We start from the raw sequence: 1,153,433 nt of genomic DNA, 5'->3' as shown, positions 1-1,153,433 counted from the left end.
TACCTTAACATTATGGTTACAGACACAGGCCATTCCTCATATGGATAGGTACTCTCTTTAAATATGTAAGCAAATAAATATACTGAGAAGCAGATATCCTTTGGTTTTATTTAAATTGTTCAAGATTGAATAAAAATAAATCAAACAGCCAAAAAATTGTGAAATAAAATTATAGTTTTAATGCATTCAGCAAAGTAAAAATGTACAGAAAATAAATCAGAAAATGTGGAATCCTTGTTTTGAATTAAGGATTGGGATAATATGGATCTTTATCTAAATCTAGATTTACATGAACAAAATACTTGCTCATCATATTGTCAAAAAAGAAAATTATACAATTGTGGGACATCTGGTGAAGCCAAGATTCAACTGGTTTGTGTATTTGAAACACAAGGAAATTTAACAAACAAAGCCATGCATCTGTCAAATGATTTCAACCACATTAAAATCCTGTTTTCTAATATTTAGATGGCAGTTATTAAAGAAATAGTCTTGCCATATTTCTTCAACATGAAGCTTAATTAAATTAATGATGTCTATCAAGATAGCTAACACTTGTTTAGTCCTTTTTAAGGTACCATAAAAGATGATAACTTTGAAATGGTAGGTGATTTTTTTTGGTCAAAGAAAAGCTGAGCTGGAAGAAAATCCTTGGTATTTTAATCACTTAGACTGTTTTGATTCTTCACAAGAGGTAGGTTTTTATAGATTTTGTGAAGAGGAAAATATCACACATTGTGATGTCCCATTTTTTTCTGCATTGCATGCATTGGTGTCCAACACTATAATGTGATTTTGAAATTGTTTTCTACTGCCATGAAACTGGATCTCTATGAGCTACTCCTTGAACCATCATCTTTTTAAGTGGACTTGTAAAAATTAAGGCAAAAAATGTAGTTTTCAAACTACACAATATTCACTGGTTTAATTGACTATGCATGAAATAATTTATTCAAACTCAGCAGAAGTTTCACTCTTTTAGAAATAAGAAATGGCCAATCTAAGAGCAATTTAATAAGAAATGGCCAATCTAAGAGCAATTTAAAAATAAAGAGTAAATCCATACTGTACTTCATTTGGTGGAGTTCTATGGGTGTATGAGTGAGTTAAGGACTTCAAAATTCAGTCCTGCAAACTCACCATTATGAATACTGCTTTGGTCAAGCTGTCACTCTAAATTAAGTTACTTGAGAAAGACAACTATGTAAATCCTCCCATTTAATTTATCTGCAGGTATATATCTGCAGAAACCTGGAAACCCTGAAGAAAATTGTTGAATGTTACTTTTGCTCAGATGAACTTAAAATTGAAACATGGATTTGTAATCCTTTCCTTACTAACATGGACAGCAAATCAATGATACAGACCTTGCCAAAAATGACCTCACTGACTTTAAGGACAAAGGGAATGATGCTTCATAAATTTCACTCAAGCTTTAGAGAGTTTTGTTGTTCCTTGACACAGACTTATCCTCATTTGTCAAAGTGAGCTATGGGAGTTTTTATTCTTTTTCTATATGCTCTTCTGATTCAGGGTTTCAGCACTTATTGCCATAAAAATGAGAAATGAAAAATTGTTGGAGATCAAATATGGCATGTTGCCTTACAAAAGACCACTCAATAATTTAAACCTCTTTTTCAAGACTAAAAAAACATTTTAATAGAAATATTTAAGCAGAAATAAATTTGACTTTTTTGATTTATGTTCACAATTTTCCTTTTTCTTGGAAGTAGAAGGTATTTAATGGGCTGCCTGAACATCATCAAACCCTTTCATGAATATTCCCTATAACACCTAGCCTTAAACAAAAATTAGCGCTTCATAATATTCTGCTTTCTTGAACTTCTCACAAGTGGAATTGGTCATTTAATCAAAATCCATATGTAGTCATATAGGTGGAAAGTATAATTTTCCTCTTCACCTACCTGATCAGTGTCTTTTTGAGACAATTGTCCCTTCACTGTTTTAATTAAAAAAGAAAATAAAGTCCTTACCCTTTATGCTTTATGTAACGTTATAAATCCTGCACCCCTACTCTATTTCTCCTATGACAGCATTCTAGTCATTCTCCCCAATCCTTTAATGACTTTGGCAACTGCTTTACAGCCTAGATTTTGAATAACATTCTGTATTTGTAAATGATCCACCCAAAAATCCTGTCCCCTTGTTTTCTTGACCTCTTTCCAATGACTTTATCTTCCATTTTCTCGACTTTTTTCTTTGGCCATACCATGAGCTTCATAATTAACCCAAACTCTTCTACTTTGAGTCACAATTTCATATATCCAATTTCTGACCATTCCTATACCTCCAATTTTCCAATTATCTAACACTTAGAATACATGCAGTGCAATTTTGTTGAATTGAATGAAAGCATACATCATTATAAAGTATAGTATAAAATAGTGTATCTCAAGAAAATAATTTACAATACAAAATTAAAATAGGTTATATTTTTCTTAATTGAGTTTAATGTAATTTTCAAAGAATTCTGTGATCCAGAAAAGTTTAAGGATTACAGTCATGGTCATGTATATGTGTGTGTATATCTATAGGTGTATAAGTATATATCTATCTATCTATCTATATATATATATATACATACATACACACAAACACATATGTCATTATTCATGAATTTGTGAAAGAGAGTGGTTATATTAGCCATTTACTCAACATAAACTCGCCTCCAAATTTTTAATATCCAAAAGAGCAGGAGAGATGCATTATGTTTCCTTATATCCAACACATCTACATCCATAACAAACTCTGTGCAAGTCTTGTGCTTAATAAAACCCCTACTTTTAAAGTAATGTGTGTCATTTGAGTATATATTTAGGTTTGAGAATGGTAGATAATAAGCATTATCAGAGTAAGGAAAGAGTTTAATGAGTATATAGTTATTGTAAGGAAAAGAAGCCTGACTGGAAATAAGAATTGATTTAAAAAAAACAAAAAAAAACAAAGAAGCTGACTAGAGAGAGTAAAAATAAAGATAAGAGCAGAAAAATAAAAAAATATACAATTGTCATAGCTAAATCTGAACAGGAAAAGCAAGTCTATCAAATTTCCTGAAAATTGTATTTGCATACCAGAAAAAAAAGGTAAGCAAACCAAAGCCCATTTAAATCAGACTTTCTTAACCTCGAGGCAATGGTCCTATTGGGATGGCTAATTCTTTGTTGTGGGGTCTTAACAACATCTTTATCTCTACCTACTAGCTGCCAGTAACAACCACCTCCTGTGGTTGTCACAGACCAAAATGTCCCTAGAAATTTCAAAATATCCCCTGGAAGACAAAAAACCCCTGATTGACACCCACTGATTAAAGGAAAGGAACAATAAAGGATCTCACACTCCTTTGTGGGGGGTGTCTAACTTCCTCTCTTCCTCTGCCCTTGTGGATGAGAAGAGTGAAGTTCCCATCTCCTTAGCTTTAACATGCTGTTGGGTGTCAGTGACACTTAAAAGGAAGAAACTGGGGGACTTAGGAGAAAGTTATACCCTCCCATTGGAAATTAGGAAAACAACAAGCACACACACCAAAAAAAAAAAGAAAAAAATAAAAGATTTTTATGAAGGAGACTAAAGGTGTAGGTAATATAAAATAACAAAATTACACACACACACACACACACACACACACACACACACACACACACAAAATATGGCAGTGGTATAGTGTGCCCCCGTAAACTCTAGAGGTATATTTATCTTTATTTTTCTTCTTTCCTTTTTCAAGCATCTAGTATATACAATTTCGGTTGCTCTTTTTTTTTTATCTTTTTCAGGAAACAATTTTACTATTTTATACCATTTTGAAAGGTAAAGCTTTATGGAAGGCATTACACAGCAAGCCCTATAATTTGCATTATAATATCTGATTGAGAATCACTGTATTCCTTGGCTACTGCTGTTTTGTATTGATTGTACACTAAGAGTTTCATTAGACTACCTTCAAAAACTTTACTCCAAATGCTTTATATATTTGCTAATTTCAACAATTGCCCTGATACTGTGACGCTATAAGTGACTAAAAATATGTACTACAGGAAGGCAATGTTAGTCAGTGATTTAGCCACCTTACCAGCTGAAATCTGAAGACTCAGTATGGATTTCATGATTCATATTGATTAGGACCACTCTCTGAGGTGAACAATTCAGATGAATGTTTGGTTTAAATGTATGTTGATTTACTTAGTTTTCTTTCTTCTTTTTTCCCAGAATGCAATATGCATTCCCTGAAATTTGGTAAATTTGCTTTTACTCTTCAACTTTATCTATGACAGTTGCAACATAGCTAGAATCTTCTGAGTGCATATGGAAAATTCAGATTCTTGAGTAGAATAGATCAGATTCAGGTTAGCCCTTATCCTAGGGTTTATGCTGATATAATTCCATTATACATTGTTCTCCCCTTTAAAGAGGTCCCCAAATATAAACCTGAGTGTCAATCTTTAAAGAAGGGACCATATTTTTCTACATCATTTAAGTAAAGTGACATGTTTGTTTCAAATAGCAGGTTATTTCATATTCTATTTGTCTTACTACTCATTCTGTTTTATATTTATAGACAGTAAAACTCTAATGTGGAAACAAGTTTTAATTTGTCTTATTATTAATACATTAATTATTAATTAATTATTACTTAGTATTAGTTATTATTTCATAGGGAAATATCATTTCCAAAATATAACAGCTCTTGGACTGACAGTTTTTAGTCTAAATATTATATCTTTAGTAATTTCCATCCTTTAATAATTTGTTTTGCCTCTTTAAAGCTGTGGCTAGATCAAATATGTTTATTACCTTCTGTATTTTTAAAAGTTGCTAAATGACATATTTAACTTCTGCTAACAAGGAAAGGACAATTTTCTGACAACCAAATAATGAATATGGCATATATATTCAGAAATTATTTTGGGGTAATATTAAAAGAAGAAACAAATTATTTGTAAAGAATTCGTTAAATTATTAATAATAAAATTCATTATGTGAATAGTAATAAAATATCTAAAGCACCTCACATTAATATTCTACAATTCTTTTCCCATATAAACAGACAAAACTAAAATAGAGGGCTTCCCTGGTGGTGCAGTGGTTGAGAACCTGCCTGCTAATGCAGGGGACATGGGTTCGAGCCCTGGTCTGGGAAGATCCCATATGCCGCAGAGCAACTAGGCCTGTGAGCCACAACTACTGAGCCTGCGCGTCTGGAGCCTGTGCTCCATAACAAGAGAGGCTGCGACAGTGAGAGGCCCGTGCACCGCGATGAAGAGTTGCCCCCACTTGCCGCAACTAGAGAAAGCCCTCACACAGAAATGAAGACCCAACACAGCCACAAATAATAAATAAATAAAAATTAAAAAAAAAAAAAAACTAAAATAGAAAGAACTAAACTTACACTAGACAATATTTTTTTTGAAATTCCCTTGTGCTCCAGTGGTTAGGACTCTGCACTTCCACTGCAGGGGGCATGGATTCGATCACTGGTTGGGAAATAAAATCCCACCTGCTGTGCAGTGCTGCCAAAAATATATATATTTTTTCTATTTAACAATGATATTTGGTTATCTATATAATTGAGACATTGTTGGAGCTATGATCTCACTTAGATATTATAGACAATATGTAGATAATAAAATATAAGCAAATAAGTTGCTGCATTTACTCAAGTTTATTTTCAGATTGGTTCCATACATTATTTGAAATAGCATAGAATAATGCAATTAGAAAAACTTCACCACACGAAGAAATGGATTTTAAATTTTGCTCTCTACTGAACACTGATGTGCCCCACTGCTAGCCATTACTCCTTTAATATTGGTTTTGTTCTCAAATAAGTTTGAGAAGATAGAAAACTATGGAATTTTCTCTTATGATAACTTTTGTAGGATCCTGAGTCTTTCATGTGATGACATAAATGGTAGAGAAAGTTTCATCAATCATCTTTTGTTATGAAATTGATACTCTTCAGAGGTTATAGCTTTACTGAAGCTCTTGGTGCTTACTTAAAAACTAAAATTAGCTATAAGACTAAGAATGCTGTGGGTGACTATATGGTCACAGCCTGTAGCGTCACTGGTGTGGGCCTCTGATAATGCTTAGGAAGGCATTTTACAATAGTCTGAGATTTTACAATAGTTTGAATTAAACCTTATAATTCATACTTGCATTCTGAAAATACACTAAATTATATATTTTTTTTATGGTACGTCCTTCTGTAAAGTGCTAATTGTTAAATATCTCATATTTGAGCAGTTTTCTTTCCCTCCTGTTGTTTGATCACAGTAAGAGGTCATAATTCTTTCTTTATGATCTCATAGTCTATCAATTGAAGTGCTTACAGTGCCAAAAGTAAGATTATATGCAAAATTTCTCAGAATAAGCACAACAAAATGAGTTAATAAACATATTTTATATTAATAAGGAACATATTAATATAAAACTTATTAATATAAACCAGAGCTAGTTATCATTCACACATTCAGCAAATATGTCTTGTTCATGCTAAATTTTCATAGATCTTTGGTTGTAGTAATTAATCTTTAGTTATGTTAAGTCATAAACCACTGAGGAATATTGAGTGAAGGATTATGGGAACTGCCTAAGCTATTTTTGCAACTATTCTATAAATCTAATAGTAGAACAACTTTTGAAAAAATAAAAAGTTTGAGGTTAAAATTCTTGGTATCATAATATGATAATTATTTGCCTAGACAACTTAAATATTCCTCAAATACCACAGAATAGTTTTGTTTTACACACACACACGCACACACACACACACACACACACACATACACACATTAGTCTGCTCAGGCTGCCATAAAATAATACTACAGACTGAGTGGCTTAAACAATAGGCATTTATTTTCTTATTTATTTTCTGGAGGCTAGAGTTCCATGACCTAGGTGCCAGCAAATTTGGTGCTTGATGAGGGCTCTTTTCCTGGCTTCCAGCCACCTTCTTACTGTGCCTCACATGACCTTTCCTTTGTGAGTGTTCCTGAGAGGGTTCGATCACTCTGGTGTCTCATCCTCTCCTTATAAGGACATTAGTCCCATAGGACTAGGGTCCCACTCTTATGACCTCACTTAATATGAACTACCTCTGTAAAGGCTCTATCTCAAAATATGGTCACATAGGCAGTTAAGACTGCAAAAACATGTGAATTTTGAAAGGACAAAATTTGTCCGTAATAACATATACATGTATATATGCATTCAATGAAACTTTGAATTAGGTCACCAAACTGGTGAATAATTCAATCTCAGACAGTTCAGAGCTTTTGTTTCTGGTTGAGAAAGGGCTCTAGGACATACCCTGTGCTAATCTTTTAAGCGGTATTGATCATGGGAGCATTTTCAACATGCTGAATTGCCATACAGCCACACGGCTTCTTCAGTTCAAGAAGCTCAGTTCATTCTAGGCCACATCTGGGACAAGAGAACTTAAGAGGGGCAAAGTTTTTATTGTATTTTTATTTTTTAGTTGTATTTCTTTCTGGAGCTCAGGTTTTAGGCAAGCAACTGGCAGAAAGAAAAGTCTTTTGTTTTATATCTATACAATTAAATATTAGTCAGTAAGTAAAAGTAAAAAGTCTAATTGTATATTCAACAACTTGTTTCAAATCTCAAGTTATTATGTTGAGCAGAAAGAAGGCAGTCTAAAGAGAGTATTTATTTATTGTATGATTTCACTTATATAAATTTTGAAAACGGCCAAAACAACTATCATGATTGAAAACTTAGGTCATAAAAAGGCTGAGGTCGGCAGCCTTCTTGGACTGTCCTTCACAAAGAATAGTAGAATAAGAAAATAGAAAAACCCAGAATCCCTATTGGCTCTTTGGCCCTCACCCATCCTCAACCATCTATATTTCAGGTATGAAAAGAATGAAATGTTAATCTTAAGTCACTATTATTATTATTTTTTTCTGTTAGCTGTAGCAGAATTTATTCCAACATAGTGAAAAGTGCAAAAATATACTATCGCAAACAGTGCAAAGCTGTGGTAAGACACTATCTTCTTGAAAGCTGACTTGTTTGTACATTCAGTGCCCTGCAAATTTATCTCCAATACATAAAAACAAAAACATAAATAGAGAAACATTAGGATACTTGACCAACTAAAACTTGTAATAGCTTTTTAGAGTATATTTTTCAATATCATATTAAGAGATGATAAGTTTCTGTTATGGCATTGTCCCATTTTAAGAAAACTTGTGGGAAAAAATGCACATTCAAATCTCCGAATTAATATAATAATAGTTTTAAGATCTTTGTCACTTAACTGTATGTTTTATAGAAGCTAGAAGATTTCTAACTTTGGAGAGACATAGTCTTGATAAAGTTACACCTAATCGTCTTTACCAAATGCAGCTGTTAGCATTTCCACTGCTATATCTACAATAAGTATATCTACAATAAGTAAGTAAGGGGCCGTTCTCTTGATTTACAATATCCTATCCCACATATTCCAAAATGATGCTTCAACAGTAAATGTATATATCTATACATAGGTATATGAGTTTATATCTCAGTTGTTTAGTTTCTCCCACCCAACACCATAAATAACTCAGATAGTATGGTAAGAATCCTATATGCCTTCATTTTCTCACTATTTTAAGCTTAATGTGCAGAAAATGGTGTGTTGAAATCTTCAAATACATTTGTGTATTTTGTATATATCTCTGAATTTTTTAAACACTTCCTGCTTAATATACTTTAATGCTCTTTTATTTGGCTAATAAAATTTTATGACTATGATATTTTCATTATAGATTGGATCTTGTATCAATATAATATGACATTCTCCATCCTATTGAATGTGTTTTGTCTTAATTATACCTTGCTTTAAATTAATATTTGAAACTTTAATTTTATACCATTTTCTTTTTACATCTTTGCCCATTTTTATGCCTTCAAACCTTCTTTGTCAACTTGTTTCAGAAATGCTTTTAGGGTGCAGCAAATACTTGGTATTATTTTGCTATTATTATTAATCATTTTGATACAATCTTATTTTATTTGCATTTTAGTTCGGAGTAAATCATTGACATGTATTGTTGTAACAGATGTGGTTGGTATTATTTATTTGTTTTACATTATTTTTGTTCTACCTATGTGTTGTGTAAGTATTTAAGTTTCCTGTGACCATTTTTACTTGTAACTGAGTGATTTATACACTAGTTACATAGAAAGTGGACATGCTGTTTTAATTCCATAGCTTTTTATTCATTGGTATTTGCCTAGTATATTTTCCCATATATTTACTTAATACCTTTTGTTGCCCTGACATAGCTTGGAAGAGTTACACATGCACATTTTCAAGCTAATCTCACAATCTCTACTGTTTAATGAGGGAAAATGATCCACATGTATTGTTTATAACCATTAACATATTTGAATTTACTTCTACCTGGATAACTTGTACTTTCTATTCACCTTACTTTTTCCATGCTTCATTTGTTCTACTTTATTGGTTTACTTTGGATCATGTGTATTTTCCCAACTTTTTTCTCTTATAAGCTTAGAAATTATTCTCTTTTTAATTTTTTTAGTGAATACTCTTAAACCTTAGTTTGAAAGATTAACTTCCAAAAAATTTTAATCCTAAAAAATATCTCTTCCCTACTCCCTACCAGTAGAAAAATCTTAGAAAGCTTGAAATAGGGTCATTTCATATCAGCTTATACTAATTTTGATCTATTTTTAAATTAAACTTATTTTTAAAATCCAAATTTAAGCCATCAGTATTTTTGTAGTCTAACCCTTATGTTTACCACTTATTTCTGTCAACATTTCTTCTGAAATAACTTTGTTTTTTCCTAAAGTTCTTTCTTTTTCTGTGATAAACACTATGTTTTTATTGTCTAAAAAGAGTATTAAAATTGTCCTTATGGTTAAATCATAGTTTAGATGTGTACAAAGTATGGCTTGACAATTATTTATTTGCATAGTACTTTCAAGGTATTACAACACTGTCATCTCATGCTTGATGAAACATTTTAATTTTATTGTAATTCCTGTTTAGTAAACTGGTCTCTCATGCCTGCTTGATTTTTATACTCAAATACACTAGGGTTTGTTTTTCTTTTTAAAGAAAAGCCCAACATTATTACTCATAGATCAAAATCAATATCACTTATCAAGTTTGAGCCATTCAGTTTAAGTTTTGATGATTGTGGACACATTGTAACCACCACACCAAAAAATATAGTGTCCCATCACAATTTCACTAACATTATGTTGAGTGAAAGAAAATGAACCAAAAACAATATAGTACATAATTTATTTATATACAATTCTACAACAATATAAGCTGACCTAGAGTGGCAGAAAAAAAGGAGTGTGTCAGACATATGAGTGGACTAGAAAAAAGCACAATGGACGTGTTTTGGAGAAAAGTAACACTCTTGTTCTGTGTGATGGTTATATAGTATATACAATTATCAGAAGTCATTGAACTGAGCACATAATTTTTAGCTGTACATTTTATTGTATTTATATTATACTTCCTACTGTATTTATATTTTACTCCCAAACAAATAAAATTATATTAATAAAATGAAAATCAAGCAACAGAATGGGAGAAAATAATTGCAATATGTGTATGGCAAATCTTGCATAAGGACTATGTAAAGAATACATAAAAGGAAATAATAAAATGAAAAAAGCTCTATAAAATATAGGCACTTGATTTGAAGAGATATTTCGCAAAAGATGATATACAAAAAGTATTTAAAAGATGCTCAGGGCTTCCCTGGTGGCGCAGTGGTTGAGAGTCTGCCTGCCGATGCAGGGGACATGGGTTCGTGCCCCGGTCCGGGAGGATCCCGCATGCCGCGGAGTGGCTGGGCCCGTGAGCCATGGCTGCTGGGCCTGCGCCTCCGGAGCCTGTGCTCCGCAGTGGGGGAGGCCACAACAGTGAGAGGCCCGGGTACCTCAAAAAAAAAAAAAAAAAAGATGCTCAAAATAATTAGTCATCTGATAAAGGTAAATTAAAACTCAAAAGAGATAAACCATTTTGCACCCACTAGAATGGCCACAATTAGTCTGACAACACAACGTTGGCCAGGTGACAGAGCAACTGGAATTTATATTCATTGTTGGTGAAACTGTAAAATTATACAAATTTGGAATACCATTTTGTGCTTTCTTTTAAAGAAAAATATGCATTTAATCTTTGTTCCAGCAATAACACTTCTACATATTTACCAAGAAAAATAAAAAATGAAAATTTATGTCTATCAGCATATTGGTAAATGGATGCTTACAGTAGCTTTAGTCATAATTACTCCAGACTGGAAACTACCCAAATGTCCACCAACAGAATAATGGACAAACCAGTTGTTTAATATCTATACAATTAAATGTTAGTCAGTAAGTAAAAATAAAAAGTCTAATGATATATTCAACAACTTGTTTCAAATCTCAAGTTATTATGTTGAGCAGAAAGAAGGCAGGCTAAAGAGAGTATTTATTTATTGTATGATTTCACTTATATAAATTTTGAAAATGGCCAAAACAATTATCATGATTGAAAACTTATCATAGTTGTGTTTGATTTTAAATTGGACCTGGCATTTTTGTAAGAATCTGCTAAGTCTTTGCTTCACTGAGTCCAGAAGGACTTGAGGATTTGCTGGGACAGTTTCTTAGACAACCAGCTCTCATAGATCTATTCTACTATTAGATGATTTAAAGACTCTAACTTATGTCCCAAATCAGTACTCTGTAGTTGGATTATTTACTTTTGCTCTTCAAAGTCTTGCTGAAGGACTAAAGGAACACTCAGAACAAATCATTCTATTTACTTAAATTTCTAGTAAATCTCTAACTAAATTAAATAAGATGTTTTTCTGAATTTTTTATTAGAACATTAATATAAATGATTGATTTCACTTTTGATTAATGGGTACATCACTAAGGAATATAACCATTGTTGGTTAACTTATACATAATATATAGTGCAATACATCAGATTACCCACATAAGTGAGGAAATAATAAATCTTAGCATTTAACAATATAAAAATACTACTCAATTTTAAGATATGTTAATAAAATGGATGGTAATAAAATGAAGTCTATTGTTTGCCATTCTTTACAATGAAATAGATTGATTATTGATTATGTGCTCAACCTCAGGGATGGTTATTTGTTATTTTCTGATTACAGTAAAAATAATGGCTAAATTATTAGTATTGGCATTGTGTAGTATTTTTGGTATTGTGTTTGTTGCAACGTTAAAAGAAGCTCATAGGAGGTGATTTTGAAATTCTTCAAAGAGAGAAAAGCATTTTGGTATGAACAAATGTTAAGGTCAATATGTAATGAGGTAGGTATATTGTGCTGGGAGCCAAAATATAAAATAGGTCAACTTCATGTGCAGATATTAAAAACAGAGTAGTACCTAGTTATATGTCTATATGTGTATGTATATGCATCTATACACTTGAGTCTCTATATTTATTTGTATGTGTACCCTGAAAGTAGTATTGCATTTACTAACTGAAGCTACATAAAATGTTATTTTTCATGGTGATTTAAAAATATGAAAAACAATTAACTATAATGTCAGAGCAGGCTGTTGGTTGAATACAAAAGTAGGTGTTAAAGTAACTTTGAAGTATTACTTGATCCCATCTTCCAAGACATATTTGCTAATCAGGAAGATTTAAGTTGATCACAAGAATGGAAGTACACCCATCAATGGTTCTGATAGTGGGTCAAATTCAGCTAGCTGCCCATGAAATCTACAATTACAAATTTAATGTGTGAATTGCTGCATTTCATATGAAATCACTCTCTGCTCCCTGCCTTTATTTTCAAAGTTGAAGGAAAAAAGAAAATGTCATGAGTACAGTATTTTATCCTGATTAACAGGAAAATACTGTAATAAATTAATTTTTAAAATAAGTTTAATGATTAATCATGTCCCCCATCTGTGTATATCTGAAGAAAAGCAATGTTTTTTTACTGTGTAGTAATATATGTCTCCTGAGAAAGTTCTTCTGAGCAATATTGACATAGATTTACCAAATAATAAAGTCTCCCAATTTGATGGAATTTGGGGTGGAAAGGGGGGCAGGATTCCCACAAACCAAAGCTAATACAAATAGGAAAAGGAAGTCCAGTGTCAAAAAAAAAGGATTTATGTTGTTTTTCAAAGTAAGACTAGAATGATTAAATTGTTTATTTTTAAAACATATTTTAGCATTGGCAGTGTTTCTTTGTATGTCTAATATCAAATCAAAGGGAGGACTTCTTAATCTTTTTGAAATATCCTGACAGTAGTGAGAGGGTCAGATTTTTGGAACTTCACTTACCTTTCAACTTACTTCCTTATTTTGTTTGAGTCAAAGAAATTGTACAAATGTGTAACCATGATTTTTTTCTTTTCAAATTATCCAGATATACCATTGTTTTTGCCAGAACAGCTCCCAATTCCAAGATATAAAATGCAGCAAAAATGCCAGTTGAAATGTTTATATTTTCGAGTAGCTTTCAGTTGATAACAATGTCCTCTTTCTGCTTGCACTTGGTCCCTGAGGAAGCAGGAAGTGCTGGTTAATGTTTTTTCTGAAGTACAGAATAATATACAAAGTGCTGACCACCATGGATGATGAAAGAGAGTAAAACTGCACTTTAAAATAAATCTCAGCATGTGATAAGGGAAAGAAAATGCTGAGTAAAGGACATCAATAGTTTGGCATTTATGCTATGCAGTGATGTAAGAAATCCTGCACTCAAAACATAGGGAAAGCAAAGTAATTTTGAATGTTCTTGATAGAAGGATGCCAGAAGTTATAACCCAGTTAAGAACATCAGTTATTCCAAATGCTACTTACTCAAGCTTTCTAAATTATGAAATACTAATCTATTCAAGCTCAATGAACAAACCTTAGAGATAATTCAATCACAAGTTATGCACATATTTAAAAATGAGAGAATAAGCTGATTTGAATTTTCAATGTTTTATTTCAGGAGGCAATATATGCATTTAGAGAAAGAGCATTTAAGTTGATTTTAGATTTCATTCTACATCAGTTCATTCAAACCTGTTTTATATGATGCCATTCAAGTTATTGCCAGATGGTAGGTTTTAATATTTTAAAAGTTGTCTGCCAACATTCACATCATTGTTCTTTCTTTAGTATTGACTATGTCGGCTGTTTCAAATCGTATTCACCATCTCTGCAAACTTTTAGCTGCTAATAAATTTTCCTAATGTCTGTATTTGTGGATAAAGATGTTCTCTTTTAATCCGGGTCATGACCTCCAAAAGAAATGACTCCAGTGCATTAGTCACTCAGAGTGGTTAGTCAGAAGAAAACTAGTCAGAAATATTCCTGAGCTCCTCAATGGTTTCTGATCCCTCAAAATTCTAACAAGCAAATGAAACATAATGTTTCCCCTTAAATTCAATGGGAAACCATAGGGTATTGGAATTAGGGGAAATGGAGGGGTATAGGAATAACTGTGTCGAAGTTTCCTAACCAATGAGGAAGAGGTGGAGATCACTGTTAAGGTGCACAATTTAAAAATAATATTTTAAAAAATATCAGGCCATATCATTTGCTGTTGCTAGTGCACCAAATTATTGCTCTGAAAATTGCTTTAAAGGGGGAGGTAACAATTATTTATCCTGGATTTACAGGATATAATATCTTTTAAGGTCCTAAAGTGCTGGTGAAGGGAATTTCCACTTTAAAAAATAATTATGTCTAGGAGATGTAGAAAAATAATAAAATTCAAATATCACCATTCTCTATCCCTAAGTAAATAATGAATCCAGGAAATTATCATTGCTATCGCCAAAAATCATTAGGTGGAAAATTGATGTGGAATTTTATAATGGATGAATTGAAACAACACTATGGGAAAGCCACTGATCAATCTATTAAAAGTAGGGCCAGCAGACTTTATGTGTCTCTGGATACGATCCTTTAGGAAGTAGAAAATAACACTTAATTGCATTTGAATTGACTTTAAGCCTCTGGATCTAATGACAAGTTTACAGGAAATGCATAAGGCAGAGGAACAATTCAATAGCACAAGAATGAAATCAATGCAACCAGAATGTGGAAAATTCTGGAGGATAAATGACTGAATTTCCTATTGATCATATAAACAAAGAAATAGGGATCTGTGGGATAATGGATATAGGTTTAAAAGACTTAAGAAACATACAAACAAAATGCTATGTGTAGATATTGTTAGAATACTGCTTCTTACTAAGCAATTCTAAAAATTACACTCTTAGGACAATCAAGGAGATTTGGGAAAAAATAGCTGATATTAAGGAAATACTGCCAATTTTGTTGTTACACTAATTTCATAGTTCTTATATAAAAAATAATGTTCCTTGGTTAGGGTTGCATTTGCTTTAAAATACTCTAGTCAAAAACAGGAAAAAGATAGGGTGAAAGAGAGAAAGAAAGAGGGAGAAAGGGAGGGGGGGGTGGGGAGAGACAGAGAGATGGAGAGACAGAGGGTAAGAAAATGTATGAGGTTGAAGAGACATGATTATAAATGAAAATAATAACTACTGAGGCTTACAGCAGTGTACCTGACAATTCAGTATATTATCCTCTGTTATAAAGCAGAAACTAACACACCATTGTAAAGCAATTATACTCCAATAAAGATGTTTAAAAAATACACTAAAAAATGTGTACTGTAATATTAGTATTTCAAAAACATATTTCAAAAAATTTCAGAAATAAATTAATTTCAAAGTTTGTAACATTTCTTACAGCCATGTTTTTATGGATGGCAGAGTTTTGAATTTTATATAAACTTTTACAAATACCTTGATAAATATGATTACACAATTTATAATTTATTCTTTTTTTCAACAGCCCCACACTCCAGTTTGATAAAGTTAGGTTTAGGATTAGGATTAGGGACATGACCTTTATACCACATTCAGAATCTCACCTCTGCCTACTAACTCTAAATTTACTCTGAAGTCTGTGGAAAAAGGAAAAAAAAAAGAACAAGAATTGTTGGTCATCATCGCATTATACAAAGGGTTAAATCACAATCCACTGCAGTCACTCCACCAACAATGTGCCTTGAGGGAAATTTGGGATGAGGCATTCTGGGCCTTGGATAAACAGGCCCTTAGATAGTTAGATGCATGTCTCAGGAAGGATCTTAATGACCCCAGATTCTTGTACTTTCCCATAAATAGAAAGGCGTTAAAATCATTAACTTGAGGTGTCTGTTATTTGTGACTATCAGTAATCTTTTACCAAGATGTGTACTTAACTACATTTATTTCTGAGTCAAAAAAAAAAAATTCATAAAGCTCTTCGCTCCTCCCCTACTTCTTTGGAACAGTTCCTCAGAGCTACTGAGAGGCTGTTTTTCAGGCTCTAGTCCATAGTAATGATCTTGAATAAAACCTAAGCTCACAGCTATCACATTGTGCATATTTCTTTCAGTGGACAAGTCCTACTTCCAAACTTACATGAAATCCAGACCCAAATTTACATGGAGTGTGTTCAAGCAGGAATTAAGTTTCAAGCATCTGCATTGAGCAAATGTCAGAGAGTAAAATCCCCACTGATTTGTTCATGAGTGGTGGGGGGAATGCATATTTTTCTAGAAGACAGTAATGGTTCTAGCCATACCAATATGTGAGTAGATGTAAATCCTTATCATATCTGACTATTTCAGCAACTTCTTTAGAAAAGCTAGACAAAGCATTCATATAGGTAATGATTGAGAAGAATTATGTCTACAGAACTACAAAATAAAAATAACTGAAAAAAATTGAAATGCATATGAAGATACCTCAATAATAACTTTATCATATTTTGGTAGCTTACATCATGATTTATGAGAAAAAGAATGGCTCTACTGGACTCTTCCAGTAGAGTAAACGAGTTCTATGAATGACTTTAGTTATACGGATGTTTCACATGGGGACTCATTTTCCGTGGGCCCAGCTGCAACCTCCCTGTCCCTAATGGCCCAGCCCTGTGGAATCCTTCATCCAGTGGCTGATCCCTGTGAGGAGAGGGAGTTGGGAACTTTCTCCAGTCCTTGCTTGACTGTTCATGGGGTTGCTTTCAAGCAACGAAGTTGAGACAATGTGAAATACATGAACTTCACAAGTCAGTGAGGCTCAGGACACCTACTTTACCCACATATCACATTCTGCACACTCGTGTCTTCATTCACAGCCTGTGACACAACCTTCTCCAAATCTCTCTCACAAAAAGATACTTTCATTTTTGTATAATGTAACTGCAGCCTAGTATTTTCCACTCCTGTTTGTGCTAGTGAGCCACTTTGTCTCTACTTTTTAATTTCACCTCTCTTCAAAGACCTTTTCCCAGTGCTAGAGTCAGGGAATACATACTAGGTTATGCTGCAGTAGATAATAACCACAAAACACCAATGGCTCAGTGCAGCAGAGACCGATATCCCGTGACTGATCCTAATACTTGTAACAGGCCCACAGGACAAGGCTTGTTGCAGCAACTGAGGGACACAGGCTGGCTGATGGAGTGGCCACCATCCCCAACACTTCCTGTTACCATCACGGAGAGAAAAGAGGCCTCATCTCAGAGGACCTCACAATGGCCACAGCATCCTGGGGCTGGAAGTGACACATTGTATCTCACTGGTCAGACCCAGTCAGGAAGTACAGTCCTATCAAGTACCCTCAATGGGGGGAATCTGACTACTTGGCGACAGTCACCAGTGATCACCACACCCTTATCTACACAGACACATGCACACACACCTGTCCATATATCCATGTGTGCACAGACTCTTTTGTTGTGTACCTATTGCCAATGCCAATATTTACATTACTTTTGTATTCTCTGAGAATTGTTGCATTGTTAACTAGGAATATCTTATGAAATCTCATTGGGAACAAAAAGTAATGTTATTTCAAATTTATATGACTGCATTTATTTTTCTTTAGCATTAGGTAATGTCATACAAAATAAGATCATTTCTTAAGAAAGTAACTATCACCATATTGATTAAGAGTTTTTATTCACTTAAAAATCATTTAACCTCTGTGGGGCAATATATTTTTAAAAATTGTCATTATATGCCCTGTAATGAATGTTGAGATCAAACTGTGCAGGTTATTATGTTATTTTAAATGCCTTATGTATCATTTCAGATCCTATGTAACAAGGGCTTTGAGTAGTATAGGTGATTATATAATTACAATTTGAGTTAATTATTACCTGTCATTCACTCTACATAAAAAGGCCATGTCTCCATTGGCAATGTGGATAGCCTTAAATCAGCTTCACAGGCTCTCCTGCTCTGCCTTCTTTAACTATAAGGCTCTTGTATAAGAATTGATAGAGCTGACTCTTCTATGCTTGCTTCAATATGGACAGCCCCATCAAGATAAAAATCTCTTTTAAGTCTAGGGGTTTTTAATAGGTCCAGAAATTTATTGTCTACTTTAACAAAACTTAATTAAACTATCTGGAAACCCCAGAAAAGAGAAAGCAAATGACAGATATGTTTTAAATTTAAAACTCAGAAATAAGACATATGACATGTTTATAAGCAAAGCAAGAAGACCTGCTTTGCAATATTACAAAAAAACTTTTGGGCCTGGACCTGTCTCTACCACAAATAAGTTACTGTGCATGGCAGTGGGAAAGATTCAGAAAGTTCAAAATCCCAAATTCTAATGCTATCCATGTTACATTTTCCAAATCATCCCTCACCTACGGCACTGGCAAAAGAAGCTTTTCCTACCCCGAGTCACTTACGCCACACGTCCTTCAAATCATCAAACTTCCTCTGAACCTCAGAGATTACCTCAAATGAGGAGGGAAACTCTGCTTAGGGTCACCCTCCTTAGGGGGACTCACATCCATAGACAAGCAGAGGGAGGAGAAAGGCCTCATCTTTTCAATTGCATCCCACATGGACTGCATCTGATGGGCTGGTTTTTGGTTTGTTTGTTTTAAATTTGCCTCCCTATACTGTTTTTTTTTTTAAGATGTTGTGGGTAGGAGTTTATTAATTAATTTATTTATTTTTGCTGTGTTGGGTCTTTGTTTCTGTGCGAGGGCTTTCTCTAGTTGCGGCAAGCGGGGGCCACTCTTCATCGCGGTGCACAGGAATCTCACTATCGCGGCCTCTCTTGTTGTGGAGCCCAGGCTCCAGAAGCGCAGGCTCAGTAGTTGTGGCTCACGGGCCTAGTTGCTCCGCGGCATGTGGGATCCTCCCAGACCAGGGCTCGAACCCGTGTCCTCTACATTAGCAGGCAGACTCTCAACCACTGTGCCACCAGGGAAGGCTCCTAATGGGCTGTTTTAACTCTTGAGCTCTCCAAAGGATCATCTGAGGTTGGCAGAGGGGTCCACACAAAACCTTGACCTCTTTCTAAACCCAATCCCATTCCTCCAGACCCCAAACCAGTGATGACACAGGAGTTCTTGCAAATAAACCACTTGGACCTCAATCTTTTTTTCTCAGGGACTTCTTCCCAGTGAACCCAACCTGCAAGAGTAGCGAAGATCACATAAGGTAACCTGGTTTAGAGCTCTGATAGAGTAAGCACAAGAGAAAAGTGAGAAACATTTGGATAAATCATGTTGTAATATGGTCTTGTGCCTTTTCTGAGAGCACAGAAATGAGTTATTTTCAACTTCTATACTTTTAGTGGTATTTGTAAAACCTTGAGGTCCATCATATTTTGTGGGAAATTTTGTTTAATTTTCTATGATCATTTTGAAATATGTTTTTCTATTTAAAATTCACCCTATTTATCAGTGAAGATGGAGATTTATTTTATTATTAAGTTTAAAGGATGAATTCATGCCTGTTAATATTCTTTTTATCATTGTGCTTCATATAACATGACACGTACATAACACTACAAACATACCACTACATGCGCTCTTTGGAAAGCATTTTATATTTTATAATTAGAAGAAAATATAGCATAATCATTATTACACAATTAAGGAAAAATAATGAAAGATGGGCACAAGAACTGATCCCTGTGAAATATAACCCAATAATAGCCTCTAAGTGAGCACTTTAATAAATACTGAGTTAAATTTTGAGGGATAAACAATCAATGACAATGAGAAGTGATCCAATCTTACTATCTCAAGAATAGAACCAATAGAATAAAAGAGATAACATAATTTTGCATTATCTCTTGCTTCTGCCCTCTGTGTATAAAGTCTTCTGGAAATCATATGTCTGAAAGTGCAGAAAGTTCCACGTTTGTCATCCTTAATTTTCTCCTCCCTAAGGCTACCTCTCCATGTTGACAGGTAGGAGAGATTTTTTTCTAGGAGGCTCAGTTTTCTTCCTGACACAGAACTCCCATAGACTCGGTGATGTCTTAGGAAAGCTGCTCTCTGAACATTAATATTTTGGTGAAGTAGAATAGTCAAAGTTTCTAGTCAAATGTGCCTGGATTAGAAATCTGGCTTTGCCATTTCTACAAATCTTTGTTATTTTATCTATAAAGGGAAACTTAATGTCTATTTCTCAGAGCTGTTATCTTGATTAATGGTGAGTTATATAAGGAACCCACATTTGGTATATACTAGAAAAATATGATTTACTTTCCCACATAACTCATTCTTTGCTTCTGATCTGGTTTACCACTCTGGAATGTGGCTCACACAAAGAATTCTGCTGAAAGTAGAATAGTTCCAGGAAAAAATATCAAATAAATCCAAAGTACCACCAGAAAACTTGGTCCCTGGGAATCCAGACTATGGTTGGAAAGTCCTTTGTTAAGTACTCAGAAAGATTTAGAGCAAATCACAAAAGGCTTCTCAGTTTAACAAAAAGCCAGTAAGAATCTAGTGGCCTTTTAACAATTGCTTCATAAGAGACATGCTGAGAACTTAGTGAAATATAACAAAAATTATTTGCTTATGTTCATGGACTCAAGGGTCCAAATATCATAGAGGGTGTAGTAAAGATATTCATCTTTGCTTCACATACTTGGATGTGGTTATTCTTGTTCCTATAAACAAAAAGGCAACTTATCTGCCCAACATGCATTCAACATATGATGGTGATCTGGGTAAGATAACTGTAATAGACAACATTTCTCCACCCAAAAAGGGTGGCAGGGAAGCAGACGTTCAATGACTAGTCCTTAGCAATTCCAAAATGCAGCTGGGCATGTGTTGCCAATTTCTTGATTAGGGTCCAGTCCCTGGTGATAATTCTCCTTGTCTCTAAATTCTGCTTTCTGTGTTCTTGGTTTTTCCCACTGATTCATATTTCTGTTTCCATCAAAGGTAGCTCCTGTATGGAACAAGATAATTTTTAGACTCTTTTCTGTGTGCAGGAATTTAGAGATTCAAAGACCTTTTTTCACTTTGACTTTTCTCTGTTCCTTCCCATTAAAGTTGATATTATTCCTTGAAAATCTTTGTGCATTTCTTATTTGCCATGTTATGCTTCATGCTATTAGAATCTACACCCACAAATTTCTTGAAGACAAGCTTTCTCCACCTTGGACTCTCCTGTAAGGAAGTCATAGGACAATGCTTTTAAGAGTTTAGAAGCACTGTTTTCTAGTTAAGTGCATCAATGGGGCATGCCCTTAGATTCTTAGTGGCTTTTTTGTTAAACTGAGAAGCCTTTTGAGATTTGCTCTAAATCTTTCTGAGGGCTTAACGAAGGACCTTCCAGCCATAGTCTGGATTCCCAGGGAGCAAGTTTTCTGGCAGTATTTTGGATTTATTTGATATTTGCCCTGAGACTATTTATTACTTTGGAAATATCTCCCTAGCTGGAGACTGCCCTAGCCCTATATATTTCCTGAAAATTCTAACTGAAAATAAAAAGCTTTTTTTTCTTTAAATTATATGTCTCTTCCCAAATTTTATCACGAGCAGTAAGCAGAAACCAGGAAATCTTCATAGCTGACCACTGAGTTTATTTGGTACATTTTCTATCTTCCACATTACCATCAATGATACTACTGTCAAACTTTCTGCTACTACATAACAAATGTAGCTCTAATCCCAGCTTCCAATAACATTTTTTTCTCATTTTCCTTCAAAACTTCTTCTTATTGAGACTCATCAGGTTTCTGCCTGCTGCATGATCCCAAAGTCAGAATCACATGTTTCAGGTTTTTGTTATGCCAGCATCTCACTCATAGTACAAAATGATATCCCACTTTCTTTTGTCACAAAACAAACCAGAATCTTCACTTCTTCTCTTTGAGGTCACAGTAAATCAGGTGAAGGAGAAAGCTATAGACATTCAGCAGATGCTGCTGGCTATACACGTTCTCACACAAAAGATGCCAAGAGAGTGAGATTCCAATTCCTTTTAGTGGATGTAGCAGCTTCCACTACAAGGAATGAGGGGTGCAATTCCAGAAAACAGAATTAATACAGGGAGATGATTAGGGGAAGACAGTGGAAAGGGGAAGACTTCCAAAACAAGGTACCAAACATAAAGCACCCTCAGAAGACCTAGGACTCTTAATTTTGGTGACATACATTCCATTCTTCTGTCTCAGGTTCAGTTTTATGCTGATTTTTATGCAAAATTTTTAAGCTGTCTAAAATAGACTTCAATTATTTTTTTTAAATTTATACTTGGTTCCCCAAACCAAACAAATGTAAGGTATTGTCATTATTAGTTATATCAGTTCCCAGAAAAAAAAAAAAATTCCCTTAAATTCAAGTCCCTCTGGGAGATTGTATTTTAGAACCTGGCAGAATAAGAGAATCAGAAAAATATACTGAGTAGTAGTATTCATAGAAGAAAAGAATAATAAACACAAATAAAAGCAATTAAGTAAAACAGAGAGTTTTGAAGAAAGGTATAGTTATTGGCATTACATCTGACCGACTGAATAAGAGGCACATTAAAAAGAAACTATTGAATTTTTAGTTCAGAGTTTATTACAGACTTGAAAGACCAGATTAAGTATATAGTTGAAAACAAAATTCAATGAGTTAAGGAATAAATATTTTAATAGGTGGTAGAAGCTGTAAGTGATGAAGAAAACTACAGGATGAAAAGAGATGGGCATTAGTGTGCTAGAGAAGCAAGATGAAATGAAGAACTTTGCTCATGTTTTTATTTTTATTTGTCTGGGGGTTAAGACTGAAAGACTGAGGATCCAAAGGGACAAAGTCTCACGGGAGACCAGAGGAAAGAAATATGTTCAACTTCTTCTTGGTTGGTGATATTCAAGTCAAGATACAATGAGTTAAAGGAATAGTTTACCCTTTTTATTCTTCTGAAGGTGCAAACACATTTAACAAGCTTGAAAATAGTTTCAGGTCATTTGGAATATGATCTATTTTATTCCATTTAAAATGAGAATTTTACCCCTTAAGAATGAGAGACCCTTTATTCTTTGATTCTGGTAAAGGTTTTGTAAACACAATAATAAACATATGAAATACATATTTATAATATATGATCCATCATATATTATATATCACAAAAAAGTTCATAAATCACTACAACTATAGGAGAAATCAGTACACTAGCAAAGACTACATATCATTGTTTCCTAATTGTAGTCATGCTCAATGAGCTGCGGCTAAACCTTGTTTGATCCTCATGCAATAAAATACTCCTCTTGAAGTTGCCAGTAACCAACAGGAAATTGGAAATGCAGAATTAGTGAGGGAGTGGTTTAGATTGGAGATGTAGATTTGAAAGATATCTTCATAGAGTTAAAAGCTGACACACTGGAAGCAGACGTTATTGCCACATAAAAGAGAAGTGCTTGGCAAAAATAAATGGAGAATGCATACATTTTCTGAAGCATGAGAGTTAGAGGGTTTATACTGTGATTATTAAGCGAAGGAAGTGACTGAAATAAAATTTATTTTTTAAATTTTAAAGACTTAGAAATCTACATGGAATACATCAAAAACAATGTATAACCAACACTAATAGTCATACCATCTAGCTTATTATTGTGTGTATACTTTATTGTATTTATACTTTAACATAGATAAAAATAGGCAGAAATATTTTGCATAAATCCCATTTATAGAAAGAATATTCTATTCTCTGTATTCATTTATTTATTTATTTTTAGATTCATTATGTTCTGGGATTCACCCAGGTTGATATACATAGATAGCATATATTTATTTTCAATGCTGGATAGTATTCCATTGTCTAAAATAAATCACTCTCCATATCAATGGACTTTGGATTCTTTCTCATTTTTTACCAATATAGACTATGTTTCATGAACATTTTTTTGCAGGTGTTACTCAAGGATTATGAATAGAAACCATTATGTCTACCTGGTATGTGTGTCTTCATTTTCAAATTCACATGATAGTGTCAAATAACTCCCGAAAGTGATTGTACCAATATACATCTCAGCCAACAGTGTTTAAGAGTTCTTATTAGTCCTCATCTTCCCTGACTGTGTTGCCAGAAATTATACACTTTTAACCAATTCCATGGATGCAATTTATATTTTTCTGATGATTAAAAGCTTGAGCATTTTTTAAAATTTATTAGCATTTGTTTTTATTCTTCAGATGAATGTTATGTGGTTTATTCATTTTAGCCTGTTTCTTTATGTAAACATTTGGAATAATTTTATGTGTTTAGTCTACATAATAGGCTTTTAATTATTTAGTATGTGGCCAATGAAATTATTTTAATGTAATCAAAGATATAAATTTTTTATGCCTTCACACTTGCATTCTTGTGTATTATTGTAAGACGTTATTTTTAGAGCAATTTTAGGTTCACAGTAAAATTGAAAGGAAAGTGTAGAAATATCCCATATATATCCTGCCCCCACAAATGAATAGCTTCCCATTATCAACATCACCACTAGCATGGTACATTTGTTACAGTTGATGGAGCTACATTCACACACCATTTTCACCCAAAGCCTGTAGTTACATAGGGTTCACTCTGGTATTATACATCCTATATGTATAGTAGCATCTATCCATCATTATTGTATCATATGGAGTATTTTCACTGCCTTAAAAATTCTAGGTGCTACCTCTACTCATCCCTCCCTCCCACCTAAACCCTTTCAAGCATTGATCTTTTACCATCTCCATATCTTTGCCTTTTCCAGAATTTCATATAGTTGGAATCACATAGTATGTAGCTTTTCAGAATGGCTTCTGTCATTTAGTAATAGGTATTTGAGTTTTCTCCATGCCTTTTCATGGTTTGATACCTTCTTTTTAGCACTGAATAACATTTCATTGTCTCGATGTACCAGTTTATTAATGTATGTACCTACTGAAAGACATTATGGTTGCTTCCAAGTTTTGACAATTATAAAGCCCTAATTAAAATCCATGTGCAAGTTTTGTTTAGGCATAAGCTTTCAATGTCTTTTAGCAAATACCAAGGACAGTAATTGCTGGATTATATGTTCATTCTATGTTTACTTTTGTAAGAAACTGCCAAACCTTCTTAAAAGTGGGTCTACCATTTTGCATTCCCACCAGCAGCGAATGAGAGTTCCTGTTGCTCCTCATGCTTTTGGTATTGTCAATGTTCTGAATTTTGGCCATTCAAATAAGAGCATAGTGGTAACTCATTTGCACCTCCCTGATGACATATGATATGGAGCATCCTTTCATATGCTTATTTGTCATCTGTATATCTTCTTTGGTTAGGTAGATATTAAGGTATTTGTCTGATTTTAAAATTAGGTTGCTTGTTTGCTTATTGTTGAGTTTTAAGAGTTCTCTGTACATTTTGGAAAATAGTCCTTTATCAGATATGTTTTTCCAATATATTATTCCAGTCTGTGGCTTGTCTTTTTATTCTTTTGATAGTGTCTTTTGCAGAGCAGACAGTTTTAATTTTAATGAAGTTCAGCTTATCAACATTCCTTTCATGGATTGTGTCTTTCATGTCACACCTAAAAGGTCATTGACAAATCCAAAGTCATCTAGATTTTATTCTATGTTATCTTGTAGAAATTTCATATATTTGCATTTTACATTTACATCTGTGATCCATTTAGAGTTAATTTTTGTAAAGCATATAATATCTGTGTCTAGATTCATATTTTTGTATATGGATATCTAGTTTTTCCAGCACCATTTGTTGAAAAAACTGTGTTCCATTGTATTTCTTTTGCTCCTTTGTCAAAGATCAGTTGACTATAATTATGTGAGTCTATTTATGGTCTCTACATCCTGTTTCATTTATCTATTTGTCTGTTTTTTCATCATTACCTCACTGTCTGGTTACTATAGATTTATAGTAAGAAAGTTCATTAGCGTCAGTCTTCCAACTTTGCAATTCTTTGATATTTTGTAGGCAATTCTGGGTCTTTTGTTCCTCCATATAAATTTTAGAATCAGTTTGCTGATATCTACAAAATATCTTGCTGAAATTTCTATTGAGATTGCATTGAACCTATTGATCAATTGGGAAGAAATAAGATCATGACAATATTAAGTCTTCCTAGCCACAAACATGGAATATCTCTCAGTTTATTTAGTTCTTCTTTGATTTTTTTCAACAGAGTTTTGTAGTTGTATTCAAACAGATTTTGTGCATATTTTGTTAGATTTATAGCTAAGCACTTTATTTCTTGGGGTGCTAATGAAAATGGCACTGCATTTTTAATTTTAATTTCCTCTTTTTCATTGCTGATATATGGGAAAGTGATTGACTTTTGTATATTAACCCAGTATTCTGTAACCTTGCTATAATTGTTTGTTAGTAAGAGTTGGTTCTTTGCCAAATCTTTTAGATTTTCTACACAGAGGATCATGCCATCTGTGAACAAAGGGATTTTTTTTTCTTCCTAAACTGTATGCTTCTTCTTCATTTCTTTTTATTTTCTTTTCTTTCTCCTTCCCTCTCTCCTTTCTTTCTTTCATTCGTTCCTTCCTTCCTCCCTTCCTCCCTCCCCTTTCTTTCTTTTTCTTTCTTTCTTTTTTCTTTCTTTCTTTCTTTCTTTCTTTCTTTCTTTCTTTTCTTTCTTTCTTTCTTTCTTTCTTTCTTTCTTTCTTTCTTTCTTTCTTTCTTTCTTTCTTTCTTTCTTTCTTTTTCTTCCTTCCTTCCTTCCTTCTTTCCTTCCTTCCTTCCTTCCTTCCTTCCTTCCTTCCTTCCTTCCTTCCTTCTTTCTTTCTTTCTTTCTCTCTTTCTCTCCTTCTTTCATTGCTTTAGCAAGTATTTCCAGTAAAATATTGAATAGGAGTCATGAGAGAGGGCATATTTACTTTGTTCCTGATCTTAGTGGGAAAACTTTTAGTTTCTCACAATTAAGTATGATGTTACCTGTAGGATTTTTGTAGATATTCTTTATCAGGTTGAGGACCTTCCAGTCTGTTCTTAGCTTATAGAGAGTTGTTATCGTGAATAGGTGAATAGGTGTTGTTTTGTTTTGTTTTTTTCAATATTTTCTGCATCTATTGATAGACTCATGAGACATTTCTTCTTTTCCTTGTAGATATATTGGATTACATAAATTGATTCTTAAATGAACAAGCCTTGCCTACCTGGGATCAATACCACTCATTGATAATGGTGTACAATACTTTTTATGTATTCTTGGATCGATTTGCTAGTCTCTTGAGGATTTTGCATCTACGTCCATAAGAGATAGTCTGTAGTGTTCTTTTCTTATAATGTCTTTGGTTCTGGTATTAGGGTGATGCTGGACTCATAAAATGAGTTAGGAAGTATTCCCTCTGTTTCTATCTTCTGAAAGAAACTGTAGAGAATTAGTAAAAAGTTTATTCCATATAGGTTTGTTATAATTCACCAGTGATCCAGTCTTTGCTTGGTGACTTCTGTTTGGGAAGATTATTAATTATCTATTGAATTTCATTAAATATAGGCCTAATGAGATTGTCTATTTCTTCTAGAGAGAGTTTGGCAATTGTGTCTTTCAAGAAATTGGTACATTTCATGTAGGTTATCAAATTTGGTGGCTTTATGTTATTTGTAGTATTCTTTTACCCTTTGAATTTGCATGATATCCTCTCTTTTATTTCCAATATTAGTAATTTATGTTCTCTCTCTCTCTCTTTGTTTTTAGTTAGCCTGTTCAGAAACTTATTGATTTTCTTGATCTTTAATCTTGGATCTATTGATTTTCTCTATAGATTTCCTGCTTTCAATTTCATTGTCATTGTCTCTAATTCTTTTTTTTTTTTTTCTGTACGCAGGCCTCTCACGTTGTGGCCTCTCACATTGCGGAGCACAGGCTCCAGACACGCAGGCTCAGTGGCCATGGCTCATGGGCCCAGCCACTCCGCGGCATGTGGGATCTTCCCAGACCGGGGCACAAACTCCATGTCCCCTGCATCAGCAGGCAGACTCTCAACAACTGTGCCACCAGGGAATCCCTCTAATTCGTATTATTACTTTTTAAAATTAATTTTTATTGGAGTATAGTTGATTTACAATATTCTGTTAGTTTCTGCTGTACAGAAAAGTGAATCAGTTGTACATATACATATCCACTCTTTTTTTAGATTCTTTTCCCATATAGGTCATTACAGAGCATTGAGTAGAGTTCCTTGTGCTACACAGTAGGTTTTATTAGTTGTCTATTTTATATATAGGGGTGTGTATATGTCAATCCCTAACTCCCAATTTATCCTTCCCCCGCGATTCACTCTGGTAACCATAAGTTTGTTTTCTCAATCTGTGACTCTATTTCTGTTTTGTAAATAAGTTAATTTTTACCATACTTTTTAGATCCAATGTATAATTGCTATCATATGATATTTGTCTTTCTCTGACTTACTTCACTCAGCATGACAATCTCTAGGTCCACCCATGTTGCTGCAAATGGCATTATTTCATTCTTTTTGTGGCTGAGTAATATTCCACTGTATATATGTACCACAACTTCTTTATCCATTCATCTGTTGATGGACATTTAGGCTGCTTTCTTGTCCTGGCTATTGTAAACAGCACTGAAGTGAACATTAGGGTGCATGTATCATTTGGAATTATGGTTTTATCCCGGTATATGTCCAGGAGCAGGATTGCTGGATCATATGGTAGCTCTATTTTCAGCTTTTTAAGGAAACTTCATAGTGTTCTCCATTGTGGCTGTACCAATTTACATTTCCATCAACAGTTTAGGAGGGTTTCCTTTTCTCCACACTCTCTCCAACATTTCTCATTTGTAGATTTTTTGATGATGGTCATTCTGACCAGTGTGAGATGATACTTCATTTTATCAATTTGCATTTCACTAATAATTAGTGATGCTGAGCATCTTTTCATGTGCTTTTTGGCCATCTGTATGTCTTCTTTGGAGAAATGTCTATTTAGATCTCCCACCCAGTTTTTCATTGGAGTGCTTGTTTTTTTTACTATGGAGATGCATGAGCTGTTTCTATATTTTGAAGGTTAATTCCTTGTCAGTCACATCATTTCCAAATATTTTCTCCCATTCTCTGGATTGTCTTTTAATTTTGTTTATGATTTCCTTTGCTGTGCAGAAGCTTTTAAGTTTGATTAGGTCCCATTTGTTTATTTTTCTTTTTATTTTCATTACCCTAGGAGGTGGATCAAAAAAGATCTTGCTGTGATTTATGTCAGAGAGTGTTCTGCCTACGTTTTCCTCTAAGAGTTTTATACTATCTGGTCTTACATTTAGGTCTGTAATTCATTTTCAGTTTATTTTGGTGTATGGTGTTAGAGAATGTTCTAATTATTATTTTTCTCCTTCTTACTTCATATCTAATTTACTCTACTTTTTCTACTTTCCTAAAATGGAAGCTTATTTTGTATCTTTCTTCTTTTCTATTATATATATTCAATGCTATCAATTACCTCTAAGTCTTCTTTTGCTTTACACCACAAGTGTGATAAGTTTTGTTTTCACTTTCACTTAGTTCAAAATATTTTTAAATTTCTCTCAATATTTACTTGACCCATAGGTTATTGAAAAATGTGTTTCTTGATTTCCACATTTTATAGGATTTTCTAATTATCTATCAGTTATTGATTTCTAGTTTAATTGTGTTGTGGTCTGAGATAGACATTGTATGATTTGTATTATTTTTAAACTTTTAAGTTTTGTTCATGGTCCACAATGTGCTCTACCTTGTTGTATGTTGCAGTGAACTTAACAGGATGTTTTTGTTGAATGAAGGAGTCTATAGGTGTTGATTATATCCAGTTGATACTGTTGTTGAATTCAACTATGTCTTTTCTGATTTTATGTCTGTTGGCTATGTCCATTTCTTGTAGTAAGGTGTTGAAGTCTTGAACTATGATAGTGGATTTATCCACAGGCATACCTCATTTTATTACATTTCACAGATATGTATTTTTAACAAATTGAATGTTTGTGCAACCGTGCATAGAGCAAGTCTATCAGCACCTTTTTTCCAACAGCATTTGCTCACTTCATGTCTCTGTGTCACATAATTCTCATAATATTTCAAACTTTTTCATTATTACTATATTTGTTATGGGAATCTGTGATCAGTGATCCTTCATGTTATTGTTGTAATTGTCTTAAAGCTCCACAAACCACACCCATAAAAGACTGTGAATTTAATCAATAAATGTGTGTGTCCTGACTCTTCTACCAACAGGCTGTTCTGTGGCGGTTATTTCCACCACTCTGTCCTCCAGCTCACTTATCTGTTCTTCTGCCTCAGTTATTCTGCTATTGATTCCTTCTAGTGTATTTTTCATTTCAGTTATTGTATTGTTCACCTCTGTGTGTTTGTTCTCATTCTTCTAGGTTTTTGTTAAACATTTCCTGTATCTTCTCGATCTGTGCCTCCTTTCTTTTTTTGAGATCTTGAATCATCTTTACTATACTATCTCACTGTGAATTATTTTTCAGGTAGGTTGCCTATCTCCACTTCACTTAGTTATTCTGGGGTTTTATCTTGTCCCTTCATCTGGGACATATTCTTTTGCTGCCTCATTTTGTCTAACTTTCTGTGACTGTGGTTTCCATTTTGCAGGCTGCAGGATTGTAGTTCTTCTTGCTTCTGCTGTCTACCCCCAGTGGATGAGTCTATCTAAGAGACTTGTGCTGGCTTCCTCATAGGAAGGACTTGTTCCTGCCCACTGGTGGGTGGAGCTGGGTCTTGTCCCTCTTGTACATGCAGGGCTGTGTCAAGGTTGTGTTTAGCAGGAAGCTGTGTGCTCAGGAAGACTTTAAGCAATCTGTCTGTTGATGGTTGGGGGTTATGTTCCCACACCTTTTTTTGTTTGGCCTGAGGCATCCCAGCACTGGAGTCTACAGGCTGTTTGGTGGGCCTGTTCTTGGTGACAAAATGACAGTCTCCAGGAGGGCTCACACCAATGAATATTTCATGGAAGTACTGCTGCCAGTGTCTTTGTCCCAACAGTGAACCACAGCTGCCCCCCACCCCCTCAGGAGACCCTCCAATCCTAGCAGGTAAGTCTAACCCAGGTCACTGCTTTATTTCCTGGGTCCTGGTGTACACTACACCTTGTTTACTCCCTCCAAAATTGGAGTTTCTGTTTCCCCCAGTCCTGTGGAATTCCTGCATTCAAACCCTGCTTGCCTTCAAAGCCAGATTCTCTGGGGGTTCCTCCTTCCATTGCCAGACTCCAGGCTGGGGAACATGACATGGGGTTCAGAACTTTCAATCCTGTGTGAGAACTTCTGTGATATAATTATTTTCCAGTTTGTGAGTACCCACCTGGCAGGTATGAGGTTTGATTTTATTGCAGTTCTTCTCCTCCTACCATCTCATGGCTTCTTCTTTGTCTTTGAATGTAGAGTATCTTTTTTGGTAGGTTCCATCTTTTTTTTTTTTTTTTTTTTTTTGTCAATGATTGTTCAGCAGTTAGTTGTGATCTTAGTGTTTTTGTACAAAAACAGTGAGCTCACATTCTTCTACTCTGTCATCCTGTCCATCCTCGTCCATTCATTTACTTTTAATTTTTGTGTTAATTTATATTTAAAATGGCTTTCTTATAGACAATAAATAGTTATATCTTATTTTGTTATTCACTCTGCAAATTTCTGTCTTTTAATAAATGTCTTTAGACTATTGATATTCAAACTGATTATTCATAAAGCTGGATTAATATTTACCATATTCATTACTATTTTATATTTGTTACCCTTGTTCTTTTCTCCCATTTTTCCCTTCCACTTATTTTCTGCCCTATGTGGTTTTAATTGAGGATTTTATATAGTTCTATTTTTACTCCTTTGTTTAGCATATGAATTATACTTTTTTTTTTCTTTTGCAATGTACATTTACAGCTAGCTTATCCAAGTCTACTTTAAAATAACACTACACTATTTGATGGGTAGTGTGAGTACATTATAGTAATAAAATAATCCTAATTCCTCCCTCCTGTTCCTTGTATCATTACTGTCATTTGTTTCACTTTATGTAAGCATACATAGGCAGTTACTGGAGAGAAATTCCCTCAATATTTGTTTATCTGAGAAAGACTTATGTCTCCTTCACTTCAGATGGATAATTTTGCTAGCTGCAGAATTCTAGGCTGGTGTTTATTTTCTCTCAACACTTAAATATTCCACTCCATTCTTTTCTTGTTTGTGTGGTTTATTTCTGAGAAGATGTCCAACATAAAACTTATTTTTGCTTCTCTATAGGTAAGGTATTTCTTTCTTCTGGCTTCTTTCAGAATTATTTCTTTATCTTTGATTTTCTGCAGTTAAAAATTATATGGTCACATGTAGTTGCTTTGACATTTATCTTGGGAGGCAGTCTCAGACATTGCTGGACCTGAGGTTTGGTGTCTGACCTTAATTTGGGGAAGTTCTCAGCCATTATTGTTTTGTATATTTCTTCAGTTTCTTTCTTTCTTCTCCTCTTCATATTCCCATTATTTTTATGTTACATCTTTTGTATCTGTCCATAGTTCTTAGGTATTCTGTTCTGGTTTTGGTTTTGTTTTTCTCCAGTTTGTTCTCTTTGCTTTTTAGTTTTGAAGGTTTCTATTGATATATCCTCAAGTTTAGAGATTCTTTCCTCAGCTTTGTCCAGTCTACTAATTAGTCCATAAAATACATTCTTCATTGCTATTAGAGTGTTTTTATCTCTAGTATTTCATTTTGGGTTCTTTCTTAGGATTTCCATCTCTTTGCTTACATTGCTCATCTGTTCTTACATGCTGTTTACCTTACCACATTAATTATAGCTTTGCTTTACATTCTTGGTCTGATAGTCTGATAATTTCAACATTCCTACTATGTCTGGTTCTGATGCTTGCTCTATCTTTTCAAATTGTGTTTTTGCCTTTTAGTAAACCTTGTAATTTTATTTCCTTTATTGCCAAATATGATGCAGTGGGTAAAGGAAGTTGTTGTAAATAAGCCTTTAGTGATGTGGTGGTGAAGTGTGTGTGGTGTTGGGAGGGGGAACCTAATTCTATGGTTAGGTCTCAGTCTTTTAGTAAGCTTATGACTCTGACTGTGCACTTCACAACTGTTCTTCAGTCACTCCTCCTGCCTTAGTTGAGACAGGATGACCAGAGTTGGTTAAGTTGGGTATTTCCCTTCTTCCATTTAGAAGGCTAAAGATGACTGGAGTTACATATTTCCCTCCTTTCAGTTCACTTAGGCTCTGATAAATCCCTAGTAGGTTAGGATATGGTTAACTAGCTTCTCCTGAGGACAGACCATGTTAAGAACAGAGTGCTTTGATGTACAATTGGCCCTTAAACAACACCAACATTAAGTTATATGTGGATTTTCAATGGCACAGAAGCCAGTACCCCTAGTCTCCACATTGTTCAAGGGTCAACTTTATTTCAAAATGGTTCTTTCCTTCCCCTGTCATTTACTGTGTGAACCTGGTCAAGTGCCTGGAGGTGAAACCTACAAAAGTGCAGGGTTTCCCTATGTCTGGGTCCTGCCTGTAGTTTTCAACTCTCAGACGTGTCCACATCTAGCCTCAGGAATTCATTAATAAGAGTTCATGTTTTCCTATATGAGGACTGATTCCAGCAGAGGGGTTTCTGCTCTGATGTACAGTGACTCTCTGTATCTGTCTACTTGTCTCTCCAGTTTGGGGGACAGCAGTTTACCCTATAACCTCACTTCCCTTATGGATCTATAAAGAGTTATTGATTTCTCAGTTTTGTCAGTTTTTTACTTATTGTTAAGAAAGAGTGGCAACTTCTAAGCTCTTTACCTGTGGAGCCAAAGTCATACCCTTGTGTTTTATTTTAAAAATGTATCTCTAATCAATTGACATAAATGTATTCCACTATATTTGCTTCTAAAATATTTAAAATTTTGCTTTTCACATCTCACTTTTTAGCTAGTTTTTATCTCAAACATACTTTTTATGTACAGCTGTGTGTTAAGTGTTACATTTTGTTTCTCCATTTGACTGACCAATTTCTACATTTGAGTTGGCTATCGATGTATTCACCATGCATCAGTGATTTTCATATAATATTACCTCTGATAAGGACATGTGCATCCTCTATGGAGCACTTAATAGTCTTTTATTGATCATTTGTTTATCCCCACCTAATCCTATGTGCTGCTATTTATTATAGTTTTATAATGACTTGCTATATGGTAGAACGGTCCTTCCACTTTGTTCCTTTTTAAAAGTTTCCTGATAATTTTGTCATTTATTCTTCTGTATAGAAACTAAAATCGAAATGTGAAGTTTTCTGAAGAACTCTGTTGAGATTTATATTTAAATTGAATCAAATTTCAAAATTAATTTGAAGGTAGCTCACATCTTAATGACATTTATTCTTCCAAACTGATAAACACTTTACAGCTGTCAATTTATTTAAGTCTCCTACAGTCTTTCAGTGATGAAACTTTCTCCTTTAGGTCTTTCACAAAACAATCTTTCTCTCTTCATTTATTTCATATATACATATACATACATCTGTATATATATAGAGACAGATAGATATAGTTTCATAAACATGTGCATATATCATATAAATTTGCCCCATTTTCTCTCCTTTGCTTCAAAAATTTTGAGTTAGGAAATGCTTCATGAGACTCGGTAAAAATCATTCACTTCAGCATGGAGAAGATAATGAGGATGACTGATCAAAAGTTAAGGCAGGACACAAAAATTCTGAAACATTCTGAATCAAATCTTTACATAAGAGCTTTATTATAACCCTCCTCCTCCCTTTCCTTCCTATTTTCCTTTTTGACTCAACTAATTTCCAGATTATCAAATTCACAGGCAATTGGAAACATACACATTCATTTCAAATCAAAGATTCTTATAACTAGAGTTTTTAATTTAATAATTGCTAATTGTTCAGTCTATCTTTCTCTAAGAACATATTTGAAAGTTGATTATAATCTTTAAAATGTTTCCATATTTATTTAGATATTTGTAAAAATCAAGTAAGAATGTGAGATATTCACCTGATGATAAGCCTTCTAACTGTTTTAAAAATGTTATCATTCCAAAGAAATAAATGGTTACCTTTAAAATTCCACATAATTATAAAGTAGATTGATTTTATTTTTTAAATTACTAGTCAACATTTGAAACCATAATTAGTGTGAAGTTTTATTCTAACGCAGGGGTTGGCACACTGAGGGCCATAGGCCAAATATGACCCTTTGCAGGGCAAATCTAGCTATGGTCACTCAATTACATATTGTCTATGACTGTTTTCATCCTACACCACAGGGCTGAGTAGTAGCAATAGACTCAGCCCACAAAGCCAAAAAATTTGCTGTTTGTCCCTTTACAGAAATTGTTTGCTACCCTGTACAGTCTAAAGGAGGCACATGACTCTACTGGGTATGTAATTTTGTAAAAGCAGAGATAGATTTACACATTTTATTTAAACCAATTTTGAAAAAAATTGTAAACATGGACTGACTATGGTTTCACACATAAAAATATCTATCAATTTTTAAATACTTAGATAATCAATATTAATACATATTCACAGAGTAAACAGTATTCATTGTGAATAAGACATATTAAAAATAATAATTAAAAAAACATGCTGAACTATTTCTTGGCTTTTTATATACAAATGATGGTTTCAGGTTCTGTCTGAAAGTCCTTACTTCTCTGATCCCAGCTTCAGTCAGGCATGTCAGCTGAGTTTCCAGTTTGCTTGGGAATCACTCAGGTCCCTGGCTTCTGGTGACAGCTCCCCTCATTTTGCCCCCACCCTTTGGATGGGGACAGGGCAGAGGCTTCTTGCTCCACTATAGTCTGCTTCACTGTCCCATGTGGCTGCCCAGTTCTTCCATCCTTTAAATAACACATCTGTTTAAAGAAAAATCCCTCCAGTGGTTTCCATTTTAAGAACTGGTCTGTGACTGATATATTTTGGAAAAAAAAAAAGTTGGAAATTATTTTGAACTAGTATGTATGTGGAGGAGGTATGAATGCAAGACATAAGGTAATTGGAGGTGGCAGCGACTTATTGTTTAGCTGGCTATGCCATTCTAGTTTGGAGTTGTTTTCTCTCATCCCCTTGAAAATATCATTTCTCTTCCCTATTGCTCAGAGGCCTACTGTTAGGCTTATTGACATTTGTTAAAATGTATGGTTTCCATACCTTGCTTTTGAAATCTTTGTTTTTCTTTGATGACCTTCAGTTTCACTACAATACTCATAAGCAAGTTTCTTTTTATTTAACCTAATTGAGAGAAGTTCAACTTTCTGAATCTTAACATTTATGTCATTAGTCAATTATGCAAAGTCCCAATCAATCATATTCATTTATTGACATTCTTCACCCCAGCAAATGTCAGAGCACTGAAATAATCATACCCATCAGTTCAACATTCATTATTATATTTGGTTCATGTAAGACCTCTTTCTTGTTTTGTCTTGTTTTATTTATCCCTTTTTATCTACATTCTCTACTCACATTCCCTTCTCTTTCTAGAAAAAGAAAACTTTAATATGCATAATATTTTTGTATGTGTTCTTGTCACAGTTACACATAGATACAATCTGTGTATGGTATCTTCATTTATGTAAATTGTATTATATTATATAGCCTTATTCATCTTTCAGAAGGCACTCTGATTTCTTTTACTTATATGTGTGGTACAGCTAAAATACTTCTTTCAGCTACTTTATAGTATTTTTTGTCATGATTTACATATACACTGCCTAGAACTTATACTACTCCTTTTGATTGTCATCAATTAAAAATTCTTAGAAATATTACTCCATTGAATATCTATTAACTGCTCTCTTTATGGACATCTGGGAGATTTATTTTTAATAATATACACCAGAGTAAAATTATTGCCAGATTGCCCTCCAGAATGTCATATCAGGCAGCACTGCCACCAACAGTGCATGAACATTTCTATATCCTGTATCCCCATAAAAACTTGGCATTATCAGGTTTTTGGATGTTTGCAAGGGCAAAAGATGTAGAGTGTTGCTTTATATTGTTTAAATTTGCATTTTTAAATTAATGACTCTGAGAACTTCTCTCCATATTTATAAGTCTTTGGGGTTTAATTTTCTACTAATTTCTAACTCATAATGTCATTTGTCTTTTGAGAATGCTATTTTTTGTTGTTGATATGCTAAATTGTTTACCTTATTAATATATATTATCAGGAATATTTATGCCTAAAGATAAAACTTATCTTACTAAACAATTGTTTAGCTCCTAGCATTTAGATAGTAAGCAGATTCATAGTCAGACTCAAATGTTGTTTCAAAAACTGAAATACTTTGTCTTTAGAATTCTCAGGTCAAAATTTAGATATATATATATATATATATATATGATATATTTTTATATGATTTGCTTTCCAAAATAAACAGGGATATAAAAGTTTGACAACTGAAATGTATAAGTAGGTTTATTTAGTTTTTGTTTCATTTGAACTTTAATTTTTCTTGTTTCTATAGAACTATTACTATCATAATGTGGAGAGGAGGAACTATGAAATGAAAGGAAATATTATTATAGTAATTGGCCTTAGTAAATATTATGATAGTAATTCTCACTTTATAGGCTTATGGAAACATAGCCAGTAGAAAATACCAGAAATTACATGCACATACACACTCACTCATGCACATATAGAATATATAATCATTATTTTGTTCTTTTCTTTTTATCTGTTTTTTTTTAATTGTTGAAGTTTGGATAGTTTCTTTAAATTAAAAAAAATGGAATTACCATAATTAATATTACTTTAAAGATGAGCATATGATGACAAATTCAGCAACAATTTGTAATGAGGTATGTTAAGTTGTTTAGAGAAACATAATATCTTATATAATTTAGATATAGCATGGATATATTTTAAAAATCAACTTCTGTCTATGTTTTTATTTTGAAATGTTTTAGTTATTATATAGTTATCTTTAAAGTAGATTTTATATTTTGATATAATTTTTAATCATATAATTTGTGGAAAATTTCCTACATAAATGTATATGATGAACAAGTGGTCCTCTCAGGATAATTTTCTTAAACTAAGCACTGGCAAAGATAATGTTCCCATAACTACTATTCCTGGTAAAAAGCAATATCTTGGGATAACTGGCACTGTTATATACTACAAAGTGGGTAAAATATATGAAGTTTGTGCACTACAAATGTCATTATTTTTAAGATAACATTCATCTACTAAAAAAAAAAATCACTGTTTTACTTGGTCTTCATGGTTTTCAGTAATAACTGAAAAAATCATGAGAATCATTCTATAGTACTTTCCAAATGCTGTATGTCTATGACATACACTCCTTTTTGGTGGCTTTCATATAGACTTATTCTCTTCAGCTTAAGGAAAGTTTGCAAGAAGGTAACAGAGTATCCAACACTGAGTCATTAATAGAACATGGAGAATGTAGCAGGAAAATTTAGGCTATGTTTAAGATGGGAAATCTGGGTGATACTGAATGACTCCTAAGGCAAACCGTTGGGCTCCTTTGTTCTTTTTGGCATTGAATTGTCCAAGTATCAGTGTTTCTCATACCAAATAGATGTTCTCAGACTTATTCAAGAGGCAAATACAAAATTTTAGAAATAATATCACTTAGAATTATTTATATATATACTGTATAAATATTACTGAGTATTTCTGAGAGCTGGCCATAATAATATTTAAAATAAATTTCCTGATACACCCAAATTATTTATAATACATACTACAAAAATGGGAAGCTACTTTGTTTCAAAATGCTTTAAACATTTCATTGCTTCAAACACAAAACAGACATAGACATTTAAAAGTAATGAATAATTAGAACAGTAAAAAAAAATTATTTTTTTCTAATATTAGACAGACATGAAAGACATACTTTCATATTCCATAAAATATAAAACCTCCATAATATAAAGTTTGCTCAACTGTGTTAATATCAAGTAAATAATTTTGCTAGTATGCATACTTATGAACAATAAAGTTGATCTGTAATCATAAGCATGAAGAAGTGAAAGAAGTCTGATTCCTGTCTGATTCCTAACCCTACCCCTTATTTATTGAGATAACTTAGACAATTCAGTCAACATCTTTGAGCTTCCTGGATTCTGCAGGAAGGAGAACACATGATCAACAAGCACCTCACTCACACCAAAAACGTAGGGTTCATTCCTGACTTAAAACTGTATCCTAGACCTTGTCTAATCATGTATATCTGAGAGAGATGGGAGTGGGGAGAAATGAGAGAGAGAACAGAGAGAGGTGGACACATAGAAAGTGGAGAGACAGACCAGAGAGACAGTGAGAGAGGAGAGAGAATGGCAGGTGTACATTTAACATTTTAAGAAACTGACAATTCCCAGAAAGGTGGCACTATCTCACATTCCCACCAGGAAGGTAGTATAGAGTTCCAGTTGCTCCACATTCTTGTCAATTGTCTAATTTCTTTTTTTCAATTTTAAACATTTTTTTTGTGGTACACGAGCCTCTCACTGTTGTGGTCTCTCCCGTTGCAGAGCACAGGCTCCGGATGTGCAGGCTCAGCAGCCATGGTTCACGGGCCTAGCTGCTCCACGGCATGTGGGATCTTCCCGGACCAGGGCACGAACCCATGTCCCCTGCATCAGCAGGCAGACTCTCAACTGCTGCGCCACCAGGGAAGCCCAATTTTAAACATTTTAATAGATAATGTAGCTGTAATTCAGTGTGGTTTAAATTTGCATTTCCCTAATGATATTTAGCATCTTTCATGCATTTATTTGCCATTTGTATATATATTTTGAAAGATGTCCTCTGAAATCTGCCCATGATTTTCATGGGTTTTTTTTTTTCTTACTATTGAGTTTTGAGAATTTATTATGTTTTCTTGATAGAAGTACTGTTTAAGATATATCTCCCAGTCTGTGACTTTTATTTTCATTCTCTTAACAATGCCTTTTGAAGAACCTAAGATCTTAATTTTAATAATTTACCTTTTTAAAAAAATTTACCAATCATGATTTTGAGGTTGGATTTAAATCTTTGCCAACGTCACAAAGATTTGTTTTGTAAGTAGTTTTTTAATCATTTAAGTTTAGATCTCTGATCCCTTTTCAGATAATTTTTGTTTTGCTGTGACATACGGGTTGAGGGTCCTTTTTTTCAGCATATAAATATTTATTCCAGAACCATTTTTTACAAAGGTTATTTTTATCCACTGAATTCCTGTTTGTCATAACTTTATCAGAAATCAACTACTTATACATGTGTTAGTATATTTCTGGACCCTTCTAGGCTTTCCATTGATTTTTCTATCCTGGTTCCACTAGCACACTCTATTGATTACTGTAACTTTATAAAAACGTTTAAAATACGGTAGTATAAATCCTTCAAGTTTATTCTTCATTATCAAATTTCTTTTAGATGTTCTAAGCCTTTAAATTTTTATATGAATTTTAAAATCAGCTTGTTAATTTCTATTAAAAAAGGCCTTTGAGATTTTGATTGTTATTTTGTCAAATCTGTAATTGGTTTTGGAAGAAATGACTATTTTATGAATATGCTATATCTCTATATTAATTTACATCTGACAATCTCTGTCTTTTCAATGAGTTACTTAACCAATTTAAAGTTAATGTATTTTTTAATTATGGTTGGGGTTATATCATGCATCTTGCTATATGTTTTCTATTTGTCTCTTCCATTATTTTTGTCTTTTCTTCCTTTTCTTACTGTGTACTTTTGGATTAATTACATACTTTTACTATTCTATATCATCTCATTTGTTGACAAATTAGCTGTAACACTATGTTATTTAAGTAGTTGTTTTAGAATTCATCATATGCCTCTGTAATATATCAGTCTGTTGTAAACCATATAATATCACTTTAACTATAGTTTGAGATTCATACAATATTATATTATTACTCTTCCCTCCTGCTTGTGTGCTATGAGTGTCACACATTTTACAGCTGAATATGTTTTAAACTCACAAGACTTTGTTTTCATTATTCCTTTAAAAGACAATAATTTTTTAAACAGATTCAAACAATAAGTCAAAAAAGGCTTCATATTTACCCCTTAGTTATTACTTCTAGTATGCAATACCCTTTACCTACTATTTGAAAGCAAAAGTTTTGGTCTCCACATTCTCAGTTTGCATTTGCCTAGAGAACAAGTCTACATTTAACATTGCATATTTCACTTACCTTGCCCAGGTTTCAGTTGATTTTTCTTGATTTATTTGATCTCAGGTATATATTTTCCTTATTTTTTTACTCTAGTAATATATTTAAAGCTACATAGTTTTTAAAACTTATTTTCTATTTTGGGTGGGTTTTTGGGGACGAGAGAGGTTTGCTTTTGTTTTGTTTTGATTATTTGTTTATTTAAGATCTAGTTGAGTTATATCAGGAAAACCCATAATTTGTAAAAGTAGATCACAAAGCAAAATTTACAATTGAATAATTTTTCCTTTTATACTTAAAGTATAGTATATATGCTATAAATTTTGCTTTATATTTGTATAACTTTAAGTGATTTGCCTTAACATACATTTGTGCTTATAATTTTTCCAAGCCCTGGTATTTGAGATGTTTGTCAGAAATATAGTACTTCATTTTTCTTTGCATTCTCCCCCACCCTAATTTACTTATTTTAATTCTAAACTACACTTGTTTTTAATAGATGAGTTTATAATGTATATAATCATCTAAAATAGATGTCTAACTTTGATTTTATTATTTAATTCTACATTTTTGCTATTTCCTTCCTTTGCTGAATTATAGCCTTGTATTTTATTTTCAATATTTAAAATACTAGAATGGCTATTTCCCATGTATTACTGACAAGCTCTTATAGAACTTACCCAGTGTCTTCAAATGACTTTTAAAACACCTAGTATATTTTAAGTTGTTAATAAATGTTGCTTTCTTACTTTGCTGTCAGACACCTGAATCTACCATATCTTTATATGTTAAACCAAGTTTTAAAAACGTTGCATCAACCAATCAATCGCAGACATTGGGCTGTATAATGTTGTTTAACATCATGGGATCATCATATTGTGGAACTACAAAAGGAAAATAATTTCTGAAAATATATTGAATATTTATTTTATATATTATATGATAAATAGAGGCTGTGTAGGATATTTTTAATATACACTTTGCTCAGTACTCTAGTATATTCTTCTGAAGAAGGAGGGGGAAATATTTGACATGGGGCTTTTTCTGTACTTTCAGAAATATTTTCCTGTATCTTCCTATGAATCAGATGGTGGTAAAGATTTTAACTATAAATACTTTGAAACTCATCTACATGTAATACAAACTGACCAAAGAAGAAAACTCGGAAAACAAATTACTCTTGTATGCAAATTTTTTTAAAGTATGTGAATTTTTTAATCTAACTTTCTAAATAGGAGAAAAAATACACTTTCACAGATCCAAAGCGATGTTTTCATTGACAGTATTATTTTTAAAAATTAGATTATTTATTAAATAAGGCTATTTAATATATTTGTTCTAACAATGCTGTAACCTTTTACTGGCCTAATAACATAGGTTTCTCATCTCAGTGTACAGTACAGAAGATAAAAGCTGAGAAAAATTGTGTGTAAGTGAAGCCACTATTTTGACATGTAATGTGACGTCACAAAGGTATATTTGCTCCAAATACATTTATGGTAGTGTACTGTGATATACTTAATGTCCAGCATCATCTTTGTATTTATAGCTCCAGGCACTTGGCAAGCTTCACTGTGCTGAGGAATGAATGACCAAATTTCCTAACTTTAAAGGTTTCTTGGAAGTCATACTCTGTAAGCACAAAGTATTATGATTTGAAATTTTAGACTTAGCTTCTGGAAGAGAAGTGTACAATGTGATTTCTTAATAGGGACCACTTGGTATTCCCTATGTATCCCCCAGTTCAGTAGTCCTATGATTTTCAGTCTCAAGACTCTGATTGTATGTGGAAGGAATTACTGAAAGGAACGATTTCCAAATACACTAGATGTGAAAATCTGAAAGTGATTTCCATCGCTCATGTAGGAATAATCCTTGAGTATTTATAATGAACTGCTCACTCTGTCATTCTTTTCTGGCTTATGTTAATTTATCCTCAGATAATTTTATGAGAATCATCGTAACATTTCAATCTTATTGTTAGTATTTGTTTAAAATTAACCTGGAGTTGTGCCAAACAAAGCAAATGGACACTCAACAGGAGAATGTTGTCAACACAGTGTCCCAACAGAGAAACTAATACCTTTGAGCCAATGCCAACTGTGCTGCCATAAAAACAGTTGGCTTTAAGATGAACAAAAGTGAATAAAAGTTACTGATAGATCTGCTTTAAAGGTCACTATGGATCTGCAACATGCACTTATATCTTAGATCATTTAAATTATTTTCTGAAAGCAAAAATAATACCATCTGACTCTTCCCTAAATACTGCTTTGATCCTTTATATCCAGCTCCACTAAAGAAATTAAGTAGGCAAAATGAGATATGCTTTATTTGGGGTTAATAACTTGCAATTTTTAAAATTTTTAGAAACAGAAATTTACACTGATGATAGTATATAGTAACTTGTATTTTTGTCCCTTTTCAATCATTAAATTCCTCATTTTTTATGACTCTCCAGTATAAAACCTTGTCAAGTTTTTACATATAAATACCTTTCAAAACTAAACAAAAAATTAATAAATCTTACACATCTTTAATTTATACTTGATATTAATATGATGTAGTGTTGGAACTACAGGTGGTTCTTCATTAACTAATAACTAAAACAAATATGTAATATGTTCATTGAATATGTGCATATTGCATAGAGTCAAACTTTTTAGGCCAAGATTTTTCCTTTTTGGGACATTTAATTATATATCCTCATAGCAATACTTACATCAGTATTTTGCATTATAATATTATTTATAATACAGTAAGTCCCCTACATATGAATCTTTAAGTTGCAAACCTTCAAAGATGCAAACATCAGAGCTTCCCTGGTGGCTCAGTGATTGAAAGTCCGCCTACTGATGCAGGGGACATGGGTTCGTGTCCTGGCCCAGGAAGATCCCACATGCCACAGAGCGGCTAAGCCTGTGAACCATGGCCGCTGAGCCTGCGCGTCTGGAGCCTGTGCTCCACAATGGGAGAGGCTACAACAGTGAGAGGCCCATGTACCGCAAAAAAAAAAAAAAAAAATGCAAACGTGTGTTCTCATGTCCAGTCATGTAAGTTAGTTCACGTTTCTGGCATACACTGTAACATGCATGCATTCACTACAAGTGGTTGTGCTTTTGTGTACTTTCCTGTACAGTACTATGTAGAGTACAGTAGCACAGTATCTTTATTTCAAGCCCAGGATATCTGGAAGTAAGCATAAAAACAGCAGTGATGTAGGTGGCACTGTACTATACTTTTCAAGGTACTGTACTGTAAGATTAAAAATGTTTTCTTCATTTTCCATGTTTGTTTGATTTTATGTATTATTTGTGTGAAAAGTATTATAAACCTATTACAGTACAGTACTATATAGCCAGTCATGTTAGTGGGGTACCAAGGCTAACTTTGTTGGACTTATGAACAAATTGGACTTACGAATAAATTGGACTTAACGAATGCACTGTCGGAATGGAACTCGTTCATGTGTAGGGGAGTTACTGTATATAGTGTAAAACTAATTTTGAATTTATATTATTTTAAAGCACAGGATCGTAAATTGCTTCTATCATTATACAATGGAAAAATAGTAAAATACTAGCAACCAATCCTTTAAAAGGCTTCATATATTTTCATGAGCATAATAATTTTCAATTCTCTTAACAACTCAGTGAAGAAGAAACTTGTTTTTTTCTGATGAGGAAAGCCCTCCACAGAGAGCTTAATAGCTTAACCAAGACCACACAACCTGTATATGTTACTTCTTTTAGGAAGAATTTGGAAATTTTGGCTCTATTTTTGACTGACCTAAATTGTATATATTTGGCTTTGCAACAATCATCATCTTTCTGAACACAAAATTCACTTCAAGAGAGAGTGTATGCCAGTATCTCATCATATATTTTACTTGAGGACAAATTAAGTAACATATTTCAATTTACTGTAAAGTTTTACAGAATAAATAAATGATGATGATTTGATTAAGTTAATACATTTCTGACATCAAAAGTATTTTTCTTAATACTTTTTTTTTAATTTTATGTTGTATTGGTATCTTGATAATCTTTAACATTTTTGTGTACAAGGTAGTGAATCTAATTTTAAATTTCTAGAAAAGATTCTGGAATATTCTGCCAATAAAAAAATTTATCTCTCAACTTTTGGCTAATGGGTGTTAAAATATAGAGAAAAACATATGTTCTCAGATTTGCAAAATTTCAACACTCAAAACAGCTATGTCAAAGACATATATGGTATAAATCATAAAATAGAGCTAGGTTGCAATGGAAAAGGGGAAATAGTTCTGGAAGAGATTTTAATCTGATTAATATTAATGAGAAAGAAAAAAATACATTGCTGGAGAATTCTTGAGGAGGAACTCTCTCTGTCTCTGTCTCTCTATCTCTCTTTATTTATGACTTGATGTGATTTTGTGAAATATGGAATTAATAGAGTCAAGTTACCACCAAGAGAAAAGAGGGAAGCTGGACTTAGAATTAAGTTGACATTATAGAAAATCTCAGGAGGACATCCAATGGAACCAAGTGCTTCATCAAAGGACTGAACTTCTGAGTCAAGCAAAACTGGAAACCTGCATTAACTTTGAATAAATTCTATTTATTGTTTGAATGAATTGGCTAAATAAAATATTCTACATAATAAGAAACAAAATATTGTATCTAAAAAAGGATTAAGTTGTCTAATCAACCTTTCAGGAAATTTTTTTATAGACACAGTTAACCTCTTGTTTCAAAGGTGATTTTAGTCCTAGGAACTATCATCTGTAAATTAGTTTATTTTCTATTTTCCAGAAGTAAACGTGATTTATCTCTTTCTCTTACTAGAGCAAGTAAACTTTTTCCCTCCTCATCATTATATTCACCAATCACCTGTACTGAGGTAGCTATATCTTCCAGTGAAACTGATGAAAATTATTAAAAAACAAAACAAAACATGGAAACTCTCTGGAAATAGTCCTTAAATTAAATAGCAAATGAAGAAACATCTATTTAAGAAAATCTATGGAAATTTGATAAGTAAAGCAGAATGTATGGCATTTGATCAAAGACCACTCCCTCTTTTCCTCCTCCCAGCTCAGTGAGGAAAACACTCCACTCCAAACTGATGCAGCTAAGAACATAAGTCTCACAGCCCATTGACATCCTAGTCAGAGAGCTTTCTTCCTGGGAAGAATAGGACATCAGCATTTCTCATTCAATCCCCAGCTACCTGTCACTAAGGCTGTTCTGGGAATGTGTGGTCCAGAGATAAGGCTTTCCTCTTCCTACCAAGCCCCACTCATGGAATGGAGGCTCTACCTTGGGCACAACATGCTGAGAACACCGGGGTCTTAATTGTCATTGCTCCAGATTGTGAAGTGATGGTCCTATGCAAGGAAAGGCAAGCTGAGTGGACTCAGGCTCTGTCCACCTCCTCCATGTGCTCAGAAATTAGAATAGGCATGTCACTTGGAGAAAAACTTGCCAATGTCCTCACCCCCAACTCCAGAGCCCTGGCTCAGATACTTTACCTGTAGGAAGAACGTGCTTTAAAACAGGTAGCTATTTACCTCTTTCCAAATGAATGGACTTCATTTTCAACAGAGAATGGATAAACTCAAGCCTAAAAGTGTTCCCTAGATAATTGGAGGTTGTGGAGAAAGGCAGTTGGGAGGAAATTAGTGGATTCAATGACATACAACTTAGACTGAAGACTGGCTGGTTTGCAAGAGGAAACAGGGAATAAGTCATTTGTAAGAAACACTCCTGGGTTTAGAAACAACATTAAACACTGATCTCAGAAACTGTTTGTTTTAAGGACACAGACTTTAATTGGATTCATTTGTACAACAATTTATGCCCCAGGGAATGTTGAAAACAATAGAGCAATCACTGAGCCATTAGTGAAGTTTAACAGCAGGTGGCAATCAGGAAAGAAGAGGAAGGGATCCTACCCAAAACAGTGTCATTCCAGGGGTGTCATGAGCATACTCAATGCTGCCCCTCCCTAAGGAAAAATATCAAAGGCTTAATACTGTGGAAGTAAATAGACCTCACTGAAATGATCCAGCCAGTCACTAAACCAATAAGCAAATAACATAACAAGTCCCCTGAGAGACAGTACATATGTGTGTGTGTATATATATATATATATATATATATATATATATATATATATATATAAGATAAAATATATTATTCAAAACGTCTAGTTTTCAAAAAAAAATTGTAAAGCATGCAAAGAAACAGAAAAGTATGACTCATACAGAAAACTGGCTGAATTTATCAACTAAAAACTTCAAAGTATATGTTATAAATATATTCATAGAATGAATGAGTGATTTTAAAAGTAAAAGAAGGTATGATAACATTGGCACTTCAAAGAGAATGTATCAACTAAGAAAAAAATAAAACTACATATAAAAAAGAAACAGGGCTTCCCTGGTGGTGCAGTGGTTGAGAGTCCGCCTGCTGATGCAGGGGACACAGGTTTGTGTCCCAGTCCGGGAAGATCCCACATGCCAAGGAGTGGCTAGGCCCATGAGCCATGGCCACTGAGCCTGCATGTCCAGAGCCTGTGCTCCACAATGGGAGACGCCACAACAGTGAGAGGCCCACGTACCACAAAAAAAAATAATAAATAAAATAAAATAAAAAAGAAGCAAATGGAAATTCTGGAGTGGAAAAGTACAGTAACTGAAAATTTTAAATTCACTAAAGGGGCTTAACAGCAGATTTTAAGTGGTAGAATAAAGAATTAATGAACGTGAAGATAGATAAATAGAGATCATGCAAGTTGAGTAAAATGTAAAAGGAATGAAGGAAAATAAACTTAGCTTCTGAGAAACGTAGGATACCATTAGCACAAACACATTCACAATACAAATACCAGGAACACATTCATAATAGAAGTAACAGAAAGAGAGAAAAGAGCAGAAAACATTCATTCATAATAAAAACACAAACACCTTCATAATATTGATAGAAGTACCAGAAAGAGAGAAAAAAAGCCAAAAGAAATATTTGAGAAATAATGACTAAAATTTTCCCAAGTTTATTGAAAAACAATAACCTACATATTCAGTAACTTAATGAAATCCAACTAGCATAAATGTAAAAAAATCTACAGACACATCATATTAAGAATTCTGAATGTCCAAAACAAAAAGAATATTCTAAAAGAGGTGATAGAAAAATGACTCTCCACTTAAAAGAGAACCCCAATATGATTAACAGCAGACTTAAAGGGAGTCATAAGCAGTGGGATAACATATTCAAAATGTTCAAAGGAAAAACAACAACAACAGAACAACAGCAGAACAACCAAGAACCTTAAATCCAAAAATATTATCTTTAAAAATGGGGATGAAATAAACTTTTCAAAGTAAACAAAACTGAAAGAATTTGTTGCTTGCAAACTCATGTTACAAGGAATACTACAGGAAGTTTTTTAGGATAAAAGCAAGTGAATACAGATTGTAATTTAATTCTACACACACACACACACACACACACACCACCACCAGCAAATGTAAATATGTAACTATAAAAGGCAGTATAAATGCATATTTTGTTCTCTTAACTAATTTAAAAAACAATTATGTTCCAATAAAGATCTATTTAAAAAATATATACCTTTATTAGGCTTACAACATAGAGAAATGTATCAGTGTGCAATATATTTGCCAATAATAGAACAAAGGAGTGAGTGGGAGTAAAGTTATAATGGATTAAGCTATATTAGGCTAAGGAAAAGACTACAGATGGACAAGTAATAACGGTAACAATGTATTGTTTGGTTTGTAACACTAATAGTTGTTATATGTAAAGCAATACTATCACAAAAGGGGAAGAACATATAGAGCTATACAGGAGTAATAGTTCTATATATCACTGAATTAAACTAGTATAAATCTGAAGCTAATTCTGGTAAATTAGAATGTTTATGGTAAACACTAGAGCAACCACTAAAATAACCTAAAAAAATAATTAAAGAAATTTAAATAGTACACTAGAAATTATTTGATAATCCAAAAGAAAGCAGTAAAGGAAGAGCAGAGTAACAGAAAAGACATGAGACATATAGAACACAAAAAGTAAAATAGCAATCTCATCAAAAGACATAGATTGTTAGATTCTAGCCATCTTAGTGCTGTGAACTGGTATCTAATCGTGGATTTGATAAGCATTTTCCTGATGACTAATGATGTTGAACATTTTTTCATGTGCTTACTAATGATTTGTATATCTTCCTTGGAGAAATATATATTTGGGTATTTTGCCCATTTAAAAAATTCAGTTATTTCATTATTGAGTTGTAACACTTCTTTGTATATTCCAGAAACAGTTTCCTTATCAGATATGTAATTACAAATATTTTCTTCCATTCCGTGGGTTGTCTTTTTACTTCCTTGATAGTGTACTTTATTTATTTTATTTAATTTTTTTTTGCGGTACACGGGTCTCTCACTGCCGTGGCCTCTCCTATTGTGGAGCACAGGCTCCAGACGCGCAGGCTCAGTGGCCATGGATCACGGGCCTAGCTACTCTGCAGCATGTGGGATCTTCCCAGACCGGGGCATGAACCCGCGTCCCCTGCATTGGCAGACAGACTCTCAACCACTGTGCCATGAGGGAAGCTCTGATAGTGTACTTTAAAGAATAAAAATCTTTTACTTTTGATGAAGTCCAATCTATCTATTTTTTTCTTTTGTTGTTTATGCTTTTGGTGTCATATCTAAGAATTATTTGCCAAATCCAAGGCCATGAAAGATTACCATATATGTTTAGGTATCAAAATGTCAAATCAAAAATCAAGTGATAACAAGTGTTGGCAAAGACATGGAAAAATTGGAACTCATGCACTGCTGGTGGGAATTATAGCAGTGCCATCACTTTAGAAAACAGTGTGATAATTCTCTAACTACTAAACAAGAGTTACCATATGACTCATAAAACCCACTTCTAGGTATATACCCAAGAGAAATGAAAACATATGACTACAAAAAAACATGCACACAAATATTTATAGCAACATTATATATAATAAATAGTGGGAACAACCTAAATGTCCATGAACTAATAAGTGGACAATGAAATGCTATCAGTACAAGGCATAATTTTTTTAAGTTTTTTTTTAAGCTTTCATTAGGGCTTTTATTCAAAATCATGCAGATTCAAGGAGATATTTTATACAATAAGGTAAGCATTTGGGCCTAATATGATTTAAGAGTTTTGTGGAAGTAGGACAGGCCTACACATCCTCTCTGTCTTCTTACATAAAGAAAGCCTTTCTTTCTGAGACAAAGCCAGAAAGTTCATTTTAGAAGGAAAAAATAGATTTTTCTGATTGATCTTCAATGTTTTTGGCATCTTTTGTCCTTTCGGTACATGCTTCTTAGCATTCATTTTGCTGTGACTGAAAATAACCTTTGATTTGTGACTTGTGACTGAAAAAACCTTTTAATTAAAGCCTCCCATCCATTATTTCGTATGAGACCCACCCAAAAAAAATCCCGCAAAAAACCCAAAAAACTCACTAAAACAAAAACAAAAAAACATTCACTGTTAGAGAATAAAAACTGAAAACCTAAAATGACATTACATTTTAAATATTTACAGGTATGAAATACCCCTCAAATCTGTCAGGAAAACAAATCCTAAAATGAGTGAAATGGGAAAGCTGGTATGATATAACAAGAGGACAATAATGTTCTTTTCCAGAGAAACATCAAGTTTAAGGAGACAAGGCAAGCTTTCTGAGTTCACAAGGCATTGACTAGACCTCCCATCTAAGCTTCTTGACCTTTGATCAAAAGCCAGGAAGATTACCCACCCAGAAGACATGATAGGTCTACACATATGTTTTTTTCAACATGATTTATCTTTATTAATCATCCCTTTTGTTCACATTCTTAATTACTTAGGCAATCCAAATCCAACTAGGACAGGCAAAAAAATGATGATGATGATGGTGGTGATGATGATGATGGTGATGATGGTAATGATGATGATGATGAGGAGGTTAATGGTGATGATGATGATGATGACAATGGTGATGGGGGTGATGATGATGATGATAATGGTGATCATGATGGTGACAATGATGGTGGTGATGATGATGGTGATGGTGGTGATGATGATGATGGTGATGGGGTGATGATGATGATGGTGATGATTATGAGGATAATGGTGATCATGATGGTGATGATGATGATGATAATGATGATGATGGTGATGATGATGATGATGGTGTGGTGATGGTGGTGATGATGATGGTGATGAAGATGATGGTGATGGTGTGGATGGTGAGGGTATTGGTGAGCATGGTGATACTAATGATCATAAGTAACAATAGTTAATCTTTACTGACTTTGTGCCATATACTATGCTAACTCTTTACATATATTTCCTAATTAAATCCTCAGAAATCTATGACATAGATATAATTTTTATCCTCATTTTTTAAATTTATTTTTTGAACTTTATTTTTTGTACAGCAGGTTCTTATTACTTAGCTATTTTATACATATTAGTGTATATATGTCATTCCCAATCTCCCAATTCATCCCACCACCACAACCACCCTCCCCCCAGCTTTCCCACCTTGGTTTCCAAACGTTTTTTTCTCTATATCTGTGTCTATATTTCTGCCTTGTACACCAGTTCATCTGTACCACTTTTCTAGATTCCACATATATGCATTAATATATGAGATTTGTTTTTCTCTTTCTGACTATTTCACTCTGTGTGACAGTCTCTAGGTCCATCCATATCTCTAAAAATGACCCAATTTCATTCTTTTTTATGGCTGAGTAATATTCCATTGTATATATGTACCACATCTTTATACATTTGTCTGTTGATGGGCATTTATGTTGTTCCATGACCTGTCAATCGCAAATAGTGCTGCAGTGAACATTGGAGTGCATGTGTCTTTTTGAATTATTGTTTTCTCTGGGTATATGCTGGGTAGTAGGATTGCTGGGCTATATGGTAATTCTATTTTTAGTTTTTAAGGAATCTCCATATTGTTCTCCATAGTGGCTGTATCAATTTACATTCCCACCAACAGTGCAAGAGGGTTCCCTTTTCTCCATACCCTTTCCATCATTTGTTGTTTGCAGATTTTCTGATGATGTCCATTCTAACTGGTGTGAGGTGTTACCTCATTATAGATTTGGTTTGCATTTCTCTAATAATTAGTGATGTTGAGCAGGTTTTCATGTGCCTCTTGGCCTTCTGTATGTCTTCTTTGGAGAAATGTCTATTTAGGTCTTCTGTCCATTTTTTATTGGGTTGTTTGTTTTTTAATAATGAGCTGCATGAGCTATTTATATATTTTGCAGATTAATCCTTTGTCAGTTGCTTTGTTTGCAAATATTTTCTCCCATTCTGAGGGCTGTCTTTTTGTCTTGTTTATCATTTCCTCTGCTGTGCAAAAGCTTTGAAGTTTCATTAGGTCCCATTTGTTTATTTTTGCTTTTATTTCCATTACTCTAGGAGGTGGGTCAAAAAAAACCTTGCTGTGATTTATGTCAGAGTGTTCTTCCTATGTTTTCCTCTAGAGTTTTATAGTGTCCGGTCTTACATTTAGGTCTTTAATCCACTTTGAGTTTATTTTTGCATATGGTGTTAGGGAGTGTTCTAGTTTCATTCTTTTACATGTAGCAGTCCAGTTTTCCCAGCACCACTTATTGAAGAGACTGTCTTTTCTCTATAATACAATGGCATATTTTTTAGCCATAAAAAGGAATGAAGTACTAATACATGCTACAGCACAGATTAACTTTAAAAATGTGTTAAGTGAAAAAACCTCATTACATAAGACCAAATATTATATTTCATTCATATGAAATGTCCCAAATATGGAAATCTATATAGATTAGTGGTTGCTTATGGCTGTGGAGTCGGGTGGGAAGATAGGGGGCTGATAGCTAATGGTTATTAGTTTTGTTTTTTTTAAGGTAATGAGAACAAGATGATTGTTGCACATGTCTGTGAATATATTAAAAATCATTGAATTGTATATTTTATATGGGTGAGTTTCACCACCTTTGAAATATCTCAATAATGCTGTAAAAAATAAACCCTTTAATTTCATCATACTTAAGTAAATAATGGCTATAAATTCTACATCATCAAGGCTCAAGAGAGCATTCAGTTAATAAGAGGTGGGTGTTCTCCTGTATGGCTAGACATAAGTTCAATGATCGAAGTTGGGTACTTTGTAGAAGAGGAAAGAGAACAGGGACTCACAATGGAAATGTATCACAAAGTAGGACTTTGAATGGGATTCACAATATTTGTTAAAATAAAATTAACCTCCTTCCTGCAGCATATTGGTGTATTCTACCATTTTTGTTCAAGACTGAAAAGTTTTTTGCTTTACCTTTTTTTGTATCTATATGAGATGATGGATATGAATTAAATTTATTTCAGTAATCATTTCACAAAATATGTAAGTCAAACCACTATGCTGTACACCTTAAACTTATATAGGGATGTATGTCATTTATATCTCAATAAAACTGGGAAAAAGAATACTTGGGGAAAATCAAAGTGTAACTTGTTTATGGGCATTAATAAATAAGTCAAATATTCTTGCCTAAAACTAATAAATGATTAAACTAGAAAAAAAATATGATTTCCTAGAGAGGTGTAAAATAAATGCCTATAGGAGATGAATTATTGGAAAGAAACACAATCTAGTATAATACTTAAAAGCTCAGACCCAGGAACCACATTGTGGATATAAATATGACTCCAGAATTTACTAGTGATTAAGACCATGGACAACTTAGCTTCTCTGGGCCTCATTTTTTTTTTTTTTTACTTCTCCTAAAAGCAGTACCTGCTTTATAAGATAGAAATACTTGAATGGGTTCAAATAAAGTCCTCAGAATTATGCCTGACATTTAGTAAGTACTTATTATTAGGCAAAGTGTGATGGAGCTGTCATGTGGAAGAGGAAAGAGATGTTCTGTTTGGGATGGAAAAAGAACAGTATCCAGAAGAACATGTTAGAACTGCACAATATTCCTAATATTTAACAATTTAGAACAGCTGCAAACTATAATTTGCTGCCTCAATATTAATACAAAATATTGTCTTCTCAGGCATTATTATAGGAAATTTGTGTTTCAGGTGATATTTAGACTTGATAAATTCAAAGATTCCTTGTGAATCTTGGATTATTTTTATAGATATCATTTTCCAGTGTATTGCCTTATATTCTACAGTTGTTTGGCTAAAGATTTTTCATGTCAAACTGATTGATTTAAGTGATTTATATCTCCTAGTTTGACAAATGGAGTAAGAGCAAGAAACCTGACCTGTTATACATATTCACTATATGTAAAAATTCCTATGTTATAAAATATTTAATAGTAATTCATCTGTTACACCTATAAAAGGTTACCGTCTGGGAGTGGCTGTGCAGTTTGAAAGATTCTAATTAACTTTAAAGAATCCATTAAGTCTTTAGCTAGTCTGTTTTAGAGTAAAGGAGTCAATAAAGAGTCAAGATTTTAAATTCAAATTAAATTAACTGTGATTTGCAAAAGGATTTCTATTCAAAACTTCCTCCAAGATATGACAAGACTTGAGCTTCCCTGGTGGCACAGTCGTTGAGAGTCCGCCTGCCGATGCAGGTGACACAGGTTCGTGCCCTGGTCCAGGAAGATCCCACATGCCGGAGTGGCTGGGCCCGTGAGCCATGGCCACTGAGCCTGTGCGTCCGGAGCCTGTGCTCCAAAACGGGAGAGGCCACAACAGTGAGAAACCTGTGTACCACAAAAAAAAAAAAAAAATGACTAGTCTTAGCCTTCCTGGAATTATTCCCCCACTGCTTGATACCTCTTTTTTATTCCTGATTACATTCTGATTACTACTATATAGCCTAAGCATGATAGGAAACAATGGAATGCTACTAATTACATTTTATGGAACTTTCATTATCTGGATCCTAAGACTGGAATCATATGCATACGTGTACATGCAAGCACACACACATATACCCACCACCACTCATACATTTACAACTATACACTTAGGGGTAGACAAAAATGGTTTGTGCTCTAAGAATTCACGTTTGGTTTATTATAATCATTCCATTTCCCTTCTCTTAAGTTATGGTGGTAAACTCTTTTATCTTTCTTTTATTGGTTACCTTAGAGATTAAAACTTGTGGAGTTATTACTTTTTAATAAAACAATTCTACTACCTCTTTAATAATACTGGAATCTTTGTCTATTTAAAGTCTCCCTATCTTCTGTTTTATTTTGATCATGTGTGCTAGTTTCAGAAATATTTTAAATAGTACATGACAATACAGAGTTAAAGAAAACTATGCCACCCTCAAATGTACTAACATTAAGTCATTTTTGAAATAAGGACATTAAATTTGCCCTTGATAAAAAAATAAATAATTTGCTTTTTAAATTTTCCTTAAAGAATATCTGTATTGATTTTATTTTCTCCCCAATGAAAAGGGCCAATAATTACAAAGGGATTCTATAATTCATTTGAACAATAAATGGAGCAATTTGTGGAGAAGATGATTAAACCTGAAAGGAAATAAAGAGGGCTATATTTACCACCAGCCATTGGTTTGCCTGATGATGCTACGTGAATATCTCATTATTGGTACTGTTGATATTTGTGTCTGGGGGTTGCCCTGTGTCTCCTAGAATGATTAGGAACATTCATGACTTCTATCCCAATAATGTCAATAGCACATAGCACACACATACCTTAGTTGTGACAATCAAAAATGTCTCCACTCATTGAAACATGTCCCCTATGTGAAAGTCACCTCCAATTGAGAACTACTATTCTATGTTAAGGAAAAGGTCAGAATACAGATAAAGAACAAGTATATACATATATGTATATATATAGTGTATATATATACACATATATTTATATATATATATTTACTCATATTTATATACACATACATATGACTTAAAAACTTTAAATTTTATTATTCAAACATCTACAAAAGTGGGATGAACAGTATCAGTCTCCATGCATCCATTACCCAATTTCAACTATTGTTAACATATGGCCAATCTTGTTTCATCTACTCCTCCACTGGCCTGTTTTCCTTTTGTGAATTACTGTAAAAGCAGATCCTAAACATTGCTACTATTTCTTCCACAAAGACCTCAGAGAATTCTACAATATAGGGATTCACTGAGTCCCTTTTTAAACGTAATCACATTATCATATCTTTAACTGGGTTTGTTCAAAATTGAAGGCTGATATGATATCCTGTGAGTAGGACCCTTCTGATGTCTACATGGAACTGGTCACTATATCAATATGGAGTGAAAGCTAAGGTATTTGCGGGAATGCACAGAAGTGACAAAGAAAACCATTACCCAAATTATTCAAAACAACTTATTCCTTAACATCATGAAATATCCAGTTATTGTTCAGGTTTCTCAGATTGTCTCAGGGAAATTAATTAATTAATTAGTTGTCCACCTATCTATGTATCTATTTATCTCTCTATCATCTAATTATTTGTGTTAGGTAGGTTGTTTGGATTAGGCTCCAAATAAAGTCCAGAATTGATGGATATATTTATCAGGTCTCTTTTAATTTATTAACCTTTATTTGAGACTCAGTCCTGTAGAATTTCTTCCCTCCATGTCTTTTCATGGCTTGATATCTCATTATTTTTAACACTGAATAATATTCAATTGTCTGGATATACCACAGTTTATTTATATATTCATAACCTGAAGAACATCTTAATTGCTTACAAGTTTTGTCAATTAAAAGTAAAGCTGTCGTAAGCATCTGTGTGTAAGTTTTTGTTAGACATATGTTTTCAAATTTTGGTTTAAATACCAAGGATTATTGCTGGATCATATGGTAAGAGTATATTTAGTTTTGCCAAATGCCAAACTGTCTTCCAAAGTGGCTGTACCAGTTAAAATTTTTATCACAAATGTCTGAGAGTCCCTGCTGCTCCACATCCTTGCCAGCATTTGGTGTTGTCAGTGTTCTGGATTTTAGCCATTCAAATAGGGATGTATTGGTGTCTCATTGCCTTAATTTGCATTTCCCTGACAATGTACAATGTGGAACATGTTTCATATGCTTATTTGTCACCTGCACATTTTATTTGGTGAGATTCCTGTTCAGGTTTTTAAATTAAGATGTTTGTTTTCTTGTTGTAGAGTTTTAAGCGTTCTTTATATATATTGGATAACATTCTTTTTTTTTTTTTTTTTTTTTTTGCCGTATGTGGGTCTCTCACTGTTGTGGCCTCTCCCATTGCAGAACACAGCCTCCGGACGTGCAGGCTCAGCTGCCATGGCTCATAAGCCCAGCTGCCCCGCGGCATGTGGGATCTTCCCAGACCAGGGCACGAACCCATGTCTCCTGCATCAGCAGGTGGACTCTCAACCACTGTGCTCCCAGGGAAGCCCTGATTCACTTTTTTGTACAACAGAAACTAACACTGCAATGTGAAGCAATTATACTCCAATAAAGATGTATAAAAAATTAAATTAAATTAAAATTAAAATGGTATCACCATACTCTAGGTCATCTAGGATTTCTCCTATGCTATCTTCTACCAGTTTTATAGTTTTGCATTTTACACTTAGACCTCTGATCAATTTTGAGTTAATTTGTATGAAGTTTGTAAGATCTGGGTCTAGATTCATTTATTTATTTATTTATTTTGCATATGGATGTCATTGTTTCAGCACCATTTATTGAAGAGACAGCAATCTCTTATCTCCTTTGCTAAAGATCTGTCTGTCCTAAGACAGAAATTATAGTGATAAATGCCTACATTAAGAAAAAAAGAATGATCTTAAATAGACCATCAAAATAAACCCCTCAAGAAATTAGAAAATAAGAACAAACTAAGCCCACATTAGTAGAAGGAAGGAAATAACAAAGATCAGAGGGAAAATAAAATAGAGTTAAAAAGACAACATAAACGATTAATGAAATTAATATGTTTTTTAAAGATAAAATAGACAAACCTTTAGTTATATTTAAGAAAAACAAAAAATAAAGGACTCAAATAAAATTATAAAAGAAAGAGAGAACATTACAACTGATACCACAAAATACAAAGGATCATAAGGGACTATTATGAGCAGTGATATCTCAACAAATTGGACAACCTGGAAGAAGTCTATAAATTCCTAGAAACATACAATATACCAAGACTAAAACATGAAGAAATTGAAAATCAGAACAGACTGATTACTAGTAAGGAGATTAAATCAGTTATCAAAAACCTCTCAACAAATGAAAGTCCAGGACCAGATGATATGACTGGTGAATTCTACCAAATATTTAAAGAATAATTAATAACAATACTTCTCAGACTCTTCAAAAATTTGAAGAGGAGAGAATACTTCTAACTTCATTTTATGAAGCCAACATTACTCTGATACCAAAACAACACAAGGACCTACAAGAAAAGGAAATTCTAGGCCAATATCCTTTATAAATATAGGTGTAAAAATCATCAAAAGATATTAGCAAACAAATATCAACTGTACATTAAAAGTGATTTAATGTACATGATCAAGTAGGATTTATTTCAGGATGCAAGGGTTATTTAACATTCACAATATTCAATGTGATATATACCTCATTAACAAAATGAAAGATAAAAATCATGTGATCATTTCAGCATAGGTAGAAAAAGCATTTGACAAAATTCAACATTCCTTTATGATAAAACTCAACAATTAGGTATACTTGGAAGTTTTCTTGACATATTAAGGACTATATATGACAAACCCACAGCTAACATCATATTCAATACTGAAAATATAAAAGCTTTTCCTCTAAGGTCAGAAATAAGACAAGGATGCCCATTCTTACCTCTTTTATTCCACATAGTACTGGAAGTCCCAGCCAGAACAGTTATGCAAGAAAAATAAATAAAAATATCCAAATTGGGGCTTCCCTGGTGGTGCAGTGGTTGAGAGTCTGCCTACTGATGCAGGGGACATGGATTCGTGCCCCGGTCCAGGAAGAGCCCACATGCTGTGAAGTGGGTGGGCCCGTGAGCCATGGCCACTGAGCCTGCACATCTGGAGCCTGTGCTCTGCAATGGGAGAGGCCACAACAGTGAGAGGCCCGTGTACCGAAAAAAAAAAAAAATCCAAATTGGAAAGAAAGAAGTAAAATTTTCTCTATTTACAGAAAACATGATATTATATATAGAAAACCTTAAAGACACCACCAAAAACATTTAAAATCAACAAAGTTAGTAAAGTTACAGTATACAAAATCACTACCCAAATATCAGTTGCATTTTATATGTTAATAACAAACTATCGGAAAGAGAAATTAAGAAAATATTCCCATTTATAATAGCATCAAAAGAATTTATACATTACAAATGGTTTGGATTTATACTTAGGAATAGGTTTAACCAAGGAGGTGAATGACCTGTGCTTTGACCAGTATAAGACATTGATAAAAAAAAATTGAAGACAACACAAATAAATAGAAAGATATTGCATGATCATGAATTGGAAGAATTAATATTATTAAAATGTCCCTACTACCCAAAGCAATCTACAGATTCAATGAAATCCCTATTAAAATACCAATGGCAGAAATAGAAAACACAATGCTGAAGTTGTATGGAGCCACAAAAGACACTGAATAGCCAAAGCAATCCTGAGAAAGAACAAAGCTGAGGCATCACACTTCATGACCTTAAAATGTATTGCTTAACTATCATAATAAAACAGCATGGTAGTCAGCATTAAAACAGACAAATAGCTCAATGGAACAGAAAGCACAGAAATAAGTCAATGCATATATCATCAATTAATTTAGACAAAGGAACTAAGACTATACAATGAGGAAAGGAAGTTTCTTCAAAAAATGTTGTTTGGAAAACTGGATGGTCACAGAAAAGAGTGAAACTGGGCCACTATTTTATACCACTTACAAAAATCAACTCAAAATGAATAAAAGACTTGAATGTTAGACCTCAACTATAAAACTCCTAGAAGAAAGCATAGTAAGTAAGCTCGACATCAACCTTGAAAATGACTTTTTTGGATTTGACACCAAACGAAAGGCAACAAAAGCAAAAATAAACAAGTGGGACCACATCAAACAAATGAAAAAACAAAACAAAAAAACAAAGCAAAAAAATCTTCTGTACAGCAAAGGAAACCATCATCAACATGAAAAGACAACCTACAGGATGGGAAAAAATATTTGCAAATTATATATGTGATAGGGGGCTAATATCCAACATATAAAAGGAACACAAACAATCCAGTTTAAAAATAGGCAGAGGATCTGAATCAACCTTTTTCCAAAGAAGATATAGAGATGACCAATTGGTATATGAAAGGGTGCTTAATGTCACTAATTATCAGGGAAATGTAAATTGAAGTCAAAATGAGGTGTTATCTCACACGGGTTAGAGTGGCTACCATGAAAAAGTCAACAGATAACAAGTGTTGACAAGGTTTTGGAAATAAGGTAAAACTTATGCACTGTTGGTGAGAATGTAAATTGGGGAAGCCATTACTTGAAACATTATGGAGGTTCTGGAAAATAATTTTAAATAGAACCACCACAGGATTCTGTAATCCCACTTCTGGATATATATCCAAAGAAAACGAAATCAGGATATCAAAGAGAGATCTGCTCTTTCTGTGTTTATTGCAGCATTATTTACAATAGCAAACATTTGGAAACAAACCTGAATGTCCATCAACAGATGAATGAATAAAGACTACATATGATATCAATTGAATATAGTAATAATATTCTATATATATTCAGTTGAATAATAATGTGTAATATATATTGAATATTATATATACTAATATATACTTCTTTGAATCAGTTTACTGTATTTTTTTTATTTTTAGGCTGCGTTGGGTCTTCATTGCTGCACGTGGGCTTTCTCTAGTTGTAGCAAGCAGGGGCTACTCTTCGTTGCAGTGTGCAGGCTTCTCATTGCAGTGGCTTCTCTGGTTGTGGAGCACAGGCTTGAGGTGTGCAGGCTTCAGTAGCTGTGGCACATAGGCTCAGTAGTTGTGGCTTACAGGCTCTAGAGCTCAGGCTCAGTAGTTGTGGCACACGGGATTAGTTGCTCCGTGACATGTGAGATTTTCCGGGACCAGGGATTGAACGTATGTCCCCTGCATTGGCAGGTGGATTCTTAACAACTGCACCAACAGGGAAGCCCTAATATATACATTTGAATATTATTTGGTTATGAGAAAAAAAGGAACTCCTGCCACTTGCTACAACTTGGATGGATTTTAGGTCATTATACTAAATGAAATAAATATACAGAGAAAGGTAAATACTGCATGATATCACTTATATGTGTCATCTAAAATAAAGTGAAACTCATAGAAACAGAGAGTAGAAAAATGGTTACCAGGGGCTGGGTGGTAGGTGAAATAGGCAGATGTTGGTCAATGTACAGAAACTTTCAGCTTTAAGTTAAAAAAGATTGAACATTTAATGTTTAAAGTGGCAGGTATAGTTGAATATATTAAGAAAGTAGAACTTAAATTGTACTCACACACACAAAAATAGTGTGAGATGATGTGAGATGATGTGAGATGTGAGATGATGGATGTGTAAATTAAATAGTTTGGAGGACACCTTTCACAATGTGTATGTATATAAAATCAGCATGATGTACACTTTAAATATCATGATTTATTTGTCAATTATACCCCAATAAAACTGAAAAAGAAAAGAAAAAGACCTGGAAGAAAACTTTCCATGTTATGACTCTATTGGGAAGTGGTATCCCGGGGAAGCAGAAAAGATTAAGTGACTTAACAATATTGAGGCCAAATATCTATGATTCTTTTCCTTATGTGTGCTACCTCCTGGAAGCTGCTTGAGCTCCAGCTTTTCTTTCTTTAATTTAGAAAGAAAAGAGGATGAGGAAGATACAAATCATTTTTTCTTCTATCAGGAAAACAAGCTTAATCAAAACTACAACAAAGTTCTAATTATGTAATGGAAAATAGCTACCCTGGATGCAAGGACATTACTGGGGTAGCACATAACTCCCCCCACAAAATCAGGGCTGTAAATGAAGAATATACACAGGATACACAGATAAGAGTATCTGCCACAAACACAAAAATATATCTTTACATGATTTTCTGTAATATTTTGGGGAAATAAACAAATATTTATTTGTTTAATCATGCATTCAGCATTAAGGTACAGGTTTAAAATTATTCATTTACCTTTTGAAATTAGAATGTATGAAAGATTAAAACAAAGCAAATTATTAAGAATATTAATATACTCTAGAAACATTCTCCATGGACTCTCATACTATTTAAATATTACAAGCATAAATCACCAGACTGTAGAATTCTAGGTTATTAGAATTGTTAAATAAGCCTTAGATCAATAAAAGAATGTAAATGTTAAAAAATCCGATGGAAACAACAGGAACCAGTTTAAACTCTATCCTTCAGTTATTTTTCCCTAAATGCCTTGAGGGACAGACCATTTTAACTGTAGTAGCAAGCAACAATTCTCCATTTTAAGAGCAAATTACCCTTCCAAAGAAACAATAGCTTCAGAGAGATTTAATCAAATATTTCAATTGGCTGGCATGGATCACTTGTTCAGAAATACTTTCCAAAATCACATATTCCATATCCTTGTTACTCAGACCAACTGTTTCTTTTTTGTTTGTTTTTGTGTTTTAACATCTTTATTGGATTATAATTGATTTACAATGGTGTCTTAGTTTCTGCTTTATAACAAAGTGAATCAGTTATACATATACATATGTCCCCATATCTCTTCCCTCTTGCATCTCCCTCCCTCCCACCCTCCCTATCCAGCCCTTCTGGATGGTCACAAAGCACCGAACTGATCTCCCTGTGCTATGCAGCTGCTTCCTACTAGCTATCTATTTTACATTTGGTAGTGTATATATGTCCATGCCATTCTCTCACTTTTTCACAGCTTACCCTTCACCATCCCCATATCCTCAAGTCTATTCTCTATTAGGTCTGGGTCTTTATTCCCATCTTGCACCTAGTTTTTCATGATCATTTTATTTTCTTAGATTCCATATATATGCATTAGTGTACGATATTTGTTTTTCTCTTTCTGACTTACTTCACTCTGTATGACAGACTCTAGGTCCTACCAACTCACTACAAATAACTCAATTTCATTTCTTTTTATGGCTGAGTAATATTCCATTGTATATATGTGCCACATCTTCTTTATCGATTCATCTGTTGATGGACACTTAGGTTGCTTCCATGTCCTGGCTATTGTCAATAGAGCTGCAATGAATATTTTGGTACATGACTCTTTTTGAATTATGGTTTTCTCAGGGTATATGGCCAAGAGTGGGATTGCTGGGTCGTATGGTAGTTCTATTTTTTTTTTTTTAGGGAACCTCCATACTGTTCTCCATAGTGGCTATAGCAATTTACATTCCCACCAACAGTGTATGAGTATTCCATTTTATCCACACTCTCTGCAGCATTTGTTGTTTGTAGATTTTCTGATGATGGCCATTCTTACTGGTGTGAGGTGATACCTCAAAGTTGTTTTGATTTGCATTTCTCCAATGATTAGTCATATTGAGTATCCTTTCATGTGTTTGTTGGCAATCTGTGTACCTTCTTTGGAGAAATGTCTCTTTAAGTCTTCTGCCCATTTTTGGATTGGACTGTTTGTTCTTTTGTTATTGAGCTGCATGAGCTGCTTGTATATTTTGGAGATCAATCCCTTGCCAATTGCTTCATTTGCAAATATTTTCTCCCAATCTGAGGGCTGTCTTTTCATCTTGTTTATGGTTTCCTTTGCTGTGCAAAAGCTTTGAAGTTGCATCAGGTCCCATTTGTTTATTTTTGTTTTTATTTCCATTTCTCTAGGAGGTGGGTCAAAAAGTATCTTGCTATAATGAATGTCATAGAGTGTTCTGCCTATGCTTTCCCCTAAGAGTTTTATAGTGTCTGGCCTTATATTTAGGTTTTGAATCTATTTTTAGTTTACTTTTGCCAATGGTGTTAGGTAGTGTTCCAATTTCATTCTTTTACATGTAGCTGTCCAGTTTTCCCAGGACTACTTATTGAAGAAGGTGTCTTTTCTCCACTGTATATCCTTGCCTACTTTATCAAAGATAAGGTAACCATATGTGTGTGGGTTTATCTCTGGGCTTTCTATCCTATTACATTGATATATATTTCTGTTTTTGTGCCAGTACCATACTGTCTTGATTACTGGAGCTTTGAGGTATAGTCTGGAGTCAAGGATCCTGATTCCTCCAGCTCCATTAATCTTTCTCAAGATTGCTTTGGCTATTCGAGGTCTTTTGTGTTTCCATACGAATTGTGAAAATTTTTGTTCTAGTTCTGTGAAAAATGCCATTGGTAGTTTGATAGGCATTGCATTGAATCTGTAGATTGCTTTGGGTAGTAGAGTCATTTTCACAATGTTGATTCTTCCAATCCAAGAACATAGTATATCTCTCCATCTGTTGTATCACCTGTAATATCTTTCATCTGTGACTTATAATTTTCTGCATACAGGTCTTTTCTCTCCTTAGGTAGGTTTAACCTAGATAATTTATTCTTTTTGTTGCAATGTTAATGGGAGTGTTTTCTAAATTTCACTTTCAGATTTTTCATCATTAGTGTATAGGAATGCTAGAGATTTCTGTGCCTTGCTACTTTATCAAATTTATTGATTAGCTCTAGTTTTCTGGGAGCATAGTTAGGATTCTCTCTGTATAGTATCATGTCATTTGAAAATAGTGACAGCTTTAATTTTTCTTTTCCAAGTTGGATTATTTTATTTCTTTTTCTTCTCTGACTGCTGTGGCTAAAACTTCCGAAACTATGTTGAATAATAGTGGTGAGAGTGGGCAACCTTGTCTTGTTCCTGATCTTAGTGGAAATGGTTTCAGTTTTTCATGATTGTGGATGATGTTGGCTGTGGATTTGTCATATATTGCCTTTATTATGTTGAGGAAAGTTCACTCTATACCTACTTTCTGCAGGGTTTTTTTCATAAATAGGTGTTGAATTTTGTCAAAAAATTTCTCTGCATCTATTGAGATGATCATATGATTTTTCTCCTTCAATTTGTTAATATGGTGTATCACATTGATGGATTTGTGTATGTTGAAGAATCCTTGCATTCCTGGGATAAACCTCACTTGATCATGGTGTATGATCCTTTTAATGTGCTGTTGGATTCTGTTTGCTAATACTTTGTTGAAGATTTTTGCATCTATGTTCATCAGTGATATTGGCCTGTAGTTTTCTTTCTTTGTGACATCCTTGTCTGATTTTGAAATCAGGGTGATGGTGCCCTCGTAGAATGAGTTTGGGAGTGCTCACTCTTCCACAATTTTTTGGAAGAGTTTGAGAAGGATGGGTGTTATGTCTTCTCTGAATGTTTGATAGAATTCACCTCTGAAGCCATCTGGTCCTGGGCTTTTGTTTGTTGGAAAAATTTCAATCACAGTTTCAATTTCAGTGCTTGTGATTTGTCTGTTCACATTTTCTATGTCTTCCTGGTTCACTCTCAGAAGTTGTGCATTTCTCAGAATTTGTCCATTTCTTCCAGGTTGTCCATTTTATTGGCATAGAGTTGCTTGTAGTAATCTCTCATGATCCTTTGTATTTCTGCAGTGTCAGTTGTTACTGCTACTTTTTCATTTCTAATTCTACTAATTTGAGTCTTTTTTTTTTCTTGATGAGTCTGGCTAATGGTTTATTTAATTTTGTTTATCTTCTCAAAGAACCAGCTTTTAGTTTTACTGATCTTTGCTATTGTTTCCTTCATTTCTCTTTCATTTATTTCTGATCTGATCTTTATGATTTCTTTCCTTCTGCTAACTTTGGGTATTTTTTGTTCTTCTTTCTCTAATTGCTTTAGGTGTAAGGTTAGGTTGTTTATTTGAGATGTTTCCTGTTTCTTAACGTAGGATTGTATTGCTACAAACTTCCCATTAGAACTGCTTTTGCTGCATCCCATAGGTTTTGGGTCATCGTGTTTTCATTTTCATTTGTTTCTAGGTATTTTTTTATTTCCTCTTTGATTTATTCAATGATCTCTTGGTTATTAAGTAGTGTATTATTTAACCTCCATGAGTTTGTATTTTTTACATATTTTTCTCCCTGTAATTGATATCTCAGCTCATAGTGTTATGGTCAGAAAAGATACTTGACAGGATTTCAATTTTCTTAAATTTACCAAGGCTTGATTTGTGACCCAAGATATGATCTATCCTTGAAAATATTCCATGAGCAGTTGAGAATAATGTGTATTCTGTTGTTTTTGGATGGAATGTCCTATAAATATCAATTAAGTCCATCCTGTTTAATGTATAATTTAAAGCTTGTGTTTCCTTATTTATTTTCATTTTGGATGCTCTGTCCATTGGTGAAAGTATGGTTCTAAAGTCCCCTACTATGATTGTGTTACTGTCCATTTCACCTTTTATGGCTGTTAGTATTTGCTTTTTGTATTGAGGTGCTCCTATATTGGGTGCATAAATATTTACAATTGTTTTATTTTCTTTTTTGATGAATCCCTTGATCATTATATAGTGTCTTTCTTTGTCTGTTGTAATAGTCTTTATTTTAAAGTCTATTTTGTCTGATATGAGAATTGTTACTCCAGCTTTCTTTTGATTTCCATTTGCATGGAATATCTTTCTCCATCCCCTCACTTTCAGTCTGTATGTGTCCCTAGGTCTGAAGTGGGTCTCTTGTAGACAGCATATATACAGGTCTTGTTTTAGTAACCATTCAGCCAGTCTATGTCTTTTAGTTGGAGCATTTAATCCATTTACATTTAAGGTAATTATCGATATGTATGTTCCTATTACTATTTTCTTAATTGTTTTGAGTTTGTAATTGCAGTTCTTTTTCTTCTCTTGTGTTTCCTGCCTAGAGATTTCCTTTAGCATATTTTGTAAAGCTGGTTTGGTAGTGTTGAATTATCTTGGCTTTTGCTTGTCAATAAAGGTTTGAATTTCTCCATCAAATGTGAATGAGATCCTTGTTGGGTAGAGTAATCTTGGTTGTAGGTTTTTCTCCTTCATCAATTTAAATATGTCTTGCCACGCCCTTCTATCTTGCATAGTTCCTGCTGAAAGATCAGTTGTTAACCTTATGGGGATTCCCTTGTGTGTTATTTGTTATTTTTCCCTTGCTGCTTTCAATATTTTTTCTCTGTATTTAATTTTTGATAGTTTGATTAATACATTTCTTGGCATGTTTCTCCTTGGATTTATCCTGTATAGGAATCTCTGTGCTTCCTGGACTTGATTAACTATTTCCTTTCCCATATTAGGGAAGTTTTCACCTGTAATCTCTTCAAAAACTTTCTCAGTCCTTTTCTTTTTCTCTTCTTCTGGGACCTCTATAATTCTAATTTTGGTGTGTTTAATGTTGTCCCAGAAGTCTCTGAGACTGTCCTCAATTCTTTTCATTCTTTTTTCTTTATTGTGCTCTGCAGTAGTTATTTCCACTATTTTACCTTCCAGGTCACTTATCCATTCTTCTGCCTTAGTTATTCTGCTAATGCTCCCTTCTGGATAATTTTTAATTTCATTCATTTTGTTGTTCATCGCTGTTTTTTTGCTCTTTAGTTCTTCTAGGTCCTTGTTAAACGTTTTTTGTATTTTCTCTATTGTATTTCCAAGATCTTGTGTCATCTTTACTATCATTATTCTGAATTCTTTTTCAGGTAAACTGCTTATTTCCTCTGCATTTGTTAGGTCTGGTGGGTGTTTGCCTTGCTCTTTCATCTGCTGTGTGTTTTTTTGTCTTCTCATTTGCTTAACTTACTGTGTTTGAGGTCTCGTTTTTGCAGGCTGCATGTTCATAGTTTCCATTGTTTTGGTGTCTGTCCACAGTGGCTAAGGTTGGTTCAGTGTATTGTGTAGGCTTCCTGGTGGAGGGGACTAGTGCTTGTGTTCTGATGGATGAGGCTGGATCTTGTCTTTCTGGTGGGCAAGTCCACATCTGGTGATGTGTTTTGGGTGTCTGTTGCTTATTATTATTTTAGGCAGCCTCTGTGCTAATGCGTGGGGTTGTGTTCCTGTTTTGCTAGTTGTTTGGCATAGGGTGTCCTTGCCCTGTAGCTTGCTGGTCATTGAGTGGAGCTGGGTCTTGCCATTGAGATGGCGATCTCTGGTAGATTTTCTCCATTTGACATTATGTGGAGCTGGGAGGTCTCTTGTAAACCAATGTCTTGAACTTGATTCTCCCACTTCAGTGGCAAAGCCCTGATACCTGGCTGGAGCACTAAGAACCTGTCCTCCACATGGCTCAGAATAAAAGGGAGAAGAAACACAAAGAAAGAATGAAGAATTAAAATAAAATAAAATAAAATAAAATAAAGTAAAATAAAATAAAGTTATTAAAATAAAAAATAAGTATTTAGAAAAAAAATGGACAGAGAGAACCCTAGGCCAAATGGTAAAAGCAAAGCTATACAGACAAAATCACACACAGAAGTAAACACACTCAGAAAAAGAGAAAAAGAGGAAAATATATATATATATATATATTGTTGCTCCCAAAGTCCACCTCCTCAATTTCAGATGATTCATTTTCTATTCAGGTATTCCACAGATGCAGGGTACATCAAGTTGATTGTGGAGATTTAATCTGCTGCTCCTAAGGTTGCTGGGAGAAATTTCTCTTTCTCTTCTTTATTTGTACAGCTCCCAGGGTTTAGCTTTTTAATTGGACCTGCCTCTGTGTGTAGGTTGCCTGAGAGCATCTGTTCTTTGCTCAGACAGGACAGGGTTAAAGGAGTGGCTGATTGGGGTCTCTGGCTCACTCAGGCAGAGGGAAGGGAGGGGTATGGATGTGTGGTGAGCCTGCGGTGGCAGAGGCTGGCGTGATGTTGCACCAGCCTGAGGCTCTCCTGGGGAAGTTGTCCCTGGATTACAGGACCCTGGCTGTGGTGGCCTGCACAGTCTCCCAGGAGGGGCAGTGTGGATAGTGACCTGTGCTTGCACACAGGCTTCTTGGTGGTGGCAGCAGCAGCCTTAGCATCCCATGCCCATCTCTGGGGTCTGTGCTGATATCTGTGGCTTGCGTCCATCTCTGGAGCTCCTTTAAGCAGTGCTCTTAATCCCCTCTCTTCACACACCAGGAAACAAAGAGGCAAGAAAAAGTCTCTTGCCTCTTCAGCAGCTCCAGACTTTTTCCCAGACTCCCTCTCAGCTAACTGTGGTGCACTAGCCTGCTTCAGGCTGTGTTCACATGGCCAACCCCAGTCCTCTCCCTGTGGTCAGACCGATGCTTCAGCTCCCAGCCCTCGCCCACCCTGGCGGGTGAGCAGACAAACTTCTCAGGCTGGTGAGTGCTGGGCAGCACTGATCCTCTCTGCGGGAACCTCTTTGTTTTGCCCTCTGAACCCCTGTGGCTGTGCTCTCCTCTGGGGCTCTAAAACTTCCCGCCTCTGCCACCCACAGTCTCCACCTGCAAAGGGGCTTCTAGTGTGTGGAAACCTTTCCTCCTTCACAGCTTCCTCCCAGAAGTGCTGGTCCTGTCCCTATTCTTTTGTCTCTGTTGTTTCTTTTTTCTTTTGCCCTACCCAGGTACGTGGGGAGTTTCTTGCCTTTTGGGAGCTCTGAGGTCTTCTGCCAGCATTCAGTAGGTGTTCTGTAGGAGCTGTTACACATGTACATGTATTTCTGATGTATTTGTGGAGAGGAAAGTGATTTATGAATCTTAAACTTCCTCCATCTTGAAGCTCCTCCAGACTGTTTTTTTTTTGTTTTTTTTTTGTTTTTCTGAAACATAGTAAAATATTTTATAATCATCTTCCCATTTCATGATCTACATCACATATATATTTAATTTGTTATAAATATTAAGTATATTATTATAATCTATTATTTGTTACTGTTTTTAATAGAATATATACATACCTATAAATTATTTAAGTGTACTATAAAAGTTAAGCAATAAAACACAGCTAAGTAAAATAAAGCTTTTACAGTTCTTAGACTATTGTTTAAATCAGAATAACTGGCATTCAATATTTTTATATTCTTTAAATATAAAATATTTTTACATAGTAGTATTAAAAGGAATTTGTCCTCCTAAATTACCTGAAATGTATAATAAACAGAGTAGCCATGGTAACTCTTGACTGTCTTACCAGAGGTGTTTATGTAGCTTGAGAGAATCTACAGAAAATAATTTGTTTAAGAAAAACATTTTAAGCACTTTTTGTTAAAATTTTATCATCATGTATTTGGGGCAATTATGATTTCAAGAAACAGGCGCATTTCCGGGGAGAAAACAAAACCAAACTTCATGCATCCCAAACTTAATGCTGAATATTAGTGGTTCATTTTTACAGCACATTTATGTTCTGTTTCCTTGGTTGCCCATTTAATGTTAATCTTGAGAATTAGACAAAGTATGTTTTAAATAAACACCATTATTATTTTACTTTACTATGATTTTTAAAATATTTTCTTAAATGTGCTTTTCTTCTAATGAGTGCCAGTGTGTCATTTGTTATTTTCTACAACAACAAAAAAATATTGTTTAATTTTTCATTAACTCTTGGAAAAAATTTTCATTATCCTTTTTTTAGATATAATATTCTGAATTATATTCAGTTAGTATTCATCTGACAATATAATGTTTTAAATTGAGAATACCTCAACAGTTTTATACTGCAAATGATTTTCTAAAGGACATGTTTTATGAAAAAAACATTTAGTCATTTCTTTTGTGATTACAAGAATCTGTGCTTATTTCGTCAATATAATTCTGAAGAGTTTTGTGAATTTAGGATACTCGAACATATATATCTTTGCATATATTTAAACATAGATTTACTGATGTCATTGTTTTGAATGTTTAAAGCTGTAAAGTGAAGTACATGAGTTTGAACTGCTTGGGTCCACTTATGAGTGAATATTTTTCAATTGTAAATGATGTAATATTACACAATGTGAGGTTGGTTGAATCTGAGGATGCAGAATTGCATATAGGGAGGAACTGCATATATAGAGAACTGACTGTAACTTACATGCAGATTTTTGGCTGGGAATGAAGTGTCACTGCCACTAATACTGATATTGTTCAATGACCTATTGTATTTATATTTATGACAAGTTGTTTAAAGAAATGAAAACAGTGTTTACATACGAAGTAAAAAAAAAAAGGTAAATTAAGATCCTATATTGTCTTCAATTGCAAAGAAAATTATTCCCTTTGATATTTGACTTTCATTATTTCCAGCTTTTTCAACACATAAGAGAAAATAGTCACTGGAGTTTGCAATACCATTTAGTGACTTGCTGTCTATTGGCAAAAGGAGTAAATATGAAAAATATTTCTGTCCTCTTTTGTGATCTTCCCATTTTATTCTGACATAAAACTTAGTGTCTTTTTAATGAAGCATAGTTGATTTGACAATATTATATAAGTTTCTGGTGTACAGCATAGTGATTTAATATTTTTGTTACAAAATAATTGCTATATTTTCCTGTGCTGTACAATATATACCTTTTGCTTATCTATTTTATGCATATGCATACCCTTATCTTCCCTTCCTTTCCTACTTTCCTCTCCCCATGGATATCCACTAGATGTTTTCTGTATTGTGAAACTATTTCTGTTCTGTTGTATACACTTGTTTTATTTTTTAGATTATATAAATGATAATATATAGTATTTCTCTTTCTCTGTCTGACTAACTTCACTAAGCATAATGTTCTCTAGGTCCATCCACATTGTTGCAAATGGCAGAATTCCATTCTTTTTTATGGCCGAGTAATATTCCAGTGTGTGTGTATTTGTATAATATATATATTTTATATATATATATATATATATATATATATAATATATATATATATACTGCATCTTCTTTTGGTCATTCATTTGTTGATGAACACTTGGGTTGCTTCTGTATCTTGGCTACTGTAAATGATGCTGCTATGACCATGTGGGTGCATTTATCTTTTTGAATTAGTGTTTTCAGTTTTTCTGATATATATACTCCAGAGTAGAATTACTGGATCATATGGTTGTTCTACTTCAGTTTTTTGAGGAGACTCCATGCTATTTTCCATAGTGACTGCACCAAATTACATCCCCACCAAAAAGGTACAAGGGTTCCATTTTCTCTGCATCCTTGCCATTGTAAGTTTGATTTGTGTTTTTCTAATAATCATGTTGAACATTTTTTATGTGCCTGTTACCCATCTATATGTCTTCTTTGGAAAAATGTATACTCAGGTCTTCTGCCCAGTTTTAAAAATTGGGTTGTTTGTTTTTTTGATACTGAATTGTATGAGCTGTTTATATATTTTGGATATAAACACTTGTCAGTCATACCATTTGCAAATATTTTCTCCTATTCAGTACATTGCCTTCTCATTTTGTCAATGGTTTCCTTTGATGTGCAAAAGTTTTAGTTTAAATTAGGTTATATTTGCTTTTGCTTTTATTTGTTTTGCCTTGGGAGACAGATCCAAATAATATTGCTATGATTTATGTCAGAGTGTTCTGCCTATGGTCTCTTCTAGGAGTTTAATGTTTACAGGTCTTATATTTAGGTCTTTAATCCATTTTGAGTTTATTTTAGTGTATAACATGGGGAAATGTTCTAGTCTCATTCTTCTATATATAGTTGTCCAGTTTTCCCAGCAGCACTTATAGAAGAGACTGTCTTTTCTCCATTGTATATTCTTGCTTACTTTGTTGGAGATTGACTATAGGTGTGTGGGATTATCTGAGGTCTCTATTCTGTTTCATTAATCAGTGTGTCTTTTTTGGGGCCAGTGCCATACTGTTTTGATTACTGTACCTTTGTAGTATATTCTGAAGTCAAGTAATGTAATACCTCTGGGCTTTGTTCATTTATTTCTTTTATAATTGCTTTGGCAATTCCAGGTCTTTTGGGTTCCATATAATTTTAGGATTTTTTTGTTCTAGATCCTTGAAAAATGTCATGGGATTGTATTAAATGTGTAAATTGCTTTGGGTGATATGGACATTTTAACAATGTTAATTATTTCAATTAAGCACATGGGATATAGTTCAATTTATTTGTATCATCTTCAATTTCCTTTATCAATGTTTTATAGGTTTCACAGTACAGTTCTTTTATCTCCTTGGTTAAGTTTATTCCTAGGTATCTTATTCTTTTTGATGTGATTTGAAATGTAATTTGTATTTGGTTTTTGTTTTTCTGATAGCTCATTTACTAGTGTATAGAAAAGCAACAGATTTCTGCATATTAATTTTGTATCCTGCAACATTAATGAATTTATTTATTAGTTTTGTTTTCTGTAGAGACTTTAGGGTTTTCTATATGTACTATCATGCCATCTGCAGGTAGTGACAGTTTTACTTCTTCCCTTCCAATTTGGATGACTTTTATTTCTTTTCCTTATTTTATTGCTGTGGAAAGGACTTCTAATACTATGTTAAAAAGAAGTGGCAAGATTGGGCATCCTTGTCTTGTTCCTGATTTTACAGGAAAGATTTTCTACTTTTCACCAATGAGTATGATGTTAGCTGTGGGTTTGTCATAAATGGTCTTTATTATCTTAGGATATTTTTCCTCTATACTAACTCTGATGAGCTTTTTTCATGAGTATATGTTGAATGTTGTAAAAAAAATTTCTGTATATATTGAGATGATTATATGTGATTTTTATTCTTCCTTTCATTAATGTGGTATAAAACATTGATTGCTTTCTGAATACTGAACCATCCTTTCATCCAGTTGATCACAGTGTATAATCCTTTTATATGCTGTTGGATTTGGCTTGCTAATATTTTGTTGAAGATTTTTGCATCTATATTCATCAAAGATATTGGTCTGTAATTTTCTTTTTCTCTTTTGTCTCTGTCTGTTTTTTGTTTCAGATGACCTCATAAAATGAATATGGGAGTGTTCCATCTGCTTCAATTTTTTGGAAAAGTTTAGAATAATAGGTATTAACTCTATTTTACATGTTTGGTAGAGTTTCCATATGAAGCTGTCAAGTTCTGGACTTTTGTTTGCTGGGAGTGTTTTTATTACAAATTCAAATTCACTACTAGTAACTGGTCTGTTCAGCTTATCTATCTCTTCCTGATTCAGTTTTTGCAGGTTGTATGTTTCTAAAAATATGATAGTTATGTACTTGTTACTATTTCATTACTTGTTTTCCTGTTGTTTTTGTAGTTAATTTCTTCTTCTTTTTGTTTCTTCCCTTGTGGTTTGATTTTTTTTTGGTAATATGCTTGTGTTCCTTTCTCTCTAGTTTTTGTGTATCTAATGTAGGTTTTTGATTTGTGGATACCATGGAGTTCATATATGTTGATCTATTACTATTTCTACTGGTTTTAAACTGGTAGTCATTTAATTCAAAAACATTCTGAAAGATATACATTTTTTACCCCTCTCCCTCATTTTGTGTTTTGATGTCATATTTTACATTTTGTGTGTAACCTTTCACCATTTATTGCAGTTAAAGTTGCTTGTACAATTTTTTTTTTGTCTTTTAATCTTCATACTAACTTATTTAAGTGGGCAATCCCCACTATTGGAATTTTTTTCCCCCATTGATTCTTCCTTCTTTTTATAGGCTTTTCTTTTCCTTTTAGAAAAGACCCCTAGCATTTCTTCTAAGGTATATGATGTTGTTTTTCACTTGTTGTCTTTAGAATATTCTCTTTATATTTAAATTTTGTTATTTTATGATAATATTTCTTGGTGTGGATCTGTTTTGCTTCACCTTGTTTGGGACCCTCTGTAATTTCCGTACCTGGATATCTGTTTTCTTCTTCAAGTTTGGGAAGTTTACATTCATAACTTTATCAAGTACATTTTCAACTGTCTTCTCTCTCTCTTCTCCTCTTGGACCCCTATAATGTGAATGTTGATACAACTGATGTTATCCCAGAGCTCTCTTAAACTGCTCTATTTTTTTTTAATTTGTTTTTCTTTTTGCTGTTCTGATTAGAAGATTTCCATTATTCCACCTTCTAGATCACTTATGCATTCTTCTGTATCACCCAGTCTGTTATTAATTCCTTCTATTGTGTTTTTTAATTCTGTTATTGTATTCTTCAGTTCTGACAAATACATTTTTAATATTTTATAGTTTCTTATTAAAATTCTCACTGTGTTCATCTATTCTTTACTCTAATTCAGTTAGCATTCTTATTACTAATGCTTTGAATTATTTGCCTAGTAAATCATTTATTTCTGTGTCATTATTTCTTTCAGGGATTTTCTCTTCCTCTTTCAATTGAGATTAGTTCCTCTGTCTTCTCATTTTGCTTAACTTTCTCTGTCTCTATAAATTCAGGTGAAATACTTACCTATGGTAGTGTTGAAGTGGTGTCCTTATGTGGGAGCTTCCATATACAGTCTGCATGTGACCAGTGTATTTGACGGTAGAACTGGATTTGATGTGAACACAAGTCATGCCTTTCCTCAGGGTGTACTGGCAGCTATCACCTCGGTAGGTGGTGGGGCTGGAGATGGAGGGGCTAGAGCTGGAGCCAGGTACAAGGTGGGGCTTTCCCTTTGTTTACTGGGGTCACTGACCTATTGGGAGTGGGATTAGATCCCAAGTTGCTGGAGCAGAAACCCTGAGGGTCGGGTCTGAGCTGGCTCTGTTCCCTTTAAGTGTGAGCTTTCCCCACTCTTAGCACTGTACCCTTGCCCTGGAGAGGAGCACTTTGGAACAAGAGGTGCTTATGTGTGTTTTGGCTTCTGTTGAGGTGCAGGCTGTGGTGGGATGGCTGCAGAGAGAGGTCTGGGCTAACCAGACCCTCCTCAGGAGCAGCTTTGTGTCTGAGTCTCCTTTATTCCTCATTGTCAATTATACCTCTCAGCCTGTTGTGTAATGGATCCACATGGCACATGGAGCTCTCATGGGTTTTCAGTGTGTATGGGGGACATGGGCTGTTGCAGTCCAGGCTCCATCCATCAGAGATCGAAACTGCTTGATGAGCTGCTTGTGTAAGCTCTAGCAATGGCTGTCCCTGCCTTGCTCAGACAGCATCCTGGGTTCAGTTTGCCTTTGCATCCCACAACTGAACTCCCTCCCAGTCATGGCAGCACTCACTAAAGTGTGGAGCTTCAACATGAAGTAAGCAGGGCTGGAGTGTTTGCTTGACTCAAGCTGGGGAGTACACCAGAGTAGTTGAAGAAAACCAGGCAGCCACACAAGTAATCATCAATCTGCTCCCTCTGCTCTGCCTTAAGAACAAGCCAGCACACGTGTGCTCCTCTTGAGTGCAGTCCAGGCTTCCCACAGCCTTCCTGTTAGGTCCAGCGACCTCCAACTAGCCAAGGGGCCTTGTCTTTCCTGTTCATGACACCAGGCTGGGGCACCCAATATGTGGCTGAGACCACTCAATCTCCAGGGAGAGTCTCCTTCTGTGTAATCTCCCCTTTCCTCTGAGTCCTCTCTCAGGGGCATGGGTCCTAACCTGATCACTTCTCTTTCTTTCCTACTTGATTCCATGTAGAGCTTTCTTGCAGCCTTGGTTGTGAAAGAATCTTTTGGCCAGTTTCCAGTTTCATTTCTGAGAAGATTGTTTTACATGTAGATGTATTTTTGATGTATTTGTAAGGGGAAGTGACTTCCACATCTCCTACTTGATCAATCTTGACTGATCTCCTACAGTTTTTGTTTTTGAAAATAAGTGAGAAAAAATTTAATTTTGACTGTTCCTACAGTTGATATAATCTTCTTGTAAATTATCCTTGAGTATCAATGATGATGGTTGGTGATGTTTACTTAAATATTAGATACCGTCCAGTATATGTTTACATGCATAGCATAGCAATTAAGTTTATTAGGGATGGCAAAACATTTCTCAGCTTCAAATTCTGTCTCCACTCTTTAGCTGTGTGACCCTAGACAAATTTGCCTGGCATCTCTGTATCCTTGGTTCCTTATCAGTAAAATTGGGATATTAAATAGGCTTGTCTCATAGGATTATTGTAAAAGTTAAATGAACTAATCAATGGGAAATATTTAGAACAATTCCTGGCACCTATCATGCTGAAATCATTCAATGGATATTAGCTATTATTGTGCACTTATGGAGTAGACCATTTATTTACCCTTTGACTAAATTACTACTTCACATTTGATGATTGATATTAGTGCCTTTTTACATGTTTTTATATTCCATAATTTAATGATGCTTGTATTTGAATGAATTGTAAGACACTTTTTGTGCAGTGTCCTTTGAGTTCATTCTGCTTTACTTGGCACAGCTGTTATCATTTACATATTAAATCCACCACAATTCATTTTTTTTAACCAGCTTTATTGTAATTTCAAAAGCAAATACTGACACTGAAATCTTGTGACACTAACATGCTAAAAATTTGCTAACCATAGAATCTATATTTATATCTTTTAAGTTTGTCTCCAAATAAAACACAGTATTAAAGTAAAATCTCATTGAATACTCTCATTATTCTGAAAATGTTACAGAAAGTTCACTTTCAAAAATATTCCTGGAGGAACTTCTGCTTTGAATTTTTTGTACAATTCCTTAAGTCTGCTTGATTTTGTTTGTACACTAAGATGTTCAGATTATTTAAACAGTTAACTTGTGTATTCTGCACTTCATTAAAAGCAAATTGTCAACACACAGCTGACACAGCAGTTCTCAGCTAACAACTCAAAATAATTAATCTTTTTTTTTTTTTCTTTGCAGTACATGGGCCTCTCACTATTGTGGAGCACAGACTCCGGATGCGCAGACTCAGGCCACCATGGCTCATGGGCCCAGCCATTTCGCGGCATGTGGGATCTTCCCAGACCAGGGCATGAACCCATGTCCCTTGCATCAGCAGGTGGACCCTCAACCACTGCACCACCAGGGAATCCCTAATTAATATTTTTGATATGTAATTTTGATTACTTTGGTAATACACTTACCTTATATAAGAATTTTCATAATTATTGAAGTGATTTAGACATTTCACTTTTGTCTCATATATAGCCCAAGATTTAAATATTTTAAAAATTAAAACATTAATAAAAGAGAAAACTATTTACAAGAAAATAAGGTGAAAAATAAAAGTGATCATTTATATTTTTTATACAAATATAACAATTACTTAATGAGGTATAATAACATACACAATTTTTAATGAGATGATTTCTGTAAATCTCTATATAAATGGTTGTCACTCCCCTAAAGAAAGCAAGGAGGGACATCTTTTGTTACAATAAAGTTTTAAGAGCTGAGGGAAAGATAGTTTCACTCTATACATTCTGCATAGTGGAGTAATCCTATATAAATTCATAATTATCTTCTCTTAACTACTGTGGCATAAAATAGCAGAAGGGTATATGGCTAATAAGATCATGCATATTAATGTGAAATTCATGACAAATGTTGTGCTCACTATTTCGTCATAACTTCATCAGCCAGTATCTGTCTTTCAGTCAAAATTATATACATGGAGTAAATCATTTATTCTCACATAGAGTATTCTCAAAAGGAAGTTGTCTTTTGTACAAATAATCTACATTATTGTTTTCATTCTATAACTAAAAATGAAAATCATCCTAAGTATTTGTGTCCTTTATCTGTTCCTACTTTCTTCCCCACAAAATCCATTTTATAAATTCATCTCTGAAAAATCCTCATTTCAAATCCTGTAAGTTAAAATTCTTTAGATCTTAAGAATCAAATCCAAATTCTTTCCAATGATAGTCACAGATTTCTAAAATTTTTATTTTCTCCCTGTCCATCAGACCAAATGTTCTGTCAAACTTCAACTATCTGAGAATTACCTAGAGGGCTTGCAAAACACAAATGACTGAGATCTCTTCCAGAATTTCTGATTCAGTAGGTCTAGGACAAGGCCTGATAATATAAATTTCTATCAGGTTTCCAGATAGTATTGTTGTTCTGGGGACCACACTTTGAGAACAACTGCTCTAAACCAACTGACTTACAACCACTGTCTCCTGAATTTCCATACTTAACACTCGTTTGGCTCTAAATGACATTAAAAATTAAAAGCATTTTTTTCATATATGTGTTACATATCTCTACCTAAATTTTCAGTGTTGTAATACAGGGCCAACATTGTAAATATCTCTTATCATTAGGGTCACAGAGTAAACCATACACATACTAGAGAAGTAGAAAAAAGAATTTCTATTCCTACTAATGGAGGTGATTGTTGAGTTATTTAAAAATATCAGTAGCAGGAGTTCCAGCTGCTGCCACTGACAAAGGACGGTCCTAAGGGGTCTTGGAATCTGACTGGGCCAGTGAGAACTCCACCTGCATCATAAATGTGAGGAGAGCACCTGAGCCAGGATGACGGCCAGAGGGTAAGGACCTTCAAGATGGTGGAAGAGTAAGACATGGAGATCAACTTCCTCCCAACTAATACATCTAAAATACATCTACATGTGGAACAACTCCTACAGAACACCTACTGAATGCTGGCAGAAGACCTCAGACTGTGCAAACCGCAAGAAATTCCCCAAATACCTGGCCATATGGCTGACAGGGTCTTGGTGCTCTGGCCGGGTGTCAGGCCTGAGCCTTGGAGGTGGGAGAGCCGATTTCAGGACATTGGGCCACCAGAGACCTTCCAGCCCCATGTAATATCACCTGGCAAGAGCTCTTCCAGAGATCTCCATCTCAACGCTAAGACCCAGTTCCACTTGACGACCAGCAAGCTACACTGCTGGACACCCCAAGCCAAACAACTACCAGGACAGGAACACAAACCCACCCATTAGCAGAGAGACTGCCTAAAATCATACTAAGTTCACAGACACCTCAAAATAAACCACTGGACGCCAGCCTGCCCACCAGAAAGACAAGATGCAGCCTCATCCACCAGATCACAGGCACCAGTTCCTGCCACCAGGAGGCCAACACAACCCACTGAACCAACCTTATTCACTGGGGGAAGACACCAAAAACAACAGGAACTACGAACCTGCAGCCTGTGAAAAAGAGATTGCAAACACAGTAAGTTAAGCAAAATGAGAAGACAGAGAAAAACACAGCAGATGAAGGAGCAAGATAAAAGCCCAAGAGACCAAACAAATGAAGAGAAAATAGGCAGTCTACCTGAAAAAGAATTCAGAGTAATGATAGTAAAGATGACCCAAAATATTGAAAATAGAATGGAAAAAATACAAAAAAACACTTAACAAGGACCTTGAAGAACTAAAGAGAAAACAAACAATGATGAACAACAAAATAAATGAAATTAAAAATTCTAGAAGGAATCAATAGCAGAATAACTGAGACAGAAGAATGGATAAGTGACCTGGAAGATAAAATAGTGGAAGTAACTGCCACGGAGGAGAATTAAAAAAAAAAAAAGAATGAAAAGAATTGAGGATAGTCTCAGAGACCTCTGGGACAACATTAAATGCACAAACATTCAAATTATAGGGGTCCCAGATGAAGAAGAGGAAAATAAAAGAAATGAACAATATTTGAAGAGATTATAGTTGAAAACTTCCTTAATATGGGAAAGGAAATATTCAATCAAGTACAGGAAGCACAGAGAGTCACATACAGGATAAATCCAAGGAGAAACATGCCAAGACATTTATTAATCAAAATATCAAAAATTAAATACAAAGAAACAATATTAAAAACAACAAGGGAAAAGCAACAAATAACATACAAGGGAATCTCCATAAGGTTAACAGCTGATCTTACAGCAGAAACTCTGCAAGCCAGAAGGGAGTGGCAGGGCATATATAAAGTGATGAAAGAGAAATAGTTACAACCAAGATTACTCTGCCCAGCAAGGATCTCATTCAGGTTTGACAGAGAAATTAAAATCTTTACAGACAAGCAAAAGCTAAGAGAATTCAGCAATTCCAAACCAGCTTTAAAACAAATGCTAAAGGAACTTTTTTAGGCAGGAAACACAAAGGAAGGAAAAGACCTACATTAACAAACCCAAAACAATTAAGAGAATGGTAATAGGAACATACATATCAATAATTCCTTTAAATGTAAGTGGACTAAATTATCTAACCAAAAGACATACAGTGGCTGAATGGATAGAAAATCAAGACCTGTATATATGCTATCTTCAAGAAACCCACTTCAGACCCAGGGACACATACAGACTGAAAGTGAGGGGATGGAAAAAGATATTCCATGCCAAGGGGAATCAAAATAAAGCTGGAGTAGCAATTCTCATATCAGGCAAAATAGACTTTAAACTAAAGACTATTGCAAGAGGCAAAGAAGCACACTATATAATGATCAATGGATCAATTCAAGAAGAAGATATAACAATAGTAAATATTTATGCACCCAACCTGGGAATACCTCAATACATAAGGAAAATGCTAACAGCCAAAAAAGGGGATATTGACAATAACACAATAATAGTAGGGGACTTAAACACCCCACTTTCACCAATGGACAGATCATCCGAAAGCAAAATAAATAAGGAAACATAAGCTATAAATGATACATTAAACAAGATGGACTTATTTGATATTTATAGGACATTCCATCCAAAAATAACAGAATAACAGTATTTTTTCGACCACAACACTATGAGACTAGATATCATTAAAGGGAAAAAAAACTGTAAAAAATACAAACACATGGAGGTTAAACAATATGCTACTAAATAACCAAGAGATCACTGAAGAAATCAAAGAGGAAATCCAGAAACACCTAGAAAAAAATGATAATGAAAACACAATTTTCCAAAACCTATGAGATGCAGCAAAAACAGTTCTAAGAGGGAAGATTATAGCAATACAATCCTACATACAGAAACAAGAAAAATCTCAAATAAACAATCTAACCCTACACCTAAAGCAATTGGAGAAACAAGAACAAAACCCCAAAAGTTAGCTGAAGGAAAGAAATCAAAAAGATCACAACAGAAATAAATAAAAAAAATGAAGGAAATAATAGCAACGATCAATAAAACTAAAAGCTGGTTCTTTGAGAAGATTAACAAAATGGATAAACCATTAGCCAGACTCATCAAGAAAAAAAGGATGAAGACTCAAATCAACAGAATTAGAAATGAAAATGTGGAAGGAAAAACGGACATGGCAGAAATACACAGGATCATGAGAGATTACTACAAGCAACTATATGCCAATAAAATAGACAACCTGGAAGCAATGGCCAAATTATTAGAAAAACACAACCTTCTGAGACTGAACCAGGAAGGAAAAGAAAATAGAAACAGACCAATCACAAGCACTGAAATTGAAACTGTGATTAAAAATCTTCCAAAAAACAAAAACCCAGGACTAGATATATTCACAGGTTAATTCTATCAAATATTTACAGAAGAGCTAACATCTATCCTTCTCAAACTCTTCCAAAATATAGCAGAGGGAGGAACACACCCAAACTCATTCTAGGAGGCCACTATCACCATGACACCAAAACCAGACAAAGATGTCACAAAAAAAGAAAACTAGAGGTCAATATCACTGATGAATATTAATGCAAAAATCCTCAACAAAATAGTAGCAAACAGAATCCTGCAGCACATTGGAAGGATCTTACACCATGGCCAAGTGGGATTTAACCCAGGAATGCAAGGATTGTTCCATATACACAAATCAATCAATGTGATACACCATATTAACAAATTGAAGGAGAAAAAACATGATAATCTCAATAGATGCTGTAAAAGCTTTTGGCAATGTTCACACCCACTTATGATAAAAACTCTCCAGAAACTAGGCATAGAGGGAAATTAACCACAACAAAATAAAGGCCATATATGAAAAACCCACAGCCAACATCTCTGTCATTTGTGAAAACTGAAACCATTTCCACTAAGATCAGGAAAAAGATATGTTTGCTCACTCTCACCACTATTATTCAACATAGTTTTGGTAGTTTTAGCCACAGCAATGAGAGAAGAAAAAGATATAGAAGGAATCCAAATCAGAAAACAAGAAGTAAAGCTGTCACTGTATACAGATGACATGATACTCTACACAGAGAATCCTAAAGATGCTACCAGAAAACTAGTAGAGCCAATCAATTAATTTGGTAAAGTAGTAGGATACAAAATTAATGCACAGAAATCACTTGCATTCTTATACATTAATGATGAAATATCTGAAAGAGAAATTAAGGAAACACTCACATTTAGCATTGCAACAAAAAGAATAAACTACCTACGAATAAACCCTACATAAGGAGGAAAAATACCTGCATGCAGAAAACTATAAGACACTGATGAAACAAATTAAAGATGATACAAACAGATGGAGAGATATACCATGTTCTTGGATTAGAAGAATCAATATTGTGAAAAATACAATACTACCCAAAGCAACCTACAGATTCAATTCAATCCCTATCAGACTACCAATGGCATTTTTCACAGAACTAGAACAAAAAATTTCACAATTTTTATGGAAACACAAAAGACCCAGAATAGCCAAAGCAATATTGATAAAGAAAAATGGAGCTGGAAGAATAAGGCTCCCTGACTTCAGACTATATTACAAAACTACAGTAATCAAGACAGTATGGTACTTGGACAAAAACAGAAATATAGATCACTGGAACAGGATAGAAAGCCTAGAGATAAACCCACATACATATGGTCATCCTATCTTTGATAAAGGAAGCAAGAGTATACAATGGAGAAAAGACAGCCTCTTCAATAAGTGGTGCTGGGAAAACTGGACTGCTACATGTAAAAGAATGAAATTAGAACATTCCATAACACCATACACAAAAATAATCTCAAAATGGATTAAAGACCTAGATGTAAGTCCAGACACTATAAATCTCTTAGAAGAAAACTTAGGCTAAACACTCTATGACATAAATCACAAAAATACCCTTTTTGACCCACCTCCTAGAGAAATGGAAACAGACACAAAAATAAACAAATGGGACCTAATGAAACTTAAAACCTTTTGCACAGCAAAGGAAACCATAAACAAGATGAAAAGCCAACCCTTAGAATGGGTGAAAATATGTGCAAATGAAGCAAATGACAAAGGATTAATCTCCAAAATATATAAGCAGCTCATGTAACTCAACATCAAAAAAAACAAAAAACCCAATCCAAAAGTGGACTGAAGACCTAAATAGACATTTCCGACATGTCCAAAGAGGACATACAGATTGCCAAAACACATGAAATGATGCTCAGCATCACTAATCATTAGAGAAATTCTAGTCAAAACTACATTGAGATATCATCTCACACCAGTCACAGTGGGAATCATCAAAAATTCTACAAACAATAAATGCTGGAGAGGGTGTGGTGAAAAGGGAAGCCTCGTGCATCATTGGTGAGAATGTAAATTGATAGTCACTATGGAGAACAGTATGGAAGTTCCTCAAAATCTAAAAATAGAACTACCATATGACCGAGCAACCCCACTACTGGGCATATACCCTGAGAACACCATAATTCAATAAGAGTCATGTATCAAAAAATTCATTGCAGCACTATTTACAATAGCCAGGACATGGAAGCAACCTAAGTGTCCATTGACAGATGAATGGATAAAGGAGATATAGCACATATATACAATGCAATAGTACTCAGCCATTAAAAGAAACAAAATTGAGTTATTTGTAGTGAGGTGGATGGACCTGGAATCTGTCATACAGAGTGAAGTAAGTCAGAAACAGGAAAACAAATGCTGTATACTAATACATATATATGGAATCTAAAAAAAAAAAAGTTTCTGAAGAACCTTGGTGCAGGACAGAAATAAAGATACAGATATAGAGAATGGACTTGAGGACACGGGGAGGGGGAAGTGTAAGGTGGGACAAAGTGAGAGAGTGGCATGGACATATATACACTACCAAATGTAAAATACATAGCTAGTGGGAAGCAGCTGCATACACAGGGAGATAACCTGGGTACTTTGTGACCACCTAGAGGGGTGGGATAGGGAGGGTGGGAGGGAGACGCATGAGAGAGGAGGTATGGGTATATACGTATATGTATAGCTGATTCACTGTGTTATAAAGCAGAAACTAACACACCATTGTAAAGCAATTATACCCCAATAAAGATGTTAAAAGAAATCTGTAGGGAAAATTTAAATCCTTCTGCTTTTTTTAGTTTGTTAATATGTTAAATTATTTTTAAATGACTATTTAAGAATGTTTTCTAGAATATTTTATTCATTCCTAAAATCAATGGAACTTAATCGTTTTTATTCTTTTCTGCTTTATATTGTAAAATTGATGCTCTTAGTAGCTCTTTTATGTATAAAACACCCTAATATCTGTGAAAAGCTGTGAGAACTTTAAAGTCATTTGGACATCAAAACTTCCTCTTCCAGGCAGGGGATAATGAAACCAAGTAGCATTTTTATTTATTTATTAGTTTACATCATCTTTCTGAAAAATGTCTTCTCTATTATAAAGGTCTGTATAGGATCAGTTAATGAGACTATTTAAAAATGTAAGTGTCTTAATGTAGACTATATGCTGGAATAAAAAGAAGGGGACATCAATAAAAAGAAACATCATCTCCCTTTTTTCATTGACTTAATGCATGATTTTGGTGAAGTCAACTGATTCTTCAGGTGAACTGACTTATTTTGAAAAATAAGATGGAGGCTGAATTTCATGCTAAGTTAACAGTACTAATTAAATATTAACAACCTTAACAATAGCTTTATACCTTATAAGATTAATCCTGCAAAATACCCTTTTTCTTATAGAAATATAGTCAGAATATGAGACTTTATATTTGTAAAATGAAACATGCAAATTTTAATTCTACTACAAAGTTCCCAGTTGCTTCATGGAAGTACATAAAGCTGAACTCTGAAAAATGGAATTAGTTAATTAATGCCACATATTGTAATTACAAAGTCAAAATATGTCGAATTACAACCACCACTATTTATTGAGATCACTTGAACAAATCCTGTGAAATTTGACACAACCTATCAGTTTTCTTTGTATTAACAGTCAGAATGGCTTACTACATTGTTCACTGATATTTTAATGTAAAGAATAAAATTAAAAGACTTGTCATTTTTGGTAGGCAAGATTCTTAATATGTCTTAATCTCACAAAGTTTCTATCCTTAGGATTATTCAGTTCAAGCACTAATCTAGGTTCTACTGTGAAGGACAGATATGTGAAGGGCAGATTTACTAGTCAGCAGACCTTAAAAAAGAGAGATTATGCTGGAATATCCAGGTGTGATACAGGAGCACTAAAAACAGAAGAGATAGGCAAAACCATCAGAGAGACAAAAAGAGAATGGCAGAAGAGACATAAGGTAGAAGAGGAGATCAGATACGTTCAAAGCATAAGAAGGAATTGACTAGTTACTGCTGTCATTGAAGCTGAAGTAAAAAGGCCATGAGTTGTGAAAATGCCTCTGGCTCCTGGAAGCTGGGAATGACCCTAACCAATGATCACTAAACAAAGAAGAATTCCAATCCTAGAGCTGTAACAGAGCTCAATAGTGCTAATATCATGAGTAAACCTGGGAGTAGATTTATTACCAGCACCTCCAGACAGAAGCAAAACACTACTGACATCTGATCTCCACCTTGTGAAAAATAGAGCAGAGTGCTACTTAAGATAAAACCTGGGGTTTTGACTTATATGACTGTGAAATAATAAAAAAAGATGTTTAAACCTGCTAAATTTATGGTAATTTGTTATAGAAGCAATAAAAACAAATACACCATCCAATTTGATAAGTTTTGTAGTTAAGTTCTTTATTGTGGAGTGCTGATATATATATATATATATATATATAGTTTTCAAATGAATTATTTTACTCAAATAGTTAAAATAAATAAATTCAATGTAGTTTGCAAGTATGTTATGAAGGTTACATCTTAATAAAACAGATTTAAAGGTGTTTTCTGCTTTCACATGTAAAGAGCTTGGAAGTTGTCATTCCATCCTAATAGGTAAAAACCTGAACAAACTGAAAAAGTAACAACTCTTTTTAGATCCATAAGAGAAGTGAGGTCATAGGGCAAGCCACTTACCCTCAAATTGGAGAGACAGACAGGCATTATAAAAAACAAAGTACTAGAGCAAAAATCTCCATGGACACTAGAGGTAGAGTAGAAAATCCTGAAATGGAATTGACAGATGGCTGGAGGCTAGATGTCAACAAGTCCAAGAGTTAAAAACTCCAGTTACCCAGTCATTAGAAGCCACCATAATATTGTGAGATTTACCTTCAGGGGCTCAACCACGTTCCAAGAGTGAATATCAATGTAAAATCTACTCATTCAAGAAGGGAAAAACAACCATTTTGAAATGTGCCAGAGCACTCAGTTATTAATCACTTATCAAAAGTCAGGTTTTCTGGTTTCAACAGCATTTTGTCCCTCAGTGCCACAAAGGATCTTTCCTGGGTCTAGTGTCTCATGTTGGAGGGAAAATGCAGATTGTATATCTACTGAGGTCATATTCAAATAACAAGAGATAACACTCAGGAACTTTTTATTTAAAGTCCATATGTTATCAAGATCTTGGATATTGGAGATCATCTGAACTAAATTCTGGGAAAGCTGTCTCTTTAGATACCATCTGCTTCAATTCCAGGAAACTTTTCCTTTCAGGTCACTGGATGATGTGCGGGTTCAGTCAAAGTTTACGGACTTCTTTAAGTGTGTCATGTGAATTAAACTGTATTCCCTCGAATTCGACAGCACAGGGGTTGGTTAGTGGTACATAGTAGACATCTTTCCAACAAGGTTAAAAAGTCTTTCTGGAGGTGACTTTTTCAATAGACCAAAACTCCAGGTTGCAAGTGTGATGCTTAAGATCTTTGTCTCCAGAAAGAATGCTGTGAAAACTTTGCTCTATCAACACATATTTATATTTTACAGAAGCAATTAGACCTTTGAAATATTGGAGTATCTCTCCTTTTATCAGTTGTGGGTCAAATGAGTCAGGAGAAAAGTACATTGGGCATCCTGTGACTATCTCAAAAGGGAGCACTTTATGAATTCCAAAGGAGTAGATCTGAGATATAGAAAAACCAATGGCAATCATTTTGGTCAAGGTATTTAGAGGGCCCCTACAAATTCTTCCAACTAAGTCTTAATAATGTTATTGGTGTGTTCAACTAAACTAGGGGATTGAAGATGGTAAACACAGTGAAAGTGTTGTCAAACCAGTGAAAGAGCACAGACTTGTTGAAGTACCTGGCCAGTAAAATTGTTTCCTCAATCACTATAAAGTTGGAGACTGAATTCCCCAGATAGGGATGAACTCTTCCAAAAGGACTTTAGTCACAAAGAGATAGGTGCTTGCCTTCAAGGGAAAGCCTCAGTCCATTTTGAAAATATATAGACCATGACTAAAACACATTTATATCCATGGGACAGAGGAAGATATATGCAATCCATTTTCCAGACCCAAAATTGCCCACTATGCAATTTAAAATGTCTGGGACCAGTACAAACAGGCTTTCCCTGGCAGTATTTCAGACAAGTGTGAAAAGTGAGGTAGGGCAATTTTCATGGCCTTGTTAACATTTTCCCACCAATATTAATTCATGAAGACTATTGTTTTGTCAGTAGATCAATGTTTTAATGCATGTACAATGGTGAGGAGTGGGAAATTTAGTCTCCAGTAGAACTGGATTCTTATTTGATCCAAAGCAGAGCTTTCTTTATTTTACCAAACCAACAATTGTTAAACTTCCAATCTTGTTTTTCCTTTTCAGAGATGAAAACTGGACTTTTTAGCCAGTTTTTCTAAGTTATCACTTGGAGAAATAACCAACAATAGGGCTTTGGCTGTGACTGTTTCCTTTAGGGACAGTAGTCCTTGTGGAAATACCAGCAATGTGATTTCCCCTAGTTAACAGAGAGTCAAGTTTAAAATGCCCCAGAATCGTATTAATAGCTAAAGCAGCAGGCAACAATCTTGCATAAAATAATTCTGAACAATTCTGAATATCGTTTTGTTTTTGTTTTTGTTTGGCTGGAAGTAAGAGAGCATGTTGCTTCTACAGCATTCCAAAATCATGAGTTACTTTGAAAGCATATCCATTATAAATATAAATATTGATGGTTTTGCCACTGGCTTAAGTATAAGCCTGTGTAAGAGTCTATAGTTCAGACTCTTACAATAACCACAGGTAAAGACGCTGTATCAACAACATCAAAAGAATTGCAATAGCATACCCAGCACAATGTTTGGCATTGTCACCTTTTAAATAAGAACCATTAGCGAACCATGAAAAGTCAGTGTTATCCAAATGAATTTCCTGTAGATCTTGACAAAAAGTCAGGATGTGATCCATCAGCATTATGCAGTTGTGAGGGACTTCTTTGGTGATGGAGGAGAGGTGAGTAGTTGGGTTAAGGCCACTATAATGCAAAAGAATTATGTGAGGAGCAGTTAACAAAAAGACTTCATAGGAGGTGAGGGAGCTGGCTGAGAAATGTTAAGAGTGATTGAGAATTCAGGAGAGCTTTTACTTCATGAGATACAAAATAAGTTAAAGGGAATTCCACAAGGGTTTTCTTGGTGGCCTTAACCAAAAGGGCAGTGGTTATAACGTCATTAAGGCAATGGGAATATCACTGGACCACAGGGTCCAGTTGCTGGCTATAATAACCTATTTGTCTATAATGGTCCCTGTGTTTTAGGGTAAGCATCCCAAAGTCATTCTCTTCCTCTTTGTATACAAAAAGGAAAAATGTAATCTGATAATTGGGAAGCGCAAGAACAGGTAGGTTCATCAAACTCTCCTGTAAGACCTTAAAATCTATGTCACCTGTTTTTTTCCCATAAAGTTGCATCAAGGTTGTTGTTGTTTTGTAAACATACAAATGTTTGGTCATAAGACAGAAGTTTGGAATCCAATTTTAGCAACCATCTATAGCCCAGAAAAACCTCACATTTCATGTTTGGTGTTTTGGTAAACTTAGGACACAATGAAGCTTATCTGTATCTGGGTGTAACACTTGTTCTAATATCAGATGCCCTAAATATCAAACCTGGGTTCGGGAAAACTGTAATTATTCTTTGGTGACCCTATGCCCCTTATTTTTTTCTTTTTTTTACATCTTTATTGAAGTATAATTGCTTTACAATTGTGTGTTATTTTCTGTTTTATAACAAAGTGAATCAGTTATACATATACATATGTTCCCATATATCTTCCCTCTTGCATCTCTCTCCTTCCCACCCTCCCTATCCCAACCCTCTATGTGGTCACAAAGCACCAAGCTGATCTCCGTGTGCTATGCAGCTGCTTCCCACTAACTATCTATTTTACGTTTGGTAGTGTATATATGTGCATGCCACTCTCTTGCTTTGTCACAGCTTACCCTTCATGTTCCCCATATCCTTAAGTCCATTCTCTAGTAGGTCTGTGTCTTTATTCCTGTCTTACCCCTAGGTTCTTCATTACATTTTGTTTTCTTAAATTCTATATATATGTGATAGCATATGGTATTTGTCTTACTCTTTGTGACTTACTTCACTCTGTATGACAGACTCTAGGTCCATCCATCTCATTACAAATAGCTCAATTTCATTGTTTTTATATGGCTGAGTAATATTCCAGTGTATATATGTGCCACATCTTCTTTACCCATTCATCCAATGATGGACACTTAGGTTGTTTCCATCTGCTGGCTATTGTAAATAGAGATGCAATGAACATTTTGGTACATAACTATTTTTGAAATATGATTATCTCAGGGTATATGCCCAGTAGTGGGATTGCTGGGTCATATGGTAGTTCTATTTGTAGTTATTTAAGGAAGCCCCATACTGTTTTCCATAGTGGCTGTACCAATTCACATTCCCATCAGCAGTGCAAGAGTGTTCACTTTTCTCCACACCTTCTCCAGCATTTATTGTTTCTAGATTTTTTGATGATGGCCATTCTGACTGGTGTGAGATGATATCTCATTGTAGTTTTGATTTGCATTTCTCTAATGATTAATGATGTTGAGCATCCTTTCATGTGTTTGTTGGCAGTCTGTATATCTTCTTTGGAGAAATATCTATTTAGGTCTTCTGACCATTTGTGGATTGGGTTGTTTGTTTATTTGTTATTGAGCTACTTATAAATTTTGGAGATGAATCCTTTGTCAGTTGCTTCATTTGAAAATATTTTCTCCCATTCTGAGGGTTGTCTTTTAGTCTTGTTTATAGTTTCCTTTGATGTGCAAAAGCTTTGAAGTTTCATTAGGCCCCATTTGTTTATTTTAGTTTTTATTTCCATTTCTCTAGGAGGTGGGTCAAAAAGGATCTTGCTGTGATTCATGTCATAGAGTGTTCTGCCTATGTTTTCCTCTAAGAGTTTGATAGTTTCTGGCCTTACATTTAGGTCTTTAATCCATTTTGAGCTTATTTTTGTGTATGCTATTAGGGAGTGATCTAATCTCACACTTTTATGTGTACCTGTCCAGTTTTCCCAGCACCACTTATTGAAGAGTCTGTCCTTTCTCCACTGTACATTCCTGTCTCCTTTATCAAAGGTAAGGTTACCATATGTGCGTGGGTTTATCTCTGAGTTTTCTATCTTGTTCCATTGATCTATCTTTCTGTTTTTGTGCCAGTACCATAATATCTTGATTACTGTAGCTTTGTAGTATAGTCTGAAGTCAGAGAGTCTGATTCCTCCAGCTCCATTTATCTTTCTCAAGATTGCTTTGGCTATTCGGGGTCTTTTGTGTTTCCATACAAATTGTGAAATTTTTTGTTTTAGTTCTGTGAAAAATGCCAGTGGTAGTTTGATAGGGATTGCATTGAATCTGTGGATTGCTTTGTGTAGTAGAATCATTTTCAGATTGTTGATTCTTCCAATCCAAGAAGGAGATATATATCTCCATCTATTTGTATCATTTTTAATTTCTTTCATCAGTGTCTTATAATTTTCTGCATACAGTTCTTTTGTCTCCTTACATAGGTTTATTCCTAGATATTTTATTCTTTTTTTTGCAATGGTAAATGGGAGTGTTTTCTTGAGTTCATTTTCAGATTTTTCATCATTAGTGGATAGGAATGCAAGAGATTTCTGTGCATTAATTTTGTATCATGCTACTTTACCAAATTCATTGATTAACTTTAGTAGTTTTATGGTAGCATCTTTAGGATTCTCTATATATAGTATCATGTCATCTGCAAACAGTGACAGCTTTACTTCTTCTTTTCTGATTTGGATTCCTTTTATTTCCTTTTCTTCTCTGATTGCTGTGGCTAAAACTTCCAAAACTATGTTGAATAAGAGTGGTGAGAGTGGGCAACCTTGTCTTGTTCCTGATCATAGTAGAAATGCTTTCAGTTTTTCACCATTGAGGACGATGTTGGCTGTGGGTTTGTCATATATGGTCTTTATTATGTTGAGGAAAGTTCCATCTATGCCTACTTTCTGCAGGGTTTTTGTCATAAATGGGTGTTAAATTTTGTCAAAAGCTTTCTCTGCATGTATTGGGATGATCATATGTTTTTTCTCCTTCACTTTGGTAATATGGTGTATCACGTTGATTGATTTGCTTATATTGAAGAATCCTTGCATTCCTGGAATAAACCCCACTTGATCATGGTGTATGATCCTTTTTATGTGGTGTTGGATTCTGTTTGCTAGTATTTTGTTGAGGAGTTTTGCATCTATGTTCATCAGTGATATTGGTCTGTAGTTTTCTCTCTTTGTGACATCCTTGTCTGATTTTGGTATCAGGGTGATGGTGGCCTCGTAGAATGAGTTTGGGAGTGTTCCTCTCTCTGCTATATTTTGGAAGAGTTCGAGAAGGATAGGTGTTAGCTCTACTCTAAATGTTTGATAGAATTCGCCTGTGAAGCCATCTGGTCTTGGGCTTTTGTTTGTTGGAAGGTTTTTAATCACAGTTTCAATTTCAGTGCTTGTGATTAGTCTGTTCATATGTCCTTTTAAAGCTAAAAGATTTAGCAAGTGGATGTTGTCTTCCCCTGAGGAGGCTTGAGAAGGAGAGCAAAGAAGAAACTTTTCCACTTTTTGCAACTAAGTAGAACCTCTAGGGAACATTATATCATCTAGTCAAGCCTTCAGGATTTGTGAGAAATACAAAGGACTCTTAGTAAAACTCTGAAGCATTACTGTCCAAGTGAATATTTTCCCCAAATAAAGGCAAAAATATATTGGTTAGCTTCGTCAACTAGGATACTAAAGAATGCACTACATAATCAATTACAGTAGAGAATATCCTTAGGATGGAAATGGATGTTAATGATATGTGAGGATTTGGCACAAGAGGGTGTCCAGGAATAACAAAGTTGATTGCTTAGAGGTTCTGGACAAAACCTCAAAACTTGGCCCTTAAGTTTTTTAAGGGGAAAAATAGGAGTATTACAGGGAATAATATAAGGGATAAAGAGGCCTTGAGACTTACACTCTTCTATTATTGTCTTTATGCCTTAAAGGGCTTCTTCACTTATAGGATATTGATAATTCTGGGAAGAGATTTTGAGGAATCTACCTAGATCTTGATGGGAGGCATGCTGTAAATTTTGTCAATATCAGTTGGAGAGTTTGCCCATAAGTAACATGGTAGCTGATTCAATAGGGACAAATGATCACTGTGTCCAGAATCAGCTCTAGTATCATCAGGATACGGAGGAAATAAATTGTTAAATGTCATTTAATTCATCTGATTGGTTACTTTAATGACTTCTGTCAAGTTCTAGAATTATTTTTTCCCTTGGAAGAAAGAAATTCCAGCATGATACTTCTTTAATAAGTCTCAGTCTAATAAATGTAAGGTAGATGAACTGAGGAGAAAAGGGTGTGTATTTCTCAAAATTTCTGAACAAAAGGGAATAGATTCAGAGACGGAAACCTCTTGAAGTTCATCAGAGGTGCCCAGTATTTGAACTATTTTAGTACTCTGAGGCAGGGACTTCTTTATAATAGTGAGGTTAAGCACCGAGAGTGCGGCTCTGGTGTCAACTGGGAGTGGAAAACATTCAGACCCAATCTGGAGAAATGTTTCTCCAAACTAATTAAGATGGAGCTTTTCAAAGAGCCCCTACAATTCCTCAGAGCCTTGTCAATGAGAATTGGGAGAACATTGGAAAGGCTTGTTAGAGAGCTGAAGGCATCTGAAGAACTTAAATTTGTAACAATCTAGTTTCCTATGTCCTGGATTTTTGCAATTGTAGCAAAAACTAGGAGGGTTTTGATTTCACTAAGGGACCTTCATTTGCTGAAGTTGAAGATAAAGGGTTTTGGTGGTCTTCTCATCTAAAGTAGGAGGGAGGTGGTTTGCCAGATAAACTAAATCTGTATGGACACAGTTTTACAGTCTATCCCAGTCCTTTTTACTAGAAGGGAAAAGTCCTGGTTCAACCTATTCATAGACATACAGTTAAAGGCTTCCTGTGTGGAAGCAGTATCTGAAGGAAGACCAGAATTTGCCTTAAAAACAATCTGAAGTATATTGCAATAGTCATGAACCTAGTCAACAGTGTGTAAGCTTAAATTTTGTTTGAATCAACAAGCTTTAGAAAAACCTTAGGAATGTCTCTAAAAAACTTGCCTAGCAGTTGCCTGAACATGACCATGTAATAAGCTATCAAACTGGTCTCCAGGTTTTAATTCTAGGGAGCTTTCAGGATTTTCCCAATTAGCAGTTTTTTTCCAATTCTGGGTCTGACCCTCACTGACAAGCATATGAGTTAGTTGATAGAAGTCAGAGAAATCAGGTTGATATGTTTAAATGACTGTATTAAATTCCTCAGAAAATCTGTGAGGATCTTTGGTACTTTGGGAAAATCTTTGACTATGGCTCACAGTTTAGTTTTAGTCCAGGGAATATAAAAAAATTAAGGGTTTATCTTCTGGATCCTCAGGTGACTTAATTTTAAAGGACATGTCCTGATAAGTTCAGAGGAAAAGGGAGTGGGGAGAGTTTCAGAGAAAATTAGAAGTTCAGTGAAAGAATTAGTATGTTGGAACTGAGGGCCTAGAGGAGGTTTAGGTAGTTTAGAAGAGAAGGAGGAAAGTGGCCCCCAAGGCAGAACCTGAGATAAAGAAGGGAGAAGAGCCTGGAGCTTCAGAAGACATTTTATCTTCCTTTCTTTGTTAGCTTCCCTCAGTTAATCTTAAAATCTTATTTTGCAGAGAGGCAATTGTGGCTCCTGAGAACATTTGGAAGCCTCAAAATACCAATGGAAATAAGTGTTCTATTCAGTTTGGGAAATTTTAGAACTATGATTGTCCAATTAGATTGTAACACAGGTAAATTTGAGGATTTCAATAGTTCCCCATAATGGTCATTGATTTTCTAAATTGTATTTGGTTAGTTTGGTTCATTTAGTTAGAAATGTCCATGAGGAACGACCATGGTTTTCAATCATAAAATCAGCTGTGGTCCCTGTAAAGGGGGCACCTTCAAAATATTTAGATAACTAGTTCTTAGAGATTTTTTTTTCTTTTATTATCCAGAGTAAGAGAATAATTTTCAAACAGTCTAAAGAGCTCAGACAGCTTAAACAATGTAAGCAATCCAAACAGTCTGTAGGCTTTATACCAACAAGTTCTAACGGAAGAGTCTGGATTAGAAAGAGGCAGGCTGAAGGTTGTGCTCAGCACAGTTCTAAAGAAACAACCCCGCTTCCACGAGGAATGGCCTGAAGCCTAGTCAGTTCCAAACGGAAAAGTCTGATTTCAAAATCAGGCCAAAGTGCCAAATGAGTACTCACACACAGAGCAAGCCTTAACTAGAAAAGAGAAAACCATAAAATAGATCCCAAGTACAAATACAGCTTGGAGAGCTTCCTAATGCAAAGAGGGTGGAAGTTTGTTTCAAGAAAAAACTTACCCTCAAATTCCAGGGTCAGTGAGAAAAGCAGTGAGCAACAGAGGGTTCAGTGTGTGTACTGCATTTATTTGCTCAGCAGTCTCAGAGTCGCTTGGGAGTCTTCTCTGGATTCCCGTACTGATCACCAAAATATTGACTGAAAACAAACTGACAGTTATTCCCCAGCAATAATGGGTTTATTTGGGATCAGCAAATAATTGTCATTTGAGGTCTGCTATTTCTGTGAGCCATATGCAAATCCCCAGCAGAGGAGAACAATTTTATGGAGAGAAAAAGGAAGTGGGAGGGCCACAGTTATCAAAATTTCACGACTTTTCATTAGCTGAGTTATGACAGTCTGTCATTGGTTGAATTCTTGCCAGGAAAGAAGAGGAAGTCTTCCTTCTTCCCACTGGGCTCTTCCATCATTGCAGGGTGTGAGAGCTCCCACTTCCGGTCTCCTAACTCTTTCTAATGGAGGTTTCTGTTTATTAGTTCTTCACAATATTTACCCAAAAACGTTAACAATTTTAAGTCCACTCGAAAACGTGCACATGACATTTATAACAGCTTTATTCAAAATTGCCAAAACTTAGAAGCAATCACATTGCCCTTCAGTAAGTGAATGTAAAATAAACTGTGATACATCCAACAATAGAATGTTATTCAGTACTAAAAGGAAAAGACACAGAGAAAACCAAAATGCTTATTACTAAATGACATAACCAATCTGAAATGTTATATACTATAAGATTCCAACTATATGAAATTCTGGAAAAGACAAAAGTATGGAGACATTAAAAGGGTCAGTGGTTGCCAGGGTTTAGGTGGGAGGGAGGGATGAATAGAGTGAGCACTTAGGCTTACAGGACAGTGAAAATACTATGTGTAATACTATTGGTGGACTTATGTTGGTATACATTTGTCCAAACCCATTAGAGCATACAACAGGAAGAGTGAGCCATAATGTAAACTATGGAATTTGGGTGATAATGATGTGTCACTGTAGGCTTATCAATTCTATCATATGTATCACTCTGGTGGGGCATGTTGATAAGAGGAAGGCTACTCAATTATAAGCAGGGAGTACATGGGACCTCTCTCCCTGCCTCTGAATTTTTCTGTGAGCCTACGAGTGCTCTAAAAAATTACTTAAAATATAATCAATTAATTAATTTAAAATGATTTAAAGAGATATGTGTTTCTAGATAAGGTATTATTAAATGACAAAATATAATTCACTGTAAAATTTGAGATCAAAGTAAGACATTTCAAGATAATTTGATAATCATGAAATTATGAAAGACCATTATGGCAAGCACATACACAAGAAGATGTTATAGCAAAAGTGAATCCAGTTCTGATTTCAAAGTCCTTAAAAACTTTTTATGTTTTATGTTAATCCTTACCATTTGGGGATATCAGGGTGTATCCCACAAAATTTAACCACTTCATTATTTTTTTTCCCACAAGGCAGGAGAAAAAAAACAAAGATCAGCATTCTTCCCTAGAGACTCAATCAGGACCCCCACAGTTGAGTAGAATTTGTATTTTATATTATTATTAAGACTTGTCCCCCATAGTTTAAATCAAAATAATAAACAAACCTGTGTATGTATATTATCAAGTATTTGTATTGTAGATATATGAGTATATGTATAGATACACAGAGAGATATATCTACATTTTTACCCTTCATCATATGGTTGTATTGCTCACTTATGCATAACTGATTTGGAAATTTATTATAATTATGAAGTCACTAGCACAGCAGCTTTCCTTTTTCTTGAGCAATAAAGAAAACATATCAAGTAGTAACTAAATTTTCATCTGACTTAAGCAAATATTTTGTAGTGTGAGCTTCTCAACCTATGCTTATTATCTTTGTCCCAGGTTAATCCTTCTTTTCATGATAACATTGATTAGAAAATGATTGCCAATTATCCTTGTGTCATATCCAGACTGTTTTCAGTTGGATATACATGCATACATGTACGGACAAATACACACTAGACATCTCACAGCCCCCAAGGAGCCAGGGGAGGAAATTACATATGAAACAAATACAGTAAGTCCTCTACATAGGAACCCTCAAGTTGTGAACTTTTGAAGATGTGAACATGTGTGCACATGTCCAACCATGTAAGTTAGTTCACGTGTGTCTGGTGTACATTGTCACATGTGTGCATCCTCTACAATTGGTTGTCCTTTTGGGTACTTTACTGTACAGTACTGTATAGAGTACAGTAGTACAGTATCTTTATTTCAAGCCCAGGATGTCCAAAAGCAAGCATAAAATCAGCAGTGATATAGCTGGTACTGCTAAGAAGCACCAAGAATTGGAGGCCCAGAGAAAGGACAATGAAAGACAAGAGGAAGAAGTGACTGAAGAACTGAAGAGATTCCTGACGCAGGAAATGGCAGGGGATTTTCTTTATTTATGGAGGCACTGTTAGTTTTTGAGACACAGGACCTGAATGTAGAACTGTACACGAAGGTTGCAGCAGCCATTCAGAATGCAATCCAGTGCTACCGTGTCATCTATGATGAGAAAAGAGCTGCTACCCAGACACCACTAGATCATTGTTTCAAGAGGGTAGATAGAATTGAATCCAGCAAGGATCCAGAACCTGTGCCATCGTCAGGCATGAGTGAAAGTGCAGCTGGCCCTCCATCTCCTGTTGCTGACGATCCTTCAGCTCTACCATCTCCCACCTCCTCTCCCTCCTCCAGTCAGTAACTCTTCTTGCTTTTTCACTCGATGCCAGCCGCAGTTTGCCAGCTGTTGTACTGTACTACTGTACTTTTCAAGGTATTGTACTGCAAGATTAAAAATGTCTTCTTTATTTTTTGTGTTTGATTTTTTATGTATTATTTTTGTAAAAAGTATTATAAACTTATTACATTACAGTACTGTATAGCCAATTGTGTTAGTTGGGTACCTAGGCTAACTTTGTTAGACTTACAAACAAATTGGACTTACAAACACACTCTTGGAATGGAATTGGTTCATATGTAGGGGACTTACTGTAATAAAATTCTCCCTGGAATCCTCAGACAGTATTTCATTGGTAAACACTAAAGAGAAATGGGATATTTTCTGTTTTTATTTTTTTCATTTCTTACCATGATTATTCATTTATGATAATTCCAGGATTAATAGGACTGTATGAATGGTAAAATAGTATAGAGAACAAAAATTTAGTAGAAAACTTCTAATATAAAATTAGACATATAACTTAATCTAGTTGGGAAAATTTATCCCATTCAATATTTTATCTCAACATTTTTGAAATGTTGAGATTCCTCACTCTAGAATCATTTGGTCTTTTGTGAATCATGAAAAAATTTTAGGTGGGGACAAATATAACCAGCTGAAAAAGTACCATCCTGAGTCCTTCTCTTTCTCTTTCCTGCTACCAGAGCTTGGAAAAATAAAGCAGAGAAATCATAATCAAAACAATAGAATGTCTTTTTCTCTGGTAAGCAGAGACCTAAATTGAAGACACATCCTCCACAAAATCCCAATCTTCCCTATACTTTGTTGGACTTTCTACAAAAACTTCTCATCTCCTCAGCTCATGTACCCACTTCCCAGTGGAAAACAGGAGAAGGGAATACTTCTGTTTCCAGGGTGGGCTTAAAGATGGGCTCAGTGAACCAACTGTTATCTTCTCCATCCTGAAGTTTCAGTATCTATTTTAGCACTGCTAAAGGATTATCTCTTCTTTTTACTCTTTCCAAAAATATAACTCTTATTCTAGCCTCAAAATCATTCTCAAGAAATTAATGTGATAGAATATGTTTGTTTACTTGTAAGAAATAACCTTGCAAAATACAAGTATTTTAGTTTAAGGAGGGAAAGCACTATTTGACTATGTACTTATGTCTCAACATTCATTCTCTAGTTTTATAAACTGGATAATGGATTGGAAAGGTAATTTAAAGAGTAAAGTCTAAAGAGTTGATTTGTCCATCAGATAGTCATTCAAGCAAAATGTTTTTATACACACATTACACACATGGCTTGAGCCAGCATTTAAAAAAGTAAAAAAACCAACATTGTAGAACAGACTAACAAACTGAATTATTCAGTGTATAGATTGGTACCAAAAGAAGAAAAATAAATATTGATCCTAAATGTGCACTCCCATTTCCTTTATGCTGCAATACATGGTAAAGTAATGATTTATTATTGTATAAAAAAGGATTCAACCTAACAAAATAGAAACATAGTTAGAGTCCAAGAACAAATACATGGTTGTCAGAGGGGTTGATGGGATGGGAGAGAAATAGGTGGGGGAGATGAAGAGGTACAGACTTAATAAATGGGTCAGGAATATGAAGTGTACAGTGTGGGGAATATAGTCAATAACTATGTAGTATCTTTGTATGGTGACAGACGATTACTAACCTTATCTTGGTGATCATTTTGAGATGTACAGAAATATCTAATCACTATACTGTGTACAGGGAACTAACATAGTATTTTAGGTCAACTATACTTCAAAAACAACAAACAAGCTCATAGGAAAAGAGATCAGATTTGTGGTCACCAGAGGCAGTGGATGTGGAGAGGGGGGACTGGATGAAGACAGTCAAAAGGTACAAACTTCCAGTTACAACATAAATAACTCTAGGAATATAATGTATAACATGATAAATGTAATTAACATTGATTATGTTATATGTGAAAGTTCTTAAGAGAGTAAATCCTAAGAGTTCTTACCACAAAGAAAAAATTTTCTATTTCTTTAATTTTGTATCTGTATGAGATTGATGGATGTTAACTAATCTTATTGTGAAAATGATTTCATGATGTATGTGAGTCAAATCATTATGCTGTACACCTTAAACTTATATGGTGCTGTACATCAGTTATGTCTCAATAAAACTGAAAAATAAATAAATAAACAAGTACACAAAGAAACGAATAAATGTCCATCTGCCTTTGTGCCCTCTGGAAAGGTTTCCTAAAAATGATTAGAGGGAGTTGCAATTAGTGATGAAGTTTAGGGTAAGGGACCAATATGATATGGTGGGAGGACTGGGAAGTGTTCAAGAGTGTCAATACACTTTCTGGGGGATTAATCAGTTTTGAAAACAACTAAACTTTAGTAATTATCATGGCAGAGAGGTAGATAGGCTTTGTGGAATCTGTGAAAAATCTGGCATATACATATTGGAACAGAAATAGAATCACAGAATCACAGGTTAAGTGAATTTTGCAAATGGAATTAGTCTTAGAAATTATATAACCCAATCCTTTTAAAAACATTTAATTTTAACAACTTCATTGGGCTATAATTGATATACAAGAAACTTGAAGATATTTAATATGTATAATTTGGTGAGTTTGTACATATGAAACTCTAGTGAAACCATCACCACAATCACGGTAATAAACATAGGCCTCAACTCCAAAAATACAAAACAAAACTAAACAAAAAAGTGATTCAGTTTGGTGACCATTTACTGTATTCAAAACTTTGACACTATTTGGAGCAAAGTATATCTTGATATTTTTAATTTATTATTAGTGTAATCTTGATCTCATTTTGAAATGCCTCGTAAGAATCATCATCATCAATGAAACCATCACGCTTTCTAACATCTTTTTCACCAAGAACAAAATAAAGTTCGATTTTGGGGTTGTTAATAATTCTTGACACAAGAGGGTTGGTACTGGGTTGATAGGTTCATAGCATAGATAATCCCAATACCTATTCATTTATAATTGTCTACATTTAGCTACAGCAATTCACAATTTAAGAATACTTGTCTTATCCAAAATATAAATCATATAATCTTTGTGCTATGTGCCATTGCATGTGTTCATTATGATATATCTTATTTTATTTGCCTTGTTTTTATCAAGTAGTACTTGCCCTCAGTAAGTTATTTAAAAATTTATTAAAAAAAGAAAATTTGTGTAAAAAAAGATTGCCCATAAGATAGTACAGCAAATGAAAGACTTAATGATGCCCTTCTCAAATGCACTTATATTCTTCTCTATTTTCCAGTATATATAGAAATAATTTTGTATTAAAACATGTTTTATATTAAAATATATAAAGTAGTACAAACTAAATGTAATTATATTAGGCAAAATATACCTGATAGTTCTTTTAGTTATAGTTATACCTTGATAACATCAAGTCTTTAACAAAGGATCTTTGTTTCTGGGTACTGACATTTTCCTTTCAAAAAGGGTAAGAATAAAAAAGCAAAAATGAAAGAATGAAACAATGATACATTTTACAGTACTTAAAATAATACTAAGTCAATAGTTCATAAGAAACAATAAAAGCAACAAGTCAGCACATTGAAGAAGCACAGGAGAGCTTTCACACTGTACAATTACATCTTCATGGGAAGGCTCCATTCAATTAAAGAAAAGGCTATAGTCACTATAATACTGTACATGTATAAACTGCCAGACAAGAAGCAGTTAATATTTACCTTATCATTGAATGAGCATACAATTAAGTATATCACCTCAGTGAATTTATTTTTCCAGCTTTATTGAGATCTTATTGACATATAACCTATGTAAGTCTAAGGCATACAAGGTGATGATTTGATACATGTATATATTGAGAAATATTACCACAATAAAGTTATTTCACAACTCCATCCACTCACATAATTACCATTTTGTGTGTGTGTGGTGATAATATTTATGATCTACTCTCTTAAAAACTTTCAAGTATTGTATATAATAGAGTATTTTTATAGTGACCATACTATTCATTAGATGCCCAGAACTTAATCATTTTTTAAACATTTTTATTGGAGTATAGTTGATTTACAATGTTGTGTTAATTTCAAGTGTACAGCAAATTGAATGAATTATAGATATACATATATACACTCTTTTTTTTTTTTTTTTAGATTCTTTTCCCATGTAGGCCATTACAGAGTACTGAATAGATTTCCCTGTGCTAAGGACAAGTAGGTCCTTAATAGTTAACTATTTTATATATAAAAGTGTCTATATAGCAATCCCAATGCCCCAGTTTATTCCTCCCCCCCATCCCCTGGTAACCATAAGTTTGTTTTCTACATCTGTGACTCTGCTTCTGTTTTGTAAACAAGTTCATTGTACCAATTTTTTTTAATTCCACATATAAACAATGTCTTATGCTATTTTTCTTTCTGTGTCTGTGTGTCTGACTTACTTCACTCATGATGACAATCTCTATGTCCATCCATGTTCCTGCAAATGACATTATTTTGTTTTTGTTTTTTTTATGACTGAGTAATATTCTTTTGTATATATGTACCACATCTTCTTTATCCATTCCTCTCTTATGGACTTTTATGTTTCTTCCATTTCCTGGCTATTGTGAATAGTGTTGCAATGAACATTCACATGTATCTTTTGAATTATGGTTTGAATTATGGGGTGCATATATCTTTTTGAATTATGGTTTTCTCTGGGTATAGGCTTAGGATTGGGATTGCTGGGTCATATGGTATTTCTATTTTTAGATTTTTAAGGAACCTCCATATTGTGCTCCATAGTGGCTGTATCAATTTACATTCCCACTAACAGTGCATGAGGGTTCCCTTTTCTCCACATCCTCTCCAGCGTTTATTGTTTGTAGATATTTTGATTATGGCCATTCTGACTGGTGTGATTGTAATTTTGATTTGCATTTCTATAATAATTAGTGATATTGGGAAACTTTTCATGTGATTTTTGCCATCTATATGTCTTCTTTGGAGAAATGTTAATTTAGATCTTCTGCCCATTTTTTGATTGGGCTTTTTTTTTTTTTTTTTTGGACACAAACAGCTGCATGAGCTGTTTGTATATTTAGGAGATTAATCTCTTGTCACCTGCTTTATTTGCAAATATTTTCTCCCATTCTGAGGGTTGTCTTTTAGTCTTTTTTATGGTTTTATTTGCTGTGCAAAAGCTTTTAAGTTTAATTAGGTCCCATTTACTTATTTTTGTTTCTATTTTCATTACTCTAGGAGGTGGATCAAAAACGATCTTGCTGCAATTTATGTCAGAGAGTGTCTGTCTATGTTTTCGTCTAAGAATTTTATAGTATTCAGCCTTACATTTAGGTCTTTAATTCATTTTGAGTTTATTTTTGTGTACAGTGTTAGAGAGTGTTCTAATTTCATTCTTTTACAGGTAGCTGTCCAGTTTTCCCAGCACCACTTATTGAAAAGACTGTCTTTTCTCCATTGTATATTCTTGTCTCTTTTGTCATAGATTAGTTGACCATAGATGCATGGGTTTATCTCTGGGATTTCTATTCTGTTCCATTGATCTATATATCTGTTGTTCTGCGAGTACCATACTGACTTGATTACAGTAGCTTTGTGGTAGAGTCTGAAGACAGGGAGCATGATTCCTCCTGTTACATTTTTCTTTCTCAAGATTGCTTTGGCTATTTGGGCTCTTTTGGTTTCCATTTAAATTGTACAATATTTTGCTCTAATTCTGTGGAAAATACCATTGGTAATTTGATAGGGATTACATTGAATCTGTAAATTGTTTTGGGTAGTGTAGTCATTTTCATAATATTGATTCTTCCAATCCAAGAACTTCATATATCTCTCCAGCTGTTTGTGTCATCTTTGATTTCTTTCATCAATGTTTTATAGTTTTCTGAGTATGGATCTTTTGCCTCCTTATGTAGGTTTATTCCTAGGTATTTTATTCTTTTTGTTGCAATGGTAAATGGGATGTTTCCTTAATTTCTCTTTCTGAACTTTCATTGTTAGTGTATAGGAATGCAAGTGATTTCTGTGTATTAATTTTGTACCCTGTAAATTTACCATTTATGCAGTCTAGTAGTTTTCTGATGGCCTCTTTAGGATTTTCTATGTATAGTATCATGTAATCTGCAAACACTGACAGTTTTACTTCTTTTCCAATTTAGATTCTTTTTATTTATTTATTTTCTCTGATTGCCATGGCTAGGACTTCCAAAAGTATGTTGAATAATAGTGGTGAGAGTGGACATCCTTGTCTTTTTCCTGATCTTAGAAGATAAGCTTCCAGTTTTTCACCACTGAGAATGATGTTTGCTGTTCATTTTTCATATATGGCCTTTATTATGTTGAGGTATGTTCTCTCTATGGCCACTTTCTGGAGATTTTTTATTATAAATGTGTGTTGAATTTTCCTCTTGTTTCTGCTGTCTGCCCCCTGGTGGGTGAGGTTGGTCCAGAGGCTTGTGCCATTATCTGCTTGATAGGGGGTTTGTTTGGTGTGGTGATGACCAGATCATGCCCTAGATATTGAGCTGGGCCTCCCCTTTGCTCTGTGGTTGTCACTGCCCTGTCAGGGACTGGGTCTGCTCCCTACCTTTTGGATTAGAGACCCCTATATCTGTTTCTTAGCTGTGATTCTAATCTGCGGTGTGAGGTAGGTGGGATAAGATCACTCCCACTGGGAGACAAGCCACTGAATATTCCTCCTCTGGAGATGTTTATCTGTGAATGTGTTCTGTTGTGTCCCCTTTCACCCACTGTGCAGGCTTACAAAGTACACTGCTGTTGGCACTGCTCTCGATCCTGTCATAACCGTGGGTATGCCAGCAACTGGCCCTGGTAACTCTCAGGCATTGTTTTCACCAGGCCACTGGTGCAGGTCCACTGAGGTCAGGTCCCAGAACTGCATTAGTCATGCACCCGGACCTGCTGTGGGAGCTATGGTGTCAGCTCAGAATCCGGCCTGGCCCCACCTCCATGTGTACGTGCCCACAGAGCCCACAGCTCCTAAAGCCAGATCCATCCCAGTTACAAGATCACTGGTTGTCCTTTCAGATGTTTTGCAGGTGCTGAATTTAGGAAGCCATCAGCAGAGGTGTAACTCCGCAGTTCACACAGCAGCAAGGAGAGATTTCAGCTCTTCTTTCTTAGTCACATAGCTCCTGGGGCTCAGCTGTAGTTTCAGCCCCTCCTATGGATGATTTTCCTTGTGGAGGGAGTTATCTGCACACAACCAGGACAGCAGGACTGTGCCTGACACCCACTGGTGAATTTCCTAGTAGCGAGAGCTATCTGTGCCCTTTTGGATCAGCAGGGGTGTGTCCTGGGGCCTGCTGGCAGAATTGCTAGTGGCTGGATCTGTCTGAACCCCTGTGGGTCAGCAGATGTGGGGCCTGGAATCTGCCCATTTGTCTGCAAGAGGTGGCCAGTGCCTGCCTCTGAAGCCCAAGATGGTAGTGGCAACTTGCGACCACCCCCAGAGCTCCTGTAGGTGGCTTCCTGTTGCCTGGGAGTGCTCCCAGGGATAGAAGTCCTTATGGTGGTCCTGCCCCTCTGCTCGTGTGCTTCTCAATAATGGGCCCTCTCTGGCAGGCCCAGGCTTCTTCCTAGTACACTCTCAGTTGTCATGGCCTGACAACTTCAGGATGTTTCTACACCTAACCCTGGTCCTCTCCCTGGGTCTGACCTCTGAATTCTGAGCTTCAGCACCCAACACCCACCCTCACTAACAGAGGAGTGTCTCAGGTTGTGGAGCACAGGGTGGTGGTGCAGAGCATCTGTGCAGGTTACTTTCTGTTTTGCTTTCCAGACACTTGTTGCTGCTTTCCCTGTTTTGTCTCCAAAACTCCCCGCCTATCCAGTCTAATTTATCTGCTGGTAAGGACCCTTCCCAAGGTGCGGGAACCTTTCCTCCTTCACAGCTTCCTAACTAGGGCACAGGCCCTGTCCTGATTTCTTCTTTTTATTTTTCCTTTTGTCCAACCCAGTTACATGGAGGTTTTCTTGTCTTTTCAGATGTCTGAGGTCTTCTGTCAGTACTCAGTAGCTGTTCTGTGTGAATCGTTCCACTTGTAGATTTTTTTTTTAATGTATCTGTGGAAGATGGTGAACTCTGCTTCCTACTCCTCCACCATCTTGATCCCAACTCCTTAATCATCTAATAGATGTAAGTTTATACACTTTGACCAATATTTCCCCATTTCCTACTGCTCCCCACCATTGGCAACCACCATTCTACTCTGTATTTCTGAGTTTAGCTTTTTTGATTCCATATATAAGTGAGAATGTAAAAGTATTTTTCTTTCTCTATCTGACTTATCTCACTTAGCATAGTGCTCTCAATATACATGTGGATCCTATCATATATATACATATATATATATGTGTGCGTGTATATATCACATTTCTTTATCCTCTAATCCATCCATGAACACTTAGATGGTTTTCATGCCTTGGTTATTTTGAAAAATGCTCAGTGAATATGGGGGTGCAGATATCTCTTCCTTTTTTTTTTTTTGCAGTACACGGGCCTCTCAATGTCGTGACCTCTCCCGCTGCAGAGCACAGGCTCCGGATGCACAGGCTCAGCAACCATGGCTCACGGGCCCAGCTGCTCCATGTCATGTGGGATCTTCCCGGACAGGGGCATGAACCACTGTCCCCTGCATCGGCAGGCGTACTGTCAACCACTGTGCCACCAGGGAAGCCCCTCTCTTCCTTATAGTGGGTTCATTCCTTTCAAATATATTTCCAGAAGTGAAATTATTAGATCATACAGTAGTTCTATTTTTATTTTTTTGAGAAACCTCCATACTGTTTTCCATAGTGACTGCACAAACTTGCATTCCCGCCAATATGCCTTAGAATTCCAATTTTTCCACATCCTCATCAAACTCAAAATCTCTTGTCTCTTGTCTTTTTTGAAAATAGTCATTATCACAGGTACAATGTGGTGTCTCATTTTGGTTTTGATTTGCATTTCCCTGATAATTAGTGATGTTGAGCATCTTTTCATGTAATTGTTGGCCATTTGCAAAAAATATCTATTCAAGTTCTTTGACCATTCTTTTTCAATTGAATTGGTTTTTGCTTCTTTGTTTATGCTATTGAATAGTTTGGGTCCTTATATATTTTGGATATTAACCCCTTATCAGAAAAATGGTGTGCAAAACTTTTGTGTCATTCCATAGGTTGCCTTTAATTTTATTGTCTCTTTTGCTGTGCATAAGTTTTACATTTGATGCAATCCCATTTGTTTATCTTTGCTTTTGTTGCTTGAGTTTTTGATGTCATATCCAAATATTTGTTGCCAAAACCAACATCAAGGAGTTTTCCCTCTGATTTCTTCTAGTAGTTTTACAGTTTCAGGTCTCACATTTCAGTCTTTAATATGTTTTGAGCTGTTGTTTTGTGAGTGGTATAAGACAGGGGTAAATTTCATTCTTCTGTTTATGATTATCCAGTTTTCCCAAAAATGAGTATTCTTGTCTCTCTTGTCAAATATTAGTTGACATATAAACATGAGTTTATTTCTGGGCCCTTGATTCTGTTCCATTGTTCAATGTGTCTGATTTTATGCCAAGACTATACTGTTTGGTTAGTATAGCTTTATGATAAAGTTTTAAATCTGGATGTGTGGTTTCTACAGTTTTGCTCACTTTTCTCAGGATTGTTTTGGCTATTTGAGGTATTTTGTTGTTCTACATGAATTGTAGGATTTTTTTTTCTATTTTTTTATTTTTATTTTATTTTATTATTTGTTTTTACATCTTTATTGGAGTATAATTGCTTTACAATGGTGTGTTAGTTTCTGCTTTATAACAAAGTGAATCAGTTATAAATATACATATGTTCCCATATCTCTTCCCTTTTACATGTCCCTCCCTCCCACCCTCCCTATCCCACCCCTCCAGGTGGTCACAATGCACCGAGCTGATCTCCCTGTGCTATGCAGCTGCCTCCCACTAGCTATCTACCTTACATTTGGTAGTGTATATATGTCCATGCCTCTCTCTCGCTTTGTCACAGCTTACCCTTCCCCCTCCCCATATCCTCAAGTCCATTCTCTAGTAAATCTGTGTCTTTATTCCTGTCTTACCCCTAGGTTCTTCATGACATTTTTTTTTCTTAAATTCCATATATATGTGTTAGCATACGGTATTTGTCTTTCTCTTTCTGACTTACTTCACTATGTATGACAGACTCTAGGTCTATCCACCTCATTACAAATAGCTCAATTTCATTTCTTTTTATGCCTGAGTAATATTCCATTGTATATATGTGCCATATCTTCTTTATCCATTCATCTGATGATGGACACTTAGGTTGTTTCCATCTCCAGGCTATTGTTAATAGAGCTGCAATGAACATTTTGGTACATGACTCTTTTTGAATTATGGTTTTCTCAGGGTATATGCCCAGGAGTGAGATTGCTGGGTCATATGGTAGTTCTATTTGTAGTTTTTTAAGGAACCTCCATACTGTTTTCCACAGTGGCTGTATCAATTTACATTCCCACCAACAGTGCAAGAGGGTTCCCTTTTCTCCACACCCTCTCCAACATTTATTGTTTCTAGATTTTTTGATGATGGCCATTCTGACTGGTGTGAGGTGATATCTCATTGTAGTTTTGATTTACATTTCTCTAATGATTAATGAAGTTGAGCATTCTTTCATGTGTTTGTTGGCAGTCTGTATATCTACTTTGGAGGAATGTCTATTTAGGTCTTCTGCCCATTTTTGGATTGGATTATTTGTTTTATTTGTTATTGAGCTGCATGAGCTGCTTATAAATTTTGGAGATTAATCCTTTGTCAGTTGCTTCATTTGCAAATATTTTCTCCCATTCTGAGGGTTGTCTTTTGGTCTTGTTTATGTTTTTTTTTCTATTTCCTTGAAAAATGTCATTAGAATTCTGGTAGGGATTGCACTGAATCTGTAGATTACTTTGAGCAGTACAGACATTTAAGCAATATGCATTCTTCTAATCCGTGAACATGGGATATCTATTTATTTATTTGTATCTTCAACTTCTTTTGTCAGTATGATGTAATTTTCAACGTACATACCTTTCACCTCCTTAGTTAAATTTGTTCCTAAGTATTTTATTATTTTTGATGCTGTTGTAAATATGATTATTTTCTTTATTTATATGTCTGATAGTTCATTGTTAGTATATAGAAATGCTGATTAGGAGCAGCCCAGAGACATGGTAGCCAGCTGGGGTTGGTTTGAGGCAGGGACCTGGGTTAAGGGAGCCTGCTGAGAGCCACCTAAATCCTTAGGAGTCAGTCAGGTGTCAAGACTGATCAGCCATGGCATTTGCATTGAAGTGGTTCACTTACTTCAATCTTCTCTCCTGGGACAGTGTTTTTCTGTGTTGGGTTGCTCAGTATTGACAGAAGGTATGATGGGGGTAGCTAACTTTCTTTCCTACCTTCTTCCACATCCTATACAGAAAAATAAGCCCTCAGTAGTTAATTTTATTTTTATATATTCTCAAACTTGAGTGTATGTCTTTGTGCATTATAGGGGCCAATAAATATTTCCTTAGAATTTTTAACAATATTAAAGATTAACCTACAATTTCACTGCAGTAAAGAAACACATAAATATTATCTAGGAGAGACACATATGTAAGAAATAATAAAATTTCAAATTAATTAAGAGTAATCATAAATATTTCTTTCTGAACATTATCTAAAAGTCTCCAATGGGTGACAAGTAGCAGCTAAAAATTATTGATTGCATATTCTATATTAGGCATTAAACATGTATTATTCAGAACACATATCATTTTTTCCCTTTCAACAATAATGAGGGGAAGGCAGAAGATGGCGGAAGAGTAAGATGCGGAGATCACCTTCCTCCCCACAGATACACCAGAAATACATCTACACGTGGAACAACTCCTACAGAATACCTACTGAAGGCTGGCAGAAGACCTCAGACCTCCCAAAAGGCAAGAAACTCCCCACGTACCTGGGTAGGGCAAAAGAAAAAACAGAGACAAAAGAATAGGGACGACACCTGCACCAGTGGGAGGGAGCTGTGAAGGAGGAAAAGTTTCCACACACTAGGAAGCCCCTTCGCGGGCGGAGACTGCGGGAGGCGGAGGGGGGAGCTTCGAAGCTGCGGAGGACTGCACAGCAACGGGTGCGGAGGGCAAAGCGGGGAGATTCCCGCACAGAGGATCGGTGCCGACCGGCACTCACCAGCCCGAGAGGCTTGTCTGCTCACCCGCCGGGGCGGGCGGGGCTGCGAGCTGAGGCCGGAGCGCAGGGAGAGGACTGGGGTTGGCGGCTTGAACATAGCCTGAAGGGGTTAGTGCACCACAGCTAGCCGGGAGGGAGTCCGGGGAAAAGCCTGCACCTGCCGAAGAGGCAGGAGACTTTTCCTTCCCTCTTTGTTTCCTGGGGCGTGAGGAGAGGGGTTTAAGAACGCTGCTTAAAGGAACTCCAGAGACGGGCGCGAGCCGCGGCTAAAAGCGCGTACCCCAGAGACGGGCGCGAGCCGCGGCTGAAAGCGCGGAATCCAGAGACGGGCGCGAGCCGCGGCTGAAAGCGCGGAATCCAGAGACGGGCGCAAGCCGCGGCTAAAAGCGCGGACCCCAGAGGCGGGCGGGAGACGTTAAGGCTGCTGCTGCCGCCACCGAGGGGCCTGTGTGCGAGCACAGGTCACTCTCCACACCCCTCTTCCGCGGAGCCTGTGCAGCCCGCCACTGCCAGGTTCCCGGGATCCAGGGACAACTTCCCCGGGACAGCGCACAGCGCGCCTCAGGCTGGTGCAAAGTCACGCCGGCCTTTGCCACCGCAGACCCGCCCCGCACTCTGTGCCCCTCCGTCCCCGCCGGCCTGAGTGCGCCAGAGCCCCCAATCAGCGGTTCTTTTAACCCCATCCTGTCTGAGCAAAAAACAGACGCCCTCCAGCGATCTACACGCAGTGGCAGGGCCAAATCCAAAGCTGAGCCCCTGGGAGCTGTGAGAAGAAGAGAAAGGGAAATCTCTCCCAGCAGCCTCAGAAGCAGCGGATTAAAGCTCCACAATCAACATGATGTACCTGCATCTATGGAATACCTGAATAGACAACCAATCATCCCAAATTAAGGAAGTGGACTTTAGGAGCAAGATCTATGATTTTTTCCCCTTTCCTCTTTTTGTGAATGTGTATGTGTATGCTTCTGTGTGAGATCTTGTCTGTATAGTCTTGCTTCCACCATATGTCCTAGGGTTCTATCCGTCCATGATTTTTTAAAAATTTTTTTCTTAATAATTAATTTTAATAACAATATTATACTTTACCTTCGTTCTTTCTTTCTTTCCTTCCTTCCTTCCCTCCTTTAGACAACGAATCATCCCAAATTGAGGAGGTGGTCTCTGACAGCAAGATTTAGGATTTTTCCCCATTTACCTCTTTTAGTGAGGGTGTATGTGTATGCTTCTGTGTAAGATTTTGTCTGTATAGCTTTGCTTCCAACATTTGTCCTAAGGTTCTTTCCGTCCCTTTTTTTTTTTTTCTAAATAAGAATTTTTTAATTCAATAACTTTATTATACTTTATTTTATTTTTACTGTATCTTCTTTCTTTCTGTCTTTTTTCCTTCTTTCCCTCCTTCCTTCTTTCCTCTCTCCCTCCCTCCCTCCTTTCTTTCCTTCTTGCCTTCTTTCCTTCTTTGCTTCTTTCTTTCTTTCTTCCTTCCTTCCTACCCTCCTTTCCTTCTTTCTTTCCTCATACTTCTACTAATTCCCTCTACTTTTTCTCCCTTTTATCCTGAGCCGTGTGGATGAAAAGCTTTTGGTGCTCCAGCCAGGAGGCAGGGCTCTGCCTCTGAGGTAGGAGAGCCAACTTCAGGACACTGATCAACAAGAGACCTCCCAGCTCCACATAATATCAAACGGCGAAAATCTCCCAGAGATCTCCATCTTAACATCAGCACCCAGCTTCACTCAACGACCAGCAAGCCACAGTGCTGGAAAACCTATGCCAAACAACTAGCAAAACAGGAACACAACCCCACCCATTAGCAGAGAGGCTGCCTAAAATCATAACAAGGCCACAGACACCCCCAAACACACCACCAGACGTGAACCTGCCCACTAGAGAGACAAGATCCAGCCTCATCCACCACAACACAGGCACTAGTCCCCTCCACCAGGAAGCCTACACAACCCACTGAACCAACCTTAGCCACTGGAGACAGACATCAAAAACAGGAGGAACTACGAACCTGCAGCCTGCAAAAAGGAGACCCCAAACACAGTAAGATAAGCAAAATGAGAAGACAGAAAAACACACAGCAGATAAAGGAGCAAGATAAAAATGCACCAGACCTAACAAATGAAGAGGAAATAGGCAGTCTACCTGAAAGAGAATTCAGAATAATGATAGTAAGATTGATCCGAAATCTTGGAGATAGAATGGACAATAGATTGGACAAAATGCAACAATCAGTTAACAAGGACCTAGAAGAACTAAAGATGAAACAAGCAACGATGAACAACACAATAAATGAAATTAAAAGTACTCTAGATGGGATCAATAGCAGAATAAACTGAGGCAGAAGAACGGATAAGTGACCTGGAAGATAAAATAGTGGAAATAACTACTGCAGAGCAGAATAAAGAAAAAAGAATGAAAAGAACTGAGGACAGTCTCAGAGACCTCTGGGACAACATTAAATGCACCAACATTCGAATTATAGGGGTTCCAGAAGAAGAAGAGAAAAAGAAAGGGACTGAGAAAATATTTGAAGAGATTATAGTTGAAAACTTCCCTAACATGGGAAAGGAAATAGTTAATCAAGTCCAGGAAGCACAGAGAGTCCCATACAAGATAAATACAAGGAGAAATACGCCAAGACACATATTAATCAAACTGTCAAAAATTAAATACAAAGAAAGCATATTAAAAGCAGCAAGGGAAAAACAACAAATAACACAAAAGGGAATCCCCATAAGGTTAACAGCTGATCTCTCAGCAGAAACCCTACAAGCCAGAAGGGAGTGGCAGGACATACTGAAAGTGATGAAGGAGAAAAACATGCAGCCAAGACTACTCTACCCAGCAAGGATCTCATTCAGGTTTGATGGAGAAATTAAAACCTTTACAGACAAGCAAAAGCTGAGAGAGTTCAGCACCACCAAACCAGCTTTACAACAAATGCTAAAGGATCTTTTCTAGGCAAGAAACACAAGAGAAGGAAAAGACCTATAATAACAAACCCAAAACAATTTAGAAAATGGGAATAGGAACATACATATCGATAATTACCTTAAATGTAAATGGACTAAATGCTCCCACCAAAAGACACAGATTAGCTGAATGGATACAAAAACAAGACCCTTATATATGCTGTCTACAAGAGACCCACTTCAGACCTAGAGAAACATACAGACTGAAAGTAAGGGGATGGAAAAAGATATTCTATGCAAATGGAAGCCAAAAGAAAGCTGGAGTAGCAATTCTTATATCAGACAAAATAGACTTTAAAATAAGGACTATTAAAAGAGACAAAGAAGGACACTACATAATGATCAAGGGATCGATCCAAGAAGAAGATATAACAATTGTAAATATTTATGCACCCAACATAGGAGCACCTCAATACATAAGGCAAATACTAACAGCCATAAAAGGGGAAATAGACAGTAACACATTCATAGTAGGGGACTTAAACACCCCACTTTCACCCATGGACAGATCATCCAAAATGAAAATAAATAAGGAAACACAAGCTTTAAATGATACATTAAACAAGATGGACTTAATTGATATTTATAGGACACTCCATCCAAAAACAACAGAATACACATTTTTCTCAAATGCTCATGGAACATTCTCCAGAATAGATCATATCTTAGGTCACAAATCAAGCCTTGGTAAATTTAAGAAAATTGAAATTGTATCAAGTATCTTTTCTGACCACAACGCCATGAGACTAGATATCAATTACAGGAAAAGATCTGTAAAAAATACAAACACATGGAGGCTAAACAATACACTACTTAATAATGAAGATATCACTGAAGAAATCAAAGAGGAAATCAAAAAATACCTAGAAACAAATGACAATGGAGACACAACGACCCAAAACCTGTGAGATACAGCAAAAGCAGTTCTAAGGGGGAAGTTTATAGCAATACAAGCCCACCTTAAGAAGCAGGAAACATCTCGAATAAACAACCTAACCTTGCACCTCAAGCAATTAGAGAAAGAAGAACAAAAAAAACCCCAAAGTTAGCAGAAGGAAAGAAATCATAAAAATCAGATCAGAAATAAATGAAAAAGAAATGAAGGAAACAATAACAAAGATCAATAAAACTAAAAGCTGGTTCTTTGAGAAGATAAACAAAATAGATAAACCACTAGCCAGACTCATCAAGAAAAAAAGGGAGAAGACTCAAATCAATAGAATTAGAAATGAAAAAGGAGAGGTAACAACTGACACTGCAGAGATAAAAGAGATCATGACAGATTACTACAAGCAACTCTATGCCAATAAAATGGACAATCTGGAAGAAATGGGCAAATTCTTAGAAATGCACAACCTGCCAAGACTGAATCAGGAAGAAATAGAAAATATGAACAGACCAATCACAAGCACTGAAATTGAAACTGTGATTAAAAACCTTCCAACAAAGAAAAGCCCAGGACCAGATGGCTTCACAGGCGAATTCTATCAAACATTTAGAGAAGAGCTAACACCTATCCTTCTCAAACTCTTCCAAAATATAGCAGAGGGAGGACCACTCCCAAACTCCTTCTACGAGGCCACCATCACCTTGATACCAAAACCAGACAAGGATGTCACAAAGAAAGAAAACTACAGGCCAATATCACTGATGAACATAGATGCAAAAATCCTCAACAAAATACTAGCAAACAGAATCCAACAGCACATTAAAAGGATCATACACCATGATCAAGTGGGGTTTATTCCAGGAATGCAAGGATTGTTCAATATACGCAAATCTATCAATGTGATAAACCTTATTAACAAATTGAAGGAGAAAAACCATATGATCATCTCAATAGATGCAGAGAAAGCTTTTGACAAAATTCAACACCCATATATGATAAAAACCCTGCAGAAAGTAGGCATAGAGGGAACTTTCCTCAACATAATAAAGGCCATATATGACAAGCCCACAGCAAACATCATCCTCAATGGTGAAAAACTGAAAGCATTTCCACTAAGATCAGGAACAAGACAAGGTTGCCCACTCTCACCACTATTATTCAACATTGTTTTGGAAGTTTTAGCCACAGCAATCAGAGAAGAAAAGGAAATAAAAGGAATCCAAATCGGAAAAGAAGAAGTAAAGCTGTCACTGTTTGCAGATGACATGATCCTATACATAGAGAACCCTAAAGATGCTACCAGAAAACTACTAGAGCTAATCAATGAATTTGGTAAAGTGGCAGGATACAAAATTAATGCACAGAAATCTCTGGCATTCCTATATACTAATGATGAAAAATCTGAAAGTGAAATCGAGAAAACACTCCCATTTACCATTGCAACAAAAAGAATAAAATATCTAGGAATAAACCTACCTAAGGAGACAAAAAACCTGTATGCAGAAAATTATAAGACACTGATGAAAGAAATTAAAAATGATACAAATAGATGGAGAGATATACCATGTTCGTGGATTGGAAGAATCAACATTGTGAAAATGACTCTACTACCCAAAGCAATCTATAGATTCAATGCAATCCCTATCAAACTACCACTGGCATTTTTCACAGAACTAGAACAAAAAATTTCACAATTTGTATGGAAACACAAAAGACCCCGAATAGCCAAAGCAATCTTGAGAACGAAAGAAGGAACTGGAGGAATCAGGCTCCCTGACTTCAGACTTTACTACAAAGCTACAGTTATCAAGACGGTATGGTACTGGCACAAAAACAGAAAGATAGATCAATGGAACAGGATAGAAAGCCCAGAGATAAACCCATGCACATATGGACACCTTATCTTTGATAAAGGTGGCAGTAATGTACAATGGGGAAAGGACAGCCTCTTCAATAAGTGGTGCTGGGAAAACTGGACAGGTACATGTAAAAGTATGAGATTAGATCACTCCCTAACACCATACACCAAAATAAGCTCAAAATGGAGTAAAGACCTAAATGTAAGGCCGGAAACTATCAAACTCTTAGAGGAAAACATAGGCAGAACACTCTATGACATAAATCACAGCAAGATCCTTTCTGACCCACCTCCTAGAGTAATGGAAATAAAAACAAAAATAAACAAATGGGACCTAATGAAACTTCAAAGCTTTTGCACAGCAAAGGAAACCATAAACAGGACCAAAAGACAACCCTCAGAATGGGAGAAAATATTTGCAAATGCAACCGACAAAGGATTAATCTCCAAAATTTACAAGCAGCTCATGCAGCTCAATAACAAGAAAACAAACAACCCAATCCAAAAATGGGCAGAAGACCTAAATAGACATTTCTCCAAAGAAGATATACAGACTGCCAACAAACACATGAAAGAATGCTCAACGTCATTAATCATTAGAGAAATGCAAATCAAAACTACAATGAGATATCATCTCACACCAGTCAGAATGGCCATCATCAAAAAATCTAGAAACAATAAATGCTGGAGAGGGTGTGGAGAAAAGGGAACACTCTTGCACTGCTGGTGGGAATGTGAATTGGTTCAGCCACTATGGAGAACAGTATGGAGGTTCCTTAAAAAACTACAAATAGAACTACCATATGACCCAGCAATCCCACTACTGGGCATATACCCTGAGAAAACCAAAATTCAAAAAGAGTCATGTACCAAAATGTTCATTGCAGCTCTATTTACAATAGCCCGGAGATGGAAACAACCTAAGTGCCCGTCATCGGATGAATGGATAAAGAAGATGTGGCACATATATACAATGGAATATTACTCAGCCATAAAAAGAAATGAAATTGAGCTATTTGTAATGAGGTGGATAGACCCAGAGTCTGTCATACAGAGTGAAGTAAGTCAGAAAGAAAAAGACAAATACCGTATGCTAACACATATATATGGAATTTAAGAAAAAAAATGTCATGAAGAACCTAGGGGTAAAGCAGGAATAAAGACGCAGACCTCCTAGAAAACGGACTTGAGGTTATGGGGAGGGGACAGGGTGAGCTGTGACAGGGCGAGAGAGAGTCATGGGCATATACACACTAACAAACGTAGTAAGGTTGATAGCTAGTGGGAAGCAGCTGCATGGCACAGGGATATTGACTCGGTGCTTTGTGACAGCCTGGAGAGGTGGGATAGGGAGGGTGGGAGGGAGGGAGACGCAACAGGGAAGACATATGGGAACATATGTTTATGTATGACTGATTCACTTTGTTATAAAGCAGAAACTAACACACCATTGTAAAGCAATTATACCCCAATAAAGATGTTAAAAAAATAAATAAAAATAAAAAAAAAAACAATAATGAAACTGGGTTGGAATTAAGATGTAGTTGAGCTACTTAAGATCACATCATTAGCAGGTGAAAGACATAGTACTTAAAGCCAGGCCCTGGAGTTTCAGCTTGAATTTTTAACCTCTAAACTATACTATGTTCTTTAAAATTGCCTGAGTATTTCATTTCTATCTATGATATATTTTTAATCACATCAGAGAGTATTTTTATTACATTAGTAAAGGTGAGAGTTTCTCTACTTTTTAATAAAAGAAAACTACATGTTGGTAGACATCAGTTATTCTCTATATGTCTGGAGCCAGTAAGACATTTCAGTCAAATTACATTCTTGATAATATCTAATAACAAAGAAAATTATTTTCATGGAGAAATATCTATTTATAGGTATACTGGATTGGATGATGTTTCCCCCAACCCCAAAATCCATGCCCTTCCCAAAACTTCAGAATGTCGCCTTATTTGGAAATATATCTTTATATCAATGAAATTAAGATGAGGTCATTACAGTGGGTCCTAATTAAATGACTCCTGTTGATATAAAAAGACAATAGACAGGACAGAGACACATAAAGAATGCCATGTAAAGATGTAGGCAGAGATTAGCATAATACAGCTACAAGCCAAGGATCACCATCAGTAGTTAAGAAAATGTAATGGAATGTAGTCTTCTTTTGTTCTTCAGAGAGAACATGGCCCTGTAGACAACTTGATTTGGACGTCTAGCCTCCAGAACTAAGAGAAAAATATTCTGTTGTTTAAGCTACCCAATCTGTGATACATTGTAATGGCAGCCCTCAGGAACTAGTAAAGATTTTGATACTGGGAAATAGAGAGGTATTGTAACAAATACAAAAAAATGTGAAAGTGGCTTTGGAATTGGGTGATGGATAGAGGCTGGAAGAATTCTGAGGCCCTTGATAGAAAAAGTCTAGATTGCTTTGTAATACTTCATGAGTGCTCTCTTGACTCTGTTTTAAGATCATGGTTAAACAATGCTCAATTCTCTTCATGGGCAGTTTGCTGAATTCATACCTCAACTCTTTGCCTTATCAGACTCTGACACTCCTGGATTGCAACAATACAACTCAACTGACAGAGACTCTGATGCAAACATCTAGAGATGGCTCCTTCTTCCTTTGGTCTATGGAATCATTCAGAATACCCCACCCAAAAGAAGCCTCCGAAACCTAGCTAATCACACCTCACTTGCCACACTAAGCAGCCTACAGTTGCAGCTTGCTGTAACCCTTTCCCTGGTGCAACCCCTCCTCGCCCCCAAACATGTAGTCCTAGGTGACAGCCTTCTCACCTGGAATTGTAAGTAATAAAGAATTCTGCTTTTCCTCTAGCCAGGGTCATTTTGCTATGTCAGCTATTATCAGAACATAACAATTGTTAAATAAATAAAACATTTCTTTAAAAGACTATTGGTAGATATATACAATACTTGTTAAAAGCAATTCTGGTGAGGACTCAGAAAGAACAGGGAAGAATAGTAGAGGATGTTCTTATTATTTTAGAGAATACATATATGATTATGAATAGATTGTCTGAATGAGGAAATTTCCAAGCAAAATGTAGAAGATGAAACCTGATTCCTCTTTGCTGCTTAGAGTAAATTGCAAGATGAGTGATAAGTTGAGGAATGAATGGTTAAGCAAAAAGGAACAAGCACCTGATGATTTGGAAAATCATTTGCCTATCCAGAGAGCATGGTCTGGAAATAGGGCCAAGTGTGTGGCTGGAAAATCTTTTGTTAAAGTTATTAAATGAGTGACTCATGTATAGGATCAAGCATCTGAGCAGAAGCCAGGGATAGAGAAGAAGTAACCCAGGAAAGATCTGCAAAGGACCGTCTTGTCTAATGGTGTGAACTAGGAATTGCATGAGAGACTGACAGGGTTAAACACTGGTAGCTTGGACAGAAAGAGACGGAAATGGGATGAAATTAAAGAAGACCGACTGTAGAGGCAGAGCCACAGATGCAGAGGGCTGAGCTGAGGGTACCTCTTCGGGCTGAGAGAGTGGGCCATTGATCCAGTGGGCCAAGAGGACAGACCATTAAGCTGCAGAGGAATATCTCAGGCATTAAAATCTAATGAATTTGTCCTGTTGGGTTTTGGACTTGCCCGGGACCTATGATCCCTTTTTACCTTCCAACTTTTCCTTTTGGAATGGGAATACCTATTCTATGCCTGTCCCACAGTTGTAATTTGGAATCAGAAAACTTGTTTCATGGTGTGACAGGTCCACAGATGGAGAAGAATTTTGCCTTAAGATGGATCATACCCTGAGTCTCACCCATAATAAATATTTATATATAAATATATGCTCTATTCTATATAACATAAATATTAATATAATCAACTTATTCATATATAATACAATACAACTTCAAATAATTTTATTATCAATGTTTAAGGCAAAGCTTGCATTTATTTTGATATATACTTTTAGGTTGTTGGGACCATGAAACAATACAAAATAATATAACTAACACTGCAGCTAGAATTAGAAGCCCATTGGTATCTGGATATATCTTACTTCGTGATTCCTTTTTGTCCTGAAGAGATAGAAAGCATTGCCTGTTTACTTTGGTAGATATCTCCTTGGGAGATTTATGTTAGAGTTAATCAAATATTGCTTTTAATGTGTGATTTGACATTGTTATACCAACAATCTCTCCTCAATCAATTAACATAGTTCAACATAGAGCCAAGAAATACCAGGTAGCTGTGTTAATACAGGTGATTTGCATTATTCATCTAAGTGCTTACATGGCCCTCTCTAACCAATACCCCAGAGCCCTAACTTTTACCCCTTTGTTCACATCAAGAGCATAAAATTTTGAGTTGTGTAAAGAAGAGAGGTCATAGGGTTTGAGAACTAACCAAAATGATGGATCCCTTTTGGGAAACGCCTTGTTTCATGCATCTTTTAGACAGCTAAAGCCAATTAGCTAGAATTATATTAAATTGAATATGTAAATATATATAAAGCTTGCCTAATTAGATCCATATGGTGGTGCAGCATCTTGGTGTGAAGCCCACCAATTGGAAAGAAGTTTTGCAGCAAGCTCATGGGGGGGCTGCAAAGACAGGCAAGTCCAGTCCTACAGTTGACTCTGAGGTCCTCAGCCAGTGCCTGGGGGCAGCTCTGAGGCTGCAGCTTGAACCCAGAACATAATTGCTGCCTCCAGGGGAAAAAATGTGAGCCTGCACTATTCCTGAATCTAGGGTGTTCTTTATAAGCTTTTCATGCAAGAAAGCATCCTGTGTTACTAATCTGAGCTGACTGTTTTCCTGTGTATGCATATGAAAGAGGTGGGACTAATGATCTGAATGTACAAATTTGCCATGTATTCTAATTTTGCACTACTTAAAAAATTAAGTTCCTTCTAAATGTGTTGTGTAATACAGATTTTCCAGGATGTGCTTGAGAAATTTTGTCTATTCAAGATGATCAGCCTGCACCAAAAGAAATTTTGATACTTTGCCAACTCTTCTGTTAAACTGAGAATTTTACACCCATTGAAACTTACCTTGACCTTGTAATACCTTGATGAAGACACCAACATATAGACCCTTAGTCTATACATATAAAAATAATAGATCTTGCTAGAAAAGGTATGTTTTAACTCAGCTCCAGCTGTGACAGCTGCTATGATTCCAAGTTATCTCTACTTCAGGTTACTGAAATCTAATGAACTCCAAACTAAAATTTAGCAACACTGAAGTTTTAAGTAGAGATGAGGGTGAAGATGACAGTTAAATTACACAGTATTGATTTGAGACACAGTGAAGGCAGAAAATATGTGAACATTAAGTGTCTTTATTACACATTTTACATTTCGTCAAGTACAGCACAGTGTGAAAATATGCTATCTTATTTCGTTTCCTCACCACCACGACTTAGCTGCTTGTTTTTGTTTTTTAAACGTCACACCTTGGGGGGGGTCCCTAATATCTTAAGGATAAGATTGACAATGATTCCCTGAATACAGTTAAGATTTTCATACTTTAGTGACAAATTTCACTTTGTATAATATCAGCCGTGTGAAAGTGAAACATAAATAATTCTGTGTGAGGCTTCGTGATGTCAAAAGATATGTGATGGTGTGCTTTACATTGATGTCTTTACAATGAACATAAACTAGCAAGAAAAAAGTGTCCTTGACAAATTTTGAACTATATATTTTAAAATAATGATTGTTGTTTTTAAATACATAAATATAGATTTTAGATTGATATATTTGTCAGAGGTTCTGTATATTTTCATGTCAAAGTCAGCAATCTAAGAAGTTTGATGTATCAAGTGAAGCCATGAACTCCAGTTTGGGTAACTTATCTTCCAAATAGTTTGAGGACAGAACTATCCTCAATTATGCTTCAGGTTTTTTAATAGTTTATTATGACATATTCAATCAAGTTGATACTCTATTGTACGTGTTAGAGGCAATTACTGAATGTGGTTTTATTTTTATTTTTGTTTTTCCATAGATTGATATAATAAACAAGTTCAGTATGTAGGGATTTTTCTGAAAGGTTTTATTCAGTAGGACTTGATACAGGGCAGTGTCCCATGTTAGGATATTGAGGATGTAGGTCACAGCCCAGAGAAAATTCAGAGTCATGATGGGTCATTTTATTTGAATCACAAGCAATTTTCTCTTCACAATAAGAAGATATTACCCAATTGAGTTGAAAATTTCAACAGAATATACAGTTTTTATAGAACATTTTTATAGCAGGCTAAAATTTCTTAAGCAATGCATTCAACATTTTATTTTATCAATGATATGGAAAAAGATTATCACTAAATGTAAGAAATGAGTTTATAAAATTAATAAACATACTGATTTGATAGAATACATTAGAATGTTCTCAAGAGAAACAGATGACCATTTTTCAGAGATCGCATAGACAATCTATACGGTAACATGGTATAGACAGGGAAACGTTCATGAGAAAACAATTCAGTGAATTTAGATGTCTAAGGATTTACTGGTTGATTAGTATAAACTTATAGCCATACAAAAGCATGATTTTTGATCTAAAAATTTCTATTTTCATTCTACCACACTGTTACATATTTTTTTCTTTCTGTATTTTGGATATATTTCATTTATATAATTATGATTCTAAATTAAGCCAACATATATGCACACCTTTTATATTCATTCTAAAATGAAGCATACACATATACACACATCTACATATAATTACACACATATAATTAATGCATGTATATATATATATATACACACACATGTATATAAATTATTAATCATTCTCAATTAAACAATTTATTGATCTAAATGTCTATGATATACCTGGCACTGAGTTTGGTATTGGCATAAGAATGAATATGGTAGGGCTCTGCAGAGTCTTTATTTTAGTAAAAGAGTTTCTGAAAGCTTTCTACATGGGCCATCAGGAAAGTTATTCTGCAACAATCTATTGTTATTGTCATAGACAAATATTTTTCTACATTCAGTATAGTATAATTTAATAGGCATACAAGTAATAAATGCTGCAATAAGTTAGACTACATATAAAAACCTAAGCCATTTGAGTTCAAGAATTTACTCATCAAATTATAGCCAATCCATTTGCACATATGAAATACTGAAAGTTTGTGTAGGTTAAGGGTTAGAGTTCTGACTTCAGATGACTTCCTTTAATTTTAAGGGGGAAACAACAAATGTATTAAAAAGTTTTAACACCAGTAAACAATTCAAATAACAGTTCAAAAGCATCATATGAGAAATTATTTAGACCATATATGCTGTAGGGATTTAATAGATTCAGGACAACGGGATACAGTGGCCTTTGTGGAAGAAGTTGACAATTAAAAAGGCAGTATTTAGAAAGGCAGAGAGAAAGTTAGTGGACATTACAGGCAGAAATCCATACAAGTGGAAAATGACAAAATATGTTTAAAGTGTGGGATGGACTATAGAAAGTATTTTTCTTTCAGCAACTTTCTAATAGGTGTATTGATTCTTCACTTAAGTTTATCTTGAAATAATTGTAATGAAAAATTATAAGAATTAGGATAACCCACCTTACTCTGTGCCAGGCACTCTTCTTATTGTTTTGTAGATATTGATCCCTTGGTCTACATGTCTACAACCCTATCTTGCTTTATTCTCAGATAAGAAATATGAGGCACAGAGAGGTAAACTGACTTACCCCAGACCACCAGTTCACTAACTATATTACAGCATGTTTTTAAAGCAGATATCTGATTCTAGACACCACATCCTGGATATTTATGTTCTATCCTAAGTTCACTCTGAAACATTATAGATTCTTTAAAGACGAAATAATATTTCCTTTATTGCTGTTCCTGTCAAATTCACATGCAAGTATAGTATAGCAGGTTTACAAGTTCATAAGTTTTGGTTTGCCTAGGTTTCTTAACATAGACAATAGTACATACCCTCCCAAGTTCCTGAAAGCTAAATAATCTAATATATTTAAAGTAGTTAGCACAGTGACAGGCATTACATATTATAAGCATTTAACAAATAAGAGTTAAAAAAAATAATAAAATAGTAGAAGAAGTAGCAGAAGGAAGGAAGAATAATACTGAGGTCATAAGATAATTGTGAACACTCAGCTTCTTACTATGTGTTAAGCATTATTTTAAACTGAGGCACAGAGACGTTGAATACATCTCCCAAATTCACAGAGTTCTGGTGTCCAAGACAATACACATTGCACTAAATTGCTTGTGTTAAATTTGCCCTTATCTTGATGTAAGGCAGTAATTTTCAGCCTGAGGAAGCACATTCTCCTAAGAATCAGGCCAGAGTGAGCCAATCAGGCTATGTTCCATTCCTCCTTGTTCAGTCAAGCTCATGGCTGTATGAACTTTTGTGGGTGATAGGCATATTCATTTTAATAGGGCCGTTATGTGGTAGGCACAGTCAACTTTTGATTGTTTTGGATTTTCAAAAATAATTAAGCTTATTCCTAACTGTGGGACAGAGAAGTAAATTCAAAAATGCTTCAGAAATTGTATTTCTATTAATTTTGTCTTGATTTAGGCTTATTTATTGGATTAGAATATCTCTGACTCTCATAACTACTCAAAATTTTTCAGCATGACATCGAAGTGTGTTAACTGAAAGTTCTACAGTGAAGCCTGCAAATTGTATTCTCCCTTTCTCTAGTGTATATAGATAGACAGATATGTATATATATATATATATATATATATATATATAGTGTATATTTACAGTGTGTATATATTATATATAGTACACATATATATTTTAATTTTAGATTTATAGAAAGTTTGCACAGATAGTAGTGTTCCCATATATCCACAACTAGTTTCTACTATTATTTATTCTTACAAGTGTTTAACACACTTGTTACAGTTAATGAATGAGTATTGATCCATTATTATTAACTAAAGTCTATACTTCCTTCAGATTTACTTAGTTTTTATCTAATGTTTATTTTGTGTTCCAGGATCTCATACAAGATACCATGTTACAATGAGCCTCTTGTCTGTGAGAGTTTCTAAGGTTTAGTCTCTTTCCTTTTACCACTTTATTGAGGTAAGACTGGCACACAAGAAGGTGTACATATTTAATGTATACAATTTAATTAGTTTGTCAAAAAGTATACTTCTGTGAAACCATCAGCACAATCTGCTAAAATGTATCTATCACCTCCAAAAGTTTACCTTCATCCTTATTATTATTACTGTTATAACTAACATTACTCCTGATGAGAACACAACATAAAATGCACATGATGCAGTATCTGGCTTATTTCACATAGCATAATGTCTTCTAAGTTTATCTATATTGTATCATATTGCAGGATTTTCTTCTTTTTTATGACTGAATAATATTCCACTGTATGTGTATACCACATTTCTTTATCCATTCAGTTTTTGACACACATTTAGCTTGCTTCCATATCCTGCCTAATGTAAATAATGCTGCAGTGGACATGAGAGTACAGATATTTCTTCAAATCTTGATTTCAATTACTTTGAATATATATACAGATGTGGAATTGAGGGACTATACAGTAGTTCTAATGTAATTTTTATTTTAACAGGAAAAAAACAATTTATTAAATTGTGTGCACTTATCATATGGGAAAACCTTAACAAGAGCAATTCAAAGTGTGGCTTAGAACTCCAACTTATATAGCATCTTCAACAAAGAACATACATTTATAGAGAAATGACATTATAAAGAAAAGCAGTTTTAGGCATCCAAGGGTGGCAAACAGTGGGAGGAAACTAATGGAGTAAAGTTTATTTGCAGATTCCTTTGGTGCCATCTATGGGTTAAGGATCTAGAGTTGTCTCCAGTAAGGAACAATTTATAGCCTGTCTTTAGGCAGAAATGGGGGAGGGTAGAGAGAGCTTTTCCTGCATTTCATGCTTCTAAATTGCCCTCAGCTCAAAAACGTTTTTATGTCAAAGAGGCATATGTTAGGGTGACATACTGTGCTTTCCTTCAAGGCACAGATACACATAATCTCAGGTACTTCACAAGGAAGCAACTGTAGGGGAGCAAATTTTGCCACTCCAAAATGTGTCTCTTTGGCACAAGGAGTAATTTAGGCAGATTACTTTTAAGAAACAGAATACTCAGGAAGACTTTCTTTTTACCTCTCTCTGAGCTGCCTAAATAGTTTAGATAAAGGGCTGTTCCCAGAATAGAGCAGATATCTCACCAGAGATATCTGCAAAGAACACAGTCTAAGTGTGTTGGGGAAACTCTTGGCAGGGCCTGGAGATGAGTTCACTACAAGTCCAATTGTTTCCTCTTTTTTTTTTAGCATCTTTATTGGAGTATAATTGCTTTACAATGGTTAGTTTCTGCTTTATAACAAAGTGAATCAGCTACACATATACATATATCCTCATATCTCCTCCCTCTTGTGTCTCCCTCCCACCCTCCCTATACTACCCCTCTAGGTGATCACAAAGCAAGGAGCTGATTTCCCTGTGCTCTGCGGCTGCTTCCCACTAACTACCTAATTTACATTTGGTAGTATTTATAAGACCATGCCACTGTCTCACTTCATCCCATCTTACCCTTCCCCCTCCCTGTGTCCTCAAGTCCATTCTCTACATCTGTGTCTTTATTCCTGTCCTGCCCCTAGACTCATCAGAACATTTTATTTTTATAGATTCCATATATAAGTGTTAGCATATGGTATTTCTTTTTCTCTTTCTGACTTGCTTCACTCTGTATGACACACACTACGTCCATTCACCTCTCTACAAATAACTCAATTTTGTTTCTTTTTATGGCTAATATCCTATTGTATATATGTACCACATCTTCTATATCCATTCATCTGTCGATGGACACTTAGGTTGCTTTCATATCCTGACTATTGTAAATATAGCTGCAATGAACATTGCGGTACATGACTCTTTTTGAATTATGGTTTTCTCAGGTTATATGCCTGGTAGTAGAATGGCAAGGTCATATGGTAGTTCTATTTTTCATTTTTAAAGGAACTTCCATACTATTCTCCATAGTGGCCGTATCAATTTACATTCCCACCAAGCACGAAACAGGGTTCCCTTTTCTCCACATCCTCTCCAGCATTTATTGTTTGTAGATTTCTTGGTGATGACCATTCTGACTGGTGTGAGGTGATACCTCACTGTAGTTTTGATTTGCATTTCTCTAATGATTAGTGATGTTAAGCATCCTTCCATGTGTTTGTTGGCCATCTGTATACCTTCTTTGGAGAAATGTCTACTTAGGTCTTCTGCTCATTTTTGGATTGGGTTACTTGTTTATTTGATATTGAGCTGCATGAGCTGTTTGTATATTTTGCAGATTAATCCTTTGTTGGTTTCTTCATTGGCAAATATTTTCTCCCATTCTGAGGATTGTCTTTTCATCTTGTTTATGGTTTCCTTTGCTGTGAAAAAGCTTTTAAGTTTCAGTAGGTCCCATTTGTTTATTTTTGTTTTCATTTCAATTTCTCTAGGAGGTGGGTCAAAAAGGATCTTGCTGTGATTTATGTCAAAGAGTGTTCTTCCTATGTTATCATCTAAGAGTTTTATAGTGTTTGTCCTTACATTCAGATCTTTAATCCATTTTGAGTTTATTTTTGTGTATGGTGTTAGGGAGTGTTCTAATTTCATTCTTTTACATGTAGCAGTCCAGTTTTCCCAGCGCCACTTATTGAAGAGTCTGTCTTTTCTCCATTGAATATTCTTTCCCCCTTTATCAAAGATAAGGTAACCATATGTCCATGCGTTTATCTCTGGGCCTTCTATCCTGCTCCATTGATCTATCTTTCTGTTTCTGTGTCAGTATCATACTGTCTTAATTACTGTAGCTTTGTAGTATAGTCTGAAGTCAGGGAGCCTGATTCCTCCAGCTGCATATTTCTTTCTCAAGATTGCTTTGGCTATTTGGGGTGTTTTGTGTTTCCATACAAATTGTGAAATTTTTTGTTCTACTTCTGTGAAAAATGCCATTGGTAGTTTGATAGGGATTGCATTTAATCTGCAGATGGCTTTGGGTAGTATAGTCATTTTCACAATATTGATTCTTCCAATCCAAGAACATGGTATATCTCTCCATCTATTTGTATCATCTTTAATTTCTTTCATCAGTGTTTTATAATTTTCTGTATACAGGTCTTTTTTTCTCCTTAGTAGGCTTATTCCTCAGTATTTTATTCTTTTTGTTGCAATGGTAAATGGGAGTGTTTCCTTAATTTCTCTTTCAGATTTTTCATCATTTGTTTACGAAATGCAAGAGATTTCTGTGCATTAATTTTGTATCATACTAGTCTAACAAATTAATTGATTAACTCTAGTAGTCTTCTGGTATCATCTTTAGGATTCTTTATGTATAGTATCATGTCATTTGCAAACAGTGACAGTTTTACCTCTTCTTTTCTGAATTTGATTCCTTTTATTTCTTTTCCTTCTCTTACTGCCATGGCTAAAACTTCCAAAAATGTGTTGCATAATTGTGGTAAGAGTGGGCAACCGTGGGCAACCTTGTCTTGTTCCTGATCTGAGAGGAAATGATTTCAGTTTTTCCCCATTGAGAATGATGTTGGCTGTGGGTTTGTCATACATGACCTTAATTATGTTGAGGTAGATTCCCTCTATGCCTACCTTCTGGAGAGTTTTTATCAAAAATCAGTGTTGAATTTTGTCAAAAGCTCTCTATGCATGTATTGAGATTATTATACAGTTTTTATCTTCAATTTGTTAACATGCTGTATCACATTGATGGATTTGCATATATTGGAGAATCCTTGCATTCCTGGGATGAACCCCACTTGATCATGGTGTATGATCATTTTAAGGTGCTGTTAGATTCTGTTTGCTAGTATTTTATTGAGGATTTTTGAATCTATGTTCATCAGTGATATTGGGTGTAGTTTTCCTTATTTGTGCCATCTTTCTCTGGTTTTGGTGTCAGGGTGATGGTGGCATTGTAGAATGAGTTTGGGAATGTTCCTCCATCTGCTTTATTTTGGAAGGGTTTGAGAAGGATAGGTGTTGGCCCCTCTCTAAATATTTGACAAAATTCTCCTGTGAATCCATCTAGTCCTGGGCTTTTGTTTGTTGGAAGATTTTTAATCACAGTTTCAACTTCAGTTCTTGTGATTTGTCTGTTTCTATTTCTGTTTCTTCCTGGTTCAGTCTTGGAAGTTTGTGCTTTTCTAAGAATTTGTCCATTTCTTCCAGGTTGTCCACTTTATTGGCATATAGTTGCTTGTAGTAATCTCTCATGATCCTTTTTATTTCTACAGTGTCAGTTGTTACCTCTTGTTTTTCGTTTCTAATTCTGTTGATTTAAGTCTTCTCCATTTTTTACTTGATGAGTCTAGCTAAGGGTTTATCAATTTTGTTCATTTTCTCTAAGAACCAGCTTTTAGTTTTACTGATCTTTGTTACCGTTTCCTTCATTTCTTTTATTCTGACCTGATCTTCACGATTTCTTTCCTTCTGCTAACTTTGGGTATTTACTGTTCATCTCTCTCTAATTGCTTTAGATGTAAGGTTAGATTGTTTATTTGCAATATTCTTGTTTCTTGAAATAGGACTGTATTGCTATAAACATCCCTCTTATAACTGCTGCATCCCATAGGTTTTGGGTCACTGTGTTTTCATTGTCATTTGTTTCTAGGTATTTTTTTTAATATTTTTTCTTAGATTTCTTCAGTGATCCCTTGGCTATTAAGTAGCATATTGTTTAGCCTCCATGTGTTTGTGCTTTTTACAATTTTTTTCCTGTAATCGATATCTAGCCTCATAGTGTTGTGGTCAGAAGAGATACTTGATATCATTTCAATTTTCTTAAATATACGAAGGCTTGACTTGTGACCCAAGATATGATCTATTCTGGAGAATGTTCCATGAGCACTTGAGAAGAAAGTGTATTCTGTTATTTTTGGATGGAATGTTCTATAAATATCAATTAAGTCCATCTTGCTTAATGTGTTGCTTACAGCTTGCATTTCCATATTTATTTTCGTTTTGGATGATCTGTCCATTTGTGAAAGTGGGGGGTTTAAATCCCCTCCTATTATTGTGTCACTGTTTGTTTCCCCTTTTATGGCAGTTAACATTTGTTTTATGTATTGAGGTGCAGGGTACATAAATATTTACAGTTGTTATATCTTCTTCTTGGATTGATCCCTTTATCATTATGTAGTGTCCTTCTTTGTCTCTTGTAATAGTCTTTATTTTAAAGTCTATTTTGTCTGTATGAGGATTGCTACTTCAGCTTTCTTTTGATTTCCATTTTCATGGAATAATTTTTTCCATCCCCTCACTTTCAGTCTGTATGTATCCCTAGGTCTGAAGTGGGTCTCTTGTATACAGTATATATATGAGTCTTGTTTTTGTATCCATTCAACCAGTCTATGTCTTTTGGTTGGAGTATTTAATCCATTTACATTTAAGGTAATCATCAATATGCATTTTTCTATTACCATTTTCTTAATTGTTTTAGGTTTGTTATTGTAGGTCATTTCCTTCTCTTGTGTTTCCTGACTAGAGAAGTTCCTTTAACATTTGTTGTAAAGCTGGTTTGGCAGTGCTGAATTCTGTTAGCTTTTGCTTGTCTGTAAAGGTTTTAATTTCTCTGTCGAATCTGAATGAGATCCTTGCTGGGTACAGTAATCTTGGTTGTAGCTTTTTGCTTTTCCTCACTTTAAATATGTCCTGCCACTCCCTTCTGGCTTTCAAAGTCTGTTAAAAGATCAGCTGTTAACCTTATGGAGGTTCCTTTCTATGTTATTTGTTGCTTTTCCCTTGTTGCTTTTAGTATTTTTTTCTTTGTATTTAACTTCTGATAGTTTGATTAATATGTGTCTTGGTGTTTTCCTCCTTGGATTTATGCTGTATGTGATGCTCTGCACTTCCTAGACTTGATTGACTATTTTCTTTCCCATATTAGGGAATTTTTCAACTATAATCCCTTCAAATATTTTCTCAGTCCCTTTCTTTTTCTCTTCTTCTTCTGGGACCCCTATAATTCGATTGTTGGTGCATTGAGTATTTTCCCAGAGGTCTCTGAGACTGTTTTCAATTCTTTTCATTCTTTTTTATTTATTCTGCTCTGCAGCAGTTATTTCCACTATTTTATCTTCCAGCTCACTTATCCATTCTTCTGCCTCAGTTATTCTGCTATTGATTCCTTCTACAAATTTTTAAATTTCATTTATTGTGTTGTTCATCATTGTTTGCTTGCTCTTCAGTTCTTCTAGGTCCTTGTTAAACGTTTCTTGCATTTTTTCCATTCTATTTATGAGATTTTGGATCATCTTTACTATCATTACTCTGAATTCTTTTTCAGGTTGACTGCCTTTTTACTCTTCATTTATTTGGTCTGGTGGGTTTTTACCTTGTCTCTTCATCTGCTGCATATTTCTCTGTCTTCTCATTTTACTTAACTTACTGTGTTTGGGGTCTCCTTTCTGCAGGCTGCAGGTTTGTAGTTCCTGTTGTTTTTGGTGTCTGCCCCAGTGTCTAAGGTTTGTTCTGTTGGTTATGTAGGCTTCTTTGTGGAGGGGACTGGTGCCTGTGTTCTGGTGGATGAAGCTGGATCTTGTCTTTCTGGTGGGCAGGACCGCATACGGTAGTGTGTTTTGGCAAGTCTGTGGACTTATTATGATTTTAGGCAGCCTCTCTGTTAATGGGTGGAGTTGTATTCCTCTCTTGCTCGTTGTTTGGCATGGGGTGTCCAGCACTGGAGCTTGCTGGTCCTTGAGTGGAGCTAGGTCTTAGAGTTGAGATGGACATCTCTGGGAGAGCTCTTGCTGATTGATATTACATGGGGCTGTGAATTCTCTGGTGGTCCAATTTCCTGAACTCAGCTCTCCAACCTCAGAACCTCATGCCAGACATCCTTCCAGAGCATCAACACCCTGTTGGCCCCAGGCTCAGAAGAAAATGTTGAAAAAAAACAAAAGAAAATAAATAAATAAAATAAAATGAAGCTATTAAAATAAAAGAAATAAAGTTATTAAAATAGAAACCTTAAATAAAAAAAGAAGAGAGCAATCAAACCAATAAACAAATCCACCAATGATAACAAGTGCCAAAAGGTATATTAAGATAAACATAAAAATCTGAAAATAGTCAGTTGCATACAGCAAACCCCAAGTCTATAGTTGTTCCCAAAGTCCACTGCCACAATCTTGGGATGATTTGTTGTGTATTCAGGTATTCCACAGATGGAGGGTACATCAAGTTGATTGTGGAGATTTATTCCACTGCTCCTGAGACCTCATGGAAAAATTTCCCGTTCTCTTCTTTGTTCACACAGCTCTTGTGGTTCAGCTTTGGATTTGGCCCTGCCTCTGCATTAGGTAGCCCTCTGGCCTCTGTTCTTCTCCCAGACAAGAGGGGGTTAAAGGAGCATCTGGTTAGGGATTAAAGTGAGCGGCTGGTTCACTCATTCCTGGGGGATGGAGGGTTACAGCATGGGGTCCAGACTGTGGCAGCAGAGACCAGCCTGATATTGCAACAGACTCTGGAGTGTCGTGTGTTCTCCTGAGGAAGTTTTCCCTGGATCATGGAACCCTGGCAGTGGCAGGCTGCACAGGCTCCTGGGAGGGGAGGTGTGGATAGTGACCTGTGTTTGCACACAGGTTTCTTGGTGGCTGCAACAGTAGCCTTAGCATTTCATTCCTGTCTCTGGTGTCTGCACTGATAGCTGTGGCTCACACCCATCTCTGAAGCTCGTTTAGACAGTGTTCTGAATCTTCTCTCCTTGCGTACCCGGTAACAATGCTCTCTTGACTCTCAGGCAGTTCCAGACTTTTTGCTGGACTTCCTCCTGGCTAGCTGTGGGGCACTAGCTCCCTTCAGGCTGTGTTCATGCAGCCAACCTCAGTCTTCTCCCTGGGAAATGACCTCTGAAGCCTCAGCCTCAGATCCCAGCCCACACCCGTCCTGGCAAATGAGTAGACAAGGCTCTCAGGCTGGTGAGTATTATTTGGCAATGATCCTCTGTGTGAATCTCTCTGCTTTGCCCTCTTCACCCCTGTTGCTGTGCTCTTCTCTGTGGCTCTGAAGCTTCCCCCCTCCACCTCCTGTCCCCGCCAGTGAAGGAGCTTCCTAGTGCGTGGAAACTTTTCCTCCTTCACAGCTCCCTCCCACAGGTTCAGGTCCATCCTTATTCTTTTGTCTCTATTCTTTTTTCTTTTGCTCTACCCTGGTATGTGGGGAGTTTCTTTCCTTTTGGGAAGTCTGAGGTCTTCTGCCAGCGTTCAGTAGGTGTTCTGTAGGAGTTGTTCCACATGTAGATATATTTTTGATGTATTCATGGAAAGGAAGGTGATCTCCACATCTTATTCCTCCTCTATCTTGGCTCCTACCATGGCCACTCATGTTACTGAAATCTTCTCAACCTGGTCTCTCTGAGCAGGTAGACAATTTGGACATATTTTATTCCATTTGGAAATGAAGGAAAACAAATCTCAAGTTCTCCCAGTTCTCCTCCTTTTTGAATAATCTATCTCTCTCTCACACACACACACATACACACACATACCACGATATTGTATTTGGATTCAGTTGGCACAAATTGAGACTAGGAAAGGACAGCCTTCAATAAAATTCTCTATCAGATAATCTAATGAGAATCCAGGCAAAAGCTCATATGTTTTCCCATTTTTCTCACTTGTTTCTCAGGGTATCTTCTCTGGGTGTGTAGGTGTATACCTCTCCCTGGACTCATTGCCTCACTTCTGATTTTCATCTTCTTTCCACTGTCCCCTAGAACACTAGGTATGGAGAGGGTATTTCTCCTAGGTAATACCCTAATTTACCCCTGTGTTAATAATATCTAACTAGGCAGATACCTAGGGTTGTATAAAATACATAACTTTACACACCAAAATATTTGTTGTATGTAGTAGGGCTTCAAATGCACCCTGCTAACATGAGAAATCTATCAATTTTATTTTAGGAAATCTCCATAAAAAGGCAAAGAAAAATATTCAGTGTGTTTATGATTGCTTATGCTCTATTGCTGGGTATTTTTCTGACAGGAGAGAATTTTCAGCTTGACCATGTCTTGCTGGGAACTTAATCTTCTGCTTGAAACTTTATATGTCTGAGGATTGGCAAAGTTTCCACAGGATCTTTATTGGCTCCATACTTTTCAAACCGTATTTCTCCAATTCACAAATATGTATAGTGAGGTTTAGGGTGTGTTGGTATCCCTGTATCACCTCTTTACCTTTGTATTAGGATGCTGGGTGAGTTGGCCCAGTGAGTGCCAAGGTATCCTGGGAGCAACCCCTACCTGGACCTGGATAGTCAGTAATAACTACTCTCAAAAGTAAGTGTGAACTACTAATGACATCTTACTAAAACCACACTAAATTTCCCTTTGCCATATCACTGTAAAGGCTTGATCCATTTTAGTTCCAAGAAAGAATGATGTAGTTAGGACACTGGAGAGTGGAAAGAGACAATAATCTTGACCAACTGGAGTTTTAAACCATAATAATCCCACCAAGGGCCCTCTGATGCCTTGGGAAGGGCTCCCTTCAAATAAAGGTTCCTGAACCTTCCCTTCAGTAACTTCTTGTAAATCCAACTCTGATAAATAAAACACACTCAGCAGTTTCTAACAACTCTCTACTACTGAATTTTACACTGAAGCAATGCAATAGAAGCACTGCTTTCCCACATTAAAGCACCTGAAGTGTAACAAAGGCACACAGGCTGTTCTTAATATCATGTGTTCCAAGGCTACAGGAAGAAACCCTGCTCCACTCCCCCAAAGTAATTTTCATAGTTTATTACTCATACAGAGTCATCTTCCTCATGCTTAAACACTGACTTTGGAAAGAGCAATGTATCAATTCAAGTCACCTTTGGAGTGCCTAATATATAGATTACATTCTACACATTGCATGTTTTTTTTTTTAGAAAAAATAGAAAGTGATATGTGAAGAGAATAAGTAGGAAAACTCACAAAGGAGTTCAGTTATTAAGTCTCTTGGGGCAGTAATAGGTATAAGAGCTTCACCGTGTTTGCAACCCACAGGCTTGAGAGTAGACAAATACTAACACATGTCACAGGGTTATATGAAGTCAGGCCACAAGGGATCAACATAGGGAGAATGGTGCTATGTAGAGACACTGACACTGACTTAAGGTTATGTGGTGCTATGTAGAGACACTGACAAAATATTTAAGTGCTGTTTAAGAAACTGAGTTCCTTTCTGATTGCCGTTTGTCCTCTAGAAAATAACAAAGTCATCTGCTCTTGGCTGGGCAGTGGTGTTGACAAAAACAAGGAGGTAGAATTTGATGAGTTATAAAGAATAGCTTCTGTGGGTCTGTTTAGGGTTAAATGAGACCAGTGATATAAAGAAGGCGATGGGGACCTAGTTAAGTTTAGAAACCATGCTTACCAGAGAGAATGAAAATGAAGCAACAGATATAGATATAGATATAATTATATATATAAAGCTCAGAAAGTCTGTGCAAGGCATGAGGTCCTATTGCTGCCCACACACATAACCACTTATGTGTTGGTTCCCTTATTGGAATGGGGTAGCATCTGGGCCCACAGCTTCCTCAGATCCTGCCAAATCCTCCTTCAGCGTCTTCTACTCCTGGACCAGCTATGCCTTGACGAGGATCTCCATGATGAGTATCACGAACTTCTTCTGCAGAACAACCCCATCATCAAAGATGGAGGCCTGGAGGCATGGGGAGACCCCATCCTAGTGATTTACAGCTCATCTTAACAATCCCCAAGTTATTTTTGCTTTCTTTGTTTCATGTCCTTCTTCTCTTCCAGATCACTTTTCTTGAGGATTTTAGTTTCCTGTACAGAGACAAATGCAACAGACACATATAGACTCACATAACCAGCTCAAACAATTGCATAGAGTCCAATCACCCAATAAACCACATGTTGCCCTGCTCCCCTCCTTGACTAAGATAAGTCTCATGTAGTGTTGGTAGTTTCCACAGCAGACATAGCTGTAAAGAGATTCCATAGTTCTGATGGCAGAATTATGGAAGTGACCTATCATGGGCTGTGGGCTGGGCAGAGAATGGATAAAGTTTTTTCTTGTAAATATGACTTATGAATAATCACTTCATGAAGAATTCCTGTATTAGCCCAAAAGCATTGTTTTCTTCCTTAAGTGTGATTATCTCCAAATCTATGTAACTTTTAATTATTTTCATCTCAAATATGTTATTTGTGTATGTGTATATGCTCATATCTTAAGTTGTTTTTTTCTCTTTCCTTCTACATCACCACTTGAACCTGTCCTGTCAGGGGATGTAGAGTAAAACCTCTATTTTTAGAATGGCATTAACTGTCTCACAAATAATAAATAAGGATTATGCTTAATTTACCACTATTTATATATTTATGTAGCAGTAGTATGTTGTTCATATAGTAAAACAATATACTTTGAAGAATTAAAATATTATTAGATTAAAACTTTATAGAAATAGTAGGAAAAATAGAATAATATTCACATGTGGACAGAAGTTTATATGCCTTTGCTAGCTTCATCAGTCACAAAATAAACATAGGAAAAAAGGTTTCTGATTATTACTTGTGTGTATATATAGATATTGTGATGAAGTAGATCAACATATTTAGTTTTACAACTGTGTTATATGGAAGTATATGTAAAAAGTTTGTAAGTCTTGATGGCATTTTCCTTCTAAACAATTAAAGAAATGGACAAATACAAGTTGCAGTCACTATATAGGAAGGAAAGTAACAATTCCCTAGGACCTTTCATATTTATTTAAAATAACTGCACTCTATTAAGTAATGGAAAAAATGTAACTTGAAGCATATAAGGTGACTTAGTCAACCTTCTCCCCCAATTAACCTTCTAAATTTAGGATTCTCTATGCTATGAAATTGAAAGCTTACTAAACTTATACCATACTATTTTACAGAGTATGTTTGCTACATAAATACCAGAAAACTACATCCCAGTTGTTGTGAAAGCTGTGTTTCACAAATAAAAAATAGTTGCAAGCCAAATAGAAGAGGCTACTGTACTATTATAAATTTCTACTTTCAGTCGTTTTATTTTGCAACATATTCTTTCTGAGATGAAAGTCCTCCATGCTGCAGGTATATTTCACAGCTCCAGTAGAATGTGATATATGCAGACTTGACTTAGTTTTGTGAATTTCAGAGAGGCATGCATTTTTTTAAAAAATAATTTATTTATCGATAAAAGAAACAATGTTTAGAAACAAGTTGATTATAAGGAGGCAGAACATGAGAGCGATTATCGGGAGATTTTAAATGTGTACTAAATGAGTTTGAATGCTAGCTTCAACAGTAATTATTTGTGTTATTTTGGACAAATTATGTGCTCTTTTCAAACCTTAATTTTCTCTTCTATAAAACTACATTACATGTACATTTCCTACTTGTCAAACTGTGCACTTTGCATTTGTAGGTTCTTCTTACATCATCTGTTCCCTTCTACACAAAATCAGCCTTAATCCTCTGCTAAGCAGGGCACACTGACACCTCTGTTGAACTTTGTAGACTCTGAAGAACATCCTTCTAAAATATGATTTGTCTTCTTAGTCCTTGTGTTTGGTATGGAATTTAAAACTCCTAAGCTGATCGTCAGGGTGAATCTGAAACTAAGAGAAGAAAGAAGAAGCTAAAACAAGATTGAAGATAAACAGAATATCACAAACAGGTTATTAATCTGAGAAGCATAAGGCGTTCACATCAATGTTGATTAAAAACACAGAATTTAGTATAAATAAAAAATCCTTAATATTATATTTAAGCATATTGGTAAGAATGCTGGCAAGTATGTAGATTCAAAAATAAAGTATGTCAGAGAAAATCTGTGTACCAGGAGATATGTACAAGAATGTCTATTTACAAGTAAAAAATATTAAATGTTCACTGATATATATATATATATATATATATATATATCGTTATATTAAGTAAAAATGAATGAGAAATATGTCTCAAAATAAAGTGTTGGGACTTCCCTGGAGGTCCAGTGGTTAAGACTTTGCCTTCCCGTGCAAGGGGGGTAGGTTTGATCCTTGCTCGGGGAGCTAAGATCCCACATGCCCTTGGCCAAAAAAACAAAACATAAGACAGAAGCAATATTGTAATACATTCAATAAAGACTTTAAAAATGGTCCACATTAAAAAAAATCTTTATAAAAGAAATAAACTGTTGAAGTCACAGAGAAATAGAATGCACAAATAAATGTTTAATAAATATTTAATTTAATATGATTTTAAATTAAAAAAACACTTATTGAACCTGTGTTTTTTCTGTAGTTCTCTTTATGTTCTATTTCAAAAACTCTCTCTTAAATATATATATAGATAGATAGATATAGACTCATAATTGTTTATTCCTAAATATTTTTTTTGGAAAATATAACACATGACTTTTTATTGATATATGTACAATAAATAAGAAACAATCCACTGATTCATCTAAAAGATAATTAAAAATAAATATATCAGAATCTCAGAACTGAAATGGAGCTTAATGTTTTTTAAACCATTTATTTCTTTATTCATTTTCCATTCTATTGTGCATGCCTACATTTATTCAAAATAAAAAATAGGATCATCTCAATAGATGCAGAAAAAGCTTTCAAAAAATTCAACACCGATTTATGATAAAAACTATCCAGAAAGTGGGCATAGAGGGAACTTACCTCAACATAATAAAGGCCATATATGACAAACCCACGGCCAACATCACTCTCAATGGCGAAAAACTGAAAACTTTTCCAGTAAGATGAGGAACAAGACAAGGTTGTCCAATCTCACCAATATTATTCAACATAGCTTTGGAAGTTTTAGCCACAGCAATCAGAGAAGGAAAAGAAATAAAATGAATCCAAATCAGAAAACAAGAAGTAAAGCTGTCACTGTTTGCAGATGACATGATACTTTACACAGAGAATCCTAAATATTATACCAGAAAACTACTATGGCTGATCAATGAATTTGGTAAAGTACCAGGATACAAAATTAATGCACAGAAGCTTCTTGCATTCCTATATACTAATGATGAAAAATCTGAAAAAGTAATTAAGGAAACACTCCCATTTACCATTGCAACAAAAGAAATAAACTACCACCCCACCTAAGGAGACAAAAGACCTGTATGAAGAAAACTACAAGACACTGATGAAAGAAATTAAAGGTGATACAGAGGGAGAGATATATCATGTTCTTTGACTGGCAGATTCAACATTGTGAAAATGACAATACACCCAAAGTAATCTACAGATTAATGCAATCCCTATCAAACTACCAATGGCATTTTTCACAGAACTAGAACAAAAGTTTTCACAATTTGTATGGAAACACAAAAGACCCCGAATAGCCAAAGCAATCTTGAGAAAGAAAAACGGAGCTGGAGGAATCAGGCTCTCTGACTTCAGACTCTACTACAAAGCTACCATAAAAAAGACAGTATGATACTGGCACAAAAACAGAAATATAGATCAATGGAACAGGATAGAAAGCCCAGAGATAAACCTATGCACATATGGTCACTTAGTTTTGAAAAAGGAGGCAATAATATACAATGGAGAAAAGACATCCTCTGCAATGAGTGGTGCTAAGAAAACTGGACAGCTACATGTAAAAGAATGAAATTAGAACACTGCCTAACACCATACACAAAAATAAACTCAAAATGGATTAAAGACCTTAATGTAAGGCCAGACACTATAAAACTCTTAGAGGAAAACATAGGCAGAACACTCTTTGACATAAATCACAGCAAATCCTTCTTGACCACCTCCTAGAGAAATGGAAATAAAAATAAACAAATGGGACCTACTGAAATTTAAAAGCTTTTGCATAGCAAAGGAAACCATAAATAAGACGAAAAGACAACCCTCAGAATGGGAGAAAATATTTGCAAATGAAGCAACTGACAAAGGATTAATCTCCAAAATTTATAAACAACTCATGCAGCTCAATATCAAATAAAAACAAACAACCCGATTCAAAAAGGGGCAGAAAACCTAAATAGACATTTCTCTAAAGAAGATATACAGATTGCCAACAAACACATGAAAAGATTCTCAACATCACTAATCATTAGAGAAATGAAAATCAAAACTACAGTGAGGTATCACCTCACTCCAGTCAGAATGGCCATCATCAAAAATTCGACAAACAATAACTGCTTGAGAGGGTGTGGAGAAAAGGGAAACCTCTTGCACGGTTGGTTGGGAATGTAATTGATACAGCCTCTATGGAGAACAGTATGTAGTTTCCTTAAAAACGAAAACTACCATATGACACAGCAATCCCACTACTGGGCATATACACTGAGAAAACCATAATTCAAAAAGAGTCATGTACCACAATGTTCATTACAGCTCTATTTACAATAGCCAGGACATGGAAGCAATCTAAGTGTCCATCAACAGATGAATGAATAAAGATGTTGCACATATATACAATGTAATACTACTCAGTCATAAAAAGAAACAAAACTGAGATATTTGTAGTGAGGTGGATGGACCTAGAGACTGTCATACAGAGTGAAGTAAGTCAGAAAGAGAAAAATAAGTACCATATACTAACACATATATATGAATCTAAAAACAATAAAAAAGGTTCTGAGGAACCTAGGGGCAGGACAGGAATAAAGACACAGATATAGAGAATGGGCTCGAGGACACGGGTAATGGTAAGGGTAAGCTGGAACAAAGAGAGTGGCATGGACTTATGTATACTACCAAATGTAAAATAGATAGCTAGTGATAAGCAGCCTCATAGCACAGGGTGTTCAGCTCGGTGCCTTGTGACCACATAGAGGGGTGGAATAGGGAGTGTGGGAGAGAGATGTAAGAGGGAGGAGATATGGGGATATATGTATATGTATGGCTGTTCACTTTGTTATAAAGCAGAAACTAACACACCACTGTAAAGCAATTATACTCCAATAAAGATGTTAATAAATAAATAAATAAATAAAATAGAAATATGGGTTAGGTCTTGTTCTAATCTCTAGGGGCACTGTAGAGGACAAAACAGATAAAACTCCTTGCCTTTAAAGAGGTTACATTTTGTAACGAGAGACAGGAAATCTAAAGATAAGTGAAATATATAGTATAACAGATGGTTATACTTTCCAAGGGAAAATGCAGTAGAGGAATATAGGAAATAAAGATGGAGTGAGAAGGTGTGTGTGTGTGTGTGTGTGTGTGTGTGTGTGTGTGTGTGTGTGTGTGTGTGTGTTTAATAGGAAAATTAGAAATGCTATGTGACTAGATAACCTTTGACAAAACAACTGGAAAATGTGCATCCAAGTTCAGATAAACCTTTCTTGATTGTATCATCCTCAACTTACCTTTGTGCTAACCTCTAGTGACAAGGAATGGAATATATTCTGGATATTCCACATCAGCTAACTTTGGAAATACCTATCTGTTGGATGAGTCCTTCCTTATGGTCGACTGAAATGTCTGTTTGCTGTACCTCAACTTCATTGATTCTAATCCTACTCTCCTGGGATGTAAAGAACAAGTCTAAACTGCATTTATGTGATGATCCTTCAGTCCTTTTCTATCTGAGTCTTCTTGTATCTCTCTTCTATTCATCATTCCCCTTGCCATAGGATTTCAAGACATGTTTATTTCATTGGTTGATTGGTTGGTTGGTGTCCCTTGACTTTCATTAAGTGTAAGTCCCAGAAATGATTGCATTACTCTAAGTAATAGTACAGCCTTGAAGACTAAAATGGGATTAGTACTTCCTTTGTTCTGGATCAACTGCCTCATTTAAAGGTGCAAAAAACATCCTTAAATCAAAATATTGATTTCTTTATATTTTTAGAAGACTAAAATAGTTTAAATTTTTTTCACATATATTGCTACTTAACCATTTCTTCTCTATTTTTATCATAGTATGGTGCTTTACATGTCCTTTGTTTTTTTCTATTAATTTTATCTTGCTTCTTAACTAATAATTTAAACATTTTAAGGTCTTTTAGGACCATGAAATTATGTTCAATACATTCATTTTTTTTTCTCCCATTCTTTTAATCAGATGCAAGTATTCTAAATATTTTATCAAAATAATTGAAAACATTTTACCAGAAAAAATGAAGGAAAGCATCTGAAATATTTATGTGGGTTGGAATAGTCTTTCTAGAAATAGCGCTCCATCAGAGTAGATCAGAACATTATCAATATCTTTAGTTATAGAATAATTCTGAAGACATTTCTCTATCTTGTTATCTAGAATTTATTGACAGTTGCTAAATATCTTTAGACAGTATTCAAATACTGGCTTATGATGCACATATATTTAAAATTAATTTAAATGAAGATGTGGTCCCATCAACAATCTGTTGGCTTCTTTCATCATATTATTCTTCCTATATTATCATTGTCAGGCTTTATAATAAGTGAATATATAATCTTGCCTAGGATAAAAATCATATTTAGAAGTACAGTGCTTAGCATACCCTTTTATTAAATTACATTTTTTATTTGGTGATAATTATTGATTCACATACACTTATGTAAATTAATACAGAGGTGCTTTAAACTTTTTACTCAGTTTTCCCAAGTGGTAACATCCTGCAAAGCTTTATGCAATATCACAGTCAAGATTTGAACATTGATACAGTGATGAAACAGAACATTTCCATCACCACAAGAATCCCTCATGTTGTGTATTTATATCTACACCCAGCTCTCTCCTGTTCCTATTCTCCCTTTAAACCCTGACAAGCATGAATTTGATCTTCATTTCTATAATTTTGTCATTTCAATATTTCATATATAAATTAAATTGTAAAATATGTAACTTTTGTATTAGCTTTTTTCACTCACTTTTTCACTTGAGATTGACACAAGTTGGGAATATCAATCATTTTTTCCACTTTATTGCTGAGTATTATTCTGAAGCATGGATGCACCAGTTTGTTTAGCCAATCACCTATTGAAGGACATTTGTGTTATTTCCAGTTTGTGGCTACTAGGAATAAATCTGCATAAACATTCATGTACGAGATTTCATGTATGTGATTATAATTCTCCATTTTTTTTTTCTGGAATAAATGCCCAGGAGTTCTTTTGTACATTTGCATGCACGTATGCATTATAAAACAAAAACAACCAAACAAAACTACCAAATAGTTTTCCAGAGTGAGTGTACCATTTTAAATTCCTAGCAGTAATATAGTTATATATTACTGTTCATTTACACTCTTGTCAGTATTTAGTTTTGTCACTATTTTTTATTTTAGCTATCATTCTCATATCAGCCATGTGTACTGATATCCCTCTTGTGGTTTAAATTTGCATTTTGCTGATGGTTAGTGATGTTTAACATATTTTCTTGCGCTTATTTGCTCTCTGTATTTTCTTTTCACTGAAATGTCTGTTCATGTTTTTTCCTATTTTCTAATTGTATTTTTTTTTACTCTTTAGTTTTAAGAGTCCTTTATATATTCAATAAACTAATCATTTTTTGGCTATATGGTTTATAAATAATTTTTCCAGTCTGTACATTATCTTGTCTTTTTATTTTCAAAATCTTTAACAGAGCAAAGGTTTTTAACTTTGATGAAGTTCAATTTGTTTTTTCTTTGTTGGATCATACTTTTGGTGTCTAGTTTTCTAATCATCTAACTGTAGATCCCAGAGATAAAGTGTGAGACATTTAGATTAAAATTTCAAGACTTATCTCAAATATTTTTTGTTTTGTTTAATTTCTTTGTTTGCTAATGGATGTTTCAGCATAATTTGTTGAAAAGGACACCTTCATTCCATTGAATTGCTTTTACAGTTTTGCAAAAAATCAGTACGACATGTTTGCATGGACCTATTTCCATGTTCTTTATTTTGTTCCACTGACCTATGTATCTATACCTTCATCAATACCACAGTCTTAATTACCATAGTTTTATAATATGCTTTGAAGTTTGTTACACCATTTTCTTCTTCTTTATACTTTCTCTTTTACAAAATCATTTTAGCTGTTCAAGTTTCATTGACATTTCATATAAATTTTAGAGTAATCTTATCTGTATCTACAAATAATCTTGATGAGATTTTGATTATTATCTGTAAACAGAGACAGTTTTATTTCTTCCTTTCAGAATTGTATTTTTAAAAAATTTCTCTTTTCTGCCATATTGTATTGCTGCAACTTCCAGTACTATACTGAAGAAGAGAGAACAATCTTGCTTTGCTCTTAACCTTAGAGGAAAAGAATTCAGTGTTCAATGATTAGGTATAATGTTAGCTGGTATATTTTTAAAGGCTGCTTTTTGTATAATTTAAGAAGTTTCCTCTATTCCTGTTTTACTGAGACATTTTATCATAAATGGATCATGAATTGCGTCAAAGGCTTTTTCTACATCAGTTGACATGATGTATTTTTTCTTCTTTATCCTATTAATATGGAGGATTATACTGAATGATTTTTCAATATTGAACCAATCTTGCATTTCTGGACTAAACCCCGTTTTCTCATAGTGAATAATTATTTTTATATATTGCTAAGTTTTATCTGCTAATATTTTGTCAAGGATTTTTGTCCCTATTCACTATGAGCATTGATATCTGAGTTTTCTTTTTTCTTTTCTTTTCACTTTTGTACTGCTTGTATCTAGTTTTGAGGTAATAATAGCTTCAGAAAATTAATTGAGCAGTTATAGCTCCTCTACAGTTTTCTGGAAGAGATTGTATTGAATTGCTTTTAATCCTTTAAACATTTGGTAGAATTCTTCAGGGAAATCATCTGAGATTTTTAAAATTATGAATTTAATTTCCTTAATAGTTATAGAGATAGTCTAATGCTCTAGTTCATATTAGGTAAACTGTGGTAGGTTTTATTTTTTCTACAAATTTGTTTCATCATGGTTGTCAATTTATGTGTGCAGAGTTGTTTTTAGTACTCCCTAATTATTCTTTTAGTGTCTGCAAGGTGTGTAGTGAGATGCCCTGTGTCATTCCTCATATGTGGTAATTTGTGCATTCTCTCTTTTTTACTTTGTCAGTCTAGCTAGAAGTTTGTTAATTTTATTTATTTTTGCAAAGATCAAAGTTCTTTGTTTACTTCATATTCTTTATCATTTTCTTGTTTATAATTTTATTGATTTCTGCTTTTTTTATTATTTCCTTTGCTTGCTTTGGGTTTATTAGTTCTTCCTTTTCTATATTCTTGAAGTGAAAGTTTAGGTTATTGATTTGACATTTTCATCTTTTCCAATATAGCTATTTAGTACGATAAATGATCCTTTCAACTCTACCTTAGTTGTGTCCTACAAATTTAATATGTTATATTTTATTTTCCACTCAAATACATATATGCATATATATATACATATATATATATTTACTGTTTATTTTTAAATTGATGTATAGTTAAGTTACAATTTTATATTAGTTTCATGACACAAGAAATTTCTTGTTTAACTTATAGTTTATTCAGAATTTTGCTGTTTAAATTACCAAGGATTTGGAGATTTTCCTATAAATACTGATTAGATCATTTTGGTTGATGGTGTTATTGAGATCTTATATAAATTTTCTGTCAAGTTGTTCTATCAGTTGTTCAGAGAGGGAGGATTAAATCCTCTTTCCTGTAGTTGTGAATTTGTTTATTTTTCTCTTATTTTAATCAATTTTTTGCTTTTCATAATTTACAGCTCTGTATATTAGTGTACACACAATAGAATTGTGGTCTTCTTTTCCCCCCAGCCTTATTGAGGTTTAGTTGACAAATAAAAATTACATATATTTAAATTTTTCAATGTGACAGTTGAATACATGTTTTTCGTTGTGAAATGATTACCACAATCAAGCTAACACAGCCATCACTTTACATTTATTTTTGGTTTTTATTTCCAGTGCAGTGAGAAAACTTAAAATCTACTCTGTTAAAAAATTTCAATCATACAATACACTATTATTAGCTATAGTCACTATGCTGTACATTAGATCCCCAGCAGTTACTTATGTTATATATGAAAGTTTGTACCCTTTAACAAACATCTCCCCCTTTCTGCACCCTCCAGACCCTGGTAGCCATCATTCTACTCAGGTTTTATGAGTTCAACTTTTTTGATTTCACATACAAATGAATTCATATAGTATTTGTCTTTCCCTCTCTGGTTTACTTAATTTAACATAATGTTCTCCAGGTTCATCCATGTTGTTACAAGTGGTAGAATTTCCTGCTTTTTTTAATGGCTAATATATATGTCTATACATATATATATTATATATAAATTAATAATTGTAAAGGCATATATATATACCACATTTTCTTCATTCATCTGTCAATGGAAATTTATGTTGTTTCCATTTCTTTGCTACTGTTAATAACACTACAATGAGCATACTAATGCAGGTATTTGAGGTAGTGATTTCATTTCCTCTGGATATACACCTAGTTGTGGAATTGGTGGAGCATATGATAGTTCTATTTTTAATTTCTTGAGGAAACGACATACTGTTTTTGTCACAATGGCTGTACCAATTTACAATCCCGCTAACAGTGAACAAAGTTTACCTTATCTCCACACCCTCACCAGTACATTGTTTCTTGTCATTTTTTAAATAGCTATCTTAACAAGAGTGAGGTAATATATCATTGTGGTTTTAATTTGCATTTCTCATATGATTAGTGATGTTGAGCATCTTTTCATGTATCTATTAGCCATGTCTTCTGTGGGAAAATGTATACTCAGATTTTCTTGATAAATCATTTTCTCATATGTAATATCCCTCTTGATGTCTGGTAACATTATTTACTCTAAAATCTGCTTTATTTGATTATTAATATAGACACTTGTTTTCATTTGATTAATCTTACTTGATATATCTTTTTCCAGGTTTTTACTTTAAAGCTACCTATAATTTTACATTTGAAGTGAATTTCTTATAGACAGAGTATAGTTGGGTAATAGCATTTTAATATAATTGGTTAATCTGCATTTTGAGTAGTGTATTTATAAAACTTATACAAGGCTTAAATTTTCCTAATTTATTTTTTTGTTTATTTTATACAGTTTTTGGATTCTTCATCATCTTCTTACTAACTTCCTGTGGGTTATTTGAATATATTTTTATAATTTTAAATATTTATAGCATTGTGAGTGTATTTCTTTGTGTAACTTTTTTTTTTATTTATGGTGCTAGATATTATATTAAATTTATATTATTTAATCACAGTGAACTGTTGTCATTTTTTTCATTTCCAGTGAATTATAAAAATGGTACTGCCTCTTGCATGCATTTATCCTCCTCAGTGTAAAATTATCAAATATTTCCTCTACATATGTTTGAAACCATTTTAAAAAGCAATAGTTTTCACTTTAGCTTTCAAATATAAATTTAAAACCTCAAAAAGTTTGCTTGAATATGGTTTTCTTTCTTCCCTCTTGATGGTTCTTTTTTATTATTTATTTTGTGTTTAGGGGAATACCCTTTAGCAGATTTTGAGTGAATTCTATTGGTGACAAATTCTCTTTATCTTCTTTTTCTGAAAATATCTGTTTTCCCTCTTTATTTCAGAAGAATATTTTAAGTGGGTATTGGTTTCTTGATTGACATTTCTTTTCTTCTTCTTTTATTTTTCCTGCTGCACTGGGTCTTCATTGATGTGCTCAGGTCTTCTGTAGTTGCAGTGAGTGGGGACCACTCCCCGCCATGGTGTGTGAGCCTCTCACTGTGCTTGTCCCTCCCATTGCAGAGCATGGGCTCCAGATGCATGGGCCTCAACAGCTGCAGCACACAGGCCCCAGATTGTGCAGGTCCCAGCGGTTGTGGTACATGGGCTCAGTAGTTGTGGCTTAAGGGCTCTGGAACACAGGCTCAGTAGTTGTGGCACATGGGCTTAGTTTCTCCACGGCATGTGGGATCTTCCCTGACCAGGGATCAAACCCGTGTCCCCTGCATTGGCAGGTGGACCATCAACCACTGTTCTACCAGGGAAGTCCAGACATTTCATTAAGCACTTGGAAAATGTTTTGCCACTTCCTTCTGGCTTCCATTGTTTCTGCTGAGAAGTTTGCTGTCATTCAAATTGTTTTCCCTATACATAAGGTGTCATTTTCTCTTTCTTCAAATATTTTTATTTGTCTTATTTTTTCAGGTCATGTAGGTAGGTAGGCAGTTATGAGGTGTCTTGATATGGATTATCTTTGGGTTTGGGATTCAATCACTTCTTGAATATGTAGGTTTATGTCTTTTGCCAAATATAGGGAGTGTTCATTCACTATTTCTTTGTGTACTTTTTAAATTTCACCTTCATCCTCCTCTGTCTCTGGGACTTAAATAAAACTTAATATTATATCATTCATTATAGTCCCATAGGTCTTGAGGCTCTGTTCATTTTTTCTGGTCTATTTTCTCTTTGTCATTCAGATTAGATAATGTCTATTCTTCCATCTGCCAGTTCACTTATTTTTCCTCTATTGCCTATTTTCTGCTGTTGAACCCACTCCAAAATATCTCATATCTTCCATTCTAAATTTTTTAATTTAATTCTACTTCTTATATTCTATCTCATTGTAGAGAATTTTCCATTCATTGCCAAAGCATTTTTGGTTTGTTTCCAATGTGTTCATAATTATTTGTTGAAGCTGCATGCCAGAATCATGCAGGTGACTTTTCATACCACATGTATTTTAAAATTCACTTATATTATTTAAAAATCATACCGTTCCCTTCATCAAACACATAGACCAAAAGTCAAAGAGGACTTATACAGAAAAACTTAATGCCTGTTATTAGTTCACTTTGAGCTTCATGAGAGGAATACAAAACATGCAGCTATTAATGGCAACATCAATTTTATCTTTTTTCCACTTTGGATTATTTGTGTCTCCAAGATGCCAAAATAACTTCAAATTAGTGAAAAAAAAGTCAAAGCAGGTAAATGTGTTCCCTGCATAAAGCAAGGTTTTGAGCAATCATATTATACACATTTTAATAGATTACACATAGGCTCAGGTAGATATAATGTTATACATTTTGACAAATATTATACAAAGACAGAAATCTAATTTGCCCACATTTTTAAGAATAATACACTATCCATACGCATTTTATTCTAATTACACATTTTGTTCCTTGTCTTAATTTAGAACACAATTTTGTGTTTCAGAAAAGATAAAAAGTAATTTTTGTCAATTACTATGTACTCTTTTTATAATTTTACTCATGCCAAATTATGTAATTGCCAAATATTACAAGTATCAGCAATCATATACTGACAGCTTGTAATTATGTAATTAACATGTGGACATATAGAATTATGATACCTAAAGATGTCAAAAATATTTTAATATGACTCAACTCTTTCCTAGTATGAATCTAATTGAATTATGTAACATACATAGGAAAAGAAACAGGGGTTCATCCTGGAATCTGCAATTAAAAATCTAAGGGAAAATAAAGAAAACTTTGAGACAAGTAATTTATATTGGAGATGATCTGAAACATTCATTGTATACATATAAATATTTTATATTATAATGATGAAGAAACTAAAGGGTATTTGTTAAACACTATAGTTTTTCATATCAATAAACTAATTCAAAATTGTTACAAATTCAAATATCCATATAAATGCATTTCTAGACAACCCATATCCTCCAAGTAGATAGATAGGTAGGTAGATAGATAGATGATATAATGCATAAACAATTTTTGACTTACAGGGCATTTCATGTATATTAATGTAATATGGTAACATTAACATGTTTTTTTAAAAAAAATAGTGAGCTTGATTATGGATGTTTTGAAGACTTTTTAAAAGCATCCCAGGAATACCAAAAGCCATGAATAAAACAAAAAAATATAGTTGACTACATGAAAATTAATAACTGTGGCCTGCTTTCATCATGGTGAAATAAGCTCCATAAACCTATCTCTCCCACTAATTATAACTAATCACAGAAAGCAACCACTTAAGGACTTTGAACAAATAAACAAAAGGAAGCAATCACTTAAGGTCTTTGAAAAAGAAAAATAAGGAAGTTATTGGAGAAGAGTCAAAACAATGGAAGATGCCTGCCAAGGGATGAATTTCACTATTATTTGTATTTTTCTCCTTTACTTCATTACTTTGCATGCAGAGCAGACCTAAGTCTGAGAACTGAGAACAAAGCTCTGAGATGGATGACTAAGTCTCTGATAGAATTCTCATTTTTTTTATGGTCAACCAGAGAACTTAAAAAAGGGAACCCTGAAGTGGGAGAGTGTAGGGGTTGAAGTAGAAGACCAGGACTCATCCCAAGCTATGCGTATATAGGGAAGATCTAGGTCAGCATACCAGAGACATTGAGATATAAATGTAATTAAAACTGTAAGCCACATCTCAAACTAAACCATGAAGTAACATGCACAGGACAAACTCAAAGCCTTATGGCAAAGGCTTTAAAAAGTGAACTGTAATTTAAACCAACATCCACAAAAGATGAGGCAGATATGATGGTCTAATACTAACAAGGTTTGTTGGTTGCTAAACATCATCAATAACACCAATAAAAGTTTATTTTCTCTAGAAGATTATAATAAAACTTAGAGACTATGCACCATATTCAAGATTGCAATTCAAAAGTATTCAGCAACCAGTGAACAAGGGAAATTTAACCAAAACAACAATTAACAGAGGCCAAAGTTTATATGACCTATTTATCAAAAAAAATTATAAAGCAAATATTAGAACTAGACTTGAAATAGTAAAGGAAAATGCACTTAAAAAATGGAAAGATAGAAATTCTCAACGGAACTCAACAGAAAATATGTCCAAAAAATCACTTTGGAATTTTAGTATTAAAAGTACGATATTGGAAAAAAAATATTAGATGGTCCCAATAGCAAAACTGAGGGCACAGAGAAAAGGCCAGGTAACTTGAAGATAGATAAATAAAAAATATCTGGTATGTCTTGTTCCAGAATTTGGCGGGAAGATTGTCAGCTTTTTACCTTTGAGTGTTCTGTTTGCTATGGGTTTCATTTGTTGTTAGGATGAACAGATACCTGCTACTATATATAAAATAGATAAATAACAAGGACCTACTGTACAGCACAAGGAACTATATTCAATATTTTATAATACAGTATAATGGAAAAGAATCTGAAAAAATTATACATATAGATTCAATTATATATATATATATATATATATATCACTGAATCACTTTGCTGTACACCTGAAACTAACACAATATTGTAAATCAACTATACTTCAGTATAAAAATTAAAATTAAAAAAAATATATCTGGTATGAGAAATAGAAACAAATATCAAAAAATGATGAGCAAAGTTTCAGGTATATTCTGGACAATTTTAAAAGGTCTAAAATTCATGTCACTGAAGTTTCAAAGGAAAGGAAAAGGGAAAAGGGGGAAAAGAAAAACAAAAAACAAAAAAACACTTGAAGACACAATCACCAAAAGTTCCCAAATGCAGTAAATGGCAAAAGTTTAGACATTTAAGAAGCTCTGTGAACCCAAGCATAATTAAATTTAAATAAAACTATGCCTAGACATATGATAATCTAATTGATCAAAAGAAATATAGAGTTCCGGGAAGATGGCGTAAGAGTAAGACGCAGAGATCACCTTCCTGCCCACAGATACAGCAGAAATACATCTACACGTGGAAAAACTCCTACAGAACACCTATTGAACGCTGGCAGAAGACCTCAGACCTCCCAAAAGGCAAGAAACCCCCCCACGTACCTGGGTAGGGCAAAAGAAGAAAGAATAAACAGAGACAAAAGGATAGGGACAGGACCTGCACCAGTGGGAGGGAGCTGTGAAGGAGGAAAGGTTTCCACACACTAGGAAGCCCCTTCGTGGGCGGAGACAGTGGGTGGCGGAGGGGGAAGCTTCGGAGCCACGGAGGAGACCACAGAAACAGCGGTGGGGGGGAAAAGTGGAGAGATTCCCTCACAGAGAATCGGTGCCAACCAGCACTCACCAGCCCAAGAGGCTTGTCTGCTCCCACGCCAGGGTGGGCAGGGCTGGGAGCTGAGGCTCAGGCTTCTGTTGGAGCGCAGGGAGAGGACTGGGGTTGGCGGCGTGAAAACAGCCTGCAGGGGTTAGTGCACCATGGCTGGCCGGAAGGGAGTCCGGGGAAAAGTCTGGACCTGCCAAAGAGGCAAGAGACTTTTTTTTCCCTTTTTGTTTCCTGGTACATGAGGAGAAAGGATTAAGAACGCTGCTTAAAGGAGCTCCAGAGACAGGTGCGAGCCGAGGCTAAAAGCATGGACCCCAGAGACAGGCATTAGACGCTAAGGCTGCTGCTGCCACCACCAAGAAGTCTGTGTGCGAGCACAAGTCACTATCCACATCCCTCTTCCAGGGAGACTGTGAAGCTCACCACTGCCAAGGTCCTGGGATCCAGGGACAACTCCCCTGGGAGAACACAAGGCGCACCTCAGGCTGGTGCAATGTGACACTGGTCTCTGCCGCCGCAGGCTCGCCCCGCACACCGTGCCCCTCCCTCCCCCTGGCCTGAGTGAGTCAGAGCCCCCAAATCAGCTGCTTCTTTAACTCCATCCTGTCGGAGTAAAGAACAGACGCCCTCCAGTGACCTACACAGAGGCAGGGCCAAATCCAAAGCTGAGCCCCTGGGAGCTGTGAGAACAAAGAAGAGAAAGGGAAGTCTCTCCCAGCAGCTTCAGAAGCAGCGGATTAAAGCTCCACAATCAATTTGATATACTCTACATCTGTGAAATACATGAATAGACAATGAATCATCCCAAATTAAGGAGGTGGACTTTGAGAGCAAGATTTATGATTTTTTCCCCTTTTCCTCTTTTTGTGAGTGCGTATGTGTATGCTTCTGTGTGAGATTTTGTCTGTATAGCTTTGCTTCCACCATTGTCCAAGGGTTTTATCCTTCCATTGTTGTTTTATTTTTTTCTTAATAATTACATTTTATTTTAATAATTTTATTTTACTTTATCTTCATTCTTTCTTTCCTTCCTTCCCACCTTTAGACAACAAATCATCACAAACAGAGGAGGTGGACTTTGAGAGCAAGATTTATGATTTTTTCCCCTTTTCCTCTTTTTGTGAGTTTGTATGTGTATGCTTCTATGTGAGATTTTGTCTGTATAGCTTTGCTTCCACCATTTGTCCTAGGGCTCTATCCGTCCGTTTTTTGTTTGTTCGTTTGTTTTCTTTTCTTTTTCTCATAATAATATTATTTTTTTATTTTAATAACTTTATTATATTTTATCTTACTTTATTTTATTTTACTTTATCTTCTTTCTTTTATCCTTCCTTCCTGCTTCTTTCCTTCCTTCCTTCCTCCCTCCCTCCCTCCCTCCCTCCATCCTTTCTTTCTTTCTTTCTTTCTTTCTACTTCTACTAATTCATTCTTTTTACTTTTTCTCCCTTTTATTCTGAGCCATGTGGATGAAAGGCTCTTGGTGCTGCAGCCAGGAGTCAGTGCTGTGCCTCTGAGGTGGGAGAGCCAACTTCAGGACACTGGTCCACAAGAGACCTCCCAGCTCCACATAATATCAAATGGAGAAAATCTCCCAGAGATCTCCATCTCAACACCAGCACCCAGCTTCACTCAACAACCAGCAAGCTACAGTGCTGAACATCCTATGCCAAACAACTAGGAAGACAGGAACACAACCCCACCCATTAGCAGAGAGGCTGCCTAAAATCATAATAAGTCCACAGACACAACAAAACACACCACCACACATAGATCTGTCAACCGAAAAGACAAGATCCAGCCTCATCCACCAGAACACAGGCACTACTCCCCTCCACAAGGAAGCCTACACAACCCACTGAGCCAACCTTAGCCACTGGGGACAGACACAAAACACAATGGGAACTATAAAACTACAGCCTGCAAAAAGGAGACTCCAAACACAGTAAGATAAGCAAAATGAGAAGACAGAAAAACACACAGCAGATGAAGGAGCATGATAAAAACCCAACAGACCCAACAAATGAAGAGGAAATAGGCAGCCTACCTGGACAAGAATTCAGAATAATGGTAGTAAATGTGATCCAAAATCTTGGAAATAGAATAGACAAAATGCAAAAAACATTTAACAAGAACTTAGAAGAACTAAAGATGAAACAAACAATGATGAACAACACAATAAATGAAATGAAAAATACTCTAGATGGGATCAATAACAGAATAACTGAGGCAGAAGAAAGGATAAGTGACCTGGAAGATAAAATAGTGAAAATAACTACTGCAGAGCAGAATAAAGAAAAAAGAATGAAAAGAACTGAGGACAGTCTCAGAGACCTCCGGTACAACATTAAATGCACAATCATTCGATTTTTAGGGGTTCCAGAAGAAGAAGAGAAAAAGAAAGGGACTGAGAAAATACTTGAAGAGATTATAGTGGAAAACTTCCCTAATATGGGAAAGGAAATAGTTAATCAAGTCCAGGAAGCACAGAGAGTCCCATACAGGATAAACCCAAGGAGAAATACACCAAGACACATATTAATCAAACTGTTAAAAATTAAATACAAAGAAAACATATTAAAAGCAGCAAGGGAAAAGTAACAACACACAAGGGAATCCCCATAAGGTTAACAGCTGATCTTTCAGCAGAAACTCTGCAAGCCAGGAGGAACTTGTAGGACACATTTAAAGTGATGGAGGAGAAAAACCTGCAACCAAGATTACTGTAACCAGCAAGGATCTCATTCAGATTTGATTGAGAAATTAAAACCTTTAGAGACAAGCAAAAGCTGAGAGAGTTCAGCACTACCAAACCAGCTCTACAACAACTGCTAAAGGAACTTCTCTAGGCAAGAAACACAAGAGAAGGAAAAGACCTACAATAATGAACCCCAAACAATTAAGAATACGGGAATAGGAACATACATATAGATAATTACCTTAAATGTAAATGGACTAAATACTCCCTCAGAAGACACAGATTGGCTGAATGGATGCAAAAACAAGACCCCTATATTTGCTGTCTACAAGAGACCCACTTCAGACCCAGAGACACACACAGACTGAAAGTAAGGGGATGGAAAAAGATATTTCATGCAAATGGAAACCAAAAGAAAGCTGGAGTAGCAATTCTCATATCAGACAAAATAGGCTTTAAAATAAAAACTATTAGAGGAGACAAAGAAGGACACTACATAACGATCAAGGGATCGATCCAAGAAGAAGATATAACAATTGTAAATATTTATGCACCCAACATAGGAGCACCTCAATACATAAGGCAATTACTAACAGCCATAAAAGGGGAAGTCAAGAGTAACACATTCATAGTAGGGGACATTACCACCCCACTTTCACAAATGGACAGATCATCCAAAATGAAAATAAATAAGGAAACACAAGCTTTAAATGATACATTAAACAAGATGGACTTAATTGATATTTATAGGACTTTACATCCAAAAACAACAGAATACACATTTTTCTCAAGTGCTCATGGAACATTCTCCAGGATAGTTCATATCTTGGGTCACAAATCAAGCCTTGGTATATTTAAGAAATTTGAAATTGTATCAAATATCTTTTCTGACCACAATGCTATGAGATGAGATATCGATTACAGGAAAAGATCTGTAAAAAATACAAACACATGGAGACTAAACAACAGACTACTTAATAACGAAATGATCACTGAAGAAATCAAAGAGGAACTAAAAAAATACCTAGAAACAAATAAAACGGAGACACAACAAACCAAAACCTATGGGATGCAGCAAAAGCAGTTCTAAGAGGGAAGTGTATAGCAATACAATCCTACCTTAAGAAACAGGAAACATCTCGAATAAACAACCTAACCTTGCACCTAAAGTAGTTAGGGAAAAAAGAACAATAAAACCCCAAAGTTAGCAGAAGGAAAGAAATCATAAAAATCAGATCAGAAATAAATGAAAAAGAAATGAAGGAAACAATAGCAAAGATCAATAAAACTAAAAGCTGGTTCTTTGAGAAGATAAACAAAATTGATAAAACATTAGCCAGACTCATCAAGAAAAAAAGGGAGAAGACTCAAATCAATAGAATTAGAAATGATAAAGGAGAAGAAACAACTGACACTGCAGAAATACAAAAGATCATGAGAGATTACTACAAGCAACTCTATGGCAAAAAAATGGACAACCTGGAAGAAATGGACAAATTCTTAGAAATGCACAATCTACCAAGACTGAATCAGGAAAAAATAGAAAATATGGACGACCAATCATAATTATAAAACTAACTGAAATTGAAACTGTGATTAAAAATCTTCCAACAAACAAAAGCCCAGGACCAGATGGCCTCACAGGAGAATTCTATCAAAAATTGAGAGAAGAGCTAACAACTCTCCTTCTCAAACTCTTCCAAAATATAGTGGAGGGAGGAATACTCCCAAACTCATTCTATGAGGCCACCATCACCCTGATACCAAAACCAGACAAAGATGTCACAAAGAAAGAAACTACTGGCCAATGTCACTGATGAACATAGATGCAAAAATCCTCAACAAAATACTAGCAAACAAAATCCAACGGCACATTAAACAGATGATACACCATGATCAAGTGGGGTTTATTCCAGGAATGAAAGGATTTTTCAGTATATACAAATCAATCAATGTGATACACCATATTAAAAAATTCAAGGAGAAAAACCATATGATCATCTCAACAGATGCAGAGAAAGTTTTTGACAAAATTCAACACCCGTTTATGATAAAAACGCTGCATAAAGTAGGCATAGATGGAACTTTCCTCAACATAATAAAGGCCATATATGACAAACCCAAAGCCAACATCACCCTCAATGGTGAAAAACTGAAAGCATTTCCACTAAGATCAGGAACAAGACAAGGTTGCCCACTCTCACCATTCTTATTCAACACAGTTTTGGAAGTTTTAGCCACAACAATCAGAGAAGAAAAGGAAATCAAAGGAATCCAAATCAGAAAAGAAGTAAAGCTGTCACTGTTTGCAGATGACATGATACTATACATAGAGAAAATCCTAAAGATGCTACCAGAAAATGACTAGAGCTAGTCAATGAATTTGGTAAAGTAGCAGGATACAAAATTTAATGCACAGAAATCTCTTGCATTCCTATACACTAATGATAAAAAATATGAAAGTGAAAACAATACTCCCATTTACCATTGCAACAGAAAGAATAAAATATCTAGGAATAAACCTACCTAAGGAGACAAAAGACCTGTATGCAGAAAATTATAAGACACTGATGAAAGAAATTAAAGATGATACAAATAGATGGAGAGATATACCATGTTCTTGGATTCGAAGAATCAACATTGTGAAAATGACTCTACTACTCAAAGCAATCTATAGATTCAATGCAATCCCTTTCAAACTACCACTGATATTTTTCAGAGAACTAGAGCAAAAATTTCACAATTTGTATGGAAACACAAAAGACCCCAAATAGCCAAAGCAAACTTGGGAACGAAAAACGGAGCTGGAGAAATCAGGCTCCCTGACTTCAGACTATACTACAAAGCTACAATAATCAAGACAGTATGGTACTGGCACAAAAACAGAAATATAGATCAATGGAACAGGATAGAAAGCCCAGAGATAAGGCCAAACACATATGGTCACCTTATCTTTGATAAAGGAGGCAGGAATATACAGTGGAAAAAGGACAGCCTCCAATAAGTGGTGCTGGGATAACTGGACAGGTACATGTAAAAGTATGAGATTAGATCTCTCCTTAACACCATACAGAAAAAAAGCTCAAAATGGATTAAAGACCTAAATGTAAGGCCAGAAACTATCAAACTCTTAGAGGAAAACATAGGCAGGACACTCTATGACATAAATCACAGCAAGATCCTTTTTGACTCACCTAGAGAAATGGAAATAAAAACAAAAATAAACAAATGGGACTTAATGAAACTTCAAAGCTTTTGCACAACAAAGGAAACCATAAACAAGACCAAAAGACAACCCTCAGAATGGGAGAAAATATTTGCAAAAGAAGCAACTGACAAAGCACTAATGTCCAAAATTTATAAGCAGCTCATGCAGCTCAATAACAAATAAACAAACAACCCAAGCCTAAAATGGGCAGAAGACCTAAATAAACATTTCTCCAAAGAAGATATACAGACTGCCAACAAACACATGAAAGAATGCTCAACATCACTAATCATTAGAGAAATGTAAATCAAAACTACAATGAGATATCATTTCACACCAGTCAGAATGGCAATCATCAAAAAATCTAGAAACAATAAATGTTGCATAGGGTGTGGAGAAAAGGGAACCCTCTTGCACTGCTGGTGGGAATGTAAACTGATACAGCCACTGTGGAGAACAGTATGGAGGTTCCTTAAAAAACTACCAGTAGAACTACCGTATGACCCAGCAATCCCACTACTGGGCATATACCCTGGGAAAACCGTAATTCAAAATGAGTCATGTACCACAATGTTCATTGCAGCTCTATTTACAATAGCCCGGAGATGGAAACAACCTAAGTGCCCGTCATCGGATGAATGGATAAAGAAGATGTGGCACATATATACAATGGAATATTACTCAGCCATAAAAAGAAATGAAATTGAGCTATTTGTAATGAGGTGGATAGACCTAGAGTCTGTCATACAGAGTGAAGTAAGTCAGAAAGAGAGAGACAAATACCGTATGCTAACACATATATATGGAATTTAAGAAAATAATATATCATGAAGAACCTAGGGGTAAGACAGGAATAAAGACACAGACTTATTAGAGAATGGACTTGAGGATATGGGGAGGGGGAGAGATAAGCTGTGACAAAGAGAGAGAGAGGCATGGACATATATACACTACCAAACGTAAAGTAGATAGCTAGTGGGAAGCAGCCGCATATCAGAGGGAGATCAGCTCAGTGCTTTGTGACTGCCTGGAGGGGTGGGATAGGGAGGGTGGGAGGGAGGGAGATGCAAGAGGGAAGAGATATGAGAACATATATGTATATATATAACTGAATCATTTTGTTTTGAAGCAGAAAGTAACACACCATTTTTAAGCAATTATACTCCAATAAAGATGTTAAAAAAAAAAGAAAATATAATTTTGAAAATATTCAAAGTATCTCGAAAATAGCAACATATTAAATACATAAGAACAATAATTTAATTGATTGGGCATATTTCATAAAATCCATGCAAGTCAGAATACACTGGAACAATATGTTCAAAATGTTGCTAAAATGGTACTATAAATGTGAATTTTATATCCATTAAAAATAGTATTCAATTGTTGTGAAACTAAAGGCATTGCTAGGTACAGGAAAACTGAGAGACTTAGTTTTCAGCAGACTTGCTCTAAAGGAATCTTTAAAAATTCTAGTTGAAAGAAAATAATACCAAAGGGAAACTTGGTTCTTGAATAACAGTAATGGTAAATCTCTAGGAAAATATAAAATATTTTGCATCTTAAAATTTATAAAATGTGTATGACTGTTGAAAGCAAAATAAATAAATATATACATTCTCTTATACAAAATACATATATAAATTTTAAAAATCTAACATGTTTTTTGATGTATGGTATATGTATTTTATATAGCAAAAATAATATAAAGGTGGTTGATGTACGGTGGTGGGTAAATGGATCCATGTGGTTGCAAGGCTTTAAAATTTTACCTGAGATAATAATATCATAACTCAAAATAAATGGAAAATGTGAGTTATGGATATTAGAATTCCAAGAACAAGGACTTAAAAATATTCAATCTAAGGAAATAGAGCTAAGTACAAATATATACAAAATAGAATGTGAAATATTCTGTATTATCCTAAATATACCTAAATATTCTAAATATACTTATATTATTTTTAGAAAATTAGACTTCATAACAAGGAATATTGTCAGAAATAAAGAATATTACACAATCATAAAAATGTTAGTTCACAAATAGAAGATCATAATACGTTTATGAACATAATAATATTAAAGCCTCAAAATACATAAAGCAAACATATAACTGAGAAAAGAAATAGACAAATACACAATTTTATTTGGAGACCTCAACATTCCACTTTTAGTATTATGTAGTAGGCAGAAAATTTGCAAGGGTGTAGAGGATTGGAAGAACATTATTAACTAACATGACATAATTGACTTTCATAGGAGACTCCACCCAACAAGAGAAACATGCATATTAATTTCACATGCACTTGGAACATTCATCAACAAAAGCCATATCCTAAGAATAAAATGTTTATTGTAAGTTAAAAATTGACAAATAAATAAATTAAGCCAAATTAACTAGAATTAAACTAAAAATTAAAAAAATAAAATAGAATTTTGTAACAGACAAATATCTACAAAAGTCCCTAAATAATTGTATACTAAATTATATACTATTAAATAATGATTCAAGGAAGTCACAAGAGAAATTGCACAATATTTGATTTAAATGAAAATAAAACATATCAAAATATGTGAGATGTAGCCAATCTAGTGCTTAAAGTAAAGTTTATGGTATTAAGGAAGAATGATCTCAAATCAATTATATAATTTCTGATTTGAGACACCAGAATAGGAAAGGAGGTTAAACCCAAACCAATAGAAGAAAGACATAATAAAAATAAGGGCAGAAAACAATAAAATATCCATGAAACCAAAGGATAATTCATACATTTGATAATCTTCTAGCCAAACTATTCCAAAAATACCTGTTTAAGAAATTAAATGGGGTATTACTACAAACACCATAGATAGGAAAATGATAATCAGAGAATATGAACAATTTTATGCCAATAAACTATATAATTTAGATAGTATGGTTTAATTCCTTGAAAGAAAGAATATTTACTCAAAAAAATAGACAGGAAGAAAAGAGAGAGTAAGAGTGAGCTAAATAGAGAGCTTAAGTCGTTTTAAGTTTATTAAAGAAATTGAATTCATAGATGAAGCTTTCCAGAAAAGAAATTTTCTGGCTCAGATGGCTTCATCCAAGAACTCTACAAAATTTGTAAGAAAGATCATAATAATCCTACACAAATTTATTTTTTGAAATCAGTATTATCTTGATATAAAAATGAAACAAAGATATTGTAAGGAAATAGAAGAGCAAGATTAATATCTCTCATTAATTTAGATGCAAAAATCTAGCAAAGTATAGCAAACAGCTCCTGAAATATATGAGGAGATAATATATCAAGAATAAACGGGGATTATTCTAAGAATGTAAAGCTAATTAAACATTTCTAAATCTATCAAACATCATGTCAACAGGCTAAAGAAGAAAAGTATATGAGCATCTCAAGGGAGGCATATAAAATAGCTGACAAAATTCAACAACATTCGTGATAAAAAAACTCTGAGGAAAATAAGAAATGATGGGAACTTACTTAACATTATAAAGAACATCTACAATGAATTTTATGGCTAGTATAAAAATTAGTGATGAACGATGGAATGCTTTCTAAATTGGAAACAAAAATGTATATCCATTAATACAAATGTTTCTAGTGATGTTATTTATAATCATGAAAGACTGTAAAAACCCCAAATGTCCTTAATCTTAATCTAGTGAATGGTTAAACAAACTGATGCATACACATAATGGAATACTACTCAACAGCTGAAAGTGACAAGTTATTAATACAAAAAACAACTTGAATGAATCAAAAAGACAGTTTTATAAGTGAAAAAACAAGCTCAAAAAGTGATATAAGAATGCACATATATTTATACTTATGTATGTATGTTATTTTCATAAATATGTATATTCCTTTCATAAACATTCTGTATTCATCAAAATTTTGGGGGCAGAAAATAGATGAAGAGTTGCCATGGGCTTGGTATGGTGAGAGGGTGACTGCAAATTTACACAAGGGAATTTGGGGCACTAATGGAACTGTTCTATATTGTGATTGTAGTGACGATTACATGACAGTATCCATTTGTCAAAACTGTATACCACAAATTTCTTCAGAAGATGCAGTGTAAAAGTCAGTTACATGTGGAATGCAATGGCAAACTTCACAGTTATGAGTGTGAAAACTAAAGACTATATTCTGATTTGGTTGAGATGTGATGGTAATGTATAGATATGAGCTGTTATTAGAATTAAAACTTAGGGAATAAAACTCTTCACTATTTTTCTTTGGATTACTGCCAATTTTCAAGTATCTGCATCTATTGTGTTGTGAGTAAGAAAATGGTTTCTTAGAAATAAATAGGAGAATACCTCTGTCCACAAACATTGTGGAGTTTATATCAAGGCTCGTGATTTTGAAGAGACTTTAAAATTTTATTGGGGAAAAAAAAAGAATTAAAGGAGGGGAAGCACATGAGAGAGATTTATGGAAAATAAATAAATAAATACATTGTATTTTTTAAACAAAGTTTCCCTGAAATTCTTCCAAATATAAATATCCATTTTGAGTCTCTAAGAAAGACATATATTATGGACTTTCCCTAAATCACATAGCCACAGCCAAGAATTTTTCTATAAGACACTGCTTAGGACTACAGTTTATAAAGAATATATTGAGAAAAAGTTTAAGTAACAAGTTACGTGCAAGGAAATGCCCATGAGGCTATGAGCTGACTTTTCTGCAGAAACTATGAAGGTCAGAAGGGAGTGGCATGACATATTTAAAGTGATGAAGGGAATAAACCTACAACCAAGAATACTGCCCTGGCAAGGACTTCATCCAGATTTGAAAGAGAGCAAAAGTTTTACAGACAAGTAAACCTAAAATAGTTCAGCATCACAAAACCAACATAACAAGAAATGTTGAAAGAACTTCTCTAAATAGAAAAGGTCAACAACTAGAAATATAAAAATTATGAAAGGAAAAATATTATTGGAAGGGCAAATACCCAGTAAAGGTACTAGATCAACTATTTATAAAGCTAGTAGGAAGGCTAAAAGCCAGCAGTAGTAAAATCATCTATATCCACAATAAGTAATTAAGGGATACATAAAACAAAAGGCTATGAAATATGATGTGAAAAACAGTAAATGTAGGGTGAGAGTAAAAATGCAGTGTTGTTAATGCATGGTTGAACTTAAGAGATCAGCTACTTAAAATAATTATATACATACATAGATTGCTATACATAAACTTCATGGTTACCACAAAGCAAAAATCTATTATAGATGCACATAAAAAAGCCAAAAAGGCATCCAAACATAACATTGAAAATAGTAATTAAGTAAAAAGGAAGACACCAAAAGTAGAATAAAGGAACAAAAAACTATATAAAAAAAAATGTACAAAATGGCAATTAGTACATAGCTATCAATAATTACTTTAAATGTAAATGGACTAGGTTCTCCAATTGAAAGACATCAAGTAGCCAAATTGTTACAAAAACAAGACACATAAATATGCTGCCTACAAAAAATCACTTCATATCTAAAGAAACACACACATTGAAAATGATGCAATAGGAAAACGTATTCCATGAAATGGAAACAAAAATTCCAGGGGAGCAATGCTTATGTAGACAAAATAGACTTGGAAACATAGGCTTCATCAAAAGACAAAGAAGGACATTGCATAATGATCAAAGGATAAATCCAAAAAGAAGATATATATATATATATATATATATATATATATAAAATATATGTAAAACATAGGAGCATTTAAATACATAATGCAAGTATTAACAGGCATAGAGGGAGAAATTGACAGCAACACAATAATAGTAAGGAACTTTAAAACTACATTTACATCAATGGACAGATCATCCAGACAGAAAGTCAATAAGGAAACATTGGCCTTAAGTGACACATTAGACCTGATAAACTTAATAGATGTATATAACATTACATCTAAAAGCAACAGATTACATTCTACAGTATAGATGCCATGCTTGGCCACAAAAGAATACTCAGTAATTTTTAGAAAATTGAAAATCATATCAGGTATCTTTTCTGACTACAACATTATGAAACTAGAAATAAACTAAAAGAAAAATGCAAAAGGACACAGACATGTGGAGGCTAAACAATATGCTACTAAACAACCAATGAGCCACTAAAGAAATCACATAGGAAATCAAAAAAAATATGTGGAGACAAATGAAAATGAAACACAGCAATCCAAAATCTATGTAACAAGTAACAGCAGTTCTAAGATGCAAGTTTATAGTGATAAAAAACCTACCCCAGGAAACAAGAAAAATCTAAAATAAGCAACCTAACTTTACATCTAAAGGAACTAGGAAAAGAAAAATAATCAAAACCCAAAGATAGTCAAAGGAAAGAAGTGATAAAGATCAGGGCATAAATATTCAATAAGTGAAAAGGAGATGAAAAGAGTTTGAAAAGATCAATGAAACTAAGAGTTGATTCTTTGAAAAGATAAGAAAAGTGGATAAACCTTTACCAGACTCCCCAGGAAAAAAAAGAGATATAGCACAAATGAATCAAATTAGATATAAAAAAGAAGTTACAATTGACACCACAGAAATATAAAGGATCACAAGAGATTATTACAAACAATTATATTCAATAAAATGAACAATCTAGAAGTAATGGGCAAATTGCTAGATGTGTATAATCTCCCAAGACTGAATCAGGAAGAAATAGAATATATGAACAGATCAACTACCAATAATAAAGTAGAATCAATAAAACTACCAATGAACAAAAGTCCAGTTGGTTTAACAGGTGAATTCTACCAAACATTTAGAGAATAGTTAACACTTATCCTTTTCAAAATATTCCAAAAAATTGCAGAGCAAGGAACAGTTCCAAACTAATTCTAAGATTCCAGCATCAACCTGATACTAAAGCTGGAAAAACATATCACAAAAAAAGAAGTTGACAGGTCAATACCACTGATGAACATAGATATAAAAATATTTAACAAAATATTAGCAGTCTGAGTTCAACAATACATTAAAAGGATCATGCACTGTGATCAGGTGGGATTTATCCCAGAAATGCAAGGATGGTTCAACGTCAGCAAATCAATCAATATGATACACCACATTAACAAACTAAAAAATAAAAATCATGTTATTATTTCAATAGGTACACAAAAATCTTTTGAAAAAATTCAACATCATTTTATGATAAAAACTCTCAACAAAGTAGGGGTCCAGGAAACATACCTCAACATAATAAAGGCTATATATAACAAACCCACAGCTAACATCATACTCAAAGTTGGAAAGCTAGAAGTTTTTCCTCCAAGTTCAGGAACAAGACAAGAAGGCCCATTCTTGTACATTTTATTCAACATGCTATTAAAAGTCCTAGCCACAACAATCAGAAAAGAAAAATAAATAAAATTAATTCAAATTGGAAAGAAAGAAATAAAAGTTTACTCTTCAGATGACATAATACAATTCATTAAAAAATCCTAAAGACACCACCAAAAAGTTACTAGAACTAATCAATTAATTCAGTAAGGTTGTAAGATGCAAAATCAATATACAGAAATCTATTATGTCTCCATAAACTAACAATAAACTATCAGAAATACAGTTAAAAAAATCCCATTTACATTGCATCAAAACAAATAAAATATTTAGAAATAAACTAAGGAAGTAAAAGAACTGTACAAAAAAACTAAAGATACTGATGAAGGAAATTGGAGATGACACAAACAGGTGGAAAGATATACAGTGTTCATGGTTTGGAAGAAATAAGATTGTTAAAATGACCATATTACCTAAGGCAATTTACGGATTCAGTGTAATACTTATCAAAATACCAATGACATTTTTCATGGAACTAGAACAAATGAGTATAAAATTTATACTAAATATAAATATAATATTTATATGTGGAAACACAAAAGATCCTGAATAGCCAAGACAATCTTCAGGAAGAAGAACAAAACTGGTGATATTACACTCCCTTATTTCAAACTATACTACAAAGCTACAGTAATCAAAAAACTATGATAGTGGCACAAAATCATTTACATAGATCAATGGAGCAAAACAGAGTATAAGAATATAAGTGTATGGGTAGTTATACACCTATATGGGTAATTAATCTTCACAAAGGAGGCAATAATATTCAGTGGCAAATGAATAGACTCTTCAGTAAATTGTATTGGGAAAACTGGGCAGCTACATGCAAAAGAATGAAACTGGACTTCTTTCTCACATCATATACAAAAATAAACTCAGTGGAATCAAGACTTAAATGTAAGACATGAAACCATAAAACTTCATGAGGAAAACACAGGCATTAAGCTCTTTGTTATCAGTCTTAACAATATTTGTTTGAATATACTTACTCAGGCAAGAGAGACAAAAACAAAGATAAACAAATGGGACTACGTTAATTTAAAAAGATTTTCAGGGATTTCCCTAGTGGTCCAGTGGTTAAGACTTCATTCTTGCTTCCACCACAGGGGGTGTGGGTTTGATCTCCAGTTGGAGAACTAAGATCCTGCATGACACGTGGCACGGCCAAAAAAAAAAAAAGAATAGTATAGCTAAGGAAATTATATTAAAAAAAAACAATCCAATTAAAATATAGGCAGAGGACATGAATGGATATTTTCCAAAAGAAGACATACAGATGTCCAGTAGGTACATGAAAAAGATGCTCAACATTCCTAATCATCAGGAAAATGCATATCAGAACCACAATGAGATATCACCTCATACTTATCAGAGTGTCTATTATGAAACAAACAGCAAATAACAAGTGCTGGTGAGGATGTGGAAAAAAGGGAACCCTTGTACACTGTTGGTGGAAATATAAATTGGGGCAGCCACTGTGGAGAACATTTGGAAGTTCCCCAAAAAATTAAAAATAGAACTTCCACATGGTCCTGCAGTTACAGTCCTGGAAATAAACTCTTCAATAAATTGTAAAAAATACTGAAATCTAAAAAATACTAAATCTGAGAAATACTAAATCTCTAATTTGAAAAAAATGTATATACAATAGACTATTACTCATCCATAAAAAGTAATAAATTCTTGCCATTTATGACAACATGGATAGACCTAGAGTATAATATGTTGAGTGCAATAAGTCAGACAGAGAAAGACTGATACTGTATAGTTTTACTTATATGTGGATCTGAACAACAAAACAAATGAACATAACTAAACAGAAACATGTAATGGATACCAAGAACAAATGGGTGATTTCCAGAGGGACAGGTGGTTGGGGAAGGAAAGAAATTGATGATGGAGATTAAGAGGTATAAACTTTCAGGTACAAAATAAATGGGTCATGGGTATGAAGCATACAGTGTGGGGAATATAGTTAATAATTATGTAATATCTTTGTAAGGCAACAGATGTACTAGACATATGGTAGTGATCAGTTTTAAATATAAAAATATTGAATCACTGCATTGTGTAACAAGGACCAACATAGTGTTGTAGATCAATTATATTTCAAAACCCACTAACCAACCAAAAAAGCAAACAAAGTTATAGAAAAAGAGATTAAATCTGTGGTTACCAGAGGCTGGGTGGGAGGAGGGGGAATTGGATGAAGGTGGTCAAAAAGTACAAACTTCAGTTTACAAGATCACTAAATACTAGAGATGTAAATATAAAAGTTATATATATATATATATATATATATATAAATATGTTGTGAAGACTGTAAATCTTAAGATTTCTCATCATAAGAAAAAATGTATTTTAAAAATGTCTGTAATATTGTATCTGATTGAGATGATGGATGATCACTAAACTTGTGATAATCGTTTCATGATGTCTGTAAGTCAAATCATTATGCTGCCCACCTTTATCTTGTAGAGTGATGTATGTCAATTAGATCTCAATAAAACTGGAAGAAAAAGAAAGAAAATAACCCCAAAAGTTAAAGATTAGAAAGACATAGCTTTCCCTGAATGCAGCTTATTGTTTGCCCCTCCCCAATAGAAGATGGAGCTTCTTTTTGAAAACTGAGTACCAAACCAGCTCCTCTGTCTGATATACACAGTGGAATTCCTGTTAAGACATATATTTATGTATATGAGTGTGTAAGGTATGTGTGTGTGTGTGTGTGGTGTGTGTGTATGTGTGTGGTATGGGTGTCTCTCTGCATACATGTGGAAGAATAAATAAATATTTAAGCTGTAGATTCCACAATAAGAAAATATATAGACCATAAACTCCTATACTACCTAGTTTTTAGAATTACTACCAAACATTTTAGCATTTGAAAATAAACACCTGAAAAACAAAGTTTTGTTGCCCTTAAGTGTATGTGTGTCTGTGTATTTTACTCTGATTGTTAGCAAATGCTAACAAATATTTTCATTTCACATACTTGATAAGCCGAGATGTGTAGGCAGATTCTTTCACAGTACTAGGAGCAGACTACAGCTCCTAACGCATGTCAATTATTCTCACTGTAAAATTACTTCCATTTTTTTGTTGTTTGGCTTTATTTTTTGTTGCTGTTTCCACTTTAACCAGTCATATAGTAATAAACACTTTTTCCCATACTCTGAATTCAGATGAGAAATCGAGTTCTGGAATGATTCTGATTATTCAGTTCCATGTCTGACAAATTTAAAATATTTGTAGCTTCCCGAGAAGTCCTCATTCAGAGCTCTTCATGGGGAATTTATCCACATCTTTTGGGGTTGCTTGTTACATCAAGAAACTTAGGTTTCCAGCCTCATACTGTAAAAACCTCTCAGAATATATTTTAATCAGAGGGGTGGTACTAAAAATGAGGCACGTGTCTGAAAAAAATGAATGTTACTGATTCACTAAAATTTGAGATAACTGTGAATTTAGCTGATTCTACTGGCAGTTTTCCTTATCCTATCTATAATCTCTCCTTTGAGACAATCATAAAATAATAACAGATTTAATTGTTGCACTAAGAATTATTATTGACAATCATCTTGGGAATTCTGATGATGGTTAAGCCCTTTTTATTTGCACTCTGCACATTCTAGTCTCTGCTTAAATTTTCACTCTTTCAGTTTGTTTACATGTTCTATACTTTAGTAATGACAATAGAAGTGGACTTTTTTTTTAAATTTAACCTCTTCTTGGATTAAGAATTACTGTCTATGGATGGATGGACATTTTAATCCATCTGAAATCTTATGTTTGTCCCATGCTTTCTTTTTTTTATCTTTCTTATCCTGAAATCTATCCTTCTCAAAATTATCTCCTTCGACTCTAGACTAGAAAGTTGTCTATTTCAACATTTTCCTCAAAATACCTACTCAAAACACCCATGCTACATTTTCAGCCTTTCTTTACATTCCTTCCTCCCTATTCATTTAAATTCAGAAAGATAAAAAAGTTGAGTGAAAGCATTACATTTCTTCAAAAAATACTGGAATTCAATAATATTAAAGTCATTCTGAAAAGTCTTTAGCTCTGTAAAAGTAATTGCCCTGCTTGGTTAAAGCTTACAGATAAAATTGTATTTAAAAAATGCATAATTAAAAACAAGAGTATCATGCTTTTATATGAGAACTTAACAAATCTTTTTTAGCTTTATGAAACCAAAACTTCACAAAAAGACTTACAAATTCATGAAGTGTTCCTACTTGCTATGTCTGGCCTTCAAATCAGTGATTTAGGTGACAGATAAAAAAAAATACATCATTATCTATTTCCCTAGTGTCTGTACTTTACTCCTGAAGATGAAGAAATAAGAGATTTTTTTCCAGATAAATCTGGCATTCAGTACAACTAACATTTTCTTTATGACAGTTCTTCCTTTATTCTATGGTATGTTTTTAGTTATGTTTTAGTATCATGCCTGGTTTTAAATATGCAAAATTTCATTTTGAAACATGTTTTAGATATCTTCAAACAAATTTAAACAAACATTCAATATGATTTATATTCTTCAATTTGTTTGCTACATAAAAATGTGTTTTTGTTTGGAGTCAAGAATTTTTATCCTTGTATGATTGTGCTCCATTTTCTCTAGTAAAAATTAATTATTTTGTTTAGTTTTCTTTCTTTAACTGGTAATGAGGCAATTTAAGATCCTAAATGTTAACATTCAGTGTAATTATGTTCCTAAATAACACTCCCCTACACCATATGTAACATATAGTAAGATACAAACTAAGCTGTATTTTTGCCATATCAATATTTAAAATTATTTTTCACAAAAGGAATGCAATACAAAAGATAACTGGAAGAAACACATTCTAGTGTATGTCAGATAATTTTAAGAAATTAATACGTACATACAAACACATACATACATACATACACACAAACACAAATATTTGCCACTATATTACATATATTGATGTAAAAAAATCCTTTCTACACAAGATATAAAACGGGTAAAAAATGAAATTTCAGCTATAAATGTACCATTAGGCAGATGAAAAAGCAGTTTCATAAAGTGCAAAAAAACGTGTGGGAAATAAGTGTATGTGTTTCGGTATTTGTGTTGGTGCTGTGAATACTGGCAACTCCATTGAGTATGTCTGTAGAAAAGAGGAAGCACTTGTCCTCATAGCTTGCATAAGTATAGGAATGTGGAATAATAGAACAGTATATTTCATTGTCTGACAAATGGTAAGGGATATACTACAGGACAGTCTCAATAAATTTTTGGTGTACTTGAAGAGTTCTTTTAATAACTATTCTGTCAAGTTCTTATTTGCCTTTTCCATGCTGTCTACCCTAGGCTTTCCTTGTCTTCAATCAAACTGATCACCACTTAGGCTCCCTTACATGTAGTAGGCTTGAGATGGATCCATTCTGAGTTTCATTTCTTTTTCTGCACATGGAATGTTATATACCATAGTAGAGAGTATGCTAGAATCTAAATTGATTGAACTAGGATGCAGTTTCAATCCTGTCACTAATAACTATGTGATTTAGAACAAGCCAAGACATTATTCTAGACTAGGATTTCTTAGTTTGTAAAATTTACAGTGTTCTAAGGTTACATTTTCAGGCCTTAAACCTGTGCCTTAGCTCTAAATAGTAGAGTATTAAAAGTGGAGTATTAAATATTAGAGTATTAAAGGGCACTCCTGCTGTCTTATAGCAGTTTTCTCAGTTTTTAACTGACAGTTAAGACTCTCTCTTTCAAGGCCCCAATATCAAGTCTTTGCTTTAAGCCTTTGCTTCCCTTGGTTTTGATTTTAATTGGTTTTAAGTTTTGTCTCATGTCAACAAATTTCTGGAGCCTGACTTACTCCATTCTAATTGAATAAACTGGTTTTGTTCTCAATATGAATTTTAAAAGTACTGGATTATACATGTATGATTAGTCAGCCTCTACTGCAAGGTCAATTTTTATTAATTAGAATAAAATCAGTAATCTTCAGTTTCACAATGATCAAATGCATTTAGCCTAGTATATTCCATAGGTATATAAACCACTTCAATTCACAGTGGATACTCCTGTGCCCCAGGCTGAAATTTCTCTACTCATTAACCCTTACAACCTAATGAAAGTATAATGAACAGTGTTACATCACAGGAACCTATTGTAATACTTGTGTACAGCTACTAACGAATATTTGGACACACAGTTTATGTAAAAATAAATGTATTTATCTTGAGTAAATATTGTTGATGATGAAAAAATCATACTTAGTAAAGCTTAGTACTTTCTCCAACTTTTCATGGCAATTGTAAACAATCAAATTGAGAAGCAAAATATGCAGATATATTGATCTCTCCAAGGCCCTCAAGCTGTTCTCTATTTTAACTTATTAGAAATGTGAGTGGAATAGCCACTTGCCAGGAGGACAGTGGTTCTGTACATAAGGAATTTGAATAATGGACATTAGAGAAAAGAAAGACCAAACCTGTCATTTATAGTATTTCTCTGTAAGAGCAAAATCACTGTCCACTGCCAGCTCTTGACTGATGGGTATGGAACGACTTTTTTTCTGCCTAGATTGATAGAGTTGCTCATCATTCTGTGGGCCAGTATCTGATAATCAGAGAGATAGACTCTTGAGAAACAGTCTGAGTAAATTTATCAGCATCATTTTCTTTGACTGCTGGACCATTTTTAAGTTCAACATTTCAACATTTCAGTGAATTCTGCAGCCACCATTTTCAGTATAGAAAATGGAAGGCCTAAAGGCATTCAGGAATCTTATATAACCCAAAGTATTTCATGTGGAATTTTGTGTCAAAATGAAGAATGAACTTTGGAAGCAAGAGTTTCAATATGACATAATTTATTCAAAAATGTCCCATCACTCTTAACTTGGGAACCTCATAGTTAGGTGCATCCTAGATATATTCCTGATGATCTAAACACACAGAGCATATAAATTATGATCATTATAATATTTGTTAGTCCTTTCCTTCGAAGCAGCTAATTCTGTTCTAGTCAAATCCACGTAGATGGTACTTTGTGCAAAGGAAACATCATGACTCAGGCTACCCAAGGAGCAGTAGCATTGAGTAGGTCTGACTCTTAGAGCTGGCAATGGATATCTAAAATTCCCTCATACTGATCACAGTTATCAAAGTGAAAAAGAAAGAAAAAGGACTTTGGAAAAATGGTATAGGATCCATATCCAAAGCTTACTTTACACATTACTGCCGGGATTATCCAGACTTACATGAATTCATAAGGGTATTACCACATTTAACTCGTTTTACATTTCCATCTAAGGAAGATCATAGTTCTTAATGATGATGGGTAAATACATACAAAAATACATAAGATTAAAGATAGCTGTGCTGTATAAGCTATATTTTTTCTCTACTTTGTAAGGATATGTTCCTAGAGGTCTGCATTTTATGCCCTTTTTCTTTATAATGCTTATTTTTCTGATTTTGTGGAGGTCAAAAGAAAATGTAGAAAATACATGAGCATGAAGGTCATTGTACTGAGGTTATGTTAGGTGATAAAATAAAAGGAAATTCAAAGATGACAACCATGCAAAACATCTGGCATCCTGTCACCTGAACATTTTTATAACTAAACAGCTACATGTGCTTTTGTGAGGCTGTGCCAGAAGGACACTGCAATTATGTACTACACTGAATTACAGTTCTCAGAGGAGGACGTTTGCATGCTTCCCCTCACATCAACTATGCAGTCGGGACAAGAAAGGGCTACAGAAGAGAAACCAAATTGAATGTTGAAGAAATTCTAACTAACTGTCTCAGTTTTAGTTTTACTGTGATTATCGATCACTTTACACATTAATGGAAAATTAATGTGTAATTAGTTTACACATAAATTTTCCAAAATAGATTACCACAAAATATGTATTTTTTGTTAATAATATTGATACCTATCTGAAAATAACAACCATTTGATTCTCTACTGATTACTTTTTTTTCATAAGTGGAATTACTTTTAATTCAGACACAGAAGTATGTAAAAATAAAATCCTTTTATAAAATTCTTAATGTACTGATTTACTTGGATTTCTAATTATTAACTTGAGAAATGGATGCCTGTATTACAATGGAGAAACTCATCCTATACACACAACAGTGTCACCCTCCTTCTCTGTACAGATTTATATCATCTTCTCAGTAGCTCTTAATTGCAACAACTGCTTCCAGGTGCTTTGGGAACTTTTTACTGTCTAGTACAAATATCTTAAATTATTTTTGGAAGAAACTCATAGGAAAATATAGCCATTAACTGGATCTAGAAAATAAGTGAATGCCAAATATAATTATTAAATATATACATGTATTCACAGAGTACAAAGAGAACATACTATTACTTGCTAAGAGCATATTTTGAGCCTGGAATTTTAAACATATCATAAAACTTAACTTGTATAAAGATGTATAAGGAGAGTAACATTATTCCAACTTCACCATGGGGAAACTCAGCAATGAGGAAGAACATTTGGACAGGGGCAGTCATTTTAACTGTGGCAGAGCCTGAGGTGTAAACTCTGATTAGCAACAAATCCCTGGAACATTTTACAGGACCACTGATACACATATAATTAACCACAGTAACATGGCTCATTGAAATAAATTATTGCTTTCAGGAATGAATTTTTCCGTCCTTAGCTGATATCTGCATCAATGCAGCCCTGTGTTTTGTAAAGAAGCTCTTTTAAGCCTGGAATTAGGATCAAAGTTGAACTGCATAATTATGGTCTATAATCCAGAATGAACTATCACACTTTATGTAAATACTTAGAGTTTTATCATGTTGGCTTTGTTAATGTGTCTTTTGAGATGAAAATCCCAGAGTTTTGAATTTTCAGGGTGGGATAAGAAAGTTGTGAAATAGTCAATATCTCAACATTTTTGGCAGAAAAATTTCTTCAAGAACTAATTTCACTTGCAAATTTATTTTGTATTGATTTGGTTTCTATTGTGTTATCTACCCTAAAAGTGTGAAAAAAGGGAATGTTACTTAATCTACCATGTGTTGTTGCTGAGTTGATAAAAAATGGTAAAAAAAAAGAAAAGTCAGTAAATTGGTAGCCATATTTCATTTCAAAGTCATCCATACTTTTACCCTTTCATATATTTACTAAGATATGTCTAATATTATTTATCATAAACATATAGCACATCCAAGTACCAAATAAAACATTGATTATTCTGTGAAATACAGTCCATCATTTCCAAAGACTGTGATCCATCTTAATACAAGAATCCCTCTGGTCATTCTAATGAGCTTTGAATGTAAGTAAAGATATCTGGGCAGGTTGCTTCAACTTCAACAACACTCCAGTAAGGTAATTCTTTTGCAAGAGTTGTCTAGGATAACCTGGAATCAAAGGGCTTGCAACTATAGCTTGGGTATGGCAACCTTTCAATGCAGTGCATCTCTACTCTTTCCTGGGTGAACCATATTAGGGAAGATGGCATCGTGTTCTATTGGTTGAATTTTCAACTTATCCAGAGCTGGATGGGAGAGATTAAGACCCAGTTTGGACAAGATTTGAAGATCAAAGCTTGCTCCATAACACCAAGAATATTCCATAATGTGATGTCCAAAAAGACCCTGCTAAAAAAGGGGAAGACGTTTGAGCTCGCTCTCCGTTGAGCAGTCTCACAGATGTGTTTGGTTGTCATATCTTCACATAAGCCATTCTTTCTGGAAAAAGTTCTGAAGAAAATAATTTTATTGCATTTTTATTATTTATTTGGTAGTTGCAGATAGCCCAAAATACACAAAATGTACTTTAAATACATATAGTCGTAATCATACTGAAATATGCTCCATGATTATGACAAACGTGTTTTTAAATAATTCAAACCTCACATTGCAAACCTAAATACAACAGAATCATTTCTCTAGGAGGAGCAACTTTTTATAGAAACAGTAACTGTTGCAAAGTAATAAAATGTAATACAGGTCAATATATATTTTGTAATTGTTTCTAACCAAGGCAACACCTCTCTGCCCCTACAATTAAAAGAAGAAACTTATTATGAAAGTAGATTCAAACCAAAAGAACTATTAATTAAAAGAACGTTTTGTAAAGTTGCTACCATAAATCAATCATGCATGGATATCTGGGATAAACGGTGTTCACTATGTTAGTTGCTAACTAAGACTATTATAATTTATAGAGGTTTTTGGTTTTTTTGTTTGTTTGTTTGTTTGTTTGTTTGTTTTTGCTGCTTTCCCTACTTTAGGAAGATAAGCATTCAGAATTCACAAAGTTTTGCCTTAGTTGAGGACATTATAACAATATTCATGTTTCTCTCAAAGGGTTCTATACAGCTGTCCATGTATAATTTCTATTCAATTTACCATTTAAGAAACAGAAAAGAAAAAATATGCTCCTTTTGCATTAAAAAAACCCCAAAAAACCTGAACAGATTACCATGATGTTAGATGTACTGGATAAGTGATGAGAACAGGTATTTAAATACTTAACAAGTATCTTTAAAACATAAATCTGTCTTTAATTATTTATGATTACAAAATCGATGGGTCAGTGGTTGTGATAAGTAATCTACCATGCTTATATTGCATTAAAACAGATCTGAATATAAGTATTTTATTTCATAAATCAGATGAACAGAAAAGTGAAAATGAATACAATTTTAAGAGATTTAATTTCAACTTGATAAATAAAGTTGATTAGTTTGTAACAATAAATGGATTCATTTATATTTCCAAAATTGGATCAAAATTAATCTACCTGCTTAATAGGTAAAAATAAGTCCCCAAAATATAAATGATGGGTTCTACCCTACTTGAAATTAATTTATTATATATGGAAGAGCAGTGAGTACAAAATGGTAGAGGCAGGATTAAGAGTATATTCTAAATGCCATATATATAGTAAATGCTATATACTCCTTGATAGCAAGTTCCCTGTGGTATGGAATGGTTTTAGCGGGTGGAGCAATCAGAGTGGAGAAATTGACTATACAAATTGAGTTAAGATGCATGGAAACTCACTTTTTATCTGGTACTCAAGCGCTAACTCTTTCCAATTTTAACCTGGCAATAAAAAGTTCAGAGTTCCCAGAGAACAGGATCTAATTTCGTGGTGTTCTGTTTTTGAAGTTCTGAATAAACCACATCATCTGAATGTAATGAAAGGGAGATTTGAGATCCAACTCCCTGAGTTTGTCTTTGAATAGCCTTGAGTAAACCAAATTCAGAAGTTTTGCCTGGCAGATATTCTGAAATTTTCTGGTAAAGCTAGTAGTTGTAAGCTCGATGTTTGAGTAGAATAAGAGGAAAAATGAAGGCAGAGAAAGGTAAAATTAACTTTCTTAGTAACTAGCCTCAAAATTCATTATCTTCTCTCCTCAGGTTTGCTTCCTTAAACAAGTATCTCCATGTCATTGTTTAAATCTAAATATATTCTTTTTGACTCTGGGCAAAGGACATCTTATTTCCATCAAATTTTATCTTAAAATAGGCTTCTGCTTCTTCATGACATCATACAGCCTGGGAGTGCCAGGGCAGGTTCTTGCTGTTGTTGTTTGTCCTTATTTTATATAGAAACCTGGGAAATCTTTTCACCACATTCTTTTTGCCAAAACCTTTCATTGATTTTAATTCCTTACATGAATTTTTAATATGGCCAGATATTTCTAAATGATCTTTTCTCCATTTCTTCTTTCAGTAAACTTAATGTTATAATAAAGAACTATGTAATAAACTTGGTCCATATGTAAGTATCATCTATGCAGTAAATGAATCTCATTCAATTATTTTTATCCCTAAGTTCAAATGGTAATTCAAGGATTGATCCATGAAAGTTAAAAACTGACATGAAATACAAACATATATTTCATATTCTATATTCACATCTTTTGGTTTGTTTATTGGTTCAGTGACCATTTTCTACATGAGATGTAAAGTTCTAAGAGGACAGATATCATGACTGCTTTATACAACACTCTATACCAAGCATTTGGCATTGTACCAACATTTTGTGTAGGCATTCAATCTTTGTTGAATGATAGAAATAACATCATTGAGTTTATAAGAATGTTAAGTATTAGTGCACATCTTAGGAGGAGTACCTGAATGATAATTATATTCATAGAAGTGGTTACCTACACTTTCTGTTTTTTGCCTCACCTCTGTCTAAACACCCATGGGATACTCATAAATGCAGCCTCAGCTGGTAAGGAAACACTTTCATGGTCTGTGCTCTGGCTGTCCATTTTCTCTAATTTACTGTTTTCCCCAAATCCTATCCAAGCCATCTAGCATACACTGGTCAGTCAAGTGCACAATTCTAATCTATTATGAATGGAAGATACTCTTTTTTTTTTTGCAGTACGTGGGCCTCTCACTGTTGTGGTCTCTCCCGTTGCGCAGCACAGGCTCCAGACGCGCAGGCTCAGCGGCCATGGTTCACGGGCCCAGCCGCTCCGTGGCATGTGGGATCTTCCCGGACCGGGGCATGAACCCGTGTCCCCCGCATTGGCAGGTGGACTCTCAACCACTGCGCCACCAGGGAAGCCCGGAAGATACTCTTTATAAGAACTGTTTACAATGATAATTTGCCTCTCTCAGTTCAATTTACTCAGGGATTTTTCAATTGCCTCAAAAGTTTTGAAAAATCATTAACAAATAGGAATCGTTATTCCTCCCTTCCTTTCTCATTGTCCATTCCTGAACTTGATCCTGGGCCTTATTATTTTTAATAAATATTTTATGGTTTTTAAATATTATATATGAAAATTATATTTTTATTAGATTTAGCAGCCTGTGTTATAACTAGGGTAATTTATAATTTTACTGTCCAAATGGGACACTTCTGAGAATAAAATGAGTCATCACTTATAATAATTAGGCAGGAAAAATAGGCATAATCCAACAGTATCCCAGGCAAAATTATAGTCTGAGTAATATTAATATATTGATATCATTAGATATTGCCAAAATCTAGTTTATGATTGTCTCTGTCTTCAAGAAATTCCTAATTTACCATCATTTTCTACTTTTTCTCATCTATGACATGAACACATACTGGATATTTATTTTACTTTGCTGCAGTAAACATTTGTTAACTCTATGCTATATATGAGAATGTACTGTGGGAAAAATATTACATCGTTGACATCATTTATGTGTGTTGGGAGATAAAAAGAAAAATGAGGTATATTTCTCTTCAAAGAGCCATTTAAAATAGGCTTGTACAAAACTAACATCAGTATGAGATTGTGTTAATCATAAATAGATGAACAAAGTGCTAAGAAGAGAGATGATTTTTTTTAACAAGAAAAATTATTTAAGTTGGACTTTGAAGAATGGGTAATCTTCTGATGGAATAAAATATATATAATATCAGTCACAATCTAATGAAGAAATGGGAAATTTAATTATTGAAATGATTATCCTTTAGAAAAAAGCTGTTAATTCAACCCAGAAGCAACCTTGAGAACAGCAGCAACAAGAAGCCACTGCCATCTCCAGGCTGAAGAAACTAAGGAAGCAGGCAGTGATACCAGAGCAGAGGAGTTCCAAGGTCAACCCAGGGGCGATGTAGCAACTTTGGGTAGGGCAAAGAGGAAAGGAGAGGAATCCTTTGTTTTCCTCCTTTCTCCTGCTCTCCTACTCCCTGCCAGTGCATTTGTTGACTAAACTCATCCCAAAGCTAGCTGAGAGAGAAGTCTGGAGGAGATAGCTTCCCTCAATGCCAGGTAACACAACACAGGGGAGGGGTCAGAGTATATAAGGGATTTTAATCAAGATTAAAGAGCATGGGATACATGACAGATGTTTCCTCATATCTAAAAAGAAAGCATCACTGATAGTGTACACCCACTGTTAATCTGTCCATCAATCCCTCTACATTTTTGCTACCACTTCTGTTCATGCCACTTTTGTTCTGAGAACCACTTCTTGCCAAACGTATGTGGGTACACTGGGGAAATCAATCACAGTAACCCGTTCCTACACCTCTGATAATAGCAGATCATATGGTCTGGGACAATCATAATTTATTCCTGAGATGTTCCTATTGGAAATTTCAAACTTTTTTTACTTCACTTTAGGTGGAGAGCTGCAAAAACAAGACTACAAAATTACTGACAGTTGTGTCTCTTGTCAGCAAATCATAGAAGCTCTGAAGGAGACAAAGGTGCCCTTCTCCCCTCAAATCTCCCTAAGCCACACACACACACACACACACACACACACACACACACACACACACACACACACCCTATGCTAAGTAAATATGCAATGACTTCAGGGAAAACAGTGTTCTTAAACTCAAACAACATTGAGTCCCCTGACCCCATCATTGTTCTAGGCAGTCCACCCCAAAATGACCAAAAACCAGAAAATTTGGAACTGCCATTCTCAGAAATCTGCATGGGAGGATAATATTGGAATATTAAAACATCTGAAGATAGATTAATATTATAGTATTTTTGTATTACTTTATTTTAAGTCCTAGAATACTTAAGAAAGACATTGTCTGATAGGCTCTGGGACATTTCTCTATTTTTATCAGGTAATTAGGGATATGGCAATTAATATAATCACAATCATCAGTGCAAGTATAATGTAGTTGAGTGGGTGAGGAGAAATGAGAAGGTAAATGTGTGAGATGATGAACGTAATTATTAACTCAATGGAGGGAATCCTTTCACAATGCATGGGTATATCAAACCACATTGTGCACTTTAAATATCTTAGTTTTATTTGTTAATTATTCCTCCATAAAGCTGGAAAGATTAAATAAATTAGCAAAATTAACATGCATTAGGAAGTGACAAGGGTAGTCAGAGACTGGTATTATGGAGGAAGCACATTTTTTTTTTTTTACATCTTTATTGGAGTATAATTGTTTTACAATGTTGTATTAACTTTAGCAAAGTGAATCAGCTATATGTATACATATATCCCCATATCCCCTCCCTCTTGCGTCTCCCTCCCACCCTCCCTACCCCACCCCTCTAGGTGGCCACAAAGCACCAAGCTGATCTCCCTGTGCTATGTGGGGAAACACAATTTTTAAAGGAACTTACAATATGAATTAAATATGGAAAGGCATTGAGGGAGGAGAAAACCTGAGTTAGGTGAGGAGCATGAATATAAAGGAAAGCTTGGAGTATTTAAATCAGATTTAGGAAAAAGTTCCACCCAAAACAGAAAATTGTATTAATGATTCTTTCTATATTTTCCATACTTTCTAGTCTTTCCTCAAGTAATTGTATAAAAACTTGCAGGGAAGTAAACTTGAAGGTATGGTTGCAGGTGGATCTTAAATATCCTTAAAACCAGTCTTCCCAAAGATGATCCATTGTAGATAATGACCTGGATTATATTCTACAAATGAAATGGAAATATAAGGTTCATAATGGTGGGGAAACTGTTCCAAATTTGAACTACAAAAAAAAAAAACATTAATGAGACAATTAGTACTTTTTTTTTTTTTACTAAAATACATTTTATTTTATTGAGGTTTAAATACATTAAAAGTGCACATATTTACTAATCACTTTGATGAGTTTTAACAATTGTATATCCCCATGTACCACCACTCGAAGCAAGAGAAAGATTATTTCCCCCATGTTCCCAGAGCTGCTGCTTGCCCCTTCCAGTCAATTCCTTCTCTACAAGAGGCAAGCACTTTCCTATTTCTAACACTATGCTTAATTTTACCTGTTCTTAGATTTAACACCCTTGGTATATAGTTTGGCTTTTTTTATGTTTGGCTTCTTTAGCCTATCACATTATATTTGAAATTTATCCATGTTGTATAAATGTATAAGTACAATAGTTCATTGTTTTTAATAGCTGAATAGTATTCTACTTTATGACTAAAGCATAGTTGGCTTATCTATTCTCCTGTTAGTGAAAACTAAGTTTGTTTCCAGTCTGATGCTTTTATAAATAAAATTGCTATAAATATTATTTTCCAAGTTGCTTCGTGGGCATCATTTTTCATTCCTGTGTGTACATATCAAGGAATAATTGGCTATGTGTATGCATATCTTTATAAGAAACTGACAAATAGTTATCCAAAATAGTTACAGGGTTAAGTATACTCACCAACAAATTATGAATGTACAGTGGTTCCATATACTGGACAATATTTTATATTGTCCGTGTTTTGATTTAGCCATTTTAGTGGGTGAGAAAAGGAATCTCACTATGATTTTAATTTACATTTTCTTGATGAACTAAATAATCAAGTACTTTTCCATGTACTTAGTGGCTACTCACACAAATTCCTTTAGTGAACTGTCTGTTCAAATCATCTTTCCAGTTTTAATTGAGAGCTTGTTTTTTTGTCTTCTTATTATGGAGTTGTAAGCCTTCTTCAAATCTTATAGATAAAAGTCTTTTTCAGAGGTATTTACTGGAAAAAGAATTTTCCAATGTGTAGCTTTACTATTTAGCTTTCTAATGATATCATTTGATGAGAGGAAAGTTTTTATTTTAATGGAATCTAATTAATGAATTTCTCTTTTAAGTTAGTGCTTTTTATGTTTTATCTAACAAATTGTTGCCTAGCCAAAGGCTACATGTATATTATCTCATTTATTCTACAAATATTTTCTAGTTTTTACATTTAGGACTATAACCTAGCTCAAATTAATTTTTGTGTATAGATTAAGGAAGGTAAAACATCTACATTCCATTTATTTGTCTTGTTTATAGAGATAGCCACTTTTTCCAGCCCTAGCTATAAAAGGTAGTTTATTTTCTTCATTAAATTGATTTGGCACTTGAGTAAGAAATTAATTGACTATAATCTTCAGTTCTACTATTTGAATCTATTTTGTTCTTAGATATTCTGGTCTATTCCTACACAAATAATAAACTTTCTTAACGATTATAACTTTAAAGTAAATGTTTAAGTTAAGTAAAACTTCCATTTTTTTCTTTTAATTTTACTTGTGACAGATATATTTTCAGTTCCATTGAAATATATTTGACATATGATATTGTGTAAGTTTAAGATGTAGAACAGGTTGATTTGATACACATATATTGCAATAGGTTTACCACCATAGCATTATGTAACACCTTCAACACATCACATAACTACCATTTCTTTTTTGTGGTGAGAACATTTAAGGCTTACTCTGTTAGCAAGTTCAAGTCTATAATACTATAGTATCATAAATTATAATCACAATGCTGAGTATTATATCCACAGAACTTATTCATCTTTTAACTGGGTGTTTGTATACTTTGATCAACATCTCCCCAGTACCCCAACTTCATGCCCCTGGTAACCACCATTCTGATCTCCAGTGGCCTTGGCCTGTGGTGGCTTAAAGCAGGATCTCAGTTCCCTGTCTAGAGATTGAAGCCAGACTGCAGCAGTGAGAGTGCTGAATCCTAGCCACTAGACTAGTGACAAGGTCCTGGGTCATCTGCTTTGGAGAAAGGATATTCAACAAAGAGAAAGTAGTGAAGCAAATAAAGTGTTTATTAGGAGGAAAAATGTACATGTGGAGAGATACACATGGGCGGGCTAAGAGAAAGAGTTGTGCTTTTGTGGTAGTTTAAATCACTTATAAGGGGCAGTGCTTCTGGGTTTCTCTCTGGCCAATCATCCTGCTTTGTCTGGCTCTGAGTCCATATTTGGTCTGATACAGGGCCCTCCCCCACGCACATGCATGCACATCGTTTAGCCAAGATGCATTCCAATGCAGGGGTTTCTGGAGAGCTGACAGAACATATTATGATCTGGCACCCCCTCCCGTCTCTGACCCCTGAGGAGCCTTTCTGCACATGTGTAGCTTGAGAGGTCTCCTTGATCTTAAGAATGAGAAATATGTGGTCTCTTTATCTTTGATCAAAGTAGGACTTGTCCCCTCCTTGCTCTTTGCTCCTCTTTATCTTGGGTTGTCTGTCCACAGGGGGCAGATTCCAGCTGCTCAGCCTGGGACCCATCTATCTCCTGCCTCAATTCTAGTCTCTGTTTCTATGAATTTGGCTTTTTTAGCTTGCACATATAAGTGATATTATACAGAATTTGTCTTTCCCTGTCTGACTTAACTTAGCATAATGGGCAAAGTACACCCAGGTTGTCACAAATGGCAGGATTTCCTTCTTTCTCATGACTGAATAATATTCTCTCTCTCTCTCTCTCTCTCTCTCTCTCTCTCTCTCTCTATATATATATATATATATATATATATATATATATATATATATATATGTATGTATGTATATATGTTACACATCTTCTTTATCAATTCATCCATTGATGGTTACTAAGGTGGTTTCCATATCTTGGCTGTTGTGAATAAGGCTGCAATAGACATGGGAGTGCATATATCTCTCTGATATCCTGTTTACATTTCCTTTGGATATATGCCCAGAAGTGGATTGCTGGATCATATGGTAGTTCTATTTTTTTTTTTTTCAAGAAACCTCCACACTGTTTTCCCTAGTGGCTGCCCAATTTACCTTCTCACCAACAGGGTACAAGATTTCCTTTTCTCCACATTGCCACCAGCACATGTTACCTTTTTGGTGTTAGCCATTTTAACAAGTGTGAGGTTATATCTCATTGTGTTTTTGATTTGCATTTCCCTGATGATTGGTGATGTTGAGCTTCTTTTCATGTACCTGTTGGCCATTTGTAAGTCTTCTTTAAAAAATGTCTATTCAATTTCTCTGCCCATTTTTAAATTAGATTGTTTCATTTTTTTTTCTAATGAGTTGTATGAGTTTATGTATTTTAGTTACTAACCCTTTATCAAATATTTGATTTGCAAATATTTTCACCTATTCCATAGGTTGCCATTGCATTTTGTTGATTGTTTCTTTGGCTATGTGGAAGTTTTTTAGCTTGGTATAGTCTCACTTATTCATTTTTGCCTTTTCTCCTGGTGATTTTGGTGTCATATTAAAAAAATCGATTCCAAGACCCATGAAAATAAGTTTTTTCTTATGTTTTATTTTGGAGGTTTTACATTTTTAGGTCTTATGCTTAAATCTTTAATCCATTTTGAGTTAATTTTTGTGAGTGACATAAGATAGGGGTCCAATTTCATGTTTCTGTATGTGATCATGCATGTTTCCCAACACCATTTGTTGAAGACACTATCTTTTCCCCATTGAGTATTCTTAGCTCCTATGTCAAATATTAGTTGACACTATTGTGGGGTTTATATCTTGACTTTCAATTCTGTAACACTTGTCTGTGTGTCTATAATTATGCCAGTAGTATACTGTTTAGATTACTATAGCTCTGTAGAACACTTTTAAATCAGAAAGTGTGGTGCCTCCAGTTTTGTTCTTCTTCTCAGCATTGCTTTGGCTATTTGGGGTCTTTTGTGGTTTTACATAAATTTCATAATTATTTTCTCTTTTTATGGTGAAAAATAGCATTGGAATTTGATAGGGATTGCATTTGAATCTGTAGGTTACTTTAGGTAGTATGGACATTTTAGCAATACTAATACTTCTGATCTATGAATGTGAGATGTCTTTCTGTTTGTGTCTTCTTTAACATTTTTTTTCCTGTTCAAGGTTATTTAGAATATACTAAGTCAATATTTTTCCATATAAATTTTAAAATCAAATTATAAATTTCTTCAAAAAGTCTACTAGTATTTTTGCTTAGATTTCATTGAAATATAATATAAATACTACTGGAAAATAGATGTCTTAACAATATTGAGTCCTCCAAACCACTCACTATTTACTTATATCTTCTGTATTTTGGTATATGCTATATTTCAGTATTTGCTATGTCTTCTCTAATTTACCTGAGCAATATATTGTGGTATTAATGCACACATCTTGGACATATTTTGTATTATTCACAGTAATTTGTTATGTTTTAAAAACTATTGAGAAAACCATAATTCAAAAGGACGCAGGTACCCCAATGTTCATTGCAGTACTATTCAAAATAACCAGGACATGTCCAATGATAGATGAATGGATAAAGAAAATGTCCAATGATAGATGAATGGATAAAGAAAATGTGGTACATATATACAATGGAATATTACTCAGCCATAAAAAGGAACAAAATTGGGTCATTTGTAGAGATGTGGTTGGACCTAGAGTCTGTCAAACAGAGTGAAGTCAGCCAGAAAGAGAAAAACAAATATTGTAAAATAACGCATATATGTGGAATCTAGAAAAATGATATAGATGAACCTATTTGTAATGCAGGAATAGAGACATAGATGTAGAGAATGGACATGTGGTCACAGGGGGAAGGGGAGTGTGGGACAAATCGGGAGATCAGGACTGACATATGTACACTACCATGCGTAAAATTACTAGTGGGAACATGGTATATAAAGCTCAGGAAGCTCAGCTCGGTGCTCTGAGATGACCTATCAGATGGATGGGATTGGGGGGGTGGGGTGAGAGGGAGATCCAAGAAGAAGGGATATAGGTATACATATAGCTCATTCACTTCATTGTACAGCAGAAACTAACACAGCATTGCAAAGCAATTATACTCCAATAAAAAATAAATAAATAATAGGACATGGTGTGAGTGATTATGTGTGACTTCTGAGACCAGGTCATAGACATTATTACACCTTCCTCCTTGTTCTCTCTTGGATCTTGCATCCTGTGGAAAACTAGCCACCATGTCATGAGGATACCCAAGCAGCTCTTTGGAGAGGTCCATGTGGTGAAGAACTGAAGTCCCCAGCCAACCACCATGTGAGGACACCATCTTGGAAGTGGCTCCTCCAGCTTGTCAAGCCTTCGGATGATGCAGCCCCAGCTGACATCCTCACTGCAATCTCATGAATAACCCTGGAACCCTGCTCAATATTATGTAACAACCTAAATGGGAAAAAGAAGTTGAAAAAGAATAGATACATGTGCATGTATAAATGAATCATTTTGCTGTACACCTGAAACTAACACAACATTGTTAATCAACTATATACTCCAATATAAAATAAAAACTTAAAAAAATTTGCAAATGGTATTAGTATTTCACATTCCAGTTGTTTTCCACTAGAATATAGTAGTGCAGGTGCTTTTACATACTGACATTCTTTCCTACTAGTTAGTAGTTAGTTCTAATAATTCTCTGTAGATCTCAAATAATGTTCTATGTATACAATCATGACATCTCTAAATGAAGATATCTAACTTCTTTCTTTCTGGTCATTACCCCATGTGTCTCTTCTCCCCTGGGAGGGGATGACTTTTTCTTGAATTTAGTTTATTTAGATATCTTTGTTTTCTCAATTTTTAATGGATTTTTAAAATCCCCTCTGATTTTGTATTTTATTTGGATTGTTCTCATTGTTTAGAACAATATTCCATCTTTTGGCTTTCTATTTCTCGATCAGAATCAACCCCCCCACTTTTATTTTTACCATAGCCAGGAAATTAATTATTTAAAGCATTGTAACTTAAGACTCAGAATGTCAAAAATACATTCACATAGGAAGCAATGATAACAAGGTCCTTGTTGCACAGGGAACTGTCTCTATAGCACAGGGAACTATATTCAATATCACAAAATAAACTGTTATGGAAAATAATATTAAAGAAAGAATATATATATATATGCATAACTGAATCACTTTGCTGTACAGCGGAAATTAACACAAATTGTAAGTCAACTATATTTCAATAAAAAATTAAAAAAGAAAAAAAGGAAAAAGAAGCAATGACAAAATATATCATTTTGCCTATTTACTATATTATTTCTAAATAATTATCAACAGTAATAAGGATCTAGTAATTTTTAAGACATTGAACTGCTTGAAAATGTACCACCACATATTTTTAGTAAGAAATAAATCAAAGCAAGAGCTGGAGACTTCTCTCAGGTACTCAGAGCATAGAGAGCTGGACAGAGTGCCAATTCCTCAGCTGTAACAATGTTGAACATCATATATTTTTAGGGAAATAAAAACAATCCAAATAAGCACAATGAGATGCCAATTAAAATGAATAAACTAACCATATCAAGTACCTGTAAGGACATGAAGCAACTGGAATTCTACTACTTTGCTGGTGGGAATGCAAAATTCTATAGCAATTTGGGAAAATGGTTCTGTACTTTCTTCCAAAATTAAACATATACCTACCACATGACTCTATAATCTCATTCCAGTGATTTATTTGAGAAAAATGTAAACTTATATTTACACAAAAAACCTGTGCTTAAATGTTTATAGCAACTCTATTTATATTCAACAAAATTTGGAAACAACACAGATGTCCTTCAATCACTGAATGGGCAAACTATGATCCATCTATACATAGTAATAATTTTTAACACTAAAAAGGAAAGGCTGCTGATGCATGCAACAACATGCATGTTGCTAACTGCAAGAAGCCAACCCCAAAAGACTCCAGACTGTCTGATGCTATTTGTCTAGCATCCCAAAAATGGCAAAACAATGGGACAGAAAGCAGATTAGTGGTTGCCAGGGCAAGGGAATAGGGGCAATGGTTGGTTAAAATGGGATGCACAGGGGAATTTTTAACGTGACAAAATTATTCTGTATCATGCCTATGGTGATGAACCCATAACTCTATTTGTCAAGCCCACAGAAGTGTATGGTACAAAAATTAAAAAAAATTATGTATGTAGATTAATAACTAGTGATAAAAATAATTGAAAAATAAATAAATAAAGCTGTAGTGTGGGAGAGGAAAACTCTCCATTCAAGTAAAGAATCAAACATGCATAAAACATTACTAGCAAGTACCTCATACGATTATTGTTATCTTAGAGTTTCCTAAATTACCTGGACACTTTGTTATCAAGACATTAAACAACTTGTAATCCTTTAACATAACAAAATTGAAAGTTTCACTGTGATTGAGGGTGGGATAGGGAGGATGAGAGGGAGGGAGATGCAAAAGGGAAGAGATATGGGAACATATGTATATGTATAACTGATTCACTGTGTTATAAAGCAGAAACTAACACACCATAGTAAAGCAATTATACTCCAATAAAGATGTTAAAAAAAAAAAAAAAAAGCAAGAATGCCTTGCAAAGAAAGAAAGGGGAAGAGCCCTGGGCCGGGATATTTTATGACTGCTATTGTTCCTCCGCATCATGTAATTCCCCCGCATTTTTGGTGATATCTTACCGTGAATCTTTGGAGTGCCTTGTGGATTTAGTTATTTTAAATAAAGCTATTGTATATTAAGGTCTACATGGTAAGAGCTCTTTATTACAAAGGTAACTTAATGTCAAAAGCAAAATCCAGCCACATTCCGTCCCTTCCCTTTCCTGTCATCTTGGTGTGCTTAGTAAATGGACTCTATGTTCCAATATACTGCTTACATCAAGGAGAGAGGACATTAGCTAAGTGCCTTCTTTGGTTCAAGACAATACTTACAGTGAAAACTTTTTCTACTATTTGCTTTGGCAAATTTTAGTAATTGCTGCAAACTGAGTGTAAGCACTTACAAACTGCCTTTGTGATATTAAGTCACTTAAACTATTTGAGTCTTTCTCCTGTGTACGATGTATAGTGAGTTAAAATTTGAATCTCAAAATTTTATCCTATAGTGTATGATTCTATAGTCTTCCTCCTCTTTCCTCCCACTCCCCTTTAACCCCCCACTCCCCCACACGCACAACAACACTCTGAAATCCAGTGTCAATTAGAGCATATTTAATGAGATTATGTTTTATAATTTTTACTCAAATATTTACCTAATACTTTTTGAGTTTGCAGAACTAATTGATGAAGAAAATGACATAACTATTGGCAAAAACTTTAATAAATAATTGGTAATTTTTATTATTTATAATAAAAGGCATATCATTAAGAAAGCCTCCTCAATTAGATTAAAAAATGCTTTTCAGCCTTAGATTTAGTCAAAGTAATTTGGGGGAAGGTAGCTCTATTAACAAAATGGGAATATTTTCTTCAAACTTCTTTATTTACAAGCCTCTTGAATTATTCAAATTAATAAACACAGTAAAGTGTTAAAGCAAAAGAAAATGAACACTTCAGAGTGAGAGTAAATAAAATGTGACAATTAGCCTTGTGTATCTTGGGTCTAAAGGAATCATGGACTTCTCATGTTTATATGTTAATAGTTAAAATTTTTTCCAGCCTTGTTTTCAGATTCAAAAAACTCAGGATTTAACTTGGGCATGTTTAAGAATGTACAACCTACTATATTATAATATGTACCCACCACTCCTGTGTTTTGTTTCTTTGTTTTTTTTTTTTTTTTTTTACTTTGGGAATGAGTAATTTTTCAACAAGTACAATTTGTCTTGATTCAATTTATTCTGATTTATGAATATAATTCTTTATTCATTTAAAAACTACCCATTCAATACACTTTCATAACATGAGACAGTGCATAAAGGGGAAAGGCTGTAATATACGTGCTTACAACAAATGGAAGATGCTACATAAAGAGACCACAGGGGCTTCCTTGGTGGCGCAGTGGTTGAGAGTCCGCCTGCCGATGCAGGGGACACAGGTTCGTGCCCAGGTCTGGGAAGATCCCACATGCTGCGGAGTGGCTGGGCCCTTGAGCCATGGCTGCTGAGCCTGCGCGTCCGGAGCCTGTGCTCCGCAATGGGAGAGGCCACAGCAGTGAGAGGCCCGCGTACCGCAAAAAAAGAAACCACAAGGAACAGTACTTTGTTTGCACTTTCACATGAAAAAGAAACCCATTAAATACAAAAGACACATTATGAGGTTTTTTCTTTTTTTTTTTTTTTTATTACCTATGTACTTAATTTGTGTTTCTCCAAATAGACAGTGTATTTTCAAGCTGCCTAGAGTTGTTTCTCTTAGCAGAACAAATGATTTATAGCTATTGTACTTATTTGTACCACTTTGCCAACTGGAGATGACATGTTTCTTCTGTCAGGAATAATGCTGACTGCAAGGCTGTGCATATCTTCAATTATTTCAATTTATAGACTAAATATCAGAAGAAGTTATACTTGGCATATAGCACATTTAGAGCCTAATTTATTTTTTGTGTGCTTTATTTTCAGGTAGTTTTCACAGGTTTTTAGCATCGCCTGCATAGAAAAAGTGCACTAACTTAGATGTCATTATGCAGAATGTTTACCCCCAGTGACAACTTAACCTTTGAAAACATTTTTATAATAATTAAAACAATAATCCCTTACAATGTTTGAGACTCTAAGTTGGGACACACTTTAACAAACATCTGCTTTGTTTCAGTAATATAGCTAAAAATCAAAAGCTTATTTATTAATGTTGAAGAAAAGAAATTAAATAGTACCTCATATCCTTTTTTAAAACATACTTCAGTAACAAAATCTAAATTATAATTTGAATGCATTACAATTTTATGAAAGTTGGTCATATGTGACTGGCACTTTGAAATAAAAACACTGGAAATTCAAACAATATGTAACTACAATAATTTTCTGCTATACATTCATGAACTTAAGTTGGCAAATGTTAGTCACTGTTATCATTGTATAAACTAATTTTTAGCTTACTTTTTAGTTCGTTCTCAAAGATGTATCTTTACAGCATGATTTTCTGTGGTTCCTTTCCTTTAATTAAAACTGTGGGGCTTCCCTTGTGGCACAGTGGTTGAGAGTCCGCCTGTCGATGCATGGGACACGGGTTCGTGGCCCGGTCTGGGAAGATCCCACATGCCGCAGAGCGGCTGGACCTGTGAGCCATGGCCGTTGAGCCTGTGCGTCCGGAGGCTGTGCTCTGCAACGGGAGAGGCCACAGCAGTGAGAGACCCGTATACCACAAAACAAAAAAAACAAACAAAAAAACAAACTGTGTTTGTGTTAATGGCTAGTCAAGCATTCTTCTCTCCGTATTCCATCCAGCTGAGGACTGATTTTTCCTTGAAGTTGTGGGAATAGTGTTGTCTATGTGTTTTATCTGTTTTCCAGTTTAAAGATTTATCTTAAACAGCCTGTGATATATTTCTTCCAGGGCCTTTGTCATATCCCAGATTGTACATAGCTGTATTAGTCTGCTTGGGATACCATAAAAAATTTCATTGACTAGGTGACTTCAACAACAGAAATTTATTTTCTCACACTTCTGGAGGCTGGAAGCCTGAGATCAGGGTGCCAGCATGGTCAGGTTCTGTTGAGGATTCTATTCCTGGTTAGTACACAGCCGACTTCTTGTGTCCTCACATGGCAGAGAGAGAGAGCTCTCTGGTGTCTCTTCTTTTAAAGGCCTCAGTCCATGTTGAGGGTCCCAAACTCATCTAAATCTAGTCATCTCTAAAGGTGGGTAGGAGTGGGTTGGGGCTTCAACATATGAATTTCAAGGGCACACAATTCAGTCCATAACAATACCCTCAGCTTCATGCTATTGTTGCAGGTAGGGAGACACCTTCCAGGGCCTGAGAGTGGGCTCTTGTCTAACACTCAGAAGTGAATTGTCCAAGGAGACACACATGCTGACAAAGCAAGAAACTTTATGGGGAAGGGGCTCCTGGGCAGAGAGAAGCAGGTTAAGGGAACCCAGGAGAACTGCTTTGCCATGTACGTGGCTTGCAGTCTTGGGTTTTATGGTGGTGGGGTTAGTTTTCTGGCTGTCTCTGGCCAATCATTCTGACTCAGGGTCCTTCCTGGTGGCACGTACATTGCTCAGCCAAGATAGATTCCAGTGAGAAGGATTCTGAGAGGTCAGTAAGACATATAGACTGGCATCACCTCTCTCCTTTTGACCTTTCCTGAATTCTCCCTGTTGGTGGTAACTTGTTAGTTCTGCATTCCGTACCAGGACCTCCTGTTGTAGGATAACTCATGCAGGGGGTTACTATCATGCCTGGCCAGGGTGGGTGATTTTGGTCAGTGGTTCCCCTAACACTATTGCTACTTTTCCAGACTTCTTGAAATTATGCTTCAGCATCATCAAGTAATTAAAGTGTTTCTTTTAACTTTTCTCCTGTCTTGTATTTAATATAATTGTGCTGTTACAAAGTTCTTTATGAGTCGAATTTGGGGCTGGCCATGTGTAAAGCAGTTGGTCCTGGTGTAGGAATATAGGTTACAATTTAATACCCGTTACCTATCCTAAGGCCTTCTCTTGTTGCAGGTCCAAATGATTATTGTTCAACACTGTCATTCCCATCTATTTAAGACTTTTAGCATTATTAGATTTCCCTTTAGCTGGAGTTTATACCCTGAAATTTTTAAAACTATCTATCAAAACTGACCCTGGATGAATTTATTTTATATATAAATATAACGGAAGGTCCAACTGTGCACGAAAACCTTAAAGTTGAACAGGCCTGGTTTGAGCTTATTAATTAGAGGAGGACTCTAACCTACTTATGAGAACTAAAATATTGCCTGCCATAGCAGTAAACAAAGGATATTGCGGCAATCAAGCTGCTACATTACAGCTCCCCTGACTGTGAGCCCTGAGTGAACTCAGGAAGGACACAATGGATGCCCGCCATCTACCAGTCATCAGACTGCAACCACCTCCAACGGTGCAGCTTGAGGAAACTCAGGGTGAGAATGCACAGGATACTGGCCCCAGATTGCTGAGGTGTATATCAAAGGAATGATTTTAGTGAGCCCAGACTCTTGCATCTTCTCATACATAGAAAAACACTAAATCCCTTAACTTGAGATATCTGGTTTCCTTTCATTAACAATAATCTTTTGATGTTCCAACTACCGGCCCTTTGTTGCAAAGACTCCTCTATATTCTGGCTCCCCACTTGCCTCCTCAGAGTAGTTTTCTCAGGGTTATTTGAGATGCTGTCTCCAGGGCTTGAAGTCCTAAGAATGTCCACTGAATAAAGAATATTTTTAGGTTGTGCATTTTTAGGTTGTGCATTTTTCAGTCGACACTTATAATAAAATATCCACTGCCCTTGCTAAAAATACATTTCCAGGAGTATGACTCAGAATGGAATTAATACTGGAAAATATTGCACTAGGCAAGGATAGGCCACATTAGCCTTTTGTGTAGGAGAATGGCATATGGTTCAAGTTGCAGAATGTTTAGTCCACAAGGCTATAATCCTCCCAGTCTTAGCAAAAAGCTGTCACAAAGTAGATGATCAGTACATAACTGTTGTATAAATGAAAAACTGCATAAATTATTTTTAAAAAGATTAATCAGAAAAGTGCATAAAATATAAAATGGAATAAGGAAATGATGGATTTGTAGTGTACAGCTATGATACACTGGAATTATGTAAGTGGATGCCCCAGAAAACGAAAACACGAGCAAACAAACAGCTAGGAAAAATGAATCTATGTCACTATTCCCAAGGATTTCTGACAATTTAGTATTTGTACTACACATTTTACTGGATATTGCTTTGAAATGTCAACTATGTATTTTTGATATTTCCCCAAGACACAGTAGAAACAAAGAGGAGAAAAGTTTCAAACAACCAGCATCCTATTTGCAGACTGCTGAAATTTTGTTATTTGGATAGACTGACATGTGAGGTTGGACAAGTGACTCAGTGTCATTTTATCATATGTAAATGAATCACCTTTGGCCCTGCAATTCCCTCTTTGTGAATAGGCACCTTCATCTGTCCCTATTTCTACCACGTGAAATTCTATTTATTTTTCAAGCATGAATTGAAAATTTGCACTATCAGTTTAAATATATTTTTCTCCATAGAGCTAAAGCTGATCTCTATTTTAATGAGTATAGAGTTTGATACTTCTTTCTTTTAAATTACTGCATCATGATTTATAATATGTGTACATTGGTGTCTTCTATATTGTAGTCAAAGTTGCCTTTTATCTTTCTGTCTGCCATGGTCTTTATATCTAATATTTTGCATGCAATGGTCCTTAATATGTGTTCATAAATGAATAAATTAAAAAAAAAAAAAAAAACATGACATTCAAATAACTCCTGAATCCTCTTCCATAATTAAAAGAACTGAGGCAGAAACAGTGTTATAGATAGTTAATTAAAGATTGAGATTGCTTTAGAGTTTTTTATTTTTATTTATTTATTTATTTTTCCGCGGCACACGGGCCTCTCACCGTTGTGGCCCCTCCCACCGCGGGGCAGAGGCTCCGGACGCACAGGCTCAGCGGCCATGGCTCAGGGGCCCAGCCGCTCCGCGGCATGTGGGATCCTCCCGGACCGAGGCGTAAACGCGCGTCCCCCGCATCGGCAGGCGGACTCCCAACTACTGCGCCACCAGGGAAGCCCTAGAGTTTATTTTTAATGTGTTTCATTTCACCTCTTTTACCTTTCAAATTTTGTTTTCAATAATTTTATGAAATTAATTTTTAATAATTTTACTAAAAACTTTTTTTAACTTAAAAGATTATTATCATCTCATATAAAACTTTTCATAGGCTACATATACATCAATTCAAGAAGCATTTTTCAAGGCAAACTTGGTGCAGCATTCTGAGATTCAGTGACAGTTTTGAATGGAGTCCCTCAAGCAGTGCTAGCTTTATGTAATTGGTAGCATATGTAGTAGCAACCACTAATTAGATAATTGGAAGCATATGGTAGCAATTACTGTCAATCAAGTTATGCAATATCCCAGTAGGTAAAGTAATACCTTCAGTGCAGAAATGTCTGATATGTATGTTCTCCATTCGATCAAGGAATTAATGAGAGTATTCTAAGCTCTAGTTTGAGCCACTAACAATGAACAATGCTTAGAAGCAATCTATAACTTTAATTGAGGTCGTGGCTATAGTATGTGACAGCAGCTATGAATTGGCCCTTCCAATTTGCTGTGGCTCATTAAGACATCCACTACTCAAGAGCTGTGTAGACAGGTCACAACAAATCATACCTAGTGAATTGTTCAGTGAGGTAGAATTCTATTGTACAAACATGGCCTAAAGCCAGGTTTATGTATCACAAGAAAAATGCCCAGAATATAGTATATATAGCGTATCCAGGTCTTAGCTAGATTGTCAGATACATCATGTTCTCTGGCAGCAATAGTTCATTAAGATCTGTATCCACAGAATAATGGAGCCCAACATGCAATATGTCATGGTTTCTGTGGAAGCCCATAGATACACCACCATCAGTCTAGTATGAAAAAGGAACCTAGTTTTAGATTGGAAGCCAGAGCACTCTGCTTGCCCAGAAAAATTACCTGTATTGTCCATGTGGATATGTATACTTCTTTGCTGACACGATAAATTTCTGCCTTCCACAATGCATACTTGATATGCTCAGAAACATTCCAAGTCCAGTTGAAGAGAAGACCTTAAATCTGTTATAAAGGTATCAAACCTCAAAAGTCAAGGGGTACCTAGTTGCTGTTCTATTTCCGACAGCTGTATTCAACCCTATTAATCAGTTTCCATGTTGCCAAAATTAGAATTTGCTTGCCTAGTTAGTTCCCTTTCTTCTTTTTCCTTTGCTAATGCTTACATGAATAATTGTGTCACATATTTGTGACATGCACTTCCAGCTAGACAAACACACACACACACGTAAACATACATGTTTGATCATAACATGAATCTGCTTTCTTTGGAAACCCAGGAAAATCATAATTTAATGAGCTCTAATAAGAAATTGTCTTCCTTTATATCAAAGTTTGTCTTTTTGCCCTGACAAATCACCTATGACAGTGATAGAAAACTGTGGTTCTAATGTTAGGCAATATCTAATGATAGTGATTAATGTTATATGCATGTCTATGTATACAGAAACACTGATAACTGTTGTATTATAAACACATCAGCAAAATGATAATAATAATAAATAGGCTTTCAACTAACCTGACATTTAAAGCTGCAAATATGCTTAGGCTATTGTCATCTTTCCCTTACACTACTGTTGACTGAAAAAAATTGCGCAACCTAGAAGTTGAGAGTTATGTTTTATTTGGCAGACAAAACTGAGGACTTAAGCCCAGGACACAGCATCTCAGATAACTCTGAGGGACTACTCTGAAGAGGCAAGAGAAGGAGCCAGGGTATACAGGAGTTTTTACAATGAAGACCAGGTATCAAAAGATAATGTTAATTAAAGATAATGTTAATTAAAGAAAATCAGATATCTCAAGATAAGAAATTTAGAGCTTTTCTGTGTATGGGAAGATGCAAGTGTCTGGACTCACTGAAATCATTCCTTTGATTCACACTTCAGCTATTGGGGCCAATGTCCTGCTTTTCTCCATCCTGAATCCCCTCAGGGCACACGGTTGCAGGTGGCTACAATGGCTGAGGGCTTGGCAGTGGGCAGCCTATTTGTTTCCATCCTGAGTTCCCTTAGGGCTCACCATGAGGGCAGAATGTGGTGATGGTTTGATGGCAGCCACATCCTTTGTTTACTGCTATGGCAGGCAATATTTTTTACTCACACTATAAAACACCCACAATGCACTTTTAATTTCAAAAACTCCATTCAACAGATACTTCCTGCAACAGAAAGAAAAGGCCTTTCCTCATGTACCTGCAATCTAATGCAGAAAAACACAGAATAAACAACGTGGATAAGAAAAGTATATAAATGAGAGATGAGGAGAGACCAGGGAGTGGTGTGGGGAAAACATTGAGCAATGACTTGAAGGAGGTGAAGTAGCAAGCCATACATAAATCTGGAAGAACATCCCTTATTGCAGACAAACAAGGAAGCCAATGTGGCTGAAAGGAGTGTGAGAGGGCAGAGAAGTGTTGGGGTGCAGGGCAGTCTGCCCCCAAATATGTCTCAATGCCGTATTAATTATTTTGAATTAAACTTACTAGAGAAACAGAAGTGGAAAAGAAGATATTAAATACAACACTCTGACCGTTCCTTTCCCTCTGAAAGTGTGAAATAAATCTCCCACATGAATACACCCTTTTTACAGCAAGGGGATCGAAAGCATCCTGATCACCAGAGTTAGGGAATTCAAGGCTAAGAAACCAAACTCTGTCCCTTCTTCATTAGCTTGCTACCGCAAGCACAAGCCCTTTGCTTCATTAAGTCTTCACAAATAGTTTCTTCTTTAGCTAAAAATGATATATAACAGGCCTGTTTTGGCCACTTTGGGGGTCCCATTTCCATGAGACCTACATGCATATGCATTAATTTTTTTTTTTCCTCCTGTCAATCTGCCTTGTAAATCTGACAATTTAATTATTAGACCAGCCAAAAGAAGTCAAGAGGGGTAGGGGTAGGGGGGAAATCGGCCCTTCCCTAGCAGTTGGTTTAGTCAGCAGGGTACTTGATGGACCCACTCCCCACTTCCCTGAGACTCTGCAGCTGGAGATCCTGGGACCTCTTACCAAGACCAGTGGAAGGTCAGGGATCTCATCACCATTCAGAAGGTGAATTTACCAGGGTGTACTAGTGGCCAGTCGAATAGACTGAGATTCTATAAGACACCAAATCATAAGCAGCACTGTCTGTGTCCAGCTGTGCCAGTTCTCTAGGGAATTTTCATCAGGGATCTTAGTCCATAAGGGGCCTTTATCATTTCAAACTTCATTGCTTGTTAGTGCTGAAAAAGTTAGTGTTAGACTCATGTGAGATGCCTCCTGTGAGTTTCGTTAAACCATAAGAAAAGCATATTGGTTTAAGTTGCTATTTGAAATTAATGTAAGATTCTACTCATCAATGGCCAGACTGTTTGATCCTTTAAACTGACTATATTTGAAAAGAGAAAACAAAAATACTTGAGAGCTCTTATCCTAAATAGCTGTTTTATTGGTATTGTGGGAGGACCAAACTGAAAGGAGAACACATATACACACACACACGCAAAGTATAGTGACTAGCCTTAGTGTTTAAACCCTTATTAATATGAAAAAACAGAAATTAGACTAAGATCCATTATAAATTCCCTTTCTTAAAATAAAAATGCCCCATCTCCTCACAATTCCCCAGACCCTCCTACCAAAACCAAGAAAAATATCAGCAGAAGCCAATATTCAACAGCTATGAGAAAAAAACTGTCTTTGTCTTGCAAAGACAGAAATGCAACTCTAGAAATAAGTCAAGGCCCACCTATTTTTACCAATCCAAAGACCTCACCTATTCCTCTCAAAACGCTTATAGATACAAAAGATCAGGATATTAGAACAAAATTTTTCTGTACTTAAGAAAAACTTGAAATAATAATTACCCTAACATTTATTATAATAGACAAATATACTCCAAAACTCCTAGGATGAAACTTATATTTTCTTTCTCTGTCCCGTAAAGTTATACATCTTATTATGTTTTTGAAATGTAAACATAGCCCACAATCACCTGAGACTGAGCTCAGATTAACTCGATAAATAGAACCTGAAACTAAAAAAAAAAAAAAAAAAAAAAAAAAAAAAAAAAAAAGGTGGGGTGTAGAAGGGGCCATTTAAAACACAAACTGCTAAAATAGTTTTCTTGCCCAAGCACTAAATCTTTAGCCTGCTCTTCAAGGGCAAATAAAGATCTTAAAAATCTCCATAAATAATGAAAGACTAGCTATCTGAGCAAGTAAACTTAATTTATTCCAACTGTTACTTATAAATTAGTGAGTTTGTATTGTATCTGATTCATGACTAAAGTTTTAAAATAAAATTGTGAGATCTCTGTTCCTAACTGTATGTAAATATGTCTATGCATGTGCATTATAGATATGGTATTTTTTTACCTTCAGATAGCATTGCCAAAATTAATTCGTAAAAGAGCTTTAATTACTTAGCAGAAAAATAAAGTTATAAATTATGTATGTCTAAATCTCAGATATAATAAAAGCTAACCAAAATGTTTTTTCTTTTCAAGTTCATGTGATCTAGGCTAATCTTTGGTAAATAAAAGATAATTTTAAGCTTGCTGGTTCAATTAATATGGGTGTGTCCTCAGAGTATCGGTATTAAATATAATGCAGATAAACAACTTTTGTTCTACTTGAATTTACTAATTAAAGGGGCTCATGGTTTTCTCTGCTGCAATGCTTGTCAAAAAAAAAAATTAAGAAAATCACTAACTGCTTTAATGTCTCATGCAATTTTCATGAGTAATTTAAGTGTGATTGTTAAGAACAAATGAATTAAATAGATGTAAATGAGATAAGAGTTTTGGGGTGAACTTTTTAGCAATGATTGTTTTATGATATGTCTGCTAATAGTTTCCCAAACCTCTTTAGTAACATCACCTTAGAATTAAATTAAATGATGAAAAGTTATTGAAAGTTTAGATCATTTCTGAGTAAGATAAAATACTGAAACATTAATTACTAAATAAATCTAAGTTTATTTACTTTTGACCTTTTACTATAGAGGAATTAAAGGTGCTTCGGTTTAGTAATAAACGTCTTGCACCACACTGAAAAATTCTCTCTATGAGAAATTGTATGTTTCTAAAAATTATAAAATTTGCCAATCTAAAGAATGCTTATGTAACAAACAGTTCACAATAGCTTACTTCTTAGTTTTTACTAGATATTACAGTTTCTAATAGTTAAGAATTCTAATTAATATATGCAATTAAAGCTACTAAATATAATAAGAAAAACATCTTTGTATACAGGGAAAAGTAAGATGTGTTTTGGGGGAAAAATGAAGTATGGAAATACATTTTGGGGGAAATGAAAGTATTTTTTTTACTAAAGCAAAGCTGGTTATTTCTAAATGGTTAAGAGAATAAGGGAAAAAATAAAATGGATATAGAAAGTTGTACAAGGTTTATGGAAAAAGGAAACTTTGGAAAGTAATTTTATATATTATTAGGGTTAACTAAGAATGTAATGAATTTAATTAAGTAAATGAATTTTAATATCAAAAGTAAACTTGTATAAAATTAAAATTTGATTTTTCCCACTGTTAATAAAACAAAGAGAAAATATAAACAGAAAATATAAACAGAAAATATAAACAAAATTTTTCTTTACCTTTAATCTGTCTAGAAAAACAAAAATTATACGTTTTGTCTTTATCAGGTCTTTGACTACTTAGGAAATCAAAAAAGAGTCATTTTGATACTGAAAGAGCTAAAGCTTTTTACAGCTGCAGTTGACCCCTGAACAATATGGACTTGAACTGCCTGGGTCCACTTACCTGCAGATATTTTTAATAGTAACTACTACAGTACTACACAATCTGCAGTAGGTGGAATCCATGGACATGGAGAACTGCAGATACAGAGTAACTGCATGTGTGGAGGTCCAACCATTACATGTAGATTTTTGACTGCGTGGAGGGTCTGTACCCCTACCCTCCATGTTGTTCAAGGGTCAACTGTATTTAACTTTCTGAATTTGCCTGCAAAGTCTTTGTCACTTTGATTGAATAGATAACTAAGTCTAGTTTCACAGTGATTTATAAGCCTATTGGACCAAGCATTTTAAAATATTTTTGACAAACTTCTCCAAAACTAAATTTTAAATGAAGTCATTGACCTAAACGTAACTTGGTGGTTTTCCAGAGAGCTTTCTGAAACACCTCAAAAGATTTTTTTCTCTCCTTATAAAAGAGAGATATTAAACTAATTGGGCTTACTTGATATGTTAAATTACATGGCAAACATTGTCAAATCAATATAAATGTTCTAGAAATTTATATGAAATTCCTAAAATGTGGATATGTCCTAATATAATGTTATCAGTCATAATTCTAGTTATTATCCTAAAATGTTGTGTGTCACAGAAATAACCAGATTTCCTTGTGAATTCCATGATAATAAATCAGATCTTTAATAATGGACATTTTAAGACTTTTATAATTTAAAGACAGATATTGTTTTATTCAGATGTTTTTACAAAATCTTCCTGCAAAAGTGCTTCATCTTCAGAGAAGTTCATGGAAAGGAATTTAATAAGCACTCTAGAATACAAGTTTTTGATAACTATCGAGTCATAATGTTGAATTAAGAATTTACAGAACCTTAATGAAAAACTGATGGCTTCATAAAACTAGCAAAAGATCAAGCAGAACAACCATTAATTATGTGGAACTAGGAAACAGAGGAAGATGATTATTATTTTTTATGATTTTTTTACACTTGAAACATTGTTGATTTTTTAAGCATTTGCTTCTCCAGATTTAAGGAAATCTTTTCCCCTTTACTCTTAAGCAGAATTGCTTATTAAAGAATTAATTATTAGATCATCCAAAAAGAACACAAAGAGGAGTAGGGGGGAAAATGTCCCATTCCCAACATAAGAGCTAAGGTTAAAGAGGTTATGGTGGTAAGTTTTCCTAGGGCCCTGAAAGTCATTTTAAGGGCTCTGGCTTTTACTCTGAGTGACACAGGAGCCACAGGAGACTTCTGAGAAGAGAGAAAACCTGACTACACTTTAAAAGAATCACCGTGGCTGCCATATTCACAACTGACTGAAGGGGATATTGCAAACATCCAGGAGAGATAGAAATTATAAAGTGACTGAAATCTGGATTTGTTTTGAAGGTAAAACTAATAGAACATGAGACTTGAGTGAATATGAGCTGTGTGAGAAAGGGAGACACAAAGGGGGCTTCAAGTGTTTAACTTATAAAACTGGAAATATATACTTTACACGAATGCAGTATGGAAGCCTGTAGAAGAAGTAGGGTTTGGGTTGTGTGTGTTTTATGTAGTTTGGCTCTTTGTTAGCTTGTTTGCTTTCTGGTGAAGGATGGAATGTTAAATCTGGAAATGTTAAGTTTAAGCAGAGTACTGTCTGTGATCTACCTCCATGAGAAATGTAAAGTAGGCAGTTAGATGTTGTGGAAAAGGGTTAACAAACTTTTCCTGCATGATAAGAGAATTTGATTTTTGTTTGGCTCTTTTCTTTTCCTGGGAACCTCATACAGATAATATGTGAATGGTATTATTAATAATAAAGTGTTAATATCCTGATAGACAGTAGGTGAAACTGAAAATTGAAATGAAAACTAAATTATTTCAAAGCAGTCTACAGTATGACACACAAAACAGATAAAGGCGCCAAACCAAAGCCATGGTGTCCATTACAGGTGCTCCATTCTCAAATTATTTTAACACCAGCTCTTTCAGAGCCATAGCTCCAAGATAATACCATGAAAAAGCTGAACTAAAAATACCTCCAGGTGAATGCATATATTCTAAAAATAGAGACCACTGACAGTTCCAACAACATCCTAATTTGCAAAACCTCACAAATCACTAGCAAGATCATCCTGTGATTAACTCCGGACCTCAAAATCCTGTAAGCATTCTTCATTAACTCCCCCTTTTTGAGACACCCCACTAATCCTGCTGTGCCCTTTATTGCAGCAAACTCAATAAGCTTAAACTATATATATATATATATATATATATATATTTTTTTTTTTTTTTTTACTATAAGTGTGTCATTGGTGGGATTTGGCAAATGAGCTTTAATACAAGACAATGCTGCTGGTGGCCGAAATACCTGACGATGATTGGTGAACTGCATCTGTATTGGGGAACTATAATTGATTTAAAAGACATGGCTTTGTACTTTCCCAAGTGCTGTGAAGGAGGTTATTGGGCAGCCCCTCATGGAGACCCTGGAAACCTCGCCTGTTGAATTGTTACAAAAATATTTCTCCTGTGGTGGATGAGGTTTGAAAACTGGGTGATCATGTCTCCTCCTGGAAAGGATTTTCTGTCCTTGTACCTGAACTCTGTGAACTGCTGCAAAGGATGTTACTCAGATTCCTGCAGATGAGGAAGTCTGACACACCTGATGGCCAGCTGGGGTAGCTGATCCACATCTTTCTGTGTAGACAGGTGCCAATTGAGGTCTAAGACTGTCTGAAAGTTTAACTGGAAGTAGGCAATGTCCTTAGTGTCCACTATATCTAGGCAGCCTGGAATTCATGGGGAGCTCTTTGGTGCAGATAAAAATGTGATGACATCAGTATATAGATAATGTTGAAAACCAGGAAAAGAGATGAAGATTTTAAAGTAAAGAATGCAAATAGAGAAGAAAAGATGTCCAAGGAGTGAGGCCTAGGGCATTCCAAATTTAACCTGTTGGGGAGATAAGGAGAATCAAGAAAAAATGTTGAGAAGAACCTGGCGTAGTGCGATGATTCTCTGAACTAGAGGTAAGGTGAGGAGTGTTTCAAGGAGGATGGGATTAAGTAAAAATTAATTTTGTCAAATGTTTCTGCTGCTTCACCAAGTAAGATGAGGATTGGAATTGAACATTGGATTTAGCATCATACAGATATCTGCTGACCTTAACACAAGCACTTTTAGTGAATTTGTAAGGTGAATTCCTGACTGGAGAAAGTTGAAGAAAAAGTAGGTAGGGAGAAATTAAAACTGAAAGGGCAAACAATTCTCTTTGCAAATAGAAAGAGAAGAGAGAGTATAGTTGGAGAATGAAGTGAGGACAAGAGAGAGGTTTGATTTTCCTTCCTTTTATAATAACTTTTATTATTTTTCCCAGAAGGATGTAAAACAGCCTGCATGTATATTAACTGGATGGTGCCCTAGAAAAAGGAAAGGATGGCGATGCACCAGGGAACAGGAATCAGTGGCTATGTGTAGGTGAGGACACAGGCACACCGTGGAGGGGTGGGCCTTGAATAAACACATAATGTATTTATACATAGTTATGTCTGCTCAGAAACACTTGAGAGGAAGCATGAATACTCTCATTTCAAATTCAACACAATGAATTTTTGTTTATTTGTTCATTTAACAAATTTGTATTTAGCAGCTTCTAGGCCTTAGGAACTCTTTTAACAGCTGGGAACACAGCAGGGAACAAAACAGTTTACAAGCAGCCCTACCTCCATAGTGTTTGCCTTTTAACAAAATTATTGAATTTGAAAAACAAGCTGAAGAATTAGAAAAAGCTACAATTTTTGTCCAGTATCTCAAGAGAATATTACTTCAGTGTAGCCCTACTTGTCTTTGTTGAAATTTCAGTGTAACTATTTGCTCAGAAAAGAAGCATGAAGGAAATAGCTTGGGTAATGTTTCTTTAAAAAGAACTCTTTATTCAGCTGACAGAGATGATTGTGTCTGGTAATCACTGTTTGCAAAGAAGTGATGAGATTGTGTCAGCAGAGGTTTGGGAAGGAACTCTGAATATGTCCAGATTTAGTCAGTGAATTCCTTCCTGACAATGGTCAGGGAAAATCAGTGTAACATCCAGTTATATCTTTTCAATTTCAAAATCTATTGCAATGAAGAGATATAGCTTCTAACTATAGTTGTATAAAAGACAATTCACCATCTGTTACTTTAAATGTAGTCATGAAAACATTTTACCTTTCAAGGTAACAGCCATACTTTTCCCCACAAAGATATTGTTCATTGTTTGTGCCTGACTTGTATTTCTAAATCACCTCGTGGACCTAGACAAACATTTGCTTCAGAGGGATAGAAGCAAAACGTATTTGTTGAGACTCGTTCATGTACAGGTAAAAAAAAAATCTTTCTACCGACTAAAACAGGACGCTTCTTCTCTGAACCTCCATATTGACTGCACTAAATTTTATCTTCAGTCTTTGACAGCTCTTATTCAATTTCTTAGACTTTCTATGCAATAACTCATTTATCCTGTGATTCTATAGATTCCATTATTGATTGAATAACAAATACTCTGTTTGATAGATTCTATTGAAAAGCTATTGAATTAGAATTTCTTACAAATGGGAGTCCAAGCATCTTTATTTTAAACCATCTTTATTTAAGGTCAGCAGACATCCATATGATGATAAGTCTAATATTCAATTCTATTCCTCATCTTACTTGGTGAAGCAGCAGAAATATTTGACAAAATTAGTTTTTAGTTAATCTCATCCTCCTTGAAAAACTCCTCACCTGGCCTCTAGTTCAGAGAATGATTGCACCTTGTCAGGTTCTAGATAAGTTGTATGTACATTAAAGTTTCAAAACCAGGACCCGGGAACCTATGATTCGATCCAACACTTGAAGAATGCCATTGGCTAAGAAACAATAATGATTTTGTCTTTAATTGATTTGTCCTTAGTTTGAGAACCCTAGTGATTATGAAATGTTTTTGTTTTTATTGTTGTTGTATGTTTTAATACCTAAAGGTGTGGTTCTGAACTGGAGCAAGTTAAGATTTTCCCAGGGGACTTTGGCAATGTCTAGAGTCAATTTTGGTGGTCAGGCAGGGAGGTGGGGAGTGCTACTTTATCTTGTGGGTGGGATGATTCTTTACATCCTACAATCCAGGTCCTACAAATAGGAATAATTGGAACAAAAATATTAGTATGCCAGAAGCTGAGAAAACCTGCCCTAAGGCAGCTGCCTGGAACTGATGACAATTTCCCAGTGCTTCTTTGTCCACTCAGTCCAGAGCTCAGGGGGCTTTTTTTTTTTTTTTTTTCAACAGAATGATTCTGCTTGTAACTCTGGAAATTCTACAAGGAAAGAGGCAGACCACTTTATAGTAGTTTGATCTTTCCATCCCCCCGTACACTCAGCTTAATATACAGACAACTAGAATTTCTGTGGAGGCAGGGGTGTGTGAAACAGTGCTCTACAAAAGGTAACATAGTAAGAGCTAAATGCCAGAATGGCAGTTGGCACAATGGCATAAACTTTAGACATTCCTTTAAATCTATGTCCTGGACACCAAAGACATAAGTAAGGGTGACATCATATCTTTACAAGTTACAAAATAATCTCATAATGAATAAGAAACTATAATGGCAAAGAATAAATAAAGCTGAAAAATGTTCCTTTTGACCATACAATTAAAATGAAGAATTCTTTGTCAATTTGTGTGAAATTTCATTTGTTATGTAACATTTTAGAGAATTAACAATGGGCCCATGTGCCATCTGGGATTTGCTTTTAAGCAAAGTAAAGACACCATAGGGTAAAGGACAGTAACAAAGAATAGTGCTTTAGGTCTTCAGAATGCAGTAGCACAGTCTTCAAAATCAATAATAAATTGACATTCCAGAAAGCATACTCAGGAGGGCAATTCCAGAGCTATAAATGTCTTATCCCCTTAGAGCAGGATTGTCTCCTGTAAGAAGTAAAACAAAAAATAAACAAAAGCAAAAACAAAAACATGGTAGAAATTGAGTACATACAGAGAGACAAAGTGCTTGCTTTGAATATGGAATAGCTACATTAGGAATTAGAAACCCTTCACATTGAGTAATAAAATAATTTCCAATTTGACACATATTTTAAAAACTTGAGATATCGGATGTCTGTTCAAAAGATTATCCTTTATCAAGATAGAATTTTTGTAGTTGCAGTATGTGAATTTGTCCTGAGAAATAATTTGCAAAAAAAAAAAAAACTCAGAAAACTATACAACAATAAAATTTATCACTCCCAAATTTATTTCATGTTAATTTGTATTTACTCATTAACAGAAAAATTATTTCATAAATGCCTACCATGTACCAGATTCTGTTTATCTGCTAGAAATAAAGGAGTAAACAATAAAAATACCTTTTCTCCAGACTTCCCTGACGATCCAGTTGTTAAGACTCCGTGCTTCCAATGCAGGGGGCGTGGGTTCAATCCCTGATTTGGAAACTAAGATCCCACATGCTGCGGCAAAAAAAAAAAAGTATTTTCTCATGGAACATATATTTCACTGAGAGAAAAATATTTAAAATAAGCAAAAAAACAAACACTTTTTCTCAAAGATAAACTTAAATAGATGGAAAAGCTGATTATGGGTGACTATTATGTACATCAGAGGGTTTCTTTGTGGAAGTGATATTTGATACTCTGATTTATTTTCTTTACTATTATACATATTTAATTAAAAACATTCTATTGAAAAATAAGATTTCTAAAGACTATAATATTCTGTCATGTTAATATTAAACATATATAACAATGTCATATTTTAATACATAATTTTATTTCAAATAATTAATGGGTCAAAGCAAATAGTTTTAATGTTTTATACAAATTTTGAATTGCCTTTAGAAGAGTTTTGTCATTTTTAATCCTATACAAATGTTAAAGTCAAAGTTTCACAAAATTCTCACCAACGTGTTTTCCTTGACATATATATATATGTATGAGCTATCTCGTATATATCTACATATATAAGTATTTATATGTGTGTGTGTGTGTATATATATATATCTCAATTTGGACTGGTTAAAAGATACTTAATATTTTTGGCTTAACATTTTTAGTATAATAGTGGGTTGACTATTATACACGTTTATTGGGCATATTTATTTTCATTCATGTAAATGTACTACAAAAATGTTGATACTGATGATTTTTACAAATTGCATTATGTATGAGCATATTAAAAATTTGATAGCTGCTTATAATGCAACTATTTCATAACTTGCTTAGTTTATGTACAGAATACTATAATTACTTTTTAATTGTTTGAAATATTACTTTTTTATCATTTCAACTTTATCACGGGGTACTTGTCATACTTGAAAAAACACCTTGACATTATTTATTACCAATGATAGCATTCAAGATTTCAAATCAAAATTAGAATTTTGGAAAACTTGTATCTAAAACTATGAGCTTGACAGCTTCTCAACACTTCAAAGACTTTCTGATAAGTTTGATGGTGATATTAATGAATGTGAATTTTTGATCCTGATTAAGGATGTCTCAACATCTGGAAAACCTCACTGAATAACTCACTGAATCTTATTTCCCTAGTGATCAATGGATGGCTTTATAGAATCCTGCATGGATAAAGGATCTGTTTAAAATGCAAGATCAAGTGATTTTTATTGGAACAGAGCATGAAATATCATTAATAAAATGTCATATGCCATGTTGCAACTGAGCTTTAAGAAACTACCACAGGTTGCATTGTGATGTAGTAACAAAGGAGAATATCCAAAATTGTATGAAAAGGTCATGAAGATACTCTTCTTTTTTCCAACTGCATGTTTCTGAGGCCAGATAGATATTTTTCATATACTTCAATTAAAACAACATATAGAAACAGATTCAATGCAGAAGCTGATACAAGAATCCAACTATCATCTACTAAGTCAGATATTTAAAATATTTATAAAATTATAAAACAATGTCACCATATCACTAAATGCTTCTGGAAAGTATAGTTATTTTTCATAAACATGTTACATATGTTAGCATGAAATGAGCTTATTATCATTATTTTAAAATTATTTTTAATCTTTTTTCAATTAACAATTTTATTTTCTAATACAGTGAATATATCTATATCTAGATTATAGCATCTATATGTCTACAGCTGCCTAGTTTAAAGGTTTTCTGAGTTGAAAAATTTGAGAATTGCTGTATTAAAGTTATCTGAAGTAGGTGGTATTTGTAGCAAGTGCCAATGAGAGAATCACAGCAGAATCCTAAGTTTCTACATTGGAGAATTATATAATTTTCATAAAAGAACTCCTGGCCAGCTACTGGATCCCAGTAAAAGGGAAGATTTGACCATGGGGTATCATAGAACCATATAAGCAGTGCTGCCCTTCTGGAGCCAGGATTGAGCAGACCTACCAGTTCCGAAGGCTGAGTGGGCCCTAGAACTCCACTGGAAGCTGAAAGCGTATCAAGAATCAGCATAAACAAGACCACAGGGCACATGTAAACTGCCCTGAAAACCACATCATCTATCACTTTTGCATTAATACATCTCTTTTAGTTCATACCTGTGACCACATGGTTGGGCCTCTTTTGATGAAGTGACATAGGACATAGGACTTTGATTCTCAGGTGATTCAGGTAAGTATGTATGTACACACTAAAAGCTGACTTTGTACTACAACAGTGCTATAAGGTGACTCAGCAGTGGAAGAAAATCCTCCTCTTGGGCCAAGCTTCAAGAGTTGCAGATGATCATCTACTCTGCGTGAAAAGAAAAGTGGCTCAGCTAAGAATATACATAGAGTTATGTGCAGTGGCAAGTAATGTGGCTGGTTGGTGAGAGGCCGTAAAGAAGAAAGATTTGAGGTCTGGGGAAAAGGCTTGTAGGTGGACCTATGGGAGTGGATATAAATTATGAAGATCCCACATTGCATGTTGATACCCTTCTGAGATCATGAACACTAGATGAGGCACTAAATAATCAAGTAGATTTTTAAACTTTTTTTTTGTTTTTTTTACATTAGCCCCATGGTCAGCCATCGCCACCCTGGCATAAATGGGCACATGATCAGAAGAGTCCTGGTGGCAGGGATGGAGCTTTTCAAGGACAACCCACCAGTGACCCATTCACTGTGGGCAGCCTCAGTCCTGTAGCAGCTGAATGTCCAACTGTCCAGCATTAGAGACCAAACTTGAGACCTTGATTAAGCACCTTTCTTAAGGAAGACAACTGGTCAGTTGGTGGAAAGTTTATTATGATAAAACTCGTATACCTTGGAACAGGTGGTGATTCATCTTGATTGGAAGTCCCCACATCTTCAGGGGATACATTCCAAAACCCCAGTGGATGCCTGAAACTGAAGATAGTGCCAAACACTATATGTACTATGTTTTATTTTTATACACATATACCTATGATAAAGTTTAATTTATAAATTAGGCATAGTGAAATATTAACAATAATAACTACAAATAAAATAGAGCTATAACAATATATTGTAGTAAAGGTTATGTGAATGTGGTCTCTATCACTCTCAAAATATCTTATTGTACACATTTAATGCCTTTTCCATCTTAACTACAGTTATCAAACGCTGTGGCTGTAACTTTTGCTGTTTGAAGTGCCAAAGAAAAACTAGCACAGATTTCTTTTTCCTTCTTCACAATTTTGTGGGTAAAAGACTCATTCTTACTGTAGATCTTAGCAAACTCAGCATACAATTTGGTTTTCTTTCTTCATCGTCGAGAATTTTCCCCTTTTCACTTTCTTCATTGTTGAGAATTTTCCCCTTTTCCATTGTCAAGAATTTTCATATACTGCTTATATTTTGCATATTTGAACTGCCAGCATCACTACTCTTGCGCTTTGGGGCCATTACTGAGCAAAATAAGGGTTACCTGAACACAAACACTGTGATACTGTGACAATTGAACTAATAACTGAGATGGCTACTAAATTACAAATGAGGTTACCTGGACACAGGGATGAGTCACTGCCTGTGAGGGACAGAGCTGGACAGAGCAGGGCAGTATGAGATTTCGTCAAGTTACTGAGAGCTGTGCACAATGTAAAACTTATGAATTTATTTCTGGAATTTTCTGTTTAATATGTTTGGACTGTGTTTAACTGAAACTGCAGAAAGGGAAACCACAGATAAGGGGGGACAGCTGTACTGTGGGCGTGGGTTTGTCATTTCTGCTTACAGGGATTTAGCCGGCATTACTATTCTAAGGAGTACAGTATTTGGTCTACTGATACATATTATCATTATTGCAATATTTCAGAACAAGGGATCATCTCCACTGAAGGAGATGTAGCAGTGGACTCATGACAGTTGCATCTGCTGGTCCTATCACATAAAGCACAATCCAGAAGTTGCTAGCATAATAGAACACCAGGATAGCCTTTGAAGGCATAGCTTTGAAAATATCCCCTGCCAAGATGGAGTGCCATTCCCCAGGATATGCTATACACCATTAATTAATGACTATTTTATTGTTCTAATAGCCACAGCACGTGGGACAGCAAAAAAGAGGAGAAGGTAGGAATGACTGGTTTCTATTGCACTTAGTGATACACACTACGACGATTTTTACTTTGTGAACTTACATGCTTAGGCTCTTACAGTTTGGAGTTCCCAAAGAGAAAGTACCTTTCTGCCAAAGGACACAGTAAGAATCCCAGTAAACATTAAGCTGTAGTTACCACCGATCAATTTGGCTTCATTGTGCCTTGAGTCCAGAAGGCAAGGAAGACTCCACCAGGTACCACATGTTTTGGATACTGTTGTGAGGTCACCGCTGAGTTATAGGAAAGTTTCCTTTGCTGAAGGGGGCTTCCTCACCCAAGATCACACCCCCTCCATGGGGTAACCTGTACCCAATGGTGGGTGGAAGTGGTGATGCACAATCTTGTCTCCCGTGCGTCCATATTGGCATGGCCACCCCAGCTCCAGAGATCCGCGGAAGAGACACTGACGCCTCGACTGCTACTGCTTCCCAGTTCAACTCTCCTTAAGCTCAGTCCTCCGCCTTCCACTCCTCTCAGGGGTTGTCTTCAGAGTCCCTCACAGCAACTCTCTGCAGTCAGATATCCTTCGCATTGTCTATTTTCTGGAGAATCTGTTCTAAATCATAGCGTGGATGAACAATCTGTATTTTAGTCTTTTCTGATTGCTTCTCATGTACTGTTCATTATGTTATTCTATACTTTACATGCATTATATAATTAAATCTCAAAAAGTCTAATAAAGTTTAAAACTTCTTAGTGATATGAATTTTCTCAAATGGAATTTGGGTATTTATGTATACATAGATACAGTGGACTATATAAGTATATTTGTGAATATTTAAGCAGTAGAATATATTTATATTTTCCCAGTAGTGAATAGCCTTTGTCTTTCTAAAAACTATCACTAATGGCAGTGACGTATTCTACTTGGATAAATTAATTCAACTGGTCTCCATGTAACAACTGTTCTTCATTTTCAGTACTCAATACTAAAATGACAATACCTTAAGACACTAAAGCCTTTTGACAAGCAGACCTTTCTGTAGATGCCAGCAGAGTTCAGCTCCTAGACGAAGAGTATTAATCTGAGAAAAAAATTGGTTTCCAAATCTTGTAGTTATCATAGTAATTTTTATAATTTAAATAAATACTTATATTAAGTAAACCAATGAGAGAAGAATGAGAAAATTCCTTCAGTGAAAACTAGGTTGAATGCTTTAGAACTATTCAAAGTTATTAAGCTACTTTAAAATGCTGCAAAATTTGGAATGTTCAAAACAAATAATAAAAATTGGGGAGGAGATGGGGAATTTTCTAAAACTGTGGAATATTTGGACAGATTTATTTTCACATGCTGTTAGATTATCACCCTGCTTTAAAGAAAAAAGTAAATTTTTAAAATTTCTAAAGAATAGGTCTGTGTTTTATGTTAAAAGTAAAGATAGAAAATAACACTCAGTGGAAGTGTGATCAACAATAAGGCCATGGGCTTATGGAAAAAGAGCAATGAATGAATGCATACGTGTCTCATTTAAAGTAAAGACTTAAGGCATGTAGTTGTCATTTGTTACGATTTTCTCCTCTAACTAAAGTTTAGTTAACTAAACAAATTTGTAGTTAACCAATGATATCCAGTGGGAGATGTGAGAAGATTTAAGTGTTTTCATTTATGTTAGTGTAACAGAAAAGATAATGTGATTGTAATTTTGTGATTATTGTGAAAGTTGTAAATTGGAGAAAATTGGTGAGATGTACCACTTTATAAAAGTCTGCCAGGACTATGCATGATAAGTTTTCTAAAAGATAGCTGCATGACTACCCCATCACCCATTTCTAACTCATGAAAGACCAAAACTGCTAAGAGGGACTTGAAGAGTCACCAAAATACAAAGCTCTCAACTCAGTAGGATATGCTGTCATGGAGTGGGGAGCTTGGGATGAAAAGCACCCATAGAGAATGAGGGTAAAAAAGGGACACCGTCATCTCACCTCCTGGTGTGATGATTTCTACTCCACAGAGTTCTGTAAGCACACCCTTGCACACATGCATTCAAAGAGTTTATGGGAGAACCTGACATTCATCTCCCAGAGCAATCTATGCCAAGTGTGGTCGGTGAACTATTTAGGATGGATAAGTGAAGAAGTTAATCATAAATGTTGGCAATTTGACAATGCCTGTTGTCTCTAATAACAATAAGAGATTCGATTTATAATACATACATGTTTTCGGTTTTAATTTTGTATTTTATTTTTTAGTAGTTTATTTTTATTAGAATTTGCATAAATATGGTTTGTGGCAATTGAAAACAAAACCAAATAAGGCACCTTACTTATTCCTCCCCATAGGCATGGAGGGATTTAGGAAACATGGCTGTAGTGTGTGGGGAGGAGCTGGGTCCCACTTTTCACCTGAAGGGCTGGAAGATGGCTGGGGCACAAGACAGAGTAAGGAGAGAAGACAGCAGAAGCACAATCTCTGCACTTCTCTTGAGCCCAGCAGAAGTAGCAGGGGCAGGCCAGCCTGAGCACTTTAAAATTTCCCTGGTGTACAGTTTATGGACTGTTGGGGCAGGAGGGCCCCAGTACCAAAGGCTGTGGAGGCCATGGGGACATCAGCTCAGCAGAGGCCAGCCACAGGAGGCAGCTGCAGAGAGCATCATTGTCTGCAGAGGACTGCACAGCGCATAACTAAGAATTCCAAACAACAGGTAGTTAAATTTTAGGTCCCATAATAACCGATGGTTAGCTTGGATGGTCACACAGACTTCCCAGTTAATTTTTTTCTTTAATATGTTTGAATAAAAAAATTGTTAGTACAGAAAACAGTTGGCAACAGGTTCTGGGAACTGAGAACTTAAAGTATTTTAAGTTCCCAGTTAGCACATTTCCAGTAAATATTTATTCATTAACCAAATATTTTACAATCGACAAGACAGAATGTTGTTAGGGAATTACACAGACCAAGTCTGTTCTCATGGGGCTGACATTCTAGAAGGAGAAATGGATGTTAAGCAACAGAAGACAGTGTAGATCTCAGAATCCGGAGAATTCTGTAGCACAGTCACTCACATTCACCCCAACAGCTTTAAAGAAACTTAAACGCAAGATAGCAGCAACATAGGAATCAGATTTGTTTGCAATAAAAATGGGTTTGAGAATGTGGCTTAGGCATATATTCTGCTACTTTGCCCAAAGTCTAGAGTTTATTTATCTAAAGAGAGACAGGGATTTGAAGTGAAGTAGATAAAATAATGAAGATGTCTTCCGAATCTTAGGTTGTTAGCTCTAAAACGGCCTTAGAAAATTTTGCCATTTTCATGAATTACAAGCAGAATATTAATATAATCAACTCTGGATATCTAAGAGTTCAGAAGATAGTTCATTTGATCAGAAGCCAAGTCAGTTTCTTTCTCTTTTAACTTCTTTAGATCTATGTTACAATTATCTCTTCCAAGTTAATTGATGCAATGCACAGATTGAGTTTGGATGATACCCATGCTCTCTTTTAAACTGCTCATTACTGAGGGAGTTCATTGGAAAATGTGTTGATGACTTATTATAAAATAACTGCCTCGAATTACCAAACCCTTGGGCAGTAATTTCCAGGGGTATAGGCCAATTGTTTTCAGAAAGGTTTTGATGTGACGCTTCTGCAATGATTAACTACCCTTCTCATGAAATGGCATTCTCTATAATCATAACACATCTTCCAAAACTATCAACTGTCTGATCACTGCCAGGTTAAAAAAATAATAAAAATACGCATGTGGTGGATTCAAATACTCTGATAAGTGGCAACATGGGAATATACTATGCATATCAAATCTGGCTTCATGGCCTTTCAAGAATATTTTTGCATCCTGGCACCCTCGTATATAAGTACATAAACAACCTAAAATTTCTGAATGCCTGCGAGATAAATACTTTTGAGAAACTTAAATTTTATTTATACCATTTCCATCTGTTCAGTGCACAAGTCATTAGGATTGTATTTTACTCATTAATCTGACAGTGATATGTTTTACCGATTTGGCCTAGGCAGTTTACCCCACAGAACCACAGACTTAATATATAAACCATTATTATGAACCCTATTTGTAATAAGCGTTTAATTTACTAGAGCATTTGTTTCACACTGTCTTCTCTCAACCATATTAGCAATTACTTAGTAGAGAGAGGGAGGAAACCCTTGGGGCCAAGGCTGTAGGATTGCGGCTGGTGGGAACCATGGCAGACTTCATTTACCTGTTGTATACACTGGTCTTTCATGTAAGATTCCCCTGAAAGATCATTTTGACGATGAAATACAACTGAAAACCCTTGGATTAGCAGTTAATTAAGGACTTTTTAAATTCTAAATAGGATTCCACACTGAAAGGCAGGAGATTAATGTCATGACATAACTTCTTATTCTATTTTAGTTGAATTATATGAAATAATAATTTTTGTAGATCAAAAATGGTGGGATCATATGGCTCAACTTAATACAGTAGCACTACTTTTGCAGTCGTGCTTTCCCTCACCTCAAAAGATGTCAGTCCTTAATCTGCTTTCATATAAACAAATTGAATAAAATACATATTTGAAAAGTTTTAGCAGCTAAGGATTTTTCTTTAAGTTTTTTTTAAATTGGAGTATAGTTGCTTTACAATGGTGTGTTAGTTTCTGCATTATAACAAAATGAATCAGTTATAAATATACATATGTTCCCACATTTCTTCCCTCTTGCATATCCCTCCCTCCCACCCTCCCTATCCTGCCCTTCCAGGCAGTCACAAAGCACGTAGCTGATCTCCCTGTGCTATGCGGCTGCTTCCCACTAGCTTTCTACCTTACATTTGGTAGTGTATATATGTTTATGCCTCTCTTGCTTTGTCACAGCTTACCCTTCCCACTCCCCATATCCTCAAGTCCATTCTCTAGTAGGTCTGTGTCTTTATTCCTGTCTTACCCCTAGGTTCTTCATGACATTGTTTTTTTCTTAAATTCCATATATGTGTGTTAGCATATGGTATTTGTCTTTCTCTTTCTGACTTACTTCACTGTGTATGACAGACTCTAGGTCTATCCACCTCATTACAGATAGCTCAATTTTGTTTCTTTTTATGGCTGAGTAATATTCCATTGTATATATGTGCCATATCTTCTTTATCTATTCATCCGATGATGGACACTTAAGTTGTTTCTATCTCCGGGCTATTGTAAATAGAGCTGCAATGAATATTTTGGTACATGACTATTTTTGAATTATGGTTTTCTCAGGGTATATGTTCAGTAGTGGGATTGCTGGGTCATATGGTAGTTGCATTTGTTAATTTTTAAGGAACCTCCATACTGTTCTCCATAGTGGCTGTAAAAATTCACGTTCCCACCAGCAGTGCAGGAGTGTTCCCCTTTCTCCACACCCTCTCTAGCATTTAATGTTTCTAGATTTTTTGATGATGGCCATTCTGACTGGTGTGAGATGATATCTCATTGTAGTTTTGATTTGCATTTCTCTAATGATTAATGATGTTGGGCATTCTTTCATGTGTTTGTTGACAGTCTGTATATCTTCTTTGGAGAAATGTCTATTTAGATCTTCTGCCCATTTTTGGATTGGGTTGTTTGTTTTTTTTTGTGATTGAGCTGCATGAGCTGCTTGTAAATTTTGGAGATTAATCCTTTGTCAGTTGCTTCATTTGCAAATATTTTCTCCCATTCTGAGGGTAGTCTTTTGGTCTTCTTTATGGTTTCCTTTGCTGTGCAAAAGCTTTGAAGTTTCATTAGGTCCCATTTGTTTATTTTTGTTTTTATTTCCATTTCTCTAGGAGGTGAGTCAAAAAGGATCTTGCTGTGATTTATGTCACAGTGTTCTGCCTATGTTTTCCTTTAAGAGTTTGATAGTTTGTGACCTTACATTTAGGTCTTTAATCCATTTTGAGCTTATTTTTCTGTATGGTGTTAGGGAGTGATCTAATCTCATACTTTTACATGTACCTGTCCAGTTTTCCCAGCACCACTTATTAAAGAGGCTCTCCTTTCACCACTGTACATTCCTGTCTTCTCTATCAAAGATAAGGTGACCATAGGTGCATGGGTATATCTCTGGGCTTTCTATCCTGTTCCATTGATCTATATTTCTGTTTTTGTGCCAGTACCATACTATCTTGATTACTGTAGCTTTGTAGTATAGTCTGAAGCCAGGGAGCCTGATTCCTCCAGTTCCTTCTTTCGTTCTCAAGATTGCTTTGGCTATTCGGGGTCTTTTGTGTTTCCATACAAATTGTGAAATTTTTTGTTCTAGTTCTGTGAAAAATGCCAGTGGTAGTTTGATAGGGATTGCATTGAATCTATAGATTGCTTTGGGTAGTAGAGTCATTTTCACAACGTTGATTCTTCCAATCCAAGAACATGGTATATCTCTCCATCTGTTTGTATCATCTTTAATTTCTTTCATCAGTGTCTTATAATTTTCTGCATACAAGTCTTTATTTCTCCTTATGTAGGTTTAATCCTAGATATTTTATTCTTTTTGTTGCAATGGTAAATGGGAGTGTTTTCTTGATTTCACTTTCAGATCTTTCATCATTACTGTGTAGGAATGCAAGAGATTTCTGTGCATTAATTTTGTATTGTACTACTTTACGAAATTCATTGATTAGCTCTAGTAGTTTTCTGGTAGCGTTTTTAGGATTCTCTATGTATAGTATCATGTCATCTGCAGACAGTGACAGCTTTACTTCTTTCCCAATTTGGATTCATTTTATTTTCCTTTCCTCTCTGATTGCTGTGGCTAAAACTTCCAAAACTATGTTGAATAAGAGTGGTGAGAGTGGGCAACCATTTTTTGTTCCCGATCTTAATGGAAATACTTTCAGTTTTTCACCATTGAGGATGATATTGGCTGTGTGTTTGTCATATATGGTCTTTATTATGTTGAGGAAAGTTCCCTCCATGCCTACTTTCTGCAGGGCTTTTATCATAAATCAGTGTTGAATTTTGTCGAAAGCTTTCTCTGCATCTATTGAGATGATCATATGTTTTTTCTCCTTTAATTTGTTAATATGGTATATCACATTGATTGATTTGCATACATTGAAGAATCCTTGCATTCCTGGAATAAACCCCACTTGATCATGGTGTATGATCCTTTTAATGTGCTGTTGGATTCTGTTTGCTAGTATTCTGTTGAGGATTTTTGCATCTATGTTCATCAGTGATTTTGGCCTGTAGTTTTCTTTCTTTGTGACATCCTTGTCTGGTTTTGGTATCAAGATGATGGTGGCCTTGTAGAATGACTTTGGTTGTGTTCCTCCCTCTGCTAAATTTTGGAAGAGTTTGAGAAGGATAGGTGTTAGCTCTTCTCTAAATGTTTGATAGAATTCGCCTGTGAGGCCATCTGGTCCTGGGCTTTTGTTTGTTGGAAGATTTTTAATCACAGTTTCAATTTCAGTACTTGTGATTTGGTCTGTTTCTATTTTCTATTTCTTCCTGATTTAGTCTTGGCAGGTTGTACATTTCTAAGAATTTGTTCATTTCTTCCAGGTGGTCCATTTTATTGGCATAGAGTAGCTTGTAGTAATCTCTCATGATCTTTTGTATTTCTGCAGTGTCATTTGTTACTTCTTTTTCATTTCTAATTCTATTGATTTGAGTCTTCTCCCTTTTTTTCTTGATGAGTCTGGCTAATGGCTTATAAATTTTGTTTATCTTCTCAAAGAACCAGCTTTTAGTTTTATTGATCTTTGCTCTCGTTTCCTTCATTTCTTTTTCATTTATTTCTGATGTGATGTTTATGATTTCTTTCCTTCTGCTAACTTTGGGGTATTTCTGTTCTTCTTTCTCTAATTGCTTTAGGTGCAATGTTAGGTTGTTTATTCAAGATGTTTCCTGTTTCTTAAGGTAAGATTGTATTGCTATAAACTTCCCTCTTAGAACTGCTTTTGCTGCATCCCATAGGTTTTGGGTCATCGTGTCTCCATTGTCATTTGTTCCTAGGTATTTTTTTAATTTCTTCTTTAATTTCTTCAGTGATCACTTTGTTATTAAGTACTGTATTGTTTATCCTCTATGTGTTTGTATTTTTTACAGATATTTTCCTGTAATTGATATCTAGTCTCATAATGTTGTGGTCAGAAAAGATACTTGATACAATTTCAATTTTCTTAAATTTACCAAGGCTTGATTTGTGACCCAAGATATGATCTATCCTGGAGAATGTTCCATGAGCACTTGAGAAAAATGTGTATTATGTTGTTTTTGGATGGAATGTCCTATAAATATCAATTAAGTCCATCTTGTTTAATGTATCATTTAAAGCTTGTGTTTCCTTATTTATTTTCATTTTGGATGATCTGTCCATTGGTGAAAGTGGGGTATTAAAGTCCCCTACTATGAATGTGTTATTGTTGATTTCCCCTTTTATGGCTGTTAGTATTTGCCTTATGTATTGAGGTGCTCCTATATTGGGTGCATAAATAATTACAATTGTTATATCTTCTTCTTGGATCAATCCCTTGATCATTATGTAGAGTCCTTCTTGGTCTCCTCTAATAGTCATTATTTTAAAGTCTATTTTGTCTGATATGAGAATTGCTACTCCAGCTTTCTTTTGGTTTCCATTTGCATGGAATATCTTTTTCCATCCCCTTACATTCAATCTGTATGTGTCTCTAGGTCTGAAGTGGGTCTCTTGTAGGCAGCATATATATGGGTCTTGTGTTTGTATCCATTCAGCCAATCTGTGTCTTTTGGTGGGAGCATTTAGTCCATTTACATTTAAGGTAATTATCAATATGTATGTTCCTTTTCCCATTTTCTTAATTGTTTTCGGTTCATTATTGTAGGTCTTTTCCTTCTCTTGTGTTACTTGCCTAGAGAAGTTCCTTTAGCATTTGTGATAAAGCTGGTTTTGTGGTGCTGAACTCTCTCAGCTTTTGCTTGTCTGTAAAGGTTTTAATTTCTCCATCAAATCTGAATGAGATCCTTGCTAGGTAGTGTAATATTTGTTGCAGGATTTTCTCCTTCATCACTTTGAATATGTCCTGCCAGTCCCTTTGAGCTTGCAGAGTTTCTGCTGAAAGTTCAGCTGTTAACCTTATGGGGATCCCCTTGTGTGTTACTTGTTGTTTTTCTCTTGCTGCTTTTAATACGTTTTCTTTGTATTTAATTTTTGACGGTTTGATTAATTTGTGTCTTGGCGTATTTCTCCTTGTATTTATCCTGTATGGGATGCTCTGTGCTTCCTGGACCTGATTAACTATTTCCTTTCCCATATTAAGGAAGTTTTCAACTATAATCTTTTCAAATATTTTCTCAGTCCCTTTCTTTTTCTCTTCTTCTTCTGGAACCCCTATAATTCAAATGTTGGTGCACTTAATGTTGTCCCAGAGGTCTCTGAGCCTGTCCTCAGTTATTTTCATTCTTTTTTCTTTATTCTGCTCTGCCATAGTTATTGCCACTATTTTATCCTCCAGATCACTTATCCGTTCTTCTGCCTCGGTTATTCTGCTATTGATCCCATCTAGAGTATTTTTAATTTCATTTATTGTGTTGTTCATCGTTGTTTGTTTCATTTTTAGTTCTTCTATGTCCTTGTTAAATGTTTCTTGCATTTTGTCTATTCTATTTCCAAGATTTTGGATCATCTTTACTATCATTATTATGAATTCTTTTTCAGGTAGACTGCCTATTTCCTCTTCATTTGTTATTTCTGATGGGTTTTTATCTTGCTCCTTCATCTGCTGTGTGTTTTTCTGTCTTCTCATTTTGCTTATCTTACTGTGTTTGGGGTCTCCTTTTTGCAGGCTGCAGGTTCGTAGTTCCCGTTTTTTTTGGTGTCTGTCCCCAGTGGCTAAGGTTGGTTCAGTGTGTAGGCTTCCTGGTGGAGAAGACTAGTGCCTGTGTTCTGGTGGATGAGCCTGGATCTTGCCTTTCTGGTGCGCAGGTCCACGTCTGATGGTGTGTTTTGTTGTGTCTGTGGACTTATTATGATTTTAGGCAGCCTCTCTGCTAATGGGTGGGGTTGTGTTCCTGTCTTCCTAGTTGTTTGGCATAGGGTGTCCAGCATTGTAGCTTGCTGGTCATTGAGTGAAGCTGGGTGCTGGTGTTGAGATGGAGATCTCTGGGAGATTTTCTCCATTTGATATTATGTGGAGCTGGGAGGTCTCTTGTGGATCAGTGTCCTGAAGTTGGCTCACCCACGTCAGAGGCACAGCACTGACTCCTGGCTGGGGTACCCAGAACGTTTCATCCACAGGGCTCAGAATAAAAGGGAGAACAAGTAGAAAGAAAGAATTAGTAGAAGTAGAAAGAAAGAAAGAAAGAAAGAAAGAAAGAAAGAAAGAAAGAAAGAAAGAAAGAAAGAAGGAAGGAAGGAAGGAAAGAAAGAAAGGGAAGGAGTGAGGAAGGAAGGCAAAAAAGAAAGAATGAAAGTAGATAAAGTAAAATAAAGTAAGATAAAATATAATAGTTTTTAAAATAAAAAATAATTATTAAGAAAAAAATTAAAACAAACAAAAAAACAAACAGATAGGACCCTAGGACAAATGGTGGAAGCAAAGCTATATAGACAAAATCTCACACAGAAGCATACACATACACACTCACAAAAAGAGGGAAAGGGGGAAAATATCATAAATCTTGCTCTCAAAGTCCACCTCCTCAATTTGGGATGACTCGTTGTCTATTCAGGTATTCCACAGATGCAGGTACATCAAGGTGATTGTGGAGCTTTAATCCGCTGCTTCTGCGGCTGCTGGGAGAGATTTCCCTTTTTCCTCTTTGTTCTCACAGCTCGCAGGTGCTCAGCTTTGGATTTGGCCCCGCCTCTGCGTGTAGGTCGCCGGAGCACGTCTGTTCTTCGCTCAGACAGGACGGGGTTAAAGGAGCCGTTGATTCGGGTGCTCTGGTTCACTCTGGCCGGGGGAAGGGAGGGGCACGGAGTGCGGGGCAAACCCGCGGTGGCAGAGGCCGGCGTGACGTTGCACCAGCCTGAGGCGTGCCGTGTGTTCTCCCCAGGAAGTTGTCCCTGGATCCCGGGACCCTGGCAGTGGCGGGCTGCACAGGCTCCCGGGAAGGGTGTTGTGGATAGTGACCTGTGCTCGCACACAGGCTTCTTGGTGGCGGCAGCAGCAGCCTTAGCGTCCCATGCCCGTCTCTGGGGTCCGTGCTTTTAGCCGCGGCTCGCGCCCTTCTCTGGAGCTCCTTTAAGTGGCGCTCTGAATCCCCTCTCCTTGCGCCCCAGGAAACAAAGAGGGAAAAAAAAGTCTCTTGCCTCTTCGGCAGGTCCAGACTTTTCCCCGGACTCCCTCCCGTCTAGCCGTGATGCACTAACGCCCTTCAGGCTGTGTTCACGCCGCCAGCCCCAGTCCTCTCCCTGCGCTCTGACCGAAGCCTGAGCCTCAGCTCCCAGCCGCTAAGGATTATTTTTATCACATATCTGCACTGACTTTAGTAAATAATAGGAAAGAAATGGGAAACAGAGGCATGTAAATTTTACAAGGATATCATATTGAAGTCAAAGATCATATGTAACATTTTCTTTAAAAACAATTTAGTTATAATTTTGAACTTTATTTACCCACAGGCAGTTATTAGGATTTGATGACATGATTAAAATGTTAGATCAGGAGCTGTGCACGATTTTGAATGAATAACTTATATAAGATATTCATCATAATATCAGCCACAATATTCTCTATGAACAAACACACAATTGGTAAGTTTCTTAGGTCCATGCTTTTGATTAATTGAACCTAACTGTAGAAGAGAGCTTGAGCACATAAATATTCTTAATTCATATTTGAAAACTACCAAATTACCACTGCTAAAATTAATGCACTTTCCTGGATGAAAACTGTCACATTGTGCTTCCCTGGTGGTGCAGTGGTTGAGTCTGCCTGCCGATTCAGGGGACACGGGTTCATCCCCCGGTCCGGGAAGATCCCACATGCTGTGGAGCGGCTGGGTCCGTGAGCCATGTCCGCTGAGCCTGCGCGTCCGGAGCCTGTGCTCTGCAGCGGGAGAGGCCATAGCAGTGAGAGGCCCGTGTATCGCAAAACAAACAAACAAAAAAAAACCTGTCACATTCATGGGAGGACTAGGCGGTCCATGCCAGAAGGGTCTAGCAGCAGGAATTATACTCATACAGAATAGCAATCAAAATCATAACTAAATAGAAGGACACCAGACAGACACAGTTCTAAGGTAATGGGAGATAATGGGAAGTAACTGAGAAGACAACTCTCTGCAAATAGACCAGGTAATGACTACCCAGTTGGCACTCAGAGGGCCCTGTGCCTTTGGTATTGCAGTTGGGATCTATATTAGTCTTTTCTCCCCATGCATTAGGAGTTGGGATCCTATAGCTTTATTTCTGGCATGAATATCTTGCTTATGTCCCCAGCCCAGAGGTGGCATTAGTTCTCATATTAAGGTGAGCTATCTATGAAAACTTACCACTAGAAGTTAAATGATGTCTTAGTCCAAGCCCCAATTACTAGAAAAGTATCATTTTATCACCATTTGCCATGGTGATAAAATTAATGAGTCCCTGTTTCTCTCTATACCACTGTTTGTAAAGAGACAGCATACGAAGTAAAGATATGCTCTGTCTCTAGAGTCTAGAGTCACTGGGATTGTTTATTCTGCCCTACCTGGCAGGGCCTTGTCTTTGATCTACTTCCCCCAGGTCCTCAGCGATGCTTACCACTTACACTGCCACCACTGCCACTGCTTCTGCCACGTGACTGGCCTACGTGTTAGTGTGGACCATTTCATATTCCTCCAAATAAGGGGCAGTTCTCACATCAAGGATTATAGGTATTTAATATCGTTCCCCCAAGGCGAGCCTGGATCTTTAGCTACAATCTTCTTTCTGTTGTCAATTTGAATCTGAAATAAATTCCACACTTACTGGCACCCAGTGTCACTTAGTGTCATTCCCATCACCACTGACTCACAGCCTTACAATGGAGCATAAGGCACAATGCAGTAGTCCCCCCTCATTCTCGGTTTTTGTTTCCAGTTTGGGTTACCCGTGATCAGTCTGAGAATATTAAATGGAAAATTCCAGAGATAAACAATAAGTTTTAAATTGCATGCGATTTGAAACCTCCCACCACCCTGCTCTGTCCATCTAAGGATGTGAATCATCCTTTTGTCCGGCACATTCACTCTGTATATGCTACTTGCCTGTTAGTCACTTAGCAGCCTTCTCCCTTATCAGATCGACTGTCATGGTGTCCCAGTGCTTGTGTTCAAGTGACCCTTATTTTACTTAATAATGGCCCCAAAGTACAAAAGTGGAGAAGCTGGCAATTCAGACATTCTCTTACTGTGCCTAATATAAGTTAAACTTTTTCATAGATATGTATATATAAGAAAAAGTATAGCGTGTATATATATATAGGTTTTGTAGCATCCACGGTTTCAGATATCCACTGGGAGCCTCGGAACATATTCCCTTGGATAAGGGAGAATGCCTCTGCTGTCTATTTCACTGATCTCACCTGCAACCACGTTGTTCCATGTCCTCCTCCTTGAAGTAACAGCTGGATTTCTTGCTATTTCTTAAACATATACAAAATTGTCCCATGTGTTGTTGGCTTACTTAGAGTTCCTTTGTCTGGTGTATGTTCTCTCCAGATAGCCACAAGACACCCCCTCTTATTTCAAGCTCACTAAATGCTGTCTTATCAGTGCTACCTTCTCTGATCACCCCATATAATTTATACTCTGACCTAGCACTTTATGTTCTATTAACCTAACTTGTTTTACTCCATAGCATTTGTCACTACAGCACATGATATATATTTACTTTATTGCTTAATGATCTATCCTTCCCTCAACAGAATGCAAGCTATAAGAGGGCAGAGACATTGTATGTTCCCAACTGCATAACCTCAGTACTCAGTGCATTATGGCAACTGGCATATTGTCGGAGTTCAATAAACATGACAACATGAATGAAAGGCCATCTTGAGACATGTCTGTAGTACATTTTCTATATTCTGTGCTTCTATATAGAGGGGAAAGTTGTCCAGTTATATATATATATATATTATATATATATATATATTATATATATATATATATATAAAACCACAAAGGTAGTATATTAATCCCATTTTTATAAAAGTTTCATCTGTTACCTCTAGCACCAACTTGTCAAATGAAAATTATACTATGAATCTCTAAAGACTTAATAAGTCAATATCAAATGAACTCATATTTGCATTTGTAAATATTCCAATATGTGTATGTACATTAAACTCTCTTAGTTTTATTGACAGAAACAGCATTTGTAATTCACTACATTTTCTAAATTTACATCTTGAAAACAATAAACAGGTATTCAAAGTTTTGGTTTAAAGTTTTCTGTTTGGAAAATAATTTTCTTTTGCACAAAATATTTCAGCAAAAACACATTTTCCACCATATTTTGAAATATTATTGTGAAAGAAGTTCAATCAAAAATGGAACTGGAGGAGATAAAATGGAAAAGCTCACACTTGTGCCCTCAGAAAAATGAAACTTGACAGAGAGACTGATGTCCTGCAAACGCCTGATTTACAGAAAACTGATAATACTGAAATTTTCTTAAATGATAGGGAGTTGGTCAGGGGTTGCCCAATATCAACCTTGGGAAATTGTGCTTATGGTTTACAGAGCCATGAACAAGAAATCAATGACCCAGGTCAGGTTGGTCTCACAAAAGGAGCTGAATTAAGCTTTGTATGACTGCCTGGTTTTGTCTGCTCAGGGAATTTTCACAGCAGGTCTCCATTTGTTTTGATTTTAACAGACTCTAACTGAACTCTCCCTTCTACATCCCCTGCCTATATATACAGCCTAGCCCCAAACCCTCAAGGGATGCGCCTGTAGCTTGCTACAGTTTGCATGTCCCAAATTGCAATCCCTCTGCTATTCCTGAATAAATTCATCTTTTTACCAATGTTGAGCTGGCCTCAGTTTATCTCTTTAGTTAAGTAAACCTTATGTGGCCTCAAATATTTGTGTTTTTTGTGGGAAATCAACATGAGTTGAGAATTCAGTGGAAAATCTCACTGAGTTAATTCTAATTTCTTTCTTTTCTGTGATCTAAATAAATAAAAGAGAATACAATAAATATATAAAAGAAAGTCTTAGTCACAAAAGGGGATTCCTAACTTCCAAAAGAGTTTTCCAGGAGAAAGACATCTTGAAGCAATTATCTCTGCTGCCAGAACTTCCTCAATAGAAACCTTTTCATCTGAGTTAGAGGCAGCCTTACATTTGAAATTTCAGGCAAATCTGGCTTTGCCTCAGGGGACTCTGGAGATAGGCTTAAAATCGTACTCTGAGACATTCGATTATCCCATTTAAACTAATCCCCTCCAAAGACTCTTTATCATTCAATTGTACCATTTAAAACCATTGTTTTATGTTATCAAAATCAACATAAGGAAAGAAGAGAGACAAATGCCACCTTGGGGATAGAGGATGCAGGTCAGATAAATATTTATGTCCCCAGTAGAAATATTCTATATGCAGTTTCCTTTTCCTCACTTAGCTGTGACCGATCATCTACATCAGGTGTTAGCATTCCAATGTAATCACCTAGAGATTGATTAATCACTTAAGATTCTGCAGTTAAAAGGAAAACATTTACTAAAGGTAACAGAGAGCCTGGATAGTATATTGGGACCTTGACCTGTCTTTTGAGTTTAAGAAAAGATGCTCTCACCTTTCTGTAGGAGACAGCATCTGGTATGCAAGATAAAATGTTGTTTCTCTAATATGTTCCAACCCCAAGGAACCAGCTGGTTAGAAGCCAGGAAGACAAACTTAGATATTTGCTTGCCTCTGTGGAAATTAAATTGTCATTGTGCCAAGGGTATAAGAAAATATCCATTAGCAACTGATGTCAGTATGTTTATGTAGAATTTGAATAGGCTCTTTATACAGATCAAAATTGGCTCTGTGGAAAGAAATAGAGATCAATTACACACTTGGAACCTGAACTCTTAAAATAAATATCAAGGCAAAGAGAGAGGACAAATTTTAGTTCTTGTCTAGTTCCTTCCCTGAAGCTCATATTTTTTACAGAGAGATTGTAAAAAAAAAAAAAAAAAAAAAGCCTGGGATTTTTATATGTGAAAATGCCCTGAATTGTTAAGAGCTGATGGCGAAGTTAGCGTAAATCTATAATACAGTAATAGTTTAGAAGAACTGATCACAACATGAGGTTGAATTCAATGCATTCTATGCAAGATTTCTTGTTAACACGTGTCTTTAGAAATATACATGTATATCTGGACCATGATATTTGTTAATTATCACTTCTAGATTCTATCTTCACAATAATGACAGGTTGTTTCCACTTATTTCCTCTTTTGAGTTGGTTTACTGGAAGTAATATCTTTCCTGCCTTCCCAAGTTGGGTATAGTGGAGATTGAAAACAGGCAGGATTTTTATTAACATAGCCAAAAACTGGATGGTGAAAGAAATACAGTGCCATAGGTTGAAAAATGAATGTATAAATTAAAAAAAATATTCTCAAGAGTCTGATATTTTTCTAATTGCATCTTTTATGTTAGTTGGAAGATTGATATACTGTATCATTGATTGTTTGAGGAATGGAAAAAGTACAAGGATTTTGAAACCATCATGTGCCAGGTAATATATTGACACATAGGAACTTTAGATATATTCTCCTATTTATTCTTCACAACCATCCTAATAGATGTGTAATATTTCTCTTTCACAAAGGAGAAACTAGAGCTGGGTTTCTTCAACATTTATGTTAGTGTGTGATAGTGATTTAAACTCAATTCATTTTAATCACAAAATTTCAGCTCTTTCTAGTATATTGTCATGCACACTGTGTTGTGTGTATGTGTACATGCACACAGATTTATAAGCTCTCTCTCTATTATTTTACTCTTATTCTATACTCTATATTCTTATTCTATTCAAACTTGACTAAAATGTTAAAGTTTATTATAATTTGCTTAAAATATGCTAGTTTGTCATAAATTTTCACATATACACCAAAATACTTATATGTTTAAGAGTAATAAGAAAAATATATAAATTTTATATTCAAATAATTTATCACATATTTTGGGAATACGTGTGAAAAATAAAGACATAGTATATAAATATATATGTGTATTTAAATATTGAACTTTATAGACTGGGGAAGTATATGAATACAGGGGTAGAAGTGGCTATAGTCATGGGACTGAAGCTAGCAAAACGGTGTAACAAAAGCAAATATACACTGCAGGGTCATAAAAGAGATGGTTTCACAAGTCATAAGGAATAAAGAAATTACAATATACACTGAGCTCCTAGATTGTCTTCACTATTAGTAGGATTAGTTGATGAAGAACTATAAGCAATGACAAGACAGTAATTTTTTTTTTTTTTTTTTTTTTCTGTACGCGAGCCTCTCACCATTGTGGCCTCTCCCGTTGCAGAGCACAGGCTCCAGACGCACAGGCTCAGCGGCCATGGCTCACGGACCCAACCGCTCCGCGGCACGTGGGATCCTCCCAGACCGGGGCACGAACCCCTGTTCCCTGCATCAGCAGGTGGACTCCCAATCACTGCGCCACCAGGGAAGCCCCCAAGCTGATAAATTTTTAACAACTAGTTCACCAGGCGGGAAAAAAGTAAAAGCAAAAAGCCTGATTACTTGGTATAAATTTCTGCAACATGGCAATTTTAAGTTCCCAATATTATGTCACTATCTGTGGAAATGGGAAAAGGTGGTCAAATTGGCTCTTGTGAGCCAGTTAAGGCTGGCTCCACTACATCACAGAGGTAAGTAAGGTATAAATTACAGATACATCATTCAGTAAATGCTGACCCTTAATTAAGAGAATGCCATCAAAATGATGCTTACAAGATAGCCCATAAATAAAGAGTTTAAAAGCAGGAAGGCCAGTCTTGACGCTTGAGAGGTAGGTGGAATTAGGAAAGAAACAGTGGAAACAGAGACTAGATAAAAATAAATATGTTCTTCACATTTTTTGTGAATCAAAATGGAAAAGTTGAACACAATATGAGAATGAACTTGAGGAAATTACACAGATATGTCTAAATGTTTCACCAAATTTGTAGATTTCATTAAATGAAATATTTGAGTAGCTTGAGTTATTAATGGGATTGCAATATGTAATTAATGTAAGACATTTTAAACCAGGTAGACCTAGCATTTACTTAATTTTCTTTCTTTAAGCAGGGTTTTGAAGATATGACCATAAATTAAAAACACTCCATTATTTCTGTATAAACAAAAATAATGTATGTCTTAATTCCATAATTGTTGTTATTGTTTATCATATTTCTTGTGTCCTCAATTTCTGGTGTAGCCCACAGTATACTTTATTATTTCTTATTTTCATATTTTCCTTTAATGTTCTATTTCTTTCTCAATGCATTGGAAGAAAAAAAAAGCCTTAAAAAATAAAGTACAGGCCTTCCCTGATGATGCAGTGGTTGAGAGTCCACCTGCCGATGCAGGGGACACGGGTTTGTGACCCAGTCCAGGAAGATCCCACGTACCATGGAGCGGCTGGGCCCATGAGCCATGGCCGCTGAGCCTGCGCGTCCGGAGCCTGTGCTCCACAACAGTAGGGGCCACAACAGTGAGAGGCCCACGTACCGCAAAAAATATATAAATAAATAAATAAAAAGTACAAACTTGGAGAAATGTCTTGACAACCTTAATGAACAAAAGGAAATATCTATGCTGATATGAATATCTTCCATTTTTGTATCTGTAGTTAATAGTGGATGAGCAAAAATTATGAGTTGAATTGAATGCAATTTAATTACAGTGTATATTTCCAAGTAAATGTGAGCATAAGATTTCTAAAATTTTTATCATGATGTTTTTGTTTTTAATTTAAATTTTATAACATGACTGTACACTATTTTAGTTATTAGCAAAATAATATGAAATCATTTCATCAGATTTATGTTTGTTCACATGTCATAACTGAATAGCATTATTCTTAACCAGTATCCTATTATAGGTAGCCCATATATAATTACTATGGAAGTCGCTATGTTGAATCACTGTCAATCTTCTATTGGGGAATATCATTTAATAAACCATTTATAAAAACTTGAGAATATGAACAATGCATAAAGTGTTTATTTAAGAATAAAAATGTTTAATGATACAATTTTAGATTCAGTCAAACAACAATTATATTGCTGGAAAGAAACCTGTAGCTATATTTGAAAAAGAAAACACACATTTTATAACCCTTATTTTCAATCATTTACACTTTTCTTGAAATATTACCCATTAAGCCAAAATTACTCAGTCTTACACTCAGCTTCAAGGTACAATATTTGGAAAGGTTAGTAAAATTCTATTAAGGCATTTTGAGTTATGTAAGGGTGAACTTTAAGAAATTATTCAGACAGTTTTAATACATTTGGAGAGTTGAAAAGTAGTTTTGTTTTTAAAGTTCACACTCGGCACATATTTAGCGTGAAGAATTGACTCCAGAATTTCTCAGGGCAAGTGGAGGCATTTTAGGAGAAAATCTCTATACCTTCTGTTTGATTCCTAAGTGAGAGGAGATAGACTGTAGCCCACATGGGGATGAGAGAAAGGGATGCTTTATTTCTGGCCTATTAATATCTCTACATCTTTCTGTCTCTTTTCATATATTTACTTATATATTCATTGACTCTGTCTGGGCCATCCTGCTGCAAGTTAGAAATCTGAAAATGGATACAAACATTTTCAAATGAGAAAAATATTTTTTAAAGACATGCACATTTGTCTCTTGATATGCTTTAAATGGCCATGGTTTTGTTTATTTTTAGTTCTTAATTCCTCATAGGATGGTCTTATGCATGCAGTGGGCCTTATCAAAAATAATTTGAGTGAAAGAAATGACAACTAAAAAGGCAAGAGAGGAAGAAAGAGAGAGAGAGTGAGAGAGAGAGAACTTAGATCCAGTGGGGGTGTGGTTCTTTAATTACTTACTTCAGACATAGAGGAAGATGTAGTGTCATATTTCCAGAAATAATAACACCATAACAATGCAAACCAAATATTTAGTCTAAAATGTACATGAGAGCTAAAAAAAATACACACTATATTTTAAAACCCAGAATACCGATTTTTATTGAATGAAAAATATTCAAAACAGAATACTACCATATATTTTCTAAAGGTTTTGAGCCAGAACAAAATTTGGATACCAAATGGCATAATTTTAAAAAAATTAACAAATTAAATCTGGTAATATATGAAAATAATTATATACTACACACAGTGGGATTTATTCCATATCTCAACTTTTGAAAATCAATCGGTGAAATTTGCTACATTAACAGGCAAAAGAGAAAAATCTTCTGACTATAACAGTTGATACTGAAAAAGCATTTGATAAAGCCCAACAGCCATTTATGATAAAAACTTGCAGGACTTCCCTGGTGGCACAGTGGTTAAAAATCCACTTGCCAATGCAGGAGACATGGGTTCGATGCCTTGTCTGGGAAGATCCCACATGCTGCAGAGCAGCTAAGCCTGTGCACCACAACTACTGAGCCTGTGCTCCAGAGCCCACAAGCCACAACTACTGAAGCCTGCATGCTCTAGGGCCTGTGTGCTGCAACTACTGAGCCAACGTGCTGCAACTACTGAAACCCCGTGAGCCTGGAGCCTGTGCTCTGAAACAAGAGAAGCCACCACAATGAGAAGCCTGTGCACTGGAGTGAAGAGTAGTCCACACTCACTGCAACTAGAGAAAACCCGCGTGCAGCAGTGAAGACCCAACACAACCAAAAAAACAAAACAAAACAAAAAACAAAAATCTTGCAGTAATTTAGGAATAGAGAGAAACTAACTTAGTTTGATAAAGAGCAGCTAATAAAAACCTAGAGTTAAGATTATTAGTGAAAAACTAAATGCTTTCCTCCTAAGATCAGGAATAAGGAAAGGACATCTCTCTCACTACTCTTATTCAAAATAGTTCCAGAATTTTTAAACAGTAAATAAGTCAAGAAAAAATAAATAAACAAAAGACATACTGATCATTAAAAAAAAAAGGAAATCAAAAATCTTTTAAAACTGGTAAGTTCATCAAAGTCATCGTATACAGGATCAACACAAAAATCAATCAAAATTATATATACTAAGAACAAACACATGGAAACTAAAATTAAAAACACATTTTTATCTACAGTTTCTCCAAAGAACATAAAATAATTTGATATAATTTTAACAAAATATGTACAGGATCTGTATCCTGAAAATTATAAAATGTTATGAAAGAGATCAAGGAAGACCTAGATAGATAAAGTAACATTATTTTCACGGATTAAAAGATATGTTAAGGATGTCAATTCTTCCCAAATTGATCTACAAATTTAATGCAATTCCTATAAAAATTCTATCAAGATTTTTTTTTTTTTCGGTACGTAGGCCTCTCACTGCTATGGCCTCTCCCGTTGCGGAGCACAGGCTCCAGACGTGCAGGTTCAGCGGCCACGGCCCATGGGCCCAGCTGCTCCACAGCATGCGGGATCCTCCCGGACCAGGGCACAAACCCGCATCCCCTGTATCAGAGGGTGGACTCTCAAACACTGCGCCACCAGGGAAGACCTCTATCAAGAATTTTGTAGAATTAGATAAGCTTGTTTTAAAACCAACATGTTTATCAAGGGAGCGGGGAGTGGGAGTTGTGGGACGAATTGGGAGAATGGGATTGACACATACACACTACTATGTATAAAATAGATAACTAATGAGAACCTACTGTACAGCACAGGGAACTCTACTCAGGGATCTGTGGTGACCTAAAAGGGAAAGAAGTCCAAAAAAGAGGGGATATATGTATATGTACAACTAATTCACTTTGCTGTATAGCAGAAACTAACACAATATTGTAAAGCAACTTTACTCCAATAAAAATTAATAAAAATGAATTAATAAACAAAAAATTTAAAAGTATACAGAAAAGCAAAAAGAACTAAAATAGCTAAGACCACTTGGAAAAAGAAGAAAAAAATGGAGTGAATTGCCCTACTAAATATAAAGTCTTAAAATTAAGGCAGTGTGGTAACGACAAAGGAATAGGTACTCAGATCTATGGAAAAAAAATAAAAGAAACAGATATAGAACCACAAAAATATGCCCAACTCTCTTTTTTTCTAAAGTGTAAAAACAATTAAATAGGGCTTCCTTGGTGGTGCAGTGGTTGAGAGTCCGCCTGCCAATGCAGGGGACGTGGGTTCGTGTCCCAGTCCGGGAGGGTCCCGCATGCCGTGGAGCAGCTGGGCCCGTGAGCCATGGCCGCTGATCCTGCGCGTCCAGAGCCTGTGCTCCACAATGGGAGAGGCCACAACAGTGAGAGGCCCGCATACCGAAAAAAAAAAAACAACAACAATTAAATAGAGAAAAGATAGCCTTTTCAACAACTGATGCTGGAGGAATTGAATATTCATAGGTAAAAAGCTGAACCTCTATGTAAATCTCACAACTCTTACAAACATTGATTAAAAATGAACCATAGATTTAACTGTGAAAGGTAAAACTATACAACTTTTAGAAAAATAAATACATAGAAGAAAGTATTCAGGGGCTAGGGCTAAGGCAAAGAATTCTTAAACTTGACAACAAAAGCACAATCAATAAAAAAATATATATTGATAAATTGGACTTCATCAAAATTAAAAATTTTGCTCTATGATAAGCCCTAATAAAAAGATGAAAAAGCAAGTTGCAGACTGAGGGAAATGTTCTCATACCGCACAGATGAAAAAGGACTACTATCTATGTAAAGAATTCTCAAACAACAAACGATTCATTTATAAAATGGGAAAAAGTCATAAACAGACATTTCATGAAAGAGGATTTACAAATGATCAATAAGCACATGAAAAGATGTTCAACATCATTAGTCACAGGAATACAAATGAAAACCACAATAAGGTACCAGTACACATCTATAAAAATGGATTAAAAATTTTAAATAGAGAAAACTAAATACAAGCAAAGACGCAGAGAAATTGGATCACTCATGTATTGTTTGTGGGAGTGTAAAATGGTACAGCCACTCCAAAAAAGAGTTTGGTGAAGATGGCAGAATAAGACATCAATAAGATAATAAGATCTTGAAGAAAAAACTGCACCCCTGTCATCATTACAATATTACTCATAATAGTCAAAATATGAAGACAACACGTGTCTATTGTATGTATGTATATATAGCTACATATCTATATAGATATTAAATGAATAAATAATAAAATTTTGTTTATTAATAAAGATGAATTAATAAATAATTTTTAAATTATAAAATAATTTAAAATTATAAAATAAAAAAATTTTTAAATCTATATATCTATATAGATATGTAGATATATATACACAATAGAATAACAATCAGCCATAAGAAAGAGGGAAATCCTGTCATTTTTAACAACATGGATGAAACCTGAGTGGAATATACCAAGTGAAATAGAGAAAGACAAATACTGCATGATATCACTTATAAGTGAAACCTAAAAAAGCTGGATTCGTAGAAACAGAGACTAAAATGCTACTTACCTGGGACTGGGCAGGAGGGGATATTGGGGAGACACTGGTGCAAAAATACAAACTTCTGCTTAGAAGATGAGTAAATTCCAGGGATCTAATCTACAACATGGTGACTACAGTTTACTATACTGTATTATGTACTTGAAAGTTGCTAGGAGACTAAATCTTAAATGTTCTCACCAATAAAATAAAAGGTAATTATTTGAAGTGATAGAGGTGTTTACTTACCCTACTGTAATGATCACTTTGCAATATATGTATATCAAATCATCACAGTGTAACCTTAAACTTAAATGCTATGTCAGTTACATCTCAGTAAATCTGAAAAAATAAAATAATAAAGATTTTGGTAGTTTCTTATACTAATAAACACACAATTACTACACTATATCGTAATTACACTCTTGGTCATTTATCCCAGAGGAATGAAAACTTGTCCACACAAAATCCTGTACACGATATTCATAACAGCCTGATTCATAAAAGTAAAAAATCAGAAACAACCCAGATGTCCTTCAGTGGGTGAATTGTTAAATAAATCGGCTATTTTCATACCATAGAATACCTCTTAACAATAACAAGGGATGAACTATGATACATGTAACAACTTGGATATAACTTAAGGGAATCATACTATGCAAAAAAAAAAAAAACACACACAAAAAGCTCCCCCCTAATATTCCATACTGTGTGCTTTCACTTATGTAACATTCCTGATAGCATTCCTGAAATGACAACAGTACACAGATGGAGAAGAGATTATTGACAGCCAGAGTTGTTCTGGAGGTAGAAGTGGGTGGGTGTGGTTATAAAGGGGCAACAGGAAGCCTCCTCATGGTGAGGGGACTATTCTGTATCTCAGCCATAGTGGTAACTAAATGAACTTACACAAATTTTAAAAATTCATAGACTAAACACTCATAAGTACATGCAAGTGAGTACATGTAAAATTGATGAAATCTGAATAATACTGGAGGCTTATGTCAATGTTGATATCCTGGCTGTGCTAATGATTTAATTGCTATAATGATTTCCATTGTCTCATATACAGTGGTCTTAAGATAGGAAGATCTCAGGGCAACAGAACGAGTAAATATGCACAGATATTAAGTTGAGGAAAAACTCTATGAAAAAAAAAACCTAGAATGTCGAAGTCACAACTTCTGCATCTGGGATGCTTCACAATATAACCTAGATTCATATTAGAAAACCTGGCATACATTCTGTGTGTCCCTTCTTGTGCATAGCTCTGTCATGGCTGGCATCATATGACAGAGGCGAGAAGGAAAAATAGAGTTTGTATTTCAGTTGTTAGAAGTTGGAAAGTTCAAAAAGCTCATACTGTAGGTAAATATCCAAGGAAGTTAAGTTATAGGATCCAGAGATGAGGACAAATGGAATAATTGAAATTTTGTTACAGAGGCAAAATATGCTAGTATAAATCTGAATTCTATATCCTAGCACATGATTTATCTGCTTTGTCCAAAATATATGATGTAGTCTTCCAGCACATATACAGTCTTTTACTTTTGGAAGAGCTGATTGGCTTCATGTCATGAATAAAACCATGATAGGTTTCTACTGAAAATTTTCTTCCATTTATATTAGTCTAGGTCTACATATAATGACCTTCTATAGAAGGAGGATTCTAGTAGAGAGCCATCATCAAAGGCTGGAAATAAACTTTCTTGTCCTTTTCACTTATAATCTAAAATAAATACACCCCAGTGCTCATTACCAAATAAGTCAGTCTCATAAGATATATTAATTTAATTATAATATTTTACAACAAATTCAGAAAAAAAACAGAACAAAGCAGAGGTTTAATTGCATGGCAATTTCTCCGTGTGAATTTGAAGATTGCTGTGAACATTTGGCTGCTTTCAAACTCTTCCAGTCACAAAACAATTTATTTATTGAGTAAACTTGGATTGAGTTCATTTTAGGTTAACCTCAGGAAATGTCTGATACTCTTTCATATTTTTTGACAGATAGAAATTGCAGTTTCCTCATGTTCAAATTAATGGAATGTGCCAGGAACTCTAAGTAATGGGGATACTCAGCCAGAAAATCATGACCTCCTGAAACTCACAATTTAGAGGGGAGATAGAAATGTAAATCAATCCCAGTGACTACTGCCAACTGCTTTATAACTCTTAGATGAGGGAAGACCAAACAGGACCTGGAGATAATGAGCTTTTCATTCAAATACCAGATTTCAAAATCCACTCTCCCATAATTATTTCTCAATACTTGTATACAGAGAAACATGTCAGTTAATACTCTCTCTTTCAGGACCAGGTTGTATTGTCTCTGGGGTAGTTAAAAAAAAGATGTGTCCCTCACTCATCTTTGCCATCTCAGTAAATAGAACCACCTTCATTTTACATTGCCTATGCAAATACATGGGGTCATCCTTGATTCTTCTTTTTCTGTTGTACTCCAAATCATCCAATTCTATTAGATCTACCATCAAAACATATTCTGCGGATGTCCCTGGCGGTCCAGTGGTTGGGACTTCACCTTCCAATGCAGAGGCTGTGGATTCCATCCCTGGTCGGGGAGCTGAGATCCCACATGCCTCACGGCCAAAAAACCAAAACATAAAACAGAAGCAATATTGTAATAAATTCAATAAAGACTAAAAATGGTCCACATCAAAAAAAAAAAAAAGGTCCACATCAAAAAAAAAATGGAAAAACCTTAAAAAAAATAATTCTGGATACAATATCTCACCTCCTCCATTAGCACTACAGGCCAATAAAATTCTTCATCCCCATATCCCTACCTTTGCAATTCTGCAATCTAGCCTTCATATAACAGCAGGAATAATACCACATAGTAGGGTGAGAATACACATTCCCTGTTTCTCAACATTCCAGTAGCTCTTTATAAAATATAGAACAAGAACTCAAGAATTACTGGGCTTTATTAAATGTCACCCTCCCACTTGTTCCCTGCATTCCAGCTGCGCTGGCTTCCTTGTTTCTTCTCAAATACAGCAGTGGGCTTCCCTGGTGGAGCAGTGGTTGAAAGTCCGCCTGCCGTTGCAGGGCACACGGGTTCGTGCCCCGGTCCGGGAAGATCCCACATGCCGCGGAGCGGCTGGGCCCGTGAGCCATGGCCACTGAGCCTGCGCGTCCGGAGCCTGTGCTCCACAACAGGAGAGGCCACAACAGTGAGAGGCCCGCGTACCGCAAAAAAAAAAAAAAAAAAAAAAAAAAAAAAATCAAATACAGCAGTGACTTTCCATCTCGGAGACGTAAGGCATGCTGTTCCTTCTGCTTGGATTATTCTCCTAGAAATATTTGCACATAGTCTCTCATTTCACTTAAGTTTCTGTTCAGATGTCACATCTCCTCAGAGAGTCTTCTGAGATCCTTCTTAAACAGAAACTTCTGGCTCTGTTACTGCACTAGGGTTGCCTAGTTTAATTTGAAATGCAGATAAATAACAAACTTTTTTAGTAAAAGTATGCTTAAAATATTTTATGATAGATTTATATGGAATGGGGTCTCTTTCTTTTTCTGAAATTTAAATTTAACTGGGTGTCCTGTATCTTTATTGAATAAATCTGTCATCCCTATTTATTAGACTTTTTTCTCATGGAATCTCATTCTACATGACATTATATTATGCTTTTTTAAAATTCATTTGCTGTCTGTTTCTTTCACTAGACTGTAAGATCCATGAGAGTAGAAAATTGATTTCCTGTGTTCAAAGTAGATGATAACACAGAAAAGGAGCTATTGCATAGGAGATGCTCAGTCAACGTTTGTTCAGGAAAGAGAGAAAACATTATGTGCCACTTGCTTTATGTGGCAGAGTGCAACGATGGGGCCGGCAATACGTGTGGTAAAAGAATTTACCAAGCCAGAAGTGAAGTGAGGGCAGAAAGTGAGATTTATTTAATAGACGGCAAGTGAGCAGCAGGTGAGACCAAAAGGGGATCTCCCTGGGAGAGAGAAACTGGGCTTCATTTATGGTCCCTTCTGGTCACCCTTGGGTTAATGTTCCACCCATATTGTGGTTAAGGCTGGGTGTGTCATTGCTCAGTCTTCCTGGAATGCCAACTGCTGTGACTGCCGGTAATTTTCCATTGCGGGAGGTTGCAAATGTCTTATCTTGAAAGGACCTCCCCAGCCTAAGTTTGCTATTCTGTTGTTAAGCTCCACACCATATATATATACATGTGTATGTTTCACATTCTTAATAAATAAACATCTAGAAGACCAAACCAGAAAGCACAGAGCCTATGGAAATTGAAACATGAGAAAATGTAATTGGAAAAAACATTAAAAACTCAAGCCAGTCAGGGCAAGTTAGAAAACACTTTTAAAGTTACATTCTACATAAAAGGATCTGCTTTAGCACTTGAAGAGATTGAAGCAGTATTACACATGATTGAAGATGATTTGAAAGGTTAATGATAACAAATTTGGCTTCATTAAGAAGTAATCCTTTCTACAATTTGACAATGCATTTACAATTCTGATTGTTTTTTTCCAAAGTTCCCTCCCATATTTCCATGAAGACATAATCTCAACAGTCTAGGTTTTTGTCATCAACATATTTTCAAAGGACAGGCCCTTGTTTCGCTGACTCTCTTGGTAAGGATAAATTATATACATGGTTAATTCAGGCTAATTCAGGGCCTCACACGTGCTGGCACATTCGAGTAAAGTGACCAGTGGAAATGAGCTGGTGTTGCGTTCTGAAGGATGGGAAGAGGTAGAAAATATAAGAAGCACATTTGGATTGCATACAATTATGTTAATAATTGAAACCACAAGCCTGAAGTATAACTTTATACCATTTCCATCAGTAAACCAGATGCAAAGAGGTCTTAGAGTTGATTTACCTTCCCTCAAGTTCTAATATCATTTTAATACAAAAAGAAAGGTCAAAGGATTCAATTTTGAAATGGACTTCAAATAATGTTTAAATTTCAAGGCTATTTAAAATAATCCTCACAATATTAATAATACTGTAGGATCCCCCCCCCTTTATTTCATTAAAATGCCTGATATTACTTCATGTACAGATATCCTAACATGGTTTGTGGGGAAGGAGTATTGCAAGTACAACATTATAGATCTATTAAAATTTAAATAAATTGGGGAACAAGAACCAAGCTTTAAAGGGCTGTCCTCAGTGAATGGCATCTCTTCTAAAAAGGGTTCCAAACGGTGACAACACACATTTGAAGAAATCTTTTCTTAAAGGTTTGTAGATTTTAAGATATTTGTTCTGAAGACTCAGAGCTGCAGGTATTTGGCAATTATGACATGGCAACATTAGTACTGCACTCACTTGATGATATTTATATTTATTCTATTCTATGAGAACATTCAATCTTTAATTTCCAATATCTAAACCTTTGTGAAATTTGAATTAATCAAATATGTTGAAGTGTTATTTGTTTTTACAATCATGGCTATTGAATAGGCTATTGCATGGGTCATTGCTCTTATTTTCTTCCTGATGTTTTAGCAAAAGAAAGAACTCAAATCATTGATTTTCTTTCTATCTCCTGGCATTTTAACAGGAACTGTTTACAAGTCAGTTGATGATACAGTAAATTTTTTTAAAAAGATTTGTCTTTATTATATTCCTCAAAATATTTTTCAATGAACAAAGTTTGATTTTCACAAGTTAAATAGAAAGAAAAATGAACTCAGAATAAAAGTGAAAATGGAGAGATGATATAAAGTATAAGTAGTATAAGAAAGATAGGAATGATTGATACAAGAAAAACAGATAAAGTAGATGCTTAAATTATGCATGTAAATTTTATTATTATAAGATCTGATTTTGTAAATCACTCATTAACAAACATAGTAAAATTCAGTTAAAAGCAACACCATGCTAATAAAAAGTTTAGTCACTTGAAATATTATTATTATTATTTAAACTGTGTACATGAATGAACACTTGCTTACTAAAACACTAACCTCATAAATCTAGAGCAGTTGCATGCTTTTAACAATTGATGTTTGGCAAATCCTGTATTCAGTGTACATTGTGAATCGATGTTATAGTCTTCATTGTTAGAAAATTAGTGTCAAAAACAGATTATAAAATATTGTAATTCCTCATTAAGTGAATTGGAAGTATAAAACTTTATATTTCACTACCAATTTTTTAAGAAAGTTTAATTTTTAATTTTTTAATTTGGCCCTATTGCCTGCTGGTTTATGATTAACACAACAATGGAAAAAATAGTTAAATGATTTCTATTTTAATCAATCTATAAGAGTTATACTCACAAGATCATTTACACAACCAGAACTCTAACAATTTTATAAAGCTTCATAATTGACACAAATCATTTCATATATATTATTCTCCAACATTATCTCTTAAATGGTCCACTTTTATTTTATTGTATTTAGATGCTGATTTCACTACAACACTAAATTGCCAGAGGGTTTGGGTCTTATCTGAACTTTCTTTTTCTTTCAACTAGTCTATCTACCTATTCATAAACCAAGAGTTTTACTTATTGAGGCTTTATACTATTTTTTTTTTAATATCAGGTACAGCTTATGCTTACTCAATAGTTCTTCTTACCTAGAACTGTGTTATTTTTATTTGTTTATTTTTTCATATGAACATGAGAATCAATGTCTAGAAAAAGTATTTCAACATTTTGCTGGGAATATATCATTTGTAAATCAACTCAGGGAAAATGAACATTGTTAAGTTATTGAATCTCCTGTACAAAGGAGGCATGCAATTCCATTTGTGTGTTTCTTTTGTGTCCTTCAGGAAGTTTCTAGTTGGTGTAAATTGGTAACTTTTCCATTTTTCCATTTATTTTTCATAATGTCTTGTTTCTACTATAGACTCCTTTATACTTACCTATTTCAGAGGCTCTATCAGTCTGTTCTATTATCTAAACCTTACAGTATGTTTAACCTTCAAACCTTACTCATATCAATATTTCCTCGTATATATCTTTAATGTTAAATTGAATCTGATTTATGGCTCTGTTTTTCTTGGGAGTCCCATACAGCTTTGTTTGAGTGTGTTTTCCTCTACAGTAATTTTTCTCTCTCTTCTGCATTGTCAGAATGATCACTTCCCTAGGGATAATTTTATTTTATTTTATTTGTTTTTTAGATTCTACTGTGTTCTCTGAGGACCTAGGGATAATTTTAAATTATAGTTTCTATGTTTCTATAGTATGGTAAATCTATATTAGAATTAGTTCTTAGTTACATATTGTCAGAGGATTTATTTTTTCCACTCAGATCTCAGGGAGAGATATAAAACTTTCCTCCTTTTCTATCACATGTGTGAGAAGAATTGTTTCTCTAAATTTAACTAAGCATGCAACATTTCAAGACATTTCAAGCTCTTGCAAAGGTCACATTTCCAATGCTAAATTCTTATATAAATTCTTGTCCCTGTATGTATATCAAAAAACAGAATATGTGACACTAATTAAGCAAATGGATAATAGTCATTATGCAATTACATATGTAATGATGTAACCAACTGCATAACTAATTACAATTACCTCATTAATTTGAAGTAATTCATATTGATGCACCCTTTCCAAGCACTCGCCTCATCAGCTCATATTCGCATGGTTAAAGCTACAATTTTCATATTTTCCACTTTATTGTCTATTGTAGGAGCCCTAAAATCTTAGAATTATTTGCAGAAGTCCATAGGTGCTTCACATAAGGAAGTATTTTCAACTACCATATGCTTTACTTCCTTTCTGTTTGCTCTAATTACTCTGGTGCACATCTGCCTTCAGGGCCTTTTTTGACCCATGAGGCACAGGAGACACTTGCTGCAACAAGCCCACATTGACCGCCATGACCAGCACCCCCGGACCCGGCATCTCACTAACCCCAGCAGACTGCAATCACCACTGTTGTTGGAAGCAGATGGCTAGGGATCATTTAAGGCAAAACTTCATCCTATCATGTGTGCGTGTGCGCTCATGCATGTGGGTACACGTGTGTGTGACTTTTCTTTGTGGCAAAATAGATATTATTCATTTTTGTCTGTCTTTCACAGTATCGATGAAAACTCAACAGCACTGTCTTCCATGTGTCACAGTCCTTCACAATTAGTTTAGTCTCACGGGCACGTTTAGTATTAAATTGTAGTTTCCCTGCTGCACTTAAACATGGGTTTAGGAGAGTCCGTACATGGGCTATGCTTGTCCCCAATTACTAGATTTTTATTTGTAGTTTTTTCAGCTCTGTAACAATTTAGACATTATTATATGGAGATTGACACTTTCTGTATAAAGGGAAGTGTGCCTTTAGCTCCAGTGTGTTTGCCCAGACAGTTCACTGGTCTAGGCCTGAATCTCAATACTGAACCTGTCTTAAGCTAGATTTGGTACACATACTGCTTCAAAATAGTGGATTCATTCTTCATATAATATTAATCTAGAAATTTTTATTTTAAATTAAAAATATATATTTATTTACTTTTTCTACTGAGTTATGCGATAACATAATTTGGAGTTGAGTCATTTAGCAGAAGAAAAGTAAATTGTATTTGCAAAAAATGATTTCAATAAAAGTTATTTCTCAGGATATGCAGAAAGAACTTTTGTTTTCTTATTCATATTGCATTGTAAAAAATGGCACATCTTTGAATTATATGTTTGTTCAGAGCTCACTTGGCATTAATTTAATAAACAATGATATAAAATGCTTATATGATACACTTGGTTTCATATTATATTAACATCAATCAATTGTTAAGTTTCTTCTAAACTGGTTAAACACATACCTGTAGTATAAAAATAACATTTTAATGATGTACAGGTTCTATTTACAGTAGCTAAGACATGGAAACAACAAAAATGTCTACTGACAGAGGAATAGATAAAAAAGATGTGGTATATACACACAATTGAATATTATTCAGTCATAAAAAAGAATGAAATAATGCCATCTGCAGCAACATGGATGGACCTAGAGATTATCATATTAAGCAAAGTAAGTCAGAAAGAGGAAGATATAACATATCATATCACTTATAGGTGGAATCTTAAATATGACACAAATGAACTTATCTACAAAACAGAAAACGACTCACAGATATAGAGAAAAGACTTGTGGTTGCCAAAGGTGGAGGCCGGTAGGGATGGATTGGGCATTTGGGATTAGCAGATGCAAGCTAGTATATATAGGATGGATAAACAACAAGGTCCTACTGTATATAGCACCAGGAACTATATTCAATATTCTGTGATAGACCATAATGGAAAAGAATATGAAAAAGAATACATATATGTATAACTGAGTCACTTTGCTATACAGTGAAATTAACACAACACTGTAAATCAAGTATATATCAATAAAATGTTTTTAAAATGTAAATAATGATGTGCATATTAATGTATGTTTTACATTGTTTAGATACTATTAAGGAGAAGTATAAATTAATTAAATGTAAAAGAGATCAAGACCTAATTGGATATATGTTACCTACTGGATATATTTTCATATAACTTTTTGATCTAAAGATAGAAATTAGCTGTTTTTGAGCATTTATATTAAAATAGTTCAAAAATAAATATATTAAGAATATAATCAGTGGTGCCTATACTATATGACATAACTGGTTACACAAAGCATAACGATAGTCAAAATGTAGTAACTTCTAAACAGAAGTTCTATAATTTAATATTAAAATCAAAGAACTCAGGAAAATTAATAGTGTAATTATACTAAAATATGAATTTAATTTCCTTAATATAATTAACATTTAATACAACTTCAGCTTCATGATTCAACATTTTTAATGTTTCCATTATTATATTATCACTTAAGGGAAAATTAAAATGGAAAGTATTAAATTGCTAAATATTAAAGCAAAATGTAAATGGAGAATTAGAGAATGAATTAATAATATTGGTTGTTCAGAGTATGTACATATTATGGTGGTAAAGACAGAAATGGAATCTAAATAAGTTTAATTTATAAATAACTCTTCATCTTATATCATATTCGATTATTTTCCTGTTTCATTTCATAAGACAAAGGTGATGATTTCAGGTTATGGTCAGTTTTTACTTAAAGATAATACATCAAATTTTTCTTAAAATATGATGCTACCCTCTAAAAGGCCATAATGAATTGGTTGTTTTCTCATGTCTTCCAAAAGTTGCTTTATAAATCTTGTCCATGTTAGCCATGAGGATGACGGCATCTCCTAACGGATGAGGTGTGTAAATTACATTTCCAGGAGGAGTTATAAAGTGCCCATCACTGCACCACTTGCCAACTTGAAGATTCTTCTCAGATTTGAAATATCTATCAAAATAATGCATGTGAATGTTACTTAATTGTGATTTTAATTTGCATTTAATGATTATGACTGTTAAGACACTCAAGGTGTTACTAATTGAGCAGTTCTGTAGATTGCCTAATATTTTTTCCACTTTTCAGTGAGTTGAGATTTTTGCTGTTTTTATGTACATTTTTAGAAGTTTATATAGCATATATATTACATTCTATAATTTTCATAAAATTATTAATAGTGTGGGTGAGCAAAGACATTCTTAATTGTCAGCATTTTATGGCAATGGTGCTTCGGAATAAATTGTAAATGTATTTTAGGCTCTTGGGTTGAAATAGATTTTATTTATCACGTGAAATATGTATAAATGCATTCTGTAAGCTTTCCCCCTGTGCAAAGAAGAGGATAATTTTTTAATGTGCCACTATTATGTTAAAATAAATGAATAGACTTTAAATAGCAAATAAACTTAATTTAGAATAAAAATTACTGGATTTTTCATATATTTTAATTCTTAAATACTGCATCTTAAATATGCTAGAACATTGTTTAGAATTTTGTCCTATTTATTAGTAAAGGAAGATATTTATTCTGTGCTTTTCTAGTTTGTATGTTTGCTCTCTGGGATTAGTGTTATGTAAGTTTCATAAAATAAATTTGTAATCTATAAATCATTTTCTCAGCTCAAATTTTACTTTATAATGTGGGAATCAACTGTTCTTAAGAAAAATAAAATGATTTTATGGTAAACAATCAAGGCCAGGTCCTGCCTTCAGGGCATGCATTGATGGTATTTTGTTAAAGCTGCCTTCTGTGGTTATATTTCTGTATAGGTTTTTTACTTCCTGAGTCAAAAGATTTTAGAAAACACCTATTTTACTAAAATATATCCAAATAGCGTTCAATGTCACTATGTTAATCTCCCTATTTTTATTAAATTTTCATTTGATTAGCAACTAAATTTGATTATAATATTATTGTTGATTTTTACAGACCACTATAATTATAAGCTAAACCTTATTTCTGTTCATTACTCATACATTCCTTCTTTTAGCTTTATTAATTTCCACAGGTTTATCTTATTTCCTATTTCTAAACCCTTGTGACACTTAAATACATAATATTTTATTTAATAATTAAAACACTACAATCTGTTAATTTGCTTCCGGTAATAGTTTTTGGTTCATCTCATATATTTGACAGGAGATGTTTTTACAACTGCTTCTTTTTATTCTTAATTAATTAATTTATTTATTTTTGGCTGTGTTGGGTCTTCCTTGCTGAGCCAGGGCTTTCTCTGGTTGTGATTCAAGGGCTCTAGAGGCAGGCTCAATAGTTGCGGCTCATGGGCTTTGTTGCTCTGTGGCACGTGTGATCTTCCTGGACCAGGGTTCGTACCCGAACCCGTGTCCCTCGCATTGGTAGGCGGATTCTTTTCTTTTCTTTTCTTTTCTTTTTTTTTGAGGTACACGGGCCTCTCACTGTTGTGGCCTCTCCCGTTGCGGAGCACAGGCTCCGGACGCTCAGGCTCAGCGGCCATGGCTCACGGGCCCAGCCGCTCTGTGGCATGTGGGATCTTCCCGGACCGGGGCACGAACCCATATGCCCTGCATCGGCAGGCGGACTCTCAACCACTGCGCCACCAGGGAAGCCCGACAGCCCGGCAGGCGGATTCTTAACCACTGTGCCACCAGGGAAGTCCAGCTACTTTATTTTGAACAAGAAAGTGGCATAATCAAGCGACTGTCCCCCTAACATGCCAGCTCGTCCCCCACAGCACACTCCCACTCAGATTCCCTCTGTGTTTTGCGAGAAAAGCGTCTTCTCTCTGCCCAGTCCTGTCATCCACTGTCACTCCTCCACATAGGGCTGGCATGACTTTGCCTGGTATCTGCTTAAGGTTCAAGAATCTGGTCCAGATGGAGCAGCTAAGTGGCTGCGTCTGGGGAGTTGAAAGCCACTTGGGCAGAGCGGAAGGCACGAACTGACACAGGGTCACTGACCACTCATCCTGAATCCAAGACTTGCCCAGATTTCCACAGGCACTGCCATGTGCAAACCGGTTCTGTAGCTACTTTCACTAGAGCATATTCTGATCAAATAATCTTGCAAAGGAGAGCTCACCTAGCCTCAAGTCTACAACACAGAAACAAGGAGAATACGACAGATTTTCTGCTGCTATCACGCCCGGACCTTCACAAGGGCAGCTGGGGTGTGAGAAGCCTCAGGGCACCCCTAGGCCGTCTGCACTAGAAACTCGGTACTGCCCACGGGTCCCGAAGTGGTCAGCCGGCCGGTTGTATGCCGTCCACACCGGGTCTGCCGAAAACAGCTTCATGGCCTTCACGTAGTTCTCGTCCAGCGTGAAACGGTGGTAAATCCCAGCAGGGAGAGCGATCATGTCTCCATTCTCCATGAAGATCTGGATCCACCTGTCCTCTTTATCCCTCAAGTCAAAGTACCCACTGCTTTTCTATATCATAATTCATAGGAATTTGATTTATTTCATCACAAGATTTACTTAATAATTTTACTCATTCTCAAGTAGCTTGAGTCCTAAAAGTCAATTTATATTTAATGTTTATGTATTAGAAAGATAGAAATGACCTTTCACTCTTTTACCTCTAGGCTGAGCTAAACCATGTGCTGGGGGGGAAACTAACCTTTTACAGATATTGCTGAGGGCCTTGAATGATGGACAGCCTCCATGGCCTCAATAAAACTTAAGCTTTATGAACCTTGTAAAAGAGCTGGGAAACTCCCAAACACTTCTGATTATTCTTGGTAATACTGACAGATGTTCTTTAAGTTTATGACAAACAAACAGACAATAAAAACAAAATCTAAATCTTAAAGAATGGTCACTACAATTAAGGTTTTGAACATGCGGTTCTAAAGAATTTTGGAGAAAGAAGCATTTTTGGAAAGCAAGTTTGGCTTGTAGAAAGAAACAAGCTGTAGATGATGTAAGAAAAACATGATGGAATAAATGCTAAGGTAAGTTCTAAGGATGTGTATACTTTGGTAAGTCACTGCACTTGAAATACTGAATCACAAATTCTAAATAAAATCAAGTTTTTTTACATATATATATATATATATATATTCTTCTTTTTAATAATCTTTTCCATTATGGTTTATCACAAGGTATTGAATATAGTTCCCTGTATTATAGAGTAAAACCTTGTTGTCTAACCATTCTCTATATCATAGCTTACATCTGTTAACCCCAAACTCCCAATCCATCCCTCCCCTATCCCCTTGCTTTTGTTATAATCGCATTCTTTTGAATTTAAGATTTCTAAACTCTAAATGACATATTTGTTGTTATTTCGATGTGTTTGATTTGGCATACAAGGGAACAGTTTTAAAAATAAGTGCAAAAAAAAGTGCAACATAACTTCTTTTTTCTATTTATATATATTTGGAAACCCAATTCTTAGTGCACCTGATATCACCTTCTAACAGAAGAATTTTATCTCTTTTACATGGAATCTAAAAAAGAGATATAAGTGAACTTATTTACAAAACAGAAATAGACTATCTGACATAGAAAACAAGCTTATGGTTACCAAAGGGGAAAGGTATGGGGAGGGATAAATTAGGAGTTTGAGATTAAAATATATCCAGTACTATGTATAGAATAGATAACCAACAAAGACTTACTGTGTAACACAGGGAACTCTACTCAATATCTTGTAATAACCCATAATGGAAGAGAATGTAAAAAAAGAATGAGTGTGTGTGTGTAAAACTGAATCACCTTGCCGTACACCTAAAACTAACACAAGACTGTAAATAAAATATAAAGTGTAGAGGAAAAAAGAGAGGCAAAACTTATGGATTATTAAAGATAAAGAATTATAAAAAAATAGTGTTTGTTGATTGTAATCACAGCACAATGCACTTAAGCAGAAAGCTATGTGGCTAGCCCATGGCTTTGAATATAAACAAATAAATAAATGGAAATATAAAAACTTAAAAAATAAATAAAAACACAAATGTGATAGACTACACAGAAAATACTTGAAATAGAAAAAAAAAATGTAATAATACAGATAGGATCAGTGAATTTTATTTTCCTTCCAAGAGGATATCACATGCATCCCTATGTTCATTGCAGCACGATTTACAATAGCCAAGACATGGAAGCAACCTAAGTGTCCATCGACAGATGAATGGATAAAGAAGATGTGGTACGTATATACAGTGGAATGAAATAATGCCATTTGCAGCAACATGAATGGACCTAGACATTGTCAAACTGAGTGAAGTAAGTCAGACAGAGAAAGACAAATATCTTATGATATCACTTATATGTGGAATCTAAAATAATAGTGCAAATGAACTTATTTACAAAACAGAAATAGAGTCACAAATGTAGAAAACAAACTAATGGTTACCAGGGGGCAAGGGGGAGAGAGAGAAATTGCTAGATTGGGATTGACAAATACACACTACTATGTATAAAATAGGTAACTAATAAGGACCTACTATATAGCACAAGAACTCTTCTCAATACTCTATAATAACCTATATGGGGAAAGAATCTAAAATAGATTGGATATATGTATATGTATAACTGATTCACTTTGCTTTACAGTAGAAACAAAGCCAATGTTGCAAATCAACTATACTCCAATAAAATTTTTTAAAAAATGAACAAATAAAATTTATGCCTTTTCTAATGAATAAAAATAAATAAATGAAAATTTAACTGATCATCCTTTATTTTACCTGACAACACTAGAACAATAGCCTCTGTCAAAAGGAGAAATATATTAAGTTTTTGCCAATCATTGTGATAAATGTACTTTGAGTGATAAATCTGCTTCTATCTTTCCCTTTTATTATCAAGAGTACACTTTTTAATAAATAACTGTTCTGTGTTCCCAATTTATCCTTAGAAGCAGCATTAATTCCAAACCATCTAATTCTTAGGAGAAATAAAAATATAAAGCTGTTTTTAAATTAATATATATCAGTAAAACAAATATTCAAATAGAAGCATTTGTTAAACTAATACACATTTTCATATTTTCTATATTTAGGAATTCTTAGAAATTTGGAAGGCAGATGGGTTAAAACAAATAGCATAAAATAATTGGTGATGTTTTAAATATCATTTAACATTTTTAGAGATAGTTTTTGCACATATATCAGTGTTGGATCTCAGTAAGTATTTTTTAAGCATTCTCAGCTATTAAAATCCTAGATCCAGGGACTATAGGAACACAGAACTATCTACTATCATTTTTGATGACCCCCAAAGAGAAGCAAGGAGAGAATTTTCCTTGCAACTCTATTTCTCCTATTATTATTAAAATAACCTACGTTGCTTATATTTTCTAAAATTGTATTCATGTCTAAATTTTTAATGTGTAAACTTAGTTAGCAAAGAATCATTCACAAGTCACTATCCTTCAGTGGACTTTTGATAATAAAGTAAACTTCAGTAGGACAAAAAGTAAAATTCATATGCTATCCTCTTTTTTAAAAAAAATTTATTAGAGTTTATTTACAATGTTGCCTTACTTTCTGCTGTACAGCAGAGTGTATCAGTTATGCATATACATATATCCAATCTGTTTTAGATTCTTTTCCCATATAAGTCATTGCAGAATATAGAGATTTTCCTGTGCTATACAGTAGGCCTTTATTAGTTATCTATTTTATATATAGTAATGCACATTTGTCAATCCCAGTGTCCCAATTTATTCCTCCCCCCACCCCCTGCTTTCCCCCCAGTGACCATAAGTTTGTTTTCTATATCTGTGACTCTATTTCTGTTTGGTAAATAAGTTCATTTGTACCATTATTTTAGATTCCATATGTAAGTGATATCATGGGATATCTGTCTTTCTCTGCCTGACTTACTTCATTCAGTATGACAATCTCTAGGGCCATCCATGTGGCTGCAAATGGCATTATTTCATTCCTTTTGTGGGTAATATTCCATTGTATATATGTACCACATCTTCTTTATCCATTCATTGGTCGATGGACACTTAGGTTGCTTCCATGTCCTGTCTATTGTAAATAGTGCTGCAATGAACATTGGGTGTATGTATTTTTTGAATTATGGTTTTCTCTGGATATATGACCAAGAGTGGGATTCTTGGATCATATGATAACTCTATTTTTAGTTTTTTAAGGAACCTCCATACTGTTCTCCACAGTGGCTGTACCAGTTTGCATTCCCACCAACAGTGTAGGAGGGTTCCTTTTTCTCCACACCTTCTCCAGCATGTATTGTTTGTAAGTTTTTTGGATGATGGCCATTCTGACCAGTGTGAAGTTGAGATGATACCTCATTGTAGTTTTGATTTTCATTTCTCTAATAATTAGTGATGCTGAGCATCTTTTCATGTGCTTTTAGGTCATCTGTATATCTTATCTGGAGAAATGTCTATTTAGATCTTAAGCCCATTTTTTGAATGAGTTGTTTGTTTTTTTGATATGGAGCTGCATGTGCTGCTTGTATATTTTGGAGATTAATCCCTTATTTTTTGCTTCATTTGCAAATATTTTCTCCCATACTGTAGGTTGTCTTTTTGTTTTGTTTATGGTTTCCTTTGTCTTGCAAAAACTTTTAAGTTACCAGAAAACTGCTAGAACTCATCAATGAATTTGGTAAAGTTGCAGGATACAAAATTAATATGCAGAAATCTCTCTTATTCCTATGCATTATCAATGAAAGATCAGAAAGAGAAATTAAGGAAGCAATCCCATTTACCATTACACCAAAAATAATAAAATACCTAGGAATAAACCTATCTAAGGAGGCGAAAGACCTGTACTCAGAAAGTTATAAACTGATGAAAGAAACCAAAGCCGACACAGATGGAGAGATATACCATGGTCTTGGACTGGAAGGATCTATATTGTAAAAATGATTACACTACCAAAGCACTCTACAGATTCAATGCAATCCCTATCAAATTACAAATGGTATTTTTCACAGAATTAGGACAAAAATTTTTACAATTTGTTTGGAAACACAAAAGACCCTGAATAGCTAAAGCAATCTTGAGAAAGAAAAACGGAGCTGGAGGAATCAGGGTCCCTGACTTCAGACTATACTACAAAACTACAGTAATCAAAACAAATTGTACTGGCACAAAAACAGAAATGTGGATCAATGGAACAGGATTGAATGCCCAGAGATAAACCTATGCACCTATGGTCAACTAATCTATGACAAAGCAGGCAAGAATATACAATGGAGAAAAGACCATCTTGTCAATAAGTGGTGCTGGGAAAACTGAACAGTTACCTGTAAAAGAATGAAATTAGAACACTCCCTAACACCTTACACAAAAATAAACTCAAAATGGATTAAAGACATAAATGTAAGACTGGATATTATAAAACTCTTAGAGGAAAACATAGGCAGATACTCTCTGACATAAATAGCAGCAAGATCTTTTTGGACCCACCTCCTAGAGTAATGAAAATAAAAATAAAGCAAACAAGTGGGACCTAAATTTTAATTTTAAAAACAACAAGTACTTTTTAGTGCATATATGCCCCAAATAGTATATGTGTCATACTTATACTCTATTTTCTTTCCTGAATCTAGCTACACTGTATTAACTAATCCTGTCTTTGACATGAAGGGCAGGGCATGTTTATCTCACCTAAATGTATTAGATTTTACTTTATATAAAAATAAAATAAGAAAACCTTTATTCTCTTTCATTAATTTTTGTGTTTGGCAAACTATGACAAACTAGCATTTAATAAGGCTGAATGTTTTATTCATAAACACACACATTTAATAATATTTCTCCAGCATTTATTACTGTGGTTGACAGATATAGTACATTAATATTTGATATTCTATTGAATGTGTACATCTTAGAGGGTATAACAAGGACTTTTCTATTGCACTGTTACATTAGCATGAAAAAATTGGATGGTCAAGCTCTAGGTTAAATATTGTGTCATAATGAATTTGGTCCACTGGTGCTATTATCCATTGCAGAGTCAAAATACATGCTATGGTAGATGTAGTGGTAACTATTACATGTCAGGTTATTTTTTAAAGAAAAAATGGTCTAACCTCCATGGCTAATATAGATAATTTCCTGCATAAAATATTCCCACATGCTGAAAACTGTTCTACTGATTGCTGAGGAGAGTATGGACCCTTACCCCCACCCCTCTTGGCTAAGCATGTCTCCTCCTATGCTCACAGAAGTGTAGGAAGTTTTCCTAGAAGTTCCCATAAAGATTTACAAAGGATCTCTTTTTTCATACCAGAAAAGCCTGAGTGTTAACTGACAGGATTCCTTATGAGTTGGCCCCTTCCCCAAGCATATGTGGTGCACATACACACAAGTCTCTCTCATACCAGCTTCACATATGCTCTTGAGAAAATACCTATGCAGTCTGTTTTATATTTCAAAGTCTTTTTCCTTTTCAAAATTCAACTAAGTCAACATGTCTTCCTCAAAGCCTAAATTTCCAAGGCTGAGACTAGAATTCCAAGGTGTTACTTCTCTGCTTTTCCTAAGCATACTTTTTTCATAGCATTTACTTAAATATATTCTATTGATTTATTATTTTGCTGACTCTCCAAACTTACGAGCACTACGATGTCAAGAACATCACCATTATTTGAAACAATATTTGGCACATAGTAGTTTTTCAATAAATAGTTGATGATTAATGACAATTTCATTTTAACAATAGAAAGATAGACTCATACCAAAGAACTTTTAAAATTCTAAAAAAAAAAATTACCAGTTTAAGTTTCACTTGAGAAAAACTTGTAAATTAGTATCCTACAGAACAATGTAATGATTTAGAGAACATAAACAATCATATTTACAACTGCCCTTAGGCTTACTAATTGAAGATCATTTCTTAATTTTAAATAATCAGTTCATCACCACCCACCCCAAAAGGGTAGAATCTTTTCTCCCTCTAATATATCAAGATTCCGATAGCTGTAATCTTCTTTAATATTTAAATTAATTGAACAATTTAGTGGAAATGTAAATAATTATGTTAACTACAATTTGGTTTGATAGGAGAAAAGCAGAGTACTGTAACCCAAAATATGCAGGAGCTTCATATTATCCAAGTGCTTATTAACAAAGAACCCATATTTATGAGATTACAGAGCAAAATTAAAGTCACCATAACACAAAAATATTCACTAATAAACTGAAAATTTATAAACATGTCCCCACTCAAAATCCCTCTTCTCTTAAACCTTGCCTCTGTAATTAAGCACTGTCATCTCAGTGGGAAAAATAATCTAAAAATGATTTTGTTTTCAAACAATTATTGATTTTAACTGTGGTGTATTAAATTACCCTCTCCATCCCCACTCAACAAGCTACAGAGTTCACATAACTTCTCAGTTAATTAAATTAAGAAAAATCTAGTCATGTACAGTCCTGTTGAAATCTCTTATCCTGTGCCCCCATGCCTTCCCCTGGCATTAACTGTTTGGGGATTTCTCTAGGGCAATGGGGAGAAGATGACAGAAATCTTGAGTCTCTTGGTAACTGCGGTAGTGCTGGGAGTTCATGCTTGATTTCACTCTATTTTTCTTGGATCCACTTATGAATAATGTCATCTACCAAAATGGTGACCCCCACTTAGAAGGTATAGCACAGTTTTCTAGGGGACTGGTGTTCAGTTCTTCTCTAGCCCCTGTTAAGAACCCTCTCAGAGACAGCCAGCTAAGTGTCCCTTTAATCCCAGTTATGACTCATAACCTCACTGTTTCTCTGGAAGAAACAATTCCACACGTGGAAAATATGTGGGCCTTTCTCTTGTTCTTATCTTATTAGCTAATCATTGTGGTCCCTTATATGAGGGCACAGGGAAATATCAGGTCATCTTCTGAATGTTCTAAGGGCTTTGGGATGCAGGTTTGCCCAGGCTTCTCCCGAGACACCTGGGGAGAGCAACTACTACAGTGCTTTCTTTTTCATCAGCTGTCAACTGCTCTCAAAAACCTTCTCGTAAAAAAAAAAAAAAAAAAAAACCTTCTCACTTCTTCAAGAAACTCTGTTCAGGTGGCCAGTATCCCTCTCCATGTTTAGGTTCCCACTTCAGAGAAAGTGTCAATTTCTTCAACAATTTTGTCATGAGAATTAGCTTCATTTGAATGGCAGCACCAAGGCAGACTGGCAGAATATGCCACTTCATGACCATCTAAAAGGCTAAAAAAACATCCTTCCTTCCAACAGGCATTCCTAGTCTCTACTTGTGGGTTTCTTGAATCACTCCATCCAACTCTGAAAAAGGAAAATGTTCTCTTACACCTCAAAATTATAAAGATTTGTTTCATCCACTCTATTGTGCCCTAGTCTTTTTTTATAGCCCAGGTGGAAGGATAAGAACTGAAAGTATGGGAACATGCATTTCTTCTGAGTGGTAAGCTTGAAAAATCTGTCTGGTCTTCTCATTGTCTGCTTCCTATAAAAGGTGAGAAATCTATCACTTCTTTGTTTCTTGTGAGTGTGGTCTGTTTTCAGGTCCACAGAATCCCCTCATACAATCAGCCATGTATCTATATCTATCTATCTTATCAAATTTTTACTCTCTAATTTGTTTACAGATGTTGTAAATATCTAACACAAAATACGTATCAGTATCAAAATCAACTAAAGTTATAAAGTTTTGGAAGTGGTATTAGATAATTGAACAAAATCCTGTGTAAACCTGTTGACATGTCTGAAAAAGAAAACTATAAAAATGGTGTTCATCTTAAGTTGATTATAAACAGTATACAAAAATTAATAATAGTTCAACACTCCATTCTGTGTTCTAAGAATTGGTGCATAAATGGTATAATTGACCTCCATTTTAACTCATTTGCAAAGCAGTACAAACAATTCATTCCTTAAAATACACTAACCTTGAAAAAATCAGTTGAGCATTTAGTTTCCAAGAATCAATCAGTAGGTCTCCAAGGTTATTTATACTTTCTATTTATTATAATTAAACATAATTATTAGATAAGCTCTTAAAATATGATTGAGAAATACAGTGTTTTTCTATAAAAATCATAGTTGAATGTTTTGAAAAGCTCACTAACTGTAGAGAAAATAAAATATATGATTGGTTAATTGAAGTGTTGATTAGACAGTTATGAATGATTAGAGAAAACCACTGGGAGAAAAATACTGAACTTAAAATGCTTCTCAATTGTCTTTAAGTTCTCACTCCACGTAAAAAAAATGAAAATAATCATTGTATATGATAAATTTGGGTATGCTTTATGCAAGAAATATGGTTTAATGCTTCAATCATACTGTAGTAGAAGGACTTGGTGTTACATGAAAGATTAGGGAATGATCATGATTAGGTGTTTTAAACCAAAAATAAAAAATTGAACTATAAACCAATGTTTAATGTTTTCCTACTTTTACTAATGCGTTCTTTGGGGTCCTCAATAATTATAAGAGTGTAAAAGAATCCAGAGAATAAAATGCTTGGAAAACAATGGCCTAAGTCAATCTAGGCCGAATCAAGGCATCACAGACTATGAACTAACACTCACCGCAGATTTCCTCTTGATCTGTATGATTTCTGAGCAGTCATTTACTTTACAAAGAACTGTCTCCTCCTTTCACTCTGATGGCTCGTGAAATTCCCTCCTTTGATATTACTGTTGCCCACCAAATTGTGATTACCCTTCCTATGTAAAAAAGAACAGCCTTCTAAGAAAGTGACCTGCTTTAGCATATGAGACACTTGGTACAATATTGTAACCCTTTCTCGCACTGTTTGAACAGACTATGGATAAATATAATAAACCTGATTCATATTTAATTTATATATAACATAAATATTAGAATTTACTAAAATTGATAAGATTAGGTGAAACTTTGTACAGTTCAGGTGCCACAGACATGGAACCCAAGTATAATTGAGAAAGAAAACAGGAACTTAATCTTTTATTTTAGAGTTTATAATTTGACAGCAGGAAACTTAATGCCACACATTTTGAACAATGCTAGTCCTCTAACTTTGGTAGAGCCAGTCTGATGTTTTTCTTGAGTCCTTCCATATTAATTGGAATAATATCATAATTGAAATAATGTTATAGAACACAGAAAATAGTTCTATGAAAGCAAACTCAATGTAAAATTAATTATAACTCTCCATTTGAATTAAACATTTTATTCAATCATATCACTTCATTTCTGAGTTAATATTTAATTGAAAAATATCCAGTGTGAAGTATGAATAGTTCTTTCATTTGTATGTTTGTTCTATTAAGTTTTTCTTTGTCCATCTACTTAATTGCTTTTGGTTCACTTTAGAAATAATGTTGTTTTAGCTATGAAAGTTACTGAAATAGATTATTTGCTATTATTTGTAATTTCAGGAGGGTGTTTGCTGCTCCTTTCTAGAATTGCATGTCTTCTTGGTGCCTTAGGATGCTTTTTAAATTTTTAAATATAATTGTTCTATGGTGTTGTATAATATTGTGTAGTATAAATTGAATTCAAAGATAACTAGATTCTGAGTTTTAAAGTTCTAATGTAATAACTGCACAGCTGGGAGTAAACCAAATTTTGAGGCACCAATATAATAGGAAACTGAATTGGGTATCATTGTTAATAAGCATGGTCTCACTGAAACAAAGGTGCAGAATTCCCATTCACATCGGAAAGCCTTGGAACAATACAAATAATGCATAATGAGATTGTTGCTTCACATTGATCAGTCAGTAAATTTATATTGAGCAGTCAATGTGGTCTCTGCCTTACACTAAGCACTAAGGATTCTGAAACAAATAAATAAAATGTTCTTTTTAACCTCAGTTTACTGACTCTCTGTGTGTTGATGTTAAGTAGTTAGTCAGACATGAGCAGCAAGGAGGTGACCATCACAGAAAGACAAGAGGGGAAAAATCAAGTCACACCCCAACTGTCTGGGGACCCTCCTCTGACATTAGCAGCAAGGAGGTGACAGTGGTGAAAAGATAAGCGAGGAGTAGTCAAGTCACACCCCAACCCTCTGGGGACCCTCCCTTGACCCCACCCAGAACGGGCGAATCTATGGTCGGGTGGTGGGCAACTCACCCTGATAAAGAGGGGGCACAGTAACACGAGGAGACTTCCCCGAGCTGCACATGCCCCGACTAGATAGGTGTGAAGTGGTAGTCTGCAGTTCTTTGCTTGCTATCACAACGACCGAAACTGGGTCTTCCGTGACCTCCTCTGTTGAAGCTATTTGACCACAACGCATGCCAAGCCGGTAACAGTGATATGTTACCTAACTCTAGGAATACAGTCATAGTTCTTCCTATATTTAAAGGGATTTTATAATCTTGAAAAAGACAATAACCTCAATTCTTCATCATATGTAGATACTGTAGCTCATACAAGAGGGAAAAAAGGAATTGGTTCTCTCTTGATCCTTCTTTTTGCTGAGAAAAATAATCATTATCAATTGATGTTTGCCAAGAAATGGTATGTCCAAACTTTTCTGCTTATTTTAACAATTTTTTTAAAGGAGATTAAAAATCAGGAAACTGCACAACTAAGTCAAATTATTTCTAATCTTCTTTTATTAGCTATTTTAATTAAAGAGTTTGTAGAATAATGCGGAAGGGAAAAACAACTATCCAGTTACCTCGCAGGCTTTGCAAAAGGAGAAACAGAACTAGCGAAGGGGGTTGAAAAGTGAAATGAATTAATGTTCACTAAATAATTTGACTTTAAAATTGCCCAATTATCTTTCAGGTATTGTTTTCCACAATTTTTCTATGTTAAGTGAAGAAATGCCTGACTACTTTTAAACTCCTATCATTTTGGGAGGAGGATTTATTTTTTAACCTGAAATCTATAAACCAAAGTATGATTACTTTCAATCAGTTATTACTTAAGAAGAGTGACATTCTTAACCTGGAATCTGATATTTTGAGGGGCAGAGATTGTACAAGGAAATAAAATTACTTGTGTTTTTTTCACAGTAAGGCTGTAGAATTGATGGTGTTATTCTGGGGACAATTCTGTGTCACAAGATGGTCCAGGGTACAATTTCTAGTAGTGAGTGCAGCCATCTTCCACTTCAGATGGATCTGGGCAACTGGATCACAGATTTACTCTCTAATGCAGGATCTGATATTAACCTCCAGTCACTACAGTGTCTGTGGGGATGCAGACAAAACACAGTGACCTAAAGGTTTATCTCTTTTAACTGCAAAATCTTCATATCACTGTAATCAGCTGAGTCCTGATGATTGCCTGGAGCCTCTGCTCTGCCTTTGCCAGATTAAATTCCAGTGTTTGCATTTCCTCCACCTATTAAGCAAATGTGGATAAATCACAGTGCGTAGAGAACATAGTTTAGAGTTAGGCAGATAAATAAGCAGCAAGCTCTTGCAAGCAGAGTTACACCCCACCAATGTCGGGATTATGATAAGGACTCACTGAGGTGTTTTCCATGGGAGTTACTCATCCTCTTATCTAGACTAGACCCACCATTTAAACAAAAATATAGCCTCATAATATGATGTTAATGTATCCTGTAAAAGTCCAACTCTATTACCACTCTAAATTTTAAAATATTTTGTGCCACTAGATTACTGTCCTTTCACCTGCCAGCAAGTTAATCTCCCTACAATATAACCCTCACCTTGCTGATGGCTGCCCATTTCAAATCCATTCAATAGCTTGTCTTTGCCTCCAGAATGAAGTCAAGATTCCTTTGCATGGTGGATTTTTCTGGATTCAATCAATTCCAAGTTATATAAATCTAATACAAATTCAAGATGGTGTAAATAATATAATTTGCTTTTATAGTTATCATTTATAATAGGATTGATGATGGAAAAAACATACCAACCTCTTTTGATGGCATTTTTTCAGACTCTTGTTCTTTACTAGAGATAATGTTAATAGTTAGCTCTGAGATTAGCATCTTTATATTCTGTAATCCATGAAGAAGTAGAAATAGTTTTTTGCTTAAGAACTGAAGGGGAAACAGTTTGGAATCATTTTAGTGTTCTGGGCAAGAGTGGGACTCTAAAATAAATAGCCCTAGTACATAGGGAGGAGGAGAAGTCTAAAAGTAAGACAGATGTTGTTATCAGAAAATGGGAATGGATGTAGGACAGACAGAAATTTTAGAGGTCCTCTTTATAAGGCAATAAAATTCCTCATAATTTAGCCCCATGCCTCCTATTTCCCCTGCATTGATATTAATACATCACATATTCCCACATTCCATTTATTTAAATTATAGTGAAATCTGCCTATCTTACTCTCCTCACCCTCCTCTCTCTCTCTAATATCTGCTTTCTCTAGACTCTTTCCTCTTCCCAAATCCTTTATACCTGTAACTCAGAACTCCACCTTATATGTCAAAGCTCAGTTTGAGTCATCATTTCCTCTGTGAAGCCACCCCCCAAATCTCCAGCTGTTTGAGTTGCCCATCCCCTGAGCCTCGCACCCTTAGTCAGAATTGATGCTCTGCATCCTTATTGTATTTTAGTGGATTTGTTTCTCCCACTTTACCTCCTCCATTTTATCTAGGTTAGGCATTATGATTTTTAATTTCTTCATCTCAAGTGTCTTTCAAAGTGTTTGGGAGAGTAATGAGCAAAGAAATGAGTAAATACTCGCCCATTGAATAAATCATAGCAATACTCACATGAAAATCCCTCAGTGGAAATAGCTCAAGGCTCTCCATCAGTGGGCAGGATTCACTGGTGAAACCCAGCAGGAAGCTGTGGGGCTTCTGGGCATGAGAGCCTTTCTGTGCCCCACATTTCTGACCTTCCCTGATTTCCAGAGCAGATCAAGCAACTGATAATCAGGGAAGGGAGGGAATGCAGCGACAAGGGAGGTTCAGTCATGAGACAACAGTGGAGCCTTGAGACATGATCCTGGTTCCGCCTCAAGAGATACACATAATATCTTTGAGCTCTTCTGCAGAACTAAAGCCCCCAACAAATGGAAGATGTTAACTGCTTGATGAAGCCTTCTTAATTCCAGAGAAATTGTTACAGTTTCATAACCTCGAGACCCACAGAAGCTCATCAATTGACCATCTGACACCTGATTAAAGGAGTGCAGGCCCTGCACACAACTGATCTTTATCAGCAACCCCGCCCTTGAACCATTGCTGTAAAACTCCTCACCGAATCCCCCCAGGTTGGGACACACAGTTTGGAGGGCAGGAGCCCGTTGTATCCCCCTTTGCCTGGTAAAGCAATAAAGCTATTCTTTTTTACTTCACCCACAACTCTGTCTCTGAGATTCGATTCAGCACAGTTGCACAGATGTCGAGTTTTGGCATCGCTGGGAAAATAGATAGGAGGGGTTAAATGGAGATCCACAGCACTCTTACATGTTCGATGGGGTGACTTGTGGGTCTAACACAGTGGAGGAAGATGGGTGGACCACAGCCCCAGGTAACAGTTAGGAACTAAATACACTGCCTACTGTGATGATGGACTCGACCAGCATTCTGTTTAAGGCGTGGGGAGCTTGAGAATCACGTTTCCCACAGGGAAGCTTGCAAAAGGCAGCATTTTCTAAATTTTTTTTTTCTACCAATGTGACTGAGTATTCTGTGAAAAGATGCATCCAGTCAAGTGAGTTGGGAAACTGGCATGCAAACAAAATTAAGGAAGCCTTTCACTGTGGAACTTGTCACAGCTCTGCTATACATTATGAATCTCTAAAACAGGGTGGTGACAGGCACAATTTTTCAGACACTTAGACTACAGAATCCCCCCAAAACCTACTAACATCACACAACTGAGGTCCCCTGAGTGCTATTATGGTTAAATGACAGTGGGCCAGAGTCAAATGAATCTGCAGTCAGAACTTAGAGGTGTTAATTTACATCAATGTAATGTTTACAGTAATGTAGTCCCTGGAAGCAATTCAGGTCGTTCATCCAAAAAACGGGAACAAAATATGTACATTTCAGAATGGAAGTGGTATTTAAAGAGGAAGAATACTTTATCTTTGGCAACCAATAGTTGAAAGACTACATGCTATAAGAAGTGAACTTTCTACCTGAGAAAAATAGAGAAACGGGTCAACTAACATAGGTCATGGACAAGAGATAGGATTGTCCAGTGAAGGCACAGCCATTTCTAGATAACTGTTCTCTAGTCTATACCATGATTTCTCAATAGCCTCCAATGTAACCACATTTTTTTCTAATAACATACTTATCTCTTTAGTAGACCATCCCAGTATCACCTAAGTCTCCGTGATCCCTTGTTACAGGTCTCACACTCCCCTCCCCATAATTTAATATCCATGACTTTATTATCCCCCCCAGAAATAGCTTTTCTCCTTATTGCCTTTCTCTTCATGTACTTAAACTATTAAAACTGCAGCCTATAATATTGGCAAGTATCTGGATAAATATAACAAATAACTAAATTTTAAAAAATCGCCTTTCTTACAGACAAAGGAGGAATTGATCTTCAAATCCTTCCAAAAGAATGAGAATATGTATCAATGATATTGATGATTTATACATGTATATATATATATATATATATATATATATTATCCTGCAGAAAGAAACATGTCTATGTATGAAGCAATATGAAAGTTACTATTCTGTCACACACATGGAAATAACGTGATTATTGAAGCAGAACATGTCATATGTGTGGAGATGACTAGTGTATACAAATTGGAACAGTCAAAAGGAAGAAGTGAGTTTGATCCTAACTTCTGATTCCTAAACCTCCTATTCCTCCTATTCCTATTCCTATTCCTCTCCACACATTAAAAGTTAAAGAACTGGGATTCCCTGGTGGCGCAGTGGTTGAGGGTCTGCCTGCCGATGCAGGGGACACGGATTCGTGCCCCGGTCCGGGAAGATCCCACGTGCCACGGAGCGGCTGGGCCCGTGAGCCATGGCCGCTGTGCCTGGGTGCCCAGAGCCTGTGCTCCACAACGGGAGAGGCCACAAAAGTGAGAGGTTAACGTACCACAAAAAGTTAAAGAACTTATGGAGCTTTAAAAATGCCACAAACAGGGTACATGCTCAGGAGTAGGATTGCTGGGTCGTATGGTAGTTCTATTTTTAGTTTTTTAAGGAACCTCCATACTGTTCTCCATAGTGGCTCTTATCAATTTACATTCCCACCAACAGTGCAAGAGGGCTCCCTTTTCTCTACACCCTCTCCAGCATTTATTGTTTGTAGATTTTTTGATGATGGCCATTCTGACTGGTGTGAGACGATATCTCATTGTAGTTTTGATTTGCATTTCTCTAATGCTTAATGATGTTGAGCATTATTTCATGTGTTTGTTGGCAATCTGTATATCTTCTTTGGAGAAATGTCTATTTAGGTCTTCTACCCATTTTTGGATTAGGTTTTTTTTTGATATTGAGCTGCATGGGCTGCTTGTGTATTTTGGAGATTAATCCTTTGTCAGTTGCTTCATTTGCAAATATTTTCTCCCATTCTGAGGGTTGTCTTTTCATCTTGTTTATGGTTTCCTTTGCTGTGCCAAAGATTTTAAGTTTCATTAGGTCCCATTTGTTCATTGACTTTGTTATAAAGCAGAAACTAACACACCATTGTAAAGCAATTATACTCCAATAAAGATGTTAAAAAAAAAAACAAACCGTGAACAGGACCCAATCCAAATAAATCAGAATTTCTATAGATGATGTATGGGCTTTGGTATTTTTAAGAAAATTCCCCAGGTATTTCTAACTTGCTGTGATTTAGGAAATGATTGCTATAAACTAGGCTGTGCAGTGACTGCATCTCAAATAGTTCCTTCATTTCCAGCATGCTTATTTTGAAGGAGGGAGACCTATAAATTAAGAGATCCAAAAATTGCAGTTTAAAAAAGTGCTATTACCTTCTGTGAATTTGTTTGGGTAAACTAGAATGTATAGTTCCATGATTAGAAAAATGGGATTTGAGTCTTAAATTTACTACTTACTAGTTGCATGAATATGGATATTAATTTTAAGTTCTGGAACTCAGCATTTTTATCCATGAAAATAGGTTAATAATAAAAGTACCTTTCTTACAGAATAATTTGAGAATAAAATTAAGAACATGCATGTGAAAATATTATGTTATCTTAAAGCAATATATAAATATTTTTGGTTTTAGTGATACTCATATATCTGAAGTTTGAGGGTATAACTAGAGATGACACCCTTTTTCAATTTATTTTAATTCCTCATCTGCAATCTGATCTTTCAATTAACGACAAACAAAATGACATAATTTAAAAAAAGTAGTCATGAACAAAATATCCTTTACCTCATGCACACTGTCTCTAATGTAATAAAAATGTAAAGATTATTTGGAGCATAAACTTAAATAAGAATCAATTTATTTGCTCAGACGAAATAATTATGTACTTTAGGAATGGCTCCAAATCAATCAAAAGCTTCAAAATTTTCAAATCAAAGTAAAAGTCATGAGAACCCATTTTGTTCTGTCCTGTTATTCTTCTTGTCCACTGCATGGGGTTTAATTGGCAGGCAGAGAGTAAATAGCTCTGATTGTGAGGTATGCAGGAAAATGCAGCCAGATATTCCCCCCTTTTTACTTTTCCTAACACAGTAGATGACTATTTCCATCTCTTCTTTTAAAGCCATCAGGCAAGTTTGCGGATTAATGTCCAAATGCAAAACACTAACAGAAACACTTCCTTCTGGTTTCATCAACAAAGTCGTTTTTTAAACAGAAAAAACTTGTTTAGATCTATTTAAAATTGCAGTTTACCTTCATGTATTCCTCATCTGTCTGTCTCAGGAGAGATAGTTTGGAACATTTCAATCCTGTGGTGACACCTCCTCTCTATGACCTTAAAACAGTCCTGTAATCCAACTGGGCTATATTTCCTCCACAGTAAAATGAGAACAATAATATGTGCCTTTGTTTTTTACAGCAGTAAGATAAAATACTGTCTGTGAAAGTGATCCATTGATGTGCCATTAGTATTATATTCTTGGCAGCTTTGTCTTTTCCTTTTGTAAAACAAAATAAATGTTGTTATGTAAAGTTTTTCAAAACAGTACTAGGAGGGCAACAGACAGGCAAATGGCTTCTTTGGCTGTAATGTAATGACATTTTCTTATTAACATATGTGAATTCACCTTGTAAACCTTATCTGAATATTTGTTTTTTTAAAAAATAACAAGATATTACTCATAAATTTATAAATATTTGCTTTTTGATTACAGAATTCAGTTCAATAGATTTCCTACATAAATTTACATATTTCCTAATAATGTTAAAAAAATGATACATTAACATCCACTATAGATATTTGTTTTTAATTAACAAGAATGAAAAAAGAAACAAGCTTTTGCTTGTGATTAGGATGTAGAAAGTTTCAGTGGATCATCACTCCTACTCCAGCAATTTGGACAAAATTAGTAAGCCTCAACATAATAGTTATTTTTTTCTAATTTATTTTTACTATCAAATATTCAAAGATGCAAGGAAACCTAAATAAAATAAACTCGAGACAGCAGCAAGACCTTTCTAAGAGAGAAGAATCCTATGGAATTTTCATCCCTGCATGGTAGTGAGTAGAAAAGAAAAGTGCCATCCAGGGTGTTACAGAGAAACCAGCCTAATTTTAACAAACTCCTAACAACTGTACACGGACTGGTTGGTATATTAGAATCCCATGGATGGATCTCTACCTGCAGCATAAGCCTGAATCCAACTTGCAAACTCTTTCCTCCAGGTGCTAGCTGAGCTGATGGGGACAGTGGGCTGACAGCCAGGACAGGCTAGGAGAGCTGAGAAACAGCACTCAGAGGTGCCCTTGGTTTTCACCAACTGCATGGCTGGGAGCAGGACAATGTGACAAAAAATCTGGCTGGACTGGAGAACAAAGGACTCATAGTGACCAAACAAATTTGCTGCCTGGTAGAAAAAAAAATTCCCTTTTCTGAAGGATAAATGCTATTTACTGCTCTATAGCTGTTTAACATTCAATAAAAATGCAAGAAACACAGTGAAGCAAGAAAATGCAACCTAGGATAAAAAAAATAATATCTTAAACTATGAAAAATATGTGAAAGTATCTAGTGAAAATGCAGCAATATTTGTGAAAGGAAAAATAATTTCAGCAGAAAGATGGAAATTATAAAAAAGGAACCAAGCGAAAAGGCTTTAAGTAATTTTATATATATATATATATCAGAAATGAATATATGCAATGCTTTTAGCTACAGACTGGACAGAGCCGAGGAAAGGATCGGTGACCTTGAAAACTGTTAACAGAAACTATGCAAATTCCATCTAGGAGGTAGCAAAGATTTCCCAGGTTACAAAAGCACTGGTCATTAGGAAAAAATGCAAATTGAACTTCAGCAAAATTATATATTATTGCTTTCTAAAAAACACCATGATAAAATGAATAGTCAGGCCACAGTCTGGGAACAAATATTTGCAATAGATAAATCAGATAAAGAACTCATAAACTGAAAGTAAAAAGTCATATAACCCAATTAAACAAGAGGGAAAAAAAAGCACCAAACACTCTATAAAAGAAGACATAAGAATGGCCAGTATGTCCATGAGAAGGTGCTCAACATCATTAGTTGTCCAGGAAATATAAAAACAAAGAAACACAACTATAATGAGGTACCATTTTAAACCCATTAAAATGGCTAAAGTACAAAGAATAGAAATACAAATGTTGTAGATCATGTGGAAAAAGTGGAATGCTCTTACATTTCTGGCAGTGGCATACACTGGCTCAGTTATTCTGGAGAACACTTCAGCACACTCTCTAAATGTCAGCAATTCCAATATCAGGAATCTATCCAAGAGAAAAGAAAGTGTGTTCACAGAAATCTTTGTACAAGAATATTCAAAAGCACCTCACTCGTAATGGCTAAAAGCTAGAAACAACCCAAATGATAATTCTCAGGAAAAAGGTCAACTCCATTGTGATATAATTATATAATTGAATACTGTTCAGTAAGAAAAATCAGTGGATCATTGATTCATGGAAAACCATGGATGAATTTTTTTCTTTTTATATTTCAAGTGAAAGAAATCAGGCACAAAATCATACACATAATATGAATCCTTTTACATGAGGTCTAACTATAAGAAAATGTTTAATCTATATTGGAAAAATCAGAACATAGTTGTCTCCTGGAGAAGATTTATTGGACAGTGACACAAGGGAATTATCTAAAGTGATGGAAATTATATCCTGTTTTGGGTGTTGGTCACATGGATGAATATGATTGTCAAATCTCATTAAATCAAACATTTATCATTTATTAGTTTAAAAAAGAAAAAAGAAAGATAATATTTATATGCTTTAAGACATCCTTTCTCTCTTCTGACATTTATATGTTGGAAGAAATGTACTACTGATTTTGTTTAAAAGGCAGAATGCCAGTCCACAGAGATGATTCATTCTGGAAACCGAGAGGAACATCGTGACTGGGAAAATTAAGGCACAATTATTTCAACAGAGATCACACTAAAGTGACTCTCCTAGCTTGGTTATTTTGTAGTTAATCTATACATATTTTGAAGCCAATGGATCAGATTAACCAAAAATAGAAGTAACTATACTCCCATGAATTGGTCTGAAAATAGATTATTGAGAGATTAGAATTGAGAAAGAGCTTAATGCAATCACTATGACCCGGGTGTAGCCACAGGGGACAAAAATAATTTAAGTAAATAGGTAAAATTTAATTAACACTATTGAAATAACTTGAGGAAAGTTTGTTAATATATGGGGTGTTTGTATAATCTAGAGTTTTAATAAATATACCTCTGTGGCTGTCAGAAGGAGTTTCTGCTGAGCTGACTATTTTTCTCCATGTGATTAAAAAGATGGATACATCAGACAAGGGTGGCCTGAAGATAATTGTTATTAATATTTTTTCAGTTCATTTTCCTTGCTCTTATTCTACAGTTATAAACAGTTTTGAATATCTTTCTATTTCCCATAAGACAGAATGATCTGAACAGAGACACAAATTGTCTAGCTACATCTCTCCCTGTAACTTAATAATTCAGCTTTCTGGTTTGTGCATTCATCTGTGGTATGTCTGGTTGGTGAGTCAGTTCCCCTAAACCAATTTAACTCTGATCCATTGAGCTTATGAATTTGTATGACTGCTTTGAATGACTCAAACTAAAATTTCCACCCCCTAATCAGTGTCTGAGTGGCCAGCTGGTTTATTTTATAAGAGCTCCATGAATCTCTCTCTATTTTTTCACATGAGGCATGTTTAGGGATAAAGCATCAGTGGCGTGTTACCTCAGCACCTCCCAACATACATGGCTCAACACAAATAAAAATGTTCAATATTAGAAGGGGATTTGGACCAGGGAATAACCAGATTGCAGTGTTCAAAACAAGGATGAACTGAAGGAATTGAAAGCAGTTATAAACAGCAAAAACATAGACATTTAAAAGTAGGAACAAGGAAGAAAGTCCAAAATAGATAAAACATTAGAAGACAGGGGATATATTAAGAGCTGTAGGTTTAAGAGGCTCCATTCTGTGCAGAAAGAAAGGAAAGGGGTTATGATGAGGCAGAAAGTCAGATCTAAGTTGTGTGACAGTCACCAGAATAATTCAACAAAGACTGAGACCTGTGCTAGAATAAGTCAAGTTTAGGGAGAAGAATTATGTTAGAGGGAGAGTAAGTATTGAAGTTACAAGGGGTAATATTGGGTGGGAGATAACCTGAGTCTGAAAAGTAAGGGATGATGGTATCAATGCATCTAATTCCCTTGTGACTGTGTTTTCTCTGTACAAACCATGCCTTCTTTGACTACACTGAAATGACCACCTCCGGATTTCAATTTAGGCTATGAGTGGAGAGTATTAAGTAAAAAATCAATGTTCTTTTTACTTGTGTAAGCAATAACCAACAACAACAAAAAATAAAACTTGCTTTGAAAAAGAAAACAAAAAAACCTAAAAAAATAAAAACAACTCGATCAGATTCTTAAGAAGAAAAAAGAAAGAAAATTCAGTGACATAATCTGTCAAAAAAAGAATGATCTCTGCAACATAGGCACATTTAATCTATGAATTGTAAACTTATTTCAACCTAGAGTAATCTATCTTTATCACTGCATTTAAAACCCAGAGATAATTGAAATTCATTTATTTGATCATTTATTTGATTATTTATTAACTTTAAGGTACCAATTGCTGTGATAGAGACTAAAGAAACAAGGAGAAAAAAATTGGAGATTTTTGCAAGGTTGAGATTTTCTTAAGATTTTAGGATTTGGTATAAAGGAAAAATAAGTAAACTTGAATCTGCAGTTTCCCTTCATTGTTCTAGCTAGCAAATGATAATTTTGACACATGAACAATTTATGTACAAATGGATGGATGAAATGAACTTTTATATTCTTTTCGAAAGTTATATATGATTTGTATGTTGTCTGAGGCAATCGACAATAGTGCCACACATCTTCTCTCCTCTCTAAATAGTGTTCCTAGATGCAACAGTTCTTTCCTCCTTCACTCTCTGCCTTTCTTCCCTCCTTTTATAAATATTGATTTTCTCTTCAGTGTGCTCACTGCTGAGAACATAAAGATGAGCATTACATGTGCTGCCATCAGGACCTGATGGCCTTACTAGTAAGAGAATTTAGACATGCAGCCCTTTGCAATAGAGCATTAATGTCCTACCACAAAATAGGTACAAGAAAGAATGCGGCACAGCTAGGGGAGAGTGAGATTTCAGCAGAGGCTGCAGCTTAGACAAGGTTATAAGTAAGTTAATATAAAGAATAAACGGATTTTTTTTTTGGAGTCAATGCAAGAGAAGATAAAAAGCCTGGAAACAAGTGTGAGAGGGAATGTAAGAGGGAAGAGCAAATGATTGGTTTTCCTTAGAACAAAAGGGAGATGAACGGACCTGAGAGAAAAGGTTGTAGTTATTTCTCCAAGGGTTTGTACACTATCTGGGGATTTCACTTTACATTTTAGACCTTGTAGATTCAGTAACGTGTGTCAAGCATAGGAATATCATCCTGTGTGGAGGATATATTAGAAGAATGTAAGTCTGAGGTCAGTTTCATGTTTCCACAATACAGGGAAAACATAAGACTTGACTTACAGCAGGACTGGTGACTCTTTTGTCACTTCATGTTCATCCCTTTCAAATTTAAAATGAATCTTAGAAAGATTGTTTCAACAATTAAATATTCACTGAAGTCATGTTAAAAGTAGTATCACTACTTTACCACTGAAAAGAAAATATTTGTGAGATATGATCCATGATTTTACAATGTTTGCAGCTTCTTAAATATAATAGCAATTGTTGCGAGTTTTTTAGATCAGATCTATTCTTAGTTTCGGGACTGAATGAAAATTAATTTGAGTCACTTGACCCTACACAGGGTGGGTTATTTTAGTGTAAACTAGAACTTTGTACTCTATCCCCCACCCCCAGCAAAATAGAAAACAAACAAACAAACAAACAAAAAAACCCACCTCTAATTCACAAATCTGTTTCAACCTATCATGTTCATGGAAAACTCATATTTCAGTGTGGCTGAGTATATGGCATTTTCCCAAGGTCTACACAAATTCACATATGACTTAACAAAGAGAATCTAGGTTTTGATTATGAAAATACAATGCAAATAAAACATACTTCAGGGAATACACCTTTTCTAGAGCAGTTCTATGACAGACATAACTCAACTTTAGAGTTTCATTTAACTGAAAGATACCTGTGTGCTGGGGAAAATCAGGTTAACACTTGGCTATAGGCTACATGCTTTGTAACAGATAATTTTATTCCAAGACAGTCTCTAGCCATGGGGTGAAGAAGCCTCAGAGTGCTGAGAACTTCTCTGCTGTTAATTCTACGAAAAAAAAATCCCTAAGAAGAAGCTTGTTAAGTGTAAATTTAACTTTACCTAATTTTTTTAAGATTTTGTTAGGTAAAATGCATAATATATGTATATATCATAAAATACTTTTAGTACTGCTTACCATATAAAGCAAAGGTGTGGTGGGGAGAGAGAAAGAGAGAGATTGTTCTTTCTGATCATGTTTATTGCTGGATTGTGAGCAGGAAATTGGAAAGGAATAGAAGCTCCACTGTGCTTAATTGTGCTTAATTGATCCACTCTGTTTAACTGATACTCTTGCAGACCCAAAATAATGTATGTTTATGAATGCGGTAGGGTCATTACTCAAAGAATGTTGATGTTAGAGCAGACTTATGGAAGTACAACTCCCTTACAGATTAGGGGAACATTCCATGACATCCAGGAGCAACTTGAACTCTTTTCATGACAGTAAGTGAAAAAAGCAAACATAGGTAGAAAGATAGATGGAAAGTAGGTAGGTATGTAAGTAGATAGACAGACAGATACACACATATATACATATATGCATACTTAATACGAGTTTCTGCTATTTAGGCATAACTTTGATGAGGAAGAGGCTGAGAATAATGAAGGAATTTCTTTTGCCACATTTTAATGTTTTTAATTATACATTTTTATATTTTTATGGATGTGAAATTTTCTCTCAAAATGTACGCTCATCTGTTATAGTTATCTGAGAATTAAATAAAGGTCAGTTACAAAATGCAAGTTCAAAAATATATTAAAAAAACACACTGTATATGTTTCTTTTTTCTTCCTTTTTACTCTTTAGATTGTTTGGTTAATTTCCAAAAAACCTGTACTATATTTCTCACAAATGGGCAATATGTTGGCAGTTTGGTGATTTCTTCAGAAACCTTACAATGGAAAGGCTCTAAGTAGATCTCGGAATTTTAATTATTCCCTCTTCTTCAGAACATAAGGAGAGTTTTCATTTTTTTGCAGCCTATCAAAACCAAAATAATAATAACAATGACAATAATAGCAATAATAATCCCAAACACGTATAATTTAGAAGAATATTAATTTAATTTACTTGAAATAGATATTTGTCACAGTAAGAATATCACACTGCTCCATGAGAGTTTAGTGTGGGTTTGTAGTGACAATTTCTGGGTTTTCATCAGTTACCCCACAACTGGCCACCAGAGCAGAGCCCAGAGAAGGAAATCAGAAATCAGCTCTTTCCTAGTAAATGGACATAAAGACTTGTGATCTCTGAACTTGGAGATAACAATAGATTTGATTCGTGTTTGGCTCATAGTTTTTGCAGAATTGCAAGGCTCTACACCATCTCTTATTGGTCACACTAAGAATATGCTATAATGTTCTGCTGACTTCTATCAAGAATGAGGAAGTGGTAAAATCAGTTATAAACTTAATATCAAGCATCAAGGAATGTCTAGCGTTTACTGTGGAATTTGCAATGTCTATGGGTATCATTAGAATGAGAAGTAGGGAGTTAAATATACGGAGAAATAGCAGATTAAAGAATCATTTTCAAAATGTGGTCCATGGACCACTCGTATCAGAATCACCTGGCCTGATTGGTTTTTTGGCATATTCATTGGTCCTGTGACTTCAAAGGTCTATGGTAAAGCCTAGTAATGTGCATTTTAAAAACAGTTATTATGCTCACCAAATTGTTATTTTCATTGAGTTATGAGAAACAATGGTTTCCAAAAAATGCATACTTTGTTAATTATTTCTAATGTTTAGTTCAGACCTCTCTGAAAATAATTCTGTATTAAAAAGCATGGCCTTTACACTTTACACATCCTCTCTTGCTTGGAAAAAGCTCAGTATGGAAATGCTATCAGAATAGCCTGTAATAACCCTTGCTCTCCTTTACCATATGTGACTATAACAGATGTAGATAATGGATGGATGATTCTATAGATAAAACATTAAGTGCAGGACTTGGCCCTGAAATATTCTGTTCAATGGTGAATGTTGGAACAAAGGAAAACATAATTCAGAGGTGAAAGGAAGATAATAAAATTGTTTGCATAATTCTGATTTTCAACTTCATTATGATGTTTCTATCACCTGAAGCTTCTCATTACAAATGGGGGAAAATTTACATTATTTTAGTTTTTATTGAAATACAGTTGACATACAATATTATGTTAGTTACAGGTGTATGACAATGTGTTTTGACATTTAAATACATACTGGAATGATCACTACAATGTTTGGTAACAATCTGTCCCCATAAAAAGTTATTACAGTGTTATTGATGATATTCCTTATGCTGTATAATACACCCCCATGACTTTTCTTTTCCAACTGGAAGTTTGTATCTCTTAATTCCCTTCACCTATTTTGCCCACATGCCCCCTCCCCTCTGGCAAACACTCATTTTTTCTCTGTACATATGAGTCTGTTTTCATTTGGTTTTGTTGGTTCATTTGTTTTGCTTTTTAGATTCTACATATGAGATCATACTAAATATGTCTTTCTCTGTCTGACTCATTTCACTTAGTATAATGACCTCTAGATCTGTCCATGTTGTCACAAATGACAAGATATTTTTTTATATCTGAGTAATACTCAATTACATATATATACCACATATTCTTTATCCATTCATCTATTGATGGACAATTAGATTGCTTCCATTAGCTTGGCTACTGTAAATAATGTTGCCATGAACATAGGCTTCTGTATACCTTTTTGAATTAGTGAGTTTTTTACCTTTGGGCAAATACCCAAAAGTTAAATTGCTGGATCATATGGTAGTTCTACTCTTAGATTTTTGAGGAATTTACTGTTTTCCATAGTGGCTCTACTAATTCACAATCCCAGCAACAGTGCATTAGGGTTTCCTTATCTCCTTATCCTCACCAACACTTGTTACCTGTTGTCTTTTGAATGATAGCCATTCTGATAGACATGAGATTATACCTCACTGTGGTTTTGATTTGAATTTTCCTGATGATTAGTGATGTTGATTAGTGATATTCATTTGTTTGTTGGCCATCTGTAGGTCTTCTTTTGAAACATATCTGTTTAGATCCTCTGTCCATTTTTAATCAGATTGTCTGTTTCTTAATCAGATTGAGTTGTATGAGTTTTCTTTATATTTTGTATATTAACCCCTTTTTGGATATGTAATTTTCAAACATCTTCTCCCATTCAGTAGGCTGTCTTTTAATTTTTTCTCATGATTTTCTTTACTGTGCAATAACTTTTTAGGTGATGTAGTCCCATTTGCTAATTTTTGCTTTTGTTTCCCTTGCCTGAAGAAAAAGATCCAAAAACATATTTCTAAGATTAATGTCAAAGAGAAGGAAATATCTATGTTTTCTTCTAGAAGTTTTATGGTTTCAGGCCTTACATTTAAGTCTTTAATCCATTTTGAGTTTATTTTGGTATGTGGTATAAGAAAGTGGTCCAGTTTCATTCTTTTGTATGTAGTTGTCCAGTCTTCCAAACTCCATTTATTGAAGAGGCTGTCTTTTTATTGTATATTTTTGCCTCCTTTTCATAGATCAGTTGATAATATGAGTTTAATTCTGGGCTCTATAATCTGCTCTATAGACCTATATGTCTATTTTTGTGCCAGTGTCATACCCTTTTGATTTGTGTAGCTTTGAAGTACTCAACTGACTCTTGAGTAATGCTGGGGTTAGGGGTGCTAATGCTAATGAAGTAAAAAATTTGTGTAAAACTTATATTTGGCCCTCCATATATAAGGTTCTTCCATATCTGCAGTTCTTCAGCATCCATGGTTCACCTTCCTTGGATTCAGTCAACCTTGGATCCTGTAGTTCTGTAGTATTTACAACTGAAGGTGATCCACGTGTAAGTGGACACATGAAGTTCAAACCTGTGTTGTTCAAGGGTTAACTGTAGTTTGAACTCAAGGATTGTCATACTACAAGCTTTCTTCTTTCTCAAGATTGCTTTGGCTATTTGCAGTCTTTTGTGGTTCCATACAAATTTTAGGATTATTTTTTTCTAGTTCTGTGAAAACTTTCATTGATATTTTGATAAGAATTTCATTGAAACTTCAGATTGCCTTGGATAGTGTGTACTTTTTAAATATATCTTTCCATTTGTGTTGTCTTCAATTTCTTTCATTAATGTCATATAGTATTCAGAGGACAGAGTACAGAGTTTTCACCTCCTTGGCTAGATTTATTCCTAGGCATTTTTTTTGGATGTAATTGTAAATGAGATTGTTTTCTTAATTTATCCTTCTGATAGTTCATTATGACAGATGTCTGTAAATGAATTTTGGACCGTACAACTTTACTGAATTCATTTACTAGTTCTAATAGTTTTTCAGTGGAGTTTTTTAGGATTTTTATGTATAGCATCATATTATCTGTAAAGAGTGTCAGTTTTAATTTTTTCTTTTCAGTTTGGGTTCTTTTTATTCCTTTTGTTTTTTGTCTGATTGCTTGCTATGGTTAGAATTTCCAGTACTATGTTGAATAAAAGTGGTGAGAGTGGGCATCCTCGCATTGTTCTTGATCTTAGAGGAAATGCTTTCAGCTTTTCACCATTAAGTATGAGGTTGGTTGTGATTTTGTCACATATGGGTTTTAATATGGTGAGATATACTCTCTCTATACCCACATTGTTGAGAGTTTTAATCATGAGTGGATCTTGAATTTTGTCAAAGATCTCTCTGCATCTCTCAAAATAATCATATAAATTTTATCCTTCATTTTGATAATGTAATATATCACATTGATTGATTTGAAGGTGTTGAATCATCCTTACATCCCTGGGATAAATCCCACCTGATCATGGTTTATTATCCTTGTCATGTATTGTTGCATTTGATTTGCCAATATTTTGTTGAGGAGTTTTGCATCTATGCTCATCAGTGCTTTTGGCCTGTAATTTTCTATGTTGTGGTGACTTTGTCTCACTTTGCATTTAGGGAAATGCTGGATAATGGAATGAGTTTGGAAACATAGTTTTCATCATCAGTTTTTTTGGAATAACATGAGATAATTGGGTGTTAACTCTTCTCTAAATATTTGGTAGAATTCACCTGTGAAGCTCTCTGGTCCTGGACTTTTGTTTGTTGGGAGTTCTTTAATTACTGATTCAATTTCATTACTAGTAATCAGTCTGTTCAGTTTTTCTATTTCGTGCTGATTCAGTCTTAGAAGACAGTACATTTCTAGGAATTTGTCCATTTCTTCTAGGTCATCGAATTTGTTGACTTATAATTATTTGTAGTAATCTCTTCTGATTCTTTGCACTTCTGCGGTATTGGTTGTACTTCTCCTCTTCTGTTTTAGATTTTCATTATTTTGTCCTCTATCTTGCTTTTTGATGAGTCTGGCTAGAGGTTTATGATTTTCCTGTTATCTTTACAATGAACCAGCTCTTAGTTTCATTGATCTTTTCTACTGTTTGTTTTAGTCTCTATTTCAGTTACTTCCACCCAGATCTTTATTATTTCCTTCTTTCTGCTTGTGTTCTTTTGTTCTTCTTTTTCTAGTTTTTCTGAGTGTAAAGTTAGGTGGTTTATTTGAGATTTTTGTTTGTTTGTTTGTTTCCTGACATAGGCCTGTATCATTATAAACATTCCCCTTGGAACTGCTTTTTCTATATCCCGTAGATTTTGGAGGGTTGTGTTTCCATTTTCATTTGTCTCCATGTATTTTTTTATCGTTTATTTTTTATTTTTTTATTTTTTACATCTTTATTGGGGTATAATTGCTTTACAATGGTGTGTTAGTTTCTGCTTTATAACAAAGTGAATCAGTTATACATATACATATGTTCCCATATCTCTTCCCTCTTGTGTCTCCCTCTCTCCCACACTCCCTATCCCACCCCTCTAGGTCGTCACAAAGCACCTAGCTGATCTCCCTGTGCTATGCAGCTGCTTCCCACTAGCTATCTACCTTAAGTTTGATAGTGTGTATATGTGTACACATATAAGTTTGATAGTGTATATATGTCCATGCCTCTCTCTCACTTTGTCACAGCTTACCCTTCCCCCTCCCCGTATCCTCAAGTCCATTCTCTAGTAGGTCTGTGTCTTTATTCCTGTCTTACCCTTAGGTTCTTCATGACATTTTTTTCCCCTTAAATTCCATATATCTGTGTTAGCATATGGTATTTGTCTTTCTCTTTCTGACTTACTTCACTCTGTATGACAGACTCAGGTCTATCCACCTCATTACAAATAGCTCAATTTCATTTCTTTTTATGGCTGAGTAATATTCTATTGTATATATGTGCCACATCTTCTTTATCCATTCATCTGATGATGGACACTTAGGTTGTTTCCATCTCTGGGATATTGTAAATAGAGCTGCAATGAATATTTTGATACATGACACTTCTTGAATTATGGTTTTCTCAGGGTATGTGCCCAGTAGTGGGATTGCTGGGTCATATGGTGGTTCTATTTGAAGTGTTTAAGGAACCTCCATACTGTTCCCCACAGTGGCTGTATCAATTTATATTCCCATCAACAGTGCAAGAGGGTTCCCCTTTCTCCACACCCTCTCCAGCATTTATTGTTTCTAGATTTTTTGATGATGGCCATTCTGACTGGTGTGAGATGATATCTCATTGTAGTTTTGATTTGCATTTCTCTAATAATTAATGATGTTGAGCATTCTCTCATGTGTTTGTTGGCAGTCTGTATATCTTCTTTGGAGAAATGTCTGTTTAGGTCTTCTGCCCATTTTTGGATTGGATTGTTTGTTTTTTTTTATTATTGAGTTGCATGAGCTGCTTATAAATTTTGGACATTAATCCTTTGTCAGTTGCTTCAACTGCAAAATTTTCTCCCATTCTGAGGGTTGTCTTTTGGTCTTCTTTATGGTTTCCTTTGATGTGTAAAAGCTTTGAGGTTTCATTAGGTCCCAGTTGTATATTTTAGTTTTTATTTCCATTTCTCTAGGAGGTGGGTCAGAAAGAATCTTGCTTTGATTTATGTCATAGAGTGTTCTGCCTATGTTTTCCTCGAAGAGTTTGATAGTTTCTGGCCTTACATTTAGGTCTTTAATCCATTTTGAGCTTATTTTTGTGTATGGTGTTAGGGAGTGATCTAATCTCATACTTTTACATGTACCTGTCCAGTTTTCCCAACACCACCTATTGAAGAGGCTGTCCTTTCTCCACTGTACATTACTGCCTCCTTTATCAAAGATAAGGTGACCATATATGAGTGGGCTTATCTCTGGGCTTTCTATCCTGTTCCATTGATCTATCTTTCTTTCTTTGTGCCAGTACCATACTCTCTTGATTACTATAGCTTTGTACTATAGTCTGAAGTCAGGGAGCCTGATTCCTCCAGCTCCATTTTTCGTTCTCAAGATTGCTTTGGTTATTCGGGGTCTTTTGTGTTTCCATACAAATTGTGAATTTTTTTTGTTCTAGTTCTGTGAAAAATACCAGTGGTAGTTTGATAGGGATTGCATTGAATCTGTAGATTGCTTTGGGTAGTAGAGTCATTTTCACAATGTTGATTATTCCAATCCAAGAACATGGTATATCTCTCCATCTATTTGTATCATCTTTAATTTCTTTCATCAGTGTCTTATAATTTTCTGCGTACAGGTCTTTTGTCTCCTTAGGTAGGTATATTCCTAGATATTTTATTATTTTTGTTGCAATGATAAATGGGAGTGTTTTCTTGATTTCACTTTCAGATTTTTCATCATTAGTATATAGGAATGCCAGAGATTTTTGTGCATTAATTTTGTATCCAGCTACTTTACCAAATACATCGATCAGCTCTAGTAGTTTTCTGGTAGCGTTTTTAGGATTCTCTATGTATAGTATCATGTCATCTGCAAACAGTGACAGCTTTACTTCTTCTTTTCTGATTTGGATTCCTTTTATTTCCTTTTCTTCTCTGATTGCTGTGGCTAAAACTTCCAAAACTATGTTGAATAAGAGTGGTGAGAGTGGACAACCTTGTCTTGTTCCTGATCTTAGTGGAATTGCTTTCAGTTTTTCACCACTGAGGATGATGTTGGCTGGGAGTTTGTCATATATGGCCTTTATTATGTTGAGAAAAGTTCCCTCTATGACTACTTTCTGAAGGGTTTTTATCAAAAATGGGTGTTGAATTTTGTCAAAAGCTTCTCTGCATCTATTGAGATGATCATATGGTTTTTCTCCTTCAATTTGTTAATATAGTTTATCACATTGATTGATTTGCATATATTAAAGAATGCTTGCATTCCTGGAATAAACTCCACTTGATCATGGTGTATGATCCTTTTAATGTGCTTTTGGATTCTGTTTGCTAGTATTTTGTTGAGGATTTTTGCATCTATGTTCATCAGTGATATTGGCCTGTAGTTTCCTTTCTTTGTGACATACTTGTCTGGTTTTGGTATCAAGGGTATGGTGTTCTCGTAGAATGAGTTTCGGAGTGTTCCTCCCTCTGCTAAATTTTGGAAGCGTTTGAGAAGGATAAGTGTTAGATCTTCTCTAAATGTTTGATAGAATTCGCCTGTGAAGCCACCTGGCCCTGGGCATTTGTTTGTTGGAAGATTTTTAATCACAGTTTCAATTTCAGTGCTTGTGATTGGTCTGTTCATATTTTCTATTTCTTCCTGATTCAGTCTTGGCAGGTTGTACATTTCTAAGAATTTGTCCATTTCTTCCAGGTTGTCCATTTTATTGGCATAGAGTTGCTTGTAGTAATCTCTCATGAACTTTTGTATTTCTGCAGTGTCAGTTGTTACTTCTCCTTTTTTATTTCTAATTCTATTAAGTCCTCTCCCTTTTTCTCTTGATGAGTCTGGCTAATGGTTTATCAATTTTGTTTATCTTCTCAAAGAACCAGCTATTAGTTTTATTGATCTTTGCTACACTTTCCTTCTTATCTTTTCATTTATTTCCGATCTGATTTTTATGATTTCTTTCCTTCTGCTAACTTTGGGGTTTTTGTTCTTCTTTCTGTAATTGCTTTAGGTGCAAGTTTAGGTTGTTTATTCGAGATGTTTCCTGTTTCTTAATGTAGGATTGTATTGCTATAAACTTCCCTCTTAGAACTGCTTTTGCTGCATCCCATAGATTTTGGGTCGTCATGTCTCTATTGTCATTTGTTTCAGGGTATTTTTTAATTTCCTCTTTGATTTCTTCAGTGATCACTTCGTTATTAAGTAATGTATTGCTTAACCTCCATGTCTTTGTATTTTTTACAGATTTTTTCCTGTAATTGATATCTATTCTCATAGTGTTGTGGTCAGAAAAACACTTGATACAATTTCAATTTTCTTAAATTTACCAAGGCTTGATTTGTGATGAAAGATATGATCTATTCTGGAGAATGTTCCGTGAGCACTTGAGAAAAATGTGTATTATGTTGTTTTTGGATGGAATGTCCTGTAAATATCAATTAGGTCCACCTTGATTAATGTATCATTTAAAGCTTGTGTTTCCTTATTTATTTTCGTTTTGGATGATCTGTCCATGGGTGAAAGTGGGGTGTTAAAGTCCCCTACTACTAATGTGTTACTGTCAATTTCCCCTTTTATGGCTGTTAGTATTTGCCTTAAGTATTGTGGTGCTCTCATGTTGTGTGCATAATTATTTACAATTGTTATATCTTCTTCCTAGATGGAACCCTTAATCATTATGTAGTGTCCTTCTTTGTCTCTTCTAATAGTCCTTATTTTAAAGTCTATTTTGTCTGATATGAGAATTGCTACTCCAGCTTTCTTTTGGTTTCTATTTGCATGGAATATCTTTTTCCATCCCCTTACTTTCAGTCTGTATGTGTCTCTAGGTCTGAAGTGGGTCTCTTGTAAACAGCATATATAAGGGTCTTGTTTTTGTATCCATTCAGCCAATCTGTGTCTTTTGGTGGGAGCATTTAGTCCATTTACATTTAAGGTAATTATCGATATGTATGTTCCTATTCCCATTTTCTTAATTGTTTTGGGTTCGTTTTTATAGGTCTTTTCCTTCTCTTGTGTTTCTTGCCTAGAGAAGTTCCTTTAGCATTTGTGGTAAAGCTGGTTTTGTGGTGCTGAACTCTCTCAGCTTTTGTTTGTCTGTAAAGGTTTTAATTTCACCATCAAATCTGAATGAGATCCTTGCTGGGTAGAGCAATCTTGGTTGCAGGTTTTTCTCCTTCATCACTTTCAGTATGTCCTGCCACTCCCTTCTGGCTTGCAGAGTTTCTGCTGAGAGATCAGCTGTTAACCTTATGGGGATTCCCTTGTGTGTTATTTGTTGTTTTTCCCTTGCTGCTTTTAATATGCTTTCTTTGCATTTAATTTTTGACAGTTTGATTAACATGTGTCTTGGCATATTTCTCCCTGGATTTATCCTGTATGGGACTCTCTTTGCTTCCTGGACTTGATTAACTATTTCCTTTCCCATATTAGGGAAGTTTTCATTATAATCTCTTCAAATATTTTCTCAGTCCCTTTCTTTTTCTCTTCTTCTTCTGGAACCCCTATAATTCGAATGTTGGTGCATTTAATGTTGTCCCAGAGGTCTCTGAGACTGTCCTCAGTTCTTTTCATTCTTTTTTCTTTATTCTGCTCTGCAGTAGTTATTTCCACTATTTTATCTTCCAGGTCACTTATCCGTTCTTCTGCCTCAGTTATTCTGCTCTTGATCTCATCTAGAGTATTTTTAATTTCATTTATTGTGTTGTTCATCGTTGTTTGTTTCATCTTTAGTTCTTCTAGGTCCCTGTTAAATGTTTGTTGCATTTTGTCTATTCTATTTCCAAGATTTTGGATCATCTTTATTGTCATTATTCTGAATTCTTTTTCACATAGACTGCCTATTTCCTCTCCATTTGTTAGGTCTGATGGGTTTTTATCTTGCTCCTTCATTTGCTGTGTGTTTTTCTGTCTTCTTATTTTTCTTATCTTACTGTGTTTAGGGTCTCCATTTTGCAGGCTACAGGTTCGTAGTTCCCATTATTTTTGGTGTCTGTCCTCAGTGGCTAAGGTTGGTTCAGTGGGTTGTGTAGTCTTCCTGGTGTAGTGGACTGGTACCTGTGTTCTGGTGAATGAGGCTGGATATTGTCTTTCTGGTGGGCAGGTCCACGTTTGGTGGTGTGTTTTAGGGTGTCTGTGGACTTATTATGATTTTAGGCAGCCTCTCTGCTAATGGGTGGAGTTTTGCTCCTGTCTCGCTAGTTGTTTGGCATAGACCAGCACTGTAGCTTGCTGGTTGTTGAGTGAACCTGGGTGCTGGTGTTGAGAAGGACATATCTGGGAGATTTTTGCCATTTGATATTATGTGGAGCTGGGAGGTCTCTTGTGGACCAGTGTCCTGAAGTTGGCTCTCCCACCTCAGAGGCACAGCACTGACTCCTGGCTGGAGCACCAAGAGCCTTTCTTCCACACGTTTCAGAATAAAAGGGAGAAAACGTAGAAAGAAAGAATTAGTAGAAGTAGAAAGAAAGAAAGCTAGGAAGGAGGGAGGGAGGAAGGAAAGAAGGAGGCATGGAAGGAAAAAAAAGAAGATATAGTAAAATTAAATAAAGGTAAAATATAATAAAGTTATTAAAATAAAAAAAATTATTAAGAAAAAAAAAGAAAAAACAGCAACAAAAAAAGGACGTGTAGAACCCTAGGACAAATGGTGGAAGCAAAGCTACACAGACAAAATCTCACACAGAAGCATACACATACACACTCACAAAAAGAGGAAAAGGGGAAAATTCATAAATCTTGCTCTCAAAGTCCACCTCCACAATTTGGGATGATTCGTTGTCTATTCAGGGATTCCACAGATGCAGAGTACATCAAATTGATTGTGGAGCATTAATCCACTGCTTCTGAGGCTGCTGGGAGAGATTTCCCTCCCTCTTCTTTGTTCTCACAGCTCCCAAGGACTCAGCTTTGGATTTGGTCCTGCCTCTGCATGTAGGTCACCAGAGGGTGTCTGTTCTTTGCTCAGACAGGACGGGGTTAAAGGAGCCGCTGGTTTGGGGGCTCTGGCTCCCTCAGGCTGGGGGGAGGGAGGGGCACAGAGTGCGTGGTGAGCCTGCAGCGGCAGAGGCTTGCGTGACGTTGCACCAGCCTGAAGTGCACCTTGCGTTCTCCTGGGGAAGTTGTCCCTGGATCACGGGACCCTGGCAGTAGCGGGCTGCACAGGCTCCCGGGAAGGGGGGTGTGGATAGTGACCTGTGCTCGCACATAGGCTTCTTGGTGGTGGCAGCAGCAACCTTAGCATCCCTTGCCCGTCTCTGGGGTCTGCGCTTTTAGCTGCGGCTCACGCCCATCTCTGGAGCTCCTTTAAGCAGCGCTCTGAATCCCCTCTCCTTGCGTCCCAGGAAACAAAGAGGGAAGAAAAAGTCTCTTGCCTCTTCGGCAGGCCCAGACTTTTCCCCGGACTCCCTCCTGGCTAGCCGTGGCGCTTAACCCCCTGTGGGCTGTGTTCACGCCGCCAACAGCAGTCCTCTCCGTGTGCTCCAACCGAAGCCCGAGCCTCAACTCCCAGCACTGCCCGCCCCGACGGGTTAGCAGACAAGTCTCTCGGCCTGGTGAGTGCTGGTCGACACCAATCCTTTGTGCGGGAATCTCTCCCTGCTTTGCACCCCATACCCCTGTTGCTGTGCTCTCCTCCCTGGCTCTGAAGCTTTCCCCCTCTGCCACCCACAGTCTCCGCCCACGAAGGGGCTTCCTAGTGTGTGGAAACCTTTCCTCCTTCACAGCTCCCTCCCACTGGTGCTGGTCCCATCCCTGTTCTTTTGTCTCTGTTTATTCTTTTTTCTTTTGCCCTACCCAGGTACGTGGGGGGTTTCTTGCCTTTTGGGAGGTCTGAGGTCTTCCACCAGCATTCAGTAGGTGTTCTGTAGGAGTTGTTCCATGTGTAGATATATTTCCGGTGTATCTGTGGGGAGGAAGGTGATCTCCACATGCTACTCTTCCGCCATCTTCCTGGAAGCTCTGTCTCCATGCATTTTCAATTACTTAATTAATTAATTTGGCTGCATCAGGTCTTAGTTGCAGCACATGGGATCTTTGTTGCAGCATGTGGAATCTTTTGTTGCAGTGCACAGGCTCTTCATTGGGGTGCACGGGCTTTTCTCTAGTTGTGGCGCTCGGGCTCTGGAGTGTGCAGGCCCAGTAGTTGTGGTACACAGGCTCTCTCTTTGTGGCTTGCAGGCTCCAGATTGCATGAGCTCAGTAGATGTGGCATGTGGGCCCTCTAGTTGTGGTGCACAGGCTCTAGAGCATGCAGGCTCAGTAGTCGTGGCACGTGGGCTTAGTTGGCCTGCAGTAGGTGGTATCTTATTTCCCCCAAAATGGATTGAACCCACATCCTATGCATTGGAAGGCAGATTCTTAACCACCGGACCACCAGGGAAGTCTCTCCATGTATTTTTTTGATTTTCTCTTTGACTACTTTGTTAACCCATTGTTTTTTTAGTAAGATATTTTTTAAACTTCACATGTTTATGTTTTTCCACTTTTTTTGCAGTTAATTTCTAACCTCATATCATTCTGTTGGAAAAAGTTGCTTGATATGATTTCAGTTTTCTTAAATTAGTGAGACTTGTCTTACAGCCAAACATGTGATCTACCCTTTCATGTGCATTTGAAAAGGGTGTGTATTCTGCTATTTTTGGATGAAATGTATTGTATATATCTATTAAGTTAATATGACCTATGATGTCTAATGTATCTAATATATTTTTCCTCTCCAAATGATATTTTCTTTGATGTAACACCTACTGTACTATTATGATGTAATACCTACTATTATAATAGTTCTGTCAATTTCTCCCTTTATGTCTGTTGATATTTCCTTAATGTATTTAGGTACATCTAATTGGGTGTATATATATTTACAAGTGTTATAGTTTCTAATTGTCTTAATCCCTTTATCATTATGAAATGTTCTTCTTTGTCTCTTGTTGTAGTCTTTGTATTAAAGTCTATTTTGTATGATACAAGTATTTGCTACCTTAGCTTTTGTTTCATTTCTATTTGGATGGAATAACTTTTTCCACTCCCTCCCTTTCAGGCTGTGTGTGTCTTTAGATATGAAATTAGTCTCTTGTAGGCCACATATAGATGGGTCTTGTTTTTGTATCTGTTCAGCCACTCTATGTCATTTGAATGGAACATTTAGTCCATTTATATTTAAAGTATTTATTGATAGTTGTGTACTTGTTGCCATTTTGTTAATTTTTTTTCTGGTTTGTTTTGTAGTACTTCTTTGTTTCTTTCTTTACTCTTGCTCTCTTTCCTTGGGATTTGATAATTGTTTCCAGTATTATGTCTGTATTCTTTCTCTTTTTTTAATGTACATCTAGGATAGGTTTTTGATTTGTGTTTACCATGAAGTTCATATATAACTATAGATAGATAGATACATAGATAGATATTATAGATAGATATAGATATATAACTATATATTCATATATATGCATGTATATATATATATATATATATATGATGATCTCTTAAGCTCACATTCTAATAGCCCTACATGTTTACTTGTTATTCATTTTATGTCTCTGGTGTCATATTTTTCATCTTTTAATTTTGTGTATTTCTTAAATACTTACTATAGATATAGATAAATTTACTACTTTTGTCTTTTACACTTTCTATTTGCTTTATAAGTGATAATACACTCTCTTTCATGTATATTTGCTTTTATCAGTGAGATTATTTTTTTCCTTTCATAATTTTCTTATTTCTATTGTCTTTTCTTTTCTGCTTTAATAAATCCCTTTAATATTTCTTGTAAAAACATTTTAGTGGCACTAAACTCTTTCAGATTTTGCTTGTCTTAAAACTGTGTATCTCTCCTTCAATTCTGAATGATAACTTTGCTGGGTAGAGTATTCTTGGCTGTAGGTTTGTTTTTTGTTTTTTTCCTTTCAGCAGTTTAAATATACCATGCCACTTCCTCTGGCTGCAAAGTTTCTGCTGAAGAGTCAGTTTATTGTCTTGTGGGAGTTCCCATTTATGTAACTAGTTGCTTTCCTCTTGCTGCTTTTAAGAATCTCTCTTTATCTTTAAAGTTTGAAATTTTATTTATTTTTTAAAGTCTTTAGTGACTTTTTTACAATATTGCTTCTGTTTTGTGTTTTTGGTTGTGAGGCATATGGGCTCTTATCTCCCTGACCAGGTATTGAACCCACACCCCTTGCATTGGAAGGCGAAGTCTTAACCACTGAACCACCAAGGAAGTTCCCTTACATTTTCATTATATTGTGTCTTGGTATAGATCAAATTGGGTTCATCTTGTTTAGGACTCTCTGTGCTTTCTGACCTGTATGTCTGTTTCCTCCCCCAGTTTAGTGAAGTTTACAGTGATTATATCTGCAAATAAGTTATCTGCCTCTTTCTCTCCCTTCTTCTTGTATCCCTATAATGTGAATGTCAGAATGCTTGATGTTGTCTCAGAGGTCACTTAAACTATCTTATTTTTTTCTTAATTCTTTTTTCTTTTTTTCTGTTTAACCTGTTTGATTTCCACTACTCTGTCTTCCAGATTGCTGATGTGTTCTTTGGTATTATCTAATCTACTGTTGATTCTCTCTAGTGTATTTTTAAATTTTAGTTATTGATTCTTCAGCTCTGATTGATTTTTTTTAATGTTTTCTAACTTGTTGATGATATTCTCACTGTATTCATCCATTCTTCTCCCAAGATCAGTGTTTTTATAATCATTACCTTAAACTCTATCAGGCAGATTGCTATTCCATTTTATTTAGTTGTTTTCTGAGGTTATGTCTTTTCCCTTTGTTTGTAACATCTGTCACCTCATTTTGCCTAATTTTCTGTGTTTATTTCTATGTATTAGGTAGGTCTGTTTCTTTTCCTAATCTTGGAGAAGTGGCTTTATATAGGAGAGAGCCTATGGGTCCTAGCAGGTTGCTTCCCTCTGGCTACCACAACTAGATGCTCCAGGAATATCCCTTATGTTAGCTCTGTGTGCCCTATGGTTGTGACAGGGCTGACTACAGTGGACATGCTGGTGGGCAGAGATGGCTCCAGCCTGGCTGGTTGTGCAACTCAGAAGAGCCTGTCTGCTGTAGCCCATTGGTGAATGGTCAGGCCTCTGTGCTAACAAGCTAACAAGAGAGAGAAGTCCAAAATGGTGCTTGCACAGTGTAAGCACAATAGACCAATACCTGCAAATGACTCCTGTGAGCATTTCAGTCCCCAGGGGAATCCCAGCTGCCTCCTGCCTGAGCCTCACTCAGGGTCCCCAGTCAGAGATCCTGCATAGAGAAGATAAGCCCCCAGAAAGGCAGGTTTTGAAAATCAGCAAGGCTTGCATTCAGAAGATCTAGAGATCTATAGGAAACAGAGACTCTGCTCTTAAAGGGAACATGCAAATTCTTATATGCTCTGATTCCCAGTGCAGAGGCAGAAGATTGACAAGCACTTGGGTCAGACCCACTTGTTGATCTTGATGAGCCTTCTGCACAGGCAGGGAGGATGACTGCAGTTGTGATTCCCTCCTACTTGTGAGTCTCTAACATAAAGGTGTGGATCCTGACTAGACCAAGTCTCCACCCCTCCTACCCATCTATTGTAGCTCTTTGTGTATATATTTAGTTGTGGAAATTTTTTTTTTCTGCTCGCCCTCAGGTCATTCTCACAGATAGATACTCTATAAGTAGTTGTAATTTTGGTGTGTCCATGGAAGAATGTGAGTTCAGAGTCTACCTCTCCTCCATATTGATACCCCTCCTACATTATTTTTAAAAACCCAAATAAAGCACAAATACTACAGAATATGTAGCCTTTATAAAGTTTTTTGGTTATCACAAGAGGTTCTTTGATAGAATCTATCAAGAAATATTTACATATTCTGAAAATATTTAGAATATGTACTTAAGCAACTATTTTAAAATGTATCTAGATTTGACCAAATGACTGGAAGACAACTTGTAGCAAAGCATTGCATTTTATGGTTATTATTGAATCATACAATTTTGAACACAAATGGGTATACCTATAGAGTTAATAAGCTATTTCATTTCATTTTCATTTAAAATGTGTTTTCCATTCTATCACATAATTATTCCTTTTCAGAACCAAACTTATTGTGTTTAAGAATGTAGACTCAACTGACTGTTGCTGCCACTTATTAGCTTACATAGCCTCCCCATGCCTCAGTTTCCACATCTTTACAATTGAGGAAATGGTGATACCTACCCTAGGTGTAGGTAAAATCAGTTACTATATTTAAAGTAGTTGGAACAGTGCCTGCCTCATAGTAGATGATATATCAGTGTTAGTTATTATTAGTAGTAGTATAGGTTTTTTTTTTTACGTTTATACTGTGTGATCTTTTCTGAGTATAAAGAATGTGTCTTTTTTGTAAACAATAAATGTGTAAATGATAAAATGAATAGTGCAATCATATTTCATATTATCACCAAGAAAATAAAAATGTTATACGTGGTTTCATTTCATTCTTTTGAAGTAATTGTGCAGATCTTCTCATGTAGTATCTGATGAATAAAAGAAATGTGAAAACATTTTCTCCATATGGTATTGCTACAGAACTTCTAAGAGGAAATTTGTTCAGTAAAAGCACAGATGTTCCAATCTTCATTTCCATGAGATGCCAAGACATGTCTGCTGGGAACAAAACTAGGGGTAATTTGTGTAAATCATAGTATGTTAAGTGCATTATGTATTAAGTGTTTGCCTATTAGTGCTAGAAAAATAATGTCATTTAAACTTCTACATCCTGTTTTCTACCCCATAGCAAGAGAACTGGATTACACTAATAAAAGACTAATGAGTAACTAATGAGTAAATTCTGTACCACACATCACCAAGAGGTTCTGCAACATAAGTGTTATCCGGCATTTAGTTTTCCCTGAGAAGCAAAGAATTTGACTGTTTCTTCCTCTATTAGAGATTGTGTAATACATATTGTTATTGCAGTTAAAAACAACCACATTTTCTGTGATCCTTGCCACATGGGCTACCAATTTAGATTAAATATTAAATTATACAGAGTAATGGTGCAATCAAACCTCCATCCCTCCATGAATTACCATATCAGCAAGTTCTTAGCAGCACGTATATTGTGTCAGGGCATTGTAACTGTTAGACATATTTGTTCTTTAGGGTAGAGCAGCAGGATCACCATCTATCTTCTTTTTTTTAATATAAATTTATTTATTTATTTAAATTTATTTTTGGCTGAATTGGATCTTTGTTGCTGTGCACAGACTTTCTCTAGTTGCAGCGAGCGGGGGCTACTCTTCATTGTGGTGCACGGCTTCTCACTGTGGTGGCTTCTCTTGTAGTGGAGCACGAGCTCTAGGCACGCAGGTTTCATTAGTTGTGACTTGGGGGCTCTAGAGCGCAGTCTCAGTAGTTGTGGCGCATGGGCTTAGTTGCTCCATGGCATGTGGGATCTTCCTGGACAAGGGCTCAAACCCGTGTCCCCTAAATTGGCAGGCGGATTCTTAACCACTGTGCCACCAGGGAAGCCTCCATCTATCTTCTTAATTCTCCTATGCCTAGCCAATTGCTGAACTTGTATAACTAATTACAACAAAATGCTCTTTGGTATTTTGAGATTATTAGTCATATGTGTCCAATTAAACTATTCCCCTTGTCATCCTCTAGCTGTATGAAAATGTATTTCTTATATAACATGTCCTGCAGCAACTCCAAAGGTATACCACACTGCTTCAAATATATGCATTTGAGGCTTCATTTGTTTTCTGCCTGAGTTCCTTTTCTAGTTCTTAGACTAAATAATAGAGTCTGTCATTCATTATTAGAGTCACTTGCTTAAAGAAATTGTATCCCTTACCCTGATGTTTTTTAATTAGCAAACATGTAAGATGCCATTCTGGAAAAGCCTTCTCTTTCTCATATTTCTTGCTTGGTGGCATAGTTGCAACTTAGCATATCAGATGTTTTTAATCCATTTGATTTATCTATGACATTTTATTAAAATTCTACTGAACAAAATACCTGAGTACTCAGAATGATCAATTAAACTGTAATTTCCTGGTAAAAGGTGAAACCTATATTGTATCTCTCTAAAATCCTTTCTTTTTTAAATGAAAAGTTCCAATATTTTGAGTGGGCAGAATTTATTTAACAACTCACTAGATTGCTGTTGAAATGCTTGTTTGTTTATTTTCCTATTGGTTTTCCTCCTAAAGCTTTTTCTGGGAATATGGGACCCACTTTGGGCACAGTGCAGTCCTCAGATCCTGAGAGGCCATTTCTTCTGTTCCTCTAAGGGTCACTTCTCAGGCATCCTTGTCTATATCATCAGGGCAGGTTTAATTTAACCTGTTTTGCAAACACAGTGGAGAAGAGAAGTGAAATGGATTTTTTTTAAATATATTTGAAAGAATCTGGTCAGGTATCACATGATAAAAATGCCCCATTATTTTACTCTCACCTCACAAATGATTATCACGATCCAGGCACTTCCACTCACTTATTGAATTAAGTATATTCAAATGGCATCTTCATGGTTAATTCCAAATATGTTATTGTTGTGTTTGGAAGACTCATATTTATCTTACTTTTAAGTTTTTTTTTTTCTTTTTCTGAAACCATATTTGAATATAGAAAAGGAGCTTGTTATTTAGATTTCTCATTTTATTTATTTAAGTGATGTGCTCCAATGTCCACACTATTCAAATGCTGAATAAAATAATGAATAATTTACACAGTAATCTTTTCTTTAGGTATTTCTTGACAATTTGAATTTTAATCCTTAAATTGTATATTTCAATGTCAAAGCAATGCTTTATTCTGCATATATCTATTTTCCTACGTCTAAGTATGCACAAATGAATTATGAAAAAATTTGTGATTCATTCATTGAGTAATATTGTTCTTAGATTAAATATTTCCTTGAGCTATAATGGGTATCATGCATTGAACCATGAACAAAGAAAACTGAAATAGTTCTAATCATGACATTTTATAAGAATTTCAGTAAAATACTCTGTGATGAATATAAGATAATGAGTAGTGATTAAAGTTACCACCTGTTTCAATTTAATCAAAGAAAAAAGAATACTCAAGTCAGAAAATGAATATGGATTATATTATGCTGAAAATGCATCTATTTTTGTTATACTTGAGGCTCTTTTATAAATTATCTCTAATTCAGAGATTAGTCTTTTGGAAAACTTAGATTTCCAGCATAGTGCCAGGCTTAGAATTTAAAATTAAAAAATCAAACTGAAAACAAAAAGATCTTCTTAACTGAGCATTCACTATTTGAGCAAAGAATTAAATTATTGAAAAGAGCTAATAAGCTACAAGCCCAAATACCAGATATGATAAGGCTTACATTATGGAAATCCTTCACAAATAAAAATAAATATTGTTTATCTAAAAGAGTTAACAGTTTTTGATAGAAAATTAAAAGTACAGGAGAAGCAAGATGGGGATGGAAGATTCAAAAAAAAAAAAAAAAGACTGGAAGGAAACAATGGAATAATGGGAAAAGAAGATTTAGCAGCCAAATAATGCTAGCAGAGCCAGTCACTACTAACCATGGCAGTAGTGGAGATGATGGTATATAACAAAAAAGAAAAAAAAAAGAATTATTGCCGAGAAACAAGATGCAAAATTTCATATTCATGAAGTGTGGGGATGCAACACATAATGTTTTATATCATAGAGTATCACTGACATATAAGAGCTTGGAAGGCAAGTGGATAAAAAGAGCAAGTTAAAGACACATGGATGGAGGAATATATATGTCTCCTCTGCACACAGAGACACAGAGTAATGCTCACTTTAAGTCAGCACATACTTTAAAATCATAAGTACAGTCATGTGATTTACTTAGGAAACATTTACCCTAGGCTATGATATGAGTTTTATGGTGCCAGCTATACACAGCTAAAAACAGTGTGACAAGACTGCAATTATTATAGAGACCAATTAATACCAAACTTTTGAGAAAGGAAATGGATGAATCCTCAAAATAGCACCAAATCTGTGTTATTTGCTTCATGGTCAAAAAAAAAAAAAAGTTTCAACCATAACAGACTTTTCAAAAACCATACTTTGAAGAGTCACTTTTCTGGTGTACATCCACATCTAGAGACTGTATGAAATGATATCCCTTAGTGTAACCTCATTTTTTCCCATCTGCTATCTTCTTGGACAGTGGACATTAATTACCAATGTTAACAACAGGTCAGAAAACATATTTGTTTGTCTGTACCTTTAATCTTCAGATTATGTGAGGAGAGATTTCTGGATCCAGATGGTGATAAAGTGAAGGTCTGTCCATAAGGTTTTCCTGTACCTAAGTACTCTGTCAGGTTTATAGATTGAGAGGACACATAAAAAGAAAATCCATAAGGGATAGAGTGTTTCTTGAGACAGTTTCTCGAGTATTTTAAAAAGAATTTTAGATACCAGAATTTAGTTTATAACCTAGGCTATTTAAGATCATAACAACTCCAAATCTCAAAGCAGAGGGAATGCTAGGATTGCAGTGGTACCACAAGGCAATTTTGCTGGAGAAAACCAATCATACATACCATGGTACATATGGTGTTCATCATTGTCAATGGTCTTTTTATCCCCCAAGCATGGAGCATTTTGAAGGGAAGAGTACCAGGAATATTCAGACCTGTGGTTGGAGCCATGCAGAGAGTCAGAACACACATACCAGATGAATCCTCAGGACTGGCGTTGGCCTCACTGAGATCAATGAAAGAATAGGGTAAGGGCTCAGCATAACTGGAAGAATGTGCGTAAAATTAGCTTCATTTTTCTACCAAGCATGTTTTGTCTTCCAAGCCTAGTGCTTTACTAGCAAATGGAAACTATCTTATGGGACTTGAATCTTCCTCTGAAGGGACTGGTCGATATGACAGAGTGACTGAAATATTTATGAGCCAATCAAGTACCATAACAATTATTAACAATTTGCTCCTAGCACTCTGGCTTCATCTTTTATTTTTTCAAGGGATTTCTTCATTTTCTCAGGGCAATTGAGTGAAACTGCTATTTTCATGGTTGACTCTATATCTGCATGATCCCAAACAATCACTCACTCTGAATTGTGCACTAGACAGACACAAGTGATCACTGCTTCTCATGTTTGCTTTAAGGCTGTTTGCATTTCTTTGGTCTTTACTCAATAGCTTATTCGAGGTTTTAGGTCCAAATCATTTTGAATTCCAGATTGCTGGAAGGAATTTTGTTTTGAATAAATAAATGCTGGTTGAAGTTTTGCTAGAAAAAAGTTATAACTGTGTCTATTCACATCTATCTGTGTTTGAATCAGAATTGAGGAAATCACTGCAGTATACTTCACTCTCAAGTTCATTACTAGGATCAGCCTCAGATCCTAATCTGGATTTGTTTATCCAATAATTGTACTCTTATTTTTATAAACATAACTTACATTGTTGTAAATGAAGAGGTATCAGCAGGCTAGTTATAGGCCAGTGTGCTTCCAGAAGAAAAGGGCACATTTTAAACTGCTGGTACCTGATACTCCTGTGGTGTTGGACAAATAACAAATAAGGAATTGTTATTTTCCCCACTGCTTGCCCCAAGGAAGGCAGAATATGAACCCCAGAAAGGATTTTCAAGACCTTCCTTGTTCTCTTCTTTCACAGGTTTTGCTCTGGCATCTTAGGAGGTAAGCATTGCAGACATGGGGATTTAAGTGTTCAATTTACCTACACAAGAACATGTGGAGCTTTCCCTGAAAATATGACTGTGACCAAGAACACAAAGTTAGTCTGTAGATAATAAGATGAGTTGCTTCCTGGGGACTAGATGGAGAAGTGCTGGTTAAAATAATTACTCATATTTAAATCCCAAACATCCATTATGATATTAAAAGAAAAGATGTTATGCTTTTCAGAATTTAATTCAATTAATAGGAATTAAAATAAGCATAGACAGTAATTCAAAATAGCAAAATATCTCCACTTACTAGCAGTTAAAAGTAACAATTGCACAGCAGCAATGCACTTGCATTAACTACTTCAAGCCAATCGGTATTTGAGGTCACAGAACTTGGACCAGTTTAAGCAAAAGTCCCTGCAAATTCTCTTCTATGGCAAAGTAATTTTAATTTAGAAAATAGATAGCATACAGAAACCTACATAATTAGATGTGGGGAATGTCTGTTGCTTTTTCTTTTGATGTGGGGAGGAAAAATAATGTAGGATTACTGAGGAAAAATAATGTAGGATTACTGATACTAAATTGTTTTCTTCTCTCCAATTTTTATTCTGTCCAAGATCATTCACATCGCCTCGCTGAAATTCTCTTTCCCCCAAAGGGGTGTAGCAGAAAGTGTGTGTTTCTTAGTGGTCGGATCCCCACTACACAAGAGCTGTAAAGCATTTCCAGCAGACGCTTTCTTTGTGCTAATCCAACGTCAGAGAAGCCTGTGACCAAAGGGCGAAGTACGCAAATTCTAAGGTTCATTCCTGCCACAACACTTTATGCATCTCTAGGTTGGTACTTGAATGCCATTGCCAAAGTCCCCTGTAATGAGAGAAAACAGGAAAGATGCATCCCAGAGGCTTGCCAGGAGCACTTGGACTGAAATTCACCAATAATTTCATCACTTCCTGTGTTCGTGGGACCGCGTATCATTTTCTTATGGTATGTATATTTACCTTGGATTGAAGTTTTTTTAAAATATACATAATTTTCTCAACAAAATTGCAATGCCACGTATAGTATCTGACTCAATTAATTTTTATATTTAATTCAGCATCTTAGGCACACTAAGAGCTCAATAGTTGTTTTATTTTTTCTAATTAATAAATGAATCTGAAAACTAGTGATTTATTAACAACTGAGACTGTTATTCTTAAAGTATGACCATGCCTTCAACTAGTGGGGACTACTTCTACACAGAAACAAAGGTTTGTCCCTTTCTTTACACAGATCCATTTGGCCATTCACCAACAGTTTTTTGATACACCAGCTCTACTTTCCACAGAGGGTTGAGACAATTTTCCTCACTTTTTGCTAAATTACCTAAGTTTCCGAGTCTCTCCAAAGAGTTCCCATGTAGGACTTCATTGTGTCTCATGCCTGAGGAACCGAATTTATCCACAGATGATTGAGATAAATCGACACAGGACCCCTTTGACTCATTTTTCTTGTCCTCATCTGATAATGCTACCAAAACCACTTCTCCAATGTATCTATAGATACATCAATGACTACAGCTTCTTTCTAAATCCAAATAAGTCTTCAAACATTAATAAATATTTCCTTTAAAGCCAAGTCTGAAGTCAATATAGTCAAACAATTCTAAGATCTTGTAAAAGACACTTTCATTGAAATAAATCTGTAGCAGGCTTTTAAAAATTGAAAATTGTAATCACAAAGACCAACCCTTCATTAATTCAGTCATTTATTTTGCAAGTATTTATTGAGAATTTACTATGTACCAGCAGTCTGTTGGAGTGAGAGATATTGTTCTGAAAGGAATATTTATATGTTATATAAACATTTCACTAGCAGTTTGTCAGAGAACACATCTGTTAAAGAATTTTTAAAGTGTAGTGAATGCTTCAAAAGAAACCAAGATGTTGATCAATCTTAAAATAGGAATATCTAACATGGCCTGAGGATTCATTTCTATATGTATATGGTAATCCAGTTTGGTCAAAATTATAATAATTTAAATATTGTGCTTATTGGTTAAATTTCAGCATACCTGAAAATATAACTGCATTCTTATCCTCTACATTTCCCCCAAAATGGATAAATAAGAAAAAAAACAACTTCTGGTAAAATTACAGAAGGAATATGCATACTAAAACATTTCAATAAAACATTCTGAATTTTATTTTAGTATTTACTGACAGGTATAACACACTCTTTTTATAAGTAATACCAGTTAATTTAGTGTCATTTAGGTCTTGTGTCTATGCTCTCTAGTGTATGATATTGGAACACAGCAATCCCAGTTTCCATGTCAACACAGTTTATTGTTGTTGTTGTTAGTGGTGGTGGCAATGTGTAGGCAGATGTGTGTTGATGTCTTGATACTGATTTTTTTTCTGCATACCAACTTAATCTTGTTTGTACATGTATCTCTCTATCTTGGTGTTTCTCTCTCTCAATTTCTCTCTCCTTCCATTACCATCAATATTTAAAACAAATTTAAAAAATAATAAATAATTTTGAGTATTAGTTCTGTGCTGAGCATTATGGTAGGAATCAGGTGAAATATGATAGAAAATAAACATCGTTCTGACCTAGTAGAGGTACAGTGTTTTCTTGAGGAAAGGTAAAAACTACATCATAATCAACTAAGCATATTTTTAAAATTACCGGGCTCTATCCTGGACTAATACACTCAGAGTCATGTGCTGTGGGGTCTTAGAATCTGTTTTTAAAAAGTAATCCCAAGTAATCTTGTCAATAGTGAGACTATTGTTTTAGTGGAAATTTTCTATCCTTTAAGGAGTATAGTTTTTATAACATGGGCTTTACTAAACTTTAATTTAATCTAACATTTATTCATTGTGATAAAATAATAATATTAATAAAACAATTTTTATAATGAACTTACTATGCATCAGAGCATACTCTAAGATATTTATATTTGTTAGCTCATTTTATCCTGACAACTATTCTGTGGCATAAGGTATTATTTTTAACCCCATTTTAGAGACAAAGAAACTAAAGCTGGGAATGTAAAATAATTTGTCCAAAATTACTCAACTAGTGAGTGGAAGAATAAATTTTCAATTCAGATCTGTCATGCATTTTATTTTTACATAAATTACAAATCCCAGAATGTATGCTCACTGTATTTTGTTTGGAATGTCAAGTATATTTTAGAGCAATTAAAATAGGAAGAAAGTTCTGACATTTATCTTAATGTTTTGTTTGTTTGTTTGTTTGTTTTGTGGTACGCGGGCCTCTCACTGTTGTGGCCTCTCCCGCTGTGGAGCACAGGCTCCAGATGCGCAGGTTCAGCGGCTATGGCTCAAGGGCCAAGCCGCTCCACGGCATGTGGGATCTTCCTGGAACAGGGCACAAACCCGTGTCCCCTGCATCGGCAGGTGGACTCTCAACCACTTCACCAGCAGGGAAACCCTTTTTTTAGTTTTTAAGGGCTCTTCATTCTGTGAATAGTCCAAATTTTGAAGGGTGCCGATGTTTTTCTGCTGGTAGAACTCACTTTAATATTTCTTATAGTTCACATCTTCTGGCATTGAATTCTTTCAGCATTTGTTTGTCTGCAAAATCATATAGCAATGAATTCTGAAAAAATCTTTTCTGGGTATAGAATTCCAGCTTGACAGTTTCACTTTTCTTTTTCTTTTGTACTTTATAGATGTTACTTCATTGTTTTCTAGCTTGCTTACCTTCTTTTAAGAAGTCTGATGTGATTCTTTTCTTTTTTAAACCTCTGAATGCAATATGTCATTTTCCCCCATCTGGGTGCCTCCAAAATATTTTTTTTTATAGAAAGCATATAGAATTACAAAACTTTTTATTTTGATTATATACATTAAAGAAATATATAACATCAGAGGCTTTCTGTATGTACTGCTTTTGTTTTGAGCAATTTGCACAACCATCAGTGTCTTCTCTGAATACAGTTAGGTCTCCTACATACGAACCTTTGAGTTGCAAACTTTCAAAGATGAGAATATGCGTTCGCATGTCCAATCACATAAGTCAGTTCACGTGTCTGGCATACATTATCACGTGCACGCATCCTCTATAAGTGGCTGTGCTTTTGTGAACTTTACTGTACAGCACTGTATAGACTACAGTAGTACAGTGTCTTTATTTCAAGCCCAGGAGATCCAGAATCAAGTGTAAAAGCAGTGGTGATGTAGCTGGTACATACTACTGTAGTTTTCAAGGTACTGTACTGTAAGATTAAAAATGTTGTCTTCATTTTTTGTGTTTGCTTTTTATGTATTATTTGTGTGAAAAGTGTTATAAACCTATCACAGTCCAGTACTACATAGCTGGTCATGTTAGTGGAGTACCTAGGCAAACTTTGTGACTTATGAACAAATCAGACTTACAACAACAAACGTGCTCTTGGAATGGAACTCATTTTTATGTAGGGGACTTACTGTAGATCTGCCCTATATGTGAACAAATTAAACAGAACAGCTTAAACTCCCTGTGCCAGACAATTTTCTACATCAAAAACATTTATTCAATCCATTTACCTATTCTGACTCACTTACCTCTGTTTCTTCAGGACCGCTTGGCTTATGGTCTTGATTTTGCTTCATATTACTTATGCCCTGACTTGGTAAGCACATTCTTTTTCTTCCAGTTTGACCTGACATTCCACCTCAAGAATAAAGTTATTGATATTCACCCTCCATGGACCCTGAGCAGGGCCGCAGATTAAAGGCAGAAGAGCTCTTCTGATTCCTCCACTTTGACCCACAAAACTGAACAAACTACTCCACCATATGGATTCCCTCTTTGGGAAGACAGATTGGACCAATTATTTAAATCCCTATTTGAAGATTCACTTCAAGGATTCATCAATTCAACCTGTATATGAGATTCAACATTTAAAATCGACTAAAAAAGGAAATATTTACCACTCTCCTAAATATGAGACAAATATAGTTTATACACTACTCTAAGATTTTTTAAAGAGACTAGGAGTAAAAACAGATGCTTTAGAGCATTTTTCTCAATTTGAGGTCAGACAACTTCCACTACCTTCCCCTAGTTTACTTGGTGCAATGCAGATTCTTGGAAACACTGCTGACTTCTAATTCTAACATCTCTAAGGGTGGATTCCTGTTATCTGCATGATGAAAAGCTTTCCATATAATTATTGTGCACACTAAAATTTGAAGTTCAATGTTAGGTATTTATACATATTCTTAAAATTTTAAACATAATACTAATTTTTTATGGTGTTTGGGATCATTGTTTGATAGTTTAAAATTTGGGTACCTCATGAAGATATATGAAAAAAATCATTTTTGACAAAAACAAATGTCTTTTTACCTAAATGTGTTACTGAAGTTAGCACGGTTTGTAGAGATAATGACCAATATATCAACAAAATAATATTATTGGCCAGAATAGATGATTGAACCCATAAATATGTCATAGCAAAAGCTCAATAATGAGTTGGAAACAGCAACTTGCCAATGTAGCATTTGCGTCAACAATTCAAAAGGAGTCAAGCACTATTTCTATTGCTTTGGGAGGTATAATAAAAGACACTTTTAGAATGTCTCCAGCTCAGTAGAGGGCAAGAAAACAATGAAATGCTCTTACAATTGATACAGGACAACAACATCTTGGGAGTGTATTAAAGGTTTCCAAATAAATGTAACACTGACTTTAAAAATATTCTAAGGCATAGACTAGAGGAATCTATCCTACTTATTTACAAAATAAATAGTTTCATGTGATATGTAACTATTTGCAAACAATTAAAAGTATCCTATGAAAATTAAGTCAGAAAGCATTAAAAATCTGTATAATTTAATAAATAGTGATTAATAACAGCAGTGATCTCTGCTATAATGCAAACTGTAATGTAGCCCAATAAGAGTTCCTCACGTGTAGAAAATAACTATATAATATTATGTAAAATAAAATAAATGACAGTTGTATAAATGTAATGTCATAGTCTAAAGGATGGAGAAATCAAATCATACAGAGGGAAAATTTTAAGACACTATGTTTTATACATTTTGTAGGTGCCTTAGTAACTGCCCTCATAACAAATTATGATGAAATTAGGACAGAGATATGGTTAGATATCAGAGTAAAAACCAAAAGATTGAATTTGGACTGATTATCATTATTATTATTTTATTTTACTTCAGTGGTAATAAGAAAAATTTTCCCACACTTGGCAATCAAAAGAGAGTACAAAATGTCCTTTCAATGACATACTGAGGCAATGCTTAAGGAGCATCTGAGGGACCATTTAATGATTTGGAAGTAGGTATGAGTATTCCATGTTGCAATTTATTATTTGGTGAGAATCCAGGTGGTATTAAGTTAAAGGTTAACTTGTAGACTGCAGTCCAATAAACAAGATAACCACAAAGGTTACACTTGTATCATCCCATAGGGGAAGAGCTAGTTTTGTATGTCACCTAGCTTCATATTCTTTGCTCTTTTCATTTGTAAATGACTTTGTGAAGTACTATTTCAGGGTCAACAAGCCTTTCTTGTAGATGGTCAGAAAATAAATATTTTCTGTTTTGAAGTTCGTGTCTCTGCCTCAACTATTCTATCATTATAGTTATTGTAGGCAGACGTAAGCAATACATAATCAAAGAATGTAGCTGCACTTCAATAAACTTTATTTAAAGAAACTGGCTGGATTAGGCTTATGGGGCATAGTTTGCTAACCTTTGCATTGTATAAACTCTTTTCCTGAAGTCCTTTTGGTGTTCCATGTTATTGGTTTGTTGACTCTGACACATGTTCATTCTATATTTATATGCTATATTTTGAACTTTGGAAAATAATATATAGACAGTAGCATATAGGAAAATAATGAGACAGAAGGTAACGGAAAGAAAGTTAAATTTCCTTTCTATATTAATCAAGGCAATCTGACTATAGTATCACATTCCTACACAAAGAATAAATCTGGGACATTTCAAGAAGGACCATTCTTTCCAAATAACAAAGGCAGTATTGGTGTGACAATGCTAATTGAAATAAATTATTGTGATACAGCTTATTGATGTATTTTTTTACATTTTATATTTGTGTAACATTTGAAATAATTTAATGCTTGACAATTTATTCAAAATAATTTAGTTTAAATATTATTTTAAAAGCCTAGTCGATTTTGGGTACTGTAAAATGTATCCACATCCCTTTTTTTACCAATGTAATAGAAAGCCATTGCCCATCTCCTAGAAAGGAAGCATAGTAAGTTTCTCATTCAAGTTCCAATATTTAAAAAATTTTGATTAAGGTTATTAAGACTAAGAGAAAAGTTAATCTACAAGAAAATGTATTTTGATGGATGGTTACAGAACCCAGAGATAGCTGACTAGTAACGGAAGTTGAGAGAAACACTGGGATAAAAGGAGTAACATATTATAAATAGAAATCAAATATCTGACTTTCATCTAGTGCATGAGAAAAGGGTGCCACAAGGGAAACACTGCAGGTGCAGGACCTAGGGGCCAACAGCTCATTACAACTTCTGCTTAGAAAAGTTAAGAGTTGGTGGTGTGAAAGGAAACACGTAAGGTGTAAACTCAGGGTCACTAGCAACCGGGGTTTGAACAGGTTTATTCAACTCAAGAGACTCAGAGTAATTATCTATACAATGTTGCATTTAATATCTACCCCAAGAAAAATAAGTGAGATAATTTATATATGGAAAACCTTTATAGGTCTCAAATACATTTTCTTAGCTTTATGTAAAATGTTAGTTTAAATCAGAAGCCTTGTAGTGAAATTTGGAGTAAAGAATTTATTGACCCAATACTTTTTGAGATTGAAAAACTCTGGATTACTATGAAAGAAAATGAGAAGGAATTTGAATGTTACTCACCTTAAAATTTAAATTAAAATCATGTTTATTCTATATTTCTTCACTGTGAAATTATATTACAGTGTTTATCTGTTTACTAAAGAGAGCATTAAATTAGTTTTGAGAGTTATCACCTCAAGACTGTTTAGTTTGACATTATGTAAGTGTTACAATTGCCATGGTAGAAGAATGTGTATATTCCCTTAAGGTGATAAACTATGTTTGTCAAAAGACTATGACAAAATGCTGCTGAATATGAATGCAATAGTCTTGTTATATCTAACCCTGCAGAAGTTTAAAAACACAAACTATAGATTTTCTTGATTTTAGAATAACAAATGAGAAGCTTTTCATTGAATAGGTTTACAAAAGTAAAAGTAATTAAGGTATATAAAAATGATTAATTGTAAAGGAATACTAACTTCTTTTCTTTGACATACATACACAAGGTTTGACATGGATATATGTGCACTGCTTTTTACCTCTCTTTTTAAAGTCTTCCACTTCCCTGATTTCATGATCTCATTCAAGAATTGAAGCACATTTTATCCTATATACTTAAAGGAAAATAATGGGAACACTAAGAGATAATAAATACTTCTCTATTCCACAAAGCATAAATGAAACAAAACAAACAAAAAACTATTGTTAAATTTCATCTTTCAATTTCATATCTAAAATGATATTTTTGTTAGGATTCAAACCAGAACATAACAAACTATAAATCCTCCCCAATAGATAAGAAGTCTAGCTTTTCTCTAGAATTTTTATCACATAAGTACTTTCTGTGAAATGTTTGAACACTGAGGTAGGCGGAATAATGCCCCCCAGCGATGTCTGGTTCTAATCCTTGGAACCTGAGAGTATATAAACTTACATGGAAATGGACTGCAGATATGGCTGGGGTTAAAGACCTTGAGATGGAAAAATTGTCCAGGATTACCCAAATGGTCTGAGGTCAGAGGAAGATGCAATATTTCTGGCTTTGAAGATGAAGGAAGAGGGACATATTTCCAAGAAATGTGGTAGCCTCTAGAAGTTCAGAAAGGCATGGACACTGATTTCCCCTAAGGCTGGGGTGATTTATTATGACATCAATAGAAAACTAATACAGGCACCTACAGGCACTAGGAATCCATCTTCACAGTTGCTTATTGCTTGGCCTTTGCATATACTCTTCATGTTGCTGGCTGACTCCACCAGTCACTGAGCAGAGCTTCTTAACATTTATCTCCAGGCCATTAGCTTTCTCTGTGCCTATTTATTTTGTGTATGAATCTAGTTGTTTCCCTTAATTTCCTTGTCTTATTAAGGACACACTGTATGTTTAAAAAGTTGCAGACCTCTCTGAGAGAATGAAAGATACAGAGGGCCTTGCCTCTCTAATGCTGAAACAGCATTGGTGACATGGCATAAGGGATGTGGTTTAGAGATTACACCTTGCACAACAGAAGGGTTATAAAGAAGTTTATGGATGGTTGTTGCTTCTGGAATTGCTGTAAGCCAGAAGAGCTACTACTGACCAGGATTCTTGGCCTCCTTAATCAATAGAAATTGATAAGAGACCAGATGAGAAGTTCAGGGAAGGCTTTATTGGGGCCCCTGCTCACTGACTCCCAGAGGAGGGAGCAAACTGGTTCCTTATATGGAGTGAGAGTAGTGGTGGGTCCAGGGGTCAGGCTGGAGCAGTGGCTTAGGTGGTCTGCCCAGCCCTTTGGTGGTGTTGAGTGCAGGGGGCATGCACAATACCCTGTTTTTGCTCCTGACACTGTGTTTTTGCTCCCAGCTCTTCCAGAAGTGGTAGTTGGGCTTTTTGGTCTTCTTGTGTCTTGTCATCCATAATTTGTCCCAGGTGTGCATGTACACAGTTATTTTTAGTCCCTTATAGTTCCTTTGTATTCTGTTGCTTGAGGAGATATTCGTCCAGGTGCAAGCACTACAGCAAAGGGTCCCAGGTCCCAGGTCCCAGCCTGTCTCAGAGCTGCAGTTGGGAAGAAAAGCTGGACATGACCCAGGGAGAGCAGGGACACACTGGAACTTGGAAGGACAAGCTGGAACCCACATTTGTTTCTTACTGCTTCCAATGTTTATGGGAACTGGTGACCTGCAGAAAAGGCTGCTGACCTTGGTCAAGTGGCTGAGCATGCACATAACTTAAGACTCAGAGAAGGTGAAAGAAGTGAGCAGGTGCCACTGGGTACAGCTGTGCACCCTGCCATAACCACACCAACCAGGCAGGCTGGCACATCAGAGACAGCGTCTGTGAACTTCACTGGCATCCTGTGCCCACAGGTCACATCCTCTGACTTTCACAGAATAAGGGCTGCCCACTGCTTCTGCCTTCCAAACCTCATACAAATTTTTCTTGTGGTAATAGTTCTAAAGCAGAACCATTAAGTCAAGGGATTTCGAGAGAATGTGGTGCTATTAAGTCGATAGATTCTAATACACCAAAAGTTTCATGCAGCTCAGGAGTTCCTATTAAGTTCTCCTATGTGAACTCATTCTCCATCAGAAGAAGTCTCCAGGCCCTTTTATCGTTTCCATAGCATCCACCTTCCAGAAGGAAAAAGTCCTTCTGTCCTCCATTCTGAGGTCTGGCAGGAATAAGAGTAGATAATGGCAGTGCTGACAGTCAAGAGGCAAGAAGAAATATATTTCAAATACATGTATGGAAATTCTTATATCCAATCACAGGATGTGGTCTGAATGCCACACCTCAAATAAACTGGCCATAAAATCTGAGACTGAATTGCTAGATGGTTGAAATTTTCAAAATTAAGTTAAATTTATGCTGGGAGAACCAGTAGTCTAACCCAAAACCAGTTTGGGGAGGAACATGTCTCTAACCTATTAACATTAGAAGTTGTATATCAACACAGTTTACTATACTAAGAAACAATGATCTATAGTTTTCAACTCTCAGATTAAGATGCCTATGCACTTTTTTTTTCCAAATTGCTTTGCTTTTGTGTTTCTAAAGTATAACTTTATCAAAACAAAGTCAGTTCCAAAACTAATCTAGTTCCTTCTTTCATAAAGAACACCATTCACAAAAGAATCAACAAATTCTTCACTGAGCACCCTGTTAGAGAAAAGAAAAATATTGCAGGGTTTTTTGTGAGCTCATAAGATACCTAGAAATGGTACTGGGAACTGAAAATTAAAGATAAAATGTGTATAACTAATTTCTTCATTCTGCAACTTGGACAAAATGAAAATATTTTTTTCTTACTTTTTTTTTTCTTTTTTACCAACATCTTTCTGAGTATTTTTATTTGCCTACTGGATAACTAAACCTTTGATGTGCACTTCATGGTAATAGGTGAGGAGTAAAATTACTGAAGACAGGAAAGCTAAATTACATTTTAAAAAGCATAGGGTTCTTAACGGACACAAAATGAGTTAAAAAATAAGGAAAACTAAGTTAGATTGAGAGAAAAATCCAACAAAGTTTAGACTTTAATCAAGAAAAGAGAGATTGGTATCAATACTCTTGCTATGTGAGAATTTAGAGAAGAACAGAAAATACTGTTTTTAGAAAGTTTGCTGTGTGTTGTGCTGTATTATCTCATTCTTCCTTGTCTTCAAGAGACTTCATCAAAGACGTAAATTTCAGGATTGATTTTATTTATGTATGTTATTTATTTATTTATTGTTGCACCAGCTTCTGGTGTACAGCAAAGTGGTTCCTATATATACATATATATATATATATATATATATATATATTCTTTTACATAATATTTTTCATTATAGGTTATCACGAGGTATTGAATACAGTTCCCTGTGCTATAAGCAGGACTTTTTTGCCCCTCTATACCATATAGAGTAGCTTGCATCTGCTAATTTCAAACTCCTAATTTATCCACCCCCCACCTGCTTTCCCTTTTGGTAACCATAGGTTTGTTTTCTAAGTCTGTGACTCTGTTTCTGTTTCATAAATAAGTTCATTTATGTCATATTTTAGATTCCACATATAAGTGCTATCATGATATTTGGCTTTCTCTGTCTGACTTATTTCACTTAGTATGATAATCTCTAGGTCCACCATTGTATTTATTTTTATATTTGATTCAGACTCTAACCTCATACTGAAATTAAACATAAAGCAGTCCAATTTTAGGGAGATAACATCTATTTATTGCTTGATTTTCTATGCATTTACTGAGTAGCTTTGTTTTGGAGATATGTAAGCATTGTTTCCTCTTCAAAATAAAAAGAAGAAAACACATATACACACACACACACACCACAGGTAGGCAGAATGATCATTACAACATAAATGGGTTAAGTGCCTCCAAGAAGATGCTACATCAGTTAAGAAGTAACAGTCTTTTAAATTATATTTTGCTTTTAAAAATCTAACTGGAGTATTAAAATACTTATAAGTAGAAAGAAATATAGGCATGTATACTTTGAAGTGAATAAGTTTGGATCACACCATTTAAAAATGGCATGTGGCTAGCAGCATTTGCCATACTCTCTCCTGATTTGCCTTTAAGATACCTATAAGAATTTGCACAAAGGTACATGTAGTGTGTGTGTGTGTGTGTGTGTGTGTGTGTGTGTGTGTGTGTGTGTGTGTGTAGAAAGAAACATGTTTGATGTGTAGATACAATTTTCCAGATATAGATAAATATTGACAGGCCCTGCATGGGTTCCCTCTAGAAAAGTCTATAGTATTTAGGACACATATTTATGTCTCATTTTCTCTGGGTAGAAAAGAGAAGGCTTTGAAATTAAATATGACTTGATTTACATATCTTTTCAGTCATGTAATTGGCAATGTGATCTTCGGAAACATAATAAATCTCTCAGTGTTTTACCAGAAAATAATAACCAAACCACAAGCAACATTCCCTCTCATCTAAATCCTCAACAACTGAACATGTGCTATTATTGTATATGCCATTAAGAAAAAAAAACTGCTCTCAATTATAATTTTTAATATGCACCCTTAATTGAACATTAATAGAATAACACAAATATAGCTCTTGGTCAAATATAAGCACTCAAAAAATTTTATCTCTGATATTTGCAATACAATATTACAGAAAAAAGGAAAGCAAGAACTAAAATAATCAACATTTCGCCTTCCTTCCTTATTCTAACCTGAGTTCATAAGTGTTTCCATAGCTGTCATGATAATGAGTCATTTTAGTCTAAAGATTATACTTAATATATCATAAGAATTTTTCTTATTCTTCAGGCTTCAGAATAGTTTTTAAAACTATTTATTAGATTAGAGTAAAAATAAATTTTATCATATATCTTTGTGTTCCAAATTTGAGTTATTATAAATCATACTGCCTTGAATGGATTTGCTTATTTAGATTTTCTGCTTATTATTTTATTTCATAAGAGGAAATATTGGCACAGTGAAATTAAGGGACAAGGTAGAAAGGCACTCTTTAGCTCTTGAAATAAATTGTCACAAGTTGTTATAAAAAATGCAACTATTTGTGAGCCTATAATTAGTTGAAAATTTAAAACATATATATATGCAAATTTATAATTGCTTTCCAAAATCATTGGATCAGTTTAACACTTCCTCTAAAAACTTAGAGTGCACCATTTTGCCACAATATTGAAATAATTATGTGATATTTTTAAACTGTGTTACCCTTGTAATGAAGCAGTTTAATTTTTGTTAATTTGATAACTAGCCATTAGTCTCTTCTTCCATGCTCACTAAAAATTATAGATCCCTTAATTTGGATTTCTTAAAAAATAACAGCTATTCACATCTGTTGTTTAAAAGCCTAACCTTATTTTGTCAAACTTTGAAAGTGCTCTTTACGATTGAGTTTTATAAAATTTTTTTTCTATATATTCATGTTAAAAATTGCCTGTGATGATGAATTATGCTGCATTTCACTTGCCATTTATATTTTTTAGAGTACATTCTCATTGCATCAATTTCCATCTTACCATCATAAGACAATTCATTATTACTTCTAATTTTATTTGAATACTTCAAAGTCAGTGGCATCTCAAGTCAAGGAGGTTGCTATGACACAATGTAGGCAAGAAAAAAAGTGAAGATTTACAATTGATTGAGATAAAGCTACATATATGATTTAAAAATTTACAGACTTACAAAGTATACACTGGAAGTAGCTAAATGTGCTGGATCCTGATTACATAAGTCAAATTTGATAACTTAAGCTTTGCAGTCACAAAACAAGTAGATGAAGACAAGTCACAAAGAGGTGGGTAAGAAGTCTAGATAATAAGAAGAAAAATGGATACATTTTCTTTGTAAATTTACATAAATCCATTCATAAAATCAATGTATATTTAACATTATTGAGAAGATTTGTAGATACACTATTAGGAAATAATATTACTAAAATAATATTATTATATAGAATATGTTGCATAGGGTTTCTTTTTTTAACTGCATAGTGAAACATACCTACAGAAAAATACATATATGGAAGAATAGAACTTGGATATTTCTACATACTTTGTGCCGTCATAGTGATTTTTGTTTTTTACTAAGCTCAGAGCTAACATTTTGCTTGAACGTAGGCAGAAGTTTCCGATGCCAAGAGACCTGGAGTCAAATGATTTTATTTTGTTTTGAGTTGTTTTATATTTGTTAGTTACTCTGCACAATTATTTTCTGCCAAAATATCATTTGATAACACTCCACTGATTTCAGGCTACTGTTTCTGAGATTTCTCTTCTCCTTCCTCCTCATTCTCTTTTTTCTACATATTTAATAAGATCTGAATCCTTCACACTTCTAGGGGAGAACACAAACTGATGGTGAAGTACAAAATAGAATGAGGCACGTCAGGAGGTTTGATACACTCCAAGGACGGATTTGGCCTCTATTTGTCTTAACAGGTATATTGACCATAGTACATATGTATTAGTAGAAGTGGGCAGAAATAGCCTCCTTGTGTGTCAGCTCTGGCGAAGACTACAGGTGATGTTTTTATACTTATGAGCACCACTGAACATTATTAATACAGTTCAGCAGTGTACACTCAAAAGCAGACTAAAAGAGCAAAACAGAGACGTTGTGCTATTTTTAAAAACTCTTTACATGGCATCTGTATATTATTAGGGGAGTTTTTCCCACTATAAATTTTAAATCAATTCAAACCAGAGTGGAGATTTTAGAACTGTCTGTGTACATGTTTTTATAATTCAAAAGATGATATTTGGCAACTTCGCTATTCAAATTTTTCATAAAGTGTGATTGAAATGAGTATAGTTTGGTATATTTGTGCATGTTTTTCTACTTATGACTTTTAGATTGCTATGTACACTTTGCTGAGATGCAGGTGAAAATGTACATAATACTCATGGCTGAAATCATTATAATTAACCTAAGTTTTACAGATAAACCTAAGTTTTCTTTTACTCAATCATGTATGCTTACTGTTACACAGATATACAATAAATTATAAATTCATCAGACAAGAAGAGAGACAAGTACCCCATCAGGGACTACTGAACAATTCAAAAATTTTTAAAAATGTAAAATGAACATTACAAGTTAATATATGTGAAAATTAAGCATATTACTTCTTTTCCTAAACTTTCCAAGAGATTGAGAGAAACAAATATTATTTCAAGCATGTGAAATAATCCTTTTTTCCTCATCTAGACTTTGAAAATATAAACTCAACAGGAGGCATATTAAGGTTTTTATAAACATGTTCAAACAAAATTTCAAGTACAATAAAGAATGCATAAGGTTTTTACTAATATCTACTTGATTAAGTCTTGTAAATAAAAATAAATATGGAGGAGGCTTCTGTTACCATAAGTAATTTGTTCACTGATATTACCTGCCAAGAATATGATGATTGAATTCAAAGCTCTTAATTTTAAATGCTCCTAAGTATAAATACTTCTTTTGTACTTAGATCAAGTATTTTATTTAAAAAGCTATTCATGTGTTTTATTCTTTGCTCTTTCTATTAATTGGTTTGATACAATTTTTAGGTGTAGGAATCTAATCCTCCATAGCAAGAATTATCACAGTGTTGTAAATAACGCATATTTGCAATTTCTCTTTTGCCAGTAAATAGAGTGTAAATAGACTAAGGATAAAACGGACTCACATATTGCATGCTTGGATCTGGATTATTTTGAGGCATCAATGTGTGTTTGTTGAAAATGAATATTGTCTATGTTGTCAAAACCAAAGATGACTCTAGTCATACAATTTCTGTTGTAGACTTGTGTTTGCTTTCAACAGGATGTACTCATTTGTTTGGCTTTTCTTTTCCAAAAAGATCAAGCTTGGATAAAATCAGAGGCATGTTCTTTCTGTAACAGAAATAATCTCTCTGAATATTGCTTATTACAACTAGAAACACAAAGGTGTTCATACATGACAGACATGTCAGGAAAGCTGTTTCCAAATTTTAGTTTTGGTGGAGAGTTATGAAATTTAATCTCTCTACTCCTGTAATATGAAATCCATCTTTTGATCTCACAATAGCTACACAGAGATTGAACATATTCAATACTTTCACCTCTCTTCTCATGAATGCATTATTCATGCTTAAGGTCTCAGTGTTAATGTCTGTACTTTAAAACACCCCATCCTTTTCATTTTTAGTGTTTTAAAAACATGTTTCCAATCACTAGTATTTATTTATTAGTATTATTTACTATCTCTAGCTCCCTTAGTTTATTATCTATCTGAAGGAAATAACTGTATCTCTTGGTTTGCCTGATATTCTGTGTACCTGCTGATGAGTAAGAATTTGTTGAATGGATGGATAAAAGTAGATTTGAGAACACACCTACTCTGGTAAGTTCTAGGAATCAAAGATACTACTATTATAACTAAAGATTTATGTTGAAATAATGATTCCTACAGTATGCCTGACTGAATTTAGTGTCCTTTAAACCTTTTCCAAAATACGAATTATTTCCAAACTTAGGTACAAACAGACACACACACACAGCATTGACAGTGCTCCTATTCCAACTCTGATAACTGGTACTGCTAGGAAGTTGACTAGTTAAAAGAATACTAAAAATAAAACAATGAATGGCAAATTGTAATGCTATGAATAATGTAATGTACAAAGCTTGCCTCAAAACATCTAGAGAATGCATAATATCTTTGAGAACAAAAGGCTAAAAAATAACATTTAAAAGAAACAAAACAATTGAATACAGACTCAAAATGCAAGTTCTCAGACTTTCAAAGTTACAAATGTAGAAGCTGCTTCATCTTCAAAGGAAAACTAAAATCCTAAGGAAGTTTATTTGATAGGAAATGGGCATGACACCTATCTTATTCATTGTTTATATGAGTTTTCCTCTTTGCCAACATCAATGAAAGATGACAAGGAAGCTGAGTCTCATCAAAGAATTTTAAGTCTTGTTCAGGTGAATATCACAAGACCTGTCCTTTTGTCTTCTTCTTTCAGTCCTATGCCCCTCCCATCCAAGCTGCTTCTGGTTCCACCAGGGACAAGGTGAAGGAGAGAGATAAAAGGAAAAAAAACAAGATCTCATTTGACAGATGATGCTGTAGGCTGGAGTGGTTCTCACTGTGTAACACACACAAATGCTGCCTCTTTCACTTACAGGGTGATTATGAGCACGTCAGAGACTTTCCAGGTGGGGCAAATGAATAATTACATGATTCTCTGAAGTGGACAAACTATTGTGACTTCTCTCAAGTCCTCCTTCAGTGATACAAATCCCCAAAACCTTCTCTTCTGGGCTTGCTTCAGCACCTCAGGCATCCCTTTTGCTAGGTCCTTTTAAGATGGCTCAGCCTGGCTTCCATCTCTGGTTTTCAGTGAGGTCAGTGTAAAACTGATGAAATTCTGGAAGAAAGGTACAGCCCTTTCCTGACTTCTGTTTTAACCTGGTATCCCGGCCAGTTCCAACCAGCTTCCCATCTTTAGCTTTTCCTATTGAGAACCACTCACTAGGAGCTTCCCAACTCCAGAAGGCAAAGATGACTCTCTCAAATCTCTCTTAACTCTGCAAGCAGGTAGCAGCTTATGATGATCTACACGGTTCCCAGCTCCAGCAGCATCCAAGCAGAGCCAAGAAGCCAGTCCTTTGGACAAACAAACCCAATCTTTCTGGGTTATTCTCTTAAAGCCTTCCCTCATTTGTCTTAAGGTGGAAGAGAAACATCACTACCCTTCTACCATAGAGAAAGGAAAGTTATGCTAACATTCTTTATCAGGAAATTGACAGTGCTGGTGAATCTTTGAAACCCTCCTTACTTCTGAACCTATTACGCTATTTTTTTCATAAAACCAGAAAGTGGGTAATGGGTTAAGAATTAGAGAACTATCCTCTGGACCCTACGGATCACTAACAGTTCTCACAAAAATGAATGGGCCTTCATCAATTCACTGTCTTCAGCTTTGGGACCTCAGAAATCCATCCGCAATAACAGAAATCCCATATGTCATCTTGTTTCAATTAAATGATATGGAAACATTCATAATAAATAGGTACAATCTTCAAATCCAACCCTCTGCCTTCCAATTTTAGTTGCTACAGAAATGATTTTTAAATGTTTTCATTTTACTTTTGAATTCCTCTGTAGCTTAAATAAACTTTTATATTTTTCTTAATCAAATTAACATCTATTGCCCCTCACTATGAAAAAAACTAAGACCTTTAAACACATCCCATGTCATCTCTATACCTACTTCATTTTTCAAATTGTTTGTTCCTTCTATGTTAGTTTTTAGTTGGTTATCTTTATTTTTGTTCCATTAAATTTAAGCAATATTTCTTGATTCTCTGATATATAAGATATAGATATTCACGCTATTTTTTCTATTTACTTTACCTTTTCCCTACTAATTTCTATCTTGAGAACTATGGTTTTATTTTAAATCATAAAATTACTTTTATATTACATTTTTCTTTGAAATGATAAATTATTCTATGTTCTACATGTGTAAAGACAAAGAATATTTATCTTATTATGGCTACAATATCACTGGCTATGGAAAAATCCAAAACATATGCTGAAATTAATTTTCTTTTCTGCAGGTCCAAAGCCAGATTCTCTGTAGCACTTGAACAAGAAATTTTCTAGTGTCAGGCTCAAATGGATTCTCATGTTCCACACTCTGTGGTGGAGGCATTTACAGTCCAGTGAGGGTCCCTTTACTCCCCAGATCGTTTACAGTCAGGGATGTGGAACCAGAGCTTACCAATAAATGGAAGTGTTTAGTGTCTTCTATGGGCCAGCATTGCTGTCTGACCCTCTACCACATTATTCTCCTGTTTGAGTGACCTGAACCCCATGTGTTCCAGAGGACATAATAATGAGATGTCAGCAGCCTGTATCCCTAAGTCACCATGTGGAAGGCAGCCACCCTCTGGACCCAGAGCCTAGGCAGACCTTGACTGATGATGTACAAACCTCTGAGATGTTAGGTGCGTGTGGACTGCCACAGAGTTTAGCCCAACCTGAATAATTAGGTACTACAACATTTGTTCAAAACCACACAACATTTTAATTTGCTTTCTACTCAGATTATGGTATTCTTTCACAGCTCCTGTTTTTCGAGAGTTTTTCCTTTGACTTTCCTTTTTTTTGATGAACAAGCTATAAGATTTCAACATACCCTCAAAATTCATCATTGTTTCGTTTTTTTTTTTTTTTTTTTTAGTATTTATAAGTGTTTTCTTCCTGATGCTATTCTCCCAAGAGACTTCCAATCTTCTGCTACAACCTGTACAGGTTTTCTCAGTCTGTTACAGACCTGTCATACTTTGCTCATCAATTAGAACAAGGGTTTCATAGATGTTATAATTTATTCTCTCATATTTTCCTTTTTCTTTTACTGGACATTACCTCTGTAAGAAAGATATGTTCATTTTTACTGAAAATGAACAGAAATATCTATTTGTACTGGTAGTTTAGAAGAGTACAGAATTCTATGATAATTATTTTCCCATACTTGAATTCATTTTCTGTGGTCCTCTAACATACATTTATTCTAATAAGCATATGCTACTATGATTTCTTTCAAAGTGGCCTCTTTTTTTATTATTTCTAGAAGATTAAGGATCTTTTCTATCTGCTTGAAGTATCATCATGAAGTTGTTAGATGTGATTTGTTTGTTTTGTTTTGGGTATTTTTTTCATGCTGTGGAGGACTTCAAGAGTATTTTATGGTGAAGATTCTTGTCTTCTTTAGCTATATGAAACTGTTTTGCAAAATGACTCTGTCATTTAACTAACTTTTTTTATTGCATTAATATTTTTAATTTCTAAGAACATTTACATTCTTCTGATTAAACTATTATTTTTTCTTGTTAATATTTTCCTGACTTTTTTGGAAGCAATATCTTTTTGAATCTAATTGGGTTTTAAAACTTATTGTCAATAAATAATCTTTTTTTTCTTAAATGTTACTTTTTTCATGGTAAATGGGAGACTCTGCTGATTACTAGGGCTAATTCTTATAGATATCCTTTACTGCTATGTATTTATATATTCTCCCATAATGGATCTCTGACTAAAAAGAAGGCTGACAAGGGCTGTAAGCCATGCTGGTGAGATCATTGAATCCTTGGCTCCTCTTCTGGATGTGTTGTTGGGGAGATGGCCTTTGGGTCCTGCAGGATGCCTTTGTGATGGAGTGATCAATTTCTACAAGAAAACCCAGTTTTCTCTTGGCAGCTCTTTTAAATTACCCTCAGGTTTTTTCTAGGGTTAAATGCAAATGCCTGGCTGCCATTCACTGTATACTCAGGTGTTCAGGAGGAGGGCAGAGAAAAGGACAAATTGGTGTAACTATTCTGAAGCATAGTTTTCAGTTCTATCATGTGGCTATATTATAGCAAACAGATATATCCATTTTTAAGTCTCTCTTTACAACTGTATTTTTACCTTTCCATTTTATTTATTTGAAAGAAAAGTCAGCATGAAGTCTCAGTAAGATTGGCCCCATCTCCACTGAGACCTCAGTGAGGTCTGCCTGGTCTTCGTTGCAACACCTTCTATTATAGATCATCTCATGCTCTGTTCTCTCAATCAACAAGCTCTCATAGGTTTCCGTATTTCATTAATTTATGGATTTTGCTCATCTGATGCAAGGCCTCTTATTCATTTCTGTGCTAGGATAAATGTATTCTCTTTCTTAATTCTATGCTGTCCAGTCAGTGGATTCTTGGGGTGGAGAATAAGAAAGGCATGTGTGTTTGGCTGGCTCTTAGGGTGACCATCCTTCCATGCCCCACATATCCTAGAGATGGGAGAAAGGGTCAGCTTCTGCCCTTATCAAAACCCCTTTCAGATCCATATATTTCACTCCTGAGTAATATTCCACAGATGTTCCTTATCTAAAAGCATCCTAACTTCTTTTCTGATCACAACTTTTCATTCTTTCATTTTTCTATTATATGAAAGAGACAGTTTACCTTTTACAGAATTGACTGCTTTGATTTGTGCTTACTTATGAATTCCTGCATATCTTTCCATCCATCCTCATCGGGTTTAAATTTTAGAGTGATTTCACCTGAACCATTTTCTTGACAGTTTTGGAATCTCTCCTGCTCTTCTGTCTCTGACCTCATGTTGTTTCCTCATGTTGACCTGGGAAAACATCAATACTCAGTCAAATCAATGTTTGCACTCACAGGGGACATGAGTGATACTCAGCACACTCACATGCTCACATTAAGATAAAGGTATCTCCACAAACCTGTAGCCTCAATCGTAGCCAGCCACTCAATAATAAAAGGCCATGTTTCCGTTATATCTATTTAACGGTCTCCTCTTCTACACAGTAACAGTGTCCATATTTTATCTTATACTCTCTTCAAATGTTCCAAGAAAAAACTTTGATCTCCACTCTCAGCAGGTAGTTTCCTCACCTAAGTAATGAGAAAATAGTGTTTCCTTATTTTCTTATAACCAAACATCATAAACTACATGTGTCCATGTCATCTTTTATTCTTTCTACCTATTAGAATAAATGTGTGTACAGGGATGGATTGGTTAAATTGCAGTAAGAAACATTCTTTGAATCTTAGTTCTTAAAATAATAAAGAGGCTTAGGTTCTATTTTCTTCACATCCTTCTTTCTGAGACATGATTATTTATTTGCTACTTCAGACCCATAATTCTTTCACTCAGCTTAAAAACAGCCACATTGTGAGCATCTGAAATAATAAACTTTTGGAAGAAAGCAGCACTTAACATTTTGTCTAACTGAAAAATCTTTGGGCTTTTTTTTTTAGTTTGAGATCTTTACCATTGCATTTATCATTAGTTCATTTCTAGAAGTTCATTTTTCCAAATAAAATTTCTGACCTTATCTCTATTCTGCTAACAAATATTTTATCTTAGCTCATCTCTTCCTGTAATTAATGGGTAACAATTAAGATATACTAACATTGTGGCTTCCAACCATTCCCCTCCAACTACACACACTGCTCTCTCACGCTACCGTCGGCATTAATTTTACTATGTATTTTGTGCGGCATCATGGTACTCTTTCAGTCTTCCATTCTGTTAGATATTTTTCTTCAGTGACTACCACTGACTTCCAAGCCAGAGCCACATACATTAATGTTTTATTATGAATGGAGCCCATCTCCAGATCATCTATTAGTTATTTTAAAACATGCTGCAGTAACAAGCTCCCAAACTGCAGTTTATCAATAATATGGAAGTATCTTGCTGACTTATCGGGTAGTCATTGACCCACCAATCCTTATTGAAGGATGTGTCTGTCTGGGAGCCGGACACTGCTCACAGTTTGGGGTCTGGGGGTCTGCGATGTGCCAGTGTACCCTCCTGTGTCCCAGCAGCTTCTATGAGGAAGTGTGTGAGAAAGTTTATAATTTGTCAGCTTTGGACCTTGACCACATATATTAGATTAACATTCTATTGGCTTAAAAATCAGTCATATGGCCACATATAACTTGCAGGCAGCCAGGAAATATTATCTGTGTCTGGGTATCTGCTTCCTAGGAAACTTTTTTCACCATGAGCACATTACACAAGACAGCTAACCTTTTTGCTAAAACAAAATACTAATGTTATGCTATGTAATAGGCTTTGGTCATAGTAATATTTGGTATTAAAATAGTTGGTAAATTGTTAATGATGATGGAGGGTGTCCCCAAATTAGCAAACATTTCAAGTTTCTAGCACTGAGTCTGCATTTAAATGAAACCCTTGTCAAGCCTACCAGAGCAGCTGATAGACTGGCAGAACCTGGGGACCTTGTGTCCACAGCCAGTGCTGGAGCCAGGTTTCTGGATTGTCTGGGAGCCCAGTGCCCACGTGCAGGAATCCAGGAATTAGAACAGAATCCCACAGGACTGTTCTGAGGCCAGCTACCCTTCACTGTAGCTGGACCCTCACCCAAGGTTTCTGCTTCTTTCATCCCTCACTTTTACCCCATCACCTAAACTGGGGGGATAAAATGGATATCAATGCTAATCATTTCCAGGGTAAACACAAAACCAGATATTTCTTAGTTACTTTGTAAGTTGGTATGAAGGAAAATGACAAGTTAAAAAAATAAATGTGTACATTTTGAAATATTTTTATAGAGGAAAGAAAGCTTATTACTATTATTATTATTATTTTAGCTACAGTGGAAATACCAATTCTTCCTTGTTCAATTCGGTTGCCAGGCTGCATTTAAAAATTAAAGTTTATTTTTTCTTGAATATTATAATATACATCCACATGATAGAACATATAGAAAATACGGGAAAATAGAGACAAGCAATATAAAGTCTACTATAGACCTTTTATTAAAAGGCAACATATCTTAGTATTTTGATCTATTTTGTTGGTAATATTTTATACATCACTTTTTTCTCCCTAATGTGGTTAAGATAACATAATATATGGTAAACCTACATATTTTAAAATAGTTTGTTTTGTAAACTGTCACCATGATAATAACTATACCTTAACAAGATAGTTTGGGGGGAGGTTGTTAGTCAAATAGTGAATAATTCTGAAAACAAATGATGGTATTTGGAGGTAGCATTTTACAGTGAAATTCAATGTATTATGGAATCAGATAGATCCGGCTGAACAAACATTTTTTTAGGACTGAATTTCTTCTACAGAAATTGTTGAACTAAGGCTTGTAGGCCAGATCTAGCCACTGTCTGCCTTTATCTGCTTTATTGGAACATACCCATTCAATTACTTATTGTCTATGACTGCTTTCACACTCCAGTGGCAGAGCTGAGTAGTTGTGATAGGGATGGAAATATTTACTATGTGCCCTTTACGGCAAAAGTTTGTATAACCCGTTCCAGGAGGTTAAAGGATAAAATCTAGTAATTAAAAGAGAATAAATAATACTTGTTATACTTGCTCTTTAGTGTTAGATGAGGAAAGTGAATCTTTCCATGACTAATTAAGTAGAATTTGGAAGCATCTCAGGCAACTGACATCAGGGTCTGCAAGATTAACCACGTTCTACCTTGTAGTCAATGTTTAATTCCAAAATGATTTTACTTTGTTAATTTACTTTAGTTGTCTACTTGAAGGACTCAAAAGCTTTCCTTCCTTTTTTCTTTTGTTAGCTTCATTTTAATTCCTAGTATTGTGGATGTAGCCTTATTATTATTAATTATTATTATTACTTAGAATAGCTTGTTCTAAGTGTTCACTTTAATAATCAACTTTTTCCAAGTTCACAGAATAGACTTTGGTATCATTCTTATAAAATATGTGAAATTAACAAGTCTTCATATTAGCTGATTTTCTTCAGTGTATAAATCTTGACTGGTCTTTGTTTATTGTGTATGAAGTATTTTTCTCCAACCTAGTGATGGAGAGCTTAGACTGTCCAGTAACTTTACCTATGCTATCATTTCCTAGTAATTTATTTACACTGGCATGATTATTTCTGTCATAGGAAAGTGCTGTATAGGAGTTTTCTGTTAATGTTTTTAAATGATAAAACTGCTAATGAAATTAAGCTCTGTGAATTTTTATTTTCAGTTTTTACAATTAAATCCTGAATTATTTATTGTAGTTTAAAATGAAGGGATTTTGAAAATACTTCAGATTTCACCTGAAATTTCAATAAATCCAGAACACTGTCTACTGTCAACTAACAAGCATTTTGTACAGTCAGACTATCAGAATGCAAGTTCAAGAAGAAAATAAAAGTGACAGAAGGAAATTCTTTCTTTTTTTTTTTGGTTTTGCAAATTTCAATCCTTTTTAAAAAAAAGTTATTTTATTAAAGTATAGTTGATTTACAAGGTTGTGTTAATTCAATTGTGCATATGTATACATTTTGTCATATTCTTTTCCATTATGGTCTATCAGAGGATACTGAATATATTTCCTTGGGCTATACAGTAGGACCTCATTGTTTATCCATTCTGTATATAATATTCAATCCTGTTTCTTTTTTTTTTTGACCTATTCTAATCTAAAATGTTTGTGCTGAAGACTGACACTTTGTAGTTTGTTTACTCATCCTGGAACTCCACAATTCTTATGTAGTAGCTTGGATTATTGTATCTAACACTCCACTCCTGGTTATAACGTAATTATGTATCTGTATCCTTTGCTTTGTGAATTTTGCAGTGTCTCCTACCAGAATACCCAAGAATAAATTTTCTTGCCCTGTTAAATACCGACTTGTGATTTACCCTCTTCAATAGAAAGTGAGCAGAAATAAGCACACAGAGACTTTCGATGTGCATGAGTGATTTGTCTTGGCTTTTCAGAGCTCCTGGCCTCTGCCTGGAGGAAAAGTGTGCCCGGGTGTCTATTCACTCTGAATCACAGAATGAAACAGAAAGAAAGACCTAAACTAGTGTCTCTTTACCTTTACTATGTTATTGCTACTCTAAGGAAACTTATAAAACATTTTTCCCCCTAATTGCCACTTCCCACCCATGAAATTTTTTAATCCCACAGGTATACTACTTTTGCTTCTATAATGTGACCTATTGGAATAACACAAATCATTGTAACATGTAAATTGCATACATACATCATGAACCAGTTTTTACCCCATTGGGACCAATATTGCTTCCCTTGACGATGCATAATTTAAATCTAACCTCAAGCCAGGAGTCCAGGCTTTCCTATCCAAGACCCATGAGAGCAGTCAAACCATAGCTGATGGACAGCCCCAGGGTAGCAAAGTAACTTTTTATTTTAGGTCACTGAAATCTGGATTTGTTGGTTTTGCCACAATTTGTCAGGTAACACTAATTAATATATCACACTGCATTACACCAATATTCATTTATTCAACAAATATTTATTCAGAACCTGTACAGCACCAGACACTATGCATAACAGTGGATACGGAAGTAAAGCTTATGGTTTGAAGGGCACATGATAATCAAATAAATACAATGATAGCTGAGTTGTTGCTCAGACAGAAAAGTTATAGCAGAACAGAAACCAGTCTAGAAAGACTTTTAAACAGAGGCCATATTAATGTGCTGAGAAGTTCTGATGTTGAAAGGGAATCACTAATCATTAGAGAAATGCAAATCAAAACTACAATGAGGTATCACCTCACACCAGTCTGAATAGGCATCATCATAAAATCTACAAGCAATAAACGCTGGAGAGGGTGTGGAGAAAAGGGAACCCTCTTGCAGTGTCGGTGGGAATGTAAATTGATACAGCCACTATGGAGAACAGTATGGAGGTTCCTTAAAAAACTAAAAACAAAACTACCATACGACCCAGCAATCCCACTGCTGGGCATATACCCTGAGAAAACCATAATTCAAAAAGAGTCATGTACCACAATGTTCATTGCAGCACTATTTACATTGGAAGCAACCTAAGTATCCATCGACGGGTGAATGGATAAAGAAGATGTGGCACATATATACAATGCAATATTACTCAGCCATAAAAAGAAATGAAATTGAGTTATTTGTAGTGAGGTAGATGGACCTAGATTCTGTCATACAGAGTAAAGTAAGTCAGAAAGAGAAAATACAAATACCGTATACTAACACATATATATGGAATCTTAAAAAAAAAATGTTCTGGGGGGCTTCCCTGGTGGCGCAGTAGTTGAGAGTCTGCCTGCCAATGCAGGGGACACGGGTTCATGCCCCGGTCCGGGAAGATCCACATGCCGCAGAGCGGCTGGGCCCATGAGCCATGGCCGCTGAGCCTGCGCATCTGGAGCCTGTGCTCCACAAGGGGAGATGCTGCAGCAGTGAGAGGCCCACAAAGCGATAGAGAGGCATGGACATATATACACTACCAAACGTAAGGTAGATAGCTAGTGGGAAGCAGCCGTATAACACAGGGAGATCAGCTCAGTGCTTTGTGACCACCTAGAGGGCTGGGATAGGGAGGGAGGGAGGGAGACACAAGAGGGAGGAGATATGGGGATATATGTATATGTATAGCTGATTCACTTTGTTATAAAGCAGAAACTAACACACCATTGTAAAGCAATCATACTCCAATAAAGATTTTTTTTAAAAAAATAAATAAAACATAAACACCTGCTAAAAAAAAAAGGGAATTACAGAGTAAGGGAAAATTATGTGTAAAATCTCTGAAAGTGGATTAAGGCTCATTTAAACAAAGAGGAAAGTAATGAGAGTGAGTCAGGATAGAACTGGGCACTTCTGAAGGCAAACTCTGGAGCTCTGCTTTCTCCTGTTGTCCCTGAAGAAGTGACTTTGGATACAGAATTTATGTGCCCCTAATAATATGTCAATATATGAGCCTCAGAGTTCCATGAATCTCCTGAATTTTTATATGAAAAATTATGGCTTATAATTCTTTTTTTTATTTGTTGAGAAGAAAGTCCAAACTTTTAAAACAACTTCTCAAGGAGTCCTGTGACCCAGCTAAGATTAAGACACACTTAATCAAGAGTTTTCTGTAGGGAAGTGTCATATTCAATTTTTTGTCTTAGAAAGATTCCTCTGGCTATATTGTGTAAAATGAATTTAAAGGACAAAAATTTTGACAGAGAAAAGAGTCAGCAGGGAGTTTATATCAAGGGAAAAGTGAAGATGGCAGAAACCATGAAGGTGTTAATGTGTGAGTGGACAGTTTAGAGAGATATTTAGGAAACAGGATTGCTAGGACTTGGTGACTTTGTGTTTGGGGACATTGGGATAGATTGGAGGAGATGGATAGATAATTTCATGTTTCAGTTTCAGGAAAGTGGAGGGATGGTAGTATCATTGCTTTGTAAGGGCAGAATTTAAGGCCAGGATGTTAATAAAATGGCTGGAATAAAAGCTCTAATTTGAGCCATCTTGGAAGGACTCCCTTCCAGTCCCATGCCTACCCATATGGACAACTCAAGCTCATCAATCCCAGGAAAGTCATCCTGATGGATAAAGAAGGTGCCAGGAGAATCATATGTGCTTTACCTTCAAGTGGAGAATTTCCCTAAAGTAGTTGAATTGTATCCTTTCTTAAGTTCAGGGAGCACTTGTACCCTGTGCATCTCATTCTGCTGACCTGATGGAAGCCATGGAATGGTTTTCCCCATGCGTTCTTCACCCATCTTGTGTCTCAAAGCCACTTGACCTGTAATCTCTGCTCCATGAATATCTTAAACAACTTCTTACTTTGCTTACTATCTACCATGTTATTTCTGAACTGTCTTTACCTACAGTTTCCTCTGCCTGGTATGTGACTTAATTTATTTAACTTTTATAACTCCTACTAATCCTCTGAAAATCTAATTAGATAACTGCAGGCTTGGCTATGAGCTTCACCCCATCCATTAATAATAAAGTGTTTGTAATTTTATGGATGAAGTGAAAATGTTATATTGCTAATTTTCAATTTGTCTGCTATTCTCTCTAAACTGTCTAAACAGTGATCATCTTAAGTGAAGATACCTTGTCTAATTTACTTGTTTTTGCATCTCTAGTGCACACTATACTGTCTGAGAAATAGGTATTTCCTACCTGTCTTGTTAAATGCATGAATAGATGAGTTGCAGTAACAAAATGGCCTACTATATCTTTCCCATCAAATTCACCTTCTACCTGGCTTTCCAGGTCCTCCTTGTCTCAGTCTGTTGGAGCTGCTATAACAAAATATAGCAGACTGGGTGGCTTATAAACAACAGCAATTCATTGCTTACAGTTCTGCAGGCTGGAAGTCTGGGAGCAGGGTGCTGACATGGTCAGCTGAGGACCCTTTTCCAGTCAAAGACTTCTCATTGTGTCCTCACAGGGTGGAGAGAGTGAGCAAGTGCTAATCCCTTGCATGAGGGCTCCACCTTCATGACCCAACCATCTCCTAGGGGTCCCATCTTCTACCATCACCTTTCAGGGGTAGGATATCATTTTAAAGGGACACAAACATTTAGACATTAGACATTCTCTTTGTTAGACTGAACTTCGCCTTAACTACAATCTTATAATAAATTTGGACTCAATACTAGAAATTATTACAATCTGACTCTATATTGTCTTATTAAAATCTTTGTTAAAATATATATATATATGTAACTTTTTTACTCATCCATATTGCAAGTTAAAAACATTTTTGTTTACCTCTCCACAATGCTTGACATAGAACTTTGTGTATTGTACCTACTCAATTATCAAAATATACATAAAAAATCTTCATGTGAGAATCAATAATACATTGCATTCATATTTTGAATTATTTAGAAAATTATTTTGGCTAACTCCATTAGATTTTGGAAGCCATTATTATAACCTTGAAGAAATTCTTATTTATTTACCATTGATAATTTGATTTATGCCATGTCATTGATAATGTCTCCATTTTATATGGAATTGAACTTTTAGTGCAGTGTGTTTTTGTGGTGGAAATGGGGAAACAAGCTGATCTTTTTGTTATTTCAAATGCACTAGTTATCACAATCACTCCTAATATTTTTAACTGCAGTAAATTTCTCACAGGAGTTTTAGTCCAGATAGCTGTAATAAGAAACTCTTAATAGAAGTCAAGGGACAGATGAAACTTTCTTTTAGCAGTGAACCAGAATCATCCTATATTTACAGAAAGACCACTGTAACTAATTGTTGCATTTCTTTAAAGACCATATTTTTCAGTTCTTTGTGTAGAATGTTCCCCTCCTTCTTTGGTATATAAGTCTACATTCTCATGCATTACCTAAATTTGGTACTTTGGAAACAAGTGAATTTCTCACAGTAGGAAGCTGAGTGTTCCTGGAATAAAGGATCTATTCTATAACATAAGCTTTGTGAAAACACATAACTTCTCTACAAACTTGAATCATTTAATGAATAAAACATGAAGCTCATACAGAAAAGTGCATTGTCCTTTAGCTAAGTACTTCAAAACTGATGTTTAGAAGACACTTTAATTTTTTTCTAACATTTTTGAAAGAGTTGGTCCTGCAAATTTCTCTCCTCTACATCCCCTTTCATGTCATTTCAAACACTGGTTTATTTAATTGGATTTCATTTTCATTCTGTAAATCACAAATATACTCATTGCTGTATTTTCAAACCATAGATGAAGGTAGGATCTAATTTTATAGCTAGTAAAGCTCCCAGTAGTCCTAGAAATGTACACTTTCTTGGGGACTGTCTGAGCATGGTTTTGTGACCTATACAATATACTCAGTAGAAAACCTCTGGATTCCTGTTTTTACTATTCACACTTACATTTTCAAAAGATTAAAAATTAAAAAATCATGGTTTTTGGCATATCATTATAATGAGAGCCTATAATTCCAGATACTGATTAAACTCTAAAAGGAGATAAAAGACTCTGACTTTAATGTGTGTTCCTGTACAAAATCTCCCTGGGCTCATCAACTGAAGGTTTTACTAGGCTCCATTAACCATTAGTTAAATTAGCCATAACATTTAACATTATTGGATAATTGCTTTGTGATCCTGAGGTAACTCCAGAGTATACTAAAACTTCATACTGATACAATACACTTTTCCTTCACAGTGTGACATCACATTATTTAAATCCTGATCGATGACTAGCCTTCAGGATATCGTAGAATTTCCTGGCAGAATCATAGAGCAAGAAGCAGAGAACTTAGTAAAACCTCCAAATGTGTGGTTCCTTTATACATGCAAATATTATTCTTAAAGTTTACTAGCGTCATGAAAAGCATTCTTCTGAAAACATTCCATGATTACCTGAAGTAAAACATCTATTGATGAGGGATATTTTTTTCTTGTATTGCTACTGAACTTAATTACTCCCTTTTGAAATGTGTCTATCATTTGGAATTCTACTTGGGATGAATAATTGAACCAGAAATTAAACTCTTGTGAGCACAAGAGAAATTGTACCCATTTATCTCATTCATGTGTCATTTACTCATTGTTCTACAAATAATTCCTAAAGGCATATGATACTATAGATACAAGTTGGTCCCTTCAGTTGTATTAACCTTAAATAATATGGTATAAATATAACTGTATATTTTAAATATTTGGGAAAATGTTTATCTCCCAGTATGCATTTGCTAGATAAATTAGAATGCTAAATATACAAAATAATAAAATCTAATAAATAAAGTGTTTTTTTAACATCTTTATTGGAGGATAATTGCATTACAATGTTGTGTTAGTTTCTTCTTTATAACAAAGTGAATCAGCTATACATATACATATATCCCCAATCTCCTCACTCTTGTGTCTCCCTCCCACCCTCCATATCCCACCCCTCTAGGTGGTCACAAAGCAGGGAGCTGGTCTCCCTGTGCTATGTGGCTGCTTCCCACTAGCTATCTATTTTACATTCGGTAGTGTATATATGTATATGCCACTCTCTCACTTGGTCCCAGCTTAACCTTCCCCAAAGAAGATATACAGATTGCCAAAAAACACATGAAAGAATGCTCAACATCACTAATCATTAGAGAAATGCAAATCAAAACTACAATGTGGTATTACCTCACACTGATCAGAATGGCCATCATCAAAAAATCTACAAACAACAAATGCTGGAGAGGGTGTGGAGAAAAGGGAACCCTCTTGCAGTGTTGGTGGGAATGTAAATTGATACAGCCACTATGGAGAACAATATGGACGGTCCTTAAAAAACTAAAAATAGAACTATCATACAACCCAGAAATCCCACTACTGGGCATATACCCTGAGAAAACCATAATTCAAAACAATCATGTACCACAATGTTCATTGCAGCTCTACTTACAATAGCCAGGACATGGAAGCAATCTAAGTGTCCATCGACTGATGAATGGATAAAGAAGACGTGGCACATATATACAATGGAATATTACTCAGCCATAAAAAGAAATGAAATTGAGTTATTTGTAGTGAGGTGGTTGGACCTAGAGTCTGTCATACAGAGTGAAGTAAGTCAGAAAGAGAAAAACAAATACCATATGCTAACACATATATATGGAATGTAAAAAAAAAAACAAATAAAAAAATGGTTATGAAGAACCTAGGGGCAGGACAGGAATAAAGACACAGATGTAGAGAATGGGGGAAGGTTAATAATCAAAATTTTAAAGTTTTAAATCTATTCTGTTTCTTAATGATTTTTCATCCAAATCAATTTATGTGTTCTTTCACGTATACATTCAACAAATATTTTTTTCCAGCTTTATTGAGATATAAATGACATACAATATTGTCTTTAAGTTATAACAATGTAATGATTTGATACATGTATATATTGCAAAATTATTACCACAATAATGTTAGTTAACAAATCCATCACATCACATAGTTACTTTTTTTTCTTTTGTGGTGAGAAGTTCTAATATCTACTCTCTTAACAACTTTCAGGTACATAATACAGTATTGTAAACTATAGTTACCATGCTGTACAGTCATTTTATAACTGGAAGTTTGAACCCTTTGACCAACATTTCCCCATTTCAACCACCCCTCAGCACCTGGAAACCACCAACCTACTCTCTGTTTCCATGAGCTCAACTTTTTAAGATTCCACATACAAGTGAGATCATACAGTAACAACAGATAAGTACTGAGTGTCTATTACATAGCAGAAAAAATTCTAAGCAATGAATGAAACAAGTTCTTGGTCTTACAGAGTAGAGGGGGAAATACACACATAAATCAATTCCGACTTAGATACTGACTGGTCTTTGAAGAAAAAATAAAGAGGGGGTGAAGAGAATAGTGACTACTAGTGGGGTTTTGAAAGAAGGATATTTTTTGAAGGATAGGTGGGGGTGGGGAGACTCACTCTTAAGGTTACATTTGAGCAGAAACCTGCCTAAAGGATATGAGGAAGGAAAGCTTGTGGATAATTTAAGGGACGAAATTCCAAAACTGCAAATGACCTGAGGTCTGGGCTTCTTGGTGTTTGTTGTTGTTGTTCATTTTTAATCAAGAATATTAGTTGAGCAGAGTGATCAAATGAGTAAGGAGAAATGAGTAAAAGATGTAAGAGAGGCTGGGTAAAGCCAAGTGGTGAGAATCAGAAAGTGTAGCTACACTAAATCACCTTTTTCTTTTTGTAAGTGACAAGTGAAGCTCCCAAAGTATTTTTTAAACGTTTCATTTTGAAATAAACTTAGATTTGCAGTAGAGTTGTAAAGACAGAACTGAGTGTTTCCCTAACATTTCCCTACATTTCTCCAGTGGTATCAACTTAAATAACCATGGTGCTTCTAGCAAAGTTAGAAAAGAATTATTATTGGTACAATACCATCCATTAAACTACAGACTTTATTCAGAGTTCTCCAGTGTACCATGCTGCATTTGTTCGTTATGTCTTCTGCAATCTGTGACAATTCGTGCTTACTTCACTTTCTTTCATGACTTTGGTGTGTTTGAAAAATTCTGAGCTGGGGATTTGTAAAATGTCACTCAATTGTGGTTTTTCTGGTGTTTCCTCAGGATTAGACGGAGGCCATGACTTTGGGGAAGCACACTGGAGAGGTGACGTGCCCTTCTCATAGCATAGTTTCCATCAATGTGATATTGCTGGTGAATGTTCATCTTAATTACTAGCAAAGGAGTGATGTGGTCTGACCAATGTTTAAAAGTGATATGCTGGCTGTTGGTTTGAGAGCAGATTGTAGGGGAACAAGGGCATAGCAGGGAGACCAGTTAGGAGGCTTTAATGGATTCTCTGGATTGATTACAGATAATACAAATGAAAGATGGTTGTGGTTTGCACAGGAATGTTAGTAATGGAAGTGGTAAGAAGTGGTAGTGTAGATTCCACAGGAATTCCTGATGGATCCTGGAAGGAAGACCAGCAGGATTTGCTGATGGCTTTTATACAAGGAGACAAGGAGAACACCCAGAATTTTATGCTGAGCAACAGGAAGAATGAGGTTGTAGTTTGCAGAGATGGGAAAGTTTGTAGGAGGAACAGATGGGGGTATAAATAGGAGTTTGCTTTTAGACATGTGAATTTTGAGGTGCCTACTCAGTGTCCAGATGGAGTTGTTTTATAGACTGTGTTATATGACTTTGGAGTTTGTATTTGGGCTGTAAATATGCATTTAGGAGTCATTTGTGTATAAATCATATTGAAAGCCAAAACTACATGAGGTCACCTACCTAGTAAATAAAGGGAAGGGGCCTAAGAAATAAGACTCGAAATATTCCGTATGCTTATCCCTGTTTATTACCCTTTATTAACAAATACAATGTTGTGATATGTCAACAAGATACTAATAGTAGTCAGTTCATTAACTGAACAAGTGTTTGTTGACTGCCTACTTTGTGCCCAGGACACAATGGTGAACAAATCAGAAAAGGTCTCTGTTCTCACAGCACCTGTGTTCTGCAGGCAGAGAACACAGAAGACAGTCAAGCAACAATGGCAAACGTATTTCGAGGTTAAAGCACTTAGTAGTAAGGACAACGATGGAAATAATACAGAGTGAGAGGAAAGAAACTTACTATTTTGTCCACGAAGTCCTGAGAGGATGGTATCAAGCTGAGACCTCAGTGTCAAGGAACAAATTGTGAGGAAATGTAAGTGGGGTGGATGAGTATAAAGACCTTAACATGCACAAAGTTTAGGGCCCCAGCAAATTAACTTCTAGGAGTTTATTCTATGGATATACTCAATACAAATATCTTCAATGAAGAGTGTATAGTACTGAGGGAGGAAAAATCTAGAAGCATTCAAATTTTATTAATATGGGACTAGGTAAACAATTATGAATCACACTGTAGTGAAAGGCATGGTAGCAGTTAAACAGGACAAGGTATATCTCTATGTGTTCATATATTTACACTTTTTTTATGTGTTAAAATATTCTTTAGGTATGAAAAAACATTATTTGATAGTATGTGATTATAATCACACTAACACTTTTAAGAAAAAAGACTGCATTTTTTTCCACATTTATCTTTTTTATTGGAGTATAGTTGCTTTACAGTGTTGTGTTAGTTTCTGCTGTACAGTGAAGTTAATTAGCTATATGTATACCTGTGTCCCCTCCCTCTTGGACCTCCCTCCCCCCATCCCACCCATCTAGGTTCACCCATATAATGTTTCTCAAGGAAACAAAAGAAGCCATTAACAATAATTTTTCATCAGAAAAAATAGGCTGAATTTTACTTTTCTTTAGAAAGCCTCCTGAGTAATTTCAAAGTTTCCAATGTGTATCTATTATGTTTTTAAGGTAATTCCAGAAGGATTAATTTAAATGAGAAATATTATTAAAACCATAAAATGTGGGCACCTCACCTTTGCGTTGATATTTTCTCTATATGTTCTGTTGCTTTTTATCCATTTGCTTTCCTTTTTAATCTGCATCCACAGGGCCCCGTCCCTGAAGGGGCCTGTGTGAAGTGTCCTATTCTCACATCCTTCTCAGATCGAAATTGCACCATGTCAATAATGCTAGTGGGGAGCAGCTTGTAGTTGGTTAGCAGGTGCTGAGCTGGGCTGGGAGAGCAACCCAGGTGTCAGGGAGAGCAAGGTTGACCTTGGTACCCATATTGAAAATAGAAACCAGAAGGGTAAGTAACAGAAAAAGCTGGGAGGGTTTAAATTGACAATAAGTATAAAGAAGAGATTCAAAAAGAATGATGACATGGGATATAGCAAAGGTAGTCCCATTGGTTATTGCTAGAAAATGTCACCCTAAGGTCAAACTGTTGAGGTGGAAAAGTATCAAGGAAATTGAAGCTCAAGGTGTTCAGAAGTATGTTTGCCAAAGTGGAATGGAGATGATTTTATCTGTAAATCCCCATGCAGGAATTCCATATATATTTATTTTTTTTAATTTATTTACTTAAAAATATATTTTATTGACATATAGTTGATTTACAAGGTTGTGTTAGTTGCAGATGTACAGCACAGTGATTCAGTCATACATACATATGTATCTATTTTTTTTCAGATTCTTTTCCCTTATAGGTTATTACAAAATGTTAAGTATAGTTACTTGTGCTATACAGTAGGTCCTTGTTTGTTACCTATTTTATACGTAATAGTGTGTATATGTTAATCCCAAACTTCTAATTTATCCCTCTCCGCTTCTCCTTTGGTAACCATACTTTGTTTTCTATGTCTGTGAGTCTGTTTTGTAAATAAGTTCATTTGTATCATTTTTTTTAGATTCCACATATAAACAATATCATATGATATTTGTCTTTCTATGTCTGGCTTACTTCACTTAATATAGTAATCTCTAGGTGTATATTTTTATGTTACAGATGATTCCCATATTTCAGGGAATGAAGATTATCCTGTGATTGGAAACTTCTGAGTGGGGATGTGGGTCCTAATCAAGCCACTCTTCTGGTAATAAGCCAGTAAAGAAAGTTCTGCTGACTGCAGGCAGCTAAGTGAGGTTTCAGTTTCCTTAGGATGCTCTGCTGATTGACACATACTGCAACTCCTCAGCCCATGTGTTGGGTCAGGGTCAGGAGTGCACCTGAGGGAGGTGAGCTGATCCTCTTAACAAGATGTGCTTCTGGTGGCTGAGGTTCACCATGTTAGTTCCAGTGCAGTGGACCTGGGTATCAGAGATGTCTGTTTAAATTTTCTCCTAGCTTCATCTTTTATAAATGCTGAAGTGAATGTGATGATTGGCAGGCAGATAATGAATATTTTAAATAGTTGATTTTTGTAGGGTGACTAAGTTTCTGATCTTTATATTTTTCTAATATTCTTTTTGGTTCATGATACTTGGCTCAAATTTTCTTTCTTATTGCCTATGAAGAATATTGAATGATTGGCAATGCCCCCTTCTGTCTATGAAGAATATTGAATGACTGGCAATGCCCCCTAAGAATAAATAACTATCTATTTGATGATATTGAAAATTAAGAGGGACTCTCCTTAAAGTTGCCATTATGAACTGGGAATTATTGTTAAAAATGCAACCACACAGCAATTCTAATATATGCTAATATGTATACATCAGAATTAATGATATATTGTTAATGTTTAATAGGCATTAATAAACATTCTTGAAGGATTGAACAAATGTGTGTGTTTAATTGCTTCTGATAAAGACAAAGAACTAAGGACTGCCACCAAATGAAGTGTACATCGCATAGTCAGAACAATAGCTGAAGATTCAAATCTCACAAACAGTCAGATAAATAAAAGAATAAGAACACTACTTGCAAATACATTGTTAAATGAGGAGTATAGAATTCTGATGCTTAAACCAAACCCTAATAAAAACCCTATATTCATGGAAGACAACATATAAGATTTAGCTCAGTGACAGCTTTGTTTTATGAGTATGTATGGACAATCACTACACTTAGTTTTCATTTGATAGAAACTAGAATTTTTTCAGATTTTTTTGTAAGGAACTCTGGGTCTCATCTTTGAAGCCTAGGATTTGTGGCAAATTGTTTTTAGGCATTTTGATTTATGGACATATTTTTCTAATACACAAAGTAGTTTACTGAGTTAATTTATTTTTGACCTGAAATAGAACTTTACCCAATATTTCAAGTGAAAATAAACTGCTACATTAATCCATTAATCCTCCTAATTTAAGAATTTACAGAAAATGTATTACCTACTAAAGCAACCAAAAATTCATATCTATAGGGATGCTGTAATTTCACTGAGGAATATAAAATTAAATGGTTTAACCTTCATTTTCTTGTGGTATCCTCTGATTGGCTTTATATTTTGTTGTATGTATACTGTTTAACCAATTATAACTTGTGTCAGTAGCTTTTTTTCAGTAGGACATATGATGTATTTCAATACACATTTAGCTACTTCATTTGCAATCTCATGTTTATTAAATACTGGCAAGGTAACTATGAAAATAAAACTAACAGAAAAGCTATGCAATCATTTCTATTAATAGGGTACATTTCAAAAGTGTAAAATATATTCCAACCATTAAAGCAAATGAGAAGTTTTTAAATATGATAGAACATAGACTCCATAATTACTAAAACCAATATTCTTCCTTACACAAAACAAGCACATCCATAGCTTAAAAAATACTCATTAATATTTTGGTAATTCATAACAGAAGAATAGTAATTCCCCAGATTAGCAATATCAGCATCACCCAAGAACTTGTTATAAATACAAATTCTAAGCCCCACTCCAGACCTACTGAATCAGAAACTCCAGGGGTAAGCACAGCAATCTGACATGCTCTAAGTGTAGAAGAAGAAAAATGCACCACTACAGTTAGACATAAGGAAATTCAGACAACAAAACAAAATGGACCTATAGATCACTATCACTAGGAATCTTTCTTCCGAAATCATGCACATTGTGTAGAAGTAGGTAGTTCAAGATCTGACTCTGTAGCAATCAGATCAGTGTCAGTGTCCCACCCATGTCTCCTTAGACTTTTTACCATGTCTGGCATTCAGGACCTGTGCACTCCCAACAGCCAGCCCTGGGTCTTTGTCTGAAGGTAGCCTTTAGGCTGCCAGAATTTGTCTGCTTCACCTTAATTGGGCATTTATGGAAATTTAATTCACTTGATTTAACCTTGACCAGGTTTAACGAATAACTGAGGTGTGTAAATGCTCCAGCTCTCTTGCTTTCCTAAAGATGTTCTGAAAGATGACTCACACTGTCCCCAGATCTCCCTGATGAAATCCAACCAGTGACTCTCCATCAGACTTTGCTTGGGTGCCCCATCTCCCCGGCCCCCAACACTTGCTCATTCTTTCCTTCCTAGTCCCACTTCACTCCTCCATACCAGTTCTCCTAGGGATAATTCCTACTCTCTCTCTGTCATATGAATCCTTATCTCAGGATCTACTTCTGGAGAACCTAACCTAAAACAGACAGAATCCTTATCTCTGTGAGAAAAAAACACAAAGTTTTATACTGAAGTGGTTGGAGACATTCTCAACATCATCTGATCTTTTGCCATGACACTGTTTCCGTGACTGTTTTGTGTTTTTATATGACGTTTTGTTTTCAACAGACTTTAATTTTTAGAACAGTTTTAGATATACAGAAACTTTGAAAAGATAGTATAGGGAATCCCCATATGCCCTGTATCCAGTTTCCCCTGTCATTAACATTTTATGTTGGTATGATGCACTTGTGACATTTAGTGATCTGATATTGATCCATTATTATTATTAACTAAGGAAGACTGTGTTTTTGATTAAATTTTACTCATTCTTCAATTCTTAGCTCAGGCCTAATACGGGTTCTTATTTATCTTCATTCATTCACTTAACATTCACCCATCTCGCCCTTTTTTTTTTACTAAACTATTAATATACATGCCAAAAATTATTCTATTGAATAATAGGTATAAGGCAGTGAACCAAACATATCAGGTCTAAGCTATCTAAATTAGATTCTGAAGGAAAAGTTCCATTCTAAAAAGATAAGTAAATGCATACAAACATAATTTCATATAGTAATCATTAGAAAAAATGGATACTTTGGGAGAGGATGATCTGTATAAATCCTTCTGTGCAGTGTCATTGTAGTTGACACCTGAATCCTTAGTCTCAGGTAGTCATGGGAAGATATGTGGCATGGAGGTTCCAGACAGAGGGAATGGAAACTCCAGAAGACCTAAGGTGTATGCAATGTATCTGGAAACAGCAAAAGAAACACAATGTGTCTAGAGGACAAGGGGAAGAGGAGTGCCAGATAAGGAGGGAGACTTAGTCAGGAGAAAGTATCATGAGCTTGTCAGGAAAGAGAAAGCACTATTGAATTTATTTCAAACCAACGAGAAATCATTAGACACTAATAATTAGAGGATGAAATGCAAATGGTATCATATGAGGTGATCAACTTTTAAAAATGTCATTCTGAAGAATGATTGAGGCATGTAAGGGATAGAGCAAAAGGAAGGAGCCTGGATGGTTTCCCCATGCTTATCTTTTCAACTACCTGTAACTCTTGCTTCTAATTTGTAGGCTTAATTCTGTATTTCCTCTTTGAATGAGAACTATTTATATATAGGGCCAAGTCTAATAATTTTTGTTCTCAAAATGATAATCATAATGTTTAATATATTTGATACTATTGTTGAAAGAAGGAATGAATGATTACTAAAATCTAACAAATAGCTAGTTAACACAAATGACAACTGTTTTTATTTATAGAGGCCAATGGCTCAGCAAATCAAGGTCCTTCTTCTACTCATGTTCACCAAATCTATTGTATCATTAGATACTATATTTACTTTCCTCTCAGCCATTTTTCCCCAGTGACTTAGAACAGAATCTGATTCTTTAAGCATGTTCTACTTGGTTTTATTTCTCAGCTCTTTGATAACCTTGATACATTTTTTAGCGCTATTTCTGTTAATTCATCACATCCTTTTAATATGTACATCTCAGAAGAAGACGAATACTCTGAAAAATATTTGACAGGGAATAAGGGTGATTGCCTTGCATGGGACTCTATATTTATACTCTAAATTTGCATATGAGAATCTTGATTGTGTTCTTTTCACAATAGCTCTACATTGTTGATGTTAAATTAAATGTTTAATAATTTATCACCTTGAGTTTTACACCTTTATTATACATTTATATTTATATCCACTTATATTTAATTTATATTTATAATCTTATCTTGTCACTGAATGTAAGCCTTGGAAAGCAGTATATTATTAACTTGACTTATTTTTAAGTGACAAGCTAATAAATTATATGAAATTTAATTGCACTATATATTATAGTACTTTAAAAAAAAATCCAGTTGATTTTAAAGGTCCAAAATGATTTTTAAAACAAATAAATATCCCTACTTCTTTCTCATTTTTTCCACTTGGATTTCCACATAGATTTATGTAGCTGACTGCAGATATATTTAAAATGGAATACTGAGGCTCAATAATCTACTCATTTTCTTTATCCCTTCCAAGGTAGCTTACTTCCATTATTCATTAGGCAGGGGAGTGATATTTGAGTAAAGTATACACTCCTATAATCAGAAGAATATGTAAGTAGGAAGACAGCCATGCCTTGGTCCTTTTCTTCAAATGATCTTTCCAAAAGAGCATTTTCTATTATTTGCTGAAATATGACTTTGAGTACTAATTACTCTCTTTGAATTTAAAAATATTTGGTTGAAATGTCTTAAATATACTTCAGTGTTTTTCATGCACAACCATCATAATAGGAATATATGTCCCCAGATGATATCAGAGCAGCAGAGGTTTTCTATTGTTTCTCAATGATTCCTACACAGGAATAAAATTATGAATACAAATAAAATTTACAGTAAGAATTGTCCTTCTAGATAATCTGGCCTATTTTTTAATAAAAAGTGAGAATTATGATTCAGCTATTTTTCTTTTTACTGTGGTTACCTAAAAACACAGGCAAAAATTTAATGTTAAATTCATTTTTTAGCATACTTTGCTCCTTATAAAATTACTAATTTGTTTCCAAAATTTTTCTAGATTCACAAGTTGTTTTCTGATATAAATTTTTATTCTATATATTATTTAGATATTTTAATATAGTAAGTTGCTTAAAATCCTTTAACATTAATATCATCCATGCATTATAGATGCAGGTATTAATTAACAGCATAAGTCCACTGAATAAAACAACTTGGTTAACTTTTTGTCTCTGACTATATGTCAAATATGTTTAAGGGTTGAATGGCTTTTTATATTATTTTCCTAAGCTAAAAGTATTTGTTAAAAAACAATAATACACTTAGGAAAAAACAAACTAGAGATATTTAATGTAGATAATTTATCTAATGGAAGTTATATATGTTTATGTTGTTGAATGTTCTGATTCAAAGCAAGATCAAATTTGTCAGATTTATCTAATATTTAAATTACTTTTTTAACCTGCTGACCAGCTGTGACTAAACATTGTTTAAGAACTGCTTTAGAAACTTAATCTCAAGACAATATATATAATAGCTGGAATTTAAAAATGGCCTGAAAATTCATTCTCAAAAGACATTTAATAAATAAGGATAAATCTGCAGAATAGAAAAAGCATACAAATAAGTATTTCATCATGATGTAGTTGTTTATATGTTGATGTAGAACATTATTTATGAAATAATTTAAATGACAGACTGATACAAAATTGTACATAGAGCTATATGTTTTAGAAGAGATACAATCAAGTCAAGAAGGCTCCAGTGCTTGTCATAAACAGAAAAGAAGAAAAAAGTCAATGATAGAAAATGAAAGAAACAAGAATAAAGTCTTATTTTGGCAGTTTACAGATAATGATTGAGTTGACTTTCTTCTCTTATATAATTGACTGTCTCTCAGGGTATAATCTAGAGGAGAGTAGGAGTTGAGGGGTGAATGATTTGAAATAGATTAATTTTGAACCTTATTGGAACAATGATTGTTGCTGAAGCAATCACCAACACAGAACAAATTGGCAGTGGTTTCATGACAACAAAAATCTGCTTCCAAGATATACAATGATGTAATGGCAGTGTCTCTGGTTTGCAGACTACCTTTATCCACACAGTGATTCAGGGACCCCCTGCTCTTTTTATCTTGTGGTTCCACTTTCCTGCCTTGCCATCTTCTTCATCTAGTCAGAAAAAGGAAAGAGAGAATTAGGAGAAAGTGCAACAACTTCTGAAAATCTGGTCCCACAAATGCAATATTCACTTTCTCACAAAGAAAACTCACTTCCATAGCTTACCTAGATACTGGATCACCAGGGAATTTGGTCCTAAATCTGGGCAATGCTTCCCAGTGATGATGCTACAATATAGAATATCTGTCACAAGGCTCATATAGAAACTTTCATTGTTTCCCATCACCACCGTCATAGTTCTCTTTTTTTGCCATTTGGGGAAACACACTATTATTTCACTGAACATGTTGACATATTTTCATACTTACCTCTTTTGGGGTAATTATCCTTGCCCTGCTAGACCATTCTTGAAAGGGGACTTATACTATCTTGTTTCACTCATTTTGTTGAAGACAAAATTTTAATTCCAAGAAATTAAGCATTTGCCCAAGGTATCAACACACTTAATTAGTAACAAACCCATAAATAGAAACCATCTTTGTCTTATTTCCTTAGAATCTCACCAATCCTGATAATTTCAGCAAAGTATTAAATGGAATACTGCATTGGTTTTTAGGTACTTAATAGCAGAACTACAATGTATTGGGAAAGAAGAAGGAGGAGGAGGAGGAGGAGGAGGAGAAGGAGAAGAAGAGGGAGAAGAAGAGGAAGAGGAAGAGGAGGAAGAAGAAGAAGAAGAAGAAGGAGAGGAGGAGGAGGAGGAGGAGGATAGTTCCTTAGGCAACTTGCATATGTTTTGTTAGATAGAAAAAATATTATGTCACTTTTAGTATCCCTGTGGTAACTACTTGTAACTGAATGGCTGTAGAGAGCTCAGATTTTAAAGGACTAGCTCTGAAAATATATATTCAAAAAATAGATATTTTTTTGAAATATACGTATTCAGATTATCATGTAATGGAATGTACAGATGGATATTTTCTTAGTTGAGTTCCTGTAAAGCAGCATATGAGATGGAGATTAGAATGTTTGCTGTTTATTTGGGACTGCTCTTGGTATAAACACCTCTGGACAGGACACTAAGGAAGCAGGTTTGGGAATGGGGAGAAGTATGGCTGCAGTACATACAAACAAAGGCCTCCACGGTCCTTCTTGGGAAGCTGATGTTGGGATGACCCTGCAGAGTTGTCTCAAATTAGTGTGGGTATTGGGTTTTCATTCCCCAACATTAATTACTTATTTATGCAAGCCATCCCAGGAAGGGGATTCCACCTTGGGCAACATAATTTTCTTCACCTGTGTTTGAAGGAGGTGAACAGCTGAGGGCTGCCCTTGTGGGTGCATCATTCCTGAATTGTGATCTGGTTGATGTATCACATTGTTCACTACAAGTTTATGTGACAGAGCTTCCTAAGGAAGAGGGGTAGGAGGGAGAACCCAGATTGCTTTCCATAAATCTTAAATTGTTGACTCATTCATTTCCACAGACTAAACAAGGTTTACTCTGGATAGATGTAATAAGAAATATTCTTCTATTGAAAAGTTAGTCTTACTTATATAATTATCCATTTGTTTATGTGTTTATTTGCAACTTTATTCCAGAAATGGCATGAGGAATAAATAGTTTAATCTTATTTTTTTTAATCTAGTCTCTGTTTTGTTGTATTGTGTTGATCCACAGATTAATAACTATAGTGCTATTTTGGTCCCTATCAGAAAGATGCTACAAAACAGTAAATTTTTCATTTGTGTAACTTAACTTGAGTCTCTAAAGGAAAACAATAAATTATATCATTCAACCAAGATTCATTTTGCTTCTTTTGTGGTTCAAACTAATTTATTAATAACTATAGTTTGTTCTAGGTTTTCAAAGATAATAAATTATGATTTTTGCACAGTAAATCCAATTGTAAAGATTTACAAGTTTATGATTGCTGCTATACTTGTATGTGTAAAGAAGATTTTATATAGTCAAATTTTTATAATTGCCATTTAAATAATTTTAACTCTTGTTTATTTTTAGCACTATGCGGTAGGCAAAAATGTATTCTATAAATCTAAATGATGTAATATAACAAGTAATTAAATTTAACTCTCTATGAAATAATTTTATTCAGTGTTGACAAATCTAAGATTTAATATAAAATTATAGTGTTCTGTTTCTCTAAGTTACTTTTTTCCTAGTCATAGAAGAAAAATGTGGATGATGTCAGCTGTTTTTGTCTCTCTCCTTCAATCTACTATCACTAAAACATCCACAACTCAACAAACATGCCTCTGACCAATATAACAGGATGCTGGAGAATTCCACATATCTGTACATCTAAAAGTGGGTGGACTGGAGCACACAGACAAGGTAGAACCAGGAGAACAGTGGAGACAGTTCCTGAATCCCAAGTCCTTCAGCCATGGCAGCTGAGCCCACAGCTCCTGAGAACCTGGTAGCAGCAGGTAACAGGTAGCACCTCTTGGAGGTTGCACAACTCTGACCTCCCAGCCACAGCAGTGCCCACAGCCAAAGGTAACTGGGCAGCAGCTGCAGAAGGACATGGGTCCTGTTTCTCCAGACATGGAGACACTCACAAGTCCAGCCCCCAGCCCCCATCTGGGGTAGAGACTGCAAACCTGATGACACCAGACACAGCAGAGGTGCCCACGTGACCCCAGCTACTCCCCCAACTCTCCACTTCCCCCTGTGGTGGTGAAGCCTGCAACTCAGGAGTTCCCAGATGTGGCAGAAGATTCTAACATCTCAGTGCCTCAGGTGGGGACACCAGCAAGAGTGGCAGCAATGAGGCATCAGTGACCCTGAAGGCACAAGCAGTGATAAGGTGGGTGTGGGGTGATGCCTCTGAAAGAGGTTGTAGAGGATAGAAAGTGCTACCTCTCAGAAAATATCAGAGGCAGCTCAGGTAAGAGAAACCAAGAACTATCACAACACCTACTGGAAAACAAAAGAAAGGTCTCTAATTTCTAACCTGTTGATTCCTTAGGATTGGTAGAATGGCGTTTATTACTTCTAATGTGCCAGCAGAGGAACAACTCATTAAGCACCAAGAAGTACCACAGTAACACAGCATCACAAAAGGAAAATGACTATTCTCCAGAAACCAAACTTAAAATCATGGAATATTGTGACCCAACTGATAGATAATTCAGGAGAGCTGTCATAGGCTTCCCTGGAGGTTTCAGTGGCTAAGAATCTGCCTGTCAATGCAGGGGACACAAGTTTGAGCCCTGATCCAGGAAGATCCCACATGCCACGGAGCAACTAAGCCCATGCACCACAACTACTGAGCCTGCACTCTAGAGCCCATGTGTGCCACAACTACTGAAGCCCACGTGCCTAGAGTCCATGTTCTGCAACAAGAGAAGCCACCACAATGAGAAGTCCTGCACACCAAAATGAAGACCCAACACAGCCAAAAATAAATAAAGTAAATAAATTTATTTAAAAATTAATGCAAATATAAGCATAATGAACAAAATATCAAAGTTTTAACTAAAAAAAAAAAAAACTGCCATGAAGAAACTCAACAAGCTACAGGAAAACTAAAAGAGACAGTTCAGTGAGCTCAGAAATAAAATGAACAAACAGGAGAAGTACTTTACCTAAGAGGTTGAAACTCTAAAAAAGGATTCAACAAATTCTGGAGCTGAATAACTCAATAAACGAGATGAAGAATGCATTAGAAAGCACTGGAAATAGAGAAGACCATAAGGAGGAAAGAATTAATTAGCAGGAAAATATAAATCTAGAAATTACAGAAATACAAGAAGAAAGAAAATCAAAATACTTAAAAATGAGGAAATTATACAAGAGCTATCCATCTCTTTTAAGAAGAAAAACTTTAGGGTAATGGGTAGCCAGAAGCAGAAGAGAGGGAGAAGGGAGCAGAGAGTTTATTTAAAAAATTAGTAGCTGAGAACTTCCCAAACCTTAAGAAGGAACTGGATATAAAAGTCCATGAAGCTAAGAAAACACCTAATTGCCTTGATGTAAAAAGAACCTCTCTAAGACATAATATAGTAAAGTTGTCTAAAGTTAATGATAAAGCTGTCTAAAGTTAATGATGAAGGAAGAATTTTAAAAGAACCAGGGAAAAGTGGATGGTTACCTACAAAGTAATCCCTATTAGACCATCAGCAGATTTCTCAGCAGAACTCTACAGGTCAGGAGGGAATTTAATGTCATTCTCACCATACTGAAAGATAAAAACAGACACCCAAGAAAACTCTAATAAGCAAAATTATCAGTCATATATAAAGGAGAAATAAAGGCTTTCCCAGACAAACAAAAGGTGAGGAAGTTCATCACCACTAGATCTGCCTTACAAGAAATGTTGAAAAGAGCTCTTCTTTCTGAAACAAAAAGACAAAAGTACACAAAACTTTGAGCAAGGTGATAAATTGACAGAATTAGAAAATTGTGATTCTATATCAGAATAGATTTTTCAACACTTTATTACAGTATAAAAGTTAAAGGAGAAAAAAGCAGAAAAAATAACCATACCAACTTCAATTTGGTAACAAATTCACAACATAAAAAGAGATAATTTGAGACAACAAAAACATAAAAGGAGAAAAGAAAAAGAATGGAACACGTATAGGTAAATGAAGATAAGATGCCATCAGCAGAAAAATGACTATTGAGACATTTATATAAACCACAATGTAACCACAAAACATAAATCTAAAGCACAGATGTGAAAACAAACAAAATAGAAGAAACTGAGAAAAACATCATAGAAAACCACCAAATTAAAATGTCAGCCAGAAGCACATGTAAAAAGAACCAATGGAGATATAACATCCAGAAAACAAAAGATAAAATGGCAGTACTAAGGCTTCATCTATCAGTAGTCACCCTAAATATAAGTGGATTGAATTCACCGATTAAAAGGCACAGAGAGGCTGAATTGATCAAAGACAAGACCCAAATATATGCTGCCTCTAGTAGACTCAACTCAGCTATAAAGAGAAACATAGGCTCCAAGTGAAGGGATGGAATGTGTTACTACAAGCCAATGATAGCCAAACAAAAACACATGGAGCCATACTCATGTCAGACAAAATAGACTTCGAGTCAAAAGATGTAACAAAAGACAAAGACAGACAGTATATAATAATGAAGGAGAAAATTCATCAAGAAGACATAGCAGTTATTAATATGTAGGCACCTAATATAGAAGCACCAAAATGTAGAAACTAAGTACTAACAGACCTAAAGGAAGAAACTGACACAACAGAATAATAGTAGGGAACTTTAACATCTCACTTTCATCAATAGATAGATCAAGCAGACAGAAGGTCAACAAGAGAACAGTGGCCTTAAATGAAATATTAGACAGGATGGATTAAATGGAATTATACAGAACATTCCATCCAAATGCAGTAGAATACACATTTTTCTCAAGTGCACATGGAACTTTCTCAAGAATAGATCATATGGTAGGACACAAAACAAGCCTCAGTAAATTTAAGAGGATTGATCATCTTAAGTATAGTTTCTGATCACAATCGTATAAAACTAAAAATCATTTACAAGAAGAAAGCTAGACAAATCACAAATATGTGGAGACTGAACAACATGCTACTGAACAACAACTGAGTCAAGGAAGAAATAAAAGAAGAAATAAAAAATTACCTAAGTCAAACAAAAATGAAAATATGACATACCCAAATCAATGGGATGCAGCAAAAATGGTATTAAGGTAATAGTTTATAGTAATACAGGCCTACCTCAATAAACAAGAAAAAATCTTGAATAAATCTAACCTTATACCTAAAAGAACTAGGAAAAAAAAAAAAAGAAGAACAATGAAAGCCCAAAGTCAGTAGAAGGAAGAAAATAATAAAGATCAGAGTGGAAATAAATGAAATAGAGACTAAAAAGACAATTAAGAATATCAATGAAACTAAGAGCTGGTTCTTTGAAAAATAAAAAGGAAAGTGACAAATCTTAACTAGACTTACTAAGAAAAAATGGAAAAAGGCTCTGATAAACAAAATCAAAAACAAAAGAGGAGAAATAACAATGGATACCACAGAAATACAAAGGATTATAAGAGAATATTATGAACAGAAGTATGCTATTGAATTTGACAACAAGAAATTGATTAATTCTTAGAATCATACAACTTTCCAAGACTGAATCACAAAGTAGAAAACCTGAATAAATCTGAACATTAGTAAAGGGTTTAAAAAGTAATCAAAAACTTCACCAAAACCAAAAGTCCAGGACCAGACAGCTTCACAAATAAATTCTACCAAACATTCAAAGATTTAATACATACCCTTCTCAAAATCTCCTAAAAAAATTAAGAGAAGTGATACTTCCTAACTCATTTTACAAGACCAATATTACTCTGGTAACAAAACCAGACAAAGACAACACACAAAAAGAAAATTACAGGTCAATATAGCTGATAAACATAGACGCAAAAATCCTCAACAAAATATTAGCAAACTGAATATATTAAACAAATCAAATCAAAACATTAATAGGATTATACACCATGATCAAGTGGGGTTTATTCCAGGGACGCAAGGACAGTTCAACACTCACAAATCAATCAATGTGATTCACCACATAACAGTATGAAAGATGAAAAGCATATGAACTTTTCAAACGATGCAGAAAATAAACATTTGACAAGATTCTGCACCCATTTATGGTAAAAACTCTCAATAAAATGGGTATAGAAGGAAAGTACCTCAAATAATAAGGGCCACTTATGACAAAACCACAGCTAAAATCATACTCAATGGTGAAAAACTGAAAGCTATATCTCTAAAGTCAGGAACAAGACAAGGATGCCTATTCTTACCAGTCAACATAGTACTTGAAGTCCTAGTCAGAGCAATTAGGCAAAAAGAACAAAAAATTTTAAAAGCATCCAAATAGGAACCGAAGAAGTAAAACAGATAAGTTTTCATAAATTTAGAGAATGATTGAATTTTTTCATAACAGTACTGAAGAACATCTATTGAATTGATATTTTGAAAGATAATTGTGTCTGGAATGTGGAAAATAGATTAAAGAAAAGGGGCACACCACCAGGGTCAGGCTAGGAGGACATTACAGTAGTCTTGTTACAGTTACAAGATAAATGAAATTGGGGATGGTGTGTGCAAAACCAACAACCATTTAGGAGGTCAGATTAAAAGGGATAGACAAAAAATTCTAATTATTTAGTTCTTGTTACCTGGAACAATCCAAGAGAAGAATAGTTTTGGTGTTTACACTTTTTATGTCTCCTTTAAGAACCTAAGAAATGGAAAGATCACTCTACACTTATGCAAAAATTATTTCTACATCCTGCTTTAACATCAGCTTATGTTCTCAGGTTAGAACCTCACAGAATTTCAATCCCCACCTTAAAAATGCCCAGAATACATTCTGAATTTCCTGCCACACAACATTGTGGAGAGGCCCAATGAAATTGAAATGGTGTCTGTGGACTATATACATAGCAAGTATAAAATTATTCATGGTGGCTTTTCAAGAATCTAAATTGTATTCTAAAGTATTCCAAGGAGGACAGATTCCAGAAGCTCTTGAGAATACAATGCTAATCTTCTTCACAACAGAATGTTCTTCATTGTGTGTGCTCTGATTTTTTTTCTTCTAACATATGTTGATTTTCTCTAGTGCTTCACTGAAAAATCATTAAAGTTGATTAGCATTTTTGTTATAAGCATATGTTATAAAAATTGTTCATGACCAAGAGAAGATAAATTTGGATGTAAAGTTTTGACATACATCTTTGGAATGTACATGGCTAAATATATTAAATATTACTTTAGCAGAAATGTGGATACACTAAAGATATATAAATTAATAAATTTATATTCACTTTGATAGGTAAGTGTATGTTTATTTATATAGATTTAACTTCAAGTGCATTTAAAACTGGGCTTAAAAAGAATAAAATTAAGTAGATTGTGGTTAAAGCCATTTATGTCATGACATTTATTTTAAAAATAACTAGTTTGATTCTGTGTATTTAACATATATATATATACACCTATATATACATATCTGTGTGATTTGAAAAAAAATGTAAAAAAATAGCATACATCAAATTTGTTATGATATTAATATTAAAAGTGGTATAGAAAGTTTTCTGATACCAAATCAAAGGGTTTCATATTGGCAGATATTATTACAGAAGGCTTGATTTCCAGCTAGTCAGAGTTCGCCAAAGTTCTGAAGTTAAGGGAGCTTGTCAATGCTTCCTAGTACAATCTTATATTTATTTTTCAATAAAAAGTCATAGAGTTATAGCTGAATAGAAAGTTTTGAATAAGATTTCAAATTATTTTTGAACTCCCTTTGGAGAATTATTTGGCTAATACCTGGGAAGATGCCTTTTCTGGAAAGGCTTATAACATAATACCTTCTGACTGTGACTAATAGGAAAAAGAAGTAGGAGACTAGCTACCTAATATCTGAGACAGGAGCACAGATAGCAAAGAATTCAGAGATGGCAGAAGCCTTTGTCTTAAACACGGCACTCTGAAGCAAAGCAAACCTACATGAATATATGTATATGTATATATGTATATATAAACTTTTTAACAACATTCATAAACAAGGTGAATATCAGCATAACAAAAGTCTTCAAATGCATACAATGTATATAATATATTTAATATTTCAGAAAATTTTTGAAAAACAGTAGTAAACTAAATAGAAATGGAAAATCTATTTCCTCAAAATAAAAACAATATGTTTATTAACTTAAATTTTATTTTATTTCTCTTTTATTTTATTTCAACTGATTCATTTGATATATACAACTATCATTTTCAGAGTGGAGATTCATCACTGGAGAAATGAATAAATAGGAAAATTTAGATCATAGGAGGAAATTTACCAGGATGGCTATAAGGAGCTGATTGCATTGATACACTTTTTTTTTTCATTGATACACTTTTAATTCAATACGGACATATATTGTGAAGTAAGGCATATCAAAACAAAACACAAAAATTAACTGAAAATACTTTTATCTTCTAAGGTTTCCAATAAAATCTCGGAAAAAAAATTCTTTTGACATCTAAGTTTGAATGAATGATCCCATGTATTTGAGGATAATAGCTATATATATATATATATATATATATATATATATATATATATATATATATATATGTTAATGTGTGTACAAGAAACAAGATGAAAAATATTGTGAATGATTGCTTTCCTGGGGAAAAGATTGGATTTTATCTAATTTACCCACATTTTACTTAGCCTAAGTTACCGCTAACCGTCACCTCTTATGGTCTTGGGTGGAAGAGCAATTGGCTAAATGCTTTGCTCCACTGGTTCACAGGTTCTCCCTGCCCCTTTATTCCATTGACTTTCCCAAGTCCAATCTCTTGTTTGTCATGAGTCAGTCTGTCATAGTTTCTGTTTCTGTATCTCTCAAACTAGAGGCTAAATAACTCGATCCAGCCTTTCTTCCATATTATGGTGAAAACTCCTTACAACCAAGTGTCCTGTCATTTTTCCCACGATATTTCCCATGTAACCTATTAAACTATTTAGGATGGCAGGTACTTAATAAATATATATTTAATTAATTGTCTCCCTACTCCTTTATTCTGGCATTCTGAATTCTGGAGCTTGTTTTCACAACTTTTTCTTTCTTAAAATCTCATTATTCAAGAATATCAGTTTGACCCCACCATGATCTCTAACTCTGGCTTTAAGTGACTTTCTTCTTTAGGTGTGACCTGACTTAATTTTGGTGTATTTTAAGAATCTTTATTTAGTTAATTAAAAGTTTTGATTTTCACCTTACCTATCATTCTCTATCTTGTCTTTTGAATTCTAAGATGCTGACTAGAGTCCAGTATATGAGTAACAAGCCCTTGGTAATAATATTTTACCAAGAAAAGAAGACAATATATAAGTTACTGAAATACCTTTAAGAATGCTAGCTGTTTGAAGACAAAGATAAATAATAATAATGGTCTGAAGTAATAATTGTATATTTAACATGATAATACAGCATCAATCATAATTCTGGTTAAAATCTGTATTGAATATGATCTAATGATATCCATAGATTTCTTCAGTTTATAACTGAAAATTAATTGAAGGACAATCATATATTTGAGACATTAGAACACACAAAATATAGGATTCAGACAACAAATTTGTCCAAAATTCTTAACAAAATAACTTGAGTCAGTCGAGGTTGAGAACTTTTGCCTTTACAAAATAATATTTAGTCTCAAACTAAAAATTATTGTAATTATCAAATTACCATGGCCCTATAGTCATGATACCTTTATTCATATAATTCTCTTATAATTATAAATAGTTGTCTGAAAATAGGATTTACAGTCAGATTTTCTAGCATAATTATTTTATTAAATTTTATACTTTGGTTCAATAAAAATAGACTGTCATTCTTTCGACAAAATTAAAGTTAAGTGATATTTACTTGTAAACATACCTAAAAGTAACATAGAAACTTGAAATTATCATTTACCATATGCTTTTATTTGCAGTGCTTCATTTGCACTACCGCACTTAAGTCAAATATGCATTTTTTAATTTAGTTTTTTACTACTTTTTAAATTTTGGTAAAATTCACATTACATAAAATTTATGATTTTAACCATTGATTAGTGTAAAGTTTAGTAACACTAAGGGCACTCACACTGTTGTACAACCATCAACATCATTCATCACCAGAACTCTTTTTCTATTGTAAAACTAAAACTCTGTATTCATTAAACAGTAATTTTCTATTCTCCTCTTCCCCCAGCCTCAGGCAACCACCATTCTATTTTCTGTCTCTATGAATGTGACAACTCTAGTCACCTTATTCATATAAATGAAATCATACAATATTTTTCCCCTTGTGATTGGCTTATTTCACTTAGCATGTCTCCAATTTCATTCATGTAGTAGCATGTATCAGAATTTCCTTTCTTTTAAAAGTTAAATAATATTCCTTTGTCTGTATATACCACACATTGTTTATCCATTCATCTGTCCATGGAAACATGGGTTGTTTCCACCTTTTAGCTACTGTGAATAATGCTGCTATGAACATGGCTGTAGAAGTGTCTGTTCAATTCCCTACTTTCAGTTATTTTGGACATACATCTAGAAGTAGTATTGCTGGATCATATGGCAATTATATATATATTTTTAGTAACTACCATGCTGTTCTCCATAGCAGCTGTACCATTTTACATTCCTACCAGCAATGTGAAAGTTTTCTAATTCCTTACCAACATTTGTTATTTTCTAGTTCTTTTTCTTTTGATAGCAGTCATACTATTGAGTGTCAGGTAATAACTTATTGTGGTTTTGACTTAAATTTACCTAATTATTAATAATGTTAAATATTTTTCATGTACTTACTGGTTATTTGTATATCTTCTCTGGATAATTTTATTCAAATTCTTTGCCTATTTTTTAATTGGGTTGCTTTTTTGTTGTTGAGTCGTAGGAGTTTTATAGTTTTCTCTCTTATGCTTAGTTCTTTTATCTATTTTGAGTTAATGTTTGTATACAGTGTATGACAAGGTACAACTTTATTCTTTTTTAAAAATTTTATTGGAGTATGATTGATTTACAATGTTGTGTTAGTTTCAGGTGTACAGCAACATGAATCGGTTATACATATACATATATCTACTCTTTTTTTAGATTATTTTCCCATATAGGCCATTACAGAGTACTGAGTAGAGTTCCCTGTGCTATACAGTAGGTATTTATTAGTTATCTATTTTATATATAGTAGTGTGTATAAATAAATCCCAATTTCCCAATTTATCCCTTTCCCCCTTATACCCTGGTAAACATAAGGTTGTTTTCTATATCTGTGACTCTACTTCTGTTTTGTAAATAAGTTCATTTGTACCCTTTTTTTAGATTCCACATATAAGCAATATCATACAATATTTGTCTTTCTCTGTCTGACTTACTTCACTCAGTGTGATGATCTCTAGGTCCATCCATGTTGCTGCAAATGGCATTACTTTGTTCTTCTTTATGGCTGAGTAATATTCCATTGTAAATATGTACCACATCTTCTTTATCCATTCCTCTGTTGATGGACATCTAGGTTGCTTCCATGTCCTGGTTATTGTGAATAGTGTTGCAATGAACACTGGGGTGTATGTTTATCTTTTAAAATCATGGTTTTCTCTGGATATATATGTAGGAGTGGGATTGCTCTGTCAAAGGGTAGTTCTATTTTTAGTTTTTTAAGGAACCTCTATACTCTTCCCTATAGTGGCTGTACAAATTTACATTCCCACCAACAATGTAGGAGGGTTTCTTTTCTTCCACACCATCTCCAGCATTTCTCATTTGTAGATTTTTTTATGATGGCCATTCTGGCCAGTGTGAGGTGATACCTCATTGTAGTTTTGATTTACATTTCTCTAAAAATTAATGATGTTGAGCATTTTTTCATGTGCTTTTTGGACATCTGTATGTCTTCTTTGGAGAAAAGTTTATTTAGAACATCTGCTCATTTTTTGTTTGGGTTGTTTGTTATTTTGATATTGAGCTGCATTAACTGTTTGTATATTTTGGAGATGAATCCCTTGTCAGATGCTTCATTTGCAAATATTTTCTTCCATTCTGAGGGTTGTCTTTTTGTTCTGTTTATGGTTTCCTTTGCTGTGCAAATGCTTTTAAGTTTAATTAGATCCCATTTGTTTATTTTTGTTTTTATTTTCATTAGGAGGTAGATCAAAAAAGATCTTGCTGTAATTTATGTCAAAGAGTGTTCTGCCTATGTTTTCCTCAAAATGTTTTATGGTATCTGGCCTTACATTTAGGTCTTTAATCTATTTTGAGTTCATTTTTGTGTATGGTGTTAGGGAGTGTTCTAATTTCATTCTTCTACATGTATCTGTCCAGTTTTCTCAGAACCACTTATTGAAGACTCTGTCTTATTTCCACTGTATATTCTTGCATCCTTTGCCATAGATTAGGTGACCATAGGTGCATAGGTTTATCTCTGGACTTTCCATCCTGTTCCATTGATCTATATTTCTGTTTTTGTGGTAGTACTATACTTTGTAGTATAGTCTAAAGTCAGGGATCCTGATTCTTCCAGCTCTGTTTTCTTTCTCAGGATTCCTTTGGACCTTTAGGTTAATAATAACTGCAATGTTAATAACTTTAGGACCTTTATCAAAAATTACTTCAGTTAATAACTTTAGGACCTTTATCAAAAATTACATAACCATATATGTGGGGATAGCTGGTCCTTCAGCTTGGCAATCACCAAAACTCCATAGAAGCTGTTAGCTATTTCTGCCTCACATGTATATTTTCCATTATTAACAATGCGAAACACAACTGGCCTTTTTAGGTATCCGTGTTTGTTAATTTAGAGCTCAGTAAAATCATCAAGAATCCTGCTATTTGTACTGGTTTATAAAATGCAAAGTCATATATAAATCCTTTCTCTTCTTTTTCTCCAATGATAGTTTTCTCCTGGGCTTATTCTCTGAGTTCAGCAGATAAGGCATCTCATCCTTGCTTGACTGTTGCTGCTTTTTTAAAAAATGTTAATAAAATTTAAAATTAATCAATGTTATGCTTAAAACAAATTCAGTTATAAAACAGTAATAAGACTACAGGAGCAAAACAAAAACTCAGTATTATCAGTTCAAAACAAAATTCAGGATGAAGCAATACATTGTGAAAAATATATTAACTATCCCAAGCTAGAAGCAATTTGTTAAGTTGCTTTTGCTGTGCTTTGATAATATAAGTTTAATTTGATTTTTCAGAGTCTGAATTTGACTGACTGAAGGAAGTCAATTAAATCAAATCTGTTCTAAAAAATTTGACATAATCTAAATAAAACAACTAGTTCAATCAGTTAAACATTTAAATAAATTTGGTGTGCACAGTGAAACTAAAACTTTCATCAACTTGTTATTACTTTAGCCAGTATGTTTGAAAACAAATTTATGGAAATTATTAAGAAAGTGTATTAACAATATGCACAAAGTAGTTAGTTTTATGAAAACTGAAAAATTTCTGGTCTCAGCACTGTTTATAAATTATAGACCTATACATGGACACCAAATAGTGCAAATAAAAGTGATGAGATTAAAAGAGTGCCAAAGATCCAGCTTGTAAAAACACTTTTCAGTTTTTGCACTCATCCATTTCTCTTGAAATTCAGTGACATTTATTAGATTTTTCTTATAAAAACTAAAATGTATGACACTTAGAAATCCTTTTTGGATTTAAAAATATACCATTATCTTTATTCTGGTTTATTGATGACACATATAATGGATTTTAATTTTTATTTTCAAGTATGGAAAATTTTTCAAAAAGAAGTCAAAACTTATACAATTGTTTAAATGTCCTAAATCAGGTTTATTTTTTTTTCTTAAAATAAATAGATTACTTTACATCTCCTAGTCAGTATTCACTTATTTGAGAATAAAACATGTTTCAATATTTGATATAATAAACATCATTTTATGCTTATTATATAAAATGTTGTAACTTTTCTGATATCCTGGCGTATCAAAGACATTCTCTGGTGCCTTCTTAGCTAAAGTTGCCATTTTTTCTGATAAATGTATTGTCTCTACCATCCCCTACCCACCGCTTCCAAAATGTGGACACCTCAGAAGTCCTGCTATGCTATAGGACCCCAGTGTACAGTTGACTCTCACAGGTGAGGATAACAGACCCAAGCCAGAGATTCTTCCTCTGAGGAATGTGGAGTTGAGTGTCAGAGATGCTTCTCCAACTCTTCCGATTGCTGAGTCTGAGAGCATGTGACTGACAGTGATGTTGGGTCACAACTTCGTGTGGCTGGTTGGCACCCGCAGAGTGATCACCTCACTACATCCCAGCACTAGAGGGCACAGGAAACAAGTGAGGGCATGATAATCCAGAATGATGCAAAAGAGGAAGCTGATACACAAAGTGTGCAGTGTAGAATCATGAATAACCATTTGTCTTGAATACCTATCAACTAGGGGGAAAAATGGACATTATTTAGGGAAAGTGTGATATGAATATACTGTCTCCCCATCATTGAATCCACTTACATTATTTGGAGGAGACCCTGGAGAAGAGAGAGTGTGGTTTTAATTGTACAAGGGGTAATTTGATTAAATTAAGTCCAAATTATCTCTAGATGTCAAAAAATGTTGACTGTGAAAGCAATGAATCAGCTACACTGGACAATTTTCCAAGCTACTCAACCCAGAATCTTTCCCTATGAGACCAACCATGGTATCAATCAGTGTGGACTGCAGCAAACACGTGCTGTCTACATGACTGAGCTATTCTCACCATAGTACTTGAGGTGAGGACTGGATGAGTTACTTATTAAACTTTCCCTCTATTAAACTATACATGTGGAAACTTGGGAGTTGTGAGATCAGCAATCCAATATTTTGTGTGGAAAGAAGCAAGAGAAGCAAGGTGCTTATGAGTTCTTTAATACATTTCTGGAATTAATTCTCCTCTTTTCTGAAAACTGGTGGTTTTCTGTGTCTTTAAATAGAGTGATAACATAATCAAGTAGGAACATTTATGTCAGGATTCTCAATTAGTCCAGTGTTCTGGAAGATGACATGAGCAGGAAGAATTACCCTGAAACATTTATACAAGCCTCCCAGAATTCTTCAGGAAATGTCACCACCTGATGTCCTGCTGCCCAAGTCAGAACAGGGAAGTCATTGGATATCCCTATTAGACATACCCCTTAAGGAATATCCCTTAAAGATATATTCAGTCCATCACAGAGCCCTTTATAAATTTCCCTAAAATCTGTCCACTTCACCTGGAACTAATTTTGATCAATTCTTCATTAATTTTCACTCGATTACTGAAACACTTTGTAATAATTTCTGTACCTTCAACTTCTCTTGCTATAATCTATTCATCACATTAGTCAAAGTAATCTTTAGAAATGTAACTCTTACCATGTCACTACTTTACACAAAATTATTCAAAAATTTCCCATAGCCTTGATTATAAAATCTAAAATGATTTGGTTACTACCTAAGTCTCCAGCCACACTTCATATTTTTATTCTTTTAGCCCTCAACATTCTAGATCACGGATGAACAACCCTGGAAGTGTTGTTGTTTTGACCAGATAATTATTTGTTGTGAGGGGCTGTCTTGGCATCATGGAATATTTAGCAGGATCTCTGTCCTCTATTCCTTAGGTACCAGTAGCATCACTGTAGCTGTGATACAACATCCCCAGACTTTGCCAAATGTCCCCTAAGGTCACAATCATCCTGGCTGAGAACCATCACTCTAGATACATGGTTGTTCTTTTATATATTATAAAAACTGTTCTTCTTTTCTTTTCTACCTCAATTTTTTTAAACATTATTGTCTTCTTCCTGGAATGCTCTTTCTGTACTGCTACTGATTTTCCTACTGATTTTATGTCACTTCCTCCCAATGCAGTACACTTATTTAGTTTTACTCTCTAACATCTTTTATTTCAGTCTTTCAAATTATCTGCCTTTAATTCCCATGTCATCTTATCAGTTTCTCCAATGTGCTCTGTTCCTGCTCATCACAAGAACTTTGCTCCTGCTCTCTTGAATTCTCTGATAATTGCCCATCCTTCTTCTCAATGTATATTCACCACCTGTGTTGCTTTTTTCAGGAAAACCTCGTTAGCACCACAGATTTCATGGGTCTGATTTTTGTTGTTGTTAACATGCACATTAATAATTGTGTTCCTTTTATTCAGAACACTTGCCTCTGTTTGTCTTTTTGTATATATTTGTGTAACTATCTGGCTAACATATTTCCCATCCACAAATCTTTCTACTCAATGAGAACTAGAACCATGGTGTGCATGTGTGTGTGTGTGTGTGTGTGTGTGTGGCTCACCACTGTATCTCCACACATACCACAGAGTCTGGCACATAACAAACACTCACTATGTATTTGGTGATGAGAATAAAGAGGAGCACTGCTCACACTTATAATTGGATGATTGATTACCTACGTAATGATGCTTCCAGTATGGATCATAAGCTACCTGAGAGCTGGGAACTTACCCCTGTTTAGAAACGCTATACATACAGTGCATAATGAAAGTTCTCAAAAATATTATTTTCAAGGAAATGAACATTTTCTAAAAATAACTTTTGTTAAAAGTCAAAGATGTATAAATTTTAACATTTACAATTAAAACATGGACCTAAGACATCTGCTGGCCCATTTTTATGTATTTGTTTTTCATTCTGTAGATGAACAGTATAAATTCATGGTAGGCTAATACTCAAATCTGGTCTCCTAATACTTAGTTAAACATTCCTTTCTTAGTTGCTTAATATCACCTATCAGATATCATTGAAAACTACAAAATACTCTGTGATGTATGTGTTCAAAACTCTAATACACCTACAAACACCATTGTTAGTATGCAATACTTGTCGATTTACCTATATTCCACTATTTTGATTTCCTATTCAGTCTCTGTGTAACTTCCTACAGAATTTCTTCAATAACTCTTTTTGCAATAAGTTGATATCACAGTAGTATCATATAATTAACATATAGTTTTAATAAGAATATAACTTTGCTGTTATTCTCATGTTATTGTCATATTATTGTCATGTTTAATATACTTATTTAGCCAATGTAAATATAGACTCAGATCTATAAACTCCACAGAAAATAAAAGGCCTTAATTTTCTGAACTAACATTACTGATATCAGGGTCCCTTATTACCCAAAAACCGTTTAAACTTTATGGAATATGAAACAGCATGTTATCAGTCTAAGTATTTTGGACCATCACACTAATAACTGATTCCCTAAAAAAAGTGGGGAGCCCTGTATAAGATTTATCTTAACCAAGCTCAAGTACTCTGGGAGACCAGAGACCCATTTATCAGGAGAAAGGCTTTAGCTCATTAATGACCAAAAAAACATTAACATGACACAGATCCTGGGGAAAACATATGAACAGGAAAATTTAATTACTCCATCTCTGCTATACTGAGAATTGAAAAGCAGAATTTACAAAGCATGCTCACAAACCGCATTGGACACAAAGGCTGCATGGATTAGATAGCTTCAATACCTAGGTATGCTGTACTTGGCAAACTGATGTCAGCATGCCATTTCTAGAAAATAACTCTAGGGTTGGCAGGTGAATCACTTCCTACATTACCAATCATGAAAATGGTGTAGTGCAGGCCCTGTGGGGTGAAATACATATGAGAAAAGCCTGTCTTCTAGCTGCCACAGAGCTAGGATAAAAATTTGTCTTACGTTAACATTTTGTTCTTAAGAGGTTGGTGTTTGCTCCAGCAAAAGCTTTGTATCCAGCACATCCTGGGTGCCTTTGATAATATATACAGCTTTTTACAAACTATTGATGAGTATTAAATATAGAAGAAGGAATAGCAATCTGTCAAGAAAAGAATTTCCCAAAGTAGAGATCAGCAATGCCCTCCTTTAATTGATTTATTTCACTATTCACCATCCAAAAAAGTTGACTTGAAAAATATATGCTTCATTCTAAAATAACAGTATATATAACAAGGAAGTTTTAAAAATAAAGCCCTATTAAGTACATTGCCAGTAATTTATAACAATATTAAGCTACTCATTTCCTCAAGTCCCTTTCTTGAAAGTTAAATATTCACATTTAATCAAAGAAAATATATTTTCATTTCCCATGGTTTATTGTTACATATACCTAAATTTTTATTTTAATAAAAAATAATTTATAAACCAAGGTTAATGAGTTATAAATATATTGGTCATATTGAAAAGAAACATAATTTTCATCTTTCTGAATTTTCTTGTAATGAAAAGACACAACTTTTTAAAAATCCCAACATGGTCAATTAGAAGTTCTAAATTCTAAATTAAAAATTTCCCCTAAGTAGCATTGTGTCTTTTTTAGTACAGTTACTTCCTTAAACATCAGCTGGTGAGAAAATGAGGATGTTTCTGTGAATTATCTTAAACATACATTTCAAACTCCATTTATGATTAAGAAGCAAAATCATGTTCATCTGAATGAATGACAATGAGCAAGAAATGATATTATGTCTCGAAAGTTACTTTTAGTAATGAAATGTTCTTATTTAAATGTAACAGAAGTCAACACCGAATTCTGGGTGCAGATATCCTCCCTACAAAGGCGGACTAATTCTCCATAAGCAGCTCATGTGGTTCTTTCTGTTGAGTTCCAGGGCTGCCGCTGCTTCTCCTGCATCCTCACTCAGGTCAAGAAGCAAAAAGTCATCTTTAGTGGAAAGTTGTGACATCCTGAAAGCAATGGCTTGATACCTGCTTTTGTCATTTTTTCTCATTTGGTCTCTTCTTGCTTTCTTTTCCTTTATTGTTTGGAGTTGGTTATATGCCACTGGAATTAAACTTGAACACATCTGTCCCAGCTTGGAAACACAGCCTTTACATCTTCATGTTCAATTGCTATTTTAGCCCCTTCTGTTCTGATTTCTGTATGATTTTCACAGATTCCTGCTGTGCTCATTCATAATTACAATTCCTGCCCTACATTTCAGTTCTCTGCAAGGGAACTCTTGTGATATGTATTTTTTAATTTTTTCCATGTTTGCTTTATTTCAAATGTTTTTATGGTAGGCATCCTTGCATTTTGATCACAATCTCCTCTCTTTGTTACTCATCGATGCGTTCACCCTACCCATTCTCACCTCGTGAAGTAGCTGCTAATTCTTTGCCATTTTTGTCTTATCTCTCACTTTTCACAAACCTAACATAGCTAATAGTCTATTTCTTCCTGAACTTACTCCTCTCTCTGTCTTCCTCTCCCACTAAATGACACCACAATCACCTAACTGCTCAAGCCAAAAACTTACAAGTCATTTATAACTTCTTCTTTCCTCACCACTGACGTTCAAAACCTTTGTACCATCAAATTCTATCAGCACTAGTCACCTTTTACTGCCTCTATTTCTACTCCTGGTTCACTCTATTATCCTCTCTTGTCCAGATTGCAGTAGTTTAGCTGCTTTTTCTGTTCCAGTGGATTCCCACTGTACTTGAAGTTAAGTCCAAATTTTTGTTTTATATATATGTACATATGTATATTAAAAGGCTCCTGCTTATTCCTCTTGACACATCCTTTGCCACTCCCAGCCGCTTGAGTTTTTGTTTGCCTGCTTGGTTTTTGCTCTTAATGTTTTATGAAAAAAAATATTAATCTTATTTCCAATATGGAGTCTTCATCCTTGCTGATCTTTCTGTCAGGGATGCTCTGTTCCTAACTTTGCTTGACTGGTCCTTTCTTACTATACAGAGTTCAGTCCACATGTGACCTCCACTGGGATAGCTGATTTGACTGCTTAAACTGCCAACCACCATCCATATCCTCAACCTAATTAAGCTCAACTACTTATTTTTATTTACTATCTTAATAATGTAACTGACATTTTCACATGTTTAAAAGTTTTTACTTTTTTATGTGCTATCTTCCCATGATAAAATAATATATTCTAAGTAAACAAGAACCTTAACTATGAAGTTCATCTTGGCTCAGAGTTGAAAATCAATAAATACTTAATGAGTGAATGAGTAAAAAAATCCACTTTGCAAGTGATAACTCTTTTACATACTAAATCACCAAAAGAATTATAGCTAGAACACATCTTAGAGTTATCTAACCCAACTAACTTATTTTATAAATGAGAAAACTGAGGCCAGGATATATTATGCAACTTGCTGAAATTCACAGATAGCCACTGGGATAATTAAGACTGGAATGTGTACTTCCTATAACATGCAGAAAAACTGAGGCAAAGGAAGAAATGATCGATATATTTTTGTATGACTTTCTCTCCGTCACATTATCTGTTTCATCATGTCACATCCTCCGTTTCCCCATTAGGCACATTTATTCTCTTTCAAATTTATTCTTACAAAGCATATCATAACAAATCCAGTAGCCCAAAAGGATGAAAAGATATGACAACTTCATGTTTCAGCTTAGTAAAGAGCTTTGTGGTCATCACTACCATTCCTATGACAAAAGCTGAAGAAACTGACATCACTGGCTCAGATGTAGCAAAGAACTGACTTTGCAAGACACACCACCACTCCAAAATCTGAAAAGACAAGTGAGTACAGAGAGTATCAATCAACATCTCTGAATCCGGACCAGAAATCACTAGAGACATTAACTGCTTAATGATATCACTTAAAGATAATTTTAATAAATTGCAGGAGACTGTGCATAGACTAACTAGAAACTATAAAATATGCGGAGACTATAGTCTTAGGGGTGCCCGCAGATTCATTGGTTTAGGGTTTTACATCCAGAGACCCCATAAGTTCTCATGAGGCTTCAGCAGAGGGAGGGGGAAAATAACCATTGTGAAATATCCCCAGAGAATTCTGAAATAGCAGAGGCATACACTGGAAGAGAAGGTCTTTACCAAAACCTTAACCTCTTAGGTGAAATGCTCCAGTCTCCTCTGGCCTTCCTGTCTCACCTAAGGAGGAACAAGATGAGAGACACTTGCAAAGGACACAACCCAGGGATACAAGTCTACTAAAAAAATGAGATATAAACATAAAATAATAGATCACTTCCCCCCAGACACACACTATACTGCCACATCAATAGGGCTCTTTATATTAACAGTGGTTTACAGTTGAGAGATCTATAAGAAAGACTTGATCTAAGCAGGAGTTCTTAGGGAATCTCAAAGGCAATTTTGAGACAAAAATAAGGGCACTAAAAGGATTTGAACTCTCTAACACCTGTGACTACAGCAAATATTAAATACACCTCAATTCCTGGCCAAATTAACATAAAAACTCACACTAAAGGCCTATTTACTTCATTTCCTATCTGTTACATCATGTTTGACTTTCAAAAACAACAGAAAAATTATAAGGAATGCCAAAAGACAGGTAAAAACACAGTCTGAAGAGATAAAGTAAGCATGAGAACCAGACTCAAATATGACAGAGATTTGGGCAATATCATATAGAAAATTTTAAATGACAGTGATTAATATGTTAAGAGCTCTAATAGAAAATTTAAATAATATGCAAGAACAGATGGATAAAAGTAAGAAAAGTCTCTAAAACAATCAAAAAATAATACTAGCAATCAAAACACTGTAACATGCATGAAAAATAACTTTGATGGGCTCATCTATAGATTGGACACAGACAAGGAAAAAATCAGTGAGCTTGAAGATATGTCAGTAGAAACTTCACAAACCAAAATGTAAAGAGAAACAAGGATGAACAAGAAAAAGAGCAGAATATCCAAAATTTTGGGGTGATTTCAAAAGGTTTAACATATACATAATTGAGACACCAGAGAGAGAAAAAAGATAAAAGGATATAGAAGATACATTTGAAATATTAATGACCAAGAATTTTCCAAAATGAATGACAGACACCAAATCTCAGAAAGAAGATGTTCAGAGAATACCATGCAAGATAAAAACTAAAATTCTACACATAGCTCTATAATATTCAAACTGCAGAAAATACAAGGAAAAAAAAAACAGTCTTGAAAGAAGCCAAAGGTGTGAAAAAAATCTAACCTATAAAAGAAACAAGGATAAGAATTACAGAGGACTCTCATCTGAAACCATGCAAATAAGAACAGAATGGAATAAAATACTTGAAGCATTGAAAGAAGATTCAAAAAAAAGAACACGGACCTAGAATTCTATATCTAGTGAAATTACCCTTCAAAATGAAGGAGAAATAAGGAATTTCTTAGTGAAACAAAAGCTATGTAATTTATTGCCAGCAGAATTATTCTGCAAGAAATGCTGAAAGAATTTCTTCAGGTAGAAGAATGATATAGGTAAAAGACTCAGATCTACATTAGAAAGGAATGCCATCAGATAATAAATGAAGGAAAAACAACATCTTATTTTCTCAATCTTCTTAAAAATATTTTTTAAATAGTGGTAAAATATACATAACGTAAAATTTACTCTCAACATTTTTAAGTGTACAGTTTGGTAGTGTTAAGTATATTCACATTTTTGTACAACCAATCTTTAGAACTCTTTTTATCTTGCAAAACTGAACCTCTATACCCATTAAGCAATAATTTCCCAACCCTGTTGCCCTCACAACCAGGCAACCACAACTTTACTTTGTCTCTGTGAGCTTGAACTAATCTAGCTAGTTCCCTAAATAAGTGGAATCATACAGTATTTTTCTCTTTGTGAGTGGCTTATTTCACTTAACATAATATTGCCAAGGTTGCAGCATGTGTCAGAATTACCTTCCATTTTAAGGTTGAATTATATTCCATCATATGTATATACCACATTTGATTTACCTATTTATCTATCAATGAGCTCCAGGTTGCTTCCACCTTTTGGCTATTGTAAATAATGCTGTCACGAAAATAGTTGTACAAATATCTGCTCATTTCCATGCTTTTAATTATTTTTGGTATATACCAGAAGTGGAAATACCAGAACACATGGTAATTCTACATTTGTAATTTTTGGGTAATTGCCTTACTGTTTTCCATAGCACTGCACTATTTTACATTCCAACCAACAGTGCACATGGATTTCAATTTCTTCAATCCTTGTCAACCTTTGTAATTTTCTGGATTTTTTTTTTTGATAATCATAATAATGAGCGTGAGATGGTATTTTCTTATTCTTAATTGATTTAAAATATAGCAGTTTGTTTAAAATAATAGTAGTAACAGTGCACTGGGAAATTACAATATATGGGTAAGGAAAATGAATGAAAACAATGTCATACAACAAGGGACAGAGGAGTTGGGAATACCATGTTGAACGGTAACTTTGGTATGTGAGAAGTCGTATAGTATTACCTGAAGGAGGACTTAGTTTGGCTGTAAATGCATATGGAAAACTCCAGGAAAACCTTATTTTAAAAAATAGTATAACATATGAATATTCAATTAAAATGAGATTGCAGAACTAATGAGAAAAAAAGAACAAATGCAACTAATAGAAAACATTTCTACAAAAACGTGGTAGGTAATGATCCAACTATATCAGTAATCACTTTAAATGAGATTGCTCTAAATACACCAATTAAAAGATAGAAATTTTCAGATTAGATTAAAACAGAAACACAAATATAAACACAACCCAGCTATGTATTGTCTAAAAGAAATCCACCTTAAATATAAAGACTTTGAAAGTTTAAAACTAAACAGATTTAGAAAGATGTAACATGTAAACCCTAATGAAAAGTAAGCTGGAATAACTATATTAACTTCAGAAAAAGCAGATTTCAAAAAAAGGAAATGATCATGGATTAAGAAGGGAATTGTATAATGTCAAAGGTAGCAAAGCTTATAGAAGACAACCATCCTTAATGAATGTGCACCTAACAACAACTGCATCAAAATACGTGATGCAAAAACTCATAGAACTGCAAGGAAAAAAGAAAAATTCACATTATACATGGAGACTTCAACAATCTCTTTTGGTAATTGATAGATCAAGTGGGCAAAAAATAAGTGAGAACATAGTTGACCTGAATAGCACTATCAGTCAACTTGATGTAAATGGCATTTATGAAATAGCACAACCATAACATCAGAATATACATTCTCCCCAAGCTCATATGGAACATTCACCAAGCTAGATCATATTCTGGGATATGTAACACCTCTCAACAAACAGATTTATAAGAATAGAAATCTACAAAGTGTATTAGCAGACCACAATTAACTGAAATAGAAATAAAAAATGAAGATATCTGAGAAATTCGCAATATTTGGAAATTAAACACCACAACTTATAAACAATGCATAAGTCAAAGAAAAAGTCTGCACATAATTATTTAAAAATATTTTGAACTAAATGAAAATTCAAAATTTGTGAAATCTAGTGAAAGAAGTGTTCAGATGAAGTTATAGCAATAAATGCCTATCTTGTAAAGGAAAATAATAAGATGTAAAATCAATCATCTACACTTTCACCTTAGAAAACCAGAAGAAGAAGATAAGCCAAAAATAATCCAAGGAAAAGAAATAGTAAATATTAGATCAGAAATCAATAAAATTGAAAAGAAAAAATTAAAAAAATCAACAAAACCAAAAGCTGGTTTTTGTAAAGATCAATAAAATTGATTATCTTTCGGCAAGCTTAAAAAAAAAAAGATAGAGAAAACGAAAACTACCACTATCAGAAAAAAAAGCTTTAATCTCTACTGATTCCATTGCCATTAAAATGATAATAAAGGAACACTACAAACAACAAGTATGTCCACAACTTTGATAACTTAAATGAAACAGACCAATTGTGTGTAAGACACAAACTACCAAAACTCACATAAGGAAAAATAGATAATACAAATAGGTCTATATCTATTATGAAAATTAAACCAATAATTAGTAGTTACCAAAAAATGTTTTTGTGTGTGAAAAAATAAAAAGTCCTCATTGATTTTACATGTGATTTCTACTATATGTTTAAAAAAGGAATGGTACCAGTTCTACTTGATCACTTCCAGAAAATAAAAGCAGAGGGAAGACTTTCAAACTCAATCCATGAGGCCAGACTATCCTTATATAAAAACCAGATAAAGACATCACAAAAAAAGACAAATATCTCTCATGAACATAGATGAAAAATCCTCAAAAATAGGAAATAAATATTAAAAATGAAAAAATCCACATATGAGCAGTTCCACACAGTTTAAACTCTTGTTGTTCAATGCCCAACAGTATACAAAAGTTAATGTCTTTCCTATATACCAGCAGTGGACAACTGGAATTGGAATTTTAAAATTTTTTAAAATGCCATTTCAATAGCACCAAGAACATGAAATATTGGATATAAATCTACCCAATATGTACAGCATCTATATGCAGAAAACTACAAAACTCTGATGAAAAAAACTCAAAGAAGACCTAAAACAAATGGAAAAATATTACATTCATGGATTGGAAGATTCATTGTTGTCAAATGTCAGTTCCTCCCAACTTGATCTATAGAGTCAATGAAATCTCAATCAAAATTCCAGCATAATATTTTGTAAATATTTACAAAATGATTATAATGATCATATGGAAAGATAAACAACCTTGAATAACCAATAGAATATTAAAGAAAAATAATAAAGTAGAAGGACTCAAACTAGTTGATTTCAAGGCTTTTTATAAAGCTACATGATTAAGATGGTGTGGCATTGGTAAAAGAATAAATGCAGATCAAGGAAAAGTTACAGTATACAAATATGTCCTATACCCATTATCTCTCTCCACATCATTTAAATATTTCTAGTTTTATCTATTTTGGCCACTATGCATACAATTCTAGCTAACACGTTTATGCTTCTCTTTCTTGAGTTTTCAACTATATGTATCTGTTGGTTGCTTAGTTTTCCACACAAAGAACTCAAAACTGTAAAATAATAATATAACTATGGAAATATAAAATCTTGTCTGTATTCCCTTCCCTTTAAAGAAAGCACTTGCCATTCTGCTTCTTAGGTTATATATAGATCTACCTCATATTTTTATTTCTTCTTATACTTTATTTTACAAGAGTGAAATGATTTCTGTCTTCCACCCTTCCCTACATAAAGTAATGCATAGACTTCACAGGTTTATCTTGAATGTAGTGAATAATATGAAACCATCAGATCAAAGAAGCTTAGATCAAACCACTAACTTAAGAGCCAAATAATCAAGCAAAGGCAGATGACAGGAAAGTGCAGGTCACTTTTTGTGTGGAAAGCTAAACAACCAAAAGTGAAATTTCCTCCCTTCCCTATCTTGTTTCTAGAAGTGTAATCTTTACAACAGCACAGATTGAGGAGTGTTTTCTGGAAGCCTCAGACAGCTAAATTAAACATCTGCTGTAGCAAACCCCAGCTTTTTCTTACCTTCTTTTTTTTTATTTCCACAGAATGCAATCTTTCAATCACAGTTCAGCTCTGCCAGCCTAGCAGTCCTTGGTAATTAGTGAACTAAAAGAGAGAAGAATTTTTAGTAAATACATCAGAAATTAAAGACCTTAACTAAGCCAAGAAGGAAGTATGATCTGAATCTTAATTACTATTGTCCATGATCTTCAGTTTCTCAGAGAAAGATTAGTTGTCTTGACATTGCTTTGGACCAAAAAAGACAAAAATCTAATGAAGATATTGGGTTTCTAACAATTAACAAAAAGATAACTTGGTACAAATTCTGAACTCTTCCATCTCTGACAGAGTCCCCTAAATAAATTACAAGTGTAAAATCTGAAAAGAATTATTATCCAGCAATTTTAACATCAGGAAATTTTTGACAAGCATTACCAAAAGGGCTGAGAAAAAAAAAAAAGGTGTTTTAACAAAAAGAATTGTTGAATTAGTGTAGCTATGTATTTAATCTATAACTTCTGGCCTGACTCTTGGTTCAGTCATTTTAGTTAAACAACAAAAAGCTTTTATTTTTTCCTGCCTTGATTAATACATCAGATCTTAATTAACAATATGTTTTTCTTACTTTCAGTCATTACTAAAAGATCTTGGAAGATCAAGGGAACACAGTATGCCCCTTGTCTATCATATCAATGGCCTTCCAGTTCCCCTGAGGGTTGTGGTTGCGTGTTCTCACAGGCTCAGTGAGATCACAGCCACATCAGGAACAACTTTCATCTAACATTCATAGTGCACCTTTCCTACTCCACCTTGTTCTGTTAAGTATTCTGAGTATTTGCAGGTAAAGCAGCTAAAATCTATTGAAATGCTTTACTTCCATAGATGCACTGAAATAAAATCAGTACAGTGTTACTTCCATCTTGCAATTTTTATTTGCACTAATCTGTATGGCACATAATTGGCCTAATTATCCTAATGCTTTGCATCAGAAATGTGTTTAATATGTCTTCATTCAACAATGAATCAGCTTTGCTGTGTCTAAAGAATTCAAAGTCAGACAAAGATTTGACCAATATCTGGCTAATAGGATCATTGAGAAAGTAGATTATTTAGTCCATGAATTTTTCAAATGCCAGTCCAGTTGGTTGAATCACATTCATAGATAATTTATTTTAGATTTACAGGCCTAAAAATTGTATATCAGAATGTATTTAAGGAAATATTACTTTGGGAACTCAAAACCCACTACATATCAATGAAGAATTGAGGTTTGAAAAATCAGATTTTTCTTTACATATGTGTATGAAGATATAGCTGCATTCATAATAAATCTGAATGACTATCTCATTTTACACAGCCATGAAGCTTAAATTCAGTTACACAATTTTCAAAATATAAGTTAAAGCAAGCAAATTGATAAATAATGAAAAACACAGGTGCAAAAAAAGTAAATATCACAGAAAAACAAATTTAAAATATCTCAAAAAGAGAATAATATAGAAAAATAAATAACAGGTATTAGTTATCCCTATATTTTACTCCTGTTTCATATTTTAATGTAAAGTTTATTCAGTAAAGCTTAATGTAATTGAATAAACTTTACATTAAAATATAGGAACTGTAATATATATTTGTCAATTTAAATACAGCATGAAATAAAATTATGGCATTGAGAATAAAAATCAAGTAAAAAATTAATATGTACATATTTATCTTGGAGGAAATTCATCTCCCCAGTTAGCTGACTTTTCCGCAACACTTGCTCTTCCATTTTAGGTTCTGTTAGTAAATTAAAAAAAAAAATGAACAATAGATTTTAAAAGTGAATTTGTGTAATAATAACATTAAAAAAAGTATGAGAATATACCCCCCCTTTGTGTTTTAATTAACTAACATTCTTTGTACACTTTAAAACTATAACATTCTTGTTTTTTTTCTACTCACAATAAATTGTGCCTTTTTGTTTCACAGCAACATCAATTAATATACTTGTAAATAAACAATATCTATTTTAGCAATACTTCAAGCCCCCTAGTTTACCCTTCTTTCCACCTTGGGAACAATGAGTGAAGCTCTCACTTGGCAAATTTTTAATTTAAAATAACTTGCAATGTCATTTTGCATAGTTCATCCCAAACAGTTTCAGAGAATAAACAACTTTGTGTTTTTGTCTCTAGTAGATTAAGCCATGGTGTTGGCAAGACAAACAAAGTGGTCTCTATTCCTGATGTCATCCTCCATCCACATGACCTTATATAAATCATTTATACTATAACTTACCAAACCATTTTGTGCATCACTAAACAGTGCCTACAGCAGCCTATTCTTCCCAGTTTGGATTGTAAGTCGGCTACCATAGAAAAGCTTAGTGTTTGCAGTGGCTTTTCTTTCACATTTTCCCATTAATTTTCATGGAATGTCCTTATTTCTATGGTTAAGATTGGTTGTATTAATATCCCTTTGTGATAAAAAATGACTGGGCCAAGGTACAGAACCCCTTACCCCCATTGTTTAACAGTCAACTGCGTCTGTAGGTTGTGTACTATCTCACTTTCAGGCATCCACTGGAGATCTTGAGACTGATCCCCTGTGGATAAGGCATGGAGGTGTGCTGTATTTGTAAGCTAAATCTAAGCCTGCCAGTTACATGACCCTGCAACTCCTGGGTCGGAGATGACATCATTACTTGTGTCACTGCAAGTAGCAAGAGCTTCTCGTTTGTGTCGGTTCTTTTTGCAAATATTAATGTTTTAGGGCATTTCATTTTATACCTTTTATACGTGGTGCATAATTATAGCTAATATACATGGCGCTCTTTTGTATCTGTCAAGTTCTTTGTTCTATACACTGCATATTAAATACTTTATCACATTATATAAAATATTCTTTTATACTGAAGGGTAGCAGTTCTGAAATTCTTTGGTTTCAAGATTTTTTTACATTCTTAAAAAAGTTTTAGAATGTCAAAGAACTTTTGCATTATATACATTGATATTTACTGTATTAGAAAATAAAAGACAATGCTAAAAATATTCTTAATGAATTCGTTTTGAGATAAAAATAATAACCCCATTCATGTTAATATAAATAATATAGGTTTCCTATTTAATTTTTAGAGCATTGGTTTAAGAATTTTTAAATCTCTTTAAAGTGTGGCTCAATGAAAAGAGCTGTATGACATATCTGTTTTTCTTTTCAATATGTTTCAGTATGACAAATAATAAGAAAATTCAGTCTCATCCAGATAAGGAGGAAAAGGGAGGTGTATTTCAACATTTTCACATAACTGTGAATAGATTTCTTTGGTACTATACAAATATTGACAAGTCATATTGGGTTGCCACGTGGAATCTGAAACCACACCCACAACCATTCATACTCTGTTATACTAAAATTCAATTATCCATCTTGCAGTTTGAATGCATTTTTTATTCATACAAATTATAACACCATGACATTGTCATTTGAAAATTATATGTCTATTAAGTTATGCAAATAGTCTAAATATTGCATTGGTATTAAGCAAATTAAGAGCTTTGATTATTAATTGAATTTCGGGAAATTATTAGTATGCTGAGAAATTAGACAGAGTTATATTAAGTTTATTTTCATGAAAACATAGAGTATCTGTGACTTGACCAGAGGTATACATAAAATTATGTAAATTGTAAACTAATCTATAGTTTATCTGGGAATAGTATGGGCAGAGGGTGGTAGGAGCAAGAGATTCTAAGGAGCTTAATGAAATTTTTGTTGGTGATGGGTATGTTCATCATACTCATTTTGATTATGGTTTTATGGGCTTATGCAGGTATAAAAGCTCATCAAATTGGACATTTTACATAAGTGCAGTTAACTTGTGTCAATTTTACCTCAGAAACACTATAAAGCTTTGAAAAAATTAAAATGTCATAGTCATTGCAGTAAAATGCTTCGTAGAAAAAAAAAACAATTTATTCTGGAGGTCAACTTACATGGCTTCCTTTTTATTACTCAATAAAATATAAATATAATTGATGTATAGTAAAATATAAAAAGAATTCTGATGAATCATATAGATAAACATTAAGTCTAATAAAAATGGTTAAATCAAAGACTAGCTTTCAAGCATACGATTACCTAATAAGATGTTTTGTATTAAATACTTTCATTCAACAAACATTTCTTGAACATATTTTATGAGCTGAGTTCCTTAGAAGCACCTAGAATATTTTTCAGGGATTTAAGAATATAAATAACTAAAGATTCAATTATAAGATACTGTGTTGAAATTGGAAGTATGCCGAGGTTTATGTAAGGTGATAGAAGATCACAGTAATTTTTGTTCTACAAATGTTTTCCTATAAGTTCCAAGGATTGAATATGTGCTCAGAAATAAGTGTACCCAGGTGAATGGCTTGAGAGACAGGAAACAAGCATGGCTTTCATTGAGACTAAGGAAAAAAGAAACCTTAAGCTAAATATGTTTATTAGGTTACATGGTACAATGGTATGGAGTACAAGGGGGATTTATAAAGTCAAGAGTCATCAACACAGATGTTAAGTGAAATCATGAGACAGTATGAGTTGGTTCAATAGGATGTGTTAAATTAAGAATAGAAGAGCACAAAGTTTAGGATTAACATATACATACTACTATATATAAAATAGATAACCAACAAGTACCTACTATATAGCACAGGGAACTATAGTCAATATCTTTTAATAACTTATAATAACCTGAATCACTTTTCTGTACACTTGAATCTAACACAACATTTTAAGTTAACTACACTTCAATTAAAAAAAAAAAAAGAAGAGTACATAGTATAACCCTGAAAAAAGAAATATAATGATGGGATACAGCAAATGCAGGTGGCAACAGAGATTGGATAAGGGTGATTAGAAAGGTAGGGGGGAATGCATATCTTCCAGAACATTGTACAACTACACACTATTTGCATATAAAGTATGCTACATATACTTTCAAAAGTTAAAAATATCTAATCTAAAATTTTAAATAATGTGTATTTATTTACATAAAAACCTACTTCCATGGATATATTTATGTCACTTGATAAGTATGTGCAGACATATAGCGCTTTCTTAGAAAATAAAGCATACTCTTTACTTAAAATAAGATCTGTATTCATATTAACAAATATGATCATGATTCTACATGATCCTAAATGTAAAATATCATTTTCCAAAGAGAAAAATTTTTAAAAAATAACTTTTTCAAAATAAAATAAACAATACTAGATTCAACCTATAGTTTTTTTGAGAAAGTTGCAATGTTTTGGATCTTTGAGTATGTCACAATTCAGTCAGGTTTTTTTGTGAGATATAATTAATATTAAATTTGTTTTCTTTATAGTTCTTTATGTCAAATTATAATTATGGTTGCAGTGCTGTAAACTTTATTCAGAAATATGCTCCATTTACTAAAATAAGAAGCTGGTTTTTAAAAGAGGATTGAATTACCCCAAACACTCCATACACTCATTTGGCCCAGCAGGGATTTTAACAAGGATGTTCACATGATAATTATCATCTTCTTCCTGTTGGCAGATGCCTTATTTCAGAAAGGTAGAATTTGTGATGTCCCCTGTGATATATTCTGTGCTTCTATTGTTGATAAAAAAGACTAAACATTTAAATTAAATTTAGAGAAATAATGACTCAAAGTTTAAGTACCTATATGCCAAATTTTAGGGAAAAGCAAATAAACACAACCAAGTTATAAATCATTCTATGGGGGATTTATGATGGAAACAATAAGCTGACTTTAACTATAGCTTCTCTGTTGGGTGCTCTGCTATAGAACAGTTATAATAAGTCAAGCAATGAATGAATAGAAATAGAATTACTTTAAATTCCTAAGGATAAGCTCCTGAGAATTATTTCTCTCTCACTGTGTGTACTTATACATGCACATCTCTTTTTTCACTATGGATATTTTACACTTTATTAACTGTACCATATTTACTTATTCCTGCCAACAAATCTCTGATCAGATGGATATTTGTGCTCTATTTTTTACTTTAAGTTTGTATATTATGTATTTGTACATACAATGTTCAGTTTTCAGTACATTCTGCTACAAGAAAACTCCATTACCTGACCATCTTAGAAGAGCCTATGAAGTGTATGTTTTGTATTGCTAGGAACATCATTTGCAATTTTGTAAACAACTGGAATATTATTAAAAATCTTGTATTTTCAAAATTCTAGAGTTCATTTTTAGGCTTATTAGAAATAATCTTCCTCATGAATCATTGTTGCTAAATCCACTTTATGAAATAAATTTGCTTAAGAGGCAATCTAGGATGGGCCTGTACATATTTTTCACAACCAGTATAGTTTTTATTACCTCCATTTACATTAATCAAATTTTGTAAATTTTTAGGGAAAAAGTTTCTGGAAATTAAGCAAGTAAAGAAAGTAGTAGAAGAGAGAGCAGATAGGATATAAGATGTAAAAGAGAGAAGACTGGGAGAAGGGCATACAGTGACAAAGATATGAAGAAAATAACTTGAAAGAAATATAAGGAAAAACATCATAAATTATCTTTGAAATACAGTCATCTTGGTATTAAATTTTCCAGATACTTTGTGTGCATTTACCACAAAAGAAACTGGAATAGATACAAAAAGCTTAAGGAAAAGAAGACAAGAGAATAACTGAAAGGAAACAAAATTTAAAAGCTCATATCTATGAAGTTTCCCTACAGATTTAACAAATACCTATTAAGCTGCTCTGTCTTACTAAGTTAAAAATACCATAAAAGATAAACTTCTTGCTTATGCAATGCCTTGGATTCAGAAAGTTATAACAACTTTGTTACTTACTTTTCAACTTAATATCCCTCTTTACCAGGTAAACAGGAATAATTATTTTCTGGGAAAAATCATTTTCAAATAATTTGTTTCAAATTTTCAGTCAAAAAAATGATACTGTGTTAACTAAAGTAAGAACTATCAGAGACTTCAAGCAAGAGGTCTTTCTGCTCATCCTTTGAGTGGTGGACAAAGGGCCTAGCAAGTCAAAGTACTTTCTGAGTACTTTCTGAGAACGTTGGAGCAGGCAGGTAGCTAGGTATGAGCAGAGAAATGGGGGTAGGGGCCAGGTGGTGGGAAATCATACATCTTGTAAACAAGTCCATGGAAAGAGAAAGAAAAGCAGGAACCTCCAGACTGACAGGAAACCACACATTTTGGGTGATAAGTGTCTTGGGGGCAGACAAAGAAAGGTGGAGAAAGGCGGGAAACTCCTGACTGTGAATGCAACCTGTTGCTCATTATATTACAATAAAATTAGCCTTGCAGATAAGAAGTACCCATCACGCACCGACCCCATGACACGTCTGATCTAAGCTAAATAAGGACAAAAATCCCTCCTCCTCTTGGAAGATGGAGCTGGGAAGAAAATCAGGGAACATTGATCCCCAAACTCCTCTTTCTGCAGTTAATATTCCACCCCTTCATTTGTATGCCCCTCACAACCAGCTTGCAGAAGAAACTCAGGGCAGCAGCTCCTCACCTGTCTACTCGCTCTTCCTCTGAGAGTGTGTTCTTGCTTATATAAATGCTCACTTTACTTTCTTAACCTCCCTGTCTCATCTCCAAATTCTTTCCTCAGGGAGGCAAGAACCTCAAATTCACTGAGAACAAGAACAGTGCTTCCTCAGAGTGAAGAGGTCAGGAAAGGACACAGACCCTACCCACCATGTGAAAGTTTGCAGCAGAGTCAATAGAAAGAGCTTTGGGAAGTTCACCGTGTGTGACTCACTTCCAATGCCTCCTCTTGAATGTGAGGATAGGAAGTGGAGAGAAACTTCACGATAGGAAGGTAGCAAGAAGTCAGGAGACAATGGGACAAAAGGGGAAATGCTGCATTATTCCTGATTTCAACGTGACTCTGAGATTCAGCGAAGGGCAGAATGCAGCCGGAGGGGGAAAGAGGTGTGCCCTGCACTAAACTATTATGTCAGGTTCACTGAAACATGTTTGACTAGATGCATAGGCAATTACATATTCATTAATTGACAGCTGGCAGCCTACATAATTAGAAAAGACTGTCCCAATATTTCCATGCAATTCCATTTGTAAACAACATCAAAACTTTGCTTTCTTTAGAGATATTTATAAGAAATAGAATAAAATAAAAAGAAATGCTCATGGAAATAAGGTGCTATTTCACACAACAAGACTTCATTTTTGACCCACTGTCAGAATGTATAGCAGATGAAGTGAAAAAAACAATGGACTAAGAATCGGAAGACCAGGGTTTTCATCTTGGTGTTGCTGCTAATTAACTATCTGACAAAGAGCATCTCAGTGTCTTTGGATTTGAACTTTCTCCTTTGTAAAATGAGGCAGCAGTTGATCTCTCCTGTCCAGTGCTGAAAATCTATATACATTGCATTCTCTTTTCTAGCAGTATAGATAGATTTATGTTGACCTATCTCTGTGGGTTTTTCAGTTCTTTTGTGAGTACTGCTATGCTCCAGTAACCTTGACTGGCAATGTTTATAGGTATAGTCTGTGTGACACAGGGACTCAAAATGATTCATGCAAAAATCAAAATCTCCACCCCTGCCAATTAGCAAAGGCCCCAATCAATGAAGTGTCCTGTGCATACTGTGATGCCAATGATTCCTTGGGGATGTATTTCCATGAATGTCTGTTTGACCAAGAAAGAATGCATACACCGTGAAATAATCACATAGAATTTCAATAACATTTGGACAAAATACATTCTTTTGAGAGAAAAATTACAGCTTATATTGCTTCCTTTTTTCTTTATGAACAGGTAGAAAGATGAAAAAAGATCAGTGAATTAAGGAGATTATAAATCAGCATCCATGAAGTTAAGTGTACTTCTGTGAGCTACAGTAGCATGCATAAATATGCCTAGATTTTAATAGCTCAGCTGTGAGAGTGAATAGAGATGTTTATGTATATAAAATACTATAAATGTATGTGCATTTATATATAAAATTATATATGTTATCATGTGTATTTTATATATATACACGAGTATATGATGGAGGACAGAAACACTATAATTGTCTGTTTCATTGACTATGTGATTCCAAGTTTTAGTTTCAGTTTTATCTCAAAATCACTGGTATGCTTGTGTCATGCTATCTTGTGGAAATGTTGATATATTTTAGTAAAATTTTAATAAATGTGTTCAATTGTGCTGCATTTAACAATCTGAAAACGAAATGATTAGTGACAAATAAGGTTTTCAATAATACCTTTGAAATATGATACAAATAATGTAGTTTTGCCCTCTTAACCCATTTATCTAAGGCACATTGTTTAGGAGAACAAGGTCATGAATTTGAAATCAATGAGAACTTTATTCTGCTATGCAGTTACAAACTTTATTACTGATACCTTCAAAAGCTCTTTTTCAAAAGGCTTTCTTTTGTCTAATAAAAGACATTGTGAAAGAATGTGGATAAACTAGCAATAAATTTTCATGTTATATATCAAGAATGATATACTAACAATGGATCAGTACTGGCATAAAATTCAAATTTACATATAAAAGACTGCATAGACCTTATGGTCCAACCCATTGTCTGTGGACCAGCCAAAACAAATTGTACTTCTCTTTTCTCTCCATTTTTTTCTACTTCACTCTTAGGGACTCTGTTATATAATTTAAAACATTTACTGCTCTGATATACAATTTGACTTGAAAAATACTGATCCAACCCAATCCTACTACAGATGAGTGTACTGAGATCTAGAGAGATTAAGTAACTTTTGTCAACAACAAATTGGCACTCGCCATTGGCACTTGCCATCTACCTCTATAAGGATTAAATCTTGTGTTGCTGCAGCTGCTGATTTTCAACCTCCCTGAAAGGAGTTCAGGTGGAGAGCAGAAATAGGCACTCTGTGCTCTGGGAAAACTGGCAGAACAGGTCTTTAGATAGTTAGATATTTTCAGGAGGCAATTTTATGAGCCCAATTCTTATATCTCCTCATATCTAGAAAAACACTCAAATCCTTCATGGTGATGACTGCTCCTCGTGACTAGCAGAAAACTTCTGCAAAACAAATACATGCTTGATTGTATGTACTCCCCCTTCACCAATGTCACATATATACTGACCTTCCCCCCTACCTCTTTGGAGCAGTTTCTCAGAACCATCTGAAATGCTGTCTCCCAGGCTATAGTCCTCATTTTGCCCCACATAAACCTTCATTCACACCTTTCACCTTGTACATTTTTTAGGGTCAACACTTTCTAGAATCCATTTGTTAGTATCACAGTTGAAACCTAGGTCTCATGACTTCAAATGTAGTAATTATCTGTTAGACTTTGTATGGGCTAAAATCAAGACCAATTATTTTTAAAATGATTTTCTTTTGGTATAAATATTGTGAGTTTATTCAGGAAGTTAAAGCTATAATTTTTATGGAAATTAGGTTCTTGCTCAGAAGATGAAATTAGTCAAGTGAGAAAGGAGAAGTTAAGTTTTTTAGCAGTTGGAAACAGATCTAAAATTTAGAAATTTACCTGCCTAAATGTCCTAGAGAAGGTTCTCAGGACTTTTCAAGTAAGGAGCAGCACAGTCACCAGTCAACTTTAAAAAGGCAAATGACAATTAACGAAACTTTTCCTTTCACAGACCCATGTATGTATAGGACCAACAAATGGAGACATAATGGGTGATCCTATTAAAGACGTAGGTAAATGAGCAGTAGGACTTCTAAATGTCCAGCAACTTAAGTTTATGTTAAGTTCACAATTTGAAGGGACAGAGAGGTTTTAAATGGAATAGTTATATAAACAGAACAAATGCATAATATTTGACAAAGGAACACTTGTTAACTCCCAAGAACACTTTCATGTTGGCTTTTTCCCAATTTTGCACAATCTGGAGTCTGCCCCAAATGCCTCTCAGAGTATGTAACCAGACACTTTGAACACATATGAAGTATATTTAATTAGAACACTAAAATCTCTGCCTTCTGTAGTAGATTATCATAAAACCAAATATAATTAAAAACTCACTTTATGAGCATATGGTTAGGACTAAGTGTGTGATGATATAGACTTTCAATTTTTAACACTTTGTTTTGAAATAATCTTATGCAAAAGTCACAAGAGATAAAGTGAATGTTTAATGGCATCATGATAAATGAGCCTCATGCATTTATCTTCACACTGGGAACATTATTATCCATGTGACTGGTGTATCAATAGTCTGATGGTTTGAAAGGGATGTGCCAATTTTTGCCTCTGTGACACTCATTTTGCTTTTTAGCCCAATCCATTTATAAAAGGCCAACTATCAGTATGACATGCTGAATGTCATTTGGATTGTCTCCATGTTCAACCTCTGAGTTGATTCATCTTTTCATCTTAATGAGATAGAAGGCTATAAATAAAAAAATGAAAGACCTTTTTTCCCTAAACCCTCTTTGCAAGATACTGGAGCAAGTATCCAGTCAAGTTGGTGCTTAACTAAAAGAATATAACTGTAGGAATGAAAAGTCTCCCCTGACTTTCCCCCAAAGCCAACTCTGTTGGGAGGCGGCAGCTTTCATAATAGTCAGGGGCGGCAATGGGGTACTGATATCTGGCAGGAGGTTGTGGTGCAGCCATGGAAGTTGCTCGAGCCAAGAGACTATTACAGTTGAGCCTGACCTAGTTTCACTGATGACAGACCAGAATTCTTCATGAGTAGGAGTAAGGAATTCCTTGGCATTCCTGAAAGGATTTGAGAGTGTTTTGTTGAGGATGAACATAAACAAGGTAGGGCCACAACCTATAAAATATAGGCTATTATTGGTAATATGGCACCATTTCAACAATTGGCTGTTAAAGACTACGGAAAATTGACTTTTAAATAATTTAATTTTCAAATGAAAACTTCATATCTTCCTGTATCAAACACTTGACTCATGTGATGTTTTACTATTCTTAATCTTATGTGACAATATGTCCTGCAGCACCACCCCTTACCATAAGCCCTGGATAACTCATCTATTGTTGGGCAGTTCAGGAAAGCAGGACAGTGTAAAGTCTTATGTGGGATCCAGGGCAACAGTCTGAAGTGTAACACCCTGGTTATTCTGGGCTTTAGGACTCAGGAGAAAATCCCTCAGAGTCTTTTGGTCTCACTGGGTCAAACATGCATTCTTCCAACTTCTTACTAGAGGAAAAAGTATTCCAGGCAATGTCAATTCCTGGGAGAAAAATGGAGACTTCTAATTTTTGAACAAAGTACAACATTTTGGAACAAAATTCCTGGGACTGCTGACATGGTGGAAATACTTACTAAATTCAGTCATTATTTTAAACTGCTTAAACATTTGAAGGGGGAATGCTAGTTTCAATAAATGCTGATGATTGGGAGAAAATTACCATTCACGAGACTAGTAATACATTTCTTTATTTGAGCATTATACCCAAAGAATTATTACTAACTTCCATTCAACTGTCCCCTCAAATTATCATACATCTTAATGTCCCATACTGACAATGCCTACAGGAAACTTCCTACCATAGCTAGTAGAATCCTACACTTTTTCTATGTAGCTATATGGCCTCAAGACATAAATTTAAGATTACCAAGATTCAGTTGTATTTATAAACAAACCTGCTTTTGCTGGTTGAACTTGTTAAAGCATTTAAGTGAATCACGCAAATTAATGAATTACAAGGAGAAAAAAATAGAGCTTTTGTGTAAAAATGTTTTGAATGTGATAAAAGTGAGTTGCTAAAATATCTAATGAATGAGTATAACTAAAAATTTTTAAGTGAAAAATAAAGTGAAGGAATTCTGCATGTAATGTGTCTTGTAAGTAAAGTATTAATTCATTTTTTAGACATTACAACTTGAAATCATAGATTTCATTTATTAAAGTTACATCTTTTTGTAATAAAGATAATAATAGAATTCTCCTTAAGCAAATCATATTCTAAGTTACAACTGTAGCCTCACACAACTAGGTTGCTTACTAAATATCAACATATATATTTTAATTCTAAAAACACATGGTGTGTTCTTATATTAATTGTTTATGATTTCCTGTTTAGTATCACTTTCAAATTTACTGACAAATTAACTATTTGAACCAATCACAAAAGTTAGGTAAGCCTAAAAATAGTTATTACGCAAGGCTTCTGCAATCTTGCTGTTATTGTTTATTTATTTGTTTTGCATCCAACATTATAGATATAAAGTAGGAAGATATGGCAGTCTATATTGAGCAACATCTCTTTACATTAAAGATATTAATTTTCTTATTTTTTAAACTAAAACCACTGAAGATCAATTGCAAAATACTTGGGAATATTTACACTCACTGTTTATATTATGGAGATTATTAATTAAGCAGATGATGAACTCCTAGTGTGATACCATATTTGGTATATTATTCCAAATAATATATTATATTATTATAATATATTATAATATAAAAGTATATTATAAATATAAAATATAAATATATAAGTATATTATTATATTTTTTATATTAAAATATATATTATATTTAAATATATTATATTTTATATAAATATAAAAGTATATTATTCTTTTTCAGAATAAGATGAATTTGAAGAAACACAAGAGAGGGACAAATCAATATGTAAATCTAAGCACAGAGAAATAATGCTAACTAAAAAGTCACTGGAAAACACACAGCAGAGGTGGGTCATGAAACTTAAAAGCTTTTGCACAGCAAAGAAAACCTTAAACAGCACAAAAAGACAACCCTCAGAATGGAAGAAAATATTTGCAAATGAAGCAACTGACAAAGGATTAATCTCCAAAATACACAAGCAGCTCATGCAGCTCAATATCGAAAAAACAAACAACCCAATCCAAAAATGGGCAGAAGACCTAAATAGTTCTCCAAAGAAGATATACAGATTGCCAACAAACACATGAAAGGATGCTCAATGTCACTAATCCTTAGAGAAATGCAAATCAAAACTACAATGAGGTATCACCTTACACCAGTCAGAATGGCCATCATCAACAAATCTACAAACAATAAATGCTGGAGAAGGTGTGGAGAAAAGGGAACCCTCTTGCACTGTTGGTAGGAATGTAAGTTGATACCGTCACTATGGAGAAGAGTATAGAGGTTCCTTAAAAAACTAAAAATAGAACTACCATATGACCCAGCAATCCCACTACTGGGCATATACCCTGAGAAAGCCATAATTGAAAAAGTGACATGTACCACAATGTACATTGTAGCTCTATTTACAATAGCCAGGACATGGAAGCAACTTAAGTGTCCATCGACCAATGAATGGGTAAAGATGTGACACATATATGCAATGGAATATTACTCAGCCATAAAAAGAAACGAAATTGAGTTATTTGTAGTGAGGTGGATGGACCTAGAGTCTCTCATACAGAGTGAAGTAAGTCAGAAAGAGAAAAATAAATACCATATGCTAACACAAATACATGGAATAAAAAAAATGGTTCTGATGAACCAAGGGGCAGGAAATGAGTAAATGCACAGATGTAGAGAATGGACTTGAGGACACAGGGAAAGGCAAGGGTAAGTTGGGACGAAGTGAGAGAGTGGCATGGACATATACACACTACCAAATGCAAAATAGATAGCTAGTGGGAAGCAGCTGCATAGCACAGGGAGATCAGGTCAGTGCTTTGTTACCACCTAGAGGGGTGCAGTAGGGAGGGTAGGAGGGAGATGCAAGAGGGAGAGGATATGGAGATATGTGTATACATACAGCTGATTCACTTTGTTATACAGCAGAAACTAACACAATATGGTAAAGCAATTATACTCCAGTAAAGATGTTTAAAAATAAAAACAAAAAAACACACACACAGCAGTTAGGTAAGTGAAAAACATAACAAATGAATAAAACACATGCAGTTTTAAGATTCAGGATTCTATTTTGAGATTTAGGAATAAATGAATAATTGTCATAAAAATGAGTTGGAAACACTTTAACTTCATATCATAAAATTGAAACCAAATTTGGATATATGTAGTTTTTAATACAAACTTGTTGCAAAAATGTCACTGGTCTGACATCCTTGTCCACCTCCTGATTTACTGGAAAACCTACACAAATAATTGTTCCATAATAAAGAAGAAACAGGATGTGCTCTTTTTATTCCATATTTTATGTACCAAAGCATGGTGGGAAACTCCTCACAAAAGCTCTGGAATGAAAGCCCTCTAAACCACACTATAACTCTGTGGATAGTGAAATGACAAAGTAGTTTAAGACTACTAAGCAGCACTTGGAGGGAAAATCCTTCAAACATTTTCCTTATGGATTTTTAACTCCCTAGAACATTTGGTTTGGATTCTACAGTACAAAACACTGCAGAATATCGTTATCTCTTTTGTTTGAAGCCCATGCAGCCACACTGTCATGTTTTAGTTGACTGACTCAAGTTGTAATTCAGTTTGAGCATGGCTTTTGCAGGAAATCTGGGGCAAAGAAGAAGATGGTGATGAGAAGGCTCCTGGAAAGGTGAAAGGCCAACACACAGAGGATCAAACAGGTTTTGTAAATAACTTCACCAAAACTTCTGTATGAGAAACAAAATAGTAATCTCCACGATCCTAGCATATTACATTTTCTTCTCCCAGGCAGATAAATAACTTTTGTTTAGTAAATGTTCTTAAGGAATACTTTCTAATACTGTTTTTAAATTATTACATATGTGTCAGAGAACAAACTTGAGAAATTATATACTATAAATTTAACATTTGCTCTATTTCCCTTCTCTTTTACAAATAATTTTGTTTGCCAAACAATATAATATTATAAATATTAGGATGATTTCACAAAATTACATATAGTGAAATAATAAATAAATTATATATATATATATATATATACACATACATATACATATACATATATATGTGTATATATATATAGTTCTCAGTATCTGGTTCCTGACAGAGAGCTCCTAAAACCCTTGAAAATAATGGTGTTAGGAGAATCATTTTGTCTAACATTTAGTCTTTGACCTCAGTCTTGACACAGAACTCCTAACACCTTTGTAATTTCCTGAGTGATAGGAGCATTGGTCACCATGCTCCTAAATCCCTTGGAAATTCCAGGGTGTTAGGAATATCTTTGTTTTAATGAGGTGACTCTTGGTGAGCTCTTGGATGGGGGCTGGTCACCAGAAAGATCAGCCACGAATAGAAACTTGGGACTTTCAACCTTGTAGATGATGAAGCCTCCATAAAAATTCCAATAGTACGGGTTTGGGGAGCTTCTAAGTTGGTGAATACATCCACATAATGGGAGGGTGGTGCACCCTAACTCCAGGGGGACAGAAGATCTTTCACTGAGGACATTTCCAGACCCTGCCCTATGTATCTCTTCATGTGGCTGTTCATCTGCATCCTTTATCACATCCTTTACTGTATCATTAACCAGTAAAAATAAGTAGGTGTTTCCCTGAATTCTGTGAGTTATTTTAACAAATTATTGAACGCACAAAGGGAATCATGAGAGCCCTGACTTATAGTCAGTAGGTCATAAATAGAGGTGACAACCTGGAACTTCCAGTTAATAAGAAATAACATTTCTGGTTATTTCACAATGTGTAAATGTAATTTTTGTGAAATTGTCCTAGTATTTATAATAGTATATTTTTTGGCCAAAAAAAAATCTTTGTAAAATAAAAAAAGGGAAAGAGATCAAATGTTAAATGGATAAAATTGAGGGTATTCTTGTGGGACTGAGCCTTTAACTTGTGGGATCTGATGCTAACTTCATGTAGATGTGTCGAAATTGAATTGAATTATAGGACACCCAGCTGGTATCCCAGAGAACTGCTTGGTGTGGGAGAAACCTCCACATATTTGTTTACCAGTGACAGAGATCCTTTGTTTGGCCAAACTTTAGGCAGGCTAACAAACCTTTTCCTATGCCTATCAGTACACTTACTTCCTTGTAAAATCCAGCTTTAACAAGAAGCCTGCTAAGTCAGTTTAACCAGAACCCCCAGCCCTCAATATCTGATCACCTTTGATTTCTGATCAATTTCCTCATTCTCCATCATTGCCCAGGCCTGGCTTCAGCAAGAATCCTGTTAGGTCAGTGTAGACAGGATTCCCCTTACCCCTGATTTTTCCTTTGAGTAAATTTCCATTCACTGACCCCCACCCTGACGCTTGGCTGTAGATTGCCACTTGCTTGTGCTGTTTTTGGAACTGAGCTTAATCTTTCTACCACTGTGAAATCCTACTGCAGTGGTCCCTATCTACCATGATGGTCCTAAACAAAGTCTGCCTTACCATCTTTAACAGGTGTTGTTGAATCCTTTTTCTTTAACACTGGAAGTGTTAGCAGTGTTCTGTGCTAGCAGTGAAAGGAAAACACACAGGAGTGTTTTCTTTTCTTTTGCACAATTATATAGTTGACTCAAGTTTCAATAATTAAAGTGAATTAAATGTTTTTAATTCATTTTTGTTATGTAAGTTTAAAGACTCTACCAACATGGCAAATAGGTCACAGAGAATTCTCCATTAAATGTACTAGTTTATCTACTTCAGTAAAACCCAAGCATTCACAGAAGAATTTAAAATGTTTAGAAATATCATTGAAGAAAAAACTTATGTAGTCCACACATAGTGAATGTGAAAAAGTTAAGTAGCAAAGCCCCAGGCTACTACAGCTGGCTTGTTGGTAGGGTGCATGCCTTATGGTGTCATTAAACAACTGATATAGAATCAATTACTTCTGCCCAGTAGGAAAGACTTCTTTTGAGCTAACCTCCAAGTTATTTTCTTCTCACAACTCATAAATTCAGATCCCTCCTACTACTGCCCTAGAGCTGGGTAAAGACAGGATGTAGAGCAGAGATTTAACACACAAGGACAGTGTATTCCTGTCCATCCAGGAGGTATTGGTGAAATTTTGATGAAAGCTCCTGAAGGAGAGCAAACCTAACATTTCTGCATTTCATGGATCTCTGCAGAATGATATTAGGAGAAGCAGTAACTAGGGATTTGACATGCATTTAATGAAGACTCCATTTGAATCTTTGTTAAAAGATTAGCAGCTGAATTTTAAAATAGTTGTCTCATGAGATGAAGAGAATTAATATCCACAATGTATAAAAAACCCCAACAAATCACTGAAAACAAGTCATCCTGTAGACAAATATCAAATTATATGAACTAAGTAGGGACAGAAAATAAATATGTTAAAAGGTGTCAATCTTATTAGTAATCAGAAAAGCAAGAAAGGGTGGGGAGAAACATATTGAGATACAAATTTATACTCCTTAAGTATAACATTAATTTAAAAGAAAGTAAACAATATATTGGAAAGGTTTTGAATAAATGGAAACTCTCATACACTGTTGGGAAAAGGGTAAATTAGTACAACCACTGTATAGTGTGTTAGAGAATTTCTAAGAGAATTTAAAATGTTTCTAATGTGTGAATAAGCTTTCAGTTCTAGATATATCACCTACGTAAATGTTTACAAATGTGCCATAGAAAACCGTTATAGGAATGTATATTGGATCACTCTTTGTAAAGAAGAAAACTGGAAAAAAAAAAGTCTATCTGATGGGATGTAGATATATTGAGAGGTATATTAATAAAATAAATTATAATCCAGTAGTTAAAGTAAGTAAATGAAGCCCATCTGTATCAATATGGATATAAATACCTAAAGATAGATGAGACAAGGAATTATGTAATAATAACAATTTATGTAAGTTTAAAGACAAGTCTTGCAAACTATTCCATATAATTAGATTCAGTAAGCATATATTTGGAAAGACAGGGGTGAAAATGGACCAAGGAGGGTAATGGGGGAAATTTCTATTTTTTTCCTATTTATTTAAAAGCCTGAAGCTAATATAATACATATTTGTATTTACTATTTGTGGCTGTTTACATAATTAGTGGATTATAATCTTTATATTTTTATTTGTTTGAAAATTAAAACATTTATATTTAGATTGTATACTGTAATTTGTTAAAGAATGAAGAAAATCTGAAAAAAATAAAGTGAAAGGTAAGACATTTTCAGTTATGCAGATTCACAATGGAAGGTTTGTGGAGGAAGGGAAATTTAGTGCACACAAAAAAATAACACCATCCCCCAAAACTGTTAAATGAGCAATATACATTTTGAATTAGGAGACTAATGTCCTAGATCATTTCACAATCTATCCTATCAGTCCATTCATGAACAGAAGAGTTTTTGTATGATGTTACCTGTTAGTAACGCAAATGTTCTTTGCTTAACCATAACTATACATTTAATTTGGAAATAGTTATAGAATTACTAAGTCATTCTAATCAAGTTTTGCTTTGATTTTAAATGTTAATATTAAAAATTGATTGCAATAAGATGCATGTATGTGAACAAGAAGTATTTATGATGATATTTAATCAATCAAACTATCTGTCCTACTCAACTTCTATAATAGGATTTATGTTTATTTCGATCCAAGGAAGAATTTGAAACTGGCTAAAACATAACATGTATGCTATTGGGTTATTTAATAACATAACTTGAAATGTAAAATGTATAATGACAGTTTCATGATATTATATATTTGCCCACAATTTCTAAGGTTCAGTGTTGTAAATTAAGGCAAGAGTTGTTGAATTATATCATATTTGTCTTGATAGAAAAAAATATTTTTTAGAATTCCCTTCTTGCCGTAAGATACTGCCAGTAAGTCAATGGAATTAATTTATTTATGACACATAACTCTTTGAAGAATAACTGAAGAAATCACTGACTCGTCTCATCCTTTTAATTTTTTTAAAGTCAACTATTATCTTTATAAAGTGACAAAAGGAAAAATATGACAGCAGTAAAACGGTTTATTTTATTGCATTGTTGGTCAGCTCACAACAAAGTGATTCTGTAGATATGAAGATGCAGAAAGAGCAGAATTATAGGAAATCAAAGTTGTAGTTCAGGACACATAGAAAACATATTTCAAGAAATGTACTAGACAAGGCAGGCTTCAAAAATACTGTGAGATGCCATCAATATCAAGGGCGATTTATAGAACACGTGGGCAGTCACATCTTTAAACCCTTTTTATTTGTGTCAGTTCATCTTTTTCCACCTCAAGTTCCTTTGAACACATTTCCTAGTATGGTTTTATTATTTTTCTCATTTGCTAAGGATCAACTGCAGTATTCTAGGAAACTGGAAAATGTCTTTTTTGTATTTGTTCAAAAGATATAAGAATGAATTTATATACCCATATTTTGTCTGGAAAGAAAATAATAGAAATTCACTTTTGTACATTTTGAAATTGAAAAGTTTATATCACTCCTACCTGGGGCGGCAAGTCAGTTACACATACTTACGACACCAGTGTTTCTTCACATGCTTGATGATTAGTCAGAAACACCACAATGAAATGATTATTGTCTCACATCAAGAAACCACAATAAGAAAGATAATATGGCACAGATGTGTCTTGCTATAGTAATAGTGATGGATCCACACTGTGCTCTCTATGCATTTTTGCCATGCTCCTCTAGGGTTCTAACATATTCAGGAGAAGCAAACCTACTACACTACATCGAGCCATCTTTAAACACACTGTCATCCACTTTCCATCTCTTAACAGTATCTTAAGGAGAACCTTTAGCTTCCTGGTCTCATTCATTTACTAAAAGGTAGTTATTGAAAAATACCATTAAATATTGCACGCAAGAACTGTGTGATGTTAATATTTCAACAAATATTTGTTTAATGAATGTTCATCAAGTCAAGTGCCAGGTTTGTGAATCAGCCAGACATGAATGCCATACTGATAAAACAAAACTTAGCGCATACTGTCACAGATTCTTAAGGAGAATCTTAGGAATGGAGATTACTTTCAGAAAAAAAAATAATAAAAAGCTACAATTGCCATCATCCTGAGTACTCTATAGTACTGAAAGCAATACATTCAGTGGGACAGGATCCAACCAAAACTTGTTAGTATTATACCATAACTTTACTACAGAAACTTAGAGTAAACATTAGAAACCACAGTTTATCCATTTTCCTGTTGATGGACATATGTTTTGTTTCCATATTGTGGGTACTATAAACAAAGTTGCTGTGAACATTTCTGTACAAGGCTTTTTATGGACATAAGCATTATTTTCACTTCCACAAATACCTAGAGTGAAACATCTCAATCATGTGATAGATATATATTTAACTTCAAACTGTCAAATTATAGTACCATTTTACACATCCACAATGATATATTACAGTTTCAGTAACTGCACATCCTTGACAACACTTGGCATGATCAATCTTTACTTTTAGACATGCTGATAGGTGTGTCATATTATTTTGCTTTCCATTTGCATTTTTTAATAAATAATGTCACAGAGCATCTTTTCTTCTGCTAAATTGAATCCGTATATCTCCTTATATGAAATACCTGTTAACAACTTTTGCCCATTTTAATTTGGTTATTTGTTTCATTGAATTTTTAAACTTAAAATATTCTGCATAAAACTAATTTATCAGCTATATAATTTACAAATATTTTTGCATATTCTTTGAATTATACTGTCATTCTCTCTTTTTTTAATAACTTTATTGGAGTATAATTGCTTTACAATGGTGTGTGAGTTTCTGCTTTATAACAAAGTGAATCAGCTATACATATACATATATATATCAGCTATATATAGCAGCTATACATATACATATATATATATCCCCATATCTCCTCCCTCTTGCATCTCCCTCCCTCCCACACTCCCTATCCCACTCCTCTAGGTGGTCACAGGCACACAGCTGATCTCCCTGTGCTATGTGGCTGCTTCCCACTAGCTATCTATTTTATATTTGGTAATATATGTAAGTCCATGTCACTCTCTCACTTCATCTCAGCTTACCCTTTCCCCTGTCCTGTGTCCTCAAGTACATTCTATAAGTCTCTGTCCTTATTCCTGTGCTGCCCCTAGGTTCTTCAGAACCATTTTTTTTTTAAGATTCCATATATATGTGTTAGCATGCAATATTTGTTTTTCTCTTTCTGACTTCCTTCATTCTGTATGACAGACTCTAGGTCCATCCACCTCACTACAAATAATTCATTTTCATTTCTTTTTACGGCTGAGTAATATTCCATTTTATATATGTGCCACATCTTCTTTATCCATTCATCTGTCAATGGATACTAAGGTTGCTTCCATGTTCTGGCTATTGTAAATAGAGCTGCAATGAACATTGTGATACATGACTCTTTTTGAATTATGGTTTTCTCAGGGTATATGCCCAGGAGTGGGATTGCTGGGTCATATGGTGGCTCTATTTTTAGTTTTTTAAGGAACATTCATACTATTCTCCATAGACTCTGTATAAATTTACATTCTCACCAACAGTGTGAGAGGGATCCCTTTTCTCCACACCATCTCTGGCATTTATTGTTTGAAAATTTTTTGATGATGGCCATACAGACTGGTGTGAGGTGATACCTCATTGCAGTTGTGATTTGCATTTCTCTAATGATTAGTGATGTTGAGCATCCTTTCATGTGGTTGTTGGCAGTCTGTATATCTTCTTTGGAGAAATGTCTATTTGGGTCTTCTGCCCATTTTTGGATGGGGTTGTTTGTTTTTTTGATATTGAGCTGCATGAGCTGCTTATATATTTTGGAGATTAATCCATTGTCAGTTGCTTCATTTGCAAATATTTTCTCCCATTTTGAGGGTTGTCTTTTGTTCTTGTTTATGGTTTCCTTTGCTGTGCAAAAGCTTTTAAGTTTCATTAGGTCCCATTTATTATTTTTGTTTTTATTTCCATTTCTCTAAGAGGTAGGTCAAAACGGACCTTGCTTTGATTTGTATCATAGAGTGTTCTGCCTATGTTTTCCTCTAAGAGTTTTGTAGTGTCTGGCCTTACATTGAGTCTTTAATACATGTTGAGTTTCTTTTTGTGTATGCTGTTAGGGAGTGTTCTAATTTCTGTCTTTTACATGTAGCTGTCTAGTTTTCCCAGCACCACTTATTGAAGTAGCTGTCTTTTCTCCATTGTATATTCTTACATCCTTTATCAAAAATAAGGTGACCTGGGCTTTCAACCTTTTCCATTGATCAATATGTCTGTTTTTGTGCCAGTACCATACTGTCTTGATTACTGTAGCTATGTAGTATAGTCTGAAGTCTGGGAGCCTGATTCCTCCAGCTCTGTTTCTCTTTCTCAGGATTGTTTTGGCTATTCAGGGTCGTTCTGTTTCCATACAAATTGTGAGATTTTTTGTTTTAGTTCTGTGAAAAATGCCATTGGTAATTTGATAGGGATTGCATTAAATCTGTAGATTGCTTTGGTTGGTATAGTCATTTCACAATGTTAATTCTTCCAATCCAAGAACATGGTATATCTCTCCATCTCTCTGTGTCATCTTTAATTTCTTTCATCAGTGTCTTATAGTTTTCTGCATACAGGACTTTTGTCTCCTTAGGTAGGTTTATTACTAGGTATTTTATTTTTTTTTGTTGTTGCACTGGTAAATGGGAGTGTTTCCTTGAGTTCTCTTTCAGATTTTTCCTCATTAGTGTATAGGAATGCAAGAGATTTCTGTGCATTAATTATTTATCCTGCTACTTTACCAAATTCATTGATTTGCTCTCGTAGCTTTCTGGTAGCATCTTTAGGATTTTTTTATGTACAGTATCATGCCATCTGCAAACTGTCACAGCCTTATTTCTTCTTTTCCTATTTGGATTCCTTTTACTTCTTTTCTTCTCTGTTTGCTGTGACTAAAACTTCCAAAACTGTGTTGAATAATAGTACTGAGAGTGGACAACCTTGTCTTTTTCCTGATCTTAGTGGAAACGATTTCAGGTTTTCACCATTGAGAATGATGTTGGCTGTGGGTTTACCATATATAGCGTTTATTATTTTGAGGTAAGTTCCCTCTATGCCTACTTTCTGGAGGGTTTTTATCATAAATGGGTGCTGAATTTTGTCAAAAGTTTTTTCTGCATCTGTTGAGATGATCATATGTTTTCTTACCTTCAGTTTGTTAATATGGTGTATCACACTGATTGATTTGCATATATTGAAGAATCCTTATATTTCTGGAATAAACCCCACTTGATAATGGTGTATGATCCTTTTAGTGTGTGGTTGGATTCTGTTTGCTTATATTTTGTTGAGGATTTTTTCATCTATGTTCATCAGTGATATTGGCCTGTAGTTTTCTTTCTTTTTGACATCTTTGTCTGGTTTTGATATCAGGGTGATGGTGGCCTGTTGAATGAGTTTGGGCGTGTTCCTCCTTCTGCTATATTTGTGAAAAGTTTGAGAAGGATAAGTGTTAGCTCTTCTCTAAATGTTTGATAGAATTCACCTGTGAAGCCAGCTGGTCCAGGGCTTTTGTTTGCTGGAAAGTTTTTAATCACCATCTCAATTTCAGTGCTTGTGATTGCTCTGTTTATATTTTCTATTTCTTCCTGTTTCAGGCTTAGAAGTTTGCGCTTTTCTAAGAATTTGTCCACTACTTCTAGGTTGTCCATTTTATTGGCATAGAGTTGCTTGTAGTAATCTCTCAAGATCCTTTGTATTTCTGCAGTGTCAGTTGTTACTTCTCCTTTTTCATTTCTAATTCTATTGATTTGAGTCTTCTCCCTTTTTTTCTTGATGAGTCTGGCAAATGGTTGACCAATTTTGTTTATCTTTTCAAAGAGCCAGTTTTTAGTTGTATTGATCTTTGCCATTGTTTTCTTCATTTTTTTTCATTTATTTCTGATCTGATCTTTATGATTTCTTTCCTTCTGCTAACTCTGGGTTTTTTTTTGTTCTTCTTTATCTAATTGCTTTAGGTGCAAGGTTAGGTTGTTTATTTGAGATGTTTCTTGTTTGTTGAGGTAGGATTGTATTGCTATAAACTTCCCTCTTAGAACTGCTTTGCTTCTTCCCATAGGTTTTGTGTCATTGTGTCTTCATTGTCATTTGTTTCTATGTATTTTTTGATTTCCTCTTTGATTTCTTCAGTGATCTCTTGGTTATTTAATAGGGTATTGTTTAGCCTCCATGTGTTTATATTTTTTACAGATATATTCCAGTAATTGATGTCTAGTCTCATAGCTTTGTGGTCAGAAAAAATACTGGATACGATTTCAATTTTCTTAAATTTACCTAGGCTTGATTTGTGACCCAAGATATGATCTATCCTGCAGATTGTTCCATGAGCACTTGAGAAGGAAGGATATTCTGATTTTTTAGGATGGAATGTCCTATAAATATCAATTAAGTCCATCTTGTTTAATGTATCATTTAAAGCTTGTGTTTCCTTATATATTTTCATTTTGGATGATCTGTCCATTGGTGAAAGTGGTGTGTTATGCCCCTTGCTATGATTGTGTTACTGTCAATTTCCCCTTTTATGGCTGTTAACATTTACCTTATGTATTGATGTGCTCCTATGTTGGGTGTATAAAGATTTACAATTGTTATAGCTTCTTCCTGGATTGATCCCTTGATCATTATGTAGTGTCCTTCTTTTTCTCTTTTAATAGTCTTTATTTTAAAGTCAATTTTGTCTGATTTGAGAATTGCTACTTCAGCTTTCTTTTGATTTCCATTTGCATGGAGTATCTTTTTCCATCCCTTCACTTTCAGTCTGTATGTGTCCATAAGTCTGAAGTTGGTCTCTTTTAGACAGCATATATATGGGCCTTGATTTTGCATCCATTCAGCCAGTCTATGTCTTTTGGTTGGAGCATTTAATCAATTCCCATTTAAGGTAGTTATAAATATGTATGTTCCTATTACCATTTTCTTAATTGTTTTTGGTTTGTTATTGTAGGTCTTTTTCTTCTCTTGTGTTTCCTGCCTAGAGAAGTTCCTTTAGCATTTGTCATAAAGCTGTTTTTTTGGTGCTGAATCCTCTTAGCTTTTGCTTGTCTATAAAGGTTTTAATATCTCTGTCGAATCTAAAAGAGATCTTTGCTAGGTAGAGTAATCTTGGTTGTAGGGTTTCCCCCTTCATCACTTTAAATATGTCCTGCCACTCCCTTCTGGCTTGCAGAGTTTCTGCTGAAAGATCAGCTGTGAACATTATGGGGATTCCCTTGTATGTTATTTGGTTTTTCCCCTTGTTGCTTTTAATATTTTTTCTTTGAATTTAGTTTTTTGATAGCTTGATTAGTATGTGTCTTGGCGTGTTTCTCCTTGGATTTATCCTTTATGGTACTCTCTGCATTTCTTGGTCTTGATTCACTATTTCCTCTCCCATATTAGGGAAGTTTTCAATTATGATCTCTTCAAATATTTTCTCAGTCCCTTTCTCTTTCTCTTCTTCTTCTGGGAACCTTATTATTTGAAGTTTGGTGCATTTAATGTTGTCCCTGAGGTCTGTGAAACTGTCCTCAATTCTTTTCAATCTTTTTTCTTTAGTCTGCTCTGCAGTAGTTTTTTCCACTATTTTATCTTCCAGGTCAGTTATCCATTCTTCTGCCTCAGTTACTCTGTTATTGATTCCTTCTAGAGAATTTTTAATTTCATTTATTGTGTTGTTCATCTTTGTTTTATTTGCTCTTTAGTTCTTCTAGGTCCCTGTTAAATGTTTCTTGTATTTTCTCCATTCTATTTCTGAGATTTTGGATCATCTTCACTATCATTACTCTGAATCTTTTCCACGTAGACTGCCTATTTCCTCTTCATTTGTTTGGTCTGGTGGGTTTTTACCTTGCTCCTTCATCTGCTGCATATTTCTCTGTCTTTTCATTTTGCTTAACTTACTGTGTTTGGGGTCTCCTTTCACAGGCTGCAGGTTTGTAGTTCCTGTTGTTTTTGGTGTCTTCTCCCAGTGGCAAAGGTTGGCTCAGTGCATTGTGTAGGTTTCTTGGGGAGGGGACTAGTGCCTGTGTTCTGGTGGATGAGGTTGGATCTTGTCTTTCTGGTGTGCAGGACCACCTCCAGTGGTGTGTTTTGTGGGGTCTGTGACCTTATTATGATTTTAAGTTGCCTCCCTGCTAATGGGTGGGGTTGTGTTCCTGTTTTACTAGTTGTTTGGCATAGGGTGTCCAGCACTGTAGCTTTCTAGTTGTTGAGTGGAGCTGGGTCTTAACATTGAGATAGAGATCTCTGGGAGAGCTTTTTCTCTTTGATATTACATGGAGCTGGGAGGTGTCTGTGGACCAATGTCCTGAACTCGGCTCTCCCACCTCAGAGGCACAAGCCTGACACCTGGCCAGAGCACCAAGACTCTGTCAGCCACATAGATTTCACTTGTCTATTCACAGAATGGCTTCCACATTAATTTTTGGGTCTCAGTTCTCAGTAGCTCACCAGCGAAGTTCATCTGAATTGAGAACTCAACACCAGATACTTTGCATAAAGTCCAATCCTAGCAAAGGACTTGTTTCAAAATTTAATCAATCAGGTAACAGTGTGACTGAACAAAGGCTCACTGTCAGAAAGTCAGAGAAGCCAGTACTATCTATAGTCATTCTCTTAACACTGACTTCTATTGTGCTTTTGTTGGTATATTTTAAATATATTTTTCTAACTCATATTACAAACATTTTCTTAAAATTTTTCTAGATTTTTTAGAGTATTATTTCTTAAATTTAGGACTCAGGTTCATTCTGAATTTATTTCTATATATTTATTTCTAACATAAAGATTAGGGATAAAGTTCTTTTATTTATTTTTTTTTAATTTTTTTGCATATGCATATCCAATTGTTCCAGAAATATTTTTTGAAAGATTAGGTTTTATTGTCTTTCCACCTTTGCTGAAAATCCATTTTCCAAATACATATGGGTCTATTTCTGGAATCTCTATTCTGCTTGCTTGATCTATTTTGGTGTCAGTAGCAATTTCTTCATAATTATAGATTAATAAATAGTCTTGAAATCAGGTAGTGTTAGTCATGCAGCTTTCTTCTTCAAATTATTTTGTCTATTCTAATTTATTTGTATATTCATATAAATTTTAAAATCACAATGTCAATTTCTACCAAAAATAATTACTTGAATTTGATTGGAAATACACTGAATCTTTATATTATTTTGGGAAAATTGACATCTAAACTATATTGAGTCTTCCATTCCATGTACATAGTTTGTCTCTCAATTTATTTAATTCTCCTATAACTTCTTTCAGCAATATTTTGTAATGTTCAGTGTAAAAATCTTGCATTTCTTAGTTTTTATTTATCCCTAGGTATTTTACATTTCAGATAATATCTTAAAATGACAATACTTTATTCATTCAATTTCCAACTGTTTCTTGTATGTAAAACACATACAAGTGATTTATTTTTTTGTGTACTGATCTTATATTCTGCAATCTTGATAAACACACCAGTGAATTCTAGTAGCATTTTAGTAGATTACAACATCTTTTCTGTTATATAGATTATCATGTTGTCTGTTAATAAAGACATTTTTTGTTCTTTATAGTTTCTTTTTTTTAGTTATCTTTAATTCTTTCTTTTATTGAAATATAGTTGATTTACAATATTATGTTATTTTAAGTTGTACAGTAAGGTGTAAATTTACATATTTTTTTCAGATTATTTTCATTTATAAATTATTACAAAATATTGAATATATTTTCCTGTGCTATACAGTAAATCCTTGTTGCTTATCTTTTTTATGTATAGTATTTTGTTTCTGTTAATCTCATACTTTTAGTTTATCCTTCCTCCCACCTTTCCATTTTAGTAACCATAAGTTTGTTTTCTATGTCTTTTTCTATGTGGAAAATGCCTGTTCTATAAGTGGTGTTGCAAAAACTGAATAGATGCATTCAAAAGAATGAAACTGGACAACTTTCTCACACAAAAATAAACTTAAAGATTTAAATGTAAAACCTCAAACCATACAACTCTAGAAGAAAACTAACATTGATGTTGGTCTTAGCAATACTTTTTTGGATCTCTCTCCTCATGCAAGGGAATCAAAAGGAAAAATAAACAAATGGGACCTAATCAAACTTAAAAGCCTTAGCACAGGGAAGGAAATCATCAACAAAAGAAAAAATAAATTTCCCTACTGGATGGGAGAAGATGTTTGCAAATAACTTATCTGATAAATGGTTTATATCCAAAATATACAAAAAAAACTCATACAACTCAACATAAAAAACAAAACAAAACAAAACAAAAAACAATTAAGAGGTGAACAGAGGACCTAAATAGACATGTTTCCAAAGAAGACATACAGAGGGCCAATAGGCACATGAAAAGATCCTCAACATCCTTAAATGTCAGAGAAATGCAAATCAAAACCACAATGAGATATCACCTTACACCTGTCAAATAGCCATTATCAAAGAGACAACAAATAACAGTGCTGATAATGATGTGGAGAAAGGGATCCCTCACACACTGCTGGTGAGAATATAAGTAGGCACAGCCAGTGTGGAAAACAGTATGGAGGTTCCTCAAAAATTAAAAATAAAACCACCATATGATACAGCAATTTCACTCCTGGGTATTTGTCCTAAGAAAAATAAAACACTAATTCAAAATGATATATCCACCCCTTTGTTCATTGCAGCATTACTTATAGTAGCCAAGATATGAAAACCACCTAAGTTCTCAATGATAGATGAATGGATACAGTCAAAGTGGTATATATATATACCTCATATATTATATATATACAACATATATTATATATATATATATATATATAAAATGGAAAATTACTGAGCCATAACAAACAATAAAATGTTGCCATTTGTGACAACATGGATGGATCTAAAATTTATTACACTACATGAAATACATCAGACAGGGAAGATAAATACTGTAAGATTTCACTTGTATGTGAAATCTAAAAAAAAATAAACAAATGAACAAACACAACAAAACAGAAACAGACTCACATATACAGAGAAAAAACAAATGGTTGCCTGAGAGGAGAGAGGTAGGGGGGATGAGAGAAATAGGTAAGACAGATTAATATGTACAGACTTCCAGTTGCAAAATAAATGAGTCACACATACGAACTTACAGTGTGGGGAATTTGGTCAATAATTATGTAATCTCTTTACATGGTGACAGATGGTAACTAGACATTGTGATGATCATTGTGAAATGTATAGAAATATGGAATCAGTATATTGTGCATCAGGAATTAACATTGTGTTGTATGTCAATTATATTTCAAAACCAAGCAAACAACGAACTCTTAGAAAAGGAGATCAGATCTGTGATTATTAGAGGTGGGAAATGGGGTTAGAGGAACTGGATGAAGGTAGTCAAGACATACAAACTTCTAGTTATAAACTAATTAAGTCCTAGGAATATTGTGTGCAACATGATTACAATAATTAACACTGCTCTATGTTTTATATGAAGGTTGTAAAAGAGAGTAATTTCTAAAAGTTCTTGGTACAAGTGACTTTTTTTCTATTTACTTTGTATCTTTATGAGATGACAGATGTCCATTAAACCTATTGTTGTAATCATTTCATAATGTATGTAAACCAAATCATTATGCTCTACACCTTAAATAAATATGGAATAAATTTTATTTATTATTTATTTATTTTATTCTTCCAATAATAATGGTAGAAAAAAATAGATTGTACAGAATTTATACTATTTTTCATTAAGTATTTGGTAGAGTTCACCACTTAAGCTATATAATCCTGAGTTACACACACACACACTTACACATATTGTATAGAATCTTAAGCAACCTGGACAACCAAAACAATCTTGAAAGAAGAAAGGTCATTGACCTCAACTTATACCTTAAAAAACTAAAACAGAAGAACAAAGGAAATGAATGGCAAGGAGAAGAAAGGAAACAATAAGGGTCAGAGTAGCAATAAAATAAAACAAAACAAAACTGAGAAAATTTATGAAATCTTGTTCTTTAATAATAACCAAAGATAAAAATAAAAAAATTAAAGGTCATTCTTTTGCATGTAGATATCAAGTTTTCCCAACACTGTTGAAAAAACCATCCTATCCCCACTGAATGCTCTTGTCACCCTTGTCAAAAACCATCTGACTACATATGTGAGGACTTATTTCTCGGCTCTTCATCTTGGTCTATATGCCTGTCCTTATGCCAATAGCATACTGTTGTGATTACTTTAACTTTGTGGTAAGTTCTAAAATCAGGAAGTGGGAGTCTTCCAACTTTGTTCTTCTTTTCCAAGATTGTTTTCGTTATCCAGGGTCCCTTAAGATCTTATATCAATTTTAGGATGATTTTTATAAATCTCTGCAAAATTATCATTAATTACTCAAAAGTACACAATAAACAAAATAAATTCCTTAAATGAAGGCTTGGACATTGAAACTGAAACCACACTTCAAAGGAATCATAATGATGTAAAGAAGAAAGATTTGTAAAGATGTTAGATTTATAATACAACAGATGACAGATTGAAGAGTAAAAGTCATTTTAGTTGATATATTCTAGTAAAATATCTTCTCTTCTCTAGACATGCGCTGTGGATATGTCAATTTGAAGCTCTGTTACAACTGGAGAAAAAATAAATAAATAAGGGATGAATTCATAACATTTGTTATATTGACTTAAAGCATTTTAAAATGTAGACCCTTCCTTTTGATAGCTTGATCATATTTTACTTGGTGCATCTGAGCAAGTAAATATACAGAACTCAGCATACCCTAGTAATTACCAACATTCCTAGTATCACACATTTTCCACTACTCCTGAATTTCTCTGTCATTGAGTAATATAATTACTATACTGGATGTTCTTTATTTTCTACAAGTTATTCTTCATCTCCTGCTTTGCAATGCAGTTGAAAATATGTTGATACATTAAAAAATGCTCAATGTAAAATGCATACATCCCAGTTGCTTATTTTTAAGAGCAAATTATATTTCTATGATTTCAACCTGTGTGAGTCAACTTATACGGATTATACAAGAGGGCTATGCTTTTACCATCAAAATAAAGAGAATGGGGCTTCCCTGGTGGTGCAGTGCTTGAGAGTCCGCCTGACAATGCAGGGGTCACGGGTTCGTGCCCTGGTCTGGGAAGGTCCCACATGCCGCGGAGCAGCTGGGCCTGTGAGCCATGGCCGCTGAGCCTGCGCCGTCCGGAGCCTGTGCTCCGCAATGGGAGAGGCCACAGCAGTGAGAGGCCCGCGTACAGAAAATAAATAAATAAAATAAAATAAAGAGAATGATTTAGCATACTAGAAATTAGAAAGAAAAATGTAAAGTTCAACATGAATATGAGGTTTAATTCTGTTTCTTCAGTTCATAGTTCTATATATGTTTTTAATTTTAATAGCAATCATTTTAATAATTTTCCTGAGAAAGTTTATGTTCTGTAACTTGAAAACTTTGACACATTTTCACTTGCTCCTATTCTGGAAACTCATAAATTGAACATATGTAAAAGAATAATTTTTTTTTAATTCAAAATTTAACCAGATATGTCCTTAAACCACTTGAGACAGATGAATTGTTGATATCTGAGTTCTTCTTTTCTCAATTTTTTTTGAAATTTAGTATCCATCAGAAAAATATATGAGGTTGTTGGACTGTCATATCTAATGTGCCCTTCTTGCTGTCTCTGTATTCTTCTGTGACATTAACTTTTTGTAGCTTTTATGTGGCAAACATACTCCAACAAGCACAAGTTGTTGCTTTATTATAGGGGACGCCAAATGGATAAAGTTGAGACATTTTGCCCCTTTAAAATTAATATATTTTATTTTAATACAAAATGGACTAACTAGTTGCCATGAAAATGTGCATAAATGATATCTAAATTTCAAGGTCATTTTTTTATGATGCAGCCATTTCAAAATATCTATCTATGAGTTTAACACTTACATACAGACAATCAAAAGATAAGATCATAAATATAATTCTGGAAGAATCAGTCAGCTCTTAAGGGAATGTAGGATTTTCTCAGCTTTAGCTGGGAAAGAACATAATCAAAAGAAAAAATATATCATTTCATTGTGATTAGAAAGCAAAAGAGATTTTTTAGAGACCAAATAAAACCTAAACCAATACAAACCTTCACAAACAGAGTTAGAAAGGACTGTCCCTAACTGGCTTAAAGATGCAAGATTTAAGATTAATCACTCAACTTGTGTTTCCCTAACCATTTCCTCCACACAGTCTTCATCAAACCTAGCAACCCAGAGAAATAGAAATGAAGCTAGCTATCTAGCTACCTAGATAAATGATAAAGTATGTGTGTATGTCTATAATTAGTAGATATATAGTATAGGTAAATATATAGAGTAGATATATACATATATAATGTGTGCATATAAAATTTGAGTAATTTGATTATAATCAACATCACAGGTGCCTGTAAAAAGGGTTTAAAGTCTCAAATATAATAGTATATACACTTTGCCTTGATGACTTGGGACTGATGGTGAGTATGGATCACCTAGTGGTGACGAAGCTGTGTGTGTGTGTGTGTGTGTGTGTGTGTGTGTGTGTGTGTGTGTTCTTTAGATTTGTTTTCAGGTCCACTAGAAGATCTCTTTTAGCCTATTTCCTACTTCCTTAATGAAAATTCTCAAGACTCCAGTAATTGCAGTAGTGAGAGACCAGGTTCTGACTCTTTCTACCTTAGAGAAAACTTCTACATTTTGAAACATACCAAAGCTGAGCTTAGTCAAGGATTAAAACCTCTTGCATGTCAGGCCTGTGCAGCATCATCTCAGAGATGAAACCAGAGAATAAAGTGAAGGACATGAGAAAAAATGTTATCAAATCAACATTGGTTTAATCTTATACAAATTCTTCTTGTATACCCAAAACTAAAAGTATTCCCATGATTGACCTCTCACAAACTTGTACTAAAAATTGTGACACTAATAAGCAATAAAATAATTTTGGTAGTTTGTCTTTTAAACTAAGGAAGCTTCCCCCATATTTCCTTGATCTCCAACTGGTCCATAACAGAGTCTTAGTAAAAGCCAGGCCTGTTGTCCTTTTCTCCTTTGTCTGGGACCCCTGAATTTCCACTTTTGAAAAATTTTGCAAGAGAGACCTTTGCAGCTCTAGGTTGGGGGAAAATTTACATGAGAAAGGGAATGCATTTTTCTTGTTGCAAACCTAGCTGTACAATATATCATTTGCACCTCTGGCCTTATTTTTTAGCATCATTGCTACTAGACATATGTACAATATCAGTATGCCTTCCAATTTGGTCAACTTTCTCCTGGTATTTCCTTAGGAATATAAAGTCAATATATGTTATCTTAAACTTACACTGAGATTTGTGTTAAAGATGACCTACAAATTATTTTAAAAGGAAAACAAAGAAAACTAATATTTTGAAGAAGTGTGTGTGTGTGTGTATGTGACTTTCAGTATGTGTGTGAAAGTGTGTGCAGCAGCAAAACACTGCAACTGCAAGGTATTTTTTGTTTATTTGTTTGTTTATTTTTTAACCATTCTAATGAGAAAAAGAGAGAAAATATTTTATATTCCTTCAAACTTGCATTTTCATATCTTTATAAAAACAGCAAGCCTGAATCCAGCTGTATATTCAGGTCATCTTTAAAGTTTGGCCAAAAAATGGAGCTGTAATTTGGCAGGTGGTCCTCAAGATTCTTCAATATTTGTAAATGTATCCTCCATTTTCAGGGTATAATTTATTTGAAGACAACAATAAGAGTAATACTACATATCATCTTTCTCATGTCTAAGTTTTAAAAAGAATAATCTAATTCATTACTCTGAGATTATAAATGGGGTGCTTTCAATTCCCAAGCATTTTACTAATATTATACTAATCTTAAATTAAGAGTTTTATCTATGTTTATTTTAGTAGGTTGCCAGTAATTTTAATTATTACCTTTAAATATTAAATTATAGAATTGAAATACTTAAATCCTTCTCTCTCCTGTTTTGCATATGATATGATTCTAAACTAGTCTTTAGATATAAGTTCTGAATATTCTCATCAATTGAATCTTGAAATATTCCACAGCAAATGAATAAACCACGTTGTATTAAGATTGAGAGAACATCTCTTCAGATCAATCAATTTGCTACTAAAATGTGTCCTGTGATAAAAGTAAATCATTCTTAAGACATAACTATGTTTAAAAAGCATACTTGAGAAAATAAAGAACTATTCCATTTTTTGCTTTCAAAGTTTGAATCAAAGCTAAACACTTTCTGGAGTACTAGGCATTCTGGCAGAACTCTACAGGAAGTGTCTTCTGCAGTTAGTATCACACTCAAATGACCACTTTCTTTTACAGCACTTTAAACTTTCATCCTGAAAATAATGATATTAACTCAGTCAGTGAATTTCTGCTTGTTCTTTTAATCATTCTGACATCTCTGAAAAAAAACTTGTACATAGTTTTCAAGAATTTAATGGTGTGTCTGTAGTACAGTTTCACACTAATTGCTTTAGACTACTACTATGACTTGTATATAGAAACACGTATATGAAGAAGACATTCAGTTTCTAATTAAGCAGTCCATGTTAAGGCTGTCTGCCAGATGTGAATTAGTCTTAAGGGCATTTATAAAGTGATATTGCTTGCAGAATATTTGTGGTCATATCCTCATAGTTGGAGAGTTATTTAGCAAAGATCTGGCACAATTTTTCTACTACGAGCAAGCAAGTTGCTTGCTTTGCTTATTTGTGTATTTTTGGTAGTTTTTTAACAACTACATGGGGGTAGGTATTCATGCTTTAGCCCTGAGGAGTAATCCTAATCAAAGAATTTTAGAAGAGATAATCAAAGGCAATGTTGCATAGCTACAATGAAAGGAAATTTCTAGCAGGTAGGAACGTTCTAAGCATTTCAACATGAGGATTAGACCACCTAAAACGTGGTTGATTTGGCTATAGTTTCCATTTTCTTCCAGAGTCAGAAAATAGACTTATAAATCCTGGAAGATTTGGTGGTATTCTGCATCCAATAATCTAAAAGGAACTGGAAAGCTTGATATATTTTTATATATATATATATATATATATATATATATATATATATATCAATCATCTATCTATCTATCTATCTATATCTCCAAAATCTTTTCCAATAGCCTGCCATTGATATTTTCAATTTTACCATTTATATGTTTATTCTTCTTACTCCTTAAATCATTCCATGCCACCCCAGTGCTGGGCAGGTTTTATCGGAGAAATAATATTGAGAAGAATAGAATATATAGCAACTCAATGTGGAATGAATTGGTTTGACAGGAAGAATTAAGAGTGACATTGGTGAGCTGGGCAAAGGGGGCAAAGACAGTAAATTACAAAATGAGTGGACTTGGAAATTGAATTAAAATTTTACCTTTTTTAAAACTTTGCTCAAAGCACTCTTCACAAGTGAATAATAACAGCCATTACTGAGCAATCATTTTAAACAGATTAAAAATGCATTTTAATACTAACCAATAAGATTTTAAGTCTATAACATTTACCTTGTATTAATGTAATTGAAAACAATTTATATTGAATATTGATTGATTGAAAGCATTAAAAGCACCATACTATTCCTACTATAATTAATTTAAATAAAAATAATTTTACTAATACATAACTTTATAATTACAGAAATTTATTGAGTATATGGTAAAAGAAAGATACAAGTATTAAGATTTAAAGTTTATATGAATTTAAATTACTTTAAGTATAATAGTCCATATTAAAATAAAATGTATTTTTGCAAAATTTACTGATTACCAATTGAAAGTCAAGTCAAATTGTGAAATTGTTTTGAGAGACATATATTTTAATTTTGAAAATTATTTCTTGTGTAATATTAAGAAGCAAGTAATCTGTTAGAAAAAATCATATTAACTATTTATTTTAATAAGTGAAACATTTATTAAAAGGTAAAAATGATCTAATTAAATGTATTGATAACTGTTCTTTAATTTTTTACTCTCTAGTTTAAATTTTTTTGTATCATATGATGACTTACTTTCTATTTCATTTGTTTCGGTAGTCACTGTGAATATAACTTAAAACTTAGAGACCTTTACAATTAGAGATTTTTGTCATAGTAGTTGTCTAATACTTATGAGCTCTCTGCCCTTTGAACTGACTCATCCACACTATATTTCCTCCCTATTTGTGAACATAAAATATGAAAACAAGCAAATAAGAGGTCTCTTATTCTTTCTAATAGTTTGTGTGTATGTGTGTGTATGTGTAATCAATAATGCTTTCTACATATAATATATCACCAGTCAACAGACATAATTCTACTTCTTCCTTTCTGTATAGATGTCTTTTATTTATTTTTCTTGCCTAATTTCTCTGGCTAGAACTTCCTGTACTATGCTGAATAAAAGTAGCTAGAGTGACCATCCTTGACTTCTTCCTGATCTTAGAGAAAGATTTATCATATTTTTACCACTGAGTATGATGTTAGTTGTGGGCTTTTCATTTATGGACTTTATTATATTGAGATAAATTTATTCTATACCTAGAAAATTCTATAAAGGTGCAAGATATAAATCAACATATGAAAATTAATGGTATTTCTATACACTAAAAACAAACTATCTGAAAAGGAAATTAACAAAAAATAATCTCATTTACAATAATATAAATAAGGATTAAATACTTAGGACTAAACTTAGCCAAAGAGGTGAAAGACTTGTGCACTGAAAACTACATGATATTGATGACATAAATTATACACACATAAATGGAAAGACATCCCGTATTCCCAGATTAGGAGATATAACTGTATTAAAATATCCATAGAAAGAAATCTACAGATTAAATGCAATCGCTATCAAAATCCCAATGACATTTTTTATGTAAATAGAAAAATCCTAAAAATCATAGGAAACCACAAAAGACCCTGGATAGTCAAAGCAAACTTGAGAAAGAAGTGGTATCGTACTTCCTGATTTCAAAGTATAATATGAAGATATATTAATAAAAAGAGTATGACACTGGCATAAAGCAGACATATAAACCACTGGAACAGAATAGAGAGCCCAGAAATAAGCCTATGTGTATATGCAATCATCTGGCATTTGACAAGGTGGTAAGAATATACAATGGGGAAAGGATAGTCTTGTTAACAAATGGTGTTCCACATACAGAAGAATACACTACACAGAAATATCAGCTCAAAATAAAGACTCAAATGTAAGAATTATAACTGTAAACTCCCAGAAAAAACGTGGGGTAAAAGTTACAGTTACACTATGATTGAAAAAAATGACATCATGCTTAACATGGATTTGTTAATAAAATGTATTACATGTGAGTGTTATCTAAGCCTATCATAGAATTTCTCTATTTCAGTGACTGGTGGCATTGTAATCAACAGTGCTGATCAAGGTGGAATTTCTCTTCATTATTGTTTCTTTTACAGTCATCAGTGTGTAAGTTATTTTGATTGCTCTTTTCTTCACAACATTCTTTGAATTTCCCTCTTCCTATTTTTTTCCTCTCTGGTTAAGTTAATCTGATTCCTTCCTGGATAACTTTATTTGTTATAATTTACAATATAATATAATACCCACTGTGTACATAGGCTTGTACATTACTTGCTGCACTCTCCCAATAATAGCAAGAATATTATGTCTGCCTGCAAGTCCCTTTCACATCCATTCATTGTCATCATAACTTTTCCTATATTTAAACTCTCCAGAGTTTCCCTGCAATCCCTTGTCTTCCTTCATTTAATCTAGCAAGATCAGCTTTTCACAAAAAAGTATTCTAGAGGAAGTTATATCTAGAATGTGCAAGTTTGCTATAAAAAAATTGTCAGTAGGTATCTATATTTATAAATATAAAAAATGAACAAGTATTTTTTTCTTTATTACAAAGACATTAATATACTAATACACATAGTAAACATTTAAATAGAAGGAAGGGAAGAAAGCAAGTAGCTATTCCCAAAATAATTTGACTATGGAGATACTTCAACTCTCTTTATACCAAGGCAAACAATTTGGGAATTGCTCACTTAAATCTACACAGACCGAATCTCTATTCCTTTATCAATTACACGTGCAGTTTATAATATTTGGTTTTAAAATTTGCCCTGAATCTCTCTTTATGTACTTCTATGTGTGCATGTGTGTATACATGTGTGTGCATTAGTGTGTATGCTAGAGAAAAAAACAATTCTGCCAACTGAAGACCCTTTCTCACCAATATGGGAGAGAGAGAAAACATAACTTATTATTCGATTGGCTTTAACAGACATGCATGCATATAAATTAACATGAAAGTGGCCATGAAGTTAAGACAAAATGTCACAGGTATCATATAGCAAAGCAGAAGAAAGAACAATGACTTCTGTATCCTTGACAAACAAAAGGGGTTCCCTCTTGTGACAATATTCTGTAAGTCTTCTAAAAGACCCCCTGAGCTAATTCCAAAAGGTATGTTTTTACAAATCTAGAGGGTGAGACAGACTCTAGAATATTAGATAGCCCTTGGAGATATGTCTTCATTGTAAGAACTTGAAACTAAGTTTATCCCTAGAGATATCTGTTTTTTTTTAAGTTAAAATGAAAACTCAAGATTTACTCTGTCTCCAAAGAAAATTCTAAAAAAGAGGGGAAGTGGAAGGTAATTTCTTTGTCCTTATATATTTCCTATTCCACAGGTTTTAAACTCAGCAAAGTAAACTATTCCTTGATTTTTTTTCATATTCTTGCCTAATTATACTATTTCTGAATATTCTACTGTCTTGAGCACTATTTTTCACCCAGTACAGTGCTATATAGAGTGGGCCCTTGATAAATATTGTTCGATAACTCACTTAAGTAAGTCTCATCAAAGCTCTAGAATAAAAATTGCTCTGAAATCTCTAAACATAATATAGATGAAAAGTGCATCACTGCCACATTAATAGTGAGAGAGTGTATTTCTCATGATATTGGATATAAAGTGTCAACAAATTGATAATAGAGATTAATTCAACAAATGAAGTTTCTATACAATATATTCTAGATGAAACTTACACATTGCAGTATCACCAGTATGTCTCTTAGAGTGAATTAAATTATCCAATAAAATATATTTAAACTGAATCCATTAGACATTATGTTGAAAGAAACACTAAATAATTTTCATGTTTTCTATGCTAAATGATCTGTTCTTTATAATTTAATTAATATAAGAATGTACCAGTTGTCAATACATTTAGTTTGCTGATGATACAAGGAAACATTGGACCAAGAAACAAGCAGTGAAATTAAAAATAACTGTGTTCTTATCTTCTATGTAGCCGCTAAGACAAGATACTATGAATGTTTTAGAATTGTGATTATAAACGCTGCTTGCGCATCCATAAAATTTGTGATGCTTTTAAATTTTGAGCAAAGAAAATGGATTTGAGGCCACTCACTTTTCAGGCAGTGAAGAAAGGGGAAAATTTTGAGGGACGTTTTATGTAAACGAATTACAGAAACCTAACTTCTCCTTTGATTACAGTCACAGAGGTGACTGAATTGACTGAAAAGTTGTCATGTATTTTAAAGGAACACAAATGTTATTACCCAGAAGTATAACAACAACAAATGAAATAAAGAGAGAAATTAGAAACTCCAAAACCTAAAGTTGATCCCAAACTGCACAGCTATTATCAGATTCTTGTATTCTACATCCACATAACCATTGTAAGAATTGATATCAAGATTGGAACTCTTTAGGAATGCCATGAATGACTTATTGCTCTATGAGATTACGGAGGGTAATGGAGCATTAGCAGTAGTCCATTCTGATGTTTTACATTAGTATAACCCAGTAAAGTGTCCTACAAGTGGCTGAGTATAAAGGACCTTAAGAAGAAAGGCAGTGTAACTACTCACAAATATGAGGCATTTTTCTGGAGTTTTCATTGTCATTTAAGTAACACTAAATAAGATTATTCCCTGAAACTATTCATATTTATGAATTAATATGATTATGTCTATTGTCTTTATACTATTTTGTTGAAAATTATGATATCTAAATATTTGCCATTTTTTTACTTCCTTTTCTCCTTTGGGTTGTTTATTAGTTAACAACATCAAGATTTTTTTTTTTGTCCTGTTAACTGTCAGAAAGTGAAGAGTTTGACTTCTGATGCTATTGGGAGCAAGATTCAGTTTACATTGCAATTGACCTTTCTGCAGCTCTTCATGGAAGAAAAGAAAAAAAAAATTGTGGAGAATATCATCAAACTGATTGAAAAAATAAAATCCCTTTGATGGATTCCACTTAAAATAGAAATAGTACAAACTGAGCATCAGAGAATATGTAAATACTTGATTTCTTCTTCAGCAAATAGAGTTCAACTGCAAATTGTGCAACAGGCCCTCTGCTAAATGGTTTAAATATGAAAAGAAATAAGGTGCAAAGAGCAATCTGTATTTTCAATGCAAACCAAATTAGGGCATGTGAGTGGGAGATAGACCTATAAAACAGATAATTACTATTCAATGTGCTAAGTACAGTAGTAAAGAACAAAATGCTAAGAAAAATATTGAAGGAGGCTAAATATGTATGAGGATTGTGGGGAAGGAGCTCCAGGGGAAGTTATGTCAGAAATGAGCTGTAAAGGTAAAAAAGAGTTTCCCAGTCAGAGAAAGTACTGAGGAAAAAGTAATTCCACAAAGAGAGTTAACACACCATACAGAAATATGAATTGATTTTTTTAGAAAAGCCATAGGAGTAGTGAACATGTAGCCTTCTTAGAGGGCTCAGAACTTAATCTCTAAGAGATTTCCAAATGTGCAGAGAATTTGAACCAGAGTGTTCATGATGACAGACTCTACTTTGGATTTTTTTAAGGCACCAGGATTTCAACGCATCAAACTTTGTATTCCTATTCATTTCCTCAGAGCCACAAAGATCTCTTCTACTGAACTACAGTGTTCTGGAGATATTTTAAATTTTATTTTGTTTTATTTATCCATTACTTACTGAGAAAGCAGCCATTCCTGAGGGCAAATGGTGGTCCAACTTTCTTTTATTTGTTTTTTCTTCTGAGTAAAAGATTCAGCATAGGTAAGATTATATTGAAGAATTTTAAAATACGGACTTAAAAAGTTGCAGTCAATGAGAACTTTCATTAAAGTTTTAACTCCTTTAAAATTAGTAAAACTTCCAATTCTCAACATATGTGAGTACCGAAAGAAACCATGAGTCATATTGAAAGTTAGTTTTGAACCACAATATATTATGATTGAATACCAGAGATTATAACTGAAATATTTAAGGTGTTTGTCTCTGAGATATTGTGATTTCAAAGATATAAAAACCAGTGTCTATGATTGTTTCTGATCAGGAGAATGTGCATATTCTACTAAATACAGATCTAAAAGAACTAAGATTATTTTCTGAATTTCAGACATGCACATAAAAACTAAATATGCATGATAGTTCTTCTTTCTCCGTTAAATAACTCAGTTGTGAATAATATAGTGCTAGCATTTGTAACATGATTTAAGATGCAATTATTAAATTACCAACATTTAAGAAACAATATGCATTAAAATTTAGTTGCATCAAGAAGGAAGAACACAAGTAAAAAACTGATAATGTATACATCATCATATTAAAATATATATCCTCTATTTATAGAAATTATAAATATATTTAAAAATAGAGTATGGCACCTCAATAAAATGGGTTTGCAGTATAATCCTCCTTAATGGGAAAAACAAAACCCCAAACAATTATTACACTCCTCTTTGGCTAACTTGCTAAATAAATGAGACAAAAGGTTTTACACAATTCAAAATAAAAATGTTTCTTATTTAATTAAATTCACTTTAAATAAAAATACAACCAGCATAAACATATTATCAGTTTGGTGAATTTGCATAATTTTCTCTTTTGAAAAATAACACTTACTAATACAGTATATAATTTGTTTAAACATTTACAGTTAATTTTTATTAAAATCTATTCTTTTTACTTAGTAATATTACTTATTATTTTTAGAAATAGAAAATTTGTAATAAACACAAAATGAGCAGTGTAGGTATAGAATATATTCAACCAAAAAAGAAAAATGTAAATATGAATATCTGTTCTTCAATCTAATCTTCTGGACTCTGACTTAATCAAGTATGCTCTCTGACACAAATTATAAAGCATTCAACTCCACTCTGTGAGAAACATTTCAAAGACAAATCTGTCCATGAAAAATATTAGCTTAGTAAATACCTTTCTATTAAGGTATGGGTGATATACAGTGTTAAGTAAATACTTGAATATATTCTTCTAAAAATTCAGTTAACACAAATAAAACTTCCTTTATGGTTGACAACTTACACTTTGCAAACAAAATCTAATATCTAGCCAACAAAACATAGCTAAATTTAATTTTCACTAATATAAACAGTAGTTCAATCCCTTTTAAAGAACTTACCTCTTCATGAACACAATTTTCTAGTCAAAGGTATAAATAATTAAACAAATTAAAAATTGAAATGTTTATTTTTATTCTTTTTCCAAAGATCATTTTGTTTTTTGAGACACAGTATAAGAAAATTTTTAGGCATTTTTCTAGAGTATCTCATGTCTAAATGAGTTACGTTGGGTTTAACTCTTAACCACCCTACAAGGTACATGGTTTTAATCATCCTACTTTAGAAATTAAAAACTACAACTTTAAGAGATTAGATATAATGCCAAAGACACATGGATTTATAAATGGTGGAAAACATACAGTCAAAACCAGTTTGTTTTAATTTCCTTTTTTATTTTTTTTAAGCACAAGCTTGGCAATGAAATAAAAAAAATGTCTCCCTAGGGAACAATTTTGGACTAAGTATGAAACATTGTATTAACATTTTTTTAATTGCACGTTTTTCTTGAAGATGGGCTTATTTTTTATTGTTTTCTGGAAGATTCCCATAAATCATTTATATTTGGAAAGCTGATTTAACATCATAATCACTTTCTTGTCCCCAAGAAACTTCTTCAAAACTAGTAAATTCATCTTTGTTTAGTTATGCTTTTATAGATTAAATGGCTGCTTTTATTTGACAAATTAAGCACTTCAGAATTTATTTGTGGGTCTTGGTTTTAATGGTGTGGTTTCATTGCTGTTCTCTCAGTGCTCATGTAAAAAAGGAATATCTTTGAGCTTTGAAATAAGGCTGAAAAGTTAAAATGTTGATCATATTATGAAGGAAGACATTTAGTAAATAAGTAAGATTTTTAAAGTGAACAATGACATCTTTTTAAGTTTTTTCTTTATAGAAACAATTTTTATATGAACAAAATGACTAAAAGTGCTACACATAAAATAATCTAACATTGATTAAATTCATATGATGAATTAAATAGGCATATCTTATTAGACGTCATGAGTTGAAATCACAATTAAACCTGAGTTTGGAAATATACCTAGTGTAACAAACTTGATTCCATATTGGATCTCTTCCTTTAGCTCTAACCTCTGTGTTCTGTTGCCTGTTCTTAGTCAGGCTCTGCACCTTTGTAAAAGAATGTCACCTGTAGCCTGAAATATACAAGATAGCTCATTCTCAAGGCTCTGACCTTTAAAGTTATACACTTTTTCATTTATATAGAAATAAAAAGTTACAGAACAGAGAATAAAATTAGTTTTGTTGGAAGTTTACAGGAACATTGTGACCAGACATATGTGGACAGCTGCAAGAACAAAGGATTCGACACCAAGAAGTTTGAAGCAACCAGCTACACTCCCCCCAATTTTAGTATTAATATATAATATATATAGTATTAATTTAAAAGAAGCCTGAGTTCTACCTCAGGTAAGATTGTTTTTGGGACACTAGTCCACCAACTTCTTGTTCTGTTAGCTTTCTGAATAAAGTCACTATTCATTGTCCCAACTACTCATCTCTCAATTTATTGGCCTGTCATGTGCTGAGCTTGGCCTCTGTAACACTAGGACTAAGGGGTAGCATAGTGACTATGAAGCAGCATTCCTGAAGTATGAATCCACAGAAGGCAACTTTTCTAGTATATCCCCTTCCTCATTCACCAATGTTAAGTGGTCAAATAAGTTTAGGAAACACAGCAAATAAAAATTCCTCCATGATGATCATGTTACCATAAGCATATTAGTGATTCTGGAAATGCTCATAGTTGGTTTATTTTGTTGTTGTTTTTTTAACTTTAACTATACTTAAATCAAAATTATTTGACTATGTAATTTTTTAATTAATCACATTCTTAAATTTGTATCAATATATTGTGTTAAAACCCTTTTAAAAATGTTGCTATGGAAGGCATGAGGGGAAGATGGTGTAAGAGTAAGACGTGGAGATCACCTTCCTCCCCAGAGATACACCAGATATACATCTACACGTGGAACAACTCCTACAGAACACCTACTGAAAGCTGGCAGAAGACCTCAGACCTCTCAAAAGGCAAGAAACTCCCCACATACCTGGGTAGGGCAAAAGAAAAAAGAATAAACACAGACAAAATAATAGGGACAAGACCTGCACCAGTGGGAGGGAGCTGTGAAGGAGGAAAGGTTTCCACACACTAGGAGCCCCTTCGCTGTCAGAGACTGAGGGTGGCGGAGGGGGGAATCTTCAGAGCCATGTAGGAGAGCGCAGCAACAGAGGCGTGGGGGGCAAAGCAAAGAGATTCCTGCACAGAGATTGGTGCTGACCGGCACTTACTAGCCCGAGAGGCTTGTCTGCTCACCCGACGGGGCAGGCGGGGCGGGGAGCTGAGGTTCGGGCTTTGGTCAGAGTGCAGGGAGAGGACAGGGTTTGGTGGCGTGAACACAGCCTGAAGGGGTTAGTGCACCATGGCTGACTGGGAGGGAGTCTGGAGAAAAGCCTGGACCGGCCGAAGAGGCAAGAGGCTTTTTCTTCCCTCTTTTGTTTCCTGGTGCATGAGGAGAGGGGATTAAGAGCTCTGCTTAAAGGAGCTCCAGAGATGGGTGCGAGCCATGGCTAACAGCGTGAACCACAGAGACAGGCATGAGACACTAAGGCTGCTGCTGCCGCCACCAAGAAGCCTGTGTGCGAGCACAGGTCACTATCCACACCCTCCTTCCGGGGAGCCTGTGCAGCCTGCCACTGCCAGGATCCCGGGATCAAGGGACAACTTCCCCGGGAGAACGCCCAGCATGCCTCAGGCTGGTGCAACGTCACACCAGCCTCTGCCGCCGCAGGCTCGCCCCACACTCCGTGCCCCACTACCCCCCCAGCCTGAGTGAGCCAGAGTCCCTGAAGCAGCTGCTCCTTTAACCCCGTCCTGTCTGAGCAAAGAACAGACGCCCTCCAGCGACCTACACGCAGAGGCGGGGCCAAATCCAAAGCAGAGCCAGAGGGAGCTTCAAAGGGAGCTGTGAGAACAAAGAAGAGAAAGGGAAAACTCTCCCAGCAGCCTCAGAAGCAGCGGATCAAAGCTCCACAATCAACTTGATGTACCTGCATCTGTGGAATACCTGAATAGACAAGGAATCATCCCAAATTGAGGAGGTGGACTTTGAGAGCAAGATTTATGATTTTTCCCCTTTACCTCTTTTTGTGAGAGTGTATGTTTATGCTTCTGTGTGAGATTTTGTCTGTGTAGCTTTGCTTCCACCATTTGTCCTAGGGTTCTATCTGTCCGTTTTTAGTTTGTTTGTTTGTATGTTTTTTAATTTTTTTTTCTTAATAATTATTTTTTATTTTAATAACTTTATTATATTTTATCTTACTTTATTTTATTTTACCTTATCTTCTTTTTTCTTTCTTTTTTCCTTCTTTCCCTCCTTCCTTCTTTCCTCCCTCCCTCCCTCCTTTCTTTCTTTCCTTCTTTCTTTCTTTCATTCTACTTCTACTAATTCTTTCTTTCTACATTTTCACCCTTTTATTCTGAGCCGTGTGGATGAAAGCTCTTGGTGCTGCAGCCAGGAGTCAGTGCTGTGCCTCTGAGGTGGGAGAGCCAACTTCAGGACACTGGTCCACAAGAGACCTCCCAGCTCCACATAATATCAAACAGTGAAAATCTCCCAGAGATCTCCATCTCAACACCAGCAACCAGCTCCACTCAACGGCCAGCAAGTTACAGTGCTGGACACCCTATGCCAAACAACTAGCAAGACAGGAACACAACCCCACCCATTAGCAGAGAGGCTGCCCAAAATCATAATAAGTCTACAGACACCCCAAAACACACCACCAGACGTGGACCTGCCCACCAGAAAGACAAGATCCAGCCTCATACACCAGAACACAGGCACTAGTACCCTCCACCAGGAAGCCTACACAACCCACTGAACCAACCTTAGCCACTGCGGACAGACACCAAAAACAACGAGAACTACTAACCTGCAGCCTGCAAAAAGGAGACCACAGACACAGTAAGATAAGCAAAATGAGAAGACAGAAAAACAAACAGCAGATGAAGGGGCAAGATAAAAACCCACCAGACCTAACAAATGAAGAGGAAATAAGCAGTCTACCTGAAAAATAATTCAAAATAATGAGAGTAAAGATGATCCAAAATCATGGAAATAGAATAGACAAACTGCAAGAAACATTTAACAAGCACCTAGAAGAACTAAAGATGAAACAAACAATGAACAACACAATAAATTAAATTAAAAATACTCTAGATGGGATCAATAGCAGAATAACTGAGGCAGAAGAATGGATAAGTGACCTGGAAGATAAAATAGTGGAAATAACTACTGCAGAGCAGAATAAAGAAAAAAGAATGAAAAGAACTGAGGACAGTCTCAGAGACCTCTGGGACAACATTAAACACACCAACATTCGTATTATAGGGGTTCCAGAAGAAGAAGAGAAAAGGGAAGGGACTGAGAAAATATGTGAAGAGATTATAGTTGAAAACTTCCTTAATATGGGAAAGGAAATAACCAACTCCAGGAAGCACAGAGAGTCCCGTAGAGGGTAAATCCAAGGAGAAATGCACCAAGACACACATTAATCAAACTGTCAAAAATTAAATACAAAGAAAACATGTTAAAAGCAACAAGGAAAAAACAACAAATAACACAGAAGGGAATCCCCATAAGGTTAACAGCTGATCTTTCAGCAGAAACTCTGCAAGCCAGAAGGGACTGGCAGGACATATTTAAAGTGATGAAGGAGAAAAACCTGCAACCAAGTTTACTCTACCCAGCAAGGATCTCATTCAGATTTGATGGAGAAATTAAAATCTTTACAGACAGGCAAAAGCTGAGAGAGTGCAGTATCATCAAACCAGCTTTACAACAATTGCTAAAGGAACTTCTCTAAGCAAGAAACACAAGAGAAGGAAAAGACCTACAATAGTGAACCCAAAGCAATTAAGAAAATGGGAATAAAAAACATACATATCGAAAATTACCTTAAATGTAAATGGATTAAATGCTCCCACCAAAAGACACAGATTGGCTGAATGGATACAAAAACTAGACCCATATATATGCTGTCTACAAGAGACCCACTTTCAAACCTACAGACACATACAGACTGAAATTAAGGAGATTGAAAAATATATTCCATGCAAATGGAAACCAAAAGAAAGCTAGAGTAGCAATTCTCATATCAGACAAAATAGACTTTAAAATAAAGACTATTAGAGGAGACAAAGCAGGACACTACATAATGATCAAGGGATCAATCCAAGAAGAAGGTATAACAATTGTAAATATTTATGCACCCAACACAGGAGGATCTAAATACATAATGCAAATACTAACAGCCATAAAAGGGGACAACGACAGTAACATATTCATAGTAGGGGACTTTAACACCCTCACTTTCACCAATGGACAGATACTCCAAAATGAAAATAAATAGTGAGACACAAACTTTAAATGATACATTAAACACGATGAACTTAATTGATATTTGTAGGACATTCCATCCAAAAACAACAGAATACACATTTTTCTCAAGTGCTCATGGAACATTCTCCAGGATAGATCGTATCTTGGGTCACAAATCAAGCCTTGTTAAATTTAAGAAAATTGAAATTGTGTCAAGTATCTTTTCAGACCACCATGTTATGAGACTACATATCAATTACAGGAAAAGATCTGTAAAAAATACAAACACATGGAGGCTAAACAATACACTACTTAATAACAAATTGATCACTGAAGAAATCAAAGAGGAAATTAAAAAACACCTAGAAACAAATAACAATGGAGACGCGATGACCCAAACCTATGGGATGCAGGAAAACAGTTCTAAGAGGGAAGTTTATAGCAATACAATCTTACCTTAAGAAACAAGAAACACCTCGAATAAACAACGTAAACTTGCACGTAAATCAATTAGAGAAAGGAGAACAAAAATACCCTAAAGTTAGCAGAAGGAAAGAAATCATAAATATCAGATCAGAAATAAAGGAAATAAAGGAAATGATAGCAAAGATCAATAAAACTAAAATCTGGTTCTTTGCAAAGATAAACAAAATTGATAAGCCATTAGCCAGACTCATCAAGAAAAGAAGGGAGAAGACTCAAATCAAAAGAATTAGAAATGAAAAAGTAGAAGTAACAACTGACACTGCAGAAATACAAAAGATCATAAGAGATTACTACAAGCAACTCTATGCCAATAAAATGGACAACCTGGAAGAAATGGACAAATCCTTAGAAATACACAACATGCCAAGACTGAATCAGGAAGAAATAGAAAATATGAACAGAGCAATCACAAGCACTGAAATTGAAACTGTGATTAAAAATCTTCCAACAAACAAAAGCCCAGGACCAGACGGCTTCACAGGTGAATTCTATCAAACATTAAGAGAAGAGCTAAAACCTATCCTTCTCAAACTCTTCCAAAATATAACAGAGGGAGGAACACTCCCAAACACACTCTATGAGGCCACCATCACCTTGATACCAAAACCAGACAAGAATATCACAAAGAAAGGAAACTACAGGCCAATATCACTGATGAGCAGAATTGCAAAAATCCTCAACAAAATACTGGCAAACAGAATCCAACAGCACATTAAAAGGATCATACACCATGATCAAGTGGGGTTTATTCCAGGAATGCAAGGATTCTTCAACATACGCAAATCTATCAACGTGATACACCATATTAACTTATTGAAGGAGAAAATCCAAATGATCATCTCAATAGATGCATAGAAAGCTTTTGACAATATTCAACGCCCATTTTTGATAAAAACCCTGCAGAAAATATGCATAGAGGGAAATTTCCTCAACATAATAAAGGCCATATATGACAAACTGACAGCAAACATCGTACTCAATGGTGAAAAAATGAAAGCATTTCCACTAAGATCAGGAAGAAGACAAGATTGCCCACTCCCACCACTCTTATTCAACATAGTTTTGGAAGTTTTAGCCACAGCAATCAGAGAAGAAAAGGAAATGAAAGGAATCCAAATTGGAAAAGAAGAAGTAAAGCTGTCACTGTTTGCAGATGATATGATACTATACATAGAGAATCCTAAAGATGCTACCAGAAAACTACTAGAGCTAATCAATGAATTTGGTAAAGTAGCAGGATACAAAATTAATGCATAGAAATCTCTGTCATTTCTATACACTAATGATGAGAAATCTGAAAGTGAAATCAAGAAAAGACTCCCATTTACCATTGCAAAAAAAAAAATAAAATATCTAGAATAAACCTACCTAAAGAGACAAAAGACTTGTATGCAGAAAATTATAAGACACTGATGAAAGAAATGAAAGATGATACAAATAGATGGAGAGATATACCATGTTCTTGGATTGGAAGAATCAACATTGTGAAAATGACTCTACTACCCAAAGCAATCTACAGAATCAATGCAATCCCTATCAAACTACCATTGGCATTTTTCACAGAACTAGAACAAAAAAATTCACAATTTGTATGGAAACACAAAAGACCCCGAATACCCAAAGCAAACTTGAGAATGAAAAATGGAGCTGGAGGAATCAGGCTCCCTGACATCAGACTGTACTACAAAGCTACAGTAATCAAGACAGTTTGGTACTGGCACAAAAACAGACATATAGATACATCAATGGAACAGGATAGAAAGCCCAGAGATAAACCCACATACATATGATCACCTTATCTTTGATTAAGGAGGCAGGAATGTACAGTGGACAACAGAGAGCCTCTTCAATAAGTGGTGCTGGGAAAACTGGGCAGGTACATGTAAAAGTATAAGATTAGATCACTCCCTAACACCATACACAAAAATAAGCTCAAAATGTATTAAAGACCTAAATGTAAGGCCAGAAACTATTGAACTCTTAGAGGAAAACACAGGCAGAACACTCTATGACATAAATCACAGCAAGATCCTTTTTGACTCACCTCTTACAGAAATGGAAGTAAAAACTAAAATAAACAAATGGGACCTAATGAAACTTCAAAGCTTTTGCACAGCAAAGGAAACCATAAACAAGACCAAAAGACAACCCTCATAATGGGAGAAAATATTTGCAAATGAAGCAACTGAGAAAGGATTAATCTCCAAAATTTATAAGCAGCTCCTGCAGCTCAACAAGAAAAAAACAAAGAACCCAATCCAAAAATGGTCAAAGACCTAAATAGACATTTCTCCAAAGAAGATATACAGACTGGCAACAAACACATGAAAGAATGCTCAACATCATTAATCATTAGAGAAATGCAAACCAAAACTACAATGAGATATCTCACACTAGTCAGAATGGCCATCATCAAAAAATCTAGAAACAAGAAATGCTGGAGAGGGTGTGGAGAAAAGGGAACACTCTTGCCCTGCTGGTGGGAATGTGAATTGGTTCAGCCACTATGGAGAACCGTATGATGTTCCTTAAAATACTACAAATGGAACTACCATATGACCCAGCAATCCCACTACTGGGCATATATCCTGAGAAAACCATAATTCAAAAAGAATCATGTACAAAAATCTTCATTGCAGCTCTATTTACAATAGCCCATTGATGGAAACAACATAAGTGTCCATCATTGGATTAATGGAAAAAGAAGTGTGGCACATATATACAATGGAATATTACTCAGCCATAAAAAGAAATGAAATTGAGCTATTTGTAATGAGGTGGATAGACTTAGAATCTGTCATACAGAGTGAAGTAAGTCAGAAAGTGAAAGACAAATACTGTATGCTAACACATATATATGGAATTTAAGAAAAAAAAATATCATGAAGAACCTAGGGGTAAGACAGGAATAAAGACACAGACCTACTAGAGAATGGACTTGAAGATATGGGGAGGGGGAAGTGTAAGCTGTGACAAAGCGAGAGAGAGGCATGGACAAATATACACTACCAAACGTAAGGTAGAAAGCTATTGGGAAGCAGCCGCATAGCACAGGGAGATCAGCTCGGTGCTTTGTGACAGCCTGAGGGGTAGGATGGGGAGGGTGGGAGGGAGGGAGACGCAAGAGGGAAGAGATATGAGAACATATGTGTATGTATAAATGATTCAGTTTGTTATAAAGCAGAAACTAACACACCATTGTAAAGCAATTATACTCCAATAAAGATGTAAAAAAAAAAAAAGCTATACAGACAATATCTCACACAGAAGCATACACATACACACTCACAAAAAGAGGAAAAGGGGAAAAATCATAAATCTTGCTCTCAAAGTCCACCTCCTCAATTTGGGATGATTCCTTGTCTATTCAGGTATTTCACAGTTGTAGGGTACATCAAGTTGATTGTGGATCTCTAATCAACTGCTCCTGAGGCTGCTGGGAGAGATTTCCCTTTCTCTTCATTGTTCACACAGATCCTGGGGTTCAGCATTGGATTTGACCCTGCCTCTGCATGTAGGTCGCCGGAAGGCGTCTGTTCTTCACTCAGAGAACGAAGAAGCAGGCCCTTCCCTGGTCAAGCTTCAGATCAGAACCCAGAAGTGGCCAACGCCTTGGTTACAGCCTTATGATACTCCAATAGAGGACACAGCTAAGCCTGTATTTACCCACACTCCTGACTGATAGACTCTCTGAGATAATAAATGAGTATAACTTTAAGCTGCCAAGTCTGTGGTAATTTATCATACAACATATAGAAAACTAATACAATAAATAATGCATAGTATTTGTTTCCTGGCTGAAAGTTCCATGTTGACTCGTTTCAATTTTCTCTTTATTTCCTCTCATAATATGATTCCCTTCATGTGCCGGATTTGATCATCCACCTGCAAATTCTCTCCAAACTCAATTCACATGGAACATCTCTTTATACTTTTCCCTAAGATGGGAGAAAGAACTATCAGTACTATTTTAATAGACTTTGCTAAAATAATATGCATAATCATATAAAGTTGAACAATTCTATGTTTCTTTGTTTTGTTTTGTTTTTTTGTTTTTTTTTTTTTAACTTCAGGACATTTCAAATCCTATAATACACTAATATGCATAGAGTTCTCCAACAGGGAAATATATAATATTCAGCACATAGTGAAGTTCTCTGATCAAGGGAGCCCCTCAAAGAACCCAGGAACAGTTCATGGGATACTGTGCTGCTTAGACCAGTTTAAGAAATATAGGTCCAGATTTTCTGTTGGTCACCATATTAAAGCAAGCAATAAATAGTATTGTAATAGGGATGAACAAATCTGACTCTACACGGGATCTGTTTCTTTTTACTTTAACCTTTTATTCTACAGTAAGTCCCCTACATATGAACGAGGTCCATTCTGAGAGTGTGTTCATAAGTTCAATTCGTTTGTAAGTCCAACAAATTTAGCCTAGGTACCCGTCTAACACAATCAACTATAGAGTACTGTACTGTAATAAGTTTATAATACTTTTCACACAAATAATACATAAAAAACAAACGCAAAAAATAAAGAAAACATTTTTAATCTTACAGTACAGTACCTTGAAGAGTACAGTAGTCCAGTACAACACCCGGCATACAGGGGCTGGCATCAAGTGAACAAGCAAGAAGAGTTACTGACTGGAGGAGGGAGAGGAGGTGGGAGATGGTAGAGCTGAAGGATTGTCAGCAATAGGAGACAGAGGGCAAGCTGCAATTTCACTCATGCCTGACATTGATGGCACAGGTTCTGGTTCTTTGCTGGATTCAATTCTATCTACATTCTTGAAAAAAATGATCCAATGATGTTGGAGTAGTGTCCTTTTTCTTCTCATAGATGACACGGTAGCACTGGATTGCATTCTGAACGGCTGCTGCAACCTTCATGTACTGTTCTATGTTCAGGTCCTGTGCCTCAAAAACTAACAGTGCCTCCTCAAATAAAGAAAATACGCTTACCATTTCCTGCAGTGTGAATCTCTTCAATTCTTCAATTACTTCTTCTTCCTCTTGTCTCTCTTCATCCTTTCTCTGGGCCTCCAATTCCATCAAGTCTTCATTAGTAAGCTACTCATGTTACACAGCAAGGAGTTCAATGAAATCCTCTTGCAGATCTAGCTCCAGCTTCTCGTTGAGGGTCACTAAGTTGCAGAAGACCTCTTTGGACTCCTAATCTGCCTTCTCAAATCCATGAAAGTTGTGAACAAACTGCAGGCAATGTTTCTTCTAAACCCCATTCCTGGTGATGGCCGTAACATCATGCCAAGCAAAGTCAATGTCCTTTATGGCCTTGTAGATGCTATAGTCCTTCCAAAATTGTTACAAGGTTGTTCCTGATTTGTCACTCATGCCTGATGAAAAGTGTGATGTAAATATTTCTTGAAAATCACTATAACTCCCTGGTCCATAGGTTGGATGAGTGATGTAGTATTTGGTGACAGATGCACTACTTTGACATTGGGATGAAAGTCATCCATGAATGGGGGGTGGCCTGGAGCATTGTTGAGCAGCAAAAGAATGTGGAATGGGACGACCTTGTCCAAGCAATATTTCTCTTCTTCTGAGGTAAAGTGGTTGAAAAACCAGTCCTGGAAAATGGCTTGTGTAACCCAGGCTTTGCAGTTACTCTTCCACACAACAGGAAGAGAGCGCTTAGCTATGTTTTTAAGGGTTTTTGGGTTCTCTGAATGATAAACTGAGAGGCTTCAGCTTCATATCGCTGGAAACACTGCTACCAAACAATAGAGTTATCCTATCCTTCACTGTTTTACAGCCCGGCATCAACTTTTCCTCCTTACTGATGTAACTTCAGTCTGGCATCTTCTTCCAGTACAGCTGTGTCTCATCCACATTAAAAACCTGCTTGGGTAAATACGAACTTTCATCAATAATTTCTCAAAGTGTTTCATGAATTTCCCAGGCAGCTAACATAGCTGAACTCACTGCCTCTCCACTTACTTTTACTTTGTGAAGGTTGGCTCTAGCATTGAACCGATGAACCAGCCATAGCTGGCATTAAAAATGCACCTTCTGATTCTTCACTGTGTTTCTTCTTCAAGTCTTCATAAAGGCTCTTAGCTTTCTCTTGAATCAGCATTAAGCTGAGCAGGACTCAGCGCTGATGTTGCTCCTGCATCCTCACACCAAGAAGTTTCTCCATCTCCTCCATCGCTTTTCCACACTTCTTCAATATTATTGTCAATGTCATCGGCACAGCATACTTCACATGTTCCATGATCTTGTCCTTGTTCATTAGAATCATGTCAATGGTTGAACAATTCATGTTATAAGAATGAGTGATACCTACCATCTTTTCAACTGGCTCCACTCTCTCAATTATTGTCACTTTTGTTTCCATCGTTATCGCTTGGCACTTCTTAGCAGTACCAGCTCCATCACTGGTGCTTTTATGCTTGCTTCTGGACTTCCTGGGCTTGAAATAAAGATACTGTACTACTGTACTCTATACAATACTATATAGTAAAGTACACAAAAGCACAACCACCTGTAGAGGATGCACACACATGACAATATATGCCAGACACATGAACTAACTTATTTGATTAGACATGCAAACACATGTTCCCATCTTTGAAAGTTTGTAACTTGAAGGTTTGTATGTAGGGGACTTACTGTACTGCTTTGCTACAAGTTAAGAATGCCTATAGCCTGAAATATACAGGATAACCCATTCTCAAGGCTCTAACCTTTAAGGATATAACACTTTTCCATTCATATAGAGGTAAAACATTGCAGAACAGAGAATAACATTTGTCATATTGGAGGATTACAGGAACATTGTGACCTCAACTACCTGGAAAGATGCAAAAACAAAGGACACTTGCACCAAGAAGCTTGCAACAAACAACCATGACCCTCCCTCATCTTGCTTTTAAAAATACTTTGACAAAACCCTTTGGGAATTCAGGGGTTTGGGGCACAAACCACCCATCTCCTGGCATGGCCGTGCAATAAACCTTTCTCTGCTCCAACACCAAGGCTTTGGTTTGTTTGGCCCCATTCTGTGTCAGACACATGAACTTGTGTTCAGTGACAGTGTGAAATATGAAAGTAAATTTATTCTTCTCCCATAGAGCAAATTATCCATAAATGAGAAAAATCAGGCTAACTTTTATTGAAATTCTACTATGGGCCAGGCCCAGTGCTAGGCTGACTGCACTGATTAGATCATGTCTTCTATGATGAGATATTTTAAGGAGATATTATTCCCACTTTACCAACTTTAGACTTTGAATATCAGTGGAATGAGGGACTTGCACAAGGTCTACATCTCCCAAGTGTCACGCGTGGATTCAGACCCAGCTAGTCCTGAATCCCAAGTTCACATTCTCACCACATAATTCTTTTTACATTTCAAAGGAAATGGACAAGTACATCTATTTTGTTTGTGAAGAAGAGCACTTAAGAAATTATGTAAATATCGACTCCTTAGTCCCATTTGGCAAATGAATATAGTTTCATTTGTATAATTAAATAATAGTTAAAAATACACTAAAATCCATAACATAGTTCCAGTTAACAATCAGTATTTCCTTGATGTCTTCTGAGAAACAAGCCATCATTTACTGATAATCAATTATATTTTGTGCCTTTTGCACTACTTAACTAGGTTTTCAAATATCTCATATTAAAGTTTGGTTGTATACTAAAAAAAAAAAAAATTGGCAAATCAATATTAAGAGAACTTATCAAAATGCCCACCTGTCTTTCTTCAAACTTAAACAGGTAGACAGAACAGCCCCAAGTAGCACGTATCTGCTCAAGTGTTTTCTTGGCACCTTTTCCCCAGGGTAAATTTGGGAAATTTGCTGAAGAATACCCATCGTAAACTCAAGATTCAACAAAATCTGCTGTACTATGTTTAAATTTAATGTGAATTTTGAATTCTTATCCATGTTGATTTCAGTGTAAAATGTTTAAAACTATCTCAAGACAAACACTGTTGCAATTAGTCTATTGATTTGAAAATTTGGATAAGTTGAAGAGAACTGAACACACATCTCAAGATAAACATCCTGTTAATTTCTCTTTTCTGTCTTCAGATAACAATATTTGAGATAAGAGACTCCTGCAGATAAGGAACACAAAAAGCTAATATTTCCTCTCACTGCTTTATGAGCTGTGTCAAGATAACTTAGGAAATCTATTGCAATCCTACCATTAATAAAAAAAAAAATCATGATACTGTTAGTAAAATGTTTGAAAAACAAATGCATTGTCTTTTGGAAAAGATATGTCACTAATTTCATACTGTGGAGTAAAAGAATATCTGATTCATTGATTAGTCTATTTCCTATCCCAGGGGAAACTGAATCCAATAACTTTTTTTTTCAGTGAGGGTGGATGAGTAATGATCTTTATTTTAACACCAGTTTTCCTTCCATGGAAACAAATTGAGAGCTTTGGATGACTCATAGATCTCATGAGAAACTGTTAACCACCTATCAAACTTCATTTCCATTGCAGAGGCCCATTCACAACAATTCATTTTCTTCTGAGCTGTCTCACATTTGATGATTTGTGCTGTGCTCTTGAAGAAATATCTCCTAAAGAAGTTGAATTTGAAATATTTCCTTAATAAATAAAGTAAAAAAAAAGTATGTAATTTATCTGAGTTTTAATAATATGCCTTAAAATTTGTAGTCTATAACGAAAAATTGAGAACTTTTGGACAAGAGAGTATAGTACGTTCATCCATAAATCTCTGCCAAATACATGAAATCTATGAAAATGATAAAGTAAAAATATATCTGAGTTACAAAAAAATATCCTTGGGATTTGTCAAAGCAAAAATTGCGCTCGACAAAGTTAAACAGACAAGGAAAACTATTATTGGCAATAGGGGAGAGAAATCAAAATGTTGTCTGAACTCAACTATGCTAAAACAAAGGGCTGGAGAATGCTCCCTGGGGTTGGGGTAGGTACATTCTGGGCCTTCTGTGTTTGCTAAGTGGCCTTACCCAAAGGGAAAGCAATTTTCTTGTAGCTTTAGGACAGGAGATAGTTTTAGAACTTGGGGTGAGGAGTGCATCAAAGTCATAAATTCTATCTCCCACACAGACTGGGAGATGAGGGTAGCTTCCTCAGTGGCTGAATTTCAAGGGTTTGGCTCGCAACTACTTGAGGAACATTGTCCTGGACTGTGACATTTTCAAGAGGCTTTTAAAAGTACTTACATTTCAAAAGGACAGATAAAGAATTTACAGGAACACGTTTTCTGAAGTAAATGATTTTAAGAAAAGAGAGGAAGAAGCCTCTATATTAGGCCATCTGGATTCTGTAAGGGCCATATGAGAGAGAGTCGGGGCCTAGAGGTAAGAAGAAGCCTGTCTAATGTGACTCAAGCTGAGGAAAGCAACAAGGCCTACCGGGTCAACCTAAAAAGGAAGAAGGGATTGTTCTTGAATCCATGGGCCAAATGGACCCAGATTCAAATGACTAAGAGAGGTTTGATTTCAGAAGGAAAATGGGGCTACAAGTGCTTCACGTAGGATGTGTTCTGAGTCAGCACCACTACTTTATACCAGGGCTGCATAAAATGTAGTCAGTTGTTGGTCATCACTCTTTCTGGATCTAGGAAGGACAAAAGCCAGGCAGAGAATTAAATCCAGGAAATGAAGAAAGACATCTACAAGTCTCTGACTAGACCTGCAATATTTCCAAGACCACCTTGGGATAGGAATCTTGATTGACCTTTATAACACCACATTCTGAATGGTGGATAGGGGACTAGTAGTATACAACAACAAATCAAAAAGAGAACAAGCAAACAGACCATTGGAAATTAGTGGAAAAATGACAAAAAGAAAAAAAAATTCCATTCACTGTGTTTCAGACACTAGGATAATATAAGAGAGAGAAAAAGACCAATGAAATTTAACAGAGCTCCCCAAAGCAGATTCACACACAAAGCAGGGAATTAGGTTTAAGATTGCTTTAGAGGGGAGCTGTGATTTAGAAATTCAAATAGGGTGGTTGAAAAAGCCTCAGGGAGGGGAGAATGTAACCTTTGAGCAAAGATATGAAGTAGGTTGAGAAGCTAGTCCTACTGTTCTCTGGGGCTGAGGAGAAGAGGAGCACAGGTGAGAAGAAACAACAAGTGCAAGGGTTTCAGGAGAAGCAAGGAGACCATTGTGGAGTTTGGAAGATGAGATCAGAGTTAAAATTATTAATTTGTGTAGGGTTTGTAAGGATTTTGGCTTAAAGAAAGTCTTGAGCAGAGGAATTCCATGATCTGATTTACCTTTGAAGAGAATCATTCTAACTGCTGTGTTGAGTCTAGATGGAAGGCAAGCCAAGTTCAAGGTGGAATGGGAGAGGAGGGTCAACTTCATTAACCCAGGTGAGCAATGATGGTGATTTGAACCAGAGTATTGCTTGCAATGTGCGACCATGGTTTCATATAACATATAAGGAGTGAAAAACTATACCATCATTGCAGAAGAATAGGACACAAAATGCTGGTCATATTCCCCTGGATTAGTGTCTGGGATGGGTCACCAAGTGAGGTTACTTGGCTTTGTGAAGGAAAGAATTCAAGAGCAATCCATGGTAAAATGAAAATAGGATTATTTATATAGATACACAGGCCATAGGCAGAATGTGATCCATCTCAGAAGGTGAGAGTGGCCCCAAAACATAGGGTGGCTAGTTTTTATGGGTTGAGTAATTTCATAGGCTAACAAGTGAGAAGATTATTCCAACTATTTTGGGTAAGGGGGTGGAGATTTCCAGGAATTAGCCCACCACCCACTTTTTGGCCTTTTATGGTCAGACTTGGAACAGTCATGGCTCCTGTGGGTGTGTCATTTAGCTAAAGTATTATAATGACTGTATAATGAGAATCAGGTCCACTGGAAGTCGAATCTTCTGCCATCTTGGGCCTAATCATTTCTAACCAATTTTTGTCATATCCTGTTCTTCCTGTTCTTCTCAAAGGCTATGCCATTCTTTTAATGGTTGTGCTCTGCCCCCTTCCTTCCTGTCTCACTATTTCATCAATTATCACATATTTTCATATTCAGCTATAAGAATCAGCACCCCCTTAATTTTCCATTATGAAGAGAAGTAAATCTCTTTAAATGTAAACAATTTCTTACTAAACCATCCAATAATTTCCTTTCATTGTATAACTAAATTTTATTTTTATTTGTTAAAAACATATTTTTCAAAAGGTGAAATGGTGACTCATAGAGAGACAAAATGAATATGCTTTAAGAGATTTTAACTCATTATTAATTAGAAAACAAATAAGATGTTTCAAGTTCAAAGGAGGAATAAAAGAAACAAAAACTAGTATGTAATATAGAAATAATTAAAAAATAAACATCATACTTTTTTTAGAGAGGATGAAGTCAATTGAAATTCCAGTATTTGGAATTTTATTTCCACATCTATAGAAAATACTATAATTATCTACAATTTACAAGATTATAAATTAAATTAAAGGCATCAAAAATCTAGGATAAGATAACCTGGAATGGTATGCTCTAAAAAATACATACATAGTTTTCCATTAAAGACACCCAATATTTATTTTTTGAATTCCAAATCTCTGTACAATTCCGGAGAGTGATATAGCTTAAAAGCAATTCACCGAATCATGGTTAGCGATAGTAATTTATAGAATCAATTTAGAGATAAAAAATATGACACCCAGAACAATCTCAATACAAGATCACTAATAAAAGGACACATACCTACAACCCATACCTATGCCAATACTTTGTTACCCCCCTGTAAATAATTAAAGCCCTTTATGGTGGCTCCTAGTTGTATGTGGTCAAAGTGAGTGAACTCTGACTTCAGATTATAATAATGTCCTTATTGGTGTCAAGCAATTATTCTTGACATTAACAAATATATATCCAATATGACAGAAGGCAGTAAAAAGTATTTTGCTGAAGAACACCAACCAGAAGTCAAGGTATTCTTTAAATTCGGTAGTTAAAGTGCTACATTGTGGTTCTCTAACATCTGAATTATCACTTAATTATATCTAGAAAGGTTTTCTAAAAAAGAAATTCAATATTTCTCTTCAGTGAAAAAAATCTCACTTATTTTTCCTTAGATGTGATTATGCTTCCCTGGTTTCCTGCAAAATAAAAGTAAACTCTTATTCTTAATCTATTTATTAGAAAATTCTGGATCATCTTCTCTCATGTCCTAGTTCATACTCACTTCTAAATAACCCACCTATCATTTCTCTTACATTTTACTCCCAAACTGTGGCATTGTTATGTGATTTACAGTGCTTATGACCCTATCAAAAATATTAATGTGTCTTCTGCTAAATATTTTCCTTTGGAAATTGCATCAAATTTTTCTATTTTGCATTTTCTTTTGAAGAAAAGACTTTTTCTTTAAAGTAGTGGTAAGGGATATCAGGCTTTGGATAAGGGTTTCAGTATAAGTTTTGAAAGGAAACTTAGAGGTTTAGTGCAGTCACTGACATGTGGTTCTTGATTCAGGGTCATGAGAAATAAACGTAACAAAAAAAAAAAAGCTTACACTTACTGAATCACAGAACATTGTGAGTTCAGACAACAAACCAGCCAAGAAACCTCTCTAAGTCTGCCTGGATTTAGTAACTATTATTTATAAAATTAAATAACATACCAACTAGACATTGTGTGGAGTAAAGATATATAATTGCTAACTGCTATTTTTCAGACTGCTTGGATAATTCTGGTCAAGAAACTCTCCCTGACAACAAAACGTCCTAAACCATAATTGGTTAGCATTCTTTATAAAGGGTCAAAGACTATTTGCTTATGACTTCAACTCATTGGATGATATTTCTGTAGAATCACAAAAAGTGAGTCTTTTAGATTGTCTGATAAAATGTATCATTTTAAGGAAAAAGAAACTAAGATACAAAGAGATTAGAAGCAGCTCTAAAGGCATAAAATGAATGGTGATGATAAGGAATAAAGTGGACAATAAGTGTATAGTACTGTATAAAGTTTATCTGAATCAGCTCTACATTATAAATATATACATATGTGTAAAAGTAGATATGTATCACATATGTGATGTTAAATGTCATGCTCTCATAATATAATTAAATCTGAAATTACCTATGAATAATACAAAATCCAACTAGCTGAATAATCCAAATAGTTATTTCAGTTTTCCCCTTTTAAATTGTTTAACTATAAAATCGCATTTTTCATAAGATTCTGATATGCTACACCTGAATTCCTCAATCTGTTTATATTTTTACAAATACAAATATCAAATGAGTTTGATATTTTACTCGTTAGAAATAAAGATAATTTACTAGAAAAAATCAAATATATATTGTACATTCATAATATAAATCTGAACAGTCCCTTGGTTTCTGTGATTTGAAATATTCACAGTGACATGAATTTTTGTAAGTAATTGTGTCCCCCAAGCCAAAGAATTATAAAACATAATTTATATTTCGGAAAATTTTAGCTAAAGTAATAAGATTTCATAGGATAAATAAATAATGATGGATATTGAGGAAATGAATGGTTTTCATTTAACAAAATTAAACTTAGCACTTTGTGTATTGAGGAAGAGATTGGGGAAATGTCACATATTAACCACACTGGAAGGTACCTGGAAAATGCTTCTTCTTTTCTGAAACACATGCCCACATAACATTCAAAGGTGATGTTCTGTTCTCTGCTCTGCACATGGCCTCATTTCCATGGCTGCCTTAGCACCAGGGAATCAGACAGAGCTCGAAGATAGATGGGGGAAATCAAGTGATGAAACTGAAAAGGCACATGCTCTGGAAGGAAAAATAATAGTCTGCTGAAAAGAAATGAAATAATTCATTTGCAGAATGTTCAACACACTCTTTATTTCTTAAATTCCTTGACATTTTAAAACGGTTGTTCAAGATGCAAATGTAAAATATTACAAAATGGGAATATATATTTGTCATAAACAGAGATGAATAAAATGATGTGTGTTTGTGTTTTTTTCAGTACGTAACATGTCCTCCCCAAAATTAAAATTGGTCTACACCTTTATAGTAAACACATATATGGGGGAACATGAAGCTTCCTTTCAATTGTCTCGAGAGCAATAAGGAAGACTAATCTTTACTTTTCTGCATGCACATTTGTACATATTAATATGCTAAGAGTTTCTAAGACTACCTTTGCTAAGTAAAATTAAAGCAGGAAATTGTAACTAATAAATGCTGAATCTACCTTAATGTTACATATTTTAATTGTACAAGATTTTGATGAAAGAACAAAATAGCCATAGTCTGACGCTGTTTTGTGTCTGTACTTGGTTCAAAGTTTTATGTAAAAATGATACATTTAGGAATGCCTAGCAAGTAGCCCCATCCCCCTCAACACACATAGACAAAATATTGTCACTAGAGGGTGGTGTTCTATACTATGTAGTAGGTGTGAAATGCTTTGTAAAGGGAAGATAGCTCTAGGTTTTTATTTGTTGTGACAGTTATTATACTGTTTTTGTCATAATGTTTTTGTTTCTTCAAAATTATTAATATAGTAGGTACATATATTTGGGTAGGGACTTACCTTTTAATTACATAACTCATTGCTCATTTATTATCTAGCTTTATCTTGTGAATAAAATAGTTCTTTCAGGAATTAGAGATAACCTGATTCTTAAAAAAAAATAAATATTAAATCCCTCTATTTTAATTATTTTTTCAGGGTAAAGAGTTAATATAACAACCAATTAGAGTAGGTAGCAAAAGAGTCTTTGTCTTATTCCTCCCTATCTCTGTCATTTCCTTCCTTCCTTCCACTGCAGCTTTCTTTGATCAGAGTTTACATGGGATATCCTTTTTTTACTCTTTATGTTAACCTACTTATGTCATTACATTGGAAGTGAGTTGCTAAGGGACAGAATATTGTAAGGCAATAGTTTTGTTTTTGATTTGTTTTGTTTGTTTATTTCTAGCCATTCTGAAAATCTTTGTCTTTTAATTAATGTGTTTATGATCTATACATTTAATGTATTTATTGATCTATTTTGATATATATCTACCATTTATTACATGTCCTTTATCTGTTTCCTCTAGTTTTTGTTCCTATATTTACTCTTTCCCACCTTATTTTGGGTTATTTGACATATTTAATATTTCATTTTAATTTATCCATTTTTATTACATCTCTTTGTATTATTTTTATTGCTTTCTGTTGACCCACAATATGGACAACTAATTTTTCAAAATCTACTTAGAATCAATAATTTATCACTTAAAGTGGAATTGTAAAAATTTATCACCATACAGACCACTTTGATCTTTCTTTTTATATTATAGGTATCATATATTATAGCTGCATACATTAAAAGCTACATCAGTTATAGATTTTGATTACAACTAAGGAATATAATTTAAGAAGTTTAAAAGAGAATAATTTATTTTATATATCCAGATAGTTACTATCTTTGCTGATCATCCTTCATTCTGATGTTTCACAATACTTCCTACTTATCATTTAAGTCCCGTCTGAGCAACTTCATTTAGCAATTTTTAGAACATGTTTATTGGCAACAAATTATTTTATTTTTCTGTAATCTAGGAATGTCTTTATTTCATCTTCTTTCCTAAAAGTTATTTCTACTCGATATATAATTCTACATTAATGTTCTTTTCTTTCTGTAGATTAGCCATTGTTTCCAATTTCTTGTGACCTACCTACAGTCACACTGTTCCCCTGTAAATAATGCTTTATGTTCTCTTGGTTATATTCAGGATTATTTTCTTCTATTTAAACTTTTTGATTGTGATGAGACAGGGAATGGGCTTCTTGAGTTTATATTGTTTGAAGCTATATTTAATTAATTTTTATTGGAGTACAGTTGCTTTACAATGTTGTGTTAGTTTCTACTATACAGCAAAGTGAATCAGCCATATATATATCCCCTCTTTTTTGGATTTACTTCCCATTTAGGTCACAACGGGGTACTGAGTAGAGTTCCCTGTGCTATACAGTAGGTTCTCATTAGTTATCTATTTTATACATACTAGTGTATATATGTCAATCCCAATCTCCCAAATCATGCCACCACCACCACCCCTTCCCACCTTGGTGTCCATATGTTTGTTTTCTATGTCTGTGTCTCTATTTCTGCTTTGCAAATAAGATCATCTATACACTTTTTCTAGATTCCACATATGTGTTAATATATGATATTTCTTTTTCTTTTCCTGACTTACTTCACTCTGTATGACAGTCTCTAGGTCCATACAAGGCTCTGCAAATGACACAATTTTGTTCCTTTTTATGGCTGGGTAATATTCCATTGTGTGTGTGTGTGTGTGTGTGTGTGTGTGTGTGTGTGTGTGTGTGTGTGTAAATATATATATACCAACTCTTCTTTATCCATTCCTCTGTTGATGGATAATTAGGTTGCTTCCATGACCTGGCTTAGTAAATAGTGCTGCAATGAATATTGGGGTGCATATGTCATTTTGAATTATGGTTTTATCTGGATATATGTCCAGTAGTGGGATCGCTGGGTCATATGTTAGTTCTATTTTTAGATCTTTAAGGGACCTCCATAATGTTCTCTATAATGGCTGTATAAAATTACATTCCCAGCAACAGTGTAAGAGGGTTCCCTTTTCTCCACATCCTCTCCAGCATTTATTCTTTGTACATTTTTTGATTATGGCCATTCTGACCAGTGTGAGGTGATACATCACTGTAGGATTAATTTGCATTGCTCTGATAATTAGGGATGTTGAGCAGCTTTTCATGAGTTTGTTGGCCATCTCTGTGTCTTCTTTGGAGATATGTCCAGTTACCTCTTCTGCCAGTTTTTCATTGGGTTGTTTGTTTTATTGATTTTGAGCTGCATGAGATATTTTTATATTTTGGAGTTTAATCCTTTGTCATTTGCAAATATTTTCTCCCATTCTGTGGGCTATCTTTTCATCTTGTTTATAGTTTCCTTTGCTGTGCAAAAGTTTTAAGTTTAATTAGGTCCCATTTGTTTATTTTTGTTTTTATTTTCATTACCCAAGATGTGGTCAAAAAGGATCTTGCTGCAAATTACCTGAAAGAGTGTTTTGTCTATGTTTTCCTCTAAGAGTTTTCTAGTGTCTGGCCTTACATTTAGGTCTTTAATGTATTCTGAGTTTATTTTTGTGTATGGTGTTAGGGAGTGTTCTAATTTTAGTCTTTTAGATGTAATTGTCCAATTTTCCCAGCACCACTTACTGAAGAGTCTGTCTTTTCTCCATTGTATATTCTTGCCTCTGAAATCAAAGATAAAATGACCAAATATGCATGAATTTATCTCTGGGCTTTCTATCCTGTTCCATTGATCTATATTTCTGTGTTTGTGTCAGTACCATATTGTCTTGATTACTGTAGCTTTGTGGTATAGTCTGTAGTCAGGGAGCCTGATTCCTCCAGATCCATTTTTCTTTCTCAAGATTGCTTTGGCTATTTGGGGTCTTCTTTGTTTCTATACAAATTGCAAAATTTTTTGTTCTAGTACTGTGAAAAATGTCATTGGTAGTTTGGTAGGGATTGTGTTGAATCTGTAGCTTGCTTTGGGTAGTACAGTCATTTTCACAATGTTGATTCCTCCAATCCAAGAACATAGTATATCTCTCCATCTGTTTGTATCATCTTTAATTTCTTTCATCAGTGTCTTATTGTTTTCTTCATACAGGTATTTTGTCTCCTTAGGTAGGTTTATTCCTAGGTATGTTACTTTTGTTGTTGTTGCAATGGTAAATGGGAGTGTTTCCTTAATTTTTCTTTCAGAGTTTTCATCATTAGTATATAGGAATGCAAGAGATTTCTGTACATTAATTTTGCATCCTGCCACTTTACCAAATTCATTGATTAGCTCTCATAGTTTTCTGGTAGCATCTTTAGGATTCTCTATAGTATCATGTTATCTGTAAAGAGTGACAGTTTTAAATTTTCTTTTCCAATTTGGATTTCTTTTATTTCCTTTTCTTCTCTGATTTCTGTGGCTAAAACTTCCAAAACTATGTTGAGTGCTAGTGGTGAGAGGGGGCACTCTTGTCTTGTTCCTGATATTAGAGGAAAAGTTTTCAATTTTTCACCTTTGAGAACGATGTTGGCTGTGGGTTTGTCATATATGGCCTTTATTATGTTGAGGTAAGTTCAATCTATGCCTACTTTCTAGAGAGTGTTTATCATAAATGGATGTTGAATTTTGTTGAAAGTTTTCTCTGCATCTACTAAGATTATCATATGGTTTTTATCCTTCAGTTTGTTAATATAGTGTATCACATTGATTGATTTGCATATGTTGAAGAATCCTTGTGTTCCTGGGATATATCTGACTTGATCATCGTGTATGATCCTTTTAATGTGATGCTGGATTCTCTTTGCTAGTATTTAAAATGTTGAGGATTTTTGCTTCTATGTTCATCAGTGATATTGGCCTGTAGTTTCTTTTATTGTGACATCTTTGTATAGTTTTTGTATCAGGGTGATGGTGGTCTCATCAAATGGGTTTGGGAGTACTCCTCCCTCTGCTATATTTGTGAAGAGTTTGAGAAGGATAGGTGTTAGCTCTTCTCCCAGTGTTTGATAGAATTTGTCTGTGAATCTATCTGTTCGTAGGTTTTGTTTGTTAGAATTTTAATCCCAATTTCGATGTTAGTACTTGTGATTGATATGTTTATATTTTCTATTTCATCCTGGTTCAGTCTAGGAAGGTTGTGCTTTTCTATGAATTTATCCATTTCTTTCAGGTTGTCTATTTTATTGGTGTATCATTTCTTGTATTAATCTCTCATGATCTTTTGTATTTTTGCAGTGTCAGTTGGTACTTCTCCTTTTTCATTTCTAATTCCATTGGTTTGAATCTTCTCCTTTTTCTCTTGATGAGTCTGGCTAATGGTTTATCACTTTTGTTTATCTCTCAAAGAACCAGCTTTTATTTTTATTGATCTTTGCTACCATTTCTTTCATTTATTTTCCATTTATTTCTGATCTGAACTTTATGATTTCTTTCCTTCTGCTATCTTCAGGTTCTTTTTTTGTTCTTCTTTCTCTAACTGCTTTAGGTGTAAGGTTAGGTTGTTTGAGATTTTTCTCGTTTCTTGAGGTAGGATTTTATTGCTATATGCTTCCCTCTTAGAACTGCTTTTGCTGCTTCCCATAGTTTTGGGTCATCAGGTTTTCATTGTCATTTGTTTCTAAGTATTATCTGATTTCCCCTTTGATTTCTTCATTGATCTCTTGGTTAGTTATTAGTGTATAGTTTAGCCCCCATGTGTCTGTATATTTTACAGATTTTTTTCCTGTAATTGATATTATAGCATTGTGGTCTCATAGCATTGTGGTCAGAAAAGGTACTTGAAACAATTTCAATTTTCTTAAATATACCAGGGCTTGATTTGTGACCCAAGATATGAGCTATCCTGGAGAATGTTTCATGAGCTCTTGAGAAGAAAGTGTATTCTGTTGTTTTTGGATGGAATTTCCTATAAATATCAATTAAGTCTAACTTTTTTAACGTATCATTTAAATATTATGTTTCCTTATCTATTTTCCTTTCAGATGATCTGTCCATTGGTGAAAGTGTGGTGGTTAAGTCCCCTACTATCATTGTGTTACTGTTGATTTCCCATTTTATGGCTGTTAGCATTTGTCTTATATATTGAGGTGTTCCTATGTTGGGTGCATAAATATTTACAATTGTTATATCTTCTGTTGAATTGATCCCTTGATCATTATGTAGTGTCCTTCCTTGTCTCTTGTAATAGTCTTTATTTTAAAGTCTATTTTGTCTGATATGCGAATTGCTACTCCAACTTTCTTTTGATTTCCATTTGCATGAAATATCTTTTTCCATCCCCTCATTTTCAGTCTGTATGTGTCCCTGGGTCTGAAGTGTGTCTTGTAAACAGCATATATATTCATCTTGGATTTTTGCATCCATTCAGCCACTTTATATCTTTTGGTGGAGCATTTAATCTATTTTCATTTAAGGTAATTATCAATATGTATATTCATATTACCATTTTCTTAATTGTTTTGAGTTTGTTGATGTAGGTCGTTTCCTTTTCCTGTGTTTCCTGCCTAGAGAAGTTCCTTTAGCATTAGTTATAAAGCTGGTTTGGTGATATTGAATCCTCTTAGCTTTTGCTTGTCCATAAAGTTTTAACTTTCTCTGTCAAATATGAATGAGTTCTTTACTGGGCAGAGTAATCTTAGTTGTAGGTTTTCCCCTTTCATCAGTTAAAATATGTCCTGCCACTCCCTTCTGGCTTGCAGAGTTTCTGCTGAATGATCAGCTATTAACCTTATGGGAATTCCCTTGTATGTTGTTTGTTGCTTTTCCCTTGCTGCTTTTAATATTTCTTCTTTGTTTTTAACTTTAATAGTTTGACTAATATGTGTCTTGTTGTGTTTTTCCTTGGATTTATCCTTTATGGGACTCTCTGGGCTTCCTGGACTTGATTAACTATTTCCTTTCCCATATTAGGAACGTTTTCAACTATTTATTATCTATTGAAATACTTTCCCAGACTCTTTCTTTTTCTCTTCTTCTTCTGGAACCCCTATAATTCAAATTTTCATGCATTTAATGTTGTCCAGAGGTATCTCAGACTGTCCTCAACTCTTTTCATTCTTTTTCCTTTATTCTGCTCTGTGTTGGTTATTTTCACTATTTTATCTTCCATGTCACTTATCCGTTCTTCTACCTCAGTTATTCTGCTATTGATTCCTTCTAGATAATTTTCAATTTCATTTATTGTGTTTTTCATCGTTGTTTGTTTGCTCTTTAGTACTCGGTCCTTGTTAAATGTTTCTTGTATTTTCTATATTTTATTTTCAAGATTTTGGATCATCTTTCCTATAATTACTCTGAATTCTTTTGCAGGTAGACTGCCTATTTCCTCTTCATTTGTTTGGTCTGGTGGGTTTTTTTCTTGCTCCTTTATCTATTACGTATTTCTCTGTCTTCTTATTTTGCTTAACTTACTGTGTTTGGGGTCTCCTTTTCCCAGGCTTCAGGTTAATAATTCCTGTTGTTTTTGGTGTCTGCCCCCAGTGGCTAAGGTTGGTTCAGTGGGTTGTGTAGGCGTCCTGGTGAGGAGGGGACTAGTGCTTGTGTTCTGGTGGGTGAGGCTGGATCTTGTCTTTTTGGTGGGCATAACTGTGTCTATTGGTGGGTTTTGGGGTGTCTGTGAACTTCGTATTACTTTAGGCAGCTTCTCTGCTAATGGGTGGGGTTTGTTCTTGTCTTGCTAGTTGTTTGGCATGGGTTGTCCAGCACTGGAACTTGCTGGTCATTGTGTGGAGCTGGGTGTTAACCTTGAGGTGGAGATCTCTGGAAGACCTCTTGCTGAGTGATATTACATGGGGCCAGGAGGTCTCTGGTGGTCCAATGTCCTGAACTCAGCTCTCCCATATCAGAGGCTCAGGCCTGACACAGGGCTGGAGCACCAAAACCCTGTCAGCCACATGGCTCAGAAGAAAAGGGAGAAAAAAAAAGAAAGAAAGAAAATAAAATAAGGAGAAAAAAATAGAAAGAAAGAAAATAAAATTATTAAAATAAAAAAATTAAAAATATTATTTAAATTAAAAAAATTAAAAATAATAAGTAAAGGAGAGAGCAACCAAACCAATAAACAGATCTACCAATGATAACAAGAACTAAAAACTAAACTAAAATAACCATATGAATCTGAAAGTTGTCAGTTGCATTCAGCAAACCCCAAGTCTGCAGTTCCTTCCAAAGTCCACCACCTCAATTTTGGGATGATTTGTTGTCTGTTCAGGTGTTTCACAGATGCAGTGTACATCAAGTTGATTGTGGAGATTTAATCCGCTGTTTCTGAGGCTATATGGAGAAATTTCCCTTTTTCTTCATTGCTTGCACAGCTTCTGGAATTCAACTTTGGATTTGACACTGTCTCTGCATGTAGGTAGCCCTCTGGCATCTGTTCTTTGCCCAGACATGAGGGAGTTAAAGAAGTGGCTGATTAGGGGTCTGTGGCTCACTCAGGCTGGGGAAAAGGGAAGGGTACAGAATGTGGGGCGAGTCTGCAGTGGCATAGGCCGGCATGATGTTTCAACAGCCTGAGTTGTGCCCTGTGTTTTCCTGGGGAAGTTGTCCTGGGATCATGGGAACCTGGCAGTGAGGAGCTGCACAGGTTTCTGGGAGGGGATGTGTGGATAGTGACCTGAGCTTGCACAAAGGATTCTTTGTGGCTGCAGCAGCAGTATTAGAATTTTATGCCCAGCTCTGGTGTCTGAGCTGTTAGCCATGGTTTGTGCCTGTCTCTGAAGCTGGTTTAGGTGGTGTTCTGAATCCCCTCTCCTCATTCCACCCAAAACAATGGTCTCCAGACTTAGGTAGCTCCACACTTTTTCCTGGACTCCCTCCCAGCTAGCTGTGGTGCATTATCCCCCTTCAGGCTGTGTTCATGCCGCCAACCCCAGTCCTCTCCTTGGGATCCGACCAAAGCCCAAGCCTCAGCTCCGAGGCCCGCCCACCCCAGCAGATGACCAAACAAGCCTCTCGGTCTGGTGAGTGCTGGTTGGCATTGATCCTCCATGTGGGAATCTCTCTGCTTTGCCCACTGCACCCCTGTTACTGCACTCTCCTCTGTGGTTCTGAAGCTACTCCTGTCACCCATCCCCTGTCTCCACCAGTAAAGGGGCTTCCTAGTGTGTGAAAACTTTTCCTCCTTCACAGTTCCCTCTCAGAGGTGTGGGTCCCATCCCTATCCTGTTGTCTCTGTTTTTTTCTTTTGCCTTACCCAGGTATGTGGGGATTTTCTTGCCTTTTGGGAAGTCTGAGGTCTTCTGCCAGTGTTCAGTAGGTGTTCTGTAGGAGTTGATCCACATGTAGATGTATTTTTTATGTATTTGTCAGAAGGTAGGTGATCTCCACGTCTTACTCCTCTGCCATCTTGAAGGTCCTCTCTGGTAGCATCTTTAGGATTTTATATGTATAGTATCATGTCATCTGCAAAGAGTTACAGTTTTATTTCTTCTTTTCCAATTTGGATTTTTTTTATTTCTTTTTCTTCTCTGATTGAAGTGGCTAGGACTTCCAAAACTATGTTGAATAATGGTGGTGAGAGTGGACACTTTTGTTTTATTCCTGATGTTAGCGGAAATGGTTTCAGATTTTCACTATTGAGAATGATGTTTGCTGTGTGTTTGTTGTATATGGCCTTTATTATATTCAGGTAAGTCCCCTATATGCCAACTTTCTGTAGAGTTTTTATCATAAATATGTGTTGAATTTTGTCAGAATTATTTTCTGCATATATTGAGATCATCATATGGTTTTTATTCTTCTGTTTGTTAATATGGTGTATCACATTGATTGATTTGCATATATTGAAGAATTCTTGCATCCTTGGGATAAATCCCACTTGATCATGTTGTATGATCCTTTTAATGTGTTGTTCGATTTGTTTTCCTAGTATTTTGTTGAGGATTCTTGCGTCTATGTTCATCAGTGATATTGGCTGGTAATTTTATTTATTTGTGATATCTGTGTCTGATTTTGGTATCTAAATGAAGGTGGCCTTGTAGAACGAGTTTGGGAGTGTTCCCCCCACTGCAATTTTCTTGAAGCATTTGAGAAGGATATGTGTTATCTCTTCTCTAAATGAATGATAGAATTCACCTGTGAAGCCATCTGGTCCTGGACTTCTGTTTGCTGGAAGATTTTTAATCATAGTTTGAGTTTCATTACTTGTGATTCATCTGTTCATATTTTCTGTTTCTTCCTGGTTCAGTCTTGGGAGGCTATCATTTTCTAAGAATTTGTCCATTTCTTACAGGTTGTCTACGTTATTGGCATCTAGTTTCTTGTAGTAGTGTTTTATAATCCTTAGTACTTCTGCAGTGTCAGTTGTAAATTCTACTTTTTCATTTCTAATTTCACTGCTTTGAATCATTTTTTCTAGGTATTTTTTAAATTTCCTCTTTGAGTCCTTCAGTGATCACTTGGTTATTTAGAGGCATATTGTTCAGCCTCCATGTGTTTGTGTATTTTACAAATTTTTAATTTTCCTGTAATTGATTTCTAATCTCATAGTGTTGTGGTCCAAAAAGATGCTTGAAACGATTTCAATTTTCTTAAATTTATCAAGGCTCAATTTGTGACTCAAAATGTGATCTCTCCTGGAGAATGTTCCATGTGCACTTGAGAGGAAAGTGTGTTCTGCTGTTTTCGTACTCAATGTCCTATAAATATCAATTTAGTCTATCTGGTCTAATGTGTCATTTAAGGCTTGTGTTTCCTTATTCATTTTCTGTCTGGATGATCTACCCGTTGGTGTAAGTGGAATGTTAAAATCCCCCACTATTATTGTGTTACTGTTGATTTCCCTATTTATGGCTGTTTACATTTGCTGTATGTATGGAGGTGCTCCTATGTTGGGTGCATAAATATTTACTCTTGTTATATTTTCTTCTGGGACTGATCCCTTGATCATTATGCAGTGTCCTTCCTTGTCTCTTGTAATAATCTTTATTTTAAAGTCCTATTGTCTGATATGAGTATTGCTACACCAGCTTTCTTTTGATTTCAAGTTGCATGGAATATCTTTTTCCATCCCCTCACTTTTAGTCTGTATGTGTCCCTATGTCTGAAGTGAGTCTCTTGTAGACAGCATATATAAAGGTTTTGTTTTTGTATCCATTCAGCCAGTCTGTGTCTTTTGGTTGGAGCATTTAATCCATTTACATTTAAGGTAATTATTGATATGTATTTTCCTATTACCATTTATTTAATTGTTTTGTTTTTGTTTTTGTAGGCCTTTTTCTTCTCTTGTGTTTCCTGCCTAGAGAAGTTCCTTTAGCATTTGTTGTAAAACTGATTTGGTGGTGCTGGATTCTTTTAGCTTTTGCTTGTCTGTAAAGCTTTAGATTTCTCCATGGAATCTGAAGAGAGTCTTGATGTGTAGAGTAATCTTGGTTGTAGGTTTTTCCCTTTCATCTCTTTAAATATGTCCTGCCACTCCCTTCTGGCTTGCAGAGTTTCTGCTGAAAAATCATCTGATGACCTTATGGGGATTCCCTTGTATGTTATTTGTTGCTTTTCCCTTGATGCTTTAAATATTTTTCTTTGTATTTAATTTTTGATAGATTGTTTAATATGTGTCTCAGCATGTTTCTCCTTGGGTTTATCCAGCATGGGACTCTCTGAACTTCCTGTACTTGATTGACTATTTTCTTTCCCACATTAGGGACCTTTTCAACAATAGTCCTCAAATATTTTCTCAAACGCTTTCTCTTTCTCTTCTTCTGGGACCCCTATAATTCAAATATTGGTGCATTTAATGTTGTCCCAGAGGTCTCTGAGACTGTCCTCATTTCTTTTTATTATTTTTTTCTTTATTCTGCTCCACAGCAGTTATTTCCTCCATTCTATTTTCCAGCTCACTTATCCAATCTTCTGCCTCAGTTGTTCAGCAATTGATTCCTTTGAGTGTATTTTTCATTTCAGTTATTGTGTTGTTCATCACTGATTGTTTGTTCTTTAGTTCTTCTAGGTCCTTGTTAAACATTTGTTTTTTTTTTTTTAAGTCTTCTAGGTCCATGTCTCCATTCTATTTCAGAGATCTTGGATCACCTTTACTATCATTACTCTGAATTCTTTTTCAGATAGGCTGCTTATTTCTTCATTTACTTGGTCTTGTGGGTTTTTACTTTGCTCCTTCATCTGCAACATATTTCTCTGTCATCTCACTTTGTCTGTCTTACTGTGTTTATGGTCTCCTCTCTGCAGGCTGCAGGGTCCTAGTTCCTCTTGCTTCTGTTGACTGCCACCTGGTGACTGAGGTTGGTCCAGGGGCTTGTGTAGGCTTCCTGGTAGGAGGGACTGGTGCTGGCACTCTGGGGTGTGAAGCTGAGTCTTTTCCTTCTGATGGACAGAGCTGCATCATGTGGTGTGTTTGTGACTAAATTTGCTTAGTACAATTTTAGGCAGCCTGTCTGCTAATTGGTGGGACTGTGTTCCTGTCTTGCTAGTTGTTTGACGTGAGGTTTCCAGCACTGGAACCTGAAGTCAGTTGGTTGGAGCTTGGTCTTGGTGTTGAGATGGCTACTTCTGAGAGAGCACACACCAATTAATATTCCCTGTGCCCAGAAATTCTCTCGCGGTCCAGTGTCCTGGACTCTACTCTTGCAATCCTGAGGCCAGAGATCCAGACCTGACCCCTGGCTGGGGAACCAAGAGCCCACAAGCCATGTAGTATGGTCAGAGAAAAAAGAAAGAAAAGAAAAAAAAAAAGTAAAAGAAAACAGACAAAAAAATCCAAGACAAATAGCAAAAATAAGAACAAACAGCAAAAACAACACACACACACAAAGAAAGAAAACAAGGGCTTCCCTGGTGGTGCAGTGGTTGAGGGCCCGCCTGCCGATGCAGGAGACATGGGTTCGTGACCTGGTCCGGGAAGATCCCACATGCCGTGGGGCGGCTGGGCCCGTGAGCCATGGCTGCTAAGCCTGTGCATCCAGAGCCTGTGCTCCACAACGGGAGAGGCCACAACAGTGAGAGGCCCGTGTACCGCAAAAAAAAAAAAAAAAGAAAGAAAGAAAACAAACACACCAAATTCAAGACAAATGATAACAACAAAAACAAACAGAAACACACAAAGAAGTAGACAGAAAAGAAAAAGAAAGGAAAAAACCCAAGAGAACAAACAAAAGAACTCAAAAATGAGAACAATAAATAAGGACTAAACTAACAAAAACAAAAGAAAAATGAAAAATAAAACAAAAACAGAAGGCAAACTAAAAAAGAAAGGCAAAGAAAATATAAAACACATTAAAATGATAAAAAAGAGCAAAAACAAGAAAAAGCACAAAACAACAAAAATGTAAAGTAAAATAAAAAAAGGATATTAAAAAAATAAAAACATAAATAATGAAAATAAAAAAATATTAAAAAGAACAACACCAACAACTGAACAAAATGAAACAAACAAAAAAACGAATAATAGTAAAAAGTATATTTTCCTGGGGCCTCCTCTGTCAGTGTCCTTCCTCCCACAGTGAGCCACAGTCAACTGCTGCCTCTCCAGGAAGACCTCCAATACCTCTAGTTAGGCCTCTGGACCTGCTGTGGGCACCGCAGGGTCAGCTCAGACTCTGACCTGGCCCAACTCCCTCCTGTACTTGCCCCGAAAGTCCACTGCTGCTAAAGTTAGAACAGTCTCCATTTGGAAGCACCCATTGTCTATTCAGATCTTCCACAGACACAGGATTTTCCAAACCAATCATGGGGATTTAATCTGAGGCCTGTGCAGCTGCATAGAGAGATTTCCGTCCTCTTCCTTAATTTCACTGCCCCTGGGGCTCAGCTTAGCTTTTCACCCCACCTCTCCCTGTGTGCCACCCTCAGGTGTCTGTTTCCCACCCAGGTGAGAGGGAGAAAAAGAAGCAGCTGATTGGGGCACACTTACTCACTCAGGTCCAAGAGGGTTATAGCAGTTACAACTGGGGTGTGCCCGAAGTGCCTGCTGCAATGGGGACCAGCAGGCAATTACAACAGACTGGGGTGTACTCTCTCTAGTGGGCATCCCTCCCACTGCCCACAGAGGCCAAAGAAGCTGGCAGGTGGGGAAAGGGGTTGCAATGGCAGCCCTACTTCTTGTGTGTCACTCAACATTGACACTTTGCTTCTATGGTGTCCCAGGCTTTTTCCACACACTTTCCCATTGTGGAGCTCCTTACTCCTGTCCCTTCAGGCTGTCTTTTCACAACCAACAGCTGTCCCCTCCCTGGGTCCATGTTTCAAGCTCCACTTTCCAGCACCCAACTCCCCCTCCACAGTAGGAAACAAACAACTCAGGCTGGGGTGCACAGGGCTGCGGCACAGACCATGCACACAGTTCTTACTTTGTCCTGCCTTCCATAGACCATTCACTGCAGTTGACTCCCCAAAGGTCCCTTTCTGTCCCAGATGATTTCCCCACCATGAGGGTGGTTTTCTGAGTGTGAGGACCTCCCCTCCCTTCAGATTCCTGCCATGGTTGCTGGTCCCTTCTTTGATTCCTCTTTTATTTTTTCTTTCATCATACCCTGTTACAAGGGGATTTTTCTTGTCCTCTTAGGTGTCTGGAATCTTCTGCTAATGTTCAGCAGCTGCTCTGTGAGAACTGTTCCATTTGTAGATGGATTCTTGATGTACCTGTGAGGAGACACAAATTCTGTGTCCTCCTATTCTGCCATCTTGACTCCTCCCCCCATTTGAAGTTTTCTGAGCTGTTTGAATCTGTTGGTTGTGTTTTATCCCCAAACTTAGGAATTTTCTGGTATTATTTCTTCAAGTATTATTGGAACCTTTCTCTTCTCTTTGTAATTGACCTGGTTAGTTTCAGGCTGCAAATCACAACCCAACTTCTATAGTGTAATCACAATGTTCATTCAGTTTTCAAAGACTTTTCAGTGCCATTTGGATCTGTCCTTTGCATATACTGCCTATGACTCTGAGCCTAAGTGGTTTCTGTTAGTTCAGTTCTCCGTCTTTGGTGTGCTAGTTAGGGTCAGATTAATACATGCATAGCTTGGGGGTGACCTCTAAGATTTCATGAAAAATATCATGGGATTGTATTCCAAATACCACCCCTTTGTGTGGTTTCAAGTTCCCTGCAGCTCCCTTTTTGTTTCTCCAGCCAGAAATCTGAAGGTTTACTTATTCCACTCCGTGGCACACTTCTGTAATGTCCCCTGCATTCAAGATCAAGCAGTGGGATACAGAGAGAGAAAAACAAAAACTTAGGTATTTGTCCTACATTCATGAGTACCACTTGTGGGAGGAAGGGTTCTCTCCCTCAGGGTTTCAGCTCCTATAGACTTCAATTGCATCTAAGCTTCTGCCAACATTGCCATGGGAGATCAGAGAGAAGAAAAGCATGGTGGTGGGGTCGTTCCTGCACTTTCTCCTAGCTGGCTTCTCCTGGAGCTTTCTCTGTCCATGATCATACTGATGTCAGAATTTCAGATTGTTTCATATACTAGCTAGGGAATACCAGTGGGCAAAGAATGGTAAATTTATCACTGGTTCTGTGGCATTTAGAATTCTCATCCTTTGCTCCAAACTTCCTGCTATTATTTATTTTTCAGAGTACTCAAATAACTTATTCATGCATTCTGTCCAGATTTTATGGTTACCTTCAGTGGAAAGGCAAGGTGGTTTATGTTTATTTTATTCTACCCTGAACTGGGCAAGCATCAATAATTTAGATCTCCAGTTTTGTCTATTAATAGCAATTGTTACGTTCTAACTGATACATTATGCTGAAGTCCATGATATATGTATTTTATTGGCTACATTGTTCCTTTAATTAGTAACCAGTACATGCAAGTATTTCCACATTTGCTTGTGGGATTTTAAGTCATCCCATAGCTATCTGATAAACTCTCAGTCAGGCTCCTTGTCACCTGATGAGTTTTTTGTTAAATTTGGGCATATGGATGTCTCTCTTCCTTTTTGAGTCACTCTGTGAGTCATGACCCTTGCCATTTTCTTGTATGTCTATTACCTGGTTTGGGGAATTTCCTAATTAATGATTGATTACTACATACCAAGATAAAGAGTACCTTACTGTAATTTTTAAAGTAGGACTGTTCAAGATTTCTAACTTCTCAGGTCATTTTGTAATTTCTATTTTATTTTCTAGAAATTTCAGTTTCATGTATGTTTTCAAGTTTAATGACACACTAATAATAACATCTCATTAGCTTTTAAACCTGGTTTAATAAGAAGAATTGCCTATGCCTATATTTCATAAATTTAGTGCCCAGTACTGTTTTAAGTATTTTGCAAACTATAACATATATACTTAATCCTCATGACTAAAGATTAACAATGTGCAAGATAGGTACTGTTGATATGATTCTCCCAATTTTAGAGATTGACACAGCTGTTGAATGGTAGAGCCAGGCAGTCTGGATTCTCAGCCTGTGATGTTTCTAACTTACCACCTGTTTATTACTGGATTAGGTGTTCTTCAATATCTCATTTTTCTTTGTCTGAGATTATTATTCCTCTTTGTACCTCTGTTTTGTGAAGTAATGTATTTGATCTTATTTCTCAAAAAGAGTAAACTATTAATTACCGTGATTTTTTTTTTTTTCAATTTGAAGACTAGGTTTTAGTTCTGAAAGATATTTTTAAAAATCCTTCAATAGCAACTCTTTGAGGACTGTCATTTTTATTATTAATATCCTTATCTTTCTCTCTGTTTAATAATCTTTCAATGCTGAGAAGTGCAACATTAGAGTGGCTGGGAAATATTTGCCTCTGAGCTGAGATATGTAGAAAAAGCCCCAGGTTAACTGTCCTCTATGGATGTAAGAGGCTATCTGCTTCACTTCTCATAGACTGAATAATTAAGTTTATCAGTGACTGGGTTCCTTTGGATCCTAATCACAGCAGGATTGAGGATTACCTCCACAGATCATTCAAGGGGATGATACAGATCGACCTCCTTAATTTGTGATGAAATATACAGATCTCTTTTCATAATTTAAAGGAGAGGGAAACCTTTGTTTTCTGTGGTTTTCCAGTTCTCTCATTGTACTGTAAAGAATCAGGGCCATCCCCTGGAATTTATCAGAATAAAAGAGGCATTAAGAATATTATCTAAGCTAAAAACAAGCATGCTTACATCTTTTGCTTGTTATTTCAAAGAGGGAGACACAGTATGAGAAGGATTCAGGAATGTATGTTCAGGCTGAATCTTTCCAGAGTCCACTATATTCACATTACTTTTTGCAAAGTATTTTTCTGACCCTCTTAGTTCACACTTAATATAATAAAAACTATTAAAAGTAGCTTCTTAGGCTTTCCATTACACATTTTACATTTTGAAATGCAAAATGTATTGCACTGTATTTTTCAAAAGTTTATGCTGTGAAACATTCACACATTGTCTAATGAACTATTCATTTATTTGCTCTTCAGTGTAAGAAGTAAAGCTAAAGAAAAACACTGTAAAACAAAATTATGTTTTGCAACATTATGAGGCAAATTTAAATGTTACTGTATAATATTCAAATAGTGAGTTTATCATGCAGGAGTCAATCATAGAAATAGAACCACTAGAAATGATAGAGGTATGGAAATTATACAAAAGACTTGTAGTTATATAACTGTAAGGTGCTGATAACACTTTATAGACACCTGTTGTTTTTGCTTTTAGTTTTGGGTCTGGAGAGCAGGGCGGACTTTCAGGAAAGAAAGCTGGACATAAAATGGAGGACAAAAAGGGCAAACTGGAACCCATGAAGACCAGCTAGAATCTACACTGGTCTCCCAGTCTCCAATTTTGATGATCAGGTGACATGCTAGAGAAACTGATGCTCAGGATTTGCACAAAATGAAGATCTGGTGGAAGATGAAGGAACTATGGGCCTGGCTGTGTCCCAGGCCAACAAGGTAAGCCATAAAATCTGCAACAATATGTGTTAACTACAACAGCACCAGGTCCTGCACTGCCCTTCTGAGCCTAAAAACAACTTGGCTGCTGCTTCCCTTTTGCCTTCCATATCCCACACAAAGTGTACCTTGTGGTGCATGTGATCTAAAAAAAGGAACTGGAAAACCTAGTACAAGCTCTACTCAGTTGACCCAGTGCAGTTAGGTCCACAACAATGAGTAAGAGAACATATATTGGTCAATGGAGTTTTAAAAAGAAGTTATTGTAAAAGCCTATATTTGCTCTAAAAAGAACCATAAAATATAAAATCCTGAGGAGTAACTATATCAGTGTACTAATGTGAGCTATTATATTCCTTAAAAAATATATTACTACATCAACAATTATATTCAGGAAAGAAAAATATGCTGCTGAGTGTATTTCTGAACTATATTAGGATTTGAGCACTCTGTGCCCACTATGATTTTTTTTTTTCAAATCTGGATTTTTTTTTTCCTGATAATTCTTTCATGTCTTTAAAGGATAATTTCAGTACAGTCATGTAGAAACCATAATTTCATTAAAATATTTTTAGCAGAAGTAATCAAAAACTGTCTAGAGGGATCATAAAGTGCATACTTGTTCCAAAAAAGGTGACTTTGTTCTGTAACAGAAAACAATGATCCAAAGTTTAATCAAAATTACACACCTAATGTGGTATGAGAGTACTTTGCAAAACCCAAGTGCAAGAAACAGAATCCAAAGTTTATCTTACATTTTTTCACACCTATTTAATGCCCATTAAGGATCATGAAAGATAATGTTAAATTGATTCAGCACTAAAATTCTATGGTGCTTTTCAAACTAATATAATGATAATGTATTATTCAGATTTTCGGTTTCACTGACACTGAAACAAAATGAGAATAGAAGTTATATATTTTCTTCCTTGAAATATTAAAATGCTAGGTAATTCCACTAAACATTATAGTATCAGAATAATAAAGAAATTAAGCCAAAATTAGAGTATTATTATTTTAAGTAGTGTGATGTTTTACTAATGATATAAAGTTTTGACCTGCATAATGAACTATTCTAAAAGGAACCAAATGTAAATAACAACAACAACAAAACAAAACAATAAAAACCTGCGTTTGTTTTTAAAAAGTGAGGAGCCTTTAGTCAATCACTGTTTGTCTTTATGTTTCTGCATTTTGTCCAGTCTCACCTTACTCTAGACTTCTTAACTAGACCAGGGGTCAGCAAAATAGAAAGCACAGATCTAAAGCTTTCTCACACATTTTTTGTATAGATTGCAAGCTAAGAATATATTTTACATTTTTAAAGGTTGTTTAAAAAATAAACCACAAAACAAACAGATCACAAAACAAAGAAGAAGATGCAACAAAGTTCATATGTGACCCACAGAGCCTAAAATATTTACTACCTGGCCATTCACAGCAAGTTTGTCATTCCCTGGACTGGACTGTAAGTTCTTGGACATCATGACATATATACTGTGATATACTTAGCCTAATACATGCTTGACACATAATGAATACTCAGTGGATTTGTTGAATTTATGAAAGCTTACCTACCTTGTGTTCACTAGTATGGGAGAGTCACATCAAGTCTGGAACTAATGATACATAGCTGTATAAAAAGTTCTCAAGTGGCAATTACCAGTACATTGCATGAAGGCACTTGGACATGGATTGTGTGACAAAATAGCTATGGTACTACAAAGCTTATACTGCCCTTTCTTTAATATACAGTTGTTTTGGAAACTGTCTTCCTAGCTACAGTTTCTATTTCTTACCCAGACTGCTATGTAGATACGGACTTGGGACCAGCTCTTATTTGAGTGAGCCAGATTTCCCTTTTCCCTTCAGCAACCAGAATACAACACACATACACATGTGCACAATGCATAACTCAAAATATTATGTCATGAACTGTCTGCATGTAGCAAACTGCATCTCAAAACAACTCATCTAAATATATCATTTGACCAACAGTGCCATAAGTGTATATGTATTCAGCTGAAACAAAAATAAATTGTACGCAACAGATCTTCCTCTGGCAGAATCACCAGGGATGTGCAGCATACAAGTTGAAAACTACTGCCATGGACTCTCTAATTTACTGCCACCTACTTGACTCCAGAGTGCTTATTATTATTATGCAATTATAAAATTTATGATTAAGAGGCTATTTTTTAAGAGTAAAAAATTAAGTTGAGGGCTTCCCTGGTGGCGCAGTGGTTGGAGAGTCCGCCTGCCAATGCAGGGGACGCAGGTTCGTGCCCTGGTCTGGGAGGATCTCACGTGCCGCGGAGCAGCTGGGCCTGCGAGCCATGGCCGCTGAGCCTGCATGTCCAGAGCCTGTGCTCCACAACAGGAGAGGTCACAGCAGTGAGAGGCCTGCGTACCACAAAAAAAAAAAAAAAAAATTAAGTTGAACTGAATATCTAAAACAGCAGCAGCAACAACAACAAAAACACTATATGTAATTGATTGAGAGAAACGGGTAAAATGAGTGACAATCTTTAACCCAGTTTACTTTCTCTCTCATTCTTTTTTTTTTTTTTTCTGACCAGACCTCTCTGAGGCATTGTTTTCATATCAAACTCAAGAAATCCATTACAGTTTAAGATATTGAGCATTATTTTTACACTAAAACATTGTTCTCTTAAAAGTATTCTTTCCAGTGCTGCCACAGTAAGTGGAAGTACTGCAATATATATGGGCTTAAAAGAATGGTGGGACCCTACAAAAGTGCAGTACCGGAGGCAAGAACCTGCAGGTCTGTCTGCTGGTGCAGTGGATGTTATTTGCTTACCCCATGACCATTTACTCCTCTTTCCTGCTAAAAGTGCCTTGATTTTGTTTAAGAAACAGGTGGAGACCTCTTGATCTTAAGGAAGTTAAATCACTTATTAGCTCTCAAATCATCATCTGTCTAAACTTGTATGGGTTGTTGCATATCATCTGGTAATGTGATGTAACATTTTTTTTCTGGTACTTTCTAGGACGATTTTCTTTCCTATTAATAAAGAGTGGCTAAAAAAGGCTGTGTTTTTGTGGTGCCATTTTCTGTTTGGATATTTGTGTGTGTTCTGATGTCTTTTTGTAGCCACCTGTTGATCGACTTGGGCTCCAAAAGGCAAAAGTATTGCATCAAATAGTTCCTTAACATAAGGACCATTTTTTTTTTATAAGGACCGTTTTAAATTTTATTTCTTCTGGAAGTAAGAAAGCCAGGTTACTGCCACAACATTCCAAAATTGTGAGCTACTTCAAAAGCATATCTACTATCAGTATAGATACTGGCACCTTTGCCCCTAGTTAAAGTACAGGCCTGTGTAAGAGTGTATAATTCAGCTTGTAGGGCCAAAGTAACAGCTATAGTTAAAGATGCTGTCTGAACAACATTGAAAAGAGTTGCAGTAGCATACACAACACAATATTTGTTAGTCACCTTTTTAAATAAGAATCATCAGTGAAATTAAAGAGTTATGTGAGGAGCAGTTAACAAAAGGTAAGGCTGCTGGCTGAGAAATGTTGAGTGTGATGAGAATGCAGTAGGTTTTCTATTGTGTGAGGCATAAAAATAATTAAAGGGAATTCCACAGTGATTCTCTCAGTAGCCTTAACCAAAATGGCAATGGCTGTAATGGCTCTAAGGCAAAGGGGGTATCGTTGTGCCACAGGGTGCAGGTTGATGGTGATCTCTATAATTAGAGATGAGTTAACACAAGGGCATTCCCTTCTTTTTCATATACAAAAAAGAAAAAAAAGTGGATCTGATAATTGGGATGCCTAAGAGCAGGTGGGTTCACAAATTCTACTTCAAGTCCTTAAAGTCTATGTCATCAGGTTCTTCACATAAGATTGGGTCAGGTTGTTTTTCTTCAGTAAAATATACAGTGGTTTGGCTATAAGACTGAAATTTGGGATTCTGTTTCAGCAATAACCAACAGCCAGAGAAAACCTTGCAGTTAGGTCTTAGTTTTGGGTTTTGTTTAACTTAGGACACCATGAAGTCTATCTGGATATAGGGGTAGCCTTTGTTCTAATACCACGTGCCCTCAATTTTAAACATGAGTTTGGAAAACCTGCAATTTTTCTTTGCCAGCCTTATGTCCCTTTAAGGCTAAAAGCTTTAGCAAGTGAGGAGGCTTGGTAAGGAGCTTAAAGAAGTCATTCACATACTGCAAACAAAGTAGAAGCCCTAGGGAACTTTGCATAATCCAGATCAGCATTCAGGATCTGCAGGAAATAAGGACACTCCGTAAAACCCTGGGGCATTACTATCCAGATGAATTGTTTTTCTTCTAATGTAAAGTCAAAAAAAGGTATTGACTAGCTTTATCAACTGGAAAATTAAGAATGCACTGCATAAATCAATTACAATAGAGAATTTGCTTTTGTTGGCAATGGATGTTAGTAACATCCACAAGGCTTAGGGACAACATGGTGTCGAGGGATAATAATGTTTATTGTTTGAAGTCCTGGGAAAATGTCCTCCCTCAGCCCTTTGGTTTTCTCACTGGTAAAATGGGAATATTATGGGGAGTAGTACAGAAGATAATGAAACCTTGAACCTTATAATTTCTATTATGGGCCTTATGCCTTGAAGGGCTTTTCTGCCTCTTGATTGGAGGAGTGCTGTGAATTTTGTCAATAGCAGTTGGAAATTTTGGCTGTAAGAAGGTTGGTAGCTGACTCAATAGAAACAAATGATCATTGTTCCTGAATAAGCTCTAGTACCATCAGAGAGAGAGAGGGGGAATAATAAACATCAAAGTGTCATTTAATTCACCTAGTTGATTACTTTGATGATTACTTTCAAGTTCCAGAATTATTTCCCCCTTTTGGGAGAAAGACATTTCTGAATGATACTTCCTTGAGAAGTCTTGGCCTAGATGGATAGGGTTGGAGGAACTAAGGAGGAAAGGGTGTGTATCTTTCAAAGGACCTAAACAAAAGGGAATAGGTGGACAGATCCCCACTATTGGAACTCTGAGGCAGGGGCTATTTTATAGTAGTGGGATTGAGAACCAAGAGTGTGTCACTGGTGTCAATTAGGACTAGAAGAAATTCATCCCCTATCTGGAGAAATGTTCCTCCATGCCAATTATGAAGGAATATTGTGAAGAGACGCTGCAATTCCTTGAAGTCCATCACTGAGGATTGGGAGGACTTTGGAAAGGCTGGTTAAAGGGCTGGAGGTGCCTAAAGTGCTTGAATTTGTAACAATCTCTTTTCCAGTGTCCTGGTTCTTTGCAATAATAGCAGAAATGGAAGTGTTTTGGTTTCACTTAGGGGCCTCAATTTGCTGGAGTTGGAGATTAAGAATTTTGGCGGTCTTCCATTGTGCTCATCTAGAGTCTGGTTTGCCAGCTTAACTAAATCTGGAGTAGATATAGTTTCTGATTCCATCTTATTAGAAGGGACAGTTTCATGAAATTTTTGTGTGCAAACTTGAACTTTGCTCTAATCAGCAGGCTTTTCAAAGCCTTAGGAATTGCTCGATGAAGTCCTTATATTATGGTCTCCCAATAGTCATTCTAGAGAGCTTTCAGGATTTTCCCAATTAACAGTTTTCATCCAGTGCTGGGCCTGACTTTTACTGATAAGCATATGAAGTAGCTGATATAAGTCAGAGAAACCATGTTGATATGTTTGAATGACTATATTACATTCCTCAGAAAACCTGTGAGGATCTCCAATTACTTTGGGAAAATCTTTGACTATAGCTCGTGGTTCAGCATTGGTCCAGGGAACATAAGAAATGAAGGGTGCAGTCTTTGGATCTGCAGGTTCTGATAGGTTCAGAGGAAAGGAGGTGGGGAGAATTTCAGAGAAAAAGTGAAGTCCGGTGCAAGAATTAGTATGTGGGAACTGAGGGTCTAGAGGAGATGTAGGCAGCATAGACGGGAGAGAGGAAGATGGTGCTAGAGGGGTCTTGAGACAAAGAAACCAGAGAGGAAGAGCCTGAGCCTTCAGAGATCTTTTCTCGCTTTGATCATTAACTATTTTCCCCAGTTAATGTTAAGATCTTATTTTTCAGTAATTTTAGACTCCTGATAATATGTCAAACCTCAAAATACCAATTGAAACAGGTATTCCATTCAGTTTTGGAAAATTTAGAGCTATGGTTGTCCAATTTGGTTGCAATAAAAGTAAGTTCCGGGCTTCCCTGGTGTCACAGTGGTTGAGAGCCCACCTGCTGATGCAGGGGACATGGGTTCGTGCCCCGGTCCGGGAAGATCCCACATGCCGCGGAGCGACTGGGCTTGTGAGCCATGGCCGCTGAGCCTGTGCGTCCGGAGCCTGTGCTCCGCAACGGGAGAGGCCACAACAATGAGAGGCCGCGTACCACAAAAAAAAAAAAAAAAGTTCCTCACAAGGGCCATTGATATTCTAAATTGCCCTTGGTCAGGTCAGTCCATTTGGTTAGAAATGCACCATGATTTTCAAACATAAAATGGGTTGGGGTCTCTGTAGCAGACATGCCCTCAAAATATTTATATAACTGGGATCTTTCTCCTCAGGTTTTTCTCTAGCATAAAAGAATAATTTTCAAACAGCTGAAACAGCTCAAATATCCTGCAGCCCTAATACCAGCCAGTTCTAAGAGAACAATCTGGTCCCAGACCAGCCAGGCCAAAGGCTGCTCATCACAGTTACAATAGAACAGCCCGTATTCCAAAGGAATGGGCTGAAGTGGCACAGTGCCAATTAAACAACCCCTATTTCAAAAAGAATGGGTGGAAGGAAAGCCAGATTCAGATGAACAGCCTTATTTCAAAATTCATGCCAAAGCGCCAAACAAATACTCACATGTGGAACAAGGTCTTAGCCAGAAAGAATAAAACCTTAAAAAGATCCCAAATAAAACCTTGGCGAACTTCAAACTGTAAAAATGACAGAAGGTCAGATTCAGGAGGAAAACTTACCTACAAGTCCCAAGGTCAGTGAGAAAAGCAGTGAGCACAGTGGGCTCAGTGTAGGTACTGTACCTATTTGCTTACCAGCCTCAGATTCCTTGGGGGTCCTCTCTGGTCCCCATACAGGCCACCATAAAGTTGATCTAAATCAAATAGCCTGCCAGTTATTTCTCCAGCAAAAATGGGTTTATTCAGTATCAGCAAAGAATTGCAATTCAAGGTCTGCAACCATGGTGAGCCATGTGCAAATCCCCTGCAAAAATATAGAGGAGAACACTTTTACAGAGGGGAAAGGAAGTGGGAGGGCTAAAGTAAACAAAGAGTCTATGGCTTTTCATTGGCTGAGTTGTAACTATCTCATTGGATGAGCTTTTGCCAGGAAAGAAGAGGGAGTCTTTCTTCTTCCTTTTGGGCTCTACTATCATTGTAGAGCATACTCCCCTTTCTGGTTTCCTGGTTACATATTTAATTGACATATAGCACTGTGTATGTTTAAGGTGTACAGCACAATAGCTTGACTTATGATTATCACAGAAAGTTTCTTAAACAGCCATCATTTCACATAAAAATTTTAACAAAGTTAAAGAAATAGAAAAAGAATTTTTTTCTTGTGATCAGAACTCAGGATAACTGTCAACAAATTGCATGTATAATATAGAGTGGTATTATAACTAGTATGTTGTATAATACATCCCTAGTTCTTATCATCATATAACTGGAAGTTTGTGCATTTGACAACCATCATTCATCTTACTCTTACTCATCATTACTCTTCCTTCCTCCCCCTGCCACTGATAACCGCACACCTGACCTTTTTATCTGTGAGTTCATTTCTTTGATGTTTTTGAAGTATAACTGGCCTACAATACTATGTTAGTTCTTCTTACATAACATGGTGATTTGGTATTTCTATACAGTTCAAAATAATAACCACAATAATTCTAGATATGATATGTCATAATACAAAGACATTACATAGTTATTAACTATATTCTCCATACTGTACATTTCATACCTGTGATTCATTTATTTTGTAACTGAAAATTTTATTTTTTTTGCTGTACGCTGGCCTCTCACTTTTGTGGCCTCTCCTGTTGCAGAGCACAGGCTCCAGATGCACAGGCTCAGCGGCCATGGCTCATGGGCCCAGCTGTTCCACGGCATGTGGGATCTTCCCAGACTGGGGCACGAACCCGTGTCCCCTGCATCAGCAGGCAGAGTCTCAACCACTGAGCCACAAGGGAAGCCCTGTAACTGAAAATTTGTAGCTCTTAATCTCCCTCACTAAATTCTTTCATCTGCCCACCACCTTCCTAGCTGCCAACAACCTGTTTCTTCTCTGTATCTGTGACTGCGTTTATTTTTTGTGTGTTTGTTTGTTTGTTTTGTTTTATTAGATTCCATACATATGAGAAATCACACAGTATTTGCTTTCTCTGTCGGACTTATTTCACTCAGCATAATATGCTCTTCATCCAACCACAATGTTGCAAATGGCAGAATTTCATATTTTTTAATGGCTGAGTAATATTCCATTATGAATATATACCACATCTTCTTTATCCACTCATCAGTTTATGGACACTTAGGTTGCTTCCATATCTTGACTATTGTAAATAATGCCACAATGAACACTCGGGTTGATGTCAAAAACTCTTGAGTTTTCAGTGCCAAATCGAATCTTGGAGACTGAGATTTAGCTGAAGTAGAAAAGAATAACTTTATTGCTTTCCCAGGCAAAGGGGGACACACAGGCTCCTACCTCTCAAAACTCTTTCTGAACCCAGGGGGATTTGGTGAGGGGTTTTATAGCAATAGTTCAAGGGTGGGGTTGCTGACAAGATTAGGGTGTGTGCAGGGCCTACACTCCTTAATCTGGTCTCAGGCAATCTGATGAGTTTCTGTGGTTCCTTTAATCTGGCCCTGGGTGATCTTCTTGAAGAGCTCCTCTGGTTCCTTTAATCTGGAATGAAGAATGCTGATATCTTCCCTTTGTTGGAGATTGTATTTCTATAAAAAGCTTAAAGATATTGTTATGTGTAATCTTTAAGGCAGAACCAGGACCCTGCACCAAGGCGACACTATTGTTTCTTGGCTGCTCCTCCCTTGTTTCTGCATGCCCTCCTTTTCCTGATTAGCAACTGTTCAAATCTGCCCTTTGGAACTCAGGGAAGGTCATGGAGGCTGGGGTCTATTCCTTACAAACAAGAAATGGGGAACAGAAATTCTTCCATGCCCAGGAGCCCTACAGGTCCTGCTTGGTTTCAGGGTACACATATTTTTTTGTGGAATTAGTGGTTTTGTTTTCTTCAGTTATATACCCAGGAGTGGAATTGCTGCTTCATATGGTAGTTCAATTTTTAATTTTTTGAGGAACCCCCATACAGTTTTTCATAGAGGCTGCACCAATTCACATTCCCACCAACAGTGCAAAATTTATCTCTTCTCTCCACATCCTCACCAACACTTGTTATTTGTTGTCTTTTTTTTTTTTTTTTAAGTACGCAGGCCTCTCACTGTTGTGGCCTCTCCCGTTGTGGAGCACAGGCTCCGGACTCACAGGCTCAGCGGCCATGGCTCACAGGCCCAGCTGCTCCGCGGCATGTGGGATCTTCCCGGACCAGGGCATGAACCCGTGTCCCCTGAATCGGCAGGCGGACTCTCAACCACTGCGTCACCAGGGAAGCCCTATTTGTTGTCTTTTTGATGACAGCCATTCTGAGAGCTGTGAGGTGATATCTCATTGAGGTTTTGATTTGCCTTTCTCTGGTGATTTGTGTGATGAGCATCTTTTCATGTGCCCATTGGTCATCTGTGTGTCTTCTTTGAAAAAATTGTTTGTTTAGATCCTCTGCCCATTTTTAATTGGATTAATTGTTTCTTGATTTTGAGTTGTATGAGTTATTTTTATATTTTGGATATTAACTCCTTATCAGATATATTGTTTGCAAATATCTTTTCCTATTCAATAGGCAGAATTTTTGTTTTGTTGATAGCTCCCTTCATTGTGCAAAAGCTTTTAGGTTTGATTAGGTCTCATTTGTTTATTTTTGCTCTTGTTTCTCTTGCCTGATGAGACATACACAAAAACAAATATTACTAAGACCAATAGCAAAGAGCATACTGCCTATGTTTTCTTCTAGAAACTTTGTGATATCACATCTTACATTTAGGTCTTTAATCCATTTAGAATTTATTTTTGTGCATGGTGTGAGTAAGTAGTACAGTTTGATTCTTTTGCATGCAGCTGTCCAGTTTTTCCAACACCTTTTATTGAAGAGGCTGTCTTTTCCTCATTGTATATTCTTGCCTCCTTTGTTGTAGATTAACTGCCCTTATAAATGTAAGTTTATTTCTGGCCTCTCTATTCTGTTTCTTTGATCTATGTGTCTGATTGTGTGCCAAAATCATAATGTTTTGATTACTGTAGCTTTATAGTATAGTTTGAAATCAGAGAGCATGATTTCTCTAGCTTTGCTCTTTCTTAAGATTTTTTTGGTCTTTTGTGTTACCATACACAATTTAGAATTACTTTTTTCCAGTTCAGTGAAAAATGCCATTGGTATCTTGATAGGGTTTTCAGTGAATCTGTAAATTGTTTTGGGTAGTGTGGTCATTTTAACAATACTAATTCTTCCAATCCATGAACATTGTGTATCTTTCTGTCTGTTTGTGTGGCCTTCAATTTCTTTTATCAGTGTTTTATAGTTTTCCAAGTACAGTTCTTTTACGTTCTTAGATTTATTCCTAGATATTTTATTCATTTTCATGTAATTGTGATTGGGATGGAGCCTAGTTCTGAGGTGGGTGATTGCGGGGCTGGGGTCCCAGATCTAGTTTCTGCCTGCTGGTGGGCAGGGCTTATTTTTGGCATGGATGGTTGCAGAGTCTGGGGTCTTCCAAAGCTTGTGTTGGCCCACTGGTGAGTGGGGCTGGATCCAGTGGTGACTTGCAGAGGGTTCCAAGGTGTCCTGGAGCTGGTTTCAGCCTGCTGGTGTATGGGACCTGGACCTCAGTGTCCCAGGGATAGTGTTGGTTCAATAGTGGGCAGAGCCAGGTTCCTGGGGCTGTTTCCAGGGCCCTGGGGGCCCTGGAGCTGTTGTTGCCCTGCTGGTGGGCAGATCCTGTTTTGACAAGACTCACTTCTGGGTCTAGCGTATCCCAAAGCTGGTATTGGCCTCCTAGTGGGTGAGGCTGTGTCCCAGGTTGCTCTTGGGTCTGGTGTCATCCTAAGGTTGTGCAAAGCTGGGTCCATGGATCTCTGGCTGCAGAGCCCTGGGCTCCCAGAGTTGATGTTTTGGCCTACTGGTGGGTTGGGCTGGGGGTTAGGATGTCCTTCAGCTGGTGTCTATGAACTGGTGGATGAGACTGGTCCTAGGACAAGTGCTGGCCCACTGGTAGTGAGGCTGGTTCTCAGGGTCTCTGGCTGCAGGGCCTTGGGGTTCCTGGGGCTAGTCCCATCACTGGTGTACAAGGCCAGGTCCTGGACCTTCTGTTGGACAGGGCTATGCACCAGGCAGCTGTGGTCTCAGGAGATCTTCAAGCAGCAGGCTTGCTGGTGGGAAGGGTTGTGTCTCCACCTAGACTACTAGTTGTTTGACCTGTGGCATCTCAGCCTATAGGCTGGTGAATAGGGACAGGGCTGGAGCCCTGTGCTAATAAGCTAGAGAGAGGATTCCAAAATTGTCCTTGCAGGCATCAGTGTCCACATGGTATATCAAGCTCCCAAACATGAGTGCTACCGGTCCTGTCCCCAGGTGAGCAGCAATCTCCTTCTGCCACGCCAGGAGGCTCTCCAAGATCAGCAGGTAGGTCTGACATAGGCTCCTTTCAAATTACTGCTTCTGCCCTATATCCAGGAGCATGTGAGATATTTGTATGCACTCCTGGAGAGTGGAGTCTCTATTTCCCACAGCCTCCTGGCTCTCCCAAAAGTAAGCCCCACTGGCCATCAAAGCAAAATGTTCTGAGGGCTTGTCTTCCCAGTGTAGGACCCCTGGACTATGGAGCCTGATGTGGGGCTCAGACCCCTCACTCCTTGGGGAGTTTCTCCTCAATTGTATTTACCCTCCTGTTTGTGGAACACATATCCAGAGGTGTGGGAGTTGACTATACTGCATCTTTGCCCCCCTACCTGTCTCCTTGTGGTTCCTTCTTTATGTCTTTAGTTGTACAAAATATTTTCTTCTAGTCTTCCAATATTTCTCAATAGTTGCTCTGTAAATAGTTGTAAGTTTGGTGTGCCTCTGGGAAGATGTGGTCCATCTCAGCCACACCCTCCTGATATTATTTTAATTGAGGTTTCTGTTTATTAAATTTGACATCTTCTAAGGAAATACTGAGATATATGTCAGCACATGTACATTCCTGGTTTAATGAATTTTTATATTTCACTCACTGGAGGAAGATGTAAAATGATTGCCTGTACAGTAGAAATTATATATGGTCATTACCTAGGTTTCTGCACATTTCCATTATTGAAAATTTAATAGTGCCTGAAAAATTTACAAAATAATGGTGACTCCAATAATATAGTCATTTATATTTATGGAAGGTGATATGATAGGGATGATATCTGGTAGATTATTTATTTCATTAAACACTTTCAAAAGCAGACACCCTCTGTGATCCTTCTCGCTGTGGTCTCACACTCCAAGGTTTCATCCCATTGTCTGGTGCCTCAGTCTGCTCTGTATGTGCATTGAAAATTGAATTACATGCTTCACTTTGATATATCAAATTTGCTTCTGAACCTTTTCTTTAGGATTAACCTATTTTTAATGCTCACCAAACTGTAAGTCAAGAGAGAATTTTTCCTGAGCTCAATTTAAGCCTGAGTGCTGTCCATTCAATGTCCAGACACTGACTTGACTGGTGGAGAAAAAGGTGGGATCAAGACAGAAATGGCAGAATCTGACAGGACAAAATATACTTTCTATAAATTCTCATTTATATAAGTATCTGCAGTGTATATCATCAGACATATTTCAGGCTATTTCAGTGCAGAATATGGATTTGGCATGGAATTATATTTTTTAACAAATAAGAAGGAAGAGAATACTGCATTATGTGAAATGAATTATATTGACTAAATTTCCCATCCAGTTGTCATGACAACCCTCATATTTTCCATAATGTGTAGACTGTTGAGTGATGAACAAGATGCACTTCACAAAAAGGTACTAACATTCTGGGAGACATCTTCCATTAAAAATCTTTGAGGGGACCACAGGATTACTATGCTCCAACAAACAACCTGTTATCCTTATGCTATTCCTTTGGATAACAAAATAGGTGAGAAAAGCATGAAAAACAGCTGGTAATATCAGGGTTCAATAATATATTCTTTAATGTCAGTTACTTCAAACATCAGCAGATGCTCGAGTCCTGTCTATGGACTCTGTGACTGCTGTTGTCCAGCTAATGCTGAATATCTGCAGTGACTGAATTCACCACTTCCTCAGTGTAAATACACTGAAAATTAGAACACTCTCCTAAAGTCATCTCCCTTTATCTTTCACTTATTTTTCTTTCTTTTGAACCTCAAATGACTTGTTTCAAAATTTAGATTTATCTGGCATAGTAATCCATTGATGAGTTTTAAGCACATTGGTGATGGTGATCTATATTGTCTTTTGGTGGGAATCTGTATTGTTTCCTTAATTAGCTGGAAACAATACTTGAAGGTGAAGCCTTACTTCTAACATGTTAGTATAATCTCTAGTATGGTTCAGAAGACATTTTATTAAAAAAATAAAGTAAAATATTGACCTGACTTTATATGATTAAATATTTTGCTGTAAAAGTTCATCTGATGTATCTTTCAAAGATTTTAATCAGTCAGCTCTTTTGTTATCAGATTCTATGCATTTTATGTTAGGTAAATCTGAAAGACATGCCTGTAGTTTCCAATATAAAACATCAACCACTTTAAAATCTTTTATGTGCAAAAAGTTTTAGATTCTACACCTGGGAAAGTTTTGGACTCTTCAGTACATCTGTAAGACAGCATGACATCTGCCTTAGAATATGTAAATTGTTGAGAAGACCAATTAAAGATAAAATCTTTTAAAATCATACTTCTCTCTGAGCAACCATTTGCAAAACTTCAGCCTCTGAGCATACAGACTCTGGTAAGTTCAATGTGTCGACTCATTTTATGTGTCTGGGAACTAATTCATATCTACATGGAGTTACAGAATCATTATTCTATTGTGACAATTCACACTCCAGAAGACAAAGCTATGTCCTGGCACAAGGTGTATGAAATTTCTGCCTACACGAAACAAGCCAGAGTACATGGCAGAAAACAGACCCCACTCATGAACAATAAATCACAGCACATACTTCCTACTAAATCCTGAAAGAAAGTCTTTTATGGTGCCCTTTAATAAATAGCTCTGTTAGACACACAGAAGATAGGAATGAATTCAATACAGTAATTTATTGTCAAATTCATTGCCAGAATATGTAAGCAATCATGGGAAAACTACCAAGACCAAGACTCTGTCCTTACTCTGTTCCAAGCAGGTAACACAGGGGAGACTACCTATTACTTTGTTTTTCATGAACTGTGTTTCCATGTTTGTCAAATGTTGTAGGAGGTACATCAAAATAAGTGAAAATATTAACTCTGCTATGTGTAGATTTCTATATTTTTAATAAGTAATGTGAGAGTTAATCTTATTTGGCATATCTGAACCAGTTAATTTTGTTGATTTGTATGCAGAGTTAATGAGGTCAAAGTTCTGATTTAAATCTCTACAGGAGACCAGTTAGCTTCACACAGTGTCCTAGTGCCATAAATTGAACTTGGCCATAATCCTGAGCAGCTATATCTCAAATATCTGCTCTGGATCATAATGGAAACTACATAAGGTTCAAACTATATCTGCTTATGGAAAAACAAAGGTACAGTCTCCCATCTAGGCCAGGCTCTCCATATAATTTTGAAAGTGCATTTATCAAGTATTTTCTAAAAGAAGTATTTTAGTATTTTTTATTTCACTGTATTATTTTCCAGTTTATCTTATTAAAGAATAAAAATGTGGGCTTCCCTGGTGGTGCAGTGGTTGAGAGTCCGCCTGCCGATGCAGGGGACACGGATTCGTGCTCCGGTCCAGGAAGATCCCACATGCCATGGAGCGGCTGGGCCCGTGAGCCACGGCCACTGAGCCTGCGCGACAGGAGCCTGTGCTCCACAACGGGAGAGGCCACAGCAGTGAGAGGCCCGCGTACGGCAAAAAAAAAAACAAAAAAGAAGAAAAAGAAAAAAAAAGAATAAAAATGCATGCTTACTTCACACATTTATTATAACATCTTAGTGCATTATTTTTAATTCACTTGATATTTAAAATATATTTCCTAATTTAAAACATTAACATTTTATTAACTTCTTAGGTAAATACATGTGAGGGTTCTTGGATTACATAACCTATATAGACACAATAAATGATTTGTAACATGTTCAGGCATCTTTACTCTCACATGTAATCAATTGCTTCATCTTCAAAAAGTAGAGCCATTGTGTATATCTTTTTTTTTCTTTAAGCATCTTTATTGGAGTATAATTGCTTTACAATGGTGTGTTAGTTTCTGCTTTATAACAAAGTGAATCAGCTCTACTATACATATATCCCCATATCTCCTCCCTCTTGCGTCTCCCTCCCACCCTCCCTATCCCACCCCTCTATGTGGTCACAAAGCACCGAGTTGATCTCCTTGTGCTATGTGGTTACTTTCCACTAGCTATCTATTTTACCTTTGGTAGTGTATATATGTCCATGTCACTCTCTCAGTTCGTCCCAGCTTACCCTTTCCCCTCCCCGTGTCCTCGAGTCCATTCTCTACATCTGTGTCTTTATTCCTGTCCTGGCCCTAGGTTCCTCAGAACCACTTTTATCTTTCTTTTTTTTTTCTTTACATCTTTATTGGAGTATAATTGCTTTACAATGCTGTGCCAGTTTCTGCTTTATAACAAAGTGAATCAGTTATACATATACATATGTTCCCATATTTCTTCCCTCTTCTGTTTCCCTCCCTCCCACCCTCCCTATCTCACCCCTCTAGGTGGTCACAAAGCACCAAGCTGATCTCCCTGTGCTATGCGGCTGCCTCCCACTAGCTATCTACCTTATGTTTGGTAGTGTATATATGTCCATGCCTCTCTCTCGCTTTGTCACAGCTTACCCTTCCCCCTCCCCATTTCCTCAAGTCCATTCTCTAGTAGGTCTGTGTCTTAGTAGGTCTGTGTCTTTATTCCTGTCTTACCCCTAGGTTCTTCATGAAATTTTTTTTTCTAAAATTCCATATATATGTGTTAGCATACGGTATTTGTCTTTCTCTTTCTGACTTACTTCACTCTGTAAGACAGACTCTAGGTCCATTCACCTCATTACAAATAGCTCAATTTTGTTTCTTTTTATGGCTGAGTAATATTCCGTTGTATATATGTGCCACACCTTCTTTATCCATTCATCCGATCATGGACACTTAGGTTGTTTCCATCTCTGGGCTATTCTAAATAGAGCTGCAATGAACATTTTGGTACATGACTCTTTTTGAATTGTGGTTTTCTCAGGGTATATGCCCAGTAGTGGGATTGCTGGGTCATATGGTAGTTCTATTTGTAGTGTTTTAAGGAACCTCCATACTGTTCTCCATAGTGGCTGTACCAATTCACATTTCCACCAGCAGTGCTAGAGTCTTCCCTTTTCTCCACACCCTCTCCAGCATTTATTGATTCTAGACTTTTTGATGATGGTCTTTTGTTTGTTTGTTTGTTTTTAAGATTCTGTATATATGTGTTAGCATATGATTATTTGTTTTTCTCTTTCTGACTTATTTCACTCTCTATGACAGACTCTAGGTTTATATCTTTTGACTCAAGAAGTATCATCCAAAGAAACTAAATATTAAATTATGCCTAACTGGTATCCATCTTTCTCACATAAAATATACGTTCTAAAAATCCTCCTATTTCACGAACAATAAGCATAGAGTTTTATACTTATGTTCTCCAATAAAAAGAAAGATATTGTAAAATTGTGTTTTGGCCACCAAATCCTTCTTTTTCAGAAGGTTAGAGTGCTTACATTTCTTACTCTTAAAATTATTATATGTTCCTCATTAGTATTATACATAACCTTATCTGTAAATGTTGCATTAAAGAAAAAGATTATTAGAGTATGCCTACCAAGGCAAAAGTAAACAGAATGGAGACTTCAAGTCTCTTTTGTTTTTCAAATTTTATATAAGTTATAATGCCCACATGCTATCACAAGTGAACAATTGTTAAATTTTTTGCTATGCTTTCTCTGATAATCACAACTTCTGTCAAAAGCATTATATTTGTCTGTTTTAATAGGGAAGGTGTTCTACCCCCTCACCTCCAAAGGAAAGAAGAAAGAAAGAAAGAAAGAAAGAAAGAAAGAAAGAAAGAAAGAAAGAAAGAAAGAAAGAAAGAAAGAAAGAAAGAAAGAAAGAAAGAAAGGAAGGAAGGAAGGAAGGAAGGAAGGAAGGAAGGAAGGAAGGAAGGAAGGAAGGAAGGAAGGAAGAAAGAAAGAAAGAAAGAAAGAAAGAAAGAAAGAAAGAAAAAAGAAATAGTTGAGCACCTTCTATTTATTTTCAGATTTTATTCTCCAGGCTACCTAATGTATTTTGGGATCTAAGTGCTTCCTTTTCTTGATTTATAAGCAAATTCTCTCTGATCCAAGAATAAGAAGGCTGGGTAGAATGGCCAGTCAACTAAACATCAAATAATGATCATAATCATAATAGCAATAATACCAAATAGCCCCTGATGGTTTCCTAATTGACTGTTAAAAACTGGAACAGAGTGTATCAGTTAGATTTTATTAAATTACATAAACCTGGCATACATAAATCTAAGGATTAGGAGAAAGACCCCAAATTTCAGCAGCTTGGGGCAGTAACAGTATACTGCACTCACTTAGAACCTGTTTCTAGCCTGGAGAACTAACCCAGACATACTCCTTCAGCTGTGGCCTCAGCATATAAGACTCTACAATCTTCAAGAGCCACTTTAACAAAGGGGCTTCCATGATTATGTTAAAGTAACCAGACTACCCCCCAGATGGAGTTCCTCATGCTAAGGCTCTTGTTCAGCAAACCAAAACTTAACTAAGTTTTTACACTCTGCTCTTCCTGAAAAGGAAGGCTTAGGTCCTGCTCTGTACAAGTTACCTAACCAGGTTCTAAGACTTCCCTTTGCTCCAGTGTAAGAAAAGTAATGCTGCCTTAACCAACAGAAAGTACCTAGTACAAATTCCTTGATCCTGCTTACTTTGGTCTGTAAAAATCTCTTACCTTGTACAAGTCTTTGGAGCTCTTTTCTATCTGCTAGATTGGATGCCACCCAATTCATGAATCCTTGAATAAAAGCCTACTAGGTCAGTAAATTGTGGAAATTTTTCCTTTAATGATGATTATGGCACCAGCAATTAGACTCTTGAACAATGCTGAATTTCATCCAAGCCTTGGGATCCTAGAAAATATGTACAATTGAAGAAAGCCCCTATACCTTGTGTTCCCGAAAACAGCTTACTGCAAAGAAATACCCTTCCCGAATTATTTAGATAAGATTCATGGATACCCCCTTGTTTATAACATGGACTCTCCAAATCCCCATTCTTCACCTCATAAATGAATAGCTGAACTGTTTGTCCCACTGATCAACTGGAACAAAATGCTTGTTAATCAAACTTTAGTTAAAATTCTGTCCTCCCTCCGGGCACCTGAACTTGGCCATCCTCAGCCTCAGCCAAGATTCAGCACCTCCTTAAATACACAGGGAGAGGAAGCTAGCCTCAGGGTAAAGCATTCTCTGGGCTGCTATCTTACCTTGTCCCTGTCATTCATCCCACCTCCCCACATTCCCTTTCTGTTTACTCTTCCCTATAAAACAAACTTAATCCTTTTGCCTAACCCTTGAGATACTTGCGTCTCTTAGGGTCTGAATGTCTTCCCTATTGTAATAATTCCCCTTCCTCTATTGTCATGACCCTTCTACCCGCTTGCATAAGCCTTTCTTATTAAGTCTCTCCTTACTGAATCTGGGTTTGCTTTTTTATTTGACAGCTTCTATTAAGAACTTGCATATTTCAACTCTGATCATGTTCCATTGGACAAAGCAATTTGCATGGCCATGCTTGACCTCAAGGTCAGGAAAATGCCATCCCCAGTGCTCCAATTTTTACTTCCTTTATGGCATTCACAACAAAATGTGTGAAAAATATCTGTATTTAAGAAGAGATGAAATACCCTCTCATTGTGACTCTCACAAAACTGTAACCATTTCTGAAACAAAAACTTAACCTTGGTTTTTGGTCCCAAGACTTCTGTTCTAATATCATGATATTATTTTAAGCTTTATTTAGAGCTACTTCAGTTTTCTCTCAAGTTTGACAGTTTTCTGTCATGCTACTCAACATAATACCATGGTACTCTAAATTTAAAAATTTAGAGGTCCTGTTGAATGTAATTTAATAATTTTCTTTCATAAGGTCACTGACTACTATTCATCCAAACAATGATTTTCCAGATAGTAACTAAATGAAAGACTAAGATTATGTCACTTTATCATTATTTGTTTTAAGAATCACAAAAGTGCTTATATTCTAAATGTAATAATTTACATTAGGAGTTAGCAAACTACAGCCTGGGGACCAAACTGAGTCCACTGTCTGTTTTTTATAATCTAAAGTTAAAACTGTTTTTTAAAAAAAAATCTGTATATATTTTAAAGTGTTGTAAGACAAAAACCAAAGGAAAAAAATAAAGACTAAACTGTATGTAACACACAAGTCAAAAAATTTTACTGTTTGTAAAATAGTTTTGCTGACCCCCAATTTAGATAATTATATATCTGAGTCATGAACAAGATTGATAGTAATTAATTTAGATTTATTTTTATATTTTATGAAAAATATAGTTTATAGAAAGATAAAGATAGATGGCAAATATAAGTTACCTGTCATTCTTAAAATGTTTGGATTAATTCATTCTTAGATTTTTTTGTTTTTGTTTTTTGCGGTACACGGACCTCTCACCGTTGTGACCTCTCGCGTTGCGGAGCAACAGGCTCCGGACGTGCAGGCCCAGCGGCCATGGCTCACGGGCACAGCCGGTCCGCAGCATGTGGGATCCTCCCGGACCAGGGCACGAACCCGTGTCCCCTGCATCAGCAGGCGGACTCTCAACCACTGTGCCACTAGGGAAGCCCCATTCTTAGATTTTAATTCTACATAAATGTTATACATTACCCACTACCTTGATTATAGTAGTTATTTAAATTGCCAGTAGAAATATATGACTCTTCTTAAAAATATTAAATAAATATATAGTTTAATTTTTTAAATGTAAATGTTAGAATATTTCAAGCACAATATTGATAAGTGAAGATAGATACATTTCACATATTTTGAAGCTTTCCTCTGTTTCTGATCACTTTTGTCTCATCAACAAGCCTCACTGAGAAGAAGTAAACACTGTATTTTAAGTGTAATACATTTTCCCTGGGCTCAATTATGCCACTAGATGGCGCATTTAGCACTACAGAGAGCTCTTGAATTAAATTCATGGGTTTTGTTTTGTTTTGGTTTGGTTTACTTTAATAGATTTTAAAGGGGAAAGATATAAAAAGTGTGACAAATAACATTTTTCCTACACTTTTATTGACAAAGTCATCTCAATAATATTTGAGTACTTTACAGCCAAAAATTATTTTTAGGCTACCCAAATTGATATGCAAGGTGAAAGATTAGACTTTATCAAAAGAAGAATGGCAATGATGTTGTAAATTGACTTTTCAGTCACATTCTTCATTTCCTGTCATCTGATACATGTGCCAACATCAAAGTGTGTTTGTGAGGTTTTGAAGATGAAGAAATACTGCTACCATTAACATTAGAAAATGACAATTTTTAACAATGATAATAGAGTCTGTATGAGTTGGCACTCATGAAAAGGATAAAAGAAAGGTGAAAAAGAGGGACAGTTGTACCTTAATGGAAAGGAAGCAGCAGTGGATATTCCCTGTCCCTGCATAGCTCTAGAAATAAGAATAGTGTTGCACAGAGTTCTTTCAAGTGCCTGGCCCTGCAGAGGTTAGCACAATGGCTGAGAGCCCATATAGGTCCAAGCCACAGGGTCGAACAAAAGCATACTGTGTACCATTCATTAGTCCCCATTTTTAACCCATTGTCTTCATCCTGAGAAACAATATATATGTTTAGGAGGACAAACAGGAATCAAGTTTCTGAAAGATGGCTTGTGTCCAGGTTAATTTATACAACTCCAAAACTTAAGCTTCACCAACTTACTAAAGCCCATCATTTAGCCCTATTACAATGTGCAGCTGCTTAAATGAGATCGGAAGCAATTTTGCCACATGATGCTGATGTCAGTTAAAAGCTGAGTATTAGCGGCATGGAAAAACATCACATGGGTGCGTCCACTGTGTTGATCCGCATTTCCCAAATTCTAATGGATCCAATGCACAGAGGCTCAGCTCATTGGCCTAATAAGTGGAATTCAGACTTATTGACTATTACAGACATGCATGTATATGAGGGGAAGCATTGGAATTAGAACAAGAATTAGATTTTTTTTTCCTCCCTTGATAAAGCCAGGAAAATTCTGAATGAAGACTTTCAGCAAGGCAGTATGCAAAACTGCCAAGTGTGAAAATGATTACAAATGACAGCTTATTTGGAAAAGCACTAACCAGAAAGGATTTCCAGTTTCAGAACTACGTTGTACGATAACATGACTCCACCCAAATCAAGTAGAATTCCAAACCAAAGGATGATGATTGCTTCAATATTTATTTGTGAATGACAAAAAGACATTCAAAAGGAATATTCCTGACACAAATAGTTGCTTTCAAGAGTTCACTGAAAAATATTACTTTAACATAAACTGTATATATGGTATATGGCAGGCCACTATAAGATGACAAATAGCTATTTGGGGAATAATTATATTTAGGTAAGTATAATTATTTTTTTACTGAGCTTTGAGAACTATTTTGTGGTTTGTTCATCTCTAAAGGATTAAAACTATATTCAAGTTTTACAAATGTTCTCAGCTGTTTTGCAGGACAGCTTTATAATGGGCTCAACTACCTTGAAATTGTTATTACTTTTCTTCTTTTAAACTTGTTGATTCAGGCCAACTATCAAGTGAAAATGGTGATGAATAAAGACAAAATTGTTTAATCTTAATAATTTATGAGTAGTAAAAGTCATTTAGGAAAGGACCTATGACTATACAGTATAGAAAAAATAGATATATTCCCTAAATACAAACATTATGCTCTGAAAAAATTTCGGCAGTCAGTATTTATTCTGTCAATTGGCATTTTACAAAGTTGATCTGGGAAAGATGAGAAAGAAAAAAAATCAGCTGATCATATTGTGACCATATGACTTTGTCAGGGATAAAACGCATCACTTTACTTGGGTGAGATAATTTAATTTAGATATTAGCATAAATTATTAAATCGAAAACGTTCTTGGTTGTTTGTCAGATTGGACAAGCTTGGAAGAGGAAGCATTTGGAAGTCAAAAGGCCTCAGTTGAAATTACAACTTCCTTCCTGGCTACTTGATGTACATCATTTACCTCAGCCCCTGAGCTCTCACTTCTTCATGTATGAAATGGAGATAATGAAGTCATGTCACAAGTTTATTGAGATTATATGATATGGATTGCTTTTAGTTTTCATTATTAGTAACAGTAGTAAAGGTTAATATTTTCACTTTGAAGATATATTTTTAGTGTTCCGCATGTTTTGTTTTAGTATACTGTTGGCTAACATAATACAAGTGTTTCAGAATCTGTAATAGATATGGAGATAAGAAGTCTGAGGTTTAGCTTCAGTTGCCAAATATATATGTGCAAATATGTTCATAACAGGCAAAGCTAAGCGCAGTGAAGTCTGCCTTATTTTCCTTCCAAACACAGGGCCCATATTTATCGTGTGCTTCCTGAAATATATGGAAGCAGGCTGGGTCCCAGGGTGTTATTTTTAAGAAGTCTAAAAACATACTCAAAACATACACGTTTCCAGTTATAGGTCTATAAATCCATTCATCCACTCATTCATCCAGTTGATATATTAATTCTGGAGCTCTTTTCGTGGCTTTAAGATATGAATTGATTTAACATTATTTTTATATTCCCTCACCTTTATTAGTCAAAATATTACTTAAACTATAAATTACAAAGGCAAAGTAAAATAGATAACAGGTGTGATAATCTAAACTAACTATGGGGCATTAATAAAACAACAAACAGTTTTTTTTTTGTCCTAGATAATGAATTGTTATTAATACATCTGACATAACTAAACAACTAATGGTCTCTATGGTTTATCTTTTCAAATTTAGAAAATTTTCTATTTGAAATATCATTGAAAGTTGTTATTTGGAAACTGACATAATACATTCTAACAGATTAAGACTCTTACGAAAGTATATTATTGACTTCCTTGATATAATTGCCTCTTCATAGCCATTGCAATCATTCATGTAAACATTTATTTGGGGAGGCATCAAAAACAGATTATTTACCTAGTGAAGCATGACAGCTCTAGAGGATTTACTGTGTTCATTGCTAGAATTGTCACCAAAAGCTGGTAATTCACAAGCACTGCTACCCGATTTTACATTTAAATATCTATCATTCCCTTCATTAAATCAAAGAGAAGTCAACTCTGTATGGAGCTAAATCTTAGACTTATTTTGAAAAGGTTAGTATAAGAGGGACATCTTCAGTAATGGCATTTTCGAAAGAACATTTTAATTTAAATACCTTTCCTTTAAAAAATAGGAGCGAATATTTAACAATACTTGACAGGATGCACTTAATATCTCATTTTTGAAAAAGAACATATAATTTGGAATAAGTGCTTTCACATATCTTCTAGTTAAAACTTCTATAATTCAGGCTCAAAAATATAAATGCAATATTAAATGAGGGAATTCTCAGATGTGTAATGTCACTGAATACCTGCCACATGTGTGGCATGCTTTTCAAGTTAGAATGCTATTGAGTAGATGTTTCCTTTCTCTCCTTAGAAAAGCTTCTGGCTGCTTTGGTGGGAGATTGTAAAGTGTGGACTGAGTGATTCATATTTAAAAATGACAGAATGTTTTTTTGTTTGTTCTTTGCCTGCTTGCTTGCCTTCTTATCTATTTGGGATAATAAGGGAAAACTAGTCCATTGTTTCTTTTCATCAGGTGATAGAGATTAATAGAGGATAGGTAAGTAGTCATGTAGGTAGGTAGATAGATAGATATCCTGCAATTAGTTGATAAATGTACTTTTATCTGTAGCAAATATATTTGGAAGAAAAAACAAACTTGTTCTATTCTTTGCAAAATGAACATTTTTAACTGCTAAAACCAAAATCTGCATTGAATATTTAAATTCATTTCATAATTTTCAACGTTTTTTCTGAACAGATTATCTAAGATTCCTACAAGCTACTATCATTCTCTCCTGTAACAATGAGTGCTCACTCAGCACTTACCTGACCCACTGATGCCATGCATTCACTTTAGAGGACGTATTCTCATTTTGTCTTTCCCTCTATGGGTTCCATCTTTTCCTGGCACCAACTAAAGCCCCTAAATTCTGGCAAAGGTACTGAGGACCCTATTCTGAGTATCATGACATCAACTCACCAACCCATTAGTCACAACTCTTCTTTGGGCTTATTATTCCAATATGCAAGGATGATAGAATTTTCTTCCAACCTCCAAATATTTTGAGAGAATTAATAATACAAAATGCATAAAACATTCTAAAAAGCTTAGAGAAACTATTTGGTACAAACTGTTAATTTTAGTTTCGAGAACATTGAAAATGCTCTTTGGCATAAGTGTAAGGCACCATTTAATATTAATTATATAGCCTGACTGCTTTGAGAGCTCTTGGTGGCATCATAATGCACTATCATAAGTGAAAGGATTTGTAGACTATAAAGCTTTATTCAAGTATAAGTGGCATTAGAATTATAAACAATAGTTTTTTTGTTTTTATGGTAGTAGTTCTGTCCCTTTTGTTTTAAGCTAAAATAGTTGAGGGAGACTCACAGATTATATACATCTATTCAATATAACTAATATCAATTATATTTTATCAAGAGTCTAACATAATTTCTTTCCTTATTCATTTGTTAAACTATATTACGGGGAGAAAAGTATAAGCTTGATTTATATTCAACTATAAGCATTTTAAAATAAATGTATAGATTATATATATACTAGAATAAATATACTGAGACATTTAATTTTACCTTTAATACGTGGGTGGTTTAATACATGAATGTTTATCCATGTATTAAAAGTAAAATTAGATGTCTTAGAGGATATATGTGCATTTTTGCAAATTTCATTTGCTCTCATCATAAAACTCTTGTTCATTTTTCGTTTTGACCCTGAGAATTCATATTGCCTGTCTGCAAGATAGGAGACTTCTTCCTTTTATGCTTTTTTTTCAGTATAACTTGATTTTCTGTCCAAGATATTGTGACTGGCCTAAAATCTATGCAATGTTGGAGCAGGCCTGTACACATTGCTTCCCAAGTCTGTGTGCAGTGACATCTCATTGGAAGCTTGCAGTCAACAATGGTGGGGAATTTACCCCTCAGAAACTGGCAAATGATAGAAATCAGAATTTGTTCCTTATGGAGAACTTGTTAAACTTTTCCTTCTACACCACTGCCTGCAACTGAAATTCATAAGCACCTGTTCCCACATTTCAGGTGTATACAGAGTGCCTATGAAATCAGGTGATGTACTTTCACTGATAAACGAATGCTAGACAATACACATTTACTTTATGTATACTACATGGAAAGAACAAGGGGGCAACATATAAAGGTATTTCAAGACTTCTATAGGAAATACAGAGGTATAACTTTTAACAAGTTTTCTCTACAGGAAGATAATGTATTTTTTTATCCATAATTTTTGAAAGAAGACAAGTGTTAATGTGGCATGCAAATTTGTTGACACTGTCCTCTCCCATGTTTTCTGATACAAGAAACACCCTGCAGTCTGGCAGGAGGGAGACAGGAGAACTTCCTTCTATGAAAGCTATTGCTCTTGCATCCCAGTGTGCCTGTCCTAAGCATGGAACACAATTATGTAAAACTCAGGGGGTCCATACTAAAAAAAATAAAAACAAACAAACAAACAAAAGTATCTCTTCCCTTAAAACTGCTTCATATTCTCTACACCTCACTTTGGCAAATGACCCCATCATACCCACCCCTAATCCCATGATCTGGTCCAAAAACGTTTCCTAACACCACATTCTGTGTCTTAACCTCAAATTCTCATCATTAGCCACACGAAAGCTACCCTGTTGACAGTACTGAACCAGAAATTTCTAGGGGCTCACTTATAAAATGAAGTCTAATTTTGCCAATTCTCTGTTTGGAATCTTTCCAAAGCTTTACTGTCTATCGCCTGAAACCTAAAATCCTTAATAGCTAAGACTGAAATAGGAAGGGGGCAGGTCACAACCTTTAAAAGAATGACATAGTGGGCTTCCCTGGTGGCACAGCCGTTGGGAGTCCGCCTGCAGATGCAGGGGACATGGGTTCGTGCCCCAGTCTGTGAAGATCCCACATGCTGTGGAGCAGCTGGGCCCGTGAGCCATGGCCGCTGGGCCTGCGCGTCCGGAGCCTGTGCTCTGCAATGGGAGAGGCCACAACAGTGAGAGGTCCGCGTACCACCAAAAAAAAAAAAAAAAAAAAAGAATGACATAGCCATTGAGGATACAACAAACTGGTTAGAACAAAATTGGTCCAAGATGGAGGACAAGTCAACTTCCAGTGGATTTTGAGCCTCAGTATGCGTTCATTATAATACATCAGAACCCTAAATGACACACCTACATGTGCCATGACCGTTCCAAGGACACCCATAAAAATCCAACAAGGGGGCAGTGGCCCAATTCCTGGAAATCCTTCCCCAAAATAGCTGGAATACTCCTCCTACTCATTAGCCTATGAAATTACCCACCCCTATTAAAACCGACAGCCCCATAGCCTGGTGTCTCTAACCTTCCAAGATGGCCCACATCCTATGGAGTGTGTATATGCCTGAATAAACCTTCTTTCACTTTACTATGGCTCACTGTTGAATTCTTTCCCATGTGAAGACAAGAACCCACACTTTACGGCTGTGCTGGGGATTCGTTTGAGACCTGAGACATGATCACCCTCTCACGCCCCACTCTCTTTCCTGAAACAAGACCATCCTTGGCCTGCTTCTACTTGTTTCCTAGGTGTATTCCCGTCATTTCCTGCCCATTGTATTCAGTATCTCAATTATGCTAGACTATCAATAGCATGTTCTCTAGCTTTATTTTTCTGCTCTTACAACTTATACCATTTCTATGCCCTCTAAGAGGGATAATTCTTCCATCAGAGAATCTGAATGTGGTCATTTAGATGCTGAATCACACATAGCCATTACTGACCTCCATCTGGAAATGCTTTGAATGTTTTATCTTACTCATCTGTGAAATCTTTAAGGGCAGAAATCACAGATACTCAATTTTATGGACCAGTATCCAGCACACAGTACCACTTCATAGATGTTTGCTAATGAACAAATATATTTGCCATACTATTTATAAAAAGTACTTTTTGAATATAATAACAATAACAAATTTCTTTTCCTATTCCATGTAAAACATGAGTCATCTGGTGAGATCTGTACTAAGACCAAGGGCAGATAGTGAGATATTTCCTTCAAACAACTCAGTTTGGAGAAGAAGGGGAAAATTAGTAAGACAGAAAGAGGCAGATTTTGGCAAGCTGATAAGGCCTTCTATTTTAGCAAATAATGAAGGCCCCAAGAACATTAAATATTCTTTTTTAAATTTAAATATGATTGATGTACAAGATATCTTCACTTTAGGTGAACTACACAGTGATTCGACAGTTACATACATTATGATATGATCACCACAACAAGTCTAGTAACTACCTGTGACCATACACTGTTATTACGATATTATTGGCCTTATGATGTAGTTTACTTATCCATGGCTTATTTATTTTGTAATTGGAAGTTTGTACCTCTTAATCCCCTTTGCCCATTTAGCCCAGCCACCACCTCCCTCCCCAACAACAACTACCTGTTTGTTCTCTGTATCTCTGAGTCTGATTTCATTTTGTTTTGTTTGTGTGTTTGTTTTATTTTTTAGGTTCCAAATATAAGTGAGATCATTAGTATTTGTGTTTCTCTGTTTCACTCAGCATAATACTCCCTAGATCCATCTACATTTTCACAAAGGGCAAGATTTCTTTTTTTATGGCTGAGTAATATTCCTCTGTGTGTGTGTGTGTGTGTGTGTGTGTGTGTGTGTGTGTGTGTGACATCTTTTATCCATGTACATTTTGTCTGCTTCCATATCGTGGCTGTTGTAAAATGTTACAATGAACAATGGGGTGCATATATCTTTTTGAAATAGTGTTTTTGTTTTCTTCAGGTGAATACCCAGAAGTGAAATTCCTGGATTATATGGTAGTTCTACTTTTAATTTTTTGAGAAACCTCCATACTGTTTTCAATAGTGACTGCACCAGTTTATATTCCCACCAACAGAGCACGAGGATTCCCTTTTCACCACATCCTCACCACACTTGTGATTTGTTGTCTTTTTGACAATAGTCATTCTGACAGGTGTGAGGTAGTATATCATTGTGGTTTTGAGTTGCGTTTCCCTGATGATTAGTGATATGAAGCATCTTTTAATGTGTCTGTTGGCCACCTGTGTGTCTTCTTTAGAAAACCTGTCTGTCCAGGCTCTCTTCCCATATTTTTGATTGGGTTGTTTGCTTTTTGAGTTGTATGAGTACGTTGTGTATTTTGGGTACTAACCCCTTATCTAATATATCATTCACAAATATTTTCTACCATTCAGTGTTCTGCCTTTTAGTTTTGTTGATGGTTTCCTTTGCTGTGCAAAAGCTTTTTAGTTTGATGAGACCCATTTGTTTATTTTTCTTATGTTTCCCTTGTCTGAGGAAACAGATCATATATATATATATATATATGTATATACATATTACTAAGACCCATGTCAAAGTGTGTACTCCCTATGTTTTCTTCTAGAAGCTTATAGTTTCAGGTCTTACATTCGAATCGTTAATTCATTTTGAGTTTATTTTTGTATAAAATGTGAGAAAGTTGTCCAGTTTCATTCTGTGGCTTGTAGCTGTCCTGTTTTCCTACCACCATTTATTGAAAAAGCTGTATTTTCCCCATAGTATATTCTTGCCTCATTTGTCATAGATTAATTGACATAGGTACATAAATTTATTTCTGGGCTCTCTATTTTGTTCCTTTTTCTATGTGTTTGTTTTTGTGCCAGTACCATACTCTTCATTACTGTAGATTTGTAGTATAGTCTGAAGCCATGGAGTGTGATGCCTCCAGTTTTCTTCTTTTTTCTCAGATTGCTTTGGCTATTTTGAGGTCTTGTTCTGTTTAAATTTGTGGTTTATTTGTTCTAGTTCAGTGAAAAATGCCTTTGGCATAATGATAGGGTTTGCACTGAATCTGTAAATTGCCATGGGTAGTATGGTTGTTTTAAGAATTTATTCTTCCAGTCCATGAACACGATATATCTTTCCATTCATTTGCATCATCTTCAGTTTCTTTCATAAACACCTTATAGTTTCCAGAGTACAGATCTTTTACCTCAATGGTCAGGTTAATTCCTAGGTTTTTTAAATGTAAATTGGATTGTTTTTTTCATTTTTTTTAATGATAGTTCATTATTAGTGTATAGAAACACAACAGATTTATGTATAGTAATTTTGTATCCTGCAACGTTACTGAATTCATTTATTAATTCTAATAGTATTTTAGGGGAGTCTTTAAGATTTCCTATGTATAGTATCATATCATCTGCAAAGAGTGACAGTTTTACTTCTTATATGGATGCCTTTTATTTCTTTTTGTTGTCTGATTGTTGTGGCTAAGACTTCCAATACTATGCTGAATAAAAGCAGAAAGAGTAGGGATCTTGTCTTATTCCTGATATTATAGGAAATGTCTTTCAGTTTTTCACCATTGATTATGATGTTAGTTGTGAGTTTGTTGTATACGGGCTTTATTACGTTGAGATATGTTCCCTCTATACCCACTTTTTTGAGACATCAAATATCCTGATATTTGATAGACTTTGATATCCTGATATTTTGATATTTGATATCCTGATAGACTCCAGGGCCATATTTAATAATCTCATATTAGCCATTTTTTTCAATTTGCTCCTTTTTTGTTAGTATACATAATTGATATTTTGATTTCATGATGATCAGTTTTTTAGAAATTGAAAATATATTATTCTTATTTAAATATAACAGAGGTTGCACCTCCTTCCTTCTACATTGTCATTTAAAACACCTAAATTATTTTACATGAGTTGGAGATTATTACATATATTAAATCCATGGAAAGCTTCACATTTTTAAATTATCCTCCAGCTTAGAGAATCAAGTTAGAAGTTTCCTTATAACAGTCAGAAGTTACATTCAAATGCCTACCCTTATAAAAGTGAATAATCACTTATTGTGGACAGCCCAGGGATGCCTTTCCTGTCTATCTTCCTAACACACACAGACTCTAATGAAAGTGAAGTGAAAATCTAACCAAAAAGCAGTTATACAAGTTTTTCCCTACAACATGATTACTTCAGTTAGTTTGTTTGGGTGCTTTAGTGTCGTGCAGAGTGAAAATTGAGTAGTAAATTTCTGTAAAGGTTATGACAAAGCAAAGATAGACTGCTAAGGGAAAATTTTAAAACAAGCTGAAAGAACCAAAGACAAAAGTCCATGAACATTCAGAAAGAAAAATTGTGACTCCTAATCTTACAATTATTGTCCTGCCACTGATGACTACAGTTTTTGCCATTTGATTTTGTGGAATAACCCAATGTAGGTTGAAGTAGTAAAATAATGGTTTATACTTATTGTAAGCAAATTATTCTGATTGATAGCCATCTCTGTTTTTGGTTACAACTAACAACCTCTATAATTCTAATCTCTTTTTGTAATTTCCACATTATCATTTTTTTCACTCTCTCTCTCTCTCTCTCTCTCTCTCTCTATATATATATATATATATATATATATATGTATATATGCACAGGCTCAGTGGCCATGGCTCACGGGCCCAGCTGCTCCATGGCATGTGAGATCTTCCCGGGCCAGGGCACGAACTTGCGTCCCCTGCATTGGCAGGCGGACTCTCAACCACTGTGCCACCAGGGAAGTCCTCAGTCTATATTTTTTATATATATATATATTTTACTTTTTTAAATTTTTTTACATCTTTGTTGGAGTATAATTGCTTTACAATGGTTAGTTTCTGCTTTATAACAAACTGAATCAGTTATACATATACATATGTTCCCATATCTCTTCCCTCTTGTGTTTCCCTTCCTCCTAACCTCCCTATCCCACCCCTCTAGGTGGTCACAAAGCAACGAGCTGATTTCCCTGTGCTATGCGGCTGCTTCCCACTAGCTATCTATTTTACATTTGGTAGTGTATATATTCCATGGCACTCTCTTGCTTTGTCACAGCATACCCATCCCCTTCCCCATATCCTCAAGTCCATTCTCTAGTAGGTCTGTGTCTTTATTCCTGTCTTACCCCTAGGTTCTTCATGACATTTTTTTTTCTTAAATTCCATATATATGTGTTAGCATACGGTATTTGTCTTTCTCTTTCTGACTTACTTCACTCTGTAAGACAGACTCTAGGTCCATCCACCTCATTACAAATAGCTCAATTTCATTTCTTTTTATGGCTGAGTAATATTCCATTGTATATATGTGCCACAACTTCTTTCTCCATTCATCTGTTGATGGACACTTAGGTTGCTTCCATCTCCGGGTTATTGTAAATAGAGATGCAATGAATATTTTGGTACATGACTCTTTTTTAATTTTGGTTTTCTCAGGGTATATGCCCAGTAGTGGGATTGCTGGATCATATGATAGTTCTATTTTTAGTTTTTTAAGGAACATCCATACTGTTCTCCATAGTGGCTGTATGAATTCACATTCCCACCAGCAGTGCAAGAGTGTTCCCTTTTCTCCACACCCTCTCATTTATTGTTTGTGTTTATTGTTCCTAGATTTTTTGATGATGGCCATCCTGACTGGTGTGAGATGATATCTCATTGTAGTTTTGATTTGCATTTCTCTAATGATTAATGATGAGCATCCTTTCATGTGTTTGTTGGCAGTCTGTATATCTTCTTTAGAGAAATGTCTATTTATGTCTTCTGCCCATTTTTGGATTGAGTTGTTTGTTTTTTTGTTACTGAGCTGCATGAGTTGCTTATAAATTTTGGAGATTAATCCTTTGTCAGTTGCTTCATCTGCAAATAATTTCTCCCATTCTGAGGGTTGTCTTTTGGTCTTGTTTATGGTTTCCTTTGCTGTGCAAAAGTTTTGAAGTTTCATTAAGTCCCATTTGTTTATTTTTGTTTTTATTTCCATTTCTCTAGGAGGTGGGTCAAAAAGGATCTTGCTGTGATTTATGTCATAGAGTGTTCTACCTGTGTTTTCCTCTAAGAGTTTGTTAGTTTCTTACCTTACATTTAGGTCTTAATCCATTTTAAGCTTATTTTTGTGTATGGTGTTAGGGAGTGATCTAATCTCATACTTTTACATGTACCTGACCAGTTTTTCCAGCACCACTTATTGAAGAGGTTGTCCTTTCTCCACTGTATATTCCTGCCTCCTTTATCAAAGATAAGTCACCATATGTGTGTGGGTTTATCTCTGGGATTTCTATCCTGTTCCATTGGTCTATCTTTCTGTTTCTGGGCCAGGACCATACTGTCTTGATTACTGTAGCTTTGTAGTATAGTCTGAACTCAGGGAGCCTGATTCCTCCAGATCCGTTTTTCATTCTCAAGATTGCTTTGGCTGTTCAGGGTCTTTTGTGTTTCCATACAAATTGTGAAATTTTTTGTTCTAGTTCTGTAAAAAATGCCAGTGGTAGTTTGATAGGGATTGCATTGATTCTGTAGATTGCTTTGGGTAGTAGAGTCATTTTCACAATGTTGATTCTTCCAATCCAAGAACATGGTATATCTCTCCATCTGTTTGTATACTCTTTAATTTCTTTCATCAGTGTCTTATAATTTTCTGCATACAGGTCTTTTGTCTCCTTAGGTAGGTTTATTCCTAGATATTTTATTCTTTTTGTTGCAATGGTAAATGGGGTTGTTTTCTTGATTTCACTTTCACATTTTTCATCATTAGTGCATAGGAATGCCAGAGATTTCTGTGCATTAATTTTGTATCCTGCTACTTTACCAAAATCATTGATTAGCTCTGGTAGTTTTTTGGTAGCATCTTTAGGATTCTCTCTATATAGTATCATGTCATCTGGAAAGAGTGACAGCTTTAATTCTTCTTTTCCAATTTGGATTCCTTTTATTTCCTTTTCTTCTCTGATTGCTGTGGCTAAAACTTCCAGAACTATGTCAAATAAGAGTGGTGAGAGATGGCAACTTTGTCTTGTTCCTGATCTTAGTGGAAATGCTTTCAGTTTTTCACCATAGAGGAAGATGTTGGCTGTTGGTTTTTCATATATGGACTTTATTATGTTGAGGAAAGGTCCCTCTATGCCTACTTTCTGCACTGCTTTTATCATAAATGGGTGTTGAATTTTGTCAAAAGATTTCTCTGCATCTATTGAGATGATCATATGGTTTTTCTCCTTCAATTTGTTAATATGGTGTATCACGTTGATTGATTTGTGTATATTGAAGAATCCTTGCATTCCTGGAATAAACCCCACTTGATCATGGTGTATGATCCTTTCAAAGTGCTGTTGGATTCTGTTTGCTAGTATTTTGTTGAGGATTTTTGCATCTATGTTCATCAGTGATATTGCCTGTAGTTTTCTTTCTTTATGACACCTTTGTCTGGTTTTGGTATCAGAGTGATGGTGTCCTCGTAGAATGAGTTTGGAAGTGTTCCTCCCTCTGCTACATTTTGGAAGAGTTTAAGAAGGATAGGTGATAGCTCTTCTCTAAATATTTGCTAGAATTTGCCATTTTGTCGTGGGTTTCTGTTTGTTGGAAGATTTTTTTTTTTTGAGGTACACGGGCTTCTCACTGTTGTGGCCTCTCCCATTGTGGAGCACAGGCTCCAGACATGCAGGCTCAGCAGCCATGGCCCACAGGCCCAGCCGCTCCACGGCATGTGGGAATTTCCCAGATTGGGGCAAGAACCCATGTCCCCTGCATCAACAGGTGGACTCCCAACTACTGTGCCACCAGGGAAGTCTTTTTGGAAGATTTTTAATCACAGTTTCAATTTAAGTGCTTGTGAATTGTCTGTTCATATTTTCTACTTCTTCCTTATTCAGTCTTGGCAGGTTGTGTATTTCTACAAATTTGTCCATTTCTTCCAGGTTGTCCATTTTCTTGGCATAGAGTTGCTTGTAATAATCTCTTGTGATCTTTTGTATTTCTGCAGTGTCAGTTGTTACTTCTCCTTTTTCATATCTAATTCTATTGATTTGAGCCTTCTCCCTTTTTTTCTTGATGAGTCTGGCTAATGGTTTATCAATTTTGTTTATCTTCTCAATGAACCAGCTTTTAGTTTTATTGATGTTTGCTATCATTTCCTTCATTTATTTTTCATTTATTTCTGATCTGATCTTTATGATTTCTTTACTTCTGCTAACTTTCAGGGTTTCTTGTTCTTCTTTCTCTAATTGCTTTTGGTGCAAGGTTAGGTTGTTTATTCAAGATGTTTCCTGTTTCTTAAGGTAGAATTGTATTGCTATAAAATTCCCTCTTAGAACTGCTTTTTTTGCATACCGTAGTCTTTGGTTCATCGTGTCTCCATTGTCATTTCTTTGTAAGTATTTCTTGATCTCCTCTTTGATTTCTTCAGTGATCACTTCATTATTAAGTAGTGTATTGTTTAGCCTCCATTGTTTGTATTTTTTACAGATCTTTTACTGTAATTGATGTCTAGTCTCATAGCGCTGTTGTGGGAAAAGATACTTGAAACAATTTCAATTTTCTTAAAATTACCAAGTCTAGATTTGTGATCCAAATATGACCTGTCCTTGAGAATGTTCCATGATCACTTGAGAACAGTGTTTATTCTTTTGTTTTCAGGTGGAATGTCCTATAAATATCAATTAAGTCCTTGTTGTTTAATGTATCATTTAAAGCTTGCGTTTCCTTATTTATTTTCATTATGGATGATCTGTGCATTGGTGAAAGTGGGTGTTAAAGTCCCCTACTATGAATGTGTTACTGTTGATTTCCCCTTTTATAGCTGTTAGTATTTGCCTTATGTACTGAGGTGTTCCTATATTGGGTGCATAAATATTAACAATTGTTATATCTTCTTCTTGGATCGATCCCTTGATCATTATGTAGTGTCCTTCCTTGTCTCTTGTAATAGTCTTTATTTTAAAGTCTATTTGTCTGATATGAGAATTGCTATTCCAGCTCTCTTTTGATTTCCATTTGCATGGAATATCTTTTTCCATCCCCTCACTTTCAGTCTGTATGTGTCCCTAGGTTTGAAGTGGGTCTCTTGTAGAGAGCATATATATGGGTCTTGTTTTTGTATCCATTTAGCCAGTATGTGTCTTTTGGTGGGTGCATTTCATCCGTTTACATTTATGGTAATTACCGATATGTATGTTCCTATTTGCATTTTCTTAATAGTTTTCGGTTTGTTATTGTAGGTTTTTTCCTTCTCTTGCGTTTCTTGCCTAGAGAGGTTCCTTTAGCATTTGTTGTAAAGCAGGCTTTGTGGTGCTGAACTCTCTCAGCTTTTGCTTGTCTGCAAACGTTTTAATTTCTCCATCAAATCTAAATGAGATCCTTGCTGGGTAGAGTAATCTTGATTGTAGGTGTTTTTCCTTCATCACTTTAAATATGTCATGCCACTCCCTTCTGGCTTGCAGATTTTCTGCTGAAAGATCAGCTGTTAACCTTATGGGGATTGCCTTGTGTGTTATTTGTTGTTTTTCCCTTGCTGCTTTTAATATGTTTTCTTTGTATTTAATTTTTGATAGTTTCATTAATATGTGTCTTGGCATAATTCTCCTTGGATTTATCCTGTATGGGACTCTCTGTGCTTCTTGGAATTGATTATTTCCATTTCCATATTAGGGAAGTTTTCAATATAATCACTTCAAATATTTTCTCAGTTCCTTTCTTTTTCTCTTCTTCTTCTGGGACCCCTATAATTCGAATGTTGGTGTGTTTAATGTTGTCTCAGATGTCTCTGAGACTGCTCTTAGTTCTTTTCATTCTTTTTTCTTTATTCTGCTCTGCAGTAGTTATTTCAACTATTTTATCTTCCAGGTCACTTATCCATTCTTCTGCCTCAGTTATTCTGCTATTGATCCCTTCTAGAGTATTTTTAGTTTCATTTACTGTGCTGTTAATAGTTGCTTGTTTCCTCTTTAGTTTTTCTAGGTCCTTTTAAATGTTTCTTGCATTTACTCTATTCTATATCCAAGATTTAGGATCATGTTGACTATCATTATTCTGAATTCTTTCTCAGGTAAAGTCCCTATTTCCTCTTCATTTATCAGGTCTGATGGGTTTTTACCTTGCTCCTTCATGTTCTATGTGTTTTTCTGTCTTCTCATTTTGCATATCTTACTGTGTTTGTGGTCTCCTTTTCTCCGGCTGCAGGTTCGTTGTTCCCGCTGTTTTTGGTGTCTGTCCCCAGTGGCTAAGGTTGGTTCAGTGGGTTGTGTAGGCTTCCTGGTGGAGGGGACTAGTGCCTGTGTTCTGGAGGATGAGGCTGGATCTTGTCTTTCTGGTTTCTTGGTTTTCTCAGGGTATATGCCCAGTAGTGGGAATGCTGGGTCATATGATAGTTCTATTTTTAGTCTTTTAAGGAACATCCATACTGTTCTCCATAGTGGCTGTACAAATTCACATTCCCACCAGCAGTGTAAGATTGTTCCCTTTTCTCCACACCCTCTCATTTATTGTTTGCATTTATTGTTCCTAGATTTTTTGATGATGGCCATCTTTATTTTATTTATTTATTTTTTCTCCCTTTTCTTCTGAGCCTGTGGCTGACAGAATCTTGCTGCTGCAGCCGGGTATCATGCCTGAGCCTCTGAGGTGGGAGAGCCGAGTTCAAGACATTGGTCAACCAGAGACCACCTGGCCCCACATAATATCAATTGGCAAGAGCTCTCCCAGAGATCTCTCTCTCGATGCTAAGACCAAGCTCCACTCAATTACAAGACAGCTAGAGTGCTGGATAATCCATGCCAAACAACTAGGAAAACAAGAATGTAAACAAACCTATTAGCAGAGAAGCTGCCTAAAATCAAACTAAGTTCACAGACACCATAAAACACGCCAGCAGATGGTGTACTGCTCAACAGAAAGGCAAGATCCAGCCACATTCACCAGAAAATAACCACCAGTTTCCTTCACCAGGAAGCCTACACAACCCACTGAATCAACCTTAATCACTGGGAGCAGGCACCAAAAGCAACGGGAACAGTGATATTGCAGCCTGAGAAAAGGAGACCCCAAACACAGTAAGTTAAGACAAACGAGAAGACAGAGAAATACACAGCAGATGAAGGAGTAAGATAAAAACCCACCAGACCAAACAAAGGAAGAAGAAATAGGCAGTCTACCTGAAAAAGAATTCAGAATAATGATAGTAAAGATGATCCAAAATCTTGGTAATAGAATGGAGAAAATACAAGAAGTTTTTAACAAGAACCTGGAAGAATGAAAGAGCAAACAAACATTGATGAACCACACATTAACTGAAATTAAAAATTCTCTAGAGGAATCAATAGCAGAATAACTGAGGCACAGGAATGGATAATGGACCTGGAAGATAAAATAGTGGAAATAACTACCACTGAGCAGAATAAAAGTAAAAGAATGAAAATAATTGAAGACAAACTCAGAGACTTCTGGGAAAACATTAAACACACCAACATTCGAGTTATAGGAGTGCCAGAAGAATAGAAAAAGAAAGGGTCAGATAAAATATATGAAGACATTATAGTTGAAAACTTCCCTAATGTGGAAAGAAAATAATCAATGAAGTCCAGGAAGCCCAGAGAGCTCCATACAGGATAAATCCAAGGAGAAACATGCGAAGACAAATATTAATCAAACTAATAAAAATTAAATACAAAGAAAAAAATATTAAAAGCTTCAAGGGAAAAGCAACAAATAACATACAAGGGAATCCCTATAAGGTTAACAGCTGATCTTTCAGCAGAGATTCTGCAAGCCAGAAAGGTGTGGCAGGACATATTTCAAGTGATGAAAGGTAAAAAAAACTGCAGCCAAGATTTTTCTACCCAGCAAGGATCTCATTCAGTTTCCATGGAGAAATTAAAACTTTTAGAGAGAGGCAAAAGCTATGAGAATACAGCACCACCAAACCAGCCTCACAACAAATGCTAAAGGAATTTTTCTAGGCAGGAAACACAAGGGGAGGAAAAGACCTACAATAACAAACCAAAAACAATTAAGATAATGGTAATAGGAACATACATATCAATAATTAACTTAAATATAAATGGAATAAATACTCCAACCAAAAGACAAACACTGGCTGAATGGACACAAAAAGAAGACCTGTATACAGGCTGTCTACAAGGGACACACTTCAGACCTAGGACAACATACAGACTGAAAGTTAGGGGATGGAAAAATATATTCCACACAAATGGAAATCCAAACAAAGCTGGAGTAGCAATGCTTATATCAGACAAAACAGACTTTAAAATAAAGACTAAAACAAGTGTCAAAGAAGGACACTGCATAATGATCAAGGGATCGATCCAAGAATATAACAATTGTAAATATGTATGCACCCAACATAGGAGCACCTCAAAAATAAGGCAAATGCTAAAGCCATAAAATGGAAATGGAGAGTAACACAATAATAGTAGGGGACTTAAACACCCCACTTTCACCAATGGATAGATCATGCAGAGGGAAAATAAAAAAGGAAATACAATCTTTAAATGACACATTAAACAAGGTGGACTTTATTGATATTTATAGGACATTCCATCAAAAGAACAGAATGCACTTTCTTCTCAAGTGCTCATGGAACATTCTGCAGGATAGATCATATCTTGGGTCGGAAATCAAGCCTTGGTAAATTTAAGAAAATTGAAATGGTGTCAGCTATCTTTTCCACCCACCGCAGTATGAGACTAGATATCAATTACAGGAAAAAAATCTGTAAAAAATACAAACAAATGAAAGCTAAACAATACACTGCTAAAAAAAACCCCAGGAGATCACTGCAGAAATCAAAGAACACTTAGACAAATGACAAGAAAAACACAACGACCAAAAACCTATGTGATGCAGCAAAAGCAGTTCTAAGAGGGAAGTTTATAGCAATACAATCCTACCTCAAGAAACAAGAAATATCTCAAAGAAACAACCTAATTTATGCCTAAAACAATTAGAGAAAGAAGAACAGAAAAACCCTAAAGTTAGCAGAAGGAAAGAAATCATAAAGATCAGATGAGAAAGAAATGAAAAAGAAATGAAGGAAATTATAGCAAAGATCAATACAACTAAAAGCTGGTTGTTTGAGAAGATAAACAAAATTGATGAATCGCTAGCCAGACTCATCAAGAAAAAAAGGGAGAAGACTCAAATCAACAGAATTAGAAATGAAAAAGGAGAAGTAACAACTGACACTGCAGAAATACAAAGGATCATGAGAGATTACTACAAACAACACTATGCCAGGAAAATGGGCAACCTGGAAGAAATGGATAAATTCTTAGAAAAACACAACCTTCTGAGACTGAACCAGGAAGAAATAGAAAATATTAAGAGACCAGTCAAGAGAATGATAATTGAAACTGTGATTAAAAATCTTCAAAGAAACAAAAGCCCAGGAACAGAGAGCTTCACAGACAAATCTTATCAAACATTTAGAAAAGAGCTAACACCTATCCTTCTCAAACTCTTCCAAAATATAGCAGAGGGAGGAACACTCCCAAACTCATTCTATGAGGCCACCATCACCCTTATATCAAACCAGACAAAGATGTCACAAAAAAAGAAAACTACAGGTCAATATCACTGATTAACATAGATGCAAAACTCCTCAACATTTTAAATACTAGCAAACAGAATGCAACAGCACATTAAAAGTATCACACACCATGATCAAATAGGGTTTATCCCAGGAATGCAAGAATTCTTCAACATATGCGTATCAATCAATGTGATGCACCACATTAACAAATTGAAGGAGAAAAACCATATGATCATCTTAATAGATGCAGAAAAAGCTTTCAACCAAATTCAACACCAATTTATGACAAAAACCCTCCAGAAAGTAAGCACAGAGGGAACTTAACTCAACATAATAAAGGTCATATATGACAAATCCACAGCAAACATCATTTTCAAAGGTGAAACACTAAAATCATTTCCAATAAGATCAGAAACAAGACCAGGTTGCCCATTCTCACCACTACTAGTCAACATAGTTTTGGAATTTTCTGCCACAGCAATCAGAGAAGAAAAAGAAATAAAAGGAATCCAAATCAGAAAAGAAGAAGTAAAGCTGTCACTGTTTGCAGATGACATGATACTATATAGAGAGAATCCCAAAGATGCTACCAGAAAACTACTAGAGCTAATCAATGGATTTAGTAAAGTAGCAGGATACAAAATTCTTGCACAGAAATCTCTTGCATTCCTATACACTAATGATGAAAAATCTGAAAGAGAAATTAAGAAAACACTCCCATTTACCATTGCAAAAAAAGGAATAAAATACCTAGGAATAAACCTACCTAAGTAGATAGAAGACCTGTATGCGAAAACTATAAGACACTGATGAAAGAAATTAAAGAGTATACAAACAGATGGAGAGATATACCATGTTCTTGGATTGGAAGAATCAACATTGTGAAAATGACTCTACTACTCAAAGCAATCTATAGATTCAATGCAATCTCTATCAAACTACCACTGACATTTTTCAGAGAACTAGAGCAAAAAATTCACAATTTGTATGGAAACACAAAAGAACCCGAATAGCAAAAGCAATCTTCAGAAAGAAAACCAGAGCTGGAGGAATTAGGCTCTCTAATTTCAGATGATACTACACAGCTACAGTAATCAAGACAGTACAGTACTGGCAGAAAAGCAGAAATATAGATCAATGCAACAGGATAGAAATCCCAGAGATAAACACACACACATATGGTCGCCTTATCTTTGCTAAAGAGACAAGAATATACAATGGAGAAAAGACATCCTCTTCAATAAGCAGTGCTGGGGAAACTGGACAGCTACATGTAAAAGAATGAAATTCGAACACTGCCTAACACCATACACAAAAATAAACTCAAAATGGATTAAAAACCTAAACGTAAGGCCAGACACTATAAAACTCTTAGTGGAAAATATACCTACAACACTCTTTGACATAAGTCACAGCAAGATCCTTTGTGACCCATCTCCTAGAGAAATGGAAATAAAAACAAAAATAAACAAATTGGTCCTAATGAAACCTAAAAACTTTTTCACAGCAAAGGACACCATAAACAAGACGAAAAGACAAACCTCAGAATGTGAGAACATATTTGCAAATGAAGCAACTGACAAAGGATTCATCTCCAAAATTTACAAGCAGCTCATGCAGCTCAATATTAAAAAAACAAACAACCCAATCCATAAATTGACAGAAGACCTAAATAGATATTTCTCCAAAGAAGATACACATATTGACAACAAACACATGAAAGAATGCTCAATGTCACCAGTCTTTAGAGAAATGCAAATCAAAACTACCATGAGGTATCACCTCACACTGGTCTGAATGGCCATCATCAAAAAATCTACAAACAATAAAAGCTGGAGAGGGTGTGGAGAAAAAGGAACCCTCTTGCACTGTTGGTGGGCATGTAAATTGATACAGCCACTATGAGTATGGTATGGAGTTTCCTAAAAAAACTAAAAATAGAATTTCCATATGACCCATAAATCCCACTCCTGGGCATATACCCTGAGAAAACCATAACTCAAAACAGCCATGTACCACAATGTTCATTGCAGCTCTATTTACAATAGTCAGGACATGGAAGCAACCTAAGTGTCCATTGACAGATGAATGGATAAAGAAGTTGTAGCACATATATACAATGGAATATTACTCAGCTATAAAAATAAAGGAAATTGAGTTATTTGTAGTGAGGTGGATGGACCTAGATTCTGTCATAGAGTGAAGTATGTCAGAAAGAGAAAGACAAATACCATATGCTAACACATATATATGGAATTAAAAAAAAAAAGTTCCTAAAGAACCTAGGGCCAGGACAGGAATCAAGACACAGACGTAAAGAATGGACTTGAGGACACAGGGAGGGGGGAAGGGTAAGCTGGGACAAAGTGAGAGCGACATGGATTTATATACACTACCAAATGTAAAATACATAGCTAGTGAGGAGCTGCCACATAGCACAGGGAGACCAGCTCCTTGTTTTGTGTCCACCTAGAGGGGTGGGATGGAGTCATGTGATAGGCAGGGTGGGAGGAGATGCAAGAGGGAGGGGATATGAAGATATATGTATATGTATAGCAGATTCACTTTGTTATAAAGCAGAAACTAACACACCATTGCAAACTATTTATACTCCAGTAAAGATGTTAAAAAATAAATAAAAATAAAAAATATAACACAGATAGAGCTATAGCTATTGATATAGCAGTTTTTATGCTTACAGACATTTTATTCAGTAAATGTGAACTGCTGAAAATTTAATTTGTCAGTGTAGCCTTATTAGGATAAAAGTGTCTCTTCCTGAACTTGTGCTTCACAATAAAGCTCTCCTTTTGCATAACCTTCAGAGGAACTATACAGAACTTCTTCTTCCTAACTATACAGAACTTCTTATTCAATTGTGGTTTGCTTTTGAGAAGAAACATCCCCTTTACTTTTCAAATGGGTCCCCTGAAAATCTTCAAACAGACACACCTTTCTCTGTCAGTTCTACTCTGTGCTGCATGTACTAACCAGCCACCAAGTAGTCACTGGGGATGTGGCCTACTTGGAATACAGGCCAGTCTTAAGGTAGAAAGAATAATGGCCCAAGCTTCTAGTGTTCTCTACATGGACCTACTAGGCTTTTCATCTTGAGAAACTGAGTACCAATACTTAGTACTGACTAAGAAAAATAGAGAAAGTATGTGAGTTAAATAAAGTCAGAAATTATAATGGGTATTTAACCACCAACCTCCAGAAATCAAAAGGATTTTTAGATAATACTATGAACAATTTTATGCCAACAAATTGGACAATCTAGATTGCATGGACAAATTCTTAGAGACACATAGATTACCAAACTGACTCAAGAAGAAATGGAAGATATCAAAAAGACCTAAAACAAGCAAAGAAATTGAATCAGTAATCAAAAATTGCCCAACAAAGTATATCTCATGGTAAGATGGCTTTACTAGTAAATTATACCAAATATTTAAAAAATAAACACTAACTCTACTGAAACTCTTCCAAAGAAATAGAAGAAAATCTTCATAACTTATTTTATGAAGCTATTATTACTCTAACACCAAAGCCAAATATATCACAAGGAAATAAATCTACAAATTAATAATTCTTATTAAAATAAGTGAAAACATCCTCAAAACAACACTAGCAAACTGAATCCAACAGCATATTAAAATGATTATATACCATAACAGAGTTAGATATATCCCAGCACTGGAATTCAGAATCCCTGTAGTTCTAAGATAATCAATCAGTATAACACACTTTATTATAATGAAGAAAAGAAACCACATGGTCATTCAATCGATGCAGAAAAGACATTTGACAAAATAAAATACCTTTTCTTGATAAAAACACTTAGAAACCTAGGAAGAGATAGAAACTTCCTCAAACAGATAAAAGGCGTTTATGAAAAACCCACAGCTAATATCATGCTCCCCCTAATATAAGGAACCAGACAAGGATCTTTTACCACTGTTATTCAACACTGTATTTGAAGTTCTAGCCAGAGCCATTAGTCACAAAAATAGAAATAAAATGCATTCAGAGAAAATCTTTGTGACATTGGATTAAGCAAAATTTACTTAACTGTGACATCAAAATCATGAATAGTTGACTTCATGAAAATAAAACAAAAAAATATACCCTTCAAGACACACTATTAAGAGAATGGGTAGAAAAGTTATAAAGTGAAAGAAAATATTTTCACATTATATACCTGACAACTTTTGTCCAAAATACATGAAAGAACTCCCCAAATTAAGCAATAAATAATAAATACCCCAACATAAAAATGAGTCAAATATTAGAACAGGCATCATACCAAAGAAGATATACAAATAACTAACATCTACAAAGATAACTACAGGAAAAGTTTCACAATATGTCATTAGAAAAATGTTTACTTAATTATAACAAATGGCAAGATGTGGAGGAACCACTTCTCCTATACATTTCTTGTGAGAATGTGAAAAGGTGCAAACCCTTTGGAAATATTTTGTCAGTTTTTAAAATAGGTTAAACATGCCTGAACTTTATGACCTAGGCATTCTATCTTAGACATTTACTGGAGAGGAAATAAAGAAAATATTCATACAAAACATGTACACAAATGTTTTTACCTCTATTTTTAATAGTTCCAAACTGGAGACAATTTAAATACCCATCAAATGGTGAATGGTGTCAAGAAATGTAAAGAATTTTTGCCCTAATTTCAAGCTAAAAGCTTGCCTGCCACAGTTTCATGGATGCTAGCCAAAGACATGAAACTTGCAGGTCAGAGACAACAGCTATAATTACCCAGAGCTCAACTAGCCACATGTTTCATGTTTACATCTATTTTCCAGATGCAAATTTAGCCTTTGTTTAAGTTGGCTGGCTATGTATCATGAGCAACAAGGAGTCTAACTAACATAGAAGGTGATACCAGGAAAGCAATGTTGAAAGTGACATTCCTAATCTAAATTGACTGGCCTGACTAGAGGAAATTGCTTCATCAAGATTAGGAGCTTGATAGTCATTAGTTTTGGTTTTATTGACTGTTCCTCCTTTGGGAATCAGAGGGAACAGTTTATTACTATCATTCAAATGGGAAAAGTGTAAAGAAATTGTAAGTGAAGTTGTACCATCTTCTTATGCTCTATTTTACAGAACAATGTTGTAGTAATTCAGATAAGAAATAGCAAAAGAAGTAAAATCAAATTGCTAAATGATGTTAGCCACTAGAAACCTGAAACATGAGACCTGAACTGTAAACCCTTACATATAGGAAGTTGAAGATCTCTGGTCAATTGCCATAATATTACCAAGAAAACAAACAAACAAACAAGAAACATTTTGCCTTTGATCAAGGTGGAATATAGAAGTACAAAAATGAAGTTCTCAATGAAGATCCAAAATTGAGGAGCATAAGAGAATGTCATTGTCCATATATCATGTGAAGAACTTGTAGGCAAATATATAGGAAAAGTGGTTGAGCAGTGAGAGATGGAGCAAATAAATAGAATGGTAGAATATAAAGCACTTGTAAGGCTCTGATGACTTCTGAAATGCCCATCCAGTCACTAAGGATGAGTTAAAATATTTCTTAGGATACACACTTGATTTAGGGTAGATTCAAATGTTAATGGAGTAAGTTGATTACAGATATTCCTCACATTTTGCCAGGCATACCTGTCCAATATTCTATTTTAGTGCTTGCAGTTGTAAACATGTGAACATCATAAACCTGCCATTCTAACTGGGGAAATGAAAATATTTTGTTGTTTTAAAGATAACTTTAACAATAAAGACTTTAAGAAAAACATTTTTATTGGAGTATAAATGATTTACAATGGTGTGTTAGTTTCTGCTGTGTAACAAAGTGAATCAGCTATACATATACATATAGCCCCTTATACCTCCCCTCTTGTGTCTCCCTCCCACACTCCCTATCCCACCCCTTTAGGTGGACACAAAACAGGGAGCTGGTCTCCCTGTGCTATGAGGCTGCTTCCCACTGGCTATCTATTTTACATTTGGTAGTGTATATATGTCCATGCCACTCTCTCTCTTCGTCCCAGCTTACCCTTCCACCTTCCTGTGGCCTCAAGTCCAGTCTCTACATCTCTACATTCCTGTCCTGCCTGTAGGTGCTTCAGAACCATTTATTTTGATTCCATAGATATTTGTTAGCATACGATATTTGTTTTTCTCTTTCTGACATACTTCACTCTGTATGCAAGTCTCAAGGTCCAACCACCTCATTAAAAATAACTCCTTTCTTCTTATAGCTGAGTAATATTCCATTGTATATATGTGCCACATCTTCTTTATCCATTCATCTGTCGATGGACACTAAGGTTGCTTCCATGTTCTGGCTATTGTAATAGAGCTGCAATGAATATTGTGTTACATGACTCTTTTTGAATTATGGTTCTCTCAGGATTTATGCCCAGGAGTGGGATTGTTGGGTCATATGGTAGTTCTATTTTTAGTTTTTTAAGGAACCTCCATAGTGTTCTCCAGATTGGCTGTATCAAGTTACATTTCCACCAACAGTGCAAGAGGGTTCCCTTTTCTTCACAACCTCTCCAGCACTTACTCTTTGTAGATTTTTTTGATGATGGCCATTCTGACTGGTGGGAGGTGATACCTCATTGTAGTTTTTTTTTTCTTTTCTTTTTTCCAATATGCGGGCCTCTCACCATTGTGGGCTCTCCCGTTGCGGAGCACAGGTTCTGGACGCACAGGCTCAGCAGCCATGGTTCATGGTCCCAGCTGCTCCGCGACATGTGGGATCCTCCCAGACTAGGGCACGAACCCACATCCCCTGCATCAGCAGGCGGACTCTCAACCACTGTGCCACTGGGGAAGCCCCTCATTGTAGTTTTGATTTGCATTTCTTTAATGATTGGTGATGTTGATCATCCTTTCATGTGTTTGTGGTCAATCTGATATCTTCTTTGGAGAAACGTCTGTTTAAGTATTCTGCCCATTTTTGTAGTGGGTTGTTTGTTTTTTTGATATTGAGCTCCATGAGCTGTTTTTATGTATTGGAGATTAATCCTGTGTCAGTCACTTTGTTTGCAAATGTTTTCTCCCATTCTGAGGGTTGTCTTTGCATCTTGTTTATACTGTCCTTTGCTGTGCAAAATTTCTTAAGTTTCATTAAGTCTTATTTGTTTATTTTTGTTTTTATTTCCGCTTCTCTAGGAGGTGGATCAAAAAGGATCTTGCTGTGATTTATGTCAAAGAGTGTTGTGCATATGTTTTCTACTAAGAGTTTTGTAGTGTCTGGCCATACATTTAGGTCTTTAATCAATTTTGAGTTTATTTTTGTGTATAGTGTTAGGGAGTGCTCTAATTTCATTCTTTTACATGTAGCTGTCCAGTTTCCCCAGCACCACTTATTGAAGAGGATGTCTTTTCTCCTTTGTATATTCTTGCCTCCTTTATGAAAGATAAGGTGACCATATGTGTGTGGGTTTATCTCTGGGCTTTCTATCCTGTTCCACTGATCTATATTTCTGTTTTTTGTGCCAGTACCATACTGTCTTGATTACTGTAGCTTTGTAGTATTTTCTGAAATCAGGGGACATCATTCCTCCTGCTCTGTTTTTCTTTCTCAAGATCGCTTTTGCTATTCGGGTTCTTTTTGTGTTTCCATACAAATAGTGAAATTTTTTGTTCTAGTTCTGTGAAAAATGCCATTGGTAGTTTGATAGGGATTACATTAAATCTGTAGATTGCTTTGGCTAGTATATTTATTTTCACAATGTTAATTCTTCCGATCCAAGAACATGATATATCTCTCCATCTGTTTGTAAAATCTTTAATTTCTTTTATCAGTGTCTTACAGATTTCTGCATACAGATCTTTTGTTCTTTATTTAGGTTTATTCCTATGTATTTTATTCCTTTTGATGTAGTGGTAAATGGGAGTGTTTCCTTAATTTCTAGTACAGATTTTTCATCATTAGTGTATAGGAATGCATGAGATTTCTGTGCATTAATTTTGTATCCTGCTACTTTACCAATTCATTGATTAGTCCTTGTAGTTTTCTGGTAGCATCTTTAGGATTCTCTATGTATAGTATCATGTCATTTGCATACAGTGACAGTTTCACTTCTTCCTTTCCAAGTTGGATTTTTTTTTCTTTTTCTTCTCTGATTGCTGTGGCAGAAACTTCCAAAACTATATTGACTAATAGTGGTGAGAGTGGGCAACCTTGTCTTGTTCTTGATCTTAGTGGAAATGGTTTCATTGTTTCACCATGAAAATGATGTTGGCTGTGGGTTTGCCATATATGGCCTTTATACATTGAGGTACGTTCCATCTATGCCTAATTTCTGGAGGTTTTTTAAATCATAAATTGGTGTGGAAATTTGTGAAAAGTTTTTCTTCATCTCTTGAAATGATTATATGGTTTTTATCTTTCAATTTTTTATTATGGTTTATCACATTGATTGATTTGCGTATGTTGAAGAATTCTTGCATTCCTGAGATAAACCCCACTTGATCATGGTGTATGATCCTTTTAATGTGTTGTTGGATTTTGTTTGCTAGTATTTTGTTGAGGATTTTTGCATCTATATTCATCAGTGATATTGGTCTGTAGTTTTCTTTTTTTGTGACATCTTTGTCTGGTTTTGGTATAAGGGTAATGGTGGCCTCATAGAATGTGTTTGGGAGTGTTTCTCCTCCTGCTATATTTTGGATGACTTTGAGAAGGATAGGTTTTAGCTCTTCCTTAAATGTTTGATAGAATTCACCTGCGAAACCATCTGGTCCTGGGCATTTGTTTGGAAGATTTTTAATCACAGTTTCAATTTCAGTGCTTGTGATTGGTCTGTTCATATTTTCTGTTTCTTCCTGGTTCAGTCTGGAAGGTTGTGCTTTTCTAAGAATTTGTCCATTTCTTCCGGGTTTTCCATTTTTTTGGCATAAAGTTGTTTGTAGTAATCGCTCACGATCCTTTGTATTTCTGCAATGTCAGTTTTTGCTTCTCCCTTTTCATTTCTAATTCTGTTGATTTGAGTCTTCTTTTTTTTTTCTTGATTAGTCTGCCTAATGGTTTATCAATTTGGTTTATCTTCTTAAAGAACCAGCTTTTAAGATGTTATTGCTATAAACTTCTCTCTTGCAACTGCTTTTGCTGCATCCCATAGGTTTGGGTTGTCGTATTTCATTGTCATTTGTTTCTAAGTATTTTTTGATTTCCTCTTTGATTTCTTCAGTGATCTCTTGGTTATTTAGCAGTGTATTGTTTAGCCTCCATGTGTTTGTATTTTTTTACAGGTTTTTTTCCTTTAATTGATGTCTATTCTCATAGTGTAGCAATCTGAAAAGGTACGTGATACAATTTCAATTTTCTTAAATTTACCTAGGCTTGATTTGTGCCCCAGGATACAATCTATCCTGCAGAATATTCCATAAGGACTTGAGAAGAAATATATGTTGTTGTTTTTGAATGGAATGTCCTATAAATATCAATTAAGTCCATCTTGTTTAATGTACCATTTAAAGGTTGTGTTTCCTTTTTTTTTTCCTTTTGGATGATCTGTCCATTGTTGAAAGTGGATGGATGTTTACGTCCCCCACTATTACTGTCTGTTTCCCATTTTATGGTTGTTAGCATTTGCCTTATGTATTGATGTGCTCCTATCTTGGGTGCATACATATTTACAATTGTTACATCTTCTTCTTGAATTGATCCCTTGATCATTTTATAGTGTCCTTCTTTGTCTCTTGTAATAGTCTTTCTTTTAAATTCTCTTTCTTCTGATATGAGAATTGTTACTCCAACTTTGTTTGGTTTCCATTTGCATAGAATATGTTTTCCCATTCTCTCACTTTCAGTTTCTTTGTGTCCCTATGTGTGAAATGGGTCTTCTGTAGATAGCATATATATGTGGTCTTGTTTTAGTATCCATTCAGCCAGTGTATGTCTTTTGGTTGGAACATTTAATCCATTTACATTTAAGGTAGTTATTAATATTTATGTTCCTATTCCCATTTTCTTAATTGTTTTGGGCTTGTTATTGTAGGTCTTTTCCTTCTCTTTTGTTTCCTGCCTAGCGAAGTTCCTTTAGCTTTTGTTGTAAAGTTGATTTGGTGGTGCTGAATTTTCTTAGCTTTTGCATGTCTGTAAAGATTTTAATTTCTCCTTGGAATTTGAATGAGATCCTTGCTGGGTAGAGTAATCTTGGTTGTAGATTTTCCCCCTTCATCACTTTAAATATGTTCTGCCACACCCTTCTGGCTTGCAGAGTTTCTGCTGAAAGTTCAGCTGTTAACCTTAGGTAGTTTCTCTTGTATGTTATTTGTTGCTTTTCCCTTGCTGCTTTTAATATTTTTTCTTTTTATTTAATTTTTGATAGTTTGACTAATACGTGTCTTAGATATTTCTCCTTGTATTTTTCCTGTATGACACTCTCTGTGCTTCCTGGACTTGACTATATCCTTTCCCATATTATGAAAATTTTCAACTATAATCTCTTCATATATTTTCTCAGTCCCTTTCTTTTTCTCTTCTTCTTCTAGGACCCCTATAATTCGACTGTTGGTGCATTTAATGTTGTCCCAGAGGTGTCTGAGACTGTCCTCAATTCTCTTCATTCTTTTTTCTTTATTCTGCTCTGCTGTAGTTTTTACCACTATTTTATCTTCCAGGTCCATTATCCATTCCTGTGCCTCAGTTATTCTGCTATTGATTCCTCTAGAGAATTTTTAATTTCATTTATTCTGCTGTTAATTATTGTTTGTTTGCTCTTTATTTCTTTAGGTCCTTATTAAATGTCTCTTGTATTTTCTCCTTCTTATTTCCAAGGTTTTGGATCATCTTTACTATAATTACTCTGAATTATTTTTTCAGGTAGACTGCCTATTTCTTCTTCATTTGTTTGGTCTGTTTGGTTTTCATCTTGCTCCTTCTTCTGCTGTGTATTTCTCTGTCTTCTCATTTTGCTTAACTTACTGTGTTTGGGGTCTCCTTTTCCCAGCCTTCAGGTTCATAGTTCCCATTGTTTTTGCTGTCTGCCCCTAGTGGGTAACATTGGTTCCTTGGGTTTTTTAGGCTTCCTGTTGGAGGGGACTGATGCCTGTGTTTTGGTGGATGAGGCTGGATCTTGTCTTTTTGGTGGGCAGAACTGTGTCTATTGGTGTGTTTTGGGGTGTCTGTGAACTTAGTATGATTTTAGGCAGTCTCTCTTCTAATGTGTGGGATTGTGTTTCTGTTTTGCTAGTTGTTTTGCATGGGTTTTTCTGTACTGAAACTTGCTGGTCATTGAGTGGAGCTTGGTCTCAGTGTTGAGATGGAGATCTCTGGGAGAGCTCTTGCCAATTGATATTATGTGGGGACAGGAGGTCTCTGGTGAACCAATGTCCTGAACTTGGCTCTCCCACCTCATAGGCTGAGGCCTGACACCTGGCCAGAGCACCAAGACCCTGTCAAGCACACGACTCAAAAGAAAAGGGAGAAAAAAATTAAAAAGAAAGAAAGAAAGAAAATAAATAAAAAGTTATTACAATAAAAAACTATTAAAATACTATTATAAAACAGTAATAAAAAGAAAGAAGGAACAGAGCAACCAAACCATAAACAAACCCACCAGTGGTAACAAGCGCTAAAAACTATACTAAAAAACAAACAAACAAACAATAGACAGAAACCCTGGAGAAATGGTAAAAGCCAACCTATACAGACAAAATCACACAAAGAAGCATACACATACAAACTCACAAAAGGAAAAAGTATATATATGTATATATAAAAAAAGGAACAGAGCAACCAAATAATTAAACAAATATACCAATGATAACAAGCTCTAAATACTAAACTAAGGTAAACATAACACCAGAAACAAATTAGATACAGAAAGCCAACCCTAAGTCGATAGTTTCTCCCAAAGTCCTCACCTCAATTTTGGGACGATTCATTGTCTATTCAGATATTCCACAGATGCAGGTTCATCAAGTTGATGTGAATCCACTGCTCCTTAGCCTTCATGGAGAGATTTCCCTTTGTCTTCTTTGCACAGCTTCTGGGGTTCTGCTTTGGGTTTGGACCCACCTCTTCAGGTAGGTCGCCCTCTGGTATCTCTTCTTCACCGAGACAGGAGAGGTTCATGGAATGGCTGATGAGGGGTCTCTGGCTTACTCAGGCCTGGGGGAGGGAGGGGTACAGATGTGGGGCGAGCCTGCAGTGGCAGCAGAAACCGATGCATCATTGCACCAGCCTGAAGCCACCGTGCGTTCTCCCGGGGAAGTTGTCCCTGGATGACGGGACCCTGGTGGTGGCGGGCTGCACAGGCTCCAGGGCGGGGAGTTGTGGAGAGCGACCTGTGCTTGTACAGAGGCTTCTTGGTGGCTGCAGCTGCAGCCTTAGAGTCTCATGCCCATCTCTCTTATCTGCGCTGATAGCCGTGGCTCGTACCAGTCTCCTGAGCTCGTTTACTCAGTGCTCTGTATCCCCTCTCCTTGTGCACCCTGAAACAATGGTCTCTTGCCTCTTTGGCAGCTCCAGACTTTTTCCCAGACTCCCTCCCAGCTAGCTGTGGCTCACTAGCTCACTTCAGGCTGTGTTCACGCAGCCAACCCCAGTCCTCTCCCTAGGATCTGACCTCTGAAGCCCAAGCCTCAGCTCCCAGCCCACACCCACCCCAGCAGGTGAGCAGACAAGCCTCTCAGGCTGATGAGTGCTGGTCGGCAGCAATCCTCTGTGTGGGAGCGTCTCTGCTTTGCTCTCCGCACCCCAGTTGCTGCGCTCTCATCCATGGCTCCAAAGCTTCCCCACACCTGCCCACCAGGCGTCTCTGCCAGTGAAGGAACTTCCTAGTGTGTGGAAACCTTTCCTCCTTCACAGCTCCCTCCCAGAGGTGCAGGTCCCATCCCTATTCTCTTTTTTTTTTTTTTAACATCTTTATTGGAGTATAATTGCTTTACAATGGTGTGTTAGTTTCTGCTTTATAACAAAGTGAATCAGTTATACATATACATATGTTCCCATATCTCTTCCCTCCTGTGTCTCCTTCCATCCCACCCTCCCTATCCCACCCCTCTAGGTGGTCCAAAAGCACCGAACTGATCTCCCTGTGCTATGTGGCTGCTTCCCACTATCTATATTACGTTTGTTAGTGTATATATGTCCATGCCACTCTCTCACTTTGTCACAGCTTACCCTTCCCCCTCCCCATATCCTCAAGTCCATTCTGTCGTTGGTCTGTGTCTTTATTCCTGTGTTTCCCCTTCTTTTGACTCTGGTTTTCCTTTTTTCTTTTGCCCTACCCAGGTATGTGGGGAGTTTCTTGCCTTTTGGAAAGTCTGAGGTCTTCTGCCAGCGTTCAGTAGGTGTTCTGTCAGAATTGATACACATGTAGATGTATTTTTGATGTATTTCTGGGGATGAAGTTGATCTCCAGTTCTTACACCTCTGCCTTCTTGAAGGTTCCCCTCTATCTGTATTTTAGAGTGATTCCCCCCTCAAATAGGAAGTAACGCTTCAGCTTGATGAGAGATCACCTTGATCTCTCTTCTTTTCCAGCATGGTGATCAGAAGCCCCCTCCTCCTCTTACCCAAAAGGGAACAATTTAAATGGGCAAGGAAATAAGGTGGGGAAATAGGTGTGTAAGGACAAAGAAATACAAGGCCAATTAACAAAGCCAGAGCCCAGCTATCAAGTCGAGGGCATTGGGAGAGAGCTGCTGATGTAGCCAAGGCCTTCCTTCTCATCACAGGAACTGGACACACGAGCACCACAGTGTCTGAAGAGTAATTGCTCCTGTGCAAGTATAAGTTAGCTGAACGAGCAAAATGTCTTGACTCACCATTCCCCATTCTGCCCTGTCCTTTCTTTATAGTTGGAATGCTATCATTGACCCTAAGATAAGGAATTGACTAATCTTCCTATCTGTGAGTCCACCTATGATAGTGCAATTTGTGTACTTTACAGAGGTACCCAGCTGAAGGGATGGTGGAGGACTGGCATATAACATGACATTACGTCTGTGAGTGCAGGGACATTTTATTCTTTGCAAAAAGGCTTAATCTATTCACTAAGGCACACTCTTGCTGACCTGGACCCACTAAAAGGGATCACCCTTTTCCAATTTTCTTAAAGATACTCTGCAGGTTATCTGCATGCATATTTGCATATGCGTATACCCAAGTGTACATAAACACACTTTCATTAGACTGAGAGAGAGATAAAAAAGAGTAAATGCTATTTTCTGTTCTACTGATGAGCACTACAAATACGTTAGACTCCTTTGTAATTTGAAATTGGGTGGCCAATGAATCCAACATATAACTATAATGTTTTTAATATTGTAAGTGAAAGCTTGAGCTATAAGAATGGTGAAAAAGTAAGACTTTTGTGGTTATTATGTCTTTAAATGCCTTAATATTGTAAACTATAACCTGTCTTCTGGATCCAATTTCAAAGCAAATAATATTTGTCTAACCCTAAAAAATGACTAGGGAAATCAAATAGCATGCAAAAAAGTTTTGAAAAATCTGCATTATATATGGTATATTACTACTCTGAACTGGACTCCCGGTCTTACTACTAAGTCACATTCATGTACTTTGGCCAGATTCAGCCTTAAATTCCCAATTTTTAATTGTAGCATATTAGTTTACTTGTCTATGGTGAACACTCTTTTTTTCTTTTTTTGGATTTATTATGTACCACTGGATTCCACATCATGAAGTGAGCCTAAAGGTGGTGCCATATCTGATGCTTTAAATTACATGGAAATGAAAAGGCTTATTCCATGCTATTCTCTTGCACATGTGCATGCCTCCAATCTTCAAATAATTTGCTTGGATTCTGTGCTAAGCATGGAATGAGGGGGGAAATGTTCTCTGGAAAATAACTGAAATTAGCATAGTTGCTACCTTCATACTGATTTGCAGATTTTCACTAATAATCTCTTTATTTCACTTCATTGAATAAAATCAGATTTAATATATCTTCCTCTGGTTATTTTGTTCTGTATCAGAAACAAAATCACTTAAAACATTTGAAAGTGAGAACATTTTTAAGTTGTAGTGAATGTGACTTGACACCACGGTTAAGTCTGTAGCCCACACACAAAAAATCAATCCAGTAAATAAAGTTAGTATAAATAAATCCAACTGACTGTCAGATTTTGTTAAAAAAATTGACTTCTTAACAGAAATTTTTTTATTGAGCATTATAAAATCTCAACTATCATATTTACTTCATGGAAATATAATAATGTATGGTAATTCTATAGTGGAAATTTTGGATTAGCTCTATTTGTAATTTGTCATTATAAGGCTAACTTAAAAAGGACTTCCTGCCTATGACATATTTTTAATTGTTGATAAAGAAATTTTCTACATTGCTTTCTAGATTAAATTAATTTCACATTCAATACAGACTCACCTTTTTTAAAATTAAAACTATGATTTGAAACATATTTTACTATAGAAACTTTTTTCACATTTTTCTTTATCTTCCCTTTACTTGTCTTTCCTTACTGGGAATCTGAATGAAATAGAAACAGTTATGTTCAAGCTGTATTTCCCAATGAAATATTGTAACGGTTATTAGTCATCACAAAAAGTTCCAAACACTACCAGCCACAAGTGATATCTTTCACTTTTCTTTTGATAACAAAGATTATTTATTTCAGTTAACTGAACCTTAGCTAACCAACATGAGAAATACTAATGCATCTTTGATAATGTATTTCTTGTAAACAAAATCCTTCATTTAAACGAATGAGTTTATTTTCATGTTATTTCATGAGGGCTGTTAGCTTCATTATTATTAAAAACCATAAAAGTACACATAGAGTGCAAAGAACAATTTCTCATATAGGTGAATGTGATGAGAAGTGTTTTCCCAGAGTTACCACATGCTTGTTTGTTTGTTTCCCAAATATACATGTCTTAAGGGTATTTTGTAAAAATATATTTTCTAAAGATCTCATCTTTGGAGAATAAATTCTAATTTCTCTATTTTTAAATTATTATTATTTTAAATTTTAATAAAGTATAGTTGATTTACAATGTTGTATTAATTTCTGCTGTATAGCAAAGTGATTCAGTTACACATATATATATACATTATTTTTCATATTATTTTCCATTATGGTTTATCACAGGATATTGAGTATAGTTCCCTGTGCTGTACAGTAGGACATTGTTGTATATCCATCCTCTATATAATAGTTCACATCGGCTAATCCCAAACTCCCAATCTATCCCTCCTTTACCCCACTCCCTCTTGGCTACTGTAAGTCTATTCTCTATGTCTGTGAGTCTGTTTCTGTTTTGTAAATTCATTTGTGTCATATTTTACATTTCACATATAAGTGATATCATATGGTATTTGTCTTTCTCTTTCTGGCTTATTTTGTTTGGTATGATAATCTGTATGTCATCCATGTTCCTGCAAGTGGCATTATTTCATTATTTTAATGAAATTATTATCTTTATGGCTGAGTAATATTTCATTGTGTGTGTGTGTGTGTGTATATATATATATATATATATATATATAATCACATCTTCTTTATCCATTCCTCTACTGTTGGACATTTAGGTTGTTTCCAGGTCTTGGATATTTTAAATAGTGCTGCTATGAACATAGGGATGCATGTATCTTTTCACTTTATAGTTTTGTCTGGGTATTTAATTTCTCTATTTCTAATGGTATCAGAGGGAGGGAGAATATAGATAATTGAATCAAGCAATTATCTAAAAGTCTTCATTGAATTATCTCACCTATACTTTTTTTTGACAATTGCTAAATAATTAAAAATAGATCCATTTAAGTTTCTATCTATATTAGGGTAAATTAAAGCAATCCACAAATGTAAAATGGCCCACATATAACATGTTTATTTCTCACTCAGGCAGTAGATGAAGATAGATGTTGTTTGCTGCTGGTAGATGGTCCCCTTCCAACTAGTGGGTCAAGGACCTAGCCTACTTTTCCATCTTACATTTTCACCATTCCCTTGGCCACTGGGTCTTCCACATCTGGTCAGCTGAAGGGGAATGGGGTTTTAGCTGAGGTAAAAAAAATCTTCATTAAAAGCCTTTGTCTAAAAGTGTCATACCTCAATTCCTCTCATGTTCCTAGGTGAAGTATATGTAAGAATTACAAATGGCATGAAATTATGTACCCAGATAGAAACAAAATTTGAACAGCTATCTGGCTCTACCTTATAATCACACCCATGAGTTCAGATTCTAAGATATATAATGGGCAGAAGCAAAAAACTGAAAGTACAAGATGAATTGAAAGCTGGATCAATAATTGAATTGCCATTTGTAGCAACATAGATGGACTTACAGACTGTCATAGTGAGTGAAGTAAGTCAGACAGAGAAAGAGAAATATCATATGATATCACTTATATGAAGAATCTAAAAAAATGATACATAATGAACTAATTTACAAAATAGAAACAGACTCACAGACTTAGAGAACGAACTTATGGTTTCTGAGGGTGGGGGGAGATGGGTGGGGGGAAAGGATAGTTAGGGAATTTGGGATTGACACGTACACACTGCTATATTTAAAATAGATAACCAAAAAGAACCTGCTGTATAGCACAGGGAACTCTGCTTAGTATTCTGTAATAACCTAATTGGGAAAAGACTTTGAAAAAGAATAGATACATGTACATGTATAACTGAATCACTTTGCTGTACACCTGAAACTTAAACTACATTGCTAATCAATTACACTCCAATATAAACTAAAAAGTTAAAAAAAATAATTGAATTGGATATCTCCCTGAATAAATCAAACTTTATTTATGAATGTATGCATTTTAATTTTAGATAAAAAATCAATATGCAATGAAAAAAATATTCATAATTAACTTATTCAAACAGATATTTATTGAGGTTCTGCAACACAACAGGCTCTGTGATTTCTGGTGATGATATATTAGTGATAAAAACAAAGACTTTATCCCAGTGGAGATTATATGCTTATTAGAGAAAATGGTGGAAAGAACTTTAATAATATGTTGAATGGCCATATGGGCTTTGGAGAAAATCCAAATAGAATAATCAGCTTCTGATGGAGAATGACATGGGACTGATATTTTAAATACAGTAATGAGGAAAGGTATCTCTGATGAGATAATATTTGGGCCAAGCCCTGCAAGAAATTGGCAAAGAATGTTAGAGAAAAGAGCACATGTAAAACTCTTTTAAGAAGAGAATGACTAGGGAATTCCCTGGCAGTCCAGTGGTTAGGGGTAGGCACTTTCACTGCCAGGGCCCAGGTTTGGTCTCTGGTCGGGGAACTTAAAGAAAAAAAAAAAAAGAGAGAGAGAGAGTGACTAGAGATTTAGAAGAATATCAAGTAAACCACTGTAAGTGGGGAAGAGAAAATGGGAGGGTATGAGGGAAAAGTCATAAAGGTAGGCAGAGCATAGGAATTTCACCTAAGTCAGATGGAAAACCATTGGAGGATTTTGAGCAAAGAATGACAGGATCCAACTTTCATTTTTAAAGGACAGTTATTGTGAGAATAGACTAACAGCACACACAAGTAGATAAAGAGACAATGGAGATTATTGCAGTAAACTAGGTAAGAAGTAAAGACACAGCTTGGGCCATGGTGTGGGCAGTGTTGTGAGAAATGGTTTTATTTTGTATATACATGGAATGTAAAATTAACTATTAGCTAAATTATTGGATATGTGTTGTAAAGTAAAAGAGATACAATGATGATTCTAGGGCTTGTAGCTTAACTGAAAAGGTGGAATAGCCCTTTAACTAAATGAACTACACTGGAAAGGAGAAAGTTTGAAGGAGCAAATCAGGAGTTTCACTTTCAACAGGTTAATGATGTCTCTTGTTACATATCCACATCTGGTGATCAGAATATGGAAAAAAGCTGTTGATATAATTCAAGATTCATCAACATACTGATGGTGTTTAAGTACTGGAGATAGACAAGAACATTTACAAAGTCCATGGTCTTGATACAATAACAAAGCAGCTAGACTTTTGGGTTGGTTCTCGGGTGATAGGAAAAGCCTGGAAATACTGACTTGAGAATCAGTTACATAGAAACCATAGGTGATACTGAGCAAATTCTCTAGCTTGGAAATTATAAAGACAGAAAAGAGACCATTGGGCAATTATGATTTCAGAAATGTTTTCTGTACTCCTGGGTACAAACCACCACAGTCAAATGTCTTTAATGGGAAATATATCAAGCCACTCGATAACACTCTCATAGTACCTGTGAGAAAATATCTAGAGTGGACATCGCATCCACTAATGCTATCTTACAGAACAGATTGTATTTAACTAAATTATTTTTTGTCATCATGATGCTAGATGCTAATACAAATATCTCTGTATATTTTACATTTAAATACATTGTTATTCATTATTCTGGTTTTTCAATAGCCTTTTCACTTTGGACATTTTCTAATACTTTGTATTTTTTTTTCACTGTCAAACCCCTTCTTAAGCAGCTCTCCTTGACCAGGTAACATCAAGTTTAGTTTTGCATTTAAACAGATGTTGTTAAATATTTTAAGTTTTTCAAGTGTTTGTAGGTTATCCAATCTGCTATATTTTTGGAACAGAAGTTAAATTCAAATTTTGAAGATTTTTTTTTCTTATGTTGAGAGGTAGAAGACTTTCTCACTTTGAATCACTATTTCTAGCTGTATTCTTTATATGAGGAGCCATTTAGATGTTTAAGGTAGCTAACACATAATATAACAAATACACAATAAGTTATTTAAATGTTCTCAACTTAACTTATCTAGAAAATTTAAATGTGGAGATAAGTTAGATGGTCCGACATTTCTGTGATTCTAGGGATTCCATATTAGCCATGTTGTGAATCTGTGCGTCAGTTCAGAATCTTAGAAAATCATGCAGTCTGTGTCTTTTTAAAGGAAATTTTATTTTATTGATACCTATATCTCTAGCATCTAAATAATGCCAAAACACACTGGACACTGACATTAACATAAGTAAATCATATATCCTTACAGCACTATTAACTGAAAAGCTAGTATGTGCCAGACAAAGTCAGCAAGACATTGGTCATAGACATTAACTGCACTGAGATGTGAAATTAATTCAACCATAAGATGCCAGAGTAACTGGAATCAGACTTCCCTGTTCATTCTCCAGAGCACCATCTTAGTTCACAATGTTGCTAAGAACTTTTAAAGATTTTAATAGAAACTTACTGTCATCTTCTAATGACTTTTATAATCTCTTTTCCCCCCGAATTACTGTCACAGTGGCTATTTTTTTATAGTAGTGCAGTGAACTTTGAATACAACCTATTTTCTTGCCTACTTTCTCCCAGTCATGCATATTTGTCTTAATCCTTTTCCTATCTTCTCAGTTTTGAAGAGAAAATAGTCACATTATCTTTTTCCTCCACAATATTTCCAACTTTTTTGGTTTCCAACAGCAGAAGCAGCAGCTCCAAAAGTTTAATTGGAGGAGTGAATCATGCTTCCGTAGAAATGAGGAGACCCTAAGTGGTATTAATTTATTAAAGGCTGTTAGATTGTCTGAAGAAGAGTCAAAGGTTACTTTAAAAAAATAATTAAACTAGGTTAGGTAACAGATATAGGGAAGTACACACCATACAAGTCTCACTGGAATCTTTCCCATACCTTCTTTTAGAGATAAAATAACAGGGGGAGATTTCCAATTTGCTAAAATACTTAGAACTTTGGGAAATACTTATGTTTTTATCATTATCATTAATTTTAATGGTGCAAATGTATATCAAATGTGATAGGTAAGAACCATAATTGAATCTTAATTCCCATAATTTTTAGCAACTTCTATGTGCTGGACATTATAATGTATAATTCTAATGGATATAAAGATATAAGAACATACTTCTTTCTCTCCAGGAATTTATAATCTGGCATAATTCATTCTGTTCATGAAATATAAAAACAGTATGTATATACAATCTGAGATCAGAATCTCAATAAGCACTTTGGTAAATTGCACGAACTGTGTTTAATAATAAATACAAAGTCATTTCAAAATTGATCAATTTTAATTATTTTAATTACAAAATCAGTTGTATAGTTACATATCTGACAGCTTCATAATTTACTTGCATATAGTAGTGCCAAATAAAAATTCGTTATACCCAAATACTACTCTGTTCAACTAAACACAGTCATTCAATGTTATTAATTAGTTTTATACAGATAAATATTAAAAATTGTATGATTTATTTTGATACCTAATAAACAAAAATCCCTTAGTCACATAAAATCAGCTTCTCCTGGGTTTATCTACTTGAAAATCTTTTTAATGTTCATTAAGGAAACACTACTTTAAGCTAATTTAATGCTTTGTATCGTAATTGAGCTCAAAGACAAGACTCATCCTTACAGAACACAAATATTTATATAATAATTTATTATGTACAAAAGATGAATTCTGCTGACTGATAAACTTATGAAAATGTGCTTGATAGGCTTACTTTTAATGAATTTCTTTTAATACATAATTTTATGTCAGTGGAATATAAACAGAAGTTAAATAATCAGTATGGACAATTCATTTGATTTATTATTCATGTTTAATCTGGCCTCGAAATGCACTAAGTTAAAAATCACTAGTGATAGGGGCTTCCCTGGTGGTCCAGTGTTTAAGACTCCATACTTCCAATGCAGCAGGCCCAGGTTCGATCCTTGGTCAGGGAACTAAGATCCCACATGCCATGTGGCCAAAAAAAAAAAAAAAAACTAATAATAAGGAAAACACAAAAATGTTTTGAAAGATAATTCACAATTTGTTTTGGGTTTTTTCACAAGACTCCCTAAATCCTAAATCAGGGCTCCCTCTGCTTTTTCTTCTCCTTCACTCTTTGGCCTGATGAATGGTAGACAAAGCCTCACAGTATCTCTAATCTCTCTGTGCCTTAACACTGTCTATTAGTCTTTGCTTGGCAACCTTCAACACCAACCTCCTCCACAGCTTTTCCAAATAGCCACAGCTCTTCCGTTTTGCTCTATTCTACCATTACCTGTAGCTCAGAACACAAACTAACATAAAATATTCAATCAATGAGAAACTCTCTCAAAATCAAGTGCATTCCATTCTCATCCATGGTGAATTCTGATCTCAGGAATTACACCAATACTTATCTGTCTTGTCTCTGTCTTCAGACCCCCTCCTCCCTTTAATGACCATTTCTCTCAACTTGTAAATATGTTGTCTACTTCATCTTCATCTTATAATTATTTGTTTACCCTATATTATTTTGCAAAATCTCTGCAAATCTCAGTCTATCATGGATTTCACTCAAAAGCAGAATACAAATTTCATGTAAATTAAAAATATCATCCCGGTGTTTAAATTGTAAAAATAAAATATAACAATCGAAAATCAAAAGAACTATTAATAGCTTCAATGGAAGAGGGAGTTAATAATACTTCTAATCTTTCCCAAGCTTTCTTTATCTACATTGTTGATGAATAACTTCACACATTTGTCTGGTTTGACCTTTATTAGATTTCTTTGCTTACTCATTATATATAATAAATTATAATATTCTAACTTATAATTATTTCTCATATGGAATGGCAGGAAGAGTTTGACAGTTTTGTCAGGAAATTTAAGATATTTGGATTGAATATGGACCCAGACACTATGAAAAACTTCTCATTTGTCAAATAAATCTTACTCTATGTTTCTTCTTATAAATGAATTTGTTAGAGTAACAACATTGAAATTCCCCAAAAGGCATATAAGGAAGGATAACTTTACAACACAAAACACTTACTTTTACTGACTATAAAGTCAAGGCATTTACATACAAGTGAGGTAGCCAAATGAAATTCATATGATCCTCTATAATGAGTTAAACATCGTATTTCTATAAAATTTTCTACAAAAACTTATAATAAATTGAAATGTCCATGATAAATATTTAAATAAGCAGAAATTTGAAAAGCCACACTAAAACTCTAAACATTTTACAGTTCAATGTAAGAATGTCAAAGGAGTGCTTCTTGTAAATAAACTAACTAAATTTCTTTTGATTATGTAATTATGCCATTAATATAACTTAATGGTAATCCTAATCTGGGTTATATTAACATTTTAGTTTCTACATATATCTAATCTGTAAATTTTCTTCAGCTTTCTACTTTATGTTTTTCTTAAAATATAAATGTGTACTCAAAATACTTGTGCTTTCATATGCTCAAAGGTGTCTTATTTGGAGATATTGAAACTTTCTCCCTATAGTTTCAACTATAATTTTAGAAAAGCTGAGTCAAATTACTTAATATTTTTAATCTCTGTTATTACACACAGAATGTGTTCAGTGCTCTAGGAGATGCATCACTGTTTTCAAATATAAAGACTGAATTTGTTTTGGTAGTGGTAATTTGATGCCTACTTTTGGTTAAATAAAACTCTGAAAAACACTTTTTAAATTTTATGGATAGAGTTATTACATTTGCCAATGACATTTTATCTATTTGCTTTCCAAATCATAATAACATCTCAAGGGTTAAGGAAGTGCTAAATTCTCATCTATAATAGTTTGGCTTTCCCAAGAAACACTGAAATGTCATTATTAATATTATATAATATATCCTGACATTTTTTCTTGAGGTATATTCACAGGACACATATCACCAAACTATTTTAGTTTAGTCATCTGATTTGATTTAGTGATTAAATTTTCTCTTTAGTGACTTTATTGGTGTCATGAAACCTATTCATATGTAAATATATAGAATGATATACAGAACAAATATATAGAACAATATATATAGAACAATATATATAGTATGTGTACAATATATAGAAAATAATAAAATACAACAATAATAAAATAAAAACAACAGCAGCAACCAAAAGTCATGAAAGTAGCTTCCCTTTAACAACTACTTAGGTGTAGAAAAGTAATATTAAAATGAATGTTGTTTATTAAATATCACACAGCACTAAGTTGTGTACCCACAGATGGAGATTTAACCGAAGTCACAATTTTGAAATCTTAAGTCAACACTAAATCAAACTCAGTCAACATATAATTAATAGTCACATTTTCACTATAACAATTTACTCTAATAAAGCAGAGTGTGGGTTGCTTTGTATGTTCAATCTCTATTTGAATATTAATGACCTTCCTTGAAAGTACTCAGATGGATATCCATGAATAACAGCTCCGACCCATCTTTCCTAGTCTAGTCTGCTCTAATTGTGATAACCACTCATAGCATAATTTACACACATGTGCCCAAGTGCACGTGCACACACAGAGAGACAGCACACACACACACAATAATACTTCCACAGCTACATTTATTACAGCAGATGATTGCTTACATCCTTGCTCGTATAATATCTAATGCTTACTTTTCCACAGTATATGTCTTTAGTATCATGTGACATTAATTAATATAGTCTGAGGAAGAAATTTTGTCTCTGGCAAATTTTTCTTTATATAGATTTTAACATTTAACATCTCAAAAGTAATGAAACATATCTGGTTTTGCTACTAAGACTACCATATTTAATAAACTTTCTATAGTTTTCATTGTTTTTCCTCTCCTGGAGGTAAAACTATCAGTTTTGTACTCAAAAAATTTACCTTTGATTGTCCTAATAGATAAAATAGCATAATACAGTTTTAAAACATTAAAAACTTATGAATAATAGAAAATGTGCAAGATTGTTAAACTGAAAACTGTAAAAATGTCAGAAGAAATTAAAGAAGTTCTTAAATAAATGTACGTATATGTATATATATTCCATAAGGATGGATTGGAAGAGTTAATATTACAATCTTTGGGAAGACATAAATTCTTACCTAATCTATAGACTTAAGTGTAATCAAAATCAAAATCTATAACAGACTTTTGGAGGTGGAAATGTGTGGGTAATTTATTCAGTTTATTGTAAAACTAATATATAAATGCAAATTAATAGAACAGTCAAAATTAAAATATATATGTATTCATATCTCTTAAAAAAGAAGAAAGTTGGAGGAAGTACACTACTATTACGTGATTTTGAAGCCTACTATAAAGTTACAGTAATTCAGAACACTGCAGACTGCTAGAAAAACAAAAAAGTAAGGTATAAAACAGAATATAGAGTCCAGAAGTCGACTTACACATATAGCATGAATTAATTTTCCACAGAGGCACCAAGACAATTTAATAGGGAAGGGAAAGTATTTTCGACAGATAGTGTGGAAATTACTGGATAAATATGGAAAAAGGAAACTTCAACATTTATATCAAATGCAAAAATTAGTCCAACATATTAAAGAAACATAAGATAATATATTCACAGCATTGAAGTAAGCAAAGTTTTCTAGACAAGAAGAAAAAAGCACCATCCATAAGAAAAAAAATGTTATTTAGGCTTCATCAAAATTAAAATTTTATGCAACTTTGTAGGCATCATTTGAAAAATGAATATTGTTCAATAGCATTTGTTGTCTGGAAAATTATTTGTCAAAGTAAATTTGGCAATAAACTAAATGGCTAATAGTAAAATCATTGGCAAATCAAATGTTAGTGAGAATGCAGAACTACTGGAACTTTTATTGTTTGCCAGAGGGCTGTGAAATTATACAACACCTTGGAAAATTATTAGACAACTTTAAACAATTAAATACACATGTATCTTTTTACCCAGTTCCATTCCAAAATACTTACATAGAAGATATGAAAATTATTTTCAAAAAATATATAACAAGAATATTTATATCAGTTTTATAACAGACCAAACACCAAACACCCCAACTGGATAACTGACAAGTAATTTTGTCCCTCAACAGCATAACTGACAAACAAATTTGGTCTGTACAATCAATGGAATACTACTCAACAAAATACAAAAAATTCACTACCGAACTTCACAACAATGGAGATGAATCTCAAAAATATTATATTGAGTTTGCAAAAAAGCCAGGAACGATATGGTTATTTCATTTATATGAATTATTCTGTTTTTATGAAGATCAAACCAAGTGAAACAAACTTATAGTGGTATAAGTCAGAGCACTGGTTTCTTACTAGAGACAAAGAATGACAGGAAGGGTCAGAAGGAAATTTTCTGGGATGATGAAGATGTTTAATATGTCTATTGGGGTACTGGTTACATAGGTGCATACAAACATCAAAACTAAACAAATAGTACACCTAAGACGTGTTCATTTCATTGTATGTATATTTGACCCCAATTAAAAAATATACAATGCAATGAGAATTAGGTGCAAAATAATCACCAATCTAACAAAATTAATAAAGTCCAGGCTTTTAAAATACTCTTTAATTTTGGTTGCTTGTATGAATCCTCACTATAACAGATGTTTTTAGTACAACTAAAATCTCCTTTTATCATCTTATTAGATTCCATTTTACTATTACTAGAAAAAGAACCAGATAGTAGCTTAATAATTATTTTAAAATAAATGGTAAATAAATGGATATTACATGTCCATTGCAATATGTATAATTTTGATACTTTGTTTTCAATGAATCTCCTTTATTCCAGATAAATTGTGTCTATTAAGAATATAACAGTAAAATAATGACATCAAAAACTGTAAAGTTTTTGATTGTTGTTAACTTGTTAATGTAAAATTTGTGAAAATACTTTTGTCAAAATGAACTGCACCCACTTAACTAGACATTAGCTAAATTCAGACTGGGATTGCAGTGTATGAAATCCTTGTGTCATATGAGCAGCCAATGAGAGTTAAATATTAAGATCACAGTGAGATACCTGCAAAGTTATAAAAATAATGTTACAAATTCTGGAATCACAGAGCAGTAAAATTTTTAATCATTGTTTTTCTTCTGAACCTGACAAAGCTCCTTTATTTGTTTTGATTGAATGCTGTAAGTCATCAAAGGCCCACAAGCTATTTTCTAAATAAAAAACTAACCTAGTCCAATATACAACTTCTATGATCATCATTTCATCCATTGTGTTCAAAGGAATATTTTTCATGACTGGTATTCACTATATATTTCAGGTATTTCTCTGTAAAATTCATTATGACATCAGTCTCTTTCAGTTATCCCATAAAATGGTTCTACTATGTACCAAACTTGAAAGCCAGTTTCTACGTCCTTATTTAAATGGATCACTTTCCTGTATTAATACCAGTAGATCTATATTTCCTCTAGAAAATCCAGTCTCTAGGACTGTGTGATGCCTTACTCTTTGCATATCTCTAACCATTCCTTTAGCCTCTCCTTATGGAAGTAATGCCTTTATGGACACCTTAACGCTGTCTTATACGCTCCTTTTCTATGTTCTTCAAATATTCTTACACTGCAGTAACATGTTGTATTATAGTGTTTGCATTTTCCTCTATCCCTCATTTGATTGTCAGCTCCTGGAGGGAATAAAACTTGTCTTATTCATCTCTACTTTCCCAAACTTGACACTTGTTACATGGTCAATAAAATTACTTAATGAATGAATGATGAAGATATAAAAAAATTCCCAGCAATAATATACATCAGTTTATATGATTTTTAACAGAAGGCAATTGAAGAATGATTTGTGATCTGGAAAAGTTTTCTTGTAGAGATCACAGGGGTTTTTTTTCTTTCTTTTCTTTTCTTTTTTTAAACTCTCTTCATAGATAATAAAACTGAGCATTGAGTTTCAGTGGGAGACTAGATTTCAAAGGACCCCTCAGTGCTTTTATTCTGTTTCTTCAGAGGAGACTAGACATGAGAAAGACAATAATAAAGAGGGATCAAACCATTTAGAAGGAAGAATTTGTAAAATAATCCAGAGAAATAAAAGTACTTATAGAGTCTAAAACAAATTTTTTGGCCCTATGTGATGGTTAATTTTATTTGTCAACTTAGCCAGACAATAGAACCCAGATATTTGGACAAACATCTCTGGACTTTGTTGTGAAGCTATTTTATTTGATGATATTAACATTTGAATCAATAGATTTTGAGTAATGCAGATCATCGACCTTAATGTGGGCATGTCTCATCTATTCAGTTTAAAGCCTAAAGAAAAAGAATAAATTCTTCCAAAGAAGAGGGAATTCTGCCAGCAACTGCCTTCAAACTTGAGTTGTACCATCAGCTCTTTCCTGAGTTTCCAGTCGGTTGACTTACCTTGCAGATTTTGGATTTGCCAGTCTCCACAATTACATGAGTCAATCCCTTGTAATAAATTTCTCTAGATAGAGAGATGACAGATAGATGATAGATAAATAGATGGATAGATAATAGTTGATGGATGGATAGATAGATAGATAGATAGATGATAGATAGATAAATGATAGGTAGACAGATGACAGATAGAGAGATAGATGGATAGATAGATGGATAGATAGGTAGATGATAGATGGATAGATGATAAACTGATGGATAGATGGATTGATAGCTAGATAACTAGATAAATGATAGATAGATAGATAGGTAGATAGATAGATGATAGATAGATAGATGATAGAAAGATGGATAGATGATGGATGGATAGATAGATGGACAGATAGATAGGTAGGTGATAGATAAGAAATAGAGATGAGAGAGAAGGAGGGCAGAGAGGGACACTTACCCTGTTAGTTCTGGCTCTCTGGAGAACCCTGACTCCAACATCTTGTTTGTAAGTTTATATTTAATCATAACTATTTGAAAGACATTAGTTCTTTCTTAAGACATGAAACTAGATTTATAAATTAATTTTAGTTATAAGAAGTCAAAATACAAGTTGACAGCTATGTGTAATAATTGCTGATGTTTTTTAATGTTGTGAATATTCTATATAAATATAATTCCATAGGAAGTGCAGCAAATGTGACAGAGAATAATTTATTTCACTGAAAATAATATAAAATATTGGGAAGAAAAAAAGCATTTTGATTAACAATAATAAAAAGGCAGAGAAGTTTGCCTGAAAATCTTTTGCAAAATAATATTTCAAAATTAATTTAACTATCTATTTGATTAAAGTCAACATCTGGTCCAAATATTAATATCACCATATTACTCTCATTTTATTTATAGTGCTTTGTAGGGTTGTAAAATAGCACTTTGTTTTAAATATTCTCTGTTTCTTAGGCATTTGGTTAGGAGGATGGACTGTTTTGAAATTTAAAATTAATTTTCATTCAATTCCTGGCTTACACAAATTAGAAGAAAACAGTATGAAGCAATAAAGACTTATGTGACATAAGCAAAATAATACTAAATGTATGCCAATTGAGAATTGTATGTGTGTGTATCATGTTTTTAAAACCTAATTAATGATTCATACAGCTTGATTAGAAAATAGGCAAAGAAAATATATCAATATATAAAAACTAAGACAATAAACATGAAGATCTCTCTGTATGAAAGAGATTTGGTATACTAACAAATGCTGCTGTTTGTTGTTGTTTAATATTGTTTGCTATCAAAACTAACTTAAAAAAAAAAGCTTTGAGATGCAGACGTAGAGAATGGACTTGAGGACACAGGGAGGGAGAAGTGTAAGCTGGGATGAAGTGAGAGAGTGACATTGACATATACACATTACCAAATGTAAAATAGAAAGCTAGTGGGAAGCAGCCACATATCACAGGGAGATCAGCTCTGTGCTTTGTGACCACCTAGAGGGGTGGGATAGGGAAGGTGGGAGGGAGACACAGGAGGGAGTGGATATGAGGATATATGTATACACATAGCAGATTTACTTTGTTATACAGCAGCAACTAACACAACAATGTAAAGCAATTATACTCCCATAAATGTTAAAAATAAAACAAAAATAGGAAGTATAATTTTTCCATACTTGTAATTTTTATATAAAGAAACAACTTAAATTTATTTTTTATAAATTAATATAATCTCTGATTTTTTAAAAAAACACATTTTATGTAAATGGATAAAAAACATTATTTCTGTATAACTCTATATATCTTTGGATGTTACTTTTTTTCTAACTTTTCCTCTTTTGGAAATAAAAAATTGTTTCCCTTTCTTTAAAATTATTTTTTTTAGTGTTTATTTATTTATTTATTTGGCTGCTCCATGTCTTATGTGGCAGCATGCGGGCATGTGGGATCTAGTCACTGACCAGGGATCAAACCTGGGCCCCCTTCATTGGGAGCATGGAGTCTTAACCACTGAACCACCAGGGAAGTCCCTGTTTCCTTATTTTTTATTACACAAATATTGGACAGCATGGAAAAACAGCTTAAAATGAATTGAAGTTACTTAAGCAGATAGAAGGAATAAACCAAGATGGCTGAATCTCTGTAAGAACAGAGAGCTTTGTGGTTTTACGTAGACTTATTCCTATCTCCATTCCCCAGCTCTTTTTCCAGAGAAAAATAAGCAGATAAAAAGGAATACTTGAGACACAATAGCTGAAAATTTCCAAATCTTATGAAAAACATTAATCTACAAATCTGAGGATCTCAAAGAACTTTGTTATTTAATGAAGTAGGATAAATTCAAAGTTACTCCTTGAAAGACATACATTAAGTCAAAGTTAAAGGATATAAAATAATATAGTAGGGAAATAGGAAACAAAAGAGAGCTTGAGTCGCTATAATAGTACCAGATAAGATAAACTTTAAGACAAAATTGTTATTAGAGACAAGATAGGCATTTTGTAATGATAAAAGTGTAAATCCATCAGGAAGGTGTTCAATTATATACACCTAAATACAGAAATCCTGAATACTTGAAGTAAAATTGACACAGTTGAAGGGAGAAATGGACAAGTTGACAATAATAGTTGCAGACTTAAATACTCCACTGTCAAAATGTACAGAACAACTAGAGAGAAGACCAGCATGGAAAGATAAGGCATGAACAACAGTATAAACCAATGAGACTTAACAGACATCTGTAAAATGCTTCACTGCTATCCAGTAACTGCAGAATATATTTTTTTCTCTGGTGTACATGGAGCATTTTCCAAAGGAGACTATATGTTAATTCATAAAAAAAGAAAAGTCACAGTACATTTAAAGTATTGAAATCAAATAAATTGTTTCTCTGACCACAATGGAATGAAATTCAAAATATAGAAGGGAAGGATATTTATGAAAATTAAACAAAACACTCTTCAGTAACCAACAGGTCAAAGAAAAACTACAGTAGAGAATAGAGAATACTTTGAGTTGAATGAAAATGTACACACAACAAACCAATTTATAAGATGTGGCAAAAGGAGTGCTTAGAGGGAAATTTATATTATAAATATAAATTTATATTAGTATAGAGCATATATACAACTCACAAAACTAATAAAGAGACTAAGCCAGGTGGTAGGATCCAAGATTCAATATACACAAAATCAACTGTATTTCTATATGCTAGCAATTAAAAATCTGAAAATAAAATTAAGAAAACAAATCCATTAAAACAGCATTAAAAAAATAAAATAGTTTGTGCACTGAAAGCTACAAAACATTGTAGAAGCCCCAAATAAATGGGAAAATATTTCTAGGAAGACTTAACTTTGTTAAGATGGCATTGGCAACACTTTTCAAAATGATCTTCAGATTCAATGCAATACCTATCAAAATCCCACCTTGCCGAATTTGACAAACTGATCCTAAAAGACATATAAATGCAAGGAATCCAGCACACCCAAAACTATTAAAGAGGAGAATAAATTTGGAGAACTCACATTTGCTGATTTTAAAACAAACCACAAAGCTACAATAATCAAGATAGTGTGGTCATGACACAAGGATAGACATAGAAATCAAGAGAATATAGTTGATAGTTTAGAACTAAAACTTCATTTTATAATTAATTAATTTTTGATAAAAGACAAAGAAAATTTAATGAGGAAAGGATAGTCTTTTCACCAAATGGTGCAATAAGATATCCAAATGCAAAGAAAAAAAAAAAGAAAACAAAAACATCAAACAAAAAAGCAGTCTGTTTAGAAAAACCAGCTCAAAAATGAGCCATAAACCTACTGTAAGAGCAAAAAGTATAAAACTCTTAGAAGAAAACTAAGAAGTAGATCTTCATGATCTTGTGTTAGTCAGTGGCTTCTTATATAGGGCAGCAAAAGAACAAGTAACAAAAGAAAAGCAGATAAATTGGACTTCATAAAAATTAGAAACTTGTGCTTCATTGTACATCGTGAGGAAGTGAAATAATCTACAGTATGAGAGGAAATGTTTGTAAGCCATATATCTTAGAAGTGAACTACATCCAACATATGTAAAGACCCCTTGCAACATAACAACAAGTGACTGTCCAATTTTTAAATTTTAATAAATTGAATTTGAATAGACATTTTTCTGAATAAGGTATACAAACATCCAAGAAGGACACAAAAATATACTCAGCTTCATTAGTCATTTGGGAAATGGAAGTCAAAAGCACATTTAGAACTACTTTACACTCGCTAGGTTGGCAAAAATAAAAATAAATATATATAAAAGCAAAAATAGAAACACAACAGAAAGCACAGAAACAACCAAACAAGCAAACGAAAAAGCAGATACTGTTAGAGAGGATGTGGAGAAATGGGCATCTTCATTTATTACTGGTGGGATTGTAAACTGGTGCAAATGCTTTGGAAAACAATTTGGCAGTTCCTCAAAATATTAAATGAGTTACCATAGGCTATAGTCTGAATATTTGTGTTCCCACCAGATTCATAAGTTAGAAACCTAATGACCAAGGAGTTGAGGCCTTTGAGAAATGATTAGATCATGAGGGCAGAGCCTTCCTCAGTGTATCAGCACCTTTTAAAAAGAGGCTCCAGGGCTTCCCTGGTGGCGCAGTGGTTGAGAGTCTGCCTGCCAATGCAGGGGACACGGGTTCGAGCCCTGGTCTGGGAGGATCCCACATGCCGCGGAGCAACTAAGCCCCGTGAGCCATAATTACTGAGCCTGCGCGTCTGGAACCTGTGCTCCGCAACAAGAGAGCCCGCGATAGTGAGAGGCCCGCGCACCGCGATGAAGAGTGGCCCCCGCTTGCCACAACTAGAGAAAGCCCTCGCACAGAAACGAAGACCCAACACAGCCATAAATAAATAAATAATTTAAAAAAAAAAAAAAAAAAAGGGAGGCTCCAGAGAGGTCCCTAAACCCTTTCCGTTATGTGATACCCAAGATGAGCCAGCTACCTGCAACCCAGAAGACAGCCCTTGTCAGAACCTGGTCATGCTGGCACCATGATCTTTAACTTCTCAGCCTCCAGAACCATTAGAAATAAATGTCTGTTGTTTTTAAGCTACCCAGACTGTGATATTTTGTTATAGAAGCCCAAAAGGACTAAGATACCATATGACCCATCAATTCTACTTTTATGTATATAAACCTAAGATAAATTAAAATGTATTTTCTCACAAAAACTTGTACATTAATTTTCATAGCATTATTAATGATAACAAAAACATAGAACAACCCAAGTGCCTACAGTATGAGTGAAACATGAACACATTATGCTAAATGAAATAAATATTTCACAAAAATCTACATATATGTTCTATGAATTCATTTTATGAAACGTCTAGAATAGAAAAACTCATAGGGTCAGTAGTTACATGGGATTAGGAGAAGGAAAATAGGGGGATGACTTCTAATGGTTGCAAAGTTTCTTTAAGGGATGATGAAATGTTCTAAAATTACATAGCGGTGATAATCACCCAATTTGAAAAGCACACTGAAAAACACTGAATTTTAGACTTTAAAAAGGTGAATTTTATGATGTGTGAATTGCATCTCAATAAGCCTGTTATTATTTTAAGTGAAAATAAAAGAGAGAAGGACATTTCTCTGGACCACGAAAAGAATTGAATAATATCTGTGAAGTTTGTTTCATATCGAATTAAGGATGCCTTCTGTATGTGGCACATTGTTTCCAACTGAGTTTTATCAAGGCGAGGTTTTAGCAAGTGATTGGAAAGCTGGACTATAAAAGCCAATATATCTCTTTTCCTACCTTTCTACCTCAAGTGACATCTCTTCCAGTGATGGCAGGTCACTAACTTTCAGTGATAGAAGGATGCACTATAATTAACCTGCCACCAGGGAACTGGCTGGGTTTTTTTTTTTTTTTCTTTTCTGAACAATGGTGCCATGTTGAGTGTTTAGGTCACTGTTGGCTTCTGCCCTTGGCAAGCTGGGTATTGAGCAGGTGGTTAATCAGATCATCCTACAACATATTGATACATCATGATACAGAAGAAGTTTGCTTAACAGAATTTGATTGCCTAACTGAATTAGTTACAGTGCCAAATGATAAACAATATCCAATGAGGTTGGTGAGTTGTCCTTCTAGTTTTTTGAATCAGTTACAAGTCTAAGGTACTGTTTCTATCATAAGCCAGGATATACATATCAGAAAATCAAAGACGTATGTGAATATTATCCCTCTTACTACTACACCTAATAATCCACTTGGAGAGTTTTGGCTTCTTGTCTCTGCAACCCTGCTCTGATATTCCATACTTCTTAGTTTCCAAACAAGAATGTTTCCCTCAGGGGATTAATAGTGATTTTTTTCTTATTAAATTGAGAGTTGATACTGTTTCTAGCATACTTTAGACTTCTCAAGTCACTATACTCTACTGGTCAGGAAATATATACTATTTACCAAGAAAAAATTTAGTTGCTTCTCCAAAATGCTTGCAAGGAAATTAATGTCTGGAACTCAGACAATCTGGGAATACCACTCTGTAAGTTCATTTTCTGCAATAAAGGTGGCTGGAACACTAGAACAATATAATAAATGCAGAATCACTAATAACTCAGATACCTTAAGAATAACATTTTACTACCAGATTTAAAAATGGAACAAGACAGTGAACTGAGACGCTAATGAAAAACAGAGTTAAAATAATGTTAGGGGGGTGAAAAAAAGAAATGATAAACATCAAGTACAACGCTGTATTCAGTTTCAAATGTTAGTTCTGTGACAACTATGCACACAAAAAGAAAGGAAAACGTATGCAGAGTAGAAATGGAGATGGACAGTGCCATTTCTGGACTTGTTTGCCCTATGATAGTTTCCTGTCATTCCTCTGCTCTTCATTGCAGAGGGGCTGACTGCAGTAGGAATATTTCCCAGGTACCCTTGTCAGTTGGCTTCCAGCTAGATTTTACTATAGGAATAACCAATGGAAGATCCCAAGGCAATATGTGCCTCTCTATATGTGGGGCAGCATCTCTGGCCAGTGGCTGAAGCTTCCACATGGCACCTGCTTTCATCAGACTCCCTAGTCTTACAGGTTAATCTTAAGAAATGCAGCCTTTGGGATCCAACTATAACAGCTCTTTCCTTTGACCTTCTCTCCTAGTGGTGGTAGGTGATTACATGTTGCTTATTTCTGAGTTGCCTTACTGTTTCTTGTCTATATCATAAATTTTTCCATTACTTGTAAGAGCAAAATGCCTGTAGGAGTCAGAGGGCTGCCACCTGCTAAGGAAGAGTATGCATCACCTGCACCTGCTATTGGAAGTTCTCCCCAGGCAGAGGAGATTCCCAAAGTCCCATGTAGACTGGCACCAACAGGAGCCATGTGGGTAGGGGTCTGGGGGGAATGAGGATCCTGGAAGCACTTGGAAAGAATCAAGGCCCGGCTCCATCAGAAGCAACTAAGGGCCCCACCCAGGTGGAGGGTGGTAACTTCAACACAAGATTCTTGGAGCATTGCCCTGTTACCTTACCACCAGCCAATCAGAAGAAAGTCACACACCCTGCAGCCCTTACCCCAAATTTTTCCTTTAAAATCCACAAAAAACTTCAGGGAGTTTAGGACTTTTGAGCACAAGCCACCATTCTCCTTGCTTGCCCTGCACTAAACCTTTCTTTGTTCAAAAAAAAAATCCCTTTAAGTATTAAGTGTTTCTCTTTCCTGATTAGATACTATCTGTATTGTACTCAATGTACCCCATATACTCAGTATAAACATTTTGAGCATACACTATCTTCATTTATAAAATAATGCATATTTTTACTAAGATATTATACACATCAAAAAATCCACACAAAGATAGGTGGATTGAGATTGCCTTACAATAATGAAGTAAGATATTCAGTTTACATGGCTTTCCAGGGAAGTACAGGCTGTGAATCAGGCAGGTCTTTAAGTGCAGTTTGGATATACAATGTCCATATCTCCAAGAATATTGTCTTCTGGAATCTAAGATAATTTTACAAAACTAAATTTGTCAGGCAAATAATTTATGATCTGGAACAGGACCCACATCTAAGCAGTTATTTGGTGATAACAGTCCCTCCACCCTTTCTTCATTTTTCTCATTCCTGCGAACCTCAATAAAGAATATATCAACACACAATATAACCTGAGCTGGAAAGCACTTTTGTGGAGAGGTGTTGAAACACAGGCTGCAGTACAAAATATGTTTCTTCTGGGAAATCTTGGACCTATGCTACATACTGGAAAGGAATAATCATTTAACAGTGTATGGTTGTTAATGACTTAAATTAATTTTCACTAAGTAGAATACACCTGGTTTGTGTATTTAAATTTCTGTAGGTATTTGTATTGTATTAATTTGCAAAATTTATTTTTAATAATGCTTTTTTCCAAATTCTGAAGTCACACTCTCTGTTCAGAACACGGAAAATGCATTTGTTCTTTGGGATAACATGAAACTTTGCTTGATGGAATTCCTTATTCTCATGACTAGGGCCCCATAATGATGGAGGGCATGACCAATATTTATATTAAGAAAGCTGTCTTTGGGCTTCCCTGGTGGCGCAGTGGTTGAGAGTCCACCTGCTGATGCAGGGGACACGGGTTCATGCCCCGGTCCGGGAAGATCCCACATGCCGCGGAGCGGCTGGGCCCGTGAGCCATGGCCACTGAGCCTGCGCGTCCGGATCGTGTGCTCCACAGCGGGAGAGGCCACAACAGTGAAAGGCCCGCGTACTGCAAAAAAAAAAAACAAACAAAAACAAAAAAAAAACTGTCTTTAAACTCAAATTCATGTCATAGCCCTTGATAATCAGAATCCATAAATAGATTTGTAAAGTGCCATTGCATCTCTCAAAATAACAAGTGACAAAGAGTTCTACACACAGCTAAATTACACAATGATTTTGATGATTCTTTTCACTTTAGCTAGTCTTTAAGATACATGAAATTGCTCAAGCTTTACACTTAGAGCTATAAAATAAAGTAAAATGAGGTAACTTTGCTTATCTTAGCTAACAATGCCATCACCTCCCATATTGTTATAGAAAGGAAGAAAAGGGTACTGTATCCAAAAAATTTTTCTGTCATTTATTCTTGACTTCTCTCTTTACAACTCCATATTCTTTGCTGTGTTTGTCACAAAACTTTCAAAATATCTTCCACTAAATATTTGACTTTCTAGCCAGGATATTCTATGTGTACTAAATTCCCTTCTGTCTTCATCAATATGTTTTCTGCCTATCTGCCTGTCTTTCTGTCTCTCTGTGTCTCCGTCTCTCTCTCTCTCTCTCTCTCTCTCTCTCTCTCTCTCTCTCTCTCTATCTATATATATATACTTAACAAACTTCACTATTACAAAGAGATACCAAAATGCCTTAAAATATCTTTTACTTGAGCAAGGTTTACATATAAAAATATGTGCCAGTAAGTATATAATCAGTAACACATAATTCCTTCAAAATCTGGGCCATGCAATCTGTTCTGATATTCGGTAATACAATTTAGAATGGAAATTTAACTGAAAACTTACTAACCTTATTCATTATAAATCACAACCTGATATTCTACAGGATACATTCCAACCGATTCTATTTGTCTTCTGACTATAGTATCATCAAGCCAGAACCTAATGTCTCTACTGTCAGGATTCAGCGGAGGAGAAAAAGCCTGGCTATGAGGTTTGAAAGCTTTTGCCATGGTCAGTATCCTAAGAACTGGGTTGGACATTATGCTTCTTTCATATCATGGACTCTGTCATCTGAACTGTGCTTCCCTGTAACTCCTGTTGTTTTCCAAACATTCTGATAGAAGAGAATAGGAAAATACATCAGATAAAATGAGATACATTGTCAACTCAAATATAAAAACTTAAAGTTAGAGCAACAGAATAAAATATTAACAATTTAAAGTAGAAATTGTTTTCTCTTAAATATAAACAGTAATTACACAACAATTATGAGGAAACTGAAAATTTGTATCTTTAAACTTATAATGATCCATAATTTTCTCTTCTAAATCAATGAAGTGTCATTTGTGTGAAACATTTATATATTCATTGGTAATTTACAACTAAACTATAAAAAATAATCGTATTTTTAAGAAAGTTAATTTAACGTAAATCATTATCAAGTTAGCGTTACTTAAAAGCCACTAAAATAAATATTTCATTAGTGTGCTAAAATAAAATAGTGATGCAATTAGGAAGATATTCTTCATATTTTAAAAGAGAATAAAAACAATTTGTTTGAAGGTGATCTGAAAGAAAAATGTAATCAGAATAAACTTGTTTTTAATGCTATGGAAAATACTGCATCTAATTCTCTAGTTTTACATCAAGTTTTCAAAAATGAAAAAGACAAGGTTACTTTTAAAGCCACAAAGACTTGGAAATTAACACATTGTGTGTATGTGTGTATATTATATTTTGATAAATTCTGCATGCATCACAATTAGGTATTATTTACAAAAATACCTCATTTTGGGAGAATTGAAATCTTCAGAAGTTAATAAGTACAAGTAGTGAAATTAAAATTTAGAATATATGTAGGCAATTAATTATTTAATTAAAAATATATAATGGCTTTGTACTATGAACTAGACACTATGGAAGACAGTAGCTATGTAGCAGTGACTACACAGTAGAGTACCTGCTTTAAGCTCATTTCTTGGGTAGGGAACCGGACAGTAAAACAATGAAAATATAAATATGTAATATGTCATGTAGTTACATGTGCTATGATAAAAAAGACTGAGAGTAATAGAGGATCCTGGAGAGAGTTGGGAAGGGGGTTGTTATAGTCTCTTAAAAGGTAGCACAAGCAGGAAACTGAGGTAAATGAGGAAACAAGTTACGTGGAAATCCAAGATAAGAATGTGTCAGTCAGAGAAGGTAGCAAATCCCTAAGTCCTGAGACTGGAGAATACTTGGAGATTGCAAGAAACACAAAGAAGACAGTATCAGACTTTCAGAAAAATGGAGAAGAAAGATGTTCGGGATTTGGATTAATCACCATGATCCTGCCTTAATGTCAATGAACAAGGTGGTTGCTAACACACTGAGTTTGTGTTGATTTTTGTTTTATATATTTACATAGTTTACTATATATATATATATATATATATATTCATTGGGAGCAGCAGTTATCATATCAAATTGCTATCCATTGATTCTGAAATATTGAAGCTTTATTTTTGAGTTTCTTATTTTGTTTCAAAGATGAATTTTTTTAAGTTTAGTAAAATTTTAATAAATCTAATCTGAGAAAATATGATTTAAATACTAATTTTAAAAAAATAAAGTGAAAAGAAAGCATACGTATATAACTTAATGAGAGCAAATATATGAATACAGACTCAATGGCATGTCATTGATAGATTTTAGCATAAATGCTTAATAAATATGTAGAATTGTGTATATTATAAAATCAATTATCCTCAATGATAAACAAATCTAGCTAATTCACCTAGGAAAAGTTTATTTCATAATAAATACAAAAAATCACCATGTAAGTACAAAAGAATTTCAATATTTTTTCTTGCTATTTTAATTAATCTGTAACAGGACTAAACTTTGGATTTCTAATGCACATTTGAAATAAACACATATTTCATAGATCAATGTTTGCTTTCTTTGAGCTATTCTTTCAGATATTCAATCTGGAAGGAATTAGTTTAAAACATTATTTGTTTATATGTACACACACATACAAACACAATTATACATGCAATCTTCATCATGCTGGAAGCTGTATGGATAATAGCAATAACATAAGCTTTGTCCCTAGGCCTATGTTTAAATCTTATCTCCAGCAGTGAAATATATACAAGTTTTGGAAATTTGTTTATCTTGGACCTTTTTTAAATAAAAGTATTAAGGGCTTCCCTGGTGGCGCAGTGGTTGAGAGTCCACCTGCCGATGCAGGGGACACGGGTTCGTGTCCCGGTCTGGGAAGATCCCACATGCCGCGGAGTGGCTATGCCCGTGAGCCATGGCCACTGAGCCTGCGCGTCCGGAGCCTGTGCTCCGCAACGGGAGAGGCGACAACAGTGAGAGGCCTGCGTACTGCAAAAAATCAAAAACAAATCAAAGTATTAAATATGCATGATAATATCTGTTGTGTAAAGTTGCTGCAAACGTTAGTGATAACATGTGAAATATTAAGCATCTATCAGGTACATAATATCTTTTCAATTAAGATTAATTATAAATATATTAATTGTGTGCTTTTTATGCTGTAGGAAATGTCCCTTACACATATGGCTTCAAAATACACAAATGGAAATCACGTAATCAAAACCGTTAGAGCAACCCCATCCTTAGTGAATATTATGAAAATAATTTCTGTTATGTTCTTGCCAGATATATAGAATAAAACTTAGAGAATTTCTTTGTTTCTTTATTACCCGTTATTAAGAGGTACACAATGTAGCATTTTCTTTAATTCAATGCTTGACTGGCTTCTCCAAGTGCTGTGGTGTCAGAAATTGTTCAATAAATGATAAGTGAACAAATGAATTCAACCAGCAATAAACAGATCTTGGTAACTCTACCTGAAATATATGTCAAATATCCCTGAAACAATATTAAATGCTTAACATGCAGTATACATCACTGTCAACTAAAAATTAAAATAATTCATTGTCTTTCTTTTTCATTCTCCTTGGTGGGAAGTGGCTAGCAATATAAAGAATGCATTAAACTTACAGCACTATACTTATTGGGGTTATGAATCATTTCATATGTTTGGTTTTAAATACATCCCAGTCAAAAAAAAAAAAAAAAACCATGATTGTGTTTTTGAAACAAAAATATAAAGTATTTTTCTGAGTTATTGTCAAGTTGCATACCATAACAAGTGATTAATAACAATTTGCATTTATAATAATTGGATTAATAACTATTTGGATAACATTTTTTTCTAATACAATTTCTTATATATTATTGAAGTTATTTTCATATTTAAAATATTTTAAATAATGACCAAATAAACAGGAATTAAAAGATCACATCTTGTGGCTTCCCTGGTGGCGCAGTGGTTGAGAGTCCACCTGCCGATCCAGGGGACACGGGTTCGTGTCCCGGTCTGGGAAGATCCCACATGCCGCGGAGTGGCTAGGCCCGTGAGCCATGGCCGCTGAGCCTGCGCGTCCGGAGCCTGTGCTCCGCAACGGGAGAGGCCACAACAGTGAGAGGTCCGCGTACCGCAAAAAATAAATAAATAAAAGATCACATCTTAATTCAGAGGACTAACTAACAGTTTACCAGTTGGTTTGCTTTTTAAAATAAACAGTAGATTTAAAAATTGTTTTAAGTTTTCTAAGACTCCCTGACATTGTCTTTTATTCTTTTTCTCTCTTTACACACACATACACATGCACATGCATACACTATTTTGGTCGCTAAGCACAGAACTACTGTTGAGAGGGAGTGTCCTGTGGGGTAAGCAGAGGTCCTAATAATGTCAAAGTTAGGATATATGTATGATTAAGATTTTAGCATAGCTGGTATAAAACTAAGTATATAGCATGTGCTTAGAAAGAAATTCACTGCTTAATTTCTATTTTATAGTGGTGGTTTGGTTGTCTGCTTAAAAATTATAGTGCTCAGGATCATTCAAAGCATCAGGAACCATTTTTTATTACTCATTACTCCCTGATATATAATCAATTCCAATAAATTATTTAAAGGCAAGTGATATATGTACGTTATTCACCTTTGTATGTTCTTGTACTTAGAACTTTACCTTTCTTTAGTAGCAGATTCTCAATAAGCAATTATTGAATAAAGCACACATAATTCTGCTCCTAGAAAACTAGTCTAATTTTTGTAATTATTTTTCATCTTGTACTTTCTATGCTTTTATATAAAATTGTCTACCTCACTTCTGACTAAGAACAGGGCTGACAAATTTATCAAACTGGTGGGCATATGTGTAAAGGAGCATGTAATAAAATTTATTTATTTTTGGCTGCATTTGGTCTTCGTTGCTGCACGCAGACTTTTCTCTAGTTGAGACGAGTGGGGGCTACTCTTTGTTGTGGTGCATGGGCTTCTCATTGTGGTGGCTTATCTTGTTGCAGAGCATGGGCTCTAGGCTCACAGGCTTCAGTAGTCATGGCACACGGGCTCTAGAGCACAGGCTCAGTAGGTGTGGCGCATGGGCTTAGTTGCTCTGGGGCATGTGGGATCTTCCCAGACCAGGGATTGAACCTGTGTCCCCTGCATTGGTAAGCGGATTCTCCACCACTGCACCACCAGGGAAGCCCAAATTCTTTGTTTTTATAAAGTTAAACTTTCTCTCGATAAACTGTATCTTTGTAATATACATTCCAATTATTAGCAAATGAAGAGATGAAAACACATTGTTATATTGTGTATAGCATGTCCTTAGAAGAGAGAGGCAGAGAAAGATTCTACAAAGAGTAGGAGAAGGCGGTTTGACCATCAAGGCAGATATTGGAGTGATGTGGCCCTGAGTCAAGGAGCAACAGTGGCCACCAGAAGCTGGAAGGAGTAGAGAATAGAGTCTCCTCTAGAGCCTCCACTGGAAGTATAACCCTGCTTATAACTTGTTTTCATCCTAATGATATTGATTTTGGGCTTCTGGTCTCCAAAACAGTGAGAGAATACACTTCTGTTGTTTTAACGAACCAAGTCTGTGGCAATTTTTTACATCTGCCACAGGAAACTAATACACACCCTTAACCCAGCTCATACATAATGCCATACAGAAGGTCCTGTATAACAAGCTGAATAAGGAGGAAAATACTGGAGATGGGTGCATGGATATAATTACAAAGTTAAAATGGACAGAGCCTGCATCGTAGCCACATTCAAGGGTGACTTTAAGACAGTGAAGAGATGAAAATCTTCCTGCCTACAAATAGAACAGTTTGCCATCCACTTTGTTCAGAAAAAAAAAAAAAGTTCTGCAGAAAAACTTCATACTGGTTCCAAGGCAATGCCAATAGTCTAATCATCTGATCAGTGTTCTAGAAAGAAATGATCTGGAAGGTTGAAGACACAAAGGTCTGAGTAGAAGTGTGTCAATGGACATAAAGAAATGTGCATGAAGAGCGGAGATTTTTTTTATCACATGTTATTTCTGACCAGAAAGTTCCCATCATGAAGGGAGCACTGAACAATCAAATAGATTAAATGACTTTGTCTCTTAATCATCCACCTCTGAATTGATATAATGGACAGAGGAGTCATGGTGGCAGATGGAGGCTATGTATGAATCCAATAGCATGGAGTCACTTACTAATATGCTCTTTTTACTACTACCTCTGAATGACCTCTGAAGGGAGACCAACACTGCATCTCCAGTATTAGAGTATTCCATGAGGAGTTAAAAAAGCACTTGATGACAAGTCAACTTCCTAGGACCCTTCCTTCTTAGGTTGCCTTTCCCACCTGAAGAAATAAAGTGTATGTGATGACGTGCTCTTCCTCCTAATCTCTATGCTCTTTTTTATTATCTAGAAAATATTATCTGATTTTTCTCATATGAAAGAGTGCGTTCTCAGTACACAGTATTCAATTTTGTTACTTCTATGTGGCTTTCGATTCTGTCCTGTCTTATCTTCTATTTATTTTCTGAAGAATAAAAGAAAATGAAAAATATGATTAGCTTTAGCTAATGCTTTAGCTAATTGGAGTTAAATTTCATCTATCTTTAGCTCTCTTGTATCTCAATTTGGAATTATTTTTTCAGGGTCTGTTTTTTCATTTAATTTACTGAGTACAGGGAATTTCTTCTTCTGAAGTATAATACACTTCTTACATTTTTGTATGTTTATTTTGGGGATACTCTGTATGCGTAAAGTATCTGGCACTGCGAGTTTATTTTTTTGATGGGAATAGTTTAATCCTGGCCTTTGATGTGCTGTAAAACATGGTATGAAAAGTAAGAGAAATGAGCTAAAGGAGCCAGAAGCTTTAATACAATTTCAAAAAACATTTTCTATCACACATTAGCTTTATTTGCTAATCTGGGTGGATACATGGTGTCCCTCAGTTTTCAGATTTTACCTTTTAGGGTTGAGCAAGCAGTTTTCATAACTCATTGTGAGGTTAAGTATAAGTATAGGACTTTTAAAAAATTTGCATGTCTTTACTCAGTTACAACAGGCCAATAGCAGAAAACTCTTTAGTTTTGGAAGGTAGGCTAAGAGGAAAAAACAAAAATGATGCTGTCTTAACCAATTATCCTCTGACATTCTGAATGTGAAATTCACTGGGCTGGTTTTTGTACCTTCTCTGTGGTCACACCAAAACTACTGGATGTCTCATATTTTGCATGGGTTTTCAAAAGTATGCCATTTGTTATTTAAAAAAATCTGAGCCCTGTCATTTTATTCAATGTATTTCAGTAAGTCACAGAGTATAGATATAGCTCACATTTACCTTGAGAATTGTACTGTCTGTTGATTTTCTCACTCTGTATTTATGTCTCTGTGTGTACGGGTGTTCAGGGCTGTGTGTTAGACACATGATCATAAATAACAAGCATGTACAAGTGACAATTTTTCTCTGTTTCCTTTTAGTCAGCTACCACCAGAGTAACAATAGTGATCCACTCAGAAACAATCTAATACTCTTTTTCATTCATGAACTAGGAATCAGTTTATTTCTTAATAGCATGATTAAAAAATATTTCTAATGTTCTAACCAATCTGTGGGCACATTTTAATCATATTATTAATAATTATTATATTTTATTCACTTTCCATTACACTTCCTCAATCCAAACACAATCAACCACCCTTCTTACTGGCTCTGATATACAAGTAGAGACAGCTACCACAGAGCTTTCTCTCAGACACTGCAACTATAATGATCTCCTTCTCACAAGGAACTTTCTTTAGCTTTTCACCACAGTCTCTCACCATTCTCCACTGGAAATGTTCTGGAAGCTTCTGACTACCCAACTATCAATGTGTTCTGTGGTTCCCATACTTTTGAAATACACTCAGTTATATGGGTTGCAATACATTGCTGCTTTTCTTTTAGTATTTTATTAATTTTCTACTTAAACAGCTTTCCAAAAAGACCATTCTATATGATCTGAACATAATTCCATAAGCTAGACAGGTGACATATACTAATGGCAGGTGCCTTGCTATACCAAGAATCATTCTCCCTTCTGACAACCAAGGTTAGGATAATGAAATGAACTCCTTGAATGTATGTTCAACTTCCTTTAAAGTAAGTTTTCTCCCAGAAAGAATATTAATCCTTTATAAAAGTATACTTTGTAAGGTCTCAATGTACCATTTCTCAGTTATGCCCATACATGCCTGAATCTGAAAGATTTATAGAGTTTGGCCTCAAGCTAGGATACCCTCTATAATGCATTATGAGTATCAGGTAGTACATGTTTGATTATGCTACTAGATGTTTCCCAAGTATGTATTTTATATGTAAAATATGAATACTGTGACTTATTAAATTGCTTTATTTAAATTACAGTTTTTCAAATTAACATTAATAATATCCTTTAGCATGCATCAACTATCCAAATCTTTTAGATAATTTGATTAGTTTTATCTTCAGTCTTCAACCTTGGACGTACTTTCTAAGCACTTCCTTGAACCTACTTTTGAGGTTAAATCATTTTGTCATCAATATTTTAAGAAGACTAAATGGAAAGCTATGCTCATAAAGTCCAGACATCTTTGTCACTGATATAATAGGGCAAAGAGACAATTTCCCTCCTAAGAACCGGAAGATAGTTCTGTCTGTTCTGTGTCGGCTCATTTATCTCTGTTACATTGATGAATTCATTTTCATGATGATACTTGGTCTGAATAATGAAAAGCTGGAAAAGATAGTGTGATGGTCAAGATGGAATATTTAAAATTTTCTTCCTAATTATAGCTAACCATATTTTTGTGATTCACCATTGAGATGATAAATCTTATTTTATGAACACAATTTTTTAGATGATATTTTTAAACTAAATTATAAGTCATTTGAATAGTATCATCTCTTTTAAAGCTTTATTAAATCAGTGTGAACTCCAAGTATTATATCATCTTAAACACAAGTATACATAAAATATAAGAATGTATTTTCAACTTTTCATTTGTTAATAATTTGAAAATACATTATCAAAAAAAAAGTTTGTTGAAAGAAAGATCACCTTTACAAATCAAATCAACTTTCGTTTTACATGCTTATTTCCATGTATATTGACTAATTAAAAAGATTCATTAGTCCTCATCTTAGTTAGAGATGAGGTAGATATTTTTTTCCTCAAGGTGATCTAAAACAGTACCTGTCAAACATTAGCATGTCTATAAATACTTGAGGATCTTGATGGAACCTGAGACTCTGCATTTTTTGTTGTTGTTTTTTTTTGTTTTTGTGGTACGCAGGCCTCTCACTGTTGTGGCCTCTCCCATTGTGGAGCACAGGCTCCGGACACGCAGGCTCAGAGGCCATGGCTCACGGGCCCAGCCGCTCGCGGCATGTGGGGTCTTCCCAGACCGGGGCATGAACCCACGTCCCCTGCATCAGCAGGCAGACTCTCAACTACCGCGCCACCAGGGAAGGCCAGACTCTGCATTTTTAACAAGATTTCTCAGTATCCACCCAACTAGTCAAAATTTGATGCCAAGTTTTCTCCATGAGAAGTTCATATACTGGAATTGATTCTGTTTTTTGATTAGCAGTTAAAATGTATATAATACTGAGAGAAAGACTGCTTTAATGTGATTGTGACAACTTATGTCATGTGACATAAGTCACATGACATAAGTTAATGTCATGTGACAACTTACGATAGTTTTTTCTTGTGATAACCCATGGAGAAATTTAGTTCCTTCTGTGAACTAGTTGGAACTTAATTTTGGCTATGAATTTTAACAATAAAATAGGATATTATTGATAATATTGATATATTATCAAGATGGCAGAGTAGGAAGACCCTGTGCTCAACTCCAACCACAATGACACCAAAACTACAACTACATATGGAATAAATCTCTGAGAAAAACCTGAAGACTAAGTCTCTTGTACAACTAAGAATAAAACTCTTCTACAATTAAGGATATAAAGAAGAAGAAGAAAAAAAAACATGCCAAGATGGGTTGGAGAGAAAGAGAAGCAACCTAATATGGACCCAACCCCTGGCAGGAAACCCAGAAGAGGAAGAAACTATCAAAAACTCTGAGGTCTTCCTTAAGAAGCAAGGGATTCAAGCTCCACATTGGGCACCTGAGTCCTGGAGACCAGCACCAGGAAGATGAGTCCCCTTAATCAATTTTGGAAAAGAGCAGGACTTGTGACTGGGAGATCTGGATGTCTGTAGAAAGTCAAGACTCCACTGAAAGGGCACATGCACAAACTTACTCACTACAAGTTCCAGCACAGGTTGAAAAGCTTCTGGCATTCTAACCAGCCACCCAGGACAATTCCACCATGCCCCCCAGCCCTCAGCTGGCTTCAGCTCCAACATCCCCACCAAGGTGGTGGCCTGAAGCTCACCCTGGGAAAAGCCACTGCCAATGCCAGGTTCCTCTTGTGCCCCTCCAGCTCCAGCCTTCCCCCACAGAGGCATCAGCTTTCAATGCACACAGGGAGAATCCCCAGCCCATCCTCACATCAGCTCCAGTCCTCCCACCAAAGCCACCAGGCACATGCAGTCTGTATAGGGATGCTCCTACACAAAAACACTCCTTTGAAAAAAATAAGGTTATTCATTCACCTAATTCAAGGGACAAACACAGAAAATCAAACAAAATTAGAAGACAGAGGAATATGTTCAGTATGAAAGAACAAGATAAAACCCCAGGGGAAAAATAACATACTAAAGAAATAGAGAAAAATTATTTACCTGATGAAGAGCTTGAAACAATATTTGATCATTTAAAGTCATAAAAATGTTTGTTAAACAAGGGATAAAAATAGAGGAACACAGTGAGAACTTCAGCAAAGAGTTAGAAAATGTGAAAAAGAACCAATCAGAATTTAAGAATACAATGACTGAAATGAAAAATACACTAAAGGGAATCCACAGCAGACTAGGTCATACAGAAGAACACATAAGTGACCTAGATGACAGAATAGTGGGGAAAAAAAAAGAATTTTAAAAAATGAGGATTAATGGACCTCCGAAAAAACATTAAGGGTATACCAACATTCTCATTATAGGGTTTCTTAGAAGAAGACTCAGGTCAGACAAAATAGACATTAAACAAAAACTATAAAAAAAGACAAAATGGACATTACATAATGATAAAGAAATAAATCCAACAAGAAGATATAACAATTGTAAACATATATGTAGTCAACATAGGGCCACCTAAATACATAATGAAAATATTAACAGACATAAAGTGAGAAATCAACAGTAATGCAATAATAGTAAGAAACGTTAATACTCTTACTTACCTCAATGGATAGATCTTCAAGACAGAAAATCAATAAGGAAACATTGACCTTAAATGACACATTAGACCAGATAGATTTCATAGGTTTCTACAGGATATTCCATTAAAAAAAAATGTCAGAATACACATATTTGAAAACACAAGTTTTCAAGTTTCACAATGTTCACATGGAACATTCCCCAGGATAGATCATATGTAGACCACAAAACAAATCTCAGTAAATTTAAGATGATTGAAATAATATCAAGCATCTTTTTAAGCCAAAACAGTGTAAAATTAGAAATCAATTACATGAAGAAAACTGGAAAAAACACAAACACATAAAGACTAAACAACACGCTACTAAGAAAAATGGATCAAGGAATAAATCAGAGGGAATCAAAAAACACCTTGAGACAAATGAAAATAGTAACACAATTTTCAAACTCTATAGGATGTAGCAAAAGCAGTTATAAGAGGGATTTATAGTGATTCATGCTTATCACAAGAAACAAGAAAAATCTCAAATAAACACCTAATTTTAAACCTAAAGGGGTAAGAAAAAGAGAAACAAAACCCAAAGTTAGTAGAAGAAAGGAAATAATATAAGAGCAGAAATAAATGGAATAAAGTCCAAGAAAAATAAAGAAAAAAATGGTCAGTAAAACTAAGAGATGGCTTCTAAGTGTCTGCTGGGCAGAAGAATCTGTAGACGTCTTAAAGGACTTGGCAGTTGCCAGCACTATACTAACTTCTTTTCAGGAGTTTGCTTTTAATAGGTCTGCTTAACCAGCTGATGTGGTCCTGCACCCATTCCAGCCTGGTGATCGAGTCCTCATCAAAACTGGAGAGAAAAAAGACCTGAACATCAACTTGCCAATGCATGGACAGGACCATAGGAGGTGCTGCTGAGCACTCACTCCTCTGTCAAATTAGCTAGCCTGGATAAAAACATAAACTCACTCCACCAGAAACCAGACAGAATGAAAAAAAGCAGATTTAGTCTTGTGCCTCATTACAAGGTCTTAAGTTGCTGTTTTGAGCCAAGCCTCTTACCACATAAGTAATGAAGACTTATGCACTTCTCTTTTGTTTCACTACACTGGTGACAGCTACTTGTTTGGAAGGAGTACTTTAATCAAGTTATCTCCAAGTTTGGATATAGATACAAGGCAAAGCATCCAGGGGATCCTCATACCAAGAGCTGAAGTTTCTGTGTATGTTCAAGTGGTGTCTAAGTGTTGCGATACGGCTGTAAACAAACATTTTTATGCCCAGTCTGGGACTTGGAATATTTCTAGTCCCAAGTTGATCAATTCCATTCCAATCCCTCATCATCTCCCTTCAGCAGGAATTAGCCAGAGCAGTCATCGCTCCTTTCCCACAAGATTGTGAAATGGACATTGAGAGTGGGGAACTGTGTCAGAGAAGAAAAAAACTGACTCCTTATTGGATCTGTTCCTTTAGTTCTAACCATTTCTCCCCTAACCTGCTGCTTGTGCTTAGTCATGCTGGCTCTGCACTTTTGTAAAGAAATGTTGTCTATAGCCTGAGATATACATGCCCAGGCTTGACCTTTAAAGGTATAATACTTTTTATTCATAGAGAGATAAAAAGTCACAAAACATAGAATAAACATTGTGAACAGACTTACATGGACAGCTGCAAGAAAAAAGGATTATCACATCCTCTCTCAGGTCTGGCCAGTACCAAGAAATTTGCATCAACCAACCACACCCCTTCCATTTTACTATAAAATAAACCTATATTCTAACATGGGTAAGTTGTTTCTTCAGGACACTAGTGCACCACCTTCTCAGTCTACTGGCTTTCTGAATAAAGTCACTATTTCTTGCCCCAACACCTCGTCTCTTGAAGGAAGCAGTGTGAGCTTGGGCATGGCAATCACAAATCCTCAAGATGTATATCAAGGAGGCAGAATTAAAATATAAACAGTTGACTTCATTAAACACTTTCTTATATAGCTTGTGTCTCAGAATGAAACCATTATGAAAATTGTGAATTTTTAAAAATTGAACTAATGTTTCCCTCAAGTAAAAAGTTGAAAAGAAAAAATTAAGGATTTATAAAGACGTTTAAAAGTTTGGAGGCTGCTATATATATATATATATATATATATATATATGGCAATCTTCCTCCATATGAACAAACAATGCATGTGGAAACGTGAACAATCTGAGACTCACATTCACTATCTGTGTCTTCACAGAAAAGAATTTCTCCAAACCCAAGCATAAACTTATAGTACATTAGCTATTGCTAAGTTAAATGAATAATCAAAACCAATCTAATTGAGTGAATAATAGGAGGATCAAATAAATGTATTATCCTATATATAAAGGAGTGGGACTGGATTTCTAAGGAGTTCATATGTGCAAACAGTCTAACAACTACCCCCTGATTCACTAGGAAGAGTAATGAACTGTCCATGCAAAGGGAGTCAGCAGATGTGCATATAGGCTCAGTGTTCATGAACACTGTAATTAACAATAGGGTAAAAAGTGGAATATTTTGTCAGTTATTTGTGCTAAGATCATATTTGCTTTCGATTTTTCAGTTTTTGTTTTGTTTAGATGGTGGGGGAGAATATAAACAATTCTCTGGGGGTACTGTGCTATGCAGAATATAAAGTATATTTATTTGAAATCTTATTTTGTATTTATAGACACAAGAAAAATTCAGCGCACTTTTCTTACTGTAACTGATTTCTAGTTTCATACTGTTGTGGTCTGAAAATATGCTTGATATAATTTCTATCCTCTTAAATTTGCTGAGACCTTTCTGTGGCCTAGCATGCAATCTGCTCTGGAGAGAGTTCAGTGTGCACTTGAAAAGAATATGCATTCAGCTGTTGGATGGAATGGGCAGAAGACTTGAATAGACATTTTCCCAAAGAAGACATACAGATAGCCAACAGGAACATGAAAAGATGTTCAGCATTGCTAATTATTAGATAAATGCAAAACTCCAATGAGGTATCACCTCACACCTGTCAGAATGGCTATAGACAAAAAGTCTATAAATAACAAATGGTGAGGATGTGAAGAAAAATATTTTAAAAACCCAGTGCACTATTGGTGGAAATGTACATTGGTTCAGCCACTTTGGAAAACAATATGGATATTCCTCAAAAAAATAAAAATAGATCTGTTCTATGATTCAGCAATTCCACTGCTGGGTGTATATCCAGAAAAAATGAAAATGCTAGTTCAAAAAGAAATGTGCACCGTAATGTTCAGCAGCATTATTTACAATAGCCAATATATGGAAGCCACCTAAGTTCCCATCAACAGATGAACTGATAAAGAATATGTGGTGTATATATACAATGGAATACTAATCAGCCATAATGTAGAATAACATTTTGCCATTTGCTACAACATGGATGGGCCTGGAGGTTATTATGCCTAGTGAAATAAGTCAGACAGAAAAAGACAACTACTCTATATTATCCCTTATGTTGGAAACCTTAAAAAAAATACATACCAAAAGAGAGACAGATTCACAGTTATAGAGAACAAACTAGACATTATCAGTGGGGAGAGGAAAGTGGAGGGCAAGATAGTGGTATGAGATTAAAAGACATAAACTACCATGTATAAACTAATCAACGAGGATGTATTGTACAGTATCAGGCAATATAGCCATTATTTTGTAATAACATTAATTATAGTATAATCTAGAAAAACTTTTGTACACCCAAAATGAATATAATATATTTCAACAAAGTATCTACCTAGGTCTTTGAGAAGATAATTAGGTTCAGATAAGGTCATGATGGTGGGGTCCTTCTGATTGACTTAGTGGTCTTATAAGAAGAAACACCAACTAACTAACTAACTAAGCTCTCTCTCTCTCTCTGTCTATCTCTCTCTCTGTCATGTGAGGATACAGTGAGAAGATGGCCTCTGCAAGCCAGGAAAAGAACTCTCACCAGAACCCAACCATGCTGGCACACTGACTTAGGATTTCCACAATCCAGAATCATGAGAAAATAAATTTCTATTGCTTAAGCTACCCAGTCTATGGTGTTTTGTTATGCCATCTCAAGTTGTGGTATTAAAAAGTGGGATGGTGCTTTATCAAATATCTAACATGTGGAAGTTACTTTGGAACTGGGAAATGGGTTTGAGTGCATACTAAAAATATGGACTTTAAGTGTGATTCTGGTGAAGACTGCAGTGGAAATGAGGAAGATATCACTGGAAACTGGAGAAAAGAAAATTCTTGTTATAAAGTGGCAATGAATTTGGCTGATCTGTATTCTTGTGTTTTGTGGAAGGTAGAACTTATGGGTGATGAAATGAGACTATTTAGTTAAAAATATAGCTAAGAAAAGTGTTGACAGAGTGGTTTGTTTGTCTTGACTTCTTAAAGTAAAATCTGTAAAAAGAGAATAAATTGAAGAAGGAATTGTTAAGGAAAAATAGAACCAGAACTTGAAGACTTGGAAAATTCTTAGTCTATCTACATTGCAAAAAGTAAGACAGCTTAATTTGTAAAGTAGAGTAAGAATGTGGCTCAAAACCACTTAATAAAGTATTTGTGGGATTATATGAATGGAAACACTGCCACCTTTAACTGAAGGGGGAAATGGGGCAAAATGAAGGAAGACTGTAGGACTTCTTGGATTTGACAGGACTGAATACCTGAAAAAAATATTCTTCAAAAGGGAAAAGCTATTGTGTAGTCAACTCAGAGATCATCAGGGCCACCAACTTGGTTCAAAAGGCAAAATGGCCTCTACCTAGGCATTTTGGATGTCTGGTGACTGAAAGAATGCTACAAAAGCAGAAAATAGAGCCATTATTTGTGCCATTTTATTTAAGGTCTCTTATGGCATCATACAGAACATACATTCTAAGGACAGAAGAGGGGTTTGGGTGTCTCCAATTGCCTGGTTCCAGTTTGCTGGTCAAACAGAAGTCATGTCCTCTGAATGACTTCCTCCAAAAAAGACTAGAAGTGGTGCACTAATATTACCCTAACCCTGACCACACACATGCTTAGGCAGGGGAGTGTGGCCCCTGGGTCAGAGCAGGGAGAAAAAGGCCTTGTTGGGTCTGAGCTACCAAGGTGTGGGGATGTACGTAGCCCAGAATAGGTCTCAAGATAGTGGCAGGAGAGTTTCTGCCTGCCCAGGAATGGAGGCTCCAAGCCCCTGGTGCATACTCCATGGTGTCTTCAGACTCCACTTAGAAAATACCAATGCAAAACTTAAATTATTAAGAATTTCACAACAGCAACCACAGAGCATTAAACCCTAAGCACAGGGCTCTTTTGAGCTCAGGATCTTTAGGGAAGACAATAGAGGTAGGGGCTGAAATAATAATAAAGGAACAATGAGATCAGGATAAGTTAAATGTCAGGAAGAAGGACCTGGCAGTGAGACTTTAAGGATGGAGGAAGTGAGGCATAAAGAATGGTAGGTTAAATAGGATGCAGACATGCTGTGGAAGGTTGGTGGGAACCAAACTAGAGGGGTAAAAACATAGTTATATATTGCAAAGGATATGGAGGGATAGATACCAAGAGTTGAATGGGACCCTCAGATGGGTGGGGACATAAAAGTAGAGAGAAATAGTTAGAGAGCTTGCCCCTGCCCCTGGCTATTACTGTTGAAGAACCATGGGATCAAAAGTTCAGGAAACATCCAAGAAGTAATATCAACATGTCTTTTGAATACCAGGAGTATACATATACAATACTGGGATAAACAGGCTTTTTTCAATTATCAACAACTTTCTATCTTCAGATGATGACCACTAATATTTTGTTGAGGATTTTGCATTTAAATTTGTTAGAAATATTAACATGGTTTTTATTTATTTGTTTTTGTTAGGTCTTTGCTTTTAGTAATAGGATAATGGTGGCCTCACAGAATAAATCTAGATGTGTTCCTTCTTCATTTTTTTGGAATAGTTTGAGAAGGATAGGTTTTAGCTCTTCTCGTGCTTTGGTGGAATTCCTCTGTGAAGCCATCCAGTCCTTGATTTCTGTTTGTTGAGAGATTTTTGACTAGTAATTCAATTTCACTACTAGTGTTCAATCTGTTTGATTGTCTATTTCTTCCTGATTCTGTCCTGGAAAATTGTATGTTTCTAGAAATTTGTTCATTTCTTCTATGTTGTCTAGTTATTTTGGCATATAGATATTTTTGGTAATATTTTCATAATTGTTTGTATCTCTGTGATATCATTTGTTATTTCTCCTCTTTCATTTCTTGTTTTGTTTAGTTGGACCCTATCTTTATTTCTTGATGAGACTGGCTAAAGATTTATCAGTTTTGTTTCTCTTGTGAAAAAATAATCAGCTCTTGGTTTCACTGATTCTTTCAATTTTTGAGGGCGTCTCTAGATATAACCTAATTTTTATTGTTTCCTTCCTTCTACTGACTTTGGCTTTTGTTATTTTTTCTAATTCCTTTAAATGGTAAGTGAGGTTGTTTATTTAAGATTTTTCTTGTTTTTTGAGGTAGGCCTGTATCACTATAAACTTTCTTCTTAAAACTGCTTTTGCTGCCTCCCATAGATTATGGAAATTTTTGTTTTTATCTTCATTTGTCTCAAGGAATTTTCTGATTTTATGTTTGATTTATTCATTGACCCATTGGTTTTTTAGTAACATGTTGTTTAGTCTCCACGTGTTTGTTCTTTTCCCATTTTACTTTCTCTAATTGATTTCTGGTTTCATACCATTGTGTTTGGAAAAAATGCTTGATATAATTTCTATCCTCTTACATTTGTTGAAACTTGTTTTGTGACCTAGCATGTGATTTATCCTCATGAAGATTTCTTGTGCACTTGAAAAGAATGTGTATTCTGCTGTTTTGGGATGGAATGTCTTGTAGATATCTATCAAGTCCAATTGGTCTAATGTGTCATTTAAGACCACTGCTCCTTATTTTTTTGTATAAATTTATTCATTTTTATATGTTTATTTTTCACTGCATTGGGTATTCATTGTGCATGCAGCCTTTCTCTAGTTGCAGTGAACAGGGGCTACTCTTCATTGCAGTGCACAGGCTTCTCATTGCGGTGACTTGTCTTGTTGTGGAACACGGGCTCTCAGCAAATGGGTTTCAGTAGCTGTGGCATGCAGGTTTAGTATTTATGGTTTGCAGGCTCTAGAGCACAGGTTCAGTTGTTGTGGCACACAGGCTTTGTTGCTTCATGGCATGTGAGATTTTCCTGGAACAGGGATCAAACTCATTTCCCCTGCATTGGCAGGCAGATTCTTAACCACTGTGACACCAGGGAAGTCCCACTCCTCCTTATTAACTTTCTGTGCCATTTGATTTGTCCCTTGATGTAAGTGGGGTGTTAAAGTCACCTACTGTTAATGTATAATTGCCAATTTCTTCCATTATGTCTATGCATATTTGCTTTATAAATTTAGGTGCTCCTGTACTGGGTGCATATATGTTAACAATTGTTATATCCTCTTCTTGTGTTGATCCCTTTGTCATTATATAATGCCCTTTTTTGTTTTTTGTTATAGACTTTATTTTAAAGTCATTCAATTAGCTATCCTATAGATTTTGATTGGAGAATTTAGTCCATTGATATTTAAAACGATTATTGATAGGTATGTATAGCCATTTTATTATTTGTTTTCTGATTGTTTTTGTAGTTCTTCTTAATTCTTTTATTATTTTAGTTTATTCCCTTGTGGTTTGATTACTTTCTTTAACAGTATGCTTGTGTTCCTTTCTCTCTAGGTTTTGTTTATCTATTGTGTTTTTTTGATTTGTTGTTACTATGGGGTTCACATATGTTAACCTATAACTATATAACTAACCTATAACATGTTTTAAGTTGATACTCATCAAAGTTCAAACACATCCTAAAATATCTACATTTTTTATTCCCCTACATTACATTTTGTGTCTTTGTTGTCATATTTTGCAACTTTCTTTTAATTCCTTGACTATTTATTATAGTTATAGTCGATTTTTATAATTTTTGTCTTTTAATCCTTGTACTAGCTAATTTAAGTGGTTAATCCTGAGCCTTTATTATCTATGTGCCTTTACCAGTGGGATATTTCACTTTCTAAAAATTCTTACTTTTTGTTGTAGCTTTTTCTTTTCCACATAGAGAAGACCCTTTAACACTTCTCCTAGGATCAATTTACTATTGACAAACTATTTAAGTTTTTTTCTTGTCTGAGAAGTTTTGATCTCTCCTTCAATTCTGAATGATAAGCTTGCTGGGTAGAGTATCCTAGGTTTCAGACTTTTCCATTTCAGTATGTTGAATATATCATGCCACTCCTTTCTAGCCTGCAAATTTTCCACTGAAAAATCAGCTGATATCTTTATGAGGGTCTCCTTGCATGCGGATCTTTGTTTTTCAATTGCTGCTTTCTGCAAATTTAACTCTAGGCTCCGATTTTACTGTCAGGAGACTTTTGCCATGTTTGGTAACATGTTTCAGATTTAGTTCCCTCTTTTATACAATATAGAAAACAGTAATTTTCAAATGCTTAAATAAATGATTACATGACTATTAGTAACAACTATACAAATATTTGTTACTTTTCACTATGATATACTAGCTTCATAATTTGTTATAGAAGATTGGAGACTTCTAATAACTCCCTTTTCCCACCTTTTAAGACCACAAATGCTGGACATTGGGTTTAGCACTTATGAGGTGCCAACTACATAAACTTAAATAACTCAGAATTTTTTTCTTCTAACAATGTATTATGTAAAATATTGCCCTCTATCCCATCATGCTCTTTTGTATTTTTTTGCGTTATATTACATCCTTAACATTTTTCATGCCATTGAATTTTCATCTTTTTTATTAGTAAATAATGGAACACAAGGAAGTCATGTTATTTAATCAATTGTTTATTTCAGATAATGTGATTCTTTTCAACTTTTCAATGTTATAAGTAAAATTATAATGAATTTCCTTGAGGCTAAATGTCATGGAAAGATAATTTTTAACTTATAATCTTAAATAATGTAATTGTTTGCTTAGGGTGATCAAATAAAATTTTGAGGTTTACCTGTTTTATTTTTATTTTTTAGAGCATAAGAGAGTCCATGAAATGAAATTCAGACAATATAGGTCATCTTTAAAAAATCTGCTTGTTTTAACAAAAATTTAAGTAGTACCTGACAGATATTAGTTACTTAATTGAATTCACCAAGTGGTTTTCAAACATCTATTAAGGATAATTGAGATGTTAACTAGTCAAGTTCCTGTATCAAAGATAGCAAAAGAGTGAACCAATTGATGAAGCAAACACAATCTTTTCTTCTTTTCTTTTATTTTTATTGCGGTATTGCTGATTTGAAACTAACACAATGTTGTGTTAGTTTCAACTATACAGAAAAGTGAAGTTCCCTTACTATACAGCAGGTTCTCATTAGTTATCTATTTTAAATACATTTGTGTATATATGTCAATCCCAGTATCCAAATTCATCCCACTGCCCCTTCCCCCCTTAGTTTCCATACATTTGCTCTCTACATCTGTGTCTCTATTTCTACCTTGCAAAGCAGTTCATCTGAACCATTTTTCTAGATTCCACATATATGCATTAATATATGATGTTTGTTTTCCTCTTTCTGATTTAATTCACTCTGTATGACAGTCTCTAGGCCCATCCACGTCTCTACAAATGATCCCATTTTGTTCCTTTTTATGGCTAACGTTCAATTGTACATATGTATGACATCTTCTTTTCCATACATCTGTCAATAGACATTTAGGTCACTTCCATGATCTGGCTGTTTAAATAGTGCTGCAGTGAACATTGGGGTGCATGTATCTTTTTGAATTATGGTTTTCTCTGGGTATATGCCCATTTGTAGGATTGTGAGGTCATATGGTAGTTGTATTTTTAGTTCTTTAAGGAACCTCCATACAGTTCTCCACAGTGGCTGTACCAATTTACATTCCCACCAATAGGGCAAGAGGGTTTCCTTTTCTCCACACCCTCTCCAGCATTTATTGTTTGTAGATTTTTTGATGATGCCCATCAGTGTGAGGTGATATGTCATGGTAGTTTTGATTTGCATTTCTCTAATAATTAGTGATGTTGAACATATTGGTCATCTGTATATCTTCTTTGGAGAAATGTTTATTTAGGTCTTCCACTCATTTTTGATTGTTTTTTTTTTTTTTTTTTTGGATATTGAGCTGCATGAGCTCCTTGTATATTTTGGAGATTAATCCCTTGTCAGTTGCTTTGTTTGCAAATATTTTCTCCCATTCTGAGGGTTGTCTTTTTATGGTTTCCATTGCTGTGCAAAAGCATTTGTTTTCATTTGGTCCATTTGTTTATTTTTGTTTTTATTTTTATGAGTCTAAGAGGTGGGTCAAAAAAGTTCTTGCTGCAATTTATGTCCTGTAGTGTTCTGCCTATGTTTTCCTCTAAGAGTTTTATAGGGTCTGGCCTTACATTTAGGTCTTTAATCCATTTTGAGTTTATTTTTGTGTATGGTGTTAGGCAATGTTCTAATTTCATTCTTTTATATGTAGCTGTCCAGTTTTCCCAGCACCACTTATTGAAGAGATGGCTTTACTCTATTGTATATTCTTGCCTCCTTTGTCATAGATTAGTTGACCACAGGTGTGTGGGTTTATCTCTGGGCTTTCTATCCTGTTCTGTTGATCCATGTTTCTGTTTTTGTGCCAATACCATACTGTCTTGATTACTGTAGATTTGTAGTAAAATCTGAAGTCAGGGAGCCTGATTCCTTCAGCTCTGTTTTCCTTTCTCAAGTTTGCTTTGGCTATTCAGGGTTTTTGTGTCTCCATACAAATTTTAAGATTCTTTTCTGTTCTACTTCTGTGAAAAATGACACTGACAATTTGGTAAGGATTTCGTTTCTGTAGCTTGTTTTGGGTAGTATAGTCATTTTCACAATATTGATTCTTCCAATCCAAGAACTTAGTATATCTCTCCATCTGTTTGTGTCATCTTTGATTTATTTAATCAGTGTCTTATAGTTTTCTGAGTACAGGTTTTTACCTCCTTATTTAGGTTTATTCCAGGGTACTTTATTCTTTTTTGTTGCAGTGGTGAATGGGGTTGTTTCCTTAATTTATCTTTCTGATCTTTTGTAGTTAGTGTATAGGAATGCAAGAGATTTCTGGGCATTAACTTTTTTTTTTTTTTTTTTGCCGTATGCGGGCCTGTCACTATTGTGGCCTCTCCCATTGCAGAGCACAGGCTCTGGACGTGCAGGCTCAGTGGCCGTGGCTCACGGGCCTAGCTGCTCTGCAGCATGTGGGATCTTCCTGGACGGGGTCACAAACCCATGTCCCCTGCATTGGCAGGTGGACTCTCAACCACTGCACCACCAGGGAAGTCCAGGACATTAACTTTTTATCCTGCAACCTTACCAAATTCACTGATGAAATCTAGTAGTTTTCAGGTGGCATCTTTAGGATTTTCTATGTATAGTATCATGTCATCTGCAAACAGTGACAATTTTACTTCTTTTGTAATTTGTATTCTTTTCATTTCTTTTTCTTCTCTGACTGCTGTGGCTAGGACTTCCAAAACTATGTTGAGTAATAGTGGCAAGAGTAGACATCCTTATCTTGTCACTAATCTTAGAGGAAATGCTTTCAGTTTTTCACCATTGAGAATGATGTTTATTGTGGGTTTGTCATATATAGCCTTTATTATGTTGAGGTAGGTTCCCTCTAGGCCCAATTTCTGAAGAGGTTTAACCATAAATGTATGTTGAATTTTGTCAAAATTTTTCTGCATCTATTGAGCTGTTCACATGATTTTTATTCTTCAATTTTTTAATATGGTGTATCACATTGATTAATTTGTGTATATTGAAGAATCTGTATATCCCTGAGATCAGTCTTACTTTGTTATTGTGTATGATCCTTTTAATGTGTTGTTGGATTCTGTTTGCTAGTATTTTGTTGAGGATTTTTGCACCTATATTTATCAGTGATATTGGTCTGTAATTTTCTTCTTTTGTAATATCTTTGTCTGATTTTGGTATCAGGATGATGGTGGTCTTGTAGAATGTGTTGGGAAGTATTTCTTCCTCTGCAAGTTTTCAGAACAGTTTGAGAAAGATGGGTGTTAGCTCTTTTTTAAATTACTGATAGAAGTCACCTGTGAAGCCACCTGGTCCTGGACTTTTGTTTGTTGGAAGATTTTAAATCACAGTTTCAATTTCATTACTTGTGATTTGTCTGTTCATATTTTCTATTTCTTCCTGGTTGAGTCTTGGAAGGTTATATCTTTCTAAGAATATTTCCATTTCTTCCAGGTTGTCCATTTTATTGGCATGTAGTTTCTTGTAGTAGTCTCTTATGATGCTTTGTATTTCTGCATTGTCTTTTGTAAATTCTCCGTTTTCATTTCTAATTTTATTGACTTGAGTCCTTGCCCTCTTTTTCTTGATGAATCTGGCTAAATGTTTATCAATTTTATTTATCTTTTCAAATAACCAGCTTTTAGTTTTATTGATCTTTACTATTGTTTTCTTTGTTTCCATTTCATTTATTTCTGCTCTGATCTTTATGATATCTTTCCTTCTACTAACTTTGGGTTTTGTTTGTTCTTCTTTCTCTAGTTGCTTTAGGTGTAAAGATAGGTTTTCTATTCGAGATTTTTCTTGTTTCTAGAGGTATTGCTATAAAATTCCCTCTTAGAACTGCTTTTGCTGCATCCCATAGGTTTTGGGTGGTCCTATTTTCATTGTTATTTGTCTCTAGATTTTTTTTATTTCCTCTTTGATTTCTTCAATGATATCTTGGTTATTTAGTAGCATATTGTTTAGCCTCTATGTGTTTGTATTTTTACGGATTTTTTTATTTTTTCCTATAATTGATAACTAGTCTCATAGCATTATGGTTGGAAAAGATACCTGATACAATTTCTATTTTCTTAAATTTACTGAGGTTTGATTTGTGACCCAAGATATAATCTATCCTGAAGAATGTTGCATGGGTATGTGAGAAGAAAGTGTATTCTGTTGTTTTGTAATAGAATGTCTATAAATATCAATTAAGTGAATTTTGCCTGTGTCTTTTAAAGCTTGTGTTTCCTTATTTATTTTCATTTTGAATGATCTGTCCATTGGTGAAAGTGGAGTGTTAAAGTCCCCAACTATTATTGTGTTACTCTTGATTTCCCCATTTATGCTTGTTAACATTTGCCTCATGAATTGAGGTGATCCTATGTCAGGTTCATAAATATTTTCAATTGTTATATCTTCTTCTTGGATTGATCCCTTAAACATGTAGTGTCCTTTTTTGTCTCTTGTAATAGTCTTTCTTTTAAAGTCTACTTTGTCTAATATGAGTATTGCAACTCCAGCTTTCTTTTGATTTCCATTTGCATGGAATATATTTTTCCATTCCCTCACTTTCAGTCGGTATGTGTTCCTAGGTCTGTAGTGTGTCTCTTGTAGACAGCGTATATATGGGCCTTGTTTTTGTATCCATTCAGCCAGTGTATGTCTTTTGGTTGGAACATTTAATCCATTCACATTTAAGGTAATTATCAATATGTATGTTCTTATTACTATTTTCATAATTGTTTTGGGTTTTTTTTGTTGTAGGTCCTTTTATCCTCTTGTATTTCCCACTTAGAGAAATTCCTTTAGCATTTGTTGTAGAGCTGCTTTGTTTGTGGTGAATTCTTTTAGCTTTGGCTTGTCTGTACATCTTTTGATTTCTTCATCAAATCTGCATGAGATCCCTGCTGGATAGTGAAGTCTTGTTTATAATTGTTTCCCTTTCCTAACTTTAGCTATATCCTGCCACTCCCTTCTGTACTGAAGAGTTTATGCTGAAAAATCAGCTGATAACCTTAGGGGATTCCCTTGTATGTTATTTGTTGCTTTCCCTTGCTGTTTTTAGTATTTTTTCTTTGTATTTAATTTTTGTTATTTTGATTAATCTGTGTCTCGGCATCTTGTTCCTTTGGTTTATGCTGTATGGGACTCTCTGTGCTTCCTGGACTTTATTGACTATTTCCTTTCCCATATTAGGGAGTTTTCAACTATAATCTCTTCAAATATTTTCTCAGACACTTTCTCTTTCTCTTCTTCTTCTGGGACCCCTATAATTCAAATGTTGTGCACTTAATGTTGTCCCAGACATCTCCGAGACTGTCTTCCTCTCTTTTCATTCTTTTTTCTTTATTCTGCTCTGCAGTAGTTATTTCCACCATTCTGTCTTCCAGGTCACTTATGCATTATTCTGCATCAGTTATTATGCTATTGATTCCTTCTAGAGTATTTTTAATTTCAGTTATTGTGTTGTTCATCAATGTTTGCTCTTTATTTCTCCTATGTCTTTGTTAAATGTTTCTTTTATTTTCTCCATTCTGTTTCTGAGATTTTGGATCATCCTTACTATCTTTCCTCTCAATTCGTTTTCAGATAGACTGCCTATTTTCTCTTCATTTGTCTGGTCTTGTGGGTTTTTACCTTGTTCCTTCATCTGCTGCATATTTCTATGTATTCTCATTTTGCTTAAGTTATTGTGTTTGGTGTCTCCTTTCTGCAGGCTGCAGGGCCACAGTTCCTCTTACTTTTGGTGTCTGTCTGAAGTGGTTGGACTTGGTCCAGAGCTTGTGTAAACTTCTTGGTGGGTGGGACAGGTTCCTGTGTTCTAGTGTGTGGAGCTGGATCTTGTTCTTCTGATGGACAGGGCCTCATCTGGTGGTGTGTTTTCTGGTGTCTGTGAGATTAGTATGGCTTTAGGCAGCCTGTCTGCTAATGGATGGGTTTGAGTTCCTGTCTTGCTAGTTGCTTGGCGTGAAGTGTCCATCACTGGAGCTTGCTGGCCTTTGGGTGAAGCCAGGTCTTAGTGTTTAGATGGAGACCTCAGGGAGAGCTCGCAACAATTAATATTCCATGGAATCAGGAGTTCTCTGGTGGTCCATTTTCCTGGACTCAGCTCTCCCACCTCAGATACTCAGGCCTGACCCCTGGCTAGAGCACCAAGACCCTGCTAGCTTTATGGCACAGAAGAAAGGGAAAAAATGAAAAGAAAGAAGAAAATGAACTGACAAACAACACTCCAAGAGAAATGGTAAAAGCAAAACTAAACAGGCAAAAACACACAGGAATCTCTCACACACACACAAAAAGAAAAGATAAAAAAAGAGAGAAACAAAAAAAGAAGAGAGAACAAAAACAATAAACAAACCCCAATAAGAAAACAAACAGAAAAACTAAACTAATTAAATCAGAAAACCAAAGGCAAATCAAACACACATAGCAAACTAAAAAAGGGAACAAACACACAAAAATAAAAAAAATTAATGTAAAAACAAAAGAAAGATGAAAATAAAGGATAAAATACTAAACAACAAAGAAGCAAAGTAAAAATAAAAAGATATAAAATATAGTTAAAAATAAGATAAAAACAAAGGAAAAATCAAAAACAAGGAAAATATACAAAATAATAAAAAAATACAGTAGAAATAGGAAATAATTAAAAATATATTAAAAATGAAAGCATAAAAGGAAACAAAAAAGTAGATAAAAATTAAAAGAATAATACAAAAAGAAAAGAAAAAATCTAGTAGAAATAATATTTTTTTTTCCTGTGGCCTCAGCTGTCAGTGTCCTTCCCCTACAGTGAGCTACAGTCAATCTCTGCCTGCTCAGGATGTCCTCCCATACGTCTTGGGAGGTCTCTGGACCTGCTGTGGGCTCTATGGGGCCAGCTCAGACTCTGACCGGGCCTTACTTCCATGTCTACTTGCCTCCAAAGTCCACAGTTGCCCTCAAAGTCCACAGCCTCGATTGTGTGAACACTCATCTATTTAGATATTTCACATATGCAGGGTTTACCAAGCTGATTGTAGGGATTTAATCTGCTGCTCCTGTGGCTTAATGGAGAGATTTCCCTTTCTCTTCTTTGGTTGCACTGACCGTGGGGCTCAGCTTTAGCTTTAGCCCCACCTCCATGTGTGGGCCACGCTCTGGTGTCTGTTCCTCACCCATTCAAGAGGGGGCAAAAGCAGCAGCTGCTTAGGGCTCACTTGCTCACTTAGGCTGGGGAGGGGGAGGTATATGGCAGTCACAGCTGGGATGTGTGGGGAGTGTCTGGGGCAGCAGAGGTCGGTAGGAAGTTGTTACAGCTTGAGTCATGACATGTGCTCTCCCAGGGAAGTTGACCCTGGATTGTGGGACTCTTAGTATTAGCAGACTGCACTGGCTCCAGAGAAGGTGTAGGAAGTGACCTGCCTTTGCTCACAGGACCCTTGAGCACCCACAATTTTGACAATTTTTTTTTAATTCAAGAGATTAACTATGTTAGTTTTACTCTGTGCATTAAATGGTGTATGCTATGGATGTAATGTAAAAAGATAACATGTTAAACAAAACTCAGGGTAAGTTGTAATTTTCAGGTAATATGGTTTGATCATTTTTTTGTTTAAATTTTGACCTGGTAAATCAGAATCATGATCAATAAAGAAATGACAACTATTCTTGTTAAACACCTGGTATTACTGCCAAGATTGTTGAAAGAAACAAACTGTCTACATCCTAGTGCATTTTGCTCAAGTGTGTTTTAAGATTATTCCATGATATACCTCAACAAGCCACTGCTTCATTTCTTCCTGCATCATTTTGACAGAGCTCTTTGGAAAATCAATGCATCAGAGTTGCATTTGGATTTACTGCTGAATCCAATTACTGCGCATTATCATAAAAAGCATCAAAGTGAAAATTATTGATGGTGCTTGTTTTGTGAGCGTGCGACTGTTAACTCTAAATATAAATATTTTAATGGCACAATTTCTCACTATTATAGAAAAGAAAAAAGAAATAAATTTGTAGTATGGGACAATAAACCACTTACATTTAAACAAAGTTCTTAAAAAAACAAATGCAATGCTATTTTATACACAATTCAGAGTATAAAAGTACACTAAAGTACTCACAAAAGAGTACTTGAAACAGCTATGATTAATAATACTTGCCTAAGATTTTGTGAGAGTATATTTTTATGCAAAGAAAATAGTTTGTTGGGAATGTTGGTTTAAAATTTTATATATGTCTCAACTGCATGTATAATTTAAAGCAGAGGTTGGTAAGCCATAGCCTGTGAGCCAAAGCTGCCCCTCCCATTCATTTATCTGTAGTCTATGCCTGCTTTGCCTTACAACAGCAAAGCTGAGTATTTGTGACAGAAGCTTTACAGCCAGCAAAGCCTAAAATATTTTCTATTGACTCCTTACCAAAAAAAAATAATAATCTGCTGTCCCTGATTTACAGGATTAAATGTGGATATTTTATATAATTGTTTAATATTTCAAGTATATTTTAAACCTTCAAAATGATCTAAATTTGCTGGAAGCAATTGAAACTTCAAAGCTTTAAGTATTAAAAAAGTGTATAGCAAATTAAATTTATTTCTATCATCTATGAATGTCATTTGTAAAATGAAAATTATTTCAATTACAACTACTGTTTGTTATGATTATTTATGGGAATGATTTACCTGTCACATATTCCTACTGACATTTTTCAAAAAAGTATATTTTAAAAAATATATACAATGAAAATATTTACTTGAATAAAATGATGATAGAAAGGATAAAGTTAAATACAAATGGTATGAATTCAAGGAACTGCTGGACAGCTAAACGGACACTGAAATATTTGAGAATGAATGTCCAGGGATTCTGAGTCTAAATAAAGCTATGTCATTTTCTAAAATCTAGTTTTTCCAGTGTGAGAATGTAATCCATTTTCCTACTACCTCTGTGAGTATTTCCAGTACCAAGATGGTGATGCTTATGGGGAACATGACATTGAGAGAAATAAGAAAACATAAGCTCAACATGGAACTCACTGGAATGAGGGTAGTCCAATTTCAGACACAAAGATTAGAGAATAAAGTACTATGTGTACCTATAATATCTAATTAGTTATAACAGTATACATATTCAGAAAATGTGGTACTTTCACTTCTTATTTTAAATAAGAAACACTCAGAGAGTATTAGCTATATTTGACTGAATTTTGTTTGTTTTAGTTTTAGTGTAGAGCACTTTAAAATGCCCTCAGAAGCAATGACATTTATTAAGTGAAGAAAAAAATGGTGAATTGCATTTTTGGTCTTACGCCTTGATGTTAATTCAAATTCATTTTCCTGGCTAGTTTGTCTTGCTCATTAATCAACTTTTTTGGATTCTTGGACATTAACTTAATGAAAAACATATTGTGAACAGCTTTTACTAATAGTGAAATTTTAATTTTCTTTGGAGGGACAAACATAGTACTCTTTTTTCTGCAAAACAGAAAAACTAAAGATATAGAGCTGTGAGTGTACTCATCACAGTTTTTTATTAATTATAATTAGACTGTGGAAATTATATATATATGAACAAAGTCAATGGGGCTCTCAAACTCTCTTTAACATGTCTACTATTTTATAATATTAGTATGACAATTCATTACCACATTCAAATTTTGAATATTATATAATTCATAAGGTTACATCTTCATTATTTTTAATTATGGGAATTATATTTATTATTAAAATTTAAGGTTATTTTTTCTTCTTTGTTACAACAGCTTTATAAAGACTTGATAAAAGTAGTAATCATCCTTTAATACACCTATAGTAATTTTGCTGATAATAGCTTTCCATCCAATGTTTAAGATACTTTTTGTTTCCTCATCATTTATTTTTTTCCTGAGGTACTCTTTTTGTATTATGAGTCCTTCACGTTATGAAACAGAACTTTCATGGTAGCATATATGAACCCAGAAGAAGTGTGTTATTTCCTCATTGCAAAACTTGCAGTCTCCATAAGAGTTCACATTGCAAAGGTGTAATAAGACATACCTCATAGATTTGTTTTAAGGACAGAACAAAGTATTACATGTAGAAATATTTTGTGAATTTTAAATATTTTTCAAGCTGGTATTATGTAAAATCTGTGTCTTAATTAGGAATGGGTCCATTGTTCTTGATACTCTATTATTTAGTAAATGAATATTCCAAAAAGAGGACTCCTAGTAAATTAGTATGCAGTGCTCCTGTTTAATCATTTAATTGGCTTAAAAAAATGCCAGGAAAAATGCCATAATCATTTTCTAGGAAAAATGTCATAATCATCTGTTTCCTTTGTCAATAGTAGTAATAATAATAATAGCACCAGCAACAATAATGCCACTATATTCATAACATTTATATCATAAATACTTTATACTATTAGTAGTGGTTGAACAATTAATACAATCCAGACACATAGTAATTAGACTGAATACCTGAGAAACATAATTTTGAAAATAAAAAACAATTTAGACTTTAATTTTACAATGCTTTCACATATCTTTTCAGGAATCTCCATCACAAGAGTTGGAAAAGATTGTGATTAGAAATAGAAAATGAAGGGTTTCTCATCAATGCTTTTTTTTTTTCTGACAGGTTAACCAGGCTACTGAACCCCTCATGTATTCACAAGAAACTTCTGATATCCAGGAGCAGGTATACTAACTCATGCTTCTATTCACTTGAAAGCACAGAGGTTACAAGAAGTTATAGAGTTATGATTTTCAAAAAGTAAATTTGATAAATGAGCAGATATTATTATCATAACTAGTCAAAAATCTTTGAATTCAATTTAATGATTGCTAAGCAATTTTTATGCACAAATTATTTGCCAAGTATCATAAGATATTAAATATCAGAAATTAATAATTCACATTTTAAGCAATTTATAATCAGCATAAATGTTCAGAACTTGAGGTTAGAGTGGATTCAAAATGAAAACAAAATCTTCCTTGACTATACATTTTATTTTGCATTTTGGAGGCTGAAATACTTCCACTGTCATAAGAAGGGTTTTTATCTTATTTCTTTGTTATCTCCTTTATGTTTTAGTACCTTCTCATTTTTTTAAATATTTTATTTGGTTCAAACTTTAAAAATGCTTAAAAATAGTTTATTTGATTTATCATTATCATGTTTATGCCTTATAAATATCTCATAAAGTCAATTAAATACTATCTTTTAAGTAGTGGTAAATATTTTTAGGAGACTCAAAAGGAAATTTTGGCCATGTTAAATCTTAACTTCCATCCACCTTTCTTAAGAGCATATTTTGTGACTATGCAACAAAGATATGTTTAATAATTATACAATAGAAAAAGACTGACATCCAGAGATTGGACCATTAAACCTTGTAGGCTTCAGTTTATAAACCTAGGAAATAGATTCTATTCTAAACTTGAACATCAAGGTTTTATCTACTTTAACTATTATTTTATACATTAAGTGGTTATTACACCGACACATTATGATCAAACAAGACTTTTAGTAAAGATAAATTGTATCATTATCTACCAACTTACAAAGCTAAGCACAATTGAGTACAAGTGTTTAAAATTTTAATGTGTTCTATATCCCCAGGGATATTATTGATTGTAGGGAATGAAGCCAGATGAAAGCCAAGAATGAAATTACACTACTAAATTGAAATAATATGCGAGTGTTGAATTGACTAGTTATTTCTTAGCACCATTATCATTTAGACAACTCAAACAGACTAGTTACTTGGAGTGTGGTGGGGCCAAACTGTAATGCTTACACATATTTGAGTAATTGCATTATCTTTTTTAATATTTTTTTCTCAGATTTATCTATACCAATAGTTGCCCAGGACCCGATTTTTAAGATTAAGACCTGTTGGTTATTTAGCATGCACTAAATAAACATTGAAAATATTATGGAATTCCAGGCTATAAATTGCTTTACATATATTAATTTTTTACATTCACTCAGTTATTTTCAGCCACAGACACTATTTTACCTCATTTTATACATGAAGAGATGAGACACAGAAAAATAAATCAATTTGCTAGTAAGTTAGGGAGCCAGGTTTTGACGCAAAATAGTCAAATTGGAAGCTACATGCTCAAGCCCCACCTTCTAACACATCTCCACTGACCTGTTGTAATAGCGAGAAACTGATGGAACAATTTATATACTATTGTTAAACTATAGATTTCATAGTTCTTCTGTAACATCTTTCCCGAGCTGAAATGGCTTTGGGCTATTTATAGACTGCAAAGAACAGTACACAGGTCTGCAAACCCAAAAACCTGGCTTCATGTTCCAAATCCATGAAACTAACCAGTACTGTAAATTTGGCAATTGTCTATTAAAGGTCAATTTTTCCATCCACAAAGTGAAGATAATAGCAAAATTTACCAAATAGATTTCTGTAAAATTAGACTGAGGCTTCGAGTAGTGCTAAATACCAAGTATTAGCCATTGTCATAGGAAGATTAGATACATGATCGGTAGAGAAAAAGAGAAATTTCGAAGTTTTTATTTCATTTTTACCTTTTCTTAAATACACCATTTCTACATGCATGGGAAGCACATTGAGCAATATAAGCTGATAAGAAATTAATGGTTTTATTTTGATTGAGTGCTGTTGTCAGAAGGGAACGTAATGTACTGGTGATTTGACTAAAGGATGAAATGTGCTCATATAAATGAACACTTTAAAGTATGAAAAGGCACTATTTCTTCTTAATGTTCTCTTTTTTTAAAATATTTTCTTTTCTTTCTTTATTTATTTATTTTGTTTTGCTGCACTGGGTCTTCATTACTGCATGCGGGCTTTCTCTAGTTGCGGTGAGAAGGGGCTACTCTTTGTTGCAGTGTGCAGGCTTCTCATTGCAGTGGCTTGCTGCTGAGCATGGGCTCCAGGACCACGGGCTTCAGTAGTTGTGCCACGCAGACTCAGTAGTTGTGGCTCGCAGGCTCTAGAGAGCAGGCTCAGTAGGTGCTGCACACAGGCTTAGTGGCTCCGTGACATGTGGGATCTTCCTGGACCAGAGCTCGAACCCATGTCCCCTGCATTGGCAGGCAGATTCTTAACCACTGTGCCACCAGGGAAGTCCCTCTTCTTAATGTTTTCTATTATCTTCTCCTCTATTCTCTTCTTTTCCCCATGACCCATTTGTTTATTTCCCCAGAACCCATATTATTCACCTCTTACCACTTTCTCTAAATGGTTTAGAACCCTTAATCTTTAATCTTGAATGGAACTTGTATTGCATTTTGGTTTCATTCAACTCAAAAAATATATTTATAGTCTTCTATGTTTTCAATTATGTATTGGAGGAAGAACAAAATTAGCTCACCACATTTTACCTAAAATTTGACAATTTTTTGTTTGTTTGCCAATATTGACATATGTATTATATCATTAATAAATGTTCCTTTTTTAGCAATATTTACACTTTTTGAAGGCAAACATTGCATATAACAACAAAGGGCAAATAATACAGATGAGTCTGTAAAGAAAGAATAAATGTCATAATATTTTAAATACATATACATTTTACTCAAATAATTAAGGACATTTTAGTTATTTTCTTCATGGGTTTGCATGTGTGTTTCAAAATGTGAAGTAGTTGATAACACTCTTCTAGATATAAAAGGAAAATATAACTTGCTTTATTTTTGTTTGTCCAAAATATTAACTTTTCTGAAAGTCATATTTTTTGCAGATCCCACTAAAATATTGTCTCAGTTGTATTTTTTTTCATATTTTAGTTGGAAATATAACATACAATGACCATAGTTCATGAAATCACATATGGAACAAGTGTCACTATTCATATCTAGAGAAAAACAAATCACTAAATGAAAACTACTACATGAAAACCATCCTAAAAATTGCTCAACATGGGATTTCCCTGGTGGAGCAGTGGTTAAGAATGTGCCTGCAAATGCATGAGACATGGGTTTGAGCCCTGGTCCAGGAAGATCTCACATGCCATGAAGCAACTAAGCCCGTGTGCCACAACTACTGAGCCTGTGCTCTAGAGCCCATGAGCCACAGCTACTGAAGCCCGTGCACCTAGAGCCCATGCTCTGCAACAAGAGGAGCCACCACAATGAGAAGCCCGCACACCGCAATGGATAGTAGCCCCAAATCGCCGCAACTAGAGAAAGACTGCACGCAGCAACAGAGACCGAAAGCAGCCTAAATAAATAGCTCAATATTTACAAGCAAAGTAATAATTTTTACATAACCAATTTGCTTGTAGGATGTTGCTTTGTAAATATTATTTTATCTTTTTATATCAAAACTACGCCAGCCCAACAAAAACCTACTTCTGAGAGGTGAATTTAGAATAACTTGATTATATATATAAGATCAAATCTGAATTATTTCAAAAGGAGGAAGAAAGAAGGAAAAGAAACTGTCTTCTTAAAGTTTCATTAATCTAATCTGAGCTGCCTCAGGTACAGGTGACAAAATCATATTATTGTAATTTGGTGGCTTCAGGAGAGGGAAGGAGGGAGGAAGGAAGGAAGGAAAGAAAGAAAAGAAAGGAAAGAAAAACTATATAGCATATGGTGGCAGGGAAAATAGAGGCAGAATAAATCATTTTCGTATAATACTATACTTTTCTTACAAAGATGCAACCTTTATCATTCAAAAGTCCAAAAATGTGGAAATGTCTCTAATGAGACTCACAGTAAGCCACATTTTAACTTGCACTAATAATTTGGTTATAAGGGGCCCAATGACTTTACATTGATTCTTATTGATCATGAAATTATTATTATTTTTTTTTTGAAATTCACATCGAGTACATTGTTGCTCTCAATAATTGCAGAAGTGAAACTTCTAGGTGACATTTCAGGGGGCTCCAAAGAGCTCCAGTTCTTTATATCTTAGACCAGAAAGAATTCAGTGAGAGGGAAAGTGATAGATAAGAAGTGATTTGTTAGAATAAAACACGTGTGAGGCTTACAAGTGGGTGGCAGAGAGGGTGCTGCCCCAAGGACTTAGTGGGCTACAGTTTACAATCAAAGAAGAAGTGGGGAGGGGGAGAAGACCACCTTCTTCATTCTTGAATAGATGTCAAGCTTCCATCATCACTCCTCCTCAACGTCAGGTGGGGGAGTTTGTCCCTACATGGTCAAGCCGGGACTGTCATGATACAATGGAAAAGAGCAAAAAGGTGGTATCATATACTAAAAATGGTAAATCATTTCAGGTTTCTGTATAATGTCACCTTTGTCTTCTATTTTTGTTTTAGTGTGTGCAGAGGAGCACAACCTAGGAATCATTAACTTACTGAGCTCATTGGGCAGGAGGTGGGTCTCACACCACCATTGTTTTAGGATATGTCTCATGCTTCTGTTGCATGGTTTTGCTGCTAATCAAGCCTGCTTGATTTTACAGGCTTGGTTAAGCAAACATGCTTTCTTGAATGATCATTAATTTACAGGGGTCTCCCATACTATTTTCTTGACTACAATCCCCTACTTTGTCTCTTTCAGAAGGTCAACACATTTTGGTAGAAGAATCAGTAGAATTCAGTTTTATGGCTCATTGAATTGATACTAAGTCTGCTTCACAGTTTTTTAACTTTGTTTTACTTTTTTGCATGGTTGAATATTTCACTTCTGTTACTGGTACATTATGACCAGTAACTTATAAAGTATAAATGCTCAAAATTTCAGCTGAGATACGTATCATGTATTTTAAGGAATGGTGAACAAATTTTAAAATATCAGTTATAGATTCACACTTAATGTAAGTGAACAACAATAAAAAAACCCACTGTGGGAATAGGTAGAGACAAATTGGATGAAATTTCTGCTTATAGTTCTAAAATAAGATATAATTTGACATTTCTTAGGAAATATGTCCCAGACTTTTTTAAAAGTTACATTTAATAAATAACAACACAGACTCTGAAATGTTTGATGATGCACAGAAAAAAAGTTTGAGAAACTGCTATGTCTGATTGTTTCTGAATAGAGAGTATGATTGATCTATTTACATTATAAGTAATTACCAACTCCAAATTTGATAATCTCTCAATCCAAATGATTTTGGTAGCTAAGCGTCACTCATTTCAAAGAAATAAGTTTTCTATCCATATTCATTTTATTACTAAGATTAGCAACTGGATATATATTAATACTAGTCTTCACAAATAAACACAGAATTATGATATCATAAGTACTATTACGCTGTCACAAAATGTGGAGAACAATCAAATGCATTTGACATAAGAAGTCTAGGTAATTGCCTAAGGCCACTTATTAAAGAATAATTAATCTACAATCAAATATCTTTTGATATTTTTGGAATGTGTAATTCTCCCGTTCAGGAATTAGAATCTTAGACTTGGTAATGATCTCAGTTACCTCTTAATATTGTACATTGATTTATCTGAAAAAGATTCTCCTTTTAGAACATCCTGGATATGTGATTTTTGGCTTTTGCCCCACTATGGTGTTGTATTAAAGACAGCAATTCTCATTTCCCTTTTGTTACATCAAAGTTACTACAGACTTATTTGTTGTACTTGCATTATACTTACAACACACCTCTACCTATGATTTTATTTTACTTTCATCATGACATATGAAATAGACAAGGTGGATATTGGTATCTCCACTTTGTAGCTAGAATCATAGTTGATAGATATTATAAATTTTAAAGATGTTATATCCAATAAATGTGAGATCAAATACAACCCCAGTCCTTCTGATTTCTAATCAGGACTCATTTTACCCCCTACTCTACAGACAAATTTCCCATTAGCCTTTTCAACCTTTGCTTTTTTTTTTTGATAAAAGATATTACATTAAAGATTTTTTGCATGTGAATCCCCTTTATTTGACAGCATTTCTCATGGTAGCTCTACAATGCAGGTTTTCAAGACCTAGGGTGCATTATTCCTTTAATTATCTGAGTATCCTTAAGTTACCAGATTTTTCATGATACTCCTCTTGATACTCCTCTCAGAAAGGTAACCAGTATGTAGAAGTTTCTGTCATCCTGGTCATAGTGATCATACTGGTCATACTGATCAAGAAATGCACACTACCTAGTATAGTCTATACAGGACAATTTCCAGTGGTTATCTTTCTTGTATTGGACACTGAATTTCAATTAGTAAATTCACTATTTAAAAGTCACATCACTTTACTGGTTAGTTTTCAGCAAAGGATAATAAAAAGCCTTCAACAGGGACTTCCCTGGTGGAGCAGTGGTTAATAATCCACCTGCCAATGCAGGGGACATGGGTTCAAGCCCTGGTCCGGGAAGATCTCACATGCCACGGAGCAACTAAGTCCGTGTGCTGCAACTACTGAGTCTGTGTTCTAGAGCCCACAAGCCACAACTACTGAGCCCGAGTGCTGCAACTACCGAAGCCCATGTGCCTAGAGCCCATGCTCTGCAACAAGAGAAGCTACCGTGATGAGAAGCCCACACACTGCAACAAAGAGTAGCCTCGACTCGCTGCAACTAGAGAAAGCCCATGCACAGCAACGAAGACCCAATGCAGTCAAAATTAAATTAATTAATTAATTAGTTTGTAAAAAATAAAAATTTATCAAAGAAAAGCCTTTAACAGGTAATACCGTGGATCCAGTTCTTACAAATTCTTGTACATGCAGAATTTTTTAATCGAAATATGTTCGTTTATATCTATTCTTGTTAAACACAATCCTCTTGAATTCTGTGCATCAGTCTCTTCTGTCAAGAACTTCTTGAATCCATCCATAATATTATTTCTTTTTCTGCCTTCTGTCATCTACAAAATTGATAAATATACCTTCTTTATTTTGATCCAAATTGTTGAAAAACAATTGCACAAGACAAAGCTGTGAATTTTAGATGAGCATCTCTGAGCCTTGGTTTCCACATTTCTAAACTGATACAGTTGAGGTAGATAATATTAGTGGTCTTTTCCAGCTCTATAATTCTATGCAAGTGAATAATAGCCATACTGTGTTAAGTAAATATTTTTAGAATATATATATATATATATATATATATATATACACACACACACACACATATATATTATACTTAAAACATCCAAAGTCTCTAGTTCTTTAATAATTTTATCATTAAGTATTCTTTTTAAATTCAACATATATACTAGAAATTCTGAAGTGTAGGATTTATAACTCACCAGTATGTTGTAATGATCCATAAGACATTGCCAATTAATTTGTTAATACTAATAATTATCTACTTTATTGTTATTTTAAAAATTTTCTATTACATTTCATTCCAAGACTGTTTACTAACACTTTGTTAAATAGAACTAAACATTCATCCATCCAACCAACCACCTTGTTCAAACATTGTGAATTGGTAAAAATCAAAGAATGAGCATAAGCATGTAAACACATACACTGATAAATTGAAACAAAACATACATTGATTTCACATATGGTATATAATGATAACAGTCAGAGAACAAGTAACCTAGTCTGAATATAACAGTGTATGTGTGTGTGGGTTTGTGTGTGTGTATTTATGTGAAAAAATCTGGAAGTCTAAATGGATTGGATGGGAATTATTGAGAAGTTTAACGAGTGTGAATTTTAGTGAAATGGGTAGCAAGAGGTGATGCTTTTTTAGCAGTTCTGGTTGAGGAAAGGTTTGCTCTAACAGGGACCCTGAGATTTCCGATTTAATTAATTATATGTTATGAGACTGGGGGGAGTCAGTGGACTGGTAGGTCAGAGGAGGCTTCTTTCTGGAAATAATATTTGACCTGATTGATGAGAGGATAGCTGCTTAGTAGCAGTGCAGGGATATGTGTGGTGGTAGAGATTCAGTATTTCAGGCAAAGAAGATGACATGCAAATGTGCTGGGGAACAGGGCAAACAGTGGTTCTAGAGTAGTGGGTGAGGTGAGTGTTAAATATGAGGACATAGAGGACAATGGGGCCGTATAATTATTTTCTAAGTATAAAATCAGTGGAAGGCTATAAGTAGAAAAAATAATAACCCTGGGAAAAATAGGAAAATAATGTAGAAGGGCAAGAATCAAAGAAGGAAGTTCATGGTTGTGGTCCAGACAAGAGATTATAAGGACTTGGAGCAGTATGATAGCAGTGAGATAAGGAGAATGAGACAATTTTGATTTAATTTGAAAATATATTACTTGTTAATATAAAGGTTTTGTTTCTAATGGGTTGAACTTCACATTTCCTTAAAGAGCACATAAATTTTACTGTGTTTTAAAGAAAAGTTCACCTTTCAAGATGAGAAATGTATATATAAGTTGATCATAAAGTATATGATTATATGATTGTAATTGAGCGTGAAATTATATATGAATATGTTAATTTAAAATTTTGGAAAAAATAAAATTTGAAAATTTTTGATATTTTATAAAATTTTCCAAGATAACTCGAGAGATGGAACAAATAAAAATACAAAAAAATAAAGTATTATGTTAGAGAATATAAAGTTCACATGAAATCATAACGAGATGAATACACCAGTAAAATATAGGATATTTTAGGATATAGGATATAGGATAATGCATTAGGTATAAGAGTCAGTTTTAGATCACCAGCAATCCCTTTGAATTCTAATTTTTGTATATTTTGGTGAAAGATTCTGCCATGTCCTGTGATCACTGTTAAAAACAATCATCTCACACCAGTTAGAATGACCATCATCAAAAAATCTACAAACAATAAATGCTGGAGAGGGTGTGGAGAATAGGGAACCCTCTTGCACTGTTTGTGGGAATGTAAATTGATACAGCCACTATGGAGAACAGTATGGAGGTTCCTTAAGAAACTAAAAATAGAGCTATCATATGACCCAGCAATCCCACTACTGGGCATAAACCCTGAGAAAACCATAATTGAAAAACCGTCATGTACCACAATGTTCATTGCAGCTCTATTTACAATAGCCAGGACATGGAAGCAACCTAAGTGTCCATTAACAGATGAATGGATAAAGAATATGTAGCACATATATACAATGGAATATTACTCAGCCATAAAAGAAATGAAATTGAGTTATTTGTAGTGAGGCGGATGGACCTAGAGTCTGTCATACAGAGTGAAGTAAGTCAGAAAGAGAAAAACAAATACCGTATGCTAACACATATATATGGTATCTAAGAAAAAAAAAAAAGTCATGAAGAACCTAGGGGTAAGACGGGAATAAAGACACAGACCTACTAGAGAATGGACTTGAGGATATGGGGAGGGTGAAGCTGGGACAAAGTGAGAGAGTAGCATGGACATATATACACTACCAAACGTAAAATAGATAGCTAGTGGGAAGAAGCCACATAGCACAGGGAGATCAGCTCGGTGCTTTGTGACCACCTAGAGGGGTGGGATAGGGAGGGTGGGAGGGAGGGAGATGCAAGAGGGAAGAGATATGGCAACATATGTATGTGTATAACTGATTCACTTTGTTATAAAGCAGAAACTAACATACCATTGTAAAGCAATTATACTCCAATAAAGATGTTAAAAAAATCACTCTTGCCAGGGGTATGGGGTACTATAGTGGGGAAAATGTCAGTTATAAGTACATCCCTAATTTTGAGTATAGAGCAAGGTTTTATATGGCAAAAATTCTGGCAGGGTCACATAGAGTTGGGGAGAGTCTGGTCTCAAAAAGTCTTTCCTTTGACAATGCACTCTTTTTCCCTTAAATAGAATTTTAAAAAAATGTCTATCACAAAGCCATTCCCTTCTTTTTTAAAAGAGAAATATATTAAAATTTACCCGTCTCCAAAAATATACACCTCAAAGTTATATCTAAAAATCAAATTCGAATTCCTCTTTAAGTATCTAGTTATTACTCTTCTTAACAAAAATTAATCCATCCAGTGTAAAATAGTAGAATGAAAACAGAATCACCAAAATAACAATTCTCACTTGGAAAGGGAAAAAAAAGGCAAATACATTTGGTTGACATTTTCCTTTAACAGAAATAGCAAGAATTTCCCAAGAAGTGAAGTGAGTCTTTCGTTAGTCTATTTGCCCTAAACTGCCCACTGACCATATCAACCACGCCCATTCATTGTCTTACATGGCTGATACTGAGAGTTGTAGCTTAGCTGGGTTATGTGATTATGTTGATTGACAGATTATGAGGTTATTAGCACCTCTATGGCTTCATAAACTAAGCAAGTAATCTTATCTTCATATGATATTTGAATGTTGACATTGTCCTGAAAAATTCATAATTCAACAGCAGGGTAACACTCAGATCTCTAGCCCTCAAAATTATGCCTTCCATCTTTGTAAATGCCTGAGGGTAATATGAAATATGTTCCTCCAAGCTAGATCCAAAAATGTTCTGTAGCTGTGGTTCATGGGGCCTCTCAGAGGTCAGGCATCTTCCACTTCTCTGGTCCTAATGATTATTCTTCTCTTATGCTCAGCTTCTCTGTAAACTGCCTTTGTAATAGATGCAGTTTTGCATAAAGAAGTCAGATTTTTTCATTTCTGCAAAGTTCACGATTATTTGACTTCCAGCTCCTTTTTGTCGTTGGGTGAAGGGAGAAGGGACTTCTTTTAACATACATGCATGTTTTCTTCTCTGCTTTCATACTGGCCAATTTAGTTTGAAATCATAATAAAAAACAAAAAAACAGTACATCCTCAAATTCTAAGCCTTTTATTCTCTCATTCTCACCACTCCAAACCTCTAGTATCATCTAAATTTAAAGATGTAAAAGGTAAGGATTTATCCAGCTTGTTTGCTGTTGCAAAAAATGTATTTCAGCCAGACAGGAAAAAACTTTTTTTTTTCCCACTTTCCAGAGCTTAAATCTGTTTTCTACAATTTACAGTTTGCTCTTACAACATTCTGCTCTGTTATCAATTTCTGTATGTTTCTGGACACTGGTTTCTACACATATAAGTCACTCAGGTCGAACTCATTCAAGACAGGAGGAACTTCTCTCTTTATTGGTTCTTTCAACTGCAGTGGCAGCAGTGGATGTAGCACCATAAACAGAAGTCTACAAAGCGTGAATAATGGAATCATGCCTTCATCTCTCCCTCTTCTCTCTTCCACCCTGCCTTCTCTTCCAGCCTCTCCCCTTATCCCCTCTCAGCTCAGCTCCCTTCTCTTTGTAGCCCTGACTTATTCATAGTGCATTTAGCTTTCTCCATTTGACTTTGAAGCATGGTCATCAAAAGAACAAAATTGTACATCCTTTGGGCTTAGTAACCTCTGGGAAGTCCTGTTTTTATCTTCGTTATGTTAATATCAGGAATCAGTTTTGATTAGCTTTGTTTCATAACACATCCCTACTCTTTCTACCACACAAAGTAGTGCATATGTTTGCAGAACTGGGGCATGGATCTGTCCACCTTGAAGTTTCTGTAAATGCTACCCTAAAGAGAATGGGTTAGTTCCTAAAGAAGGTACACTAACAAAAAGACAACTAAGGTGCAAAATGAAAATTCAAAAAGGAATAAATAGAAAATTTTAATAAATTATTTTTATTTCATTTATAATTCAAGTAATACTAACTAGAACAAAACTTATCTCCTTGACCTCTTCAACTTGCAAAATTGTTATAAACAGTAATAAAATGTGACAAAATGATTTAAGGGAAATTCTCATGCTTTGCTTGAGTAGGATAAAGTTTATTTAACTTTTGTAGAAGTCAGTTTGGAATCTGTATCAAGACATTTAATACTGTTCACTATTATAATTAGGTCATATGTATACTTCTATTAATTTATCTAAAAGAAAAAATAATAAATTCACAGTAGACTTATATAGACTACTGTTCACTCTATAATTTTTTATCTTAATAAAATGTAAATCCTACAAAAATCAAACATAAAACACTTTATGTATGCATAGGGATGCTATAATAAAGATAAATTTAAGATGAAATAAATTTATTAAAGTGATTTTTATAGCAAATATTATAAAACTTCAGAAAAATATAAACATTTATTTAAAAGCAAGATGCAAGAGATCATGTGAATATGTATATTCTGGATACCAGCCCTTTATCACATTTATGTATTGTAAATATTTTCCATTCTATGCATTATCTTTTCATTTCCTTAACAATATCTTTCTAAGAGCAAATTATAAGTTTTGATAAAGTTCAATTTATCAATCTTCTTTTGCATGAAATTTTGTTTTTGTGTCCCTTGTAAGACACTTTTGCCTCCTTCAATATTGAATAGATTTTTTTTCGTCTTATTAACTCTAGACCTTTTCTAGTTTTACGTTTTGCATTTAGGTTTATCATTCATTTTGAGTTAATCCTTGTGTATTATGTGAAGTAAGGGTCAGTGTTCATTTTTTCCCCAGTGCGTTTGTAGTTGTTTCAGCAGAATTTGTTGAAAATATTTTCCTTTCCCCCACTGAATTGTCTTACTATCCTTGTTGAAAATCAGTTGACCATATACATGTGGGCCTGTTTCTGGAGTCTGTGTTCTGTTCCAGGTGGAGGTATCTAATAAGACGTTTGAAATAGGAAATTGGAGGTTTTTTTTTTTTTTTTTTGTGCTGAATATCAGCAATATATCTTTGCCCAGCCCACTGAGAAAAGCATCTCTCTTCAGGAAAGGCTACCTACCGCCGTCAAGCTTGCTCTTCAATTCTTAAATTCTGGATTGAAATACTTATTTTTTATGGGCTAGAACTAGAGCCAAGACCTACAATTATAAGGCAAAGGAAAATACGAAAACTTGGGTTTAGACTTGGTCAAATGCACAATGGCACCAAGTATTTGGGCTCCCTAAATGTTTACTAAACGTATTCATGTATTATTTATGTGGAAAAACTTACAGGAGAAAGAACTGAAAATGCCTGAAAGACAGCTTAAGGATCTGACAGCTGTTTCTGCAAAGACAATCAGGAATCTGGATGTCACCAGACTACTCAGCTTTTTCTTGGTCCTATTTATGCCACATAAAGTCATCTTCCAGGGCACTGGGGTCACTGGCCGGGTTTCCCTGGCACTGGCGTAGGTGTGTGGGCCTTTCTGTCCCTAGACTCCAAGAAAAGCAAATCCTTCACAGAAATGGATTCAACCACCATCTGAGAATAGTGCTTCTCCCATCTCACAGAGGTTCAAGAAACACTTTCTGTTACTGCAAAGGTTCTCTCTTATTTCCCTCCATTTATCTAGGTATCAAAACCTGAGGAAAGAAGGAAATTGGTCCAAAATATTAAATTTATTATAAGCAGGAATTTTAAATAAACATGAGGGCAATTTTGAATACATAATAGAAGAGACTATGAAATTCAGTTTTAGTGGCTCATTTAAAAGGAGAGAAGGATTGTTGAAGAACATGGATTCAGAAGTATGTGACCCAGTGGACCCAGGTGATCTAAGTTCGTATTCTGATTTCAGCACACGTCTTAGAAAGGTCACCTCTGTCCTGTATCTTAATGAGAGCTACACATGTTATTAGGAGAACTGCATGATGTCTGCTTAACTATGCTTATGTAATAACAAGTAAATTTAAAATTATATTCTAGACAATTCCTTTCCCACTTAAAAAAAAAAGAGATCATGTGAATATGAATCCTAGAGTGTGATTGTTCTTAGATAATACTAATAAACATACACCAGATTCATAGAAAGTGAAAAAATTGAGAAAACAGAGAAAACATAAAGACCTAAATTAAGAACCACATAGGTATTATACAAATGTGAACAGAAAATGATAAAGAACTAAATAAAACGTATGCTAAAATACTTAGAAATCACAATGAAATAAGTAATTTGAATACTATATATTAAAAATTCATGACACATATATCATGGCATATGAAGAATGTGAGGAAATACATTTATGAGGAAATCTTTATTAATATAGATGAGCAAAACAAATAAAATATTATAAAATCACATGTGAAAAATAACAATACAATACTGTACCAGCAATAACAGCAAGTGTAAGACACCAGGAGTAATACCACAGATATGACATTTCACCCCTAAAATAAGCACTGGGGAATCTAATAACATAATACCTTACATGTACTGGTTAAATGAATAAAACAAATTGGCCATTTGTAATAGATGATAAAATGTATTTAATAAAAAAGTTTTATTCTCTCCTGATTTGAAAAAGGATTTTTTTTTAGAAAATTAATAATTGAAATATATATGTCTTCGACATGATATATATTATTTAAAAATCACACTCTGGGGTCATATTTAATGTTGAACACCTAGATGTAGTCAGCATCAGATAAAATGAGAATATGAAAATTTCTTATCAATATTACTATTTCACGATTTGATAGAGTTCTAGATAATTCAGTAAGTTAAGATATATACTGGTGAATTATAAAATAATGTAAAATGAGAGCTAATTTTATCATTTTTGGTAATGACGTGATTTTCTAGTAGAAAAACAAAATATATTGAAGTTAGTAAGTAAGTTCAATAAGTGGCTGGTTAAGAAACAAGTATACAAAATCAATTATATTTCTGTATGGTGATAATAATCAAATAGAACTTATAAAAATAAAAAGGATCACAAAACAGCAAAATTATTATATATGTAAAATTAAGAAAGCAATATTACTGAGAGACTTTAGAAAACTTTTAATCAAGATTGATGAGAAAACATCAAATAACATTTTTTTCAAAGAAACAACTCTAATTTAATAAAGTGTTGATTATGTTATGAACTCCAAATAATTATAAAAATTAATATAAACAAAAATAACCATAAATTTATTTTCACCTAATTACTTATTATGTAACAAGTATCTCTAACTCAATTTGTAAAAAGGAGCATAATGATACAGGTATATCCTGCCAACAATTGGAATTAGTCTAAGGCCTCAATAAAAAATCATAATTTTGTCTTTAGAATTATATTATGGATAAGCTATGTTTTAATTATTAATCTTATATGAGATAGTATTTTTCTTCAATTAATATGTGTTCCCTGGAAAATTAAAAAAAATATTATAAATAAAGAAATATAATCTAAAAAGTATATACCCCCAGAAGTGGGATTGCTAGATCATATAATAGTTCTATTTTTTCTTTTTTTGAGGGTCTGCCTTACTGTTTTCCATAGTGACCACACTAATTTACTTTCCCACAAACAGGGCACAAGGGTTCAGTTTTCCACATCCTCACCAATACTTGCTCTTTCAGCTTTATTCAGATCATAGCCACCTAACAGGTATGAGGTGACCACTTATTTTGATTTTGATTCACATTTCCCTGATTATTAGTGATATTGAGCACTTTTTTATGTGTATTCCTTTGTCCATATTTTTTTTCCAAAAATAATTTGGCAAAAACCGTGTGAGCAAGTCACATACGATAAATACCTCTGGTTAAAGACCATAGGCAATTATTCATGTCATTCAAATTAAAAAGCTGTTTTGAAATTGCAGTAAGGTACAGTTTTCCCTAATTAATCTAATCAGAAAACCTTAAAATATGCAAGTTTACTTAATTCTGGAGATGTCACATATAAAACTTTAGTATATAATCATTGTTTGAGATATTCTAATTTTAGGTATCTCTACTAATATTCTAAAATAAAAATATTTTGTTAATTTTATGTCATTGAAAAAGTTCCTCCACTTTCATTATGTGAAATCAAAAGAATTATACATTGTCAAAAACAGTCATTTCAACCTTATGAAAAACCATGCAGAAACACATAAACAGGAAGTACATATGACCAAAATGTTAATAGTATTTGGGTTTTGGTAGGCTGTGACTTTCTTTTTTCTTTCTAAATTTTTATTTTTGGATTTTACATAGTTTATATGCTATTTATGCATATTTTTGTAATAAAAATAAATAAAAATAATCTTTGAAATCTACAACTGCTTATATTTGAATTGGACTTGATTATGAATGGACTTTTTAAAATAAAGGAAAACACCTCTGTTTAAAGATCACATAGGACATTATTTTGCTTTGAATTATTAAAACAGAGCTTTTCAAAATTTGGTCAATATAGATTTTAAATCTATAAATGTATACATAGTTATTCATAACAAAGAATATTTATCCTTATAAATTTTTTTGTTTGTTTACCAAAGAGGATACAAAACTGTACTTGGGGGCTTCCCTGGTGGCGCAGTGGTTGAGAGTCTGCCTGCCAATGCGGGGGACACGGGTTCGTGTCCTGGTCCGGGAAGATCCCACATGCCGCGGAGCGGCTAGGCCCGTAAGCCGTGGCCGCTGAGCCTGCGCATCCAGAGTCTGTGCTCTGCAACGGGAGACACCACAAAGGTGAGAGGTCCGTGTACCCCAAAGAAAAACAAAAACAAAAAAACACTGTACTTGGTAAATACTGAATTAGTGCATGTAAGCCAGAAGGGGTGGAAGAGTTACCCTAGCTGAGGTAACTCAAACTCCTCATTTTTTGGAGGAGTAAATACTCTCTTGCTTAAATAAACCAAAGGGAGAGGAGACAAGCATACTTTAAAATCAATGAAAAGTAGCTGAAAAGGATTCCTAATTTTCTGTTATTTCACTGCATTTTTTGAATCTGTGCATTTAATCACATATAAATCAAGTCATATAGTTACTATGGTTAGCTAAAATCAGTGAGCTAAATGTACCTATAAAATATTGTCCCAGTTAATGAAGTAAAATACAAAACATTAATTAAAATATGAAGTTTATTTATTTAATTAATTTATATGTTATAATTTAACAGATATTATACATAATGAAAATAGTAAAGAATATTAATTATATTGAATCTATGTATTAGGGACATCTTGACAATGATATTTGTATTTTATAATTATCTATTTCTCCAACAGTGAAAACTTCATTTGTCAGGTGGTTAGGCTCTATTGCATTAGCAAGGATGATATAATGAGAGAGTTAACTATTAGAATACAGTTTATTTTTAAACTATTTTTAAACTATAAATTTCAATTATTAGGAATTTATTTATTGAGTTCCTACTATACTTCAGAAGCTTTGCAAAGATACAGACTTGTAAAATCCCTATTGTAAAGGTAATTACAAGTTAATCATAATTGTTTTAATAAAACACTGTTGAATCACAATATTTATTTGAATGTTCATTGCTAAACATGATCAACTGCAGTATATTTTGTTTAATTTGAACCATATACTGTATATATTGATCAATACTTACATAAATCTATGTCTTTTGTCTACCTGCTATCTACCTATACTTATTTTTATTTTTTTCTTAAATATTATCAATTTTAAGTTTAATTCAGCATTAATAATATAGGATGCTGTGCTACACTCTTTCATGTGCACAAACTGTTAATTTTTATGTGAATATAAAATATCTCTAGGAAGTGCTCTCTACAAACAAAATAAATGGTTAGCCATATGTTAGATATTGTTAATACAATTCACAGCACATATTGTAAAAGCACAGCATCCCTTTCCAAGCATGTTAGAAATACTCTTCAACAGTATATTTGCAGGTTATAGAACCATTATTTATGAATACATCATAAAAAACACCTAAAATATCAGTATATATGAAGCTCTTTAGAAACATCAGTATCCCAATCTGGTTAAAGGCTTACTTTATTTTTACTGAAGGGCAATTGGCATACATGACACTTGAATTCAAAATATTTTTTCCATCTTAAGCATGTAGGAGGTTGGTAATACTCTACTTTTTTTTCTATTTACTTTTTTTGAAGAGAGATAAAACTGTCTTGACAGTACATAAAATTTGTTTAATTCTTTCGGTAGGTCTGAGTTTTGTTTGGGAACAGAGTTTAGCAGCCAACTTTAAAAACCTGTAGATTAAATGGAAATTTAAGAACTCGAAACTGTTGCAGACAAATTATAGAAGATATTGAATTCAAACTATAACTTTTATGAAAAATGTAAGTCGAAACTGTCTTGATACTGTCTGAATATTAAACTCTGGCCAGTGTTTTCCTATTGCTTTTTTCATTACCATCCGATTCTAAGACTGCTTTGAATATAATGTTCTTATCCAGTTTTTGTGGTCCTACTCTTATTTCTTTTTTAATTTCCACGTTTCTCCTACCACTAGCCATTAAAAAAAAAATCAGCGCTCTTTATCCTCTATTCATTAGTCTTCTTCCATCTCTTTTTTTCATCTTTTACATTAAATAAAAGCCTCTAAATAAATATTTTTCTGTCTTCAGTGGTGCTTTCCAGGAAGGAGAAGTTTTACATACTGCCTTTTCTTCTTCTTGACTATTGTGGACTGTGGCATCTAACCAGGGTCCATCAATCTGTGGGGAAGCCCAGGGTCCTAGTGCCAATTTTACATTTCCATTTCTCTCAGCTTTCTCTCAGCTGAGTAAGCAATCAAAGTGATTGTCAGCAATGTTACTTTGTTCGGTAGCAACCTGAATCTGCTAAATCGAAACTGAGATTTCACCTCACTCTTTGAAGAACCTGTACAAAGGTATTTCACAAACTCCTTCCCAGGATACTACCTTAATGTTCTATACTTTTTTGCATTCTATGGATGAACTAAAAATTAATACAGAATGAATACATGGAGCACCAAGTACTTTTAGGGCAGTAAAAATACTCTGTATGATACTATAACAGGAGATACGTCATTATACATTTGTCCAAACCCATAGAATGTACATTAAAAGTGAACTGTAATGTAAACCATGGACTTTGGGTGATAATAATGCATGAAAGTAGGTTCATCAATTGTAAGAAATGTACCACTTTGGTGGAAAATGCTGATAATGGGGGAGACTGTGCATGAGTCAGGCTAGGAGTATATGGGAAATCTCTATACTTTGCAGTAAATTTTGCCTGAAGTTAAAATTATTCAATAAAAGTCTATTTTAAAAAGTATTATTGGGTAAAGGAAAATGTGAAATATTAAATATATATATATATTTAAATATACAATGCAGCACTGCTTGTAGTGATAAACAGCTAATGATTATCAATAGGGGATTAAAGAAATTATGACATATCCTTAAAAATGGAATACTGTGTAGTCACTAAAACAATAAAGGAATAAGAAAAAAAATTCAAGACATTATGTGGAGCCAGCAAGGCACAAGACAGCTTTCACAGGAATGCTAAAAGAATGTGTAAGTGTAATTATACATGCATGTGCTCACCTACACATACATAAGCAAATGGTTTCTAGAATGGTCACAAGAAATGGTAAGCATGGTTGGCTGTGCAGGGGATGAGGGACAAAGGGATCACCCTCAGGAGGAAGGCTATAGTCTTTGCGATGTTCGTTTGTTTTTCATGCTTGTTTAATCATGTACTCTTTTTTTTTTTTCAGTACGCGGGCCTCTCACTGTTGTGGCCTCTCCCGTTGTGGAGCACAGGCTCCAGACACGCAGGCTCAGCGGCCATGGCTCACAGGCACAGCCGCTCCGCGGCATGTGGGATCTTCCCGGACTGGGGCACAAACCCATGTCCCCTGCATCGGCAGGCAGATTCTTAACCACTGCGCCACCAGGGAAGACCCACATGTACTCATATTTTAAAAATAAAAGTATATAGCATTTGATTAAAAATTAATATAAGCATATTTAGAATATGTGAATGATACAATGCCTGTGCCTTAACAAACATGTTGGTATAGTGTAGTCTGAATTTAATTATGATAGGATAATAAGAGAAGAGTAAGAGGTTTATTTTCTACATCTGTAACTCTATTTCTGTTTTGTAGATCAGTTGATTTGTACCCGTTTTTGTTTAAGATTCCACATATAGGTGATATCATGTGGTATTTGTCTTTCTCTGTCTGACTTACCTCACTCAGTATGACAATCTCTAGATTCATCTATGTTGCTGCAAATGGTATTATTTCATTCTTTTTTAGGGCTGAGTAATATTCCACTGTATCACATCTTCTTTATCCATTCCTCTGTTGATGGACATTTTGGTTGCTTCCATGTCCCAGCTATTGTGATTAGTGCTGCAATGAACATTGGGGTGCATGTATCTTACCAGGAAGTAAGGGAGGGGAAAGGATAAATTGGAAGATTGGGATTGACATATACATGCTACTATATATAAAATAGATAACCAATAAGGACCTACTGTATAGCACAGGGAATACTACTCAGTGCTCTGTAATGGCCTATATGGGAAAAAAATCTAAAAAATAGTGGATATATGCACATGTATAACAGATTCACTTTGCTGTATACCTGAAACTAACACAACATTGTAAATCAACTATATTCTAATAAAAACTAAAAATAAGTAAATAAATATAAGTAAAAATTAAAAAAGAAGAATAAGAGGATAAGATAACTTGTAAATGGTATATGTTAGTCAAGTGTAGGACCACAGAGCTTGTGCACAGTTTGGAAAGAGCTGTGGAAGAGTTCACACATGCAGGTGCCTGGCACACAGGCAGAACAACACCAAAACTCCAGTCAGGGAGCAAAGGTGCTGGGGTTGTCTTTCAATACATTACTTCATTCAGCAAACAACATGATCAGTCACATTAAAGTGTTGCCATTAGTGTACATTTTATTTGTTTTATATAATTCTTATAGACTTTTAGAAATTTGATCTGGTTCCATACTTTTTAATATGTTAAGCATTAGGAACTGAATCCTAGTTTCAGGACTGTTCAGGCTATTTATTGATCTAAATAATTTGAATTACCAAAAAAAGATCTAAGTAATTTTCTTTTTCTCTTGCCTAAGCAAAACAAAACAAAAACAAATTAAAAAAAATACTTATGTTTTTCAGAAGATTCTTTAAATGACCCTACCTGAATCTTCTGGGTGAATAGAGGTCCAGCATGTATACAGGTAAATCTTTGTCACAATCTTGTTCTCTGGAACTCTCAACAACCTTTATTTCTTGTCACTGTTCAATTATTTCCACAGATTCAGCTCAAATTCCACACTTAATTCCTGACAATTTCATGCTCAGCAGAAAATCTTACACTTCACCGTTACCACTGAGACTTACAGACAGAAATCCCTTCCTTCACACGCCTCTCCAAACTGGAGAGATAACCCCCCACCCTTTCTTTTTCAATAGTCATCTTGCTTGTTAAACTGTGATCCAATGTGGAACTCAGGATGCTTAAAGGGGATGGTAGTAATGACCCTGCGTTTCTGACAGAGTATAACTCTCACTCCAATATTTTCTCTTCTCTCACTTTTGAAAGTGTCTTGTCAGAAATATATTAGGTCTTTATTTAATATGTGTTGTAATAGAATAACATTTGAGTATCTGGGACTTCATTAGAAGCTTGCTTTTCCATATATTTTTAAGCAACAAGTATTATAACTACTTGTTTTAGTTTTCTATTGTCGCTATAACAAATTACCACACATTTAACAGCGTAAAATAACACCCAATTATTATCTCACAGTTTCTGTGAGTCACAAGTCTGGCATAGCATAGCTTAGCCGGCTCCTCTGCTCTGGATTTCACAAGACCAAAATCAAAATGTTTGCAGGGCTTTGTTCCTTTCTGGAGGCTCTGGAAATGAATCTTCTTTCAGGCACATTTGTATTGATGGCCCTATTGAGTGCCTTGCAATTACAGGATTGAGATCTCAGTTTCCCTGTAGGCCATCCACCAGGGCCAGGCTCTGCTCCTGGGCAGTGGCCATGTTATTTCTCATGTTTTCCATGTGGCCTAGCTCTAACACCTTTAGGTCAAGTCCCCTTCAAGCTTTGAATCTCCCAGATTTCTCCTTCTGCTGCATGTCTCTGATTGACTCTGCTGCTTTCCTCTTGTGTTTTTAAGGTTCCACGTGTTACATTTATCTCCATTGTATAACGCCGAAAAAACTCCCTATCTTAAGGTCAGCTAATTAGTTACCTAATTATATCTGCAAAGTCTTTTTACAGAATTTTCTAGATTTGTGTTTGACTGAATAACCAGGAGAAGAGACTATTGGGAGGTTATCTTTATGACTCTGCCTTCAGCGTAATTATTGTCAACCAGATAGCCAACACTTTAGACGCAATAGGCCTAATGAAAATAACTATATAGTATTTAACTATAGATTCCTCATATGCTCAGACTAAAATAATCTGTTTATTCATTTAGTAAATAATTATGGAGCACCTACCCTGTGACAGGCACTGTGATTTTCATTGGTGATACAATGATCATAATATAGGTATATTATTTCTATTTTTTTTTGAGTTTACAGTCTATCATTTAACAAGCAGATGGGTATTGAACAAATAACCACATTTTATAAAAGAAAAGAACAGGAAAGGATGTAACAGGGACTCATAATCATCTTGAATAAGTTGATTTTCCACTGGAATCCTTTACTTAATTCAGTCAGTGGATGCATTTCTCTTTCTAAAACACATCAGAGTTATTCCATTGTCTTCCAGATACTCTGCAGCTTCTCTCCTTTTTCATCTTTGTTGAACATCAGTCCTTATTTACATGATATTTTGGAAATGCTGAACTCCTGGTAATTCTCTGAATAAAGTAGTCTTACTTCAAATCTCTGCCTACCTAGAAGCATCTCAAACCAGTGTTTTAATCATTACCTAAAATAATCATCTGCTGAGCCTTTCAGACCTTATCAGTCTTCCATTTTCTGTGTCTAAGAGCTTCCTGTAGATTGTCATGATATAGCACACAGAATTTTAGAAATATTCTTCTGTAAGTCTTTCTCCACCACAATATTGAATTCTTTACAGGTAGAGACTCTATCTTATATTATACTGAACCACTAGTCCAGAAAACTGAGCCTAGCCTAATAAAACTGATTGAGTAGCTCTGGATTAAATAGAAAAAGAGAGAGAGAGAAGCAATGGGGAGAATGGAAGAAAATAAAATGAGAGAGGAAGGAAGGAAAGAAGGAAGAAGGAATGGAAAGAAACAGAATGTATGTTGGATTGTATACTATCATATCTTTAATATGTGCTTAGTTCTTACATTGCACCTCTCACAGATTTATTTGAAAGCTATCATGACTATATTTTGAAAATTATCACACTTGACAATGTTACTGGTGAATATAACTGATGAAAATTATTTTAATATCAGTGAAATCTTTTTATGCTTTCTCTGCTACTACAAATGTCCATTTCAGATGTACTATAGCCATTTATTAATTATTGTTAGGTGTGATGTCCAGAACTTATTAAAAAATTACTGATAGAAATTTTAATCCACTCTATTTTTCTTTTTGATTTAATTCAATAGAATCTATGTAGGACTTATGAAGTATTTCATTTTTCACTCACAGTGATAACTCTCTTTAATTTTCTTATCTTTCAAAATGCATTGATTGATGACAAAATTGTTCTTAATATCCTTGTGTTAGCTCTGGTTGTTTTATCTAAGAAGAAATAACAAATTTTTAAAAATGTTGCAGTATCATCGCCATAATTTTTAAATGTTATTACTTCTAGCAATTTAAATAGTTATAAATTGAGCCTTTTAAAACTTTCATTCTTTAGCTTTGTTTAGTCACATACTGATTGGGGGAACAATTGCCAGCTGAGTGGAGAAACTACTTGGGGGCAGAGGATGTGACTTTGAACTCTAGAGACCTATTTCCACATGATTCTGTTATTAGTTGTTGTAGTTTCTTGGACACCTTGCTTTATGACTGCTGAATCAATAATCACCTCAGAACATCTCACATTTGCCTGAAAATAGTGCTCTGTTGCATTTCCCTTCATCCTATTTCCACTTTTTTGGTATTAAAAAATTCAAAGCCACAATTTGAAAATGAAATTGTCCACATCCATCATGTCTGCTTTTATGAAGCAAAAGTGAAGACTGTTTTATGCCCCATTGGCAGGTTAGCTTGTAGCATTTCACATATATCATGGAAACACTATTTAATCAACCATGAAATACATCTGTGATAGGCCCAGCATCACCTCTTTGTGGTTTGGACTAGAGTTAATGAAGTTTGTATGTAAAAGGAAGTTCCTTTATCCTTGGGTTAAAAACTGGTAAAAGTCTGAGGGTGAAAAAGATAATTATTCTATAGAAAATAAAAAGAAAGTGACTAAAGACTAAGGTATTGGGCTTGGCTTACTTTGTGTAAAACAATTAGTACTGTGTAAAATGATCTCCATTTATTTATTTTTTCTTATTTAGTACTTCTATAATCAAAATCATATTCCTCATTCAGTGACACTTAGTTCAGTGACAGTGACATGAACATTCTTTTGTTCTACTTTTATCTTTGGAAAAACTTTCCATTGTCTATTGGGCAAAGTACTTAAAATGTTCTTTAAAAATACCTCCACTGTTGATTCTGTGATGATTTCAAACCAACATTAATATGACAAAAAATGAGTCAATATCTAATCACTAAAAAATATCCCCAACATCAATTCTCTATTTCTTCACATTAACATTCAGTGGAGAGAAGCGATCTTGGCTTGAGAATTCTTATTTCTGACATCTTTATTCTCCCTTTCTGACCCTAATCCATAGCTCACACTTCACTCCACTGCACAGCAAGCCCAACTCCCATATACATTTCAGAGAAAGTCATACAGGCTTTCATGGAATGCTAATTTAAACAGAAAATTAGAATAACATTTAATCTAGGTTAGAAGGTGGATATGTAGAACTCTCAGTGAGAACTCTACAAATTTAAAGCCAGATGGTGATGATGCTGTCCTTCCATGCTGCTAAGTGGGGAAGAAGAGTCACATTGATTATTATAGGGAATGTTGAATACCAAGATGGAAATGAGGCTTCTGAACATTCAAAGCTATTACCATGCTTATAATGCAAGCCAAAAACTGAACTCCAAAGGCCATTTTTATTGTAGGACCTTGCAATGCATTTTAGAACCTAGTCTGAATTTGCAGGCAGTTGAGGTGCAACCAGAAGGAGAAGACTAAAATGCAAGGGACTCTCTGATTGTATAACCAGGTCTTGCTAATGCCGAACCCCTAGTGGGAGTTGTAGTCTTCCTCCGTTGGTACTTGTCTATGGTCAGAGAGGCATACAGGTACAGAAAGAATATGATGGAGCAGGTGACAAGGATTCTGACAGCAGAGACAAAGTCTAGCTTACAAAAGCTATGTGTGAAGCCATGTGAAAAATAAGAACTTAAAGAAATTGGAGACCCATGAGACTTTTGAGGATTTATGCAACAGTGCTGTGCTGATTGAAGATTGTTTAATATTGTTTGTTTCCTCGACCATTTCTAAAGACATATTTTTCTCTATGTGTCTGGCGTTTTTCAGAATTTAGTGCTACACAGCAGAAGGATTTTTTTTTTTGTGGGGGTAAATGTGGATTGGATATTATTCCAATGAAAATATATATAGTGAACTATTAAATGGCTTTTGTCTTCATTGAAATTCTCTCTTTTTACAGATTAATCAGAAAATCAGGCTTTGTGATATTTTGCCTCAGGTAGTATTTTCAGGGTGACAAAATGAAGTAAGAGGAGCTTTCTGATACTTCTTGCATTTTGTAAAAGCCTAAATCATAATAGGAAATTCTTAACTTGGAGGCCACAGGTGAGAATTTAGGAGCTCTGTGAGCATAAATGCAAAACATTACATCATTTTTTCTCAATAAGCCCTAACTACACTTTAGCATCTTTTCAATATGAATGTAAAAACAAATCTCAATAGAAGTAACAGTACATGGGAGTTTTTACCAGTAGAAATTACAGATTTTTACTTCTAAATACCTGCCCGTATGTATAAAATAAACGACAAGGATATATTGTACAACACAGGGATACAGACAATATTTTATAATAATTATAAATGGAGTATAACCTTTAAAAATTGTGAATCACTATGTTGTACACCTGTAACTTACATAATATTGTATATCAACTATATGTCAATAAAAAAATACAGATATTTATGTAATATTACAGTTGTTGTAGATACTCAAAATAATCTTGATGATTATCACTACTTCAAGATCACTGTAGTTGAAAGATCCGCCGCTATATCTATCACATTTGTTAATGTGCTAATGAAGGTACTCAGATGTTATCATATCACAAATTTGTTTATACTATTTAATAATGCATTTTAATATAATAGGTCTTTTTGTTTTTCTTTAAATAAATTTATAACAATATTAAGCGAATGGATCCATGGGCATCATCAGAATGTCACACAGGTCTATGGCACACAAAAGGCTAAGCATCTTGATTTAGAAGATGTTCTGAAGCGTTGATGCTGTTTAGAGGACTCCCAAACCAGAAGACAGAAGACAGTGAGTCCCATAAGCTCCAGAAGACCAGGCAGCACATCTAGACAGTGTCTTGGGAGATGCCAAGTTCTCAGAGGGTACTAACTAAATTTAACACTCAAGAAAAATGTATTCTAGGCACTGAATGTCTCAGACTCACAACTGAGTCTTATGCCCCTATGACGACTCCAAATAAGCACAGAGCCTCTGTCTGAAGGGACACATGATGCAGAAGAATAGCCATTTCAGATAAGAAGAGGGTGAAGCAATGAAATAGAACAATGGGTTTACCAGCTGCTTCACAGCTTCATTAAGACCCAAACCATGCCAGACCCCTAGGATGCCAATGTCTAAAAATATCTGATTTTTAAACCTTTATAAACATGTGCATTGGGAACACAGGGTAAGCCATGAGTTGATTTTTTTTAAATGTATTAAAAATTGTTGAACATGCTTGCGTTTGGAAACTGAGGTACAAAATGATTACACTGTGTCTCTGAAAGGAAAGCTGGATATTTTGTACCATAAGCATCTTACTTTCAATTTATAAATGCAGTTATGTACTCAAAGTTTGTTAACTCAAAAAAACCCCACAAAACCTTACTTCAGCAAAACATGGAACTTTCTGATTAAATGGAAAGCTTTTAGACTTGCTCAGTTTTGTGTGTGTGTGTGTGTGTGTGTGTGTGTGTGTGTGTGTGTGTTAAGTGAACTGTTTATTTCTTATATTAAGATTTTCATTTTCACTTTGGCCAAATTTAATTGCTAGCTCTTGGTCTTATGGAATACTAATAAATTCTCTGGCTTTTTCATTCTTTACCCTGCAAGAAAGACATGTTTCCCTTTTCCATCTGAGGTCATTCTCTGCTGTTCAATAAATAAAAGTCAAAAGGATCTTTGGTTCACCTCCCTCAGGTCTCCGAATCATTCTCCTAAAGTTGTTATTACACTGAACGATGTGGATGCTGGTACATTTACTCAGAATTTGCTTTGAGCTCTTCCAGTGAACAGATATGAATAAGTCCTTAATTTTCCAACCATATGCTTTCCTTCCAGAGCAAAAGTTAATAAGAAATATATGCTAATTTTTAGCTTGCTAATTTTTCCTGATTGAATTTCACTTGCTTTTCAAAAATATTAGGTATTGAAAAATTCCTCCAATGTCAGTGAAAACTGTTAAATACCAACACAATGTCCAAGGAGGAGAATGGAAAATTTTGTTAATTAATTGTGAACTCTGTCAAGTTCAATAGCATTGTTGCTCATTGCAGGATACATTGAGTGCATATTTTTAGTGAAGTACGACAAACATTTTTTCTCAGAAAATGTGTATGCTTTAAAAAATGAATAGGGACTTCCCTCATAGTGCAGTGGTTAAGAGTCTGCCTGCCAATGCAGGGGACATGGGTTCGAGCCCTGGTCCTGGAAGATCCCACATGCCACAGAGCAACTAAGCCTGTACACCACGACTACTGAGCCTGTGCTCTAGAGCCCGTGAGCCACAACTACTGAGCCCACATGCCACAACTTCTGAAGCCCGCATGCCTAGAGACCGTGTTCTGCAACAAGATAAGCCACTGCAATGAGAAATCCATGCACCACAATGAAGGGTGGCTCCCACTTGCCACAGCTAGAGATAACCTGCACACAGCAACAAAGACCCAACACAGCCAAAATAAATAAATAAATTAATTAATTTTTAAAAATGAATAAATTCTTGTGGTAAATTTTCCTCATTGATGAAAGTTTACCCACTAAAAACACTCTGTGTGCAAAGATCCAACAATGTTGAGAGCACAGGCCTTGTTTACCACCCTACCTTTTCTATCTTTCAGTTTACTTCATTTTTTAAATGTAAGACTAAAAATGAGCTGGGAATTTTATAATTGTATAATTAGCCAATAAAACATGTAAAATATTTGATTAACATTTTTGAATGTACAGCCAAGTTTTGCACCAGATACACCTGCCAAATGTAAAGATCTACCTGACACCTAATAGTCAAGGAAACTCACACTTCTTTAAACTGGAAACACTTAGTAGCAGTATTGGGGATAGGAAGGGAAAATTGTTTCATTTTATATAATCTCATGAGTCTATTTTGGGAACAAAGATTCCATTAGTATCTCAATTTATGTATTATAAAAGAAAAAGAGAGAAAGAAAATTTATGTTAGAGGATGGTAAATTTTGATGTGGTTCCAACAGAAAAAAAATTCAGGTTCTAGCATAGAAATGTATTAAAGATAGGTAAGTAAGTACATTCTACTTCTTTTGACAAATAAATGACTCTGAAAATCAAAGTCAGTTAAGCAGAAGAATATTTTAATCATAAATCTTCTGGCATACACAGTAAGGATTATAAAATATACTTGTATTAGAAAGTCTGGAGTTTAATCAATCAGAACTCTTTAATCTGTCAAGAATCTCTCTTGTTGACCTCAGTGATCAGTTTCATGCCACTCTTTCCTTTATGAGAATGTCAACAACTTTGACACATGATTTTTTTAAGACTATTCTTTCTTCCAAAATATTCTTATTCTTGACACATTTCTATTTTTTCCCCAAAGGCAGACCACATGATATTTCATATTCACAGACAACAGACATAGCGTTCAATTTGGAAGGAGATTTATGAATGACCTAATTAGTCTTATTAATTGTAATAAAGTGAAAACTCAACTCTATTTTTACTGTCATTCATGGGAGTATTATTCACTATACACTTGTGCTAAATGAGTCACATATGTGACCTAGAGTATTATCTATTCAATCTTTCTATTTAATTGAGAACAAAAGTTAAACAAGAATGTCAGATCAAAGAAACATGATATCAAACAAACAAGGCATAGAAAGAAAAAACAGTAAAGCCAAGTCAGGCCCAGCCACATGCTCCTCATTAAAAACTTAAATATTTTCTGAGAAGTCACAGAGAATTGTCCATGTGGTGAAGACTTTACCTCAATAATATCACAGTCACTCCAAAACAAAGACAAACAGATAAACACACACAAAAGAGCAAAAGCAGACACTCTAAGCACTGTGGAATGTGTCCTGCATGCTTGTGGAACACATTGCATAGACCCCCATGGGCCAAGTAGAGGAAGCAGTCAGGGTGGACTTAGCAGCAGGTGGACAGAAATTCCATAAATGCTGGTGAACAGACAGCAGCAAGAGTAATATGGCTAGAAAGGCAGATGGAGAGAAATGGAGAGACTAAGGGGCTCCCTGTGAGTTTTCCAGAAAGAATATCATTTTATGATTTATTCTGGCACATCTGTAAGGGATGCTGACCTATCACGAAATTTAACTATTTTTTCCAATATCTCAAAATGTATTAGGCAATTGATTAATGCAAATTCAATAATTCAAAAAAGATATCTTAAAATAAAGATTACATTGTAGTTTACATGTTAATTATTTTGTACTAAATGATATATCAAGAGCATAATGTTTTTACTTTTTAAAAAACTATTCTCTCAGCTAAATTTTGTAGCTAAAGTTCAGTTACTTTTCAATTCTTAAACAAGAACAATAGTTTGTAAACCACCTACCTCATTCACAAGAGCCAGACACAATCCACTTGACACATTCTAAGGATGCTTGTGGTTTTGAGTTTTCTGAAATAATTTGAAGAGACTCTGCTTAGTCTATATCTCTGAAACACCCACAATGTAAACCCAAATTGTCAGTGTCCTCCCAGTAGTTAGGACCATAAGTGGTAAAATTTGCAGGATTTGAGTGTATCCTAATACATGCCTACATTCCTGAGTGTAAGAGTTAGGGACAGGGGAAGAAAAAGGAGTACTATATTTTAATGTTTGTAAAACAACAACATAAGAATTATAAACTATTAGTCAAATGTCTTGATTTAGAATTGCAACAACCTGAAGATAAACATACATGTTTCTAACTACACCAAAATTTTTAAATTTCCATTTTACATAGGCTAAGTGTGGATAAAGAGGATTTTGTTACTTCTGAAAATATTCTCTGATGTCAGAAATGGAAGAGTTGGTAAGATCGTCAGTCATTGTGTAAAACCTTTAGTAACTAGTGAGATATCTGTCATTCAAGATACATTGTAAAGTTAATAAAACTGAAACTTTGGAAAATTAAGGACATTCATCAATGCTATTCATATCAGAGTTTTTATAGCAAGATTTTCTATCTGCTATCCTTATGGAGACCAATTATACATATATTGGAGATCCTTTATCAATGATTTATTTTATTAACAGTCAAATCTTTTATCTCTTTTTTCTCTACCAAGTTTGAGGAATTTTCCATGATCTTGTCTTATAGTTAGATATTCTCTCTTCAGCTTCATCCAGTCTATAGTTTTCGATAAACCATTCAATGTACTAAAAAATGTCATGTCCATATTTTTATTCTTAAAATTTCATATTTATTCTTTTTCTCATTTTCACATATTTATTTCATGACCTCTTAAATGTATTTTTCTCTTTATCTCTTTGGGTGATATTAAGTCAATTGCTTTATATTCTACATTCCCTCTATTAGAATTTTTTGCTGGATCTTTTAACTTGATATTTGCAGCTCTGGAGTATCTCATGATCTTCCTAATATTTATTCACAATCCATAGAACTTTCTCTCAGCAAACCTATGGAATATATGTGAGGTTGAATTTACCATCATTCCATACAATGCACCACTAAAAAAACATGTCTCATCTCAGTATCTGGTTTCAAAGTTTATGTAAGGAAGACTGAAGACTGTTTAAAGCACAGATTCAAGCTTCACACTAAGGCAACTTTTGCCCTGACTCCAACTAAGTGCTAGTTTAGTGTTCCTGATACCCTGAACATTGACAAAATGTATTATTATGAACACATCAAAATTCAAGAGAGACTCATAGATGTGGTCTCTACCTTGCATGCAGGAAGAAAGGGAGGCTGGTTTTTGAGTAAACAATTAGCAACCGTCATAATTTCAATTGTCATAAACATTCAAGCTTCACACCCTAGAGTTTGTTTATATTGGGTGGATCTATTTTGAAGATTTCCTTTCTTAGTAGCTATACATACTGCTGCTCAGATTTTGAGTTTTCTTCTAAACTTTGGCCATTAATTAATTAGTGGTCAAAATGATAAAGAAAGTTGTTTAACATGATCATTTAAAGATAGCATTGTAAAAGAAGCAGGTTTTATGTGATAAATGTCTTCTTTCACACTCATGTAATTTCAACAATAGAAGCATCAGGGAGAGATACTGAACTCACTGTGTACATGACATTTACATTATAAAAACTGACATCTTTGAAGGATGAAAGACACATAATTTGAAGCATATTATCTAGTTCATTCTACATTATATATAAAATTCCCAGTAGACACCTAAGATCTTCACATGTCTTATTTCACTTTTGTGTGCCAATTGTAGCAAATGTTCTCATTCACTGGAGTTATAACAATCTTAGATTTATCTTTAAAAGAATAGTTTAAATGGAATCTATTGAATCATATATAATTTGTGAGTTGGTTGTAAAGCAAATAGTTAATGTAGCCATTTAAGATTACTGGTTTAGAACTTACTTCATAGGCAAATTCTTGAACCAGAATCATCATGATTCTGTGTGATTTTGAACAAGTTATTTAACTCCATGTGCTCAGTTTCCTCATCTGAAATGAGTGAGCATATAATACTTAACTCCTATGATTTTGCTTTTATTATTATTATTCTAGATTTAGAATATAATAACTCTGTTTTATTTCCCCCAAACAATTTAATTTCTAGAATTAAAGCCTTGCTTACCTCTTTCAATTTAATTTCTAGAATTAAAGCCTTGTTTACCTCTTTCAACCTAACACTGGAATGACATTTTTTTCTTAAATTTACCAACTATATTACTAATTCAATTCTAAATAAATGTGCCGCCTTGTGATTTTGATATATTTACTTTTCCCTCAGCTTATGTATATGTTCTTTGAAGGCAGGGATTATACCTAATTCATATGGAAAACATATAGTTATTAACATATTTCAAGTTGCTAAACTAATAGTGGCATATTGTACATTCTCTTCTAAAGCATGTATCTTTCACTAAATTATATATATTGTGTATCTTTTTACCTTAGTACATAAAGCAATGAGTCATTTTTTAATCCAACTTTTTATTTTGAAAAAAATAACACCTACAGAAAACTTGAAAGCTTAGAACAAAGATCAGCAGCATAACTATAACCTATATTTAACAATTGTTGACATTTGTTACATTTGCTTTATTTCTTCTTATAAAATATGTGTGTATGTGTGTGTTTGCTGAAAAATTTGAATGAAAGTTGTAGACATCATGACACTTTACTCCCAATTACTTAAGCATGTATATTATGAAGTATCAGGAAAAAGGGAATTTTTCTATATAAGCTTATACCATTATTACTACAAAGATAAACTAATATTTTCTGGTATAGATTCATATTTGAAATTTGCTTTCTATCACAGTCAAATTTGTTTCTTTAATTTTTATCTTCTGCAATCCATGTTTCTCTCAAGGATTCTTTACTGCATTTGATATCATACCTCTTTAGATTCCTTTAATATAGAACAAATTCACTGATTTTTGTTTTCTTTTTGGAGCTTTTTGCTATTGATATAATAGAGTTCAGGCCACATGTCTGTATTATATCCTAAGGACTAGATTCAAATTATAGGTAAAGATACTAAAATATATATTGTTCTTCCCATTGCATTACTTCAAAGAGCAAGATATGTTGAAGAGACATCAATATGAAATAAAGAATGGTGAGGAAGATCCATGTGATAATGGGTTTTAGCAGAATTATCAGATTTATTTCATGACAAATATACATATAATTCAACTCTATCTACTGAAAGGAATTAAAAGCCATGAAATTCAAACTGTCTCAGGTGCATCAATGGCCAAAATTTGGTTTTTAAACAATACTCCCTATTAAATGACCCCACTTTTGCAGCAGGGAAAGTTCAAGATGAGCCTGCCACATCTTATTGTTTCAGAAAACAAAGAAATGCCAATTGAATCCACCAAGAATCAACAATTGACTCTCCAGTCAAGAAACATCATCTGATGTCAAAATCACCAGATAAAGAGTTGTCTGGGAAAATGATAGTCACATAGTCTCAAAGCATATAACAAAATTTATCATTAATTACAAAGGGAAATAAATTATTGAAATTGAGAAATCAGGCAGACAACTCCTAAAGCACATCATAAAAGCTAGCATCAATAATAGTGAAATACTGCTGTAAATATTATCTTAATCATATTAAAATTATATTATATCACAGGAAGAGTAATGTTACTCTATTCACAAACTATCCAAATTTTCAACTTTTTTTTAAAGCAAGGAATGTGGTATATTTAAATATTTTATTATATTGTACATAAAAATTTAAAAATAATTTAAAGAAAAATAATTCCTTTCTTTAGTTGGCAATGTATTTTGGGTATATAATGTATAGAGGAAAATAAGAAGATTTTTTCTGAGAATGTTAGAATTTAATAAAGAAATGAAAATAGAAATTTTCATGGACACAATTTTAGTATATTTTCATCATGGTTTAATTTTGAAATATATTTTTTAATATTTAGTTTAAAGACCAGTAAAGTAGGATTTTAATATGAAAAATAGTTTTCAAATAGATATTTGCCTAAGATCCTGGTAAATACACGTTGAGGATGGTGAGGTAGTTGGGCTAGATTTATCATGGTTGTCAGATGCAGTTTGCAAATGTTTGGATTCATCCCTGCCATTCTGTGTTTTCCCCTGTAACCCAGGGAAGTGCATTCTGGAAACTACAATTCTCATATACTCATCGCCAGAAGGATTAACTTGATATCCTCCAATAAAAGTCATTATGTATACTCATATATATATATATGTATATATATATATATATATATATATATATATCATACATGTTACATATGGAAGGTAGAGGAAAAAGAGATGCCATTATTCTCTGGAAGTGATTTCAATCCATTTCTGAGCACCACTTAAGTACCACTTTGTTACTTTTGGGCATGTGAGAACCTAGGAGATGGTCTCCCTCGGTACCCAGTATTCCCTGAAAGCAGAATCCCATGATATTTACATCTTAGCCTTTTGACTTCTGTGTGAGCCTATATTTCCCTGAGTTAAACCTCTTCCTATTTTAATAGCTTAAGTGCCTTCTGTTTTCCTGACCAGCCAGTGCCGTATTACTTAATGGAATTTGTTCCAAGATGGTCAGATTTAAAGAATGTAATGGTCATACTGATTATGGAAAATGGAACCCTGGACATCTTGTGTATGCAAATGGAAAAATTGTTAAGTAAATTATCTGCTGTAAATATCTGTTATAAAGTTCCTATAGAAAGCAACACTATGTGATTCTTGCACTAGAATCTCTGGGTGAGAATGATGAATACAAAGGCAAAGAGTGTAGAATAAGAAAAACAGGATTTACAGGATTAATGACAAGAAGTTCTGGAGAAAAGAATGGCACGACATATAAGAATATCTATGACTCACATGAATATTCAATAAAGGGCATCCACAGCAAAGGAAGCTTATAATTATCAGATGGATAAGGTGATTCATTATGTGACTGAAGCTTATAATTATCAGATGGATAAGGTGATTCTCTGGGCCACCCCAATGCTTGAAAAGGGAATCATGGACTAAATAATAATGGAATTATGAGATGAATGTTATGGAAGAGCTGAACAAATAAAGGTTTCTCTTGAACATGTCTGACCAGTCTACCTCCAGAGCTGTGTTCCTAACCTGTGAACTTAAGAGACGGGTACTGTGCCTCTGCTCTGACACCATTCTCTGGCAAACCAGGCATCTTTGTTGGTAGGTTGATTACATCAGAATCTTCCATCATAGAATGAACATTTTCTCAGAATCTAGATATATATTTCCTGTCTACAGTGTTACAACATAATAATAAGATGGAATATGTCTGGAACTCAGAGGATTTTCTGGGTTGCTTATCAGTACTTCTATGTTTGCAGGTAAATCCTAAAAAAGATCATGGCAACATGAGTGAGAAAGATAACTTATGGATCAGATCTTACAGGAATGAAAATTTGTCATTAATTGGGCACAAGAACCATGTCTAACTGTGATGTTGACTGAAACCAAAGGAAATATGGACTAGGTACTGGAAGAACATTTCACTTAACAATTATTAAAGATTCTTGTCAAGTTGCAGAAATAAGAGTGTAATGGTTATGAATGCTTTTATGAATGTATTTTGGTATGTTAACTCCTTTTCTGTCTATTCTTTCCCAGAATATTATATAAAGTAGACTGATGGTGGTGATACTGACTTAGTCCTTAAATTATAAGATATCAAAGGAAAAGTGCAAATTAGAAGAGCAACAGCTATCACTCAGAGATAAATATATATGGATATAGAACTTTGATTAACTCCCATTTTTTAATTGTTGTTTTAATTTTCATTACTCTAGGAGATGGATCCAAAAAACACCTTACTGCAATTTATATCAAAGAGTGTTCTGCCTATGTTTTCCTCTAAGAGTTTTATAGTACCTGGCCTTACATTTAGATCTTTAATCCATTTTGAGTTTATTTTTGTGTATGGTGTTAGGGAGTATTCTATTTTCATTTGTTTGCTTGTAGCTGTCCAGTTTTCCCAGAACCACTTACTGAAGAGATGGCTTTTCTCCATTGTGTATTCTTGCCTCCTTTGTCATAGATTAGGTGACCATAGGTGCATGAGTTTATTTCTGGACTTTCTATCCTGTTCCATTGATCTATATTTCTGTTTTTTTGATGGTACCATACTGTTTTGATGACTGTAGCTTTGTAGTATAGTCTGAAGTCAGGGCTCCTGATTCCTCTAGCTCTGTTTTTGTTTCTCAAGATTGCTTTGGATATTCAGTGTCTTCTGTGTTTCCATACAAATTGTAATCTTTTTGTTCTAATTCTGTGAAAAATGCCATTAGTAATTTGATAGGGATTGCATTGAATCTGTAGATTGCTTTGGGTAATATAGTCATTTTGACAATATTGATTCTTCCAATCCAAGAACATAGCATATCTCTCCATTTGTTTGTGTCATATTTGACTTCTTTGATAAATATCTTATAGTTTTCTGAGTACAGGTCTTTTGCCTCCTTAGGTAGGTTTATTCCTAGGTATTTTATTCTTTTTGATGTGATGGTATCTCCCTTTCTAATCTTTCATTGTTAGTGGATAAGAAAGCAAGAGATTTCTCTATATTAATTTTGTATCCTGCAGCTTTACTAGATTAATTGATGAGCTCTAGTAGTTTTCTGGTAGTCTCTGTAGGATTTTCTATGTATAACATCATATCATCTGCAAATAGTGATAGTTTACTTCTTTTCCAATTTAAATTCCTTTATTTTTTTTTTCTTCACTGATTGCTATGGTTATGACTTCCAAATCTATGTTGAATAAAAGTGGCAAGAGTGGACATCCTTGTCTTGTTCCTGACCTTAGAAGAAATTTTTCACCATTGAAAATGTTTGCTGTGGGTTTGTCATTTATGGCCTTTATTATGTTGAGGTAGGTTCCCTATATACCCACTTTCTAGAGAGTTTTTATGATAAATAGGTGTTGAATTTTGTCAAAAGCTTTTTTCTGCATCTATTGAGATAATCATATGGTCTATATTCTTCAATCCATTAATATGGTGTATCACATTGATTGATTTGCATATATTGAAGCATCTTTGCATCCCTGGGATCAATTCCACTTGATCATGGAGTATGATCCTTTTAATGTGAGCTTTTGCACAACGAAGCCAAAACAAAAAGACAACACTCGGAATGGGAGAAAATGTTTGCAAATGAAGCAACCAACAAGGGATTAACCTCCAAAATATACAAACAGCTCATGTGGCTCAATGTCCAAAAACCAAACAACCAAATACAAAAATGTGCAGAAAGTCTAAATAGACATTTCTCCAAAGAAGACATAAAGACAGTTACAAAGCACATGAAAATGTGCTCAACTTCACTAATTATTAGATAAACACAAATCAAAACTCCAATGAGGTATCACTTCACACTGGTCAGAATGGCCATCATCAAAAAATCTGCAAACAATAACTGCTATAGAGGGTTTGGAAAAAAGAGAACCCTCCTACACTATTGGTGGGGATGTAAACTGGTGTAGCCACTATGGAGAACAATATAGATGTTCCTTTAAAAACTAAAAATAGAGCTATCATTATCCAGTAATCCCACTCCTGGGCATATAACCATAATTCAAAAAGATACATGCACTCTAATGTTCATTGCAGCACTATTTACAATAGCCAAAACATGGAAGTAACCAAAATGTCCATCAACAGAGGAATGGATAAAGAAGATGTAGTATAAATACACAATGGAACATTACTCAGCCATAAAAGGAATGAAATAATACCATTTGCAGCAGCATGGATGGACCTAGAGATTGTCATACTGAGTGAAGTAAGTCAGACAGAGAAAGACAAATATTATATGATATCACTTATATGTGGATTCTTAAAAAAGGGTACAAATGAACTTATCTACAAAACAGAAATTGAGTTACAGATGTAGAAAATAAAATTATAGTTACCAGTAAGTAAGGGGGGAGGGATAAATTGGGAGATTGGGATTGACATATACACACTATTATATGTACAATAGATAACTAATAAGGACCTGTTGTATAGCACAGGGAACTCTACTCAATATTATGTAATGGCCTATATGGGAAAATAATTTTAAAAAGAGTGAACGTATGTATATGTATAACTGATTCATTTTTCTGTACACCTGAAACTAACTCAATATGGTAAGTCAACTATACTCCAATATATTTTTTAAAAAATAATTTAAATAAAGAACTTTGACTCTTCCATTTTGGGGGAGAAATTGAGAAAGTATTTGGAAGAAGGATGGATGCATAATGTTAACCAGAGAGAAAAGATAACACTATTTTTGTGGTTGCCTGGAAGGTAAATAGGTAGAGAAAAGAACACATGAACAATGAATATCCAAAGTTATGGAACCTACTGGATTTTTTTTTCTCCATATTCTACCTTGGACCTCAGGTGCAAAAATCTAGAAATCAGATTTCCCAGAATCCACTCAGAATCAGGATTCTGGCTATCTGCTATAAACTGGAAGCGTATACATGAAGATCTGGAGTTTTGCTTATGGCTTTTAAATCACCCTTCTTAGTCCTGTAAGTACTAAATCCATTAAAGGCAACATCTGTAATCCTGTCACTTCTAGCCCTTCGACATGTATATAAATCTCCAATTCTCTGTAAGATTTATTCTACATACTGACTGGAGAAGTATACATTTCACTTAAAAACTATGTATTGAGCAGAAGGCTCTTGCCAGGTAATTTGAGTATTAAATTTGGGTGACCCAGATAAAATTTGAGTTTTGTTAGTTTATTTTTCTTTAAAATATTCTGTTCACTTAATAATATATCTTTTATGAAGGAAAAAATTTGCTTAGTTTATCAGGAATTTTGATCATCTGATTACAAAATAATATCACAATAATAAGATCTCCATGGTTTAAATTAATAGAAAACCAAAGCCCATGGAAGTTAAGGCACTAGCTCAAGGTGCAACCTATTTAGTGGTGACTGATATTAGAGCTCATTTTTCCTGATGTTATACCAGGTCCTAACAAAACAAATACAATCCACTAATTTTAAATCACTAAATGACATGCTAATATTTCTTGGCACCACAATGTTGGTTAGAAAAAAAGTAAGAAGTGTGCCTTTAAAACAAGCTAGGAAAGAAGGATATTAGCAATGTTTTATATAGGACGTATTTTTTTTTTTTTTTTTTTTTGCGATACGCGGGCCTCTCACTGTTGTGGCCTCTCCCGTTGCGGAGCACAGGCTCCAGATGCACAGGCTCAGCGGCCATGGCTCACGGGCCCAGCCGCTCCGCGGCATGTGGAATCTTCCCAGACAGGGGCACGAACCCACGTCCCCTGCATTGGCAGGCGGACTCTCAACCACTGCGCCACCAGGGAAGCCCTATAGGACGTATTTTGAATGCAAGAAATAATGTGCAGATAATTTTTAAAGACTGTCTTTTTTAAATTCCCATCCCAGACTCTGATTATAGAATCACAAATTATACACTTAGAAATTGAAACTGGTATAGCAAGAATGATCTTGAGCAAGAGGATGAGAGTAGAGGTAAAATTCTGAAAACATGGTGCTCTAGCTAGAGGTTCCTTAACCAGCAAGGATGGAGAAATTATGCAGCCAGTTCATCACATAACCTTATTATTTACCCATTGCTTTTATACATTCACTTGCTTTTGGCCAAAAAGAATTCATTTGTAAAATATGTCTTTCATATTGACAGAGCCTTGAGCATCAAGAGAAGCAAGGCTAACCATAGTATATATGTATATATTTAAGTAACTTAGTGCAAATTTTGAAACCTTTTTTTACTTTCTTACAGATATTGGTCCAAATGGGCATTTCTCTATTATCTTTTTTCCAGAAAGATATATTTTTACACCTTTCATAAGATAAATAACCTACCCTTTTGAAGTTAACATAAATAGATTTTGGTCCATTAACTGAATATTTTACACACATCTAAATTGTTAAATTACTTAATATTTTTAAAATATTAATCAAAATGTTATATAATCTATTGAAAATAACTTAAATTATGAAATAGAATTAATATTTATTTTTTGTTAACTTTATTTAAATGGTTAGAAATATCACGTATAATATGTCCAAAAGGAACATCTCTGAAAAGAGCTGAGGTTTAAAGATACTGAGTGGTCCCAATTAGCCCACAAACAAATACTTGGCTTGTTATCTTAGCCAGGTAGTAGTACTAGTAATTAGAAATTACTCCCCTAGGCCTTAAACTTGGGCTATAAAGATTAAATGCTTATTTACAGCTACATCCCGAGGATCACCCCACACCCCCTTAAAGTGCCTGCTGGAGAAAATTCAGGGCTGCCAGAAGAATTTATTGTTTGTTCCAGCCCATGCCAGGAGATGGGGCCTGGCTCCAGCTTCTCTGGGAAGGGAGGAGCCTAACTTCCATAAGTGCCACTTGACAAACCCAGTTGGGTTTCCCATGACCAACCCTCACTTCCTGCTTTTTTTAAATTTTCACTTCCTTGACTCCACAGAGACCCCACTCTCCTGCTTCCCTAGTCAGTCCTTCATCCTTTCTTGATAATGCCCAGTCACTTCTGTACAAATCAAAGTTGAATTCACTTCATGCTGAACTTTGTTCCCTATTAAAATTGTAATAGAGAAGAACAAATCTGACTCCATATTAGATCTGTTCTTTTTATTTTCACCCTTGTGCTCCGTTGCCTTTGCTGAGTCATGCTGGCTCTGCACCTTCTGTAAAAGAATGTTGCCCCTTCTAGGTGAAACTTCAGTTTGGTTTCAGTTTTTCGACAGTACAAATAAAGCTGAAATAAACATTTTGTACATAAAAAAAAAAAAAAAAAGAATGTTGCCTGTAGACTGAAATACGCAGAGATAGCGTATCCTCAGGGCTCTGACCTTTAAGAGTCCATCCATATAGAGACAGAAAGTTGCAGAACAGGAAATAACATTTATCTTGTTGGAGGTTTGCAGGAACATCCTGACCTGACCTATGTGAACAGCTGCAAGAAAAAAGGGTTCGACACTCAGAAGTTTGCAACAACTAATGGTGCCCCTCCCCCACCTTACCTTTAAAAGTGCTTTGTTTATACCCTTTGAGGAGTTTGGGGTTTGGGGGACATGAGCCACCTGTCTCCTTGCATACCCCTGTGATAAACCTTTCTCTGCTCCAAACTCCAACATTATGTTACTTGGTATCACTGTGCATAGGGCACACAAACTTGCATGCCAGAACACAATAATATATTGCAGACTAAAATCTGTCCTGATCACTCTAACTAGTGTCCAGCTTTGTTTATGTTTGACAAGGGTCACCAGTAGCATTGAGCAGAAAACGGTAGCCCCGTGAATCTGGGGAGGGCTTGAGTCAGCATCCATTGCCCTGAAAGACTAGTTTCTGAAACAAGTACTTTTAAGCCAGATAAAAATTTCTGCTTTTGCACATCTTTTCTGTTAGTTTCTTAATGATTATTTCTTAAAACTTTCATTATTGTTAGTTTTTCATTGAGTACACTCTGTAAGTCATGAATCACTGGCAATTATGAAAAGTTAGGAACACATTTACCTTATTAGATTTCCAAGCAGCAAAGTCATTTTTGGCTTTCTTTAAATTCATTTACAAATCTGTCTGTGTCACCTTTGAAGCACAGCACATTTGTGAGACAACATTGATAAAGTGTATTGGCATTAAAACATCAAGAACCATTTGTCTTAAGGCTTATACCTGATTCAAATATTTATGTAATTTTTTCCCTTACAGCTCTTAATACTTTTTTAGAAGTTGGGCTTCACAATTTCTGGCAGCCGCCTTAGGTGCCATATAAATGGCAACATTTTCATGTTTTAATCCTTTTCCATATATCTTAAATATAGCTTCAAGACATTAAAAATTAGTGGTCTTGGGCTTCTCTGGTGGCGCAGTGGTTGAAAATCTGCTTGCCAATGCAGGGGACATGGGTTCGAGCCCTGGTCTGGGAAGATCCCACAAGCCGTGGAGCAACTGGGCCCATGAGCCACAACTACTGAGCCTGTGCATCTGAAGCCTGTACTCCACAACAAGAGAGGCCGCGATAGTGAGAGGCCCATGCACAACAATGAAGAGTGGCACCCACTTGCCGCAACTAAAGAAAGCCCTCTCACAGAAACTAAGACTGAACAGAGCCAAAAATAAATAAATAAATAAATAAATAAAAAGTGGTGGTCTTGTAATATTTATACCAAACAAGTATATTGGATCAATTTGAATAATTTGGATCCTGTTTAAATAAAAATTAAGCATGTGGAACATTCAAAACTATTACTTGCTGGCATGCATGTTTTACAAAAATATTCTTTTGACTTGGAGATATAGACAGAATTCAATGTATAATTTTTTAAATGACAGGAAAAATATTCATTTTTTTTTACCTTTTTTGTTTTCTCTATTAATTAGCTTCTGGGCAGTTTGAACTGCTTAAGCAACAAATTAAACCATTAATATGTTTCTTCATGATTGCAAACTCTATCTATAAGGACATCTCCTTGCATCATATTTTTCTATTGACATCACAGTATTGATTATAACAATTGCATAATTTATCATACTTTAGAAGGTATTGGCTTTTACTCTTAAAACTGTATCTCCTAGAGAATTTCTATAACAATATTAAAATTCAATTAGATAAATTAGGACTAATTTAAAATTTCATATTCCTCACTAAATGGTGAAATTACATATAAAAGCGTGCATTGATTGTTTGGACACATCATCCTCACACATATAAAGTGTTTACAGACCTAAGAAGTGAACCAAAGACATACTCTCAACTGCTGTCTTGATTTCCAAATCTTTTCTCTCTTTTAATTCCTTTTGCTCATTGTTGCCTCACTAATAGTATATTTCATTAACTAGACTCACTGTCAGAACTTTAATTTCTTCAGAGCCCTCTCTGGCTTGAAAGAGTAGCTTTCAGAAACCATTTTTTAAATTTTTTTAATCAAGAAATTTAATTGAAATAGCTGAAGTATCATTTAAAATCTATTGTTATGACTAAGATATATTTTAAATGGTTTGAAATTATGTAAGAAGATGTTTATTTTTAAAAGGGTTATTCTAAGCAGAAGTTACATTGAGAAAGCATCATCTATCTGGGATATTAAGTTTTTAGTTTTTGTTTTCGGTTAGTCACCTGGCTTGCAAAACTGCAGGAAAAGGAAATAAAGGATTTGTGATTTTTTGTCATTTAGTCTAGACTTACCATGTTTTTCCCAGTTGGGAAAATGTTGCTCAGCAAAATGACAGCATATGTGATTTCATAAGTAACAGAAGAAACAAGCAAAGAATTAGAAGAAGGATGTTTGTTTGTGTGTTTTGATTTGGTAAGAAAAAGTGGAAACCAATAAAGACATCAATGGAGGAATGTAGGCATGTATGAACATGAGGAATTATCTGTTTCTAGACATCTAGGCAAAGGATCATAGGAATTGACCCAGCATACCAGAACATTCCCAAATAGGAGCCATTCTCGTTTTCACTACTAATATATCCATCAGACTAAAAATCTATTATTAAATGCTAAGGCCTTCTGCTTTTATTTATCTCCAGTATTTTTTGTCTGTATCTTTATTTCAACATAATAGACTCACATTTATTTTTATAGCATAAAAAATTATTTTATGAAATGTAAACCTTCAAAATTGAGCTGTGTGTTATTGGCAAGTCAGTTTCCATAGACTTGTTCCTAAATGAGTTTTGACTAAACACATTTATAATCTCTAAAATATGATAATTATGTGATATGAAAAAGCTTGGATTTCTGCTCTTTTGTTGCCTATGTGTTAAATTCTCTGTCTAATATTTCAAATGTAGTCTCTCACAAAATAGGCTCAGAGAAAAGAGGCACTAGCTTTTTCTGGATGGAGTTATTTACTGAAATTCAACCAAAGCACAATAGTTTGAATTCAAACACTTTATGTCATAAATTCAATATTTACAATTGAAACACTGCTATTGAACATATATTATATTTCACAATATGATAAGGGCTGGAACAAATGTGAACAAAATATGGCCCCTGCCCTGAAGAAGATCAAAAATGAATGTCAGCCTGCATTACATTTATTCAAAATGTGTTAAGTATTTTACGTGCAGTGGAGGCTGAACAAGAAGATATAACATAAAAGGAAAAACAAACAGTATAGCAATTTTATTTTAGGGTAAATAATAATTTACAATTGAAATCTGGTTTCCCCTGCTGTTGCTGTGGATAAATAATAGATCATGTTAACAGATATATTCAAAATGTCACTGGTTTCTGGCTGCAGCTACTTAAATATTATCTCCAGATATCCTCAAAATCTTACCTACTTATTTCTGAACATTCTCTAATGTTTTCTTTTGTGCACACAGAGAACGATTCTGATTATAGCACAGTGTATAACGTAATCTTAATCTCTTGCTCCAGTCCTTCATTTAAGTTCATTGCCTGGAATGTCTTCACCTCTTTAACGGCAACTTTTGTCAATTTTATAAACAGGGATGGGTACACAAATGTGGTGTGTCTCCATGCACATAAGGCTGGTACCTCTGAAAGTACCAGATTGTCACTGCCTTTTTTTAGAGTACTCAGTATTTTCAATCTCTGCTGGGTCTGTTCGAAAGTAGACAGACTATCCTCATATACTCACATGGGAAATTAGCAGAGCAACCAAAATGGTGTAATGTGGCAAAACTATTTCAAGTGGATAGCTCATTCTCCTGAGGCTGTTATGAGTCTTAGGGCTGGGTTTGGGATGTGACAAATGTGATAAACAATCTCTTCCTTTCTCTTTACTTTCCCCAGGGCACAGACTTTTAAAATCTTACAATTAATTTACTGAAATAGATATTTCATGATTAACTTGTACCCAAAGTTCATCAAATATACATTATGAAGTTTGAATTTGATCAGTAGACTAAACTTGGACTTATAGTATAAAATTAGGTTAATTTAAAAATGATTAGGAAATTTACATTTTACTTTAAATCATTATTGATTTTCTCCGTATTGTTATACAGGATTAAGTATTGGTAGCAAACTACTTTTGGTAAATATTTTACTTTGTTTAACTTTTAAAATCCAAGGCCTTCAAAGTTTAATATAGCTGAGTAATTTTCAAATAATGATAACTAATGACAAAAGTGGCTCTACCTAATTAATAGCCTTAGTTACATCAAAAGGTCAAAAGATAGCAGCTGAATACTTCAATTCTGGAAGCACAATATGTATCAAGGGGAAAACTCTACATCATTATAGTTGGCTCATGAAGATGCAATCTCTACTACATCAACAAATGCAAGCTATGTGAATAAAAAATTCAAATCAGTGTTCTGTTGATTAAGATGTTATAGTTTTTTTTTCTTTCCTTCAAACAGGAAGATAGCTGTATTTTATGTCAATTACATCTTTATTTTTTTCAAATTATAAAACAAATGGTATCATGACATCCTTGTGAGATAGGTTGAAGGATGTGAAGTGAATGCACATAATTAAAGGAATTGATAATTTGATGAACTAGGTAATAAGGTAACCTTATAGTCAATGTCAACCTGGAAAGTGGTCCCTAGTGGACAATCCAAGTGCTGCCTCAGGCTTTTTTTAACCAAAAATATTTATATACCTTGATGAGGATAGTTGTGGTGTGTAAATGGATTATAAATGACAAGGTTTTGAAATATCACATATATATATATACAAGTAGAGAATCAACATAAATCTGTCACTAGGTCAAATTTAAAACAATAAAACATAATAGAGATTAACATATATTCTTTGATTTGAGTACAGTAAGAATGTAGACATTCTTCTAAAATAGCTGGTATTAGCAAAACCTAAGGAATTGATTAAATGCAGTCTTCATCAAATATACATTATGTATATACAAATATACATTATACAATGTTCATCAAATATTCCATAACTCAATGGCATAAATTATTTTTCAAATAATCTAATGATGTGTCAGGTATTTGTAATTAGAATTATTGTGGAGAACTCTCCTCTATAGACACATTAGATGAACCACACCTGGAGCTTTGTGTTCAGTTCTGGACAGGACACATTGAGAGGAGGTATGATGCAGTTACCTTGTGCAGATTGGTGACAAGAATCATAAGGAGGATAGAGACAAGGAAGGGAAAGGGAAACTCCCCAAAAAACTAACATGCATTAGTTATATAATCATTACCACATTTTCTCATCAACATTATTCTATTTAAATTTTGCATATACCCTACATGATAGGTAATATTGTATCTTATTTATAGGTTAAAAAAAAGCAGAGATATACAAAGCTGAGATTACCAATCATGATCACAGATTTGGTAAGAGCTAAAGCCAGTTTGAATTTATATCTGTCTGATTGTCAGCAACTATGTTATTGACATTATCAAGGTGTCCCTTTACTAGATAAAAGTAAAAAATGTTAAAGGTGCTTCATATTTGTTTAATTTTAATAAAATATTTGAAAGCTTATCAGGTTCTACACCCTCTAAATACTTTTTAAGAGCTCATGATCTTACCCTGAAGATGAACTTCCAAACATATATATCCTGGAATTAAGGAATGATAATATAATCATTTTCCACCTTTTGAGTTTGCTTTATTTGTTTGTTTTCTTTCTCTTTGTCTTTTTCTCACCAAAAGCCAAGATTGAAAAAAAATTGCATAAATTTGAGACAAAATAAGATTAGTTTCTGGCATACTCTCTTTTGAACCTGAACTTGGACAAGGATGAAAGAAAGAGGCATATATAGAGGGAAAATGTTAGCTGGACAGTTGCTGCCTTGTGCCCTGTTAAGTGAAGAAGACTCATGAGCACAAAATAGGGGTGTTTCATTTCCTCACTGTTTTAATACCTTAAGTGTACACAGACAGATAAATGTGGACAAATGTTTGCCAGGTTTGACCTAGCTCATCCATCAGATTACTACCTGTTCCTCTTAAAGTGAAGAGAGACAAAGAAGTGGAATAAACTATCAGGTATATGCTGCATTTGGCACCCAGCATCAATTCCCATAGCTAGAAAGATTTTTCTGACTCCCTTGTGATTAGGTGTATGAATATAAAGTGACTGTTCACAACCAAATGCACTGATGCGTTTGAAAGTTGGAAATTAGGTGAAAAAAATATTCCTGCTGCTTTTTGTAGTTTTCTGCTACCAAGCCAGGTAGTGGCAATGTGAAAGTTATTGTGGGAGCATTGCTGTATTCAAGTTCCATTGTGTGTGTGCTGAAGGAACAGCTGACAACCTCCTGACAGCACTCCTGATAATGGAACCCCAGCTGCAGCAGGGCATTCTCAAGCTAAGGGATCCAGTGGCATCCTTCTGATTTCCCTCCTTTCTGAGAGGGCAGAGGACATACAGCCCCCATCAGGTTAGTTCCACAGTGTTCTGGGGATCCTACTTGGAGACCTTATCAATCAGCCTCCACCAGCATGCCTAAAAATTTTTAAGCATCTAATACTCTCCATAAAGCTATTTTCTATCTGAAATATTAGCACATTCTGTTTTCTTCAGTGAGTGTTAAATGACAGTGATTTGAGAGATGGATACTCCATGATGCCATGGGAAGAAATTTCTAAATTTTGAGCAGTTGAGAGGTTAAGAGAAAAAAAGACATTCTACCTCTAAGTATTACATTACAAGTGGCATTTTAAAAATGCAATGATACACAGAGGAAGATGCTATTAATCATGCCTCCAGGGTGAGGGGTTACTACAGTAGATCTGACATTGGAATTTGGTATTAAAAAAAGAAAAAAGATTTTATCATGATGACATGGTGGAAGTGGAATATTTTAGCTAAAAGAAATAGCTAAGGAATAGGTTCAAGATGGCAGACAAGTAAGATGTGGAGATGAGGACATTTGTCCACCAGAGACATCCCAGCCCCATGTAATATCAAATGGTGAAAGCTCTCTCAGAAACCTCTCTCAGAGGTCTCCATTTCAATGCTAAGAAACAGGTTCACTCAACAATCAGAAAGATATAGCACTGGACACCCTAAGTCAAACAGCAAGCAAGACAGGAACACAACCCTACCCATTAGCAGAGACCACCTAAAATCATACTAAGTTCACAGACACCCCTAAATACACCACTGGGCACGGTCCTACCCAACAGAAAGACAAGATCCAGCCTCATCCACCAGAACACAGGCACAACTCCCCTCCACCAGGAAGCCTACAAAATCCACTGAACCAACCTTATCCCCTGGAACAGACACAAAAAGCAACGGGAACATTCAGATTTGATGGAGAAATTAAAAACTTTACAGAAAAGCAAAAGCTAAGAGAATTCAGCACCACCAAACAAGATATACAACAAATAATAAAGAAACTTCTCTAGGCAGGAAACACAAGAGAAGGAAAAGACCTACCATAACAAACCCAAAGCAATTAAGAAAATGGTAATAGGAACACACATATCAATAACTACCTTAAATGTAAATGGATTAAATGCTCCCACCAAAAGACATAGACTGGCTGAATGGGTACAAAAACAAGACCCGTATATATGCTGTCTACAAGAGACCATTTCAGACCTAGGGACACATACAGACTGAAAGTGAGGGGATGGAAAAAGATATTCCATGGAAATCAAAAGAAAGCTGGAGTAGCAATTCTCATATCAGAAAAAATAGACTTTAAAATAAACACTATTACAAGAGACAAAAAAGAACACTACATAATGATCAAGGGATCAATCAAGAAGAAGATATAACAATTGTAAATATTTATGCACCCAACATAGGAGCACCTTTGTACATAAGGCAAATGCTAAAGCCTTAAAAGGGGAAATCAACAATAACACAATAATAGTAGGGGACATTAACACCCCTCTTTCACCAATGAACAGATCATCCAAAATGAAAATAAATAAGGAAATACAAGCTTTAAAGTATACATTAAGCAAGATGGACCTAATTGATATTTAGAGAACACTTCATCCAAAATTAACAGAATACATTTCTCAAGTGTTCATGGAACATTCTCCAGGATAGGTCATATCTTGGGTCAGAAATCAAGCCTTGGTAAATTTAACAAAACTGAAATCGTATCAAGTATCTTTTTCTGACCACAATGCTATGAGACTAGATATCAATTACAGGAAACAAATGGTAAAAAATACAAACAGTTAGAGGCTAAACAATACACTACTAAATAATCAAGAGATCACTGAAGAAATCAAAGAGGAAATCAAAGAATACTTAAAAACAAATGACAATGAAAGCATGGTGACTCAAGACCTATGGGATGCAGCAAAAGCAGTTCTAAGAGGGAAGTTATAGCAACACAACCCTACCTCAATAAACAAGAAACACCTCAAATAAACAACCTAACCTTACACCTAAAACAATTAGAGAGAAAAGAACAAAAAATCCCAAAGTTATCAGAAGGAAAGAAATCATAAAAATCAGATCAAAAATAAGTGAAAAAGAAATGAAGGAAACAATAGCTAAGATCAATAAAACTAAAATCTGTTTCTTTCAGAAGATAAACAACATTGATAAACCACTAGCCATACTCATCAAGAAAAAAAGGGAGATGACCCAAATCAATAGAATTAGAAATGAAAAAGGAGAAGTAACAACTGACACTGCAGAAATACAAATGATCATGAGAGATTACTACAATCAATTATATGCCAATAAAATAGACAACTGGGAAGAAATGGAAAAATACTTAAAAAAGCACAACCTCCAGAGACTGAACCAGGAAGAAATAGAAAGTATAAACAAACCAATCACAAGCACTGAAATTGAAACCGTGATTAAAACTCTTCCAACAAACAAAAGCCCAGGACCAGGTTGATTCGCATGCGTATTCTATCAAAGATTTAGAGAAGAGCTAACACCTATATTTCTCAAACTCTTCCAAAACAAAGAGGAGGGAGGAATCCTCCCAACCTATTCTACAAGGCCAACATCACCCTGATACAAAAACCAGACAAAGATGTCACAAAGAAAGAAAACTACAGGCCAATGTCACTAATGATAATAGATGCAAAAATCCTCAGCAAAATACTAGCAAACAGAATCCAACAGAATCCAAAAGGATCATACACCATGATAAAGTGGGGTTTCTCCCAGGAATGCAAGAATTCTTCAATATATGCAAATCAATCAAAGTGATACACCATATTAACAAATTGAAGGATAACAAACATATGTTCATCTCAATAGATGCAGAAAAAGCTTTCAAGAAAATTCAAAACTGATTTATGATAAAAACTCTCCAGAAAGCAGGCATAGAGGGAACTTACCTCAAGATAATAAAAGTCATATATGACACACCCACAGCCAACATCATTCTCAATGGTGAAAAACTGAAACCATTTCCACTAAGATAGGAACAAGGCAAGGTTGCCCACTCTCACCAGTATTATTCAACATAGTTTTGGAAGTTTTAGCCATAGCAATCAGGGAATAAAAATAAATAAAAGGAATCCAAATCAGAAAAGAAGTAACGCTGTTGCTGTTTACAGATGACATGATACTATACATAGAGAATCCTAAAGATGCTACCAGAAAACTACTAGAGGTAATCAATGAATTTGGTAAAGTAGCAGGATAAAAAAATTAATGGACAGAAATCTCTTGCATTCCTATACACTAATGATGAAAAATCTGAAGGAGAAAATAAGGTAACACTCACATTTACCATTGCAACAAAAAGAATAAAATACCTGGGAATAAACCTACCTGAAAAGGTTTGCAGAAAACTATAAGACACTGTTGAAAAAAATTTAAAATGATACAAACAGATGGCGAGATATACCAAGTACTTGGATTGGAAGAATAAACCTTGTGAAAATGACTATACTGCCAAAGTAATCTACAGATTCAATGCAATCCCTATCAAATTACTATTGTCATTTTTCACAGAACTAGAACAAAAAATTTCACAGTTTCTGTGGAAACAGAAATGACCCCGAATAGCCAAAGCAATCTTGAGAAAGAAAAACAGAGCTGGAGGAATCAGGCTCCTGGACTTCAGATTATACTACAAACCTACAGTAATCAAGACAATATTGTACTAGCACAAAAACAGAAATGTAGATCAATTGAACAGGATAGAAAGCCCAGAGATAAACCTACACATATATGGTCACCTTATCTTTGATAAAGGAGTCAAGTATATTCAATGGAGAAAAGACAACCTCTTCAAAGAGTGGTGCTGGGAAAACTGGACAGGTCCATGTAAAAGAATGAAATTAGAACACTCTCTAACACTGTATACAAAAATAAACTCAAAATGGATTAAAGACCTAAACGTAAGGCCAGACACTATCAAACTCTTAGAGGAAAGCATAGGCAGAACACTCTGTGACATACATCACAGCAACATCCTTTTTGACCCACCTCCTAGAGAAATGGAAATAAAAACAAAAATAAACAAATGGGACCTAATGAAACTTAAAAGATTTTGCACAGCAAAGGAAACCATAAACAAGACAAAAAGACAACCTTTAGAATGGGAGAAAATATTTTCAAATGAAGCAACTGACAAAAGATTAATCTCCAAAATATAGAGATAGCTCATGCAGCTCAATATCAAAAAACAACAAAAAACAAACCCAATCCCCAAATGCACAGACGATCTAAATAGACATTTCTCCAAAGAAGATATAGAGATTGCGAACAAACACATGGAAGGATTCTGAGCATCATTAATCATTAGAGAAATGCAAATCAAAACTACAATGAGTTATCACCTCACACTGGTCAGAATGGCCATCATCAAAATATCTACAAGCAATAAATGTTGGAGAGGGTTTGGAGAAAAGGGAACCCTCTTGCAATGTTGGTGGGAACGTAAATTGATACAGCCACTATGGGAGAACAGTATTGAACTTCCTTTAGAAAGGAAAAATAGAACTACCATACGACCCAGCAATCCCACTACTGAGCATATACACTGAGAAAACCATAATTCAAAAAGAGTCATGTACCACAATATTCATTGCAGCTCTATTTACAATAGCCAGGACATGGAAGCAACCTACGTATCCATTGACAGAAGAATGGATAAAGAAGATATGGCACACATATACAATGGAATATTCCTCAGCCATGAAAAGAAAGGAAATTCAGTTATTTGTAGTCAGGTGGATGGACCTAGAGACTGTCATGCAGAGTGAAGTAAGTCAGAAAGAGAAAAACAAATACTGTATAAAAAAGGGGAAAAAATGGTTGTGAAGAACCTAGGGGCAGGACTGGAGTAAAGACCCAGACGTAGAGAATGGACTTGAGGACAGGAGAAGGTGGAAGTGTAAGCTGGGACGAAGTGAGAGAATGGCATGGACATATATTCACTACCAAATGTAAAATAGATAGCTAGTGGGAAGCAGCCACATAGCACAGGGAGATCAGCTCGGTGAAAGTAACACCATTGTAAAGCAATTATACATCCATAAAGATGTTTTTAAAAAAGAAATAGCTAGAATAAATGCATGGCAAATTGAAAGTTCATGATGTATTTAAGAAGTCACAAACCTGTTGTCTGATTGAAGAACTGGGCAAAAGCTTGGGTATTGCAGGAGATAAGACTTGAAAGGATAATTGGGGCCAGGGCATCAACTATGTTAATATTATTCTTACACCAGAGGAGGAATGGTTCAAATATGTAGGGGGTTGTGTATGGATAGCTGACTGTAAATGTTTAAATATTGTCTTAAAGAAATAGACCTTTTTGTGTCGCTGTAGAGGAAAATTTAGGAACTAGTAGGTAAAAGTTAGAGCACTTAGATATGGTAGGTATGGATAATGTTCCCAATTCTATACTTTCTCTCTGTATTAGAATTATACATCCATACCCCTAGCTGTGCGTCCGTGTGGCCCTTCCACCTAAAATAGATGGTATATTCCCTGATACACTGATGTGTGTGTGTCCTTTTGACTTGCTTTGGAAAATATGTGGTTTGAAGGGACAGGTTACCAGTTCCAAGAAGACGTTCAAACACATTTGCATCATTTGCCTTTGCCTATAACACTTTCTTCAACTGCAATAAGAAGAACATTCCTTGAGTAGCCAGTGCTCCAAAGAGACTGGGATATACAGTGAGCATACCTGGTCCCAGCCCAAAGTCTTGAGCCAAATCCATCCAAATGCAGCAAAGTCACAGCTGACCTACTTACCAGTAAGAAGGAAATAAAGATTTGCCACTGAGATTTTGAAAGTGTTTATTATAAAGCAAACAACTGGCATTCTCTGGAAAAGCCTTTTAAGAATCCAACCACCTCAAAATGGAAAGGAAAACTTTGGAGGCCCTGTTTCCAGGAGTATTCAAGTAGGGCTGGCAGTCATCACTTTCCATCTCCCCTACCCCTAACCATTATTACCTTCTTCTTGGAAGACTCTGAGAGCCACGAAACACATCCCATCATCTAAACAGTGCACCACATAGCAGCAAGAATGGCCTTTTACAAAGTTGTTGGGTCATTTTTATCCCTCTTTAAAATAATTCAGTGCTTTCAAGTGCACTTAGAAGGAAACCCGGACTCCCCGTGTGATGGTCTCCCATTTCCACATCTTCATCCTGGACCACACTCTCCTTTTCTACCTGCCACCCTGAACTTCTCTGTACCATCAATGTGCCCATTTCCTCCTGGTGTAGGCCACTGAGGTGACCTGCTGTCAGCTGTTCTTTTCCCCTGGATATTCCTACTCATCGTTCGATATCAGCTTAAAAATTCCCTCCTTGTGCATTTCCTGGTCATGCTGTCATTCTCCATTCCTTAAAAGCATTTATCAAAACCAGCAATTTATTTATTAACTTAATTAATTTTTCCCCACATAAATGCACATTTTGTGAAGGCAAGAACCATATTTGTGTTGCCATCTTATTATCTATATCAGGTGAGTGTATATTTATGTAGCAAAAAAAAAAAATTAAATGAGTAAATAAATATATCATTAGACATACAATAGTGCAAGTTTAATTATTGGATAAAGATTGAATAAAACAAACTCTATAATCATTTTAACTCAAAAATTAATTGAGCAATTAGACTTGCACACTTTATTAAAATGTAACTGGAAGAATTTGGGACCATATTGAACTCTTTCCTTCTGCCATTTTTGCACGGGCTTCCTTGGACTAACCTGAGCTAACAAAGGGAAGAGCCACTGAAAGGTAATTGTGTTTTTGTACTGTTCCTGAGGTCCCAAATTTATACCAAAAAGCCATCAAAACATACTTCACAAATTTGGCATTTAAAGCATATAAGAAAGAGGAAGTCACCTCCATTTTTCAAATAGAATTTTTTTCTTCAGTGTGGATTAGACTGCATATTTCTTGATAATATACCAGCCTGTAGAGATGTGCATGCAATTAAATAAACATGCTTATCTAAAATGCACAGTGGTATGACAATTAAAAAGGAAATCAGGCTTGGAAGGACCACATAACTTTTAAATCATAGATATTGGAAAAACAGAACCCACTGCATCAGACAAGCACCATATCACAACAGCACCTCCTCTCACAGACTGTTTTATAGGAATTTTGCATTTGTGTATGTGTGTGTGTGTGTGTGTGTGTGTGTGTGAGAGAGAGAGAGAGAGAGAGAGAGAGAGAGAGAGAGAGAGAGAGAGAGAGAGAGAAATCTAGTGTTTCAAATTTGAAGCATTAGGGAAAAACCCCTAGGTGAAGATGCATTAAAAAGACTGTGGCACTTGTGTGCCAACAAGTGCAAACAATTCAAAAGTCCATCAATTGATGAATGGGTAAATACAATATGGTATATCTATACAATTGAATATTATTCAACATGAAAGGAATGACATACTGTTACATGTTACTACCTGGATAAAACTTGAAAACAGTGTGTTAAGTATAAGAAATCAGTCACAAAATCTTACAATATAAGCCACCACTGCTAATGGATACAGGCAGGGTTTCTTTTGGGGGTAACAGAATTTTCTAAATCAGAGAGTGGTGACAGTTGCAAAAAACCACTGAACTATACACTTTAAAAGGGTGAAATTTCTAGAATGTGAATTATATATCAAAGTTATGAAAAAATGCTTATAAGGCAGAACATGTATATAATAGGATTATTCACAAAGTAGCAAAGTTTTGTTAGCATAGATTTGTTTCTGATAGAAGTCATCTTCAAACTATCTCCTCCATACTATGAAAATACATCACTACGGTCATTTAACTATTTATATATCCACCAGCATATCAATAAATTTGTCACTGGGTTTCTACTGTAGACGTGACCTTTGCTTCACTAATTCTTCACTACATTACTCAAGCTCTCTTTAATTCTTTTTTATACAATAGTCCCTGATGTCTTTGAGATTATTAAACATAATATATTCTGGCACATTGTCAAATAATCACTACACACTGAAGAATTTTTTTAAAAGATAGAATTTTTTATAGAAAAAAATAATTCCACAATATCTCTGCAACTGTTAAAGCAGTTAACAGTTCTGATTGACTCTTGATTTAGCCTGTGAGTGTTTTCAAGGCAAAGATTAAGACTTTTTCATTGTTGTATCATTGGCCCCTAGCAAAGAGGGGGGAAGTTCACACCATTTCAGGTACTTAAAAACTGTTTGTCAAATATATACATGAATACAAGGAAACAGATTTTTTTAACATCTTTACTGGAGTATAATTGCTTTACAATGGTGTGTTAGCTTCTGCTTTATAACAAAGTGAATCAGTTATACATATACATATGTTCCCATATCTCTTCCCTCTTGCATCTCCCTCCCTCCTACCCTCCCTATCCCACCCCTCTAGGTGGTCACAAACCTAGCTGATCTCCCTGTGCTATGCGGCTGCTTCCCACTAGCTATCTACCTTATGTTTGGTAGTGTATATATGTCCATGCCACTCTGTCACTTTGTCACACCTTACCCTTCCCCCTCCCCATACCCTCAACTCCATTCTCTAGTAGGTCTGTGTCTTTATTCCACTCTTACTCATAGGTTCTTCATGACCTTTTTTCAAAATTTTATTCCCTTAGATTCCAGATATATGTGTTAGCATATGGTATTTGTATTTCTCTTTATGACTTACTTCACTCTGTATGACAGACTCTAGGTCCATCCACCTCACTACAAATAACTCAATTTCGTTTCTTTTCATGGCTGAGTAATATTCCATTATATATATGTGCCACATCTTCTGTATCCATTCATCTGTTGATGTACATTTAGGTTGCTTCCATGTCCTGGCTATTGTAAATAAAGCTGCAATGAACATTTTGGTACATGACTTTTTTTTTTTTTTGTGGTACGTGGGCCTCTCAGTGTTGTGGCCTCTCCCGTTGTGGAGCATAGGCTCCAGACATGTAGGCTCAGTGGCCATGGCTCATGGGCCTAGCCGCTCCATAGCATGTGTGCTCTTCCCGGACTGGAGCACAAACCCATGTCCCCTGCATCAGTAGGCGGACTCTCAGCCACTGTGCCACCACGGAAGCCCTACATGACTCTTTTTGAATTATGGATTTCTCAGGGTGTATGCCCAATAGCAGGATTGCTGGGTCATATGGGAGTTCTATTTGTAGATTTTTAAGGATCCTACATACTGTTCTCCATAGTGGCTGTATCAAATTACATTCCGACCAAAAGTGCAAGAGGGTTCCCTTTTCTCCACACCATCTCCAGCATTTATTGTTTCTAGATTTTTTTATGATGGCCATTCTGACCGGCGTGAGATGATATCTCATTGTAGTTTTGATTTGCATTTCTCTAATGATTAATGATGTTGAGCGTTCTTTCATGTGTTTGTTGGCAATCGGTATATCTTTTTTGGAGAAACGTCTATTTAGGTCTTCAGCCCATTTTTGGATTGGGTTGTTTGTTTTTTTGATATTGAGCTGCATTACTGCTTGTAAATATTGGAGATTAATCCTTTGTCAATTGCTTCATTTGCAAATATTTTCTTCCATTCTGAGGGTTGTCTTTTGGTCTTGTTTATGTTTCTTTTGCTGTACACAAGCTTTTAAGTTTCATTAGGTCTCACTTGTTTATTTTTGGTTTTATTTCCATTTCTCTAGGAGTGGGCTCAGAAAGGATCTTGCTGTGATTTATGGATAGAGTGTTTGTCTATTTTTTCCTTTAATAGTTTGATAGTGTCTAGCCTTACATATAGGTCTTTAACCAATTTTGAGTTTATTTTTGTATATGATGTTACGGAGTGTTCTAATTTCATACTTTTACATATACCTGTCCAGTTTTCCTGCACCACTTATTGAAGAGGCTGTCTTTTATCCACTGTATATTCTTGCCTACTGTATCAAAGATACCGTGACCATATGTGCGTGGGTTTACCTCTGGGCTTTCTATCCTGTTCCATTGATCTATATTTCTGTTTTTGTGCCAGTACCATAATGTCCTCATTACTGTAGCTTTGTAGTATAGTCTGAAGTCAGGGAGCCTGATGCCTTCAGCTCCATTTTTCGTTCTCAAGATTGCTTTGGCTATTTGGGGTCTTTTGTGTTTCCATACAAATTGTGATTTTTTTTGTTCTAGTTCTGTGAAAAATGCCAGTGGTAGTTTGATAGGGATTGCATTGAATCTATAGATTGCTTTGGGTAGTAGAGTCATTTTCACAATGTTGATTCTTCCAATCCAAGAACATGGTATATCTCTCCATCTATTTGTATCACCTTTAATTTCTTTCATCAGTGTCTTACAATTTTCTGCATACACTTCTTTTGTCACCTCAGGTAGGTTTATTCCTAGATATTTTATTCTTTTTGTTGCCATGGTAAATGGCAGTGTTTTCTTAATTTCATTTTCAGATTTCTCATCATTAATGTATAAGAATGCAAGAGATTTCTGTGCATTACTTTTTTTATTCTGCTACTTTACCAAATTCATTGATTAGCTCTAGTAGTTTTCTGGTAGCATCTTTAGGATTCTCTATGTATACTATCATGTCATCTGCAAACAGTGACAACATTACTTCTTCATTTCCAATTTGGATTCCTTTTATTTCCTTTTCTTCTCTGATTGCTGTGGCTAAAACTTCCAGAACTATGTCAAATAAGAGTGGTGAGAGATGGCAACCTTGTCTTGCTCCTGATCTTAGTGGAAATGCTTTCAGTTTTTCACCATTGAGGAAGATGTTGGCTGTTGGTTTTTCATATATGGTCTTTATTATGTTGAGGAAAGTTCCCTCTATGCCTACTTTCTACACTGTTTTTATCATAAATGGGTGTTGAATTTTGTCGAAAGATTTCTCTGCATCTATTGAGACGATCATATGGTTTTTCTCCTTCACTTTTTTAATATGGTGTGTCACGTTGATTGATTTGTGTATATTGAAGAATCCTTGCATTCCTGGAATAAACCCCACTTGATCATGGTGTATGATCCTTTTAATGTGCTGTTGGATTTTGTTTGCTAGTATTTTGTTGAGGATTTTTGCATCTATGTTCATCAGTGATATGGGCCTGTAGTTTTCTTTCTTTGTGACACCTTTGTCTGGTTTTGGTATCAGAGTGATGGTGTCCTCGTAGAATGAGTTTGGAAGTGTTTCTCCCTCTGCTATATTTTGGAAGAGTTTAAGAAAGATAGGTGATAGCTCTTCTCTAAATGTTTGCTAGAATTTGCCATTTGGTCCTGGGTTTTTGTTTGTTGGAAGTTTTGTTTTTTTTTTTTTTTTGAGGTACACAGGCTTCTCACTGTTGTGGCCTCTCCCATTGTGGAGCAGAGGCTCTGGACGTGCAGACTCAGCAGCCATGGCCCACGGGCCCAGCCACTCCGTGGCATGTGGGATCTTCCCAGACCCGGGCAAGAACCCATGTTCCCTGCATCAGCAGGCGGACTCCCAACTATTGCACCACCAGGGAAGCCTTGTTGGAAGATTTTTAATCACAGTTTCAATTTCAGTGCTTGTGATTGTTCTGTTCATATTTTCTATTTCTTCCTGATTCACTCTTGGCAGTTGTGCATTTCTAAGAATTTGTTCTATTCTTCCATGTTGTCCATTTTATTGGCATAGAGTTGCTTGTAGTAATCTCTCATGATCTTTTTTATTTCTGCAGTGTCAGTTGTTACTTCTCCTTTTTCATTTCTAATTCTATGGATTTGAGTCTTCTACATTTTTTTCTTGATGAGTCTGGCTAATGGTTTATCAATTTTGTTAACTTCTCAAATAAACAGCTTTTAGTTTTATTGATCTTTGCTATTGTTTCCTTCATTTCTTTTTCATTTATTTCTGATCAGATTTTTATAATTCCCTTCCTTCTGCTAACTTTGGGTTTTATTTTGTTCTTCTTTCTCTAATTGCTTTAGGTCCAAGGTTATGTTGTTTATTTAAGATGTTTCCAGTTTCTTAAGGTAGGATTGTATTGCTATAAACTTCCCTCTTAGAACTGCTTTTGCTGCATCCCATAGATTTTGGGTGGTCGTGTCTCCCTTGTCATTTATTTCTAGGTATATTTTGATTTCCTTTTTGATTTCTTCAGTGATCACTTTGTTATTAAATAGTGTATTGTTTAGCCTCCATGTGTTTGTAGTTTTTACAGATATTTTCCTGTAATTGATATCTAGTCTCATAGCATTTTGGTCAGAAAAGATACTTGATACAATTTCAATTTTCTTAAATTTACCAAGGCTTGATTTGTGACCCAAGATATGATCTATCCTGGAGAATGTTCCATGAGCACTTGAGAAAAATGTGTATTCTGTTGTTTTTGGATGGAGTGTCCTATAAATATCAATTAAGTCCATCTTGTTTAATGTATCATTTAAAGCTTGTGTTTCCTTATTTATTTTCATTTTGGATGGTCTGTCCATTGGTGAAAGTTGGGTGTTAAAGTCCCCTACTATGAATGTGTTACTGTCAATTTCCCCTTTTATGGCTGTTAGTATTTGTGTTATGTATTGAGGTGCTCCTATGTTGGGTGCATAAATATTTACAATTTTTATATCTTCTTCTTGGATCGATCCCTTGATCATTATGTAGTGTCCTTCTTTGTCTCTTCTAACAGTCTTTATTTTAAAGTCTATTTTGTCTGATATGAGAATTGCTACTCCATATTTCTTTTGATTTCCGTTTGCATGGAATATCTTTTTCCATCCCCTTACTTTCAGTCTGTATGTGTCTCAGGTCTGAAGTGGGTCTCTTGTAGACAGCAAGTATATGGGTCGTGTTTTTGTATCCATTCACCCAATCTGTGTCTTTTGGTGGGAGCATTTAGTCCATTTACATTTAAGGTAATTATCGATATGTATGTTCCTTTTCCCATTCTCTTAATTGTTTTGGGTTCATTATTGTAGGTCTTTTCCTTCTCTTGTGTTTATTGCCTAGAGAAGTTCCTTTAGCAGTTGTTGTAAAGCTGGTTTGGTGGTGCTGAACTCTCTCAGCTTTTGCTTGTCTGTAAAGGTTTTAATTTCTCCATCAAATCTGTATGAGATCCTTGCTGGGTAGAGTAATCTTGGTTGCAGGTTTTTCTCCTTCATCACTTTAAATATGTCCTGCCAGTCCCTTCTGGCTTTAAGAGTTTCTGCTGAAAGATCAGCTGTTAACCTTATGGGGATTCCCTTGTGTGCTATTTGTTGTTTTTCCCTTGCTGCTTTTAATATGTTTTCTCTGTATTTAACTTTTGACAGTTTGATTAATATGTGTCTTGGTGTATTTCTCCTTGGATTTATGTGTATGGGACTCTCTGTGCTTCCTGGACTTGATTAACTATTTCCTTTCCCATATTAGGGAACATTTCAACTATAATCTCTTCAAATATTTTCTCAGTCCCTTTCGTTTTCTCTTCTTCTTCTGGAACCCCTATAATTCGAATGTTGGTGTATTTAATGTTTTCCCAGAAGTCTCTGAGACTGTCCTCAGTTCTTTTCATTCTTTTTCCTTTATTCTGCTCTGCAGTAGTTATTTCCGCTATTTTTATCTTCCAGGTCATTTAACTGTTCTTCTGTCTCAGTTTTTCTGCTTTTCATCTCATCTAGAGTATTTTTCATTTCATTTGTTGTGTTGTTCATCATCGTTTGTTTCATCTTTAGTTCTTCTATGTCCTTTTTGTATATTTCTTGCATTTTATCTATTCTATTTCCAAGATTTTGGCTCATCTTTACTATCATTATTCTGAATTCTTTTTCAGGTAGACTGCCTATTTCCTCTTCATTTGTTAGGTCTGGTGGGTTTTTATCTTGCTCCTTCATCTGTTGTGTGTTTTTATGTCTTCTCATTTTGTTTATCTTACTGTGTTTGGGGTCTCCTTTTTGCAGGCTTCAAGTTTGTAGTTCCAGTTGTTTTTGATATGTGTCCCCAGTGGCTAAGGTTGGTTCAGTGGGTTGTGTAGGCTTCCTGGTGGAGGGGACTAGTGCCTGTGTTCTGGTGGATAAGCCTGGATCTTGTCTTTCTGGTGGGTAGATCCACATCTGTTGGTGTGTTTTGTCATGTCTGTGGCCTTATTATGATTTTAGGCAGCCTATCTGCTAATGGGTGGGGTTGTGTTCCTGTCTTGCTAGTTGTTTGGCATAGGATGTCCAGCACTGTACCTTGCTGGTCGTTGAGTGAAGCTGGGTGCTGGTGTTGAGATGGAGATCTCTGGGAGATTTTCACCATTTGATATTATATGGAGCTGGGAGGTTTCTTGTAGACCAGTGTCCTGAAGTTGGCTCTCCCACCTCAGAAGCACAGCACTGACTCCTGGCTGCTGCTCCAAGAGCATTTCATCCACACAGGTCAGAATAAAAGTGAGCAAAAGTAGAAAGAAAAATTCGTATAAGTAGAATGAAAGAAAGAGGGAAAGAAAGAAAGAAAGAAAGAAAGAAAGAAAGAAAGAAAGAAAGAAAAGAAGGAAGGAAGGAAGGAGGGAATTAGGGAGGGAGCAAGAAAGGAAGGAAGGAAGTAGGGAAGGAAGGAAAAAAGAAGGAAAGAAGATAAAGTAAAATAAAATAAAGTAAGGTAAAATATAATAAAGTTATTAAAAAATATATTTATTAAGAGAAAAAAAAAACAGACGTATAGAACCCTAGGGCAAATGGTGGAAGCAAAGCTATACAGACAAAATCTCACACAGAAGCATACACATACACACTCGCAAAAAGAGGAAATGGGGAAAAATCATAAATCTTGCTCTCAAAGTCCACCTCCTCAATTTGGGATGATTTGTTGTCTAAAGGAGGGAAGGAAGGAAGGAAAGAAAGAAAGAAGATAAAGTAAAATAAAATAAAGTTATTAAAATAAAAAGTAATTATTAAGAAAAAAAAAACCGGATGGATAGAACCGTATTACAAATGGTGGACGCAAAGCTATACAGACAAAATCTCACACAGAAGCATACACATACACACTCACAAAAAGAGGAAAAAGGGAAAAACTCATAAATCTTGCTCTGAAAGTTCACCTCCTTAATTTGGGATGATTCATTGTCTATTCAGGTATTCCACAGATGCAGGTACATCAAGTTGATTGTGGAGCTTTAATCCGCTGCTTCTGCGGCTGCTGCGAGAGATTTCCCTTTTTCTCCTTTGTTCTCACAGCTCCCAGGGGCTCAGCTTTGGATTTGGCCCTGCCTCTGATTGTAGGTCTCCGGAGGAGGGCGTCTGTTCTTCGCTCAGACAGGACTGGGTTAAAGGAGCCGCTGATTCGGGGGCTCCGGCTCACTCAGGCCGGGGTGAGGGAGGGGAACGGAGTGCAGGGCGAACCTGCAGCGGCAGAGGCCGGCGTGACGTTGCACCAGCCTGAGGCTTGCCGTTCTCCCGGGGAAGTTGTCCCTGGATCCCGGGACCCTGGCAGTGGCGGGCTGCACAGGCTCCCTGGAAGGGTGGTGTGGATAGTGACCTGTGCTCGCACACAGGATTCTTGGTAGCGGCAGCAGCAGCCTTAGCGTCTCATGCCTGTCTCTGGGGTCCACTCTTTTAGCCGCAGCTCGTGTCCGTCTCTGGAGCTCCTTTAAGCAGCGTTCTTAATCCCCTCTCCTCGCATACCAGGAAACAAAGAGGGAAGAAAAAATCTCTTGCCTCTTCGGCAGGTCCAGACTTTTCTCCGGACTCCCTCCCGGCCATCCGTGGTGCACTAACCCCTTGCAGGCTGTGTTCACACCACCAACCCCAGTCCTCTCCCTGCGCTCTGATCGAAGCCCAAGCCTCAGCTCCCTGCCCCACCCGCCCTGGCGGTGGAGCAGACAAGCCTCTCAGGCTGGTGAGTGCTGGTCGGCCCTGATACCGTGTGCGGGAATCTCTCCGCTTTGCCCCCTGTACCCCTGTTGCTGTGCTCTCCTCCGCAGCTCCAAAGCTTTCCCCCTCTGCCACCTGCAGTCTCTGCCCGCGAAGGGGCTTCCTAGTGCATGGAAACCTTTCCTCTTTCATAGCTCCCTCCAACTGGTGCAGGTCCCGTCCCTAACCTTTTGTCTCTGTTATTCTTTTTTCTTTTGCCCTACCCAGGTACGTGGGGGGTTTCTTGCCTTTTGGGAGGTCTGAGGTCTTCTGCCAGCGTTCAGTAAGTGTTCTGTAGGAGTTGTTCCACATGTAGATGTATTTCTGGTGTATCTTGGGGAGGAAGGTGATCTCCACATCTTACTCTTCTGCCATCTTCCCAGAAGCCCCCCTGGACAATTTTAAAGTATAAAAATTATAGAAACTGTGGTCATTTAGTTTTAATTTACATTATTTTTATCATTATCATTTGTGGTAAGATTAATAGCATGTGCAAAAATTTTGGTTAATTTTATAGTATTTATTTTTCTGCTACCTTAAAATTTGTAGAAGTGATGGAAATTACTTAAGGTATAATATATGAAATATATGAGTATACATGAAATGATGGATATGGTTAATTTCTTAAGGAAATCAGTAATCAGTTTATTAAGATAGGAATTTCTAAATAAAATTTAGTTTTGTTAAATATACTTATAAAGTTAATTCTATTTAAAGGTAAAATAAAAAGTTTCATTTCCATCTATTTTTATATGTATATATTTATGTATCCTTAACAACATACTCATAAATTGTTTTAAGATTTTGAAGCTTATGAATAATAAAGTACATATCAGAGATAACAAAATGTTACACTTTGAAAAACTAGACTGTCAATTGATTTATTCATAAAGATCAAGCTTTATAAGTTTTTTTACAAAGTATTGTATCAAAAATACAAAGAAAATTTAAATATAAAAATATTTTAAAAAATTGGAATCTGGATTATTTCCAAGGAATATGCAAATTATTTCCTGCCCAGATAAAAAATGTTTCATTTTTTTTAAAGTTATATTTCTACTAATAGTTGTTCTTGATTGCTGTAGTTTTTTATTAACTAATTTTTTTTTACTTTGAATAATAATTACTTTTATTTATACTTATCTTTTCTATGAATTTCTCTTGATTTTGCTTTACTGAAATCCAGACCCCAGTCTTGGAATAAAAATAGGAAATTGTGGAAAAACCAGTAAAATCTGAATACATTTTTTTGTTTACTTTTACTTATTGCAGTATGGTTAATTTCCTGATTTTAGCAATTAGTCTATTGTTATGTAAAGTGCTAAAGGGGAACCTGGGTGAATATTATACGGGAACACTGTGCTCTATTTTTGTTACTTTACTGTAAGTCTAAAATTAGCTCCAAATAAAAAGCTAAAATTAATTTTTCCAGTTCTAATCATAAAATTAAGATGTCTTTTTTGCTGACTGCCTTTGTGCCTCATGGAATGGCTACCAATCAACACAATAATTGCAGCTTCATTTTTTAGAAGAAAGGACAATAAATAATTATTTTGTGGTATTCACCAAATTATAATTAATTTGTAACTATTGTAAATATTCTTTGTTTATCAAAATAAAAATTATAAAAATGACATATTGGAAGTTCAGTCTTCATAGTTTCAGTATACATATATAATAAATTTATGCATATAGATATAATTTCCTATTTCTAAATTTAAAATACATACTTATATTAAGGTAAGAAATAATTGTCTGCAAGTACAATAACTGTTTACATATTGTCTCTGTTTCTTTATTTTAATACACTTGTAAATTAATAAGAGAAAATTGTGGTATGCTTTATAATATAAATCAGGTGTAACTGAAAAATTACTAATATCCTCTCTAGGTAATCATTAACTCAATCCTTACACATTGACTGTGTTAGGCCTCATGAGGGCATTCCACTCACTTGCATACTAATAATTTTGGATTAAATAATTTATTGTCCAGGACTGTTAAGTTTTATCTCTATAGAAGAAATTAATTGACATCAAATTTAAACCCACTTTACCCAAGTTTGCTAAGGATGTTTCTAGCTCAAGTTCCATGTGCCAAACTCATAACACTGACCAAACTTTATAAGTGGGACATGGGTAAGAACTAAAGCCTTAAAACCTATGTAAACATTTGAAGGTGGATTTTTTTACAGTTACCTCTTCAAATGTATATGAATGTTCTTGCCATTGTCTGTCTATATTCTCAATGGCTAGAAGATTTTCCCTGTCAAATAGCAACTGTATAATTAGTAGAAAAAGAAACAACTAAACATGGCAAACAAAATTTTAAAAAATATTCTAGAATTTGTGTCTCCAATTTTTATTATACCATGAAATAATTTCAATCTAAAATCAAGCAGGGAGGTATAAAATGGAAAATCTCATGCATGTGCCCTCAGGAAAATAAAACTTAAGGACCGAGAGACTGATTTCCCATAAATGCCTGATTTATAGAAAACTGATAATGTTGGAATTTCTTACGTGATGCGGAGTTGGCCAGAGGTTGCCTCATATCAACCTTGGAAATTTTGGTTATGGTTTCTAGAGATGGGAGCAAGAATTGACCTAGGTCAGGTTGATCTTGCAAAGTGACCTGAATTCAGATTTGTTTGTATGGCTGCCTGGTTTTCTGTGCTTGAGGAATTTTCAAAGCAGGTCCCTGTTTTGTTTTAACAGACTCTAACTGAAATTTCCCTTCTTTACATCCTCTGCCCATATATATAGCCTACCTCAAAATCTTAGTGGACTCGTTTGCAGTCGGCTACAGTTTGCATGTCCCAGGTTTCAATTCCTCTGCAATTCTCGAGTAAACTGATCTCTTTGAGCTTGCTTCAGTTTACTTCATTTAGGTCTACAGTACCAACTAACTTACCATGTAAGAGAGTTGCCTATTGATAGAGACTATGATCAATAAGCTTTGTAAGATACCACTCACCATGCAAAAATGAATTGCTTTTATCACTGTAGGTCATTAATAAAAATTGAAAGAACAAATGATTCCATAAAATCAAATTGCAAGTTTATTTAAAGAGTTATTAAAAAGTATTAAGGCAACATACACAATTTTTTCTTTTGCAGATGTAGGCACCTTTTTCCATGTTTAAGTACAGAAACTCCTGCATGCCATCAGCTCTTAGCACTGACTTGTGAGATGACTCTAATGAGAGACAGCTGTTGAACTGTATTGGAATAAACCATATCAGGAACTCTCAAGTATTAAGTGTTTGAGTTATAAAAAACATAGATCCCTGGATCCACACATGATCCAATGATGTAATGTCTTCACTTCTTAAAAATTTACTACTGAAGATCTCTCAAAAACAGATGGCATCAGGAAGAAGACACATTCCCAAGAACTTCAAATTAAGCAGCAGTTTCCCATATGCAGCCAGCTTCCATCTAAGATTCCCAGACAGAGATGCTTCAATATTAAGAACCAGTATGTGTCACATGATTTCTTTGTCTCTATCTCCTTCCTTCTATAGGTATCTTTAAATTTTTCTATTGTTTAGATGTATAGACTATTAATTTTCAAGAATAAAATAGAAACTTTCAGATTTTTTTCTTAACCTTTAATTCTTTTAATCTGGTTTTCAAGATTTAATCCTTGATGTTTTGTCAACATCTGACAGGATGAAGACTGAGATGAAAAATATAATTAAGCTTGGAAAAACTGGCCACTGTGTCAGTCTCTAGGTCATTGGGCTTAGGAAATTCATATGAAAGATGGACTTGATTTTCTTGATTTTCTTTGTTAGGAACACATTATGTAGGTGGGTGACTGAGAGAAGCATTTTAGAGCCTTTTAGCAAATCACCTTTCTGCTATCTTTGGCATCTTAGTCCTATATTGTATTCTGTTAGAAGCTTTTATAAACCCACTAACTCAATAAACGATTGAAGTCAACACACACACACATACATATAAAATCACACAAGAAAATAATGATCCCACTCGTAACTCAACTGTCTCCTAAGTTATGGACCCCATTATTTTTTCAGTCCAAGAACTATCCTACAGCAGTGTAAGTCTGGACTCCGACCTTTGCTTAAGCTTGTTGGCCCTGAAGCCACTGCTGGATAAAAAGCAGGACTGAGAAAGACCTTGAAGGAAAAACAATTCCCCACTGAGCCTTGGAAAGTCTTAGCTCCGTCTTAGTCAGTTTGGTCAGTTATCACGAAAGTAGCATTGACTTGGAGGCTTAAATAACAGGGATTTATTTTTCAAAGTTCTGGAGACTGGAAAGTCCAAGATCAAGGTGCTGTCAGATGTGGTGTCTGATAAGAACTAACTTCCTGATCCACATATGGCCTCCTTGTTTCCTCACAGGGAGGAGGGCAGAGGGAGAACTCCAGCTCCCTGGGGTCTCGAGGATAAGAGCACTAATCCCATCAGGAAGGCTCACCTCATGGCCTAATCACCTCCAAAATGTCCACCTCCGAATACCATCTTACTGATTAGCTTTCAACGTACGAATTTGGAGAGAGGTACAAATATTCAGTATATAGCATCTCTCAGCTATTCATCCATAACACTGTGTTAACCTCATACTGCCTGAGCAATGTCTACTAAACTGAGACCCTCGTCTTGATGTCTCTATGTTCTGTCTCACGCCAGATACAACCTCATCTTCCATCTTCTGAGAAATTCAACAGCAAACAGTTTTCAGAACAAGGTGTATTCTGATTGAGCTTGCCCTATCTGTGCAACAAAACTTTTACATTCTTTGCTGTCTACAAAATAGTGATTTCAGAGTTGTTGTCAGATTGCAATGATTTAATAAAGATTTGGCTAAAGACGTTGGTATTGTTATTTATTTCCATCCATGTGCATAATAACACATAAACTAAAATTTCATGAAAAAAACTTTTAGTTCTTTACATTTCTTATCTTTCTAATTAATGGGGCTACAGATTAATGTTAATGATTTTTTAAAATATATGCAGGGATCACATAGTTTATTAAATTATCATTCAGAAAACAATATTTGTTAGCCTACAAAGTGTAGCCATTGTGTTGTAAATTTTAAAATAAAGTAAAATTTATTCAAAAATCATGTTGTGATGATTTAATTATAAGAAATAGTCTTAATAAAATCACATATGTTAATTAAGGGCTAATATACAGACTCTAATAAATCATATATGCTAAACTGATATGTCAGCAGTTTTCACTCAATGTTGTTTTAAAATATATATTAAAAATGTGCTTATAACAGAGTTATAGTTTTAGAAGATGAATAGTAAGTTAAAAAAAAGAAAAGTTGGGCTTCCCTGGTGGCTCAGTGGTTGAGTGTCCGCCTGCCCATACAGGGGACGCGGGTTCATGCCCCGGTCCAGGAAGACCCCACATGCCGTGGAGTGGCTGGGCCCGTGAGCTGTGGCTGCTGAGCCTGCGCGTCTGGAGCCTGTGCTCTGCAACAGGAGAGGCCACAAAAGTGAGAGGCCCACGTACTGCAAAAAAAAAAAAAAGAAAAAAAGAAAAGTTGACGAGCACCTAGAGCTTATCTTAATATTACACAATTCTCTGCCAAAAGGTGTTTTTAAAGAGCAAAGTCTGAGCTACTTAAGTAGCAAAAGCTACCTCTACTAACTTCACAGTGAGCTTTCTACTGAAAGGATAAAGCCATCTCATTGGTGGTTACTATAGTTACAATTTTTATTTTCCTTTCAACAAAAATCATTTTCAGTTTCAAATTCTCATTGTGTAGCAAAGAATATCTAATAAGGGCATATCTAAACTGTCATACTTGTATGTTATATATGAAAGCAGTGGTGTCACTTTCAGATGGCAATAGTCAATTTTTTCACTGAGAAAGTATAAATATTCTAAACTTATATGTACTAAAACTGTTGCAAAAACACCAAAAACAAAAACTATATTTTTTTAGTATTCTGAGTAGGAATAAGAATCATTTATCTAAAATTTCTTATTCACTTTGGTGGAAAAATCACTGTTTTTAAAGTACAAATCATCAAATAAAAGAACAAGAAGAAAAAACACTTTTAGTTAATGCTTCAATAACCGGTTCTTACTTTTTCAGCTCTGGTCAAATATATTCTGACACTGAAATAAACAAAAAAACGAGTGCATACATAGTCTTTGGATTGTGCAATGAATGTTGAATAAAATTACATTGCTTGATCATGCTTTTCTTCATTTTTGTTGACTTGTTTTTATTTCCAAGATTCTTTAATGTTTACAGCTGAAGAATTTGTTACATCTCTGTGTAATGCAGAAGGAAGAAAAGAAAATACAAAACAGGGCACAAAACTTGAAAGTGTTAGGTCATGGCTTGCTTCTATGTCTTGTCCCCAGAATTTTATTTGACATATCCCAAACCACATATTACTATTAAGTAAACACTGGAATTCTCATATCAGTCTTTAGTGTATGTATAGAGTAGATGAATTAAATGTAACAGATGTAAAACATAAAGTGTGATTAATATATGATTGTTGCTTTCAAGAAGTCATACATTTCAGAATAAATTAAAATAACTATTTATTTCATACAGTAAAAGACATCTAAAACATTTGGTAACTTGTTTTTAACAAAAGGAATAATAACAATAAAATCTTAGATAAAGATGATCAAAATTTCTCTAATAGTTTCTGTCTCACACTACCAATGGAATTTTAAAGGTAAACATTGAGAGAGTAACATAATAAAATATACCTTTTATGTATTTATTCTTTAAAAAGTATATTTTATGATAATCTTTATTGTTATCATCTTTATATTTTTTCAATGCATCTGGGATACCATAATAATTAAAGAAAGACAAAATATATATGGAAAATAAAACTGCTTAAGGGAAAAACAATTTTGAGTAAAAAGAAAAAAAAGAGAATGTGTTATATATGGTGATAAACCACAGAATGAGAAAGATAGAGTTAATTACATGGAATCACTGATAATTGCAATTTAGAGCAGAACCTGATGTTCTACCTATTTCCATATCTGCCCTTTCTTTTCAATATGCCTTCCTTATAACCTTCCTAATTTTGTACTAGATCAATAAAGATGACTGACTACCTAGGGGCAAAATCAAGGTTTGGGGATCCATGGATTGAATTGGGTAGAAAGAAAAGGACTGTGGATCCTACTATGTTCCTAAATTCTATTTCTGGTACTTAAAAAGTTCTTTTTAAAATTTTGTAAAAAAGGTTACAGTCTTTTATGAAAACAAAATTATCCACATCTAATAATAATTCACATATAATTAAATAAGTTATTAGTGATACATCATTTTACTTGCAAATTGTAGTCCTCAATATTTAATAATAATTTTGATATTATTTGTTCCATATGTAAAGGTTGAATTTATTGTAAAAATACTATGGCAAAATGACAAGGGAACTAATAATTTATGGTGTATCAATGAGTACTGGAGTTTAGTTTGTACTTCTATATCTCTTTATTTTAGCAAATGTTTCTATAGTTCTTAACAAAACTCTAAGCATCTAATGTGTTTATTTAAATCTCTTAATTAGTACCAATTTATTGTTTTTTAATTTTTATTTTACACTGGAGTACAGTTGATTAACAATGTTGTGTTAGTTTCAGGTGTACAGTAAAGTGATTCAATTATTCATATACATGTATATATTATTTTTATTTTTTAACGTTTTTGTTGGAGTATAATTGCTTTACTATGGTGTGTTAGTTCCTGCTTTATAACAAAATGAATCAGTTACACATATACATGTATCCCCATATCTCTTCCCTCTTGCGTCTCCCTCCCTCCCACCCTCTCTATCCCACCCTTCTAGCTGGTCACAAAGCACCGAGATGATCTCCCTGTGCTATGCAGCTGCTTCCCACTAGCTATCTATTTTACATTTGGCAGTGTTTATATGTCCATATATACACTACCACTCTCTCACTTTGTCCCAGCTTACCCTTCCCCCTCCTCGTGTCCTCAAGTCCATTCTCTAATATGTCTGTGTCTTTAGTCCCATCTTGCCCCTGGGTTCTTAATGAAATTTTTCTTTTGTTGTTTTTTTTTTTTTAGATTCCATGTATATGTGTTAGCATACAGTACTTGTTTTTCTCTTTCTGACTTATTTCACTCTGTATGACAGAATCTAGGCCATTCCAACTCACTACAAATAACTCAATATCATTTCTTTTTATGGCTGAGTAATATTCCATTGTATATATGTGCCACATCTTCTCTCTCCATTCATCTGCTGATGGACAATGAGGTTGCTTCCATGTCCTGGCTATTGTAAATAGAGCTGCAATGAACATTGTGGTACATCACTCTTTTTGAATTATGGTTTTCTCAGGGTATATGCCCAGTAGTGGCATTGCTGGGTCATATGGTAGTTCTATTTTTAGTTTTTTTAAGGAACCTCCATACTGTTCTCCATAGTGGCTCTTATCAATTTACATACCACCAACAGTGCAAGAGGGTTCCCTTTTCTCCACACTCTCTCCATCATTTGTTGTTTGTAAATTTTTTGATGATGGCCATTCTGATCACAGTGAGATGATATTGCATTGTAGTTTTAATTTACATTTCCCTGATGATTAGTGATGTTGAACATTCTTTCATGTGTTTGTTGGAAATCTGTATATCTTCTTTGGAGAAATGTCTATTTAGGTCTATTGTCCATTTTTGGATTGGGTTTTTTGTCTTTTTAATATTGAGCTGCATGAGCTGCTTGTAAATTTTGGAGATTAATCCTTTGTCAGTTGCTTCATTTGCAAGTACTTTCTCCCATTCTGAGGGTTGTCTTTTCGTCTTGTTTACTGTTTTCTTTGCTGTGCAAAAGCTTTTAAGTTTCATTAGGTCTCATTTGTTTATTTTTACTTCCATTCTCTAGGAGATGGGTCAAAAAGGATCTTGCTGTGATTTATGTCATAGAGTGTTCTGCCTATGTTTTCCTCTAAGAGTTTGATAGTGTCTGGCCTTACATTTAGGTCTTCAATCCATTTTGAGTTTATTTTTGTGTATGCTTTTATAGAATGTTCTAATTTCATTCTTTTACATGTAGCTGTCCAGTTTTCCCAGAACTATTATTGAAGAGGCTGTCTTTTCTCCATTGTATATTCTTGCCTCCTTTATTAAAGATAAGGTGACCATATGTGCATGGATTTATCTCTGGGCTTTCTATCCTGTTCCATTTATCTATATTTCTGTTTTTGTGCCAGGACCATAATGTCTTTTTGTTTTTTAAACATCTTTATTAGAGTATACTTGCTTTTCAATGGTCTGTTAGTTTCTGCTTTATAACAAAGTGAATCTGTTATACATATACATATGTTTCCATATCTCTTCCCTCTTGCATCTCCCTCCCTCCCACCCTCCCTATCCCACTGCTCTAGGTGGTCACTAACCACTGAGCTGGTCTCCCTGTGCTATGTGGCTGCTTCCCACTAGCTATCTACCTTATGTTTGGTAGTGTATATATGTCCATGCCACTCTCTCACTTTGTCACAGCTTCCCCTTCCCCCTCCCCATATCCTCAAGTCCATTCTCTAGTAGGTCTGTGTCTTTACTTCCATCTTACCCCTAGGTTCTTCAAGACCTTTTTTATTTTTTCTTAGATTCCATATATATGTGTTAGCATATGGTATTTTTTTTTCTGACTTACTTCACTCTGTATGACAGACTCTAGGTCCATTCACCTCACTACAAATAACTCAATTTCGTTTCCTTTTATGGCCGAGTAATCTTCCATTGTATATATGTGCCACATCTTCTTTATCCATTCATCTGATGATGGACACTTATGTTGCTTCCATGTCCTGGCTACTGTAAATAGAGCTGCAATGAACATTGTGGTACATGACTCTTTTTGAATTATGGTTTTCTCAGGGTATATGCCCAGTAGTGGGATTGCTGGGTCATATGGTAATTCTATTTTTAGTTTTTTAATGAACCTCCATACTGTACTCCAAAGTGACTTTATCAATTTATATTCCCACCAACAGTGCAAGACGGTTCCCTTTTCTCCACACCCTCTCCAGCATTTATTGTTTCTAGATTTTTTGATGATGGCCATTCTGACTGGTGTGAGATGTTATCTCATTGTAGTTTTGATTTGCATTTGACTAATATGTAATGATGTTGAGCATTCTTTCATGTGTTTGTTGGCAATCTGTATATCTTCTTTGGAGAAATGTCTGTTTATGTCTTCTGCCCATTTTTGGGTTGGGTTTTTGATTTTTTGATATTGAGCTGCATGAGCTGTTTGTAAATTTTGGAGATTAATCCTTTGTTAGTTGCTTCATTTGCAAGTATTTTCTACCATTCTTAGGGTTGTCTTTTAGTCTTGTTTATGGCTTCCTTTGCTGTGTAAAAGCTTTTAACTTTCATTAGGTCTCATTTGTTTATTTTTGCTTTTATTTCCATTTCTCTAGGAAGTGGGTCAATAAGGATCTTGCTGTGATTTATGTCATAGAGTGTTCTGTCTATGTTTTCCTCTAAGAGTTTGATAGTGTCTGGCCTTATGTTTATGTCTTTAATCCATTTTGAGTTTATTTTTGTGTATGGCGTTAAAGAGTGTTCTAATTTCATACTTTTACATGTAGCTGTCCAGTTATCCCAGCACCACTAATTGAAGAGGCTGTCTTTTCTCCACTGTGACCATATGTGCGTGGGTTCATCTCTGGGCTTTCTATATGGTTCCATTGATCTATATTTCTGTTTTTGTGCCAGTACCATACTGTCTTGATTACTGTAGCTTTATAGTATAGTCCAAAGTCATGAAACCTGATTCCTCCAGCTCTGTTTTTCTTTCTCAAGATTGCTTTAGCTATTTTGGGTCATTTGTGTTTCCATAGAAATTGAGAAATTTTTTGTTCTAGTTCTGTGAAAAATGCCAGTGGTAGTATGATAGGGATTGCATTGAATCTGTAGATTGCTTTGGGTAGTAGAGTCATTTTCACAATGTTGATTCTTCCAATCCAAGAACATGGTATATCTCTCCATCTTTTGTATCATCTTTAATTTCTTTCATCAGTGTCTTATAATTTTCTGCATACAGGTCTTTTGTCTCTAGGTAGGTTTATTCTAGATATTTTATTCTTTTTGTTGCAATGGTAAATGGGAGTGTTTTCTTGATTTCACTTTCAGATTTCTCATCATTAGTGTATAGGAATGCCAGAGATTTCTGTGCATTAATTTTTCCTCCTGCTATTTTACCAAATTTATTGATTAGCTCTAGTAGTTTTCTGGTAGCATCTTTAGGATTCTCTATGTATAGTATCATGTCATCTACAAACAGTGTCAGCTTTACTTCTTCTTTTCCAATTTGGATTCCTTTTATTTCCTTTTCTTCTCTGATTGCTGTGGCTAAAACTTCCAAAACTATGTTTAATAATAGTGGTGAGAGTGGCAACCTTGTCTTGTTCCTTATCTTAGTGGAAATGATTTCAGTTTTTCACAATTGAGGACGATGCTGGCTGGGGGTTTGTCATATATGGCCTTTATTATGTTGAGATAAGTTCCCTCTATGTCTACTTTCTGTTTTTTTTTTTTATCCTAAATGGGTGTTGAAATTTGTCGAAAGTTTTCTCTGCATCCATTGAAAGGATCATATGGTTTTTCTCCTTCAATTTGTTAATATGGTGAGTCACACTGATTGATTTGCATATGTTGAAGAGTCTTTGCATTCCTGGGATTAACTCCACTTGATCATGGTCTATGATCCTTTTTATGTGCTGTTGGGTTCTGTTTGCTAGTAGTTGAGGATTTTTGCCTCTATATGCATCAGGGGTATTGGTCTCTGGTTTTCTTTTTGTGTGACATCTTTGTCTGGTTTTGGTATCAGGATAATTGTGGCCTCATAGATTGAATTTGGGAGTATTCCTCCCTCTTCTATATTTTGGAAATATATAGGTGTTACCTATTCTCTAAATTTTTGATAGTATTCGCCTGCGAAGCCATTTTGTCCTGGGTCTTTGTTTGTTGAAGATTTTTAATCACAGTTTCAATTTCAGTGCTTGTGATCGGTCTGTTCATATTGTCTATTTCTTCCTGCTTCAGTTTCAGAAGGTTTTGCATTTCTAAGAATTTGTCCATTTCTTCCAGGTTATCCATTTTATTGGCGAATAATTGCTTGTCATATTCTCTCATGATCCTTTGTATTTCTGCAGTGTCAGTTGTTACTTCCCCTTTTTCATTTCTAATTCTATTGATTTGAGTCTTCTCCCTTTTTTCTTGATGAGTCTGGCTAAACGCTTATCAAGTTTTTTTATCTTCTCAAAGAAACAGCTTTTAGTTTTATTGATCTTTGCTATCATTTCCTTCATTTCTTTTTCATTTGTTACTGATCTGATCTTTATGATTTCTTTCCTTTTGTTAACTTTGGGGCTTTTTTTTCCTTCTTTCTCTAATTGCTTTAGGTGTAAGGTCAGCTTGTTTATTTTAGATGTTTCTTGTTCCTTAAGGTAGCACTGTATTGCTATAAACTTCCCTCTTGGAACTGATTTTGCTGCATCCCATAGGTTTTGGGTCATGGTGTTTTCATTGTCAATTTTTTCTAGGTATTTTTTGATTTCCTATTTGACTTCCTCAGTAATATCTTGGTTATTAAGTAGTGTATAGTTTAGCCTCCATGTGTTTGTATTTTTTACAGATTTTTTCCTGTAATATGTCTAGTTTCATAACGTTGTGGTCAGAAAAGATATTTGATATGATTTCAGTTTTCTTAAATTTACCAAGGCTTGACTTGTGACCCATGATTTGATCTATTCTGGAGAATGTTCCAAGAACACTTGAGAAAAACGTTTATTCTGTTGTTTTTGGATGGAATGTCCTATTAATATCAATTAAGTACATCTTGTTTAATGTATCATTTAAAGCTTGTGTTTCCTTATTTATTTTCATTTTTAATGATCTGTCTATAAGTGAAATTGGGGTTTTAAAGTCCCCTACTCTGATTTTGTTACTGTTGATTTCCCCTTTTATGGCTGTTAGGATTTGCCTTATATATTGAGGTGCTCCTATGTTGGGTGCATAAATATTTAGAATGTTATATCTTCTTCTTGGATTTATCCCTTGAACATTATGTAGTGTCTGTCTCTTGTAATAGTCTTTATTTTAAAGTCTATTTTGTCTGATATGAAAATTGCTACTCCAGCTTTTTTTGATTTCTATTTGCATGGAATATCTTTTTCCATCCCCTCACTTTCAGTTTGTTGTGTTCCTTGGTCTGAAGTGGGTCTCTTGTAGACAGCATATATACAGATCTTGTTTTTGTAACCATTCAGCCAGTCTATGTCTTTTGGTTGGAACATTTATACCATTTACATTTAAGGTAATTATTGATATGTATGTTCCTATTACCATTTTCTTAATTGTTTTTGATTTGTTATTGTAAGTCTTTTCCTTCTCTTGTGTTTCCTGCCTAGAGAATTTCCTTTAGCATTTGTTGTAAAGCTGGTTATTTGTGCTGAATTCTCTTAGCTTTTGCTTGTCTGTAAAGATTTTAATTTCTCTGTCAAATCTGAATTAGATCTTTGCTGGATAGAGTAATCTTGATTGTAGGTTTTTCCCTTTCATAACTTTAAATATGTCCTGCCACTCTCTTCTGGCTTGCAGAGTTTCTGCTGAAAGATCATCTCTTAACCTTATGGGGACTCCCTTGTATGTTATTTGTTGTTTTTCCCATGCTGCTTTTAATATTTTTTCTTTGTATTTAATTTTTGTTAGTTTGATTAATATGTGTCTTGGTATGTTTCTCCTTGAACTTATCCTGTATGGGACTCTCTGTGCTTCCTGGACTTGATTAACTATTTCCTTACCCATATTAAGGAAGTTTTCAAATATAATCTGTTCAGATATTTTCTCAGTCCCTTTTTTTTTTCTCTCCTTTTTCAGGAACCCCTATAATTCGAATGTTGGTGTGTTTAATATTGTCCCAGAGATTTCTGAGACTCTCTTCAATTCTTTTCATTCTTTTTTCTTTATTCTTCTCTGCAATAATTATTTCAACTATTTTATCTTCCAGGTCACTTATCCGTTTTCTGCCTCAGTTATTCTGTTATTGATCACTTCTATAGAATTTTTATTTTCATTTATTGTGTTTCTCATCATTGTTTTTTGCTTTTTAGTTTTTCTAGGTCCTTGTTAAAAGTTTCTTGCATTTTATCTATTCTATTTCCAAGATTTTGGCTCATCTTTACTATCATTATTCTGAATTCTTTTTCAGGTAGACTGCCTATTTCCTCTTCATTTGTTAGGTTTGGTGTGTTTTTACCTTGCTCCTTCATCTGCTGTGTGTTTCTTTGTCTTTTCATTTTGCTTTACTTAATGTGTTTGGGGTCTCCTTTTTCAGGATGCAGGTTCGTAGTTCCCATTGTTTTTGGTGTCTGCCCCCAGTGACTAAGGTTGGTTCAGTGTGTTGTGTAGGCCTTCTGGTAGTGGGGACTAGTGCCTGTGTTCTGGTGGATGATCCTAGATCTTGTCTTTCTGGTGGGCAGGTCCATGTCTGGTGGTGTGTTTTGGGGTATCTGTGACCTTATTATGATTTTATGCAACCTCTCTGCCAAAGGATTAGGTTGTGTTCCTGTCTTGCTAGTTGTTTGGTGTAGAGTGTCCAGCACTGTATCTTGCTGGTTGTTGAGCAGAGCTGGGTCTTGACATTGAGATGGAGATCTCTGGAAGATTTTCGCCATTTGATATTATGTGGAGCTGGGAGGTCTCTGTTGGGCCAATGTCCTGAACTTGGCTCTCCCACCTCAGAGGCACAGCCCTGATGCCTGGCTGCAGAACCAAGAACCTGTCATCCACATGGCTTTAGGACAGGTGGTAGTTTTTCAACTTAGTCATGGTTGGTCTGTCACAGAAACTGGGAAATATGGGTGCTACCTTCCTTGATGATTATATTTCAAAGGCATTGTTCCTAGTTCCTCTGTCCAGTGAGATGTGTGTCAAGGGCATCAGGTGGGACTTTGTGTAACCAGTGTTTATCACTGAGCTGAAAGAAAGGTCAATGCAGTCTTAATAAATGATTAGCTGTGTTTCTGCAGTTGTGCATCAACAAACTCAAATTATGAGCTTCCAGTCTCTCATGGTTCCTTCATTCAAAGAGCTGCTGCACACTTTACACAACTTTTTTTTTTTTCCTGTATGTGGGTCTCTCACTGCTGTGGCCTCTCCCGTTGCGGAGCACAGGCTCTCCATGCGCAGGCTCAGCAGCCATTGCTCGCGGGCCCAGCTGCTCTGTGGCATGTGGTATCTTCCCAGTCCGGGGCATAAACCCATGTCGCCTGCATCAACAGGTGGACTCTCAACCACTGCACCACCAGGGAAGCCCTACACAACTTTTTTTTGTTTACTGTTTTACTTGTGAGCCCTATCTATTCTTTTTTAAAATTCTTTTCCTATTTAGGTTATTACAGAGTATTGAGCAGCATCCTCTATGCTATACAGTTGGTCTTTGTTGGTTTTCTATTTTAAATATAGCAGTGTAGTACCAATTTAAAGGAAAGAAAACCAGGGGGAATGAAGTTAGGTAACTTACACAATGAAACATATGTATTACAATAGGACTTAGAGTGAATCCTGGACCACCTAGTCACATTTAGTATGATGTCATATTAAAATATATACAAAGGGAAAAATGAAAAGGGAGAAAATTGGGATGGGAAAAAAGAGACAGCAGGATACATATGATAACAGTTGATAGCTAGATGATACATGATAGATAGATAGGTAGATGATAGATATAGATAGTAGATAATAGATGATAAATAGATAGATGATTATAGGTTTTTTAGATAGTATAGATAGATAATAGATGATAAATAGATGATAGGCAGATAGATAGATGGATAGATGATAGATGATGATAGATGCTTATTGATAGATATACATAGAATATAGAACAAATGGACAAATGGCAGAGAGAGTTACAAGCTAATTTGCTCTCTGATTACTCTCTTCATCTCTCACTGACAGGCACAATAAATGTACACAAAAAAGGCACTGATTGTTCCCTCCTGTCTTCAGAATCCTTCCTGCCTGTCTGTTTAGAACCTCACACTTGAGGAAACATCTTGAGTCCAGCACCAGTGAGGGCCCAGCCTCTCAGCCACACATATCACAGGCAGTAAATCAAATGCACTCATTGTTGATACAAGTAATTTTAACATCTTTATTTTCCCTCTGATGGATGATCAGAGGACACTGGCCTTTTCTGAATGAATGCAACTGCATAAAAGAGCCATGGTTTGGGGTTATTTTACTACAGAAAGCCTATTTTGCCATGGGTCACTGTGGGTTTTATCTCAAGGAGATTAATCCTTCTGAAGAAGAAAGATAAATTTATGGCATATTACTTATGTGTAACTTGCACAGACCTGCAAAATTAACTGATAATTATGTTTACAGATGCTATTGAGGACATGGGATATTCGGGCCAGCACTGCATTCATCACCCAGGGGATAACAAGGGGGTGTTCAAGGGTCCCGTACACACTCCTTTCTCTATTTTTGTGCATCGTGAGCTACATACTGAGACCTGACATATCCTTTAACCAGAAAAGAGAAGCATACCAGTGTTAACACAGCTATTGCATAATCTAACACATGCTTATGGATTTCTACATGTTAATTACTCTCAGTTGTTTCAGATGAAAGGTGGGGTTACAACACTAGATGAGCAGTTGCTCTAAGCCAATTCCATACACTAAATTGGAAGATAGAATTTTTTTCTCATATATTATTCTGAAGAGATAGACTTAATCAAGTTGAAGAAAATAACTTTTATCTAATACAAGGTTATATGGTGTATAGTCTTTTAATTATTTTAATCTTTTAAAAATAAAGCTGAATATATTTGTATTCATATTTCTTCTTCTCATCTGAGTTAACACAGTAGTTCGACATTATATATCAAAATGCTAATGTGTAAATTTTGTTCTTTATTCCTCTCTAAAGTGTTGTGTACTTTACAATAAAATGTATTACTTGAATAATGCTTTATAAATCAATATTTTTATATTAAAAATTCCCTCTTAAAAGGTTGATAGTCCTTTTAATCTCACCCAAGTTGTTTCAAGTCCTTCCAGGGATCTTCACACTTGAAACACAACCTATTACAAAAGGGATGGAATCCCAGAAGCCCTAGGCCTAGGCCATTTTGAAAGAAATCTACTCTCACTCTTTCTCTCTTTTTCAAATGTATACTGTTTCCCCTTACGCTTTGATTTTCTCTAACTTTCTTTTCTTTTTCTCATCAACGTTTCAGTCCTCTTTGCTCTGCAGATATTGTGCTTTCCACTTATTTATTGTCTAATATTTGATTATAATTCCTTTTTAAAACATTTCATTCTGGGCAAGACAGGTAGTTTCCTGAGGTGTTGAGATAGGAGACAGCCCTCAACAACAATGATAAGAACAAGAAGCAAGTTTAAGGTACTCTCAGGTTACAACATACAGATCCTCACATGACTAAAAATTTCTATGTTGGCTTGATGCTACTGAAAGAAGCAATGTATTCTAAAATTAAAAACAATAATAACAGTCACAAAAGCCCCCAATAATCTCTCATCACCTATGCTAAAGTGTGGTGTAATTATAAGAAGTCCCAAGAAGCTTGAGAGCTATAGCTCCCAGTTCACCATAATTCAGGTATAGAATATTTAATAGGTTAATGATGTTTACTGTAAATGAGTTATTTATTTTCTTTTAAAATTTTTAAATATTTTATTTTGCAATTTAACACATTGACATTTGGGGAAACTTCAAAAGGAGCAAAAGTAAGCTACATAAACAAAAATCAAAATTTTGTTGAAAAAAATACTGGTTCTGAATATCACCAGATTATTAATCTATCTGGAAAATTTTGTCTCAGTTTAAATAAAATCATACTTTTTCCCACTGAACTACTACATTTGTAATCTAAGTTCTGTTCCATTCTTCCTACTATGTACATTTTGAGGTACACATTACAGTTCTGATCTATTGTCTTTTTCTTCTATTGATCATAACTCTTTAGTAAAATATGCATAGAATGTTGAAAATTATACAGGTATGTCTGTATATACATATATGCATTGTTTCATATTATAAATATTAAAGTGAACTTCAAAACAAATGTATCTTGAAAAGATTGTACCCTTTAAATTAGTCTACAAGTTCCATCCACCATATTTTGATATGATGTTAGGCACAGACTTTGGTGAGCAATAACTTATTCTCACTGACCTTGAATCCTGTCAAAGTCCATCTCTCCTGCTCTGGGGTATATCATTGAGGTTTTAGGGTAGCCAGAGTTCCAGATTCTTTCTGGAATGATTTCTTCAGTAATTTTTAGCTCTCCTCATTCATCCATTCATCAAACAATTATTGTCATGTTCATTAATGAATCCATGATTTACTAAGAGATGTTAAACCCGGAGGGAAAGTTTCATTATTTTGAAATATGCATGGGGTATTATAAACTTACATTAGAGGAAATCTAATATTAAGAGGCTGAGAACATTACCTGTTCTTAAACTATTCTGAAAAACTGAAGCTGAGTTAGTCTAATACAGAAAGGGAGAGAAATAATATTTTTGTTGAAAAAAACAGTATGAGCAAGTACATTGAGGAATGAAAAAACCAGGCACTTGCTAATAATTTTGTTGACTGTAGTACATGAAATGCTGATGGTGAGGGTGGCCTGGGGTGTGGTGGGATTGGATAGCAAGACATGAAACCAGAGAAATGTGCAGTGGATGTATTGTGATAAGCTCCAGAAGGCAATGAATTATTTAGGGAGGTTATGAAGAGTATTATAAATGAGGAAGAATCCTGGAGAGGTGTACATGTGACCAGGAGAACAGGGCAGAGGTTTAGACAGTAAGTTGGAGGGCAAAACTTGGAATCATTTAAACAATTTAAGAGCCTTTCTTAGCAACCCTTGTGAGAAATGCAAGTCTCTCAATTAAAACAGCATCCTTAGGGAGAGAGGGGATTGCTCTGAGAAACAGTCTAGAACGGACAACAAATAATATGTGATTGACAGCAATCCTCCCATCTTTCCTGTGTATCATCATGTTTTCCCTTTTTACTGGATTATTTCCATTACAATATCTTAACATTTCATCTTTAAAACATGATACAAAATAAAGGTAAGTCAAGGACTGTCTTGTTCCTGCTTCCCCTTCAATCCACCTAATATATTTTACCACAAAACTGTTTGAAAGAATTGTCTATTCTCATTAGCTGTAATTCCTCTCTTCCCATTTTCTCTGAAACCCATTCACTCCATATTGTCTTCATTTTACTTAACTTCACAGATATATTTCATACATTTCATACATTTCATCACTCATCTTCCTGAAAAATTATCTTCCTTTGGCTACTAGGAACTAGCACTCTCCTATTCTTTCTGCTACCACTGCTCTTTCTTTCTTTCCCTTTTTACCAGTGAATCCTCATTTCCAGACTTCTGATTTGCAGTTTCTCATGGCTCAGTGAATTAACCTCTTTTCTCTTTCTATATGCACTTCCTTGGTGTTTGTAGTCTGGCCGATGGGCTTATTTGCATAGATGACAGGTAATGATCCATGACTTTAAATCTTTTACTTAGTTTTCTTTCCTGAACTCAAGATTCTAGTGCTTATACTGAGCTGCTTCTTCCTCATCTCATAGCATCTCAGAATTATTAAATCTGAAAACAAGAGCCCAAGCTTCTTCTCCAAATGATCTCTACCTACAACCTCCCTAGTTTCACTTAGCAGAGCTTCCCCATATCCTGTTACTTGGGACAAATAGCTCGTAAGTTAAAATCGATCCTCTTGTTCTAGAATATAAGCTCCAACAGGGCAGAAATTTGGTCTCTTTTATTCACCAATGTATCTGTAAGATATAGAAAAATCCTTAACCTAGGTACTCAAAAAATGTTGAGTTAAAATGAAAATTTATCTTCAATCCTACAGTGAATTAGTCAGGAAATAGGGTCAGCTTTATTTATTTAGTTTTTAAATTCCAGGATTAAAGCACCTGTTCTGATTTTTTTTCGGCCATGCCACACAGCTTGTGGGATGTTAGTTCCCTGACCAGGGATGGAACTCACACCCTCAGCAGTAAAGTGTGGAGTCCTAACCACTGGACTACCAGGGAATTGCTTGTTCTATCCATGGATACCACTTGTTCTATCCATGGATACCACTTGTTCTATCCATGGATACCACTGTGGTCCAATTGTCCTGTGTCAAGACTATTGGAATAGCCTCTCGCTTCTGTTACTTTCCTCATATATGCTTTTCATAAACCAGTAGCTAGCATGGTCCTGTTACAAAAGACATAACTAACCCCTCTACTGAAGTCTCCCCAGTTGCACACCGTATCATTAGTTATAAAATCTAAAACTTACTACAGCCAATCTGTCTCTTTGTGAACTTTCTGACTTCTTCTGTTACTCTTTCTTTACTCTTCTCCAGGCTCACACATTGGCCACTGTTTATCAAACTTAAGGTATATTTCTGCCTCTGGGCCTTTGCACTGTTTCCTCAGTTTGGAATGCTCTCCCTTTAGATATCTGCAGGATTTATTCCCTCGGCTCTTTGTGTCCTTACTCAAATATTTTGAATGAGAACTTTTTTGGCCATGCCATTCAAATTACAGCCCCTCTCCAATCTCTGAAAAAAACTCCCTTGCTGTATACAGCTCTTTGTCACTTCCTTATTTCTTAATTTTTAAAATCTTTCTCACTACAGTGTAAGCTCTAGGAAAATAATATTCTTTATTTAATGATGAGTCACTAGTGCCAAGAATGGTGCCTGGTACATAATATGAAATTGCTTAGTTTTCCTAAACCTTGCTTTCCTCCTGAGGCTACCTTGAGACTCATAACTGAAGTACTTTATTAGCCCTCTGATGGGTCTCTTGTCTCCGTATTTATATCTCTATAGCCAATTGCTTACAAATCAATCAATGTAGAGGTATACATTTAGAACAAAATTAATGCTTAGACATGATAATTTAATTTTTTTGAATATTGAAACTAAATTCAGAAATGGACTATTACTATCAAAACTTTCATATGTTTGGTACATACATTTGGGAACTGTTTACATACTAACTATAATTTGTATCATTCCAATCACCTTCCAATGCTGGAAGGGGTTCTTGATGGATGTTGACATATCCTACTTTAATCCCCCCTTCAACTCTCCATAATGATTTCCATAGAGTTGTGTTCTACATGGACATCAGTTTCATAGGCAAGGTTTCCATTGCCCTTCTGCCTGACCATATGTCCAGGTCCTTGGTCACTTACCATGAGCTGGTAAAAAATGAAACATCATGTCAAGAAGCATTCAGTTCAGCCCACTGAGCTGATTTATTTTCACGTTGTTTAATCATAGTAGTGGCCTTCCAAAAAATTTGTTGTCCATTTACCTCAGAGCTGCTGTCCACAAACCAAATAGCTCTGTCTTAGTCAGTTGAAAGATGTTTATAGGGCCCTTTCCAAGTGATGCTAGAATCTGGCAACTCCTCATGCAGTTCCAAAGTCAGCCCTAGGGGAAAAGAGGTTCCATACTCATAAGTATCTTTTCCTTGCATTCCTGCAGTAGCATGACCTTACATAAACTACTTCCACTTTATTGGGGAATTCTTCTGGGCCTTGCTTTCCCCATTAGAATGTTTTTTCTGAATGTTTATCTTCCAAGATATCAGGAGGGTTTAGTTTTCAAAATTGTTTTATGACTTTAAGTCATAAGGGCAGTTTTAATTAATGTCTGATATCAAGCTAGAAATTGCCCCTCAAATGGTAAATTTCTAGTCCAAATCCCAGTTGTTGTCTTTGGAGGTGTCCTTGGGCTTTTTTCATAGGCACCAGTCTATGTCCACATAAGCCTATGAAACAGAGAATTTGTCCACATCAGTTTCTATTCCACACTGTGTGATCTAAGACAAACTTACCGGTCTCCATTTAGTATGCCCAAATACTCGTGCTTGAAGGTCAGGTTTACATGCCTTCTGTTTCACAGGAATAATTCCCCAGTCAGATCCAATGTCCAGCCCCCAAATATGTCCAGGTAAAGGAGGCACAACCACTTAAAATATATCAAGTTTTTTTTCCTAACTTTTACCTTAATTTTAATTTTCTTGAACATTAAAATTAAATTCAGAAATGGAGCACCACTATTGAAACTTTCACATCTTTGGTACGAAAATTTGAGAATTATTTATGTGGAAACATTAACTTGTACCTTAATATTCATGATTGTGATTTGTAAGGAGATGAGAGGATGAAAGTTAAACATCTGTAAAATAAGACAAAATGGAAAAGAAGTGTACCAAGTTTGAACTTCCTGTAACAAGTTTTCATTAGTTCCAGTTTGCTTGGCTTTCCATCCATAAAATGAATTAGATTTTGATCTCACATGAATCTCCATAAATTCAAAACAGTGAATTTAATTTAAAAGATTTAAAAGTCAATATAAATCAATATATTTCTCATAGATAGCTCCTTGGATTACGATGAATGCTTTGGAATAACCTTTTTCTAATTTAAGCAGAAATATAATTTAACTTATTCTATTTCATCTCATGTGTTGTAAACTAGACTTCAGATTTATAATTTGGATTGCTCTCTCTGAAAAGCCAAGAAAAATATTATCAACAAGAGAAAAAAGAGAGAAAAATATAAGACTCCGTGTCATTGTGGCATTAGTAAGAAATAAAGATGAACGGACATTTGATACCCTTGGATGTCTGGATAATGTTGAACCCAATATATTACTCTAATAAAACTATATACAAGAATCTTTCAAGTGTTTAATCCCCTGCTCGGCTGACTGACTTTCCTGGATTTGTAGTCCCCTAATGTAATTTCGTAAAGATCTGACAAAATATCTAAGTACTGTTTAGGAGCTTAGACAAGAATAATTCAATTATTTTCTTCCATTTCTAAAGGTGAGAAAATTTGAAATGGTGAAAGAAAATGAATGAATGTTCCTTTCTCATTATTCTCTTATTTTTTCAATTTCTGTATTTTTAGTAATATCTCTTGCTCTCACTTTGCATAGGAAGAAATAAAGCAGAAAATGCAGTGAAGTTACTTTTCAATTGATAATTTTAAAAATTAAATTAAAATGGTACACATCAAACAAACAAAAGAACTAGCATTTTATCTCCTTTATTCATGAACTTACCTTTTCTTAACTGAAAAATATCCTACTGCGATTTCCCTGGTGGCACAGTGGTTAAGAATCTGCCTGCCAATGCACGGGACACGTGTTCGAGCCCTGGTCTGAGAAGATCCCACATGCTGTGGAGCAACTAAGCCCGTGTGCCACAACTACTGAGCCTGCATGCCATAACTACTGAAGCCCACGTGCCTAGAGCCTGTGCTCCACAACAAAAGAAGCCAAAGCAATGAGAAACCTGTGGACAGCAACGAAGAGTATCCCCCGCTCGCCGCAACTAGAGAGAGCCCGCACAGAGCAACGAAGACCTAACACAGCCAAAAATAAATAAATAAATTTATAAAAATAGAAAAAAATATTGCTTTTTTTAAAAGAAAAGAAAAATATCCTACTTTCTGATCTTAGAGTTTATTGATCTATTTTACACATCAATGTATATTCCGTGAAAGGCATTTTATGACATCCTTCATGCTCATCCAGAATGGTTTTGTGTCTTCCTTGCACTTAGGACCAGATGCAAACTCTCTTACCCCATAATTTGTGTGAGAGGCTTCAGCAGGTCAACCTAAATTTGCTTGTAATTGTTGTTCCTAGTGACACACCAAAACCCAGGGAGTCACAGCAGGATAAGTGTTCCACTTTATTGTTTTAAATCAATTGGCAGCTTCTTCTTCCTGTGTCACAGGAGAAAGTACTGAATATCTTTTTGAGTCCCTTGGGTATGCCATTGACATAAATTGTATTTACTCTCAGTTGGATACAAAACTGATTGAAAACAGCATGGCCATCTTGTGTCTGATTCATCAATAATTATTTCAATTAGATTGTTAATGCCATGGCATTTTCTGTATGGCACCCACAGGAATTATTTTGTACTTTCCAATCTATTATTAACTAGACATTTTATATTTATCCCCTTGCAATTTCCCTCAGATAAGAAAGAGTGAGTATGGACTCACTATATGACTAGAGAAAAAGACCTAATTTAATGTGGGGTTCTTTTTTTTCACATGCCTATATATTTTTAAAATATTGAGTTAAGAGGAAAGATGGCTGAATAGCTCACAGACCTTCAAGAATATAGAACATAACAATTTCAAAAGGGAGAGCATCTTGAATTGCAAACTCGGAGACAGTCTCATCTTTCTCTAGCAGAAATGTATCTTACCCCTCTCTTAGGAGGGTGACATTTCCACTCCCATGTATGTGAAGACATTCATATTTCTGTGTCACTCTCCTAGAGTGTGATCCTTCTGTACAGTACCTGTAGTTAATGATATCCAGCTCTCATCACACCACCTGCAGGGTGTTTGTCATGGGGGACCTGCCCTGCCAACTTATTCTGTGTGCTGCCTTAACTCTGATATTTGAACAAGGTGACCCAAGTTCCTACCAGCATATATATATATAAAATGTGTGTGAGTGTATGTGTGTGTATATGTGTGTAAGGTTAACATTCAGACTCAGTATTTCTGATTTAATAGAGTGTAGATCCCCAGGTGTAGAGACATTGGTGTCACTCTCTAGGCAGAGGAATTGAGTGATACCTTATACATATATTGAGGAAAGACAGCGCCAATATGGAATTGTCAAAAGAATAAATCCCGAAGGGACTTATCCTCCAATGGAACTCTAAGAGTTGTTTCTCCTGGAAACTTGAAATCAAAGGAAGAAATCTAAATATGTTTAGACTTTTATTTTTGATACAATGATACCATTTATTTGGTCACTTTTCTTAGCCTCAGTTTCCTCATCTTTTAGAAATAAATACTATATCATGGGGTGCATAATAATTGTCTGATTTCATTCACAAGACCATTATTAAAATTATGTTAATAATATAGATATATTAAAATTAAGTTAATAATATATATACATTAATAATATAATAGGAACATATTGTGCTTTTTAATGAGTTATTTGAGATAAATCTAACTTTCCATTCTCTACATTTTTCAATGCTCTACCTTTAAAATATTTGAGGAGAAAATACAAAATTTGGGAAATGTTTTATATTTTTCCTTGCTTAAAAATTTACAACACCATGTAAATTTTTATAACACTCAGTATTATATTTTTCCTCTCAGTGTTCCACCAAGTTATTCGACCATAGAGAACTGTTTTACTTAACAGCTTTATACAACATATATATCTTAGGGAACAACAGCAAACAAACAAAAGCCCTCAACCTGTTTCCTTTTGACTCCTCAAGGAATAATGAATATTGCTAAGTTCCAGATTCTGCTGTCTAATAACTACTGGAAACATTTTTTTGAGAATTAAGTCCACCTTTATAGCTTTCTTTCCTCTTCTGTGGGTGAAACCACTCTATTTCATTTCCACATTATTTTTTTCTCATTCACCTGGACAGAGGAAGTATGCAGGACTGGAAGGGCCTGAGAAAAGCCAAGAGGTGGTGAAAAAACTTCAGCAATACCAGAAGATTTTCCAATCTCTATTATGTCACATGGTTTCTAATTTTTTGAAAATTAATATTTCACTGAAAAGAAATAAACAAACGTTGACTTTTAACCATTCACAATTCTTCTGTAATTTCAGGTGTTTCACAATGAAAAGAAAAGAAAAATGTAACTTCAATGTCACTTTTATTTCAGCTCTCTGTGCCTCTTTGTTTGGCACTGGGAGATGTGCAGGGATGCCAAGCTGTTAAATTGTAGGCATAGCCAGGTCTGCTGGATGGGTGCTTTAGATACTTAGACCGAGGCTATTACATTTCTCGACTACTTTCCCCACCTCTTCTTTTCTGTGTTTAGCTCCCTAAGGACTGTTCAATCAATAGTCAATAAAAATTATTGAACTGTTCAGCTTTTTATTGAAAGTCTTGATGCTACATCCCCACAGGAGCCCATTGAAGAGAGAATTAACCTCATTACCAGAGGCAAAGAGAATTCCAAGGACAAGGAGAGACATAAAACTAAAGACTGCAATACACTGTAATTGACCAATTTAGTCACCTTTATAAAGGAGGAAGGTGAGTAAGACACCAACATCAGAAGAAAGCTAATGCTATAGGACAAAGGGCTTTCATTCATAACTTGTGCTTACTCATTTTTATTTACACAGATAAAATTGGAACCTATGAAATAGAATGATCTTCCACCAATATGTTAAGTGCACATTGATATAGAGTGATTTACTTAAGCTTCATTGCATACATAAACCTTCTCTATTAAGACAGACCACCTTTTGAAATTTTTCATTATAGAAGCATCCAACTGCAATGTATTAGCAACATCCTCAAGATTTTTTTTTTTCTTGCGGTACATGGCCTCTCACTGTTGTGGCCTCTCCCTTTGCGGAACACAGGCTCTGGATGTGCAGGCTCAGTGGCCATGGCTCACGGGCCCAGCCGCTCCGTGGCATGTGGGATCTTCCCAGACCAGGGCAAGAACCCATGCCCCCTGCATTGGCAGGCAGACTCTCAACCACTGCCCCACCAGGGAAGCCCCTCAAGAACTTTTGCTTTGCAATCTTTTCATCTGAAAATTTTGGGAATTTATTTTAACAAATTTTGTAGAAAAATGTAAAATACAACATATAGCAGCTGGAATAACTTTATATGTGGGAGAAAAAGCCACACAATAATTTGGAGAAACAATCTATGAGAACCAAGAATGTCTACTCTCATTTGAGCATCTCATTTATTTATTCATTCATTCATTTGTCTTTTTCATGCACTCTCTTTGGATCTGAGGATATGGGCATGAATAAAACCTAAACTCTGACCTTAAGGTCTCTGATCAAATCATCTGAAGTGATCTGATAATAGCTGTAAGAATATGATTAATAATATTTTTGTCAACAAAGATTAAAATATAAAACAAAGTGATCATCTGGATTTTAATAAATCAGAAGTAATCATTGAGAAATTATTTTGGTAATAAGCTCTAAATTATTTGGAATATTGTATATCATTTTTGTTTGTGATAGGTTCTGTTGAACATGAAGTATTACAAGGCATTTCAAAGGACATGTCCATGTTTCACAAATTTTATACAAAACTTAGTAGGTAAGCTTGCTTGCCTAAAAATACAAAAGTCAACAATATCTAAAACAATGTTTTAGACAAAATAGTTATTATATTTGTATTACTATTAATTCCCTTGCATAAAAAGAAGGTGCTATTTATTCACGAAGAACAGGAGACACAGTATTGATCCCTCAGTATTCCTTCCTCAGTTAGTCTCACAACTGATCCTAGAACAGAAAGCAAGAAATTGACTGACCATCATTACAAACAGCTCTGGCCTGGTGTTTCTCACCTCTGGTGGTGTCCATGTTTCTCTCCTTGACTACTAGAGAAAATGACAATGCTTGTGTATCACTCAGACCAATTATATTGTATCCTTTGGTGCACTGTGGGCATGCACTGTTCTAATTTTTATAAAAAATAACTGGAACCAAAGAGCATTTAATAGTTTAATTTGGGGGGACTCTGTTTTTATGATTAGTAGCCACAAGTAAATTGAGACGCTGTGGAAAAATATTTTAAATATTACAGATGACTATTTATGCATATCATAAAAATTAAAATAGATCCCAATTAATTATTAAAAATAATAACTAATTAACATTATTAATTAATAAATAGTTCATATTTATTAAAATAGGAACATATGACACTCCTAAAAATATAGTTTATCTTTCATATTTATTTTGCGGTAATTTCAAATTTACAGTAAAGCAGCAGTATGATAAGATAATTTTTTTCTAAGACATTTGGTAACAAGTTGCTGACAAGGTGTCCATCATCCTGAAATCTTCAGTGAAGATTTCCTACCAAAAATATAAACACAAAATCAGGAAATCAACAATTATATATTATAATCTTATAAGTGATACTGTTAACCCAACATTCTAAGACTGGAGACTTGGTTGAGGCAAAAAGTACTTTTATTTGGGGTTTGTCAAGACGGCATCATGGAAAGTACAAATCCAGGAAAATGCCTGAATTATGTTCTGCTGTACTACAAAATGAGGGAGTCTTATAAAGACAAAAAGCCAAAAGGTAAACATGAGTCTTTGGTCAAAAATTAGGATTGGAACTAGCAAGAAATAAGGGTGTTTGTTAAGCAAGGATTAGTCAGAGTTCAAAATGATTACACAGGGAGCTTTGAAACTATGAAGTTGCAGCTGGCAGCCACTAGCAGATTTGTTTTGAAAATAGCTGGTGTTGTCCTTGAGTTTGATAGAGTTCAAGGAAATTTCAATTTCCCAGTGATGAAGGAACATACCTGAAACCACATCTACAATGTCTACCAGGTTCCATTTTGGATGACTGAAACATAGTTACTCCATTTTTATTTTTAAATCATCTTAATTATGTCATAATTTCCCACTTTTGATCAAAATCTTCCCTTTGGAAAGCATTGATGATCAATTTTGGTCTTATTATGTCTCATTTGTTGCCTGAGTGACTAATAACCTGCTCTGAATTCATGGTCTCTCTCAGAGCTGAGATGGATTTGCCCCAGGAGATGAGTGTTGGAGGCAAGAACAAGAGAAGTAGATTACAGACTTGGGTCACATTTGAGCAACAGAGAGGATTCAGGGATATGGTCTCAGGCAGGTCATATCTCAATCAGTGTTTCAGTATGAGTTGACTGTTCCCTAGGAGGAAAGATGTGTTGATTCAAATCACTTTGCAGTCATAATTTTGGTGGAAGTTTTAGTCTCAAGCCAGCAGGTTAAATTTTGGTGGAAGTTTTAGTCTCAAGCTAGCAGGTTACATAGAACATAAACAGTTTGAATATCATTAAGACACAACCGATAATGAAAATCAATAGAAGGATGATCTGTAGTCCATATTGCAGGAGAGCTCCAATACCTGAAGTTTGCCAGCTAAAACTGTCAGAAAACTTAAGATTAAGCTATCTGGCTACAAAGTTAGAATATCCTTTAAGAGTTTTGGCATGTTTAGAGAGTTTACTTGTTTCAAGTTTCAATACCTGAGATGAGGTATTGATCCAAGAGCAACAAGAAGTATTAACAGTAACACAGATGTTTCATTGGGCAGCAAGGAGATAATCTAATGCAATACGGTTATCAAGTGCTATGGGAGCAAGAGAAGGATCTCTGTTGAGCCCTAATAGCTCTTGCAGAGCTCTAGAAATTCTATTGACAGTATGAGTAAGATTCCTCATCATTACTTCTAGATCAGTGGTACCTGTTCCAAAGCAGGAACCCCAAATCCTGAGGAGGAAACTTAATTGATCCCCTGAATATCCTGCAAAGAGGTCACATCCTGGAGAATGAGCACAGCTATTAGCTTCATATTCAGAGGGATCATCTTCAGGGTAATCATCAGTTATTGAGAGGGAACTTTTCTCTGGGTTGGAACTATTAGTGTTCGAATTTAAGCTAATGAGTAGTTTTAAAATACTGATTAGAGTGGTCAAATGCCCCAGCATGCAAGTTCCTCTTATTCTCCAGCTATCTAAATATTCATGTGCTCAAGGTTGGTTGTTGTACTCATGAACAAATATAAACGCTTTGCGGGACACATAGTACTCCAAGTTTTGAGGGTTTTTTTGGAAGGTGGGTGACCACATTTTCTAATCATGCACCAGTATATGGAAGTTTCCAATCAGTCAAACTGAGCATGCAGGTAGAAAGAGGAGTGAGTCCTCCATTAACCCAAGTAGGTTGGATTCTTATTCCCATATAAAAAGGAGAATTATATATTTTATATATAATATTATATTGGCCTTATTATAGCAGGTTGTCAGTAAGTATGGTATAGAGGGCAGGGAAGAGAAGTAAATGGTATTTACATTTCAAATGGTAATATTTTCTTTTGCAAAAATGTTTTACACTTATCATAGTCATAAGCATTAGACTGGTTACATCTAAGTTCCCCAGTGTCCCTTGGAATTGTTTCCCATGGGGTTAGGAAGAAACAAGGAACGGGATAGGACTGGGTACAGACCTGAACTCCATAAGCAATCTCCGAGAGTTCTCTTTTATGACCCATGGTAAAGTTACGTACATTGGTGAAATTGGTCACAATGATGAGGTCATTATTTTTTCAAAGGACCCAGTAGGTAAATGGTGATGTATCCAACTTTCAAGTAAATTTCCTTAAGTGGCAAGAAACATATATTTGGAAAATAACATTGTCTTTCCAGGTACATGAATGGATGGTAGAGACAGGAAACAGTAGAACAGTCAGGAAGGATTTTAAAGGTCACATGATGGTGATTAGATTATATTGGGGACCAGTGGACTAGGGCTATAAAAGGATCAGGAACATACCAGATGTCTTCTGTGAGCTCTTCTCATGGCAGGAATATACTTTTTTTTTAAATGATAATATTTAATTATATTGAGAATTTGTAGGATCACTGTAACTAATAGTAGATTATACATGAGGAAAATTAAGGAAAATAAAGTAGCAGCCACTTAGGTAATTGCTAAAATTATAACACCTGCGAAAGTTTCACCAAAACCACCACTGTAGCAATCCCACAGTATGTAATAGGGCTAAGAGCATATCCTCACATAAATTAGACAGAATTCCGTAATGTCATAGATGTCAGGCATGACGTACACTGGCCTGGTCTATATTCTTGGGAGAGCTGTTTACTTCAGGTGTTGTCTGCTTCTTATCCAGGAAAGCTTTTGTTTGTTTGTTTGTTTCCAGTTAGCTTCAGTTGGAAGTCACCAATAGGTTGAGAGATCCAGTCAGGACTGTGAAAATTTTTAAAATGAGGTATATGGATCCATGAGTTGACGGCAGCAAGTTTCACTGCACATGGTTTAGTTAATAATTCCTGATATGGTCCTTTCCACTGAGGGTGCCAAGCATTTTTTGAAGGCGTCTTTTCTGGTAAACAAAGTCACCTGGTTATAGATCATGTTCTTTGAGGTCTTCATCTCCCAGGAGCTTGTTATTAAAAGATTCCTCTACAAACGTACTATTAATCCTTAACAGTTTGAGCATTTCATGTCACTACATTAACATTTCCCATTTAATCAAATTGGACTCATCTAGCCTACTATATATTTTCACTGGTCTTCCAGTAATTATTTCAGAAAGAGAAAGTAAGTGTTTTCCAAAAGGAGTAGACTTTAGATAAAGCAATACCAAGGTCATGGTTTTTGGCCAAGGGGGATTGAAAGATTCAATCAATTTAGCCAACTGAGACTTATTTGTTCAATTGGTATGTTACACTAATCCAGCAGTGAAAATGTTGAAAAATAGGTCAAATTACAGACTGAATAATTTGTCCAGTAAAATGGGCCCCTCAATTGCTGTTAATCTCATAGAGAATACCCCATGTAGGGATTACTTTTTCTAATTGTACCCATTGTAAATGTGATAGCCCTGGAACATGGAAATGCTTCAACCCCATGAGAAAACATGCATATCAATACAAGTACATATTTATATCCTCAAGATGGTGGCAGTTGGTTAAAACCCATTTGCAGTACTTCAAAGGGTCCCAAAGTTAAAGGGAAATGGCCTTTGGAAGAATAAATAGTTTTACCAGGATTATGTATTGGGCAAAAGTGACATTTTAGATACATCTCCCTTGCTATTTTGTGGGTTAATTTCCAATAGTATTGCTTCCTCATAATATAATTTTGTCTAGACCCCAATGGGTGAGTCAATGGACATTTGACAGAAAATATTCTTTCAGGCATTGAGTCAGGGTTATTGTTGGATCCATACCATAAACTATGATTTCCCAGAATTTACAACTGTTATATAGCAGTTTGTTCTGTTCCTCCTGAAATACATTTTTGGGGTTTCTGCCAATAAGTCTTACATGCTAATAGAAGGTTTAGTGATCAAAACTGAGGTTTTCCTTAAAGTAGAACAAATGAGAACAGCAGCAGATCTTGCTGCTGTATCAGCCAGTTTATTTTCTTTACTTTCCTCTGAGTTTAGTTTTGAATGGCCTGAGATTTTTATAATGCCTAAAAGTTTTGGTTTTTTAATGTCTTCCAGCAGGTCTAAGGAATATTGGTTCTTTTTACTTGGTTGCTCTGTGGAGGTCAAAATTCCTCTTTGTTTCCATAGCATGTAATAATCACGAGCAACACCGAAAACATATCAGCTAGCAGTTTAAATATTACCACTTTGATCTTTTGCTATAATGCAAGCCTGTGTTAAAGTCATTAGTTCAGCTTGTTGGGCTGCCATGACTAAAGGAAGAGGGTCTTCCTCAATGATTTCATGGAGAGACACAGTAGCATATCTATCACAGTTTTGTCCTTGATCAGCCTTCAAATAAGAACCATAAGTAAACAGCATCAAATCAGGATTATGCACATGAGTTTCCAGTAAATCCAGTCTAGAATTTAGTAAATAAAGGCAGTCATAAGGTATTTAGTCCAAAGGCAAAGGAAGAAGGGTAACAGGGTTAAGAGATGTAGTGACATTTGAAGGAGACAAAAGAAGAATTTTATAGGAACTAAATCTACTAGAGCAAACGTATTGAATATGATGAGAATTTAAAAGAGCTTCAACAGAGTAGTGTATGTAAATGATTAGAGGAGACCCCATGACAATTTTGTTAGTAAGGCTAATAAAATTGACATTTTGAGTAAGGCTGCTGTGTTGGAAACTGCTCTCATGCAGCAGGGGCAAGCCCTGCTTGAGAGACAAAATCTCATTTCTGACTATAATAGCTTACTGATCTATTTTGATCACCATGTTTTTGAATGAGTACTATTATATCTAATTCCTATTGCTTGTGCACATTTAGTTAAAAAAAGGCATCTTTGAGTTAGGATGCTTTAAGGCTGGGACTTCAGTAAGCTGTTCTTTTTTTTCGGTACGTGGGCCTCTCACTGTTGCGGCCTCTCCCGTTGCGGAGCACAGGCTCCTGACGCACAGGCTCAGCGGCCATGGCTCACGGGCCCAGCCGGTCCGCGGCATATGGGATCTTCCCGGACCGGGGCACGAACCAGTGTCCCCTGCCTCGGCAGGTGGACTCTCAACCACTGCACCACCAGGGAAGCTCTAAGCTGTTCTTTCAATTGTCTAAAGGCTAAATGGCATCTTCAGTCCATTGAAGGGGATCTCATTTATTCAATTTTAGTAATGATTATAATGGGTGAGCCATAAGACAAAAGTATGAAATCCAGTTTCTATAGTAACAAATCAATCCTAAAAATCCCCTGAGTTGTTTTTAAGTCTTAGGAATTGAAAAGGCTAAGATTCCTTTAATTCTATTTAGATGAATTAATAATTACTCAACTGATATCAGATGTCCTAGATATTTAACTTGAGGCTGACAAAATTATCACTTATCTTTGGATAATTTATGACCCCTTTATAACTAAATGTTTGAGAAGATTGAGGCTGTCCCTTGAAAAGTCTGACTATTTGGGGAACAAAAAAGTAGATATTCTACCTATTATAGTATTCTACCAATTATAGTAAAGTATAGTCTTTTGGATAAACAATATCAGCAAGATCTGATTTTAAGACTTGGGAATAATAAGTAGGGCTTTCAGTATACCCCTGGGGCATTACCATCCAGGTATATTGTTGGTCATTTCAAGTGAAAACAAAACAAGTATTGACTGTCTGAATCCATGGGCATGCTAAAGAAAACACTACATAAATCAGCCATTGTGAAAATTTTACTTCTTGCAGGGACTGTAGATAAGAGGTTATGAGGATTAGGTGGAAAGGTATGATGATATTGCTAATGCCTCTTAGGTCCTAGACAAACTCCATCCTCTTCCATTGGGTTTTTAAACTAGGGGGATGGGAGTATTACATGGACTGGTACAAGAAACTACCAGACCTTGTTTAATATACTCTTCTACAGTAGACTGGATCCCTATAGCTTCCTTTCTGAGGGGATATTGTTTAATATTTGGAAGGGGTTTAAATGAGTCTATTTTAATTGGGGTTGGTGAATGAATTTTCCCTATATCCATAGAAGACTGAGACCATAGGGGTGTGGTAAAGTTTGTAAAAGTCCATCTTTTGTTTGGGTTGCAATTGGTATAAGGAAAAGAATGGTATCTCCAAGCAAAGGATTAAACTTTAAATTATTAGATTCATAATTTTGTTTATCTGGATTATCCTTTAGATTTAAAAACATTTTCCCTTTTTAAGATAAGGAAATATGTGTATCATGGACTTCTAAAACATCTCTTCCAGCAAGGTGTATAGGAGAGGAAGGAATAACAAAAGAATGTATGTCTATATGGGGGGCCAAGTTGAAGCAGCATGAGTTGAGATTTAAAAGATGTCATTAGGCAATTAGAAAACCCTACCATTGAAATTGTTTTAGTACTCTGAGGCAGGGGATGCTTTAAAGCATTGGGTTGAGAACAGAAAGAGTTATCAATTAAGCCTTGATATCAACCCATATCAATTAAAGCTTTAGTCTGTTTCACAATAGTAATTCAATTTCTCCCAAGACATTAGTGAGGAGAAAAGAAAAGATCCTAGATATTTCCTCAGAGCAACACTAAAGGAGAAGGGAATGAAGTTGGGCAGAGTTTTAGTGTGGTTTAAATTCATAATTTGAGGGAAAATGCAAAAGGTTTTGTTCCTTTTAATCTAGGGAAATCTCTTCTGAAATGCCCAGGATTTTTGCAGTAAAAGCAAATGTTCCTCTGGGAGTCTTGTGGGTTAGAGGATCATTTATTATATATTTGGGATTGAGTTGATTTAGCTTGACTCATTAATTATTGAAGTTGTAAATTCATTATTTGAGTAGATCCTTTTTGACAATTTTTTGTATAGCTTTAGAAAGTTGATCTTCCAGATTAAGTCATTGGCATCCATGGTTGGCGAATTTAATTGGTGCCTTTTAACTAAGGGCCAAGCTCTTCATCAAGGCCATTTGGAAAGAAAAAGTTAAAGAGGGTTTATGATAATTAATATCTTCCATTCCTGAATATTGTTTGAAAGTTTTCTTAAACATCTCAGAAAATTGGAGAATAGATTTATCAAGCTTTTCAGTGCATAATTGACTTTTTTCCAACCAACGATTTTAGGGCAGACTTCTGGAATGACCCAGGGAAGGGTTTTAGCTAACTCTTTTGGAGTATTCTTTTGGAAATCTTCTGTAGGGTTTTCCCAACCTGCCTTACTAAGCAATGCCTTACTTTGCTCTGCCTTCTGTCGCTGACATGTGTATTAGGTATGAAGTCAGAGTGGCTGGATCGGTAAATCTGGATAACTATACAGGATATTGTTTAGCTGTGGCTCTTAGCTCAGCTTTAGCCCGTGGGATATACAGAATACAGGGTTCTCCTCGCCCAGTGGATTTGGTTTTTAAAGGGGCTTTTAGGACAAGGACTTTGATAGGGGTTTCATGTCCAGAGGAATCAATTAATGGTGGAAGATGAGGAAGAGCGCCAACAGTGGGGAAAGGGGGAGTTCAGAAAGAGGAGGGTAAAAAGATGAAGGAGGGGCAGAACCTCAGAGAGAAGAAAGGCAAGGATGAGACATTTCCTGGGAAGGAACATGAGGGGAGGGAGAAAGTTTGGCTGAACTTTTTGAGTTTGGAAATAGTTTGAGTCATTTTTTTCATTTACAGTCTGGAGGGAGATGACTTTTTCAGTGTTATGTTTAGGTGTTTCTCAATATCTATTAAAATAAACCTTCCATTCATTTTGCCTAGTTTTATACATTTCTAAAGCACAGAGGTGAATTAATTTGGAGATTTTGAAAGTTTCCCATTTTTGGTCAATGTAATCTTAAATCACCCCAGGTTAGTTGTACCCATTTAGATATATATTTATAGAATGAGTACCATAGGTGTTAAACATAAAGCTGGCTCTTGTTACTGAGGGGGTTTCTTGTCCCTTGGAAATTTTACTGTAAGAACTTTCCATTGTTTGAGGACTCAACCAGGACAAAAACCTGAAACTCAAATCACCTATTAAGTGGTAGAGATGGAAATCCTCAAACAAAGCTACATCTCCTACCAAATATTAGAGACAGAATCCTCTTCTCCAGATGAAGAGAGGACAAAAGTAGACATCTAGAAATATCCAAATAAAGATTTGAACCTCAAAGGGAGGTTTGAATCAAAGCAGGGACTTACCCTGTAGCACAGACACAACTGAAGAGAAGGCTGGACACAGTGGTGCATGCAGGTACCATTCATGTATTTGATGAAGCCCCAAGTTACCACTGAGGGTCTCTCTGGATCTGGATTACTATGTCACATAAAATTTCTTTTTGCCTCAAACAGGTCTCTGTTCTTGGAATTTTTGGTTAACATTATTTGTGTGATATTATAACATAAATTATACTCACCATTTATGATTTACCCATTTTTCCAAAATATGTCATTTATAACAAAATTATTTAATCCAGGGTAATGTATCCCATTCTTTTACTCATTCTTCCAGCTTCCTTCAATGTAGAACAGCTCCACAGTCTAGTATTGACACTGATGACCTTGAAATTTTGATGATTATCAGCCATTATTTTGAAGAATGGGTCTCTATTTGGCTTTGTTTGGTGTTTCCTCATGATTCAATTCTGATAATGATTTTTTGGGAAAAATATCATAGAAGTAAGAAGTAATGATGCATTCTTCTCATTGTATCCATTACATGACACATGATTTAATTTCCCCCATTATTGGTGAAATTAACATTGATCACTTGACTAAGGAGGTATCTGATGACTCCACTGTAGTCATCTACATTTTCCTTTTATAATCAGTAAGTATTTTGGGGGGAAACTATATAAATATTTCATTACTCATCAAACTTTTATCCATTAGTTTTAACATCCTTTGATTTGTTTTTCTTGGCTGAATTAATTATTAATGTAATGGTTTTGCTCTTTATGATACCCTTTAGCAGAGATATTAAACCACTGAGTTCAGAATACAGTATGTAAAAATAAGTCCATGTTTAACTCTTTTAGTTGAATCCTCCTACCTAGAACGTATTTTTCCTTATTCGCCCAGCCTTGGATGTAAATTATTATTGTCCTGCTTGGCTCATTTTTAGTATATTCACTCTTTTCTGTTGCTTTATTTGTAAGTCTAGAATATGAGTTTCTAGGGCATGTGTGCTCAGCTTACTACTGGAACTGCATTTTCACCTATATTAATTGTGCCACTTGAAACTCATCTGTGATATATTGAGTATCTCATAGTGATCCATGTGGTCTTCCTTTATGCAATCTGTCCACATTTCTGGTGTGTGTTGAGAGACAAATCTCACTGAATATTTCCATATTTTTAGCATGCTCTGGGCCTTCTGAAAGAATTGTAAAGAGGAAGATAAAAGATAGAAAATTTTACCTCTCATCATTATCATTGTTGTTGTTCTTATTGTTATTATTTCAGCCTTAAGAAAACAGCTCTCCATGATTTCCTTAATCTAGGCTTCCTGAGGTGCATTCATTCCAGTCCAATCCTTGGAATCTTGCCCCTTTTAATCTATTAAATTTCTTTCACAATAGTCACTTTTTGATCCAACAGAGGTTAATATGTGAAAATGCTTTCTTACATTTAAGAAGTTATAAGAGACAAAAAAAGAAAGGTATTCCAAATATAAAACAAAAGACAAAGATAATGCATGTTATGAGAACTGAATCAGAAAAGTGTGTAAAAGAGATTCAAACAGCATTCAAAAATCCCTGTGGATAATGAAAAATACAAATTAAGATTCCAAATATATCTAAGATAGATAAACTAATCAATGTGGGGGAGATTTCTACCCGATACGGATTAGTTATAAAATGAAAGAGCACATTCAAGGTCATTCTGTGTGTATCCTGAGTCAAAGAAACCGTAAGGAACTTCACCCTCCCCATATTTTTTGTCTTCTCAGGCCACTTTTAAGAAAGAAGGTGAAGGAAGACTCTTAGGAATTTTTATATTGCCTCCATTTATGATCACTGTTCCCCAATATGAACCTCAAAGTTCAGGTACTGGAGGTTAATTTTTTTAATCAATTTTATGCAGACTTGATCAGAAACTAACCATCTCTTAAAAGTATGAGAGATAAGCATAAGCTTACTGTATTCATTTATACTATCATGTGGAAGCTGTGTCTGAAATTGTTATGTCTGAGAGCAGAACAGAAAAGATAAAGGAGTATGACTAGAGTAGTGTGTGTGTGTGTGTGTGTGTGTGTGTGTGTGTGTATTAATTTTTACCAGGTTGTAGAAATTAGGAAGGGATGAAACAATGAAAATGAGACCAAAGCACTAGTAAGCATTTTAATTAAAGGAATGTTCAAGTGAAAGAACAGATCTTATGTTTATATTAAATACATATAATTTAAAAAGCACATGGAATATTTAGTTTTTTTTTTAATGTTTGTAAATCTGGAGCTTAGAGTGAGAAGAAAGAGATGTGCCTGGAGAGAAAAACAGAACCTGAATTAGAAAGAACTGCTATAGACTTCCAGACATTATCCCAAGGGTTTTTAAGAGAGCATGTATATGGTCAGATATAAACTTTCATAGGAGTGTGTGTTTGCCATGCAGGGAGGGGGCTAGGAAGGGGTGTATCAATCTAATTCGTATTGAGTCCAGTTGCAAAGCTGTTGCTTAACACAAAACAGCAGTCATCATAGTGCATTTGGATGTTTAGAGTGGAGAGATTCCAGAAATATTTTGGAATGAAAGTTTGCAGAGCATGGTGATTTGATACCCTGTGATGAGTAATAAGGACACAAATGAGAAGACATAGAGTAATCCATGGTTTTCTCCCTCAGCCATCAAGTGGATAATGTTGCCTTTCAGTAATAAAAAGAACAATAGAAAAAGGGTAGATTTGTAGGGAGTGAGGGGGTGTTTAGCTTTGAACGGGCTTTGTCGTAGGTACCTGTGAGGCATTTAAGTGGAAAATTTTAGTAGACATTTAAACCTACAGGGCTGGAGCTTACAGGAGAGATTTGTAGTGGGGATACAGATGTGGAAGTCATAAACAAGACAAAGACAATTCAGTCTCCCAGGGAGAGCATGTAGAGGGAGCAGAAAATAACTGACTGTGATAAAAGTCATCATTTAAGAAGAATCAGAGGGAAGGATGTCACAAAGGTACCTGAAAAGGAGCAGTGAGGTGCATAAGAGCTACGAGAGAATTGTGTCACATTATTGAGTGCAAGATACTTAGTGAAACAATTTATTTACCTCTGATGTTTGAAACCTCAAAGTAAAACAATGTGGTTTGTGTCACCAGGAAGCAACTATGTTTAGATGAAATTTTTAGTGTAAACAGCTCTAGAAGATTAAAACTATAAAAACAAGAGTATACTTAGGTCTGACTCAAGATAAGTAGCACTGATGATGTGAGAAAGAAAGCAAAGTAGTTTTGGACTGTCTTAAGAAAAACCCCTAAATACCAAAGTTAATATTTTTTTTAGAATTTGCCTGAAGTTTCTGTTTATTTCCTAAACATAATTTCTTAATATATTTCCATGTTAATACTATATTTTTATTAGAAACAATAAATATATTGGAAATGTCTCTATGCTAGAGTTTGTTACTCAGGTCTTAGCCACATTATTAAGAGACAGAACTAAGTAAGATAGACTATTTTCAAGTAAGATAGACTATTTTCATACTGAAGAATAGTAGCTAGTACATGATAGGTATTGAATAAATATTTTATAAACTAAAATGGATTTCACCTTCTGTCTTATTGCATGCACTAAAAAAGAAAGGGTTTTGAAAAAGAAAACATCAGTTATTTCCTCATCCATTACCCTAATGTAACATTGAATAGTATTTTTCTGTTGATTTGCAGTTCTGCAGGCATACAATAGCTAATTGTTTAGATTAATGAATATTATACAAGGAAATGAAAATACTTTGAGGAATCTACATGATTACATCATAATAATCAGATTTCAAAATGAATTACTTGTTTATTGAGTCTGAAATATTATAACATTTTTCAATACTTTCCAAAAGAAAGCACCTCTCTCTTGTTGATCTAGGTTTGCCTTAGTTCAAAATCTGATATAAATATAGTAAGGTGACATAAAATTCTTGCTCTAAAATAAATTATTTGCTTTTTGACAGTATGTCTATGTGAAAATATGAGCAACACACACAACTACTATGTTTCTTATGTTTCAAAAACAAAACAAAGAATTTGGTGTTTAAAGTCAAATAGCTATTTTACTCAATTATATTTCTAAGTTAATTCTGAAAATTTCCTAATTTTTAAACTCATTGTGTAACAATATGGTCTAATGAATCTTAAACTAGAGTGGATGAGAAATACAATCCATTGTTAAAATGGAGATGTGAGGTCTTTCTTCCCATGGATTCTGTTCTTGTAAGTATGGATAAAATAGAGAAATCTGTATCAGAACAATCCCTCCACATCATCCCTACACAGGCGGCCAGACATTTATACCCATGCAATGAAAAACAAATTTATCATAACTTTTTTGCATGACGATTAAGAGACAGTTTGAGTTACTCTAGCACATTTTGTTTTAGTGCAAATATTTTTGTGAAACTCATAATAAATAGTGTTATAATTGGAGTATATCCATCCTCTAAACAAGTGACTCTATATTCATAGTTTCCTATGTAGACAACTTTGAGAGACAATTCCCAGGGTGAAAAATTAAGAAACTTCTGTCATCTTTGCAGAACCTCACACAACAAGGGGCACTGAAGTTTTAGCAAATCGATTATGCTCCATAAAACACTCTGAAATTACCTTCATGCATTGAAACACCATGGAGTGCATTTTACAGCCTTCCAGTACTCAGAGGTGGTTAATAGTAGACTGTAATCTGCATGATAAATTTTCAGAGACTTGCTGGGAAAAAAACAAAGTATCTGGGGACCATAATAAAAAATAGTAAAATTGAACATATTCTTTCAGGTATAAGAGAGTATGTTTAATTTTTAGCAGAACTCTAAAATATTCAAGAATGATTAATATCTAAATCTGCTTTGGTTCATATATGTATATAATAAAATATATAATTACTTTTTTAGTTAAGATAATGAATTCATAAATTTTAAGTTGATAATGAAGAGAAACCTTTTAGTAATCAGTAGGAGTCAATTAACTTACGGTGTCCTTACTATTTGTCAAGCCCTGTGTTACAGCCCAATATATTTAAGCCATATAAGGGTCCTGTGAGATAGATAGTGTATTAGTCAGCATTCTGCAGAGAAACAGAATCAATAGGAAGTATAGACAATATACTGAGAATGATTTATTTTAAGGAATTGGCTCATGTGGTTATGGGGACTAGCAAATCCGATATGGACAGGGCAGGGCTGCAGAATGGAGATTCCAGCACGAGCTGATGCTACAGTCTTGAGTCTGAAGGTAGTCTGAAGACAGAATTCCCTCCTCTTTAGGTATTTTCTCTGAAGGTCTTCAATTGATTGTATGAGACCCACTCACCTTATCGAAGGTAATTTGTTTTACTCAAAGTCTACTGATTTCAATGTTAATCACATCCAAAAAAAGCTTCACATTAACTTTTTTTTTAATTGGAGTAGAGTTGCTTTACAATGGTGTGTTAGTTTCTACTGTACAGCAAAGTGAATCAGCTCTACATATACATATATCTGCTCCTTTTTGGATTTCTTTCTCGTTTAGGTCACCACAGAGCATGGAGTTCCCTGTGCTATACAGTAGGTTCCCATTAGTTATTGATTTTATACATAATATCAGTAGTGTATATATGTCAATCTCAATCTCCCAATTCATCCCACCCCCCAACCTTGGTGTCCATACACCTGTTCTCTATGTCTGTGTCTCTATTTCTGCTTTGTAAATAAGATGGTCTATACTAGTGTTTTTCAGATTCCACACATATGCGTTAATACACGATATTTGTTTTTCTCTTTCTGACTTACTTCACTCTGTATGACAGTCTCTAGTTCATCCATATCTCTACAAATTACCCAGTTTCATTCCTTTTTATGGCTGAGTAATATTCCATTGTATACATGCACCACATCTTCTTTATCCATTCCTCTGTTGATGGACACTTAGGTTGCTTCCATGTCCTGGCTATTGTAAGTAGAGTTACAATTAACATTGTGGTACATGACTCCTTTTGAATTATGGTTTTCTCTGAGTATAAACAACCTAACCTTATACCTAAAGAAACTACAGAAAGAAGAACAAACAAAACCCAAAGTTAGTAGAAGGAAAGAAATCACATTAACATCTTGACTGATGTTTGCCCATATAACTGGGCAACATAGCCTAGCCAGGTAGACACATTAAGTTAACCATTACTGGTAGGTACTATCATTATTTCATTTCAGAGAGGATTAAACTGTGGCAAAAAATAAATTGAAACATTGTCCAAGATTATAAAATAGATAAAAGCAGTATCCAAGGCTCAAAGCTAGGCTGTGGACTACCTGGAGATACACAGTCCAGTTTCCCTTCACAAAAGACTTGCTACCAGGTGTCTTGGAGATGGATCATGAGGTATGGGAGAACAGGGGGAGGTGAGGACAATGCAGTCAGTAAACAGGTAGCCTTCAGTTTCCAATTTCTTTGGGTCTTCCTCAGCTAAAGGAAACCCTTTCACCATTCCTAGGGAAGCCTGCATCTGTTGAGTAAGATCTGGGTATAAATGCCAGGCCATTTAGGCCACATGTAGCACATTCTGAAGGACAATATCACTTCAGAGTTCCCTTCCAAATTGTTGATACTTTGTGGACACTACATTGAATTTGAATTCTTTCTCTGCCCAAACCTGCTCTTCCCTCTTTCCCTCACAAGTGTTGATTCCTGTGCACACCAAACTTCATCTTTGGAACTTCCTCCAGAATATTTAACCTGTAACATAAGCCATCTTATCCTGAGCTTGAATTCTGAAACCACTATTAAGGCATCTTATGTGGGATATAGTTATGGCCCTTATTCTACAAATACAAAAATTCTTAGGCACAAATATAAGAATTAAATCTTAGTAGACCATGGAAAATAGAATTATAACTGGATAAAATGAAAAAAAAATTTTTCCAAGATGTTTTTTAATCCTACCCTCTTTGACTCTCCTACTTTCCTGCCACCTAGAATTATAATGAGCATGGAAAATGTATCAGTGAGCATCAAGGGCAAGTCAGAGAACAGCCCATGGCAAGCAGTTCATCAGAGTGAAATTAATAACAGGGAATAATTACAAAGGCAAGAAAGAGATAAAAGCCAAGCAAGCAGCAGTGAGGAAACTCAGAGATGAGCATACTTAAGAAGCACCTGAGAGACAGATGGAATCCTTGAGCTCTAGTGGGAGCTGAACGGAGGGAACTAGAGACAAGGAGAGGCTTTTCCAGCAGGAGCTGCCAACACAGAAAGAGGTGCTGTTAGGAAGAAACTGAAATATCAAGAAAATCCTGCCTACATATATACACTAATATGTATAAAATAGATAAATAATAAGAACCTGCTGTATAAAAATAAATAAAATAAAATTCAAAAAAGAAAGTAAAAAGAAAATGTTACCTACAACATAGAAGAATAGAACACATATCCTGGCTTCTTGCTTTTTTCTTTTCTCCTTTCCTGCACTCTTCTGCCGGTATCATCTCATGGTCAGGAGTCTGGCAAATGTCGTTGGACAAGCCAGCCTTCTGAGAAGCAGGAGAGAACTGGAGGAAGGGAAAATGAAGGGTCTTAGACAAACCCATTAATGACAGACACACCACCAAGATGTTTAGTGCAGTCAGTGACAATAATGTTAACTACAGAGTTAAAGACCAGGCCCCATGGTATGCTGATATTTTTATCGCTATTATGAACTTTGCATCAATGTGATTAACCAGTTAATCCCAGCCCTTGTTTCATAGAACATTTCTTCATCTTGCCCACAAGAACTCATGATATAAATTGAAATTTTGCAGCAGAAACTAAGACATGTAATCTGTAGCTATTTATTCAACAAGTAGACCGGTAACCCCTAAGGAAGAAATCAGGCTTCACTTGTTTTCCTGTTCAAATCTTAAATAGTTATGTTTATCTTGCAATCATACTGGGAGAAAGAGTAGGTATATGGTTTCTGAGATTTTTATCAGAAGAGCAAAAGAAGGTAGACAATTTATGTAATGAGAGTATAGGTAAATGCAAGGCTATTCAAGTTCATTTACTACTTAGGTAGAAGAAAGATCCCTTTCCCTAAAATAAACATTCTCTAGTTTATTTGAACACTGCAATGTTTTACATACAGGTTTTTTATAGGGAGATTTAAAAAAGAACCATGTACTAAATAGCTCAGGGAAAATTTTGTTATTACTTATGAATATCCTAGGAAAATTTGTGCTCCTTTCAAATAATCATAACAAGAGAGGGTAAATAAATTTAAATTTCAATAAAGTCTCTCTCCCATCCTTCTGTTCCCTTTGTTCTATAATCGCCTGAGGTCATAGGTAGTCTTACCTACACTCTCTTTTCTCTTATCTTAGCCAGAGTCTAATCATTACCTTGTTCATTGAAAGTGGAAAGTAATTAATATGTGATTTTTCTTCCTACCTAACAGTTTAGTAATAAAATTGTGACTTATACCTCAGCCCTACTCCTAGCAGCAGGAAACCACTGATCTACTTTCTGTCACTGGAGGTTTGATTTGTCCTTTCAGACTTTTATATAAGTGGAATCATATAGTAACCACTCTTTGCTGTATGGCATTTATCAATCCATATCATGTGTGTGAGATTCACCTGTGTTTCTGCATGTACCACCAATCATATTTTTCTAATGCCGAACATTATCCCATCGTTTTGATAGACCACAATTTGTTTATCCTCTCACCTGCTGATGAACATTTGGGTTGTTTCTAGTTTTTGTCAAAATAAAGTAGAAATGCAAAATAGTGCAACTATGTTAGAAAACAATTTGAGAGTTTCTTATAAGTTAACATCAACTTTCATTGACTAAGATGGCTTTAATATTCCCCTCAGCTTGACTAAGCTTTAGACAAGTTTCTTCTTGATATAGGTCTATAACCCATAGAACATTTGTTTTAGGAAAACTTCAATTGAAAATTCTTCCTCTGCCCTTTAAGACATAGATCTTTGCTTAGCCTCTTGCCAGTTTTAGAAACCAGAGAAAGTTTTTCTCTAAGATATGGGGTCATCCCTTTTAAATGTAATCATCAAGAAAGATAAGGCTCAGTCTCTGTGGAAGAGCAGCCATCTAACTTTAATAAAAACCTATCAGCAAACACGCCCATTCACATTGGCTCATTCACATTGACCAACCTCCCCCTAACCTCTCCCAGTAGTTTTCCATTAGCTCACCCCAGTGATTAAAACCCTTCCTGCCTTTTATTTCAATAGAGTTGAGTTTAATCTCTCTCCCTATTGCAGTTGTCTCAAAAAAAATCTACCTTTGCTGATTTAACTCTGTCTGGTGCAATTTTTCTTTGACATTATTTCACACAGAGATTCCATTCTTAGTCATTTATCAGAGAAAAACAAAACCAAACAAACAAAAAAAACCCCACTGAAACATATACATTGACAGTGTTGAACTTTACCAAGGCCTGTGGAAAACAAGTAAGCTAAAAAATCCCTTTCAAGTTCCAGGAAAAATCTTGCTAACCTCTCCTTCTTCTATGGCTCACAGATTCCCTCCTGTTTAACTATGAGAAGGCCAGGCACTCTCAAAAATGCCTTTCTGTGTTTCATAAATGATTGCTAAACTATTTGTCCCCAGTCATCAATTGAAGAAAGAATGAAAAAATAAAATGCCTGTAAATCTGACTTGTTCAAATTTTAAATTTCTCTCTTTACCCATGGGCTCCAGATTTTTGACTCAGCCTCAGCTTGAGCCAGCATACAAATTCTCCTTAACAGTGCCTACCAGAGAGAGAATTGGCTGACCTCAGAATAAAACATTCTCTGATCAATTGTCCTACTATATAACCTGCACTCACACTTCTCATTTCCTCATATCCTTTCCTTGTCATTTTGTTCACTTTTCCCTATAAAAAGAAATGTCCTTTTCTGTTTGCAGTGAGGTTTTCCAGACCTCATAGTCAGGAATATTCTCCCCATTGTAATGGTCCCCCTCTCCCTATTGTAAAATTCTCTTCCTCTTATTGCAATAATCAATTCAATGAAAGTCTCTTTTTTCCTAAGTCTAGATTTGTTTTTGTTTGACAATACTGATGTTCATAGGTTCTTTTAATTTTAATCATGTTTTATTTGCGTACACATGAAGTGTGTTTTGTTTGAAATATTTCACCCTTGCTAATGACAGAATCACATAGTCATAGTTTTATAAAATGTTCTTGTTAGAAGAGAACTCAAGTAGTGTCTAACATAATTTTTCACTTTTTATGTGATGAAACATAAATCAAGAAAATGAGGTATCTTGACTAGGGTTACAGATTAAGGAATTTGAAAGATAAGGTTTAGAATCTTGACATTATGGCTCTTTGTCAACTATAAATTTGCTTACAAACACTCTGTTTTATAATTAATACTCAAATTTTGCCAGGAAAAACTTTTAGTGCACTTTGCCTGTAGGTTCCAGAATACATCATTTTATCATTTATGAAAAGTGAAGTAGTATTTTCCTGGTTTTAAATTTTGGCCCTAATCCTATTATTTGTAATACTTCATAGATAGCCAGCAATGACTGCACAACCACACTTTAAATTATTTATCAAGTCATATTTAAAATCTCCAGTGTCTAGAAATTTTAACTTATTTAAATGAATTTGTCACAAGAAAAGTTACCTCAACTATAAATCACTAACACTTTCCAGTTTATAAATTGTTCTCTTTGAAAGAAGAAAAAAAAGCATATTACATTTAGTAGTCCCTTTTATTACTTTTTAAGATTTGCCTAAAATAGTGAGTATATCCATATTCATATGTGTCCTTGTTATTTTTGATGTATTTTACAGGTGCCAGCTTATTTTTGATAATAGACACACTGGGACTATTACACTTTTATTCTATTGATGTATTTACGCATAGTTAAGTATCCTTTCTTCACACATTAAAACAAAATAGAAATATCCTTATTAGAGACATATCTAAGCTGCTATACTGCTTGTTATTGTACTTCTTCTTTATCTTCTATTTATTGATTGATTTATTGAAATAATAGAATTTCATGATCAAAATCTCTCAATAAGATACTTTGCCAGGTACTGTTCTAAGCACTTTACATATTTCAATCTATTTAAGCCTCCCAGCAATTCCTTGGGATACGTAATGTTAATACTCATAGTTTAAAAATAATGCAGAAAGTTAGATAATTAGTAAGTGGTATGGCTATGATAAGGTGCTCTTAATCACTTTTCCATGTTGCCTCTAACCTCTGATAATCCTATGTATTATTTTATTCTATTACCACAGAATTATTTCATTATCTTCTTAAAACTTTAAAGCATCTCCTTTTCTGCAGGGAAGAATAGTAGAATACTGTTATTACTATAGTAGTAAAATAGTTCTCATGACTATACAAAGAAAGTTAATACTTTTTTCCCCAAATTTCTCATCCCTGTTCTTCTGTAAACAGTATTTCTTTTTGTTAAAATTAAGTAAAAATTGAAGTTCCTTGGTTATGTTCCCAATTTTCTGGAAGATGACCCTGTCAGCAAGGCAAGGAAAGAATTTATTACATGGTTTTATTAGATGTACAGTTGGAAGAAAATGATTTCTTTCTAAAACCTCATCCAAATACACTCTATCATGCTTCCACTCTCATTTCATTGATTTAGAACCAAATCAAGACCATTGCTGAAAATTTTATCTGTAGACATAAAAGCCATACACTTGAAGTAAAAACTTCTAGTTGTTGCTGGAGTCATAGCAGTTTAGATAAGCACTGTAATCCTGTCTTGAAAAGGTGCCTGCTTCTGAGGATGGACCAGCTCATGACCATTTGAGATAAGAAACCATCCAAGTTTGAAAAGGACAGAGCCATGGACGAGGACTCCTGTGCTCAGTTCAAATGGGGGACATGAGAAACAGTCCTCACAGATTTACCTATTGCCACATATATATACCTTTATTCTGCAGGAATTATATCATTTCCCATTTCTCTATACAAGATTCATCAAACCTATCAGAGATTTTATTGTAGAAACAGTGGTCATAATTTACTGAGATCCAGATGACTAACATAAAACATATTTTCTGAATTTAACTGAGAAGTATTTTCATTGTTTCCTTAGTAGTATCAAAGTTTGCTGACTCTGGATTATCGAAGCCATAGATAAAATATACAGGAATACTTGAAACTTAACGACACACATCTCTGAATCTATGTCCAAAATCAGGACTTCTCTTCACATGAGATAATATTTTGTGTTGGATGAATTGTGCGTAAACTGAACAATAACATATTGTTATTGATATATTGATATATTGATATATTGATATTATTGCTACTTTCCAACCTCCAACTAAATTATGCATTTTAGTAAATTTTCATATAATATTTAAATCTGAAATGTAACTCTAAGAAAGCAAACCAATGCAAAGAGCATACTACCTATGTTTTCTTCTAGGAGTTTTAAGGTTTCTGATCTTATATGTAAGTCTTTAAATCCATTATGAGTTAATTTTTGCATATTGTGTGTGATAAGAGTCTGATTTTATTATTTTCCAGTTGGCTCTCCAGTTTTCCCAACACCATTTATTCAAGAAACCATCCTCTTTTCATTGTATATTTTTGGCTCCTTTTTTGTAAACTAATTGGTTATATATGCATTGATTGGTTTCGGGGCTAATGATTCTGTTTATTGATCTGTGTGTCTGTTTTTGGTTTTTTTTCCAATATAATACCGTTTTGATTACTATAACTATATAATATAGCTTGAAATCAGGACGTGTGATGCCTTCAGTTTTGTATTTTTTTTTTTACATCTTTATTGGAGTATAATTGCTTTACAATGGTGTGTTAGTTTCTGTTTATAACAAAGTGAATCCGTTATACATAAACATATGTTCCCATATCTCTTCCTTCTTGCGTCTCCATCCCTCCCACACTCCCTATCCCACCCCTCCAGGCGGTCACAAAGCACCGAGCTGATCTCACTGTGCTATGCTGCTGCTTCCCAATAGCTATCTACATTACGTTTGGAAGTGTATATATGTCCGTGCCTCTCTCTCGCTTTGTCACAGCTTACCCTTCCCCCTCCCCATATCCTCAAGTCCATTCTCTAGTAGGTCTGTGTCTTTATTCCTGTCTTACCCCTAGGCTCTTCATGACATTTTTTTTTCTTAAACTCCATATATATGTGTTAGCATACGGTATTTGTCTGTCTCTTTCTGACTTACTTCACTCTGTATGACAGATTCTAGGTCTATCAACCTCATTACAAGTAGCTCAATTTCGCTTCTTTTTATGGCTGAGTAATATTCCATTGTATATATGTGCCATATCTTCTTTATCCATTCATCTGATGATGGACACTTAGGTTGTTTCCATCTCTGGGCTATTGTAAATAGAGCTGCAATGAATATTTTGTACATTACTCTTTTTGAATTACAGTTTTCTCAATGTATATGTCCAGTAGTGAGATTGCTGGGTCATATGGTAATTCTATTAGTAGGTTTTTAAGGAACCTCCATACAGTTCTCCATAGTGGCTGTACCAATTCATAGTCCCACCAGCAGTGCAAGAGTGTTTCCTTTTCTCCACACCCTCTCCAGGATTTATTGTTTCTAGATTTTTTGATGATGGCTATTCTGACTGGTGTGAGATGATATCTCATTGTAGATTTGGTTTCCATTTCTCTAATGATTAATGATGTTGATCATTCTTTCATGTATTTGTTGGCAGTCTGTATATCTTCTTTGGAGAAATGTCTATTTAGCTCTTCCACCCATTTTTGGATTGGGTTGTTTGTTTTTTTCTTATTGAGCTGCATGAGCTGCTTATAAATTTTGGAGATTAATCCTTTGTGAGCTGCTTCATTTACAAATATTTTCTCCGATTCTGAGCATTGTCTTTTGGTTTTGTTTATGGTTTACTTTGCTGTGAAAAGCTTTGAAGTTTCATTAGGTTCCATTTGTTTATTTTTGTTTTTATTTCCATTTCTCTATGAGGTGGGTCAAAAAGGATCTTGCTGTGATTTATGTCAGAGTGTTCTGCCTTATGTTTTCCTCTAAGAGTTTGATAGTTTCTGGCCTTACATTTAGGTCTTTAATCCATTCTGAGCTTATTTTTGTGTATGATGTTAGGAAGTGATCTAGTCTCATACTTTTATATGTACCTGTCCAGTTTTCCCAGCACCATTTATTGAAGAGGTTGTCCTTTCTCCAATGTACATTCCTGCCTCCTTTATCAAAGATAAAGTGACCATATGTGCATGGGTTTATCTATCCTGTTCCATTGATCTATCTTTCTGTTTTTGTGACAGTACCATACTGCCTTGATTACTGTAGCTTTGTAGTATAGTCTGAGGTCAAGGAACCTGATTCCTCCAGCTCCGTTTTTTGTTCTCAAGATTGTTTGGCTATTCGGGGTCTTTTGTGTTTCCATACAAATTGTGAAATATTTTGTTCTAATTCTGTGAAAAAGTCCAGTGGTAGTTTGATAGGGATTGCCTTGTATCTGTAAATTGCTTAGGGTAGTAGAGTAATTTTCACAATATTCATTCTTCCAATCCAAGAACATGGTATATGTCTCCATCTATTTATATCATCTTTAATTTCTTTCATCAGTGTCTTATTATTTTCTGCATACAGATCTTTTTTCTCCTTAGGTAGGTTTATTCCTAGATATTTTATTCTTTTTGTTGCAATGGTAACTGGGAGTGTTTTCCTGATTTCACTTTGAGATTTTTAATCTGAATGCAAGAGATTTCTGTGAATTAATTTTGTATCCTGCTACTTTACCAACTTCATTGATTAGCTCTAGTAGTTTTCTGGTAGTATCTTTAGGATTGTCTATGTATACTATCATGTCATCAGCAAATAGTGAGAGCTTTACCTCTTTTCCAATTTGGATTACTTTTATTTCCTTTTCTTCTCTGATTGCTGTTGCTAAAACTTCCAAAACTAGGTTGAATAAGAGTGGTGAGTCTGGGCAACCTTGTCTTCTTCCTGATCTTAGTGGAAATGCTTTCAGTTTTTCACCATTGAGGACGATGTTGGCTGTGGGTTTGTCATATATGGCCTTTATTACATTGAGGAAAGTTCCCTCTATGCCTACTTTCTGCAGGGTTTTTATCATAAATGGGTGTTGAATTTTGTCAAAAGCTTTCTCTGTATCTATTGGGTTGATCATATGGATTTTCTCTTTCAATTTGTTAATATGGTGTATCATGTTGATTGATTTGCATATATTGAAGAATCCTTGCATTCTTGGAATAAACCCCACTTGATCATGGTGTATGATCCTTTTAATGTGCTGTTGGATTCTGTTTGCTAGTATTTTGTTGAGGATTTTTGCATCTATGTTCATCAGTGATATTGGCCAGTAGTTTTCTTTCTTTGTGACATCCTTGTCTGGTTTTGCTATCAAGGTGATTGTGACCTCATAGAATGAGTTTGTGAGTGTTCCTCCCTCTGATATATTTTGGAAGAGTTTGAGAAGTATAGATGTTAGCTCTTCTCTAAATATTTGATAGAATTCGCCTGTGAAGCCATCTGGTCCTGGGATTTTGTTTGTTGGAAGGTTTTTAGTCACAGTTTCAATTTCAGTGCTTGTGATTGTTCTGTTCATATTTTCTATTTCTTCCTAATTCAGTCTTGGCAGGTTGTGCATTTCTAAGAATTTGTCCATTTCTTCCAGGTTGTCCATTTTATTGGCATAGAGTTGCTTGTAATAATCTCTCCTGATCTTTTGTATTTCTGCAGTGTCATTTTTTACTTCTCCTTTTTATTTTCTGATTCTATTCATTTGAGTCTTCTCCCTTTTTTTCTTGATGAGTCTGGCTAATGGTTTATCAATTTTCTTTATCTTCTCAAAGAACCAGCTTTTAGATTTATTGATCTTTGCTCTTGTTTCCTTCATTTCTTTTACATTTATTACTGATTTCATTTTTATGATTCCTTTCCTACTGCTAACTTTGGGTAATTTTGTTCTTCTTTCTCTAATTGCTTTAAATGAAAGGTAGGGTTGTTTATTTGAGATGTTTCCTGTTTCATAAGGTAGGATTATATTGCTATATACTTCCCTCTTAGATCTGATTTTGCCGCATCTCATAGGTTTTGGGTTATTGTGTCTCCATTGTCATTTGTTTCTAGGTATTTCTTGATTTCCTCAGTGATAACTTCGTTATTAAGTAGTGTATTGTTTAGCCTCCATGCGTTTGTATTTTTTACAGATCTTTTCCTGTAATTGCTATCTAGTCTCATAGCATTGTGGTCAGAAAAGATACTTGATACAATTTTAATTATCTTAAATTTACTGAGGCTTGATTTTTCACCCAAAATATGATCTATCTTTGAGAATGTTCCATGAGCACTTGGGAAAAATGTATATTCTGTTGTTTTTGGATGTAATGTCCTATAAATATCAATTAGGTCCATCTTGCTTAATGTATCATTTAAAGCTTGTGTTTCCTTATTTATTTTCAATTTGGATGGTCTGTCCATTGGTGAAAGTGAGGTGTAAAAGTCCCCTCCTATTAATGTGTTACTATCGGTTTCCCCTTTTATGGCTGTTAGTCTTTGCCTTATGTATTCAGGTGCCCCTTTTTTGGGTGCATACATATTTACAATTGTTATATCTTCTTCTTGGATCGATTGCTTCATCATTATGTAGTGTCCTTCTTTTTCTCCTCTAATAGTCTTTATTTCAAAGTCTATTTTGTCTGATATGAGAATTGCTACTCCAGCTTTCTTTTGGTTTCCATTTGCATGAAATATCTTTTTCCATCCCCTTACTTTCAGTCTGTATGTGTCTCTAGGTCTGAAATGGATCTCTTGTAGACAGCAAATATACAGGTCTTGCTTTTGTATCCATTCAGCCAATCTGTGTCTTTTGGTGGGATCATTTAGTCCATTAACATTTAAGGTAATTATCGATATGTATGTTCCTATGCCTATTTTCTTAATTCTTGTGGGTTCGTTATTGTAGATCTTTTCCTTCTCTTGTGTTTCTTGCCTAGAGAAGTTCCTTTAGCAGTTTTTGTAAAGCTGGTTTGGTGGTGCTGAACTCTCTCAGCTTTTGCTTGTCTGTAAAGGTTTTAATTTCTCCATCAAATCTGAATGAGATCCTTGCTGGTTAGAGTAATCTTGGTTGCAGGTTTTTCTCCTTCATCACTTTAAATATGTCCTGCCAGTCCCTTCTGGCTTGAAGAGTTTCTGCTGAAAGATCAGCTGTTAACCTTATGGGGATTCCCTTGTGTGTTATTTGTTGTTTTTCTCTTGCTGCTTTTAATACGTTTTCTTTGTATTTAAATTGTGACAGTTTGATTAATATGTGTCTTAGTGTATCTCTCCTCAGATTTATTGTGTATGGGACCCTCTGTGCTTCCTTGACTTGATTAACTAACTATTTCCTTTCCCATATTAGGGAAGTTTTCAACTATAATCTCTTCACATATTTTCTCAGTCCCTTTCTTTTTCTCTTCTTCTTCTGGAAGCCCTATAATTCGAATGTTGTCCCAGAGGTCTCTGAGACTGTCCTCAGTTCTTTTCATTCTTTTTTCTTTATTCTGCTCTGCAGTAGTCATTTCCACTATTTTATCTTCCAGGTCAATTATCCGTTTTTCTGTGTCTGTTATTCTGCTATTGATCCCATCTAAAGTTTTTTTAATTTCATTTATTGTGTTGTTCATCATTGTTTGCTTCATCTTTAATTCTTCTAGGTCCTTGTTAAATGTTTCTTGCATTTTCTCTATTCCATTTCCAAGATTTTGGATAATCTTTACTATCATTATTCTGAATGCTTTTTCAGGTAGACTGCCTATTTCCTCTCATTTGTTAGGTCTGGTGGGTTTTTATCTTGCTCCTTCATCTGCTGTGTGCTTTTCTGTCTTCTCATTTTGCTTATCTTACTGTGTTTGGGGTCTGCTTTTTGCAGGCTGCAGGTTCATAGTTCCTGTTGTTTTTGGTGTCTGTCCCCAGTGGCTAAGGTTGGTTCAGTGGGTTGTGTAGGCTTCCTTGTGGAGGGGACTAGTGCCTGTGTTGTGGTGGATGAGGCTGGATATTGTCATTCTGGTGGGCAAGTCCACAACTGGTGGTGTGTTTTGGGGTGTCTGTGGATTTTTTATGAGTATAAGCAGCCTCTCTGCTAATGGGTGGGGTTGTGTTCCTGTTTTGCTAGTTGTTTGTCATAGAGTGTCCAGCACTGTAGCTTGCTGATCGTTGAGTGAAGCTGGGTGCTGGTCTTGAGATGGAGATTTTCACCATTTGATATTATGTGGAGCCTGGAGGTCTCTTGTGGACCAGTGTCCTGAATTTGGCTCTCCCACCTCAGAGGCACAGCACTGACTCCTGGCTGCAGCACCAAGAGCCTTTCATCCACACGGCTCAGAATAAAAGGGGGAAAAATTAGAAAGAAAGAATTAGTAGAAACAGAAAGAAAGAAAGAAAGAAAGAAAGAAAGAAAGAAAGAAAGAAAGAAAGAAAGAAAGAAGGAAGGAAGGAAAGAAAGAAAGGGGGAGGGAGGGTGGGAGGGAGGAAGAAAGGAAGGAAGGAGGGAATGAAGGGAAAAAAGAAGATAAAATAAAGTAAGATAAATATAATAAAGTTATTAAAATAAAAAATAAGTATTAAGGAAAAAAATTTAAAAAAAGATTGAAAAAAAAATGGACGGAGAGAACCCTAGGACAAATGGTGGAAGCAAATTTATACAGACAAAATCTCACACAGAAGCATACACATACACACTCACAAAATTAGGAACAGGGGAAAAATCATAAATCTTGCTCTCAAAGTCCAACTCCTCAATTTGGGATGATTCATTGTCTATTCATGTATTCCACAGATGCAGGGTGCATCAAGTTGATTGTGGAGCTTTAATCTGCTGCTTCTGAGGCTGCTGGGTGAGATTTCCCCTTCTGTTCTTTGTTCTCACAGGTCCCAGTGGCTCAGCTTTGGATTTGGCCCCTCTACTTCGTGTAGGTCGCGGAGGGCGTCTGTTCTTCGCTCAGACAGGACGGGGTTAAAGGAGCAGCTGCTTCGGAAACCCTGGTTCACTCAGGCTGGGGGGACGGAGGCGTGCAGATGCATGGTGAACTTGCGGTGGCAGAGGCTTGCGTGACGTTGCACTAGCCTGAGGCATGCAGTGCGTTCTCCCAGGAGGTTGTCCCTCCATCCCGGGAACCTGGCAGTGACAGGCTGCACAGGCTCCCCGGAAGGGGGTTGTAGATAGTGACCTGTGCTCACACACAGGCTTCTTGGTGGCAGAATCAGCAGCCTTAGCGTCTCATGTTCGTGTCTGTGGTCCGCGCTGATAGCCAAGGCTCACGCCCATCCCTGGAGCTCCTTTAAGCAGTGCTCTTAATTCCCTCTCCTCACACACCAGGAAACAAAAAGAGAAGAAAATGTCTCTGGCCTCTTTGGCAGGTCCAGACATTTCCCCGGACTCCCTCCCGGCTAGCCGTTGTGTACTAACACCCTGCAGGCGTTCACGCCACCAACCCCAGTACTCTCCTTGTGCTCTGACCAAAGCCCGAGCCTCAGCTCCCAGCCCCCACCCACCCCGGCGGTGAGCAGACAAGCCTTTCGGGCTGGTGAGTGCCAGTTGGCACCGATCGTCTCTGTGGGAATCTCTCCGTTTTTCCCGCCGCACCCTTGTTGCTGTGCTCTCCTCCGTGGCTCCGGAGATTTCCCCCTCCGCCACCCGCAGTCTCTTCCCGCGAACGGGCTTCTAGTGTTGGAAACCTTTCCTCCTTCACAGCTCCCTCCCACTGGTGCAGGTCCTGTCCCTATCCTTTTGTCTCTGTTTATTCTTTTTTCTTTTGCCCTACCCAAGTACGTGGAGGGTTTCTTGCCTTTTGTGAGGTCTGAGTTCTTCTGCCAGTGTTCAGTAGGTGTTCTGTAGGATTTGTTCCACGTGTAGATGTATTTCTGGTGTATCTGTGTGGAGAAAGGTGATCTCCGCGTCTTACTCTTCTGCCAACTTCCCCTCGTACCGATGCGTTCAGTTTTGTTCTTCTTTCTCAAGATTGCTTTGACTTTTCAGAGTCTTTCATGATTACATAAAAAATTTAACAACTTTTTTTTTCCTATTTCTGTAAAAACATACCACTGGAATGAAGTGAGACAGTGGCATGGACTTATATATACTACCATATGTAAAATAGCTAGTGGGAAGCAGTCACATAGCACAGGGATATCAGCTCAGTGCTATGTGAGCACCTAGAGGGGTAGGATAGGGACGTTGGGAGAGAGACGCAAGAGGGAGGAGATATGGGGATATATGTATATGTATAACTGTTTCACTTTGTTATACAGCAGAAACTAACACACCATTGTAAATTATATGCCAATAAATATGTTAAAAAAAAAACCACTGGAATTTTGATAGACATCGCATTTAATCTGTAGATCCCTTTGGGTAGTATGGACATGTTCCCAATATTAATTTTTTCCAATCCAAGAACTCAGGAATTCTTTTCATTTTTTTGTGTCATCTTCTATTTCTTTGATCAACTCCTCATAATTTTCAGTGTCCAAGATTTTGCCTCCTTGGGTAAATTTATTCTTAGGTATTTTATTGTTTTAGATGTTATGTAAAATAGGATTGCTTTTGTGATCTCTCTGTCAAATAGTTCATTGTTATTGTATAGAAACCCAAATGATTTTTTATGTTGATTTTGCATTCTGCAAGTTTACCTAATCCATTTATCAGTTCTAACAGTTTTAGTGGAGTCTTTAGGGGTTTTTCCATATGAGATCATGTCATCTGCAAACAGTGACAGTTTTACCTCTAACTTTCTGATTTGGATTCCTTTTACTTTTCTTTCTAGCCTAACTGCTGTAGCTAGGACTTCCAGTACTATGTTGAATAGAAGTTATGAGAGTAGGCCTTCTTGTCTTGTTCCAATCATCACATTTTTTACAGCAATCTTTCAGTGAAATTCTGCAGAGCACACTGTTTTTCTACTTCTTTTATACTAACAATATATACTGCTTCATCTCTACTAAAGATAAACTAAACATGAGTGGGTCAAGAGAAGATACACGAAAGATGTCATTAAGTGAAGTGACACTTAAGGCTATGAAAATGATTCTTTAAACACCTAACAAGAAAAAAGATATTCATTACATTTTGAGAGAGTTGAAGGTTCGACTCTATTTGATACTACTTTTTAAATAATAACATTATTACCACTTGGTTAGATCTTCTGCAAAAGTACCATTGCTTGTTTGCCATTAGCAGTTTTCTCATTCCTATTTTTCTCCTTGAAGCTGTTTGCATATTCCACAGTCTCATTTGTTATGTTTATGTTTCTTACTATATCTAATTGAATAGAATAGGATGCTGTGGCTCATTCTGTACACAGCGTGGTCTCTGCAGGCATGCTTTTTAACACATTTTAATATCCTGAAAGAAAGCCCTATTACTGCAAGATAACTTTCAGATTAAAAAGGAAACTTTCCAGTCTATTGCCTTACCTTGTTTGCAATCCCAGGGGTCATGAGACAGTGACTTTTAGAGTCTAATACAAACACCTGTAAAGTAAGCATAATGAACTTTATATCATAGAGAATAAATTTCCAGAAGAGTCTTTTACATTCTTCTGGTCATGTAGATATGCTATGTACTGTTATCATATTCATCTTATTCACTTTCATATTGTGGATGCAGGAAAGGAGAGATGGAGATACTCTTTGGAAGATATAAATGGATTTTAACAAAACTCAATAAATAAATAAAGACTAAGTCAGTAAGTCAAATAAGACTAAGCAAGAATCAGAATTTATGGATTTACTATGTCCATTTCTAAAATCCATAGGCCATGATGTGGGTAGAAAATGATTATTAATCAATTAGGAAATTTAAGTAAAGGGAAATAAGTTCATATCATAAATGCTAATGACTAATTTAATGGCATAAAATTCAGTAACCAAGTCTTCATAATTTCAAGTTTAAATAAGAAAACTTGAAGCCAAATAATTGACAAGAAAATATTGCCTAATCATTTGGGGAGCTTTAAACTTCATGCTGTATGTGTGCTTATCTGGCTTGTAGTGGTTATTCCAAGACTCCTCTGTGAGTAGCTAGGGTACATGTAAAGGCTTTTTTTTTTTTTTTTTTTAACATCTTTATTGGAGTATAATTGCTTTACAATGGTATGTTAGTTTCAGCTTCACAACAAAATGAATCAGTTATATATATACATATATTCCCATATCTCTTCCCGCTTGCGTCTCCCTCCCTCCCACCCTCCCTATCCCACCCCTCCAGGCGGTCACAAAGCACCGAGCTGATCTCCCTGTGCTATGCGGCTGCTTCCCACTAGCTATCTACCTTACGTTTGGTAGTGTATATATGTCCATGTCTCTTTATCGCTTTGTCACCATTTACCCTTCCCCCTCCCCATAGCCTCAAGTCCATTCTCTAGTAAGTCTGTGTCTTTATTCCTGTTTCACCCCTAGGTTTTTCATGACATTTTTTTTTTAAATTCCATATATATGTGTTAGCATACGGTATTTGTCTCTCTCTTTCTGACTTACTTCACTCTGTATGACAGACTCTAGGTCTATCCACCTCATTACAAATAGTTCAATTTCGTCTCTTTTTATGGCTGAGTAATATTCCATTGTATATATGTGCCACATCTTCTTTATCCATTCATCCGATGATGGACACTTAGGTTGTTTCCATCTCTGGGCTATTGTAAATAGAGCTGCAATGAACATTTTGGTACATGACTCTTTTTGAATTATGGTTTTCTCAGGGTATATGCCCAGTAGTGGGATTGCTGGGTCATATGGTAGTTCTATTTGTAGCTTTTTAAGGAACCTCCATACTGTTCTCCACAGTGGCTGTATCAATTTACATTCCCACCAACAGTGTAAGAGGGTTCCCTTTTCTCCACACCCTCTCCAGCATTTATTGTTTCTAGATTTTTTGATGATGGCCATTCTGACTGGTGTGAGATGATATCTCATTGTAGTTTTGATTTGCATTTCTCTCATGATTAGTGATGTTGAGCATTCTTTCATGTGTTTGTTGGCACTCTGTATATCTTCTTTGGAGAAATGTCTATTTAGGTCTTCTGCCCATTTTTGGATTGGGTTGTTTGTTTTTTTGTTATTAAGCTGCATGAGCTGCTTATAAATTTTGGAGATCAATCCTTTGTCAGTTGCTTTATTTGCAAATATTTTCTCCCATTCTGAGGGTTGTCTTTTGGTCTTCTTTATGGTTTCCTTTGCTGCGCAAAAGCTTTTAAGTTTCATTAGGTCCCATTTGTTTACTCTTCTTTTTATTTCCATTTCTCTAGGAGGTGGGTCAAAAAGGACCTTGCTGTGATTTATGTCATAGAGTGTTCTGCCTATGTTTTCCTCTAAGAGTTTGATAGTTTCTGGCCTTACATTTAGGTCTTTAATCCATTTTGAGCTTATTTTTGTGTACGGTGTTAGGGAGTGATCTAATTTCATACTTTTACATGTAGCTGTCCAGTTTTCCCAGCACCACTTATTGAATAGGCTGTCCTTTCTCCACTGTACATTTCTGCCTCCTTTGTCAAAGATAAGGTGACCATATGTGCGTGGGTTTATCTCTGGGCTTTCTATCCTGTTCCATTGATCTATCTTTCTGTTTTTGTGCCAGTACCATACCGTCTTGATAACTGTAGCTTTGTAGTATAGTCTGAAGTCTGGGAGCCTGATTCCTCCAGTTCCTTCTTTCGTTCTCAAGATTGCTTTGGCTATTCGGGGTCTTTTGTGTTTCCATACAAATTGCAAAATTTTTTGTTCTAGTTCTGTGAAAAATGCCAGTGGTAGTTTGATAGGGATTGCATTGAATCTATAGATTGCTTTCGGTAGTAGAGTCATTTTCACAATGTTGATTCTTCCAATCCAAGAACATGGTATATCTCTCCATCTATTTGTATCATCTTTAATTTCTTTCATCAGTGTCTTATAATTTTCTGCATACAGATCTTTTGTCTCCTTAGGTAGGTTTATTCCTAGATATTTTATTCTTTTTGTTGCAATGGTAAATGGGAGTGTTTTCTTGATTTCACTTTCAGATTTTTCATCATTAGTATATAGGAATGCCAGAGATTTCTGTGCATTAATTTTGTATCCTGCCACTTTACCAAATTCATTGATTAGCTCTAGTAGTTTTCTGGTAGCATCTTTAGGGTTCTCTATGTATAGGATCATGTCATCTGCAAACAGTGACAGCTTTACTTCTTCTTTTCCGATTTGGATTCCTTTTATTTCCTTTTCTTCTCTGATTGCTGTGGCTAAAACTTCCAAAACTATGTTGAATAAGAGTGGTGAGAGTGGGCAACCTTGTCTTGTTCCTGATCTTAGTGGAAATGCTTTCAGTTTTTCACCATTGAGGATGATGTTTGCTGTGGGCTTGTCATATATGGCCTTTATTATGTTGAGGAAAGTTCCCTCTATGCCTACTTTCTGCAGGGTTTTTATCATAAATGGGTGTTGAATTTTGTCAAAAGCTTTCTCTGCATCTATTGAGATGATCATATGGTTTTTCTCCTTCAGTTTGTTAATATGGTTTATCACATTGATAGATTTGCGTATATTGAAGAATCCTTGCATTCCTGGAATAAACCCCACTTGATCATGGTGTATGATCTTTTTAATGTGCTGTTGGATTCTGTTTGCTAGTATTTTGTGGAGGATTTTTGCATCTATGTTCATCAGTGATATTGGCCTGTAGTTTTCTTTCTTTGTGACATCCTTGTCTGGTTTTGGTATCAAGGTGATGGTGGCCTCGTAGAAGGAGTTTGGGAGTGGTCCTCCCTCTGCTATATTTTGGAAGAGTTTGAGAAGGATAGGTGTTAGCTCTTCTCTAAATGTTTGATAGAATTCGCCTGTGAAGCCATCTGGTCCTGGGCTTTTCTTTGTTGGAAGATTTTTAATCACAGTTTCAATTTCAGTGCTTGTGATTGGTCTGTTCATATTTTCTATTTCTTCCTGATTCAGTCTTGGCAGGTTGTGCCTCTCTAAGAATTTGTCCATTTCTTCCAGATTGTCCATTTTATTGGCATAGAGTTGCTTGTAGTAATCTCTCATGATCTCTTTTATTTCTGCAGTGTCAGTTGTTACCTCTCCTTTTTCATTTCTAATTCTATTGATTTGGGTCTTCTCCCTTTTTTTCTTGATGAGTCTGGCTAGTGGTTTATCTATTTTGTTTATCTTCTCAAAGAACCAGCTTTTAGTTTTATTGATCTTTGCTATTGTTTCCTTCATTTCTTTTTCATTTATTTCTGATCTGATTTTTATGATTTCTTTCCTTCTGCTAGCTTTGGGGTTTTTTTGTTCTTCTTTCTCTAATTGCTTGAGGTGCAAGGTTAGGTTGTTTATTCGAGATGCTTCCTGCTTCTTAAGGTGGGCTTGTATTGCTATAAACTTCCCCCTTAGAACTGCTTTTGCTGCATCCCACAGGTTTTGGGTCGTTGTGTCTCCATTGTCATTTGTTTCTAGGTATTTTTTGATTTCCTCTTTGATTTCTTCAGTGATATCTTCATTATTAAGTAGTGTATTGTTTAGCCTCCATGTGTTTGTATTTTTTACAGATCTTTTCCTGTAATTGATATCTAGTCTCATGGCGTTGTGGTCAGAAAAGATACTTGATACAATTTCAATTTTCTTAAATTTACCAAGGCTTGATTTGTGACCCAAGATATGATCTATCCTGGAGAATGTTCCATGAGCACTTGAGAAAAATGTGTATTCTGTTGTTTTTGGATGGAATGTCCTATAAATATCAATTAACTCCATCTCGTTTAATGTATCATTTAAAGCTTGTGTTTCCTTATTTATTTTCATTTTGGATGATCTGTCCATTGGTGAAAGTCGGGTGTTAAAGTCCCCTACTATGAATGTGTTACTGTCGATTTCCCCTTTTATGGTTGTCAGTATTTGCCTTATGTATTGAGGTGCACCTATGTTGGGTGCATAAATATTTACAATTGTTATATCTTCCTCTTGGATTGATCCCTTGATCATTATGTAGTGTCCTTCTTTGTCTCTTCTAATAGTCTTTGTTTTAAAGTCTATTTTGTCTGATATGAGAATTGCTACTCCAGCTTTCTTTTGGTTTCCACTTGCATGAAATACCTTTTTCCATCCCCTTACTTTCAGTCTGTATGTGTCTCTAGGTCTGAAGTGGGTCTCTTGTAGACAGCAAATATATGGGTCTTGTTTTTGTATCCATTCAGCCAATCTGTGTCTTTTGGTGGGAGCATTTAGTCCATTTACATTTAAGGTAATTATCGATATGTGTGTTCCTATTCCCATTTTCTTCATTGTTTTGGGTTTGTTATTGTAGGTCCTTTCCTTCTTTTGTGTTTCTTGCCTAGAGAAGTTCCTTTAGCAGTTGTTGTAGAGCTGGTTTGGTGGTGCTGAACTCTCTCAGCTTTTGCTTGTCTGTAAAGGTTTTAATTTCTCCATCAAATCTGAATGAGATCCTTGCTGGGTAGAGTAATCTTGGTTGCAGGTTTTTCTCCTTCAACACTTTCAATATGTCCTGCCACTCCCTTCTGGCTTGCAGAGTTTCTGCTGAAAGATCAGCTGTTAACCTTATGGGGATTCCCTTGTGTGTTATTTGTTGTTTTTCCCTTGCTGCTTTTAATATGTTTTCTTTGTATTTAATTTTTGACAGTTTGATTAATATGTGTCTTGGCGTATTTCTCCTTGGATTTATCCTGTATGGGACTCTCTGTGCTTCCTGGACTTGATTAACTATTTCCTTTTCCATATTAGGGAAGTTTTCAACTATAATCTCTTCAAATATTTTCTCAGTCCCTTTCTTTTTCTCTTCTTCTTCTGGAACCCCTATAATTCGAATGTTGGTGCGTTTAATGTTGTCCCAGAGGTCTCTGAGACTGTCCTCAGTTCTTTTCATTCTTTTTTCTTTATTCCGCTCTGCAGTAGTTATTTCCACTATTTTATCTTCCAGGTCACTTATCCGTTCTTCTGCCTCAGTTATTCTGCTATTGATCCCATCTAGAGTACTTTTAATTTCATTTATTGTGTTGTTCATCGTTGCTTGTTTCATCTTTAGTTCTTCTAGGTCCTTGTTAACTGATTCTTGCAATTTGTCCATTCTATTGTCCATTCTATCTCCAAGATTTCGGATCAACCTTACTATCATTATTCTGAATTCTTTTTCAGGTAGACTGCCTATTTCCTCTTCATTTGTTAGGTCTGGTGGGTTTTTATCTTGCTCCTTCATCTGCTGTGTGTTTTTCTGTCTTCTCATTTTGCTTATCTTACTGTGTTTGGGGTCTCCTTTTTTTTTTTTTTTTGCAGGCTGAAGGTTCGTAGCTCCTGTTGTTTTTTGAGTCTGTCCCCAGTGGCTAAGGTTGGTTCAGTGGGTTGTGTAGGCTTCCTGGTGGAGGGTACTAGTGCCTGTGTTCTGGTGTATGAGGCTGGATCTTGTCTTTCTGGTGGGCAGGTCCACGTCTGGTGGTGTGTTTTGGGGTGTCTGTAGACTTATTATGATTTTGGGCAGCCTCTCTGCTAATGGGTGGGGTTGTGTTCCTGTCTTCCTAGTTGTTTGGCATAGGATGTCCAGCACTGTAGCTTGCTGGTCGTTGAGTGAAGCTGGGTGCTGGCGTTGAGATGGAGATCTCTCGGAGATTTTTGCTGTTTGATATTATGTGCAGCTGGGAGGCCTCTTGTGGACCAGTGTCCTGAAGTTGGCTCTCCCACCTCAGAGGCACAGCACTGAGTCCTGGCTGCAGCACCAAGAGCCTTTCATCCACAGGGCTCCTTAATTTGGGATGATTCGTTGTCTATTCAGGTATTCCACAGATGCAGGGTATATCAAGTTGATTGTGGAGCTTTAATCCGCTGCTTCTGAGGCTGCTGGAAGAGATTTCCCTTTCTCTTCTTTGTTCTCACAGCTCCCAGGGGCTCAGCTTTGGATTTGGCCCCGCCTGTGCGTGTAGGTCGCTGGAGGGCGTCTGTTCTTTGCTCAGACAGGACGGGGTTAAAGGAGCCGCTGATTCAGAGGCTCTGGCTCACCCAGGCCGGGGGGTAGGGAGGGTCACGGAGTGCAGGGCGGGCCTGCAGCGGCAGAGGCCGGCGTGACGCTGCAGCCTGAGGCGCGCCGTGCGCTCTCCCGGGGGAGCCGTCCCCGGATCCCGGGACCCCGGCAGCGGCGGGCTGCACAGGCTCCCCGGAAGGGCGTGTGGCTAGTGACCTGCGCTCGCACACAGGCCTCCTGGCGGCGGCAGCAGCGGCCTTAGCGTCCCATGTCCGTCTCTGGGCTCCGCACTCTTAGCCGCGGCTCGCGCCCGTCTCCGGAGCTCTCCCAAGCAGCGTTCCCAATCCCCCCTCCTCGTGCACCAGGAAACAAAGAGGGACGTAAAAGTCTCTTGCCTCTTCGGCAGGTCCAGACCCCTCCCCAGACTCTCTCCCGGCCAGCCGCGGCGCACCAACGCCCTGCAGGCTGTGTTCACGCCGCCAACCTCAGTCCTCTCCCGGCGCTCCGACAAAAGCCGGAGCCTCAGCTCCCAGTCCCGCCCGCCCCGGTGGGCGAGCAGACAAGCCTCTTGGCTGGTGAGTGCCGGTCGGCCCGATCCTCTGCGCTGGAATCTCTCCGTTTTGCCCTCCGCACCCCTGTTGCTGTGCTCTCCTCCGCGGCTCCCAAGCTCCCCCACTCCGCCTTCCGAAGTCTCCACCCGCGAAGGGGCTCCTAGTGTGTGGACACTTTTCCTCCTTCACAGCTCTCTCCCACTGGTGCAGGACCCGTCCCTATTCTTTTGTCTCTGTTTAGTTTTTTCTTTTGCCCTAACCAGGTACGTGGGGGGTTCCTTGCCTTTTGGGAGGTCTGAGGTCTTCTGCCAGCGTTCAGTAGGTGCTCCGTAGGAGTTGTTCCACGCGTAGATGTATTTCTGGTGTATCTGTGGAGAGGAAGGTGATCTCCGCGCCTTACTCTTCCGCCATCTTCCCGGAACTCCCGTAAAGGCTTTTGTACTATACTTTAGGTATATACAAGCAAGAGGATAGCACAGAAAAGTGTAAATAGGTAGAGAAAAGATACATTTAAAGGTAAGAGGAAGTGAGAAAACATGGAATCAAAGGGTTAATAGAGATCGCTGTCACCAAAAAGAGCATCTACATCCATGAGGTTCTATCAACATGCTATGCCTCTGCTTCTACCCTGGCTCATTTTGTAGGTTGTATTTTCAGAACTCAAGTTTAAAGTGAATCTTGATTTCAAGTGAACTATCTGCCAATGTTATTTTAGAAAATAGACACAGGACTTCTATTCACTTATTTAGTTGTAATGATCTTGATTGGAAAACATTTCCCAGGAAAAAGATTGCCTTGTGGGAAACATTCATTTGGCTCTACAACCTTGAAGTGTCGCATACTGTAGTTTTGTTTCATTTGATGTAGCCAGAGCACGAGGCTTTCTAGTATCTTTCATTTCTAAGATCTCTATGAGCTCTCTGGCTGCACCTAGGGTTATATTTATGTTAATGTAAGCCCAGCAAATGGTTAAAGGATTGCTTCTCAGATTTTAGCACATACCAGAATTACCTGGAAAACTTGTAAAAATACAGATTGTTAGGTCTTACTTTCAGAGTTTCTGAATCACTAAGTCTGGGGTGGAGCCTGAGAATTTGCATTTATAATAATGTCCCAAGTGGTGCTGATGCTTCTGGTCTGGAGCTTACCTTCTGCAGATTAGTTCTATAAGCCATAGTATAAATATTGCTAGCATACTAATTTTGAAAAAGATACTAACAATTTAGATTCAATTAGTTGGCCTTGATTCATATAGCTTTATGCATTTGTACATTACATGGCACATCTACTATTTGTTAATGTATATTATATGATATAAATTGTTTAAACTGAGCACAGTCATATTTGTACTTTCAGGAGAACAAGCATGGGATATACTATACATCAATAATTTGAGTATGACTCCCAATTTATGTGCATATTTTATGTCATTTTACAAAACTTTCATTATTTGAAGACATACAGACACCTGCAAATAGAATCCAATTGTTTAAGGTAACATATAATTCTATATAAGTTTGACATACTGAAAAATTGCAACATATTACATTGTCATTTGCAGCTTAATAGCATTATCAGAAAAACAATATGGACCTTTAGGCCACCAGAATACTTCAAAAAGTGACATTTTCACACAATAAATAGGGCAATTAATATAAGTTAGAAAATAAATGAAACATACCATGGTAAGCTATGCTGCAAGATAAAAATCAATATTATGACTAGTATTCTTCCCGTGGAGATATTATTATTGTGACCATAGTTTTAAATGAAGTTGTAGTTGACACATACAGTAAATTTTTGCAATGAATAAAGTATCAAGACACTAAAATATGTTACAAACTTAGGCTTTGTAAAACTGTACATTTCTTTATAAGCTATTGTTCAAATTTTACTTTTTCTTTTAATTTCCATCCAGACTGGATGTTTACACTTTTATTTCTTTTCTTAAAAAAAAATGGTATTACTTGGCCTTTCTAATTTGCCCATAAGCATTGTGTTAAAGATAAGATGAGTCAAGGGAACAATATGACCTAAATAACTGGTTAACTTCAAAGAGAGAGCAAGAAATTAGAATTGACATTGGAAATTTCTAATTATATTTTCTATGATTCTTAAATTATTAATTAAGTTAATAACACTCCCTGCTCAAGATAAGCTGAGGTGGAGTTAGAGAAATTAAGTAAGTTAGGTTTGTAACACGATGTACAAGCAGACACATACAGTAAATTTCTGCAATAAATAAAATAACAAGACACTAAAATATATTAGTCTTAGGTTTTGTAAGCCTGTACATTTCTTTATGAGTTATTGCTCAAATTTTACTGTTTCTTATTTTTCTCTTCTAAGAGTGAAGTAAGTTATTTACAAATTCTTTTAAAATCTTGGTGTCTCTGCTTTTAATGTGTTACTAATTTATTAAAAATTACTATGACAATATATTTGAACCATTTCTAAGTATTATTTTGTATTTGCTTACAGTGCTTTCTCTGTGTATATTATATGCTTTTCCCTATGATGATTTTTCTTCTTTAATAATTTACCTGAACTATATTTTCCACCAAAAGATGTTTAACATATGTATCCTTTCCTGGATTTTTTTAAAAATTAAAATATAGTTGATTTACACTGTTGTGTTACTTTCTGATGTACAACAAGGTGATTCAGTTATACTTTAGCAACCATAAGTTTGTTTTCTATGTCTGTGAGTCACTTTCTGTTTTGTAAATAAGTTCACTTGTATCATATTTTAGATTTCACATATAAGTGACATCATATGGTATTTGTCTTTCTCTTTCTGACTTACTTCACTTAGTATGATGAACTCTATGTCGATCCATGTTGCTGTGAATGGCAGTATTTAATTCTTTTATGGCTGAGTAATATTCCATTGTGTGTGTGTACCTGTATATACATGCCACATCTTCTTTATCCACTTATATGTCGATGGACATTTAGGCTGATGCTTTCCTGGATCTTATTTGTTATTGTTGAGTATATTGTTTAATAGTATTTTAGATTTGCCATTCTTAACCCAACTGTAAATTTATCACTACCATATAAAAGTAATAGATTTTGGGGCTTCCGGGAAGATGGCGGAAGAGTAAGACACGGAGATCACCTTCCTCCCCACAAATAAACCAGAAATACATCTACACGTGGAACAACTCCTGCAGAACACATACTGAATGCTGGCAGAAGACCTCAGACCTCCAAAAAGGTAAGAAACACACCACGTACTGGGGTACGGCAAAGGAAAATAGAATAAACAGAGACAAAAGGATAGGGATGGGACCTGCACCAGTGGGAGGGAGCTGTGAAGGATGAAAGGTTTCCACACACTAGGAAGCCCCTTCACGGGCGGAGACTGCAGGTGGCAGAGTGGGAAAGCTTCAGAGCCATGTAGGAGAGGACAGCGACAGGGGTGCGGAGGGCAAAGCGGAGAGTTTCCTGCACATGGTATCAGGGTCGACTGGCACTCACCAGCCTCACTTGTCTGCTCACCTGCTGGGGTAGGTGGGGCTGGGAACTGAGGCTTGGGCTTCGGTCGGAGTGCAGGGAGAGGACTGGGGTTGGCGGCATGAACATAGCCTGCAGGGGGTTAGTGCACCACGGCTAGCCGGGAGGGAGTCCAGGGAAAAGTCTGGACCTGCCGAAGAGGCAAGAGACTTTTTCTTCCCTCTTTGTTTCCTGGTGTGTGAGGAGAGGGGATTAAGAGCGCTGCTTAAAGGAGCTTCAGAGACGGGTGCGAGCCGCGACTAAAAGTGTGGACCCCAGACACGGGAATGAAATGCTAAGGCTGCTGCTGCCACCACCAAGAAGCCTGTGTGTGAGCACAGGTTACTCTCTACACCTCCTTTCCGGGAAGACTGTCCAGCCCACCACTGCCAGGGTCCCAGCATCCAGGGACAACTTCTCCAGAAGAAAGCATGCCGTGTCTCAGACTGGTGTAACGTCATGCCGGCCTCTGCCACCGCAGGCTCGGTCTGCACTCTGTGCCCCTCCCTCCCACCCAGGCTGAGTGAGCCAGAGGCCCTGAATCAGCGCTCCTTTAACCCCACCCTGTCTGAGCAAAGAACAGACACCCTCCAGAGACCTACAAGCAGAGTGAGGCCAAATCCAAAACTGAGCCCCTGGGAGCTGTGAGAACAAAGAAGAGAAAGGGAAATCTCTCCCAGCAGCCTCAGAATTAGTGGATTAAAGCTTCACAATCAACTGGATGTAACCTGCATCTGTGGAACACATGAATAGACAACAAATCAACCTAAATTGAGGAAATGGACTTTGAGAGCAAGATTTATGATTTTTTCCCCCTTTTCCTCTGATGCAGGAGCCAGGAGTCAGTGCTGTCCCTCTGAGGTGGGAGAGCCAACTTCAGGACACTGGTCCACAAGAGACCTCCCAGGTCCACATAATATCAAATGGCAAAAAACTCACAGACATCTCCATCTCACACCAGCACCCAGCTTCACTCAATGACCAGCAAGCTACAGGTGTGTACACCCTATGCCAAACAACTAACAAGACAGGAACACAACACCACCCATTAGCAGAGAGGCTGCCTAAAATCATAATAAGTCCACAGACACCACAAAACACATCACCAGACATGGACCTGCCCACCAGAAAGGCAAGATCCAGCCTCATCCACCAGAACACAGTCACTAGTCCCCTCCACCAGGAAGCCTACACAACCCACTGAACCAACCTTAATCACTGGGGACAGACACCAAAAACAACAGGAAATATGAACCTGCAGCCTGCAAAGAGGGACCCCAAGCACAGAAAGAAAAGCAAAATGAGAAGACAGAAAAAACACATAGCAGATGAAGGAGCAAGATAAAAACCCACCAGACCTAACAAATGAAGAGGAAATAGGCAGTCTACCTGAAAAAGAATTCAGAATAATGATAGTAAAGATGATCCAAAATCTTGGAAATAGAATGGACAAAATGCAAGAAACATTTAACAAGGACCTAGAAGAACTAAAGATGAAACAAACAATGATGAACAACACAATAAATAAAATTTAAAAATCTCTAGATGGGATCAAGAGCAGAATAACAGACACAGAAAAACGGATAATTGACCTGGAAGATAAAATAGTGGAAATAACTATTGCAGAGCAGAATAAAAAAAAAAAAATGAAAAGAACTGAGGACAGTCTCAGAGACCTCTGGGACAAAATTAAATGTACCAACATTCGAATTATAGGGCTTCCAGAAGAAGAAGAGAAAAAGAAAGGGACTGAGAAAATATTTGAAGAGATTATAGTTGAAAACTTCTCTAATATGGGAAAGGAAATAGTTAATCAAGTCCAGGAAGCACAGAGAGTCCCATACAGGATAAACCCAAGGAGAAATACACCAAGACACATATTAATCAAAATGTCAAAACTTAAATACAAAGAAAACATATTAAAAGCAACAAGGGGAAAATAACATGCAAGGGAATCCCCATAATGTTAACAGCTGATCTTTCAGCAGAAAATCTGCAAGGTAGAAGGGACTGGCAGGACATATTTAAAGTGATAAAGGAGAAAAACCTGCAACCAAGATTTCTCTACCCAGCAAGGATGTCATTCAGATTTGATGGAGAAATTAAAACCTTTACAGACAAGCAAAAGCTGAGAGTTCAGCACCACAAAACCAGCTTTACAAAAACTGCTAAAGGAACTTCTCTAGGCAAGAAACACAAGAGAAGGAAAAGACCTACAATAACAAACCTAAAACAATTAAGAAAATGGGAATAGGAACATACATATCGATAATTATCTTTAATGTAAATGTACTAAATGCTCCCACCAAAAGACACAGATTGGCTGCATGGATAAAAAAACAAGACCTATATATTTCCTGTCTACAAGAGACCCACATCAGACCTAGAGACACATACAGACTGAAAGTAAGGGGATGGAAAAAGATATTTCATGCAAATGGAAACCAAAAGAAAGCTGGAGTAGCAATTCTCATATCAGACAAAATAGACTTTAAAATAAAGACTATTAGAAGAGACAAAGAAGGACACTACATAATGATCAAGGGATCGATCCAAGAAGAAGATATAACAATTGTCAATATTTATGCATCCAACATTGGAACATCTCAATATATAAGGCAAATACGAACAGCCATAAAAGAGGAAATTGACAGTAACCCATTCATAGTAGAGGATGTTAACACCCCACTCTCACCAATGGACAGGCCATTCAAAATGAAAATAAATAAGGAAACACAAGCTTTAAATGATACATTAAATAAGATGGACTGAATTGATATTTATAGGACTTTACATCCCAAAACAACAGAATACACGTTTTTCTCAAGTGCTCATGGAACATTCTCCAGGATAGATCATATCTTCGGTCATAGTCAAACATTGGTAAATTTAAGAAAATGTTTCAAGTACCTTTTCCAGCCACAACGCTATGAGACTACATATCAATTACAGGAAAGGATTTGTAAAAAATACAAACACATGGAGGCTAAACAATACACTACTTAATAACGAAGTTATCACTGAAGAAATCAAAGAGGAAATAAAAGAATACCAGAAAAAATTGACAATGGAGACAAGACGACCCAAAACCTATGGGATGCAGTAAAAGCAGTTCTAAGAGGGAAGTTTATAGCAATACAATCCTACCTTATGAAGCAGGAAACGTCTCAAATAAACAACCTTACATTGCACCTAAAGCAATTAGATAAAGAAGAACAAAAGAACCCAAAAGTTAGCAGTAGGAAAGAAATCATAAAAATCAGATCAGAAAAAAATGAAAAAGAAATGAAGGAAATGGTAGCAAAGATCAATAAAACTAAAAGCTGGCTCTTTGAGAAGATAAAGAAAATTGATAAACTATTAGCCAGACTCATCAGGAAAAAAAGGGAGAAGACTCAAATCAATAGAATTAGAAATTAAAAAGGAGAAGTAACAACTGAACCTGCACAAATACAAAAGATCATGAGAAATTACTACAAGCAACTCTATGCCAATAAAATGATCAACCTGGAAGAAATGGACAAATTCTTAGAAATGCACAACCTGCCGAGACTGAATCAGGAAAAATAGAAAATATGAACAGACCAATCACAAACACTGAAATTGAAACTCTGATTAAAAATCTTCCAACAAACAAAAGTCCAGGACCAGATGGCTTCACAGGCGATTCTATCAAACATTTAGAGAAGAGTTACTACCTATCTTTCCCAAACTCTTCCAAAATATAGCAGAGGGAGGAACACTCACAAACTCATTCTACGAGGCCACCATCACCTTGATACCAAAACCAGACAAGGATGTCACAAAGAAAGACAACTACAGGCCACTATCACTGATGAACATAGATGCAAAAATCCTCAACAAAATACTAGCAAACAGAATGCAACAGCACATTAAAAGATCATACAACATGATCAATTGTGGTCTATTCCAAGAATGCAAGGATTCTTCAATATACACAAAACAATCAATGTGATAAACCATATTAACAAATTGAAGGAGAAAAACCATATGATCATCTCAACAGATGCAGAGAAACCTTTTGACGAAATTCACCACTCATTTATGATTAAAAAAAACTGCAGAAAGTAGGCATAGAGGGAACTTTCCTCAACACAATAAAGGTCATATATGACAAAACCTCAGCCAACCTCGTCCTCAATGGTAAAAAACTGAAAGCATTTCCTCTAAGATCTGGAACAAGGCAAAGTTGCCCACTCTCACGACTCTTATTCAAAATAGTTTTGGAAGTTTTAGCCACAGCAATCAGAGAAGAAAAGGAAATAAAAGGAATCCAAATTGGAAAAGAAGTAAAGCTGTCACTATTTGCAGATGACTTGATACTATACATAGAGAATCCTAAAGATGCTTCCAGAAAACTACTGGAGCTAATCAATGAATTTGGTAAAGTAGCAGGATGAAAAATTAATGCACAGAAATCTCTGGCATTCCTGTACACTAATTATGAAAAATCTGAAAGTGAAATCAAGAAAACACTCCCATTTACCATTGCAACAAAAGGAATAAAATATCTAGGAGTAAACCTACCTAAGGAGACAAAACACCTGTATGCAGAAAATTATAAGACACTGATGAAAGAAATTAAAGATGATACAAATAGATGGAGAGATATACCATGTTCTTGGATTGGAAGAATCAACACGGTAAAAATGACTCTACTACTCAAAGCAATCTACAGATTCAATGCAATCCCTATCAAACTACCACTGGCATTTTTCACAGAACTAGATCAAAAAATTTCACAATTTCTATGGAAACACAAAAAACCCCGAATAGCCAAAGCAATATTGAGAACAAAAAACAGCTGGAGGAATCAGGCTCCCTGACATCAGACTATACTACAAAGCTACAGTAATCAAGACAGTATGGTACTGGCACAAAAACAGAAAGATAGATCAATGGAACAGGATAGAAAGCCCAGTGATAAACCCATGCACATATGGTCACCTTATCTTTGACAAAGGAGGTAGAAATGTACAGTGGAGAAAGGACAGCCTATTCAATAAGTGGTGCTGGGAAAACTGGACAGCTACATGTAAAAGTATGAGATTAGAACACTCCCTAACACCATACACAAAAATAAGCTCAAAATGGATTAAAGACCTAAATGTAAGGCCAGAAACTATCAAACACTTAGAGGAAAACTTAGGCAGAACACTCTAAGACATAAATCACAGCAAGATCCTTTTTGACCCACCTCCTAGAGAAATGGAAATAAAAACAAAAATAAGCAAATGGGTCATAATGAAACTTCAAAGATTTTGCACAGCAAAGAAAACCATAAACAAGACCAAAAGACAACCCTAAGAATGGGAGAAAACATTTGCAAATGAAGCAACTGACAAAGGATTAATCTCCAAAATTTATAAGCAGCTCATGCAGCTAAATAACAAAAGAACAAACAACCCAATCCAAAAATGGGCAGAAGACCTAAACAGACATTTCTCCAAAGAAGATATACAGACTGCCAACAAACGCATGAAAGAATGCTCAACTTCATTAATCATTAGAGAAATATAAATCAAAACTACAATGAGATATTATCTCACACCATTCAGAATGGCCATCATCAAAAAATCTAGAAACAATAAATGCTGGAGAGGGTGAGGGGAAAAGGGAACCCTCTTGCACTGTTGGTGGGAATGTAAATTGATACAGCCACTGTGGAGAACACTATGAAGGTTCCTTAAAAATCTACAAATAGAACTACCATATGACCCAGCAATCCCACTACTGGGCATATACCCTGAGAAAACCATAATTCAAAAAGAGTCATGTACCAAAATGTTCACTGCAGCTATATTTACAATAGGCCAGAGATGGAAACAACCTAAGTGTCCATCATCAGATGAATAAATAGAGTAGATGTGGCACATATATACAATGGAATATTACTCAGCCATAAAAAGAAACAAAATTGAGCTATTTGTAATGAGGTGGATAGAAATAGAGTCTGTCATACAGAGTGAAGTAAGCCAGAAAGAGAAAGACAAATACCGTATGCTAACACATATATATGGAGTTTAAGAAAACAAATATGTCATGAAGAGCCTAGGGGTAAGAGAGTAATAAAGACACAGACCTACTAGAGAATGGACTTGAGGATATGGCGAGGGGGAAGGGTAAGCTGTGACAAAGCGAGAGAGAGGCATGGACATATATACACTACCAAACGTAAGGTAGATAGCTAGTGGGAAGCAGCCACATAGCATAGGGAGATCAGCTCAGTGTTTTGTGACCGCCTGGAGGGGTGGAATATGGAGGGTGTGAGGGAGGGAGACGCAAGAGGGAAGAGATATGGGAACATATGTATATGTATAACTGATTCACTTTGTTGTAAAGCAGAATCTAACACACCATTGTAAGGAAAGTATACTCCAGCAAAGATGTAAAAATAAATAAAATTTTAAAAAAATAATAGATTTGTTATCGTATTTTATTAAGCATTTTCTACCCATGCTTTCTTTCATCACTTATTTCAGAAACAGTTTCAGAGGAGATGCATATTTGTATGAATATGCCAAAAAATATTTTCATATATTTCTTTAGGTCTTGAAAGATATATATCTTATTTTCCCTAAGAATTGAAGCTGGCATTTTTTTAAATTTTTTTTTTTTTTTGCGGTACGCGGGCCTCTCACTGTTGTGGTCTGTCCCGTTGCGGAGCACAGGCTCCGGACGCGCAGGCTCAGCGACCATGTCTCACGGACCTAACCGCTCCGTGGCATGTGGGTTCTTCCCAGACTGGGGCACAAACCCATGTTCCCTGCATCGGCAGGCGGACTCTCAACCACTGCCTCACCAGGGAAGACTTTGAAGCTGGTATTTTAATGACTTTTGGAAACTGTTTCTGAACGTAGAAATTTTCAAAAATCTATTGTCTTTGTTCATAAACAGTTCTAAATTTTCTTTTTATTTGCCTTTAATATTTTCTCATTTGCTTTGCCTTTCAGTTCTTTGTAATGTTTGTTTAAATTTTTACATACCCATGTTCCTTTATGTATTTTTTTAAGTACACATATCTTTCTTAATTTAAGAGAAATTCCAGATAATACCTGTTTGAATATTACCTTTTCATCATTTCCTATATGTTTTACTTCTAGAATTGGTATGAAATGTGTACTTGAAGCTTAATTTATTGAATGCACTCTACAGTATAGCTCACTTCTTGATGTATTTTATGATTTTCATTTTTATTTATATATTTTTCATATTCATATGTTTCCTACTTATACTCTTTGTTTTGTTCATAAGCTCCTGTCTTTGGTCATGTCTGTAATTATTTTCTCTAGTTTTGAATGACTTAAACACACTTATAAACTGCCCTTATAACATTGTATTATAATTGTAATTGCCTCAGGAATGAATTCTTTATTGATTTTGTTGGAATTAATAACAGGGTTTTTTTTCTCCTTAAAATTTTAGCTTGCAAATTTATCTTTTCTGGTAGTTCCTTTTTCTTTCCCACTCTTCCTCCACCTACTCCTCTGTTTTTGGTGACTTTGTAAGCAGCTTTTGGCAGGAAAAAGCTTTTTTGGTCAAGAGCTTTCTGCCAGAGGCCCTCTGTCTTGTCACTAAACTTTAACGAGGCACCCCCATGCTCTACTCATCTGTGACCCTGGCACACCTTTCAGTTCTTTGGATCACACAATACTTTGCCTAACTTCTTGTTTGTTTCCATAGATCAAAGAAGTAGAGATAAAGAATAATCAATTAACAGAAAACCAGATCTCTTCCCTTGCTTGCCCTTCAGTAATCTCAGGAACAAACTGTGTGAACAAGACAGCATCTAAAGACAGATCATGAAGAGTTGACAAGCTGGCACACATGACTGCACATGGTAGGGGATGGTGACAACTCTGACACTCTATCTCAATGATACCTGAAATTACTTCCCTGTTTCCCTTTAAAAGCATTCATGACTGAGCAGAATGTTCAGAGGTGGTTTTGGGGGGACTCTGAATCCACTGTCTCCCCAGATTGCCAGCACTCTGATTAAAGGCATCTTTCCTTTCTATCAACATTTGTGAGTATTGATTTTGTATGCAGTGAGCAGAGGGACCTGATTCTATAGCAACTTCATTCTTATTCTTCCCTTCTCTCTGCCCTTCCTATCAAGTCTTATGGAGAAAAATATTCATATATTGGTAAGTTAATTGTAATATCATGTAGGGCTATTTCATATTTATTCCACAAGCCAGTGCTCTGTTATCCCATTGTGTGGGGCTGTGCACAATCTATCTGGTCACAAGTAGAAAGAAACAGTCTCAAGTAGTGGGCACATTTTGTAAATCTTTGGTCCAGGTGATAAACTGGGTCCACTCCTCAGCCACACACACAAGTATTAAATTCTCTTACCTTCACAGGAGTTAAGCTTCCAGACACCATTGTCTACTTCCTATTCTGGCTTCTACCTCCACAATCTGCTTTATCTGTTTGTTTCATTTAAGGTCCACAAAGAGAGTTTTCTTTTTATTTTATAGCTGCTGTTATGTGTGGATTTCTGCATAAATTATTCACTATTATCTTGACCAGAATTACAGATATATATATATATATATATATATGTCCTTTTTTAAGACCATAATTTTCTCTTTTGGATTGAAGGTTCAGAGGATACATATTATATGAAGGAGGAGTTTAACCTCTCTAATGCTTTCTTTATATCTTTATTTCAGTGTCATGCTTATCATAGAATAATGTAAAGGGTATTCAGTGACTATCAAAATGTGTAATGATGTCAGATACACTTTCTTAAAGACTACTAGAATTGCAAATTTATTCTAATATTAAGTCACTTGATTTGTGAAATCTGACTCCATTTAAGAAATATATTTTCTAATGTATCTGTTTTCACCATATGCACAGAATGTCCCCAGTAGTTTGGGTCATACTCAATATTTTGAGAACTGGCTATATCCCATATAATGTGTCCTTTGACCTATAGACTCACCAGCTATATGGTTTCTAACAGCAGCTATTCTAATGATATTCAATGACATTAAGTGTACTTAATAGTGAAGTGTATCTGTTGCTGCTTGAAAATACACTATCTTTTAAAGGAAAAATAAATCTTTTAAACTGCCATACACATTCTTGGATATGTTTCACGTGGCTACATCCATCACCACTCTTGTACTTTTATTTTTTATACAATTCCCAAAGATTACTCCCCATTCACAGTTACCATAAAACATTGGTCACATGATCCCAATCTTTACAATTTTATATTTTTGTATTTATTATACCTTAGTTTATATATAATATATATATGGCATATATATATATATTTATTTATTACAGATTTCTTCTTACAAGAATTCTGCACATTCTATACTGCTTTTAAATAGGTTTACAGAAGGGACTTCCCTGGAGGTCCAGTGGTTAAGACTCCATGTTTCCAATGCAGGGGATGTGGGTTCGATCCCTGGTCAGGGAACCAAGATCCCATGTGCCACGCATGCAGCCAAATTAATTAATTAGTTAATTAAAAGTTTACAGAAATAATCATGTCATGTAACCAGGATCTTTGTCAAGAAGTGTTTGATATAGCAGTCTGATTGCACACACTTTTTTTGAGAACTGCCAACGTGAAGAGTGAGAAACCTTAACAGAAAGAAAAACAAAAAAATGTGGAGTGCTTCAATGCAAAGAGAATATCTGAATAGGGTCTACAAGAAATTCTTTTGTAATGTTGCTACCTAGAGGTTGGAATATTAATCAAAGTTAAATATTAATTCTGTTTCTTACCTCTACATCTGGAACTTGGTTTAGTTGTTTTTTTTAACTAATGCTATATTCACAAGACTTATTAACATTAATTGTTCTTTAGATTTTTTACCTGGCTTGTCAAAAATTGTGATCTCAAAACTATGACTTTTCTAGTTGCCATTTATATGAACAAAAACCATGAAAATTTGAGAGTACAGCAAAATAAAATTACTTTAAAATATTTGCTATAGCTTAAAACAATGACCAATTAAAACAATCACTTTTTACTCATTAGTATAATGCTTAAATATCTGAACTTAATACACTCTATTTATAATTTGTTCATCTTAAACTATTTAATATGCAGTATTTTCCATGAAAATGCCAACCTCTTGAAAATAAACAATTTACTTATAATAAAGCTTTAATTCCATAAATTAGAATAAATGAATACAGGTGAAGATTTGCCTCTTTATATGGTGGCCCAATACACTGGCATACTCCCTAGGTAAGCTGTGCTTGCCCTGACTCTTGCAGTCTCTATGTCAATGTGTCCTGCCACCATCTACTGAGGCACTCACACCAGCATCCCTATGAATATCTTAGACGATCCACATCCCTTTCTCCTCTACCTCCTATGGCTACTCGATTACTAGATCACATACTCTGCTCTCTAAGCGTATTTAAAATCCATCCCTCATGTCCACCCTCTTTCTGTAATAAGCTCCCAAATGGGGAACGTTTTAAAAGTTCTCCTGCTTCAGATTCATTGATCCCATGAGTCACAAATGATTTTTCAAACATTTTCAGATCAATAACACTACTTACATCAGCAAACATCTTGAAGGGCTCTTCCACTTTCTTCCAAATAAAATTTATCTTTGGGGCTTCCCTGGTGGTGCAGTGGTTGAGAGTCCACCTGCTGTTACAGGGGACACGGGTTCGTGCCCCGGTCCAGGAGGATCCCACATGCCATGGAGCGGCTGGGCCCATGAGCCATGGCTGCTGTCCCTGTGCGTCCGGAGCCTGTGCTTCACAACAGGAGAGGCCACAGCAGTGAGAGGCCCGCGTACTGCAAAAAAAAGAAAAATTATCTTTGTATTAAGGTGATTCCTGATTTTGTCCCTGTGGCCTCTCCTGCTTCATTCTTTATCATATATTTATAGAGTAAACACTTTTTGTAATGCTTATTATGTATCAGTTACTGTTCTAAATGCTTTCCAAAGACCGTCCCTGTAAGTAGGCACTGCTATTATTCCCATGTAGACAGCAGAGGAAGCACAGAGAAAGAAAGTAACTTGGCCACAATCACACAGTTACTAAGTGGCAGAGCCTGCATTGGAACCCAGCTTCACTGGCTCTAGAATCTGCCATTGATCTCTTTCCTCCTGCCTCTGTTCTGCCTCATGAAAAAATTAGCCATACTGGAAAATCATAATTGGATGATTTATGTTTTATTTTTCCTAGGTATCTTCAAATAGTCAGTACTTTCTCTTTGGAATGTGTGCGTGCGTGTGTGTGTGTGTGTTTCTGTGTACAAAGTATAAGTTTCTCTCACATTATATGAGAAAATAATATTTATTTTATACAAACTCAAATAAGACTTCTCTGAACCTTTAAATCTTAAATTCTTCTCTTATTCCTTTTTCTTTGACTTCCCACAGTAAACAAGATATCAAGTGCGCGTGTATTTAACATAAAAGAAGAAAAGAAAAACTTTTACAGTCTCACTTTTTTTAATGGAAGTCAAACATTTATTTGACAAATATTTCATAGTGTATTAGACAAAAATTAATACCGTCAATAAAACACACACATCTAGGAAGTAAACAGTGGTGACACCGTTATTTCAGACCATGGTCCTCAGTGCTTTAGCTGATGATGGAGGTCAGCTGTGATGGGCCAGCCAGGTTTGGAGGGCTGCTCCAGCCAGACTAGCTTTGCTTCCACTGATTTTATATATTGGGCTTCTGAGTAAAGCTTTTGTTTGAAGAAAGTGTACTAACGATATTAAAACCAAAACTCTGAAATCCACTGTCTAAGATATAGTATTATGGACCCAGAAAAAAGTTTATATAGTGACATTATATTATTTTTTCTTCCAGTTTTATTAGGCTATAACTAACATATAGCACTGTGTATGTTTAAGGTATATAGCATAGTGATTTGACTTACACTTATCATGAAATGAGCACCACAATAAGGTTAGTGAACATCCATCATTTCAGTACATACACAATTAAAGTAGGAAAAAATATTTTTCCATTGTGATGAGAAATCTTAAGATTTACCCCTTTTTTTTGCAGTACGCAGGCCTCTCACTGCTGTGGCCTTTCCCGCTGCAGAGCACAGGTTCCGGACGCGCAGGCCCAGCACCCATGGCTCACGGGCACAGCCGCTCCGCGGTATGTGGGATCCTCCTGGACCGGGGCACGAACCCACGTCCCCTGCATTGGCAGGTGGACTCTCAACCACTGCGCCACCAGGGAAGCCCAAGATTTACTCTCTTAACTTTCATATATAACATAAAGCTGTGTTATTATACCTACAATGTTGTGCATTGCATCCTTAGCACTTATCAATATCGTGTACTAGAAATTAGTACCTTTTGACCACCTTCATCCAATTCCCCTCCCCCCACAACAAGCCTCTGATAACCACAAATTTGGACCATTTTACTATGCGTTTGCTTGTTTGTTTTTGAAGTATAATTGACCTATGGCACTAGTTCTTGGTATAACATAGTGATTTGATATTTCTATACATTTCAAAATGATCACTAAGATAATTCTAGTAATCATCTGTCACCAAAGATATTACATAGTTATTGACAAAATTCTCCACACTGTACATTTTATACTTGTGACTCGTATTTTGTAACAGGAATTTTGTGCCTCTCAATCTCCCTCACCTATTTCTTTCCTCCCCTGCTCCCTTCCCATCTGGCAACACCTGTTTATTCTCTATATCTTTTTTTTTTTTTTTTTTGGTACGTGGGCCTCTCACTGTTGTGGCCTCTCCTGTTGCGGAGCATAGGTTCTGGATGCACAGGCTCAGTGGCCATGGCTCACGGGCCCAGCCACTCCACGGCATGTGAGATCTTCCCAGACCGGGGTGTGAACCCGTGTCCCCTGCATCGGCAGGCGGACTCTCAACCACTGCACCACCAGGGAATCACTATTCTCTGTATCTTTAACTCTGTTTCTCTTCTTTTAAGTTTGTTCATTTGTTTTGTTTTTAGGTTCTACATACAAGTGATAGCAAACAGTATTTATGTTTTTCTGTTTGTCTTATTTCACTAAGCATAATACCCTCTAGGTCCATCTAAGTTGTTGCAAATGACAAAATTTCATTCTTATTAATGGCTGAGTAGCATTTCATTGTATATATACATCTTCTTTACCCATTCATCTATTGATGGGCACTTAGGTTGCTTTCAAATATTGGCTATTGTAAATATTGCTGCAATGAACATAGGGGTGGATATATCTTTTTGAATTAGCATTTTTGTTTTCTTTGATAAATATCCAGGAGTGGATGTGCTGGATCATATGGTCATTCTGGTTTTTTTAATTTTGTGGGGAATCTCCATATCGTTTTCAATAGTGGCTGAACCAATTTACATTGTCACAAAGAGTGCCCAAGGGTTCCTTTTTTCCACATCCTCACCAACACTGATTATTTGCTGTCTTTTAGTTAGTAGCCATTCTGACATGTGTGAGGAGATAGTTCATTGTGGTTTTGATTTTCATTCCATAATGATTAGTGATGTGGAGCATCTTTTCCTGTGCCTGTTGGCCATCTGTATGTCTTCTTTAGAAAATGTCTATTTGGGTCCTCTGCCCATTTTTATTTTTATATTTTTATGTTGAGTTGCATGACTTATTTGTATATTTTGGATATTAACCCTTTATTGGATGCATCATTTGCAAATATTGTCTCCCATTCAGTAAGTGGACTTTCCATTTTGTTGATAGTTCCCTTCAATGTGCAAAAACTTTTCAGTTTGATGTAGTACCATTTGTTTATTTCTGCTTTTGTTTCCTTTGCTAGGGAGAGAGGTTAAAAAAAGTATTGCTGAGACAGACATCAGAGAGTGAACTGCTTATGTTTTCTTATATAAATTTTACAGTTTCAGGTCTTTCATTTAAGTCTCTGATCCAATTTGAGATTTTTTTTTTAGTATGGTATGAGAAAGTAGTTCAGTTTGATTCTTTTGCATGTTGCTGTCCAGTTTTCTCAACACCATCTATTGAAGAGGCTGTCTTTTCCCCATTGTATATGCTTGCCTCCTTTGTCATAGATTAATTGCCCATATATATGTGGGTGCATATCTGCACTCTCTATTCTGTTCCATTGATCTATGTGTCTGTGTTTGTGTCAGTACCATACTGTTTTGATTACTGTAGCTTTGTAGTATAGTTTGAAATCAGGGAGTGTGATACTTCCAGCATTGCTATTCTTTCTCAAGATTGTTTTAGATATTCAGGGTCCATTGTGATACTGTACAAACTTTAGAAATATTTGTTATAGTTTTGTGAAAAACACCATGGTATTTGGATAGGATTGCAAGAAATCTGTAGATTGCCTTGAGTAGTATGGTCATTTTAACAATATTAATTCTTCCAATCCATTTGTTTTGTCTTCAATTTCTTTCATCTGTGTCTCAGAGTTTTTTGAGTACAGGACTTTTAAATCTTTAGTTAGATTTGTTCCTAAGTATTTTATTCTTTTTGATGTGATATTAAATGGGATTATAGTCTTAATTTCTCTTTCTGATACTTCATTGTTAGTGTATAGAACCACAACAGATATCTGTATAGACATCATATACATCCCAGCAGCATACTCCCTTCTGGTCACCAGAGCTATATGCTGTAGGGGTGCCCTCTATGTGGGCTGTGTAGGCCCTTCTACTGTGGTAGGCTGAGTATTATGTGTGCAGTAGTAAGCATAGCTGGCCCACAATCCATCTGGTTACCAAGACCTGCCTATTGCATAACTGTCGTCTCCTAGTTGAAGGGGGTGGGGGGCTGGTTCCTAGCACATTTGGCTCCATGGCCGAGGGAGTCCTGGGCTGGTGTCAAACTACTAGTGGGTGGTGCCAGGTCCCAAAGTGGCTGGCTATGGGGCCAGGGGGTCCTGGAACTAGTGTTAGCCTGCTGGTGTGTGGGGCTATTTTACGACATGGCTGTTTGTGGGATCTGGGGGGGGTCTAGAAGCTGGTGCTGCCCCATATGTAGGTGGGGCTGGGGCCTAGGAGGTCACAGGGCTATTGCCCACCCACTAGTGGATATGATTTCTGGGGTCTTTTGCTGTAGGGCCTAAGGGACCTCAAAGTTGGGTTTGGATTGCTGGTGGGCCAAGTTGGGACACTGGGGATCCTGAAGAGCTGGTGCTGACCCACTGATTTGCGGTGCCATGTCCTGAGGGCCCTAGTGTCAGGGTTCTGGGAGTCACAGTGTTTGTGTCAGCCCACTGGTGGGTGGAGCTGAGTCTTGGGCCCCTTGTGGGTGGAGTCAGGTCCCATGGCTTCTGGATGCTTAGGAGGTCCTACAGCAGCTGATCTGCTCATGCATGGGGCTATGTCCAACCTGGATAGTTGCTTGGTTTTGCAGGAGGGGTTTCCAGGACTGGTGTTGAATAGTTGGTGTGTACAGGCAGGTCCTGATGCTAATAGCTAGAGGGAGGATTCCAAAATGGCGCTTGTCAGCGTCAGTGTCCTTGTGGTAGAATGAGATCCCAAAAGTGACTGCCACCAGTGTCTATGTCCCCCAAGTGAGTCCTAGTATCCTGTCTTTCTGGGAGGCTCTCCAAGTTAGCAAGTGGATTTGACCCAAGCTCCTTTTAAATTACTGATTCTACCCTGGATCCTAGAACATGTGACATTTTGTGTATTCCTTTTAAGAGTAGAGTCCCTATTTCCTATATTATAGTCCTTTGACTCTCCCAAAAGTGATCTCCATTGACCTTCAAATCAAATATTCTGGAGCTTATCTTCCTGGTGCAGGACGCCTGAGCTGAGGAGCTCAATATGGGGCTTAGACCCCTCACTTCTTGGGAACAACCTCTGTAATTTTATTTATTTTACACTTTTTTGGGCCACCCACCAGGGTGTGTGGGTCTTGACCCTATTGTATCTCCAACTCTCCTATCCATCTTGCTGTGGTTTCTTCTTTACATCTTTAATTGTAAATCCTTTTTGCTGATCTTCAGCTCATTCTCATTGATAGCTGCTCTGTATATAATTGTAAACTTGGTGTGCCCATGGAAGGAGGTGAGCTCAGGGTTTTCCTACTTCACCATCTTTGAACAACATATTCTATACTATTTTTATCCCCATGGACACTAGTCTAGTTCTAGCCATGCATCCCTTATGCATAGTTCTCAAAAAGAAGCAAAGGCTACATTCCAATTACAATAATTTAAAGAGAGTTTAATGAAGGGGCTAACTTAAAGTGTGTACAAAGTAAAGAGAAACCACATGCAATAATGCATAGACTACTACTATTCTTTCCTAAAAGGGTTGGAGAAGAGAGCAGTTAATGGAACCAGGAAGCAGGAGCATTTGGAGAAGGCCACTGTGCATGGAGCAGTAACTTTTGGTGGCAGGATGCTTCAAGCCTAGGGCCACCCTACAAGGAGTGAACTAGGGAAATAAACATGCTAATCACGACCTCCTTTCTCCCTACAGTTTTCTCCTAGGGCTCTCATTAATAGAATCCACCTGGAATCCACGAGGCAGGAAGGCTCATTGATCCCTTTCATACAGGGGAATCTCCTTGGACAGAGAGCAGAATGGGAATGAAGGATGGAACCAAAGGATCAAGATGAAGATTCCCAGCACATATCCTTCACAGGAGAGAATGACAGTTCTCAATCCTTAGGAGCTCAATGTAAGCATCTAAAGAGACCCCTCTATATTAAGGATTAAAAAGATTAAGTCTGTTTAAGATTAATTGTTTAAGCAGAGTTGAATATTTTAAAAGTTAATGTGAAGAATGTTAAGCTTTGTTGTTGTAAAAAGTTAATCCATTTTAGGATTAGACAGACAACTCAAACTTATGCTAAATAATTGACTGCTGGTTTGACTCCTTTAACATTTTTTGCTATTTGCTGTGTTTGGTCAGGAAACATAAGATTACAGATCTACACTTCCATTATGTTCCAACCTGTATATCACAGAATATGAAAATCCATCAGCACTGGTATTTTTATATCAATCACTAAATAAACTGTAATGTGTCAAAGTAATGTGTAATGTAGTTTTGTCGATAAGATACACAAAGCAACTACCTGGTTATTTTTAGCAGCCTATTATTATGGATGTCATTTTGGCTCATTTATAGATGCTTACAGTAGCCAAAGGGAGATAAGTTAATGATGTTTTGGTGAATTAAAGCAAATTAAATGAAAATAAAAGATCACAGCTGGAAAAGAATACTTGTTATTGGTACACGCACTGGCCCCTGTGTTCATGTTATAAGTACTGAAATTCTACACATACTTGTAATATCTGTACTCTTCCTTTGGAATGGATTGTTAAAAGTGACTATGTATGCTAATGAAGAGGAAAAAAAAAGATACTACTATGAAGAGTTTATAATGATATATAGTTTGTAAGCTATAAGGGTGTTTCTATTTCTGATATTATATGAATCTAGATATCCTGCACGGTAATCTTGCATTCAGAAAACAAAGTATGCAGGATAAAAATTTATATGTAGAGCTGAGTGGGCAAAAACTAAGGGACTCTCAGAAAATAAATGCAAATTTAAATGGCTGGTCCTGAGACCTAAGAAAGCAGTTAAGTTTTTGCTTCAAGGCTGGTTTTAAAAACTGGTGATATCAGTTTCTGTTTCCACTGCCACCTGGCATACAAAGGACAGGAGAAAAACCTAGGGATTTCACGCTAAGTAGGAGTCCAATAGGAGTCTACATAGAAGTGTTTCTATTCTTAGTGAATGAGAGGACTAGGGATAAACCTGCTCCTGAGAAGGTGAAATTAAGAAATTAGCTGACTTGAATTTGGCTCTGTGGGGATGAAAAACATTCTCCCTTGAGAAATTACAAGCACAGACTTGATCTCATGCACTTTTGCACCTCAAATTCACACAATTTGTTTGAGAAAACTTTGCAAGAGTATAATAAATGTTATCCTGTGCTGGAGGAGCCGATCAAATCATGGCTTGCGCTATTACAAATAAAAACCACCTTCAAAACCAGGCCTATTCCCAAAGATAAAAGAATATGAGCTCACAGTCAACAATGACCAAATGCAGATAAAATATAGCACTGTGAGCAACAGAAAGTAGAACAAAGGATAAAATGAGATTGCTAAAGATTTACATACAGGAAGCATAAATAACTGACTATAAAGCAAATATGTTTTTAAAAGCAACAGATAGATGTTAAAATATGTGTAAGGAACAAGAGATGTAAAAAATAAGCAAGCTGGTCCAAAAAGGTATTGAAGAGATCATTCAGAAATAAAAAAACATCATAATCAAAAAATATTCAAGATAATATTTAAACAGTGGAAAACAATTTTAAGGATTTATGACACATGTAATGATTATGTAGAGTGTAGTGAAGAGGCAGGCAGTGCTGGGTGTGGTCATTCAAAAGCAAGTAGAAGACATAGGAAACAGAGTGACAGTTCTCACATACACTGAATTGCAAATATGAAAGGAAATGAGTGCTCATAGCTTAAAATTTGCCAAAGTCAGTGAAAGATACTCATGCTCAGTGATTGCAATTAAAAAAAGTAAATTTTTAAAAATGTAACCAGACTTATCTTACTAAGAGTACAGAACACCAAATACAAACATAAGATCTTAAAAATCAGAGTTTCACTTAAAAAAATTTAAAAACAAAACAAAAGCAGAACAAAAATCTATGAATAGGTTGTTGATTAGTATTACACATTTCAACAACAGACAAAAATAAAAGTAAGATAGAGAACAAACAATTTGAAAATATTTTAAAGAATATAAAAAAATGAGAAAAAAACATAATGAGGCTGCTTACACAAGATAGCTAAAATTAATCCAGATAAATCAGTAATCACAGTTAATGCAAGAGGGTTAAACGCTCCAATCAAAAGACAAAGATTGTCAGAATATTAAGAAAAACTCATAAAATGAAGTTATATGTTATTTAGTTCAGATATATCTTGAATATAAGGACATAAAATGTTTTTTTCAGTAGTTTTAATTTGTTATTGACATACGCAAAGAAGATGAAGAACAAGGATGGCTCACAGGTGAATTGCCTTATAGAAGACAGGGGAATAATCAACTAAAATATCTGGAATTAGTCTGATGGAGCAGAGAAAGTCTGCTTATGTGTTTCTCAAATTTGCAAGTTTTTACTATCAGAGATGAACTATCAGATATGTATGAAAAATGAATATTAAATCTGCATTACAGATAAATTATGTAAGTATTTAAAAATTATTTAATTGTACATTCCCAAAAGGATAAATGATTAGAAAGCAATAATGAGATGAATGAGAGGTTTTTTCCTCATTTATTATTGTATTTATTTATTTAGTATTTGACCACATTGTCTATACTTGAAAAGCCTCTGGAAGAGAGAGTGGTACCCACCTTTTGGATTAGTCTGAGTGAGAGGATTCAGTTTGAATGAACATGAGTATTGGGGGCAACCAGAGAGGAGAAAGCCACTGCACAAGGACCTAACCATCCACAAACCTCTCTCACACACCTTCTCACATTTTGCATCTATGCGAACTCTATCTCGTATTCCTAAAACACAATAAGTTTTTCTCCTTAACTCCTCTGGCTTTGATCAACACTACTCCACTCTGCTTGGCCTGCCTTTTCACCTCTTACTCAAGTGAAAACATCAACTATTCATCTTTCAAGATGCAGCTTAAGGACCACATTTACATTTACTTTTCTGTTTTGTATGGCTGCTTTGCCTCTTTGTCATAGGTCTCAAAGCAACTTGTCTGATGTATCAATGTGCCTCTCTTCTCCTACTGTCAGATCCTCAATGATTCCTCATGGAATGATTTTTAGACCAAACATCCTTTGTATTTCAGCTCCAGACAGAGTGTGTCTCACTCATCTGTAGGTATTTTTTAAAAGTAGGGAGTAAAGTAAGCACCTTATTTTTTTTTTACAGCAACACACCAAATTTTGAATTATCCATAAATCTCAAATACATTTAAACCTCAGAGAAAGACAGTAACTTATTACACTTTCATCTCTCTTACTTTGGTCAGTTGAATCTTTTGTCAGATATTTTTCACAAAAGATAGAATGTCTCTGAAATACAATTTGAGTTATGTTTTCTGCCACTCAAATCATCATCTGCTGCTTCATTTAACTTTGATGAAAATTGAATAATCTTATTTTCATGTTTAAAGAAAAATAAACTAGTTCTTCAAAATTATGGTACCTGGAAACCCTAAATAATGCAGAAAATTTTTTTTTGGAATTCAGTAGGAAAAAAGGTGTAATTGTAATTTTAAAAAACTATAGAAATGATTTCACAGTTGAATATTTAATATGAGCTTAACTTCATTCCTTACTGTTTCTTCTTCCTGAAAATGTTGGCATACTCTGAAAAAAAGAACATTTTGTGTAAATTAGAAAAGGGAGTGGCAGAAGTACATTTGGCAGATTTGCATCACATTTCATTGAGTATTGAATTTGTTGGAAATGGGTTTTAGAGGGAGAAAATTATAACAAGGCCTAGATTCAAATTCCTGTAAGTACTATTAAGAAATAAGCAAAAATATAATGGACAAATTTTCTTTAGAAAAAAAAATCTCTGGGCATTTCAGGGAAATAGTAGAAAAATATGATGTTTGAAAAAATGTACTGTCCCAAGAGGTACACAAGCTGAGACCAGCAGAAAACAAGTAATCCTAATATGTTTAAGAATTTCTGTTTTTATTTCTCTCCAGAGAATTGCATTAAAAGTATATATTGGTGCAATAATATTTTGTTGAAACTTTCCTCAATTTCTTATTGTCTCTTTTGTAGTAACATTTTTCCTGTCATGTTTCTGGGGAAAAAAGAAAAGGAAATTATGTGCTTGGGAAATGTTCAATGTAAAAGCAACATAAGGGCTTCCCTGGTGGTGCAGTGGTTGAGAGTACGCCTGACGATGCAGGGGATGTGGGTTCGTGCCCAGGTCCGGGAGGATCCCACATGCCGCGAAGCAGCTGGGCACATGAGCCATGGCCACTGACCCTGTGCGTCCGGAGCCTGTGCTCTGCAACAGGAGAGGCCACAATAGTGAGAGGCCCGCGTACCACAAAAAAATAAAAATAAAATAATAAAAATAAATAAATAGAAGCAACGTAAGTTTTTTCTGCCTAAGTAATGAATTTTCTCCAGAGCAAAGTAGAAAAAATTGTGGAGTCTCTCCTTTCCATGTTTATCACCTCTTTATTTTTTAAAGATAAAGAACAAGTTATAATGGCTATTAGAATAATTATTTCAGCAAATTAGATTTCATATTTATTGTAACAAATCCTGGCTTTCATATTAAAAATACAATTATTCATCTTGATACCAACAGATTGAACATAGACTAGACATTAACTTCATGTGAACTCTATTAAATTTTTTCATTAAAAACCAATAGATATCAAGAATACTTTCATATCAATTTGAGCATTATGAGAAAAAAACAATTTTCCTACAATGATGAATATTTTTTGCTTATAGTGGAGGGCTGTATGGCTCCTAAAATAGGACAGCATTGTGTTAGACAGCAAGGATGTAGCAATTTTGGTGGATTAATTGATTAGCTGTGACTTGGGTTTGCCCTCTTTGTAGGAGAGGATAAGGATTTTCTACTTATGGGAGGAAGAATAAAACAGATTTTTGATGATCAGAAGGAGATACGTTGTCTCTTCACCAATCGTTTTATCCTTTTCCCGGGCATGGAGCTAAGCCTCATTTCCAACCCTCTCTTTTAGTTAGTTGTCACCATGTGGTTGAATTGTAGCCATTGGAATGTGAGCAGGTATAAGTACCACTTCCAGGCCCCTTCCATGATTTGATGCAAAAAAAAATAAAAGAAAAGAAAATTCAGAAAAATCTTGGAAGCAACATATTGAAATTAGCAATGCCACAAATGGAAGAAGCCTTATTCCCGAATGAGCACTTGGAAGGGAACCCCTTCCTGATATGAACTGTGCTACCCCACTGAGATGTGGGTTCTTATCTTGTAATTAAACTAATACAAAGATATATGTGCTATAGAAGAACACACTTTTGAGTAGTACTTTATATAAACAGTTCTCCAGATAGGGATATAAAGATGAATAAAGTGCTTAAGTGTTATGCAATAAACATAGACTCTAAAATTAAAGTTGGTATATATTTTGATCCTACTAACTACTACTTATGGCCCTTAGTTACTTAAAATTAAGGACAATCATCTGTGAATTGTTAACAGTAGTAACTTCTTTGGGGGAGTGTTTTGCAGATGAAAGAACACTTGTAAATTTGCTAATATACTGTCCATACAAAGAAAGTACTCAAAATTCTGGTTCCAAATGTAATAAGGTACAGTTACCATTCAGAGACCTCTCAGTTCAGTGTGTTTAGGGTTTCAGTTGTCTTATATTGATTTGATTTATAGTAAAGCACAAGAAGATGTTTGCTGTACAGATAAGAAAATGTGAAATAACAATGTATCATCATTATTATTACATTTTTCTGTACCTGTTATATGCTATATGTTTATCTTTGGATTACATGACTTTAGTCTCTTGGATTCTTTTTTCCCTTTTTTTCTCCTTTTCTCAAAGTGATCCCCTGTAGGACTACCTCTTGACACTGTAACACTGTGATTTAATATCTAGAACAACTCCCAGGAAAAAGTCCTCATAGCTTAAGGCTATAATCTGAACAACTCATATTTCTTACACTACACTGGAAAGCTGTATCTCATGTCCAGCTATGGGACTTAACATTGGAAAAGATGTAAGTCACACAGTTGAAAACTTGACCCAGCATTTGTCTATTAAGTTTTCTGAAGTAAAATAAAAGTTTTCTCTTATATCTGTGTTACAGAAGAAGCATCTTTTGGTAACTAAGTAAATAATCCAATAGTTGAAATAAGAAAATTGTTTAGCTTGTAAGTGACAAAATTAAATGATATTTCAACTGGAGAGAGATAAAGACTTGACTACTATTTATGTTATGTATAATCTCTCCATCCTCACTTAGAATATCGACATCGCTCCTCCCTTAATAAAAGACCAAGATTGAAAACTCCCAACAAAAGAGTTCAGTATGTTTATTTTTCCAACATGTTAGGGATGAAATGAGCTACCACACTTTTAGTATATATATGATAGATCTAGTTAAGAATATACAAAGAAGTCATATTTGGAGACAAGGTTTTGCTATTTGGAAAAGAGATGCTAGGTTGCATATTGCAGAGGTGAAGGGACGTGATTCTCATGTGATTCAGACTCCCACATAGTGGAGGCTTTTGCTGCCTCCTGTTGAAGCCTGCAGACTCAAGGCAGAGTCCTCCAGGGAAACACAGAAAACAGAGGGAAACAAAGGACTGCTTGAGTGACTGTATTTTTAATCTTTGGAGATCATTCAGTCTAGGTGGAAGGAACACACACCTGGAATAGGAGGGAAGGGAAGTCCATGGTGAATATGGAGCCACTTAGTGGTGATTAGGATTCTATTCATGTTTCCAATTCTTGCCCCTTATAGTGTTTCTATTACCCACCACAAGCATCCTTTTGGCTGACATACAAATGTCTGAAAGACAAAAGTAACCTTTCCTGGAATTTTCTATATTTATTTTCAGACCTTGGAAAGACAACGTAATTACTTGGTGATGTTCCATGACCTGCAAAGCTGTCTGTGGCTTTTTCTTCATATTCTGTGGTCAACTTTCTCTGAGTAAATATTTTACCCCTTCAATATAGCTAAACAATTCAAAACTGTATAAAGTAATCTGATGTACAATGAACATTTTTATTTCTTTTATTCAGGGATTAGTGTATTATTTTGTCCATTTATGGAATACATAGTTATAGAGCACTAGAAATTCACCAGTTACTGTTCCAAGCCCTGGAAACAACTCAGATCTGATGATAGTGGGGTGAAAATGTCAAGAAATACTCACCAATAAATAGAAACACATGGTTTTAAAGAGTGATAACAATATTTTGAATGAAATAAAATGGGGGGCATAGGAGAGTGACTTGGGGGATGGAGAGTTTTCTTAAATAGAATAGTATTAAAAGAGTCTGGAAAAGGAGATGTTTAATTAGATCAAAATGGGGAAAAACAGATAGATATATAACCTTCCTTGTACAAACTAAATTCAGCAGAAGAAAAAACAAGCTCAAAGAACTAAGGTAAAGCGAATTCTGGAAAATCATGAAAGAGAAAAGGAAAGAAGCCTGAAGTATGAAAGCAGGTGAGTCTAGGGATGTAGAAAGAGGTGTGAGTTTGAAGGGGTTAGTCCTTTATTCTCAGTGTGATGTCAAGACTCTGGGCAGGAAGGTGGATACTCACTGAGACCCTTTGAAATGCACTTGGCTGTTCCTCTGTGAGCAAGAATTGAAACAGGGGAACCTGTTAGATGGTAATTATAGAAGTTTAGGGAAGAAGAAAGAGTATCTTGGACTAAGGTGGTGGCAGAAGTAATGGGGTGAAGGATTATACTTTGGAGATAAGATTAGCTTGGATCAGGAGAGATCAGGGAAATGAAATAGTTAAGGGTGGCTTCTAGGTTATGGGTCTGACCATTTCCTGTTGCTGAGAAGGCTGGAGAAGCTTACAGTAAGGAGGTGGGAGATGTTGAGTTTGAGATATTTTATGTAAATCTAAACGAAAATTAAAGTTGTTATACTATTTAGTATGTCTGTATGAATCTAGAGCTCTAGCCCAGTTAAGGAAGGAGGTTATAAAATGATTTGGCAGTATGTTGATGGAATTGTCATCAAAGACCTGAGTGGGTTCACTGGAGAAAAACTGCAATTGAATGTTGGGGAAAGATAGAAAAATGGAAAAGAGAAGAGACTGAGACCTAGAATGTCTTTTAGAGGAAGAAATTCCAGCAAAGGATGCTGAGGAGGCTTGCCCAGTGTGGGAGAGGAAAAGAATGGAGTGTGACATAATGGAATTCAGATAGAATATATTTCAAGAAGAAGGGAATGATTAACTATGAATGATAATAAGGAGCAATAAATCATTGAAGTGCATCATAGGAAAAAGTACAAGCATTGAAGAATGTGTCTACGTTTTTACAAAAATATATTTTGAAAAATTTTGCATGCAGAATGTACCAATAACAAAAATTATGTCGGAAAACATTTTTTCTCAGTGAGTCATCGTTTCAGGACCTGGATGAAAACGGTTTACACCCTAAAGTTTTAAATAAAATGAGCCCCATGAAATCTGTCTTTTTGCAGCTTTTATTGAGGATACTTAAAAAAAATACTTGGTATATTTCTGATTTTTAGACTGTATTGTATCAATGCACCTATAACATTAAATGGTAGTATGCTAATTATGCAAAAGAGTAACATTTCTAGACTGTAGGAAATCTGAATTAATCATTCTTTCTCTGATTTTTCTCTCCCTCTCTCTCTCTCTTTTCCCTCTCACTCCCTAAAGAGCGGAAATAAACCAATGGAATTGTAATTCGTGATTGAATTAATAGCTTTTAACATTTCCCTTAATTTTGTCCATGAGAAATATTATTTCTTTTTCTTTTAAATTCATTTTTACATTTAAAAATATCTGAAAATTCTAACAGTAAGTTGTATCTTGAATTGCTCTTTGTTTTAAGTAGACAATTTATACGGTTGTGTGTGTGTGTGTGTGTGTGTGTGTGTGAAATAGAGAGAAAGTGGTAGAGAGAAAACATTGTAGTTTATTACATGATTTAGTTTGCCTGGGACTATATCCCAACTGTCATATTACAGTTATATAATATTACTTAACCTTTGTGTATATCACATTTCTTACCTGTAAAATAAGTAACATGATAGCACTCACACTCATAATGTCATCTTCAAGATTAAATGTGTTATGACATTTGAGCTCTTAGAGTATCTGGCATATTAGAATAATCAATAAATACTGGTATTATCATTTTATTGTTATTGTTCTTAGTCTACATAGAGTGAAAATTTATTAGATAATATATATTTTGTATATGTTAAGTATAATACATTTAGTGCATATTCTTGAGAAAATCAATTAAAAGATAGTATTAATAATTATTTAAAATATTTTTAGAATTTCATTAAATTTAAATGGATATTTCATGAAGTTTATATACTCCATGTAAAATCTCCATATATAACATTTTTTTTCAATTTATATTAAAAATATTAGTCTCCAAATTTTATCAGTTATTTTTCTGTATAGACAAATTTCTTGAAACGAAAATTACACAAAATAACCCTGTGAGGTATTCTATGCTGGGGCTACATCTCTTGCATTTTGATCAGGCTCACTGGGGTGTCCTGGAACTAAGGGTCCCCTTTACAAGCTCCTCTCACTCCAGTGCTGCTTCACACCTGCAATGATTCCTGGTTCCCATTTTTCTGGGTTTTATGATTGTTTTATGATTCCAATCCTTCTTCTTCTCCACATTTCTCCATAAAATGACCTTGTATATTTATAGTTTATATACTCCAAAGCCAGTTTTGCCAAGGAACGTTAAAATTTTCCTAATGATTAATAGAAGCGAATATTTTACCAAGGACCAAATGGACCAATAAACAAAACAAATGAGGTTACTTTTATCATTTATAGACATTTCTCAGAATTAATTTGACACCTGATTAAGGACTCAGAAGAGCCAGTATTTTTATCCAAGAGTAAGGGTAAAAGTCCTGTTATATTAATGCTAATTGATCAGTTAGAAATGCAAAATAAGCTGGATCAGATTAACTCTAGGTGGTGCAGTCCCTTAATAAAGAAACATTTACATTGTTTGAATGATCAACACAGTCAAATTAATTGCACTTAGTTTTCTAGTTCAATGATTTGATTAAGCTTACACCAACAGTCCATTTTCACAAACTGCTATGACCATTACTTTTATATGTTGACAGTATTACTTAACTTTGCCTGATAGACATAGTGGGAGTGCCATGTTTCTTTACTATCATTTCCCTGAAAATTGCATCTCATTTTTTCTTATTATTTTTAATAAGAAATTCACACAAGCATTCATTATTAGTAAAAATACATATAAGTGATTGAAATATATGCTTGCTAAGAATGGTCACTGGTCTTTCAATACCTGTGTGATAAAATCTAATGTTAGGGCAGATGACTGAAGTCTTCTCTGGCCAGGTTAGAGCACTTTATTCAAACTGATGTCAGTTCTCAGTGAAATCTCCATGGAATTATCAATAGTGATTTTACAAAACCTTTTTTTTACAATATGATGTCATCATTTTTCAATATTAGAAGAAATAATATATCACTAATAAATAAAATGTTTTTAATTAAAAACTGTGCAAAATGTCTAAGCCCTTTTAAAAAGTTCTGTTTTCTTAACAAATGCAAAAAAGAAGACAAAAATTTTATAATATAGACTGAAATGGAGTCAAAGTGAGTAGTTAAGCAAATAAAATCAGAGAAAAAAAAGTGTTGAAAAATCTTAGTAGAAAATGATGGAAACAAAAAGAGACACAAAGCTTGAGAGTATTAAACATGATCGACTATAAATAAATGACAAAACTAGATTTACCTTTTTTCTGCCTTTGAAACAAGTAACAAGTATTATGTTTGAATATTTATTATTCAATTGCTTGAACAACTTTTAAACTAGAATGATCTTTAAAGTCCTGTAGAGCTTGAAATTATATGAGCATTATATTTATATCATATTCTATTTTATCATTTATTTTAGTCATAGAAACTGTGTAAAATTTTGAACTACCAGGCCAACTGGTGTCTCTTAAGTATTAAATAACTATTTTTGAGTGTGTAAATGAATCGATGTATTTATCACTTCCATTCCTGTAATGTAATACGTATTATTTTCTTGGTAATGGCAGTGAAGATGAAGGTTAACTCTTCTCTATCCCAGTGCCAATGTTTCCTGCCCACCACCTGCAGATGTTCATTAGTAAAACCTAGGTTTGCATGCTGAGCTTCTGACCAAAATAAGGATTGTAAAAGAATGTGCTCAACTCTGACATTTTCTCAATAAGGACATGATATTAACCTCCTGTGCAATAAAATAGTTCCACCCAATTTCCCAGAATGAGTTCCTAATTTAACTGGTCATTTGAAGTGCATTTATGTATAAAGAGTGCATAGTCTTATCTGAAAGGAGGAAACCACCTATAGATTAAAATTTTTAATGTAAAACAGAAATGTAAGAAGAATATTTTTAGAACTAGTGAAGGTTAAGAAGAAAATATTACTTACAAAAACTTTCTTGAAGTTCATCAGAACAACCAAATGTACAGAATTTAATGATATATTAAATTTTGAAAGTCCAGCTTCACCCCAAAACTATTTTTATTTTCATTATAGTTTTTATTAAGAAAAAAGGAAAAAAGTTTTTACCACAAAAAAATAGATTTGTTGACAGCTTTGATCCTTTTTTTTTTTTTTTGCAGGATGGCTACAGCAACTATAGAAATGTTCAGAAGTTTCAAGCCTGATTACACAGCCCACTTGTCCTTCCCTTCTTGTTTCCACATATCTTCTTCATAAACTCATAGTTCCTAATGATTTGTCAATTTCTTCCTGCACAGAATAGATATGCAATGATGCAGGTAAAATGAAAGGAAAGTCAGGTCCCCAATTTTTTATATAACATACAATTTTTGTATTCAGTTTGCCTAATAATGACATAATGTGGAGTATTGCCTACAAAAACATGGCAAGTACTTTGGATAAGAGTCTTAATTCTGGTGATCTGTACTAATTAGTTTATTTTCTACTTTTTCTTTTGTCAGATAGGATCTGAATGTCCTAATTTAACTGTATTATCTTTTTAAAAATTTACTATTATTTTAATTTTTAAATTCTCTTCCAGTTTTATTGAGATATAATTGACATACTTACTGCCCTGTATAAGTTTAAAGTGAAGAGCATAAGGATTGACTTACATACATTATGAAATTACAACCACAAAAAGTTTAGTGAACATCCATAATGTCATATATACACAACTTTAAAGAAATAGAAAAAAATATTTTCTGGGTGATAAGAACTGGGGATTTACTCTTAAAAATCTTGTACCTTTTGACTTCTTCCAATTTCCCTTCCCCCAAAACCCCACCTCTGATAACCACAAATCTGACCTCTTTCTGTATGAAATGGTTTGTTTGTTTGTTTTTGGAGTATAATTGACCACCAACATGTTAATTCCTTGTACACATTATGTTGATTCTATATACATTTAAAAACGATTACAGTAAGTCCACTACAAGCGAACCTTCAAGTTGCGAACTTTCAAAAATGTGAACGTGCATTCCCATGTCCAGTCACATAAGTTAGTTCTATTTGAGGAGGCACTGTTAATTTTTGAGGCAGAAGACCTAAAATTAGAATGGTACACGAAGGTTGCTGCAGCCATTCAGAATGCAATCCAGTGTTACCATGTTATCTAGATGAGAGAAAAAGAGCTACTACCCAAACATCACTGGATCATTTTTTTCAAGAAGGTAGATAGAATTGAATCCATCAAGGAACCAGAACCTGTGCCATCAACGTCAGGCGTGAGTGAAATTGCAGCTTGCCCTCTGTCTCCTATTGCTGACAATCCTTCAGCTCTACCGTCTCCCACCTCCTGTCCTTCCTCCAGTCAGTAACTCTTCTTGCCTGTTCACTGGATGCCAGGCCCTGTATGCCAGCTGTTGCGCTGTACTACTGTGCTTTTCAAGGTACTATACTGTAAGATTAAAAATGTTTTCTTTATTTTTTGTGTTTATTTGTTTTTTATGTATTATTTGTGTGCAAAGTACTATAAACGTATTACAGTACAGTACTATATAGCTGATTGTGTTAGCTGGGTGTCTAAGCTAACTTTGCTGGACTTACAAACAAATTGGACCTCACAAACACAGTCTTGGAATGGAACTTGTTCATATGTAGGGGACATACTCTGCCCTGATAAGTCTAGTTACCACCTGTCACCATACAAAATATTACATAATTATGGACTATATTCCTCACACTGTACATTTCAGACGCATGACTCATTTATTTTGTAACTGGAAGTTTGTGGCTTTTTATCTTCCTCACCTAATTCTTTCCTCTCCCACTTCCTTCACCTCTGGTGATCACTTGTTTGCTCTCTGTATATATGATCTGTTTTTACTTTGTTGTGTTTGTTCATTTGTTTTGTTTTAATAATTCATTTATCAGCAAAATTATACAACTTTTTCCTTTTCCATATGATTTATTTCACTAACCATAATAAAATCTAGGCCTATCCATGTTGTCACAAATGGCAAGATTTCATTATTTTTCATGACTAATATCCCTTTGTGTGTGTGTGTGTGTGTGTGTGTGCACGTGTGTGTGTTTGTATAGGTATATATACATCTTCTTTATTTATTCATCTCTTGATGGTCACTAAGAATGCTTTCACATCTTGGCTATTGTAAATAATGCTGCAATTACCATTGGGGTGCATATATCTTTTTGAATTAGTGTTTCTTTTCTGGGGATAAATACCCAGGAGTGGAATTGATGAATCGTATGACAGTTCTATTCTTAATTTTCTGAGGAAACCCCATACCATTTATATAGTAGCTGCATCAATTTACTTTCTCACCAATAGTGTAAAAATTTCCTTTTGTACACATCCTCACCAACATTTGTTATTTGCCGTATTTTTGACAATAGTCATTCTGATAGGTATGAGGTGATATCTCCTTTTGGTTTTGATTTGCATTTCTCTGATGATTAGTGATGTTGAGAACCTTTTCATATGCCAGTTGGTCATCAACATGTCTTCTTTGGAAAAAGTCTATTCAGGTTTTCTGCCATTTTCTAATTATGCTGTTCATTGTTTTTTTGATGTTAAGTTATATGAGTTCTTTGCATGTGATGTGGGAAAGTAGTTCGGTTTGATTTTTTTACGTGTAGCTGTCCGGTTTTCCCAACACCATTTATTGAAGAGTCTGTCTTCTTCACACTGCATATCCGTGACTCCTTTGTCAAATATTAATTGGCCATATAGGCATGGGTTCACTTCTGGATTCTCTATTCTGTTCCATTGATCTATGTGTCTGTCTTTGTACAAGTACCATACTGTATATATTACTGAAGCTTTGTACTATAGTTTGAAATCAGAGAGCATGAAACCCCTAGCTTTCCTCTTCTTTCTCAAGATTGTTTTGGCTATTCAGGGTCTTTTGTGTTTCCATACAAATATTAGAGTTACTTGTTCTAGATTTGTGAAAATCGCCATTGGTATTTTGATAGGGATTGCATTGAATTTGTATATTGCCTTGGGTCATATGGTAATTTTAATAATATTAACTTTTTCAAACCACACAGTATATCTTACCATTTGTTTCTGTCATCTTCAATTTCTTTTGTTTGTGTCTTCCTTTTTTTTTTTCTTTTTTGAGTAAAGGACTTTTGCCTCCTTAGATTTATTCCCAAGTATTTTACTCTTTTTGATGGAATTTTTTCCTTAATTTCTCTTTCTGATAGTTTGTTTTTAGTATTAAAAATGTGAGAGTTCTGTATATTCATATTGTATTCTGAAAATTTACTGAATTCCTTGGTAAGTTCTAGAAGTTATTTGGTGGCATCTCTAGTATTTTCTATGTATAGTACCATGTCATCTGCAAACAGTGACAATTTTACTCTTTCCATTCCAATTTGGATGTCTTCTATTTCTTTGTCTGATTGCTGTGGCTAGGACTTCCAATACTATGTGGAATAAAAGTGGTGAAAGTGGGAATCCTTGTTTTGTTCCTGATCTTAGAGAAAATACTTTCAGCTTCTGACCATAGAGTATGATGTTCTGTGGGTTTGTCACATATGACCTTTATTATGTTGATATATATTTCCTCTATTTCCACTTTTTTTTTTTTTTTTTGCATATGCAGGCCTCTCATGTTGTGGCCTTTCCCATTGCGGAGCATGGGCTCCAGACGCGCAGGCCCAGCGGCCACAGCTCACGGGCCCAGCTGCTCCGCAGCATGTGGGATCTTCCCGGACCAGAGCACGAACCCATGTCCCCTGCATCAGCAGGTGGACTCTCAACCACTGCACCACCAGGGAAGCCCCTCCACTTGTCTGAGAGTTTTTATCATGAATGGATGTTGTATGCTGTCAAAAGCTTTTTCTGCATCTAATGAGATTATCATGTGATTTTTATTCTTCAATTTATCAGTGTGGTGCCTCACACTGATTGATTTGCAGATATTGCACCATCTTTGCATCCCTGGGATAAACCCCACTTGATTTTGGGGTATGATCATTCTAATGTTTGCTAAAATTTTATTGAAGATTTTTACATCTATATTCATCAGGGATATTGGTCTGTATTTTTCTTTTCTTTTCTTTTTGTATTTTATTTAGTTTTGCTATTAATGTGATGCTGGACTAATAGAATAGGTTCAGAAAGTTCCTTCCTCTACAATTTTTTGGAATAGTTTGAGAATTACAGGTGTTAATTCTTCTTTAAATGTTTGATAGAATTCATCTGGACTTCTGTTTGCTGGGAGTTTTTAAATTACTGATTCAATTTCATTACTGGTTACTGTTCTGCTTATATTTTGTATTTCCTCCTGATTCAGTCTTGGGAAAATGTACATGTCTGAGGATTTGCCCATTTCTTGTATGTTTTCCATTATATTGGCATATAGTTGTTCATAGTAATCTCTTATAATCCTTTGAATTTTTGTGCTGTCAGTTGTAACTTTTTCTTTTTCCTTTCTGATTTTATTTATTTGGCCTCCTTTTTTGGATTAATCTGGCTAAAGGTTGATCAATATTGTTTATCTTTTCAAAGAACCAGTTCTTAATTTCATTGTTCTTTTCTATTTTAGTCTTTTATTTTCTATTCATTTATTTCTACTCTGATCTTTATTATTTTTTTTCCTTCTTGGGGTTTTGTGGGTTGTTTTCCTAGTTCCATTGTTGTAAGACCTTGTTGTTTATTTGAGATTTTTCTTGTTTTCTGATGTGGGTTTGTATCACTATAAAATTCTCTCTTAGAACAGCATTTGCTGCACCCCATTGGTTTTTGATACTTGAGTTTCTGTTTTCATTTTTCTCCAGATATCTTTTTGATTTACTCTTTGATTTCTTTAGTGACCAATTGGTTCTTGAGCCAATATTGTTTAGCCTTCATGTGTTTGTGTTTTGTGCAGATTTTCTTTCTTTTAGTTGATTTCTAGTCTCATATCACTGTGGTCAGAAAAGATGCTTTATATGATTCCAATCTTTTTAAATTTACTGAGACTTGTTTTGTGTCCTAACATGTGATCTATCCTGGAGAAAGTTCCATGTGTAACTGGGTGCTGCACACCCCTACTATTACTGTGTTACTGTCAGTTTCTCCTTTTATGTTTACTAATATATACTTTATGTATTTAGGTGCTCCTATTTGAGTGTATATATATATTTACAATTGTTATATATATATATTTTTGGATAGATGCCTATATCATTATGGGAAATTTTGGTCTATTTGTTTTATAATAATGGGCCTCTTTTTCTTAGACTCTATTTTGTGTGATGTAAGTATTATTACCCTTGCTTTATTTTTGTGTCTATTTACATGGAATACCTTTTTCCACCTCTTCACTTTCTACATGTTACTTTAGGCTTGAAATGGATCTCTTGTAGACAGCATATATATGGACTTTGTCTTTTTTATCATCTTGCCAGTTTATGTCTTTAAATTAGGGCATTTTAGTCTATTTTCAAAATTAATAGTTGTTGATATGTAAGCATAATTAATTTACAATAAAGTAATTTTTGATCGGTATATACTTATTTCCATTTTGTTCATTGTTTTCCAATGGTTTTTGTAGTTCATTTTTGTTTCTGTCTTCTTCTTTAGCTCTCTTCATTTGTGGTGTGATGCCTGTCTTTATTTTTTTTTTTATTTTCTTTTTTGCGGTACGCAGACCTCTCACTGTTGTGGCCTCTCCGATTGCGGAGCACAGGCTCCGGACGCACAGGCTCAGTGGCCATGGCTCACGGGTCCAGCCACTCCGCTGCATGTGGGATCTTCCTGGACCAGGACACGAACCCGTGTCCCCTGCATTGGCAGGTGGACTCTCAGCCACTGCGCCACCAGGGAAGCACACCTGTCTTTAATTTTATCTTTGGATTCCTTTCTCTTTTTTGTGTAACTATTATAGAATTTTGGTTTGTGGTTGCCATAAGGTATATAAATAGGAAACTCTCTCTATATAGCTGTTTCTTTTAAGATGCAGATCTCTTACGTTCAAACACATTTTATAAACACTGCAATTTTTACTCCCTCCCACCACATTTAATATTTTTGACATCATACTTTTAATATTTTTTGGTTTTTTTAATCCCTTAATTACTTGTGGATATATGATTTTACCACTTTTGTTTTTCAACATTCTTAGTAGCTTCATAAGTTGTTGATCTCCTACCTTTACTGTGTATTTGCCTTTACAGATGAGATTTTTCCTTTTATAACTTTCATATTTCAGGTTGTGACCTTTTCTTTTCTGCTTAGAGAAGTGTCTTTAACATTTATTGTAAAGTCAGGTTTGTGGTGCTAAACTCTTTTAGCTTTTGCTTGTCTGTAAAATTATTGATCTTTCCTTCAAATCTGAATGATAGCCTTACTCAGTAGAATAGTCTTGGTAAAAGTTTTTTTTTTTTTTTCTTTCATCACTTTATACATATTATGCCACTCCTTTTTGGTCTGCAGTTTTTGTAAAAAGTCAATTGATAATTATGGGAATTCCCTTGTATGTAACTAATTGCTTTTCCTTTGCCCCTTTCAATAGTCTCTCTTGTTCTTTATTTTCTGTCATTTAATTACAATGTATCTTGGTGTGGTCCACCTTGGGTTGATCCTTTTGGGAACCCTTGTGCTTCCTGGAACTGGATGTCTATTCCTTTTCCCAGATATGGAATGTTTTCAGCTATTATGTCTTCAAATATTTCCCTGCTCCTTTCTCTCTGTCTTTTGAGAACACCTATAATGTGATTATTAATATGCTTGGTGTTGTTTCAGATGTCTCTTAAAATTTCTCACTTTTAAAATTATTTTTTTTTCTGTTCAGCTTGAGTTATTTTCACTATTCTGTATTCCAGTTTACTGACTTGTTCTTCTGTATCATCTAATCTACTGTTGCTTCTTTCTCCTGTATTTTTCATTTCAGTTATTGTATCCTTCAGCTCTAGTTAGTTCTTCTTTACATTTGTTAAAAGCTTCTCACTGTGTTCATTCTTCTGTCCAGTACTTTGAGCAGCTTTATGATCATTATCCTGAATTCTTTATAAGGTAGATAGCTTATCTCCACTTCACTTAGTTCTTCTGGGGTTTTATTTTGTTTTCTGTTTCCAACACATTCCCATACCACCACATTTTACCTAATTTTCCATTTTTATATTCACATATTAGGTATTTTGGGTTTATGTGTTTTCTTTTTCTTTTTTTTTTCTTTTTTTTAATCTTGGGGAAGTGTCCTTATGTAGAAGTCATTCTATGTGACACAGCTGCACACTTGCCTCTGGTTACCAGGGCTATATGCTCTTGGGGCATCCTCTGTGTGAGCTTATCAGCCCTTCTGTTTTCATTGGTCTGACTACTGTGGGCATGCTGGTAGCTGTGGCTGGCTTCTGGCCCAGTTGGTTGCTGAGTCCTCCTATTGTGGGGACTGCCAGCCACTGGTATATGGGGCCAGGTTCTGGTATGGCTGGCTATGGTGGCCAGAGTTCACAGAGCTGGTGTTGGCCTGCTGGTGTGTGGGCCCACATCCCACAGTAGCCCCCTAATGTAGCCAAGGTGCCCACTATCTGGTGCCACTGGCTGGTGTGCGTGGCTAGCATCCAGGGGTTCCCATTCTAGTGTTTATCCACTGGTAGGTGAGGCAAAAACTTGGGGCTAATACTGAACCACTGATGGGTGTAGCTGGTCCTGGGGTCTCTGGCTACAAGGTTGAGGATCCCAAAACTGGTGTTGTCCCATTGATGGGTTAGGACAGGTCCTGGGCTAGTGTCAGTTCCTTGGTAAGCAGAGCCTGGTCTTGAGGTCTTTGGCTACATGGTCCTGGGAGTCTTGGAGCTACTGTTGGCCCACTGATGGGCAGGGCCATATCCAAATGTGGCTTGTTGAGGTCCTCCCAAGGGACCCAGTGCTTCTGCCAGCCTACTTGTGGCTGGAGCCAGGTGTTGTGCCCTCTGGTAGGTGATGATGTGTCCCAGAGTGCTTTGGGGTTCAGGAAGTCCTATATCTATTGGCCTGCTGGTGAATGGGACTGTGTCTGCACACTGCTAGATGCTTGGCCTGGGTGGTCCCAGGACTGGCTGACCAACTATTGGGTGAGGCTAGGTCCAGGTGTTAATTATCTACAGGGAGGACTCCAAAATGGCACTTGCCAACACCAATATCTCTGTGGTAGAATGAGCTCCCCAAAATGGCTGCCACCAATGTCTCTGCCTGCAGGGTGAGTCCCACTTGTCTTCTGCCTCACCTGGAGGCTTTCCAAGATCAGTGACTGGGTCTGACTCCTTTCAAATTACTGTCTCTGGGCTGGGATTCAGAGCATGTGAAATTTGGTGTATGCTCTTTAAGAACAGAGTCTCTGTTTCCTACAAGCCTCTGGGTCTCCCAAAAATAAGCCCTGCTGATCTTCAAAGTCAAGCATTCTGGAGACTCATCTCCCTGGTGCAAGACCCCTGGGCTGCAAGCCTGATGCGGGACTCAGACTCCTTTGTTCTTGGGGAGAAACTCTTCAGTTGTGATTATCCTCCCATTGTGGGTTACCCACATGGAGTTATGGGTCTTGACTACACTGCATCTCCACCCCTCTTACCCTTCTCATTGTGGTTCCTTCTTTATATCTTTAGTTGTATCTTTTCTCCTAGACTTTAGATCATTTCCATTAACAGTTTCTGTGTAAATAGTTGTAATTTTGGTATGCCCATGGGAGGAGGTGAGATCAGAGTCTTCCTACTCCACCATCTCGGCCACTCCCTGCCCAATTTTATTCTTCTTTTGTGTCTTTTTTATTTGGTCCCTGAAGTCTTCATCATTCTGCTCTTGCATACTCACCTACAATTTTATAACAACTTAGGTTATTCAGAAACCATTTTCTTGAAAAAGTAGAATAAGAATTTATCAGAAACTGCCCTGAATCCCAATGTATGGAACTATTCAATAGTAAGGTTTGGGTCTACATCCTCTATGTTCAGATAACTCTCAGTGGACATTTCCGACCCAGCACTGATATTTTAAAACACCACCCTCTCTCTTAAAAAAATGTTCTCTATTTTTGATACATTGTGAGCATTTCTACAACAGAATTTTTTTGTTTGTTTACCAGAATGAATATTAGTATGACTATACATTTTTAAATAATATATATCCTGTTACTAAGTATAATATCAGGCAAAGAATAGACATTCAATAAATATTGACTGAATTACTACCTTTGTAAGTGAGAAGAATCAATAGATATTCAAGATTTTAAAATAAGCATCAGAAATTAAAACTATATACACACACACATGCTAAGGTGTAAAATGCTTTTTTTTATTCTTTAAACATAAGAGAAACTTGTCCAGATCTATTCTGCAGAGGGAAAAAAAGCCCTAATATTAACTTCATCAAAAATAATACTTATATAGATAAATCAATTCTGAATATATGGCACAGTTTCAATTTATTTGCACTTTTTACCCCCTAGAATGAAATAGAGTACAATTATAAAATGAATAACAATGTATACCTCTTAGCTTGTGATTTTGATTAAACCTTCTAACATTCGTGAGCCTCATTTTCTTAGACTGTAAAATAAGAATTATAATAACATATTTTAAATATTGACAACATTTCTGGGAGGATTAGACTAGAGAAGGTCTTCAAATCTTTATAATCTCCAATATATATATTTAATGAAATTATGTTATCAGTGTCAATAAATAAACCTATTAATAAATAGTCATTATAGTCTAACATCTTTGTTATTGAAAATGTGGACCTGTAAGCTAATGTCATTAATGAATTAATGTCACCTGAAAAGTTGTTAGAAATAAGGTATCTCAGGCTCTGCCTCAGCAAATCTAACTCAGAATCTGTCTTTTAACAACATTCTTGAACAATTCACATATGTGTTACATTTGGGAAAACACTGGTTTAAGATATGTCTGAAATTGATAAATATGGTGGGAAACAATCATGCAATTTTTGTGAAAAAACACATTTTCTTACTCAAGGTAACAAATGTTATATTTCATAATAGTTTATGAATACTTTCTGGTCTTTTGACAAATTAAGAGTTAGTTTTCCCTTCTAATTTGAGATTAAAAAGATAAGATATTTTCTATCCTATTTCGGTGATGCTACACAATGAGTAGGAAAGATGGATTAATTTCTCATGATAGTGTTTCTTGTCATCAACATTCAAAGAATATCCTCACATGAGGTGGATTGGATTTGTGAGGTTTCTTTCCCCCTGTATCAGGTTCCTATTTTCATTTCCTCCAATAATTAGTTGTTTTGAGGACCATTATATTTAGTTGCTTATCTCCCTCCTCGAATTCTACTTTTTAAAATGCAGTTTGCATTTCAGTAATGAGGAGAAAGCCAAAGCTTCAGTGAGCCTGAGCCAGTGAATCATAAAAGCTCAAAGAACAAAACCACAAAGCTGATGCAGACCAGTTTTTATTTCTGGGGGCAAACAGTCCTTTAAACTTTCTATTATCCCAGCTGCAGTCTGAAAGATGTAATTTAGGAGCACAATTTAGGGGACAGATGCTTCTTTTCTAATAGTGGTGGATTCCAGGTATTTTCCCAGAATGCTTAGAAGGCAGAAAGATATTTTTGTGTACATTTAGGAGGCTACAGAAAACATTTAAATCCATACCTACAATAACATCAGTAACAAAATATTATTTTAAAGGTAGTGATTGATCAAAGGGACAGGGTTTTCCTGAATGTGGTCCAGTTAAAAACAGTATAACTGAGCTTCCCTGGTGGCACAGTGGTTGAGAATCTGCCTGCCAATGCAGGGGACATGGGTTCGCACCCTGGTCTGGGAAGATCCCACGTGCTGCGGAGCAACTAGGCCCATGAGCCACAACTACTGAGCCTGCACGTCTGGAGCTTGTGCTGCACAATGAGAGACTGCAACAGTGAGAGGCCCGCACACGGCGATGAAGAGTGGCCTCTGCTTGCCGCAACAAGAGAAAGCCCACACACAGAAACAAAGACCCAACACAGCCAAAAATAAATAACTAAATAATAAATAAATTGAAAAAAAAACAGTATAACTAAAATCATCCTGCTCACTTAGCAAATATGAAGTGACAGTCATTGGGCAGCACATAGGGCATATTGTGCTGAGCAGAGGTGAGTGGACAGCAAACAAGTATATACAATTAATACAACACAATCTTTCTAAGTGATGTTGTTATATTTCTCATAACCATGTAAGGAGAAAATGTAACAGGAAGTTCTTATTATAGTAAATATTTAGGAAATAACTCTCTGAATAAGTGATGTTTAAAAATAAGACCTTAAAATTAAGTAACAGTTATTCTTATAAATTGTGGGTGGAGCATAGTGTCAAGTAGTGAATCTAAACATTGGAAAGGCTTAAGTGGGACCTTGTCAAAAAGGCTTCAGCAGTAATTGTCAGAAAATTAGCAGAAAAGTACACAAAATCTTTTATTTAATAGATCAGATGATTTATTAGCATCAGCATTATTGTGCACCAGAAGAATGCACACACAAAAAAAGAAATAACCCAATATTCAGTTGAACTGTTTTTAATAAAAAGTGTATATCATGTAGAAAAATTAACTTGTTATTCATAACTGAAAGTAATTAAGCCCTCAGAGCACATTTTTACAAAGTAATATTTAATGAGTAAACTCATCCTTTTAAAATATTTAAAATAGTGTATTATCACAGAGACTTACATAAACCTTTCATTTGACATTTTTGTAAATTTTATCTGACCTTTTATATAGAAATTTTTCTAAGTAGAAAAATAAAATTATTTTTTTTCTTTGTTGTAACTGTATGATATAATTTAAATTTGGTTGTTCCTTTAGTAACCATTATTTTTCTTAAAGACTATTTAACAACAAAAATAATAACCATGAATTAGAAAAGTAAAACTACTATTCAATCTGTATCCCTACCAAATAGTGGGCAGTTTTTTTTTCTCTTGATAACAAACATTAATTATAATAAAAATATTTAGAATTTTTATATATGCTGATTGAAGTGCTCACTTAAAAAATACATGGCATTTGAGGATTTATGAATGTATGTGTTCACCCAAAAGGTAGTTTGCTTTGAAATAGATGACACTCAACTACTTCCTGTTAGAAGTAAGAAAATGTGTTAATTGCTTTTAATATATTTTCTTACACTGTAGTCAACCCAGGCCATCTGTCCACACAGCTGCTTCTTGGTGGTTTCAGCAAAGCAAGTGAGGGTATATATTTTAAAGGGAAGCACAACTGAAAAGGGTAAAATAGCCCACATTGATTGAGTTTGTATTATATGACTGCATGCTAAATATTTTTTTTTAATTACACCAGAGTAAATATATATATACCAGAGTTTCACCTGGGGTAAGAAGTGACATTATTATTAGTTTATCTTGATAAACCACTTGATTGAGAAATAACTTTAACTTTAGGGTTTGCATTGAGTAAAGACAATAATTAAAAAAAAGCCAATAAGTAAACTACTTTGCTTAATATATAAGTAAAAATATGTGTTTGGAATTGAGAAGAAGTGACAGAATAAGGTTCAGAGGGGCCAGAAAAGTTTGAGACAACATTACAGCAGAGACTTAGAAATTGTGTTGGGAAATGAGTTGAAAGTACTTTTTTTTTTTTTTTTTGGCTGTACACGGGCCTGTCACTGTTGTGGCCTCTCCCGTTGTGGAGCACAGGCTCCGGACGCGCAGGCTCAGCGACCATGGCTCACGGGCCCAGCCGTTCCGCAGCATGTGGGATCTTCCTGGACCAGGGCACGAACTCGTGTCCCCTGCATCGGCAGGCGGACTCTCAACCACTGCGCCACCAGGGAAGCCCTGAAAGTACTTTTAATAACAAAAATGTTAAGTAGTCAATAGGTTATTAGCATTTCTGTGATGTATTCCAGCTCATTAAAAGTTTAGTGAAACCTGTTAGTCACACAAAAAGCTGTCACAAATATTACGATTTTGCTTGGTAAATTTCAAGAACAATGCTGTGTTGATGGCCAGGTTCAGGTAAAGATCAAAAGGAAAAGGATGGTGGGATGGATTCAGACCTTCTAAACTGGACAAACTTAAGAGAAGAAGAAGCTTCCAGAAAGATAATCATGCAAACATGTTACCACTTCTAAATTCACAGATATCTTGAAAGGAAGATGCAACTTTCCCCAAACAGACAAGACTTAATTCATTTTAACTGAATTTAAAAACATTACTTTGACTGTAACAGGCATAGGCTGGTTTTAAGGGGAAAAGTGGCCTGCAGGTGTTCCTTTCTGAGGAACAACACTAAGAAGTGAAGATCATTAATTTCAATATGTATTTATTGAGTGCTTTTCTATGCCAGATAATTTTTAAATTTACTATGTGTATCAAAGTGAAAAAAGAAGGCAAGAATCCTTGCCCATATGATGATTACACTCTGGTGAAGAGAAAATATACAAAATGAAAAAGTAAATAAATGAATAAAATACTCACTATGCTAGGTGATAAGTGCTATGAAGTAAATAAAACTGGCAAGGGAGTGCAATTTTAATTTGAGCAAAGACCTAAAGGAGATGAAGACATAAATCAGAAAAAAATATCTGTGTAAAGACAGAAAGATACAGGAATATTTAAAGGCTCTGAGACTTAATTCGAACTATATATTCAAGGAGAAGTGAGGAAGTCTGGGATCACAAATTATTATTGTGCCTTGCAGTCAGTTTCCTCTTGATGGAAATATCACCAAATTTGTAAGGGCTACAACTAATCAATATATGTTTATTTCATAAACAGTAATACTGAATAAGATTTCAAATTGCTCCAAATAATTTATAATCCCTAACTTATGCAAGGTCATATACTATCCTGGAATGTTATTTTAACATCACTCTTCTTATCCCTATTCCAAAAGTAAAGTAATTAAGTATTACTTTGGATCTCTGTGTTATTTCATTTCACAGTTAGACAGGAAGATGAGCCAAAATGGATGAAGTATTTCTGGAGCTCTTCATTCTCTTTTATCAGAATAAAACTGATGGGTGTAGATGTACCAGAGATCCATGCATTCATTTATTCACTTAAACATGTAATCATTTATTCAATTCAACATATTTACTGAGCAACTGCCAGCAGTGGGTTAATCACTGCAATTATGGTACTATAAACAGATAATATTTTGTCCTTAAGAAGGTTATATTTTGGGTAGGAAATCCATGCATTATGCAGAAGATAATGCATAATGAATTTGGAAGAATGTTCTATGGAGGCATGTAGTGGCAGGGACTCCTCTTCTTGGAAATCAGGGAAGACCTCACGAAATAAGAAGACATTAAAACTGCCTTATTGGATAAAAAAATATTATTTTGGTCAAGGAGAGAGTGATCAAAGATACTAAATGATGCTGATAATGGCAATATTTCAAGTTCTAAACATCAATCACAAGATTAGGCAAAGTGGATAAGTTACCATTTGTAGTAACTCTGAGAAGTACAGTTTGAGCACAGTGATAAAAATGAAAGTTTGATTTTATGTATGTTCATAAGAGAATGGAGGAGAGGAATTAGGAAGCTAGATCAAGACATAAACCTAGACCCAGTGACAACTGTTTTAAGGAGTTTTGTGATGAATGGTGATGAAAAATGAGGCAGGAAAGGGAAAGTGGCATTAAAAGTGATTCTTTTTTCAAGATTGGAGTTATATAACATCTTTTTATGTTTATAACCAGTTTTTCTTTCTAAAACTGGTTATAATGAGCATGAGATTGATACAAATGACCCGGTGGATTTCCTTATCTAGATAAGAGGGGAAATAATGTAATACAGAGGTGAAGAGTTGACCTTAGATAACAACAAGAACTGTTCATCCAAAAGGCAGAGTATGTGCTCCAATGCAAGTAGGTTCATACACTTAGGAAGATGAAGAATTTCTCTTTTCATGTCTTCAACTTCCACAGTGGGAAAAAAAGACAGGATTATGAGTTAACACTGGAAATTGGAAAGGGGGTCTTGGCGATCTAAGGAGAGAGAATATATGAAATACTTGCTGATTTGAATGTCCTCCTTGCAGATGATGGCCATAAATTTAAATTAAATCCTTCAGGCAGCCATGTTTAGGGACGGCTTTACAGGTGGGATATAGGTAGGGTTTGGATTAAACTGAAGGTTGGAGTTTCATCTGATGAATACAATAAAAGAAGAGAGTTTGCAGGAAAATTGAGCATGTGTACAAAAAAAAAGTTAAATATTGGTCACAGAATCTAATCTGTGTAAAGAGGAGTAAAGACATTAAGTGCTCTGGACATTACAAATGTAGTTGGGCCAATGGATAAATCATTCCAGTGGTGTCCAAGAGTTATTGGCAATGGGATACCAAAATGTGTGACCTGGAAAGATGGAGGTGTGTTTAGAGAATAAAGTTGAAATTATAGTGGTTCAGCTATTGGTATTGACAAGGATGCGTAATGACCAACGGATTAGGCAATGATCAGTGGAGGAGAGGAGGAGAAGGAATTGTTAAGCTGGAGTATTAGATGCATTCTCTACATGGATTTTGGAATCATTATGAATTATAATGGATTAATGTTGCAGAAAGTTTAAATGTTTTCGGCCACAATATACATCCAACTGCATCTCTGTGAGTCAAAGTTATTACCGTTAAAAACTGAGAATAATTTTATATCATTTTGTATCCAGTAATGCTAAAAATTGAGAAGGTCACGAGGCATTTCAGAGTCACAGATCTCAGTAGGTGAGTCACAGTCTCACCTCACACACATAAACACTAATATTCCTTAGTGAGTGTTCAAGACATCACTTGATTAGCAATTTCTCTCATTATGCAGAGCAGACAATTGATGTGCACTTTACATTTATTAAACACTTTCATTATGACTCTGACTTTGTCCTACCCTGGCAGAGTACGACATTTGTTGGAAGTATGCTAACTCTCATAGAAGGCAGAAGAGACATGAGGGCCTGGGATGCTTTCTCTGCACACAAAAAGTGGCCTTGTGAGACCAGTTGGCAGATAAGCAGCAGCCTTCAGAATGCCACAATGTCTTTCAGAAGCCATCAGTAATTTTCTAAATTTTTCAAGTGTTCATTTTATAAGAACTGTGATAATCTGTGAAATTTGCATCACTGGAGGAATTGCAGCATATTTAACTCATCTCATTTTTGACATCCAGTGTGTTTATATCTCTGTCGTAGGAAATAATTGTATACCACTGTTTATATCTGTTAATGAGAAATACCTTAAATGGAATCTTCTTATTTAGCAAGAGCCTATATTAGTGTACTAGAATCCTTCATAATGTGTGATATTATCAAGAAACAAATGAATAGGCTTCACATCTATTCCCTAATTAGTGTTGGAATAATGAGACTAATCAGATCTTCTGCATAGTGTCTACCCAATCATGTCTTAGGACTTATTTCGCCCAAGGGTTATCGAGGAGCTGGGGTAAATAAAGCAAAGAATGAAAACCAGGACATTCTTTGTGTGTAATTGCTATGACTGGATGATTTTTTGGCAGTAAAAATATTCTAACAGGGCCAACAAAAATACATCCTCAAAACTAGCAGTGAAATGGGATTAAATAAAGCAAACTGAGACACAAGAACCTTTCTATTATAAAGGTATGAGAGATCAATGTAATCCTAACATAAAAAACAAAACAAAACAAAACTCTTATTAATTTCACACCAACTTTTTGAATTATGGTTTTCTCAGGGTATATGCCCAGTAGTGGGATTTCTGGGTCATACGGTAGTTCTAATTTTAGTTTTTCAAGGTACATCCATATTGTTCTCCAAAATGGCTGATTTACATTCCCACCAACATTTATTCTTTGTAGATTTTTTGATGGTGGCCATTCTGACTGGTGTGAGGTGAAACCTCATTGTAGTTTTGATTTGCAGTTCTCTAATAATTACTGCTGTTGAGCATATTTTCATGTGTCTGTTGGCCATCAGTATGTCTTCTTTGCTGAAATGTCTATTTAGGTCTTCTGCCCATTTTTGGATTAGGTTGTTTGTTTTTTTGATATTGAGCTGCATGAGCTGTTTGTATATTTTGGAGATTAATACTCTGTCCTTTTCTTCGTTTGCAAATATTTTCTCCCACCCTTTGGGTTTTCTTTTCATCTTGTGTATGGCTTCCTTTGCTTTGTAAAAGCTTTTAAGTTTAATTAGGTTCCATTCGCTTATATTTGTTTTTATTTTCATTACCCTAGGAGGTGGGTCATAAAAGATCTTGCTGTGATTTATGTCAAAGAGTATTCTGTCTATGTTTTCCTCTAAGAGTTTCAGAGTGTCCAGTCTTACAATTAGGTCTTTAATTCATTTTGAGTTTATTTTTGCATATGGTGTTAGGTAGTGGTCTAATTTCATTCTTCTACATGCAGTTGTCCAGTTTTCCCAGCACCATTTATTGAAGAGGCTGTCTTGTCTCCATTGTATATTCTTGCCTCCTTTATCATAGATTAGTTGACCATAGATGTGTGGGTTTATCTCTGGGCTTTCTATCCTGTACCATTGGTCTATATTTCTGTTTTTGTGCCAGTTCCATATATGTACCCCAGAGTTCATTGCAAAACTATTTACAAAAGCCAGGACATGGAAACAACCTAAATGTCCATTGACAGATGAATGGAAAAAGAAAGTGTGGCGTATATATATATATATATATATATATATATATATATATAAAGGAATATTGCTCAGTCACAGAGAGAAATGAAATTGGTTCATTTGTAGAGATGTGGAAGGATGACAGATGTATGACAGATGTGTCTGTCATACAGAGTGAAGTAAGTCAGAAAGAGCAAAACAAATATTGTATATTAACACATATATGCAGAATCTTAGAAAAATGGTACAGATGAACCTACTTGCAGGGCAGGGATAGAAAGGCAGATGTAGAGAACAGATGTGTGGACATGGGGGGAGGGGGTAGGTGGGATGAATTGGGAGATTAGGTTTGACATAAATACACTACCATGTGTAAAATAGATAGCTGGTGGGTACCTGCTGTGTAGTGCAGGGAGCTCAGCTCGGTGTTCTGTGATGACCTAGATGCGTGGGATGGTGAAGGAGGGAGGTCCAAGAGGGAGAGATATATGTATACATATAAATGATTCACTTCACACTACAGCAGAAACTAACACAACATTGTAAAGCAATTATACTCCAATAAAAAAAAATCACAACAACTTCTCTTTACCAGACATAAGTTTTTCAAATGTATATATATATGTTTTGTTGCTCTAAATACATTTTTTATCTTAACAGTGCTACAAGGAATACCTTATATATCAATAATTCTGCATGTATATGAGTATACTGTATACATATAGCATATATTACTCAAAATGGAATTGATAGAATAAAGGATATGAATTTCCATATTGGATAAATGTCACAAAATTTCCTGACAGTTTGTGTCAATTTGTATTCCTACTAATAATGTGTTACAATATCAAGTGTAATGTAAATTATCAAAGATTTATATTAACTAATTGATTCCAAATCTTTGCCAATCTGAGTTCTGAAAATGATATATTATAAATTGTTACATACAAGTATTTTATTATGATAGAGATCACATATTTTAAAAATTTTCTTTCATATTTCTGTGCTCCATCTGTTCATGTCTTTCCCCATTTATCTGTTAATATTTTCCTTATTTATTAAAAATTATGTGTATTGCAGGATTTATTTCTTTTCCATTCATTACAAATGTGCATTCTCCAATTTGATGACATAATTTGTTTACAGAGAATAATTTCCCTAGCTAATCATTAAAATGTTACAATAAATATATTCATCTGTCATTTTCATTTTTAGCTGTCTAGTTTTCCCAGCACCATTTATTGAAGAGGCTGTCTTTTCTCAATTGTATATTCTTGCCTCCTTTATCAAAGATAAGGTGACCATATGTCCATAGGTTTATAACTGGACTTTCTATCCTGTTGCATTGATCTATATTTATATTTTTGTGCCAGTACCATTTTGTCTTGATTACAGTAGCTTTGTAGTTTAGTCTGTAGTATCGCTTTGTAGTATAGTCTAATTACTGTAGCTTTGTAGTATAGTCCAGGAGCCCAATTACTCCAGCTCTCTTTTCCTTTCTCAAGATTGCTTTGCCCATTTGGAGTCTTTTGTGTTTCCATACAAATTGTGAAAAGTTTTGTTTTAGTTCTGTGAAAAATACCATTGGTAGTTTGATAGGGACTGCATTGAATCTCTAGATTGCTTTGGGCTGTATAGTCATTTTCACAATGTTGATTCTTCCAATCCAAGGATATGAGATATCTCTTCATCTCTTTGTATCATATTTAATTTCTTTCATCAGTGTCTTGTACTTTTCTGCATACAGGTCTTTTGTCTCCTTAGGTAGGTTTATTTCTAGGTATTTTATTCTTTTTCTTGCAGTGTTAAATAAGAGTGTTTCCTTAATTTCTCTTTCATATTTTTCATCATTAGTGTATAGGAATGCAAGCAATTTCTGTGCATTAATTTTGTATCCTGCTACTTTACCAAATTCATTGATTAGCTTTAGTAGTTTTCTGGTAGCATCTTTAGAATTATGTATATTATCATGCCATCTGCAAACAGTGACAGTTTTACTTCTTCTTTTCTGATTTGGATTCTTTTTATTTCTTTTCCTTCTCTGATTGATGTGGCTAAAACTTCCAAAACTAAGTTGAATAATAGTGGTGACAGTGGGGAACCTTCTCTTGTTCCTAATCTTAGTTGAAATGGTTTCTGTTTTTCACCACTGAGAACGACGTTGGCTGAGGGATTGTCATATATGGCCTTTATTATGTTGACGTAGGAACCTACGTCTATGCATACTTTCTGCAGAGTTCTTATCATAAATGGGTGTCGAATATTGTTGAAAGCTTATTCAGTATCTAGTGAGATTATCATATAGCTTTTATCCTTCAGTTTCTTAATATGGTGTATCACATTGATTGATTTGCAAATATTGAAGAATCCTTGCATTCCTGGGATAAACACCACTTGATCATGGTGTATGATCCTTTTAATGTGCTGTTGGATTCCGTTTGCTGGTATTTTGCTGAGGATTTTTGCATCTATGTTCATCAGTGATACTGCTCTGTAGTTTTCTTTTTTTGTGACATCTTTGGCTGATTTTGTTATCACAGTGATGGTGCCCTCATAGAACGAGTTTGGGGGTATTCCTCCCTCTGCTATATTTTGGAAGAGTTTGAGAAGGATGGATGTTAGCTCTTCTCTAAATGTTTAATAGAATTCATCTGTGAAGCCATCTGGTCCTGGGCTTTTGTTTGTGGGAAAATTTTTAAACAGAGTTTCAATTTCAGTGCTTGTGATTGGTCTGTTTATATTTTCTATTTCTTCCTGGTTCAGTCTTGGAAGATTGTGCTTTTCTAAGAATTTGTCCATTTCTTCTAGGATGTCCATTTTATTGGCATATTGTTTCTTGTACTAATCTCTCATGATCCTTTGTATTTCTGCACTGTCAGTTGTTACTTCTCCTTTTTCATTTCTAATTCTGTTGATTTGTCTTCCCCCTTTTTTTCTTGATGAGTCTGGCTAATGGTTTATCAATTTTGTTTATCTTCTCAAAGAACAAATTTTTAGTTTTATTGATCTTTGCTATCATTTCCTTCATTTCTTTTTCATTTATTTCTAATCTGATCTTTATGATTTCTTTCCTTCTGTGAATGTGTTTTTTTTTTCTTCTTTCTCTAATTGCTTTAGGTGTAAGGTTAGATTGTTTATTTGAGATGTTTCTTGTTCCTTAAGGTAGGATTGTATTGCTGTAATCTTCCCTCTTAGAACTGCTTTTGCTGCCTCCCATAGGTTTTTGGTCATTGTGTTTTCATTGTCATTTGTTTCTAGGTAATTTTGATTTCCTCTTTGATTTATTCAGTAGTCTTTTGGTTATTTAGTAGTATATTGCTTAGCCTCTATATGTTTGTATTTCTTACAGTTTTTTTTTTCCTGTCATTGATATCTAGTCTCATAGCGTTGTGGTCAGAAAAGATACTTGATATGATTTCAGTTTCTTAAATTTACTGAGGCTTGATTTGTTACCCAAGATATTATCTATCCTGGAGACCATTCCATGAGCACTTCAGAGGAAATTGTATTCTGTTTTTTTGGATGGAATATCTTCTAAATATCAATTAAGTTCATCTTGTTTAATGTATCATTAAAGCTTGTGTTTCCTTATGTATTTTCATTTGGGTGATCTGTCCATAGGTGAAAGTGGGGTGTTAAAGTCCCCTAGTATTATTGTGTTACTGTCAATTTCCCCTTTTATGGCTATTAGCATTTGCCTTATATATTGAGGTGCTCTTATCTTGGGTGCATAAATATTTAGAATTGTTATATCTTCTTCTTGGATTGATCCCTTGATCATTATGTAGTGTCCTTCTTAGTCTCTTGTAATAGTCTTTATTTTAAAGTCTCTTTTGTCTGATATGAGAATTGCTACTCCAGCTTTCTTTGGATTTCCATTTGCATGGAATATCTTTGTGCATCCCCTCACTTTCAGTCTGTATGTGTCCTTAGGTCTGAAGTGGGTCTTTTGTAGACAGCATATATATGGGTCTTGTTTTTGTGTCCATTCAGCCAGTCTATGGTTTTTTGTTAGAACATTAATCCATTTAAATTTAAGGTAATTATTGATATGTGTGTTCTTATTACCATTTTCTTAATTATTTGGGGTTGTATTGGTAGGTCTTTCCCTTCTCTTGTGTGTTCCACCTAGAGAAGTCTTAGCATTTGTTGTAAAGCTGGTTTAGTTGTGCTGAATTCTCTTAACATTTGCTTCTCTGGAAAGATTTTGATATCTCCATGGAATCTGAATGAGATCATTGCTGGGTAGAGTAATCTTGGTTGTACGTTTTTCCCTTTCATCACTTTAAATATGTCCTGCCACTCCCTTCTAGCTTGCAGAGTTTCTGCTGAAAGATCAGCTGTTTACCTTATGGGGATTCCCTTGTATGTTGTTGTTGTTTTTTTTCCCTTTCTGCTTTTAATATTTTTTCTTTGTATTTAATTTTTGATAGTTTGATTAATATGTGTCTTGGCATGTTTCTCCATGGATTTATCCTGTATGTGACTCTCTGTGTTTCCTGGACTTGATCACATCTTTCCTTTCCCATATTAGGGAAGTTTTCAACTATAATCTCTTCAAATATCTTCTCAGAACATTTCTTTTTCTCTTCTTTTTCTGGGACACCTTTAATTTGTATGTTGGTACATTTAATGTTGTCCCAGAAGTCTTTGAGATGGTCCTCAATTATTTTCATTCTTTTTTCTTTATTCTGCTCTTCAGTAGTTATTTCCACTATTTTATATTCCAGGTCACTTATCCGTTCTTCTGCCTCAGTTATTCTGCTATTGATTCCTTCCAGAGAATTTTTAATCCCATTTATTGTGTTGCTCATCATTGTTTGTTTGTTCTTTAGTTCTTCTAGGTCCTTGTTAAAAGTTTCTTGTATTTTCTCCATTCTATTTCCAAGATTTTGGGTCATCTTTACTATCATTATTCTGAATTCTTTTTCAGGTAGACTGCCTATTTCCACTTCATTTGTTAGGTCTGGTGGGTTTTTACCTTGCTTCTTCATCTTCTGTGTGTTTCTTTGTCTTCTCATTTTACTTAACTTACTGTGTTTGGAGGTCTACTTTTTGCATGCTGCAGGTTCATAGTTCCCATTGTTTTTGGTGTCTGCCCCCAGTAGGTAAGTTTGGTTAAGTGGGTTGTGTAGGCTTCCTTGTGGATGGGACTTGTGCCTGTGTTCTGGTGGGTGGGGCTGGATCTTCTCTTTCTGTTGGGCTGCTTCTGGTGGTGTGTTTTGTAGTGTCTGTGAACTTAGTATGATTTTAGGCAGCCTCTCTGCTGATGGGTGGGGCTGTGTTCTTGTCTTGCTAGATGTTTGGCATGGGGCATCCAGCACCGGACCTTGCTGGACGTTGGGTGGACCTGGGTCTTAGCGTTGAGATGGAGATCTCTGGGAAAGTTCTCACAGATTGATATTACATGGGGCCGGATGTCTCTGGTGGACCAATGTCCTGAACTTGGCTCTCCTACCTCAGCAGCTCAGGCCTGACACCAAGCCAGAGGACCAAGACTGTCAGCTACATGGCTCAGAAGAAAGGGGAGAAAAAAAGAAAGAATAAAAATAATAAAAGTAAAATTAAATTAAAGTAAAATTATTAAAATAAAAAAGGAAAAATAAAGAAGAGAGAAACAAAATCACCAACAAATTCATCAATGATAACAAGTGCTAAAACTATACTAAGATAAACAAATATTAAAAAACAAGTCAGTCGCAGAGAGCAAGTCCCAAGTCTACTGTTGCTCCAAAAGTCCACCACCTCAATTTTGGGTTGATCCATTGTCTATTCAGCTATTCCACAGTTCCAGGGTACCTCAAGTTGACTGTGGAGATTTAATCCACTGCTCCTGAGGCTTCTGGGAGAAATTTCCCTTTCTCCTCTTTGTTCACACAGCTCCTGAGGTTCAGCTTTGCTTTTGGCCCCACCACTGAGTGTAGGTTGCTGTCAGGCTTCTTGACAGTCATTACAGTCATTATAATTGGAATACAGTGTGAGCCTGTGGTGGCAGAGGCTAATGTGACATTACAACAGCCTGAGGCGCAACGTGTGTTCTCCCGGAGAAGTTGTCCATGGATCACGGGATCCTAGCTGTGGTGGGATGCACATGCTCTGTTGTGGGGGTGGGGGGCATGTGGATAGTGACCTGTGCTTGCACACAGGCTTTCTGGTGGCAGCAGCAGCAGCCTTAGCATCTCATGCCCGTCTCTGGTGTCCGTGCTGATAGCTGTGGCTCACGCTCGTCTCTGGAGCTGATTTAGGTGGTGCTCTGAATCCCCTCTCCTCGTGCAACCCAAAACAATGTTCTCTGCCTCTTAGGCAAGTCCAGACTTTTTCATGGACTCCCTCCCGGCTAGCCGTGGTGCACTAACCCCTTCAGTCTGTGTTCACGCCGCCAGTTCTCTCTCTGTGCTCCGACCGAAGCCCGAGCCTCAGCTCCCAGCCCCCGCCTGCCCTGGCAGGTGAGCAGACGAGCCTCTCAAGCTGGTGAGTGCCGGTCGGCACCGATCCTCTGTGCAGGAATCTCTCCACTTTGCCCTCCATACCCCGGTTGCTTCACTCTCCTCCGCAGCTCCGAAGCTTCCACCCCTCCACCACCCGCAGTCTCTGCCTGCGAAGGGGCTTCTAGTGTGTGGAAACCTTTCCTCCCACAGGTGAAGGTTCCATCCCTATTCTTTTGTCTCTGTTTTTTTTTCTTTTTCCCTTTTGTCCTACCCAGGTACATGGGGAGTTTTTGCCTTTTGGGAGGTCTGAGGTCTTCTGCCAGCGTTCAGTAGGTGTTCTGTAGGAGTTGTTCCACGTGTAAATGTATTTTTGATGTATTTGTGGGGAGGAAGGTGATCTCCACTTCTTACTCCTCCACAATCTTGAAGGTCCCCTTGGGTCCTGTGAAAAAAAGCAAAACTTATTTTCTTTTGATCGTTTTACGACTGACTGCTCTTTGACTGACACTATGCCCTGGAACAAACTGATAAAATGTACCTTCTAAACTTCAACAAATCGCACTTCATTAGTACTAAATACACTGCTGGGCTTGCAAAGCACAGTCTATGTGGCAACACCTCTGCCCACTGCCCCTCTGCATATGAAAAGGATATTAGATGAAGAAACTTCTTCCTGGGAGATAAAGGTTCTGGATTTTAATAATGTCCTTCCACATTCATCCCTGTGGCATGGTTTTGTAACAGAGAACACACCTGATTCCATATAGGATCTATCCCTTTAGCTCTAACCCTTGTGCTCTGTTGCTTGTACTTAGCCATGCTGTCTCTGCACCTCTGTAAAATACCTGTTGCTTATAGCATGAAATATACATGGTAGCCTGTTTTCAAGTTTAAATTTCTAACAGTTTTCCACTCATATAAAGACAAAAAGTTCCAGGACAGAAAGTAACAATTTTCTTGTTGGAGGTTTATAGGAACATTGTGACCATAGCTACATGGACAACCACAAGAACAAAGGATTCCTGCACCAAGACACCCTCTTCCATTTTAGTATTAAAGAATCCTGAATTTTAACTGGGGTAAGATGATTCTTTAGGACACTAGTCCACCATCTTCTTTGTCTGCTGGCTTTCTGAATAAAGTCACTATTCCTTGCCCCAGTGCTTTATCTCTCAATTTATTGGCCTATCTGTGATGCCCTGAGCAGTACAAGCTTGGACTCTGTAACTATTTCTGTCATAGGACTTCATGTTCCCTCACACACCCTTTAAAACAGAGACTGTTTTAGTTGTCAGTCTGAATGCCGCTGGTCCAGAGAACTGTCCAAATTCCATAATTTGAAGCAAAGCAGGGCAAAGACCAAAGATGCCAAGGCACAACTTGCACTCTCTCTGCCTGCAAGAAAGGGTCCTTGCACATCCCTGGGCTGTGGAAAATGCAGTGGAAGGTGGGCATGGCTTCAGCCTGTCTGCTGACATCCTTAGCAGCTACCCACAAAGGGATGGATCCCTTGCTATGGGGTGAGAGGAGAAAACAGCTGTACCAGAGTGTCAGGGAACTACGAATGCAAGAGCTCAGAGGAGCTTACTGTCTTAGATTAGCAGGAGGTGCAAACTCATCAACAACTGTTTGATTTAATAATTTCCATATGTTTTCTCAATTTTCTCTCCTGTTCTTTCTCTCCTCCCACAGTATTAGGTTAGCCTCCTTCTTAGAAAAAGTGGGACCATCAACAAGAAGAAAGGTAATACTGAGATCAGAAATTGCATAGTTACTAAAATTTTCATGTTTGAATTATATTACAAAATTACCATCTAATACTAAATTTACCACAGAAGATGAGGTATGTTAGTTGGCAACTTAAAAATGTTCCCACATCTATCAAGCCATACAGTCCTACTATATGTTGTTGATATCACTTATTAACAAAAAGAAAAATATTTTATGTTTATACACAGTTCATACCTGATTCATAGGTCACTGTATGGTTCTCCAATCCAGAACTACAGTTTTTTTTTTTTAATATTACCTGCAAGCTACTCCATACTGATTTAATTACAATCATGGGTTTGAGGTCCATAGTGGTTTATTTTTTCCCTCTTTTTTTGTTTGTTTTACAGCTTTCTGGATGATTCTAATATGTAAACATCGTGAGAGCCACTGTTCTCACATGGGACTTCTCGTAATTTCATGTAAATATGAATTTCCAGGGAGTTTTGTTAAAACTGCAAGTTCTGTTTCCATAGGTCTATTTGGGGCCTGTGATTGTGCCTTCCTAACAAGCGTCCTGGTGATGCTGATGTTGCTGATTCAAAAGTACACTTTTAATAGATGACTCCACAGCACATTTTAAATAAAGAACTAGAATTTTCTATTTTGAGAAATTCTATTTAAATTCAACTTTGAAATACCTGTGCCTTGTATTTATGTGTGCGTATATGAGTGAAAAAGAGTGAGATGGAGAAAGTAGAGGTCGTGCATTGAAAATTTACTGGCTTTCATACACATCAATTTGCTTTTAAATCTACTTCCACGGATAAGCAAATTGTCATCTCTTAATTCTCTACATTTCTCTCATGTTTATGCTTACATTTTCTTTCTTATTTGTAATTTTTCAACCTGGTGAATTCATGATTTTTTATTGATTAGGTTATCTAATGACATAGCTATGTTATTATACTTTTAATAATTTATTGTGGTTCTTTGTAAAATATTCACTTTACTGTTTTATTATTGATATTTTACTAACTTAATAATTTCTTATTTTATATTTCATTACATTGTATCTCTTTTTCTCCTTACACTTTTATTATTTTCTATCATTTTTATTCAATACACAATTATTTTGTATTTTTTGTGTTTAGAATTATATCATCAAACCTTTAAATATAAGTCTTTGGCTATTTTATAATACTTCTGTTTTGGAGATTCATCTTTTTGGTACAGTAATTGAACATTCTTTTCCACCATTGTGTAATATTCCATTGTTTGAACATACAGTAAATTATTTATACATACTATTATTTGAGAACATTTGTGTTGTTTCCAGTTATGAGCTATTAGAAACAGTGCTGCTTTGAATATTCTTGAATATATTTTCTAGTGTATAAGTGCACATAAATCACTTTAGTGTATACCAAAATATCTATATCATAAGTAGGTACAGTTTTTATTTTACAAAATAATGATTTATTTCTGAAAATATTTTTATCAGTTTGTAATATCACAAGCATTTGCCTTGCTCCGCACTTTGCTGACAACTGATGGAGTTAGAAGTAACTTTAGGCATTGGGGAAGACATGGTTTCTAATCAGAATTTTTTGTTGCCTATGAATATAAGCATATTTTCACATACATAATTTCAATTTGAATAAGCATTTTAGTAAACTGTCTCAATTCTTGACTGTTTTTCTTCTGCAAACTCCTCAGTTTCACAGAGTCTTTCCTAATTTTTTTTGTCTATAAGTCCTTTGATGTCTGTAATGGTTGTTAATATAAACTCACATTTTTGTGGCTTATTTTGTAATATTGTTAGTGGTGTCATTTGAAGGATTCAAATCCCCAAATTAATTTTCACTATTAAAATTTTGTAGAGGTGGAGAACCCAGAGGATATGCAATGAACAGGAGGACCTAGGAAAGAGACACATCCAGTTTGAAAGATAAATAAAAGCATGTGAGCACAGGAGGTTGGCGTAGGAAGCAAGCAAGAGGTTTATATATACTGACAGTAGATCAAATTCAGTACTTAGGTTTCAAGTATATCTACCTTCTAAACACATTTATACATGTGTGTCTAGCCCATTAAAAAGAACTAGGAATAGGATAAAAGACCCAAATCATACAATTAAATGTTTATATGATTTTGTTGTCCATAATGTCAAGCTCTCATTTATCCACCGTTTGGAAATCATTCAACTTGTGACACAGATCCAGGGTACACAGTGACTGTCTTCATAAAGCTCACAGAAAAACAAATAATTTGATCTAAGTATGATAAATCTTTTACAGAAATAATCTAAATAGGTAAAGAGAGGAACATATAGCCTAGCCACATTGGGTGGTTTGGCATATTGGGGAAAATTTCCTGCAAGAAATGTTAGTTACGTGAATCTAGTGGACTGACCACGATTTCCTAGTGTTACATGCTAGCAGAAATCAGAGATGTGTGAGTAATTGAAATACGCTGAGAAAACAATAGGTGCAGACAAAAGAATATCCGAATGAACATGGTAAGATAAAGCAAACTTAAATAGCATGAAGTAAAACACAAAAGGGTCTTTTGTGGTATTTTAATTCTTTATTACTCAGAAAAAATTGTAGTTAGTTTGCTTTTAAGAAAAATAAGCAATATAGAATGGAAAAGGAGAAATAAGCAATAATAGAATGGAGAGGAAGAAGTAACATGAAGAAAAATTTTAAAAATACAGTAGCAGTGCTTTTGACCAGTGGGATGAGGAACAGTGAGCGAAAGGCAATATCTCATTCCCTCAAGGAAGGAAATCTTTAGTGTGATATCCAGATTTCAGGTATGAATGGCTAGACTGTTTTAGAAACTTAGGAGAACAGAAGATGACACAGAATGGAGCCAAAGGAGAGATGGAAATTGAACGTTAATGTGTATACTTGCAGATAGGTATGAGACACCAAAGTTAAAATCCTTAAGTACTCAAGAAAGTGACTTGATGGCATCGTCATTTCTATGATAATTTAAAATATTGATATTAATGACACAGCCAAACAAGATTTAGAGGAGTAAGAAATGTGTGGTTTGGTAAAGCCAACTCTAAGGATGAAACTTGAGAAAGCAAACTTTCTGTGGGCAGGCCAGGAAAAAAAGAGCCTTAAAAAAAGAGAGAGAGGGACTTTCCAGGCAGTCCAGCAGTTAAGACTTCACCTTCCAATGCAGTAGGTGCAGGTTCAATCCCTGGTCAGGGAGCTAGGATCCCACATACCCCATGGCCACAAAACCAAAACATAAAACAGAAGCAATATTATAACAAATTCAATAAAGACTTTACAAATGGTCCATGTCAAAAACAAAAAGGAGAGAAAGAAGAGAAACTTTTATTTATTTTTTTTTCAAATTAAATTTTTATTCCAAAGACTACAATGGGTAGAAAGACAATAGACAAAACTGAAAACAATTTGTTTAACTGGAAATTAGAAATAGTTGATTAGCAGGAGAGCAAACAGTGGGTGACAGTGGGTGCCTTGGCACTCTGATAAGTTATAACCAAGAAAGTATAAAAACAACAAATTTCCTTCTGATACACAATGTGGATTACAGCATTTACAGCAAATAACAGAAAGAAAGGAAGAAAGGAAAGGAAAAATACCCACAGAATTCCAAAATTCAGAAATTAACATTCACTTAACAACACAGTGGTGAAGAATTTTGGTAGCAAAATTTTCACAATTCTTAAAATGGGAGTTTTCAAAAGTACTTCTTTAAGTTTAAAAGCTAAAAAAAAACTGAAGAGGAAGTAAGTGTTGGGGAAAAACAAAACTTTTTATCTTAGAATCAAAGGGAAGTGAGTTTCAAAATGCAGGAGGTGCAGGATAATGTCACAGAAAGAAAAATTGAGTAAGTTAAGTTCTAAGATGTGTCTCACAAATTTATTCTCAAAATAATTATTAGTGATCTAGGGGATTATAGTGTGTTTGGCAAATCACTATCAAAAGCACAGACAAAGGAAGAGTAAATGAGAAGTTAGAGTGAAAAGTAGAAGTATAATCTGCTATTTCCACTAAGAGTAGATTGAAAGTTAAGGAAAGACTGGAAAGAAAAATGGTTTTAAATGAAGGATACAAGTCTTACTTCAAAAGTGAAAAAAACAGAAGTAAAATTATCATCCAATGTCTAGTGAAATGTCAAATAAGTATAAAAACTTTGCAGCATAACATAAGCTGATTTTTTTAAAATCAAGAAACATGTTTATGAGTATTAAAATAAAAATGGCATATGTTGGTAGGTTGAGACCAGTTTATGGAGAGCAATGGAAATCCATAAGAGATAAGACCTGACCTCTTATTTATTGTTTTTGAAAAGTTTGAGGATGGACTTTATTCACAACATTCCAGACATGAATACCATTTTTGGGGGGAAATGTTCAAAAATGTTATATAAGGAAGGAATTAAGATGGCAGAATAGGAACACCCTGAGCTCACCTCCACCCACAAACACATCAAAATTGCAATTACGTATAGGGCAACTCTTGCTGAGAGCAACATGAAGACTAGCAGAAGGGCTCTTTTACAACCAAGGGTGTAAAGAAAGGACTACACGGAGTCTGGCAGAAGTGATCTAGTTGGGACCCAAACCTCCATCAGCTGACCCAGAAGAGGAGGGGCATATCACAGGGTAGGGGATCCTACCCAAGCAGTGAGGAGTTTGAACCCCATATTACACATCCCAGACCTGGGTTTTGGAACTAGTATGATGAGCACTCTTAGTTAGTTTGAAAGCCAATGGAGCTTACCAGAGAGCTGAAAAAAATCAAAATTCCACTCTGAAATAGTATGCACACAGACTTGCTTGTTCCCAGTCCCAGTGTAGACTTAGAAGATTTAAAACTGCCTGGGGCTCTGGACAGCTTGCCAGGACAACGTCAGCATCCATCAAGCCCTTCAGCCTGCACTGGGCTCCTGATCCAGCCCCTTTGGTTCCAGCACTGCTACCCACTAAAGGAGATTGCCATCACTCTTTCATGTGTGCACATGCACACCAGGGGAAAAGCAGAGTCGTATCAGAAGTGTTTCTCCAACCTCTCAGACCCCAACTTCAACTCTAACCAAGGTGGAGACTGCCATTGCCATTTAGTGAACACATGTGCACACTGGGGAAAATACAGAGCCAGCTCAGAAGCACATTTTCAAGCCCTTAGGACCTAAACCCACCCCAAACCAAGGCAGAGACTACTGTCATGCAGGGGAGAAGCACAACTCCCTCAGGTCTCCTGCTCAAGCCCCATCAACCTGATATGGAATGACAACCATTGATCCTGGGAAAATCCCTAGCTCACACCTGACTCTGGCTCTAGATACTCCCACTGCAGTGGTACTTTCAACCAAGAAGATGGTTGACAGTACACCCCTGCAGAAGACAAAGTCCATGCTCACTTCAGATGCAGTTCTCCTACCAAAGCCACTGAGCACATGCAGACTGCATATGGAAACTTGCACACAAGGACACCCTTTCAAGACTAGGATAGGTAATTCTTTCACCTAATTTCATAGGGACAAACAGAGAAAGTCAAATAAAATAAAACAAGAAGACAGAGGAATGGGTTTCAAATGAAAGAATAAGACAAAACCCCAGGGGAAAAAAATCCTAAGGAGATAGAGATAATTTACCTGAAAAGAGTTCAAAGCAATAGTAATAAAAGTGACTATTGAACATGCAGAAGAATGGAGGAACATAATGAGAACTTCAAAAAAACTAAAAAAACATAAAAAAGAACCAATCGGAGCTGAAAAATAAAATAACTGAAATGAAACATACACTAGAAGGAATTAACAGAAGATTAAGTAATACAGAATAATGCACAAACCACCTGAAAAATAGAATTATGGAAATCACCAAATCAGAATAGCAAAAAGAAAAAAAATAGTAATAGGGATGGTTTCAGACATTTGTAGAATAACATCAAGTGCACTAACATTCTAGGGATCCCAGAAGAAGAAAGAGAGAAAGAGACTGTAATGTCTTTGATGAAATTATGGGTGAAAATTTCCCTAATCTGAATAAGGAAACAAATACTTAGGTTCTCAAACAGAGGGTCTCAAACAAGATGAACCCAAAGAGACCCACACCAAGATATATCATAATTAAAATGTCAAAAATTAAGATAAAGAGAGTTTAAAGGTAGCTAGAGAAAAACTAAAAGTCTCATACAATGGAACCTCTATAAGGCTACTAGATGATTTTTTTTTAGCAGAAAATTTACGGTCCAGAAGGAAATGACATTATATATTTAAAGTAATGAAAGGGAAAGACCTACAACCAAGGATATGCTACACAACAAGGTTATCATTTAGAATTGAGGGAGAGATAAAAAGTTTTCCAAACAAGCAAAAACTGAACGAGTTTATCACCACTTACATGTTCTTAAAGGATTAAAGGGTCTTCTTTATGTAGAAAACAAAAAGCTATAACAAGAAATAAGAAAATATATGACAGGAAATTTTTCACTGGTAAAGGCAAACATAGAAAAAAGACAGTGGATCAGCCACTTAAATAAGTGAATATAAAGGTTAAAAAACAAAATAGTAAAATCAACTATAGCTACAATAAACAGTTAAGTGTTGTACATGAAAATGTAAAATATAACATCATAAATATAAAATGCTGTATAGAGTAAAAAAAGTAGATCTTTTAGAATGTGTTTGAACTCAAATGACTATCAGTATAAAACAAGTAGATATAGTTATAAGTTAATATATATGAACATCATGATAACAACAAATCAAAAACTAATATAAGTACACAGAAAACACAGAGAAAGGAACCTACACATAACTCTAAAGAAAGCCTTCATATCACAAAAGAAGAGACTAAAAGAAGAATAGAACTATGAAACAAACAGAAAAGAAGTAAGAAAATGGTAATAGGTACAGACCTATCAAGAATCACTTTAAATGTAAATGGACTAAATGTCCCAATCAAAGATATAGGGTGACTAATTGAATAAAAATAGCAAGACCCATCTATATTAGGCCTGCAAGAGATTCATTTCAGAGCTAAAGACACACACATGAAAGTGACGGGAATGAAAAATTATTCCACAAAAATGGAAACAAAAAGTAAGCTGGGGTAACAATACTCATACCAGACAAAGTAAACTTTAAAACAAAGTCTACAATAAAAGACAAAGAAGGACTATTCATGATGAAGGGGTTAATCAAAGAAGAGGATATGCATTATAAATTTATATGCATCTAATACAGGAGCACCTAAATGTATAAAGCAAATATTAACAGACACAAAGGGAGAAATTGACAATAATACAATAAGAGTAGGGGACCACACTTACATCAATCAATAGATCATCAAGACAGAAAATCAATGAGGAAACAGTGGCCTTAAATGACAGATTAGACCAGATAAACTTAATAGATATTTACAGATCAGCCCAAACAGCAGAATATACATTTTTCTCAAGTGTACATGGAACATTCTCTAGGATAGACCACAGGTTAGGCCACAAAAAATCTCAGCAAATTTAAGAAGATGAAAATTACGTCAAGGACACTTTCCAACCATTATGGTATGAAACTAAATAGAAATCAATTACAAGAAGAAAACAGAAAAAAATAAAAAACTCACAAGCATGTGAAGACTAAATAATTTGGTACTAAAAAGCCAACGGTTAATGAGAAATTAAAGACAAAATTAAAAAACATACCTCAAGACAAATGCAAATAAAAACATAATTCAAATTTGAATTCCCTAGATTCAAAAATCTAGGGACAGAGCAAAAGCACTAGTAAAAGGGAAGTTTATACAAATACGGGCCTACTTCAGTGAACAAGAAAAATCTCAAATAAACAACCTAAATTTCATCTAAAGCAATTAGAAAAATAAGAACAAACAAAGCCCAAGGTCAGCAGAAGGAAGGAAACAATAAAGATCAGAGTGGAAATAAGTAAGATAGAGACAAAAGAGAAAAGATTAATGAATCTAAAAGATGTTTTTCAAAGGTCAATAAAATTGATAAACCTTTATCCAGACTCATTAAGAAAAAAATGAGAGGACTAAAATAGAAATAATTAGAAATGAAAGGGAAGTTACAAACAATATCACAGAAATATAAACAATTATAAGAGAATACTATGAACAGTTATAAATCAAAAATTAGACAACCTAGAAGAAGGATTAATTCCTAGAAACATAAATCTTCCAAGACAAATCAGACAGAGAAAGACAAATATATTATATTGCTTATATGTGGAATGTAAAAATATGCTTCAAATGAACTTATTTACAAAATGGAAATTGAGTCACAGATGCAGAAAACAAACTTATGGTTACCAAGGCAGAAAGAGGGAGGATAAATTGGGAGATTGGGATTGACAAATACACACTACTTTACATAAAATAGATAACTAATAAGGACCTACTGTAGAGCACAGGTAACACTATTCAATACTCTGTAATGACCTATATGAGAATAGAATCTAAAAAAGAGTGGATATATGTATATGTATAAGTGACTCACTTTGCTGTACAGAAGAAACTAACACAAGATTGTAAATCAACTCTACTCCAATAAAAAATAATTTAAAAATCTGAACAGACACTACTAATATTGAAATTGAATGTGTAATCAAAAAATTCCAACAGACAAAAGTCCAGGACACAACTTCATAAAAAAAAAAAATCTACCAAACATTTAAAGAAGAGCTTATACCTATTCTTCTCAAATTATTCCAAAATATTGAAGAGGAGGGAACCCTGTCAAAATCATTCTATGAGGCCAGCAACACCCTGATATCAAAACCAGACAAAGGCACCTCACACACACACAAAATTACAGGCCAATATCCCTGATAAAGAAAGATGTAAAATCCTCAACAAAATATTAACAAACCAATTTGAAAAATACATTAAAAGAATCATACACCATGATCAAGTGGTATTTATTCCATGGATGTAAGGATGGTTCAATATCCTCAAATCAATCAATGTGATACACCACGTTAACAAACTGAAGAATAAAAATCAGATGATCTCAATACATGCAGAAAAATCTTTTGATAAAATATAATATCCATTCATGATGTTGGCTTTCAAGAAAGTTGGTATATAAAAAACATACTTCAGTGTAATAAAGGCAAGGAACATACTCTGACAAATACTCATCTAACTTCAGACTTAATGGTGTATGACTAAAAGCTTTTCTTGTAAAATCAGGACTATGACCAGTATGTGCATTCTCCCCATTTCTACTTAACATAATATTGAAAATCCTAGACACAGCAATATGGGAAGAAAAATAAAATAAAAGACGTCCAAATTGAAAGCAACATGAAAATGGTCACTATTTGCTGATTATATGAAGAAAACCCTGAAGAATCCATTCAAAGACTATTAGAACTTACCAATGAATTCAGTAACATTACAAGATACTACATTAATATACAGAAATCTGTTGAATTTCTACATCAATAATAAACTAGCAGAAAGAGAAATTCAAGAGTACAATCTTATTTACAATAGAAAAAAATAAAATATCTAGAAATAAATTTACTCAAAGAGGTGAAAGATGTATAGTCTGAAAACTATAAGACATTGAAAACAGAAATTGAAGATGATGCAAAGAAATAGAATGATAGCCTATTCTATTCTGTTCTGTTCATGGATTGGAAGAATTAATACTTTTAAAATGTCTACCCTCCCCAAAGAAATCCTAAGATTTAGTGTGATGCTTATCAAAATGCCCATGGCATTTTTCAGAGAGTGAGAACAAGTAATCCTAAACTTGTATCATAATAGTAAAGACCACCTAATAACCAATGAAACCTTGAAGAAAAGAACAAAGCTGGAGATATCATATTCCCTCACTTCAGACTATACTACAAAACTACAGTAATCAAAACAGCATGGTACTGACAAAAACAGACACATAGACCAGTGGAACAGATTAAAAGAGACCAGAAATAAATGTACACACTATGGTCAATTAACCTATGACAAAGGAGAAAAGACAGTCTCTTCAGTAAGTGATGTTGGGAAAACTGGACAGCTATGCACAAAAGAACCAAACTGGACTACTTTCTCACACCACATATAGAAATAAACTCAAAATGGTTTAAAAACCTAACTGTGAGACCTGAAACTATAAAACCCCTATAAGCAAACACAGGCAATATGCTATTTGACATGTCTTACCAATATTTTTTTGGTCTTGTCTCCTCAGGTAAGAGGAACAAAAGCAAAAATAAACAAATGGGACCCAATCAAACTTAAAAGCTTTTGCACAGTGATGGAAACCAACAACAACAACAACAAAAAAAAGAAAAATATCCCACTGAATGAAAGAAGATATTTGCAAATGATATGTCTTGTAGGTTAATATCCAAACCACAACAAAATAAGTCATACAACTCAATATCAAAAATCCAAACAACTAGATTAAAAAAATGGGCTGAGGACCTGAATAGGCATTTTTCCAAAGAAGTCATAAAGATTGCCAACAGACACATGAAAAGATTCTCAACATTGCTAATCATTAGGGAAGTGCACTTCAAAACTGCAATAAAGTATCACCTCACATGTATCAGGATGACTATCATCGAAAAGACAAGAAATAGCAAGTGTTCATGAGGACCTGGAGAAAAGGGTAGTTGTGCAGTTTTGGTGTGAATGTAAATTGGTACAACTATGATTGAAAACAAAGTGGAGATTCCTCAAATGTTTAAAAATAGAACTGCTATATGATCCAGAATTTCAATTCTGGAGATTTACCAGAAAACACTAATTTGAAAAGATATATGTACCCTACTGTTCATAACTGCAAAATTTACATTAGCCAAGATGTGGAAACAACCTACGTGTCCGTCAAAAGATGAATGGAAGAAGAAAAGGAAATAAAAGGAATCCAAATCCGAAAAGAAAAAGTAAAGCTGTCACTGTTTGCAGATGACATGATACTATACATAGAGAATCCTAAAGATGCTACCAGAAAACTACTAGAGCTAATCAATGAATTTGGTAAAGTAGCAGGATACAAAATTAATGCACAGAAATCTCTGGCATTCCTATATACTAATGATGAAAAATCTGAAATGGAAATCAAGAAAACGCTCCCATTTACCATTGCAACAAAAAGAAAAAAATATCTAGGAATAAACCTACCTAAGGAGACAAAAGACCTGTATGCAGAAAATTATAAGACACTGATGAAAGAAATTAAAGATGATACAAATAGATGGAGAGATATACCATGTTCTTGGATTGGAAGAATCAACATTGTGAAAATGACTCTACTACCCAAAGCAATCTATAGATTCAATGCAATACCTATCAAACTACCACTGGCATTTTTCACAGAACTAGAACAAAAAATTTCACAATTTGTATGGAAACACAAAAGACTCCGAATAGCCAAAGCAATCTTGAGAACGAAAAAAGGAGCTGGAGGAATCAGGTTTCATGACTTTGGACTATACTATAAAGCTACAGTAATCAAGACAGTATGATACTGACACAAAAACAGAAAGATCAATGGAACAGGATAGAAAGCCCAGAGATAAACCCACACACATATGGTTACCTTATCTTTGATAAAGGTGGCAGGAATGTACAGTGGAGAAAGGACAGCCTCTTCAATAAGTGGTGCTGGGAAAACTGGACAGATACATGTAAAAGTATGAGATTAGATCACTCCCTAACACCATACACAAAAATAAGCTCAAAATGGATTAAAGACCTAAATGTAAGGCCAGAAACTATCAAACTCTTAGAGGAAAACATAGGCACAACACTCTACCACATAAATCACAGCAAGATCCTTTCTGACCCACCTCCTAGAGTAATGGAAATAAAAACAAAAATAAACAAATGGGACCTAATGAAACTTCAAAGCTTTTGCACAGCAAAGGAAACCATAAACAAGACCTAAAGACAACCCTCAGAATGGGAGAAAATATTTGCAAATGAAGCAACTGACAAAGGATTAATCTCCAGAATTTACAAGCAGCTCATGCAGCTCAATAAAAAAACAAACAAACAACCCAATCCAAAACTGGGCAGAAGACCTAAATAGACATTTCTCTAAAGAAGGTATACAGACTGCCAACAAACACATGAAAGAATGCTCAATATCATTAATCATTAGAGAAATGCAAATCAAAACTACAATGAGATATCATCTCACACCAGTCAGAATGGCCATCATCAAAAAATCTAGAAACAATAAATACTGGAGAGGGTGTGGAGAAAAGGGAACACTCTTGCACTGCTGGTGGGAATGTGAATTGGACAGCCACTATGGAGAACAGTATGGAGGTTCCTTAAGAAACTACAAATAGAACTACCATATGACCCAGCAATCCCACTACTGGGCATATACCCTGAGAAACCCAAAATTCAAAAAGAGTCATGTACCAAAATGTTCATTGCAGCTCTATTTACAATAGCCCGGAGATGGAAACAACCTAAATGCCCATCATCGGATGAATGGATAAAGAAGATGTGGCACATATATACAATGGAATATTACTCAGCCATAAAAAGAAACGAAATTGAGCTATTTGTAATGAGGTGGATAGACCTAGAGTCTGTCATACAGAGTGAAGTAAGTCAGAAAGGAAAAGACAAATACCATATGCTAACACATATATATGGAATTTAAGAAGAAAAAAAATGTCATGAAGAACCCAGGGGTAAGACAGGAATAAAGACACAGACCTACTGGAGAATGGACTTGAGGATATGGGGAGGGGGAAGGGTGATCTGTGACAGGGCGAGAGAGTCATGGAGATATACACACTAACAAATGTAAGGTAGATAGCTAGTGGGAAGCAGCCGAATGGCACAGGGATATTGGCTCGGTGCTTTGTGACCACCTGGAGGGGTGGGATAGGGAGGGTGGGAGGGAGGGAGACGCAAGAGGGAAGAGATATGGGAACATATGTATATGTATAACTGATTCACTTTGTTATAAAGCAGAAACTAACACACCATTGTAAAGCAATTATACTCCAATAAAGATGTTAAAAAAAAAAGATGAATGGATAAAGAAGATGTGGTATATATACAATGGAATATTACTCAGCCATTAAGAAGAATGATACCTTGCCATTTATGATAACATGGATGGACCTGGAGGATATAATGCTAGTGAAATAACTCAGACAGAGAAATACAAAACCTATATGTAGTCAATTATATGTGGAACCTAAAAAGTAAAACAAAAAAATGAATATAACAAAACATAAACAGACTCACATATAACAGAGAAGAAACTAGTGGTTAGCAGATCGAAGAGGGGTCCGGGGTGGGCCAAATAGGTGAAGGGGATTTAGAGGTACAAACTTCTAGGTATAAACTAAATAAATTATAAAGATGTAACATATAGCACAGGGACTATATTCATTACTTTATAATAACTATATGGAATATAATTTATAATAACGTGGAATCTATGTTGTATACCTGAAACTAATATAATATTGTAAGTCAACTATACTTCAATGGCATAAAAATGTATAGGCTATAATCTTCTAAATCTTATTCCAGTATTTTTAATATCATTGTCCAACAATTTGCCTGCATTCATTCTGAGTGTTTTATCAGCAAAGTTGTGCACCAAATGTAAAACAGAATTAATCAAGCTTTTTGTATGGCCACTAACCACTTATAAATTACTTCACATTTTCTGACAATGTGAAAATTACCCTTGATTTTACTTTATCAACTCATGATCAAGGAATAAACAGACAAAAAATATTAATCTAATAGTAGTCTCTTATTTTCACTTAGGAGACTTTAGAAGACATTTTATGTATTGGGATGTAAATACTTTTTTTTTTTCATTTTAATTCTCCTTTTCCTAGAAGGACATATATGTTAGAAAATTACTAAACTATACACACTTATAAATTATAAATTATTATTAAATTATTGTATTTTTGTTTTTAAAAGTTTTAGCAATATGCAAATTATTCTATACATAAAACAATCAACTGTAAGTATCAGATTATACTTGTTTTGTCTTTTCCTTCCAATAGCCAAGAGGATTTAAACAGTTCTTTATACTAGTTACTTATAGAAGGGAAGCCTTTGCTATTCTGTCCATGTGGAGTGCAAAACACCATTGAAAGAACATAGCAACTTCTGAAGCATTCTGGTTAAATTTTAAAAGTAGTGAAAGTATAATTGTAAGAATGTTTTTGTTGTTGTTCAAAGAAGAGTAAATTTTTAGTAATTAAATACAAGCTTTAAGTGTTCTTTGCAGTTATTTACAATTTTTGTGTTTGACAGTACTTGGTCAGATGGACTGGGGTTGTCCCAAACAGCACATGAACATAAAATATGAAGTGAATTGTAGATGACCCTGAATAGGTAAATGACAAAAACATCTCCAGACCTGATTCAGACCAGTAACCATCCCCAAGATTAAATTAATAAATGTTTGTTTTTCTGTACTTTTCAAAGATGTATTTTTTAATTTTATGAAATCATGTAAGTTCATCATCTAATTTAAACCTCTCTTAGTCCATACAGTCTGCATTAACAAAACTGTCAAGGACGGGGTGGCTTCAACAACAAACATATTTTTTTTAAATAGATCTTTATTGGAGTATAAATGCTTCACAATATGTGTTAGTTTCTGTTGTACACCAAAGTGAATCAGCCATATGCTGATGTCCCTATATCACCTGCCTCTTGCGTCTCCCTCCTACCCTCCCTATCCCACCCCTCTAGGTGGTCACAAAGCACCAAGCTGATCTCCCTGTGCTATGCGGCTGCTTCCTACTAGCTAAACTATTTTACATTTGGTAGTGTATATATGTCAATGCTACTCTCACTTTGCCCCAGCTTCCCCCTTCCACCCTGTGTCCTCAAGTTTCTAACACTTCTAGAGGCTGGGAAGTCCAAGATCAAGGCACCAGCAGATTTGTGAGAGTCTGCTTCCAGGTTTGTGGATGGCTGTGCTCTTGCTGTATCCTTACATGGTGGAGAGCAAAAGAAGCAACCTCTCTCTAGGCTGTTATAATGGTGCTAATCCCATTCATGAGGGTTGATTCTAATGATCTCCCAAAGGTCTTAGTTTTTGATACCATTATATTGGAGGTTAGGGTTTCAACATGTAAATATTGGGGAACACAAGTATTCAGTCTATAACAAAACCATTAATTTTCTTTGAAATTTTGTAATACAAAATTTTAAAATCATTAAAGAGAGGTGAACTCAAAATACCCAACTCGATTTTATGAGTTAATATTACTGAAGAAAACAGCACTTCTAACATACTGGTCTCTCGTTGTCTCTGGCTGTTTGAGTGTGTCACTCCTTACAGAAACACAATAAATATGTGAAACCATGGGTAATCCATTTCACCTGTAAATTGCCTTCACTAATCAAGATCATTTTAATTGTTGCTACAAAAGACTTGCATATCCTCCAAGCAGCACATAGCCTAAACAATGAGAGGTTTTCCCAAGTTGTTTTTCAGGAACTTGGAGTCAGTTGGGTTAGTTTGAGGTGAGCTCGTTAAGACTAGATAGGACCGCCACTGACCCTCCAGCTGGCCATGTGAGAGCATCTAGTCAGTGGCCTTTGAAGTCAGAGGACCAAAAACTCCACCCTCATCTTGTGCTAACTGTTTCCATTTTTGGACATGCCTGCACAGAATGACAATTACCACACCTTTCTCTAATCACATTTCCCCTCCCTCCTCAGGCTTCCCGCACTTCAGACCATCCTGCTTCTTTATTCTTTATCCCATAAATACTTCAACCCCTTGCCTTTGGGGAGGTGAATCTGAGATTTATTCTGCCGTCTCCTTGCTTGGTTGCCTTGTGAATAAGCCCTCCCTTTACTGCAAACCTCAGGGTCTCAGCATTTTATATTGCTACCTGTCAGACAAAACAAACCTGGTTTGGTAACATATGTAAGAATAACTGGAAGGGGTTATATGCACAGGCCACCGGGAACAAAGCTACAATGGGGACCCAGTTTCTTCTAAGGACACCACTCAGTGCCACTGCATAGTTACTAATCCAGGATGCCTGTTTCCATCAGCTCAAGACTCAATATAGCTTATGTTTAAAATACATCAGTACCAAATTTGAAACTTCAGATAGTGAAAATCAGTACAGGGTAAAATAGTTCTCTTTGTCTTTCAAATAATTGTGTTCCATTTTCATAGGGGATTTCCATTTTGAATTGACTTAATGTGTATCTTTAGAAGATAGCTTTTATCCCCCAAATTCTTATTTTCTAGTTATATATGTGACCATTGAGTAAATTTTTCTATCCAGATGTTGACCTGGAACAAGTAGACTGCCAGATTTTTCTCCAGCAGAAATTTTTTTTTTTTTTTCAGAATTAGCTGAGAATTGCAATTCAGGATCTGCGACTGTGGTGAGCCACATGTAAGTACCTGCGTGGCAAGCAAAGAACACTTTTGTAGAGGGAGAAAGGAAGTTGGGAGGGCTAAAGTAAACAAAATGCCTATGGTTTTCCATGTCCTTGGAAGGAAAGAAGAGTCTTTTTCCTTCCTGTTTGTCTCTGCTATCCTCACAGGGTGTGAGAGCTCCCATTTCTGGTCTCCAAATTTTATTTAAGAGATTTCTATTTATTATTTTTTTTACACAGATAAACAGAACAAAACAAAAAAGGCTTGCAGATAGAAACATCCGTAGTCTTTTTACAACCCCAATCAATATTTTAAAAACAGTGTCTAAAAAGTCTGTGTGTCAGAGTTCCATTTAAATTGTCTTAATTTTAAATTGGTAGTATTTTTCATTCTTTTACTGGTTTGATTTTTAGTGTGACACATATTGTAGTGGTGCCCAGAGTACATTGCTATACTTTAAGTAATTTGTGAATTATTATATTATATCTCAGAGTGAGAATTTTTTTTTACAAAGAATATAATAGATGCAGCTGTACATCTCCTATAAGTAATTGTTGCTGCATTATGGAACCGTGAAATTTTAAAAGAAGTCTTGTTGCCATTTTAGACCTAGATCTATGTGTCTTCTTTGATTCTCTGGCCATAAATGTAAAACATGTTTCTATCTGTCCTCAGATACGTTACTGGCTTTGCTTTTTTAACTGTCACCCTCCTCGGTTTCTTTGAGATTAAGTCCATATTTCTTTTCAGTCTGTCTCAGTCCCATCCCTCCTTGAGATTACTGGAATTTCACATCCATGTAATGTAACCATGATCTGGTTTCAACTCCATAAGACACGATTCTGTTTTAATCTTTGCTCTGTGAGAACGCTTTTCCTGTACCTTCTCTTCTTTTGCCCCAGACTCCAACTCAGCATCTTAGCTCACTGTAGAATAGAGATACATCCTAATTTTAAATGTTGCACGTGGTAGTTTTATTTTTTTGCATGTGATTTTTAACCTGTCATTCTTTATTTTCAAGAACATTTGCATTAAAATTATGCCCTTCATTCTCAAATGCCCATCTGTTCCTTCTGTTTATTTCTAGACTTAAATAGCGAGTGACATCATTATAATTTCTATGGCAACCAACTGCTGACATTAAAAGATGATACAGCCTTCAGAGAGCATAAAAACAGCAGAAGCTTGTGAACTGTTAAAAAACAATGTTTTCTGTTCATGCAAATGTTTTTAATAAAAAAAGGAAGAAATAGCTGTAACTCTTGGAAGACATATATTCACTGAGATTCTAAAGTTCTGAGTCCAAGAAATTCTTTTATGTACTATAGTTTTTAAAATTTCAATGTTGATATTTTCCCAAGTTCTATAGAAGCACTTCATTTTTCTAATTTTGGAATGAGAAATCTTGAGAGAATAAAACAATACTTATAAAAATGTAATTGTAAAATTATAATATAATTCATAGGTTTACTCAAATATCCTCTAAGTCTTAAAATCTAAGATGATATAGAGCTTTATATCTATATGCCTTTATAATTGTGCCAGATGTGTTAGAAGGAAGTATCAGGACTTAAGAGAGTAAAATAAGCTCTGAAATTGAAAGGGTAAAAATGTGAAAATACATGATCTGAAATATTCTTAGTCAGTTATATGGTGTACTTATGTTATAGTCAAGGCTGTGTGTGTGTCTCTGTATAAGAGACAAAATATTACACAATATGATGGATAATGTAAATAAGAATGCTGGAAAACTGGAATGGAAGCTGTTTACCTGAAACAGATTACCAGATTTTTCTCCAGCAAAGATGGGTTTATTCAGGATCAGCATAGAATTGCAATTTGGGGTCTGCAAACTTGGCAAGCCATATGCATGACAAGGAAAGGAAAAGAAAGGTGGGAGGGCTATAATAAACAAAGAGTCCATAGTTTTTCATTGGCAGAGTTCTTCTCAAGAAAGGAAAGAAGTCTTTCTTCTTTCTGTTGGGCTCTGTTTTCATTACAGGATATGAGATCCCCCTCTTCTGGTCTCCCAGTGCTATTTAATTGGGATTTCTGTTCATTAAGTTTTCTGCATTTTCCCCTTTTGATCAAGACCTTTCTCTGAAAGCATCATTGATCAAGATTCAGGTTCTCTATTTTCAGTGACATTTTGTACATCAATGTCAGGAAGACACTTTCCTGGGTGTTGTGTCTCACACTGGAGGGAGACAGTGCAGTCACAGACTGGAAACCTATCAAGATCATATTCAAGTAACAAGGTGGGACAGGAGGGAGGCACTTTTTATCTAATGTCCATATGTTATCAAAATCAAAGACATTGGAGAGCATATGAAAGCTTACATCATCATCAAAAGTTTGACAGAAAATTTCAAACAAGCCGGGTTCAGATATCTTGAGAAAGCTGTCATCAGATATCACCTGCTTCATTCCAGGAAATTTTACTTTCAGGTCACCTGATGATGTGCAGGTTCAGTCAGGTTTTGATACTTTCTTTAGGTGTGTCATAAGAATCCAAGAGTCTCTTCCTTGGAGTTTGGTGACACAAGGGTTTGTTAGCAGTACTTGATAGGGGCCTTTCCAGTGAGAGAGAAAAGAGTTCTTCTGGAGGTGTCTTTTCCAATAGACAAAATATCCATGTTGCAAGGTGTGATTCCTAAGGTTTTCATCTCCCAAGAGCACACCATGAAAATATTGCTCTACCAAACATGGATATTTTTAATAAAAACAATTATGCCTTTCCAATTTTAGAATATTTCTACTGTGATTAGTTGTGAGTCAAAAGAAGCAGGAAGCCAAGTGCATTGGGTGGCATGTACTATTTCAAAGGATAATAGTTTATGAGTTTCAAAAAGGGTGGAGCTGAGATTTAGAAGAGGTTAAAATTCTGTTTGAACTTTGCTGTGAGATGTGTTATGAATTTTGCCAACATCAGTTGGAGATTTTCTACATAAGGAAAATGGTAGCTGACTCAATAGGGACAAACGATCAGTGTTTCCAAAATCTGCTCTAGTACCTTTAGAGAAGGAAAAACTAAGATGTCAAAGGGTTATTTAATTCACCTGGTGGATAATTTGATAACTAATGTTAATTTCTAGAATTATATTCCCCTTTTGAGAGACAAAATCCTGGCATGATTCTTCCCTAGAAAGTCTTAGCCTAATAAATGGGTAGGGCCAAAGGAACTAAGAAGAAATAGGTGTGTATCTCTCAAAAGGCTTAAACAAAAAGGATTAGTTTCTGAGACAGGAACCTTTTGAAGTTTATTAGGGATCCCCTCTATTTGAACTGTTTACTACTCCAAGGCAGGGGCTGTTTTATAGTCCTGGGTTTGAGTACTAAGAGTGTGGCTCTGGTGTTAATTAGAACTGGAAGATATTCATCCCCAATCTGGAGAAATGTTTCTCCAAGCTGATTAGGAAGATCAGGAAGATCCTGTGGAGCTCCTCGGAGCCTTGTCATTGAGAACTGGGAGAACAATGGAAAAGCTGGTTAGAGGGCTGAAGGTTCCTAAAGTGCTTAAATTTGTAATAATCTCTTTTTCAATGTCTTGGCTCTTTGCAATAGTGACAGAAACTAAGAAAAAATTTTGTTTCATTCAGAGGCCTTCATTTTCTGCAGTTAAAAATCATGTGTTTTGGTAACCTGCCTTTGATGTGACGTCTAGAGTAGGAGAGACCTGGTTTGCCAGAATAACTATACCCAGAGCACACAAAATTTCCCATTCCATCATCGCCCTTTTTACTAGAGGGGAAAGGTACCAGTTCAGCTCATTAATAAATATACATGTAAAAGTTACTTGTGTGGAAGAACATCTGAAGGAAGACAAGAATTTTCTTTAAAAATAATCTGAAGTCAATTGTAATATTCCTGAATAAATTCATCAGATTTTTATGTGAAAGCCTGAATTTTGTTCCAATCAAGTCTTTGGCAAAACCATAGAAATTGTTCAGTGAAGTCCCCTAGTGATTGCCTGAGCCTGCTCATATAAAAAGTTATTGGACTCTCTCCCTATTGTAATTCTAGAGACATTTCAGGATTTTCCCAATTAGCAATTTTCATCCAATGCTGGGTCTGGCTTTCACTAAGAAGCATATGAATTAGCTGATATAAGTCAAAGAATCCACATTGATATATTTGAATGACGATACTGCATTCCTCAGCAAATCTGTGAGAATCTGTTACTTTGGGAAAATCTTTGACTTCAGCTCACAGTTCAACTTTAGTGCAGGGAACATAAGACATTAAGGGTTTAGCCTCTGGATCTTCAGAGGCATCATTTGAAAGGAACAGGTTTCAGAGGAAAAGAGAGTAGGGATGGTTTCAGAGAAAAGGGGAAGTTTGGTTAGAGGATTAGTATGGGGAGATTGAGGGTATACGTAGATGTAGGCAGTGTAGAAGGGAAGAAGGAAGATGACATCAGAGGTGGAATCTGGCCAAGAGGAGACAAAGGAGAGAGACAAGATGGCATGCCAGGAGGGACCTGAACAAAGAATCCAAGGAAGGGGAGCCTGAGGCTTCAGGAACCATTTTGACTTTATTTAATTGCTTGTCTCAGTTAATTGTAAAATCTTATTTTGCAGAGAGGCAATTTTAGACTCTGATGATGTTGGGAAGCCTCAGAATACCAATTGAAATAAACATTCCATCATGTCTGGAAGGTTTTGGGTTACTGTAGTCCAATTCAATTTTAAGGAAACTAAGTTTGAGGATTTGAAAAGTTCCCCATAATGGCCAATGATATTCTAAATTGTCTTTGGTCAGGTTGGTCCATTTACTTAGAAATGCACATGAGGAAGGACTGTGGTTTTAAACATAAAATCAGTCAGGTGCAGTCCAGGAAGCAGACTGTAAAGTGATAATTTTGAGGTTAATCACCTAACCTTTACCTGGTAATAAAAAGTTCATCACAGCTAGAAAGTAGACCCCATCTCTGGGATGATCTTGATGGGAAACTAGTAAAAGAGAAGGCATTGATGGGGGCAATACCAGTCATTTGAAAAGTTCAGAGGAAGTCCCTACTGTGGGATTACAGAATTGGTTGGCTATTGCTGGGGTCAGTTAATGTATTGGAGAAAGAGAATAAAGCCTGAGGGTGTAAGAAAAGCTAAGTCTTTGCAAATAATATAGATATATAAGTTACGGAGCTCTAATGGCACAGCATAGTGGTTGTAGACAAAAATACTGTATTATAAACTTCAAAATTGCTAAGAGACTAGATCTTAAGTGTTCCCAACACAAAAAGGAAATGTGGTATAAGTGATAGAAATGTTAACTAATGTTATGGTGGTAATCCTTCTTCAATGTATAAAAATATCAAATCAACACATTGTATACCTTAAACTTACACAATGTTATATGCCAATTTTAATCTCAACTTTAAAAAAAAAAGAGAGAGAGAGAAAAGCTAAGTCTGAAAGTAAGAGGGCCTCCTTGGCAATACATAAGGAGTTTCATCTCCTATGTGTTGCCAGAGGGCAGAAAAAAATGAATATAAGGTTAATAATTTAATTATAAGGGTAACAGAGCTCCAGAGGATGTGGAATTCTCAACTTCAGCAGCTGGCTATACTAAGATTGGGGCCATGATTAAGAAGAAATAAGACCCCAAGGAATGGCATGAGGAACTAGGTAACCTTAAATTCCCATATGTGAATCTTCTGGGTTGGCAGGAGTGCCCATTACTTCCTTTTAAAGCCTAGCATTTCCCTCTTGGTGCGAGATGTTACCATGACCAATGCCTTGCAGGAAAACAAGTACTTCACTCATGATCTACCCTACTTCCACTTCAGGCCATTAACATAATAGCCGGATTAACTCACCTCATATTCTGGCTAAGGAAGTGCTGGGCCTGTTACCAGAGAAAAGGGACTATACTTCAAAGGAACCATAGGAACTAGCAAATATGTACGGAAGGAGTTGGGAGGACATGCGTGGGCCTGGATTCTGAGGTGCGGGACAATGGGAAGCGGAATGCAAGTTATATGAGGAAGAGTCTGTTGATACAGGATTATCTCCCTGAAATATGGGTGAACACTCTGGTATGGACCTCAAGAAACCGTGCCTACACACTACTAGAATGACCTGGGATGTTTGGGGAAAACTGATGACTAACACTAAGATTAAAAAAAAAAAAGAGAGAGAGAGAGAAAAGCTTTGGTAAACAGTAAAAGAAAAGATAAAAATGTTAAGCAAAGGGGGTGGATATCCTAAGTAAGATTTGTTCCCTGGATGCTGGGAGTGGTCTGTGGACACTATATCACAGCAGTAGGCACCATGCTGGAGAAAGATGCAATGACATCACACAGAAATTGTGTGGGTGTTCTTGGCAAGTCAGGGCTAAGAGGAGATGGTGCTGTTACAGAACTGCTGTCCCAAGTAGCAAAGGGGATGATCCCAGAATTTTAGAGGCTGTATGTTGCTGTTTAACTAAAAGAAGCAAGGGAGTTGACGCTTAGCTATTGTAATACTGGGAAAATTAGATGGGTAAGATTACAATAGCAATTTCACATTTGGGAATATAGATTCAACACATTCTTCTGAGTGAGATGGAAGGCTGCCAGCTCTTAGTGAGCCTAAGAGCAAGAAAGGACCCTGTAGCAGATCTAAGCCATTCAAATTATACCTATTAAAAATAGTTATTGGTGTGTTACTGAGTCCTGGAGGATAAAAAATTACCAGACTATGGGGCATCAAGTGAATATGAAGTTAGAACAGTCTGTGATGGCCTGGGTTCTGTCAATTCCACTAAGTCTGCTGCCCAATGTAAATCCATCTTAAGGTAGAAGTGGTATGCCAAGGATTAAAAATGAGAATGTTCCAAGTTCATAAAAAAGCTGCACAAGTAGGTAACCTAGAACCCAGTGTCATTAAGCATTATTGCACCAGTGGATTTCCCTCAGCTCACACATGTGGGCAGATAAGGGAGTGGGTGTCACTTATGACCAATGGATTGAGGAGTAAATAAGCCACCTTTGGTTATGATATGGTTTGACTCAGTGATTGAAAACTGAAACTAGGAGTCTGCTTCACTAGAGTCTATCTGTGAGTGACCAGGAAACATAATGACTAGGGACAATGTACCCAGTGGCCAGATTGTTGGGTAATCTTCCTTGTTACCTGCTTTCTGTTAAAAGAGAAGTTCCCAGAGCTAAGGATATATTGCAGGTTTATGAATGGCTTGGCTGGTTGACTAGAGACAAGTAGAAAGATTGTAACATTAGGGAAAAACTTTACTAGAGAAAAGGCCAGTATGGAGTACACATAAATGGACTTTACCAAATATCTTTGCATTATGTATTAATAAATATGTTATATGTTAATAAAGAACCATCATGGAAGAGGCACTAAGTAACCAATAAAACAGAATGACTCTACCACCCAACCTTCCTTACCAGTCTCCAGTACTTGCATGATGGCTGTTGGATTAGAGTGATCCTGGTAGCAGGGAAGTGGGCTACACATAGACCCTATGATTTGGGTCCTCATCAACAAGCTTATCTAGTTATTGCTGTTGCTGAATATCTGACCTGCCCACAACAAAGACCAATGCTGGGCACTTCCCTCAAGGAAACTAATCAGCCAGCTGGGCCCTGTAAACCCTAGTGTTGTGCCTGGATTCACACACATTCCTGGTACAGGTTAGCCTTTCCTTGCTCTCAGGACCTGAGCAAGCACCATCAGTGTTTACAAAGTGTTTGATTCTTCTCATCAGACAAAGAAATCCAATTTAGAGCAAAGGAAATGGATGCACAGTGGAGAGGTCCATTGTTCATATCAATCACTGTGTCACCCAGAAGCTGCTGGTTCAGTAGTGTGGAGCATGGTCTCTGAAGATGGAACTGAAGTGCTGACTTTGAGTTTGTACTGTGAGAATGGGGTGCCATCCTCCAGGATGCATTGTACATCCTAAGTCAACTGTTATTATAAGAACCAATAGGTAGAACACTTGGGTCTGGGAAGCTGGTGGTAAAAGTAGGAGTAGCCTTGCTTACCTTCACACTTAGCTACCTTCTTAGGGAACCCGTACTTTCCATGCCAACATTGTGAGTTTAGAGGTGCTCATTGTTAAAGAGAAATGACTTCACCCCAGGACATAGCAGTTGTTTTAATGACTTTAGTTTATGAATGCTGCTTGGTTAGTTCAGACTCCATGTGCCAAGAAACCACGAGGCAAGAAAAAGAATTAGTCTCCCGTCTGGGGAAATTGACCACAATTATCAACAGGAGGTTGTCCTACTGTTAAAACTTGGGTATATGGAGGGAGATACTTGGCTCTTCAGGTGAACTTTTGGGGCATATCTTGGTATTTTTTGGCAGAAATTTGACAGTAAATGGACTATTGTATTTGCCATGCCCTGAAAAAGATATGTACCCAGAAACTTAGACCATGAGAAAAGAGGTTCTTGATCATCCCTCCACAAAGACACTAGCCTAGGTTAAGAAAAATCTCAAATAAGGGGCAACTGATATTGTAGATAGATATCAGTTAAGGCCTCTGGTCAAGTGACAATGGTGGGATGGGGAGATAGGGGTTTGTAGTTCATCCAATTAACTTTCCTAAAAGGTTTCTCAGGAAAGGAGACCAACTAGGGACTTCCCTGACATTCCAGTGATTAAGACTCCATGCTTCCACTGCAGGGGGCATGGTTTTGATCCCTGGTAGGGGAACTAAGATCACACATGCCTCAGGGCATGGCCAAACATAAATAAATAAATAAAGAGAAAAATTCTAAGAAAAAAAAAACAGTAAAATAAAAAGAAGAAAAAAGAAAAAGAAAAGAAAAGGAGACCAACTAGAATCTTGTGGAGTTGTCTGAATATTTTATTATTAAATAAAAATTGATATGAGTGGAGCAAGGGTTAGGCTGATGAAAACATTCACACTGATCCATTCTTTAAGGATTGAAGCATCCATTCCTCCAGCTGCTGGGTGTGTTGAAGGCTGAGAGCTCACAGCTAAATTACTCTCCAAGAAATGCTACCTCCATCAAGTTCATAGGCCCTCCCAGGGGACACCCTAATTCCAATGACTGGCTTTTTTTTTTTTTTTCAATGACTGGCTTTTACAGTGTTATAAGCAATGAGACCCCTGTCGGATTGCAGGATAACTTTGAAGGGCAAGCCTAGCTCTAGGGCTCTCAATCACACTGGTTGAGTCCTTTGTACAATTGTATTCCAGTTTCATTCCTTCCTCTGCATAATCTTTCTTCCTTCACTCCCCCAAAGATATTGATTCCAAGGACATTCCCATCCTACATAGAATAAAACTCCAGCATTGCTGCGGTAGGCAGCCCAATGTAAGAAACATGTCTATGAAATTAAAGTCACTAGATAAGTATGTCATGATGTAACGTATTTTCTTTTACTTGAAGCAAGTGAGCACAAACTTAGCTAACTCCAAGAGATGTATTTTAGTTGGAGATTCTTATATTGGATGAGGGTTTGAATTACAAGACTTGTAAATAATCTTCAAATCATGAATTGCTTTTCAGCTTGTGTTGAAATAAGAATGACATCTTCCTACAGGTTGAGAATATTCCCTCTTTTTCCCATCATTAAGCTTAAATCTACAAATCAAATAAATTGATATGTTAGCACCCCAAAAGTTAAAGAATTAGGTAATTTATAATCACATGGATTTTTAGGAAAAAAAATATTGGCATTTAAAATAGAGATTTATATATTTTTAAAAATCCCTCTCTCTTCATATTGGTGCTATTATCAGCACTTTTCCTTCCTAGAATGGTCAAACTTCTATAAATATGGTTAACTGCTTGACTAAGAAAATAAACTTTGACGATGGTAATTTAAACTTCAGTTTACTTGATAGGGGAATTAATGAAAGGAAGTGAATCAGGACTTCACAGCCATGTGACCATTTGCTGACTCAAATCTACTTTGTTTTACTTGTTCTTTCCAACCAAATGTTTTTTGTTTCTCCCACCTTGTGATAGACTTATGATTGAAAGAGCTATAATATATAACTCCAGATACATTCTTACTTAAAACAATTACTTTTATTTTTCTAGTACTTACAAAAACATTTGTTCTGGAAAAATCATTATCATGCCTTTGGTTCAAATCAATTAATATTCTAAAAATTTGCATTTTATGATTATCCTGAATACACATACTGGAAAAATATTGTGTTAAAATAAAATTCAAATTTACTACTTCCTCTTTAATCTTTTATTTTAGTTTGCCTTATTTTTTTTTTTTGGTTGACATTTTTATTGGAGTATAATTGCTTTACAGTGTTGTGTTACTTTCTGCTGTATAACAAAGTGAATCAGCTATATGCGTATGTATATCCCCATATCTCCTCCCTCTTTTCTCCCTCCCACCCTCCTTATCCTATTAGTTGGCCTTATTTTATCCCAAATTAAACATGTACTTGCATTTTATATGCTATGTAAAGGATATATGGAGAAAAAAACCACAATAATGAAGGTATTATTTATTAAAAATTCATATTTGTCTATAACTGTTTTCTTTGAAAAATATATTTTATTAACATGGTAAGGATAAAACTTGAAAAGGGATTGGTTTTGCTATGGACTCTTATCATTACATTATGGTTACAAGTGAAGGAGTAAATTAAATTTCACATGCCTTTTGAGGTTATGATTTATGGAACACACTGGAGGAGAAAGCCTGGCTGCCCCTTCACTGGTTTCCATCAGAATGAGGAAATAGCCTCACTTGGCTAGAAAAACTAGTCATCTTAGTATTCCCTTTTTTTCCAAAATAGAATTGTTCCCTTGCATTGTGATCCATTTTATCAGATGGTTTGAAAATACAGTCCCTGAGATTTCCTATACAAGAGTTTTAAAAAATTAGAAACTTAAAATCCTATAGTGTCTCCTGTGTTAGAAATACTACTATACTTCGGGACTCCCCCGGTTGTCCAGTGGTTAAGACTCTGTGTTTCCACTGCAGGGAGATCTAAGATCCCTCATGCCCCACAGCACAGCCAATAATAATAATAATAATAATAATACTATATCTCATTTCAAATATGTCTCCTGCCTGGGCATAAAAAAACTCACTTTCAGCCTATTTGTACTTCTGTGGAATTGTGTGGCTAACCCAGGTCAATATTAAGTGAGCTTAAGTGGTATATGTCACAACCTCTTTGAGCCCAAGAAAAGTCTCCATGTGGTTCCAATCCTCTTCTTGGTGATGAAAAAGGACTCATGATTCAAAGGGTAGATCTCAAAATAGTGAAGCTTCTACCATAGTGAAGCCCTGAGTGACAGTGTGACCCTGAAAACTACACCAACTCACAGCTGAAATGGCATCAACATTCATCACATGGCACTACTAAGATTTGAGTGGTGATGGTAGCTTTACCCTAAACTAACCTATCCTGACCGCATACCTGCACTAAGAGATATCCATATATGAAATTAACATTGAAGATTGAGATGTCAATAACTAGCAATCAGTGTAATGAAATAGTACTTCAGAAATATTAACAGTCTTTTATTTTTATTTCCCACTTTGTTTTCCCTTTTTTCTCTCACCTTCATTTAACCATACATAATATTTGGGTCCCCTGCTTTTGAAGTGAGATGTGCCGAGATACAGTAATACGTGTTCTCCCTTTGAGTTTTCTTTTTTCTTTTCCTCATAGGCCATTATCTCTCAAAAGAAAGGAGTGGTGAGCATAAATAAACGTATTGGAAAAACAGGATTTGAGGAATGCAGGGTTTTCTTGAATTCCCTGAAACTGAATGGAGGGAGATGGAGCAGAAATAGTGAGTGTTAGGATATGTTCTAGAAAAGTGCCTCTGTTCCTAATTCTCAGGCAGAGCCACAGGGAGCCTGCAGGAAACCAAAATGATAAAGTTATAGAGTAAGAATTAGTAGGGCCTATAGAGATTTCTCTACACAGAATATTAAAGGAAGAAAAGGATGTGTAGCAAGTTCCTATGAATGGCCTGAAATAGAAATAATATCCAAAAAGATGTGGAAAGGACCAAAAGATATATTAATGTCTCATGATAAGCTGCCTAGATTTTGAGGAACAAACGTCATACAAGATATTGGATAGCTCTGGAATCATGTGTGGATTAATAAGTAAAGCCAGGAAAATAACAATTACCAAATTAGAACAGAGCATTCAATGTTCATAACTATTCCACACAATATTTCTGTAGATCAAACAACATAGAAATTTAAATGAGGAAAGCCTACAAGTTGGTACACAAGTTTAAATTTTTACTACCCTGGAGGACTAGGGGTTCAAAATATAAATTATATTAAAAACATTTAAAAGCACACTTATGATATACTACACTTGTGGAATGAGATCCCATCCCTGTTATAAGTAAAAAGAATAATAATCTAGACTTAAATCTTACTCTATGGTTTATTTATAACTTATTTATAGCTAAAGATATAAAGGTGTCCAAAGGCCAAAGTTAAAGGTGTCCAATTCTGTTGGCTTTCCAGCCAAACAAATATTCCCTATACCTGTATACTATGTTACAAGTCAAATGGCATAAATTCAAGATAAATAAAAGAATATCTCAGTCTAATCAGGGGTCAACAAAATAGTCAAGACCAAACAGTAAATATTTTAGACTTTATGGGCCATATAGTATCTTTTGCAACTACTATATTCTATTATTTCAGCATGAAAGCAGCCATAGGTAATTTCAAAATGAGTGAGTATGGCTGTGCTCCAATAAAACTCTATCCACAGACACAGGCAGTGGGCTGGTTTTGGCCTGTGGGAGATAGCTTCCCTACCCTTAGCCTGGACTAACTGTTTAATTCTATTAAGTTAAAATCAGGCTCAAAGCATAGATATGGATATTTTTTAAACTCATGTTTTTCTTTATTTAAAAATATTTTAGCATATCTTCCTTTCATGTGTGTTTTGTAAAAAAGTGATTTGGCTTTATCTATTGACAAATGATTCCAAATAATCTCCAAATTTAGATGAAATGATTTTATATAATAATTAGGACACTGGAATGAGTGAAGACTGCATACGTTTTGAAGTGAATTGAAGATTGACAGACAACTTCTATAAATTATCAGAGAAAAACTTACAGAAAGAAAATATGTCATGTTGGGGTATATTTTGAAATATAATGAAATTTATGGCATTTTTTTGGTTGTTATTTTAACCATGCATGTTTGTGCTTTTTCTTTTAATTAATTACTTAATTAATTAATTTATTGACTATGTTGGGTCTTCGTTGCTGCACGCAAGGTGCTACTCTTTGTTGCAGTGCAGTGGCTTCTCTTTTTGCAGAGCACAGGCTCTAGGCATGCAGACTTCAGTAGTTGTGGCACGCGGGCTCAGTAGTTGTGGCTCACGGGCTCTGGAGCACAGGCTCAGTAGCTGTGGCACACAGGCTTAGTTGCTCTGCAGCATGTGGGATCTTCCCAGACCAGGGTTCAAACCCGTGTCCCCTGCATTGGCAGGTGGATTCTTTACTCCTGCATCACCAGGAATGTCCCATGTGAGCTTTTTCATTACAGCAAGGCCGAGATGTTTGTCCTTCCTGAAACGCTGAAACTGGCCCGAATTTCAATACTTTTTACAAGTAAGAATCTACTGTGCAGAATCTATTTCTTTTGCACCCTTAACAGCATTCTTAATGAGCTGTTAATGAGCTGTCAATCTCTAATACATGCTGAAAACCTAGAATAGTCACTGAGGATTCTAGGAGCAGAAATATGTTACATCCCCAAAACATGATCAAATATAATTTTCCAAGATTTATAATTACTTTCAAGTTAGACTGACTTTTTATGTCATCTCTAAATTATTAGCAGTGTTTTTGAAGATCAACTTATGATCTGAAGTATTTTTCATTGAACAATGTTACTCTTTCTAACATGAGTTATTATTATTTAAATTATTTTAAAATATTATTTATTAAGGAACTACTCTGTGCCAGCCAATGTATTCTCGGAAGTTATAATCTATTGGGGAATGCTCTGAGATGTGTAATTATATTAACAGTAATAAATGATGCTACAGTTAGCACTTGGTGGGAGGCAGTAGGCAAGCCTGTCTTAAGGTAAACATTCTGATTTACCTTAGGAATCCTCAGAAAACTGTTGAAACAGTTCTAGTGGAATTTATTTTCTCTAATTTAGACTTGAAAATAAAACATAGATTATGTTTCTTTGTTTTTTATTTTGGTTTATTTTATTTTATTTGGGTGAGACCACTAAACATGAGATATACGTTCTTAAATTTTTTAAAGTATACAATACAGTTTTTAAACAATAGGCATATTGTTCTCCAGCGGATCTCTAGAACTTATTCATCTTGCATGATTAAAACTTTACATGACTATTGATTGGTAACTCTCCATTTCTTCCTCCCATGAGCTCCTGGCAACCATCATTGTACTCTGATTCTATGAGTTTGACTGTTTTAGATTCCTCAGGTAAGTAGAATCAGACAGTGTTTTGCTTTCTGTGACTGGCTTATTTTACTTAGCATAATGTCCTCCAGGTTTACCCATTTTGTCACATGTGGCAGGGTTTCCATTCTTTAAAGGTTGAATAGTATTCCATTGTATGTATATAACACATTTTCTTTATTATTCATCTGTCAGTGAACATTTAAGTTGTTTCCAAATCTTGGCTATTGTGAACAGTGCTGCAAAGAACATGGGAGTACAAATATCTCTTCAACATCTTGATTTCAATTTTTTAAAATAAATAGAGTGAAATTGCTAGATTATATGGTAGCTCTATTTTTAACTTTCTAAGGATCCTCCACTCTGTTTTCCATTAAGGCCAAACCATTTTGCATTCCCTCCAACAGTGCACAGGGTTTGAAATTTCTCCACATCCTTGCCACCACTTATCTTCTGTTTTTTGATAAGATCCATCCTGACAGGTGTGAGGTGATAACTCATTGTGGTTGTGATTTGTGCTTTCCTGATGATTAGTAGCATTGAGCATCTTTTCATTTATTGTTCAAATTTGTATGTTCTCTTTTAAGAAATGTCTATTGAACCTTTAGCACATATATTAATTTGATTATTAATGTTTTGACCATTGAACTGTAGGGATTCCCTATATATTCTGGAAATTAACCTCCTAGCTATATGGTTTGCAAATATTTTCTCTTATTTCATAGGTGGCTATTACACTCTGCTGGTTGTTTTCATTTTGCTTTTTGTTTTGTTGGTTTTTTTGCTTTGCAGATGCATTTTACTTTAATATAGTCTCACTTGTCTGTTTTTGCTTTTATTGCCTGTGCTTTTAGTATCATATTCATGAACTCATGACTTAGTCTTGGTAGGGTATATGTTTTGAGGAACTCATCCAACTTTTGGCGTGTCATTGTTTATAGTAGTCTCTTATGACTGTAGTATTTCTCTGGCGTCAGTTGTAATGCCTCTTCTTTCATTTCTGTTTATTCTTCTGTTATGTAGGCTAAATTGTCCCACTTCACCAAAACTAAGCTCTCCATAATATTCACTAACAAGTTTATATAGAGGATGGAAGGAAGAACATGGCAGTCAAGACAATAGTGTCTTTGAGGACCTAGTCATTCTTGAAATGGAGCTGTTCATCCCATTCTCTACCTGACAGAGGTACCAAAATTGTGGTTTACTGAAATTCTGTTCCAATCCATACAGTCAGAACTGTAGAGCAAGAGGCTGGGGAGAAATTGCAGAATTTTCCAGTGAATGGGCTTGCCAGTGAGTCCTATTATATTTCTACAGTGTAGGCCTGCATGTGTATAGGTAGATTTCCCTGTGCCATGAACAAAGAAAACATAAGATTAAACTGTCTTTCTAGTATCCCACCCCAGAAGTCCATCTTCTGTGAAAGAGAGAACTCAGGACATCTTGCCCTCACTCCAAACACATTGAATGCCCAGAGGAAATACAATGGGATATTTTAAAAGTACATGTAAACTGTACAGCAACAAAGGGAATTCCCACATTCTAGAAATAAAGAAGAAGATAGCATTATAGAGACAAAAGTGAAGCCACAAAGCTTTGAGGAATATTAAAATGGGCTATTTCCCTTGGGCAAGACTTTGTTTAATCTAATAAAAAGTTAGAATGCTGAGCCAAAAATTTCCTCTCCTATTTGGAGCTGAAACTCCAGGGAAGGGCAGAGAGTCTAAAATAATTTCAGGGACTTCCCTGGTGGTGCAGTTGTTAAAGGTCTGCCTGCCAAGGCAGGGAACAGGGGTTCAATCCCTGGGAGGATCTCACATGCCATGGAGCTTCTGAAGCCTGGGCATCTGGAGCCCATGCTTCACAACAAGAGAAGCCACTGCAATGAGAAGACCGTGCACTGCAACAAAGACCAGCCCCCGCTCACGGCAAGAGAAAATCTAGAGAAAAGCCTGAGTGCAGCAACAAAGATCCAACTCAGTCAAAAATTTAAAAAAATAATAATAATTACAAAAAAAATTACAATAATAATATGTTAAAACAAATTTTTTAATAAATAAATAAAATAATTTCAGCCCTTGGCCTAGTGACATGTCAAAGAAGTAGGCTACTCATGCTGGGTTATGTGTGTGGTAAAAAATGTTACTGGCAAGACATGAGAAACTCATAATTAGTAAAAGTATACAACATCACAATAGAGTTGTATTTCAGCAAGGGAAACTCAAAACTTCCCCTAATTCTATAGCGTGTGAAGCTACACAAGTAGGTAACTCAGAGGACAAATAGAATCTCATAAGTTAGAAAACCTTAGAAACACCATCTAAGTTAGAAGCACAGAAGGAAACAGACTCCATGTTTCAACAAGCTTGTTTCAAGCAGTAGATAAAACAAACACAAGATTTGACACACAAGAAACAGACACTATAATAACATGGGAGATACTTTAAAAGATATATATTAACATATTCAAAAAGATAAATTAAAAATAGAGTTGATAAAGCAAGAATAGGGCATTTGAACAAGCATATGAATTTGAAAGGAACAAAGCAAATTCTTATTTAAGAACTCTCTAACAATTGAAATAAATATTAAGAATTGATTGGGTAACTTGTACACAGAGCTGAAAGGGAGAAATCATCCAAATGTGGCACAAGAGCTCACATGTGACCATCAGCAAGTTATTGAATCTATATTTTTTAGATTCCAGTGTGATTTTTAATGTAAAGTGCTTACACGGTTCTTGGCACATGTTAAGTGTACAATAATGAGAGCCATTATGTGTTATCATCAAATGTGTTTCAAAAGATAAAAGGATGGGTAGTGCAGGATAGAATGAGAAGATCCTGCATTAATCTATAATGAGCTCCATTAAGACATAATAGAAAAAATAGGGGCCAGACAATGTTTAAAGTGATTACGGATGAAGTTCTTCAGAATGGATAATTTGAATCCTAAGATTGAAGAAACACTAAATTTAGACATATCATTGTGATGCTGCAAACGTAAAGGGGGAAAAACAATGCTATAAGGTAGAGAGATACTACATACAAAGGAATTACAATTAGAGTGCACATCAGATTTTTGAATGCCAAAGGACAGTGCAATACTTTAATTATGGAAAGAAAATAGAATTAAATTATACTCAATATGCACCAATTCTTGTCTCTCTGTTATGATTTCATCCTGGAGTTCTTAATCATCTGACCCTGCAACAGGATATGCTGTTGGCCCATTGGAGTGACAATCTTATGCTGACAGGTCCTAAGGTGCAGGGACTAACAGACACGCTAGGTACCTGGGCAAGACACATGTTTACTGAAGCATGGGACCAAACCCTACAAAAATACAAAGGCTTGTTTACTCAATGACATTTCTGAGGGTCCAGTGCTCTGTTAAGATTACTCCTCCATAAAGTAAGGGAAAAAAAATACTTAGTGGATAGTTGGTATTTTTATCAGCTGGTATTTTTAATACGGACCAAAAGGTATAAAATGTCTCTAGACTACAGGGCAAAGAATTGTGGGACTTGGCAACATGACATTAAGACCCAGGGAACCATTGCAGATAGGTGTGCCTTATAGACACTGTGGAATGTTCCAGCATAAAATGATGATAAAGGCTTCCTAGCATTTTGAGGAAGAAACCTCATGCACTTTTCAAAAATAACTAGTTTTAGCTGGGTACTCAAGTACATGTGCAAATATATCAATTAAATTGTATTAATAATATTCAAATATGAAGCTGCATAGCATATAAAATATCTACACAAGTGTATTATGAAACTATATGTAATAATTATATACCTATATCTATCTATCTATTTCCAAATCTCATTTAATCATGCAGGAAGATAGTACTGAATTTTAAGGGGATGTTACATAACAGTATCATATATAGTATGATGTCAATTTATGAAGTACCTGGAACATATTAGCTATGCAATAATATTTACATTGATGAACAAAACAACAAAGACTGTAAGTATTAAAACAATCAAAAGACGTTCTTTCTGAAACATCAATTTCCCTCACTGTGTCCCCTTAGTTTTCTTTTCCAAAGAACAAGTTTTGCTCTGTATGTTTATGTAATTTTTTTTCAATATAAGAGAGCATATTTCCTTGCTGTTTCCACCCACTGCAATCTGGTTTTCACTTCTATATTCCACTAAAATATTCTGGTAAAGATGTGAAATGATCTTTTGGCATCTACATCCAGGGAGCTCTGAGCAGTCTCATCACGAGTGCTGTCTGCCCCATTTCACTCTGTTGACCGCCCTCTGCTCCTGGGATCTTTCTCTATGGTTCCTTAGACAGCACCAAATGTCTGAGAGACCACCTCTGCTCCATCACTTATGTTTTTTCCCCTTCCTCCACCTGCTCCTTTAACCTTGGGAACTTTCATCAGGTCTAACTCTCTGCTTTCCTCCCTCAAGGGTTTTATTGTTCTCTACACCTACCATTTCAAACCCTGGGTAATTCCCAAATTACATCTCCACCAAGCTGTCTCTTGAAAAAGTTTCAATCATCTATTCATTTCATTATCTCGTTCCATCTTCCACATCTCCAATCTTCGTTAAGTACAACTTCCTCCCCGACAAGCAAATCAGAAGCAAAAGAGTCATCTCCCTCTTGCCTTCTCTCTGACAGCAAACAAAGCATTTTGATTTCACTTCATTTACATTGCTCTCTTCTGTCCCATCCTCCTCTTTCCCACTGAATTTAACCCCCATCATTCTTCCTCTGGATTCTTGCTGCTACCTCTCCTTTGGAAGAGTTACCTTCCAGTCTACTATTACTACTCTGGAATTCACACTACAACTGCTAGTGCAGGAACACTGCAAATGCTAATCTAACCTTGACATTCTTTAATGTTATCTGAGAATGCTGCTACTGATTTTTTTTTTTTAATACTAAACATTTTTGACATTAGGAACATTTCTTTTTTTTTCCGGACAAGCAGGCTCAGCGGCCATGGCTCCCATGCGGCATGTGGGATCCTCCCGGACCGGGACATGAACCTGTGTCCCCTGCACCGGCAGGCGGACTTTCAACCACTGCACCATGAGGGAAGCCCTAGGAACATTTCTGACTGTCTACTTTTAGAGATTTAACTTTGTGATGTTCTTTGTCCAAACTTCTTGCAGTATTCTTTATGCAGAATTATTTTTCACACTGCCCTGCCCTTTTATGCTAAACTTTCTGCTTGAAAAATGACTGTATCCTGCTTTCTTCTTTCTGTACTTTGTCATTTAAACTGCACTTTTCCTAAGTCACAGGAAACTACTTTTCTCATATTATTTTATTTGTGCTTATTTCTATTGCTGTTTGGGGTTGAGCGTTTCCTCATGATATTTACAAAGTATCTTAACTTCCCAGTAGAGGAATCTCTAAACCACTTACAGAATAAATTTTTAGACACTAGTCTCATCTGTAATATCTAGATTGGTTGATCTAAAGAAGTAGGCATGTTCTTTCTCTTGTCTCTTTACCAGTTTATTTTCATGATGTCAATCCTGGATTCAATTTTAAATTAGTGTTTCCCTTTTCCTCCTCAAACTTGTATTAGAAATTCTAACATCTGAAACCAGAAGATTATCACAATATCATTATATTATCTATAATGATAAGGATCAAATATTTTCCTCTGATATGAAAATACACATAAACACCCTAACACACACACACACACACACACAAACACACACACACACACACACACACACCCCAAATAGAAAATATTTTTTTAATTTTTTTAAATATACCTTTATTGGAGTATAACTGATTCACAATACTGTACTAGCCTCTGTCACGCAAAAAAGTGGTATAACCTCATACTGGTCAGAGTGGCCATTATCAAAAAATCTAGAAACAATAAATGCTGGAAAGGGTGTGGTGAAAAGGGAACCCTCCTGCACTGTTGGTAGGAATGTAAATTGATACAGCCACTATGGAGAACAGTATGGAGGTTCCTTAAAAAACTTAAAATAGGACTACCATATGACCCAGCAATCCCACTACTGGGCATATGCCCTGAGAAAGAGAGACATGTACCACAATGTTCATTGCAGCACTATTTACAATAACCAGGACATGGAAGCAAGCTAAATGTCCATTGACAGATGTATGGATAAATGTATTTATCCATTGATAGATGTATGGATGTGGCACACATCATTTTTTTTAAATGAAAGGAGAAAGTACTGTCATATGCTGTATCTGTTTTCTTAATTTATCAACGTTCCATATTAGAAATTCAAACAGGGTCTTTCCACTCCAGTCTATAAGTATAGACCCTAGAAAATATATTTTTTAAATCTTAAACTCTTTTTTTGGGGGGGGTGGGTATGTGGACCTTTCACAGTTGTGACCTCTCCCGCTGTGGAGCACAGGCTCCGGACGCGCAGGCTCAGAGGCCATGGCTCACGGGCCCAGCCATTCCATGGCATGTGGGATTTTCCTGGACCGGGGCACGAACCCGTGTCCCCTGCATCGGCAGGCGGACTCTCAACCACTGTGCCACCAGGGAAGTCCTAAAATCTTAAACTTTTTAGACACATACAAGATTTCTTGAAGATGGCTGAACACATCCTAAAATAAAATAATGGATTATATTTTATTACATAAGGTCAAAAGGCTCTAGAAGCTGACAACTCAAAGTTCCATAGTGTTCTCTACTGAACTTAACAAAAATTTCACAGAATGTCAAAAATATGTGGACACATTCAAAAACAAGATCAATCTGACCTCTTTTCTACACATAAGCCAAAGTAAAGGACAGGGTGCCACCAGGAAATAATCCAATAAGCTCCTCTCTCGGCTCACTGAGTGGCTTCTCACATTTACAAATGACACATTTAGTGCTTTTATTTCTTTCACTTTCTAGATAAAAATGATGAAGGCTGATCATCAAGTTGTCCCTGGGTCCTGAGAGCACCCAATCCAGAACACACCCCATCTTCCCAAAAGCCCTCTCTCGAATCACCCAGGACAACCTCAGACACCACAAAGCAAGGTTCCAAATAGGGTGTGGCATTCCCGAGGAAGCAATTGCTAAATCCCATTTTATTAGGTTGTAGGTGTGTTCTTGGGGATTTTGTTCTCGGGGATTTTTCAATTATATGCATTAAGCAGTAATGAATATGAAGTGTTGTCTGATATAATGATCCAGAGTTACTGTAAAGTAACAATTTAATGAGAAATTCCAGCCACTTCAATGGCAGCAATTAGTAGTCCATTAGAATCACCCGGAAATTGTAATTTGGTGCTGACTGAGGCTCGTTTATGTCACGGTTCAACAATTTCTCAGGTGATATTGATATACAGAAAATCTTGAGTAACTCTGGTTTAAGAGGATGCTTCTAGTATAATTTAAGTCATTCTCCTGCAAGATTTGCACTCCAGCTCTGTACCCGCAATGGCTTTTTGTGCTGGGATGCAAGGTTCTTGTTGTCTGGCTTCTTCACTAAAGGCAAAGTTCTCTGCCTACACAATTTGCTGCAATTCCCTTAAAAGGAGTCTTTATGGACTGAGTCTCTATCAGATGGTTTCTGTTGAAGGCTTGGCTTCCTTTCAATATTTTCTTTGAAATTCTGAATACCAACTGTAATAGAATTACAGAACTGTCTCTTCATCTTAATCAATCTGTCTTTACATTGTTGGCTGCAGTATTGCTGCTGCCTCGGCATTCTCCATGCCCCTGAGACGTAGGATGAGCAATTTTACTCCAATTTGTGTGAAGAATATTTTCCTGAAAATATTTCTCTTCCTGTTTGGGCCCATTTAACTCTCCTATGTTCAGCCATCAAACATCTCCCAGAACCAGCAACTCAAAGACCTTGTAGTTTAATGAGCTGGCGCCTGATGAATTTTACTCTGGGGATGTTTTTCAGTTTACCATTACTGGGTGACTTACAGCAGCTTCAGATTTTTGGCTTTCATGAACAGGTATAATTGCAGGGAATAAATAAGGAAACTACACCTTACTTCCTTTTTAAAAATAATTGTTTTTCATTAAAAATATACTCTATTTTATTTTGATCTTCTCTTTCTCTGCCCCATCCCAATTTGTACCTATTTTACCATAAACTAATATTGACTAGTGTTTATAACTTTCATATATATTTGATACTAAAATAGTCAACTTTCAATTAAAAAAATAAACATGCATATGGAAAACAGGATCATTAACTGAACTTTTTATTATTCAGTTGATTGTACCAGCATAATTTTAATAGTCACAGGTAAGAAACACAAATCATATTTAAATATCAAACGTATTTTAAACCAAAAATATGTATAGGGTAACATTAAACCTACCATATGTTTGAATCTCTAAATTAAGAGTGTGTTTTACTTTAAAGAATCAATTAATCCTCCTTCTATGGTTATCCTTTGATTCCAATGTCCTCAGAGGTTTCAAATAGAAAGTCAGTAATTCCAATAATAGTTTGATATTTTTACCCAACAGATAGAATAAAAGTAGATCTTTGGAAGTACATTTGTTGAAGTAAAACATCCAATATTATTGTGAATGCTACGTAAGTCCAGTTTAAAACTCAGAGATAATGCAAAAAAAATTATGGTGGAACATCTTGAAAAAAATAATACTCTTACTAAATTAAAGAAGTGTACTCAAAATTTGCAAACTGGAAATTTTAAAATTTTAAGCATTAAAATTTATCCATATAAAAGCAAGAATCAATTAAAATTAGAAGTTGGGAGTTCTAATGGTATACAAAGTTTAATTTTATTTTATTTACTTATTTATTTATTTTTGCAGTACGCGGACCTCTCACTGTTGTGGCTTCTCCCGCTGCAGAGCACAGGCTCCAGATGCGCAGGCTCAGCAGCCATGGCTCAAGGGCCTAGCCGCTCTGCAGCATGTGAGATATTCCCGGACCAGGGCACGAACCCGTGTCCCCTGCATCGGCAGGCAGACTCTCAACCACTGCGCCACCAGGGAAGCCCCAAAGTTTAATTTTGAAATTCAATATTTCAAGTATTTCAACCTATAAGATTTTTTATGAATGTTCTGTTTTAATTGGATAAATATATATTTAACACTGATGAATCAAAAATTTAAAAGTTCTATAACTTTGCCAATCAAATTGGCAAGACATTCAGTAACTCTGAAGAGGTAACTTATAATTTTGACTTGTAAAAGAATTTTTTGAAAAAGGGTACTCTGAATGAAGGCAAAAAGATGAAAACTTACCTGTGAAAATATTTTGGCTGAACAACTTACATGTTTCAATACAAAAATAAGTAGTTTTACGTTTTTATTTATATCTTTATTTACATGTTTTATTACATGTTTGTTATTAACATGTTTCAATATGAAAAACAACTAGATTTGAGAATAATTTCCATTTAGCAGAACTTCTTCTGAGCTTACCAGGCATTGACAGCTCTAGAAAGAGTGGTTTCTCAGTTCAAAACCTTATGGACTTCAGCAAAATTTTATATGAAGAAAAGAATTATTTAGAACAAGTTTTAACTTCATTTTAACTATAACATGCAACTGAAAAGAAAATTGTTGTTCATTTTTTTTCAATTAAAACCATTGCTATTAAGACTGTATTGGGAAAACATCCTCAGAAAATACTATTGAATGTATATTAAAGTTTGTTTTACTAAATTTTAAAGTATACAAATATATCAATATATCAAGAATAATTTGTTTATGCTATTTAAAGTGTTTACCTAATAATTTGTTCCATTTTGCTTTAATGCACATGAATATGGAATTTTTTAAATAATCATTTTATGTTTTTAGTTTATGAGGGAAGTATGTTATATGTATGCTATGAATAATGGTAAACAGGTTTATTGGTCAATACGATATTTTAAAAGCTTTATATGAATTCAACTTTTTGGGTGTCCCCTTACACTATTAAAGCTGTCACTGTTCAGAAATAATTTATGTGATCACACGTCTTAGGATCTGAAATTTTATGGGCACCCTAGAATCCAGGCTTGCTGCATTGTTGGTGAGGACTGTTTACTTCCAGTTCACTCTTTTTTTTTTTTTTTTTTTTTTTGTGGTATGCAGGCCTCTCACTGTTGTGGCCTCTCCCGTTGTGGAGCACAGGCTCCGGACACGCAGGCTCAGCGACCATGGCTCACGGGCCCAGCCGCTCTGTGGCATGTGGGATCCTCCCGGACCGGGGCACGAACCCGTGTCCCCTGCATCGGCAGGCGGACTCTCAACCACTGCGCCACCAGGGAAGCCCTTCCAGTTCATACTTACTGCATCAAATTTCCAACCCCAAATGGCACTACTTGAACAAAGGCCTGGGACCCAGCTTCTATTCATCTGCTTTCAGAGGTGTCATCTGGCTTCATTCTCATATTTTCTTAGATTTCGGTGTTCTTAGATTTCACCATCTTTTTAGCTTCTTGATGCTTTTCAAAAGATATATTTTAACATATGTTCATACATATTTTTTTTTCTTTCAAGGAAATATTTGGTTTGAAATTCTTAGTCTGCCTTTATGAGATATTTGGCATTGAACTGGAAACCAAACCTATTAAAACTACACACACACTACCAAAACTCTTTCTATAATTTGAGTAATACTGTTGCATAATTTAAATCAAGACTCAGATTATTTAACTCTTGCTTCAAAATATTATTTTTAGTCACCACCACTTTTAAGTTTAATTGGGTGTTCCTTAGGAGAGTTTAGTAATCAAATATTAATTCTTACTTTCATTTGATTCTACATAAATCTCGTACATGTGAATTAATATTCTTGAAGGTTGAGGAAATAGGTTGAAGTGGCATATGATTTTTCTTATCAAAATATAATGGTTGTATGGAGAAATATTTCTTTTTATTTATACATTTTTTACAAATTAACCCAATTTAATCTAAATCACCTGTTGGCAAAATAAAACAAAATATCATCGTGTGGCCATGTAGAACCCTGCAAAATGACTAACTTACCAAAATAATATATATGTAATTTAGGAACATCCTATTAATTTCAAATATGCTGCTCTTCTTACCTATTCAGATTTGTTTTAATGAAGTAATCTATAATGACAAAATCTTTTTAAAAACAGTTAAGTACTAGAGACTACAAAAAACTTGCTTAGCTATGTTTTTATTTTCTCTAAATAAATTAACATTTACCGAACAAAAATTGTACATGATGTAACATGTTCTTCCCCAAGTTCTGTGGTCTGATAAGCCTAGAACACTCTTTGCTTAAAGGTAGTTAAATATATTTGTGTTGTGAAATTGTTTAAAACCTTCAATATGACCACACGCTGTACTAATCTCCAAAGGGAGAAATAGAGTAGGCACATGTACACAAAATTATTTAATCACAATCAAAAATGTTTCTGTCTTTTCTGGTATAAGAATTGTTCATTTTATTCCCTATTTAGAATATCTGGGAACTTCCCTGGTGGCACAGTGGTTAAGAATATGCCTGCCAGTGCAGAAGACACGGGTTCAAGCCCTGGTCCAGGAAGATCCCACATGCGGCAGAGCAACTTAGCCCACGCACTACAACTGCTGAGCCTGAGCTCTAGAGCTCGCGAGCCACAACTACTGAAGCCCACGTGCCTAGAGCCTGGGCTCCACAACAAGAGATGCCACCATAATGAGAAGCCCCCGCACCACACCGAAGAGTAGCCCCCACTGGCCACAGCTAGAGAAAGCCCATGGGCAACAACGAAAACCCAACAAAGCCAAAAAAAAAAAAAAAAAAAAGGAGGGGATATCTGGAATGCAGTAAATAATTGTGAGACTTGGAGAGAAGCTAGAATTTGACTCATATTAAATAGAGTAATGGATCAATAGAAACAAACTCAGAGATAGTCCAGATGTTGAAATTGAAATGATCAGACAAGGACTATGAAATATTTATCAAAATATTTAAATGATTTAGTTCATAAAATGTAAGTATGCATAATTAGGTGTGAAATTTTAGTGGAGAGATGAAAACTATGTAAACATTGACTTTGAAGAGATTGCAATGGAAACTATTCAAACTAAAACCTAAACAGAAATAAGTACCAAAAAAAAAAAACGACTTCTAGGAACTCTGGATATAACATATGTTTAATTGTAATCCTAGAATTAAAGAAGTCAGTGACAGGAGAGAAGAAACTTATGAAAATATAATGCCAAGTGTTGTCTAAAATGGATGAAAGACAGAAACTGACAGGTTAGAAAAGCTCAGAGAAATCTAAATAAAATAAATATAAAGAAAACGACCCCTAAGCATATCGAGTAAAATTGTTGAAATCAAAGAAAATGAGAAAAAAAAAACAACAAATAAAACATATTACATACAGAGGAACAATGACTCCCAAAAGATAGTGGCATATTATTAAAGAAAAAAATAACAACCTAGAATTAAATAGGGAGGAAAAATTAAGTTCAAAATATATGCAAAATAAAGATCTTTTCACATGGACAAAGGTAAGAGAGTTTACCTTTAGACCACCTGTCCTACAAGAAATGTTAAAAGAAAAGATTTAAGTGGAAGCAAAATCATACCAGATGGAATTCCGTATCTACAGGGAGAAATGAAGAACACCAGAAAGAATAAATATGTGGCCATAAGTAAAGTAAATAAATTTATCATTATATAGTTTCTCTCTTTGAAAGAATTAAGACACAGAGTCACACACTGCACTATTCCATTTGTATGAAGTATACAGTATAGACAGAACACAGATTGCTCATCACTAGGATCTAGGGGAAGGGAATGAATGGGGAGAAATAGCTTTTAATGAGTAAGAAATTTTACTTTGGAGTGACAGAAATATTTTAGAACAAGATAGAAACGATTTCTACAACATTGTGAATGTAATTGGTGTCACTGTACATTTAAAAATTGTTAAAATGGAAAATCTTGTTTTACATATACAGAGAGAGAGAGATAGATTGGAACACAATAAAAAGAAAAAACTACATTTTAAGTAAAAAGAAAAATAGTTGAATATAAAAGTTTGGGAAAGAATGTATCATGAAAACACTAAATATAAGAAAGAGTTTATGGCTCTATTAATAACAAAAATATAGAGTTTAAGACAAAGAGTATTACCAGAGATAAAGAAAGGCATTTCGCATGAATCAAAGGGTAAGTCATCAAGGAGATAATATAATTCTAGATGCAGATGTACATAATAACAAATCTTTAACATACATAGCACAAAAATAGAACTAAAATGTGAAATTGACAGATATACAAACTATCTGGCTCTCTTAATGTTACTATCTTAGACGTTGATAAAATAAGTAAAACAAATCTTTAAGGATATAGAATATTCGGACAGTATATTAAGCAAAATACTACAATAATAATGATGGAATACATATTATTTTCAATTGCACACAGATGCACAAATAAAATTCAAAGATTGGATCATAAAACTAGTATCAATGAATTTCTAAGGCCCAAATCCTATAGTATGTTTTCTTACCACAATAATTTAATGTAGTAATCTAAGAAAATAATAAATTATAAAAGAATATTTGTAAGCTATGCAATTCATCTCTTCTTTTAATTATCAATAGATGATACAAAAATTAAAAGAGAAATTTAAAAATAGTTTGCATTGAATGGAAATAAAAACAAAACATAAAAGTTTATTTGCTTTCATACTGTTATTTATGGGATATTTTTAAGATGAAACACCTACATTAGAAAACAAGAAATATGAAAAATCAATGTTCTAAGCTTCAACCTTAAGAAAGAGAAAATTATAATCAAATTAAGTGTAAGTAAATAGAAAAAATTAGTAAATATAAAACCTGAAACTGATAATATAAAAATAAATAATTAGAAGAGAAAAATCAACAGTCAAAACCTCTTCTTTGAGAGGATTAATAAAATTGATAAGGCCTAGCAAGGCTAATCAAGGGGAAGAATAAATAAATATTAATTTTTAAATCAGAAATTTTAAAATTGTGGACATCACTACAAACCTTACAAGTTGCTAGAGGTATGAGTGTATTAAGAACACATTTATGTCAATAATTATGCAAGTAAAATAAAATTGGCACATTTTTTAAAAGCACAACCTATACAATAAAGAATTTATTCCCCATGAAGAAAACTAGACACAAATGATTTCACCAGTTATCAAATATTTAAAGAAAAATGATAGTAATTTTGATGGGTAATTTTACGTGTCAATTTGACTGGCTGTGCGGTGCCCAAATTAAACATTATTTCTGAGTGTGTCTGTGAGGGTATTTCTAGTTGAGATTAGCACTTGGATTGGTGGACTCAGTAAAGTACATGGCTCTCCCCACTGTGGTTGGACATCATTCAGTCCACTAAGACCCTGAATGAAACAAAGACAAAGGAAGGAGGAATTTGCCCCTTTTCCTGCCATACTGTTTGAGCTGGGACATTTCATTTCAACTTCTTGGACATTCAGACTGAGATTTACACCATCAGCTCCCCTGGTTCTCAGAAATTCAGACTCAGACTGTATTATGCCACTGGCTTTCCTGGATCTCAGCTTGCAGATGGCAGATCTGGAGATTCTCAGCCTCTTTAATCATGTGGGCCAGCTCTTTATAATAATAGATCTCACTAAAGATGATAGATAGATAGATAGATAATAGATAGATGATAGATAGATAGATAGATAGATAGGGTCAAAGAAGTACCACTCAAACCTCATTGAAATATTTTACACCCACCAGAGTGATTTTAAATAATGGAGTTAGAAAAGCAAAATAAAACAAACAAACAAACAAACAAAAACCACAGACACATGAAAATCCAAAATACTAACTCATAAAATATAGCAAGAACAATCCTGGGAAACATTTTACATAGAATACCGGGATAAATATATTAGTGCAAAATAATTTCTTTTGGTTACATAGTGGGTAAACATACAAATATGAAAAAATAGTCACACAAGCCATTCTATCCAGTAGTTATACATGACTTCTTATTCTTCAGAGGCCACTAAAATATTTAAAGTGTATCTTTAAACCTAGATCGTCTACTGGAAGGTGAGAATTTCCAATTAAAAAAGAATAAAGAAGGTGGAAGGACTAGGTTCTCTAACAAATCTTCACAGGGTTTTGCACAGCAGAAGGGGAGAGGAAGAGTAATTCTGTGAGTCATTGTAATTCCAAGTATCGCTCTTTTAAACTTAGGAGAGAGGATGGAATATAATTTAACAAGCACAGAGCTGTCATTCAAAATGTCAATTAAATTGAAATATGTAAAGAATTTATCTCATTCATGTCAAGTCACATATTCATGCGTCGGGACAATAGGTTTATAGATTAATGCTTGATTTATATAGTCTACAGAGGTTATTAACGGGTAAAGAGACAATCAAAATGGACCAACAGCATTTAGAGATAAGGCAAATGAAAAACTGAGTGAGAAGGAACTCTCTCCTAGATTTCTTGATCCCCAGTGATGTTGATTTTTGGTTTTCAAAGATAACTATAAAAACACAGAGTGATTCCTTCCTGATCTGAGCTAATGTCTTAATAAAAATCATTTAATAAATACAGCATATTATTATTGCTAATATTTGTAGAGCAGTGGCGACAGTTACAATGGTATTAGAAGCAGTAACTCAGGTTAGTGGCTGATTCAAACAGGCTAAAAGTAAATAAAGCGCATGGTATGGCTGTACCCCTAGTCTTTCTGCTAGGTAGAAGATAATTGCACACCATAAACATGCAGACACTTGGAAGACAGATATATAGAAATTCATTTTTAATTGTTACTTTAAAATATTCTATGAAATTTGCAATTAAATGATGCTAAAACGGTGACAGTCATGACTTTTCTTTTTCTTTTCTCTTATATTCCCTTTCCCCTTTTCCTATGCCCCCAATTTTTTCTCTATTCTTAACTTTCACTCTACTTTTCTTTTGTAATATTTTAAAACTTTGTTCCTGTTTACTTTTTAAAATTTTTTGTCTTTATTTTCAAATTTTATTTATTGGTCACTGTCCCTAAAATTTTAAGCATTTCATTCAGGACGAACCAGTTTCAATTATGAACATGCAGCCTAAAGGAGAAAATATTCAAATAAAATGAACAACCAAGATTTGACAAGGTTTGAGATTCTGGGTCTCCGAAGGTCATACTTCTGCAGAAGGAACAAGTACAAAATCAAATACTGGTGAAACCAATCATTTTACCCTAGTTAGGAAAACAATGTAACTAATAATTATTTTGAAGTGCAGTTGAGCATGATGTCCCTCCAATAAGCATGGTTTTATTACAAATCTTAGCTCTACTATTTTGTAGAGGTTTGGGTTCAGAGAGTTTTCTTAATTGCTCAGAGCTTGAAAAATATTATAATAATCATTGAACTGGGAAATGATATTCCCCTATTGACCTCATAAGATTGTTTTTGTAAGGGTAAGGAAAAATAGTACATAGGAAAGTAGTTTGTAATCTGTAAATCACTCTACCAGTGTAAAAGAATAAGATAAAGAGAAATAAAACTGTATTAAGTTTTTTGGTGCTCTCCACATACGTTCCCAGAAAAATACAGAGTAATATACTACACAAACTGCCATATACATCACTGGGCTTATAAATTTTAAAGCTAAGTCAATTCTATGTTCAGTAAAAGGTGGAGTTTTGAATTAGAGAATGGCATTCTCTTGGGTTTTGGTTTATTTAACATGAAGTGTTCACTTACCATAATTGAATTTATTTTAAATTTGAGAATCTATCTTTTTGGCTGCACATTGAGCCTTACTTCAGATATTTTGAAAATCCAAATTATATGTATATACACATGTGCATGCACACACACACACACACACACACGCACATGCTGCACAATTGACCCAATATGATCTTAATAATTAAACTAGACATATAAATGGTGTATATAATACTTGGGTACACTGGAAGAAATTCAGTATTAGTATATAGTTTTCTCTTTTCTGTCCAGTAAGAGTAGTGGGTTATAAAAAGGCATTCATTTTGTGTTATTCAGTCTTTTACACATTTGCAAGGTTGTAAAATATTCTGTGTGTTGAAACAGAATTTTTCTCTTTTAGATGAGAGTTGATGTGTTCATGTATTGAAATCATAAACTTTAATGTGCAAATTCTCTGTATCGTAAACAATTGAGGTATATGATCACTTCGGAATTGTGAGTAAGGGATATATAAATATTGTTATTAGTTTTTCAAGTTTTAGCTTTTTCCGTTTTGGCTGAACCCTTTCTGTGCAGGTGAAGGGGACTGACCACTGTTCTCTAGGAGGACACCCGGTTTCAATCTTCACATTTCCTTCCCACTGGTTCCTCTCATTATCCTTTACAGTGACTTACTCTCTCCTTAGAACATGCAATCAATGAAGGCCTCTTTATTCACAAGAATAATATGATGCAATGCTAGGCAATCACATGTCTTGAAGGAAAGGCAACTTCACAGTTTTTTAAAAAATCAAAAATGTGAAAAATTTCAAGACTAACCCTTATCTCTAATATGTTTAATACAGGAAACTTTATTATGGCCAGATCCTGAACATCCTTGATTTACACCATGAGAAAGTTCTACCCTCCTCCTCCATGCTATTAACACTGATAGGGATAATAATTATAGTATTATTATGATGCTGAATATTGCATACGTTTCAGACCAGAGTAATTTTCTTTTAAATCCACTCATCTATGTATGTATGTATAATAGCTTTCTTCCAAGGAATTCAAAGTCCCACACTTAACTCTCTCACTGATTATCAAAATGAGCCTTTAAAAATAGATCATGCTTAGAAGTGAAAATAAAAACAATAGGAAGTATTTACACATCAGCTAAGTGAAATGTATTGTTTTAACATGCTGGTGGCTACAGCCACCATATTGCCTTTCTGTAGTAGGAATAAGAGAAGAATAATTACAGTGTACTTGTCTTCTAATCTGTTTTTGGTGATGTTTGCATTGCTACACAATTAAATATTTGGAAGTGGCACACTAAATGTAAAGTGACTATTAAATAAAGAATAGCACATCACTAGGAATCTCTGCAAGATTAAAAATAGTATTTGGGTATTTGAACATAGGTAATCAGTTTGGTGATTGCCTCTCTTCCTTCTGCCAATTTCATATTATATAATATAAAGCCATTGTGATATAAAACCAGTAAAATTTCAGAAAAATAAGAATTTTAACAGTTTTTAAACTCTTCAATATATAAGTGGTCAGGAGTCTTTAGAGAACTGATCAAGGACAGAGTTGGTGGCAGAGTCTTATCTGATATGGAAATTTTAATTTTTTTTCAGTATACATTCAATAATAGATTAAGCAAGTGAACTTCCAGAGGCTTTTTTTTTTTTTTTTTTTTTTTTTTTTTTTTGCGGTACGCGGGCCTCTCACTGTTGTGGCCTCTCCCGTTGCGGAGCACAGGCTCCGGACGCACAGGCACAGCGGCCATGGCTCACAGGCTTAGCCGCTCCGTGGCATGTGGGATCTTCCCGGACCAGGGCACGAACCCGTGTCCCATGCATCTGCAGGCGGATTCTCAACCATTGCGCCACTGGGGAAGCCCCAGAGTCTTTAATGTAGAACTGAAATAAGTTCCTGACTCCCTCTCAGATACTTTTGTGGTCAGTGGAGTCTCCCTTGATAATATATCTAGATATTGGCTGATATCTGCCAGGAGAGTAGTTAAACTCTTGGAGTAGCTTCTCTGTGGGTCTATGATTTTTAAGTTACTGTGTAATGGAGTGTATTACCATTTACCATATGATGAGATAGTCTGTCTGCCAGCCAGGGAGCTATTTAAAGTTATATATAGGTCAAATGAGCCAAGAAGAGCAAAGGAAGATCAAGAATACTGAATATTTCAAGAACCGAAAGTTCAAAATATTTTAGGTACCAGGTGATTTCTTCCAATGCTTGTTTTTAATCTATTGATTAAATTGATTGTGAATCACTTAATGCATTAAGAAAAATGTATTTCAAGGGCATGCATTCTCCCTCTTGAATCAACCATATGGTGTACAGATCTTATTTCTACAAATGGTTTTATATATTACTAGTCCTACTTACTAATGAAAGGTGCCTTAGTAGTTCCAATTTCCGATTCTGGAATCAAATTATGTTTTCATATCATTAAGAATCACTAATTCTGAGTTATTTTTCATAGCCAGTTACTATTCAGTTGCCAGTTACTATTTAAAGATGCTAAATAAATTATGTTAAATTATGAAAAGAACATATTTCATCTGTCTTTCCAAAGGTACCTTTACTATTAGGAGCTCTGTACTAACTTGCAAAATATAATAATGTTTGATACAGAAGGAATTGAAGGATTTAAAACAGGAAATACTTTACTTTCTTATTCTACAGTTAAGTAGTCTGAAAATGAGGAAAAGGAAATTACATTTTAAAATTATTTAAATAACTAACTTTAGACCAGATGAACACTGGTATTTAAGATATTATGAATATATCTCTAATTAGAGATTCTCCATTTACCTTGCAATAATTTTTCAGACACATATTATTAAACGTTCCTTTCACATTCAGTTATACAACTCATTTTATTGTTAATCATTCTATTAAAATAATTTTGAATGAATGTTTAATAGGAGAAAAGCTAGTAAATATTTAAAATGAAAAAACTATTAAAAAAACCCTTCACATAAGAAAGGTATAGAATATTTAGCAAATGTTAAGCAAAATCTGTTGCTCTAAGTATAAGACCCCTTCCCAACAAAGAATGGCAAATCCTGCATTAGGGGCATGTCATTCTTGTATCCAGCATTCTGAAGACCAGTTTTAAACCAGCTGTTTACTCTTTTTTTTTTTTTTTTTTTAACATCTTTATTGGAGTATAATTGCTTTACAATGGTATGTTAGTTTCAGCTTCACAACAAAATGAATCAGTTATATATATACATATATTCCCATATCTCTTCCCGCTTGCGTCTCCCTCCCTCCCACCCTCCCTATCCCACCCCTCCAGGCGGTCACAAAGCACCGAGCTGATCTCCCTGTGCTATGCGGCTGCTTCCCACTAGCTATCTACCTTACGTTTGGTAGTGTATATATGTCCATGTCTCTTTATCGCTTTGTCACCGTTTACCCTTCCCCCTCCCCATAGCCTCAAGTCCATTCTCTAGTAAGTCTGTGTCTTTATTCCTGTTTCACCCCTAGGTTTTTCATGACATTTTTTTTTTAAATTCCATATATATGTGTTAGCATACGGTATTTGTCTCTCTCTTTCTGACTTACTTCACTCTGTATGACAGACTCTAGGTCTATCCACCTCATTACAAATAGCTCAATTTCGTCTCTTTTTATGGCTGAGTAATATTCCATTGTATATATGTGCCACATCTTCTTTATCCATTCATCCGATGATGGACACTTAGGTTGTTTCCATCTCTGGGCTATTGTAAATAGAGCTGCAATGTTTACTCTTTTAGTTTCCATTTTTTGCTACTATCTCCACTTATAAGTAAAATGCTTTCAAATTATTAGTAGAAACATAATAAAGCCTTCAGAAAATCACACAACTCAAGTTCTTATCATATCTACAAAGACCACCTCTCTACTAACCCTTAAGTTTCTGTCACATATTCTATAAAATCATGTTTTATACAAGCTTTGGTCACTAGAGGAGAACAAGTCTGATTTCAAATCTTATATCATATTTGATAGTTGAATATTTATAATAACACCTAATTGGAAACTATCCATTGTTAAAGGATCTAAATTAACTATGGTTACTTTATAATATTGGATATGATGTAGCTTTTTAATAAAATGAGTGATATTGGTAACTTAGAAGGCTCATATTTGTAAAGCCATATAGCACTCTGCCAGGTAGTATAGTGGGACAGAATAATGGGAGCATGTGTGTAATATATATATTAAATATATATGTATAATATTTATGTATGCATAGTTATATATAGATATGCATGTATACTATAACACTATACTATAATATGGTTAATAAACCTCAAAGAATAGTGTAGACCGATTTTAAATCAGCAGCAGAACTTGTATCTGGAGAATGGTATAGGGGAACATTACTCACATCTCTCATAGTTGATTTTTAAATATGGATATTTCGTGTATTGAACACTTACTATAAATGAAAAATATACATAAATGAAGTGATAGTAATATTCAAGTTAGTCATTTTTTGGCATAAATAGTATGCAACTATTTAATCTGCTGTGCCTTCATTTTTTAAAGTGTTAAAATATATGGTAGTAATTATAATTAAATAGAATAATGAAAAATATAAACAAATCTATAGGTTATGATATCAGGGAATTGTTTAAGGATGTCACTTTGAGTTGAAACTCTCACACTGTGTAAGAGAGATATGTAAATAATATTGGTTGGTGGATTTCAGGTAATTGAGACAGACTAAAACAAGACATGAAGTGAGGACAAGCAGAAAAAAAATTGAGATTTGTTTTTGAATGCTTTACTTAAAATGTGTTGTTGAACAAGTCATCTGACCTCTCAAACCTGTTTTCCCTTTGAAAAACAAGTATAAAACTGCTTATCTTGAAGGGATAGTGCAGGATTGAAGACTGTAGTATATGAGCAAAGGATTTGTAAAGTATAAATCCCCAAATATATGTGAGTTATTTTTTATTGTTGTTAAGAAATATATATATAATATATATTATATAATATATATAATATATTATATATATTATATATATTTATATATATATATATAGAGAGAGAGAGAGAGAAACGGGGAGTTCAACCTGACGAGACTAAAAGGATTACTCTGACAAGAAATAGAAAACTGTGTTAATATATTGGATACACCAGATTATGAAGGTACTTGGAAAACACAGAAATCGTGGGCTTGAAATATTGGTTCAAAAGCTATACTTTAGGGGTTTCCCTGGTGGCGCACTGGTTGAGAGTCTGCCTGCCGATGCAGGAGACACGAGTTTGTGCCCCGGTCCGGGAGGATCCCACATGCCATGGAGCGGCTGGGCCCGTGAGCCATGGCAGCTAATCCTGCACGTCCGGAGCCTGTGCTCCGCAACGGGAGAGGCCACAACAGTGAGAGGCCTGTATACCGCAAAAAAAAAAAAAAAAAAAAAAGCTATACTTCAAAAATAATTAATTTGACAATAATATTTATAACCATGCCTGTTATAATAAGTTAACGTTTTGAAATTTATTTGCATGACACTCTCCTATGTGTTTTACACATACAAATTTCTTTAATTGTGCAAAATTATGAAGAAAAGTCCATTATTATCCTAGAATTATAAATTTAAAAACTGGTGCTTCTGAGCCACAAGAGGTTAAATGACTTGACCAAGGAAACCTCCAGTGAGTATTAGATCTGGGATACAGCACACACAGCCATGTTTAATCATTGAGCCATGCTCACCCCTTTCCATGCAGTAGTCCCCCTTAGGTAATAGATATAAGCAAGGAAAATTGAGACTATGCAAACATGTTTTTACTGGAATGAAAGGAAGAAAAGAATGACTTAAATTAAGGGAAAACAGATCAGCAAGCATGAGTTATGAATTAAGAAAACTGTAGACCAGAACAGGTAAGTGATGTCACATAATGCCCTCCTGCTTCACTCACGCCCCCTTGTGGAGGAACCATGTTAGACATCACTAGGGATAGGTGTGTTGGGTGGAAAGCTTTGAGGTAAAAGGGAGTTTTGCCTATAGAAGTTCTCTCCATCATTTTTTCTTTCCTCCTTCAGGAGTAGTTATTTTGAGCTCAACACTAGGGAAGATAGAATATATTTCTAGATGTGCTTCTTGTTTGGAATATAGGTTTCCTTGGTTCTTATAAACAAAGATAAACAAGAACAAAGTACACAAATTTTAATACTTAGAGAAGGCTGTTAATGGAGTAGGGCAAATGAGACACCAAGTTTTTCTCATATGAAATTCTACCCATGGATGTGAAGTCCTTGTTGGGAACGAGAAGTGTAAAACTCTGCTCTGAAAAATCTATATACAGCAATAGGCAACTAAAATGCAGATATATATAATGCATAAAAGGGAACCCTGTAAAGACAGGAGAGGAAAGGTAAAATAAAAATAAATAAAGGACAATAAGTTTTCAAATATCTGAGTCAAAATAAGATGAAACTTGAAATAAAAAATCAGATGAAAAGGTACTGAACACAGGAAATTCTTCATTCAGGAAATGTTTATGTTTTTAGAAATACTGGAGCCTATCCTTAATTATACTATCTTAGGACAAGATCAGTAGGAGTATCTATTTAAAGAGTCTAAGAATAACAGGAAAAGTGTTTCTGATAGAAAACCATTCAGGTTTCATAGGAACGTAGTTTGATAATATAGAAATCATACTAATAATTCTATTATTAATTGTGGGGGAAAAAGAGAAAAAAACTAGGTATTCGGATCAGGAAATAAATCAATACAGAGAATTGGAAATGTATGCAACTTTGGAATGGCTAAAAGAGAAAAGGCTAGGAAGAACATTTCTAACTTCAAGGAACTTCAGAAATGAAGATATGGGAAGAAAGCCATTGACCATGACCTCAGTTGCTAACAGCACTTAAATAAGTGATTTTCAAAGCAGGACGATTTGAAGCTGTTGGTAATACTCCATGTCATCACAGACTCTTGCATGAGTGCTTCTCATTAGCTGAACCTTAGTAGAAGGAGATTCTGGGAAATATAGCTTGAGAACTATAAGGGTAGAGAAGGGCACAGATATGATGCTGAACTAATCACAGACAATCCAGTGCAGTTGGTGAGAAGGGTACAAAGGTTAGAGGCAACATTCTTCTTGGCTGTAATTCAAGAGTAAGCTTATGAAAACATGTGTTAGAGTAGAGATGCTGGAAGTTGAGAAGATGAATAATACATACAGCTAACATTTGACATATAACTAGCATGTTTTATTGCTTAAAATGTGCCAGGAGCTATGCTCCGTTGTATATGTAGATACAGACTTTATTTAACAAATACATGTCTAGCATGTGCTGTTGTCAGGAACAATTCTAAAAGCTTTGTAAATATTTGGTCATTTGATCCTCATTACAACTCTATGGAGTGGATGCTCTAATTATCTGCCTTTTATAGGTGGGGACATTGAGCCATAGAGATCACCCAGCTAGGAACGTGCTATAGAGTTCTGATAACAAGTGCTAGGTAGAGCTAGGATTGCCTGCGAGAACTCAGGCAATTTGACACCAAAGTCCATGCCCTGAATTGCTACAGTATGGTGCCTCTATTCTAGCTTCACTAGATTATCCTCTCCAAGAGAAAGGTACTCATTTCGATTTGTTAAATGAAAAAAATGGAGGCCCAGGGTGTAAAATAATTTTCCCAAAGTGATACATATAGTAAAAGAGCTAAGTTTTTGACTTAATTTTGCAGTTATTGGACTTGGATACCAATTAACCATAGCAAACAAAGTCAAGAGACAATTTGAAGATAATTTTGAAACTACCTAACCTGGGAGATCTGAAGAACAGTGGTGCCACTTTAAGGAAATAATGTAGTAAAACAGAGAGTCATATTTGGAAATGGATATTCAGATTGAATGGGTTGGATTTGAGCAGTAATAGAACATTCAAGTGGAAATGTTTTCTATCTAGTTATACATCACATACATATCAAAATGCATTTCTCCCAAAGAAGAAAAGTATTGATTGAATGTATCTGAGTACTGACCTAAGGCCTGTATATCAGGGCAAGATGGCAGAAGGAACACTACCCTTGCAGTCCTTTTGTAGTAGACATGAAGTAGAAGGGATAGAACAATCTCAGTGGAAATTCTAGAAGTAGTGGACACTGGGATACATGAGGCAAGAGGGGTCGCCCAGAAAGAAATAGAATAGTAAGATACTGTAGCTAATTCTTCCTATTTTTCTTTCATCCTGTGGAATCCTCCACCATCACACTCCATATCGGTCACATCAAATAAAGTCATATTTTCTGAAAAGCCTGAGACCAATTAGTGTTACCCTGTCTCCCATCCCTTTAATGCTTAATAATTCCTTAAATATGACCACATATATTCATCTATTTTTTTCCACTCCTTCACCACTCCTTCCTTTCTCTCTCTCTTTCCATTTTTTTTTTCTGATACAACTTTTATTCTGGAGCTTCTTCAAGGAAAATAACTCAATGGAAAGTAACTCTTTATATATTCTCATACTGTTTAGTGAATATTCCTTCTGCTTCACTGACGTAATAGGAACATCTTGTCCCTCAGTTCTCTGTTAATGGTGGTTGAATCTCCTTCCACCACATTCAGAAAGTTTCAATTTGGGTTTGGGATTTGGGATGAGACTTTTCTTCACTCCTTAATATCTCCTCTGGATCATCAATTGTATATCTACATTAAAATACATGTTAAATCTTTTAAAGTTGCTGTATTACGCCTCTATATTTACTGATAATTTAGAAACTGGACTCAAAATCAGCATCAGATTCTGCCACTATCTTTAGTGATCTGATACAATTTGCTTCAATTCTCATTTAGACAGCTACACCCAGAACTCTTATTAAAATCTTACTTAAAGTACCCTAACCCATGTTATGTCTCTCCCTTACTCCACCTGCCATCTACTCACTTGTTTACACCAGGACACTGCTATCGTCTTAACTCTTACTATTTATGACTTTCCATATCCATTAATCATCAGAGCATTTCCATTCTCTCAACTTCATGGCTTTTGTTTCCTATCCCCTCTGTCTACCCTATTCTAAGCCAACATCACTTCTTATCTGTGAATGTAAACTGAAATGGCCTCTATGTCCTTTAATCCTGTGCTTCCTCAACCATTTTTTATACTGTATGTGGAGAGAAATATTTAAATGCAAATTAATCCTGTCCCTTTCCAACTTGACACTATTGATTTTCATTCTATTGCCTTTAACAAGGATCAGCAAACATTTTCTGTAAATGACCAGATGGTAAACTTTAGGCTTTTCAGGTTATGTAGTCTTTGTCATAACTGCTCAATCCTGATGTTGTAGCACAAAATAAATCATAGCTGACACATCAACCAACAGCAGTGGCTGAATTCCATGAAAATTAATTTACAAAAGCAGATGGCACATGGATCTGGCCCATGGATTGTACTTTCCCTATTCCTAGGCTCAAGGAAAAAGCTCAAAGTTTTGACCATTGCTTATAAGTTTCTACTTTTCTAGTGACTATTTCAAATGTTATTTTCTGAGTGTGGAACAGTGTTCCTGTAACTGCTTCTAAAGAAGCAAATTCCGTTTCTTTTTGTGTGTTTTTTTTTTTTGTTTTTTTTTTTTTGTTTTCAGTCTTAACCTAAATATCAATTTCTCAGAGAAGGCTGTCCTGTCCCCTTTTTAGGTAACATGTTCCTGTGGCATTTGGTGTTTCTTGTCACTTCCATGTCGTCGTACTTATCTCAGAAATACCATAGTGCAGTGGTTGGGTGAATGGAGCCACACTTCTTGGTTCAAAGCCTGGCTCCATCACATTCTGGGCATGTGATTCTAACCTCTGTATGTTTACTCATTTAGAAAATAGAAAAGATAATAATATTTTAAAAGATGTTATAAGGATTAAAAGACTTAACATATGTAAAGTATTTAGTGCAGTGCCTGACACAGAGTAAATACTAAATGACTATTTTAATTAGTTTTCCCACTTCCCACTAAACCATCAACACTAGACGGTAAAAGTTATATGTCTCCTGTTCACTATTCTTTCCCAAGGATATGTAAGCCAGAATATATATTATAAACAGAGAATTAACAAATGGAATACACCAATTATTCAACCATTATACAAATATTCTTGATCCCTTTAGTATTTTCTCATGGTATAATTGTTTATTTATCTGATTTTCTCTGCTATATTCTCTAGAGTCTAGAGTCCAGAATATAAACTCTATGAGGACAAAGACTGCTACATTTAGAACTGTATAACCAAACAGTAGTTGATTAATAAATATTTGTGAATGAGTGTGTACTTACCCAAAATTCTCAGGATAAGATCCCAGCTCTAGATAGCCCTGAGGCATTTTCTGATGTGGCCATTGGATTCCACTGGAGCCTAATTGCTCACATTTGTTTTTGTCTGTTCCAACCGTAATGAAATACTTGCAGTTCACATCAGCTCTGCCTCCTATGCCTGTGCATGTGTTCTTTGCCTACCCCGGAACACTCCTCACCTGACACATACACACACACAACCAAGGCAATCCTTTCTATAATACTATGAATGAACTCTTATTCACCCTCCTGGTTTAAAAATATATTTATTTTTTCACAATAGTAGTTATTTCCTGACTCCCCAAACTTTAGTTAGTTATACCCCTTCTTTATGTTCCTGTAGCAATAACCTTATACTTACTGCAATTAGTACTCATACAATGAATAGGAATTGCCTGTTTGATTGTCTTCTCCACTAAACTGAGCTTGCCTATAAGAGGCACTATATTTTGTTCACTATTACACATCAAGAACTTAGCACAGTGACTCCAGAGTAAATATCCAACACCTGTTTGATGAATAAATGAAAATAGATATTTGTTTAGTACCCAGTAGGTTTAGTTTGAAAAAATGACAAATCAAGCATTCTACACTTAAGAAACTCATAATTTGGCCTATTCTTTGAGACCTAAAGTATCAAATTTATATTGTATCTGTATTAAATTTTAATATGAAAATGAAGCAACTATCATTCCAAGAGATTAAAAGTGACTGGATTTTTTTAGGCTGTAGAAATAAGCTGCTTGGTCACTTAGATGGTGACTAGATCATCTAAACTATAAGATCCACAAACTAAAGAGTCAGTCTTCTTTAAGCAGTTTGTAAATATTATTTTACACCTGAGATATACTCTTCCTATTAATATTTTACTGGTCTTTTTACTACCCTCTCATGTAACATTAGAGATGATTTTCATTTGTTAGGATGATTTTCATGTGACATTCTGAGCCTAACTAGTCTCTTGCTCTTCAGAGATGTGAAAGGAAAACAACTTGCTTGAAGACTAAATTTTTTTTTATAGAAATTTAGTTCTTATTATCTTTGTTACAGCTTTTCTTCTCTTTGTCATGATTACTTGGAGATCAGATTGCTTAGCTAATAACAGTCGGGCTAAGCAAGGAGTTTACTAAAATTTGATAATGATGGAAATACCAGGTTTCCTTTTTTTTTGTTGTTTTTTTTGGCCACACCAAGCAGCTTGAAGGATCTTAGTTTCCCACCCAGGTATTGAACCTGGGACCCAGCAGTGAAAGCACTGAGTTTAACCACTGGACCACCCAGGAATTCTCCAGCTTTGAATTTTTTGAATGAAGCCTTCCTCTAGTTGTACAGCAAAACAAAGCATATTCTATGAATAAATATGTAATGCCTTTTTCTAATAGTCATCAAATCACCCTTAACTAATTCAATAACCCCCTCATTCTTTAATGTTGCTAAAATATGGTAACAAATACATCACAGTTTTTTGCTGTTTGAACTTGTGATTTGACATAATTTCAAACGTAAAAAAAGAATGCAAGAACTAAAATAGTACTAAGAACTTCTGCATACTCTACTCAGATTCACCAAATGGTAACTTTTTACCACATTTGCTTTATTGTTTGCTTTGCCTCTTTCAGTGGCTCTGTGTTTCCTTATATTTGAAGTTAAGCTGCATACCTCATGGTCCTTTCCCCAAAATACATCAGTTTGTAATTTCTAGGAATAGCAATATATTTTTTCTAAAACCAAGGTATAGTTATCCATTCAATATCCAATATCCAATATTGATTCTAGTGTGTATCCAAATTCCATTTTTGTCAGTTGAAGCTATAATGCTGTTTATTATATATTTTCCATCTTCTGTACAGGATTCAGTCTGGGGGATGTGTTGCATTTAGTTATCATGTCACTTTGGCTTCCTGTAATGTGTAACATTTCCACAGCTTTTCTCTGTCTTTCATGAAATTGACATTTTTGAATAATGCTGTTTCCTCCTCATTTTAAAAAATAGAACATTTTCCATGTGGGGTTTGTCCAATATTTCCTCATGATTATGATCAGGTTAAGTAGCATGGCTGGAATCTGATGAGTTGTGTTTTGTTCTTTTCAGGGTATCACATCTGAAGCCACATGATGTCCATCTCTCCCCATCGGTGATGTTAATTTTGATGAGTTGATCAAGGAATCGTCTAATTTTTTTCCACCGTATTTATAGTTTATTTTTCCCTTGCAACAAATTAGCAGTTTTTAGGAGACATTTTAAGAAGATGAAGATAGCCTATTCCTCATCATAATTCCCACCTAGACATAACATCCATTGATGATTCTTAGCTCCACTGGTGATTGCTTGAGCCACTCAATATGGTGGTTACATAGTGTTGGTTTTTCAACATTAGCTGTCCCTGCCTCTTCCCCAGTTGTATATTTATATTCCTATAGATTGGTTGATTGATTATCTTTATGAGCTCACACATCTGTGTTATTTTTAAATATGTACATGTAATTAACATATTGAATTATTTTGCTCCCCAAGTTGTTCCAGATTTGACCAATAACATGCCTCACTTTATTATTATTAATACTATTATTATTACTTAATTATTTTCTAGTATAATATTCCAAGCACATCTTGTACAAACCCTGATATAATCCTGTAAGATAAATTTCTCTTAGAATCTCTAGTTCTTTTTAGTCGAAAATAGTACTAGTGACTAAGATCAGGTACAAGATGGGCTAATTGCTATTAGAGTATGTATCATTGTTACTTGGTCCTTTCAGGGGACAGAGCTTGAAAATATATGGATGCATACGTATATATAAATACATATTTGCATCACTCATACAAATGTGTATATAGCCATACTTATACACGAAGATATGTATATAAATATGTGTACATATGCGTACATAAAATTATGCATAGACGTATTTAGAAATCATGAGTTTCATTGATACCTTCAATTACAGTGCATCATCCCATGGTTCTTTCTTATTTCCTACATTGCATATTTGTCATCTCTTTTTTCCTCAGAGTGAATCTTGCCTCCCCAAAGTATCAACGCATTTCATCTTTCGCTCAATCCTATAATATGTCTAAAATCGTTTCAGATTTCTTTGTCCATACCACTACAAAAAATAAACCTACTAAAAACATTTCAAGATTTGTTTGCAACTTCCACTCCCACCAGAGACTTAAGATATATTGTTAAATAATAAGTCCTTAAATTATTTGGTTCTTTTCTTTCTTCCTTCATCTTTACCTTCTTCCTTCTCTTTCCCTCTCTCCCTCTGTCCTTCCCTCTTTCTCTCCCTCCCTTATCTTTATTTCTCTGTCTCTTTCTTTTCCCTTCAGTATGGTTATGGTATTCATTTGAAATACATCTGAATACATTTATGTTTGTTTTCATTTCTACATGTATATCCTTTGCATTATTATTGATTGAATTGAATTTTTATTGCCAATTAGAACATTAGCATGCTTACAAAAGTCAAAACAAAATAAAAATCAGTATCTCTTCTACCCTGTTTCTCCCAAAGCCTTGTAGGTAAACAATTTAATGCTTACCTGTACTTCTTTTGTAAAGAGAAGCACACTGTGCTATCTTATTTTTCTTTGCCTTTTATACAAAGGATATTTATATGAAGGTATATATATATATATATATATATATATATATAATAGTATATATTTTTACTTGAAAATATCTCCTATAACTAAGTCCGTATCAGTTCACAGACATTCCTTTTGTACAGCTGCTAACTATAATTTTACATTCAAAATTATGTGTATGTACCATAGTATATCTACTCAATCTCTTATGATAGCTTTCCAATATTTTGCAACTACAAATAATGTTCTGCTGATGCATGTGATTTTTGTATTGTTAGAGTTGTATAATCAAGATACATTCCTCTAAGTGGGATAGCTGAGTAGAAAGTCAATGGCATATTCAAAAATCTTAGCTTTGTTAGATATTGCCAGATTCCTCTCCAAAGGAATTGCATGAATTTTCATCTTTGTCACACAAAGTACATGAGTGCTTGATTTCTCACAGCCTTGCCGATTCTCCAGCTTCTGCTGTTTTGCTAATCCGGTGGGTGAGAAATGGAATTTCAGTGTACTTTTTATGGCATTTCTCTCATTATGAATGACGTTGAATTTCATTTCATATCTTTAAGGGCTGTGTGTGTGTATATATATATATATATATTTATATTTATATATATTTTATATATATATATGTATATATTGTGGATTGTCATTGTTTTTTCCTTATTTTCTAGATTTTTGAATATTTTAATTTCAATTTTTAAAATGCTCATTATATATTAGTGATAGTAACCATGTAACTGTGATATATGCTGCACATACTTTTCTTTTGGTTTGTTCATTGTCTTTTGATTTTGCTTCTGGCACTTGTTGCCACAGAAGAGTTTTCTTTCTTTTTAGTTAATTAAGTCAATCAATCTTTTCTTTTCATTGCATTTTAGTAATAGTTAAAAAGCCTTTCTCTTTACCCAGCTTATAGGAAAAAAAATAAAGTTCACATCACTGATCAATGTGGAGTTTTTTCTTGTGTATGGTGAAAATAGTTTTAACTTTATCCAAAAATATTCATTGTTTCCAACATCAGTTTTCCAAAAAACTATCTTTGTTCTAGTGATTTGATATATAATTAGTTATCTTATAATACATTAAAAAAATTGTTGTTGGCTCTAGTTCTGGTTTTTCTTTTCTACTCCATTAACCTTTCTGCTATTCATGCTTCTGTTTTAATTGTGATGGATGTGTAGTATGCTTTGATACCTGTTAGGACTGGTTCTCCTTCATAGCTCCTCCTATATATTGTTTTCCTAGCTATTTGACATCACACTTTTTTAAACTCGAAAAATAAAAAGTTACTTTTATTTATAATTTCTCCTAATGCTTAAACATCTCATGGTTTCTGTGACCTGTCAATCTAAACTATGCCTTATATATTTACTATTTTATTAGGTCTTATTTTTCCCATTCACATTATGTATCAGCACACATAGTTATATGTTTGTGTTGGAGACCATTTTCTTGATGTCTAACTTCTTGCATACCATAGTCCCTTGGTGATGGTAATTATGCTGGAGGAGAAACAGTACAAAAGGCAGTGGATGGAAGGTGCCATACACAGCAGATAAAACTTGTATATGACACTCCAATAAAAAATTCATGGGTTCATGGAGGTAAGGATTCGACAATAACAAGAAAGGGAAAGAGTCAATGAAACATGCTGTAAGATTTGCAGAACTGAACTTTTTGTCACTTATATACAATAACACATTTGTGAGGGAAGAGTGGAGAATGGGTCAGAGGCCCTACTGAGGTAATGAAAATACAGGAAGTCAGACAGTGGATAGCATGGGGAGTGAAATGAGGTGTGAATTTTTGAGTGATTGCCATCACCAAGGATATCCAATGCGGCTTTATACTCTCTGTGTCCTTTCCAAATTCAACTTGGTCACTGCCTTTGATACAGTTTAAGAATGCAGTATTGCAGAACAAAACAGTGTCCAATATAACAAAAAAAAATCCAAATAACAAAGGTATAGCGGCTCTAGGGAAAATAACTCAATAGGAAAAATTTATTTGGAAGAAATATATTAAAACCAGTATAAATACTATTGTGTCTGATGACCATTGCAGGACACATGTATTAGCACTGGTTTATATAATATAGATTTCACTATTGTATTTATATTAAATCCTCACATCTTAACAGAAAGGCTTTTTCTTTGTAAATTATTAGAATATTATTTGCTTTTGAAATACTTTAGAAATCTTTTTTCCAGAATTAGTCAAAAGGATAAAATATCTTTCTCTCAATTGGTATTACCAAATTCTACTTAGTGACTTTCATTATTGGATGAAATTGAATCTTGACTCCTGTACTATAAGAAGGAAAAGGAATTTTATTTTAATACTTAAATCTCACAACAAACTCTATAAGTTTACAAATCTTAGCATAAAGTAATATTGGAAATTAACATACCTGACTTTTTTTAATGTCAATGTCCTGACCTCTAAAAAATATTTTTGATGAGTATTACTGTTATGAGATATTTATGAATTATATCACATAGTGATACTTACACTTTTTAAGTTCCTTAAATTATTGGCAGAGGAGTTGTTAGACTTTTCTTCCAGTTAATTATAATAAATATGGTAAATTAGTCACACTTTCTAAATAAGTTGATTTAAAAAAAAGAGATAATAAAAAGTAAAAGATGGTAATTTCTTTAAATAAAAGTATAAAAAGTATATGCACAATTAAACTCTAATTAGAAAACATCAGTTAGACAAGAGAAATGATTTGAGATCTTAAACAACATACTGAAAATTCAAGGCTTGGGATTTCTACTCTTCCATTAAGAGAAGTTAGAGTTAAACATAGTGAAGGATAAATTATCTGGTAAACTTCAATATGTTCACATTACAATCTGGAGAAATCATGCAAATAAAATGATTTAGAACCTTGGTTGACTATGTCAATAGACTGATGTGTAAAGAGATTTCAAAAATGGTTATTTTATTTTAGCTTCTTGACACAGACAAGATGTGTGACATGAGCAATTATAATCAATTAATGTATAATTAACATTAATCTATGCATAGCATATGGATACATTTGTAAATACATTACTAAGAAGTAATTTAGACTATTTATCCTGAATACTTCAAATCTGCACTTCAGAGAAGAAAGAAACACTAAAGTAGACACTTGACTTTAAGCCAGTTGAATTCTATAGTAAAGTTTTAAAGTTGTATGTATGACTGTGTTATATTCTATCTTTTTGGAATAATGTCACTTTGGTGAGAGCTATTTGTCTGAAGGTTGCCTAGTGATTTAAAAGGGCATGCAATTTAAAAAGAAAAAAACAGAATAGGATAGGATAGAAAAGAATGTTGAGTTACATGTTCTAAAATTATCTATAGCTATATCTGCACAAGTTTTTGACTTAAATTTAGCTTTTTCTCAAGTAATTTTCCTCTCTTCCTCATAGGTAAACAGAGCAAAGTAGAAATAGCTATTTAATTACTTGGTAAAATAATCCACAAAATAGCCTGATTGATCTGACTGTGTTGTGCAGGGGAAATCATTTAGTAATTGGCAAATTTAAAGATTTAGGAATTACCTTAAAACATAGCACTGAGTATATAGCTATATGGTAGTTCTATTTGACTGAAAAAGCAGAAAAAGAACAATTAAACAGATTGTTGTGGAAATCCACAAACAGATTTAAAACAACCAAAGTAAACAAAATCTACATAGACCATGGACAAGATAACAGAAACTGTGTATCAGTCAGATAGACTGTGATCACCTATACTAGGAAAATGATGAAACACATCTGATAAACTCTACTGCATTTTGGTTATTTCATCTGTGTATATCTGACATTTGTTCTAGGCAGTAAATTTTGCATTGGGAGAATCAGGCTCATTAACTGTTAAACACTTTGGGGTATAAAAATTCCAGTGCTTCATTTCTTATGACAAAATTTAATAAAGGGCAGAAATTAACACAGCATTAATCTATTCTAGTTACAAGGATTGAAATATAAACGAGAATGGAAAAATTTTCCTACTACTTGTTACTGCCTTCAGAATAAAGTTCAATATTATATTCAGTTTTTATATGTCTAAATATAAAATCATGTAACCTATGGATTTTTATAACATATTGTGTTTATATATTTATTCTTACATTTACTTATTTTCTTAGAACTAAATTTCTTTCTAAAACCTCATGGCACCATAAGTAAAACATTATTAAACAGATAAGAATATAAAATTGAAAATGAGGGAGCAGGAAAAGAAAGCATTAGAAGTAAAGATTAACACTGCCTCAGGATAAGTAACTAAATGAGGATGAATTTAGAAGAGTGTTGGAATAAAAGTCCCTGACAGATATAATAGTGTCCTAATGATACCAGTGTGTTTATTTATATTCTTATGAGATATTTTCAGAATGCCAAAAGGACTCCCTAAAATTTCTTCCGTCTTGTCTTCCGAATGATTAAAATGCATTTAAACGTGTGTAATTATAGAAGAGTCTACAAATCTGTAACCCCGCAGAGAGAGGCGGGGTTGGATAGAAAGTGTTGAAAATAAAGAATTATTGATATAGAAATAATTTTAGTAACTATAAGTAAATTTATTAAGTATTATGTCCTGCCAATATGAATAAAATCTAAATCAATATGATTTACTGTTATGATTGATTACATTTTTCCTTCAAAAATTTTGATTTGGAAGATCAATTACATTTCCTACGTTGTCATACGATAACTATAAATTTAAATTTTTGAATTGGTTATTACCCCTTTATGCAAACATAATATTTTCCATATAATGTAATTCATTCTAAATATTATTTGATATTTTTCTTGAATAATTTATATTGAATGCATACCAGGAAACCAACATTTTCAAGGTTATTTTAGTTCAGAACTGGCAGAATTCTGCTAAGTTTTGCAACATTTTAATCCAATTTGATTAGAGCAAGGTGTGTCTCTGAAATTTTACATCATTAAATCACACTTGGATTACTACCAATTACTAATGAATTTTTGATTTCCCCAAATCTCTAACTATGCAGTCTTTTGGAGGTCTTCCTATATTCTCAGGCAAAGAGAGATAACTTAATCTATCTATCTAAATTCTCAAGAGAAGAAAATTATGGTCATTAAGAACATTTCTTATCCTCTGAGAGATACTGGTTCAGATACGCTTTTACTGCAGTGAGATGCAAGAAGAAAAGAAAGGCACATAAAAGTAATAGAATAATAATAAGATAAATTGGCACCGATGTGAAATATCTAATCTTATTTACTTTGTGAAGGAAATTAAGCCTAGTACTCACAGTTGTCTTGACCTTTCAATATGTATGGCAAATGCAGGGAGACTTGAAAGTATATGTTTAAATACATGGGAAAAGGAAAGTGTGAAAACCTGAGCTTTTCATTAAGAACTTTTCAGTCTATATTATGTCTAGAGGAAGTATATTTAACCAAATTGACTAAATAAGGCTTTTAATAACAGAAGAAACTATTTAAATACTTTTCTCATTGACTCTGGAATGAACTCTGTAGCTGGCATTCCTGGCTTGACTCTGCAGGACTACCTCTTAGGTACTTTTCTAACATCTCTTCTTGCATAAGTCTCCCAAAACCTCAAGGCACACAAGTCAGTATTTTGCTTCTCCCATTAGGCATACTACTTTTTCAACCTGAAATAGACTCCTTTTCTGCCTTGCTCATAATTGTTCTCCTGGTACAAAGTTAGTCAGAATGATAACTTTTCCACTAATTACCATACTTTTTCCCAAAATCTCAAAGGGAAAATTAACCTCTCTTTAAAGTGTCATGTTTTCCACCTTTATGGTATCTATTTCATTTTGCCTTGGTGTATACCTAGTTTTATAAAGAAATTTCTTCTCCATTTGCTTTTGAATTTGAAATAAATTAAATTCTCCATTTAAAAAGTTAGGGAGGGCTTCCCTGGTGGCGCAGTGGTTGAGAGTCCGTCTGCCGATGCAGGGGACATGGGTTCGTGCCCCGGTCCGGGAAGATCCCACATGCCGTGGAGCAGCTGGGCCCGTGAGTCATGGCCGCTGAGCCTGTGCGTCCGGCCTGTGCTCCGCAACGGGAGGGGCCACGACAGTGAGAGGCCCATGTACCTCAAAAAAACAAAACAAAACAAAAAAAGTTAGGGATAAAAAAAAGAACAGTCATGGATGTTGTCTTCATCTTTTTATTGCTCACAACACTTAGTACGACACAATAGCTGTGAAAACCATGACAATGACAATATCAGTGAACACGTGCATAGTGCTTACACAGTTCCAGGCACTGTTCTAAGGCCTTACATGTATCATCTCATTTAAAACTGATTTAATGAAATTTAGTGTTATTAGTATTTGGCTCTTGATAAAGGTACTTGTAAATCATGCTAGCCATTTGACTTCAAGTATAGACTAAAGTTGAGGTTTTACTTGACCATTGTAAAAAGTCAACCTTTATAAGATAATAGAGGAGACCATCTTCATGGCGGATCAGAACGTGGCCTTTGGGGAGGGTCAAGGCATATCCTGACCACTAACTATCTGTGTGGTTGAACCAATCTTATATAGCTCAGAGAAATTATTTAATTCACTATTGCCTCAACTGTTAAATGTGAAACATAACAGTTTCCTCATGGACCTATAAAGAAGAGAAAGTAAGATAATGCATGTAAATTTCTTTAAATATGTTCATCAAAATGTATATATTCCAAAAATTGCATCCATTTATTTTGTTGTTGTTATTTTCAATTATCCCTTGTTTGAGAGAGGACTGAGGGCAACTCTAAGGACAATTGTGAAGAAAAATAATAATAATAAAGCCCATGTTTTTCATGTTGAGTCACTCTTTCAAAGATGTTTTTATACATAAAAATATATTTTTTTAATTGAGAAATTTTCCAACATGCAGACAAGTATAGAAAATAATGTAAGCCACGCCCCTAAACATTTCACCCAGATTACTCAGTTTGCCATACTTAATTCTGGTAAATATTATAAAGAAGATACTATACCTTAAAGATGCATTGGAAGCCTCACCAAACCTACTCTTATCTCTCCCAGAAGTAATTCTATATGTAAGTTGGTATCTATCTGATTTCCATTTTCTCTTTTGAATTACATATGTAAATATATACAATGTATTTAAACATGTACAGTATAAAATCCAGTAATTTTGTGATTTTAAAATCACCTTTAAGACCAGAAGTAAAAATGTGTATATCACAAAACTGACTAGACATTTTCAATTGGTTCTCCAAAATAAGTGTAATAACATATACTCCTTTGTCAGTGTATGAAGACCCAATTTCTCATATATTTCACAACATTTCATAATGGACAGTTTTAATTTTGAGAATCTATTGGATATGAATGTTATCTCATTGTGATAATCATTTGAATTTCTCTTAGTTAAATAGCATTTCAGATTCCCTTTGCCTTTTGTATTTCCTTTCTGTAATTGTCTGTTTATATATTTTGCTGATGTTTCTTCCTAGTTGTTTTATTTTGCATGTAGTTAGATAATTTTTATCTGTATTAATATGCTATCCTTTGTCAATTTATGTGAGCACCTTTTCATAGTCAGTAACTTGTTTTTTAACTTCATTTAGAATACAAATTGCCTTAGATTTATTTTTAAGTTTGAGGAACTCAAATCATCAACAATTTTCTCTATGTTTTATGCTTTTTGCTTTTTATGACTTACTTTTAGACAATGGAGATAAGAGATATAAAAAAAAATTAAATAAGATAAATATTAGCACCATGATGTAAAATGACCAACACACAGCTTGTAAATAATTGTCTATGCACACAGATAAACCAAGAAATTTAAAATTTTCTAAATAATTTTAAGATTAGAATGATGAGGGGCATTTAAAGTTAACATTTGCAATAAGGGCTTAAGGAAAATAATGTAAAAGAAAATAAGTTAGATAATGAAAATCTCAAAATCAAGAGTAAAGAAATATATATGTATATACAGGCATCATACAAGAAGAAAACCCCCAAAAGTTGCAATTGCCACAGAACGGGTACCAAATCACTACAGAAAATAGCACTAAAATCCTAGTGACCTTAATGGTGTGTATGTTGTAATGGCTTTTGAATAAAGATATTTTCTTGAACATGATTTTTTGTAAGTTCATCTCTAATTTCTCCAAATGGAAAGACTTTTGAGAGGGAGCTAGCTGCAACCTTCCACATCGGCATCATTTTGCCGTTTGTATGTTCAGTAGGCACGTGGGCCACAGACCCTTGATCATCAGAAGCCTGTGCTACCTGCAGCCTGCAGAGGGCTCCATTGTTAGCCATAAATTGGTATTCCTGCAACCAGCAAAATTTTAAGTTATGAATAAACTCATTGTTAAGAAAACAATTTCCTGTGAAATGAGCAACAATGTTTAGATTAGTATAATAATAAATTTCAATTGGATTGTGGGAAAATCAATATAGTAAGATTGGTTAGAAACAGAAAGTGACATTGAAGGTGAAAGTTCATGAAATAGCATAAGGTTCATGAAGATCCATGACTATGAACAAGAGGATGCTAGGTAAACAGAAGCCAGAGGAGAGTGTAGTGTAGGGTAGGTATTAAGAGAGTTGGATAGAAGAGACTAAATGAGATTAACCACAAACTGACATTTCTGAGGTTGCCACCATTTCCAGAGGTCCCAGTTTTTCTACAGTATATGCCATGCAAGAGTTTTGTTATTTGTGGTTATATCTTTTTTGCTATTTGGGTATGTACACCAATCTTTTTTTATTAAACTAGCTTGACTGAGTTCATCTTCATAAATTTTCTTCATAAATTACCTTCATGTCAGGTGAAAAATATTCCCAAAGAATCTGAGTAAAATTATTTTGGAAGAAAGTAAGAAACCAGGTGAAAAATCATAAAGAGTAATTTTATGTTAATTGGAAATGATAACATAATAATAAACATGATCAAAATGTATTTCTGGTCAAAGTGCAAAGAAAAAAAAATTTGTATTTATACACACATATGAATAAAATATCTTCTGCATTTTGCTTTGCAATTTTAATCTTTAAAATCATTTCAATTGCAAACATTTGATGCAAGCTTTTACTAACCAGACAAAGCAAATGATAGTGTGACTGTTATTTTTCAAATAAAAGGTGATTTCTAATAAAATAATGAAAACAGCATGAGAAAATATATTTAATATTAAAAGCTGGGCAATCGATTTTGAGTTGCCGAAAATCTACAGAAAATGCATATGGATTTGCTCCACGCACGTGTTTTGCTTTAGCTTTTTTAATATAAATACCTTTAGATAAAAAGTTTATCTTTCAGGCTGCATTTGTTTCTTCACTTATTAAGTTAAGCTTCTTTTCATAATTATTGCCATCTAAATCTCTTTTCAAGGTCTTTCTTAAAAATAATTGCAACTTACTTGGATTAACCTCTGCTTTTTCCTTTGCTCCAGTTAGACTTGACTTTTAATACTTCCAACCCATTCTGTTACTTCCTCCCACTATGCTTTTTTCCCCAGTAATAACAATCTTTTCTTCTATTGTTTAAATCCTATGTATTTTTTACCTTAATTAGAAAACACTAATTAGATTAGAAAACACTAATCAGTAATACATTCTCATTGCAAAAATCCCCAAATAATAGAAGTAAAAATAAAATTATGTTTATAGTAAAAATGAGTGGCAATAAAATTATTAGAAATATAGTAAAAATAATAGCTCTCATAAGATTAAATTATAACTGTTTTTTCTTTGAACTGATAGAGCACTGCCTCTTTTTCTGTTCTAGAGTATTTATTATTCTTTAATATAAATTGATATTTGCATATTAAAAAAAAACTATTCCAAGGTAGATTTTACATTCTTCGAGGATAAGTAGGAAAGGTGTATTTTGTCATATTTGTGTCATAATAGCACCATTAAAGAGTTCAATAAAATAAATTTAAATTACTTGAGCACATTTTGCTATTTATTTTACATATTTATTTTTGTAATTTTGTATATATTGGGTGTGTATAATGGAAATAGTGTCAAAATTTATTATCGTAATTACTATCAAATGGGTTTATGCTATTTTCTCTTTCAGACTGCATGGTCCTGCCCACATTATAACTGGTACATGATCATAAGCTAGAGCTCATTTTGGAAAAAATGTTATAAATAACATATCTTTAGAGTGTTGTAGGGTTTTTTCCTTAGAATTTTAGCAGACTTTAAAAATAAGGAATAGTCCCACTGAAAATGTTAGCCAGTGATACCATCTGTAAAGGTTGGAGAGGAAAATTTTACCTTTGTCTTATTTTAATATTTTGTCTGTACCACATCATTCTCCATACACTCTTTACTCCCTCTAGGCACCAACCTGATTTAGGTGACATGGTGGCAAAGGATGAAAGTCTCCAGAGTAGAGGTTTTTGTTGATTTTTACCCTCCCAGCTCGAATTCATATGATGCATTTTGTGATTCTCAATTACACCAGGTGCTCAAACATAAGCATGTGAGTTGTGAGTAGAATCACTTTAATTCCACAGCACAAAGGTAACTCCAAGTTGATCTGGCTAACTAATCATTCTACTGGGTTAATGAAGCTTTGAGACATTTTAATGAGATAATTTCTGATTTAATATAAGAGAATTTATGTCAATTTTTTGATGAAAATGCTATGTGTCATAGGCTTCATTTGGCAAGGCTTTCAATGTAGAAACAATTCATGATATACTCTCCAGTTATGTAAGAATCACTCTCAATGTATTTTTAATGAACTTGTCTTAGAGAAAGGAAGAAACTGGGAAGAAAACCATAAAATATAATGTTCTGATAATGATTAGAGTTAGAATATAATAATAAAATGGCCAAAGTACATTTTGGCCAAAGTGCAGAGGGAAAGCATTTATACATTCTCAAGAACATATGAATAAAAATATTTTCTACCATTTTTTTCCTAATTTTTAACAATAACATATATATTACATATAACAATATATGCAAAATATTATATATCTCTATAACATTTAAACATACATGTATTTTAACATGGGAGGGATTTATATATATATATAATAAAACTTATGTATGCATATGTAAGTCATATATTATACACACATTTTAACACAGGAGAAATTTTACTCTCATTGTCTCCCATCTGTGCAATTTCTGTCTAAACTAATGCATGTCCTTTATTGACTAGGCATTAGGTAAGCACTCCTTGAAGCAATGACAGTTTTACTCCTGCTCATGCCCTTTTCAGCAACCTTCATGCTTAGCCATTTGGAATCTTTCTCATTCCCCCATGCATTTTCTGCAAAGCTCCGGGCTTCTTCTTGTACTTGAACACTGTCACACAGAGCATCCTTATCCTCCTGATTTTACACAACATAATGCTTCTATGCTACCTCCCAATTTGGGCGAAGACCAGAAGGAGTACAGAGAAATACATTCCTTTGAAAATAACAAGAGTCAATATAAGACAGTTTTTCAGATTTTTTAACCCTAGAGATTAGTTTTCTGTATCCCAGAAGGCTTTCCTTGAGTATGTTTACTTCCTCGTGTTTGCATAATTCTATTTTTGTTATTATAATTCTATTTAGCTTTCCAATAGGAAGATGAAAATAAGTAAAATTAAAGAAGAAACATCTCTTCAGTTATTAATCCAAACCATAGTTTGTTTGCTCTTATAGTAGACTTGATAGAACTTTGGATTTGTAGGGCATTCTAACTTTTAAAATATATAAGATGGAAAAAGAAATGCTCAATATCTAGTGGTAACTTAATTACAATGTAGTCAGTAAAATTCTGGAGCAAGATTTACTCCATACAAAATTAAGATAATTTGAATAAATCTTATTAACTTGCTTTTCCTAAGTGTCTACCTGACATATTCCTGGAAACAACAAGTTTAGCCGTAAGTTGTACTTATCTTTAGTGTATTGATTTCTTGGGTTATGATAAAGGTAATAAAATGCTAACATTCTGCAGACTATCAGAACAAAGCCCAAGGAAAAATCTCTAGAAGTATTCAAATAAAGCTAAAGACTGTATAGCTTTAAAATTGCTTATATAACAAAAGATGAAATACATTTCCGAATGTATGAGAAATCATAGCTTACAATATTCACTAAATGCAGAGATGCAAAGTTCAGATGTGACATAGTAAAGTATAAGCACCAAATGATCTCGATCTTCTCTCTTTATGCTTCTAAATTTTTCCTTCAAATGTCTTAATTTCACAGTGAAGAATATGTTGATATGTGTGGAGACTTTTCTTTTTTTTGGTATAGATTTGGAATAAATTTTCCCAGCATCTGCTTATTTTCACGCTTTATTGCTCCTATGATATGTGTGTTGTTTTCTGCTCAAATTTCGCAGCTCTATTCAACCAGCAACTTTACTTGAACACTGTTTCTGCCCTACATTGGGAAGTAGTAGAAAGCCCACGGTCCTCTTCAGGTTTCTTCCTTTAAGACCACTGTGTTCCATTTGCTACTCTTCATGTTTAAAATTTGCTCTTTGCAGATCATGTGACAGGCGCCCCATATACATTATCTAATTTAATCTTTGCACCACTCAAGGTAACTAATGTTAATTATTTTAACTTACAAAAAGTCATTTAATATTTAGAAAAGCTAAACAACACATGCCCCAAATCTGCAACTAGTAATTTGAAGAACTGAAATCTGAACACAGGTACTCGGACTCTAGAGCTTCCTTTCTCAAATATGCTGTAGAGCCACAGATTTAACATAAATAATTAATAATTCAAACTTAAAGGAGAGAGGGGGAAGATGGTGGAAGAGAAAGATGCATATATCACCTTCCTCCCCACAAATACATCAGAAATACATCTACACGTGGAACAACTACAGAACACCTACTGAACACTGGCAGAAGACCTCAGACCTCCAAAAAGGCAAGAAACTCCCAACGTACCTAGGTAGAGAAAAATAAAAAAGAATAAACAGAGACAAACGGATAGGGAAGGGACCTGCACCAGTGGAGGGAGCTGTGAAGGAGGAAAGGTTTCCACACATTAGAAACCCCTTCACAGGCGGAGACTGCGGATGGTGGAGGGGAAAGCTTCGGAGCCACAGAGGAGAGCACAGCCACAGGGTTGCAGAGGGCAAAGCGGAAAGATTCCCACACAGAGGATCGGTGTCCACCGGCACTCACCAGCCTGAGAGGCTTGTCTGCTCACCCACGGGTTGGGAGGGTCTGGGATCTGAGGCTCGGGCTTCAGTTGGAGCGCAGGGAGAGGACTGGGGTTGACGGCGTGAACACAGCCTGCAGGGGGTTAGTGCACCACAGCTAGCAGGGAGGTAGTCTGGGGAAAAGTCTGGACCCACCGAAGAGGCAAGAGACTTTTTCTTCCCTCTTTGTTTTCTGGTGCGCAAGGAGAGGGGATTAAGAGTGCTGCTTAAAGGAGATCCAGAGACGGGCGCGAGCTGCGGCTAACAGCGCAGACCCCAGAGATTGGCATGAGATGCTAAGGCTGCTGCTGCCACTACCAAGAAGTCTGTGTGCAAGCACACGTCATTATCCACACCCCCCTTCCGGGGAGCCTGTGTAGCCCGCCACTGCCAGGGTCCCAGGACTCAGGGACAACTTTCCCGGGAGAATGCATGGAGTACCTCAGGCAGGTGCAACGTCCCTCTGGTCTCTGCTGTCGCAGGCTTGCCCCGCATCCGTCCGGCCTGAGTGAGCCAGAGTCCCCGAATCAGCTGCTCCTTTAACCCCGTCCTGTTTGAGTGAAGAAAAGACGCCCTCCGGTGACCTACACGCAAAGGCGGGGCCAAATCCAAAGCTGAACCCCGCGAGCTGTGCGAACAAAGAAGAGAAAAGGAAAGATCTCCCAGCAGCCTCAGGAGCAGCAGATTAAGTCTCCATAACCAACTTGATATACCCTGCATCTGTGGAATACCTGAATAGACAACAAATTATCCCAAATTGAGGAGGTGGATTTGAGAGAAAGATTTATTATGTTTTTCCCTTTTCCTCTTTTTGTGAGTGTGTATGTATATGCTTCTGTGTGGGATTTTGTCTGTATAGCTTTGCTTTCACTATTTGTCCTAGGGTTCTATCCATCTGTTTTTTTGTTTATGTTTTTTTTTTAATTAAAAAATATTTTTCTTAATTTTTTTATTTCAATAATTTTATTGTATTTTATCTTACTTTATTTTATTTTCTTTTATCCTCTTTCCTTCTTTCTTTCTTTCTTTCTTTCTTTCTTTCTTTCTTTCTTTCTTTCTTTCTTTCTTTCTTTCTTTCTTTCTTTCTTTCTACTTTTTCCCCTTTTATTCTGAGCTGGGTGGATGAAAGGCTTTTGTGCTGCAGCCAGGAGTCAGTGCTGTGCCTCTGAGGTGGGAGAGGCAACTTCAAGATGCTGGTCCACAAGAGACCTCCCAGCTCCATGTAATATCAAACAGCGAAAATCTCCCAGAGATCTCCATCTCAACACCAACACCCAGATTCACTCAACGACCAGCAATCTACACTGCTGGACAACCTAGGCCAAACAACTAGCAAGACAGGAACACAACCCCACCCATTAGCAAAGAGGCTGCATAAAATCATAATAAGTCCACAGACACCCCAAAACACATCACCAGACGTGGACCTGCCCACCAGAAAGAAAAGATCCCACTGAACACAACCCACTGAACCAACCTTAGCTGCTGAGGACAGACACCAAAAACAACGGGAACAACAAACCTGCAGCTTGAAAAAAGGAGACCCCAAACACAGTAAGATAAGCAAAATGAGAAGACAGAAAAACACTTAGCAGATGAAGGAGCAAGATAAAAACCCACCAGACCTAACAAATGAAGAGGAAATAGGCAGTCTACCAGAAAAAGAATACAGAATAATGATTGTCAAGATGATACAAAATCTTGGAAATAGAATAGAGAAAATGCAATAAACTTTTAACAAGGACCTAGAAGAACTAAAGATGAAACAAGCAATGATGAACAACACAATAAATGAAATTAAAAATACTCTAGAAGGGATCAATGGCAGAATAACTGAGGCAGAAGAACGAAAAAGTGACCTGGAAGATAAAATAGAGGAAATAACTACTTCAGAGCAGAATAAAGAAAAAAGAATGAAAGAATTGAGGCCAGTCTCAGAGGCATCTAGAACAACATTAAACACACCAACATTCGAATTATAGGGCTTCCAGAAGAAGAAGAGAAAAAGAAAGGGACTGAGAAAATATTTGGAGATTATAGTTGAAAACTTCCCTAATATGGGAAAGGAAATAGTTAATCAAGTCCAGGAAACACAGAGAGTCCCATACAGGATAAATCCAAGGAGAAACATGCCAAGAAACATATTAATCAAACTACCAAAAATTAAATACAAAGAAACCATATTAAAAGCAGCAATGAAGAAACAACAAATAACACAAAAGAGAATCCCCATAAGGTTAACAGCTGAACTTTCAGCAGAAACTGTAAGCCTGAAGGGAGTGGCAGGACATATTTAAAGTGATGAAGGAGAAAAACCTGCAACCAAGATTACTCTACCCAGCAAGGATCTCAATCAGATTTGATGGAGAAATTAAAACCTTACAGACAAGCAAAACCTGAGAGAGTTCAGAACCACCAAACCAGCTTTACAACAAATGTTAAAGTATCTTCTCTAGGCAAGAAACACAAGAGAAAGAAAAGACCTATAATAACAAACACAAAACAATTAACAAAATGGGAATAGGAACATACATATTGATAATTATCTTAAATGTAAATGGATTAAATGCTCCCACCAAAAGACACAGACTGGCTGAATGGATACAAAAACAAGACCCATATATTTGCTGTCTACAAGAGACCCACTTCAGACCTAGGGACACATACAGACTGATAATGAGGGGATGGAAAAAGATAACATGCAAATGGAAATCAAAAGAAAGCTGGAGTAGCAGTTCTTATATCTGACAAAATAGACTTTAAAATAAAGACTATTACAAGAGACAAAGAAGGACACTACATAATGATCAAGGGATCGATCTAAGAAGATATAACAATTGTAAATGTTTATGCACCTAACATAGGAGCACCTCAATACATAAGCCAAAAACTAACAGCAATAAAAGGGGAAAACGACAATAACACATTCATAGTAGGGAAATTTAACACCCCACTTTCACCAATGGATGGATCATCCAAAATGAAAATAAGGAAACACAAGCTTTAAATGATACATTAAACAAGATGGACTTAATTGATATTTATAGGACATTCCATAGAAAAACAACTGAATACACATTTTTCTCAAGTGTTCATGGAAATTCTCCAGCATAGATCATATCTTGGGTCACAAATCAAGCTTTGGTAAATTTAAGAAAATTAAAATTGTATCAAGTATCTTTTCTGACCATAACATTATGAGACTAGATATCAACTACAGGAAAAGATCTGTAAAAAATACAAACACATGGAGGCTAAACAATACACTACTTAATAATGAAGTGATCATTGAAGAAATAAAAAAGGAAATCAAAACATACCTAGAAACAAATGACAATGGAGACAGGATGACCCAAAACCTATGGGATGCAGCAAAATCAGTTCTAATAGGGAAGTTTATAGCAATGCAATTCTAACTTAAAAAACCAGGAAATGTCTCAAAAAAATAACTTAACCTTGCACCTCAAGCAATTAGAGAAAAAAGAACAAAAATACCTCAATGTTAGCAGAAGGAAAGAAATAATAAAGATCAGATCAGAAATAAATGAAAAAGAAATGAAGGAAACGATAGCAAAGATCAATAAAACTAAAAGTTGGTTATTTGAGAAGATAAATAAAATTGATAAACCATTAGCCAGACTCATCAAGAAAAAAAGTGAGAAGACTCAAATCAATAGAATTAGAAGTGAAAAAGGAGAAGTAACAACTGACACTGCAGAAATACAAAAGATCATGAGAGATTACTACAAGCAACTCTATATCAATAAAATGGACAACCTTCAAGAAATGGACAAATTCCTAGAAATGCACAACCTGCCAGGATTGAATCAGGAAGAAATAGAAAATATGAACAGACAAATCACAAGCACTGAAATTGAAACTGTGATTAAAAATTTTCCAACAAACAAAAGCCCAGGACCAGATGGCTTCACAGGCGAATTCTATCAAACATTTAGAGAAGAGCTAACACCTATCCTTCTCAAACTCTTCCAAAATATACCAGAGGGAGGAACACTCGGAAAGTCATTCTACAAGGACACCATCACCTTGATACCAAAACCAGAGATGTCACAAAGAAAGAAAACTACAGGTCAATATCACTGATGAATATAGATGCAAAAATCCTCAACAAAATACTAACAAACAGAATCCAACAGCACATTAAAATGATCATACACCATGATCAAGTGGGGTTTATTCCACGAATGCAAGGATTCTTCAATATATGCAAATCAATCAATGTGATACACTGTATTAACAAATAGAAGGAGAAAAACTATATGGCCATCTCAATAGATGCAGAGAAAACTTTCAACAAAATTCAACACCCATTTATGATAAAAACCCTCCAGAAAGAAGTCATAGAGAGAATTTTCTTCAACATAATAAAGTCCTATATGACTAACCCACAGCGAACATTGTCCGTAACTGTGAAAAACTGACATCATTTCCACTAAGGTAAGGAACAAGACAAGGTCGCCCACTCTCACTACTCTTATTCAATACAAATTTTAGCCACAGCAATCAGAAAAGAAAAGGAAATAAAAGGAATCAAAATAGGAAAAGAAGAAGTAAAGCTGTTACTGTTTGCAGGTGACATGATACTATACATAGAGAATCGTAAAGATGCTACCAGAAAACTACTAGAGCTAATCAATGAATTTGGTAAAGTAGCAGCATACAAAATTAATGCACAGAAATCTCTGGCATTCCTATACATTAATGATGAAAAATCTGAAAGTGAAATCAAGAAAACACTCCCATTTACCACTGCAACAAAAAGAATAAAATATGTAGGAATAAATCTACCTAAGGAGAAAAAAGACCTTTATGCAGAAAATTATAAGATACTGATGAAAGAAATTAAGGATAATACAAATAGATGGAGAGATATACCATGTTCTTGGATTGGAAGAATCAACATTGTGAAAAAAGACTGTACTACCCAAAGCAATCTACAGATTCAATGTAATCCCTATCAAACTACCACTGGCATTTTTCACAGAACTAGAACAAAATATTTCACAATTTGTATGCAAACACAAAAGATCACTAATAGCCAAAGCAATCTTGAGAACAAAAAATGGAGCTGGAGGAATCAGGCTCCCTGACTGCAGACTATACTACAAAGCTACAGTAATCAAGATAGTATGATACTGGCACAAAAACAGAAAGATAGATCAATGGAACAGGATAGAAAGCCCAGAGATAAACCCACACACATATGGTCACCTTATCTTTGATAAAGAAGGCAGGAATGTATGGTGGAGAAAGGACAGCCTCTTCAATAAGTGGTGCTGGGAAAACTGGAGAGTTACATGTAAAAGTATGAGATTAGATCACTCCCTAACACCATACACAAAAATAAGCTCAAAATGGATTAAAGACCTAAATGTAAGGCCAGACATTATAAAACTCTTAGAGGAAAACATAGGGAGAACACTGTATAATATAAATCACATCAAGATCATTTTTGACTCATCTGCTAAAGAAATGGAAATAAAAACAAAAATAAACAAATGAGACCTAATGAAACTTCAAAGCTTTTGCACAACAACAGAAACCATAAACAAGACCAAAAGACAACCCTCAGAATGGGAGAAAATATTTGCAAATGAAGCAACTGACAAAGGATTAATTTCCAAAATTTACAAGCAGCTCATGCAGCTCAATAACAAAAAAAACAAACAACCCAATCCAAAAATGGGCAGAATACCTAAATAGACATTTCTCCAAAGAAGATATACAGACTGCCAACAAACACATGGAAGAATGCTCAACATCATTAATCATTAGAGAATTGCAAATCAAAACTACAATGAGATATCATCTCACACCAGTCAGAATGGCCATCATCAAAAAATCTAGAAGCAATAAATGCTGGAGGGGGTGTGGAGAAAAGGAACATTCTTGCACTGCTGGTGGGAATGTGAATTGGTATAGCCACTATGGAGAACAGTACGGAGGTTCCTTTAAAAACTCCAAATAAAACTACCATATGACCCAGCAATCCCACTACTGGGCATATACCCTGAGAAAACCATAATTCAAAAAGAGTCATGTACCAAAATATTAATTGCAGCTCTATTTACAATAGCCATGAGATGGAAACAACCTACGTGTCCATCATCGGATGAATGGATAAAGATGTGGCACATATATACAATGGAATATTACTCAGCCATAAAAAGATACAAAATTGAGTTTCTTTTTAATGATGTGGATGGACCTAGAGTCTGTCATACAGAGTGAAGTAATTCAGAAAGAAAAAGACAAATACCATATGCTAACACATATATATGGAATCTAAGAAAAAAAATGTCATGAAGAACCTAGGGGTAAGATAGGAATAAAGACACAGACCTACTAGAGAATGGACTTGAGGATTTGGGGAGTGGTAAGGGTAAGCAGTGACAAAGTCAGAGAGTGGCATGGACATATATACACTAGCAAATGTAAAATAGATAGCTAGTGGGAAGCAGCCGCATAGCACATGGAGATCAGCTTGGTGCTTTGTGACCACCTAGAGGGGTGGGATAGGGAGGGTGGGAGGGAGGGAGATGCAAGAGGGAAGAGATATGGGAACATATGTATATGTATAACTGATTCACTTTGTTATAAAGCAGAAACTAACACACTAATGTAAAGCAATTATACTCCAATAAAGATGTAAAAAATAATAATAATAATTCAAAACTTAAAATACTTTCTTCAACATCTTTACTCTTGTTTCTTCATCAGCCATTTTAATGTATATTGATTTATTGCAACAACAAAGTTCTGTTAGGAGGCAGTATGATCTGGTGGGACAGAAAAGAACATGCTCTGAAAGTAGACTAATTCAGGAAAAAAATTATCTGAGGCCTGAATATTTTCATTCAAAAATAAAAATAGTAAGAAGACTTGTAAGAGAAATCTAATCTCAAAATTTGGTTAATTATTTTAAGGACAATACGAATGTCGGTGACAGAATTGTTGCTAATCTTAAAATTAAAATAGGATTTATTTTACTTCCCATCTGAACTTGCATTTGTGGTCCCAACAAGTATAAGGATGTTATGAATAACCCAGAGTCTAAAAAACTGATCTTTATTGCTGTATATGGAAGAACCTTGACTTTGAAATCAGAGATGAGTTGAACTAATTTCTCTGATCATTTTTACTTGAATTAAAAATTCTTTTTGTTTATGAAACAAAGAGAAATAATAATCCTGAATCTATAGTTTTATGAAATAAATGATGTGTGAGCTTTGAGCACTCTGTTATGTGATCAAGAAATATTATCGTCTCCTCAATATTTCTTCCTTTTCCCCCTGTTCTATACAGAATATACCAAAGTAAAGGTATCTGGATCAGTCCACAATATTTTTCCATTTTTATATTCATTTGCTGATAAAGTCATTCATTCAACAAATATTTATTGAAGGTACCTCACTCTTTGTATATTTAAGCTATATTCATAGACCACAGGAATATTGGACAGCTGATAGTAAATAATGGATATCTGAAGGAGATTTTTAAAGATTTGAGTAAAATTAGTTGTATAAAAAGTGTTTATGAGGATGTTCAAGTACAAATATGAAACTTTTCTCAATGCTTTATGAAAATAAATTTTCAGTAAGTTTAATTTTAATAAAAGTCAAACCTCTCCTTTAGAGTGTTCCTTGGAAAATAATGAAGATTAAACCTAAAGAACTTTTGGAAAAATATTAGAAGGGTTCTTACCTTCTAAAATAAGACAATGAAAACTATAAATGCTATAAAAGTGAATAAAGTGAGCATTTGATATTGAAAAGTATTTCTAAGATACTCATAAAAATATTGATTCAAAGTTTAAATTGTATTGCAAGCAAAAAAATCAGTATAAGCAACATTTAAATGTGGTAGACAAGTTGCATATATATATATATATACACACACACACACACACACACACACACATATATAATTAATATTTACATATTTGGTTAGTTAAGTGGGAAATAAATGAATATTTAGATTGAATGTAAGACTTTCAATATCCTGGTAATATTTGCAAAGTCTTCATGACATTATCATGAAACAAAGCTTGTTCTTAGATGAACAAGGATATAAATGCAGTCCAGAGGATAATATGAAAACATCCATTACTTTCCCCATATGTCAGCTGACCGTCCATGCTGAAGCTCTCTCTTTCTTCTTTATCTTCTCCATATTTCTTTGATAAACTTAACTCCTCCACCATTCCCACTGGACATACTCCTAATACATAGCAGAATAACCTGAAACATTTCAGCAAAAACTGAAACACAGATACCAGATTGGGAAATAGACTAATGAGGGAAACAGCCTCTGAAATGGTCAATAATAAAGATGAGGACAAATACAACTGGGATGCAAAGTTTATATTAACAGAGGTCCTAAACATCTACTTGATCAGTTCACAAGACAGAAAGGAGCTATAAGCTGGGATTAAGATGTGGAAAGTGGATGAGTCCGGAACTGAGAAATGCATTCTCTTACTGTTGCTGTCTTCCCTGCAATTAGGGAGATTCTAATTGCAAGTCTAGAATTACCCTGGCCACAAAACAAGTATACAACAGCTAGATTCATCTTGATTATTTGGGGCTGAAGAAGAGTTTATGTGGAATAAAACTTTCACCATGTTTACACCAGATCCAAGCAAAATCCCCAATAAAAACTGCCAGTTATTTTGCACAAACCCTACCTCATACCTGTAAAGCAATTTTGATCCTATCTGCAAAATTACGCATAAGTACATCTTTCTCTGTTTCTTCTCTGTGTTTATCATTGTAATGAACACATAAAAAGAACTCAGTAAGGCATGATTTATATGAGGTAATAATTTGGATATTCCCAAACATTATAGAATTATACATTGCTCTATTATTTGTGTTAATGTTATGTATGCATAAAGTCATCTGGATTTAAGATCAAAATATTTGGAAAGTATTTATAAAATATAGAAAATAACAGTGATATAAATATAATTCAAATGTTTTGTGAAAACTAGATCATGTGGAACCAATTCTGTATGGTAATTTAAATATAGTATGAAATATGATCCAGGACCTGATAAATTCTTTTACTTGAGCATACAATTTGGTTATATTGGCTGGCATTGTTTATTGGTTGTTGATAGCAAGAAAGATACACTTTTAGGTTATTTAATATCTACTTTTCATCTAAAGAACTATAAATAATGAGACCTTAACACTATAGCTGCCTGGTATAAAAGATAAATTAGAGCACTAGGGCCCAAGAAAATACAGAACGTGAGAGAATTTATTTTCTTTATTTTTAAAAATTTTATCTATTTTTTCTTGAAGTATAATTGACTTACAATATTATATTAGCTTTAGGTGTACAGCATAGTAATTTGATAATTTTGCACATTAAATATTATCAGGAGTCTAGTTACCATCTGTAACCATACAAAGATATTACATAATTATTGACTCTATTCCCCACACTGTACATTTCATACCATGACTCATTTAATCTGTAACTGGAAGGTTTACCTCTTAATCTTCCTCACCTATTTCATTCACCGTCCTAACCCTCTCCCCTCTGGCAACTACATGCTTGTTCTCTGTATCTATGACTGTTTTGTTTTGTTTGTTCATTTGCTTTGCTGTTTACATTCCTCATATAAGTGAAATCATACAGTATTTTTCTTCCTCTGTCTGACTTATCTCTGTGTAATACCCTCTAGTTCCATCCATGTTATTTCAAATGGCAAGGTTTCATTTTTTTATGGCTGAGTAATATTCCACTGTATATAAACACCACATTTTCTTTATCTAGTCCTCTATGGACGGGCACTTAGAATACTTCCATATACTGACTATTGTAAATAATGCTGCACTGAATATAGGGGTGCATATATCTTTTGAACTTAGTGGTTTAGTTTTCTTAGGGTAAATATCCAGTAATGGAATTGCTGGATCATATGGTAGTTATTGCTTTAATTTTTTGAGGAGCCTACACACAGTTTCTATAGTGGCTGCACCAAATTACATTCCCACCAAAACTACATGAGGGTTCACTTTTCTCCAAATCCTCACCAAATGTTATTTGTTGTCTCTACCTATTTGATAATAGGTATTCTGACAGATGTAAGGTGATATCTCATTGTGGTTTTGTTTTCCATTTCCTGATGATTAATGATGTTGTGCATATTTTCATGTGCGTGTTGAACATCTATATGTCTTATTTGGAAAAATGTCCATTCAGGCTCTCTGCCCATTTTTCAACTGTGTTGTTCGATTTTACAATGTTCAGTTGTATGAGTTTTTTGGTATTTTGAATATTAACCCCATATCAAATGTATCATTTGCAAATATCTTATCTCATTCACTAGGTGGCCTTTACGTTTTGTTGATGGTTTCCTTCACTGTATAAAAGCACTTTAGTTTGATGTAGTTCCAGTTGTTTATTTTTGATTCTGTTTCCCTTGCCTGAGGTGACAGAACCAAAAACATATTATAAGGATCAATGTCAAAGAATGTACTGCCCATGTTTTCTTGTATGAGGTTTTGGTTTCATGTCTTACATTTAAGTCTTTAATCCACTTTGAGTTCATTTTTTTTATATGGAATGAGAAAATATTCTAGTTTCAATTTTTTTATGTAACTGTCCAGTTTTCCCAGCACCACTTATCTAAGAGACTGACTTTCCCCCATTGAATATTATTGTCTCCTTTTTTGTAGATTAATTGACCATACTTGCCTAGGTTTATTTCTGAGCTCTCTATTCTGTTACATTGATCTATGTATTTATTTTTGTGCCAGTACCATCCTGTTTTGCTTACTGTAGCTTTGTAGTATAGTCTGAAGTCAGGAAGTGTGATACCTCCTCAGCTTTGTTCTTTTTTCTCAAGATTGCTTTGTCTATTCAGGGTCCTTTATGTTCACATACAAATATACTAAGTCCCCTACATATGAATTAGTTTTCTTCTGAGAGCACATTTGTAAGTCCAATTTGTTCGTAAGTCCAACAAAGTTAGCCTAGGTATCCAACTAACACCATCGGCTATGGAGTACTGTACTGTAATAGGTTTATAATACTTTTCACACAATTCATACATAAAAAACAAATACAAAAAATAAAGAAAACATTTTTAATCTTACAGTACAGTACTTTGAAAAGTACAGTACAACAGCTGGCACACATGGGCTAGCATCGAGTGAACAGGCAAAAAGAGTTACTGACTGAGGAGGGAGAGGAGGTGGGAGATGGTAGAGCTGAAGGATCATCAGCAATAGGAGATGGAGGGCAATCTGCAATTTCACTCATGCCTGACGTTGATGGCACAGGTTCTAGTTCCTTCTGGATTCAATTCTATCTACTCTCTTGAAATAATGATCCAGTGATATCTGGGTAGTAGCTCTATTTTTCTCATCATAGATGACATGGTTGCACTAGATTGCATTCTGAATGTCTGCTGCAACCTTCATGTACCATTCTATATTTGGGTCCTGTGTCTCAACAGTGCCTCCTCAAATAAAGAAAATCCCCTTGCCATTTCCTGCATTGTGAATCTCTTCAGTTCTTCCTCTTGTCTCTTATTTGTCCTTTCTCTGGACCTCCAATTCCATCAGGTCTTCATTAGTAAGCTCCTCGTGTTGCACAGCAAGGAGTTCAATGAAGTCACCCTCTTGCAGATCTAGCTTGAAATAAAGATAATATACTACTGTACTCTGTATAGTACTGTACAGAAAAATACACAAAAGCACAACCACTTGTAGAAGATGCAAGCATGTGACAAATGTACATCAGATACATGAACTAACTTACATGATTGGACATGGGAATGCACGTTTGCTTCTTTGAAAGTTTCCAACTTGACAGTTAGTATGTAGGGGACTTACTGTATCAGGAGACTTGTTTTAGTTCTGAGAAAAGTATCATGGGTATTTTGATAGGGATTGCATCAGATTTGTAGGTGGCCTAGGGTAGTATGGACATTTTAACAATATTAATTCTTCCAAAACATGATATGTTATTTTTTTCCATTTATTTATATCTTCTTTTCTTTCCTTCTTCAATATCTTACAGAGTACAGGTTTTTAACCTTCCTGTTTAAATTTATTCCTAGGTATTTTATCCTTTTTGTATGTTTATAAAGGGGATTGTTTCCTTGAGTTATCTTTCTGCTAGTTTATTATTAGTTTTTATAAAAGCAACAGATTTCAGTATATTAATCTCATATCCTGCACATTTATTGAATTAATTTATTAGTTCTAATAGTTTTTTTTTTGTTGTGTTGTTTGGTGTTTTCTAGATATAGTATCATTTCATCTGTAAGCAGTGACAGTTTTACTTATTCCTTTCCAATTTCCTTTTATTTCTTTTTCATTGATTGCTGTGGCTAAGGTTTCCAATGGTATGTTAAATAGAAGTGGCAACAGTGGGCATCCTTGTCTTGTTTCTGATATTAGAGGAAAAGCTTTCAGTATTTTACCTTTGAGTATGGTGTTCATGGTGATTTGTCATAAATGGCCTATATTATATTAAGGTATGTTCATTCTATGCTAACTTTGCTGACAGTTTTTATCATGCATGGATATTGAATTTTATAAAATGCTTTGTTTGCATTTATTGACATGATCATGTGATTGTTATCCTTTTATGTTATCCTTTTTGCATTTTGTTAATGGGTTGTATCACTTTGATTAATTTGACAGTATTGAACTATCCTTTCATCCTTGAAATAAATTACACTTAATCATGACGTATAATCTTTTTTATGTATTGCCAAATTTGCTTTGCTAATATTTTGTTCATCTATTACATCTATGTTCATCAGGGATATTGGCCTGCAATTTTCTTTCTTTGTGCTGTCTTTGTCTGGTTTATGTATCAGGGTAATGCTGACCTCATAGAATGAGTTTGGCAGTGTTATCTCCTTTTCAATATTTTGGCATACTTTGAGAAAAAATATTTATTCACTCTTCTTTAAATGTTTGATAGAATTGATCTGTGAAGATGACATGTGCTGAGCTTTTATTCATTGGGAGTTTTTTGATTACTGATTTAATTTCATTATTGGTCTGCTAATTGGTCTGTTCATATTTTCTATTTATTCATGATTTAGTCTTGGGAGACTACATTTTTGGGAATTTATCCATTTCTTCTAGGTGTCCATTTTATTGGCATATAATTGTTTGTAGCAATCTGTTATGACCCTTTGTATTTCTGTGGTGTTGGTTATAACATCACCCTTTTTTATTACTTATTTATGTGGGCCATCTATTTTTTCCTGATGAGTCTGGAAAAAGATTTATCAATTTTCTTTACATTTTCAAAGAATCAACAATTAATTTCATTGATCTTTTCATAGTTTTAGTGTTTATTTTATTAATTTCTCTTCTAATTTTATGACTTCTTTCCTTCTACTAACTTTGGGTTTTGTTTGTTGCTTCTCTAGTTTCTTTAGGTGTAAGGTTAGGTTTCTTATTTGATATTTTCCTTCTTTCCTGAGGTAGGCTTCTATCACTCTTCCCACTCAGAATTACTTTTGCTGTGTCCCATAGATTTTGAATTTTTTTGTTTTAATTTTCATTTGTATCTAGGTACTTTTTTATTTCCTCTTTGATTTCTTCAGGGATCCTTTGATTATTTTGTAGTATATTGTTTAGTCTCCAAGTGGTTGTAATTTTTGCAGTTTTTTTTTTCTTGTAGTTGATGTGGTCTTATAGCATTGTGGTTGGAAAAGATGTTTGATATGATTTCAATCTTCTTAAATTTACTGAGACTTGCTTTGTGGCCTAGAATATGATCTATCCTGAGGATATTCCATGTGCACTTGAAACATTCTGCTGATTTCTGAATGGAAGTATCTATTAAGTTAATCTGGTCTAAAGTGTTGTAGACAGATAAATTTTCTTTTTCATTTCATAACTTTAAATATATCATGCCACTCTCTTCTTACCTGCAAAGTTTAGGTTGAAAAGTCATCTAATAGTTTTATGTTCTTTCCCTTGTATAAAACTAGTTGCTTTTCCCTTGCTGCTTTTAATATTCTCTATTTATCTTTAATTTTTGCCATTTTATTTATAATGTGCCTTGGTTAGATCTCTTTGAGTTTATATTTATTGGGACTCTCTGTGCTTTCTGGACCTGGATGTCTTTTTTTTTCACAGCTTAGGGAATTTTTCAGTTATTTCTTCAAATAAGTTCTCTGCCTCTTTCTTTTTCTTCTCCTTCTGAGACCCTGTAATGCAAATGTTAGTATGCTTGATGTTATCCATGAGGTCTCTTAAACAATCCTCAATTTTTTAAATTATTTTTTCCTTTTTTTCTGTTCATCTTGAGTAATTTCTATTAGTTTATTTTCCAGTTCACTGATCTTTTCCTCTGTATCATTTAATCCATTGTTGATTCCTTCCAATGTATTTTTTTCATTTTCATTATTTATTCTTCAGCTCTGTTTGGTTCTTCTTCTTTATATTTTCTAAACTGATAAGCAAATACGTTCATCCATTCTTCTCCTGAGTACATTGAGCACCTTTATAATTGTTACCTTGAACTCCTCTTCTGGTAGATTACTTATCTCCACTTCACTTAGTTCTTCTTCTGGGGTTTTATATTATTCTTCTCTTGCATTATATTCCTCTGTCTCCTAATTTTGCCTAAGATTCTGTGTTTATTTCTAAGTATTAGGTTGGTTGTTTTCATTTTCTGATTTTTGGAGAAGTCACCTTATGTAGGAGATATCATATCTGTCTCAGCAACACACTCCCTTCTGGTCACCTGAGCTATATGCTCTAGGGTGACCAGAGTATATATGGTATGTGTGGGCCCTTCTTTTGAGGCAGGCTGACTATTGTGGACATGCTGGTAGGTGATACTGAGCTCTGACCTGTTTGGCTGTTAGAACTTAGCTCATTTGGTGCTTGCTGGGTGGACGGTCTGGGTTAGACCCTAGTATGGCTGGCTTGCACACATGAATTGAGAAGAACAGTAGATTTCTTTACAATTTCAAGGGAAAGCAAATGTTTATCTGCTCCATAGCTATATTTATATAAAAATTTCATACTCTGAAATAAAATATTTCATGGAGAAGTTTTTTGGACAGTCCTCTAGGAGAATATATAACTTTGAGTACTGTGGACAGCAGAATTGAGAAGGACAGGGAGTTGATTATTAATGTGGTAACACATGAGGCTCAGCCAATCATAGAGGAAGCTTTGGAGCTTGGAGAGACATTCAGAGTTGTTCCAAATTGAGGCAAGGCTGCCTGCCTTTGGATTCCTTTGTCACTGGACACTGGTTGATAGCTGTGTGGGGGTGTATTTTCAGGTTAAACTTTGACCAAGGCATTTCTCATTGACAGTTGAAACTATAATCAATCTGCAGCTGAAACTTGTAGCAGCTATTCGACGATTATCTGATTCCACCTGAAGAACATATTAGGCAGAATATTGTAGTATTCTCTGCAGGAAATAGGTATGTTAGAAGGTGATAAATCTTTCAGAGAAAAATAAAGGAGGGCAAGAACTCTCTTGTGACCAGAAGGGTCAGGTTGTGACAGAATGAGGTTGAGTTGCAAAATGGTTTTGTGACACATGCACTTTTTGAATGATAGACATAATTTTTTTTGTTCAAGGAGAAACTAACATCATGTTATACACCACAGGGAATTTTTCAGTACACAAGTTGAAATTACTTATATACTATATATACTTTATAATTTTTATTATGGTGCTCATGACTCAAAATGTGATCTAATGAAACATCCAGGGCACAGCTTCTTCAACTGGTCATGGAACTTTCTGTTTGCTTTTTTTTAAACAGCATTTTTGAGAGAAAACTGCATTTCTTGGTTTCTAACTCAATTCTTGCTTTTTCTTTTCTAATGGATTTCCATAATAATCTTCCTGAAACAGAAGTGTAGCATAATGTCAAAAACATACATTTTGGAATTAAGCTGTTTTGTATTCCAAATTGAGTAGGAGCTCAAAATTTTAAGAATTTATTGTTGTTGTTGTTCATTTTGTTTTGGTTAGGTTTTTTGTTGTTGTTTTGGGTTTTTTTTTTGTAAATAATGACAATGCTTATGGCACAGAGTAGTTTTAATGATGAAACAGGAAATGTAAGGTGCTTATAACATACATCACACACACACTGTTAAATAAACTATATATTTATAGTAGTAGTAATGGTGGTTAAAGTAGGAACAGCTATAGCAGTAGCAAAAAGATTGCCCTGATTCACTTGTAAGCAATCTCTTCCAACAGACCTGTTTCTACTTAACTGTATGTGAATGAGTATACCACAACAGAAGTGAATTAAACTGATGAACCATATATATATTTTTCTAATTTTGCCTGATGCTAATCTACACAGTGCTACTAATTGCTATGATTTTTTTCTCACATTTATTTCTATGAACTCAGTAGATTCTTACACATACATTTTTGCAAATCAGTTAATTTAATTATTGAATTTAGTTGTAATCTAAACTTGATGAATCTTTCCAAAATGTAGCACAGGTTATACAAAGTTTAAAAAGCAAATATACATACAGAAGATATTAGGGAACAAATTTTACATGTGAGCAGGAAAATGATACATGCATGTTACCATGACAACCCTGTAAGAAGACTTTATTTCTGTGCTTAGCACCACACTGAAGAAAATTTCCTTTTCAAGCTGAAAATTCTATGAAGAGGCACCCACAGAGCCTATCACTTTAATTTAAGAAGTCAGAAAAAAAAATTGATTTTGCCTTCTCTGGTCAAACTCCTACCTTATTACCTAAAGAGAAATAAAGTGGTTCTTATGAATGATTTATTTTGAACAAGTCAGTGCAATATAAATGTGATAATCTTTGGAAAATGAAGAGACTCTGAGCAGTAATCTGTTGAAGTAAAAAAGAACAAATGTAAGTAGGTCTTTTTTCTATAGTCCATTAGGGGTGGGCAAACTAATGTGTGACTCTAACAGAAAACCACATTTCAGACCATCTAACTCTCTGAAACCAAGTGAAATATAGCTCATTATTTGGTCAATTTAATGTACATTTTAATTGTAAAGTTAAGTTGTATCCACCTCCCCAGGCCCTAGAAAAGTAATTTCCTAACTTTAAGTGATTTTGCTTTCCTCTGAACTAGTCAGTACATAGAACACTTACTTTAACTCACTTTGAAGTGTCCTTTAGAATTAGTATGTCTGTTATCTTTGGCCGTAAGTCATATATGGTTTTATATAATGCTCAGGATATGGTAGATGTTCAAAACATAGCTTCATAATGTTTGAGTTTAGAATTTTGGGTCAACTAAAATATGTTCATGACTGGACAAAGAGCTAAAGAAAATGCTAAATAGTCATGATTGTAAGCTATTTTTATATCTATATAATATTTATATTTATATACATCCCTGTTCTGATTATATCTTTTACACAACTATATCATGTTCTCAAGACAAATTGTGGGTACAAGGTATTATATTTAAAGATTTTTAAGGTATACAAGAGAAACACAATTGTAACCCTAGGCTGACATGTGGAGAGTTGAGAAGTTACAAGTCCCTCATGGGACAACAGCTCTATGGAGCTGAAAAGACTTTGTTCTCAGGAGTCATTTGGAAATTATAACCACAAAGAAGGAAAACCTGACTTTGTAAATAAAATTTTTGGATTTAGGTTGAGGACAGACCATTTATTTAGTGGCAGAAATTCAACAAATATGCATTTTAGGAAGGAAAGAAGATAATTCATACCCATACAAACTTTTCTGGTATGTTTCTATAACTGATGTCACACAATTATATGACAATGGATCATAGCACAGGATGGATAGATCCAAATGGACCTCTGTAATTATCAACTCTCTTCCCACTCCAAGCTGGAGCTATTTAGTTACCCAGATGTCACTACCATTTAGTCTGACACATATTCTTGATGACTTAGCTTAATTTTTAGATGTCAAGTCTTACATGGTAGTTTAAATACTAAAAGATATGTGTGTGTGTGTGTGTGTGTCTGCACATGTGCAGGTTCGAGCTTATGTTTGTTCTCCAAGAAATACTCGTCATCCAGAATTTTAGTTTTGTTAAGCACATTCTGTGTAAAAATAAAGGAGTTGTATCATGTTTTGTCATGTACTTCCCATATAATACTTGCCATAGAATACTACTGATGAGCATCAGTCTAATCTTGAAATTTTTTTTATAATTTTTTCCCCTCAAAATCAAACTAATATTAGAGCTGATTTTTTTTTTTCAGTATGCAGGCCTCTCACTGTTGTAGCCCTTCCCATTGTGGAGCACAGGCCCTGGACGTGCAGGCTCAGGGGCCATGGCTCACGGGCCTAGCTGCTCCATGACATATGGGATCTTCCTGGACTGGGGCACAAACCCATGTCCCCTGCTTCAGCAGGTGGACTCTCAACCACTGCACCACCAGGGAAGTCCTAGGGCTGATTTTTAAGCTCCAGATTTTTTCCCAATTTTGATGCCCATTAAACATTTAATCCAGTTTCTAAAATAATAATATTATCAAATGAGATGCTTTTGAGCCATATTAACAGTATAGCCTTCAAAATACTTGAATGGAATATGTTTTATTTCAAGTTTGAATAAATGCATCTATGTCTATTGTGTATAAAGTTTCCTATGCTATCTTCCATATTCTCTTTTATAGTGTATGTCCACCATTCAGTCTTCTGCAAGAAGATGCTATGGAAGTTGGGGAAAAGTAGCTTGAACAGAGAAAGAAATGAAATTGCTGTGCAGGCTGACTGAAACCACAGCCAACCTGTTAGAGAGCTCTGGGATAAGAATTGTTCTTCAGGGTCATCCTCCATCAGCCTGAAATATTCAGTCTATTAAAACTCCACCTTGCTCAGTCTCAGGATATGGGCTGCCCTAGAAAGACATGACCTTGGATGAACGGGCTCTCTGAGGCTGAGGCAGACCCTGAAGGAGCTGACAGCTATACGCTGTCTGCTGACCACACTACCTGCAAATGGCAGAACTTCCTTCCTTAGTGGAGAAAGTGAGAGGCACATCCTCATGTCTGTTGCACTACTGTTGCATAGAAAAAATCTCCTTCTCTATATAGATAGATAGATAGATAAATAGATAGATAGATATAGATATATATTCTGTATATATATATATACACAAAGACATCTCCTCTTAGTGTTTGGTGGGTATTTCCTTATATGGATTTCTTAGAAGCAAGATGTGAACTGGACAAACTAGAGTCTGCACCCATAAAGTTGACCTCAACTCAATGCTGCAATTGATACTCATCATCTCTTTCTTAGTATTTATTCTAAAGTCCCCTTGCCCTCAGATGCCATGTTTGCTTGTCTGAGAGGGTTTACCTGGTGGTGTAACCCAAACCCTCATCACCAATGATCCTAATCTCTGCTAGCTTGCTCTTCTGAAGCTTCATTTGATAAGTTTGTGAAACAAAATAGGCAAGGGATTATCAAGAGGCACCTAAATAAATGCCTTTTTAATTTTTTTCTGGATCCCACACATATTCTTCCTTTCTCTTACTGTTTAATAGTATCTCTACTTCCGATGACTGGAAGCAATTATTCATGACGTGTTGATAACTCATTTCTTCCTCTTCCTTTGGTACTAGTAGCCAAAAGTAACAGGAAGAAGCCATAGCTATAATTCACTGAGATTCTTGCTATGACACTTAGCTAAAGTGTACCAATTTTTCTGAATCAGAATATATAAGCCTGTAGATCCCAGAGTTGTAGGAACAGACAGTGAAATGTCTCCTAGTGGGTCATTGGAAGCTATAATAAATGGATCCATTCCTGCTTCTATCCCTTGTATGGTGGTTAATTGTATGTGTCAATTTGGCTGGGCCAGGGTGCCCAGATATGTGATCAAATATTACACTGGATGTTTCTGTGACGGTGATTTTATATAAGATTAATATCTAAATTGGTGCAACGTATGTTTAGAAGGTTGTCCTCCACAACGTGTGTGACTCTCATTCAGTCAGTTGAAGGCCTGAAAAGAATAAATGACTGACCTAACCCTAACAAGAGATTATTAAACCAGCAGACGGTCTTTGTACTTGAACCGCAATATTGGTTCTTCACTGAGTATCCGGCCTGCCAACCCACCACTGAAGATTTTGGACTTTGTAGCTTCTATAATTGTGTGAGCCAATTCCTTTAAATAAATCTCTCTCTCATATATCTCTATATATACACACACACACACATATATATATATATCTTTATAATATATAACTTCATTATATCTAACTATATATAAAGAAATATATACACATGTATGTTTTTTTGTAGTAACAACTAATTATTCTATGGATTATATTTTATATATATCTTGGTATTTGTGTACAAGTATTTCTCTAGAATATATACTTAAGAGTAAAACTACTGGTTCATAGTTATAAACAAATTAAAATTTATGGGACAAAAGTGGTTGCATTAATTTAGCCCACTCATGGGATGCAGCCTAATGCTTTATATTATAAATATGACATATGAAAAATAAATGAATAAAGCAACTAACTTTAGAATTAACCTAAATAATGAGGAAATAATACACATAAGAGCAGAAAATAAAGTAATAAAAAGGAAATATAAAATATAGAGATCAGGAAAGTCAGATGTTAATTCACTGAAGAAAATAATAAAATGAATAAATGTAGGTTTATTATAATGAAAGGAAGAAAACACATCCATAAGCAACAACTGCAGCCATAAAAACCCAGAATTTATAACAGATACATTTTAAACTACCAAAAGCTTTATTCTATCGAATTTAAATTTTATATTAAAATTTTTAATAGATACATGTCTTTAACTTCCTTAATTTGATAATATGTGTTTATCTCATTCCTACAACAAGTAAATGTGTCTGTAAATCTTTAGAAGCTAGGCATTAAAGTCAGGAAAAAGACAAGGAGGTGAATATTGTGAGATTTACCTCCAGAAGCTCAACCAGGTTCCCACAGTAAATACAGGAGAAAAATCTGCTCATACAGAAGGAGGGGAAGAGGAACCATTATGACATATTACAGAGTGCTCCATTCTTTTTAACAAGAACTGACTTCAGGGAACCTAGATAGACCAGAGCCCTGGTTATGTGCTGTATTATCAAAATGTAAATAACCAAAGCGGTTGGGAAGTACCTAACTTCAGCCCACTCTATCCATTATGTCCTACATAAGGGGGAGAAAAAACTAAGAAATGCTTATTAAGTTCACAGTTCAGAGACACATGCTCACTAAAAGACTGTAACCAACTATAGGATTATAGAATACTTTACTTCCATCCACACCTCATCACTCCATTATTACAGACCTATTCACAGCAATTTCTTGTACCTGGCCATGTTATCTGGCTACAAGAAAAAGCTACAGGACATATCAAAAGGCAGAAAGCACAATTTGAAGACATCAGAATCAGATATGGCAGGGATGTTGAAATTATCAGACTGGGAATTTAAAACAACTATGGTTAATATGCTAAGAGCTCTGATAGAAAATGTAGATAGTATGCAAGAGCAGATGGGAAATGTAAGCAGAGGGATGGAAATTTTAATAAAAAACCAAAAAGAAATGCTAGAGATTAAAATTACTGTAAAAATGAAACATGCATTGATGAGCTTATTAGCAGACTGAACTTAACTGAAGAAAGAATCTATGAACTAGAGGATATATAAGTATTGTAAAATCCTTGAAAAATGGAAAACAAAGAGAACTAAGCCTGAAAAAAAAGGGAATAGAATATTTAAGGACTGTGGGACAATGACAAGACGTGTAAAATACACATAACAGAAGAATCAGAAGGAAAATATTTGCAAAAGATATTTTTGATAAAGGACTGTTATCCAAAATATACAAAAAACTCTTAAACATCAACAATAAAAAAACAAATAACCCTATTAAAAGATAAGCCCAAGACCTTTATAGATACTTCACCAGGGAAGACATAGAGAAGGCAGATAATTATATGAAAGGATGCTCCATATCATCTGAAATCAGAGAAATAGAAATTAAAACAGCAATATGATGGCACTAGATACCTATTAGAATAGCCAAAATCTGGAACTCTTAGAACACCTAATGCTGACACAGATGCAGAGCAACAGGAACTCACATTCATTGTTGGTAGAAATGCAAACTGGTACAGATACTTTGGAAGACAGTTTGGCAGTTTCCTACAAAACTAAACATACTTTTACTATATGAGCCAGGTATTATGCTCCTTGGTGTTTACTGAAAAGATTTGAAAACTTATTTCCACACTAAACCCTGCACATGGATGTTTATGGTGACTTATTTAAAATTGTCCAAATTTGGAAGCAACCAAGATGTCCTTCAGTAAGTAAATGGATAAATTGTGGTACATCTGGACAATGAAATATTACATATTTCAATGAAATATTACAGCACTAAAAAAAAATGAGCTTTCAAGACACAAAAATCATGGAGGAATCTTAAATGCCTATTACTACACAAAATAAGTCAATATGAGAAAACTATAAGTATATGTAAGTATATAAGTATAATTCAAGCTGTATGATATTTTGGAAAAGATAAAACTACAGAGACAGTAAAAAGATCAGTGATTTCCAGAGACAAGAGGAAGGAAGGAATGATGAATAGGTAGATCAGATCTCTGTATGAGATTATAATGATGGATATATGTCATTTTACATTTGGTCAAACCCATAGAATGTACAACATGAGTAATGAACCTTATTATAAACTTTGAACTATGGATAATAATTATATATCAATATAGGTTCATTCTTTTTAAAAATGCATTATTCTGGTGAGTGATCCTGATAACAGTGGAGGCTATACATGTGTTGGGACAGGAGGTGTTATATATGGGTAATCTCTGTACTTTCTTTTCAATTTTTTTGTGAACCTAAAACTGCTCGCAAAAAATAAAGAAAACAATTAAAGGTTACTAAAAAACGTTGCACATAAATCAAAATTTGAGTTCTTGCAACATTAATTTGCAGATATTAATTTGTTAATATACTTTTATCTGTTTTATTTAATCCATTCAATAATTATCATTCTTAAGCTCTTATTGGTGATCTATCAATATATTATTCTTTTAAAAATTATTGTGTCAAATAAGTTTGCTAGTTTTTAGATAATGAAAAGAAGTAAAGTTAGAGATATTTTAGAATCAGGTTTTAAAAGACTTGTGCAATAGAATAAACATGCATATTTTATCCTTTCAACAAGACTTATAATAAACAATGAATAATGTGCTTTGATATTTTAGGAACAATAGTTATTTTCAAAATAACGAATACATGATATTTTTAGGATGTAAGCAGTAGTTCTGGGAGGACTTAGTATTTTTTTTTATTTTTGTTTGCTTTTTGGCTAAATCTATAAATTATCAACATATATTTAACCAAAAACTATAAATTGGAAATTACAAATTTACAAGTTATGAATTTTACATTTCACTTGGCTTCCTCCTTCACTATGTTTGAAGTAGAAACATACATATTAACTAACATATATGTTTTCTACAGTTTTAACTCTTTAAGTTATTAGATTAAATAAATAAAAGAATGCCCTGAAATCATAAGAAATGGAAGATTTTGTTTAATTGTTAACTCAATATCTCCAGAATATTCTTACATATCATTTTTGTATTGTCAGGTTTCATGTTGTTAGTAAATACAGTGTTGAATTGTGAGCTCTTTACAAGTCCATCTGTACTTGCTGAAGAAAGCAGTAAAAGATTTTGTCATTATTGTAAAATTAAATTATAGTGGCTTCCCTGGTAGTGCAGTGGTTGGGAGTCCTCCTGCCGATGCAGGGGATGCGGGTTCATGTCCTGGTCTGGGAAGATCCCACATGCGTGTGGAGTGGCTGGACCTGTGAGCCATGGCCACTGAGCCTGTGCATCTGGAGCCTGTGCTCTGCAATGGGAGGGGCCACAGCAGTGAGAGGTCTACATACCACAAAAAAAAAACCACAAAAAATAATTTAAATTATAATTACATTGAAAGAATTCAAGCATGAACTTTTTGATTGTTTGCATACTAAATTAGCTCTATATTTCTTTGGGTTCTTTCATTAAGCACTATATATATATTTTTTCTTTTGTTTTGCAGTACGTGGGCCTCTCACTGTTGTGGCCTCTCCTGTTGCAAAGCACAGGCTCCGGACATGCAGGCTCAGTGACCATGGCTCACAGGCCCAGCCGCTCTGCGGCATGTGGGAATCTTCCCGGACCAGGGCACGAACCCATGTCCCCTGCATCGGTAGGCAGATTCTCAACCACTGCGCCACCAGGGAAACCCAAGCACTATATTTTATAATAAATGTGTTGCTTTAATACAATGATTTTTTTCAATGGCTTTTATTTTATTTTATTTTATTTTGCTGTAATGTTGATTGTTTGGGATGATAAAAAAACATTCAGACTGAAGGGCATCAAAAAGCATAATCTATACATTAATCCAGGAGATGCTGAACGACTGGTTTTAATAATTTAGTCAAATAAATAAATACATACATAAATAGTCTAGGCTATAATCTACATACCAACAGCTATCGTTGGACATAGCATTAATAAGAATATTTTACTACCACAATTTTAATCCATTGTTTTTCAAAAGTCTCATAGATATTATAAAATGCTTTGTAAAATTACACAGTTTTACATCATTCCTTTTGTCTCTTGTAATGTACATCATCTTTTGTTCTATGAGCATTCCTCAACATTAAATTGAAACCATTTCATGGTGCTGGTCAGCTGGGTAGCAGTTTTACAGCTATTTCATTTCCCTAGCTCAGTTTTCTGCCCTTGCCATCCCCTCTATCATCACATCCTCTATGAAAACTCTGCTAAAAACCTTGGTCTTCTATTTTTCATTTTTGGCATTAGCATTAGAATAGATTAATAAAAATGAAGCATTATTTTTTCTCTCCAATCCTCCACAAGATCTGCATTTTGTTTTCATCAAAAGAACCTACATTCCTATAAATATTTAGAGCAAAAGTCCTACAGAAGTTGCCTGTTTTCAGATGCAAGTAACTTAACAGTTGAGTTTTTCAGGCAGTCTCAGATGTTCCTGCTGACAGTTCTTATTTCACTTACTTTCATCTATTTCTCTCTAGTGTCCGTCTTATTTATATCTGAATCCATGAGTATGCCAGTTGTGGTAGATAGATAAAACACCAGCTTAGCCTATTTCTTCAGGCCATTTAGCAATTACCTTGAAACCTAAAGAATGGAAAAAAAAAATATATATATATATATATTTATGCTCATCCGTTTGTCCTATTTGTAGGAGTCATTTAGAGATCTCTTTTGTGTTATGAAATGAAATAATGTATTTTTTTCCTTGTAAGCAAGGAACTTTTCTGTGTCTCTGTGTATGATTGATTTGTCCAACATGCCCTAGATTCCAAGTTCAGTTTTCACGATACTTGTTAGCTCAATATCTAAAAGTACATTGTAGACAAGATAGTCCATGAAAGGAACATATATACATCAATATTGAATGTACTATCCAAACAGGATTCAATGCCTGAAGTCAGAAGAAGGGTTAAAATTCATATCTCTTGTGCTAATAATAGTTTGTGGTCTTCCTAGATATATTCTGTGCTAACTCTTCTATGGATATCTTCTTTCTGTTCTGAGGATAACATTTTGAAATTGGGTGAATTCACAGCTACTCTTTCCGTTTTTATTCCTCAAGCCATGGTATCATTATATATATATATATATATATATATATATATATATATATATATATGTGTGTGTGTGTGTGTGTGTGTGTGTGTGTGTGTGTATGATTATATATATATATATATGATTTTCTCCATCTTAGAAACTAAGTATTTTTGCTGTTTCTTAGAAAATAAAAAACAAACAACCATCCATCTTCATTCTATTTCTGCTTTTAAGTGTCCATCTAGTCTTGTTTTAGGGGAATAACAGCACAATACTTTTTATTTTATACTCTTAGTGTCCATATCTAGACTGTAGTTTCTCTGGCTCAATGATTGGTATTTATATACAAAAAAAAAAAAAAGAAAGAAAAAGGCTGTAGCAAATTCAAAAAGATGAGAAATAATGCATTATTTTTTGATGGTTTCAATATTGTTTGTGACCAGAAAACTCTCTAAGATAGCCTCATTCACCAGAGGGCAGACAGCAGAAGCAAGAAGAACTACAATTCTCCAGCCTGTGGAAGGAAAACCACATTCACAGAAAGATAGACAAAATTAAAAGGCAGAGGACTATGTATCAGATGAAGGAGCAAGATAAAACCCCAGAAAAACAACTAAATGAAGTGGAGATAGGCAACCTTCCAGAAAAAGAATTCAGAAGAATGAGAGTGAAGATGATCCAGGACCTTGGAAAAATAATGGAAGCAAAGATCAAGAAGATGCAAGAAATGCTTAACAATGACCTAGAAGAGTTAAAGAACAAACACATAGAGCAATTAAACAACAAACAGAGATGAACAATACAATAACTGAAATGAAAAATACACTAGAAGGAAACAATAGCAGAATAACTGAGGCAGAAGAACGGATAAGTGACCTGGAAGACAGAATGGTGAAATTCATGGCAGTGGAACAGAATAAAGAAAAAAGAATGAAAAGAAATGGAGACCTCCTAAGAGACCTCTGGGACAACATTAAATGCAACAATATTCACATTATAAGGGTCCCAGAAGGAGAAGACAGAGAGAAAGGACCCAAGAAAATATTTGAAGAGATTATACTCAAAAACTACCCTAACATGGGAAAGGAAATAGCAACTCAATTCCAGGAAGTGCAGAGAGTCCCAGGCAGAATAAATTCATGGAGAAACACACTAAGACATATAGTAATCAAACTGACAAAAATTAAAGGTAAGGAAAAATTATTGAAAGCAACAAGGGAAAAATGGCAAATAATATACATGGGAACTCCTATAAGGTTAACAGCTGATGTCTCAACAGCAACTCTACAAGCCAGAAGGGAGTGTCATGATATATTGAAAGTGATAAAAGGGAAGAACCTATAACCAAGATTACTCTACCTAGCAAAGATCTCATTCAGATTCGACGGAGAAATCAAAAGCTTTACAGACAAGCAAAAGTTAAGAGAATTCAGCACCACAAAACCAGCTCTGCAACAAATGCTAAAGGAATTTCTCTAAGTGGGAAAAACAAGAGAAGGAAAAGTACTTACAAAAACAAACCCATAACAATTAAAAGAAATGGTAATAGAAACATACATATTGATAATTACATTAAACGTGAATGGATTAAATGCTCCATTCAAAAGACACAAACTGGCTGAATGGATACAAAAACAAGACCCAAATATATGCTGTCTACAAAAGACCCACTTCAGACCTAGGGACACATACAGACTGAAAGTGAGGGGATGGAAAAAATATTCCATGCAAATGAAAATCAAAATATAGCTGGAGTGGCAAGCAATACTCATATCAGATAAAATAGACTTTATAATAAAGAATGTTACAAGAGACAAGTAAGGACACTACATAATGACCAAGGGATCTATCCAAGAAGAAAATATAACAATTATAAATATATATGGACCCAACATAGGAGCATCTCAATATATAAGGCCACTGCTAACAGCTATAAAAAAGGAAATTGGGGCTTCCTTGGTGGTGCAGTGGTTGAGAGTCTGCCTGCCGATGCAGGGGACACGGGTTCGTGCCCCGGTCCGGGAAGATCCCACATGCCGCGGAGCTGCTGGGCCCGTGAGCCATGGCCTCTGAGCCTGCGCGTCCAGAGCCTGTGCTCCACAACGGGAGAGGCGACAACAATGAGAAGCCCGTGTACCACAAAAAAAATAAATAAATAAAAATAAAAAAAGGAAATTGATAGTAGCACAATAATAGTGGGAGACTTTAACACATCACTTACACCAATGGATAGATCATCCAGGCATAAAATTAATAAGGAAACACAAGCTTTAAATGATGCAATAGACCAGATATATTTAATTGATATTTATAAGACATTCCATCCAAAAACAGTAGATTACACTTTCTTCTCAAGTGCACACGGAACATGCTCCAGATTAGATCACATCTTGTGTCACAAATCAAGCCTTGGTAAACTTAAGAAAATTGAAATCATATCAACCATCTTTTCCTACCACAACACTATGAGATTAGAAATCAACTACAGGGAAAAAGACGTAAAAAATACAACCACATGGACACTAAACAATACATAACTAAATAACCAAGAGATCACTGAAGAAATCAAAGGGGAACTCAGAAAATACCTAGAGACAAATTACAACAAAAACACAATGATCCAAAACCTATGGGATGCAGCAAAAGCAGTTCTAAGAAGGAAGTTTATAGCAATAAAAACCTACCTCAAGAAACAAGAAAAATCTCAAATAAAAAAACCTTACACCTAAAGGAACTAGAGAAAGAAGAACAAACAGAATCCAAAGTTAGTGGAAGGAAGGAAATCATAAAAATCAGAGCAGAAATAAATGAAATAGAAACAAAGAAAATAATAGCAAAGATCAATAAAGCTAAAAGGCAGTTCTTTGAGAAGATAAACAAAATTGATAAACCTTTATCCAGACTCATCAAGAAAAAGAGGGAGAAGACTCAAATCAATAAAATTAGAAATGAAACAGGAGAAGTTACAATGGACCCTGCAGAAATACAAAGCATCATAACAGACTACTACAAGAAACTCTATGCCAATAAAATGGAAAACCTGGAAGAAATGGACAAATTGTTAGAAAGGTATAACCTTCCAAGACTGAACCAGGAAGAAATAGAAAATATAAACAAACAAATCTCAAGTAATGAAATGGAAAGTTTCATTTCCAACAAACAAAAGTCCAGGACCAGATTGCTTCACAGGTGAATTCTATCAAATATTTAGAGAACACCTAACACTGATCCTTCTCAAAGTCTTGCAAAAAGTTGCAGAAGAAGGAACACCCCTAAACTCATTCTACTAGGCCACCATCACCCTTATACCAAAACCAGAGAGAGATACAACAAAAAAAGAAAATTACAGACCAATATCACTGATGAATATACATGCAAAATCCTCAAAAAAAAATACTAGCAAACAGAATCCAACAACACATTAAAAGGATCATACACCATAATCAAGTGGAATTGATCCCAGGAATACAAGGCTTCTTCAATATTTGCAAATCAATCAATGTGATACACCATATTAATAAATTGAAGAATGAAAACCTTATGATCATCTCAATAGATGCAGAAAAATTTTTGACAAAATTCAACACCCATTTATTATAAAAAAAATACTCTCCAGAAAGTGCACATAGAGAGAAATTACTTCAGCATAATAAAGGCCATATACAAAAAACCCACAGCAAACATCATTCTCAAAGGTGGAAAACTGAAAGCATTTCTTCTAAGATCAAGAATAAAACAAGATGTCTACTCTCACCACTATTATTCAACATACTCTTGGCAGTCCTAGACATGGCAATCAGAGAAGAAAAGAAATAAAAGGAATACAAATTGGAAAAGAAGAAGTTAAACTGTCACTGTTTGCAGATGACATGATACTATACATAGAGAATCCTAAACATGCCACCAGAAAACTACTAGAGCTAATCAATGAATTTGGTAAAGTTGCAGGATACAAAATTAATGCACAGAAATCTCTTGCATTCCTATATATTAACAATGAAAGATCAGAAAGAGAAATTAAGGAAACAATTCCATTCACCATTGCAGCAAGAAGAATAAAGTACCTAGGAATAAACCTACTTAAGGAGGTAAAAGACCTGAACTCAGAAAACTCTAAGACACTGATGAAAGAAATCAAAGATTACACAGACAGATGGAGAGATATATCATGTTCTTGGAGTGGAAGAATCAATCTTATGAAAATGACTATACTACCCAAAGCAATCTACAGATTCAATGCAATCCCTATCAAATTACCAGTGGTATGTTTTACAAAACTAGAACAAAACCCTTAAAATTTGTATGGAGAAACAAAAGACCCCGAATAGCCAAAGCAGTTTTGAGGGGAAAAAACGGAGCTGGAGGAATCAGACTCCCTGACCTCAGACTATACTACAAAGATACAGTAATCAAAAAAATATGTTACTGGCACAGAAACAGAAATATAGATCAATGGAAGAGGATAGAAAACCCAGAGATAAACCCACGCACCTATGGTCAACTAATCTATGACAAAGGAGGCAAGGATATACAATGGAGAAAACACAGTCTCTCCATAAGTAGTGCTGGGAAAACTGGACAGCTACATGTAAAAGAATGAAATTAGAACATTCTCTAACACAATACACAAAAATAAACTCAAAATTGATTAGAGACCTAAATGTAAGGCTGGACACTATAAAACTCTTAGAGGAAATCATAGGCAGAACACTCTATGACATAAATCACAGCAAGATCTTTTTTGATCCACCTCCTAGAGAAATGGAAATAAAAATAAACAACTGGGACCTAATGAAACTTAAAAGCTTTTGCAAAGCCAAGGAATCTACAATCAAGACAAAAAGACAACTCTCAGAATGGGAGAAAATATTTGCAAATGAATCAATGGACAAAGGATTAATCTCAAAAAATATATAAACAGCTCATGCAACTCAATATTAAAAAAAAAACAACCCAATCAAAAATGGGCAGAAGACCTAAATAGACATTTCTCCAAAGAAGTCATACAAATGGACAAGAAGCACATGAAAAGCTAGCTTCTCAACATCACTGATTATTACAGAACTGCAAATCAAATCTACAATGAGGTATCACCTCACACCAGTTAGAATGGGCATCATCAGAAAATCTCCAAACAACAAATGCTGGAGAGGGTGTGGAAAAAAGGGAACCCTCTTGCACTGTTGGTGGGAAGGTAAAATGATACAGCCATTAAGGAGAACTGTATGGAGGTACCTTCAAAACTAAACATAGAATTACCTTATGACCCAGCAATCCCACTACTGGGCATATATCCAGGGAAAACCATAATTCACAAAGACACATGCACCCCAGTGTTCATTGCAACACTATATACAATAGCCAGGTCATGGAAGCAACCTAAATGCCCATCGACAGATGAATGGATAAAGAACATGTGGTACATATATACAACGGCATATTACTCAGCTGTAAAAAGGAACGAAATTGGGTCATTTGTAGAGACGTGGATGAATCTAGAGACTGTAACACAGAGGGAAGTAAGTCAGAAAGAGAAAAACAAATATCATATATTAACACATATATGTGGAACCTAGAAAAATGGTACAGATGACCCAGTTTGCAGGGCAGAAATAGAGACACAGATGTAGAGAACAAACGTATGGACACCAGTGTGCAAAGTGGCAAGGCGGGTGGTGGTAGTGTAATGAATTGGGAGATTGGGATTGACATATATACACTAATGTGTATAAAATAGATAGCTAATAAGAACCTGCTCTATAAAAAATAAATGAAATAAAATTCAGAAGTTCAAAAAATATATTTTTTCTATCCAAATTTAAGCCAAATACAATCACTTCTTTTCCACCCTCTCTTTCTCCTTCAGAAACATATATTCCTTGGTCATTCTTGTAATAGGCTTACCATTTGCATAGTTATCTCTTTTCAAAGGTTTTTTTATATTTGCTATAGTATTACCCTCCTTAATGGCATCTAATAGGCACTCAAATTTTTGCTGAGTTTAATTACTTATGTTAAATTAGATCTTGAAAAACGTAAGTTAATATCTATCTCCATTTTTTATTCTCTGTCTCGAAAGACATGCAGTATCACATATAGAAAATGCAAGTTCACACTGTTTTTTTCTTATTTCTTACCTAGCATTAAGGAAAAGAAGTCCATAAAATATTTCACAGAGGTAGAGAGCTATACTTCCTTGAACACTAAGGTAAAACAATGGCTTTTTTTCAGTCATGGTAACAAACCAGGCTTATTTCTGTTTCAGAAACTGTGCACTAGCTTTTTCTTTAGGAATTCAGGGATGAAAATCTAACTTCCTGTTTTGGGACACAAAGCTCAGTGCCACCACTGTGGAGCATCCTTGCCTGTCTATTTGCCAAATATATGGTAAAGAATCCTCTGTATTTTTCTCCACCACACAGGAAAGTTTAATTTTAATTATAATATTTTATTTCTTTGTTTCCTCCTAAGAATGTCACCCTCTAAGAACAGAGACCCTCTCAATGTTCTTCAAAATTATTTTTTGAACATCAAGAAATCATCAAGAAAACATCAAGAGTCATGCCTGCACCAAGGAAACACCCAATAAAATTGTCTTTAAAGCACCAATGAGTGAGGGTCATTGTCTTTATATATATAATAAAGTTACTATCCTATAAGTAGTTCATTAATTTTAGATGCAAAGGATATTTATGTGACACATGTATCATATGTACACATATGCAATTTATAACATATATAGACACACATACATATAAATGCAGACAGGTTAGCTATCTGTTCTCTATCATCTATCGATCTCTCTCTCTCTCTCTGTATATATATATATATATATATATATATAGCTACCATCTATCTTTTAGTTAATCTGTTCTATAAGGCATGCTTTGTTTCAAGAAATATCTTCTTTTCTCCAAGATCTAAGAATTGCTTGTTGCATGTCGAGGTTGACAAGTCACTTTCTGAGTCTTGGTACATTCATCTCTAAATACTATCTACTTTTTTGTTTGTTATGAAGTTTATATATGATAATGTATATGGAGTCCTTTGCCTGTAGAAGGTAATAAAAATAAATTCAAGCCAGAGTTAACTATAATTTTTACCAATAAGGTATTACTGTACAGTAATAAAAAATTGCATGACACAGCATTTGGGTTAAATTATTTTTCAGAGAAGCTACAGAGTAGTTTGGTCATTTTCTTGTACATTCATTGGTGACTGAGTACATATCCAGAATCAGACATGAAAACAAGTCTTGAATAGGCTCTCAAAATTGAAATTTCCAAATTAACTGCTAAGGAGTAAGATTTATGGCCAGATTTGGCTTTAGAATTTTCCCTGGTTTAATGACTATATAAACTATTAAGAGCGAGAAATATTTTAGGTCTACTTCTCAGAAATATTTACTTGTTCTGTCAGAGCAGTTTGAGTTATATTATAGATGAATATGTTTTTTTATCACAGAGAAGTAGTGGTTTCTATATATGTATTAGCTAAAAGACTGAAGAGAGTGTGTTTGCTTATCAAGTGACACTTCATGTCCTCTATTTGCTGCATTATAACTGATCACATTTTCACATTTCAGTTAATATAATTTATCTATGAAACATCTATCTAATTTCTTTTTACACAAAAAGATATTTAGTACAGTTGACCTTTGAACAACATTTGGGTTAAGGGTGCAGATCCTTTGTGCAGTAGAAAATCTGAGTATAACTTTACAGTTTGTCCTTCATATCTGTGGTTCCACATTTGAGGATCAAACTAACGCTGGTTTGTGTAGTACTGTAGTATATAGTATTGAAAAAAAATCCACATATAAATGGACACATGCAGTTCAAACTCTTTTTCTTCAAGAGTCAACTGAATATAAGAACACAGCAGCCAGATTTAAAAGCTACAAAATCTTTGGCAAGTTACTTCACATTTTTTATTTCATTACCTTCATCTGTAAAATGGTTAATAATAGTAACCATCTCAGTGGATTATGGTGAGGTTTCAATAAATTAATACATGCAGCGAAATTAGAAAATCTATTGGTACATAGTAAATGCTATATGTGCTGGCTACTATTAGTTAGAAATAAAATTTAAACTACATTTTCTAATTTATTAACTGTGTTACATAGACCACTAAAAGGATGGTATAACTCTGTTTTATACTATTCAATTTATAATGAATCCTTAATCAGTGGTTCTAAAAATATAATGTGTCAAACTATCATCAGAAATGTTGATTAAAATCCATATTTCCACACCTGTCCTTAGAGAGGCTTAGTAGCCTGGTGACATAAAGCCTTCTGCAGTTTAAACAAAATCAACAGATAATTCTAATGCACATGGCATGGAAGAGAGAATACTTGATTTAGCTATAAATAAAAAAAAATAACAAACTCCTACAAGAGTCACGATCTTCATGGATGTCAAAATCTACCTGTAGGTAGAGACAGGATCACACCTGTTCAAATAGGATTGTCGTAACATGGAGGGTTTTTTCTCTTTTTATTTTTATAAGAGTATAGTTGTTTTATAATTCTGTGTTAGTTTCTGCTGTACAGAAATGTGAGTCATTATACATATCCATTCTTTTATAGATGATTTTTAAAGTTCTATGGATTCACAGAGGAGAAAAAAATCAATCTTGGTGACATTGGAAAGGCCACATCTAATTAGAAGTAAAACTTGAAGAATATATGAAATTTAGATTAAGTTGATGAATTAATCTGTGAAGGAGAAAAAAGATGAGACAATAGAGAATGTGGAAAGAAAAGGGTGTAATATGAACATGATGGCCTGAATATATATCTACAACACAGGCAGGTACACATATAGAGATACCATATATATATATATATATATATATATATATATATATATATATATATATATATAAAATATATATATACACACATATACACACATACAGGGGTGCATATATACATACATGTATATACATGTGCAATCCATATTGTAGTAATCTTTTTTAGAATTTTCTGCATATTATGATGTTTTCATACTAAAAAAAAACAAACAAAAACATTTCTGGCTGGGAAGAACTGCTTAGAACTGGCCAATTCTTATAGACAGCAAAAAACTCAGCCAGGAGCAGGCCTTTAATATTCAAACTAACTAATCTAGAACTATACCTTCCCTATCCAGCCTGTGCACCACAGGATGAAATATTCCTCTGTCTTAATAATCCCAGGGCAGATACCAGGCAGCTACAGACCAGCCCTGTAGCCCAAAGCCTACTGAAATTATTCAGATTAGCCAGTCCTCAATTGTTTACCCTACCTTGCCTGTGGTTGCCTGGAAAAAAAAAAAAAAAAAGGCTTCTGGCCTAGGTTCTCCCCTCCCTCCTACTTCTACTTCCTGACCAAATCCTGGGGTCCCTCCCAGGGCCCTGCATGGTCAGCTGTGTCTTTTATTTCTAGAGGATCTGTGAATGCATTAAACTTGTCTCTCAATAGTGCTGATGTCTCCATGGTGTCATTTCAGTCACTTTTATAAATTAATACTCAGTACAAAACTCAAATGTACATTTTTCACACATGTACTCAAAGAAGTGGAATAATAGAATCTGACTTTAAGATGACAGGACAGATTGGATGAGACAGAGGCTTCAAATTATGAAACTAGGAAACCTTTTTTTTAAAGCTTTATACAAGTTAAAGTTTAGTAATTAAAATTAGGGTAATATTTGGTAAAACTGAAATACACTTAAAAAATGTCAGTGAGGGTTTCCCTGGTGGCGCAGTGGTTGAGCGTTCACCTGCCGATGCAGGGGACACGGGTTCGTGCCCCGGTCCGGGAAGATCCCACATGCCGTGGAGCGGCTAAGCCCGTGAGCCATGGCCGCTGAGCCTGCGCGTCCGGAGCCTGTGCTCGGCAACGGGAGAGACCACAACAGTGAGACGCCCGCATACCGCAAAAAAAAAAAAAAAAAAAAAAAAAGTCAATGAAAAGTGGGAGATAATGGAAAGGAAGAAATTAAAGATAATCAACACACCTAGATTCTTTGAAGCTTTAACCTATGCTTTTAGAAATAACAATCGAGTTTACACTTAGAAGTATAGTGACTGGGAAGAAGAGCAGAAGATTCTGCTAATTATGTTTCTTTATCTGAGTTACAGTTACATGGATAAATTATATTTAATTTGTAAAATTTTGTCAAGATATACACTCATAATATACACTTTATTACACATTTATTACATTTTTGAATTAACAGATAAGAATTTTTATAAAAATGATTTATTTTAAAACAGTGAATGCAACTGATTTATCAAAATGATTACTGACCTTTACAAAGCAGATACTCTCAGAGAATATCTAATTATCCTAAAATTCTGCTGCTTGTCATACTCTTTTAGCTTCCCTTCTTAGACTACTTTCATAATTTTTATTATGATTTCAAAAATAATGTTTATTGGTGTATAATTTAAATATAACAAAATACATAGACTATAGTATATATTTGATGAGTTTTATAGAAACTCTAACCTAATCAAAACAAAAAACTTCCATTATCCTTGGATTTCCTGCAGCTTAGCTTTACAGTCAAACTATACCCACTACAGTGTTACTATTTCTGTTACTGTAGCTTAGTCTTTACTTTATCTAGGACCTCATAAAGTGGTATCAACCATGAACTGTTTTATGTATTTATTCATTTTATATATATATATATATGTTTATGCATGTATTTGTATATATACATGTATGTCTATATACATACAAAATTAAGTAATATATAATAAAGAAATAATAAACATATATATAATATAATAAAGTATCTTCCATTGTATTAAAGCACTACAGTTTGTTAAGTCACTAACATATTGATAGACATCTGGGTGTTTTCCAGTTTGAAGCTGTTTTTAATAATTTTGCCAATAACATTCTTGTACAGGTTTTTAAAATTTTTTTTGTAGATATATATTTGTATCTCTTTGAGTAAATATGCAGGAATGAAATGTCTGAGCCATTAATGCCTTTCATATAATACATAATTCATTTATTCATTGTGTTTATTGTCTCATTTTACTCCACTAAAATATAAAATGTATAAAGGCAGTAATATTTTTTATTTTCCCCTCAGTATATCTCACATGATAACAATGTGCCTAACACTTCATAGATGTATATGGAATTTATAAAAAGTAACCAAACTGTTTTCCTAAGTACATTGCACACTGTACATAACACACTCCCACCAGCAGTTGATGAGCTCCAGCCATCCCATCTTCACTAAAACTGCTATTATTAGTCTTTTTTATTTTATCAATCCTTGTGAGTATTAAGTAGTTTATCAGTTTGGTTTCAATTAGCATTTCTCACACAGCTAAGGATCTTGATCATTTTTCCATGTACTTATTACCCATATTTATGTCTTTTTTTGTGAAATGTGTGTTCAAAAATCAGCCTAATTTTAATGCTTAGTTTTTCCTTTCTTTAATTATAATTTTACATATTCTGATTACAATGACACAGCAGTTTGAATACCTGGCTTTTTTGAAACAGCCAAAAAGTTTATGGTTATACATGTAGAAAACAGTGGATAATCACAATTGAAAACACTAAAAAACAAAAGTGAAAATAATAATCTCATTCTTGTGTGGGGTGTAAAGCAAATCTTTATTAAAAATAAAAGCTTTAAAAAGATTTTTGGTGATGTTTTCATGTCTCTGGTTAGAAGACTCAACTCTGATTTTCACAATACTCATTTGACTGTGAGGTCCTGGTGTAGAAGAAATGATATTTGAATTTTGTTACGCTGTGTCAGCTTTTTTTTGTTGTGCACTCAGCATTACTTAGACATTTTTAATAGACTTCCTTTTTTACAGCAATTTTAGGCTCACGGCAAAATTAAGCAGGAATTAGATACTTCCCATATATCCTCCACCTCATACAGCCACTGTTTCCTACCATTAGCACCCTCCACAGTCAAGTGTAACAATCAGTTGTTACAGTGCTTCAACTTACCCTGACGCATGGTCATCAGCCAACGTTGTTTACAATAGGTTTCACTCTCCCTGTCGTGCATTTTATGGGTTCTAACAAACATGATGAATGATGCACATCCAACATTATAGTATCACACAAAATAGTTTCACTGCCCTAAAAGTTCACTTCTACAACCCTAACTCCCCTGAAGGACATCTGGGAACCAGTGATCAGTTTTTTTTTTTTTTTTACTTTTCATTTATTTGTATTTTCTTATTAATTGAGGTAACATTGATATGACAACGTATAAGTTCCATGTGTGAAGCATTATATTTCTACTTCCTTACCCTCTACATAATTTTCACCAAAAATATATTTTCCATCTCTCACTGTACAGTTGAGCCCCATTAACCATTTCCCCCTCACCTCACCCCTTCCCCTCTGTTCTCTGTATCTATACGTTTGTTGTTGTTTGGTATGATTTGTTTATAATACCTTCAAAGTCTATCCAGGTTGTCAAAAAATGGCAAGATTTTATCTTTTTTATGCATAATATTACATTGTATATATGTGTGTGTGTGTGTGTGTGTGTGTGTGTGTGTGTGTGTGTGTGTTGCTTGTGTATCTTTGACTATTGTAAAGAATGCCATGAGAACATCGGGTGCAGATATTTTTTTCAAATTAGTGTTTTGTACCCTTTGGATAAATATCCAGAAGAGGAATAGCTGGATCATATGGTAGTTCTATTATTCAGTTTTTGAAAAATCTCCACACTGTCTTCCATAGTGGCTGCACCAATTTACATTCCCACCAATAGGATATGAGGGTTCCTTTTTCTCCATATCCTCAGTAACACTTGCTATTTTTTTATTTGAGATTTTGCTTGTTTCTTGTTGTATTGCTATATTTATTGCTCTAAACTTCTCTCTTAGTACCACCTTTCTGCATTCCACAAATTTCCATTTTATTTATTTTCAAGTAATTTTTTCAACACCTTTATTGGAGAAAAATTGCTTTACAGTGTTTTGTTAGTTTCTGCTGTATAAAAAAGTGAATCAGCTATACATATACATATATCCCCATATTCCCCCCCTGTTGTGTCCCCCTCCCACTCTCCCTATCACACCCCTCTAGGTGGTCACAAAGCATGGAGATGATTTCCCTGTGCATTGCAGCTGTTTCCCACTATCTATCTACTTTATATTTGGTAGTGAATATATGTCAATGCCACTCTCTCACTCACTTCGTCCCAGCTTACCTTTCCCCCTCACTATGTCCTCAAGTCCATTCTCTATTCCTGTGCCTTTATTCCTGTCCTGCCCTTACGTTCCTCAGAACTTTTTTTTTTTTAGATACCATACATATGTGTTAGCATAGAGTATTTGTTTTTCTCTTTCTGATTTACTTCACTCTGTATGACAGACTCTAGGTCCATCCACCTAGAGTTTCATTAGGTCCCTTTTGTTTATTTTTCATTGTTTTTTTTTTTCCATTTCTCTAGGAGGTGGGGCAAAAAGAATCTTCCTGCGATTTATATCAGAGTGTTCTATTATGTTTTCCTCTAAGAGTTTATAGTGTCTGGCCTTAAATTTAAGTCTTTAATCCATTTTGAGTTTATTTTCGTGTAAGGTGTTAGGGAGCATTTTAATTTCATTCTTTTACATGTAGCAGTCCAGTTTTCCCAGCATCACTTATTGAAGAGGTTGTCTTTTCTCCATTGTATATTTTTGCCTCCTTTATCAGAGATAAGATGACCATATGTGTGTGGGTTGATCTCTGGGCCTTCTATTCTGCTCCATTTATCTATATTTATATTTTTGTGCCAGTAGCATACTATCTTGATTACTGTAGCTTTGCAGTATAGTGTGAAATCAGAGCACCTTATTCCCCCAGCTCTGTTTTTCTTTCTCAAGATTTCCTTGGCTATTCAGGGTCTTTTGTGTTTCCATACAAATTGTGACATTTTTTGTTCTACCTCTGTGAAATATGCCACTGGTAGTTTGATAAGGATTATATTGAATCGGTAGATTGCTTTGGGTACTACAGTGATTTTCACAATGATGATTCTTCCAATCCAAGAACATGGTATATCTCTCCATTGGTTTGTATCAACTTTAATTTCTTTCATCAGTGTCATACTTTTCTGCATACAGGTTTTTGTCTCCTTAGGTAGGTTTCTCCCTAGGTATTTTATAATTTTTGTTGCAATGGTAAATGGGAGTGTTTCCTTAATTTCTCTTTCAAATTTTTCATCATTAGTGTATAGGAATGCAAGAGATTTCTGCACATTAATTTTGTGTCCTGCTACTTTACCAAATTCATTGATTAGCTCTAGTAGTTTTCTGGTAGCACCTTTAGGATTCTCTATGTATAGTATCATGTCTTCTGCAAACAGTGACAGCTTTACTTCTTCTTTTCTAATTTGAATTCCTTTTATTTCTATTTCTTCTCTGATTGCTGTGGCTAAAACTTCCAAAACTAAGTTGAATAATAGTGGTGAGAGTGGGCAACCTTGTCTTGTTCCTGATCTTAGTGGAAATGCTTTCAGTTTTTCACCATTGAGAATGATAATGGCTGTGGGTTTGTCAAATATGGCCTTTATTATGTTGACGTAAGTTCCCTCTATGCCTACTTTCTGGAGGGTTTTTATCATAAATCAGTGTTGAATGTTGTTGAAAGCTTTTTCTGCATCTATTGAGATTATCATATTTTTTTATCATTCAATTTGATAATATGGTGTATCACATTAATTGATTTGTGTATATTGAAGAATCCTTGCATTCCTGGGATAAACCCCACTTGATCATGGTGTATGATCCTTTTAATGTGCTGCTGGATTCTGTTTACTAGTATTTTTTGTGGATCTTTGCATCTATGTTTATCAGAGATATTGGCTTGGAGTTTTCTTTTTTTATGACATCTTTGTCTGGTCTGTGATGGTAGCCTCATAGAATGAGTCTGGGGGAATTCCTCCTTCTGCTACATTTTGGAAGAATTTGAGAATGGTAGGTATTAACTCTTCTCTAAATGTTTGATATAATTCATTTCTAAAGCCATCTGGCCCTGGGCTTTTTTCTGTTGGAAGATTTTTTTTATAATCACAGTTTCAATTTCAGTGCTTGTGATTGGTCTGTTCATATTTTCTATTTCTTCCTGCTTCAGGCTCAGAAGGTTGTGCTTTTCTAAGAATTTGTTCATTTCTTCCAGGTTGTCCATTTTATTGGCATATAGTTGCATGTAGTAATCGCTCATGATCCTTTGTTTTTCTGCAGTGTCAGTTACTCCTTTGTAATTTCTAATTCTGTTGATTTGAGTCTTTTCCCTTTTTCTCTTCATCTGTTTGGCTAATGGTTTATCAATTTTGTTTATCTTCTCAAAGAACCGTCTTTTAGGTTTATTGATCTTTACTATCATTTCCTTCATTTCTTTTTCATTTATTTCTGATCTGATATTTATGATTTCTTTCTTTCTGCTAACTTTGGGGTGTTTTTGGTTCTTCTTTCTCTAATTGACCTAGGTGTAAGTTTACATTGTTTATTTCAGATGTTTCTTGTTTCTTGAGGTAGGATTGTGTTGCTATAAACTTCCTTCTTAGAACTGTTTTTGCTGCATCCCATATGTTTTGGGTCATTGTGTTTTCATTGTCATTTGTTCCTATGTAGTGTTTGATTTCCTCTTTGATTTCTTCAGCAATCTTTTGGTGATTTAGTAGTGTATTGTTTAGCCTCCGTATGTTCGTATTTATTTTACCAATTTTTTCCCTGTAATTGATATCTAGTCTCATAGAGTTGTGGTCAGAAAAGATACTTGATACAATTTCAATTTTCTTAAATTTACCAAGGCTTGATTTGTGACCCAAGATATGATCTATCCTGGAGAATGTCTATTGGCACTTGAGAAGAAAGTGTATTCTGTTGTTTTTGGATGAAATATCCTATAAATATCAATTAAGTCCATCTTGCTTAATGTGTCATTTGAGGCTTGTGTTTTCTTATTTATTTTCATTTTGTATGGTCAGCCCTTTCGTGAAAGTGAGTGCTAAAGTCCCCTGCTATTATTGTGTTACTGTCGATTTCCCCTTTTATGGCTGTTAGCATTTGCCTTATGTATTGAGGTGCTCCTATGTTTGGTGCATAAATATTTACAATTGTTATATCTTCTTCTAGGATTGATCCCTTGATCATTATGTAGTGTCCTTCTTTGTCTTTTGTAATAGTCTTTATTTTAAAGTCTGTTTTGTCTGGTATGAGAATTGCTACTCTAGCTTTCTTCTGATTTCCATTTGCATGGAATATCTTTCTCTAGCCCCTAGCTTTCAGTCTGTATGTGTCCCTAGGTCTGAAGTTGGTCTCTCGTAGACATCATATACATGGGTCTAGTTTTTGTATCAATTCAGCAAGTCTGTGTGTTTTGGTTGGAACATTTAATCCATTTACATTTAAGGTAATTGTCTATATCTATGTTCCTATTACCATTTTCTCAATTGTTTTGGGTTTGTTACTGGGGGTTTTTACCTTCTGTTGTGTTTCCTATCTAGAGATGTTCCTTTAGCATTTGTTGTAAAACTGGTTTGGTGGTGCTGAATTCTCTTAGCTTTTGTTTGTCTGTAAAGGTTTTAATTTCTCTGTCAAATGTGAATGACATCCTTGCTGGGTAGAGTAATATTGTTTGTAGGTTTTCCATTTCTTCATTTTAAATATGTCCTGCCATTCCCTTCTGGCTTGCAGAGTTTCTGCTGAAAGATCAGCTGTTAACCTTATGGGGATTCCCTTGTATGTTATTTGTTGCTTTCCCCTTGCTGCTTTTAATATTTTTTCCTTGTATTTAATTTTTGATAGTTTGATTAATATGTACCTTGGCATGTTTGTCCTTGTATTTATCCTGTATGGGACTCTGCACTCCCTGGACTTGATTGGCTATTTCCTTTTCCATATTAGGGAAGTTTTTAACTATAATCTCTTCAAATATTTTCTCAGGCCCTTTCTTTTTCTCTTCTTTGAGACTGTCCTCAATTCACTTCATTCTCTTTTATTTATTCTGCTCTTTGGTAGTTATTTCCACTCTTTTATATTCCACATCACTTATCCGTTCTTCTGCCTCAGTTATTCTGTTATTGATTCCTTCTAGATAATTTTTAATTGCATTTATTGTGCTGTTCATCTTTGTTTGTTTGCTCTTTAGTTCTTCTAGGTCCTTGTTAAAAGTTTCTTGTATTTTCTCCATTCTATTTCCAAGATTTTGGGTCATCTTTACTATCATTATTCTGAATTCTTTTTCAGGTAGACTGCCTATTTCCTCTTCATTTGTTTGTTCTGGTAGGTTTTTCTTTGCTCTTTCATATGCTGTGTATTTCTCTGTCTTCTCATTTTGCTTAACTCACTGTGCTTGGGGTCTCCTTTTTGCAGCTGTAGGTTCATAATTCCACTTGTATTTGGTGTCTGCCTCCACTGGGTTAAGTTGGTTCAGTGAGTTGTCTAGGCTTCCTGGTGGAGGGGACTGGTTCCTGGGTTCTGCTGGATGAGTCTGGATCTTGTTTTTCTGGTGGGCAGGGCCATGTCCTGTGGTGTGTTTTGGGGAGTCCATTAACTTATTATGATTTTAGGCAGCCTCTCTGCTAATGGGTGGGGTTGTGTTCCTGTCTTGCTAGTTGTTTGGCATGGGGTGTCCAGCACTGGAGCTTGCTGGTTGTTGAGTGGTGCTGGGTTTTAGCATTGAGACAGAGATCTTTAGGAGAGCTCTCGCCGATTGATACTATGTGAGACTAGGAGGTCACTGTTAGTCCAATGTCCTGGACTCATCTCTCCCACCACAGAGGCTCAGGCCTGACACCTGGCCAGAGCACCAAGACCCTGCCAGCCACACAGCCCAGAAGAAAGGGGAGGAAGAAAATAAAGAAATAAAATAAAGTTTTTAAAATAAAAAAATTAAAATAGAAAAGTAATTAAAAAAAGAATATAGCAACCAAACCAATAAACAAATCCACCAATGATAACAACTGCTAAAAATTATGCTAAGGTAAACATAAAAATCAGAAACTAGTCAGTCACATACAGCAAACCCCAAGGCTACAGTTGTTCTCATAGCCCACTGCCTCAATTTTGGGATGATTCATTGTCTATTCAGGTATTCCACAGATGCAGGTGCATGAAGTTATTGTGGAGATTTAATCTGCTGCTCCTGAGGCTGCTGGGAGAAATTTCCCTTTCTCTTCTTTGTTCACACAGGTCTTGTTGTTCATCTTTGCATTTGGCCCTGCCTCTGCTTGTAGGTCGCCTGAGGACATCTGTTCTTCCCTCAGACAGGAGGGAGTTAAAGGAGAGGCTGATTAAGGGGCTCTGGCTCACTCAGGCTGTGGGGGAGGGAGGGGTACAGAATGAGGGGCAAACCCATGGTGGCAGAGCCTGGTTTGTCATTGCAACAGCCTGAGGCACAACATTTGTTCTCCCTGGAAGTTGTCCCTGGATAATGGGACCCTGGCAGTGGCGGGCTGTACAGGTTCCCGGGAAGGGAGGTGTGGATAGTGACCTATGCTTGCACACAGGCTTCTTGGTGGCTGCATCAGCATCCTTAGCATTTCATGCCCATCTCTGGTGCCCACGCTGATAGCCACAGCTCACACCAGTCTCTGAACCTCATTTAGGCAGTGTTCTGGCTCTCCTCTCCTCGTACACCCTGAAACAATGGTTTCTTGTCTCCTAGGCAGTTCCAAACTTTTTCCTTGACTCCCTCCCAGCTAGCTGTGGTGAACTAACCCCCTTCAGCTGTCTTCATGCAGCCAACCCAAGTCCTCTGTCTGGGATCTGAAGTCTAAACCCTGAGCCTTGGCACCCAGCCCGCACCCACCCCAGAGGATATGCAGACAAGCCTCTCAGGCTGGTGAGTGCTGGTCGGCACCGATCCTCTGTGCAAGAATCTTTCCACTTTGCCCTCTGCACCCCTGTTGCTGCACTCTCCTCCGTGGCTCCAAAGCTTCCTCCCCCGCCACCCACAGTCTCCACCCACGAAGGGGTTTCCTAGTGTGTGGAAACATTTCCTCCTTCACAGCTCCCTCCCAGAGGTGCAGGTCCCATCCCTATTCTTTTGTCTCTGTTTTTTCTTTTGCCCAACCCAGTTATGTGGGGGAATTTCTTGTTTTTTGGGAAGTCTGAAATCTGTCAGCATTCAGTAGGTGTTCTGTAGGAGTTGTTCCATAGATAGATGTATTTTTGATGTATTTATGGGGAGGAAGGTGATCTCCATGTCTTTCTCCTCCACCATCTTGAAGGTCCTCTCTTCAAGTAATTTTTGATTTCACCTTTTATTTCTTCTTTGACCTAATAATATCTATATTAGGGAAGGTATTGATGTAATTAGGTGTTCTCTTAGTTTCATGAAATGGTATAGCCAGTTTCTTCCCAAAGTTTAGTGTGTTCTCAGTTATTAATTCTTCAAATAATCTTTTTGGTTTTTTTCTCTCTCTTCTCCTCCTGGTGTATCCATTATCTTAACTTTGCCTTTCCTAAGAGTTTGATAGCTTTTGTAGGATTTCCTCATTTTTAATATCTTATTTCTCTTTCCTCTTCTACTTGTATCATGTCTAGATTTCTATCTTTAAGCTCACTAATTCTCTCTTCCATAAGGTCTTGTCTACTTCCAAAGCTTTCTAATGTGTTCCTCACCTTGTTTATTGAGTTATTCAGCTCCAGAATTTGTTTGACTCACTTTTAATATTTCCATATCTTTGATAAAGTATTCCTTCTGTTCATTAATTTTATTTCTGATCTCATTAAACTGGTTCTCTGAGTTTTCTTGCATCTTGTTGAGTTTCTTCATGACAGCTATTTTGAATACTCTGTCAGTTAGATTACAATATTCCATGACTAAGTTAGTTTCCTGGAGAATTTTTATTTTCTTTTCATGATATAGTGTTATTGTGGTTCTTCATGTTGTTTGGTGAATTGTTCCTCTGTCAGCACATTTGATATCAAATGACAGGTTAGGAACTGGAATCTTTTCTTTTGTTTTCTGATAGGTGGCATTATCACACAAGTTTTTGTTTCTCTTACCTAAGCTGCCTCTGGTTATATTTGTGATTTTCACTTCCCAGCCTCCAATGTCTCTGTAAGAGGTGTGGCTCTGTGCCTTTGTTATTGCCTCTTGTGCAACCAGGTCTCCGCTGCATTGCTTCTACCAGAGCCACTCTTGTCACAGAAATTGTGGGCTCTTTCCTTGTGTCCTGGATCCCCTGAGACACAAACTTCATCATTGTGGAAGATGGAGAGTGGGGCCAGTGTTGTGGAAACATTACCCGCTAGAGGGATTTTGTCCCAGACCCCACTGCTGCTGTTACCAAGTTACCTGTGGCCATGGGCACTGGTGCAGTCAGGTGGTCAGAGCTGTGCCTGCTGTCTTCCCTGCTGTTGCTAGATTCTCTGAAGCTGAGAGCTCTGCTGCTGTGGCCTGAGGTACAGGACTTCGGACACTACCTCTACTGTTCCCTTGGTTCCATCTTTTCCATATGTTCCAACCCACACACCTTTAGATTTACAGATGTGTGGAATTTTCCTACTTCTTGATGTGCTGGGCAGAGCATATTTGTTGAGTTGTGGATGTTTTACTGGTTGTAGATTGAAGGTCAGAGACAAAGGTAAATTTTCACTCCAGTATGTTTCTGACTTCACTCTTTCCCCCCCAATCATTATTGTTTTGGCTTTTCCACAATGTCCTATGATTGGAACCCTATGGTATATATTCCTTTCAGATTGGCTTCTTTCACTTAATAATATGCATGTATGTTTCTTCCATGTCGTTTTGTGGTTTGCTAGCTCTTTACTTTGTAGCACTGAATAATAATCTGAATGTACCATAGTTTATTTATGCATTCATCTACTTAAAGATATCTTGGTCATTTCCAGGTTTTGCCAATTATGAATAAAACTGCTATAAACATTATGTATAAGTTTTCAGGTGGACATAAATTTGAACTAATTTGGGTAAGTACCAAGGCATGAAATTGCTGGATCATATGTCAAGAGATATTTTTAGTTTTGTAAGAAACCACCAACTCTTTTACAAAGTGGCTGTACAATTTTGCATTCCCACTATCAATGAATGGAAGTTTTTGTTGCTCCAAGCCTGCCCAGCATTTGTTGTTGTCAGTGTCCCAGATTCTGGCAGTTCTAATAGCTGTGTAGTTGTATCTCATATTGTTTTAACTTACAGTTCCCTAGCAATGTATTGTGTAGAGCATCTTTCATCTGCTTACTTGACATGTGTGTATCTTCCTTGCTAGGTGTCTGCTCAGATCTTTTTTACATTTTTAATCTGGTTGTTTATTTTCTTATTGTTGAGTTTTTATACAATGTATTATTATCCTTTTAACTTCATACTTAATAAGATAAAATACCTCAGTGTTTTCAAGCTAACGAGTGATGGGTGTAAATGTAATCAATATGTGCTTTAGATCTGTGATTCCTCAATCTGGCTGATTACCAAAATCCTTTGGAGTTATTTAGTCTATTTCATAAAGTCTGTCTCTTTGGTGTGAAAATTTCTACTACAAAGAAAAAAAACCCAGGTAATAACTGTGTGACTGGGGCTATCACTAGAATAACTAACAAACACCCTAGAACTCTAGTGGCATTCAACTGGGTTTCCAGAACTCATTGGGTCCCTATCAAGTACCAGTCACTCCACTAACTACTGGGAATAAATATAAACCTTCATTCCATGATGTAATATGATAAAAGTAGAAAGAGTGCAGGTAAGCAGATTAGTAAAAGTAAGATATAGTATTTTATTTAATAACCATAAACATTGGAACTAAGGAGAAATGAAGGAATGGACATTCAGATTACAAAGATAAGCAACAACGTCTTAGAGAATATTATCACTAAGTTGCGTCTTTAAGGATAAATAGAAATCACTTGAGTAAAGGAAGAAAGATAAGTATGTTCAGATATTCTTGCAAAGACAAAGAGAGACAAGAAAGTGTTCTATGTTAGAAACAGCAAAAATTGCCTATGAAATTAAGGTTGTGTTTCAGTGGGGTGTAATGATAAGTCAGGGTCCTCCATAAATAGCATCCATATAAAAGATAGGCATAGGCACACTGCTTTGCACTTATGCTGCTCTTGGGTTTTTTCTCCCTATCACTACTTGTTTTTTCCTAGCAAAAAGAAAAGAAAAAACATATGTGTAGTATAAACTGCATGAAACTAAGAATTTTTTGTGCTTTTTTCCCTTAGTGTATCTATTGAATAAGATTAGAAAAGCGCCTAGCACTTGAAGTGATGAGTACTTACTTGATAAATAAAATAAAGGCTATATATTTCCTACCTGTAAATTCTGTCATTGTAGAAAGGATATAGGGTAGAATTATAATAATTTTAGAGTGAGGCCACTATTGGCCCAATCTCTTAAATTCTATCAATCAATTTTCCAAATTATAATTAGGGAAAGGAATACAGTCTTTGTAGCATTACAACTATTATGATGTTATGTGAAAGAGCTTTTCAAACTATATGAACAACATGTTGTACAAAATAAGCAATTTTGTTTATGTTAATGGTTTGAGTGGCAGCATGGTGTTGTGATAAAAGCACTAGGTTTGGGGTAAAAACAAAAACAGAATGAAATCTCTATTCTTGAGTCACTCACTTTTTTTTATTTTTTATATTCTCTGCAAAATAGCGTCATTTGAATGCACTTCAAAATATAAATTCTTTTCAAACTTCAGTATTTAACACTTTTTCTACCGGTAATCTTGGGCCAGAAATGATAGTTTATGAAAAACTGTGGGTTTGAATTGCTTTTGAATCACAAGTATTTTGTTGCAGATCCTGGGTCCGCTAACTATTGCTATAATTCAATGTTCGATATAATCATAAAAAAAAAAACCTCCTGTATACCTCCTTCATTTTGGACATTGTCATATTATGTGTAGGTCATATTGTGGTGGATTAAGCTGGGAAAATTAAAATCAGTGAGGAGGAGGGCTCACACGACTGCATCCATCCAGTTCCTTCACAAGGAAAATTGTCTTATTACTTCCTGTGTACTCAGTGGAAGGAGATTAGGAGATCCTAATGAAACTGAGTAGAAAGTGTAAAAGATTAGAGAGACTCTTACTCTTCCTCATGACCTTATTTTCTTGTATTTTGATGAAAAACTGGTATGAACTCTACAGTTTTGAAAGAGTATGATATTAATTTCAGAGGAAATTTTTTAAATCTGCTATGGTGCAACAAAGACAACAAGCACTAAGGAGTAAAATGTATGTTTACTGGGCAATAACCATTTTGAGGGCTTCTTTCCAATACATTTTCAAAGCACCGAATTGCCTACCTGGAGTGCAATGATCTTACGTGAGAGATGGCTAAGTTTATGTATAGTTAGCAGCAACTTATATTTAGCTAGGATATGCCTATTTATGCAAACAATTTTGTTGTGGAGTAGTTTGAGTGATGGGGCACTTCACAGGATGCTTTTTTTTTAATTTTTTTTCTTCTTTTTTAACAACTTTATTAGAGTATAATTGCCTTACAATGGTGTGTTAGTTTCTGCTTTATAACAAAATGAATCAATTATACATATACATATGTTCCCATATCTATTCCCTCTTGCATCTCCCTCCCTCCCACACTTCCTATCCCACCTCTCTAGGTGGTCACAAACCACCGAGCTGATCTCTCTGTGCTATGTGGCTGCTTCCCACTAGCTATCTATTTTACGTTTGGTAGTGTATATATGTCCATGCCACTCTCTCACATTGTCACAGCTTACCCTTCCCCCTCCCCATATTCTCAAGTCCATTCTCTAGTAGGTCTGTGTCTTTTTTTTTTTTAACATCTTTATTGGGGTATAATTGCTTTACAATGGTGTGTTAGTTTCTGCTTTATAAAAAAGTGAATCAGTTATACATATACATATGTTCCCATATGTCTTCCCTATTGCGTCTCCCTCTCTCCCACCCTCCCTATCCCACCCCTCCAGGCTGTCACAAAGCACCGAGCCAATATCTCTGTGCCATGCGACTGCTTCTCACTAGCTATCTACCTTACTACGTTTGTTAGTGTGTATATGTCCGTGACTCTCTCTCGCCCTGTCACAGCTCACCCTTCCCCCTCCCCATATCCTCAAGTCCGTTCTCCAGTAGGTCTGCGTCTTTATTCCTGTCTTACCCCTAGGTCCTTCATGACATTTTTTTTTCTTAAATTCCATATATATGTGTTAGCATACGGTATTTGCCTTTTTCTTTCTGACTTACTTCTCTCTGTATGACAGACTCTAGGCCTATCCACATCATTACAAATAGCTCAATTTCATTTCTTTTTATGGCTGAGTAATATTCCATTGTATATATGTGCCATATCTTCTTTATCCATTCATCCGATGATGGGCACTTAGGTTGTTTCCATCTCTGGGCTATTGTAAACAGAGCTGCAATGAACATTTTGGTACATGACTCTTTTTGAATTTTGGTTTTCTCAGGGTATATGCCCAGTAGTGGGATTGCTGGGTCATATGGTAGTTCTATTTGTAGTTTTTTAAGGAACCTCCATACTGTTTTGCATAATGGCTGAACCAATTCACATTCCCACCAGCAGTGCAAGAGTGCTCCCTTTTGTCCACACCCTCTCCAGCATTTATTGTTTCTAGATTTTTTGATGATGGCCATTCTGACTGGTGTGAGATGATATCTCATTGTAGTTTTGATTTGCATTTATCTAATGAATAATGATGTTGAGCATTCTTTCATGTGTTTGTTGGCAGTCTGTATACGTTCTTTGGAGAAATGTCTATTTAGGTCTTCTGCCCAGTTTTGGATTGGGCTGTTTGTTTTCTTGTTATTGAGCTGCATGAGCTGCTTGTAAATTTTGGAGATTAATCCTTTGTCAGTTGCTTCATTTGCAAATATTTTCTCCCATTCTGAGGGTTGTCTTTTGGTCTTTTTTATGGTTTCCTTTGCTGTGCAAAAGTTTTGAAGTTTCATTAGGTCCCATTTGTTTATTTTTGTTCTTATTTCCATTACTCTAGGAGGTGGGTCAGAAAGGATCTTGCTGTGATTTATGTCATAGAGTGTTCTGCCTATGTGTTCCTCTAAGAGTTTGATAGTTTCTGGCCTTACATTTAGGTCTTTAATCCATTTTGAGCTTATTTTTGTGTATGGTGTTAGGGAGTGATCTAATCGCATACTTTTACATGTATCTGTCCAGTTTTCCCAACACCACTTATTGAAGAGGCTGTCCTTTCTCCACTGTACATTCCCTCCACCTTTATCAAAGATAAGGTGTCCATATGTGTGTGGGTTTATCTCTGGGCTTTCTTTCCTGTTCCATTGATCTATCTTTCCGTTTTTGTGCCAGTACCATACTGCCTTGATTACTGTAGCTTTGTAGTATAGTCTGAAGTCAGGGAGCCTGATTCCTCCAGCTCCATTTTTTGTTCTCAAGATTGCTTTGGCTATTCGGGATCTTTTGTGTTTCCATACAAATTGCAAAATTTTTTGTTCTAGTTCAGTGAAAAATGCCAGTGGTAGTTGATAGGGATTGCATTGAATCTATAGATTGTTTTGGGTAGTAGAGTCATTTTCACAATGATGATTCTTCCAATCCAAGAACATGGTATATCTCTCCATCTATATGTATCATCTTTAATTTCTTTCATCAGTGTCTTATAATTTTCTGCATACAGGTCTTTTGTCTCCTTAGGTAGGTTTATTCCTAGATATTTTATTCTATTTGTTGCAATGGTAAGTATGGGAGTATGTTATTGATTTCACTTTCAGATTTTTCAACATTAGTATATAGGAATGCCAGAGATTTCTGTGCATTTTTTATATCCTGCTACTTTACCAAATTCATTGATTAGCTCTAGTAGTTTTCTGGTAGCATCTTTAGGATTCTCTATGTATAGTATCATGTCATCTGCAAATAGTGACATCTTTACTTTTTCTTTTGTGATTTTGATTCCTTTTATTTCCTTTTCTTCTCTGATTGCTGTGGCTAAAACTTCCAAAACTATGTGAATAAGAGTGGTGAGCCTGGGCAACCTTGTCTTGTTCCTGGTCTTAGTGGAAATGCTTTCAGTTTTTCACCATTGAGGATGATGTTGGCTGTGGGTTTGTCATACATGGCCTTTATTTTGTTGAGGAAAGTTCCCTCTCTGCCCACTTTCTGCAGGGTTTTTACCATAAATGGGTGTTGAATTTTGTCAAAAGCTTTCCCTGCATCTATTGAGATGATCATATGGTTTTTCTCCTTCAATTGGTTAATATGATGTATCACGTTGATTGGTTTACATATATTGAAGAATCCTTGCATTCCTGGAATAAACCCCACTTGATCATGGTGTATGATCCTTTTAATGTGCTGTTGGATTCTGTTTGCTAGTATTTTGTTGAGGATTTTTGCACCTATGTTCATCTGTGATATTGGTCTGTAGTTTTCTTTCTTTGTGACATCCTTGTCTGGTTTTGGTATCAAGTTGATGGTGGCCTCATAGAAGGAATTTGGGAGTGTTCCTCCCTCTGCTACAGTTTGGAAGAGTTTGAGAAGGATAGGTGTTAACTCTTCTCTAAATGTTTGATAGAATTCCCCTGTGAAGTCATCTGGTCCTGGGCTTTTGTTTGTTGGAAGATTTTTAATCACAGTTTCAATTTCAGTGCTTGTGATTGGTCTGTTCATATTTTATATTTCTTCCTGATTCAGTCTTGGCAGGTTGTGCATTTCTAAGAATTTGTCCATTTCTTCCAGGTTCTCCATTTTACTGGCATAGAGTTGCTTGTAGTAATCTCTCATGATCTTTTTTATTTCTGCAGTGTCAGTTGTTACTTCTCCTTTTTCATTTCTAATTCTATTGATTTGAGACTTCTCCCTTTTTTTCTTGATGAGTCTGGCTAGTGGTTTATCTATTTTGTTTATCTTCTCAAAGAACCAGCTTTTAGTTTTATTGATCTTTGCTATTGTTTCCTTCATTTCTTTTTCATTTATTTCTGATCTGATTTTTATGATTTCTTTCCTTCTGCTGGCTTTGGGGTTTTTTTGTTCTTCTTTCGCTAATTGCTTGAGGTGCAAGGTTAGGTTGTTTATTCGAGATGTTTCCTGCTTCTTAAGGTGGGCTTGTATTGCTATAAACTTCCCCCTTAGAACTGCTTTTGCTGCATCCCATAGGTTTTGGGTCGTCGTGTCTCCACTGTCATTTGTTTCAGGGTATATTTTTATTTCCTCTTTGATTTCTTCAGTGATCACTTCATTAATAAGTAGTGTATTGTTTAGACTCCATGTGTTTGTATTTTTTACAGATCTTTTCCTGTAATTGATATCTAGTCTCATGGCGTTGTGGTCAGAAAAGAAACAACACAATTTCAATTTTCTTAAATTTACCAAGGCTTGATTTGTGACCCAAGATATGATCTATCCTGGAGAATGTTCCATGAGCACTTGAGAAAAATGTGTATTCTGTTGTTTTTGGATGGAATGTCCTATAAATATCAATTAAGTCCATCTTGTTTAATGTATCATTTAAAGCTTGTGTTTTCTTATTTATTTTCATTTTGGATGATCTGTCCATGGGTGAAAGTGGGGTGTTAAAGTCCCCTACTATGAATGTGTTACTGTCGATTTCCTCTTTTATGGCTGTTAGTATTTGCCTTATGTATTGAAGTACTCCTATGTTGGGTGCATAAATATTTACAATTGTTATATATTCTTCTTGGATCGATCCCTTGATCATTATGTAGTGTCCTTCTTTGTCTCTTTTAATAGTCCTTATTTTAAAGTCTATTTTGTATGGTATGAGAATTGTTATTCCAGTTTTCTTTTGGTTTCCATTTGCATGGAATGTCTTTTTCCATCCCCTTACTTTCAGTCTGTATGTGTCTCTAGGTCTGAAGTGGGTCTCTTGTAGACAGCATATATAAGGGTCTTGTTTTTGTATCCATTCAGCCAATCTGTGTCTTTTGGTGGGAGCATTTAGTCCATTTACATTTAAGGTAATTATCGATATGTATGTTCTTATTCCCATTTTCTAAATTGTTTTGGGTTCGTTATTATAGGTCTTTTCCTCCTCTTGTGTTTCTTGTCTAGAGTAGTTCCTTTAGCATTTGTTGTAAAGCTGGTTTGGTGGTGCTGAACTCTCTCAGCTTTTGCTTGTCTGTAAAGGTTTTAATTTCTCCATCAAATCTGAATGAGATCCTTGCTGGGTAGAGTAATCTTGGTTGCAGGTTTTTCTCCTTCATCACTTTCAGTATGTCCTGCCACTCCCTTCTGGCTTGCAGAGTTTCTGCTGAGAGATCAGCTTTTAACCTTATGGGGATTCCCTTGTGTGTTATTTGTTGTTTTTCCCCTTGCTGCTTTTAATATGCTTTCTTTGTATTTAATTTTTGACAGTTTGATTAATATGTGTCTTGGTGTATTTCTCCTTGGATATATCCTGTATGGGACTCTCTGTGCTTCCTGGACTTGATTAACTATTTCCTTTCCCATATTAGGGAAGTTTTCAACTATAATCTCTTCAAATATTTTCTCAGTCCCTTTCTTTTTCTCTTCTTCTTCTGGAACCCCTATAATTTGAATGTTGGTGCGTTTAATGTTGTCCCAGAGGTCTCTGAGACTGTCCTCAGTTCTTTTCATTCTTTTTTCTTTATTCTGCTCTGCAGTAGTTATTTCCACTATTTTATTTTCCAGGTCACTTATCCTTTCTTCTGCCTCAGTTATTCTGCTATTGATCCCATCTAGAGTACTTTTAATTTCATTTATTGTGTTGTTCATTGTTGCTTGTTTCATCTTTATTTCTTCTAGGTTCTTGTTAACTGTTTCTTGCATTTTGTCCATTCTATTTCCAAGATTTCGGATCATCCTTACTATCATTATTCTGAATTCTTTTTCAGGTAGACTGCCTATTTCCTCTTCATTTGTTAGGTCTGGTGGGTTTTTATCTTGCTCCTTCATCTGCTGTGTGTTTTTCTGTCTTCTCATTTTGCTTATCTTACTGTGTTTGGGGTCTCCTTTTTGCAGGCTGCAGGTTCATAGTTCCTGCTGTTTTTGATGTCTGTCTCCAGTGGCTAAGGTTGGTTCAGTGGGTTGTGTAGGTTTCCTGGTGGAGGGGACTAGTGCCTGTGTTGTGGTGGATGAGGCTGGATCTTGTCTCTCTAGTGGGCTGGTTCACGTCTGGGGGTGTGTTTTGGGGTGTCTGTGGCCTTATTATGATTTTAGGCAGCCTCTCTGCTAATGGGTGGGGTTGTGTTCCTGTTTTGCTAGTTGTTTGGCATAGGTTGTCCAGCACTGTGGCTTGCTGGTTGTTGAGTGAAGCTGGGTGCTGGTGTTAAGATGGAGGTCTCTGGGAGATTTTTGCCATTTGATATTATGTGGAGCTGGAGGTCCCTTGTTGGCCAGTGTTCTGAAGTTGGCTCTCCTACCTCAGAGGCAGAGCCCTGACTCCTGGCTGGAGCACCAAGAGCCTTTCATCCACACGGCTCAGAATAAAAGGGAGAAAAAGTAGAGAGAATTAGTAGAAGTATGAGGAAAGAAAGAAGGAAAGGAGGGAAGGAAGGAAGGAAGGAAGAAGGAAGGAAAGAAAGAAAGAAGCAAAGAAGGAAAGTAGGCAAGAAGGAAGGAAAGGAGGGAGGGAGGGAGGAAGGAAGGAGGGAAAGAAGGAAAAAAGACAGAAAGGAAGAAGATACAGTGAAAATAAAATAAAGTATAAAAAAGTTATTGAATTAAAAAATAATTAGAAAAAAAAAGGACGGATAGAACCTTAGGACAAATATTGGAAGCAAAGCTATACAGACAAAATCTTACACAGAAGCATACACATACACCCTCACTAAAAGAGGTAAAGGGGGAAAAATCATAAATCTTGCTCTCAGAGACCACCTCCTCAATTTGGGATGATTCGTTTTCTAAAGGAGGGAAGGAAGGAAGGAAAGAAAGAAAGGAAGAAAGAATGAAGGTAAAGTATAATAAAGTTATTAAAATTAAAATTAATTATTAAGAAAAAAATTTATAAAAATCCATGGACGGATAGAATCCTAGGACAAATGGTGGAAGCAAGACTGCACAGACAAGATCTCACACAGAAGCATACACATACACATTCACAAAAAGAGGAAAAGGGAAAAAATCATAGATCTTGCTCCTAAAGTCCACCTCCTCAATTTGGGATGATTTGTTGTCTATTCGTGTATTCCACAGATGCAGGGTACATCAAGTTGATTGTGGAGCTTTAATCCGCTGCTCCTGAGGCTGCTGGGAGAGATTTCCCTTTCTCTTCTTTGTTCTCACAGCTCACAGGGGCTCAGCTTTGGATTTGGCCCTGCCTCTGTGTGTAGGTCGCTGGGGGCGTCTGTTTTTTGCTCAGAAAGGACGGGGTTAAAGGAGCCGCTGATTCAGGGGCTCTGGCACACTCAGGCTGTGGGGGAGGGAGGGGCACTGCGTGTGGGGCGGGCCTGCTGCGGCAGAGGCTGGCGTGACGTTGCACCAGCCTGAGGCCCACCGTGCGTTCTCCCGGGGAAGTTGTCCCTGGATCCCGGGAACCTGGCAGTGGCGGGCTGCACAGGCTCCGCGGAAGAGGGGTATGGAAAGTGACCTGTGCTCGCACCCAGGCCCCTTGTTGGCAGCAGCAGCAGCCTTAGCGTCTCCCACCCGTCTCTGGGGTCCGTGCTTTTAGCTGCGGCTCGCGCCCATCTCTGGAGTTCCTTTAAGCAGTGCTCTTAAACCCCTCTCCTCGTGCACCAGGAAACAAAGATGGAAGAAAAAGTCTCCTGCCTCTTCGGCAGGTGCAGACTTTTCCCTTGACTCCCTCCAGGCTAGCCGTGGTGCACTAACCCCTTCAGGCTATGTTCAAGTCGCCAACCCCAGTCCTCTCCCTGTGCTCCATCAGAAACCGAAACCCGAGCCTCAGCTCACAGCCCCGCCCGCCCTGGCGGGTGAGCAGAGAAGCCTCTCCGGCTGGTTAGTGCCTTTCGGCACTGATCCTCTGTGCGGGAATCTCCCTGCTTTGCCCTCCGCACCCATTGCAGTGCATTCCTCCCCGGCCCCGAAGCTCCCCCCTCCGCCTCCCGCAGTCTCCGCCCACGAAGGGGCTTCCTAGTGTGTGGAAACTTTTCCTCCTTCACAGCTCCCTCCCACTGGTGCAGGTTCTGTCCCTATTCTTTTGTCTCTGTTTTTTCTTTTTTTTTCTTTTGCCCTACTCAGGTACGTGGGGAGTTTCTTGCCTTTTGGGAGGTCTGAGGTCTTCTGCCAGCCTTCAGTAGGTGTTCTGTAGGAGTTGTTCCACGTGTAGATGTATTTCTGGTGTATCTGTGGGGAGGAAGGTGATCTCCGCGTCTTACTCTTCTGCCATCTTCAAGGTTCCCCCCATAGGATGCTTTTAAAATGTCTTTCCACAAAACCATAAACAAAACAAAAAGACAACCTACAGAATGGAAGAAAATATTTGCAATGTTACTGACAAGGGATTAATTTCCAAAATATGCAAACACCTCATACAGTTTAATATCAAGAAAACAAACAACCCAATCAAAAAATGGGCAAAAGACCTAAATACACGTTTCTCCAAAGAAGATATACAGATGACCAACAGGCACAGGAAAAGATGCTCAATATCACTAATTTTTAGAGAAATGCAAATCAAAACTACAATGAGTTATCACTTATCACCAGTCAGAATGGCCATCATTAAAAGGTTTACAAATAATAAATGCTGGAGAGGGTGTGGAGAAAAGGGAACCCTCTTACACCATTTTTGGGAATGTAAATTGGCACAGCCACTATGGAGAAAAATATAGAGGTTCCTTAAAAAACTAAAAATAGAGTTACCACATGACCAGCAATCCTACTCCTGGGCATATATACAGAGAAAACTCCAATTCAAAAAGATACCAATGTATGCACCCCAATGTTCCTAGCAGCACTATTTACAATAGCCAAGAAATGGAAGCAATCTAAGTGTCTGTCAATATATGAGTGGATAAAGAAGATATGGTACATTTATGCAATGGAATATTACTCAGCCATAAAAAGAATGAGATAATGCCATTAGTAACAACGTGGATGGACACAGTGATCATCATATTAAATGAAGTAAATCAGACAAAGACAAATTTCATATGATATCACTTATATGTGAAATATTCAAAATGATACAAATGAATTTATTTACAGACATAGAAAACAAACTTATGGTTACCAAACAGGAAAGAGGAGGGAGAGATAAATTAGTTTGGGATTAACATATACACACTACTATATATAAAACAGAGAAACTACAAGGACCTACTGCATAGCACAGGGAACTATACATGATACCTTGTAATATTAAGGAAAAATAATCTGAAAAATAATGTATATATATATATAATCTGAATTACTTTGTTATACACCTGAAACTAACACAATATTGTAAATCAACTATACTTCAATACTTCAATTAGAATAAAATCAAATAAAATAAAGAGGCAAAAATTGTCTTTCCATATATGAAGCCACAAGGGTAGGCTGTAACACATAGATATTAACAGGAAAATAAGGCAAAGGAGGAGATTGTGATAGTAACTCAGCACTACATTAGGAAAAATTGTGTCTGAACAAAGGAGAAATATTTTCATAGAGGAATAGGAGGTTCCTGGACAGTGTAAAAATTTAAACCTCAAACTCTGCTCTACAGATGAAAATACATCTCTTATCTAAGGCATACAGTGATCTCAGATAAAGTGACTATAGAGCACTATGACTGACTAGTACTTTCGCTCTGGAATTTTAGAAAAAAACTTTAAAGACAAGGTCTTATATTAAGAATACAATGAGTAAAATATTCATTCAGATCAAGTTATATACTCTGTACACAAATCAAGATTAACTTATATGAATGTACCCAATTAGTCATTTAAAATTCCAAAATAAATAAAACTAAAAGTGATACAAATATTCTGTTTGTCCTCACCCTCTTCCCTTTCCCTGGAAGAAACATTTTAATTTTCATATAATTTACTAGTGTACTAAATTATGTCCTCTGGCTTGAATAAATTAATATGATTTCATCTTTGGGAGCAGATTATTATCCCCAGAACATTTTATAATTACACATTCTTTCAAATATATTTAATATCAACATTTCTAAATTTCACCCCTGCTGTAATTGTACCACATTTGACAGACAGTTACAGAGGAATGAAGGTGCATTAGATTGGTCTGTTGTAAAGCATTTTCTTTTCATATTAAAAGTTTTCCAAAGAAAGTTAATATCTTTCTTTGTAGCACATAGGAAGAAACTAAGGTTTCTTAGTTTCTTACCATATTTATGCTTCATCTAAATCTTAGTGATATAATAATTTTCCTTTCTTTAAAAATGATTTGTAATTACAAAGACTCTACTGACTCTTCATATTGTTCTGGGATTTTGGCAAACTATATTTATTCTTCCATCTGCGATTTTTGAAAAAAGATTTTAAAGAAAATTTTTAGATTTTTAAAGAAAAGGCTGAAATTGTGTTAGCAGATTTTGGCAAATGTATTGTTTAGGAAAGATTACTGAGCTGCTTCTAACTGAGCCAGAATACCCAGTCTTGTTTCATCCTGGAAAAACAAAAGCAGACATGAAGATTTCCCTGTTGCACTCCACAAGCTTGCTGAACTCACACAGAATGTAGCACTTGCTCAGAATCATACCTAATGATTTCCTCCATAGCCAGACCGGAAACCCAAAGCTCTTTAATATTCTGGTATCATTATTCTCATTTTCTATAATTTAACAACTTTTCATTTTATTCTTAATGGAAAAGTCATGCAATATTGAGCAGTAACTGCTGTTAATTTCCTGCTGTCTATCATTTGCATTTTTTGTTGCTGTTGGAGAGTAATTAACATGCTCTAATTATCATACTGATTGTCTTTTTTAGCTTATGAGGATATAGTCATCTCAACCCTCGTTAATCTTACAATTGTATATTTTATTGTTCCCAATAATAATATCCTGGGATATACAAGACTTAAATTATTACAAAAAAAAAAGTTGTGTGATTCTGCAGTAGTAGATTTTCTAAATGGTTCAATTTAGAAGAGAATATTGTAAGTTTTTATAGTTCCTAACAAAAAACACAGAATCATTTCTGTGGGAGGACAATGCTATCCTTTCCTGCAAAGTGAATTGCAGTTATATTATGCTATTATCACACAAGAAAATGTTTTCTTGTATTCCATTCAGATTGTATCTTTTATTTCTTCATATTACAGAGGTTTATGTTAAAATTTGCTATGAATATACTTGTAACATGTAATAAAAAGCCTCTTTTGCAAGAATTTTTAACACATTAGATTCTTTCTACCCAAAAGAACATTTTTCTTAATTTAAAATATTTACTTTGTAAATCCTAATATTCTCAACTAAAATTTTATAAAATTGTGTGGAGACAGAAAAAAGATGAAAGAAATCAGTGATTTTAAATATTACAAAAAAAACTATAGATAGCACAAAAATTCTTAATAGTACAAAAAATTGTCGACAATGTTCAACTCATATTTTATGTCCAAACCTACGCTCAGCATAGCTAGCTTCATAATTATGGGCTAGTTTGTATGTTCATTTGGTGAAGAACAGAGTCCCTTTTAGAATAGAGTCATTATTTATAACAGATGTTATTATATCCAAGGAATGCTATTCCACAAAACTTATAGACAATGAGAAATATAACTCATTTCCTTATTAACTTCCATTTGGTTCCAATCATCAGTGTATTCTGTACCATGAGAAGGGTCACAAACGAAAGTACAAAGATGACCTATATGTAAACCACTAAACAAAGGTGCTCTTTTTACTTTATTGAGCTTTAAAAAAGAGTATAAATTAATATAGAGTATCAAAAACAATAAAATGGATTATTAAAAAAATGATAATTTCTTTCTATATTCACAAGGACATTTTTTGGTCATAAAGGCAGGTATGCAAATCACACTTGCAAAAAAATCAGTGGAGATTAATGTTGGACTACATTCTGACAGAATTCTAATCGTGACTGCACCATTTATCTGTACTCTGATAATTTACAAGTTATTAAAAATATTTGGACCTTATTTTCCTTTTCTCTTAAATGGATATAGCATTAACATCTATCCCAGAAGGTTGGTTTGACTATTAAAAGAAATATGACATCAGGAGAAAAAGCTCAGAGAGAAAAACCTCGGAAAAAGAGCTCAGTAAAAAAAAAAACTGGTTAGGGCTTCCCTGGTGGCGCAATGGTTGAGAGTCCGCCTGCTGATGCAGGGGACACGGGTTCGTGCCCCGGTCCGGGAAGATCCCATATGCTGCAGAGCGACTGGGCCCGTGAGCCATGGCCGCTGAGCCTGTGCGTCCGGAGCCTGTGCTCCACAACGGGAGAGGCCACAACAGTGAGAGGCCCACGTACCGAAAAATAAAAAAACAAAACTGGCTATTAATAGGTTATTTTTAAAAGGAGCTTTAAGTGGACATAATTGTCTTCAGGAAGGTTTGAACTCTGTTCTCAAGCTGCATCCTCAGAGCGAGGCTTGCTTTGTCTCTGTCTCAGCTCCATTCTTCCCGTGTTTGTTTTACTCTCCATCTGCACTGGGCCACAGAATCACTCTAGCACTCTCAGCCTCACATGTTCTCAGGTTCAAATCCAAAAATGCCCTTCAAACATCAAAATACAGCTCTAAACAAACCTGGCTGATATGACCTGAATCCTATTCCCAAACCCTGAGTTACTGTGACCAAAGACATAAACCCACAACTGGCTTAAAATCCACAATCACATGTTTTCACACGTGCAGAGATGAATTTCCACCCAAACCACATATGCCATTAGAATGACTGAGATTTTAATCCCCAGATGAAAACTCCAGATCTTTACCACAAATTTGACACCTGGATAGTGGAGACCCAAATAATAAAGCTAGCAAGCAAGGAAAAAGCTGACGATGGCTATGTATAAGATTCCTATGATATAAATGATATTGATCTAGCTTGGTTTAACATAAAAAAAGTGTGTGTGGCTTAAGCAAACCTTCTAAACTCTAAGAATCTCATGTTCTTCATCAACAGGAAAAGTAATGATTTCTCCTCAGTTTTTGTGCCACAATAGAGATGGTACCTATAAAATGCTTAGCATAGTGTTTGACAGAGAAGTATTATATGGTAGATAAATGCTACACTAAAATGATGCAGCAATTATAAAAACTAATAAACTACTGAGAGAAATCCAAAAGTTTAATATTAGAAATTGGTTTGAAAACTGTGTTTTATTTGTATAATGTAAAAACAAGCAGTAATTAAAATGGTTTGGAGACTGAATAAAGTTATAGATAAGATTGCTATATCATTAAAGGAGAATATAAAAGTTAAAAGTATGGTTAGTATAATCTTTATGGACACTTAAAAATCTTATATATGTATAAAAAGATAAATAAGGAAAGGGCATTTTTCAAATCTGTAAGAACCATCTCAAGCAGACAGGAAGACCTTTGGAAGCAAAGAGAAAGAAGCAAGCCCCTTCTCTGGCCTCCAGCCTTCCTTTTCCACTTCCACCCCCATGTGGCACAGGTTAAGGGGGAGGTAGCTGGCAAAGCAGGAATGTGGTTTGTAGGGCCAAATATCAACCATCTCAAAGCAAATTGTGGAAGTTGATTTTGGATCTGAATCACAAAAATAACTGACCCAGGTAATTAGATTGATACCAAATTTTTTATCAATGGAACAATAGAAGAAATAAAGGAAGCTAGAATACAAAGTGGTAACATATTTAACGTGATTAAAGAAAATAACCATTGAACCAGAATTTTCACCCACTGCCAATATCTCATGAGAAGTAAAGTGAAATACACAAGTTTTGAAAAAATAGTGTGAAAAAATGTTAGGGGAAGACAAATACTAAACAAGAACAAGAATGTGCTCATTAAGCAGATGGAAAAGATTTTAATTGTTTTAACAAAGACTAAATAAAAACAAGATAGGTGGTCACAAAGCACCAAGCTGATCTCCCTGTGCTATGCGGCTGGGAGGGTGGGAGGGAGGGAGATGCAAGAGGGAAGAGATATGGGGACATATATACATATATATATATATATGATTCACTTTGTTGTAAAGAAGAAACTAACACACAATTACTTTAGTAAAGTAATTATACTCCAATGAAGATATTAAAAAAACAAACAACAACAACAAAACAAGATAGAACTCTTTATTTCTCTTCCAAATGGCAAAGTCTAAACCGAGAAACAATGTAGGGAAGCAGGGTGCGTTTCCTCTATGAGTCCAGGAACACAGATTCATCCTTTTTAGTTGCTCTGCCCTTCCCTTAAGCCCTGTACTCATCCCAAATCCTAAACAGGTTCATGGCCACCACCACTGTGTTCCAGACTGCAGGAAATGGTGGGAGAGAAGGGAAAATAGCTTCCTTTTAAAGATCACCAGAAAGTTGGACATAACACTGCTACTCACATCCTTCCATCCAGAACTTGGATACTCTTAGCTCAAAGAGAGGCTGGAAAAACTGGTACAAGAACAGTTTAGGCTTAAGGTAAGACTCAAAATCAGTTACAAAAGAAGAGACGTACAAATGATGCAACACAAATAAGATGTATCATAAGAGTCCTCTGTGGACTCTTTTTCTTACAATGGTAAATGGCAGTGTTTTCTTAATTTCACTTTCAGATTTTTCATCATTAGTGTATAGGAATGCCAGAGACTACTGTGCATTAATTTTTTATCCTGCTACATTACCAACTTCATTGATTAGCTCTAGTAGTTTTCTGGTAGCATCTTTAGGATTTTCTACATATAGTATCACGTCATCTGCAAACAGTGACAGTTTTACTTTTCTTTTCCAATTTGGATTCCTTTTATTTCTTTTTCTTCTCTGATTGGCTAAAACTTTCAAAACTAAGTTGATTAACAGCAGTGAGAGTGGGCAACCTTGTCTTTTTCCTGATCTTAGAGGAAATGGTGTCAGTTCTTCACCATTGAGAATGATGTTGGCTGTGGGTTTGTCATATATGGCCTTTATTATGTTGAAGGAATTTTCCTCTATGCCCACTTTCTGGAGAGTTTTTATGATAAGTGGGTGTTGAATTTTGTCAAAAGCTTTTTCTGCATCTATTGAGATGGTCATATGGTTTTTATCCTTCAATTTGTTAATATGGTGTATCACATTGTATGATTTGCATATATTGACGAATCTTTGAATTCCTGAGATAAACCCCACTTGATCATGGTGTATGATCCTTTTAATGTGCTGTTGTATTCTGTTTGCTAGTATTTGATGATTTTTTGTACCTATGTTCATCAGTGATATTGGTCTGTAGTTTTCTCTTTTTGTGACATCTTTGTCTGGTTTTGGTATCAGGGTGATGGTGGCCTCATAGAATGAGTTTGGAGATGTTCTTCCCTCTGCTATATTTTGGAAGAATTTGAGAATTATCAGTCTCGGCTCTTCTCTAAATGTTTGATAGAATTCACCTGTATAGCCCTCTGGTCCTGGGCTTTTGTTTGTTGAAGAGTTTTAATCACTGTTTCAATTTCATTGCTTGTGATTGGTCTGTTCATATTTTCTATTTCTTCCTGGTTCCATCTTGGAAGGTTGTACTCTTCTAAGAAATTGTCCTTTACTTCCAGGTTGTCCATTTTATTGGCATATAGTTGCTTGTATTAGTCTCTCATGATCATTTGTATTTCTGCAGTACAGTTGTTACTTCTCCTTTTTCATTTCTAATCTGTTGATTTCAGTCTTCTCCCTTTTTTCTTGATGAGTCTGGCTAATGGTTTATTAAATTTTGTTTATCTTCTCAAAGAACCAGCTTTCAGTTTTATTGATCTTTGCTGTTGTTTCCTTCATTTATTTTTTATCAGATATTTTTAATTTCTTTCCTTCTCTAACTTTGGGGTTTTTTTTTTTCTTCTTTCTCTAATTGCCTTAGGTGTAAGTTTAGGTTTTTTATTTGAAATTTTTCTTATTTATTGAGGTAGGATTGTATTGCTATAAACTTCCCTCTTAGAACTGCTTTTGCTTCATCCCATAGGTTTTGGGTCATCGTATTTTCATTGTCATCTGTTTCTAGGTATTTTTTGATTTCATATTTGATTTCTTCAATTATTTCTTGGTTATTTAGTAGCATGTTGCTTAGCCTCTATGTGTTTTTATTTTTTACAGTTTTTTTCCCCTCTAATTAATATCTAGTCTCATAGCATTGAGGTTAGAAAAGATACTTGATACAATTTCAATTTTATTAAATTTACCAAGTTTTGATTTGTGACCCAATATGTGATCTATCCTGGAGAATGATCCATGAGTATGTGAGAAGAACGTGTATTCTGTTGTTTTGGATAGAATACCCTATAAATATCAATTAAGTCTATCTGGTCTAATGTGTCTTTTAAAGCTTGTGTTTCCTTATTTATTTTAATTTTGGATGATCTGTTCATTTGTGAAAGTGGGGTGTTGAAGACCCCTACTATTATTTTGTTACTTTCGATTTCCACTATATGGCTGTTAGTATTTGCCTTATGTATTGAAGTGCCCCTATGTTGGGTGCATAAATATTTACAATTGTTATATCTTCTTGGATTGAGCCCGTGATCATTATATAGTATCTTTCTTTGTCTCTTGTAATACTCTTTATTTTAAAGTCTCTTTTCTCTGATATGAGTATTGCTACTCCATCTTTCTTTTGATTTCCATTTGCATGTAATATATTTTTCCATCCCCTCACTTTCAGTCTGTATGTGTCCCTAGGTCTGAAGTTGGTCTCCTGTAGACAGCATATATATAGGTCTTGTTTTTGTATCCATTCAGCCAGTCTATGTCTTTTGGCTGGAGCATTTAATCCATTTACATTTAAGGCAATTATCGATATGTATGTTCCTATTACCATTTTCTTAATTGTTTTGGGTTTGTTTTTGAAGGTCTTTTCCTTATCTTGTGTTTCCTTCTTAGAGAAGTTCCTTCAGAATTTTTTGTAGAGCTGCTTTGGTGGTGCTGAATTCTCTTAGCTTTTGCTTGTTTGTAAAGGTTTTAATTTCTCCATTGAATGTGAATGAGATCCTTGCTGGGTAGAGTAATCTTGGTTGTAGATTTTTCCCTTTCATCACTTTAAATATGTCCTGCCACTCCCTTCTGGCTTGTAGAATTTCTTCTGAAAGATCAGCTGTTAACCTTATTGGGATTCCCTTGTATGTTATATGTTGCTTTTCCCTTGCTGCTTTTAATATTTTTTCTTTGTATTTAATTTTTGATAGTTTGATTAATATGTGTCTTAGTGTGTTTCTTCTTGTATTTATCCTGTATGGGACTCTCTGCACTTCCTGGACTTGATTGACTATTTCCTTTCCCATATTAGAGAAGTTTTCAACTATAATCTCTTCAAATATTTTCTCAGTCCCTTTCTTTTTCTCTTCTTCTTCTGGGACCCCTATCATTGGAATGTTGATACATTTAATGTTGTTCCAGAGGTCTCTGAGACTGTCCTAAATTCTTTTCATTCTTTTTTCTTATTCTGCTCTGTGGCATTTATTTTCACTATTTTATCTTCCAAATCACTTATCCATTCTTCTACCTCAGTTATTCTGCTATTGATTTCTTCTAGAGTATTTTTAATTTCTTTTATTATGTTGTTTGTCATTGTTTGTTTGCTCTTTATTTCTTCTAGGTCCTTGTTTCTTGAAAAATGTTTCTTGTATTGTCTCCATTTTATTTCTGAGATTTTGGATCATCTTTACTATCATTGTTCTGAATTCTTTTTCAGGTAGACTGTCTATTTCATCTTCATTTGTTTGGTTTGGTGGGTTTTTACCTTGCTCCTTCTTCTCCTGCATATTTCTGTTTTCTCATTTTGTTTAACTTCTTATGTTTGAGGTCTCCTCTTTGCAGGTTGCAGGTTCGTATTTCCAATTATTTTTGTTGTCTGTCCCCGTGGGTGAGTTTTGTTCAGTGGCTTGTGTAGGCTTCCTGGTGGAGGAGACTGGTGCCTGTTCTCTGGTGGTGTGGCTGTTCTTTCCTTCTGGTGGGCTGGCCTGAATCTGGTGGTGTGTTTGGAGTGTCTGTTAACTTAGTATGACTTTAGGCAGCCTCTCTCCTAATGAATGGGGTTGTGTTCCTGTCTTGCTTGTTGTTTGGCATGGAACTTCCAGCAATGGAGTTGGCTGGCCGTTGGGTGGAGCTGGGTCTTAGTGTTGAGACAAAGATCTCTGGGAGAGCTTTTGCCAGTTGATATTACGGGGTACTGGGAGTTTTCTGGTGGTCCAGTGCCCTAGTCTTGGCCCTCCCACCTTCGAGGATCAGGCCCAACACCTGGCCAGAGCACCAAGACCCTTCCAGCCACACAGCTCTGAAGAAAAGGAAGAAAGCTTCCCTGGTGGTGCAGTGGTTGAGGGTCTGCCTGCTGATGCAGGGGACATGGGTTCATGCCCTAGTCTGGGAAGATCCCACATGCCGCGGAGCAGCTAGGCCCGTGAGCCATGGCCACTGAGCCTGTGTGTCCAGAGCCTGTGTTCCACAATGGGAGAGGCCACAACAGTGAGAGGCCCATGTACCGCAAAAAAAAAAAAAAAAAAAAAAATAGAAAGCTTAAAAACAAACAAACAATCCAGACAAAGAGAACCCTAGGAAAAATGGTAAAAGCCAATCTATACAGGCAAAATCACAGAAAGAAGTGTACTCATACAGACTCACAAAAAGAGAAAAAGGAAAAAAATATTTATATATATATATATATATATATATATATATATATATATATATATACATGTTAAGGAAGAGAGCCACCTAACCAATAAACAAACCTACCAATGATAATAAGCTCTAAATACTGAACTAAGAAAAACATAAAACCAGAAATAAATTAGACACAGAAGGCAAACCCCAAGTCTAGAGTTGCTCCCAAAGTCCACCTCCTCGATTTTGGGAACATTCATTTTTTATTAAGCTATTCTTCAGATGCAAGGTTTATCAAGTTGATTGTGAGGATTTAATCTGCTGCTTCTGAGGCTGCACAGAGAAATTTCCCTTTCTCGTCTTTGTTCAAACTTCTGTGTTTCAGCTTTGGTTTTGGCCCAGCCTCTGCATGTAGGCCACCCTCAGGAGTCTGTTCCCTGCCCAGACAGGAGGGGGTGAAAGCAGCAGCTGATTAGGGCTCTCTTGCTCTCTCAGGCCAGGGAGAGGGAGCAGTACGGTAGTCATAACTGGGATGCAGGGCGAGCCTGAGGTGGCAGAGGCCGGCGTAACATTGCAACAGCCTGCACCACACCATGTGTTTTCCTGGGTAAGTTGTCCCTGGATCACAGGACCCTGGCAGTTGTGTGCTGCATAGGCTCCCAACAGAGTGTGGATAGCGACCTGCGCTTGCATACAGTATTCTTGGTGGCAGCTGCCACACGTTAGCTGTTCATGCCCATGTCTGGGTTCCAAGCTGATAGCCGTGGCTCACACCCATCTCTGGAGCTGTCTTAGGTGGTGCTCCACCTTCTGTGGGCACTCTGGGAAGGAATCCCCTCTCCTCATGATCCCCGAAACAAAGGTCTCTGGCAGGCCCAGAAATTTTCCCGGCCTCCCAACTGGCTAACTGTGGTGCACTAGCCCCTTTCAGGCTGTCTTCATGCAGCCAACCCCAGTCCACTCCCTGAGATCTGACCTCCAAATCCTGAGCCTCAGCTCCCAGCCCCGCCCGCCCCGGCGGGTGAGCAGACAAGCCTCTCAGGCTGGTGAGTCCTGGTCGGCACCGATCTTTTGTGCAGGAATCTCTCTGCTTTGCCCTCTGCATCCCTGTTGCTGACCTCTTTTCTGTGGCTCTGTTGCTTCACCCCCACCCACCCCCTGTTTTCACCAGTGAGGGGGCTTCCTAGTGTGTGGAAACTTTTCCTCCTTCACGGCCCCCTCCCAGAGGTGCAGGTCCTGTCCCTATTCTGTTGTCTCTGTTTTTTCTTTCTTCTTTTGCCTGACCCAGGTACGTGGGGAGTTTCTTGCCTTTTGGGAAGTCTGAGGTCTTCTGCCAGCATTCAGTAGGTGTTCTGTAAGAGTTGTTCCACATGTAGATGTATTTTCGATGTATTTTTGAGGATGAAGTTGATCTCCACGTCTTACTCCTCTGCCATCTTGAAAGCCTCTTATTTCCATAAACTTTTAATCTTCACAGCAACTCTCTGACAAAAGTACTATTAATAACTCTGTTTTACAGATGAGTCAACTGAGACATTGAGATATCAAGTATCTTAATCTTAATTAAGATACCTAATCTCCTCTCTTGGACCAAGTTTTGATTCTGTTGGGACTTATGTCAGATTAAAGAGCAAAGACGACAGGTCTATTCAGAGAGAGACAAGGTCTTTGTGACTGTTGTGACCAATAGAGTGCAGTAAAGTGATGCTACCCTTTAGTAGTTCTTTTCTTTTCTTTTTTAATTGAAGTATAGTTGATTTACAATGTCACGTTAATTACTGCTGTACAGCAAAATGATTCAGTTATACATATATACATTCTTTTTAAAATATTGTTTTCCATTATGACTTAGCAGAGGATATTGAATATAGTTCTCTGTTCTATATAGAAGGACTTTGCTTTTTTTTTAACATCTTTATTGGGGTATAATTGCTTTACAATGGTGTGTTAGAGGACTTTGCTTTTTATCCATTCTATATATAAAATCTTACATCTGCTAACACCACCCTCCTTCTCCATCCCTCTCCTAAACCCCTCCTTTTGTAGTTTTTGACCTAACCTTTAGGGGGAGTGGCAATTTCCACTGTGCTTCTCTCGGAGCCCTGAGGTCTGACATCTCAGTATCCTGATGTCAGACGTTATCATCCTGACATCAGATATCTCAGTAACCTGAGACCGCCATACCATGGGGAAGTCTAAGGTAGGCTTCAAGAGAAAGAGAGAGAGAAAAAGAGATGGATCCCCAGCTGTTCCAGCTCCCAGTCACTTGAGTCCACCTAGCTGTGGCCACAGACATCATGGAACAATCCTTCTGACCCATATAACATGAGATATAATAACGCTTTGCTAATTTACATATTAAGTTTGTTATACAGCAGTACTGAACAGAATATGGTCACTTCTTTGTCTTTTTCATTATTTCATGTTTTGGGAGGCATATATCCAGTGTTTATTTATAATGGTATTTTTGTTCCTAAAACATATATTCTAACTAATATTTACATTTTATTTTTTAATCAAATCCATTATAACAGCCTTCACATGCTTTATTTATTTATTTTTCTTATTTTTATCCATATCAGCTCTAGTATACCTGTAAGTATACCTTAACCTCAAATAGCATTTTGGTCCTTACTAACTTGAATGGTTAGCTGTCATATTATGAGTTTGTTTGTTTGTTTGTTTGTTTTTCTTTTTAATAAAGGTACACTGCAGTGTGAGTATTGGTATTTACTGTGGAGGGAGACATTTGCTATATACCTAATACTTTTTCCTTACTTAAGTGTTTTCCATTTTCTATTTTGGATATGTTTAATGTGATGATTTTTATAGATAAATAAAGAGAGATAGTTAAAGATATGTATATTTTCAAGTGTAATGAACTGTTTTTTGATTTATTTTTCCATAATGAATCAAATCATTATATTTCATTTGAGTATTTTCTCTTCCCCCTTTCCTATCTAATTTTGAGAGTACTAACATGTGAGAAAAGAATGGTCTCTTTAAACTGTCTACTACATCCTTTTCTTTTCTTTTTTTTTACATCATTTTTATGTAGTCACTAACTCTCCCTGAATTCCAGGGCCAGGAGAATATCCTGAATTTATTTTCTACTTTACCACTTTAATTTTCTGAAGCATAGAAAAAGTTGTCCACTGCATATTGCAGTTTCCAATTTACCATGTGGATCTTTCATCTCAATGCAGTCTAGGGCTTTATAAGTAACCCTTTCATCTCTTAAGAATATGGATTCAAATTTGTCTATAATTTACTCCTGTTTCTTGGTACAACACTATTTATTTATAGTTATGATACTACTTTTTTTTTTTTTTTTTAGCTCACACCTAAAGAATGAAGACTATATTTTGCTAGTAGGGGTTGATAGCAAATTTGAGTTGAGGTAGGTTTTGTCAGATCCTAATTTGGGTCCTAATCCAAATCTCCAAGGACATACAAGGTGAGAAAATAAATTTTTATGTATACTGCATTTGAGAGAATTTTACCACATTTCAAATAGAGGGCATGAACTAGGGAGAGCTGGAAGGGAGGGAGCTGGGCACAGTAGAGGTAGTCACAGCAGGGAGATTTACCTTCTGCCTAAGTGTATCTTTTCAGTACTTGGTGTGGCAGTCAGGAACCAGCCTCAGCAGTGTCCCTGGTATTTATCTGGAATATCTGACTTTCTTTTACCTGTCAGAGCTTTCTGTTCCAGGAGGTCTCCAGGTCTAAGCCAAGAAGAAGCCTTGCCAAAAGCACTCTCCTTTTTATGGCTTAAAACAACAAGAATGCTTCCCCAATGGCACTGCCAAGGTTGAAAATTCACTCCCAGTTGCCCCGTGGTTCATCGTATTGAATACAAATGGCATAGCACTCTGCCAGAATTTAATCTGGCACACTTTCCAGATAGGGAGTGAGTTATAGATTTATTATTGTTTTATTATTTTTTATACTCTACATAGCAAACAATTACTTGGTGCTTCTAACGTGGTAAGGAAACATTCCTTAATTTCATATTGATTTAGGTTTCTCTCTATTTTTGTGCTTCATTTGTCCCTTCAGGTGTAGGCAGGAATGGAAAGGGATGGAGCACAAGTAGGTAGAGACCTGTGTTCAGGTTGCCATCTCAACAAGGACAATTGTTCTCTATTTTGAACACAAATACTTTTACAAAAATTTCAGTTCTTCAGGACTTGAATTCATTTTCTGTTTATAAATTAAACAGTGCACAAATAGAAAATTTTTAAAACTCTATAAGGCTCTTCTGATAGAATATATTTTAATGTAAAGTGCACAAGCACTGATATTGAAAAAGATATTTAAAAAGTTATGTTGAATGTCAGGAAGCTGCATATGTTTTATTATCACTATTTTTCATTATTGTTAAGGCCCTGTTAAAGTAACAACCTCTATACACCCAACATATTACTTATAATATGAGCAAATCACTCTGTCTCATTTTGCAGCAATCAGTAGCTATTTGGTCCCAAATAAAATTAATTTATAGACATATGTACAATTCAAAATTTATAAGAGAGAGAGAGAAGAAATAATTTAGCACAGGGATCCCCAACCAGTTTCCTGTTAGGACCCGGCCCGCACAGCAGGAGGTGAGCTGTGGGGGAGCACATGAATCTTCATCTGCCACTCCCCATCACTAGCATTACTGCCTGAACCATCTCCCCCAACCCTGTCTGTGGAAAATTTGTCTTCCATGAAACTGGTCCCTGGTGTCAAAAAGGTTGGGGACTTCTGATCTAGCACATATAAGGCCAAGGAGTTGTTTGCTCAGAGAGCTGAATACAGAGGACCTAAAGCAGGCTCTGTTTATTGTTTCCAGAGGTGGTGTAGCATAGGGCTTGAAACTTTTGCTAGATATTAACTGTCCTTATTATGACCATCATCACTAATATCAATAATAATACCAGTGCATGATTCTGTTACCTATGAAGGTATTTGTTGTTGTTTTTGCTGTTTTTGTAGTACAGAACAGAATAATTCCATTCAGTTATAACATATTTATCACCTACAATGTGTCAGACAATGAACTGGCCACCAGGGAACACAAAGATTAATAAGAAATTATCTTTGACCTTGAATTTATCTTTCTTTTCCCAAAATGAAATATGACACTAATGACTAATTAGTAAAGATGTCATATATTAGAAAATGAAATTAATATTAAAGAGCATTCCCCTATTGTCCACGTAAAAACACATTTTACAAGAAATCTATTTCATTAAAAAAAAAATCAGCACACCACTCCTCCTTCATTAGATGGAGACTGTTTACAAAGTAATTCATCCTGAGGCCAGTGGTTATGGAAGGTTATAGGGTTATGAAAGCCTAAAGGAATGCTAATGTACAGCGTTTATGTTTTTAATTAGCCTCTCCTGATAGAGCAGTAAATAATTACCTCTAATGAAGGTTTACACTGTGTCAGCCTGTTGGCTTTGATGGATTGGAACTCCCTTCAGATAATCTATGTCAATCCTAGGCCTGTGCTCTTATACTCACTTATTGTCAAGAGATTAGCTGAAGAGAGCTGGTTAATTAACACAGCTAGCCAAAATTAAAGCAACTGTTATGGTTTTATTTACTAACTGCAACAGTGTAAGCAGGAAACCAGAAAGAAGATATCCACACTGCCAATGTTCCACTTTTCCCCATTGGAACCACATCATGTGAGGTGGAGGCAATCATCTCATTGCCAAAGGAGTCTTGAATAAAAGGCTCCTGCCATTCTATGAACCCGCTAGGAGCTGGGAGAAGGATGAAGAGGAAGGGCTAGGGTGGAAAAGTAACGATTACTAACACTGCAGAAAAGTGTCCTCAAGGCATCCCTGGTTCTCCATAATGAAGTCTCAGCAGAGACAAATGGAGGGCCTCAACCTAAGGACCTCACAAGGTAGCCTCCAATGGAGGCACCTGGGGTAGCAAGGCAGCTATGCTCTAGAGCATGATCAGCCAGGGTGCCTAAGGCCTTGACCACAACTCCCTTCAGAGTCCGCGATGCACCAGCTGTCAACCAAGTCTGTGCAGGGAAAGCACAAGACTGAAAAGACACACATAGGGTTTGGCCTAGAACCAAGCTCCTCATTTACTTAAGAGAGAACAGTTTTCTTTGCCTTAGGTTTCCCCTGCATTTGACATTTTTAAACCTGGTTTTGAAACCCTTCCCATTGAATCTCACTATTTTATTTCATTAACTTCTCCTCTGTACACTCAATAAACCATGAGAGTTCACCATGGTTTTGTCTTTGAACATTCTTTTCCACTCTGAGCAACCCTTTTCCCCTTTCATTTTAACCATTACCTGTTACTGATTCCTTACTAATGTCCAGTTCTCTCTCAGAATGCCCTTCTGAATTCGACTTGGAATTTCCTCTTCCAATTGGGAATATTCTCAACTATGCTGTACAGGAACTTTCAAACTAACACTTCCAGGGAGAATTCATTATCTCCCCCGATAACTTTCTTTTCTTTCTTGTGCCCCTGTGGTTGACTGATGTTGTTCACCCAGGATCTCTCAAGCTAATAACTCCAGAAATATCAATGGATAGTATTTTTGTCACCAATCATGTTCATTAGTCACCAAGTATTTTCAAATATGTTTATTTAATAATTCTTGATTCTCTACTGCACACCCTCCCTGCTTCATTTGTTGTAGGTCTTTTTTTATCTGTCTCCATGAAATTCTGTGTTTTCATTCCAACTGATCTCCTGTTTTCTTTCTATTTTCAATTTTTGTCTTCTTGCTTTCCACTGACACCAGTTTCTCTTCAAAACATATATGAGTCAAGTACATAACAATCTTAAAAATCTCTGTATCTCTCTGGTGTGTACAGGATGCAATAGTTCTAGACTCTCCACTTCTCTTAAATTCTTACTAATTAAAAACAGCAAACTGAGCTTTTAACTTTTTATTAATAGGTTTTCTTCCTTTGCTATATCTTTGTACAAACTCTTTTTCTTGGCTGAGAAATTTCTTCTTATCATTTTTTCCACTGTTAAATTCCTATATAGACAGTTAAGGTTTAATTTAAATATCAGCTTTTGTCCCTTCTCAGGGATCACTCTGTATAAATCTCACCGAACTAACAGTAATCACAGTATTCTCTAATTATTCATTTACAGGTCTGTTTCCTTTATTACATTGAGAACTACTCAAAGGCTGGAGTGTCCCTAGACCCTAAATTTGTCTGACAGATAAAAGAAGCTAATTCATGATTTTACATAAAGGAATATTTATTTCAAAATAATTATGGGGCTTCCCTGGTGGCCCAGTGGTTGAGAGTCCGCCTGCCAATGCAGGGGACACGGGTTCATGCCCCGGTCCCAGGAAGATCCCACGTTCCGTGGAGCGGCTGGGCCCGTGAGCCATGGCCTCTGGGCCTGTGCGTCCGGAGCCTGTGCTCCACAACGGGAGAGACCACAACAGTGAGAGGCTCACGTACCACAAAAATAATAATAATAATTATGATTTCTAAGGCACTAATAGAGTCTGAAAAATATAGAAATAGCTCAGTAAAAATTCCCTTGTAAAATTTATATATATATATATATATATATATATATATATATATTCCCTCTGTAGTTAATACTGCCTTCTATTTTCATATTCAAAATCATTCATTAAGTATACCTGTTTTTCTGTATAAACTACCACATGCTGCGTAATGATTTCAACATGTTTCCTGTCTTTTAGAAAATTAAAATTCAACACATATGTTTATTACTGAATTAAGATAATCTGCCAAGAAAAATTCACAGCAATTTCTCTAGAAAAATGAGAAAATTAATTTACTATATAAAATATTTAATTTACTAGATTTATTCTCCCCAATGTATAATTTGTATATCCAGTGAAGCATGAAGTACAATGATACAGGTCTCTCTTTGTAAATGTAACTTACATTATTTGTCTTCACATTAAAATATAAATTATTATTTTAAAAGCTACTCTAATGTATTGCAAATATAACTTAATATTAAATATAAAAATTCTCATGTAACAAAGTACCATTGCATGTCAATGAATATTAAAATATTTTTTCTTAATATAGTAATAACAAAAGTTATTAACCAAGTTAACATTTTAAACTCATGGAACATAAGAAGATTGTTCCTCATAGCTTGAAATTATACAACAACTAATTTTTTATTATTCAAATTAGTGTCAAATAGAAACTTTCAGCAATATATACAGCCTTTAAAATGTAATTCAATGGTTCATTAAAAAATAATACTTTATGTAAATCACCATTTCTAATCATTTAACTCCAACAATTTCAAATATGTAAGATGTATGTTCAGAATCTGTTGAGAATTACTAACTTTATAAATTGAAGGTTAATTTTAATTAACTTAATTCAACCATTTTTGAATATTGGAAAGTATACAATATTTGAAGTATGATTCATGAGTTCAAAGACAGGGTCTGCTACTTACTAATGATTTCATCTATGAGGAGGTACTTAACTTCCTTGACATTGCTCATGTGAATTAAACATATATATTGCTGTGCTAACTCTATTTGAATATGCTATATGTAGGAGAACCGAAGTATATGAAAATTATCATTTTTTAGTTGATGATAATGAAGATGAAGACGTATGAAGGCAAAGGCATTGTATAAAAGACATTTTATCTGTAAACATATAATCAAAGCAACAGAATTAGAAGGGAAATTGGGTTGCAAGGAGTCCTTGTCACATCCCACCCACCAAAAATATGCTAGCTAAATAAAAGGATAAACAAATATATTAATTGGAAATTAAATCAGTGCTTCTACTTGTACACTGTCTTTTTAGAGATGGTAGTTTGAGTCAAATTCTATTGTCAAACAGCTTTTTCAACCCTGACTCTAATTGCAAAATTCGGGTAAGATTTTTAACCTTTGTGTGCCTTAATTTCTGATAAGAAATAAAGATACAATAGTATGTAGGTTTTCTTAGGAAGTAATTAGGTGATGTACAATTTTAAAGTACTTAACATAATGCCAGGCATATGACAATAACTCATAAGTGTTAGAGATGATATTATTATTAATATTATCATTGTTATTGCATTCTCTTCCTTGTTATCATCATTAACAGAGGTCTGTAAAGGAAAGTGTTTTCTTTTAAGATTTTTTTGATGTGGATAATTTTTAAAGTCTTTATTGAATTTGTTACAATATTGCTTCTCTTTTTATGTTTTAGTTTTTTAGCCCCAAGGTATGTGCGATCGTAGCTCCACGACCAGGGATTGAACCCACACCCCTGCACTGGAAGGCGAAGTCTTAACCACTGGACTGCCAGGGTAGTCCCAGGAAACTTTTAATTTATAATTCTTTCTACAGGGATGCTGCTGTATCATTTGAATATGTCATTTCACTTTTATTCTAATAACACTAACTCTAATGAAAATGTTTAACAACAGTGTTGTTATTTCATTGATGAGAAAACTGTATGAATTTCATAAAATGTAAATAATCATAACTGAGATACCAGATAAGTAACAGATAGCACCTGTATTCAGATCCTTGGCTATCTATTTTTAATGACTATGCTCTTTTTATTTCACCACCCTGGAATAGTGTTAGAAGGAAATAGAGATTTTGGAAATGAGTTATTGCAGATAAGTGCATAGAACTAAAAAACATGCATTAATAGAATATGCATTGTTTTATGTTTTTCTTTAAATTATGTATAAGTTTAACTTATTTTATTTTAAGTAATATTTTTACAGTCTTGCAATGATGCATACACCCATCATATAATAATGGATTTTAATAGAAAGTTAATATTATTGAACTTAAGTCATCTTTTTAAATACAGTTTTGCAAGAATTTTTTTTTCTCCAATGGAAAATAAAAATGCTTTCCTCTTCTCATTTTCCTGGTTTGGCATATATTGCTCTGCAACTAGCGGGTTTTAAAGGGAATTTTTGTGCTTTTTTTTTTTTTTGAATAGAGTGCAGACAAAACCTCTCTGAATTATCTCACATTCCTGGAGCAGAACTTTTAATAAAGTTCTGACATGACCCATATTTTCAGGGCTACAAAGACTTATTCAGGAGCACTAGAACTTAGTTCGAGGCCTTCAGTGCTGGTCCATATCACTCTCCTCCTTCGTAAACTCACTGCAATGCTTCATAGTAATATACTCTTTGTTCCCAGTTTGAAGGAAAATCTCATGAAGTTTCAAAAGAAAAACAGTTTCTTTCCAAGAGAAAGGACTATGATTTAAACTTGAGGTCAGAATGGTTTGAAATAATTTTAGGCAAACTTTCATAAAATATATTTTTTAGGAAATATAAACAAATGGAAAAATCATCTCTCTATGGAGGGAAAACCACACATTTATTTCAACAATGTAATCTATATCTTATATACAATCTGTTTAGAGTATATATATTTCAATAACTTCAGATTTTTCTCTTTCTGTTTCATAGCGCTGTGTTAAGCACTAGTCAAATAAGATGTGGAAAATTACTTCTTTAAACAGATCTCATTTTTTAACCAACTTTCATAATACCATAAAAGTTTAGCCCCATTTCTTAATGGAGGTTGGCAAATGGGTATTTTATATTCATGAACAAAATAAAGAATGTAAATAAAACCATTCATTTCTTCAAACTTCTTCTCATTTCTATAAATATGTAGTAACTAAAAAACAGTGCATCAAAATTCTTTTGTTAGTTGATATTTTCACATGTGTAAAATTGCCAATATAATTTAGGACCTGGATCTAAATGATTTTGCTGATTTCTTTCACCAGGTTAGACAAAAATATATTCTTTCAATTACTGAAAAAAATTAACAATTGTTTATGTAGATCTGGACTTGAAAAAAAAGGGAAACAAAAGAGTGTTAATAATAGTTTTATCTTATAAAATCTCTACTTTATAATTAGGTATGACAAAGTTTAACATTTTAAACAATATATTAGATAAGGTAATTTTGTCAGTGTCTCTTTAATTTTATATACAATATAGGGTTTTCCTGTGAAGACATTATATGAAATGAAAATTTACAGTAAGTTTATGAAATTATTTTTTTGGGGAATCTAAGAATAATCATAGGACAATCTCACTAAAGAAGAAAAGAAAAGAACCAACACATATGGAGCCCCTATTACACATTCTGAACTTTCCATATGAATTTATCTCATTTATCTCACTTAATTGATAATCATTCCAAAGAATAAAATATTTTAAAATATACTCAGTTAATATAATATACAGAAGAAATATTCAAAATGTTATCTATTATATAAATAAAATTATTCTAGTATTATGGTTTGCTTTCTCAGATATTTATAATTCATAGTGAATCAATGTAGTTTAAAAAAGGCATAATAATAAAAATACTATTCATTTTTTATAATTATATTTAATGTTATAAATACAAATGTTAGTTATGAGATGATATTATGTTCCTTTATGATAATAAAAATGTACCTTGAGGGTAAATTCAATAAGACAATTTATATCATGATGGGTTACAGAAATAAAATTTTAGTTTCTTACAAGGACTTTAATCTTTGGTTGTAAGTTCAAATATGTTAAAACATTGCTATAATTTTATAAAACAATGTTTTATATAATCTTGAAAAGAAAAGAAAATTAACATATGCAAGTATAATTTCTAGGATTTACAGTCAAGTGAGAATTCACACTATCATAAAACATATTTTTGAAACAAAGTGGGTGAATTCCAATGTTTGCTTTCACTTTAGCAACTGAGAGTTCAGAACGTAGAAATTATCCTATATGCAAATTTGTTGATGTGTTGGTTTTAAGTTACATTTAGATGTGTGATAGGCTGTTGACAAATTTCAGGAGTTATATGCAGACAACAAGTAATTATTTCCCTGTTATGTATTTTGAGATTTGTTGTTATACATTTTTTGTCACAATTTAAATGGATGTAGAAGTTAAATGACCTTGGTATGTCATCACACACAATGTAAACTTCATAGAACCAATGAAATTTACATGCAAAAATCCTTCTCTTTACTAGATTGTAAGAACACACTGTGTTACAACCATTATTTATTTTAAAGTTTATGGTATAAGTAAATTTGAATAATATTTTTCTATTATTCTAATCATTCAGTGTTATTCTTATATAAGGGATCTTATATACAACAAAAATTTACAAAGCATTTGACACCTTAGTGATTCATTAATGGCTTTTATTGCCTCAAATATTAACTTCTTCCAAAACTAAAGAATTTCTCTTTCATATTAATTTTGAAGTTACTTTTTTAAAATTAATCTTTATTGGAATATAGTTGATTTACAATGTTGTGTTAGTTTCTGTTGTACAGCAAAATGAATCAGTTATACATGTACATATGCCCACTCTTTTTTAGATACTTTTCCCATATAGGTCATTGCAGATTATGGAGTAGAGTCCACTGTAATATACAGAAGGTTCTTATTAGTTATCTATTTTATATATAGTAGTGTATATATGTCAAACCCAAGAGATCAATTTATCCCTCCCCCCTCGCCTTTCCCCGTTGGTAAACATAAGTTTGTTTTCTACATCTGTCTCTATTTCTGTTATGTAAATACACCAAAAGTGTAGGAGGGTTCCCTCTTCTCCACATCCTCTCCAGCATTTATTGTTTGTAGATTTTTTGATGATGATCAGTCATTCTGACAGGTGTGAGGTGATAACTCATTGTAGTTTTGATTTGCATTTCTCTAGTAAGTATTGATGATTTGGAGATTAATCCCTTGTCGATTGATTAGTTTGAAAATATTTTGTCCCACTCTGAGTGCTGTCTTTTGGGTTTTCTTATGGTTTCCCTTGTGCAAAATCTTTTAACTTTAATTAGGTCCCTTTATTTATTTATTTATTTTTTCTTCATTACTCTAAGAGGTAGATCAAAAAAGATCTTGCTTCAATTTATGTCTAAGTCTTTTCTGACTAGGTTTTCCTCTGAGAGATTTATAGCATCCAGCCTTACATTTAGGTCTTTAATCAATTTTGAGTTTATCTTTGTGAAAGGTGTTAAAGAGTGTTCTAATTTCATTCGTTTACATGGATCTGTCCAGTTTTCCCAGCACCACATATTGAAGAGGCTGTCTTTTCTCCATTTTATATTCTTGCCTCCTTTGTCAAAGATTAGGTGACCATAGGTGCGTGGGTATATCACTGGGCTTTCTGTCCTGTTCCTTTGATCTATACTTCTGTTTTTGTGCCAGTAACGTACTGTCTTGATTACTATAGCATTGTAGTATAGTCGGAAGTCTGGGAGCCTGATTCCTCCAGTTCTGTTTTTCTTTCTCAAGGTTGCTTTGACTATTCATGGTCTTTTGTGCTTCCATATAAATAGTAAAAGCTTTGGTTTGTATTCTGTGAAAAATGCCATTGGTAATAAGATAGGGTTTGCATTGAACCTGTAGATTGCTTCAGGTACTATAGTCATTTCACAATACTGATTCTTCCAATCCAAGCACACAGTATATCACTCCATCTGTTTGTGTCATCTTGGATTTCCTTCATAGTACCTTATAGTTTTCTGAATACAGATCTTTTGCCTCCATAGGTAGGTTTATTCCTAGATATTTTATTCATTTTGATGAGGTGGTAAATAAGATTGTTTCATTAATTTCTCTTCCTGATACTTCATTGTTAATGTATAGGAATGCAAGTGATTTCTGTGTATTAATTTTGTATTCTGCCACTTTACCAAATTCATTGATGAGCTCTAGTAATCTTCTGGTGGCATTTTTAAGATTTCCTATGTATAGTATCAAGTCATCTGCAAAAAATGACAGTTTTACTTCTTTTCCAATTTGGATTCTTTTATTTCTTTTTCTTCTCTGATTGCCATAGCTAGGACTTCCAAAACGATGCTGAATAATAGTGGCAAGAGTGGACATCCTTGTCCTGATCTTAGGGGAAATGCTTTCAGGTTTTCATCTTTGAGAATGATGTTTGCTGTGGGTTTGTCATATATAGCCTTTATTATGTTGAGGTAAGTTCCCTCTATGCTCACTTTCAGGAGAGTTTTTATCATAAGTTTTTATCATAAGTGAGTGTTGAATTTTGTCAAGAGACTTTTCTGCATGTATTTCGATGACCATATGGATTTTCTCCTTCATTTTTTTTAATATGGTTTATCACATGGATTGATTTGCGTATATTGAAGAATCCTTGCATTCCTGGGATAAACCCCACTTGATCATGGTGTCTGATCCTTTTAATGTGCTGTTGGATTCTGTTTGCTAGTATTTTGTTGAGGATTTTTGCATCTATATTCATCAGTAATATTGGCCTGTAGTTTTCTTTTTCTGTGACATCTTTGTCTGATTTTGGCAGCAAGGTGATGGTGGCCTCGTAGAATGAGTTAGGGAGTGTTCCTCCCTCTGCTATATTTTGGAAGAGTTTGAGATGGATAGGTGTTAACTCTTCTCTAAATGTTTGGTAGAGTTTTCCTGTGAAGCCATCTGGTCCTGGGCTTTTGTTTGTTGGAAGATTTTTAATCACAGTTTCAATTTCAGTGCTTATGATTTCTCTGTTCATATTTTCTGTTTCTTCTTGATTCAGTCTTGGAAGTTGTACCTTTCTAACAATTTGTCCATGTCTTCTAGGTTGTCCAGTTTATTGACATATGGTTGCTTGTAGTAGTCTCATCATCCTTCGTATTTCTGTTGGGTCTGTTTTAGCATCTACTTTTTCATTTCTAATATTGATCTGATCTGTCTCACTTTTTTTCTTGATGAGTCTCATTAATGGTTTATTAATTTTGTTTATCTTTTCATAGAACAAGCTTTTAGTTCCATTGATCTTTGCTATTGTTTTCTTCATCTCTATCTCATTTATTTCTGCTCTGATCTTTATGATTTCCTTCCTTCTTCTGACTTTGGGTTGCGTTTGTTCTTCTTTCTCTAGCTGCGTTAGGTGTAAGTTAGGTTATTTAGTTGAGATTTCTCTTGTTTCCTGAGGTAAGATTGTATTGCTCTTGTCTTCTCTCTTAGAACTGCTTTTTCTGTGTCCCATATGTTTCAGATTGTGTTTTCATTTGTCTCTAGGTATTTTTTTAAATTTCCTCTTTGATTTCTTCAGTGATCTAGTAGTCATGTAATAACATATTTTTAGTTTCCATGTGTTTGTGTCTTTTACAGGTTTTTTTTCCCCTGTAATTGGTTTCTAATCTCATAGCATTGTGGTCAGAAAAGATGCTGGATGTGATCTCAATTTTCTTAAATTTACTGAGGCTTCATATGTGGCCCAATATGTTATCCATCCTGTAGAATTGTCCATATGCACTTGAAAAGAATGTGTATTCTGCTTTTGGATGGAATGTTCTATAAATATAAACAGGCCTCTGGACCTATTTTTTAACTCTGTTTCAATGCAAGGTAGGCAGGATTGGAGCACTTCCACTGGGAGAAAGACCACTGAGTTTTCCTACTCTGGAGATGTTTACCTGTGAGTGCACTCTGTTGTGTCACTTTTCACCTGTTGTGTTGTCTCACTATTGTCAGAACTCTTTTCAGCCCTACCTCAACTGAGGCAATTGGCAATTGGCCCTGGTGTCTCTGAGATGTTGTTTTCACCAGGCCACCATTACAGATACACAAAAGTTAGGTCCCAGGACTGCAGTAATCATGCACTTGGGCCTGCTGTGGGAGCTATGGAGGTAGCTCAGATTCTGGCCTTGTCCAATCCCTGGGTGTACGTGTCCACAAGGCCCACAGCTGCTGAAGCTAGACCTGTATCAGCTGCAGGAGTACTTGCCATTCAAATGTTCTGTAGGCACTGAGTTTACAAAACAAGCAGTGGGGGTGTAAATTCATAGTTCCTGCAGCTGCAAGGAGAGATTGCAGCTCTTCTTCCTTAGTTGCATGGCCCCTGGGGCTCAGTTGTGGTTTCAGACCCACCTCTCCATGTGGACTTCCCACCAGAGTGTGCTCCCGAGGCTGCCCCAGAACACACACACCCATCCAGGCAGGTGGGGTTGGAGGTGGCGAGGGGCAGGCTGTGCAAGCCCCCTGGGGACAGCGGGGCTGGAGGAGGTGACAGCAGGGGGGGCATGTGAGCCTGCTCAGGCGGGTGCTCCTCCTAGTGCCTGCAGAGGCAGGGTCTGGTGCATGGGGAAGGGTGCTGCAATGGCGGCCCCACCCTTTGCACCCCACTCAACAATGGTGTCCTGCTTCTATGGTGGCTTGGTCTTCTTCCACAAACATTCCCGGTTGTGGAGCTCCTTACTCCCATCCCTTCAGGCTGTGTCTTCACAGCCAACAGCTGTCTCCCCCATGAGTCTGCTCTTCAATCCCCATGTTCCAGCACCAGCCCCTGTCTGCACCAGACGCATGTCTCAGGCAGGGGCACATAGGCTATGGCACAGACCATCCATGTAGGTCTTACTCTTTCTTGCCTGCCTGTTGCTGTGCTCTCCTCTGAATCCCAAAACTCCCCTTCTGTCCCAGCTGATCTCCCTGACACCCGGCTTCCTCAGGTGTGGGAACCTCTCCTCTCCTTCAGCTTCGCCCCCAGGGGTCCAGTTTCCTCTTTTCTCTTTTTCTTGATTTTGTCCTACCCATTTGTGCAGGGATTTTTCTTGTCCTTTTAGGTTTCTGAGGTCCTCTGATAGTGTTCAGCAGGTGCTTCTGTGAGAATTGTTCCATCTGTAAACGTACTTTTTTTTTTTGGCGGTATGCGGGCCTCTCACTGCTGTGGCCCCTCCCGCTGCGGAGCACAGGCTCCGGACGCGCAGGCTTAGCGGCCACGGCTCACGGGCCCAGCCACTCCGCGGCACGTGGGACCCTCCCAGACTGGGGCACAAAACCGTGTCCCCTGCACCAGCAGGTGGACTCCCAACCACTGCACCACCAGGAAAGCCCTGTAAACGTATTCTTGATGTACTTGTTGGGAGAGGCGAATTAACGTGTCCTCTTATTCCACCATCTTGACTCTTCCTCCAACTTCATTTATTAAAGTTCTTTTTCTTCTTTTTGCTGTCCAGCAGCAGTGATTTCTACAGCTTTGTCTTTCACTGATTTGTTCTTCTATATCACCCAGTCTACTGTTGATTTTTTTCTAGTGTATTTTAAAATTTCAGTTATTGTACTCTTCCACCCTGTTTGTTTTTTTGTATTTTCCAGCTCTTTCTCCTCATTGTGTTTGTTCATTCTTATCCTAAGTTCATTCAACACCTTTATGATCATTACCTTGAACTCTTTATTGGCTAGATTGCTTATCTCTATTTCACTCAATTCTTCTGAGGTTTTGTCTTTTTCCTTCATTTGGGATATATTCCTCTGTCTTCTCATTTTTCCAAATTATCTGTGTTTATTCTTATATATTAGTGAGGTTGGTTATGTTTTCTGGTCTTGGACAATGGCCTTAGGGAGGAGACATCCTATGGAGCCCTGCAGCACAGTCCTCTCTGGTCACCAGAACTAGGTAATGTAGAAGTGCTCCTTGTGTGACTTGGGTTAACCCTTCTGTTGTGGCGAGGCTGACTACTGTGTGTGCTGGTAAATGGGACTGGCCCTTGGCCTGGTTGGCTTCCAGAATGTGTCTCATTTGGAGGCTAGCTTGCTGGAGGGGGCAAAGTGTCTACATACACAGGTGGAATCCCAGTTGCCTTCTTAGTTTTCCAGGAGACTTTCCAAGATCAGAAAATGAGTATGACCTAGTATCCTTCCATATTATAGCCTCTGGGCTGGGTCTTTGGGCATTCTCCTTTATACAAGCCCCACTGGCCTTCAAAGACATATTTTCTGGGGACTCTGTTTCCCAGTGAAGGACCCCTATGCTGGGGAGCATGATACGGGCTCAGATCCCTTCCTCTTTAGGGAGAACGTTTGCAATTGTTATTCTTGTCTTATGTGTGAGTCATTTACCCAGGGGTGTAGGTCTTGACCATACTGCCCCTCCTACCTATCTCATTGTGTTTTTTTCTTTATTTCATTAGATATGGAAAATATTTTTTTACTAGTCTGCAGGTTGGTCTCATAGATAGTTGTGCTTGTAAATAGTTGTAATTTTGGTGTGCCCATGGGAGGAGCTGAGTCCAGGATCTTCCTTCTCTGCCATCTTGACCACACCTACCACAAATCACTGTTTTACTTCCCTTGGAACTCTTCCATTGACCGATGGATTATTTAGAACTGTTTTGTTCTGTTTCCAAGTGTTTGAAGATTTCCCTTTTATAGATTTCTAATTTGATTTTATTGTGAACATAGAAAATATTTCTCATTGTTTCAATTATTTTCAATTTGTTTAGGATTGCTTTATAGCTTGGGACATAGTTTACCTGATATATGTTCCATGGACACTTGAAAATGATGTATATATTATTGCTGTTGGGTGGAGTATTCTATAGATGTTGGGTAGATATTATGGGTTTATGGTGTGTCTTATACCCTTGCTGATTTTCTGTCAAGTTCAATTAATTGAATTATTTCTTTAAGTACTTTTTAGCCCCACCCCCAGTTTAGATTATCCATATTGAAATTTGGCATACTATTTTTACCTTCCACATTTCATGCTTTGAATTCAGCTTTCTAGGGCATGCTAGACTAGCCAGCACACATCCTCCCACTTTTGGAATCCAAATAATGCACTTTTAATTTCCTCTCTTATCTTCATGTTTATGATTTTATGGTATCATAAGTCCTTTTCCTAGATATTTAGTGTGTTTTAGTAGCAAGCAGATCTAAAAGGTTATACTAGCAGAGCTAAATCCAGAGCATTTTATCAAATAGAAAGTACATTTAATGGATCTGTAAAAGAGTTTCTTCAGGTTAATATAGAATGACCCACCATGTGCCACTTGTTTTGTTGCTTCTTTCTTCCTTAGAGTGATTTTTCTCATCATGAGCTGTACAAGGTTTGCCAGTTGATGCAAAATCATCTTGGAGTATTTTGTGCTGATATTTTATATATTTTATATTTCAGTGTTACAAGACTTTACCATGGGCTTATTCAGTGTGCAGTCATGTATAAACTTATTGTGAGAATGGCATTTCAAAGTAAACCTAGATGTTAAAATAAAGATATATTCCTCCTTCAATTCATTTCCTCTTCTCATTTGCTTAATTGCACGTTTTTGGATTTTCTAGCCTTAGAGTATTTTGAAGAACTGTACATCATTTTTTTAAATGATTGCACTATTTTAGTAATATAAAATAACAAACATTTTAGGAATAGAAGTATAGTCTTTTTGTCTCATTCAGCTTTGACTTTGCTTCTTCTACTATTTCTCTAAGACTTTGAACTGTCAGCATTCTTATGTTGCCTCTTGCTTGAATTTCTTATTTCTGTATTTGTCATTGGAATTTTTATCTTAACTATCAGCAGATCATTTTATTCTAACTGTGCCTTTTAACAGAAACATTAATAGCAATTCCAAGTGGTGTTTTGGGCTTCCTTAGAATCCATAATCAGAAGTTTTCAAGCTCCAGATACCAGGAGGTTCTCTGCTCAACATGTGCATGAAAGGTTGGCAGTTTCTTCCTGTCAGGGAATAGGAGATTAAAAGAGCTCAACCACCCCTCACATGATTTTGCCTTTGGATAGAATTTTTTTAAATTCATTGAAGATCCTAAGTCTCTGCTTTGAAATGTTACAAATAGTGAAGTAATGCTGACCTCAATATTAGTGTTGTATTCTTTACATAAACTTTGTTTCAACAAAAGGAAAATATGCACATTTGTTATAGAAATATTTAGAGTAGTTGTGAAAACTGCTGTTTGCAAATAACAGCTGTACAGGCATCAAGACTTGAATGTATATGATGTAAATAATTCCCCTTGTCACAATTCCTTTTTCCCTAATAAGAACACACATGTAAGCATCTATCTTTATACAGAACAACAATGGTGTTGATATTCTCTAAATATTAGTTATCTCTAAAGTCACCAATGTTTGCATCTCTGGCTCGATTTTTTATGGTTACATTTCAATATGTATTTTTTAATCTTTTAGTGTCGCAGTAAACATAAAAGACCATCATATACATTGTGGAAAATCTTTAAAGTTACTTAGTTTAACCATTCTACATGTTCTCACTCCCATTCCTCAATTTCTGATCCTTAATTGTGACCTAATGAACCTGAAGGAATTTAACTCTCAAAAAAATACCAATTTATTCATATCCTAAATTCGTTTTCTTCCGCTGTTACTTTGCCTTTCTTTCTGACCAACTTAATAGTGCATGCAATATTATTCCATTTATTAGAATGTTAATTTTTCTTTCAGTAATATGTTGTAGTTTTGAGTGAACATTTTGCACTTTGCTAAATTTTGTCCTTAGTATTTATTATTTTGATACTCATAAATTGAGTTTTTTTCTAAATTTCATTTTTGGCATGTTCATTGTAAGGTTATTTATATACAATTTCATTCGTATATTGACATTACATCCCTGAAAACTTGCTAAACTAGTCAATTCTAAATGTTTTTGAGGTGTGCTTTTCTTATGATTTTCTAAATACAAGGTTCCAATATTTCTGAATAGGAGAGTTTCACATCCCCACATGATTGTTTCCAATCAATATGTCATCTATCTTTCTTTCTTTCTTTCTTTCTTTCTTTCTTTCTTTCTTTCTTTCTTTCTTTCTTTCTTTCTTTCTTTCTTTCTTTCTTTCTTTCTTTCTTCTTTCTTTCTTCTTTCTTTCTTTCTTTTAACCTAAGGCATTGTTGAAACCTCTAGCACAATGTTGGGAGAAAATGTTGAGAATGGACATACTCCTTCCATTCTTAATCTTTGGGGGAACATATTCAGTCTTAATCAACAAGCTTGATGATAGCTGTGTTTTTCTTTGTTTTCTTCTTCTTCTTTTTTTTTTTTTTTTTGGTAGATGTCCTTTATCAAGCTGAAGAAATCCTGTTTGACTTCTAATTTTGTTGATTTTTTTTTTATCATGAAAGAGTTTGAGTTTTCTTCAAATACTTTTTCCTTGTCTATTGAGATCATCATGTCATTGACTTCTGTTATTTTGGTGTATTACATGGATTGTATTTTATATACTGAAACTTCCTTACATTCCTAGGATAAAACATGTCAGTCATGGTACATAACCTGTTTTTATATGTGACTATTAAAATTTTAATTGAAATATATTTGATTTGCATTATTATATAAGTTTCAGATGTACAACAAAGTGAATCAATAGTTTTATAGATTATACTCTGTTTATTATTACAAAATAATAGCTATATATCCGTTTGCTGTACAATATATCCTTGTTGCTTATCTATTTTATATAGAGAAGTTTGAATTTGTTTTGTTTGTATTTTGTTGAGGATTTTTACATAAGATGTATTGGTCTGTAGTTCTTTCCTAGTGATGTGCTGGTCTGGTTTGATATCAAGGTGATTCTGAATAATAAAATATGTTGGGAAGTATTCTTTTCTCTTTGAATTTTGGAAGAGTTCATGAAGAACTGGGGTACAATTTTCTTCATATGTTTGGAGGATTTCACCAGTGAAGTCAAGTAGTCCTAGGCTTTTCTTTTTTGTGAAGTTTGTAATTACAACTTTGTAAAGATTTTCAAATTTTGTAATTCTTCTTAAGTGAATTCTGGTAACTTGTGTCATTCTGAGAATTCTCTATTTCATTTAGATAGCCTAATCTGTATCTAATCTGAGCTTTCCCGTACAATGCTTTTTATGTCTCATCGAAAATCTCTTACTCCTGATTTTAGTAAATTGAGTTCTCTATCATTTTGTTTTAGTCATTATAGCAAAGTTTTGTAAATTTATTTTCAAATAACCAAATTTTAGTTTTCTTGGTTCTCTCTATTGTTTTCTATTCATTCATCTCAAATTACTTTCCAGTATTCATTGTGATATTTTATTTGACATACTTTTTATTTAGAAGTGAATTGCCAATTTAGAAGTGAAGAACCAACTATTTTTACCTAGATTTTCTCTATTGTTTCCCTATACTTTATTTCATTTATTCTGTTATTTTTCATTATTATTTTCTTCTTTTTGATTTATGTTTAATTTAATCTCCTTGTTCTAGTTTCCTGAGTAGAAAGATTATGTTACTGATTTGAGATCCTTCTTCTGTTTTCATATAGGTATTTGTATCTCTATATATTTTCCTCCAAGTATTATTTTACCTCCATCTCAAAAGTTTTGGTATTTGTGATTTGATTTTTATTCAACTCAAAGCATTTTCTCTTTCCATTTATTATTTTCTTTGACACATTTCTTATTTAGAAGTCTTTTGCATAATTTCTGCATTTTTGTTTGTGAATACCCCACATATTTTTGTAGAGATTATTAATTTCATTCCATTGTAGTTAAAGAACCTACATTATATGCTTTTAATCCTTTTAAATTTATGAATTATTGTTTAGCTTGGAATACAATGCATCTTGGAGGGTGCTTCATGTGTTCTTGAGAAGAATTTGTATTCTGTTTGGGTGGAGTGTTTGATAAGGTGTCTATTAGTTCTAATATTTGTTCAAGTCCTCTATTTTTTAAAATCATCTTCTATTTGCAAGTTTTATTCATTATTGTAGGTCAGGTATTGATGTTTCTAACAATTTTTATTGACCGGTATTTCTCTTTAAATTTTGTCAATTTTATCCTTCATATATTTTGGGGCTCTGTTGTTAGGTGCACATATGTTTATAATTATTTTACCTTCACATTGAATTGATGCTTTTATTATTATAAACATTAAATATCATTGTTTCTACTAACAATTCTTGTCTTAAAATCTAATTTATCTGATATTGTAATAGTCATTCTGTTTTATTTTGAATACTATTTATATTGCACATTTTTCCCAACATGTACATTGGAACTATTTATATCTTTGAATCTAAGTTTTATCTCTTGCAGACAGTATATAATTTGACTATTTTTAAAATTTACCTACCAATCTGTGGTTAATTGGAATGCTTATTCAAATTAGATGTAATGCAATTACACAAGGTAAAGTTTACATCTCTTGTTTTGCTATATGTTTTCCTTGTGTCTTAATTTTTGTTTTTCTATTTTTTCATCACTGTTCTCTTTTTTGTTAACTAGACATTTTCTAGTGTACTGTTGTAACTCCCTTGATTATTTAAAAATAATTTTGAATTGTTTTCTAATTGGTTTCTGTGTGCATTACAATGAACAGATTTATTTAAATAATCTAATTGGATTTATATTAAAATAAATAATCCACAAAAATGTTGCTCTAATATATTTTGCTCTTTCTTCTTTGCTCCTTTGTGCTACTATTATCATAAAAATTAAATATTTGTACACTAAATGTCCATTGGCACAGTTTTAAGATTTATGTTTCACAGAGTATTAGTTTTAGAAAGGTAAGTTTCAAAAAGAAGCTATGAAAAACTTAAGTTTATACTGTCTTTTAAATTCACTTATTTAATTCTCTGTATTGGTACTTTTTGTTTTTTCTGTGAAAAAAACATGTATTAATTAATACATTGTATTAATAATGTATTAATTAATACAATGTATTAATTAATAGAATGTATTAATAATGTATTATTTTAATGTATTATTTTTAAGGATGTATTTCTTAAGGATGTATTAATTTCCCAGTAATTTTTTTGAAAATTAGGCTTTACTGAATATAGAATTCTCTGGTTTCCATTTTGTTCTTTTTATAATATCTATAGCTTTATTGTTCCATATTTAGTGAGACTTTATAATAATACTTTCCATTCATCCATTATACATAATTTAAGTTAAAAAAACTTTACACCTATTTGTAATAGCTGGTTTAAAAATCTCTCTTTAGTAAATCCAACATCTCAACTACCTCAGTGACAGTTTTTATTCAGTATTTCTTTTCCTATATATGAGCAATGTTTTCATGTTCTTTTGTATGCATCATGATTTTTAATTAAAAACTGTTATTTTTACATTAATGTAACAGCTTTGAAAATCAGATTTTCCTTTTCTCTTCAGAATTTTTTGTTAGCGTTTTTAGTTGTTGTTTTTGGTTTTGTTATTGTTTGTTTAGTAATTCTTCTGCAATAATTCTGTACAGTCTAGGTTTTTTGATATACATAGACATTGAGGTCTACTCAGTTAGCTTGGTGGGCATCAAATAATTGGAAAGATATTTATTTGAGTGCTTTGGATTAATAAGTCTCTTAACCTTTGTCAAGGGGTTATGCCTATATGTTGAAGCACAGCTACAATTACTTCATAGTGGGACTCTGACTTAAATTTCACTTCCTGCCTTGTCAGGAACTCAAGGTTACATGGGGTTGAGAGGATAGGTATTTTTCACATCTTTCTTGGTGATGTAAATAGCCCTGAATGTAAATGGCTTTTGAGATTACCAGGGATATCTTAAAGCTTTTAAAGTTCCTTGTAGGTATCTCATTCCTTACATTTTCCTTTTAAGTTTCTTACAGTCTGTTGTTTGTCCCAAATGCTATCACTGTTTTAACAATTGTGATGTTGAAAAATTGCCACTGATTGTTTTCAACAAACACCCTGGAGATTAAGCAGTCATAGGGAGTGAGCTCTGAGTTAAGCCAAATAAAGAGTCTCTGATAATTCCAGGTTGCTGCCTATCAAGTAAAATATTGATAATTTGCTAAGCATGGAGATTTTTGGGTAGCTACAAACATGTTATATTCCCTGCAGTGGCTGCTAGCTGCCAGTATCATATATTCCACATCTGTAATAGTATTGTTTTTCAAGTTTACTGTAGAGATGGGAAAGGGTAACAGTAACAGAACAAGTTAAAATGCCCAAAGTATCAGTTTTTACCAATAGCCCACTATTTTTCTTGAATAAGTGCACACTGGATTTTTACAAGACATTGTTAAATCCCAGAGTTTTTTAAAAAATGTTGTTTTCACAATTTTTATTAGAGTTCTTATAATTCTCATAAAAGAGTGAAATTTTGGAGGTACCTATTCTGTCATTCTAGAAGCTGATATCTCAACAGAAATATTTTACATATCATCATTAGTATTTTAATTTACTTTATAAAATATAATTAAAGAAAACCTTGATCTTTTTACCACACTTAAAAATCTGGCTCCTTTTCCAGCCCCTCCTACACTGGCACTGTTTCCAGAACAGGCAGAGACACTTTCACATCATAAAGAAGTGGAAGTAGCTCAGAAATGAAGCTTCAGCCTCTCAGAACCCAGCCTCACCCTGAAGCAAGGTGGAGACTGCCATTGCACTTGGGAGAAAGTCAGCTCCTTCAGGCCTCCTGCTCCAGGTCTTTGATCCCCAGGCCTGCCATCTGTCAGGACAGCCACTGCCACTGAGCCTGGGAAAAGTATCAGCTCACACTGAGCTCCAGATCTAACCTCTTTGACTTTAGCCATACACCTCAGAAAGGCAGTGGCCATCAGAGCACACCAGTAGAGGAGGCAGCAGGATCATTGCAGATTCAGTTTTCTCACTAATACCACTGGCTACATGCAGGCTGCATAGAGATGCTCCCACACAAGGACACAGCTTCAAGAATGTGATAGGTAACCATTTAATCTAATTTCAAAGAGACAAATAGAAAAAGTAAACAAAATGAGAAGACAGAGGAATATGTTCCAAATAAGAAAACCAAATAAAACTCCAGAAAAAAAAAAAAAAAGAAACAGAGACAACTAATTTACCTGATAAAGAGTTCAAAGCAAATTAGTAATAAAATTTCTCACTAAACTTGGGAATAGAGTAGAGGATAATAGTGAAAACTTCAACAAACAACTAGGAAATATATAAAAGAACCAATCAGAATTGAAGAATACAATAACTGAAATGAAAAATAAACTAGAAGAAATTTTCAGCAGATTGGGGGATACAGAGGAAAGACAAAGTAACCTAGAAGGCAGAAAAGTGGAAATCATGAATTAAAAGAGCAAAAAGAAAAAAAATAAAATGAGGAAAGTTTAAGGAACAACTGAAGCAACATCAAGCACACTAACATTTGCAGTATAGGGGTCCCAGAAGGAGAACAGGCAGAGAAAATGTATTTGAAGAAATAGTGGTTGTAAACTTCCTTAACCTGAAGAAGGAAACAAATATACTGGTCCAGGAAGCAAAAAGAGTCAAAACAAGATGAACCCCAAAAAACCCCACACCAAGACATATTGTATTAAATTGGCAAAAGTTGAATGTAAAGAAAATTTTAAAGGCAAAAGAGAAAAACAAAGAATCACACACAAGTGAACCCCACTAAGGCTATCAGATAATTATTTAGCATAACTAATGCAAGCCAGAAGGAAGTGGCATAATATATTTAAAGTGCTGAAAGAAAAACAAAACAAAACAAAAAAACCCTACAACCAAAGATAATCTACCCAGCAAGGTTATCATTCAGATTTGAAAAAGAGATAGAATTTCCCAGAGAAGCAAAAATTAAAAGTTTATCAGCCCTAACCTGTCCTAACAAGAAATTTCAAAGAGTTTTCTTTAAGTGAAAAAGAAAAGGCTATAAAAAGAAACAGGAAAATGTTTGAAGAAAAAACTCTCACTGGTAAAGGTAAATATGTAGTAAAGGCAGTAGATCAATGACTTAAATAATATAGTCCAAAGATTAAAAGTCAAAAATTATAAAATTAGCTATAACTAAAATAAGGAGTTAAGGTATACACATAAAGATGTAAACCATGATGACAAAATAAAACATTGGTATGGGGTGTAGAAAAGGTAGAGCTATTTGAACAGGTTTGAACTTAAATGATTATCACTCTAAAAAAAAGTAGATATAGTTACAAGTTGATATATGTGAACCTAATGGCAACCATAAATCAAAAACCTACAATAGATATACAAAATGCTAACAGAAAGGAAAAAAAAAAAACTAGATAAAAACACTAAAAAAAAGTTACAGATCAATATCTCTGATGAACATAGATGCAAAAATCCTTAAAAAAAATTTAGGAAACTGAATTCAGCAGTACATAAAAGGACCATACATCATGATCAAGTGGGATTTATTCCAGGGATGAAAGGATGGATCAATACCCATAAATCAATCAAATGTTATATATTCAAAAATTGAAACATAAAAATTACATTTTCATCTCAATAGATGTGGAGAAAGCATTTGACAAAATTCAGCATCCAATCATGATAAAAACTCTCAACAAATTCAGTATAAAGGGAATGTATCTCAACATAACAAAAGCCATTTATGACAAATGCACATGTAACATCATACTCAATGGTGAAAATCTGAATGCTTTTCCCCTAAGGCAGGAACAAAAAAGGGTGCACACTCTCACCACATATCTTTAGCATAGTATTGAAATTCCTAGTCACAGCAATTGAACATGGAAAAGAAATAGAAGGCATGCAAATTGGAAAGAAGGACATAAACTGTCACTATTTGCAAATGATATAATATTATATATAGAAAACCCTAAAGACTTTACCAAAGGAAAAAAAATGCAGCTAATGAATTCAATAAGTTTGCAGAACACTAGATTAATATACAGAAGTTTGTTGCTTTTCCATGCCCTTATAATTAATAAATGAGAGAGAAGTCAAGATAATATCCCCATTTACAATGAAAGCAAACAGAACAAAATACCTAGGAATAAATTTAACCAAGGAAGTAAAAGACCTATACTCTGAAAACTAAAGTCATTGAAGAAGAAAATTGAAGATAATACAAATAAATGGAAAGATAGCTCATGTTCATGGATTAGAAGAATTTTTATTGTTAAAATACCCATACTGCCCACAGTAATCCACAAATTTTATGCAATCCCTATATAAATACTGAATAAAATTTTTACAGAACCAGGACAAATAATCATAAAATTTGTATGGAACCACAAAAGACCCCAAATAGCCAAAACAGTCTTGGGAGAAAAGAACAAAGCTGGAGGTACTCATTTCCCCTGATTTCAAACTATAATACAAAGCTACAGTAGGCAAAACAATATGGTGCTGGCACAATAACAGACACATAGATCAATGGAAGAAAATAGAGAGCCCAGAAATAAACCCATTCCCCTATGGTCAATTAACCTATGACAAAGGAGGCGAGAATTTCCAATAGGAAAAAGTCTTTTTAATAAGTAATGTTGGGAAAAATGGACAGCTATGTGTAAAAGAATAAAGCTATAATATTTTCTTACCACATACACAGAAATAAACTCAGTATGAATTAAAGACGTAAATGTAAAATCTAATATCATAAAGCTCCTAGAAAAAAGCATAGTGAGTACACCCTTTGACATCAATTTTAGCAATGTTTTTTTTTGATCTGTCTCTTCAGGTGAGGGAAACAAAAGCAAAAATAAACTAATGTGACCTTATAAAACTTAAACGCTTTTGCACAGAAGGGGAAACTTTCAACAACAGAAATGACAACCTACTGAATGGGAAGAGATATTTACAAACAATATGTTCAATAAAAGGTTAATATCCAAAATATATAAAGATCTAATTCAATGACTAGGTATAAAGTAAATAAGTTAATGATTAATACAGCACAGGAAAAACGGTCAATATTTTCTAATACTTTTGTGGGGATCATAATCTGTAAAATATTGAATTACTGTATTGTGTACCTAAACCTAATACTATATTATAATATCATAAGTCAGCTATACTTCAGTTTTAAAAATTGGCTTCTAGCAATTAAGTACCAGAGTATTCATATTAATTCTGATTTTGAAAAAAGTAAAGAAATAATTGGCAAAAAGAAAATTCAGAAAAATTTGAATAATGAACAAGTCATGACAATTATGTAAACAATATATGAGACAGTTGGGAAATTCAATATAATGTGTTATGATTTGATTCTATTCTTAAACCTACATTATCTGTCATTTCACTAAGTGTGAGGATCTAAAGAGCTGAATATATATTTCTCCTTAGATACAGGGCCCATACTATCCAAAATTAGAATTCAGAGCCTGATTCAGAATATAGTCTATACCTCTATACATTTATTACAATAAAGCAGCAAGAGAAAAGCTCTCATAAAATCAGCTTTAAAATTTTTAATCATTGTTAGCATTAAAATTTTCCATTGCTAGTGACCATAATCAAGGTACAAAACAAAATCAAAACTTCTCTCCAAGAAGATATGATGATGCTATCACCATCAAAGCATCAGATATTTTCTACATATTTCTTATAAAACCTCCTTTATTAAACTAAGGCCAACAAAATACATAAAATAATAATTCAATGGAGAAAATTTCTCCAAGCATGCAGTTTTTCAGTGTGGTGGCCCACCAAGCAATCTTATTCCTTCAGAATCCATCTTATGGGGAGCAGCATAAGAAGGAGAAAAAACATTTAGACCTAATATTGAACTTCCTTGATTCCTTCAGCAAGAAATTTATTTTCCCATGAATGAGATAGAGCTATATCCTTCTTTAAAATAATAAATTTTTCTTTGTGCCAGGTAACTGTAATGATTGAATTAAAATATGAAAAAAGATAAAGAAAAAATAATAATTCAAAAGTAAAAATAAAATTGACAAAAATAATCTTACCAAAGGCCCAAAGAAGTTTTCAGACATGGAACTTTAAAATCCTTATGCCTAATATTGTAAGGAAATTTTCAACATTGAGAATTTGGACAGAGAAATGGGAATATTAAAGGAACTAAAAAATATTTACAAATTAAAAAATGTATAATACTGAAATCAAGAGCCCCAGAATTATTCTAACCACAGATTAGGTACAGCTGAAGATAGCATTAGAGAACTAGAAGATGAGCGAGAACAAAGTATCTGGATTAAAAGTAAAGAATATAACTACATTGCAAAAAGCATTAACATGTAATTAGAACTGGAGTAAGAAGAGAGCTATTGAGATAGAAGTAGTGGTTTGCTGGTAAAACTCAGGAAAAATATTAAAATGTCCTGATTTTCTAGTACTTGCTAAGCTCATCATCCAAATATTCCCACCATGGTTAATTACAAACCACTAGGTCCTTCACTAACAGTTCACAAAATTTCCATATTATAAAGGGCAGTTGGAGTCTATTATGAGCTGCCTTCAGAACAGCATTGGATAGAAGCAATACGTAGTAGCTAATAATATTTCAATGTTGGTGCAAGATATTAAGCCACAGAATCAAAACACCATGAACCCTCTCAGGACAAATCCCAAGAAAATCAAACTGATATCTAGATAGATAGATAGACAGATAGATGATAGATAGAGCTATATCTATAGCTTTACAGATATAACTATATCTGGTAAAAAGACAATATTTTAACACAGCTGAGAAAAACTTACAGATTGCAGATTATCATCAAAAGAAAGCCGTAAGAATAGCAGGTTATTTCTAAAATTAAATAATTAAAGTCAGAAAAAATATAAATGTATCTCAGAGTCCTAAAATAAATCACCTGGTCAACATAGAATTCTTCACAGAAAAAAAATAATAGATATTCGATATGTGTGTATCTAATCACTGTGTGACAGACTACTAGTATAAGAAGTTAAAGTCTTGAACAAAAGAGAACTTTCAAATGGCCAATATGCTGATGAAAATTTGGTCCACCTCATTAGTGATTAAAAAAAAAAAAGCAAACTAAAACAAAAATGTTTTACCAGAAGTCCCATTCTGTAGTGGTTAAACTAGACAGTCTGACAATATCAAGTATTAGGGAGGATTTGGCAGTGGGAACTCTCACAGATTTGAATTGGAAGTGCATATTTGCATATACAATTCACTTTAGCCTACTGTTTAATGGGAACTGCTAAAGATGAGTATACTTGTATTTACTACAGCATGGAAAATAAATATATACACCAAAATGTGTGTGCATGTATCAGTCAGAAATGCATGTGTCATAGTCAGTAAAAGACATCTACAAGTATGCTTGCAGCACCATTATTCATTACTCATTTTATCTATTCGTTAAAATAGCCCAAATAGCCTTAAAGAGTCAAACAGATAAATTGTATTCTACTAATACACTGAATAAAATATGATAATGAAACTGAAGAAATTATTACAACATGAATATGATACCATGATATTGTATTAGATAAATATTGCAAACATAATATTGCATGCAGGAAGTTAGACACTATAGTAAACATACAATATGAATCTATTTTTATAAAGTGTAAAACAGCCTAATTAATCTATGGTATTAAAAATTAGTTAGTGGTAACCTTTCAAAAGGGATGAAAAATACAGTGTGTAGGGGGGAACACATGGGATATTGTTATATTGTTAGTTATCTTGAGCTAGGTGGTTATTCACATGAGTAAGGTTACTTTGTATAATTTATTGAGTTACTTATGATTTACAAATTTTCCTATGTGTGTGCATTTTACTTGAAAAAAAAAACACATTTCTAAACATCACTACAATTACTAGCATTGTTTTTATTCTATGTAATAGAAGAACCAGTTGTGTGAGATCAATGGTGTCATAGAAACATAATTTTGTCTAGTTTCATATTAATTTTTTTTTTCTGTCAGCACTATTATAGTATCTTTATTTTGGGCATTTCTTCAAATGCAAATGCAAAAAACAGAAGATTGCCAAGTAACTACAAGCCATCCCATTGAGTTTGAAATTTAAACAATGAATAATTTTTAATACAGGTACACCCAATATATCACATGTGAAATACTGATTATAAAAAATATTTATCTAAATTTCAAATAAGTATTTTATTTATTTTTTTTCTTAATTGGACAACCCTAGCTGAAGTAGTCTACTTGAGGTAAAATGAAGATTACATTAAAAATGCTTCTATGGAACAAAATGCTCAGCATTAAATAGATTTGAAAAGATATCTGGTAAATATTCCTAGCTTCCTGGTGATGTACTATGGGATTGATAATAAGTGTAGTTTTGGTACGTGAGAGAAAACTAATGAGGTCTACCTCACTAAGTATTTTCCACAGTCCTCTGAAAATTTCCACAGTCCTCTGAAAATTAACTTAATGGTGTAATATCTCTACTATTATCAAAACAAATATAAGAGCATTGTTTAATAAAGCCAAGGAGAGTTAACAAATAATGATTCTGCAATATACATCTCGTCAGACAACTCTGTTCTTTAAAAATAAATAATCCATTGCTTTCACTTCTCAGTTATTATGTTCTAAAGTTGTTTTCTACAACTAGTCTCTTTATATTGACACTAATGGAGTAAACAGTGCTTATTGACATTGATCAGTGGATAACTAAAGAAAAAATAGCAAAGGCAACTGCTTATGTGAACTTAAATAATGAACCACTGATTTTTCTAAATGGGAAGTAGTATAGAAACACTAGCTGTCTGTGTCTATTTTTAGTAAGGTTATTAAAATCCCAGTATTTATAAAGTTACATAAAACTCAATAAATGTATTTGGTTGAAGAGGTAAGGGCAAAAGAGAAATCAATGTGAATAGTGAAATGAGCCAGTCTATGAGAGGCTGAGGTACAATTCTATTCCAGATAATTGCCATGGAAGATGAGAAAAAAGATCAAAGACCAAGGGGAGACCACAGGCTAAAGCACTGCTTTCTGGGAAGTGGATAGTAGAGAACCTGAGGTTCTTAAAGTAAGAGGAGTTTTCTGAAATGTAACTCAAATCCCAAAGTTTGTAAAAGCGGCAAGGTCAGAAGCAGAAGTTGTGGTAGAAAAAATAATTCAATTTAGAATACATTTAGTGAATTTATTGACAAAGCAGATGGCTGGTTCTATGGGAATAAAACGTAAAAAAAAGATATCCTTTCATCCGGGAGGTTTTGTCTACCAGGAGAGATACAGTTTTTGGAAAATCAAGTATTAAGTAAAACCCCACAAACTATAATTAGATGATATAGGATATTCAGTAATCCAAGAATCAGGTCACGTAACTCATATATTACCAGTTCAACTTTTATAAGCAATGTATAAGTAGAAAAAATGGCTCCCTTTGTTTAATCTAATTTGTATTTTCTCAGAAAAGTGTGAAGAAATATTACCACTATCATGCCACAATTATAATCCACAATAAAGTGATTATGACATATTATGCAAAACCATAGAGAGCCTAGGAGCTCCCTTTATCAAACACATTAATATTCTGAAATAAAATGTATGAATACTCACCATAAATGGGATAAATAAAAACTATAAATCACTTCAGGTCATATTTACTGCCAATGAGTTTTGGCACCAAGTTATGAAAAAAATATGCAGTTTTCAGTTCTTATTTTGCATAAGCACTTGTGGACATATTTGTTCTAAATAACAGTCACCATGCTACATTTTCTCTTTTGGGAAAACTCTTCCTCTATTAAATAAGATACAGTTATTTTTTCAAGAAATCTGAGGTACAAATTTAAATAGGTAGCCCAAGCTCACACAGCAGGTGTGAAAAAGGGACAAGAATAATCCCAGGATTCAGATGTCAAGGCAATCTACAGATGAATTTGCAACCACTATCAAATACCAATGGAATTTTTCATAGAACTAGAAAAAAATATCCAAAGTTTTATAGAACCACAAAGGATGCTGGATAGCCAAAACAAACTTGAGAAAGAAGAACAAAGCTGGAGGAATCACACTTCCTGATTTCAAACTATAATACAAAGCTTTAGTAATCAAAACATTACAGAATTGGCACAAAAACAGACACATAGATTAATGGAAAAGAATAGAGAGCACAGAAAAAAAACCATTGCTTACATGGTATTAATCTATGACAAAAGAGGCATGAATATATGATGGAGAGACAGCCTCTTAGATATATGGCATTGGGGAAAATGGGCAGCTACATGCAGAAGAATAAAACTAGACTACTTTCTCACACCCTATACAAACATAAATTCAAAATAGGTTAAAGATTTAAATGTAAGACCTGAAACTGTAAAACTCCTGAAAGAAAACATAGGGGGTACACTCCTTGACATCAGTCTTAGCCATATACTTTTGGATCTGTCTCCTCAATTAAGGGAAACAAAAGCATAAATGAACAAATGGGACTAGATAAATCTAAAAAAAGTTTTTGCACAATAGAGGAAACCATCAACAAAATGAAAAGGAAACCTATTGAACGGGAGAAGATATTTGCAAATCATATGTCCAATAAAGGGTTAATGTCCAAAATATATAAAGAACACATACAGTTCAATATGAAACAAAAACAAACAAACAAAAACCAGATAATCCAAGAACATGAATAGACATTTTTCTAAAGAAGGCATACAGAGGGCCAACAGGCACATGAACTGCAAATCAAACCCATAATGAGATATTACTTCCTGGGTGTCAAAATGACTATGCTCAAAAAAGGAAATAAATAACAAGTGTTTGTGAGGATGTGGAGAGAAGGGATCTCTGGTACAGTTTTGGTGGGAATGTAAATTGGTGAAACCACTGTAGAAAACAGTGTGAAGTTTTTTCAAAAATTAAAAAAAAAAAACAGAACTACCCTATAATCCAGGAATTCCACTTCTGCGTACTTACCTGAAGAAAGGAAAAACACCATCTTGAAAAGGTATATGCACGCTATATTCACTGCAGAATTATTTATAATAGCCAAGATACAGAAATAGCCTAAGTGTTCATCAAATAGATGAATGCATAAAGAAGTTGTGATATACATATGCAATTGTATATTACTCAGCCATTAAAAAATAAAAAAATAAATCTTAACATATTTGACAACATGGGTGGATCTAGAGGGTATTATGATAAGTGAAATGGGTCAGGCAGAGAAAGACAAATACTGTATTTTTTTCACTTATATGTGGAATTTAAAAATCAAAACAAATAAACAAAAAAAGAAGAACACAGACTCACAAATACAGAGAACAAATAGGTGGCACCCAGAGAGGAGAGGGGTGGAGGAGACAAAATAAGTGAATGGGATTAAGAAGTACAAACCTTCAGTTGTAAAATAAGTCATGGAGGTGTAATATATGTCATAAAGAATATGGTCAATAATATTGTAATAACTTTGTATGGTGACAAATGGATACTAGATTTATCATGGTGATCATTTCATAATGTATGCAAATGTCAAATCACTATGTAGTACACCTGAAACTAATATAGTAAGCCAATGATACTTCAAAGAAGAATTTATTACATATACAGTTCATTGTTACTACTTATCATAGTAAGTAGTTTTAAAAAATTCATCTTGAAGAAGGTATTAAGACTTAGAGGTATACCTTTGGCAGATATTTTTGTCTCTCTGAAACACAACCCACATACAAAAAAAAAGCTTATTCTTTAAATATTATTAGAGGAAGAGAACTAAAACATAAATAATTTCAAAGGTTAATAAACTAGGCTTTGAAAATTTCATGTTCAAATATCATGACCCATGTTGAGATGTGCTTGTCATTTTTATGTTCTGTTTACACTCACATTTATCTATAGAATTATATGCATTGTGCATCAGATAATTGTCAAGACCTATGTGATTCTACAATGTTAATATTTAAATTTTTATCCGAATCACTGGTAATAAATACCTTAAACTTGTGGTTATTTTATCTATTGCAATATATATGTTCAGGCTTAAGATATTCTTGAGAGAGGAACTTTTTCAAGCATACATAGGCCATATTTACCCAATCACATTCCACAGATATTGTTCCCCTGCACATATATAAGCAAAGCCACCCACAGAACAAAGATGACGGTGGAAGAAACTATTTGAGAATACTAAAGCAAATTGTTGCTGATACATTTCACTTGTTGCCTTAAAAGTTTGTGTTCACATCTTATCAAATGGCTCTGCCTCATTCCTTAATATTCAAAATTGATCTTGATGAAATTTCTTGGTGATCCGTGTCAAATCCCAGAAATGCAGATTTCATCCTTTCTAATTGCCTTTTCTCAGAGACCTATATATATTCTAATTCAGTGAAAACGTCTGGCAGCAAAATCAGAACATATGCATATCTGTATCTATTAGCTGTCTCTCTGAAATGTTTTAGGGATACAAGCTGGAGACATGTCTGAGAAAGGTTGAAAATAATGATAAGGAAATAGTTCCTGTAGGAAATTAGTTTTGTTTTGCACCCAACATTCATTTATTCAACCAATGAATGCTTTGAACATTGCCTAGGCACTGTTCTAAGCCTTGGAGATATATCTGTGAAAAATAAAAATATTTTAATAATATTCGACTTTGTGGAACTTACATTATTATGGTCATAAAGATTAAAAGTAATCAAATTACTGAATTGCTTGACATATTCATCTTTCTTCTTCAATGTTGTTTTCATTGTTCTGAGTATCCCAAAATAATGGTTAGTAATTTAATTCAATATTGGCTAATTAATAGGATGCTAAAATCAGTACGTTTCTAGAGAAGCCCTTTGTGGTAGAAACACATAAACAAACAAACAGAAAAAGAAGACCAATGCTCTCAACCTGGAAAAGAATTAATTAATCCTTTAAAGAAATTTTTATTTTTAAAATTATTTTGGGAATAGACTTGTTAAATCTGTGCTTTGGAAAATTCCAGGTTTCTTATAGTAGCTGTGAAATCAATTGATTTTTCATTACTCAGGTCATGGAAGCAAGTTCAAATTCAGAATTGTATTTGAGCCAGCCAAACCATTTATCCAAAGTGAGACTTTGTTCCTTTCTTCTTCTGACTTGTGGGAAAGTCAAGATTTGTCTCCCCAAATATGCACAAAGCACCGAGTGTCAGTGTTTTGCCTCCGACATTGAGTTGGCAGGGTATAGCCTTAGCTACAAGCTCAAAAACTTATTTAAAGTAATAAAATCTAAACCTACTTTTCATATAATTACTATGAAATATAACTGGATAACAGCACCTCAGATTTACCTCAAAAGTGTCAACCTGGTTAGAGGTTGGGCACATCAGTTAAAAACATTAGAAACCAAACATAGATGCAGATTTTAAGATAAATAGTTTGCTATATTATTTTTAGGGGGTGGAGTAGGGTAGGTGATTATCTAGAATGTTGCTATACAAATTCTTCAACATAAACATTCCTAAACATAGAACAGAATGAATGTAGTTTGTTTTAACCCCAAGAATTTGGGGGAAAGACTGTGATCTCTTTCTAAATCATAACAATTTTCATGACTTGTTATTAAAAGTAAACAATTTAGATAACTTTGATTTTCTATGCCTTGATATATTTTCCTAAATTTGAATAATTCCCAGACTTAAAAATTTTCCAGGTAATTGTCCCATTTATCAATATGTCAAACTAATTTTCCCAGATCCTTATGGTTTGGCAAGTTGGGAAACACTGCAATGATCTACTTGCATTATCTTCAATATGAAAACAATGTCACATATTGAAATATATGAATGAAATGATATTGCAATGTGATGTGGCTCACATGCCAATTTCTGCAACAATGCCATTGGGCAGAGTTTCTCAAATTTTAACTTGCATGTGGTTCACTGGGGATCTTCTCAAAATCAGACCGATTTTATTGGTCTGTGGAGGGACCTGAGATTTTTGCATTTCTAACAACCTCCCAGGAGATAAAACTGCTGAGGTAATAATAGATTGGAAAAGACTTACCCTGAACAGTTTTGTAGCTGAAATAGCTAATTTTGTCTTTCCTTTTTCCAAAAACATTTTTTAATTGAGGTGAAATTGACATTAAAAATTAATTGATTGTTGAGTGAACAATTCAGTCATATTTAGCACACTGACAGGGTTGTACAACCACCACCTCTAATTCCAAAATATTTTCATCACCCCAAAAGTAAATGAACATATCCTTAAGCAGTTGTGCTTCATTTCTATCTGTCCCTAGTCCCCAACATAAACCAGTCTGTATTCTTTGTCTATGGAGTTACTAATTTTGGTTATCTCATATACATAGAATTATACAATATGTGAAATCTTATGTCTAACTTCTTTCATTCAAAATAATACTTTTGAGGTTCTTCCACGTTGTAGTGTGTATCAGTACTTCACTCCTTTTTTGATTGAATAAATATCCCATTTCATGTACGCACCATAATTTGTTTATCCATTCATCCACTGATGGATATATGAGGAATAACCTTTGACTGTTGTAAATAGTGTTGCTATGATCTTTATACCCTGAAAACCCCACTGAGACCTGAGATTCAGGAGGTTCCTGGAAGCTGTTACACTAACTTCAAGAAAAGAAAAGTAAAAGTAAAAAGAAAAGAAAAAGTAAAGTAAAAACAAGTAAAATAAAAAAGTAAAAAAGTAAAAGTAAAAAGAATGCTAATATGATACACTAAAAGAAAATTATCTGCAAATATATTTTTCCCCAAGCTCTTTTTTAAAAAAATACAAAGAGGGGCTTCCCTGGTGGTGCAGTGGTTGAGAGTCCGCCTGCCGATGCAGGGGACACAGGTTCGTGCCCCGATCCAGTAAGATCCCACATGCAGTGGAGCGGCTGGGCCCATGAGCCATTGCCACTGAGCCTCCATGTCTGGAGCCTGTGCTCTGCAACGGGAGAGGCCACAACAGTGAGAGGCCCGCATACCACATACAAAAAAAGAGATAGATATTATATAACAGATTGTCAGCATCTCTTTATTTAATGAAACTTACTGATCACTTGCCAATATGAGATTTTTAAATGATATTTGTGCTGAAATTCAATATATAATTCTGGTAGAAAAATTAAACACTGTCCAAAGAGTCCACTATAAGAACAGCAAAAACAAAAGAGAGTAAAAATAGTATGAATTAAACTACTTTTAATATGTAGCCTTTGTGACGTGCAATTTTGACAAAATCTCAGTTACCAATGGACAGGAAATAAAAGAATAATAAATAGGAATTTCCCTCACTCTACCTCATTTGGCAACTCAAAGTGAAAACATAGAGAAGATAATATTCTTTGTCAGAGTTCTACCTTATTTTAGTAATAATATTAAGATTTGTGAATACTCAGTTATGGGTATTACCTGAAACCTGTCTTTATTTTATTTATTCAAATAGTAAATGAAAATATCTGAGTTGAAATTAGAACCTGCAATATAGCAGAATCATATTTAAGTATGCAACTGATTCCAGGGCATGCTATTTCTATACAAAGACTCAAAGAACTTGGTAATTTTTTACCTCAATTAGAATATATGCTTCTTTTCAAATTACTGATTATAAGACACAAAACGTAATGTATTTTACTTTATCTTATACTAGCTTCAATGATATTTTACTTTTCTGAAACTATCTCTGTTTGCATAAGTGTCTGATATGCACAGCTTATTTCTAGGAGCACTGTTTTAATTAAATGATATTATATACTTATCTGTAGAATAGAGGGATCGTTGTCTTGCCTTCTTTAAATAGGTTAATCCACCATTAACTTTTCTTTAATGGAGACTTCACATAACCTTAACGAACTTCAATTGTCATAATGCCTTCAGGAAATATTGCCGTGTGGGGGGCCTTTTTGCCTGATCCTAAATGCCCCCAGGTGGATGTAAAAATTACTTTTCCCTTTAATGTCTAGCTTTTCAGAGGCAATTTCTTTCACTATCCCTCTGTGACTTTTAAACTGAAAGGACTGAAAGTTTTCTGGGCAAATCTGATAACTAAACATGTCAATTCAGCAGCTTAATATTACAATAATTCTAAGTAATAAACTCTAACCTGCAGTTAACTGGGTAATAGTTTTATGGTTCCCCTGTGTAGGGTTTGTGATGGCTGTTTGTTCTCTCCTTAGAGATTTTTCTCTTATAATTCTTGGTTACTGTTTTTGTTTTGTTTTGTTTTTTCTCCTGGTAATATATGTTGTGTGAAATCTGATGAGCAGATAAGTAAGACATTGTCTCATGAAAATTAGTGGATTTTACAAGTAGTAGTGAATTTACATTCTTAAAACAATGTACTACATAGGACAGAGCTGAAGAATACCCAACATTTAATTTTTTTTAAGTTAAAATACAGGTATTTTGTGCTAGTTCCTTGTTAATATCTTTATTTGAATCACACTGAAAAAGAAATGTACAACAAACTTTGACTAATAAGAGTAAATAATTATTTTTAGAATATACAGTTATATATGTATTTGTTCACACACCTGTACCTGTATATAATCCTCACTAAGGAAGTAGAAGAATGTAAGAAAGAATTCTGACTCATATGAAACCAAACATGAAGAAAACTGCTTGCATTGATCAGGAGCCTTCTCATTGATCACTGCATTTTCAGGTTTGATTTCAATGGTGATCTTCATAGCTCAGCATTTAGTACTGATAATGCATTAAATCTGTATCAGCTTGGAGTAGCCTCTGCAAGTAGTGGTTTGAAGGTAAACTTACAGATAAATCATTGACTCACTTATTGCCTTTTCCTATCTCTGTCACTCCACAATAAATTACCCAGTAACTCTTTTACAACTCACAGACTTTAATAGCCAAATATAAATGGGTTACATTTGCAATGTTTTCTTTGTCATATAAATCTAGGAAGCAATCTTTTTTTAAAATGACACTTTCATGCTAATTATAAGAAAATACAGTGAATTAATTTAAGAAAAACTAAGGTGGCATTAATTCAACTTGTAAATAAAATAATATCTTATGATACAACACATCTTTAAATAATATTGCAATTTATTTACATTTTAAATTAAAATTAAGTAGATAAAAATTATAAGAAATATATCTAAAATGAAACAAAATTAGTACCTATACCATAGTTATTTTTTGACATCACCATACTTAATTACAGACTTTCTCGATGCAGAGAAGCAAAACTGTCTTTTACTGTGATAATATTAAAATATTTGTGTCTCATAAATATCTAAATTGATTTCAGTGTTTTTAAAATACATAGACTCATTTTAATCTTGATTACATTTGCTGATTTTTTTCCTCTTGCTCAAATTGTAACATTTGTATATGTCTGGACATACATTGTTTACTTATTTTCTTTACCTATGCATCCCATGTATCTTACTTCCATGGCTTGTGGTTAGTAGGGTAGCTTAGTCACTGGAACTTTTACAATTTAAGGTAATTGAAAAGAAGTGACAATGACACTAGTGGAAATATACTAAGTTGGTTTATTGCAGGATGTGACAGTCATGGGAATGAGAAATTAAATTGAATAGGAGTGTTTCGGCTTGCCCCATCTATTGTTGTTTCCCTAAATTTTAGTGTCTATGCAACTTAATTTTCCCATATAATTCAATTCATATTCATATATTGTTATCTATCACATAGTTATTTTCTGACTATTCTATTGGCATGAAAGTTATTTTTATTACATGTTCTTCTATAACTGACAAATAGAAGGTGTTTGATAAATACTAAATAAATGAGCTGCTTACCAAACAACATTAGCCAAGTAACAGATATTATGTCACTGTTTTGTCTTTGCTTCTTTTTTTTCCAGCTTTATTGAGATATAATTGACATATAATATTGTGTACATTTACGGTGTACAACTGTTGATTTGATACACTTGCATATTGCAAAACGATTACTACCATAGTGTTTGCTAACATCTTCATCCAATCACATAATTATCACTTGTGGTGAGAACATTTAATATCTACTCTCTCAGCAACTTTTAAGTATATAATATAGTGTTCTATTGTAGTATCATAATCACCATGCTGTATATTAGATCCATAGAACATAATCTTATAACATGAAATTTGTAAACTTTTGCGGAGCACAGGCTCTGGATGCGCAGGCTCAGTGGCTATGGCTCATGGGCCCAGCCACTACGCGGCATGTGGGATCCTCCCAGACCAGGGCACGAACCAGCGTCCCCTGCATCGGCAGGCAGACTCTCAACCACTGCGCCACCAGGGAAGCCCCGATGAAATTTGTAAACTTTGACGAACATTTTCCTTTCTTTGCTGCTCTTTTGGCTCATTTGTGTGAGTGCAGTCATTTGAATTCAGAAATCAAATTTCAGTGTTGACTTTACAATTAGCATATCTACATCAATAAAAGTATTACCTGTATAGAGACCTATATAGAGACTTTTAGCTTTTGACTTTTATACTCGGCGATTAGAGGGCTATGCATTTAAAGTTATCAGGAATTCCAGGTATTAGTCTGGAGTCATAATTGAAATTAATACCTTCTTTGCATTACTTGTAAAGCCATTGTTTTAGCTTAAAATACAGTAGAAGTAATATTCTCTGCTATTTGAGGTTACTCTACACTGTCAAGCAATAGTAGAAAAGCACATTTATCCCTTTTCCATCATGTTATTTCTACTTCATCTGAAAATCTGGTTCTATAATGGTTAAATATGAATAAACTAGAAAGTAATATGCATCAGAGGAAAAAGTTTAGATGGGGAAGAATTTGAGAACAACTTTCTTCAAAGACAGCTTTCAGAAATTATTTTTGCTCACCTAGAAGTAGAAAGAACTCTTTAGAACTAACCTAAGAAACATGTTATAGCAGCTCTATAAGTCCCATTGGAATTAACTATCAGCAAATCTTAAGGAAAGTCAACAGTAATTCAAGATTCTGAAACCAAAACTGTGACTTTGAAAGCATTTTCTGTGTTAAGGTTCTACCTTCCATGTACTTAGACAGATTCTCTGGGGTGTAGTATTTGCATGTATTTTTTAAATGGCATTTTCACCAGTGGCACCATATAGACAACATACCCTTTTCACCCTACTTCAAAAGGAAAATAAAATGTTGCCCTTCTGAAAATGACTATAGTGCATTGTGTATTCTTTAGTTGAGTGTGGTCTGTTTTTGATATTAGAAAGTTCTAAGGGAAAAAATGGGAATTGAGAAGAGGTCTAAAAAATATCCAAGGTCATGCTTATAGTAAGGCAGTGTTGCCATAGGCAAAAGATAATCAAGAATGTCTTACTTTAAGAAGTAAGTTGTTATTATCCTTTTCTGTTATATATTGAACCACAGAGCCCAATTGAATATATTTAAAGTCAAATTAATATTTGAAGGAATATGCTTATGGTTTTGGTCACCAGAGAACAGGGTGGATCTTCACTGATACCTAGTTTCTGTGTGTCAATAAATAGATATTTAGAATAAATATACATGCATACATATGTATGTATATATATACATATGTATGTATGTGCATATATATATAATATATATAAATATATATATATATAAAATCACTGGAGGGTATAAATGTAATAAGGAAGAGGAATGGACAAGTGAAAAAAATATTGAATTATTTTCCACTGTTTGCTACCATCCTTGACAAAGTTCCTGAGTTTCGTGATTCTTTATTTTGAAAACACCTCTTTCAGTTTTTAAGAATGATTGACTAATGAAAAGTCATGCCTCCCATCAATAACAATTTATTCACATTTTGAGGCAATGTTTGAAATTATTAGCTTCATTGCTACCTGTTTTGAAACTAAAAATTGACTGAAATGGATTTGATAATCCCTACTTGCTAAAACAGATGTTAAGAAAAGATTTCCCAACTGTCTGGGTATTATATAGCTTCAAATTTAATATTAATAACTTTCTTTGACAGCCTTCTAGAGATAAGAAAGAAAGCCTCACTTTTTAATATAATTAGCTCTTTGCTTGGTGTGTGTATAAATTTCCCTGTACCTGAATAAAACTCCGTAAGAGCAAAGATTCCATACACTGCTTATTTTTTATTTTTTTTCATTTTTTATTTTTTTGCGGTACGCGGGCCTCTCACCGCCGCGGCCTCTCCCGCTGCAGAGCAACAGGCTCCGGACGCGCAGGCTCAGCGGCCATGGCCCATGGGCACAGCCGCTCCGCCGCATGTGGGATCTTCCCGGACTGGGGCACAAACCCGTGTCCCCTGCATCAGCAGGCGGACTCTCAACCACTGCGTCACCAGGGAAGCCCTACACTGCTTATATTTATGCGCTCAAATAATTTTTATCTATGTAAACTTTAAATTCTCTTCTTATTTGTAACATGTAAAGTCATATACAAATACTTGAAATATAGTGTATGAAACATGCATAGTGATACAGTTTATAAGATTCTTAGGAATCTCATACATAGTAGTGATTAACTCTATCCGGGACTGAAATTTTCACGGTGAAGGTATACTCTAAACTGAAGCTTGCGAGATGAGTTAGAGGTTGGTTAGGTAAGGGTGTTTGGAGGATGAGTTAGAAAACTGAGCTTATAGAAAGGCATAGAAACATGGAAAATGTACGATCCATTTCAAAATGCATGAGAGTGTGGCAGCTCAAGGTACACAAAGCAGAAGAAAAAGAGAGCTGGAGTGTGATAGAAGTGGAAGCAGAGCACATGAGTCTGTATTTACGCCCAGCATTAAAGACACCTGTGTACAATTTTAAGGAATTTATACTTCCTGCATCTAATAAACGAGTGCCTACGGAATTGCTTGAAGGGGGGTAGAATTGGGTGCCTTTGTGAGAACTTATAAAAGGGGAGGTGGTATTGTAGCATGTTCACACTGTGTTACAAGATACCTCTGAGGACAATGCTGGGCATGGCGAGAACACCTAGAACATATTCACAGGACTGAGATGGAAAGCCAGGAAGTCAGCATCCCTCTGAATTAGTGAAAAAGGAAACCTGAACAGCTGAAAGGAAATAAGGCTTCGATTTTTCTTTTAAACTGCTGACTGAATTTACAATGGATTTTACTATTTTATAATGTGTTCTTTCACATTATATGAAAGAACAATGTAGGCTATCTGTGTCTGTTAAACATTAATGTGTAATAAGGAGTTATAAAGTAAAAAAAGATGCCTCTGAAAATATTTCCTAATAGTCAGTGAAACTTACTGTTTCAAGAAACCAATAGTAACAAAAGTTTCTATAGTAACCTTTTCCAAGGAGATATGGTGAAATCACAGTAAAAAAGAAACACATGAATATACACAAGGAGAAAGATTGGATCCAATGAACAAATCTTTTTGTCAATTCAGAAGAGATAATAAAATGGAAAATCAATTTTCTGTAAAGCAAAGTCTATTTTTGAGCAGTTACTAATTGAGACTAGTAAGTCAGGTTAAATGGCATAGGTTAAATACTTTTAAAATATATCTTAATTGCTTAAAAATACTATTCATGTACTTTATCTTTATTTTCTAATGTACTGTATGTATATATCTCTTCATTTGTGGGGTCTCAATTATGGGTTCATTTATTCTTTCTATGTTGTTGAATACAATGAAGAGAAAAATATACCATTAAACCACATTATAGTTTTTCTTAATGTATGGTGATGCAGGCCGAAATTTCCTAAAGAGTAGAAAAATGGTTAATTCTAGTTGCTGGGAAAATGTGTCGATTTTAAAACCCTAGATCTATACTATCCTTCAGTTATAGAGATGCCTTTTGGAAGGCTCTTAGTACATTAAAACTTAATTGTGAATATTTCATAAATTCTAGAGCTGGAAAAACAAGCACTCTGTGGATATGTGTGTGTGTGTGTGTGTGTATATATATATATATATATATATATACACGTATATGTGTATATATACATGTATATATTATATATAATTAAAAGAAGAAAAGTTTTTATTTTACATTACATACAGGTCATAAAGGTAAGAAAAAAAAGACTATTCTTGCATTTGTAGGCTTAATATTTCTGGAAGATCAAGAAATGGCATTGTTATTCTTAACATATTTAAATGGACAAAAAATAAGAAGGTGAATTAGGGTCAACTAGTTTTTTGTGTTATTTTTACTATAAATTATAACTTTAAAAATTCAAAGCCAATCTTTCAATTTTTCTCACAGCTGAATTTCTGATGCATTACATCGATGAACTTTTGATCTTGGTTGGACTTTACATATACAAAGATTATTAAAACTGGCATAATTTGATTGCTTCAAAAAAGATGGACTCTATTCCATTTACCCTTGTACCACACATCTGTACTCCATCCAGACACTAAAAGGCCTTGAATTCATTCCATCGACTTTGACTTGTGTGCACGTTGAGATAATTCAAATGATTGTGATTTCCAGTTTTGAGTTGCAAACTTCCCAAAAAGTTTATAGGCTGCCAAGTTTCTTTTAAATTGTACAAATGTGCCTCTAATGAAACAAAATTGCATATAGGGGAGGAAAGAGTACCAGCTTTGGAAAGAGCAGATTTGATCAGAAATTTTGGTGTTACCCCCCTGCCAGCTATGCAATAATGGGTTGCTCCCTATCCCAGAGTGTCTTTCAAAATGTTTGAAATATATTGGGTCCTAAAAAAGAAAAGAACTAACAATTGTAAATTGAACATATTTAATTCCATTCAGCAGACATTTATTAACCATTCACTTTAAGGAAGATACTGTTTTGAATGTGAAGGATTCAATGATAAAAATCCATGAGGAAAGAGACTGAAATCTAATAGGGCAAATAAGACAAGTTAGACATCTCAAATATAATGGAATCAATTACCTAAGAGAAGGTAAATCAAAGCAACATGTGATGATGATGATGGAGGAAGTCATTATTTTGCTGTATCTTGTTCTTAAATATATGTATAATTTTGATTTTGACATCTAGACATAGAAGTATATACTAAATTGAGTCAAAAAGTGAGTAGGGTTATTAAGGGTTTTCCAAACTAAATGATATTTTGTATGGCTCAGGACAACAAATTGGAACTCAAAATTTGAATAAGTATGAAAATAAGTGATAGTTTGGAAGTTGATAGTCATCTCCCATTTATCACATTAAAATTACATTTTAAAAATTACATTATGGAACATATACACTGAAAATCACATGGTTCCCTCCAGACTGGGCTAGCCTAGATTTTTGATAACTTGTGGCTGTGATCATGCCAAGTTTTCTTCTCTCCACTGTGAAAGGATATTTATAGAAGCTTCTACTTTCCTGATGTCACCTCATATTGTTCTAAATTATAAAACGTGCATCTTGCTAGTTCACCCTAATGTTTTTTTCTCATTTTTACATGTTGAGTTTTTGAGAGAGTAGGCTCCCCAGTGATTTTGAAGTATGAATTATTTTATTTTGGTACAATTACAAAATAAATCTGCAGGGACAGAAACTTGACAAAAATGATCATATTTTTCTTCATACTCTTTGTAACAAGTAAATTGTATACTTTGATCAATGCATTCCTTTGAAACTAGTAAAAATTATTTCAAACTTCATAATGTCCATTTGCAGTTCCTCTTCATGAATTCCTTCAGTCCTAGTTGGAATTTAAAAGTTCTCTTGTGGTACTGAGAAGAAACCGCAGATTTCTTTTCTCCACACTCACTATTTTCCCATGGGTTAAACAAGATGGATTTTTAGTGGTATTCCCCACTCTGTCTGTTTCCAACATTATTCTTTCCATATCTTCAGTTATGTGATGTCCCCTTGAAGATTCCTCATTTTTATCCTCTTCCTTTTTGACCTATGATATGTATTTTAATATATTAGATTGCCAGCAGAATAAAGAGCCCACTCAATAAGAAAGAAGTGAAAAATTTACTGGATGGAAAAGTTACTAGAAACTACTTCTTACTGGTAACTCACAGATGGTTGGAATTTCTTAACTGAAGCATTTCTCTGGCTCAGAGGTTTATTTCTAAGTTTTAAAAATAATGTATGATTTATTTAAAATACAATTGCACTAACTTATTTTAACAAATAATACCTTGTTTGATTGAGTCAAGTCATGGTAAAACTATCACTAAAAATACATGAAATGTACCTACATTGCATTTTGTTAAAGAATTAATATATTGATGCCACAGGAACAATAGCATTAATAATCAAACTTGTGCTCTTTTGAGACAGAGTGTGCTAGAGAATTTGTTATATAATTTTTAAATTATTGGCCATCAAATTGATTGATTGGTTTCTTTATAAATTAGTTTTATTCAAAATATTTTACAAAATAAACATCTTCATAAAAATCAAAATAACATTCACTTGGAAGAAAATATTCACAATTCACATATCAAAGAAGAATTCATATCTAGACAATAAACTAATATTAACAAATAAAATAAATCAGACTTACACAGGCTTCACAAATGTTGATATATGATTAAATAATTAGAATGTTAAAATTTCATCAGTATTATCATTCATTAGGTAATACCAAAATGAAACACCAGTATGCAACTACAATGCCTAAAATTATGAAATAAAAAACAAACCAAATCCTGACATTTCCAAATGTTGGCAAAAATGTGTAACCACTGGAAGTCTTATACCTCCCTGGAGAGGGTCTGCCTCAAGTGTAAAATCGTAAACCACTTTGGATAAACTTTTACGTATTGATAAATTTTAAAGTAGGTATATGCACTTACAACTACCTATGATTCAGCAGTTCCACTTCTAAGCCAAGATAAATAGATGCATATGTTAAGAAAAAAGAATATTTGTGGCAGCTTCTTTCATAATGCTTCTAAACTGTAAACAAATGTCTATCAACAGGAACATGGATTAAAAAACTGTAGTGTATTCATATCACAGTAGTGTTCATGGACTACAACTCAGTTCTCTGTCATCAATCTATTATCTATGCCAACATGAATGGATCTCAAATCTACCATGTTGGAGGAAAGAAACCAGACACCACAAATGTACCATATATGATCCCTTATATAAAAGCCAAGAACAGACCAAGCTGTCTACAGCGAGAGAAATTAGAAAATTAGTTGTCTTTGAACAAAGAGTGTTTTGAGTGGAAAGAAGTATAAAAAAGTTTCTGCGATGGTAGAAATATTTTCTATCCTAACCTCGGTAGCAATTACATGATGCATATATTTGTCAAAATTCATCAAGCAGTATGCTAAGATCATATATATATATATATATATATATAATACTTATATGTCACATAAAGTAAATTGTCTCTGTTTAGTATTATTTTGAATGATTTGCCATTTATGGTGCTACATTAATATACATTAATATATGCTTACTTCAATTTTATTTCACTATGGTTAAATTATAAATTCAAGTTCAGATAATAATAAATTATTATAATTTATTTATAATAAATTATAAATTCAATTCAAAATGGGAACTCTATCAAAATTTTCTTCCCACAATTTGAGAAACTCCAAGGCAAAATTATAAATATTTAAAATTAAATCTTAGGCTCTTGTATTTAATTTGCTCTATTCTGGCTTTGGTTTTATGGATAAATTTTAATATCTTCCTTTGTGCAAGCTTTTATTTCATTAAATGTACTTCACTAAAAGCTTGCAGAGAAAAATATTTATCTTGGGGTGGTGAAGTATATGAATATTTGATGAAAGATTTCCAATAATTATTGAACAAAAGTTTAGAATATTGTTTAATTAAAAATGTCATTACCATTGCAGATCACATAGTTAATTTCACAAAGCAGTTTTCAAAGGCTCAAACATTCTGAAATTCACTTATTATTGGGCAGCCAGAAGAGAAAGCCTGTGCCAATGTAGTAAAGTTTGTTTTCTATTCAGCATCAGTTTGGCCACAGAATTTTGCAGTTTTGTGACTCAATACATGTGAGTTTATAAATTTGATAGTCACAGAACTTTTTTTTTGTCACACTTGTTTTAGATACGGTTTCAACTACATGTTTGCCATAAGTACATTTCTCTCTCATCCATAAGTTTCTTTTGAAAACAAGTTGTTTTAACCAAGAGGCTGTGTTCTTCCAAAATTTGTATTTATTATATTATCAACAAAAATCAAATAATGTTACCTTCAATATTGAACATTTTAACTGAATTTACAACTGCATTTACATCAGTGTCAGGTGTTTAATAATGACCTTCAACAATTTTGCTTTGATTCTCTAATTTGAGGTAAAGTTCAAACTAGATCTTTACCAAAGTCACTTCCTCTTTTAGAACTGATATACAGGTTCACATATTATATATTAGACTGATTTCTTCTATTGTCCCAAGTTTCGTAGATTTTCGTTTTCACTCTTTTTGTTTGTTTCTCTTAATTAATTTCTATGCTTTCTTAATATATGGGAGTTTATTGATATTCTTTAATGAACTTTTAAAACTTATTTATTTATTTATTTTTTAAAAAATTATCTTGCAATTTCCAGAAACCTGGCCAATTTATATATTAAGGTAATTGTAATTTTAACGTATCTTACTTGTTAGTGAAAATCCAAACAACAATTTGCAATTCTTTTTTCCCCAACGGATATTTAATCAGCTTCAGTCAGTAGTGATTGACTGGAGTATACATTTTTCACTTTAATACCCATATCTTCCTTACCTTAGAATATGAGAAAAAACTCTTCTCAGTAATCAATACACTAGTATCAGTAAACAAATACTACTGGAAAAATAATCCTAAATAATCCTCTAATAACTTGTCAAGGGAAGAAATGGTAGTGAATAAATGTAGCAGTTCTATGGCTGCAATGGACAAGGACTCTATCAATACATTCTGTACAGAAATCCATAACCATTACTTTTAAGTGATCTCATCTGGGCCTGTGGCTCAGCGATTTTTTAATCACAGTGAGCTGAGACCTTTCTTTTAAATAACAGGGTTCCAGAAGTTAGACGAGCCTGGGTCAATCTAGGAAGAGTGAGTTCACCATGCTATCCATGAGAGGTTCCAGAGATGGGCTTCCTGGACTGAGAGTCTTCAAAAGACAGTGGGTAGGGAATTATAAACATTTTAAACTATGATCATTTTATTTTTGTCAAGACAACCCATATTTGGAAAGAGATCAATCAGGACCAAGAAGAGGGTATACTTTGTTTCCTCCATCAAGGTAATATTTGCATAAATCTCTTCTTACCACAGATTAGGAAAAAAACACCAGTGGGGATAAATCAATTATCAAATTAAAATACCCAAATGGCTGAGGAATCATGGAATGTGATTTACCTGACAACAAAATGACTATGCTGCCTTTATGAATCAAACGGAAAGAGGGCTTAGAGTTAGAAAAAAATTTGAATATTGAAAAATAATTAGTTATATTTCTTTGCACAAACAATTTTTGTGACTGTGAATATCTATTCCCATTACAATAGATCAGCTCTCCTTAATTCTAAGGTACTATAGATTGTGAAATAATCCATCAATTTACTCACTGCTGCATTACATGTAACATGAAGCATAGTATGAATTTCAATTTCAGAAACCCTGCATTGCGAAAGAAAAAGGCTTAGACTGAGGAAAGGTAGCATTGCTTTGAAGCTCCGAAACATGCCCTAAGTCCCTGAAAAGAAAATTTATCTTAAAAAATACAATTATTATCATTTAGGTGAAGGATAGTAACAAATCTATTCAGCAATTTTTTTTTTTTTTTTTTTTTTTTTTTTTTTTTGCGGTACGCAGGCCTCTCACTGCTGTGGCCTCTCCCGTTGCAGAGCACAGGCTCTGGACGCACAGGCTCAGCGGCCATGGCTCATGGGCCCAGCCACTCCATGGCATGTGGGATCCTCCCAGACCAGGGCACGAACCCATGTCCCCTGCATTGGCAGGCGTACTCTCAACCACTGTGCCACCAGGGAAGCCCCTATTTAGCAAATTTTTTATGTGTCAACTGTTTTGTCCTGAAAGAATGTGAGACCAGTTAATTATAAAGCCATGTTAAAGAGCAATAGAGGTTCCCCACGCCAAATTCTCCCATTACCTTAGCCACTGCTGAATTGTATTTAATAACTCATCAATTCATTTATTCATTTTTTGGATTACCTATATATGATCATGTGCTTATTAGTTTGCACATGCTATTGTTTCATTTATACCCATGGTTTTTTTTTTAACAGAAGTATAGTTAATTTACAACGTTGTGTTAGTTTCTGGTATACAGCAAAGTGATTCAGATATATATACATATATATACATATCATATGGATGTATATATATATATATATATATATATATTTTGTTCTTTTTCAGATTATTTTCCATTAGAGGTTATTACAAGATATTGAATATAGTTCCCTGTGTTATACTGTAGGTCCTTGCTGTTTATCTATTTTAAACATAGTTGTGCATAATCATTTTTATTTCATTTATCTTAGTTCATAGACTAAGGAATAGAGCCTAAGAGGATTTAAGGACTTATCTAGAAATCAGCATATAGTAAATATTCTTTGTGTTACTCAACACCTATACTAATTATATTATACACCACCACTTTTGCTGTCATATCTCTGTCTTCCATAAGAGCAAAACCCAGATTACCTACAGGCAGCTAATCTCTGCACCAAAGTGGTTATGCTCATCTATTGTACTTTGCACCATCAGGGAGTTTCGCTCTATACAGAGGATTGTAATACATCTTGATGACATGTATAATGACATGAATACAGAATGAAAAGGAAATTCTGTGCCAGAGATTTGAAATGGCATGTAAATATTTAGTAGATTCTAAAAGCTTGTTGATTAAGGTAATTATATACCAAGCTACATTTTTAACTTCTCACAAAGGTAAAGTGGGAAAAAAAAAAAGATTAAATGGTCAAAGAATTTAAATTAAGCCCAAATTGACTTGACATTTCTAATTGAATTTTAACATAATTGATCAATTCAGTATCTTTCTACCAACACTGGAGTGTTTGGAAGTCATATAGATTAACATTCCCAGTTTTCTTTCCTGGAGTTCTTTATAAGATATAAAATGGAGAATAATGCAGTTTCCAAATCCCATACTGAGGATTTGCTTTATAGGGCTTCTCCTCACACAACTTTTCCCAGCCTGATTCTGAAACTAACAGAGCCAGGGCAGAGCTAAGATGTTTTTATTTCATTAAGAAAACCAACTTCAGAAAGCAAGATTGAGAAACAAGGGACGTGTAACTTCTATCATTTCATGTGAGTCCATGGCAATGTAACTGTCCATGCTTACACATAAGCTTTATGATTTCATGACCTTCTTTGCATCAGTAACCTTTTCTCCACTGCAGTTCAGTGATCTATTTCCATGTCTTCAGTCTAGATCCTGGGATTGTTTAAGTGGGATCCAGAACTTATGTCAGACTTTCAAAGAGACCCAAAACAAAAATTACAAAAACTCCCTAGATCTGCACTGTTCAGCATGTAGCTACTAACCACATGAAGGTACTTAAATTTTAATTAAAATTAAATAAAATTAAAAAGCCAGCCCCTCTCCGGCAGTCACTGTAGATACATTTCAAGTTCTCAACAGCTACATATGGCTCTTTCCATCATTGCATAAAGTTTTCCTGGGTACCACTACTCTCTCTAGATTCTGTCAACTATTTTACATCCTGGAATCCTAATCTTAAATGTTTTATTTTATGATCACATATTTTCATCCTTTCCAATTTCCAATAGCCTTAATACTATATTAAATCTTTTATGTTATCACAAGTTCAGACACTGAAATCTCAATACTTTTAATATTTTAGCCTTCACCTGATTTCATATTCTTCCCAAACTGAACTTGAGTCTGTGATCAGTAACTACACCTTCATTGGTATAGTTTTTTTTATTGTCTCATATCTTACCAAACTTCAACACCAAGTTAATTGTGTAATCATTTTAACTTTTCAATCAATATTTATCAATAGTCTATTCTGGACATTGAACTAGTCAAGGATACAATGGTAAGACAGAGATTCCCATTCTCATAGAGCTTATAATCTAATGAGTGGACATAATAAATATACAAGTACATAAATGAATAAGTGAAATATGTCAGAAGATGATAACAAAACTATGTAATGCCTGAAATATATATACAGTTGAATTTATTGCCTTTGAAGAGAGCTATGCTAATCAAACAGTATCCTTCAATTTAATGATGAACTGATGTTCTAATTACAGTGTTAAAAGGAAATGTTCAGTATGAGAGAACATTTATAGCTGACAGTCAACATCACCTGTAGAAGCATTGTTACCATTATAGAAACAAACGTGGGTCCACGCACAGTAAAGCCCATCTACTGACACCAGGTTGCAGTGAAGGAAAGTACGGCAGTATCGCAGGGCACTAAACAGGGAGAACAGGCAGATAATGTTCAAAAGACCCAAACTCCTGATTGCTTTCAGGGAAGATGTTTGAAAGGACATATGAGGGAGGGGGCTGCAGGGTCTGTGATCAGCTTGTATAAAGTTTTTGGATTGGTTGGCATCAAGGTGAACTTTCAACCTTCTGGTTTCAACCAGTCTGGGGTCTATGTGCTTGTGGTCCACAGTTTTTGTCTGATGGGAGTCAGCTTCCTGTACAAACACCTTAGGAATATGTGTCAGGTGTTTACCTGTATCTTTCAGGGAACTGGGAGTTTGGTGGTTTTGCTACGTGGCTGATTTATAGTCTAAATTGTTACCAGCTTCCCAGCCCAACAGCTATTCTTTGTTTCCACATCTTCACATTTCCTAATCATTAACTCTTGAGCCAGCCTTTAGAGACTCAGGGGTGGCCTGGGAGAATAAAGCAAAAGCCTTTAACTTCAAAGGACAGGGACACAGGGGCTTGTATATGGTTTCATTACTGAGATGAGATGGTTGTTGATTGCTTGCCATTCAGAGGTGAGGTTATTAGATATAATCCATTCCTGATTGCCTGACTTTCTGGAGCAAGGGGCTGACAATGATTGGTTAGCTTGTCAAAGAATGATCACTGAAATGAGTTAGTTTTCACTGAATGATTAAACAGATTGTGATGGCCACTTGTCACCAAGGATACAGACAATCAGTCTTATCTTAAATTTGTGGAAACTTTTAAATTCTCAGACAAAGGAAATAACAGAGTGGTAATGATTGCTGGGAGACAATTCTCAATTGGTTCCTACATTCTGCACGTCTGCTGTACACAGACATTGAACATTTTTGTTTCAGGCTATCTTTTCAAGATGTATAACAAACAAACATGGGAAGCAAAGAAGTGTCTCTCTTCAGAGCAGAGGGCATATTTGTTTGCTGTCCAAAATAATAAAGATAATGATCCCTCTAGACCAAAGTTTGGGCAAACTTGACTGTAGTCCCTTTAAAAAATACTTGGTGTTTCCTTAGATTGTGTTTCTCTGGCGTTGATACAAACCTACTGCTGGTACAGAATCTGCCTGGGAGAGTGCACATTGCTCCCATGGGACATGAGGGACAAAAGGAACAAGTGCAAACATGATGGTCAGACTGCTTGGATGTGCAGTAATAAAGTCCTTTGTCTCTGACCCAGGTGGCTCCTATCTTCTGCTAACAGCCAGAAAACTGTGGCAAAATTACTTGTTAGATTAAAAGTAGGAAAACATCTCATATCATTCCTATTTCTTGTCAGTGATAAGACTGAATGGTCCAAGAGAGGAGAACCTACCCCAGGTAGTGTACAGAGAACAGCCTTTATAAAGACGTGATGCCATGTGAATTGCAAATTGAATCTATCTTCCTCATTTCTGCTCACTGATGAAAAAATATTATATTTTAAAAAAGAAAACAATTCTGTTTATTAGCAAACTACAAATTTAAGTCTGTGGCTTACTTCTTTCTACTCAGTTCCCTTTCTTTTTTCCTACTGTGTTTCCTAATCCAAACATACACATTTCTCCATGAACCCTTTAATAGAACCAAACCGTGGGTAAAAGATAAACCATGATCTGGGTTGGTGGAGAGGTTTTGAATGTGTACTATATGGGCTTTGCCTAAAGAAAAATAATATAAAGTTAGGCAAAACACCTTGAAAGAAACACATGGAAGGGAGGAAACCTGAAACTTGAGCTTCATTAGCAGTGAATCTGTGTGTATCTTTATGACAAGCTGATGCTTATCTCAATGAAAAATAAAAAATAGAAGCCAACCTTTACTTGTCAGACTTTTAGAAAGGAAAACACATATTTCTCAATTTCTATAACATATTTTCTTCTTTTATCTTTTTTAACATCTTTATGGACTATAATTTCTTTACAATGGTGTGTTAGTTTCCGCTTTAGAACAAAATGAATCAGTTATACATATACATATGTTCCCATATCTCTTTCCTCTGGCATATCCATCCCTCCCACCCACCCTATCCCACGCCTCTAGGTGGTCACAAACCACTGAGCTTATCTCCCTGTGCTATGCGGCTGCTTCCGACTAGCTATCAATTTTACATTTGGTAATGTATATATGTCCATGCCACTCTCTCATTTTGTCATCGGTTACCCTTCTCCCTCCCCATATCCTCAAGTCCATTTTCTAGTAAGTCTGTGTCTTTATTCCTGTCTTACCCCTAGGCCCTTCATGAAATTTTTTTTTCTTTTTCTTAGATTCCATATATATGTGTTAGCATACGGTATTTGTTTTTCTCTTTCTGACTTACTTCACTCTGTATGACGGATTCTAGGTCCATCCACCTCACTACAAATAAAGCAATTTTGTTTCTTTTTATGGCTGAGTAATATTCCATTGCATATATGTGCCACATCCTCTTTATCCATTCATCTGTTTATGGACACTTAGGTTGCTTCCATGTCCTGGCTATTGTAAATAGAGCTGCAAAGAATATTTTGGTACATAACTCTTTTTGAATTATGCTTTTCTCAGGTTATATGCTCAGTAGTGGGATTGCTGGGTCACATGGCAATTTTATTTTTAGTTTTTTAAGGAACCTCCATACGGTTCTGCATAGTGGCTGTATCAATTTACATGCCCACCAACAGTGCAAGAGTGTTTCCTCTTCTCCACATCCACTGCAGCATTTATTGTTTCAAGATTTTTTGATAATGGCCATTATGACTGGTGTGAGATGATATCTCATTGTAGTTATGATTTGCATTTCTCTAATGATTAATGATGTTGAGCATTCTTTCATGTGTTTGTTGGCAATATGTATATCTTCTTTGGAGAAATGTCTATTTAGGTCGTCTGCCCATATTTTGATTGGGTTTTTTTTTTTGATATTGAGCTGCATGAGCTGCTTGTAAATTTTGGAGATTAATCCTTTGTCGGTTGCTTCATTTGCAAATATTTTCTCCCATTCTCAGGGCTGTATTTTGGTCTTGTTTATGGTTTCCTTTGCTGTGCAAAAGCTTTCAAAGTTTCATTAGGTGACATTTCTTTATTTTTGTTTTTATTTCCATTTCTCTAGGAGGTGGGTCAAAAAGGATCTTGCTGTGATTTATGTCATAGAGTGTTCTGCCTATGTTTTCCTCTAAGAGTTTGATAGTTTCTGGCCTTACATTTAGGTCTTTAATCCACATTGAGTCTATTTTTGTGTATGGTATTAGGGAGTGTTCTAATTTCATACTTTTATATGTACCTGTCCAGTTTTCCCAGCACCACTTATTGAAGAGGCTGTCTTTTCTCCACTGTATATTCTTGCCTCCTTTATCAAAGATAAGGTGACCATATGTGTGTGGGTTTATCTCTGGGTCTTCTATCCTCTTCCATTAATCTATATTTCTGTTTTTGTGCCAGTACCATACTGTCTTGATTATTGTAGCTTTTTAGTATTGATGAAGTCAGGGAGCCTGATTCCTCCATCTCCATTTTTCGTTCCCAAGATTGCTTTGGCTATTCGTGTTCTTTAGTGTTTCCATACAAATTGTGAAGTCTTTTGTTCTAGTTCTGTGAAAAATGCCAGTGGTAGTTTGATAGGGATTGCATTGAATCTGTAGATTGCTTTGGGTAGTACAGTCATTTTCAAAATGTTGATTCTTCCAATCAAAGAACATGGTTTATCTCCCCATCTATTTGTATCATGTTTAATTTCTTGCATCAGTATCTTATAATTTTCTGCATACAGGTCTTTTTTCTCCTTAGGTAGGTTTATTCCTAGATATTTTATTCTTTTTGTTGCAATGGTAAATGGCAGTGTTTTCTTAATTTCACTTTCAGATTTTTCATCATTAGTGTATAGGAATGCCAGAGATTTCTGTTCATTAATTTTGTATCCTGCTACTTCACCAAATTCATTGATTAGCTCTAGTAGTTTTCTGGTAGCATCTTTAGGATTCTCTATGTATAGTATCATGTCAACTGCAAAGAGTGACAACTTTACTTCTTCTTTTCTGATTTGGATACTTTTTATTTCTTTTTCTTCTCTGATTGCTATGGCTTAAACTTCCAAAACTAAGTTGAATAATAGTGGTGAGAGTGGGCAACCTTGTCTTGTTCCTGATCTTAGTAGAAATGGTTTCAATTTTTCACCACTGAGGATGATTTTGGCTGTGGGTTTGTCATATATGGCCTTTATTATGTTGAGGAAAGTTCCCTCTATGCTTACTTTCTTCAGAGTTTTTATCATAAATGGGTGTTGAGTTTTGTCAAAAGCTTTCTCTGCAACTAATGAGATAATCATATGATTTTTCCCCTTCAATTTGTTAATATGGTGTATCACGTTGATTGATTTGAGTATATTGAAGAATCCTTGTATTCCTGGAATAAACCCCACTTGATCATTGTGTATGATCCTTTTAATGTGCTGTTGGATTTTGTTTGCTTGTATTTTGTTGAGGATTTTTGCATCTATGTTCATCAGTGATATTGGCCTGTAGTTTTCTTTCTTTATGACATCTCTTTGATATAGGGTGATGGTGGTCTCGTAGAATGAGTTTGGGAGTGTTCCTCCCTCTGCTATAGTTTGGAAGAGTTTGAGAAGGATAGATGTTAGCTCTTCTCTAAATGTTTGATGGAATTTGCCTGTGAAGCCATTTGGTCCTGGGTTTTTATTTTTTGGAATATTCCTAATCACAGCTTCAATTTCAGTGCTAGTGATTGGTCTGTTCACATTTTCTATTTCTTCCATTTTCATCTCATCAGGTTGTGAATTTCTAAGAACTTGTTCATTTCTTCCAGGTTGTCCATTTTATTGGCACAGAGTTGCTTGTAGTAATCTCTCACAATCCTTTGTATTTCTGCAATATCAGTTGTTACTTCTCCTTTTTCATTTCAAATTCTCTTGATTTGAGTCTTCTCCCTTTTTTTCTTGATGAGTCTGGCTAATGGTTTATCAATTTTGTTTATATTCTCAGAGAACCAGCTTTTAGTTTTATTGATCATTGTTATCATTTCCTTCATTTCTTTTTCATTTATTTCTGATCAGATCTTTATGATTTCTTTCCTTCTGCTAACTTTGGGTTTTTTTGTTCTTCTTTCTCTAATTGCTTTAGGTACGAGGTAAGGTTGTTTATTTGAGACGTTTCCTGTTTCTTAAGGTAGGATTGTATTGCTATAAACTTCCCTCTTAGAACTGCTTTTGCTGCATACCACAGGTATTGGGTCATTGTGTCTCCATTGTCATTTGTTTTTAGGTATTTTTGATTTCTTCTTTGATTTCTTCAGTGATCACTTTGTTATTAAGTAGTGTATTGTTTTGTCTCCATGTGTTTGTAATTTTTACAGATCTTTTCCTGTAATTGATATCTAGTCTCAGAGTGCTGTGGTTGGAAAAGTTGCTTGAAACAATTTCAATTTTCTTAAATTTACCAAGTCTTGACTTGTGACCCAAGATATGATCTATCCCGGAGAATGTTCCATGAGCACTTGAGAAAAATGTGCATTCTGTTGTTTTTCTATGGAATGTCCTATAAATATCAATTAAGTCCATCTTGTTTAATGTATCATTTAAAGCTTGTGTTTCCTTATTTATTTTCATTTTGGATGATCTTTCCATTGGTGAAAGTGCGGTGTTAAAGTCCCCTACCATGAATGTGTTACTGTCAATTTCCCCTTTTATGGCTGTTACTATTTGCCTTATGTATTGAGGTGCTCCTATGTTGGGTGCATAAATATTTACAATTGTTATATATTCTTCTTGGATTGATCCCTTGATCATTATGTAGTGTCCTTCTTTGTCTCTTGTAATAGTCTTTATTTTAAAGTCTATTTTGTCTGATATGAGAATTGCTACTCCAGCTTTCTTTTGATTCCCATTTGCATGGAATATCTTTTTCCATCCCCTCACTTTCAGTCTGTATCTGTTCCTCGGTCTGAAGTGGGTCTCTTATAGAGAGCATATATATGGGTCTTGTTTTTGTATCCATTCAGCCAGTCTGTGTCTTTTGGTGGGAACATTTAATCCATTTACATTTAATGTAATTTCAATATGTATTTTCCTATTCCCATTTTCTTAATTGTTTTGGGTTTGTTATTGTAGGTCTTTTCCTTCTCTTGGGTTTCTTGCCTAAAGAAGTTCCTTTAGCATTTGTTGTAAAGCTGGTTTGGTGGTGCTGAACTCTCTCAGCTTTTGCTTGTCTGTAAAGGTTTTAATTTCTCCATCAAATCTGAATGAGATCCTTGCTGGGTAGAGTAATCTTGGTTGTAGGTTTTTTTCCTTCATCACTTTAAATATGTCCTGTCACTCCCTTCTGGTTTGCAGAGATTCTGCTGAAGATCATGGGGATTCCCTTGGGTGCTATTTATCCCCTGCTGCTTTTAATGTGTTTTCTTTGTATTTAATTTTTGATAGTTTGATTAATATCTGTCTTGGCATGTTTCTCCTTGGATTTATTCTGTATGGGACTCTCTGTGCTTCCGGAGTTGATTAATTATTTCCTTTTTCATATTAGGGAAGTTTTCAAGTATAATCTCTTCAAATATTTTCTTAGTCCCTTTCTTTTCTCTTCTTCTTCTGGGACCCCTATAATTCGAATGTTGTTGCATTTAATGTTGTCCCAGTGATTCTCTGAGAATGTCCTCAGTTCTTTTCATTCTTTTTTCTTTATTCTGATCTGCAGTAGTTATTTTCACTATTTTATCTTCCAGGTCACTTATCCATTCTCTGCCTCAGTTATTCTGCTATTGATCCCATCTAGAGTATTTTTAATTTAATTTATTGTGTTGGTCATCATTGCTTGTTTCCTCTTTAGTTCTTCTAGGTCCTTGTTAAATGTTTCTTGCATTTTCTCTATCCTATTTCCAAGATTTGGGGTCATCTTTACTATCATTATTCTGAATTCTTTTTCAGGTAGACTGCCTATTTCCTCTTCATTGTTAGGTCTGGTGGGTTTTCTCCTTCATCTGTTGTGTGTTTTTCTATCTTCTAATTTTATTTATCTTACTGTATTTGGGGTCTCCTTTTTTGCAGGCTGCAGGTTCGTAGTTCCCATTGTTTTTGTGTCTGTCCCCAATGGCTAAGGTTGATTCAGTGGGTTGTGTAGGCTTCCTGGTGAAGGGGACTACTGTCTGTATTCTTCTGAGTGAGGCTGGATCTTGTCATTTTGGAGGGCAGACACACAACTGGTGGTGTGTTTTGGGGTGTCTGTGGCCTTATTATGATTTTAGGCAGCCTCTCTGCTAATGGATGGGGCTGTGTTCCTGTCTTGCAAGTTGTTTGGCATGGGGTGTCCAGCACTGTAGCTTGATGATCGTTGAGTGAAGCTGGGTCTTGGTGTTGAGATGGAGATCTTTCAGAGAGTTTTGCCATTTGATATTATGTTGAGCTGGGAGGTTTGTTGGCTTTCCCACCTCAGAGGCACAGCATTGACTCCTGGCTGGAGCACCAAGAGCCTTTCATCCACATGTCTCAGAATAAAAGGGAGAAAAAATAGAAAGCAAGAAAGAGGATAAAATAAAATAAAGTAAAGTAAGATAAAATGAAATAAAGTTATTAAACTAAAAATTAATTATTAAAAAATTTTAAAATTTAAAACAAAATAAAATAAAATAACAGATGGACAGAACCCTAGGACAAATGATTAAAGCAAAGCTATACAGACAAAATCTCACACAGAAGCATACACATAAACACTCACGATAAGAGGAAAGGGGAAAAAATAATAAATCTTGCTCTCAAAGTCGACCTCCTCAATTTGGGATGATTTGTTGTCTATTCAGATATTCCACATTTTCAGGTACTTAAAGTTGATTGTGGAGATTTAATCCACTGCTCCGAGTCTGCTGAGAGGGATTTCCATTTCTCTTCTTTGTTCGCACAGCTCCCAGGGCTCAGCTTTGGATCTGGACCCGCCTCTGTATGTAGGTCACCGGAGGGTGTCTGTTCCTTGCTCAGACAGGACAGGGTTAAAGGGGCTGCTGATTCAGGGGCTCTGGCTCTCTGAGGCCGGGGGAGGGAGGGGTACAAATGTGGGGTGAGCCTGCGGCAGCAGACGCCAGCATGACGTTGCACCAGCCTGATGCACGCCGTGCGTTCTCCTGGGGAAGTTGTCCCTGGATCCCGGGACCCTGGCAGTGGCGGGCTGCATAGGCTCCCTGGAAGGGAGGTGTGGACAATGACCTGTGTTTGCACACAGGTTTCTTGGTTGCAGCAGTAGCAACCTTAGTGTCTCATTCCCGTCTCTGGAGCACCTTTAAGTAGTGCTCTTAATCCCCTCTCCTTGTGCACCAGGAAACAAAGAGGGAAGAAAATGTCTCTTGCGTCTTTGGCAGGTCCAGATGTTTTCTCGGACTCCCTCCCAGCTAGCCGTGGCGCACTAACCCCCTGCAGGCTGTGGTCATGCCACCAACCCCAGTCCTCTCCCTGCGCTCTGACCAAAGCCCAAGCCTCAGCTCCCAGCCGGCGGGTGAGCTCACCCACCCGGCGGGTGAGCAGACAAGCCTCTCAGGCTGGTGAGTGCGGGTCAACACCAATCCTCTGTACGGGAATCTCTCTGCTTTGCCCTCCACAACCCCATTGCTGTGCTCTCCTCCATGGCTCCTAAGCTTTCCCCCTCCACCACCCATAGTCTCCGCCCATGAAGGGGCTCCTAGTGTGTGGAAACCTTTCCTCCTTCACGGCTCCCTCCCACTGGTGCATGTTCCATCCCTATTCTTTTGTCTCTGTTTATTCTTTTTTCTTTTGCCCTACCCAGGTACGTGGGGACTTTCTTGCCTTTTGGGTGGTCTGAGGTCTTCTGCCAGCATTCAGTAGGTGTTCTGTAGGAGTCGTTCCACGTGTAGATGTGTTTCTGATGTATCTGTGGAGAGGAAGGTGATCTCCGTGTCTTACTCTTCCTCCATCTTCTCAAATCCATCCTTATTTTATCTTAAATCACAACTTTATATATCCTGTAATAGCACTGCTTTGAAACTATTATTTACAAATGTTACCCAAAACAACGTAATTTTCATTAAGCTTCTTTTTAGACCTCAAACTTTTTTCTTCATCAGTAACAAATAGCTTTCTTAGGAAATGGAATTGGGGTAAGTTTTAACTGTGAAATTTTTGAAAGTCTATTGTTTGTAGAAAGTGTCTCTGAACCATATTTGCTCATATACATGGGCTATAAGCAGGAAGCCTATTTTGGAATGTCAAAAAAATAAAAAATAAAAAAAAGGATGACAAATTAAACTTATGACCAAACTATGCAAGAGAAACTGCTAATATGTATATAGCACAAGGTGGTTTATTTTTTTGCAAGCATTATTCTTTGAAGCCCATTCACCAAGCTGTTGCAAACATCAATGTAAGTTATGGCATTTATCTTGTTATGTAGCATCTCCTCTGCTGGCTTACTCTCAAGACTGCCCTTAGAGCCTTTCATTTATGGCCTTTAATAGATTCTGCTCCAGATTAAGCCTGATCTCTTGCATCCTCTTCAATGATACTATGATACTTTCTGCTCCTCAGGCTTCCAAGAAACTTGACAAAATATTCTCTTCCTCAGAATTCCCTAATCCCATTTCTCCAACTGAAAAGTGGTTCCTTATCCTTTAATATGAGTCTCAAATGCCCCTCTCTACACAGTATTGTCTATCTACTGAAGTTAGGATAAGTTCTTCTTACTGCCATGTTACAACGGTACACAACTCACATGCCATTCCTCTCTCTCTCTCTCTCTCCCACTGTGCATTATTTATTTATATGTGTAACCTTCAGCTTTGTCTCCATTATAGGTACATACTGCATCTGTATTTATTTACATCTGTGTCCTTTATACCTCCCTCAATGAGCTCCATACATCACAGTTACTCAAACAATATTCAATGAGTAAGTTAAATGGATGTGTAATAGTATTGCTTTCATGCATCTATTTACAAATTTTATTTAGCCCCAGGATAAGCACAGTGAGGGAAGAAATTGTGTCATCCCTTTTATATACGCTACACTAAACATACTCTCTAAATAGCTCCATAATGTCCACAATGATGTTTAAAGTGAACTGGGTTATATGAGATGTCAAGAAATATATATTCACATATTTCTCAAGTTTGTTCATTTTCTAAAATGTAATTGAAAATAAGTTAAAGACCTAATTAGGAATAGGAAGAAGAAAAAAAAATCTAGGAAATATGACAGTAATAATTAAGCTCAGTAACATTAACTATATAATAAGCTAACTCGATGTTCTCAAAATTTTATGTATGAATAAATAAATGATAGTAAAATAAAATTAGAAGAAAGCGTTTTGAGAAGAACATGTTCAGTCACTTTCATGGTCACTCAAAAACTGAAATTTCCTTTAGAGTTTACTGAATACCTACTATATTTTGTAATATTTTAATATTCTCAAACTGCTTTTTGTTTATGAATATATGTAAAAGAAATGCATTGTGAAGACATAAACCTGAGTAAAAACAAAGTACACTTCTGTTTAGGTTCATTTTCAGGAATTTTATTCAGAAAATTTAGACACATAATGGGATAAATGCATTTTTTAATAAATTTATGGCACTATATGGCAACCATTAGAAGATATGAAAAATTTTTTAAATACAAAGAACTGAAGTCAAACTAAATCAAATTTTCTAATCTTCCATTATAGGTTTCCACCTTCATGTTACTAATTTAAATGCATTGTATCTTAAAATAAGCAGTAACAGTGAACATTGGTATTTATGAGACAGGTTATGCTAGCAATGCATTATTTATAATCTGAAAACAAAGATTTCAAGTGAGTAGTTTCAATAAAATACCATTCAAAAAATGTAAGATAAATGATACAAGTATGTCCTAAATTTTCTTAATGACTGACTAGTCGAAATATTGTCTTGAATGTTGTAAATACAAGAAATACACCTTAAACGGATTTTACCCATCAAACATTGCCAAGATATGAAGAAACTATTGAAAAGTGTATTACTTAGTGTGACTCTTTAGATTCCAGGAAATGTTGGCCTCTTTATGAACTTCCTTTTTGAGAATTTCTTAAATGTTTGAAAATGAATTGTGTTCTCTGGTTTCTTTCTAAATTGTGTTTGGGATAATGATAAGGGAGCGAATCCCATTTACGATTATTTCCAACCACATTCATCCTAGGTGCTGTGAAAATTCTAATGATCCTTCTGAAAAATATAGCCTTACTTCTGCCTCCTGCGATGTTCTTACATATCTTCACATGAAAGCAAAAACACCTCTACCCCCCAACAAGTATACCTAAACACACACACACACACACACACACACACACACACACACACACGCAAATACAAACTCTGTTGGGTATTGTACTACTCTGTATTTTATTTTTGAGCTGTAGTCTATTAAGCAAACCCACTTATCAGTTTTTGAGTTTTTGTCAAGTCAGAAGTGAATATTTTTTCCCTAAGGATGATTTAATTTTTAGTCTAGAATAGAAGAATAAAGATGTCAGAGGTCAGGTATGAATATCAAGAGCAGAAGATATGAGATGAGAATGGGCATTAAGCAGCAGAGCATAGTACAGATGGTAATAAATACTGATGGGATTGCCACAATATCTGGAAGAATGTCCACCAGTGTGACAGGAGAAGTAACCAAGTCTGGTTGCATAGGATTTTTTTTTTAAACATCTTTATTGGAGTATAATTGCTTTACAGTGGTCTGTTAATTTCTGCTTTATAACAAAGTGAATCAGTTATACATATACATATGTTCCCATATCTCCTCCCTCTTGCATCTCCCTCCCTCCCACCCTCCCTATCCCACCCCTCTAGGTGGTCACACACCACCGAGATGATCTCCCTGTGCTATGCGGCTGCTTCCTACTAGCTATCTATTTTATGTTTGGTAGTGTATATATGTCCATGACACTCTCTCACTTTGTCACAGCTTACCCTTCCCCCTCCCCATATCCTCAAGTCCATTCTCTAGTAGGTCTGTGTCTTTATTCCTGTCTTACCCCTAGGTTCTTCATGACCTGTTTTTTTTTTTTTTTTTTTTTTAAGATTCCATATATATGTGTTAGCATACGGTTGCATAGGATTCTGAAAAGTTTTACTTGAGAATAGATGTTTGAGTTCCAGGCAAATTTAAGTGTAAAAGCATTCCCAGGAATGGGAACAGTTTTTTCAGTATGTGTACATATAAAATAGTGGAACCTGTTTAAAAACTTTAAGCATTTAGAGTCTTATGGACCAATAGGAACATAACATATGACACAAAATAAACTTTAAATTTTCTAATACTCAGATAAAAATTAGAGTGAAATAAGCAGATGAAATATATTTTCACAATGTATATTTTAATCCAATGTTTCTGAATATTATAATTTAAACATGTAATCAATGTAAAAATTATGAATGAGTTATTTTACATTCTTTTTTCTTAAGTTGTCAAAAGTTAGTCTATGTCTTACACTTACAATACATTCATCTTTATCAGATTAATGATATTTCAATCATTAATATGATAATAAAAATCATTTCATAATTTTACCAGATTAATGATATTAATGATATTTCAGCTGGATATACTTCAACTGGACAGTATAGGTCTTGGCCAACTTAAAAATTATATTGAACAATGATATGGTAAATGTGGAAGAGGAGAAGAGGCTAGATAATAATTAAAGGTAGTATTATGAAAATTCTTATATGGTATACTGAGGATTTTGGATTTCACTCCAGAGTGTATATATAACCATTGATTTTTTTAAGACAATGGTCTGTCCAGACATGTCTGGATTTGTACTTTGTAAATGACCTTATGAGGCCCTGTGAAAGAAAGACTTGTTGCAGCTGAGTCACCAGGGCAGAGGGACACGTTAGGAGATTATTAAAATAATGGAAAAGAAAGGTTGCAAGATCCTGGAAGAAACAAAGGCAGAGAGAGGAGGAGATATTTGGAATGAGTAGAGTTTTTAGTATGTAAACGTAGTTAAATGAGGTTGATGAAAAGGCAGTGGAAGAATCAAGGGTCAACCAGGCTAGTGCCTAGATGGATATTGGTGCCTCAGAAAGGAAATATAAAGAAATAAATTTGTGAAGGAAAAATCAGAGTTTCTGTTTTGGACAAGTTGACTTTCACCACTTCCCACACAGTGCTGCTAGATTGATTATTATTAAGTTATTCTTCTGGTTGTGAAAAAAAGCTTATTTTTCCTTTAAAAATATGATTTTGCAAACTTATTATGAATTATATTACATTGATATTTTGCCTCTTAAATTGTGGTTTTATCATTGTATGATAGTCTCAGTTACTGCCCACTTAGCTAGTGGGTAACACAGCAGCCCAATGTGAGCAGCTCAGCACACAGGAATGAGTCCACTGGTACAAAGAGTCATGAAGCCACCTTCAGAAAACAGCAAACATTTCTAAAAACAGATAACTTTGAGAAACCACACGTGGTTGAGAGTCTGCCTGCTGATGCAGGGGACATGGGTTCGTGCCCCGGTCTGGGAAGATCCCACATGCTGTGGAGCAGCTGGGCCTGTAAGCCATGGCCACTGAGCCAGCACGTCCGGAGCCTGTGCTCTGCAACGGGAGAGGCCACAAGAGTGAGAGGCCCGTGTATTGCAAAAAAAAAAAAAAAGAAACCACACATGTTGCAATTTCTCCTACAAATTTTCACAACTTTGCTGTAAAATACAATAACTACTATATTATAAAATATATTCAAATATTTCAAAGTTTAATGGAGTGGTTTTTATAGAAACTCACTTTCACTTCGATACTAATTCTGGAATATTCTCTTTCATATCACCATTGACCATCCAGATCTTTACTCAAGTACTTGAAAAACTATAATTAGCAAAGAATAAGTTCAACCCTACCCCTCACAAAACAACTTCTACTGAAACAGTGAGTGCTTAAAGTATTTCATAATTCTGAAAAAGAAATGATGTAAATGAGTTAACATATTCAAGGTAATTAATGTAACAGTTTTCTTACGTAGTAAGTGATAAATACAAAAAAGTCTCAGATGTTTGAAATGTTCTTTTAAATTGATGTAAAAAACACCACAAGAAATATAAGGAATACCTGTTTTCCTTTATGCTTAAAATCACAGCTATTTAATAATAAAATTCTTCAAGACTAGTACCATAAATCACTAACTGGTAAATGTTCCAATGTTCTGTGAACTTAAGATTCAGAGCACAAATTCACTTAATATTCACATACAGAAAAGGAAAGTTCAAGCACATCCATATATTGTCAAATATATTTTCCTAGGAGTAATGAAGCCAATGACACTGATTTTGTGTTTTGATGTTTATTAATAACTCAAGTATATCTCCCATGCCTGTGACTCAAAACAAAACAAAACAAAACAAGTACTTCTAGACCACCCTGGAACACTGCTACAAAGGTTCTGTCCCATCCTTACAGTTTCAGCCTGAATACAAAGAGAATACTAGTTTTAGGGGGAAAAAAAAGACTCCTTTGGCTATGAGTCTATGTCTTCATTGAAAATTCCACTCTGGATATCAGGAAAGCAGAGCTCTTTTCTTTTATTTAGTAAATTTCCCATAAAACACCTAGGGGGAAAGAGCTGAGGATGTGGACTTATGGGCTCTGTCCATACTTTCTGTCTCCTCAGGCACCTGCACTCTGGGATGAAGGGTTTCTCTCCACCCAGGACTGTGAACTTTCCACAGGTTGGAGTTTATTCCAATCTGCACCTAAACCTCTCCAAACATTCCTGGGTACACTTATAAAATATAGTATCTATCATCACTGAGACTGTCACTTACCCTTCAGTAACAGATAGTTTAACGATGGCATGAACAAGATAAAGTGAAAGAGTGGATGGATTTAGAAAATAGTTCATGACTAAAATTCAGAAGTCTTGGCAATTGTCTGGAAATTGAGAGAAAAAATACAGAGAGTTGCTGCTTCTTCAATTTTCTGAAATCTTTAAACTATAGGTAGAATCCATACAGGAAGGGAAAGGAAAACTGGGCATGTGTATAATACATATGTATTTATACATATGTGTGTGTGAATGTATAAATATGCATTTATAAATGTATATATGTATAAGCATGCATATATAAGCATAAAATACATATATCTAATAAACCGTTTGGAGTCTATGGAATAACTGTAGCTCTCGTACAGTGCTTGTGGGATTGTAAAATGATACCTACTATGGAAAATGTTGGCATATCTGATAGGATGTGTAAGTTTGTCAGTCTGATTAAAGAGCCCAAAAGCAATCCTTGTAGTGTTCATGTAACTTATCCGTAAGTTTTAAATTATATCAAAAGACAATAAAAAACTGAATCAGAAAGCACTTCCTGACTGCAGTCATTTATGTCCTACTTTTCAGTATTTGCTCTGAATGAGAGCTGACGGAGTATGCAAATGCACTGTGCATTTGCATACTCCATCAGCTCTCATCCTTTAGCTCTGGTTGGTTGTGCAGCGCCACATCAGACACCCCTGTGCACATCTTTAAATCTTCTTCCCTCCCTTGTTTGCTTTTTCAGCTCCAAGTGGGCTTTGGCTCTGACTGAACTCTAAGAAGGATCTGACAGTACTTGCCTACAGCCTCAGGGCTTCTGCACTTATACTGCTTGGGTCCTATTCCACTCCTATGAGACCCAGACATGTGGTGGAATTAGTGCTGTGTGGGATGAACTGTTTCCAATGGAGGATGTGAGCCTGAGGCAGAGTTTACATAGCTTCTTGGGGGCATGTTTCCACTGACCAAGCTGTCAGTCACACTTAGCAGTACCAGATAACTACTTGATTGTGTAGTCTCCTTTTTTCTCTGTTGCCCCAGATTACAGCAAATGCTAGATAGGACAGAGCAGGTTTAGAGGCTGCAGGAAAAGTGAAGGCATGTTTGAGAGAGTTTAGGTGTGTAAATTAGCAATGAGTGAAGGGGCCATGGAGAGCATTTGACCAGTTTATAAGAGGAAACAAATTCTCCCATTTAGTTTAGAGTTGCTTTTAGAATGTCAGGTCAGTGTTGCTAAAAGCCAGACTGTGTGGAAATTCAGAATTTATTTGTAAGCTTTCGGACTGATTGAAAAGAAAATAGAAATAAAAGTTTAGTTGTAGTTGAAAAAGTGGTCTACATAAGGACAACAGACCATATGGGTTCCAAATATTCACTGAACTTTTGATTATTATCTAATTATGAAAATAAAGTAAAATTAAAAATAATATTTTCTCTAATGAGTTTAATAGATTGTCATAAATATGAAAAAAGTGCATTTGGCCATAATGCCTCTCTCTCTTTCCCTCTGTCTCAAGAAATACTAACTCAAGATTGGAATAGAAATAAGCAGAAATATGTTCTTTGCATTGTTGTTTAATCATAATGTGTCTGGGTATCTGCTAGAGAAAAGCATGACAAATTTGAGGACGTTTCTTAGATTTTAGAGCTTATGGAGCGCCAAAATAATTTATAAGGAGTAACAGAATGGCTAAGCTAAATTCCTCCATTTTAAACTCAATTTCTTACAGTTGCCTCTTAGTCCTATATTTTACTTTATTTTATTTTAATGGTTAGTGCATCTGGCTCTATGATGAAAAGGGCAGCTCTTGTAGTACTACTGACATTTGAAAAAAACAAATGCATGTGGTTCTGTGAGTATTAATTATTTAACTTGACCCCAATAAAAGACACATTAAAAACAAAGATATTGGAAAACAACTGCTATATTTCTTGTGAATAACTATAAAATTAAATATAGCGAATATATCTAGAAACACTTCACTGTGAAAGAAATGGAATCTTGAAAGCAACAGGTAACAAATGTGGAATCATAATGAGTTCAAGACAAAGAGAGTGGAAAACCTGTATGCAAATATTAGTAAGTCATTAAGCTGTATCGTCTTGTTCAAAGCTAAAAACTCTCATGCTCAATTTTTCCATTTCTAAAATTAAGATGATATTATTCACTTAATATATTAATGAGGTAAATATCCTATCCTAATAAAATATCTGGCAATAAGCATTCAAACTGTTAGCTTTTTACCATGGAAGCAAACTAAATGTCCACAGACAGGAATGGATAAAAAAGGTGTGGTACATATACACAATGAAATATTACTCAGCCACAAAAAGAATGAAATAATGCCATTTGCAGCAACATGGATGGACCTAGAGATCATCATACTGAGTGAAGTAGGTCAGAAAGAAAAAGACAAATACCATATGATATCACTTATATGTGGAATCTAAAAAATGATACAAATGAACTTATTTACAAAACAGAAACAGACTTACGGACAAAGAAAACAAACTTAAGGTTACCAAAGGGGAAGGGGATGGGGAAGAATGAATTGGGAGTTTGAGATTAGCAGATACAAACTACTGTATTTAAAATAGATAACCAACAAGGAACTACTATATAGCACAGGGAACTATATTCAATATCTTGTAATAAACTATAATGGAAAAGAACGCAAAAAAAAATATATGTATATATATAAATCACTTTGCTGTACACCTGAAACTAACACAACATTGTAAATCAACTGAACTTCAACAAAAAATAAATAAATATAAAATTAAAAATATTTTAAAATATCAGCCTTTTAATAATATTACTCAAAAATAAAAACTAATCATCAGATATTTAGTAATAAGATTGTATAGTCTCAGTACCTCAGCATGGGAAATATACATTTGTTTTCTGTTTAGGGAAGAAAGGCAACTCCCAAATCAAACTATAACTGATTTTGAGGAAATAAATTGTTGATTTTGTGATATAAGTAGGTGTGTGTGTGATAGAAAAAGAGAGGAAGGGAGAGAGGAGAGAGAGAGAGGGGTGGGGGGAGAAGAAGAAGGAGAATTAGGAAGGGGAGGAGAAACTAAAGCTGGAGCTCATAGGATTTTCCCCCACTATCAGAATTAGAAAGGCTGCCTTCAGTTGCGTGTCTGACATCTGGACATGAAATCTTTGAGAAGATTCCAAACTTTCCAAGATTTCCATTTTCTCATCTAAAGATGTCTCATCATGCTGCTGCCTGGTGAGCTTCGGATAGATGAAATAATTATGAGAAAGTTTTTTATAAGGGATAACAGATTATACAATTTTAAGACTTATAATTATTCAGTTAAAAAGCATGAGTAAAAGGAGTTTTGTGTGTGTGTGTGTGTGTGTGTGTGTGTGTGTGACAGAGACAGAGAGACAGGGACAGAGAGAACAAACGTCTAAGAGGCTGCCAATGGGAAGTTTCACTGTCAGTATTGTTTCCTTAAGAGGATTATTCACAGAGAAAAACATCTGTTTAGAGTCCTAAAGATTTGCATTTACAAATGTCTAGCATTTTTCCCCCTACATATTCTGAGAACATCAAAAAGAGACTGTGCGAGAATAAGTATACTGTAGGCACCCGTTGTATAGTCTTATTAAGTGAGGAAACAGGATGCATTTCCAATGCAAGAAGTTTTTATGATTCCAACTTCTTAATAGATACTTACATGGTCATGAATATTTTACAATGTCAGCGTTTCAATGTCATCTATATTACTATTTCTTTGACATAGCATATGCCATATCCCTGCTACTCTGAAACTTCTTTATAAAATGTCTAATGAAATATTCATTCAGTTTCACATTTTAGAAAAGATCACAGTAGGTAACCTTAACATAAAGTGCATTGAGTTTTATAAAGTTTCTGTTTTACTTTGAGACTCTCCAATTGATTATGAGATCAGTCTAAATATGCCAGAGATCTAGGCAGCGAATGGGACATCCTTCAGTTGCTCATATTCATTCAAGCACATTAAAAACTCTCTATAGAATAAGATCACTTATTGATACTTTGCTACATCTTGGAAGCAGGACAAAACCTCTTTTCAAAGGTTTTGTGTAAATTCATTCTTTCTTTTAAACAACAAATATTGATTCAGTATCTACTGTTTTCCATGCACACAGATCCAGAACACAGAATCCTTGTCTTCATCATGTTTATATTCCAGTGGGGGAAATGGCAAATAAACAAATAAACCTACAAGTGTATTATAGGATCCCAGTTATTGATAAGTGCCATGGACAAGAATTATCAAGGTAATAGGATAGAGAGTAACAGGAGATGCTATTCAGATAGAATAGTGAATAAATAACTATAAATGAGACAATGTGAATAAACTATCCAGTGGCTATTAGCTTATCAACATGATTTATGACCATTAGAACAAAATCCAGAGGCCAAATATTTTAAAATAGAAGACTAGTTGAAAGTAATTGATTCAAATTACCTTCTTACCTAACATATTACTATTCCATGTTTTTTAACCCATTGTTAAGGAACATTAAACAATAAGAAGGGTTAATAAGGACAAGATTTTATTGTGTACTCCTTGCTATGACATTGCCAAGCATCATAAGAGTTTCTAATGTGATAATATTTCTATTTGATAATTATATTATCGTAACTTAGAGAACCAAGAAATCCATAGTAAAATAACTCTTAAAATTATTATTATTAAATAAGGAATACAATAAAATAAGCAACAAAATAAAATAATAAAATATTGCTTTGTAAAACTTATACAAACACAATATAGAAGATTTTCAAATTTATATTTAAAATGAAAAAAATAAATATCTAGGAAGATTACAAAACATTAAAATGTCATTTGAGGCAACACTTGAATTAAAAAGTGTAGAATAAATAGTATTTCTATACTAACATTATACTAAATTTTGGTTGGTGGTAATTCTTAAATCTCAGCTTGTCTTTCCTAACTACAACCATTAAAGCAGAGCCTGAGACAGAATTTTGTGCAGGTAGATTTTTTGGAAGTAGTCCTGGGGAGCAGAAGCAAAGCTGAAATCAATAGTTATAGTGCCCTTTTAGGTTGTCACAGAATATTGAGCAGAGTTTCCTGTGCTATACAGTAGGTCCTTGTTTGTTCAATATTATGTAACAACCTAAATGGGAAAGGAATTTGAAAAAGAATAGATACATGTATATGTATAACCAAATCACTTTGCTGTAACCTGAAACTAACACAACATTGTTAATCAACTGTACTCCAATATAAAATAAAAAGTTAAAAAAATAGTAAAATTAAAAAAAAATAATTATAGTGTCTTGGTCGATTCTGAGGGAAACTAGTCTCAGGCCACTTGAGAACTTCAAAGAGCATATGGAATGGTTTTCATAACTATCCATCTGAGACTCAAGGATTAACAGGAAGAAGGATGTATACCAGTCAGTTCCCATTTCCCATTGGTTTAAAGTTGTTGCTCTAGGCCAAAGATCCTGGACATTTCAAGGTTCTGCTTCCCTGCCTGAAGAGTGTGCTTCTAAAGACATGCACTGAGAGGCACATGAGAGCTGAAAGTGAGAGGGACTCAAGATCCTGGGGAGAGTGTATATATGTCCATGCCTAGTGGGAAGCAGCCGCATAACACAGGGAGATCAGCTCGGTGCTTTGTGACCACGTAGAGGGGTGGGATAGGGAGGGTGGGAGGGTGGGAGGGAGGGAGACGCAAGAGGGAAGAGATATGGGAACATATGTATATGTATAACTGATTCACTTTTTTATAAAGCAGAAACTAACACACCATTGTAAAGCAATTATACTCCAATAAAGATTTTTTTTTAAAAAAAAAAAGGGATTATAAGAGGAAAAAAATAAAAATAAAAAAATTCAGGTTAAAAAAAAAGATTCTGGGGAGACAAGGGTAAACCGAACCCACGGCTGAAATCAAAGCAAGACTGAGAAAAGGTGACACAATACATAATAAGCAAACCAGGTTCTTCTATTGTGAGTTTAGTAGTAGAACAAAAATTGATGTGCTGTTCGGAACCATCCACAGGTACATTTATAAAGCAGGTTATCTAACCCACCCCCCCACACCCTCACACACACCTTTATTTTTAGGTAGAACTTTTGTTTTTCCTTCTTTTCCTCAGTATAATAATTTCCTTTCCTTTCCTTTTTTTTTTTTGTATCTATTCCCTCTTCTTTAAAATTTGACCCTAGGAAAAGCTCTGGTAATATTCCTTTATCCTCTAGAGTAAATTGATTCAATGTATTATCTAATTTAAGCTTGTTTTTTACTTTCTTTTAAAGAAATTTCAAAAAAGGGTTATAATCATAAATATATTCTGGAGACATTACAGCTGATGGCCCATTGAATCGTACTTGAACTCTTGTGTGACCATTTTGATATGAGGCAGTGTAAACTGATTATCATTGAATAAGAAATCTATTTGTGCCTTGGTTCCTCTTTCTTTGCTTTGGGTATTACTTTCAAAATAAACTACATGTAAATAAATTCTTAGTAGGTCTCTACTTTGGGTGCGGCAGTGGCGGAACTCATACAAAAACACACATACTGCCACACAGATAATTTAATATAAAAAACTCTACTTCAAAAGAAGTAGTGTGTGCATGACTATATCTAACTTTTTAGATATGTAAATTTTTTAGAAATTTAGATATGTCAATTTTTTTAGAAATTTACATTTTTAGAAATATAAATTTCTACAATCAGATTAATATAATATAAACTTTAAACTAGTTGCTATTTTCAGAACTTTGTAATTGCAGCCTAAACAAATAGAGATATAACACAAATTAGTAAAAGTGTAAGAAAAGTTTGTATCTCAAATATTGTTACTATTCCATACGTTTGTTTACCACACAGCAAAATGTCAAGATTATGATTTTAGAATCTTTATTGCAAGTGAAAAACAACCAACAAGATGTAAAGTAGTAATCAGCAAATATATATTTTAAAAATAACAGCTACACATTCTTAAAATAATTTTATATTTCTATAATTTGAACACTGCTTGAGCTAAAAGAATACTAGCATTTTCTGAAACTGACATTTCAGTCTAGTGCATTTTATGATAGTTTAATTTGACAGTATAATTCTCCAAATTCTTTACAGTGATGAAAGGAAATCACACTTCTTATTCCTTCTTTATGTTATTTTACAAAATATATTAGATAAATATTACATTTATTTTATTTTTTAAAGGTTTCCAAATAAAGGTTATTTCAATTTCTATTATGTCATGCTAATTAAATTATTCCAATGAGCACTTTCCTAGTTTTTCTTTGGAATTTCTAATTGAATATTTATGTCACCATAAATGCTAATAAACATTTGAATATATGATCTTCTGTAATACAATTACTTTATTTCTTCATGATTCTAATTGATAAGGATCCACACATTCATTTATCTTATTGGTATTTTCTCTTTTTTGTAATAAAACATTTTTAAACTTTAAATGTTAGCACAGTTTTCAGAAGAGTTTTGTCATAAAGTCTGACAGGATGTTCACTCCCATTTAAACCAACAGTGTATCATTTGCTGTCAGTGTTGTACTCAATACCCTATGGACACGATTCTTAGTGATTCTACAACTCAGGATCTAAGCTGGAGCTTTCACTGACTCTATTGGAATTCTCAGAAAGGCAGTCACTTTTTTTTAATATGAAATTATCATCTATGCATATTTACCTTTAGCATTATTTTTAAAAAGAGTTACCGCTTTTGGACATGTTATGAAGTAGGTGGAGTAAGGGTGCTTACTTCATTCTGTCTTATACTATAGTTGATGACTTTCCCTGCCTCAGGAGAGTATAAATCTTTCAGGAAATTGAGTTATTTTACAGCAAGATTTGTGCTTTACTTATCTTACCCCCTCACATGTACATCCAGAGCCAAATAGAGAAATTTGCATATAATAGGCAGTTGCTTCATGATTTTAGTTTTTTAATTAATCCATGAATATGTGGTCAAATGACTTTTTCACAAGTAAATAAAATTAGACAATTCCACTAATAAATATTACAATAAAAATTTTAGTGTGTGATGCTTTTATATTTCTCTCAAGTGTTGAAAAGAAAATATCTACACTTCATAATTTGTAATTAGTGTTTGATTGATCTACATAAAATATATAAAACAATGTCTGTTGGGGAAATGTAATTAAAAACAAAACCTTCTCCCAACCCAGAAAATCTGTCCACAAAGGTAGTAGAGAAAGAAAACACTTTATTATCAAATAAGCATTAAACCAGAATGCTATGCTCATTACAGACAATCCACTGAAAGATGTAAAGACAGAAAGGATTCTGACCCTTTACATAGACAAGCAGGTAGGACTATTCCATGTATGTTTTCAAAATGAATAACTGGTCTTTAAGTAAAAGGACAGGACAGCACCATTTGTCATGTATAGCTCATCCCATCCGACAGTCATCTGGTAATTCAGGTGACTGTCTGTGTTAGCTAAATTGGCTTTATCCAGAGGAGAAACTAGCTTTCATTTCTTTTTTATAGAAGGTGGTTTTGCAACTTAGAGCAAGAAGCTCACCAGAAATTTTAGACTCTTTCCATGGGAACTAGAAGATAGAAGATCCCTCTTCCTTGAGTTTACATTTCAGAGATAGCAACTTAACCCTTGAGAAAGGCATTCCTGGTCATAAAGCTACCAAAGGCTTATCCAGTTTTCAAAAATATTTACATTACAATTTTTCTAAAGAAAAAGGGAAAGGGGTGATGTCAATTTTCTTATTTTCACCAGAAGAATTGTTCTTATTTTACATTTTTATTTGTCTTTACAATCTCAACACATAATAAATCACACACAAGAATACAAGTAGTCTCATAATATAGTGAAATATTTAAAAAACATATTTTAAAATTATTGTAAGAAGGTTTTGTTAAGAGTTTTTATAAGTCACAGATTCCTGTTAATGAGTAGTGTTGAGCACAACTTTAGGCCAATTATCTTAACCTGACATCATTTGACAGTAAAGAGTCTCATTCACACTTTATTATTATTATTATTATTATCATCATCATCATCAGTCATTATTATGTTACCAAGCATTTGCCTGGCAAAGTCTAAAATCCTAATTTAAAATTGTTAACATTTTTGTTGCCTCAAGGGAATCATGTTGTAGTCATGTTTACTTAAAGATTCATATAAATTATTTATCTGTCATGTTTCTTATAGATTCTAGCCAATGAAAAAATAAAATATGTTCCTTGATGAGAAGAAACATGATGCATATTGAATCCATCTAAGTATAATGAGCTAAGATATCAATAATCTAGTTAAAACTGATTTTTTAACTAGATAATCTAGTTAAATAATTGTAAATGCTGACATTGTAAAATACTAGTAATACTGTTTGTGTGTGTGTGATAGAAAATATGAAGAATTGTATATGTGCTAATTTAATCATGTTTATTCTTAATATTATGTCAATATATTATGTGTAAATTAGATGAAACAGGACATGGAAGTATGCACATATTCTTGTTATAAAGCTATGTAGGAGACAATATTATTACCAATTCTTCATGAAAAGTTCAGGAAGATAAGATGGGTATGAGATTGGATATGGGAGGAATTGGCTAGCTTTTTTCTTTTTTTATTGTATGTAAAGTTAAGACATAAGACACAGAGGTTTTAAATCAAAAAATCAAGTAGAACTCACACATTTAAAAAAATTGTTAAAGCACTTAAAAAACAATTACTATACGCCATTAATTGTTCTAAATGCTTTTCAAATATTGGTCATCTCACTTATGAAAATGAGCAGACATTTTAAGTAAAATACTAACAAATAGAATTTAGTGTTGTTGTAGCAGACTATAACTCCACAACCATTTGCAGTTGCTAACAAGAATGCAATTTTTCTCATTTTTAATAAAGAATCAAGTAAATTTAAAAAGATATATTAAGAAATAATCTTGAGTTGCCAAATAAATATTTAACAAAATTCAACATCTATATATATATTGTCAATGTAATCTATCTGTATAATATATATATATCAGATATACAACATACAATTTTTACTACATGTATATAGAATAAATTGCATTACCTTAACAAGATTGGTTAACACACAATGGTAAAAAATGTATATACTTTAAAGACCTGAACAAATTATGAATGTCAAAAATTTTTAATATATTTATGAAGGAATAAGCCAATAGAAGATAAATTATTAATATAAACATAATTAAAAATTAAATTATCATTATTTGCAGATGATATATTTGTACATCTGAACTGAAGATAACTGCCTGAAAACTGTGAAATAAAATTCATATTTTATGACAAGATGAGAATCATTTAAAAAGAAAATTTTTTCTGGCTTTTGGCCTCCTCTCTCCTCACACTGTACATTGTGTACCTGCATTATGCATCAACCAAACCTCTCCCATCAGCAGAAATATCTGCTTAACCATGAGGAGGAACATTCTCCTAGCATCAATGGAACAACTCCTTAAAACATAGCTTTCTTTCTTGATCTCACGAGGGGTACATGGTGCTTAGATCTGGATTATGTACACTGCCAAACGTCATTTGATGTACAGCCCTCTGTCTCAAGAAACTTGTATAAACTGTGTCTTGACTTCTAATGAGTGGAACACTTCTCAGAGCTCTCAGAGATGCTCTTCCAGGTTATAGTCCTCAAATTTGGCCCAAATAAAATTTTCCAGTTCTTTCTTAAATCAACCGTTTAATTTTTTGTGGACAAAATCTATTAGAAGCAATGAAAGTACTCAGATTTTTCTAAGGTTCAAACATGTTCTTACATCAATTTTGATCTTTGCAAATGTAAGAGCAATCAAAGTGTCCATCAATAGGCAACAAATAAAATAAATAATGGTATACTTAAATTAGGAGATTAATTTTTAAGAATTTTGTGCTACTGTGAATTTTATTTATTTTTAATAAATTCATTTATTTTATTTTATTTATTTTTGCTGCATTGGGTCTTCGCTGCTGTGCACGAGTTTTTTTCTAGTTGTGGCCATTGTGCATTTGAAATACTACATGATTTGAAGAAAAATGTTTTTATCATCAGAAATTTTAATCTCACTTTTCCAATATCAAATTGAAAAAATGTCTAACTTTTCCTATATTTCTTGCCATATTTTTCACTTTTTTTTCATATATGGTTACTTGAGAAAGCAAGTAAATAATCAAATATATTAATTTATTTTATTTTCAGGTATGTTACCAGAAAACTGGGTTTGCCTCTTGTTGGGTGTTGAGCCAAAAGACACAGCCAAGCCAAAGAGCAGGAGAAGGAAGTATTGATTACTTGCAGCAAGTAAGGAGAGCATGTGGGATCTTTCCCAAAGCAATGTCTCCCTTAAGAGAAAAACTGGGGAATTTTTAATCTAAGAGCATGTGCATATTCATGAGGGGGGTTGGGGGTTGGACAGTGGACTGAGTCCTGGCTTTAGCCGATTGAAGTCAGAAGGGTTAGCAAAGGTCAACAGCATCATCCATTAGCTTCCAGGTGATCTGGTGGTTGAACTTCAGGCTAATATTTACCATTGAAACAGAACTGGGAGTCTTTACAACTGATTTGTTATCTTTGCTATTGTTACTTCTCTTGTCTGATAACAGTGTTCCTGTATTCTTTTGTCTCCTTACGATCATTAAGTACTGAGACCTGTTTAAGGGCAAACATTGGAGCCAGGCTTAGATCACAAAATGGCTTAAGCCAAAAATGGCTTCTCTCTTTCTTTCTTTTTTTTTTTAAATAAATTTACTTATTTATTTGTTATTTTGTTCGTTTGTTTGTTTGGCTCTGTTGGGTCTTTGTTGCTGCACGTGGGCTTTCTTTAGTTGCGGCGAGCGGGGGCTACTCTTAGTTGCGGTGCACGGGCTTCTCATTGTGGTGGCTTCTCTTGTTGTGGAGCATGGCCTCCAGGCGTGCGGGCTTCTGTAGTTGTGGCATGCAGGCTCAGTAGTTTTGCCTCATGGACTCTAAAGCACAGGCTCAGTAGTTGTGGTTCACAAGCTTAGTTGCTCCATGGCATGTGGGATTTCCCCAGACCAGCACTTGAATCTGTGTTCCCTAAATTGGCAGGTGGCTTCTTAACCACTGAGCCCCCAGGGAAGCCCCAAAATGACTTCTCTTGTGTGAAGAAAGCCATGCATTGTTTTCTTTCTCCCTGGACTCCCTACCCTATCTGCTTACAAAACAGTCACTTTTTTTTTTTACAACAGTTAAAATGTATAACAAATGTACAACTTAGACAATGATTCCCAAATTATTTAATTATTCAAGAGAAAATGGAAATCTGCAATTTAGGTGAAAAGCCTTGTTTTTAAAGAATATAAACTTGGTGCTGGCCAGTAAACCCTTGTTATCACACATACACTTTGTCCCCACTTGTAAAGGGACTGTTATGGAGGTTCAGACCTCAGGTTGTAATTGGCTATGTTATGGGACGTTAGAAGTAATGGAGGCTTAAGAGCAAAATTTTCTAAAGAAGAAAGAGGGGAATGAAGTAGAAGTAAAGGTTAAAGGGAAGCAGAATATGCCACCCCAGAATATACCTCCTTGCCATAAAGATTATTTTGAAAAACTACAGATTCAGGAGAAGCTCTAAAATCAGAGTAAAATTTACCTTTTTTGAGAGAAATCTACTCTTACAAAGAAAATTTACATTAGAAAGGGGGCCTGTTCCAGGAAGAGAGGTATCACCAGAGATAATATTTTTTTTTCCTGAGAGACTTACCTTCAGGGCAGGACAACATTTGTTTATCAAACTTTTCCTCTTCTCATCTTCCTATGAATTGTCCCCCCACCCCCAAACACACACACCACACACACACACACACACCACACCACACACCACACACACACACATAACACACACAAACACACACACACCACACACACGCACCACACGTACAACACACACCACACATACAGACACCACACACACACATACCACTTACACACACACCACACACACCAACCACCACACACACACACACACACACCACACAGATACCACAAACACACCACACACACAGATACCACACACACACACATCACACACCACACACACACACCACACAAACACACACATACCCCACACACACCATACACACAGACACCACACACACACACCACACTAACACCACACACACACACCATACACACACAACACACCACACACACAGACACCACACACACACACACACCACACACAGATACCACCTACACACAACACACAGACACATACCACACACAAACACACCACATACATATCACCTACACACACACACCACACAAACACATACCACACACACACCACACACACACCACACACACATACCACACACAAACACACCACATACATATCACCTACACACACACACCACACAAACACATACCACACACACACCACACACACACACCACACACACACCACACACACATACCACACACACACATGCACACCACACACACCACACACACACATACCACCTACACACAAACACCACACAGACACCACACAAACACCACACAAACACACACACACCACACCATTCACTCACCTCTCAGATACCACACACACACCACACACAGACACCACACACACACACACACATACATGCACCACACACAATACACACACAACACAAACACGTACCACCTACACACACACCACATAGACACATACCACACACACACACACACCACACAGACACCACACACACACATGCACCACACACAACACATATACAACACACACACCACAGACACATACCACACACACCACACACACATACCACACAGCCACACACACACCACACACACACACATACCACCTACACACACCACACACACACCACACACACACACCACACACACACATACCACCTACACACACCACACACACACACCACACAGACACATACCACACACACACACACACACATACCACCTACACACTCCACACACAGACACATACCACACACACACCACACATACCACACACACAACATATGCACACACACATACCACACCACACACACACACACACACACACACCACACACCACATACACACCTCTCTTTAGTCAGTTATATGAAGCTAGTATTCAAGGTAGAGGTTTGGGCCATCTCAGACAGTTTGCTCATTTTCCTTGAGGATCTTCCATATACACGTGAGGTAAACATGGATAATAAATCTGTTTGTTTTTCTCTTGTTAATTTGACTTTTATCACAGAGGGTGTCAGCCAGTAATATAGAGGGTGGAGGGAAAATTATTTTCCTCTGCTACAAGGTCAAGGTAAGGAAAACCACATTCTGACATAAAATCCATTCCTACCACCACAGATTTGCACTGTAACCGTTAAAATTGCTTATCTCTTGGAATCTCAAGGAAAAGAAATTATCTCTTAAAGTTAAGCCCTTGCCAGTCAAAACAGCCTGTGTGGGTTAGTTAGGACTGTGTCCTTCAATCTCGGGGAATTATCATTAGATTAAAATAAAATAGATAGGCCTTTCTCTTTCAGTCTCAACACAAGGTAAAAAAAAAAAAAAAAAGAACCTGTTCCGGAACTTCCCTTTTCTCTCTCAGTCTCAACATAAGGTAAAATTAAAAAGATCTTGTTCTGGAACTTCCCAATATTAGTTTAGTACATAAGAGCATATATTTGAGGCTAACAAAACTTGAAATGTGTCTTAACTATTTTAAGTTATTCATTAATTAGAACAATTTCAAAACCCTTAATTTTATACTGGCTTATTTCAATATTATCCTGAATGGAGAAATTCTATTTAAGTTTTACATGAATAAGAAAAGCTTCTGTCTTTTCTCCATACTCCTTCCCATTCTATTTCACTAGTACATTACTCTTGTGAATAATTTATAGATTTTAGTATTCAACACTCTTCCTTTTCATTATCTTCAATGAAAGTGATTACTATTCATGCCAGAACTGAAGCTTAAAGTTTTCTACATTGAAATATATCCTTGGATCTTTATTATGAATTTGTTTTCTTTCATTTATACTATTATCCTGTCACTTTTACTCAGCTGAAAATAGTGACTGAAGCTGAAAACATGTGGGTTTTGAACATATTTTTTATATTTCATGTATTTTAAAATTTCTCAGATTTTGAAGATAAGAATTCTTATAAGACCTCATTTAATGCATCTTAGGAAATGTTTTTGTTTTTTAAAAAAAAATCACAAGTAAAACATATAATTGTCAAACAAATTTCTCTCTATGACAACATGATAGGCTTTGTTGATAGCAAGAAAAAGCAAATATGATACATCTTGTCTCCAATAAAGCAGCTCCATCTCTTCCAAATGTCACTTTTTAAAAAATTATCAGCACTGAATATGTTTTACATAATATGGTTGTGTAGGTATTCTACTGGTCAGGAACTTAAATTCAGTGATTAGCAATCTGTAATTAGTATTGGTTCAGGGGAAGTTTTCCAGTTCTTCTGCCAATCTTTGCCTGATACAATCTAACATTTTTAGCAATAACTTATAAAGTAGAACTGCAACTTAGTTGGCTAAAATTTGAGAAATTACAAAATAGTGTTGGAATAAAAACAATTTTGAGAAGTCCCTTTCATAATCAATGCAGCCACAATCTCCCCTGAGGATCTATTTTGACCTACAATTCTAGTTGAGGGGCCTCTCCTAATGTGTTCATCAGAAACCATGTGTTACCCTCTATCTCAGTATTTTATTTAATTTTTTTGAAGGAAACAATCTCAAATTTTTATTGTCTTCATAATAAAACAAAATATGAAGCTCAGAACTGGATCACTTGGTGCTTTCTCTTCTTATCTCCTCCCAGCTCAAAATGCTTGCATCTCTTAATAGCCAGCATTCTCTTAGATCTGCAGTTGGGTTCAACACATTCAAACCTCAGCACAGTCTTCTTTGTAGTTTTAGCCTTTTTCTGGAAAATCGGCTTAGTCTGCCCACCATAGTCACTCTGCTTCCTGTCATAAAGCCGCTTTCCCTGGGCATACAGAGACTCCTTGCCCTTCTTGTATTGTCTCACTTTGTGGGGTTGGTGCTTGCCCTACTAAGTCTCGTTTACAAATAAGAGGCACAAAGGAACAGCACAGAGTGGGCTGTAACAGATTCATTTCTGTCTGAGCTCAGGGAGTTTTAAGTTCCTTAAGCTCCTTACAGAAAGTCCAGCAGGTTTTAGGAATATTCACCGTGTTTGTGAGAGCGCCATCAACACGGAAAGAGAGAGGCCTGGAGGTAAACTGAAGTACCTCAGTATTTTATACACTAGCAGTTCACTTGTCTGTCCCCTTCTTTTGAGTGACAGCTCCTGGAAAGTGGGTAATGTCTTACATATCTGAATCTCCAACAACTTATATGTTTTAACTTAATAATTTTATATTGAATTAATGAAACATGCCAAATTTTCATATAATATTTACCCAGAGGTGTTTATTAGTTTCAGCGGAGGAAGTAATTTAATGAAGGTTAAAGTTTGGAACACTTATGATTTTTATCAGGTCATTAAAAATGAGGTTTCATAGAAATGCAGAGCAATAGGTATGTGGATATGAATTTTCTGAGTTAGAAATCTCTAAAAAGTGAGGGTACATTATCCATTTATGTAGTTGACAAATATTTATTAGACACCTTCCTATGCCAGCCTCTTTCCAAAATGGTAGGGGACAATGTAGAGAACAACATTTGTCCTGTGATCACAATTTTTATGTTTGAATAGGCAAGAAAGACAATAACAATGTAAAGCACTAAATGGATAGTACTCCAGAAAGTGTTAGAAACTCAGAAAAAAACTTGCTTTTATTTTAAATTGAGTAGTCAGGATATTCCCTATATCACTGACATCTAAGAAGAAATATATATCAAAGAGAAAGTTGTGCAAACATCTCACGAGAGAACATCCTAAGAAGAGGAAACAGAAAATACCAAAAACCTGAGATGAGAGAATGCCTCACATATTTAAAAAAGAGTAAGGCATCTGACACAGCAAGGAATGGTGACCTCAGAAAAAGTGGGAAGACATTTGATTAGAGATAGCAGGCTCTACAGTAGTTGACCTCTTACAGGGATGGGGGAGGAAAACATTTTCTTCAACCCTTTTATGGTCCTTTTCTTGGACTGAAGATTAAACTGACAAAGACAGAACAAGAGAAAAGCATACAAATTTAACTGAAATTTTACATGTACATGGGAAACTTCACAGGAGAATAAGGACTTGGGGAAATGACCAGAACAAGAAGTGTTTATTCCTTTTAGACAAATAAACAACAAAAAAAACACATTAGTTTGTGCAGAACTGAAAGGCAAAGGGGTAGTAAATGGTGAAGAAGTAACTGGGAGAATAAGGGTTATTTAACAAAATTTGTTTGTATAGATTTCTCATCCCCAAATTCCCTTTCCCTGGTGGCAGAATATATTCCTCCTCAGTATAGGGAAGGTTCTATGACCTGTTTCTCAGAAAAAGTGTGAGGGGAGGGAAGTCAGCGACCTTCCTGCTTCTGGCATTTTCTGAAACTCCTTCCGCTCACGATATTCAAGGTGCCAACAGGCCATATTTTAGGGAAGTGTGTTCCGAACCCTATCATAGATCATGTAAGCATTTGGGTTTGAATCTAAGCACAGTGTGAAATTTGTCATTGAGTTTTCTGAGCAACACTTTGACATGCTCTACCTTATGATTTTGAAAAATCTTTACTGTTTTGTGGGAAATGTACATCTCCAAGAGAGGAATCAGAGAGACCAATCAGGAGATGTTTGCCAGAGTCCTGGTGGCTGGACATGAATAGCAAAGGTGAAAGGGATGGGAAACAGCCAGATTCTATATGGTATATGTTGGTAGAGCTGAATAAATTCTGATTGATTGGATAAGAATGTAAACAAGTAAATCACCGATGATCCCAGATACCTCGGGCTGAAACAACTGGAAACTGTTGTTTCCATTCCCTTTATTAGTCTCATTCTGACTAATAAAGTTACAAACTTAGAGCTGAAGACAAAAATTTATTTAGTTTAATAACAGGAAATGTTTATTTTAATTTCTTACTCTAATTTTGATATCTAGAAATAAATTATATTATTAACTTCCTGTGGAAAGTTATTATGTGATAAATCTAAATTTTAAAACTTGGCAAATTTTAATACTGCAAATGATTTAAAGAAAAGTGTCCATCTAATATTTTATAATGCAATAAATAAGTTAACACTATTTATCTTTGAATCTTATGATTTGTGATAACTATATATATATATATATTTGATCTTTGCCCACAGTTTCTGACACACAGCTCCAAAAACTTTTGTCATTTTCTATATAAGAGACATAGGGCATCATTTGTTAGAATATTAATTTTTCTTCTCAGTTCTGAAAGAGCTCCAGATCAGGCTGATTTTTATACCTATTTTTATTTTTATCAAAATTTCTGATTTTCTTTGCTCACAGTTCAGTGATGAAATTAGACTCATTTCTTATTTTTGTGGTGAACTTTATTCCTTACTTTATTATTCTTCCTATTCATAATCATTTACTGTTTGGAGAGCCAAATTTTACCTAGAATCCCACCTCCAACTTCCCAGGTTTCAGTGTTCTGTGCTTTGAGTTAAGAAGCTTTTAAAGTGAAAACAATTATCTGTGATACTTTATGGTATCAGTAAAATTTGTATTTAAATTACTTTGGTTTTAGTTGTGGATGATAAACACACACCTGCACCTACACACATGTATGCACACGTGAACACATGCACACAGAAATGTAGGTAAGAAAGTGAAGGTACAATATGATTTTACTATTAGACTTAAAGATTATCTAGTTTGTACCACTTAAATATGTATACATCATATATAAAATATATATGTGTATATAAAACATAAAGTAAATGTATATTTTGTAATGTATTTTTAACAATCAAAGTAATTTTTCACCTTGAAATCTCTTTTTAACTCCAGACAGTAACATTTGTCAGGAATTTGGGGTACTTGTTTAATAAAGATTCTGTATGTTTCAAAGATCTTACTTTCATGAGTAAGATATTTTCCTGAGGGAGTATTTTATCTAAGTTATATACACTGCTACCTTTATTAGGTTGGTCTTACCTTAGGTAGGGTTAGGGAATCATTTCTGTGCAAATAGCAAGGATTCCCCTCTAGGTCTATGCTTTTATCTGTGTATAAGAAGGATTCATTTCCAAAATTAATACACTGCTAAGGTATACCTGAAACCCTAGAGAAGGTGAAGTGTCTGTTATAGCACAGAAGTGGTATTCAAACAGAACCTTACTTGACTGATAACAAACCTAGATTTCTACTTTGCCTTCCAGAAAGTTCAGAATTCCATTAAATGCTGAAATGCAATAACAAACTCAGGCAGATGTGCCATACAACTAATTCTTCTCTTTGTTCTTTAGATTTGGGTCTCTGTAATTTTTTAAAAATATTCTTATTTTTAAAAAAAATTAGTATTGAAAGATGTTTCAAATTGAAACTTGGTAGAATATAAATCATAGTTTTTTAATGATAAAAATATTATTTTACTTTCAGCAAAAAGTCTTTCATGTTGTTTTGGCCTTGATTAAGTACTAATAAGCATTATTTTGGACTGTTAATACCATTATCTAGTCACAGGCTAATATTTGTGCATTATTTAATAAGAAAGCAAAAGACTATTGAAGCCCATGGTTTCCACCTCATGCTGTAGAGAACTATTAAGTAGCATCATTCTATCATTATCACTAAAAGAAGCTTGGCTAACTTCAAATTCATACCTTTTTGCGAATGCATTAGAACACTGTGGTCACAGAGCACAAGTAATGCCCCCAAATCTAAGGAGAGACACTGTTTTCAGGGAGAGAAGAGCCAAGATCTTGCACTTTTCTTTGAATATAAAATATGTATACATATAGCTGACTCACTTTGTTGTACAACAGAAACTAACACAACATTGTAAATCAATTATACTCCAGTAAAGATATAAAAAAAAAGAATATGTAGAAATATAAATTAATTAATTAATTAAATTAAATGAGACACCAATATGAACAGTTTAAGTAGAATAGTCAACAAACTGGTGAAGGCTCTGTGTGGACTGGTGAGATAGTGTGAAAGTTGGAGGAATCTACCATCTTGCAGTCTATTTCTCCAGAAACCCTACAAGGCATTCAGAGAAGGAATCTAATAGAGCCCTAAGAAGTGTCTATTATGGTGCAGACCTGGGGAGAAGAGCAGCACCCATGTAGGATGGGTGAGAAACACTGCCTAAATTCTTATCTGCAATCTCCACTGTAGAATAAAAGTTGTAACCTGACATAGGACATGCAATGGCACTCATGCTCTTAAACATTGTTAAACGTTTGTTACAACAAGTGGAAGGAAAAAGAAAGGTTCTAAAAATCCATTCTTGACAGAGGAACAGTGTTACATGATAAGCCTATAACTGTAACCAGGTAGGGGCAAACAAACTGAGGAAGGCATACCTCCAAGTCCCAGATACATGGTACAGGTCTAAGATTGAGCCAGAATAAGTGATTGCACATACTAAGAAGCCTCCCATAATAAGTAACAACAGAATACTGATGAGGGAGGGATGGGAGAGGAATAATAGTATGCAGGGAGACTGATTCTGAGACACAGAAGAAAGGAAAATCCTAAAACTAAGAATTCAACAGGAATTGATCCAATAAGCCTCACTCCACTGTAGAAACAAAGTAATTCTACAGGAATTTGAAAACTTTGGCACACTGTGGGTAACCATAGCAACAACAAATCTTAAGGTTAGTCCAACTCTTAACCAGATTAATCATAACCTCCAAGAGTAAAATTTTAACCAAAGGAAAATGTGCTTATTTTCAGGGAAAAACTCTGTTTTACTGTTTTACAGAAAATATTAAGAAGTATATGAAAAGAAAAGAAAAATGACCACAACTTCAAGAAAAAAGGTAATCATTATTATAGATCAGTACAAATTAAGATAGGACACAGAACTTGGAACTTTTTAACAGGGCATTTAAAACAAATGCGGTGAGGAATGAAGTCAGTGAGATGGCAGACTAGGAGATTTCAGCACTTGTCCTGTTGCAGAAACATCAATTAGAACAACTATCCACAAGTAAGGATATCATTACAAAAGCTACAGAATCCAGGTGAGTGATTACAGCAACTAGGTAGAGAACAGAAGTAAGAAAAGATGCACTGAAGAGAGTGGAAAGGATAGTTTCACTATCTCCCAATCCTGGGGAGGGTAGAACTAAGATATTCTTGGCATTTGCGGTAAAAGACTGAAGTGAGTACCTGACTTCACTGTGAACCACGGCATCTGGTCTGGTCTGGTGAACTCCAGTCACAGGTCAGCATCCATAGCCCCAGTTCAGCAAACTGGAAGACAGAATAGTGGAGATTCCCTAAACTGAACAGAAAAAAAAAAGTGAATTTAAAAATTTAGGAGACCACAGGGGCAACATCATGTGTACTAACATTTGCATTTTAAGAGTTCCAGAGGAGACAAGACATAGAAAGAGGCGGAGAACTTAACTGAAGAAATAATAGCTGAAAACTTTCCTAACACTGGAAAGAAAACAGACATCTAGGTCCAGGAAGCATAGAAACTGCCAAACAAAATCAATCAAAGAGGTCCACATAAAGACATACTATAATTAAAATGGCAAAATATAAAGATCAACAGAGAATCATAAAAGCAGCAAGGAAAAAGCATCTAGTTATGTACAAAGGAACTCCCATAAGATTATCAGCTGACATTTTCAGCAAAAACTTTGCAGGTCAGAAGAGAGTGGCTCAGTATATTCAAAGCAATGAAAGGAAAAAACCTACAACCAAGAATACCCTACACAACCAGGCTATGATTCAGATCTGAAGAAGAAATAAAGATAAACAATTTTACAGACTAGAAAAATATACAGCACCACAAAACCAGCTTTACAATAGATGTTAAAGGGACTTCTTTAAGGGGAAAAGAAGAGACCAAAACTAGAAATCTAAAAATTAAAAAGGAAAAATATAATTAATGAAGGCAAACACGCAGTAAAGGTTATGGATCAACCACTTATAAATGTAGTTGGAAAGTTAAATGACAAAAGTAGTAAAGCCATCTGTATATATATAATAAGTAGTTAAGGTACACACATGTAAAATATCATGCCCAAAACATTAAATAACAAGGGGAGTCAAAATGCAGCATTGTTAGAATGTATTTGAACTTAAGAGATCATCATCTTAAAGTAATAATTTTACACACACACACACACACACACACACACACACACATACTCCACAGATAGAGAGCGAGCGAGTTATATATGAACCTCACAAACCAAAACCTTTTAATGGATACACACATCATAAAAGAGAAAGGAATCCAAACATGATACCAAACCACAAGGGAAGACAAGAAGGAAGAAAAATGAAAAAAAAAAAAGAAAAAAAGAACTACAAAACTAATTCACAAAGTGTCAATAAAAGATACCTATCAATAATTACTTTTAATGTAAATGAACTAAATGTTCCAATAAAAAAAATGGAGTGGCTGAATAGGTAAAGAAAATAAGATCTGCATATGTTGTCTGTAAGTGACTCACAAAGACTGAAAGTGAGGGGATAGGAAAAAAGCTTCCTTGCAACTGGAAACAAAAAGAAAGCTGAAGTAGCAATAATTATACAGACAAAACAGACTTTAAAATGGAGAGTATAACAAGGGATAAAGAACGACATTACATAATGATAAAGGGATCAATCCAAGAAGAAAATATAACATTTGTAAATATATATGCACCCAAAATAAGAGCAACTAGATACATAAAGCAAACATTTACAGATATAAAGGGAGAAATTGAAAGTAACACAATAATAGAGTGGGGCTTTAATAGACCACTGATATCCATAGACAGATAATCCAGACAGAAAATCAAAAAGTATACGTGAGCCATAAATGACACAGTAGATCAGAAGGAATTAGCAGATAATAGAATTTAATCCAAAAGCAGCAAAATACACCTTTTCAAGTATACATGGAATGTTCCCCAGGATAGATCACAAGCTAGAACACAAAACAAGGTTCAATAAATTTTATGTTGAATTCATGTCAAGCATCTTTTCTGACCACAGTGCTATATAATACTAGAAATAAACTACAAGAAAAAAACTGCAAAAAACAAAAACATGTGGAGGCTAAACAATATGCTGTTGAACAACCAATGAGTCACTCAGGAAATCTAAGAAGAAATAAAAAATAATAAGTGGAGAAAAATGAAAACAGAAGCACAATGATCCAAAATCTATGGAACACAGTAAAATCAGTTCTAAGAGGCAAGGTTATAGAATTACAAGCCTACCTCAGGAAACAAGAAAAATCTCAAATAAATAACCTAACCTTACACCTAAAGGAACTAGAGAAAGAAGTCCAAATTAAATACAAATTTAGTAGAAAGAAAGACATAATAAAAAACAGAGCAGAAATAAATGAAACAGAGACAAAAAAACAATAGAAAGTATCAATAAAACTAAGAAATTGTTCATTGAAAAGATAAACAAAATTGATAAAACCTGAGCCAGATTCATCAGTAAAAGAGAGGACATAATTATATAGAATCAGAAATGTAAGAGAAGTTACAACTGACACCACAGAAATACAAAGGATCATAAGAGATCACTAAAAACAATATATGTCAATAAAACGGACAACCTAGGAAATGGATAAATTCCTAGGAATGTCCAATCTCACATGACTGCATCAGGAAAAAATAGAAAATATGAACAGACCATTTATGACTAATGAAATTAAATCAGTACTAAACAAACCCCCAACAAACAAAAGTCCTAGACCTGATGACTTCACAGGTGAATTCCACCAAACATTTAAAGAAGAGTTAAAAATATATAGGCCAATATCACAGATGCCAATAGGTACAAAAATCCTCAACAAAATATTAACAAATTAAATTCAACAATTACTAAAGTATGATCCATCATAATCAAATAGAATATTTCCTATGGATGCAAGGATAGTTCATTACACACAAATCAATCTGATACACCACATGAACAAAATGAAGACCAAAAATGATATGATCTTTTCATGTATGCAGAAAAAGCTTTTGACAAGTTCGATATCCATTTATTATAAAATCTCTTAACAAAGTAGTGGTAGAGAGAACATACCACAACACAATAAAGGACATATATGAGAAACCTATAGCCAACATCATACTCAACAGTGAAAAGCTGAAAGCACTTCCTCTAATATCAAGTATAAGACAAGTTTGCCCACTCATGCCACTTCTATTCAACATCATATTAGAAGTCCTAGCCACCACAATCAGACAAGAAAAAGAAATAAAAGTAATCCAAATTGGAAAGGAAGATTTAAAACTGTCACTCTTTGTAGATGACATGATACTATATAGAGAAAATCTTAAAGACACCATCAAAAGTCTGTTAGAACTAATAAATGAATTCAGTAGAGTTACAGAGCAAGAGAAATTTAGAAAATGGTCCCATTTACAAATGCATCAAAAAGAATAAAATACCTAGGAATAAATCTAACCAAGAAGGTAAAACAGATGTACTTGGAAAATTATAAGACAGTGATGAAGGAAATAGAAGATGACACAAAAATGAAGAGATATATTGTGCCTCATGTATAAAAAGAATTAACATTGTTAAAATGAGTATATTACCTAAGGTAATCTAGAGATTCTATGCAATGCCTATCAAAATACCAATGGTGTTTTTTCACAAAGCTAGTACAAAAATTCTAAAATTTATATGGAACCACAAATACCATAAATAGTCAAAACAGTCTTGAGAAAGAATAAAGCTGGAGAAATCATGCTCCCTGCTTTGAAACTATACTACATTTACAGTAATCCAAACAACTTGTTAATGGCACAAAAAAAGACACATAGATCAATAGAACAGAATGGAAAGCCTACCCACACTTATATGGTCAATTAATCTCCCAGTAAGATAGGTAAGAATGTACAATAGGGAGAAAACAGCCTCTTCAACAAATAGTGTTGGGAAAACTTGAGCGCTACATGTAAAAGAATCAAACTGGTCTACTTTCTCGCACTGTATACAAAAATAACTCAAAATGACTTAAAGACTTAAATGTAAGACCTGAAACCATAAAACTCCCAGAAGAATCCTAAGTAGCATGCTCTTTGACATTGGTTTTAGCAATATTTTTTTGGCTATGTCTCTTCAGACAAGGGAAACAAAGTCAAAAGTAAACAAATGAGACTACAGCAAAGATTTATGCAGCAAAGGAAACTATCAGTGAAACAAGAAAGTGACCTACTGAATGGCAAAATACATTTACAAATAATATGTCTGATAAGGAAATATTCAAAATATACAAAGAACTCATACAATTCAACATCAAAACAAACAACCTGATTAAAAAATGGAGAACTTGAATATACATTTTTTCAAAGAAGACAAACAGGTTGTCAACAGACATATGAAAAGATGGTAAACATCATGAATCATCAGGGATTTTAAAACCAAAACTACAATGAGATATCACCTTACACCTGTCAGAATGTCTATTATCAAAAATACAAGAAATTACAAGTGTTGGCAGGGATGTGAAGAAAAGTTTACCCTGTGCACTGTTTGTAGGAATGTAAATTTGTGCAACCACTGTGGAAAACAATACAGAGGTTCCTCAAAAAGTTAAAAATAGAACTACTATATGTTCTACTTCTGAGTATTTTTCTGAAGAAAACAAAAATACTAAATTGAAAACATATCTACATCCCTATGTTCATTGCAACATTATTTACAATACTCAAGATATGGAAGAAGCCAAAGTTTCCACTGATATTGAGTAGATAAATATGATAAGGTATATAAATAAAATATAATATTACTCAGCTGTAAAAAGAATGAAAATGCCATGGATGGCCCTAGAGGATACTATGCTAAGTGAAATAAGCCAGACAGAGAATGAATATGATTTCACATATATGTAGAATCTAAATACAAGACAAATGTACAAATATAACAAAACAGAAACAGATTCATAGATACAGAGACCAAACTGGTGGATTTCAAAGGGAGGCAGGTGGGGATATGAATAAATTAGGTGACGGAGATTAAAAGGTACAAACTTCTAGTTATAAAATAAATAATTCATGGTGACATAACACAACACAGTGAATATAGTCAATAATACTATAATAATTTTGTATGGTAACAGATTGTATGTAGACTTATTTGGTGATTATTTTGTAACATAGAAAAATATTGAATCACTATGCTATACACCTGAAATGAATATGATATTGTAGGTCACTTACATGTCAATTAAAAGAGGACAGAAGCTACTTAAAAAAAGAAATTGAGATCTATGAACACTCTGATGAAGATTTTAAAATAATCACTCAGTAACCTTTAATTTTCAACCTTTTGTAGCTCTCTTGACTCAATTAATATAGGTGTTGGTGGTGTTTTTGAAGTGTCTTGCTGGAGTCGTGGCAAGTCTAGGGATACTGTGGTGGAAGAGGCCATGAGAATGTTGGAAATAGTCATTATACATGAGATTGTAGTTGTGTTGTAGTGGAAGAACTGCAGGTGAGTACAGTGGATGTGTGACCAAAAATGTTAAGTGAAACCACCAGTGTAACCAGAAAAGCAGATGTCCAGCAGAAGTCATGGGTGGACATGTAAGTACACAAATCAGAAAGTCATAGGGAATAGGCAAGGACGAGCAGCATAATTGGGGAGTATTTCTAGGCAGGGTTGCTGTCTGGTTCTGACTGCACATTTTGCCTGCTGTAATGGGGAAACACGATGCAAAACTGAGTCAGCAGAGGACATACAGTTTGACAGACATCTTGGTATAGGAAATATCAGCAGAAGAACAGAGGATTCCAGTGGAATCTCTTATTCCATTAGGGCAGTACATTTAATCCATTGTTCCTGGGTAGTCTCAGTCCCCATTGTGTTGTCTCAATGAGTTTGCTGTGAACTCAGTAGTAAGGCTATCTGGGTGAGTGGCTAGGTCTCTGACTGGTGATATGTCTCTGGGGAGTCATCTCTGGTGTAGGGACATAAGTCACCTTCATTGATGAACTCTTGGGCTGGGGTGATGCTGTCTGGAAGAGCATTCTCTCCAGTGATGAGTCCATCTCACTCAGGGGTGAGGATCTCTAGAGCATTGGCCCCTTAGAGGGTGGGGTCCTCTCATGTAGCTATCCAGTTGGGGTAGTGGTCATGGGCTGAGGGTAAGCTCGTCTTATGTAACTTGAAGTCACCTCTGAGGACAGAAATTTTTTAGAGCTTCTTGTAGTCATCAGCGGCAAATTTATCAAAGGAATGGGTGACTGCCCTTTCACCCTCCAATGAGCTCATTACAAGCATGTATTCAGATTCTGGGTACATGTATCCAGGCTAAGGGAGACCTCATGGATGCTATTTAGACATCTCTTGGACCAGACTGTGAGGACAATGGATAAATCATGGGAACAAAGTACCTGTAACTAGCTGAGTTTTATGTATGGGCAATCAGAGGGCCAGTTAGTTTGTAGAAATATTTGATGTAAAGAAATTGGGGGGTGCCAAGTATCATTTAAACAGCATGTCCAGAAGAAGCCCTGTGTGTGAAGTGATTTAATCCTTTTGCCACTCAGACTTAGTGGCACACCTTCCTGAGCCCTTCCAACAGGGCTTGCCAACATTTCCTGGTTTTCTACCCTGTAGTGCAATTGCATTCTGAAGTGACATTGTTCCAACGTTGATCCTGGGTGATGGTTAGTCCCAAGGGATCTACCAGTAACCCAATCACCCAGGCAGCACACATCAGTAAGAATAGCCATAGCTGTACAGAGCACTGTCATTAGATGAGCTTAGGCCAGGCTCCTTCTAGATGAGTTACGTGTAAGTTGACTAGTGACTGAGTGTGATTGTTCCTGGCAAGAAAGCCATGGGTTACCTCATCCAGCATGGGGTAAGGATAAGACTTGTACTTTTCTTGCCATCTTCAATATGGGTCATGTCTACCAATAGTTTCTTTCCCTCTTTTAGACACCCAAACTGTGCAACTGGTTGGTCTTGAGGCAATGGTTTCCACTTCCCATAAATTAGTAGAGAGATTTAATTTCATTAGCCAGTCCTTGTAGCCACTACACTGAAGACAAGCAGTTACCATAGAGGTGGCTCCTTTTGGAGAGTCCTTAAAATTGCCAGGGTTTCCAAAGACATGTTTTTGGACTAACGTGTAGGCTTTGGTACTGAGGGACATTCAATGATGAGAAGATAGTATTGGACTATCTGGTCTGATCAGGTGACCAGTGTGAAGTAGTTTGTAAACTGATCCAAAAATCATAAGAAGGGTAAGTCAAATCAGAGAATAAAATAAAAACAACATTGCCTTGGATAGTAAAAGCTTAAGGTTTGTCAGAGATGACAAAAAGTAGAATTTTAGGGGGTGTGTAATAGTTGGTATGTGTGGTATGAAGGCCCTGGGGGACAAGAATTAAGCAAGAGCAAACTGGGGCAAAAGTTTGGTCCAGGGGCTTCCCTGGTGGCGCAGTGGTTGAGAATCTGCCTGCCAATGCAGAGGACACGGGTTCGAGCCCTGGTCTGGGAAGATCCCACAGGCTGCGGAGCAACTAGACCCGTGAGCCACAACTACTGAGCCTGCGCATCTGGAGCCTGTGCTCCGCAACAAAAGAGGCCGCGATAGTGAGAGGCCCACACACCACGATGAAGAGTGGCCCTCGCTTGCCGCAACTAGAGAAAGCCCTCGCACAGAAACGAAGACCCAACACAGCCAAAAATAAATAAATAAGTTATAGTATCTTTGATTGATAGCCCAGCCTCACCCTTGGGGAAGGAAAAAAAAAGTTTGGTCCATTTTGAGGTCCCCTTGGTGGAAAGTAATTTAAGTAGTGTGTCTTTAAGAAGACCATTATGATGCTCAATGAGGCCAGCCATCTGGGGGCTGTAGCTGAAATTGAAGTTCCAAAGAGAGTCCACTGTTGAGTGTCCTGAGACGAAGTGCGTACCTTGGTCAAAATCTGATCTCCAATATCTGGAGATCAAAAGAAAGAGAATAAATTTAATAAGAACAGAGATTTACTATTTTGAAGAGGAATTCCAAGTGCGAGTTTCCAAAAAAGAGTTCTGTGTAGGTATTGATTATTACGCTGGTCAGCAGTGTACCTGGAATCCAGCAGGGGGAGAGTGGGTCAGTGAAGTCAATCTTCTGGTGGGAGTATGGTCAGTCTACCCAGGGAATGTGTCCCCATCTGGGTACCCTCTGTTGTTTGGTTTGGGAGCAGAGAGTACATTCCTCTATCACAACTTTGGCTGCTACAGAGGAGAGAGGGATGCCCTTCACAGGAGCCCAAATTGTTAAGGCATGGATTCTCCTGTGACCTGTGACCCAGAGGTTGTGTGGGCCAATTTAATGACCTGGTAGGAAGGGTCAGGACCTTTGGGAGCTTGTACCAGGCAGAGTGTGGAGGACTTAGTGAGCGAGTTTGCAATGTTGTTGAAAATAATGTTAGTAAGAGCAGAAGTTTGGGTAACAAACTAGGAATCAGGGACTCTGCTAGTTCCTTCCTTATATAGGCACCTCAAATGGGCTTGCCTTATATGAGAAAATTGTCCTTCAGCCATTGGTTAAATAAACTGCAAGGCCCTTAGCAATAGCCTAGGAGTTTGTGAAAATGTGGATCTGTGAAAGGCCTCTTTTAATGGCCTCCTTGAGGACTAGTAAACAGCTACAAGTTCCACCAATCAGGCAGAGTCAACAGTGTCCTCTTCAACTAAACATTCCACCTGAGCTCAGGTGGAATGCTGTGGCCCTCCAAGGAGCTGCCAGAGAAAGGAACATTTACTCCCTGACCAGCTCAGACAGTTGGCCCCAAGGCACTCCTCAAATACCCAAAGGAGAAGAAAGCAGGGGTGCTGATATCAATTCTCTGAGGCTCTCAGCAGGGGACTGAACATGGGGGAAGCCACAGTCTCTGTAATTGGAGAGGCCTTCAGTGTTAGATTTAGCCTTCTTCCATTTTGCCAAAGATGCACCAGTGGCTGTGCTGACCTTCTGTGCTGAGGCATCTCTAACATAGAGCATTATAGGAACTTAGGTATGGGGTAGTATTGTGTGGGGTCTGGTTAGGGCCTTGATTTGTAGAAGACTCACATAAGATGCCAAAAGTTGGAGCTCAAGGGAATATATTGGGCTGCCACAGGGTGTAGGCACTTAGTCCAAAACCACATAGGAAGCCAAGTAGATTCATGTTTGGTCCAGAGAGTCCAGGGAGGCACAGCTGGGTGTGGCCAGGGCTCAGTTCTCAATGTGGAGCCAGGTGAGACTAAAGGTAAGTCTTGTTGGACTGCCTATTTGCAGCTTCTAAAGAGCACTGTTGGGCCTTGCCCCAGTGGGAGGTTGCAGACATGCATGTGGTTTCATGGGCGAGGAATTAGTGAGACATGAAGGGTATGCTGCCTTCATAATATGAAAAGGCCTAATATGTGTGGTGCCCACTGAGTGTAGTGTAGTATAGTGGGTTTGATAGTGAAAAGTTGATGTTGGTGGCTGGGGGGATCTCTTGGTCCTTGGAGGGTCAGGTGATGCTCAGAAAGGTGGCAGATGAAGCTGGGCCTTGGATCTTGCCAAGGGGGATTGGCTAACCACATTGGTGAACATGATGTGTGAAGGTGTGCAAATCTGCCTGTACTGCTTCCTCAGAGATCCCTCTGCATAATGCCATCAATATATTGTCAAAAATGGCAATTTTCTGATTGTAAAGTGTTTATATCAAGGCAACAGATATTATGTGTGACTGCAGTGCTGTTTAAGTATCTCATTGGGAGCCATTTAAATGTGTACCAAACCCCTTCAAAAGTGAAAGCAAATCGGACCTGAGATTTCTCCACGATGGGAACAGCATAGAACATACTAGCTAGGTCAGTGACTGTGAAGTCTCCTTGGGCCAGTTTTGTGTCCTCAATCTATTCTATAATTTTAGATATTGGAGCCTTAATAGCAGGAACTGTGCATTGAAGTTTCTATAGTCAGTGAGGAAATGCCTCTAGTTGGTGGCTGGCTTAAGTTCTGGGCAAATGGGGCTTTTGAAAGGGGACATTGTGGGTTTAATCACTCTTGTCCCAAGCATATCTTTAAACACAGGTGTAGACCTTCAGTGCCCTATTTAAGTCAGTATTAGGGGGTATTTATCATCTTGGCCAGAGGAGGAAGAGTCACCATTGTCCATCTGCAAGGCCCACCATGAAGGCCAAGCACTTGGTCTTGTTCAATTCAGGATGGTGTCACACAAATGCATCTATGATCTATGCCTATATGATAAAGAGAAAGCCAAGTCAATCACCACCAGCAGAGGCTCTTTAATGAAAGCATGTGCCCAGATCCTACCCCTCTCTATGTCTACACTCTGCCTTGACCTCCCTGTGTAGACCCTTGAGGTATGTGGCTCCTTGAGGCCTCTTGGGGCCCTGTACTTTATTCAGGACCTGTGAGCAATAAACTTCCCTATTTCAATTTCTCCTGTGGTCTTCAGTGGAATAATTGCTCACCATTCAGCACCCTGTGTTCCACTTAACAAAAACTAGTGAATATTACAAAAAATAAACAGATATAGAGAAAATACTAGTGGTTACCATGGGGAGAGGTGTGGAGGAGAGGGGCAAAAGAAGAGTAGGGAATTAAGAGGTACAAACTACTATGTATAAAATAAATAAGCTACAAGGATATATTGTACATCCCAGAGAATATAGCTGATATTTTACAGTAATATAAATGGAGTATAACCTTTAAAAATTGTGAATCTCTATACTGTACATCTAAAACATATAATATTGTACATCAACTATACCTCAATAAAAAAAAAATTAAACTACAACAACAAAAGCCAAATGTTAATTTGGCAGTCATAACAGTGGTATGTAGTTTGATTAGATCAGCCACAATCTTTGTTCTTTGTTATGTCCCTTTGTCTCATAAGAAAACAAAATTTGCCTGGAATGCTACTTTTGATAACAGATTGTGTGAGTTCCATGCCTTTAAGTGATCTGTATTTACTTTTGAAATCTTTTTTTCACCTTAGCTCAAGAAATAATTGTTTCACAGTGACCTATGATTCTATCCGACTGGGTGTTTTAAAACTTCTTGAAATTTTTGACAGACTTCCCAAATACCAAATTCTAATTAAAGTTCTTGTGACCTCCAGCTAACTTTGGGGTGCTTCAAAGGGCCCTTGGAAAATCCCAAAGAGAGATCCTAAACTAATTGGATTCGTATGTTAAATGATATGGGAAACACTATCCAAACTCGCTGTTGCCTATGTCAGATGGAATCATCAGGCTTTCCCCAAATTTATCACAGCCACCAAACAGATAAGGGAAAGGACTTTGGGTTCTTCTGCTGTCTAGTCTTTCACCTTACTCTATGTTCAAAAAATTCCCTGTGGGAATACTCCCATCTCTAGGCCCTCAGGTTCTGATGCCCATGGCATTTTCCAAAGTACCCAACTCCAATTCCTCCAAGAGTCCCTTTTTGCACCTCCAGGACCCTCTTGACTTCAGGCCTTGGCAGCCCATACCTTTTCTACAGACTACCTATTGGGCTGGCCACTTCCAAGCAGCCCACATCCTAGACTTTATAGATGCTCAATCTCGAGAAATACAACCCAACATCAGGAAATTTTTTTTTTAATTTTTTAAAATTTTTTTTTTTTTTTGCTGTACACAGGCCTCTCACTGTTGTGGCCTCTCCCGTTGCGGAGCACAGGCTCCGGACGCACAGGCTCAGTGGCCATGGCTCATGGGCCCAGCTGCTCCGTGGTATATGGAATCCTCCTAGACCAGGGCACGAACCCGCGTCCCCTGCATCAGCAGGCAGACTCTCAACAACTGCGCCACCAGGGAAGCCCCAGGAAAATTTTTATAGGACATAAGCATTATAGATAACAGATCGACCTCACAGAAAGTCTTGGCAACACACTGGCACTGGTTCAAACGTTCACTAATGGGGACCTCTTGCACAAGGGAGGGGGTGACCAGAGATGTCTGGCTAAGCAATGGGAGAGTAGAAGATGCTCAAAATCCCATTAGGTGAGAAAGAAATTCAGAGGACACTCCAACCCCCTTCTGACAAAAGCCTCCTGGTAAAACGTCTCTGGGATGCTGGTGGACCAGGTGGTCCTTGATGTGGCAGGTAAGAAAATCATTTTTTTAATTGATATGGGAGCCAGTTACTCTGTTCTGATTTCTCACACTGGGTCTCTTTCTTTCAAAAGCTGTACTGTGACTGATGTTGATGGAAAGCCTCACACCTGTTACTTCACTGGAACTCTCACTTGTCAATTTGAACAGCGTTTGATCTCACATGCCGTTTTAGTTGTGCCTAAGTGTCCCACCCCATTTCTGGGGAGAGACCTTCTGGGCTCCCTTGGAGCCATATCATGGTGAGGAGGCCCCAAGCAGCCCCTTTTCTTGACTCTGGACTCTGACTAAGACAAAGCAGCTGGAAGGACAAGGGCCTATTCCTAGCCATATTCTACATGCAGTAAACCCTGCAGTTTGGGACAAAGGAATCCCTGGGAAGGCTTTCACATGCCCAACATGTAAAAATTAGCCTTAAGCCAGAAGTCACTTATCCTAAGAAGAGAAAATACCCCATAAAGTTGGAAGCAAATAAAGGTTGGCAACCCCTCATAGATAAATTCTTAAAACATGGCCTCTTAGTGACCTGACAGTCTCCATGCAATACCCCTATTCTGCCAGTTGTTAAGCTAAACGGGGAATATTGAATGGTACAAGACCTTAGAGTAGTATATGAGGCAGTGGTCCCTGTACATCCCCTTGTGGCCAATCCTTATATTAGTCCAGATTCCTGGAGATGCCAAATGGTTTACTGCGCTTGACCTCAAGGATGACTTCTTTTGCATCCCAGTTCATCTCTCATTTCAGCATCTGTTTGCCTTTGAGTGGACTAACCTCTACTCGGGACAGATGCAAGAATATACCTGGAGAGTATTGCCTCAGGTGTTTTGGGAAAGTCCACAATTGTTCGCCCAGGCCCTAGGGAAATAACTAAGGGAAATACACTTAAAAGAAGGGGCCATTCTACAGTATGTAGATGACATATTAATATGTAGTCCCACCATGGAGGCCTCAGATCAGAATACCATTGAAGACATTAATTTCTTTGGTGCCTAAGGCTACAGGATCTCCCAGAAAGGAAAAAAAAAAAAAAGCACAAGTTAAGTATCAACAACAAGTTAAATATCTGGGATAAATTATAAACCCTGGAAGCAGACAGTTATCTCCAGGTAGAAAACAAGCTATATTAGGTCTAAACACCCCAAAGACAAAAAAAAAATAATAATAATAATCTTTGTACTTTCTTATGCATGGCAAGATTTTGCAGAATTTGGATTCCAGGATTCAGACTAATGGCAAAGCCATTATATGAAGCTACTAAAGTCCTAGATACAGAGCCATCACTTTGGAATGGGGAACAAGAAAGGGCTTTTAATAATATCAAACAGGCGCTCACCAGAGCTCCTGCTTTGGGTCTCTGCAGTTAAAAAGAAAAAAATTATCTTGTATGTGGCTGAAAAATAGGGGACAGCTCTGGGGGTCCTTGTGCAAGAGCTAGGAGAAGTTCCTCAGCCTTAGTCTATTTTTCCAAACAACTAGATTCCTTGGCTTGAGGCTGGCCTGGCTGCCTCTGGGCAGTAGCTGCCACTACTTTATTAGTGGAAGAAGCTAAAAGCTTACCTTTGGACAGTCACTAGAAGTCCAGACCCTTCATCAAGTACAAGGGATTCTGGAGATTGAAGGCCACTGTTGGCTAACTGGAGGTCACCTAACTAAGTAACAAACTTTACCCCTTGACTCCCAAGAGGTAACCCTCAAAACTTTCCACACCTTCAACCCAGCTATACTAATGCCTGTGGAAAGCCCAGAACAAACACATTCCTGCCTTGAAACCCTTGACCAGGTTTATGCCTGTAGGCCTGATCTAACAGACCAGGCTATAGAAAACCCTGAGGAAGAATTGTTTACTGATGGCAGTAGTATTCTTAAAGATGGAGTCATGAGGGCAAGGTATGTTATTGTGAGTACTTATAGTGTTATAGAAGCATAACCTTTGCCACCTAACAATCCAGCCCAGAAGACTGAGCTAATAGCCCTAACTTGTACCTTAATCTTGGGGGAAGGAAAAATTATAAATATGTATACACACTCGAAATATACCTTCCTTGTTTTATATGCCCATGCATCTATCTGGAAAGAAAGAGGACTGTGAATACAAAAAATTCCCCTGTAAAATATGGGGCTGAGGTTTTACATCTCATAGAAGTGGCTCAAAAACCAAAACTAGTAGCAGTCATTCACTGTCACGGGCACCAAAAGGAAAATTCTCAAATTATCCAAGGGAACAACAGGGCAGATTTGGAAGCAAAGAAAGCAGCTGTAATGCCCATACCAGGTAGAAACCAACACTGAGAAAATTCGACTACAAACCACTTGGCTTCAGCAAACAATTAACCACCAATCCTTGCTATTCAATATGGGCATGGAAACTGAAAACTGGTTCTCTAGTTTTTCCTCTTGGATTCCATGAGGTATAAAAAACTTTCTGGAAGGAGATTTTCATTTTCTTATAACCCTTTTCTTTTCAGTCATACTGATTTATGCCATATTTTGTCTAGTGCTCCATTGTCTTCCCTACTATTGTAAACCTGTGACTCAGACATTTTGGTCCAAGAAGGAGAACTGGGACAAATAGGTTCAGGCCTTCCATTCTAAAAATAGAGAAACATGTTAAACTTTAACCCTGATATTAACAAAAGTATATACCCAAGAAGAATGGCTTTTTGGCAGGGGCAATGTCACCTCCCTTGTCTGGTCCACAGTTAAGGAAGTCCAAAATTAACCTGGTTCCTTATCTTTCTAGGTCCTTTAATGGCTATTGTTGTTCTCCTTTTTAACCCTTGTTTGTTTAACCTTTTGATTGAGTTTGTGTCTTCTAGCCTACAACAATTTGAAGTAAGGCTCCTGATGGAGTAAGGAATTCAGCCCATTCCAGCGGAAAGTGGCCCAGATCCCTACAGGCCCTTGCAACAGTCAGCAAGTGATGTCTACACCTCTAGGGCAGGCTAGGATCTGCAGTACCTGTCCAGCAGGAAGAATTTTCAGAAGAAGAGAACTTCGGCCCCTTACCCCTTAAGACCAATGGTGTAGAGTCTCTCAGGGGAAATGAGACTGGCCTGGGACCTGGGACACTTTGCTGCAGTTCTGCAAAGCTTGTACCTGGACACAACTCTCCTTGAGCTACAAAATACAAAGAAATTATATGGGACTAAAAACAACTGTGTGCATACACAGTTGGGGCAAATTCTGGACCCATAAGATACCAAAAAAACCAGAGTAAAACAAAAAAACAACTGCCATTTCTGAAGAGCCGGGAGAAAAAAACAAGGTTTGGGGAGCAAAAGCAGGGAACTGCACGCACAACCACCTAAGGGATGGGCAAAACTCCTAAGCCACCCCTCCAGCCCGACCCCTGGACACACCCCTACACTCATCCCATATAAGGAACAAGCTTGCCCCCCTCCGTAAACGAGCAAGCCAGGGAACCTGTTGTTTGCTCTCTCCCACTCCCTCCCTGCTGCAGCAGGGACCCCAATAAAGCCTTGCCTGAATTTCTTGTCTGGCCTCTAGTCAATTCCTATTGATTGGGGAAGGCCAAGAACCCTGTGGGTATCACTAATATGCTGAGTTTTGAGGAAAAGACCTAAAACAGTTAGGGGGTATTGCCTGAATTATCCCTTATGCTTAATTTTTTAAAGAATATAGCATGGTTTTGGAATGCTGATGAAAAATACGAGGCTTTAAAATAGTTCACTTACTTCCCCTGAGGGATAAGATTAACACTGTTCAATTATTAAATTTTCTTTAAAATTATTATTTTTTATGAATAAACACGAGTTTAGAAAGCTGAATTAAACTGCAGCCGTACTCTATGTAGTGGGGAAACAAATCGAGGTATTTGCATTCAGACAAAACTTTGAACTTTAGCTCTACCACTTACTATCTTCTGACTTTAAGCTTATTAAATATCTTCTGTTGAAGGTTGATATCTGTAGAATAATTTTAATAATTTACAACTTATTTCAATTCTCCCTCAATTCTTCACAGTAGTTTAACCGAAGTAAGCAGTTTTAAACATCAGGCAGTTACAAAGGGAAAGAAGCCTATTAATCAGGATAATAGACTCAAAAGAAAAAAAAATAGAAATGACCAGATTCTCCAGACCTTTTTTCTTATTCCACTACCCTAATCCCAGGTTAGAAGATTCCTCTGGAATAGGAGGATAGACCAAAATCCCTTTGGGATGAATAGTTCTTAAAACAGGTGTTTCTTAATGATTCCTCCCAGGCTGGATGTATCTGCTTGTATTTGCATCGTTTGTTTCATGGCAAATATTACTGTCAAAAAGTCTTTAAAATTATATACAAAATTACCTATGTGTGACTAAAATTATATTTATTTCCTATATGTTTTTCCCAACTTCTAAGATCAGATATTCATAAACATAACTTTAAGAAATGATCTACCTCATCCTTCACGAGTCTCTATTTCCTCATATATGAGAAAGGAGACCATCATTTATCTTCTTTCAGGAGTTTGTGTGAAGAAGAAATATTACAGGGGAAGTGATACTTACAGAGTCTTCTAGACTTCTGCATATTTTGAATCATTATCCCTAGGGCAGTCTGGAGAATTTCATGTCCTAATCTTCTGGTTTTTGTTTGTTTGTTTTAATATATATACACATTTGGAAACTGTTGCTATATACCAAAGATATGTGCTTCTATAATTACATGAAATTTCACTTTCCTAGATGATTTTATAATGATAAATAAAGGTCTAACTCCTCTTTGATCCTTCTTTAAATTCACTTCTAAATTCTTTTGTTTTTCCCTGTGAACTCATCATATGTGAGAGGATGGAATACTACAATACATGGGCATGTGCTCTTTTCTATTTCAAATAGCAAGTTGAATAAGAAAAAATAATGTAATTTTTAATATTCTATAGCAACTTTTACATTATATGCAAAGGGGTACCTGATTAATCATATACTATGTAATAATACAATAGCTTTGTTACAAACATTTCTAGAAAACTTACATAAGTGGCTTGTGCTTACTTAAAATTTTAATTGATGTAAGTGAATTCATCCCTTAAGGCATGTTAAGAGATTCTCGTTAATTTTCAGTTGTAGGTAAATATGGGCTAGGAAAACATATAGCTACTTATAGTACAGTAAGTACAGTAAGTATAAAATGACATAAGACACTGAAAATCTGATTTCAATATATTTTTGTATCCCATTTCATGTGTAATCACAAATACTATTTATATTTACTGAGTTTGCAGTCATCACTAGTTCAGTCATTTTATAATGATATTTCCATGATTTTTATATGATTATGGAATGTATAACTAAAATAATGTACTATTAAAAAAATCCAAGTATTGTTCTCTGTGTGTGTGTCCACACACAAGCACACACACACGTGCAGATACTTTTGTAACTGCACAGGAGTTCTCTGATATATTCTTTACAAATGCACACATGGGAAAATTGACTAAAATATATATATTAAAGTATGAAGTGTAATTTATGTTGTGTATGAACTATAATTTTATTTTTAATTGAAGGGGGATATTATAATTGGGTTTTTGTAAAAGCAGCCCCTGATAATAGCATCTGAGTGTGTGGTTTCTATTTGGGTGGTGATCATAGAAATCATAGTAACAGAACAGGGAAGTGAGAAAAAGACAACTATCCATCAGAAATTGTTAAGAAATTGATTATTCCTGTAGGCAACTGGGGCTCCGTCTCACTGGGTACTCTGTAGAAGGCCATGCAGAGTGTACTCAGAATTGTTCCACTGAGGGTTAAAGAAGTTGGGACTGTGCTTCACCAACTCTAGAACCTAACTGGCTGAAGGTTGCTCCTGGAATGTTAAGTCTTTGCACTTTTATCACTGGGTGGACCAGAAAAGCTCCTGCAGCCAGAGGAAGTCCCTAGGCAGAGAGACAGTAAGGTGGGCCAAGGGAAATTTGTGAGACATCAATGGCATCTGCAAAAGATATCACCTCTTGAGCCACTCAGCTCCACTTGCATCCCACGTTAGATTAATAACATCCTTTCACTGATTCTACAAGTTGATGCCTGACCATGGTTTCTAATAAAAATAATTATAACAAGGTTAGCAGGGAAAATGACATTCCCGCTCACAGCTTGTGTTCAGCCCAGATTTGATAATCATCACTTCTCTTTCTCATATACATTCTAGGTCATCCTTATCATTTTCCTGCATGCCTGATTATCTAAGTTGCTTATTTGTTGGGGTCAATCATACCTCTTAACTATGGAGTGTCTGAGACTGCTGGATATGATGCCCTTGCCATGCTGTGGTGTTGACCCAGGCATGTACCAATAAGTATTCCAGTGAAGCCTTGGAACCACAGACTTCCTTTCCACTGCTTCCACTATGGTAACAGCAGTACTGACTCTTCATGATATCCAGGATTGACAAGTCCTACCAGCTCTATAACTCCTCCATTTTCCTGCTGACTTCAGCATTAGGAGACCCAAATGATCAGTTATCAGTCCTAAATCTAGATCTGGGTTCTGTGGAACACTCCCTGTGTCCTCTGGAGGAAATATTCCACCTCTAGTTATCTAGACCCCTAAAACTACAGAGACTGATTTGCAAGGGAAACATACATTTCCAAATAAGTCAGTATGGTTTTGGTGAGAGTGACCAGTTTTATTTTCACTATTTGGTTTCTGAACAAAGGCAGAAAATCAAATAAACACTAACTAAGACTATTAGTTTAATGTAGACATTGCATTTGGGCACAACTGCCATAATGCTGTAGATATCCTCAAATTGGAATTTTAACTGATCCTTTAAAAGGCCATTCTAATGGTTTATCATGAATGTAACTTCTGAGTAATATATAATAGGGCAGGTGAATCCTTTATTGCAGTGTACATTCTTCTACCTCCTACATGACAATGTCAGCCTCTTGGTCTGAGATGTTGTTCCACAGGATAACATTTTAGTTAATCAAATATTCTCTGATCTTTCTAAAAGTAGTAGTGGTAGAGCAAATGTTGTCAAGGAAAGAGAAATGCATAACTATAACACATACTGATCCCAGTCAAGACAAATCATTAACATCTCAAGTTGGAAGTGGTCTTACATATAAAAAATCACTTTCCACAAAGTGCCTGGTGAATTTCCTCAATGGATTGTGTGCTTTTTAGAGCTCAGCATTGGTCTCTGCTTCAGGTGAGTTAGATACTGAGCACCAGTAGTAGCTGGATCATCTCTGAAAAGGGAGAGCCCAGGTTGTTATGCCCATGCATAGTCTCCAACCCTGCCATCATGACCACTTTATTCATGGACCCATTGTGCAGACACTGAAGTGATTGAAGACTGCCTTGCACTGGAAAACTCATTTTGTACACCTGAAGATTAATTAAGCACCTCCTATGGGGTAATTGCTATCTGGAGGGCATTCAAGGCAGACAAAAAGTTCTGCATGCTTTTTCCCCTCCTATAGGTCCTGATCTCATCTAGTAAAGACAGCACATCTGAAACGGAGGCTGTGATTGGGATTAACAGTTGATTATAGTGGTCCACAATCATCCTCTTTGATCTTTATAGTTTTTGGAAGGTCCATTTCTGGGAATGAAATTGGTTGTTGACAGAGATCTTCTTTATGCATCCTTTAAGTTTTGATATTGATAAATGGCATTGCTTCTGATCTAGTATTATGAACTGAAGAAAGAGACCAATTGTTAGGAGATTCCTGCACATTAATATTCTTATTCCACAGAAAGTGCAACTGCAAGGATTTTCTGTTGCTCACCTGAATATTCTTTTCACGTCCTTGATTTTTTTTAGTTGTTAACTATACAAGCCATACAACTTTCTTATTTTAACATCATTAATTTGACCCTAGAAGCATCTTGCTTTCAAGCTTAACCACTACCCATTACCAGTCATCACACAACTTCAGAAATAAAAAGTTTTAACAGTGATTACAGACCCTGCAGGCACCCCTCCAACCATTATATTCCTCTTCTGCACCATCAGGAGAAACTTTATACTGAATTTTGTAGTAGTTTTCCCCTCGAAGTCTGTATTTTACTCTGTTTCTAGAAAATATGTTACTAAGCTTTGCATTTTTTACATAAATACAAACAGAGTGAATGTATTTTTCTGTTACTTGATCTTAACTTGTTTGGTTGGAGATTTATTATATTATAAAGATGTAGCACACCTGACTTCAACTTTCTATCGATTTTCACTTTTGTTCCAAGTCTACATTTTTCTCACCTAGAGCTTGTACTATGTTTACTTTTATTCTTCCAGTTTTCTTGAGATATAATAGACATACAGCACTGTATAAATTTAAGGTGTAAGCATCATTAATTGACTTACATACAGCATGAAATGATTACCCCAATAAGTTTAGTGAACATCCATTGTCTCATATAGATACAAAATAAAAAAGAAATATTGCTTGTGATGAAAACACTTAGGATTTAATCTCTTTAAAAAATTATTATTATTATCTTTATTAAAGTATGGTTGATTTACATTATATTAGTTTCAGGTATAAAACACAATGATTCAATATTTTATAGAATATAACCCATTTAAAGTTATTATAAAATATTGACTATATTTTGTGTGCTGTACAATGTATCCTTGTATCTTACTTTATACATTATATTTCGTACCTCTAAATCCCCTACCCTATTTTGCTCCTTTCCCCATCACTTTCTCCACTGGTAAACAATAGTTTATTCTGTATATCCAAGAGTCTGTTTCTGTTTCGTTATACTTGTTTTAGATTCCACATATACAGGATAATTTACAGTACTTGTCTCTCTCTGTATGACTTATTTTACTAAGCATAATACCCTCCAGCTCTTTCCGTGTTGTTGCAGATGGCAAGATTTTATTCTATTTTTATCCCTAAGAAATATATATACCACATCTTTAACCATTCATATCTGGATAGCTACTTAGGTTGCTTCCATATATTGGCTGTTGTAAATACTGATGGTATGAACATTGGGGTGCGTGTATTTTTTAATTTAGTAGGTTTTTTAAATTCAAATCTAAACCCAGGAGTGGAATTACTGGATCATATGGTAGTTCTATTTTTAGCTTTTTGAGGAACCTCCATACTGTTCTCCATAGTGGCTACACCAATTTACATTCCCACCAACAGCTTAGGAGGCTTCCCTTTTCTCCACATCCTTGTCAACTTTTGTTATTTGTAGACTTTTTGATGATAGCCATTTCTAACAGCTGTGAGGTGATATCTCCGTGTGGTTTTATTTTGCATTTCCCTGATAATTAATAATGTTGAGCATCATTTCACGTGTCTGTTGGCCATATGTATGTCTTTGGAAAAAAGTCTGTTCAGGGCTTCTGCCCATTTTTAAAATTGGGTTATTTGTTTTTTGATATTGAGTTATATGAGCTCTTTATATATTTTGGATATCAAGTCCTTATTGGACATATCATTTGCAAATATTTTCTCCCATTCAGTAGGTTGTGTTTTCATTTTGTAGATGAGTTCCATTGTGCAAAAGATTTCAAGTTTAATTAGACTCTATTTGCTTATTTTTGCTCTTGTTTCCTTTGCCTATGGAGATAGATCCCCCCAAAAATATTGCTGTGACTTATGTCAAAGAGTTTTCTGCCTATTTTTTCTTTTACGAGTTTTGTGCCTCTGGTCTTCCACTTAGGGCATTAACTCATTTTGAATTCATTTGTTCATATGATGTGAGAAAATATTCTAATTTCACTGTTTTACATGTAGCTGTCCAGTTTTCACAGCACAACTTATTGAAGAGACTGTCTTTTTTCCATTGTATATTGTTGCCTCCTTTGTCATAGATTAATTGACCATATGTACGTGGGTTTATCTATGGGCTTTCTATACTGTTCCATTGATCTGTGTGTCTGCTTTTGTGCCAATAATAACTATTTTGATTGTTGTAGCTTTGTAGTATAGTCAGAAGTCAGAGAGCATGATTCTTCCAGTTCTGTTCTCCTTTCTCAATATAATTTTGGTCATTTTTGGTCTTCTGTGGTTCCATATACTTTTTAGGACTATTTGTTCTAGTTCTGTGAAAAATGCTATGGGTATTTTGTTAGGGATTGCATTAAATTAGACTGCTTAGGGTAGAATGGGCATTTTAATAATATTAATACTTCTAACCCATGAACATGAGGTATCTTTCCATTTCTTTGTATCGTCTTCAATTCCTTTATCAATGTTTTATAGTTTTCATAGTATAGGTCTTTCATCTTCTTGGTTAAGTTTATTTCTAGGTATTTTATTATTTTTGATGCAATTTTAAATTGGATTGTTTTCTTGCTTTTTCTTTCTGATCATTCATTATTAGTGTATAAAAGCAACAGATTTCTGTTTATTCATCTTATATTGTACAAATTTACTGAATTCACTTATTAGTCCTGATAATTTTTTGGTGGAGTCTTTAGGGTTTTTATATACAGTATTTTGTCATCTGCAAATACTGATAGTTTTACCTCTTTCCTTCCAATCTGGATGGCTTTTATTTCTTTTTCTTCCCTGACTTCTCTGCCTTGGACTTCCATACTATGTTACATAGAAATGGTGTGAGCGGGCATCCTTGTCTTATTCCTGATTTTAGAGGAAAAATCTTTCCACTTTACATAATTGAGTTTGATGTTAACTGTAAGTGTGTTATAATTGGTCTTTATTATGATGAGATATGTTCCCTCTACACCAACTTTGATGAGAGTTTTTATTAATAATGGATGTTGAATTTTGTCAAATGCTGTTTCTGCATCTATTGAGATGATCATGTTATTTTTTTCTTTCCTATTGTTAATTTCCTATCACATTGATTGATTTGTGGATATTGAACCATCCTTGCATCTCTGGAATAAATCTCACTGGACCATGGTGTAAGATATTGTTGATATATTGTTGAATTTGGTTTGTTAATATTTTGTTGAATGTTTTTAAAACCTTTTTTTTCTTAGAGATAATGGCCTTTTCTTTTTTGTGTGTTGTCATTGTCTGGTTTTGGTATCTGGGTAATGGTGGCTACATAGAATAAACTTGAGAATGTTCCTTCCTCTTCAATATTTTTGGATAGTTTGAGAATGATAAATATTAGTTCTTCTTTATATGGTTGATAGAATTTCCCTGTGAAGCCATCTGAACCTGGAATTTTTTTAGCTGGGAGATTTTTTATTACTGATTAAATTTTACTACTAGTAATCAGTCTGTTCAGATTATCTAGTTCTTCCTGATTCAGTCTTGCCAAGTTGTATGATTTTAGGAATTCACTCATTTCTTCTAGATTGTCCAAGTTGTTGGCATATATCCATTCCTACTCTTCTCTTATGATTTTTTATACCTCTGTAATGTTGACTGTAATTTCTTCTCTTTTATTTCTTATTTTATTTTGGTCTTCCCTTTTTTTCTTAATGAGCCTGGCTAAAGGCTTATCAATTCTCTTTATCTTTACATAAAAGCAACTCTTATTTGTATTCCTTTTTTCTTTTTTTCTATCTCCATTTTACTTATTTCCATTCTGATCTTTACTGTTTTCTTCCTTCTGCTGGCTTTGAGCTTTGTTTGTTCTTTTTCTAATTTTTTTACATAGTAGGTTAGGTTGTTTGAGATTTTTCTTATTTCTTGAGGTAGGCCTGTAACACTGTAAAATTTTTCTGTGTTCCATAGATTTTGGAAAGTTGTGTTTTAATTTCATTTGTCTCAAGGCATTTTGTAATTTCCTCTTTGATTCTTCATTGACCCATTGTTTTTTTAATAATATATTGTTTAGTCTCCATGTGTTCTTGTTTTCCCTATTTTTCTTCCTGTAATTGATTTCTGATTTCATACCATTCTCATTACAAAAGATGCGTGATATAATTTCTATCCTGTTAAATTTGTTAAGATTTGTTTTGTCACCTAGCATGTCATCTCTCCTAGAGAATGTGTCATGTGCACTTGTAAAGAATGTATATTCTGCTGCTTCAGGGTGGAATGTTTTCTCCATATCTATAAAGACTGTCTTGCCTAATGTGTCTCTTAAATTCAGTGTTCCCTTATTGTTTTTCTGTCTGGATGATCTGTCCATTGATGTAAATGGGATGTTAAATACCCCTACTGTTATTGTGTTACTGTCAATTTCTCCCTTTATATCTGTTAATATTGGGTTTATGTATTAGGTGCTCCAATTTTGGATGCATATGTATTGACAATTGTTATTATCTTCTTATTGGATTGATAATTTTATCATTATGCAATGTCCTTTATTGTCTCCTGTCATAGTCTTTTTTTAAACATTTTTTTTGTTGACATAAGTATTGCTATTCCAGCTTTTTTTTTTTTCATTTTCACAGAATACCTTTTTCTAACCCTTCCCTTTCAGTCTGAGTGAGTCTCTTGTAGGCCACATATATATGAGGTTTTTTTTTTTTTTTTTTTTTTGCGGTACGCGGGCCTCTCACTGTTGTGGCCTCTCCCATTGCGGAGCGCAGGCTGAGCGGCCATGGCTCACGGGCCTGGCTGCTCTGTGGCATGTGGGATCTTCCCAGACTGGGGCATGAACCCGCGTCCCCTGCATCGGCAGGCGGACTTTCAACCACTGCGCCACCAGGGAAGCCCTGAGGTTTTTTTTTTTAACCCATTCATAAAAAAATCCATATTAATAAAAAGACATAGTCTTTCTGTGTCTTTTTATTAGAGCATTTAGGTGACTTACATTAAAGGTAGTTGTTGATAAATATATTTATGACCATTTGTTTATTGCTGTCTTGTTGTTTTTTAGTGTTTTTGGTTGTTGCTCTTTTCTTCTTTTGTGCTCTTCCCATTTGATTTAATAACTCTCTTTAGTGTTATATTTGTATTCCTTCTTTTTTTGTGTGTGTATCTATTATAGGTTTATGGTTTGTGGTTAACATGAGGTTCATACATAAATACAGATACAATTATAAATATAAATATGTTAATGATCTCTTAAGTTCAAATGCATTCTAACAAACCTGAATTTTTATTCCCCTTCCCACATCACTACTTTTGACATCATATTTCACATATCCTTCTTTTGTATATCCTTTACTACTTATTGTGGATATAGATGATTTTATTATTTTTGTCTTTTAACTTTCACAGTAGCATTATAAGTGTTTTGTCTACTATCTTTATATTTTTCTTTACCAATGAGATTTTTCCTTTCATAACTTTTATATTTCAAGTTATGCTTTTTCTTTTCTGCTTAGAGAAGTCCTTAGTGGATGTCTAAGTTGCCTCCTGTCTCTCTGGGATCAACAAGTGGGTCTGGCCCAGGAACATTTATTGCTGACTGTGCACTGGGTCTTGGAAACTGAGATTTTACATGTGCCCTTTAAGACAAGAGTGTGTTTCTTTCAGCCCTCTATCTCTTTTGTATACAATCCCTATGGCCTTCAATTACAGACATTCTAAGTATTCATCTTCCCAGTGCAGAACCCTTGAGCTGGGGAACCAAGTGTGAGCCTTGGACCTCTTGTTTCTTGGGGATACTCTTCTGTAATTGTAATTACCCTCAGATATGTGGTTTACCTAAACAGGGATGTGGACTTTTGACTATCCTTGGCCTCTACCCTTCCTACACATCTCATTGTGTTTCCTTCTTTGTATTCTTAGTTGTGGAAAATATTTTCTGCTAGTTTTCAAGTATTTCTCATTGATGGTTGCTCTGTAAATAGTTTTAATTTTTGTGTGCTCATAGGAGAAAGTGAGTTCAGAGTCTTCCTACTCTGCCAGCCTGGCCACTTCTTTTTACAGTATTTCTTGGCATCTAATAGAAAATGTCCTCTTGCCTTCTTTTTTTTTTCTCTTGTGTGGTTTATCCTTGACTATCAGCTGTTGCAACAAAAATTGCTGCAATATTAATTAAGATTGCATGAAATCTATAGACAAATTTAGAGGAAATTTTACTCAGTTTCCAATGTGTAAATAGATGTGTGTTTGTATATGTGTGTGTATATATATATATGTATATGTATATACATATATATATATACACACATGTATGCTTTTATTAATTAATTAACTTACTAATAAGAAAATCATGTGTTTTGCAGTTTATTTTACAATATGGTTTTATAATATAAAGCTAATTGATAAAAGATTTATAATATTAATATCATATTATAATCAATATTATTTTATAAAATACTAATAACCTGTTATATGTGATATTAATATAACCTTTCAAATAAATGTTTATAATTTATTAAAAAATCATTTTCTGGATTTATTTTTGTGTTGTCTTTTTTAGTAAGTATAAATGATATTTTTAAAAATCACTTTAACTGAATAATTGTTTCTTGTGAATAAAACACAGTAGAGTTTACAAAATATTTTGTATTCATCAAAATTTCTAAAATTCTTTAACTCTAATAATTTATCTGTGGCTTTTTTGCACATTTCTAAACACATAATATGATAACCAATTAATTTATCCCCTTGAGAAGAAGTGGTCATATTGAACACCTTAGGTTGTTCTTGATATTAAGAAATGCTTTCAAAATTTAACCATTCTGTCTGATATTGTCTTAGGGATTTATTTTCTGTCTCTTTGTAAAGGGAATTTATCAGGATAAGTTTTTTTTTTTATTCCTAACTTACAAAACTTTCTTCCTCTTTAGAAAATTTTGAATTAATCTAAATTTTAATTTTTTTCTGGAACTATAGAAAATAAATAACATCGTTCTCTCCTTTAATTTATCAGTGTTAAATCATATAATCTGATTTTCTTATGAAGACACATTTATTAATGCTGGTATAAACTCAAACTTCCAATGAAAATATAGTATATCAAGTGCATTTTTCCCACCAGTGTATTTGTAAACATAAAACGTTACTGCTGAATGGAGTTATATGGGGATACTTTTCTGGAAATTTATTAATAATTTTAGTTTTGTGATCAGTAATATTTAGTTATTGTTTTATGTTTCTAAGTGACAACTAGAAAATTTTGGAATAAATACAAAGGATTTTTATTTCCTTCTGCAGGTTCTTCTAGTGGTTCTCTTTTTGTGATTATCATTCAGCTTATTTTTATTTTTTACTTGAATAAAAGTTACTCTGGCAATAAAGGCAAGTGAGATAGAATAAGAAACTTTTTAATTTAGTTACTTGTCCTCCCCTGACTGGAATTAAAAAAAAAAATTCCCATTTTGTTTCAACTATTTTAAATTGTGTTATTTATCTTCCTCCTAGTTTTATTGAAGCAGAATTGACAAAAATTGTATATATTTAAAATGTGCTACTGAATGATTTGATATGCATTTGTGTTGTGAAATAGCCATCATGACCAAGTTAGTAAACATATGTGTTACCTCACATAATTACCATTTTCTTCCTTTCTTTCTTTCTTTCTTTCAGAACACTTAAGATCTAAGATCTACTCTCTAGCAAATTTAAATATACAACAGTGTTAACTATGGTCACATTTTTGTACATTTGATCTCCAAAACTTAGGCATCTTTCATAAGTAAACACGTTCTTTGACCAAAATTTTCTTATCTATCCCTCCCTCCAGTTCTTGGTAAGCACCATTTTACTGTCTGTTTCCATGGGTTTGATTATTTTAGATTCCACATATAAGTAAGATCATGCAGTATTTGTTTTTTAATTTGTGGTCCTTTTCTTGCATATTCTTAGTAAGCAGGTGCTTCAATTCCTTTAAAGATAGTATTTATTAAGATTGAAAATATTTGAAAGAGTCTATATAATTATTAATGTGTATCTCTCTGTCTTTATCACTCTCTCTCTATATATGTATATATACTTTATATATATACTTTGTACCCCATCAAAATAAATATGTCTTTCTATATATAAATATACATTCATATAAAAGCTTATTATACTAATATCTGTTGATATAATTACCCATATGCATGAATGCACATACATCCCTTTAAAAATATTAACAACAGGAAGAGAACATTCAGTACAGTATCAATTAGGTACCATATTCTCTTCTGAATTTGAAGTTAATCATTTATGGCAAGACATATGATACTTGAAAAAATGTTTATAGAATGAAACAATAAATATTGTACCTCTGTTAAAGTGTCTTTTGCCAATTACTAAAACATAACTGTTACAAAGTTAAACTTAAACATAAACTGTAAACCTAATAATATTTTAAATTTAGATACATTTCAATTTTATAATTCGGGTTTTATATTATCAAATATATTTTCATGATTGCACTGCTTTACTGAGATATAACTTTCATGTGATAAAACTTTAAGAGTGACTGGTGCAGTAGTGAAATTATTTAAACATCTAACATTGACATTTAAATGAAAAATAAAATTACATATATGTAGTTTATAGATGACTGGATAGGTTATGTAGAAAAACCTATAGAATCTACAAAAATGCTAAATTTAATAAGTAAATTTTTCAAGACAAGAAACTAGTTAAATTTTTAAAAATCAACTCTTTTTTTACATCAAAGATATAAGCAATTGGCAAATAAAATTACCAAAACAATCCATCAAAATAGCATCAAACTGTAAAATTGCCCTTACTTTTCTTCTTCTCAAATGGTAAATTCATTATGTTGAGCAGAACATGTGGGCGTCCATTGTAGTGGTGGTGGAAGGGAGCCATGATGACTTCAGGAGTGTTGTCAGAATTGAGGCTGAATCAGGAAACCTCTCCAGGGAGAGGAAATTGTGGTCTACCGTGGAATATTAGAGTCTGACTGGTATAAGGAAGATTTCTCACTCTGGAGTGAAAGAGCCCAAGTAGGGAGAGAAGAGTGTCCATATGGAATGGAACAGCTTGCAGAGAAATAAGGATGTACATGTAAAGTCAAAATCACTGGGTACTCAATGCAAAAACCATAAAAATTCAACCACTATCTCAATTGAAACACATACAAAAATTGAAGTGGGTCATGGACATAATCCTAAAACTATGAATCACAGGGTTTCTGAAGGAAATATAAATGCCTTTGTAACTTTGAGGAAGGCAAAATTTTCATGGACATAACACCAATGTATTAATCATAAAGGAAACAAAATTATAAACTGAAATTTTCTCTTTATTTTTCTTCTAGATTGATTATGGTTTTAACTTTCACATTTTAAAATTAATTTTTGAATATACTATGAGGTAGAGTCAATATTTATGTTTCTTTCAGTAAGAATATCCAGTTGTTCCAGCACAGTCTGGACATTATTTTGTCCATTGAATTGCATTGGTGTCTTTGTTGACAATCGAGTGAGCTCATATGTGTGTGTCTGTTTCCATACTCACTATTTTATTCTGACACTACTATTTCAATGCTTCTTGTAATTTCATAGTAAGTCTTAGAATGAGGCAGTATAAATACTCTTATTTCAAGTTAATATAAACCCGTTGCATTTCCATATACATTTTAGGACCATTTTGTCAATTAAAATAAATAGTGTTTTTCACATTTTGATTGGAATGACATTAAACATATGTTAATTTGGAAAGAATTTAAATCTTAACAATATGGTCTCTTCCAATTCACATGAATGAGGTATTTATTTATTTATTTAGGTTTTCTTTATTTTTTCCTAGTGTCCATGACTCTTATGTCTCATGGTTCCTCCTGTCTAATCTCCTGCTTCATTCTTTCTTTTGCTTTATAGATTTTATTTTCTTCCTTCATTTGGTTTCTTTGCATTTTCCATCTATATTAGTTTCTTGTTGATGCTGTTACAAACCACAACCATAGTGACTTAAAAGAGAACACAGTCTTATCTTATAATTCAGTAAGTCAGTAGTCCAAAATTAATCTCTCTTCCCATCATCTTTGTTTGTTATTTTATCTCCTTCTCTGACTCTGAACTTCCTGCCCACCTTTTACAAAGGCCCTTGTGATTATGTAGGGTCTATTCAGATAATTCAGGACAATTTCATCTCAGGCCTTCAATGTAATCATATCTGCATGGTGTCTTTTTCCATCTGAAGTAACTGATCTGCAGGTTTTGAGAATCAGGATATGAATATCTTTGGTGGGCCATTATTCTGTCTACCACACCAACCAGTGTTTCCTGGCTGTAGCAGGAAGTGTGGCTGAAATAATAAAAATGATCCATATAATAAAGGAGCCTTATAAATACTATTCAGGAAATTTGACTATCCAAAGAAATGAGTCACAATTCAAAATTTTTAATAAAGGGAATGACATATTTGTATATGAGGTTTAGCAAGAGCACATTTTCCAGTGCGGTAGATGATCTGGCAAGAGAAATATTACAGGCAAAGGAGCAGTTAGGAGACCACTGTAGTGATAAAACAAGAGACCTATGTTCTGTTACAATAGTCACAATCCAGATGGAGAAAAGTAGACAGAATAAAGAGAATGAAAGGTCTTGACAAGTCAACTGTACTGGTCTATTAGACATTCATTTAATTTGAGAAAAACCTTTATTCTACTGCTTGAATTTTTGATATTATGAATCAAAGGAGTAAAAGCATAAAACAATCCTACAAATCTCAATGTGTATAAATTTTGCAGTGCACCCCTATCTTCTTTCTCCTATTCATTATAACATAGAATCAGCTATACATAAACTCTGACACCTACCTCTAACTTGACAGATTACTAATAAATGGGCATGTGGTTTCAGTTAAAAAATGAATAATGCTCTAGTCTAGTCTATATATACTTATAATCAACAATGATGTCTAGTACAATTTAAAGTTTAATAGGATAGAACTCACACAAAGTGTTCTTACCACAGTAAAATAAAATATAATTTAATTTAAAAATAGTTTTCTGTGAGTGGCAAACACTAAATAGAAGAGTAAACAATGAAATTATGAGATAGTAAGTAGATATTAGAGAAGAAAGTAAGGGTTTCCTGTTTATATTTTTATTCTTTAGGACAGCAGACTTAATTTGTTCTTAGTAACAAGGCACTTTTGATTTCCTTCTATCAGCTTTAAAATAACTGGAAAGTCAACCACTAATTTTAGTAATTAGTTCACTTTCAGTTCTCATTTCTTTGTTTCTGGTGTTTTTGTTTCTGAGTGTGTGTGTGTGTGTGTGTGTGTGTGTGTGTGTGTGTGTTCCCATAGATATTTTAGTGTGAATTTGAGAAAACCTGAAAGTTGCATCAGAGGTTAGATATTGTTTTAAAATAGAAATGCCTCTTCTTTTTTATGTCAGGTAGAACATTACACATTCTTTTCAAGTTACATTTCATTTAGATCAGAGATTCATTATGGAAACAATTCTTTATAGCACTTTATTTCATAATTCTTATTGGAAAGCCAAAAAATTTCCTCCCAGTGTCCTCGGAAAAAAGACCTGTTAATGTTTTCTTGACTAATGTTGAATTTTCAAGCATCCTAAGCTTACAAATTAAGGCTTAATAACCCCCATTTGGCAGCAGCTAAACTAGAGATTCCAAGGTGTTTACCAGAAATTTCAAATTGTTAATCATATATCCAAATCCACAATAATCCAGCAAAATGCCAACTTTTGCAAATTAACTCTGCAATTTTCCTAAGTAGCTAATGAATCCTCATCCGGCTTTACATATTGCTGTCCACTAATGGTCATAGCCAAAAGAGATGAGGCATGAGCTGGACAAAAGTTGATAAGAAGCGTACAGTAAAAGGACAACACTATTTTTTTCCTATTTATCAAATTTGTTTTTCTCATCTTTCATTATAAATTTATTAGTAAAACATGGAAAGGAAAACATTCTCTACAAGCTAATTTCAGTGTACAGACAACTCACAAATATCAATATCTACATAAAAGGTTATACTGTCAAAGTTATAAAGGACATTATTTTACTTTCATTTAGGATAAATTTGCATTTTTAGTTAAAAATTAAGACAATAGCATCATTGTACAACACTGATAAAAAATGTCAAATTTCTGGTTTATAATCTCATGGGGCATAATGCAGTCTGATTTATGGAAATTCTTAGCAAATTGCTACACTGTTGTGTTAGTACTAATGTCACCCCAATTAATAAACTTGACAAAAGTTAATGATATCAGCAAATAAGATCATTTTGTTTACAAGAAACTTAATAGGGGATGGTAAAAGAGTTTTGCCAGCACTTTTAGCTTCTTTATGTGATACTGGAGGATATTTCCATATTACTTTCCATATAAACTCATTAAATGATAGTTTTATTCTCAAAATATCATTATTATAAGATAGGTTAATTATATTCATACTAATTAAACTATATGTTGGTCAAAATATTCATTGTATACTGCTTTACACTGAGGCTAATAACTGAAATAGTCTATATAATATCTTCATAGTATCATATTTCATACTCAGAGACCCCAATAAATAGTTCTCATAAATAAACCTGTAGATTCTACTGGAAAACCATAAGTTATCTTTCATTTCTATCTATAAAATAGGAAAATAACAGACACAAAAAGATGCTCAAAATCATTAAAAATCAGAGAAATGCAAATAAAAATCACAATGAGCTATCGCCTCACACCTGTCAGAATGGCTATCATCAAGCAGAACACAAATAACAAATGTTGGCAAGGACGTGGAGAAAAGAGAACCCTTGTACACTGTTGGTGGGAATGTAAATTAGTGTAACCCCTGTGGGAAACAGTATGGAGGTTTCCCAAAAAACTAAAAATAAAACTACCATGTGATCCAACAAATCCACTCTGGGTATTTATCTGAAAAACATGAAAACACTAATTTGGAAAGATAAATGTATCCCAATGTTCACAGCAGCATTATTTACAATAGCCAAGACATGGAAGCAACCTAAGTGTCCATCAACAGACGAATGGATAAAGAAGATGTGATATATATATATATACTACTCAGCCATAAAAAATAATAAAATTTTGCCATTTGCAGCAACATGGATACATGGATGAACTTGGAGGGTATTATGTTAAGTGCAATAAGTCAGATAGAGAAAGACAAATACTGTATGTTATCACTTATCTGTGGAATCTAAAAGAAATAACAAATGAATAAATATAACAAAACAGAAAGAGACTCACAGATATACAGAAAAAACTAGTGGTTACCAGTGGAGAGAGGGAAGTGGGCAGGGAGAAGAAAGGTGTAGGGGATTAAGATTGTAATAAGTACAAACTATTATGTATAGAATAAATAAACTACAAGAATATATATAGTATAATACAGGGAATACAATCAATATTTTATAATAACTATAAATAGAGTATAACCTTTAAAAATTGTGAATCAGTATGTTGTACACGTGAAACTTATATGATATTATACATCAACTATACCTCAACAAAAAATTAAATAAATAAAAACATAAATAAAATTATCTATCATGTAAAATATATTTACATATTGCCATGGGTCATCTAATACAGTAAATATTCTTATTATCTAAAAAGCTGATTATAAAGAAAAAATCCAGATTATTAATAAGTATACCTGTACTTCAGTTTTGGTCAATTATCAACATTTAGCAAATCATTTAATATTCCCTGAGAACATCTTGCTCATCTGTAAGATGAGAAGGGTATATACAGTTCATGACCTCTAGGTTATCACTTTTATTTTGCAATTATTTTAGGTCTGATTTTGTAAAAACCTTTACCTTAATTAACTGTGATGCTCACTGAAGACATTACACATAAAAATTTCACATATGTTTCTAAGGTATAGGGATTTTCATACATTTCAGAAATTATTTCAGTATCTGTTATAAAAATAAGATAAATACTTATTTTTATTGGGTACCCACTAACTTTCAGTAACTGAAAAGTATGTACATATATTAAACAATTTAAAGCTCAACACATATAATTGTTCCTCTTTTACTATTTGAGGAAATGAGAGCTAAGAATATTTTACTATTTTCCGTGGTAAGGCAGCAAGTAAAAATTTGAAGTTTTATTTATCCAACTCCTTAATTGCAGTGCTACATATTTTTCCAAAACTGAGGAAGGGAGACAGATGTTTGTTCATTGATACAACACAAAAGTTTGATTTATTAAGTTCTTCATGAAGCAGTTTATGGTTTCAGGTTTTCTTAAGACTTGGAGATTTTCCTATAAATAATATAAAATTCTATAATTACTTTTCTTAAATTTTAATTATCAACAATAAAAGTGACTTATTAACAATTTGTTATGTGAAATCCAAATGGATCCATGAGAATTTTAAAGTTCAAATGCCTGTTTAAAACTTATTGCTTACTGCTGAATTGCTCTATAATTCAATCTAATTAGATTTAACAAGTAGAGAAGCTTTTAGTCAGAAAAAAAGAAAATGGGTGAAGTATTTCTGAAACATCATTATTAATGTCAGATGTAAAAATTTATTTAGTGTAGATCTCACTTCTTCTAAGTCAGAAGTAAGTACAAAATTTATTTAATATTGAGATCTCACTTCTAAGAGATAATTGTAATAATAGAAGAAAAAGGAGAGGAAAACTATTTTTAGAACTCATTCGTTATTTATTTTCTAGAAAGTTGTTTAAAAGTCTCCTACTCTGAATAATGCAAATAATAATTGTATGTATTCATTATTCTAGTTTGAAATGAATTAATTTAGTTTGTCTGTAATTACTTTATGATTGATGAGATTTTTTATGTTATTTGATAATTTATTATTCATCACCAAAGATTGAGAAGTATAAAAGTTAATAAAATTTTGCCTAAAATATTTATGTATGTTACTGACTCAATCGACAAGCATTGTAAATTTGAGTAACTCTTAAACTGAAGTTAAAAGCAAGAGCACAATGACATTTAAAATTGTGTGACATAACTTCAATTTACTTGATTACTGTTAAAAGTTAAATTCTAGGGGCTTCCTCGTGGAGCAGTAGTTAGGAATCCACTTGCCAATGCAGGGGACATGGGTTTGAGCCCTGCTCCAGGATGATTCCACATGTCACGGAGCAACTAAACTCGTGTGCCACAACTACTGAGCCTGTGTGCCACAACTACTGAAGCCTGCACACCTAGAGACCACGTTCCACAGCAAGAGAAGCCACCGCAATGAGAAGCCCTTGCACCACAATGAAGAGTATCCCCTGCTCACTGCAACTAGAGAAAGCCTGCATGCAGCAACAAAGACCCAATGCAGCGAAAAATAAATAAATAATTTGTTTTTGAAAAGTTAAATTCTATTTTTTAAGGAAGTAGTCATGAACTGCTGATTATCATTCTAATGAGGAATTTGTGTCAATTTCCCTAAACTTTAAATGTTCTATGAAAACTATAAAACATGATATATGGGACTCTGAAAATAATAATATTGATCATATTAAAAGAGTTTATATGCTCTAGTGTTATCATTAAAAAATAGTCATTCCAACTTAATAAATATGCAGACTACAAAAACAGAACATTTTCATTTACTGAAATTATTCATTATAACCAATGAATGTAAAATTGTGGTTTTTTTTATATGTGGTTCCATTAACAAATTGTGCTTGGTTATAAAGTACAAAATTCTCATTTTGAATATCAGTGAAAATTAAATATATAATCCTATCAGAAACTTTTGGGAATTTGGAAGGGTCCATTCTCCAACTCAAACTACATATAACAAATATGTTTCAATGTTTATTCCAGAACAGTTTATTACTATAACCATTTCACTTATGGGAGCAACAATTTTATTAACTACCTATTCTACTTTTGTAAAGACCATGTTGAATATCCTTTACTTAAGACTTAAGTCTGTGCTTATCTTTAGTTATCTCTTAGGATAACTCATAGGAAGAGTTATTGTTTAACATCTGCATATTCAAGGCTTTCAGGACACACTACTAAACTGTCTTCAGAAATGTCAATGTACTCTTTTCACAACTACAAGTCTTGTCTCATCTGATCTTAGACTACACTACCGCACGACACTGGCTTTCTTTTAGTCCAATTGACATACTAGGCACCCATTTCCTTTGTAAGCCATTCACACATGCCACTCTTGCTACATGGAGTGCTGGTTCCTCAAATCACTCCATTGCTAATTTCTACTTTTTATGCAGATATTTATTTAAATATACATTCCCAGGGAAGCCTGTGACGGTCTTTCAACTCCCCAAGTTATATGGTAGTATGGTACTCTGTGCTTCTCAACGCTTACATTTCTAAATGTAAATATGTATAACTAAAAAGCTTTTGATAGTATTGTGTTTGTGTATAATACTATCAAACATCTTTTCAGAGTCTATATTAATGACTGTATGATACTTTTCTTAGATCCATTAATGTAGTTAATTATATAAAGTGGTTTCCTAATATTTAATAATCCTTACATTCCACTCTATTGTGTGTATTACATATAAGGTGATACAGATTTATAATTTAATGTGATGTTAAAATTTCTGTTCACTAATGTTTTATTTAGGTTTGATTGCGTGGATATTTTAAGTGAGATAGAATCTGCTTGTTTATCTATCTGGGGCTATATTTATTAGCTTAAAATGTGAATGTAAGGGGTTTCCCTGGTGGTGCAGTTGTTAAGAATCTGCCTGCCAATGCAGGGGACACAAGTTCGAGCCCTGGTCTGGGAAGATCCCACATGTTGCGGAGCAACTAAGCCCATGTGCCACAACTACATAGCCTGCACTCTACAGCCCATGAGCCATAACTACTGAGCCTGCGAGCCACAACTACTGAAGACCACACTCTTAGAGCCCATGCTCCACAACAAGAGAAGCCACTGCAATGAGAAGCACACACACCACAGCAAAGAGTAGCCCCATCTCACCACAACTAGAGAAAGCTCACATGCAGCAATGAGACCCAATGCAGCCATAAATTAATTAATTAATTAAAAACAATTGAATGTCATAATTTCTTCAGAAATGTGGAAATTTTCAAACTTTTTACCTTCTCTGGACCTATTATGAAATATCATGATCTTCTGTCCTTTGAAGGTTTTATAAAATTGCCCTAAAATAATCTGAGTTTGGGGTCTTCTTGTGAGTCAATTCTTCGATAAGTTTATATATTTTCTTTTATGAAATTGCTTTGTATATGCTTTTAGACTTCAAATTGTATAACTTTTTCCCTAGGACTTAATCTGAATCATCTGGTTTTGTAAATATTTTACATGGAGTTCAAAGTACATGCCAAGCTTAAAACTCATTGGTGAAATAAATGATAATGTTTTAAGCTAGTAAATTTGTGGGTGTTTTCATGCATTACTAGGTAATTCATACAGAATATTTATGGTTACTTCTTAAACAAGATGGAAAAAAGCAACAACACTAGGAAGTAAATGAGAAAGGAAATTTGACCATTGCACAAACTCTATTCATTGTAATTGTTTCAGTTGCAGACTCTTTCACCAGCAGGCAACATTTAGAGAACTTTGAAATGATTTGACAGTGTAATATTATGACTACTGAATCTCATTTTTAAAATAGTTTTTTTCATTTGGTATATCTTTACTTTTTACTTTTATAGTCTTTTTTCTGCATTAATGTTAAAGTATCCGTTGACAGTGACTGTATTTTTTAATGATGTGTGGTGAGAGAAGTAGTGAAATGGACTATACTAAAATTAAAATACATGTATCTATTCATTAAAATATACTTCAGCAGTAAAATGAGAGCCACAGGATGAGAAATGTTTGCAACATATTAGTTGCCAAGCGGTTTTATGTTAAGAAATCATAAATGTTTGCAAAAAATCAAATCAACTAGAAAAATAGGCAAAAGAAAAGTGCAAATAGACAATTTATGAGGATTCCCAATGCCATGTAACACGAGCATTGCTCTACCTCATGATCATCATGGGAATCCATATTAAAATCACAACAAACACAGCATATGGGCACACATTTTAAAGTCTCATAATCCTAAACATGGGCAAGGACGTTGACCAAGAGGAGCACTTGGAACAAGACTGCTCAACACTCTAGAAAGCTCATAGGCAGAACACAATAAAGTGGAGAACTCGTAGTCTTAGAAATCAACAACATCCTCATGTGCCACCCAAATCAGAGGAAGGGGAAGTTCTTAGCACAATTTGTATGGTTGCACAGTGAAAACATGCAAAGGTCCACATTCACCTCTTTGGATAAAGGAAAAATGGTGCATCCAGGCAGTGGCGGAGTGATCAGCAGTGAAGACCATCAAGGCACCATTTCAGCCACCTGGGTGGACTCAGTGCTCAGGACAGCACCCCATCCTCTCTGGTTCCCCAGGGGATCTGCAGGATGCTAAAGGGACAAACTCCTCTACAAATTCAGTAAGGTTCAGGGCTGGAGTAGTTCTTGTCCACAAAGCCATCCTCTTCTTGGTACCCAGATATTATGAAGGACACAGAGAACCTCCCAAGGGGTCTTGGAGTAAGAGTCGCCCTGTGAAGTTAGAATTGCTCAGTGTCTACAAGTGGTCCCAGGCAGGGGCAGGGGCAGCTGCCGCTTCCTGCTGTGCACCCTGCACAGGGACTCCCCAGGCCTGGTCGTGGCAGGAGATGGTGGATTGGCTGCAAGACTCCCAAAGGGCTGCGCAGAAGCAGGCTACAGAAACCTAGCCGCACCCCAGGAACACACGACTTCAGGGCACAGAATGAACTCCATGACCTTGTCCAGCCATGCAGTCACTGGTGTTACTGCTGTAGCTGGTTACTTCCTCGAGTGCTTAGCCAACCAGTTCTTCTTCTTTTTTAAAATTTTTATTGGAGTATAGTTGCTTTACAATGTTGTGTCAGTTTCTACTGTATAGCAAAGTGAATCAGCTCTACGTATAGATATATCCCATGTTTTTTGGATTTTCTTCCATTTAGGTCATCACAGAGCACTGAGTAGAGTTCCCTGGACTACAGAATACATTCTCACTAGGTGTCGATTTTATGCATAGTATCAATAGTGTATATAAGTCAATCTCAATTTCCCAATTCATCCCACCCTCCCTGTCCCCCTTGGTATCCATAAGTTTGTTCTCTACATCTGTGTCTCTATTTCTGCTTTGTAAATAAGATCGTCTATACCATTTTTTCAGATGCCATAATATGAGTTAATATACAGTATTTGTTTTTCTCTTTCTGACTGTATGACAGTCTCTAGTGCATCCACGTCTCTACAAATGACTCAATTTCATTCCTTTTTATGGCTGAGTAATATTCCATTGTACTGCCCATTGGTTCTTGAACCACACCTGCATTTGGTACTCGCTCTTCTCAAAGTATTTCTCCAGCTCCCTGCACTGTCCCTGACTGTAGACTGTGTGCTCTCGATGCCTCCACTGCCGCCTGGTGGCACCTGGGGATGGTGCGTGGCCCATGAAATATTTAAGTTCTTGCATGCTCCTTCCTGCCCTGTTTCCTGCAAAGGAGGTTCTATACACAAGGCCCAGGGAATAAACCCTATCCTCCATGCTGTGCATACAAGGTTGGTGCTGGGACCCTCTTTATCACCATAGTTATGTAGATAGACCACTATTGCTTAAGCACACGTAGTAATAAGCAGGAAACTTTGAATATAACTAGAGAATTTAAACCATGTAATTAACAACCTTTATAAATATCTGCAATTTAAACATAATATCATAGACATTTGATTCAACCTTCCACCCCTTCTGCTTTGGAACAACTGCTGTGAGTATGAGTTGGAAATATATAGCAGAAATGAAAATGTTCATCAACAAGTCAATGTGGTTTTTTTTGTTTTTTTGTAGTACGCGGGCCTCTCACTGTTGTGGCCTCTCCCTTTGTGGAGCACAGGCTCCGGACGTGCAGGCTCGGCGGCCATGGCTCACAGGCCCAGCCACTCCACGGCATGTGGGATCTTCCCAGACCAGGGCACGAACCCATGTCCCCTGCATCGGCAGGCGGACTCTCAACCACTGCGCCACCAGGGAAGCCCAACAAGTCAATGTTTTAATTTCATATTTTATCATTCAACTTGTCAAATGCCTAGAACTTTTCCTCGCTATCACAGTGAGAACATGACTTTATAAATGCATTACTTATTTTGACATAACATAATTTGGCAGTGCTTTCAGTTCTTCAGAAAGAAAGATTTCCAAAATTGAAACATTATTAATTCTCTTAACTTGTGCATCAATCCCACTTGGATGACATAATGACAAGGGAAATGCTCTAAAGATATGGGGATAATAACAGAGAAGGATCTCTGAAAGAGACAAAATGCCTCACTTTGACACCCATAATTCTAAGATGGTCCACAAGATTTCCACTCCTCAGTATAATATAATGCTTTCCCCTTGAGTGTCAGTGAGGCATGTAAATACCATGGAATATATCTATGATTAGGCTATGTTATATGGCAAAGTTAAGGGATTTTGCAGATGTAATTGAGTTTCCTAATCAGTTAAGATATAAAAAGGGAATTTATCTTGGATGAGTCTAAACTAATGACTTGAGCCCTTTGTAAGTAAGTTCTAGAGTCAGAAACAGAAAAATTCATGAAAATTCACAACAGAAGAGACTCCTTGGTTGGCCTTGAAGTATCGAACTTCCCTGTTGTAGTGAGGATCACATGTCATGGAATGGCAGGTGTCCTTTTCAGGCTAGAGCCATGGTCATATGGCTGCAAGACACTAAATTGTGACAACAACTAGGGAATTTAGAAGAGGATCCTGAGGTTCAAATTAGGTCACAGACCCATCCAAGACCTTAATTTTAGCCTAATGTGACCCTGAGCAGAAAACTACCTAATCTGTGGAGTAAATCAATCCTTTATTCTTGAAGAATAGAGTTGTATTGAGCTGCTGTAGTTTTCTATTAACTTTACTATTGTCAGTCATGAGAGGAAGGGCTGGTAAAGGAGGTCTCAAATTTGTTTCCACAAAATATCTCCATTCAAACACTCTGGGACTCATTCCTTCAAATTTATGTTATAACTTTCAGTTAAGGACTTGGTGAGAACGTGAATTCAAATTACATTGTAATTCTGTAGCCACAGTATCAAATTTTGGGTTTAAGTTTTAACTACATTACCTTGGGACTAAAAGAGAAGAAAATGTTTTTAACTGAATCATAGAATCTCTGGGTTCACTGACCTTGCCCTGAGCTGAATTGAAACCCTAAACTGTTAATTTGCTTTCTGAAAATAATCCTCTGAATTTAGAAACACTAAGCCCAACTGAGATATAATACTCAGTATCAATTTTGAAGCCATCTAAACTGTTGGCATACAATTGTTTATAGCATTACTATGTATCTCCTTTTAGCTAACATTTCCAGAGTACTCTGTACACTTTCCTTTATATGAACCCATAGTCCAATAATTACAAATGTCACTGTTATAATGTAGTTTTTAATCAAAATTTAATTTATTTTTCCAGTTATTTAATCTGTGTGAGGTTTGGATTTAGTATCCTTTTTGATCTCAAGACAATATTATAAGAATGGCTCTGTTGTCTATAGGAATTTCCTCTCCTTTTCTAAAACACTCACTTTTTTTTTTGTTTTACATTTCACCACGCTTTCTCTTCTTGTAACTGTCAATTTTGTGAACCATTGCTGGCATTCTCTGTCTTACAGAGAAGAGAGACATGGTAAAAGTAAATGAGTTATGAGTTTAAAATGAGTTATTTTTTGGTTCAGTGAACACATGCCTACTATTTAGGGCTAAAGATACAATCACAAAGTCAACAGAACACCACTGGATAAAGCATAATTTACTGTATCTTTCCCTAGTAAAGTCTGGGATAGAAATGCTCACAATGCCCATTTCTTCACTTGGTAGAAATGTAAAGTATATCGGAGCCAGCTTAGAACAAAATAAAAATTTGCACTTCAGCTGATACAATAAATAAAGTTTGGAAATCCTATTTAAGATGAAGATAATTTTTAATCTTCATTTTAAAAGAATTGAAATTAAATAGAATTGCAACAATTCTATGATGTGTGGGTTTCTCTTTCTTCATACTACCTTTTGACTAAATTTAATAAAGTCTCCTTTAGGTTGTTTCTTTTTTTTTTTTCTTTTAAGGCTGAAATACTGCTTTAGAAATTTAGCCAACACTGAGTTTATGAAGATATTCTCATGTTGTTTTGAAGCTTTATTTTTTACCTTTCACATTTATATCTATATTCCTTTGAATTTTTTACATGGTACAGAAAAAGGTTATTATTATTTTTATAAATGCAAATATCCAAAAGACTCAGGACAGCTTAATGAAAAGATTATCAGTGCCTATACTTTAGGGCATATTGTTTTTATTAATTATATGACCATAAATATGTGGATTTATTTCTGAATTTTCTGTTCTGTCCCATTTGTCACTTTTCTATGTTTGCATTCTTCTCATTCCCTTTTATATTTTCATGTTTCCATTTTTATATCATTTTCGTATTTCCTGAAGAATTTTGTTCAGCTTTTTTTTTTTTCTTTCTCTCTGTTGATGTAAACTTATTTTCAGTTTTAGTGCAGTTTTACTGGAAAAATATTAAAATTTTTTATGGTTGAAAATATGTTTATATAGGCATTTTTATTGGTTTTGTTTTGTTTGTTTGTTTTTTTGTGGTACCCAGGCTTCTCACGAACCCGTGCCCCCTGCATCGACAGGCGGACTCTCAACCACTGCACCACCAGGGAAATCCTATAGGCACTGTTTTGAGAATTTTTCTGAATTTAAAATTTGAGATTGATAGTTGTTATCCCTCCATCTTTTAAAGCATTTTCCTATGATGTTCTGCTTTCACCCTTTATTGTGAGCAGTTCATTGTCAGTTTTATACTTGCTACTTTGTAGTTAAACTGTGGACCCACCAACACTAACTGCTTTTAATATATTTTCACTCCATTTCATTTTCTGGATTTTTACCACAGCATGCTGACATTCTTTTCTCTCTTTCTGGTACTCAAATTTATGTATATTAAGCTTTTGCAACATGCCCCAGATTTCTTTTACAAGTTTTACTGTATTTCTCCTTTTTTTCTTTCTGTGTTTCAATCCATATACATTCTCCTAACATATCCTCTAGCTTACTTTTCTTTTCCTCAGCTATAACATACTATGAAACACATCTATTACATTTTTATTTCCGTGATTGGATTTTTTATTTGTAGCATTTTAATTTGTTGTTTTTAAATTTTTAAAATTATTTTTTATTCGAATTTTATTTATTTTTATACAACAGGTTCTTATTAGTTATCTATTTTATACATGTTAGTGTATATACACTTAAATTCTCTGGTGAAATTATCTTTCATTCTCTTTTTATCTTTCTATGTTCTGGAACAATTTAATCATAATTAATTTAAAATTGCTTTCTGGATGAATTTGTTTTTTTGTTTTTTGGGTTTTTTTTTTTGCGGTACATGGACCTCTCACTGCTGTGATCTCTCCTGTTGTGGAGCACAGGCTCCGGACATGCAGGCTCAGCGGCCGTGGCTCACGGGCCCAGCCACTCCATGGCATGTGGGATCTTCCTGGACCGGGGCATGAACCCATGTCCCCTGCATCGGCAGGTGGACTCTCAACCACTGTGTCACCAGGGAAGCCCTCTGGATGAATTTTGACTCTCTCTCTACTGTCTTTTTTTTCTCTTGTTTGTCATTTGACCCTGCTTACTTGAATGCCTGGTAACTTTTGAGAAAATGCTAGACATTGAGTATTATAATATAAGAGGTACTAGGTGATGTTTAGTCTCTTTGAGCAAAGGGACATCACCTTGATCCAGTCCAGGCTAGGATTCAGATTTTGTAGAGATCAGTCATTTCTAGTTTTGCCTTACTGCCATAGCCTTCGGTAATAGCATGGGTATTTACCAGTGTTCCTTTATCTTGTCATGCCCTGAAATTCAACACCTGTCTCCTTTGAAGTTAAAATGAGGTCTGAAAAATGCTGACGTCTTTGGTTACTGATTTAACCTTCTAGCATCTAATTTTGTCTTATTTCTCAAACACTTTTCTCATGCCATGTAACTTAGGATTCAGCAAGTTTCTCAAGGAGAAGAGAACATAACAATTTTAGAATCTATGGTTCCATCCTCTATAGCTTGAATCCTCAATACCCAGGTGCCCTGGGAACCTTGAATTCCAACTTCTATCACCTAAGATCATTGAGGCTAATGTAAGCCTAAAGCTGCTTCTTTCAACCTCTTAGTCCCCTCAACAAGTCAGCAAATGATTCATCGGCAAAGAGGCAAATGTGAAGCCCACCCCATGCCTTCCTCTTTTGAAAAGTATTCTAATATTTTATTAGTGGTAATATAAATTATAACTCATTTGAGATAATTAGAAAATTGCTAATCAAAATTTGAGTTTAATAAAAACCAATACAAATGGACAATACACCAGAGACAATCTATCTCCAGGCTTATACCTTAGGGGTGATTTTGCACATGTGCACAGGGTGATATATGCCATTAAAAGAGAACATTTCTCAAACTCATAAATATCCATCAATAAGAAGATGAATAAATAATAGGGGTTATATTCATATGATAGAATGGTTACCACGGGATGCACATTTCCAGAATAGCAGCATGCGTATCTCTAAGTAATCTCTCTCCAGCAAAACAACCTTGACGGGTGAAAATTATTTAAAAAAATATATTTAAGACTTTTAAAAAATGCTAGAAATTGTCCAAAGGACAAACGGCAAGTGGATAAATATTTATTCAAAACAGTCTATTAAATAAGGTAAGAAGAGCAAGAGTCTGACATCTGAGCTGCAAACATCTCTCTCCCTGACCAAGCTCAGCAAGATGGAAGTTCTATTCTTGGCAGCTGCAAGCAAGAATATGAGAATCCTTCTTTCCCGGCTACCAGTCAGGGGCTATGGTACCTCCTCAAGAGAGACAGGCTGCCAAGATTTATCATCTTTCCCAGCTCAGTGTCATAGAAGCTTTATTCCAAAGAGAAACTGTGGGATCTGTGGCTCCCTTCCCTTCCCATCTGCAATCCATGGGGTAGAAACTCTACCCCAAGTACAGAAATCTGAGCATCTAATCCTGACATGCCATCGCCTTAGTTTGCTTGTAGGGTGGAGGACCCCATCAGGAGAGGCAAGCCAAGAGAAGCAGGGGCTACCATCTCTGCCTAGCACCCTGCTTGTAGTGTATGGTGTCACTGGGGAGGAATGGGCATTACCCTCTCTCCAGCTCCAAAGCAGTGGTACAGATGTTTTGCTGAGGGGGAAATGTAGGTCTTAAGACAGAGATAAGTAGCTTTCCCTAGGTGGACTGACTTTATTTGGAACAGAGCTCCAGGAAGTTAAAGTCTGAGGGCACTGGTGAAAGCAATGGAGATTTTGGATAAAAGAAACTAAGAGGAGTCAAGTAATTCCATGATAGCACAATGTTAAAGTATAAAAGAACTAAAAGAATGTTAACAAAGAGCATCAGGGAAATAACCAGCCAAGGGGAGTCTTCCTGAGCTCAGAACAAAGCTCAAAGACTGGCCATAAAGGGGCCTAGATTGAATTGGGTCAGACTATAGAACAACATACATCTCAGGACATTGTCAAAAACAGTAATCAAAAACAGCAGTCATCTGGCATTTATTGAGAGTTAGAGCTGAGTGTAATACCAATGGCAGTGGATCAGCTAAAACTTAAAAGGGAGATCAGGGAGAGACAGCCAATAAGAACCCTTCAAAAATCACTGCCGTCCCATGTTGATTGTGACAATACATTCGACTCCACCCTGTAACTGTGACACTAGAGGAAATAGACCTCACTGAAATAGTCCATTCAAGTCACTAAACAATTAATTGAGCAAGCAATGTAAATAGCAACAAGAAGCTCCAGAGGGGGTGGGGTTTCACGTGCAGAGTTATTTAGAGATATTCTCTGAAATGCTCAGTTTTTAACAACAACAAAATGAGACATGTAAACAAGCAGAAAAGGCCACCCATACAAGGAAAAAAAATATAAGTAAGCTATAGAAACTGCCTTTGAGGGAACCCAGAATAAGCAGCTATTATAAATATCTTCAAAGAGCAAAAGGAATCCATGTTTAAAGCAGTAAAGAATATATTTTAGCAATGTCTCATAGAGAATATCAGTAAAGAAATACAAATTAAAAAACAAACAAAAAGAACGAAATGTAAATGCTGGAGCTGAAAAGTCTAATAATAAAGACGAAGAATTCACTAGAAAGGCTCAATAGTAGATTTAAGCTGAATAATAAAATATTGACAAATCATTAAAGATTCTTCGTTCTGAAGAACAGAAAGAGAAAAGAATGAAGAAAGTAAACAGAGACTCATAGACGTGTTGAACATCAGTATATGCACCAGCATATGCCTAATGGGAGTATCAGAAATTGAAGCTATAAGGGCTTAAATTTTCACAAATTTGACTTAAAAAGCATTGATGTTACTATACATGCATAAGTTCAACAAACTTCAAATAAGAATAAATTTAATGAGACAGTAAAGATTTGTACACTGACTATCACAATCATTGTTGAAAGAGATTAAAAAAGATAACTAATTTGAATGTCATCCCGTATTATGGATCAGGAGATTGCTCAGTTTTTTAATACAGATAAAATGCTGCTATTCTCCAATATACTCTAGAGATTCAATGTAACCTCCTTCAAAATCCTAGATGTTTTTATGTTTGTTTGTTTTTTTCAGAAATTATCAAACTGCCAAAATTGGTATGGAAATTCAGGGAATCCAGAATAACCCAAATAATCTTGAAAAAAGAAAAAGTTGGAGGACTCACACTTCCTGTTTTGAAACTACTACAAAGCTATAGTAATGAAACTAGTGGGGTGATGAATGCCATCAGGCTAGATTTATGGATCAGTGTAATAAAATTGAGAGTGCAGAAATAAGCCCTTAAACCTATGGCCAATTGATTATTAACAAGAGTGCTATACTGTCAGGACACATCTGGATTATTGCTTTCAATTTAGGCATATCAGTGTAACTGGACATACATTTCCAGATTTCATTGAGGGAAGAGGACATGCATCTGGAGAAAGATCATGCAGCATTTAGAAACCTAATCATATGAAATGGCTAAAGAAGTTGAAGTTGTGTAGTTTGACCTAAAGAGGAAAATATATGAAAATTTGGGACAGCTTTCTTTAAATATCAGAAAGTTCACCAAACATCTATATTTAATTACATAGAAGGGTAAAAGTAGAGCAAACAAACCTCCATTTGAAGAGTCATTACTTCAGCCTTAAAAAAAAATGTTACAGTAACAGAACTGTACAAGATGAAATAAGCATTTACTAGGAGAATGAACAGGGACAGTCTGGTTGAGAAGCTGCCACAGATATTATAGAGAAGATATAGTTATTTTTCTATTTCTTATTTATTTTTAATTGAAATAAAATTGCCATGCAATATTATGCTAGTTTCAGTTTACTACATAGTGATTCGATATGTACATTACAGAATGATCACCACAATAAGTCTAGTAGCCCTCTGTCCCATTACAAACCTATTACCATATTATTGACCACATTCTCTTTGCAGTATGTTGTATCCCTGTGACTTATTTATTATATTACTGGAGGTTTATATGTCTTAATTCCTTTCACTTGCTTTGCCCATCTCCCTGACACCCTACCTTCTAGCAACCTCCAGTTTGTTCTCTTTATCTATGAGTCTGTTTTCATTTTGTTTTTCTTATATAATGTATGTTTTATATTCCATGTATAAGTGAGATCATGCAGTATTTGTCTTTCTCTTTCTGACTTACTTTGCTCAGTATAATAATCTCCATGTCCATCTGTGCTGTCACAAATAGCCATATTTCATTATTTCTTTATGGCTGAGTAGTATTCCATTGTATATATACACCATATCTTTATCCATTCATCTGTTGATGGACACTTAGTTTGTTTCCATGTTTGGCTATTGTAAATAGTGCTGTATTGAGCACTGAGTTGCATATGTCTTTTTGAATTAGTGTTTTTGTTTTTTGGGGGTGAATACTCAAAAGTGAAATTGGTGTACGATATGACAGTTCTATTTTAATTTTGTAAGGTACCCCATGATATTTACCATAGTGGCTGCACCAATTTATAATCCCAGTAAAATTTCAAGAAGGTTCGCTTTTCTCCACATTTTTGACGTTATTTATTTATTTATTTATTTATTTATTTATTTAGAAAATAGCCATTCTAACAGGTGTGAGTGGGTATCTTATTTTACTTTTGATTTTCATTTCCCTGAGGATTAATTATGTTAAGCATTTTTCTATGTGCCTTTTGGCTATCTGCATGTCTTTTTTGGAAAAAATTTCATTTCCTCTGCCCATTTTTTAAACTGTTTTTGTTAAATTGAGTTGTATGAGTTCTTTGTATATTTTTTTATATTGACCCCTATCACATATGTTATTTGCAAATATCTTTCCCCTTTATAGTAAGCTGCCTTTTTGTTTTGTTGATAGTTTCCTTTGCTGTGAAGCCTTCTATTTTTTTTTAAAGGAGATGTTGGGAGTAGGAGTTTATTAATTAATAAATTAATAAATAATAATTATAAATATAAATAATAATAATAATTATTAATTAATTTATTTATTTTTGCTGTGTTTGGTCTTCATTTCTGTGCGAGGGCTTTCTCTAGTTGTGGCAAGCAGGGGTCACTCTTCATCACGGTGCATGGGCCTCTCACTATTGCAGCCTCTCTTGTTGTGGAGCACAGGCTCCAGACGCACAGGCTCAGTAGTTGTGGCTCACGGGCCCAGTTGCTCCGCGGAATGTGGGATCTTCCCAGACCAGGACTCGAACCCGTGTCCCCTGCATTAGTAGGCAGATTTTCAACTACTGTGCCACCAGGGAAGCCCAAAAGCTTTCTATTTTGAGGTAGTCCCACTTATTTAGTTTTGATTTGTTTCCTTTGATTGAAGAGACAGATACAAAAAATATTGCTAAGAGTTCTAATATTGCTAAATATATCAAAGAGTGTACTGCCTATAATTTCTTCTAGGAATTTTATGTTTTAAGATCTTACATTTAAGGCTTTAATCCATTTTAAGTTTATTTTTCTATATGGTATGAGAAATTAGCTCAGCTTGACTTTTTGCATGTAGCAGTCCAGTTTTCCCAGCACCATTTATTAAAGAGGCTGTTTTTTCCCCCAGTGTATATTCTAGTCTCCTTTGTCATAGATTAACTATATAATTGACTATATAATGTGGGTTCATTTCTACGTTCTCTATTCGGTTTTACTGATACATGTGCCTGTTTATGTGGCAGTACCATACTGTTTTGATTGATTACTGTAACTCTGTAGTATAGTTTGAAATTAGGGAGTGTGATAACGCCAGCTTTGTTCTTTTTTCTCAAGATTGTTTTAGCTATTCAAGGTCATTTGTGATTGAATACAAATTTTAGAATTCTTTGTTTTAATTCTGTGAAAATGCCATTAGTATTTTGATACGAACTGATTAAATCTGCAGATTACCTTGAGTAGTATGGCCATTTTTGACAATGTTAATTCTTCTAATCCATAAGCACAATATATCTTTCCATTTGTTTGTGTCATCTTCAGGGGTTTTTGTCAATGTTCTACAGTTTTCAGAGTACAGGTCTTTCAACTCTTTAGTTAGACTTATTCCTATATATTTTTAAAAATATTTGATGCAATTTTTTCTTAATTTCTCTTTCTGATAATTAATGTATAAAAACACAATTCTGTGTATAATTTTGTATTCTGAAAATTTACTGAATTCATTTATTAGTTTTAATATATTTTTGGTGGACTCTTTAGGATTTTCTATATGTAGCATCATGTCATTTGCAATCAGGAATAGTTTTTCTTTTTCCTTTCCAATTCAGATTCATTTTATTTCTTTATTTTCTTATTAATGTCACTAGAACTTCCAATAATATGTTGAATAAAAGTAGCAAGAATGGGCATCCTTGTTGTGTTCCTGATTTTAGAAGAAATGTTTTTGGCTTTTCACTGCTGAGTATTGTCGACTGCAGGTTTTTCATGTGATCTTTACTATGCTGAGGTATGTTTCCTTTATACCCACTTAATTGAAAGATTTTTTTTTTATAAATGTATGTTGAATTTTGACAAATCTTTTTTACATCTAATTATATGATATCATGATTTTTGTCCTTTGGTTTTCTATATTGTGTATCATATTGTTTGATTTGCTGATATTCAACCTTTTTGCATCCCTGGAATAAAACCCACTTTATCATGGTGCATGAAAATTTTAATTGTTGAATTCAGTTTGCTAATATATTGATGAAAAATTTTGCACCTATTTTCATCAATGATATTGTTCTCTCTCTATATTTTTTTGTGATATCTTTGTGTGGTTTGGGAATCAGGGCAATACTGGTTGTATAGAATGAGTTTGGATGCATTCCTTCCTCTTCAACTTTTGGTATATTTATAAAAGGATAGGCATTAACTCTTTGTTAAATGATTTGTAGAATTCACCTGTGAAGCTCTCTGGTCCAACATTTGATTGGGTGGGAGAGTTTTGTTTTTGTTTTTGTTTTGAACTGATTCAATTATATCACTGTTAATTGGTCTGTTCATATTTTCTGTTTCTCCTTGATTCAGTCTTGAGAGATTGTACCTTTCTAGAAACTTATCAATTTCTTGTAGATTGTCCATTTTTATTGACATATGATTATTCATAGTAATCTCTTCTGATCATTTGTATTTGAATTGTATCAGTTGTAAAATCTCCTTTTTCATTTCTTATTTTGATAATTTGAGTTCACTATATTTTTTTCTTCATAAGTCTAGCTAAAGGTTTATCAATTTTGTTTATCTTTTCAAAGAACCAGCTTTTAGGTTATTGATCTTTTGTATCATTTTTAGTCTCTATTTTATTTCTGCTCTGATCTTTACATTTTCTTTTCTTCTACTAACTTTGTTCTTTGTTTGCTCTTTTTCTAATTTCTTTAGGTGTAGTATTTAGTTGCTTATTTGAATTTATTTTTTCCTGAGGTAGGTGTGTATCACTATAACCTTCCCTCTTAGAACTGTGTGTGCTGCAATTGTGTTTGCTGAATTTGGCTCTTTGTGTTTCCATTTTCATTTGTCTCCAGGTATTTTTGAATTCCTCTGTAATTTCTTCAGTGAGTTTGTTTAGTAGCACATTGTGTAACCTCCAAACGTTTGTGGGGTTTTTTGGATTTTTTTTTTGTGGTATACGGGCCTCTCACTGTTGTGGCTTCTCCTGTTGCCAGAGCACAGGCTCCGGACGTGCAGGCTCAGTGGCCTTGGCTCACAGGCGCAGCCGCTCCATGGCATGTGGGATCTTCCCGGACCGGGGCATGAACCCGTGTCTCCTGCATCGGCAGGTGGACTCTCAACCACTGCACCACCAGGGAAGCCCACGTTTGTGTTTTTTACTTGTAGTTTATTCCTAGTCTCATAGTACTGTGGCCAGAACAAATGTTTGACATGATTTCAATCCTCCTAAATTGTTGAGATATCAATTTTGCCCTAGTATATGATATATCCTGGAGAATATTTCAGGTGGACTTGTAAAGAATGTGTATTCTGCTTCTTTTGGATAGAATGTTCTTTATATATCTTTTAAGTTCATCTCAACAAATGTGTTATTTAAGACCTGTGTTTCCTTATTGATTTTCTGTCTGAATTATCTATGAATGCAAGTGGAGTGTTAAAAGTCCCCTACTCTTATTGCATTACTGTCAGTTTCTCCCTTTATATCTGTTCATATTCCCTTATGCTTTTATGTGCCCCTTGTTCTGGTGAAAATATGTTTACAATTGTTACATTTTCTTGCTGGTTTGATTACCTGATTATTTAGTAATGGCATTCTTCTTAACTTATTATGGTCTTTGTCTTAAAGTATGTTTTGCTTGTTATATTTATTGCTACCTCAGTCTTCCTTTTGTTTCCATTTGCAAGAAAACCTATTTTCTATCCCCTCACTTAAAGTCTCTCTGTATATTGAGACATGAAGTATCTTGCATATATATGGGTCTTATTTTTTTCTTAATACATTCAGCTACTCTGTGTATTTACATTAAAAAATAATTATTGATTGTGGGTACTTTTTGTTTTCCTTTTGCTTTTGTAGTTCTTTTGTCTCCTTTGCTGTTCCTTTTCATTCTTCCCTTGTGAGTGATGGCCATCTGTATTGTCATATTTGGATTCATTCCTCTGTTTGAGTATGAATCTAATAGGTTATTGGTTTGTGGTTATCGTGAGGTTCAGACAGAAATATATATATAATTGGCATGTATAATATATGATACATATACATAAAAATATATAAAAGAAACATATTTATATATTTAAAATAAATACCTATTTTATATTATGTATCAGATATTACTAATGTAAAATATATTATAATATATCATACATATATTATTACATATATTATATATAATATATTATGTATAATATATGACTAATATATATAACTTATTATATATAATTCATAATAACTTGTAATTAATATTGTAATATGTATAATATTGTATACCATTATATATTATATAGAAAATATATATACAAATATAAACATATAAATATACAAATACATAAATATAAATAAATAAAATATGTTATATTATAATATTATATACATTATAATATACTACATAGTATTATTATGTATTATTATTGTATTGTTATATATTATATACAATAGACAATAATAAAATAAAATTATAATATAATAATATAAACAACATATATTATATATAATATATAAAATATGTAATATATTATAATGCAATATAAAATAAAATATTACAATATATATTAATCTATTATATATAAATAAACTATTTGCATATTATAATATATAATATTGTATCACATTATAATACATATAATAGATAATATATAAAAATATAATAATGTATAACATAATTTTATTAAACTTATAAATATGTATATAATATATAAAATAAACATAATATAACATACTATATTATATCTTATAATGTAGATAAAATTTTATAATTGTATAATTTTATAATGTATGTATGTATAATTATATAATATAAATTATACACTTTACATTTTAATATAGTAAGGTATACAATACATTATATTATAAATTATATATTATAATTATATTTTTATTTATATATATTTATAAATATTATATATTATATGTAATATATATTAATATATAATAATTTACAATATATGTTAAGGTATATGTATATAGTATAAAAATATAAATATAGAAGTAACATAAATTGATATGAAAGAAAATAATATAAACAGTATTCTATATATTATACTATAATACTATATTTATTTATATTATAAATAAAATATTATATCATTATAAATTTTTTATTAGGATCACTATTAATATTATTATATTAATAATAATATATATTATATCAGATATTATGTAATGTATAATATATTGTATTATCTTATATTTTTTTATACATTAATATATATTATTATATATTATTATATATTATATACAATATATTCACTAATGTTTATTGTGTATATTTTATATTGTATATATTTTATTGTGTATTAGAATGTATATATTATACACATTATTATATATATTTAGCAGAATTTCTGCTTAAAATCATCTGACAGCCTTATATATTATTTAAATAGGTATATATTATATTTATATATTTATGTATTAAATATATAATATACATTTATACATTTATATAGTTACATTATTAAATTGTATAATTACATTATATTTTATATTTGTATTAATTTAGTATATGTTATTATATACTGTATTGTTATATTATTATATAAACTACACATATGAAATTTATACTATAATATGTAATAAAATATAAATATTATATAAATATATTATATAATTTAATATCATATATTATAAGTATATAAATATTTATATTATAATATTATACTTTTTAATAATAACTATAATATTGTAATTATTGTATTTATATTAAAATGTTATATTATAATGAGCAGTATTAATCTATTGTACTATTATATATTACTTGTTTAACATAATTTTATTATATTTGGTTATATATCCATATTATTCATATATATTATATTTTTATAATATATTAAATATATTATGCATATATTTATCAGATATATGCTATATATGTATAGTGAATATATTAATTGTATTAATATAATTAATATATTATATATTAATATATAATTATATATTTTATGTAGTATAATTAATATATTATAGTATAATTATATAATATATTTAAGGTATTGTTTTATTACATATAAATATATATAATTTATAGAATACATTATATATTATATATAATATATTATTATATGTTATATAATATGTTAGTATCAAACATAATATATGATAATATATCACATATTATATAATAAAATATGCATTTTATTATGTATATTACCTCATATATATGTATTATGTATACTATGCTTTTAATAATATACATATTATATTTTATGTGTATTTTATAATATGTTTATAATATATATGTATATAATATATAATATGTATAATATATGTGCATATTTTATACATGCAATATGCAGTTATAATTTCTATATAATATAAAATATGTGATATATTACATATAATATTGTACATAATATATTATGTGTAATATATTTTATAATATATATTATATATTGTACATAATATTATTATGTATAATATATTTTATAATATATATTATATACCTAGTGTACATATTATCTACATATTAATATTTTACATAATTATATATTATATATAATTATATTATATGTATTATATTATGTGTATAATACTTATAATAACTCTGGTTTTGTATATATTAAGGAGAGTTTCTGATTAAAATTCAGCTAACAGCCTTTTAGGAGAATGTGTATATATATATATATATATATATATATATATACACACACACACACATATATATGTATATATATATATATTTATATTTTATATACATAGTTATTTTAAGTTGTTGATCTCTGAAATTTGAATGTCTTCTAGCAGCCCTGCATTTTTACTTCCTCCCTTTATGTTTAATATTTTTGACATATGTTACATCCTTTCATTTTGTGTGTATTTAATTACTTTTACCACTTTTGTGTATAATCTTTCCTACTAGCTTTATATGTGAGTGATGTATGTTTACTATGTGTTTGCCTTTAGCAGATAGATTATTCCTCTTGTAGTTTTTATATTTCTAGTTATGTTCTTTTCTTTTCTGCTTGGAGAAGATCTTTTAACAGTTCTTGTTTAATCAGTTTAGTGGTTCTGAACTTTCATAGTTCTTGCCTGCTTATTAAACTTTTTACCTGTCCTTAAAATCTGATGATAGACTTTCCAGGTAGAGTATTCTTGGTTGTAGGTTTTATTTCTTTTCATCACTTGTGATGTATCTTGCCACTTCCTTCTGATCTGCAGAGTTCCTGCTTAAAGTTCAGCTGACAGCCATATGGGATTTCCCTATACAGAACTAATTGCTTTTCCCTTGCTGCCTTCAGATTCTCACATGATCTTCAACTTTCACCATTTTAATCATGGTGTATCCTGTTGCGGGCCTGTTTTTATTCATTTTAACTGGGACTCTCTGTTTCCTCTACCTGGTTAGGTAAGTCTGTTTCCTTTACCAGTTTAGAAAAGTTTTGAGCTATTAGTTTATCAGATAAATTCTCTGTCCCTTTCTCTCTCTCTTTTCCTTCTCCATCCCTATAATGTGAACGTTAGAATGTGCATGATATTTTCCCATAAGTCTGTTAAACTCTTCTCATTATTTTTTCTCTTTTCAGCTTGGGAGATTTTCACTACTCTGTTTTCCAATTTTCTAATTTGTTCTGCTATATATCAGCTAATCTCTTTTGATTCCATCTACTGTATTTTTAAAAAGTTTTAGTTACTGTGTTCTTAAGCTCTGTTTGTTTCTTTTCATATATTCTATTTCTTTGTTAAACTTTTCCCTGTGTTCATCCATTCTTCTCCTGAGGTCATTGACATCTTTATGATCATTACCTTGAACCGCTTGTCAGGTAGATTGCTTATCTCCAGTTTGTTTATTTCTTTTTCAGAAGTTACATAAGCTTTTTCTTCCCCCTTCATTTGGAACCCAGTCCTCTGTCTCCTCATTTTGCCAAATCATATGTGTTTGTTTTATATATTAGGCAGGTCAGTTATATTTCCTAATATTGCAGAAGTATCCTTATATAAGAGATATTATGGGGCCAAGCAGCACACTCTCCTCTGGTCTCTAGAGCTTTGTGCTTTAAGTGTGCTCCCAAATTGCCTGCATGAGCCTTTCTGCTGTGGAGGGGCTGACTCCTGTGCATGTGGTGATGGGTGAGGATAGCCCTTGGTCTGGTTGGCTCCAAGCTGTGAGTTGTGCTTTGAATTCTGGTCTGCTAGTGGGTGGGTCCATGTCTTGGCATAGCTGCTAGCTGACCTGGAACATTCCAGAGCTGGTGCCGGCCCATGGGTGGCAGGGCTGGGTCCCAGTACTGCTGACTGTATGGCCTGGAGGGAATTAGGGCAGATGCCAACCTCCTGCTGAGTTGGCAATCCCCTGAGGTAATATGCTAGTGGGCAGGCCTCAAACTATCACTTGCCTCTCCATCGTCCTCATGGTAACAACTCCCTAAGATGGTTGCCTCCAACCTTTATATCCCCAGTAGGGTCAGTTGCCTCTTGCCTCTCTGACAGGCTGACCAAAATCAGCATGTGTGTCTCCCCAGGTCCCTTTCAGTCTACTGACTCTGCACTGGGACTCAGAGAGTGTGAGATTTTGCACTTTAAAGGCAAAGTGTCATATATGGCCTTTATTATGTTGAGGTAGTCTCCCTCTATGCCTACTTTCTGGAGGGTTTTTATCATAAATCGGTGTTGAATTTTGTTGAAAGTTTTTCTGCATCTATTGAGATGATCACATGTTTTTTTTTTTTTTTTTTGCGGTACGCGGGCCTCTCACTGTTGTGGCCTCTCCCGTTGCGGAGCACAGGCTCCGGAAGCTCAGGCTCAGCGGCCATGGCTCATGGGCCCAGCCGCTCTGCGGCATGTGGGATCTTCCCAGACCGGGGCATGAACCCCCCTCCCCTGCATCGGCAGGCGGACTCTCAACCACTGCACCATCAGGGAAGACCCACATGTTTTTTTATCGTTCAGTTTGTTAATGAGGTGTATCACATTGATTGATTTGCATACATTGAAGAATCCTTGCATCCCTGGGATAAACCCCAATTGTAATGAGGTGTGTCACATTGATTGATTTGCATATATTGAAGAATCCTTGCATCCCTGGGATAAACCCCAATTGATCATGGTGTATGACCCTTATAATGTGCTGTTGGATTCTGTTTGCTAGTATTTTGTTGATAATTTTTGTATATGTTTAGATGCATGCAATATCACTGACCTGATATTAGATTTATGCATCTAATATCAGGTCAGTGATATTGGCCTGGAGTTTTCTGGAAGACCTAAATAGACATTTCTCCAAAGAAGACATACAGATTGCCAACAAACACATGAAAGGATGCTCAACATCACTAATCATTATACAAATGCAAATCAAAACCACAGTGAGGTATCACTTCACACTGGTCAGACTGGCCATCAACAAAAAATCTACAAAGAATAAATGCTGGAGAGGGTGTGGAGAAAAGGGAACACTTTTGCACTGTTGGAGGGAATGTAAATACAGCCAACATGGAGAAAAGTATGGAGGTTCCTTAAAAAACTAAAAATAGAACTACCATATGACCCAGCAATACCACTGCTGGACATATACCCTTAGAAAACCATAATTCAAAAAGAGACACATACCACAATGTTCACTACAGTAGTATTTTCCACAGCCTAAGTGTCCATCGACAAATGAATGGGTAAAGAAGATGTGACACATATATACAATGGAATATTACTCAGGCATAAAAAGAAATGAAATTGAGTTATTTGTAGTGAGGTAGATGGACCTGGAGTCTGTCATATAGGATGAAGTAAGTCAGAAAGAGAACAACAAATACTGTATGCTAACACACATATATGGAATCTAAAAAAAAAAAAAAAAGGTTCTGATGAACCTAAGGGAAGGACAGGAATAAAAACACAGATGTAGAGAATGGACTTGAGGACACGGGGAGGGGGAAGGGTAAACTGGGATGAAGTGACAGAGTAGCACTGACATATATACACTATCAAATGTAAAATAACTAACTAGTGGGAAGCAGTCGCATAGCACAGGGAGATCAGCTCTGTGCTTTGTGACCATCTAGAAGGGTGGGATAGGGAGGGTGGGAGGGAGACACAAGAGAGAGGAGATATGAGGATATGTGTATATGTGTAGCTGATTCACTTTGTTATACAGCAGAAACTAACACACCAGTGTAAAGCAATTATACTCTGAGAAAGATGTTAAGAAAAAAAAAAAGAACAAAGTCTGTGTTTCCTACAGCCCTCTGGTTCTCCCATATGCAAACCTCACTGGCCTTTAGTGCTAGAATTCTGGGGACTTGTCTTCCCACTGCAGGACTCCCGGCCTGAGGAGCCTAATGGGAGGCTCTGACTCCTCACTCCCATTGTGCCTCATCTACTCAGGATTGTAGATGCTGACTGTACTTCATCTCTGCCCCTCCTACCCATCTCAGTGTTGTTACTTTTATATATATTTAGTCATGGAAAATATTTTCTGCTAGTTTTCAGATTGTTTCATCAATAGTTGCTCTGTTAACAGTTGTAATTTTTGTGTCCTGTGGGAGGAGCTGAGCTCAGGGTCTTCCTACTCCACCATCTTGGCCACATCTGTAGAGGAGATATATTTATATAAAATAGAAATCTACAGCTATTCTGCATGTTCCTTCTGAGTACAAATGTCAAAGACTATCATTCAGGTAACTTTTAAGAGCTATACCCATACTGGTAAATACGTACTTTGAACTAGAGCATTATAATACTAGAGTATTATAAGAAAGAATGTATTAATTTGCCTTTCCAATATTTTGCATAATAAATAATTCCTTGAAAAAAATTTTCAACAGCAATCCCTACTAACAATAATCAAAATAAACCAATTCAATTTCCAGATAAGGAAATGTTTTTACAGAGTTGTCTATTTAAGGAAAATTCAAGACTAGAAGAATTTGATTATCCTGCTGTCTTTTGTCATCTCTTTTTTTCTAGATAATTTCCCTTTTGGTTTTCTTTACAGATTAGGTTTTTCTGAATGATATTTGAATTATGCTATTTAACTAATTTTGGCTCATGCCAAAGCCAGTGAATATATGATTACAGTATTATTTAGAAAGGAATCTATCTGTTTCATTTTTGGGTTTTTTTTTTTTTTTTGCAATTTAGAGAAAATTAAAAACATACGTATGAGAGAAAAATGGGATAAAGACTACTTCTCCCCCTTTATCCTTAGATAGATACTTCCTACTGATCTTACTTTGAATTTAAAAAAAATAAAAATTTAAAAACTTACTTTGAATTTAAAAAAAATTCTCCATCATGAAAGAAAAAGTTTTTGTTTTGATAGCCTAGGCATTTTGAAATGAAGTAAGAATGTATCTTGTCACGACAAGGCTTGTGTTTGATTGTAAATGCTTATTTGCATACATGTTCCAAAAAAACCCCTACCATTACCAACATGGGAGTTAGGTAGAAGAGTAAGGAGGAGGAAAATTATCTTAACTCAGTTCTCTATAGCCCACTCACAGAGAACAATCGATTAAAGGTTATTAATTCAGTCTATAAAGAAAAATGCAAGCCACATGTTAAGTATGTTGGACAAAAGAAGAAATAGAGATATACACCACATTTCTTTTTAACCCTCAACTACTTGTCCCAAGACAATGTATGGCTATGGTCCTGAAAATATCCTTCAGGAACAGTGTGAGCAGTAACAGATGTTATGTTTAGGATTCCTTTTAAATGGCTTGATGGACAGTTGGTTTCTTACACATTCACTTGTTTACAAAGATAAAATCAAAGTAGCATGTTGGTATTCAGTGGGTTATGAAAGAAACAGGATAAACTCTCAACAAGTTTCATTCGAGGATTACAAAATCTCAAGAGAAGCACTCTCCTCTTGGGTTAGGATATTTTACATTTTAAAATTAGGTAATAAGACAGAAATTTCATTTTCTAGGTGATATAGATACCCGTGTTATTCTGCTGCTTTTTAATTTATGGATTCAAATCAATCTAACACACTAATTATATTATATCAGCACATTGCGTGTGAAACATATTTCTTATTTTACATATATTATTGTTTATTTTTTGTATGGAATTCCTAATATTTGATTTTGCTTTCAAGAAGGGAGCGGAGTTTTTAACATTTCCTATAAACTTTCATAGGGGAAAATTATTTGACAGTTATTACACTCAATCCTAATGGTCTTATTTTATTCAAGGCAGATTTAATAGGAAGTTCCACCATGTTCTTTTATAGCATTAAGCAGCAACTTGGAGCAATTTTGGAGAAACTTGATTAGTAGAAACTTTGCAAGTATTACAGGATCCATTTGTTGAACTAAAGTAAAATGCATTATATTGCATTGTGACTTACCTGAGAGCTATCATCAATGATGCCATTGCTAACCTAATGCTGATGGGAAGAGAATAAATTACTAAATGTATAGCTTGAGCTCAATATTCTTGAGGCAAATATAGCTCAACCCCAATTCCTAGAGTGCTTACCTCACTGGAAGGACCTATTTTTTGCCCAAGTTTGTTACAGTGGAAGCAGAAACTTAGTTTCCTTTGATTCACTACTTTATATCACTGATGGGAATAAAGTAAGATGAGAAACTATTTTTTGTATTTGTATCAGCAATGGCAAATTCACTTTTGTTACACCTTGGTTTTCTATCATAGAACTTGAATATCAGAAATGAACCTTTCTTTCCTCATATCCAAGGTGCTCTAAGAAATGTCCTGTAGTTCTTGACATTGTACATGCATTACATCAGATGACTATGGGAGACATAGCTTTTCACGGGCGTTTAGTAAAAATAAAATAAAACAGAATAAAGAAATTAAACAAGTTAGAAAGATCAAGCACAATTCTTTGTGAATAGGTAGTCTCGGCTACCTTCAGAACCAGGGGCCATGGTCCCACACTGAGAAAATTGCTGCCACCATCAAGAATGATGCTGAGCTGGGGTCCAGGGTTTCTGGAGAAGAGTAAGTTAAAATGCCACAATTCTTCGCCACAAATTTTTTTTTTTTTTTTGCAGTACGCAGGCCTCTCACTGTTGTGGCCTCTCCCGTTGCAGAGCACAGGCTCTGGACGTGCAGGCTCAGTGGCCATGGCTCACAGGCCTAGCTGCTCCGCGGCATGTGGGATCTTCTCAGACCGGGGCACGAACCCGTGTCCCCTGCATCAGCAGGTGGACTCTCAACCACTGAGCCACCAGGGAAGCCCTCCCCACAATTTTTAAGTTGTCTTTTTCTCTGTTCAGCTATTTTTGCTTGGTTTTTGCAAAGTTTTGCCTCTTTTCAGAGTTGGGGCAAAGTTGGTTTTGACAGTTTCTGCTTGTATGTCCATGTTTCTGTGGAGGGATGAGCATTGGGAACTACTGACTCCACCTTTTTGCTGATATTACTTTCTCTCTTTCCAAATCATTTTATTTGCATTTCTTGTGTGTGTGTGTGTGTGTGTGTGTGCATTCTTTCTGTTTCATATTTAATTTTAGTAACAATTTACTTTTTATTATTCAGTTAAAGTTACTTACCAATATAACTTCTAACATTTTTTTCTAGGTCATATCATCTTACAAAGCTTGGGCACAGACACTCCCACTTTGGAGGTTAATAAAAAAAATATTGAAACCTACTTTGTTCAAACATATAACTACCATAGAAGTTTTTCCTTTCATTTTATGATTCTCAAAATCTGCCAGTATGTAAATATACTCAGATATTTAAAATATTTCAAATGGTCCAAACTGGAAAAAATTATTTTGACAACAAACTGTGGTATGATGTCAGATCATACTTATAGCTATATCCTATTTTTAAAAAATTCTTCAAAATATGCTAGACTACACATAAAAGGTATAATGACATTATTATAAGCCACTACATGAAGGTTTAGAAGCATAAAAAATCTCACATCATGAAAGCTCATAAAGATAAATTTCTGGGAGGAGAATTTTAACTCTGGAATGTTATATAGAATGTCATATTGAGTCCCATAATCCTACAGGTAGAAACTGGAAACATGTAAGACAACAAGGAAAACAAGATGAACAATTGTAGTCCAGTTAAAATTTATATAATAAACTAAAGCATCTAGATATATTCTAATGTCAACTAATCAAATTATGTAATTTTACTACACAGAATTAAAAGTTTATAACATATACAATTATAAATTCCCCAAACTTTGCTAAAATGGAAAAAAAATCAAATAAGTTGCTAACCTTTACTTAGGATTCTTTAGTTTGTCTTTAGAGCATCATTTGTAACACTATTCATTGTCAGTGGTTGACTTCTTAGTGTTCTCCATGGTGCCTTTTGTTCACAGAAAAAATTTGTCAATTTTATGATGGTTTTAAAATTAATATTTTAAAATTTAGTGCATTAAAATTCCAAAGCATACTTTTTTCTTAAGATTTTCTTTTTAGTTTAAAAATCTAGTTAGCTATGTAAAAACATAGAAAAATTTTAATAATCATCTTTAATTGGGGTGTTTATAATTTAACTAATTTTCCTTAAACTTTGACTTACACTTAAAAAATCAAGCATTTGACTTCCTTTTTAAGAACTCAGATATGTGTCTTGGAAATAAAATCTTCCAAAATACTGAAACATTTTGTAAATCTAATAAATTTAACATAAATAAAATGAATATGATGACTCAAGATCTCCTATATATTCCAATAGTGTGTATGATCATAGTAAGGAAACAACTTAAAATTTTAAATCCATTACATAAGAATTTATTTTAAATTTGCATGCAAGATAGTTTATTACTCTAATAAGGCAATATTTTAAAAATTTAGTACAAACTAAACATGCACAGATTATTTTTCTTCTCAAAATACTAAACTACAGGTTTCATTAACATTAATATCTATATAGTAAATTCAAAAACTCCTTAACTTAAAAAAAATACCTCCCAGGAAAACTATTATCTTCTCATTTACTGAGTATATTATTATCTGCTCTATATGCTGTGATATGTGATAGAAAGATGTAGACATCTAGGATAACACCTAAGATAATATTTTTCAGGGTCTTAACTCTCAGATCCCATTTTTAGGACCATTATGTCAAAAACTGTCAAACATGAAGAAGGTGTTTTTTATATTCTTTAAAGGCATTGTTTTCTTCACTAATAAAGAATTTAATTTTGGTTTTGCTCTTTTTGGTTTTGTAGTTTTTTACCTTTTGAAGATATTTAATTCTTTTCATATTTTGTAATGATACATTCAAACCATTCCACTCAGTCCTCTGTACGCTTATGTATATTTTATAATCCTTTCAACTGGAACCTCCCAGCCATTTTCTTATTATCTGGTAGGATTGCAACATTTTATTCAAGTGACATCTGATTGGATTCTATAAATTGCAAGATTGCCTGAATCTGTCGTTACAGCTTCCCAAATCATCCAGTGACATCTTTCTATGGTTAATACAATTATACTATACAAAGCTTTATGATCCTGTAACACTGGCCTGGGTGCTTGATCCAATATCTGGTTTTAAGCCCAATCATTTCAAGTAAAATTCTGTAGTTGAAATATTTAAAATATTTGATAAATGAAAGTCTTCATTGAATTCTTCTTTATTTCGCTTATACCCCTTTTTTTTGCTTCTTGTTGGATGCTTATTGTATAATTTTTAAAATTAAAAATATTAAATTATTACTGTGATACAGATACAATGAACAGGTGTTACAATTTTATTTAACTTATTATTAATAATGCCATAACCAGTTCAAAGGAGAATACAGTTGATTACTGACTTACAATGATTTGACTCATGATTTTTTTACTCTATGATAGTATGAAAGCAATATGCATTCAGTACAAACCATACTTCGAATTCTGAATTTTGATCTTTCCCTGATTAGTGATATGTAGTATGATACTCTCTAGTGATGTGGACACAGGCAGCAAACTTCAGCTTCTGGTCAGCCACGTGAGCACCAGGGTAAACAACCGATGCACTTATAACCATTCTATACCCATAAAAACATTCTGTTTTTCATTTTCTTTACAGTATTCAGTAAATTACATGAGATATTCAACACTTCACTATAAAATAGGCTTTGTGTTAGATGATTTTGCCCAACTTTAGACTAATGTAAGTGTTCTGAGCATGTTTACGTTAGTCTGGGCTAAACTATGATGTTTGGTTGGTTAGGTGTATAAAACATATTTTTGACTTACAATGTTTTCAGCTTATGATGGGTTTATTGGGACATAGCTGCATCATAAGTTGAGGAAGATCTGTGCATAAATGAGACACTTAGAGCTCAGGGATATTAAAATGGACTTGCTAATGGACATGAAACTTTTTCACAATGGGAAAGGCTGTCTTTCTACTGACCAGGGCTCATTTACATGTCTATAATGCAATTATTACTTTGCATTGTTCTAAATTATCTACAATTTACAGAATTGTGAAATAGTTTATATGCAAAAGGCTATTATCAGATAGCCAGAAAGAAGTTGTTCTAAATGATCAATATTTTCCACTGGAGATTTCTAGGAATCTATTCTTTTCTCCTACATTGATCTTTATTCAAAACATTCCTGTAAACTAAGTATAATTATCTTTCATTCTGAGTAAGACAACATGGATGGTACAATGGTTGTAATAGTAGAATTTTCTTACATCACCCTAGCTAGATGCATCAAAGAATGAAAATTTAAAGCATTATTCTATGAAATTATACTAAACATGGATTTTTAGGTTGAAATTCTTATTGAGATAATTATGGATTAATATGAAGTAATAAAATATAATACCAGAGATCACATACATACTTTAACAAGTTCTCCCCAATGGTAATATTTTACAAAGCCATAGTATAATATCAAAAGCAGGATATTGCTATTGACATAATCTACTCATATTACTTATTTGAAATTTCTCTACATCATCTATTTAATTAAGTATATATCTAATTGACATATAATATTGTAGGGAAAGATTCTTAAAATTATGACCCTTAAGTGTAGAAAACATGGAAGAAATGAGTACTAGACATAGCACATGGAAAAAATTTTAAATCATTTTATTGATTGTTTTGCAATCCAGATATCTTTTATGTATCAAAGGAAGAGTAAAAAAAGTTATCAAGAATAAAATATTTCTCTTTTTTGTGCTACTTTTATCTAAACTTTAATTTATTGAATTTATCATATTTGCCTGTCTATTCACTTATTCAATTTTCAATAATGAGTTTTTCTTCTTATTTAAAAAATAACACTTTTTTTTTGGTCTTTTGTATTTTATGTTTGTAACTCTTGCGGTTAATTATTATCAGTGAAAAAATATTGGACAGACCATCTTACTTTAGAAATAATATTACTCCCTTTCAAAGCACACTGCTTGGCATAGTTAGAAAAATCAATCTATAACAACTTATATGTAGAAATATGGTCATGTTATAGTTTTTCTAGCCTTTCAAAACATTGTAGCCATTAGCTCTGAAGAATATGTGAAATATGTTTTCTAATTGATAATGTCTGTTTTGTTCTTACTTTATTTTTATTATTATTTTTTTTTTTTGCAGTATGCGGGCCTCTCACTGTTGTGGCCTCTCCCGTTGCAGGACAGGCTCTGGACAAGCAGGCTCCAGACAAGCAGGCTCAGCGGCCACGGCTCACGAGCCTAGCCGCTCCGCGGCACATGGGATCTTCCTGGACCGGGGCACGAACTCGTGTCCCCTGCATCGGCAGGTAGACTCTCAACCACTGCACCACCAGGGAAGCCCTGTTTTGTTCTTACTTTAAATTAATTGAAGCAATCTTTTAAAAATCAAAATGTCATAAAGATTATTAGACTCAATTCATGATTTTAATTATTTTGCTTTGAATCAGGTGAAAGTATACACAAAGTAATTATTGAAAATGTGTTAAAATTTTATTTCTTATTCCAAGTTTTTTTTAATTTTCATATATTTTAAACAGATATAAGGTGAATTGGTATTTCCAAATAACTCAAAAATAACCATCTTAACATACACTCCATAACCATTATTCCCCGTGTAGCTAGAAAAAGTAGATGAAATAGGGATGTCACACTCAAACAAAACCTGTTTGAAGTCTCTCTCTTGGGAATATATAAAACTTCAACTTTGCATTACATACCATAGTAATTTTATATATAATAATTGATTAATTAAGAATTATAATAAACAATAATAATTTGTATCATAATCAATTATATATAAATAAAAATAAGTTTAAAAATTAAATTTTTATGGACATGAGAATTATTTTGACCACCTATGTTCAGTGGTCTGTTAGTTATTAATTTGTTCATTCATTCAAAAATAATATCAAAAATACCTATGGGTAAAATTTATATTCAAGAAATGTAGGCATTACAATAACTGAAAAGCCAATATTTCATTTATCTTTTCAGTTAATTCATATTTTCTTATTGATCAGAAAATTAACCTCAGAGGAAAATCATGTCTTGATGTGCTAAAGAATCTGAGGATGTTGAATATTTCACTTCATGCCTTATTCCCCACTGGGTATGAAAGAGGATGAGCTGCCTGATTAGATGTCAATAGGGTGGCTATGTTAGAATCTGCTCTCATTTTCAGAATGAATCAACACGTGTACCATTATACAGAAAGAACCACAGATACTGAGTGCAAAACTACTTTTGTTCCAAGACCTGTGAATTTAACACTTTTTGAGAAATTTATTGCAAAATAACAAAAAGTTAATGACTTGAAATGCAATGTATTCTAGAATCAAAGCTAGATTAAGACATATACTAAAGTTATTTTATTAGCTGCATAAAAGATCCACTGATAATAAAAAGGTAAGATCAGGAGAAATCAGTGGAGGAAAATCTAAACAATTTTTACTCTGGTCTTCTATTTCTCAGATTGTATTGTATATATATTCCCCACAAGGAAAATTCAAATGATAAGAGTGTCATGTGGTATGAAAATAGTTAGATGTTGACCCATTAATATGTAAATAGTAGAGTGTAGATCATGTACTGGGCATCAAAATTGTGCTGAGTACAGTAAGTCCCCTATATACGAACCTTCAAGTTGTGAACTTTCAAAGATGTGAAAGTGAGTTTGCACGTCCAATCACGTAAGTTAGTTCACATGTCCGGTGCACACTGTCACGTGCATGAATCCTCTACAAGTGGTTGTGCTTTTGTGCACTTTACGGTACTGAATAGAGTGCAGTAGTACAGTACTAGTAAAAAATAGAAGCATTCATTTCTTTGGTACTAGTGCAGAACTTATTAGAATATGCAGCCTTAGAAAAAAATATTTAAAAAAATCATATTTCAAACCCATAAAATAATTTCACTCTGAAGAGCTTTAAATAGGAATGTACATTACATAATTATAGATATAGGACTGATAGATAAAAATTAGATGTCATTTTTTAATCCAATTACTTCACTGTAACCACATTTGTTAAAATTGAGTTCAATATTATGTGTAGTCTTTATGATTTCTTTGGATCCCTAGTACCAATATTTATTTCAGTAGACATAATATACTTGTGTGAAAAGTGTTATAAACCTATTACAATACAGTACTATCTGGATGATTATGTAGGTTGGGTACCTAGACTAACTTTGTTGGACTTACTAACAAATTAGACTTATGAACATGCTCTCGGAATGGAACTCATTAATACGTAGGGGTCTTGCTGTATATCGCCCCGTGGAAAAGCACAAAGAGGCAATATGTGAGTTGGAACATAAACTCCAAGCTGCAAGTCAGTATAAGAACATCTTATTTATGTGTGTATATATATATATACATATATATATATATATATGTATATATATATGATTTTAAAAAACAAAATGAAAGCTTATTTAGCATTTTAAATAAATGTGTATTTATGCTATTTCAGAGTTTGTGTATATATATATATATATATGTGTGTGTGTGTAAGTATAAATATATTTGACACATAAAGCATATAATGAGGGTTGAGGTGACACTTCCACAATTTTGGGGAGTAACTTTAAATGACTTTATGAGCATATTCACTGATTCTTTCAGTTTAAAGAACATTGGAGAATAAAACAAAAAAACTTTCATAATGCCTATATCCCATGTTGTTTGATAATTTCAAAAAACTATAAAAATTTCTCTTCTTTAGTATCTGACATTTCTTTCACGTAGTTTTCTACTGTAAAATGTCTAGAATGTGTTGCTTAATTTTAAGGTTTGGGATTTGAATTTGGGTGCATTTTCCTAATAGATATACTCTTGTTCCCCCAAACCTAAATATTTAACATTCAATTCGTAAAGATTTAAATATTAGAAATGATGTCAACTTTTATTGCCAAAGATGGTATTACATTTAATATAGTTAAAAAAAAAACAAAATGAAAGTTTATTTAACATTCTAAATAAGTGTGTTTCTATAATATTTCAGAGTTTAATATACCAACTTTTGTTTTATATATGGACCATTTTTAAAGTCTTTATTGAATTTGTTACAATATTGCTTCTGTTTTATGTTTTGGGTTCTGGCCCCGAGGCATGTGAGATCTTAACTCCCCGACCAGGGATCAAATCCACACTCCCTGCATTGGAAGGCGAAGTCTTAACTGCTGGACCACCAGGGAAGTCCCAATATACCAACTTTTTATGGAGATTCCTTTGGACAATTTAATGATGTTTGTTAGGAGGTTCTATCTTCGAATAAAATATTACAATCTTACACATTAAAAAAGAAAAGGCCAACGTCAGACAAAAAAGGAAAGCATGATATTGTGTTATGTGTCTCTGTGTGTGTATATCTGTGTGTACATGCTAATGCTTACAAATTACAATGCATGATAAAATATAAAATAATATGATAGCATAGAACAACATAGCATTTTTTATACCTCTAAAGCAAAAAACTCAATATATTAAACTTTGCATTTATAATTCATTAATTATAATGTCATTAGTTCCTCTTTAAAACCTTTTCTTTTATAGTCAATAAAAATTCCAATAAACCAGGAAATATGTTGTTCACAATTCTATATATTTACATGTTGAGATGTTCACAACAAATAATCTTCTACTTTACCTTTTTATTTTTTCTTCTACTTTACCTTTGAACTTTATTTATTGCTCCCTTTTATTAGAGCCTCATAGTAGACAAATTCAAGTGCTGTGATCTGATTAGTCCTGGGCATACAGATAGATAGATAGATAGATAGATAGATAGATAGATAGAAATAGATAATATAGAAAAATAGAGAAGTAATTAATAAAATATTAATAAACTTACTATGTACACTTAAAAATATAAAAGTAAAATAAATTTAAAAAACATAAGAGGGCTTCCCTGGTGGCACAGTGGTTGAGAGTCCACCTGCCAATGCAGAGGACACGGGTTCGTGACCCGGTCTGGGAAGATCCCATATGCCGCTGAGCGGCTGGGCTCATGAGCCATGGCCACTGAGCTTGTGTGTCTGGAGCCTGTGATCCACAGTGGGAGAGGCCACAACAATGAGAGGCCCACGTACCACAAAAAATAAAAATAAAAAAATAAATAAGAGCAAGGGAAGGCTTTATTGTCAGACATGTCATATTACTACTAGGCCACAGCAACTGAAGTAGAGTAGTACTATCACCAGAAAAGGCAAAACTCAATGGAACAAAATAGAAGGCCTAGAAACAGAGCCAAGCATAAGTATATATTCAGTATATAATATAGGGTCATTTCAAATCAACAGCAACACAATAAATGCTATGATAAATGGTGCAGAAATAATTTATTGACTACTTGGGGAAAAAAATTAGTCAGGGTCATACCTCACAGAATGTAATACAGTAAATTCCAGAACAACTTATTATACTATAAATAAACCAAAGTTATCTATCTATCTATCTATCTATCTATATAGATATAGATATACTACATGTATATATATGATGCAGCAAGTATTTTTAAGCATAGCAAAAGCAAAATAAATAAAAAATAAAAATAATGCAGGTTAATGCATTAAATATCTAGATACTATATATCCAACTACTAAACATATTTAAAAAACAAATTTTACTGGAAAATCGTCCCAAATATCCATCTCAAGTAAATAGTGCACATTTTTATGGAAATTAACTAGGAAAAAATCTGTTATTTAGTGTTAAAAGTGGCAATTCCCATTTATATGGAAGTTACAAAAGATAAAATACAGAAAGACAATACAAATAGCTGTCAAAAATCAATTGAAAAACATTAAAACAAATGATTACACAATGATTTAATTGCTCTCCTGTAATTATTTTCTTAAACTTTGAGCATAAGGAAGAGAGTTCTAGAGATGTGATTAATCTGGGGAATTTCCCATGTAATACACATACCATGTTCTTTTTTAGGTAAAAGGTAAAATGCATGTGATATTGAATATATTTAAGATTAGACTGAGAATAGTTTATATTAAAATGTATAGTGAATAAGAGATAACTGTGTAGAAACCAGAAACTTGGCCATCAAACATTTTGTATTTCTACTATTACTAAACTTTGACTCTTAACCACTTTAATCAATCGAACCACTGATACTGAAAGTCCAACTGACTGTTTTAATATTAAGCCAATTAGATGTAAGTCCCTACTTATGCTGTTGAAACTTTGAGGAATTGTACAGATGGGAAGTTCACCTCTGTTCTGAAGGTAGGAAGACCAGCAGATGGAAGCACTGAAAGATCCTAAACATAGTGTGTAGATAGGTCTAGGGAACACATGATTACTCAGAAAGATGAACTGGCTGGAAAAATACAAACCCTTGTATTCTTGGGAAAATGAAGCAAAAATGGCCCACCTGGTAAACCAGAAGCAGATAATTTGTGAACCAAGAAAAGAGAACTGACAATTAAAGTGCACAGGTATAAACATTTATTGGCCAAATATTGCACTGAGATATAAAATACATCATGTCTTAGATTAAATAGAAAAAAAAAAAGAAGGCCTGTGTCTCCAAGGAAATGATTCACAGTAAATTTTATGCCAGATTCAAAATAAAATTTAATTAAACTTATCACAGACATCATCTTTTAATTTATCATTTCCTGATTCAGTGAGAAATATTACTGCCATTTACTACTCTGTTATCTAATAAAAATGAATAGCTTTTTGATTTCAACCTGTATTTCCTACTATAAGCAAGACTCCCAGTTCATCACTAGAAGTGAGCACAAGTGGAAACAAAATACCTAACCTGAAAAAGTTTTACAACTTATTTAGAAGGATAAACTAGAAAAATGCAATAGCATAAATTTTGGTCTAACATTCTGCTCAGAACTTACATTATCCTTGAAAATTTCCTTTACATGTAAATAATGATATTAAAAAAGCATGTCTATTCAATTATTCCTTCTTTTCACCTAAGAACAAGAACAGAGTACAAATTTTACATTTCTGAGAAATACACATGGATGGGATAGAAATTTAAATTTTAAAAAACTCAATTAAAATATAATATGTATTTCAGATTTCTATACTATTTTTTTCCTAAAATATTTAACAAATTTAAAACATTTATTTAGGTCCTCTGTAGTTAATGATCATGGATTATTGTAAAAGACTTGGCAAAATATCACAAAATTTAAGTTATATTGGCATTTAAAATTTCAGAAGTCTAAACCAATTTGATACAATTATTTCATACTGACATTTCTAATGGTTAGTGGTTAATCTAAAGCTCATGACATATTTGATTAAACTAAAATTGTAGATGAATAGCCCTTACAAATTGTAATAACTGATTAAGACCTGTGCCTGTGTAGCAAAAGAATATAGGTCTACTAGAGGGTATAGAAGGGATAAAAAGCAGTAAGTGAATTTTAATTAGAAAAAGTGTAAGAGTAACACATCAAATATATTCTGTCATTTTTGTTACACAGAACCTGCTGAGGTCCTAAAAATGAAGATTCAGTTAATTAAGTCAAAGCCTTAACAGATATAGAAATTGTTAGCAAGGATGAAGAAAAGATAATATAGAATGAACTGTTTTACCAGTAAAAGGAGATTTTTTGTAGTAAAATGTCTACAGGTAGCTGGTACTTTAATTGTTCAATAGGTATATAACTCAGATCATTGGATTAAAAATATTCCTATACTTAATTTAATGAGGTGTTCAGGCGTTACAAGTAATTACTTTCGTTCTCATAATTCTTCATAAAATTTAGGGTTTTCATACAATATAGGGTTTTCTGTCACTGAAAAGTGAGGAAAATGTTAAATATAAAGCTACACATACCCATTTGGCTTAGAAAATTATGGATTTATGTCAGCTAGCTTCCATATTTTTATGCATTTATTTCTCAATAATTCAACAGTTCAAAGTCCAGTTTAATAACTTCTCAAGTGCTATGTGTCTTTTGTCTTATCTCACGTCCACTTTCAGTTTTGTATTAATTTTGTGTTTTACAAAACATTACTTTGTGTTCATTACAAAATATAAGTAAATGTAGATGAGTGAAAATAAATATTGTAATTTTATATCACTAATTGTTAGAAAAATACAAATCAAAACAACAATGAGGAGGGTGAATATGTTGTTCAATAAAGTTCTTAGTAAAAATGAAAAAAAAACCAAACACACACACAAAGTACAATGAGATATCACCTCACACCGGACAGAATGGCCATCATCAAAAAGTCTACAAACAATAAATGCTGGAGAAGGTGTAGAGAAAAAGGAACCCTCTTGCACTGTTGGTGGGAATGTAAATTGGTGCAGCCACTATGGAAAACCGTATGGAGGTTCCTCAAAAAACTAAAACTAAAGTTGCCATATGATCCAGCAATCCCACTCCTGGTCATATACCTGTACAAAACTATAATTCAAAAAGATACATGCACCCCAATGTTCATAGCAGCACTACTCACAATAGCCAAGATATGGAAACAACCTAAATGTCCATCAACGGATGAATGGATAAAGATGTGGTACATATATACAATGGAATACTACTCAGCCATAAAAAAGAATGAAATATTGCCACTTGCAGCAACATGGATGCAACTAGAGATTATCATACTAAGTGAAGTAAGTCAGAAAGAGAAAGAAAAATATCATATGATATCACTTATATGTGGAATCTAAAATATGGCGCAATGAACATCTACAAAACAGAAATAGACTCACAGACATAGAGAACAGACTTGTGGTTGCCCAGGGTGATGGGGGGGAGGGAGAGGGATGGACTGGGAGTTTTGGTTTAGTAGATGCAAACTATGACATTTAGAATGGGTATACAACAAGGCCTTACTATGTAACACAGGGAACTGTATCTAATCTCTTAGAATAAACTATAATGGAAAGAATATTAAAAAAAGAAAGTATGTATGTGTATAGCTGAGTCACTTAGCTGTACAGCAGTAATTAGTGCAACATTGTAAATCAACTATACTTCAATTAAAAAAATTAAACTTAAAATAAAAACGTTATGAAAAATATATTAAAATGTAGTTGTTCTTTATATATTAAAGGATTATAAAATTTGGTAAGAAAAACAAAAAATATATCTAAATATAAATAACAAACAGATAATTTCAGTGAAAATACAAACAGCAAATTACCACTTTAAAGAATCCAATACCTACAGTAATCAAGAAGGCAAATTCAAATGAAACGCATTTCTAACTTTACAAATTTGGGGGAAAATTACATTTTATTGATTTTTGGGGGTGATCACTATGTATACAGAAGTCAAATTATGAAGTGCAGCTGAAACATATATTTAAAAAGTTACAGTTTATTATAAAAATTGTAGTTTTAAAATAAAGTTAAATAATTTAATAATTCTGATATCCAAACATAAACACCATTAATATTTTGGTATATAATCTTCATATTTTACATTTCAAAACATAAGTATGTTTATATAAATAATTATATACAATATATAAATACATACATAGGAAGATGCCTTCATAAACCATTATATTTTATGAAATTATTTAAGACCTTCTTTTCATTCAGTGATAGATAGTTGATAAACATGAAACTTTGGGGATCATATAGAAATGTGTTCTTATCTTGGCTCTCTCCTTTACCAACTATACAACATAGAGTAAGTTAATACACCTATGAAATGGGAATAATAGCATTTTCTCATACTGATGTTGTGAGAATCTAACGAGAAAATGCCTAAAAGTACTTTACACCATACCTAGTACTTCCAATAAAGATCACCGTCCTCTTCCTTGACCTCTTTCCTTTCTTCTTCTTCTTCAAGAAATCTAAACATCCTCAATTACTTAATCATAATTATTTCATCAAACTAATTCTAATTTGATATTGGCTATTCTGTTTAAGTGCAACATATTTCTAAAAAATTGGGAAGTTTTTAATGCATGAAATGGAAAATGTTATAGCATAGTAATGATCTCTTTTTTTAAAATCCAGCAGAAAGTTCCCAGAACAGTGCCTTAAACTGATATTGGAGTGTTATTTTGGGGTAGATTATTTTTTTTCATTTTAGCTATTGTTGATTATACATATTTTCTGCTCTTGAGTTTATTTGGACATTTTGTATTTCATAGAAAAAATTCCATTTCAATTATTTTTTCAAAAGTTAGTATAGACAAGGGGGAAGGCAGAAGATGGCGGAAGAGTAAGACGCGGAGATCACCTTCCTCCCCACAGATACACCAGAAATACATCTACACGTGGAACAACTCCTACAGAACACCTACTGAACGCTGGCAGAAGACCTCAGACCTCCCAAAAGGCAAAAAACTCCCCACGTACCTGGGTAGGGCAAAAGAAAAAAAGAAAAAACAGAGACAAAAGAATAGGGACGGCACCTGCACCAGTGGGAGGGAGCTGTGAAGGAGGAAAAGTTTCCACACACTAGGAAGCCCCTTCGCGGGCGGAGACTGCAGGAGGCGGAGGGGGGAGCTTCGAAGCCGCGGAGGAGTGCCCAGCAACGGGTGCGGAGGGCAAAGCGGGGAGATTCCCGCACAGAGGATCGGTGCTGACCGGCACTCACCAGCCCGAGAGGCTTGTCTGCTCACCCGCCGGGGCGGGCGGGGCTGCGAGCTGAGGCTCTGAGGCTCGGGTTTCGGTTTCGGACGGAGCGCAGGGAGAGGACTGGGGTTGGCGGCTTGAACATAGCCTGAAGGGGTTAGTGCACCACAGCTAGCCGGGAGGGAGTCCGGGGAAAAGTCTGCACCTGCTGAAGAGGCAGGAGACTTTTCCTTCCCTCTTTGTTTCCTGGGGCGTGAGGAGAGGGGTTTAAGAACGCTGCTTAAAGGAACTCCAGAGACGGGCGCGAGCCGCGGCTAAAAGCGCGAACCCCAGAGGCGGGCGGGAGACGTTAAGGCTGCTGCTACCGCCACCAAGGGGCCTGTGTGCGAGCACAGGTCACTCTCCACACCCCTCCTCCGCGGAGCCTGTGCAGCCCGCCACTGCCAGGTTCCCGGGATCCAGGGACAACTTCCCCGGGAGAACGCGCACAGCGCGCCTCAGGCTGGTGCAAAGTCACGCCGGCCTTTGCCACCGCAGGCCCGCCCCGCACTCCGTGCCCCTTCCTCCCCGCCGGCCTGAGTGCGCCAGAGCCCCCGAATCAGCGGCTCTTTTAACCCCATCCTGTCTGAGCAAAAAACAGACGCCCTCCAGCGACCTACACACAGTGGCAGGGCCAAATCCAAAGCTGAGCCCTGGGAGCTGTGAGAACAAAGAAGAGAAAGGGAAATCTCTCCCAGCAGCCTCAGAAGCAGCGGATTAAAGCTCCACAATCAACTTGATATACCCTGCATCTGTGGAATACCTGAATAGACAACCAATCATCCCAAATTAAGGAAGTGGACTTTAGGAGCAAGATCTATGATTTTTTCCCCTTTCCTCTTTTTGTGAATGTGTATGTGTATGCTTCTGTGTGAGATCTTGTCTGTAGTCTTGCTTCCACCATTTGTCCTAGGGTTCTATCCGTCCATGTTTTTAAAAAAAATTTTTTTTCTTAATAATTAATTTTAATAACGTTATTATACTTTACCTTCGTTCTTTCCTTCTTTCTTTCTTTCTTTCCTTCCTTCCTTCCCTCCTTTAGACAACGAATCATCCCAAATTGAGGAGGTGGTCTCTAACAGCAAGATTTATGATTTTTCCCCATTTACCTCTTTTAGTGAGGGTGTATGTGTATGCTTCTGTGTAAGATTTTGTCTGTATAGCTTTGCTTCCAACACTTGTCCTAAGGTTCTATCCATCCCTTTTTTTTTCTTTCTAAATAAGAATTTTTTAATTCAATAACTTTATTATACTTTATTTTGTTTTTACTGTATCTTCTTTTTTTCTGTCTTTTTTCCTTCTTTCCCTCCTTCCTTCCTTCCTCCCTCCCTCCCTCCCTCCCTCCTTTCTTTCCTTCTTGCCTTCTTTCCTTCTTTGCTTCTTTCTTTCTTTCTTCCTTCCTTCCTACCCTCCTTTCCTTCTTTCTTTCCTCATACTTCTACTAATTCCCTCTACTTTTTCTCCCTTTTATCCTGAGCCATGTGGATGAAAAGCTTTTGGTGCTCCAGCCAGGAGGCAGGGCTCTGCCTCTGAGGTAGAAGAGCCAACTTCAGGACACTGGTCAACAAGAGACCTCCGAGCTCCACATAATATCAAATGGTGAAAAGCTCCCAGAGACCTCCATCTTAACACCAGCACCCAGCTTCATTCAACGACCAGCAAGCCACAGTGCTGGAAAACCTATGCCAAACAACCAGCAAAACAGGAACACAACCCACCCATTAGCAGAGAGGCTGCCTAAAATCATAATAAGGCCACAGACACCCCAAAACACACCACCAGACATGAACCTGCCCACTAGAGAGACAAGATCCAGCCTCATCCACCACAACACAGGCACTAGTCCCCTCCACCAGGAAGCCTACACAACCCACTGAACCAACCTTAGCCACTGGAGACAGACATCAAAAACAGGAGGAACTATGAACCTGCAGCCTGCAAAAAGGAGACCCCAAACACAGTAAGATAAGCAAAATGAGAAGACAGAAAAACACACAGCAGATAAAGGAGCAAGATAAAAATGCACCAGACCTAACAAATGAAAAGGAAATAGGCAGTCTACCTGGAAAAGAATTCAGAATAATGATAGTAAGGTTGATCCGAAATCTTGGAGATAGAATGGACAATAGATTGGACAAAATGCAAGAAACAGTTAACAAGGACCTAGAAGAACTAAAGATGAAACAAGCAATGATGAACAACAAAATAAATGAAATTAAAACTACTCTAGATGGGATCAATAGCAGAATAACTGAGGCAGAAGAACGGATAAGTGACCTGGAAGATAAAATAGTGGAAATAACTACTGCAGAGCAGAATAAAGAAAAAAGAATGAAAAGAACTGAGGACAGTCTCAGAGACCTCTGGGACAACATTAAACGCACCAACATTCGAATTATAGGGGTTCCAGAAGAAGAAGAGAAAAAGAAAGGGACTGAGAAAATATTTGAAGAGATTATAGTTGAAAACTTCCCTAATATGGGAAAGGAAATAGTTAATCAAGTCCAGGAAGCACAGAGAGTCCCATACAGGATAAATACAAGGAGAAATACGCCAAGACACATATTAATCAAACTGTCAAAAATTAAATACAAAGAAAGCATATTAAAAGCAGCAAGGGAAAAACAACAAATAACACATAAGGGAATCCCCATAAGGTTAACAGCTGATCTCTCAGCAGAAACCCTACAAGCCAGAAGGGAGTGGCAGGACATACTGAAAGTGATGAAGGAGAAAAACCTGCAGCCAAGACTATTCTACCCAGCAAGGATCTCATTCAGATTTGATGGAGAAATTAAAACCTTTACAGACAAGCAAAAGCTGAGAGAGTTCAGCACCACCAAACCAGCTTTACAACAAATGCTAAAGGATCTTCTGTAGGCAAGAAACACAAGAGAAGGAAAAGACCTATAATAACGAACCCAAAACAATTTAGAAAATGGGAATAGGAAAATACATATCAATAATTACCTTAAATGTAAATGGACTAAATGCTCCCACCAAAAGACACAGATTAGCTGAATTGATACAAAAACAAGACCTTTATATATACTGTCTACAAGAGACCCACTTCAGACCTAGAGACACATACAGACTGAAAGTAAGGGGATGGAAAAAGATATTCCATGCAAATGGAAACCAAAAGAAAGCTGGAGTAACAATTCTCATATCAGACAAAATAGACTTTAAAATAAGGACTATTAAAAGAGACAAAGAAGGACACTACATAATGATCAAGGGATCGATCCAAGAAGAAGATATAACAATTGTAAATATTTATGCACCCAACATAGGAGCACCTCAATACATAAGGCAAATACTAACAGCCATAAAAGGGGAAATCGACAGTAACACATTCATAGTAGGGGACTTAAACACCCCACTTTCACCCATGGACAGATCATCCAAAATGAAAATAAATAAGGAAACACAAGCTTTAAATGATATATTAAACAAGATGGACTTAATTGATATTTATAGGACACTCCATCCAAAAACAACAGAATACACATTTTTCTCAAGTGCTCATGGAACATTCTCCAGGATAGATCATATCTTAGGTCACAAATCAAGCCTTGGTAAATTTAAGAAAATTGAAATTGTATCAAGTATCTTTTCTGACCACAACGCCATGAGACTAGATATCAATTACAGGAAAAGATCTGTAAAAAATACAAACACATGGAGGCTAAACAATACACTACTTAATAATGAAGATATCACTGAAGAAATCAAAGAGGAAATCAAAAAATACCTAGAAACAAATGACAATGGAGACACGACGACCCAAAACCTGTGGGATGCAGCAAAAGCAGTTCTAAGGGGGAAGTTTATAGCAATACAAACCCACCTTAAGAAGCAGGAAACATCTCGAATAAACAACCTAACCTTGCACCTCAAGCAATTAGAGAAAGAAGAACAAAAAAACCCCAAAGCTGGCAGAAGGAAAGAAATCATAAAAATCAGATCAGAAATAAATGAAAAAGAAATGAAGGAAACAATAGCAAAGATCAATAAAACTAAAAGCTGGTTCTTTGAGAAGATAAACAAAATAGATAAACCACTAGCCAGACTCATCAAGAATAAAAGGGAGAAGACTCAAATCAATAGAATGAGAAATGAAAAAGGAGAGGTAACAACTGACACTGCAGAAATAAAAGAGATCATGAGAGATTACTACAAGCAACTCTATGCCAATAAAATGGACAATCTGGAAGAAATGGACAAATTCTTAGAAATGCACAACCTGCCAAGACTGAATCAGGAAGAAATAGAAAATATGAACAGACCAATCACAAGCACTGAAATTGAAACTGTGATTAAAAATCTTCCAACAAACAAAAGCCCAGGACCAGATGGCTTCACAGGCGAATTCTATCAAACATTTAGAGAAGAGCTAACACCTATCCTTCTCAAACTCTTCCAAAATATAGCAGAGGGAGGAACACTCCCAAACTCCTTCTACGAGGCCACCATCACCTTGATACCAAAACCAGACAAGGATGTCACAAAGAAAGAAAACTACAGGCCAATATCACTGATGAACATAGATGCAAAAATCCTCAACAAAATACTAGCAAAAAGAATCCAACAGCACATTAAAAGGATCATACACCATGATCAAGTGGGGTTTATTCCAGGAATGCAAGGATTCTTCAATATACGCAAATCAATCAACGTGATACACCATATTAACAAATTGAAGGAGAAAAACCATATGATCATCTCAATAGATGCAGAGAAAGCTTTTGACAAAATTCAACACCCATTTATGATAAAAACCCTGCAGAAAGTAGGCATAGAGGGAACTTTCCTCAACATAATAAAGGCCATATATGACAAGCCCACAGCAAACATCATCCTCAATGGTGAAAAACTGAAAGCATTTCCACTAAGATCAGGAACAAGACAAGGTTGCCCACTCTCACCACTCTTATTCAACATAGTTTTGGAAGTTTTAGCCACAGCAATCAGAGAAGAAAAGGAAATAAAAGGAATCCAAATCGAAAAGAAGAAGTAAAGCTGTCACTGTTTGCAGATGACATGATCCTATACATAGAGAACCCTAAAGATGCTACCAGAAAACTACTAGAGCTAATCAATGAATTTAGTAAAGTGGCAGGATACAAAATTAATGCACAGAATTCTCTGGCATTCCTATATACTAATGATGAAAAATCTGAAAGTGAAATTAAAAAAACACTGCCATTTACCATTGCAACAAAAAGAATAAAATATCTAGGAATAAACCTACCTAAGGAGACAAAAGACCTGTATGCAGAAAATTATAAGACACTGATGAAAGAAATTAAAGATGATACAAATAGATGGAGAGATATACCATGTTCTTGGATTGGAAGAATCAACATTGTGAAAATGACTCTACTACCCAAAGCAATCTATAGATTCAATGCAATCCCTATCAAACTACCACTGGCATTTTTCACAGAACTAGAACAAAAAATTTCACAATTTGTATGGAAACACAAAAGACCCTGAATAGCCAAAGCAATCTTGAGAACGAAAGAAGGAACTGGAAGAATCAGGCTCCCTGACTTCAGACTATACTACAAAGCTACAGTTATCAAGATGGTATGGTACTGGCACAAAAACAGAAAGATAGATCAATGGAACAGGATAGAAAGCCCAGAGATAAACCCATGCACATATGGACACCTTATCTTTGATAAAGGTGGCAGTAATGTACAGTGGAGAAAGGACAGCCTCTTCAATAAGTGGTGCTGGGAAAACTGGACAGGTACATGTAAAAGTATGAGATTAGATCACTCCCTAACACCATACACCAAAATAAGCTCAAAATGGAGTAAAGACCTAAATGTAAGGCCAGAAACTATCAAACTCTTAGAGGAAAACATAGGCAGAACACTCTATGACATAAATCACAGCAAGATCCTTTCTGACCCACCTCCTAGAGTAATGGAAATAAAAACAAAAATAAACAAATGGGACCTAATGAAACTTCAAAGCTTTTGCACAGCAAAGGAAACCATAAAAAAGACCAAAAGACAACCCTCAGAGTGGGAGAAAATATTTGCAAATGAAGCAACCGACAAAGGATTAATCTCCAAAATTTACAAGCAGCTCATGTAGCTTAATATCAAAAAAAAAAAAACCCAATCAAAATATGGGCAGACGACCTAAATAGACATTTCTCCAAAGAAGATATACAGGCTGCCAACAAACACATGAAAGAATGCTCAACATCATTAATCATTAGAGAAATGCAAATCAAAACTACAATGAGATATCATCTCACACCAGTCAGAATGGCCATCATCAAAAAATCTAGAAACAATAAATGCTGGAGAGGGTGTGGAGAAAAGGGAACACTCTTGCACTGCTGGTGGGAATGTGAATTGGTTCAGCCACTATGGAGAACAGTATGGAGGTTCCTTAAAAAACTACAAATAGAACTACCATATGACCCAGCAATCCCACTACTGGGCATATACCCTGAGAAAACCAAAATTCATAAAGAGTCATGTACCAAAATGTTCATTGCAGCTCTATTTACAATAGCCCGGAGATGGAAACAACCTAAGTGCCCATCATCGGATGAATGGATAAAGAAGATGTGGCACATATATACAATGGAATATTACTCAGCCATAAAAAGAAATGAAATTGAGCTATTTGTAATGAGGTGGATAGACCTAGAGTCTGTCATACAGAGTGAAGTAAGTCAGAAAGAAAAAGACAAATACCGTATGCTAACACATATATATGGAATTTAAGGAAAAAAATGTCATGAAGAACCTAGGGGTAAAGCAGGAATAAAGACGCAGACCTCCTAGAGAACGGACTTGAGGTTATGAGGAGGGGGAAGGGTGAGCTGTGACAGGGCGAGAGACAGTCATGGGCATATACACACTAACAAACGTAGTAAGGTAGATAGCTAGTGGGAAGCAGCCGCATGGCACAGGGATATTGGCTCGGTGCTTTGTGACAGCCTGGAGGGGTGGGATAGGGAGGGTGGGAGGGAGGGAGACGCAAGAGGGAAGACATATGGGAACATATGTTTATGTATGACTGATTCACTTTTTTGTAAAGCAGAAACTAACAGACCATTGTAAAGCAATTATACCCCAATAAAGATGTTAAAAAAAAAAAGTTAGTATAGACATACTCATAGACCTTCCTCATAAGTTTAATGTCTTCTGTGTATAAAACAAGAATATTTTTATTAGTCGTGGTATCTTCTACTTGTATAATAACTGTGTGCTAAAAAATATGACTCCAATTTTTTCATATCTGATTGCATACAACTTTTAAGCCTCATTTCCTCCTCTACCCTTCCTGCCCCAAATCTGAGCCAATGATAAGAAAGACCTGAAACTCCCTCTTTTGGGGTGTCCAGGAGATGCAAACAATGCAAGGCCCTTCCTGTTCATGAGAACCCTAACTGTGTTCCCACTGCCTAATCTCCATAAAAACTTCGATCCAGTGGTCACTTATGGCTGTTTCTCAGGATATTTTCAGATCAGCCTGGAAGGTATGCCCTAATCTCCCAAGAAATCTCATTATGTAAGTAAGAAACTTTTTCATATAGTCTTGGTGTGCATATGTGTGTGTGTGTGTGTGTGTGTGTGTGATATAGTCAGTCTTAACATCCAAACCAAATTGGAGGTGGAGTCCATCTTCTTTCTTCAGGATAGCTAAAATAAATGCAGATATGATCGTATTCTTATGAGTAACCTCTTAATGTCTCATAGATAGGTTAGAAAAGAAGAAATAAATTTACTGAAACCTCTTCAAAATTAAGTTCACTCTACAGAGTTTAGGAAACCAGACTAATTTTACTGGATTTTTTGTGGGATAAAAAGAATAGTGTGTTCACATATGTGCTATTGACACAAAAATAAGTTCCCTATCGCTCATTTTTGTTTTCATTCCAAGTTTTTCTATAGTGACAGATGGTGAATCTGCACAATTTCACTGATTTTTTTCTAGACTTAAAATTTATTCACCTTCTTTGTGTACATCAGTTTAACAAGATCCCATCCCTCTAGATCTTCATTTCAAATCAATCTTAAGGCAAAGGAGTGCCTGAATATATGTAAAAACATGGGCTAACTAAAATGTAGATCTCTCCATAATAGGATTGTGTGTCTAAAAGAAACATTATTTTTATAATATTATTCTACTTCTTATATTCACATATACAACTACACTTTCAAGTCTATTTTTTTTTCTTTCCTCCAAGTTTTTATCAGTAAAGTTTCCCACAGACTTTACTTGAGACACCTGACTCTCTTCTGGTATAAATTTGTGGTGTCTTCTTTGTTCAACCAGAATTTTTGCATCCTGGGAATAAGGAACCTATACTGACCATGGCACTCTTCCTATCCAAGCTTGCTCTTATGGAGAGTTGGGTTGGGGATGCCTTTGGCACAAACACAAGAACATTCCGATTCAAAGAGACATGAGACAACAAGTTTTGTGAAGTTAGGGGCCCTGGACACACTTGCTCCAGCCTCAGAAACAGAGCCTTCCTGATAGCTCGGACTATACCAGAGCGGTGAAGCATTTAAATGATTTGCTGCTTACTTCAGGCTTTCCTTCCAGAGCCTCTGCCCTTGTGGACAGATAAACCTTATCTTTTTGGACCTTCTTTTTCACATGGCCAAAATGCTTCATCACCTGCACTTTTCCTATCTCTTAAAAGTGGCAGACCTGGAGACATATAAAGAATGCACATTTGAGTTACCCAGGCCTACCATGTGGAAATCACTAACTAAACAAGGAATATACACAGAAGAATGTAGAATCAAACATTGAGAGAGCAAAAAACAAATACCATGTTTTTTTTGAAACTCTGCATTCAAATGTGCTCAAACCAGTCTACCACTAGATAATATATAAATCAGAAATGCTGAAAACTGGCTTCACCTTGAGATTAAATGTTTTCCCAATAAAATCAATGCCTTAAATTTACTTTTAAAACAAATTAAAGACTTCCACATATAGCAGAAATATATTTTTTACATATAAATCAGTAGTACATCTTTAAAGAATATGTATTGAATTAATTAGTTATATTTTGAAACTTAAAAATAATTATGGATGACATTTAAAAAATTATTATGGAAACAGTTGGAGTCGTGTAAATTTATAAATAATTTTCAAATTTTGTTTATTTCCTCACTATTTCACTAATAAATAAATAAGGTGACAACTGATTGCATTATTGTCGTTCATTCAAAATTCATTAGTGGAATTTTTTCACCAAAATGTTTGATGATGGAGAAATAAACATGACTAAACAACTAAGTATAACATAACACTTCACTTTTATGATCAAAGAGTACTTGAGAGGCTATACACTTAACCATGGTCTTCAAAAACTTTCTGAAAAATATGTAATTGACTTCTCTTTCTAATATGTTTAATACTCTACTTGTAATTTTACCTGTATAAAATTAAAAGTCTGGCTTCCCTGGTGGCGCAGTGGTTGAGAGTCCACCTGCCGATGCAGGGGACACGGGTTCATGCCCTGGTCCGGGAAGATCCCAAATGTCGTGGAGCAGCTGGGTCCGTGAGCCATGGCCACTGAGCCTGCACGTCCGGAGCCTCTGCTCTGCAACGGGAGAGGCCACAACAGTGAGAGGCCCGCGTACCACCAAAAAAAAAAAAAAAAGTCAAATGGCTTCTTAGAGGAAAGGTTTGAGTTCATTTTAATATGGTGTTATTATTATTTCCTTTCTTTTAATAATTCCTACAGGTGCCATGCAGCAAATTGCAGTTAGTCAAATAGTGAGATAGGCTGGGACCTGGGGCCTTTTGCTGCAGTACTGCAAAGCTTGCACCTGGACACAACTCTCCTCAAGCAACAAAATACACAGAAACTATATGGGGCAAAAAATAACTGTGTGCATGTGCAAATTCTAGACAACAGACACAAAGAGAACAGAAAACCCAGCTGGCACTTTTGAAGAGTCCAGGGCAAAAGCAAGGTCCTGTGCATGCCCCCTGCACAAAACGCCACTTAAGGGGTGGGCAAAACACCTAAGCCACTTCTCTGTCCAAGCCCTGGACACATGCCTACCCTCACCCCATACAAGGAGCAAACTTACCCCCCTTAGGGAGCGAAAGAGCAGGGGAATCTGTTACTTGCTCTCACTACCCCCTGCTGCAGCAGGGCTCCCAATAAAGCCTTGCCTGAATTTCTTGTCTGGCATCTAGTCAATTTCTGTTGATTGGAGAAGGCCAAGAACCCTTGGTTGGTATCAGTAGGAGCCACTTCTTCATGCATCAGTCAGAAACAGAAAAGAAAACAAAATAAAATAAAACACCCCAAATATTTTGAGGTGTAAGTATGGGAATCAGGTAATTAAAAACATGCCACCCCAACCAAGAAAAGTTCAAGATGAAATAGCTTTCTTGGTAAACCCTATTGTATATTTAATCCCATATTTAAAGAAGAGTTTACACAATTCTTTACAAACTTTTCCAAAAAAAAAAAAAAAGAGGAAATATCTCCTAGCTTGTTCTTTGAGTCTACCATTACCCTGAGAGCAAAGCTAGATAAAGACATCATAAGAAAATGAAATCACAGACCAATATGCCTTATGATATAGATGTAGAAATTCTCAAAAAAATACTAGAAAACTAAATCCAAAGCATTAAAAGCATTATACACCATTAACAACTGGGGTTTATCCCAGGAACGCAATGGTGGTTAAACATAAGCTAATTAGTCAATGTCATCATATTAGTAGAAGGAAAATAAATCATGTGATAATCTCAGTTGATGCAAAGAAGGGTATGTGACAAATGCAAACACTTTTTCATGATAATAACACTCAGAAAACTAGCAAAAGAAAGAAAATTCATTGATATAATAAATGACATTTATGAAAAATTCGCAGCTAACATCATACTCAAGGGGAAGATTAAAATTTTCTTACTAAGGAAGGAACAAGAAAAATGTGTTCACTTTTACCACTGCTGTTCAACATTGTACTGGAAGTTCTGGCCAGACCTATTAGGCAAGAGAAAGAAATAAAAGATATCCAAATTGGGAATGTAGAAGTAAAACTATCTCTATTTGCAAATGACATGATACTATTTTTAGGTTTTCACAAATAATGGACAAGAAATCTTCTAGAACTAATAAATAAATTTAACAGAGTTGCATCTCTAATGTAATCAACCTGCTTCTAGAAATCAGGCCCATTCCTGTGGGAAAGGTTTCACATTGAGTCCTTCACTTTGATTTCTGCTGTTAGAGGTAGAATGGTCATCAACAATAGTAGGATCTGTTTTGGTGAGGAGAAGATGACGTGTTCAAGCTCATACATAACCTTCATCTTTCTTGAGACCATTGAGTAATCTTTGGGGTGGCTGGGGAAAGAATCTGACAGACATTATCAACATAAAGATTTTCTTGTCCATCTGATTATTGAAAATCCCTTCTATTACATTAGTGAGCATTTTCATAAAACACAAATACTTGCATACCCTTGGCCCATTCATGGGAGTCTATTCACATGATTCTCCTTCACATGTCCTGTTAATAATCTTTCCATTTGTTCCTTCCTAGTGCCTTATTATTAAGTCAAGCCACTAGCAACTGCTTATGAATAAATCCTTCTAGCTATATCTCTTTCAGTGCAGATTTGACAGGCATATTCACTAATAAAATATCTGCTTATTAGTGTATTTCATTTCCTCGCTGTTCTTTAGGGCCACACATGCTGTGGATGTGAGTCTTCCACAGTCAGTTTCTACTAGGTGTCAAATATTGGAAAGAACCAATTATAAATCAAGCCATGTTTTTCTTCTTGTCTTGTTAATTCTCCATAGGAAAAGTGTGTGTGTGTGTGTGTGTGTGTGTATGTGTGTGTGTGTGTGTGTGTACAGGCACACAAGGGTATGCCCATGTGTGCATAAAAAAACAAATGTGATTTTTTTTCATCTAAGGTTTTAGATTTGAGCACTTTGGTCTACACTAAGACAGATTCGCTAGGTTTTCAAAGCACAAAAACAGTGCCCAAAACTCAACATGTGATTACAAATATGTGGCAGAGATACAAATTCCCCTTCCAGAGGATTAGGGGGAAAAGTAACAGCTGGCTGAGGTTGAAAATATACACCTTACTCCCTTACTTTACCTCATTAAAAAAAGAAAAAAAAAAGAAATTTCTACCTTCTATTTAATTCTATGTATGTCAGAGTAAAATCTGCAGAATTAAAGAAGTCCAATTTAGTAGTTTCAATTTTACTTCACAGTTGAGAGTAGGTTGTGCAATGTAAAATTCCTATTGAAAATAATACCTTGATAAGTCATTTCTTTCCAAGTGACAAAGATTGAGTTAATTAATTTGGAAACCATGCTGTATATATGTTACCAAGTCCAAGCTCATACTGCTTGCAGCACAACAAGCCAATAAATGGAGAGATGAGGTGTTGGGGCAAGGAACAGTGACTTCATTCAAAAAGCCAGCAGAGGGCTTCCCTGGTGGCGCAGTGGTTGAGAGTCCGCCTGCCGATGCAGGGGACGCGGGTCCGTGCCCCGGTCCGGGAAGATCCCACATGCCGCTGAGCCTGCGCGTCCGGAGCCTGTGCTCCGCAACGGGAGAGGCCACAACAGTGAGAGACCCGCGTACCGCAAAAAAAAAAAAAAAAAAAAAGCCAGCAGATCGAGAAGATGATGGACTAGTGTCCCAAAGACCATCTTACCCGAGTTAGAATTCAGGCTTATTTTATACTAAAAGGGGAGGATGCGTGGCTGGTTGTTGCAGAATTCTTGGTACAGGAATCCTTTGTTCTTATAGCTGTCCACTTAAGTCTGGTCACAATGCTCCTATGACCTTCCAACAAGAAAATTGTTATTTTCTGTTCTGCAACTTTTTATCTCTATATGAATGAAAAACCTTTAAAGGTAAGAGCTTTGAGAAAGGACTAGCCCGTATGTTTTAGGCTATGGGCAACGTACTTTTACAAAGGTGCAGAGCCAGCATGACGAAGCACAGGCAACAGAGTACGAGGGTTAGAGCTAAAGGAATAAATCCAACATGGAGTCATGTTTGTTCTTCTCTGTTACATATATATAATATTTCCTGAGCAAAATAATTCTTTCTTGTATTTTAACAACAAAAAAAGTGTTTTTTGAAAAGTTGGTAAAGGAGGGAGAAAAAAGGATATTTCAAAGCTTGAATTAATTTGGCTTTAATTTTAAGCCTCTTTAATACTGTTAAAGTTCAACTACTCTTTGCCTCTGTAACATGGTTATGTGACAAAAAACTTGATCCCCTGCATGACCGTAGCTATGAGTTAAACTAAATATTCCTGTCCTGATTCACAGCATAGCTGGTCCTCAGATTAAAAGTGAGCTGCATAAATCTTTTTTTTTTTTAATCTGGCTTTAGTAGAACTATCATTAATAGAATAAGATTAGAATAAGCAGTCTTTTCAAATATCTTTAAAAACTTAAACAATGTTAGTGATTTTACTGTGGGAATACAAAATCTATTTAATTTTTTGTTATTGCTTCTTGAGAAAATAAAGATAATTCCTATTGAAAACACTGAGAGGCAGCAAAAGAAAATGGGTGAGAGCTCTGGAGTCAGGATGCCTATGCTAGTTATCTTGAACATTGCACCTACCAGCAGTTTTGCTCCATTTGCAAATTAAGGATAATGTTACACATACTCCAAAAGGTTGTTTTCAGTATTAAATGATTTTACATATGTAATATTAAAAAGTTAGAATTGCCTGGTACATATTAAAACTCACTAAATGTTAGGTCATGATATTATTATGAGAAATTTTGTCAGATTGAACATAGTTGTATGTATAAACATAAAAATATAAGTCCTAGTAAAGGATCAAAATTAATGTATCAAGCAGGCCATTTCTTGTCCTCTATAATGTCAGTCAAAATAAATTATGTTGCTTTTAAACTAAAGTCAAAAGAAACACAAACCCCTTTTATAGAGCTGCATTTATATGCAAAATCTGGGCCTTTAGAGATTTTTGTGGTATGGTTTAAACTAGATAAATGACACTTTATGAAGTCACAAAATGTGCCTTTAAACAGCATAATGGTTTTAATGCATTTTAATTAGCTATCTGGCAAATCAACAGATGTACATGACCAAGCTTGCATAATTTTTCTACTAACAATACTGTCGGTCCTTTCTAAGAGCTTGTAACATTGTTTGCATTAACAATCTTAATACATCTTTGATTTCTGGCTTCACAATTTGCAATAGAGTTTTTAAAGCAATACCACTTTGAAAATGTCAATAAAATACACATTTTCCTTAATCAATTCAGATGCACAGTATGATACAAGTAATTTCTCAGAACTGTTGCTAGGGTCTGTCAGAAGATATGTCACAGCTTAGAGTTTTCATAGACACGTGTGTCCATATTAAAGTCAAAATATCCCAATTTATGTTATCTTTTCTTAAGGATCCATGGAGACAAAAATTACTTTTCTTAAGGAAACAGTTTTATTCATGAGGCTGTGTAGCATATTGGTTTAAGGTTCACACATACTCTGGAAGCAGATTACCCACAATTAATTTCAGCTTCTAGCACCTCCTGGCTGTGTGACCTTGGATAACTTACTTAACCTCATCAAGGCTACTTCTTCCTGTGTAAAGTTAGGTAAATAAAAATAGTTTCTTCATTGGATTATTATGAAAAAGGAAGAAAAAAATGTATCGTCATGTGTCAGTTCTTCATTTAAGCATTGGATTTTAAATGTGTTTATCTAATGAAAAGTGAAATCAAGAATTTTAATCTTCTCTTTTTCAAATATAAGAAAAAGGACTATCGTTTCCAAGAAGTACCTATTGCTATTCTTGGTATTCTATTGCTGTATCTTGGAAACATCTACTGTTGCCTTGTTGCATTCACAAGGAAGAGGAACTACTTTCTGGATATGTATGTATATTCTCCCTAATGTGTGCTATAGTGGCAGGTAGCAAATACCTCTGCATGGGATTCAAATGTTCTCACTGGATACAAAGTATAGAAGGTCATTCCATGCCTGTGCTTTCCTTTCCTCCAACCAGCCTTTTATCAAGGTAAGAAGATGCTGCAAGATCTTGTCAGTGGCTGGAATGCACATGCTTGAGAATTGGGGAGGTAACCCATGGACAAATATTTGACCAGTGGAAGAGAGAAGCCATTCTCTAGCTTTTCTCTTTTCTTCTCTCTAAATGGAAAGTACACAATAGAAATTGAGATAAAGAGTTTAGGAAAGGATAGGAAAGAAAGAAACTTCGATAAGACCTGGTGACTGGTGATGTCACGGTTGCAAATACCTTTAAAGAATATTTAAAAATGCAACAATATTCCAGATTCTATTCTCTGAGAAGGAAGACACTCTACATAGAAGGATTTCTTCTAGTTAATATCAGTACATAGAGTCAAAATTAATTTCTGCTGGAATATTTCCCCCAATTGAACGTATTCTCTAAGGACATGGAGTGTGAACAATGACTAAAACGTTTGTCATCTGTCAAGTGTAAAACTGAGTTCTCCACTGAGGGTCTTTCCTTAGATACCACTAAATATGTGCATTCATCATAGGCAATACTTAATATTATATGATAGGAAATAAACTGGAATAAGTTCTAAAAGTCCAGGCATTAACTTGCTCTCTAAGAGCAATAGGTGAACAGACAGGGGTGGGATACTATTGTGTTTCCTAGCACACTTTCATGCTTACTTAAAATGAGACACCTCAGAGATATGGCATTGAACTAATTTACCTTCAGAGGTCCTGAAGGATACACCTTCATGCACCTGGTGGGCAATGCTGGGGAAATTTCAATCCACTCTGGAAGAGAAAGGTCAGAAAGAGAAGACTGAGCAGAACTGAAGGGGAGGGGCTGATTTTAATTCCTTTGGAATTGTAACTCACAAGATGAAAGTACTTTGATTTTGTCTTTTAATTTCTTCATCTTTGGAGTTTGACTTGTGAGAGAATTTAATTTGGGGACATTGGACATTTGATAACAGAATGTTTTAAGAAAATGTATGCCCTCTCTATGCTTCTGGCATTTTCAACTTTGACTTGACTTTAACATTTGGTTATTGGAGTATATTTATGATTGCATTTGATTTCATTATGGATAGAATATGTGTTTGACTGTGTTGGACAATGAAGTTAGATATCTTTTGGGAAGTAAATTAAAATAGGGAGTGAAATTTCAAGTTCAAGGTGAACATTCCCTTACAGAAGATACACCTGTTTCATTGTTTGATCCATGAGGACAAAAATCTCGCTGCTCAAAACAGCGCTGTGAATATTCACATAGAGAGGACAGTGTGTAAAGTGTGAAAACATTATGAAGGTGGGACACTTATAGACTGCCATTCCCCTAGCCAGGATGACAGCCATATTCCTGGCTGAACATCAGTTCAAGATGTAATACAAAAAGTTGAAAGAACAAAGACCTGGTAATATGAGGAAAAAGAAATCCTTAAGGCAATTCCTTACAGAAAGTTGGTCTTAAGACATGGGAGCTTATTAAACCATCTCTGAAAGGTTCTTGACTCTGCATCTCTTGCTGAATCTTCCAATCCACAGTGCAGGCAGTCAGGCAGTCAAGTGGAGTAGATCAAGGCCAGGATGAATGCCACATGCAAGGGCTGGAAATCCACAATGAAGGAGTGAAACCTGTGTCAATGTTTGTTGTTTCTGACCTTGGTGACTACTGTATCCTACAGAAGTCAGGGTCCTTTATCACAGAACTAAATACTCTCTTTTGATTCAGTAGTGGGAAAAGTTGAAGGGGAATCTGGAGGAAAGTAGAGCAGCTACAAGCTCAGACACTGATTCAAGCAGATTAGCAACAATATGTTGTTGACTGAAAAAAATGCACAACCTAAAATTTGAGAACTATGTTCATCCAGTGGACTTTATTAGGACTCAAGCCTGGGAAACAGCTTCTCCAATAGCTCTGAGGGACCCCTCAGAAGACGTAAGGGAGGAGCCAGGATATATAGGAATTTTGCAACAAAAACCAGGTAGTTGGGACATCAAAAGATAACTGTTAATTAAAGAAAACCAGACATCTCAAGTTAGGGAATTTAGTATTTTCTATGTATGAGAAAATGCAAGAGTCTGGGCTCATTGAAATAATTCCTTTGATATGTGCCTTAACTATCTAGGACCAGCACCCTGCTTCTCTCCATCCTGAATCCCCTCAGGGTGCACATTTGAGTGTGGCTGCAGTGGCTGCTGTCTCGATGGCCACAGCATCCTCTGTTTACTGATAGGGCAGGCAACATTCTATGTTCACAGTGTTCAGTGAGCTACACAATGCTGCTGCTACCCTTCACACTCCAAATCTCCTGAGAATCTCTATTCTGTCCCACTCTTAATAGAAGCATAGTAGGTAATTCTGGGAAGTACAGTATGGCCTAGCAAGTTTCCACATTACAAATCCACCACACTGCTCTTTCCCCTCTCAAAGAGGAGGAATTCTGTCCTTGGCTACTGACCAAATCCCTCTACTCTTCCCATAGTGGTGAATCAAGTTACCTGATTATGGTGGGGGCACTTATTTATGCTTCTTGATTTAGGGAAACTAACCTGTATAAGTTTGAAACATTGAAAAATGTTGACCCATTGGAGGCAATGGCCTAGAAGATAATACCTTCTTTACTGTCTCAATCTATCCATTGGAAGGCTATCCTAAGGTCTAGACAGGAGAGTAGATATTAGCAAGCTCACTGGGCTCTAATACACAAGCCACATTCTCCAATATACTTTACATCATCAATAATAATAAAGCTTACATTTTGTTTCTACATTTTTAGAGTCAAATATATTATTTCTTCAGTTAGAAATTGGGAGGGGAGGAAAGAGGATATTTTTGAGTCTTTAATGTTATGAGGGAAATATGAAAAAATATATATGTCAAACTATAACATGAGATGTACCAAAACATAATTAATTTCTTTAAAATAACATTTTCTAAAGATAAAATTTGTCTATTGTGACTATTTGGCATTAGAAACCTGCCTTGAATAGACCTACACAGTTCAGGTTTCTGGCTACAATACCCAGAGGGATTAAACTAGAGTCTTTGCCAAAATACTAAAATAACCTGAAATTAGATCTTTGCAAATTATATCATATGTGTGTATGTGTGTGTGTGTGTATATATATATATATATATATATATATATATGTATATATATACACACACACACATATATATACATACACACACATTATATATATATATATATAGTGCCAAATGTTGTGTATGTTGAAGAGTTTTTCATTCCTGTGATTAATACTACCCCATGATACGCACTGTTTCAGGATAAGGTTGTGGCTGTTAAAATAATAGAGAATAACAGTGTCATGTTATTGCTGTTTGTGCTGCAAAAGCCAAGATTCTGGTATATTTAATGATATCTTTAAGAAAACTCTTATAAAAGTTTATCTTGCTCCTGATCAAAATTCCCTCAATCATGGGGTATATGAGACGGTATGGAAGTAGAGTGCCACTCACAAGGGTCTACACTTTGCTCTTTTAAAACTGAGCCCCAGGAACTATGATGTCAGCATGAAGTACATTAGTTTTCCAACAGGTGAGGAATATGCCTGTGTCCTCCTTCACATCTGGGCTTCTGGATGTAGCATAATCGCAATGTGAGGATGCTAATGTGATTGTGAACTTAACAACTACAACAGTATGAAATAATAGCCAAAGATGCTCATAATGACTGTAGAACATCACAAAATAGTATTTCTTTACTTTATTTAATTGAATGAGCTAAATAAGCTAATATGATCACTTAATTAACTTTAATGAGAATTATCTTTTACCCTTACATAGTAATCAGGTAGAAAGTTTTACTATAATCAGGGCATGCTTAGAAAAAGGGAAATAGAAGGGGAAATAGAAGTTAAAGTGTGTGACAGGGGAAGGAGTAAATGCCCTAAAAGACTTGGAAGAGCTGGCAAAGGAGATTTTTAAGATGATTGGACTTAGGTATAATCATTGTACATCATGGATGTAGCATCATCATGAGAAACAAAAGTATCCAAAACCTGAGCTTGCTTGTAAGAGCATACCAGAAAACTAGCTATGCATGACACTCCACTTCCCTGACTAGTCTACTGTGTGAGGAGGATGGAGCAGCATTGGTAGAGGGCTGTATCTAGATGAAAGGACTGAAGTGGGCTAGAGGTTGGCATAGGACCTGTGGCAGATCCAGACATTTCTACATGTCTGGTTTTGAAACACAGAAATGCCAACACCAGGGTGGTAAGTGGTCCTCAATGGCCCTTGCTTTGTCTAGAATGTCCAGTTGACCAACTGTAACCATTCTGCCTTCAGCTGATCCTACATTATTATATATGATCCTACACGATTGACACATTGCTACATAATTGCAAATGGGAATAAATAAGTTATATGGGTGTCTCTGTGGAAATTGAGAAAACCCTGAAGACATCAAGTGGACCAGATGATACTCTAAAGAGTCATTTCATGATTATGAAAGTCCAGAAACTACTCTAATTACACTTTTGCTTAAAATAATAATGTTCAAGGCTTCTTTCAGTTTTCTGAATTTCTTAGTAACATTTTAATATAACATTATTATTATTACTTTGTTATCTACAACTTGTTTCTATTGCTTGCTAGTGAAAAAAAAGACACTGCTTGAGAAATTGATCCTGAAATGATGTCAGCAGAAAATAGAAAAATGTAAAATACTTGACATTTGTTATTGTGTTAAGATTCATTTTGTTGTGAAGCTGAAACTAACATACCATTGTAAAGCAATTATACTCCAATAAAGATGTTAAAAAAAAAAAAAAAAACCTTGAAATACCCATTCACAGTCTGGAGCAAAACAAATATTAGAAGTACATGGTTTTCAGAGAGGGAAAAACAAAACAAAACAAAAGTAAGCCAGATCCTCTGATTATCAGAGGCCTTGTACTTGCTCAAATTAAAACCCTGGGGTTTATATATCTGCTACATTAGGCTATTAATAAAGTATTTGGTGCTTAAACTTTAAGCAAGTGAAATTTTGAGTTACATCTGTCCTAAGCAACACTCCCTTGAACCCCCAAATATCCCTTTTCCCCATACCATGAAGAATAAATTAGTAGAGAAATGTCATCATTTTAAAAACGTCAATCATTTTAAAAATGTCAACATTTTAAAAACATTTTAAAAAAATCATCTTTGTAGCTTTTTCGGGAGAGAAAGTGTTGTTTTCATAAAGAGTCTCTGATATCCCAGAAATGGAAAGAGCCTGAGACACCAGAGTTCACGTGGTGCATTTGATGGATACAGGCAAATGTGTACAAAGTTAACAGGGTGGGAAGTAGAGTGAGCTGACAATCAGAAGTCAGCAAGTGGCATACATGCTCTTATCTCTGGATATGATTAATTAATCATGGAGCTGCTAGGAAAGAGATCAACAGGCAACACTTACAACTATCACAAAATGTGTATACACTGAGAAAAGGATAAGGCATCCATCCCTTTGGAAAAGAAATATAATTTAACTACCACCATAGATAGTTGTGGCATCTCACCCAGGTCCATGTCACAGGCACAGACCCTCTTGAATGAATTCTGTACCTTTGAAGGAAGGGCTGCTATAATACTACACATAGCTACTGTTAAAAGTTTTTATAGTAATTTCCAGTACACTTTGTGGTATCTGAGGTGAGTGTAAACTAGGAAAAGCAAAATATCCAAATATCTCAGGAATTATTAAATTCTGGAGCTAACAATAATTTTAGGGACCATAAAATGATCTCGCCAAATGTCTCTGGAATGTATTCAGGAATATCATGTGATAATTAAATGTGTAACCAATTTTGCATCATGTTAGAACTAGAGAAACTCTAAACATAACCATTGCTTTCTATTTTGGGAATTGTGTAGAATTGCAATTATTTCTTTCTTAAAGATCTGTTGGAATTTGCCAGTGAAATCATCAGGGGATGGAGTTTTCTTATTTGGAAAGTTTTTAATACAGGTTAAATTACTTTATTAGATTATTTGTGTTATCTTTTTCCTTTTGAGTAATTTCGGTAGGTTTCTCTTTCAGAAACAGGTCAATTTCATCTAAATTATCAAATGTATTTGTAGAAAACATTTCACAGTTGTAACTTACTATCCTTTTAATGTCTGTGGGATCTGTGTAATAACCCATCTTCATTCCAGATATTGGTAAGCTGTCTTCATACTTGTTTTTCTTTTTACTTTGTTTTTTGGATAGAGTTTTGTCAATTGTTTCTGACCTTAGGGAAAAAGCATTCAGTCTTTTATCATTAAGTAAAATATTAGTATAGGTTTTATATAGATGTCCTTTATCATTTTAAGAAATTTTCCTCTTATTCCTTTTTTGTTTGTTTTTATTCCAAATGAGTGCTACATTTTGCCAAATGTTTTTCATGTATATATTGAGATGGTAATGTGTTTTTTTTTCTTTTTCTGGTATATTATGTTAATTGATATTCAAAAGTTTACTCACTCTTGCATTTGTGAGATAAATCTCACTGGTTAAAATTTTGAAAAAAAAATGGAAATGTGTTATTATTTATTCTTTAAATGTTTGGTAAGATCCTCCAGTTAAGACATCTGGGTCTGGGATTTTGCTTTTTGGAAGATTTTAAATTATGCTTCACTTCTCTTGCTACTCTGTCTCACCCTCTTTCTCTTGCTATAAAAGATCATTTGATTAATCTTTTATTTAATCATACCTTAAGGATAAAACCTCTTCTTAGGATTTTGGGAAACTCATATGTGGTTTTAATAGCCACTTTCCTTATTTAAATCTACATGTAACAATATTTTCTGGGTGTTTTTTAAAGACTTTTTGTTAAAATTCCTGATTGTATTTTTCATGTCTTGTTTTTGTTTACTTCAAGCAAGACATCATCATCTATAAACAGAAGTACTTGAGAATTCTTTTACAGTAAGTTTTTTATTTTACAATACTATTATACTTACAGAAAAAACAAATTAAATAATACAGAGTTTCTGTATAAACCATTATCACCATCTTACATTAGTATAGTATGTTTGTCACATATAATGAATAAATATTGACACATTATCACTAACTGAAGCATATACTTTATCCAGATTTCCTTAGTTTTTACCTAATGCCCTTTTTCTGTCTCTGGATCTCACCTAGGATATTACACTACATCTAGTTTTATGGCTTCTTGGGTTTTTCTTGGCCAGAACAGTTTCTTAGACCTTCCTTGTTTCTGTAAGCTTGAGGATTCTGAATAGTGCTGGTCAAGTGATTTATAAAATATCCCTCAGTTGGGATTTCGTCTGATTTTTGTCCTCATGATTAGTTTGGGGAGGATGACCCCAAGAGTAAAGAGTCTTTTTCACTGTATCAAGGGTACAAGCTATAATCATGACTTATCCCTGTTGATGTCCACGATTATTACCAGAAAGATAGAGTGATTTGCAGGCTTCTCTACTGTAAAGTTATTATTTTTCCTCTCTTTATACAGTATCTTCTCAGAAGGAAGTCACTATGTAATACCCACATTGAGGAAGTGGAGAATTATGTCCCACCATTTTGAGGGCTACATAAATAATTTGGAACTCTTCTGTGTGGGACTTTTGTCTATTTCCCTCATTGGTTTATTTATTCAATTATTTAATTAGATAATTATAGATTCAATATATTTATTTTGTACTTTCATTTATTTTGTTTTTCAAATTGTGCCAGCTTTGTCCATTGGGAACTTTCATTTGGCTTTTTTCTCCCTTTGACATATCCCTCTCATTGTGGCTTTTTGTTTGTTTTTGAGAACATTTTTTTTTTAACTTTTGATGTTACAAAAATACTCCAGGTTCATCTTGTATCTTCCTTGCCACAGTCCAAAAATCATCTATTTCTCCAAGGATTTCTGAATGATTTTATTGAAGAACAGTATTAGAAATGAAGATCTGGAGGGTGGGGGATAGGTGTGTTTCTTGCTACTGCGGTGTAGTTGCTTCTAGGCCATCTCCGCTTACAGAGTAAAAATGTGTGTGTGGGGGTGTGTGTGTGCCTGTGTGTGGGCGTGTGTGTGTGTACCACCCCATATGTGTACACATAGCTATAAATATTTCTGTGTATAAGCTTCTATATCTATATTGTCAGAATTACTTTCAAAGGACAGAAATATGGTACTATTTTAATTGAAAGTGAGAAATTTTCATGTGTGAGATAGAATGGCATGCAAAGACAACACATAAAGATTACAGTACAGATGATAAGAATTGTCTCTATTTAAAATACATTAAGATAGTTTAAAACTTTAGTGATTGTAGATAGTGAAATGGGATAACAAGGAAAGGTAATTCTCAATTTTCCAACTTTGGATAACTGTGTTGGTAGCAAACTTTAGAATAAAAAGAACAAAATTTTAAAAGGAAGATTGCATTGTATATTTGTTTCTTATATAATGACCAGAAAAGCTGCCTATCACTGAGGCAAATATATCCAGAAAAGAAGTGGGTATAACTAGGAGTGTGGTAAAACTGGAAAATTATTTTGAATTCACTTGATTATTAAGTACATCATGTGAGCAAGGGCAAAATCTTTTGAAATGAAGACATGAGAAGCAGAATAAAAACTGAATAATTAATATATTCCATCTTTTAATTTTCTTTAAGAGAAGACTATATCAATGCTGAAAAACAAACATTCCCAAGCTTACTTGGTTTGATATTATTAATATAGTCTTTTGGCACAGTATGTGCGAAAAAGATAAATAGAACACAAAGGTCAACTGCAGTCTCCTGTGTCCTTGAAATTAAGCCACTTTGTGCTGCATCACTACTTGTTCTCCTGTAGGTGAGCAATCTCAGCTGAAGAGGTCTATTCCTATAGTCAGCTTTAAATTGTGGCTACAGCTGCCCTGAGTTCAGTCATTGGGCTACATGGCAGTTTAATGTGTGGAATATTGCCCTTCTCTGATTTACCTCTAAATTTATCATCTCTTAATTTATTAAATGTAACTGAACATACTGTGGGGTTACCTGGAAAGCAGGTGTATTTCAGCATTGGAAGTAATTTTGAATGATAAATCAGCATCTCTACACTTAAAACTGATACTTGAAGATTCGTTTGAATAATTAAATTCACTCAAAAAATGCACCCTTGATAGATTTAAATGCATGTGCAGAAACTTCCTTGGTGGCACAGTGTTAAGAATCCGCCTGCCAATGCAGGGGCACAAGTTCGAGCCCTGGACTGGGAAGATCCCACATGTTGGGGAGCAATTAAGCCAGCGAGTCAAATTACTGAGCCCGCGTGCCACAACTATTGAAGCCTGCACGCCTAGATCCTGTGCTCTGCAGCAGGAGAAGCCACCACAATAAGTCTGTGCACCGAAATGAAGAATAGCCCACTCTCTCTGCAACTAGAGAAAGCCCACATGCAGCAACGAAGACCCAACGCAGCCAAGGGTGAAGAACCCAGACTCAGCATCCAGACTATTCAGTTTGAATCCTAGTTCCAGCACTTAATGGCTTGTTATCTTTGACAGATTACTTAGTTACTACCTGCTTCAATTTCCTGGTCTATAAATATGAGTTTATAATAGTATCTACCTCATAGGTGTTGTTTTGAATATATAATGTGCTAATGTATGTACAACACTTAAAGCAGAACTTGGTGTGTAATAACACTCAAAAAGTGTTAGTGATGAAGTTGTCATGTAACACAGACCAAGCTTTCATTTTGGGCTATTCATGGAGTCAGATGCTTGTACATACCATCACTCTTCCTTTTTTTTTTTTTTTTTGGTAAATATTCTAATATAGCTTATTTATCTTTGGCCATTGATATTAGTTCCACTTGATCTTATTTGAAATAAAGATACTCTAATATAGTTTAGATATCTTATTCTCAGTAAAAGATACACTATAGAAAGCCAATAATTTATAATCATAGACAAAGTAGTCAATCAAATGACTAAGAAAGGGTAAGCAATATTTCAATGCAGTCATTATAGTCTGAATTAGCTTATAGGTGTTTTCCAGAATTACATAATGTTTGCTAAAGAAGTATCAATTTTCTGATTTTTTTCCTACAAACCAATACAGTAGAATTTTTTTTAAAACACTAAAATTTAAATTGTATTCATGGTGAATATGACCCATGATTGTCTAATAATTTATTTTTATTAATTCAAACTTACATAAGTTTGCTTTAACCAAAAAGATACTTTCAAAGGGAAACTGATGAATATGTAAACATCTATATTCATTGAATATTAAAGCTTATAATACCTAGTTGTCACTAATAAATTAAGCCATACTAATAAAAGGCATTTATGCATTAATATCTTTTAAAAATATGTTCAGTTTTGTGCCTCATAAAGTTCCATAGTTTTCCAAGATAGATTAATTTTCTCTCAAGTACAAAATCTTTCACCATTTACATAGAGAAAATGAGTACTTTTAAATTGTACTGGTTGCCCTCCTAAAATTCCTCACATCATTGAAACCTATTTTTATGAAGTGTGTTCTTACATAAAATTTCTTTATATCAGGTTACTAATAGCAATATACCTAACACAATATTTTTTTCCACTTAAACTGGATATGGAGCTGCCATAAACAAATAACATAAATCAGAGAATATGTCTTAGTGTAATGCATGTACCTTGCATTTTGAAGTCATATCATCTATGCTTTGAAGTACATAGAATTATAAAAATAGTTGTAAGTGAAATAAGTTTTATTTGGAACCAATACCATTCATTGGTATATTCATAATAAGAGTTTTGCTATTATAGTAGCTTTCCCTTGGTTTAATGGAAGGTGTATATGAAGTGTTCATATAAATTACATACAGGTATAATCCAAATGCTTTTTTCTTCCCAAAATCCATATGTTGACTTTTTAATGACTGATGTGATGGTATTAGAAGGTGAGGCCTATTGGGATGTGCTTAGGTCATGAGGATGGAGCCCTCATGAATGCAATTAGTGTCCTTATAAAAGAGGCCCTACAGAGAATCCTTACTTCCTCTATCAAATGAGGAACCAGAGAGAAGGGACAGACTGTGAAACAGGAAGAGGGTCCTTCCCAGAATATGACCATGCAGGTGACTGGATCTTGGAATTTTCAATCTCTGGAAGCGTGGGGAAAAAATGCCTGCTGTTTATAAATGACCCAGTCTGTGGTATTTTGCCAAAGCTCCCCGGATAGTCTAAGAAATATGTTTATATGATAAAATTGTATGGAGACTATTTCTTGGGTGGCTATAAACCATGAAAATAAAGAGATTTGGGATAATTAATTTGTAAATTATCAAATGTACTTTCATAAAAATACTGATTTTATAGCACAATTAAATAATTATAATTTACCCTATATTATCATTATAGAAAGAAAGCTTAGATTAGACCCTTGTGAGAAGAGCAGATTCTTATGGATTTTTGGTTGGATTTAGGCAGCAAAAAAATAAGCATGCTGTTTTGCAGTAGATTTTCATGTGTACTTATATTTTTAAAACTATTAGTAAAATAATTTATATTTCTTTTGGGAAATAAATTACAGTCAGTGTTTAGGAGGTAAGAAGATTGTCTTTGCTAGATGATGGGGTAAAATATGTACTTGACACAAATTGTATTCAAACTTATTTTCTGAGTAAAATAGAAAGCTAATCTTTCTTAAAGATAACTCTAGAATTTGCAGTGTCTTGATTCAGAGTGCTACAAAAAGCAGATGACTCTTCTCAGCTATGCTTGTCTAAAAGGAAAAGTCTTCTATTTGAAGAAAATTAAGATGGTAGACAAACATCAAATTGTCTTTCTCCTCAAGGAGTAATGTAAAGCAGAAGTTTGTTGAGAAAACAGTGCTTGGTGTGTTATCTACTTCAACTCACTCAAAATCCAATAATTCAAAGCAGAATAGCTTGCTAGGAAATATCATTATCCAAAAAAAATGTTAACATCTCATCTAGGCAACAGATGTCTAGCTATATTTAAAGAGTTGTTTAAGAAAGTTATAACTTTTTGAAATATTGAATCATTTTGTAAGAACTGGTTACATCTAAGTTACTAACATCTATTTTTGCTTATATGTATTTTTGTCTTTGTATATATAACTGAAAATGAAAAGTACCAAAAATAAATTCTCCTTTGTACATGAAGGTTTATATTTTTCCTTTTCTATTTTTTGTTCCATTTTCTATTAAGGTGTTTTTGTCTGAACAGTATTATACCATTCTTCTTCTTTTGCAAAGAAGCCCAAGTGAACTTTTCTGTTTCTTAAAACTCCAAATAATGAAATATTATTTATATAAGAATCTCCATAAATACTTCTAATCATTGTGTATAATATTTAGGTAAATTAGAATTAATACTATGATACATGTGCAGGGGCACATTCACTGCCTCTGGCACAATGAGTTCTTTTTTTTTTTTTAATGCAGTTGACATTAGACCTCATTGCTCTCTGCTAAAATATTGAGGATAGGGACATCCTTGGTAGTCCAGTGAAAGAATCTGCCTTCCAATGCAGGGGACGTGGGTTCAATCCCTGGTCAGGGAATTAAGATCCCACATGCCGTGGGGCAACCAAGCCCATGTGCCACAACTACTGAGCTCACGTGCCTCAACGAGAGAGCCCGTGTGCCACAAACTACAGAGCACCCTGGAGCCTGGAGGCCACAACTAGAGAAGAGGAACCCCACATGCCACAGCTAGAGAGAAGCCCACGAGCCGCAACAAAGTATCCCACGTGCCTCAATGAAGATCCTGCATGCCACAATTAAGACCTGATGCAACCAAAAAGAATAAGGAAAATAAGTAAATAAAATAAATAAATATTAAAAAATATATATTGAGGCTATTTCAATGAGTGGCATATACTCACATCCTTGAATTTTTGTAGTGAATACACATAGGGTTTTTGTTGCATTGTAATAAAAATATTCTGCAAGTAATCCTAATCCCAGCCCTGATCGATCTTTTTCACTGTTCCTTTGTATTCTAGAGAATAATGAAACTGAAATATTCAGAAAGTCACAGGTATATTAGGGACTAAGTGAGGGGTAAAGATATTCCTTTTCTTTGAGGCACAAAGAGAATGGAAGATTCAATACTGCCATGAATTTGAATTGGGATAATCATGCTCTGCTATGAATTATAGATATTGTCAATTTAGGAAGCAAAATAGAGAATTTTACTCCTAATAGAAACAGAGAAGGATATTTCCTGCATGGAAAACACTTAGAGTGGGAGACCTGACTATATTTACCAGTAAGTTCCTAAATCTAAATATTCATAATAAAAGTCATACTAAGAAAAGACTTTTTCAATTTAACAATTTAAAAATATTGATGCAGAACATTATTAGTAACAACCTTTGTCCTATAGATAAATGCAGAGGCCAGTCTCATCATTCAATAACCCTTGGACCTAGAGATATTTAAGTACCAAGAAAAAGAAGGAATTAGAAACTCAAAACAATAAATTGACTGCATACAGCCAAGAAGAGTCTTTATCCAAGTTAATATTTAGAAAAATAAAAGTGTTAAGAAAACCCAAGTGGCTTGTTGAAGAGGAGTTTAGTGGCAGAGAGATTATTGTTATTAAGATAATACAAAAAAAAAAGCATGATTTCTATGAACATGAATGAGAAAGTAGCTTTCCTTGAGTGAATTTATAGTTTTAGTGGAAGAGAAAAGCAATTAAATTATAATTGTGGTTCAATTAATCTGTAAAATATCAGTGGGGTGCAAACAGCAGAAAGGGCAGGGGAGTTGGAATTAGAAAGGGGTTGGTTTTCCTTCCAACCCTTATTCTGCTACTCCAATTCCACTCTGCTGCTTAACTAGTTGTATACATAATACCAAATTTCTTTGCGCTTTGAAATCAATTTTCTCAATGACTGTATCAGCTTTCTGTGACTGTTGTAACAAATTACCACAAACTCGTGCAGTTAAACAACAGAAATTTATTCTCTCACAGCTCTGGAGACCACAAATCCTAAATCAAGATGTTGGCAGGGCATCAATCCCTCTGAAGGCTCAAAGGGAGAATCCTTCCCTGCTCTTACCAGCTTCCTGTGGCTCCAGACATTCTTTGGCTTATGACTGCATAAATCTAATTTCTGCCTCCATCTACACAGGCTTTTTCCTCTTCCTCTGTGTCTTTTCCTCTTCTGTCATTTATAAGGACACATTATTGAATTCAATAATTATTAATATTAGTGTGAGATCACTAAAGTTAGTATTATTGGATTTTACCAGATAATCAAAATAATCTCATCTTGAGATCTTTAACTGAATTACATCTGTAAAGATCCTTTGCCCAAATTAGTTAACACTCACGTATTCTGGAGGGTTAGAATGTGGAGATATCTTTGGGAGCCTCCATTCAACCCACTACACTGACATATAGTAGTCCCCCTAATCTGAGGTGTTTTTTTTCCCATGGTTTCAGTTACCCTCAATCAACCATGGTCTGAAAATATTAAATGAAAAATTCCAGAAATAAACAATTCATAAATCTTAGATTGTCTGCCTTAGTAGCATGATAAAGTCTTGCACCCTCCTGCTCTGTCCTGTCCTGGACATGAACCCTCCCTTTGTCTAGCATACCCTGCTAGCTAGATGCTTAGTAGCCATATTGGTGCTCAGATCAATGGTGGTGGTATCGCAGGGCTTGTGCTCAAGTAACCATTATTTTACTTATCAGTGACCCCAAAAGCACAAGAGTAGTGATGCTAACAAGTTTTTTCAGATATGCCAAAGAGAAGCTGTATAGTGCTTCCTTTAAGAGAAAACCTGAAAGTTCATGACTTAATAATTTTAAAAATATATATATATTTTGAGGTTACTAAGATCTACAGTAAGAACAAGTCTTCTGTGCTTGAAATTGTGAAGAAGGAAAAAGAAATCTGTGCTAGTTTTGATTTGGCACCTCAAACTGCAAAAGTTACAGCCACAGTGTGTGATAAGTGCTTAGTTAAGATGGAAAAGGCATTAAATTTAACTTTTGCATTAATTTGCAAAAGTTACAGCCACAGTGTGTGATAAGTGCTTAGTTAAGATGGAAAAGGCATTAAATTTGTACAAGATAATTTGAGAGAAAGATAGAGACTACTTTCACATAACTTCTATTACAGTATATTGTTATAGTTGTTCTATTTTATTATTAGTTGTTGTTATTCTCTTACTGTGACTAATTTATAAATCAAAGCTTATCATATGTATGCATATATAGGAAGAAACATCCTGTATAAAGGGTTGGGTACTATCTGAGATTTCAGGCATCCATTGGGGGTCTTGGACAGTATCTCCCAAGGATAAAGGGGTACCACTGTATTAGGAATAATGACACTGATGTAGAGGATATGGTATTATTCTGGCTAGCACCTCTGCGTATATCCATACCTCTATTATTCTGAGATGTTGTATTTTCTGTTGGTCTTTGCTCAACCTCTAAATAGCTCAGCTGGAAATAGGAAAAATATCAGTCTGTTCAGGATCCTCTTTGGACACTCTAGAGAAAGCAGCACTCTCTTTTTAAGGATATGTTTAGACTAAAAGACAATAAAATACTAGAGTTAACAATGACCATTGATTTCACCACTTGATTAAAACCTGACTCAACAAAAGAGTAAAACACACCAGAGAAATGTTTAAAACAGCACATATTTCTGAGACCATCAGTGTACTCTTGTACCTACCTGTATCTCTACCCATCACACTTTTGAACTTGTCAGGTATAGAAGTAAAATAGATCCTTGCCTGTTAATGTTGTTTGATCTTGAATTTCTGTCAGTTATCGTACAAAAACCTTTGTAAATTTGAAACAAGGTAATATACACAAAGAACATAGCAAGTGCTTAAGCATGATTTTAATTTCCTTTGTACAGTGTGCCTATTTGCATTCACATATCTTAATTTCTTACAGTTTCTTCCAGAGTGAAATAAGATCAAAAGCAAAGACTGTTTGTTTGTTTGTCTCTATGCTTTTAATGACTAATATAAATGACTAGAATACAGAGGAGAGGAGATTTCTGAGAAGCGATACTAATCTACTAAACAATTTATTGGCTTGGACTACCTTTTTCTGTAGAGGATTTTCCTGCTGGTTTGGTTTAGTGTAGTAAATCTCAAAACTTTATTTGGCTACAAAGAGCAACTGTCTCTAAGAGTGTGAAATCCAGACCTGACAGAGCTGGAGCTTTCTTGCTTGAAGTGGGAATAGGAGCTGACCCCTCCATCTACTTATTCCTTTCATTAAACATCTGTCAGTAAAAACGACTCAAGTGAGACACTTCTCCCTTAATGCACTTGGCACAAAGTGTATTGTTCTTTATCATTCTACAGTAATTGATGTGTATATTTGTGTCTGTTTTGTACACAACAAAATCTACCTGGCTAGCAGGAAAATTTATTGCTAGAACAAATACTTTTGAAACCACACTATCATGCTGGGATACATCAAACACTCTCAGTTTTTCTTAATTCTGTCCAGATCAGCAATAGGTATAGAATCCTAATCTTATATTGGCCATCCAAACAATTTGCATATTCACATGGAAATCATTTCAAAATATAGCTTATCTACACATGCTTCTTATTTCCTCTAATGTGAGGAATCTTTAGTGGCTTATTTGTAGAAGATGACATGATTATGTGTAATTAATTGATTATATGGCCAAATTGTGACCATGCCTTATATGTATATACTTTCCATAGAAGCCTTTAATCCAAGATGTAATTCTCTCTAACTAATGATCAAACAAATATTGGCCTATAAAATTTAGCAATACATTACCTAAAATAGAGAAAAGCAGTTAAAACTTATTAATCTCATACATAAAGTATATGCAAATCCTATTATACTGAGTTCCAATTAACCATTGATCTAAAGTTACAACATACAAAAGGCCCTGGCAATTATTAGATTTAGTAAAAAAATATCTATAATCCTTAAACAAATGGATTACTTGTTTGAATCCTAGTGCTTGCAGCACACACAAATTAATAAAGAATTCTAGATATGACTGTGACTGTTCAGGAACATTTAGTGATGCTTTTTGAGTCCTTTACATTTAAAAATTCTTAATTAGTTTTAATCAACTGAGTCATCAATAAGGGTACAGAAATGAATGTTTTAACATTTTCTACCATTTTATGCAGCTTGGAATGAAAATCTATCTGGTTGATTGAAACGTAAACCACATACCTGTGGCAGAAAAATGAAACATAATTCTATAGCAACTTGTAAAGGATCACTTTAGAAAACTGCTCAACCCTAATCTGTGTAGTATTAAACTGATTCACTAAGACTGTTAGAGAAAATAGTGAGTCCTATGTTTTCTTGACACTGAGACTGATGGTTAAAATGTAGAGTCAGAATTTTTTTTAAATGTCATTAACCTGAAAAAAATCATCCAGGGAATTATTTTTTTAATTAGTAAACTTTATTCTTCTGAGTGGTTTTAGATTTAAAGAAGAAATTGAGCAAAAAGTATAGAATCATCACATATCCTGCACTGTACTCCTCAATTTCCCCTATTTTTAACATCTTGCATTAATTAGTGAAGTAATTTGTTATAATTGATTAACTAACATCAATTCATTAGTATTAACTAAAGGGTGAAGTTTACATTGGGGTTAACTCTCTATGTTGTTCATTCCATTAGTTTTGACAAGAATAAAATGACACTTATACACCATTACATAGCATACCATATAATAGTTTCACTCTCCTAAAAATTTCATGTTTTCTTCTTATTCATCCCTCCTTCCACCCCCTGAACTCCTGTCAAACACTGATCTTTTCAACATCTCCATACTTCTGCTTTTTTCAGAAAATCATGTAGTTAGAATCATACACATGTAGCCTTCTAATATTAGCAGCTTCTTTCACTTGGTAATACACAGTAAATGTTTTCACTGATAGTTCATCCCTTTTTATGCTCAATAATATTCCATTGTATAGATTACCACAGTTTGTTTATCCATTTACTTACTGGAGGACAACTTGGTTGCTTTCACGCTTTGGCAATTATGGATAAAGTTGCTGTAAACCTATATGTACATGTTTTTGAATATAGGTAAATGTTCAATTCATTTGGATAAATACCAAAGGGTGTGATTGTGGGATCATGTGGTAAGAGTATACTTACTTTTGTAAGAAACCACCCAACTGTTTTCCAAAGTGGCTGCAACATTTTGTATTCCCACCGACAATGAAAAACTTTCTATGGTTCCATATCCTCATCAGAATTTGGTTCAAGGAATAACTTTTAATGTTTCAGGACTTCCCTCGTTGTGCTACGGATAAGAATCCGCCTGCCAGTGCAGGGGACATGGGTTCGAGCCCTTGTCCGGGAAGATCCCACATGCCACGGAGCAACTAAGCCCGTGCACCACATCTACTGAGCCTGCGCTCTAGAGCTCGCAAGCCATAACTACTGAGCCCATGTGTCACAGTACTGCAGCCCATGTGCCTAGACCCCACACTCCTCAATAAGAGAAGCCACAGCAATGAGAAGCCTGTGCACTTCAATGAAGAGTAACCCCCTCTCTCTGCAACTAGAGAAAGCCCGTGCAGCAACAAAGACCCAACACAGCCAAAAATAAATAAAGAAATGCATAAATAAATAAATAAAACTAGCACAAATATTGTTTCAATTTAATAAATAATTATTGTGTTACTCTAGGTTCAATACACTATTCTATGCACTGAGGCTATAGCAGTAAACAAAAAGTTTTGGCTACACTGCTTATAGATTCTAGAGGGAGGAGACAAAAAAAGTAGAAATAATAATATAAAACATAAGGTCAGGTAGAGAGGTGCTATTCTAAAAGGATTGTTCAGGAAGGATTCCCTAGTAAGATGATACTTGACTAAAAACCCAAGTGAAGTCGGGAGTCTAAATGAGAATATCTGTATGGAGATAATCCCAGGCAAATGGACAAGGCTCCCCAGAGAAGCCTGTTGGGCTCATTCTCAGAACTTGTAGTCAGCTTGTGACGCTGGAGCAGAGGTCCGATCTGAAAACAAGGACAAAAAAGACTGGTAAGAACGACCAGTCTGTAGCAGTCAGAGTGGAAGGAGGGAGACCAGTTAAAAAGTAACTACTATAGCCCAGGCAGGAGATGGATGTGGCTTGGTCTAGGGTATAGTTCTAATTTACGGAAAAGCTCATAGATTTTCAAGATAATGACTCTATGCATTTTTTTACTGATAAGTTATAAGGTGTAAGAGGGAGGTGTAAAGTATGACTCCAAGATTTTTATCCTAAGCTAAAGGCTACACTGAAGTGTGCTTTGCTGAAGATGGGACCTATGAGGAAATCCACTGATTATCAACAAAAATTAGAAATCTGGACATATTAAACAGGGATGCCTTTTAGACATCCGTGTTGAAATATTTAGCAAATAATTGGACATATGATTAAGAAATTCTGAGGCTATCATTTGGAAGCCATCATTTGGACTGGAAAACATAACCAGGAGCTGCACTGTTTCTTTCTGGTAGACACTAGCTTCATGTACTTATAACATCTAAATTTAAAGTAATCCAAGTTAAGTAAAAACTTAAAATGTAGTTCTTCGGGCACACTAACCACATTTCAAACGTTTAATAGTCACAGGTGGCTACTGGCTACCATACTGGTCGGTGCAGAACATTCCCATCATCAAAGTTTGAGTTCTGTATACTAGGAGACTGTATCATTTGATGAAAAAGTTTTGGTTTGTTTCCTCTGTGCTGACATTTGTCACCTGCTTAAAATAGAAAACATTATTTAAAGTTCAGACTTTATTGACACTTAACCTAATACATTCTATCCACAGGTCAATTTAGTTCTATGAATTAACTGATCAAGGGACAAAAATATTGTTCTTCATGTTGCCTCACCCACCCAGAGACACATAAATACAGCTCAGTTCACTAAATTGCCTTGTTAGTTGTTGTTATTCTTGTTTTACTAAGGAGATTTTTGGGCAAGGAAAAGTGTGTGTGTGTGTGTGTGTTTTAGAACAAAGTTGTAGCTCTCAAGATATACAATCTAGCTTCAAACCTTAGTTGTGCCTTTCCCAGCTGTTTATACTTAGGCAAATTATTTAAACTCTGTAAGTCCTGCTTTCCACAGTGGTAAAATGGGCATAACAATGTCTACCTAAAGGGTTATAAGGAATGAAAGAGCTGATAGTGGCTATAAAGTGCTTAGTCCAGCAGCTGGCACATAGTAAGTACAAAATAAATATTAGCTTTAAAACTATCAATAGTAATAATAGTACTATACAACTATGTAAGAGTTTTATAAATTGTTATTACATGTATGTTGGAAAATACCATAACTTTATTAAATGATAAGAAGAAGATGTTACAAATAAATTTACCAAAGCTTATACAAGACTTTTGTCTGTAGCAATAATAAAAAATATTTAATTTTTAGAGGCATTTAGATAAGCATAGATACAATTAATAAAACACTGATTTGTATAAGCTCTGGTATGATACATTTAAAAACTGTACATTTTGTATGTTCAAATCTTTAGTAGAATATTTTCTCTATTTTTAAAATTTTTAATACTAGATTTCAAGATCAGTACACATTTCAGCATAGTTTATCTATGTCAGCAATACAAGAAGTTGTAGCTAACAAATAAAAGCAGAATTGAAAAATGGAGGTAAAGAAATAGTACTGAATTAATTATTGGAAAAGGATTCTGATAATCAAAGGATTATTTCTGAATTAAGCACCACACATGTGCTCTCCAGTTTCATAAGTAAATAATTATCTCACTGAAACTTGGACCTGCCTCACTTGCAATTAGTAGAAACCTAATTAAAATTTAGAAGTTATCTTTGTTTTGAGAGTATATGTATGTAAGTCTTTATCTGACTAGCGAATAATTTTGTGTGTGTGTTACATGTTTGCTTTGATTATTGCTAGAAATTTAGTTGCTAGATTGATTAATTTTAGAATAAGGTGATATTTTTTTTTCAGTTGTGTTCAAAATTCTGAAAAGAAAATAAGAAAACATTTAACAGAGACGATCTGTATAATCCCTTCTGATGTTGCTAGGGAAGCTGATCTAAATTCTTCTACATAATAGTCATTAAGATGGATATATTTCCTTCCAGTTCTTAGCCATATAATCCTATTTTCATCACCACCAATTTCCCATTTATCCTATAAACCCAACACCATCTTGAACATTTAAATACTTATGGTATTATAGAATACAGTCATCCTTCATGTCCATAGGGAATTGGTTCCAGGACCACCTCCACCTCCCCCATTGGATAACAAAGTCTGTGGATGCTCAAATCCTTTATACAAATTGGTGTAGTACAGTCAGCTTTCCACACTGGTGGTTCCACATCTGAGGATTCAACCAAACTCAGTCATTTATAATGCTTCCAGTGTATGACCCAAATCTTCTATACTATAATAAGATGTTTGTTTCATCTTTGACCTAAGCATTCAATAATATTATATCAATTTTTATATTCCTATTAATGGGATAAAGTTACATATTTTTTAAATGAGATATTTTGGATAAAAATAGTAAAGTTAGAAGAGAAATGGGAAATTTTATATTAGAATGGACTACATTATGTATCTAAATTTCAGTAGCTTACTCCAATAAAATTTATTCTTTGCCCATGCTACATAGTCAGTTTCAGTGTAATGGGGTTCACTTTATGAAATCATATAGAAATAGGAAATATTGTTTTCCAACAAGACTGAGTTGTTGAGGTAAGATATTTTTATCTAGCACATCATTCTATGCCCAATGCATAGCTGGTATCTGTCACATGGTAGATATTCAATGATTGTTGGAAGAATAGGTGAGTTATTTATTGAAAATGGAATATAACATAGAAACAGAGTTAAAAGTATGCAAATATTCTCAGAATGGTAAGGACCAAGGAGGGCTGCATATTCTATTAATAGTTAAAAGCAGAAATAAATATAAGATTTAAACATTTACATGTAAAAAATTCCCTGACAGATTATGAATACTTAAAATCCTAAAGAAGGTGTTAACTAAGGAATCTGAGTTTAAAAGCAATGAAAATAGATGATGCTTTTATATAAGTAATGACACATATATGTATAGGAGCTCAAAGAAAAATAAAATGTAGAGATACTCAGAATGTATAAAATGTATCTTGAGCAAAAGACCTCAGACCTCCCAGAAAGCAAGAAACTCCCCATGTACCTGGGTAGGGCAAAAGAAAAAATAGAAACAAAAGAATAGGGATGGGACCTGAACCTCTGGGAGGAAGATGTGAAGGAGGAAAAGTTTCCACACACTAGGAAGTCCCTTCACTGGTGGAGGTGGGGGATGGGTGGGGGGGAAGCTTCAGAGACAGAGGAGAGCGCAGCAACAGGGGTGCAGAGGGCAAAGTAGAGAGATCCCTGTACAGAGGATCGGTGCTGACCAGCACTCACCTGCCTGAGAGGCTTGACTGCTCACCCACCAGGGCGGGTGGGAGCTGGGAGCTGAGGCTCCAGCTTCAGAGGTCAGATTCCAGGGAAATGACTGGGGTTGGCTGCATGGACACAGCCTGAAGGGGGCTAGTGTGCCACAGCTAGCTGGGAGAGAGTCCAGGAAAAAGTCTGGAACTGCCAAAGAGGCAAGAGACCATTGTTTTGAGGTGTGAGAGGAGAGGGGTTTTGGAGCACCACCTAAATGAGCTCCAGAGATGGGGAAGGGCCATGGCTATCAGTGCAGATACGAGAGACGGGCATGAGATGCTAAGGCTGCTGTTGCAGCCACCAAGAATCCTGTGTGCAAGCACAGGTCACTAGCCACATCTCCCCTTCCACCACTGCCAGGGTCCTGTGATCCAAGGACAACTTCCCCGGGAGAACACACAGCATACCTCAGGCTGGTGTAACGTCATACCAGCCTCTGCCACCGCAGGCTTGCCCTGCATTCTGTATGCCTCCCTCTCCCTGGTCTGAGTGAGCCAGAGGTCCCTAAACAGCTGCTACTTTAACCCTGGCCTGTCTTGGTGGGGAACAGACACCCTCATGTGACCTACATGGAAAGGTGGGGCCAAATCCAAAGCTGAACACCAGGAGCTGTGTGAACAAAGAACAGAAGGGGAAATCTCTCCCAGCAGCGTCAGGAGCAGTAGATTAAATCTCCAAAATCAACTTGATGTACCCTGCATCTCTGGAATACCTGAATAGATAATGAATCATTCCAAAATTGAGGCAGTGGACTTGGGGAGCAAATGTAGAATTGGGATTTACTCACTGCATCTAATTTGTTTCTGGTTTTATGTTTATCTTAATTTAGAATTAAGAGCTTATTATCATTGGTAGCTTTGTTTATTGATTTGGTTGCTCTCTTCCTTTTTTTAATATATATATTTTTCCTTTTTCTCTTTTTGTGAGTATGTATGTGTACTCTTTTTTGTCTGATTTTCTCTGTATACCTTTGCTTTGACCATTTGTCCAAGGGAACTGTTAGCTTTTTTTTAATAGTTTTTATCACTCATTATCATTGGTGGGTTTCTTTTTGCTTTGCTTGTGCTCTTCTTTCTTTCTTTCATTTTTTAATTACTTTTTTATTTTTTTAAATTTTTTATTTTAATAAATTTATTTTATATTTATTTTTCTTTCTTCCTTTCTTTCTTCCTTCCTTTCTTTCTTTCTTTCTTTTTTCTTTCTCCTTCTTTCTTTCTTTCTTTTCTCCCTTTTCTTCTGAGCAATGTGGCTGACAGGGTTTTGGTGCTCCACACAGATGTCAGGTCGGAGCCTCTGAACAGGTAGGGCTGAGATCAGGATATTAGTCCATCAGAGATCTCCCAGCACCACATAATATCAAACAGCCAAAACTCTCACAGAGATCTCCATCCCAATGCTAAGACCCAGCTCCACTGAACGACCAGCAAGTTGAACTCTATGCCAAACAACTAGCAAGACAAGAATGCAACTCTACCCATTAGCAGAGAGGATGCCTAAAATCATAAGTTCATAAACACCCCAAAACACACCACAGGATGTGGTCCTGCCCACCCGAAAGACAAGATACAGCTTCATCCACCAGAACACAGGCACCAGTCCCCTCCACCAGGAAGGCTACAAAACACACTAAACAAATCTTATTCACTGGGGGTAGACACCAAAAGCAACAGGAACTATGAACCGGCAGCCTGTGAAAAGGAGACTCCTAAACATTGTAAGTTAAGAAAATGAGAACACAGGAAAATACACAGCAGATGAAGCAGCAAGATAAAAAACCACCAGACCAAACAAATGAAGAAGAAATAGGCAGTCTACCTGAAAAAGAATTCAGAGTAATGATAGTAAACATGATCTAAAATCTTGTAAATAGTATGGAGAAAATACAAGAAACATTTAACAAGGACTTAGAAGAACTAAAGAGCAAACAAATAATGATGAACAACACAATAAATGAAATTAAAAATACTTTAGAAGGGATCAATAGCAGAATAACTGAGGCAGAAGAACAGATAAGTGACCTGGAAAATAAAATAGTAGAAATAACTGCCACAGGGCAGAATAAGGAAAAAATAAAGAAAAGAATATAAGACAACCTCAGAGACCTCTGGAACAACATTAAACATATGAACATTTGAATTATAGGGGTCACAGAAGAAGAATAGGAAAAGAAAGGCACTGAGAAAATATATGAAGAGAATATAGTTGAAAACTTTCCTAATATGGGAAATGAAATATTCAATCAAGTCCAGGAAGTGCAGAGAGTCCCATATAGGTTAAATCCAAGGAGAAACATGAAAAGACACATATTAATCAAACTATCAAAAATTAAATACAAAGAAAAATATTAAAAGCATCAAGGGAAAAGCAACAAATAACATAAAAGGGAATCCCCATAAAGTTAACAGCTGATCTTTCAGCAGAAACTCTGCAAGCCAGAAGAGAGTGGTCTGACATACTTAAAGTGATGAAAGGGAAAAACCTACAATCAGGATTACTCTACCCAGCAAGGATCTCATTAAGTTTCAACAAAGAAATTAAAACCTTTACAGACAAGCATAAGTGAAGAGATCTCAGCACCACAAACCACCTTTAAAACCAATGCTAAAGGAATTTCTCTAGGCAGGAAACACAGAGAAGGAAAAGACCTATAATAACAAACACAAAAAAATTAAGAGAATGGTAATAGGAACATACAGATTGATAATTAACTTAAATATAAATGGATTAAATGCTCCAACCAAAAGACATAGACTGGCTGAATGGATACAAAAACAAGACTCATACATATGCTATCTACAAGAGACCTACTTCAAACCTAGGGACACATACAGACTGAAAGTGAGGGGATAGAAAAAGGTCTTCCATGCAAATGGAAATCAAAAGAAATCTGGAGTAGCAATTCTCATATCAGAGAAAATAGACATTAAAATACAGACTATTACAAGAGACAAAAAAAGACACCACATAATAATCAAGGGATTGATCCAAGAAGAAGATATAACAATTGTAAATATTTATGCACTCAACATAGGAGCACCTCAATACATAGAGCAAATGTTAACAGCCATTAAAGGAGAAAATGACAGTAACACAATCATATTAGGGGATTTTAACACCCCACTTTCACCAATGGACAGGTCATCGAAAATGAAAATAAATAAGGAAACACAAGCTTTAAATGATACATTAAAGCATGTGGACTTACTTGATATTTATAGGACATTCTATCCAAAAACAACAGAATACACTTTCTTCTCAGGTGCTCATGGAACATTCTCCAGGATAGATCTATCTTTGATCACAAATCAAGCCTTGGTAAATTTAAGAAAACTGAAATTGTATCAAGTATCTTTTCCGACAACAGTGCTATGAGACTAGATATCAATTACATGAAAAAACTGTAGAAAATACAGACATATGGAGGCTAAACAATATGCTACTAAATAACCAAGAGATCACTGAAGAAATCAAAGAGGAAAAAAAAATACTTAGAAACAAATGACAATGAAAACACGATGAACAAAAACCTATGGGAGGGGCTTCCCTGGTTACACAGTGGTTGAGGGTCCACCTGCCGATGCAGGGGACACAGGTTCGTACCCCGGTCCAGAAGGATCCCACATGCTGCAGAGTGGCTGGGCTTGTGTGCCATGGCCACTGAGCCTGCACATCCGGAACCTGTGCTCTGCAATGGGAGAGGCCACAACAGTGAGAGGTCCGTGTACCGCAAAAAAAAAAAAACTATGGGATGCAGCAAAAGCAGTTCTAAGAGGGAAATTTACAGCAATACAATCCTACTCCATGAAACATCTCAAATAAACAACGTAACCTTATTCCTAAAGCAATTAGAGAAAGAAAAAGAACAACAACAACTAAAAACTTACATTGGCATAAGGAAAGAAATCATCAAAATCAGATCAGAAATAAATGAAAAATAAATGAATGAAACAAAGCAAAAATCAATAAAACTAAAAGCTGGTTCCTTGAGAAGATAAACAAAATTGATAAACCATTAGCCAGAGTCATCAAGAAAAAAAGAATGAAGACTCAAATCAACAGAATTAGAAATGAAAACAGAGAAGTAACAACTGACACTGCAGAAATACAAAAGATCATGAGAGATTACTACAAGCAACTCTATATCAATAAAATGGACAACCTTCAAGAAATGGACAAATTCTTAAAAAAGCAAAACCTTCTGAGACTGAACCAGGAAGAAATAGAAAATAGAAACAGATCAATCACACAAATAAAAATTGAAACTGTGATTAAAAGTCTTCCAGCAAACAAAAACCAAGTACCAGATATCTTCACAGGCGAATTCTATCAAACATTTACAGAAGAGCTAAGAGCTAACACCTATCCTTCTCAAACTCTTCCAAAATATAGCAGAGGGAGGAACACCCCCAAATTCATTCTACAAGGCCATCATCACCCTGATACCAAAACCAGACAAAGATGTCACAAAGAAAGAAAATGACAGGCCAATAACACTGATGAACATAGATGCAAAAATCCTCAGCATGATACTAGCAAACAGAATCCAACAGCACATTAAAAGGATCATACACCATGATTAAGTGGGGTTTATCCCAGGAACGCAAGGATTCTTTGATATACTCAAATCAAATAATGTGATATACCATATTAACAAATTGAAGGAGAAAAATCATATGATTATCTCAATAGATGCAGAAAAAACTTTCGACAAAACTCAACACCCATTTATGATAAAAACCTTCCAGAAGCTAGGTATAGAGGGAACTTACCTCAACATAATAAAGGCCTTATATGACAACCCCACAGCCAACCTCGTTCTCAATGGTGAGGATCTGAAATCATTTCCATTAAGATTAGGAACAAGAGAAAGTTTTTGACTCTCACCACTATTACTCAACATAGTTTTGGTAGTTTCAGCCAAGCAAGCAGAGAAGAAAAAAATAAATAAATAAAAGGAATCCAAACTGGAAAAGGAGAAGTAAAAGTGTCACTGTTTGTGTATGACATGATACTATACATAGAGAATCCTAAAGATGTTACCAGAAAACTACTAGAGCTACTTAATAAACTTGGTAAAGTAGCAGGATACAAAAGTAATTCATCAAAATCTTTTGACTTCCTAAACACTAATGATGAAAAATCTGAAAGAAAAATTAAGGAAACACTCCCATTAACCAGTGCACCAAAAAGAATAAAATACCTAGGAATAAAACTACCTGAGGAGACAAAAGACCTCTATGTAGAAAATAATAAGACACTGATGAAAGAAACTAAAAATGATACAAACAGATGGAGAAATAGACCATGTTCTTAGATTGGAAGAATCAACATTGTGAAAATGACTATACTACCCAAAGCAATCTACAGATTCAATGCAATCCCTATCAAACTACCAACGGCATTTTTCACAGAACTAGAACAAAAAAGTTTCACAATTTGTATGGAAACACAAAAGACCCCGAAGAGCTAAACAATCTTAAGGAAGAAAAACGGAGCTGGAGGAATCAGGCTCCCTGGTTTCAGACTATACTACAAAGCTACAGTAATCAATACAGTATAGCACTGACACAAAAACAGAAATATATATCAGTGGAATAGGATAGAAAGCCCAGAGATAAACCCATGCACATATGGTCACCTTATCTTTGCTAAAGGAGACAATAATATACAATGGAGAAAGGATAGCCTGTTCAGTAAATGGTGCTGGGAAAACTGGACAGCTACATGTAAATTAGAACACTCCCTAAAACCATACACAAAAATAAACTCAAAATGGATTAAAGACCTAAATGTAAGTCTAGACACTATAAAACTCTTAGAGGAAAACATAGGCAGAACACTCTATGGCATAAATCACAGCAAGACCCTTTTTGACCCACCTCCTAGAGAAATGGAAATAAAAACAAAAATAAACAAATGGGACCTAATGAAACTTCAAAGCTTTTGCACAGCAAAGGAAACCATAAACAACCATAAACAAGATAACCCTCAGAATGTGAGAAAATATTTGCAAATGAAGCAACTGACAAAGGATTAATCTCCAAAATTTACAACCAGATCATGCAGCTCAATACGCAAAAACAAACAGCACAATACAAAAATGGGCAGAAGACCTAAATAGACATTTCTCCAAAGAACATATACAGATTGCCAACAACCACATGAATGGATGCTCAACATCGCTAATCATCAGAGAAATGCAAATCAAAACTACAATGAAGTATCACCTCACAGCAGTCAGAATGGCCATCATCAAAAAATCTACAAACAATAAATGCTGGAGATGGTGTGGAGAAAAATGTACCTTCTTGCGCTGTTGGTGGGAATGTAAATTGATACAGCCACTATGGAGAACAGTATGGAAGTTCCTTAATAAACTAAAGATAGAACTACCATATGACCCAGCAATCCCACTACTGGGCATATACCCTGAGAAAACCATAATTCAAAAAGAGTCATATACCGCAATATTCATTGCAGCTCTATTTACAATAGCCAGGACATAGATTTCTTATTTTATAATGAACCTATAGACAGAATGTTGGTAATGTTACCCTGGTTACAAACGCACAATAACATGAAAAATGTAAAAATAAATTTTGGTTCAGGAAAAATGAGGAGTGGGAGAAACATTGAAAGGGGTGCTGATGTATCATGTTGCATAGTGGTGATCAGATGTGTAGTCTATCGGGGGGAGCAAAAAATTATTGAAGTGTCTAGTGGAGAATATGAGGACATTGTATAACTTTATTAGGGAAAGGAAAGAAGGGGATTAGCTGTGATTTTCAAGTCAGGTAAAATTACTTATGTAAATAATTGCATAAAGACTAATGCTACAAACATACAAGTTTGAAAACAGAAATAATCACCAGAAAAGGCTAAACAGGTAGTCTCTGGTACACCGGGCTGAAGAACGGTCCAACAGTGTTTGTTGCTTTGCATTTTTTAAGTCATTCTCTGCTATTTTCCAAGTGTAAGGATAACTCTCTTTTAAACAAAAAAGCTATATAGACAAATTTAAGGTTAGCATAATTAATTGTTTTTAAAAATAATATGAACAAACCCAACCAATTTTCATTATCTGACCCCCAAATATTTTGATTACTTCTTTCCTTTTATTTGATTCCTTGAGACAGAACACTTAAGCCCTGCTCCTTTGTCTCAGTCTTGGCTTTGAATAAGCCAACGGAATGTTAAGAACTTCAATGATTTTTTATAATTCTTTCATTTTGGAATAATATTAGAGTTACACAAAAGTTGCAAAATACTAGAGAGAGTTTTTGTATATATTTCACTCAGTGTACCCTAATGTTGACATATAACAATGGCACAGTTGTTAGGACTAAGTGACTTTATATAATTACAAGAGTATTAATTGAACTCCAGACTTTTTTCATGTTTCACAAAAGATTCACAGATATCCTCTTTCTGTTCAAAGATCCAAACCAGGATATTACATTGCACTTACAGACTTTGAATATAATAGTCTTAGAGGAGAAGTAGAAGGTGAGATCTCAGAGGCTTCTGATATATAGGAGTTGAGTATCAGGGGATGAAGAAGAGAATTGAGCCCCCATAAGAGGGTGATACTACTGAGGTAAATGTATTCTTTCTTCAGATGATAACCATAGACCCAGTATAAATCTTCATGAATTTTTAAAAGAACATATCAAGCATCAGTAAATAGGGACAGGGCTTCCCTGGTGGCACAGTGGTTGAGAGTCCGCCTGCCGATGCAGGGGACACGAGTTCGTGCCCTGGTCCGGGAAGATCCCACATGCCACGGAGCGGCTCGGCCCGTGAGCCATGGCTGCTGAGCCTACGCGTCCAGAGCTTGTGCTCCGCAATGGGAGAGGCCACAACAGTGAGAGGCCCGTGTACTGCCAAAAAAAAAAAAAAAAGTTCTTTTAGTTTTAATTTTCACAGAAATAATATATATGATATGCAAAACTAAGACAAAAAGCTGCATCACTAAGAGCCATCACACAGGCATGTGATTTAGAATCATTCTTCTGAACAGTTTATGTCAATAGGCCTCACTCTGGTCCCAGATAGGGCAGTGAACGTTGGATTTCCTCAATTTACCCATTAGTAAATTATGGAAGGTACTATTCTCTATATTTAAGCATGCCAGTAGAGAAGCAAAAAAAAAAAATCTTTAATATACTAATGAGTGCAACAATTCAAGTCCTTTATAGGACAAAGGATCTAAGTGCTAGATGCACATTAAACTCATTAATGTAATTAATGTCTCTAATGATTCTTTTTTCATAAAAAAATGGTTTGACTCAAACCTTTAAAGTGTATTAAATAAAATACTTTTGCATGACAGATAATAACTGTGGACTTTAGCTTTCCGTTTACTATTATTTTAAATAAAATACTTTAAAGTGGGGCTTCCCTGGTGGCGTAGTGGTTGAGAGTCTGCCTGCTGGTGCAGGGGACATGGGTTCGAGCCCTGTTCTGGGGGGATCCTGCATGCTGCGGAGCGACTGGGCCCGTGAGCGACGGCTACTGAGCCTGCGCGTCTGGAGCCTGTGCTCCGCAACAAGAGAGGCTGCGATAGTGAGAGGCCCGCGCACCTCTACGAAGAGTGGCCCCCGCGTGCTGCAACTGGGGAAAGCCATCACGTAGAAACGAGGACCCAACACAGCCATAAATAAATAAATTTAAAAAGAATAACAACCCAAGGCAAGCTGTAGGATGTTATTTTTAAAAAATACTTTAAAGTGTATTAAATAAAATGCTTTTGCATGACAGATAATAACTGTGGACTTTAGTTTTCTGTTTATTATTATTTTCCTGGCTGCCTCACTGTACTTTACCGGCTTTTTAAATTTGGCAACAGGCACAAACTATTATTGGCAAATGCTTTAATAAGTTCTGAAAGTTTATTTGTATATTTAGTAACTCTGAAAAATTAATTCAAACTTAAAGAAATATAGTCATATTGCAGAAAGCATTATAATATCTCTGCTATATCTATGCCAGGTTTTCATATTTTTCAAATGATAAGTTTTTGTCTAATAATTTTGCTAAATTGTGAAAAGGTAATAAAACAATAGCTAAGTGGGAAACTATAACAACAAAATACAATGATAAAATTAGAACTACTATACCAATGCTAACACAAATAACAAAATCTTAGATAGATTAGCTATTTATAGCTTGAATGTAGATTATATGAATGCATTTCATGTCTAAAATTACAAATGATGACATAGGGTTTTTTGTGGGTGGGGAGAATACTTAGAAAAAAACTATTCTAGTATGGAACACCATACTAAATGGGCATAGTTCAACTTTTTATTTTGAATACCATTAATTAACTCTAGTGACACACATTTAAATATTTTAATTTTAACTTTTTTAATTTAAGCCTTATTTTCTAATTCATATGAACACCAGCATCACACATGCTACAACATAGTTCTATTGACATAAATAAAATATGGTTTATGCAAGTTCAGAAAGATTTATACTAAGCATTTTAATACCACAACACAAATAATTTATTTTACATTTCTTATAATCAAAATAGAGTGAGAATTAGCAAGTAGTGCCCTAAAGTGTAGTTGTTTTAGATAATGATTTTCATCATGAGGATAAGAAATTTTACTGAATTATGAGAATACTGTTAATAATATTAAAATAAATATAATATCAGCAGATGATTAAGATATTGGGGGGCTTTTAGTCTCTTCATGAGACTGAATTATTTCTCATGGCTTTATCTTAAAGAATTCTGAATATCCAAAATTCAGAAAGATCAAAATAAAACATATTAAAGCTCATTGTAAAGCAAATATAAATTAATTTGTTGGATCCCACTATTGGATATGATTTTATTCATTAACTATGTATATGTTTTTAATTTCACTATAAGTGATAATTAAGCATTTAGGTGAAACCCCACCAAAGAAGTTGATAGGTAGGCTTACCCCAGATACAGGAGTCCAAAAACACGTGATAGAGGAAGACAGGCAACAAATTTGAAGTAAAGTCCTTACGACACAGGGGGATTTCTATCAGATAAATGCCCAAATAGTAAATTATCATTTTTCACAAAAATTCAATGTGTTCTATATTTCTATCCTTATGGTGACTGTAGCAGACTTTTTAGTGGAATACACTTGGACAGCATTTGTGGAATACACTTATATAGAGGAAAGTGAGATTCTGGAAGATCCTGCATTTACATAGATCAATACTGTAAAAAAAATCTATATTTATATCTCTATATATCTATATCTAGGTTCATAAAAATATATTACCTTTGGAAAGCATATGAAAGACTCAAACACTTGAGTATTAATACGTATGGTGTTAGGCATTTTTACATTTATAATAGCATATCTGATATCCAACTGTGACAATGCAAAACAAAAAAAATGAGCAGAGAATTAGAAAGAGGAGTGAATCATTCCTTGATTTAGATGCATCATCATAAAAGACAGAAAATCTGTTTGAGAAAAATTTATCTCCTCTAAATGTTTTCCTGAAAGCATACAACATGTTTCGCTGAAACTTCTAGCTGTATATATGTTATCTATTTGCACATTAAGGATAGTACTTCCCATACCTCAATTATTCTAAAGTCTGTTTGTATGTGAATGCTTGCATGTGTACACAAGTGTTTTAATTCAGTTCAAGGTATAACCCCCATTTACTCTGTTAATAAGAAGTCCTTGGATTCATAGGCACAAACTCCATATACTGTATTTTTAAAATGATGCCTACAGGGGAGCATATTCATGTTTTATTCTCCCAGCTCTTATTTATTCAAAGGACAAGCAGGTACTATGAAAAAAATAAAGACTTGAAGGCAGCTGTTAAACAAGTTCAAAGATATAATTTTAAGGAAACCTTCAATATGGTGTGTGAAATCAGTCAGATGCACAGAAAAGATGACAACGATGTTGATTTATGTGTAAATGTGCTGAAAGAACAAATAAGTATTGAGATAGTATTTTGAGAAGTGAGGAATTTAAATGACTGTGCAGTGGGAATTAATATCTTTATATTAATAAATTTAATATCTTTCTACCTCTAGCCATGACAAACCATACAGTACAGCACTAATTATAATAACAATAAACAAATACAAAAATAAACAAAATACATGAAGCAGATACTTTTGGACACTGTATGCCAAGTGTGGGACTGTTATTTCTCAGAGAAGAGAACTCATAAGAGCCCTGCCACCAACATGGCTTCCTGATTCAGTGGCACCCATCCTGCTAAGTTGAAGAAGCAGAGTAAAGGAGGTTACGGCAGCTGAAATTTCTGAGGCACGTTAACAGAGAAGAGGAACTAGACAGAAAAAGAGCTCAGAAACACAGAGACATGAAAAATGATCTGAGCAGCACACCTCAAGTTTTCAAAAAAAAATTAACCCTCTGGTCAGCCAGAGACAGTGGTAGCAGTGGTCATAAGGAAACTAAGACCTTTCTGGAATTAGCAGGGGTTAAACTAATTGCTTTCAAACAAATCTTAATTTAAGTAATTATATTATCCTCATCCTCATAAGTGTAATGTTACATTACATCCTCATAAGAGTAATGTCTTCGTTCTTAGAACTAACTTCTTTTAAGAATTGCTATCAACTCACACAGGTCGTGTATTAAGGGAGGGTGCACTCAGGCAAATGCCATTTTATTTATGTATTAATTTATTTAAAAAATAAAATTTTGGCTGCACCACACATCTTACAGGATCTTAGTTCCCCCACCAGAGATTGAACCTGTGCCCCTTGCAGTAGAAGTGCAGAGTCCTAACAATTGGACCACAAGGGAATTCCCCAGACAAATGCCATTTTAAACTGAAAGTTCAGAAAGATCTTAGAGAGATGGATTTTCATAGTTATACAAAAATTCTGTTTTTAAAGTTCAAACTTTCAGGATCAAACTTCCAAGGGTGTGCCTTACAAGATAATAGGATTGAATAATGAAGACTTGAGCCTGTGCAATTTGCCTCAATAATAATGCCACATTCTAACATTGTCTTTTTGCTGCAAGGGCTCAGTGATGTCAGTATTTATTATATGCAAGTAGTGTAGGTAAAAACACTTCAGGACCTGCTGAATTAGCTTCCCATCTGAATTCTGTCACTTCCCAATATACCACCAACCACCCCTGACATCCATACCTGTCAAAGAATGCACACACACACACACACACACACACAGTCACACACACAGAAAGAGGTCTGATGAGTAAACTTAGCATAAGGAAAGGCAATCTTTTCATTTGTGTCTATAGTTGCTGAATCTATTACCGGTTGCCATTTGTAGCTGTTTTTGTCAAATAGTACACTTGGAGAAAAATGAACTTCCATATTTCTAAAGGATGCACGTAGGATTTGTCTTTTTTTCACAGCTGATTTATATCAATCTAAATTGGATTCACTGTAAGATGTTGTGCGTCAGTATTTTCTGTATTTCTTCTCTCCTCCTTGCTTGGGACTGTCCTCTTTTTCTTCTCAGAACAGATCATCTGCTTAGACATTCTGCTGTTCTCAATGTTCTGCATATCCTCCAAGTAAGGCTCTACTTTAGCAAGCACTTCAATGCCAAAAACTGTCTCCTTTACAGAAACTAATTTTAACATTTGAAAAGGTGTGGTATGTAATGATAAAAATGGTAGAAATTTGGGCGGGAGTGTGGCCAACATGACAGAGTAGAAAGAGTGTGATTTCCCCTTCGTTCATGGGTGCATCAAAATAACAACTATCACAGAGCAACTGTCTATGAGAAAAACCTGATAACTAGCAGAAAAAAAGATTTTCTACAAATAAAGGTATAAGGAAGGAACCACAGCAAGATAGGTTGGAGCGGCACAGACATGGTATAGTCAAGATCAAAATCCCCAGGTAGGAAACCCATAAACAGGATGATAATCACAATTGCAGAGGTTCTCCCTAAGAAGCAAGGGATCCAAACCTTGCATCAGGCTCTCCAGCCTGAGGTTCTGCACTGGGAGGACAAGCACCCAAACATCTGACTTTGAAAGCCATAGGGCTTGCATACAGGAGAGCCAGAGGGCTGTAGAAAACAGAAAATCCTCTCTTAAAGGGCAAATGCAAAATCTCACAAACTTCAAGTCCAAGTGCATGGGCAATAATTTGAAAGGAGCCTGGGTCACTCCCACTTCCTGGTCTTGGAGAGTCTCCCAGAGAAGTAGAAGGCAACTGGAACTCCCCTTCGGGAAATAGACACCGGTGGCAGCCTTTTGGGGAGCTCATTCCACCATGAGGACCTGGTGCTGAAAAGTGATATTTTGGAGTTCCCCTCTCTAGCCTATAAGTTCTAGGGACTTAACCACCCACCAGCAAGGCAGCCTTAACATGAGGACCCCCAAAGCCCTACAGCCCAACTCTGCAGTGGGCCAGTACCAGACCCAGGACTCCCTGGGCTATGCAGCATGCTATGCCAGGACTCAGCACTGCCCAGCAGTGGGCCAGCAGCCAACAGGGCTGAGGGCCAGCCTTACCTAAAAGTGTGCCCACAATAGTTGGTAACACCTCAATAGAACGGTCCACAGAGCTCACATAGAAGGCACCACTAGAGTATATACTTCTGGTGACTAGAAGGGCATATACTGCTGGGCCCTGTAGAACATCTTCTACATAAAGTCACTTGTCCAATGTCAAGAAATGTAACTGCCCTTCCTAATACATAGAAATAAACAAATAGAATTAGGCAAAACAAAGGGACAGAAGGATACATTCTAAATAAAAATAAAACAAATTCCCAGAAAAACTAAGCACAGTGGAGAAAAACAGCAAGAAAAAAGCAACTAGTTACATACAAGGGAATTCCCCTAAGGCCATCAGCTGAATTTTTTTTTTTTGCAGTACACGGGCCTCTCACTGTTGGTGCCTCTCCCATTGCAGAGCACAGGCTCCGGATGCACAGGCTCAGTGGCCATAGCTCATGGGCCCAGCTGCTCCTCAGCATGTGGGATCCTCCTGGACCAGGGCACGAACCCGTGTCCCCTGCATTGGCAGGCGGACTCTCAACCACTGCACCACCAGGGAAGCCCCATCAGCTGACTTTTAATCAGAAACTTTGCAAGCCAGGGGTATTGTCACAGTCTATTTAAAGTGATGAAAGGAAAAAAAAAACTATAAACAAGATTACTCTACCTAGCGAGGCTATCATTCAGACTTGAGGAAGAGAAAAAGTGTCTTACAGACAAGCAAAAGCTATGAGTTAAGCACCCTAAACCAGTTTTATAAGAAAGCTAAAGGGACTTCTCTAAGCAGAAAAATCACAGCTAAAAATATGAAGATTATGATAGGAAAAATCTCATTGGCAAAGGCAAACATATAGTAATGGTAGTAGATCAACCACTTTTAAAACTAGTAGAAAGGTTAAAAGATAAAAATAATAAATTCATCCATATCCCCAATACATACTTAAGGGATACATACAAAAAAAGATGTAAAATATGATATCAAAAACTTTAACCATGGTAGGTGGTAGTAAAAATACAGGGTTGTTAGAGTGCAATTGAACTTAAGACAATCAACCTAAAAATATTTATGTATATATCTGAACATAGTTATATATGAATGTCATGGCAACCACAAACCAATAATCTGTACACAAAAAAAAAAGAAAAAAAAGAAAAATAATCCACACATAGTATTAAAGAATCATCAAATCACAGGGAAGAGAGCAAAAGAAGAAAGTGACAAAAAAAGAACTACAAAACCAACCAGAAAATAATTTTAAAATTGGCAATACCTATCAATAATCATTTTAAAAATAAATGGACTAAATGTTCCACTGAAAAGATATAGAGTGGCTGAATGGATAAAAATTTAAAATATTCATATAAATGTTTCCTATGAGAGACTCATTTGAGATCTAAAGACTCACAGACTGAAAGTGAGGGGATGGGAAAATATATTCCATACAAATAAAGGAAAAGAAAGCTGGGGTAGCAATACTTATATCAGACAAAATAGAATTTAAAGCAAAGACAGTAACAAGAGACAAAGTACATTACAAAATATTTAAGAGAACTATATAAGATATCTCTCTCTCTCTCTCTCTCTCTCTCTCTCTCTCTCTATATATATATATATATATATATATATATATATATATATATATATATATATATATATATATATATATATATAACTGTTGTAAATATATATGCCCCCAACATAGGGGCACATAACAATTCATAGTAAATATCAACCAAAACAAAAGGAGACATTGACACTAACAATATAACAGTAGGAGACTTCAACATCCCACTTACACATTATGCACTTTTCAAGTGCACATGAAATATTCTCTAGGAAAATTTACATACTAGTCCACAAAACAAGACTCAATAAATTTAAGAGGATTGAAATCATATCAAGCATCTTTTCTGACTACAACAATATAAGACTAGAAGTCAACTGTAAAAAAAAGTAACTGAAAAAACATAAACATGTGGAGGCTAAAAAATATACTACACAATGAATGGGTCACTAAAGAAACCAAAAAATAAAATTAAAAAATACCTGGAGACAAATGGAAACACAATAATCCAAAATCTATGGTACACAGCAAGTTCAGTTCAAGACAGAAGTTCTTAGCAATACAAGTCTAACTCAGGAAACAAGAAAAAATAAACAATCTAAATTTTCATGTAAAGAACTAGGAGGTAAAAAGGACACTACACAACGTGAGTAGAAGAAAATAAATAATAAAAATCAGAGCAGAAATAAATGAAATAGATACTAAGGAAGAAATAGAAAAGATCAATGAAACTAAGAATTGGTTCTTCAAAAAGATAAAGAAAATAGATACACCATTAGCCAGTCTCAACAGGGAAAAAAGAGAGGGAGACTAAATATATAAAATCAGAAATTAAAGATGAAAAGTTGCAATTGTCATCACAGAAATTAAAAAAAATCATTAAATTACTATGAACAATTATATGCCAATAAAATGGGCAACTTAGAAGAAATGTACAAATGTATATGTACAATCTCCCTTTTTTGAATCAGGAAGTAATAGAAAATGTGAACAGACTGAATACCAATAATGAAATTGAATCAGCAATTTAAAAAACTCCCAACAAACAAAAATCCAGGACCAGATGTTTTCACAGGTGAATTCTACCAAACATTAAAGAAAAGTTAACATTTATTCCTCTCAAACTATTCCAAAATATTGAAGAGGAAGAAATCATGCTAAACTCATTTTGTGACATCAGCATAACCCTGATATCAAAACCAGACAAAGACAACACACACACACACAAAAAAAATTACAGCCAATAACACTGATGAACATAGATGCAAAATTCCTCAAAATATTAGCAAACAAAATTCAAAAAATATTAAAAGAATCATATGCCATGATCAAATGGGGTTTATCCCACGGAATTCAGGATGATTCAATGTGATATACCACATTAACAAAGAAAAGAGTAAAAATCACATGATCATCTAAATGATACAGAAAACCTTTTGAAAATCTTTAGCATCCATTGATGATAAAAATTCTCAACAATGTGGGTATAGAAGGAACCTCTGTCAACATAATAAAGGCTTTAGATGGCACACTTACAGCCAATATCATGCTCAATGTTGAAAAGTTATAAGCTTCTCCTCTAAAGACAAGGATGCTACTCTCACCATTTTTATTTAATATAGTATTGGAAGTCATAGCCACAATAATCAGACCAGAAAAATGATTAAAATTCAGCCAAATTGAATAGGAAGAAGTAAAACTGTCACTGTTTGAAGATGACACAATACTATATGTAGAAAATCTTACAGATGCCATAAAAATGTTTTAAACTAATAGATGAAGTCAGTAAAGTTGTAAGATACAAAATTAATATAAAGAAATTTGTTGTGTTTCTATATACTAGTAACAAATTATCAGAAAGAGAAATTAAGAAAACAATTACAAGTGTATCAAAAAGAATAAAATATCTAGGAATAAATGTAACTATGGAGGAAAAAAGTTCTGTACTTGGAAAACTATGACATTAATGAAATTTAAGATGACATAAACAAATGAAAGATATACTGTGATCTCATAGATTGGAAGAATTAATATTGTTAAAATTACCATACTACTCAAGGCAATCTACAAATATAATGCAATCCTTATCAAAATACCAATACCATTTTTCACAGAACAAGAGCAAAGAAAGCTAAAATTTGTTTGGAAACACAAGACCTCAAATATACAACAAAATATTGAGAAAGATCAACTCTGGAGATTTCACACTCGCTGAATCAAATTATACTACAAAGCTACAGTAATCAAAACAGTATGGTACTGTCACAAAAACAGACACATAGATCAATGGCACAGAATAGAGAGCCCAGAAATGAATTCACACTTACTGGGCAATTAATATATGACAAAGGAGGAAAGAATATATAATGAAGAAAATACAACCTCTTTAATAACTGGTGTTGAGATAACTGGACAGCTAAATTCAAAATAATCAAACTGCTCTACTTTCTCATACCATATACAAAAATAAATTCAAAATGGATTAAAGACTTAAATGTAAGACCTGAAACAATAAAACTCCTAGAAGAAAATGTAGGCAATACATTTCCTACAAGGGCAAGGGAAACAAAAGCAAAAATAAACAAATGGGACTACATCAAACTAAAAAGTGTTTGCACAGTGAAGGAGCCTATTAAAATGAAAAGACAGCCTACTGAGTGGGAGAATATATTTGCAAATGACATAATGATAAGTGGTTACTATCCAAAATATACAAAGAACTCATAGAACTCAACACCAAATAACAAACAAGCAGATTTTAAAAAGGGCAGAGGATCTGAATAGACATTTTTCCAAAGAAGAGTCACATACCACCAACCGACAGATGAAAAGATTCTTAAAATCACTAATCATCAGGAAAATACAAGTCAAAACCTCAGTGAGATACCACCTTACACCTTTTAGAATGGTTATCATCAAAAAGAAGACAATGTGTTGATAAGAGTGTGGAAAAAAGGGAATCTTTCTGCAATCTTGTTTGGAATGTTAATTGGTTCAACCACTATAGGAAACAGTATGAAGTTTCCTCAAAACATTAAAAACAGAACTGTCATACAATCCAGTAATTCCACTTCTGGGTATTTTTCTAAAGAAAACAAAAAACACTGATGTGAAGATATATATACACCCTTATGTTCAACTGAGGATTATTTACAATAGCTAAGATATGGAAGCAACCTAAGTGTCCATCAACAGATGAATGATAAAGAAGATGTGATATCTATCAATCATCTATCTATCTATAATGGAATATTACTCAGCCATAAAAAAGAATGAAACCATGCCATCTGTGGCAACATGAACAGACCTAGAGAGTAGTATGCTATGTGAAATAAGTCAGACAGAGAAAGACAAATATCATATGATTTCACTTACATGTGAAATCTAAGAAAAGCAGAACTAAAGGACAATCATAACAAAAAATAAACAGACTTATAGGTACAGAGAAATAAGTAGTGTTTGCCAGAGGGGTGGGGATAGGGGAATGAGTGAAATAGATAAGGAGATTAAAAGGTACAAACTTCCATTTTCAAAATAAATATGTCATGGGAATCTAATGTAAAACATAGGGAATATGGTCTATACATTATAACAACTTTTTAGAGTGATGGTAATCAAACTTACTGTGGTGATTATTTTGTAATGTATAAATATATCAGATGACTATTTTCTACACCTGAAACTAGTGTAATATTGTAAGTCAATTACATTTAAATAAAAAAAAGAAAAGAAAACTGGTAGAAATTAGGCCTGGAGAAAATCTGATGTCATACAAATATCTTGAAAATTTATAACACTGCCATCCTTTCTTTCATCCTGCAGATGGCATAATGCACTATTCTTTGAAGCCTCATGTAAAGAAAACTGTTTTGATTTCCTTCATTATATTTTTAATGTGGTTGCATACTTTTTCCAGATATCAACCAGCTAGGTAGGATAATTCCATGGTTCACTTTATTTGAGAAATGACAGAAAATATTTGAAACAGCTCATAGTACTCAACATGAATTCTTGAGTATCACTTCCATTTTCTTCTTCCCATGCTCAACTATCAAGAATAAACATCAGAATATGGAAGTTTCTTGATGTCTATCTCATGGATATTCAATGATTCCTCCAGTCAATATACCGGATATTTCCCACAGGACTAAACACAAAATCTCACAACCAATTTCTAAATTCTTTCTGGCATTCTCATGCCAAACAGTCTAGTACAGATTTGTTATCTAAATCTGGAAATAAAGATAAAGAACAGTGTATATTGTTATGTACATATACATTTAAGATTTTTATGTTTCTTCATGAAATTTATCTTTTTTCACTATGTCATGTTCTTCTTAATTGCTAAGAATATTTATTTTTCTGAAGTCTACTTGCTCTGATATTAATTTGGTCACTTCTCCTGCTTTATTTTGATTATGTTTTGTCCAGTTTAGGTTTTTCCATTCTTTTACATTTAATCTAAGAATCCTCTTTATTTAATTTAATCTTCTTTATTTAAGGATTCTTATAGACTGTATATAGTTTGGACTTGTTTATTTAATATAATCTTCATCTTAAATTGTTGTGCTTATTTCATTTTCATTTTTATTGAGGTATATGTTACATATAACATTTTTTAAAAAGTGTACAGTTCAGGTTTTTAGTTTATTCACAAAGTTGAGGAACGATTACCACTTTTTTATTCCAGAATACTTTCATCACCCTGAAAAGAAACCAGATATTTATGGGCAGTCACTCCTCCTTCCCTTTTCCCCAGCCCCTGGGAAATACTTATATACTTCTTGCCTCTATGAATTTTCCTATTTGGACATTTCGTATAAACGGAACGATAAAATCCATGAGCTTTTGTGCCTGCCTTATTTATTCCGTGTGTTTTCCAAGTTTATCCATGTTGTAGCATGTATCAGTACTCCATTCCTTTTTTGGACTGGAAAATATCTCATTGTATGGATATTCCACTTTCCGTTTATCCATGCATCTGTTGATGGACATTGGGGTGCTTCTACTTTGTGGCTAGTATGCATAACTCTTTTGTGAACATTCATGTACAAGTTTTTGTGTAGACACATACTATTTTCTTGGTTACATACCTAGAAGAGGGACTGCTGGATCATATGGTAATTTTATGTTGAACTTTTTGAGGAGCTGACACACTGCTTTTCAAAGAGGCAGCACCATTTTACATTCCTATCAGCAGTATATGAGGGTTCCAGTTTATCCATAGCCTTGTGAAAATGTGCTATTGTCTATATATTTTCTGGGAGCCATCCTAGTACGTGTGAAGTGTTATCTCATGATTTTGGTTTGTGTTTCCCTAGTGACTAATATGTTAAGCAACTATGCATGTGCTTATTGATTATTTGCATATCCTCTTTGAGGAAATGTGTATTCAAGTCCTTTGTCCATTTTAAATTGGATTACTTGTCATCTTATTGATGAGCCATAAGAGCTCTATATGTAGTCCAAATATTCATTATTCAATACACACACACATGCACATGCACACATAACACACACATACTTTTTTTTGGACTGTTTTACATTTTGAAGCACACCTTAAAAAATGGCACAAATACTTACTCTAAGCTTTCTTCTAAAATTGTATGTAGAATAATAAGTTTATGAGAATTTTATGATAATTCACTTAGATAACTGCAATTAATCTGAGATGTAGCATCCTACATCTGCCTCTTTTTTACAATTCATTGTATGCATATTGTAATTATTTTAGTTTATCATTTTTGTATTTCACAGGTTCTTACACATTATTTTGTACATTGAAGTATAATGTACAGAGCATAATTCTGAATTTAATATAAGTTATTATATTTATATACCCAATCATATATTAAAATATGATATACAATGATAATTGTACATTAATTATAAGGTATCATTTTAGTTCCAAGTAATTTTGTTGTAGAGGTGATAAAAAGTAATTGCACACATGCTTAAATATTATTGTTTTTAAAATTAATATTAGATTTAATATGCTATCATAAAGTAAACTTGGTATTATAATAAATAGAATTTTAAACATTGAAGAAAATGCTGAATTGGAATGATTAAAGGTTGTGTAATATATATGGTGTTTTAGTCACATTTTGATTACAGCTACTTAATTGAAAAACCTGGAGAATTAGGTATATTCTTGTATGAACTGTTTTATTGACCATTAGCATCCATCATTATTTTTTATACAGCAGAGTCTTATTAGTTATCCATTTTATACATATTAGTGTCTATATGTGAATCCCAATCTCCCAATTCATCCCACCACCACCACCACCTGCCCCCGCTTTCCCTCCTTGGTGTCCATACATTTGTTCTCTACATCTGTGTCTCTATTTCTGTCTTGTAAACCAGTTCATCTGTCCCATTTTTCTAGATTCCACATATATGTGTTAATATACAATATTTGTTTTTCTCTTTCTGACTTACTTCACTCTATATGACAGTCTCTAGGTCCATCCACATCTCTACAAATGTTCCAATTTCATTCCTTGTTATGGCTAATATTCCATTGTAGATATGTACCATATCTGATATTCCTGATTATCTTTCACTATTATCCATATTTTATGACTTATTTAAAGGAGTTTTTATTGCCATTTTATTTGGTATTTCATATGATTTAAGCACTAATATTCTGATAATTGATAACAAACATAAAACTCAAATGCTATAATTTAGTTATGTTAAGTTGCAAAAATGAATGTAATATTTTAGCTTCATATATAAATATTCCCATAATAGTACTATTAATCAGTTAAACAATCTTATTCCTCTCAAAACCTTTCATTTCACATATTTTAAAATCAATTATTTTGAGCATATATCTGATATAAATGAAAATATTGCACTATTAATTAAAGTTTCCTATTGTTTGAAAGTGTCTATACTGTTGTGAGTCATTTAAGATTAAAATACATTTTACCTATTTTTGAAAAATTTGAAAAGAAACAATATTTCTGTGTAAGAAATAGAACTATTTTATTAGCTAATAATATTGTACTAGACCTTGAGTTTTTACAAATCCCTAAATACATATGATTCTTATGAATAGCTATACACTGACATATTTTATTATGGCAGATTTTGTTAGAAAGATATGCAATTCTCAGTGATACAAACAAGTCAAAATCATAGTTTTGTAGCACATGTTTTTCATACCATTATAGTTTATTATCCTCTTGTCTTAATTATCTATTATCTCTTGCTTTACTGAAACCAAAGAAACTTCATAATACATTTTATTCAACCTGATAGTATCAGACATTATGTCTTATTACAAGGAATAACTTCACTTTCTGCAAAAATTAATCAGATTTATACAAATGATAATATACCATTCAACTGCCTGTGAGATACGTTTCTGTTTATATTAGAGAAATTCATTAACTAATTGATCTTTCAATGTAGCATCTATAAAACATATATTGTAAATATACATTTGAATTGATATTCTACAAAGCATTTTTACATGTTTACGAATTATGATAGCTAAAGTATCTGTTAGCTGTCCACAGATTATTCTTAATCATTGTCTGTGGTCAAAAATGTGTACTTTTTTAAAGCAAATAAGGTGCTGGTGGTTAATAATGTCACCAAAAATAGAAAAAACAGCAAGCAACTCTACAATCACCAAAAGAGAGGATCAATTTTCTCTTTCTATTGGAATTGCCTTTTTCCAGGTGGTCAATGCAATTGTCATCTGTTATTTCGGAGAATGTACAGGATTTAATAGATGAAGTATATAAAACTAACGACATTAGGAATGTACCAGCTGTCAATATGGCTTCAACCCAACATCTTCTTCTGGGAAAAGCAAATTCCAAAATGCAGACAGTAAACTATTAGTCTGATAGAGTGATTGTAAGTTCCACCATCTGTTGCACATTTTACAACTAATTGTGATTTGTTTTCTCTAAAAATGCACATTTTCTTTGTTATACAAGAAACAAGATATCATGGACCATTCATTGTCTAGCAGTGACACACCAGAACTATCAATTAAATGGTATCACCTACTTCACAATAATAATCCCCAAAACTAATTATAGATATTTATTCAAAAATAGTAATTCCATGCCAATTAACTCAATTTAGGTTTTTATATGGTTTAAAATGGTCTCTTCATTTTCTTTCCACGTATTACTCTTGTGTAATTCACAAAAAATGGAGTCAAACAAATAAAAATCAAATTTTATGCTATAATTTTTATAGATACTAATAGTTTGTTCTTTGACATAGTGCTCATTTTATCATCATATAGTGTTAATGTATCATTCAACTTCAATATTTTAGTTTGTTTATATAGTACATAATATTAAATTGAATATCTAAATTATTTTGTAATTTTTGAAAAAAGTTAGAAAAACTTCTATAAAATTGCTATATGACATGCAAATTAATTACTTACTTAATAATTCTTTATTCCAGTTATATTGGAATCATATTGTAAACACTATTCTGATTTTGATAATTTCCACCATGTCAAAATAAAGGAGGATACATTTTCTTCAAAACTGTTTGATATGTCTTCTGGAACAAAAGGTTAATTTTAATGTCAACTTAATTTCAAGGTTAATTTACAAAAACTGTCTTAAATAGTTATGCTCTATGACACTTCTTACTAACCTACTTATTTTTGGTGGACTAATTTCAGATGTTTCTTCTTAAAGGTTGACTAAACTGTATTTCCATTCTGTTTTTTATCCTAGTGTAACTATTTTCTACTTACTTGGAACAATGACAACACAATTAGTGGTTCTCTATTTTAATATTTTAATATTATTTGGCATTGTTCTGGAAACTTCCAAAATACAGAATATCTAGATCTAAACTACCTGTAATTACATATCTAATAATATATGTTCTTGAGTTTTAAAATTACTCTGAATACTTTGTCTGTTGTAAACACAAATATCTCAAATAAAATTTTAGGACTCAGACAGGTGAATAGAAGCATAAATCAAATTAAATAAAGATTTGTGCCATTTCCAAGGATACTGTTTCCTAGTTGTAATTACATTGATGGTGCTTACATTATAACATAAAGAACTCTCTTGTGCTCAAAATTACTAACTTACTGTTCTGTGATACTACATTTGGGAAAGTCAACCATACACCATTGACAAGGTGCCCAGATTTTTGGACATCTTTCATACCATATGTATCACCAGAACAATTACTTTGTGGAAGTTTTCCTAACGTAAGGTAACATTCTTTGTACATTTCTAGAAATAACTATCCATAGTTTTTTCTAAAATGATAAAAGAAGAAAACACAATTACAAAAATTGATCTATGAAACAATTTAAAATAAGTATGTCCAAAATTATTTTTTCACTGGCCCAATATTTCCCAGTTTAATACATTGAGCTTTTAGGGTATACTTATCAGATGTTAATCTCCAATGTGGACTTGATTCTATTAGATATTCTGATAGAAAAATAGAATTCATGTGATTTAAACTCAGCTCTGAAAGTGCTTATAATCTACATACAGATTTAAGAAAGTGACATGTAAAAAAGCATGTTACTAATTTATAAGTAATACATTGATGGCATAAAGAAATGAGAGAGCAAAATAGAAAGTGTTATCAAGGAGAACCACTTTGAATAAGAAATTGGATGATTAGAATGTCTCAGAATAATGGAAGGAGGGATACAATTTTACAAATACTGAGGACTAACTCTGTGGCAGGTACAATACTAAGCACTTTATGTTCAATCAACTATTTTACTTTGCATAAAGATCTCATGAGGTAGTAATTATATCATTTTTACAAATAAAAAAATAAATTTCAATGAGGTTAACTAAGTCCCTCTATATAATGATTAAAAACTAACAACATTAGTTTTACATTTCAGAGGTGTTGTAAATATTAAATGAAATTACCTATACAAAAACAATCTAAAAATTTAGGGTATCATTATTTTGAAGAGCCTGGAAATCTTGTATACAGTCTATTTTGGGGAACCATGAAGGGCCTGAAATTTTACCATACTTGAAAGATGACAAATTATCTTTCCAGTTTCATAGATATTGGGAGAAGATATGAGATTCTTGGGTTGGAGACAAAAGACAATTTATTACTAACAGCAGTGGTAATAGTCAGAGCAACATTACTGTGATGGATCCTTAAACCCCAATCTTCAGTGTTAATACGATGAGTGCCAAGTGACCTACACATTCAGGAGAATGTGTTACAGAGAAGACACCCTGAGATTAGGAAACCCTGGTCTTATATATGGGGCTGATAGCAAACATGACCAAATTGTCATGGAGGGAGATATCTTATTTCCCTGGACATTATACACATCTGCTCCAGAGAGAGACACTATATGCTGCATGGATGAAATGCTTTTTAAAAGATAGTCCAGAGCAAAATTGTCGCTAATGTGTTCGTACATAAACGTGCTGAACTGTGAGCAAGATTTTTCTCTGGGTACCTATATTTATAATTGTATTTGATACATACTAATACATGAATAAATGCTGAATAGGATTATTCCCAAGGTAATAATACAGGAATCAAACAGTAAGTGAAATAGTAATGCATACAGTCATTGTATAACTAATAAAATAAAGTAGCAAATTGTACAGTATCATGGTGACAATATTTTAAATATATAAAATATTTGTATTATTAAGCTAAGAAAATGTATGAAATCACTTCAATGAAACATCCCAGTTTTGGCTGGAGTTATTAGAAAATAATGTTCTGAAGATCATGACTCAAGATGACCTTCACGAGTAAGGCAAGGATTACGGAATGAGGTCAGCTTTAATACAAATAGGATCCTATACAAGAAAGTACAAGCTTCTGGGGAAGAGTTCTGGTCTGCTGGGGAAATACCAGGGCATGGATCAGTAAGCATACTAACAGTGATTGAAGAGCAATTCATTTTTGCACTCTATATCTAGTGAAGGTACTGTTAAGTATACAACCATACAGGTTTAATATTGCTTTAGAGACTGGGTAGAGATAAAAGTTTAAATGGTATAGAACTTCTTGGTAACAATGTGGCAGGAAAGGAACTGGCAGGAATTAGTCTGAGAACAAAGAGTTATGTCCCCATAAAATCAAAAGGTGGTAAAAATAGTTGAAGAAATAAATCACCTTTGATTTATTTTCCTTACCTTTCCTAATTTTAATATATGTTTTATGTTTTATAAGTTTTATAATTTATGTAAATTTCAGAATGGTGCTCTGCTTGTTACTATAGTAAATGTTGAATTTGAAAGTATTTTTGTAGGAGAGAATTGGGGTGAGGTAGGTAGAGGGATTGACATATAAAGTCATACTCAAAATTGTTTCTTATTTAGAGATGATAATGTATATTAAGTGCACATTTGTTTCTAATTTCATAGATCAATTCAGAAAATATTTAGAGGAAGTAAAATTCAGGGTTGTAGCATAAAGAAGCAGACCGGGGCTTCCATGGCGGTACAGTGGTTGAGAGTCTGCCTGCCAATACATGGGACATGGGTTCGTGTCCCGGTCCGGGAAGATCCCACATGCCGCGGAGTGGCTGGGCCCGTGAGCCATGGCCGCTGAGCCTGCGCGTTCGGAGCCTGTGCTCTGCAATGGGAGAGGCCACAACAGTGAGAGGCCCGCATACTGCAAAAAAAATAAAGAAGCAGACCGAATGTAATAGTCTCAATCAGCAATGTGCTAATGGAAATCTATAAATAAAACACATATTCCAATAAAATAGGGAGACCAAAAAAATAATAATTCATAGAAAAAATATGTAAAATCTAATAATTAATTAAAAGTAAATTCAATCTCACTATTTATAAGAAAACTTGAATTTTAATGTGTTTTATTACAAAATTGCAAAGTTAACAGTTTTAGTAAGAACACAGTGGGAAAAAAAAATGTATTCTCATAGACCACTAATGGAAATGTACACTTCTGCCAACTTTCTGGAAGTTAATTTGTCAAGTCAATACATACTTAGTGCTTTAAACATGTTCATATCCTGTAATGACTTCCTCCCCAGAAATTTACATCCGGGAGATCTCAGTAAAATTAATCAGAATGTGAGTATTAATCATGTAGATCAAAATGGAGTTTGTTGTCCTTTTGTTTACTTATGCTGCTTCTGGATCATCAGTGCTATTCACGAGTGGGTAATTTGTCAAATAGGATGTTATAGTTATGCAGAGAAAAGTGGTTGGTATTGGCTAGACTCATGGTCAAACCTGAAGACTGAAGATCTAGGCAGAGTTTTACTGAGCTTGGCCATATGGTAAATCAATTTGACCTTAAGAGGCAAGAACCATACCCTAGTGCAAGATGTGTGTGAGATTGGGTGAGTGTGGAAATGTAGGAGTGAAGATCAGAGGAAAGAACTTTGGTGCTTCCATCTCTCTGATATAATCAGAGAGGCAACCTAATGGTCAAAATCAGCACATATTTTACCTTTAACCCCTAGAACAAAGTGTGAATATTTTTCTGCTACAAGTGAGGTTATATTATTTCTGGTTATGGAGTAGCTATGCCACATTTAGACATAAAGTCACTTCTCTCTCTCTGTATTGATATAAATATCTATGGTCAATTCACATTATTTATGGATTCCATATTTGCCATCTGCTTACTCGTTAAAATTTATTTTAAACCCCAAATCAATATTCAGATACTTTCACAGTAACTCAGACGTGCTGTAGAGCAAAAAATTTAAGTTGCCTGAAACTCAGGTTCCCAGCTGAGGCAGACAAGACCACATTCTGCCTTCTTGTTTCAGTTCTCATACTGTAAAAATCTATTCTTCTTTTCCTGTGTAGTGTCACCTTTTCACTCTTTTTGCTGGTGATTTTGCTGTTTAAAATAGCTCTCAAGTATAGTGCTGAAGTGCTGTTTATTGTTCCTAAGTGCAAGAGGGCTATGATCTATTTCACTGAGAAAATATGTGTGTTAGACAAGCTTCATTCAAGCGTGAGCAATAGTGCTTTGAGTTCAATGTTCATGAATCAACAATATATATTAAACAAAATTCTTTTAAAGAAGCACAGGTAAAACAATATTATGTATTGATCAGTTAATGAAAATGTTATGAACAGAGGCTCACAGAGACATAATTATGTCCAGGAGCAATGGTTCAGTATTCATTAATTCAGTGTTCATTGTAATTGTATAGGACATAGCTACAATTAATAATAAGAATTAAATATATATATAATATGGGAAGGTTGCATCTGCATCTTCATATCTTTCTCTCTCTCTCTCTCTCTCTCTCTCTCTCTATATATATATATATAAACACATATATACACATATATATGCACATACAAACACAGAAATACAGATATATACACACATGTAACAATTACTACATATATTAAAATTTCTGAATAAATATTAGATAACCAGATTATAAGTGATTTAATTTTTCCTTATACATTTCAATAATTTCCAAATGCTCTACAATCACTATTATTTTCACACATCCAAATAAATAAATCTCACTTCAAAATCATAATATGTTACCATTTAATAAAATTGTTAAAAATTCTAGGCTTTTTGACTTAAATGTCTACTTTTAGGAAATTTCTTATTGCAAAATAAAAGGAGGCATATAAAAGTTATGGGTGAAAGTATTTATTGCAACATCACTTATAGTAGTAGTGTAATATTGAAAGCAACTTAAATATTTCATGATAGAGAAATGGTTAAGAAACATATGGAACATAAGTATAATTAAATAATTTTCTCAAAGAGTATTCTGCAATATAGGAAATTGTAAATATATACTGTTCATTGTACAAAGAAGGTCATAACAGAGTACACGTCATAGAATACAAGATTTTTTAGAAAATAATATATACAATATTAACATGTTGCCATATTTATTGTATGATATACAATGAATGATGTTTAAAATAAGTCATAAATACTTTATATGTTAACTATGTTATTAGAGTTAACAGTAGTTATCTCTGTACACTGGGAATTTGCATTCTTTTCCATCTACAATATATTTTTATATTTTGTTTTTACTTCAAATAATATGAGTTCTTTTTCTTAATAAAAGAAATTTGTGACACAAGAGAATATATTTTAAATGTTACAGTAGTCACCTTGTGACTACTTCTTGCTTTTAAAATATGCTGCAATATGTATATAATTCTGAAATAATAATGTTTTCTGCTTTTTAAATAATAATATAATGTAATTGGTCTTATCAGCAAATTTACCTAAGCTGTGGTTCCATTAAATCTGGCAGGGCGACTCTAAAGTGTAGGTACATGATGAAACACAGACATTGTGAAAAACATATCAACAATGTAACAGTGTATCCTGGTTGCAATGAAAAGGAACACAATTGTATAAATGTGAATTTATGGGAATATCTATTACATTTGTCCAAACTTTTTTTTTTCTTTTTTTGGCTGTGCTGCGAGGCTTGCAGGATCCTAGTTTCCAGAACAGCGATTGAACCTGGGACCCTGGCAGTAAAAATGTTGTGTCCTAACCACTGGATCACCAGGGAATTCCCTACATTTTCCCAAACTTTATAAATATGTCTTTGGAGAGAGGAATGAGAGAACTATAGGATCTTGTACGTGGCATATAATTTTCCCAGGAAATACTAAGAAACAGATGTCAGATTTAAATCAGAATGTTAACTAAGGGTTAAGGTAACACAAAGGCCTGTTGCCTAGGAGGAAACAGGAACGGATGAAGGAATCGCCTGTATCAGAGAAATGTGTAAAGAACTAGAGCTTTCAAGTCCTAAGAGTCAGCTGTTTGAGTCGTCTTTGATTAAAGCTACAAAGTGCCTTAAAGCTAGAAAGAGCCTGAAGCTGCATTAAAATTAGTGACTTCGGGCTTCCCTGGTGGTGCAGTGGTTGAGAGTCTGTCTGCTGATGCAGGGGACACGGGTTCATGCCCCGGTCTGGGAAGATCCCCCATGCCGCGGAGCGGCTGGGCCCGTGAGCCATGGCCACTGAGCCTGTGCGTCCGGAGCCTGGTCTCCACAAAGGGAGAGGCCACAGCAGTGAGAGTCCCGTGTACTGCAAAAAAAAAAAAAAAAAAAGTAGTGACTTGGAGATGAGATGTTTATCCTCAGAGAAAATGGAAATGAATTTGAGTTTGGGTCTGTGCCAGAAGGTTATTCAAAAAAGCAATTTAAGAATATGATTAGTTGTGTCCCCTTTTCACCCTTTCATTTATCTATACATGGAAAATACATTTTAAAAAAGTACTCCTTGCAAATTAGAAATATCATCCCAGAACTTTTCACAAGAAAACAGACCTCTTCCTTTTACTACTTGGGAACAGTTCCAGCCAGCATGTATAGAGTACTGACCAGGTGCCTAGCACGGTAAATGCTTTATATGTATTAATTCATTTAATTTTTATTAACTACTTTAAAAAGTAGGCACTTCTTGATTCCAATTTTACCAAATCTGTTTAGCATTAGACAGCTAACACGTGGCTAAGCAAGTCTGCCTTCAGAAACTTGACGTTAGCCAGTATCCTAGAGCAGCCACGAAATACAAGGGATTACAAGCTGAATATCCCACTGATAGATTTTAATGTATTCAATTCATCATATTGAATAAATATAAATATTTGACTCATTTTATTTCAAAAACATTATCTGCATTTTTATCCCCCCAAATATTCTGAGAAGACAAGTGAAGTATCATGTAAGAAAACAACAAATAACAGTTCATTATCTGAAAGAAAAGTCATATTAAGTTATTCCAGTGACTATATTAGATAAGCAAGAAAGTGCTCTTGATCTTAAGGTATAAAATAAGAAGGAAGATCCAGTCACTGTATTCACACTTTAACTGTGAAAACTCTCTCCATGTTTTGAGCCATAGAGACACACAGACTCATCTATTTAAAAGGTTATTTACACAATCTTTATGTAACATGCATCTAGTTCCAAATGCCATTTTGTTCTAAAAGCAAAATTTAAAAAGTCATATGTGATATAACCTTCCAAGACTGAACCAGGAATAAATAGAAAATATGAACTGACCAATCACAAGTAATGAAATTGAAACTGTGATTAAAAATTTTCCAGCAAACAAAGCTTCAGGACTAGATGGTTTCACAGGTGAATTCTATCAAACATTTAGAGAAGACCTAACACCAAATTTTTCTCATACTCTTCCAAAAAGTTGCAGAGGAAAGACTATTCCCAAGCTCATTCTAGAAGGCCACCATCAATCTGATACCAATATCAAAGGTACTACAGAAAAAGAAAATTACAGACCAATATCACCAATGAATATAGATGCAAAAATCCCCAAAAAATAGTAGAAAAGAGAATCCAACAACACATTAAAAGGATCATACAACATGATAAAGTGGGATTTATCCCAGTAATGCAAGGATTCTTCAATATATGCAAATCAATCAATATGATAAACCATATTAACAAATTGAAGAATAAAAACTATATGATCATCTCAATAGAGGCAGAAGAAAGCTTTTGACAAAATTCAACACCCATTTATGATAAAAACTCTCCAGAAAGTGGATATAGAGGGGACCTACCTCAATATAATAAAGACCATATACAACAAACCCACAGTAAACATCATTCTCAATGGTGAAAAACTGAAAGCATTTCCTCTAAGCTCAGGAACAAGACAAGGATGCCCACTCTCACCACTATTATTCACATAGTTTTGGAAGTCCTAGCCATGGCAATCAGAGAAGAAAAAGAAATAAAAAGAATACAAATTGGAAAAGAAAAAGTAAAAATGTCTTTGCAGATGACCTGATACTTTACATAGAAAATCCTAAAGATGTCACCAGAAAATTACTACAGATAATCAATGAATTTGATAATGTTGCAGGATACAAAATCAATGCACAGAAACATCTTGCATTCCTATACACTAACAATGAAAGATTAGAAAGAGAAATTAAGGAAAAATTCAATTTACCATTGCATCAAAAAGAATAAAATACCTAGGAATAAACCTACCGAAGGAGCAAAATATGTGTACTTGGAAAACTATAGGATACTGATGAAAGAAATCAAAGATGACACAAACAGATGGAGAGATATACCATGTTCTTGGATTGGAAGAATCAATGGAGTGAAAATAACTATACTTCCCAAAGCAATCTACAGGTTCAATGCAATCCCTATCAAATTACCAATGGCATTTTTTACAGAACTAGAACAAAAAATCTTAAAATTTGTTTGGAGACACAAAAGACCCCAAATAGTCAAAAGAATCTTGAGGAAAAAAAATGGGGCTGGAGGAATCAGGATCCCTGGCTTCAGACTATGCTACAAACCTACAGTAATCCAGACACTATGGTATTGGCACAAAAACAAAAATATAGATCAATGGAGCAGGATAGAAAACCCAGAGAAAAACTCATGCACATATGGTCAACTAATCTATGACAAAGGAGGCAAGTGTGTACAATAGAGAAAAGACAGTCTCTTCAATAAGTGGTGCTGGGAAAACTGGACAGCTACATGTAAAAGAATGAAATTAGAACACTCCCTAACACCATACACAAAAATAAACTCAAAATGGATTAAAGACCTAAATGTAAGACTGGACTCTATCAAACTCTTAGAGGAAAACATAGGAGGAACACTCTGACATAAACCATAGAAAGATCTTTTTTGACCCACCTCCTAGAGTAATGAAAATAAAAATAAACAAACAGGACCTAATGAAACTTAAAAGCTTTGGCACTGCAAAGAAAACTCTAAACAAGATGAAAAGGCAACCGCCAGAATAGGAGAAAATATTTGCAAAACAAATCAACAGACAAAGGATTAATCTCCAAAATATATAAACAGCTCATGCAGCTCAATATCAAAAAAACAAACAATCCAATCCAACAAAGGGCAGAAGACCTAAATAGAGATTTCTCAAAAGAAGACATACAGATGGCCAAGAAGCACATGAAAAGCTGCTCAACATCACTAATTATTAGAGAAATTCAAATGAAAACTACAATAAGTTATCACCTCACATTTGTTAGAATGGGTATCATCAGAAAATCTACAAACACTAAATTCTGAAGAGGGTGTGGAGAAAAGGGAACCCTCCTGCACAGTTGGTGGGAATGTAAATTGATGTAGCCACTATGGAGAACAGTATGGAGGTTCCTTAAAAAACTAAAAATAGTATTACCATATGGCCCAGCAATCCCCCTACTGGGCATATACCCAAGGAAAAACATAATTCAAGAAGACACATGCACCTCAATGTTCACTGCAGCACTAATACAATAGCCTGGTCATGGATGCAACGTAAATGTCCATTGACAGATGAATGGATAAAGAAGATGTGGTACATATATACAATGGAATATTACTCAGCCATAAAAAGGAGTGAAATTAGATCATTTGTAGAGACGTGGATGGAACTAGAGACCATCATACAGAGTGAAGTAAGTCAACAAAAGCAAAACAAATATCATATATTAATGCATATATGTGGAATCTAGAAAAATGGTACAGATGAACTGGTTTGCAAGGCAGAAATAGAGACACAGATGTAGAGAACAAATGTATGGACACCAAGGGGGGAAAGGGGGGCTGGGATGAATTGGGAGATTGGGATTGACAAATATACACTAATATGTATAAAATAGATAACAAATAAGAACCTGCTGTATAGCACAGGAACTCCACTGTACAGTAGAAACTAACACAACATTGTAAAACAATATACTCCCAATAAAAAAAAAATCATATGTGTATGATATGCAGAGTGCATATTTTGTGGCACAAAGATTATTCAAATGACCATTTTCTAACTCCTAGAAGAATCAATAATATTTTTAATAAGCAATGATAATATTCTCAATAAACTATTAAGAAGGTAATAGTAGGGAAAAGCCCCCTAAAATGTGTGTATGTGTATCTGTCTTTGTACATGTTCAATAAGTGTATACACACACACACATACATACATATAAACATAAGGCACATATACAGGTATGTAAATATATACACACATATATTTTTTTTCCTGAAAGCCTCACAGTGTGCTGTAATTCAATTAAAATATGTTTTACCTTTTTTTCTCTGAGGTCTTCTCAGAGATGTTCAGTGACATGACCAAAGTTCTGGAAACTATTTATTTCATAGGTATGGAAATAGAGTGTATATACTCTTTACTTCTTAACCTGTTACAGTTTATTAGTTCCAGAGTCCAGATGAGCTACTTGTATGATTATCTTAAACCTCTTCATCTCCATCTTTTGCAGGAAAATTCAAGGCTATTTACAACTTCTTTTAAGACAATATCTTTGTCCATATTGATATTTATAATACTGTTTTAGTTAGAGAACCCAACAGAGTATCTATTTGGGTTTTCATCAAAATTATTCCTCGCATCAGAAGTCTTATGAAATTAAGCCTTTAAGTGTCTAGTGAAAGATGGGGAACTAGAAGTGACAAATTCTGCCCCTGGTCAATGTTATCTCTTATGATATATTAAGTTCTGTTTTGCTCTAGCTGGATAAATTGACAACATTGCGATGCTTTAAAAATTTGTCGCCTGTGTACTAAGAGCAAACAAGTTTATATTTTCAGTGTTTGGTTGATGTTGGCAATTCTGATTGCCCCTGTGCTACATATATTTAGTTTGTTTTATCTATGTCTTATTCCAATAAGAAAATTCTATGAGGGTAGGGATCCTGTTCATCTTATTTAATCCTATGTCCCCATTATTCAGTATACTACTTGGAATGTAACAACATTCAATCACTGAAGGAAGTAATAAATGGAGAAGATATCAGATTTAGTTCCATAATATTGTGTGTGTATTACATTAAAATGTAAAAGATATATTTTTATCAAGGCATAATTAAGAGGTAATAAAGTATATAGAAATGTTGCATAAGGTACAATAGTGAAATATCCCAATTTCTAATTTATTATCTCAAGAACATTTTATAAAACATTAGAAAAAATTATATGTTAGAAATATGTGTAATTTATATTGATTATTTTAACAAGAACTGGATTCCAATCAAATTTGTAAAATTCACTAAAACATAATCTGCTGCCAGTATCATAAGGCTTTAATTTTTGCACCATTTAGTGATAGTGTTATAAAAATTATTTATATATATATTTTTATCTAAATGTGTCAAGTTGCACTTGAATTTACTTCCAGATGAATTCTAGAATCATTCTGTAATTTCAAAAAATAAAAAGTAAATGGCTAGGATTTTGACTAGAAATATATTTGAAGCTAAAACCCAATAATTTCCATTCAAGAGAATAGCATTTATTCAAGATGTATTTCACAAACATTGAACTCTGGAAATTATCAAAAGGTTAACAAACAAAAATGTTTATTCAAGAAAAAAATTCTAGGTCTCTGTTTGGTCTCTGGCCAAAAACCCACCAGCCTCTCGGCCATCAGAAGGAGTATACCTATGGAACCCATTGAAAGTCCTATCACCAGCATATTGCCACTATTTGACCCAACATGGAGCTCCCAGGAAAAGTCTTATCCCCAGGCTTTGATGACTGTTTGACCTGACTCAGAGCTCAGCTCAGGAGAAAAAGAAAAAAAAATGAAAAACAAAAAACCTTTATCCTCAGGCACTGAAAACAATCAGCGGCAATTAGTTAACATGTAATAGAAGCCGCCTAAAGCTATCAATACAATACTAATTTGGGCAAACAAGATCACAGCCAAAAATTTTAAAGTAATGTTTAGGGACCAGGAAGTATACAGAGGGGTTGGAAAAGCTCTGTTACATTCCTGGTGATAGAGAAAGTTGCAAGCAAGCCCAGGAGAGACTGGACAGGGCTTCAGTTTTTCACCTTGGCTGTTTCAGAAGGAATGTACAAGCAGCAAGGGAAGCAAAAGGCAGCATTAACACTACTTGTATGTTGAAGGTAATCCCTTCTAACACGTGCACACATATTATCTTCTAAGGGTAGAAGACTTACTGTCTAAAGGAACTTAAGGAAATCATTGGCTGACCACTAAGCTATGCTGACTGCTGACCGAGGTCCAACTAGTAGGAAGTCAAGTTTTAAAATAAACATGAAGGGTGTAGAATGACAGTTTGTGTACCTTGAAATTCATATATTAACACCTAATACCCAGTGTAGTCCCCCCAATGGAGGTGGGGCCTTTGGGAAGTGATTAGGTCATGAGTGTGGAACCCTGATGATTGGGATTAGAGCTCTTATAAATGAGAGCCCAGACAGCTCCCTTTGCCTTCTGCCATATGAGGGCCCAGCAGAAAGGGCACCTGTGAACCAGGAAACAGGCTTCCATCAGACAGAGATCTACTGGCACCTACATCTTGGGTTTCCTGACCTTCATAACTATGAGAAATATATTTCTATAGTTTATAAGTCACCCAGTTTATGCTGTTCTAACAGCCCAAATGAACTAAAGCAAGGATAATAATTAATGAAACAAAAGAAACAAACAACAACAGAGGATTTAGTGGTTGCACACTGCAGGGAATAAAAGTTATAGAGAAATAGTATAGAAAAGTAAATAAACATACAGCAACATTAGCAACAACAGAAACAGCAACAGCAACCACTGAGGGATCTGATTCCAGAACTGCTATCCCATGTTATCTAAAATGTCTAGGTTTAAATAAAAATTTAGGAGACTTGCAAATAAACAGAAAACTGTTGTCCATACAAAGGAAAATAAGCATTCGATAGAAGCTGTCTGTGAAGGGACTTGGATTTAGAAGACAAATAATTTAAATTGGTCATTATAAATATGCTCAAGGAACTAAATAAAAACACCTCTGAAGAACAAAGGAATGTGTGACAAATATAGCTCACTACATATCACAATAAAGGGATAGAAATTATATAAAAGAACCAATAGAAATTCTAGAATTGAAAAATCCAACAACTTAAAAGAAATTTTACTAGAGGGGCTCAATAGCAGATCTGAATTGACAGAAGAGCAATCAATGATCTCTGAGTAGTACTGACGTCTGAGTAGCACTGAGTACAACTACTACTCAGGTCTTGGTCTCCAATGGCATTCTTCAACCTAAGGGACTAGAACTCTTTGGAGAAATGTTTGATTCGAGGGTCAGGGCAGGGAAAATACAACATAAGCTAAAGCATCTTGTAGTAAGAGCAATGAAGGAAGTGCTCACATAATAAAGGAATGGGGTCATGATAAAGGTACACAGGAGCCAAACTGAAAGAACTTGTAATGGCAAAAGGCAGAATATAATGAATAACAGTAGTATTGGATTATAAACCCAAGGATAAAATAGAAAACATAAATCAATGGATTTTTACATAAATTACTAAATAAAAAAAGGAACAAATATTCCTTGCAGAAAAATCCAAATGGTAAAGAATCAGGAACATAGAAAATCACCAATAGAACCATGATCATCGTTGCTGCAGGTGAGATTCACTAAAGAATGTTAAAATTAGTGATGAAATTGTATGTGAAACAGGACATTTGACTCACTTATTTCTAAGAGATGGATATCATATCCCCTCCACTGGAGGCCAGGCTTAACTTAGTGAGTCTCTTTAAGAAAGGTGTATTAAAAGGAGAAGATTATAACTACAGTGATCAAGGCCATCATGTTCGTGTCATGTGCCCCTGATATATGTACTGAGAAGGCACACACGCCTCTGCGCTATTCTTCAAAAAATCCATAGCCTCAGTGTAATCCTGAGAAAACATCAGACAAACTCAAATTGAGGAACATTCTTTGTGTTTGTGAAAGACAAGAAAATTCTAAGATACTCTTATAGATTGGAGGAAACTAATTAGATACAGCATTAAAATGTAACTTGGTGTCCTGGATTGGATTCTGACCCATAAATTTTAAAAGGACACTAGTTGGCTCTGGGTTGAGTACTTTGAATATTTTAATAATATTAATTCCTATAATCCATGAGCACAGGATATCTTTCCATTTGTTTGTGTCTTCTTCAATTTCTTTTATCAAAGTCTTGTCAGTTCTGTCTGCCTGGCAGAAAATGGACAAAAGCGAAGAAATAAATAGGTGTCTAACTGTGGATTCAACTAGGAAACTAAGATAAGATGAGGGAAAAAAGGAAAGTGGTCTACTTTATGACATAACATTTACCCTGCTTGTATTTAACATATGTCATAGGCAGTTTCATCTCAAATGATTCAGAAATCTATTATTCTGACTAAGATAAAAAAAACATTTCACAAACAAATCCAAAGTTTCATATTAGAGTCAACAAAATGTTTTTGTATCATTGTGAGTTGCCTGTTAAAAACACTGCCTTAAACCAGAAAAAAAGAATAAAATGGTGTCTTCGTTTTCCTAGTGATTAATTGACTTGAAAATGATATTGGAGAAATTTCAGAGTGATAATATTTAGAATACTTACTTAAGAAAAAAACCTCAGAAGTAACTGTGAATTATGGGTTCCTCTAACCATGTAATGTTCTGTAAAGGAAAGAATGTTCCATCCATCATGATTGGTTAGTCAATAACTAATAAGGAAATAACAAAACCCATCTCTATACACCACTGGCATATTTTCTGTTAAAATATATTTTCCTCTCCTCCAGCAAAAAAAAAAAAAAAAAAAAAGGACAGTGCAAAACTGGAGAAATAAAAACAAATACCTGCAGTTCAGTCTATACTACTGAGCAAATATCAATTTATTTGTACCATAATTATGAACAACATTATATTACACAAAATTATGAGAGTGATATATGAGAACACTATGTTCTCTCTTTGCAACTTTTATGTACACTGAAAAAGTTTAAAGTTAATAAATTACAAAGTTAAAAATCTCACTTAAAATATTAAAATATATAAAGTTAAAAATAAATTAAAATTTAAAATAATAGAAATTAAAATTAAATATTTAATGGCTTTAAATGTGTAAGAATTAAAAATTAAAACATTAAAAATTACAATACAGGGCTTCCCTGGTGGCGCAGTGGTTGAGAGTCCGCCTGCCGATGCAGGGGACACGGGTTCGTGCCCTGGTCCGGGAATATCCCACATGCCGCGGAGCGGCTGGGCCCGTGAGCCATGGCCGCTGAGCCTGCGCGTCCGGAGCCTGTGCTCCGCAACGGGAGAGGCCACAACAGTGAGAGGCCCGCGTACCGCAAAAAAAAAAAAAAAAAAAAATTACAATACAAATAATTTTTGAACTTAAAACATTGAAAAGTTTAAACAAAAATTATTATACTCAAGAGAACTTTGGTTTATATTATTTTTATCTTTCAATATTTGACATACGAATTAAGACTGAAAAATAACCATAATTATTAATTCAATTTAAATTAATAATAAAGGCATTATTAGCACAAATAATTTTTATGGAAAATAAGTATATTATCTTTTTAAAAATTAATGTGCTGAAGGAAATCATTTTATGTTTTGGTAAAGCTATGTAATCTCTGGTTTAAAAGAAGACAGCTTGAATTTCACCTGCTTCTACATTTAATCTACTGTTCTATCTGGTTTTGGTCAATGTACATGAAGAAAATTTAGCCTCATAGTCTTATGTAATCAGAAAAAGAAAGAGTATTTTAACAGCATTTTCAGGTACTTGTGGATATTCTTTGATTCTCTACTCAAATTCAACAAGTGGTATTATCTTGAACATTAGTTGCAATTTGCAATTTCAAGCTATATCGACAAAGTTTTTGTACTTTGTTATATAAAAATCTATTGTCCTGAACTTGAATGAACCCTTATCCATAAAGAATCTTTTAATATCAAGCATTGATCATTTGGAAATGTTTCACTGAGTTATGCAGATATTCCAGTTTTTGACACATTACATTTTATCAAAAAATCACTTTCACTAATATCACTACCTATTTCATCATAAAGCTCTTGAAGTACTGGGTAACTGTAAAATTCACAGTGGCAGATACAAGTTTTTAAGAAATCTAATTTTTATTTGAAAACTCAGATCTCATTTCCAGTCAAAAACACTGTCAGTTCTTTCCTTGAAGTAACAGTCTCCCTCTGATCCTTTTTGAGAAAAATGTCTAACAATTATTCAAGTCTGAATAATTATAAATTACTACTCAGACATTCTTTCAAGTATAAATGGTGTTCTATGACAAATATTGCTATTTCAGTTCACAGCTTGAGCAATCACACTGCTTCCTTTCTCAAGAAAAATCTTATAATTTGAAAGGCAGCAGAATGTTCTACGGGTCCTTCTCTTATTTTCACATACAGTAGTTCCTTGTACCAAAGAGCTAAGATTAAATAAATGTAATATTTTCACTGCTGCATCAAGGACATCTTTCAGCAACACTTGTGTGTGTGTGTGTGTGTGTGTGTGTGTGTGTGCATGAGTGTATGAAGAACACAGGACTATGAATAAAATTTGTTGCCCTGTTTTATTCAGGATAAGGTCCCAGTGATTGTACCTATCATTGTTTTGGAATCAGCAGAAAAAATATCAACAGAGACAAAAGGGAAAACAATGTCACAGTATCATGAAAATACTTTTACCTTTTGTACTCCCTGAAACAGTCTAGAGACCACACACTGAGATCCCTGGTCTCCAGGCAGCAGGAAGGAATCCAAAGGGGCAGTTTACATTTCTGACGAATTGTCCCAAATACAGTGGGAGCTGCTTCCTAGATTCTGTTAGATGTGACACTCTGATTACTATAAATTGTTTTAATTCCATTCATATAATTCCATTATATGAATTTCACAAAAAAAAAAAAACAAGAAAACATGTTGTTTAAATATTTTTTTCATTTTCTACTTTTGGGGGAGATATGATGTAAACAGATTTATAGCAGCTTTTTAAAGGAAATTGGAATATCTAATCTCATAAAAATATATATTTAAATTTTAGACTATTATTCATAATATGTATATTTTTAAATTTTAGACTAAAGCTCATATTATACATATTTTACTTATTTTACTCATAAAAATGAGATTGATATATAGACAGACAGATAGAGCCAGAGAGACAGGGAGAGACAGAGACAGAGATATGAACAGAGAAAGTGTTCTGATCATCTCCTGTGTCAGCAAATACATAGGCAAATATAAGCTGACATGGTTATTGCATCAATTCATAGAAAACAATTATGGTTTCAGTTTAAATTTTAAGATTATAGGATAATTGACATTTATTTGAAAAGTCATCAATATACTGAATATACTGGAATATACTGAGTAACATGATATTTTAAACAAATAATTATTATCAATGCATTAGCAACTATGAAAGCTAAAGTTATAATCGTATGTCTTTCCAAGTGAAAAATCAAAATATGGAAGATATGGAGCCATGTCAATAAACTACACAGTCATCCCCTTTTCTTGACTGCATCAGAGAAATCGATGGACAGCTAGGGAGTCTTAACAATTAGATATTAAAACTCTACCCTTTACCATATGATTCTCACCAGGATTCTGACAGATTTAGGTAGATTAAACCACAATTCTGAGAGCTAGGGATTTCTATTGTCCCTAATGACAGCTGACTTGCTTTATAGATCAGTGAATTGTATATCAGAGAGGCAAGTTAATACATTTAAATTAATGCCTTTTGGAGGAGCGACATTTCCTTGGTAACTCCTCGCAGAATTATGTGAAGAAATATGTTATGTAGTCTTGGGATGAGAGAGTCCAAAACTGGTGTCTTTTCCACGTATTAGTTCTTTCATTTAGAATAGTTATTTGAACTTTTTGACTTTCAGTTTCTTTCTATGTAAAATTATGGAATAAATTTCTCCTCCACAAAAATAAACTTCCATGCTTCTTCCTATGGTGTCACCACTTGTTGTCAGCTAATAGTGCAAACAATATATTTTACTTGTAAATTCCAATTAGTAAAATTACAGCAAAATGACTGCACATAATTGTTTACAACATTAAAAAATTGTTTTTGAGAAAAAATTATTTTTCAAAATGAACACTACAAATTTCTGTTTCATAGGTACTGTGAGGAACTATGACAGGTTAATCCAGATGCTTTGACATGGCCAGAAGTCATATGAAAAGAGAATGGACAGAATTTTGAGTAGTACCAAATCTTGAGACCAGATGATATGAATTTTGCGGGGAGTGGTTAGGATCCACTTATGAATAACTATTAGTTTATAATAGGTAGGTTCTAGTACAATTGAAATAGCAGCACAGTAAAACCAAAGATCTGAAAGAAATTATAAATGTATAAGTTAAAAATTTGAACCTATAAAATATTGATTAGTCACTACAGACATGAATAGCTATGTTTCAAAGCAGACTTTCAAGAATAGAATCTTTGAGTTCACTTTACACGTCTTTACAGTATTCATCAAAGTGTTATGAATACAGGATAAATTCAACAAATATTAATTGACTATAATGAATTCCATGAAACACCTAATTGAAGTAATTGGGGTTAAGACCTTTCCTGAGGCAATTTATTTTTACAATCTAAATCTGGGACTATTTCTCATCAAAAATAAATTATTTGCTTCATTATCCTTAGCAAAAATTTCTATAATAATTATTCCCACATAGGTGAAGATAAATATTGTGACAGAGAAATTTGTAATTATTTTCCTTTGATATTTTAGTTCACACAAGTATTTCCAGATATGATTTGAATAAGCTAAATCTAAAGCAAAACAACAAAACGTAGGTTCAATAAGCTAAAGAAAAAATAAGTTATCTCAAGTAAGATGAAGGATTTAGGCTGAGAAGATTGAATATATCAGAAAATATGTGATTTAAAAAAAAATTGAGCATAATTCTTAGCTATGTACTCCCTGGAAGCATGTAGAAGATGATAACAACATATAAAGTCAGGCATATTTCTTCCATATATGTACTTTATAAACATTTATCATGATGAAGAAAGTAACTAACCACCATATACAATCAGATCTGTGACTTAAAAGAATTCTGTCCTCAGAGATTTTAATGATGAGGGTCAGAACTTACATTACTATGCTTTTCATGTTAGTGATAATCTACTTTAGCCTCACGTCAGTATCTATAAACTCATGGAAATAGAATAGTAATGGTTGTCATTTAGTGGCTTTTCAATTTTTCTCTTAAAAAAATAAGAGTACAAATCTTTCAAATTTTGTCATACTATAGATAGAACCATGTAGACAGTTTCTTTTCAGGCTTATATAAAATTGTTCTTATTTAAGTTTCAGATGAAGAAGTCTTACAACCCTTTACCTATTTATTTCTAAGCACTGAATTCAACAAGCATCAGAGCTACATTCATATTGTCATATTTCAGCTAATCGATTTTTTTATGACATAGAGGTAAAGTAAGCATGCCAGGCAGTACAGGAGTCAGCATAAATTATAGAATTATGAAATAGCATCAAAGCCAATTCCTTTAAAGCAGAGACAACAGATACAGTATAATAAGTATGCTAAGTTCATATGTATCTTTGGTTATTCTCATTTGTTGGTAGATTGGTTGTAAATATCCACAAATCTTTACACATTTTCGTATCATACCCTTTGCTATACAATTTTCCATGAAGAAATGGAGTTTACCTAACTCCCTTAAGTATAGACTTGTCTTGTGGTTGGCTTTTAATAATCAAATACAGCAAAAGTGACAGTACCCCAATTCTGAAACTAGGCCTTAAGAAGTCTAAAGTGATTCCCTTCTCTCTTTTGGAACTACCATGTAAATAAGTCCAGGTACTTGCTTGGTGGAAGATGAGAGATTTGTGGCCCAGTGGTCACTGTCTCACTAACCAGGCCAGTTCTACATATGTGAGTGGGGTCTCTGTAGACCAGTCAGCCCCAAGCTAACCAACCAGCAGATTTCAGGTCATGAATGAACACAGCAAGGATCAGGCAAATCTGGCTCAAACAAGAAACATGAGCTAAATTAATACTTATTTTTCTTAAGACACTGTTTTGGGATTTTTTTTAATGCAATGATAGCAAAACAAATAGCTCTTTTCTATATTTTCTTTAACAGTTGAAACATAGAATCTTTTCTTTGGAATTTAGAGGCCATTTAAAATAATGCTATCTAAACTTGATTCTCCATTATATTCAGTTAAGAATATTGTAAAAATAGATACCCAAACCACAATTCAAATCTAAAGGATCTCTCTAACGCCAGTGGGTGGCAAGCACTAATTTAGTCTCATCATCCTCTATACAAATTCCTTTTCTATTTAATCTGTGAAAGGTACTTACTTTCTATACTAGGCATCTTATGAACTAAATCATGTGATGAACAACTCTAGCTTTTAGAAAAAACAACTCTTCATATACACAGGCAAAAATCTTCCTCATTATAACTTCCATATAATCTTACTGGTTCCATAAATTTATTCTTTTTGCTATGTAACTTTCCCTCAAATATTTGGAGAGTGCTATATATTCTTTAGCCTTCATGTCTTCAAGCTAAAAAGTTTTCTTTAATTTTATCTTTTTAACTATAGACATCTTAAATCTTTAAGCTCTTTGCTTTAATTCTTCCCATAAATAAAATGATAGCCTTGGTCATGGCAAACTCTAGCTATAAATTAAGTGAACAATAAAGGCATGGTTTCTGATTCCTTAGAATTCTGTTTGTTTCTTGCTACAATCTTTTAATTAATATTCACTTAAATCATGGTGCTCAGATAAGAATATTTTAGATTACATGGGTTCTATAAGGTGAAGAGTAAAGTAAGATATTACTATCCACATCTGGGTACTATATTTTAATAAATAAATCTTCTAATACTTTGTGTTTGCTGTCTCCGTAAGTCTGAAGCTCCCAGGAGAAATATTCCATTCCCATGTTTGAGAAATATTCCATTCCCACTTTTTATTTTCTCGTCATATTTACTGTGTGAGCAGAAATCTACACAGCCCCGGGCCTTAAGGAGGGATCTATGTTTTGTTCACCATTTTAAAATAATTTTCATCTCTGTCATTATCCTAGAAACAAGACCCTGGCAACGTTTGCCCTCAGATTCAGATAATAGCAATTCTAAAATCTAGAAAGTAACTAGTAACAAAATGTAGTAAAATACTCTTCACAATGGCAAAATCTATATAAATAGAGATATTCTATAAAAATATGTACTACACATATATAGTAAAAGTAAATATATATTTTGAAGTGCATATTAAAGCTCCAAGTATATAGACAGATATAACCTATAAAGATATAATCTTATACATTTAGTTATGTATACATTGATCTATACAAATTTAATGGAATTCCATTAATAATCATAATAAAGTAGCCATCAGAAATTTCATCCTACATTTCCTATTGAAAGAGAAGCTCTCAAAAGTAGCCAAGGCATTTTTGAAGAAAAATAAAATACAAAATTTAAAATAGAACAGAAGTTGTCCAAGACATGTTGCTATGAACAAACACAAATTTTAAAATTGTAAGATTATTTGAGATTCTGTATGATATTTTCTTCTTTCAAGAGGAGATTTATTTTCCTTGCCAGAAACCAGCTAGGGTGGGAACAGACAACTTTGATAAAATCCAAGATTGACTTATTCAAGACTATTCTTCAGTCCTTGTGAAGACATCTCTATTTCCAATTACCACTAGCACAATGGTTTACCCTTCTTGTGTCCTAACTACAAGTCAGACCTTCACTCCTTAGTTGAACTCCAAATTTTCTCCAGCCTTTAAAAGATTTAAATTGAAAGCTCCCAAATGTATCAGCCAGGATTTGATTAGAAATATTTAACTACCAAGAACAATGTAGAACAACTGTGTGAGGAATTTGACATTACACAATTTGGGAAGGTGAGGAGGTAGTTAAGTAGTTTATACAAAGCTATTCATTTGCTTCTGATTTCAGGTCTTCGGAGCAAGGTTGCCTGCCAGGAATCAAAGATGAATAGGAAGTAAGTATTGTCTAATAACTGAACTAGAATTTGTGAGTTCACAAGGATAAATGAGAACTCACATTGTTCTCTCATCACTGGCACATCTCCAACCTTGATAATATTAGAGAATGACCAGAAGGAAAAGTGGTAAACATCATGGAACTAAATATGAATCTGGCTCAATAACTCAAGACATTAAAGGAGATTTCCAGCAGCATCTGGAGGAGCTGTGGCCCAGATTGCTGCCTTATACCAAAATGGTGAGCCAACAAATACATGATAATGTATAAAAATAGCAAGAGTGTCTGCTCTCCCCTTTTAATTACTTTTTAAATTTTGCAATCGTTTAACCAATTCAATCCAAGTTACAAGTACCTCTTGCCTGCATCACTGCAACATCTTCCTAACTGTTTATCCACATCTTCTTTCACTCCCCTTAAATTCACCCTCTTACAAACAGTGTGATTTTAAATCCAATTGTGCATTTCTCTAGGAAGTCACTGCTTCTCAACATTGGCACTATTAAAATTTGGGGCCAGATAATATTTTGTGAGGGCTGTGTCATGTGCATTGCAGGATATTTAGCAACATCCCTCTCCTCTAGCCACCAGATGTTAGTAGTCCCCTTTCCCCATATCAGACAAAGACATCTCTAGTCATTGTCAAATGCCTAAGGACAAAATCGAAATCCCTCAAGAGTCACTGTTTCAGGTCAAAATTATCCAGTGTTTTCCTCATTACCCTTAGGAAAACATGCAAAATCTTAACATACCTTACAAGGCTGAATTACAAGCTGTCTTCCTATCTCTTCTGCCTCCTTCGCCATATTTGGAATCTTGGATTGACTGTAACGTAGTCAAACTTGCCTTCTTTAGGTTTTCAAAATGTACCAAACTTTCCCTTCTCAGGCACTTTGAACATGATGTAGTTTCTATACATTCCCCTTCACCTCACCAACCAACCATCACCGCTCAGATGATTTAAATGTCAGTTGAAATATATTTTCGTGGAAGACTTCTAGAAACACAGAAATTAGCATAGGCCTTTTTGCTGAGAGTTTTCATGTACTCTATGCCTGTGCTTTGGCATTTTAATCACAACTGGACTTATTAACTAACATGTAACTACTTTAATGGCTTTCTTTCTTCATAATGTCCTGACATCAGCCCACAAAAAGCATGGATGGATGGTGTGTTTCTTTTATTCCTAGAGACGGGCATATCATTGGTACTCAGTAATTAATTGTTGAGTAAGTGAATAAAAAATATATTCAACAGAGAAAACACCTGCATTCAATTAAGAAAACCTCTAATAATTTCTGGAAATGAAAGTCTTCTCTCCCACTGCCGATAAAACATACTTATATCTAGATCCTAGATGGTATGAATTATCTCTAGACCTCGCTGACCTCTCTTGTTGAGGTCTTTACTGGAAAAGTTCTCAATTTGATGACTGTACCAAGTCCGACCACTGTCTACCCTGTGGGAAATATCCTGGGGCAAGAGTATCACAGGCCAGTTAAAAAAGTTACTTTAGTTTTTTAATGCTTTTTGCCAATTTGGAACTTTAATCTTCCATCTCTTTATCTCAGTCTTCCATATACTTATAGAAATAGCTGATTAAGGTGGTGTCTAATTAAATATTCTGCTAATGATCCTACATGCTCTAATTTCTCTATGCATTATTTCAGCTTGCAGGAACTTACCCATTTGTACCAGTCCTTAGACAGTTCAGGGTCTCTTGGCTTCTTCTGAGATACTTATGTCTAGATTCTGAAGCACCTGTTACTTCAGAACTGAAACCTTGCAGCACATCTGCATAGATTACTTCCCTGCCTTTCTCAGTGGTACCCTGCAGCCTGAATAACTATATGGCAGTAAAAGTGCAGTTTAGCATGAAAACACCTGTTTATGTTCTTCTTAACCAATGCAGCTGAGCTTCTTGCCATATGGTGAAAATACTCCTAGTTCTCTAACAGCAATTATTCTGGCACTGCTGACAGAACAGCACGGAACAAAGACAAGCCAGGTTCCTAATCCTCACCTGGAATTGTTAATGGGATTCCCAGGGAAGAAGGTTCAGGGTCATTGATGGGCACATGAGGTACAACCATTGAAATCTCCACAGAATCATGGAGAAATCAAGATTTATCAATTTCTGCTTTAGACTCATTTGTACCTAAACATGTTTGTTTCATTTTATTTTATTTTAATTTTTATTTATTTATTTATTTATTTTGCGGTACGTGGGCCTCTCACTGCTGTGGCCTCTCCCACTGCGGAGCACAGGCTCCGAACGTGCAGGCCCAGCGGCCATGGCTCACGGGCCCAGCCGCTCGGCGGCACGTGGGACCCTCCCGGACCGGGGCACGAACCCGTGTTCCCTGCATCGGCAGGCAGACTCCCAACCACTGCGCCACCAGGGAAGCCCTGTTTCATATTTTAAAAGTAAAGGCACATTTTTCTTTCTTTAACTAAAATGCTTATAAACAAATAAAACTTGTTATCTGGGCTCAATAGTGGAAGGGCAAAATTCCATTTATATTTATGTTTGGAAATAAATGACTTATGATGAAAGAATGGTTATAAAATAATTATGCAGTATGGTAATTTCCCATATATTTAATATTTTAATGTTTAATCCTAATTACAATCCTGTGAAAGTTTTCTTAAAGATAAGTGAATCATACCACAAAGGCATGGAGTTAATAAATGGTACACATCATTCACCTCCACCTCACTTCCAATATCATCAGGATTTTCATAGTTCTGATTAAAGTGCCACCATTTTCTCATGCATCAACTCACCCATCTCTTCAATACAAACTTCTAAAGTACTTGATTTTATAGTCTATGAATAAAGAGCTTTACCTGTTAGATCTGTTCTGTAACCCACTTGAGAAGGTGGATGATTCAAATCCTGCACTTTTTCTTTCATAGCTATAGGCTATCCTTTGTAGTAACTTTATGGAACCACCACAATTAAGAAATATCAGCCACCATCCTCCACACCACTCTGTAGTATCTCCTAAAATATTTGGAAGGAAATTGAAAGCACTCTGTCTTAAAACAGTGCTATTATGAAAGTAACTTTTGAAAAGACATCTTAGGTTTGGAAGAATTTATTAAGGTGCACATGATGTCCCCTTAGCCTAAAATATCAGGGGACACTGGCCTCACGCCCAACTTCCAGTCCCATTATCTCTTTGAGAGCTTTCTTGCTGGAATTCACTTTCTCACACATGAAACCGATTGAAATGCTCAAGTTCGACCTTCAAATGATACTTCATAGGAGCTGATGTTTAAGCATCTCTCTATTTGCCCCTCAGTGGCATGACTCTGTGTCTGATTTTTTCCCAGTATGACTGGCTTGATAATGAATCTATGTTAGTTCTTTCCTTGTCTCATTTCCTGTGCCCTTATTGGTTTATTCTTCAGCTTCCACATAAACTACTTCTAGTAGAAGCTTTGTCTCAGGGCCTGCTTCTGAGGAACCCAAGCTAAGATGATAGTAATATAGTTTGGGGAATTGGAAGCTTAGAACTTGAAGAAATTCAGGACAGAAATGATTTGGAAAAGTTAGGAAATGATTCAATAGCTTAGGAGTGGAAGTGTCTCTGCTCACAACAGTACCTTTTCACTTAAGGATAGAAACTCTATCAACTCTGCCATTTCTGAATATGAATTACAATGACACACATCTAAGTCTTGCTCAGTCAGGGTAGTTACACTGTCAGTCACTTGATCATAGGTCTTCTTTTGTGCCACTCTTTGAATTTTCATCTAGGAAGTGTGGTGATATTTTATTCTTACTATAGAAATAAATGGTGGATGATAAAAATCTTTATTTTTGAATTTCCAAAATGAAAGCTTAAGCTTGTTTTTTTCTGCTTGCTGTCATAAAAGGCGCTGAAATGCAATAACTCCAGAAAGTCTAAGACAAAGCTCGAGAGGTAGCACTTATTTTCTGACTGGAGCTTTGTACATTATAATGTGTTAAACTTATTTAAGTTAGTGAGAAAAATAATACAGGACTTCAAGAACTGTTTTATCATGGCAAATGCAATTCCTTGGTTAAAATTATGTGTGTGTATTTAGAAGTTTCACAAGTCATAAGCTATAGAATATTAGCAAGGTGAGGACACACACTTTCATTCCTCATTTAAGAGAAAAAGACATTGAATTTAAATATATTTCCCTAAGGAACACAACATTCCCAATTCTCCAAGTATTAAAAAGAAATGAACATACACTTAAACCTAAAATCCTAACTATCCAGTTTTATTTTCAATTCCATTATTGTCTGCTTTGTCTTTTATGACTTTCTCAATTTGTCTTCCTGTGTCTGTATCCCTCTGGTATCTTTTTATTTAACTTTCTCTCAGAGTTTTTTTTATAATTGTCTCCAAATCCCCCTTTTCACTATGCATTAATTTATTCATTCATCCTGCAGTCTTTCTCTCTGTCTCTTTGTCTTTTACACACACACACTCACACATGCCCTTGTTGAGAACTCATTGAAAACCTGTAAATTTAAAATCTGCCCCATTTATCATGAGCTCCCAGTGAATTATTAATTTTGGGTGTCATACATTTTTAATAGCATGCATCTTCCTCAAGTTCTTTGAAGCACTTCTCACCAATGCTCACAAACAATATATAGAAACTAACATCTCTCTTTGATTGTCTTTCTGAAATTTGTTGAACTCTTTCTTAATGAAAGAAAGAAGTAAAAATCATAACACTTGATGCTTAAATGCAATTTCAAAATCTTAGTTGCTAAATACAAGTTGTTTTTTGTTTTTTCACTCATGGAGTAAACCATTGTAGATGTTGCTGGTTCAGTGGCTCTTCTGGGCAGCTTTCCTCCAAGCTATGACTCAGTGATATAGACTCTTTTCAACTTATCATGCTGTATGACTATCATGCTCTATGTATGGCTTCCATGTTAACTAAACAAGAGAAAGATAGGTGGGGAATGTATACAAGGCATTTAATCTTCCCATTACAGAGATGTCACATACCATTTCTGCTTACATGCTCTTGGTCAGGATTACTTACGCTCTTTCTGGGTTGCTTTGAGGTCAGCTAGATATCTCTGCATAAACCTCTTTTACTTTATTTTAGGTTTGATTTTTTGTTTTATTTAGATTGGTTTCGTACATTTACTTAACCAGTTAAATTATCCAACTAAAAATTACTTTAAACTTAAACCAAAAAATTTAATTTGTGTTATAGGACATATTGCATGCAAAATTGTTTAAAGTAATTGGTTTAAGATGCAACTGGTTTTGTTTCTTCTTTGGGTAAAGGAGAGTGATGGTCTTTAGGAAGAATAATGGCAGAATCTAGAAGCAGAATTTAAGGTTGCTTTGTGTGATGATTGGGGAATTGTGTGTCATTGTGACATAAAATATCTAGTTTTGGTTTTTTTGTTTTATTGTTTTTTTTCTTTTTAACCTGTTGGTTTTCAGTTTAGGGAATTTTGGGCAAATCACATTTCTTAGCTTTATTTGGAATTCCCTCTCAATTTTGCCTTGCTCACTGGCTTTGACTTTGTGATTTTTTATATAGCTTTTAAAATTTTCTCTTTATATTCCCTTTCTTAATTTCATTTTTCTTTTCTTTTCAGCCAGGTAATTCTTTATTCAAATGGAGTCTTCTTATAAGGAATAAAGCAGAAAATCTTATGAATAAAAAAAAAAAGAATGAAGCAAAGCTGCCCTGGTTAAAGATGCTGATAGTGGTGGTGGTGGCCAGGACCCAATCACTGGACTCCAGCCACACCTTGACTTCTGGGTCCTGATTTCTCAGCTCTAAGTATCTATGGTTTTAAAATCATATTTGCTCTCCCACTAGCTTTCTGGGGGAAATTTTGGACTTAGGCAAATTCTGGGTTTATTTTATTTATTTATTTTTAAATTTTTATTAGAGTATAGTTGTTCTGCAATGCTGTGTTAGTTTCTGCTGTACAGCAAAGTGAATCAGCTATACATATACATATATCCCCTATTTTTGGATTTCCTTCCCATCTAGGTTACCACAGAGCACTGAGAATAGTTCCCTATGCTATACAGTAGGTTCTCATTAGTTATGTATTTTATACATACTATCAATAGTGTATATAGGTCAATCTCAATCTCCAAATTCATCCCACCTCATCCCTCCTTTCCCCCTTGGTATCCATACATTTGTTCTCTATGCCTGTGTCTATTTCTGCTTGTTAATGAGATCATCTATATGAATTTTTTTCAGTTTCCACATATATGCTTTAATATGCAATATTTGTTTTTCTCTTTCTGTCTTACTTCACTCTGTGTGACAGTCTCTAAGCCCATCCACATTTCTACAAATGACCCAATTTCGTTCCTTTTTATGGTTGAGTAATATTCCATCATATATATGTGCCACATCTTTATGCATTCCTCTGTTGATGGATATTTAGGTTGTTTCCATGTTTTGGCTATTGTAAATAGTGCTGCAATGAACATTAGGATGCATGTGTTATGGATTTTTCTAGGTATATGCCCAGTAGTGGTAGTTCTATTTTTAGTTTTTTAAGGAACTTCCATACTGTTCTCCATAGTGGCTGTATCAATTTACATTCCCACCAACAGTGCAAGAGGGTTCCCTTTTCTCCACATTCTCCTCCTCTCCAGCATTTAATGTTTGTAGAATTTGTGATGGTGACCATTCTGACTGGTGTGAGGGGATATCTTATTGTAGTTTTGATTTGCATTTCTCTAATAATTAGTGATGTTGAGCAGCTTTTCATGTGCTTCTTTACCATTTGTATGTCTTCTTTGGAGAAATGTCTATTTAGGTCTTCTGCCCATTTTTGATTGGGTTGTTTGTTCTTTTGATATTGAGCTACATGAGCTGTTTATATATTTTGGAGAATAATCCCTTGTCATTGATTCATTTGCAAATATTTTCTCCCATTCTGAGGGTTGTCTTTTCATCTTCTTTATGGTTTCCTTTGCTGTGCAAAAGCTTTTAAGTTTCATTAGGTCCCATTTGTTTATTTTTGTTTTTATCTCCATTATTTCAGGAAGTGGGTCAAAAAATATCTTGTTGTGATTTATGTCAAAGAGTGTTCTTCCAGGGGCTTCCCTGGTGGTGCAGTGGTTGAGAGTCCGCCTGCCGATGCAGGGGACATGGGTTCATGCCCCGGTCTGGGAAGATCCCACATAACATGGAGCGGCTGGACCCGTGAGCCATGGCCGCTAAGCCTGCAGCATCTGCAATGGGAGAGGCCATAACAGTGAGAGGCCCGTGTACCGCAAAAAAAAAAAAAAAAAAAAAGAGTGTTCTTCCTATGGTTTCTTCTAAGAGTTTTATAGTGTCCAGTCTTACATTTAGGTCTTTAATCGATTTTGAGTTTATTTTTGTGTATGGTGTTAGGGAGTGTTCTGATTTCATTCTTTTACATGTAGCTGTCCAATTTTCCCAACACCATGTATTGAAGAGGCTGTCTTTGCTCCATTGTATATTCTGGCCTTCTTTGTCATAGATTAGGTGACCATAGGTGCATGGGTTGTCTCTGGGCTTTCTATCCTGTTCCATTAATCTACATTTCTGTTTTTGTGCCAGTATTATACTGTTTTGATTACTGTAGCCCTGTAGTATAGTCTGAAGTCAGGGAGCCTGATTCCTCCAGCTCTGTTTTTTTTTTTTTCCTCAAGATTGCTTTTGCTATTTGAGGTCTTTTGTGTTTCCCTACAAATTGTAAAAATTTTTTGTTCTAGTTCTGTGAAAAATGTCATTGGTAATTTGATAGGCATTGCATTGAGTCTATAGATTGCTTTGTGTAGTATAGTCATTTTCACAATATTGATGCTTCTTATCCAAGAAAATGGTATATCTCCTCATGTGTTTGTGTTGTCTTGGATTTCTTTCATCAGTATCTTATACTTTTGTGCCTAGAGGTCTTTTGCCTCCTTAGGTAGGTTTATTCCTAGGTATTTTATTCTTTTTGTTGCAATGGTAAATTGGATTTTTCCCTTAATTTCTCTTTCTGATCTTTTGTTGTTAGTGTATAGGAAAGCAAGAGATTTCTGTGTATGAATTTTGTATCATGTAACTTTACTCAATTCATTGATTAGCTCTAGTAGTTTTCTTGTGGCATCTTTAGTATTTTATATGTATAGTATTATGTCATCTGCAAATAGTGACAATCTTATGTCTTTTTTTCCAATTTATATTCTTTTGTTTCTTTTTCTTCTGATTGCCATGGCTGGGACTTGCAAATCTATGCTGAATAATAATAGTGAGAGTGGGCACACATGTTCCTGATTTTAGAGGAAATTCTTTCAGTTTTTCACCATTGGGAATAATTTTTGCTGTAGGTTTGTTTTATATGGCCTTTATTATGGTGAGGTATGTTTCCTCTATGCCCACTTTCTGGAGAGTTTTTATCATAAATGGGTGTTGGATTTTGCCGAATGCTTTTTCTGCATCTACTGATAAGATCATGGTTTTTATCTTTCAGTTTTTTAATATGGTGTATCACATTGATTGAATTGTGTATATTGAAGAATCCTTGCATTCTTGGGATAAACCCTACTTGATCATGGTGTATAATCTTCTTATTGTGCTGTTGTATACTGTTTGCTAGTACTTTGTTAAGGATTTTTGATTCTATGTTCATCAGTGATATTGGCCTGTAATTTTCTTTTTTGGTGATATCTTTGTCTGGATTTGGTATCAGGATGATGGTGGTTTTGTAGAATGAGTTTGGAGTGTGAGTTTGGAGTATTTCTCCCTCTGATATATTTTGGAAGAGTTTCAGAAGGACAGGTTTTGGCTCTTCTCTAAATATTTGATAGAATGCACATGTGAAGCCTCTGGTCCTGGACTTTTGTATGTTGGAACATTTTTAATCACAGTTTCATTTTAGTGCTTGTGATTTGTTTGTTCATATTTTCTATTGCTTCTGGGTCAGTATTGGAAGGTTGTACATTTCTAAGATTTTTTTCCATTTCTTCCAGGTCATCCATTTTATTGGCACATATTTGCCTATAGTAGTCTCTATGATCCTTTGTATTTCTGTGTTGTCAGTTGTAACTTCTCCTTTATCATTTCTAATTTTATTGATTTGAGTCCTCTCCCTTTTTTTCTTGATGAGTCTGGCTAAAGGTTTATCAATTTTGTTTATCTACTCAAAGGACCAGCTTTTATTGTTATTGATCTTTGCTATTGTTTTCTTCATTTCTATTTCATTTATTTCTGCTCTGATTTTATGATTTCTTTCCTTCTACTAACTTTGGGTTTTCTTTGTTCTTCTTTCTCTAGTTGCTTTAAGTGTAAGGTTAGGTTGTTTATTTTAGATTTTTCTTGTTTCTTGAGGTAGGATCGTATTGCTATCATTTGTCATTTGTTTCTAGGTATTTTTGATTTCCTCTTTGATTTTTTCAGGGATCTCTTGATATTTAGTGGCATATATTTAGCCTCCGTGTGTGTGTGTTTTACAGTTCTCTTTTCCTATAATTGATTTCTAATCTCAGAGCCTTGTGGTTGGAAAAGATGCTTGGTATGATTTCAATTTTCTTAAATTTACCAAGGCTTGATTTGTGACCCAAGATGTGTTCTATCCTTTAGAAAGTTCCATGTTCATTTGAGAAGAAACTGTGTTCTGCTACTTTCAGATGAAATGTCTTATGAATATCAATTAAGTCTATCTGGTCTAATGTGTCATTTAAGCCTTGTGTTTCCTTATTAATTTTCTTTCTGGATGATCTAACCATTGGTGTAAGTGGCGTGTTAAAATCACCCACTATTATTGTGTTACTGTCAATTTCCCATTTTATGGCTGTTAGCATTAGTCTTATGTATTGAGATGCACCTATGTTGGGTGCATAAATATTTACAATTGTTATATATTCTTCTTGGATTGTTCCCTTGATCATTGTCTACTATCCTGCCTTGTCTTTTGTAACAGTCTTTATTTTAAAGTCTATTTTGTCTGATGTGAGTATTGCTACTCCAGCTCTCTTTTGTTTTCCATTTGCATAGACTATCTTTTTCCATCCTCTCACTTTCAGTCTGTATTTCTCCCTGGGTCTGAAGTGGCTCTCTTGTAGACAACATAGATACGGGTCTTGTTTTTGTACCCATTCAACCATTCTGTGTATTTTGGTTAGAATATTTAATACATTTACATTTAAGTTAATTATTGGTATGTATGTTCCTATTACCATTTTCTTAATTGTTTTGGGTTTGTTTTTGTAGGTTTTTTCCTTATCTTGTGTTTCCTTCTTAGAGAAATTCCTTTAGAATTTTTTGTAAAGCTGGTTTGGTGGTGCTGAATTTTCTTAGCTTTTGCTTGTCTCTAAAGCTTTTGATTTCTCCATCAAATCTGAATGAGAGCCTTGTTGGGTAGAATAATCTTGGCTTACATTTTTCCCTTTCATTACTTTAAACGTATCCTGCCACTCCCTTCTGTCTTGCAGAGTTTCTGCCAAAAGTTCAGCTGATAACCTTATGAGGATTCCCTTTTATGCTATGTGTTGCTTTTCCCTTGGTTTTTTTTTTTTTTAATAGTTTTTCTTTGTATTTAACTTTTGATAGTGTGATTAAATTGTGTCTTGGCATGTTTCTCTTTGGATTTATCCTGTATGGGACTCTCTGTGCTTCCTGGACTTGATTGACTATTTCCTTTCCTATGTTAGGGAAGTTTTCTACTATAATATCTTCAAATATTTTCTCAGACCCTTTCTCTTTCTCTTGTTATTCTGGGACCTCTATAATTCAAATGTTGGTGTGTTTGCTGTTAAGGTCTCTGAGACTGTCCTCAATTCTTTTCAGTTATTTTCTTTATTCTGCTCTGCAGCATTTACTTCCACCATTCTCTTTTCCAGCTCACTTATCATTTTTCTGCCTCAGTTATTCTGTTATTGATTCCTTCTAGTGTATTTTTAATTTCAGTTATTGTGTTGTTCATCACTGTTTATATGTTCTTTAGTTCTTCTAGGTCCTCATTAAATGTTTCTTGTATTTTTTTCCATTCTATTCCCAAGATTTTGAGTCATCTTTACTATCATTACTCTGAATTTTTTTTTCAGGTGGATTGTCTATATCCTTTCTATATATTTGGTCTTGTGGGTTTTTACCTTGGTCTTTCATCTGCAACATATTTCTCTGATGTCTCATTTTGTCTAACTCACTGTGTTTGAGGTCTCTTTTCAGCAGGCTGCAGGGTCGTATTTCCTCTTGCTTCTGGTGCCTGCTCACAGTAGGTGAATTTGGTCCACTGGCTTGTGTAAGCTTCCTGGTGGAAGAGACTGGTGCCTGCATTCTGGTAGGTGAAGCTGGATCTTTTCCCTCTGATGGGTGGGTCACATCAGGGTGTGTGTTTTGGAGTGTCTGTAGGCTTAGTACAACTTTAGGCAGCCTGTCTGCTGATGGGTAGGTTTGTGTTCCTGTTTTGCTTGTTATTTGGCATGGGACATTCAGCACTTGAGTCTACAGGCAGTTGGGTGGACCTAGGTCTTGGAGTTGAGATGGAGACCTCTGGGAGAGCTCTCACTGATTAATATTCCCTGGTGCTGGGATTTCTCTGACATCCCAGTGTCCTGGACTCAGTGCTCTCACCCTAGAAGCTCAGGCCTGACCCCCAGCCTGGGAACGAAGACCCCACAAGCCATACAGCTCAACAAAATAGGGGGAAAAACGAAAATAAAAAGAAAAAAGAGGGTGGGAAGAAAACAAATGAAAACAAACAAAACCCAAGACAAATAGCAAAGACAAAAACAAGGAAACAGCTACAGTTAAAAACAAGCAAACATACAAATGAACAGACAAACAAGTTCTATAATTTATGACACAGGTACTCCTGGAGCACATTTGACAGGGCTGTTTTAAGTACTGTGGACAAGATATTAAAAAATTTATCCTCTCTGAGAGCTTAGAGGCAAAAAGGGATAAAATGTATTGATCTTTTCCAGCATGCCAAGAACTTGGTAGCAGCTGGAGAACATTTCATCACTAGTCCTTAGCTGTGAGGAAGGTATTATTAGTCACATTTTTAAGGTAGGGAACTGATCCTTGACGTGTTAAGTAACTTACCCAAAGTATTAAGGCAGGGATAGAAATTCAGATTTTTCTTACTCAAAAAACCCTGCATTTTTAACTATTATGCTTAACTATTTTCCCATAAATTTTGTTCACATTTATTATTATAAGTAACTTTATATGAGCTCTTTTGCCAGCAAAAAAAACAGAGGTTCTGTGATTTCATCTTTCTATTCCTATTGCCTTGCATAGTGTTCAGCAAAGAGAAATCCTGAATACTATCTGATGAATAGATAAATATGACCTCGTAAAGCAGCTTACAAATGAGTGTTATCTTTTTAAACTTTTTGTTATATTATTTCTTCTATTTCAACTATTCTTTTACAGCAAGGATTCTACTTCAATGTTTTTGTCTATCATGTGGTATTGAAAAATATTAAAACAAATTTAATCAAAAAAGGAGCATATATCTAGAATTATATTAGAGCAACATGTACTAAGCAAATACTTTAATAAAAAACAGTGATGTGTTGAGAAAATACTGAATATGTCTTTTGTTTATCTGGATATATCAGATTTTTTAAATTGTTATAACTTTTTAAATAATTATATAGCTGGAGGTCTCATATCTAAATAATTTCTCTTTGGAATTGATGATGGTAGCTGGAATCAAGCTATCAAAAATAAATTAATGCAAATTGCTCAGAGGGCAGGAAAACTACACTTTAAATAGAAAATATAGTTTTCTACTGACTGACAAATAAGTTACTATTACTGCATGAAGGTCTGATCCATTTGACAGAGAAAAAAATTATTGGAATAGAACAATCATCATATGAACATGGGAATATATACCTAACACACACAAAAAGTGTATTGGATCATAAATACTTACCACCATGCTTTTTGGTACATGCATTAGCACTAATAATGTAGAGGTTTCTGTTGAAGTTTACGTTCAGTTCAAGAGCTTCATAATGAAAGATCAAGGAGGTAAATAATTTTCACAGTAGGTTTTAATCATTTTTTCATTTTTATAGACTATGTTGTGTAAAATAAGCTGTACAGATTTAAATTGTACAATTAGATGAGTTTTGACATGTGTATATACTCATGGAACAAAAATCACAATCAGGATACATTTCTATAACACTCAAAGCCTTCCTCATCATTTCTCATTCTGTCCCTATGCAAGCACTGATTGGCTTTCTGTCATTGCCAATTAGTTTGTATTTTTTAGACATTTATATAAGTGGAACTAAATATTATATATATGTATATTATAATATATATATATATTTGGCTAGATTTTAATACTCATTGGTATTGTGATTCATTGCTTTTATTGTTTAGTAAGATTCCATTTATGGATATGCAAAATTTTGTTCATCCATTCAATTGATAATGGAAATTTAGTCAGTTTCAGTTTTTAATTACTACAAATAAAAGTTCTGTGATCATTCGTGTACATTTTTTGTGTGGGCACACAATTTTATTTCTCTCAGGTAAATAAGTGAGAGTGGGATCGCTGATTAATATGGTATGTGTATGGCTGGCTTTTTAAAAAACTGCCAGACTGTCCACCAGAATGGTTTATTCATGTTATACCATATATCAGACCTGGAAAATGTCTTTATCATTTAACTCTTTTATTAAAAATATCCTGTAGCATTAACTTTTAATATTTATTTTTATTAAATTTTATGAACATAATTTTATTGTGTAAAATTTCAAGAGTTGTAAAAAACAAAATGTCACAAACTCATGATATCCCTAATAAAATAACAATTATGAAAATTATTTATATATTGTTTCAGTGTTTACTAGGCTTTTATGAGTTTAAGCAAGTTGAATTTATAATTTATCTATTTCCTTGATAACACCTTCAGAGCATTTGCTGTGCCTGACATGCTGTTGTAGAACAAAGGGCAGTACAAGAGCAAGACTACCAAGTTCTTACTCTCATGAGACAAACTTTGGTGAGAGGAGGGAGAATACAGATAGTATATTAATATATACAAGGCCAAGTAAGTAAGCCATGTTAGTGTGGGTGGGAAGGAGGAAATAAGTCACAAGTGTGTGCCTGAGAGTGATCAAAGTAGGAAGATATGAAAAGGCTCTTAGAGAATGTGGATAAGAAGACCCTGCAGGTCTCCTATGAGATGAGACATAGGTGAGGAGAAAGAACTAATCATGGCATGAACCTGGGGAAAAGATTTCCTAAATGGCCACAGCAAATACAGGAGGGAGCAGGAATCATAGAGCATTGAACAAGGAAGGACAGAGAGGAGAGTCTGGAGAGGTGGGTTGCACACAGACATTTATAGTCATGAAGGTTGTGGGAAATCATTTTGATTTGATGTGTTTATTTGTTGTTTTAATTTTTATTGAAATATAGTTGATTTACATTGTGTTAGTTTCAGGCACACAACAAAGTGATTCAGTTATACATATATATTATATATATACTATAAATAGATATTTTTATATAAGTGATTCAGTTTATATGTATATATATCATACAGTTAAACATAGAGTTCAATTATACATATTTTATTTAAGTGATATTTTATAAAAGTGATTCAGTTATATATATAATATATATAATATATATATAAAATATATATATAATATATATAATATATATATAAAATATATATATATAATATATATTATTTTTAGTTTCTTTTCCATTATGAGCTATTACAAGATAGTGAGTATGGTTCCCTGTGCCGTACAGGAGGTCCTTGTTATTTATCTATTTTATATATGGTTGTATGTATATTTTAATCTCAAACACCTAATTTATCCCTCCCTCCCTTTTGGTAACCATAAGTCTCTTTTCTATGTCTGTGAGTCTATTTCTGTTTTGTATTTCTGTTTATTTCTTTTCAAACAGAGGGCTCACATGATCTGATTTATAATTGTAAAAGCACATTTTGTCTGCTAGGTTGATAGGGAGGAAAACTTAGAATCAGGAGTAAGAGTTAAGGTATTTTATAGCAGAACAATTGAGAGTTGAGGTTGCCAGAAAAATCCAAAGACAAAAAGTGGTAAAATTTAGAACATGTAACTGTCCTCATTGTTGGGTTGGATGTGAATTTCAAGGAGACGTTAAGGAGGGAAAAGGTTGAATCAATAATGATTCATAGTCTTCGGCTTCAGTCTGACTTAGACCACTCGAGAGGAAGAAAAAGAGAAGAGCAGGTTTGGGGAGGAGGAAAGAGTTCTAATTTGAATCTATTATGCTTATATTATTTTTGATATTCAGAGTGGTTTTTTTTTAAGTTGGATGTTGGATATAAGAAATTCAAGATAAGAAAAGAGATCAAGACTGGAATTGAAAATTAACATTCATTAGCAAATAGATATTATTTAAAGCTGTTGGAGTGGATGAAATTATCTAAAAACAGGGAAGAGATATGTTAGAAAATTTAGGTCTGCTCCCAGGCACTCCAACATCATCAAGGTTTGTTAGAAGAGGAGAAAATAGCAAATGAGAATGTGAGAGAAAGACAGTTAAGAAAAGTACATAGCCAAGCACAATGTTGTGCAAGATTGCAGCTGGTGACCTAACAGAAGTACTTTTAGCAGAGTAGTAGAATCAGAAGATGGGTTGGATAGATTCAAGAGTACATGTAATGGATGCAATCTTTTCAAGATTGTTCTTGTAAAGTACATTTGAATGCTGATGGAAATGAGCCCGAGGAAAGGAATTAACATTGCTGTTGAAGGAGGGGGTAACTGTAGGAAATCATGTCTTTGGATGCAACATCAAGTGGATTCCAGGACACAAGTATGAAGGTTTGTCTTTTGTAGAAGCAGGGCCACATTTCCATAATAATAGAAGGCAAGGAAGATTATGTAACATAATTTATTTTTGTTTTTAATGTTATAAATAACAGCATGCCATGTAAATTTCCCCATGCCCTTCCACATTAAACAACATCATTTGAAATTCTGGTCTCATTTTTAATTGATTTTTCAAGATCCAAGGGAAAACCAATGTGGAGAGTTCAAGGAATAAAAAATAATGGCTATTAGTAAAAATTATGAAAGTTTCTTCTTACTTCTGTAAGACTTCTTAATGCATTCCAAGGGCTTCTGGATAATATGATCACAGTTGCATAATCCATATTTTAAACATTTCTTCTATTAAGATAATACATCTATTATGATTAGAATTATTAACCTTAATTAAAAGGGAAATAGAGTCAACGATTTTGCCTTCAAATGTGTGTCTAAAGTAACTTTATATGACAAGATTAGTGGATTTCAGAGTTACCTTTCTGTCTGTTCCTCTGGAATTCCCTCAACTTTCATAAAGCCTTACTTGTTGCTCTGTCTTTTGCTGGTTGTATGGCATGCAGCTCCCTGCTCCTAGAAAACCACAAGAGTGTATAAGCTGGAGTCACTCCAACTTTAAGTAAAAGTTTACCTAAAATTCTCTTTACCATAAACTCTAGCCCAAGTGCATGCTCACATGAGCAAACACACACACACGATTCTTGGATTCATAGTATCTGAAAGTACACATAACAAATATTGTAAAGTGACCTATTTAAAAATATATCTATGAACAATTTGATACTATTCTACCTCTTTTTAAGTTTTGCAACATATACCATCCTTTTTCCATGTCTTTAAATGAGGGATGATACATTTTACACTATTAAATTTCATAATATGTACTTCAAATCTTGCTATTTCTACATGACTAAGCCAGTGAATCTACTTAAGATTTATCACTAATATAAAAAAGTGGTAGCCTAATAATACATCATATCGTGTTTCCCATTTAATTAAGAACCACTGGGAGTTATAAGACCATCCCTTTCAAACTTCGTAAATGTAACTGGCATAACTATTAATAGAGACTTCATTATCAAAAGTGTTTTCACATTTGATATGTAATTTATTATGCAACTAACAATGGATGATAAATTAGATAGTTCTCAATGCTATATATCTGTATTCATATATTTTATATCTATGTATATATATTTATATTGATAACTATATATGATTACATAAAATAATGGGAACATGTTGCTAAGATAATAATGTACTTGATAAAATACCACTAATAATTGATATTGTAATAAAAAAGGATATGATATGGATATCATGGAGGTCATATTCAGAATCCCAGACTAGCTGGATAATTAGTCTAACTGTGTATGGTATTTCTTACACTCTTCTATATATGTTGCAAAAGAAAATACTTCTGATGTTTATGAAAAAAGTTTTCATTTTGGAGGAAAATTCAAATTTGATTATTTTACTATTGATTTAAAACAAAATAGTTGATAAATGAATATAGAATAATTATAGATGTTATGCATGCAGTGTTCATTTTATAAGCACTGATTCACTTAAAAAACACAGATTGATTTTAGTACTATAGAGCCATGCTTTAAGGTAGGCTATGTAATTTATTTTTAAAATAATTTGGAACTGTGTTACTTTGATCTATAATTTTAAGTTTCAGATGACAGATCTGTTGAAAATATAATTTTATATTACAATACTGAACATTCATTTAAGCTAGCTTTTAGTGGTAATGTCACAACTTTTCAGACTTAACTTTGAAAACAAAACAACTACTCCTGTGATACATTTCTTATAAATATTTTAGTTAAATTTGAATTTATGGTTCCTAGATTTGTAAACAATAATTTGTTGCTATCCTAGTTGATGAATATCTGCAGAAAAAAGTAACCACCTTTGTACTTTATAATCTTTTCCCTAACAGGGTGGCATCTTTGATAAATCTGACCTGGTATCTAACTGTTCCACTTTTCTTATTAAGTTGTTAAAAACCACTCTTACTAAATAGTTAAAGAAAATGATATATTACATGTCTCAAAATCTGGAACATAACTTTTAACATAAGTTTACAAAAAAATGATATTTTATAAGGGATATAAATTTTGAAACTTTGGTTACCATGGCAGACTGTTGATGTCATAAGATATCTTATGGCTGTGGAGATGTTTTCTATGTCCTTCAAATCATAGTAACTAGGTCATTTCATATTTCATCATTCCACCTATGTCTCCAATTTTATTAATCTTTATTAAGCCATCTTTATTAGTTAGAATTTGGTGACTAATTGATAACATATATACCAGCATATACAGCAACACACACACACACACACACACACACACACACAGACTAATTGAGAGCATTGGCTTCAAAATCAGAGAGGTTGGTTTTACCATCTTGCATTGACTTACACCACCGAGGTGCTGATAATATCTACCAGTGTGGGAATGTCAATTCAGACAGTGTTTATAAAGCCTCAACAATAATTCTCAATTCATAGAAACAACCAAGTACATGATTTCTTTCTTTTCTTTCTTCCTTTCTTCCTCCTTCCCTCCCTAACCCCCTTCTGTCTTTGCTTCCTTTTTCTTTCTTTTAGAAAAAGAAAGTAATTGTGTAGATGAAACATCTCCATCCAGATTTGTTTATATCACTTTGAAAAATGGGATAAAATAAAATGCCTATTAGGTCTTCCCAAAAGTTGATTTCTATTCTTTTGATTTGGATAAGAATCAGTGTTCACCTCTATATATGTAATGTTCTCCCCTTTCTTCACTTTAAGAAAATTCCTATTCGTCTTTATAACCCAATTAAAATATTTCTCCTTATAAATCCTGCCTCACTAACTCCTCCCACCTTCTGACTCAGGCAGAACATTTCCCTTCTTTGGGCTTTCACAGCACTTTGTTCATGGCACAGTACGGTAGTAATTACTTGTTTCCAGATCTTTCTCTTCTAATAGAACAAATTCTCCTAAAGTAGGAAGCATATGCTATTTCTTCTGATTATTCCCAAGTCTCTGTCAATGTTTATTGACTATGCATGAATACTACATTGTTTGCAACCATAACTGGAAGGGACATGGCAATTTTCAAGTTTAATTATAGCTGATTCTTACTATAAAGATAGGCAGATTTACCAAAATTCCCCAAATTAACTCTTTTCTAGAATATTAGTAGCCACATAAAAACCTCAAAAATACTCTTGACAAAATGCAAAATAACAAAATTTACTATGTAGTTTATTGCATAATATGCAAAACCATATTAGTAAATGTGAATACAAGTACCTTCCTCATTTCATCATTTCAAACAAACTATCAGTTTGCATTTCAAATCTGTGTTCATCAAGTAATGCAATAATGATGAGCACTTGGAATCTGAACATGAGTACTAATCAGTAGATCTTTTTCAAAGAAGCAAGATCATTTTAATTTGCTAGATTTTAACATGTGCAATAAAACAGGACAATGTCTTATAATGAAACAAATTACTATGCATAATGTTCAATTGTTACAGTTTTTTGTCAGAAGTCATATTTCTAAAATCATCATACTCTAATAATATTAAAATGAACATTCAAATTTACTAGTCATCTTTTTTTTCTCAGTTTGTAAATGTTTTGCAAACCTGCTAAATTGGATATTTTATATGTTGATTCAGAAGTATATTGTACATGCAGATGTATATTAGCATTTAAGCAAACTTTGTTCATACCCATGTATTATGCATACATTTCAAAACTGGTATATATTATTGTATAATATGTCTGAGCAACCCCTCTCCAAAGGAATTTCAGCAATTATTTTTCATGGAACTGTAATTACTTTGGTGGAATTTTAATTAATATTAATTATGTATGTTTGAAAACTTCAGGATTGTGGATACATTAAAGGGCAACATCAGCCTAGCAATAGTGCAAAATGGACAGAACAAAAAATAAACTATTGTCTAAAGATGCACTTATTCTATAAATCTTGGACATCCAAAAACAGTTTATGGAACTGGAAATTACCAAAAAGAAACTCAAACATCTTGAAATACAAATAAACTCTCTCTGAGCCACCCACAACAACTGGACCCCACTAACATATTCAAGTATCTTCCCATATTAAAAAATGTTGGAACAAGTAAATGAGCAAAGAAACAAAACCACTAAATTCAAACATAGCAAACAAAATTTTGAACAATTACTCCTTAAAATCCTCCCCACTCTACCATCTCTCTTCACCTTTTCACACACAAGTAAGTTTGTTGAGATTGGTCTATATTAAATATCTTCACTGCCTTATACAGTTCACTTCTCAATCCACCACAGTCTGCCCTTGTCCATTGAGACTCCACTGAAGACACTTTCATTAGTGACCTCCCAGTACACTTATCCATGGAGTCTCAATCATTATTTCCCTTGGTCAACCTTTATGAAGGACCAACATTGTTCGCCAGTCCCTTTAGTTCAAGCAGCCCTGACTTCTTTGTCACTTCTGTGTCCCTCTTTTTTTTTTTTTCTTTTTATGATTTTGACTACTGTCTTGGTAATGTAGACAGTATACTGTACTGTCTACAGACTCGAGAATTTGAATTCAATTAATGATTAGAACAGGAAATAAAATTTCTTGTATCAGAACAATAAGGTCTGACAAAGATAGAAATTGTGTACTAATCAGAAGCCAAATACAGTGACATAATGAAGAAAATTTAGAGCAAGAGAAAATGTAAGATTTTATAAAGAAAGACATAATTTTGATATTTTTCTTAAAAAGTTATTTTTAGAAAAATAATTTAAAGGGAGTATTTTGAAGGAGAGGTTACATTCTATTTGCGGTATCAAAAAGAAAATTAACATTTACATAAAATTGTGAGTAAATTCTTGGATAAATTTTGCATTTTATGCTCTGGGACAATGGTCCATGACATTGATTTTCCCTAGAGTTTATGCTGTCTGTTCTTTTTTTTATCCTAAGATGTTTTCCAGTACATGTTTATAGATATCTTTAGCTTCAACAGAGCATGTATTCTAATGAATAGTAAACATATGCCATTACCCCAGACCTCAGCCCCAGAGCCATATATCAAAATAACCTGTCCCTTTAGATATTGCAAGGCATTTATTTTAAACTTAATCTGCCTGACAACTCCACAACTATGATCGTGTCATTCCCCCCTCCCCAAGAAAAAGATCTTCAAAATGCTGTACTTAAATTTCCAGGATAAATACAACCATTTTAGAATAACATGTCAATAAATTCAATGTCCAATTCTCCCCTAAATTTTTAGTCTGATACCATGACACTCATACACATGCAATTATATATTCTGAGTGTACCACACTCACTCTTTTCTCATTTTTTCTCTTTCCCCTACTGGTATCTTTGTTCCTCACCTATGTAGCCCTGACTCTTCCTTCAAGTTTTCTTCATTTTAGTTTCAGCTTCTCTATCTTCTCTAAAGCAAAGTTTTAGCTTTTCTCCAGTTAGATATTCTCCAGAAAATCTCCCCTTCCACCTGCACCACCCAGGTGGGATACAGGTGGGCATGTGCTTCCAGACTCCACAATTAACGAATGGGGTTTCTCATTTGAGGTTAGGCTTTGACAATAGCTTATAAACTTTTTGAAGGAGGAGACTGTGTTTTTCCCATAAGTTCCTAGTGTCTGGCACGCTAGTCAAATTATTGTAATAAATATATTTCCATGGGTTCTCTAAGATGAATTTAAGACAGAAATATTTTCAAGCTAGGTTTTCAAAGCCAAAATAAGGCAAAAGTCCAGTTGATAAAAAATATAACTATAAGATGTGACAAAATTCAATATAGATCAAAAAGAAGAAACAGGGAAAGAGGAAAGGCAGGGTGGGTGAAATTCAGAAGGGGCGAGGGCATGGATGACTTGAGTGGGAAGAGTGGACTCCACAGGGAGCAGAACAGTGAAGTGAAGCATTGAAGCAGGGGGACAAAAACAGCCATTCTGAGGACAGAGGAGTGTACCAAAGGTGCACTTTTGTTAATATTAGTGAGACGAGAGAATCTGTATGAACCATCCTCTCCTTTATTCCAATACTTTCTAACATAATCAGGAGTGAATGTCCCATGTCCAGGAAAAGTCAACACTGGGGAGGTGTTATAGATTGAATATTTGTGTCCCTCCAAAATTAAAGTCTTGACGACTTAACCACCAGAGTGATAGCATGTGGAGGTGGGGCTTTGGGAAGGAATTAGGTCGTGAGTGTGAGGTCTCCATAATGGGACTGGAAGCTGTATAAGAAGAGGGGAGACCAGGGCTCTCAGATATGACGACACAGTCATGTGAGGCCACAGTGAGGAGGAAGCTGCCAGCCAGAAAGAGGACCCTCATCAGCAACTGAACTGGCCAGTACCTGGATCTTGCAATTTCCAGTCTGCAGAACTGTGAGAAAAAATGTCTGATAAGTCACACAGTCTAGGGTGTTTTGCTATAGATGACTAATATATGCGGGATTTAGTCCACATGGCCTTATTGTGAAAATCAAAACCTTTAACTCAGTGGTGTACAATACCACTAGTCAAATAAGTGACTACCTTATTTGAGACATAAAGCACAATCCACTGATTACAAAGGTACAGTCTAATAAAGCCCATTTAAAACCACTAAAATTATAAGACTAAAATATATGTAATAGAAAACTATCTAGGAAGATGTATCACAAAAATTTCTGAGCTAAATGAGAATAAGGCAAAAGCTTACATAGGATAGCAATGTGCAGTTACTACAGAGTTCTTAAAATGTAAAATCAAAAACATTTATTTGGTGACATAAGATGATTTCTATATTTAAGTCTTGAAAAATCATCTTTTAATAAAATATATAAAGGGCAAATGCACAATGACATAAAGTTCTTTATGCAGAAATCCCTAAATTTAATGTGCATGATGGTCTTTACAAATATTATGGTTTAAGATTTTGCTGTCACATTTTAGGAAAATATTGCAAGATTATCAGTGCTGTGTATTTATAGACACTTCTCCATAGACACTTTGTGTATACTTTTGAGTACACCACACATAAAGAAATGAATGTGTAAAGTTCAAAGCCTTACGATCCAAACTTTTTTTTTAATTATTGAAGTACAATTGATTTACTATGATGTGTTAGTTTTTGGTATACAGCAAAGAGATTCAGTTATACATATTATGTATTGTTTTTCATATTATTTTCCATTATGATTTATTATAGAATATTGAATATCGTTCCCTGGGCTATACAGTAGGACCTTGTTGTTTATCTACTTTACATATATTAGTGTGTATATGTTAATCCCAAACTCCTAATTCATCCCTCCCCCACCTCCTTTCCCCTTTGGTAGCCATAAGTTTGTTTTCTATGCCTGTGAGTTTGTTACTGTTTCATACATAAGTTCATTTGTGTCATATTTTAGATCCCACATATAAGGGCTATCATATATTTGTCTTTTTCTTTCTGACTTACTTCAGTTAGTATGATTACCTCTAGGTCCATCCATGTTGTTGCAAATGACATTATTTTATTCTTTTTTATCATTGAGTAACATTCCATTGTATATATATACATCTTACTCTTTCATCATGATTCAATCATTTAGGTTTCTCATAGGTGTAGTTAATTAAACCAGGAAAAGTCAACACTGTTAATTAAAGAGATTTAATTAACACTGTTAATTAAAGAGAACAGTTTGTAACTCTGTAACTCCTCAGACTTAAGGAAGAAGGGTGTTATGTATTTGGGAGACTCAGGAAGTTGGGTATGTGTGTATTGTAGCCCAGGAATAATACCAGAACCTGATGATCGGAGAGGTGGTGTCAAACTGCCGTTCTCAGAGTTGGATTTCTTCGGAAATGGTGAATCATTAAAGATTCTTTAGGGGCATTTTAGTGAAATTACTATATGGAGAAAATCCTAGATTGTGAAAGCCCTGTAAGGATGCTTTTACAATAGTATAGGAATCAGTTCAAAAGGACTTACAGAGAGGTAGTAGAAATGGAAGAAACTGGCAGATGTGTGAGATGTGGTAAGGGAAGAATGTGTAAGACTTAGTGCCTTGTAGGACAAAGAGGGATAGCAAGAGGAGGAAGTGGTCAGGAATGATTCTAACACTGAAATAAGGAGAACTTTGATGGGTGTTATGAATTGACTTAGGTTTCCTTCCGAATTCTTACCAGTGTGCTTTTCTCCACAAAAGCTCCCAGAAAACTATAAACTGCATATCTCAGCTCCTTGCAGGTGAAATTCTGAATATGATTTAGGTACTACTACTGAGTTTTACCATGCACTACTGACATTCATAACTGGATTAAGTACATCAAGTATTTTGCTGGTGTAGATATTTGCAGAGGAAAGGTGGTTCTGTGGTTCCCAGCTTCATGCTGTTGCTGTTTCCTGCATCAGCAGTGGTAACATTCACATTTCTTTGCTAAGCCATGGCCAAGTTTCTGACTCACATTTTCACGCACTGATGAGCAGTTTTTGTAATCTTAGCAGCGACAGTGTAATTTGGGGGAAGATGTTTTAGAAGTTTTGTCTGTAATTTTTTCCTCCCTTCCAGTCATGTGGTAAGCAAACTAATGTCAGGTAAGAAGTTCTTTTCTACTCAAACTGCTTATTGTTCCTAACAGAAACTTAACCGATACAGTGATTAAGAAGATTTTGATGCCAGTAGAGAAGAAGGGAAATTCTAAAATACTGACAGTTTAAAAGAGAATAAAGATACATTTTCAATTGTAATATATGAAAATTGAAAAAAAAAGGGAAAGAGACCTGAGCTTTCTATTTGGAAATACAGTAATGGTGAGAAATAAAGACTTGAGAAGAAAATAAAATAGAACTGATGTTTGGCTGTAAATAAGAGACAGCAGGGTCCACTTTAAAAAAAAAGAAAGAAAAGAAAAGATATAGGGAGAGAACAGAGACACTGGGACACAATTTATTGTGGTTATATCCCAAACCAAACCCTAAACTGATGACAGCTTACTAGGTTTGTTACAATACTTAGGAATAGCACAGACTATTTAAATAGTATCTTTGCTAAGTAACATTTTGAACTTCACTGTCTTATAAGATTGGAACAACCAAAGTTATAACCACATGGCATATCTGCCTGCATAGATTTATTTGAACATAACTTTTCTTTATGAGTTATAATTTCTTTATTATTTCAAAAATGCCTCTCTGGAACTTTGGCTTGAATTATTGCTACTGCTTTCTTTTATAAATCTGATTAATGATATAATTACTATGAATAAATACAATAAAAGAAGCATTATGTAGATGAAATCGCACATGGGTTGCATAAAATGAGTAACCTTCTTTCTTTAAATATTGCAATTACTCACAGAGTGGCCTTGAGCTAACCCTCTGACTTCTCTAGGGCACAACCAGACTTCTCAACCCTAAAATGGAGAATTTGTACAGTATTAACTTTCCTACATTCTTGTGATGCTTAGAGAAACTATAGATGAAGGCTAAGAATTCATACTGTGAAATCATGTAGATTTGGGATCATATTTCAGCTATGAAATTTCTAGTAATGTAACTTTGAAAATTTATTTCAGTTAATTACATCACTTTCTTCTATAAAAGGAGGACTATAATACTAATCTCATAGAATTATTAATAGCATTAAGTTAGATACAATACTGAATATATAGAGTTCTACATTTATTTTTGCATCCAATAGGTGACAAACATTTTTAGGGTTATGTAACTCTTAATAGCTGAATTTATATTTTTAATGTTTAATAATTGCATCAGAGGAGTTGAGGAAAATGGCGGAAGAGTAAGATGAAGAGATCACCTTCCTCCCCACAGATACGTCAGAAATACATCTACATGTGGAACAACTCCAACAGAACACCTACTGAACGCTGGCAGAAGACCTCAGACCTCCCAAAAGGCAAGAAACTCCCCACGTACCTGGGTAGGGCAAAAGAAACAAGAATAAACAGAGACAAATGAATACGGTTGGGACCTGCCCCTCTGGGAGGGAGCTGTGAAGGAGGAAAGGTTTCCACACACTATTTGTCCCTTCACGGGCAGAGACTGCAGGTGGTCGAGGGGGAAAGCTTCAGAGCTGTGGAGGAGAGAGCAGCAACAAGGCTGCGGAGGGAAAATAGGAGAGATTCCCGCACAGAGGATTGGGGCTGACCGGCACTCACCAGCCCGAGAGGCTTGTCTTCTCCCCCACCAAGGCAGGCGGGGCTGGGAGCTGAGGCTCAGCTTTGGTTGGATTGCAGGGAAAGGACTGGGGTTGGCGGCGTGAACACAGCCTGCAGGGCATTAGTGCACCATGGCAGGCTGGGAGGGAGTCCAGGAAAAGGTCAGGAGGTGCCGAAGAGGCAAGAGACTTTTTCTACCCTCTTTGTTAACTGGTGCGTGAGGAGAGGGGATTAAGAGTGCTGCTTAAAGGAGCTCCAGAGACGGGCGCAAGCTGTGGCTAAAAGCACGGACCCCAGAGACGGGCATGAGATGCTAAGGCTGCTGCTGCCACCATCAAAAAGCCTGTGTGCGAGCACAGGTCACTATCCACAACCCCCTTCCGGGAAGCCTGTGCAGCCTGCCACCGCCAGGGTCCCAGGATCCATGGACAACTTCCCTGGGAGAACGCAAGGCGCACCTCAGGTGGGTGCGACATCACACCAGCCTCTGTCACTGTAAGCTCGGCCTGCATCCATACCCCTCCCTACCCCTGGTCTGAGTGAGCCAGAATCCCCGAAGCAGCTGCTCTTTAACCCTGTCCTGTCTGAGCAAAGAAGAGACGCCCTCCGGTGATGTACATGCAGAAGTGGGGCCAAATCCAAAGCTGAGCCCCGAAAGCTGTGAGAACAAAGAAGAGAAAGGGAAACCTCTCCCAGAAGCCTCAGAAGCAGAGGATTAAATCTCCATAATTAACTTGATGTACCCTGCATCTGTGGAATACCTGAATAGACAATGAATCAT

The sequence above is a fragment of the Leucopleurus acutus genome (genome assembly GCF_964270905.1).
Source record: "Leucopleurus acutus genome assembly, chromosome: 15".
NCBI classification, from domain to species: domain Eukaryota; kingdom Metazoa; phylum Chordata; class Mammalia; order Artiodactyla; family Delphinidae; genus Leucopleurus; species Leucopleurus acutus.
The sequence above is the reverse complement of the archived record's forward strand: the minus strand, read 5'-3'. Positions refer to the sequence as shown.